This window comes from Bombus flavifrons, chromosome 17 (assembly GCF_040668555.2).
Source record: "Bombus flavifrons isolate JBK064 chromosome 17, iyBomFlav1_principal, whole genome shotgun sequence".
NCBI lineage: Eukaryota > Metazoa > Arthropoda > Insecta > Hymenoptera > Apidae > Bombus > Bombus flavifrons.
In genome coordinates, this window is record NC_138458.1 from 3,986,263 (window position 1) to 4,942,941 (window position 956,679).

Below are 956,679 nucleotides of genomic sequence, written 5' to 3' on the forward strand. Positions count from 1 at the left end.
GAAAGTAAAAAAGATTGGAAAAATAAAAAGGTAAGCACCACGCAGAGTTCCCAAGCGGTCACTCATTTAAATACTTTCTTCATCTTAACTTTCGTTATCGGACGAGAACGAGTGCTTTTTTAATTTTTAATTATAACGTTTATTGCCCAAGAAAATACATGTTACATATGTTACATACTCATTAAACAAAGAACTTCAGTTGAGAAGTGGCTCTGGCAAAAGTATCGTTAAACGTGACGGCATGACGTAGTTATAAAATATTTGCAATAGGATTCACGTGTTTTTTACATTACAGTAATTGATTGTATTAAAGCTGCTCAGAAGCGGTACTTTTATACAATACCGGCCTTTTCCCTTCTTTTACCCTGAAAGTTTGGTGATAAAACTGAACGAATCGGTAGTTTATTTTTGGTTTTTGTGAAGTTGATTGTTTGTGAAAAGAGGTGGAAGGAGGACAGGGTAAGGAAGAGATGGAGAAAAAATGACATTTAAATATGTTACAATATTTACATTTATTTTACAAGTGGAGAGATTGAACGCCGGTGACGTTTCGCGGTTCTCCTTTTCTTTTTGATTTCAGTATCCAATAACACTTTTTTATGTTTTTTTTTGTGTTTGTCTTTTGTGTTTTTTTGCGAAAGAGCCATATTGTATCTCCACCAGGTATCTACGGACTGTACATTTAGCCTGTCTTGAGTGTATTTTTTTGGTATAATTCGTTTGGAAATAGACAACTGAAAATTAAGCTATTTTCTTTTATCTTTGCAGCTTGAGCGAAGTGATTTCTTGTCAGTTTTAGGATGTCACAGTCAATGCGGTATATGTTGGCCAAATCGTAGATTTTTTTATTTTTAACGAATTTTTTAAATTCACTATTTTCGGATCTGTGTGTACTCAGGCAAGCCTTGATGCATTTTCCTTTCAATATACGAACTGAGGTGGATAGCAGGTCGTGTATGGTGCCAAAGAAATACTCGGCATATTGTTTAACAATGTATTTATTAACTCACTTAACGGCTTCATTACATTAACTGGACTCGCGACTTGTGTGAACAATTTCATCACGATTCTCTATTGCGACTGATCAATCACGCTTCTCGGTCACAACTCAACTTATCTCTTAAACCATTTCGTTTCTTTTTGTCTCTCAATATCCCCATTATGCACGCGTTCGTTAGGCGTGCGCGACCATGGTCCCCTAAGCCTTTCAAGTATTTGGCGGAAGGACCATAGGAATATCGATAGCTCGTTAGGCCTGCTGGCACTTCGTCGCAGCCTTGCTTATGTTTCGTCGGTCTCTCGTAAACAGTCTTTCAACGGTGGTATACTATGTACCGACGAAACCCTTGGAAAGTTCTTTGTTGTCGAGTGCTGCTACAGAATTCTTTCCATTAACGAGGCTGGTAAGTTATACCTATACATATTGTGGGGCGTTCGATGATCCTTTACTTACTTTATCATCGCGGATGTAGCTAAGGTTTATTGGTATGAATGTGGACACTACAAAAGGTTATGAGTAATCGTGGCGATAGGATGGTCGAGATGATAGTGACCACGGATTCAGGTTCGATAACGAATCCACGGTCCACGGGATGACGAGTATCAACGTAATACACGATTCGGGTAACTCAATCAGCAATTCGTACAACGACTATCTAACTAACTATCTGCGTCCCTCTACCTAAATGAAACTGGCCTTATATACTCCTGTCCCCACTTCTCGGGTCATTCTTTGTTCTTAATAAGGGCCATATAATCATTCCATACCTTTGTCAGGTACACGTCCCTCCCGTGACCGTGGCTACGTCTAGTGACCCGCTATGTCACTTCGAGCCCGAACTCATCGTCATAAAGCCAGATTGAAAGATTAGAACTATTTCTTATTTTTATTACTTAAGTATGGCTATAGTAAAAGTCTGGACTAGGGTATTGGAGTTTTTTCCAACATTCCAGCCGGGAAATCCTGATGTTCTTTCATCTCCGACATATACATTAGTAGTTACATATATATTGAACAGCTGTAGGTTATGATCGGTCTAACTAGTGCTTGGTAACAGAGGACTTTTACTCTGTTGTTCAGATGTTTCGAATAGGATAATCTTTTTTTGCCTTTCATAACGCTTTGCTTGCTTTGGTAAGTTGAATTACAATATGCTGTTTGAAGTTTAACTTGTCGTCTATATTTAGTTTATATATAATTTTTGTGGGGAATGAAATCCCCTTCATTTGCTTTTTCTCTTAATTCTAGTGCGCCGCGTTCTCTTTCTAGTGCGCCGCGTTCTCTTTCTAGTGCGCCGCGTTCTCTTTCTAGTGTGCCGCGTTCTCTTTCTAGTGCGCCGCGTTCTCTTTCTAGTGCGCCGCGTTCTCTTTCTAGTGCGCCGCGTTCTCTTTCTAGTGCGCCGCGTTCTCTTTCTAGTGCGCCGCGTTCTTTTTCTAGTGCGCCGCGTTCTCTTTCTAGTGCCCCGCGTTCTCTTTCTAGTGCGCCGCGTTCTCTTTCTAGTTCGCTGCATTCTCTTTCTAGTGCGCCGAGCTCAATTAATTTGCGTCTAAACAGTATAGTTTGATGTAGTTGGTTTTCGGAGACTTGGTTTAATTATTCCGTTTTTTGCAAAGTTCAACGAGTTTTCGGCATTCTTTATACGACGCAGTCCACTTTGTCTTTGGTACAAATACCTTGTTTTCTTTTTTTATTTTACACTCGTCAGGTCCATGCGGTTCGATGTATTTTACGCATTGGTAGTTAAGGTTGCAGTTTTGTGAAGTGCGGTAGCAGTTGATATTGTGGCATTGTATAATGTCATTTTTTCTGATTTTTTCCCATTTTACACTAAAGAAATTTAAACGGTTCATTCTTAATAAGTTACTAATATTGCTTTGTGAAGATACTTAGGTTTTGTAAATTGGGTGCAATACATTGTTTTCTACTGGCCTGTTTGTTGAGAAGCATGAAACTTTGGTCAATTGGATGTCGAATATCTGCAGTGCTTGCAGCTCTGCGAATATTTCTACCCCGGAGAAGATATTGTTTTAGAACCTGTTTTTCTTGGGGTCTTGGTGGGTGATGTATATTGGGGGCGGTTTGTCCTTGGAGAAGCTGGTGGCTTGCGTGAAATATGTCTGGCTTTTCCGTATTGCTGGAGTTAAGGGCCTCCTGTGTTGTTCATTTCGCTGGGCTGCACCTGTGACATTGTGGGTTTTGTTGATTGTTTACTCTTTTTTAATTTGTGATTTCCCGTCCTGAGAGCCCATATGCCCACTTGGTTTAATTTCTAGGTTTTTGTGTTTTTTCCTTATCAGTTCTAAAGTAGAGTTTGGCCTTGTGGATTCTTTTATTGTTTTTATTTGAGGGTATCATTGTGTCTGAGATATGCTGGATTCTTGTGATTGTAATACGTGGAATCTATTTTTCATTGTATTGGTAATAATAGGGAGCTTTCTGTCGAATTCATGATTTCGTTTCTTTTTGTTCGCGTCTCCTGTTGTGCTCTCTTCTTTGCTTTTACTTTCTTGGCTACTTTCTGCCCTTTTCTTCCTGTTCCACCAGGTTTGGCGGAGATGAGAGGGAGGGGAGGGAGATGTTAAATAGGTTTATTTAAAAAATTTACAATATTTACAATGTTTACACTTGTGTTTGAGAATTGAGTTCTGTCGGTTTAATGATTTTCTCTATTATTTTATTATGGATTCGGTATCCACCAATATTTTTTTGTGTTTTTTCCGTGCTTGTCTTTAGTGTCTTTCAGAGGGAGGGCCATGTTGTATCTCCACCTAGTGTCTGCGGTTTGTCCATTTAAGTTTTCTTCGTAGAGTATAGTTTTGGTCCCTATTTATCTTTTTATGTGATAAATTACTGGAATTTGTTATTTTGGTCTTGGAGGTAGTTTTTTTCGTCTAGGTATATGAACGCTTCTGGGAGGATGTAGCCTGTTGCCAGAGTGTTTTTGTAATATGCGTCATTTGGGAATAAGCAACTAAAGATTAGACTATTTTCTTGTATCTTTGCAGCTTGCGCGAAGTGGTTTCTTGTTACTTTTAATATGTGACAGTCTATGCGGTGAATGTTGGCTAGGTCGTAGATTATTTTGTTTCTTACATATTTTTTGAATCCGCTGTGTTCGGATCTGTAAGTACTCAAGCAGGCTCTGATGCATTTTCTTTCGAATATGCGAATTTTTTCCATTTGGGAGGCTGATATGTTGTACCAGATTGGTCAGCCGTAGGTTATGATCGATCTAATTAATGCTTTGTAGCACAGGATTTTTACTCTGCTGTTGAGATGTTTTGAGTAGAATAGTCTTTTTGTTTTCCAGAATGCTTTGCTGGTTTTGAAGAGTTGAATTTCGATGTACTGCTTGTAGTTTTGACGTGATCGTCCGTGAAGGTGCCCACAAGAAAATATCCCTGATTTTCAACAATAACGTTTATTAGATTCTTAACAATTAACAACAAATAACGTTTAACCACGATTAACGATTAACAACGGTTAACGTTCAACAATGATTAATAATAAGTAATAATTAAAATTGAACTCTCAAGAGTAGACGACTCGTTCTTCTAATTGTGTTGCACGTCGCAGTTCGCGGCAGAATGAATCCTTTGGTTCAAAACCGAACAGATTCTGAAACCCCTCGATATCCCCACTACGCGCGCGTTTATTAGAAGTCCGCGACGGTTGCCGCATATTCATTCTACTGAATATTCGGCGAAAGAACTGTAGGGATATCGATGGTACATTATGCCTGTCGGCCTTACGTTTTAAAGGCATAGCGCTTTGTGCCGCGAAGCCGTTGAAAATTTCCGTGGTCGAGTGCCGCCACAATTTAATTTGTCGTCTATATTTACGGCTAGATATTTTACGCAATTTTTATGCGATATGAGCTCCCCTTGGTTTGTTTTTTTTACTTAGTTGACATTGTTTACAGTGTTCTCTTTCTATTGGGCCGATTTCACTTGACTTGGGTCTAAAAAGTTCTTGGAGTTCTGTTCTTATTGTCTTGGTTTTGCGGCCTGTTACGGCTTATTGGGGCGATCCGTTCGAATTTGATTCTTTCACTTTGATTATCTTTTCGTTGAGCTTTTTGCTTAGCTCCACGAGTTTTGGGCATCCTTTGTATAACGCGGGACGCCCGAAGTTTTTGCAATTTACACAGTAAATTTTGTCTTTGTTTACTGAGTCATCTTTTTTTATTTTACACTCGCCTAGTCCGTGCGACTCAATGCATTTGACGCAGCGGTAGTTGAGGTTGCAATTTTGAACCGTGTGTCCTATCATCTGTCACTTGTGACATTGTGCTATGTTGTTTTCTTAAATTATTTTTTTCCATTTTATCCTAAAATAGTTAACATGGTTGACTTTTAATAAATTACTTGTGTTGCTTTGGGGAGATAATTGAATTGTGTAAATTGAGAGCAATATGTCGTTTTCTGATTCTTCTCATCTTAAACCGCGAGACTTTTGTGGAATAACACGTCGTCTATTTGTAAAGCTTTTATTAATTCCACAATTGTAGTTGGTGTTATGGCTTCTTTCGTTGGTCCAGTTTGTGGTTGTGATTTGATACGATCTCTTGGCATTGTAGTATATCGAATCTATTTTTGATTGGAATAGTTAAGAATGGGGTGGTTTTTGTACGCTTAATGGTTTCTTTTCTTTCAGCCTTTTCTTGGGTGTAGTGCTGACGAGAACGAGTGCACTCAGCGCGGTATGAGCGTTGGCTGAAATAACTAGTTTTCTTATTTATCTTTGCTGGCGAAAAAATAGAATATTTAAAGAAATATAAGTGTGTGCAAAAATGAGAATGATATAATGTGAGATAATAGTCCTGTAATACCAAAACATTTCTTCTTCTCGATGCTTAGGTTATGGATTTGAGGTGGATAGGTCGTGATATATGCTGAAAAAGAAGCTTATTCACAAATATTCTCGATATACACTTTGCGTAGAGCTGGCGATTACAATTAGCGGTTCGCTCTTCGCGGTTAGAAGTTGGACTTCTAGATGATGCGTTACTATGCGCGATACAAGTTCGAATGATGATTGCTCAAAATGTGTCAAGGAACTCTGGTTAACTATCAACTACCCACTGTTAACTACCAACTGTATAATTTTTCTCGCTTGGTATCACCTTATATGGCCCGTCGTAGGGTGGTAGCAAAGGGCCTTCGTTCGCGTCATGGCGTAAAAATACATAAGGCAACGTTTCTAGTTCGCGAAAAATGAGCTTTCTTTGCGCCGTGTCGTGTAATCCAAGTGTGGCCTGATTTTTGCTATTCGTTCTTTTAAACGATTCGCGTATTCCGAGTTGGCTTGTTGCTTCGCTGGTACAAAGAATTCTGCCGGCCATCGTATGCCGGTGCCATAAACCATTTCGGCTGTCGTTGCATTCAGGTCCTCCTTTATAGCAGTTCGTATACCCAATAAAACAATTGGCAAGATTTCTACCCAGTTGCTCGTATCGTGGCATTTGGTTGCTGCTTTCAGTTGTCGATGCAAACGCTCTACCATCCCTTTGGACGCGGGGTGATAGGCTGTCGTGCACAAATGCTTAATGCCGAGCAGCCGGCATAATTCCTTGAATAATTTTGATTCGAATTGGCGTCCTCGATCAGATGTTATTTTAAGAGGCACGCCGAAGCGAGAAAGGAGGACCGAGGCAACTGTTGTCGCTTCCATATCGACGATGAGAATGGGTTCGTGTCAACGCGAAAAACGGTTGGTACACGTTAGACAATATCGGTAACCTAGCGAATATTGTATCACGATAACGTCTATGTTTATATGTCTAGACCTCCTGCTAACTCTCCGAATATTTCGACGGGTGAGGATACGTGTCTGGTGACCTTACATCGCTGACACGGGATACATTGCGGTGTCCAGTTTCGACAATCCTTGTTTATCGACGGTCAGACGAAACGTGACGTCACCAGTTTTTGCGTGGCACGTATCCCTAGATGGGAAAGTCCGTGGAGCGAATTAAATACGTCGCGCCGCAAGGATTTCTGTACGTACGGTCGCACAATGTCGCCTGATACGTCGCAATATATTTTTACGTCGTGATCAGGGAAACGTATCTTCTTTAACCGTGTAGATGTTTATGTGAAGAGGATGTAGGTACTTGAGAATTAATGACGAGATTACTCGTTGTGGGAACCGTCGAATATATTTAAATCGATAAATAAACGTGAGTCGTTGTTACGAAGTATAAATCGCAAAATAAAATCGAGGAATAAATACTTGTAAAGGCTCGTCATGTAACTTGATAGACGCTCGTCGTAGATCGAGTTCGTTTATTTATGTAGAGGAACGCGAACAAGACAATTCAAATCCTGTTGTTGTTTTGCTTCGGAGTAGCAAGACCGTTAGGTCCCAAGTATTGTAGAAAGTAACGAACTCCGAGCAAAACAATGTCGCCGTTACATACAACCGTCAAACGCAGCCGTGTTCAAATTTTCCGGCTATCCCCCCGACCGATATAAATAAACAGACGAAGTCACGACAGACAGAGTTTACCATACGCAATAAAGGATTAAACGAAAGACATAAACGAACACACGAAGTTTTTCTGAGGTATCATCGAATCATATTTATATTTTCTACCTGTGTTATACCCTATAACGAAATACTAATCACAAATATATATATTGACGGAAATAACGCGATTCTGTTATTTCATTGTACTTTAAATAGACCAATCTTTAAATAGATCTGTAGTTATAGAGGTAAAGATGAGTAAGCAAAACGCTTTGGGTATGGCTGCGCAACCAATCCGCGTGCCTCCCATGAAGCCACAGAGAATCACCTTTGGGTTCTCCGTATTAGAGAGACATCTCGCGGCAGCAGGAATCGAGCAAGATGAAGATAAAGCTACTTTCCTGCTAGGGTGCCTTGAACCAGAATATCTGGAGCGTGTAGAGGATGCTGGACTGGATTTGTCGGTCGGCTGTCAATGTGAACAAATTAAAGAAATGTTAATACGAAATGTAGCCGAGTCCGGCAGCGAGAGGATGGTTGGTTTAATGGACGAGATTGCTTAGTCATGTTCAACTCACGTCGGGGTTACCAAAACGTCCATTAACACGTTGACTGCCACGGCATCTGTATTCTTGCGAAGGTTCGTTGTAGGTATTTGAAAAGATATTCCATAATAATAAATACGAAAAAAAATACGTTATAAAATAAAAATACGAAAATGGTTTATTAAAAAAATTATTTAGAACGTAAAACTTTAAAACATTCTATACATAGCTGAGGTTGGTCGGGACAATTTGGACAATAAGTTGTTTTCTACAAATTCTTTTGTGCCTTTGTTCGGTCCATTCGACGTCTTTTATTTGCATAACATAGTTTGCATGCGCGTCTAATGCTTCTTCCGGAATCATTTTTCCGAACGTCGAAGACAAGGATTTTTTGTATTTTCAGACAACCTTAATAATTTTGCAACTAATAATTGTTTAAATATTCTAATATTTATATTTTTTCTTGTTGCAATTTTGTAAACCGTCAAAGCGTTTACAACAGATATTCCCAGAAAGAATCGAATGCCAAGTTTTCTGTACCATTTGATTCCTTTTCTAATTGTGGTGGCGTAAGAAACCATTTGGTCCGAGTAATCTATACCACGCTTTCCTTCATTATATTCAACAACAACAGGATTTGAATTTGTTCGCGTTCCGCTACATTTATACTGGTCGGGGCAGAGTCGGAAAATTCAAATTCGTCTTCATTCGACGGTTACATGTAGCGGCGACATTGTTTCGCCCGGAGTTTATTTGTCATTATGTTTCATGCGTCAAGGCTAAGTCTATGTCCTGAGCCAAAACAACAACACGAGTCGCTCTCGACTCGCGTCGTCCTTTGACTCCTGTGCCGCTACGACTGTAACCGGAGTTGACGATATCGCTTACTTCGGTTCTTTTTTCCTTGCGCGGCGGCGACAGTTTGATGATCCACAAACTTCCCTATCGCTTCGATGAATGACAGAGCGTCGGCCACGTTATTATCTAGCTCCTTTTTGTATCGTATGTCGGTGGTGAATTGTCCGATGTAATCAATCGCGACGAACACTTATCGGCAGTTTGATTGAACGCATGTGTAAGGGGTTTATAGTCCGTAAAAATTATGAAATTTCTCCCTTCTACGGCGCGTCGAAATCGCCTGACCGCGGTGTACATAGCGAGTAGTTCGCGATCGTACGCGCTATACTTTCGCTGCGCGGAATTCAAAGGTTTGGTAAGAAAGTCTAACGGCTGCCAAGTGTCGTTGACACGTTGCTGCAGCACCGCTCCTAATGCATAGTTGGATGCGTCTACCACGAGGCTAACGGGCGCGCCAGGTATCGGATGCGCTAACATCGTGGCGTTTGCGAGGGTGCGTTTCGACTCGCGGAAACTAGCTCCGGATTGCTCCGACCACTCGGTGGCCGCGTTGCCATTTTTTCCTCCTTGTAACAGGTCATTGAGAGGTTGACAAATTTTTGCGGCTCCCGGTATGAAACGTCGCTAGAAGTTAATCATACCGAGGTAACGTAGTGCTTTAACGGTCGCGGGAAGTGGTTCTTCTACAATGGCGTCAACGCGTTCGACTAGTGGCTTTATTCCTGTTGAGGTTATTAGATGTATAAACAGAGAAACGCGTGGATAAATTGTAAGGTAGAAAAAATATTTTAACGCCTATAAGGAGACAAGAAGACTGCTTAAAAAGGAGATCGCCCAGAGCAAAGCAAGAGCCTGGATAGAATATTGCAAAATATTGGAGAACGACCCTTGGGGTAAACCCTACCGTGTGGTCACGAACAGATGCAAGAGCAAAGGGCAAAAGCGACATGCCGATTAGCTAGCTTAGAAATATTTTAAGTGAGTTATTCATTGTTGGACACAGATCTTCGTGTTTCGAGGTCTTCGAAGAAGAGGCGATGGACGAGGCCCAACGGAATCTTATTCTTGACGAGAGCGATGTCGTTGACATCGCCGATAAAATCAACGTGAAGAATTCGGTGGGAATAGACGGTGTTCCTGGAGAGGTGGCGAAGGTGATAGCATGTCGTAGGACCGAGCTCGTGTGTTTAACAGCATTACTGACACAGGGCGGCTCCCCGAATGTTGGAAAACGGCCAGAGTTGTAACGGCCGGGTAAGGACCCTAGACTTCCTAAGGCGTATCGGCCGATAAGTATACTCCCAGCCTTAAGCAAGATCTGGAAGAAATGCTTGAAAAAGATAATAGAAAGGTGTATGGAGATGGACCATCCGAAGACAATAAAAATGTGATTTCGTTCACACCAAATTCACACTTTACTTTGATGACTACGCCGTTGTAACGTCAATTCACATCAGAGACCAGGCCACACACCGCGGACAGGATGGCACCCAGATGTCTGCACATCCTTGGCGCGTACCCTCAATGGTCCTAAGTACCCACCAGGGGTCTTGGAATTCTCATAATTAAGGTGCTTCAAACCAAGCGAGTATTTCTTGTCTTAGATTCCCTTTTATAATATGTTTATTGTCTACCACGTGTTAGCATAGAAAGTTGGTTTTCTTCACATCTGGTATGTTCCGTTAGCAACTTCCTCGCGAGGGCGGCTAAAACCCTTCCTGGTCCACCAACCGTCTTATTATCCAATCGGAGACGACGGTGTCTCCCCTCACTTTCTTAACCAAAATTGTCATCAACAAATCCGATAGTCCCGTGTCCTTAGACACACCCATTCCTAGCCTTCTTCAGGCACAGTATCGTCAGTAAAACTCACTTATTCGATATCCTCAGGATAGTCAACATATCTTTACCGATCTCTGGCCTTATAACAGTCGCGTACTTAACGTATCATTGTAATTAAGTCTTACATAACGTGGTTGGAGTGAATTGTGATTTATGTTAATTCAGTGTGTATTATATTGTGCTTGCTGAATTCATAATAAAGTTTAATTAAAACAAAATTAATAGTTGTGTTACGACTCAGCTATTTTACTTCGTCAACCAACCCTTAAGTTTACGTGACATTTTGGCGATCCATGTCAGCATCCATCAACTTCAAGAAAACGAAATTACGTATTTCAGGCTACGGTCAACTTTGAGGATTGAGGATCAACGGACCACTTTTCAACAACAGAGCAGACACTTTTGACGTTTCGATAAAGGAACACCACAACGGAACGAGAAGAGACAGTAGAACTAGTGTAACAATGGCAACGCCACGAGAAGATAAAACTGTTAGCGCCGCTTCAACTAATAGCGGAACAGACCCAACAGTTAAGGCTATATTAGGGACTCTCACACAACAAGTTAGCATACTCACGCGACGTATTGACGAAACTGAACGCGCAGCAATCGAAAGAGAAAAAAACTCGCAGAGAGAATACAAATGGGGGATGTATCAGAAGTCAGTTTCCTAATAACCGTGGATGAAATAATTCACACAGCTAAAGATCAATCAGTCTTTCGAGAACCTCCTCCAATGCCTCAGACACCACCTCAATCATCCGAGGACAGAACTTTCCTTAAACATTTTACATAACCAGAGCTTAAAGCTACAGACGTAATAAGGATGTATATCACAACTTAACGGCGAAAACGATATAGGAGTGGAAGAATTCATTAGAGAAGTCGAAGAGATGAGGATAATGTGTAGTGAACAGTATTTACTGTTAAGAATGATTAGGACTGAGAGAATTTCGGGAAAAGCAGCTATGGCAATACGTAGTGTGCATATCTCAGAATACGCACACTTATATCAAGCATTACGACAGAACTTATCGACTCGAACTTCGGTTCGTGAAAACCAGGGTCAATTACGAGACACTAGACAAGGGTTTAACGAAAGCGCACAAAGCTACATTGATCGCTTTAGACAATCGTACAACGAATTACAGTATAGCATTACCAACGAATACCCAGACGAAATGAACAGACGCGCCGTGAGCGACAGAATTCTGAAAGATTCAATAACAGACTTTATTCGAGGATTAAAATTAGAAATAGGACAAATGCTACTCACCACTCCGCCGAACAATTTTATTGAAGCCGAGAAACGCGCCATCGAAATCGAAAGATACTTTGATGAGTACAGAACGCGCAAGCAACGGACCGTTCGCCTCGATAATCGACTACAGTACGAACCACGACCAGTAACAAATTTCACGTCCAGACCACCCAGGGCGATTCAATATGCTTTTGCTCAACAATCAACTACTGCATTTCGACAAACCAAATGTATACCATTAGCAGAACGAGCCCGACCACGGTATCTTAAACCGTGACACCTTGTCAATCAATGCCGAAATTTTCAATCGGCCAGCCAACGAAACCTCCCGCCAAGACGAGTGAATCAAACCCACATAGAAACAGAAACTCACGACGAAACGACGTAAGACCAAGAAAAATTCCAAGAATTAATACCACAATAGGCAAACCAACTAAAGTATGTTTTATCAACACCGATGAGGAAACTCTGGATTCTTTTGCGAAATACAGAACGAGAAGAGACAACTTCTAGGAATCCAAGTACAGATAGCAAAATCGGTACAATAATGTTTAAGACAAACGAACCTCAAACCTCTACCTCAACTGACACAATGTGGCGAGTAATATTGGACAGTATTCAAAAACAGAATGAGGATATTGTCCGTTTACGAGAGGATATATTACGTTTCTCTATGCAAAGTAACGAAAAAAATAAAAAACTCGCAGCAGAGATCGCACTAGTAGGGAAGAATTTACAAGAGTGTTTTGATAAAAGAAGTAAGAGTTTCGGAGCAGCAGAGAAAGATCATAACAAGAAGGATAATATTTCAATAAGAAATATTTTGAACGATGATGCAAATGAAGGAAAACAAAATTGAAATGAAGGAATTCGAAGCATTTAGTAAATCAAGTGCTGAAAATGATACAAAATCAACAGACAGCGTTGAACAAAATATATCACTAGAATCCATACAAAAAGCAAAAGATAAAACTATTGAATTGTTATAAAAGTAATACAAAAATGGTGTATTAAAAAAAAAAAAAAATTATTTAGAATGTAAAACTTTAAAGCATTCTATACATAGCTGAGGTTGGTCAGGACAATTTGGACAATAAGTTGTTGTTTTCTTCAAATCTTTTTGTGTCTTTATTCGGTCCATTCAACGTCCTTTATTTGCATGACATGGTTTGCATGATAGTCTAATGCTTCTTCCGGAATCATTTTTCAGACAACCTTAATAATTGTGCAGCTAACTCTCTAAATATTCTAATATTTGTATCCTTCCTTGTTGCATTTTTATAAACCGTTTACAAAGCGTTTACAACAGAAATTCCCAGAAGGAGTTGAATGCCAAGTTTTCTGTACCCTTAGATTCCTTTTCTAATTGTGGTGGCATGAGAAACCATTTGGTCGAAATAATCTATACCACACTTTCCTTCATTATTGTTGAGAATGCGATACAAGTTGGGATGATGATTGCTTAAGACGTTTAGAAACTCGGATCAATTATTACTACGGTTTACGACAAAAAGATCAAGGGAGAACAATATATTGCACCCAATTTACATAACATTTTTCTGTTTTGGACGTGTAAAAGGTTGTGTTGGCTGCGAGGAGTGTTTCTTTGGCTTTGTGGAAATCGGGTAAGTTTCGGAGGTAAAGTGCATGTTTACCTGTGTGTATTCTTTTAATATGAAATTGTTTGATGTTTGCTACTTTTTCTATGAGCGCTACGGTGTCCTTTGGGTCTTGTAATGTTATGTTGATTGGAAATGGCATGATTTCCCTTGTACTGGATGAGGCGTCCGTACGCTCCTCTGCGGTGTGTCGGATGGAGTGTCCGTCAGGTGCTCGCCCCCCTCGTGGCGATGCTGATGGCGCTGGACCATGGATGTGATGAGTGCAATCCCTCTTGTGGGAAGTTCCTTGGTTGATTTATTGCCTATTAGGTCGAGCCCCACTGCTTTCTTGGGATTTAGACGATTGATTGATTCTATAATCTCTGCAGAAGTGAAGGGTTCGATAGGAGGAGACATTTGGAAAGGAGAGTGCAGGTATTCAGCAATGTCCGCAACAGCTTTGGAGGAATGGGGTTTAAATACTTCAGACAAGTATTTAGCAAACAAGTTGGCCTTTTCTATAGGGCTACACGCCTATCCACCTTGCGGGCGGTGGATTGGAGGGATTATTTGCGGGGGGGGGGGGCGCGTGAGTTTCCTGGAAGCCTTCCATAGTGAGTAGTTGGAGTTAGCTGTGGGGGACAAATTGGTGAGATATTTATGAAAACAGTCGTTTTTATCATTTTTGATGATTGTGGTTAACTTTCTAGTTGCGTTGTTTAGTTTGTGTTTTTCATCCGGTGTTCTATGGGTCTGCCATACTCTTCTTAGTCTACGTTTTTCTGCTATTTCTTTAAATATATAATGGGGATATTCACGATTGCTGATAGAAGTCTTAGTAGGTGTGGAGAAGCGGATAGCGTTTATTATCCTCATGTTTAAGTATTCCGTGGCTGCTTCAATATCTTCATTAGTTTTTAGTGAAGTTAAGGCTGAAGTTGAGTGATTAAAGACTTCTCTAAAGAGCTGCCAGTTGGTGAGTTGGTTATGAATAAAGCCATTAGGTGTATTCCCGATAATTGTTGAACTGACTATTACGGGTGAATGATCTGAAGAGAGTTCTACAGAGGAGTTGATTTGGACATATCTTGGTGAGATGTTTTTAGTTAGAAAAAAATCTAATAAATCAGGTAGTTTGTTAGTGTCAGTGGGCCAGTGTGTGGGTTCGTATGTGATGAGGTAGTTGAGATTATTGGTGATCATGCTATTTAAGAGATTTCTGTCTCTTACTGCGACCAGTCTGCTGCCCCATTGGGTATGTTTGGCGTTATAGTCTCCTCCAGCTATGAATCTATTGCCCAGAGTGTCAAGGAAGTTATCAAAGTCTTCTTTGGCGATGGAGTTTCTGGGAGGGCAGTATACTGCTGAAGTGGTGATTGTACCATGGCAGTCTTCTATTGCTACATTTGTTGCTTGGAGGTAGTCTTTCTGGAATGATGGAAGTTCGTAGTGCTTAATGCTAGATTTGATAACGATTCCGGTGCCGCCGTGGGCCTTTCCACTGGGATGTTGGATATGGTAGAAGTTATAACCATTTATTTTCAGATAGTTTTTGTCGTCGAAGTGGGTCTCAGATACGAGCATTACGTCGATTTGCTGCTGCTTAAGGAAGAGTTCTAGTTCAAATTTGTGTTGAGCTAGACCGTTGGCATTCCAAAGGAGCTATGCATCTTGGTTTTATTTTGCGTCGGGGCGTATTGATTTATCCATGATGCGTTATTCATTTGTTCTGATTGTTTTTCTATTAGTTTTTCGAGTCTGTCGAAGTTGTCCGTGTTTTGTGAATTGCGGACACTATTTTGAGAATGATCCCTGTGGCTATTCAGATTATTTTGGTTTCCTTGTACTGCTTGGGCATAGGAGATTGAAGTAGTAGTGAATTTAGGAGGACTGGGTATTTGATTGGTTATCTCTTTTGCTCTGGGTTTAGGGTACTTATTTATATACAGGGTTTTGTAGGCTGAGCAACCTTTATAGTTCGCAGGGTGGTCTCCTTGACAGAGGATGCATTTCGCAGGGGTTTCTGGAGATTTCGTGCACTGCTCAGTAGGGTATATTCCTGCACATTTAACGCAGCGGAAATTACAGTTGCAGTATTTCTGCGTGTGACCGTACCTTTGGCACCGTTTACATTCCACTATCTCTTTCTTTATTAAAGGAGGTTCGATTTTTACTACCGAGTTCATTAGTCGAGTTATGTTATATATTTGTTTGTTATTTGGCTTTTGTTTAAAGTCTATGAAAAATACGGATGACGCGGTTTTCGAGATTCTATGTCTTATGTTGCTTATGTTTGTTACTTCGTGGCCAAGATTTAGGAGTTCGGACTTCAGTTCGTCCAAGTTAGTTGAGTGGTGGATGTTGCGTAGTACCACTCGAAAAGGTCTTTCTTGCATTAGTTGATACGTGTGGAAATTTGCGTTAACGGTTTTCAGTAGCTTGATTTGTTTCCTGTATGATTCTGGGTTGGTCGGCAGAATTTTGACTTGGTTATTGCTTATTTTAAGTTTGTAGTCTTCTTTGTTAATTTCTTTCTCAATGGACTTTTCGTCCATGGCGTCACGTGTTTTTTTTACGAACTTCACAGAGCACTAGACACACGTCTGCACGCTTCGGCACTCAACAGCGAACTCGCTAACCGCCCTTGAGAGAAAGTTGCTAGCGGGAAGCATCGTACGTGAGAAAAGCAGATTTCCCGTATCATCCCGTAGTAGGTGATAGATTTTGGGACTGTTAAGACAAAGACTATTTGTTCACTTGAAGAACTTCAGCTAAATAAATTCTAATATTTATAGCGGGTTCTTAAGCTAGTTAAAAATATCCTATGAAGATGTTTCGACATCTGGCAATCATCTTGTCTTTAGAAAGAATAGGGTCTTTGTGTAGCAAGCCACAGGATAGAAACCGTTGGAAGGTTTGCTGTCGAGTGCCGCTATAATGTCGGAGTTTGATCTGGTCCTATCTGGTGGTTGGTGCTCTAGAATGGTAATGTAATCTCGTCTAGGTGAAGCAGTTGACTCTAGGTATGTTGCTTCTAGGATCTCTGTTGTTTGGTTCACTCGTGATGGGACCTTTCCTTGGTGGATGAATGAAAAATTTCAGAAGTAACAATTCTCGCCTGTGTGTCCGATTCATGAACGCTTGGAATATTTTACTTTCGCTCATTCATTCGGAAGCTTGTTATTTATCTGTCGGAACCTTCTTTTGGCTTCGTTCGGTTTGCGTGATGCGAGTGTTATCGCTGGTCTACGTGCTTCTTGCTTCTTTTTCATATATAACTCCATTTCCGACACGAGGTTCTGAGTTTTGACCAGTATATCTGGTTGACTTGGACAACTTATTGTCCGATGTCTTCTTTCAGGTTCATGATGTTTGCTTTATTGTGTCGACTTTCTCTTCTTGTATAGCGATTCTCCTGCTTACAGGTATTAAATGTTTGTTTCGAATAGCATAAATTAGTTTGTTTAATTGTTGTCGGAGGCGCATATTGTATGATTGTACGCTTTCCGTGCTCGCTTGTCTAGTCGTTCTAAGTTTATCGCGGCAACTGGTTACTGTATTTCGGATTGAAACGTTCTATCGTAGTGCGGGATATAATTCTTGGTAGTTTTCGATTTCAACGAAGCGGGTACTTCTTTTTTTACTTTCAATTATTTTCTTCACAAGAGTTAATTTTAGAAACAATGGTTTTTGGTAGCATTGGTTTTTGGCGTACCTGACATTCTTTATGAAGCCTCCTACACCAACGTCGTCTCTTCCTCCCAGGATTTCGTTTTGTTCGTTAGCAGCCTTAGCTGGTAGTTCGCTTAGGATTTCTGTAGAACTCCTTCGTGTTTGACAAGATGGTCCAGCTGTTGGTTGCAGTACCTGTACAGGTTTTGCTGATATAATTGACTCTTTCCAAATCGCCGGATAATATTTCTGATTCTGAAGTCCTAAATAAGCGTCTACCAGATTCGTCTTCAGTGAGCATGGTTAGGCGCAGAGCTTTACTGAGTTTTTCAATTTTTTCTGGCCGTTTCTTATTTTCTGTAGCTAACACTTTCAATTAATATTTCTTTCGCTTTGTTAAAGTCTCGTGTGTTATGTAGGTCCAGCACGTGTTTACCTGTATTGGTTTAATGTGGAATGACTCTGTGTTTGGAGTCTCTTCAATAAGTTTTAAAGTGTCCTTTGGGTTTCGCAATCTATTTATTGGCGGTTTTCTGCCTCTTTTTGTGGGGGCGCTTGTTCCTGTGCGTTCTTCCGTGGTGAGGCTGGTGGCCTCTCTGGGATGTGTTTGTTTTTTCGGTATCGAGGTTGCTGGAGAAAGGTTCCCCACGTGATTTGTGAAGGCTGCGCCTGGGACGTTCAGGGTTTCGTTGATGACGGTATACCTCTTGCTCTATTTATTATTCTCTCTCGTACTTGTGATTTCTATGTCTATTTGCTTTATTTTGTAGGTTTTCGTTCGTTTCCCTTATCAATTCCAAGATACGCTTTGATCTTGCAGTTTCTTTTATATCTATTATCTGAGAATGTTGCTGCATCTGTGAGGGTGGGGTCTCTGTGATATCAATACGTCAAATCTTCTTCTTGTTGGCATTTTTGCTATTGGGAAGCTTTCTGCTGTGCTTATGATCTTGTTTCTTTCCCTATATGCATCTCCTATTGTATTCTCGTGTTTACTTTTACTTTCTTTACTACTTTCTTGCTTTTGTTTCTCTCCACCAGATTTGACGGAAGGTTGAGTTTCAGCGACCTTTGGGTGCCGAAGTTTGTATTACTAAGAAAGTTCTTGGTCGATTGTTGCATTAGTATTTTTCTTTTGGTAGCTCTTTTCATTCCGCTTATGGAGAGTTCCGATTCATTGCTTTGGTCACCATATCCGTTGTCTTCTATCTTTTTTTCTTCTTTTATTAACTTGATTGTTTTGATAGTGAGGATAACACGTGCACTATTCATCACTTTTGTTACTAAATGTCATTGAATAATTTGACACACTCAGTGGCAACTCCTAGACGTGGTATTTTTTTTGGGGGGGGGGGGGGGGTACTGCGGTCCGACTTGCTCGGGTTTCCCAGCTAACTGACGACAACCAGTGCACTCAGCGCGGTATGAAGGTTGGCTGATATAACTAGTTTTTGTCCAAAAAAATAGAATACTAAAAAGAAATATGAATTGGTGTAAAAATCAGTTGTGCATTCAGATATATAAAAGTATGCGTGGCTTCGCTTTCAAAAAAGTGGCTATGAGATTCCACTTGAAAGATAGCGAGGATGAAGTGGACGGAACTTCGTAAATTGATTTTGTTGAACCTGAAGCTTTGTGTTTAAAAATTATGATGCTGCATTTTCGACATGCTTTGCACAAGAAATAAATACGGTTTCTACCACCGAATTGAGTACTTAAGTTTGCAGGAAACTTCCCCTGTCTTCGACATGACAAATTTGGCGATCCCTCCTAGGATACTCATCATCCTCAACGGGAGAACTTCCAACCAACTCTACGGACGTTTAGCGACCGAAGGACTACGGTCATACCAGTTGAAGACACGAGTAATCTACGAGCCCAGGTATTATACCACTCTGACCTTCATACGCCATAGAAATCGAAGACCTAGTTTCGATCCCAAATTTTCTCACATCACAATGACTCAACCAACGACCATATCTTCAGCCGACTCGAATTTATTGCAACAAGTACGAGACCGACGATACGAGACAGACAAGTTCAACCGGGTTCAATCCGCTGTGTTATGATGTTAGTATTTTGCTGTTGGTAGTTGTACGCAATCCAGTGAAACTAAATAGTTTTGAGATGGATAGGTCGTGATAGGTGCGGAAGAAACACTCGAGTATAATTAACAGTATATATTTATTAACGGATACTCTAGATATTACACTTTGCGTAGAAGTCGCGATTACTATTGGCGATTCGCGATTACAAGTTCGACTTCTAGGCGATGCGTACGATGCGCGATACAAATTCGGATGATGATTGCTCGAGATGTGTTGCGGAACTCTGGTCAGCTATCGCTGCTAACTACCAACTATTGACTATCGATTCGCGACTGACGTCTAACTACTGACTTCTAACGACTGACGTCTAACTACTGACTTCTAACGACTGACGTCTAACTACTGACTTCTAACGACTGACGTCTAACTACTGACTTCTAACGACTGACGTCTAACTACTGACTTCTAACGACTGACTTTTCGTCACGATGATGCCGAAGAGGAAAACTATGACGGGGTGTGTCTAAGGATGCGAGATCATCGGATTCGTCGAGGAAAATTAGAAAGGAAATTAGACGAGGAAATTAGAGTATTATGAAGGTGCAAGACGAAAAGGTCTGATTTCCTATACAAAAATGAGTCGAGTATGAAGTGACAAGTTTCAACATAAGACTTGGTTTTCTAGAAAATCAATTATGAAGTTTCGTCCACTTGATTCGCTACTTGTTAAGTATACGCGTACCTACATGACGGAACTTTACAATCCATTGTCTGGTAAACGAAGCCAGGAAAATTTTGTATGTCTGAATGCACGTCTAAAAATTCCATTTATTCTCATACATGCATGTATGTTTTCTTAAATATTTTGTCTATTCGATAACATGAAATAACAAAACTGATTACTTCAGCCAACGCTCATACCGCGTTGAAAGTACTCGTTCTCGTCCGAGCACGAAAGTCAAGCAGCGCTGGGCACGGTTAGTACTTAGATGGGTGACCGCTTGGGAACTCCGTGTGGTGTTGGCTTTTTTTACTTTTCTTAACACTTAGCCAACCGACCGGGCAGGTCTCCCTTTTTTACTTTACCAATTCGTTTTCGTTTTTGTTGTTGTTATTATGAGTTATTGTTTACCTGGAATTGTTCCCAATTAATTGCGACTCTTTCTCTGTTTTTATAAAGTGCAATATGTAATAAAATACGCCAATTTAGTGGTCTTAAAATTAATAAAAAAGTTACACTATCAGTTATAACTAAATAAAGTTACAGTCGAACGATACCACACTGTAAAAAAATATTAAAATGCATTGAGTTTTTAACTTCACGTTCGAGTCGTGTTATTTATCTTAGGCACCTTTAATGTTTTTAATGTTACCTATAGCTTTTTATACTTTTAATATATACTTTTAATTTGATGTTTTGAATAAACATGTGATATCGTTAAACAAAATCATTACCTCAAAATATGATTGACCACTTAAATAATTTTTATATTCCTTTGTTTTAAGTATTAGTGCATATTAGTCCTCCTTACGCTTACTTATATATTGCTTTGTTTATATTTTCTGGTAATGTTATATGTATTTAATATTCGGAATTGGAGAATGTACAAGTACTATACATACGTATGTCGTTTGAAAGAATGCAAATCCAACACTCGAGGACAAATCCAACAGGTTGGACCTCACTGGCCAAAAATACGAGGCGTGCGACTTGTTAGTGAAAATACGAGAAGGAAAGAAGATAGACAGCATGAAAGAAGCAACCAAAAGAAAAATATAGCAAAAATGGATCAAGAACTTTCTTAGCAACACAAGCTTTCGTACCCAAAGGACGCAGAAACTCAAATCTCCGTCAAAGCTGGTGAACAGTAACAAAAGTCAGTAAGTAGTGGAGAAAGTAAACAAAGAAGAGAACACAATAGTGGATGCATATAGGGGAAGAAACGAGATCATGAGCACAGCAGAAAGCCTTCCCAATAGCAAAACTGCCAACAAAAAGTAGATTCGACGTCTTGCTATCACAAGAGACCCCACCCTCACAGATACAGCAACATTCTTAAATAATAGATATAAAATAAACTGAAGGTCAAACTGTACCTTGGAATTGATAAGGGAAAAGAACGAAAACCTACAAAATAAAGCAAATAGGCATAGAAATCACAAGTACGAGAGAGAATAATAAATAGAGCAAAAGGCATACCATCACCAATGAAACCCTCAACGTCCCAGGCGCAGCCTTCACAAATTACGCAGGGGACCTTTCTCCAGCAACTTCGATACCAGAAAACCAGATACATCCCAGAGAGGCCACCAGCCTCACCATGGAAGAACGCACAGGAACAAGGGCCTCCGCAAAAAGAGGCAGAAAACCGCCAATAAACAGGTAGTAAAATCCGAAGGACACTACAAAACTCATTGAAGAGACTCCAAACACAAAGTCATTCCACATTAAACCAATACAGGCAGGTAAACACGTGCTGGACCTACATAACACACGAGACTTTAACAAAGCGAAAGAAATATTAATCGAAAGTGTTAGCTACAGAAAATAAGAAACGGCCAGAAAAAATTGAAAAACTCAATAAAGCTCTGCGCCTAACCATGCTCACTGAAGACGAATCTGGTAGATTCTCATTTAGGAGCCTTGGAACGGAAACATTATTCGACGATTTGAAAGAAGAGTCAGTTATATCAGCGAATCTTGTACCAGTACAGCAACCTACAACTGGACCGTCTCGTCAAACTCGATGGAGTTCTACGGAAAACCCAGGTGAACTACCAGCAAAAGCTACCAACGAATAAATCGAAACCCTGGGAGGAAGTGACGACGTTAGTATAGGACACTTCATAAAGAATGTCAGGTACGCGAGAAGCCAATGCTACCAAAAACCATTGTTTCTAAAATTAATTCTTGCCAAGAAAATAACTGAAAGTAAGAAAAGAAGTACCCGCATCGTTGAAATCGAAAACTGCGAGGAATTATACCCCACACTAAGCCAGAATGTTGCAATCCCAAATATAGTAACCAGTTGCCGTGACAAACTTAGAACGACTAGGCAAGAAAACACGGAAAGCGTACAATCATACAATATGCGTCTCTGACAACAATTAAACAAACTAATTTATGTTATTCGAAACAAACATTTAAATCCTGTAAGCAAGAGAATCGCTATACAAGAAGAGAAAATCGACACAATAAAGCAAACATCATGAACCTGAAAGAAGACATCGGACAATAAGTTATCCCAGTCAACCAGATACACTGGTCAAAGCTCAGAACCTCGCGTCGGAAATGGAGTTATATATGAAAAAGAAGTAAGGAGCACGTAGACCAGCGATAATACTGGTATCACGCATACCGAACGAAGCCAAAAGAAGGTTCCGACAGATAAATAAGGAGCTTCCGAATGAATGAGTGAAAGTAAAATATTCCAAGCGTTTATGAATCGGACACACAGGCGAATTGTTACTTTCGAAATTTTTCATTCACCCACCATCGAGTTCTGTATACAATAATTGATCGCCGATTTTCGTTTAATTACGGAGACAATTCTGTACATCGTTCGTTGCAATTGTCACGTAAAATAAGAAAAAGAAAATAAAAGAAAGAAATTTGAAGTAAAAAAATAAAAAGAAACTTTATTTTTCTAACAACAATCCACTTTACAATCCACTTCCGAACTCTAGGCGTGACTTTCCAAGACTGAAGCTCTTACAATTTGACTTTCGAGGATCCGATTACTTTCTTTTGTCATCCCTCAACATCCCCACCGTCCATGCATTTGCTAGGCGTTCGTGACCGTTGCCACGTGCTCTTTTTTCTAGAACCTTCGGTGGAAGGACCGTTGGGATGTTGATGGTTCATTAGGCACTTCAGCGATATACATTGTCGCTGAGTGCCGCCACATCTTTATTTTCATCGTCAGTCCATCGGATTTGAAGTATGCCGGTCGTGACACGATCATTGAGTTACTACAACTAACAGCACTTCATAACGAACAATCAATACATTGATAAAGAACTCTAGCGTAAGTCGAAATAATAAATTATTATCGTTAAGTCCTTTCATTGACAAAGATGGCATAATAATTGTTAGAGATGATTAACGTACGCGAAGCTGCCATCTCACACAGCTAATTATTCAAACGCAACACAAATCGCGGGTACAGCGGGATTCAGGACACATTAAACGCAATCTGGCAATCCCTTGGGTCAAACAATGGCAAAGTAACGGTCAAATATTACAGAAATTAGGATATATATATATATATATATATATATATATATATATATATATATATATATATATATATGTCGGGGTGAGATTGGAATTTTGGGCGCGTGACAATTCTTCACGTGAGTTATCCATTGTTTAACACAACTGAGATTATATTTTCACGTATACACAAGTCTACTACAAAGATTAACAAATAATAAGTCTAGTGAATAATAAGCTTAACAAATAATAAAGTTAGTGGAAAATAAATTGAACGAATAATAAGTTAAAGAAATAATAAAGTTAGTGGATAATAAGTTGAATGGTTAGTAAGTCTAACAAATAATAAAGCTAATGAATAATACGTTTAACGGATAGTAAGTTCAATGAATAATATGATTTACAAACAATAAGTTAATAATCGTTATAAACAATAATTTTGAGTTCAAACGAATCCACGATCAACGGGATGACTCCTTACTAAGCGTAGACTGATCTTAAGCACAGAAACACGACGTGTCACTCTCCAAAGCAGTCACAAGACGAATGCCAGCCTCGTCGAGATTTTTCTCGCTGTACGATTGCATTTGTTTTTCTATACCCGTTTGGAAGCATCGAGAAGGTTCCAAACGCCGTTGTTAGGCAGACTCGTTGGAAGCATCGAGAAACTTCCAAACGCCGTTGTTAGGCAGACTCGTTGGAAGCATCGAGAAAATTCCAAACGCCGTTGTTAGGCAGTTTCTGCCTGAGTACATCCCGTGACCGTGGCTACGTTCGGCGACCAATTGTCGCCTCGAACCCAATCTTGATATCACAAATCTCGAACAATTACAGCTATGATAAAATCCAGGCTAGACTACTAGATGTTCCCAAAATTTCCAAGGAACGGCTTCGGCTTTCCTTTCATCTCCGACATATATATGTCGGAGACGAAAAGGACACCAGAACCCTCACCGGAACCTCGGAAAAAGCTATGAACATGTAACGAAAGTAATTAAATAAAGTACTGTTACTCGATCTAGTCGTATTTAATTTGCGATAATAAAACCTAGACCCAAGGCGACCATCCGTCGCCGAACGCAGCCGCGGCCAACGGGACGGGCGTGCGATTTAGAAAAAAAGGCATGGAGCGATAGTATGACCCTCATTAAAAGGATACCCATAGAGGTACCCGGCAGTAAAACACGCTAACGGTTCCTTCGGACAAGGAATATTAGATATTGAGGCACGTACACAGCACAAGTCCAATTAGCCTAGGACCGGCTATAAAACCTGGGGTTTTTTGGTAATTAAGATGCTTCTAACGGACAAGTAGTCTTTGTCTCAAGTTGACCAATAGACAGCGACGTCAACTTCCCTCACTTCGAGAACGAGGGCTATCCTGGACGAGTCCGATGATTTCGTGTCCCGGGAGACACCCGCATCCGAATTGCCCTCGGTGGCATGATTGAGACGAGATTCATTCTGGAGAGCTCGCCTACGAAGATAGTCGCGCCTTCTGATCCGAGTAAGTGCATCCCGTTGGTCGCGGATTCGTTAGGGACATAGGGATACCAATTCGATTATCGCGAGTGTAGTCACCGTCTTTGATTGTCGCGTCTGGAGTGCTTGCTCACGGAATACGAGTTCAAGTACGCGGGATAAGGTCATGATGGCCGACTCCGAAGGAGGCTCACCAAACGCCCCCGGCCCTAGCATGGGTCATTCTCCGACATATATATATATATTATATGAATATGTATCATATATAATATGATGATATATATATATATAATATGTATATACACACACATGACCTTGAAATGTTCTTGACCGCTTCATGTAGAAAAATTCCAATTATGCGAAAGCCAGAATTCATTTTCGAAATTATTCAGCTGTCACAGTTTACGCGTTTCATCCTGTAAGATCTACGTATGTTATTTTAATTACAGAAAACATAATGCTGGTACATTTTCCAAGTTTCTACGAATAAACATATTATCTCACGAGTTAAGGCAACTCTGTACAGCAATTAAATTCGTTTCAGCTTACCTAACTGCAAAAACAGCGAAATGCCTTTGTAAACGAGGGTTGATCGTGAAACTTCCAGCAGTAGGATTCATACAGGATACATATTGCGTATTCTGAATTTCTTTTAACGTCAATTTCGTCCTGTCGTACCTAAAATTCCATCAAATTATTATTTTACGATATTAATTTACAATAGCTAAGATTATGCTAACCTACTATGAAACTGTAAAAACATCTGCCTTTAACACATATCTCATAGCAAGAAAATAAAGAATATAGATAAAACTTTAGATGGAGATTAAGAATCTATAGTATGATATTGAATCTTAAAAAGTAATATAGGTAATGATAAATCTCAATTGATTGATCTCCTTAACATGTATCTTTAAATGAACGAATAAGTAGTAAGTGTTTGGTTTACTTTGAATATGTTAATATGTTAGTTAAATTTGCCAGTCTATAAAGTTGTGTAAGGACAAAACTAATTGGTCCAACACGATGATTCATCTTTTTCTTCCAAAGTCGTTCTTTCAAGTTTTCAACATTATCGTCATTCCTTAAAATAAATCTGGATATTTTTAGATACTCTCATTGGTGTATTTTATAATTCTCTGTAAACAAATGCTATGGTACTTGCGCTAAAACCGATTAGTTTAAATAACATTTTAATTTCAAAAATTAATCGTATGTAATACTAAGAAAATCAGAGCTCATAACTATTACAGGTCAGCTTTTAAAAATTGTGATATAAGAATTCATTTTTGCTGAAATGAAATCATCACCAATGGCGAAAATTTTTTTTTTTTATTACATTCGACCATATAAATAATGATAATAATTAGTAAGTCTTACAAAATTAAAATTGAAATATTCTTGTGCCAGTTGTTTTCAGATCCATGTTCATTACTTCTTTTTTTTTTTTTTTTATAAATAATGGAAGAACGCATTAATGAGAATACAAAAAACTATAATTAACTATAATTCTATTTAAAAAAATCCTGCTTATTAAACGTTCAAAAGATTGAAAACTCGAAGAAAAATAATCTTCAAGTAGGAGAATCATCAAGGAGAACCATAATGTTTGTTGTTCCGATTAACTTTGTCCTCGTATAATTCTTTTACAGATAGAAATAACTAAGTATTGAAAAATCCAAGATAAACGAAACACCCTGTATATGTTTCTCTCTTGTCGAAAGGTGCCATTGATTCTTACCGTGGACCGTTAATCTCATTAAATTACAACTTTTTATGAACAGAGATTGCTTTTCTATTTATGTCGAAACTTTCTATAGATAAAAATAAGAAACAATAAGAAACATTCGTTTTGTGAAGAATACTAATCGTCCCGAAGATTTATTACAGTAGAACTCCATTTATCTGAGTTGCACAAAACTATGTAATAGGATTTCACTGGCTCTCTCCATTACATTGTAATTTCTTGTTCACATTAGGACTTAGCTGAAGTGAATGGATTCTATGGTGAGATAGTAGTTTACCAGAATAATGATCTATACTTCGATCTAATAAATAGAGTTTAGATAAATGTAGTCCTAATGTAGTTAAATTTGTCATTCGAAATAATATTTTGGTAGTAGAAAGTAAAGAAATTGAACTTTCAGCTTTAGAATTCTATCGTAATATTTACATTATATATAATATTTCTATATACCATATAAAATAATTATATATATATATAATATATTATAATAATATTTATATATACCAGTGATTGTAGTCAATATGCTGTCTAATGAGCGTGTGAGGTTGAACGGTTCCATATGTATCGACTTCGGGCATATTCATATCATCGATGAAATAAATTAACTTTTTCATACCAGGTGGTCCATAATTTCTACCAGTCTTTTTCTCCAAATGTTTTTCCATTATTCGTTGTAACATTTCTTGAATATGTAATTAAACTTTTAATTATGTTCTAAAAAAGAACTAAATAGAAAGTGTGACAATCAAGAAACACTAATGAATAACATTTTGAAATCGAGAAACAATATGTAGCTTCCTTTTTCTCTTTTATTATCACATCCGGTACGGATGGAATCTACAGTTGCCAACATGGGCGAGCCTCGCTTTGGGAAATATAGTCCCAAGTCTTTTCAATCAATTGCCAACCTTTGAGACATTGTAGACATTGTAGGGAATTCATATGTCTCGTAAATAGAGAAATAGAGAATTTGCCTACGCTAGTGATATCAGTGAGGACAGTATTTGAAATTTGTTAAGGTCCTATTTTTAAATGTGATTTTTGTAAATAATTATGATTATAATTACAATTCTGTAAATAAAATTTTGCAGATCATAATAATAATTCTGCAAATAAAACTGCACATTATAATAATAATTCTGCAAATGAACAATGTAAATAAATATTTATAAATAATAATAATAATAATAACAATTTTGAAAATAAAGAGTTGAAATATTATATGTATAGATTTTATAACCTAAATGTATCCCACAGAAATATCTTTTTCAGAAACCATAGTTTATATTAAAGGCTTGTCTAAACGACAAATCCAACTGCCATGTTAAAAAATGTGGTAAAAAGAACATTTTCTATTGTTAAATATCTTTTGGAATATCTTTTGAAATATAACGGTATATTGATGCTGAACATATAAAAAAAGAAAAATTCATTTCTCCAAATTCTCTTTGTCGGAAAAGCTACTACGAATGTATTAAAAAAGTCTTAAAGAATCATTTAAATTAAGATATATAGGATGTCTTATAATTAATGATACAGTTAGAAGACAGCGGTTCGACAAGAAAAGATAAGTTAAAAATATAGAATATGGTTTTCACGTAAAACTTTGCTTCCAAGAAAATTTATTTTAAATATTTTATTGACAAGTATTAGTGGAATTCACCGTAGATTAATCATAGTTTTCAACTATTCTAACGCCATTTCCTGAACAAGTTTAATGAACTAATCATCGCAATATAATCCAAAATTAAAAAAGTAATACTTAAAATTTAAATTCAACTTAGAAAGCAAAGGATATTCGGTTCTTTGAAATCTTAGTTCAACAGTTTTGAAAGGTTCTCTTTCTTAATAGTTGTATCTTCAAATGCCAATCATATTGCTTCACAGTGTCTCTGTGACATACAGTCCGCATCTGCCTCTCGTGGAAAATCAAAGCACAACGAGAAACAAAATTCAAGGCCACAGACAGTCCGCGGATAAAAACCTTGTTTACTTTGACAGACGATTGTCCCCAGTAATGTCTAATGTGACCGAGGTCAATCTGTATAATGTTATCCAGGAAAAAGCCCCGTAAACTTCACGTCTGCGAGTATTTTGTTTTCCATTGGAATGGAAAACAAGAGACAACGTCTGCGAGCAAATATTGAAAGAACTTGAAGAACGTGTAAACGGGTAACACGTAGCTCGGTTTAATCGTCTCTTTACTAACAGGCTTTTTTTTGCTTTGATTCTCTTTCTTTATATCAACAGTTTGGAAACGCAATCGTCGACAACGATTCTCACGTTTTTTTTCTATTTTTGAACCGATTTTTTGTAACAAGATGAAACGCAGACATGAATAGAAATATTAATTTACTGTGGCAACTGTTGACACTTAAGAGGCAAATATTTGAAGGCGACGCATTGCGATGGTACATTGCGATGCATTCTATTGACACTTAGTTTCATGATACATGTACAATGTACATAGATCGGTATCGGCGAATCGTTATCAGATGTAACTTTGTATCGATGCAAGAATCAGAATACTGTCAGTTGGTAAGTAAGGCCCAAATGGGATACAAGTTTCAATGTGTAGAAGGCAGCACTGCCGTATTATTTATGGTAGATTCTCATCATAGTATTTTGTTTCTGAATCCTTGGTCAATCTTTACCCAATATATGTTACAAAGCAGAATCACTCATACGCAAATAATTTCTATAATGGCTCGGTTCTTTTGATCCAGTCTCTTTAATAACGCGGAATTAGAAAATCAGATTCTCTCAATTAACGACCTTTTTACCCATTTCCTCTTAATCTTTAATTATTTATTTTCTATAATCAACATATTTCCTATTATTGATAATAAAACTTGAGTGTACTGTAGTGTACTGTAGTGAATAGTATTGTATTGAATAGTAATTGATATCACGCTACTGAAAATTGAGAAGAATCTGATAAATTGAAACTGATATAGATTTCATGAAACCTAGATGTCATAAAAACAATTTTCTCGGAAACAAAGTTTTGCATGAATAAATAATCTATATTTGACATTTATCTTTTTATAGTACGGTGTTATATCTCGTATAAACAGAATATTTGAAATTAAATTTTTTTAGGTCAATATAAATATATATTTATCTATATAATTAACTACTCTTTAATACCGATGGCAGTTTGTGAATTAAGAAAAGATAATAATCGTGAAACATCCGTTTGAAAATTTTCCTGAAAATAGAGTTAAGCTAATACGATAGAAGTTCGTTTATCCAAATTGGTTAGAGGACAAAATATTGCGAATAGCCGATAATCGAATTCGGATAATAAAAACCGATTTGCTACCTCTACCAACTACTGCTGAGTTTCAATAGTAGAAATTGACGTTCAGATATCTGAGGTTGATTAATAATTTCGACGTAAATTGTGTTAAATTATATATCAGCTTAAAGAAAATACACGGACATGTACGACTCTGGATACGCGTTCGTATAACTGAAAGTGTGCTCAAATGTAGTTCGGATAATAAAGTTTCAGTTACCAGTTCGCATGACCAACCGTAAACAAAAACTGGTTCGTATAAACAAGATTCGGATAAATGAACTTCTATCATGTGTAATAGTAATGGTGCAATTCGTTTAAAATATAAAATTATAGTTCTTAGAAACCATTACAGAATAATCTCCTAGCAGAGGTTAAAACTGTGTTGATAAAAAAAATTATGTATTCACTACCAGTGTATATAAATATCAATGGGAAATAAAGGTCTACAGCACAGTTCGATCAAAATTAAGTTAACAATACAGTATGATTTTACAGTCTCTATAAATCATTTTAGTACACACAGAATGCAGATATTGCAGTAAAAAGGCGATGTAATTTTGAAAGCAAGAAACGTGTTAGGTGTTTGAAATTTGTGGAAAAAGGAACTATAATACATCTAATTAAAATAGTTTTAGTTAAGTAGTTTTGAATTACTCCGCTTCATTGTAATAAATACTGAAATAAAATGTATCACTACGCCCTCTAGCTGTTCTGTTAAATTTTTCAATGGAATAAGCGTCTAAGGTACAGGAAAATGTCATCACAACATTAAAGAGCAGTGTAACCTACAAACCAATTTATCTCGGGATGTGTTAAACGTGAGTTAGACCCTTATTACTTTTGGTATTCAATTATTTGAATTTTGATTACCTGATGTAGTATAATAATTAAGAGGCACGTTGGCAATATTATAGGTATCCGGAAGGGATGCGAGCTTTTCAGCAATGATTACACTTTTCCCTGATCCCGCCGCACCTATCAGCATTACCGGCACACGTTGTTGTATGAAAACATCCAGGAAAAAGTGTAGCCGCGCAGTTTCTCCAGTTGACACCAAAGTAGACTATGAAATGAAATCGTTTATGAGAATTTCAAAGGTTTGACAGAAAGTTTACAAAATATGCACAATCATCAAAAAAAGATTCGGACTCTGTACAGTCTATTTCTATCCTCTATACATTTTCAGTAAATATACAGTAACCAACAAAAATATATTACATTATGTTACACTACGTTATATAGATAACAGTAGAAAAACATTTTCGCACTTTTTCACGATATTTGGCCTATAACTGTAATAAATTTGAAGACTTTTACATCTTTTGATTCCGCATGTATATATCTATTTTATGTCTTCAAAGTGTGTTGTTTAAATCTTCACTATAGACTCCGGTAAAAATTGTAAACAAATTAACATTTATTTTTTTCTTCCCGATTCCAACCAATTGTAATTTTTTGAAAACATTTTTTACACGTCATCTAGTAAACTATACCTCCTAACTTCTAAAAAAAACCGAAGTTATTTGGTCTAACCTAAAAAAAGGTTATTCTGTTTTAAAGAGTATCCGAACATACATAGATATATTAATGCCGGTCACTATTTTACTCGGGGCCCTGTTACCAGTAGATAAAACAGGCACGTACCCAAAAATAGGGGCTCGGACAGAAGTATTTGTTACTACTGCATGAAATAAATAAATCCACTGTCTGAATATGTTAACTATAAAACAGCATTGAACCAATTACCCATATGTGAGACTGAAAAGATAGTTGTTCGAGGAGAAACAGCTATATTATTTAATAAACCGAATGAATTTGAATTTGTTTCGTTAATATATATATGGAAAAATTTTTTAGATTGAACAAATGTTAAATGTTCTTAGCAAATTATTTAAATATCATCATATGATAACATAAATAATTTTATTAAAAATATACGTAATAATTTCAGAGGGTAATAATTTCAAAATGAGTTCGAAAATGAAGCTGAAAATATTATTTCAATTAAATACAAAAGAATGCCGAGTTATACAAAAATATTTTTCGATTGTAACAATGGAAACAACGTACGATTAGAAAAAAGTGAAGCATTTAAAGTGAATATATTTTAAACCGTTTGTGATAGAATAGCCACTGATATCTGTAGAAGAGGTGATATATAACGATGTGGACAAAAAGTTTACATTTATGTACCTACATATAATTGTATCAAAGAAGCATTCATGTATTGTAAAACTTATATTGAGGGAATTTATAGTAAAGATGTAAATGTTAATGAACTGAAAGTGGAAATGTAGCAGTTTAATATATTAACTGAGGCTGAAAATGTAATCACTGTTTGTGAAAAATTGAATTTTATGATCGAAAACAAAATTATGCACAGAGTTCCTAATGTCAGAATAACTTAAACTTATTTTTAACATTACTGAACTATTTTTCAACATTAGATAACTGAAACTGGTAAAAGATTATTTACGTAGTACTTTTTCGGAATAAAAGTTAACGCAATGGCAATACTGTACATAGAAATGGATATTCTCAAATTCTTTGCTATGAGGATATTATTAATAAGATTTCAGATGTTATAATTACAAAACAAAAATTTTTAATTTCTTAAAATAAATCAGTATTGATTTTTTATTTTCGTTTTATATTTTTTAAATCTTAAACTAATATTATAAATCAACACAACTATAAAAATTGTGATTTTTTGTTAACAAATATTACTCTCACCCTTTTTTATATAAGAAGACCCCACTTTCATTCGTATAGCTTGGACCTGAAAAGCTCTAGATGCGGTCCTGATTTTACTCATTTTTTTCTAGGAAAAAGTCCATTGCGTAAATCTTTATAATCGCTTAAATAATTACATGACTCTTATTACACTGGTCAATTTAAAAGCATTTGAACAAATTTAAACACTCGTTTTTCACAATGTATCTATTTAAACATTGGTGATCATATGGATACTCGGCCTAATGTTAGTAGTTTAATTTTCTGTTACTAATTGACGTATTGAAATTTTGAGTTTTCTATGCTGAAACATAGACGAAAGCATGCCCCGTGTGAAGTCAAAAAATCAACATGGTATCATCTTAAAAGAAAGATTTACATATATATGCTTATGGGTATTCACAGCATTTATGTAACTATGTATATAGCTATATGCGTCACACATGCGCATAACTCTTTCTCAAGTTGTCATCATGTTTATTTGTAGGCTTAACTAGAGTTAGTTAGTTAGAAGTTAAACTAACTAGAGTTCGAGTCATGCTTTTCCCCAGCGAGTGCGCAGATCTGTTTATACCGTGCTCGGAAGTGTTCGTCCGATTTTCACCAGTTACTTTACATATTGGTAATGAAGTTATCTTTTTGTAATAAATATTTATAATACACACTTGAGAAATTGTGTATCTTGCTCGTTATCGTTAATATCAGTTCATTTCAATCATGCTAGTTATCGATAGAAATAATACTATGTGCTTCCTTTCGTGAGAAATTGAAATGTGTCGATCGTGATCAGGCGACTGAAATCTGCTACTTTTCGTAACGCACGTCGATATGTAACATTATTATGACGATATTATACCTAGACACTTACAATATTAAATGAACGCAAACAAATGTTGGTATTTGGTAACTTATAACGAGACAAGGTTACAATAGGAACATTTCGTCAAAACAAAAATATTCGTGTTGTACTATTATTCACTTAAATGTTCGTGGTATACTTAACCTTTTGTGGTCCTTTTTCTTTCAAATTTAACTCAATTGAACTAAATTTTTAGTGATGTTCGAGTCTATACATATTTTCGCAAGCTTTTTTCACAATTTTCTTAAGATGACCCTCGACATGATATGATATTTACGGATTAACCTTTGTATACATCTATTACTGAAAACATCTGTGTACAATATACATATATTATATTACATATATTTGGGTATATTTAATAACATAGAAAATATTTCACTGTTTGTTTTTATAGCAAACCACCGTACGAATACTTCTATCTCACACTGTGTATTGTATTATTATACAAATATTTATTAGTCAGAACTTTTCGTAGTCATTATATATATAGTTATCTTATTTATAAACAGTTCATTCGCTTACATTGTATCTACAGGGTAAATAAAAAAGTGGGCGCTGCTTACAGGATCAGTTGATACGAAGAAAACAATAAAAAAAGTTGATGTAAAAAAATTTTGTTTCAGGATCTTTTTCAGGTTATAAGTCACATCATTTACACTAATTTGTTACCTAACCTTTTACCTTTTTACACTAAATTTAACCATTTTATATTATTTTCCTACTATTGGCAAGAATGTATCAGATGTGTCGAACTTTCTTTATTAGCCTAATCACACTGTCATTCTCTCCAAATCTTTCACTCTCAAGGTTCAAAACAAATAACATTCGATACAGATGGAAGTCAACCACTACATCCTTTGTCTCTAAGTGAGAAACGTAACGTTTGAGTGAGATAGAGAAAAAACTCTCTTTGTGTTTAAAATCAATCTTGTAAGTAGCCCTCCCCTTTTTTTATTTTCATTTTGCATGCTATTGTTGAAAGCTTTTCAAAACTTTTTACGTGTTATGTAGTAAACTAATTCATCTAACTCTTCGAGAAAAACCAAGACGTTTGGTTCAATTTTAAAAAAGTTATTGTTATAAAGGTTGGACGAATGCGAGTGTGAGTACATTGCTGAAAAACAAAAGGCGCTTTGTCTGCCGGAACATAACCTGTCGCTATACATTAGGTTGTCCCAAAAGGTTCTTTCGTTTTATAAGGAAATAACAGATGCACAATATTTTTTGTTTTACATTATTTTATCAGATTATGTATGATCCACTTCGTTCTAGTGGAACGCATCTTGTGGTATTTAAATACAAATGTTGGGCATCCATTATTTCCTTATAAAACGGAAGAAACTTTTGGGACAACCTAATATATATGTTGTGCCTTTATCATAGAGTACACGGTAGTAACAGGGCTTGAATTAAATTCTATATATAGGGATTTATGACTCGTATTTTACGAATAAAAATGTCTTCCTGATTTTTGCTTACCACGGATACGTGACAGACCTCCTTTTAGGAGAAGATGGAAAGGGTACCTTTGCCTTAGACACAACATAATAAATATTTTTCTTTTAGTAATTTCTTTCCAATTTTATTTTTGTTGATAGAAAATTTGTTTTATAACATTTATTAGGAATAGAATTATTAATGAATAGAAAAACATTTTTTTTATTTCTTTTCAACTATGGCGGTGATGCGTGGCATGAGTCACACGATAGAAATATCTTCATTCATAGACGTTACTGTTACCAATCTTTTTCCACAGAATTAAAATATTTTCCTCAAAAATCCACTATTTTCACTAAAATGCGTATTTTTTAAAATTCTTATGTACTTCCGCAGCTCACGTAAGACATGAAAATTTCTGGTTTTTTGGTTTAGGTCGCACTAGTTCTAAAAAGTGCGTTACGCTGATGGATAGGTCAATTTTACATGGCTCATTGCGCATCGCCATTTTGTTGAAAATAAATAAAAAGAGGTTATATTTCTGTTCATTAGTAATCATATAATAAATGCCGTAAAACGAATTTTCTATTGAATTTATATACTCAATAGAAATAAAAAATAGGAAAGAATTTGCTACAAAGCGTAGAATTTTCATGTGTCCCAGGTATTCACCTCTTAAAATATGGTCTGCTGGTCTGCCAGGTGTTCGTGACAAGCAGAATCTTCTATTCCTGAAGTACGAGTCATAAAGTCATAAGCATTTATGCCCTCTTACTAACTACAGGTAATGCTACAGGTAATTGATTGAAAGAACTAATTTGTTTATTGCCTGCCGGCGGGTACACGTGATTTCGGGTAACCACACATTATTCTCTTAGAGGTTCTCCCAGCTTAAAATTCAATATACGTTATTATTTTATTGTTATAATAAGTATAGGAATTGCTGGGTGCCACCTGTTACTTTTCGACGTTATATCGGGATAAAAATAAAGTTAAATACGTCTACGAATCATGTGTGCTTCTCTCTATCTCGCGGGTTTCCAAAATTATAATTATAGTGTTCTCATATTAGCTATTACATTTTTTATCAACTGATTCTTCAGCGAGTTAACTTCTGAATCCAAATTACTGTATTCATTTTCGATTGAGAGGGACCAGCATTATTGAAGAATTCAAATAACAATTCAATAATATAAAGCATAGTTGGTAAGTTAAATTAAATCATCATATTCCGTACTAGTAATATCAAAATTACTATAAACGAAATCTTCACACGAACAGAGATATGTATATCTATATTGAAATTCAATTCACTTAAACTATTGTTTTCGAGGCTGATATCAAAAATCTGTTATTGTATTGCAAAAATGATTAAATTTATTTTATAATTTTTATCTACGTCAATTCTATATTGATTTTATAGTCACTCTGTCTATTTTGTCTTCGATAACATTTTTAATTACAACACATTTGAACTGCTTTGTTAAGGCGTTATTATTTGAAATAAATAAATAATTATTTTAACAGTTATTTTTAAGCCAGGTTTATGGTGCTGCAGTATCTGTTCTATTGGGCAGTGTTAGATTATATAGAGGCACTTTTATCATATTTCGGATCAGTTTCATTCATAGTCAGAAGAACTCCTAATTTCTGGAGTTAACGAAGAAGTCAGAGTTTTCTCTGCGTCTCAATTACATTGATGCACCACAAAGCGCTAATCTGGAGTTCTACCTCTATGCAAGTAACTTATATCGATGCCTTGGGTTGTCTGGCTCGGATAACATATATTTCGCTCCATTGTCCTAAAGGCGGTGTTTTTATGAGCGTTGCCAATGTTTAGAAACCCAAGTAATTCTACACTGGTCAGACATTCAATCACCTATTAGGAACCGGATTTTCGTGCATCTTATCCGTGTGGAAGAGGCTTGAGAGTGCAGATACGAGATTCTCTACTTAGTAGTACTCGTTCAACAGTGGTAGAGTAAACATTTCTTTTTACTATTTTAAAAGTTAGAAATACCGAGAGGCTCGCAACATTCTTCACTTCATACCTTGTTAATTTTCAGACTTTGAAAATTTTTATTGGAGGATCAACTACAACAGAAGACAGCTACTGATCAACCATCGATATTAAATTTCCAGAGTTAAGGACAGAACGATTTCTCTACCCGAGTTTGGAACAGACTAATCGAATAGCGAAGCAAATTTAGATTTGACACGTTACCTTCTAAAGTAACTTGAAAATACCATTTTCATTGAAATACTAATATAAATTAAGTAGGTATATACTTGGAATTAGACGTTATTTATGAGCAGTATTCTCATAGAATTCTATACATGCATTTCTATTTTAATGATTGTATTTTTTGTAAATTTATGTTACACGTATTATATTATATTTACATACTACGTACTTAGTAATGTTTTGAAGTACTTTCATAGTTTTGAAGTATTTATAATGAAGATGACAGTGAAAAGATAAGAATGACATATATATATATATATATATATATATATATATATATATATATATATATATATATATATATATAATGTAATTATATAAATATAAATATTTATATATACTATATAATGATACTATATGATAATTACATAATATAATAATAATACAATAATAAATGATATAATAATCATATAATTGCAAATGATATATTGGTAACATAATAATGCAGGACACAAAGGATTAAGGAACAGACGAAGAGAACTGATAAATGTAAGATGCCAAGACAAAGCACAGCGCGCTGCGAAAGATGTCGACGGACAGGACACACCGCGAGAAAATGTCACGCTCTTTTATGCGACTATTGTGACAAAGTAGGACATATGGAAGACGAGTGTAGAACCTCGATGAGAGATAATGAAAGCGGACGGAGGACTGTATCAGAGATTATCGAGTGTTTAATGTCTCCTCAGAATTCGATAGAAGATACGAAACGCAAATCACAAAGACAATGCCGCGAGAACCAAACTATAACTCGCGAACGATGCAACGCGAATTGTAATACAAAAGATAAAGACGAATCTACAATAGGACATTACCGTTCAAAGTTAATGTCTTCTTATAAAAACGTTGTCGAGATCAGAGCTCCAGAATTAAAGAGAAAAAGAGCAAAAATGTTAATTGATACAGCCTCCGCAGTTACACTGATAAAAATAGGGAAGTTATTGGACAAAGTACGCGCTGACAAAGAAATCCTCACTTTAGAGAGTGCATTCGGCGGACGGCTTCAAACCATATGTTTAATACAATTAAATATACGAGTAGGAGACGAAGTCATAACACACCCTTGTCGAGTAGTCCATGACGACTTCTATGTAGAAACAGATGGAGTAATAGGATGGGATCTTAACTGCAAGTCAAGAATCAATGCGGATCATATACCAGGTATGTAAATATGAAATCGGAATTTTTGTATAGAAAATACACGCTTATTGTATGAAAATGATTAAAAATATTTTATTCGAAGTATTGCCCATCGCTAGCTATACATTTTTCCCACCTGTCTGGCAATTGGTGGATGCCACGCCAAAAAAACTGTCGCTCTTTTGAGACAAACCAGTCATCGAGCCATTTTCGTACATTTTCGTAAGAAGTGAAGTGCTGGTCAGAAAGTGCGTGTCCCATCGATGCAAATAAATAGTAATCGGATGGAGCCAAGTCTGGTGAGTAAGCCACGTGCGAAAATATTTCCCAACTGAACGCTCAATCGTCTCCTTGACCGGTTTTGCTGTATGTGATGATGCATTATCATGAAGCAAAATTGCTTTGTGTTGCCTTTTTTGATATTCTGGTCGTTTTTCACGCAAAGCTTGATTCAAATCGATCATTTGTTGTCGGTAGCGTTCAGTATTAATGGTTTCGCCAGGTTTTAACAACTCGGTGGTCTTTTTCAGTAGTCTTCCACGTTCTTCGTTCCTCGCGTCAAAATTGCCACTTCTGAATTTTTTAAACCACTCAAAGCACTGTGATTTACCAAGAGCATGCTCACCGTAAGCTTCGACAAGCATTCGATGCGATTCTGCAGCAGTTTTCTTCAAATGGTAACAGAAAATCAATGCTGTCCGCAAATCGTAGTTTCCAGGCACAAAATCTGACATGTTCAATGTTATTACAAACTATGCTGTTGTATGAAACTTGTATTGTTCCGAGTCGAAAATGTTTGTGAGATGTCAACAAAGACTTTTGGCATCAATGACGCAGTTTAGTGATAACTACATTATCAGCTAGGGCCATCCATAGGCAAATTCCGGTTTCATATTTACAGACCTGATAGAATTATATGGAGCAAGATTGTCATTGGTTGTTAACGAACTTGTACGTAAAACATTACGTAATGGTGCAATAACTGTAGTCACAGAGTCTAAATCGAATTCTGAGTCAGGGTAACTATTTAAATTATTGAATCGGATCTTTCTCCCGCGGATATAGTCGTCAAATGAACAATTTGTTTGAGTTTCACACTGAAAATGACAATCATGGATTGTAACTTCTAACATCAGTTAGACCTTTTTTATTTTGTTATAACTATTTTGTTTGTCAAACTTGTTACCGTTTTCCTAAGAACTTAACCAACATTGTTCGTATAAGCATTATTATAAAATATCTTAAGTGTTTATTATATTATAATGAGTTTTTATTATAATATTCTATTATAATATATATGCTATACTTGGAATGTATAATAAAGTTCTGTTTAGTTGCATTCTGTTTTTCTAGTTCCATTCACAAAAACCTACATTTGCATATACATCCACAGTTTACCAGTGACCAATCTGTTAAATGGAACCTTCCATACCAATTATCCATAGGGATCGAAAAAGGAATAATGTTCCTGTCAACATCTACTGTACAAGTACAATTTAAACAATTAATATGTTATATTTATATTTTACCGATGTACACGAAATTCTTATCACATTTTTATTATATTTTGCATTTGTAGTGTATTATTCAGTACACTAGTCATAAAATAGATAAGGAATAAAAAACTTCTAACGTACTAATCGAAAATCAATAATCAATACTAAACGAAAAACTAGTCCTTTGTTATCATATTATTAATGTTTATTTGCAAAATGTTTGGTCTCTACTCTTATTCGTAGAGCATAGCAACATCATCTAGCCGAAAAAATTTGAAACACTTCGTATACTTAGTGTCACATTTCAGTCAATTCGCGCGAATACCTTTTAAGGTGTTAGTAATATTGAAAATATTTTAGATTAAAGCATTTTTCTAAACGCGTAGAAGACGTATATAAAACAATTGTATTTCTTTGCAAGGAATCATGTACTTGTAAATGCTTTAATCGGCGCAGTTGATTATAATAATATTAACCTTCAAAAACTATGTAATCAAAGAAAATGGCGCTTTTGCTATTACGGATAAAATTCGATCACACACATATGTAATACTTTACTTTTATTTTCATTAAAATCAGTAAAAGGATCAATTTGAATGTGCCTGCAATCAGTGTACAAACCATTGTGTCTGTAATCAATTTGGAAGTGACAAGAGACGTACTTTTTCATCTTCGGTAATTTTATGATTGTAATGTTACGTCAAATGAACAACGGTTTCGAGCATTTGATGTAAGTCTTCCTATGATGTAAGTCTTCCTATTTTATTTTTGTTTTATTGAATACCTCATATTATTTGGTTGTTCTAATCGTCTCAACATACGCTATTTTACTATGAATAAATGATCATAATAACCACTTAAAGAGATAGAAGCATATGGTGCAATTACTGTGCACAAAGTTTTTCTTATTTATGAAAATAAGAAATAACTAAGGTAACGTTATATGCTCTGCTTGTATACCGTTATAAATTATCACTGAATTGTACTTGTGTTTGACTCAATCGTGAAGAAAGAACTTCACAAAATTTCACAATGATTTTCTAAGTTATTTTTAAAAAAAGTTAATGTGACATTGTATTAAATTATTTGGATATCTCTCGTAACATTGGTTACAAGGAATCATATTGTTCTGTTTAAAAGAATGAAAATGACCCGGATTTTATATTTAAAAAAATATTTTTACATTTTTTTAAGTTTTTTAAGGTTTCTTTATTATACCTTATTGTCCTATATTATCCTACTGTTCTTTGTGTACATTTATTACTGCAAATATCTGTGTACCATATACAATGACATATATTTGAATATATTTAATAATATAGTATTTCACTATTTATATTTACTGCAAACCTATTCAACTCTACTTATACTTTTGTCTCTCTGTATATCTTATTATTGCATGGAGTGTATTACCAAAAACTTTTTCTAACCTCTGTATATATAGTTCTCTCTTTTCTAAGAAGTTTATTTATTTACATTACATATACTGCATCTGTATCATGATTAAAAAAAAAAAAAAATGCTTTTCTAGTGATAGTATCACTCACATAATTATAGTATTACTCACATAACTATAACTTTTTTTAAAATCAGACCAAACAACTTGAATTTTTTCAGAAATTATATGAATTAACGTATTTAATGACGTGTAAAAATTTTGTAAAGAAATTAGAATTGGTTAGAATTGCGAAGAGAATAGTAGTAATCGCTTTTTACAACTCTTTTTCCCTAAGCTTTTAATAGAAATTTAAGAAATACGTTTTGTAGATTTATGTCGGTTATATTATACACGCAGGAAGCTTCATCAAAACATGGTTGGTAGAGGTAGAAGATGTCGAAGGATGTCTGTGTAATACTCTTTAGATTTACTGCAATTATATGTAAAATATAATAAAAAATTAAAATAAAATGAAGCTGAAAGTCATGAAAAATTGTGATTTTCACCATTCTTAACCGCTCATAGTGACGATAATCGATTTTGATGAAATTTATGTTAGCATATATGCAACTGACATAAATCTACAAAATGTGTTTTTTTAATTTTCACTACAAGCTTAGATAAAAAGGTTGTAAAAAGCGACATTTACTATTACCTTTGCGAGTTCTAGAAACTGTTACTTTTTTAAAAATTGTTTCACACATCGTCTACTACACTAGTTCAACTAACTTCTCGAGAGAACTCAAGTCCAATTTTTAAAAGATTATTCTGTTTTAAAGGATGGCTGAATATGAATGTAACTGTAGATGAAAGAAATGCACTTGGGCTGGTGGAACACAATCTGTCGCTATATACGTATATAGTTAAATATAGCAACTTCCAGTCTGTTTCAGGAACTTCATACCTAAGTCATTGAGTACAAGAAATTTAATCATGCCCTAATATAGACTTTAATTAATAATTGAAAGAAGTATACCTACGTCTATGAAATATTACCCTACTGCAACTCTTTGCAAGCCCATAAATAAATTGACTTTTCACAGATAATTATTTTTATCACCAAGTACAAGGTAGTAACAGAATTTCAAATGAAGTTTGTGACCCTAAAAATTAAAGATGTACTTCAGGAATAAAAAGGCCTATCTGACTACCATTTATCGTTAGCACATGGCAGATCTTTCTTCAGAGGTTAAGGATACCTTTGGTGCATAATAGTCCTTTTTCTTTTAAACAATTTCTTTCCTATTTTCCTCCTATTGTATCTCTGTTAATAGAAAATTTGTTTTATAACATTTATTAGATATAGAATTATTAATGAATAGAAAAACATTTTTTTTATTTCTTTTCAACTATGGCGGTGATGCGTGGCATGAGTCGCACGATAGAAATATCTTCATTCATAGACGTTACTGTTACCAATCTTTTTTCACAGAATTAAAATATTTTCCTCAAAAATCCACTATTTTCACTAAAATGCGTATTTTTTAAAATTCTTATGTACTTCCGCAGCTCACGTAAGACATGAAAATTTCTGGTTTTTTGGTTTAGGTCGCACTAGTTCTAAAAAGTGCGTTACGCTGATGGATAGGTCAATTTTACATGGCTCATTGCGCATCGCCATTTTGTTGAAAATAAATAAAAAAAGGTTATATTTCTGTTCATTAGTAATCATATAATAAATGCCGTAAAACGAATTTTCTATTGAATTTATATACTCAATAGAAATAAAAAATAGGAAAGAATTTGCTACGTAAAACGTAGAATTTTCATGTGTCCCAGGTATTCACCTCTTAAAATATGGTCTGCTGGTCTGCCAGGTGTTCGTGACAAGCAGAATCTTCTATTCCTGAAGTACGAGTCATAAAGTCATAAGCATTTATGCCCTCTTACTAACTACAGGTAATGCTACAGGTAATTGATTGAAAGAACTAATTTGTTTATTGCCTGCCGGCGGGTACACGTGATTTCGGGTAACCACACATTATTCTCTTAGAGGTTCTCCCAGCTTAAAATTCAATATACGTTATTATTTTATTGTTATAATAAGTATAGGGATTGCTGGGTGCCACCTGTTACTTTTCGACGTTATATCGGGATAGAAATAAAGTTAAATACGTCTACGAATCATGTGTGCTTCTCTATATCTCGCGGGTTTCCAAAATTATAATTATAGTGTTCTCATATTAGCTATTACATTTTTTATCAACTGATTCTTCAGCGAGTTAACTTCTGAATCCAAATTACTGTATTCTTTTTCGATTGAGAAGGACCAGCATTATTGAAGAATTCAAATAACAATTCAATCATATAAAGCATAGTTGGTAAGTTAAATTAAATCATCATATTTCGTACTAGTAATATCAAAATTACTATAAACGAAATCTTCACACGAACAGAGATATGTATATCTATATTGAAATTCAATTCACTTAAACAATTGTTTTCGAGGCTGATATCAAAAATCTGTTATTGTATTGCAAAAATGATTAAATTTATTTTATAATTTTTATCTACGTCAATTCTATATTGATTTTATAGTCACTCTGTCTACTTTGTCTTCGATAACATTTCCAATTACAACACATTTGAACTGCTTTGTTAAGGCGTTATTATTTGAAATAAATAAATAATTATTTTAACAGTTATTTTTAAGCCAGGTTTATGGTGCTGCAGTATCTGTTCTATTGGGCAGTGTTAGATTATATAGAGGCACTTTTATCATATTTCGGATCAGTTTCATTCATAATCAGAAGAACTTCTAATTTGTAAAGTTAACGAAGAAGTTAGAGTTTTTCTCTGCTCCTCAATTACATTGACGTAGCACAAAGCGCTAATCTGGAGTTCGACCCTTATGCAAGTAACTTGTACCGATGCCTTGGGTTCTCTAGCTCGGATAACTATATATATTATATATTTCGCTCCTTTATCTTAAAGGCGGTGTTTTTATGAGCGTTGCCAATGTTTAGGGAAGCAAGCAATTCTTCATTGGTCAACGCTCTATCATTCTATTACGAATAGGATTCTCGCCTTTGTTATGTTAGACTCTGTATTTAGTATTACTCATTCAAACGTAGTAGAGTAAACGTCTAACCGCCTTTAAAGTAATTCGCATTCTGTCATTGCGCGATCTCATCTATTTTATACCTACTATATCAATTCTACAGTCCTCTTTCCCTTCCTTATTTTAACCATTTTATAAATTGCGAATATCGGGCGGCTGGACGCGTTTTTTTATTTCTTCTTTCCTTAATTTTCTGAGTTTGAAAATTTTAATTCGAGAATCGACAACAACAAAGGAGAATACTACGAACTACTGATCGACAATCAATATCAAATCTCCAGAGTGAAGCATAGAACGAGTTTTGAGGAAAGCTTTATTTCAACTTGGATCAGACTAACCGGATAGCGAGGTAAATTTTAAACTTAATCCTTGATTTAATCTTTCACGTTCTAAAGGAATTCAGAGGTACTGTTTTTATTAATACGTTGCTATAAAATAAGTGTGTGTATATTTAAAATTAGATGTTATTTATAAGCAGTACTTTCGTAGAATTCTCGAAATGTATTGTAGGAAGATATATATCCTAATAGATGTATTATATATAAGGTGGATATATATATATATATATATATATATATATATATATATATATATATTTTATTTCATCATCAAAATAAGACTAACAAATAAGAATGGCAAATTTACGATAGTTATACAATACAATAATAATATAATAATAAATGATATAATAATATGATATAATATGATAAAAAATAATATAATAACATAATAATTCAGGACATAAAGGATCAAGAAGTGAATCGAGATGCCTAATAACAAGAAAAAGCAAAATAAACCGAAAACTTTTTGCGATAGATGTCAACGGGTAGGACATCTCGCACGAGATTGTTACACGATTATGTGTGACTACTGTAAAAAAACAGGACATCATATGATGGATTGTAGAACCTTTCTGAGAGATAGAAAACAGATAATAGATTCAGCTAGGCAGATTTGCAGAGAAGTTTTTGCAAATGGTACACCTTTTGCAAAACCCGAGGGCCAACCTAATACCGGCAGCGAAATCAGTACAGAAATCTCAACCCTATCAACTGTAGGAGCTTACCGTGAATATTTCATGAGTCTTCATAAAGATATTATCGAGATCTCAGCCCCAGAATTGAAGAATACAAAAGCAAAGATGATGATTAGTATGAACTGTCCAATTTCAATGATAAAAATAGGGAAGTTAGTGGACGATGTGACTGCTGCTAAAGAAGTCATCACTTTACAGGATGCATACGGCGCTCGGATTAAAACCATATGTTTAATATGCTTAAGTATACACGTAAATAACAAAACTATACTACATCCTTGTCGAGTAATTTCTGATGACTTTTACATAGAGACAGATGGCGTATTAGGCAGCGATTTTATCGGCAGAACAAAAATCAAGCGTGGGAAACATGTAGAATTAGCTGGAGTACGAATACCATTCATGCCTAACGAATTTGTACGCGGAGTACTAAGAGTTGATGAACTAGTGAATATCTCAAACTTGGACTCAGATACAGAGACACTAACAGGATCAAATAATGAATTAAGTTCTTAAATCAGGTATTTCTCTCGCGTTATAATTTACCAAATAATAATATTAGTCAAATGAGGTAGGTTATAGTCTCTAATAGCTGAATTTTTGAATTTTATATAGTAAATGACAATCTGCAAGATTTCTATTTATAACTTTTTATTCTATGTTACTTATTTTGCTAAACTTATACCGTTTTCTGAAGAATTAATTAAAACATTCACTTTTATCTTATGACATACGGATATACTCGAGGAGAAATGAAGTTTATCATTTCTTTTGCAATATTTCGATTTTTCAAAACCATTATATAGATCACAACGGATGTGGAAGCACTTCGGATGCCATATTATTACAGCAGAATTGAATTTAATGAAATAATATTTAAAAATGTAATTCAATTATCCGTTCAATTATATATATCATAAGTTATACGCGAAAACCTAACACTATTGATATTTAACGGTATAATATATTCATAGAAGTACGTCAATCTTCTACATATACATATTTCATACATATTTCGATTTATGTAATATTCAAACCAACGCAATTATCTATTATTTGCAAACACTGCGTGACACAAAGTACAAGACTGTTATAATTACGACTGAAGAAAAATGTATCATTTTAATAGCAAAATTCACAATATAGATTAATACACATCTAAATATAATTTAACGTTAGCAGATTTTCCTGAAAATACATATACAAATGTAAAATAATTTTAAAAAATCAGATGATGCATGATCAATTAGCAAAAGCTTAACAGAGTTAAGAACATACATTTTTGAAAAAGATAGTACTGCCCCTGCATAATGTTATTACATAATAGTTTTACTTATTTAATTTATTATTATAAGGATAGCAATAATTATCATTCATTCAACCAAAAGGATGATAGTAAACTGCGAACGTTTATCCATCCACGAAAAATGTGAACATGTAAAAATGTAGATCAACTTAAAAAATATCTAAGGTAAGGTAGTCGTTACAATATTTTAGAAAGTAAATCAAATCTCTATTTAGACCTTAGGTATTTCTTAGTTGCATTTACAAACATGTAAATATGCATAAACATTTATAGTTTACAAATAATCAATAAACAGAACCCCTTATACCAATTATCCATATAGATTGAAAAAAGAAAAATGTTTGCATCAACATCTAATGTACAAGTATAATTCGAACAATTTACCGATGTACACGAAATTCTTATCCCATTTATACTGTATTTTGCATTTGTATAGTATTATTCATCACGCTGTTTACGGAATTAAAGAAGAACAAAGAATTCATATTGTAATCATCGAAAATTAATAATCAATATTAAACGAAAAACTAGTCCATTGTTATCACATTACTAATGTTTATTTGCAAAGTGTTTGGTTCCTACTCTTATCCGTAGAGCATAATATCATCAAGCAAAAAAAATTTGAAGTCTTTGTATACTTGGTGTCACATTTCAGTCAATTCGCGCGAATACCTTTTAAGGTGTTAGTAATATTGAAAATATTTTAGATTAAAGTATGTTTCTTTCGTATCTTTTATGCCTTTTATTATTATTATTATCCACTGTAAGTTTGATAAGAACTAAACTTTCATTCAAAATGTGAATGAATTACTTATGATATTGATAAATATGTGTGAGATCTTACATTTAATATTTAATAAATTTTTACATTTACTCATCAAGCTATTTTTTTAATGCTATTTAAATTCTATTTCATGTGTTTATGCAGGTCGCACAAGAAAGTGGGGAAAATTTTTAGGAGCATATAGCACCCATCAAAACAAATAAAGAAATCTCAATGAACATAGGTACAAATGGGTTCATGGGTTTATTAAAACCTTTTTTGCTTATTTTCATCATTACTACGAGCTCCTAAAGTTTTTCTTCAATCTTTTTGTACACTCTGTATATATCAAAATTATAAGAAACTGTATAACACAGGGTGTCTCATCACAATAGGTCCACGTAAATATCTGCTAAACTATATATTATTCGAAAATGTGTTTCAAGTAAAACTTGCTTTAAACAATATATTTTACGAATATTAGAAGAATATCGACAATGTTACCTTGATGCAAGCATTTGACAGAAAACATTTATTAATAAATCTTATGATGATCTTATCTAGATGGACGTACCTTGGAGGTTTCAATGTTACCTTTGCTTTTTAAAGTGGAAATATATATATTTTTTTATATATCATTTGATGCGTTTTTTAATTCTCTGCAAAGGTAGATATTAAATACAAGGAAAGATAACGCTTTTATATTTATGTTCTGCTGGTTTTCTATACACTCAATTTCATGAAATTAGTACTGAAATATCTTTCAAGCTCTACTGTACAAAAAATATACAGTTCCATCCAAAAAAAAGGTCACCTTGAGATATTGAAAAGTCCTCCACACGGACAAATCTTACAGTCGTCTCAAGACATCCTCCTTGAAACAGAACAAGTTTTATTTGAAACTCTTCTTCGAATAACATATAGTTTAGAAAATGAAATTCCTTGTATAATAAAAATCTAAAGCATTTACAGCAGATCTTTCAGTAAGAAGAAAGGATGAAGTTCTAGAAACGAGTCGAAGAATAAAGACTTAAATTATCTTATTCTAACATTTGTTTAATATCTAAAGAATTTTTTTTAATGAAAAATTGTTTAAACGAACTTGGAGAGGTATATCAGGATCCAGTTCAAAGGTCTGTATCTTCTCACTCCATGGAACTAACTTCTTTGTTTCATTTTCGATGAAAAAATTAAATACGTTGCTGCCAGTAGGAAACTTAATAGTCTTAAATTCGTTTTGCCACCACTTATTGAACTCGTTTCGCCAATCGATCAATTGATCTTGAAAGGTCGCTGACCCGAACGCCCAAATACAGGCAAATGCAAAGTATAATTCGTACCTGTTTGTAGAAAGGCATTGAGGACATAGAAAAGCATTTAAAAACGACAAGAAATGCGGTAAATTCCTCTATGGCACCCGAAAATTGGGATACGAGCCAGACGTTTATCGAGGGAGGAAACGATGCTAAGCATAGATACGGTCCTCCGAATTTTAAGAAAGGATAGCGTGAGTGAAAGTGAAAACAGGTCCGAGAATCGGCTTATTATAAAGAGAAAAAAAGCATATCGGCGAGATAATAATAATGCAATGATGAAACGTTTTTATTTTTAATTTTTGTTGAATAAAACTCACGCCGATGTAATAGTGAGGCTTTTCTGATTAAAGCAAGATCAGACACGATATAATTTGGAACATGTTTCCTTATTTAGTGACATTAACCTATTTTCTGTCTATTAAATTTGTAATTTCTATTAAATATGTATGTAAATCTGATTTAATTTAGGCGTGTGCGAATTTTACTGGGATCGGGTTGCAATCCCAGAAGTTTGTAATGTTCGGATACTGGAAATTGTAACCGGATCAGGTTGGGTTATAACGCCTCCGTGCGATTTTGTCCTTTTTATTGCAAATGTGAAAATCATTCCGAATCTTAAAGTTAAAGTACAAAATCTGATTGTAAAATTCAGAAACAGAATGATACTGATATGGTCACAAAGTTCCGGGTCCTAACCTGAGCTGATTACAATTTCAGTGACGTATAAACATATTTGTACACCTGCCATTTCGGGACCCGATTTTCAATTCGGGATCGGAGGTTCGATTCAAAACATAATTTTTCTGTTATTATGCACCTAAACACTGCTTAAGTGTACTAAAAAACAGTAACACACTGAAATTTCATTTAAATTGTTACAATAAATATTTAGAATTAGTTCAAGTAAAAGTTAACCTTAAACTTAGTTTAAATACAAGGTAACAAGAAATTTACGTTCTGAATTAAGCTTCCGATTCCGAATCGAAAATCGGATTCTGATATGAGTCGAAAATGTTTGTATGTTGACAAACATTCCGGATCTGGACTTGAGATCATAATTTCGGTTACTCGCACAATCCTAAATTTAAATTACATCGTGTTTGGTCTTATTTCAATCAGAAAAATTTTACAAATATGTTAGTGAAAGTGTCGCGATAATTATGGGTATGTACTTTTAATTTTTCTTTAGAACTAAACTTAAACTTAACCTCAATCTAGGAAAAACCCTACAAAATAATAATTGATAACATATTTAAAGCTACAAGTGAAATTTACAATTGTGATACAAAAATTGAGAGGTTAGCGAGCCATAAGTTATATATGATATATAACATAAGTTATATATGATATACGTATGACTATTAAGTTTCATTCTTTTCATTTATCTTTTATTTGTTATTTTTAGTTATTCGAATTTATTATCAACAAATATCAAATTAAATTTCTTTCTTAACTGTTTCCTGTTTACTTTCTGTTATTTAATTTGCGTTTATGCGCTTAGAATTCTTTGTGACACTTTTTTAATGATATTTTATCTTTTTAGATAGTCTTTATCAATATGTTGCAGCTTGAAAAAGTCTATGGTAGGCACTAAATTGTATGCTACTACCAATTTATTGTATTTAAGGGAACTGATCAAATGAATATATTTTGATTTTTGAATGAATTATTTTTTGAAATATGTCGAATCTTTCAAACGACGCCGCATATCTTTTTCTATGTTGTTTTCTATATTGTAGTTGCTAAAAAAACGAATTCAACGATCTATAATGTAATGTAATGTTTAGTTGACTTTGAATATCAGAATGAAGCGAAAATTTATATTAAATCCCGCTCTCAGCAAGGTCTGTATCGATCCTAAGATCGACTCAAGTTCTCCACAAATCGTTTCGTTATGAAATTCGAGGTCAACTGAAGGTTACATTTTCGTAGGTCGCTAAATTCGTCTTTCTAGAGGTTACAACAGTAAGCAATAAAAAAATATATGTTATTATTAAAAAAACTGAAGGTTACATTGATATCTCAGAAAATATAATTCATCAAGAAGTTCAAAACATATTCATCTGATTAATTCCCTTGAATACAATAAATTTCATTTGAAGTATTTGTTGATAATGTCGATAGATAACTAGTTCTTTTAAGCGTATATAAATTTTAGTACTGTTTAGGTCTTATTTATACCATTCCTTTGGGCAATCCGGTGTTACATTTTCCTTAATCAGAAAATGGTCCAGTAATTTACAAAGCATTTCCACGTGACATATTTCTGGTAATGGCGTAATTTTTTTAAACCTAGATTTTGTCATTTCTACAAGGGATGGTACATATTTATCGAACAGAATGGTTAAGTTCGCTCTCTCAGCTGGATCTCTTGTTTCTATCCAGCTGGTTGCAAATCTAATCAAATAATAATAATAATAATGGTAATTCATTAATTAATAACAATTATATAACATATATGTATATATAACACATACAACATATATTATATAACATAACTTTATAATAAAAAAATGAAAATATTTGTCAGGTTCAGTGTGCTATAATTTAGTTAAGAGAACTTATACGAACTACAAAAGTAAATAAATGTTTACTTACGGATACCACCCAATATCTTGTGGATTTATATAAAGAATTCCTGCCCTAGAAACAGTAGCTGGCGTTGCTGTCCTGAAATTTATTTTCCAATCTTACTTAACTCTTATACGATAAGAAATATTCACACATATAAATAAGACATAAAATATTAAAATATGTTAATATAGAAATACAGCATTTCTATATGTATTAGAACAAACAGTATAACTAAAGACAATAAACAAACATATTGGGTATGTATATCTATACAGTATGTCCTGTTTCATTGGGAACGTTCATTGGAAAAATAGGAATGATACAAAAAAATGTCTGAGATGAAGTTGTGTAGTATCAGCAATGACATACCGTACTTTCATCAATTTGACTATTCGCTATCGAGATATAAACTTTTAAATTCAACAGAGCAGTACAAGGAATTACCTAACCTAAAATTGATTGCACAGAACTAACAGTTTTGGAAACATAAAAAACTCATAAAGCTCATGTCTCGATAGCCGAAATTGTGCTGCAAAAGGCAGGAATTTGTAGTGTTTTAAAAACTGATTGCCAGCTACAGGAATATATAATCAGAAATAAAGGTACTCATTTACAATTGTTTTCATTTCAATTTCAACTCGATATCATATAACTTTTGTTTGAAATATCTTTTCATATCATTTGTATTTTTCTAGATATTTGAGCATTTTCAGTTAAACAGAACATACTGTCTACGTCATATAATAAATAATCATATTGCAATACGTAAATATTGAATGTGCTTTAGCTTCCGCTTATAATTTGAGGAAAACAGTCACAGAAGATTAGTCTATTTTCCAATCTCCTGAAAATGTTCCCAGCAATACGACATCGTTTACAATAAAAATGTTGCGTCGGTGACTGATGAGAAGATCGATAAGAAATCTAAGTTCTAGCAAATTTATGTTCGCAAACTAAAAATCGATTGCCACTCAATTGGTACTTAAAAACTGATTTACGATCGAGATTTGTGATCTCAATACTAATAGAATTCTGAAGAAATAACCATTATCGTAAATATGCAGAAAAGGGGACCTCGACTCCAATTTTGTTGAATTTCGGATATGTTGTAGAAGGGAGAGTCTCGAGTAACATACGCTTCTTTCGAGACGTAGAACGATCGTGTTCAAAAGTTATGACAAAAAGAAAATGATATTTGTTAGATTATGCTTACTCCAATATAAGTAATTAAAAACGAAATTTCATATGCATTTGTATAAAATTGCGATCCTAATAGTGGTAACCAATGATTAGGTTAGGTTTGATTCCATGATCCACAACATCCAACTTAACATAACTTTTGAGGCCCTCGGACAAAGTGTATGTTATTTAGTCTCTGCCTTTCTACAACATATCTTAAGATCAAAATCATTGGAGTTGAGGCTTCCTTTTGTGGTTAATCAATTATAATGATAACTATAGTTAAGATGATAGCTATAGTCATTAGACAAAAAAAAATTACCAATGATAAAGTGCTGCATATTACCTAAGATTTGAAATCTCGAAGAGAAGCCTCATGTGTTCTGTTAAAGCGATTCTTTCGTTGCTAGCCAAAGTTAACACTTTGTTGTCATCCATGACAGTGTTTAATGACTCGATCCACATCGGATCTATATCGCCGTCAAAAATGATCCATTTTGGATCATTTCCTGTCATGTTTGCCTGATCTCTCATTATCACGGAGAACAATCTGATTGATCAAGATAATTACTTATTAAATATTTGATATAATAAGTTAACGATCAAAAGATGGCAAAACTATAATTCATAGCGAAAAATGATATAATTCATAGCGAGAAAATTGAATGTATATATTATATATAAAATCATGTATATTAAATTAAAACTTTTTAAATGTTAGTAAAACAGCTCTGTTCACAGGTATTAAGCCACTTTCAGAAAGTACTTGTATGTGTATGATTTTTTAAAAGTTAAAAGAGTAAAAAAGTTTGAAAGTTGTTGAAACTATTAACAATTATTATTTAGTTTGAAACTTATATAAAGGTAGGCAGAGATTATAGAATCTTATGATACATAAAGAATTTATATACAGGTATCCTTCGTATAACACGATAGTTAGGTTTCGAAAAATGCCGTAGTATGCGAAACAAAGAACTGATATAAAAGTGGAGGTTAGGTTCCAATAGTTAATAAGTATAGCAATATTACTGTAGTAAATAAGTATACTTAATAATACTTTTTAACGGTTTTTCGATATCATAATATACCATAATACACTGATATAGTATTCTATTCTATCACATTATATATGGTATAATCATAGTACCATATTATAATGTAATATAACATACTAATATAGTACTAATATTTATAAATGTACTACAAAAGTATGTTATTTTTTCATAGTCAAGCCAAATATATTTATTAAAACAATTAATAATTAATTCAAAGTACTATACATTTATATATTAATATTATTTATATTACTTCTAAAAACTGTTATCCACATTTTATATAAAAAATAATGAAAATCTTTGATTTCCTACTTCGATGTAGCGAAGAAATTTTCGAGTGCAAATGGTTAATACTCCTCGAACTAAGAATAAATTCAAAATTTTAATACTTCTAAATTCCATATGCAAATCTGAGACAACACATATGCTTGTTCGAATGAACGATATCGAATGACGCTGCTTGCACTTAACGATTCTCAATTCGTGTTTTTTTTTTTTACGGGAATTTTCCCAATTCTCAAATCGTGTTGGAATGAATTTGTGTTTGTAAGAGTATCATATTATAAAGGGATACCTGTATCCAATGTTATAACGTTAAATTTCTTCTCGTTAATATCTACTATATCTCTCGATCATTGCTTTGACCAATTCAGGTATTCGCGTTATTAATAAATTTTAATAAATGTAGGCAAACTTCTCTGCATTTTGCATTTAATTCATATGAAATTTTTTAAATAAATATGTGTATATAATCATACATAATAAATGTATGATTTTTCACACACATGCACATACTATATTTCCCTTACACTCTTCCTATATAATAGTATATTCTATGAATGCAAAATTATGATTCCTGAATTTAAATCGATCATCATATCATCTCGTCTGAAACTACGAGATATTCTAACGTTTCTGAATGGGATTTATAAAACATCTAAAAAATGTCATTAAACATAGTGTTGCTGTAAAACCTATTGTTAATAATGAGATGAATCAAACCCGTCTTTCCATTCCCGCGTTGCAGGATTGATAATTCCAAATAGTTCGTCATTAGTCACTGCTTTCGGATTCAAGTCATTATAATATGGCTTTAATTGCTGATTAAAGTATGTTCGATTAAGTGTTTTCCAAACTTCCGTTTTTCCGGTTCCAGCAAATCCAACAATGAAAACTGAATGACGAACATGAAGCAATTCCTCTAACTGTACAACCTAACGAATTTAATATAATTTGAAATTTTCCATATACAAAATTATTTTTCATATTATAATGTCAAATTTCCTTAAAGTTATGTAGGTATAATTATGTATACAACTTTAATACCAGCTGTTAAACATTACAACGCAAATCAGTTTTACTCTTACTTTTAGTACAAAACCATCTTCTGGTTGTAATTTGAGATCCAGAGTAGATTGTCGGACCGTTGATTCAAAATCTAAATCCCTTTTTCGCGGAACATCCAGAGCGGGAAACAAATCACCTATAGAAGCAAATGAACTAGTAGGTTAACTTAAGTGTATAAACGTATAGGTTAACTTAGAACATATATACTATACATATGTATGGATAAACATTATACTCAATATGATCTTGTTTTCGAGTTATATTCGTTTCTGTCTATTTGTCATTTTGTGGTCAATTGAGATATTTCTTTAATCACTGGAAAATATACTATTTACAATAATGGTACGTATTTCTTTTACGCATGATAATATCTCACTTCATTTTAGTTGATTAGTGAAACAGTTTCTAAAGGTGATTCCTTTAAAAGCTATTCTCAAAAAGTAAACGTAAAAGAGAATAAGATAAATATCGTTGTACGGTAATACAAGTCACAATCCAATAAAAAGGAATATAAACAAGTTGAAAAAAATAGTAAAAGAAAGTTAAGATTCTTGAGAATTGATGGAGAATCTTGCATTTAGTTTCAATTATGTAGATTGTAAATTTGTAAGGCAATTAAAGACTACAAGAAACCAATTTACCAATAAGGCCCATAAAAACTGGAACATCGTCGGTCACGATTTTCGGTATATTGAAATCTCTGAGAGCTCTCATTAGCACCTGATCTTCAGCTCTCCCGGGATCGTCTCTCTTTAATTTCCCTGCAACCACTAAAACCGACTTAATCGCCCGTAGACCCCAATCATAGTGATCTTGCTTCGACAAAAGTTCTCGACAAAGCTGATACAGCGTTATGAATTTTCTTGCTAGTAATCTAGCTTCTTGGAAACCTTCCGCTACCAGCATTATTTCGCAAATTAAGTCAAAATCTGGAACTACCATGGCGCAGGGCCTTTAAAATAAAAAAAACAGTGATAATTCTTTCTACAATAAAGTAAAATTCATATATTTATATATATAAGAATAAACATCTAACGGCGAATGCAGAAAAATCAAAGATGATGAAGTTCAGGAAGGACACAAGAAGAAAGAGAAAATTGAAGTAGTACTGGAAGAGAGCAAGGATGAAAAAAGCATCAAGGAGCTTACGTACCTAAATGTACCACTGCAGAAGTAAATGGAAGCATGGTAAAGCATGTAAAAGGAAGGAAAAACAAGGCGAATGTGATACTTAACCAAATACGAAGAACTAGGAAAAGAAAACTTAGAGATGATCTCAGATTAAGAATGTTCCTATTTGATGTGCTGGTGATAGGAGTACTCATGTATGGTGTGAGACTGCGGTGATATACAGGAATGAAGAGAGTGTAACAAGTACAAAGCAGGTACGATACACTAATGTTATGTGTATATCAAATTGTAATTAAAAATTTTATTTTAAGATGATATAAAATCTTATTTCATCTATGACAATTTACCTTCATTATTTAACTATTACTTGTACTTTTAGTTATTAACTTGTCACATTCTTGAGTTATCAAACTGTATCATCCAATGATTTCATTGTTATGCACAAGAGTAAGATGTGAGAAAGTAAAAAATAAATTATTTATTAATTATTATCCTTAAGTAAGAAATAAATTATAAACAAATAATGCCATTTATTGAAGCTGAAAATTTAAAAATCATATGTTTCACTTTTAAAAAGTAATATTTTCAAAAAGTAATATTATTAGCGCCAAGCATACTACACATCATTATTGATTCATTATTAATACCCTACATTAGACAAGATAGTATTTTTTATGATAATACGTATGACTATGGCAATTGCATGTAAACGTATGTACACATCCTCCGTCGTCATATTTTGCATTTTTCCATTTTCTCGCGATGACTCATATTAATTTTTTCTATAATAAATTTATTATATAGCCTCATTTTTTTAAATAAAATACAATGTTTAATGCAGCATTGGAATGTAATTTGCTGTTTAATGCTAGTATGATTGTAGTCTTATGTAAGTACAAATATAGATGATTTAACGTACCTGAATAAAGTTTTCAAATTTTCGGGCAATTCCGTCCTTCCCGCATAGCCAGGATTCATAGTAATGAACATTCCAACAGTGGGAACGAGATTCAGTTCTTCTCCGAAGAACAAAAATATCGGTTTGCGGCTTTTCACTCCGTCTAAAACTGATTTCACTTGCACAGCCACCACCGAAAGTACCTCCACCGAAATTCGGTTGAATTCATCGAAACAACCCCATGCTCCTACTTGAGCAAGACCTTTGTAAATGTTTCCGCAGGACTGAAAGAAAATGATAATATCACTTATGTTCAATCAACATTTGAAACGAGAAAATATATCTTCACGTAAGAGTCACCAAAAAACTTACTATATGAAATAGTGTAAAGCAACATTTTAAATCTAAATACCTATTAAATTGTATAAGAAGTTCACTCGTATTTCTTTAAAAAAGTATTAAATATCGCTAAGTTTATTTTACCTATGTAAGATATATTTAAGCAAAGGTTATGCGCTATTTTCTATTCCATTTTATTTTTCAAATAGATTAGATAATTCTTTATCCCATCACACTGAAGCTTTCATTAAAAAATTCTAATATATACAATACATATGTACATTCGGATAGCCTTTCGGGTCAAGTCGGAAAAAGTCGTGCAGCTTCGGACGAAATCCCGCCATGCACGTGGCCGTGATTCGATTCGAGATTGTGTTTGAAATTGATTATTACGTTCATAATGTAATCTTTGATATTCGGTTTTTTTAGGCAACCAAGTACTCAATAAACATGTGCAAAATCTTTCTCTGTATGGAAGTATGAAATAAGATAATTTTCCCTCGAAGAATAAAATTTGAATGTAAGAATGTTTTAAATATTTCTGCAACTTTATGAGCGAGAGATTATTCTCAACATCGGGTAGTATAGTCATTGCTACAAGTACAAAGTTATTGCCATGGAATTTGAAACAATTGAGTTTCTACATTCGGATTTAAAATTGGCTGTATATTTTGATCACTATTAAACATCCAGTTTTAAACATCCAGAACAACTATTTCTTTTCTATCCGTGTAATTAGTACTGTAATATTAAAAGAGTAATTTGTTAATAGAGTACATTTTCCAATTTCCATAAAATAAGAATAAAATCTATATACTTCCTATAAAGTAAATAAACAGGTTACATCGAACGAAATTTATTTCAAATATATTCATTAGAGATATTATTATTTCACAGAAAAATGATCTTATTTCGAAGTTCCATATAGACAAAGATTTTGCATTTGCCTGTTGGGTATTTGATTGCCTAAGAAAACTAACTATCAAGGATTGCATTGTAAAGATAATACGATCAATTTTATTCCAAACACAATCTCGAATCGAATCACGACTATGGGTATCGCAGTATCTCGTCCAAGCTCGTCCGACTTTTTCCGATCTGACTCGAAAAAGCCCAAAGAAAACTGTCCGAAGCAATGAGGCTATCTGAGTGTACGTACGTGTTGGGTGACCACTCGAATGTGCTCGAATTTTTACGGCTCAACCCGAGCATGCCCGAATTTGCCCGAACTTTTCAGTCCCAACCCGAACCCGACATATCGTGTACCACATACTGCTTTGTAATCTAATATGTAATCTGGCTTCACACTCATGAACAATTTCATTATTTAACACTTATAATATTAGTTCTCTTTTTGCTATTAAATGTAATAAATATAATAATAATTATAATAAATTACAATTATAAACAATATTTATTCATACTATTTGTCGTATGTTCAGTCACTGTAGCTAACATGAGTAACGTCTCTATAATATTGTTGAAACTGCAACACCAAGAGGTGAACAAACTTAATGCATAACTTAACACAATTAGATACTAAGATTTGGATACTAAAAATAAAATATTGGAAATTCATAATAAAACGACTATCTGATGTACCATATCGGAACATTGTATCTTTTTTTATATAAAATGAGTTACATAATATGGGAGTACAAGTATTTATGTTTCCATGAGATAAATTTGGAGTTTTCAGACTCACTTTCGTTCGTGCAAATGGAATGCTATATTTTTGTTCTGAAAACTCAAAATTTAAAATTCAAAACCACAATAGCAAACACAATGTGTCTCTTGTAAACATGAAGTAATTTTATTAATATATTTTTAGATATAAATAATTGTTTAATATCTTTATTTACGAGATTTGTAATAATTTAGGTACTTCAGCTATGATTTATACGAGGTAAGTCACATAATTTAAACATTGTAAATAGTTCCCGAAATATGCATTTTAGAGAGAAAAAAAATTTATAGAAACTTATCTTATGCTACTTTATAGAAATTAATAAAAAAATTGATGTAATATCGGAGAAGACGTATTTGAGAAATTTGAGAAAGTAATTTACCATAGATCTTTAAATATGTGTTCTAAATATAATAGTTCTTTGTGGTTTCACTACCTATTTCAATTACCGTACATGGTCGAGCCTGAGAATTGATTGCCATATAATTGCGTAAATCAAATTGTCTGTGTAGTAGATATTGGACAAATTTCAGAAATTCGGTTTCTCATACCTTCTATTGTCATTAGCTGTCCGTAATATATCGTTTCCTATTGCGTACCACAGAAGGTAATATACCGACATCAAATTGGGAAATCGTGATGGTCGTAAAAACTCTTCATAACTGTCCTTAATTGTCAAATTGCATGTAAGTCAACAGAAATTAAATACTTTGGTCGCTTCTTATGTAAGTTACGATAACTGGGGTACGCAGTGAAATCAAGGAAAAGGTTTTCGCGAATGTTTCGTTAATCAGAGTGAAACTTCATTTATCCGATACGGTCCGCGGACAAGACGTGTCGGATATTTGGCACGGTCGGATAATAATAGGAATTCGCTAGTTGTTCCTTTCTTCGCTGTTATTCGTACAATCGGAATTAATTTTCATGTAACTGGATTTTGCTTTTCATCATTTGATTGAAATTCGGTCACTACTGATACTGGAATACATTGTTACGTAGAAAGATTAAACTGAATTTTTTAGATACAGTATACATTTTTAGATACATGTGCAGTATTCGAATGAATGGAGAAGCATATAACTATTTGGATGAGGAGATCTTCAGTTAATAGAACCCGCGTCTCTTTTTATTATTATTATTCTATATTTCAAAACAAATAATACAAGAACAATCACAAAGAATACGATACAATATAAAAGGAAATCTTTTTTGAATTATCTGTGGATTCTACATCTTTTTACTAGCAAGTCAAATTTTGTTACTACATTGAACTGCGTTGAATTATATTCTGTTTGTGCCTCAAACGACCTAGTCCTCTTTCCAATGCTATAAACACTTTTAATAATAAACACTGTAAAGAAGCCTTTTTATTGTCACTTCCGCTGTACTCTCCTTTCTCTCAATACGAGGAAGTAAAATGTTGATATTTATTTAAATTTCAAAACATTCTTGTACAATATACAGGGTGTAACAGAACATGTGGAACATGCCTCAGGAATTGACCTGAAAATAATGAAAAAATAATAATGAAAATAATGAAAATAATGAAATTCATATAAACATATGTTCTATCTGTTTTCATTCATGAAATGTAAGTAATTGCTTGTTCGGATTTTGTGTTATCTAATTACCCTTAAAAAAGATGCTCAAAATGAGCACCTCGCATTTCAAGGCAAGTCTGTAGACAGTTGTACTCTGAATAGTTCCTGATGTTATTGATAGCCAAATTTACTGATAGGCTTGTTCCATTCTGGATGTTAGTATTTCAACATTTCCAATAGATTGTGTAGGCATACAATATATTTGTTATACCTCACATACGAAGAGAGATAGACCATACGTTCGTATGAGCTTCTTTCGCTGTTTTCAAATGTATTGTACAATCAGCTCCAGAAGTGGATCGCACATGTTCTGTAACATCCTACATATGTAGACACTGATTCCTTTAGTGCTGATTTATTATCATTGCTATAAGACAGAGAATAGATATTTATTTTTCAAATCCATTAATAAAGTTTTTCTGCTTCCTGAAACACTTGGGTAATTCTCACACTTGCTCGTTTCTGTTTTTGATGTCATTAATCGTAGATCTTATAACGCTGTACATTTTTGCAATTTTTGCAACATTACCACACTTTTTTTCCAACTTTTGAAGCATCTTTCCTCTCCATATAACGCTCAATATATCACGTTTCCTCTTTGATGTCATCAGAGACAAGAGATATTAACTTGTAGAATATTAGCTTCGTACTGAAGTCATTAGGTGGTATTGACAAAATTCGCACTCACTTAGTTGCCAATCCAATAGTATGAAATTACACAAGAGACATATAATAGTAAATGACACAAGTAAAAAGTATTGTTCCGTTAATTGAACGTGTGGATAGTGAAACATTCGGATAATAGATCTTCGGCTATTGGAGGTTCAACTGCACTAAGGCAAAAACATTTATTCATGTAAGTGGCATGTCGCGTGGTTTAGAGTTGGATAATTTATAATAGGGGTTCAGGAACATATTCGATAAATCGTGCATTATGACGATACCAGTCTGAATGAAGGGAGTTCGAATAAATGGAATTCTATCGTATTAAATTTATAACAAATATGTCATTCGCTGCTAGATTTAGGAAAAGCTCAATATAAATTTTAATATTTTGCAAACTTTTTTTATGGAAAATATATCACTCTCCCAAAATTTTACAAAAAATTTAGATATTTCGTTTTTAAATTACCATAAAAATTACGATATTTCGTACGAAAATAAATTATTTGTCAAAGTAAGTTTATAACATTTGTGATCTTCATGAAACCTTGTAATTTATGTATTTAACATCCTTCTGTGATATATATGTATATATCTTAATATCTGCACATGTCTTCACATGTCATGTAGTCGTCACATGTCTTATTCTACATTTTCAATAAATTCTACATATTCCTTGAATAAAAACATGAAGAAATATTATAGAAATATTGTTCAAAATTTTCTACTTCTAATTGTATTTTATTGATTGTTTTAAATAAGAACAAAACAAGTTATTAATTTACATGAATATTTTTATCACTTCAATTTAAGAACAATAAAAAATACTATATATATATAATATATATAGTATAATTATTAATAAATTATTAATCAAATATATATATTGTTATTACTGTAATATATATATAAAATTCATAACATATAGCAATGTAAAATTAACAAAATTAATACGTTGAAAAGTTACTTGACTCGACGTACTTGCTTTACTAAATACTTAAAAATAATTCACTAAATACTTAAATTCTCAAGAAGTAATATTAGCTCGTTACTTAACATTTGTATCATAATATGTGAAAGTCAAGTAGAGAAATTAATTTTTAGCCAATATACATCTCTTCATAGAAGGAATGTCTGAAACAACTCAGAGCATTATGTAATTCATATTCAGATGCACAGTGTGTTAAAATATTTATTTATATTACAGTTTGTTATAGTGAGACGTAAATCAACACGTTATGTCAGATAACTAGACAATAATTGGTACTATCTTTTGTACAAAAAGAAGTAGAAATAAAATTCAATTTTCCAAAATGTTATGCTACATTATTCCCATAATATATAACATTCGACTTATGATTATTAATAATTAGATTTACATTTTTTAGGAAGTGGAAAATTCTGGTACATGTTGGGAGCATATGAAACTTTTTGCATAGTTTAAAAATATGTTGAGAAAGGAATGTGTGATAAAATGAAACAAATAAAAAGTGTAACTTGTGCTCTTACCATTAAGCTGCTTATTCATTAATACATTTTATTTAATTTTTATTGCAAAGTAATTATTTAATTTTATTTAGATATATAAAATTTATTTGCTCCATACGAAGTACAGTAGAATTTCCAAAAATGACTATTGTAAAATAACTGGTATAAACTTTACGTAAAATCAAAATTATAAAATATAATTATAAAACAAAAATACAAAATAAAACTTATATGTTTGTTATAAAAATAGATCCCCACGTTCCAAAAGTTGTGTAAATTTTAATTTCAACGTGGAAATTTAATATCAAAGATCTATCCATAAAATAACTATGAGTTTACCTTATAATCCATTTGTTCAGAACAGTTAAACACATAAACCATTTGGCCCAATGCTCTCCCTAAATCTTTCGTGGTTTCTGTCTTGCCAGTTCCAGCTGGGCCAGCTGGTGCTCCACCCATTATAAGATGCAAAGATTGTGTTAAAGTGATGTAACATCGATCGGTTAATGGTGTTATCACCAGCCGTGGAACATTTCCCAAATATTCGTAATCGTATTTGAAGGAAGCATCGCAGATATCAGCGAAACAATCACCAACTTTGTCGTCCCATCTGTAAGTTATTCGGTCATTTGAAGTGAAACAAAACAAGTTAATAAAATGTTGATAAAGTGTTGATAAATAGTTGAGTAAAAAACAAGAGATAAATCTAGGCAATAAATAACTTTGTCTTTAAAGATGAGCTACATAACAGATAAATTTTCCAAGCAATAGTTTCTAAAAATATCACAAACGTAAGATAATCTGCAAACAATAACTAAACAAATTTGATAAAAGAATTATGAAATTGAATATGCAATTAACGAAATTCTGTACAATTTTAATGTTATTCAATTTATTCCATTATTCATCCAATTCGTTCTATTTAATATTTTATTTAGCACATTCATGCTGAAATATAGATATATAGTTCATAATCAACTGCTTTATTTATACAGTGCAACCTCTAGTATCTGAAACAATAGCGAGACATGGCTATTCTCATATTCTCTTAATTATTATACCATACAGAGTGAATCACAAAGACTGAGCCACCTAAATCAGTTTTTGAGATACAGAGAAACGTTTGAAACAAAGTTGTTTGATTCTGAGGGGGCTATTATGCGATGGAAAACATTGTTTCTCAAATGGACGTGTTTACGAGTGTTGCAGTATGTTTGGAAAAGAATAATGCAATGACAATTACGAAGAGTAAGATGTAATACAAATAAATTATTTCAAAATTATTTATGGACCCCATATCTTTCTCGTTTATGTGATGTTTACTTTTCTCTACCTTAACACTGAGCTAACAAGGGGAGCCGATGGCATTCAGTTACATTTGAGCAAAATAACGCTGTGATGGTATTTCTGCTAATTTTACGACCAGGAGCCGATTCTTGTCGACAAGAAACTAAGGTCTTCTTGTCAATGCTTCTCAAAACAAGCCTGCTTCATTATACTATTTTCAATAATATAATATAATGATAATTCATTGTAATTTCAACATGGTACACATTGTACATATTTTGCAAAGAATCAGTTAGATCTTTTTATAGAAAGACTATAGTCCCTCAAAGTTCTGGGGTAAGTCCCTCACAGTCTGCTTAGCAAAAAGGCATCACTGCTTCCCCCACTCCGTGACCAGATGGTCTAGAGAAAGTTTCTATTCCTTGGCAATGCAATTTTTATTTTGTAATTTTCATTTTGCTAATGAACCACTACTTTCTTTTTGGGCCCAGAAATTTCGATCCCCGTTTAATTGTTGATTAAATTTCAAAGGTTTCTCGCATAGCTTAAGCTACTCATGTTGGCATTGCTATTTTTCTGATTCGTAGAGGTCACTGATGTACAGCAATATCCATATCTTTATTTTGTAGCTCCATTGAAATTTAGTCGCAAAGAAACCTAAATAAATCTCAATTACATGTTCTTGTTTGTTAATTCCATTCATCGTAGATCTCCCAAGGTGCGATACAATCTTGCAATTTTTGCAGTTTTTACATTAGCGTTAATGTTACAATTTAGTAGTACAATGTCATGACACATAAATTATATTGACACGTATAATGTCAACTTTATACCGCGGCAATGTACGAATGAAATGAGATTAAGGAAGGACGTAACTACAGATACACTTCAAGTCAATTTGTTTGTTTGTGTGATAGTAGAGGACATAGGCAGGAAAATATAGTGTTCGAATAATAGAAAGTTTGGATAGTGGAACTTTCAGATACTAGAGGCTCCACTATACGACCAAATCAATCGTCGTCGAGTTTACCTGTGCCTGAGTTGCGATTGCCACTGAAAACTAGAATAGTGATCTGCCTTCATCGCGATCATTTTCGCTACAACGTCCCTTGCATGCACGTCGATTGTACAGATTGTCATGATCTTCCTTCTATCGCTTTCACTCAAATCTCCACAGAGAAGTACTATCAACGCGTTTAACTGATTAATTTGCTTTCGCTGATAATCTTTAAACGCATTCTCGAAACCTTCTTCTAATCTCATAAAGGCCATGTTTACTTCCGTAGTCCACCAGATTTGAGTTCCGCATAGCGCGGGTTGAGCTCGATGATCGAAAATCCATTGTTCACGTGGTTTCTCGTCGTATGTAGCTACTGCCTGAGATATATGATGCCTTACCGATCTCTTCATCGCATCTGTTACGTTGTTCAACCAAACTTCCACCTAAAAAAATAATAGGGAAATGAAATATGTTTTATTAAACAAAATATATAAATATCTATGAAAATATAAATGATAAGAATATTTGCATCAATGTTATTGACACTTCAAACTACTAGAAATTTTAGTTTTCTACTACGGATACACAAATCCAACTTGGTCCATCCATCTCTGCATACTGTGTCGATTTTGATCGGTAATTTTAAGTAATTCTTAATTTCTTCCATATTTTTTTTTTAATTTTACTTTGCTTGGTAAAAAGGCTGCTGTTTAGAGGACCCACTTCCAATAACTCTAACCTTCATACATGTTATCGAGGTTAGCCTTCTGAGTGACCATGTAAAGGTTTTAGTCACCACTCCTTGTTTGTTAAAAAGTTATTAACAGAATAACTTAATTTCTCCGAAACGAAAATGGCAGACCCAGTGATTCTCGCATCTGAAAAATCTTACAACTATTACAAGTGTGTTATCCTTGATTGGCTAAATACTATTTATTTCGTACAATCCAATTTTGAATACCACGAGAGTAAAATGAGTACTGCGATCCATAAGTCAGTGAATTTTTGTATATACACATTTTTTATTTTTCATTTTATATCTTTCGTAATTCTTTTACGTTTTTTCTTATTGCAAAAAGATTTAAGCATTTGACTACAGTATCACTTGTATCGTAAATTAGGAATTATAAGTAGTATCTCAAAGTCTTTCCACATTTCTTTCAAATCCAAAACAATAAGAAGTTAAGCCACGGAGTGAAGGACACATTGTCAATCGCGTTAATGAAAAAACATATTGCCAGTGGAGAGTTAGAGTCAGCACATGATATTGCTATACATGTATATACATGTATATATACATATATATTTGATTGCTCGGCACGTTCGATCTTTTGATTGTGCTGGTCGTTGAAACCAAATTTGTGTCTTGTTGACATCTTTTTACTAAGGAACTCAATCAAAAAGAAGTGCGATGAATAATGAGAAACGTACGAGACGATGCATAAAACATAGACTCGACCTGTGGATTGTTTCCTTGTTCCACGTTTTGAACAGAGCAATCGTTATGGAACACTTGGAATGGTAACGATCTGCACTTGTCACTTTGTCCATCCGATTTCTCAACCGTCGGTCTTGATCCTTATCGGTAACAAGTTCGAAGTAGCGAAAAGCGTATTTGCATTTGGCTGTCGCGCACGATTAGACGACAAAGGCAGTGCCGGTAGTTACAAACGATCGTTCTATTCCAGTTCTAGTGATTTTCGTGATGTATATTAGGTTTGCATGTTACGAAGAGTGTTACGTTTTCCGGGTAAATCTTAATATCTTCCCGTATGCCGACTTTGTCGGTAACATATACATATTGTGCACTGTTTTACTGTCTGTTGTTTCTGCATCTGCGGGTTACATCGACGTTTTACGGCCGATGAAATTGAGATAAGCAACGTAAGAGATTTGAAGAGATTTTAAGAGATAGTAATAGAGTAAGAGATAGTAATAAATTCCTCAATTGGATCTTTTATATTAATGTAAACATTTATATTCGCCTAACGCTTGATTTTAGGCTTGAGTTTTGTTCAATTCGATAATCCTAGTTTAACCACGATTCGTATGGAATAAAGCAATTACAGATCCAACATTTACTTTGTGTAACTTCTTAACTTATTAAGTTTCTTTGGTTATTTAATATTATTATTATTATTATTTAAGTACTTCGTAACTTCCTAACATCACCGATCGACCCGGAATTTTCTTGATAATTGACACCAACATATGGAATGATACGCAGTAAAAATCCTAAAAAACGTGTTGGAAGTAGTACAAAACGAGGAAGCTGGTTAATTCGGTAAACAGATTATAGAATCCTTTTACATATTTACAATTACCAGTCATTTTGACTGGCATTTGTATAAGTAACCAAGAAAAAAACATTATTTTGGTTTTGAATAACTAAAAAAAATAAAATAAAATTCATTATATGTTTTTTTTAGTTATAGTTGCAGAAATCATTACATCATTGCGGAAAATAAATGTAACATGATGAGGAATTTTATCTTAAAATTGTAAAACCAGTCATTTTGACTGATGTGGTAGTTCTAGCTTTAATAAACAACGAGCGATGGCAAAAACCTTTTGAACAGGATAGGGTCTTGATAATATACGTGAAATTGAAGAAGGTAGGTTCTCTAAACAGCAGTTTTATGCAAAAATTTTGGGGGCTTTTTAAAACCTAAAAATATCCTAAAAAAGCTGCGTGGTCTTAAATGACCCAGTATGCAGGCGATGTTGGTAAAAATAAGATTGCAAACGGAGGGTTGAAAGCCTATCTTCATATTTATTACGAGAAAGTACCTTTCCACTGCAATCGCAAGTCCCATGAATAGCCATTTCCTCACCGTCTTTGGCAATCATAACTCTCGCCTGCTTCGTTGGTTTCCCACCGTCCATTTTCCAATGTAATTTTGCAATAGAATCGTACAGCTTTGACAAATGTCTGCAGACCAATTCAGGATTGTTTCCTAAGGAGAAGTAATGTATTCAATAAATTTCAAATTCAGTATTAAGTTCATAAAATAATTGTTTACAAAAGTGCTTTACTTAAATTAAATAAATATAATTATGCTACTAGCATTGTCCTTGCAATACCTGGAAAAATACAAATGATACAAAGAAATGCTTCAGACGAAAGCTGTATCGTATTGATGGGAACATACTGTGCTTTCATCTATTTGACCTTGCAATGGCTTTGAAACATCCTGTAAAGGTGACATTACAATTCTTAAATAGACGTCGCTATTTTTTATTCTACATATTCTTGTAGTTGACATTCAGACATTTTCAAAACACTTCAAACTCGTGTTCTTTGCAAAATCCATTATCGAGATACGACTTTTAAAATTTGATATGCCACCGACATTAGCGTTACCCAATCATGGGGATAGATAAAGATGTTTTCCATAATTCTACCATAATTATAATATACATTTATTTGTAATTATAATTCTATTTATAATTGTGTAATTTATAATTATAATATAATATATATAATTCTACCATAGTTCTACCACTGATATGGCATTGTCAAAACACAATTTCGCAGTTTTCTAATGTTTTTGGAATAGTTAGTTAGCCTTTTCCATTTTTTTTTCTTTTTTGAAAATTTAGAAACGTCTAAATGTCAAATACAAGAATATGTAATCAAAGATGAAGCAATTCATTTGAAAATTTTAATGTTATCCCTACAGGACGTTTCAACGTAATCGCCGGATCAAACAGATAAAAGTACAGTACGTGTTCTTCTATACCAAACAACTTTTGTCTCAAACATTTTTTTCCTAACAATCGTATCTTTTCAGGCAATTAAGCGCCCCGAGTTACACAGAACATGTTATACGTTACAATCTAACGTATTAAATATATGTGACGGCAAATAAATCGCTCATTTTTGCTCCCTCGATTTTGCAACTGAATTTCGTACCAAATGACAGCTTACGATCTTATACTCATCAACGCGTCAGTTTGCATGCTTCGGTGTGCGAACTTTGATTGAATAATTCAAACAGTTGTTCTCGGAAATATTGCTAATTGCTGACAATTTGAGTTTGGATCTTCAAAATTCAAAATGTCTGATTCAATCCAGTGTACGATATATTTAAAGTAGCATCTATGTCTTGTATTTTTTTGTCCTATTTACTGCAAATGATGATGATGGATACGTCACATATATTATGTGGGTACATGTATCCCATGATTTTGATCCAAGGAACCATACAAGTGTCATAACGTAGATGCAACAGCCAACAGTTTGCCACTTCTTCTCAGTCGACGCATCCGTCCTAGTTGCTCTTACCCAGGTGCTCTTGTATCATCTTCCTCTACTTCTTTTCTCAAATTCCAAAAATATTTTGCGATATCCACCATCCTGGGATAAAAAAAAAAAGAACAAAATTCAAATAGTAATTCAGCAGTTATTACACATGTAGAAATGATGTATCCATCTAAATTTGATAATTGAATCTAAAATTGATAAATATTGATTTTAGATTGTTAATTTTGAAAATCTAAATTCAAATAGCGATTGAACAGTTATTTTACATAATAAGAAAAATGTATCTATTTAAACTTAAACGAATTGATACATACTATTTAGATTGTCACTGTCAGTTTTGAGAATCTAAGTTCAAATTCACTATCAGCAGTCAGCAAAACGCCTGAGACTGATTTTTTGAATTATCTGATCCGAGATAAAGGACCACATACCGAAGCACACATTGATGGCTATGAGCATGTTGGACGCCTAATGCCTTGGAAATTAATTGCCGACTCAACTTGAAAATTTGATGTGACTGATATCTCATCATAAGCTGTCATTTTGGTAGCAAAAATGTATCACTTTTCGATCGTTCTTTTTCGCAGGAAAAGACAATAAGAATTATTTATAGCTATCAATGTTTTCTAACCATTGCTTAAAATATCAAGTAAATCTGCTGCGGAGATGAAATAAAACCTTGGGTAAATTAATCTCTTTGTTTCCAAGTAATCGGCTAACGCTTTCTCGCAGAAATTTAGTTGCACTTGCAGCTCTTCTAGTTTCTCTAAAAGTTTAGGCCGGTTGGTTGCTTTTATGATGTTCAAATTGCTCAACATTTCCTTCAGCAGTTCCTTAAAAATTATTACACGTATCGCTATATTTTTCGATATAATGTTCTCAAACATGTTTGAAAAAATATTATTTAACGTATTAATTTCTTTAAACAAATGCTTAATTCAATAAAAGTGTGGCATACTTAGATATTCTATACATGTATCATAATTTAATTGTAATGTAATTAGGTAATTTATATTTATAGCATTAAAAAAGTAATCAAAAACGTGAGCACTGAACTGATAACTGTTGTTTTTTTCTTTTGTTATATGGTTATACATGTATACTTATCTAATGACTATGATTATTAATTAAAATTATTTCAAAGCAGCATCGCCGGCCGGATGATACTCTGGCCTAACCTGTAACCCACACATTTTTAAAAATAGTTACATCTTTCATGAATGAGTTAAGTTTAGCTTGGACTATATAAAAATACATCCGCCTTCGTCAGAATGAAACGTAATCGTAACATAAATTGTATTCAAGTATTTTGCGAATATCTCGGAAACTGAAACCGAGTGGCGGTTACATGTATAAAAAAAAAGTTGTTCAGAATGTTGGTCTTGACAACATATTTCAAAATCACCAAAATCGGTGAACTCTTTTCTATATAATTACTATTAGTTAGCTTGGCATTATTGCGTTTGATTGAAAGCTTATTACCTATGTATAGTATAATATTAATTATATTAATATTATTAATAATATTAGAGGGTAACATTATACGGCATATACACGATAATATTATACATACAAAAAAGCTGTGTCGAATCTTTAAATAAAAAGAAAATTTATCGCGCAGAATTATTAACGTTTATTTTTTCATTGCTCTATAACATAATGCTCGCGATTGTTTCTGATTCAACATCGCTTTCGTGAATGTATCGTTTCTATAAAATTGTTTGTTCTTCTGTTACATTAAATTCATTTACTAATCCATTTGCGAGGTTCATCTTTGGGACCTAAATTTCCTTTCTTTAATTTTTCAACTTCAAGCAGATCCTCATCAAACATTCAACGTAAATTTTAAACTCAACTCGTAACCCATTCATTTTTCTTTTTATTTCCATAATATTATGGCTATCTCTCTCCTTAATTAATGAGTTAAGTTCAGGTATGAGTTAGGTTAGGTTGTACCATATAAAAATGTTATGAAACTAAATTTATCGAAGCTTTCTGCCAATACCTTGACAATATATTTCAAGGTCATTGAGATCCGTGTCCTTTTGTGTATAGTTAAGGAACATGCTTAAAAAATGCAAAGAAATGTATTTATTGTGTGAAAACGTTTATAAAAGATACCTAAGTATATTTTTTTGAAAAGGAAGATTTTTTTGTATTACGAATGAAATTATCAAAGAAAATTACGGAAGATGTTAATAAACAGTTAATAGAAGTACATACTTTGAACTCCCTGTCAATTTTTTCAAACCGCTTGGTTTCTTCTGGAAGTTGGCTCCTAATGTCTTCAGAGCCAATGAAAATGCTTTCGAGATAACCCCAAGCTCGTTGAACTTCGAACCATGCATTAATCACTGCATCTGCAGTACTTAGTTTTTTCTGCCAGTCAAGAATTTCACCGAGAAAATATCCAACGAATTTCGAACCTAACATGTTTTGCAGTTGCACCTATTATAAAGCAATAAGAAAGCGATATAGCACATTGTCATAAGTTAAATAAGTCAACATAAGGAAATATGAAATTATTGGACAATAAGCGAATTAAATAGGGAACTAAAAATAATAAAATTAAAAAAAGGCGAAGAGGAATTTCTGAGCATATTAAAGTAAAACAAAACGAAATGTCATTAATATACAAGTAGCTAAATCATGCTGTGGAGATCAATGTAATAAAAAGTAAATCAGTACATATAACCTATAAATTAGATACTTACAAACATTAGATAAATTTTAATTTTTATAAAAAATTTTTATATCTCTCTATATGGTGCTGAGACAAGTTACAGCATACTGTAGACACTTATTATTAACGCAGAAAGTCTTAATAAATTGAATATAATAATAACGACAGTAACAAGAAAATTGTTACTAAAGAAATTTTACAAGGTAACAAATGAAAAAATTGAAAAAAATTTATAGATTTTTGTATTGTTTATAACGTATTGTGTGAAACATTCCACGTGTATTTTATTATTTTATTTCTTTGGCGAAGAAATATCTTGAAACGGTACCTGATTGTCCTCAAGGATTTCAATAGTTTCCTCGTCGATTTTAAGAATATTTAATTTCGTACGCTCGTGTATCTCTTTCCCAAATTCGAGCGTACTCCAAGTGTCTTTAAGTTCTTTTAGCACCTTTTCCATTGCCATTTCCTTCACTGATTTAGCGACAATATTTTTAACTTCTTCTTCATATTTATGCAATTGTAACTTTAGCAAGTCTTCCAATGTTGTATTATCGGTCATGATAAATACCACCTACGCAATAATTAAATTCTATGAGAAAAGAATTACCTCTAATACTAAAATATATCATATTTATTATATTATTATTATATTATATTTATTATTTATAAATATATTATATTTATTATTTATAAATATATTATATTATATTATGTATTTCGTATTACGTACAGTAATGTAAGCAGTGAAACTATTCCATAATCATACAGGTTCTTAAATTTTGTGTTTACAAAATTTTTCCATTTAAGGTCTTATTTTCAAGAAAATAAAATTTGAACATGTTTAGTTAAGAACTGGTTTGATATACGCGCGTGATACATTTCCAAATTCATTTTTCTCGAAAATAAAGCATCTTGCGATAAAATTTTATTCTACGCCTTTGACTTATTTTTACATGTAGTTTAGAATCCTATCGATTATTTATTCTTGTTCAATTCGAAATTAGCCAAGATTAAATATTCCTGTAAAATTTTCAAACTCGATTTTCTCAGAAATGAAACATCATATAAAAAAATTTTATTATATACTTCCGAATTATTTTTTAATGTAGGATCGCTCGCTATCCGGTTGTATAATATCATCTGTCGGGGCCCAGCCGGTATACAGAATGTACCGAAAATTGTGGTACAAGCCGGAAGAAGCTGATTCTCCATGCAAAAGCAAGTCGAAAATGTAGCGTAGCAATTTTCGATACAAGGCTCCGTTTTCGAGAAAATCAATTATAAAATTTCGTCCGCCTGACTCCCGTTATTTTTCAAGTACACGCGTACCTACATGATGGAACACTATAACCCATATTTTTAAAAAGCTACGTAATATTTTACACATCTGGATGCACGTGCACAAATATCATTGCTCTTCACGTACATTCATATTATATTTATATAACATAGATATTATATTTTTATATATTTTTTGTATATGAATATTCAGTAATAGAAAAAGTTATTTCAGCCAACGCTCAAACCGCGTTGAGTGCACTCGTTCTCGTCCGATCACGAAAGTTAAGCAGCGCTGGGCACGGATAGTACTTAGATGGGTGACCGCTTGGGAACTCCGTGTGGTGTTGGCTTTTTTTTATTTTTCCAATCTTTTTTACTCTTTTTTAATAATCTATTTCTAATAATCTACTTTAAACATCGAGAAGAAAAAATCTTTTGATATTACACGACTATTACCATACATTATATCATTCTCCCATACACGTACAAATAAATTATCACATGTCTTAAAACTAAGAGATGTCACGTTTCTTGATATGCTGAAATTTTATAACAGATTAATATCAAAAATTGTTATTCTATATTTTCGACTTTGCAGGAGAATTACCCCCGTTCGGCTTGTACTACCGTACAAAGTACCAAAGTACGAAGAAACCTATTCAACCGACTGTCGTTATTACCTCCCAAGCGCACGCGTACTTGATGAAATTTCATCGTAGATTTTCTCGAAAAAAGTATTGTATAAAAAATTCTGAGTCTACATTTTCGATTTACTTCTACAAGGGAATCAACCCCTTTCATTTTCTATCATGATTTTCGATTATACTCTGTATGATTGACTGTAGTTTTCATTCTAATCGAAAAATTAGGAACAATTACAGAGTGTCGCATTTTTATCGATCTACGCAAATCCTAAATCATATATTAGTCAAAAAAGTGTGTTAAATAAAATTTACTTTGTTTCGATGGTGCAACTTTGTAACTCGACAGTGTAATACAAGGAATTACCTAACCTAAAGGTAACTACTCACAACCGACTGACTGTTTTTGAAACATTAGAAAACAGCATTATGAAAGATATCCATATGTGCCGCTAATGCCGGCAATATACCGAATTTGAAATTTCATCTGTTAATAACAGATGGTGTACACGACACAAGTTTATAATGTTTTGAAAACGTCCGAATGTCAGTTTACAAGAGTATGCAATAAAAAATGGAAGTACCTATTGAAGAATCTAATGTCACTTTCACGGAAGGTCTAAAGATCACCGCAAGATCAAATACACAAAAGTATAGTATATTCCCATCGATATCGTGCAAGCAATTTTTGTCTGTAACATGTTTATTCATGTTTCTCGAAATATTTGAGGGGCTTGAGTCAAACAGCATATACTGTATATATAAAAAACAATAACTATTATATAAATATATCACTCATAAAATATGATAATATATTGGTAGATATAAATAAAACAGAATGTAAAAAGGATAAATACACGGACGTAACTTCTAAGAAGAAATACGTAACTTTTGGCGTTATTACGAGCCAATTTGACTCCGAGCCAATTATGCAATAATATTTGATTCTAGATATTTAAAGAGGTAAGAGAATTCTTGCACTTTAGAAATAGCTTGCAGGAATGATATAATATTTAAATTAAAATTAATGTAGACAATATTAATTAGACATTGTCACTGCATTATCAATATTATTATTTTCATTTAATTTTCTATTATTATTATGTAATGCTATTTCTATTTGTAATTATCAATATTGCTACTATTATATTTTTCATATTTTCATTATATTTATGATACGCACATTTAATATTTATAGGTTAGATTATCTCCTTGTCGTTGATATTTAATCATTATCTGTCAAGTTTTCGGTTCGTTTCATATTAAATACTGCGCAACTTTCATGGTATTGTAATGTCTGTAATTGAAATCAAGGCCTAACCAAGACTTGGCCTAGTTAACCAGAGATCTAGCTTGGATTCAATGCGTTCAAGTGTAAGCAGAATACTTGTTAATTAACACAACAATTAACTTGCAGCAATTTAGGAATAGAAATTGAGTTAACCTAAGTAATAACACGTAAACACGGAATTATTACCTTCGTTTCAGCCATTAATTCCCTCCAATGCCTGTCTCTAATTGCTGGATTCTGCAATTCTGAGACCGCTCTCAATGATGCCATCATGTTCCTTACTTGTGCTTCGATATTAGTGTACAATTCCCAATGACGCACATCTTTGTCCAGTTCTGTCAAATGAAATTTGCGAAATCTTGCAATGAACAATGTAGGAAAACATTCTATTTTATATTTACAAATACAGAAGTCAAATGCATGGTATGTAAAAACGTTGAGGAACAGTTTTAGGAGCATGTAGTACTTGTCAAGACAAAGAAAATGTCTTAATAAACATGGATCCAAAAACCATTAATTCCTGAGTTATGGGATGTTTACTGTATAAGAGTATAGTGTATAGTAAATCAGTTATTTCGTTTAAATGAGTTAAACAACGAATTGAAAAATGTTATCAAGAGATAAGAAAAATGCAAGAGGTCGACATGTGAGTACTTCTGTGACATAATTAAACGTGCTGAAGGGTATGTTGAAATGAACGTGGGACATATGCTGTAAAGAATGCAACTAGGATTTCCGTCTGTGTTTTCCGTCATCCGATTGCTTGCTGCCCAGACGTCAATTTCCATCGATGATCCGTGTTATTGTGTTATGTGTGCGTTACGTCCGATGATTTGACATGCGTCAAACCACGTTACAAGTTCTGAAACTCTCGTGGTGGGGGATGGCACGGTTAAGCGGTGATCTGTGTTTCTCCAATCCGCCAACAATGTTGCTGTAGAGTAGTCAAAACAATAGAAAACACAAGACCATAATTTTGCGTCTTCTAAAACGAAGTTTAACCATAAAAAGAATTGTTTATGAATAAATAATGTATACCTACTTATAAAGTATTATAAAATATAAAATATTATAAAAAATATAAAAAGATTCACTTGGTCACTTCTACCACGTATTAATTCACTAAACTGTTTTGACTACTCGACATGAGTGTTCTGCGTGTGGTGAACAATGCAAAAATCTTTTTGTCCTCAAATCTGAGACTACTCTGACTGCAAAAGTTTTGGAATTCCTATATACGACCGTGTGTTAAATCTATATTAAAATATATTAGACAGCAATTGCCATTTATTTTTCTAGGACTTTCAAGTGTTGCGTTCGCATGAGATGAATTAGAAGCAGTTTAAATGTAACCGCAGTGCTATCCGGTTACAATCTATAGTTCATAAACGTTTTGTATTTATCTTAGGATATCGTACCTAGTAGTTAGAAGTGTTCGGGTTTCAGACGGAAAAGTTTAGAATTTTAATAGTATTTATACCAGATTAGTGATTTTATAAATGGCAACTCTATGTAGAGGTAATGCCTTACTGACAAAAACATTTCATAATTCTGAAATTAATAGTTTTTGGACTCATGTTTATTAACATTTTTTGTTTATTGTAATGAGTACTATATGTTTTTAAAGTTTCTCCGAACTTTTATGTGTACCCTGTACACTGTAAATTTCTATTGCTGATTTTCAAATTAATGTTATACGAATAAAGAGAATATTATACAGGGTGGTCCATACGTGGGAGTACAATGAAGTACGCGGTGATTCTACGAGAAAAAGTAAGGCGAAAATATATAGAATAAAATTTGTTAACACGATGCTCCGTTTTCGCGAAAATCGAGTTCGAAAATTTGACGAGTATATTTCAATTTGGCTAATTCCGGACTAAATAAGAATATATATCGACAGGAGCTAAATTTTATTTGCATAGTATCAAATTTTGGAAATCATATGAAGCTACTACTGAATAATACAAAATTTGATATAGTTTGATCTAATTAATTAATATACAAATGCAGATGTATAAATACTTTTTTTAGCCACTATATATTATTATAAAAAAATTTTTTGATGTCGAATAAAAATATTGCTGTCAGAAAAATTCATGTAAAAAAACCTAAAGCTTAAATTAAATTTTATAACTTTTTATTGTCGAGAGAGATGTTGTAAGTAAAAGAAAAGAGCTTCTCCTTACGTCTTAATTCTCTGAGAATTTTTTTGCATTCTTGATCCATCCATTCGACATCTAGTTTCTTCCACGTGGTTTTCTTCCACTCGTTCAAAGAAGTTGTAATGACATTCACATAATCCCACAAAGTTTTCAAAAACTGCATCTCCTTTTGTATCTGTTTCGTCATTTTAAATTCAGGCAATTCCTGCTCAAAAATGACAATTTGATCACGGAGATCTTTTTCTTCGCTCAAGAATTTTAAAACCTCTTCATGTATTTCGTTCAGTTTTTCATAATGATTTTCACAATCTGGGCTATAAATATAATTACTCAGCTGTTTCACACTAAATCATAACATTTAGAAAAGTATTCGAAACTTTTATAAATTTATCAATAGCACATTACGTTTGATATTAACAAGATTCCTATATTATCGACATGTTTTTCTATTTCGCATAGAGGTTATTACATTTACGTAGATAATTAAAAGATATAGTACAAAACAAAATAAAACATTTAAACACTTCTGTTATTATTGAAAGTATGATGAAGTATTCAAGACAAAAGTTGTACTACTTAAGGTAGCAAATACGATGGAACAATCAAATTTTTTGTTTCACGTTACTTTGAAGGTTATTTGAAGTTCATTGGGTTTCATCCTCTTTTTAAAATGAAATCACAGCTTTTAGTAGTAGGTTTTACTGAAATAGCTTTAACTTCATAGCATTGCGGTTGATACCAATATACAGGGTGGTTGGTAACTGGTGTACAAGCGGAAAGGGGGTGATTCTACGTGAAAAAAGAAGTCGAAAATATAGAATAAAAATTTTTCGTTTGAGGCTTTCTTTTCGAGAAAATCGACTTTGAATTTTCGTTCGGTACGCGTGCACTTTATCACGTCTTGTTATAACGGATCTCACTGTAGGTCGTTGTTTCGATGGAAAAATTTAAAAAAAAGAAAAAAAAATTAAAAAAAAAATTTTTATTCTATATTTTCGACTTCTTTTTTCACGTAGAATCCCCCTTTCTGTTTGTACCACCAGTTACCAACCACCCTGTATAAAGGTAAAAATATATAACATTATTTTTAAAATAACACATGATATCATTTGATTTTAGCGTATAGGACTTTTGTTTATCTCTGAGCGTTTTCAACATAGAGTTTGTTCTAATTGCATGGGATATTCTGTATATTAAAACAATTGAATAACTGTCTAAAGGAATATTTCAATAAATTTTTAAGAATAATATTTTAATGCCAATGGTAGAAAATGTAAAAGGAATTGTAAAATAATATGAAAAATAGGCTGTACATTAAATAATACTTATATAATAGATCTTCACTACTATTAAACGCAATGTTTGACAATTAGTATAACAATGTGAGTATAAGTGATACAGATATATGGCTGAGAAATAAATATATGTACGTATAGATATTATTCGGTCGCATCCTGTATGTATAGGGATTTTCGGAACGCATGATCTCCCAAACCTAAGATTTTACATCTTAAGTCTATTGTTTCATGCAAATAATACCCACAAAATTTCGACCTGTTTGGCCACCGGTGCCATTTGGAGTAATATTCGAAAAATAAATTAGAAATAACTTTTAGATAAAATGAAAAATTTTATAAAATTATTTTATAAAAATACTTTCAATACTATTTTTAGCTTACTTGAAAACATCCTGTTCATGGAATTCGTTCAGGAAACGGTGTTGTTTAAAGTCATAATAGCTTAGCCTCTTCTTCAAAAGATCGATTTGACGAGTCATCAAAGGCTGGACGATATGTTTCACTTGAGCAGCCATCTTTTTCAATGTTTCCCAATTAACGGGCAATTCCGCGAGCCAATTAAAAATTTTCTCGTCTAAATACACGTTGTAGCCTTGTAGCAGTTCTATTGTTTTCTGAAAAATATTTAATTAATTTAATTCCAGAATGTATACAAAGAGACAGTATTTAGTCACAGAGCTAACCCCAACCTAACCCCAATCACAGAGTGTTTTGTGAGCAAACCGACAGAGTATTATACATAAGTATGTTTGGAATGATATTCCTATTAAATAATATTATTGATATCATATATCAGTTCATCTTTGTCTGTAACCTTCGAAAGTATAATATTACTAACCACAAATACTACAATTCATTCAGGCTACGTAATTAATTGCCTAAAATTGTGTTTGTCATTCATATATTGTATCTTGATACAATATATATAGTAGTTGACGAAAGTGTTCAAATATGCCACATAATTTGTGATAAAATATTGTGATAATTTGTTATGTGTATGTGTAAATATATTATGTGCATTGTATACATTTCTTCTGAAATTTCGTTTATGCATTGTAATGAGATATTACTATCGCGATTGTCATAGTAAAAATTTCCGATTTGTAAATGTCCGATTTGAAAAATTAGTATACAGCGTGAATAAGCAGTCTTAAATACAGGGTGTCCTATTTCAATCGATCAGCACAAATTGCTCCTAAACTATACGTTATTGGAAGAAACGTTTCAAATAAAACTTATTCTGTTTGAGGCAGAACGTCGTATGATGACCATCAGATTTGCCTAGATGGAGGCTTTTTCGAGATCTCAGTGTGATCTATCTCTTTTTTACCTTAACTATACATTCTTTTACTATAACTTTAATTTTAATTTTAATATTAATATTAATTTTAATTTTAATTCTAACCTTAATTTTAATTTTAATTTTAAAGATATAAATTTGTAGGATCATTCGACAAATCTGCAAAAACATTTGGAAGTTTCCCATTCAAATGAATTTATAGCCGTAATGTTACAAAAAGAAAGACACAACACAAGATGCAGGTTAAGTAATTTTGATGATATCAGTAAGACAGGTTACAAAAAAGTAAAACGAGATATAGTGGAGGCATGCGTCAGATTAATCACAATACATGATAGGCCACTCTTCCTGATAGATAACGACGCGTTTAGAAATATAATTCAGATAATACATTTCCAAAAAGAAAAAATAAATTTACATAAAGTGCGTGATGCTCTTATTGAGCAGAAAATTGAAGTAAGAAGAAAAATTATAGAGGAAATAAAAGGCAAATTAATATGCTTGAAGGTGGATGCAGCAACTTGCACGGGCAGATCGTTTCTCGATATTAACACACAATTTATGAAAGATGATAAACTGTTCGCACATTACATATGCAAAATAGAGGACATTGATTTCAATGACCATATACTCGTAATATGTAGCCAAGATCAACATTCTAAGTATTTTCTTACCCCACTTAGTTTTCAAAATATTTGCAAAAAAATTTAATTACATTTAAGTTACGATTACTCATGGATCAGGTAATCATTTTTTATATATTATATAAACAATATACATATATACATATGTATATATGTATATAAGTATATAAATATATAAGTATAAATAAAAAAGGAAAATCGGTGGGTTATAGGTTAGGTTATATAAGTTAGGATAGACTATTATATCCAGCGGCCTAGCGGTAACGAATATAGCTAACGTGAAATGATTTTCAATGAATCGACTGATATATGGAACATTGTATTAGGTTGTCCCAAAAGATGTCTTCGTTCTATAAGGAAATAATGCAGTGCACAACATATTTTGGATCATATTATTTTATTGAATTATGTATGATGCATTTTGTAGTAATAGAAGAAGATGGATCATACATAATTCAATAAAATAATATAAATATTTATGAGATGGCATTAGGTGTGGCTCTTTGTTTTAAAGAATACCATTCTCTTCCTTAAAAACAAATTAAATTCTTTCATTTCTGATTTTTCCAAATATTTGATTATTTAGTATAAAGATATTTTTAATGTCAAATATTGATCATCTGTATTGTTTACGAATTAACCTGACTTCAAATTCAATTTATATATTAATTTATATATTATTTATAATTAATTTAAATAATATATCAAATATTAATGTATTAAATAATATGGAATAATAATAAATTATAATTAATTTAAATAATATTAAGGAATCTGTAAACAAACAATGGATTTCTCAAAGAAACGGAACTAGAAAAATGTATAATTTTTGTAATTGTCATGTGATAGTTTCGTTATCATTGTTGTAATTTATTTCAATTTATTTTCATGCCTGTGCACTTTCTCTGCTTTTGTCAAGTATACTCGTCACCGCCTAAAAATAATTCCGCGTGCAAGTGCACATTTTCAAAATTAAATAAAGCACTTAAAGTTTTCGAGAGACGATAAGACAAACAAATAAGTGGAAATAAAAAAGTAAAAGAACGAAAACACTTTTGTTTCCTTTTCGCGATTTTCCCCAAAATGGTTTCTCAGTTTATGGGTCCGCTACACGCCTCCGTAATCTCAACAAAATTATTTGATTACTTCAACAGCGTGTGCCTTTGATTAGTTCGAATAATGAAGGTTCTAATGTTCTATATTTATTATTTATTATGAAAATTTTTGTTACGAGTATTACCTTAATTGGATCAAACATGTCTTCGATCTCGTATTGACGATCCCTGACTTCCTTTAAATAGTATATAGTTTCTAGAAGTGCGTCATAGTCATCTTCGTGTATAGGACGCGAGAAATTTTCCATTGCTGCTTTCAAAAATTCTGCTAAATTCTCCAATCTAAAATGAACGAAAAGCGAAATTTTAATCGTTAAAGTAGTTTTTTGTTCTCTGACATTTTATATCGAACGAAAAAAAGGTTATGTGTGTATAGTAATTCTATATATATAGAACATTTACAGATTTATAAATCTATAGATCTATAAATGTACGTAGAGAATCTGTATAATATAGAATTATCATATTGGGTAGCCCGGAAAGTTCGTTCCGATTCACATTTCGATTCAATTTACTGAATTATATAGGTGTCATTTGTTCCACAATCTTTCTCCATCTTTCAGGCAACTTGAATATTCCATCGTTCCATAACCTCTTAGGTTTTTCGACGAAGAACTTTCTGGTGTGATCTTTCATGTAGACCAAATTTCTGAAAAATCGAAACGAACTTTCCGGGAAACCCAATACATCATTATATATCATGATACTAATTATTATAGATGCAATATAAACAGTGTCTACCTATCATATCGTATAAAATTGAACGAATAAGAAAGATAAAAATTCATAATTACGCGCGGAAGTTAAATATGCTTTTGCAACCTAACCCCAACCTAATTCCAATATGGCAACGTTGTTCGTTTAAAGAGCGAATATCGACGAGAAGTTTCTGATATATTCTATAACTAAGTCTCTACAAGAATTAGAAAATTTTCAACAGTACATGTAAATGTTGTTATTACGTTAAAAGTTGTTTAATGGAGCAATACATTAAGCATCAAATGAAAGGACAATAGGCGAGCCTAACATTATATCAAGTCAACGTATTATTCCAGTAATAGATAAATGATCAGTTTCACTTGAAATGTTTACATTGGTTGCGCGCGCAATAGGTACTTTGATAGTTTCCCGGAATAGTGATTCCGAGCCAAATACTCAGTTTACTATTCAGTTGCACAAATATACAGGATTAGTGCCAACAGCGAACGTTAGGATTGTGGTTTCAGAGAAATCGGCTCTATTTGCAGTTAGAGGTCAACATGTGATTCGCATTCATAGAACTCCCTTTTATAGATTACTCGGATGTCTCAATAATATTTAATTGCATTCGAAACGTCCAATGGGAAGAGTACACGAAGAGTAGGCTGTTAAAAGAACATTCTTCTTAACATTATACCGATATGCTAATATTCTCAAACGAATGAAGTGGAGAATAGAGAAGAAAATAAATTATATTTAAGAATAAGTAAATTATTCAATTTTAATCCTAGTAAAATAAAATATTATTATTATTGTTAATATTATTGATTTTATTTAAAGTTGTATCGACAGTCAAGATCATTAGCGATTAATTTTATATTCGCTGGCTTATCAAATTCTGTCTAGTATCTTAATTTCTTTACAGAAGTTGATAATCTTTTGTTGAAAAGGCATCGATGCGAGCATATTCTTAAGATAGATTCTTAAGATGTTAGTTATTGCAGTTTGTTCTTTACGACTGAATTCTTCATTTATCTCCAAATCAGGGAAACAAGGGATTAATTTGTGGAGTGAATTTATATTGCAATTTTCCAGTCACACGTCTCAGTTTTGTTCGCATATTTTTTCGATATATTTTACAATGTGAAATGACGTGTTGCATATGGGAAGCTGATATGGTTCTTCAGTGGATGCAATTTTTGCTGTTAGATCAGTTAGTTAATTTCCAAAAATAAAATAAAATATTCTAATGAATAATTCTTCTTATATCCTTTAAATACTAATCATTATTTGTTCAATATAAATATTATGCTCTATTCTGTACGATTATTTTTTTTGCTAATGACAATCTTGCTTAAACGAGATTTGCATACTATACAGCGCAATATTATATTTAGACGATAGCTTAATGATTCTTTAATGTAAAAATAATAGCATGGCATAATAACTTTCGAGCTGGCCAAAATAATCTTTTGTATATAACTTGTGCAGTTTATTCGCGTCACGAATGCAAATATGCCATTCAGATTTATGTTTCATTTACTTATGCGTCCAACTGAAACTGCAAAGGAAAATAATTTCTGGAAAATCGTAGTCGAAATGTTAGTGATATCAAAATGACTTAAAATAGATATTTCTCATTAGACGTGGATTAAATTATACGGTATTGGAGAAAACATGTTTACATTTCGTCAGAAGTGTTCAGTATTGATACTCCTGACCAAAACTATTTGCATTAATGTCACGAGTCATTAAATATACGTAGAATACCAGTGCTTCATTTGTTTCTTAGTAAACAATCGTAAATCTAATAAAATGTCGCAATTCTTTTCCGGAACAGCATGGAAAAGCATCGATTAAAACAGCTTCGATTACAACGGTTTTAATTGATGTTTAAAATTGTAATTTTAAATGAGAAGAATTTGATTACTGCATGATAATGTTCTTATTGAAAGATTACAACACAGATTCCTACGTTTTGTATTATGTTCCCTCGGCTTCTCTCCAGAAAATATCTTCAGCTTATTGAATGATTCTAACAAAAATTTCTTCGCTTTGTATCATGCTCCATAGGCTTCTCTTCAGCAAATATGAAGATATAATAATAATAATAATAATAATAATAATTATAATAATATAATATAATAATATAATAATTATAATAATATGATAATAAGCTGAAGAGCTTATTGAAAGATCACAACATAGAGTTCTATGTTTTGTACAATGTTCCATAGGCTTCTCTTCAGCAAATATCTTCAGCTTATTGCAAGATCACACTACAGATTCCTACATTTTGTATCACGTTCCTTAGGCTTCCCTTCAGCATATTTGCTGATATTATCTTCAGCTTACTGCAAGATTATAACAAAAATTCCTACGTTTTATATGATGTTCCTTAGGCTTCTCTTCAGTCGATATGCACAGCTTATTGAAAGATCACAACAAAAATTCCTACGTTCTGTATCATGTTCCTTAGGCTTCTCTTCAGAAAATGTCCTCAACTTATTGAAAGATTATAACAAAAATTCCCACGTTTTGTATCATGTTCCATAGGCTTCTCTTCAGTCAATATGCAGAACTTATTGAAAGATTACAACATAGATACCTATGTTTTGTATTATATTCCACAGGCTTCTCTTCAGTCAATATGCAGAGCTTATTAAAAGATCACAACATAGATTTCTACGTTTTGTATCATGTTTCATAGGCTTCTCTTCAGCAAATATCTTCAGCTGATTGCAAGATCACACCACAGATTCCTACATTTTGTATCACGTTCCTTAGGCTTCCCTTCAGCACATTTGCTGATATTATCTTCAGCTTACTGAAAGATTATAACAAAAATTCCTACGTTTTATATGATGTTCCTTAGGCTTCTCTTCAGTCGATATGCACAGCTTATTGAAAGATCACAACAAAAATTCCTACGTTCTGTATCATGATCCTTAGGCTTCTCTTCAGAAAATGTCCTCAACTTATTGAAAGATTATAACAAAAATTCCCACGTTTTGTATCATGTTCCATAGGCTTCTCTTCAGTCAATATGCAGAACTTATTGAAAGATTACAACATAGATACCTATGTTTTGTATTATATTCCACAGGCTTCTCTTCAGTCAATATGCAGAGCTTATTAAAAGATCACAACATAGATTTCTACGTTTTGTATCATGTTTCATAGGCTTCTCTTCAGCAAATATCTTCAGCTGATTGCAAGATCACACCACAGATTCCTACATTTTGTATCACGTTCCTTAGGCTTCCCTTCAGCACATTTGCTGATATTATCTTCAGCTTACTGAAAGATTATAACAAAAATTCCTACGTTTTATATGATGTTCCTTAGGCTTCTCTTCAGTCGATATGCACAGCTTATTGAAAGATCACAACAAAAATTCCTACGTTCTGTATCATGATCCTTAGGCTTCTCTTCAGAAAATGTCCTCAACTTATTGAAAGATTATAACAAAAATTCCCACGTTTTGTATCATGTTCCATAGGCTTCTCTTCAGTCAATATGCAGAACTTATTGAAAGATTACAACATAGATACCTATGTTTTGTATTATATTCCACAGGCTTCTCTTCAGTCAATATGCAGAGCTTATTAAAAGATCACAACATAGATTTCTACGTTTTGTATCATGTTTCATAGGCTTCTCTTCAGCAAATATCTTCAGCTGATTGCAAGATCACACCACAGATTCCTACATTTTGTATCACGTTCCTTAGGCTTCCCTTCAGCACATTTGCTGATATTATCTTCAGCTTACTGAAAGATTATAACAAAAATTCCTACGTTTTATATGATGTTCCTTAGGCTTCTCTTCAGTCGATATGCACAGCTTATTGAAAGATCACAACAAAAATTCCTACGTTCTGTATCATGTTCCTTAGGCTTCTCTTCAGAAAACGTCTTCAACTTATTGAAAGATTATAACAAAAATTCCCACGTTTTGTATCATGTTCCATAGGCTTCTCTTCAGTCAATATGCAGAACTTATTGAAAGATTACAACATAGATACCTATGTTTTGTATTATATTCCACAGGCTTCTCTTCAGTCAATATGCAGAGCTTATTAAAAGATTACAACACAGATTTCTACGTTTTGTATTATGTTCCCTCGGCTTCTCTCCAGAAAATATCTTCAGCTTATTGAATGATTCTAACAAAAATTTCTTCGCTTTGTATCATGCTCCATAGGCTTCTCTTCAGCAAATATCTTCAACTTATTGAAAGATTATAACAAAAATTCCCACGTTTTGTATCATGTTCCATAGGCTTCTCTTCAGTCAATATGCAGAACTTATTGAAAGATTACAACATAGATACCTATGTTTTGTATTATATTCCACAGGCTTCTCTTCAGTCAATATGCAGAGCTTATTAAAAGATCACAACATAGATTTCTACGTTTTGTATCATGTTTCATAGGCTTCTCTTCAGCAAATATCTTCAGCTGATTGCAAGATAACACCACAGATTCCTACATTTTGTATCACGTTCCTTAGGCTTCCCTTCAGCATATTTGCTGATATTATCTTCAGCTTATTGCAAGATTATAACAAAAATTCCTACGTTTTATATGATGTTCCATAGGCTTCTCTTTAGTCGATATGCACAGCTTATTGAAAGATCACAACAAAAATTCCTACGTTCTGTATCATGTTCCTTAGGCTTCTCTTCAGAAAATGTCCTCAACTTATTGAAAGATTATAACAAAAATTCCCACGTTTTGTATCATGTTCCATAGGCATCTCTTCAGTCAATATGCAGAACTTATTGAAAGATTACAACATAGATACCTATGTTTTGTATTATATTCCACAGGCTTCTCTTCAGTCAATATGCAGAGCTTATTAAAAGATCACAACATAGAGTTCTACGTTTTGTACAATGTTCCATAGGCTTCTCTTCAGCAAATATCTTCAGCTTATTGCAAGATCACACTACAGATTCCTACATTTTGTATCACGTTCCTTAGGCTTCCCTTCAGCATATTTGCTGATATTATCTTCAGCTTACTGCAAGATTATAACAAAAATTCCTACGTTTTATATGATGTTCCTTAGGCTTCTCTTCAGTCGATATGCACAGCTTATTGAAAGATCACAACAAAAATTCCTACGTTCTGTATCATGTTCCTTAAGCTTCTCTTCAGAAAATGTCTTCAACTTATTGAAAGATTATAACAAAAATTCCCACGTTTTGTATCATGTTCCATAGGCTTCTCTTCAGTCAATATGCAGAACTTATTGAAAGATTACAACATAGATACCTATGTTTTGTATTATATTCCACAGGCTTCTCTTCAGTCAATATGCAGAGCTTATTAAAAGATCACAACATAGAGTTCTACGTTTTGTACAATGTTCCATAGGCTTCTCTTCAGCAAATATCTTCAGCTTATTGCAAGATCACACTACAGATTCCTACATTTTGTATCACGTTCCTTAGGCTTCCCTTCAGCATATTTGCTGATATTATCTTCAGCTTATTGCAAGATTATAACAAAAATTCCTACGTTTTATATGATGTTCCTTAGGCTTCTCTTCAGTCGATATGCACAGCTTACTGAAAGATTACAACATAGATTTCTACGTTTTGTACAATATTCCATAGGCTTCTCTTCAGCAAATTTTGCTGTCTTTGCTGATATTATCTTCAGCTTACTGAAAGATTATAACAAAAATTCCTACGTTTTATATGATGTTCCATAGGCTTCTCTTCAGTCGATATGCACAGCTTATTGAAAGATCACAACAAAAATTCCTACGTTCTGTATCATGTTCCTTAGGCTTCTCTTCAGAAAATGTCCTCAACTTATTGAAAGATTATAACAAAAATTCCCACGTTTTGTATCATGTTCCATAGGCATCTCTTCAGTCAATATGCAGAACTTATTGAAAGATTACAACATAGATACCTATGTTTTGTATTATATTCCACAGGCTTCTCTTCAGTCAATATGCAGAGCTTATTAAAAGATCACAACATAGAGTTCTACGTTTTGTACAATGTTCCATAGGCTTCTCTTCAGCAAATATCTTCAGCTTATTGCAAGATCACACTACAGATTCCTACATTTTGTATCACGTTCCTTAGGCTTCCCTTCAGCATATTTGCTGATATTATCTTCAGCTTACTGCAAGATTATAACAAAAATTCCTACGTTTTATATGATGTTCCTTAGGCTTCTCTTCAGTCGATATGCACAGCTTATTGAAAGATCACAACAAAAATTCCTACGTTCTGTATCATGTTCCTTAAGCTTCTCTTCAGAAAATGTCTTCAACTTATTGAAAGATTATAACAAAAATTCCCACGTTTTGTATCATGTTCCATAGGCTTCTCTTCAGTCAATATGCAGAACTTATTGAAAGATTACAACATAGATACCTATGTTTTGTATTATATTCCACAGGCTTCTCTTCAGTCAATATGCAGAGCTTATTAAAAGATCACAACATAGAGTTCTACGTTTTGTACAATGTTCCATAGGCTTCTCTTCAGCAAATATCTTCAGCTTATTGCAAGATCACACTACAGATTCCTACATTTTGTATCACGTTCCTTAGGCTTCCCTTCAGCATATTTGCTGATATTATCTTCAGCTTATTGCAAGATTATAACAAAAATTCCTACGTTTTATATGATGTTCCTTAGGCTTCTCTTCAGTCGATATGCACAGCTTACTGAAAGATTACAACATAGATTTCTACGTTTTGTACAATATTCCATAGGCTTCTCTTCAGCAAATTTTGCTGTCTTTGCTGATATTATCTTCAGCTTACTGAAAGATTATAACAAAAATTCCTACGTTTTATATGATGTTCCATAGGCTTCTCTTCAGTCGATATGCACAGCTTATTGAAAGATCACAACAAAAATTCCCACGTTCTGTATCATGTTCCTCAGGCTTCTCTTCAGAATATGTCTTCAACTTATTGAAAGATTATAACAAAAATTCCCTCGTTTTGTATCATGTTCCATAGGCTTCTCTTCAGTCAATGTGCAAAACTTATTGAAAGATCACACCCCAGATTCCTACATTTTGTAACACGGTCCCTATCGCTTTCTTATTTACAATTTTGGTCAAAACTACAACGCTACGTACTCTATAGACTCAACATTCTAACACGCAAGGACTAGAGAAAGTTAGTTGATATTTCATTTCTTTTTAAAATTATAAATAACTTAGTAGACTAGTCCTCCTTATTTCGACTAATTAATTTCAATGAAGGAATACGTCATTTTCGCAACACGCCCGTCTGCCGTGTAGAATTTTTTAATATCTCAGATTTATCAACCCCATTTATCGTCATATCACCAGAATCTGGAATTATCTGAATAATATTGCTGATCCAGTTGAGTCTTTCGGATCAATCAATAAATGCACAAGAGCGTCTATGAAACTCTTAAAAGACACTGTACTCACTTTTTTGTCTGTACTTTCAAATCTGTATCTTGCTAGATTAATTCTATAATATAGTATAAATGCTTATAAATATAATATAAATGTAAATATAAGTTCTCAATAATAATTCTAATAAAATATCAACATACTTTCTCGAAACAACATAGAACCTCGAAAAGTATCGATCAGAAGAATTTTAACCGTAAAAATCTTGCAATATCAAATGAAGGTTAAATTTAATAGAAATTTTAAAAATTTAATTACTGTGTGGTTATTCGGTTGACTAGATATTCCTTCAGCACGTTAGCCCATTTGCAAATTATGTTCAAGAGCGTCTGCTTGAAAGGTTTTATGTCAAGTTTCAACCATCGACAAAAGATTTGCTCATTTTGCAGTTGATCGCACTGGTTGTACAGGGACATAAAATAATCTATTTCCCGCTTGAAGTCCGCTAAATCTGGTTTCTTCTCTTTCAGATTATCTGGGATAAACTCTGGATGATGTTCGATCATTTCCCTTTGCTCGGGACTTACGTATTGAGAAAATCTCAAAAAATAGGATAAATATTCCTGTTTATCATCTGTCCACAGCCACGAGTAGATTTCGTATATCTGTGGATAATAATTTGAGCCAATAATTCCTTGTCATTAATTATTTGAGGTTATGTCAGGATATATAGGGTGAATCAGTGAAAACTATCACTTAGAATAGCTCGTTATTTATTGACTTTAGCAAAAAATGTTTGAAGTGAAACTTGTTATACTTGAGGAGACCGATTGGATGAATATATTACGATTTTTTGATGCTTTATGTTTTCTGAGATGTCAAGTTGACTTTAAGTTCTTTTAACGATTATTTTTAACATCATATTTTTTAGATACACCGTTGTAGCTGCTAAAAAGACCAATTCAACGAGTTAGAATAAGCTGACCTTCACTTGACCTTGAAACCCAAAACGAAACGAGAATTCGTCAAGAGTAACTGGTCTTCAATTAAAAAATTGACAAAATCTCAAGATCACAGTGATATCTCAGAAAATATAAGACATCAAACAATTAAAATATGTTCATCCAGTCTGGCTTCTTAAATAAATAAATTGCATTTCAATAGTTGAAATAAGAGAAATAAGAAATACGGTAATTTTAATGAAATGACACGTTCGAAAATGTTAAATTCAAGTGCAGATAATTACATGTACATGTCCTTTTACTTCTATTAAGGCCAGTTTTGCTCGATTGCAAGTTTCTTCCAACATAAACACGATACCTTCCTCTTCAGCAACATCGAGCTTCGACGATGAAAATACGATTAATAGTTTGTATGGAAGGAAAAATTAGTCGACTATTAATGTTTTATCAAAAATTGTTCTATTGAAAATTGTAAAAACAGCGATCTGTCAATATACCAGTTAGAAATATCAGTAATAAATAATATACCGCGTAATTTTCTCGACTTTCCTGCAACTCAGGATCGACGCGTGGTATGAGGGTGCCCATTTTCATCATTTCAAGTAGAAGTGACTCGAAGAAAGCATAGAAACCTTCCGGATCATCTAATTCCACTGGCGGTCGGAAAACAATACTAGGGTTCTAACAACATATAAACCAGCAGAGAGAATGGTTAAAGAATTGTTGCATTAGATACATGCACGTGCTTCATTTAACAATAAGAATTTTACGTGTTTATAAATATAGAAAATTGTAACATATAATTTAGTACTGTAAAAGTTTTTAACATTTATTAGTTGTATGTTGATTAGACGTATATGAAAGTGATACTTAATTTATGTTAGTAACATATTAAGGTCGTTTCTAGATTTCATGTCTTTTTAACCCTTTTTTTCACTTAAAAGGTAAAGATATATAGCTAAAAAAAAATCGAGTGTTTTCAAATAGTTCGACATAGTCACATCAGCAGAAATACTCACCTCCAAACACATCTGAATCTCAAACGAAGGAAATATTTCGCCTTCGGGGTCAGTTTCGTCGAGAATGTAACAAATACTGCGAAAATAATAATAAATGATTGTTTAATTCTTATCAAATGTTGCATAAAGTGTTGTTTTAATGTTGCAAAGACTTAAAAAAGTAGCCACATTTAGATGAATATTAAATGTTATAAATCGTTTATTTTTCAATATCTGAATTATTAGGTAGTAAAATGGAAATAATGTTTTTCATGGTGGCAATCTGAATTTAAAAATGTAGAAACACGTAAAATTAAAATTTGCGCTCTATAATTCTGTTAATTCATAATAATATTTATTTTTATAACACTTAACAATTTTTAATTTAGTTCATTGTTGGTGGGAATTAAATAGTACATATATGTTAGAAACAGTATCAAATTCGTTTAAAATTTTGTTTTTCAGAGAATTAATTTTAAAAAATTGTCTGATACGAGTACTATTGTATTTCGTTATAAACAAATATATCTACTACTTATGTTTGCGTTTATTCCATAACGTAAAGAAGAAAAAATAATGAAACAAAATGTTCATGCATGTAATGAATGTTATTAACTTTGAAATTTTTGCAAATGTTATTTAGTCTGTTGAATAACACGATTCAGCTCTTTATATTACAGCTATCCGCCTGTGGCTTCGCCCGCACAATATTTAAATTTCTGTTCACTGCCCTCTGTTCGAACACCTTGTAGGAGGTGAATTTCGAAAAACCCTCAAACGCGTTTTTTTTTTATTTTTTTATTTTATTTTTAATGAGGAATTTGTTCGTCAAATCCCCAGCTGAAGTGGATGTGGAAATACGCTTATCTTTTGAGAAAAAAGCCTATTTCTTTTTTTTATTCCCAGAGTTGAATTTCGAAAAACGCTGAAACGTCTGCTTACTTTTAATGAGAAGTTCGTCTATCAAATTTCATATCTCCAGTTTCAGCGGATATACAAATGCGGTTATTCTTTGAGAAGAAAACGTACCCCTTTTTCATATACATAAGAGTTGAACTTCGAAAAAGTCGAATTTCACGTGCCCCACTTTAGCAATGCATAGGATATGAGCATCCTTTAAAAAAATTGTTTCTTCGACCATTCGCGGAGAGACGCGATCGCGAGAAAGCACGTCGACGGGAGTCGTAAATTCCCGTTGCGATTAGTTAATCGACGCCATGAACTGATCGATTCCCCTATTTCTGTTAGGGTAATAGGGGGTGGTTCAATTGAGTTTACACTGAATTAACACGTATAAATTACAGTTTATTCCAACAACTTTATATAGAAGCTAATTACGCTGATGCGTATGTACAAGTTAAGTAAGTGATTGATCTAAGGGTAGAAACCTGGTAAAGATGTGTTGACTATTCTAACGACGAAGAATAAGTGAAGTTCAGAGACGATGCTGTATCGGAGGAAAGCTAGTGATGGGTGCGTCTAGCACACGGGACTATCGGATTTGTTGATGACAATTTTGGTTAGGAAAGTGAGGGCAGTGGACATTGCTTCCGATTGGATAATAAGAAGGTTGGGCTGGGCGTTAACGAATGAATCAGTCGCTCTAGTGTTATATACAGGGTGGTTGGTAACTGGACACTGGTACAAGCGGAAAGGGGGTGATTCTACGTGAAAAAAGAAGTCGAAAATATAGAATAAAAATTTTTCGTTTGAGGTTTTGTTTTCGAGAAAATCGACTTTGAATTTTCGCTCGGTACGCGTGCGGTACGTTATAACGGATCTCACTGTAGATCGTCGTCTCGATGGAAAAATTAAAAAAAAAAATTTTTATTCTATATTTCTGACTTCTTTTTTCGCTTAGATTCACCCCCTTTCCGCTTGTACCACCAGTTACCAACCACCCTGTATATATACAGGGTGTACTGAAAATTGTGGTACAAGCCGAAAGAGGGTGATACCTCATGCAAAAGTAAGTCGAAAATGTAGAGTAACAATTTTCGATACAAGGCTCCGTTTTCGAGAAAATCAATTATAAAATTTCGTCCGCCTGACTCCCGTTATTTTTCAAGTACACGCGTATCTACATGATAGAACCCTATAACCCATATTTTTAAGCTACGTAATATTTTACACATCTGGATGCACGTGCACAAATGTCATTGCTCTTCACGTACATTCATATTATATTTATATAACAAATAATATATTTTTATATATTTTTTGTAAATGAATATTCAGTAATAGAAAAAGTTGTTTCAGCCAACGCTCAAACCGCGTTGAGTGCACTCGTTCTCGTCCGATCACGAAAGTTAAGCAGCGCTGGGCACGGATAGTACTTAGATGGGTGACCGCTTGGGAACTCCGTGTGGTGTTGGCTTTTTTTATTTTTCCAATCTTTTTTACTCTTTTTTAATAATCTATTTCTTATAATCTACTTTAAACATCGAGAAGAAAAGATCTTTTGATATTACACGACTATTACCATACATTATATCATTCTCCCATACACGTACAAATAAATTATCACATGTCTTAAAACTAAGAGATGTCACGTTTCTTGATATGCTGAAATTTTATAACAGATTAATATCAAAAATTGTTATTCTATATTTTCGACTTTGCAGGAGAATTACCCCCGTTCGGCTTGTACTACCGTACAAAGTACCAAAGTACGAAGAAACCTATTCAACCGACTGTCGTTACCGCCCAAGTAAATATGAAAATATGAAAGATTGTTATTCCATATACGCGACTACTGTTACGCGGGGAATCGCCTCCACTTGATTTGTACTACCGAACATAGTAGCTAAGTTCGAAGAAATCCGTTTAATCTTAGATAGCGAAATATCTCGTAAACTGAGCTCGATAACTTCATCGAAAAATATGTTTTAAATAAAAGTTGTAGTGTTCGGAGGGAAACATTTGATGCTGTCCGCTTCCCAATATTGGGTCAAGGTCGTTCAGCCGTACCACGACCAGCTTAGTTTTTTTTAGATAACCCCCACTTTTTTACGGATCCTGATTGTATGGTAAAAGATAAATACCTTTTGCTCTTATCACTTTTTCGATTTCACCTTCTGTTTTGTAGATATTTGATTTCGGTGTGAAATCAACATCTGCTTGAATTTTTGCGCGATGAATTTTTTCAAGAACCCGATAAAATTTTTTTTTTCTTCTCATAAAGGATCAAGACAGAGAAGAAAAGTACACTTTTAACCAATTAGCGTCCATAAAGCAATCTTGAAGAAACACTAAGGTTTTGATGGACCAAAATCAATCTAAGGAGGGGGGTATGTAACGTCAATTCACATCAGGGACCAGGTCACACACCGCAGGCAGGATGGCGCCCAGATGTCTGCATATCCTTGGCGCGTACCCTCAATAGTCCTAAGTACCCACCGGGGGTCTTGGAATTCTCATAGTTAGGGTCCTTCAAACCAAGCGAGTATCTTTTGTCTTAGGTTTCCTTTTACGTTTATTGTTTACTATGGGGCTTTTCCTTTATTTAATTCTTTACATTCACAATTTGTCCAGTTTGGACATTTGGTAGAATTTTTTAGCTGTTTGATTATCATGTGGGTGGCTACCCCCAATGGGATACCATCTTCGTGTTTGTTAGGTTGTGTCCTTTGTGAGGTCTGCTGTGTGTTTCCTTTTCAATCTTCTATCCATGTTTTGCTTACTATGGGTTAACACGGAAAGTTAGTTTTTCCTCGCGTCTGGTGTGTTCCGTTAGCAACTTTCTCACGAGGGCGGCTAAAACCCTTCCTGGTCCACCAACCGTCTTATTATCCAATCGGAGACGGTGTCTACTGCACTCACTTCCTTAACCAAAATTGTCATCAACAAATCCGATAGTCCCGTGTACTTAGACACACCCACCCCTAGCTTTCCTCAGACACAGTATCGTCAGTAAAACTTCATTTATTCTATATCCTTAGAATAGTCAACATGTCTTTACCGATCTCTGCCCTTATAACAGTCGCGTACTTAACGTATCATTGTAACTAAGTTTTACATAACGTGGTTGGAGTGAATTGTGATTTATGTTAATTCAGTGTGTATCCCAGTTTGATTGCTGAATTTGTAATAAAGTTCAATTAAAACAAAATTAATAGTTGTGTTACGACTCGGCTATAGTTATTTTATCACCCAACCCTCAAGTTACGTGACACTTGCTTGCTGTCGAAACTATCAGCCTCCAGTGACTATCCGTGTCATTATGCTGTGTGTACGTTGCGTACGGTGTTGTGGCACACGTTAGAGCCACCTATACTAATATACTGGACAGCAATGCATTCGTTTTTCTATGATGACTTCCAAGTATTGCGTTCGCATTGTAGACGCATTGGAAGCAGTCTAAATGCAAACGCAGTGCTATCCAGTTACAATTTATATTGGGTTTGGTATAATTTGGTCCATACGAAAGATCATATCGAGAAGTTTCTCGCTGAAAAACCTGACGAGTTCTGGAAGGATGGAATATTCAAGTTGCGTGAAAGATGCAGAAAGCTTGTGGAAAAAAATGCCACCTATATAATTCAATAAATGTATTACATTTAAGTTTATAGAAGTTTTCTTACGACATCGTACCTAACCCAAAAAACAATTAACAATATCGAGGTTTCAGGCGGAAAAATCCGGCCTTTTAACGCCCTCTATTCTAAATTAGTAATTTTATAAATAGCAACCCTAACCAAAAGTCATTAACTCATCGATAACACCATTTGGAATACAGATCGCCATTCTAGAGGTACAATGGTAACTTTGTCGTTGTCCTCGGTAGTCGATTGCCTCTTGCACGCAAACCTCGTTTATGAGTCTCGCCAACGTATGATTTCTTTACCTCTCGAATAACAAATACGGGCTCTAATTAGATCCGTCGATAATCGTCTCGAAGTATCTCGAAGTATCTCTACTCTCCTGCTTCAACCATAGAGCGATAAGATAGCGTCTGTGCGTTGGGAAGATGAAATAGTGTCCTCTTTAGCGTCCGGACTTTTGTTTATCCGTTTTAGCTTCCGTCGGTATTCCCACGAATTCTTGGAAATGCACTTCAAGCGTGTCGTATTAAGTTACATTGTCTGACTGCCATCCACATGCTCTAGTGGCGAGTATCGGTATCTCACTCATGCTCATTCATTCTCCTTCCCTCAGTCGAATTCTAGGAATTTAGCAATCCAGATAAGCGCCCAGATTAATTTCGGACTTCGAACGCTAAAATGGACAGTTATATATAAAAACAACTTTTTTGTATGGTCCGAATGAACACTATATCCACTGTACGGCTTCCGCTAGACGACTCGCCGTGCGAAAATTAATCTGCAAATCAAATATTTGCGAAACAGAAGCTCAGATTGAAAAATCGATAAGAAAGAAAGGTATTTGATTTTTACCATACAATCGGAATGTGTCATAAAACACGGAGGTTCTCGTAACCTAATTACGTACGTTATTAAAAAAAATAAAATGTAAACCGAACGAGCTTGACCCAACATCAAATGTTTTCCTCCGAACTTTATAACTTTTGTGTAAAATATTTGTTTCGATAAATTTTTTATTTCCGCGATATCTCACTGTCAAAGTTAAATTGGGACCTGTATAGACGCCTGTCGAGGTTTCTCAAATAAAACGAACCTACTGCACAAATTTTATTTCATATTTCCGACTTATTTTTTCATGTAGAATCACTCCTTGTTGGAGTAGTATTTCTTATCGGACAAGAAATATTGTATAAGCAAAATGTTGAAACCAAGTATCCATAAAATACTGTTATAAATAATAATATTTTAAATTTTCACTTAGCTTTTCTAAGTAGTAACTAATAATGAGTATTAATTTAAAATAAGATAAATTTTACTCGAGCATCGCAATTATTATTAATAACCTTGTGGAGACAGCCTGAATAAGACCTTTGGAAATTAAATTGTCAACATAGAGTAGATAAGGCTGCCATTTCTCGCGTCTCATTGCTAACGTTTCTTCATCAACCTCTTCTTCTTCTTCTACTTGCTCTTGTTCTTCCGGTACTTCCGCTTCTTCAGTTATTTCCTCATCCGGTCTAATGAAATATTAATACAAAATTATAAGACAATAGTCCTTCTTAATACTGTCGATTATAAATTTTAAGCAATTATTAAAACAAAAATAGTATTTTATATCTAAATTACCGATCGTCCGCCTTTTTTATTATTGTATTTTAATTTCTATAATTGTTTATTCATTTACTCGAGAAAAATTTATTACTGAAAATAAGAAATGATCACATGTACTGAATAAGAGTTTTCGTTAATTGTTATCTGTTACGAAAAATACGATAAAAATGCGTAATGGAACAAAAATGATGATATTAAAGTTTCCTAATTTTACTTTGCAGCTTCAGCATCGTTTCCTTCTTCTGCTTTTTCCGTTTCTACTTCTTCCTCTTCTTCAGTGTGGGCTACAAATAATTGCATTGAATAAATAACGCTTTCAAAAAGTTTATAAAACGTTTTGTTAATCAGTTTCCACAGTAAAATACAAAAATTATTGAACGATTACCGTCTAATAATTCGAGCTCTTCTTTATTGTAGACATGATCTGGGAGCAAGTCAAAAAACAGTTTATAATTTTCTTTTAATACGTGTTCCAGTTCTTCAGCTGTTGCTTCGATCTCCGCAAATCTTTCCGTAAATCTGTCGTCTTTATCAGCGACTGACAATAAATTTTCATCTCTCGCATCTTTACGGTAAATAACTGGCATCATTGCCCAAGTATACATTTCATCCATAATATTATTCAAGTTCTTTTGCGCGCGAAACACTCTGGCATGTAATTTCCAAGTAATTTTTAACAAATTATCGATATATTCTGGAACCTCTAAAATATATTTATTTGAGTAAGTTGGAGAATTCGATAAACACATCCGCGTATTTCTTAATCAAAGTTGAATTATGCGCTAGAGATATACGAGAACCCGAAAATGTCAGGAACCCGATACTCGGGACAGGTCGGGTCGAGTCTCGAACCTATCTCGTAATTGGAGATTGTCGGGACTCCCGAGAATTTCAGGTTCTCCAGAATTATAAAATTGTACAGTCTAGAATACGAAGCAACGATAGTAACGAAATACGTGTCATATATAATATTTAAAATATTACTAGAGATGTGTGAAAACCTGAAAATATTGGGTCGGGTCGGGCCGGGTCGGGTCGGGTCGGATCGGGTCGGGTCGGGTCAGGTCGGGTCGGATCGGATCGGATCGGGTCGGGTCGGGTCGGGTCGGGTCGGGTCGGGTCGGGTCGGGTCGGGTCGGGTCGGGTCGGGTCGGGTCGGGTCGGGTCGGGTCGGGTCGGGTCGGGTCGGGTCGGGTCGGGTCGGGTCGAGTCGAGTCGGATCGGATCGGATTGGATCGGATCGAATTGGTTCGGATTGGGTTGGGTCGGGTGGAATCGAGTCAAGAATTTTGCTCGGAATTGGGTTGGGGTCCCTAAAGTATCTGGTAATTCGAGATTGTTAGAATTCCTGTAATTTCGGGTTTTTCAAGAATTATAAAATTACATAATTTAAAATATGGAGCAAAAATAATAATGAAATATGTGATAGATATATTTAGAATAATATTTCATAATAAAATATTCCTGCTCCATGTTCAAGCCAATACTATTTTATAATTAGCGAGAATCCCGAGATTTTTGGTAGTCCCAACAATTTCTAATTATCTAATATTTCTGAGAACACGACTCGTTCCAAGCATCGGCTTCCTGACATTTTTGGAATCTCATACATTTCTAAATATTATATTTGCTCCAGTATCACTTTTCGCTCATGTTCTAACCTTTATAGTTTTGTAATTCCCGGGAACCCGAGTGGCTCCTGAGATAAATTATCGATTTGACCTAACATTTCCTGGTTCTCTCGGGCACATCCGTGCTATGCACGAATTGGATAAATTACAAAAATTCCAAAAAGTCGTATGTCACTTTTCTTATCGATAGAAATATATTTATTGATTGAAATTACAAGGTGCACTGATAACGTGGTCGATCAAGTAAATAGTGATTCTACAAAAATAAATCGGGGATATAGAATAAAATCTTTTTGTCCGAGCCTTTCATTTCAAGAAAAATGTGTTTGAAAATTTGTCAACTGTATTTGAACTGGACTAATCCCGGATTGGACAGAAGCGAATAATCGACAGGAGGTTGTTATTCTATATGTGGAATTAAGTAGGAATTGTATAATAAATTTTTCTCACAACACGTTCTGTTCTCGAGAAGAAGATTTATCATATTTATCTGACGATTTATCATACGCCTGCACTAGAGCAATTCTAACATGCTCAAACTCTATTTTCTTGAGAATGTAACTTTAAACAAAGAAATTTTATTCAGGATATATTTTTACTTTTTTTCACACGTTGAATAACTTCTCACCAATTGTATCTATACTCGAACCTAATCAAGTTTATTTTATAATTAGTGACATCCGAAACTATTTGACAAGCAATTAAACTCGATTTCCTCAAAAATGAAGCTCCGGACAAAAAAATATTATCCTGCATTATCGACTTATTTTTGCACGTGCAACCAGCCTCTAATCGACTGACAACGTTTTCGTGGAATACTCTGGATATACAGACATACTATTAGATTGCCCAAAAGTTTCGTTCGTTTTATAAGCAAATAATAGGTGCACAATATTTTTGGCTTTATATTATTCTATTGAATGTTATATATGATTCATTTTGTTCTATTTCTATTATTTTATTGAATTATTGCTTGAATTATCGCACGTCAGTTCGTAAATGAAATTATCGTCTATATCGATGATAAATTATCGTACATCGTATATATAGTTATGTATACGTATCCGTATACATAATTGTACAACTTTCGACAGAACTCGGTAGCATGTAATCATAGTGAAACTCATACAAACATGTTTTGTATACATCCGAGATATTAGATTAGATTGTTTCAAAAGTTTCTTTCCATTTTGTAGTAATAGACAAAGTGGATCATACACAATCCAATAAAATTATATAAAACAAAAAACATTGTGCATCTATTATTTCCTTATAAACGAAAGAAACTTTTAGCGCAACCTAATATTACACACTATATTGCGACGTAATAATAGAATCCTAACCTCCACCGATTCTACTAAATATTTTAAGCGACCAACAGTTACCTTCCGTAGTTACTTGCCAGATGGATAAACATTTATATGAAATATTTCCTACAAATTACTATGCTTTTACAAGACCCAACGCGTTTTATGACTTTAATAGACAATTTATGTATATATGTGTAAATTCTATAGAATTTAAACTACCCGCTAACCGACATTTTTACTTTTGTTTTATTTTACCGGCAGTCATTTGCTGAATAGAATAGATCACGAGAGAAGGATGGTAATTTAAGACTTAGAAAATCGATTCCCGATATTTCAAGTAAAATTTGTAGTAGATTTGTTATCAACTATTATTGTATTTAATTTAATTATTCCCAAAATAAACTCGATTTTCCAGAATCGATCGTTTGATATAACCTAAGGATTTACGTTATTACATATATATAATATTTTAGGTAGACAAGGGGCGATTAGTGGCACTTCTACGAAATTCTGTTGTAACTTTTATTATCGATAGAAATCAATTTGATGATAAAAGGTAAATGGTAATAGCAGATCCAATGATTTAAGCGAAGTATGTATAAAGCAAACTGTGGATAACACATGAAGCAATACATTAATATAATTATTAAAATAATATAATAAAATTCAATATAATAAAAATTAATATAATAAAAGTATTATATTAATAATTATTATTATGATACTTATACGTGTATGAAATTGTTAAAGAGCAAGTATAATTTAATTTAAAAGAGATGTACAACTTTGGGGATATTATCAATTCTATACCTTTCGAATTCCAATCATAATGTTCTTGGCCATAATTAATCAAGTTGTCAATATTTTCAACTTCGTCTTCCACTAACTGAAATTCTACTGGAGCGCTTTCATTTCGTATTCTGTTATACCTGAAATATATTCTTTGTTTAAAAAACAAACTACATTACTAGGATATACTATTATAGTAACTATTAAATATCATTTAAGTATCATTTAATAAATTTTGGAAAATTCCAATTATCTTAAATTTGTTAACGGTAAACATGTATATACAGGGTGTTCCGTTGAAGTGAAACATCTTCCGGTGAAACGTGTCACGAGAGATCGAAGTTATAAAGAAAATATTCTTATAGAAATTATTTTGTGACGGTAAAAGTATTAATTTAAAAAGATATTTTTGTGGTTGACGTAATTGCCGTTTTTAAATGGCACCATATCTTTTCGTTAATATTACACTGGCTTTTGAGACAAATTCAACGACCTGCTATTCGATGGTATTTCGTGTAATGAGTCATAAATTGGAGTCACGACAGTCAATAAATGTCGGTTAGCTGAGTCTGACACCTTCACGTGCCATACCGTTGCTCCTCGCATGGTAAAGATGCTAATGCTGGAGTGAACGTTAAAAATGAAAGATTATTCTGTTAGATGGATAATTGATTAATGATCGATTTTAATTTTCATTATCTACCATTTAACTTTTAGTGCAACGTTGGAAGATGCTGGAAGACATTTTTTACAAACATCAGAAACTGCGGTAAAATTACAAACGTTACTGAATTAAATAATTCAAACTTATCAATTCATTGAATCTCTAATTACTGGAATCACAAGAGTAATTTAAATAGAATGTAACTGAGTTACAATTTGAATCTCTGAAAAACTGAGGCGAATTTTTATATTTATGAATAATACCATATTCATCATTAATAGTAATTTTTTTCTGTTTGAAACCTTTAAAAAACTATGGTCTTTTCCTCCTCTCATTGCCTCTCAATTTGGATATCATTCAGTGTATTTCGTAATTTTATTTCAATTGCATTGCATTACGTAATTATATTTCAATTGCATCGTATTTTCTAATTATATTTTAATGAGATTGTACTTTGTAATCGTATTTCAATTGCATTGCATTTTGTAATTATATTTCGATTACGATCACGAATTACATTGCAATTTAATTAACCGAGAGATCTAAATTACGAAATGCAATGTGATTGGGTACGACGTAATTGAATTTGTAATTGTAATTCATGGAATGTTTAATTCAATTATTAATAATACACAAACGTATATTTCTAAACGATGGTGGGCACATTGAATAATAAGATACATAAAAGAATTATTAACAAATCTTTCTTACTTATAACAATATTTGTTTCACATACGATTTTTGTAAGAACATTTTTTTTATAACTTCGATTTCTCGTCAGATATTCCAGCGTACTTACTTAAACGAAACACTTTGTAGACTGTATCATCGTTATAATTGCGATTTTTAATTATTTAGTCATTTGCAAATCAAACGATTTTTTACTTAGGCCGATAACATGATATAAACCTATTACTACTGAAAATAAAAATGTATAATATGCTATTTAAAAAAATTAATTGAACAAGAAGTATTCCATACGCTCATCGCCAAGAAAAGAACTTATTACTGGAATTCTACGATTACCACAATTCTCGGTAACTTTCATAAACAATATTTTCCCTGAATTCTAGAAATATCGGTGATGCTCTAAGTGGACGCAGTTGCTATTGCCATATGCTATGGAATTCTCATATCTTTAAGCCTATTTCGGTGTTCATAACATTTGCCCCTAACTTTGTGACTCTTTCCTGTATTTTATCGCGTAATTCATCGATTTACGATAATTTTTCATACAAAAACTTTTTCATTTTGATATTCAATATCTTGGCTTGTTACAATTGCTCACACAATTCTAATTTTTTTTAATCACCTTTATATTACGTATTTCAACTGTCTTTACACGGTAATAAATGTTTAATACGAAGCTGAATAAGAATTTGAGTAGTAAAGCGGTTGAGTATACTTGAAAGCGATGTAGGTCAATTTTTGATGTGGGGCAGCCAGCTACGCTCACCATTACCAAAATTCACAGTTTATTATGAATACCAAAATGTAATTAAAATTGTATCTTGGGTTAAATAAACATCATTAAAAAAAAAAAGCAGCCAGCTACGCTCGTTGAGGTCCCGAACTGAAAACGACGCGTCACGAGTTCGAATCCTCGCCCTGGTGGATATATCTGCAAAGGATGGAGACAACAACAACAACAACCTTCCCAGGGCCGACGCGATCACTCGCAGTTGATTACGGTAATCTGAATCACTGTGGAGGTTTTAGCAGGTAAGAATCCGGCACTACCTTCTGCTGCCACCCTGTGTCCCCCGCCCCGCGTCACAGGGTGTAACGAGAAGGTATCTATAAAGATTTCCTCCACGTAAAAAAAAAAAACTTTTGTAGTATGAAAGGAGTGCCTTTCGGCGGCACTTACCGGTTTTTTTTTACAAGGCTATCCGTTCCTTCTGCAAGCAAGTTATGCTCGCAAAGGAGCGAGCAGAGAGGGAGAGAGAGAGAAAAACTCTTACCCTTGTAGGGTAACGCGGCGGAGGGTTAATTGAACCCCCCTCGGGCTGCGAATAGCAGGAAGGGTGGCACTAGGGGCAATGACTTCCCCTAGCGTCAGATTAATCAACTAGGAAACTTATAGGATCGACTCAGTAAATCGTCTTACGAAAGAACAATGGACTGACTTCAATCGCGCCATCTGGTGTCACAAGCGTGAAAAACTGTTGTAAACAGACGATGTAAAGGTTCGCGATCATTGTCGTTTTACGTTTTACATTTTACAATTACATTTGACATGATGTCATACACGTCATTCGTGTAATCGCTTGTGTGATAATGAGTAGTAATTCGTGCGATAAATCGTGTAATCCAACAGCTGGAATATTAACACTAAACTTAGCAGGCCTGGTGAAATAACCGGTTTCAAAGTTTATTTAAAAATTGTATATTCGTTATTATTTCTTTTGATCGTTTAACTTTATGTAAATTCTTGTATTCTTAATAATTCTTATATAATAATTCTTGTATTATTTTTTAGGTTTACAGACATTCCGATTGCGTCGAATGTGGTATGATAAAATATATTCTAATATAATAAAATATACCACATATGTAGCAAGCTTCGAAACTAGAAAGTTTCGAAGGAAATGAATTTCGGTATATATCTGTCTTGTTAAACGGAAGATAGCCAGCAGAAATGGTAGAAGAAAAATATAAACGGCTAATTTTTCTCGTGAACTTCGAAATGCGTTAAAATGTCGCGTCACGTAAACCTGGTGTTAAAAATGGAGAAATTGATTAGTCGGATGATATAAGAATTCACATAAAGTTAGATGATCAAAAGAAATAACAATAAATGTATGATTTTTAATTCAATTTTGATTCCGGGGCTGGTAAGGTTAGAAAATGATAATATATATAATAATGATAATAATAAGGTTAAGAAATTCTCGAAACGATGTACGATTACTAATGTATGCTATTTGCAGGTGCAAATTGTATAAATTCCATAAGGCGTTCATAAAAAGAAGAAAAAGAGATATTGTAATTTAGATTATGGAACTCCGATCGTCATACCCGTTGTATTCCACAATTTGTCCATTTATAACGTATGTTTCGTCATTAAGAAGCTCGCCAACACGTTCGAGGGTAAGGTAACTGTTAGCGCTCACTAAAGAGACGCACATTTTTTTCGTGAAACACATTACAGTCACGCGTGGTAGGAGAAAAGAATGGGTGAAGTTTCGTTTCATCGACTGTCTCAAATTCCTAAACTCGAGTCTTGAGAAATTCCTATCGTATTTGGAAAAGAGTAAATTGCGTATCGTACAAAATATCGCGGTCTTCCAGAAAGCGACTTCGAACTTCTCAACAAGAAAGCTGTCTTTCCATAGGATTACCTAACACCCTACGATAAACTGTGCGATACACGTCTGCCCACGCACGAATCGTTTTACAATCGATTATGCGACAGTCACGTATGGAAGACAAATTATCTCCAACGCGGTCAACGTTTGGTCACGTTTTCACATCGTGGAATTGTATTTGGGGGCATATAGCAAATTGTATCTAAAATTAGGCGTATTATATTATAATATAATACATATTACAAATATGAGTTATATATGATGTATATTATATTATAATATGTATTATATCCTATTATATTATAATATAATATATTATATATTAATAAAATATGATATATAATGTATATTATATTATATTATTGTATATTATATATTATATACTGCAATATAAATCATAACATAATATTAAATATTAAATATTATAATAATACAATAATATATATGATATATAATTATACAGGGTATTTCCTGCTTCTCCGGTAAAATCGTAGGAGCATGATTTACAAGTGAATATAAGAAAAGAATAATATAAACATAACAAATATAAATGTATTTATATATATATATATACAAACTATATATATAATATATATTAATAATAAACGTAATATATGTAAACGAAGAAGATATATTTACATGTATTCTAACAATAACACGCACATAATTTCAAGCAGAGAACCAGCGGACGGTATTAATCTACATTGTCTATGGTCTTGCCTGGCAATTTCAAAATTAGATTGTGAAAAAATGTTGGGAAACGTAACATTTGATTTCAATAAAATTCAAAGAATTCAAGCCGAACTATAAGATCACGGTAAAAATTTAACAATTGACTGGTTAGCTGTTGCGAGCATTTTGAAAACTTTGAAGAGTGCGTACCTAAAATTTAACGCAAAGAGTAAGCGATGAGGAGTATATTCATCAAAGACAGAGCATGTGTGACTGTAATAATATAAAATTAAACTGTAACGAAACGACTGTTTTATTTTTTAATTTTATTACTAACAGTGCTCATCATAGCACAAAATGTTGTACCATTTCTTCATGACGAGTATATTCGTAAAAAACAGCTACCTGGTTAGGAACTGATGTTACAATAGTGTTTATTGCGCAGCAACGCAAAATGAAAGTTCTTCTTTATTTGATCCCATTCAGTTGTGCAAATTTAATGATAAATTACATCTCCTTCTAAATGCTTAGTTACACGAGGAACGAGACCTGCTTACAATCCGTGAAAGTAACCGATAATATTCCGAATAACCAGGCAATAAGTAAATGTGATTGCAACAGCAAGCATAAGACGCCAACGGAATGCGATTCTTCTGATGATTACATAAAGATGAAGAATATTGATGTTACGGCAACGATGAACAAGAAATTAATTCAAATATTTGGTTGTTTCTACATATGTATTACTGGAAAAATTATGTTGTGATCGTTCCAATTTCTTCCTCTTTTCAACTCCAAAATTCTTTGCAATTTGTCTACGTGGACATTAGACAAATTCTTACGTTTAGTATTCAATTGAATATCACGTAGACGATTTCTCCATTGGGAAAACGTCTACAGGCGAATTCTATCTTTCTATCAGATCTACCGGATGATCTCTCTGAAGTGTTCTCTGGATGTGCTGGTTATATAAATTGTTAATCAATGGGATACTATGAGCTTTTATTTCTTTGTTCTTTATTGTTTCTATAATTTACCACCGTTTTGATTTTTTTTTTATTTCGTCAACTGTATCAATATTAACAACTACATTGTTATATATTATTTTTTTATTATATATTAATGTAGTTGTTAATATTGATACAGTTGACGAAATTATAAAATAAATTATATAATAACGTAGTTGTTAACATTGCTATAGTGGTTCATATTGTTTTATTATTATAGTTTGTTATATATTATTTTTTTATTATATATTAAACTATAATAATAAAACAATATGAACCACTATAGCAATGTTAACAACTACGTTATTATATAATAAAAAATAATATACAATAAATTATAATAATAAAACAATATTAACAGCTATAGCAGTATTAATAAGGATGCCTTTCACTAATATCGTAGAATTGGTATAAGTTCTTTTTTGGAAAAATTTGAGGAAGCACGAATTTATGTACACTTCTCGCGACCTTCTTATTTGTAAACAATTTACAATTCGAATCTTCAAATGCTTGAAATTCTAATCGATTGAAATTTCATTAATAAATGAAATTGTATAAACATTTCTTTTGAAAGTGATGTAAGTTCATTCTTAATTCTTCTCTTCACTAATGATGAAAAACAAATGATGATGAATGAAAACGACGTAATATTACACGTATGGATGTAAACAAGTTGTTTAAGCGCGATTCAGTGATACGCTCGTAAATTATTATTACATTTCAAGTATTATCGAATTAATAACAGTTTCACATTTACATCAGGTTGCTGTCAAAGCGTAATTTTAAGATTGAAAAAGGTGTAGGGATATTAACACGTTATTAAGAATTTAATGAACCACATAGGGTGCTCCTCGGCAAGGTTTGCAAATTTTATAAATATTTTCGTAATTTCTTCAATATTTCGTATTTTGTAAAATATTAAAATTAAACTCTGTAAATATTTTTTGATCTGCAACTTTAGGATCTACGAAGAGGACATGAGCAATTTAAGATTTTTAGTTCATTTCACACCCAATAGCGATGGATGTGGCATAAGCCCGATATCTCCGAAGAGTATGCTGTAACCATATTGTGACGATACAAGTCGCTGAGATTATCTGACCTGGAAGAATAACACGACCTCGCAAGAAAATCGAACATGTCGCAGCCATTTGATTGGTTACCACCCCGTTGTTACAAGAAGAAGGCGCATCAAAAACGCGTAGAAAAGTCGTCGTGACATTCGGCATCGATCAGATAATTAATTTTCTGACAAGAATCAATCAGCGTGTGTCCCGAAGTTATACCGGGTTGTACTGTATTTGTTATAATAATTATTTTCTGCACACAACCAAGTTTATCAGAAATGACCAAATTATGGGAAAATTATTCGTTCGCATAATACAAGACTTTCTTTCCTGGTTGTGCAACGGGTTTGTCAACAATCGCCTCTTCTACATTACAAAAATCTCGTATCTATTGCATACATACGACTAGTTCGCTACGATGTCGCGTTACGTTACGTAACATTTGTCGTGATATCTACTTTCGGGATCTTAATGAACGTCCTAAACGTAGGTGCAATGGAAAATACATTTTCCGCGTCATCAGTAGCTACCCCTCTCTGTCCTGCAAAAAGGATTAATGAAAAAGAAAAATATGAAAATATGTGCGTGAGAAATGCTGATTTCTAGACTAGCCTGTATATGAATTTCAATATATCAAACAAGATAAATATCAGCGTGACAAAACGATAAAGCAACAGTGTTTCATGAAAACCTAGTCGTCAAACATAAACAAAGGGATTCAGACGAGGCGAAATCTCGAACATTAGGAGACAAGAAATATGTAGAAAGCTAAGGTAAGGTAAGGTAATGGATAACGAAACACAGAGCATGTAAAGTGTAAAGAAAGTATTGAAATGTAACTATTTTAAGATAGTGCAGGCCTACTTTCTAGATGTATGTGAAATTATCTATTAGATTGTCTCAAAAGCTTCTTTCGTTTTATGAGGAAATGATAGATGCACAACATTTTTTGTTTTATATTATTTTATAGAATTATGTATGATGTATTTTGTTTTATTACTGCGAAATACATAATTCAATAAAATAACATAAAACACAAAATATCGTGCATCTATTATTTCCTTATAAAACGAAAGAAACTTGTTGTTATATCTATATTTAGAGGTAGGATCACGTTAGTTATTACTTTATTATTTGGATGAAAAAACACCACACTTCTCGGAGCCGAAAAACTTTTATTGCACACAAGTGGAAGGGACACGAACGAATCAGCGAAAAGGAAGTCTTAAAGCTATCGATCTGGTCTATCGTCCGTGTCTAGTAATATCTTCTAGTTACTCCTTTTTGTAACTAGCCGTCAGCATATAGATGGCGAGCGAGAACTCACGTTGTCATTTTCAACAAAACTTTTACAACAACCTAATGTATGAAAATTGATCAGATTTGCATGAAGATATAAAAATTGTAGATAAAGAACGAAAAAGAAAATACGAGGAAATGCATTGAAAAATATATATGACAAACATGTAACAGCAGTACCATAGCCATCACTACTATCACTAGTATGACCACACCAACACTAATACATATTAGTGGTGTTTAGACAATTAGTTATACAAAGTACCTGCTATTAGCGATATCAAAATTTTGGATAAAATTAGTCTGTAAAATAAATATAGAAATATTTAATTAACAAATAATTTGGTAAATTCAATAGGTTTCAACCACGTAGGTTTCAAGCTATTACAGTGTACCAAGAGAATACCAGGAAAGTTATATTTAGAATTTGAATCTGGTAGTTTCTTGCACTTGCATATATGCATATATATATTTATATTATATTTATACTATATATACACATATATAATAATATGAAATAATAATACAATAAAAATGAATAATATAATATAAATATAATAATATAATAATAATAATATAATAGAATAACATAAAATATACTTTATATTATTATATATATATATATATTTATTATTTTATTATTGCATGTATCAACCAACTACACGTGTGTTTTCAGTACACGTTCAGAATCAAAGACTCTATAATAAGCTATTTTATTGAAAGATATCCGTCTATTGTAAATGATAAATGATAAATAAATAAATGAAAGTATAAATCTCATATATATTTACTTTTATATTGTCGCGATGCTGCCTTTTGTTTCTTTTTCTTTTTGTTCTATTACATTTCAAGACTTGTGCACAACTTTTAAAGGATGTTGTTTCGTCATAATAATATTTAACAGGCCTTTATCGATTAGGGCAAATTTTATCGCTAATAATAGTTATTGATGCCAGAAATTATATTTTAGTTGCTTATAACGCTGTAAAGCGTTGTTTTGCACTTCACTGAGACAATTCACCGTATCCGCACTAAAACGGTATTTTTGTTGGTCTGGAAGGAACTAAAAGAAAAAACAATCTACACGAAAACGTCAAGAAATTTATGTTTGTCAAACTGAAATTCAATCTATGATTTTGATTGTAAATAAGAAGGTTGATAAATATAATTTTCTATCGAATGAAAAGTTTCTTCGAAACTCGCTCTGTTACAATTTATTATGGTTGTTATGGTTGTTAGTAATTTGTACTAACGAAAACTGTACTATTTGTAGTGATGAAACAGAAACTTTGAAGCCGAGAACTTAATCGAAACCAAAAACCAAAACGATATTTTCTTCTTCGATAACTACTGTGTGCAATGGAAATGCAATTTTTCTCACCGATAACTGTTACGATCTACCGAAATAAATTTCCCTCGTCGGTAATGGTAATCGAGAATAAAAAATACTTTTCGGTAATTTATAATCATTATTCGCAACCAAAAACATTTCAGTCGAAAAAATAATTATTATTCCATGGCTGTTTTGATTTTGGCCGTCACAGTTGTGGCCCCTAATTGTAAATTCTCTCACTGTCACTGACCTAATAGTATTATGCAAATACCAAAATGATTTCCAAATGTCTCTTCAATAAAAGGGAACATTTTACTTTTCTGTGACGTATACATTATGAATGAACTGTATAGGAAAAAAAGAGAAAGAAAATATACACCTCAAATTGAGATATCTTCCTTCTTTTCTATATCTATATATCTATAAAAATAAAAACATGACTTACCAATTCACTATCAGATTGAGATTGTAAGTGCTGATGAAGAAGAATTGTGATCTATTATAAAAATCTATGGCTTCTTGAGGAAGATCGGGAATCTTCGCAATTATCATATAACGAATCTCTCTCAAGGCAGTTTTTAAAGCAAAGTCGAAATTCGTTTCCAGCAGTTGATCCTCTCTAACGTTTAAAAGAGTTTTCGTTAAGTGAGTTTCCCAAATTTCTGGCAATTTCTCCGCCCAGGCGGTAAATATTTCTTTTTCCTTTTCGTCAATAATAGCCTTGAAGAGATAAATATAATCAATATAATATTATCGATATGATAAATATACTGTACCTTCGTTATTTATTGTATATTCTGATCAATTACAAATTATTGTAAATCAATGAAAAGAAGATCTTAGAGAAACACATAAGGAAATATTCTATCCATGACAAAATCAAATAAGAAGAAACAGTATTGTAAGAAGAGATTGATCAAGTTCAATGCAAGCTTTAAACGTACTTAAATATATATTAACATTTATTATTATTTTATCGCATATTACCTCAAGTTCTTCGTATTTGTCTTTGAGTACGTTTTCCATTTTGTCATTAATTAAAGGATGGTCAATTAATTTCATGCACTCAATTGGGAGAAGAGTTCTCTTACGAAGTCTCATTAAAAAACACAGGGATGCACTCACTACAGGTAAATACGTATTCAGTGTCGAAAGCTCGTTGTCTTTTCCGGAATTAAAATTCCTGTCGAATAACACCTACAAGACAAAATGTTTGTTATAATTAGCAACTCGTAATATTTCTTATAAGATATTAACCCATTTGCATGACGCAATTGTTTATTTCCTATAAAAAATTGCCACTCTGTAGCAAATGAATTCTAATTTATAACCGATTTAACTTTATACCATTCTGCCCACGTGCTTAGTTCCTATCACTGCCCATTAACCATAGTTAATGATTTCTTCGTATCAATAATGTTTAATAACGCACAGGCAAAATAACAAAACTATCGCTGATAAACAATTTTTTAGTCACGAACGAATACTTACGGACTTGTAATTACCCTAATTGTTTCTTTGCAATGTCACTGGAGAATAGTGCAACGTATATAATTATATTTTTATTTCGTTTATTTGTTATCGTTTTGCTTGGATGAGTATGTGGATGAAAAATCGTTATCGAGTCGCGTTAAGTGCAGTTTTCATCGTCTAAAGTCTTCTTAAATAATTTCAAGAAGAAACTTGAATGGAATGTAGAAAAGTGAGTCTGGTAATGGTAAAATTAACTAAATTTTAACATTCTTTTTTCAAGAGAACGGTTCAGTTGCAAAGGTTTCTTGAAGATTTTTGGTCCTCATTGTGCCTAGGATGCGGTGCAATAAAAAAGCATTTAGCCTTAAACTTCAAGTTCAAGGCCAATCTTATGACAATCTTTTTTCTCAAATTTTCACCGATTCAGAAACACTTACACAAATTTTTAAGACAGTAATAACAAAAATAATAACTTTCACATGTAAAGTATTGTTATATTCTATTTGTAATATTTTCTTTCTAATTTTCTCTGCATATAATTTTATGTAATTTTATACAGCAATATAATCGCATGGCAGACTGAGAAATATGGTAATATATGTTAGTTCATTGATATCTTTCTTAAAACGAGATTTCGCTTTTATTGTTATCGTTGCATTCTCTCTCTCTCTTTCTCTCTCTCTCTCTCTCTCTCTCTCTCTCTCTCACTTAATACATTTTTTAAAATCGTAAAAATATTTTCTAACATGTATTATTTTATATTACACCATATTAACATATTAACACCAACCTTGTCAGGCCCGGTCAAATGACCGGTTTCAAAATTTAATTTAAAATTGCACATTCATTGTTGTTTCTTCTGTTCATCTAACTTTATGTAAATTCTTATATTATCTGATTAATAAATTTCTTAATTTCTGTTATGGTGAAATTATGAGCCTTACATCACCATATAACAATATACCCATATGAGAAATTATTAAAATTATTACCAAGAACGCTTAAGCTTTACCTTATAAAAAACTACAGTTCATTTCTATACAAAATACGAATAATTTCAAGCTATTTTTGTTAAAGCCAAAGTATTATTCTTACTAATTAGAAGTAAAAATTAATTTCTTAATATAATAATATATAATTCAGCCCTACCTTAAGATCACTGAAATGTCGATCTACTCTTTGAATTATTTCTTCATAATTGTGCCACAATTGGGCCATTATTATAGGTCTGTTGGCAATTACGCCCATTATCCAAACGAACTTAAAGAACGACTCTAAGTTGTAACATTCAGCAAATGCTTGGTCGAAAATGCTTGCCAATCGTCGATCAAACTGCTCTATCTTTTATTTCAGGAAGAATTTTTATTGATTAGTAAACATGTAAAGTAACAGGTAAATAAACATTTTAGAAAATAAATACTTAAATTATGTACTAATCTACGTAATTATAAATGTAATATACAAAATATGAAACAAAATATATAAAAATATTGAAACAAATGATACGTATATTTAATAAGAACATCAAAACCTGTGATAGAATTTATTATATTGTTATATGTCTTATTTAAAAAATTGAAACTTCATTGAATAGATAAATTTAAGAAATTCTTTATTGCTTATTGTACTATACGCAATAGTATAACATGCGACTGTATCAAATAATGATTGTAATAGATAATAATGATTGTAATTTCAAAATTATAATTGACACAACTGATAATACACAACTGGACACTCTATTTATTAGTATTATTAAACATTACTTGTAAAATATTCATAAATGGCATATTTCTTGATAAAATTAAAACTTGTTTGTTCAATAAAATTATGTGCCTACATGGCTTTTAAGTTATTAAACTTAACTAGAGAATATTCAGAAGCTAGCGAAGAGTCTAGTGAATAAATTGCTTACCGAAGCGAAAAATTCATTTAAATCTGCAGTGAATTGTTTTTCTTCTGGCATTAAAACTTCATAAGACACGTCTCCAAATTGTTGGTACAATTTAATAAACTCTTCGTAAATATTATTAATCATGGAAAGTAGTGACTTCGCTTTTAAGCCAAACATTTCTATTCTTTCTAGTTTCAAATAATCTTGTACTGTATCAAATAATGACTGTAATAAAAAATTATAATTATAAAATTATAATCGATACATGCGACAGATTAATATGAGATATATTATAAACACAAAGTAGAATATCATCAAAAGTGGAACATAACTGAGAGATTAAGAAAAAAATAAACTAAAACTTTTTCTAATTAAATTTCTCAATTGAGCATAAAATTTTATATGCAAAAACATTCACGAATCCTCCTCATAATGTCCTATCTTCCTCCTCGCAATATTATCTAACACGCTAGAACGTGTACTTATAATCAGAATCAAGGAGATTTTCAGCAGTAAACAATTAATGCCAGGTCGCCAGTTAAAATCTAAAGAAAAACATTCCACAAGAGCACAGGCTAATTAACAAAATTGTAACAGCTCTGGAAAGCCATAAATACTGCACATGCCTATTTTTAGACATAACAGAAGCGTTCAACAAAGTCTGGTACGAAGGTTTGCTGAAAACCAGAAACCACATTTGCCAGATGCAATTTGTCAACTATTAAAATCTTACCCAAATAACAGAATATCCTACGTAAAAGAATAAAAGATTTGAACTCAGATACGCAAGTAATAAGCGCTGAAGTACCACAAGGAAGTGTATTGGATCCAGTATTTTACACTTTATACACAGCAGACATTTCAGCAACACGAAACACTGTAGCCTGTATATCCACAGATGATACCGGAATAATAGCAATGCATGAAAATCCATAGAAAGCAGTTAAGATCTCACCAAGCCATGTAGGTGCACTGAAACAATAGTTGGTAGAGCAGAGAATAAAGGCCAATTATAATAAACATAGTCGTATTACCCTTCAGAATGAAGATACTGTAAAAATCACACTTCACAACAATGAAATGCCAAAAACGAAAGTGGTCAAATACCTGAGACTCCATTCGGACTCAAAATTAATTTGGAAACAGCAGCTACACAAAAGAATACAGCAAGTAAGAATTAAAAGGAAAAACACGTACTGTTTAACCAACCGTCGTTCGAAACTTAGTATAGAAACCAGACTACTAATCTATAGAGTCATAATAAAACCAGTATGGTCATATGGCGTCCAATTATGGGGCACAGTGGCTAAAAGCCATATTGCTAAAATGGAAGCCATGCAATCAATCGTACTTTGTAGAATAATAGACTGTAATATATAATACTGTAACGTACAATAATAGTGAAGAACTACGCAGAGATCTTCAAGTTCCCACTGTAAAGGAAGAAATTCAACGGATGTTCAATAAATACAAAACAGCAACAATGAGTCACTGAAACGCACTGGCCAATACACTGTACACTGTCAGGACCGTTAGAAGACTGAAAAAGAAGTCACAGTACCAAGTGAAACGAGGTCAATTATAAATACATTTTTGTAATAGTGCTAGCCCAATAGGGTTAGCACCCACAAGCTACCCTTAATAGCTGAAGGAACCTGCCGAATGTTCTACGGGGCAAAACTCTACCAAGGATTATTTAAAAAAGGAGGAAAAATATGCCACGTAGAGCACGTTACAACAACGTATTTAATTGCGATTGAGAACTATCTATTTACATTACTGAAGTATTATAATAAATGAATGTTGAATATTAGTATGAATAAAAATAATTATGTACACATTATTCAAAGTTTGTGAATACAAATTATTCGCGTTTACAAGGATGTTGCGATGAAATTAATTAATAGATCAGACGACATAAGCTAAGTATTGACACGCAGAGTTAGTGATAGATAGATAAGCTAATATTATACGTTACATTGTAATATTATAAGATACACAGAAGTTAGGATTTGGGTTTTGTTAATATTATTATCTAATGGAAAATGTTCAAATAATAATTGGACAAATGATTTCGAGGTGGATACATTTTAATATTGCTAGTTCTTAATTCGGTTCAATTCTCAGCAAGAATTTTTCTTAACGATCAACGATATTGCTGGGAAAAAGGTGATACAGTCTCACAAGCAGTTAGATTTGAAGGATCGCTGCTGTTGTATGGCGGCGCATGCTTGGCTAGGCGCCAAATATGTGACACTAAGAAGAGGATGGAAAAAGTTAATGAACTTCGTTAAAGACACCATACAGAAAGAAGCGGAAGATAATACGACACATGTAGAAGGAACTCTTCCTGCATTGAATACAATACCAGGATCCGGTGAGTGTGACAACGTCGACGTGATGGAATGGTTGCAATGTGATGAGTATTCTTCGATTGGCCGTGACACTAATGTTATGTGTGCTTCGAATAATGGATCGAGACACGAATATAATGGCAATGATGATGCTCCTTAATGTTTTGAAGTATTTGAGACCTTAGAAACCACAGTTAAGACGGAGACATACGAGGAACGTAAATTTGCAAAATTAGATCTGCTAAAAAAGTTGTACAATTTATTTTAGGGCCCATAAATCTCCAATCGAATCATATTTAATTCTGTTATTTGTATCGGTATTATTGATATTTATATTCTTTATTTAAATATGTAAAACAATGATGAACTTTCAGAGATCATCTTATTTCATTTCATTATCTGCTTTGTTTGTTATAGTTTATGTTCTTTTTTCAAATACATGGAACAAAAATGAACATCTTTTTGAAGATGAATTATTAGGAAAGTAATTATATTATCCGAACACCCTTATGCTCCAATTCAGATAACTGAGGTTCTCCTGTCCTATTGGAAATATTACTTTCATGTATATGTGAAATTACCCAAGACATTAACCTTAACATGTCTTAACATCATTGAAATTAGTAAGACGTGTCCTGTTCCATGTATTGTACAATACAAAAATGTTTACATTTTGGTAAAACTGCTACTTAAAAGAACCACCTCCAGTGACCTTCACAGATACTATCAAGGTTCCGAGTGACCTTCAGAAGGTTTCAACCGTAGCTCCTTATGTGTTAAAAAATTATTAACAAAATAAACAATGGCAATATAAAATACTCTTGCAAGTAGAACGAACCTTTTCGACGCTAGATATTCCCACGCTTTCCGTTTCACTTTGATTTGACTTTGGTTTGCGTCAATTCGTTCATTGCCGGCTACGCTGTTTAAGCTATTGGCTTGAACAGAAAGTTCGTTTCGTAACTAGATGAATTTGAATTTAAACCATAACCATTAAGTTTAACTTAATTGATGTAACCTGTACGTTATATTGATTGAAAACAATACATGTAAAGGAGAAAACACATCTTTTAGATTGTCCTTAAAGAGGAAACGAATCTCTTAACTATTTCATCATCAACTAGGTTCAGGTTAGGTTTCAGCATTTTTACCTGGCCTATCCTAACCTGACCCATATGGAATAAAACAGTAGTAGGTCCAGCATTTGTACCTCCATTTCCACATGAAGCGTTAATATCTTTTACAAACAACTAGCAACAGCTATAACCTTCTGAAGATAACTCACGAGGGTGACATATGTGAAGGTTAAGGTCATTGGAGGTTGGTCCCCTAAACAACGAAACTTTACCAGTTTTATTTGCCAGTTTTACCAACGAAACTTACTGAACAATAACAAAAGTTAACAAAAAATGGTTAAAGTGCTCAAATTTTCCCTATAACTTTAGATACAATTTTCTTTTGTTAACCACTGTCGTTTCTTCATATCGATAAAAATTGACTTTGTTTAAACGGCATAAATGTTGATAAATTAAAAGCACGTATTTATAGATATTATTCAGCAAACCTCGATTTCTTTAAGTCTCTTCTCAAACATATGAATCCTTTCGAAAATTAGCTTCTCGTGAAACGTCCAAAGTATAGGTTCTTGCGACTTAAAGTAAGTTTCTACCTTTTCTTTATATGATCGAAACAATTCTTGATAATTATTGAGCGTCGGTATTACCTCCGCTATCTTCGCTTTGTTGTCTTCAATATCTCCTTCGAATAAAGTTGACGGATTTATATGTTTCACTGCCTATAAAACAATAATCAAGTGACAAAAATATCAAATACGAGCGTTATCTTCCCTGTTAATATTAAAGTAACGATTAGCAGAAAAATCGTGCTTATTTTCCAAAATGTTAATTTCCATACAAGATGCGTCGCTATCGAATTTCGCGGATTTCTATAGTTGACCCACAACACCGATAGGGGGCGATTAATGGTCAGTCTATATATTATATATATCATATTGTATTTTTATCATTTTCTTTTTACATCACTATTATTATCTGTACGCGAATAAACGCATTTTGCAGTGTAACAAATGTTAGAAGAAAATCATTTAAAACTGTGAGCTTATAGAACTCGCTGACAAGATGTAAAGTATCTGTAATCAACATAAGTCCTAAAGGCAGTCCTTTCAATGAAAAATAATGATTTGTTTTTACATTCTATTTCAAATCCATTACCATCTATTTCAAAGCAAGACTAACATCTGCCAATTATGGATTGTCGTAATTTTTTTTTCAGTATTCATTCCATGTGTTGTATTACACAACATACGTTCATTTTTCATTCATTGTTGTAAGTCTATTGCATTATTTATCATTGACAAAAAGAACAAGACCTTCACGTGTCGCCATAAAATACATCCAAAGAAGTCAGATTATTCAGAGTCATTATCATTTAGAGATCATTTTAAAGTTTACAATATAGAGGAGAATATCTACTATTTTTTTAAATTTAAATATTTCACTAATTTTGCATATGTTAACTTTATCGCCAAGGACGTCATAAACTTAATCACCATTTAAACCTTTGATGTTTTCTATTCAATAAACGTATCGTAAATTATTCTTAGAATTAGAAACCACGAGAACAACATGCATCTTAAACACTTGGAATAAATTGGACCTTAATTGCCGATGCACGACAAACGGACGCAGGATACAATAAATTTGTGAATGAACTTGAAATAATAATGTTGTAGATAATGTAATTTTTATTCGTAATAAAATTTTATCAGGTGATACCCGGATAGGACGTAAATGAGAATCAAAAAGTACATCAAGCGATATATTGAAAGTGTAAAATAAAGCATTAAATAAAGTAACTGATTGGTCTAGTAGTAACTAGAACTTTGAAATAACAAATGACTCTCTATTTAAATAATTTTTTTATTCAGTTAGCTGTTTCTGATGAGTATACTCGTCATGAGGAAATGGTACAATATTTTGTGTTATGGCGAGCCCTGTTAGTAATAAAATTAAAAAATAAAATAATTGTTTCGTTACAATTTAATTCTATATTATAACAGCTACACATACTCTGTGTTTCATGAATATACTCTTACTTTTTGCGACGCATTTTAGGTACACACTTTCCAAATAATGGTTAATGAAAATTTGTTCAATAATGCTAAAAAATGTTTGTGTCAATATGTTATCTGTTATGTGATTATACTATGTGAATTAAATACCTGAGAAATTAATAAATTTGAAATTTCCCGTAACAGAGCGATAATTCTTTCCATAGAGTAATATTTCGAGTTCGACCACATTAAGCAAACACAGTGAAACAGTAACTTTAATTTCCATATTATATCTCTGAACTCAACGTTTTCAATTTCATTGAAATACATTTCCAGAGGTTTCAAGTAAAGATTTATATCCCTTGTTTCCAACAATGCTGAAAGATTAGAACAAAGATCATTTGAACATAAATAATATATCTATTAAGTATAATAGTAATTTTTATTTTCAATTTAACAAAAGGATTAAGATTTAGTATTTCTCAAAGATTAAATTAGAACTATTTTGAATAGGAAAAGAAGAAGCAATTATAATTTTAAGTTGAATCATAAGTGTCCATATTCCTTAAATTAAGGGTAAGAAAATGCTATTCCAGTCATAAAGTCAATAACTCCATAGTCAATAATTATAAGAAATAAAACATTTTCTTTTTCCTAACTATTACTTACATGCAGTCACGTTCTTTACTAAATTTTTGAAATACACCGAATATGGACTTTCCATTTTTTCTAGAAATAGATCCATCTGTCGTACTTTTGGGTCTTTTAATTGATAATAAAGCGATTCCATATTCTTTAGTCTCATGTTCCAATAGACCAACTCTAGTGAAATAAACGATTTCGAATGATATTAATAATTGTCGTACCTTCCTTGTACAATGGCAGGATAATTACAAGTGAGATGAATTTTTTCTTCAAAAACACGTCATATTTAATATTTTTAAAGTGAAAAACTCAAATATTTTTAAACTGATAAAATATACTTGCTACTTGAAGTAGTGAACTGTCTTTCCTAAAACATGTAATTATCGTAATAGAATATTTTTATAAATATGGAAAATTCGCAAATACAATTTTGGATGTAGTCTATCTTTACTTTTACTTATTTTTACTTACTTACAGGTAGGTAAGTTGAATTCAACAAAAGCTACATTATTCTATTGAATTAAATTATTAATTTAATGTAATTATTCCAGAATAAAGGCGATACCAACGATTTCAATGACCTTGAAATATGTTGATCAATATTCTGAACAACTTTTTGCTATACATACAGTGTGTCCTGTTTAACTGGTAATGCTCAGATATCTGAGAAAATAGGAAGGATGCGAAAAAATGTTTGAGACAAAGATTGCATCATACTGTACTCTTGCGCACTTGACCTTGAAACATCCAGTAAAGGCGACATTAAAATTTTTAAATGGATACCACCATTTTCTATTACATATTCTTGCAGCCGACATAGACACATTTATTTGCACATGTCCATTGTTGTCAGATAAAACAATAGGCCTTTCATTTCTTCTAAATAGAACACTAATTCTTCCTCCCCTTGGAGAAATGAAAACACAGTTTAGAAAACTCCTAAACTAGTCTTCAACATCTACTGCAAATTTTCTCGACGGATAATTGATAATATTCAAGATTTAATATGATTCAGAATAGTTACTTACTATCGTTCAAAAGATGGTAGAAAATAAGATCACAATCGTTAGAAACAGAAAAATGGTCAAATTGTTTCGAAAACAAAAATTTATAAAATAATTTGTTAATATATACATATACAGGGTGGTTGGTAACTGGTGGTACAAGCGGAAAGGGGGTGATTCTACGCGAAAAAAGAAGTCGAAAATATAGAATAAACATTTTTTTCATTTTTTTTTTTTTAATTTTTTTTAAAATCTACAGTGAGATCTGTTATAACGAGACGTGATAAAGTGCACGCGTACCGAGCGAAAATTCAAAATCGATTTTCTCGAAAACAAAGCCTCAAACGAAACATTTTTATTCTATATTTTCGACTTCTTTTTTCGCGTAGAATCACCCCCTTTCCGTTTGTACCACCAGTTACCAACCACCCTGTATATAGCATTATGCATGAATTGCTTGTAATTTGAAGACTAAAACTGAATGGCGGTTTATTTATAGGAAAAAGTTGTTCAGAATGTTGACCTTGACAACATATTTAAAAATCATTCAAATCGATGAAGTCGCCCTTGTTCAGAATAATTACTAATTAATTAATTAAATTGACTTAAAAACTGCCGTACTGAATTAGAATTATAATTACATTCTTATAAATATGCAAAAAATTATTGTTATCTAATACGCTCAAATTATAGTCATTACAATAAAACAATACTGATTCACTTCACGCATTTCACAGATATATAGTTTTAAAAATTTACCTGACTCGTTTCTTCGCCTAATCCATCTCTATCTAGATTACCCTAATAGTAACATAGCATACTTAAAGTATGCTAAATATAATATTATTATGAACTATGTATAGTAATTTATCCTAAACTTATATTCTATAACTATGTTTGAAATATCTGATAAAATACTTATTTTTTAAAAAATATAAAGAAAATATCTAAGATTTTAGAGAATAATTTCACAGAAAACATGTCTCTTTTTATTACAATATTTGAAACAATATATTCTAAGTATACAAATTAAGTATATGATAATATTCGAAATGCTAATATACGTATATAGGTCTCAGTTATATGTAATGATAAAAAAAAAATAATAAACTATAAACAGATATGGTTTGAAAAATTAGTAGATTACCGGACACAGGAATTTCCTTTTCATTCGTTGAAAACTTTGAGAACTCTACGTTGAGGATCTCATTAATTTGTGTCGCCCACTTTATAACAATTTCCTCTATGTTGTTCTTTACTTGGAGTAATTTAGGAGACTCTAATTTAGAATTGAATTGCTCATCAAGAATTTCTTCGATACCCATTGGCATTGGTAGTAAAGTTTGTCCTGTTATTTTTCCTTTCACCTGTATTTTGTATAAGTAATAATATTTTAATTTGTTCTTCACATAGCCTTTAATATGCATATAAACGAATGCAATAGGTCAATTAATAACTATAAAATTATACAGTTTGTATTTAAAGATGTCAACATAAAAATGCATTCTATAACGTTGAAGCAAAAAATTTCATACCAGATATCTACATATGAATTCGTTACTAAATCATTATTGGTAGGTACAAATACATGAGAACAGCGGGTAAAGCGGAATATCTGGAGAAGGAAGGAAGAACAAGATGCGGAAATGTTGAGGAGCGTAATCGTTACTAGTTGGACAAGGGAAAAAGAAAATGTGTTTCATGTAGTTTAGAGATAGGCACCTTAAAAGGCTTAGTAAAAAAATGGCTATAGGTTAGATTATAGTGTGCGAAGAAAAGAAAATATAGTAAAAGATAGGATAAGTGAAGCGGTTAATTCAGTTTTGGAAAAAAAACCCCATAAAAATATAGGCACCGAACTGATTGTAAGGCAAAGGTAGATACGTAATAGCATATAGGATAGTGTATATAGGTTAGGTTAGGGTTAGGTTAGGAGAAATAAGGATAAACTAATACGTTTAATTTTTAGTATTAAATATAACAGACAATATGTGTGCTTGGGATAGAAGTATGAACAGATATGGGTCTTTGGATGTGATGGATGCTCCGAGAGTTATATGACAATGAGAAGGAATTAGAAATACAAAAAAATAAATCTTATACATATACAGTGTATCCCATTTATCTCGAACTACTGAGATATTTCGAAGAACATGAATGATACAAAAAAGAATTGCACGATATCAAAGTGGACATATTGTACTCTTAAGTATTTGACCTTGCGATGACCTTGAAACGTTCTGTGAAAAGGGTGACACTCAGACGTTCTCAAGACGCTACAAACCTGTATCTTTTGCGAAAGATATAAAATTCTAATGTTTTGAAAACATCTGAATGTCAGCTGCAAAAACATGCAATAAAAGATAGATACTTCCATTTAAAAATTACAATATCATTTTCACAGCCGGTTTCAAGGTCACTGCAAGGTTAAATAAATAAGAGAGTATACTATTGTATATCCCTCTCCATGTCGTGTAATTTTTGTCTAAAACGTTTTTTTTGCATCACTCGTGTTTTTCGAAATATTTTTGTGCTTTGAGATAAACCGGACACACTGTATATACTGAATCATTGTTAAATATAAAATTAACTGCTTTACTATTTTTTAAATAAATATCTTTCTACCTGCCATATTAGACTTCGAAGGTCGTATACTTGTTTCTTAACATCTTTCCGAACAACTTCCGGCCACCCAACGTGATTTTTTGGATTAGATAAAATGGGTACGTATGCCTGAAAATATTACATTATATAAAAATTATTTAAGGACCGATATATAGTGACTGAATTAATGACTGAATTAATATAACAGTTTTCATATATGTATATCTAAACTGTATAAAATAATATTTTGAAAGTAAGTTCATTTTCTTTTGTTTCTTAGTTCGTCCGCGTCTCTATGTGTTCAATGATGTAAATACATTACACAAGTAGTTTTTTGAGAATTAACTGGACCAATATCTTGTTTCAAGATTATAAATGGACTTACTTGCAAAATTAGTGAATTGTACGATTTATTAAATTTAAATTACTTAAAATTTTTGTTTTATGTTTTAATACACTTTTGTTTATAGATAAGACCAGGAAGAACAAAATACCGTTATTTAATATCAATATCCTTTCTTTTCGATTATTGGTACCTGACTATTTAGACAGACTATAGATTATAGGACATAGAATTACACCACTTTGAAAATAGATGATTATACAACTTCATCTAATAAAAAAATTTCGATTAATTAAAACAAATGAATCCTTTAAGTCTTAAATTATGGATTGTTTGATTGATATTTTCAAAAATCACATTTAGGATTTTTTCTATATTTATCTGTTTTTACTTTTACCACATATTTTGCTATCTTAATTATCTTCTAAAAGCAGAAAATATTCAGGAAAGAAAGGTGACAAAAAATTAAGCTTGAAAATTAATCTTTAAACTCAATTAATGTTACAATAAATACCAAATATCAAATTTTACCTACCAAATTAATATTTACTAGTTTAGAGAAAGACGTTATATATTTTTACACTACATATGTAATTAACATAGTGTTGCAACTAAAATCACAAAATAAAAAAAGAGAAACTAGATTTTAACGAGTCGAATATAATGGAATGTTTCGTTAAAGAATAAGTAATTAGACAAAGTTAGAGAACTAACATCTTCTACAAGCACTGCCAGTTCCTCGATTGGATTCGGTGCCATGTCACCTGGTATCAACAAATCTTTGTAGTTATCCTCAGTGACCTTTTGGGGCTTCCTCTTCAAGAAATACGTCTGCTTTCTCTTAGATTGCGTTATTTCGAGATAGGGTACTAAGACACCGGCGGGTGTCAGTTGCAACACGAGGACCATCTCCGATGCAATTCCAAAGAACTTCGTGATTAAATCCTGTATGTGAAAGTCCCGTAATTCATTCATCATTGAATTAAAGAGACAATTTCAGTTTTGGAATTTCTTTAACCGATTGTATTATTGTGAATCTTATACAGGGTGAATCAGTGAGAAGTACTACCAAAAATAACTCGTTACATATTGGTTTTATCGAAAAACGTCTTAAATGAATTATGTTGCATTTCATGGAACTCATCGAATGAGCGCAATTGTATTTTCTAATATCTTATATTATAAAGAGATATTAATATATTTATAACGAAAAGACATTATCGTGGCAGATATCTTGATTTGAATTTGTTAAATTTAACTTATGAAAGACGAAGACAACGTAAGCACAAAAATACCGCATCACATCACTCCTTGTCTTTCATATTAAATTTGATAGTTGACAAATTAACCCATCCGCAACCACGGCAATATCGCGTGAACTGACTAAATACTCTACAAAAGAGTAATAAAATCCACATATGTCAACAACTTATTAGTTTGACAAATATTTTATGGGCTACGCAAATATTGTCCAAAATATTATCTCTATCATCCTCCCTTGAAATTATCAAATAAATGACGATTTTTAATGACCGCATTTTACGCTGGTAACAATCTGATATTTGGAACGAATTGAAGGATTCATAACAAAAATTATCCTTGCCAATTCTTATCTTTTTCCATTCTTGTTCAGCATATTTGAGCTCAGACGGTACATCAAATAATACATCATAATCTACACATAACAAAAATATTAATTGTTGTTATATTAATTTATGTAAATAAATATGCCCTCCTCTGATTTAGAGCAAGATAATGATTAACATTATACAGAGTGTTTGGTTATAAACAAAATATGCAAATTACTAGAAAACTATCCACTGTATGAAAAAATGTTTCAAACAGGAAGTGAATGGTTTCAGAGGGGACATAATGTGGTATAATTACCTTTTTTTTTTGTAGATGGCCAGTTAGAGATCATATACTTTTAAATACAACTAATATTTATCTACAAATAAATAAATAGTATTAAAACCTATTTATGTTAAAAAACAATTAGTGTAGCAGATGTTTTAACTTTAACCCATTCGCAATCCATGACGTACTGGTACATGAAAGTCGAACTGATCAAATCCGCCAATGACGTATTGGTACGTCAAAATCAAACTGGACCATTTTTACCAATGCCGTACTAGTACTGAGTAGTGACTTTAATCCATTTGTATCACGGCTCTCTGATTCTATGACTTATCGCTTATAATGACAACAGCAACTTTGGTAATGAGTCTATATGTCCGGAACATGCATGACTGATCATATGTAATTTATCAAATCATTCATAATTCATCCAGATTTTGTTTTACTGTATGGTGCCACTTTTTCAACTAAACTATGGTTTGATCGATACAGAAGATCTCAATCGATATGTAATATCAAATCGATAATATTCTTTAGTCCTTATTGAACTGCGAGTGTTCGAGACGTGCCCCATTTCACTACGTGTGTCAGTATTACGATCAAAATAAATATTTATCTTTTCAGTCGTAAAACTCTATTTGTACTCTGATGTAACCTTATACTAATTAGTAGTTAATTAATTGTTAGTTCTAATTTAATCTAACCTAATCGAATCATACTGTATATAAACTTTTAAACATTCAACAGAATAGTAAAAATATCTTTACATCTACATATGTACATATGTTTAATGCCCACACACCATCTGTGTGTGAATCTACATATACACTTGCGTGCATATCAATAGTTCCCAAAGAAAAAGTAACTTGCGGAATGTTCCGCTAGAGTGACATCGGTCAGTTCGTCGTATGCAAGTTTTAATATGGCGAAACGAAGCCGTAAAGTTAAATGGAATAGAATATATTTTGATTCTAATTCTGATTCTAACTTTAATTCAAATATTCAACAAAGATATAAATCTGAAACAATTGAAACAAGCGAGGTGAGTAATGGTGAACATCGTAGCGTCGAAAATGAGGAAATTGGATATCAGTGGACACAATGTGGTGTACAACGGAAAATTTATAAATTTGAAGGACATGCGGCAATTTTGAATACTATAAATATCAAAAAACTAAAAGGCTCCGATGAGATTAATATACATATGACTAAGTAATAAATAAAACTTCGTGACAAAACAACAAGACATTCGAGGCACTAGTACAATAATACAATGATACATTAATAATAATAATACATGTTTTGGCCGAGCGACTTGGCTCATTACATTCATCCACAATGCATATGCAGTATGAGTCAGTCGACGCGACACTTTTGTGTTGACAAATTAACCTATTCAAATATGAAAGACAAGGAATGACGCGACGAGATATTTTTGTGCTTATGTTGTCTTTGTCTTTCGTGAGTTAAATTTGACAAATTCAAACTAAGATATCTGCCACATTGGTTTCTCATTATAAATAGATTAATACCTTCTTGCAGAAAACGTTCAACTGGGCCGACTAATGTCAAGAAAAATATACGGTGGCATCTAAAAGAGGTTGCCTTGATATCACAGGAAATACAAGATATTAAAAAATAAAATTGCAACCATTCAGTGAATCCCATGCAATACAGCATAATTCACTTAAGACATCTTTCAATATAAACAATAGGTAACAAGTTATTTTAGATAGTACTTCTTGTCGACTCACTCTGTATAAAGATAGATAACATGTTAAAATGCAAACGAAATCCTACTGTACATGCACTTATGTAATCAAAGATTGTACTAGGCTTTAAGCCTAGCTGCAATAAATAATATACGTATGCTCATACATTACCAAAGATCTTTCGACAGGTCGTTATGACTACTTCTTTCCACAACGCATTTTTGTCTTTACTCACGATGTACTCTATCTTTACTTACGATATACTTATCGAAAAAAGTAGAAAGACGCAGATTGTTTTTTATCAAAATGCATAATCTGATAAATTAATGAATTTTTATTTTATTACTCTGTTTTATAAGCACAATTTATGATCCTTTTATTTTTACTTCAGATGATCACTTTATTGCGTTAATCTGTATTATTGCGTTCTTTTAGCTTACACGTGATCACCATAAAAACAGAAAATATTTTAATGAAAATTAATCGTATACAGGATGTATACTGAAAGCATCTTTCAAGCATTTCCGATAATTTGCCCAGAAAAAAACTTTAAAAGACAGTCAGTCAGTTTTTGGCCCGCTACACATTTGGATATTAGAAATTACCAAAAAAATTGTTTTCATTAAAAGATAATCACGTTGACTTTTTTAAAAGATATATATTTTGATTCAAAGGCTTCCTACACAATGTCCTTGAGATAACCTTGTATTCAGCAATTTAAGTTAGGTCAACAGAAAGAATATGGAAAATTATTCTATTTCGATCAAATTACATATTCAAAATAAGACTAAGACTGATAAACTAATAAGTTTATTAAAAAGGTCCAACAATAACAACAATACCGTTTTGTATTACGATAAACTACTGCTATTGGTAGAATTTACATTTCTGAATTCAAGGTCATCTTAAGATTACCTCAAGGTCGTAATATATTAGGTCGTTGAATTTGTCTAGACGCCAGTTACAGCTCTGCGAAGTCCAAAATATTTAAAAATATCAAGGTGACCTTGAGTTTTTATTGAAAAAATATATTTTTCAAAAATTTCTAATATCCAAATGTGTAACAGGTCGAAAAATGACTAATTTTTGTCCAAAACATTTCTTTGGCACATTATTAGCAATGCCTGAAAAATGGTGGTTAATCTTAGAAGATACACCCTGTATATTAGAAGGCATCCTAAGATAAATTCTTCTTTGAAATATAACTTTTTAAATCGTGTTGTCAAAAATAACAAGTAATAATAAGTTGTGACGTGATAAAATATTTTAGATAAATGAATCAAAATAAATGTTCCGCTACTCATTCAATGAGCTACGTTCACGTAATTGCGATTTCCCAGACATTTTCCTTCTAAGTTATCCACAATGCAACACATATTTTATTTATGACCTTTCAGATAATAAAAATTTCGAAGATGAAAATCGAAATGAAAGGTTTAAATGAAAGTATTAAAGTGCGACTTATGTAATATCATGTAACCGATAAGATCATAGTGAAAGGTGTGCAATAATATTTTCTTTGCAATAAGGAAATGTTTAAGTGCATTTTGTGATTAAATACCTCACAGCTGTTCCAAGAGGCTTCGGTGACTGACCGAAATGAAATTTGAGGGGATTAGCGATTTACAATATCGATATCGGCTTCGGTACCTATAGGGGGTTTCACCTACGATCTGCCCGTCCTTTTTTAAACTACGTTTCAATTTCTGTGGCCAAACATGTTATGTTACGATATACCGCATATATGTATATACAGAGTGTCCAACGTAACGCGATTTATTTTTCATATTTTCCTACTATTTGCAACAACATCTACGCGTGTTCTAATATACTAGGTAGCAATGCATTTACTTTTCTAAAAATGATTTCCAAGTGTTGCGTTCGCATTAGATGCATTCGAAGCAGTCTAAATGCAAATGTTGTGCTATACAGTTATCATATCTAACCTAAAAAAGTATGTAGTTGGGAGTTTCCAAGTTTCAGGCGGAAGGCTTTGGAGTTTTAATGCTCTTTATTTTAAATTAACAATTTGCTAAATGGCAACCCTATTTAATAGGAATATTAATCCAGTCATCTTTTGACTGCGTAATCACTTTCAAGAATAGTTAAACAAAATGTAAGATCCCGTAGATAACTGAGGTTACAATAGTATATCTTACGTGGGACACCCTATAGATACTAAGACTGAATATCGCTATTGCATCATCGGCTATTTAGTTTATTAATCTCTCGAAAACTAATGAATACTCAAAGCTAAAACTTTATATTTATAGTACACTACTCCCTTCAAATTTCGTATCGATCGGCCACCGGAACCTTTCAGAACTTTATCCTCTTTCATATTTATAATGCAAAAGTAAAACGGGAATTTACCTGTGAGTAATAGTCAAGTTTCGTTCCTTTATCTTAATAGCCTTACACGCGCGATAAGATCCAAACGAACATGTAATTGCATTTAAGAAAGGAATATATTTGCACAGTGCAGGTATTCCAATGCGTTTGCAGTAGAGATGCAAAATAATAGTTAGTTTAAACATTTTTCATCAATGAGAGAAAAGTCATTGAGTAAAAATGAATGTTTATTTAAATAGCAGTCAGTTATTAATAAATCTCAGAAATTTCCTAAAATTAAAATGATTAAAAAATAATAATTTTTATTTGTTCCGATTACGAATAACCATTATGAATAATTACAATCTTCTTGCTACTAGTAAACATTATCGATAGCGAAATAATTAAATTGTAGTTATATGAAAATATATGAAACAAAGAATAAGATAATAAATATTATAGGATAATATTTTTATTAACGCTTGCATTAATATCTTACCAATATCTCTTATTCTATTCTTTGTTTCACATGTTTTCATACTGCTTTCTTGCTTAATAAGATACCAATTTTTAAAATTGGTTTTTTTATGTTGTCCATGAATATGTATTAATTATCAGTAATGCTAATAGTTGACAGTAACCGAATGTGACCAGAAAAAAATTCTGCCATCGATAGTGGTTACTGTAACCAAACAAATTAAACCAATTAACCAATTAACCAATCAAATGGTAACGAAAGTTAAATTTCCATTATTAGTAATGATTATCTTCAACCAAAATTTATTTAATTGAAGATATTAAATCTTATATCATAACAATAAAAATTTGTTTTATAACAAATATGGTGTCTGGTTTGCAGATAAAATGGCGTTGTAAAAGATGAAAGCTTTATTAAATTATACAACAGTTTTGTTTATCCTTCTTCGAAAAATAAATTGATTTCTATGATAGCACTTCTATCAAACCATTAAACGTATTCAAGTTACCTTGAAATCCGCATTGGATAACATTTTCGTCCATCTGTCGGCTTTTAATTTTCTCGAATACGTCAAATAATTAAACATATATTCCAATCGCGGATCCTCCTCCTTTTTCTCATCATCCTTTTTATCCATTTTTCCTGGTTAGAACTTTATTTATTGAATTAAATATAACATTTTATATTACTGTTAATCTGTTTCTTTATCGTATGTTTATACAAAGAAATAACGACTTCTATGACAGCAGAGTATATGCGGATACCTTCAAAGGTTTCTTTTGTGATCTGAAGTTGGATCTTGGCTAAATTCATACTGAAAATTGCACCGTTACTATATATGTACACATGTATATATGTATATCTGCTATATATGTATACATATATACATATGTATAGAGGAGTATGGGACGAAATAGGATACTATTTTGTAAATATATTCTCTTCTATACAGAGTGTCTTATTTTGATCGATACGCACAAATATCTCTTTAACTATACATTTTCCGTAGAAGTATTTTAAATGAAACTTGCTATGTTTGAAGGAGGACATCTTATGGTGACCACCAGATTTGTCTAGGTGAATCTTAAGGTGATCTTTGCCTTTATTAACTATACATCTTTCATACACCATACAATACATTTTTTAATTGTCTACAGGAAAAATATTATTACGAAAAGTAGTATATGATTAAGGTACTTGTATTTGAGAATGCTTAGTTTAAAAGATATTTCAATGTCAATTTCATCAAATTGAATATATGGAAAAGAGAGAAATATACACATAAAAGCACTTCGTTATCTTTCCTTGTCTTTTATACGATAAATTTTATAAAATCAAAGTTAAAATATCTTTTAAACTAATCATTTTTCAGAGCCATTCTTTTCTAACAAATATACAAATCTTTAAATGAAAAGAAAACAAAAAAAGCTTGTATGCAAAATAAAATGAAAATGTTAGGAAGTTTCATAAAAGTATTTAAAATGTCTCAAATAACAAATAAATTATCTATCTTTCTTCGTAGTTAAAAGGTCATTAAAATTGACTTTTATACTCAGAAAAATTTTTTTATTTAAATAGTTTCTGCCGCCTACCAGAATTTTTTTTAAATCCATCTACTATTCTTTCAAAATTAACTATTTAAAAGATCGTATTCAGAAAATGTGACGTTTTACAAATTTTTCGAAAACTTACATCACTCCATCGCCCATTTAACTCCACATTCGCTTACATATGTACAATGCCTTTAGCTACACTTAATTAGATAATCAATTTTTCATTCGTTCCAAATATCAAATTTTACACACTTTTTATTTTATTTTCATGACCGATTTTTAAATAAACAAACATTTTTCTAGAAAGAGATTTTTGCTCGTCTGGTATTTTCCAATTAAAAAATATTGTTCATCTATTAAAAACTTAAATTTCTATTTTTAGAAAGCTAAAAGATATCTTTTTTTTAATTCTATTACATAATAATTACATAATAGTCAATATTTGTAATTAGGCACTTGAAATATTTTTTGCTATGTCATGAAGGTTATGTACTATGTTCGTATAATCGAATCAAAGAGAACACTTTTAAAGTCTATACAATTTGTACCAATCAACAAGATTAATGATTGCAGTCATTAAACGTAAAATGGGCCTATTTATTTCGCTTTGTATTAGCACTATATTTCTACGGATAGTGGATTTCTCCTCTTCATTCAGTTTCAATTATATCGTTGACTAGAGTTCTTGATTACGAGTTTTTAGCTACATTTCGCTTAAATGAATTCCAAGCTACTTTCTCTTTCGCTAAATGCATGAAAAAAAGCTGTACAAATACCAACAGAAGGAAATAGTTAATGACAGAGGCATAACACAGACATGTATACTAACAGGCTGTTATTATATGTCTGAGATGAAAGGAAAACCGGAGCCTTCTCTTTGCAATTTTGAGAAAGATTTTGCGAGATTGGGCTCGAGGTGACAACTGGTCGCCGAACGTAGCCACGGTCACGGGATGAACGTTTTGCCTGACGGAGGTGTGGAGTGGTTGTATGGTTCTCCCTAGAAATGTGGTTGTGGCGGCATACGGCCTCAAGAACGGGCCTGGTCACATGGGATTGTACTTTGAAGGTGTCGATATAATGGGACACACGTTGTATTAATAATCAAACTCCAGACAGAAACTGCCTAGCAACGGCGTTTGGAACTTTTTCGATGCTTCCAAAGAGTATATATCAAACTTTATGTTGAGAAATGTTAAGTTGGTATGATCGCTGGTTGCTACAAGCTGTTGGTACGACTTCTAACGACGCTCTTTTGTCTTAGAAGTCGACCACGTTGTTCTATTGACTTGGAGATTCCTGTGTGGTAAGACGTGTTATAAGACTGAATTATTAAACTGAAATATATTGGAGAAAACGAATTTAAGTGAATCGTTAGTTTATAAACCCAAAACCTTATTAAATAACACTTTAGGCAGAAACTGCCTAGCAACGGCGATTGGAACCTTCTCGATGTTTTCAACGAGCATATAACAAACAAATGCAATCGTACAACGAGAAAAATTTCCATCAGATTATTATTCGCGTGATCGCCTTGGAGAGTGACACATCGAGCAGTTTATACCGAGCGTCTCAGTAATCGTGTTTTGTGCCTAAAATTATTCTACGCATAGTAAAGAGTTATCCTGTTGACCGTGGATTCGTTTGAACCCAAGAACATTGTTAATAGCGTTCATTAAACTCATTATTCGTTAAACTTATTATTCGTAAAACATTATTCGTTAATCTTATTATTCGTTAAACTTATTATTCGTCAAACTTATTATCCGTTAAACTCAATATTCATTATACTTCGTAAAAGTCTTGTACATACGTGTAAATATAATCTCTGCTTCGTAAAACGATGGCTAATCCAAACGAAGAATCGTTACGCGCCCTAAATTCTAATGTTAACCCGACATCAGAAGTGGGATCAGGACCATTTATAACAATGGAACAACTTTTGAGGGACGTGGACCAGTTGACTCAGCCGAGAGAACAGGTGCCGAGTGTAAAACCTGAGAAATTATCACTACCATGTTTTAACCCCGAAGTCGCAGGCGCCGATCCAGCCGCGTGGTGCTCGGCTGTTAGTCGGCTTGTGAAGGACAACCCTCTACGAGACAGTGCGTTATACTCTGCCTTAAATGAAGCTTTAGAGGTTTCTGCAGCACATTGGCTGACGCAAACGATGGTAGACGAAGAGATTACCTGGTCTACTGTTAAGGAACGATTCCTTGCGCATTTCGGTGGCCAAGAGACAACGTCCTCGTCGTTAATAAAGATATCTAGGGAACCACAGGGAAAGAACGAATCTCTAGGGGCTTATTACTGTCGTCTTTATTCCCTCCTGAAGACGTGGTGGCGACATTCTACGAAGGACGAAATACTTACCGCCATCATTCTCTTCCTTGCAAGCATGCGTGACCAACGTTTTAAACGATTGGCTCTCACGAGTGACATCAAAAATGAGGACCAATTTCGGAACGAAATGAGACCCTTCTGTTACGAGGAGGAGCCGACATCTTCGCCAAGAAATTCACCGGCGGAACCCGAAGCCAAACGACGCAAGTTATCGGGCCACCAGGTTAGGTGCCATTACTGTGGTACCTACGGACATAAAATAATGGAGTGCCGCAAGAGGATGCGTAGCGAACAGCAGAAGGATACACGACGCCAGAAAAGAAGCCGACCAGCTACATCGTCCAAGGTGGTTTGCTTCAAGTGTCGTGCGGAGGACCGTATCACAGCTGATTGTCTGCTACTGCAGGTCAGAAAACCCGGCCTCAAGAACGAACGTCGAGTCGACTCCTGCGTGGTGGAGTCTCCAGCTGGTAGTTCAAGTCATCTGGGTGAGTCGTTCCCATTTTATTTCGATTCCGGAGCCGAATGCTCATTAATTAAAGAATCTACAGTCTCCAAATCGTCTGGCCAACGAACGACTGATGTAGTAGTAATGCGAGGCATAGGGAATACTTATGTTAAAAGTGTTATTTAATAAGGTTTTGGGTTTATAAACTAACGATTCACTTAGATTCGTTATCTCCAATATATTTCAGTCTAATAATTCAGTCTTATAACACATCTTACCACACAGGAATCTCCAAGTCAATAGAACAACGTGGTCGACTTCTAAGACAAAAGAGCGTCGTTAGAAGTCGTACCAACTTAGCTTGTAGCAACCAACGATCATACCAACTTAACATTTCTCAACACTCCCCTTTGATCGCTATTTTCTACAAGCCCCATAGCTTTGGTAAATTGCTGAGTCAATTTACCAAAAAAAAAAAAAAAATATTTTTCGCAATTTACAATTTGCGAAAAATATTTATAATCCATTACACATATTGTAACCAAAACTAAAATATTGTCTTATTCTTACCTTATAATAATAAATAATGTGACCTTAAGTATTAGACCAAATAGGAAAACAATAATAATAATAGTCACCTACTGCCACTCTGGCTCGGTAGGTACAGAAATTTATTTTATTTCCTATTATATTCTAAACATCCTTAACATTAACTTACTAAAAAAGATGAGTTTCTCACTTATTTTCCATTGCATTTATTTATATTACAATAATCTGAAGACATCTTTGCAAAATAGTAAAAATTGATCTGTTGGATTTCTTCCCTCCGAGCTAGTCTAAGCTGCGCTATGTTCCTTATGTGTGTTGGCAGTTGTAACTAGATACAGTCTTCATGTTTGTATGACTGTAGGTCCTTGTTTCTTTTGTCCTTCGTATCAGTCTAGTCTGTCGCAACTTCTCCTCGAAACCTTGTGCCCTTCATTTTCAGTAATTTAATTCTCTACCGCAACGCCCTCTATATGATTCCCACATTTGTTCTCCCTGTTTCGAATCTCAGCAAGTGGAGTATGGAATACCGTTGTTTCTATGTCAGTTGTGTATCCAACGATAAATCTTTATATACTGTTACATCGAAGATTTTCATTTTTGCTTCCCAGTTATATATTTCTTTCTTTATGAATGGTTTCCAAAGAGCTCCAAGAGCTTATTTGCCTTTCGCTATGAACTGTTGGCAGGTCTGATTGAATACCCCTGAAGCCAAAAAGGTAAACACCTAGATGTGTATACCTTTTGCTATTGCTATTACTATCGTCAGGGAGGAAGTATACACTCTGGTAATAGCAATGGTAACAGTAACAATCGTAACAGTAGAGAAAAATGGGGGTTGCTCACGCTTATGGTTCTGGTTGTTCGCGAACTAGTGCTGCACCATGCGGCCAAGTACTGAAGGTTGCAGACGCTAGCACATACAAGAACCTACAATGCACAATAACATAGACAAGAACCTATTAATTTCCATTTTACATGAACCTATCTAATTGTACTACGAGAAGGTTTATATCTACTTTTCCATCCAATAGACACGTACAAGAATAACAAAATCGCGAATAATTAAACTAATTGTAAGTTGTCAAAGGAAGAAAAATTAATCGTTTACTATATTTTTTCTAGAGAAGAAAAGAGAATATTCTCTTTAAAACGATAATGGATCAGTAGAATGACACAATAATCTTAATATATTTTCCTTACACAATAGTGTTTTAGATTTAACATTGAATTTACTTTTGTCCCAATAATTCACTAGATAGCGAACAGTGAATAATATTTCTGACAGAATGTATCCATCTCTGGTATTTATTTTACATGCATGTTCGTTTACAAGAATGACAAAAACAGAAATTCCAATCGTCTATGGACAGTATGTAAGAACATGAAGACGTAACGACTAATTTGTGTAACCACGTAATTGAGTGGTGCAATTAGCCACGCTCTTTATCCATCTTATTTTCATTACTGACACAAATTTATTAATTCTATGAATCTTGATCTTGTTAAAATTAAGAGAACTATATTGAGATAAACATTTCACATTATATTGACATCAGACGAAACTTCTCGTTTGGTATCTAGCGAAAGAATAACGAATAAACAGAACGATATAAAAGATGAAACGACGATACAAAATCTTTCAGCGAAAATTTAGAAAATAGGCAATTAGGACTCTCTACTAAAAGAAATTATTTTTAAAAATATAGGAAATTATGTTATAATATTGATAGCAAAAATTTCATTTTAAAGGAAAAACGAAATTTTTTACGGAAATTTAATATATCTATCAACTTTTTATGGCAAATATAATTAAAAATCGCCTACAATGGTGTCGTGTTTCGTGTAATTTTAATTACAAAAATATCACGGACATGTTGATGAAAGTTTCATAAAAAGAGGGCCAATAACATAAGTTTTATTGTTGCATTGTTGCCTTATCGATTACCGATCTCGGATTGAGTAATATTGCTCGTCACTACCTCTGTAGTTGGTAACAGATGTTTAGTAAGGAAAATGTAATTGTAAAACGTAATTGTTTTATTGTATATCTAATGATATCATCAAAATGCTAAAATGGTCCTACCGTGAGTGTATCTTAATTGAATTATTTTATTATTATTAAGTAATATTATTATTAAGTAAGTATTAAGCAATGATTGTTGCGTTTACATACAAGAAAGTTACAATACAAGAAACATTCGATAATTACACAAAAATCTGGTGCCAAATATTACAATAACGAAGATGTAGAAACGATTGCATTTTTCGATACTGAGACGTATGAACATCGAAAAAGTCAGAAACTGAACGTAGAAAATAACAATGCGAGTAACGAAACGATCGACAAATATTAAATACCCGCGATAAGGTAAGACCTTTAACTCAAAAATCAACCTTCCTTGTTTTTGATTTGTTGTCAATAAAACTTTTACCGACATGTTTCTTATATCCTTCTGATTGAAATGACACCAAACACCATATAATATGGAGTATATTTGCCTACTCATTTTAACCTAAAAGATCTCACAAGTATGTTGGTAAAAGTTTAAATTTTCAAAAATCATAAAAATTTTAAAATCAAATAAGATAACTGTCGCTTTTAAATTAGTACTTAGTTACATTGTTTCAGCAATATTTGTCATGTCACATTACTCGATCGCGGCGGGTCATCGAGCTTCTGGAGGCGCCAGAGGGAATTCCTCTCCATAGTGGGGATGACTCCGTGCAACGGAGACTCTTTTTACTTGTTAAATAATCTTTTGCGAAAACTAATGAACATTTAGGGACAACTATTAACATTAAGCCTTGGTTGCTATTTACATGTGTTCCTGTTCTACAATTTTTCTTAGCGACATTGCTAATGCTTCTTTGTATTGGGCAGGATCCTTGCACAGATACATTGCATGAACATCAACAATGAAGCTTCTGGTTTTCATTCTAAATCTGGTAATAATCTATGATTCTTTCACAACATCCGTATAGAGCGTTCAGTATCGTCGTGAAGATTATCCGTATCGTTTTCAAACAGATCATTTTCGTCGTTCAAGGAAACCGAAGCTACACTTACGAAGTTATATAACACAAAAGCAAAGGCTTCCTTGTGAACATTCTTTATCCCTATCAATTTGTGGACCAATAATATTAGGTAACCAGTTTAATGGAGAATGAAGTAATCGAATTCTTCTGCCATTTGCCAACGAGGAAGCATTGGGTTAAGTAACATGAACCCTTTCCAAATCAACAATTAACCAACTAACTACGATAGAAACTCCCAACTAAATAAATTTTCTATTATTCTTTCCTCTTATGTAGAGTGTGGTACAACGATTCAACATTCTCAAGTACGTGTTCAAAAACAAAACAAAAATATTAGATTTCATCTAGTAAACTAGTCATCTAGTAAACTAGTCATCTAATTTCCTCAAAAAAAGGTTGAGTAGTTTGTTACGATATTAAGAAAGTTATTCCGTTTTAGAGGCTGTTTGATCAGTTATGCGAGTAACTCCACATATTACGTTGAAAATCGAATCTTTGGATATTGAAAATTATTACTAGAAACTTGTAAAGCAACGGGTGATCAAAATATTCATTATCCAAGTAGCATGGTTGATCAGTGATATATTAATTGCGGATTGAGTAGGATTAAAATATCGATTAAGATAAGGTTAAGGTAATAAAATAGAGATAAGATAGAGGTTAGGTTTGATTAATTAGGGTAGCTAATATCATGTGTGTATTTAGGTTACGGATGTACGTTTGAATTATAGCTGAATGTATACGTAGGTTTGCATATATGGTTGTGTATATACATATTCATTCATATATATGAGATTATATAGATTATATATGTGAAGTATATATTTATTTATTTATTTTACTAATTTCTTTTATATTGCAGCGAGTATCACGGGTGGTACGTCTATAGAAACGAAATGTTGTAATTCTATAAGCAAACCAATAAAGACAAAAAAATATTCAACCTAACCGAACCTAACCTAACTGAAAATTATCCCATTTATTTATACTTGTAACGATATTTGAGCATTGTTTGAGTAAACTACATAGAAATTCCTTTCGTATGTTTTGAAGGAAAATTAGTAAAATTTTCAATAATTTGTTTAATATAATTCCATTTAATATTATTCCATTACAAAATTTTATTACATCGTAGTTATATATGTTATATCTTCGTTACATAAGAAATATTTGAACATTTTACAGTGATAACAAATGAGATATTAAACGAACAAATCACAGATACGTGCTAAACAGTTAAATAACCAAACATGAAGTAATCACTATTCTTCGACGTGCTGTGAATGGCGTTAAAATACTTGGCATAATCAGCATACTAACGCTTTCCCCTCTACCGTAACTAGCGCATTGCCTTCTTCGATGTTTCTATTTATACGTGCATTTGCATCGATGCGCTAATCTATTTTCACTCCTTTGCAAATAGAAAACCGTAACGCAAGCGCAATAATAATATAAAAAAAGAATCGGTGACTTTCATATGTCCTCTAAGTATTACAGAAAAACTAATCATGTCAAATGATGCCCCCCTCGAAACTATTCAACTTCTATCTGAAACATTTTTTAATATTATCGACAACAAACGAAATGTTCCAGATGATGAAGTTAAATGGATCACCCGGTAAATGGACCGTTTATTTTGAAAGTGGCGCAAGTCAATTTTTTGAAAGAATTGATTAAACGAGAAATTTATTCTTCAATGCGAACTTTTCGTTTATAAATAATTTATAATTTAAATCGCAAAATATTCGTTTATTTCTATCGATTGAAATTTAGTTAATAAATAAAATTGCATAATCAATAATTTATTTTGAAAGTGCCGCAAGTCCATTTCGTAGTCTGCCCAAACAGCCACCGGTAATGAAATACAAATGGTATTGGAATTAAACAACAGTGTTTTGTCTTTCCTGCCCTTATTTATAAAGAAAAGTGGGTCAAAGCATGAAGCGTGAAGTTTAAATAAATGAAATTTGTTAAATCACATGGTCCAGTAGTTTTAAAAGTGGTGTCAAGCTATTCACGACCCTGAAGAAAGAAAATATTTAAAAATTGGGTAATTTGACCTAAACTCTTACTTATATTAATTGAATATTAATTGAAGATTAAAATTTCAAAAATAATAGAAATTGCAAAAGACGAGACGATTATCGTACCAGTTCGAAGTTTTAATATTTGTGTATGTGTATATACGTAAAGAGTGTAGACGTTACATTTGTCCCCCTTCAATGAACAAACCAATATGATGAAAATCATTTAATTTCACTAACCAATTAATGGATTAATCGATTTAACGTATTTTCGTAATCTTAAATTACTTGAATACGTTACGACATTTTGTATTATACGTGATTTTGTAGTTCGTAAATTTGTTCGAATAAAACAAATTTTGAAAATAAGTTTATTAATATGCAATCAATAATATCGCCATACTAAATCGAACATTCGAGCAAATCTAACTTCATTATTCCTATGAAATTACTTCGGCAAATCTTGGCATAACCTCTAGTTGGCTTAATATTTAGTTTAACGCTTGTTATTTCCGATATATGATAACTAGACTGCAGGCTCTTGTGCAAGTTCATATTTTTATGAACACAACTAAAAAGGCAGAACCTAAACAGAGATTTGTGTTGTCCTATAACTATGATGATAAGTATCTTTAAATATCTCGTATATTTCTGCATATTACGTATTTGCATTCTGTACATTTTTGCACATACAAATTTTCCAAAAATGCATCCGCAGTCTAATGATACTGATTGTAAATTAAAATATACGGATCGATGTACGGAGTATTAAATATTTCATCTAAAACCTCTCGTTGGTTTTAACCTATTTCTTTACTGTACTAAACTTCTAGTCAAATATCTAAATACTTAAATGGATTATGTCAGATATTTACATAATTCGTTAATTTAAAAAATTCGTGTAAATATAACATTTTGCTAGTTTACTAAATATTTACATGTACAAAAGAATGGATAATTTTTACTCTCTCTTTTAATTCAAATTAATTTCTTGGTACATTTAATATTAAAAAAATATATAAATCACAAAATTGTTTAAATAAACAATGAGCAATGTGAGAAATAATTGGTACATATAGTAAAGTACCCTTTTTAGAATATACTAAAGTATATTTACTTGTATTTCAGGCTCACAGCCTATTACAAAGAAGGTTACTGGTATATAATACATATATTATATATCATACATACATCAACATATATTCATATATATACCCAATATATGCACATACACACTGCAATATAGTAACTTAATTTTTATTATGATTTAACTAGCATTAATTTTCCTACTTTTATGATCTCTTGTACAAAATGGGATATATTTCTTATTTCCCATATAATCCTAATATTTAATAAGACAGGCAATTCTTCTTCTCCAACTTTTTATGCATAGTTCTACGAGAAAACATATATAATTTCATAGACACAAAATTATTTTACAATTTCTATCTCGCTCTATAGTTCATCTACCCATATTTTTGTATGCACGTGTCAGGTACCAAAACACATTTTGTTACAAATAATGGTTATTCATGATCAAAAAAGAAATTCTGCCACGGATAATGATTATCAATAACAAAAAAAATTCTCTCATATGTAGCAGTTATCGACAACCAAAATAAAATTCTCTTACCTATTATGCTTATCGGTAATCAAAAGAAATTTTTCTCCTGGAAAATGGTTATCGGTAATTAAAGTAAAATTCTCTTATCTATTACGGTTATCGGTAAAAATTTTCTGCCCGAAAATGGTTATCGACAACCAAAATGAAATTCTCTTGTCTATTGTGGTTATCGGCAACTAAAAAGATTTCGATTTTTATAACGGTTAATCATAACCAAAATCGGTTAAACTTATCTATTAACTCTCATAGTTCAACTTTTAGTCACTTTGGCTATAACTGTTAGGCTGCCTGATACGTATGTATATATTTCAAAACTGAATATAAAGATTACAGTCTTCCCATATATTGACTGTGAACTACTAATGAACTACGTAACACGGAATGTATTTTCTTGCCAAGGTGAGACCAGATAAGAGAGAGCTACTATATACACGAATTCATAGTCTTAAAGAAACAAATCTACGACGCAAGGTTTTACCTGTAAATTCGATAAGTTCCATTTGGTCCGGGTATGGTCAAGGCGAAAGAACCGAATGATTTAACGGACGAGGGAAAGAGAACGGCGAGCCGGGCGAAGATAAAGATTGAGCCAGTGAAGAGTATCACGAACGAAGAGGAGGCTTGAGAATGAGAAGGAATTTGGTGCGGGCAGTGGAAAGCGGCAGGTGTTCCGGGTTAATATTCGTAGCGAAGAGGATTGTTTTGCAACGCTAACTCTCCGGGCAGCTTACGTGCCCGTGCTCGTCTCGTAATTAGTTTGACTTTCACCGTGAGGGCCACCATACCGAGCACACTTTCGCTCGTCTTCAGTTTTGCCCGTCTCCTCTGCTTGCCTCTACTTGCCTCTGGAATTACGTTACGGAGAAAATGCCTGAATGCGTCCACAGGAATTTAGGCCGATATCAAGGACGTTCTCCCATAACCTCGCCAGATCCGAATCGTCAATTCGACGATCCGAGAGTCGACCAGCGCGTCCCACGTGACTCACGGGATCCTCGAAATCTTTGTATCAACGGCGCAAAGCGGCGCAATTTGATTCACCACATCCTTACAGCAGCGATGCTTACTCAATAACGGGCTTTGATGTAACCGGGCTTTGATTTCTTGTAATCTCCGAATGATCCGTTGCGATACGAAGTCTCCTTCATGCAATATCGTTTCACGAGGCGTTTAAACACCGCGCTACGTCGCCCTCTTGTTGCACCTTCATTCAGACTTTCTTCCAGTGCAGCGTGACGATGAGGCTCGCTGCCAAAATTGTACCCAACCGTTTTGCACCGTCACTTTTTTCCTCTTTCGTTCCGCAAAATTATACACAACCACTTTACGCCGTAACTCTTCCCTCTTTCGTTCGATATTCAACGTTCTCGAAATCACAGGTTTATACATGATGGAAACTAAAATCTTTTTATCTCAAGTATTCATGAACTAGGCACGTGTGTCGAAATTGGATGCAACGACAATCATTGAGCTGTTATCGTTTTGGTAACCGACTGTGGTAGAAACGCAAATTTGCCATAACCTAATTTATGTCGACTCTTGTTTTCATCCTGCCATCTAAAGGAAACATACGTCACTACGTAATAGTAATATGATCTGTGCTTTCGTTTCTTTTAATGCCGTTATAAGGATACGCGAGGATATTTTTGCTCGAATTGCTATATAAAAAAACCTTGTCAAGAAGAAAGGTTTATCGAATATATTAGCTACAATTGGCTTACGAACATGCGTGACGCGTGTGAAAGAAATCTACAAAATTTTATTCTCACATTTACACTCGATAAACAAAGAAGCAGAGCGGCTGAAAAATACCGTTGAAAAATGAAATTAATGGACGTATCGTCGATCGATTCTCTAGAACCTCGACGCGGCTGGATAACGATCACGCGAAAGCGTTTCTATTAAATTAATTAAAATAAAATACACGGTAAATTAAAGAAGATCCTTTGTTCGCGCTTCCGATCACACCGGTTTGAATGGCGAAAAATTTCCCGGTGTAAATTTCGCCTCCGTAAACCATTCTAGACGGGCCAAGACGAAAACCAGGGATGTCGTTAATCCGTAATAAGATCAGGGTTACGTAGTCACCTGAACGAAGATCGCCCGATCGATGATCGAATGAGCGAAGGAAGAGGACCGAGGATGTTCCTTTTCCCCTCTTCCAGCTCGTATAAAAGTCCGAATGTGTCGATCCAGCCGGCACAACAGTGAAAGATCGTCGGTGAAAGACGTTCTCCTTTGCGACATCTACCTTTCGTCCTCGTACCCTCTTCGATCGCCGCGAAATACAACGATGTTGATCTATCTGGTGAGTTGTTCGATTCCTTCGTCGTGTCAGTTCTTTAACTTTGTCGCCTCTACCGATTTTTCCAATTTTCCGAATTTCCGACTTTCACGATGCCACGTCTTTTCTGCACGTCGACCGTTTACGCAAAAATATTGGCTAAAGAAAAAGGGGGGGGGTAAAGTTTATGAGAACTGTGAAACAATTGCAATTGTGTTATTACACTCTTAACAGATCTAGTGAAAAATTCTTTGAAATGTTGTTTCAATCGAGCCAAGAAAATGTCGGCCAAACGCTATTCGAAGAAGTGTTCCAAATAAAACTTGTTTCACTTCAAGGGGGATGTCTTGTTATGATGTCTAGATTTGTCTAAATGCAGGCGTTTTTGAGATCTCAAGGTGCTCTTTGTTTTCTCTTTTTCTTTCTTTAATGTGAATTACACAATTTTCGATTCTCTACAAAATAGTATTAGGGTACTTGTATCTGAAAGTGCCAAGTTTAAAAAATATTTCGATCTTAATTTCGTGGACTGAGTGCATGTCAGACGAGGAGAACGTAAACATAAAGCGCTGCCATCTTTTCTTGTCTTTCATACGGTAAGTTTTAAAAGATTAAAGTTGAAATATCTTTTAAACTAATCATTGTTCAATACAAGTTCCTTGATATCATTTTGTAGAGAATTAAAAAATGCATCGAATGGTGCATAGAAAAATGTATAGTTCCATTTAAAAAAAATAGAGGTCACCTTGAAATCTCGAAAGCGCGTCTGCCTAAACAAGTTTTGCGATCATCGCAAGATATCCCTCTAAAAATAAAGTAAGTTTTATTTGAAACACCTTTTCGGACAGTGTATAGTTTAACAGATATTCGCGTGGATCGATTAAAATGAGATACCCTGTATTGTATGTACATATATAATGATAAACAAAATTATAATATCTGACTAATAGTCACTCCAATAGTACTCCAGTTTCGATTAGAAATGTTTTTCTTCTCTCTTTCTAAATATTTTCCCCTGGAAGAATATGATTCCAAAGATAAAACTAAAATTTACTCGTGCAAGTTTCAATTCCCCAAAGCGCTTCCGAGTATTTTTTCGAAATGTTTCAGAATTTCTTTCATAATCGTCATAAAAGTCTTATCGTATCGATATCCGAGAAATATATGTACAATGGATACAGTGAAAGTTCGAATTCGGATAATTTCTTGATTCTTATTTAGCAATGCATACTAACCAGTAATTGAAAATAACAGTTATCTTAGCAACATTTTTTGAAGAAACGTCATTGAGTAAAAATTAATTTTAATTTTAATTAAATTTAAGAAGCTAGTCATCAATAAATCTCAAAGAAATTTCTGAAACAATGAAATGCTTAAAAAAACCTTAATTTTCCATTGTCCTGATTACGAACAGCCATTATCGATAATGGAATTTAATTTTGATTACAAGCAATCAATATAAATGACCAGATTTTTTTAGATTACCAATAACTATTATCGATGACCTGAATTTTGTTTTGGTTATTGATAACTATTATCGATGGTGACAATTTTTTTTTATTACCGCTAACCAATATCGACAACAAAAATTTTCTACTTACATTCGACTATTGTCAATTGTTACATTATTACTGATAATTAGTATTCATTGACAACATAAAAAAGCTTAATTATAAAACTCATATATGTTATTAAGCAAAGAGAACGATATGAAAATATATGAAACAAAGAATAGGATAAATATATTGTAATACAATACTTTATTGTATGTTATTCTTTGTTCCACATATTATTTTCATACCGTTTCTTGGCATAATAAAATACATAAGTTTTATAATTAATCTTTTTCAGGTTGTCAATAAATATGTACAAATCATCAGTAATATTAACAACAATTGACAATAGTCCAGTGTAACGAAAGTATACTTCTGCCGTCGATAATGGTTATCGACACCTAAAATAAAATTCGGTCCATCGATAATGGTTACTGGTAACTAGAAAATATTTCGCTCATCTATATTGGTTATTGGTAAGCAAAATTAAATTTCCGTCGTCGATAATAGTTATCCATAATCAAAATAAAATTCCCATCATCGATAATGTTTACCGCTAATCAAAAATATTTTAATCATTTATAATGGTTATTCGTAACCAAAAGTTTTAAATTACAGAGATCTATAATTACTTTTATACCATAACTTTTTAATTTGCCTTGTAACGGTTATGATGTCTGTTAGTAGCTAAAGTAGATAATATTTTTAACAACACGTTGATGCTCATTTTTCCGCAATCAGCGATCTGTTCTTCACGACTGGTCTTCGTGTAATTTGATCTCCTGTGGAACCTGTTGGCTACCCTTACATGTTATGACTTCGCTTTAGGACCGTCTATAATTTGTTTGCAATTTGCAACTAAAGTATACTATCTCGATCCATGCAATTTGAATTCTATTCCAAAAGTGAGATCACAACTGACAAGTTTGTGCGCTAAAAGCTGTCTCGAAATATCTAAGAAATAATAAAAAAATTAGATGAAAAGGAAGCTGCGGTTCAATAAATTCATTTCACTTAACTGAACAAATTGTATCAAAACGTTGTAAAAATGAAATTTATCAACAAAGCATTTGAAATTAAACAATTTTTCGATATTTATATTTGGAATCATTATATATAATGAAGGAACTTCAACCAAGTGATCTAAAACAGAAAGGAACAGTCAAAAACAGGACGTACACTTAGTCAAGTACAACAAACTATACGCATAAAACTTTGTATTAAATTAAATGATTAACAGTTCCAAAAAAAATACAAGAATACAATTTACAAAGATAAAATGGGATAAATAGTAAAGCAAAATGTAAAAAATAAAATATTGTAAAAATAGTTATTCGATTATTTACTCGGAGTATTACATATTTTAATATGTACTCAAAATTTTTAAATCCTCTATTTTACACAGAAAAGTGCAGCATTTTCGTTTAATCTAAAATCTTTCTTTTTTGAACTTATACAAATATGAAATACAAATACTGTGGACTAAGAAAACAAAAATTTTTATTTATTTTTATTTATTATTATGTATTATTATTATTATCATTATTGTGTTAGGTTTCTGCCCATTACAAGCTTAGGTGATAAGCCGGTTCCAAATATAAGCAAGAAAGTAAAGTAAAGCAGACATTGTTATAAAAATATATGAGTAGATACATAAGTAAGCATATTCCAAAAAACAAAAATTATTTCACAGTAGTTTTATAGAGTCAAAAGAAACCGAGCAAAAAATATCCCAGTTATGATAATTCGCGATTAACACTCAGCAGCCAGCCTCATTTTCCGCTCCAAATCTGCTGAGAATTAGAATGCTTTAGAAGAAACTTATATTAAAGTAACCGTATCAATTGTAAAACGTTTTTACCCATTTTAGTCTATAATTATATGTTATAGGTTCCCATTTACGCTATATATGTAATGTAATATTATAATACGTAAAAAAGGACAATCATAATTATTAAAATCTCATAAAAATGAAAGATATTTGATATATTCAATATATGAAATTATTATTATCATTATTTTTTATTATTTATTATTATCATTCTTGCGTCAACCTTTCGCTCACTACAAGCTTAGATAATAATCGGAATACGAATATAGGTAAAAAATTAATAATATTACAAAAATATGTAATTAAACATAAAAATATCAATATTTCTTTGATATAGTGTTAGATTTGTATTATCCTTCTTACTAGTAATTAATATCGCATTACTCTAAATGAAGGTACGCTATCTCTTAGTACTCTAGGCAAATTACTCTAATTAGTAGTGCAGTCTCTTTACATCATCTTCAGTCTCGCTTTCATAATTTGCGTTCTGTTTTTATTTGTACCGTGTATATATTTTTAATCTGAGTTCGCTATATGTTGGGCAGTCTTTTAGGATGTGTTCGATCGAAGCATTACTGACTGACACATTAATTAAATATCATCAACGCGAACGAGAGACTTGATACGACTGCCAAATCCTTCTGGTTCGTAGTTAAATGTATAGCATATACTGACCTATCTAGCGCAATTCTAGAAATAATATTGATTTTAAGGAAACAAGCTAAAAATAAATAATAAATTTTACTTGTAAAAGTCTTAGTTTAAAAAAAATTAATTTTGAGATACGTACATTTAATTCATATACAACCTGAATAGTATATATATAATACTTTTTAATTTATCGTTTATTAAAATATCGCGTAAAATAATGCAACATCGATAACATCGCAAATTATTAAAATAAATACGTACTGTTAAAAACAGAGGATTTTGTTAATTTTATTTGTATATAATACCATATAATATAATACCGTATATACCATATAATACCATATAATACCGTATATAATACCATGTGAAATTTTCTCTTTTCCTTCTCTTTAATTTACTTCGTTCGAGCTGTCTCCGACAAAAGATACCGAGAAGTAAATTTCATACTTAAATTCCATAACGAGTGTGGCCGTGTTTCTTTCGTGGGCGTCGATGCATCAACATTTTACGATTTCACTTGATTTTAAAGCAGAGATCTGGCCAGAATCGTACACTTCACATGCATTTTACTACAGAAACGAAATTTTTCTCCCGTCTTAACGATGAAGGAAAAAAAAATGTATACTTTATAACTTATTTTATTTAGTTTATTATGTTACAAAAATTTTTGAGGTTATGAGCCTTACTATGAACATATGAGCATATATGATGTTTACACTGGCAGTATAGCATAAATAGAAATATAGATGTCTCTTTTAATCGACAAATTGGACCATTTACTTTGAAAGTGGTCTAAGTTCATCTTCCTTTGTTTAGAGATATTGATGCGGCGTTTCCATCAATTGAAAAATTCTTATAAGATCTACTTAGCTTTTTTTAAAATTAATTCGACCAGTATCTTCCTTCAGTGTCATAAATAGACTCAAAGACACTTTCAAAATTGTACAGTTCATTAAATTTTAATTATTTAAAATTTATGTTTTATGCTTCAATCTATATATGTTTATAGATAAGAGCAGGAAACACAAAGTACTGTTGATTAATTTCAATATTATTTGTTTTTGATCATTAGTGTCTCGACTATTTGGACATACTACAAATTACAGAAAATGAACTTACAGCACTTTCAAAATAAATGATTATGCAATTCCATTTATTAACGAAGTTTCAATTAATTAAAACAAACGAATAATTTGTAATTTAAATTAAAGATTGCTTATAAATAAAAAGTTCACATTAAAGCATATATAAATTTTTCATTCCCTCCACTTTTGCAAAAAATAAACACACTAGTTTGAATCTTATTAATCTTTTAACACATATCAATGTAACTATAAACCAGTGGGATAATAAAAGAAAAATATCGATAAAATACCAGAGATCCAAAATAACGGTTATTTTAAACATTTCTTGGGAAAGTAATCAAAAGAAATTCCGGCCACTTATATTAGTTACTACTAACCAAAATTAAATTTCTGTCGTCGATGATGATTACTGATGAACAAAAAAATTTGTATCGCTTATGATAAATCCATGACCAAAATTTTTAAATCAAAGATATTATCTCTTATACTATAACTTTTTAAATTCGTCTTATAACAGTTATAATGTGTGTAAAAAACTAAAAGCTGTATTTTATTATACTAAAAAAATGTAATGAAATAAAAATGTTTAGACCCTTTGCTTCATTGAAAATGATAAAAGGAAAGAAACAAATAAATTTGCTCTCAAATACAGAGTCTGTATCGTTAAAGTAATTACTTCGTTTCACGGTTGTATTGCTAACGACGATGCATCTTTACGGACGATTAATCTTCCAATTCGTTCCGATCAATAAAACGTTCACGGAAGAAAAAGCTCATCAATGCAATGTTAAGCATCCGAACGTACGAATAAGGAGAGCGAAAATGTACAACGATGCAGTTGGTCCGCCGTTCGAAAGTAGCCGAATTGTTTTCACGATGAAAGTTGATCGCGTATTCCGCGTGCATGTGACCACGTACCAACGTGATCAATCTGTCGTAAGCAAGCACCTACGTACAGTGGTTCACGAAAGTATTTGAGAAATTTTTCATATATACAGTATGTCCTGTTTAACTGGAAACGGTCAAATATCTCGATAACTACGAATGATGCGAAAAAATGTTTCAGGCAAAAATCATTTGACGTCAAAGGGAACATATTGTGTTTTTATACATTTGATTTTGCGATCACCTTAAAACATCTTGCAATAGTGACATTAAAATTTGTAACCTCCGTAATACTTCTATTTTTTAGTTCATACTCTTATAGCTGGCATTCAGACGTTGCCGAAATACTACAATATAAATACTATATATGTAACAGAAATATTACTAGAAATACTTTTGTACCATCCATTGTCAAAACGTACACTTCAAAATTCCACAGAACAACGCAAAGAATTAACCTACAAGTGATTGCAATCACAAGTCACTCGCAACTGACTGACCGTTTTGGAAACATTAGAAAACTGCGAAATCATGTGTCGGCAATGTAATGTAAGTAGTGTAGCATTATGAAAAACATCTTTATGTGTTCCCATGGTATATATTAGGTAACACTAATGCTGACGGCATATCGAATTTTAAAGTTTATATCTCGATGGTGGATGATGCAGAAGACACAGGTTTGTAATGTTTTGAAAACTTCCGAATGCCAGCAACAAGCATATATAACAAATATATAATAAAAATATTGTTATTTCTATACTCAGAGGTAAGATCAGAATAGTTATTATTTTATTGAATGAATAAATCTATCACACCGTTCTGAGCCAAAAAAACCTTTATTGCACGCGCTTACAAAAACTAGGGATAAAAACAAAAAGGCATCTTAAGCCTATCGATTAAATCTATCGATTGTAACTAGGATCATCCTCTAGTTACTATTTCTTATAACTATCGCATCTGCATATGGATGGCGAGCACGTTCACGTTGTCATTTTCAACAAAAAAAAATTAATTTACAAATTTAATACTATCTTTACATGATATTTCAAGGTCGTTACAAGATCAAATAGATAAAATTACAATATGTCTTTCTCGAGATCATACAACTGTTGTCTAATAAATTTGTCGTATCATTCGTATTATTGCAGATATTTGAACATTTCGAGTTAAACAGGACATTCTGTATATAGCAGAATTTGTAGTAGCCGAATTAATTGGGAAAGAGATGATTATTCGAATGAAGGAATCCGAATAGTAAAACACGCGTCCTTTTTTTAACTATAACATTTTTTTAACTATTACAAAGCAATCTACCTTTCATGACAACTAATCAATATTTGTCTGTCTTGTTTTTATCGTCTCGTTTCATTAGTCATGGTTCTGAAGCATCTTCAAAATTGAGAACAGAAATACCCTGAACCATCTTCAATATAGAAAGACTTCAAATCAAAAATGAAATATCGAGCACCGACACATTATCATATATCTTAAAAAGAATAATTACAAGAACAATTACAAAGAATACGATATTGTTGTAACTATAACTTATGTAGCCAGGTTTTGAAAATATAAATTTCAGGTTTTAAGTTAAAGGTTTGAGATTCGTAAGCTTAACGTTCTATGACATTTATCCAAAAATTATAAGGTACAGATGGAGAAAATAAATAAATAAGTAATAATAATAATAAAAGAATATACAAAAAAAACAAGCTTAAAAAGTACACTATTTAAACAATCAAAATATCAGGAAAAAGGTGACACGAAGAATTGTAAATATTTTTAATTTCACTTTAACACTAACTAAATCTAATCTCAATCTAATATAAACCGCATTAAATTTCGTTAATTTTTTTTCACGATTCATCCATTACAGCTGAACCTAACCCTAACCCTAACGTAAACCACATGTTGAATTTTTTTAATTTCGTTTGTTATATATTTTGTAACGCTTTCATTATTCGACTATTTTATTAATAAATATTGAATTAAATTTCTTTTTTACCTATTTACTATTTAACACCTTTCACTTAATAGCAGTCATATACCAGAATGAGATTGAGATTAGATTTAGGTATAGTTTTACAGTAAAATTAAAAGTACTTATAATTGTTCACGATACTCCTTTGTGATATTTTACTTATTTAAATAGTCCTTTTTAACATATTGAAGTTTAAAAAAATCAAAGATACTGACCAAATTGCTCACTATTACCAATGTATTCCTTTGTTGGGCTTCATTAAATTACATTCTATGTTTCTAATGCTATGAACATTTCAAAATAGGGCAGGTTTTCATCGTCACTTTCATTATAATTTTCTTTTTTTCAGTACTTAGCATTGGGACTTAAAATTAGAAACCCTTTTTATCCAGATTTTAGAACTTTTCGCATAATATACATCTAGAAACTAACATACTGCATTGCTGATTTATCGAAACATCGTATAACATTACTCACGTGTAATAAAGTCTAGATGTTTATTTTTTAATTCCAGTAAAATTTTTCTCTGTTTTTGTTTCTTGATATCAATCATAGATCTTTGAACGTCGTAGACTCTTGTAATTTTTGTAACACTTTCACACCTTTTTTTAACCTTTGAAATGTATTTTCTTTTCCTTCAACGCTCGATATAATACATTACTTCTTCGAAGTTGTTGTACATGCGTTTATAATATATTTACATACACATTATTAATACGTAGAATATTAGCTTTGTACTAGGGTAATAGGGAGGATATGAAATTGCAAGAGGTACATGTAATACTAAAAAACATAAGCAGAAAATTGCTTGCAATATTTATCCCCAGATCCCACTGTATTATACAAAACATTTTGATATCTCATTAGCACTATAACGAGACACGACTATCATAATTATACTGGTGAATTTTAAAATGGATCTAAAAATTGACATAGGGATACAAGATATTGGGTTAGTGCAAAAGTTCGTGCCCAATTCCAACAGATGTCACTAAATTATTTGTGTGCAAGTCACATCTGTTGCTGCATGCTCGAACTTCATAGCGGATAAAAATAGCGATATTCAAGTCTTATTTCAACAACAGACATTTGTTCTCTGACAGTTTTTACATTGTAAGAAAAAGATGTTGAAAATGAACGGAGAAAAGATTCAGTTACATCGTGTTATGCTCTACAAATTGCGGAAAATGATAAACGATGACGTTCTGCTCAATTTATCAGAAAATAATCCAACTTCGACTGAAGAAATTTCAGAGAAACTTTTTTATTGTACAAAGAAGTGATGCATGGTCTTGGAAAACGTCCTGAATATTTTTTACGACAATTTCCGCTGTTACACCTTCCTGGAATTCGTAGAGCATGACATGACGCATGGCATGACATGAAGGAAACGAATCTTTCCTTCGCTCATTTTCAAAATTTTTGCTTTACGATGTAAAAGCTATCGAAACATAAAAGTCTGCTGCTGAAATAGCGATCGAATGTCCCTCTTTTGTTCTCCATGAAGTTCGCACATACAGTAACAGATGTGACTTGCAGGCAAATAATCTACTGACATCCATTGGATCGGGCACGAACTTATGCACTGACCCAATTTTTATTGGGAACGTACACTTTGCAAAGATCAGCAAAGTACCTAAACAGTAAATTATTCGCCATAATCAGCCACAATAGCCGTCTCTAACGCTGTAACGAGATATGACTTTCGTGATTATATTAGTGAAATTAGAAACGGATCTGACAATTTACATATGACTTACAAGATATTTATTGGCAGAATAGAATTCGCAAAAACCAACAAAGTATTTGAACAGTTAATTACTTCCTATATATATTAATGAGCCATAATAGTACAACCGGTAGTAAAACCATCTTTAGTACTAACTACATGTTTAAGACTGCTATCATGTAGCATACTAATTGTTCAAGGCGTATGTTTGATATAAGTGTCTTGTAATTTCTATATACATTTTTGCATTGATTTCAAATTTTACTATTATAATATATAATGAAGAAGATCGTATCTCATTACAGTAACGAATTTTTAAAAAATTTCGTATAATAAATAAATTTATTAAAAAATACTGTGATAAATATCTGAATAATTTCATGAGGCTATACTTTTATTCGGACTGCTACTGATATTTACTATAAATTGAATGGTCATCACAACTTTTATTTTCTAGTTATTTCATTATAAAACTGTTACTTATATCATATGTGCCTTATAATGTAAGGCTAAATAAAACAAATGCTGCTAGATTTTTCCAATAAATGTAAAAAGTAGGTACGACCAAGTAGTTATAACCGATAGTGTCATAATATCTACATTATAAAAGATTTTTATTTTATTTTTTTTAATTTTAAAATTTATACTACGTGGTAATAGGTCAAGTAAATAAAGAAAGTTCATATAAATTTATGTTAGAAAATGCTTTATTGAAGAGTTATATAGGCGTTAGTAAAAATTTATGCTGCTGTCGTGAAAATAATGGTAAATGCATTTTGAATGTATTCCCAAAGCTGGTTTTCTGTCTCTATCACATTTTCATAAATCAACTGTTTAGCATGAGCCCATAAATAATACTATCTACGATTCTGCATAACGAGTCTCAAGGAAAACCATTCCGGAAATTTTTGAACCCTCATGACTCTTCAGCAAAGCACTTTCGTACATAAATTTCTATGAATTCCGTTTACCTGCTTAACCTCACTAACACATAGCATAAATTTTGTTCCGACCTTTGTAGTATGCACTTTGTGCTAACTGTAATGCAAGTATAATTAATGCAATTTGTTCCAGAGTAAGTACGATCTGTATTCTTTACTGCAATTAATATATTCATCAAAAAATTCTATCATGAGTGTTCGAATACTTCCGTGAGCCATTGTAACCGCATACATACTAGAAACGCAGCGAAAGAGCAGTCGTGGCCGTTTCGCAATCAATTTTCTACCACGTTAAATTGTTACGCTTATGCAACTGCTCTTCCTTTCCTGTCGTACGGAACGAAATTCGAAGAAACTACGTAAACCGACACCCACGTGCGATCTTGGCGCTGCTGGATTGTCAACAACTAACAGTATGTTCCCACATCTTCGAGGAAATTTCACTGTTCGCTGCTCGGCCGGTGTTGGTGCTCAACGACCGTTTCGTTATCTTTCTCGCCAACGTAACTATTCCTGTATTGTTCCTGCCAACACCGATGCGATGATCACGTTAACCGTTAAAATATTCCTTATCTTCAGTTCTATCATTTCCTCATCATTAGCTATATCTGCTTTGTTCTTTCTTTATGAAAGAGATTCTGTCACAGGAATTTTGATACACTTTATCGTGGGAGGAAATAAACTAAAATCGCGGTACAATACAATAGACTAAAATAATAATAATAATAAACAGATAAAAACACTCGCAGCATCTTTTCAAAGAGGGACAGATATAAACATAGCAATCACACAAGCAGATACACAATATACACGGTTAAATCTAAATACAAATATGCTAAATATATGCACCGGAATAACCAGAAATACCAGACCAAACAATAGAAAGATATAAAACGAAACCATTACATAGAAAACGTATAAAAATCGCGGAATAAGATAATATAAACGCGGAGTTGACATATCCATGGCTCGAAGAAGGAGATTTGTAACCAGCAATTGCAGGATTTATGATAGCCATCTGGGACCAAGTTATTAAGTTACCAGGAATTACAGAAAATACATATTGGAAGAAGGAATAGAAGATAATAAATGTAGCAAATGACAGCTAGTTACTAAGTTACCAGGAATCACAGAGAATACATATTGAAAGAAGAAATCGAAGATGATAAATACAGCAAATAACAGAAACTATGAAATGCGACACATTATATACAAACAGACATAAGCAAGCAACAGGAATCATTCACAAAATCATACATAAATACAAATTTACAATAGAAAAGTAATCATACTATACATACAGACTATAAACAGTATTAGAGAACGATGACGTAAAGATATATTGGCATAGAACAATACAGATAAATTATACAATAACAAATAACGACACTAATAGGTAAAAAGAACAGAATGACATACCTAATAAAAATTAGCAACCCCAACGGCAACAGTGTTCGTAAAAATATACAAGAATTAGGCCTGAACATAAACATCCATACATGCATACAAAAATCAGTTCTTTTAATAGCTACAAATATAACACACTCATTTCTACCATTAAATCGGTCAATATAGAGAGACTTGGCATCATGCCCATATACGTGCATACATAATACCCGTACTGATGAATATATGGATAATAATAATATTTTATTGTACACCAGACTTTATGTCTGTTACAAGAAGGTCTTTTAACACAGTGAACTGGTTTATTTAAATATACTTTTTCTTATCTTAGCGACGGATATTCTACATAAATTCTAAATACATTTATTTATTACAATATACATTAGACGTAAATATAGTATATATAATGATGACATAATATGCATATGCGTGAACTTAAACTATAATACTAATATACTATAATATCAAAATATTTAACTACACTTGTAATATTGTTCAGTGTTTACTCCTTAATGCTAGATAAACTGAAATATTAAGTAAAGTATAGATGCTATAAAACGAAATATTATATTATATTTACGCAATTTTTCTAACAGTCTAAGTCATTCACAAATTTATCTTATTTTAATCATTCTAAGAAATTTGGTAAAAAACGTGGGTTGACCAATGACCACTATGACGATCAATAAGTTAATTATGTTTTGACAAATGTTTATATATGATATATTATGTGCTGTACGTAATATTTTACATAATTGTAGAATGACATATATTATACATTGTGAACATTTTGGAATGAAGTATAATTTAGAAGATACATATTTACGTGGATCGATTAAATGAGACACACTTTGTACACTATGTACATAGATACATTTTATATCATTTGTGATCACTTGATTAAACAACATTCTTTTTATATAATAAAATCTTGTACAAGATCGTATAATGAAAGTTACAAATTAATAATATTTCATTTTATAAAACGAATTGCATAGTCAAAACAATATTTAAATGTTTAAATGTTCATGATCAAAAAAGGATGACAAAAGTTTAATATAAAAATTTAACGAAATATTCGATTTAACAATAAGACAAAATCTTTTCTTTTGTAGATAATCTCTGATAAACATCTGATCTAAATATTTAATCAAAAGAACAATGATAAAGAATAATGAGTTTAAGCTAAATAAAACGTTTTTATTGTGTGGGGATTGAAGAAAGGGCGAGAGAGATGTAGGGACAATGATGAGAAAAAAAGAGAGTTTCGTCCTGGGTCCGCTGCTAGACTCGTTGATTAACCGTTGATTAGTCGTTTAGAAGTTGTGCTTGTAGGAAGTGCTTAGAGTGGGAACACTAGTGGGAAAGTTTGACGTATCGCACTACAGTAGGTTAAGTGGAAAGGTTAAGTCACATATCTGCAACGTCATTGCTACCAGATAGTGCGAAAATAGCTTATCTACATGCATATTAAATAAGGAAGCCGTTTCTGTATTGAGACTGAAAATATAACAATTTATATTTCGGTAGTCATTTTTCTCAAAACCTCTTGACTCTTGACCAGAAACGTTTATCTAAATCAACACGGCAGCGTAGATCTCTGGTGGCAGGGCGGAAAAGCTTCCTGCAATTGTTTCTATAAACTTACTACTCAAAACATAGCAGTCGAGATGAAATAAATAAAGTGATGGAAAGCGGTTCAGTTAATTAAAAGATTCAAACAAAAAATCACGTATTATTTATATGATAATTGGCTGACTTCGTTATCCGAAACATATTATTTTTCTAATTTAATGATACTCGTTTATGTTGACATTTTAATCATGGGAATTCCATTGAAGAAACTTTCACGAAATCAATGAAGTCTACTACCAATTAATCTACTATTCAATTAACTACTAGTTTCGTAATCAGCCAATAAGGAGATAATTATACGACTTTTAAGAAACAATGCGGCAGATTCTCCCGCATAAAGAAAAAATAAACAGAGCGAGGAAATTCGAAAAGGAAAAGCCGGGATGCAAGAGTAAAAGTAAAAGGCACCACTTATTTTTTGAAATATAGTCACTGCACTGGAAATAATTAGTATGACACTTTAATTACGCCATCTTTGTTCTCTTTCTTCTCCCTTTTCCTTAAGAAAATCTGTTTCTTTTCAACGGTTAATATCAATACTTAATAAAGACAAATTACTTAATTTCTAAAAAAAATTAAATCATAAATCCTTTACTTTGTCACTATCTGATACTGGCTAATATGTTTGATCATCTTCGCTACTGAATTTATTTTCATTTATTAGAATTCATGTTTAATTTAATTTTTGGCGTGAAAGAATTAATTCGGAATATTGAATTAATTCTAGATAACTCTGTAATATATTCTGGAAACGTAAATCAAATTCCTGCATAATATTAACTTCGAACTTAATATGTCTGTTTATTCAAATTTACTAGCAGTCGATAGATATGAGAGGTTACATATGTTTTAAGATTTACACTTTTTTACATGAAAATGAATTATTTTATCATGTCTTGTTATTCTTGTCATTCTTGTCTGATACTCGTTGAAAGAATGTTATTACTTAATTCAATTAAGAATTTCAATCTCTTCAAAAAGTAAAAGTAAAATATTTTAGGTGTAAAAGTAAAATTTAAAAGACCTTACATTTGACTTCAATAACTCAGTATAAATTCATTAATATTCTATTTTTGACATTGTTTCGATAAATACAGGGTGGTCCATCTGACACGACACATTTACAACTATGTAACAAAAAATTTTTTAACCGAAATTGAGCAGTATCGTGTTTACAATAAATGTCTATAATAAAAAATTTCGAAAATAATTTGTTTTCGTGAAGAAACCAAGCTCACCTTGGATTTCTTAAGTACGATCATACTTTTTTCTTATTACATTGTAGTAGACGTCAAGATGAATTCTAACTACGGAAGAATAAGAATCTATTGTAATTATCGTAATCAGTGAACAGTGCATCTAAAACAGGTTTAAAATGATGTCAATGCTTTTCTACTGTTTCCCTAAAAGTAAAGTGTAATTAAATGTGAATTAAACGTCTACAGCTGATACTATGTAACTGTCCCCTTTAGCCAAATCCATTAAGCTAATTGTGGTTATTTGCAACTACTGACTTCTACGTTTATTAGCATTAGATTTACTTTAAACACATTTATTGGATTTAATGAATCGAAATTATTAACTAATTTATATGTAAAGCTAATGAATTAGAACTTGAAATCAAAACTTTTTTTTATCACAAAATATGATACGATATTCACTATGGATATAAAAAATATGCCTAAATCGTAAGTAGGCTTCTGAATCCGAGTAATTTAAAACTTTAAATTCAGCACAGACTTATTATTAATATTATGCATTTCATAACTAGATAAAATGGAAAGGTCACAAAATTAGGAAATAGAAATAGGCGATACTAATCAATTTTTAACTTGATGAAAATGCTTTCTACATATATGAATGTCGCGATATGATATAAATTTAGCTATAGAATAATTAACAAAGTGATTACTAAACGGAATTACTATATAATTTCATGTTTATTATGTGTGGACGACATATGTCAAATACCCACTTTTATCACTTTTCTTCTTCTTTAATTATAAATCAAGATGATACAAAACAGCTTTATCGAAAAAATGAAACTTTAATATTTTAGTCTAATAGAAAAGAAACAATATTCAATGAATTTAACCGTATTGTTCATAAAATGAAGTTTGTACCTTATTTAGACATCATAAAAAAGAATCATTTTGAACATTATAATCATTGCGATTTGATAGTTCTGCAATTCCAATTGTCACAAATAAAATATGTTACAAAATGGAAAATCGCGAAAAATGGACATTCCTCGTTTTTTCTCCTTATCCTTCAATTTCATTATAATAACTTCGAGATATTAAAAATTCTTTCAGACCACGCTACTATTGGTAGCTTCTACGACAGTATACTCGAAACCAGCACCGGAACCACCTAGCTCGTACTTTCCTCCATCGAGCGGTGCTAGTCTCTCAAGCGGTAGTTATGGTCCACCAGACCGCTATGGGCCACCCCAACAACAACCTGTCGTCCATAAACACGTTTACGTTCATGTACCACCTCCGGAAGCGCCAGAATACAAACCACCAAAATACATACCACCCGCAGCACCACCACAGAAACATTACAAGATTGTGTTTATAAAAGCACCTACTCCACCAACACCAACAGCACCAGCTCTACCACCATTACCGCCTCAAGATGAAGAAAAGACTTTGATCTACGTACTGGTGAAAAAGCCGGAAGAGGCTCCAGAAGTTGTTCTCCCGACTCAAGCACCAACGCAGCCCAGCAAACCAGAAGTCTATTTCATTCGATATAAGACACAGGTAAAGTACACAAAGTTTAAACATTTAAAGCAAAATTATGCTGATGATTGTAAACACATTCGAATGATTGGACGTCAAGCAAAAATGAGACACTAAATAAATATAATTGTGAATATTATAAATATTTATTATAATAACTGCATTTAAAGAATCTAATTAAGATATCTACTTAATACTGATTGACATAATCATTACTAATGAATGAATATTAAACAATATTATATTACATACTTTATGAACTGAATTTGTGGTTACCTTTATAATGTGTATACACAGAGTCACAAATTTGCGGTGTACATAAATACATATAAAGATATGTATGTAAAAAAATTAACACTACTTTAAAGAACCGCTTTTTCAAAATCAATTTTACCATTACTATATCCTATCATATTTAATTACATTTGACATGTAATATTTTATTATTGAGAAAAATTATTTAGAAATGATTTTATCTGGGATTAGAAAATATCCACTATAAGTAAGCAAATAATAATTAGATGTTAGATAAATTTAAAAAATGACTGTTAAAAGTCAATGAAGCACTTATTTATCACAAATACAGGAATTTCTTAAAACAAGTTGAAAAGGCTGTACTTTTCTTATGTTACAGAAGGAACAACAAAATGCAGAATATGGACCCCCACCGCAATCACCTCCTTCAGATAACTATGGCGCTCCACCATCAAGCCCTGGTGGTCCTTATTAAATAATCCTATTCCATAAGAATGCTCTGAATCAAATACTCAAAACACGTGAATCTCGTGAATTATAGAGATTTTAGTCAATAACAATACTCATCATCTATGAGATATTGAGAAAATCAATCTGTAAGTAATGTGATTACTATTACAAAGTTTTGTGACTTTTATGATTAGACTGAGATACTATTTATCTCTGTCAATGATAGTATACTAAAGACACTTTGTAATGTTAATATCATTAACCATAAGTTGAGATGAAAATTCATGCATAATACTTGTGTTAATTTATTATATATATTACTTTTATCTCTATTAATTTCAAATTATTATCAAATGAATCAGAAAGAAAGTTATACAGAATCAGAAATATCTTTACTGCAAATTTCAACATTATTTTAGAGCACTATTCACAAAGGATTATCACATATAGAAAGTTAACAAATTTGGAAATTTCTGATTAATACAAGATACACAATGAAAATTATTGTAACTAATACATATGTATATTTTAATAAAACTATTTGTACTTTTGTAAAAAGTTTCACTTCATTAGTTTTACATTTATTTCCCCTTTAAAGCTACTGTAATATGAATTTTCTTTTTCGATTAATATACACAATTCAATAAAAGTAGATCAGAAACTAAAGAAGATACAAAAATTTAATTTAATGCAAATTTATTTGGAACAGAATACAAAAGGATAACAAACAATGATATGGTTTACAATTCCAAGTTTATAATTTTGATATACAAGTATATTAAAAAATTACTTCACTTAAAAAGATATTTTTATAAATAACTTGACTGTTTAAAATATAATAACAATGAAAAAATATTCAATATGTTCGCTTGTATATCTATATAAAGTTGTAAACCTATAGTTAGTACTACAACTTTTACTGTAAAAATTAGTCTTACTTGTTTAAATAATCTATAAAAGTATTTCACAGATTCAGAAAGATTCTTTTGAATTACTATAACTTCCAAAAAAATTGTCTAAATATTTTATCCTATCTTCTTTGGGTAAAAGTATTTACTTATCTATTTATACATTTCCTTTGCAATGCATTAGATTGAGTAGTAAATTCATTCCTTTTCTTGCAAGATAAATATGTCTAATAAAAGAAGTATAAACCATTTTATTTTATCACTTGTTACTGCTTGCAATTATATCATTTCTTTACTTTATCACTGTAAAACTTTCCTTCCTATTATAAAACGATATGGACAAATTTTCTCAGAATTCTATGTAAATACATATTCAAAACATAATAATTTCCAACCAAATTGCATTGGTAACATTATTCTAGTGAAAAATAATGGTAGCTAATTTTCTTTTTTCATTGCCTATGATTAACTTATACACAATATTTATCAGTAGTAATTGTCTGCTTTTATGATAAAACATTATAATAAAGTCACTTTCTCAATTTTATCAAAAATACATTCTTAGATTGTTACTGCAGTGTAGATTAGTGTTTTTCCTTTATCAATACTGTCCAAAATAATTTGTTATCCTCCAATTAATTATTTCAATCACAGATCTTCAATTTCTTTAAATACAAGAAACTAACATGATTTGTGTTAAATATTTAAAATTTTATAATATCTTACATCATTTTTAACCATTAAATGTATTCGATTAACATTAAGCTTTATTTACTTGCCTTTACTTCCTCAAATAGACATTATTTGTAAATTTACTACCTACATCTTTACCATATATGACAAATTTTTAGTTTTGTTTATTTCTTAAAAACCTACATTGTTCTTTCCAGAAATAAAGCAATATTAAATATCAAAAATAATGCTGCACTCACTCATCATCAGAAAAGCTTTACCTATTACAAAATACGTACTACATACAGAAGTACTTACTAAATTATGTACAATCATATACATCCTTGAAGGACTTAACTTAACCTGATATGTTTAATTATCATAACCATTGAAATCATGAGATGGACATTTTTCCAAACAATCGAACATTTTTTAAAGAACGTGTTAAATAAGCTTTTGGAAGAATTATTCCGACGTTTCGTTTAATTAGCATCATCATTGTAGCAAGAAGTCCACTGAACCCAAATGGAACAGAAATCGAGTAAACTTTTTTTATTCGTAATAAAGCTAACTGCTATCTTGATGAAATATATGTCGGAATATTTTAGAGCACAGCTTATGCCCGAAAATTTCAATAATTACTACGAATCTTGCATTTATAAATAAACGAACTTAGTACTCAACTTAATATGCACTCTTTCTTACAATCTTATAATTAAACTTAATATACTTATAATTAAACTTAAGTTTTAACTCAATATTTATGAATTTATTTTATAATATCATTCTTTTAAAATAAAGAAATAATTTGGCTTTAAATTGATCAATTTGTAAATACTTTTAAACGTTTGACGGTTTCCATGCCACACTATTTTCACGTAACTTTTCCATTCAAGCCATGTGTACTACACATAGTGTACATACTTACTTCTTTATCTTAACACTTATAAACTTGTTTTACATGCACTATAGGGACAATGATTTTAATAAAAAATTCAACTTTTACCGAAAATTGGTTGGCATGGAACGTCTTAAGTGCTACATAATGCGATCATTCTTCCCGTTTCAATTTGGATGTAAGTACCTGATTATAATACTTAAACAACCATAAATCACTCGAGCGCGATCGCACAATTTGACATTTTTCGTATACATACATTTTTTCGATAATCTTTGGCACTCAAAAGGTTATAAATACAAATATATTTAACAATATAAGGTTACAATGATGATACATATTAAATAATTTAATCATGTGGAATCAGTAACATTTACGATTCTGATTATAATTTAACCGAAAATGAAAAATTGATTTCACAAATTTTAATAACTGTTTAAATTACTACAAACAATAATTTAATTTATTTGTATAATCATACCTTTATTATCATCAATCATACATCATACCTTTCCGTATTTCAATCTTTAAATGCATCATATTTTTAAAAGAACAGAAACTTTAGCATAGTGTTAAATTATATTTCTTAAATTATATCTAACGAGATGCTAAGCACAGTCCTTTTTGTAAAAAGAAATAATTTTCTTAAAACCCATCAATCAAAATAAAGATATTTGTAATAGCTCCCTTAAATATTTTGTACGTATTACAGTTTATACAAAAAATATTTTGTACATGCTCAAAAGTTAATTCCACCTATTAATCGAGGAAGGTGTAATTTTTTATATTTAGTATACAATATCACACAAAATAAATCCTTAAGTAGTATTAAGTATCTGTTTATATCTACTAATCACGATATGAGATTACAAATATTTTTCAGAAATAAAATGTTTCTTCAAATACCTAAAATGAACATGTCAAGATATAAGCATTAAGTATGATTAAAAAACCATAGCAAATTCTACATTGCAAATTTATTAAGTTCTTGCTTAATAAAAGATTAAGGATTAGTGAAATTTTCCGTTTCTTATTCTTCTTAAAAAAAGATTTTCAAAAGTATAAATAGGTCATTTCTGGGAAGTTTAAACAAATTTTCTTCTATTTATACAGAAATTGCAACCTTCTACTATTTATAAAAAATGTATTGTATATTTTATTATCTTAATTGGCACTTTTCAAAAATAGTTTATAAATATTTCTTGTACTTCAACAAATTATGTGCGATTCCAGTATTTGAAGACAATGTACCCTTCATCATTTCAATCACTTTCCTTATATTTAGTATCATTAATAAAAAGATAAAACTTATTCAGAAACTTTTTTACAATTACATTACTGTTCAAGCTTTTTAGACCGTTTTTTGAGAAAAGATATTTTAACAAGTAATGAAATCAGTGGATAAGAGAGATATATTATATGACCACAATAATAAATAGAAAAGTAAACCTGATGATAACGAGGGTATGACAAAAATGTAAAACAAACAAGACAGTAACCCATAAAAATAAATGTGTACATGTGCATAAGAATCCATGTGAGAATTTGAAGTTCTGGACGACTGTTTAATAAGCTTTGTAATTTCTGTTGTCTCTTCAATATTTGAGATAACTACAAAAATTAATACAAGATTTTACTCAGTGCAATGATATTAAATTGACAAATAATTAGTTCATTAACTATTTTAATAATAATTTAATCAATTGAATAATGGCTTACTTAATGTATTTAATCTATCTGGCCAATTTTATAAGTTACAATTCAATAAATTACATTTTGTGGAAATATGACATCAATATCAATATATATTTCTACCAAAAATGAACGTGATATTATATATATTATATAGTATATAATAACAAGAAGAATATAATACTAAATTTATAAATTATAAAATTTTTAAGTATGCCATTAAACAATCGTTTACCTGATCGTCATCCAGGTAAATAACCAATTGCTTAATCATTGCATATAAGAATATTTAATGTAAAACTAATATCAAACTTACATCTTTTTCAGCATACATGATAATAAACTCGAGGAAGAAGCATATATAGTATCCTGAATGAAGTCCATGCCAAACTGCGAGAAAAGCCAGGGTGAAAAACTGACTATATATTTTCGATCCCAGAAATTTCAACCTCTTGTAAATATATTCCGCGCACCAATTATTAGTGTTTATATTAAATGATAAGATATAATCATTAAACTGAGTTGCTGTTTCAAATTTTAACAATTTAACATTTTCACAACCATTCCACAGAGGACGACCTTTCTCATCCTTTCCATTATAAGTTAGACCAAAAGTTGTACAAACCTGAAATGAAAATTATGTTTTATGATTCAAAGCAAACGATAATATGTAATTGTTGACATTGTTTAATTATAAATTATTTTGTTGATCAATAGATTAGTAATCTATATTTATCTCAATAATTTTTTTAAGTGCTTAAACCTGAGAAAGTATATATTATAAATATATATATACATGCTTTCCTTACCCCTTCAGCTAATAACCAACAAGAAATATATTTATACAGATTGAAATGACCCCAAAAGCCAATCGTAAAAAGACGTTTCAAGAATGTCTGTTCTCGGAATTCTGCACTCAATAGATATTGATTGGGAATGTATGAAGTCCCTAATTGATAGAATATCAAGTATATAAATCCGACAAACATTCGAGAAATACCAGGAATGATACAATCAAGAAGTTCAATTTCTTCTTTCATAGAGAACTAAAAATACAAAAAATAAATTATTTTTTCTTTATATTATATTGCATAAGTTTTACGGCAATAGATGAAAGTGTGCCACCATGTTACAAAAGTTAAAGTAAGAAAATATATTACATAAACGTAAACATGTTTTATATAAAACATCTTATTAACATAGTACAAAGTATGTAATAATAATGGATTAATCTTTTCTTTAACACAATATGAAAATAGGTTGACAACATTTACTTTAGCCTTATTTCAAAATGTTATCTATTTTCATGGATGTGAAATTAACATTGGTGAAAAATGAGATTTATCACATTTTTTTATTAATTATAATTCGTTTCAGTGAATGCAGTAGAAATTCCTTATATTAGTTTGTGACGTGTGTGTATATATATATATATATATATATATATATATCGAGCGATAAATCAGCCTTTTGTTGTAATTCTGTTAATGAATTATTTATGAGATTGTGTAATATTTAATATATATATATCGAGCGATAAATCAGCCTTTTGTTGTAATTCTATTAATGAATTATTTATGAGATTGTGTAATATTTTTCTCTTAGTTTTACTCATAGAACATGTCGGCACCGTTTGTTGAGAAAGATCTGAGACATCCTATATATCGATTAAAAAGTTCTTACAATTTTTTCGATTACTTAATTAGTATTTTAGTATGACTTACAGTATTCGTATTGATCATCGTATACCGTCCATTTACATAGTCTAAGTACCTTTTCATGCTAAATTGTGGCCCAACGAGAAACGATCCTGGAAAATATGCAAATGCTGCAATCTCTAAAAACGTTGGTTGTTCTTTCAAGGCCACTTGTTTCTGCGATGCAGACAATTTTTCCTGAAACGGCAATGTCATTAGTTAAACTTCTTCCTTCTGAAAGGAAATTTCCTTCGTTTTTTATTCACCCTTCTTAATTGTTGTATTTAACTTAAATTTTAACTTCGATTCTTTAACTCAGCTATTTATTCATCAATTAGACATTTCCATCGCGTGTATTACGCTATTTGTTGTTCTATACGTACCTCGGGTTTTTGACCGTCCAGCAAATTGAACGCAAGACCAATTAATCGCAGAGTTAATACACACTGTGGCATAGTCCATTTTATGTCATAATCATCTGTACTTGTCATATAATATCCTATGAACGATAAAAACGAATATTATTTTTTAATGTATAATATCTTTATTATGTTCGATTTATCATGTGGATACAGGAGTATTCTGTAATATGCAGAAATCATTTTATAGATGAATTTAGCACTTGAAAAAAATAAAAATTCTATTCGTCCTTGTTTTTATGTTATGGAAAGTATTTAACTCGAAATGATGTTCTGCCGCACTTTAGTCGGGCAATTATATAATTGTTTAACCAACAATTTATATATATATATATATATATATATATATATATATATATATATATATATTTCTATTGCTAAACCTGCTTATTTGACTAAAACGCGGTGGAAGTTTAGTTATAGATTTATTTAAATTTTATTATGCACAGTACTGGACAACTAGAAATAATAAGACAACCAATGGCAAAACATTTGCAGACCTGTATTCATATGCAAAGAGATTTGGTCTGTTATGAAAGTAAGCAGATACAGTTTGTTAAAGAAGAAACTCGCCGTAACTTGAATAAGGATAAATTGAAAAGAACATTATCAGATGTTTATATGAATTCTTTTCATTTTTTTTTTTTTTTTTTTCATGTACTAAACCGATCTTTAAATGTCATATATTACAGGACACCCTGTATATATCATTTCAAATGAAACGGTAACATGTACCACGAAGTTACAATTATCTGCACACGTTAAGTATTACGATCTATCAAATTGTATTAGTTCCACGTAATGCAACTATTGAATAAACGTGAAATTATTCGCTTTATCAATTATTTATATTATTAATACATTCACCTCGTGGAATCAACTTGGACTAAATTTCAAGAAAATCGTATAATTTTAAATTAAAATAAACGATGAAATATATATATATTTATTATTATATATATTATTAATATATATAATATATTTATTGTTATATATATTATTATTATATATAATATTATAATTATATATATGTGATCTACATTACCTGTTGTACACTTGTTATACATCCATTACGTAACATTAACCGATGACCGCCGTCACGTGAACGGAGAAACTTTTGTCGATTAGCAGTAATCGATATCGCATCGAACGTATTAAATTATTTATCATCGTTATTTAAGAAATAATACATGTTATGCAAAAATTCATACATAATTTTTTTTAAATTGTGCTCAATTAAAACTAACGATACTTTTACTATAATTTATAATAGTTCGCACGATTTCTGGATGATTTGTAAACATTGGTAACATTTTCTTAGTAAAATGAAGCTAATTATATAGAACAAGCTAAATATCTTTTATTCCTATGTTTTTTGCCGAAGATTGGTAGGTTGTTTGTTTATTAATTTACATACTTTTAAAAAATCGCACGAACTGTTAAATAAGTATAAATAATAGTGTACTATAAATAATTCATACCGCATAGGAGATAAGCCATATTGAAGACAAAAATAATGACAACAGATAAAGAGGAACCACCAAGGCGTTTTAATACGCGATATGTGACATACATTGCTGCTGCCGAGTGAAGTATATTCAGCCCTGTAAGTACACAATACTTATGATCAACTAGTTCCTTAAAGAATTGATCCAAAATATTTTTGAATGAAAATTACATCTACTGTTATCAATTAATCAATCAATTTATAAAATCTTTCCAATACGTAAAAGAAAAATTATTTTAGTATGTCGATCAATACCTTTAAATAATTTTCGAATTGCTTTCAGATTTAATTACTATTGAATAATTCATCATAGTTTAATAATTCTTAAAGTAACAAATATATTCCACATTCTAAAATTTCAATTCATTTCCTCGAAGAAATAAACGTACATAATTGAAATAGAATAAAAGATATAAGACAAAACATGAAAATATATTTAAAAAATTCAAGAAATAATAATCTTTTTCTCGAATATTCTTCTGTATCTAAATATCATTTTCTGAAGAAAAATAATTACCATAATTCCACAAGCAAATCAAAACGCCACAGGTTGCAAAAAATATATGTTGGAAAACTGGACATTTTCCGTACAAAGTATATCTGTGAAGAAGGGCGATGGGTAATCCTGAAAGTTCAGTTATAATTGTATTATTCTCGAGTTTCATCAAAATATTTTTACGAATGTTTCATTTCACGTACATTTTATAAATTAAATTCATATCTAGTTGCAATTATTGATACTTGTAATTTGTTTTCATCAAATTCGAAATTAGTCATATAACAAGTAATTAACTCTATGACAATGTTAGTATGATGATTTAATTAATTAATCTAAAAATAATACAACAGTATGTGAAAATTTAACATATATAGTTTTAAGAAACGATAATAAAGTGAAAAGTAATCAATGATACGAAATTTAAATACAATACGGATAATTGGGCCGCTATTATTATTTATTATATAGTTATTATATTATATTATATAGCTATTATATTATATGGTTATTATTAACAATATTTTTATCCACAATAATTGCACAATTGAAAAACAAAGAAAATAATTCATAATTGTAAATATAAATTCTTTCATTAAGCTAGAATACTATATATATTGCAATGATGTTGCAATTTCCGTCGTAAAATAATTTGCATAAAATAAAACAAGGAATAGAGAAATGTGACAGATTAGGACGAGAAATGGAGTTACTACTAAAGTAAATAGTAATTATTTTTATTCTTACAATCACTAAAACACACACATAATAACACATATGTTCAAATATAAATTTTAATATAACCAGTCAGTATACACATCAGATAAACAATTTGTATGTTTCTTTATAGCCAAAATCAATAATAAATCCTAACTGACTAAATTACAGATATTATAATGTAGCATACAATTACTTCTGTATAAAGTTTAGACTAGGATTCAAAATTAAACAATCTAAATAATAAAAAGTGTTCTTTCCTATTGCAATAGTTACTATTAGGATAATCTTGACCAATTTACGAGGGAATTAAAGTAGATATCACGCACGCATGTGCAACAAAAATGTAGGATACATAACCTTCAACCTCAAAACACTGCGAAACTGTGGAAATACTATTTCCAATTTTAAAATGACAAATTAAGATCTAGAAAAGTATTTCTAGGAATACATAAGAAATCATAATACATATCAAGTAAATCGAAGTGCAATTTGATTATGCAATCACTGATGTAACAAAAATAAGATCAGGCTATAGGTTAATGTATACATGTATTTTATATACGCCAATTTATTGATGTTAAATACTGTAAATGAAAATCGTAAAAAAGAAAGCAATGTCCTTCTGAAGACATTAATTACCAAGAAAAATGGAGATAAGAAGACGAAGTGCAGCTTCGGATGTATTTAAAGTTTCCGAGAGGCTTAACAACATACTGCTCGACATTGTTGATTCTTTCGAAATGGTTTCTTATCCTGTTGCTTTATCTTCTTAAATCAGTTTCGTAATGTTATTATTAAATTTATTTCTATGGAAGACGTAAAAAAGAAAATTTAATTTACATTCTGCACCAATAACGTCACCTGTCACTTCTATAGTTATCAAGAAATCGATACTCAAACCACGGTAGGAATGGAAACCTTGTTATAGTGTTCTAAAACTCATTAAACTTTAGGTAGCTGCAAATAAAATTTTCCAAAAAAGAAAAGACACGTATATAGAAAAAATTTACATATTGAAATGGATGGTTGAAATAGTAAAAAGTAATTATTCAGTATATTATAGAAAAAATTGAAAGAGAGTTGAAAACGAAACATTGGTATATTTAAGAACACCTGAAAACAAATTTCACGTCAAACAAATCACACTTTCTGTATCTATTTCTTTCTATTTAACATTATTTAAAATATTAATTAACGACATTGCGAACAATTATACTTAAACATATTAAGGAACAGTTACCTTCCAGTAGACTATACGTTTACTTTCAAGAATCCTCAAATTAAAAATTTTTTCTAATCCAGTATATGCAGTATGTCAAATAAATCATTATCTGCTTCGTAACCATTGACGAGATATGTTGCGACACAATATCATTCGCACGATGACACAGACACGTTATTCGCGATAAAATACCGTTTGTACATTGTTGCGGACGATGTTATCCCCCGACACAATATTCATATTACGCCATCGTTAAGATGTCCCGTTAATCAGTTTTTCTGTGATTATAATTTTTGTTTTAATAAGCAAACGCACAAGATATCTCGTCCGTGACGTAGTATGACTGTGAATGATACTGTATCATAATTGCGAAATGACTCAGCCGTATTATCGTATCAACAATATCGTATCGTAAAATATCTTGACCATGGCTAGAAGTAAATTAACACTAACCTTACCAAAATTCAAAATTAAAAATTTTCAAAATTTCAAGTATTCAAAATTTAATTTAAAATTGTACATTCATTGTTATTTATTTCGTTCATCTAACTTTTGCAAACGTTCTTATATTAATACAAATTGAGAAATCAGATAATATAAAAATTCACATAAAGTCAGATGAACAAAAGAAATAACAATAAATGAATAACTTTAGATTAAACTTTGAAGCCGGTCATTTCACCGGATCTGGTAAGGTTAGTGTTAAAATACGTAGCTTAACAAGCTTACTACAAACATAAAATTCTTTTAAAAAAAATAAAACCGGACATAAGTAAACTTATGAATCAATATTGTTTAAAATTGCAATTTAGTTCGTTTTCAGACCGTATTTAAATCCGCACAAATTATTTATACTAGAGATAAAAGAGAGTACTCACGCTTATTGACTTAGTTTTTCTTAGACTGGTGCTGCACCATGCGGCCAAATGCTGAGATTACCTAAAGTTAGTATATACAAGAACCTATAAAATTAGGAATCTGTCTGTTTGGTTGCACACTAGCATAGACAAAAACCCATTGAGTTCCACGCTACAAGAACCTATTTAATTATGCGGTTCTACGGAAAAGTTCTTATGTACTTCTTTATCCGATGTAGACAAATATAAGAATTATAAAATTGCGTAATAATGAAACTATTTGTAAACTGCCAAAGAAGGAGAAATGAATTGTTCACTACACATATTTGTTTTTAGAGAAGAAAGAGAATAGTCTTATTCAAACGATACTATATCAGTAGAATGATGCAATAATTTTAATATTTTTCCATATACCATCTAGAATTAACATTATCTATCCTTGACACTTGGCATGTCAGTTGTACTAGCATGAATATTTATTCATCGTTGCATGGCGATTTTCCTTGATACGTACGATGGTGCTCGTTGAGACGAATTCAATGACCTTACATATGAGGCCATTAATTGTTGTAAAATGTTATAAATTCATCAGTTCTTAAGAAGTCAAGTGAACCAGCGTCGCTAGCTACCGGCTACCAGATTGCTGTAAGCGCTGTAAACAAGTATCGAATTTCTTATCTCCCATGATGTTTCCCAAAATACCAAACGTTATTGAATCGTGAAAACTCACTTTAGTTGACGTACTTTAGTCGAATAAAAATTATAGTAGTCGTTAAAAACATTCGTTGAGCCGTAAATAAATAAAAATCGCCAAAAATTGCACTATTTTCAATGGTCAATTATTCATATAAAATTAATAATGCGATGTTGGAAATCATGAAAATGTAGCTTTTGTCATTCTGAAAAATATTCAAAATTTAATCCCCAAATGTTTATTAGTTTTTGTAAAAAGCTATTTAACAAGTAAAAGGGAGTCTTCGTAGACTTTAATTTCTACAATTTTCAGAAGTAACATAGTAACTGGCGGGGGCTTTTTCTATTCTTGAAGATTTGTACTATCATGTACAACTCGAAACTAATCGATCTTTTAATTGTAAACTATTTAAAATTGGCGCCAGAAATTATACATCATTTTACTTTTCATAAGGACACGTTTATATTATAAAGAATGTAACAGTTACAGTAAAATTAAAAATATAAGAATTAATAAAATTCAATAATGCAAACCAAAATAAATGCATAATTATAATGACAAATATTAAGAGCCATTAATCATTTAATAATAACATAATAATTCTATTTTTTCTATTTTTCGTTATAAGAACATGTAGAGGCAATGCTAATGACTAAGATTGACAATAAATAACTTGATTGTCTAACCAATAGACGTGAGCGTTTACCTTCTTCTTCCATCAATCCTTTCTCATCCAATGAATTTGCAAACATTCCAATCGTCGTGGTACCCCCATCCTTACCTCGGAACTTCTAACGAATCTTGGGAAAAACAAATTTTACGCAGATTTATTCGTCTATCGCTTACCGCAGATAACCGAACCTAATGATTGTCTTATATAAATCATTAACTTTTTCCATACTTAAATTTCTTAATATCATAATTAATGCTGTTTATTTATATATCTTTATCCAATTTATTTTATTTTTGCGATTTCGTATTCCCCGATACCTAAGGTATTTTTTGTAGTTTGCTTCAGGTTTTCATATGATAAACTTACAGAGATTGGTTCGGTGAGAAAATATTTACGTCTACATCTAATGTAACAACAGCCGACATCAAGAATATCATCTGTATCACTTTCCGAAAGAAGGCAATCCCCTTCATAAAGAATGGATTTGAAAAGTTGGTAAGTACAAAGTATTCATACTGTGCATACGTGTATTTTGTATCTGTTGATGTTCTAAATTAACACATTAACGGCCGGTATTTTCACCGTTAAATCTCGTTTCTGGCCACTATCCTTCCTAACCTTTTCGACACTTTCTGATAGTACTCATATGAACAGTGAATAGAGACGACATATGAATGTTTCTAATATAAGAATCAAATGGTTCTTGCGTTTTTAAAGTTTGGTACTTTTAGCCTACTGCGCTTACTTTTACGTGATAACCACTTAAACGGTAAATTTCATTATTTATTCAAACACATATTGAGTTCAGAATGACGGAATATCGCTTTACGATCAATATCGCGAGATCTTTCCGATTAAAATGAGTTAGCAAATATGCTTCGAACAATGTAGTGTCTGATGATATTTTTATTATAAAAATGTAAGTAACGTGATGGTAAAAGTTTCATCACAAATCAAGAATAAGAAAATTTAAATTTTGAATTGAACTACTCAGTTTATCACAGGTCGTTCATATTTGTTGATTCTCAGTCCCTCCTTGTCTTTCACTCGCATTGTCCCTTTCTACGTTCGACACGTCTAGGTCCTCAGTTTCGATATATAGAATAGTTTGTGTGTCTCCATTATCGCAACACTCGGATCCCGATATTCGTACAATTATCTAATGTTTCAATCAAAATATATTCACAGTAGGAACATTTAAGCATTTTTATGATATCCTAGCATTTACAATAAAACAATTATATAGCTTTTCTCTATTAAACATCTACTACTGACTATTGAGATAGTGCCAAATATTATTTTTCGATCTAAAGCCGGATATCGCCAAGGCAACAATACAACAATAAAACTTTCATATTATTGACCCATTTTTATGAAACTTTCATCAACATGTCCGTCATATTTTTGTAATTAAAACGACACGAAACATGATATAATTCATAACAATCGACTAAGTATTGTAGGTTTCATCGTAAACGAAAGACGATACAATAAGGAGGGGACGATCGCTGAAAAAGCGAGTCTCCCTAGTTTTCACCCACTGATTTGACGTCCCTGCGCGCCCCCAAACTTCAGAGCAAGCAGGCGAATCCGGTTCTGTTACACATACAACTCAGTTTTTTTTTTCAGTAACTGATATTTTCGACGTTTATCTAAAATGCAAATACATTGTAATTTTTTTTTACCTCAAATGGAAGTAAATGTCAAATAAAATACTATACGAGATCTGTATCTGGTTTCCTCTGAGTCAGGCAATTTTAATATAAAACGAGATACCTTGTCTCTTGACATCAACGCGCATTATTCGTTTTATCCATGTTACTTTCGCTTATTATTAATATGTACTATTCTTTTAACAGGCAATCTCTTCTTAAAATATTATACCTGCGACTCTTTAAGAAGCATCGATGTCTGTGGTGATTATTTTTTACCCGGAAAATCATGCAAGAACTACAAATAGAAGAAAGCGCTATACGAACAACCAATAAATTTAATACAAAATAAAAGAGAAAAAGAATATGTACAAGAAAGACAGCTCGTGATCGAAAAACAGGTGACCAGAAAAGAAGGGCAAGAGCAAGAAGAACAACATCAATGCAACTACTACCGCTACCAACAATAGAAACAGGCGGATGAGGGAGAGATAAAATAAGAAGAAGAAAATGAATTATCTGTTAATACACCAATGCTAGACTATACAAGACTACAGCTAAGATTCGCTGAAAATGAGGATTCGATTGAACGACTAGTATTTCAATTGCAGACAAGCTGCGACGTTCAAATTAAGAAAAGCCTAGGGAAAACATTCTGACAAATAGAATTGCAAAATGGACATGCTCAGCTATTGAAAGAAAATAAAAATTTGGAAGCACATATAAAATATGTCAAATTAAACCTCGAAAGAGTCCAATAGTCCAGAGTCAATTCCATAAAAAGTTGAAGAGATTAGATATCTTGAGGTGGAAACATTTATGTAAGGTCAAAATACATGCTTAAGTACGGAGAAGGAAAAGTTGAAAAAAGATGGGCTAAGAGACAGAAATTAAAAAATATACTGCAGCAAAACAATCACTATTAAGTCAGCCCACGAAACAATCGTTTTACGAATTCCATAACTTCTGAAGAATTGATTCCTTCAATGATTCTAGGAGCATTCAAAGTATATCTCTTCGTTACAGTCGAGGAAGATCTGCGGTCGAAAAGACATCAAGAAAGAAAGGCGTAGGTCTCAAACGACAAGAGAAAAGGCGAAGAGCTGTTGGGATTTCCTCTAAGGCAGAAATCTACACTTAAAGAATATAAGTTTTTGACTGAAACGTTTTCGATAGTTTCCCCTTATCGAATGGTCTACTGGTGTAGAAATATACCTACATATTAGATAAGTCCAATATTTGTAAATGTATTCTTTATTTTCTTTGCTTTTTGTTATTAAAATATTATATCGACATTCTGTACTATTTTTAACTCTACTTTGTATGTATCATGGTTCAAAAATATAGTAATTATTAATTTCTCTTTCTAAGGCAACGTACAATTTATTAATTAGTTTCATTCTTGCGACATTTTGTTATTCTCATGCTTGTCTATCTCGGATAGAAAAGTAGATATAAAATTTTCTGTAAAACCGTACGATTAAATAGGTTTCCGCAGTGTGAAGCCCAACAGGTTCTTGTTTATGTAGTGTACAACCAAATAGGGTAGATCCCTAACTTTCAGTTTAAATACATAGGTTCTTGTATATGCTAAATTACGACCAAGCAGGGCAGATCTTTAATTTTATACATCCTTTCGTACGTTAATTTGAGTTGAACTTAGCACTTGGCCGCATGGTGCAGCACTTGTACGGGAGCAGATCCATAAGTGCGAGCACACCAATTTCCTCTCTTTTCGTAACCGTGGACGACATATGTAGCGGCACGAAAGCATTCGCGCGATGACACGAACAGCTTATTCTCTACACAATACCGTTTGTATATTGTTACGGACGATGTTATCCACCGACACAATATTCGCACTACAACGTCGTTGAAATGTCCCGTGAGTCTGTTTTTCTGTAATTACAATTTTTGTTTTGATAAGCAAGCGCACAAGATATCTCGTCCGTGACGTAGTATGACTGTGAACGATATTGAATCGTAATCACGAAATGACTCAGCCGTACTATCGTATCAAAAATATCGTATTGTGAAATACCCTGTCCATGGTTAAAAGTAAATTAACACTAACTTTACCAGGCCCGGTCAAATGACCGATTTCAAAATTTAATTTACAATTGTACGTTCATTGTTATTTATTTCGTTCATCTAACTTTTGCAAACATTCTTATATTAACACAAATTGAGAAATTAATTGATCAGATAATATAAGAATTTACATAAAGTGAGATGAACAAAAGAAATAGCAATGACTGTAAAACTTTAGATTACATATTGAAGCAGGTCATTTGACCGGATCTTTTTAAAAGGATTGAAATTGGACATGAGTAAATTTATGAATCAATATTTTTCAAAATTGTCGAAATTTAGTTTGTTTTCAAATCCGTATTTAAATCCACAAATTATACCAGAGACGAAAGAGAGAACATTATACTTTTTATAAGAACACGTTTTTTATTATAAAGAATGTAACAGTTATGGCAATATTAAAAATGTAAGAATTGATAAAATTCAATAATGAAAACCAAAATGAATGCATACTTATAATGGCAATTATTAAGAGCACATACTCATTCAATAGTAACGTAATAATTCTATTTTTTCCATTGTTCATTATAAGAACATGTAGAGGCAACGCTAATGACTAAGATTGATAATAAATAGCTGACAATAGTTAAAAATATGAAGTGTAAACAAATAAAACTTTTTTACTGAAATCAGTTTATTTTCAAATTATGGTTGAGAATGTATAAATGTCTCAATGAGCTACACCAAATTTTATAAACTCGTCTCATTTTGACCATTAGTTACTGATACAATGAACGTCGATGTACTTGGAATACGAGGGACCAATTCTTTCCATACTCCGCATCCACCTTCGGGGAAGTTCTTGCGCTTCCCATTACGTGATAGGATACCTCGCTGATGTATCTCGACTTTGTGAATTTTCCACTGACATTCTTGATTCAATATGATGGAAAATACATGTGATTGAATCGGTGAATGTATGTCTCTAAGAAGGAGAAAGACCAACTCCTACGTTCCGTTTATATCAGGTAGGGCAAACCCTGAGGTGACGGGGATGTTCGAGTTTCCAATTAATGATTCACAGGCAATAAAATAACAAAGTACGCAAAGTTTAAGAAAAGGAAAAAGTATGCTAATTCCAAAAAATTCCGAGCCGTTAGATTGTCCTTGTCAATAAATAGTGGTCGTTTTCTAAAACTTTTTCTAATAACTAGAAAGTTTTAAAAACATATTGTTGCAGTGCAAAACATCTGCTTTGTGTGCAGCAAAGTGATATTTTGAACACAATATGCGTTTCAATAAATAATAATATTTGCCGTCTGAGTGGTTGTCACATGAAAATAAGTCATACAGTGGGCTAAAAATACCGAACTTTAAATAAGGGAAAACTTTGAACCGATGGATTCCTAAGTGAAAAACTTTTATATGTTGTCCGTATTTTCCATTCATATAAGTGCCGAAAAAATTCCGGACGTTAATATGCTAATTTGCTAATGTAGGACATTGACAAATACAAAACAGACGTATGTAGAGAACACCTTGTACTTACCAACTTTTGAAATTATTTACGAATGACATCCTCTTCTTTCGGAAAATGGTACAGTTGGTGCCATTCGTATGAACCGCTGTTGCATAGGCGCGAATATCCACTGACCTAACCATTTTCTGCGAATCCATGCCATAAAAGCTTGAAATAAGCTACAAAAAACAACGCACACATCCGTGAAGACGTATCTACAAAAGTAAAATGCAAGTTAATAAACACATAATTTAAAGTACTTAACAAAATAAAAACGAATGACAATTGAAATTAGGTAGAGATATTTTAGCTGGAAAATTTTTAACTAAGAGAGACAACTCAGGCCATGAAATAACTGTTTGTGCTATGTATGTATTTCGTTGTATGCGGTAGATGAGAGACTGAATCTGCGTAAAATTTGTTTTTATAAATCTTGTGAAAAATTCAACGTTTACTGAGTATTTCTTCCCGTGAAGAAATCAAACATTTTTTCAAACGGTATCGAGGAATCATATTAACAAAATGCAAAAAGTTTCATTCTGATTGATTCATGTATCGATGTTCGATATAGAACATTCATCCGTCGTAGAATGATATATAGAATATAATAATACATGTAGAATACAAAAATTCTTACAATCTCCAGTCTTTTACAAAATGCAAACGATTTCATTTTGATTAAACTATCCTTTGCAGAAAAATCGATGGATTTATATAAAAAGAATAAATATTGAATTCATAACCTTCCCCTTTCCGAACTTGATTAAAGACATCATCTAGCAAATATAACATATTTACTAACTGTCTGTGAGCTGTTTACTAGCGAAGATGAACGAAAACGGTTCCCCAACGGCTCTGTGTTCGGCCACACGGCATGTTCGCTCGTTGTCTAGGAAAAGCAACAGACGAATGAGAACATAATTTAAGGAGGAATAGACAATAGGAGTGGACTAGTTATAATCTTACAATCAGCAACACTTCTGTACAATGGGAATGGTAGACGATGGGGTAACGTTTATCTTCTGGCAGACAATCCTGTAAAACCCATTTTATTAATAAGATTTCATAAGCATGGAATTAAACAAATTTTTTAATATAAAATAGCGACTTTTTGTGTAAAAATATTGCCACCTGCAATTTTTCCCGACTTTAGGTGTTTTGAAGGTTAATTGAATTGGTCAATTGCTACCTTAGGGTAACCAATAGACGTGAGCGTTTACCTTCTTCTCCCATCAATCCTTTCTCATCCAATGAATTTGCAAACATTCCAATCCGCGTGGTACCCCCATCCTTGCCTCGGAAATTCTAACGAATCTTGGGAAAATCAAATTTTACCCACATTTACTCGTCTGTCGTCTACCGCACATAACCGAATCTAATGTTTGTCGAATATAAAACTAAAGCTAATAACGTATATAGAGCTATTTATGTCTTGTTTAATTTTTTCTTACTTTGTTTCCTTTTTCACGTTTTTTTCTTTATGCGACGTCATATTCCCCGAATCCTGCGTAATTTTCGGGAGTTTGCCTCTAGTTTTTATGTTATTAACTTGGAGAGAATTTTTCGGTGAGAAAATATTTAAGTCTACGTCGCATGTAAGAGCAGTCGATATCGAGAATATCACCTGTATCACTTTCCGAAAGAAGACAATCCCCTTCATAAAGATTGAATTTGAAAAGTTGGTAAGTACAAAGTATTCGTACTGTGCATACGTGTATTTTGTATCTGTTAATGTTCTAAATTAACACATTAACGGCCGGCGTTTTCTCGGTTAAATCTCGCTTGTGGCCACCAACCTTCTTAACCTCTTTGACACTTTCTGATAGCACTGATATGAACAGAGAATAGAGACGACATATGAATGTTTCTAATATAAGAATCAAATGGTTCTTGCGTTTTTAAAGTTTGGTACTTTTAGCCTACTGCGCTTACTTTTACGTGATAACCACTTAAACGGTAAATTTCATTATTTATTCAAACACATATTGAGTTCAGAATGACGGAATATCGCTTTACGATCAATATCGCGAGATCTTTCCCATTAAAATGAGTTAGCAAATATGCTTCGAACAATGTAGTGTCTGATGATATTTTTATTATAAAAATGTAAGTAACGTGATGGTAAAAGTTTCATCACAAATCAAGAATAAGAAAAATTAAATTTTGAATTGAACTACTCAGTTTATCACAGGTCGTTCATATTTGTTGATTCTCAGTCCCTCCTTGTCTTTCACTCGCATTGCACCTTTCTACATTCGACACGTCTTGGAGCTCAGTTTCGACATACAGAATAGTTTATGTATCTCCATTATCGCAACACTTGGATTCCGATTTTCGTACAATTACGAAATGTTTCCTGTATTATCAAAATACGCAATAACAGTTGAGAAAGAGCTGTGTCTGCAGACGAAGTTTAGCCAGTCCTTCAATTAAAATATATTCACAATAGGAACATTGTGGTAGTTGATGATATCCTAGAATTTACAATAAAACAATTATATAGCTTTTCTCTATTAAACATCTACTACTGACTATAGAAATAGTGACAGGTAGCACTACTCGATCCGAGACAGAATATCGACGAGACAACAATACGACAATAAAACTTTCATATTATTGACCCATTTTTATGAAGCTTTAATCAACATGTCCGTCATATTTGTGTAATCAGAATGACACGAAACACGATATAATTTGTTAAAATCGGCTCAGTGTTGTAGGTTTCTTCGTAAACGAAAGGCGACACAATGAGGGGACGATCGCTGAAAAAGCGAGTCTCGCAAGTTTTCACCCAAAGATTTTACGTCCCTGCGCGCCCCGAAACTTCGGAGCAAGCAGGTGAATTCGGTTCTGTTCCACATACAGCTCAGTTTCATTTTTCAATAACTGATATCTTCGATGTTTATCTAAAATGTAAATACATTGTAATTTTTTTACCTCAGATGGTAGTAAATGCCAAATAAAGTACTCTAAGATATCTGTATCTGGTTTCCTCTCAGTTAGGCAATTTTAACATGAAACGAGATATCTTGTCTCTTGACATCAATGTGCTTTACTCGTTTTATCTGTTACATTCGCTTATTATTTATATGAAGTATTCTTTTAACAGGTAATCTCTTCCTAAAATATTATGACAGCGCCACTTTAAGAAGCATGGATGTCCGTGTCGATCGTTATTTACCCGAAATCATGAAACAAAATCGTACAAAAAATACGAATAGAAAAGGCATACTGTATCCAAACAACCAACAAATTTATTACAAAATAAAAGGGAAGATGTACAAGAAGGACAACACGTTATCGAAAGCAGTTGATCAGAGAAGAAGGGCAAGAGCGAGAAGAACGAGATCAATGCAACTACTAGTACTACCAACAATAGCAAGCAACGGATGATGGAGAAATAAAATAAGAAGAAGAAGAACAAAATGAATTATTTGTTAATATACCAATGCTAGACTATACAAGAGTACCGCTAAGATTTGCTGAAAATGAGGATTCGTTTGAATGGCTAGCAATTGAATCGCAGATAAACTACCACGTTCAAATTAAGAAAAGCCTAGGGAAAACATTCTGACAAATAGAATTGCAAAATGGACATGCTCAGCTGTTGAAAAAAAATGAGAATTTGTAGGCACAAATAAAATATTTCAAATAAAACCTCGAAAGAACCCAATTGTCCAGAGATCAATTGCGTAAAAAGTTGAAGAGATTAGATATCTTGAGGTAGGAACAATTATATAAGGTCAAAATACATGCTCAACTACGGAGAAGAAGAAGTTGCAAAAAGATGGGCTAAGAGACGGAAACTAAAAAATATAATGCTGCAAAACAATGACTATGAAGTCAGCCCACGAAACAATCGTTTTTCGAATTCCATAACTTCTGAAGAATCGATTCCTTCAATGATTCTAGGAGCATTCAAAGTATATCTCTTCGTTACAGTCGAGGAAGATCTGCGGTCGAAAAGACATCAAGAAAGAAAGGCGTAGGTCTCAAACGACAAGAGAAAAGGCGAAGAGCTGTTGGGATTTCCTCTAAGGCAGAAATCTACACTTAAAGAATATAAGTTTTTGACTGAAACATTTTCGATAGTTTCCCCTTGTCAAATGGTCTACTGGTGTAGAAATATACCTACATATTAGATATGTCCAATATTTGTAAATGTATTCTTTATTTTCTTTGCTTTTTGTTATTATAATATTATATCGACATTCTGTACTATTTTTAACTCTACTTTGTATGTATCATGGTTCAAAAATATAGTAATTATTAATTTCTCTTTCTAAGGCCACGTACAATTTATTAATTAGTTTCATTCTTGCGACATTTTGTTATTCTCATGCTTGTCTATCTCGGATAGAAAAGTAGATATAAAATTTTCTGTAAAACCGTACGATTAAATAGGTTTCCGCAGTGTGAAGCCCAACAGGTTCTTGTTTATGTAGTGTACAACCAAATAGGGTAGATCCCTAACTTTCAGTTTAAATACATAGGTTCTTGTATATGCTAAATTACGACCAAGCATGGCAGATCTTTAATTTTATAGATCCTTTCGTACGTTAATTTGAGTTGAACTTAGCACTTGGCCGCATGGTGCAGCACTTGTACGGGAGCAGATCCATAAGTGCGAGCACTCCAATTTCCTCTTTTTTCGTAACCGTGGACGACATGTGTAGCGGCACGATAGCATTCGTGCGATGACACGAACAGCTTATTCTCTACACAATACCGTTTGTATATTGTTACGGACGATGTTATCCCCCGACACAATATTCGCACTACAACGACGTTGAGATGTCCCATGACTCTGTTTTTCGGTAATTGCAATTTTTGTTTTAATAAGCAAGCGCACAAGATATCTCGTCCGTGACGTAGTATGACTATGAACGATTTCTATCACAATCGTAAAATGCCTCGTTTGTAGTTGCGACGCAGTTATCTGATGACAAGTCGCAGCAGTGTACTCCTGCTCAGTAGGTTTCATAGGATGACCGCCATCAGGATCGTAAGGGGATACCGGACGATATCATATGCGTCGGTGACTGTCCTGGCGGCCTCTCCTCCGCTGAAGCTCCTGACCTTGGCGCTCCAACGAGTGTACGAAGGCCAGAGGAACCTAAGCTCAGGCGGGGACTCTCCCTCCGCTAAGCTGGCGAGACGTTCGGTGGTAAGCTATACGAAAGGTATGGGAGCGGTGGCGCTCCGACCTACTCGCCGAAGACTAGGTCCGCGGCCACACCAAGCCGTTAGATCGATGCTGCCAAACTAGGAGGCTTGGAAAGACCGCGGAGGGCTTCCACTGTACCTCCGGATGACGCAGGTGCCCGCAGGACATGGAGTATTCGGCGAATACCTGCAGAAAATCGAAATAGAGGTAACTGCGGTGAGGGCGAGGACTCGGCCCAACACACGTAGGAAATTTTGTCCGGCGTGGGATGCCCCACGTCGTATTCTACGGCTAGCAATTGGCGAGAGATTAGACTCCTCGTCAGTTGTGAAAGCGATGCTGAAAAGGCAACAAGAGTTCCTCGCAATCCGCTCATATTGCGAAGGGGTAATGCTCGTAAAGGAAAGAACAGAGCAGAAGAGGGTGAGAACATCCCACGCTTGCAGGGTTCCGCGCCGAAGGAAGGCCTTACGCTGTCCTAGGTAGTCATAGAGGCCGACACGCCGAGGAAGATTTGGACCTCCTCAGACTTGCACGACGGTCCAGGGGATAGCGTTGAGAGGAACTAACCAAGAAACGACTCCCTTAGACAGGAGAAGACGCAGGGATGCTCCGGCAGTAATTCGAAAGAGGACCCGGGGCACCCCTGCTGAGCGTCAGGCGGTCCACCGTGGGGTTCTAGTCGGTACAGTCCGACACTACCTCGCCTCTTCCAAGAACGGAGGGTTGTCGATGAAGATTTCCCCATGTATAAAAAAAAGAAGTTGCGAAGTAGTTAAAAGCAAATTAAGAAAGCTTAAAAACTCTACTAACAATATAAAATCTTTTTGAAAATATTAAAAGCGGACCTTACTAAACTTGTGTATCAGTACTGTTCAAAATTATCGCAATTTGGGTACTTAAATCCGTATAAATTATTTATACAGGATGCTTAGCGCAACGGCCGCTACAAGCTAATAAACACTCCTGATAACCTGGTAAAAAGATGTTCTCAACTAAAGTTAATTATTGATGAATTTAAAATAAATTGCATTACAAAAAAATGTAAAAAAGGTTTTGGATAAAGGGTGGTGTCCAAACTGTAAATTAGTTACCTGAATGTGCCGTTTCGGAGGTACTTTAGATCGCTAAAGCTGAAAATGAGGGCCATTTTTCACGGAAATGAACAGTTCGGAATATTCGAACTTATTAATATTTGGTGATCAAAGGTCTTAACTGTAGAAATTCACGTAAGATCGTGATTACACAAAGAGGCAAAATAAATGATGACACAACCAACGAGAACGTTCCAAATGCTCAAATGCTCCAAATGTTCCATTAGTTGCTGATACAATGAATGTCGATCTACTTGGAATGCGTGGGACCAATTTTTTCCACTCTTCGCATAAACCTTCGGGGGAGTCCTTGCGCTTCCCATTAGGTGATAGCATGATACCTCGCTAATATACCTCGACTTTGTTAATTTTCCACTTGCATTCTTGATTCAATATGATGAAAAATACATGTGAATGAATTGGTGAATGTATGTCTCCAAGAAGGAGAAAGACCAACTCCTACGTTCCGTTCATATAAGGTCCTGAGATGACGAGGATGTTCGAGGATCCAATTAATGATTCACAGGCAATAAAATAACAAAGTACGCAAAGTTTAAGAAAAGGAGAACATAATTTAAGGAGGAATAGACAATAGGAGTGGACTAGTTATAATCTTACAATCAGCAGCACTTCTGTACAATGGGAATGGTAGACGATGGGGTAACGTTTGTCTTCTGGCAGACAATCCTATAAAACACATTTCATTATTCAAATTTCAAGCGCATGGAATTAAAAAAATTTTTTAATGTAAAATAGCGACTTTTTGTGTAAAAATATTGCCACCTGCAATTTTTCCCGACTTTAGGTGTTTTGAGGGCTAATTGAATTGGTCTATTACTATAATGGAATATCCAATAGACGTGAGCGTTTACCTTCTCCTTCCATGAATTCTTTCTCATCCAATGAATTTGCAAACATTCCAATCCGCGTGGTACCCCCATCCTTATCTTGGAACTTCCAACGTATCTTGGGAAAAACAAATTTTACGCAGATTCACTCGTCTGTCGTCTACCGCAGATAACCGAACCCAATGAACGACTTCGACAGATTTTTTTATAACATAATTAATTTTATTTTTGCTTTAATTGAAGCAGTATGTTTCTATATCATTCTCCGATTTATTTTAGCTTTGCGAAATCGTTATCCCCGATATCTACGTTTTTATATGTAGTTTGCTTCAGGTTTTTATGTGATAAACTTACAGAGATTGGTTCGGTGAGAAAATATTTACGTCTACATCTAATGTAACAACAGTCGACATCGAGAATATCATCTGTATCACTTTCGAAATGAAGACAATCCCCTTCATAAAGAATAAATTTGAAAAGTTGGTAAGTACAAAGTATTCGTGTATTTTGTATCTGTTAATGTTCTAAATTAACACATTAGCGGCCGGTATTTTCACGGTTAAATCTCGTTTCTGGCCACCATCCTTCCTAACCTTTTTGACATTTCCTGATAGTACTCATATGAGCAGAGAATAGAGACCACATATGAATGTTTCTAATATAAGTATCCAATGGTTCAAAAGTCTTGTGTTTATAAAGTTTGGTACTTTTAGCCTACTGCGCTTACTTTTACGTGATAACCATTTAAACGATAAATTTTCTTATTTATTTAAACACATATTGTGTTCAGATTAACGGAATAGCGCTATACGATCAATATTGTGAGATCTTTCCGATTAAAATGAGTTAGCAAATATGCTTCGAACAATGTAGTGTCTGATGATATTTTTATTATAAAAGTGTAAGTAACGTGTTGGTAAAAGTTTCATCACAAATCAAGAACAAGAAAATTTAAATTTTGAATTGATCTACTCAGCTTATCACAGGTTGTTCATATTTGTTGATTCTCAGTCCCTTCTTGTCTTTCACTCGCATTGTCCCTTTCTACGTTCGACACGTCTAGGACCTCAGTTTCGACATATAGAATTGTTTATGTATCTTCATTATTGCAACACTTGAATCCCGATTTTCGTACAATTACAAAATGTTTCCTTTATTATCAAAAAACGCAATAACTCTTGAGAAAGAGCTGTGTCTGCAGACGAAGTTTAGCCAGTCCTTCAATTAAAATATATTCACAGTAGGGACATTTTAGCATTTTGATGATATCCTAGGATTTACAATAAGACAACTATATAGCTTTGCTCTATTAAACATCTACTACTGACTACAGAAATAATGGCAGATAGTATTACTCGATCCGAGACCAAATATCGACGAGGCAACAATATTATTACCTTTCATATTATTACCAATGTTTATGAAACTTTCATCAACATGTCAGTCATATTTTTGTAATTAAAATGACACGAAACACGATATAATTTGTTAAAATCGGCTAAGTATCGTAGGTTTCTTCGTAAACGAAAGACGACACAATACGGAGGGGACGATTGCTGAAAAAGCGAGTCTCGCAAGTTTTTACCCAATGATTTTACGTCCCTGTGCGCCCCGAAACTTCGGAGCAAGCAGGTGAATCTGTTTCTGTTCCACATACAGCTCAGTTTTTTTTCTTCAATAACTGATATCTTCGATGTATAATTATAAAGTACTATACGAGATTTGTATCTGGTTTCCTTTCAGTCAGGCAATTTTAATATAAAACGAGATACCTCATCTCGTGACATCAATATGCTTTCCTCGTTTTATCCACGTTACTTTCGTTTATTATTAATATGTATTATTCTTTTAACAGACAATCTCTTCCTAAAATATTATACCTGCGACTCTTAAGAAGCATGGATGTCCGTGCCGATCATTGTTTACCCGAAATCATCAAACAAAATCATACAAAAAATACCAATAGAAGAGAAAGCATACTGTATCCGAACAACCAACAAATTTATTACAAAATAAAAGAGAAAGAGAAATTGTACAAGAAAGACGGCACGATATCGAATAGCAGCTGGTCTGAAAAGAAGGGCAAGGGGAAGAAGGACGACATCAATGCAACTACTATCACTACCAACAATAGCAAGAAGCGGATGAAGGGGGGATAAAATAAGAAGAAGAGAAAATGAATTATTTGGTACTATACCAATGCTAGACTATACAAGAGTACCGTTAAGGTAACGAGGATTCAATTGAACGGCCAGCAATTGAATCACAGACAACCTGCGACTTTGAAATTGGGAAAATCCTAGGGAAGACTTTCCGAGAAATGGAATTGCAAAATGAACATGCTCTGCTGTTGAAAGAAAATAAAAATTTGAAAGCACACATAAAATATGTCAAATAAAACCTCTAAAGAACCGAAATGTCCAGAAATCAATTGCGTGAAAAGTTGAAGAGATTAGGTGCCTTGAGGTGGAAACATTTATGTAAGTTCAAAAGGAAGTTCGGTGAAGAAAAAGTTGCAAAACGGCAGGCTAAGAGGCAGAAACTAAAAAATTTACTGCACCAGTAAAAATTGTACGTCTAAAAAATTGCTTGAAGATGAATCACGACATCTTCTCGCAAAAAGAGGACGCTTTATCGTAGAGAGCGAAAATGCAGTTTCCTGCTGACACAGGAAACTCTTTTATTCGTAAGATAAAGGAAAACGATCGCTATGAAGTCAGCCTGTGAAACAATCGTTTTCTGAATTCCATAGTTTCTGAAGAATCGATTCTTTCAATGATTCCAGGAGCATTCAAAGAATAACTTTTCAATACAGCGCAGGTCTCAAACGTCAAAAGAAAAGGCGAAGAGCAGTTGGGATTTCTTCGAAGACAGAAATCTACATTTATATAATACACGTATTTGACTGAATCATTTTGGATGGTTTCCCTTTATAGAATAGTCTATTGGTATAGAGATATACATTCATATTAAATATGTCCAATATTTGTAACTGTATTATTTATGTTCCTTGTTTCTTATTTTAAATTATTATATTGAAGTTTTGTACTATTATTAACTCTACTTTATATACATCATCGCTCAAAAATATAGTAAACGATTAATTTCTCTTTCTTAGGCAACGTACGATTAAATAGGTTTCCGTAGTGTGAAAGCCAACGGGTTCTTGTTTATGTCAGCGTACAACCTAATAGGGTGGATTCCTAACTGTAAGCTTAAATACATAGGTTCTTGTATATGCTAAGTTACGACAAAGCAGGGCAGATCTTTAATGTTTTAGATCCTTTTGCATGTTAATTTCAGTTGAACTCCAATTTTCTCTCTGTTCGTAACCATGGACGACATATGTAGCGGCACGATACCATTCGCACAATGACACGACCAGCTTATTCGCGACATAATACTGTTTGTATATTGTTGCGGAAGATGTTATCCCCCGTCACAATATTCGTACTACACCATCGGTAAGATGTGCTGTGAGTGTGTTTCTTTATAAATACAACTTTTGTTATAATAAGCAAATGCACCAGATATCTGGTCCATGACGTAGTATGACTGTGAACGATATTGAATCGTAATGGCGAAATGATTCAGCCGTATTATCGTATCAACAATATCGTATTGTAATATATCTTGTTCATGGTTAAAAGTAAATTAGCACTAACCTTACCAGGTCCGGTCACATGACCGTTTTCAAAATTTAATTTAAAATTGTACATTCATTGTTATTTATTTCGTTTATCTAACTTTTGCAAACATTCTTATATTAACACAACTTGAGAAATCGATTGATCAGATAATATAAGAATTTACATAAAGTCAGTTGAACAAAAAAATAACAATGAATGTGAAACTTTCGATTAAACATTGAAGCCGGTCATTTGATCTGATCTTTTTAAAAAGATTGAAATCGGGCATAAGTAAACTTATGAATCAATATTTTTCAAAATTGTCGTAATTTAGTTCGTTTTCAAATCCGTATTTAAATAAGGACAAATTTTACCAGGGACGAAAGAGAGGTCATTTTACTTTTTATAAGAACACGTTTATATTATAAAGAATGTAACAGTTACGATAATTTCAAAAATATAAGAATTAATAAAATTCAATAATGCAAACCGAAATGAATGCATAATTATTATAATTATTAAGAGCATTTAATCATTTAACACTAAACCTACCGACACTTCGTGTATACCTACCCTACCGTATGCGGTGAAAATGACCGGTGATGAAAGAAGTAATAGTTTTTATGATTTATCTTAGATAATGGTTAATTTCTAACTAAATCTATATAAAATGATGAACTTTCATAAAATTTCTTCCAAATTTACTTTTGTTTAATTTCAATTATAGTCTTTCATTCTTGCCCTTACGTAAACGCTTATTTATAATATTCAACTCTGATTCGGTTTTAAATAGCTTTTCATGTGTTTCCATGCTGTTTTCAGTTAGTTGCTGAAGTTTCTTGATCATCGTACATTGAACAGTCTTCTTCTATGTCCGTTATTTTTTTTTTTTTTTTTAATCTTGACATTTCTATAGTAGATATTTGTCACAGCATAATACCATGTACGGAATAAAAAATTTTTGCCACATTTGATATGCTTTACTTTTCCATTTATAACAACTTTTCACAAGACGATCTGAGATGCTTTCTGGCTGAGTTTTGCAGATAACAAGTTTAGATGTCGACTAATTGACTTACAAGCCGAGATGTGTTCTTATCGAAAAGACAATAGCAAGTAAAAATATGATCTGTGACGGCGATATTTATACGAAAATATTGATGAGTATTAACCGTTCTCCACCAACGTTACTCAAGGGTGGAGTTGGGAAAGCTTTTCCCATGATTTATATCACTGAGCAATAACCCTAAGAAATTTTTCGACTTTTAAAATCTTTGTAACAATGTACTGTAAAAAATACTAAATTCTGTGGCAGTTCCTTAGGATTAACATGGGTCTGAGTTGATATGCCTTGAAAGCTAGTGGCTATATTGATCGAGGGATGGATAGTTGTATTACAAGATTACGGGTGCAACAGCAGTTATTATTTGTTATTACTGATTTTGTTTGTCATCTGACATTTAGATAGCCTTTTCTTTGTACTGATTCCATTTATTTTCTCATTATGACCATTTATTGCTGATACAATGAATGTCGATCTACTTGGAATGCGTAGGTCCAATTCTTTTCACTATTCGCATCGACCTTCGGAAGAGTTCTTACGCTTCCCATTACGTGATAGGATATCTCGCTGATGTACCTCGACGTTGTTAATTTTCCACTGGCATTCTTGGTTCAATATGATTGATAAATACATGTGAATGAACCGGTGAATGTATGTCTCTAAGAAGGAGAAGGATCAACTCCTACGTTAAGCTTATCAGGTAGGGACAGGTCCTGAGGGGACGGGGATGTTCGAGTTCCCAATTAATGATTCACAGGCAATAAAATAACAAAGTACGCAAAGTTTAAGAAATGGAAAAAGTATGCTAATTCCAAAAAATTCCGCGCCGTTAGGTTGTCCTTGTCCATAAATTGTGGTCGTTTTCTAAAACTGTTTCTAATAACTGGAAAGTTTTAAAAACGTATTGTTGCACTGCAAAACAGCTGCTTTGTGTGCAGCAAAGTGATATTTTGAACACAATATGCGTTTCAATAAATAATAATATTTGCTGTCTGAGTGGTTATCATATGAAAATAAATCATACAATAGGCTAAAAATACCGAACTTTAAATATGTGAAAATTTTGAAGGATTCCTAAGTGAAAAACTTTTATATGTTGTCCGTATTTTCCATTCCTATAAGTGCCGAAAAAATGCCGGACGTTAATATGCTAATTTGCTAATGTAGGACATTGACAAATACAAAACACACGTATGTAGAGAACACCTTGTACTTACCAACTTTTGAAATTATTTACGAATGACATCCTCTTCTTTCGGAAAATGGTACAGTTAGTGCCATTCGTATGAACCGCTGTTGCATAGGCGCGAATATCCACTGACCTAACCATTTTCTGCAAATCCATGCCATAAAAGCTTGAAATAAGCTACAAAAAACAACGCACACATCCGTGAAGACGTATCTACAAAAGTAAAATGCAAGTTAATAAACACATAATTTAAAGTACTTAACAAAATAAAAACGAATGACAATTGAAATTAGGTAGAGATATTTTAGCTGGAAAATTTTTTAACTAAAAGAGACAACTCAGGCTATGAAATAACTGTTTGTGCTATGTATGTATTTCGTTGTATGCGGTAGATGAGAGACTGAATCTGCGTAAAATTTGTTTTTATAAATCTTGTGAAAAATTCAACGTTTACTGAGTATTTCTTCCCGTGAAGAAATCAAACATTTTTTCAAACGGTATCGAGGAATAAAATTAACAAAATGCAAAAAGTGTCATTCTGATTGATTCATGTATCGATATTCGATGTAGAACATTCATCCGTCGTAGAATGATATTTAGAATACAATAATATATATGTCGGAGATGAAAGAACACAGAAGCCTTTGGAATTTTGGATAATTCCGCAACATTGTAATCTAGATTTTATCATAGCTGTAATTAAGCAATTGTCATTCAATCTGATTGTAATTGTTCGAGATTTGTGATAGCGAGATTGGGCTCGAGGTGACAACTGGTCGCCGAACGTAGCCACGGTCACGGGATGGACGTTTTGCCTGACGGAGGTGTGGAGTGGTTGTATGGTTCTCCCTAGAAATGTGGTTGTGGCGGCATACGGCCTCAAGAATGGGCCTAGCCACATGGCATTGTACCTCGGAGGTGTCAATATAATGGAACACACGTTGTATTAATAATCAAACTCCAGGCAGAAACTGCTTAGCAACGGTGATTGGAACTTTCTCGATGCTTCCAACGAGTCTAAAACAAACGAACTCAATTGTAAAGAGTGGAAAGTTTTCATCAGTCCGGTATTCGTGCGATCGCCTTGGAAAGTTACACATCGAGCAGTTTATACCGAGCGTCTCAGCAATCGTATTTTGTGCCTAAAATTATTCTACGCATAGTAAAGAGTTATCCGGTTGACTGTGGGTTCGTTTGAAGCCAAGAACATTGTTAATAGCGTTCATTAAACTCATTATTCGTTAAACTTATTATTCGTAAAACATTATTCGTTAATCTTATTATTCGTTAAACTTATTATTCGTTTAACTTATTATTCGTCAAACTTATTATTCGTTAAACTCAATATACATTATACTTCGTAAAAGTCTTGTACATACGTGTAAATATAATCCCTGCTTCGTAAAACGATGGCTAATCCAAACGAAGAATTGTTACGCGCCCTAAATTCTAATATTAACTCGACATATATAATATACAAAAATCTTTACAACCTCCAGTCTTTTACAAAATGCAAACGATTTCATTTTGATTAAACTATTCTTGGCGGAATAATCGATGGTTATATGTAAAAAGAATAAATATTAAATTGGTAACATTATCCTTTCTGATCTTGATTAAAGACATCATCTAGCAACTGTAACATATTTACTAACTGTCTGTGAGCTGTTTACTAGCGATGATGAAGAAAAACGGTTCTCCAACGGCTCTGTGAACGACATGTTCGTTCGTTGTCGAGGAAAAGTAACAGACAAGCGACAACATAATTTAGGGAGGAATCGACAATGGGAGTGGATTGGTTATAATCTCACAATCAGCACCACTTCTGGAATGGTATACGATGGTGGGGTAGCGTTTGTCTTGTGGCAGACAATGCTATAAAACACAATTTATTAATAAGATCTCAAAAGCATGAAAATAAAAAATTTTTCAGCATAAAATAGCGACTTTTTGTGTAAAAATATTGCCACCTGCAATTTTTCCCAACTTTACGTGTTTTGAAGGCTAATTGAATTGGTCAATTGCTATCTTAGGGTAACCAATAGACGTGAGCGTTTACCTTCTTCTTCCATCAATCCTTTCTCATCCAATGAATTTGCAAACATTCCAATCTGCGTGGTACCCCCATCCTTATCCCGGAATTTCTAACGAATCTTGGGAAAAACAAATTTTTCGCAGATTTACTCGTCTGTCGTCTACCGCAGATAACCGAAAATAATGTTTGTCATATACTCATCATTATCTGAAATCGAATATAAATATATGTATCCGTTCATTTGTTTCTTTCTTATATACATCCTTCACTACTTTCTTATATTTTTGCGACATCGATTTCGCCAACAGCTGCGTTACATTGCGTAGTTTGCTTCTGGTTTTTATGTTATAACTTTGCAGAGAATGGATAGATGAGTAAATATTTGCACCTACATTAAATGTAACAACAATCGACATCGAGAATATCATCTGTATCACTTTCCGAAAGAAGACCATCCCCTTCATAAAGATTGAATTTGAAAAGTTGGTAAGTACAAAGTATTCGTACTGTGCATACGTGTGTTTTATATCTGTTAATGTTCTAAATTAACACATTAACGGCCGGCGTTTTCTCGGTTAAATCTCGTTTCTGGCCACCATCCTTCTTAACCTTTTTGACATTTTCTGATAGCACTCATATGAACAAAGAATAGAGGCGACATATGAATGTTTCTAATATAAGTATCCAGTGGTTCAAAAGTCTTACGTTTATAAAGTTTGAAAATTTTAGCCTACTGCATAGCTTACTTTTACGTGATAATCATTTAAACGCTAAATTTTATTATTTATTTAAACACATAATGTGTTCAGAATGACGGAATATCGCTTTACGATCAATATTGTGAGATCATTCCGATTAAAATGAGTTAGCAAATATGCTTCGAATAATGTAGTGTCTGATGATATTTTTATTATAAAAATGTAAGTAACGTGTTGGTAAAAGTTTCATCACAAATCAAGAACAAGAAAATTTAAATTTTGAATTGAACTATTCAGCTTATCACAGGTCGTTCATATTTGTTGATTCTCAGTCCCTCCTTGTCTTTCACTCGCATTGTCCCTTTCTACGTTCGACACGTCTAGGACCTCAGTTTCGACATATAGAATTGTTTATGTATCTCCATTATCGCAACACTTGGATCCCGATTTCCGTACAATTACAAAATGTTTCCTGTATTATCAAAAAACGCAATAACAGTTGAGAAAGAGTTGTGTCTGCAGACGAAGTTTAGCCAGCCACAGTAGCAACATTTTAGCATTTTGATGATATCCTGGGATTTACAATAAGACAACTATATACCTTTGCTCTATTAAACATCTACTACTGACTACAGAAATAATGGCAAATAGTATTAGTCGATCCGAGACCGAATATCGACGAGGCAACAATACAACAATAAAACTTTAATATTATTACCAATGTTTATGAAACTTTCATCAACATGTCAGTCATATTTTTGTAATTAAAATGACACGAAACACGATATAATTTGTTAAAATCGGCTAAGTATCGTAGGTTTCTTCGTAAACGAAGTACGACATAATACGGAGGAGACGATCGCTGAAAAAGCGAGTCTCGCAAGTTTTCACCCTATGATTTTACGTTCCAACGCGCCCCGAAACTTCGGAGCAAGCAGGCGAATCCGTTTCTGTTCCACATACAGCTCAGTTTCTTTTTTCAATAACTGATATCTTCGATGTTTATCTAAAATGTAAATACATTGTAATTTTTTTATCTCAGATGATAGTAAATGAAAAATAAAGTACTCTAAGATATCTGTATCTGGTTTCCTCTCGGTTAGGCAATTTTAATATGAAACGAGATACCTTGTCTCTTGACATCAATGTGCTTTACTCGTTTTATCTGTTACATTCGCTTATTATTTATATGAAGTATTCTTTTAACAGGTAATCTCTTCCTAAAATATTATACCTGCGACTCTATAAGAAGCATGGATGCCCGTGCCGACCATTGTTAACCCGAAATCATCAAACAAAATTATACAAAAAATACGAATAGAAGAGAAATCATACTGTATCTGAACAACCAACAAGTTTATTACAAAATAAAAGAGAAAGAGAAATTGTACAAGAAAGACGGCACGATATCGAATAGCAGCTGGTCTGAAAAGAAGGGCAAGGGGAAGAAGGACGACATCAATGCAACTACTATCACTACCAACAATAGCAAGAAGCGGATGAAGGGAGATAAAATAATTAGAAGAAGAAAATTAATTATTTGGTAACATACCAATGCTAGACTATACAAGAGTACCGTTAAGATTCCCTGACAACGAGGATGCAATTGAACGGCCAGTAATTGAATCGCTGACAAGCTGCGACTCTTAAATTGAGGAAAGTCTAGAGGAGACCTTCCGAGAAATAGAATTGCAAAATGAACATGCTCTGCTGTTGAAAGAAAATAAAAATTTGAAAGAACACATAAAATATGTCAAATAAAACCTCTAAAGAACCGAAATGCCCAGAAGTCAATTGCGTGAGAAGTTGAAGAGATTAGATATCTTGAGGTGGAAACATTTATGAAAGGTCAAAATACATGCTGAAGTTCGATGAAGAAAATGTTGCAAAACGATGGGCTAAGAGACAGAAACCAAAAAATTTACTGCACCAGTAAAAATTGTACAACTAAAAAATTCCTTGAAGATGAATCATGACATCTTCCCCCAAAAAGAGGACGCTTCATCGTTGAGGGCGAAGGTGCGGTTTCCTGCTGACCCCAGAAACTCTTTTATTCGTAAGATAAAGCAAAACGATTGATATGAAGTCAGCCTGTGAAGCAATCGTTTTCTGAATTCCATAGTTTCTAAAGAAGCGATTGCTTCAATGATTCTAGGAGCATTCAATGAATAACGTTTCGATGCAGCGGAGGAAGGTCCGAAGCCTGGAAGACATCAAGAAAGAAAGACGCAGGTATCAAAATTCAAAAGAAAAGACGAAGAGCAGTTGGATTTCTTCGAAGACAAAAATCTACGTTTATATAATACACGTCTTTGACTGAATCATTTTGGATGGTTTCCCCTTATAGAATAGTCTATTGGTATAGAGATATAAATACATACTAGATGTGTCCAATATTTGTAAAAGTATTATTTATGTTTTTTGTATCGTATTTTAAATTATTATTTTGTCATTTTTTACTATTTTTAACTCTAGTTAACATACATCATCATTCAAAAATATAGTAAACGATTAAGTTCTCTTTCTTAGGCAACGTACGATTAAATAGTAACGATAATTTCCGTAGTGTGAAAGCCAACAGATTCTTGTTTATGTCAGCATACAACATAATCGGGTAGATCCCTAACTTTAAGCTTAAATACAAAGGTTCTAGTATATGATAAATTACGGCAAAGCAGGGCAGATCTTTAATGTTATGGATCCTTTTGCATGTTAATTTCAGTTGAACTCCAATTTCGTCCCTGTTCGTAACCATGAACGACATATGTAGCGGCACGATACCATTCGCACGATGACACGACCAGCTTATTCGCGACACAATACTGTTTGTATATTGTTACGGAAGATGTTATCCTCCGACACAATATTCATACTACACATTGGTAAGATGTGCCGTGAGTGTGCTTCTTTATTATTACAACTTTTGTTGTAATAAGCAAATGCACCAGATATCTGGACCATGACGTAGTATGACTGTGAACGATATTGTGTTGTAATCGCGAAATGACTCAGCCGTATTATCGTATCAACAATATCGTATTGTAATATATCTTGTTCATGGTTAAAAGTAAATTAGCAGTAACCAGGCCCGGTCACATGACCGTTCTCAAAATTTAATTTAAAATTGTACATTCATTGTTATTTCGTACATCTAACTTTTGCAAACATTCTTATATTAATACAAATTGAAAAATCAATTGTCTAGATAATATAAGAATTTACATAAAGTCAGTTGAACAAAAAAATAACAATGAATGTGAAACTTTCGATTAAACATTGAAGCCGGTCATTTGATCTGTTCTTTTTAAAAAGATTGAAATCGGGCATAAGTAAACTTATGAATCTATATTTTTTAAAATTGTCGTAATTTAGTTCGTTTTCAAATGCGTATTTAAACCCCGACAAATTTTACCACAGACGAAAGAGAGGTCATTTTACTTTTTATAAAAACACGTTTATATTATAAAGAATGTAACTGTTACGGTAATTTTAAAAATATAAGAATTAATAAAATTGAATAATGCAAATCGAAATGAATGCAGAATTATTATAATTATTAAGAGCATTTAATCATTTAACACTAAACCTACCGACACTTCGTGTATACCTACCCTACCGTATGCGGTGAAAATGACCGGTGATGAAAGAAGTAATAGTTTTTATGATTTATCTTAGATAATGGTTAATTTCTAACTAAATGTATATAAAATGATGAACTTTCATAAAATTTCGTCCAAATTTACTTTTGTTTAATTTCAATTATAGTCTTAAATAAAATTACATTTTTATTTATATAGAGGTACATCTTATTCAACTTAGATGCATTTTTACAAATTATTTTATTACCAAATATACATTTGCCGCACATATATTTCCTGTATCTTAAACAAATTTTCGTAATTTTCTAATTGTTACAGTTTTTTACTTGACAAATTTTTTGTAGTAATGAATATGAACTTGTTGATAGTTATATTGTGTGGTTTTTTCCCGCGATTCTTTATATAAAAGTAATGTATGCACCAGGTTTATAACAATTTTGTGAATTCTCTGTAAATTGGCTCATATTGTAGATACCATTGCAAATTTATTGGTTCGTAAACGTTGGCTTCACTCACTCTTCTTATCAAATCCTATAAACCTCATAATTTCAGGAAAGTCATTCCTGCACATTGTTTTTGAAAAAAATGTAAGTCTCCAAATTTTATTCCATAAATACGAGACAATTAAATTTTTTACCTGATATGTACCGCGGGCATATAGTAGAGAAATAAATGCATCTAGTTTTGTTGCATCTAGCTCCCCCTTAGTTCCCAATGCTCTAAATGCTTGTTCTCCGTACTTTTTATTATATGATCCCTTTATACGGTGATCAATGATAAAGTAAAATGCCGTCTTTACTTGTCCTTATATTATATGCCATTTAGCATATGCCTAAAGATATTATGAACTTATATCCTGCCAGGTTTGGGAGTAGCATCTATTTCTTACCAAACTGTTCCATCAGACCCAGTTTCACTCTCTGCTCTCAACGATAGTTTCTTTCAATCTTGCCCTTACGTAAACGCTTATTTATAATATTCAACTCTGATTCGGTGGTAAATAGCTTTTCATGTGTTTCCATGTCGTTTTTAGTTAGCTGCTGATGTTTCTTGTTCGTCGTACACTGAACAGTCTTCTCCTATGTCCGTTATTTTTTTTTTTTAATCTTGACATTTCTAGGGTAGATATTTGTCATAAAATAATACCATGTACGGAATAAAAAATTATTGCCACATTTGATATGCTTTACTTTTCCATTTATAACAACTTTTCACAAGACGATCTGAGATGCTTTCTGGCTGAGTTTTGCAGATAACAAGTTTAGATGTCGACTAATTGACTTACAAGCCGAGATGTGTTCTTGTCGAAAAAACAATAGCAAGTAAAAATATGATCTGTGACGGCGATATTTATACGAAAATATTGATGAGTATTAACCGTTCTCCACCAACGTTACTCAAGGGTGGAGTTGGGAAAGCTTTTCCGATGATTTATATCACTGAGCAATAACCCTAAGAAATTTTTCGACTTTTAAAATGTTTGCAACAATGTACTGTAAAAAATGCTAAATTTTGTGGCAGTTCCTTAGGATTAACATGGGTTTGAGTTGATAGGCCTTGAAAGCTACTGGCTATATTGATCGTGGGATGGATAGTTGTATTACAAGATTAGGGGTGTAACAGCAGTTATTATTTGTTATTACTGATTTTGTTTGTTATCTGACATTTAGATAGCCTTTTCTTTGTACTGATTCCATTTATTTTCTCATTATGACCACTTATTGCTGATACAATGAATGTCGATCTACTTGGAATGCGTAGGTCCAATTCTTTTCACTATTCGCATCGACCTTCGGAAGAATTCTTACGCTTCCCATTACGTGATAGGATATCTCGCTGATGTACCTCGACGTTGTTAATTTTCCACTGGCATTCTTGGTTCAATATGATTGATAAATACATGTGAATGAACCGGTGAATGTATGTCTCTAAGAAGGAGAAGGATCAACTCCTACGTTAAGCTTATCAGGTAGGGACAGGCCCTGAGGTGACGGGGATGTTCGAGTTTCCAATTAATGATTCACAGGCAATAAAATAACAAAGTACGCAAAGTTTAAGAAAAGGAAAAAGTATGCTAATTCCAAAAAATTCCGCGCCGTTAGGTTGTTCTTGTCCATAAATTGTGGTCGTTTTCTAAAACTGTTTCTAATAACTGGAAAGTTTTAAAAACGTATTGTTGCACTGCAAAACATCTGCTTTGTGTGCAGCAAAGTGATATTTTGAACACAATATGCGTTTCAATAAATAATAATATTTGCCGTCTGAGTGGTTGTCACATGAAAATAAGTCATACAATAGGCTAAAAATACCGAACTTTAAATATGTGAAAATTTTGAAGGATTCCTAAGTGAAAAAGTTTTATATGTTGTCCGTATTTTCCATTCGTATAAGTGCCGAAAAAATGCCGGACGTTAATATGCTAATTTGCTAATGTAGGACATTGACAAATACAAAACACACGTATGTAGAGAACACCTTGTACTTACCAACTTTTGAAATTATTTACGAATGACATCCTCTTCTTTCGGAAAATGGTACAGTTGGTGCCATTCGTATGAACCGCTGTTGCATAGGCGCGAATATCCACTGACCTAACCATTTTCTGCGAATCCATGCCATAAAAGCTTGAAATAAGCTACAAAAAACAACGCACACATCCGTGAAGACGTATCTACAAAAGTAAAATGCAAGTTAATAAACACATAATTTAAAGTACTTAACAAAATAAAAACGAATGACAATTGAAATTAGGTAGAGATATTTTAGCTGGAAAATTTTTTAACTAAGAGAGACAACTCAGGCTATGAAATAACTGTTTGTGCTATGTATGTATTTCGTTGTATGCGGTGGATGAGAGACTGAATCTGCGTAAAATTTGTTTTTATAAATCTTGTGAAAAATTCCACGTTTACTGAGTATTTCTTCCCGTGAAGAAATCAAACATTTTTTCAAACGGTATCGAGCAATCATATTAACAAAATGCAGAAAGTGTCATTCTGATTGATTCATGTATCGATGTTCGACGTAGAACATTCATCCGTCGTAGAATGATATATAGAATACAATAATATATATAAAATACAAAAATCTTTACAACCTCCAGTTCATTACAAAATGTAAACGATTTCATTTTGATTAAACTATTCTTGGCGGAATAATCAATGGTTTTATGTAAAAAGAACAAATATTATATTGGTAACATTATCCTTTCTGATCTTGATTAAAGACATCATCTAGCAACTGTAACATATTTACTAACTGTCTGTGAGCTGTTTACTAGCGATGATGAAGAAAAACGGTTCTCCAACGGCTCTGTGAACGACATGTTCGTTCGTTGTCGAGGAAAAGCAAGAGACAAACGACACCATAATTTAGGGAGGAATTGACAATCGGAGTGGATTGATTATAATCTCATAATCAGCAGCATTTCTGGAATGGTATACGATGGTGGGGTAGAGTTTGTCTTCTGGCAGACAATGCTATAAAACACATTTTATTAATAAGATTTCAAAAGCATGGAATTAAAAAAAATTTTTAATATAAAATAGCGACTTTTTGTGTAAAAATATTGCCACCTGCAATTTTTCCCGACCAATTTTTTACGTGTTTTGAAGGCTAACTGAATTGGTCAATTGCCATCTTAGGGTAACCAATAGACGTGAGCGTTTACCTTCTTCTTCCATCAATCCTTTCTCATCCAATGAATTTGCAAACATTCCAATCGTCGTGGTACCCCCATCCTTACCTCGGAACTTCTAACGGATCTTAGGAAAAACAAATTTTACCCACATTTACTCGTCTGTCGTCTACCGCAGATAACCGAAAATGATGTTTGTCATATATAGATCATTATCTGAAATCGGACATGGATATTTTTATGCGTTACTTTATTTCTTTTTTATATACATGCTTCACTGCTTTCTTACATTTGTGCGACGAAGTATTCGCCTAGAGCTGCGTTATATTGAATAGTTCGCTTCGGGCTCTTATGTTATAACTTTGCAGAGAACGGTTAGATGAGTAAATATTTGTGTCTACGTCAAATGTAACAACAGTCGACATCGAGAATATCATGTGTATCACTTTCCGAAAGAAGACCATCCCCTTCATCAAGATTGAATTTGAAAAGTTGGTAAGTACAAAGTATTCGTACTGTGCATACGTGTGTTTTGTATCTGTTAATGTTCTAAATTAACACATTAACGGCCGCCGTTTTCTCGGTTAAATCTCGTTTCTGGCCACCATCCTTCTTAACCTTTTTGACATTTTCTGATAGCACTCATATGAACAAAGAATAGAGGCGACATATGAATGTTTCTAATATAAGTATCTAATGGTTCAAAAGTCTTGCGTTTATAAAGTTTGAAAATTTTAGCCTACTGCATAGCTTACTTTTACGTGATTTAAACGGTAAATTTTCTTATTTATTTAAACACATATTGTGTTCAGATTAACGGAATAGCGCAATACGATCAATATTGTGAGATCTTTCCGATTAAAATGAGTTAGCAAATATGCTTCGAACAATGTAGTGTCTGATGATATCTTTATTGTAAAAATGTAAGTAACGTGTTGGTAAAAGTTTCATCACAAATCAAGAATAAGAAAATTTAAATTTTGAATTGAAGTATTCAGCTTATCACAGGTCGTTCATATTTGTTGATTCTCAGTACCTCCTTGTCTTTCACTCACATTGTCCCTTTCTACGTTCGACACGTCTAGGACCTCAGTTTCGACATATAGAATTGTTTATGTATCTCCATTATCGCAACACTTGGATCCCGATTTCCGTACAATTACAAACTGTTTCCTGTATTATCAAAAAACGCAATAACAGTTGAGAAAGAGTTGTGTCTACAGACGAAGTTTAGCCAGCCCTTCAATTAAAATATATTCACAGTAGGAACATTTTAGCATTTTGATGATATCCTAGGATTTACAATAAAACAACTATATACCTTTTCTCTATTAAACATCTACTACTGACTACAGAAATAATGGCAAATAGTATTACTCGGTCCGAGACCGAATATCGACGAGGCAACAATACAACGATAAAACTTTCATATTATTACCAATATTTATGAAACATTCATCAACATGTCCGTCATATTTTTGTAATTAGGATGACGCGAAACACGATATAATTTGTTAAAATCGGCTAAGCATCGTAGGTTGTATCTGGTTTCCTCTCAGTCAGGCAATTTTAATATAAAACGAGATACCTCGTTTCGCGACATCAATATGCTTTCCTCCTTTTATCCATGTTATTTTCGTTTATTATTAATATGTATTATTCTTTTAACAGGCAATCTCTTCCTAAAATATTATACCTGCGACTCTTAAGAAGCATGGATGTCCGTGCCGATCATTGTTTACCCGAAATCATCAAACAAAATCATACAAAAAATACGAATAGAAGAGAAGGCATACTGTATCCGAACAACCAACAAATTTATTACAAAATAAAAGAGAAAGAGAAATTGTACAAGAAAGACGGCACGATATCGAAAAGCAGCTGGTCTGGAAAGAAGGGCAACGGGAAGAAGCACGACATCAATGCAACTACTATCACTACCAACAATAGCAAGAAGCGGATGAAGGGGGGATAAAATAAGCAGAAGAGAAAATGAATTATTTGGTACTATACCAATGCTAGACTATACAAGAGTACCGTTAAGGTAACGAGGATTCAATTGAACGGCCAGCAATTGAATCACAGACAACCTGCGACTTTGAAATTGGGGAAAGCCTGGGGAAGACTTTCCGAGAAATAGAATTGCAAAATGAACATGCTCTGCTGTTGAGAGAAAATAAAAATTTGAAAACACAAATAAAATATGTCAAATAAAACCTCTAAAGAACCGAAATGTCCAGAAATCAATTGCGTGAAGAGTTGAAGAGATTAGATGCCTTGAGGTGGAAACATTTATGTAAGTTCAAAAGGAAGTTCGGTGAAGAAAAAGTTGCAAAACGGCAGGCTAAGAGGCAGAAACTAAAAAATTTACTGCGCCAGTAAAAATTGTACGTCTAAAAAATTGCTTGAAGATGAATCACGACATCTTCTCGCAAAAAGAGGACGCTTCATCGTAGAGAGCGAAAATACGGTTTCCTGCTGACACAGGAAACTCTTTTATTCGTAAGATAAAGTAAAGCGATCGCTATGAAGTCAGCCTGTGAAACAATCGTTTTCTGAATTCCATAGTTTCTGAAGAATCGATTCCTTAAATGATTCCAGGAGCATTCAAAGAATAACTTTTCGATACAGCGGAGGAAGGTCCGAGACCGTGGAGACATCAAGAAAGAAAGACGCAGGTCTCAAAAGTTAAAAGAAAAGGCGAAGAGCAGTTGGGATTTCTTCGAAGACAGAAATCTACATTTATATAATACACGCCTTTGACTGAATCATTTTGGATGGTTTGTCTTTATAGAATAGTCTATTGGTATAGAGATATACAGACATATTAGATATGTCCAATATTTGTAAATGTATTATGTTCTTTGTTTCTTATTTTAAATTATTATATTGACATTAAGTACTATTTTTAACTGCGGACAGATTTTACCAGAGACGAGAGAGTTCATTTTACTTTTTATAAGAACACGTTTATACTATAAAGAATGTAACAGTTACGGTAATATTAAAAATATAAGAATTAATAAAATTCAATAATGCAACCCGAAATAAATGCATAATTATTATGACAATTATTAAGAGCATTTAATCATTTAACACTAAACCTACCGACACTTCGTGTATACCTACCCTACCGTGTGCGGTGAAAATGACCGGTGATGAAAGAAGTAATAGTTTTTATGATTTATCTTAGATAATGGTTAATTTCTAACTAAATCTATATAAAATGATGAACTTTCATAAAATTTCGTCCAAATTTACTTTTGTTTAATTTCAGTTATAGTCTTAAATAAAATTACACTTTTATTTATGTAGAGGTATATCTTATTTAACTTAGCTGCATTTTTACAAATTATTTTATTATCAAATATACATTTGCCGCAGAAATATTGCAACCATAATTTCCGCTGCGTTAAATGTGCAGGTATTCACCCCACTGATCAGTGCACTAAATCTCCAGAAACCCCTGCGAAGTGCATCCTCTGTCATGGAGAGCATCCTGCGAACTATAAAGGTTGCTCAGCCTACAAAACCTTGTACAAAAGTAAGTATCCTAAACCCAGAGTCAAACAGATAACCAACCAAGTACTCAGTCCTCAAAAATTCTCTACTCCTTCAATCTCCCATGCCCAGGCAGTTTAAGAAAATCAAAACAATCCGAAAATCCATAGTGACCATTCTCAAAATAGTGTTCCCAATTCACGAAACACGGAAAACTTCTCCAGACTCGAAAAATTAATCGAGAAACAATCAGAACAAATTAATAACTTACTATCGTTATTAACACTCATTATGGATAAATTAATACGCCCCGACGCAAAATAAAACCAAGACGCATAGCTCTTTGGAATGCCAACGGTCTAGCTCAACACTCTTCTTAGAACTCTTCTTAAAACAACAGCAAATCGACGTAATGCTCATATTTGAAACTTACTTCACCGACAAAAATTACCTGAAAATAAACGGTTATAACTTCTACCATACCATTCTGATTGATTCACGTATCGATGTTCGATGTAAAAGATTCATACGTCGTAGAATGATATATAGAATACAATAATATATATAAAATACAAAAATCTTTACAACCACCAGTTCTTTACAAAATGCAAAAGATTTCAATTTGATTAAACTATCCTTGGCAGAATAATCGATGGCTTTATATAAAAAGAATAAATATAAAATTGGTAACATTATCCTTTCCGAAGATGATTACAGACATCATCTAGCAATATTAGCATTTTAAATATGCTAGACAATATCTAGCATATTTAATAACTGTCTGTGAACTGTTTACTAGCGAAGATGAACGAAAACGGTTCTCCAACGGCTCTCTGTTCGGTCACACGGCATGTTCGCTCGTTGTCAAGGAAAAGCAACAGAGAAACGACAACATAATTTAGGGGGGAATGGACAATGGGAGTGGATTGGTTATAATTTCACAATCAGCACCATTTCTGGAATGGTAGATGATGGTGGGGTAGCGTTTGTCTTCTGACAGACAATGCTATAAAACACATTTTATTAATAAGATATCAAAAGCATGGAATTAAAAAAATTTTTCGGCATAAAATAGCGACTTTTTGTGTAAAAATATTGCCACCTGCAATTTTTCCCGACCTTACGTGTTTTGAGGGCTAATTGAATTGGTCAATTGCTATCATGGAATATCCAATAGACGTGAGCGTTTACCTTCTCCTTCCATGAATTCTTTCTCATCCAATGAATTTGCAAACATTCCAATCCGCGTGGTACCCCCATCCTTATCTCGGAATTTCTAACGAATCTTGGGAAAAACAAATTTTACGTAGGTTCACTCGTCTGTCGTCTACCGCAGATAACTGAAAATAATGTTTGTCATACATAGACCATTATCTGAAATCGAATATAGATATCTTTATGCGTTAATTTATTTTCTTTCTACATGCATCCTTTACCACTTCATTACATTTTTGCGACATCGTTATAGCCGACAGCTGCGTTCTATTGTGTAGTTTGCTTCAGGTTTTTATGTTATAATTTTCCAGAGAATGGTTAGATGAGTAAATATTTGCGTCTACATCAAATGTAACAACAGTCGACATCGAGAATATCATCTGTATCACTTTCCGAAAGAAGACCATCCCCTTCATAAAGATTGAATTTGAAAAGTTGGTAAGTACAAAGTATTCGTACTGAGCATACGTGTGTTTTGTATCTGTTAATGTTCTAAATTAACACATTAACGGCCGGCGTTTTCTCGGTTAAATCTCGTTTCTGGCCACCATCCTTCTTAACCTTTTTGACATTTTCTGATAGCACTCATATGAACAAAGAATAGAGGCAACATATGAATGTTTCTAATATAAGTATCCAGTGGTTCAAAAGTCTTACGTTTATAAAGTTTGGAAATTTTAGCCTACTGCATAGCTTACTTTTACGTGATAATCATTTAAACGCTAAATTTTATTATTTATTTAAACACATATTGTGTTCAGAATGACGGAATATCGCTTTACGATCAATATTGTGAGATCTTTCCGATTAAAATGAGTTAGCAAATATGCTTCGAACAATGTAGTATCTGATGATATTTTTATTATAAAAATGTAAGTAACGTGTTGGTAAAAGTTTCATCACAAATCAGGAATAAGGAAATTTAAATTTTGAATTGAACTATTCAGCTTATCACAGGTCGTTCATATTTGTTGATTCTCAGTACCTCCTTCTCCTTCACTCGCATTGTCCCTTTTTACGTTCGACAAGTCTAGGATCTCAGTTTCGACATTTAGAATAGTTTATGTATCTCCATTATCGCAACACTTGAATCCCGATTTCCGTACAATTACAAAATGTTTCCTGTATTATCCAAAAACGCAATATCAGTTGAGAAAGTGTTGTGTCTGCAGAAGAAGTTTAGCCAGTCCTTCAATTAAAATATATTCACAGTAGGGACATTTTAGCATTTTGATGATATCCTAGGATTTACAATAAAACAACTATATACCTTTTCTCTATTAAACATCTACTACTGACTACAGAAATAATGGCAGATAGTATTACTCGATCCGAGACCGAATATCAACGAGGCAACAATATTATTACCTTTCATATTATTACCAATGTTTATGAAACTTTCATCAACATGTCAGTCATATTTTTGTAATTAAGATGACACGAAACACGATATAATTTGTTAAAATCGGCTAAGCATCGTAAGTTGTATCTGATTTCCTCTCAGTCAGGCAATTTTAATATAAAACGAGATACCTCGTCTCGCGACATCAATATGCTTTCCTCCTTTTATCCATGTTACTTTCGTTTATTATTAATATGTATTATTCTTTTAACAGGCAATCTCTTCCTAAAATATTATACCTGCGACCCTTTAAGAAGCATGGATGCCCGAGCCGATCATTGTTTACCCGAAATCATCAAACAAAATCATACAAAAAATACGAATAGAAGAGAAATCATACTGTATCCGAACAATCAACAAATTTACTACAAAATATAAGAGAAAGAGAAATTGTGTAAGAAAGACGGCACGATATCGAATAGCAGCTGGTCTGAAAAGAAGGGCTAGGGGAAGAAACAGGACATCAATGCAACTACTATCACTACCAGCAATAGCAAGAAGCGGATGAAGGGGGGATAAAATAATTAGAAGAAGAAAATGAATTATTTAGTTATATACCAATGCTAGACTATACAAGAGTACCGTTAAGATAACGAGGATTCAATTGAACGGCTAGCGATTAAATCGCAGACAAGTTCATTTTAAGGAAAGCCTAGGGAAAACATTCCGAGTAATAGAATTGCAAAATGAACATGCTCTGCTGTTTGAGAGAAAATACAAATTTGAAAGCACAAATAAAATATGTCAAATAAAACCTCTAAAGAAGCGAAATGTCCAGAAGTCAATTGCGTGAGAAGTTGAAGAGGTTAGATGTCTTGAGGTGGAAACATTTATGAAAGGTCAAAATACATGCTCAAGTTCGGTGAAGAAAAGGTTGCAAAACGATGGGCTAAGAGACAGAAACTAAGAAATTTACTGCACCAGAAAAAATTGTACAACTAAAAAATTCCTTGAAGATGAATCACGACATCTTCCACCAAAAAGAGGACGCTTCGTCGTAGAAAGCGAAGATGCTGTTTCCTGCTGACCCCGGAAACTCTTTTACTCGTAAGATAAAGGAAAACGATCGCTATGAAGTCAGCCTGTGAAACAATCGTTTTCTGAATTCCATAGTTTCTGAAGAATCGATGCCTTCAATGATTCCAGGAGCATTCAAAGAATAATGTCTCGATACAGCGGAGGAAGGTCTGAGGCCTGGAAGACATCAAGAAAGAAAGACGCATGTCTCAAAAGTCAAAAGAAAAGGCGAAGAGCAGTTGGGATTTCCTCCAAGACAGAAATCTACATTTATATAATACACGTATTTGACTGAATCATTTTGGATGGTTTCCCTTTATAGAATAGTCTGTTGGTATAGGGATATACATACATATTAAATATGTCCAATATTTCTAAATGTATTATTTATGTTCTTTGTTTCTTATTTTAAATTATTATATTAACATTAAGTACTATTTTTAACTGCGGACAGATTTTACCAGAAACGAGGGAGAGATCATTTTACATTTTATAAGAACACGTTTATACTATAAAGAATGTAACAGTTACGGTAATATTAAAAATATAAGAATTAATAAAATTCAATAATGCAACCCGAAATGAATGCATAATTATTATGACAATTATTAAGAGCATTTAATCATTTAACACTAAACCTACCGACACTTCGTGTATACCTACCCTACCGTGTGCGGTGAAAATGACCGGTGATGAAAGAAGTAATAGTTTTTATGATTTATCTTAGATAATGGTTAATTTCTAACTAAATGTATATAAAATGATGAACTTTCATAAAATTTCGTCCAAATTTACTTTTGTTTAATTTCAATTATAGTCTTAAATAAAATTACACTTTTATTTATATAGAGGTACATCTTATTCAACTTAGATGCATTTTCACAAATTATTTTATTATCAAATATACATTTGCCGCACATATATTTCCTGTATCTTAAACAAATTTTCGTAATTTTCTAATTGTTACAGTTTTTTACTTGACAAATTTTTTGTAGTAATGAATATGAACTTGTTGATAGTTATATTGTATGGTTTTTTCCCGCGATTCTTTATATAAAAGTAATGTATGCACCAGGTTTATAACAATTTTGTGAATTCTCTGTAAATTGGCTCATATTGTAGATACCATTGCAAATTTATTGGTTCGAAAACGTTGGCTTCAGTCACTCTTCTTATCAAATCCTATAAACCTCATAATTTCAGGAAAGTCATTCCTGCACATTGTTTTTGAAAAAAATGTAGGTCTCCAAATTTTATTCCACAAATACGAGACAGTTAAATTTTTTACCTGATATGTACCGCGGGCATATAGTAGAGAAATAAATGCATCTAGTTTTGTTGCATCTAGCTCCCCCTTAGTTCCCAATGCTCTAAATGCTTGTTCTCCGTACTTTTTATTATATGATCCCTTTATACGGTGACCAATGGTAAAATAAAATGCCGTCTTTACTTGTCCTTTCATTATATGCCATTTAGCATATGCCTAAAAATATTATGAACTTATATCCTGCCAGGTTTGGGATTAGCATCTATTTCTTACCAAACTGTTCCATCAGACCCAGTTTCACTCTCTGCTCTCAACGATAATTTCTTTCAATCTTGCCCTTACGTAAACCCTTATTTATAATATTCAACTCTGATTCGGTGGTAAATAGCTTTTCATATGTTTCCATACCGTTGTCGGTTGCTGACAGATTCTTGTTCATCGTAAACTGAAGAGTGTTCTTCTATGTCCATAATTTTTTTTTTTTTTTAAATCTTTTCATTTCTAGGATAGATATTTATCACAGAATAATACCATGTACGGAATACAAAATTACTTTTCCTTTTATAAAACGACCGTTTGGTACGATCGTTCGCGGAGAGACGCGGTCGCAAGGAAAACGCATGGGCGAGAGGCGTAAATTCTCGCTACGATTCTAATAATTGACACCGCGAATTTGTCGTTCTCCTGTTTCGATTAAGATAACAGAAGTGATTCAAATGAGTTTAACACTGAATTAACAGGGTTAATATAAAACTTGTATATTTAACAATATTTAAAATTATATAATGGACACGTCTCAAATTATTTAATGATAAATACAATTAGTTTGTTAGTAATTCGACCCGACTTTATGATAGTTTTCGAAGTATTTGTTAGACTAAGCGACCCGGATTTTATTCGTCCGAACCTCTCCATGCATTCCGTTTGACTAAGCGGCTTTGACTTTATTCGTCTAGACCTCTCGATGCATAACGTTTGAATCCTCAAATGATACTGTTGCCCTTCGATTTTTTCTTTGTGTTCTGTGGGAGACGACCCCCACTACGCTCGGGTCACGTCACCGTGCGCGCCTATAATCGCGTATGACACCTTCTTCGTGTAGATGAAATAACGGACCGAAAGCGAATCGACGTTTCTAGAACTCGCTGCTTGATGACAACTATGCGCTTGTCGCTACATTGTATATATTTCGCCGGTCCTATAAGACGATCTCTCTGCAACATTGTAGTACCACGAGCGATGGTTAAGGTGTAACATCAATCCACATCAGAGGCCAGGTCACACACCGTGGGCAAGATGGCAACCACGTGTCTGCACATCCTTGGCGCGTATCCTCAGTAGTCTTAAGGACCCACCATGGGTCTTGGCATTTTCATATTAAGATCCTTCAGACCATACAAGTATCTTTTGTTTCCTCAGTTTTCCTCACGTTTGGTATCTTCCGTTAGGAACTTTCTCTCGAGGGCGACTAAAACCTTCCTGGTCCACCAACCTTCTTATTATCCAATCGAAAGCGGTATCTACTGCCCTCACTTTCCTAACCAAAATTGTCATCAACAAATACGATGGTCCCGTGTCCTTAGACACACCCACCCCCAGCTTTCCTCAGACACAGTACCGTCAGTAAAACTCACTTATTCTGTATCCTTAGAATAGTCAACATATCTTTACCGGTTTCTACCCTCAGACCAGTTGCGTACTTGATCAGTGTGTACTCAATTGTGAATATTAAGCGAAAAATAAAGTTTAATAAAAAAAATAAAGTTAATAGTTGCGTTACGGCTCAGCTATCTTGTTTTCTTCATATAACCCACAAGTTTACGTGACAAGGGACACGGCTTATGGTAAGCCTCGTGGCGTAACAGTATTTATTTGTGCTACATATGTATTTCGTTGTCTGCGGTAGACTACAGACTGAATCTGCGTAAAATTTGTTTTTATAAATCTTGTGAAAAATTCCACGTTTACTGAGTATTTCTTCCCGTGAAGAAACCAAACATTTTTTCAAACGGTATCGAGGAATCATATTAACAAAACGCAAAAAGTGTCATTCTGATTGATTCATGTATGGATGTTCGATGTAGAAGATTCATCCGTCGTAGAATGATATGAAGAATACAATAATATATATAGAATACAAAAATCTTTACAATTTCCAGTTCTTTACAAAATGCAAACGATATCATTTTGATTGAAGTATCCTTGGCAGAATAATCGATGGTTTTATGTAAAAAGAATAAATATTAAATTGCTAACATTATCCTTTCCGAACTTGATTAAAAACATCATCTAGCAAATATAACATATTTAATAACTGTCTGTGAGTTGTTTACTAGCGAAGATGAAGAAAACGGTTCTCCAATGGTTCTGTGAACAGCATGTTCGTTCGTTGTCGAGGAAAAACAAGAGACAAACGACAACATAATTTAGGGAGGAATTGACAATCGGAGTGGATTGATTATAATCTCATAATCAGCAGCATTTCTGGAATGGTATACGATGGTGGGGTAGCGTCTGTCTTCTAGCAGACAATGTTGTAAAACACATTTTATTGATAAGATTTCAAAAGCATGGAATTAAAAAACCTTTTAATATAAAATAGCGACTGTTTGTATAAAAATATTGCCACCTGCAATTTTTCCCAACTTTACGTGTTTTCAAGGCTAATTGAATCGGTCAGTTGCTACCTTAGGGTAACCAATAGACGTTAGCGTTTACCTTCTTATTCCATCAATCCTTTCTCATCCAATGAATTTGCAAACATTCCAATCCGCGTGCTACCCCCATCCTTACCTCGGAACTTCTAACGAATCTTGGGAAAAACAAATTTTACCCAGATTTACTCGTCTGTCGTCTACCGCACATAACCGAACCTAATGTTTGTCGAAGAAAAAAAACATCATTTCTTATATGGATTTTTCCTTATTCTATTTAATTTTGTCCTTTTTTATTTCATTTCTCGCGCTTTTCTCTTTTTGCGACGTCGTGTACCCCGAATGCTGCGAAACTTGCGGGGACTGATTCCGTGAGAAAATATTTACGTGTACATCGATGTAACAACAGTCGACATCGAGAATATCATCTGTATCACTTTCCGAAAAAAGACAATCCCCTTCATAAAGAATGAATTTGAAAAGTTGGTAAGTACATAGTATACTGTGCATACGTGTGTTTTGTATCTGTTAATGTTCTAAATTAACACATTAACGGCCGGCATTTTCTCGGTTAAATCTCGTTTCTGGCCACCATCCTTCTTAACCTTTTCGACATTTTCTGATATTACTCATATCAACAGAGAATAGAGCCGACATAAAAATGTTTCTAATATAGGTATGCAGTGGTTCAAAAGTCTTGCGTTTATAAAGTTTGGAAATTTTAGCCTACTGCATAGCTTACTTTTACGTGATTTAAACGGTAAATTTTATTATTTATTTAAACACATATTGTGTTCAGAATAACGGAATATCGCTATACGGTCAATATTGTGAGATCATTCCGATTGAAATGAGTTAGCAAATATGCTTCGAACAATGAAGTGTCTGATGATATTTTTGTTATAAAAATGTAAGTAACGTGTTGGTAAAAGTTTCATCACAAATCAAGAATAAGAAAATTTAAATTTTGAATTGAACTATTCAGCTTATCACAGGTCGTTCATATTTGTTGATTCTCAGTCCCTCCTTCTCCTTCACTCGCATTGTCCCTTTTTACGTTCGACACGTCTAGGATCTCAGTTTCGACATTTAGAATAGTTTATGTATCTCCATTATCGCAACACTTGAATCCCGATTTTCGTACAATTACAAAATGTTTCCTGTATTATCCAAAAACGCAATAACAGTTGAGAAAGTGTTGTGTCTGCAGAAGAAGTTTAGCCAGTCCTTCAATTAAAATATATTCGCAGTAGGGACATTTTAGCATTTTGATGATATCCTAGGATTTACAATAAAACAACTATATACCTTTTCTCTATTAAACATCTACTACTGACTACAGAAATAATGGCAGATAGTATTACTGGATCCGAGACCGAATATCGACGAAGCAACAATACAACAATAAAACTTTCAGATCATTACCAATGTTTATGAAACTTTCATCAACATGTCAGTCATATTTTTGTAATTAGGATGACACGAAACACGATATAATTTGTTAAAATCGGCTAAGTATCGTAGGTTTCTTCGTAAACGAAAGACGACACAATACGGAGGAGACGATCGCTGAAAAAGCGAGTCTCGCAAGTTTTCACCCTATGATTTTACGTCCCAGCGCGCCCTGAAACTTCGGAGCAAGCAGGCGAATCCGTTTCTGTTCCACATACAGCTCAGTTTTTTCTTCAATAACTGATATCTTTGATGTTTATCTAAAACGTAAATACATTGTAATTCTTTTTATCTCAAATGGAAGTAAATGTCAAATAAAGTACTATACGATATTTGTATCTGGTTTCCTCTCGGTCAGGCAATTTTAATATAAAACGAGATACCTCGTCTCCCAGTCACATCAATATGCTTTACTCGTTTTATCCATGTTACTTTCGCTTATTATTAATATGTACTATTCCTTTAACAGGCAATCTCTTCCCAAAATATTATATCTGCGACTCTTTAAGAAGCATGGAAGTTCGTGCCGATCATTGTTTACCCGAAATCATCAAACAAAATCATACAAAAAATACGAATAGATGAAAAAGCATACTGTATCCGAACAACCAATAAATTTATTACAAAATAAAAGAGAAAGAGAAAGAAAAGATGTACAAGAAAGGCAGCACGTTATCGAAAAACAGCTGATCAGAAAAGAAGGGCAAGAGCAAGAAAAACGACATCTATGCAACTACTACCGCTTGCAACAATAACAAGAGGCGGATGAAGGAGGGATAAAATAATAATAAGAAGAAAATGAATTATTTGTTAATATACCAATGCTAGACTATACAAGAGTACCGTTAAGGTAACGAGGATTCAATTGAACGGCTAGCAATTGAATCGCAGGCAAGCTGCGACGTTCATATTAAGGAAAGCCTAAGGAAAACATTCCGAGAAATAGAATTGCAAAATGAACATGCTCTGCTGTTGAAAGAAAATAAAAATTTGGAAGCACAAATAAAATATGTCAAATAAAACGTCGAAAGAACCCAATTGTCCACAGAACAATTGCGTAAAAAGTTGAAGAGATTAGATATCTTGAGGTAGGAACAATTATATAAGGTCAAAATACATGCTCAACTACGGAGAAAAAGAAGTTGGAAAAAGATGGGCTAAGAAACAGAAATTAAAAAATATACTGCAGCAAAACAATCACTATGAAATCAGCCTATGAAACTATCGTTTTCTGAATTCCATAGTTTCTAAAGAATCGATTCCTTCAATGATTCTAGGAGCATTCAAAGTATATCTCTTCGTTACAGTCGAGGAAGATCTGCGGTCGAAAAGACATCAAGAAAGAAAGGCGCAGGTCTCAAACGTCAAAAGAAAAGGCGAAGAGCTGTTGGGATTTCCTCTAAGGCAGAAATATACACTTAAAGAATACAAGTTTTTGACTGAATCGTTTTGGATTGTTTTCCTTTATAGATCTATTTCTATAGAGATATACATACATATTAGTTATGTTCAATATTTGTAAATATGTTATTTATTTTCTTTGTTTTTGTTACTAAATTATTATATACATTTTGTACTATTTTTAATTCTACTTTGTATGTATCATAGTTCAAAAATATAGTAAATGATGAATTTCTCTTTCTAAGGCAACGTACGATTTATTAATTAGTTTCATTCTTGCGCTATTTTGTTATTCTCATACTTGTCTATCTCGGATAGAAGAGTAGATATGAACTTTTTTGTAAAATCGTACGATTAAATAGGTTTCCGTAGTGTGAAACCCAACAGGTTTTTGTTTATGTAGTGTACAACCAAATAGGGTAGATCCCTAACCTTCAGTTTAAATACATAGGTTCTTGTATATGCTAAATTACGACCAAGCAGGGCGGATCTTTAATTTTATAGATCCTTTAGTACGTTAATTTGAGTTGAACTTAGCACTCGGCCGCATGGTGCAGCACTAGTACGGGAACAAGCAGATCCATAAGAGCGAGCACTCCAATTTCCTCTCCGTTCGTAACCATGGACGACATATGTAACGGCTCGATACCATTCGCGCGATGACACGAACAGCTTATTTGCGACACAATACTGTTTGTATATTGTCGAGGAAGATGTTATCCCCCGACACAATATTCGTACTACAACGTGGTTACGATGTCCCGTGACTCCGTTTTTCTGTAATTGCAATTTTTGTTTTAATAAGCAAGCGCACAAGATATCTCGTCCGTGACGTAGTATAACTATGAACGATTTCTATCACAATCGTGAAATGTCTCGTTTGTAGTTGCGAAGTAGTTAAAAGCATATTAAGAAAGCTTAAAAACTCTACTAACAATATAAACTCTTTTTGAAAGGATTAAAAGCGGCCCTTTGTAAACTTATGAATCAGTACTGTTCAAAACTGTCGCAATTTGGGTATTTAAATCCGTACAAATTATTTAAACAGGGTGGCCAGCGCAACGGCCGCTACAAACTAATAAACACTCCTGATAACCTGATAAAAAGATATTCTCAACTAAAGTTAATTATTGACGAATTTAAAATAAATTGCATTACAAAAAAATATGAAAAAGGTTTCGGATAAAGGGTAGTGTCCAAACTGCAAAATTTGTTACCTGAATGTGGCGTTTCGGAGGTATCTTAGATCGCTAAATCCGAAACATTTTTCACGGAAATGAACAGTTCGGAATATTCGAACTTATTAATATTTGGTGATCAAAGGTCTTAACTGTAGAAATTCGCGTAAGACCGTGATTACATAAAGAGGCAAAATAAATGATGACACAACCAACGAGAACGTTCCAAATGCGTACAGGATAATCTATGCAGTAAGTTAAAAGTACCAAATTTTCAGAAAAGGTATATCGTTGAAATCTATGAGTACGTCACACGTGACCAGGTTGGCCACGCGTTTTTTTTACGCGTTATTTTCTTGAAAACCGAACCTTATTTTCGACTGCAACAACTTCAAAACCTCTCAAATTTTTTTCATTAAAAAGTCTCAAGGTCACTTTTACATGTTTTCTTAAATATGCATAATTATTTCTATAAGTTGTTGTGGATAACGTTAAGACAAATTCAGGAATAACAAATCAGCTTATCTTTTTTTAATAATTTGCTTACATCATTCCGAAACGAAATAAGGTTTTTTATTGAACGTGCAAAATCATCTCGCTATTTAACTCAGGAGAAATGTCATCGATCAACATGCTCGTTTGCATTTTGTGTTCGTGTATGTATATATACGCTTGTTATACACATATACCGCCGGCTTAGTTCTGATGACAGATCACGCGTAAAGACTCGACGTTATCATCGTGACATAATTAGCAGTATTTACTTCTGAGTTGACTAATGAGAGAATGGATACTTTGTGACTAAATGTATTATAAGGATTAAGCACACTTGTCATACACTTGTTCATAGCATGTAATTGTATTATTATCGAACATCTAATACGCATTCTCCAATTGCATGCCACCTTCGATATAGCCGCGACATAGAATTCTAAATGTTCTAATTTGTTCATTAAGTTCGGATGCGTAAAAGCAAATAAATTTTGGAACACTATATAGTTCTGCATTTATCTAACTTCAAAGTTCTTCGATTATGTTAATGTGTGTTTTGTAAACTGTTGATTATAAATATCCTGACAAGTATGTAAATCGTTAACATCGACATAAATAATTGTCACACTGACAAGTTCAGAATAAATTGATAGTAGGTATATACACAATTATTATAAACAAGAAATGTGATTACTATTTCAGCCACAAAGTATCACCGAATTACGTTCGTATTTAACTTACGCGTCTGTAAGAAATTATTTAATTACATTTCCAAGTAAGTTATTTAAAAGAAGCAACTTAACCTGCTTAACCTGATACATATTGCTGAATCTATACGTACTGATGTCTTAATATTATCTATATTTTATTGGAACAAATTTTTTAGCAGTTTTTTACGTTACAGTCGATTGTCAGTACGGTATTCTGATTAACTTTTACTTAAAATATCTTTTTCTTTCAGATTAAAAATGAATTTTCAGATGACAAAATCGTGGACGTTGTTAACGCCAAACATCTTATACATATATTTATAATTAATGGAAAAATGGATTTATCGTTTAATAAAATAATGATATTAAAATAAATTTTGAAGGGGAAGTATAAATAATATTTCATGAATGTTTCATGGTAATAAATAATTCTTTAATAATTTAACTCATGTCACACTATACATTGTTATAATCGCAATATAAAACACATTGTAGGATTCGTGGCAGTTTTCAACAACAAACATACTCTGTCGAATCAACTTTTAGAATCAGGAAAATCGAAATTAACTAACCCTTCGCAATCTTGCTACGTAATAACGCAAACATCGCATAATATTAGTAGCTACCACTTCATCGTCAATAAGAATTAAATATTCTACAGAATGTCTCGTATTTATGTAGTACTACGTACAGTTTAGGTAACTGTAAATTAATTTTACTTTGTCAACGACAATTCATGAAATACATATTAAGATAAGTATAATTGGCGCTTAATACGAAAAGTGATTCTTTTATGCTAGGTTCTTTTTCCGAAATGGTCTACGAAGGGTAGATATATCGACAGTTTAAAAGCATATCTCTAATATAGAGACAATGAACAAGAATTCCTATATTAATTTATACAGGGTGTTCCATCGAAAGGTTATTAGTCATACGGAAAAATGCAGAAAGAGTTTCAAACGATGCAATTCCTTTTAATAATTTTATCTAAAGAGGCACAGTTTTGGAAACATCCCGTATAATATTTTACATTAGAAAAATTGTGTTTGCTTTGAAATGGTCGCCGATTCTTACTTTAGAAAAATATATCAATTATGTTTTTGAGTAACAATCGACATTCAAATCGCATTTCCTATTATTCGTACATATACAAATTCATTTTACACACATTCACACATACGCGTACCATTACATTCAGAGAAACTCGCTAATAAACGAAAATTAAATTAATTTAGCGTTTGATTCTTCTGCAAAGTTCAACTCTTCGTTTCAAATATTACTATTTTATAGATCGTCTCATTTTACATGCAACAAGGGTATCATCTCTAGTATTATATTCAATAATACATTAATAAGTCATAATATCGAGAATGACGTTACTTTTATTACTGCTAATTACCCTTTGAATATTGAATATTGAATATTGCATTCTATTAAAAGCTTCAAGTTCGCGGTAAGAAATCATAGTAAATTACTTTATCACGATAGAAAAGCAATTTGCAAATCAATGGTATATTCATTGGCAATGAACTGTTTTAGAATTCTAGTACTATTGAAGAACGAAGAGTCAAATCGACGCTTTTTAAAATCTAATACTGCCTTACGATTTCTTCATTGAAGCCGATTTAATATCATTCTTGCTATTCTTAATCAGTTTTAAGTTTGAAACAATGATTTCCAGGTTTCCAAAAGTCTACAAATTTGCCACTATTAAGGAACGCTGTCAATCATTGTTCAAAAAATATCAAAACCGACCGAGTTCTATGTATATACAATTTAATAATCAATGTCTGAAAAATCTGTAAGACATTTTCAAAGCATTAAAAAGGCTATCATAATTACAAGAATATGGTTCTTAAATTATAACAGGTTGGTTACAGTTGGGTACAATATTAAAATAAAATTATCAAATGTAATTCATCTTCCTAATACGTCTTTTTTAATGCTCCAAAAACTACTTATCAAGACTTACGATCAAATGGAGTTTCAGATCCAAGAAAAACTTAAAAACAAATAATTTTATCGATTACTTATGAAGAGGAATCGTCAAAGACTGATTGGTCCGAGCAGGGTATGTAAATGGTACCCTGTCTTTCAAGAAAATTTTAAATAAAGAGAAACTCGGTCGAATAATCAATCTTACAATATTATGCTCTTTACTGACTATGAACAAAATTATACGCTTTCATCTAACTTTCGAATTCGTTGATTATTTCAACAATTCAATTTCATGAACCCTTTTAATAAAATAATAGGACCTGCTTTTAATTGTTTAATTTATAAAAGTGTAAGATCTAGTATCTCACTAGTTAAACTCTATATTTCATATTACTCCACAAATTCTGATATAAATCGTCTTAAAATGTATAAAAATAATATTTTGGAGTTTTTCTGACTTTTGGAACTAATACAATAAAATTTCTATTACTTTATATTGTACTATAAAGCTGAAATAAGATATTTGAATTAAACTATTTTATTAAATATTTTTATTTGTTGCTACAAATTAATAGAAATTGAGAGAGGAATTTTACTGGAATACATTTAAATTTATCAGTTCATAAATATTCGTCTTATATATTTATCTAAAATTAATTTATTAATTCATTTAGTACATAAATTTAAAAATTGTATGAAATACTGACAAAGAAAATCCAGAAATCAGAAAAACGTTATGCATCATTTTTCAGAGACTGTATGGATATTCTGCTAGATAATTTCTAATTAATGGTGGCAAGTGTTCTGTGGGTAATTTGTTCCTATTAACAACTAACCTGGCCAAATGACTAAGAGACCTAACTTCTTTAACTAAAGGCTTCGTCAAATAAATTTCACTATACAGTTGTCCACTATAATCTACCCAAACTTCCTTTCTATGTTCATCGACACTTTTTGAATATTCCACGTAATATTCCAGCATCTTAATTGGACAATCAAAAAGAGGAATCGCAAAAGCAAGCCTAGGTTCAGCATCTAATCGAAACTGTCCCACAAAATAGTGAACTCTAACAGAGGTAGGTCCTCTAGCAGTCTGTACAGACACAGCAAACATATATCTGCTATCTGAACTATCTCTCATCAGCCATCTGCCAATCGCAGCATTTTTTAATAAATTTTCACTCTGTTGCCAACTAAGACCTTCGTGGTACCAACCACAAGTTTGTAAAAGTCTTTTAACTTCGCTCAGTCTAGCTGCATCCCTGTTCATCATATAATTGTCAAAACTCCAGGGACATGGCATTAACCAAGAGACTGGTGTAGTTGGAGTTCTGTCTCTTCTTTCATCAAAATTTTCTTCGTTATTCTGAGTCTCATTTTTCTGCACTAAACCTCCACCGTTAAAATTGTTTCTAGTTCTTGAAGTTATACCTGCCAAAGATTCAGGCGAATTTGTAGTAGTCGCAGTTATATTTACTGTACATTGTCCTAAGCTTGCAGGAAGCTGTACAGTTGCATTTACTTGAATCTGTACTCCTGGATTAGAATTTAAAACCATGGAGTTACGATTTTCAGAAACTTGAAAGTTATTTGATTTAACATGATAAAGTTTCTGAACATTATTACAACAACAATTAAAATTTCGATCTTGATCTAATTCTTGACCATTTCCTTTCGAACTTTTAGCTTGTTGAAATTGCATGACTGGCACATTAGTCACTTGAAAATTTGAAAAAACTGATTTTGCTTCACAATTTTCAAATGAAGCTCCCTCTTCTGCTTTTTGCGCTAGGATATTTCTTCGAGTTCCTGGTAATTCCTGGCAACCACTTGGGGGTATTAAAAACATCCTTTTATCGTGAGTCACACTTTCTTGTTGATTCCTTTGTTCATGAAATACAGTAGAGGCTTCTTGATTTTCAGTTGATAATGTCTTTTGCACGAAACATCCACCACCAGACAATTTTGGACGGATTTCCATATGTGGTGTTTGCATGAGATTTCCAGAATCTGTACTCTGAATTAAACAGCCTCCAGATTGTATACTTGGTGTTGTGATTGTTACACTTCCTCCAGTTAAATCGCAACTTGTGGTGATTTGACATCCAGAACCATTTTTTTGGATTTCTTCATTAATTAATGGAAATCCAAGAACTTGTGTATTTTTTTCAAATTTCTGGAGGAAACCTTCCTTTTGTTTATCAATTCTTGGCTTTTCCAAATCAAGTGTCATTGATGGAAAGTTGAAGGAATTGATAACAGGTTGTATAATAGTTGGTGCATTTATAAAACAACCACCACCACTATTATAGCCTTCAGGAACTAGCAGGCCACCATAATAACAGGTTGTTGGGTGAATTAGAGTATTATCTTCGTCCATATTTTGAGCTCTGCAACAACCTGGAGCTGGAAATCGGTGACGACAGTTTGGACACATTACTGTCAACATTTTTTGTAAAACTACTTTGTTTTCAGCATAACAGTCTTGTATCTGTAAACAGAAAAGACAAAGATCATTTTAATATTTTGATGATATAGCATGTACAGTATAAAAATATTCAAAAATATAAAACATATAAAATATTATAAATATTCAATATGAATATATAATAAATATTTCTTTAATAACATTTGATTTATAATTATTAAATTATACAAAAGTAATAATTAATATAATAATAGTAAAAATCAATTTAAAATACGATAAAAACAAATTATTATAATTAGCAAAATACACATAATTATTTACTAATATTATTTAAGCGAAATCATCTAGATTTAAGGTATATTACTATAAATTAAAAAAAGTTATTACTTCTTACAATTAGCCAAATAAAATGGATCACACTTCCAATAAAAATTTATTAATTATAAATTTATTGTACTCCTATAGTATAGCTTAATATAATATTCAGAAGCACCATATATTACTTATATAATTTTTATAGAAGCATATTTTATAAAAAATATTTATTTATTTAAATTAATAGGATAAAAATGTTAATATGAATATAAATAAAAAAATATTAGAAGAAAATAAAATAAATTGTCTTAAAATGCATTAAAATTTTTATAAAATTATACGGCAATGCTTTATAATCATTTGCTATACGCGATTATTTATAAGTGACTGGCATAATTTACGTAATTGACCGCATTGCGTAAGATATTTTCCATGAAAATCTGTTCCAACTAAAAATACTAACATGCCTCAGTAATTTTGTTTTTGTCTTCATTTTACTTCAACGCAGTAAATCTTGATTATATTAAATTTTAAATAGTATCTTGAACCTTGGTTTTCAACGTTTTTATTTACATGTTACTTTTATTTTAGCCTGATTAATTAATTTAAATTCTTAATTTTTAGGTTACGATGCTATTGCATACATGATTAAGTAAATTTAAACGTATTTCCAATGAGTCATAACTTACATAAAAAAATAATTTGCTTTTAATTATAGAGCTATTTCATTCTACAAAGTTCTAGAGTCTTTTACAATCAAAATTTGATTTCTTTTAACAGTGAAAAAAGAAAGAAGAGAAAGAGAAAGATTACGTTTCTTTAATTCCACCTTACTTTATTAGCACATTATAATCAAGTCATAAAATAATTATACACCACTTGCAGCTGTTTCTTGTTCTAAGAATAAAACGTTTCACGTTCAACCCGTGTTCTTGCAAGGTTGATCAACAGATGTAAAAAAAAAACAGTGAATAATTGTACATTGCGTAGTAAACAAAGGAATTCGAACGGAATCAGATTATTCCCATTCTTCTGGATCTTCTTAATTACTAATATTTTAAACATTGCGTGGAAATCGTTTCTAAGATTGATGAATTTGTCCATGAGAGAAAAAGAAAATGAAATTTCTATAAAAACGATAAAATTACACAATTCTGTTAATTGGTAATTTCTGTTCACTTCGTCAGGGATGAATGCATCTCTGTTACCATTCGATCAATACACACGATCGTAACGTCGTTATAAAATCAAACAAAGTACCAAGAAGTAGTCGTGAAACGCAAAATGAGAAATACAAAGAATTTGTCTAATGAATTTAAATCGATTTCTCATGCATATCCCCCTACCAACAGATCGGTCGAGTCACTCGTTGACATAAGAGTCCGTTAACCTTGTCAGTGTCTCACTGAGGTTATTTAAATAATCGACGAAACGTCAGGCGCAACTTCCACGTACGGCTTTACGATTCATAGTTTTAAGACCAGGTGTCGCATTCTCCCGTGATCCCGGCAGGAATAGAGACGCATCTTTCGACATCGTTCGCGCGCACCGCAGCTGCCTTCTTTTCCCATTGTGTTTTAATGGGCCACGTGGCAGAGAGATGTCCGAGTGTTAGTAAAGCGGCACGGAGCCGCTTTTCCACGAACGTGTCGCAACGCTAGAAGGCCAAGCCCCCATTTAGAAGTTGTTCTTGGCCTCTCCAACTCCCCACCACTGCACACCCTCTCTTTGCCCCACTACTGGCGCCGACCAACTGACAATATCCCTCTCCTCTCCTAACCTCGCAACGACACTACTGGTTTCCCTATATCAATCATATTCAGAGCTTTTACCAAATATTTGCTCGTTTCGTGCGAGATAAACTTCATGTTTGCAATTTAAAACAAACCTTGAATGATAATAACAACATACGCGTCGGTATTTGATTAAATTTGAAAAGCAAACACACAAGATCGCTAGGAATATTTTCAATTTTCAAATATCACCAACTGCGGTATTCGAGCTTGAACAAGCGTTTAATCGAAATACCACTAAATAGCATTGTACTAATAGCCGCTGTTCTCTTTTTTTTTCTCCATTTGTATCAAGAAAATGAGAATTATTCGCGTGGTAATGGTCCGATTATTCCGCGCCTCTTACGCTGGCTTCAAAATAGCCGATCGTTTCTTAAAAACACAGGTATCTACGAACAATATCGATGAACGTTATAGCGAGCGTCGTAAACGCCGCGAAAAAAGAATCAATGTTTTTCTTGTAACGCAATATTCCAGCGAACAGAACACTTTCGCCAGAATCGTCGTGTCACGATTAACAAACCTGCAGTTACAATAAATATTCATCGTTGCGAATAAAAGGAACGAGTGCCAGTGCCGATTTCGAGAAACGATTTCACATCACGTCATCGACGAATTGGTATTATCCGGAACCCCATAATCGGTTCCACCAAAAGGCTCTTCACATGTTTACAACCCCTTTTTTCGCGTCATCGATAAGTCAGGTTACAATGTGCTATCGGTATCGGCAAAGGTAATTACCAAGATAACATTTTCCACGAATGCACAATTCTAGATACAAAATCAATCAAATATAATATACCTATAATGCATCTTGGGGAATAATAAGAAATATAAGTATGTGCACGTACGTGTTATCTATCAAACATGATATTAAAATTAATTCTTCCGTTTATTTAAGATACTAGCGAGATATTTCAATAATATCATATACTGCTTTCTACAAATAAAGATTCTTTTTTTTTTTTTTTTTTTTTTAACAAGAAATGTATTGTCTTCGAATTATTTTCGAATGTTGTAAGTAGAATCATTCGAAGTTTGTGAGATTCATAGAGAATTCGATACTTCTAATACGAATCTTTTTTACACAGTTTAACACGAATATGACAAATATTTCAAGAAGGACGTACCTAGTTCTATTTTTATTTTTTAAACAATAACAGCAAATGTTTAGAAACATTTTCACCTGAATTTTATCTAATCTTTTCCTATTTCTAGAAAACCAGCATAGCAATTCGAGCTTTTAGTTTCATTAAACTTTCAATTTACAATTTGCCCAAATATTTTCCATGGTTACAGGTTGTCAAGTAGATATATGGAATGATCAAACAATTATTCTGTTTCATGACGCAAACTCACTTCCTTATCGAGTATTCCTTGAAGTAATAGTCGTCAATTGATGACACGTACACGATATCGAAATTATGTGGTATTGAAATATATGTACAGTACTTTTATGAAAGCGCCTACTACGCATTCAAGCGTTGTCGTTCGCAACTTATTTTGGAATTCTAAGATTCCATGCTATTTGCCCGAAGAATGTTAATTAAAAAATCACTTCTCTTGAATCGCTTATCGTCGCTTAAATCGCTTCCTTTTTTTCCTTTTTTAATTTTTTCTACGTAGCTTAACGTAGCTTTGTTCGCTCGCGTGAGAAATTATTTCTCTACAAATGTTCGTTTCTTTCGCGAAATAATCTTTCGATCGTGGAATTTTCAAGCGATGTGCATTTCTTAAGAAAGAAGGGAAAACAGTAGCAAGAAAGAATACAAATTTGTTCAAAGTGAAAAAGATCGAAAACAAGATCTTATCTATCAATTAGTACCTATTACGCAGATTTGCTCCAGGTAACGTATAATTACATAAGATGTTATATGCGTTTAGCGAAGCAATTTAAAGCTACTTTTCCTCGAGAATAATAATCAAAGAATGGAAAGCCGCAGCGCTGATATTTTACCTAACCGAACGAAGAAATCTATGAAAAGAATAATTAGGGCTCGTAATATTTCAATACATTATATAAATATTACGATAATATATTACAATAATATATTTACAATATATATAATATTTACATAATATTTACAATAATTATTATTAATATATTAATAATAATTATTAAATTTAATAATATTTACTCGTAATATTTACAATAGAGCGGTAGTAATTAAAATTTTTAGTTTCCGCTTTCTCAAATTCCATCGTTCAAATTCTATTTGAATTTTTATTAATATAACGTACAGTACTTTCGATAAATAAAATAATATGCCAAATTTGTGTAGATTTTTTTAATATCCGCCAGTAAGAGGAAGAAGGTGACCTTTAAACGAAACTACATACATTTTCGAACATAATGAAACTATATTTTTTTCTACGCTATTTTCCTGCGCAAGATTATCAAAGTACTTTGTATCTGAAAATATCTAATTTAAAAGATATTTCAATGTTAATTAGATGAAATCTAGTGCACGAAAGACAAGGAAAACATAAACACATAAACGCTGAATTATCTTTCCTTGTCCTTCGTACGATAAGTTTTGCAAGATTAAAGCACTTTTAATTAAACTAATCGTTTCTCGGCCCAAGTATCTTAAAAGTGCATCGAACGATGCATAGTCCCGTTTAAAGAAGCAAAGGTCACCTTGAGATCCCGAACACGCATCCACCTAGACGAGATTTGCGACCGTCGCGAAGCGTCCCCCTCGAAACAAAGCGAGTTTCGTTTGAAACACTATTTCCAGTAAATGTATAATTTAGCAGATGTTTCGCACGGATCGATTAGAATGAGACAGCCTGTATTTCAAACGCACATAAGTGTGAAATACACATACAAATAGTTGTTTAAGTGTATGAATAACGAGTTTGATAGTAGACGTGTAATTACGTGTTCTTAGAATATGCGCAAAAAACACTGAACTCTAGTTTAAAAGGTTTCGAGAAAAAAATGTATTTCAATATTCATAGAGTACATATTATGATTTTTTATTTATGTCTATTTTAATTTACTGCTTCAATAACATCGAGTTTTCCTCGCTACTGCTTTATAGTTTACATACATGCTTCTTGTATTTATATGTTCAATGATTGTTATATCACATTCATTTGCATGTAGTACAATAGCACTGCACATTTCGTTCCACCTATAATTTCAAAGATTTCCTTCGTTTCTAATAAAATCCTGGCGGATTATTTTTATAAGGTTCCGAGTATTTAAATAGAAAAAATAAAAAAGAAAGAAGAAAAATAAAAAGAACGTAATAACATAAGAATCGAATTTGTGGATTCTGTAAAACAGAAATACGGCCATGTTTTGTTCATTAATTTCGATTTTTTACTATTCACAGTAGCCCTGATCTTTATTCTTCCTCGACCATCTGTTCTCTCCTGTCGTTGGAATGCTAAGGGGAGTGGAAACGGTCGACGGAGAGAGAAGGAGAGAAAAATCTTTCTTCGAGCAACGAGGACTTCGCAGAATCGGACGTCGTAGTTTTATTTGAGGAAACAGAACGAGACTCTGATGGAGGGCCACGAAATTAGAAGAAATCTAAGAGAATATATTTTTTGTCCTATCACGAAGATTTAGGACGTAAAAATGCACCAGCAGAAATATTTATAAGGAGAAATAATTTCTTTCTTTTTCCCTTGTCATTCTCACTTATTAACACATACCTGCTTATTACCACGATATTTATCATTTCTGTAGTTATCGTTTTATCATTCGAACGTAAATGTTCCAAATATGTGCGAACGAATTAGTTAAAGATATAAGTAGATTACGTTGCACAATGTGCATAATAATAATTCGTTATTTGCGGTTTCCAATGTAAACGTAACTGGTGACGGTGTAATAAAGAATGTACAAAATTGCTTAAAAGAGGTTAGGAAATACACATCGTTGGGTAAAAAAAAAAAAAGTTAGTATAATAAAAGAAAATTGCAATAATAAAGAAGCGGTAATAAAAAATTAAAGGATAAACGAATAAACACTAAGAAACGATTATTACGTTCACGTGTGTAAGGATAAACGAAGAATGGTGGAGTGCATAAATTTGGCGAAGAAAAAGCAACGAACGAGTTTTACGATGCACGTTCGAAGTCATAAGGTGGTTCGAAGGCATCATAAATCGAGAGAAGGGTTTGGGATCTACCCTGTTTTCAAGGGGTCTGGCTAGAAATTCGTCTTCTTGGAAAACGACGAACTGGGCTGATGACCTATACGCCGGCGAAATACAGTTCGTCGTAGCGAATGCTAATTTTACTGGTCAACTTCATCGATGCCTCTACGGTCCTTTCGTTATACAGCGCTTTTCAGAAACGGCGGCCGACGTTCGCCATATCACATTGTAATTTACTTCTTAATTTTTTTTTTTTTTATCTTTAAGTAATTATTTACGAACTACAGATAGTTGAATTGGGGGCGCAAAATATTCGATATGCAGCACCAAAGAACGTAAATATACAGGATGAAAAAGTTTTAGTTCATTTCCTTTTTTTTTTTTTTTTTATTAATAAACATTTTCTATACTTTCAAGTAATAAAAAAAGTCAATTTTCTTTTTTCAAATCGCAATCTCTTTGTACTCCATTCGCGGAACAATTTTAATTTTCAAAATCTTACTAGTTTTACATGCACCGATTGGAATTTGAATTTCTAAATGATGAGAATAAAAGACGATTCTAGGGAATTTTGCAGCTAATTGAGTAATCACCATTTATGAATGATACTGTAGCTGGCCTCGTTATCGGCAAGATTTCCAGCAAGTATAAATGAGAAGAGGTTCCTCGAATGAGTGGCAACACGGATTTTATCACTTACAGATAAGCGTGAATTTTATTTTACAAGCCTTCGCGGAAATAAACCTGCTTCCGTGAAAGAATCGGCTTTTGTTGTTGCAAGTATTTAGAGCATTACCCTCGGGCTATTAATCAATTAATAATTTCTTTTTCCCCCGAACTAATTGGAATTTTGCATAAGACCATTTTAAAGCAACCATTACAAGAATTATTGATCTAACGACGAAATTACGTTGGAAACTTTTCCCACGAAGTACGAAATTTGCAAAACATGGAGCAGCAAATGTAAGATTATTATTCCATTTCTTACACTGCGAATTTGTTAAATATTAACGTTCGCAATGTTATCTGAATGCGCAGTGTCTTCAACAAGTCAGTAAAACGATTTTACAATGATAAATTATAAATATTAAAACATCGCATGTGGTCGAATTTTTATTACAAACTGATTCATTTCCTAACCTCTTAATGCTAGAACATCGTGCAACGCGTTGATAAAACAAGAATTCTCCTATTTACTGCGGTTTTCTGTATTCTTTTTTCCCCCGTTTGTTCGAGTCATTTTCTCCGCGAAAGGAGGTCGAAAGGAACAAAAACTGATGGGAAATGTCATTCGTCTTATCGGCTAATAAAGCTTGCGATAAATTTGTCAATCTTCTATGTTAAGCAGAACGAAATATTCCGGATATCGACTAAAAGAGCGTTGACAGTGCCCGGAGCAAACAATGAACTTGTAAGGAAAGACTGAAAACGTAAAGCAAAGTTTCAGCCGCGGACCGCATTAAAATTCATAGGCTGACAGTTAAAACGGATGTAAATGTATCCAGAACGATGCTGGAAGGTGAAAAAATTAGCATGGAACGGTCGAGTTCTCGGTAAACGAGCGATAGAAATTGTAGAACGTCTAAAAGCGTAACTTACTGGAATATTTTAGTAATTTGGTGACAGCGAAGAAGAAGAAATCCCCCAGGAAACTTTCTCCGAAAAGGCACTTCCACTTTCACCTCGCGTCTCTCGAAAATAAACCCGTAGCACTGCTAAAAATATTTCTCGTTCAATGCACGCGATAGAAACTGGCGAATTGTTTCGATTGCCTTTAAGGATCGGTAACAGTGAAATATTCGATAGAATTTCGATAATAAATAATACAGTTGTCTGGCGAATACGCGGTGTCTACTTTTCAAAGATTGCCGAAGCGTAATGCCGAGAACATCTACCAGACCAACCGACCCAACGTAAAAGTCGGGATAGCACTGGCGCTGCTACTCACTGAATGAATCTATAATTGCTTTTGTACAGGAACATGGTGGGGGCGAGCACGTGATCCAGGGCCGAGTGGTGGGGCAGATCGTGGAAGACTCGTCGAGGGAGCATTAAGAACTCTATTTTAGCGATGGCTACGATACGGAAACGACTAACGAACCAATCCATTCAAACTTCAACTAATAACTTGCGAATGACGCGGAATTTCAACCTACGTTTTGGTATCGTAACAGGCCGTCGTTCGACTATTCCGCGAACGAAATGAATGAAAAAGGTAAGGAAGAAATGACAAATATTGTTGGCCTAGACTATCATCTTCTATGTTGTGTGTTTATCACCTTAGTTATATAAACATACAGCTACAAAAACATACAAGATCGACTAGAAGATACGTATCTAGCGGATGAATATTCTGTGTATTACGTAAAAGTAAGTTGAGCAACTGTTTCTTGGAATTTCATTTTTTTTTTTTTTTTTTTTTTTTGTTATGCTAGTTCCTAAACTTGGAAACAAACGTTACAGGGTACGATGAAAACAAACAAATTATGAAAAAATTTATAAAAGGAGCCTCTATGTATGCTTGTTGGAATCTGATGAACGAACACACTGATTACATATGTATATTTTAGTAGTACACTATGTGCTATGTTAACGTAACACGGAGAACAGATTTACAACGAATTTCGTAGTACATGCGCAGTTGCGAATCCAGTCCGCGGGAGATCTTCCGAAGAAGGATCTTAGCAGCGTGAATTTAGTTCTTAATTGATAGAAAACGCGAGTTCCGAATGGACTTTGAATCGTTAGTTTATTAGTAATTTATTGAATAGGGTGTTTTGAACGATGTCAATAATGAAAAGTCGGAGTTGGAATAAGGATTCAGTACCAGTACATAAATGGTTGGTTATCTAACAAGTTATTAGATATTGTAAAATACGTCGGATTCTCGGTAGGTTTTCCTCTACGGTAAAGCATAATAAACGACCAAATTTTGTCTCTCACGTTTCGCTTCGAGATACTCTGACGATTTGTTTGTAGCCATTCCAAATACATTAACACTAATGTATTTTGTATGTAACAAGTAACGTTGCACAACGTGTAACTCGCACTATATAAGTTAACTGCTAAATCGTTTTCTTCGTAATTCTTTAAATTAGATGCAATTCATAGAACCTGTTTATCGTTCCGATCATATCAATCAAATATTTTAGGATGGCATTCGTCCGAGAATAATCGTTCGCGTGTCACGCGCAATTGATCAATTTTAATTAAAACAAATTTAAAAATTCATAATAACAACAATCGTACCATACTTAAAGCAAATTTCCATTAAATCGTTGCCAATGACAATCTTTCTAAATTAGATGCAATTCATCGAATTTGATTTGTTAATTCTATTTATAGAACATTACCAGGAAGGAAAATGTTACACGTAACAATTGTTGAACAAGTTGGATAAAAATAAATGTTAGCAAGGATTGATCGAAGCTGTCGCTATTGCATGTGCGACAGAGCACATGGCTCGCGGAAAAATGGATTCCTTTTAACTGGTTTACGTGCGATCTCGCCTCTGCTATCGCGTCATCGTTCTCGCTTACGAGTTCGTATTTCCGTGGGCCTCCCGTCGAAACGTCACGAATTCCGACGATTTGACGCCGTACACTTACGATGTTGGCTGCCAATCGATCGCCGCTGCCAGACTAGCTACCCCCTCCCCGCCGATATTCTCGACATTGGCAAACATTTCACGAACTGTTATACGATCAGAGGTTTGTAAAACTTGACAATTTTTACAAAATCGCGATACCGTAGAAATACATTCCGATCGAACGAGCGCTGTAACATTTTAATCGCCTCACGCAAATATTTATTAAACTATATATTATTGGGAAAAGTGTATCAAACGAAACTTGTACTGTTTCAAGGGGGCCGCCTTCTGATGACCATCAAATTTATCTGGGTGCACGCGTTTTCCAGGTCTCGAGCTATCGTTGTTCTTTTAAATGGAACTACACATTTCTTTTTATATATTTTTATAGAATTTTTTTTTCATGAAGTTTTTAATTCTGTACAGAAAAGGTATTAAAGTACTTGTATGAAGAAATGTTTAATTTGAAAAACTTTTGCACGTTAACGAAATCGAGCGTATGATCAAGGAAAACGTAAATATAAAAGCACTGCGTTATCTTTCCTTGTCCTTCATACGATAAGTCTTGCAAGATTAAAGTTGGTAGTATCTTTCAAACTAGCCATTTTTCGATCAAAGTACCTTAACGACTTTTTGCAAAGAATTAAAAAATGCATCGCATGGTCTCTAGAAAAATGTATATTTTTATTTTATAAAAGCCAGACATTGTAACTGTTATAGAACGAATTTTTAAGGTTATGGTATAAGAGTTAATTTATTTAATTAAATACAATTTTCGTTACGAATAATCATTATCGATGATGGAGATTTCATTTTGCTTGCTAGTAATCATTATCGATGGACAGAATTTTATTTTGGCTATAAATAACCGTTCATACTAAGTACAATCGTTGATTACCACTAATCGTTGCCTATCGAAGACATTTTTGGTTATGGTTATTTTGGTTATGATTAGTCATTATCGATGACGGAAAATTAATTTTGGTTACGAATAATTATTATCGGCAGCAAAAAAATTTTCTGTTTACATTTGGCTATTGTCAATTGTTGGTAGCATCACTGGCAATTAGCGCATATTCATTAAGAACATAAAAGAGGCTAATTATAAAATTTATTGTATTTAAAAAAAGAGCACGAAAATATGTGAAACAGAGAATAGAATGAAAATATTGTACTATCATAACTTTTATCTTATTCGTTGTTTCACACATTTTCATATAGTTCCTTTAATTAATAAATAATTCTTATAATTAAATTCTTTTATGCTGTCAGTGAATAGTAATTATCAGTAACGTTAATGATAAATTGACAATAGTCGAATATAACCAAAAAATAATGTTTTCGCAGCTGATATTGGTTAGCGATAATAAAAAAAATTTTTTGGCATCGATAATGTAATGATCATAGTTAATCAAGTGTAATTAGGTTAACCAAATTATAGTTAACCAAAAAAACTCCTGTTTCATTAATATTAATATTATTTAAATATTAAATTTCTGTCATCGATAATGGTTATTGGTAGGTAAAAAATATTTTAATCGATGTAGGTTTCATTTGAAACATTACTTCGAGTAATGTGTAGTGTGTGAGATATTTACATAGATCGATTAAAATGAGACACCCTGTATAACACTTAGCAACTTGAATTGTTCACTCAAATAAGAATTCCAAATTTTACGAAATATTACGTTTTCATTAAAAAAGTTCTATCTCTTCCTTTAATCATAACAATTAGCCGATGCTTGGAAAATAACACTTATCGTGTGCCATTGATATTTAATGATAAATCACTAGATGTTTTATGTATGTACTAAGATTGTCGACGTGGATAATTTTAATTGATTTTCGCGGAAAGCTACGTAACTGTTACACTTTTCGCTAGCTCTTATTGCGCCTTCAATTTTTCCTTTTTTTCTTTACATTTTTGCTAAAAACTGTCAACGTGGAGATAAACGAGATTTGGAAATATTACACATTTGTATGATTTACAAATAACGTATTTATTTCGCTTCTCTGCTTCGTCTTCATGGAATATTTGAAAAAGACAATGGCCAACAACATTAGTTCCAAAAAACGTCAAGAAACCAAAGAAACCATAAACTAGCGAAGGTATGATGATATATTGTGGTACTGAAATATACCATAATATGCTTATTTTAACATTAAGTATACTATGATAGAGAAATGTTGAAGTTATTGAAAATATTGAAAATAATATAAATATAATATAAATGTAAATATATCATAATACAGTAATGGAACACTTAGCGTATAGGTTATAAAAATTACATTGGCGGCACTGCAATACAGATACATGTTCGGTAACATGTTAAAAAGCAAGCGAAATTCTACTAAACGTGCACTTGTGTAAATGAAGATATACGTACTAGTCATTAAGACTCACTGCAATAAATAACATACATACATATTTAAAAAAGACAAAAAAAAAGAAAAAAAAAAAAGAAAAATAATGCAGGTAATAGTCGTACGTTGTATCTGACGATTGACGAAGAATTCTGGTAAAGGAAGGGACAAAAAAAGAGAAGAAAAAGGCACGGACAGGAATCGAGAGGAAGAGAGGAGGGTAGAGAAAGAAAGAAAGCGAGCGAGCAGGCAAAACCCCACAGAGAAAGAGGGAACGAGAGAGAGAGAGAGAGTTGCGCGTACCTAAGACACGTTATTCTTGTTCATTTCCAAGAATAAATCCGTAAGAATCCAGCTGGTCGCACAATACGAGTTTCTCTTAACAAAATACGCTGCTCCCTGCGTCCCTCTCCCTGTCAAACATTTTGCAAGCTTTCCGATTCACTCTAGGTCCAATATACCTGGCGAGCATTTGTTTCAAGGAAATTTTCACTGGAAACCGTGAAATTTTATCTAAGGACTCAATCTTCCTTTCAGAGTTCTGCAATATTTATCGTGAAGATTTTTCACTGCCAATATGCTGCAGACATATATGTACATTTGTAGAAAGAACTTTGCCATCTTTGATGGATCAAATCTTAGTACAAATGTCCTAAACTTTTTGTACATTATGCTAAACTATTTTTATGAGAAGTCGTACGTTTTAAACGAACCTCGACTCGATTTTGTTCTGAATAAGACTTTGAAAAAGTTTATCAATATTCATACTGAATATGCGTATTCTATGGAAGTATAAGTATCATTGAATAATCGGACGTTGAATAATGCACATCGCTCATATTGCACATATATAATAATATATGTGTATTAATAATGTATGTATATATATATATATATATACACATATATTAATAATCATTGAACTGTAGATTTTTATGCATTTTTATATTTCTATGAATATAACTAAAAAAAAGAGAAGAAAAAAACATAGAACCTGAATAAAAATTCGTTCCAAGTAAACTAAATATTATAAGTACTCTAGTTTGAATATTTTTACATAATTTTACATATCATATGAATTGTGTGTGTAGTTTTGCGCTTTCAAATTTCCTAGAAATACAAATCACGCATCTAATAAAATATTGAAATGAGAAGAAATTAATTACTGTTTATATCTCGATCATGATTCCTACTAACGAAATTGTTCTGTCCTGGAAATAAATATGTCATACTTTTATCTTCGACGATTACTGTGACATGAAAGTTTAAGCAATAACGACTACGCGTTACGTAATTCGAGCATGTGCATTCGTGGAAATTGCTATTCCAAAAACGTGTTGAAATCGAGCAAACTCACTGAACCCATAAATTTTATGAAACCTTTACCCATCAGAAAAGTGTTCCCTACTGATGATACACGAAGTACAAAAGAGGAACACCTGGTCGTGAGTCATAATTCTAAGACCTATATCCTACCAGACCATGTGACGTTTCTTTCACACAGTCATTCGTATCCTCTGACCGACGAGAACCTTTTATATAGTCCATTAAGTAGTTAGTTTGCTATTTATTTCTTTTTTGGAATACTTTGGTATAGAGTTTGCATGAACATAACCTATTCGCAAAAGATGGCGCTTGGAAGGGAGAGTTCCCTCTCATCGCCCAACGAATATTCCACTACTTCGTTAAGTATTATATTATTAACCGTTTGATAATGTTCTAGGAGGTACTTTACTGTAACAAATTGTTTGCCAATTGTTCTTCGCGATATTTGTTCTTTTAGGTGGAACTATATATTTTTTATACGTCGTTCGATTTAGTTCTTTAATTTTTTTAATTCCCTACAAAAAAGTATCAAGGTGCTTGTATCTGGAAATGATTGGTTTTAGAAAATATCTCAACGTTAATTTAGCTTTGTTAAGTTAAATTGTAGTTAAATTAGCTATCCTCGTCTTTTATACGATAAGTCTTGCAAATTTAAAATTAAGATAATTTTTAAAAATTAAAACTTTTTAACTAATCTTTAAACCAATATCTTTTTGCAGAGAATTAAAAAGCATATCGAACAGTGTACGAAAAAATATAGTTCCATTTAAAAAAGTCACGCATCGTAACTGTTGCAAGAATTCTAGAGGTTATGGTATAAAAGTTGATATATTTCATTTTTAAAAAATTTGGTTATGAATAACCATTGTAAATGATGAAACTTTTTCGGATTACGAGCAATCATTACCCACGACGAGAATTTTATTTTCGTTACGAATAACTATTATCGATGACGGAAATTTAATTGTATTTAGCAGTAATCAATATAGATGAGCGGAATTTTTTTTTTCTTTTTTCGTTACTAGTAACCATTATCGATAGCAGGAATTTAATTTCGCTTACCAATAACCATTATCGATGACCCGAATTTTACTTTGGTTACAAACTACTTTCATAAAGAATTAACGATTTATCGATTACCGGTAATCATTATCGACGACAGAAATTGTACTTTGGTTACAGATAACCATTACAAATGATTCCAATTTTAGAGTTCCCTCTCTTTGTTCAACGAATGTTCGACTAGTCCATTAAGTGTCATGAAGCATTTAATAGTGCTAGGAAGTACTTTATCGAATTTCTAGGACTTTTCTGGCGTTCCTTACGAAGAATCTACATAATCTTTCGTGTTTGGATTTTACATATACAAGGTGGGGTTCTTAACTGGAACTACTTCGATTTCTGCGTAAACAATGATTTTCCTGAAAAATGTTTCAGGTAAGAGTTGTATGATGTCGAGGGAGATAATTTGACGTGACTAGTCGTTTTATAGGAGAATATGTAGAGGACATACGAAACCCCGAAATCTCTTTAGAAAAATTAACATGAGAAAAAATTCTTTCCGCCATGAAATAGTTTGTCCCGAGAAGTTTTTTCATACAATGAAATAAACAAGCCAGATATTTAGGTGATCTCATTTAGCTGTGACTGCCTGTATATTCTCCTTGCTGTCTCTGCCTTTGGATCCAGTAACGCAAGCCAATTTCACTTCTTTCCTGCTTTTTTACCTGAGATTCTAATCGTGTATCTAAAATCTAGCACCTAATCTTGTATTTCTCTTTCAAATTTATATTTTTCTTCTTTCTTCTTAAATATTACAAGTGCTTGTTTGCGAAACTAATAATTCTGATGTATAGTCCTTTGCCCACCAGAGATACTATGCAACCTAATACGTGATATTTTCAAATTTGTAAAGTATTTGTAAAGTATTACAGAAAAATTATAAAAAATTTAAAAAAAATTATAAGAAATTTTCTGTCCTCAAATCTGCAGCTATATCTCTGCCGCAGGAGTTTCCAGTCCTCTGTATACGACCGTGATACGCACGCTTCGTTGTTCTCAATTGTTTCGAAATTTCCTTGTTTACTGTTTACACGATGACAGTAAACATAGATAGCGAAAAGTTGAAAAATCGTGCTTCCTCACTTCACAACGTTTAAATTTACAACTACAGTAGCAAATGCAGCGGAACGCATTTGTACGCGGAAAAGCTGCTGTTAGAAAGAGGCCAGCAGGAAAATAGTTTTAACGGTTCAAGGAAGGAAATGATTCGTTAGATGACGTGCCGCGTTCAGGACGTCCGTCTGTCGTCGAAGATGAGGAATTGGATGAATATATGCGTTCAAACTCAGGAAAGAGGTCAGTTCAGTTGTGGAATTAAAACGGCGATTACATCACTGAAGAAAATTACCTTTCGAAAAAAATATTGAAATTTTCCTCGAAAAATTCTAAAACGTTTCCGGTATTTCATGTCTCACGATTTATTGATTTTATACTGTAGCCTGATGTTTTATTGCGCGGAACGTTCGAAAGAGTCAGTTCGCGATAAGAAATATACCGATCGCTCGAAGAATAGGAATTTTGCTTTATACGAAACTGGACAAATACTCCTTTGTTTCGTGCGGAACTTCTGCCGTTTTCTTTAATACGTCGATTCTTGGAAACCTTTTGTCTAACAGAGCATGAAGACGCAATGTCAACAAGGTCGATAATTCGTGAGATATTTCAGATTTTTATATCAAGTATCTTCCCTTTCAACGTAAAATATCTCACGAATTGTTGATTTTTTTTTATATCGTATCTTATTATCTTTTGACGTAAAATGTTTCCAAAAATCGATATGTGTAGAAAAAAGGAAAAAAAAAGTTTCATTTAAAAGAATGAAATTGACCTTCATACGACTTTTATGCATTCTCCCATAAAAAAACTAATCACGTCAAATCACGTCCCTTTTGAAATCATCCAACTCTTATCTGAAATGTTTTTCGTCAAAATCATGACTTTCGTAGTAATCGAGATGGTTCCAGTTACGGGTCTCACCTTCTACAGTTATCTATGTTGCTGTAATTTTTACACATCTTTTAAAGAGAAATAAAACTGGTAACAGACTGAAATCTCAATCGCACTCTTAAAAAGAAATCTCTGCAGCAGATAAGCACAGACACCATAAATATATATATATTTCAGAATTAAAAATATTTTTTTTCTTCACTATCTTGCATTTATTTTCTTCTTTTTTTTTTTGCAAAATCAGACAGTCCAACTTTAAAGGGCCGTCATTTTTTTCCTCTATATATATATATACACACACACACACATTTGTGGTGTCTGTGCTTATCTGCTATATATATATAAAGATATAAAAAGAAAAAAAATATGGCGGCCCTTTGAAGCTTGACTATCTGTCTTTGCAATAAAAGAAGAAAATAAATACGAGATAAAAGAAGAAGAAAAATATTTTTAATCCTGATCAAGATGATAACAACACACGCATTGAAGGTGTAGGGGAAATTTGAAGCTAATCAGTTGAACAGATTCTAAGATGTTATGGAAGCCGTTTCAGATAACACGGTTTTAAAAAAATTCCATCTAAATAACATGTGTCACGAGTCACCCACAGAATTTCTAATTTTCCAGATTTACTTTTGAAATTATATATCTATGCATTTTAAGAAAATGCAAAAAAAAAAGAAAAAGAAGAAAGAAAGAAATAAGAGAAACGAATTATTTCGCAAGTCTGCAGTGAACAAACGCTTTTAACGACACCTAACGCTCTAAACGATCAAGAAGAAGACAATTGGCAACATTGGCGCGCGTGAAAATATCACGTATTAGGTTATATTGGATCTCTAGTGGGCAAAAAAATCAAAAGTCAGAATTGTTAGTTTCGCAAAGAAGCACTTATAATATCTACAGAGCAATGCAAGATTAGGTATTAGATTTTGGATATATTGTTATTATTATGCTTATATCAGCGTATTTCGTTTTGATCAAAATTTGACTTCTATGCCCTTAACAGACACTAAGTTGTCTGAAGTTTGCTAAATAGCTTTGTTGGATAATCACGATGTTTGTTTTATCTTACAGAGATATCGGAGACATTGAGAACTAAGTCAACAAACACGAAAAATTACAGTTTTATTCACACAGTAAGCTATAGGTATAACAATAGCCTTGAATTGGTTACGAAAGAAAACAATATTTCTGAAGTGTTTGTTATTTTATATTTTATGTTTATTATATTTATTATTCTTCGTAGAATGGCTGAAAAATCGTGCGTATCGTTAAAAGTGTTCATCCTGGATGGAAGTTATTCGAGTTTATACCGGTCTGTAGCTACTCTTTTAAGTTTAACCGCTTTTATGTAAGCAAAGAAGATAATATCTGCGAGAAACATTACAGGAATATTTGTACTCAAGCACGTCGAAATACTCATTTGGTTTCTGAAGCAAATTCTACTAACGAGAGGACTATTCGATGTAACAATTTGAAAAATAAAAAAATATTAAAAAATAGGAATTGAAAATTTGCAAAGGTTTTGCTAATTGTTGTACGTCAGTGAAGTATAAAAGAGGCTATTCATGGACGTTTATCTATTTTTGAATTCAGACGAAACAATAATAGCAGCATCATATTGGCAGAAAATCGAAATTATGCATAGAAAATTGATTAATAGATAGACGTATGTTTCTGCATGATAATTCTCGGTCTCACGCATCAAAAATAACTACAGCAAAATTACCTGAATATATATATCGCCAAGATGAATTTTGGGTGAAACTTTATTTACCTATTAAACAATAAATAACGAATTAAACAATATTTTTATTCCGAATAAGAATTAAATTTATATAGAATTTATATATAATTAAATATTCATTATTTCTTACTTGTAAGTAATATTTTATTTTTTATTTGCATTTAATTGGAAAACAAATGATAATATATAAATAAATGGTGTTTGGCGTTGTCCTATCTGTTCCATTTTGTACAACATGAAAAAATCGTCAAATTAATATGTTTACTTTTCAATGGATAGATCGCTGTTCACACTTGCGTTTAAAATTAATCGCTTTCCGAACAAGTTGTCCGAAAGTCTATTTGATTTTGGCGCATTCATCAGAGCCAACAAAAAATTAATATACATTATAAATTGTAATTTACGGTAATCTCTCTGATTGAAATATTACATTTGTGTAAAAATAAATTTGCTCTACGACCGATAAATAATAAGTAAAAAAATAAATTTGTATTTGTAAATAACAATCAACTTCACTATTGTAAATAATTTATTCAGAGTCCTTTCGATAATAAATGATATGTTTCTGTTTTTTATTCGAACTTCAGTTAACAAATGACTCTTCTCTACTTGAACAATTATTTAAAGAAAAATTTATACAATAACGCCCAACATTGCCATTACCTTTGGCTACATTAGCTACATTGGCTACGCCTTTCTCCAATAAACTAGAATTTCCTTTCACCTAACATTATTTAAAACTGTTTCTAAAGAATAAAACACTTCCTATACGAAAAATACTAATTGCATTACTAAAGAATCATTTCCAAAAAATAAAGATAAAAAAATATATTTACTAATGTATTTAATAATAAAATTAACTAATTGCGTTATTAAAGAATTATTTCTACAAAAATAAAAATAAAAAAGATATATATATATTAATATATTTAATAATAAAATTAATTATATTATAATGATTATATATACATATCAATTGATATTCCGCCAAGATAAAATGATAAGTGATTCCATTGATTGGGTTAGATAAAGAATATATGTATTGGTTTGAAGATTACTAAAAATGGTACTGTCATTTGATTTTAAGATAAACGATATATTGTACATAATATACAGATGATTACAATTAAACATATACGATGAAAATAAATGTAACAAATATATGCACAATACATAATAATATTTCTACTTCAATGAAAGTCGATATTGACTTTACCAAAAATTTTACCTTCACGTTTTTAATAATAGTAAACGTAAGAACTTAGAATCTAATTGGTCAGTTTAGTAGTAACGAAGTGATTACCAGGATGTTAAGTACTTTCATATATAATATTTAAACACGTTACACTCCTATCCTCGTGACATTTATTTCGGTAATAAAAAATGTGATGGTCGACAATGTTCGAAACGTGTCGTCGTACATCGTACGTTTCCAGAAAGCTTTTATGTTTCTTGAACAATGGGTGGAGGCCGATTCCGTTATTAGGAATACAATGCGTCCCATTGTGTATTTACGGGGACCCCAGTGGGGGGAATTTCGTGGTAAATTGCCGGGTTTTGTAGAAATCGTTCTTTTCGAGGTTGAACTGTTCCAACGTATTCTTCAAACATTGATATACCTAGCTTTTTACATACACCATGTCCCAAAAAGTTTGAGCAAACATATGAATATTATTTATATGTGTATAATATAAACATATTTATAAAATACGTTTTTATTAAAATGAACTTTCTCCTACTAAATATCTGATTTAAATATTCTACAGGGTGGTTGGTAATTGGTGGTACAAGCGGAAAGGGGGTGATTTTACGCGAAAAAAGAAGTCGAAAATATAGAATAAAAATTTTTTTTTTTAATTTTTCCATCGAAACAACGATCTACAGTGAGATCCGTTATAACGAGACGTGATAAAGTGCACGCGTACCGAGCGAAAATTCAAAGTCGATTTTCTCGAAAACAAAGCCTCAAACGAAAAATTATTATTCTATATTTTCGACTTCTTTTTTCGAGTAGAATCACCTCCTTTCCGCTTGTACCACCAGTTACCAACCACCCTGTATATGTTTATGCACGTTATGTGCACCCGGTAGATTCCCGGAATTCTGAATTTCCTAGAAATGCCTGAATATGTATGTCTATGTATGTAAGCTTTGCGTCTCTAATCGAGTAAAAAAATTAAAGTGTGTATGTTCATAGCATTATTGAGATATTAATGGCGAAAAAGTAAACTCAAAGTAGGTGTTAAAGTATCTTCTGTGAAACTCGTGACACGCATAGACGTAGTCTCGCCATAAATTGTCGGACTCGTTTAAAAGCGACAGGATTACGTTACGTTAATATATTTAAACATACCATAAAAGTAACGATAATGCTACGTCTGTGGGCCATAAACATTGTTAGATTAACTCTTTTCTCTCCCGTTCTAATTCGTCAAACGAACATTCAAAATTTTCGCCAGGTTTTTTGAAGCGCCCTCTACACTGTAGATAAATAATAGAATTTATTAAAGCAGCGAGATCTATATTTAACTTTCCCGTGATTGTAAACGAGAATACCAGCATGTGTCCTCTATTCATTTTTATTGGGTTTTTACTCTCTCGTGAAAGTTAAATAGACCCCTGGTAACAACCTGCTTCGTTTCAATAACAGAACAACGGGAAATAAATAACATATCCGCATTATGGCATTATGGAGTACCAATTATCGCTAACAATAAGTACGCCTCTGCAACAATGCACTGGCAATAATTGAAGCAGCGATAGATCCATTGGAACGATTTCCTTGAAACGATACGAGGCCTGAGCACGATCGCAATTTCAACTCGAACGTTGAATTACGAAAGTATCGAACTACTGTCTAATCCGTATCCCACGGACGAAAATCTCACGTGTCCGCGCGTTTCAGTTTCCGCGGAGCGTGTCGATGTAATTTGTTACGATTAAACCGTAGTTTCACAGGAACGCAAATGATTTTATAATACGCGGCGCGTTACCGGGCGCAATCAAATTAGAAAGCCTAGCAAAGCGTAGGAATAGCAGTACGGGCTAGAATGATAAAGGTTACTAGAAACGAGCTGGCCGTTCATCGAGGTGGATCGAGGACTATTTCAGAGAGGATTCCAGGAACGTTTCGAACGGAGAAATCGAGAGACACGCTATGCTCCCATTTCAACTGGTCGCGTATATGGGCCTCATAGTGGCTGTTATCGTGTCTGTTACCTTGTGGTAGAGCCAGGCATCTTATCGCAAACAAACAAACTTCTTTATGGCGATTACACTCGGTTCTCTCGAATCGACCTTTCCTCGAATGGGCTGTCCAAGGGCGCGCCTTCCGATTAAGGTCGAGTCAGCGATTGTCCGAAATATACTTCACGCGACGCTAATACTGTTTTACATATCTCTCCCTCTCTTCGTTTTTTCATTTCTTTTTCTTTTTTTATTGTGTTTACACTACACACTCGTGTCGCGTTCGATTATCACGCTTGTTAACACTTTACGACTAGAATTTTATGTACATGCCTCTCAGGGTAATAACGATACCAAACAGACGTTTATCAACTTTTAGATGACAACGAAGAACTATGACTAGCTATTTCGAATTTTTTGTCCGAGAGAGATAAATAGTATATACAATTTGCCGAGTGTCTTTGACTTCTTTCAAACTGTAATATGTTGAAAAGGGTTATTAAGGTTAAACCTAACCTAAAGGTAACTATAAAAATAATGAAATTTATAGAAATATTTATTAAAATATATTATATTAAAACTGTAATATGTTGAAAAGGGTTATTAAGGTTAAACCTAACCTAAAGGTGACTATAAAAATAATGAAATTTATAGAAATATTTATTAAAATATATTATATTAAAACTGTAATATGTCGAAAAGGGTTATTAAGGTTAAACCTAACCTAAAGGTAACTATAAAAATAATGAAATTTATAGAAATATTTATTAAAATATATTATATTAAAACTGTAATATGTTGAAAAGGGTTATTAAGGTTAAACCTAACCCAACTATAAAAATAATGGAATTTATAAAAATATTATAAACGAAAATTAAGTGACAGAAAGTAAATAGAAAACAGTCACGGGAAAAGTTTGATCTAATGTTTATTGGTAATAAATTCAATCAGCCAAAAATAACAAAGATTGAATAACAAGAATGAAACTTAGTAATCATCTGGGTCGCTATCAGTATCTAGCTCATGGCTAGTGCTCGGTAGCTTTTCAATTTCTGTATCATAATTGTACATCTCTTAACTTATGGCTTTAAATATGTTTTAGATTCTTATTTTCCTAGATCGAGGTTAGGTTCAGGTTTAGTTCTAAAGTAAGAAAGTTTGGAAAAATCGAAAATGCTCACCCAGCTGTACACTATTACTACACTGTGGATTTTTATGAAAATTTATATTTTCATGGATACAATCAAAAGAGTAGGACCTATTTAAATAATTGTTTTTAATATTTTAGTGTTTGAAAAAAACCAAAAATGTTCACCAAATTATACGCTATTACTAGATTGCAGATTTTCATGCAATTTTTATGCAAATTTGTATTTTTATGGATACAATAAAAAAGTAGGATCTATTTAAATGATTGTTTTTAATAATAAATGCTTATCAAATTGTATGCTATTACTATACAACCAAAAGAATAGGACCTAGACAGAAATTTGGCTTACCTATTAAATATTATAAAAAGTACTACATTTCGGGTATTTTATATGTTTCTGTATATCATGTGCATTCTATGTATTTCCCTATCTTTAAATTTCTTACAGTTGTATAAAAATCCGCAATCTAACTATTACCTTTCTGAAAGAAGAAATTCTAAATAATTCTAGTTTTTCGTTGCCATCTAAAAATTGATAAATTATGGTATCACTGTAGGTAATATAAATAAATATAAAAAAATAGTAACTGCTCATAACATGGAACACCTGATTTTAAAACCTTCCCAAGAAGAGAAACATGCTTTCGTCAATCAAACTGACGTTAACGTACGACGAAATTAGTAGACAGGGATGGAAATAAACAGGTACCTTCCGTTTTCAAAAATATTCTCTTCGAACTTAGGTGTTTCGTTTAAAAAAATATCTGTTCTTGTGGAATTTTTATGGAAAGAAATGTTACCCTTAGGAATTTCTTTAAAAAATGTTCTCATGGAACAAGTATTTTAGAGTCTGTGTAATAAAAGTTCCATAAAAACGAGTTATTTTGGAACGTGTATTAAAAAAGGTTCCATGAGGTGACTAAAAGTACCAACCTATTAGTACTATTTTTATTTAATTTTACTTAACAATATAATATCATATTATTGATATGTTTATTGAATAAAAAATATGAAAATCAATATATGTGATTAATAGTTTTATAAGAAGTATTTAACAGAAAAGAGTTTGTTAAAAATAATAAATAAATAAAGTCTTGCATAGTTTAAATAAATTGAAATACATACAAATTCTATAGTATAATATATAGATAACGTTCTTATCTTCCTAAATGTACATTTCAAACAGAAACAAAGAAACCTTTGAACTGTGAATCATCTACTTACATAAATATTACAAATAAATAATGTATTCAGAATATGAATTCAACTGTAATAGTTCTTTAGTATTATCGCAATTCTAATATTATTCATCCAACAGTATTCAGTATTTGTAATAGAGCTTTATTATTATTAATAGAATATTTTTAAGAGAGGTTTTTTAATGTTGATGTACAAAATACTTGTTCCTGTTATAGAAACATTTTTATTTTTATATTTCATAAGTTCTACCCGAAGTAAAACTTTTCTTTATATGTTCTCATCGGAACTTATAACGCGAGGACGTTTTCTAAAAAAAGTTCCACGGCACGTGTTTGAAATAGAACCTATTAAAAAGTTCCATAACCCTATCGATCCCTATTAATAGATATTCGTATGTCACTAGTTAACTGTGTTCAAAGCTTGAGTGTCTTGAGGTCATGGTAAAGAAAGTTAAATGCTGAGTCGTTTATACCCATGAAGACCTTTTCATGTTTTTGTGTCTTAAAAAATCCTCCCAAAATTTTTGAATGCTACTTCCACTTTCTAGAATATTATCCAATAGTTTTCACATGTTAACTTAATCTTTTTAAGCAGAGTAAAATTTAAACAAAAAGAAAGATGAAAAATTAATTGAAATTACTGGTGGAAAATTTTCATGTGCAGGTGGATGACTCACATGGAATATCTAGAAAATTTGTAAAGATATCTCAAAGAACATTACTTTTACTATGAAAAATTAATATTCGTTTAAATAAAAAGAAAAAACCGATACTTCTATTTTTTTAACATACATTATACTAATTTCCTTTGTCTCGTACACGTTGAGCATGTGAATGACGCGTCTGAAGCACATCTTTGTGATCTCAATGAAAACAGCGAATACATTACATACATTTTTCGCTATTGTTGTCTCTCATGTAATTGCCGCCACAAAATAAATATAGCTCTGTATCACCATCATCATCATCAGTAGCAGCTTCATTCACATGTTCCATATTAAGCACACTCAACGTGTTGCATATTGAATACATACGTACTTCGACAGACAAATAGTAATTACATTAACAAGGAGATGGCAAGCAGTGCGAAATCTCGAATGAGTTGATTGTATGTGCATTCGATGCTTCAAGTCGATGATAAAACAATTCCAAAGGAATTTGAGTGCATTTGATTTCGACAAATTAATCTTCTAAAGTGATTCCTGTTGTAGCTGTTTCTTCTTTTAAATGTTTTTATCTCAATTTCCACTTACAAAATGGTAGAACTATGCAGGAGCACTATAATAAATAAAAATGATCAAAAATTTATCAAAATAAATCGTAAGTATTTAATATTTAAAAAAGTATAATATCAATATCCAAAAATGTATAAAGCAAGATGCAAAAAAAAAACTTATTAGTTTCTCGAAAATAAAGAGCGGTACAGGTAAATCCTTTTAGGGCTGTTTCAACGCCAACCTAATACCTAAAGCATCGAATGCACATATAGCCAACTTGTTTGAAATTTCCTGTTATCTGCTTGAAAGAAAAAACTAAATTTAACGGTAAATTTCTTCTGAATACTCAGGAACAAGCGTGTATAATGATAAGCTGTGGAAGAGTAGTATTTTTTAACTTGCTAAAAAATTTCACTGTTTGACTCGTCTGTCAAAATCTTTTATGCGCATTCAAACACAACAGTCAACAATATTCAACGACAGATTTCCAAGTAAAGCTGAAACGTGAATATGCTTGTCCTTTTACGAAATATTTTACATTGTTGCCAACTGATGTTGCTAGTTATTTCCGGGATATTGCAGGGTTCCATATTAACTGCAATTATCCTAAATAAAAATTAACTTTCTATAGCGCTCTTAGATTTGCTCTGAAGAGCAAATCAAACTTCACTTCTACATATCCATAAAATTCCATTTTTTATTGCTATGAATTAAAAATAAAATTCTCTCCTTAATAACTAGCTTAAATTTCTAACAGATACTGAAGTAGAGACGTTAGTAAATTATATTTTGTATTTATTTATTATATTATATTTTGTATTATTATTATGTTATTAAGTTTGTATAGAATTTTTTGAAAGCCTGGAACACTAAAAAATGTTGTAGTGGGCTCAAGGTTGCAGATACTATAAATAAAAAGATCCAAGCACTAATAGAAATATGGGATAATATGATAGATGAAAGAAATAGATAAGTGGATGAGTATGTTACTTCCAATGTACAGTTATAAAGGACTAACAAAGTTGATTACTAACATCTGTTTGTACAAAGATCTTACGTGAAAAGATGTAACAGAAGTTATGAAAATTTAAACATAATTTTTATTTTCATCCTAATGTTAAACTGTATGTTATTGTTACAACAATTTTGTGTATAATATCGTCTATTAAATAATTTTTATCATAGTTTTCTAAATAATTATTCTAAATATAATATATTAAAAAAAGAAGATAAATAAATTAAGGAATAAATTTTAAAATGTAAATAAAATAAAAAATAAGTAAAGGATAAATTTAGAAATAGAAAATTAAGGTGAGTTTAATATTTATAGGACCAACTTCAATTTTTCCTTAAAAGATTATTTCACAATGTAAAGCACAATGGAATATATGTTATATGAAATAAGACGTATATCATTGCAGAGTATTACGCCCTCAAGGAAACATTTTCAAGCTCGTAAATTTTAATTTTGCAAGCTCATAATCTTCTATAAAGAGAACACGCCACTACTAAGTTTACATTCTGTAAATATAAAACGAAAATGTGCTAAATTAGAAATGAGGAGATTTGGCGCAAAGACTTTTTCTTAGAAAATGTTGTTTCGTAAATATTTGCAGTTGAGAGCGAAAAACATCACAGATCAAACAGAACGCTTATTCTGTGTACTTTTCAGCATGACGAAAACTTGAAATAAAATTAATGTAATTACCAGTATTTCTCCTAAATGATTTCCCGTGCACAAAATATAATGTATTTTACGGGAAATTATAATTATATTATATATTAAAAGGGTTTTAAAGTTACAATATATTAATTTAAAAATTATTAATTGCAAGTAAAATAGCAATTTTTTAATATTTTTGGATGTAAACAAATAGCACTATCTTTCTGATACTTTTCTTTAATTCATATGTTGTTTAACATCTTCTATTGTAAAGATAAATTGCTACTGAATGCTACTGATTTATTTGTGCACTTTAGATTAGGTTCCCTATCGGATCTTGTAAGTATCATTAAATAGATAATTAAGATAAAGGAGATAATTTATACGGTGAACAAACAGTAGTAAACAATTTACGAATTTTACGGTAAATACCTTTTCACTTTTTTAAACAATGACTATCACAATATAGTGCTAATAATATGTGTTGTACTAATATAATATCTCAGAAACGATAGAGATACATAGAGAAATTGGAAAACTTCCACGTGTAATTCTTAAATATACGATTGACAGTTTAAACATTCGTGATACTAAACGTAATGATAATATCGTTAAAAGTCAAGTTACACACTCAAACATAGAATTAATATGGAAAAAGATTGCGAGCGGTTATTTCTTAAATTACAAAATATACACATGTATCTATTTGTAAAACTTCTAATGACATTAGCAATATATTCACCAAGTATATAAGTTTCTGTGTTCTGTACAATAAAATAATAGTAATAAAGTAATAAGCAATGAGAAGATTTTTAACAATTACAACACAATATATTATATAATATCATATTATTCATATAAAATCAATGTCATTTTGGAACTTGTATTTTAATTAATTTAAAGAAATATCAACCGAAAAAATATAATTGAAGAAGTATTACCCCATTCCTTACGAATATTCTTCCTATTTAGAATTTTCGATTATATAAATTTATGCTATTTTAAGTAATCTACTTGCGGAAAGAGAAGTAACTATCAAGAAATTAGAAATTTGTATAAAAATAAACATTTAAAAGGATAAAGGTGAACGTACCTTCTACATTCGTTCTCGAAGCGTCCTCCTTCGTGTATATACAGTTACGGTTGCACAGTATAAATTTCAATTTTAAGGGAACTCTGATACGTTTTTCACTAATCAAACTACGAATTTGGAAGGCTATCACTACTTAACTTCACTTATTCTACATTTGTAATAGAATTTGTGCAGAGATTCCGTTTCGGCAAATGTGTTTTAGCGTCCCAAACGAGCTAGTTCCGCCATTGGCATTATTAGTTCTAAGAATCGACCACAGGGGGCGCTCAAAATCGACAATAGAATTACCTCCAAAATTTAAATTGTTAATTTTGCCCATTCAACAGTAGGAAGAGAATTAATAGATGAAATATGTTTCAAGAAGTAGAATTATACAATGAAAAATGGATACAACATGATATACTACGTACAATTTATATTTCATATTATGTATATTTATATTATTATAGTCGTTGCTATAAATTACGGATATTTATCTATACATATACGTATATGTCTCCGTAAAAATATTGATATTTACAATTTGTACAGTTGTTTAGAACTAAGAAATATCATGATCACATTATATCATTACTGTTATGTTCTTAATAGCAATAGAAAGCATTTACATTTCAATTTATGATTAACATATATTAACTTAGCTTTAATAAATAAATGTATACCTCTAATATGAAATTCGTATTTCATATTTTTTTAATTTCTTAATGTACAAATTTTTCGTTGAAATCACAGCAATATTTATTGAAATTCTTAAGGGAATTAAATAACGCATAAGTAAATTTTGATGAATTTAGGAATACCGAGTAGGTGTTTATCTTTTTACGTTTCTTTGATGAAATATTACTGCGTTATGCGTATGTAATAAGATTATTCGTCAGCTTCATTTTGGCAGTAGTCTTTTTCAGTCAAATATTCCTAAATTCATAAAAGTTTCAATTGTAATTAAATTATATCAGAGAAAGTATCTTCAGCGCCATCTATTAATGTAGTAGACAATATCTGATAGAAACTGCTTCCTCACAAGATAAAGTTTAAAATGTATGTAACTTTTCGTAAGAATAAATAAAGAACATAGTCAATATTAAATTCTACTAATAATATACACGATGTATATCCTAGTTCACTAGGATATTCATAGATAGTTCATTCTAGTTCCTTCCGCAAGACGATGTCGGCATATTTGTTTTATTTGAAAAAAGCACTTTTTGAATAAAACAAAATGGATTTAATGTATTTCCTAAATTCGTACGGTTGGGTTGATCTCAACAACGGTTTAAGGAGAACTAGACTAATCTAATCGGAAATAAAAGAAAATTTCGAATGCGAAAGTCGATCGTTCGCATAGCGTTCGAGCGTCAACTAAAAAAAATTACGTACGAAAAGAGACACTTCTTGTTTCACATAAACGGAAGTATATACCTTGTGGTATATTTTGTAATTCTTCTCTTAAAAATATTCTACGAGGGAAAATAGGGGGAAAATATCATAAAAATATCATAGGTTCAAAAATACTTTAGAAAAAAATTACAACAAAAATGCGGAATAACAACGGACTGATTCTCGTTCGATTCAGTATAAGAACAGATTGGCGCTATTTACCTACATTAGTTCCTTTCAAAGCGTCATCTGTTCTTATAATTATTGGACTAACATCCATAAAAAATTTAAATTATTACATTCCAAATTGATTTCTTTCAATTTCGGTGAATTGTAGAACAAATTCTTTGATATTAATTTCTCATGTATATTAACTTTTATCTGGTAAACCTTTTCTTTTAATGTTGTTAAAAATCCAGTGACATGATGTCTGGTGATTTTGAAAGCCAATGAATTGATTCTCCTCAGTTTATCTATGATTAAAAATAATTCTCATTTAATTATTATCATTATTTTGTATTTCTGAAATAACATTTTTGTAAAGTATTATTATATTTTGTTAATGTATTGTATTATTGTATGATATTTTTCTCTTACCTTTAGTTTTTTCTCGTAGAATATGCTGGCACAGCTTTGTGGGAAAGACATTTTGTATGTAAAAACTAACTATTAAGATCCCTACACACTTTCAAACGTGCCGCGATGCACGCAGCGACACTTAGATTTCAAGAAATCTGCATCGGTTTCGATTTATCTCCACATTACCGAATGTTCTCTGTTTATGGCGCGACACCAACGTAGAAACACATATGTTGAAATGTTTGGTTATTTTTCAATTCCAGTATCAATATTAATATAATAGAAGGTATGTTCACAATAAAAAAAATAATCATTTAAGGCTTAAAAGAAATGAGCAAAAACATGGTTAATTGGTAGAAACAGACTTTCCAATTCCGTGTTATTAAAAGAATTAAAAACGAATGAACTGAGTGATTATAGATATTTGCTAATGGATAATTCTGCTGTTTAACATCTATTAGAAAAAGTACGCCTAAAGATTGAAAAACAAAATAAAACGATGAGAGTCTGCTTTACATTATATTTGTTATCGGTGCCGCCCTCTACACGTTGAAACCCACGCCTCAATCGGATACTAACGCAGGATTCTGATTTCTGTATCGATAAAAGCTGCTTCTGATGCCGATTCTCCGATACCGAACTACATTACAAGATGTATCATGAAACCTAGGTGTCGAAGCATGTCACAATATGTTTCAATGTGCATAGAGGCCTTTATATGACGTTAGTGTCTATTTATATTTGCTTGTGGCCATATTGGCGAAACATAAAGGAACGAGTAAACACTAATTTTATTGTTAAATTATTTTACTTATTTGAAAATCACAATCATCAGATGTTCGTTTGGTAGACGAGAGCATCGCAGCAGGTGGAGTCCACCACCTCCTTCTTAACTATACTTGTGTTACTTGCGTCACTGTGTGGTTTGTGCCTGTATTTCCATTATTTTCTATACAAATCTGTTTTGCAGTGCTTCTGGGGATTTTACAGTTTTTGCAGAAAAGTTCGTTAAATGTTTTCCTGAATTGTCTACTCATCGTGCAATATAGTATGAAGTTGATAGCTGAGTTTACAAGCGTTAACATATCTATAACATCACCTGAAAATTGACAAATTCTGCTGTTAATATTTCTTACAATATTAGTAAATACTTATATATATATTATATATCTTATATTAAAAAAAATATTTTTCACGTTTTTTATACGATGTGTCCGTTTTATCTGAAAACATGTACAATTCATTAAATTTTAGTTTCTTGAAATTTATGTTTCTCGCTTTGGTCTACTTTGAGCCAATAAAACTAGTAGAAACAGAATATCGTTGTCAATATCATTTGTTTCTGATTGTTCGTGTCTCCACTGTTTAGACAGGCTACAGGTTACAAAATATGGACTTATACCGTTTTCAAAATAAATCATTATACAATTCCATTTTTTAAATCGAAATTTCATTGTTGATTAAAACAAACAAATGTTTTAAGATTTAAATTATAAATTGTTTATAAATAAAAAGATCACGTTAAAGTACGTGTTTGTCGTTTTCTCAACTTGATCAAAACATGGATTTTCATGACTTTCAAAATGAACGATCTATGTTGTTACTGATACATTATGAGTCAGTATTTTATTAATTTTAAAAGAACGTTATTATTAATGAAAATTTATTTATATTGTAAATAAATCGTGATAGTCGTGAATATTGATAATCGTGAATCCCTTAATAAAGCTGCCAAAATTTTTCACTTTCATTTGTTCCTCTGTTGAAGGTTATCTAGTGAATATTTCACGCGCTTTTAAATTTTTCCTAACTGTATGGCGCTGTTAATGCTGATCAATGGTCTATACTCCTTTGTGTCAAAGTGACGATAACTCTCTTTCATAGAGGTAGAAAAACAATTTTTGTGTAAAAAATTTTTTTTTTCTCTTCGACTATATATTATTTTGCTTTTCTATCAGACATAATGTTGATAAGAAAATTAATTACTAAGAAATTCCAGGTAATTGCCAAGAAAATATCTGAGTTAATTACGAAGTTAATTACTGAGAAAGTATTAAACAAATGTAGGGTAATGAATATCGCAAATTTATTCTCTGAATATTATAATTTGATAATATTGTATTCAGTATTGTGAATGGTCTTCATTCGGTTAATAATAAATAATAATATTAAATTGCCCAAATGTTTCTTTTGTTTTATAAGGATATAATAGATGCACAACATTTTTTGTTTCATATTATTTTATTGAATCATGTATGATCCATTTTGTTCTATTGGAACAATAAAATTATACAATATAATTCAATAAAACAATATACAACAAAAAATGTTGTACATCCATTGTTTTCCTATAAAACGAAAGAAACTTTTGGGGCAACTTAATAATTAATAGAAATAAATTTTGTACTAATTTAAGGAGAATAACATATGTTTAATTTGTTAGTGTAAAACTTAAATTCTTCTTATCATGCAGGTAATTAAAATGATTTTCGTACTTTAATTATTTTGCATTTGTTGATGAAAATAAATCTTCCTTATAGAAATAATTTTTAATCTACACATAGTATAGTATTTTCATAAAAATAACTTCTCATGTATCTATACTGGGTGTAAAAAGTAAAAAGTATTCGCACACTCTCTAGAACGGAATAACTTTGTTTAAGATTTCATCAAACGACTTGTTTTTTTTCGAAGTTAGTAAAAAATTTTTCAACAAAATTGCGATTGGTCGAAGCGGCGAAGGGCACAGTAAAAGTCACTTTTTACAAAACCTTCCTATCTGAGCCTGAAACGAAAGCTTGAAAAGGACATTTTATGGATTTATGTAAGTCATATGTATCTTGAAAATTTCATCGAAAAGTCTTTACATTTATTACGGTAATAAACTGTATATGTATAACAGACATAAATCTGCGGAACGTACTTCTTAAATTTTTATTCTACAGGTTCGGTTCCAAATGTTATGAAATGTCATCTTCGCCATTTTTATCGCCACTCCGACCAATCGCAATTTTTCAAAATTTTTTTTGCATGCCATCTAGTAAACTAATTCTTCTAAATTACCAGCTTCTCAAAGCAGCTCAAATCCAGCTTTGTTCCAACGTTAAAAAAGATATTCTATTTTAAATATGTATTAAATATATATATATATATGTATAAATAGTTTTCTAATAACTTTTGCGGATTGAAAATTATTGTATAATTCATTTGATTATGTCTTTTTTATAATTCTTCTGAAGGTCGTTTTAAATTACTTCTTTTATATAATACGATATAAAATGTGCTCTCAAACATTTATTAATTAGAATCGTAGATAATACAATAAAGTAATCTAGAATTTCATAATACTACTATCATAAGGCGTATCGAATACATCCAACATTTTAAAAGGTCGTATTTCTTTCAATTATATCTACAGATATTAAATTATAGTATTAATTGTATATACGCTTTTGAAGTAAAATACAACTTCCAGGATTCATTTCACTATGTTTATCTCTTTGAACACGTATTCAAATATTACTACAGATAATCCCATAAAAATATATAAAATTAATTATTGCATAATTTAATTAATTATATTTTCTTTATAATTCTTTCTGACGTCGTTTGAAAGCATTTTTTAAAAATAATATGACATAATAGGTGCACGACATTTTTTGTTTTATATTATTTTGTTGAATTATGTATGATCCATTTAGTTGTATTATTACAAACCGGATTGTTTCTAACCTCAAAATGATTTTATAAGGAAATAATAGATGCACTACATTTTGTTTTAGGTTATTTTATTGAATTATATATTTTGTAGTAATAGAACAAAATCATACACAATTCAAAAAAAAATAATTCAACATTTTTCTATTATTAATTCAACATTGTCTATTATTCCTTGTATTTCCATGTACTTTGTAGTAATAGAACCTGGTAGGTCTGTATTTCAGTTTTTTATCCTTAATAAATTATGTGCGCAAAATATTATTTGTTATTATAGTCGATAAAGCATATACTTTTTTGTACTGACTATACTTTTTTGCACTTCTCCAATTTATGCATTGGTTTTACTGTTGTACATTTGAATTAATCTGTTAACTGCGGAGTTTAGTTTCAAAAATCCCTTACGAGGTGCGTAGTTAAAATGAAATTTTATTGGAAATAAAAACCAGCGCAGGGCAAATGCTGCTATTATAAATTTCACGAAGTAAATAAAGCAAAACGATGAAGGATTACATTTTTATTCGATAAAAAATTAGCAATTCATTGTTGAAAAAGGTATTGTTATTAAAAACTTAGAAACTGCCAAGAAATAATAAAATAAATCACTCAAAACGATTCTGGGAATAGCCGATATACGTAGGAAAATACACAAATGGGGATGCATTGGGAAAAATAATCAACTGAATTTATAAAAATCAACACACTATACGGAACATAACCGATATATCAAAGAAAATAATAAAAAAGTTAAATTTTTTTTATAAAATACATAATAGTTTTACTGGAAGTATAAAGGAAACATAAAACTAAATATCATTTATATTACCTTTTACTAAAATTTCGAGTTTTTATAGTAAGAGGTAATCTTTTATTTTACACGACGAGTATATACGTTAACCGCACTGAAATAAAGTTTTGCTTTGATATATATACCTGTCGAACGCAATTATAACTGGTTAACTATCTTACGATTAAATGACTATAGTTTACTTAATGTGAAAACAATTAAGATATTTTAATGTTTCTTTAACACTTTCCATGTTTGTCTGCCATCCTGGTTGGTAGACTTACGGTGGACAGTATGGTGTAGATTAACTATGGGCATAATCACTTTACTGACCGTTAGCGGTTCAACAGCATACGGACGTCCGACCGGCAACTCAGGCGCAGATTCTCCTTGTCGCTGGCTCTGTTTCGGTTTAGACTCTCCAATACCATTCTTTTTGTTCATCGCGAACAGCAAGTTTTTCAAATTGGTATAAAACTGTGGGAGCTTACAAAGCAACGCAACTGACGCAACTGAGTAAGGTACCTTAGTACTAAATAACAAATTACTGCATAAATAATGAGAAAGATTGTCAGCGACAAAAAGTCAATTAATAGGCTATCAGACGGTAAGCGCCGGCGACAAAAAGCTAATTAATAGACTATCGGTCGGTAAGCGTCGGCAACAAAAAACCGATTAATTGGCTATCGGTCGGTAAAGTGTTAAGAAAATGTTCTTAGCCCTCATCCTAGTGGCAATAAAAGACTACAATGTCAACAAAAATTGTTTTATTATAAAATACCTATCAATAAACTTTTTCTGACATTTTAATAATAAACTAGGAACTTTTTTCAACGAATTAAAGATAATTTATAATCTGTCTATCTACTCGCCAGACATGAATTTCCTGGAGTGTACCATTCGAGGTATTCTCGAGGCGGCGGTTTGCTTTAAGCCGTACAAATCGGTGGAGTCGCTAAAGCGTCATTTAATGAAGACATGGAAGCAAATTGATCAAAGTACGGTGCGTGCCTCTATAGATCAATGGAACGTCTCAAGGCTTGCAGCGACGCAAACGAAGGAATTTTCAAAAACAATTTCATCTAACTAACATTCTATGGTATTCTGATTGTTATTATGTGTTTTCTCATTTTTCTTTGATAAGATTTAGATATAAACAACTCTATCGCGACGTTGCCAAATTTGCAGTTTTTACACACCCTGTTACACAGTGACGAGAAAGATTTAACTTATCACGAAGAACAAATTCTTAAGATTATACAGGGTGTCTGGTAAGTGGTAGTACAACTGATGATTCTACGTGAAAAAGGTTCCGTTTTTTTTTTAGAAAATCAAGTTTGAACATTCTTTCGATACACGTGCACTCGGACAAGTCAGTGAAGAGTGTTTGCTCTTGGAGGCAATGACGAAGATCATCGGATCACCAGTCTATAGAAATTTAATTAAAAGAGCACAATTACGTGTGCAAAAGCATGCACATCATCTTCATCAGTTTTTGAATGAATAAAATAAATAAAATTGCTGACGATTAAGCACTTTCTTTTATTCTGTGCTCTCGTCATTCAGATCATCTGGAATTGCCAACTATCGGTAAGAACGTTTACTGATACGAACTTAAACGACAAAATTTTATTCTTTCTTTCCGATCTATTTTTTCACATAGAATCGACACCTGTCACTCACCAGACACCCTGTATAAGAAAATATTCGCGTACTTGGGTTTTTAACTTGAACTGGATAAACATAAATCCAATTACCTTGGAATTTGCTATATAATGTTACATACGAAATTTTATAATTAATCGTATCTGAATTTGTAATTAGACCGTAAAATTGCAGGTAAAATAGAGCATACTGGTCGTTGAGAAATTGATAGTTACTAAAGTTATATTGGATATCTAGTTTGCCAGATGTGCAATCAATATCTGCGTTCATATATACTTACACAGCTACTAAAGATAAACAATTAATTTAATGAGAAATTACCATCGTTACAATATGGAAATTACATCCTCTTTATCGAATATTTTAACATCCAATACGAAAGTACTTTCCTGGCTAAATTGTTTCTCATTCTGGCAATAGAAAGCTTTGTCGCTGTGACATGTAAAAATCCCCAAAATAAATAAATGTAAAATGCTCTGCAAATTTGACTAAAAAATAAAGCTAAATTTTATAGTGAAGCTAGAAAATAAAGCTAATAGAATTAAATTCCAAAATGTCTATCCACGATTGTACAATCAGAGGATTTAACTTCCAGTCAGACTTTCTGTTGATCTTTTATTTAGAGCGATGGAAAATAAATATTTCACAAGTTTTGGCATACTGACCTAACATCAAGTAGCAAGTGGAGAAGAATCCTGGACCGAGAAGCACGCTGAAAAGTCCGAGTATTCCCTGTGGCAATTCTGTGAGTAGAAAAAGCAGCAAGACTGCTAGCAACATCATCGTAGTTCTATCTGTTTGTCGCTCTTTGTCCCCTCTTCGGCAACTTTTCTTTTTTTCCAGCTGTTGTTCTTGAATATTGGTTAACTTTCGCCTCCTTCGCTTTGCTTCCAATAGAACTTGCAGAAGCTTTAAGCTGACGACCGTTAGGACGAAGCAAGGCAGAAGTTTTATTACCACGCTATAAATCCAGAAATTTAGTTCCTTCAAAATGTCATGATTTTCTGCCATTTCCGTCAGTCGAACAAAGTAAAGGGTAGTGTTTGTTGTATTTCCTATTGAGAAATATAAAAACATTTTTCGTTGATTGAACCAAGTAAATCCAGCAGTACATATATCGATTTAAATGTTGGCTAAATCGGCGTTGAAAGTGATTATGATATACATTTTAATGGCTATGATAAATTTTAAAATATCTCACATTTTCGTCCCTCATTAGTAGGCTGCGGATTTTTATGCATTTATGCGAAATACGAAGACACATAACTATACAGAATGCGTATAATATACAAAACTACATGAAGCAGCCGAGATAGGTAGAGTTACAGTTTTTAATAGGAAAACCAAATTTCTGTTTAAATTCTGTTTCGTCAGTTTTGTTTATCTATAATCTCGTACGTAAAAGGAAAAAGTGACTGACACGCTCATTAACGCCCACGCTAAACTCCTGTATCTAGAAACGTGAAACTTGAACAGTATATTCCTTTTATGACGTAGGCATAGTATTTTTGGAAATACGAACCCTAAAAGGCTAAAAGGAGATAACATTTCTTTTTTAATGTGATATCCATATTTCACGCGTTGTTTCAGTTGAGAACACGAATTTTGACGTATCGACCTCACGTTAAAAATAAACAAACACGTCTTTGAAGCGTTTTTCGAAACACATACAGGGTGGACAATATACGCGTAACTGAGTCATTTAAAAGTCCCGCCATTCTGGAACGATGCGATATCTTTCAGCAATTGTTCTATGAATACGAAATGAAAAAAAGAAAATTGTTTGAACACTTTATCGAAGTAATTCTTTATCGAAGTAAAGTCAATAACCATGACTCCGACAATATCATCCGATTTAACTGCACTAGACATCTTCTTATGAGATTTCTTTAGAAATAAAGTGTATGCCAATAGACCAAATACAATGGAGCCGCTAACAGACGTTTTTCGAGAAAGATAGCGAACATAGCTTTCGAAACGTGATATGTAATGGAAAATACGATTGATCGTATTTGTTGTAATTGATCGACTTCGTACAGCGTCTGGAAGCAGACATCTTTCTGATGTTGTGTTCCATACATAAGTCTCAAGTATTATTAAATGACTTGTATTGAAAAGACTGTTGATTTTTTATTCTGTTTAAACATAATCGACAATTGTAAATTGTTCACCGAGTATGTGTATCTTTTTTTGTCAGTATCCCAGAGTGTTTACAATTTGTTCAAGAAGGATATTCGGTATGTCATAACAGGATAGAAGTATATTCAACGAACACGCCTGTCCCTTTGGATGACGTTTGTACAAAATTACGTTTACGCGTAAGTATGTTTCACTGATAATTTTTTTTTCAATAACAATGAAAATCAGTCAGCTAGGGCAGAGTCGTGTAGTACCTAAGTCATTTGTTACGTCTTAGGTTAGAGTGAGTAAAGAAAAATTTTTAAAAATGATTTTACAGTATGAATAGAGCTTGGTGGAAGAAGGGAAATTAATTTCGTGAAATTCGATGACAAGGATTGAGATTTTGCATTAGTGAAAATGTTGTAATTTGTGGGAAACGAAAAATTGTCGTCCAGTACCGACTGATTATTTGATTAGTAGATGTTCTAGCTTAAATGATTAATAACGTTAAAAAAATGAGATTTAGAGGTTAGAATACACGTTTTTATTCAAATTGTATTCTTACATATAGTGTGTCTGGCTTATCTCGAAACGCATAAATATCTGGAAGAACGTGAATCGTACGAAAAAATGTTTCGGACAGAAAATCCATAGCATGGGGAAGCACGTACTGTACTCTTGTGTATTTGACCTTGCGGTGACCTCCTGTGAAAGACATATTACAGTTTTTAGGTAAATACCTCCGTCTGGTATTACAACATTTTCTTGTACCTGACATTCTGACGTTTTCAAAACACTACGAAGTCGTATCTTTTGCACTATCCGCTATCAACTTAAAAAACAAATTCGGCGGAGCAATACGAGGAAGCGCCTAACCTAAAAACGATTGCTCGAAACTGACTGGTTGTTTTGAAAATATTAGAAAACTGCGACCTTGTGTTTCGGCAACGCCATTTCAGTAGCAGCATTATGAAAAGCGCCTTTACGTATCCCTGTAATGTACATTGAGTAGCGCTTATACCGGCGAATAGATCGAATTTTAAAGTTCATATCTCGGTAGCGAATAATGCAAAAGACACGAGTTTGTAGTGTTTTGAAAATATCTGAACGTCGGGCGTAAGAATATGTAATAAAAAATAGAGGTATCCGTTTAAAAATTTTAACGTGGCCTTCGCAGAAGGATTTAAGATCACCGCAATGTCAAGTACGCAAGAACATTGTACATTCAGTGTCATTTATGTTTCTCAAAATATTTATGTGATTCAAGATAAACCGGACACATTGTATGTCACAAGGAAAATAATTAATATTTTTATAATGTGTGCACTGGACATGTGACCAGTCATAGCGTTCGTCATTTTTGTTGAGAAATGTTAAGTTGGTATGATCGCTGGTTGCTACAAGCTAAGTTGGTACGACTTCTAACGACGCTCTTTTGTCTTAGAAGTCGACCACGTTGTTCTATTGACTTGGAGATTCCTGTGTGGTAAGACGTGTTATAAGACTGAATTATTAGACTGAAATATATTGGAGAAAACGAATCTAAGTGAATGGTTATTTTATAAACCCAAAACCTTATTAAATAACAATTTTTGGAATACTGAAAGCCTTAGTAGCCTGCCCTGGGTCATTTTATTTCCGACGATTAGCTTCAAAGCCGCATTCACACTCCGCTCTGGCCATTTTTCTTTTTCCTTTTTTGGAATTTTAGATATTTTCTGCATGTAACGATACAAGAAAGAAAAAACGAACATCTTTTAATTTAATTTCACTTGTCAACAGATTGAACTATCGGATAAAAAAAATGTGGTCCGTACTGGGCGACATCTGATCGGCCGGTAATGGACGACAGTTAAACGCTTGGTATTTGACTACAAACACGTGGAAATGTTTTTGATTGTAACGTATTAGGTTAGCCCAAAAGTCTCTTTCGTTTTATAAAGAAATAAAATACTCACATTTTTTGTTTGAATGCAAAACGATAGCCAAAGGACGACTGAAGATAAAGATGACAACATTTGGCACATTAAGTTTCACGTTTGAATAAACATTATCAGATAAAGCAGCTGCGTGCAGATAGCGAAAGACACTTTTAGGACAACCTAATATATAATATACAAATAAGATTGCAGAACTATTTTATGGCTCGTAATTACACTCTGTTAGACTACATATAGTATACACAGTGGAAAAAAGACCATTTACTTACCTGGACAATAAAATATCAGCTTTAGAAAATAACTTCTAACATTAGGAATATCAACTTATACGCGTAACGTGTCAGAACAGCGAAAACGATGAAATAAGCGTTAGAGCTACGAAACATGTTACACAGAATTGTTATATCCATCTGTTCGTTCAAATAAAGTGCTAATATCTTGTGAAAAATGTCAGAAATAATTTTAGTCGATATTATATAGCAGTCGGTACTGCAGGACTCTGTCCTAGACATATATATTGTTCATCCTGGATATATTTTATAACTCACGTAGGAGTGAAAAACGGGTACGTTTTTTCTCCAATGATAACCGTATCTCCATATTGGCTAAAGCTGTAAATTCGCCAGTCGACGAACAAACTCAGCTTATTAAAAATAAACCATCACGTGCTCGAGCGTGTTCACACAGAGGTTGATAAACATAAATCACTAGAGAAACAAATACTGCGCTAGCGAAGCTGCGGCGGACAGCTGGCAAAGATATAAATCTGCATAAAGATCTGCAATCTGATAAGAAGGAACAAAAGCAAGAAGTTGACTATTTTAATACATATCTTAGCCACTAATACAAGACGTAATAAATAGTTACGATTATAATACACATATCGTCGCGTGGTGTCGATAGTGGCGCGACTGAAGAGATGTAAATTTTAGAGATTTTTTTTTTAAATTTACAAAAAAGTCTTCGTGATTCATTTCGACAACATCATAAGACTGACTTAACGCAAGACAGCTGTCAAGATTGATAGCGGTATAAGTGGTAATTCCTTCGTCTGACGCGAAACTGATGGAATTATAAATATACCGTTTTGCATAGTAAAAATAGAACCACGGTGTAGATCTTCTATTCAATAGAAGCAAGATTGAAATATTTTTAGCTGTGCCACTGTCAATGCCACGCAGCCATATTAGTATTCTAATAGTTTAGATACGCAGCAAACAAACTAACTTATCGACGTCGTAAAGTTCCATTTCTTTAGCCTTTTAAAATTCTAGGTAATATACCGGGCGTATGTGCTGTTTTCTATTTTGTTTCTTTCTCAATTTCTAGTTTAAGTTCAAAACTGTGATCGGAGACGATCGCAGCATCTTCGGTCAGAGCCGAATGTAACGCTACGATCGATCCTAGCCACAATGTGGTTTATCCCTTAATTACAGACTACTTGTCCCTGAGAGAAATTTGAGATCGTATTTCATTGATAAAATCTGACTGAGTTTGCAAGTTTCAGCATTTCAGTAAACCGTAGAAATCCATAATAAACAAATCGTATATATCGGTAAAGAAAATCTGTTATGTTCGATTTATTTCTCTGACACAGTGGCGATAAATTAAATTTCCGAGTGATTTAAGGAACGAATAGTTTAAACTGTGTGCTATCAAAAAAGTTTTTGATAATGTTCATTGACTCGTAATTCGTTTAATTCATTTTTAATTGACTCGGAATAATTTTTAAATAATTTCACTTATTGCTTTTGACTTTTTATTAATTAGTTTGCTTATAAACATAAATATTACATATTTTCATGCGTTGTAATTTGGCCAAATAAAACGTACTGTGAGTGTTTGAAATTACAACTGTGTTGCTCGTGTTTCTACTTTTGATTGGATTGAATTTTCGTATATTTATTTATTTATTCGTAAGCATAAATGTTTCATTCGCATTTACTGTAATTTAGCAGAGCAAATATTACGATTTTTGAAATTTATAATCGTGTCGTTTCTCTTTCTACTTTTGATTGAATTCGATCTTCGTGTATTCGATTATTTATTTGAAAATTCAAATATTTCATTCTCATTTACCGTAATTCAACTGAATAAATATTATCATTTCTCAAAATTACAATTGCGTCACTTTTATTCCTACTTTTCATTCGATTGAATGTTCATATCTTACTTCTGATAAAGCAAAACATTTTTCTCAATTTAACAATGTTCCGGATATGCAATAAATGTTTGGAGTATTGATCATTTTTGTAAGTTATATTCCAAAGCCAAATAGCCACTTTCAACCTCGGTTCACTTTACTGAAGAAACAAGGGAAGGAAACAACAGAGTTGAATAAAAAAACAAAAATCTATGTAAAAATATTATTATTAATAAATATTATTATAAATAAATATTATTAAAATTATTATTATTAACTCTGCAACGGTGCTCGAATTCCTACGTTTGATTCACGCGATCGTTTTACAAACGCGTCTTTAACAAAATCTTTGGCAAAGAATTGAAATGAAAAATTGCACTTTTACCAACGTAAGAAATTTGTTAACGAATTAGAAAAATACTATCGAAACGAAAACGACTCGAAGAATACAGCAGGACTAATTTTAATAGTTACTGATGAATAACCTCACCTTCTGTACATTAACAATTTTATTTAAATATGCATCCAATCTTTTTTTTTTTTTTTTAGTTTTAATTTTCGTGATAGTAAAGAAACATAATGAATATTCAACAAGTTCGTTAAACTAAATTTTTATGACATTCTATCATTTTTTTATCTTTGCTTCCTGACTTTCTAAATTGTTTTCGGAGACCTTTAGCTATTAGCTTATCGCTAAGCACGAAGGCGATCGTTTTACATCGCCATATTAGTTACCATATTCGATATGCAATATCGTAGTAGTAGAAAACGTTCAACATGCGAAGTGTCTCAAGTAAATACGTAACGTACAACGAATTATTTACATATGCGAGAATTTGTTATCAATGATAGCAAAATCTTTGATCTTTTGAAGCTCGACAGCTTTCTTCGTGCAGATGTAAATTCGCTGCTAGCTACTTCGAACGAGGAAATAATAGCCCCTTTTCTTTTCTACAGATACGTAGCATCGATTCAAGCAACTTTAAATAGATCTTATACTGCCATTTATAACGTTCGTTTCGAGCGTATAAGTAAAATGTATAAACGTTTAAATGTGATGGGCAGAGACGTACAGTGGCGGGCTAAGTTTCTGTGCTGTAATCACTATACTGTACTACACTGTAGCTAGTCTTGACAAGCGTCAAATTTGAAGGAAAGTAATGTACGGTGCGAACGATGTTTGATAAAGGGGGACATATATGGTTTACTTCAAATTTTATCGTAAAGATTAATGATAAATGAAAAAGATCAAGAAGCTTGTAATTTGCAGCGAACGAAAAATTGTTGGCGAACTGTGTAGTTAGTAGATTTTAAGATCTAAGTATATTAATTGCCAACGTGTAAATTGGTAAAAAGCATTTAAGCATCGAATTTATTTTTAAGCGCGTCTACGACTGTCGCAAGTAAAACGATCGACACTTTCTTGGTCTTTTCGTTCTATGTGAGCATAACCTATAAATCTGACGCACTGCGTTCAATCTTCGTGGAATGATTTCTTGCAAACGGTGCACTCAGCGACTTATTCATTGAAGTTTAGTTTCCTTCTTGGCGAGCTATTATTTTCTTTTTCGAGCTTGCTTCCTCTCTCGTTATACGAAAAGATCTAACAAAATTTGAACGCTACTGGCCGATTCAAATGTAATGGCCATTGTACGACAAGTATATGGGGAAGGTCTCAGATTTGACGTGTAAAGTAAACAGCAAAAAACCGAGGAATTTATGTATACCTGGTAGTCTAAAAATAATGTACGTAATATGACAAAATTATTTAATTACCTGGAAAATAAAAAGTCAGCTAAGACAAATTAGAACGTCAAACATTAAACGTCTTAGAATTCTGGTAATACAGAAATAATAAGGGACTCTCGGAAAGTTTTGTTTTTCCCATCTACAGTGAAGTTAACTAACAATAAGACGAAAACAAGCTTTAGCCGCTACTGTACAACTTACTGTCCTTTATGTGTACAGTACTTCATTTGCAGTATGTTAATTCATATTTTTATTTACTACAAATCCTCGTTTTATTTTTATCTTCAGTTAAGAGTCTTTTACGATGTTATTAATTGGAGAAATTATGAAAATGTTTTAGAATCTCTTTGCCATGAGACAGGACAATAAAGTTTCATATAAGACACTTTGCATAATTGGTTACATGATATTTTCCTACTAAGCGAAAACGAGCTGTTGGGATCAAACTTTAATAGCAGAAATTGCTCATAAACGTTAAAAAGCTTTCAATTGTAGGATATATAAGCATCATTAACGTTATTAATTTATACTAATGTAAAAATCTCTTTCATAAGATTAATAACATTACCAACAAGAGTAATAAGAAAAGAAAAAATAAAGACGTTAGAAGAATAAAATGCTTTCATGCTATCTGTTTCTGTAGTATGTTTCTTCAAATGCAACGTACTGATTAAGCAACTGGTATGAATACAAATAAGGCGTTCGTGATACTACTTTTATGATCGTCGGTGAAATGGAACAAAAATTTCTTGGCCACTTTCTGGAGTAATATATTTTTAATAAGAATATTAAAATGTAACGTAAATTATGGATTTTTTGATATTGATGAAAATTCAAAAGATTTAGGCATTAAAAGACTATATATATAATAGTTACGGTATAATAGTCCGATTGGAAAGAAAAATACAATTCTACTTTTTTAATTCACAGCCACATTAAAAAAAAAATTAGTTTCTATGGAAATTGACATCATGAGATTATTCAACTTTTTCTGTATCATTTATTAACATAGTTAACCTTGCAAGGAATACACTTCTGGATAAAAAGATAATATCGAATTATATATAGTAGAACCTCGATTATCCGAATTCCTGTTATCCGAATTTTTTACTATCCGAACGATCCATTGGAACACGTTGCGCGTGTAAAAAGTTCAATCCTCTGCAAGAATTTTTGTTAACGATCAAGCAATTTAAAGGACTGCTATTGTATAGTGGCATACGCTCGCTTAGGCATGAAATGTGTGATACTAAGAGGAGCACGAAGTAAATTAGCTACACTGAGGACATCACACAGGAAAAAGTGGAAGATTATATCATAACAGACGTAGAAGAAACTCTATATCGAATACAATACCAGGGTTCGGTAATTGTGACGACGCCGACATAATAGAATGCTTTCAATGTGATGAATCGTCTTCAATTGACCGTGATACTGATGTAATGTGCGCTTCGAGTAATGTATTGAAACATGAATAGAATGGTAATGACGATATTCCTCAACGTTTTCAAGTATTTGAGGCTTTAGAAATAGAGCTAAGATGGCAAGTGAGAGAAAAAAAATGTAACTTTACCGAAATTTGATAAAGAAATTCGATCATTTATATTACTATTAATATTTTTTTTTATTTACTATTTTGCTATTAATGTTTATGTTCCTTCTCAAAATACATATATGACGATGAACATCAGGAAAGTAACTGTTCCATTATCCAAAAATTTCCTTATACGAACACCTATATCCTCTAACTATTTCGGATAATTGAGGTTCTACTGTATAAATTTCGGATACCATTGAAATATCCGATACAGATTTCACCGACAACTATTCATCGACACCAGACTTGACCTACACCAAACTTGACCGACATCATGCTTGACTGACACCAGACTTGATCCACATCATGCTTGATTGACATCATACTGGATTGATATCAGAACTGACCGATATCATATTTGATTAACATCAGAATTGACCAATACCAAACTTGATTGACATCAGAATTGACTGATATCACATTTGACTGACATCAGGATTGAGCGATAATAGACTTGACCAATAAGAAACTTGACCGACACCAGACTCGATTGACACCAAACTTGACAAATAACAGACTTGACCGACACCAGACTTGATCCACGTCAGACTTGACCGATACTAGACTTAACTGACATCAGACTTGACAAATAGTAGGCTTGACATCAAACTTGATCATCATATTGGATTGATATCAGAACTGACCGGTATCAGACTTGATTGACATTAGAATTGACCGATAGCAGATTTGATTGGCATCAGAATTGACCGATATTAGACTTGACCAACATTAGATTGATCGATACCAGATTTGATTGGCATCAAAATTGACCGATAGTAGACTTAATCAACATCAGATTTGATTGACTTAAATAGGAAATTTGAGTGACACCAGACTTGACCAATAACAGATTTGACCGACACCAGACTTGATCCACGTCAGACTTGACCGATACTAGACTTAACTGACATCAGACTTGACAAATAGTAGGCTTGACACCAAACTTGATCATCATATTGGATTGATATCAGAACTGACCGGTATCAGACTTGATTGACATTAGAATTGACCAATAGCAGATTTGATTGGCATCAGAATTGACCGATAGTAGACTTGACCAACACTAGATTGATCGATACCAGATTTGATTGGCATCAAAATTGACCGATAGTAGACTTGATCAACATCAGATTTGATTGACACCAGACATGCCAAGTAGCAAACTTGACAAACAGGAAATTTGAGTGACACTAGACTTGACCAATAGTAGACTTGATCGATAAGAAACTTGACCGACACCACATTTCAGCGACAGTAGCTTTGGCCAACAACAGCTTTGACTGGCAATTTTGACTAGCAACAACTTTGAAGGGTAACAGCTTTAACTGACTGACAGAATTAACACAGAAAAGTAGGAGAGGATTGTTACTTATGTAGGTCTAATGATGCAGATAATTGATAGGATTAAAAAAGCTGACATAAACCTAATACCGTGGATAAGCTGGCTAGCAATTAAATATTTTGGTTTGATTTCAATTAATTTATGGTAAGTTTGAGTGTAATTTTAACACAAATCAATATGAAATTCATGGTCTGCTTTAGATTTGTCTTTGGTCTAGTCTTTTTAATCCGGCCACCGTAAGGCAGCCGGCCATCAATTATCCGCAGTAATAAATCTACGTGAATAAGTAAAAATCCTCTTTCATTTCCCTGTGCTAATACTGCCAGTCAGTTAAAGCTGTCGTCGGCGAAATCTGGTGTCGGTGAATAGCTGTCGGTGAAATTCCTGTCGGTGATTTCAATGGAACGCATAAATTTCATCTTTTCATGTAATAATGTAATATGCATACTGTGTACAGTTACAAATTTGGTTTCTGTAATTTGTATCTCGTCTTATTGAAACAATTCCTAGATCTATAAAAACATCAAGATGTCTACTTAGGAACGAAAATGGAGATTAAAATGTAACTGTGATTCGCAATAATGCAGCTTTTAACAAAACCTCCATTGTTTCTAATTACTGTAGTTGTTAGCAAAGAGTTATTTCAGACGCTAGAGTATCTTTCCTTGAGTCGTTATTTCAATCCATTAACATGTACAAACCAGCGTTGTCTCTGTAAACATTTTGCATTTACAAACAATTTACCTAAATCATTCTCAACAATTATTTATAAAAATATTTACAAATCCGAGGGGGTAATACAAGAATATATTTTCGTGTGGAAAATATGCTTCAACAATCTTGATCTTATAATCAACAATAAATTTTAATAGCTACGCTATTAAAATCACTTGCTTTCAACTTTGCGCTCTTGCATATTAGATCAAGACATTTAGCGTAATAAATTTAATTTCAAATAAATGCAACAATAATCGTTTCGTAATTGTCGCTGCTCATTCAGTTCATGATGCTATTTTATACATCTGTGTGACGATGTATCTTTGCTACCATCTCTTTGTATACACGAAGATGACAATTTAATAACCAAAATTATGGAGACGATGATACGTAAACTATATTACTATGTAATTTTCAAATTTATTTCTCGTTTACTCCTATAATGCTTTATATCTACTCTACGTGTTTCTTAATTTTGTTTTTTGTAAAGAGCAGAAAATTGCGTTTATATAGCTTTTTTAAAACATTTATTGTCTCTAAATATCTATAGCACACAAGGTGTCTCATTTTGATCGACCCACGCAAATATCTCCTAAATAACACGTTATTTGAGAAGTTTCTTCACGTAAAACTTGTTCTGCTTGAAGGGGAACATTTTAGGATGATCACCAGATTTGTCTAAGTGTTTCTTTAAATGGAACTATATATTTCTTTGGTACACCGTTTGATGCAATTTTCAATTCTTTACGAAAAAGGCATTAAAGTACTTGTATCTGAAAACTAGCTTAGTTTAAGAGATATCGCAATGTTAATTTCGTCAAATCGAGCGTATGAACGACAAGGAAAGCATTGCGCCATCTTTCCTTCTTTTTTACGCCATTAGTGTTACAAGATTAGAGTCGAAATATCTTTTAAAATAAGTATATTCCCATCCAAGTACTTTAAACTTTTTAACCTACCCGTTAAACTTTATAATCGCCGAAGAAAACGTGTATAAAGACAACAAATGTTCTGAAATTGCTTTAATGCTTTCTTAATGTCTAGATTAATCGAATACCAGAAAAGATTATTATTAAAAATCACAGTTGCAATTTCGTATTTCATTTTTGTTCCTAAATAGATATTCGACTGTTTTATCATTTCGTCTTCTCTTCCTCGCGAATTATTTCGACAAATTAAGCGATAAATCGCAGAAATCAACCGTGGTACTATATCGAAGATATTAATTTAGAAGATAATAATCATACTTCGTTCCTTCAACGTAAGAAATCACACGAATATATTGTTAAGAATCGAATGATAACATAAGTGCGCTATCTCTTTATCCGTGATTGCAAATCATATTAATCAGATGATCCATCCTATATAAAATATTTTATTACGTGTAAATCTAATTTGAATTTTTCTTTCCAAAGGCGTTCGATAATCCATCGTATTTAAACAGCGTTGAGAAAATATTAACGATAATTAGTCGTTGATGTTTCGTCGAATAATACAAATTCGTAAGTGACATGCATAAAGTGCTACTTACCGATCAAACTTTCATTTCGAGACTTTATGCTCATTCCATTGGAATCCAAAACTTCTACTTGCTGTCTTACTTCTGTCGTGATATACACGGGTATACAAAGCACAGGACAGAAAATATACGCGATCGAAATCGCAAAAATAGTTCTCTTGTAACTACACCACTCTCTGTTTTGTTGCGGCCTTGCTACCGCCACGTATCTCCACACAGCCAGTATCAAAGTTAAACAAATTGAAATGGTGTGACAAACCTGTGGATATTACATTGGAATTCTGTGAATTTATCTGCATTGTTGCTCCTTTTTGTTAAATCGATATTTTCCAATTACGAATCGTATGCTTATTTCCTCGATTGATTTAGGTTGAAGAGAAAAATGTTTATGAAAGTAACATTCGCTATAAATACCGAGCAAACTTCCACGAGTTCTACTTTTTTCCTCTCTGTTTAAATCACAGTGAAACTTTGCAGAACTTTGGTTGGTTCCAATGCACGTAGTAACTGCTTTGGTTAGAAAAGTTAGGCCAAGTATTTTAAAACTAGTCTATTGCTAATGCTAGTGTTTTTACTAGTTTATTACCAACACTAGCATTTTAATGCTAATATATTACCAATACTAGTAATTTTAATATCAAAGTCTGATTTGAAGAAAATGAAATTAATATGAAATAATATAAAGATAAATAATGTTGGACTGCAATTTGGTTTTTAATTAAAGAAGAAGGCAAATCCAATATATTGTATATTGGATTGATTGGTGTTCAAACATATAGGTCGATTCTCATCAAACAAAGCAAGGAAACGACGGTTCAGAAAGAATGCGATGAGCCATAAATACCAAACGATTTTATAGGTCACTAGTACGATAAACACATTGCATTATTTAACACGTATTTTCGAAATGAAATTTTAATTTTGTATGACAAAATTACCTCGAACCCACGCATTCTTAAGTCAGTCTCAAGTTAGTAAGTTAAATTTCTACCAAATGTTCTAATTTTGTTTAACTATGTACGTAATACACAGACAACTGGAAAAATTTGGAACTTTCCTCTTCCTTTCTTTTCCTTTCTTCGTAGTATTAAATTGTTACGTTTCGTGGAAACTTACAGTAGGAACTCCAGCATCCAAACATCTATTATTTCGAATATTACACTATCCGAACGTTCTATTAACGGAACGATATTTCTTGCTCGCGTTCTTTACTATTACACGTATTTTCTCTAATTTCCTGTTACTTTCCTATTGTCTTAATACGAAACTAATACGCGTGTAATATATTGTGTATAGTGGGATCAACGAGAAAACGTGTTGCATCGAGTATTGAAAGGAAAGGGAAAGATACTCGAATAGTTAGAAAAACGTACGGAAGTGTTGCCAAAACTACAAAAATTTACAACGTTGGTGACCAGTAATTAATAACGTCAAAACAAAAACGTGTAATCGAAAATTATCCAGGTGTTTCAGGAAGAAGTAGAAAAACTTTAATGTATGAAAAGTAGTAAAAAGTAACAAATCAGAGAAAATGGAATGCCAGTATCTAGATATATATTATACGTAAAAGTTTTGGAATGTAGATAAAAATTATTATCAATGTTCTTGTGTTCTTGTGTTGGAAAATAGAAGATTATAGTGAAAGTGACGATACAGAACCTCTCTATTGAGTTGTACGGAAAGTTCGTTCCGTTTTTCAGTTTCAGGCCATACTGAAGAACGTGTTTTTTTCTTTACGTGCATCGTTTTCAATCAATGTACGCACCATTCCTTTCGATAACTTTTCGCCTTCCGTGTGGTAACTTCGTCATCCTATTGGTGTGCAAGTGCTTAGTCTTCCGAGAAAAAGAAACGTTCCAGTTCGTTTTTCCAAAGAATGATAAGTTCTTGTCGTTGAGGTAGTTTTATAACAAGCGAGATAAGCGATAGTCTGAGCATGCAAGATCGTGAAAATATGTTACACGCGATAAAATACCCTATCCGAGTTGCGTCATCATTTTTGTCGTGTGCCGATTGACGCATTTGGTCTCGCGTTTTCTTGGTGAACCATGTTCGAATTTGTGCCAGATCAACAAGAAACAAGTTGTTCCAAAAATGTTCGTTTCACATTCGACTGTTAATTAATCGACAATGTTAGGCTCGACCAATTGAATTGAGGTTAAGGACCATTGTCTAAACTCAGATCCATCTCGCTAAGAAAAACGGAACGAACTTTATGTTCGGCCTAATATTTCTAACAAATGTTTATGGCGTTAGAAGCGTTAGTTTGAGGCATATACAGACTGTAATTCAACGTAGTTCAATGTATTAACAAAATTTGATATAGTAGCGAAAAGAATATAGGATTCATAAATAATTTAAAAAACATCACACTTTTTCGTTTTACAAGGAAATAATCCGCAACATTCTTTGTTTTATATTATTTTATTGAATTATGTATGATCATAATAATAGAAATAGAATAGAATGAAACATAATTCAACAAAATAATCTAAAATAAAAAATGTTGTGGATTATTTCCTTACAAAGTGAAAGAAACTTCTGGGATAACCTGATATTATTGATATTGAAATATAGAATAATAATGAAAAAAAGACGCGAGTTCCATTACTCGAAACTCGAACGGTTATGCCTCCTCTTTAGTTCGGATACTGCAGGTTCCACTGTATTTTATTCGATGCAATCATTCTTCACTTTGAGAAAGGCTTTCAAATTTTCTAACAAATCATCGACATTTTCAGCGACGAATTTGCCTATCGGCTCATCAGACAGTTCATAGAATTTCCAGGCAAAGTTATCTAAAGACCAGAAACATGAAGTGGAAATTCGTATTCTTAAAAAGAAAGCAGTTTTAGCTTTCGTTATTTAACTAGTTTCTTGTTATTGTTTAATTTGAGCGCCGAGTCGTTTCAAGACGCTGCTCTTCAATTTATCCATCAAAGAGCAGAAAACGATGAACGATTTCTTTTCAAATGGAAACGAAACAAATGCCACGCTAATTTATGAAATTTACTTGGCAGTTACCATCAGTCGATGACAAATAATAACTTCTCCTTTTCGCACGTTACAGAAATTCGTCGAACCTCGTAAATTCTTCGTGCAACCTCAATCGTACTGAACCTTATTCCTACAATCAACAATCGAGCAAGCCAACTGCCATTCTTTTCAAGATAGAAAAGCTATACTGTTCCAAGCGAGAAGCCAATTTCCTCCGCTGGTTAACCACGAGCCTAACTCCATGGTTTATCATTAGATCTCGAGCACGCGAATCGCTGTATTTTACGATATATACAACAATTCGGTAAATGCGTTTTTCCTAGATAATTCGAGAAACAGACGCGCGTTCTGTCGTTCGAAAAGTTATGTCTACCCATCATCAATTCGCGTACCGAAGATTGCCCGGCCTAGTCGAACTTGCAAGCAAAAGCAACTTCTTAATGGAATCTGTTAATCTCGATGTTAATTAATTTAATCGTGTTAATTGTCCGTTACCTGTGCGAAATTCGAATGGAACAGCACAAAAATCGTCCATCCGTAGGTGAAGGTGTCCCTTCTTGATCGCCGATACAAATAGAGGTGAAACGCGTACGGAATGTAATCGATCATGACGAGCAGATCAGCCACGGCCAATCCCGTTAAAATTATATTGGTTGGTGATCGCATTTCCCGCCGGGTCAGGACAAGAATGTTTAAAATGTTGGCGATCGAACCGAAAATACAAACGAAAAGAGAAATCCAGCCGTGCAGCCGTGAGTAATAGGAATGAAACGACGATAAATCGCAAACGTAGTAGCTGGTCGATGCGTTGAAATCCATGATCGTCTGAAATGCACTAGCTATTCTTTTATCTCTCTCGTCTTTTAACGGCTCTCGTCGTTGCTCGTCTGCCGGCTGGTCTTCGATAAGTAATTATCCTAATGGGATATCTTCGATGATCTTCGATGTTCGAGTGTTCTGCTCGCAACGGTAATTCCGCGTAAACGAACGTGCTTCTTCTTTCTTTTCCAGATACAGAAATGTTTTCCGAGGGAAATCCCTTAAATATCACGATATCGATCCTTCGAATTTCGTTCTCCGAATTCTCCCGCAAATTAAGACGATAATGAGAAAACGAGGAAAGAAAAGCGATACATTTTTGTACGTTTTGCTAATGCTGTTTAAACCATCAAGAAGAAAGAATTAATCATTAAGAAGAAATAATTAAGAACATACGTATGGACGAATATTTTTGGTACTTTGCGTTATTGTTAGAAACTTTCTCTCTCTGTCGTTTATTGTTCTTTATCTTTAGAACCGTGCACAGAGTTATTTGAGAATTTGTTGCACTCCTGTGCTTAGTCCTTGAAGAAATCCTCTTTGGCCTTCCTTTACGACTTCCGTTCTTTTATCCTTGAGACTTTAGAATCTGTCGGGAAATCGCCGCTTATCCTTAATGATGTTCTTCGAATCAAAGGAAAATTAAGACTCTGTGTGCTGGTGGATTAGTCAGCAGCATATTTTGTAATTTCGATCTTCTCATAGGAATCGAACGAAATTATCATTCGATCACGGTTCGATCGAATCGAACAGTTTACCTTTCATTTATATGGCCGTTTCTATTTTCAAATACGATTTACCATTTCGGTCGTGCTTTTTCAAGGAAGACACTGGAAAATTCCTCTCGTTTCGTACGATTGTTCTAGCGAGCACATTTAACGGATCGACAGTTTTTAATTTTTTATTTTCCCTTCTTATTAACAAAACGCAACTAAAACGCGAACAATTAATACACTACGATTAATTTAAATTTTCATTTACGTAATTAAGTATCTTTTTTTTTTTTGTTTCTCCTTTTATTTTGTAGCTGTTGGAACGATTGGAATTTAAACCGAATGGAAGACACACAACGAGATGCAACAAGCGAGCAATTGGAGAAACGAACGACGCAACCGTGACGGAGAACGTCGGAACCGAGCGACGTCGGCCAAGCTAATGTCGCCGCGACGCTATCCCATGTTGCAGCCGCCCCGAAATTTTAACGCAGACGCAGATCATTTCCCTGTCTCTCGCTCTTTCTCCCTTCCTCTTTCATTCCGATTTTCTCTCTTTCCCTTCCACCCTTAGCCTTCTATTTATCACGCGATTCATCTACTTAATAATTCTTTGTCTTATTCTTTTGTACATTCATATATTTCCATATGGGCACATTCGTTTACGCGTGGGGTAATTGCGCCAAATTTGGAACACCTGATTTTAAGAGCGGCCCAAAGATAGAAACATTCTTCTCTTTCAACGAAACTAACGTTAACACACCACGGAATTAATAGATATTCGTGCGTTCACCAGTTAGCTGACCTCTTCGAAAAGTGTGTACCTAAAATGAAACCATCGCAGAGGACAAAGGCAGAGAAAAGAACAATTACTTTGTTCACACTATATACAGTTTTTTTCATAAGAATTGATTATACTCTTTTGTTAGTTCGTTTTGTTTCGCCTTGGCCTGCAAATATTCAAAACATCTTAACATTCATGAATACATTTTAGCTTTCGCTAAAATTGCGATTTAAACAGTAAATTGGAACTACTTTTTACGCATGACGAGTATACTCGTCGTAACACAAAATAGTGCCGTTTCTTGGTGACGAGTATACTCGTCGTAACACAATATAGTGCCGTTTCTTGGTGACGAGTATACTCGTCGTAGCACAAAATAGTGCCGTTTCTTTGTGACGAGTATACTCGTCGTAACACAAAATAGTGCCGTTTCTTGGTGACGAGTATACTCGTCGTAGCACAAAATAGTGCCGTTTCTTTGTGACGAGTATACTCGTCGTAGCAGAAAATAGTATCGTTTCTTCGTGACGAGTATACTCGTCGTAGCAGAAAATAGTATCGTTTCTTCGTGACGAGCATACTCGTCGTAACGCAAACTAGTACCGTTTCTTCGTGACGAGTATACTCGTCAAAAACAGCTAACTGGCTAATAGTTAACTGAGGGCAAGAGCCTAAGTATCTAAATGTAAGAAATATAAAAAATGTCCAATCTGCCGAGTTAAAAGAATGGTATTTAATTAATATGGAACTGCTAGGAAATTTGCAAGGAAATCTCAAAGAACTTTATTTTCGAACGAATATCTGAACGAAGAATGAATATTTATTTAAATAAAGAAATCAAATGAACGAATATGTCTTGTTTTTTTATCTTATATTATATCAAAGGAGTGCAACACCGACCAAAATTAGTTCTGACTTTTTTCACGTGATATTAGCACTTTATTTGAATGAAGCGATTAACATAACAATTCTGTGTAACATATACTGAGCCATATTGTTTATTTAATTATTTTTGCTGTTCTGACACCTTAAACGTACACGTTGATATTCCGAGTGTTAAAAATTATTCTCCAAATCTGATATTTTGTTTATTGTTCTAACCTATTAAATGTAATTACTACTTGCAACTTCGCAATCTTATTTCCATGTTATATACACTATTATATAAAACGTTTCCACGTGTTTGTTGTCCAAGCAAGACCGACCGACCGATTGTCGTCCAGTATCGACCAATCAAGCGTCCACTAGTACACACCACATCTTTTTCATCTGCAAGTTCAATCTGTTGACAGTTGAAATTAATTAGAAGATGTTCGTTCAATCTTTCTTGTACCTTTTCACGCAGAAAAATATCTGAAATTCCAAAGCACGAAAAAAAGTAGACAGAGAGGAATATGAATGCGGCTTTGAAGCTAGTCCTCGGAAATAAAATGATCCAGAGACAGGCTACTGAGGTTTTCAGTGTTCCAAAAACGACGAATGCGAAGACTGCACACATGTCCGATGCATAGATCACGAAAATATTAATTACTTTCCTTGTGATATACAATGTGTCCGATTTATCTTGAATCACACAAATATTTCGAGAAACATAAATGACACAGAAATATTGCGCAATATCGACAAGAATGTTCTTGCGTACTTGACCTTGCGGTGACCTTGAATCATCCTACGAAGGCCACGTTAAAACTTTTTATTTCATATTTTTCATATTATTTATTTTTTATTTTACTTTTTGTTACATATTCTTACGTTCGACGTTCAGATATTCTCAAAACACTACAAACTCGTGTCTTTTGCGTCATTCGCTACCGAGATATGAACTTTAAAATTCGATCTATTCGTCGGTATAAGCGCTACTCAAAGTACATTACAGGGATACGTAAAGGCGCTTTTCATAACGCTGTTACTGAAATGGCGTTGCCGAAACACAAGGTTGCAGTTTTCTAATATTTTTCAAACAACCAGTCACTTTCGAGCAATCGTTTTTAGGTTAGGCGATTCCTCGTATTGCTCCGCCGAATTTGTTTTTTAAGTTGATAGCGGATAGTGCAAAAGATACGACTTCGTAGTGTTCTGAAAACGTCAGAATGTCAGCGACAAGAATATGTTGTAATATCAGACGGAGGTGTTCACCTAAAAACTGTAATATAGCTTTCACAGGAGGTCACCGCAAGGTCAAATACACAAAAGTACAGTACGTGCTCCCCCATGCTATGGATTTTCTGTCCGAAACATTTTTTCGTACCATTCATGTTCTGCCAGATGTTTGTGCGATTCCAGGTAAGCCAGGCACACTGTATGTAAGAATACAATTTGAATAGAAACATGTATTCTAACCTCTAAATATCGTTTTTTTATCGTTATTAATCATTTAGGCTGGAACATCTACTAATCAAATAATCGGTCGGTACTGGACGACAATTTTTCGTTTCCCACAAATTGCAACATTTTCATTTGTGCAAAATTTCAATTATTATCATTAAATTTCACAAAATTAATTTCTTTTCTTCCATCAAGCTCTATTCGTACAGCAAACTCATTTTTAAAATTTTCCTTTGGTAAAATTCTCTAGCAACAAGAGTTTGCTAGAAATCTGCTCTAGTCCAAGATATAAGAAAGAAACTTAGGGCGGTCGGTAGTGCACGAATCTCCCCTATATTAATTTTCTTTGTCTCCTAAACGTTGAACACGTGAATGACGCATCTGAAGCGCATTCTTCGTGATCTCACTGAAAACAGCGGATATATGACATCCATCTTTCACTATCATTCTTTCTTATATTATATCTTATTCTTACACTATATCTGCTTTGTAATATCCGCTACAAAATAAACGTAATTCTGTGTCGTTATTCGTAACAGTATCATTGACACGTTCCGTTATTACGTACGTAACTCTCAACATGTTCCATATTAGGCACGTACGTATTTCGATAAGAAAATAATAATTACCCTAAGAAGAAGATAAGTTCAATCGTAAATTTCTTTCGAGCACCGAAAAACAAACACGTTTTATGATAAATCACACAAGAATATTTTGTAACTTGCGTTCGCTAAACAATTTCACTGTTTCGCTCGCCTCTCGAAAACCTTCATACGCTTTCAAACACGACAATCGACTACGTTCAACGACACAGTTTCAAGCGAAGGTCAAACGCGAACATGCTTGTCTTTTGCTTTTCACGAAATACTTGGCACCGTTGCCGATCGATTTGGCTAGTTTCTCGCCAAGATATCTCAATGTTCCAAATTATTAAGCATAGTTACTCCAGATATACGTAAATAATTCTGCTAGCTTATTTCCTATCGTCCGATCTGTCGATTATTCGTGATCGCCTTTACTTTCCAGCATCGACGCTTCTATTCACAGCGCGATCATCCGAGATTTCCTGCAAGATGTAACGATTGAAGTGACGGCCCATAAATCCTGAATTTTATTAGACTTCACTGAATCCCAGCGAAGTTCAACTACGCTGCATGCTGTATGTTTTGGTCAGCTTGTCGATACCATCGCTCGTACTCGTTACCTTCGCCTGAACGTGGAAAGTTGCAGTTGCGACTTTACAGTTCTGAGCGTTTAATTATATATTTCTCTGGTGGGAGGTGACAAGGCGCTTCTGGCGCGGAAGGTTAATCATCAGATCATCTTCCGTGCAATTTCGATCTTTACTTTGACTATACTTGAGATAATTATACGCGCAACCGTGGACAGAATTAAGTGAACGTTTTTCTAAAACAGAATAACTTTCTTTAAAATTCGATTAAACGATCTGATTTTTTTAGGAATAGTTTACTAAATGACGCGCGAAAGAAATTTTGGAAAAGTTACGGTTGGTCGGAATCCTGCAGGAAAATGGTGCAGTTCGCTCTTTACGACTTTTTTATCTGAGAAGTGAAAATTTGGACGACACGGTTCCAAGATTTATTAATAATTCATGAGCTGTTTGCGTGCTGAAGATTTGTTTTAATTAACATTCCCATGAGCTACAAACAGTTAAATATGGCAAATATTACCGTTCATATGTGTCCAGATTGCAGACACTTTGGTCAATTTGTAGTATCAATATATGAGTAATATTAAAATATATAAATTAATAATAAGTTAATAACTAAAAACGATACTTGCTACCTTCTCACATCAACAAGTTACTAACGGTGTACTGAGAAATTATTTCATTCATATACCAGTGCTCAAAATATCATTGACTTGGTCACGATAGCCTTGTTCGTTTAAGATTGGGGTTAGGTTGCTCGCTCGATGATATTTGTTATAAGATTGCGCGATACTGCGATACTGATACTAATTGTTATGCTGATTCGTTGGACTGATTCGTTATACTTATTCGCTTGACTGATGATCTCGATAACTCGATACTGATATTGATTCGCGCGACTGACGATGTCCGGAGAACATGGTCGTCTATTTGTACTGGTTGGGGGGGGGGGGGTACCGGAAGGTTTGAACTTGGCTCCGGCTGATGGTTGCACGTAGCCGCGATATTGCTTTGTCCAGAGTTTATTGCATTATGTGTGTCGTACAGTGTTAATCCTCTGTGGCAAAACAACTATGTGAGGCATCTTCGAATCGAAACGTCCTGTGCTGCTACAAATAAAACTATCCCATAGCGTTTGACATTTATAAATAAATAAATTTTACTGTTGCGTATTAGTTATCATAAATCTAATTATATATAATATTCTGTCACATCAGAACATTTATTGTCATTGTCATGTCATTGTCATTGTCATTGTCATTGTCATTGTCATTGTCATTGTCATTGTCATTGTCATTGTCATTGTCATTGTCATTGTCATTGTCATTGTCATTGTCATTGTCATTGTCATTGTCATTGTCATTGTCATTGTCATTGTCATTGTCATTGTCATTGTCATTGTCATTGTCATTGTCATTGTCATTGTCATTGTCATTGTCATTGTCATTGTCATTGTCATTGTCATTGTCATTGTCATTGTCATTGTCATTGTCATTGTCATTGTCATTGTCATTGTCATTGTCATTGTCATTGTCATTGTCATTGTCATTGTCATTGTCATTGTCATTGTCATTGTCATTGTCATTGTCATTGTCATTGTCATTGTCATTGTCATTGTCATTGTCATTGTCATTGTCATTGTCATTGTCATTGTCATTGTCATTGTCATTGTCATTGTCATTGTCATTGTCATTGTCATTGATGGGTCTCAGTAACTTTTACTCAATAAGTATGTTATTTTCTTTATAAAAATGCAAATGGATGAAATAAAATGTTGCTTATCGCCCACATAACTTTACATTAAGCCGCTATTTTTCAATAAAATTGCTGAGTATCTGCTAATTGTAATGTCGAGGAATTAATTTACTAATTGTGTATTAAAAAAATTCACATCTAATTTTCCGATATTATTTTTAGGCTACATAATTCGTTTCATTATCTTCTTTCCATATGATTTTCAATCGTATCGTTGTACATTTAGATTTTATATGTATGTTCCACATGGCTATTGCACAGTAATAGGTGCGCATTACATGGTAGATATTCCCATTGTTCCCATTGAAATTTACATAACAGCCCTTGTGTTAACAACAGACACAGAATGGAGGCACCCTTCCTTTGTGACATTCATCACTAATCTTCTTAATCTCTCTATGCTAATAAACTCTAGGCTTCGAATGCTTAGTAAAATGATTGACGACCCGAAGTATTTTCTGCTGACATACACAGATTTTCATATCTTCATATTTTACTTTTAATATTTATTATATTTTATTATCACACGGATACCAATATTTTATTACTAATTATCCAAATTAATTGGGAACAGCCTGATAAGATAAAGGAATTTTTGCATAACAGAACTGTTACTTTCCTGTTGTCTATCTTCAAAAAAATGTTCATCTTTGGAAACTTATCTTTGCTCTATGTATTTCAAAAAAGAAGACAAATTTTATAATAGCCATACAAATTATAAAATTAAATAAAAAGATGTTCATCTTTGAAAGTTCACTTTTGTTCTGTTTTAAGAGAGAACCTAAATTGTAGTAATAGCAATACAAATAATGCAATTAAACACACACATATACATCTTTGAAAGTTTATCTTTGTTCTTTGTATTTAAAAAAAGGAGACAAATTTTATAGTAGCCATACAAATTATAAAACTAAATAAAAAGATGTTCACTTTGAAAGTTCACTTTTGTTCTGTTTTAAGGGAAAACCTAAATTGTAGTAATAGCAATACAAATAATGTAATTAAACAGAAACATATACATCTTTGAAAGTTTATCTATGTTCTATGTATTTCAAGGAACATAATTTATAATAATTGCAATACAAATAATAAAATTAAATAAACAGGTCCATCTTTGAAAGTTTACTTTTGATCTATGTATTTCAAAGAACATAATCTATGATAATAGCAATACAAATAACATAATAAATACAAAGAACATAATTTATAATAATAGCAATACCAATAATGAAGTTAAATATGATTCAACTAGCGAATTACACAATTTTCTTAGGAAATTTAATTCGGTAAAATTGCATTCCTTTTGTGCCATTTTAGCTCTATTTTGAGAGACTGCAATACTTCAAAACGTTGAGGAATATCATCATTACTATTATACTCATGTTGCAGTTTATTATTTGAAGCACACATTAGTGCATAACAAGCATAGCTAAGCATCACATTAGTATCATGGTCAATTGAAGAAGATTCATCACATTGAGACCATTCTATATGCGTCTATACCACAACATTGGCGTTGTCACAATCACCGTATTCAATATAGAGTTTCTTCCATATCTGTCGTAATATTATGTTTCACCTCCGTCTTTATGGTGTCTTTAATGTAGTTCGCTAGCTTTTTCCATGCTCTTCTTAGTGACACACATTTGGCGTCCATCCAAGAAGCATATGCCGCCATACAACAATTCTTTGAATTGCTTGCGAAGTTATACCATTCTTTTGTCAGTAACATCGTTGATCGTTGACAACAATTCTTGTAAAGGAGTGAGTTTGTTAATGCGGAACGTGTCGAATGAGATGTTCAGATAAAAGAGAATCCGGATAACAGGGTTTCGGATAATCAATTCTGAAGTTGGGACGTTACATTTTTTATTATATTATCACAGTTAATTTGTTGAACATAATAATAAATGTACGGTATAAACGCATATCGAGCGCAATTACAATATATAAATAATGGCGTAATAAATGACAGTCTACATAATCGAGTTGAAACTTTCTACGTATTAACAATGTTCTAATTATGCAGCCATCCACCGGCTATTAATAGGTGTAAATATAAATTCTTTCCGATTGAATTCACATAAACGATACGGCCATTCAAATCGAAATATTCTCCCGCTCCTTTGTGGTTTTCCAGCGTTCGCAGACAAGTTTGTAGTCGCGCAACAACGCCGTATAGTCATGCAGTAAGTCGCAGCAACGTACATCAGAACATATTACAGTCGTCGCACCATAATCTTATGAATTACAAGTACACACCATAGCTGCCAGTAAACAACGTACACGGCACGCTATATTGTTTGCGTTTAATCTGAGGAAAGCTACGACAGAAGCCACGGAAACATATCTTTTGGAATAGGAGATAGAACGGAGGAAGGAATTTACTTAATCACTGATCTACGCACACAGAAGCTTACGCTCGTCCACTCAGCCTCGTAAACTCCGAAGAAAATAACCTGGTGACCTTCTACTTTTTCTACATATATATTTGCACACTTTGTGCACATATACATACAAATAAATTAATTTCCCGCCTTTTGTTAGGTTCTGTTCGTTGCGCAAAATCATTTTTTTTAATTTTGAATTTTACCCACCTTAGCATAGCAGTTACTCAAGACGTAACAAAACAATTTAGAGCCATCGATGCTACATGACTCTCCCCTAGCTGACTGATTGTCATCGTCATCGGTGATCAGTTATCAGCGAAGTATACTTCTGCATAAACAGAATTCAAAAACTCATATCATGAATCCATAAACAAAATGTAATTTTGTACAGGCGCCATCATAAGATTTAGAAGTGTTCGTGGCAGGTAGTCCCATTCTGTTATACCAATCTGGGGTTAGAGGTTAGGTCGCAAAGAGGTTAGGTTGCAAAGACTCTAAGGTGTCTAGAATATACCAAGAGGATAACGTGTCGATAGCTTTCAAACGAAATAAAACAGCAACAGTCTTCTCAATATGAGTCATTTATGAATACTTGAAAATGATGTATTATTTATAATAAATTATTTGATAAATAAATAAATAAATTGTGAAAGTTATGTAATATTGCTTCTCATCTTTTAGCTGCTCGATGGTGTTTGGTATATCGACATATGCTTTACTTTTGAGAAAATCCCACGAGAAAACGTCCGGCACAGTTAATCACAAGATCTATGCGATCTGATGATATAGCGAACGTAACTTGTGCGAGGTCATCGTCATTGACGAATTGCTTTGATAAAATGTTCTATTTAAAATCGTGACACACTCTTGAACTGTGCTACGCTCTATGCTATTAATTTGCCACGAATCCGTGAAACAATTGCCAAAGTGGAACAAAAGATGACACGTCGTTCCAGGCTTGAGAGAGTTTCAAATTAGTCAGTTGTGTATTATCCACCCTGTAGTATTATCATTATATGTGTTATCAGGTATTATAAGTACATCTTAATATAATTAATGTATTTTGTATCTATGTGTATGCGCGCGCGCGCGCGCGAGTATGTGTATTTTAAAGCTTCCCGATGCGGTTTTCATAACACAAAGATTCTTCAATTCAAATAAAATGCTAGCATCGTTCATGTCATTCTTTATAATGTTGTAAGAAAGCTAAGAATATGTGCCAGAGATCCATTGTACCTATCATGCGCCGCGTGAATTGAAGAAAAACAATATTTTGCGAGGTTATGTAACAAATTCGTTCACGTTTCTTAAAAATAGGAAACCTCAAACATCGTTACTCTTATATAAGAAGTACTTAATTAATGATGTATATATTATTTTCTAAGGAATGAGTAACTTATTCACATTATTATTTCGAAGCTTTCGTTGTTTTCTTAAAAATGCTTCGATACGTGTGTTTTTAAATTCTCGGAATTATTTAACGGTTACTCGTGAAATAAGTTTCCTAAATGTCGAAACAATTAATATCCCAATATTAATAGCACAGTTAGTGTTCCAACAATTTCTGACATTTATAGAAAGAAACTAATAATTATATAATCTGAAAGAAATTAATAATTTCTACCGTAAGATGGAAGAATTTGCAAAATTTAATAAACAAGGTAAAACTGCTGTTTAAGTCCCGCTTTTAACGACCTTCACCTTCACAGGTGCCATCAAAGTGCTATGCCATTAAAGTCAACCTCAGATTATCGCGTCAACCTGCAGAAGATTGCAGCCGCCGTTTGTTCAGCGCTTGTTGTTTGCCGAGAAATTATTAATGAAATAATTTTAACAAGTCGAACGTACCTTATCGACGTTAAATACATATTTAATGAGCCAGCACATGGTACGTGCATACGCGTTGTATACTAATATTACCGCACTTACGGCTCTGTTAGAATTTGAGGTTAGGTTTGTGTTAGGTCGTTCGTTATCGGCTGCGCTAGCCTAAACGATTTACGTATTCGCGGGAAGAAATACGAAGAATTCTAGGAATTGGGTCGAAAAAAACACGGGAGTAAGTCGAAAAGTATTCCAAACCTCACCCCAAAATAGGATGTGACTTCTGCCCAAGTGTTCCGAATATCAACGCGGAGAAATTCAAGAAAGCGGGAGTTAACTGCCAGAGTAACTACGGACTTTCTTAACTACGTTATCATAATTAGGTTTGGGTATTTTTACCTCGCCTACCCTAACCTAACCCTAACCCCAATTCAAATGGAACGAAACGATTATGGACACAGCATTTGTACCTGCCTTTGCGCACGAAGCGTCAATAATTTTTTAAGAAACAACGAACGACGTCTAAAAACTTCTGAAGGTTACTGAGGAGGACGACCTTGACCCGCTAAACAGCAGTTTCACCACCGTATTTATTTATATTACTTACACTTTTGTCTATTGCAATTAACGTACACGTATGTAATACTTTTTAATATTGTTTAAAATATTACATCGAGAGGCAAACGAATTTATTACGCAATCTAATAGTCACGGACGTGGCAAAAAATATCTTCCAAATATTTGGAGAACATGTTCCGAATGTAAGAAAGTAAAAATGTAAAAGAGTAAATATAAGAAATGATTTTTGTGAATTTCAAAATTGTAACGTTAAACGAAACGATGAAACAAGGTCCGATCGTTCATAACGATGTAATGTACGAGGCATTGGGATATTAAATATTTAACTAAAGGAAAAACAAGTTTAATTACTGAACAAGTAGCAGAAAAAGTATAATATTAACGAAATGCATTCTTCGCAACGAACAGTCGGCGCGTCGTTGTTAATTCGTTTTGATAAGATCGAAAATAATATCATCCGTTTCTCGACGGGATCATAACTGGGGATGAAAAATAGCTTCTGTATAAAAGCTGCAATCGTAAAAAGCAATGGCTATCGTGAGGTCTAGGAGCAGTGCTTACTGTGAAATTTGATTTTCGTCTTAAGAGAACTTTACTGTGTGTTTTATGCGATATAGAGAATCATTTATTGCAAACTTTTCAAACTAATTAAACGTTAAAACAAAATAAGACCAGGACGGTTGCAGTTTATGGCGAACAATTAAATAGATTAAGAGTAACTTTGAGAGATAAATGACCGGCAGTAACAAATAGCAAAAAATAGCGCGTTTTTTTTTAATCAACGACGCTCAGACACATGCAAATAGAACGATAGAGAGAATTAACGAATTCAACTGCAAATTGGTATCGCATCCGTTACGCTCTCTCTTCTTCTGGCACGTTATGATTTATTTCACAAAACTTTCCGCGTGGCAGCAACTTTAGCGGCACAGGTCACTTAAACGTGACGTTGGATCAATTTTTCAATCTAAAAGGCGAGATTAACAGATTTAAAAGTGAGAAATTCCCGTCGCAAAATCGCCGATATATCGTCGATTGAAGTTGAATACTGAGCACTCCAAACGTAATCACAGAAAAACAGTAGGCTGCTGCGCATGAAGCGACGGCTTCGTAAGTATACGTTTAAATTACTACAATTTTGCGCGGTGTCTTTTAACTGGAGTCGCACTAACGGACAATTGTCCGCAGACACGTGTCGCGGCAAATCAGCATCTTTCTTTCACGGAGAATTCACAGACGACGATGAATAAAATTCGAGTCCGGAGACCATTCGCGGATTAAAGTCACGTTCACACTGACGGACAATTATCGACAGATACACACGACGGAGTAGGGGAGGGGAGGGGGGAGAGCTCCGTGAAAAGCACGTCCGTAGACAAGAATTTCGTTTTCCATTCGAAATGTAAAACAAAAGACAACGTCTGCGGACGAATATAGAAAGAATGTGCTTTTCGCTCCGTTTGAGAAGCAGCGATCCGTATATGTATTGAGGCAAGGAAATGCGAAAACAGGAAATTTGAAAATGCATGCTGTTCGTCGAAATCACTGCAAAGTCACGCACCACCTCTTCCTGGATATGTCGTAAAGAATTCTCTGTAAATCGAACAAAGGTTAACTTCGTTCTTTTTCATGGAACTATATGTTTTTTTTTTACTAATCAATCTGTCATAGCATTCCCTATAAGATAACCTATAAATTAACCTATGTTTCTAGGTCGGGAAACTGTCGGTATCGAACAAAAAGAATTTTTTGGCAGGGAATTTTTTGAGAATCTCCATATATACTTTTGCCCCGTCGCTTCTGCAGGCTCAGTTGTTATATCAAACGGCGTTCATGGTGGAACACCCTGTATAACGTTTATTATTATCCGCAGTTTTCGATATCCGCGAAAGGAATTTGTAATTTTCTGATAGTCACTGATTATACTATCCGACAGCTATATAGCTGTAGTACACCGCTATTCACTATACATTTTAACCCAAGTAAACTTTTCAAACTCGACATTAACACAGAACAGATCATCCATTAAATCTTCCCTTTTCCTATTTTAGGTTCTAGCAGCTGCAGCGAAACAACCATGCCTCCTCCCTCCCCTTCTTTTCCTAGAATCCTTCTAACGTTGGTCTGTCATCCTTCTTCTTGCTCCTGCCACACACCTGCCGAACATGTTCCCACATTTTTTCATCCAAATCGCACAGCCTGCAATCTCTATTCTCCTCACTCACCCAATATTTGCTTTCTTTCATCCCATTGCCAAAGTAATTCTGGCCACCCCTCTTAAACTTTCTCCGCTCCAGCCTTGATCGAAGTACTTTGAAATTCCCTCCCCTTTTCACCATCTGTACTATCTGTTTTATCTTGATTTCTCCATCCTTTGCCATCTCTCTCTCTCTCTTGGGCTTCTCTATTCATCTAACTCTTCTTAACTTCCTTCGTAGCTCTTCTTAAGAGCCTCTTCCTCTTCTCCTATAGCCAACATATGGCTCCCTGTTCCCCTTGTCAACATAACCTCTTTCCTTTCCTTCTCCTATCCTCCCCTTATTTTGCTTCTTCTAACTTCTTTCCTACTCTCTTGCGAACATTCTCCTGCAAGCTTGCCATCTTTTCTCTGTCACAGCTTCTGTTCATAGTTTCACTCTGCGTTTCCTGTTCGTGTCTTCATCGGATCCCTCTGGTACTCTTCTCTAATCATAATACAAAACATATACTGGCGTCCATCAGTCCACCCCAACGTCCGGCTCAAGAAACTTTCAGTCTAATCTTGCACTCTTTCAATCACCCTTCTCTCTTCCCAATCCGAAACTTTCACACCAACTTGTCGAATGACCGTAACCTCATCTACCATTCCATTCCAAATACTCTCTTTCCTATCCTCTATACTAATCTCATAACTCTTACCGTCTTTTTCACTCTTACCCTTATTTGTACTCTTTCACCTCCGTTCCTCATCATCCTGTTCCCTGGAGTAAGTAAAATCCCTTCCTTATTCTATCTCCTTCTCTCAGTCCATTTTCTTCGTCCTTGCTCCTACTGTTTTAAATCTTATTATTATACAAAAGGAACGAAGAACAAAGTAACACTATGCATTTACTTACATCAAAAGAATTATGTGACTTATCGGCTAAAGAGATTGGGGATCTATAAATATTTGAAGAAACGGACAATTAATCTTCATCTAAATTTGAATAAATGAAATTTCAGGTCAGGAAAGTAATTGTTCTATTATCCGAACAGTTTTGCCTCCCCATCAGTGCGGATAATGGAGGCCATACTGTAACGAATGCTCGTTAATATTTCGCATTGCTTCCACAGCACCATGTCTCAATTTATATTCGTAAAGATAAATTATTCGAATTTCATCGGAGTCCATCATTCCCCTTCTCTTGTTGCTAAACAAACGTAACCTCACTTTATCAACCAATGCGAAACGTGATGAATGCTATAGGATATGGGCTTTAACATGTCACGTGACATTTGATATTTACTGATGATTTTATTTATCGAAGATTTAGTTTAAGTAAAATGTGTCAGTTTGGGAGAACCACGCATTTCATGTGTAACAACTTAATAAATTATATATTCCTATCGCGGATATCGAAAACCGCAGATAATAATAAATATTATACAGGGTATCCCATGATAGGTGCCGTTTAACATAATTACTAGATGGTAGAGATGATAGAACAAATATGTAAGGAAGCTTTTATCACCATTTTTTTATGTAGAATGTCACCGTAAAAATGTAAACTTTTATCGTCAATTTGTCAAGATCGTACTAAGGTCATCTCTACATTTTTTTAAATGCAAGTATGTATACATTTTTTTATTCACCATTTGGTGCATTTTTCATTTTGTACGAGGTATTTGCGTTGGAAAGTGAGATATTTTAACTTTAATGTTGTCAGACTTATCGTATGAAAGACTTTAATATGAAATGTAAATTAAAACTGTCGTAGGATATTGTATCTAACTTTTTCCTTTATGTTTTCCTTATTATAACCTTAAAAAATTGAAAGTGAAAGTTTGTTTCTTCGCAGTGACATTCTACATAAAAATTGATATTAAAGTGCTCTTACATTTTTATCCTATCATGTACTATTTATTAATTACATCAAACGATACCTTTTTTTTTTTTTTTTTTTTTTTTTACGTGGGGAAATCCTCATGGACACTCACTGTTGCATCGCAACAGCCGAGTAGTGTCGGACTCTTACCGACTAAAACCCCACGGTGGTCCTCCCGACGACCAGGCGAAGGTGTTCCCGGGATCTCTTGCGAATAGCTCTACCGAGGCACCCCCGGTGTCGTCTATTTCCCTCCGGGTGGAGGGAGGCATCCGGGTCTTGCTGCTTGCTTCCTGACGTTGCATCTGGGCCGTCCGCATCCCCCAAGTGGCCCTATCTTCGGGGGCGCAATAGCCCCAGCACGACCGCACCAAACGCCCACACGGAGCGGTCACCCATCCTTGTCCGCCCCGTGCCCGCTGCTGCTTAACTTTCGTGATCGACCGGGAACGAGTGTATCCAGCGCGGCCAACGGGCGTTGGTATCAAACGATACCTATCGATGGACACCCTATATATTGTACATGCTGAAAGTACGTACTTACGATGCAGATTAGTTTATGAATTAAGCATAATAAGAAATCAACAATCGTAATCAATATCACAATTACAATTTTTACAAGCATATAATTTATACAAGTTCTGGAAAAATATTTACAGGTCTGTGAAATAGGTGCCAAATGTATCTTTTACTCAAATAATGGAATCGTTATTAATAATTTTCACTTATTTCGTAATTGCTGCAAGTTGGAGCATGGGCGGCTACGTAGTCGAGGTCCTTTTAGGTTATGAAGTTATCAAGCAATTATGAAGTAAATCCAATGTTGTTGATCGCACTAGTTGTCAAAAGAAATAAACGTGGGGGCGAACCGATGTATGGCTAACGTTGCCAGCTCCAAGAGTTTGGTTATCGTGGACAAATTGACGTATGGTTAACGCCAGAAGCCACAGGAAAGGTCAAGATGTGGGAACGAATCAGCGTATGGCTAACGCCTGGGGCGCCATGAAAGTGATATGGGAACGAACCAACGTGTGGGTAACGCTTCGAGTTGCAGGAAATCCTAATAGTACACCTCGTAACGTTTAACTAATCGGTGCACCTCGAGCGGTAAAGCTATACCGGGTTGAACAGAAAGTTCGTTCCGTTTCTCGTAGCGAGATAGATCTGAGTTTAGACAAAAGATATTAACTTTAATTTAATTGACGTAACTTAGTTGACCAATTGCTGATGAGGTAACACTCAATTGAGTTAACACAATAGAGTGTAAAACAAACAATCTTGGTAGAATTTGTTTTTTTTTGGCCAGGCACAAGTCCACACATGCTTCGCTAAAGCAAGACAAGAGTTTATGCTATGATTATTAACCTCAATTTAATTAATCTAACATGTTATTGTCTGATAAGTTAACAGTCAATTGTAGAGCGTAAAACAAATAATTTTGGAAGAATTTATCTTTTTCTGCCCAGGCACAAGTCCACACATGCTTCGCCAAGGCGAGACAAGAGTTTATGTTATGACTATTAACCTCAATTTAATTGATCTAACCTGCTTTATATCCAAAAGTTAGGAAAAAGTGAGTAGTGAAGTCAGAAGAAATCTATGCATAATACGAGATTTTCGTGGATAAAATTCTTGCTTTCTGTTGTTTGCGAGCTTCGATAATCCAAGTCGAGCGTACGTTCGATCTCCGAAAAAGGGAATTGTATGATACGAACGTAACATAAATATAAAAAGGAGAAAGTATTATAGAGATTTACGTAACCAATTCGATATTTCAAACAGCTATATCGATGAAATCATTTCAATACACTATTAATATGTTTATAAATAAATAATTTATATTTAATATCCGTGTGTATATATATATATATATATATATATATACTTATACTATACTTATATACTTATATACTATACTTATTACTACTTACTACTTACTATACTTACATACTATACTTATTATATACTTATACTATATATATATATACTTGGGCGTACATATGTTTAATATTTGGTCTTTTGTTGTTTGTTTTTGAAGCTGCGTAGTGTTTTAAAACTGCGGGAAATTCAAAATTCTGAACTGTTTTTTATTACACAGTTTTTCTAGTTCTTTGTAAATTACCAAATCCCTAAGGGTTCATAATTAGACTATTATTTGCTTATGTTAATTGTTTAAATAGGATACTATGTAGAGCAATAAATCAAAAATTTCTATCGTCTTAAAAGATCGACCAATTCAGGGTCAAAAGGAAAGAGACGTATAGGCTGATGAGCAGCCATGGAAAATTCAGTGCAGATAATAAACTTCTCGTCTACGAAACGATCGTCAAATCCACTTGGACGTACCATATCGAGCTGTAGGACATGGCCACTAAAAGCCACACAGCTTAATTAGGTGCTTTACAATCTATTGTGCTCAGGACCATAGTAAACGCACCGAGGTATGTGCACAATTACGAACTCCGTAAAGACTTGAAAATCGGTTCAGTAACTGAGGAAATTATACGCTTTAGTGACAAGTACAAAACCAGACTAGACAATCATCTTAACGACCTAGCCAAGGAACTCTGTAGAGATAACTTACCTACAGAACTACACAAAAGGCATTCTAATGACCTTCTGCCGCATTAATAAAACAACACTTTTGCACGATTGCAAACAACAGTCACAAATCCATTACACTAAGAATTGTTATATGCATAGATACTCTCCAATGAGGGAGTGTTATATTATTTGTAATAAATAGACTGCGGATGTTTATGCAAATTCAAAGTGAAATTTGATTAGACGACCAAGCACACGCAGTTAATAACAGCCAATTTTTTAATGCATGCATTTTAATATTTTCAGTAAAATTCAATGGTTTGATATGGTTTGGTCAACGTTTCTCTTTTACTCTATACGATACATTCAGTTCCTTGGTTTCTCGTGAAATCAAGCGCTGTTTTGTGCAACTTTTTCTACAATCTAATTTTGAAGTTCGCAGACACTAGACGTTCCGCGGAGAATTACAATGGAGGAAAGAACAAAAAGAAATCAGATATCGAGTAGCAATTGTTTCATAAGCATCGATTGTTTGTCACATATTTTGGCAAGCACAATCATAAAACATTATAGGTCAGCGGTTCTCTAGCTTTTGCTTATCATGAACTCATCTTAATCTGTTAGGTATGATGCGCCACTATAGTGGTCCACTCTACTGACTAATTCACTTACCGTTTCAACTAAATGATCTTTTTCATTTGTCTTGCTTCACACTTGTTTTGCCCTCACAACATTTTATAACAGTGTTAACAATATATAAACAGAATATATAGTCTTTGTTTTTGATACGCCAGTGTCAGGTACCAATTGTTGCTTTTCGTTAAAATGAATATACCATTATTAGATGCTCTTTTTAACATGCCGATCCGTATCCTTATAATTTTTTACAATCTTCCACTAATTATTATTATTAATTATTAATTATTAAAGTAAATTATTAAAGTTAAAGTATATGCATCATATTTTTAAGAAAAATTATAATTTAGTTATCAAAAACTTCATTGCAATGTGCTTGCGTAGAGAACAGCATTATCCGTCATTGGAGTGGTGTATCGTTTACGCGTAATCTGCATCAAACTCTACCATGCAGAGAAACAGCCTTGCGCAAAATTCAGCTGTACCTAAGAGGTTAAATAATTTTTGGTTGTTCCGGAGTTCTAAAATCTAACTCAAAATTTATATCCTTAATGCGCCAAATATGTACACATCAATATGTACATTTGACTAAAAAGAATTATATAGTATAGCGTATACATTTAACTAAAAAATATAAAACACTCATCTACTGTTCGTCAACAATCTTTCCGGAAAGAAGGAATTCATTATAAATAATTCGTTATAAATAAATACACGTACTAAATACTTTTCATTAGAATAATACAATAACAATCGGGGTATGTACAGACTTCGTGGTCCCGGGGGACCGTGTACAGCGGGTTGAGAACCGCTGCACCGCTGTTATAGGCAGTATAATACAAGAAAAATGTTCGAGGAGGGAATTTGTGGAGGACTTATCCAATATGCTTTTGATATCTTCAGATATGATATATATATTAGATTGCCCAAAAAGTGTCTTTCTTTTACAGACACATCTTTTGCAATGACGCATCTTTATACAAACATGAAACCTAATCTATCGAGCGTTGTGATCCTTATTTTGATAGAACAAAATGGATCGTACGTAATTCGATAAAATAATATAAAACGGAAAACATTGTGCATCCACTATTTCCTTATAAAACGAAAGAAACTTTTCGGACGATCTAATATATATATATAGGGATTGGACAAAATAATGGGAACCCCTCTTATATGTATATGTGTATGTATATGTAAATGGCTATATGTATGATATATAACAGGTGTTTCCATTATTTTATTCAACCCCTGTATATTGATGTACGAGTGTATCATCAGGTTTTTACGTAAATAGTCCAGTTTTTGTTTTAAATATTTAGAATTTGGTATACATAAACATATACATATATGACATATATGACATATAAGAGGTGTTTTCATTGTTCTGCTCAACCTGTACTTTGATGTACGACTATATTATTCATCAGCTTTTTACGTGAATAATGCAGCTCTTGTAAATATTATAATTAATAATATATATAATATTATAATTAAATAAATATATATAAATAAAATATATATAATATATAATATTATTATTAATAATGAATAAAATGTAATTAATGTAAAAAATATAATTGTCAACAGTCTAATTAATTTTCAATTGCCTATGCAGTTTTAAATTGGGATACAGCTTTTTGCGGTCACGCCAGGTCAGGCAGGTTTCAAACCTATGAGACGTGCAGTGTTCCTTTTGTCAATTGCATATTAGTAGCAGTAGTATTTTATTGCACTATCTGTGCATTTCAATACACAGTACAGTCTAATGATATCCAGACAGGCCATAAAAATATGTAAAAAAGGCATAATAATAATTATTAGTTTATTATTAATTTTGTACCTTTTAATAATGATTATGCACTATTATTATATGTTAACCAAAATGTCTGAATACTACTAAGTAAATTACTACCTGTACAGAAGCTGGAGACAGTTCAGACAGGAATTGAATGGTTTCGAAGGGAACATAATCTGTATGGATATGTATGTGTAATTAGCTTTGCTGTAAATAGACGCGTAGAGGTTACTCGAAGATGATATATGTTTCCTTAAATGGAATTGTATAATTTTCAATGCACTAATCGTTCCGTCTTGACATTCTCTATAACAAATTATCAAATTATACATATCGAAAAACCATTAGTTTGACGGATATCTCAACTTTTATTTGGTAAAGCTTATCGTATAAAAAACAAGGAAAGCAAGTACAAAGGTCGTACCTTACGACATTTCTTTCCTTGTTTTATTTCATGCGACAGGTTCTACAAAATAAAGCTATCGGTAATTATGCACGAAAGATGCCTCAACCCCAATGACCTTGATCTTCACATACGTTGTAGACGAGAAGGTCCTGAGTAACATGCATTTTGTTGGAGGTGTGGAACGATCGTGGTTCAAAAGTTAAGTTAGGTTAGATCCTTTGGAGAGTCAGCCATAGAATCTGACCTAATCTAACCTAACTTACATATGCAATTTCATCTTCAACTGTTAATATTGCAGTAAATGTAACTTAACAAGTAAACTCAACAAAATTGGAGTCCACGTCCACTTTTGTGCATAATTACCAAAATATCTGCTAAACCAATGACTTTTCGACATGAATAGGTTACTTTTATGTGAACTTTTCCTTTGGCCACCCAATTGTCTTGGTGGAGACCTACATTTACTGAAAGTAGATACATTTCAAATAAAGTTCAACGATATCAATCTCACATTTAGGTATCTTTTCATTGCTACTGGATTTCGCATCGTGAAAGTTAAATTTAGGTTATCCTTAAAGTGGGGACACTTCTCGCTCATCTACCAGAAAGTGTCCGTTACGACGACACGAAAGAGCTTTTCGCCACTACCCGCACTCTCAGTGCTTGCTCCGAATGTAGCTTCCAAAATATCTTACCATATCCTAATGTCTAGGACAGGGGCTGCTAGATAGTCTCACTAACGAGTCCTCTGGTAGGTCTCTTTTCGTCTTGCTCCCTACACGCTCTTTTCTCTCGCTCTTATTCAAACCTCCACAATCCGTTACTCCGAGGTCGTCGTGAGGTGACCAGTTATGCTTGTACAAACTACCTACATAACTTTCCACTAACAAGCGAAAAGGACTCCAATTTGTCGACTTCGATTTTAATGAGCTTTTGCAACTTGTTAGTATACAGGATTCTACTGTTATGTGTAAGATATTAGGTGTAGCTATTCGGTAACGTTAAAGTACATAAATAATTAAAGTTATTACATGTATATAAATTTCCATACGTAGTGCTGGCACGAGAAACAGTTGTATGAATATTATTGGGAAAATATGACGAGTAAGTACGCTACTGGTAATGCGAAGATCAATTTCTCGTTTACTCACATTCCTTCTTTTTTTTTTTGTTTCCATCATGATAATAGAGTACATGATTGCAGATTGAATAAATCTTCATTCGAATAAGTTAAATGAATTTTCAATAAAAACTTGCTTTTATTCTCGAGCAACTTCATTTATCCGTAGTTTTTATTCCAAGTATAATTTATTCGAAATGCTATTCGAATGATACCCAACCTTTGTACAGACAATCAAGTAATAGAAATATAGCGTAGATACACATAACCTAAAAATACTTAGTTTTGCATAGCTTTTGAACCAGCAAATTCTATCGTATTGGCAGCAATACACAACATTCAATAATACGACGAGGTTCGTTACAATATTATAATAATGGTACGCCTGAGGATTACGACCATTCGCTATAGAATGTCTAGCCATCCTAATCTCTTGTACGCTCACGTCCACGTTTATGTAAACAGGTCTTGACACTCGCTAGGGAATACCGTTCGAAGATTGAATTGGGACCAATTGTGAGAAATCAACATGGAGAACAACAAAGTTCGCATTCTTGCGAAACAGACAGAGATGAGTGGAGTGTCTCTGTCTGAGATATTCGTAGCATGTCACGCATGCACAGAATGAGAACGTTCTTGTCCTCCACGTTGATTTTTCGCCACTCAATTTTCCTGTTTAAATTATCGAGCTCACGCCCACTCATCACAGTTCTTCCTCACAGACTTTGCTTTTGGTGTCCGTTAAAAAGCCGTGCTTTTTCATACATTACAGATTTCTCGCCTTAGAACTTGTATTTCCGAATTCTACATCTTGAAAACTATATGATTTTCCAAAAAAAAAAGAAAAGAAATCAATAATTTGTTATCCCATTTAGGCTGAAAAAAACTTTTTCTCTGAACACCCAAAGTTTACCCTAATTTGTTACAGAAAGTGTAAAACAAATCGATCAGTGATGATTACATGATGTGTGATCTCTATGCATTCATCTACACAGAAGAACTAAGTACATCATATTATGACAGCCTGGAAATCACTCACTTTCAGTAATTTGCATTTATAGATTAAAATTGGACATCCTGTATATATATGTATATGTTATCATAATGCAACGATGATGTAGTGTTTATGAAGTGATGAGATGAAATGAATGATGTGCACATGTATTACGCTGATCTTTGCACGGTACATCAAGCGAGTATTATGCATACGATCCAGCGGAAATTTTGGACTTAACGCTAGGGTTTTCTATTCAATTTCCGAAATCGTGGTAACTGACATAACAGGTCCTGAGTGGATTTCGAAATTCAACTTCTGGGATAGCTCGATACATTGTTTGCAAAATAACTCGATAGTTTACTCATGTTTAACTTGTTAAGCTTTCATGTACAATTATAATAGCGGGATATAAATTTTCGGGCCAGGCATATCTGTCTCACTTAAAAAAACGTACCGTTGAAACTCACCTCTACCATAAAATACATTTTCATTTAATCCGGTCACGCCACTTACTGCATATTATTTATCCTCGTTAATAAAATTTCGTATATTAAAGTCCTACCTATCATGATAACTAATGGCCGGGTATCATTAATCTCGTGCAGCTATAAACGTTTTGTAATAACCATTTATAATGGATTGTTCAGGAAACAGCTTTTCAGACCAAAAGTGTCGACAAAGTTATTGTCTTCCGGAGGAGGGAGGAAAGCAATATCTTGACATGTCGGTGCAAATTTATATTTTGTTACATCCTTTTCCACGTTTCTAATTAAAACCATGCATATTCACAATCCCATTGTCATCGTTCAGAAAATATAAGATTGAAAGAATCCGTTGCATATACCGACTCGCTTTTTTCTATATTAAACAAATCTCAAATGTAAGAGGCTATTCCCATTTTGAGCGTAATAAATTTCGGGGCGCTACCTTAAGACGACTCCTTCCCCTTTATTTTCCTCTTTATCTTCTCATCCAGTCTTCTCGTGAAACACCTTCTCCAATATTTACTCTGCTCCTTCTCTCTTTGTCCTCATCTCCATGCATCTATTTCTCAAATGATCTCACGTTTCCCTTTCTTCCTCACACAGCCTGCACTTTCTTTCTTCCTCCTTCGACCAAAATTTCTTGCTCAACCCTTCTTTTCCACATTCGAACTTCGCTATTAGTTAAGTATTCTGGAATTGTCACTGTTCTTATCTTTCTGTACTCTTCGTTATATCTGGAACTTCTGATACTTTCATATCGTTCTTACCTTTGCAATCTCTTCCTGCCATTATCTGTTTCTCTGCTTTATGGACTATGTCCTTTTCTCTTTCTTCTCTCTGTCTTCTGTGGTCGTACCGTCTCTCTGAAAGAATTTTCCTCTCTTCCTCCCATTTTAACTTTTTGTTCTTCCTTTTTCTCATTTCCTCCGTACAACCTTCCAGCAATTTCTTCTCTATTTCTCTATTTCTTCTCCATATTTACGTGCTCTGCTCGTTGCCTCTATTCCGTTTTTGTTCAATTTTGTGATCCTTTACTATGTACGTTGGTGTCCATTTGTCTAGTTCCAATATCCATTTCACATACTTACCTTTATTTTATCCCATTTTTCTTGCTCTGTTCATCCTCATTATTCCAATGCTTCGCACTACTGATCAGTACATCATCATCCTTGTGTTAAAATGTTTATCAGATTCCTTTTTCCCAGTTGCCAACACTTTCGCCATTGCTTCCCTGCTCGACTGCTCCTCCAGTCTTCAGCATAATAAGTATTTGTACTCTTTTATTTCTTTTATACTCTCCCCTTCTCAGCTTTACTCTGCCTCCCTCTTTGACCTCCTTCCCCTGCCTGCAATCAGAATCTTTGATTTCTCTCTGTTCAACTGCAACTTCTTCTCTTTCAGCCAGCTCTCCAATTTCTTTCCAATCGTCGTACTTTTCAATTCTTTTTCTGTCCCTAGTACCAGTACAACATCGTCTGCATATGCCAGCACATGCACTTTAACCTGCCCATTATCATCCCTTTTTTCCGCATCCTTGCATGATCCTGTACCAAGTCTGCTGTGTACAGGGCAAATAGCGAGGGTTTTAATGGGTAATCCTGCCTTGTTTCTTCCTTCGTCGAAAATACATCTCTTCGTCGCTTGTCCTTATTGTACTTCTTCTTTGCCCTGTACATTTCTTTTATTCCTTTTCTTAGTCGCGCCGAGATTCCATTTCTCTGCATTATCCTGTTCAGTTGCGTTCTGTCAAGTCAGTCGAGCGCAGCCTTCAGTGAATGCACTCTTAATTCTACATTTTACATTAATTCTACAAATTGTGTCCTTTGTTATTCTATATCCTTTCTGTAATTTCATGCTACTTTCCTGTGTTACCTTAGTTAGAACAGTGTTGATACACAATGTTAATGTTGTGAGTACAGTGGCGTGAAGTATGAGACATGTTGCATCGAGCGTTGAAAGTGAAGAAAAGATGTCCGAAAAGTTAGGAAAAGGTGTGGAAATTTCGTGCAAATTGGTTGGAAAATTTACACCGTCGGAAGATCTATAATTAAAAACACGAAGAACGAGAAGTAGACAAATTTTAATAGATATAAAAAATAAATATCTATGCTCCGTAATATAATAATGGTAATAGTCATGGCAATAAATGAATGCCAACATTCAGATGTGTATTGTACACTAGTAATGTAAACAATGTTGGAATTTGGATAAATATTATCATCAATCTTTTAATTTCTCATGCTGAAAGATCACGGTGAAAGTAATGACGAGAATTTATTTTGCCTTTTTATTAGGCATTAGGAAAAGGACGTACGATCAGATGGTTTGAGCCATAGAGTATAACTCAACGTAGATGAACATATTAACAAAATTTCATTTAGCAGTAAAACAGATATAGAATCCACAGATAATTTAATAAATATTGCATTTAAATTATATGTAAACTATTCTCTGTGATTCTTTTTATATATTGTTTCTGAAATATAAAATAACAATTATACCGAGTGACGCATTAGGAAAAGGACCTACGATTAGGTGGTTTGAGCCATAGAGTATAACTCAACGTAGATGAATATATTAACAAAATTTCATTTAGCAGTAAAACAGATATAGAATCCACAGATAATTTCAAAAATATTGCATTTAAATTATATGTAAATTATTCTCTGTGATTCTTTTTATATATTGTTTCTGAAATACAAAATAACAATTATACCGAGTGACGCATTAGGAAAAGGACCTACGATTAGGTGGTTTGAGCCATAGAGTATAACTCAACGTAGATGAACATATTAACAAAATTTCATTTAGCAGTAAAACAAATATAGAATCCACAGATAATTTAAAAAATATTGCATTTAAATTATATGTAAACTATTCTCTGTGATTCTTTTTATATATTGTTTCTGAAATACAAAATAACAATTATACCGAGTGACGCATTAGGAAAAGGACCTACGATTAGGTGGTTTGAGCCATAGAGTATAACTCAACGTAGATGAACATATTAACAAAATTTCATTTAGCAGTAAAACAAATATAGAATCCACAGATAATTTCAAAAATATTGCATTTAAATTATATGTAAATTATTCTCTGTGATTCTTCTTATATATTGTTTCTGAAATATAAAATAATAATTATGCAGTGTGACATGGATTTTATTATCCGAGAATCTTTTCATCCGAACAGCTGCTATGTCTTTCCATTAATTCGTATACCACTACAGGTTGCACTGTATATTGCACTTGACCTTGTAACTCTTTGTTCTTTTTCGCCACTTTAATTACGTCAAACTCTTGCTGCCTTAGATTTTTCTACACTTTGTTGGCTGTAATCATTTCTTCAGAAGCAGATTAAAAGTTAGTGGCTCTAGTCTTGACTTGTTCGGATAAACGAGGTGCGGATGAATGAAGTTGTGCTGTACTTAATGCACCTATGAATGTAGTAATCAGTTTGGTTTTTCCTGAATTTTTATTCGTCGGTTTTACTTTAACTCGCATTTGCTTCCGAGAGCGGCATTTTGCATAAAACGATAAGAAAAAGCGGAGGAATGTTTAATGAGTTTCATGGTCCTAGATTATACCTCATTAATCTTTGTCTTATCATTATTTAAATAAGGCCGGAATTTAATATCTATGTAGGCATGTACACAACCGTTCAAATATGTATGAACGCATAGGTATTTGTTTGTAAGACAGTGTTATTTTATTATTTGCTATCTTTGTAGTTATAAAGCGTATAATATGGTGAAACGATAAAATTAATTGTTAAAAACTAAAGCGCATTGAATATTATGAAACAATTTTTTTGTCTGAACAATCTTTTATTCACAGATTACTTTGTCCTTGAATCAGATGAGGGAGATTCTTTTATGCTAATAAATAAGTCCATTTATTTAGTATAATGAGATATAAATGATCATAATTGAAGGGATATGAAAAACATTTCATCTTAATGAAAGCTATTTTATCCCATTAAGAGCCAGACGGTAATATAAAAGATAATGGATAAAAGCGTAAATAAAATAAATTGTGTATTGTTCCCTGAAGATACAAGAAAATATATTCCAATAATACTTTTGTATATATTATTATTATTGTTATTATTGTATATATATATTATTTCATATTTATTTTATATATACAATAATACCTTTAATATTATTACAATCAAACTTGCACACTATGAAAGTCAAGGATATGAAATAATGATCAAAACAATATAATTTATCATAATCTTATAAATAACCCTTCAATTTCTTCAAACTGTATACAATTGCAGGATCTATGCATATGGAGAAAGAAACAATAATAAAAAAAATATATATAATATATGTAATATATATATGTCAGAGATGAAAGGACATCGGAGTCTTCCCTTTGGAACCCCAGGAAAATCCCTTAACACCGTAATCTAGATTCTGTCATAGATGTAATTAAACAATTGTCGTCTTTCGATCCGATTGTATTTGTTCAAGATTTGTGATAATGAGCTTGGGCTCGAGGCGATAGCCAGTCGTCGAACGTAGCCGCGGTCACGAGATGAACGCTTTGCCTAACAAAGGTATGAAGTAATTCTATAGCTCTCCTTAAAAGAAATATCTCTGGCGACACGCGACAGTAAACATTCCAACGGTCTCTGTCCCGTGGCCACACGCAGTCCCTATTCTTCGAGTAAGATGATTGTCAGATGTCGATGTGTCTCCACAGTACGTGATCAGCTAGCCCGAGGGCCGTTATAAACACTAAGATCTAGTTACCTAAAGTCCTTCAAACAGATTTCCCTTACTTTCTGAACGAAGACTATCCTCGACGAATCCGATGATCTCGTGTCCCTAGACACACCCTATTGTAGTTTTCCTCTGTGGCATCGTCGGGACGGGAAAGTCATTCTCTCTCGCGATCTCATCGACTAAAGAATAACGTCTTTACGACTAGTGATTATTCCACATTTTACCAACAAAGAGTCAGAACTAGATTTTGTGAGCACGTTCATCTATCATCCCGTCGACCGCGGATTCGTTATTGAATCTAGGATCATTATCATTAGTTTCTCGAGTGTCTAAGTGCCACGGTTGCTTGTCCAATTCTATAATAATCGTATCTGCACTAGTCAATGTCTTCTGTATTGCTTATCGACAATGCGTAAACCAAACGACGATTCGTTTCACGCCCCTAATCCTAATTCCAATGTAAACCCGACATATATATGTCGGATCACGATTCGAATTTTGGGCGCGCGACGACTCTTCATGTGGACTAGCCATCGTTTCACAAAGCCGAGATTTTATTTACACGTATATACAGGTCTATCACTAAGCTTAAAAAATAATAAGTACAACTAATAATAAGTCTAACAAACACTAAGCCTAATGAATAATACGATCTACGAATAATTAAATTAAATAATACTATTAGCAATGTTTGAGTTCAAACGAATCCATGGTCACCGGGATAATTCCTTACTAAGCGAAACTAACTTAGACGCAAATGCGATCGTCGAAAATGCTCGATGTGTCATTCTCCAAGGCAGCCGCAAGAATGCCAGCCTCGTGGAGATTTTTCTCCCTGTACGATTGTATTCTGTTTTCTATACCCGTTTGGAAGCATCGAGAAGGTTCCAAACGCCGTTGCTAGGCACACTCGTTAGAAGCATCGAGAAAGTTCCAAACGCCGTTGCTAGGCAGTTTCTGCCTGGAGTTTTGGTTACTAATACAATGTATGTCCCATTGCATCGGCACCTCCGAGGCAACATCACACGTGGCTAGGCCCGCTCTCGAGGCCACATGCCGCCACAACCACATTTCTCGGAAAACACATACAACCACTCCAGACCTCCGTTAGATAAAACATCCATCCCGTGACCGTGGCTACGTTCAGCGACCGATTGTCACCTCGAACCCAATCTCGCTTATTATAAATCTTAAGCAATTACAACTATAATAAAATCTAGGCTAAGGTACTAGAGGATGTTCCCAAAATTTCCAAGGAAAGGCTTCGGCTTTCCTTTCATCTCCGACATATATATACAAAACATATTATATAATACATATTGTAATGCATTACATAATATATAATATGTATTAATTTATTTATTAATATAAATATATTTATAAAACAAATTTCAAGAATTTACTTCATATATATATATATATTTTTTAATATTTATATAAATATATTTACAGAAGAAATTTCAAGGATTTATTCAAAGATATGAAGTAAATTCTTGAAATTGCTTTTCACGCCAACTGTATAATGTTAAAAAGCAGAGCTCGATAATATAAATTAACAACAAAAGAAATTACAAATGAAACATCGCGTTACCATAATGTTGGTCCTGATTGAATCAATACTGGTCCTTGCATGTTCTTAACAATTGTAAATGGAAAAATCGGCATATTATAAACGGTAGTATATAATACGGTGATTATTATAAAGATTAAATCGGTAATTTTCGCAGTCATAAAGTTTGTTAGTTTACATTATCGCGATAGAATGCAATATATTGAAATAGTTAAAATTTACCTTAAATCATGGTAGATCCTTTTGTCTCGGTTCTGCTTTATTCGATCCTCGCATTAACCGGCTACGTCCTCGTTGCGACGCGCAGTGAATAAGAAAACTGCATAAAGGAAATTTCAATCAAAGTTCCAAGTAAAAATAAGATAAAAGGGAAAAGTTAAAAGTGTAAAGAACTTAACTCGAGTTCTCTGCTTATAGCTAAATATGTATTGTAATCCTGTTGCTTTTCATCGCGTCTCAAAGTTCTCTTCAAACTCTTCAAGTTCTGTTTGCAAACGGCACGTGTCTAGAGATATTAAAACTACGAAAACAAATCTGAAATATAAAATATTATTTAATACAAATGATAAAAAGAAATTTAATAAGAAAAATAAGCACTTAAAACGTTCTTGGCGTTTCACTTGTCATTTTTATATCGACAAAGTTAGCCAACGAGAAGTGACGCGAAATAAAAACGTAAAGAGCTGGCAAACTCCCGGTGAGGATAGAAATTAAAAAAGAAAAAGCCATTTGGATCGAAAAAGAGCGATAAGATACATCGAGCACGATAATCTACGATATTTGTCGTTAATGTATTTTTGATGGAAATGATTCTGTTAGTTTGCTTCGATAAATAAATAAAAGATTATTATCTATGAAGATATTCGGACGTTATTCACGCATGTAAATTTGCTATAATAAACCGAATTTACATCCCACATACATGAATAACTGGCATATATTTTGGCATTATCCAACCACTTGTTTGCTAATGTAGAGCTAGAAATTTATGTTGAGAAATGTTAAGTTGGTATGATCGCTGGTTGCTACAAACTAAGTTGGTACGACTTCTAACGACGCTCTTTTGTCTTAGAAGTCGACCACGTTGTTCTATTGACTTGAAGACTCCTGTGTGGTAAGACGTGTTATAAGACTGAATTGTTAGACTGAAATATATTGGAGAAAACGAATCTAAGTGAATCGTTATTTTATAAACCCAAAACCTTATTAAATAACAATTTATATCTGTGCACAACATACTTACATATGTACGTGATATTCCCATGAGAGGTCGGTTAAATGCAACCTACTTTATTTGTTATTACGTTATGATACGACAGTAGAATTATTAGTTAAACACCTTAATGTTTCTATATACAGGCTATCTGATTTTAGTATTATTAATATAATATTAAATATTTATAAAAAGTGTCTCAAACTTGTTCTGTGAAACTTGTTCTCCTTCAAGAATGGTCTCGTGACGACCACCAGATTTATCCAGGTGGACCTTCCCAGATCTCAAGGTGACCTGTGTGTTTGCAAATGGTTCACCTTTTTGTACATCATTCGGTGAAGTTCTTCATTTTATACAAAAAGGTATTAAGGTGCTTGTATCTGAAAATGCTTAGTCTAAACGGTGTTTCAATCTTAATTTCATCAAATTTAGTGTCTGCAAGACAAGGAGAACATAAACATAAAAGCGCTTTGATTAAAATTAAAGTGTCTTTTCAACTAACCATTTTCCTACTCTTGTACTTTCATAGCAGTAGAAACAGTGAAACTAAATTTGATGTGATAATAGAATCACGGATTCCAAGTCTCTTTAGGTTCTTCAATCTGCTAAGCTACATAATTTTCTTAGCAGATTTAATTCGCTGAAGTTACATTCCTTTTCTGCTTCCTACAATCTTAACCTTATTTCCAAGGCCTGAAATATTAGGTTGTCCCAGAAGTTTCTTTGTTTGAAATTTGTTGGTCTGAAATATAATATTTATTAGAGGCAGTGCGTCTTCTTGCTGCGAGTAAGTTCTGTAGGTTTTTATCTCACATATACAAAATTTATGTCACTGTGTATTGATTCTTATAAAATCAATTATTTTACGCGATAATATTTTCAATATTACACATCACTATCGTTATCGAACACTATAACAGCACTTAACGTTAAACTGAAAGCACCGAAAATCGGATTGTATTATTGTCTGAAAATATGACGTTTAGTAGAGGTTTAAGTCACATCGAAGAGAGGTTTCATACGTCTACCATACGTCCTCAAAGCAGTCTAATTGTAACTTATTATTATTTGTAAACTTACCTAATTTATAATAGATAGTCGTAAATGAAACTAAAAAAATAAGAACAGTAGCTAGAAAATATTAAATCGATAAAACGACTTTATTGAGATATGCCTCCCACTACCATAAATCAATCCATTCATACATAGAAAAGTTTGAGACATATTACCTGTTATCATGATATTGATTTTCCGGAAGATTTCTTGCTTACTCCTTGCACTTTGCACTTGGACTTTAAATTTGTACTTTACATATGCACTTAATCTTAATCTTGCACATTACATTTACACCTAAACATGTTGTTGCATTTTAAATTTTGGGGTTGTACTAGCACCTACACTTGCACTTGTACTCTGCACTTGTACTTTGCATTTGCTAGTGCACTTTACATTTTCATTCGCACTTGCAGATACACTTGCACTCACACTTGCACTTAAAATTTACATTTGCACTTAAACTTCCCCTTGCACTATACAATTTCATTCGCACTAGCAATTACACTTGCACTCACACTTGCACTTAAGCTTTCTCTAACACTTCACATTTGCATTTACACATGCACTTAACATTTGCACTTAAACTTTCCCTTGCATATTACATTTTCATTCGCACTAGCAATTAGACTTGCACTCACAGTTACACTTAAACATTCCCTGGCACGTCACATTTGTATTTAAACATGCACTTTACAATTGCACTTAAACATTCTCTTGCACTTTACATTTGCCCTTGCACTTTACATTTTCATTCGCACTTACACTTACAGTTGCACTCACACTTGCACTTAATCTTTAGCTTGCACTTTACATTTGCATTTGCACTTGCAATTTACATTTGCACTTGCACTTTACATTTGCACTTAAACTTTACTTTGCACTTTATATTTGCATTTGCACATGCACTTTACATTTGCACTTAATCATTCCTTTGCACTTTGCATTTTCATTCGCACTAGCAGTTACACTTGTACTCACACTTGCACTTAAACTTTCCCTAGCTCTTCACATTTGCATTTGCACGTGCACATTACATTTGCACTTAAACTTTCCTTTGCACTTTAAATTTCCATTTGCACTTGCACTTACACTTGAACTCACAATTGCTCTTAAACTTCACATTTGCACTTAAACTTTACTTTCCACTTTATATTTGCATTTGCACATGCACTTTATATTTGCACTTAAACTTTACTTTACACATTACATTTACATTCGCACTAGCAATTACACTTGCACTCCCACTTGCACTTGAACTTTCCCCAACACTTCACATTTGCATTTGCACATGCACTTAACATTTGCACTTAAACTGTCCCTTGCACTTTACATTTTCATTCGCACTAGCAATTACACTTGCACTCACACCTGCTTTTAAACATTTCTATGCACTTTACATTTGTATTTACACATGCAATTTACATTTGCACTTGCACTTCCCATTTGCATTTAAACGTTACTTTGCACTTTATATTTGCACTTACACTTGCACTCACACTTGCACTTAAATTTTACATATGCACTTAAACTTACCCTGGACTCTACATTTGCATTCGCATGTTCATTTTAAGATTGAACTTAAACTTTCCCTAGCACTTCACATTTGAATTTGCACATGCACTTTACATTCGCACTTAAACTTTCCCTAGAGCTACAAATTTGCATTTGCACATGCACTTTACATTTCCACTTAAACATTCCTTTGCACTTTCAATTTCCATTTGCACTTTCAATTTCCATTTGCACTTTCAATTTCCATTTGCACTTGCACTTACACTTGAACTCACAATTGCTCTTAAACTTTACATTTGCACTTAAACTTTACTTTGCACTTTATATTTGCATTTGCACATGCACTTTACATTTAAACTTAATCTTACCTTTGCACTATACATGTGCATTTGCAATTGCACTTACACTTGAACTCACAATTGCTCTTAAACTTTACATTTGCACTTAAACTTTACTTTGCACTTAATATTTGCATTTGCACTTGAACTTTACATTTCCAATTAAACATTCCTTTGCACTTTCAATTTCCATTTGCACTTTCAATTTCCATTTGCACTTGCACTTACACTTGAGATCACAATTGCTCTTAAACTTTACATTTGCACTTAAACTTTACATTGCACTTTATATTTGCATTTGCACATCCACTTTACATTTCCACTTAAACTTACCTTTGCACATTACATGTGCATTTGCAATTGCACTTACACTTGAACTCACAATTGCTCTTAAACTTTACATTTGCACTTAAACTTTTCTTTGCACTTTATATTTGCATTTGCACTTGAACTTGAACTCACGAATGCACTTAAACATCACATTTGCACTTAAACTTTACTTTGCACTTTATATTTGCATTTGCACATGCACTTTGCATTTCCACTTAAACTTACCTTTGTTCCTTACATGTGCATTTGCAATTGCACTTACACTTGAACTCACAATTGCTCTTAAACTTTACATTTGCACTTAAACTTTACTTTGCACTTAATATTTGCATTTGCACTTGAACTTTACATTTCCACTTAAACATTCCTTTGCACTTTCAATTTCCATTTGCACTTTCAATTTCCATTTGCACTTGCACTTACACTTGAGCTCACAATTGCTCTTAAACTTTACATTTGCACTTAAACTTTACATTGCACTTTATATTTGCATTTGCACATGCACTTTACATTTCCACTTAAACTTACCTTTGTTCCTTACATGTGCATTTGCAATTGCACTTACACTTGAACTCACAATTGCTCTTAAACTTTACATTTGCACTTAAACTTTACTTTGCACTTAATATTTGCATTTGCACTTGAACTTTACATTTCCACTTAAACATTCCTTTGCACTTTCAATTTCCACTTGCACTTTCAATTTCCATTTGCACTTGCACTTACACTTGAGATCACAATTGCTCTTAAACTTTACATTTGCACTTAAACTTTACATTGCACTTTATATTTCAATTTGCACATGCACTTTACATTTCCACTTAAACACTCCTTTGCACTTTCAATTTCCATTTGCACTTTCAATTTCCATTTGCACTTTCAATTTCCATTTGCACTTTCAATTTCCATTTGCACTTTCAATTTCCATTTGCACTTGCACTTACACTTGAGCTCACAATTGCTCTTAAACTTTACATTTGCACTTAAACTTTTCTTTGCACATTATATTTGCATTTGCACATGCACTTTACATTTCCACTTAAACTTACCTTTGCACTTTACATGTGCATTTGCACTTGCAGTTACACTTGAGCTCACAATTGCTCTTAAACTTTACATTTGCACTTAAACTTTACTTTGCACTTTATATTTGCATTTGCAATTGCACTTACACTTGAACTCACAATTGCTCTTAAACTTTACATTTGCACTTAAACTTTTCCTTGCACTTCATATTTGCATTTGCACTTGAACTTGAACTCACGAATGCACTTAAACTTTACATTTGCACTTAAACTTTACTTTGCACTTTATATTTGCATTTGCACATGCACTTTACATTTCCACTTAAACTTACCTTTGCACTTTACAAGTGCATTTGCAATTGCACTTACACTTGAACTCACAATTGCTCTTAAACTTTACATTTACACTTAAACTTTTCTTTGCACTTTATATTTGCATTTGCACTTGAACTTGAACTCACGAATGCACTTAAACTTTACATTTGCACTTAAACTTTACTTTGCACTTTATATTTGCATTTGCACATGCACTTTACATTTCCACTTAAACTTACCTTTGCACTTTACATGTGCATTTGCACTTGCAGTTACACTTGAACTCACAATTGCTCTTAAACTTTACATTTGCACTTAAACTTTTCTTTGCACTTTATATTTGCATTTGCACTTGAACTTGAACTCACGAATGCACTTAAACTTTACATTTGCACTTAAACTTTACTTTGCACTTTATATCTGCATTTGCACTTGCACTTTACATTTCCACTTAAACTTACCTTTGCACTTTACATGTGCATTTGCAATTGCACTTACACTTGAACTCACAATTGCTCTTAAACTTTACATTTGCACTTAAACTTTACTTTGCACTTTATATTTGCATTTGCACATGTACTTTACATTTCCACTTAAACTTACCATTGCACTTTACATGTGCATTTGCAATTGCACTTACACTTGAACTCACAATTGCTCTTAAACTTTACATTTGCACTTAAACTTTTCTTTGCACTTTATATTTGCATTTGCACTTGAACTTGACCTCACGAATGCACTTAAACTTTACATTTGCACTTAAACTTTACATTGCACTTTATATTTGCATTTGCACATGCACTTTACATTTCCACTTAAACTTACCTTTGCACTTTACATGTGCATTTGCACTTGCAGTTACACTTGAACTCACAATTGCTCTTAAACTTTACATTTGCACTTAAACTTTTCTTTGCACTTTATATTTGCATTTGCACTTGAACTTGAACTCACGAATGCACTTAAACTTTACATTTGCACTTAAACTTTACTTTGCACTTTATATTTGCATTTGCACTTGAACTTTACATTTCCACTTAAACATTCCTTTGCACTTTACATGTGCATTTGCAATTGCACTTACACTTGAACTCACAATTGCTCTTAAACTTTACATTTGCACTTAAACTTTTCTTTGCACTTTATATTTGCATTTGCACTTGAACTTGACCTCACGAATGCACTTAAACTTTACATTTGCACTTAAACTTTACATTGCACTTTATATTTGCATTTGCACATGCACTTTACATTTCCACTTAAACTTACCTTTGCACTTTACATGTGCATTTGCACTTGCAGTTACACTTGAACTCACAATTGCTCTTAAACTTTACATTTGCACTTAAACTTTTCTTTGCACTTTATATTTGCATTTGCACTTGAACTTGAACTCACGAATGCACTTAAACTTTACATTTGCACTTAAACTTTACATTTGCACTTAAACTTTACTTTGCACTTTATATTTGCATTTGCACTTGAACTTTACATTTCCACTTAAACATTCCTTTGCACTTTCAATTTCCATTTCCACTTTCAATTTCCATTTGCACTTGCACTTACACTTGAGCTCACAATTGCTCTTAAACTTTACACCTGCACTTAAACTTTCCTTTGCACTTTATATTTGCATTTGCACATGCACTTTACATTTCCACTTAAAATTACCTTTGCACTTTACATGTGCATTTGCAATTGCACTTACACTTGAACTCACAATTGCTCTTAAACTTTACATTTGCACTTAAACTTTTCTTTGCACATTATATTTGCATTTGCACATGCACTTTACATTTCCACTTAAACTTACCTTTGCACTTTACATGTGCATTTGCACTTGCAGTTACACTTGAGCTCACAATTGCTCTTAAACTTTACATTTGCACTTAAACTTTACTTTGCACTTTATATCTGCATTTGCAATTGCACTTACACTTGAACTCACAATTGCTCTTAAACTTTACATTTGCACTTAAACTTTTCTTTGCACTTCATATTTGCATTTGCACTTGAACTTGAACTCACGAATGCACTTAAACTTTACATTTGCACTTAAACTTTACATTTGCACTTAAACTTTACTTTGCACTTTATATTTGCATTTGCACATGCACTTTACATTTCCACTTAAACTTACCTTTGCACTTTACAAGTGCATTTGCAATTGCACTTACACTTGAACTCACAATTGCTCTTAAACTTTACATTTGCACTTAAACTTTTCTTTGCACTTTATATTTGCATTTGCACTTTATATTTGCATTTGCACTTGAACTTGAACTCACGAATGCACTTAAACTTTACATTTGCACTTAAACTTTACTTTGCACTTTATATTTGCATTTGCACTTGAACTTTACATTTCCACTTAAACATTCCTTTGCACTTTCAATTCCCATTTGCACTTTCAATTTCCATTTGCACTTTCAATTTCCATTTGCACTTGCACTTACACTTGAGCTCACAATTGCTCTTAAACTTTACATTTGCACTTAAACATTACTTTGCACTTTATATTTGCATTTGCACTTGAACTTTACATTTCCACTTAAACATTCCTTTGCACTTTCAATTCCCATTTGCACTTTCAATTTCCATTTGCACTTGCACTTACACTTGAGCTCACAATTGCTCTTAAACTTTACATTTGCACTTAAACATTACTTTGCACTTTATATTTGCATTTGCACATGCACTTTACATTTAAACTTAAACTTACCTTTGCACTTTACATTTGCATTTGCAATTGCACTTACACTTGAACTCACAATTGCTCTTAAACTTTACATTTGCACTTAAACTTTACATTTGCACTTAAACTTTCCTTTGCACTTTATATTTGCATTTGCACATGCACTTTACATTTCCACTTAAACTTACCTTTGCACTTTACATGTGCATTTGCAATTGCACTTACACTTGAACTCACAATTGCTCTTAAACTTTACATTTGCACTTAAATTTTACTTTGCACTTTATATTTGCATTTGCATGTGCACTTTACATTTCCACTTAAACTTACCATTGCACTTTACATGTGCATTTGCAATTGCACTTACACTTGAACTCACAATTGCTCTTAAACTTTACATTTGCACTTAAACTTTACTTTGCACTTTATATTTGCATTTGCACTTGAACATTACATTTCCACTTAAACGTTCCTTTGCACTTTCAATTCCCATTTGCACTTTCAATTTCCATTTGCACTTTCAATTTCCATTTGCACTTGCACTTACACTTGAGCTCACAATTGCTCTTAAACTTTGCATTTGCACTTAAACTTTACTTTGCACTTTATGTTTGCATTTGCACTTGCACTTTACATTTAATCTTAAACTTACCTTTGCACTTTACATGTGCATTTGCACTTTCAATTTCCATTTGCACTTTCAATTTCTATTTGCACTTGCACTTACACTTGAACTCACAATTGCTCTTAAACTTTACATTTGCACTTAAACTTTACTTTGAACTTTATATTTGCATTTGCACTTGAACTTTACATTTCCACTTAAACATTCCTTTGCACTTTCAATTTCCATTTGCACTTTCAATTTCTATTTGCACTTGCACTTACACTTGAGCTCACAATTGCTCTTAAACTTTACATTTGCACTTAAACTTTACTTTGCACTTTATATTTGCATTTGCACATGCACTTTACATTTCCACTTAAACTTACCTTTGCACTTTACATGTGCATTTGCAATTGCACTTACACTTGAACTCACAATTGCTCTTAAACTTTACATTTGCACTTAAACTTTACTTTGCACTTTATATTTGCATTTGCACTTGAACTTTACATTTCCACTTAAACATTCCTTTGCACTTTCAATTCCCATTTGCACTTTCAATTTCCATTTGCACTTGCACTTACACTTGAGCTCACAATTGCTCTTAAACTTTACATTTGCACTTAAACATTACTTTGCACTTTATATTTGCATTTGCACATGCACTTTACATTTCCACTTAAACTTACCTTTGCACTTTACATGTGCATTTGCAATTGCACTTACACTTGAACTCACAATTGCTCTTAAACTTTACATTTGCACTTAAACTTTACTTTGCACTTTATATTTGCATTTGCACTTGAACTTTACTTTTCCACTTAAACATTCCTTTGCACTTTCAATTTCCATTTGCACTTTCAATTTCCATTTGCACTTGCACTTACACTTAAGCTCACAATTGCTCTTAAACTTTACATTTGCACTTAAACTTTACTTTGCACTTTATATTTGCATTTGCACATACACTTTACATTTAAACTTAATCTTACCTTTGCACTTTACATGTGCATTTGCAATTGCACTTACACTTGAACTCACAATTGCTCTTAAACTTTACATTTGCACTTAAACTTTACTTTGCACTTTATATTTGCAATTGCACTTGAACTTTACATTTCCACTTAAACATTCCTTTGCACTTTCAATTCCCATTTGCACTTTCAATTTCCATTTGCACTTGCACTTACACTTGAACTCACAATTGCTCTTAAACTTTACATTTGCACTTAAACTTTACTTTGCACTTTATATTTGCATTTGCACTTGAACTTTACATTTCCACTTAAACATTCCTTTGCACTTTACATGTGCATTTGCAATTGCACTTACACTTGAGCTCACAATTGCTCTTAAACTTTACATTTGCACTTAAACTTTACTTTGCACTTTATATTTGCATTTGCACATGCACTTTACATTTAAACTTAAACTTACCTTTGCACTTTACATTTGCATTTGCAATTGCACTTACACTTGAACTCACAATTGCTCTTAAACTTTACATTTGCACTTAAACTTTACATTTGCACTTAAACTTTTCTTTGCACTTTATATTTGCATTTGCACTTGAACTTTACATTTCCACTTAAACATTCCTTTGCACTTTACATGTGCATTTGCAATTGCACTTACACTTGAGCTCACAATTGCTCTTAAACTTTACATTTGCACTTAAACTTTACTTTGCACTTTATATTTGCATTTGCACATGCACTTTACATTTAAACTTAAACTTACCTTTGCACTTTACATGTGCGTTTGCAATTGCACTTACACTTGAACTCACAATTGCTCTTAAACTTTACATTTGCACTTAAACTTTACTTTGCACTTTATATTTGCAATTGCACTTGAACTTTACATTTCCACTTAAACATTCCTTTGCACTTTCAATTTCCATTTGCACTTGCACTTACACTTGAGCTCACAATTGCTCTTAAACTTTACATTTGCACTTAAACTTTACTTTGTACTTTATATTTGCATTTGCACATGCACTTTACATTTAAACTTAAACTTACCTTTGCACTTTACATTTGCATTTGCAATTGCACTTACACTTGAACTCACAATTGCTCTTAAACTTTACATTTGCACTTAAACTTTACATTTGCACTTAAACTTTTCTTTGCACTTTATATTTGCATTTGCACTTGAACTTTACATTTCCACTTAAACATTCCTTTGCACTTTACATGTGCATTTGCAATTGCACTTACACTTGAGCTCACAATTGCTCTTAAACTTTACATTTGCACTTAAACTTTACTTTGCACTTTATATTTGCATTTGCACATGCACTTTACATTTAAACTTAAACTTACCTTTGCACTTTACATGTGCGTTTGCAATTGCACTTACACTTGAACTCACAATTGCTCTTAAACTTTACATTTGCACTTAAACTTTACTTTGCACTTTATATTTGCAATTGCACTTGAACTTTACATTTCCACTTAAACATTCCTTTGCACTTTCAATTTCCATTTGCACTTGCACTTACACTTGAGCTCACAATTGCTCTTAAACTTTACATTTGCACTTAAACTTTACTTTGTACTTTATATTTGCATTTGCACATGCACTTTACATTTAAACTTAAACTTACCTTTGCACTTTACATTTGCATTTGCAATTGCACTTACACTTGAACTCACAATTGCTCTTAAACTTTACATTTGCACTTAAACTTTACTTTGCACTTTATATTTGCATTTGCACTTGAACTTTACATTTCCACTTAAACATACCTTTGCACTTTACATGTGCATTTGCAATTGCACTTACACTTGAACTCACAATTGCTCTTAAACTTTACATTTGCACTTAAATTTTACTTTGCACTTTATATTTGCATTTGCACGTGCACATTACATTTCCACTTAAACTTACCTTTGCACTTTACATGTGCATTTGCAATTGCACTTACACTTGAACTCACAATTGCTCTTAAACTTTACATTTGCACTTAAACTTTACTTTGCACTTTATATTTGCAATTGCACTTGAACTTTACATTTCCACTTAAACATTCCTTTGCACTTTCAATTTCCATTTGCACTTGCACTTACACTTGAGCTCACAATTGCTCTTAAACTTTACATTTGCACTTAAACTTTACTTTGTACTTTATATTTGCATTTGCACATGCACTTTACATTTAAACTTAAACTTACCTTTGCACTTTACATTTGCATTTGCAATTGCACTTACACTTGAACTCACAATTGCTCTTAAACTTTACATTTGCACTTAAACTTTACATTTGCACTTAAACTTTTCTTTGCACTTTATATTTGCATTTGCACTTGAACTTTACATTTCCACTTAAACATTCCTTTGCACTTTCAAATCCCATTTGCACTTTCAATTTCCATTTGCACTTTCAATTTCCATTTGCACTTGCACTTACACTTGAGCTCACAATTGCTCTTAAACTTTACATTTGCACTTAAACATTACTTTGCACTTTATATTTGCATTTGCACATGCACTTTACATTTCCACTTAAACTTACCTTTGCACTTTACATGTGCATTTGCAATTGCACTTACACTTGAACTCACAATTGCTCTTAAACTTTACATTTGCACTTAAATTTTACTTTGCACTTTATATTTGCATTTGCATGTGCACTTTACATTTCCACTTAAACTTACCATTGCACTTTACATGTGCATTTGCAATTGCACTTACACTTGAACTCACAATTGCTCTTAAACTTTACATTTGCACTTAAACTTTACTTTGCACTTTATATTTGCATTTGCACTTGAACTTTACATTTCCACTTAAACGTTCCTTTGCACTTTCAATTCCCATTTGCACTTTCAATTTCCATTTGCACTTTCAATTTCCATTTGCACTTGCACTTACACTTGAGCTCACAATTGCTCTTAAACTTTACATTTGCACTTAAACTTTACTTTGCACTTTATATTTGCATTTGCACATACACTTTACATTTAAACTTAATCTTACCTTTGCACTTTACATGTGCATTTGCAATTGCACTTACACTTGAACTCACAATTGCTCTTAAACTTTACATTTGCACTTAAACTTTACTTTGCACTTTATATTTGCATTTGCACTTGCACTTTACATTTAAACTTAAACTTACCTTTGCACTTTACATGTGCATTTGCAATTGCACTTACACTTGAACTCACAATTGCTCTTAAACTTTACATTTGCACTTAAACTTTACTTTGCACTTTATATTTGCATTTGCACTTGAACTTGAACTCACAAATGCTCTTAAACTTTACATTTGCACCTAAACTTTACTTTGCACTTTATATTTGCATTTGCACATGCACTTTACATTTCCACTTAAACTTACCTTTGCACTTTACATGTGCATTTGCACTTGCAGTTACACTTGAGCTCACAATTGCTCTTAAACTTTACATTTGCACTTAAACTTTACTTTGCACTTTATATTTGCATTTGCACATGCACTTTACATTTCCACTTAAACTTACCTTTGCACTTTACATGTGCATTTGCAATTGCACTTACACTTGAACTCACAATTGCTCTTAAACTTTACATTTGCACTTAAACTTGCTCTTGCACTTTATATTTGCACTTGCACTTGCACTTTATATTTCTACTTAAACGTGCACTTGCACTTTTTCGTTACGTTTCATAGACATTGCAATCTACTCCTTCAGGTCAGACTTGGAACTGGAATTTGTCATTGGATTATATATATATATTGTAATTGGATTATAATTTAATAAATATAGTAATAGTAATAATAGTAGTAATGGTATAGTGATATAAGATATAATACGTTATAATGTTATGATTGAATTATAAGTATGAGATTATAAGTAAATAAGTAAATGGAATGGAATATAATAAATAAGTAAAGTACAAGAACATAATATGTTAATGTAATAATGTAATGTAATTAATAATATTATCATAAATTTTTGTTTAATTTTAAGATTGTTATGGGCGAGAGTCAAACGCAATAAATGATTATTAATACTTACTGATAGTAATGGTACAATATGCAGACCATTGTTCGTACAGGAATAGATCTAAAATATAAAATATTACTTTTTACGTACCATGTAGGCGTATGTGTTGTCATAGCTTGCGTAAAACCAAGCTTTCTCCAAACAATTTCTCTATAAACAAGAAATTTTATTTAATATTCGCTGATGTTAAAAAATATTGCATTGTTAATATCAATGAGAAGATTTTTTAGATGTTGCTTTTCCCGTTAATTAATATCTTGTTAAAAATAATATCTACCTTATCATATGTATGTATAAAAGCTGTATATACAATATAGTTGCTACATCGCTCTCTTTGTTTTGGAAGTACCAGATCATTAAAAACACTATGATATACCGGCGAATTTGAAACTTCAATTTTAAAAACAATTTTATTAAAACTACAATTAAAGGTGTTAATAAAAACTTTAAATAAAAAATAAAAATTGTATTAATAAATACACCTGGAAAAGGCTAGATAAATACATGACAAGTGAGGTATAACAAGTACTTTACAAATGCAATATACGAGAAATATAAAGATTCATGTGTTTAATCCCCATTGTGACATATTACTGTTGTTATTGAAATAAATAAGAAAAGTTATTTTGCCTGGTTTTAAAATTGATAAACATTTTTGGAACAATTTATTTATGTTGGGGAATAGCCATAATGATCTCTTGCATACTATTCCCGATAAATTTTAAAGTGGAAGCAGCCCAGACTGCGAGAAACTTTATTCACGGTTTGATATGTAAAAGCGGTTTCGAAGAAATATCAGCGTTTATTAAAGTTTCACGTAAAAGCGATTGGTAGCGAGAAAGGGGAGAAAACCGTTTACCATCGCTCGCATAACGTATAGGTCTTCTAAATTTTAAATTTCCTTGTTTTCTTGACTTATCATTGTACTGCGCTGCAGTATCATAGAAATTTCCGTAGTTCGAAAACAAATTAAAAGAGGTATTCAGGAATGGAAAGAAAAAATATACTTTAAACGTCTTTATAGCTCCAATTACAAAGAGCTGAAAGAACTAAGTGGAATGAGCAGAGAACATTACATGAAGAAATGTACCTTCCAATTAAACTGAAATAATCTTTAGCACAATTACTATTTTATCTACCGGAAGCCTCTTAAATGCTTTTCGATGGGATCGCTTATCGATCGATAACCTATGAATCGGCTTTTCGATGCCAACACTTACCGACTGGGAGCCTTCATATTTTATGTTCACTTGTTAATAACTGTACTATAAGCTTTCGATATCTTTACAAATTTTCATCGTTTACAATGGATCAAGATAATGAAGATGAGGAGTTTTATTTAGATAATTTGTCAAATTGTAGCTGCTGTCTGAAACTATTATACGAATATTAGTTTATAAGTATAAATGTATGTAAATAGTAGAAATGAAATAAATAATAGAAATGAAAATGTATGAAATAAGTATGAATAAATAAGTATGTAATAATGGTGTTGTGATAATTATAAATACCGACGAAATTACACTGCTCTGAGGCAAAAGAAATAGAGCTGCACAAATAGGCGCATACATCCCCTCAGTCCTGCCAGAAAAGAATGTTACGAACGATAACGCCCATAGCCGAATGGTGGAAATCCGTGCCTTCTACTAAGAAGATTACTATTAAATCTAAAATGCAACAACACATCCCACCGATAAAAATAATTAGCAAAGATGAAACATACTACACATAAACAAAGCAAGGAACATATCCAAACCAAGCCAATCACTAAACGAAGAACAGGAGTGCTCAGTTACAAACGAAATTGAAATGGAACCAATACAAAACAATGACGAGAATAAAGCCAATAACGAACTAACCCACCAGGATGACAGCTGGAAGGTAGCAAGTTACAACAAAAAACAAAAAATAACACCAAACACAAACGTTAGGGAAGCTATGGAAGCAGAAAAACAAACAATGGCTACAAGAAATTACACTCCGAAATTCCTTCAGCGCACTGCCAGAAGAGAAAGAAACAGACCCATCCGGAAAACCAATAACCCACATCGCCAAACCACCACCAATTTACATTGAAGTCCAAATAATACCAGATATGTAAATATGAAACCGAAATTTTTGTATAGAAAATACACGTTTATTGTATGAAAATGATTAAAAATATTTTGTTCGAAGTATTGCCCATCGCTAGCTATACATTTTACTTTCCAGGCACAAAATTTGACATGTTCAAAGTTATTACAAACTATGCTGTTGTACGAAACTTGTATTGTTCTGAGTCGAAAATGTTTGTGAGATGTCAACAAAGACTTTTGGCATCAATGACGCAGTTTAGTGATAACTACATTATCAGCTAGGGCCATCTATAGGCAAATTCTGGTTTCATACTTACAGACCTGACAGACCCCCTCATTGAACTACTGAACAACACGGCAGGATAAGAAAACTACATTATAAAACAATTAAAACAAGGCCAGGTAAAAGTACAAACGAACACCCCAGAAACTTTCAGAAAAGTGACAAAAGCATTAAAAGAAAAAAACGCCGGGTATCACACTTACCAGTTTAAAACTGATAGAAGTTACAAAGCAGTAGTCAGAGGATTACACCCAAAAACAAATACAAATAACATATGCGAGGAACTAGCTAAAATCGGACATCAGGTAAGAGCAATAAACAATATAACCAGGTACGATACTAAACAGATAATAGAACTCGAACCTAAAAACAATAACAAACAAATTTTTGACATTAAAAAGGTTCTAAACACAATAGTAACAGTGGAGCCACCTAGACATGAAAAAGACATACCGCAATGCATATGGTGTCAGCAATGGACACACAAAAAATTACTGCAACAGAATCTCGGCGTGTGTCAAATGCGCAGAAAAGCACCTAATAATAAACTGTCCATACATAGGAAAAATAAATGAAGTAAAATGCTACAACTGCAATGGAAACCACCTAGCTAGCTATAAAGGCTGTGTAGTCAAAAAACAACTGCAACGTAAACTGTGGACACACAATAACTTTCACGCACAACAGGATAGCACAGGAACTAAGACAATACGAAATCTACAGCACGTAATGAACAATAACCGCAGTAACACCAACACCGTTGGTAGCCGAAGCTAAGTGCAAGTAGTCAACCAATCGCCACCCTTAGACAACCAAAATCAGAACAATAACAGCAACGACACTACAGAAATCAAGGAACTGCTCCAACAATCCATCAAAAACACCGAAATGCTAACAAAACGTAGTTCTCAGACAGCAAACGCAACAAATGACAGTCATGTTACAACTTCTTACAAACATGTTAAGCAAAAAATAAAAACGGACACGCTGAAAATAGCAGCCTGGAACTCAAACGGCCTACAACAACGAGCCCTAGAAACTAAAACATTCCTGTATAACAACAATATAGACATATTACTTGTTTCAGGAACACACTTCACTCCAAAAAGCTACATGAAAATACCATACTACACCATATATGATACCAAACACCCCTCAGGAAAAGCACACGGAGGGACCGCAGTGATAATAAAAAACGACATTAAACACCACTTACACAGCCAAGTAGAAAAGAAATGTACCCAAGCGACCACCGTTACAGTACAAACTAGCAACAATCACTTCCAGTTGTCAGCAGTATGTGCCACCGCGACACAAAATGACAACACAAATGTGGAAAGAGTACTTTCAACACTTAGGTGACAAGTATATCGCAGCGGGAGACTACAATGCAAAGCACACGCTATGGAGATCAAGAATTACCACAAGCTCGAGGTAGAACCCTGGAAAAATACATTAGAAACAATAACCTCAATATATTATCCACAGGAAGACCGACATACTGGCCGAAATACCTGACCTACTTGATTTTGCAGTTACAAAGGGACTAAACGCAAATAAACTAAACGTAGCACCCAGCCTCGAGCTTACCTCCGATCATACACCCATAATAATTACATACAGAAACAAATACTTTACAGCAATACAGACACTATGCAATAAAACCACTAAATGGCAAACATTTAAAGAAATAATCGAGAGCAAAACCAACTGCAACATCCCATTGAAAACACCTGAGCACATCGAACAGGCAGTAACAGCATTGACAGAAACTATCCAAGAAGCAGCATGGACAACCACTATACCTGAACCAACCAACAGACAAACAAAAATAATTCCACCAGACATACTTGAAAAAATTAGAGAAAAAAGAAAAGCGAAAGTAAAATGGCAAAAACATAGAACACGAGAAAACAAAAAACACCTAAACAAACATGCAAAGGAAATAAAAAACAAAATAAAAGAGCAAAACAACAACGAATTCACAAAATTCATAGAGTCTTCTTCTTTTAAAAGAACTTCTTTTAAAAGTGGATTAAACATGTTTTTTTTTTAGAAATTAAACGAATTTATTTATTAACGAACGTGTAAAAAGTTTTTGGAAAAAACTGTCGTGGTCGCTTTTTAACACTTTTTTAGATCTGAGTTTGTAATGAAATTTTAAACAATACGTATCGTAGATTTCTTTCAGTTATATACACGCTGAAAATTTTATCGAGGACGGTTAACATTGCTGTGAGCTAGAAACGGTTGAAAATTAAAAAAACCAGTTTTTCACGACATACGGTCTATAAGTGTAATAAACCTACATTTTTCGTTGCCTGTCGTTTGTTTCCATATTAACTGACTCCAATGAAATTTTTAGAGGTCCAGATAAAAAAATTCTAAAATATGACCTTTACCTTTTTCTTCGTTATTTCGACTAATCGCAAATTTTCAAAATATTTTTACAGGCCATCTAGTAAACTAATCCTCTTAACTTTGAAAAAAAAAGAAGTTTACAAAATAGTTCAATTTAAACAAAGTTATTCTGCTTTAAAGAGTGTCCAAACATATATGCCGTATTCCACCTTTACTTTTACTTTTATTTTTTCAAGGAGAAAATTCCATTGCGCAAATTTTTATAATTGCTTAAATAATTATATGATTCTTGTTGTACTGATCAATTTAAAACACATTCACATTCACATTGCGTCCATAAAAATTTGATTTGATGATCATATGAATACTTAACCTACTCTCAGTAGTTTAATTTTCTGTCACTAGTTGGTGTATCCAAAATCTCTGTTGCGTATTATCGACTAAAGAGCAACCGGTCAGGTCAAACCAATCGGTCGATATCGCGTACCTTGAATGACTTAACGTTCAAGGTGGAGAAGATGAAATAACTCGAGTGTTAGAGATGGACGGCACTTTATTTTTATTCGTTGTATCACTTAACCGCACTAAATTGGGACTTTGTCGTCCTGTGTATATAGTCTTCGTTGCTTGTATGTGAAATGAAGTGAGGACTCTGTCGTCCTATGTATGTAGTCTTCGTTGCTTGTATGTGAAATGAAGTGAGGACTCTGTCGTCCTATGTCTGTATTCTCCGATGGTTGAAGCTGAACCCCGTTTCCCAGTTCCTGATTCTTTCCTCCCGCCGTTGTATCCCTTCTCTCCCCCTCGCCATTCCAGCTGGTCCTTTCCTGGATTTTTCCTGGCCTCGAGTCATTACGTTTACTGCCCTGAGAGGACCAGTAATTCGGAATTTCCTAATGAGGGAAATGGGCCTGTCCGTGCCATAAACAGACGGCCAACTAAAATTCCGAACAATCTCGGTTTCTCATTAGGAGCCTTTAAAAAAGGCGATGGTTATGGAACCTATTTCGTATGTTTATTCTTATCGATTTGTTAACCCGAACGTTTTCTGTTACGGTATTAATTCCACTTTTCATCATACGTTATGATAATACGTTTTAGAAATTGATCCAGGCTTTCTTCAAGCAAGAAAGTAACTATTTTTATTCTTCTCATATAGTTTTACACATCGCTTAATTCATTGCAAAACCTATTTGTTTATTTTCTTCAGGTTTCCTATTTGAGTAGGTATTTGTAACGCAATAATATTTTTCATAAGCACTTTGAGACTCCAAAGTCATAGTTTTCGTGCTGGTTTGAGATTTTCTCTCTGGGAAAAAATTTTTTGGCCGTTTATTCTTTCTACTCACGCTCATTAACAAATAATTTTGAAATGGTCCGGATAACAATTTCACATTATGGTATACGGCATTTTAGACGCCAGAAACGATGGGATCGGAATTGAATTTTTTTTCAAGAAGATATTCTAGCCATTTTACACAATATATTAGCCTTTTTAAGAACAATTTTTCCATAATTAATTAGAAAGCCATTTCTGCAGTGGATTACTGTTGAGATCGTTTCAGATCGTCTGATTGGTTGACAAGTGATTTAAAAGTGATGCGTTTAGGAACGTTAACCGCTGGCCTCATGCCTTCTACCTGTCATGTGAGAGTTGAACAAAAGTGAACTGCATATAAAAATGTACGTAATTATCCTGTATTTAATACAATTTTCTAGTTATATATATTGAGATAAGTTGCATGTAAGAATAAACTATGAAAGTAGTAAGGTAAGAAACAATAGAATATTATTACATCATCAGATCCATATGTTGCGATCAAGAAAGTTTCTTGCTGTATTTTAGCTTTGTGGATAGTTCACATATTAAATAATAGCAACACTTAGTATAGGAATTATGTATTAAAACTTTCATCTGTAAAGTTACTGTCTCTCCACTTCGATAAGGTTAGACTCTTTAAATATTGAATCATATATATGGATAATATATTAAATAACGTACCGTCAAAATTTCAAAGAAATTGTAAGAAAGTGAAATTACACTACAAACATCTTAAAAATATCATAACATCTACAGAAATCATAACTGTTATAAGATAAATGTTAAAAGTTATGGTATAAGAAGTAATATCTTTAATTAAGAAATTTTGGTTACAAATAACCATTATCGATGATGCAAATTTTATTTTGGTTGCCAGTAACCAATATACATAAATAGATTTCTTTGGTCACAAGTTTGGCCCGAATTTTATTTTAATTACTGATGAACATTATCGACGAGAATTAGCTTGTTTTATCATATTCGAGTATTATCAACTGTCATTTGACTTCATATTTATGGGTAAACATGAAAACGGTATAAAAATATGTGAAAGAAAGAATAGAATAAAAGTTACTATTATACAATTTTAACACAAGTGTTAATAAAAATATTATACTACAATAATTTTAATCCTATTCTTTATCTTACGTATTTTCAAACCGTTTTTTTTTTACTTAATAAATAAGTTTTGTAATTAAATTTTGTTATATCGTCAATGAATACCAATTATCAATAATCTTAATAACAAACATAGTCGAATGTAGTTAAACAAATTTTTGTCGTTGATATTGGTTAGAGATAAGCAAAAAAAACTTTCCGCCATCGATAATGGTTATCGGCAACCAAAATAAACTTCGAGCCATCGATAGTGTTTACTAATAACCAAATACAAATTCTGCTCATCTATATTGGTTACTGGTAACCAAGATTAAATTTCCGTTATCGATAATGGTTACTGATAGAAAAAGAAGATCGTAATCATTCATAATGAGACTACTCGTAATCGGAACAATTAAAAACTAATACTTTTTAATCATTTAATTTTTTTTTGAGAAATTTCTTTAAGATTCATATCTTTATTTATATTTATAATTAATATCTGGCTACCATTTGAATAAAAGTTAAAAAGAACTTTAAAAAATAAATGTTTAAAATAACGGCTATTTTGGATCCCTGATCTTAAGTGAGAAATAGCACCAGGGCAAATTTATTTTCATTTGGAACGCAATTTCTCTATCTATTTATCGTGAATTATTATCGTCACATAATATCTTTTACAACATTATTGTCGATCGCGCTTAAGCAGATGGCACAGTTTTTCCCCACTTTCCGTGAACTTTATCGTTTTATTCCCTTTTTTACTCAGAATCGGATTTTGCGTCACAGAAAAACCCTTTCCGTATTTACCCTTCCCAATTGCATATTTATGAGATGAATTATTATCATTAACAGCTTTTAAAACATTATTGTCGATCGTACTTAAACAGATGGCACACTCTTTTCCCACATTCCCAGAACTATCTTTTTTATTCCTATCTTTACACAGAATCGGATTTTATGTCATAGAAAAATCCTTTCCATATGTATGTACCTTCTTGTTTTCTGTTCACTTCGTTTCTCTCGTTCGATCGAAAGTAATTTATTTTCCTCTTTTTCATTCGGTCCGCGTTATCCCAGCGACGTTGCATTTTGTAAGTAATATTAAAAATTGTTCAGATAAAAATCTGCTACCTATTACGTGAAAAAATAAAATTTTTGTTTATACAGATTTAAATGTTTTACTCGATATCAATAATAATAACGTTATTTAACAGAAGTAGTTATTGTTGTTATTAATTATTAATCGTCTTTGTTATGCAAAATGCAGGATACGAGTAATTAGAATACAAATTAAATAAAAATTAAATTGAATTAAGCATTGTAATTATAGAAGAATTTTAAAGTAAAGGCGAACTGTTATTAAACTTACCTTGAATTATTAAACAAAGTGTATATTTTAATGTTAAATATCGATAGACTAATTTAATATTAAATATTATAGTGTGCGCGTGAAAATATATTGTTACGTTAATGTTTGAATGATTCAAATAATTTCGAAAATCCTTTGTTATCGTTTGTACATAGAATCATATACAACCATTATTAACTAAATTTTCATTTAAATAAATATTTGCTATTTGGGCGAAACTAAATAGATTACTTAAAGTACTGAAATTAATTATTTGTTTATCGATCACTGAACAAATTTATTTTTAAATAAATATAGCACTTTAGTCAGAAATAGAATAGAATAGAATATTTTCTTCTTTTTTCGCGTAGAATCACCCCCTTTCCGCTTGTACCACCAGTTACCAACCACCCTGTATATATAATTATAATAATTTTAATATATATATATATCATTTAAATTTAAATTATTTATTATTTTTATTATTTAAATTCAAATTTATAAAACATTAAATTTAATTCCCGCAAATTAAATTTAATTTTATAAATTTTATTTAATTCTTAATAATAAATAATAAAATAATACCTTGGACGGTACGGTAAAGCATGCTGGTCTTATGTACAGGATGTGTAAATTCGAACGTTCGCGGGGAGACGCGATCTCGAAGCGCGCAACGGGAGTCGTAAATTCCCGTTACGATTTGACTAATCGACGCCGCGAATCGTTCGATCCCTTATTTCTTGTGGGATAATAAGTGTAGTTGACTGAATATAACTCTGTTATTAACAGGTTATTACATATTTGAATGCTCCAACAACTTCAGTGTGATACAAAAGTAAATATTAAAATATTTACAACCTGAGATTCCATTCGTGTTGACGATGATGATGAATGTGCTCGACTTGTAAATTTGCTGGATTTCTGACTCTTGATATTCCTTGCACTAACCTTTGACTGGTTCTTGACGGTTCTCTGTCAATGAGATTTGACTGGATATAGACTCGAGCACAAGGAGAAGTACAGTTGACCCTCCTGATGTCGTGAGAACAAGTTTAGAGATGTAAGTTGACTGGTCTGTAGTCCCGAGAACAAGTCTAGAGGGATGAAGTGAGGGATGAAGTAGTGATGAGAATAAGTGGCGTTCGTTCTTGTGTGATTACGGAGGAAATCTTGGAGTGGGTGTGTCTTTTGAACTAAGGACGTGGATTCGTTGTTCACACTTTTCGTTAGAACAGTGAGGGTAACGATTCGCAATGCCCACTGGTTATAGCCAACGTTAATTACTGAGGATTGGAGGAGGGAGCCTGCTTAAGTAAATACCTGCTTTCTCCGTAATTTGTAAGAACGTGCAGTAGACCTAACGGCTGTTTTAAATACTAGCCATAAACCGAACATACTTGCAGGATTGAAAGTGCCTGCAAGCTAATAAGATTCGGTTTATGGTGGGGCCTCAGGTTTATTGAGGGTTCGTCTAATGTGGCCTTGGCCTTGACAATCGGACAATGAAGAACGTCGCACGGATCATTTTACGCGACATAACGGAATGTATTTCGGTTTGCATTTTACCTAAGTTGGCACGGACTTTTCTTTTATGAATTACATATCTAAGATAAAGCATCAATGTTTCTAGAAAAGAACATTTAGAAAAATTGAAAAGAATCTCATTTACGAGTGTGAGGCAGGTATACAAATTTAGTGAAATTATCCCAAAACAATAACCTCTTCTTTCGATTCACTTTTACCACTTAATTTGCTTGTTACAACTACGCGAACGGTACGGTAAAGCATGCTGATCTTATGTATAGGATGTAATTCGGTTTGCATTTTACCTAAGTTGGCACGGACTTTTCTATTATGAATTACATATCTAAGATAAAGCATCAATGTTTCTAGAAAAGAACATTTAGAAAAATTGAAAAGAATCTCATTTACGAGTGTGAGGCAGGTATACAAATTTAGTGAAATTATCCCAAAACAATAACCTCTTCTTTCGATTCACTTTTACCACTTAATTTGCTTGTTACAACTACGCGAACGGTACGGTAAAGCTGATCTTATGTATAGGATGTAATTCGGTTTGCATTTTACCTAAGTTGGCACGGACTTTTCTATTATGAATTACATATCTAAGATAAAGCATCAATGTTTCTAGAAAAGAACATTTAGAAAAATTGAAAAGAATCTAATTTACGAGTGTGAGGCAGGTATACAAATTTAGTGAAATTATCCCAAAACAATAACCTCTTCTTTCGATTCACTTTTACCACTTAATTTGCTTGTTACAACTACGCGAACGGTACGGTAAAGCTGATCTTATGTATAGGATGTAATTCGGTTTGCCTTTTACCTGAATTGAGACTAACTTTTCCATTACATATCCAAGATAAAGCACCGATGTTTCTACAAAAGGACATTTAGAATATTTGAAAGAAAATTCGACTTTTGTGAAGATATTTAATACAATGCATAGCCTTTCTAAAGCTTGGTCTATCGAGTTGACCATAATTAAAACATCGTCCAAGTAAACAATGACGTACGAGGTCACCTAAGGCCTTAAGAAAGTATACAGATGATGCATTTTTCAACCCAAACGACATTGTTACACACTCGTATTGTTTATCGGGGTAACAAATGCTGTATATTCCGTAGAAGTAGAATGAATAGGGATTTGGTGAAATCTGCTGGCCATGTCCAGGCTAATAAAGTAATAAAGTAATAAAGTAATAAAGTAAGAGTAACATGGGGCTCGCAAATGGTGAATTACTAGGCCTTATGATTGTTGCTTTAATTAATTCGCTTATTCTCTCACGTACTATTCCTCGCTCCTCCTCGCGAAGTTTATGAGGACTTCTTTGTACGGTGACGTATTTCTAACTGACGCGAGTACGTGAGAAACCCGCAATGAACGAATCTTTAGATTTTCAAGAACAGAAATTAATCGACTTTTATTATTACTGATTACATCCGTGTCAATTTCATTAATATCGCTTTCGTTTTTAGCGGTTTTATTACAGACATTAATTATTTTTGTTTTACACAAAGCGAGGCTATTTTGTGTAATATTACGTCAAAACCTTGACTTAAAATTTCGCAACCAGTCATGATATCATATTTTAAGGGACATGAAAAATTATTTCCTATGTAAACCCATCAATGCAATGGACAAAATTTGAAATGTACGTTTAATACAAGTTCCTCGCATTACTACTATATCAGTAGTTCTTTTGCAAGAAAATCTTAAGGCTACGGATTCTTTAATTAGTGAATACTCAGCTCCAGAATCGGAGTAAAATAAGAACGACTCACCCAGATGACTTGATCTACCAGTTGGCGCCTCCACTACTCAGAAGTCGATTCGACGTTAGTTATTAAAGTTAAAAGTTCCTTTCGATGTGCTGCTGTTGTTTCCTTTCCGCAATAACGGATAATTTGGCGCGAGATGACCCTCCTCATGACACTTGACACAAGATACTTTTAACGATGCGGCTGGTCGATTTCCTTCCGGGCGTCGTGTATACTTCCGTTTCTCGATCTTTATTCTCTTACGGCACTCCGCTATTTTATGTCCGAGGACATAATTTTCATGCAAACTATGTATAAAAGACGTCGAATGGACCGAACAAAGACACAAAAGAATTTGAAAAAAACAACAACTTATTGTCCAAATTGTCCCGACCAACCTCAGCTATGTATAGAATGCTTTAAAGTTTTATACTCTAAATAATTTTTTTAATAAACCATTTTCGTATTTTTATTTTATAACAATTCAAAAGTTTTATTATTATGGAATACCTTTTCAAATACCTACGACGATCCACCGCAAGTAGTCAAATAAACGACACCCGAATATGGATTACGCGGCTCGACCAGAAACTTTGCTAACTTAAGTATCTTGTGAACTCAGCAGATAAAGAATGGTAAAGAATTGATCACTTCGGGCATCGTTAAATTTTGCCACCTGGTCCTCAGAAGGGAATTGAGACGTATACCGTAAGTTCCCGGGATTTCGTCCTTTAATGGTCGTACCTTGGCTATCTTTATCAGCGCGAAGGTTGCTGTCTTTTTGCCATCAAAACGCGTAGTGAAAAGTTCCTTGATCATTGGCTAGGTAATGTCTCCCTCGGTCTGTATTTGCGTAAGCCAACTCCCGGTTAGAGCACTAGCTAAGGCAGAAAACAACTCGTCGCCTCGTAAAGGATTTCTTTTCATCATCCGGTTGACAGTAGAGCACCATGCAGCTGGGTCGGCGCCCGCGGTTTCAGGATTAAAACATGGTAGCGTTAAAGTTATAGGATCCGCACTCGATTTCTGCACTAACGGCTACACTATCTCGCGGACGAGGGTTAGGTTCAGCACTGATTCCACTTCTGATGTCGAGTTATCATTAGAGTTAGGGGCGTGTAACGAATCTTCACGTGAATTGGCCATCGTTGTGATGTACTATAGATGATATTTACTGATACAAATGTGATTATTACAGAGTGTGACAAGTAATAAGGGCGATTAGATGATCGAGATGTCGATGACAATGAATTTAGGTTCGATAACGAGTCCACGGTCAACGGGATAACGAATGCGATGTGATACACCATTCTGGTGTGACTCCACGTACAAGTTCAACTTATCTGAATGAATGGATCCGCAGTGCAAGTGGAACTGCCCTTATATACCCCTCTCCGTACCTCTCGGCTCGATCTTTAGTTTTAAGGAGAGCTGTATAATTACTCTATACTTTTGGTAGGTACACATCCCTCCCGTGAGAGTGGCTACGTTCAGTGACTCATTATGTTACTTCGAGCCCAAGTCATAAACCTGTCATAAACCTCGGGCACCCATACTCGAATTAGAACATTTCAACTATTTCTCAGTTTTACTACTTAAGTGTAGCTATAATAAAGGTCAGGATTAAGTATTGGAGCTTTCCCAAACATTCCAAAAGAAAGGCCCAGATCTCCTTTCATCTCCGACATATATTACCTATGATAAACATAGCAAAATTAAATACATTTCTGGATAACTTGTTCGAAAAACATGTAGTTTCAAAAGAAAATCTATCTGTGATTCTAAAAACGATCTGTCTGGTGAAAAATAACCATACTCGTTTCATGACTTTTTCATTGTACAAAATGAAACAGATAAGATAAAATCAGAAATTATGTATTTATATATCATCATTTGCTTTCCAATGAAATCCAAATAAGGAATAAGATTTTATTTGCAAATAAGAAATAATGATTGAGTTATTTCTGGTATCATCTAAATTATTTTATTTAAAGAAGAAAATCCACAGCAAAAATATTGTTTCCACTTGTTATTTTGTATTTTATAGATAAATAAAATTTTGCCTAGCATTTTATGTAGTTACATACGTTGTATGAACTTGTTCCAAGTCGAAACCCGTTTTTCCATACTTTTATTGGCTTGTTTCACTTTCGTAGCAGCGGTAATATTTTGTGCGTTTTATCGCATTTATAGGAACTTCATAATTGTATGAACGCATACATAATAGACAATGTATATAAAATACGCGCGTATTTATTATAATACTGTTACGTCGCCTAAAACATCGGCGCTGCAGCTCTCGCGACCGGGCAGCCGATGGCCTGCGTAACGTCATTTCGACCCTCAATAAACCTAAGGACCAACCATAACTTTTCTCTTTCATTGTGTACACATGTATCTTCATTCAATCCGCTGTCCTGAAAGATTTCTTAAGGCTAAAAATATTTGCGACGCACATCAGGTTTTTAGAGGTCCTTGGGTTTATTAAGCGCAATTAAAAACACGGAGAAAGCGGGTACGCACCCATTAGGAAAAACCGAATATCTATCTAATAGAACAGGCTGGGTTTTCCCATGCACAAGGTCACTCACGAACCACGTTGGTCGGAGGCTTCCTACTCATCACTTCTCCTACGACTCTAGGAGGGTCAAGTCGCAGACTTCTCCTGCTACATCAGGAGGGTCAAGTCAACTTATTTCGTCAATACCGCTAGGTCAAGTCAACTTACTTCTTCTACATACTACAACGTCGAAGTCTAACATCAAAATCTCACGTCTATTAAGTATCCTCGAGTATTAAGTATCCACTAACATACGAAATTCGACTGTACGAACCTTGCTCTACTATTCATATCTATCTCATCTTAGTGCGACAAGTTGTCATCGACGATTTATATCTACTCAACAGTGTAGTTTAAGTGTTGGAAATATATATTTTTATAATTCTGTGAATCACAGTGTTATATAAACTTAATCACCCCTATTATCCTAACGGAAATCAGGGGATCGATCAACTCGTGGTGTCGATTAGTATAATCGTAACGGGAATTTACGACTCCCGTTGACGTCTCTCCTCGCGATTGGTCGAAATTACAAATACTCTGTGAATGAAGTAAATTTCTACTTATACTGCATTTGTTTAATTGGATTTATAGGGATAAGAATTTGCATAAATATCCGCAGCCTGCTTATTAATACGTTATTGGGCTCGAATAATTTTGTAATTCGATTATTCTAATAGATATAAATATTAAAACAAAATTAATAACGATATAAAATGACGAAGTAAAACTATAAAATTCGAGACTATTCTCAAATTCCGAGCAGAGCTAATTTGAAGCAGAAGAAACTCTTTTGTGAAATCTGGAATCGATCTATCAGATAGTTGTCCGGGAACTGTTAATAAAAGTTGATGCATCGTAACACAGTGGCGCATGCCGTATTTGAAGAAAGAGGATTTTACTTTTACTTTTTCTTCTTGGGACATGAAAGCTATATGTAAAACCGCATCAAAATTGGCAAAAAATTATATCGAAATGTCATGAAACTAATTTATTAATTCCTGTAAAACTGTCCATATATTTTTTTCTTAGATGCTAATAAAGAAATAGGTTTGCGTGCGAACTACGCAGAGCAGTCGACGTGGCAACGTCGCAGAATACGTTTAGACATGTAAATAGCGAGCGACTGTTAATTGAAATACATCAATTTCTTTATTAAAGATAATTCGAAAAAGAATAGTATGTTATAAAAAAATATGATGTATAATTGCTTCAAGTTCATATTAAGTCTGAATCTAAGTATAAATCGTCTGACGTTAAGCAAAACGGTACGAATGGCGGCGACGTTGTCAAGTCTGGTGCTTCAATTAACCACGCTGGTCAATTTAACATTGCATTTTCGTATTGCAATTATTTATATTAACATATAACTTTTTAAAACAAATGTAAATGACGTTAAAAATTATTATTATTATCTCCATAGCAACACACCACCTTTATATTTATCATTTATTAACGAAGTTCAATTGCAATAGCATAATTGGCTAAGAATCACTTTAATAAAATGAACGAAGTAGAAAAATAGCCAAAGAACGAAGCTGGTCGGTGTGAATGGACGAAAAACAAATTTCGATGGCTAAATTTATTATCTTTGTAGAATCGATCGGTTACTTTGGCTCATAGTTCAAGGAAAGTCGATCCCCTGTGTGAATTAAAATGACCCAACGACAACAAAGCGTCCGATTTATTTGACGTAGAAGTAGAAAATCGATATCTCTAGAATTACCTCCATATATTTTTCTTCGAGTCTCAAACTTCCACTTTCTCGTACCTTTGCTACGAACACAAACGAATTTACTCGTTACATCAGGTTCATTACTCAATTTTTAATGACTTTTACTTTTTACACTAGTACGTCGAGTTTTCACATCTTCAAAGTTTAACTGCTTTATTGTCAGCTGAATCACTGTGTTTTCCTTCATCTCTTTATTCCCTGCGCCCCGTTATTCGAAGTTCCCTTAAAACCATCAACGTCGTCTTCTGTTATTTCGGTATTTTTCCGTTATGTTATTCTACTGCTTCTGTTATTTTATCGCTTCCATCGTATAGTTTCTGTATTTTCTCATCAATATCCTTCTTAATTCTTTCGAAGTATTGTTTTACGTACATTTTATATAGATCCTTTTTCATTTACGTAAAAAAAAGTGTCTATATTTTTTATCTTTTTCTCGCGTGCGCCATTTGATCGTGTTTTCGTTAGTCTGCCGGAAAAGGTACATAGGGTGTCAACAGATGCCGAAACTTCGATGTATTTTGTTCTGCTTAATATCTTTAATCAATTTTTCAAAACTTTTCAAATATCCTTTTGCTTCTCGACCTGATATCACAAAATTATTAAACTTATTTTTTTGAACATAATTATTTAAATAATTTTATCCAAACTTATTCAATTATTAAATTATTATTTAATCATTAAAATTATTAACCTTTGTCTTATTGAAATACTGTTGTTCTTTCGGGATACATGAATTCTACGCTTGCTTCATTAACTTATTCAACCCTCCATTTGCATGCTGGGTCGTTTTCGACCAGTAATTTGAAGTGGTCTTTTCATTTTTTCCACGTTTTTGTCTAAATTTTGCTTCGCTCAAACAATTAAAATAACAATAGAAACTATTGAATGATATTGCAGGACATGGAAAAATATCCAAGAATTTCGGAGGGTATTTTAAAACACAAAAATCTAAAAGGAACTGCATAGACTTAAACCACCCAGTATGTAAACGACGTCAGTAAAAATAAGGTTGCAGGCGGAGGGTTAACTATTTTCGCATGGATTGTTTTCTATATTTTTATTATTTATTATTATTATGTATTTATAGGTAATCCTTGCCTCGCGGTTTAGGATAGCTTCTGGTTTCTACGTCCATTTTTTCGATATGTCTGTATGAGTTATATACAGGGTGTCCCACTAACTTCATCCATCCGCAATATCATCGTTGTTTCAAACAATAAAGGACGATGTTACTTATAAAAGTAGTAGTGTCTAAAGAAATACATAGTATCTGCAGGGTGGTTGGTGACTGGTGGTACAAGCGGAAAGGGGGTGATTCTACGCGAAAAAAGAAGTCGAAAATATAGAATAAAAATTTTTTTTTTAATTTTTCCATCGAGACAACGATCTACAGTGAGATCCGTTATAACGAGACGTGATAAAGTGCACGCGTACCGAGCCAAAATTCAAAGTCGATTTTCTCGAAAACAAAGCCTCAAACGAAAAATTTTTATTGTATATTTTCGACTTCTTTTTTCGCGTAGAATCACCCCCTTTCCGCTTGTACCACCAGTTACCAACCACCCTGTATAATAAGTATATAATAAGTAATATAATAGTTATCTATAGTAATATTATAAATGATATAGTATCAAACAGTGTCTTTACTGGTGGAGGCGTAGAGGAGATTTAGAGGTCAAATTTGTCTTTCTAAGTGAAATGTTCAATTTTTTACACTATACTTTGGTAAGAGCTTCCTTTCTATTTCTGTATATTGCATTGAGCGTATCAGAAAGTCTAAAAAAAAAAAAATTAAATAAAAATAGTAACTTTGGGTTTCAGCCTCACTATGAAGATAATTCTCGAAATTCTCGTCATGACCATTTCATGAGGTCTCATTAAAATCACCGACACAGATTTCACGGACACTGGTTTTATCAACAACAATTCCCCAACTCCGGACTTGATCGACATCGGACTTGATCAGCGCTGGACACTTGATCGACACCAGACATTTGATCGGCACCAGACTTCATCGATAACAACGTTGACCGACCACGCTATTAACCGATGAGGATAATGAGATACATATTTTCTACGTGGATAAAACTAGAACGCAGACTGATGAGTATAGTGCATAATGAACATGCTTTTTTTTGCATAAAGAATTATATCTTGGCCGAATATTTGGTATAACGGAGTATCTTCAACATTTTTCAGGGTTAATCGACATTTCGATTATAAAATCGTCAATCACGAAGACATAGCTTTGCGACAGATACGCCATAAGTATGCCATAAGTATATGCGTTGCGATCTATAGTTTAAGAAATTCTACTGTAAACCTAACTTGTATTAGGTTGTCTTAAATGTTTCTTTCGTTTTATAAAGAAATAATTTTATATTATTATAGTATATAATATAGTATATAATATATTAGTATATAATATAGAAATAGTTCAATATTATTTTATTGAATTATATGTGATCCATTTTGTTTCAATAGAATATTCGATAAAATAATAGAAAACCAACTAGTATAAATAATATAAAGCAAAAAATGTCGCGCGTCTATTGTTTCCTTATAAAACGAAAGAAATTTTTGGGACAGCCTAATACTTCGCTCGAGCACGATGCAAACAATTGGTTCAACTCTGCGTTGATTATTGTTGTTGCCAATTAATATTCTTGCCGATGAAAGCTCTTGCCGGTGAATTGTTTTCGGTAAAAGCAGTGTCGATGAATTGTTTTCGGTAAAAGCAATGTCGATGATTTCAATGGGACCCCATTCATTGTACACCCGGTATATATAAATTTTGGTTTGAAGCTTTCTTTGTTACATAGTGGCAAATGAAAAATTGTTCGAAGAATCGTATGTTGTATTACGCAGAACACCCGGTATAGCTACAAATCTACCTTACGGTGAAGAATTGTTTCTCAACTCGCACCCACCGCGTATATAGACCCGCGTATCACATGCGTATTCCTTACACGCAAGCCATAAAACGTTATTATGTAGTGGAATTCACACCGCGTAGGAATATGCGAATTTCCAACTTTTAACGCAACAGAGTGAAGGAATACCGCGTGCGCCACGAGTACAAGAGTTTTCGTTCTTGAGAGAATGCGTGGGGAATCTATACAGAGTGGCCCATAAGTCATTCTTCCATTTAGAATTTATATAACTTTCTTTCGTTGTATATTTTTAAGTTTCCATTTGCAGATTTTTCAAGTCTGCCTTTTAGAAATATACAATGAAAAAACTTACAACGGAGCAACGAGTATAACCCTTCAAAGAAAGATAAGATCTGATTTGCTACTCTTTGTGACATAACGTCACAGTACACTATAATCTTTATGGGATGCAAATCACGCTGATGAGCTACTCTTGGGCTTTCAGTGCCGCAAAACTTAGTGTTCCATTTATTAACATAAGAAAATTTGGGGAAGGAGAAGGTAGAAGTTTCTTATTAAACTTATAAAAAGTTTAGTGCATATATTTCTATCAAATCAACAAACTTTATTTGTTATTCTAATCATACACTATTAAACGAAAACTACTAAATTAACAGAAACCAAATGCTAACCCTTGCAAGCATGAATTCTTCTCATATACATTACGTATACGTTACAGTACATATTCACACATTACATACATTACATATACATTTGCAATATAAAGAATTCGTCAGGCATATTAATCTCATTTTTCGTCTCATTTTTTGACATCATATTGATGTCGTTTCAACCCGAATCAATCGTTGGATAAAACGCAAACGAAACAAGAAAACGTGTGGTATTTCCTATTTGCTCTTCTAGCTTCATCCTTCGATGTTAGTACAGCAGATCCAAGATAATCCTCCGCCCATCTTCCACTGTTCAGTTTTCTCACGTAGATTTGCATCGTTTGCTAGATACACAGGTAGATAAATATACATTGATTATTAAAATAAATAAGCTGCAATCAATATAACATCGGCATCTTATCTCAACACAATTTATGCATACTACCGAAATGTGTTGGGCAATTCTAACCTAACTCTAACTCTAACTTCCCTTACCTTTTTTTACACGTGGAGAACACGTTCATGGACATCCCGCGCCTTCTGGGGAATACCGCTAATGTCGGATTCCTACCGTCTAAAACTTCCACAATGGCCGTCCCAACCTGAAACCACAAAGGCATCCATCATCGACCCCCTCGCGTATGGACTCATCCGGGAGTGAGGGAAGATACAGACCCCCCACCCTTATATCTGTCCCGTGGGCTACGGCACATTGTGCGGCCATCGCGCACCAGGCCCCGTCCTCGGGGAATCCTTTTCTTTTTCCTTTTTTTTTTTACGTAGGGGAACTTTCATAAGCATTTCGAGTTCTCTGAGGGGGACGGAGTGGGGAGGAGGAAGGGTAGTGCCGGAAGGGAGACCTTAATCCTAACCTAACCCAAACCTAACCCTAACCCTAACCTTCGTTAAGTAAGTCAAGTTGTACGTCAATTACCTGCACAAAGGTCAAACTAGATAAGAAAAAATGCAACGAGCCACTGCTGTTGATATCGCTTTTTTTTTTTATTTCAATACAAAATATCAAGTGGCAGCAAAAGTTTTTACGGACGTCGCAACATAATCTTTTTTGAAATATAGGTTATGTTGTATGTTTTTATTCGTTGCTCAACTGTGAATTTTCCAATTATAAAATTCCAAAAAATAAATTTTAAGTGTATAAAAAATTGTAAAATATAGAATAAAAGAGTTTAGAGTTATATAACGTCTAAACGAGAAAGTGACTTACAGGCCACCCTGTACTTAAGATTTGTCACGTCAGACGGTTTGAGGTCGAAAGACAATTTGCGTCGCTCGTAAAACCCTTCTGTAGTTTCGTCCTATCAGATCACTAACTCTTAGTCCGCCGGAGTACGAATCGCAATCTGCGGACTCCAGACATTTGATGACTCAGACATTTTGGCAAATGTGTGTCATCTTTATGTACAGTGCAAGTCGTCAGTTCACGTAATATAAACTACCATTTATTATCGCAAATGTACAACACAAAATGCAGTTTAATACTAATCTTATCAGGCCCGGTCAAATGACCGGTTTCAAAATTTAATTAAAAATTGTACATTCATCGTTATTTCTTTTGTTCATCTAACTTTATGTAAATTCTTATATTATCAGATTAATCAATTTCTGAATTTTTGTTAATTTCTGTTAAGCTCTGCCAGTGTGTTTTATAAGCTAAACAAAAGAGGCTAAAATATCATGTAGCAAAACGTCCACAAATGTCTCATTAGAAAATTATAACAAAAATATAAAATGCAACCAATACAGCAGCACTGTGTATCTTTTCTTATTCAGTATTAACTAACAATAAGAAAAAGGATATCGAGGTACACATACGTTTGTTGCATTTGATATTTTCATTATAATTTTTTAATGAAGAATTTGTGGACTTTTCACTATGAGATATTTGAGTCTCATTCTTAGAGACTATTTTTTAGAATACATTTAAAAACATTTCTTAGAATACACTGGCAAAGTTCGTACACTAAACTGCGGGACACCTTGTGTAATTTAATTGTAAAAGCTGAGTTGGTTTTTCCTTGACCCTCTTCAATTTGAAAAATGTTAAGTCTTATATAAATTCTCTTCAAGTCGTTTTTATTTGTTAAATCTGTCTCCCTAGAAGAATTGGTAGGATCTGCACAACGCGAGATTCGAGTTGGCGAGGTTCAACCGGATATTATTTTTATCGCTAATTCAAATAAATTTTTTAATACATAGCTACATTGAATTTTATTCTGTTCAAGCCTTGAACCACCTAAATGCTTGAGATGGTATTAAAGAGACGAGTGGTAAAATGTAATGGTTAATGTATTTTAAAATCACTTTGAATACAAGTACAAAGATATTGTGTATCGGTCGCAACCGCCTCTCACTCGATTCTACCGTAGAACTCGCTGTGATAATTCGCTATGCAGATCGCTATGAGGACTCTCGTAATAATTCGCTATAAAGACTGGTTATACTGCTCGTAATAATACTCGACTGATAATACTCGATGAGGATACTGATGCTCTAGAGAGCACGTTCGTCTATTTATAACTACAGTTGTTATTATAAAAAGTTCGAATGTAATTCCGGTTGGCGATTACAAATAACGGCGATGATGCTTTTATCTGGAGTTCGTTATTTTTTGAATCTATCAGATCGAAACAGCGTTAACACTCTAAGGCACAACAATATGAGTCATTCCTGATTCGAATCGTCCGATGACTCATGTGCCGCTACATGCTCTTTCTAATACCATAAACACTTCAAGGTGAGAAGGCACATCTTCATTGTCACTTGCATTGTGATCTTTTTTTTCAATTAAAGAATTTAATACGTTAATAACAATATAATATTTTTTCAAATTCCAAAACTTTTTGTACGATATTGGTCTAGATATTAACATTTTGGTAATTCTGCCTCACCGAATTGGATAAGCTTGAAATATGTTGTCAAGGTCAATATTCGTCTCCGGACCATTTATTCACAAAAAGCTTCAATTAAAGATCATAGTCGAACCAGCATAGTAAACATGCCTCTAAATCAATTTGATCTGGCTGCGTACCATTCAACAGACTTCTCGAAAAGTATCAAGTCACTACCCGTACTATAAGGGTAGTTACACAACGAAAAACAATTTACAGTTTAAGCTCCATTTCTTTTGTTCTACTTAATGAAAAATTCTGAGAAAAATCAGGGATATTCTACTCTGTGGCATGCATGTCTGTGAATTTTTCTATAATTTTTTTACTACAAAATCGATTTTTAAAAAATTCGGAAAATTTTCAAATGCTGACTTTATATCGATATTGACGTCAGACCATGTTAATATTTTTACAATACTAGTGTCTTGTTACGACTATTAATGTGTAATTTTTTCTGATTTTTTGACACGCGGGAATATAGGTAAAAAAAACATTAGAAACCAGTATTTGTTTATATTATTGCCTTAATCGTTCATGTAACCATGCTAATATTTTGACAGTTTTAGCAGCTTGTTATGATTATTAACTATATAATTTATGGCAATTTCCACCAATGCATCATAGGTAAAAAAAAAAAAAAAAATTGTAAACCGGTTCTTCCCAATTTTCTGTACAAAGGAATGGCATACTCCTATAATCGACATACTTTGTACACTAAATGATCATTATATGCGATTCTTATATTAAAACTGGTTATCTTTTTCAACAATGAGTTAACTTTAAATTGGATTATATGAAAATGCGCTCGCCTACTTCAGAATTAAGCGTAATCGTAACATAAATCGTATCGAAATTTTTAACACGTATAGGAAAAAGTTGTTCAAAATATTCACCTTGACAACATGTTCCAAGCTCATTGAAATTGGCCAGCTGCGCCCTTTTTTTATATAAATACCAACACTTTTTCATCACCGATTTGTGGAGACCTATATTGCAAAGGTCAAATATTTATTTTTCAATTTCCATCAAAATTTGTGTATTTATCGCGCCATCTCAGTACTTTCAATTGAACGTTTCTGTTTTTCGAAGCCATTGCATGGTAGACCTCTCAACGTTGTAGATTTTTGTAATTATTACGGCAGTTTCACACTTTTTCCTTTTTACTGCTGAAGTGTCTCTCGTTTTATTTTAACACGTTGACCGCCGATACGAGAATTTTATTTATTTTAATTAATTTGTTAATTAATTTTGTTCAATTAAAATTGATCGAAATCGAGAAGAAAATGCAGGTCGTCTTTTATTATTTTTTTTATCTGAGACTATAATGAATATTTAAACAATACATTTGGTAGATTTATGTCAATTACACAGGGTGACAGATAAAAGGAAAAAAGTCTTCAATCATGTCTGCGCGCTTTGTGAAAAAAGCTCAAGTCGTCCGGTCCAATTTTTAAAAAATTATTCCGTTTCAAAGGATGTCCGAATATTAACAAATTCACGATCGACGTTTCTGACGCGGGAGCCTCAGCTGGACACCGCCTACAATTTCCGTGAGTCTATAGCTGATAGCCGCAAGGTTCTGCTGTTAAAACGACAGTGAATTTAATCTAGAATCATTTTTCTATTTTTTATTTATAACCGTTTTTGTTTTGTTCTATCCGGTAAATTCTCGTTGCGGGTAACTGGAGAAATTATCCGTCTCTGATCTCATCTTCTGGCTTCGAATCTTCTGGGTCCGAAGCCAGGAAGCTGCACATGAGATTTCCATGAGACAGAAGGCGTTTTCTTTATTTCACAATATCATTTTATTTTACAATATTAGAAAAAGCATGTTCAAGTATGGAAACACCGGAAGCTACACGACAGTAGACATAAAGTGTAGCGAATTAAGTCCAACAATCGCAATAACATGATCACCTTGTATTCCTTGACCGGCCATTAGGAGGAGCAAGTCATTGCCCGTACAGCGAAATTGTATCGCAAAATTATCTCAATTCGCATTTCCCGTGAATTCGTTTTCAAGCGAGCAATGTGCCCGGAACTGTTGAAGATGATAACGTGACTAGAGGGAAGGAAAAGAGTTTGCCAGATGACGTGAGTTCACATCAGCGGCAAACAAGGACAGCGTTTGAAATGATGTGATAGCAGGTGGATGGTAAACAGGAACAGATTTTCAATTGACGTGAATGCTCGCCAGTGGCAAACAGAAATGGAATTCGAAATGACGTGAATGCCAGCGGCAAGCGGAAGTATAGCATTTACAACGATACGAATCCGCGTCAACGATAGCGAGCGTGCTAATGTCAGCGACTGTATGTCATTCACATGCTGAAAAAGTTTCCGTTCGCGGAATTTATCTTATTTTAAGCTAGCGTAGTGCCAGATGAGCACAGTGGCAGTCAACCTGTTAACGCTGGATACGACACATCTCCTCTTTGATGTCATTGTACATGAGAAATTACGCGTGCAACATCAGCTTCGCGCTAAGGAAGTAGGAAAATATGAGATTGCAAAAAAAAAGCAAATATACAGGTTGAAGCATCTAAAACAGGCCACCTAAATATCTTGACTGTCGTTGGTGACAGGAAGAAATGTGTCCGACTAAATTGGTACAGTGTCGAATGACACGTAATTTGATTCAGTTTGAAATACATAGCTGTTTGATAGGTGGACCAATAAAGGTCATATGAAGGTCAACTGGTAATCTGGGTTTTCAATGAAATCACGTGCTCTTTACTCTACGTACCACCTACTGGAGCTTCTTAAAATTAACAAGAGGAAATAATTTAATTTATGTAAGCGGTCGAATATTGAATTTTATGTATTGTTGGTTCATTAATTTACTAATACACTGCTACTTTTTAAACATTCACAGTGATGACCTTAAACACCGACGAATGCCTAAAGCGATGCAGGAGGTGGATATCACGGCGTATGAAATTTCGTTCGGATTAATCGCTGAGCGATCTACTGTTACGCGCCCTTTTCATCTCTTCTCTGGCTGTCGATATCTCACTATACACTTGCTGCTTTAATTTTCATCATAAATAAAAATCCGAGAATAATGTTGAACATAAATGCGATACGCTGTGATATCCCCCTTTAGAATCGCTTTAGGGCATGCATGGTGGAGGTCATCTCTTTGAATATTTAAAGAAGCAGAGTACCAACACATTCGTAAATTGTCGTATAAAATAACGTGTTCGATCGCTCACATAAAGTAAATTATTTTCCTTTGCCACTTTTGGTCTTTGAGCGACCTTAAATGATCTTGAGCCATAGGTGATCATGCACGTTTTAAAACGACCTAAATGGTGTGAGAAAAAGCCATTCCATTTTCTATTTTATATTATACATCACGTGTTATTCCATTTCAAAGAATTAAGTTGACCTTTATACAACCTTTACGCGTCCACCTATCAAAAAACTATTTACATAAAATTAAGTGCCTCTCGATACCGTGTCAGTTTGTACTGACACGTCTTCTTCTATTTTCTGTATGACAATAGAGGGCACCAACAGAGACTATTGTTTGGCTAATAAAACGTTTGAATAGTGGTACATTCCAATATACGAGATTTTCGGCCAGTGGAAGTTCCATTATATTCGCCATGAGATACGATATATTAGGTGAAGTAAAAAGTTCTGAGCGCTTTTTCGCTTTATTTCGACGATGAAATTAACATAGTCAAGATTATTCGATTTAGATTAAATATGCGCCGTTTTGTTCGATTACTTTTGTCCATTTTGAAGGCAATTTCATAATTCCGCGGTTGAAGAAGTCCTCGTCCCTATTGGTAAAAAACTTGACCAGCTCATTTTCACAAGCCTCTCTTGAGGCCAGTTTTGTACCATCAAGAAAATTTTGCAAAAACTTAAAAAGGTGATAATCGCTTGGTGCCAGGTCTGGACTGTACGGCGGATGCGATAGAACCTCCCAGCCAAGCTCTCGGAGCTTCTGACGCGTCGTTAAAGATGTGTGCGGCCTGGCGTTGTCTTGATGGAACACAACACCTTTCCTATTGGCCAATTCTGGCCGCTTCTGGTCGATCGCCTGCTTCAGTCTGGTCAGTTGTTGACAATAGAGGTCCGAATTAAGTGTTTGCCCCGATGGGAGCAGCTCATAATGGATGATTCCCTTCCAATCCCACCAAACACACAATAAAACCTTCTTGGCCGTTAATCCACGCTTGGCGATCGTTTGGGCCGGCCCACCGCGATTGGACCACGATCTTTTTCGGCTGTTGTTCTCGTATGTGACCCATTTTTCATCGCCAGTCACCATCCGCTTCAAAAATGGGTCGATTTCGTTACGTCTGAACAAAGAATCGCAGGCATCAATTCGGTCCAAAAGGTTCTTTTGCGTCAATTCATGTGGCACCCATACGTCGAGCTTCTTCTTGAGACCAGCCTTATGCAAATGGTTCCAAACGGTTTTCTGGCTAATCTTCAGTTCCTGGGCAATGGAATAAGTGCTCACATGCCGGTCCGACTCGACGATTTCCATGATTTTATCCACATTTTCGACGATTGGCCTACCAGAGCGTGCCTCATCTTCGACGTCCATATTACCAGAACGGAATCGTTGGAACCACCGCTTTGCTGTTGCATTCGATACTGTACTGGGTCCATAAACAGCACAAATTTTTTTGGCCGCCTGCTCCGCCTTTTCACCTTGGTCGTAGTGGTACTGAAGAATGTATCGAATTTTCTCTTTTTTTATCTCCATTTTCGAACGCTGTAACACACAACTGGCTTCACCGAACACAAAACTGACAAAGAACCTTTTTGATGCGTAATATCACCTTGAAATCGGTGTATACTATGACTCGATGCGATGTGCACATCGTGAGATATGGCTCACTAAAGACATCTAGCGAAAAACGCTCAGAACTTTTTACTTAACCTAATATGTAAATCTATCGAATTGGACAAAATTATACGACTATACAATTGTATAGAACCTGTAAGTGTAATGCGCGTGTTTTTTGTCAAAAAATAAAAATATGGTTGCGGACTTCGTAGCTTGTTCGTAGTTTTTGTAAGTTATGCGCTCATTAATCATAGAAATGGAATTTCTTTCGGAAGTACAGAGAGCTGTTACATCTATCGAGAGATTTTAAAACATTCTTTTTCGCTCGGTGTTTTAAATTAATATAACGTGATATGATATAATGTAACATAGCATAATATAATGTAATATCGTGTAATATAATATGACGTGTTATAATATTATAACATAACAGAATATAACATAATATAATATAGCGTAATATAATACAACGAAATACAATATACCATATATAATATAACGTAATATAATATGATGTAATATAATATAATGTAATACAATACCACGTAATATAATATAACGTGATATGATATAACGGTACATAATATAACGTAATATAATATAACGTAATATAATATAATGTAATACAATACCACGTAATATAATATAACGTGATATGATATAACGTAATATAATATAATGCAATATAATATTATGTAATACAATACCACGTAATATAATATAATGTGATATGATATAACGTGATACAATATAACGTGATATACTATAACGTAATATAATATAATGTAATACAATACCACGTAATATAATATAACGTGATATGATATAACGTGCTATAATATAACGTAATATAATATAATGTAATACAATACCACGTAATATAACGTGATATGATATAACGTGATACAATATAACGTGATATAATATAACGTAATATAATATAACGTAATATAATATAATGTAATACAATACCACGTAATATAATATAACGTAATATAATATAACGTGTTATGATATCATAACGTAATAAAATATAACGTGATATGATATAATGTAATATGATGTAACGTGATATAATATAACGTAATATAATATAAAGTAATATAATATAACGTAATACAATACCACATAATATAATTATAACGTAGTGTAATGTAACGCGATATGATATAACGTAATAGAACATAACGTCATATAATATAACGTGATATGATATAACGTGATATAATATAGCGTGATATAATATAACGTAATATGACATAATGTAATATAATATAACGTAATACAATACCACATATAAAATACGTATAATGCTAACGAAGTGACAAATTTGATAATTAATCGGAAGGATTAATCAAAGAAGATAAGATAAGCAGAAGACAAAAACAGTAAAAAGTGCTCAATTCATACTAAATATCGGTAGATGTCGTAATGTGTAACTGATGGTCGTTTGTGTTTTTATTTCTTCGTTCTTAAACCAAGAACGTGGATTTTGTTCAACACGTGTATCCATAGGTAATTATAGAGGCCGAAAGGGTTAGAAGCTTGCTGAAAATTATTTCTTTCTGGATCAATATATCAACCTATGTTGCACATTGACGTTTCTGTCGAAGAGGTTCGTCCCAAATTTCCCATATATGATAAAACAACCCAGTTTTATACTACGCGTCTATTCGATGATACAATACTACTCATCCTGGTAAGTAGATTTAATACAACATACATATGCTGATTTCAATACCATAATACAATAATGATTTGATTCCACACGAGTATAATTATTGCTCACTGATAATAGGGAAAAAAGTAACGACAGTGTTTCCATTTCATTCTATATACACGTAGGCACGTTTGCTTTATTTTGGTCCATTTGTAGCAACACCATGTAAATATCAGCGGAATGTATACAAATACAGTCGGCAAAATCTCTGGCAACAATTTTTTATATTATTAACTGATACGTTAATGAATATTCACATTTTTAAACTCCTAAATCTAAGAAACTAATTGTCTACTCAACTTGATAATTTATTGTAATTAATGTTTCACTTTGATTAGAAGGTTTCATTCGGCATAAAAATCAGTTCCAAAACGGGACATACAAATTTGTCTTGTTTTCTGGCTCACCATTAGAAAATCTGTCTCTGTCAATTAACGATCCTTCTTCCAATTCCATTTCTTCTCGGTGTTTAATTTTTTCTGTTGTTCAATCAATGTACTTGCTATTATTGGTAATAATACTGAAGTTGAGAAACGATTAGCCATTTTGAAACACGTGTTTCGACGTTGGTGTCACACCATAAACTGAGGGGTATCGATGACGTGATGGTAAGCTGAAACTGATGCAGATTTCGTGAAACTTACGCGTCGACGCATGCATCACAACGTGTATCAACGAGACCTTAAGGTTTGACGTAGACAATTAAGTTTTGTCACGCGAGCGTTTCGATATTAGATTATATTGTACATACAGGGTGTCGTATATAATGTAGTCAATCCATTAGAGGAGTAGGAAAAGAGATGATTCTACGTGGAAAACTAAATCGAAAATGTAGAATAAAATTCGTTTTCGAGGAAATCGACTTTGAAAATTTATCAGATGCACTTGAACATAGCTAATTCCTGATTGGAGAGAAACAAATAATCTTTAATAGGTTATCTTACGTGCAAAAATAAATGAAAAGTGGAACTCGCTCCATTTAAAAAAGAAATGCAATTCGAACACGTTTAGATGAGAATTAGCGCCTAGTACTCGTCATGATGATAAATTCACGTTCATTTTTCTTGGAAACAAAATGTATTGTGTAATAGAATGAAACATTTCATTCTACATCTTCGCCTTATTTTTACATGTACAATAACCTCTTGTCGATTATTTACTCTTGTCCATTCCGGAATTAGTTATGTTCGCTTATAATTAATAAATTTTCAAACTGGATTTTCTCGAAAACGAAGCCTCGGATAAAAATCATTTTTATCTTATATTCTCTACTTATTTTTAGTGTCACTTCCTAACTACTTGCCCACATTATGCGGAATATCTTGTATAAGAAAACGTATGCGAGCAGACGAGTTCGTGATTATGCTTCTCCAGTTCACATCGGATACTACCAGTTCAATGCGATATCGCATTTCCTCCTATAATCGTATATTCTATTGCTGAAAATGAAATTTCCTATAAGTGAGAGACGTATGTGAGCTGCTAGTTGCATTTACGTATTTAGATCCCAGAGTGTATTAAGTCGCACTTTTCAAACTTTAAAGGTGGGCGACCCAAACTTGTAAAAGTGTTGCAATAAGATACGGACTTAATATAATTTGTAGGTTATTATGTACGTATCATGTGTGTATTCCTTACTGGAACTTAGGTTCTCAACTATTACAATTTCTCAGCTATATGTTCTAGCGCTGGATGATTTAAATTTGTTGCATCGTTTTCTTACTTCCTATTTACTTTTCCATGCTTTAAAATTACTTCAGTTAAATTTACGTAAGTAGTTAAGTTTACATTTACACTTAGCTTATACACCTATATAGTGAATACATGTATAAACTTAGTCACTAGGTTACTTAAGTTACTATACTTAGTACTTTTGCTAAGAACATTATACAATATAACATACATATGTTGTAAAATATAGAACATTATAAACATTATGAAAGCAGAACGATTCTGAACGAAAAAGTTTTTGTCCTCGGGAAAGGTGAAAAATTTGATACGAGAAACATGTAGAATGTTGTGTTTTAGAAAAAGTGGACTTGGTACATCCTAACGCTGGGGTCCAGATACGCGTTGTTTTCGATTAGCAGCGTTCGTATTAGCAGGTGTATTCTGCACTCCTTTGTTCACTAGTCCTCGTCAGTTGATGTGTGTGCAAAATTCCAGTTTTGCATATTGAGGTTAGATTATTTTAATCAACGTTTAAAATGTCCCACTTACCATTCTGAAATTGTAGAAAATTTATGTTTTATCATTTCTTTTGTGGTTTCATTGCTATTTTTTTCTTTTTTCTTTTAATTTAAAATATATAGTCATTATTTCAGCCAGTCTAATATAACGTTGCTGAATAGATAAAAAAAGACACGGGTAACTTCAAATATTTCAACATACTTTAAAAAACGAGAAAAATGTTACATAGGACGCTTTATCTGAGGAGAGCAGTATACAGGGCGATCATCAAATAATGCAAGCCACCCGAATAACTCTTTCAATTCTTGAGATACAAAGAAACGTTCGAAACAAGAGTTGTTTGGTCCCGATGGGGCTATTATGTGAAGGAAAAATGTTTTTTCGGGTAGATTTCAGGTGTTTACAGGTTTCGAAGGTCACCTTTGCTTTGTTTAAGTGAAACTAGAAACTTAAATGAAAAGTGGATCCTCGGCTTTATCGACAAAAGAGCTCGTTCCAGACATCCACGGTGTGCAACGTACGTTGTCCGTTCAAAGATCTCTTTCGCCAATAAAGCCGAGAATACACTTTTCCGAAGCATTCGCAACGAATTTTTATTTTTCACTTTTATTTTTTTCGTGTCATCGCGCCCGTAACCTTGAGTGACCTTAAGTAACCCTGATATTTGAATTCACGTTGAGAAGAGTTACACGATCGTGGATTTTTTTTTATTTGGAAGAATTTTACAATCAATTCTCATTGAGAATTATAAGTAAATTATTCTGGTGTGGTACTATAACTTGAATAGTGAGTGTTTATTGTATGTTTGATTCTAGTTGAATCTACTGTTTAAATCTAGAGGGTAAACGATCGCAGATGCTCAAAGATACATAGTTCCGTTTAAGAAAATGAAGGTGACCTTCAAAAACTGTAAACACGACACGCAAGAAAAGATTTTGTCCACCGCGAAACAGTCTCCTCGGAACCAGATAACTTCCGTTTCAAACATTTCTCTGTGTCTCAAAAATTGCACGAGTTATCTAGCTGACCTCCTTTTGGTAACTCACCCTGTATATGACAAATGTGTATGTTTGAAGCCTGGGCACATATTTCGTATTAAAGGCAGATTACTTCCAACGTGAAACATATTTTTATGCGTTCATTATTTTATACTTTGTTGTCTATCAAAAGAGATTGTGTACACGGCGACATTTACCTCGAGGCATGCCTGCAGACGAGATTTCATGCGTGGCGAACTGAATTTCATGAGATCCAGTTATAAGAGTAGTATGGAGTATAGTATAGTACATTTTCCAAGCATAAAATAACATTCCTATGGAAAAAAGTTGCAATCTGTTTAGATATAGCAGCTCTCTCTCCTGCAGGTCTGTATTGAACAGCAGAAAATACCACATGTAAAAAGGAAACGGTCTCAAAGAATTAGCTGATTGAGGTTAAGTTGGAGTTAGATTATAAGTAATATTATACTACATTTAATATGGAACATCTGATCTTGTAAGCCCGCCAAAAAGAGAAACGTGCTTTTTTTTAGTGAAACTAACGTTAAAACTCAACAAAATTGATAGATGTTCACATACGGCGAGTTAAAGAAATGATATCTAACATGGAACACACAAGAAAACAAATACATTATATTACATTAAGTTTCTTTGTCTTCTACGCGTTGAACATGTGAATGATGCATCCCAAGCACATCTTCGTGATACCAATGAAAACATCGAACTGGACCAATTTTTCACTACTGTCTATTTCGTAGTTGCCGGCACAAAATAAATATAATTCCATATGATCATTATCAGTAACAGTATCATGTTTCATAGTGACTACATACGTATTTCAACAGAAAAATAATAATTACACTAAAAAGAGAATTTGTTTAACGGTAAAGTTGAACATACAAAAACAAACATGTATAATGATAAATCATGCAAGACTATTAGCTTGCTTTTACTAAAAAATTTTCACTGTTTAACTTGCTTCACAAGAGCTTTTATGCGTTTTCAAACACAACAATCAACTAGATTCAACCGTGCTCTGAATACGCTTGTCTTTTGCTTTTAACGAAATATTTTACATTGTAGTTTTATTATGATGTAGATTGATTTTGTTAATTACTTGCCGAGATATTGCGGTGTTTCATATTATTATTATTTATTGGTACCTCGAGACGATTTTACATCCCAATATCTGTATCAGTAGTACAAAGGCGCTTACATAACCTTAAAATAATTTCGTTCGTCGCTTTATAATATGTGGTTGAATTCGTATTTTTAGTAACTACAACGGAATATAAAGGAAAATATAAAGTGACTGTTAAAATACTTAAGGTCACCTTGATATCTCAGAAAATATAAAATATCGAAAAATCAAAGTGAATTGATTTGAATATAACAAATTTCGCTTCAAGCATTTCTTTGATAAAATCACTAAATAACGAATTATTTCAGGCGGTAGTTTTTATTAAATCGCCCTGTATATTATCAATGTATGATATTTTTTAAAATTCTTCCCAACATAAAAAGATGGTTTTCTGTTGCATATACACATATATATAGGTTTTCACAAAAGTATAAGTTATTTTTCTTCGCCTCAAAAACAGTTTTCATCCCTACTTTAATGATTTGCGTATAAAAAAGAAAGAAGGATGTATGATGATCTGTGTAATCCACGGTATCCATGAACCACCGTAATTCAATACGACTTGAGTTTTTTGTAGTTTTTACGTTACCTTCGACATGACATATATCCGATACGGTAAAGTTACAATATCACGTTACAGATGATATACATACGTCCGTTAAAAAAAGGTTAACAAAGTACAGTCATGAGCTTAACTAAACAAATAATCACAGATTTCGTATAAATAATTTTCTATCACTATTAACATCGAAGTGTTTGATTAAAAATACACTTAATAGAAACACAGTGGAACAAATACATCGTTTGTTCAAATCGGTCGTCGGTTATTTCGGATAACAGAGACTCTTTCGCTACCACCGGCAGCTGCTGCAATGAGTTTCGATAATACAGGTTGACGTTCGAATAATTGAGATTGAACGACCATTTCGACGCAAACTGTGTTAAACTATGCGTCAGCTTAGACAAAACACGCGGACGTATACGACTTTAGAGTACGCGTCCGTATAACAGAAAGTACGTTACGAGTAATAGAGGCTCAGTTACGAGCGTATATAACTGATAGTGAGTAAAAAACTGGTTTGTATAAACGGGATTTGGATGAACGAAGTTCTACTGTATTTTTCATAATTAAATGCAATCCGATCAATTTCTGAAAGCGAGTGCCATTTCTTGTAACGAGAAGTATTTATTAATGTGATTTCGTTCCCTGTTGTTTGGGTAAGGCTGTTGAGATAAATGTCAGGTTGGTATGATCACTAGTTCCTACATGCAGAGTTGGTACGACTACTTGCGATTCCCTTCTGTTTTTCCCTGTTCGTCGCGTTTTTTTATCTGAGTATCCGGTGTGTCGAAAATGGTTGTACAAGGTGGTGAAATACAGAGCATACAAAACTAATCTGTGTTAAATATCAAACTTCAAATCTATTTAATAACAAAGGCCTCGTCTCCGTTGAAGTAACAACGAGTAACTATTTGTCGCTAGTTGTCTGCTGCATGTTCCAAAACATTTTGAATAAACAACAACTTTTAGAAATATTTTGCCCGCGCTAGAAATGAAGCAACCATGTGGCGACATTTTACGGATATATCTACAATAACAACAACAAAAAAGCTTGTCAACGATTACTCAAACAACCATTCGTTTTCGTCCAAAAATTTTAACCCTAAAATTGTAAAGGTAAGTATTTCGACCGTGTGGAGAATCTTTTGCGAGGTAACAGGTAGAAAATCCTTTCCTGCCAACCTAAAGGAAGTTATTTAGCAAAAATTATGATAACTAACTTCGGTCTAAAATGTTTAGAGATGCGAATATGTGAAATTTATTGGATTTTTTTGACAAGTATTGCTTACTGAAAAATGCACGGATACGAAAGAACCATGTCTACAGTTTGAGGGTACCGCAAAAACGTTTACAATCTAAGAGTTAAATATATGTTATCTGAACTGTCATGGTGCTGAAAGTAATATCTAACAAACCGACAAAATGTAATAGTAAGAGGTAATTTTGCAGAAAAGAGGTCACCTCATTGGTTTCGATGACCTTGAAATATGTTGTTAGGATCTTTATTTTGAGTAATTTTTTCCTATACAAGACACCCTCGCACTATTTTATTTTGCAAGTTAAACACAAAAGTAAGATAGGTAAAATGTATCGTATTTCTGGCGCTTGGAATAGATTTGATTTAATTTGAGTTAGGTTTAGATCAGCTTTACTTTAGGGAATTACGGTGGCCCGATTGGAAGTGTATCCTAACTTAAACCAAACCTGGTACCCTAAACCGAAATCTAGTTAATTAATTATTTTCGCAATTAATTAGTCATGTAATTTGTACGTTAAGATGGAAGATGGTTCTATACGTCAAAGTGTGCCGCAATCTTAACCTACGTTTAATCTCCATTTCTCGTCGACATCTGACAAACTAAAACAGAGTAGCGGTAACATGTACAGAAAAAAGTTACTCAAACAACATATTTCAAGCTCATTGAAATGGGTGAGGTGACTCTTTCTCTACATCATTACTTATTAAAAACCAGAATTGAAGGTTAGTCTATAAGTGGGAACTTCCATACACACAAATCTTAGGCAACTCTTACATTAACATAGTTGTGTATATTGTATCGGCTAAAGTAAAAATTTTAATAAATGTTGTTTAATCGTTATGTTCAACAAATGCCATTCACGATAATATAAAGTCATATATCAAAAGTATAGTAGAAACCGTCCGAAAATTGAGTCGTGAGAAATCAACATAAGAGATAAGAAGGTTCTCTGCGCATGCGTGATATATTATGAATGTCTTAGACGGACGCAGAGACACTCTCTCTGTCTATGATCTCTCCCTGCCTTTCAAGAACGAGGACTTCCTTGTCTTCCATGTTGGTTTTTTACGATCCAATTTTCGGACGGTCTCCCCTAGCGAGTGTCCAGATTTGATGTTTATGTGCCTGTATTTTCATCCGATTACGGAACTAAGCAACTAAGTAACCGCTAGGGACCTCAGTCTATTGCTGAAATATAGTCGTTAGTAGCTATGGTAGTCGATGCGATTTTGAATATAGCAAAGAAGGTAGCAAGCAAAAAGCTTATTTCAGCGCAGTCTCTGGTGGTTCAAAATCCGCTTAAAGAATGTAGTCTACCAAAGACAGAGATAAGAAATAAGAAACAGGATAAAAAGATAAATAGGCCGAAATGGCAAGAAAAGAAATTCCATGTTGATTTTTTGCGACTAGACACGACTTAATTTTCGGACGGTTTTTCCTAGCGAGTGTCGAGGCTTGTTTTACATGAAGTATATAACGTATCGTAAAGTATACACAAGTATACGTAAAGTATAACGTAGGCGTGGGTGTAAATGCACCATATTGCAGCCAATTTTTTTCGACGTATGCAGGTGACGCAAATCTGAAAAGTCTTAAAATATTAAAATATAAACTCGCGTGCAATAGAATTAAATTTTGTTTATTCCATATTTACTGTATTTCTCAATCGCTATTTTAACAAATCCTGACATTTCTGTTATTATCGTCTTTATTGTATTTACTATTATTTGCTTTAATCCTGAACACTTTGATATCCGCACATTTTAGCGTAGATGCTACTGTCAATTGCCGGCACTTTTCACCCATTTTGTCTATTATTGTACAATTATGATACACTATTTGAGAAATTTGCATTGAATCCATCATCATTATTTCTTAATCATTAGAGTCTTTATCATATTATCTCGCTCTATTTCGTACACTTATGGATTATATGAATTTATTTATTTATTTCCTGATTGTCTCATGTAGTTACAGAAATCGGGATTACAATTATTTTCTGACCATTCACTTCAACTGTACCATTAGATTCAATAATTGCCGGTCCTTTCAGCGTATTTGTAAATCGTTTCACTACAATACAACATGAAGAGGTAATCACCGAACACAGCAATCATCTGTCTCGCGCATAAGTAAAGCGACTAAACTAAAAATGTGTTAACACATTGAACGCCACGTGAGTTACTCGCACCGTGTTTGGCCAAGAGGCTGTATGAGTTGAGTGTAAGTCCAGCTCTGGTCTATGAACCCCACGATCTGCGAGTTGGATACGCCTGACATCTGTGAATCGTATAATGTAAGTGCACATATTTATCGAACATTTGCTGAAGATTGCTTAATTCTTTCTCAAAACTAGTGGATCTTTTCGCCACGATAAAACGTAGAAGAATCTTGAAAATAATATAAACTGATTTTTTCATGCTTAGACAGAAAGCAAAGCTCATCGTGTTAGTCTGACGATACAAACCTTTCGACTGAATTTTGTTTCATTCTCCACAGGGTCAATTATGGCATGCTCTGTTCTCTCCGTACATTGTATAGGAGGTAACGGCAGATAGGCAATTTCAAAGAAACTGCTGTTTATACGTCGTATGGTTTACGTATACTATGTAAAAGCATAGTTTTTTCACGTGTCGCTGATGTCCATGGCAACAGGTTGTAATGCGACGATGGTGATTCGAGGTATCATTGAAATGTGAGCCGACGCTGACGATGCAAAAAACGTTGGTTAACTGCAGTTGTGGTGCAGACACCGGTTACATGGTCTGGACATCTCGTCAGTTTTGTGTAACTCACGGATGCAAATGAAGAAGAAGAAAAAAATAAAATAAAATGATCTATATTTAAATATTCTGGAAAATTTAGATTTCGAGGAATGTAATGGATTTTCAAGAGAAACCAAGAATAGAAATATGTGCGTTCTACCTTGGCGTTCGATATGTTAAAAGCTATCGTCATAAGAGGCACGTTTATGCTGTCATGAGTGAGACTCTAGGTCAATGTATTTTTATTATTTCAGTAATTGATAGAGTCACACAAATGAAATTACATGTTTTATTATTATTCAGTATCATGGAAAACATTGAAAAGTTGCAGAGTGTGATAACAAAAAATAACATCACAATGGTGTTGTTAGGGGAGAATGACATTGTGTTGAAACACAATTTGCATGAAGTGAAATTTTGTTCATAATATTCTTTAACGATTAATAAATGATATGATGATAATGATATTGTAGGGACTAGGGAATGATATAAATTTGTAGAAAAACAAGTTTTCGAGAAGTTAATTTTCTGTGAAAATTTGGTATTGTAATTGTTTTAACCTGTAATTGAAGTACATAGATGACAAATGGGGATTAATATCAATTTTTTACTTCAGAATTAACGTTACTTACTACCTTTCATTATATATAGCTAGCCTGTGGTAACAATGTTTCTCTACTTTTTATTGCAACTCAATTCTTTTGCCAAGTGCTCAAATGTCCAACGTCCTACGATAGACACATAACTCTCTCACTAATCTGCCTTCTAACATTCATATTCTCCTACCATTTGTCATTTCCTATCGTGTTCCACACCCAAATCTCTGTCCCCTAATAAGCTATTCATATTCTCCTTCCATTTGTCATTTCCTATCATGTTCCGCACCTAAATCCTGCCTCCACATCCTCTTTGCACACTTTCCTCCCCTGCATTCCATTGCAGACCCAACACACGATATAACTTAAACGTGACATTTCAAAAATTATTTATGGATCCCGTATCTTTTCTACTGCTGAATCAAATAAATTTGTTAACATCTTGGGCTGGGTTGAATTACATTCTGCTCGTGCCTCGGACCACCTAAATCCTTTGATGTCATAACCCCTTTGAAAAAAAGAGGGCACACATTCGCCGTCGCTTTCATCGTCATTTTTTTCTCTTAACACGACGACGCAAAATATTCGGCTAATTGTGCGCAAAAGAAGGTCTCATTTTCGATTTTATTGAATTTTTTATTGAATACGTTGCAGAGGGGAGGGTCCTGAGTAGTATTCACTTTGTTCGAGGTGTAGGATGATCGTGATTCAAAAGTTAGGTTAGCAACCTCCAAGGAATCTAACCTAACCTAACTATATCTTACCAATATTAGGATCGTTATTTTACGCAAATGCATGTTGAATTTCATTTGTAACAACTTATATTGCAGTAAATGTAGTATAACAATTACTATTTTCTTTTTGTAATAAGTTTTGTTATCGTTCCACCAGAGTGTATTTTCCTCAAAACTTGCTTGAAACCTTATTTCTGCGATATGGACTGATTGTATTTATTTTATAACAATATCTTCCTAAATAATGAATACTGACAAAAAGTGTAAAATGCGGGTCGACTTATTTTTGTCCTAGACTCGTCAGAAAGAATTTTATCAAAATCGATGACCCAATGACTGTGACCTTTCCTTGTAAGATATATCAGAATATATACATAACAATGATAAACACAATGAGAGTGAACCTGCAGTGAACCGCACTGAAGTGTGAACAGAATCCCATTATAACGTTTCTTCCAGGATTAATATGCTTTAATCATCAATATCTATCTATGTTGTTCTCAATGTATCATCGATGTCATCAACCCTGTCTATATGTTAATCGAATATAATAAATGTACAAAATTGTTTAGAATACGTTAATTACTACTATATATCAATTTCTTGTTATGTATAGGTCTAAAATTATGATATATTGTTATCTTTATCTTGGACAAGGCCAATGCCATCTGCGTAAATAAATGACTAAGGTGACAGGAACCGAACTTCCTGGTTTTCTCAAAATACTCCGGCTGAAGGTAAATTATAGATTTAATTAAATCATTAGTTTGTACCGATCTGCTCGATGCCCAACAATTCGTTATAAGCTTTAAAATGGACAAATGACTTCTCTGTATTTTGGCTACATTATACAGAAGAAATGAATTAATGTATTTCTTTTAATTAGACGAAGTTTATCTAGATAATGCAGTACAATGACGTAAATATTGTGACTTGTAAAGCTTAGCTTTGACTGAGGTGATGTAACATTTTAGAATTTTTATCTTCCTATTGTGTTCAACAGAAAACCCTCGAACATACCAAGAAAAAATATTCAGAAAATTCAAATGCTACTGTAATAGGAGTATTTCAAATTTCTGAGCGATAACGATCGCATTAAAACGAAAATGTGGCTATCTAGTTGATGTATCTTATGGAACAAACTTGGAAGATTTACGGGTATTGTTCAACAACGATGCTCACAAAAACAAAGTGTCATTGCAAAAGCACAATAAATGTGCTTATATCGTATAACTGTAAGAAGGTATTGTATACATTATGTTTACGATTTTTTAACATTCTTAAAAAACTGGATGAAAATGTTTCGATACTTCCTTTAACAAAAATTTCTTAATTTTTATTTTGTAAACAGTAAGAAATGTATTAGGTTGTCGCAAAAGTTTCTTTCGTTTCATAAGGAAATAATCGACGGAATAAAAATTTAGATATAGATAATAATATCCTCTTTATTCGTCATGAAATATTGTTGTTATTTCTGTATTCAGAGATAGGATCATATTAGCTATTATTTTATTCTTTGGATAAATCTATCACACCATTCTGAGTCAAGTAACCTTTATTGTACTTTCTTACATGGACTAGGGATAAAAACAAAAGAACATCTTAAACCTATCGATTAAATCTATCGATTGTATCTAGAACTATCTTCTAGTTACTATTTATTGTAACTAGCGCATCTGCATATGGATGGCAAGCGCGAACTCACGTTGTCATTTTCAACAAATATCATTTTTTATATCTACTAACCAATTTTCTTTTAAAAATACGTAAAATTGAATATTTAATGAATAATATGTTAAAAGAGATGTAAAATATTCAGAACAAAGTAGTAAGATATATTTATAATGGACAACATTTTTTTGTTTCGTATTGTTTTATTCGATTATGTATGATCCATTTTGTTCTATTACTACAAAACACATAATTCAATGCAATGGTTATATTTCAATGTAATAGATAATATTAGATGCATAACGTTTCTTGTTTTATACTATTTTATTGAATTATGTATGATCCATTTTGTTCTACTCCTACAAAACACATAATTCAATACAATAGTTATATTTCAATGTAATAGAACAAAATGGATCATACATGATTCAATAAAATAGTATAAAAAAAGAAACGTTGTGCATCTATTATTTCCTTATAAAGGGAAAGAAACTTTTGGAGCAACCTAATATTTCAAATATTATTTTCTAATAGGTTTCAAAATAAGAAATAATAGCTTTCAATCATGCTAAGAACAAGATACGCACAAAAGTTTTACTTTTAGAATTTTTTGGCAATAAGAAGAGGACCGTAGTTTTTGCCTCGTTTCTTATTTCCAGGCCGATTAGCTCGCCGCGTCTGTTTTTCTAACACTTAAAAGTCAACGGTCTCGTTCGGTAATTTTCGGCACTGCTGACGCCTGTGTGCCGGCCGGATCGGCAAACTTCGGACCATCATACTTTATCGACAGGTCATCGACTTATCAAAGCGAGAAACGGTGGATGGTAATCGTTTACATTTTCACGTCAACCGTTGACTTTTTGTCTTCTAACCACCCAAACGGTTTAGGCTTCTGCGTGTTTCCAAAAATACAAAGGAACCAATGGCAGAAGAACACGCAGAGGTATAAATCAATGAGCCGCGGCTCGTCAGGATGTCAGTAAGTGCACGCGTAATATCAATAGCTTGCGTCTACTCATTTCGTCCATCTACTCAACCTAATTCTCATAGTCGCCACTGCGTGTCGTGCTCTACTCATCGCTGCTGTTCGTACCACGTTGAGTTTCTAATAATATTAACCAGTTAGCTGTTTTTGACGCGTATACTCGTCATGGAGAAATGGCAATATTTTGTGTTATGATGAGCCCTGTCAGTAATAAAATAAAAAAATAAAATGGTCATTTCACTGCAACTTAATTCTATATTATAACAGCCATGCAACATATTCTGTGTTTGACGAGTATATTCGTCATCGCTTACTTTTTGCGTCACATTTTAGGATTACACGCTTTTCAAAGTTTCCAAAGAAGCCGCAATAGCTAACTGGTAAACAATTTATGATAATATTTTGTGTGAAAATTTAGTTAAATACTACATATAAAAATGATTAATTTATTATTTTGTTTGTATTATCTTATTACTTTGCTCGGAATATTTTACATCATTTTGAACGTATTATTTATGAAATATTTTTAGTTTACATATTTCTAAAAGAGAATGTTAACGATTGTTCTTACGTTTTAGTCAATTGACAACATGACGGGAAGACTACGTATTTTCTTTCATTTTTTTAAGGCCAGTGGATATAAAAAGGATATTTCACAATGCATGAAGAAGATTTTATGGATCCCATGGCACCTGAGTACTCACATGTTTTCAACTTCGAAAAAAGCTACTCTTATGCAGACACTCAAAAGTGGTTATTGAATAATTCAGTGTACTGCCTCTGCTACTGTATCTTTTACATCATCGCAATTGTTATCGGGATGTCTTACATGTTAGAGAAACCAAAGTACAATTTGAAACGTCCACTTGCATTATGGCGTGGATTGATGGCACTGCTCTCCATTATCGGATTTAGTAGAACAGTACCGGAGCTGTTCTTTGCATTGGCCGATCGTAGCTTTTACCATAGTATTTGCTTACCTAGGTAATGCCACTTTCATATTTTACCTTTTAATATATTTCCGGATGAATGACGACTTGAAAAATAATTATTAACGAAACGTTATTATATGAGACAGTTTCTTATGCTCGGTATTTAGAGAACATTGATATGTGAACAGCGCTAATCAAACAAGGAATACATTTTTAACACATATTTATAGTACTATTATCAAAATAGTTCTATAAATTTGTTTCTGAAATGAGCTTTATCTTATTAATTGGTATAATCAATTATACTCACCAATTTGCAGCATATCGATTTATACAGTGTACCTACATCATATAGTAATTTTCCAAATCAAAATAGTAAAATTCTTATTGTTTCATTATAATACGTTACTTTAATTTACACGCGATAATCAAGAAACGAGCCGATATTTCAAATATGTTTATTAATTATGTATAATAAGAAGAGAATTATTTTCTTTTCAGTAACTATTTCCAAAATCCTGTTTCTGGCTTTTGGACATGGGCACTTGTACTATTGAAATTTGTACAATTGTGCGAAACGATGTTCGTCGTGTTACAAAAAGAACAAGTGACATTGCTGCATATCTACCGTCATTTATCTGTTATTCCTTACTTCTATTTCACATACATCGAGGCTACAGCAGCCATGAGATGGTTCAGCGTAATGGAGTACTTTATTAATTTTTGCATGTATTCTTATTATGCTTTGAAATCAATGCAGTTCAAAGTACCAATATCTTTTATTATTACGTTTAATGCGCTACAAATAGTACAAATGATGATTGGTTACACTATAACTGTTATAGCTTATAATCGGCGAGATATCTATAAGCTTGACTGTTATATGACGTATAAAAATTCAGTAATTGGTCTCACCTATTACATCTCCTCTTCTTACTTCTATGCAAGATACTTCTACTCGACTTACATATCCGGGAAACAGAAAAACAAAGGTAGAAAGATTAACTGAAAAGTGTATCAAAGTTCTTTCTTTTTCTTTTATATTTCAAATCTTTTTCTACGAGCACTTCTTAAATAGCATTTCGTGAAAGCATTTCTAACGTATTTCAGGAGTCTGTATTAGATCAGAAGGATAGAAATTTTATTTTTGTTGTAATAAAATGAAAGTGATAAGGATTATTTAATTACTACAAAAGAATTAACGTATTTGATGTTATGATATGGGATGTGAAGAATTTAAAGACAATTGCTTGGGAAGAAAGTAGAAATAATGGAAAATCAAGAGTGAAACTTCGTTAAACGCATCTTAAAAATAGTTTTAGGAAATATATTAGTCAGAAAAAACGATTGTTACTTAATATCTTTTCCTTGCAATATATCCGAAGGTCAAGGTCATTGGAGTCGAAGACTCCCTTTTTGCATAATTACTAACATGGCTAACGATATTCAAATTTCACAATTTTTCCACATAATATATTAATAGATTTAAATATCGACGTTTCTTTAAAGCTACATTACAAATATCGCTATTATACCACATAGTTTAAATATTTCTTCAATTCCACTGAAACTTTTTTCTACTTCTTGGAATACCTGAAGAGCTTTCAGCTGCATGTTTTTAGTTTAGTTTTTCTGGTTATATCTAATATATTTTTATTTCATTTTTATTCTATAATATTCCTCCGGTATCTGCAACTTTTACAAAAATCCTTCTACACTTTTTTCTCAATTTTTTAAATCATCTCTTGTTTCCTCTCGACGCTTAATAAAATACGTTTCGTCTTTGATGCCATTATATACGAGATGTTGGTGCGTATAATATGAACTTCGTATTAAATTAATAAGCAAGATATGAAATTGTGGGAAGGCTGTGTAATAGCAATGAATACAAGCAAGAAATGTTGTACAACTAACAGAACATCTGAATACTGGAATGTTCAGGTAGTAGAAGGTCCAAATTTTTTCACATGATTTTTTTTGCATCTTTGCTCCAACACGATGAAATCAAATAATAACAACGTAGAATGAGACAAAGTGTAAAATTGAAGGTTAATTTTTCTTCGTCTTTTTCACAAAACTTCATCGAACCGGACCTGTAAAATTATTATATAAACAAATGCATAAAAATTATGTGCACGTATAAATTTAATAATTTTCATATGTAATAATTTTTATATAAAATAATTTTTATATATCTTATGCGTAAAATGTGTTACATCTATACGTACTTATCTCCTTAGCCGCAACATTTTTTGTACACCTTGTGTATAAAATATGTGTGTCCTTCATCGCAACAAATCGAACGAAAAAGTCGAATTGATTTGATCGTTTCAACGACGAGTTTATTTATCCGAATATGCATTTAGCCTAATACGCTATTTAGTCCAATTTTGATAATGGTAGGAAATGAACATGAATTTAAAGATTCTTACCACTTTCTTTTTCAAATAATCGTTTATTAAAAATCTTACCAAGAAATGGTAAATTACAAGACGAAAATAAAATGCTTTCTTCAAATGACGTAAGCGGAGACTATGGTCGATAATTCGTTTCAGTATTTACTGGGTCGATAATTCGTTTCAGTATTTACTGAGTCGATCAGATGAATCCAATAGTATGGTATGAATAAACCCTCTAACACTTTTCTTATATTCCATGTAGAAATTTTAGACGAAACTAGAGAAACTTTGGACAGAAAATCATTATTCGTCCGAAATATCCAGGCCACGTATCCTCCGTTGCAATAGATCGAACGAACAGGTCAAATTAATTGAACGTGTTCGAACTAATGCGGGCGACGAAAACGCGTGCAACACTAACCACTTCCACTTATTTTAAGGCGTTCCATGAGCTGGTCCAGTACAACTGTAGCTACAGTATAGTATAATAATATAGTATAGTATAGTATAATACTATACCACGCGTTTATTCCATTACGACAAACGCACCTTTTCGCATTTTCAGTGTGTTAGAAGGAAAATCGTAAGAGCGTGCTACAGTCTCAGTGACTTCTTTCTATTTCCTGTAATTAAAAGTCATTCGAAAGGTCATCTCTTTCGTATTCGATTCGGAAACGCTCGAAAGGTCGACCAAGCGAACGTTCTACGGGTTTAAGACCTGCAGCATTGTTTGAAGAAATGACAAAGAAAAAGAAGTTTTCACCTCGATGTATCGCTTGCAAAGAGAAATTACTTTGAAAGCAAATGAAACCTAGGAAAGCTTTTATAAATATAGATTTCTTCACTTTTGCAATAGAGACGCCTATATTTGAGTGAATTACGTACAGTAAAAAAAAAAGTTAGAACACTTCGGATAATAGATCTACTCTTGCAGAATACTTTTTTCAGTGCCACCTTATATACTTTCCAGCCATTCACAGAGCCATGACAGTGTCACGTAAAATAAAAAAAAGGAAATCGAAGATGAAAAGAAAAATAAAATATAAAAAAAATTATTTTTGAATACTTGGTTTACACTAATTACGATTTGCTTCTGAACTCTAGCCGTGACTTTTCAAGACTGAAGTTCTTACAATTTGACTTTCGATCGGATCTGTTTCTGTTTTCTTTGTCACCCCTCAATATCCCCACTAACCATGCGTTTGTTAGACGTCCGCGACCGTTGCTAAGCACGCCTTCTTCTAGAATATTCGGCGGAAGGACCGTTGGGATATCGATGGCTCATTAGGCACTTTAGCGATATACATTGTCGTCGAGTGCCGCCACATCTTTATCTCCATCACCAGTCTATTGGATTTGAAGTGTGCCGATCGTGACAACAGAGCCGCTTTTCATTTGTTGAGAATTGTGGATCGTAATCGCCGAAATAATTATGTAGAAACACTTTCATTACATGTAGAGATGATAATAAAATAGTTTTGTATTTATTTAATATATGATTTCCAAGATGTTCACAGATACCTATTACACGTGTGTCAGCACTCTTCTAGTCTCACTTTTTACCACGCGTACGGAACAGTGACATTCTTTTGTTCTACGAGACGCTGCGCACGCACATATCACACACATGCTCACACACATACTGACATACATACTCAAACATATATGTGTATTACTACTTCGCGGCTGATCCGGTATACCGCACAAAATTACATATATTTCAATACGTACAATTCTGCGAACTTCGTGATACGTCGTAACATTGCGAACGTTTCTTCGCGAGTGAGTCTTTCTCTTTACCAAAGGCAGCAATTGGAGTAATCAGAAAAATAAGCGCGTAGCGAAGTTAAATCGAATCCTTTAGCAAGTTTCTCGTTTTGAACGCGGTCTCGCGAATGAATTGTAACATTAACAATGCAAAGAGCGATTTAAAATGCATCTAAATGCATTTCAAATGGATATCGTGAGAACACTGGCCAATCCGTCTTACTGCTTACTAAACTTTACCCATTGTAGAAATTTATTCGCAATTCTTAATACAATTATTCAACTTTTAACAATTACAATTATTTCACTGGGTATAAAAATTCTATTCGCATCAACCACCAGAAGCAGAACATCGTTACTGAACGCGCAAACTTTGATGATAGAATAACCACATTTGTCTTTTGATTTGCATATCGTGTAATGGTAAAACTTAAACAATGCTTCGTACGAATTTAAAAGTGTTTATGAATTCAAACTACCCGCCAACCGATATTTTTTACTTTTGTTTTGCTTTACCGACAGCTACTTGTTGAATAGAATAGTTCACGAGAGAAGAACGGTAATTTAGGGCTTAAAAAATCGATTCTCGATTTCCTAGATAATATTTGTAGTAGATTTATTATTAACTGTTGTATTTAATTTGATTATTCCCAAAATAATCTCGATTTTCCAGAATCAATCGTCTGATTTACCCTAACAATTTACGTTATTACATATACAGGGTGGTTGGTAATTGGTGGTACAAGCGGAAAGGGGGTGATTCTACGCGAAAAAAGAAGTCGAAAATATAGAATAAAAATTTTTCGTTTGAGGCTTTGTTTTCGAGAAAATCGACTTTGAATTTTCGCTCGGTACGCGTGCACTTTATCACGTCTCGTTATAACGAATCTCACTGTAGATCGTTGTCTCAATGGAAAAATTAAAAAAAAAAAATTAAAAAAAAGAATTTTTATTCTATATTTTCGACTTCTTTTTTCGCGTAGAATCATCCCCTTTCCGCTTGTGCCACCAGTTACCAACCACCCTGTATATAATTATTATAATTCAAGGAGCACATATTACGGTGGAAGAAATTTTTTCAAATCAAATCAAAGTATTATATATATATTACTTATATCATTTATATTTATTATATATATATAATAAAAAGGAAAAAATACATGTCGGGTTGGCGTTAGGTTTAGGCGCGTGTAGCGAATCTTCATTTGGACTAGCCATCGTTGTTGTACAATAGAAATTATATTTACTGGTATAAATATTGATTAAACACTTGAGATGTTAATGACAGTGTTCTTAGGTTCAATAACGAATCCAAGGTCAAAGGGGTAACTCTTTGTTAAACGTAGATTATATTTTGAAGCACAAAGTAACGTTTGCTGTGACGCTCAATATAATACTGCACGTAAAGACGATGTGAAAACTCTCCAAGGTGATCGCAAGAATAAAAGACTGACGGAAACTTTCCTCTTCTTATCGCGTTTGTTCGTTGTATATCGGCCGGGGATACCAACAAAATTCCAGGCGTTGCTAGGCACTCCCGTTTGGCGGCGACATTGCTACTGCCCGGGGTTTGATTGTTAATACAACGTGTGTCCCATAATATTGGCACTTTTCTGTTAGGTAAAAACGTTCATCCCGTGACCATGGCTACGTTCAGCAACCAGTTGTGTTACTTCGAGCCCAAGCCCACCGTCACAAATCTCGGGCAAACATAATAGGATTGAATCATAACAATTATTTCTAAGTTTCATTATTTAAGTACAGCTATAATAAATAGTCTAGGCTAAAGCATTGGGGATCTTTCCAAAAATTTCAAAAGAAAGGCCCCGATGTCCTTTCATCTCTGACATATATATATACACAATAAAAATATTTTTATAACCTCGATAACATATCCAACAACATTGAAGTCTCCCGAAAAATGACCTTGAGAAGAAATTCCTCCCACCTAATATGTGCTCCTTGAAGTAATCTAACTTTGTTCTAAGGAAGACATTTAGGTGATCACATATAATTGAAACACCCTGTGTAGAATGAAAAAAGGAAAAAATATAAAGTCGGCAGTAATCTTAATAACATGGCCGCACCGATCCCGCTTCAACAAGTGATTATCAACTTCTCTAAAGAAATTAAGGAATTGCACATTTATTGAACAATATTTATTTATTGAACAATTTAATAAGCCATCGAATGGAAAAGTAGTCGCTAACAACCATAATAGTCCATACGACTTTAAATAAATTATCCAATCGATCTCATTATCATTAATGTTATTATTATTATTATTTAAGATAGTTCGCAGAACCGACGAGTTTGTATAATGAAGATTCACTCGCTGCGCGCAGTTTGGAGAATAAAGGCTCAGTTATGGGTTCATAGAATTGACGCCAAACAGAAGTTGGCTCGTTTAAACGAGAGTGGATAAGCGAAGTTGCACTATGTTTCATAATAAAATAAATTACAATACGTCAAGGATTATGCAACTGTTTTAAAATGAAGAGGTATAATATCTTTTCAATACGTGCATTTCCCATACACATTTTATTATGCATTGGAATAAATAAAATAAATCGTTGAATTACGGATACGTTAGCAGCGTTTTGAAAATTTCGCGCAGCATTTAGCATCAATTGGCAATTAATAATTTTCCGAGAAATTTGATATGTTTCTCCCCAATCCTTACAGTTGTTGTTGTGCGTTATAAAATTAAGGACCATTTTCAAGTTAAACATATTTTTCCTAATTACGAGAATAGATATCTTTCTCGTTAAATTCTATCGCTTTTTCCACATTTTCAGAACATTGTTACTAGAATGCTGATGTTTATGCAAGTTCATACTTGTATCAAAATGATAAAACAAACGAAACGTAAATAGAAATTTGCTTCTTTGAAACGTATTAAATATTATGACGTGTCTTTTATTTTGGATATTTAAACAATTTCTTCATATTATGTGCATTTTGCACGTTTTTATACCTTCGAATCTCCAATAAATACATAAATTTTCGCAGTCGAATTATTAGTAATCCTTAATATCGTACTGTTAACATTGTTGCTTTAAAAAAACAAATTGAACGAATCTCTTCCTTCCTATTTAGAAATAGAAAGTGTATATCACACAGCAATACAGTATATAGAGGGACGTGTACCTGACAGAGGTATGGAATGATTATATGGCTCTCCTTAAAAACAAAGATTGACCCGAGAAGTGGGGGCAGGAATATATAAGGGCAGTTTCATTTGGATTAAGGGAGATAGTTAGTTAGTCGTTGTACGAATTGCTGATTGAGTTACCCGAATCGTGTATTACGTTGATACTCGTCATCCCGTGGACCGTGGCTACGTCCAGTGACCCGCTATGTCACTTCGAGCCCGAACCCATCGTCATAAAGCCAGATTGGAACATTAGAACTATTTCTTATTTTTATTACTTAAGTGTAGCTATAGTAAAAGTCTGGACTAGGGTATTGGGTTTTTCCCAACATTCCAGCCGGGAAATCCCGATGTTCTTTCATCTCCTACATATATAATATTATAGTATAATGTAGTAGTAATAATAAGTATATAAGTACTATAGTAGCAATAATAATAATACAACATATATAATTACACAATAATATTTACAATAGTCAGCATATACAATTTAGTAAGTATCTTCGATTTCTTTCAAACTTTAATATATTAAAAAGGTCTATATTTATATTTATATATATATTACATATAAATACTTTTAATTTTGCTTTAGAACTAAATCTAAACCTAACCTCAATCTTGGAAAAGCCTCACAAAATATGAATCCGCGACATATTTACAGCTATAAACGAGATTCACAATTATGACATAGAAATTGAAAAGCAATCGAGCTAGATACTGATGTAGATTTAGATGATTACTAAGTTCCATTTTTTCTTAATTATTCTCTATTTGTTATTTTTCGGTTAATTGAATTTATTATCAATCCATCGTCAATAAATATTAAAGTAAACTTCTTTCTTAACTATTTTCTGTTTACTTCTTGTCACTCAATTTTCGTTCTGAAGTAAAATTGCTTATAAATATTAGGTTATCCGAAAAATTTCTTTTGTTTTGCTTTATAAGGAAATAATAGATGCAGAACATTTTTTCTTTCATATTATTTCATTGAATTATATATGAACCATTTTGTAGTAATAAAACAAAATAATTCAATAAAATAATATAAAACAAAAATTTCGTGCATCTATTATTTCCTTACAAAAAAAGAGAAACTTTTGCAATAACCTCATATAAGAGAGAAAGTAAAATATAAAAGTAAGAAAATATTAAACTAAAAGCGCTTATAATTATTTACGACACTTTCTTCTACGAAATTTATTTTCATTATTTTTTTTTAAGCAAACCCCTCTCAACATATTACACTTTCAAAAAATAGTAGATATTCATAAAATTATATTCTACGTCCCTATAAAGAATAAAATACAAATGAATACCTTGAAAAATGTCCTATTCAATAATATTTATATTATAATATCACTGATAATAGTTACTTACCTACTAATGTTCAAAATATGGTCCAAAAAGTAAAGCTGGGTTTGCCTTAGTCCAGTCGCTGGATTACATTCCAGTCGTTTGACTGGAAATCGGTCAATGTCCATGTTATTCGAAAGTTGTTATAGCGTTTTTCATTTCATTTCATTCCAGAATTCAGAATTCAGAATCTCATTCCAGAAACATTGGAATGTTACGTTCGCTGGATTGAAAAATGCTCTTTCGATCCAGTCGCTGGGAATACTTACCAGAATGATGTTATGCTGGAATGCACTGCTGGAATGGATGGAACTGGAACGTATGAACCGATGGATGCAGGAACTGGACTGGAAAGCTATTAGACAAACGTAAAAAAACAACGTAAAGGTTGTACGTTCGAGGGAATGAAATAATAGGCGAGCAAGTAGACGTATATGGTGTAAACAACGTATATGCATTTTATTTCAACATTGAACATTCACTAATGTGTATACAATATAATATATTTATATGTATAATATATAATAATAATATATAATAATTATAATAATAATATTGTATTATTATTTATGTATACAAGTACATACGTTGCTGCTGTTAATGTATACACGCATAATGTATGCATCCAATTAATTAATTGGTATAATAGTTATTCTAATGTTTCATTAATTAATCATACTGTATATCTCTCTATCGTTTTCTAATTGTGTGTCGGTTAATACAGCCCTTAAATCAATTATATATTAATCACTTGTCTGTTTCGTGGATAAAATTCTCGTCTCGTTTCATTTACTTTACACATGCACGCGTGCAACTATAATATATATATATTTTTTTTTCTGTACGCACGCGTATGTATAAATATTCCCTGTAATTTATTTTCTTGATCATCTAAAAAAATTATCTACTTCGCTATGTGTTCATTAATTAACTAATTAATATTGGTAATCTTTGCCTTTTTCTCTGCCTCACGCTTCTCTTATATTTTTATCACAATTACCTGGTATTATCGTGTTGAACGATCATTTCGCGAGCCCTGCAAATTATCGTTCTTCTTTGCCCTTTCTAGTGCTGCCACTCTCACCGTTTCGACGATATGGCAATATACGAAACTCAACATAACTGTTTAGCAACGATCGCCCTGACGTCGGAAACATCCTAACCTCTTGCTCGGTTTTACTTGTACTTTGAGCGAGAACTGGCGTTTCCAACTACACGTTGCTGATTTAGACCGCGGAATGGAAGTTCTCGACACTTTTTCCCATCGAAAGACGCCAGAAGAACTATAATTTTTGCAAAGACGAACAGCGAGAGGAAATTCCCGAAACGATATCTTACATTGTATTGTTACGCAAGTCCATACTATTCTCGACTATTTAAATAATGAAAAAATAATCTTTTCCACAGATACGAGCGTTAAGAAATTTTCTCAAGTTAAAACGAAGCGAGCGATTTCTCGACTCGTTAATTCCCTCCGATGTTCACAGCTCGATTTATTTGTATAACTATCATTAACAATATCGAATAATGACCGCTTAAGAATCATCTTTATTGCTGTTGTTTCGTGCATTGACTTGGGATATTGTGAGAAATGGCGCTGAATGACACGATGGTACAAAAAAGCTTCTTACGTTATAGACGCTGCATTACAGGACATTCTAATAACATTGGACAAGCTATGGTCAGTTTGCGTTAATAACATTCCAAGATAATTTTTAACCATCGACATTAAACAGGTAAGATTTTAATCAAATAATAAAGCCTCGAGAACCGTCTTACTCATAGAACAGAAGACATTAAAGGTATTGACGTATATTAATATTAAGGATGAACAAGGATCACAATGTAAAACGATCCGACGTTCGTCTAACACTGCTGAGAATCTGTCGATTGAACGTGGCTTTAAAATCGTTCAACGTTAATTTACGTATCATTTAATTAAAATATTAGCTGAAGCATTAAACGTTGAAATGTTCAAAGACACACTTGAATTGTATATACCGTTGCTTCGAAAAATGTCCGCGTTTCAAGCACGTACCGGCAAATGTCTCTCGAACGTAGAAGAGCAATGAGAAAAAAAAAGAAAACGTGTTAAAACTTCACCGTGTTCCATGTCTTCTGTAACTTGGCAAAAGGTGCTGGACCTACGCACAACTGCACGTCCTTCAAGCAGAATCAATCGAAAGATCTGGCAAATATTTTAGATAAAACGTTCTTCGAAGAACTAAATTGTTGGTTCAAATGGCATAAAGACGAGCAATTCGTGTAACTGTCATAGGAAGATCTTTCTGAAGTAGTCTCGGGGACCAAGAAAGACAGATGAAAGGAAGAGAGCGGAAAGGAAAGAAAATGAAGAAAGAGGGAACGTATGGAGTGCAGAGAGAGCTAGAAAAGGTAAGAATAGAAATATGGAGAAAGGAAAGAGAAAGCAGGTTATCGTTCTGCCATACAGGAACAGAGAAAAAGGTCAGCAGGTTTGGGGATTTTATAAAGGGGTTTCATTAGTTTGACAGAAGCTTGAAAACTTTGAAGATTTGACAGAACATGGATGGAAGTGAAGAGATGGCAGAGTTTAAAGAAGACACTTTCCATCCCATGGATCAAAGATAAAAAGGAGCCACAAGGTAAAGATAGTGGAAAGTGGAAGAGTCTAGACACAATGGCATACGTACAGAAGAATTTGAAGGGAACAAAGGCCAAAGAAGCCAGAAGGAAGGATGAAAAGTAAAGACAGAAAGACAATTGCAAGGTCTAGGTGAGGGAACAAGGGTGAAACTAAGGAGGAACTAAGGGTGAAAGTAGGAATGAAAGGGGAAATAAATGCTGGGGAAATAATCCTATTATAGATAGGTAATTACAGTAAATAATAAAAATAATATGAAATAATATATGAAATAATAAAAATTCCTATTGTAAATAGGAATAAAGGAAGAGACTGGCAACTAATAGACGAATGTCATGAAGTACAAGAACTTGTAGGGAGAAAAATGAGAGTAGAAGAGGAGTTGCAAAACGTCTGAACTAAGAACAAGTGAAAGACAAGGTGCTGATTTGAATTATAGGACAGGATTCCAATTGAAGAATAGGAAGAGATGGAACTGTGTACAAGTGAGAGTCAGAAGATAAACGCATGAGAAAAAATTCAAAGCATAATAGGAAGAAATAGAGAAGGAGAGACAATGTTGAAAATGGTAAAAGATAGAGGGTGGCACATTGTGAATGGAGCAATATGCAAGAGGAGTTCACATGTACAGAAAAATAAAGATCCTCAGTGACGGATTGTATGATTATGTTGTAGGATGGGGCAGGCCTAATATAATTAATCTAATCTAATTAATTAATTATTAGATTATTAAATTAAATAATTAATAATTAATATAATTAATCTAATGTAATTAACATACAAAATATTCGACAAAATGACCCAAGATCTTAAAGGTTTATCGATTGTACAAGTACATATTCATTGGAAGAAATAAGAAAATTTCATTGTAGTGTTTTATTGTTGTTTTTTCATACTCATCCAGTTCCTGGTCATTAGAAACAAAAATAATATTGTTAAAGATATTTTTATTTATTCTTATAATTTCGACAAGTCCTGGTAGCTTTAAACCTCTGCAATGAATGGATTCCATTGAGAAATCACCGACACGGATTTCACTGATACCGTTTTCATACAATTACAATTCATCGATATCGGACCTGTTCCACACGAAATTTCAACGATGATAATTTCGTCGACAGCAATGTTATCCGACGTCAATATTAACTGATACTGTCAACCGAACAATAATGATCGAGATACATATTCCTTAGGTGGACGAAGTTGGGACACGCACTGATATAATATGTGCTGTGAACTCTAAACCAAACTCTGCAATTAGTTAAATTCTGTGTCGACTATCATTGTTGTCGATCCAGTCTGGTGTCGGCGAATTGTTGTCGACGAAATCGGTGATGGTAATCTCAATGGGACCTCAATGAACAATGTAGTAGAATTATAGTCAATAAATTAAAAGCGCACATCGAATGTGATGTGATGAACAGCTTTTTATTTAATTTTATTACTTGTGTTGCTATTATTAATGTTTATGTTCTTTTTTGAAATACATAGAACAAAGATGAAGTTCCTAAGGTGAACATCTTTTTATTTAATTTCATTATTTAAATTACTGTTATTAATATTTATGTTCCCTTCTGAAATACATAGAACAAAGATGAACTTCCTAAGATGAACAGCTCTTTATTTGATTTTATTATTTAAATTGCTGTTATTAATATAATACATAGAACAAAGATGAACTTCTTAAGATGAACAGCTCTTTATTTGATTTTATTATTTAAATTGCTGTTATGAATATAATACATAGAACAAAGATGAACTTCCTAAGATGAACAGCTCTTTATTTAATTTCATTGTTTAAATTGCTGTTATTAATATTTATGTTCCCTTCTAGAATACATAGAACAAAGATGAACTTCCAAAGATAAACATCTTTTTAATCAATTTCATTGTTTAAATTACTGTTATTAATATTTATGTTCCCTTCTAGAATACATAGAACAAAGATGAACTTCCAAAGATAAACATCTTTTTATTCAATTTCATTGTTTAAATTACTGTTATTAATATTTATGTTCCCTTCTAGAATACATAGAACAAAGATGAACTTCCAAAGATAAACATCTTTTTATTCAATTTCATTGTTTAAATAGCTGTTATTAATATTTATGTTCCCTTCTGAAATACATACAACAAAGATTAATTTCCTAAGATAAACAGCTCTTTATTTAATTTTATTACTTGTTTTGCTATTATTAATATTTATGTTCTTTTTTTTGAAATACATACATGAAGATGAACTAACTGAGATTTTATGGTATAAACTTCTATTATCGACAAAATCGGACAAAATGTAAGAGATAACGAAAGTCGATTGAACGAATTTCGTGTATCCCTTTATTCTCTGGTACAAGCCAAAATTTTGTATAATCTCGTTGCTCCTCGAGCGTACGCATACTTAATGAATCTTCATAGTCGATTTTCTTGAAAACGTTGTATGAAAAACTGATTACATTTTCGACTCATTTTTGCATGTGATTTTCGGTTTGTACGATTTCCATTGTACCACGATTTTCAGCACATCAGTGTATACTATACAGATTAACCTATACAATCAAAACTTCGTTTGATTACGAAAAAGGTGATTATAATTGATTGTAGTTTTTTACTGTACTTTGAACTCTATAAATTAGTAATTATTATAAATACTAGATCGTTGCATGTGAAATGGCCAAATTCTTAACGATGTAAAATCTTACGAAATCTTCTCTGCTCATCAGCTTCCCAATGATGGGTCGTACGACCCAATAGGGGTGGACCTAGAGAATACAGTGCTGCACTGCAGAATATAGTGCATAATGGTTAGACATATTGTGAAATAGTATATTACAATATTATAATGAGCAAAAAGCATGAGTTTATAAAGGATTTCGTACAACAATTACAATAAATGAACGTACAATTTGTTATTGGCGAGAGATCTTGAATAAGAAGATACAAACACCAAAGATGAATCACAAGCGATCGAAAGAAGTTACCGATGATAGTCTAAAGACTTTAATCGTGTCTAATACACGTCATTGTACGATTAGATGGTGCACGTAAATTAAGTCCGCGGTATATAACACTCTCTCATCATTTACAAGCCTTCATGGAAGAAAGAATAAGATAAATGGATTCTTCACGATGATTAATGAACGTTATAGGTTTCCTTTGCGTATAATTAAAAGATCCATTTTTACACCAGACTGCGCAGCACTATATTCTATAGGCCCACGCCTATTGGATCATACGATCCATCATTGAGAAGCTAATGAGCAGAGAAGTCTAACAAAGCTAGCCACGACTACTGCAAATCTCCCACTCAGCAAATATAAGTTAAATAATAGCATACGATTAAAAAACGCATTCCTTTTGCAAATTTCATTTAGGTACATTTGTCATTTCACATGTAGGGAATTGATATTAGGTTGAGGTTATGTTGTGGTTATGTTAGGGTTATGTTGGAGTTAGGTTTGGGTATACTTTTTACACAAAAAAAAAGGAGAAGAGAAAATTGCAAATTTTTAACAGCCTCACCACCAAAATTCGAGGAAGATTATGCCACGTACGACTGACATTCGTTTATGGACACAAATATTCGTCAATGGACATTCTGTTAGATGCTTCATGATGGTAAATATCGCTGATTTTTGTGCGGTTGTTGCTATAATATTATATAACAGTAATGTTGTATGGCCGTATACAGAATTGCATCAAATAGATTTTGCCCACCTAAGCTAATGTTTCCACATTTCAGTTTATATTTTCTGAATGGGATATTTGCGGTAGCTGTGGCCATTCATGTTGCACTGCTCTGCTCATGAGCTTTCCAACGATATATCGTGTGACCAAATATGTGTGGACTTAAATACTATACTAACCTCAATACTGTATTTTTTGTTAGTTGAAGTATAAATATACAGTTTAATAAATAAATACGTACACTGTTAAGGGGTTTCCTGCATCCGAAAGCGCAGAATTTTTAAAGAGATATGTAAATGACGGTTAATGGGTATTTAATAGACTCATGCTTTGATTGATAAATGTTGTTTTCGATAAAATGACAGATACTGAAACTTTTAGTCAGAATTGGGTCATTTCAATTGTAACAACAACGATCTAACTGATTACTCGATGTCAAAAGTACCGTATGTCAATAGAACACCATAACAGTAGTAGCGGCAAGCAGACAAAATAAGATTTATATATTTTGAAACATTTTTGTTTGTGAAATTTGTAAATTCATATAAAGATGTAGCGTATATAGTGGTGGCTGAAGTATATTTCAAAATTCATATTTTTCTTCGATAATAACTACATTATATATGTATAGTATATGTAACTACACATGTTGATAGTAAGTTTGATGCACTGAACATTTTTTACCACATTGATACATTAGGAGTCATGTATGTTAGTAGTCTTTTAACAATTTAATTATTTCTGTTAATTATAACTCCTTTTTTCAAAACTATAGCGTTTGAATGACTTAAGTACTCCTATCTACTAAAATTGTAGTATTTTAATCAACTCATTGTTCCTGTCAATTATAACCAATTTTTCTAAAATTGTAACACTTTACGAATCCAATTATTCCTGTCAATTAGAACTTTTTTTTTCTAAGATTCTAACATCTTTTATCTTATTATTGTCTGCTTATCCTATAAACTTTCTTTTGTCCCTCACTCCGTTATTTCGACAGAATTTTTTGATTACAGTTTTCCTTTCTAACCTACAAAGTCGTTCATGCGCTACAATTATTTTTGCGTGTAATTGGAAACAATAGACAGATAATTGTTATTACTATTGTATAAACTGTATAATATATCTGAACTTTTATATGCACATGTATATATATATGTAGATACATATACATTTTATATTCCTAGTATAACTTTGATATACTATTTTATTCAAATTTCTTATTTTTCTTTTTCTCGCTAGTTTTAATGCAAATAACAATACTATTTAAAATTGTAATCTTTAGAGTAGGATTTATTAACTTTCCTTTGAATTTAACACACTGTTCATATTGTTTGGCAGGTTAATCGTTCTTCCTACAGCGTTGAAATCTCACACGGTTCTTGATATTAGGCTATGCATACGAAAATCGATATTCTTGACAACGAAAGGTTCTATTTCTTCGCGCACATTGTCACAATATAGTGCTTCGCCAAGGAACTCGTTTGTGTTGTTTAATTTTCGTAAATAAGAGATTACACTTTACGGCGAAAAGATCGACTTTCTGCCACGACGAGTGTCATGAACCTTTAAGATCTGAGAAATTTTTCGCTGTTGTTGCACGTACTAAAATCAGCTATTTTCTTTAATTAAATCTATCCAAAATTTAATTAAAACAAAACCAAATGAAAATTTAATTAAATTTCTTTAATTAAATCCATTCGAATTTATAATCCACGGATAGAATGAAAAACACGATGAACTCTGTTAAATTAAACGTAATAAAACCGTTAATATTTTCCTCATACCTGTAAAACATAACCCCGAATTGTTCGTCTTTCGTAGCGATTTGATTCCATTTGCGTCAGTAGATCTCGCGACAGCACGTTCGAAACGAAGCCAACCGATTTTTTCACGAATGCATAAATCCATCATTTTTGTCAATCGAATTATATTCGATTTCTATTATTCCTATTTTTAATTCTATTTTTATCATTAAACGTACACAATCCCAAATTGCTTATCCCAAAATTCGTCGAGGAGAATTTTTTTTCATCGGAGAATAATCGTTTTCTCCTAAACGTACTTTTCGTTCGTTCAACGAATAAACGGAAATTATGCAAATGTAAAATCTGATATCGTAAACGTGCCTCTTTCTCAAAAATGAAATTCGATTCGAACGCTTGGCAAATAATTCTATCGTAAACACGCGTACAGCGTTTATGGCGGGAACGAACAACAACAGTATTTGTTATGATAAGTTGGCCTCTCATAGCATGTTGACACCATATTGACATGATGTATATGAAACGTAATACTACATACGACACGCGTAAATCCTGTGCGGTATGGAATATAGTAACTGTACCTAATATGGAAGCAGCGCCTAATATGGAACACACTGCAATATCTAGCTGAGTAACTAGCGACATCAGTCAGCAAAGCGTAAAATATTTCGTCAAAAGGAAGAGAACAAGCATATTCGCATCTCAGCTTCGTTTGAAAATCTGTCATCCAATCCAAGTTGATTATATCAGTGCTCGAAAGCGTATGAAATCTCTTGAGAGGTGAGTTAAATAGTAAAATCTCTTACTGCAGACAAATTAAAAAAAAACGTGTTTCTTCAAATGAAATTTATTGTGAAATTTATCTGCTTTTTAGTGTGATGATTAGTTTTCTGATGAAATACGTATGTGCCCAATGTGGAGCACGTAGAGTGTACGTAATATGGAACAGTAAAATCATCATGAAAATCAACAGTAAGTAATACTGTTACTCGTGACACGAAATTATACGTATTAGGAGTCAAAGATTACAAAAGAGGCGACGATAGTGGAAAGTGGGTTTAGTGTTTTCGTTGTTTTTATTGGGATGACCAACGATGTACCTCGGCTGCGTCCCTCGCGTGTTCAACACGTAGAAGACAAAGAAGTGGACAAAGATGGAAGATGTTTGTTTGTCTTGTTGATTTAAATAAATGTTTATTTCTCATAGGAAAATAAAAGCTTTCTAAGATTTCTTTACTTTTCTAGCTGCCCCATGTTAGGTGCCATTTTCTTAAACTTTTTCTTAAACTATCTTTTTTAAATTCTCTATCTTGACTTCAAGACACTTAAACTTTTGCGTAGTTAGCTATTAACAGCCAGCCAACTCTGTGGGACACCGTCTCTGACTCCAACTTTAAAATTACTCACAGCTGGCAAAATATTAGAAAGCTAAGAGTAATTACGAATGCAGATTAGTATGTTTCAAACCGCCAAATCAACAACAAAACTGATATTCTCACAAGGAATCCCCATAAAGAAAGAAGTCACCTAACTTGGCAAATGATTTTAATCGCCACTGCAAGCTCATTGCTACAATCGGCTTGTAGCGCATCTCCTGGAGATCTCCGAGAAATATAAAAGGCTAAAAAGGCACCACTTCCTTCAAATATCTATCCTTCAGATTTAGCAGAGCAAGATAGAGTAAATGGATGTATTCACTTTCAAAAAATATATAAATGGCCATAATTAGTGCTAGATATCATTATTTGATAAATTGTACGTAGTTGCAGTTTTTGTGCAGTTGATAAAAAAGCTATTAATATACGAATGTGTATAAACTTTGTCATGCTTCGATGTTAATTTCATCGAAGAAAAATATGTTTTCTTTTTGGGAAGCTAAATCCAACCTAACCTCAAATCAAATGCAGTTGCTCTATCATATTAGGTACAGTTACTTTATCGTATTAGGTGCAATTAACCTAACGCGTATGTAGATGTAGTAGGTACATATATATGTTTAAATTTTATCCTTCACATAATTTGTTTCATTTAAGTATGCTTAACGTTTATTATCTGGAAATTCGATGTGTTTCCTAGTTTTAATACTGCTGTTACTGTTGCGCCATTATTTATTTAAAAACAAAAAAAAAGAAGAAAACGATCGAGGACAAAAAGTCTTTAAAGAACTTCCCGATTCAATAGATCGTTAACTGCTCCTTCCTCAATTTGTAGGGAATTACTTTACAAAATTATTGTCGATAATCTTCGCGTACTTCAAACTGAGAAGTTTCCAAATCCACGTTCGCCCTTTTTCCACAAGTCGAAAGTTCCCTTGTAAATGAGGTAAAATCCATTTTCGCCATTTTCACCAAGAACTACACTGACTACAATGGAACTCCGTTTATATGAACGAAATTTAAGTACTGCCCGGTTATCTGACTTTAATTTTAGTTGAGCTCCTATTCATCTGAACTGTCGCCGAGTGTCAATCGACTTAGATTAGCTGCAGATGAGCAACTTTTATCCGCGCGATGTCAGTGCGATCGTGTGTTTTCCTTTGTTTCTCCAATTCTTTCCGCCAAAGACAACGAAGACAGATATACGATCACAGCGACATCGCGCCGAGAATTGTCGCTCGTCTGCATCGGGCCTCATGTAAACGTCCACCAATAAAGCTAGGTCTGCATTAGCGACAATTTGTCACTCTCAGTCGCATCAATCAAATGTTCCATTTCTTCTTCTTGTAATAACGAAAAAGTTTTGCGGTCATGTCGTCAAATGCGCGCACGTCCGTATAAACGAATGCCCTTCTCGTAAGCGAAAAGACTATCGCGTGACAAATTGTCGCTAGTGCGCGCTTAACCTAAAGCCTAGACCACACTGGCAAATGTTTATCTGCAGACGTGTATTTACAATTTGCGTTTCAAATCGGAGAGAAAAATTCTGACAGACAATGGTGGTATTTTATGGTAGAAAATTTTTTTCGTCGTTATAATATTAATTATTTATATTTTGATGATATCCGGCCCCGGAACAGTACATACGTATGTATTTATTATTTAAAAATCAGGATTTACAGAATTTAGGGTACTCGTCTTCGTTGTCGAAAGGGACTTGCAAGGACCTGGTGATGGTTATATTTGTACAAAGATAGATTTCGACAATCTGTGTGTTCCATTCCCAACAAATTTCCAATTGTAGAGCAGCCTACATACATTTTTTGATAATTATCGGCGTACAATGTATGTGGACGAACTGTGTCAGTGTATACACGCCTTTAGGATATAAATGGCAGAGGCACGTGTTATGTGACACACTTCCATGTATCGCAGTCGATACAGATTTGCAATATTATTACGTATTCGAGAGCGTATGTTTCGTGGAATCCTCTTATATGAACATTCCTATTAACTGAACGAAAAATCATAGATGGTAGGGAGAAATGGTGGATTCCTACCATATCAACGACCTGGTTATGTAAACTAATTTGTTCTCCGATAGGTTCATATAAACAGAGTTCTACTGTATCTGTTTTAACTCAGGTGTTTCGTCGCACACGCTTCAGGGTATTAAAAAGGAACGATAAAAGGGGATAAATAAATAAACAGACAGGCATTTAAACAAAATAATCCGTGAATTTATTAAAAATAACACAGGAAAGAATAAAGGAAATGACAAACAACAAATCAGGACAATGAAGCCGCACTAACCGGTTAGGACGATCATCTAATTAATCAATTAGTAAATCCTCTAATCGTAACTTAGCTAGTAGCTTATCACAACCGCGGGCGCTCCTCTCGGTACCTATTTCTTTTACATTTTTAGCTTTCGAGAGAAGACCATCGGTATCGCCATCACTTCAATTTTATTATTTCTTCTCTTACGTAAATCAACTCTTACGTCCCGTATTCCTCTTATCCATCAGCTTTACAATTTTCATGCGGATAAGTCCAAAAACGCTTCGTATCGCCGTTTCGACGATAGAAATAGAAAAAAACATGGATGAATACACAAGTTTGTTTGAAAGATACAATATCTCGATCTACTGCCACATCTTGCAAAATATTCTCCGCATAATGTAATTATTAAAATCACATCGTTTCGTTGTACAGATTATCATAGACTTATGTGCACGAAATATTTTGCAACATAGATTGGCAGTTTAATTCTATCGTCGATAGCCCGTAGAATTTCTAGGTAACTGTTTACACTTTAATTCACAGTAGCTTCAACATATACAATATCAAACTAAACTTGATGGAAATATTTGACCAATTGTCGGCAAATAAAGCTTCTCAGTTCACCCATATGACGCAAATATTTCGACTCCATTCAGTTTCTCTGAATATCGCTACAATTTCCGTTATTCAAACCAATTCTATTTTTTTACGCAATTTTATAACTCCAGCTCTGGTAAAACTGCTATCTGGCAGTCCATCTTCAATGATCTTGTCCTTCACATATCGTTCGTTTGCTGCAAACAATGACATAACCAAAAAATCACAATTTTAGATTTGAATGTCCTGAACTGCTATAATGGTGATGCAATAGCGACACAGCTGCCATCGCGCGGTGAATGCTCGAAGTTCACTTGCACGACTCCACCAGCACAAAGTGTTTTTTCTGTACCAATAACTCAAAAACTACAAATATTGAACTATGTCATTGTTGCAGCGAAAGAACGATATATTATCAAGGTAATCCTCTTCGGTGACCTTTGAAAAGTTCCAATCGTGTCTCGTTGTTCGTTAAAAAACTACTAACAAAATAGCTTTCGTAAGTAAAACTTATATTTTTCAACAGTGAGTACACATTTCAGCTGTATATGTATATACAGTGTATATACATGTTTTATACTAATGTTCCCACATTTAAAGTTTTGTTTAGATTTAGGTTAGGAATTTCATTGTTGGCTGCGCACTTTGAGCCATCACCTAACCTAAGCCTCTTTCGTATCAGAGGAAGAAACGCATAAATGGTCAACATTGAGAAATTAACAAAAGCGTGGGTGAACCGTGAGAATTACTACGAGTCTCTTAATTACGTTGTCATAACTAGGTTTAGGTCAGGTTTGAGCATTTTAACTTAACTCTAACCTTAATTAATGCAGACCAAAGTATCATAGACCCACAATTTTTACCTCGTAATTTTTTAAGGAACAACGAGCAATGTCTAAAATCTTTTGAAGGCCACTCATGACAGATGATCTTGATAACATATATCCTGGGTCCCCTAAACAACAGTTTTACCTAACTTTTCATTGAATCATACAATTTCATTGGGAAATTTTTTATTTTCCATTGCTACCAGAAATAAGAAAATACAGTAGCAGTAAAATAGAGAGGAGTCGAGCTAGCGTTTCTCAACCAACGATTCAGATGGAAATTGAATTTTACTGCAAGAATTTCAAACACAAAATTGGCTTTATCACGTGGCTGAGAAGCACCGGTATATGCAATCAACTTATACGGATATACATGCGAGTGAACAACCATTTCCAGAATGTCTACATATCCTTTACTTAAATAATAGTATTCTTATCGATAAAGATGAATAGTAGTAGATTTAGTTCTTCGATAGTAATCAAATCGCATTTCGTCATTAAGAAAGAAACGTTCAAAGATTTAGGGCAAAAGAGAATTTTTTCACGATCACTTAATTATTCGAGAGGAATAAATAAGTCATCGACAATAGTTTCTCAATTTTTAATCAATTTCATATACCTGACATTCGACAGAATAAACGATAAAAAAAATTCATAAATTGTTCGTTCCCGGTTAACTATATCATATATGTTCATTTATTTATAAATAAATAAAAAAAAAATTGTTTCTTTCAACGTTATTTCCATACTAGTGACTTGTCTCGATCACGCATTCGTATGTTATTTGCGATTAAGTATATCAGAGAACTTGAATTAATAATAAAGAAATAAATTAATGATTAAAGAATAGGATTTCAAAATATTTCCTTCGTATAAATAAACAATGTTATAGTTAATAAATATTTATTATCTCTATCTGTTTTATCACACGGTAACTATATAGAAGTTTTTCTTTGGGGAAATAAATCAGTATTTTAAGGAATATATTTATTAACGCATCACTTATACATCGCGTTCGATAATCCGTAATTAACCGATACGAGGCGTATTAATTTATCGATTCGCTTCCGACGAATTTAATTTACTGCGGGAACTTTGTCACGATTATATTTTACAAACGCTTTATTTTCACGTTCGACAGATTTATTAATTTTTATTGCCAACGACGCTATTCAGGAAGTTGTTAAGTCATTCGGTTTTAGAAATGTACACAACTAATGGATCAAGTTAAAAGTGAAAATATACGATGTGAAAGAGAAATCGACGAAGTTTAATATAAACGCTCGAAGAGAAAATATACATCTCTTTTCGCGGATGTTTACGAGAATCTTAGCTCTATCGACAAACACCGTACGAACAAAATTTAGAATCCACCGAGTTTTCAATTTCCGAGGTGATGTCCAGTTAATCAGCGCCACTTTCCACTCTAATTAGGGATGTAAGTTCATTAAGAAAAATGCTCGGTCAACAACGAACCCGCGGATCACATTGACCAATTCGCTCGTTTACCGAAACCTTCATCGACGATTTTTTCTGTAAGTAACAATTGGAGTCTAAAGGTATATAAATATTTTCAACTATCGTGCACTTGTTTATGGTAAATCGTCGATGAAAATATTCCTCTAAACGATCACACGAGTTTTAAATCACAACCCTTCTCATCGTCCCTTTTCTCGTTAACTTCGAGATAAAGTTCGTTTTTCTTCTCATTCGAAACATCCTCCGATTATTTTCAATTTCGAATATACCTTTAATTAGAATCAGAATTAATCAGTCAGAATGAATGTACGTAGCTTGTACGATACGATAGAAATTTTTAAAAAATTGCAGAAAGGCAATAAGTAACACTCTTCTTTTTACAAACACAATCACAGAATTTTACAATTCCTTCTATCGCTATCCACACCGTTAAAATTCACGTTGAAACATGTTTCGATGCTTCGACGTCTACGTTTCACGAAATCTGTTCAGTTTCAGTTCGCTTCTACATTGTCGGTTCTTCTCAATTTATAGCCTGATGCCAATGTTGCAACGCGTGTTTCAACGTGTCTGATTATTTTCCAACTCCAGTATCGTTATCGACAATAGGAGGTCTGTTCGTTGTAAAAAGATAGAAACTTAAAAATCTAAAAAAAAAAACGCGCAAGAAGATGGCCAATTGAAAGAAACAGGTTTCCTAACCTCGCGTTGTTGATGGAACTAGAAACGAACGAACCGATCGATTATAGAAATTATTTGCGTATGGATCACCCTGTTTCTCAACATCTACTGGATAAAGTTCAGCCAAAAATACGATGATAATGAATCTGCTGTAAATTAAGTAAACTAAATCGGTGATGCCCTCTGCACGTTGAAACTTGTGTCCCAATAAGGTTATGGTCGCCAACTAAGATTGGATTATTGTGTTGTTGGTTGGGTTCCTGTATCGATACAAGCTGCTTCTGATGTCTATCTGTCGAGGCTTAATTACATAATCGTAACACGTGTCATGAAACTTAAGACTCGATGCATGCAACATGTTGCAAGTGTGTATGGGCCTTTACACTTAAGCCGAATTTACACTGTTTCACTTTGGAGGAACATCGCAGATGAACTTGTTTCCATCAGTGGCTCATTCGAGGATGAAAGCAGCGTTCATCGGCCGTGTTCCTCCAAACTGAAACTGTGTAAATTCCACTTCAGCCTTAAGGAAACAAGCTGCAAAGCCGGCGGAACGTCGGAATTCTTTCACTTCTGGACGAGGCTGTTTCTCAGAAGCTTCAATCTGCGTTAAACGGATCGGTGCTAAGTGTAACAGTGTGAATAGCGACAACCCAGCTCGTGCAAATTTCAACACTCTCGATCTTTCTAATATCCATCTTAAATCATATGAAAAGGGGAAAAAAGAAGAAAAAATAAAAAGTATATAAACATATCTGTTAACGCAACGTGATACGTTACAACATCAATTAGCTATTCTGTTAAATATGAAGAAAACACTCAGGAAAGGAAAGAAGATAAAACTTCTAATTTCGAAGATCTATCCCCGGAAACTGATTTGTGCATATGCTCGATTTCTCGATTCTTTGTTGACCATGACGTTCTCGTAATTTATCTCAATTAATATGACTAATTATATAGATACATCTACTTAGGCTTAGATAATTCTATGTAAGGCATGGAGTATGTCATCTCGTTATCTGGTATCTAGATTATTCGTATATCTTTATAAATTTCCTGTTGTTCCTCTCACACACGCACACACGCCCCATTTCTCAATTTTTCCCTCGGCATTTTTTTTTTTTTTTTTGCCCTTTTGTTCAACAAGAAACAATCGCGCATTTCCTACCTGTCAGGTCGAAAAAAAGTTATATTTCCCCCTCCCCTCCGCCTTTCCAACATTCTCTCGATAATTTAAAATTCATTAATAAATTTCTAAACTATAGTCGAGAAACATTTCAGTTTTTACTTTCAATTATGTTCGATCGAGTTTTGAATTTACGTTCGAGTATTTCGGCCGACAAAAACCGATTAATTAAAACCGTTGCCTTCGGTGATTCGCAGTATCGACCCACCGCTCTGATAGAATCGCGTTTTCACGGAATCCAGATTGTTATTTGTTTATTTAATCTTGCCGACCAATTGTTAGTGTGCATCTATGCGTATGTGGCCTATGGTTGCACGGCGGACACAGAGCAGAGAGAAGATATTTTCGGTAACTGCTTAACCATACGATCAGCCAGCCCGTTATTCCCCATTCAAATCACAAGGAATAGCTCGCCAGCTGGTAACACATTCGTCTCTGCGCGAATTCTATTTTCTCTAGAGTAAAAGTCCCATGAATTCTCTGCCCTAAGTAAATTAGCTCGTTGATCAATGACTAATTTATCGGTTACCTAATATTCAATAATTAACAATAATTAAAGCTTACCGAGAGAGGTTAATTAACGGCTGAACTTTATTTCGCAGGATCGACAATTATTGTCTTTTTTCTTTTGCTGACTGGCTATTCCCCACGCGAAGGATTCGATAAATATGAATTTTAAGGCGAGAAACCTTAATGGATAACAAATTATCAGCATTGCAAAAGTATTTTGCACGTCCCTTTATTGACGCCATGTTGCTTCTGTTTCTCAACCAATTGGCTTGCACTGATAAGGATTCAACTGAACTTCGTTGAAGATTAATTTTTTTTTTTTGAAGAAACTAATATATTTTTGACCCTTCCCATTTAAAAACTGTTTTTTAAGAAGATCAGTGCAATACAAAATTTTCTACTTTAGTAGCAATGATCCCAGCCCAATCCCATGTACAAGGATCGTCGCTTATCTAACAGCATCAGACTAGCATCAACAGTAGCATTCACATAATTTACATATTTTACGTGTTTTCATAGAAGTTTGTCCATTTAACGACAACAGCACAGCATCGACAATTCTCCCTATCATCTCGATAGTAATCTGAATTAGGTTAGGTTTACTGCTGATTACGCGTTGGTGACGAACAGGGTTAGCTTAATCACTTGAATTTTTTATAATTATTTATTTAATCAGTTCAAGACCCATAATTACTTCAGTTGGTTTAATTTTATGTATATTATAAATATCGTAAATAGAATTTTATTGTCCTGCATCTGTCTTAGACGTACTGTCAATTTTTCTACGGTCGTTAATTGCTACTCCAAATTTTGTATTTCGTTTTTGTATAATATTTTCTATTTTTTTTTCTTTTTTATAATATATGATATCGTGCCGTTGATATTTGAGAATATCAATTTTTTTACATCTCCAATTATCTGTTTACACATACAATGCATCAAATTCACCTTCGCTTCTTCGTAATTTCAAACTTCTGTGTGCCCAGTATTTTCTTCCTCTTTTTCTATTATCTTTCCCTTTATCAAGGTATAATGCTACTATGCTAGAAAATTTCGACAGTTTGTAAAGTGGACGATAGGTGTGAATATCACGTGTTGAAGACGTATGAGCAGCTGAATGTCGTTACGTCATCGTTGTGCTATTAAATGAACGATGAACTTAAAGAATAACCCGAACCTAATTGATAAATAACCCAATTAATAAATAATCCAATACCCGCGATTCAAAATCCTGCCACAAGGTGGCCACCATTCATGTGCATTTATTCACAGCCAGCGACACTCATTGGACGAATCGTGTACAGAAGTCAATATGGCGTCAAAGCAAGGTATAGAATAACCTAAAAATACTCGGTTTTACACAGTCATAACTTTTGAACTAGTGGCTGCCGCGCCTTAAAGCTGCATTTCCAGATTCTACAGGACGAAAACTACAAGATTGCAAGAAACAAAGTCAATAATCCCTGTTCTGGCAAAATAAAGTTCAGCCTAATTAATTATTTGTTAATTATCCGTTACTAACGTAACCATCCATCACAAAAGTTTCTGTCTTTCGTTACTCCTAATTATTATTCTTATTATTCTTCTCCTTATTTATTATTATTATTTTATTTACAAATTATTTCGCCTTATAAAAAACAACTAATCAGAAGTGTAACAATTAGAACTTTAACGATAGAAAATAATCACTCCTTCACGAGGTACGTGAACGTTGATTGAGGAAACGAAATGCACGTCGAAATCGATCGAATCGTTTAATAATTAATCAAGTTCAAATCGAAAGCAACTGTCAGATAATATCGAAACAATTTGGAAAAATTTATTATTTAAAAATCTAACGGCAAGTAAATATATGGTCAGGAACAAAAGTGGACAAATGGGAGAAACGGTGTTCGATAAAGCTCCATTAAAATAGTATTAATCTTACATATTTAAATCTGATTTATAGTATATCCTCTTAATCAATAACTGAAATTAATAAATCTATAATAAATGTAAACGTACAAGCAGAAGAATAGCGAGTAAGTAGACTGGAAAATTGTGTTTGACAAATAAGATAGTCGATTAAGAGGACATTTCCGGTTCCGTTATTCAGGACATCAAACATAAGTGATTCTTAAATGTGGTCGGTTGAACAAGTCTGTTAGTTCAAATAAAATTCTTTGCAACAGTAGGATTATTTCTCAAATAATACTATGATGCCAAAAATGGCGAGACTTTGATTACAGGTTCAAGATTAGGTTGCTTCTGATCGTCGTAATCAATTAAGTGACCACATAATTGCTTCAAAATATACATAATGTACCAAAAAGGCACAGTCGAAAAAATATACAAACCTATACTATTGCGTACTATTTGATAAAGACAATGTGCTATCGCAGAAAAAGATCATGAAATTGAAAAATTGCAGGAAAAGCAGAAATATACTTTCGACGAAGACTGCTGGACGAAGGTGAAATAAAGTTGAATTACACGTAAGTCATGTTAATAACAGAAATATAAAGGAACGTCAAAATAGAGAAAGCAGTTTAGTGGAACAGTGTTCGAAAGGAAAAAAGGATACGTCAAGTGATAAAAAAAAAGTGAATTTATACGGAGAAGTTAGAAAGAAACGGAACAGGTGAGAAACGTAGGGAGGGAGATGAAGAAAGCTACGAAAGAGATAAGGAACTGCAGGATCAAGAACAATACCACGGAATAAATAGAACAAAAGTGGTATAAACCTACCACGTGTCTACCTATCTGGTAGAAGGACGAGGGATGAGCCAACAGTTCAACAGCTGGTCGCAAGAGGGAGATGGCAGAATGTTGAGGCCAGCAACAGATTTTGCAAATCTGAAGAGAGAGCAAGGTGTATTTTACATGGGAGAAACTTGGTCATCTTGAAGCACTGATTGAAGATCTGCACAAGAACGTGGAGGTGGAAAGATAGGAGTGAAATACAGAAGATAAGTGCAATATAGAAGAATTATTGAGCAAAGAAGAAAAAAAGGCTTTTGTGAACTGATTAAGAAAATAAGATAGGAAGATTGGGTAGGACAATAAAGAACAATATACAGGACAAGAGAAGTGCCTGATCTAACAATAAAGTGTGTAAATCAGAGTAGTTTAGTTTAGAGTGGTTCAGATTAACAGAATCTAATATGTAGATTTATACACAGGTTTAGACTAGAAGGATGCTAGGGACAGAAGTGAAGTCCAAACAACAGGAGAGTATGTAGTATACTAAGTAGGATTGTAATACCAGAAAGATGTGATGTAGAATGGAAGGCTGTATGATCTAGTATTTTGCAAACCATGTCCCATTCTGTGTCTGTCTTTTGGTAAAAAAGATATTGATATCTTCCTGGCAAAAATAACATTAAGTGACACTAATGAATTTGTGTTGCAGTAGTAGAAAACTATTTAATGAATTTAATTTGATTAAAATTAAAAATTGTGGATCATCAATGGTGCAGACCACGACTTTTTAAATTGTAAGACCAACCATAACAGAATTATGGGGTGGTGAAAATTTGTGTACAGGCAATTGGAAAACAAAGATCATATTTGAAGAGAGAAAATCTAGTTAGGAATTCAACAAACCAATTGTTGCACCGATAGTGCAATTGTAAATCATTGATAGAACTAGAGCAGGTCTTCTTAAACTGTTGGTCGCCACCCTGTATATAGTTGAGTAAGGGAATTATGGGGTGGTGAAAATGCTGTGCTATATCCAAATATCCAGCCAAGATTTAATTCTTCATATAAAAATAAACAATCAAAAAGAACTTTAATTTAATTAAGAAATTTAATTTAGAACAACCAAAAAGAACTTCTAAATTAAATTTATATTTAATGTAATATAAATATAATACAATATAACATAAATTAAATTTTCACTTAAAATTAAACTTCTTTGCTTTATTATCAATTAATGTTTCATTTTTGTATATTTACTTCGTATACATTTTTGTGTACACAACAGAGATGGCGTCAAATTTGTGCAGACAAAATGAGAATAGAGAAAGTTTAAGGATCACTGGTATAAAGGAATTTCTCATGACATATCAAATTGGTGCTTTAGTATCTATAAATACAGCCATGAATGCACATAAGTACACTGATATAACAAAAGAAAATTTAAAAGTGACAGGCTTAAGAATTGGTCTCAAAAAAGTGTTCATCCTACAACAAGAAAATGATCCTAGACACACTGCCAAGGAAAGTAAAAAGCTTCCTCAAGATTCAAATATTCAATTGCTTAAGTGGCTATCAACAAGGCTTCAAGTAATTTAATTGGCAACTTGTGGAGTTCATTGGATGTTGAGATTCCATTGGATAAGCGATATGATAGAATACATTTGGTAAAAATTATTAGAAAGTATTGGTAGAGATTATAACTTCATAAATAAGACCCTTCACAAATTGCAGGTATATTTTATATTGCGGAATATTCTAAACAGAATTCCTAGCAACGTGCAGTACCCCTGACCAATTTGCAGTGATAGCTATGTATCTATATTACCTGTTAGTGTTAGTGTAATATGTCTATATATATCTTCTTTTTTTTCTTTTTTGTTCTTCTGAATAGCGTTTAATACCGGGTGTGTCCAAAAAGTAATGAGAATGATTTCAGTGAGAAACAGTGCAGTAAATTCTACTACTATTTTTGTTCTCCAACAATTGGCTGACAATTCATTAAAAGATTTTGCTCTCCTGAAAATATAAATAACGATTTCGATCATTGATTAGATCATTCATGTATACTTATGTGTACATATATACATGCATGTATGTAGGTATATTATATAAATTAGGCAGGTGTTTATATAAATCGTATATAAATATAAGTAAGATCAATACTATTTTCAACCTTATTGATAACCATTTTTACCACTTGTCCACTTATTTCTTCTTTTTCCTTTTTTTTTTTTTTTTTTTTTTTTTTTATTTTTGTTTCCGACTGTACGAATTTACAACGCGAACAATTTTGTTTTATTCAGTTTCGGTAAAATCGTTTCTAAATTTTTGTATAAATTGTATACAAAATCTTATTGCTCGAAACTGGTTTTTAATCGACAACCGATGTACATCTGATTCTACGGGCAACTTTCGTTAATGAAAGAAAATTATTCCCATCGATAATTTTCAGTCGCAGTACATAAAGACATCCGAGAACGATCAAAGTTGCGAACCTTCCACGGTAATTTCACTCACTAACCGCTAATTTAGAAAATTTATTGCTAGATTCATTTTCTTACGTGTAAAACTTCCTCCCAAATATTTTATCATCGATATTCCTCTTCACTTACACAACACGATCGATCGATATATTTCATTAAATTAATGTATATTTATATATATATATTAATATACAATAAAACGACTATGAATAATGCAAATGTTGAATATTCTTTGTTACTGCAGGTAAAGAAATCGGACATCGATAAAATTAACAGACTCGTAACGAACTAATATATTTTCTCTAAATGTTTACACAACGTCTCTAACGTTTAAATAAAATTATGAAATTCCATTCATCTACATATATAACTGATAATAACATTTTAACAAAACATTTATATACATATCAGTTTAAAATCACCTATCATTTCCGATGACAACAAAAAATTAATAAACATGTGAAACCGTAAAAAGTGTCCGAAAGAATTTTTTTTAAGAAACTTCCGACAAAACCATAATTAACACGAGATGTATTTTCACCTCTAGTTTTTAAATAAAACAGTTAAGAAATAATTTCACGTTGGAAACGATTTATCGAGATCGATTCATCTTTCAAATAAATTGTTTTCCCATGAGGATTATCGAAATCCGATGATGGAATCACTCAACTAAAGAACGAAATATTTTCCATTAATAGTTTAAAATTTGTATCTGTTAGGCCTCGCAATTAAGTTAATCGACGTTTTGCCACAGGCTTGGCTTAACGATACCGATCGAACGAACAACAATTAATTGCACATTTCGTTAATTGTTCGTTTACAAACAATGTTGAGCATCATTGAATAAATCTTGACGTAAATAATTATTTACAGAGGCATTGTTTATTGGAAAGTTCGAATGAAAAACAGAGATAAATTATTTGTTATTTGGACAATTCTAAATGCATTGTTTAAAGTAATCAAGTTAATTGTTATTTACAGGTACAATTGTATTCGTTATTTGTATTTATTTTTATTTACGATTTATTAACAAGTACATAACTGTAAACGACAGTTTGTAATTTTTAATCATGTTCATTAGTTGTGACAGAATTAAACTGGTCTTTTTGACAATTAGTTTGAAAGGCGAGTAGTTTCAGAAGCAAATGGACAAAACAAGAATCGAAAATTATTTATTTATACATGATCATTTATCGTGTAATTAAATTCAAACTAAAAATAAAATTTCATTGGTAAATAAGAAATAATAGACAAATTGTTTCTCGCACTGTTCAAATGACTTCTATTTTCTAAGAAATTTCATTCTTACTCGCAATTTGAATAGTATTTGAATTTTCTATTTACTGCTCAATAGTTAAACAAAGTTTTGCCCAACACTGCAAGTACACTACAAATTCGATAAAATAACAATTTCTAATTAATTCCGTGATCAATTTCATTTTCAACGTAACCTGCATAACAGAAATTAGAAAATAGATTGAGGTTAGGTTGAAGTTAGGTTATTAGAAAATAGAGACGAATCGATCTCGATAAGGAGAAGGATACTGCGCAACTTTGTATATACATCAAATGTTACTATTTAATTCGAGTTTCTAATTGCTTCAGATTAAAACAACGAATTAAGCGGTAAAGTTAAAATAATCCGGATTAAAACCGCGAAAGTGATCAATCGATTTTTCCCCGTTGAAATACCATGTTTCATTTGTTTCAACCTGTCATAGGCCTTGTAAAAATTATTTACCTATTTATGTATATATATATATATTTTTCTATGTTATATATATATATATATATATTATCACCAAATCAACAAATAAATATCCTAAATATATTAAATATCGTATAATATATGCTCTCCCAACAAATAATATATAAGTTCTCATCTATTCTCGTTAATAATAATTCAATATAATTATATGCGTGCGTATGCATTTGTATACATATACGTATCTCTGTATACACACATATACGCACATATGAATTTATTTGTTTGTTTATTTATTTTCATTTATATTTATATGTATGTATATATATATATATATTCTTCATTTCTTTAATTTTTCGGTTTATTTACCTATTTACTTGTTTAAACTTTAGGCGTTTTCCTATACGAAAATTGCTACCCTCACATCCCGGGTAGTTGTCCCTTTTGTTTTACCTTTTTCGTTATACAGTTTACACAGATGGAGAATTTCTAGTAAAATCTGACGAAAAAATAGTAATCAACGTCTTGTTACAATTACCCCTTGATACGTTTATCGACTGGCGAGGAAAAACTACAATTTGCTAAAATACTAAAATAATAATTTGTCAAATTAAGGAACAGACGACGATGCGATTAGGCCAAGTTACGCAGGAACCTGGCAATCCTCGAAATGGCAACAAGATTAGTTAAACGGATCCCATAATTTTGTGAAGCTCACTTTGCAAAAAGATTACCAACTCATAAAGCAACTCTTACAACTGTACGATTATTAAAACTACCGCAGCCATAAACCCATTTTAGGCTTATAATTATTCTGCAGAAAACTTCCAAACCATATATTAACTATGCTACTACATAAGCCATTGAAAATGGTAAAATGGTAAAACAACAGCAGGAAATAAAATATATTCAACAGAGATAAAGCTATCTTTTTAAAGTTAAAATCCTGAAACTAAAACTCGAGTGCAGATCATCGACGACTGATGGCTTTCTGCATAACTTGGCCCATAACTTGTGAGTTTAAAAATTCTATTAATTCAGACAATCTCCCAGAAAAAGATTGGTCAAAAATTGAACTGCAAAATTCAAGCATATCATAATATCTGGTAAAAAAATGTTTCAATTTTACGATCAAATATTTTATCAATATCATGCGATAAAAAGTTGGAATTCGATCGTTATATCTACCTCGTTTACGTTTGAAAAATGTAAATTAATAAAGATATAAAAATTCATGTAAGTAATTAAAGGGACATTTCTATTGAACAGCTTGCTACTTTAGCAGGTAATTTTTCCTCTTTCGTTTATTAATCTGAAATCGATTAACTCCACACTTTTCGACTGCATGTTGTACGTTCTTTGAATGTTACGTTAAAAAGAAACATAACCTCTGTTACAGTTATCTTCGCAAAGAAAGTTAACTAAGAATTAGTTAATCCAAACTGCGCCCTTATCATCCTAATTACAGTAGAACCTCGATCATCCGAACCCCTGTCATCCGAATTTCCTATTACCCGTACGTTCCATTATCCGAACACATTTAACATGTAAGAAGTTCAATCCTTTACAGGAATTTTTGTCAACGACCAACGACACTACTGGCGAGAACACGATACAACTTCACAAGCAATTAGGTTTACAAGATTGCAGTTATGAGATGGCATATGCTTGGTTGGGCATCAGATATGTGACACTGAGAAGAGCATGGAGAAAACTAGTGAATTACATTGAAGACACTATACAGGACGAAGTGGAAGATAATATTACGACAGATGTAGAAGAGACTCTTTCTGCATTGAACACAATACTAGGTTTCGGTTATTGCAACAGCCCCGACGTAATAGAATGGTTTCAACGCAATGCACCTTCTTCGATTGGCTATCGTGCTAATGTTACGTATGCTTCGAATAACGAATTAATTGAGAAACGAATATAATGGCAATAATGATATTCCTCGACGTTTTGTAGCATTTGAGTCCTTAGACATAATCTATGCAGAAAAGAAATGTAACTTTGCCGAATGAAATGTGCTAAAACAGCTACGTGATTTAGCAGCTAGACAGATCATATTTAATTTTAGTATCGATATTGCTGTTATTAGGTTGGCCAATAAGTAACGTCGTGTTTTCACGCCACCTGGCGTTCTGTTGTCTTGAAGTAACGATGTGGTGTTCCTAACCTCACAAATCGGGTCATATATCAGCTGATGGTGCCTCTGACGAAAAGACGTATAATTAAGCAAACTGTGTCGTTAAAAAGCACCACACAAACGACAAAAAAGATTTGCAATGTGCACGATGATGATGCTATAAGTGTAAAAGTGATGCAAATGGTTGTTTATGAGATTTCGTAGTGGAGATTTCACGGTATGCGAAGAGAAACAGCCTGGTACATCCGTCAAAGTTGATAATGACAAATTATCGACTGTTGATAAGCAGACAGATTACTGAGATGTTGAAAGAAGCGGAATCTAACGTTCGGAATCACTTACATCAACTTGTAATAGTTTCCTGATGCGAGACATTTGATGCAAGAGTAGTGTAAATGAATCTTTTGCCTATTTAATGTAACAGTACAGCTTGAAAACATAACCTTTATTCTGTTTTGTCAAGAAGTCGTGTAAGTGTATCTTCGTTAGTTTCTTGGTGGATAGAAGAATATGTGAAAATCAGCCACTCGACCCCTCACAGAAATTTTACTTTATCCCTCGTTATCTAGTAATCAACTATTTTCAATCAACTTACACCATTTTTGCATTAAACGGCTCATATGGCATTTAGATTCCACACAAATTGCCAGAAAGAAACATAGCGGATAGAATGTTGGCTTGTGATTTGCTATTGAAACGTTAGGAAAATGAGCCATTTCTAAAGTGGATTGTCACAGTTGATGAGAAATGGGTCACCTACAATAATGCTCTACGGAAAAGGCATTGGCCTAAACCGAGATCAATTGCATTAACAACTTCCAAGTCCAAGTTTATAGCCTGAGAAGATCACACTGTGTGTATAATGGCATTGCAAGGGAATAGTGTATTACGAGCACCTAGCACAAGATGAGACTATAAATTCTACGAAATATTGTAAGCAATTGGACCGGCTAAAGGTGAATATCGAGGAGAAATGGCCAGGAATAGCGAATAGAAAAGAAGTCATTTTTCACCACGACGATGAGAAACCACGCGTCTCGTCGCAAGCTCGACAAAAACTGAGGCAATTCAATTGGGATGTTCTCTGATACCTTTTCATCTCTGACATAATATCCTTAAATCGTCATTTGTTCAGATCTTTATAAAATTCAGTGATAAAAATGTTGATGCAAAATGCATGTGTCCATGTTCCTTGCAGAAAAAGATGAGTTTTGGAAGAGTGGAATTATTGTCCACACGATGGCAGAATTTGGTCTGTGGACCAAAACGGACACTACGTTGCTGAATAAAATTTCTCAATAAAAACACAAAGTGACTATCTTTTTGTACAAAAAGTACAATATTACTTATTGGTCAACCTAATATTTATTTACATTTTTGAAATATATAGAACAAAGGTGAGCTTTCAAAGATAAATATCTTATTTAATTTTATTATTTGTATCGCCATTGTTATAATTTGTTCCTTCTTGAAACACATAGGATAAATATGAACGTTCAAAGATGAACATCTTTTCGAGGATGAACATCAGGAAAGTAACTATTCTATTATTCGATCATACTTATCCTTCAATTAGTCCGGACAACTGAGGTTCTACCATATTTCATTGAATTCCATCCTAAGAGGTTGCTACTACCACTACGTTCGTTCGCGAATTATAAACAAAATTGTTTTTCGTTCATAATAAACGATCGTGTTTATTACTAACGAAATTACTTCGTTTTTTTTTTTTTTTTTTTGTTCATTTCTAATTATTGATCCTATACAAGTTATATGATTTATTACGAGTTCTTTCGTTATTAAGATCGATTTTTTTTTTTTAAATCCGTTTCGAAGATGATTTTTCTATCAAGTAGGCCGCGTCCGCTTTTCCCTTTAAAAGTATCTCGCTGTTAGGTTAGATGTTTCTTTTTCTTTTTTAAGTTCACGATACTTTTCGTTATTTTATTTACATCTTATCAGCTCTTTGTTTACGAATTGTATTCAACACTCAGAAATTGGAGTTGATAAATTTAAGGCTCGGTTATTAATTATTAATAACGATAGTCGGATGTTTTTAATTATATCTTTTAAACGAATGTACGTTTCTTTTGAATAATTCTTTACGAAGGTAATATTATTGATTCGTATGATTTTCAACCGATCCTAGCGGTGCTAATTTAAAACACGGCGGTTTAAGGCATAAGGACAACCTTGACATGATCCAAATTATGGAAATTTGGAAATTACGCGATTTAAGACGTCACGTTCTTTCTCAAAGAGACGTTCTTCCCCCGTACCTTCGAAGATTTTTTAATTCTTCACGTAATTGAACTACATCATGTACCAGAATAATCTGATATTCTGAAGCAATCAACGAATTGATCCTATAACGGCTTTAACTGTCCAAATAGTCTCGGCATTGTTTCATCGAAGGTAAAATATCAATCTACGAAGTAACTCGACTTGGTATTCTGCCTTTGTTACGTCAAAAAGGCATATCTGCAACTTCCGCTTAAATCAAGTCATTGCTGTCAGGCAGCAGGAAAATAGTTTTCCTGTGTGTATAACAAATAAGAAAGTCGTATCTGCGTTAAAACTGAATATATAACAGTTCATATCCCGGACGTATGTGAAATCGATGCCTGGTTGTTAAGTGGTAAAAGACACTTTTCTCAAAATCACCTTTCGACCAGATACACCTATTTGAATTAACACGGCAGCATTGATTCCTTCAAGTTCTTGAACATTTTAACAATAACGAATCCTTCGTGTAATTCAGTGGTTATGTGGTATATTAACCACGGCCAGATTAAACGGCGTGCCAACTTAATCGAAAATAGTAATTTTCAAGGTGTCGATGCCGAGAGAGGACGAAGCAAGAAGGTTAGTCGCAAGCCGCAAGAAGTCCCCAGATTCGATTGAACGTTGCGAAGTTGTTCGATTATGGCTGCACGTTCAACGCACTTCTACCACCTCTCACTTATCTTCGGGATTTGCCCTTGGTGATCTTTCTGTTTCCTGTCTCTCACTGCGAACAAATATTATCAACCCTTCCAGACTCCTCCTTTTCCTTTCTCTGCTTTGGTATCCTTTCATATACATATATCTAATAAAAGATTTGCATAAAATTTTTTATTGTGCACTGCCGACCAGAAGTACGTGTATACATGTTAGGACAGCTGCTGATATTTAGTATAAATTGACTGCTTATCACAGATTTTATTTTCTAGTTATTTTATCATAAATTTTGTTATTCGCGTGCCCCATAAGGTTTATTAAATGAAGTAAATTTAATTACACAAATTTCCCAATAAATATAACGAGTATGTGTCCTAATACGTACTTATGGTCGGCAGTGTAGATACCTATATTATAAAAGATTATAGTATTAAGAAACATATATAAAAGACATTCATGAAATACATAAAGATTATATACACGGTGTTTTGTAATAAATTGGCGATATTTAAAGGACGGATTCAGCACCTAATTCAACACCACAACAGAAAAATACTGACATCAACATATCAGTCATTTACTATATAGCAATAATATCACTCGAAAGTCACGATTTTAGGGAACACGAGTTTGAATGTTCCGAATTGTTATCTTCTCCCATATATTCTTTGCAAAAATAGCAATTTGTCTTGGGGACGTTCGACAATTTTATATAATGTATTTTTGTGGAATTATTTTGAAGCTTGGAGGTTGGTATACGTGAAACGTATGTGGGAAATGCGAAGACTAATGTACTCGAATATTATTTATTTCCTATTATACATATGTAGTATTAAATGTAAAGAATACTACGATATATCATTGCATAACCTCTCACAATTTGTACTAATTTACAATTTATAGTTATATGTTTCCCTTACCGTTTCTTAAATTGTTGAATCGTTTCGACGTTTTTTAATTAATCTCCTCAGAATAGGTCGGCTGTGTATCGTTTGTGAAAGTATTTGGGTGATTGGATAGCTTCTGTTTGTATTTTTCAGCATGATTTGCGATTAATCTGTTATAGTTTCGTGATGATGCAATAGCGACACAACTGCCCTCGCGTGGTGAATTTTTAAAGTTCACTTATAGGTCTCTACCAGTAGAAAGTACATGCAAGAAACAATTGCTTTTCCTGTACCAATAATTCAAAAACTAAAAATTTTGAGTTCCTGTTTACGAAATATAGCGAGTTTAACATTCTGTCATTTCATATTAAATTACCTTCGTAGGAGATGCTAAAAATAACTACCTTGCATTTCTTCAGTGCATCCATCCATTGAATTTCTAACCAATTAGCTGTTTTTGACGATTTGAAATCAATCGTATACTCAGCACCTACTAAAATTTTAAATAAATAAAAAATACTCTTGGTGAGTACTATAAGCCCTTAAATTCTTGGACTTTTTTTTACCAACCTATTGTATATATTGTACAGTATAACACATTGTGATATGTCAATACGAATCTTTTTTTATCTTTTATTTTTCTTCTTTTGGGGGGGGGGGGGTGCTGAATTTGTCCCTCAAATGTTGCCCATTTATCATGAAACACCGAGTATATGCAAGTACTTCATGTTGTCCGTAATACAAGCGTGATTAATGCGATTTGTTTCAAAGCATTCTTCGTTGCAATTAAAATCGTTGGATCCTAGACTAATTACTGCACAAGATTCCTTAATGAAATTAGTTAACTGTATCACGAGCGATACGTAGGAATTAATTTTAAAAAGCTTACGATTAATCAGAAAAGAAGAACAGTCGTAACTACAACTTCCTCTGAATGACCGGATGCGATTATTGAACCCAATTAAAACGCGTACCTATCGTTTTAAAGTGTTCTTAAACGTATGTAATGAAATATTAATGTAACAGTCTGAAGAACGTATAAATGAGACAGCTGAATGTCTGTATGACAGAAATTTCTTTTAACGAAGTTTCACAAAATTTCTGAATGGAAATAGTATAATAGCGCATAAATTTCTTAATTGCTGCAATAAAATATGATATAATAGTCTTGGGCATTTCATGTATCTAACGTTTGTGCTATTAGTTGAATGTGCACAAAATTTTTAATTGCAAGGAATACTAATTTTTCATTGAAAAACACTTAGGAAACGTTAATTTTTCTTGTTTTACTTGATGCCTATTTACGATAATCAACTAATAATATAGAAATTATCGTATTAACCTGTTTTTCACAGAAACGTGTGTAAACACGTGTGTAAGCAAATCGTTCAGCGACAATAATTACATTTATTGGTAAATATAATTGGAAATGTAGTGGAATGTAGTGATATGTAGTGGAAAATCAACTATTGATTTTTCAAGGGAAAATAAACGTAATTTAAACGGTCAGTTAACGTGAATAACAATAAAGTAAAAAAAGCTAATAGGATTTTTTTGTATTATTTAATATAAATAATGATATATTTATCTTTCGTCTTCACTTTACTGACTTCATCTCCATGACGGCTCATTTAAGTCTATACAATTTTTTTTATTAAATTTTTGTGTTTTAAAAGATCCAAAAAAAACTTCTGAAGGCTCTTTCAAGCTTCTAAAACATCATCCAGTAGTTTTTACTGTTACCTCGTTTACCTCAGTCTTTTTAAACAAAGTAAAATTGAAACAGAAATGTGGGAAGAATGAAAAATGGCTTAAAATTGTTGGTCGAAAACGATCCAGTAAGCAGATGGATGATTAAATACTCCTTAGATCCTGTACGTTGAAAATTTGATTAATTTTTCGCAATGATTCGAAAAAAATGTTATTTCCCCGGAATTTTTGGAATATTTATAATTATAATATGTCTAAAAAATTATAATAAAAGAAAATTCATATTTTTGTATCAGCAAATCTTATGCTTATTTTATAAAGTGAATTAAATAAATTGAATAAATATTTTTTATGAATTAAATGAATCAAATAAATATTTTATGAGTGAATTAGAAGAATAGTTATTGTTATAAATTATATAAATTAAATTGATTATCGTTAACTGCTTCTGCTAAATTCAGTTATTACTTTCACTAATATACAATTAAATTCTAAAATAAAAAACAGAAAAGTACGAAATTGTCACGTGCAATAATTCATTTTTCATGGTTTCAATATCAAGTGCATATAATGTGTTAATTTAAATTAATGTCGCTGTTGAGTTTTTCCATTCACTGAGAAATAAAATTGCGATTCTCATTTTTAATTCAACTTGCTTCCATTAAAAATTAACAATTTCATTTTTACAGGTAAATTTAATTATGCTACTATACAAATTGATATTATACAAACATACGGTACGTGCAAAAATTTCAGACCGCCTATGGAAGGAATCTAAATTTTTTGTTTTTTTTTTTTAATTGAGGTAAGGATATTTTATGTTATTTTATTATTATTTTTTTTTAGACTGCTGTCGAATAATTATTTAAGAATCTCGTTGCATTATTTTCAAAAAGTTAATTTCTATTTTTGATTTGCTTTCCTTCTTCTTCTTCATCATTTATGATCGCATATTATACGATATTTAAGTGAAGTTTCCTTTCATGTATTTTCAAAAAATATGCGAATCATAAAATACCATAAATAAGCATCATAATGGAAATATTATTGGAAAAGGGGAAGATCTACGTATTTACATAGATCAACATGCAGAAACGTTTCCTAAGAATGTGTTCAGTTACCCGTTACAGGATCAGCAACGTAGCAAGCAAAAAATGTTGCACTTTTTCTTTTAACTAAATTGATGGACTTATTAAACCGGCAGTACTATAATTTATAGTTCTATTGGACCAAACGATACACCAACCAATTACCAATGAGCTGGAAAACTCATGAGCAGAGGAATCCAATAAAGGTGGTCAAAGTCATCCCATCCTAGCAGCGAACATCCCATTCAGAAAATATAGGTCAAATTGCGATAAAAAATGCATTCTTCTTGCAGAAAGTTTATTTCATTTAAGTGTATTTGTTACTATGTACATGTAGACCAGAAATGAAAATGCACAGAGAGAAAAATACCAACTCTGTCCGAGGAGATAGTAAACCGTATTAAAAAATACAAAAGAAGAATATAAAAGCACCCGAATAACAAAATTAACAGAAAACGAGTAGGTAGCATCCCATGGATTCAAGTACATTATAGAGAAGCAACAGTCGTGGAACAACATCCTATGGGGCATTGGTATTAGCGTGATACCAAATCATAAATGATAAAAGAGAATTATCAAAAATGGAACAAGATAAATTATAATGAAAAGGTGAAAGAGAAACAGATATGCTTAGGCGAGAGAGAGAGAGAGAGAGAGAGAGAGAGCCAAAATTCAAGAAAGATCATGTCATACACGACTGAAAGGTAGATTCACTGTGACAAATAGTTATCGATCGCACATGCTTCCCTATATGTCAGATGATACTTCATGGTAGCAAATATCGTTAGATTTTATATGAGTCTTACTATAATATTACTGTAGAGTTGGGTTACGTTGTTAGATCATGTTAGGTTTGGCTCAGACTATTCTACTACCAGGTTTACACATTTTAACCCATATTTTCTAAATAGAAAGTTTATATAAATAGAATAAAACGTTTACATTTGCAGTAGCTGTGACCAATGTTGGATTCCTCTACTCATAAGCTTTCTTATGTTGTATTATACGACCCAATAGACGTAAGCCTAATAAATACTCCAGTGCAGCCAAATCGACTATGCACGTAATTGTATACTTGAGCGGTGTACTTGTATAAATTTAGTGCGTAAGAATGAATTATGCCTGTAGGTACGTGTTCATCTGCGACACAGCTACAAGCATAGGCGACATGTTTGCCACGTCGCTTAATTTACGTTTATATAAACTAGAAACAAAGGATAAGAATTAGGTTTGGATTCGGTTAGGTTGGCAACCAATATCGACGCATGCGCCATCAGGCACGTACATTATAGGTAAACTTCACTGTAGTGGTAATACATGATTAGGAAACTGAGAATTTCGAACTAGTAGCAGAAAATTGAACTATCGAGAATAGATCGAGTATCTATCACCTATACGATCACCAATATTTAAAGGGACACGTTGTAAAGAACGCGTTTTAAATTCGTTTTAATGCCTGCGAATTGATCAGTATAACAACGGTCGTGTAATTATTTATGTAATTATAAAAATTTACGCAATGAAACTTTTTCTAGAAATAAATAAAAATAATATATATTGTTGTGTGTACAGTTCAAGTCAAGAGGAAATTATTGACCGCTTCAGTGCATGGGTTAAAAGTATATCATTATCTATAAGAGTATACTCATTATACTTTACAAAAAAAGATTTTGTTCCATCAGGTAAGTATTATTGCAATCATAAATAGAATTGGACATAAAATTCATGAATTTTAAGAAGTCGTGTAGGAAATTTATTTAAATTTTTTTTCTAAATAGTCGCATACGTCGTTTAAAGAATACTACAATTACATCAGTTAATCTTCCAAGCTCTTCAATTAACACAGAACTTAGTATATTAACAAAGACTACTTGTAAAGAAAAAAAAACTACTTCATAGAATATTAAACAAGTTTTAAATTGTTAGAAGCTATTGAGTGTTTGGAATATAAATAAACCAGCTAGTTGACTAGACTATTTTCAGCAGTTTACAATCTTACCACCAGAGGGTTAAAATCTAAGTCACGCCTCTACTAAGTTTCTCAATATAAATTCTAACATTTTCATGTTACTTGTACAGTTCAAATACTTGTACAATATTAAAATATACACGTTCATGTATATTTGTGCAATAAATTTGTACATGTATATCGCTCAAATATGCAGTTATGTACGTGTGTAGCCTGTTTAATACTATTTAGGTATAATTGTGTCGTGTGAGAACTATATGGCAGTCAGATATAATTGTGCAGTAAATTCGTATATGTACACCCCTCAAGTATGCAGTTACGTGTACAACCGGCTTAAGGTACACTTGCGCACACACGACTTGTACAAGTATGGATGTTTAAACGTATTTATATTTCTTGTACAATGAAAATACTTGTGCAATATTATTATACACACGCTCGTGTATACTTGTGAAATTTTGTATATGTATACCGCTAGTATACTAGTATATAAAGTATATAGTTACGTGTGTAACCGGCTTAACGCTGTTCAGGTATATTTGTGTCGTGCGTCTGCTATATGGCCATCAGGTATTATATAAGAAAACTTCTAATTAACGTTACGTAACACATAGAATAGAAACAAACAAGTATTGATTGGATATCGTTTTAGAAAAATGAAATACCACAATAACTTCAATTATACTATTTCTATTTACATGTTTATACTCAATATTATAACCAAAATGTTAAATACGGTAAGTCTTCATCTCAACAAAATTTTAGGTTAGGACTGTATATATGTACCGCGTTCAATGAGTACACTCAGAAAGTAATATAAATATAAATTGTGTATCTGAAGACATAACAAAAGTTTATAACTGCCAGATTATTAGAAGGACTATTATTTCCATTTTATCTTATCTGAATAAGGGAACATCTTTAAAATTCTGCGGAACATTAAAGTAGTAAATGCTGCGTATCTTTCAGTAATGGAAAACATTTGTTTATGCCCAGAATCTTTAATTTAAAAGTCAAAGCGCCTCGCAGGCTAAAAGAAACAATTTTATGCAAATATGAGGAGGCTTACGTCGACAAAAAGTGCCAGAATTTACATTTTCATTTATTGGGTATTAAACCTCGCAAACGATTTAAATACCACTTTTAAATGCAAACGCACAGCGTTCTTTTTGTCACAGCAGTTTTTTAAACCATTACTGGTTTAATCTACCATAATTTCTGGGTTAATCTATTATAACGATTAATTCGAATTATTTATAACGATTAATCTATTATAAGGATTCAGAATCGTAGGGAACTAATATTATTAACGATATTCACAAATATATAATTAATAGAAAATACTTTTCACCGGTAAATAAAACTGCATAATTTTCTATACCTATTTTAACATCATGGATTTTTATAATTGTCATGCGAAAAGCAAATCTTCAGTTAATTTCAAACGTCGATGACACTCGAATGAAAATTTAGCAAGTTCTCGTTGATGAAGTGTAATAACTGAAAGTCTCGGTTTACGATCGAAGGAAAGATAAAGAAGAAAAAAAATACTAGAGGATGAATCGGAAATTAAATTGGACTCACCAAATGTATCTAATAGATTTCATCTTGAGTGCCGTCGAGTTCTCCTTGCACTTGTAAGCCAACACTTGCTTCACGCTGCTCACGTCGACTGTGGGAAACCTCGATGTCACGTAGGCTTTAAAATTTCAATGAAAAATGTATTTTCACCAGATGTGGAAAATTAGATACTGCGATTCTACTGATCACCACTGCATTCAACCAATATTTCATTCATTCCTCCATTCGTTTTACTTTATGCCCTTCGTGGACAGAATTATCACTCCAAAAGTAGGATGTCTACGTTCACTTGGAACCTGGGACCGTAACAGCTATAATCGAAATGAAACAAATTGCATATATAAGAATTAGTAGATTATTTCAACCGATTTTGGTTACGAACAACCGTTAGAAACAATCACAATGTTTTTGCTTACCGATAACCATTATCGATAAGAGATTCCTTTTTGGCTACTTGGCATACCGAGCGAGCAATTAACTGAAGGGAATATACCTGTTCTACCCGTTTAACGAGTTAAGAAAGTTGCATATAAAAAACGAATAGAGAATCTGTTTTTAGTGCCTTTAGGCTAGATACCGATTATCATTAATGTTAACAACTGACGATGACGAAGAAAACATTCCGTTACTGGTGATGGTTACCGGCAACCAAAAAGAGATGTTACGTCATCGATAGAGGTTATCGGTAATCAAAAAAATTCCGTCACGAATAATAGTCAATGGTGACAAAAAAAAAGAATTATGTTACGGATAATGGTTATCGACAACCAAAAACAATTTTCTCATATATAACGATTACGTGCAACCAAAACGAAATTGTCATAATAACAGTTATCGGTAACCAACAACATTCTGTCGTCGATAATAGTTATCAGTAAACAAAAAGAATTCCATCATAAATATTAGTTACTGGTTACTAGAAAAAGGATTATGTTACGGATAATCGTTATCGACAACTAAAAACAATTTTCTTATGTATAATGATTATGAGTAACCAAAAAAGATTGTCATAATAACGATTACCGGTAACCAAAAAAATTCTGTCGTCGATAGTGGTTATCGGTAACCAATAATACTTTGGTTATTCATAACGATTATTCATAACCAAAATCAGTTAAAATTATTTACTAGCTCTTATACTGCAACTTTTAGTCGTTTTAGCTATAACTGTTAGGGTTCCTGGTTCCTTGTTATTGTATACTTTAATTTCTGCGTTGAATTGTTTAAAACACTGCTCTGATTTATTTATTAAAGAGCAGAAAATGGTGAACAAAGATGCGATGTTGACTTATAAAATTTGCTCGATGGATGTGACTAGTTAACAACAGATGATAATTTTCTTTTTTTACACGTCGTAGAAATTTGTCAAATCTCGTAAATTCTTCGTAAATCTTCGATTTGTCTAGATTTTATTCTCACGAATAATTAAACCAGCTAATTACCGTTCTTTTCGATATAAAGAAACTATACTGTTTCGAACGAGAAACCAATCTCCTCTTGTGGCTAACCTTACGCCTAGCCTTACAGTTAATTACTAGCTCTCGAGTACTCGAGCAGCTGTAATTTAGGATATATACAACAACTAAGCAAATGCAATTTCCTTAAATAATTATGAAAAGATATTACTGTTATCCGAACAATTCCTCATTAGATCAGTTATAGCTTTCCATTAATTCGAATACTGGTGTTTCCACTGCACATAGATGTCGCTTATGGATATGATATACAGGGTGTCCCGGTATTGGTGGTACAATCAGCGAGAAAGTGATTTTACGTGAAAAAGCAAATCGAAGATGCGGAATAAAATTGTTTTGTTTCATACGACGCTTCGTTTTCGAGAAGATCGATCCTGAAAGTTTGTCAAATGCAGTCAAACTCGATTAACTTCGAGCGAAACAGAAACGAATAATTGACAGCAAGTTATCCGAGTGAAAGTAGGTCAAAAATGTAGGAAAAAACTTTTCCATAGAAAGTTTCGTTTCCGAAAAAATAAAATTTGAAAATTGATCCAATACGTGCATACCGGACAAACTCTATTTCCTTGAAAACGATGTCTTAAATGAACAAATATTTTCGCAGGTAGAATAATCTCCTGCTGATGGTTTACTCGTATCTAATCGGTAACTATCGAAATTTACATATAGCAATCAAATTTTCAAAGTCAATTTTCTCGAGAACGAAGCGTTAAATGTAAAAAAATGTATTCTATATTTTAGATATATCTTTTCATGTAGATCCCTCTACTTCTCGATTGTACTATCAGTAATAGGACACCCGATATATATTTCCCGAATCGATTTTTACTACATCTCACAACTACAAAACGAAAAACTTAAAAATCTGATATAATGCAGTTAATATGATATAATATGATAATAACATATATATATATGTCAGGTTAGGGTTAGAATTTTGGGCGCGTAACAACTCTTCGCGTGAATTAGCCATTGTTTTACACAGCCGAGATTATATTTACACGTATATACAAGTCTACTACAAAGATTAACAAATAATAAGTCTAGTGAATAATAAGCTTAACGAATAATAAAGTTAGTGAAATAATAAGTTGAACAAATAATAAGTCTAACAAATAATAAGTCTAATGAATAATAAGTTTAACGAACAGTAAGGTTAATGAATAGTATGATTTACGAATAATAAGTTTAATGAATGCTATGAACAATATTTTTGGGTCCAAACGAATCCACGGTCAACGGGATAACTCTTTACTAAGCGTAAACTGATCTTAGGCACAGAAATACGATTGTTGAAAATGCTCGATGTGTCACTCTCCAAGGCAATCGCAAGAATGCCAGCCTCGTGGAGATTTTTCTCGCTGTACGATTGCATTTGTTTTTCTATACCCGTTTGGAAGCATCGAGAAAGTTCCAAACGCCGTTGCTAGGCAGACTCGTTGGAAGCATCGAGAAAGTTCCAAACGCCGTTGCTAGGCAGTTTCTGCCTGGAGTTTGATTATTAATACAATGTATGTCCTATTGTATCAGCATCTCCGTGGCAACATCACACGTGGCTAGGCCCGCTCCTGAGGCCGCATGCCGCCACAACCACATTTCTCGGAAAACCCATACAACCACTGCAGACCTCCATTAAGCAAAATGTCCATCCCGTGACCGTGGCTACGTTCGGCGACCAATTGTCACCTCGAACCCAATCTCGCTATCACAAATCTCGAACAATTACAGCTATGATAAATCTAGGTTAGAGTACTAGAAGATGTTCCCAAAATTTCCAAGGAACGGCTTCGGCTTTCCTTTCATCTCCGACATATATATTTATTATTATATTATATATATATTATATAATTCTTTTATTATGTGACATTATTATTTAAATTGTGCTATACCTTGATATCATATCATATTATTATTACATCGTATCGTTATTTATATTACATCATATCCATACATATTATATAATATCAATATTATTAATAATATATTAATATTTAGAATATAAATTTTATAAGTATTAAATATATATTATATATACAATATATTATTATAAATATAATATTATATTAATATATCAATATGAATTTATTTATCTATTAAATAGTTATTTTTATTGTGTGATATCTATATATATCACTTTATATATTATTATATTATATGATATATATAATGCATATAGTATAATATTTATAATATCATAATACATAATATAATTATATTATAAATATAATAATATATATGATATTATATATAGATATCATATAATATAAATAACGATGCGATATAATAATAATATGATATAATATCAAATTATAGCACAATTTAAATAATAATATTTAACAATGATAATATGTTTAATAACATGAAATAATGTTTCTCCAAAAAAGGACAGATCATACTCACTGTAAAAAGAACAAATGACAATTGAATAATTATTGAGACAAAAATATACACAGAGTGTGCTGTATAACGTGATTAATGGACTAAAGGGCTATTTTACGAACAAAAGCAATTTGGAAACGTAGAATAAAATTCTTTGTCCCAAACTTCGTGCTTGAGAAAATCAAGTTTGAAAATTTATCAAATATGCTTGAACATACATAGCTAAATCTGGACTGGACAGAAACAAATAATCGACAGAAAGTTATTCTACACGTGAGAATAAGTGAGAAATACAGGGCAAAATATTTTCCCAAGACGATTTGTTCTCGAGAAAAATGAGTGCGATAATTTATCATACACGCGTAGTAGGCCAATTTTTAACTAAACACGACTAAACCCTATTTTCTTGAAAACGAGCTCAAAATCGTACCGTAAATTTTATTCCACATTTTTAATTTACCTACGCGTATAGAATAACCTCTTGTCGATTATTTACTTACGCCTAATTAAATTAGCCAAGTTTAAGTATACTTGACAAATTTTCAAATTCAAATTTCAAATGACGCCTCGGACAAGAAAGTATATTGCACAGATATTTCATCCGAAGACAATCCAATTCCAATCAAATCCGATAATTAAATCTCGTGTACCTATTCTTTGTGAGCATAACGAATTAAAAAACATATAATTGTCTGTGATTTCAGCTATTAAAACAGAAAGGCATTTACCTCGCAATATTTCTGTTGTTTCTAAAATGACGGATTTATTTATGGCATTTTTAGTGACAGCTGAAATTTTGCTTCTTTTAAGGGCGCACGATGTTCAAACGCGGCAGTACTATTTGCGTTATTTTAATAAAATTTCACGACATACCCAAAATTTCTTCTTAATGATTCATAGATTTCTTCTCCTTTCTTTTCTTCTTTTCTATTTTTGCATAATCATGCTACGCATTCTACTTCCTTCTATATTTTCCCAATTCTCTTTTATCTCCCATTTTGTTAATAATAATACAAAAATTTAATATTTTATTATTATTTTTCACATTATATTTTGCTATTAAAACATTAGTAAAGTAATTTTGTCACAAGCTATGCATTTTGCCTTGTATGGATCTTCCTGTTTTTCAAGCCAGGATTTAGATTCTGCATCCTCCAGCCAAGCTTAGAGGAATGCTTACCTACTAATTGTCTTCCTTGGAGCAAGAGAGAATAAACTGTTATCGCTGTCTATTTATAACGTAACAGTAGTTATTTGTAAAATATTAAAACGCAATTTCAAGAAGATAACCATTAGGAAAAGAAACTATATTCATTTTATAATCCCTCTATAATTCAAGAAACTCTTAAATTAAAGATACATCCTACTTGGATCATTCCCTATATCTGAATTTTTAATAGCAGTGCGAGGTCTAGCAATGCTATTGTCAATGCCCGCGTACAAAGTATCCACTATTAATAAAATTTTTCCAATGTCGTAACGATACACACAACAAATACTGCAAGGAATAAGTATTAAAGGAAGAAACTAATGAACATTATGGTCAGCATATCCTCGTTAATAAAAACATTTCAATTTTTCAAGATATAATCATTTTGAAATTATACCGATGCAAAAGTAGTAAATATTTGTCTTGTCTAATTTCTTACTCGTCTTGAAACTTCAATAAAACAATACACAAGTAGTTGCTCAATGAAACAGCTGACGAGCTTTTCTCTCTATTTCACTTAAGCCTAGTTCATACTGACAGACAATTGTCCGCAGACATGTAACACGCCCATGAACTCAAAAACACGTTCATAGACGCGTCTACGTTCCACGTGCTTCGAAATTACCGATTAGTACCATAATCCACCGCATGGTGTGCATGAATCGCATTAGTGTGTCTATATATAGTGTATTTCACCTAACTTCACCATCTTACATATCTTGCTTATTTTTTACAGTAGGAAGAAACGTGGTGATAGACAAAAAATGTTCTCATGGCCATTGTTTTATTTCGAGATTTCAAGGTCGTCGAAGTATTCCTAAACGAGACTACATATTTCCATCACAGCAGTCTTATATCTCATAAAAAGACAAATTCAACGATTTGAAATATGTTGACTTTCGAGTAACCTTCAATAGGAAAATCATGAAATGTTTGCTATTAATTTCAATACCAATATTTTCAATGCCAATGATTTCGGGGACGGTAAATGAAAGAATCTCAATTTCATTGGAACAGTGTGCCGTGTAATTGTTCCTGGCGCTTATAAACGAACGTTCGTATTCTTCTTTTATCGTTTGAAGTATGTTTACATGCATCATATCAACGCGATTATTGCTTTACAATCAGCAGCTTATCTATCATGTAGAGTACAGTACAGAAGTACTTGAAAATGTAGAGAAATCATTCATTTGCCGTCTCCAAGAGTGTGTTGGGATTTATGGTGCACATTTTGAGCACCTTCTGAAATAAATATTCCACTCTGAAACATACAAATCTTACCTTAACCTTCTCTCTATACAAACATGATTTTCTCATTGAAGGCCGCATAAAGGTTAACATATTGCACATTGTTGAATTTGTTTTTTTATGAGCTATAAGACTGTCGTAATGAAAATATGTAATCCCGTTTAAAGATACTTCGATGACTTTGAAATCGCGAAAAAAGTGGCCGCGAGAAAATTTTCTGCCTACCACCACATTTGTCCCTTCGAATCGATTATTCTATTCCTCTGATATCTTTTCCTAGCATAAAAAATAAGCCAGATATTTAAGATGGTCAAGTTAGGTGAAATACCTTGTGTAGGTCTATTTGACGTCGCGTCTTCCTTACACCTGGCAACTCTGTAACAGTGTTGCCAGATGGTTCCCTTAATTTAACGATAACATGACGTCACTTACCCCCATTGCCACGCTATGTCGCTTGCATCACGTGACATAAATTTCGTCTTACGTTTCCCGCGTCCCGCCTACGAAATTATCCTACTATCTGCATTTGTCTACAGTATGCGTCACGACGTCACTAGTTCATCAACTATACTACTTTCCCCACCATCAGAGGAATTTTTCCCTTACATCCCTCAATCTGGTAACGTTGCTCTGCAGTTGTGTACACTTTCCGTCATTGTCCGCATGATATCGTCAGATAATGCATTACAATGTACACACTACATACATTTTGCCATGGATTTTCCGCGAAAAACGTATGCGGATTGACTGCGATTGCATGTCTGTGGACGATTGGCCAGTCAGCTAATTCATTGGGTTGCGGCAACTAATTAGATAAAATTGTTGCATAAAATTGTTCATAACTTGGGAGATAAACTTCAAACAACATTTTTATCGTTTTAATATCTAGGATCGACCCTGCACATATCTCCTACATATTTTGGAACATCCAGTATAGTTAATTTCTGTTTCATAAATATAGCTAGCATATTCCTGTACAGAACATTTTATTATAGAAAGACTGAACTTAGGATACGATTTCTTTTTCTTTTTTTCAAATAATCCATAGTAGGACATTATTATAAGAATGTACAAGACGCAATAAAATGAAATTGTAACAATAACCTAGTGCCTATATTTTTAATAATTTTAGTCATTTATTCTATTTTTGAAGTACCTCCAATCAGATTATGTCGTGTTATACGTATATAAGAATTGCAAGGAAGATTCTACCGTTATTTGAGACGCAGTATAAATTCCACTTTACAATGCAGTGCAAGATGCTATTGCAAAATAACAATTTACAATTTTCTCAATGTTATTATTCTCATTATTATATATTATATATTATAATATAATATTCTCATTATTATTACAGTTTACAATTCTATCTGTGCGAAAACTTTTTTACTTCCGTGATACGGGGCAATTTTTTCATCGACTGAACTTTTTTTCATTGGCAACACTTTACAACGATAGTTGGAAACCAGATGGTGCCAATTCAAGTGAATATATGTGTAGAGTATGTCCAATTTTATTTTTTCACTATTTTTTTCTCAATCATAGAACTGACATGCACCGCATTGTTCCGATGAGAAACGTGTAGCATTTATGTTCACAAAAGATTTGCAATTTGTCAAAATGCTTGTGTAATCGTCATACGTTACAAAGTATCAGATGGCGTTATGGAAAGGCAAAAGAACGACTGACGAAATATGGTGGTAGTTGCACACTATAGGAAATGCGAAACCTTCGTTTAGTACATGTACAGGGTGTCCCAGTAATTTCATGAAAAAATATCAGTCGAAAATATGGAGTAACATTTTGTCATGTAATAAAGTTACCCTACATATTGCGAAACAAAAATTATTAAATCGATCATATAATGGTCTTTACTACTGCAATTGAAAAAACTGAGAAAATCTTGGGAAAAGGAAGTTAACATTATGAGAACCTGAGGTTTTGTGTATCTAAAGAGACTGGCCGTTTCATTTCGATCCAGACGTTACATATTTCTCCTTAAGCAATTTTTATCCACATACATGCAAATATATGCAAAATATAATATATATATAATAAATATAATAAAACTACAAAAGAAAAATAATAATTACTATATGGACTGTTTATTTTGAAAGTGGTGTAAGACCATTCTCTTTTATTTTGATGCACCAAAGATAATAGTTATCCTTAACACTTTTATGAATCGGCAACAAAAAAAAGTATTATTTTTCTCTCTCTTTTTCATTTTTCCCTCTAACACATAATGACTATGGGCAACCAAAAAGAAATTCTCTCATCTGTGATGGTGTCTGTAACCAAACAAGTTTTGATCTATAACAGTTACTCGTAACCAAAAGTCAGTCAAACTCATCTACTAATTGTTACACTGTAACTTTTAGTCATTTTGGTTGTAACTGTAGGGCAATAGTCAATGGCAATTACTAACCAAATATTGAAATATACATTCAAATAGATATTCAAATATACATATTGGAATAGATATTGAAGTGCACATATTGAAATATATATTGAAGTACACATATTGAAATACATATTCAATTATATATACTGAAATATATATTGAAATATACATATTGAAATATATACCCAAATATACATATTGAGATATACATTCAAATAGATATTGAAATATAAATATTGGAATATATATTGAAGTACATATATTGAAACATATATTCAATTATATATACTGAAATATATATTGAAATATACATATTGAAATATATACCCAAATACACATATTGAGATATACATTCAAATAGATATTCAAATATACATATTGGAATAAATATTGAAGTGCACATATTGAAATATATATTGAAGTACACATATTGAAATACATATTCAATTATATATACTGAAATATATATTGAAATATACATATTGAAATATATACCCAAATATACATATTGAGATATACATTCAAATAGATATTGAAATATAAATATTGGAATATATATTGAAGTACATATACTGAAACATATATTCAATTATATATACTGAAATATATATTGAAATATATACCCAAATATACATATTGAGATATACATTCAAATAGATATTGAAATATAAATATTGGAATATATATTGAAGTACATATACTGAAACATATATTCAATTATATATACTGAAATATATATTGAAATATACATATTGAAATATATACCCAAATATACATATTGAGATATACATTCAAATAGATATTCAAATATACATATTGGAATAGATATTGAAGTGCACATATTGAAATACATATTCAATTATATATACTGAAATATATATTGAAATATACATATTGAAATATATACCCAAATATACATATTGAGATATACATATTGGAATAGATATTGAAGTGCACATATTGAAATACATATTCAATTATATATACTGAAATATATATTGAAATATACATATTGAAATATATACCCAAATATACATATTGAGATATACATTCAAATAGATATTGAAATATAAATATTGGAATAGATATTGAAGTGCACATATTGAAATATATATTCAAATACACATATTGAAATATATATTGAAATATACATATTGTACAATTATATATATATATGTATGTATGTATAAAATTGAATATCAATATATGAAATTGAAATCTTTTTTAACATTATCATATTGCCAGAACTTTTCCTTCTATTATTTCATATTGGAAGAAAATTCGCATACATATTCTAATATCAGATTTTACTGCTGAATCTGTTTTAAATATTTAGGCACTGCTTAAAATCAAGCTATTTAAGAACAAAGGAGAAAACAAGCCTTAACGTTACACACGACTGCTAATATGTTTGATCTGCCTTTTCGTTCGCTTATTTCGATATTTATACAGTTCGGGAGAAAATAGATTGACGTACGGCAACTAGATTTTTCTAAGAAGAGTTGTTTTATAGACTGAAATTCCAATTCCTGAACGAACTATTTTCAGTCCAAGTAAATGTTTAGACATCGTCGAGAGTAGTCACCGCTCTATTCTCGGATATCCTGTGTTTACAATGGTTCTTGATACACGTATTTTACGTTCCTTTCCGATGTGTCCTTTTGTTCCGCTAGATTCAATTGTTTCGCGAAATTTTATCGAAATTCAAATTTCCCAATTTCCTCTTTTACTTCCTCTAATTCGTTTTACTCTTTAAAACGTTTCTTCGGTTTCTGCTCAAGACCTCACGAGCGTATTACGCATGATCAAAAATAATATTTCTATTAACATATACATAACTTTTATGACCAGATTCCTTATCACTCTTGAATTAATAAGCTCGGAAATTTCGGAACACGATACGCTGTGGTTTATGAAAATATTCGAACATTTTCCATAAAACTCTTTTATGAATATATTATGTGCATTATACGAAACTTTTTGAAATTTCACTAGCTCTGTATTGTATTTTTTTTTTTTTTTTAATCTAAATGTAGTAACATTTGAAAGTAATCAGAAAATGTATACAGAAGTTACAAGACAAATGTGCACTTGCAATTAGTAGAAAATCAGTATACAGCGTGAATAGTAGTCTTAAACGTAACAATTAATGGCAAAGATCGTCTCTTATTAATATAGCGAGATATATTGGGTTGGCAACTAAGTGACTGCGGATTTTGTCATTAGGTGGTATTAACAAAATCCGTAATTATTTAGTTGCCAACCCAATAGTAGCTTAGTTATATTTTCACATTTATTCGTGTAAATTTTTGTATTCTCGATAACCGTCACGTTTCTGCTCGGTTTATAAGTATTGGAATTCTGATTTGTTGGATATGCACATGAATATATAGTGTGATACAGCATGATGCGCAAGAAAAACACATTAGCTGGGTTAAGTGCTCGTAAACTGCCTATAATTCCAACGTAATCAAACATTTTGCCATTTCGTTTGAAAATATGGTACTTTTCAAGACTCGATTTCAATTTAACGTCTTTGCACCGTCATCCAATAACACATCAATTCGAGCTGCAATCAGCGAAATATCTTATCACTTAACAATTAGTCACGCTGTTTTTTACATCACAAAATCTCAATAGGCACGTGCAATGAAATCCTCAAGAGTTAAATCGTTTGCTTTCTATTTCTGTTTTTCATCTCACAGACTTTATACCCTCTAATCTCTTTTTTATTATCTAGCATTTTTCGAAACACGAAATCAGACGATAAAGTTGTTACGCAACCTTTGGAAAACTTCGTAAGTCTATTTTAATCCGAAATTGAAATATTTCAACATCCACTTGCCAGTACGAAACGTACATACACTTTTGTTTCTAAACATTTTATATTATGCTGCTTATAATATGATATCATTGTTACGCGATCCACGTTACAATTATATTATGGATATTCTGGTAATATTATGATGCCATTTTTAATTAGCCTATTCAAAACTCTGCCATTCAGAATTGCGTTACTGTTTACGTAAAAGTACTGCCACCGGAAGAAATGTATTTTCCACAAGATGATGATCTTACTGCTGAACTGAAATTTGTCCTTTTCCACTGATAATAAATCGACTCTTATTTCAGACACAGGGGTCCTTTTCAATTCTCAAGTAGCTGTTGTTTAATTAAAAATAACAGTGGTATTGAATGGACAAAATTTAAAGATAGTTTAAACGACCTAGAATATTTTTTGACAAAAGGAAGGTTAACAAACAACGTTTGTTCTTAAAAATCGTTCTTAAAAAAAATCTTCTCGCCTGCAAGTTTCGAAGAAAGATATTTTTATGAAAAGTTATGCGGTAACTTCTTTATGTTTCCCTCGCTAAAAATCTACGATGATGCTTTCGAGATGTGGTGCTCTAGGGGAGAAAGAGCTTTCTAGTGCATGTTTCAAAGAAGATATTTATTTGACATGTCGAAGAAAAGCAATTTTCGAATAAGAAAACCGAGGCAATTATATGAAAAAGTCAAGTCATTCGGACACAAAGGTACAAAAATTCTGTATTTTATTTATAGATAGGTAGATTTATGTATTTTAAAAGGAAATAAGAAAGATTTCAATGAGTTCCTCCACGGTGAATGCACAAGAATCTGTATGGAAAATTTGCACATAAATAAAATATGTTCGATCTGAGCAAAAAATACGTTTTCGTCACACCTGGGTCAACAAGACCCATTATTAATTGTGGAGAGTTGCCACGACATTCCGTACACGACTGCTGAAAGTTTTAACGGTATAATCGTCAGAGATTATAAAAACATTTCAAACTAATAATATTGTACATAGAATGCAATTATAAGCGAATATCTTGAAGATATTTCTTTCCAAAGTAAAACTGTGGGTCACTAGGACCCATAAAGATAACCGAGAATTGAACTCTATCCAAAGATGAAACCAATATCGAGGAAGTCGAGAATAAAATAATTTCAAAATTCAAATTTATCTGTCTAAATCTGCACAAGAAAAATTGCGAAAGAAAGAAATAGATTGTTGTAGAAACGTCACAAGAAAGAAGATTGTGTTTTAAATATATTGAATTTGACGAAGCTTCGACTGTCTCCATTTTATCAAACAAGAGTACGGAAAAGCCGTTTAACAAATAGACAGCGTTAAAAGAATGAAATGGCAAGAATTACATATTAGATGGAAAGAGATAAGAACCTGTGCTGTCTGTGTATAAGAAATAATATGGAAGGAAAATGCAGAATATACATCTCGCGTCAGCAAACATGATAGAAGCAGAGTAAGGAAAATTCTATGGCCCAGAATGAAAGTGAATTAGAAATAACAAGATTAAGTTGGTGGCTTCGCTTTCTAGAGAAACGCGTTTGAAGATCCGCTGAATGACACGTGATTAGCCTCACGGATTTCATCACAGACTGCTATTGTAACTTCCTCTGCTTTTTAGGCCACAGTCCTCGCTTATTTGGCTTATTCGCTGTCAATACTTAATTATTAATTAATTCTTCAAACTGGGTGATGAACACAACGAACGTAATAAATAAAATTTTGTCTGTTGTTTTAATTGAGACATTGAGAGGGAGAGAGAGTCCGTGTCATGGCAGAGATTGTCTCGACAATCTATTAGCATTCTACCAATATGCGAGGGAACGTTTCAACTGAAACAATAAAGCGAGTTCGATTAAAATTGAAATGGACTATTCTTCTGGCACGCGTCTATAACGTAATTTCCTTACTCTCAAGTTTCGCCTTATTTTTAACCATATCACTCCTCTCGCTCCGCTTGTGCCACGAATTACGATCCATCTTGCATAAGAAGCTTCCATTCGAAAAGCTGAATCTCCTCAAACGATTCGTACAATGTGCAATCTTTGCATTATTACGTAGAAACAGAAAAGCCTTTATACGTGGTTCAGCAACGCTGTCTATTTCCTGGCAGATGCTTTGTGAGTCCGTTGTGATCAAAAACAGTAGGCAGAATAATGGCCAATTGAATAGTTAAACAGAATTAGCATTTGAGAAACAGATAGGCTGCAGAAATACAGAGGTTATTCGTGTCCTGACATCGTGAAGAAATGTAATTACTTACGTGAATGATTACACTGTTTAAAACAATTAGAGAATCATCGTTACGAACGAAATGTTTTACTGATGCAATAAACTTGACTGGTGCAGTCAGGCGAACACAAACGAGTAACTCCCGTAAGCTTAGTAGAAATTGACATGTTATTCGTACAATGCTGTAATAAAGATTTACTTTATGATAAACGTTAAAAAAATATACAAAGTGTAAAAAAATTATGAGTTACGACTATTATGGTTAGATCTTATGGATATAGATCCTATACCAACGTATTAATATTCTTTTATATGGAACAACGAGATACCAACGCATTAGGTCCTTAGCTTACTACGTAAGTCAAACTGGAGTTCGTGATAAGTATAAATATAAATAAATGATGAACACAACGGTGGTAAATTTACTATAGAAATAATAATAATAGTTTTTAACATCGTTTGTATCTGTTTTGAAAATCGGATTGCCACTGCTGCGATTGATATGGCCTGAACATGATACCATGAGTCCCACTCGTCACATTAAATATACAGTGTCTCAATAAAACCATAGCGCAGAGAAGAGAAGATGGCTGATGAGGCAGCATAAGGGCAAGAATGGTACTTTGCCCGCTCTACCTCACGCCACCTTTGAAAGCATGCTCGCTGTTCACAGAAGCGTCAATTCAAGGGACGTTACGAGACATTCGTAATGTTAAAACGCATACGAACAGTTACACGATCTACATCTGTCGAAGTTTACGATCGTGCAATAGCGATGACGGTCGAGGAACACTGTTTAGATTTCACGCCACACTTTGACAGTGTTTGTACAGTCAGTGTAAAAAATATTCGTACAGCAACTTCGTTTGTAGAACATCGTTTAGTAACAAAAAAAAAAAAAACAAAATGAGAGCAAAAGATATGTATGTATTCTTACAAGTCCTCAGAATAATTTTCAAAAGAGAAAAAAGTGCGATACATGTTCCGATTGTGAAGATATTAATAAATATGTAGCGAATGGTAAAAATATATGCGTAATAGATATTCGTACAGTTACCGCTTCGTAGGATAAAATATACGTAGATATTTGAACAGATGAACTGTATCAAAATGCAGAAAAAATGGGTTTGTAAAACAATTTCATCGTGATGCAAAATAACAATTAAAGCATAATGCTACTAATACGCGAGCGTGGATCTTGTTTGATGTTTGAAAACACTTGAAAGCACCTTCACAACCTGTAGATATAAACGTTATTGAAAATATAGACGATCATCTAAGACGAAAAATATCGAATCATAGTATTTCATAGAGAAATGATTTAGAGAGAGCTATTTTAGAAGAATGGAAAAATATTTCGAGTAGAGTACTCGTCAATTTGGTAAATTCAATACCACGACGGTTTCGAGGTATAATAAAATCAAAAGAAAACTCCTTAAGTATTGAAATAATTAAATCTAGTGATTCCCTGTATTAGATATTAGATAAGATTTATTCGTTTTTTAAATGTTTGTTAACGTTTTCACGAAGGATAGATATCCCATCTAGTTGTTTATGAAAATTATTCTGCAGACTAATAAGAATATATACATATTCATGTAGAAAACTTTGTTCATGAACGATATTCTACAATATTTTTGTTGAAATTAATTACGAATACTTTTTACACTGGCTGTATGTAGTTAGAAATGTACGTCGTCGCAGTAGTTATGCTATATTAATGGTTATGACTTTAATTCCAGTCAATATCTTATCGTTTGTAGCCTACATGGTTTTGTGTTTTGTTTACTACTTCCATCGCTTGATGCTATATGACAAACACGCTTAATGACAAATCACTTACCTGCTACCTGAATTCATTTATTTCAAGAGGGTGATTGGATAATTCGATAACACCGATTTCGATGATCTTCAGATATGTTAAGCTTATCATTCCGAACAGCTTTCACCTACACATGTAACCGCCACTTAGCCTATTCGGATATTCATAAAAATCTTCAATTCAATTTAGTTTCCATTACACTTCACACTCTGCCATATAAGTGACCGTATTTTTACATAGCTTAATATAAACTTAACTCGTTGCTGTTAATCGTCCTTAATACAAATAAAAAAAGATAAATTAATGGGTTATAAGTTGGGTTAGATTAATATTTGCCAAACTAAATGTACAAAGTAATTCAGATGTCCCATAGGTGGCTGCACTGCGCGAAGTGACGGAGGAATAGTTGCATGTGTATTGAGAACGAGATTACAATAAAGTGAGTCTTGTGAGAGACACTCTTTCTTGGAAGAGACTAAGATTGGAAATATTAAATTATTACCAAACAAAGAGTATTCTTTGTCTGTTAAGAAAATATATTTATACGTTTTTGAGTTCTTCTGTATATACAATAAAAGTCAAACCAAATAAAACAACGCCAAACTAAAGCCGAGCAGCGGTAACGTATATAAGTAAAAGTTGTTCAGAGTGATGATCTTGACAATATATTATGTAACCCAACCTAAATTTAACTCATTCATGCTAATCACCCTTGATATAATGAAAGAAAAATATAATAATATAATAATGAAAGATATACTAATGGGTTGTAGATTAGTTTAGATATGTGTCAACTAAATTATATTGAAGCCAAGCGATGGTAACATATATGAGGAAAAAGTTGTTCAGAATTATAATCTTAGCAACATATTTCAAGGTCATCGATATCATACGTGCGTTGCCTCTTTATAAATAATTGCGAACGGAAATAATAGCAACTTATGAGATAAATTTCAAAGATAGTGTCCCTAACCTCGTCTTTTTCTGCTTTCAAATTTATGTAGCTGATCAATGTGGCTCCTGAACTATTTATGTTGATAGTTGCGCACAACAACAAAGTTCGTACGTTTCACGAATTTTTGTTTTTACGGACAGTTATATGGTGTGAGAAAGGATGGCTCTATGGTCCATTAAAATCACTGACACCGTTTTCATGGACCACAATTCACAGAGATACCAGATTTCATCTGATAAACAACAGCTTTAACTGATTGCCAGTATTAGCACGGAAAAATAAGAGAGAACTTTTTACTTAAGCATGTAGGTGTATTGTAGCAAATAATTGATAGCCGGATGCTTTGTGACGTTCAGATTAAGAATACTAGCCCAAAGCTAACACAGATCATAAATTTCGTATTAAAATTACACTCATGCTTACCGTACAATAATGAAAATCAAACCAAAATTTATTTATCTGTTAGCCACCAGCTTCTACTCTGTCTTGAGTTTCAGTTAACGTTTTCAATCCGGCAGCCACAAGGCAGCCAGCCATCAATTTCTTGCAGCGATAAAACTACATGCATAGGTAACAATCATCTCTTATTGTTATATTTTTCCATGTTAATACTGTCTACTGTCGGTCAATTCCAGCAGGTCTGGTGTTGGTGAATTCCAGCGTTGGCGAAGTCTGGTGTCGGTGAATTGTGATCCGCGAAGACAGCGTCGGTGATTTCAATGGAACCTGACCTGTGTCACTATAATCAATCAGATCCACATTCCTTGTTCCTGTACAATACGTACGATTATAATCTTGTTCGAGAACATACCAACCTAATAAATCCAGCAATGGTCAAAAGTAGTTTGTATATATATTAAGAAAAAGTAGCTGCTACTTACATATAATAGCCTGTACTTTGGCCTTATCTAGCGCAGGTTTCACTGGTCTTTCAGTGGCAGTTCCAGCTCGGCTCCATCGTTGTCCTGTGACCGAGCAGGTGGCCAACTCAGTGGGGCTGAACAAAATTGCAGCCAGACCACGGGTCAATTTTCTGTAATCGCTCCATTTCACAGCCCTTAGTTGTTCCTCGCAAACTGCTATTCCCTCTCCCAAGTGCACCTGCCGAACACATGTTTGTCAATGTTTCAAAGAAAAAGAAAGCCAACATGTTTATGCTAATTTCTAATCCAGGAAAATAGGTACAAAAATAATACATATAGTAATATATATATTACAGGTGCAGTGTTTGAGTTTTGCGCGTGAGTCAAAAATGCACGTAGGTGGTGCAAATCGCAGATGCTGATCTAAAAAAAAAATGATGCTTTTGTATTAAAACGAGGAAGAAATTAAAACGTATCTTAAGGAAGGAAAGTTTTAAAGGAACGTAATAGAATTTTCAGATACAGATAAATATAGTGAGTAGCAAAATACAGTGTTCTCTAAATTAATTTAGTGACGCGACTCACAGTGGAGTATTCCACCTAAAAAAGCTGTTCAAAATTCAAATTTTTAATCTCGTTTAAAAGAAGGGAACAATGTTAATATTATTCCAGTGAAATGACATGATGCCCATTTCTGTGACCTTGAACTCTATACAAAGGCAGGAAACCATATGACAAGCATTCACTTTCTTCTCAAGCATGTTTTTTTCAAAATTCAATGGAATTCATATATTTTTTTAATGTAAGTATATAGTACACTAATATGGACACTATGAATAGAGTTTCAAGAGATAATTACATTTTTATAAATAATTAATTTATATTATGTGCCAGGCTCTGTCAGACAATAAGAAACTATGAAATATAGTATGCTACCATTGCATTATATTAAAGTCTTTTCATACTCTCTTTTTTCTTTTTAGTTTTCTGCCTTCCTGAAGTGCAATAAAATTTTTCTCCTGCAACGTTCTTTCGCTGATTTGCCACCCAGCGATATCTTCTAACAGTAACAAGTATTTCAAATTCGTAGAGTCGTTTGTTAAAATTACGCTGTTTACTATGTTCTAATGAAAATTTCTACCGTGTTAAAACCCCGTTACATTTATATATATAAAAAACAGTTATCGCATTAATAGAACATTAATCTGCTAGTGTTAAATACGAATTCTTTAAGAAAAGGGAGGAAGGAATAATTTTGAGTCAACGCTATACTCATTTTGATCCTTGAAAGATGTGAAGATAAATAGAGCATTAATTAGGTCTGTCTTGTTTAATAGATTAACATCTTAATAGGATGTGAAGGTTACGCTATCTCAAAGTGAAAACCAATATTCTCATCCAGAGACTATCATCCTTTCACTATGGAAGCTTATCTGCGAAATTATAATAAATCTGGTATAAATGTTCAATTAATTAAAGCGTGCTGAATTAATCAGAATCAGCGTTTTATATAATTGAATGACCGTTTCACATTAATCAGACGATAAAAAACGTTTATAATTTTCTTGCAACGACTAAAAATAAATTTTGGTACAGAAAGTGTAATTCAAAAATTTTTTATCTTCGATATCAAAATATGTAATTAATTCATGTTTAATTACTCAACCAAATTTCGACGGAAATAATCAATTTGATCGTTGAGTGATTCGGTTGAAAACAGATTCACTTGCTAGTTATATATTTTCACAATATTAATTTATATTTAATTTACAGTTTATTTAGATGCCACCAAAGTGTTCTTCGCTCTATCTATAAAAAGACGTAGCTACCATCGCTCGAAAGTATTCCACATAATTTAACTACAACATTACACGCAGTTAGCAGGGATTTTGTCTCGAGTACGGCAAAGCTACCTATATTAAAATTATTTAATAAGAAGAACAAAGGTATTGGGTTCATGAAATTTTCAAATGACAGAACAATCACGTGTTTGATATTCCGTCTGCTGTTACAGTTCACGTAAAAATTATATGTTGTTTATTTATAATTTTATCGTAAATTATTTCGTAGAATGGTAAATTATTCGTTTGGTAAATTAACAGTAGGAATTGTACCAGTGTCTGTATATACTTGTACAAACGATTATTCGTATTATTCGAATAATTCTGCGGTCGTTATTCGAATAAATGTATGAAACAATTGATTACGGACAACGAATAATTACTTCACTGACAAAATACTCGACTAATATGAATTTATCCCGATAGTCTTGGATAAATATTCATTTGAAACAATTCGAATAATGAACAATTCGCCCGACTCTGTAACTGTAGAATTTATAATTTAATTTAAAATGTAACTGGAGAATTAATAAAGTTGTACTATTATTAGGAACCTACCAAACTATCCAGATATTTCCGAGCGATAGTGTACAGAAGTATTTCCAATTTAACCGTTTGCTGGCCAACTCCGCCGTAGCGGAAGAGTTAAAGGTAACAATAAATAGAAAAATAAGAAGATAAACACGTAGTGAGTGAAGAAATAAATATATAAGCATAAGAACCATGGTCCAACGAAAACAAGCAAAAACAGTAAATAATGTACAGTAAATAAATACACAGTAAATAACTGTAAAAGTAGATAAATTGCTGTGAACGATAAGAAGGTAAGAAAATATAAAGTCTACACAGTTAGATCAATAAGTGTGCAGACGACTATGAAAATAGTGTAAAATAGAAAGAAGTTGAATTTTTCATTTGCTCTACGTTACATGAATCTACGGTGCAGTAACACGCAGCAAGTTTTTGCATGACAAATATTTCACTCGAGTCGCTTCCGACGTCACCGACGCAGATGCGGAAGCAAGAAGTCGAAAGAAAATTAGTATTTCAAAGTGTTAGAGGATGCAAAAACACGAACGCGAGACTCAAGCAACTTGAATCAATAAATTATTGCAGCTCTTTAAGACAAGCGGATAAGAAAAGAACGTGGAGGGCAGGGAACTGCCTTTAATTAAGAATGATAAAGAAGAAAATAATTTCTGGAATAATTTGGAGTAAAACAGCCTCAGGGCGTATGATATTAAGAACTAGCAAGCGCAGAAAAAGATTCAGTGAAAATAAACAGAAGCAAAGCGAAGGAGGGAAATGACACGGTAATTTACACGTATATTATGCTAGCTAGATTATGCGCCAATTAAATATTCTTCTTGACGTTGCATTAATGTAGGTGAATTAATTCCTTTACGTCGCATATGTGACGACAACGTTTTCATAAAAAACTAGTTGAATTATTTTAGAAAAGGGATGCTCTTAAGTGAGCAAATTACGTTAAGAATATTCGCAAATCAGGTAACAGGTTGGCTTTTCTAGTTAACAGTTTAAGAAGAAAGACACTCGTTTAAACGAAAGGGAATGTCTTTGAAAATTTTGTGAAAATACACAGTGTGTGCAGTTTATCTCGAAAGATGTGAATGATAAAGATATGAAAAAAACTTTTCAAACAAAAATTCCACGATATCGAGGAGAATATACTATATAGTCTTGTGTATTTGACCTTGTAGTGACCTTGAAACTCTCTGCGAAAGACGTTAAAATTGTCTAATGGATAGCTTTATCTTTTAGTAGATTTTCTTGTAACTGACATTTACACGTTTTCGAAACACTACAGACTCGTGTCTTTTGCACCAGGTTTCAAGGTCAAATACACGAGAGTATAGTAAACTCGTCTCGATGTCCTGCAACTTTCGTCTGGAACATCTTTTTGCACAATCTATATTTTTCAAAATATTTCAGAATAATTATTGTTCAGAGATATTATTATATAATTTATGTAAATATTTCTATATATATTTAATAAATTTCTGTATAATTATATAGGATTATATAAACCGAAGATAAACCGGACACACTGTATGTAACTTTACCCAGTACGTAATAATCTTGGCAAATAATTAATAAAACCGACAGTGCAAGAGATATTTTGTAGAAAACGAAAGACAAGCATATTCGCGTTTGAATTTCACTTGAAAGTCCGTCGTTGAACGCGGTCGATCGTTTTGTTCGAAAGTGTACGAAAGTTTTCGAGAGGCAAGTTAAATGACGAAATTCGCGTGATTTATCGTTAAATGCGTTTCCCAGTGTTCAACGGAAATTTATCGTGAAATTTATTTTCGTTTTAGCGTAGTCACCATTTTTCTATTGAAATACGTATGTACCCATTATATAGGTTAGCAACTAAGTTGCAAAACCGATAAATGAACACGCGCTGAGTGCACGCAAGTGAAACATGTCAATGATACGCGCAACATTGCCTCTCTATAAGACAACGTAAGTAATGCCATTATGCGAAAGACATGCTCGAACACATAAACTAGAATTCTTCCAGATAAAAGAATGAATACTTTTATAAAAACGAAAAAAATCTCGAATATTCCGTATCATTAATTTATTTTATTAATTTGCATAGATCATTTGAAATTACTGCAGTCGTATAAAAAACTGGGCTAAGACTGGGTTAACAATGATGCGAGCTTGAATGAAATGAACGAGTAGAAAAAAATATAAGAATAATGGAAATTTACCACGCCGTCGGAAGAGGACTCCTCGAAACCACGGAAAGCAGGCATCGCAGCAGGAGGTGTAGTTCTCATATCCAAGGGTAACCATTCACTCCTCGATGGCGAATTACCCTGTACAGACGGGGATCCATGTTTTCCACCCCTTGTCCCAAGCCGCGGCCTGCCGCGGCGTACCCTTCGACCTGAACAAGTATTTTCATATAGCGTTTCTCAAATGCTATGTTCTCTCAATATAGATATATATATATATATAATCCAATAAAATTTCTTTATTTCGAACCTATGAATTTCTTATTTTAGCAAACGCTGTTATAGAGTACATTACAGATTTGGGCAAGATTTCTTTGAAACGAAGATAGAGAAATGCGATTTTAAATAATGAGTAAACTGTGGATATTTACTAAGGTCCCATTGAAACTACTGATACAGATTTCATCGGCGCTGCTTTTACCAATGACAATTCACCGGCACCAGACTTGATTGACAATCACTTTGACCAGCAACAGGTTTAATCGACGACAGCGTTAACCGACAACGACAATGATCGACACAGAGTTTAACCAATTGTTTACAGCAAGCTACGATCTAACTTTGTCAGCTAGAGAGTATGTATCTCGATCATTATCGCTAACGGTCAGTACTGTCGTTGATCAAGTGCCCGGTATCGATCAAGTCTGGTGTCGGTCAAATGCCTGGTATCGTTCAAGTCTGGTGTCAATCAAGTCTGACGTCGATCAAATGCCTGGTATCTATCAAGAGCCTGGTATCGATCAAGTCTGGTGTCGATCAAGAGCCTGGTATCGATCAAGTCTGGTGTCGATCAAGAGCCTGGTATTGTTCAAGTCTGGTGTCAGTCAAATGTTTGGTATCGATCAAGTCTGGTGTCGATCAGTGCCTCGTATCGGCCAAGAGTCTGACATTAATCAGGTGTCTGCTGTGGATGAAGTATTTGTTGTCGATCAAATGCCTATAGTCGATCAACTGTCTGATGTCGATCAAGTGTCTGATGCCAGTGAATTATTGGCGTTCCAATGAAGTCATCGACACTGTTTTCACCAACAACAATTCACAATTCACGGACTTGATCTACAACAACTTTGGCTGACAGTAACTTCAACCGATGACAGTATATATTAAGAACTGTCAATGATCGACACAGAACTTGACCAATTGCTTATAGCAAACTTGACTAAAATACAAGTATTGTATTAGTCTACTTTCTAGCTTTCTCGTACATCTGCGAAATGTATGATTGTATCGGTTAGTAAAGACAATTATGTTAATTATAGTATAAAAATCGGTTCTTTATTAACTAATACCATCACACACGTAGCAAATGTTTTGGCAAAGCCAGAATGCAGATTGGAACAATATTCTGAACCAGAGCTTTTTAAACTATAGGTTGCACAGAATTATGAGGCTATGACAATTTTTGTATCTGTCACATACCAGTGAGATTAAAAATGTCAATCGTCTGTCATTAAAGGATCAAGGATTCATCTAATTATTAATCGACATAGATATAAAACACAAGCTTTTAAAAAATCATTTAAATGAATTTTGGCTTGGAATTAGGACAGAACTTGCAACAATTTCTACAATAGTCTTAAATACATTTTATGCTACGTGTTTATCGCAAAACGATGTTTTCGTCATTGACGATTGTGAAATCAAAATTTCGATTAACCGTGAGAAACTTTGAAAATGCTCTGTTATATCAAATATGTGGCCAAGATTTAATTTTTTATTCAAAAATAAACAAGCATATTTATCAAAATTAAACAAATAAATTTAGTTTTGTCCTAATAAGTGTTACTAAGTGATAAAATCAGAAATATAACACGCATTGTTTAAAATTAAGCTTTTTTGATTTATTATCTATTAATTGCTTGTTTGTATATTTATTTTGTGCTACATTTTTACGTATACAGTTAGCGTCGCGTAAAATTTTCCCGGACGAAATGGAGCCACGAAAGAAAAAATTTTAAAAAACGCTGCGTTCAACCAAACTCGTGCTTGGCTCGAGCTTGCAGTAAAAAACTGGTTATACTTTATGTCGACCATTGCTGTTATCGGTTAATACTTTCATCACAGTGGTTGTCAGTCAAAGTTATCGTTGTTCTGGCGTCAATAAAATCTGTGTCAGCGATTTCAATCGGATCCGATATTTACATATGCAAATTTTTAGTTATGAACACAACTAAAAAAACTGAGCAAAAATTTCACTAACTGAATATTCATATATTTTTGACATGCGCATTCCGCATATTTTTGCGCTTTTACATTTTTCGTAGCTGCGTAAAAATCACCAAAATAATGAGCTATTGTGTTGGCAACTAAGTGGTTGCGGATTTTGTCATTAGATGGTATTGAAAAATCCGCAATCACTTAGTTGCCAACCTAATATTTCATCTACTTCATTATTTGTATCTTAGAAGCAACATAGGGGAACAACAATGTGCAAATCAAATAAATAATTTTCGAGTAATTTTCTACCTTAGTTCAATTTCTCAGATAGAAGAAATAATTTGGATTCTAATATTAAATTAAAATATTATCTTTTGCATACAGTTGAGTTATGAACCGCATAATCGTGAATTATTTTATAACATAGTAATATTTAATCTCTGAAATGTATATATAAAATTATACGTGTAACATAATTATACAACATAAACATATAATTCCAATTATCCTTTTATTATTAATATTTCTTTTATTATTTACTTAAATTAATATTTAATATTAATTATTTATTAATTTTTTGAGACCTATGAGACAGCAAAAGCAGCATTTCTGACGCAGTTGACAATGTTGGATGAGAAATTATTTAAGACAATATTTCAAGAAACATTTATCCAAATACGAAGTATGGAATAAAATAAACAAATTTTATTTGATAGTTAAACAATGAACTAAATTTTAAGATTCTTTTAAGGAAAATTATTTACTTGTTCGAATAAACTGGCGCATAATTATTTCAAAATAACATCTACTCAAATGTTTTATTTAAATAATGGCCAAGCCCGCGTAATGAATATTTAAAACTATCGAAAAACGCGGCAAAAGAAATAAAGGTAAATTGAAAATGTAGAAGGTAAATTTTTAATACGAGGCGTCATTTCCGTGAAACTGGAGTTTGAAATTTTTATAAGTACGCATAATGTATACACACGCGCTTCACTCATTCCTATCTGCATAAATTCGAATAACCAGCAGCAAGTTATTCTACCTGCAGGAATAAGCGAAAAATGCGAAATAAAATGCTTTCGTTTAATTTCCAAAATACAGGCGCATCATGAGAAATTACTCGGAACGCAAACAAACGAAAAGCTAAATGCAATATCGTTATTAATATAATACACGTTGATAAATGAGTCTAATTTTGAGATATGCTTACAAACAAATACAAATATGTATTTCGTAGAAAAGAAATACATCGTAAACAGAGAATTAAGTTCATTTATACGGCACATAAAATTACGATATAAAATAATCGCGAAACAGATCGATCGATAATTTCCGCGTCTCAAACGTAACAATTCTAACCTCAATTTTGCTCTTTGATGATAACCACGTTTATGAAATTCTTATTATACGAATACAATAAAAACTCATTTTTCTCGCGGAGATTGAGCCTCGTATTAAAATTGTCGTTTTACGTTTTCGGTTCGACAACTTTCAATCGCTTTGTGCCCCATATTTTGCTACGCCCTGTACATGAAACATTTGTAGGTTAGTCAACTACAGACTAGCTTCGCCAAATATGTATGTACACATATGGAAAGAAATTTGATTATATATTATAAATATATTTTGATTATATATTTTATAAAAATATTTTGATTATATTTATATTGTTAATTAGTATTTCTATGGATAATCATTGGATATAAATTCTTGATGAATTTATTAAAATAATATATAATATTATATTATATAATACTTATTATATAATATTTATTAAAATAATATAAATAAAAGCAGTAATATAGTTGATATTAAAGAAAATATATAAAATTTATTTAAAATAAATATTTAATTTTTATTAAAAATTAGAATATTTTATATAAAAATTTATTTATGGGATATTAATATTCCTATTAGCTTAAAAGCTTATTATATATATATATATATATATTATAAAATAGTTAGTAATAGTATATAATAAATATACATTAATATTTTATCAAAATATATCTTTAATCAAACATATTACTTATTTTATTTAATATTAATATATATATAAATAAATATGTTAATTAATTATAGAAGATTGTATATCTTCAAATTGTCAGATACTTTTCACTAAACACTTGCTAGCTACAGTTTGTCGTACAAGAGCATACTCGTTATATCACTGTGGAACACACTGATGGAACAATGTAATCTAAAATACAGTTTGTTGTACAATTTTATAAATGTCGTATTCATTGTAAAACAGTGAACGACACGAAACACAGATTTCCATTAACGTGGCAACGATTTCCACGGATTTTTCTCGATGCACCAAGCAACTTGCCTAACTTCGAATGCACAAAAGTCAGTAAATTTGGCAGATGCAGCCAAGTGTCTACGCATTTATGCACAAGACAGGGATTTGTTAACGAACGCGTATGGTATAACAAAAAGATAAAGTGGTTTTCGCTCGGCTAACTGTTTTCCAGCTACAGACGACATAATTCGTCGAGTCGCAGAAAAACGATGATTGCATAGGCAGATTTTGACAATTTTGACCGTAAGAATTTTATACAATTTCAGTGTACAAATCGTAGGTAAATTATATTATTAAATCGTAATTCAATTGTTTATAATTAATGATTAATTATATCGGAATAATTATCACACATAATATGAATTGTGTGAAATGTAACATAACCTAACATCATTCAAGCAGCGCGTCAGGGTGAGTCTCAAACACCGAGATCATACGTATAGTTTAACGAATAAAAATTGAATGGATACGTTAGATTAGGAGCTTCACGCTGAAAATGTAAATATCCAATTGAAAATGAGGGATCGATAATATACTAAAAGCTTGAGGTAAATGCATTACTAGATGGAACAACTAGTTGGGAATATCAAGACACCCCATGTCAGATATAGGAGCATCTGGCCGAAAAGCTAGCCACGACTATGACCAAACGATGTTAACCCTTTGTACTGCACTGGAGTCGTTACAGTGACACTGATGACGTCAAAATTGCTTCTTGAAGAATTTCTATCGACAAAGGATGGAAAGAGAGGGGGGAGACTATTGTGTAAATAAATCCAAGAACACGTTTCTAAGCTTCTGGTTTGAGACGCAGAACCCTTGACTTGAGGAGGTTTCAGAATAAGAAATAGAAGGAGCATATAAAACAAATTTTTCGAATACAGAAGATTAAACTACATTTTTTGTTCTATAAATATTCAGTAAAAAAAAATGGGCATAGTTTGGATCTCTTGGTGCAAAAATATATTTGGAAACGAATTGGCTGCTCTAACGGCAACACTTGCATCCAAATCAGCTTCCCATGTGCAAAACATTATTTGATAGTGTAAGATATAGTAAAACAATATGCAAAGAAAACGAATGTATTATGGCGAAATTAGAATATATCCTCGTTCCATAAATTAATCCCTAACTGCAATGATTTGAAGATAAATGAAGAATTTTATTCTATTAATTCTATTAATCCTATTAATCACACACATAATCATAGAGTGTTCTATATGTAACGAAGAGAAGATAAAATATAATGTCGACAATAATCTTAATGATATCCTCGCATCGATCCCTGACCTCTATGATTTGAAGATTAATGGTGAATTTTATACAATTAATTCTATTAATTCTGTGAATTCTATTAATTCTATGAATTCTATGAATTCCATTAATTCTATTAATTGTATGAATTCTATTAATTCTATTAGTTCTATGAATACTATTAATTCTATTAATCTTATGGATTCCATTAATTCTATGAATACAATTAATTCTATTAATTCTGTAAATTCTATTAACTCTATTCGTTCTATGAATTCTATTAATTCTATTAATTTTACTAATTCTATAAATCCTATTAATTCTATTAATCTTATGAATTCCACTAATTCTATGAATACTATTAATTCTATTAATCTTATGAATTCCACTAATTCTATGAATACTACTAATTCTATTAATTCTGTAAATTCTATTAACTCTATTAGTTCTATGAATTCTATTAATTCTATTAATTTTACTAATTCTATAAATCCTATTAATTCTATTAATCTTATGAATTCCACTAATTCTATGAATACTATTAATTCTATTAATCTTATGGATTCCACTAATTCTATGAATACTATTAATTCTATTAATTCTGTAAATTCTATTAACTCTATTAGTTCTATGAATTCTATTAATTCTATTAATTTTATTAATTCTATAAATCCTATTAATTCTATTAATCTTATGAATTCCACTAATTCTATGAATACTATTAATCCTATTAATCCTATGAATCCTATTAATTCTATGAATACTATTAATTCTATTAATTCTATGAATTTTATTAATCACCTTCATAATCATAGAATGTTCTATATCTAACGAAGAGAAGAACAAGTTTCGAATGTAAAAAGTTCAATCCCCTACAAAAAATTCTGTTAACGATTACTAATATTACTGGCGAAAAGATTATACAATTTTGCAAGTAATTAAATTTTAAAAATTGCACAATTATATGGCGGCACATGTTTGGGTGTGTCAAATGTTCAACACCAAGAAGAGCATGGAAAAAGTTAGTAAATTAAAGATAAATTGAAGATACCATATAGGAAAAAGTGGAAGATAATATTGAACAAGAACGTGGAAGATAATCGTTTTACATTAAATACAATACCAGATAAGATTCACTGATAGCAACGTTGATGGGGCAGAATGGATTCAATCTGACGAATCATCTTCAATTGATGATGACATTAATGTTATATGTACTTCGAATAATGAATTGAAACACGAATATAGTGGTAATGATGAGATTCTCCAAAGTTTTGAAGTATTTGACGTCTTAAAAATAGAGCTAAGGTGGTAGAAAGTACAAAAGGAATGTAACTCTATCGAATTAAATCCGGTGAAAAAGTTGCCTGATTTAGCAGCTAAAACTACTTGGCATCCATAAATCTTTAATGGGATCATACTCAATTCCAGTATTTGTATTGCTGTTATTAATATTTATGTTCTTTCTTGAAATATATGAAACAAAGATGTACTTGCTAAAATGAACACCTTTCTATTTAATTTCATTACTTTTATTTTCATTATTATAATCCATGTTCTTTCTTGAAATATATAAAACAAAGATGTACTTGCTAAGATGAACACCTTTCTATTTAATTGCATTATTTGTATTGCTACTATTAATATTTATATTCTTTCTTGAAATATATGAAACAAAGATGTACTTGCTAAAATGAACACTTTTCTATTTAATTTCATTACTTTTATTTTCATTATTATAATCCATGTTCTTTCTTGAAATATATAAAACAAAGATGTACTTGCTAAGATGAACACCTTTCTATTTAATTGCATTATTTGTATTGCTACTATTAATATTTATATTGTTTCTTGAAATATATAAAACAAAGATGTACTTGCTAAAATGAACACCTTTCTATTTAATTTCATTACTTTTATTTTCATTATTATAATCCATGTTCTTTCTTGAAATATATAAAACAAAGATGTACTTGCTAAGATGAACACCTTTCTATTTAATTGCATTATTTGTATTACTACTATTAATATTTATATTGTTTCTTGAAATATATAAAACAAAGATGTACTTGCTAAAATGAACACCTTTCTATTTAATTTCATTACTTTTATTTTCATTATTATAATCCATGTTCTTTCTTGAAATATATAAAACAAAGATGTACTTGCTAAGATGGACACCTTTCTATTTAATTGCATTATTTGTATTGCTACTATTAATATTTATATTCTTTCTTGAAATATATGAAACAAAGATGTACTTGCTAAAATGAACACCTTTCTATTTAATTTCATTATACGTACTGTTATTATTAGTTTACATATCCTGTTTTGAAATACACAGAACATAAGATGAACATCTTCCCATCTAATTTTATTATTTGTATTACTATTATTAACATGTACGTCCCTTTTTCAGATACCTAGAACAAAGATGAACTTCTTCTTGGACATGAGGGAATTAACTGCACTATCATCTAAAAATTCCTTTATCCGAACATCTTTCTTTATTCCCCCAATTAGTTCAGATAACTGAGGTTCTACTGTGCCTATATTTACAAAGCTATCTCACCCAAGCACTTTGATTCCTTCATTCTCTTTGTCCCATTCATACTGACTCCGACCTACTCCAAGACTAATTGCCCTTTTATTATACCTTTGCCTGTTTGCTCAAAACTCTCCTTGATCTACTTTTTACTAGCCTATCTTTTTATTGCTCTTTCTCCTGCAGCCTCTCCAGCCATTCTACAATCCTCCTATCCCATCTTTCGCTTACTACGTCTTCCAGCCTGACACCTCTTTCGCTTTCGCTGCAGTCCTTTGTCACGTGCTCTGAACTCCATCCAACGAATCGAGTTAGCAGAGGTAAACAAACTCACGTGATTGGAACAAAAGCGTATTCGCAAGCTTCAGAGATACCGTGTCGTAAACCCGAAAGGTGGAAACTGGGCCCAAAGGTACATTTCCACGCGACAGTTCAATGTGACAGTACGTTTGCACATGGTACAAAGTCACGAAGCTCCTCTCTAGGAGGCAGACAGGCAACAGCACAATGTACTGTTCTAACTTTTAGCCTCGTGACTCCAAAGTCACGACTTAGAGTCACATGTAGATACGACCTAAATTTGATGATGTGACTTTCACACTCATGATACTAAATGATACGACCTTTGTTGTGAATATTAGACTCTTTTTGTCATGACGTTGAGCTTGCTTCGTCTTACGCTGTCACAACAGCAACTATCGTGACTTTTACTGTCACATGGAGATCTGTGTCAACAATAACTCGTGTAAATCGGCTCCTCAGCTCAACTGCTGATCTCCTGCTTGCCTGACCACGTGCTTGGTAGGCGAATGTTTCGTTTCCCTCTACCGACTGCAGTCGTTGAGAGTACAACGCAACCACCAACCAATCTATCCACGCACAGATCACACCTTCTTCCTTCCTCCTATCCTCAGTATCTATTTTCCCAATTTTTCCAAAATTCTACACTCTGCTTGTTCTGTTAACTCTCAGCCTCCTCTTTCTTTTCTTAGATAACCTGGCAGCCTCATCGTTCGGACATATTTGTACCTATCATTTGTTACTAAAGAAACGTAAAACAGTCATACTAACTAAATAAATAATAAAAGAGTCATAATATTGTTTTTTTTTAACAAACGCGTAGCTGTTGCACTTGCACTTCGTGCCAACGTTTCCTGGACATCGCAGTCTGCTTCTTCAGCGCAGACCTGAAACTGAGGGTCCCTGGCCCCGTTGTTCCATTTTTACCGAGCGATGTTCCGGTTGGCTGGTCGAACTGATCAATCAACTCGCGAGTTCTAACTGTCACAAAATCTAACCGGAAGCCGTTCAATTCGATCAGCCAATCGAATTGCAAGACCCGTAAAACGCACTTGCAAATCGTACGGATGTGACACTCGTGGACCAAAATCATCTGACGATCACACGAGAGTTTGAAATCTGAAAATGTTGAACACGTTTCTACGTGTTTTCGTTTTCGTACTTTCGACAGCATTCTGTACGATAAACAGATTCTATGCGAATGTTTGGCGAGCTCGCTCTCGTACAACAAACTGTGCGGTTCTCAGCTATTTCAATGTCTCAGCGCAGCTCCTTTCGCTTGCACTTTTTAAGCTTCTGTTAAGACCAATTAACGCGAAATAATAAACAGATATAATAGAAATTGCCATTGTACCAGTCTGTGTAACTCGTCCGCCAAGATATTTCTCCAGATTCTCAGATTTGAAATGACAAACTGGCTGCAAATACATTTAAAACAAAAAAGAGGGGAGAACTGTTTAATTGGAGAAAGGGGTGACATTCAGAAGACCAATCAGAAGGAGGTTCTTCTTCTATCTTAATTAAAGAGCGACGAGAAGAAGAGAAAGAGAAAGTTGGGGAAGAACGTTTGCCTGTAATTATCGTTCGAAAAGTACGCTTCGCTTGTAACAGCAAACCCTGTGATGTTTCGTGTTCAATCGGCTAATCGATTGTAGAAAATTACAGGTTTCTCGATAAAACACGTATGTCCATTTCCAACGATATCTCACGTCTACAACTTCCGAAAGATATTTATTAAATAAAGCTGATAGAAATTCGTTTGTTTCTAACAAGTGTTCGTCTCGTGTTTAAATAATCTTCGCTGAAGGAGATCTTCATGGTGAACATTTTACGCTGCGGAACTTAAAATTAAAATAAAATCGAAACGGAACGATATGTTTGCAAAATCGTAAACACGCAAAGTTTGTCGATTTTACTAAAATTTCATGGTTAATCGACAGTGGGAAATCTTTTCACGACAACGCATCGATGTTGTTGTAGGTCGATCAAAATAATGTTGACATTTTTATATGATAATTAAGAGGTAATAAAAATTAGATTAAATTATTAAAATAAAATTTTGAAGGCGATTTACAAGTAACGAGGTGAGTTAGTATTTACAGTGACATAATTCGATCAATATTTCGTGTAATTACACGAAGTGTGGGATGAAATAGTCGAGTAACGTGACTTTGAAGGGACACGTGCTTACAAATATCTGAATAATATTTCGCAAACATTTCGAACAACCTGTTGACTGGAATAGAAATATTCGAAAATTTTGCTAACAAACGGAAAGAAATTTCTAAACCTAAGCTGACGTTTGATAAATATACTTTGCTTGTTTCAAGCATTAAATTGATCGTCACTGTCTGAAAAGAAGCCTTCAAGTAAAGCATTTCTTACTTAACACTTTACTGACCGCTAGCGGTTCAACAGCATACGCACGTCCGACCGACAACTTAGGCGCAGATTCTCCCTGGCGCCGGCTCTGTTTCGGTTTAGACTCTCCAATACCATTCTTTTCGTTCATCGCGAACGGCACGTTTTTCAAATTGGTATAAAACTGTGGGAGCTTACAAAGCAACGCAACTGACGCAACTGAGCAAGGTATTTTAGTACTAAATAACAAATTACTGCTCAAATAATGAAAAAGATTGTCGGCAACAAAAAGCCGATTAATAGGCTATCGGTCGGTAAGCGTCGACGACAAAAAGTCGATTAATAGGCTATCGGTCGGTAAGCGTCGGCGACAAACAACCGATTAATCGGCTATCGGTCGGTAAAGTGTTAATCATTGGCAAGTGTATGCGTGGAAAACATTCAACTGAAAATTAAAACCTCAACTACGAGCCATAACGCGGCTGAAATTTCTAGCCCGATCAATAAATCTGGCTGAATGACTGCGCAGAAATTCGCGTTTTCGCAAGAAGATGCACAAAACTGAAATCAACACGCTTTGCTCGTTGCTCGAGCTTTCGACAAGCTTCTGACCGGTTAAATAATCGAAATGTGAAACGTGAAATAACTATATCGAAGCTGACGTACAAATTTGAATATCTTTATTCATTGATATCTTCGCGCTGACAATTAAAAGGTCGCATACAGTTAACGTGGATCGGAATATCGATACAAACGCACCGGTTCCAAATCATCAGAAATTGTAAACACACTTACGTACTTGCACGTGTATCTGTGTCGATATCCCGAGCCCGGTGATTACCTATATTAAATTACTATCGTTAATTCTTCGAAACCAGCTGTCCATCGTTCAGAGAGCTGTTTCTCTAAGTCTTGTTTTTACGTTTACATTCGAGAAAAGGAGCTTGATCTTGTAAAAGTTTGAAACGAAAGTACTTAAACATCGTTACGTAGACGATTAATCGATAAATTTGCTGACAGATTATTCGTTCTTTTAACTAGTTGTTGGATGATGCTTTATGGATGCAACAAATTTTGTAACACATATTCTTACGCAAAGAAATAAAATATATTTCCTTATAGAAATGATCATAAGAATTTCTTTTTTTCTCGTATTTTTTTGAAGTACCTTCTTACTCGCGTTGAGAATGGATCGATTATGGTAGGTACAATAATTTTTCTGATTTAACCTCATTTTACGTTTTATATCCAGACGCATGTAAAACCATTTTGTCGACACGCAAAATTTCTTCGAAATTGATCGAAATTGTTAAGTGTCTCTGCAGTTGAATCCTCCATGTGATCCATATATTTCGTTCGAAATATATTAATTTGAAATATTGTTTCACATTAACTCTGTTAATAACTCACTAACACTAATTCTTTAAAAATTGTTAAAAAATTGTTTACAAATTGCCACTCTGCAAAGAACGTCGATACAATAAGAAAAAAAAAGAAGAATATGAGGCAAGGTGGGATTGTCGTTTATTTTGCATCGCCATGCTTTCTGAAATGCTGAAAGCAGACAGACTTTTGCACGACACCAATAATTACAGTGAGTTGATGGCGCCCCCATGCGTTCACGGACCATTTTTCTGTTTCTAACGATTCTGATCTTATCTTGTACCATCGTTTAAACATCAACAGGTAAGTGACTGTTCTCAATCGAATGTCTGGAATATTATCAAGTGAGCAATTGCTTAAGCTATTTAAGCTATGAACGTTGTTCGTAAGCGAATTAAGACATTGAGATAGTTTTTTACATAAAATTTCTGTACTTCTGCAATTGTAATATACGTACAAAAGAAAGACAGAGCGACAAAGTGGAAACAATTGTACAAAAGAAATAGCTGCTATGGTAAAGCAGCTGCAGCCTTTGATGTTCTCAAAACCACATTGCACAAAGACCTGGGTCTATCAACATAGAAGTATTAGTATTTCATTTAAAAGAAATGGAGAGCCTATTATTTAGTCTAACAACAATGAACACACCCAAATATTAGGTTGTTCCAAAAGCTTCTTTCGTTTAATAAGGAAATATTAGATGCACACCATTCTTTGTTTTATATTATTTTATTGAATTATACGTAATTTGTTCTATTGGAACAAAATAATTCAATAAAAGAATATTATAAAACGAAAAATGTTGCACATTTATTTCCTTGGAGAAAGAAGGAAACCTTTGGAACAACAGGTACGTCTCACCCTGTCTCTTACAAGACACTGTCACTGTCTTTAAAATTATTTTTTCTTTTTTTTTTTTTTTGCACTTTCTGTGTCAAGTTTCGAAAGTTTATTTCATGATATTTCCATAAACAGATATTGATAGTATGTGTATATTTTTTACAGACCAATTAATAAGATCTTTTAATTATTTTAAATATTACTTTAATTAACGATTAATAAGATCAAAATATCAAGAAATAAATTTTGAGGCAATTGTTTCTTAGCGTTCCCGTGTCTCCCCAATTCTCCGTTTTGCGTAATTGTGCAGGACACAATTGGAAACACAAGAATAGAATTATGCGACGATAGCAATGAAAATACATGAGGGAACATTCTATTACAAAAGCTAGATTTGTCCATGGAGGATTGAACAGTATTCTTAAATGATATCGATCTTGATTAAAGTGCCAAAAAAAAAACTTTTGGCTATATTGCTCCTTAAACGTGATTTTCATTTCATGAAATATGACTTGAAACGTTTTCCTAACATTTCGAATGTGTAGCGTTGTGAGATTTGAAATGCACACGGCAAATTAGGAAAATATTGATCGTGTAAGAAAGAATCATCCAACAAATATTCACATATTTTATTAGAAAAAACGACTTACGGAGTAATTATTGGTAGATTAGTGATATAATCAATCGTTAACTAAAAATATCTACACTCGTCTGGCTTTCAGAAATAAATGTAAGCATATAAAAATCGTCGTAAAGTCGAATTAAAAAAAAATACGGTCGTTTACGTTCGCGATTGTCAACTTAAAGAATAAGATCGAAGAATTAAATAAGATAGGAACTCAAAATAACACAGAAACATTTGAGTGTTTCGTTAGAGCGCGTTTAACAGAATTTTATACAGAAAATTCGCGGACATGTGAAAATTGTTCCGAATAAACGACGTTCGATCGGACAAACCATTTAATCAAACACTTTATTAAGTATCGCGGTAATCATTTTTCTCGGTTAATCAATTAACCAAAGAAACGATCAATTAGTTAGCTAAGCGATTTCATGGAGAATCGAGAAAGGAACTTTGTCGATCGATTTTTTAAACAATTTGCAGTTAAATTCGTTTAAACTTAATTCACATCCGTTACCTTCAACAATAAATAATTAATTCGTATACAAAGAAGGATTGACGTTTAATACGTTTCCATTTCTATTCTGACAAACTCATAGAAGCTTAATTATTTATTGTTTACAATTATGTGGAATACAAAACGTTTTACTCATCGACACTTCGCAGTTTCGAACATAATGTTTTCTATAAATTACGTTCGCAAAATAACGTAGAAAAATACACGCAGCTTCTGCGTCTCGCAGCGATAAACAAAACGTTACATCGAACTGCAAAAGATCCATACAGTTGTTGCTCTCTGTTCTTATCTCGTAGTTCAATCTGTACAGATAATTGCTCGTCTTAATTCTTCAATTATTCAGCAATTACTTAGTAAAATATTGTACGACACATTCTTCGAATATCCACCTTTCTGTTACGATCGAAACAAATCGTACAGATTCAGAGTGTTTGTGCTACAAGTAAATGGGCAATGATCAACTCTCAAAGAGACAACACTAGAAATGCAATGAAAAATGCACTTATTAGTATTTTAATAAGCTAATACTTATCTCCTATTTATCACGTATCCGTTTACGAAGTTAGACAGAAAGTAATAAAATAATACTACAATGAGAGCTACAATGTCATACTTTAAAATAAATTACAAAGTTTCAAGCAAATTAACTGATTTAGGACATCCACAACGGTTTTCTGAATTCATCGTAGTTGATCTCCTAGAATTATCGATGATTTTATATACTGTTTACGTTTCGTTCACTGGATATTCTGAAACCTAGTATTTCAGGTTATGTGCACATTCTTTATGGACCAATCGGTGCCTCTGACCGGCCAATGAGAACCGTCTTCTGGTCATCCGGTCCCGATTGGACCAATGAGAACGGGCTTCCAATGATTGGCTAATCAGAGATACCGCTTTCATCATAGCAAGTATAAAACATAACCTAAAGCAGTGAGTTTCAGGATAAGCCTAGAGAAGTTCTTAAATGTCGGCTCACAAAGTAATATACAGTGTAAGTCAGTTGACATGACAGTGAGTCGTGAGTCATGAGTCATGTGACAATTACGACAAAGGTTGTAGTAGACCAAAGGATACAGTACATAAAAATAAGAAGAAATTTCGAATTGCAGCTTAATTTGCAACGCTAGGCATTGCTTAGATCGACAATTTCCTGGTGAATGGTCGTGCTGGTCTTATTTCCAGACCAGCTCGCTTTCCGGACCTGAATCCATTCGATTATTAGTTCTAAGACGTTAAAAATCTTTTGTTCATAAAACTTCAATCGACAGTGCTGAAATTCTTCGTCAGCGTGACGACCAAAGTTGCCGACAAATGCGCGTAAACAGTTGGGACAATTTCGACGATATATGACGCGATGCATTCATGCTTCTATGTGAGCTGTATCTCTGATCACTTAAAGCAATTGGTCTGAACATAGGTAAGCGACCATTACAATATAAAAGAAGCTGTCACTCGAAAACGAGGTCATATCAGGTATATACGTTCACGCGGACTTTTCTTCTTATTTTAGTGTACTGAAGCAGTCGCTGCTGCACTAACGCACCCTGTGAACAGCTACATACATATGTATGTGGCCAACGTTCTCAGTGTGCCTAGCAATGTGATCTCCTTTGATCTTACAAAGTCTACCGGCGCTCGCTGTATAACATATAACTTGCTGCATATGTAACATAATTGTATAACGTGTTACACAGAAGTGTTGTGTAACGCGTCTTTTTTTAACGCGTTATACAACTTTGCTGTACAAAGATCCAATAGCACGCAAGCATGAGCTGATTCTCTATGAAAAAGTAAGAAGAAAACGTGGATAAAAATACATAGAACGGTAGCTAAAGCGGAATATCCTTAATAGGAAGGAAAAGGAGGCAGCCAATTGCAAGTGGAAAATGCAGAAAAGGAAGGAAATCGTTTGGAAGAGGAAAAAGGAAAAGGTGTTTTACGTAATTTAAAAATAGCCGCTTTAAAACACTCATTAAAAGATTGCTAGTAGAAACTACTGTTACTCCAAAACAAAATCATATTGAGCATATTTTTAAATAAACTTTCCTTCTTATTTTAGCGTGCTAAATCAGCTTCTGCCGCGCTTCACACATGTTCTGATTCATCCTGCGTAACACGATTGATAAGCAACTACGATGAATTCAAAGCAAACCACACGTTTAGATAAAAAATTATTCGTTTACAAGCACATACATGTTTCTTTTTTGAAATTAAAATTAACGGTACATACAAGGAATAGTTGATTTCGGCAGATACACCGCAATTATCTGTCTAGACAGACTCCTAAGTACAAAATTGTATTTTCATTTGTCATTCACATTAGTATAGCGAAGAAAGGAAAGGAATCGATTATTCAGTCGTTCATGTGAATAGTTATGAATCATTCTTATTTTTATATACCTACGCTATGTCACTCGGGACAGTTTATAATAATAGATTCTAATAAATAAATTTCCTTAGATTAAAGCGTGAAAAATTTCTACATCAGAAGCGAGAAAATCCGAAGAAAATCCACTCGGAGTGTATTTCCTCTATGTACATGCAATGTTTTGTTCTGAATGAGAAAATACATAAAAAATTTCAATTCCAATTCCTTCATTTCTCTTCACTTCATATTGTTCACTCCTTGTAGAAATTTTAGAAATAACCTCAATACAAATACGAGCGCGTAATTTACGGAATTCTTTAATTTCTTTAATTATTCGAACGAATTCGTTTCATAGATTTCTTGCAAAAAAAAAAGGTGAATTTCACATTTTTGAAAATATTTCTATCTGGAATGTCACATTGCCGTTAAAATGATTTTTGTACCCGATAATTTCCCATTTGAATGTCCACAGAAATTGAACGTGATAATTCCCGTGTTTATTGAACAAGACTTTTCCTTTATTTTCGTTTTGCAAAAAATCTATAAACCTGTTTATTATTCGTGTTTCTCGTAAAAATTCTACAATCTAATTTTTATGACTTTTCGGTAAAAACTTTTGCATCTAATGTTTGCAATTTTTTGCAAAAATCTGGGATTACAATATTTGCAACGACTCCTGCAAAATTGTCAAAGGCTTAAAATTTAATATTCAGCGTTCCCCTCTGAATACGTAGTTGCAAAAAAATTGCAATTCTAACTTTCTTCAGTTTCTTTGCGAATGTTCTAAAATCTAAATGTTCTTAATCTTCCTGCAAGACACTTCTCCCTAGTTCTCCCGCTAAAGTCATACATTTTTGCAGAAACCTGACAAACATTTGAACATAGTAGTCTTCATTAATTTCTTTATTATTAAGAATAAAGAATATTATTAATAGTAATAATAGTATCATTAATTTCTTTATCAGTAGCATCCTCTATTTTCGGGAGAAACATACTTCTTCCTTTTTCAAAAATTCCCTAAACTATCAAAAATTCCAATTTTTCCCTCGCTTCTCGTTATATTCGTCGCGTGACTTTAGTAAAAAATTAGTAGCCCCAATTGCTTCTCCTTTCGATACTCAAAAATCTCCACATACCATGTGCTCGAATGTTTTTGCAAAAAGAACTCTGAACAATAATCTCTGTTTATTGCAAAAATGTTCTGCTTCAATGTTTACATTAAAAATCGCTAAAAAAGTTGCGAGGAGATTTAATGTTTTGCAAAGAAGCGCAACAATGTACACTTTCTGCAAAAGCAATTTCCGATAATATTTGTCAGAATGTTTCTCGTGAAAATGTCTGCAATTAGGATTTTTCGCTTTCACACGAAACTTGTCGCACTTTTTGTTGAAAGAAAGTGAAAAGGATTTCACCCAAGTAGATTTGCAAAAAACGTTGCATTATGTGATTTGTATTACTTTGGATTCTCGTTCGGCGACTTAATTTTCACTGAAATTAGCAACCGGGCTCTTATCCAACGCAGAAAGCAATAATATACAGCTCGGCTATTAGCCAGGTAATTTTTACTTTACTTTTAGATAAATATCAATAGATAGGTATCTTATTTAATAGTGCTTTATCTCATATTAAAATGGTTCATATCAACTTGATTTTTTTTTTCTTTTTAGAAGTTATATTCAAATGAAATATATATTTGAATAAACGAAAACCATAGCAAGACTGATAATTCAATAGAAATATTTACACGTCTAATTTAAAGCTAATTATGATATTCCTTCAAATCGTACTAAACTATAAGTACGATTTACGATGATAAAGAATGAAATTAGAAATTTCATTAAGATGAAAATATTTCAGTAGATTGTATTTGTAATTGAAATCCATTGTATAATCAAGAAAGAGAGAGAAAGAGAGAGAGAAAGAGTGTGAGAGAGAGAGAGGGAGGGAGGGAGGGAGATGTTTCCCATAATTGAAAGACCTGAATTTTAAATTAAAACTCGAAATGTAATTACACATCTTTGACGAAAAGAAATTTCGCAAAATTACTCCATTAGAATTTATTGGGTTTTTACCCATTCCACATAATTAATAACTAAAGTGAATCATTAACAAATGACCAGAAATATAAATCGTGATTTAAATTACAAATTCTCTGGATTAATTTAATTGAAGATTCTTTTCACAGAAAGTAACCTATTTTTCAATAGTAGCAATTAATAATAGTCATTTTCAATGCTCTATGTTCGTATTCTGTCTCTCATTAGGAAATCGCGAACCTAATCGGCAAATGCAATCTATATTTTCGTAATTCGATCATTTATCATCCTAACTTCGCTAAATATAAAAACTAATTGGAACGAGAGGAGTAATTAAGACTAAGAAAAGAAAAAGAAAAAAAAGAAAGAAGAAATCACATTTCCAATCGAACGTTTAACAAACACAGGACTCACGTACACGTTTTCGTACACGTTTAATTAAAAGTAGCTCTAAAAATCACATTATCGATAATTTCACGTAAAAATTAAAGAAAAAAAAAACACATAATTATAGAAAATTGCACGAAAGTTGCATATATCCCTATGCTTTCACTTTAATACTGATGCACTAACTACACTTACGCTCGAAAGATTGCACTATCGACTACCTCACCTTTACAGTTATAAAAATCACTATTAAAAAATATAGTGAAATACTGGTCGTTTGAGTACGCTATCGAGTAGAAAATTCCTTACGTTAGATACAAGAGTGATAGACGTACATATTTTAAAGAAGAAGAAGAAGAAGAAGAAGAAGAGATAGGAAAGAACGAAGAGATATAAGATTAATTTTTAATACGTAATATTCGTAATTAGTAAGTTGTACGGTCGCAATTTCAGTGAACTATACTTCTCTTACCTACGAAATTCTTCATACAATAATTCTCATTCTCGTATTGCAAAATTTATCTGTTCGTTTAGTATATCACCTAGTTTCACCTTAAGTTTCTTTTTCCCCTTGGTTCTACACTTTGTGTCAAAAAAAGAAAATAATAATAAACGTGCGTTATACATTCAACGAATCTACCATAAGCCTGCTGCCTTTTTACAATAAGCTTGGCTATTTGGTCTTTCAAATTTTCCAAATTTTCCGGCAAACCATCAGCATTTGCATCGATCAACTAACCAATCCGAGAGCTCATCAGACTGTTCTCGAAATTGCCAGGTAAAACTATCCAAAAACGCTATGTACAAATTTGTATTCTCAACCCTTTGCACTCCTGTGTCGAGTGTGACTCGACATCAGTTTTTATCTCAGGAGCTCCGTTGTCGAATGTCAGTCGACACTCTTTCAGCGGCATCTTTTTTTTATGAAGCGTGCAAAAGAAAAGGAGGATTACATCCTGGAGATTGTTTCAAGATATATCATACACTTAAATACCAGTTTTATTCACATTATTGTTGTATTTTCTAATTTTTAAGTGAATTTCTTTCTTCCTTTATTTATTTAAATTGTCTTAGTTTTTAGTTAAAATAAATTTCAAATAAAACACTTAAAAGCTGCTGCTAACGAAATTGAAATGAAATTCTGAGTGCAAAGGGTTAAAGAGCAAGCACACTCGACTACCGTCGTTTAATCAGTTGCTTCTTATCGAACACACGGTAGAACCTGCAGCACCCTACCATCCATGCAAATATTTTTATCCAAATGCAAAAATTATGCAAATATCCGTCCAATAATTTACCTACTACGTGTTCAGTAACCAACGAACATCGTTAGTCTAATTTGTCGAATGTTCACCTACAAACATATCATAAAGACTCGAGGATGATATAAATGAAAAAAGAAAAAAAATCAAAAGTAACTCGAATGCTCTACTTTCAAAAGTATTGTTCCATGAATTTATATATATATAAGTATACAGGAAAGTGATATGGAATTGTAGACAGGATGTATAATAGCGAAGGACAGAAGTATTGTTCATGGAACAATACTTTTGATAGTAGAGTATACTGGAATAATACATGGAACAATACTTTTGATAGTAGAGTATACTGGAACAATACATGGAACAATACTTTTGTAAGTATATATATAAGTATACAGGAAAGTGATATGAAATTGTAGACAGGATGTATAATAGTGAGGGTCAGAAGTATTGTCCATGGAACAATACTTTTGAAAGTAGAGTATACTGGAACAATATATGGAACAATACTTTTGAAAGTATATATATAAGTATACAGGAAAGTGATATGAAATTGTAGGCAGGATGTATAATAGTGAAGGATAGAACTATTGTTCATGGAACAATACTTTTGAAAGTAGAATATACTGGAACAATACATGGAACAATACTTTTGAAAATATATATATATAAGTATACAGGAAAGTGATATGAAATTGTAGACAGGATGTATAATAGTGAGGGTCAGAAGTATTGTTCATAGAACGATACTTTTGATAGTAGAGTATACTGGAACAATACATGGAACAATACTGTTGTAAGTATATATATAAGTATACAGGAAAGTGATATGAAATTGTAGACAGGATGTATAATAGTGAGGGTCAGAAGTATTGTTCATGGAACAATACTTTTGAAAGTAGAGTATACTGGAACAATATATGGAACAATACTTTTGAAAGTATATATATAAGTATATAGGAAAGTGATATGAAATTGTAGGCAGGATGTATAATAGTGAAGGATAGAACTATTGTTCATGGAACAATACTTTTGAAAGTAGAATATACTGGAACAATACATGGAACAATACTTTTAAAAATATATATATAAGTATACAGGAAAGTGATATAAAATTGTTATATATATATTATATATTATATATTATATATATATGAAATATGAAATTGTTATATATATATTATAGTATATATATAATTTATAATATATATTATATATGTAATATATAATAATATATATATATATATATAACAATTTCATATCACTTTCCTGTATATATATAATGTGTTTAAATAATAAAATAAATAATAACAAAAAATGAATATCTTGTGTGTGGTAAGCAAATTAGTCAGAGGGAAAACGCATTGCACTGAGCGTTTAAGGAGAAAGAAAAGCTGCTGAGAGAAGTCGGAAAAGGTGTGGAAATGTTGCAAAAATCACGAACGTTTACAACGTTAAGAGATATACAATTAATATAATATAAATTGATTGTAATATAATTGATATAATGAAAAGCAAAAACGTGCGTGTTCTGAGAAGTAGAAAAACTTCGATGGACTTGAAAAATAAATATCTATGCTCTGTTGTATAGTAATACTAATAAATCAGCAACAAGACGCTAATATGTAGCGTATGAAGATGTTTTGGAGTTTGGATAAATCATATCATCAACGTTTCAAATCCTCGTGTTGAGAAAAGGAAGATTACAGTGAAACTGACGACGACAAAAGCCTTCTTATTTGGAAACGTTTTTGACATTAGAGAAAGATATCTTAATTAGATGATTTGAGACATAAACAGAATAGAATTGGACGATATAACGCGTCTAAAGACAACATTTTTCCTGATAGAATTCATCGTTTGCTTGATTGATCGCCACAGAAGGCAACGACAAATGCTTCAATGATTTCAATTGAAAAATAATCGAACAATTAGCGGTATCATTTTTTAAGTAGAATTTTTTGAATTTCATCGAGAAGATTGGATTACTCATTCGTGTGATAATATAATATTTGATGTTATCAAAACTCTCTCCGCTAATTCGAGTACTACAGGTTCCACTGTATTTCATTCGATGCAAATTTAACTTTCGCCAGCTGCCTTTTTACATTAAGCTTCGCTGCTCGCAGTATTTCAAGAGAAGCTTTCAAATTTTCCAGCAAGTCATCGACGCGTTTACATTGACCAACCTGCCAAAATGAGCTGATCAGAATTTTGCAAAATTATCGAAATATCATAAGGTTAAAGAGAAATTGTAATTCTTAAAAAGAGAGCAGTTTTAACTTGCCTTATTTAATTAGTTTCTCTGTTATCGTATACTTTAGTTTGAGCGTAGAGTTCAGTTTCAAGCGCTTGACGCTTCAGCAAGCAGCTTAACTCGACAAGCAACGTAACTTCCTTTTTTGACACGTCAGAAAAATTTTGTCGAACCTCGTAAATTCTTCGTAAAACTTCAATTTGACTAGATTTTATCCTTATGAATAATTAAACAAGCTAACTACCATCCTTTTCCAAATAGAAAAACTATATAGCGTTCCGAACGAGAAACCAATTTCCTTCCTCTTTTCGTTAACCCTAAGACCTAACACTATGATTAATTACTAGCTGTCGAGTACACGAATCGCTGTAATTTACAATATGTACAACAACTAAGCGAATGCACTTTCCTTCGAAAACAAAAGGAGTCAGATAGGACAAGAACGAAGAGAAACTTAAAAGTTGAATGGGAAAAACTCGTCCCAATGCATCCTGCGAACATTTCGAATGATCGTTAATAACGTTCGGAATAAATAACGGGGAAAATAAATAATAAGCGAAACGAATCGATATTAATGAAAAAACGGGAATGTTAACATCCGTAGCTACTCGTCGAATCTCTGACTATACTCTTTTGTTTCTTCGACTGATAAAAGGAAATCTAGTTGAATCGAAAATTAGAAAGTTCGCGGCTTTCGAATAGAAACCTGCATAGTAAAATTTCGTGAAATGATTGCAACCTTAAACCTATCTGGATCAGGACAATTTCATTAGTTTGCTCTAAGTTATTACCTCGCCGGTAATAGAAAATTTGCCCAACTTTCTAAATCCCAGATTCCTTGACCCTTTCAAGTTTCAAAAATATTTCTAATTTCTAGCCCGACGTTTCCTCATCTTTTTCTTTTTCCGTTCTTTTCTTTTCTTTTTCTTTTTTTTTCTTTTTCTTTTTCCACTTCGGATTTGTCATGTTCGCTCCTCGAACTCGAACAAGCATCTCAACTTTCCAATTTTCAAATCGCCCACCGATCAAATAAACCGTTTGAAAAAGAAACACGGGGAATGAATGGTGCGAAAAGGTGCTTTCTCCAGACTTAGACGTTTCCCAGATAACGAATTTTCCTGTAATTTCTTCGGTTTTGCCATTAATTTTTTTTCGTAGTAATTTGTTGATTATTCGGCGGTTTTTTTTGTTTCTCTTACTCTTTGTTTGGGAAAAATGGAAAAACTGCATTGTCTATTGGAATGTCTCAATTAATCAATTAATCAATCAATCAACTAATCGGCTGATCGTTAATATCACTTTTAATGCCCAGCGAAAGATTGCGAGTTAGAAAAATGACTTCCCTGTAATTGTCTGCTTCGTTTCGTTTCCTTTTTTGTCTCAAATCATCGATTCTCAGTTTCTTTGCTTTACTCGTTCTATGTATTCTATCTCTGTGGCTCGCTGTTTCATTCTGCCTATGTGCTGTATGTGTGTGTATGATATATGTATATGAACATGAATCTCGGTCTAGGGAGCCAATCGATCGATTATTCTGTAAACAAATAATCAAATTGCTACCACAACTGATTCTCTGTCGTGAAACAAAGACCGTGTAATATTTCTGCAATGGAAATATTATCGATCTTTTCGAACTAATATTTTCATTAAAATCTATCATATCGAATCGTATAATGTGATATTTCAATTTAGAAGAACACAAGAAACTGATAATGTAAGAAAAATATTTACAGTTTACACTTTCAACGAATCATCGTATTATACGTTGCAACAAAGTGAATCGAAAGGTATCGAATCGTACGATGTAATATTTCAATTAAAAAAAAAAGAAAAGTATGTCCGAATAAAGAAGAACACAAGAAACTGATAATGTAGGAAAAATATTTACAATTTACGCTTTCAACGAATCAACGTATTATACGTTGCAACAAAGTGAATCGAAAGGTATCGAATCGTAAGATATAATATTTCAATTAAAAAAAGAAAAATATATCCGAATAAAAAAAAACACAAGAAACTGATAATGTAGGAAAAATATTTACAATTTACACTTTCAACGAATCAACGTATTATACGTTGCAACAAAGTGAATCGAAAGGTATCGAATCGTACGATATAATATTTCAATTAAAAAAAAGAAAAGTATATCCGAATAAAAAAAAACACAAGAAACTGATAATGTAGGAAAAATATTTACAATTTACACTTTCAACGAATCAACGTATTATACGTTGCAACAAAGTGAATCGAAAGGTATCGAATCGTACGATGTAATATTTCAATTTAAAAAAAAGAAAAGTATATCCGAATAAAGAAGAACGCAAGAAACTGATAATGTAGAAAAATATTTACAGTTTACGCTTTCAACGAATCATCGTATTATACGTTGCAACAAAGTGAATCGAAAGTTTCTGGCAGATGTGTTTTAGATCGAAAAACTCAAGACAGGCGTCACTCGATGTTATTAACAAACGATGTAAAAATATCAATTAATTGAATTGGACTAACAGTAAAGACTCCATAATTGCTCGCAAGTAGCTGCCGCTTAATTGCTACTTGCTTATCCCCACCAATAGCGGGATTCCCCTTTGAAACATCGACGCGAGTAACGTGACGCGTCAACTTCTCTTCGACGCTAATTTCACGGAACGTGCGTCCTTTTGACGCATTTCGAATTTCACGAGGAAAATTACACAAACCGTGTACGTTCTTCTTATACGGTTTCTATCGACTTCTATCCATTCAACGAGACGAATATACATGGAAATTCATTTTCCTCGAAGCTTCTCTACCTGGTGTACCTATCTCTACGGATACGCGTCGATTTGACATAATCGTAAAGTTCGTAAATTGGCTTAGAAAAATAATAATATAATTGAATAATATTAATAATAGTTTAACAATATAATATAATAATATAATTAGAAATATGAACGCGATAAACGAGCCAGCTGTTGACGAAAGTGAACGCCGGAAGTGAATATGAAGAATACAGCGACCATACTTGCAACAAAATTTCTCAAATTTCTCAAAAAAAAAAAAATTTCTCAAATCTCGAGTGGATGAAATGCTGTTTCACCTTGTGTATTCACCTTGGAAAACCTTAGGCAGAACAGAGCAATAAGCTCAGAAGAAAAGAAACTCGGTATATGAGTCGCGTAATTGCAAAAATCGCGCAACCAATTGCAGTTGCAGTGTGAATTTATTATTGCGAAATTCAACTTGTCGCTTCAAATTTTCACAAACTGCCCTTCTCTATGCGTCCGAATAAGTCTATTGGCTTGACAACTAATTAATTGCGGATTTTGTCATTAAGTGGTGACAAAATCCGCAATCACTTAGTTGCCAACGCAATAGAAGAGGAGACAACATCTCGCAAAAGATGGTCAGTGTACACGAGCACTGCTCTGACACACCAGCTGTGAAGAGCATGAAGACGAAGTATCTCGAAACGAGGCTGAATTTCAGATTTTCGAATCAGACGAAAGCGACAAAAACAGAGGAATCTTCATATAAAAGCGAAGAAGAAGATTCCCGGGATTTTCGCCATAGCAGAAAAAGGACGCGTCTCCAGGTCCGAGAATCACGCGAACATTCCGAGATCCTGCGAAATTTGAACGTGATTCGTGATACTGAAACTGCGGTCGATGGAACAACTTGGAAGAAATTGGAAACAGGTGGATCTAGTGGTAGACGACTTATCAAAATATTCAAGGACATCGCTGGTTCTACCAGATACGCAACAAGGAATGTGGCGACAAATAGCGTCAGCAGTTCCACTTGATAATCCACAGAAACATGTTGCAACATAGAAAATGTTGCACCGAAGCAGAGACACGTGGTGTCTTAAAAAATGATTGGACAATTTCAACGGCTAAGTTAGTTGCTTTTATTGCGATTTTGTAAGCTCAGGAAGCATACGAAGCAAAGTCACTGAAAGGTCTTTATTTATGGCGCGGAAAATGGCCAGTCGCTTTCTTCTCGACCACAATGCCAAGAGATGAATTGATGCAAATTCTTCGATTTGATAAAAGTTTGATAAAAGAAGAGAACGATTGGAAGGTTTACGTACAGACAAAATTCAGCACACGTGTAAAAGATGCGCGGAATAAATATGATGATATATAATGTTGAACATTATAAATTCTATGCAAATGTATATCCCATCGTTTCATTTATAAATTAACAACGTATAATTATATTGTTTTCTTTTTTTAAAGAAAACTTATGATTTTGTTCATACGTGAAATCGACGCGTAGAGATAGGAATATATAGGAAATGTGAGTAAACCTAGCGTTGAAGATCTGTTTCGTCTTCGTTTCAGCGAGACGACACTAGCGCTAAGACGAAGCTTCTTCGTTTTAAATTTCTCGCCAATCGCATTGTGTTGCGTTGGAATTTCTCTTTTACGTGAAAAGGCCAATTACCGACTTCCATCTCGAGAGGTTCTGTCTCGAGATGAAGAAAATTACTTTTCTATTATAACGGCTTCTTTTATACTTGAAAAGGCAATCATTGACTATCTCAAAATGAAAAAAAGATGAAAAAGAGATAACTGACTGTCTCAAAATATAAAACAACAATTTTCTCGAGTCCTATCCGACCAATCAGGTACCAGGGTACTCGCAATCAGAAAAATACCTGATGCAACCTGCTTGAACACTCTACTCGTGTCACTCTATATTTACAATATTTCGAAGAATTTATATTTCTGAGTCAATCGAATATCTAAATTAAATATCTTCATTTTTGTACCGAAATACCAACAAGTTAACGTTCTCAGCAGGTAGACTGGCTGGCTTCAACATTTCCACATATTTCCAGCTGTTGAAAACACATTAGCAAAAGTTGCGAAGATGTACTCGTGTATACAACTTGCAAGCTCTCAACGTGTAGTTCCAACAGTTGACAATATCGTCAACGTATAGCCTAACAGCATACTACTCGAGAATGTTGATTCGTTGGCATTTCCGTACAGAACTAAAACTGTCTACTTTAAAATGATCGTTTCATTGTCTACCAAAAACACATAGATAGAAACATTGTGAATGCCTGTGACACGAGCAGGGTACTCGAGTGAAACATAGCAAGCATCCGAGTAGCGATAGCTCTACTCTCAGCTAGCTCAACTCTGTGGACAAGAACAGTGATAAAGTACGTGGCTAAATTTGAATCGTTGCAATCAACCGCGCTGAGAACAGCTGAGAATGCAGCGCGGTGTATCAGCAGCGAAAGTCTAAGGAAACAGCCAATTAGGCTATCAACGATCCGAGAAGAAATTAAGAGAAATGGAAGAGGAATGGAAGCGTGAGAAAAGAGTCGCACAGCGTCCTAATCAAGTAGCCCTGCAGGCCTACAAAGCCAAGATTAAACGAAGATGAAAAAACAAGCATCCTACTGACCTGCTAATCTCATGAGATGATACAAGATGACATGTTCTTTTTCCTACTGGGAATAGTCATCCAGGTGATAATTTATGAAGAATATGGAAGAATTTACCGAATGTCCAATAGGACAAACTGTAGAGAGAAATAACTAAGTTTAGAAAGAGAACCATGTCATGTACCTGGTGGTGATGTTTCTCACCCAGGCATCTCATAAGTAGACTGCTGGTTCTTACGCAATTACAGTTCAATTGGAAAGCGTATGATATGGAAAAATGTGCGAGATACCCAAAGTATAGTGTCATAATATTTAGCGATTGAAGTAAGGGTTTCATTAGGTTCCGTTTCTTTAATTGTAGGAACAGAAAAATACGAATTTGCATAAATCCGCTGTCTGCTCACAAGTAACAACTCTATTTGAAAGTTATTGAAATTCTACACATTTTTCTGCTTGGCATTCGCTGAAATGAACACCATACAGCTACGAATAAGTCGAGTTGCTCTTTCCTTCTTTTCTTTTCTTTTTGCCAATTCTCAGCTTTTATGGAGACTTTACTGTATCACCTAATCGACGAGTGCTCGTGGAAAACATTGTAAGTGGCAAGCAACAGATACTCGGGAGGAGAAGAGAACTTATAGTATTAATATAGCGCAAATTCATAAAGAAGAGAAGTGTATCTTCTAGAAAACTCAATGTTCCATTCAATTGAATGAAGACAGATGGCATAACAAAAGCTAGGAAACAATTATCTGCTGTTTATTAGCATTCATATGTTTTTGTATAGAGATGAGGTTGTCACGTCACCTTTGAGCATTATTAATAACAATTTAGAAAAACATTGCACTTGAATTCTACGCTACAGCATTCTCATTAGAATGATTTTTCAGTAAAAAAATTCCAAGTGTTTTCCATTCTGACACTCACAGTGTTTTCTACAAACGATATTCAATTAATGGAATGTATCTAAAATTCATATCTGAGCGATATTTAGCCATTTAGTTATTTTCTGGAAATTGAAACTGAAACAGTTTCTCCTTTGAAGCTATAAGAAAGAATTGCCATAAGAAAATAAATGAGAATTCTGTTGATTAAATGTCTATAGCGAGCTATGATCTAACAGAAAAAATAAGCGAGATTAGATCGTATGACGATCAAAAGATATATAATCGTTAAGAAGATGTAAGAAACGAATGAATAAAATATTGAAGAAGAATCGAAGTAGTATAGTGTTAGTGGAGGAACCGTAGACCGAGGCTTGCAACAGGCTGTCTGTACAACAATCTTAATAACATGATATGCAACATTTATATTCTAATCTTAGAGTCAGTAAAAACTATGCGCTGGGCACGAAGCTCTCTGTTCCACGCGTTAAAAAACGAATAGAAAAACCTTCGGAAAAAGTGCGTAACAATAAGGAAATGAAAACCGTCCACGTGCGAGACGAAAATATCGGAATTAGTTTGTTTTCCTATCTCTTTCGTGGTTAATGAGTCTGGCGTTTTTAAAAAATTTGATTCGTCGCAGTCGTTGCGACCCCGGCACTATTGTAAAACGGTATGTAAATATACTTATTATAATAATATATAGCTGCATCTGTGATTTGATTGTAAATCGTGAGGTAAGGAGCCTGTGTGAATGGCGCGATCAACTCGAGAAACGTTTCCACTTTCCTCGAACTCGGAGTCTACCGTAAAACTTCCAACAATCTTATAATTACACACGCAACATGTAAGAAGTTAAGAAGATTTAAAAAAAAAAAGAAAAAAAAATCGATATTTGAAATTTCGATATTTATGTTCAATAATTAAATATTTCGATGTTTAAATCAATGAAATAAGAAATAAAAGGAAAGAATAAAATTGAAACGATGATCTGGTTAGTAGAAAAGAAAGATGATCGAGAATTTTGAAAATTACTACTTAGGTAATAATAATTTGAATAACTATGAAATTGATGGAAATTTTAGACTCTAACGTAAAGTATATAGTGAAACATTTGTCGAGAACATCGCGCTCACGGAACTATTGTCATCTGTAAAATATAATATAAAAGATCCTGAGTTGTACTGTGTGGTACTATGGCTATGGAGTTCGGCGGTGACCGAGATGGCTTTATCTTTCCTCTTTTCTCTTGAAATAATACATACAGAATATTGTACAAGTTCTAGAAAAACTAAATATCCTGCAATGCTGAAATAAAATATAAAATACTTCACCTTCTATGTATCATAATGTCTACATACTTTATGATACTGACAAACAAATTTAACACATGTATAAAAATTAGTGTCACTTAATAAAGTAGGTAGGCTAATTAATTATACATGTCACTTATGTTAAGCAGTAACTTAACGTGTTAATAATCAGTTTGCATAGAAGTATTGTCAAAAATCACCTACTAGATATCTACTAAACGCATTTACTAAGATAATAAAATATTTATAAATTGTTATCACTATAAAGTTTTATCATATAATAAAGCATTAATAAAAAAGAAAGAAATTCAACTTGGTCTAAAATGATTGATTAAAAATTGTAAAATATATGATTAACGTTATTAAATAATAAATTGCTGGTCGATAAAGCAATACATTTTATAAAATAATACTCTATAAATCACTTGGGACAAACTATTCTGTTATTTCTAAATTAGTAATATATGTTTTCTAAGGATATAGTTAATTTGTAATATCAATACGTTAAAGTTTCAAATATATCATTGTTTAACAGAGACAAAATGAGAATAATAAAAATAATAATACTGTTTACGAGAAATTCACTTAATGGAGAAACCAATATTTCAAAAATCAATACCATTAAAAATAATTGATTAATGTAGTAAACGACTGCAGTGAAAGTAAAATACAGAAATGCAATGTTTTATGGTGATGTTAAAAAGTAATTTCGAAGAATTAAAAGAAATTCCAAAGAAGTTGGATTGTACGTAATTTGCTAAAACTATGGAGAAAAGTGATAAATTCAGCTCTGTAATATCACATTAGAGCGTATAAAAAAATTCGCAAGAAAAGCCATCTCGGGCACAGGCCTCTTATAATATATTAAATTCAATCTGCTGCATCACGGTGGTTTCCCATCGATAACTGTCAATAATAAATCCTCTGTAAATCTGCTTGAGCTGTAAAATCGGTTGGCTGTCTATTGCACCGTTAAACTGCTATGCGGTGAAAAATATATTATAATATGTTCGTACGTCATCCTGGGAGTTTCTGTGCGTGTCACCCAGTCGTGTGACGCAATCGATAAAGTAAATATAATCCTCTGTAAGAATATAATATCGTTGTAAATATCTGTAGTCTGTATAACACTGTATAGCATCAAATAAAACAACAAGTTATCCTGGCTCGCGGAATAATCAGTACGAGGTGGGATGGCTGTTCCACTTGCGGCGGTTATTTGTGATTTCTCTCTTGTTTCTTCTTTTGTTTAAGGAATATTCTCGCATTTCCTTACGACGAATAGGCACGGCACCTTTTGCGAATTGTCCTTCGGAGGACTATTGTTTCATTAGTTATTGTAAGACACTGTGAAAAGATTATTCTATGGAGCAAAGTGCTGTATGATGGATAGCTCAGAAGCTAATTTTAGTAGTCATTTCGTTAAAAATCTTTAGAGCAAAATTTTTCAGTTTCAGTTGCGAATGATTTGTAGCTAAAAAAAATGAATCTTACTATTATTAGTAGCAAAAGAAAAAATTCTTTTTGCTGTAAAAAAAATTATAAAATAATATTGCTGCACTAAACAAATTAAGAATACTGTTTATAAAGAGAATATAAACTTTAAATTCAAGCTCTGTTGTCAATTTTTGCTTCCGAATATTTCTATATATTTTTCAATACTTCTGTGCTTTTATTAAGCTGTTTTATTAAACTTATATCTTCTTTTAATATATACACTAATAAATAATTTCTTTATTAAGCTCTAATAAAGAGACCCTGAATTTTTAATGCACTTAGTTTTAAAAATAATATTCATATTTTAATAAATATTATTATTCAAAACGTAAAAACTTTATATTCTTTTACACGTAATAAATTTATCAATGTTTCGAAAAGCATGTTGCATATGCATTATATAATCTGTTACTTTCATATATTAGAAAAATATAATTAAGAAAACAATAAAAAAAATAATTTGATACTTATGATAAAACAAATAATGAAAATAGAATAAATTAGAAAGAATAGAACTAAAAAAGTTAAAACTAAAAAATATCATTGTTCACTGATTAATATTTAAAATTTCATTCCATTCGTTCATACTAGTATCATACTCTAAAGACTTTTAATAATCGTTACTACTATATCACTTATCATAAATAAACACAAAATCTTCGAATTATATTTTTATACAAAAAATTAAAAGCAAGATATGATTACTTTATACCTATTAAAAATAGGAAATAAGAAATTCTAAATTTAAGCACTTGCTATGAAAAATAGAATGGTTGATAAGTAATCTTATAAAAATATTCAATGTTAAGAATTCTATAAATTCTTAATGCTCTCCATCACAGCACACACCCTTAATCTCTTCACTGCACCTTAATCTGTCTTCAAAAGACTATATTAATCTCCATCTGGAGTTTATGGTAGCCAGAAATTACTGGCATTAAGCCTACTCAACCAAAAAGCTATCACAAATGGGCCGAAGAAACTAAGGCGCATTAGTGGTATGCAGCATCAAATTGCATCATGCTGCTCTGAAAGTGCTTAGATTCGGCATTGGTCTGATTGACCTCGTAAGCACCATCTTGGAATACTCTTGATTTGTTTTCCAGAGTTACTGTAGCTGTGCCCTCTTCCATAGAAACTCTGGGCGTAGAAAAGGATTTAACATTATCTGTTTGTTGTGCCTGGATTTGTAGATGAGTTTGCGCTCCAGTCTGTTGTTGCGCTTTAGGCTGTTGTTGTTGGTAGATTTCTTCTTGACGATGCCTGTCTGCCACGCTGAGCTCATGGAAGCTGACCAGGTGGCGTTTCAGGTAGAGCTTGGTCTTGAATGGCTTGTTACAGAGGGGGCATGTGACACTCTGAGGGTTGTGGATCAGGCGCATGTGCTGACGTAGGTTCGACAAGTTACTGTACATGCGGTTGCAGACAGGACAGGGGCGTGGGTCCAGCGAGTGCAGTTTGCGTAGGTCAGCTGCAACACACACACAACTTGCTCTAACCCGGTAGAGGCAGCACGGAGAAGGGAGTTAATTTTTTTTGTTTTGTTTTATTGAATGGATTTATGGGTGGGGTCTCCGATTTGCCAGCCACCACCGGACAGCAACAACCAGCTAAGAAACCCTAGCCACACGACTATTATATACTCTTTCTAATTTAGCAATAGGATCACTCTTAGAGTTATAAATATCAATTTTTATGTATTACGATTACATTATTTTTTGTACAATTCCTTCTACACAAATTATGTAAATGTTTATACCAAAATTATTACATCTCCTCTCCAAAAAGATAAAAACACTTCAATAAGTGCCATTTTCTTAACCCATCAATTACAATTATATAACATTTTATTTTGAGTGTAAAAATATTAATGTGGCTAGATTTCAACGTTCAATTGCAACATTGAAAACTACCACCTCTAATCTTAAGTAAATAAGTCAAATAATTTCGTAATTTGATTTTACATTCTATTTATTGGTAATAATTCAAAGTTCTTACAACTTTAGCCTAAAATAATCAAGAGCATAACAAATTAAGTAACAAATCAAAATAATATTTCCTGAATTTGTATATGTATGATTTCATATATTTCATTTATATATTTATTAGTGAATAAAAGATAACTTGTTTGTTTTATAAAAAATTAAGAAAAAATATATTGGTTGATCCTATTACTACCTGTCGTGCGTACAACGATATCGCGCGTTTATTAACGCGCACACATCGGAGACAAATGGTAAGCGTGTGTTATTGGGACATGAGGCGTGAGAGCTCGCGCTGCATCCTCCAAGATTATTATACAATGTTTCTTGACAATAACACCCTTTTACGTTTACAAATTTTCGCTTGAGACGTATAAATTTTATTGATATATAATCGTATATAGTTGCTGTTACTATCACTGTTAAAACAATAACGATAAATAAAAACAAATAATTTTTGCAATTATAATATGCATAATATTTTTTTTCTTTACTTGTTCTGCATTCTACATTGTAAATAATTTTAATTTAACTTTGCAGTAATAAAAATAAATACCATTTAAATTTGAATAGTTTATCTAAACAAGAAGTATTATAATTAAAATAAAAAGTAACAGAAATAGAATCATACGTTGAGAATTTATATGAAAATTTCAAAATCAATAGCAATCGAATTTTTTTGGGAATTAATCACTTATTATATTATAAACCTTATTATATTGCTACATAATTTGATTAGTGAAGCCAGAGATATTAATCTTTTTTTAATTACAACACCGTACTTAAACACTGACCTTAACCAAAAAGCTTATAACAAAATTTAGCATCAAGCAACAGTTTTGCTATATATTTCAAGTTAGGGTGTTCTGCCATGGGATATTTATGAGTACACAGAAAAACGACGCCAATTAGATGAAATATAAAATATTAAAAACTTATAATGTAAAATAATAAACACTGACTGTAAATTAAAATAATTTCAAATTTTATCAATGTTTTATCTTAATTGATTTAATATTTTATTGAATGATATACTTTAAAGTATTATAATTTAAAGAATTTTAAGGAAATAAAAATGATAAATTAAAATTATCCAATATTTCCAATTGGCGTAGCTTCTGAAAGACAATAACGGAAAACATAGAAGCAACGGACAGGCAATTTTACCAGACGGAGGGATTTTACATTTAACCATTTAAAATTCTTCTTTTCTTCCCTCATTTTCTCAGTTCTCATTGCTTGAACTTATAATAATTATATTTACAATTTTAAGTAAACCTAAAACAACTTTTGATTTAAAAAACTTAATATAAAAAATAAATTATAATTTTTAACTAAAATCAAAAGTAACACAAGCTGTATAATGTTCTCTTTTTGTAACAATTAATATACATAAAATTTATTATAATCTTTTAGTATCACCTCCAATTCTGGCAAATAATATAGACAGGTAGAGAGCTCGAGTATATATGTACACGCAGCTGACTTTCTCACACAACAGCCGCAAACTGCACTCCCCTGGATAAAATCAGAAAATCGCCTCCGAGTGTCAAATGTCTCTTCTTTACCTTTCTCTCTCCCTCTCCCACACTCATCTACACATTCTTCTCTCTATCTTCCTTACATTCTGTCTCTCTTAATGTTTGTTTCTCACTTTCGTTCTTACATACACACATTCCTTTTGTTTCCTTTCTTTCCCTTTCTCTCCTACCGCCTAGCAAGAGCTACCGAGCTACACGAGCTTACCATTTCAAACCGAGGCTCTCCTTCTCCTTCCATCTTTATATTCGCATCCAAAAAATTCTGTCCGACATGATCGGCTAGGTTGTTGCTGTTTGTAATGGTGCTCGCAACTACCAAAAAATTAGGGTTGGGACGGACGATCACTTACCTTGTTGTTCTTGATTTAATTCCGTATTACCAGCATGAGATGGTCCTGGCATCCCACCTTCTAGTGATCCACCACCCCCTCCTCCACCTCCTCCTCCCCCTCCTGCTCCTCCACCTACAAAAATGTAAATTATTGTACAAAGGTAAAAAATTTATTTTATAATCTTTATGAAATTGTAGAAATGATGCAAATTTTAAATAATTATTCTAAATAAATTAAATACTAATATATTAATGCATACACAACATACACACACTGTGTAATTACCTTGATAGGAAGGTGGATAAGATGGCAAAACTTCCATGCCACCATCGAGGCTAAGAAAACCACTTGGCAGTGTGTTGACCTCCTGCTTTGGAGAACAATCATCATCGCTTCCATATTCTGGTAATTCTATTTTTGGCTAAAACACAAAAATTATTATGATTATTTTTCCTAAAAACTGAGATTTATTCTAATACTGATCGCCTTTCATTAATGATATACATTTATTTATTACAGTAAAAAAATTATCACAAAATTGTGAAAGATAAATTTAGCATTTTTATTTCACATATTTCCAAAATTTGTTGAAATTTGTATTCATTATATGCTTATACAAGAATGCTTATACAAGTATATTAAAAAATATATCTTTAAATAATGAATATAAAACTATAATAGAAAATAAACTAACCTCAACAATATCGAGATCTTTATAACAGTCAAGTTGAACCTGTGGCTCAATTAATGGCCGTGTGCGTGGCGTTCCAGTTGCACAGGCCGCCGGAGCTGGTACTGGACTAGATATTTGAGGCGAATCACTTCGTTTGCACAGCCTTTTTAATGGTGGAGGACTTGAAGTTGGTGGAGTTTTGCTACGGTCCTCCTCCAAATTTGGTGAGATCAGCCCACGGCCATTTGATGCGTGTATGTTGTTTGTCTTCAAATGCTAAAAATAACAAATTTAAATTAAATAATATATTTTATAAGAATTATAATATAATATATTTTAAAAGAAATAAGTAATTATTTTAATATCATAATAATTGTAGCACAATAATTTTTTGTTCACATATTCTTGTGAATTATTGGCACAGTAATATTTCTATGAACTTTATATATATTTTATATAATTTTACATAATAAATAAAATAATTTTACTATTTAAGCAAACTTAATATTAATGTATCAAAAAAGTACATCACCTTCTTTAATATAATATTGTATTAAGTAATTACCATTAACATTAGAAAAAGAGTTATGAAAGCAAAATAAATAAGTAAAGTCATAGTTGGCATGAAATAGAAGGTAAGAGGAAATGGAAGTTCTGGAAACACTCCAAGCCTATAGAATCTTAAATGGTAAAAAGTAGTATAGTCGATAAAGCGATTAGATAATAGGGTTGTAGAAAGTAAAGTATTTGATAAGGTAGTTTAAGGATACTGTAAGGTTTAAGGATACAGAGTCTTTCAAACCCTTTGAAGAAAGAGGTAATAAAAGTAATTACCACTAATATTAGTTTAAGAATCTCAAATTACTTATATTAAGAACAATGTGTACAACATATAACATCCAAAAAATTTTTAGAACATACCTTTTCGTTGTTGTGCTGATTATTTTGAGAGTCAGTGAGGCCACGGATTTGCAGAGACTCAGCAGTTCTTAAAAATGTGGGTAATTCTGCTTGAGATATGTTAACCTCTCCAGCATACATGAACTCCAAAAGTGACTGCAGGTGTTCAAACTCCACATCTCGCATAAATATTATCGGATGCTTGCATGGATTTGTCTATAAATACACATCATATATTTATTTAATATATATTTGCAGAAATAACTTTTTATTTTTATTTTTATATTTAATTCTATCACAAAACTATTACTAAGTAAATCAATACAAATAAATAATTATAGATATAAATTGAAAATATATTTATTAAGCAAATACTACATAACAATTTATAGTATTTGGCAATGAAAGCAATATTTATAAAAACTAAAAGTGCAAATAGTACTAATTTTTCCAATAAAATAATCATTAAATTTTAAATAGAATTGGTACTAGCATTTTCTGGAACTGGAGATCTTATTTCAAAAATTTATCTATGTAATATGTATAGAATATCATTACTTATTGTTAGAATTATTGTAGTTATCATATATTATTTCTCAATTAATTTCTTTTAAGATACAACTTTTACATAACTTATATCATTCAAATTATAGTAAAACATCAGTCAGTTTTAACTTAAAATGTCTTGACATATATATGAATAACAATTTTTAATACGTTTACAGATTTAACGTTGATTAAAGAATATGGAGATAAAAAACATAGCGATACAAAGGATAAGACACAATGAACAATTAATCAAAACTATAATTCTTGGTTTTTGTTAGTATTTATACTGCCTTAATGTTTAATTCAGATATTTTGCTTAGTCAGACCATTATGTTAAAACATGATCTTATACAAGTATATATCTTCATATGAAAATTACAAAATGCTATTCTATATCTCAATCTTATGTGATATACAAATTTTTGTAATTAAATATTATGTCTTTCAAAAATTTCAATATTTTATAATCATTTCATATAATATAATCTACATTCAATTTTCATATACTTATTTACTATTTGTATTATCATTAACAAATTTCTCCTTACTTCATGCAAGGTATTAGAATCAACACTTGTATACCAATATAATGTTATTATTTTTTTCTTTTAATGGATCCAAGTTTTAGAAATAAAAAAGTAATTTATACTTGAATGTCTAAAAGCAACAGAATTGTCCAATTAATGACTAAACCAAACAAAGTATTATACAATTTAATTAATATAATAAAGTTACATAAATAAATTCAACATATGGCAAACTATAAAGGAAAATATAAGATATGAAACAAAATATAGCTTCTTATTTTTATTTTAATGTAAAATATAAACTGTAAGTAAATAATGCTAAAATAATGTTAAAACTTTGTGTAATGTAAGAACTTTTTAGATGACGGTCTTTTGCTTCATATAACAATAAATTTATTCTATAAATATCATAAATATGTTAGCTCTTACATCAAAAGTACTAAAATTCAAATCATATATTGCTTACTACCAAAGAACTGTATTCCTAACTAGATTTTTATTTTATACTTTTTTTATCATAATTGTTGTTAGTAATTATCTAAATAATGCGCTGAATTTGAGCAATTTATGTAGAATTTGTATAAAATTAGCTATGCTGAAGTCAATCTAACTAATCATCAGATATTAAAAAATAAATAACATCAAGGGAAAACTATTCCCATGCAAACTATATATGAAGATATATAGGAACATTACGACATAGTATCACGACATATACAGGAGAATTATGAATAAGAACTTTAATTTCGACTCGACCATATCTAAAGCAAAGCATGAGTCTCAAAGAAGGTAAGAATGATGGGTTAAGGTGAAGGGAGGGGGGAACATCGAGGAACTAGCACTGAGAGAAGCAAGGCGGGGAAGGTTTTCTAACCTTGAACAACTCCTTGAAGTAAGGGCTGCACGCGGAGAGGACAACCTTGTGCGCCTGGAGACGCCTACCATCGCAGGCTAAGGTGACATCAACGAAGTCCTCGTCATCCCTGAGGGCCTCGAATTGGCTGGTGATATTAGCTTGAAAGTTGTTCCAACGCAAGCAAAACTGCTGCTGGCTATCCGTCATTCTCCTCGCTCGACTCCCTTCGACCTCCTCTCTCTCCCTCTCTCTTAAACCGAGAGCCCCCCACCACCCACCCTCTGTCCGTCTCTCTCTTACTTTCACCTTCTTCTACTTCTGTCTTTTTTCCTCTTTTTCTTTCTTACTGATGGCAGCGTTATTCTTCCTTCGTTCCACACTTTGACTTCTCAAGTGTATCTTTCTCTGTCTTTCTTTCTTGCAGGAGACACTTCAAAAATTTTCGAAAGATATTGAATATGAAAGATTCATTGAGACGAAGAGGGTGAGGGTGGTTTCGCAGGTCAGGCCTGTTTTACTGCACCCTCGTGCTACTGGTTTGAGATGAGGCTCTCATTACTCTGGAAAAAAAATGGCAGGTGCAAAAAGTGCAATCGATGACTGAAGAGGAGGTGTGTACGTGGGGAGAATCGATAGACGGCTTACCAACATTAAGAGATAAATGAAATACATATTTCATGTATAGTACTTTTTACAAATATCTTTACATTTTTATATTATACCTATATCGATTGAATAAACGTATAAAAAGCGTCACTGCTCACTATATTTCAACTAATAAATTCAACAAAATTTTCATTTTTCCTACAAAAAACATTTAATCTTATTAAGTCACTAGAAATGTACCTAGAGATTTCCATAATCTTGTCATTTCTTTCTTTTCTTTTCATACAGTAACATCAATGTATGTTTGTAAGTAATGAAATCATAACTTTCAAAATATCTATAGTACTTAATACTAGTACTAATGCCTTTAATATTAGAATACAAAACTGAAAAATTAAAAAAAAAACATAATATATTATACGATTTTCAATTACATTAAAAATATTAGATTAACGTCTAGTAATTTTCATATTAAATTTAATATTTTATGGTACTATCTGGTACTATTTTTAAAAATAATGTGTTCACGTCAATACTATTTTTAATTTTTTTTTATTGTAATTCTGATTATATATATAAATCTTACATCAGTTCATAGATCATATTATATAGACTTAACAAAGAATTTCAAATTTACGAAACATAATATTTCTAATTGCATGTGCTTATACGGTTAAAACATTTTTAACGAAAATAAAACTGTTAATCTGTTAATACTGACATATCTTTTAAATGAGTCATTTCATTACATAATTTTATAATACATTCCTAAATTGTACGAATATGTAATTATTAAATACTCTAAAAAATATGTTTGCATTATTAAAATTTGAACACTTACTGTATTTAAAACCAAATTGTGATCACAGTGAAGAAAGTAGCAAACAAATAAAATTTGTAAATTTAAATTGCGCAATAATATTCTAATGTAAATTCTATAAAATTATGGTGTAAAATGTATTATTATCTTTTATACTTACATTCCACATTTCCGAAAAGTGAAAACTTTGAATTTGTATTGTAAGAGAATATAGAAAATATTTCCGTGATTGCAGATAGTTTCTCCAACTCCCGTCGTATTCTAAATTAAACCAAATTTTACCACCCATTATTTGATCGTCTTCATAGCTTCGAACAGTTTCGGGCCGTCATGGACGCCCGAATTTTGTTCACAAAATAACTTTTTTTAAATTTTTTCCTCACACTATCGCGGTATATGTGAGAGAGATTGTATAAAAACATGATAATTACAAAAAACTGACAGTTATGTGATGCAAGTGAAAAATGTCAAAAAGACAGGTGAGTCAGTCTTCTCTGTTTTTTATTATATTTTCATGTATTTTCAGAGTATCATTTTCATTTCCCAAAGATTTAGTCACCAACATTTAAACAAGAAGAAATTAATACATTCAATAGTGAAATTCGGTGGAAAATTAATGATTATTGTTTTTAACCTCGTTTTGAAAGGTTACTGCGGGCGACTCAATCGATACATTGTCCTCGAATTTCGTTTTCCTCAGTAACCAGTATAACTAATTGCTTGTTAAACACATGAGATTTTTATTAGAATTACCGAGAGTTTTTTAGAAGGGGGAAATATTCTGATGTTTCTATTAAAATTTATATCTAATGAACAAAAGTTAATCGTAACCTTCATTAAGTTAACCTTCAAAATACACTTTTTAAAATTTTATTTAATGTCAGTGAAATGTAATTGATATTTCTTGTTTATATTATATAATCTTAAATTTTATGAAATGAAATAAGTATCATTAAATAGAATGTTCTTTTATGTTTTTAAATGTAAAGCAATTTAAACTCAATTTGTTAGTAGCCCAGTTTCAAAGTATTATTGTTCTTAAATATAGTTAAAACAAAAGGTTGAGAAAATAGTGGAGACAGAAGTATTGTCTGCTTTCTCTTCTTACTATATTATAGAATACTCTATAAAGTCTGAACATAACAATGTGTGTAAATTATTATTTAGTTCATTTAATGTACAACAGTGAATTTATATTAAATACTATTACATTAGTATTATAATTACATAAAAGTTGAGAAAAAAAGCATAGTTTAAGAAATTAAAATATATATGACATTTTCTTATTAATTTTATTGTACCTTTTGTTTTTAAGTTAAAGAATACTATGTATTGCTTTTGGTTTTATTTTTAAAAAATAGTTTTAGTTAACATGTTGATATTATTTGACATTATTTAAATATTTTGATATATTATATATAATTATAATTATAATGCTAAAACTAATTACATAGATTTAAAAATTCCATTACTCAGTTATTAAATTGATAAATGCATTTTATATTTAAATAATTTTTATATTTCCATGTTTTGTTGTTTTTTTTCCATTGATTCAAAATGTTTTTCTCTTTTCTTTTCGTGTTATATATGTGTATATGGAAATGTAAATCAAAGAATAAGTGAATTTTAAGAATAATTAATTTATATTTTCATATTATGTTATGTTTTAATAAGAAGAAGTTAAAACAACTCCTTGTTAAAATAATTGTATGATTTCTTTTATGTTTGCAGAATTTATACAGTGTGTTGTTTTGGTGATCATCGTGGTTTCCTTACTGGAAACCAAAAATTTTATACTACGTCACGGTGAGTTCCTAAACGAACTAAACTTACAAGTTGATTATATAACCTTAAACCATTAAGTAAAGTTATGAGATAAATTATTGAGTATTTAAAAGATTTGGTTTCATTAAATGTTGTTTTAATTAACGTATAATTTTAACGCTGAGACAGCTTATTTTTCTGAATTATCATTACTAAAATTTGTTTTGGTTGGATATTAATCATTTATATATTAAAATTCTTTATTGCATTGCTATAATATATTAATTAGTATATAATTAATTTCATGAATAATTAAAGAAATCAATTATAATTATAGAAATGTTTCTTACCTTCTGATAAATTAAGAAGTCTTAATCCGATTAATATTGTAGACAAATTACTGTTCCTCAACAGTTAAGTGTACTATTAGCCACCAATAAATTAGCTCAACTGTTATGCCATATCAGACAACGGTTATTTTAATCTGAATAGAGATAATTGTCTTAGTATTAGGATAGTACAGTCTCTGAAAGAAAAATAAACCGAGTTATGTTAGTTCGTGATTTGAAATTATTATTTATATATATTTCATCTTGTATTCATGTTGATAACACTACGAAGAGTTTATAATTTCATTTTAGACTAATTTACAATAATGTTATAAGATTGTCTTATGTTATTTCACTGATTTTTATTTTGTTATAGTTCATCACTTATACATATGCTCCTTAACATATCATAACTTTATTTCTGATTCTGCTATATAAAATTATTATATAATCTTTTTATGCATTATTTTTTTTTTTTATTTCTGATATATTCTCTAAATATCTTTTTAAAACTTTTATTCTGAAGTGTTTAATACATTCTTTGAATCTTACTTTAACTCCACACCCTTCTTACGACGGTTTAACCTTAATTATTCTTTGAATGTTATCCGCGAATTCCTAATTTTAGTAAATTATAAGGAAAGTCAATATAATCATTGTTTTACGGATAGGTGTTAAAAAATTGACAGACTTTTGGATATGATTGTACAGTTGTTATCGGCTCGGGGCAAGTGATAACGAGAGCGGAGGAAAAAGGCATTCTCTTATGTGAGGATTGAGGTGTTCAGAAGTTATTTAGAAGTTGACGAGTTATTCGTCCAAAACGTTTCCGACATCTGTGTTCGTTTTATTCTGTGACACTCCTTTAAGATAAATATTCAGTTTCAAGTGAGATTTGAGTGAAAGTTTAGAAGTCCTTTGGAAATTTATTTCGATTTATAACTTTGTGTTAAAGTCGAAATTGTTTTTACAAAAATATTCGCGATTATCGAAAGAATAATTTTTAAGTCTGCAATTACGTGTTGAACGTAAAATCCTTTTTAATACCATATTTACATATACGGAATTCGTACTTATTAATTCATACTTTTGAATAATTTGAAATGAAGAAGGCTTTACTTCCTGTCTGAAGGATTTTTTGTATATTTTTAATTCGTCGTTATCGTTATTCGGCATTAAAAGAATTTTCACTCGGTATAACGATAAGCATATCTGGAGAAACTGCAAACACTGATTTTTATGTCGGGAGTCAGGCGTACGTGCCGAGAAAAGTATTCTTGGAGGTGATAGTTCACAATTGTTTTCAAACAAATGTTGCTTAGAGGGATTGCATTCGCGGAAGCAAGGCGAAATTCCGCCAGACGTATTTTAATACCTCAAAATTCCGCTTGCGAAAAGGATAACGCTGAATTGACTTACGATGGAGCCTTTCAGCGTAGTTTGGGATCGAAGGCAAATAGCCTTTCACGATCAATCGGCGAATCTACTCTTGTAAGTTTTTATTCATGCCTGAAAATAATACAAATTAATTTTACACGAAACGACGCAGCGTGAAATACGACGAATGCCTCTTAATCCTGCTAAATTAGACATATTAAGATATTTGTAGTGTGACAATAACCTCTAAAAATAAAACACACGTTTCTTTCTAAAAAAAATTCTTCTAGCCATTTATAAAGATAAATATTTTAAGCAAAACTGGTCTTCCTGAAAAATGAATCGTTGTATAGATAATAGATATAAATATATGAATAATAATACATAAATATCGAAATCGTCGGAATTTCAAAGAAATTGTGAGAAAATCAATGTAGGTTAAAAGTAACGTTTCAATAAATAAGTTTTACACAATTTTTTATATTGTATGGTTGAACAATCATTGGTGTTTTTCTTTACGATTTAAAATTAATGTTATTAAATTTAATATAACAATATTTAATATAATAATTCATAATAGTATAAATGAAGTTCAAACGAATACAGATCAATTGCAAATATAATCGGAATACAATTTGTAAAGTTTGCATAGAAGTTTTGAACAGATCCTCTTTAGTGATGTCATTTGTATAAATGACACGGCTGCGAACACCAGCTACATCCGGTATCTATAGCAATAGATACTGCTCAAAGCAATTAGAGGATCGTTTTTTCCTGACACTTCTCATACGCTTTGTTTCAATTTCTTTTTTTTCTTTTTTTTTTTTTTTGATTTTTCAATTTTTATAGGTATTTCATGTATTATTATTTTATGGGAGATTTATTATTCTATGGTATAAGCAAATTGTTAATTCTATTCAGTGTGTTGAAGGACTGATGTCGTTTCTTTAGGATTTGTTAAAATGGATATGGATCAATTGTAAATATAATTGAGATAAAATTTGTAAAGTTCATATAGAGGAAGTATTAAACAGATGTTGGGTGGTGTCTTTTCTATAAGAGAAACAGCTGCAGATAGCTGCAAACATCAGCTACATTCATTTTTATATTTATTCCTCGTACACTTTTTCAATTTTCATAGGCATGAGTAGGTATCACATTTTATTTATTCTATGACATAAGCAGTGCTGGTGTCTTTCTTTAGGATTTGTTTAAATGGATGTAGATCAACTGTAAATATATAACCATAATGAGTCTAATAACAAAAGGCTACATATAAGTTTTAAACTGGTCTTCTTTAGTGATCTCACTTGTATAAAAGAAACAGCTGCAAAAACCAGCTACATATGGTACCTACAGCGGTACAAACTATTCAAAACAATTGGAGAATCGTTTCTCCTGTCACTTTCATTTTTATATTCGTTTCTCATACACTTTGTTTCAATGACTGTCTTCGACCTTCCAATTTTCATAGGCATTTTCATAGTTACTATCTTTTGTTTGTTCTATGACACAAGCGAATTGACAGGCTGAAGTCTGTCAATTCATAATGCTGTAAGCGTCGGTAAAATATATTTCGCGGTAAAATATATGTAATTTGATATCGACAGACGTGGAAACTAATAAAATTGTCCTATATCGCATCGTATTCTGAGTGTCACAAATTGGAGAATTAGATCATCGGTCTTTGTCACATCATCATATGGATAACAATAATAATACATTAATCCATTATACGTAGTAGCGATTTTTCAAACGTCTCGAACATTGTATAATGCTGACGATTTATTTATATTCAAATGCAGCAAATGTAGAAATAAAAATATAAATAAGATATAATGTAACGTATCAAATTTCATTTGCACTTTAGTTGTGCTTTTAAGATACTGTTCTTGATCAGGCGTCGTAACTGCATATTAATTTACTTTTCTTGATAAATACTTGAAAGATTAGGATAGACTATATGTATAGTAGATGTACATATTGTGTTACGTGCTATTTAACACGATGCCAGGAGAAAGTTCATATTTGCTTATTTCGTTCTTATCGCAGTGTGATAACGTATCGACGATAAAATCAAATAAAAATTTTCCTCAATATTTTATATGGTGATAAATTATTAACACTTTTAAATATCTTGATTGATGAATATCTCATTCTAATATAGGAAAGGAACAATAAAGCTTATTTATAAAAATGATAGACGATTTATAGTATATTTATAAATTCAATTATGGTTATTTAATATATTTGAATTTAGTTTCTGCAAAGTAATTCTCAAAATAGATAAGATTACCGAAATATTACTATGTATGTATATATAAACATCTGTTAGATATATAACTGATGATACAGTAGTTATAATTCTGAAAATCATTTGAAATGATACTTGAAATAAATGTAATAAAACATAATTCCAGAAAATTTTCCAATTCTTTGTATTTAACACGTTGAATGCTACGGTGATGCAAGTTCTATTCAATTTTTCGTAAATTTTACGGACTAAAAAATTTGCAACGATATGAATGACTTCGATAACATCGCCAGAAAAAAGATGCGCAAATTCAATACAATATTTCACAAAAATTAGATGTTATGATATGATATATTTCAAAAATCATAATTGCTGCGAGACAAATTTTTAAAAATTGTGGTATAAGAATTAATTAAAATTAGTTAACAAAATTTTGATCACAAATAACCATTATAAATGGTTAAATTTTTTTTTGATAACCGGTAATCATTATTGATGACGGAAATTTAATTTTGGTTACCAAATGCCAATATAAATGATCGGAATGTTTTTTGGTTACCAGTAACAAATTATCGACGACACGAATTTTATTTTCTTTACAAATTACCATTATAAATAATTGAAATTTTTTTCATTGCCGGCAATCATTATCGATGAGGGGAATTTTATTTTGGTTACAAATAACCATTATCGACAAAATTTAATTTTGGTTACCAGTTACCATTCTCGATGATCTAAATTTTATTTTTGTTACCGATAACCATTATCCATGGCAACAATTTTTTCCAGTTACATTCTACTATCGTTTATTGTTGTTAGCATTACTGTTAATAATTAGTACATATTCATTGACAACATAAAAAATAAAATAGAAATATTAATAATATTAATTATGAAAGCTATACATTTTATTGAGCAAAAAAGGGTATGAAAGTATATGAAACAAAAAATAGGATAAAAGGTACATTGTAGTACAACGTTAATACAAGTGTGAATAAAAATATTGTACTACAATCTTTTCATAATTAATAAATAAGTTTTATAATTAAGTTGCTTTATGTCGTCAATGAATACTAATTTTATCAGTGATATTAATAACAATTGATAATAGTCGAATATAATCAAAAAAAGTTTTTGCCATGGATAATGGTTATCTGTAACCAAAACAAAATTCTTTTCATCAATAATGGTTGCTGGTAACCAAAAAAAAAAAATTCCCTTCCTTTGTATCGGTTACTGATGACCAAAATTAAATTTCCTTTATCAATAACAGTTACTGACAGGCAAGAAACCTTGTAATTATCCATAATGGTTATTCGTAAACAAAACAATTAAAGGTTAATATTTTGTAGTCATTCAATATTTTGAGAAATTTCTTTCATTTTTGCTGATAACTTGCTTACATTTAAATAAAATTTAATTCTCACTCAATAACTTTTCCAAAAAAATCTTTGAAATATCTAAATGTTATTTCGGATGTCTGGCATGTTTCAATCCATTGCGACTCCCAGGACAATATATATATATATCCATATATATATCCATATTTATATATATATATATATATATATAATATAAAATTTCCGTACCATTCTACGTATTAAGAATATTAAAATATCTTGTATGTATCGTACAAATGGTAGTAGGTTTCCCTTAATGGAAACATGAGACACGTGAACTTAGTGACTGAATACAGTTCACTGGATACAGCGCGTATACACTTTTCTGTATGTATATTAATAGCTTGAATTCGTTCTTTTGTACATTCCAGTAACGTTTCGTCCTTGCTTGGTTTTAGCTTGCAGTTGCTAGTGTTTACTTCGCGAGTATCAGTGTCACGAGAAATAGCGCCAATATCTTAGAAACTTGCAAATGATGTCATTTTTATCGTTTAACTATGCTTTGTAATTAACTTGAAGATATCGTGAGTTCTTTCAAACTTCTTTTTAATCTTTCCACCTATTTAAAAGAAAAAAGAAAAGAAGAAATAGATTTCATTATTTACGTGGTGCAATGGAACCTGTGGAATTAATTTCAATTAAATTAAGCGTCTCTTTTTACAATTATTACTTTATATTTCGAAACCAATAATAGAAGAACAATTACAGAGAACAGGACACAGTATAAACGTAATACTTTTTAAATTATTTATGGACTCTGCATCTTCTTTACTGCTAAATCAAATTTTACAATTATACACTGAACTATAGGTTGACTCATATTCTCTTCGTGCCATCTGCCATGTTGATCTGATGCCATAAACATCTCAAAATAAGAAGGTTTTCATCATTGTTTACACCGTGACCTTCCCTTTCTTCAGTATGATTGAAGCCTTTAATTGAAGATTTAATTGAAGATTTAAAACCTTGATGATTGATATCCATCCAAATTTCAAAACTTTATCGCACAAGCATATCAAGATACTGGCAGTTCTTTATTGCTGGTTTATTGTCATTGCCAAATTTATTTTTCAAACGCATTAGAGTTATCTTACTACTTGAAACACATGAGTAATTTTCAATTACATGCTTCTGTCTTTCACGTTATTAATTATAGATCTTCGAACGTTGTAGATTTTGCAACTCTTGCAACACTTTCATATCTTTTTCTAACTGTTCAAGCATCTTTTCTTTCCTTTCGTCGCTCGTTACGACACGTTTCCTCTTTGATGTCATTAGACGCGAGATATTAACGCGTGCAATATTACCTTCGTATTAAGGTAATAGGAAAATAATATGAAATTATAGAAAGGACACATGGTAGCGATGGGCACAAGCGAAAGATTTGTTCTGCTAATTGTACGTTTCGACAGTAGAATATTCGAATAGTGGAATATTCGGATAATAGATCCTCGGGTACTGGATATTCGACTGTATTCTATTGTACGTGTATTATTAATCTTCTGTTTTTACTTCGTTGGCGCGAAATTTCTAAGAAGAATTTCCAGCGTAATTCCACGATAATCGAACTTGTACAATTCTTGTTCGCGTTGTGAAATAGAAATAAAAATATAAAATTAAAATAGTAAATATACATGTAACATGAATATACGTTACAGTAAAAATTATTTCAATTAACAAAGATGAAAAAAATGCGGTATGGTAGAAAATAAGGAAAACGGAAGAAGAAATTTTTATCAAATCTGTTTATCAACGTTCGTACTAAACGAAATAAATTTTCCTTCGTTAAAACTTCATAGCGGATGGGAACGCGCTAATTTGCCGAGACTGATTTCGATGATTGGTCATTATTGCAATTGATTACGTATATTGCAACTGACGTACGGCTGTTAATAAAACTAGTTGCCCTGTTAGCAGAATCTCTTTTAAGGGGGTATTCTGGTCTAGAAATTTGAAAAAATCGAAAATTTTTTTTTTCATATTTCCAAAGTTTAGACATTCAAGAATATTCCCTTAAAAGGATTTTTCAAAATTTCAATTATTTTACGTGTTACAGTCTGACCGCAACAAATGAATAGTAGACGGTAGACGTTGTCCGAGTAAACTAGTCTCAAAACTTTAAACGCGTTTTTCTCGAAACTACTTTTTTCGAGTTGGCGTGCACGATATCTCAAGTTCTAATGAACCGATTTATTTTAAATTTGGTCTGAATATTCCTTATATACTCTTCTATCGTCCGGACCACGCTCAGCTCGAAATCTTTAATATTACTATTTTTTAAACGTTCGGAATTGTCAAAAAAACGTGCGAAATAAGAAATTTTTTTTCAAACGGCCGTCATTTTGTGAAAAAATGTTGTATTGACTTTTCCAAGATTCAAACGATAGCGGTATCCATACTAATTAAGAATCCGTTCACATTTTTTGTCTCAGATGACCAGAAGGGTTGATATCATGCACGCCACGGCACCCCATTTTTTTGGCAGCACCCACTTTGCCAGCTCATAACTTTTTAAATATTGAGTTTTTTTTTCAGTGAATTTTTTACGTAATCTCGAAATATCAATAAACAAATGCTAAAAAGAAGGATAGCAAAAATATTTTTTGTTTCGCTTGTACAGAGCTTTAAAAATCGCCCGAAATTCATGCCTCTAGACCAGAATACCCCCGTCCGTTGGACAAAGAAACATATTACACCTTTGTTCTTTAGATTTTTGTTTTGTTTATTTACTATATGACAATATACGTACAGGATGGCTTAGCTGAATGGGATCACCTAAATGTTTGCTTTATTTATTGTTGTAGGAAGAACTTCTCAGTACAAAGTTACGCTACTTCAGGCGTCACGTGTAAGAGTTGGACTTTTTCTCAGGTTTTTTTTTAAGAGATTTCATGGTCATCGGTATTTTTTAGATGGTATTTACTTTTGTCTGAAGATATTTAATTTTGTACAACTTGGCGTATGAAAGATAGACTAGGATAGGACACTTCTGTGTTTATCTTTCGTGTTTTTGTGTTTCGTACTCTGTATTTGATGCAATTCGGATGGAAATATTTTTGAATCTAACGCAATCACCCAAGAGATCTTCATTTTTTATTTAACGATAACATAAATTGTTTGAAGGAAAATACTTGCAAGTTTCAAAAAATGTAAAAATCGTTTATGTGTCTGCTTTTTAAATAGAATCTCTTATTTTTGTTTATATCTTGTATCTTATATTTTGTTTATATATTATATATTTATTTATATATATATTGTTTTGTTTAAATTTCTTCCAGTCGTCAGCCCCCGAAAAATTTTACTCAACCCAATTTGTATGCGTAAAAAAGTATATAAAATAAATATACGAATAAATCATTAATCGATAATAAATCAAAGAAGTTTAATTTTAAACAATTCTTTGTTATATTTATAATTGTATCATTTACTACTATTTAGCAGGACAAAATTAAATTTGCGTATCGAGATAAACATGTTTATTTACTTTCGCATAAAGAATCAAATTTTGGCTGGATATTTGATACAACTGTAGTCGTGGACGAAAGGCCTAAGAGATATCGGGCGAACTATAAACAATGTCGCGAGAAAGACGAAGTGCCGATAGGTCGTGACCCTGGCCACGAGCGGTTGCGGAACACGTGCGTGGTGGAGCTAAGACAAAAAACAAAGGGATGCTAAGGGAGAAAGACGAATTAACAGTGAGAGAGTTAGTTGAGAAGTCAAAGAGTGAGAATCGAGAAGTCAGGAAGATAGTGTTGCTAGCGTTGTCGAGAGAGTGTGGTTCGCGTAAAAGAAAGCGTTGGATCAGTGGTGACGAGAGTTGTAAATTAACTATTTAGTTGTCTAAATTATAGTACGTTATTGTATACAGGGTGGTTTGTAACTGGTGGTACAAGCGGAAAGGGTGTGATTCTACGCGAAAAAGAAACCGAAAATATAGAATAAACATTTTTTTTTTAATTTTTTTTTTAAATTTTTCCATCGAGACAACGATCTACAGTGAGATTCGTTATAACGAGACGTGATAAAGTGCACGCGTACCGAGCCAAAATTCAAAGTCGATTTTCTCGAAAACAAAGCCTCAAACGAAAAATTTTTATTCTATATTTTCGACTTCTTTTTTCGCGTAGAATCACCCCCTTTTCGCTTGTACCACCAGTTATCAACCACCCTGTATAGTTCACGTTAAACGACCATCGTTTTCTGTTTAACCAACACTTGTTTAATCCATTTATTGTAAATAAATTAATTGTAGTAAAGATCCTACACAACAGAGCATCTTCGACGTTTCTCACAGGTAATTGATACAGGTTGTACAATCCTCAATGACGAAGACTTTGTTTTGCAACAGATACGTAGTATAAAATGTTGTAAGTGTGTTTAGGATTTTTTATCATTATGGTATTATTAGTATAATAATTTTAGAAATTGTTGGAGGTTCTGTCCTAATTCCAAGCGAAGGTCCATTTAAACGATTTTTTAAAAAGCTGCAGTTTCATATCTGTGTCGATTAAACAACTTTGTGAATTCTTGACTCTTTGATGGATTAATTTAAGATGATCGATATCTTTTCATTTCACTGGTATGTGACGGTTGCAGAAATTTCCACGACCCCACAATTCTGTTCCGCAACCTCATACGGGGTCTGAACCCATAATTTGAGAACCTCTGCTATAGAAAATAAAAAATCACATAGATTGGTGTAATCAAATGTACAGTTCTATTTAAAAAAATACCGATGACCTTGAAGTCTCCTAGAAAAGAAACGAACCTGAAGAATTCTTTTCACCGTTACATGTGCCCCGTGAAATAGCCTAATTTCGGCCTGAAAAATTTTTTCATGCAGCAATACGCGAAGCAGATATTTAGGTGATTCCATCCAGCTGAGTCACCCTATATAACGATATTACCATATAACGCTATATAAAATCGTTATCCTACTATTCTAATGTGTTTTTTTTTATGAACTAATAAACATATTCACGTCATTCCCAGTATTAGTTCCCAGTATTTGTCTCGTGAGGTGTAGATTTATGAGAGAAATAGAAGTTGAAACTGAATAGTCTGTTATGGCCTGAATAGATTTCTATATTATGTTATATTAATATATCTTTTATATTATATTGTATATTAATTTCTTCGTATTATATTGCATCAGTTGTATCAAATGGTGATTTATGATATGATAGAATTCAAGGTCAATCGAATATAAAAATCAAATAAATATTTCGCATTTTTGTAAATATTTGATAAAACACTGCATTTATTGAATACAGTTAGGAAAGAAGATTCTGTCGTTTTAGACGTTAGACGTTATTATTAAAAGACAGTATTCTTCTGTGAACGCTGAAATATTTCATAATTGTCGTGAATTTCATTTTAAATGACGCATTGTACGTTTAACGTAACGATATTCCTTTTTTAGTTTATTTAATCACCTGTTCGTCGAACATAGCAATTTTGTAAAGTGTTTTAATTGATTGTTTCTTGTTTTCATCTTGCAATAAACGCGCGTTTAAAAATCTTATCTCGCCGGTTGGTTGGTTAGTGATTAGGGCTGGCGAGGAGAACTAAAAGAAAAAAATCAAGAAGTTTCTTAACCAGTATATTTATCGTCATCGCCCGTACCAAAATGAATAATTCACGTCGAAAATCGGCAAAACCGCGGCTGCTTAAATTGCAAATTTCGTAATTTCTTTTCTTTTTCTTTTTTTTGGTAATTTAAAAGCCAAAAGGACGATTAAGTATTAACATAAAAAAATATAATTTTGGTACCGATGCTACAGTGGCGCGTTTGGCGAAATAGTGTGACGAAACAAGTTTACGCCCTTTTACAACCTGTGTTTCGAAATATGACGAAATTCGATAATTTCGAAATGCAGTAGAACACGATTGTCCGAACTAATTGCGTTCACGATGATCGGATAATCGAATTTTTCGAATAATCGAACGACTCACGTCTAACTAAATTCTACATGAAAAATTAGAATTTCTAACAAATATGTAATTTACAATATTCTTAATAAAAATTAGTAAAATTTCTTACAAATATGTATCACACGTATTACATTCGTATGTTTTAATCATTTCTGTTCTTCTAATTTTTCTGACATTTTTCCTGCTAAATTGCATATCATTTTTAGACTTGGTACAGTGTTCCCTCGATCAACGTGGGGGACACCTACTGACCGCGTAGTTGCGAAGCGACTCTCCTCCCACAAAAACTGGAGCACAACATACTCACATACGTACACATATTTGTATTCTTCCCGTGCATGTGTATATGTTTATCATATTTGAAAAGGAAATTTTACTTTGCGAGGAGAAATATAAAAATAACGAAGTATTACGCTATCTGTCCTCGTGTTTCATACGACAAGTTTCACAAGGTTGAAGTTAAAATATTTTTCAAACTAATTATTTTTCGATCCGAGTACCTTCACACCTTTTCGCAGAGAATTAAAAAATCCATCGAATGATGCATAAAAAAAATGTATTGTTCCATTTGGAACAATGGACGTGACTTTGTCTTTTCATCGAGCTGAAACCTCTTTTTCTTTAACTCTTGATATTGCAATTTGTAGTCGGTTGGAAGCTGATTAATTTTTACTCGAAACATTTTTTCGTACGATTATCGAAAGTAGCTGAGAAAAATGGTGGTCACTGATTTTTACACCACTTTGTATATAGATTTTTTACATTATTACTTATACTACATATATACAGTACATACACTATTACTTATACATAAATTGATTTGAAACAAGCATAAAAAAAAAAATGAAATTTGTGAAAAAGAAAAATCCGAGTAGAAACTACTACTACTACTACTACTACTACTACTACTACAACTACTACTACTACTACTACTACTACTACTACTACTACTACTACTACTACTACTACTACTACTACTACTACTACTACTACTACTACAACTACTACTACTACAATTACTACTACTACTACTACTACTACTACTACTACTACTACTACTACTACTACAACAACAACAACTACTACAACAACAACAACAACTACTACTACTACTACTACTACTACTACTACAATTACTACTACTACTACTACAACTATTACTACTACTACTACTAATAATAATAATACTATGGAAATAATAATAATATGAAAATAATATGGACATTTATATTTATGTTAAAAAATTAAATGTTAATATAAATAATTGCAGTACGAAAATAAAATGTTAAATTGACTAGCGTAGTCAATTGAAACAGCAGGCCTGGCAACGTCGCCGCGGATGTCAGAATGGAATTGTCATCATGAAAAAAAACACAAGAATGAAAAATGTCGAGTTAGAGTTGCCAAAGAAAGATTGAAGAATTAATAATTATAAAAGAAAATTCGTTAAACTTGAGAAAACTATTTAACAGTAATAAATAAATTGAAATTAGTATTATATTATTTAATGTCTTATCTCCAAATTTCGGATAACTAATACGGTTCAGATTTAATATGAATTTGAGACAATTATACATTGTATCTTTTATAACGAAGTATCTTTTTCACAGAATTAGCTTTAACTAAAGAAATTGGTGTATTTCAATCAATCGTCACTCGTTATTCAAACGTCTAAACGTACACATTGTGAGACGTTGCCACATCGGCTGCATTGCCTAACTTCTAAAAGATTTCCACGTAAATCTGTGGTTTTCATTAGTATTCAAGTAAAAAGCATCTGGACAGTTCTACAGAAATAGAAAAATTCACTTCGTCACACTTGGATACAATTTTCTGCCAATTTTGGTACAATTCTTGGATATAGCTTTTCCATTTCCGAAGGAAAAGTAAAACTAAAATCCTTTCTTTTCCATCACTGTGTGATGACAACGCTTCGACTTTTATTAACAATTTCTCGATAACTGTGTGATAAATCGATTTCAGATTTTACACGAGGGTCTCTTGCGCTTCAAATTGATTCTACTCGAAATTTGAAATTTGAGGTTTACTCTTGAATTTCGAGGTTTACCTAAGAATTACCTTCAAATGTGTCCAAATATTAAAGTGAATAATCAGACGTATGTAAGTATCAGCTCACCGCAAGTACCGAAAAAGGCGCGAGTACCCGGTATTACAGCAGATAAATGTAAGTAGGATGCACGATACCCTATTGACTATTGTACAAAAGATTACAAAAGTGATTTTATAGCTATGTTTCGACAACTACGCAACAGGACTTATCTCATTAAGTAGTTAACGTTTGAATTGTCAATAACTGGTTAGTCATTAAAATAAAAGGTATCAGCAATTCTGAAGTGTTTTTTACTAAGATTGTCCGAAGGTGTGAAGGTCTAACAGTGGGAATTTCTGTCGTATGTACAGAACAATTGATTTATTATTGTCATGTGTCGTTTTGAAATTTCCATGCATGTCAGCGAACAGTTTGTTGCATAATTACCACTACTTTACCATTTACGATAGTCTTCGACACTGGCCACAAAAAGGATCAGCTGGGAGCAAATGATTTTTACTTCATTCGGTAGTACACATACACCTTTGGCTATTCAAGAATACAGTTCTTAATGTAGCACAATGTGGAACATTTTTTTTTAGGAAGAAGTAAAGATAAAACTTTCCTGAAAAGAGGTTTTTCTAAAAAGGTTGCAGGAAATATTACAAATGAGAAAGAAGGTTCGTGTAGGTCTCATTCTGTTCATCTTGGAACATGCCATATTGCTGATTATGACGGAGATATGATACAATCCTTGATGCGGCAAACACAAAAGAAAAATAATGCTTCCAAAGTAAATCGAAAATATTGTTGAGATTTAACCATTTATTGAGCAGTCTGTAATTCTTTTAGAGACAAAAGTTTCGGTGTAATAGACATACGTATCAGTGACTATGAAAGTGATTTAAGTTAATTGCTTCTCATGCAGAAATTCTTGCATATTATTGTAACGTAGGTTGTAACATGAAATAAAATAAAAATTCAACTTCTATTTAAGTTGTAGACTTACACAATTTTCATAATCATCGGCGCGTATGTAAGAAGATTTCCCTCTGCTTACGTTTTCATTGCCCGTCAAGTCGAAAATTAGTTTTCGTCACATTCTCTCACCAAACGCGCTATTGTGCCGACGAAAGCTAGTAGTATGTGCAGTATCCTGTAAAGATTTTAGAGCGACCAGGGCCATGTAGATTTTGAGATTTTACGTACGTCAGGTGATAAAAATACGTTGTGGTGGAAGATGCGTTTAACACGTTGAATGTCACGCCAGTTTTACAAGGCTTGGCTGTGGCGCCACGATAAATTTTTTATTATGCGATACATATAATGTTGAAATATTAGCTACAAGAGATATGTTACGATGTATAATCATCATTAATGAATTTATCTCACTGGCGTCACCAGTGACCCCCATCGCGCTGTAGTGCAATTTCGCTCGATTCACTTATTTTTTGCGATTATCAATTATCTCATATTATTTCTTCGCGTTATTCGGACCCGCAATAATCCTAAACGACCGTCGCAAGATTTAGCATTTGTTACTTTACTTTCAAGGCTCTTAATTGCCGTCAAAGATCTTCCAAGTGGAAACGTTGCTTAGAGTTATTGTTCATTAAGGTAAAACACGGAAAAAGCGGGTTTTTCCATGTTCGACAGCCACTGGTGGGGGGCGCACATAATAGATCTATATTTCATGTATAAATAAAACTATTTTTATGTGTTTTATACTGCATTAATTTCGTCACACCATTGTAGTAACGATGATAATAGTACAAAATTTATAACTATTGACATTTGTTCAAATTATGTATTTCCACTAATCTTGGTGCGTGGGTCACCGGTGATCCACGTGGCATTCAACGTGTTAAAGTTTTATATCAAATAAGTTCACTAAACTTGTGAAGATTAAATGCATCAAGTAACAGTTCCGGCTCTAGGGTTTCGTAACAGGATAGTACAAAAGATAGAAGTAGGTAAGCAATAAACCTGTTACGGTCAGGGACCCGAAATGGTCATTCACCGCTAGGGGTGTTGAACGTACATAAATGGTTGTGCATTCTGATAACACAGTACTTGAAATTTCTCTTCCAAAATTTAACAGTACATTCTCAAATATATAGGCTACACGACCGTTGGACCGACACTGCTATGCGTGGCCTGCGTTGTAGAAATACATCTGCACACGAGTCGTGTGGTACATTTAGTGTTGTAGCTAACACTCGTGTAGTGTTCGATCTAACTCTGTTACAAAGCGATATCTCTGTTACTTTTAACGATATTAAATATTAAATATTCGTTGTCGGTTCGGTCAAACTGTTACCCCATTTCGAGTTTGACTGTAGATATTCCCATTATGAGTAACGATCCGACCTCAGTCTGATGCTAGTCCGGAAACGATTCCTGGAAAGAATATTGGTCCACTCTCGGTTCGATCTTGGATCGGTCAAATTACTATCCTATGCTTTTGATTATGAGTATTCACAGTATGAGTTCAACGTGTTCGATAATACTTAGCGCATTTGCGAATGGCCGGGGGTATGTTCGTAACGATGACCTTAGGGTAGGTTTAGGTATTAAAACAGTAGAAGAGGAAACAGAATGTCTTGCAAAGAAATATAAAAGCCGACTCGAAAGTCAATGCAGATAGCTTAGCCAGAAACCTGTACATATTGAATTTAGCTCGAAGGTTGGGGAAAGCACATCCGGAGGATCTGATCATGGCACAATAAGTCAGTGTTGCTAGGAACAGAAGCAAACCCAGGTCTACGTGCTAATCGATAAAAATTATACAATAATTTACTGAGTATTTAAAGAAACTAATTGTAAGTTAATCATAGGGTCAATTAAAAAAGGAACACTATGATCGCTTCTTATTACTTACTTTTCAGTTCAATGGTATCTTTCTCACAGATAAATAGTATTTCATCTAAAGATCTATTGGACTTTAGGGATGTAAGAAAACAGAATTAGTTCATAAAAAATGATCAACAACACCCGAAAAATAACGGGTTGACTGATGGTAAATCGAGAAACACTTTCATACCATCGGTTCATTTCTGAACCAGCTCGATCTCTCTGAACACAATAATGTAGTTGTGTGGGTTACTAAAACTTAACTGTGTTGAATCGACCACTGAATACAACTTAATAGATTTTCTGACCTATTAGGGTTCTATACCTGGCACTCCTTGCCAATGGATCACTTAGTCGATCGTTGATTGAGCTAGTCGATCTTTGTACAAAGGAATTAAATAAAATTCCTCGCTACCTGAAAATCTACCACCTTAAATCCACTAATTGTATTGTTTCATAAAAGTATATTAGACGCGTTGATGTAGATAGACAGTAAATACGCTTTCATGCAGCGGTTATTGTAAAACCCTATGGTATAAATAGGTCCTGCAACTTCCGTGGTGGGAGTAGTTTCAGATTTGAGGACAGAAAGTTTCTTGTATTGTCCACCATACACAGGGCGCTGATGTCGAGTAGTCAACAATCTCAACAGAGTAACACGTGGTGGAAATAATCCAATGAATATTTTATAGTTTTTATAATACTTTATAAATGAGTATACACTATTTATCCATAAACAATTCTATTTATGATTAAACTTCGCTTTAGGAGACGAAACCTCCTGTCTGCTATCGTTTTGACTACTCTGCAACAACGCCCTTGGTGGCGGACTGCAGAAACACAGGTCACTACATAATTGTGAGATCCACCACCACGGAAGTTTTAGGACCTGTATATACCTGTATATATTGTGTTGTAAAACAATATGCACGAAACAGCAGGGTTTTCGTCAAGCCTGGCTTTGACATTCAGTCAGTCAGTAGCTAAACGTTCGTTGAAGCTTCTAGTGAAACGACAGTTCTAGTGATTCAGGATGAAAGCGTCTTTCTCGTTGCCCGACATTTTGAACACCGGCGTAGGCGTATGTCACGTTTGAAACAAAGTCCACACTATCAGACAATTTTCCATAGACGCGTGACGCAGCCAATCAGAATCTATTTTTCTGCGGATTTTCCATGAAAGACAGATTTTAATTGGCTGTGACACGTATCTGTGGAAAATTGTCTGATAGTGTGGACTTAATAAGGTTATGTCTACGCTTCTTTGATACGACGCTTTCGTGGACAGTGGGTCTTAGTCGACCTGTCTGTCACCGTTCTTAAAGAATTTCAAATTATTCGCTGTTTGTTGAATGTTATCGAAAATAAGTGACGTAATTATTTGTTATTTATTTTGTTTCTTCGCATGTGTGGTTGTTCGTGAAGGAAGGTGAGGCGATACCATTCGTCGCCACAGCGTCCAAGCTGGCCGCCGTGGAGGATGCGGCTCCCAAGGGGCCCGAGACTTCGATTCGATCGAAAGTCTCGCCTACAGCAAGGGCCGCCCTACAGGCTCTTCGGTCACCAAGGAACAGAATATCAGGTCCTCTTACTCCTCCTCCACCGATAACCAAGGATGTCGAAACCATCACTGGTGAGTGAGCAAATTCTCCTCGTAATTCCAACCAATTGCATTTTTCTCAAAATTTTCTTTACACGTCGTCTAGTAAGAGCTAATCCTTCTAACTTCTTCAGAAGACTCAAATCGTTTGGTCTGTTTGGTTTGTTTTAAAGGATGTACGGTCACTTTTGTAACCGACTGTACATACTTATCTTCGCTATCTCCATTTTTTTCGTCTTTTTCTTTTCCCTCATTTTTCATAACTTTAATAATTCTTTATCGGAAGATCTTTTATCGATAAACATTGAATCCACTTAGTGGTGTTTTTACGTTCTTTTATCGATGCTCACATATTAACGATCTTAAGAAACTACTGTTTCAACGATATCTTCTTTTTTTTTACACAATCATTATCAATAATGCGCTATGATCACTGCGAATAGCTGTTGTAGTAAGCACATAATGTTGCTTTTTGCTAGAATGAATCATGCCCAATTTTTTTCAAGTTTCTTGTTGAAAAAATTGATAAAATTTTGGATAAAACTAAAATTAGGTAACCAACTTCTTTTTATTATTATTAAATGAATTGAAACTTGTTACTAATACACACGCACGCACACGCACACACACACATACGCACGCGCACGCACCCACACATACACCTTTTTCAATTCATTTAAACTGCTATGTACCCTGCAAGATGAACCGCCATTTTTCGGGCATTTTCGATAGTAAGCCAGGAACATGTTTGAAACAAAAGTAGTTTTTAGTCTGCACAATTGGGTATCAAGAATTTGTAAAAAATTTCTTTCAATGAAAAGTTAAGATTACCTGGACTTCGTTTAATGGTATCATATGTTTTGAGTAGTAGTTGACATCAAGACGAATTGAATGACCTGCTATACTATGACCTTGAGATGATCTTGAATTCAGAATACCACCTATAATTACTAGAGAATTGCGGAATTTATGCAAATTTATATTTTTATAAGCACATACATATTGTTTTGCATAGTATGTGATGCATTCTATGCATCCTTGCATCTCTAAGTCCGATAATTATTGCACATTGGTAAAATCTGAAACGAATCTGGAAATGTATATAGAAGTTACAAAACATTTACTGCAAGCATACACTTATTAATAGTAGAAAGTTAGTACACAGCAGTGGTCTTAAACATACATAGTTATTGCTAAAGATGATGGCATTAAATATGGTGACTTATTAATATAAGGGATGCTGTCGTCTGTTAATATAGAAATACATATATGCTTATAGTAGATATATTGTAACATCTATATAATATACAGAGTGGTTGGTAACTGGTGGTACAAGCGGAAAGGGGGTGATTCTACGTGAAAAAAGAAGTCGAAAATATAGAATAAAAATTTTTCGTTTGAGGCTTTGTTTTCGAGAAAATCGACTTTGAATTTTGGCTCGGTACGCGTGCACTTTATCACGTCTCGTTATAACGGATCTCACTGTAGATCGTTGTCTCGATGGAAAAATTAAAAAAAAAAAATTAAAAAAAATAATTAAATTTATTCTATATTTTCGACTTCTTTTTTCGCGTAGAATCACCCCCTTTCCGCTTGTACCATCAGTTACCAACCACCCTGTATATTTTCAGATTCAAGTATCAAATTTTAAATATTACAATTTGGGAATAATCGTGTCCAATTATAGTGTTAACACACAAAATATATTTGTAAAAGTATACTTGTAACAAGTTTCTGCAAGTATTTAAATACTTTTGTGAGCTACTGTACTTACATATATACTAACGCTCATAAATACTCGGACGCTTTAATGTAGTACATTAGTACATCAATAACACGTGTACGTTAGTAAAATATATAAATTAATGCAATACTAATGATATGCGAGCAATACTTGCCATTTTTTTCTAAAGTCAACAAATAATACAATTTAATTATTTCTTTAAAAATTTACATTAAAATTTACACAATTCATCGACAGATCTACTGGTTTTAAATATTAATCTTAATTGCTTGAATTAATCAGGATATAAGTTTAAAAAAAAATATTCTTTTACCTGATATGTGTTCAGGAAATTAAGTAGATAGTTTGGAACAATAAATACGTACCTCTGTTATTAATTTAATAATCATACAGAAAACGGTGATTTCAATGACCTTGAAATATGTTGTCAAACTGGACATTCTGAACAACTACATGCACATATATATAAATAATATTAAATTGTAGTAACCCAATTTATTATTTATTTCATAAGTGACTCAGTCTTGTGTTTATATCTTTTAATTACATTATTCAATTTGTATTTTGTAATTGCATTTTAATTGCAATTACGAATTGTAGTTATCTTGCATAATTGTATTATTGTATAATTTATGGAGCGATTCAATCGTTATTCTATACAACTTTGGCTTGAAAATACGTAAACAATTTCTTCGATAGTCAATTATTCAATTAGTAATAACGTTTAATTGTACAACAAATTTTTAACAAAAAAGAGGTCCCCATTGTTTCTTAAATTCGATACGGTCATCTTTGTACGTATTTTTAATAATATCTGCTACGGTTAGTACTAACAATTGTGCAATTTCACTAAGGTTTTATCCTTTTCTCCATAATAAATTGCAAGCTGTCTTCTTCTATCAAAACTTCTGCGTCATGTAGTGGCAATGCAATTTGGCATTCTTTCGTTTTCCTGACACGTTAAATTTGATCTAAATCTTGGTGTATTGATGTTAATTTTTGCTACTCTTAATTATGCAAAATAATTACATAAAATAAATCTATTTCGCAGATCGAACCATTTTAAAAAATTGCCAAATCGTAGAACCTAAACAAGTACCCTGATATTAGTGTAACGTGAAGTAAAGACAATTTTCTACTAAAGATGTATTTTGCAAATTATTTCATTATTTATATCAAAAAAAAAACTATCTACTTGTACGAAAAAATCACCTATAATTTTTTTATTAATAATCTATTCGTATTTTATATTAAACAATTCAAATTTATTGGTATTAATTTGTGGATATTAATATTACTCTCCTAATTTGTTAACGTTAAATAATTCCATTTAAAAATAATATCTGATTCTATGATATTATGCTCCCTCGAATCTATCAGTATTCAACAATTGTACAATTAAACATTATTGTATGAACAACTTCTTGTTCATGTATTTTCAACAGAGATCCAAAATAACAGCCATTTTAAATATTTTTTGGAAAAATGTCCGAGCAAAAATCAATTTTTATTTGAACGGAAGCCGGTTATCGACAAATCTCGACAAAACAATTAAATGAACAAAAAATATTAATGTTTTATTTTTCTGATTAGGAATAATTATTATGAATGATAATTCATGATGGAATTTCTTTTGGCTACCAGTAAACATTATTGATGACGAAAATTTGATTTTGATTGTTAGTGACCAATATAAATGATCTGAATTTTTTTTAATTATCATCAATCAATGTCTACGATAAAAATTTGACTATTGTCAGTTGTTATTAACATTACTTACTAATTAGTATATTAATACAGGTGTTAATAAAAGTATTGTACTACAATGTCTTATCGTATTCCTTGTTTCGTATATTTTCATATCGTGTTTTTTTTTTAACAGAATATGTTTAAGCTTTAAAATGTATGTCTTTTTTATTTTGTCAATGAATATGTACTAATTATCGGTAATATTAATAGCAATTGACGATAGTCGAATGTAACTAAACAAAATTTTTATCGTGGGCATTGCTTGATGGTAACGAAAAATATTTTTCGTCATCGATAATGGTTATCGGTAGCCAAAATACAATTCAGGTTATCGACAATGGTTATCGGTAACTAAAATTAAATTCCCGCGATCGATAATTATTGCCGGTTATCCAACAAACCTTTATCATTTGTAATGGTTATTCGTATTAAATATTTCTTTAATTAAAAATATTATCTCTTATATCATAACTTTTAAGATTTGTCTTATGACAATTATATTGTCTGATTTTCAACCTACAATAAATGATTCACATTTTTGGAAGAATAAGTGACTAGGTATTTAAATCGTTCTCTGTTATACAAAGCAACAAAATACAGAGATAGTGCTGTATCCGAATATTAATGTAACTGTACACGCTTCGAATTCTAATCTGGCAACGCGTTTTATGATATAAATGTATTCATAGTGCGTATCAATTCGGATACCGAATAATACGCTACATAGAACACACACCACCTACAGTAATACACTGTGTTCTGTTTAATCGGAGATCCTCAAGTACCTGGAAAAATACTAATGATACGAAAAATGTTCCGGACAAAACTTATATAACATCGAGGGTCACGTATCTTGCAACGACCTTGAAACGTTGTGTAAATGCGACATTAAAATTCGTAAACGGATACCCCATTTTTTACTACGTATTCTCGTAGCCGACACCCAGATGTTTTCGAAACATTGCAAGATAAACAATTAAACTCTGGAAACAAATAATCTTTTAAACTCAACATATAAGAAATTCGATACGAGCAATTACATAAAGTAACCGAGTCTGAGAATTGATCGACTACTTTGGACACATTAGAAAATCGCAATCTTGTGTTTCGGTAATACCGTGCCAGTAGCAGCGTTACGAGAAACGTCTTTATGCGCCGCGTGGTGTGCATCGGTAACGTTAATGCCGGCGGCACATCGAATTTTAAAATTCATATCTCGATAACGGGTGACGCAAAAGACACGAGTGTCCAGTGTTTTGAAAACGTCTGTAAGTCAGCTATAAAAATATGTAACAAAAATGATGATTTTTGAATGAAAAATTTTACTGTCAATATTATATTTTAATTTCAATATTATACTCAAATGTCAATATTTTATTTTAATGTTATATTTCAATGTCACCGGTTAAGTGGATAAAAGCACAGTGTGTCTGCCTCGATACCATACATCTTTTGTTCGGAACATCTTTTCGTATTTTTCCGAATATTCAAACGTTCCCGGTTACACAGAACGCACTGTATACAAGGTGTTTCTGGCATACAGAAACAGTATAACTATAACTTCGTACCAAAAAAAGTACCACATATTTCTTAAACTAGCCATTTTTCGGTACCTGAATACATTTTTGTAGGAAATGACAAACGTATCAAACGGTGTACAGTAAAATATATAGTTTTATCCAAGAAAAAAAAAAAAGAAAAAGGAACAAGATACATGACCTTGAAATCTTTCAAACGTCTCTGCTTTCGGAAAAGAAACACGTACCACGTGACGCATTACTCTAAATCATTCAATCTTTGCTAACGAAATTTTTCTTCCTCGGTTAAAATTAATTTTCAATGAAGAAAAAATTAATCTTCTACCGTCTGAACGCTATGGTTTGTCCTATAGTTACCGGAAATGCTCTACGTAATACACCGTAGAATACGTATCGATTCGAATGCCGAATACGAATGAAAACTGGCGGACCAAATTTGCACGATAATTCACGTAAAGCACGCGTGACATCGTACAGTATACAAACGGATTTCTCATGGAAATTAGTCGTTAGCACCTAATATCCTGGGTAATGGAAATCCTGTTAGCGACGTGTGTGTCAACCACTTACCTGCGTTCTCAATTACGAACAGTACAGATGCAACTTTACGAATGACGCAATGTTCACAAGTCACAGAATAAGTTAGAATTCGCGGAAGCGAATGTCACGGGTTCGACAATTAGTTTTCCGACAGATCCTTCGCGATCGTTTCCCGCGTAAACACTTTCAGCACTCTAATACAATCACTGAATTCATCCGAGCAGATGAAGTTTCCACGTTCGATGAGGAGTTCTCGGGTGCGATTCATGCATGAAAGAAGTGCTCTAATCTTCTTGAACTCAAAGAAGCAACTATCCCCTCTGTTCTCGAGAACGAGTATTTTATGGTGGTCTGCGAACCTCCATGGCAAACGACATTCACCGCCGGCAAATGATGATTACTTCTCTCGGTCATTATCATCATCATTATCGTTACGATCATCATCATCATTATCATCATCATCACTATCATCATTATCCTCATCATCATCATCATCATCATCATTATCATCATCATCATCATCATCATCATTGTTGCCGTTGTCATCGTCTACCACTTCTTCGTTATAGTCATCATTGCATAGAGGCATTTCGACATCGAACTAGCATAAACGAATAATTTTCCTCGTTTAAGGAGAATAAACGAGATTTGCGAAGCTTCCTGTTTCCTGTAGAGTATTCCTATAGAAAATCGGTAGAGCCATTGCAACTAAGTGAGAACTTCGTTTCCTAAATCAATAAAATAGGAAAATAATTCGAGTGAAATAACCGTAGCCAATTCGAAAGCAATCGATATGAAATTAATTTAATGCTGTAAATTCACGGTTACCTGTTATCGGTAACGATAAACGTTTGCAACTTTTGAATACCATTGATCGATCGATAAAAATGTTTTTGTGATATTTTTATAATATTATTTATATATTTATTATGTGGCGGGCAAAAGAAAGTTATAAAATAAAAAGCATAAAACGACATGGTAATTTTGCGAGATGAATTTATATGTAACTAGCAGGCTGTGCATGTTTATGCAATTTCACGTTTTTATCGGGATAATTAGAGAAACGGAAACTAATTGGAAATTTGTTTCGTCTATCGAATATCACAGTAGGTGCCTCGTTTTAAATATTGCGTATATTCTTACGTATTATACGCACTCTCAAGATTTTTGGGATCTTAAATTCCCTACAAAGACGCGTAAACATCCGCAGTCGACTAATAAGAGCAACAAATAAGTACAGTGTACGTATACTGCAGAATAGATGATCGTTATCGATATGGCAGGAAATGTTCGGTAACAAGAGTTACTGAAATCCATAGTGTATCAATTTTAAGCTTTCTTTTATTTGCTATTGTACCTACATTTAACTATATATACGTTATATATATATATATATATGTACGTCAAACGAACGGTGAAGAACGATCCCTTGCGAGAAAATAGGAAAGAAATATAGAATATTATTTTTTCGTCTTTCTTTTAGACTTTTTCTCTTTTTTTTCTTTTTTAACGATCATTTATTTGGTATCAGTCTTTAGCTACATCAATGAGAATGAATGAGATCTCATTCTACTCTCTTTCTACTCGTTACTAATACACAACCGGTATACAAATTATATAATACAAGTATATAATAATATATAATAAAATATAATACAAATTTTGTATAGTGTGTGTTGCGTGTGATATGTAATTGTGTTTGTAATTATACTAATATATAGTATCCGTGTACATGTTGCTGTCTAGTTTTGTCTTTTGTGTCAGTCTTATGGAGAAATATGTGATAATATACAGAGTGTCTTCGAAAGTATGGTACGAGCGGTTTAGGTGGAAAAATAATAAAAAATAAATCGAGAAAGAAGAATAACATTTTTTCGTTCGACGTTTCGTTTTCGAGAAAAATGAGTCTGAAAACCTATCAGGTTATCCGTGTATTTTAAATGGAAGTTTCGAATTACGAGATCTCTGTCTCTCCTCGCACCTATATTACTAAATATCTTTCTCTATTACTATGAATAGTCCTGGTAAACGTCCTGGTGTGCTTCCTGCCATTGCCGTTATCTCCGTATCTTATCTCCGCGATATCGATTGTTACTTTTGCCATATTCTTTGTTTAATTTGAATGGTTTCATAAATAAGGACAAGATTCGTAATTTTTGAGGATCATTTTATCAACGTGGAAGCAAATGCACGGAGTACGTGCGGAAACAAGTGAAAAATGTGGAATGAAGTGGTTTCGTTTAAGGCTTCATTCCGAAGAAAATAGAGTATGAACACGTTTAATTAAGAACTGGGCTAGCGCACGTCTACCGTCAAGCTTTTGATTTATTTTCCTCGGAAACGAAGCGTCTGGTGCAAAAACTTCATTCTACATTTTCGACTTATCTTCGCTCGTACAACAACTTCCTACCGGTTATTTGCTCCTGTCCAATCCACAATTAGCCACGTCCAATTATACTTGATTATACATAAATTTGCAAATTGGATCTTCTCGAAAATAAAGCTTCGTAGAAAACACGTCGTTCCATATCTTCGACTTACTTTTTCATATGGATTTACCTCCTGTCGGTTTGTGCGCCAGTTCCATGACACCCTATATAACACATACGGTATGTAATATACCGTGTTGTGAATAATTATAGAATCAAGCATGTTTTCCGCGTTATTTCTTCAACATTAAAAAAAAAAAACATCGTGTGCAGATATGGGCATCGTAGTTAAGAGAAATTGTTTTCGTAAGTAGTAAAATGTAAATAGTAAATTAAAGGATATCGGGAGATGTTACGTGACGAATTATTGCCTTTGATAACCGAAATAGAGAACGAAAAAATAATTTTTCAAATAAACGACGCTGCTATTCGTATAGCCGCGAGTATAAAAAAAGTGGCTTCCAGATTTCTGAATAGAATTATTCCCATGGCCAGCATCGATTCCTCATCTGAACGTTATCGACAACCTGTGTGGAATTCTAGTGAGAGAAGTTTACGTTCAGGAGAAATAGCTATAAAAAATATTGTTGAAAATAAAAAACGAATAAAATACGTGTGGACGAGAAACTTATTCAAAACGAAATATCATATAAGTTAGTGGATGGCGTACCTAACAAATTAATAAAAGCAATCAAAAATAAAGGAATAAAATAAAAACAAAAAAAAAAAAATAAGAAAAAAAATATCGAACGAAGACGAAAGAAAATTTACATTGAGTTTACATTTCTTTCAGAATCAAAAACACAATTTCCAGAAAAAATTTCATTTTTACCGGACTTGAAAAAAAGAAAGTTTTTCTTTCTTGTATCCTTCGTCTTTGTTTTTTATTATAACATAAAATTATATAAATTTGTTTTGTCAAAATAGTTCCGTCAACGTTTGTTTTAATATTACGAACGATAGGATTGAGTTTATAATTATTCAGGGCACTGTATGCCTACATTAAACTGTTTCTCCAATTGTTTCCGCTTTTGTGTAGTTTCTACAATCGCTGCTTAACTTACTATTATTGTTACTCAGTCAATGTGCAATATATCCTTTATCTGTAATGTGTGTATGTAGTTCATGTGTGTGGTATTGTCTTGTATATTTACGTGGAAAGGGAAAATTGTGCTGAGAAATCCTTTTTCATCTTCAATTTTACACTTTTTTTCTTCTTCTCTACCTTTTTGTGTATGCTGCTTACATATGTTATGAGGTGCGATAATCTTGTCAGCTAAATAATTAATAAAGCTAAACGTTTAGTTCCTCTTAGTTATTTTACTTTGCTACCTGTACAATACATATTATACAATTTATTGTGAATTGCTAATTATTGTATAATGCTGAACATTTCATTCTTAGTTATTTTACTTTGTTACTTGTACATTATATACTATACAAAGTAATAATATTACATATAATATGTATTATATATATCACTGTGTATAATGTTTATTGTACAAGTACATTGTACTGTACAATACATGTTATACAATTTATTGTTAATTGCTAATTATTTTATAATGCTGAACATTTTGTTCTTAGTTATTTTACTTTCTTACTTGTATAATATATACTATACAAAGCAATAATGTATAATATAATATAGAATATAATATGTATTATATATATATCACTTTGTATAATATATATTATACAAGTACATTGTACTGTACAATACATGTTATGCAATTTATTGTATATTATACAATATTATTCTATATATATTTATATATATTTATGTCAAACTGGAAAGAAATGTCCATTGTCTTATGGGTACAGTTCCATTAAATTATTTCCTAATCTAAATATGATATTTAAACGATAGCTTGGAGCAATGTTCAGAACAACTAGAACATTCTACAGCAATTTTTAAATATTCCATTATCAAAAAATAGTCTGGTTAATAACTCACTTTTTTGGCGTTGTTCCTGTAATCTTTAGAAACAGATGATTATTTCTTTGGAGCAAACGTGTGGAGCAGTTTGGAACAACAATAAAAAGTTTAAAATTTAAAAAATTGGAGGCTAACAAACAACACCAATTATTCTATCAACTATTAAATAAGCCGTCAAAAAATATCGTATTGGGTTGAACAGAAAGTTCATTCCGTTTCTCGTAGCCAGATGAACCTAACCTTAAATAATGGCTGTTAACCTCGATTTAATTGCTCTAATGTGATCTATCGATCATTAGTTAACAGTTAACTGTAAAGTGTAAAACAAACATTTTCCCAAATATTTGTTTCTCGTTGGCGTGGCACCAGCTCAAACATGGTTTACCACGTAAGTTCACAACATAAGACTACACGTGTCAAACGTCACGCGACAAATATCCGTGTAACTTAAATAGGATGTTCTACCCCATCTACCATATTCTCGCGATCTTCCACGCCACGCTATTACTCATTGCGCTCGTTACAAAACTAGCTCGACTATTAGAACTCGTCTGTTTTGGGGAACCGAGCGATTATACGCCAATAGAATAACGACATCACCACAAGGATAACGAAAAGTCATCGAAAGGTTAAACGCATGCGTCGATGGTAAACAATAAACGTAGAGGTAACAAGATATGCTTCGGTTTGGCCATAAAAACGAAACGATCTTACTGTTCAACCCAATGACACAACGAGAAGAAAGAAGCTCCAGCCAATGGAAATAAAACTACTTTATTTATTTATTTATTTCAATTAAAATCTCCACACATGTGCTTCATTGTGAGTTGTAATAAAAATACTATGAATAAATAAATTGCTTCAAAATAATATTGTCAATGGTATCGATCGTCTGAAATTTTCTCTATCAGGCAAAGCTTTAGATTTAACGCGACCGTGATAGTACTGACATATTTGCTTCGCACATATGCGCCATACTTTATAAGTGTAGTTTCTGGTTTTCGATGTAGCTGGAACATTTAAATTCGCCCACTGACGTAAGTTACGACGACCATTCACCTAAGCAGTGCTCCAAGCATTTGAAGCAGGTGTACGGTGTTTCGAATCAGCTGACGAGATAATTTTACGATTCTGACGGTGATGCCGAAATAACTAACGTACTTCGTTGCGTGGCTCTAAAAATAACCGACCTATAAAGGGTCGGTCATTTTACGCTCTCCTACTTTAGCGTTCATTTGTCTAACGCTGAATATAATACCGATAAAGTAGATTACTGATCTTTATGCAAGTTAATGTTTTCACGAGCACGATTAAAATGGTAGAACCTAGGCAGTTATTTCATTTTCCTGTTAAGTATAAGAAGTACTATGTTGTAATGTTATTTGGATGTTCTGTCTGCTTTTGCAATGTTGCGTACGTTTTATGTATTTTGGTATTTTTAAACTTTTCATAAGATTCCGCAGTCCATCGATAACAAGCTGGTAAATTAATTAACGTGGACCTATTCGAAGATTTTTACAAATTTCTATGTTGATCGATCTATCGCGTAGATGTGTTAGAAAACGAGGAAAAGATGTTACGAAAGATTCGCAGAATCGAATTTTCCCAGAACAGTGTTCTGTTGTTTAGCTCGTAAACTTCATTAAAATTAAATAAAAATTAATTGAAAATTACAAAAATTCGTAATATTGAAACGAAATGAAAAATATACGAGTCGCTGTAGGAATAGTTATTTGCAAAAATTATATTTATCCCGTGGGAACGTCATCGGTTCTAGAGCCTAAAAATTTGTTGACCCGATTCGCGAGGTTTTTATTTTCACCGGTAAATTTCGGTAAATTCGACCGTTAGCGAAATGGAATTACTGCGAAGTGCGAGATAATAAAAAAATGATGATAGCGAGTAAAATTGATAGAAATCGATGTTTTTCGATCAACCTATTCAGGGTTCCTAAAGAAACAAGATTGGCAACGAGCCAATAGATTTGTGCTATTTTGTTCGGTCTGTTCGAGCACTAAGTTCTCACTCGACTCGCGAATCCGTCTGATCGTTTCCTCCACTCTGCAGAATTTCAATTTCACCAATTCTACTTTTTAATAAGAACTCGTTGCAAATTTAACTATTGGTGATATCATAAATTTCGTGAGAAATTTTAACGTTACATTTTTCGACTAGAGGAAGTGTCCTGTGAAATTATAAATAACAATTACCGTATAAATAAATTAGAGATATGACATAAAAGACGTGTGCTCATCGCCTCTTTCAATGCAGCATAATGCCATTTGAACGTTCGTAACGTTATATCGACTGCGAAAAGTCAATTACATTGACATTACGAATATCTGTTGGTCATTTTTCTCGGTTTCTCCTTCATTTTCTTCCTTTTTGCACTTCTTGATACCGAAAAATAAGGTTGTAAACTCATTCGGTATCGTAAAGCTTTTTATTTGGTGTTTACGTAGTCATGCACTTTATGTGCCAAATATAAAGCATATCTAACAGGTTGTAATATATACATAAAAAGAAATTAAAGCTACGTATCCACTGACAATAAATACATGTGGATAAGTGAACAGTAATATTACACGAGTGAAAAAATATTCTAAACATAATTAAGCATTGAAGTGATTGTGTTCAGAAAGATAGAGAGGTTCGTGTCTAAAATGAGTTAGAATTAAGGATTATGTACTTAAGAAGTGCTGAGTCTAGTCGGCCCACTGGCCCTACGAGACTTAAAAAAATCCTGGAAAAGAAGGAAAGCATTCTTAACAAATGGAGAAACGGTACGATTCTTTACCAGGCAGTCTTTCCACTTTCTAATTTACGTTCAAACCGTATTGCTTTATTCAGTTCCGAGCTGCGTATTTTGTTTCGTTAAATCTCGAATGTCTTCGTTGTTCGGTTCACGATTATCTATGTACATAATGTGAATAGAGCTTTGTTATCGACAGAGACCGACTTTGTATTTTGCTTTGTATCGTGCTCACGCTGCTAGGTGGCAGCACCGGCAACATTACATAAATCTATACGGTTTTCAAAAGTCAGAGTATTTTACGACTTAAACGCTTATTTTCGTTTGCCGGGAAATGAACAGCTTCCCTTCGATTATATAATTTTGTATCTTTAAATAATTTTCCTTGAGAAATAACACACTTAAAATACTTTTCAACAAATAGGAAACGAATACGAGAATTCTAGCTATATATGACTCTTACGTGGCATGACGTTGATTTGATATTTAAAGTACGATCGGTAAAAGAATACGTATTTACATACGTAAAATTTGCAATTGACTGTTATTGATAAATCACGTATATATAATTTTTCTTAAATTATTGAAAATATATGTTCAATAAGCTTTTTCTTTTTTTATTCATTTCACGGTATTCACGATTAATTCCTCGAGGGAAATATTTAATAAATGTAACGTATATATTAAAATCAGTTTTTCATATACAATCAAATTTGTACAGATTGCCTAGAAATGGAAAGCGATGCCATATTTAATATATCGTAGTATATGTATTAGTAAATCTGAAAAAAGTGCAATTTGACATTTATTACAATTAATTAACGCAAGTCATGTTTATGCGTATAGCGTCTGTATTAGCAATTAGTAAAGCATCTTGTAGAAAGTTGTATACTTATACCAGCGTTGCAATCTTTTTGGAATATGTACTTAAATATCTTATAGATATGTATACCAAAGTATCTCTAGAAATATGTAAAAACGTTTGCGAATAGAAATAATTCTAACTTTACAATTCCTCGCATTTAGCTTCGCTAGAGGAAATGAAAAGTAATTAATAACTTCTTTTACGTAGAAATGTGTGGTAATAGGTTATGTTCATAAAAATATATACAAGGTGTCTCATTTTTATCCCGCCAAATTGTATGATCAAAAATAAGAAAAAGTGTTATACAAAGGTAAGATCGTAAACGTTGTATCACAAAGTAACAACAACAATACGAAAATTATAAGTGACTGGATTCTCGTTCGATCGATTAATCATGTTTACTGAAGTTGTTGTTCTAATAAATACAAAATTTACATCCGTTTCCATGTAGAATCAGACAAGAAACCAGTCACTTATAATTTCGATATTGTTGTTATAACTTTGTAAGAAAACATTTATGATCCTATGCTTATATAACACACCTTTTTTATTTTTAATTATACAATATTCTTTTTTAATATCTATTTTACGTTTACAACTGGCTCTGTTGAGCCAACCAGCAGATAACCGTACAATATATTATTACAACATAATAAGCAAACAAAAATAATATTTACGCATACAAAAACCTATTTGATCATACTACTAATTTTGATAAGAAAATTATTATGTTACTAATTTATGACGATACATTCGATCGATTGTTAGTAGAAATAAATTGAAATTTTCAAAGAGTGGATCAGAATTTTGTGTCGAATCGTACTTTACGATGGTATATCAATCGCAACAAGTTTTCAAGCTGAGCTGACAATTCGTTTCTGAGAGATACGGCAGGTGATAAATATGAAAATTCATTAAAGCGACAGCTCATACGTTTCGACGTACGTTTATGTCTGGTAATTGACAAGATTATTGCCAGAGGTTTTGCCGATTGCTTACAACGAATTTGAACTTAGGTTTACAAAATTCATATGACCGATTCAATATAGCGGGTGATATATTTAAAAAAAAACACCTGTTACAGGATTATTTATTTTTCTTGATTTTGTTCCTTTGAAATGACGATAGATACGTTACGTATATGAGGATTGGGTATGTACATGAATCACATAATATTGCCATATCCAAGGAACCGTACAATTGGTATAATGTGATTGCAATAGCCAACAGTCGGAAAGTTATCACTTTAGCGTGTGTAGTAATATTCTGCGATTAATTTTCGTCTGGTTTTAACTTTACCGACAAGTATAATTTTCCAACAAGCTGTTTCAAACAAGCTTTCCATTATAATAAAATAAATCATTATTAAAATAGTAAGTAATTATTATAAGTAGAGTAATTACTATTAAAATTATTATTGTTATTAAATATTACTTTAAGTTTGAAAACTCCCTTTATAACTTTTTAACATCAGAGTTCTTTGAATGAAAGTTTTATGAATATTAGGACATTTTTTGGCATATTATTTGGATCGCTATATTGAATCGGTCATTGTGAATTTTGAAAATCTAAGTTCGAGTTCGTTGTTAGCAACCGGCCAAAGATCTGGCAACAATTTCTTAAATATAGAAGTCTGTAGGTCGGAGCATATGATCGGCTGATGTGGTTAATGAATTTTCATGTTTTTAACTTCCTGTGTTTGACAAATTAATAGTCAATTCAACTTGACAATTTCATTTCATCATTAGGTACTATGTTTCATCCCAAAATCATGAGACCAAAACCGTGCAATTTTTTGCTCACCCTTTATCGGAAATGTAGAAATTTTCACTTATTTGAAATTTGAAAATGTCCAGCTCATTTGAAATTTGAAAATGTTCCAGCTTATTTGAAATTTGAAAATGCTCCAGTTTATTTGAAATTTGAAAATGTTCAAGCTTATTTGAAATTTGCAAATGCTCAAACTTGCTTGATATTTGAAAATGCTCAAACTTACTTGAAATTTGAAAATGCTCCAGCCTATTTAAAATTTGAAAATGTTCAGGCATCTGTGAAGTTTGAAGACGCTCAAACGTATTTGAGATTTGAAAATGCTCAAACTCACTTGAAATTTGAAAACGCTAAAAATTACTTGAAACTTGAAAGCGCTCAAACTTACTTGAAATTTGAAAACGCTAAAAATTACTTGAAACTTGAAAGCGCTCAAACTTACTTGAAATTTGAAAACGCTAAAAATTACTTGAAACTTGGAAGCGCTCAAACTCACTTGAGATTTGAAAATGTTCAAACTTATTTGGAACTTGAAAGCGCTCAAACTCACTTGAGATTTGAAAATGTTCAAACTTATTTGGAACTTGAAAGCGCTCAAACTCACTTGAAATTTGAAAATGTTCAAACTTATTTGGAACTTGAAAACGCTCAAACTCACTTGAGATTTGAAAATGTTCAAACTTATTTGGAACTTGAAAACGCTCAAACTCACTTGAGATTTGAAAATGCTCAAACTTACTTGAAATTTGAAAATGTTCCAGCCTATTTAAAATTTGAAAATGTTCAGGCATCTGTGAAATTTGACGACGATCAAACGTATTTGAGATTTGAAAATGCTCAAACTTACTTGAAATTTGAAAATGTTCCAGCTTATTTGAAACTTGATTGTGTTCAAGCTTACTTGAAATTTGAAAATGCTCAAACTTACTTGAAATTTGAAAATGCTCAAACTTACTTGAAATTTGAAAATGCTCAAACTTACTTGAAACTTGAAAATGTTCAAACTTACTCGAAATTTGAAAATGTTCCAGCTTATTTGAAATTTGAAAATGTTCAAGCTTATTCGTAATTTGAAAATTTTCAGATTCATTTGAAATTTAAAAGTTTGCTTTGGTATTGTTTGATATTGTACAAAGAAATATAACATAGTTAAACTTAAATAATCACAGTTACATGAACTTAAATCATAAAAGAAAAATGTTTCTTTTCTACCTAGAAGTCTCTGCACCTAATTTTCTCTTAAATTCACTTCATTTCTTCCAAATTATCAACAAATACATATTTAGAGTAGTTCAATTATTCAAACGTATCATCTAATTATAATGCCAATTTAAAAGCAAAAATTTTATCCAAACAGAATTAAAAATTTTCTTTCTATTCTAATTGCTAAACCGTATTGAAAAATAATGTTGCTTTATACACGAATAAAAAATCACTGAAGAAATCGTTCGCTCTATTAAATGCGTGCATTATTGCCAGCAAGCATGATTGCCTATCAGATTGAGTGTTGGTATAAGTGGTTTTGTATTTCTAGTTAATTTAGCTTGACAGTATGCAGTAGAATCGATTACATCAGTGTTTCTCATAGTGATCGTTAGACAATGAGAATTGTTCTATTACAACGCAATTTGATTTCTTTCGCCATATATATCACATGCTTTCAATTTAACGAACTTGGATAATTTAGTAATTAATAAACTTCACTGCTGACGATTAAGATAATTAACTATGATAATGTTCCCTTTTTTCTTTTCTTTCCTTTTTTTTTATCGAATGATAATCTCAAACAATCTGATCTGATGGAATAATTCATAACAAGACAAATTTGAGAACACTTTTTCGAGTAATGCCACACCAATTAAGTGTAGCTTGTTAGATCTTGTCGTGTTAAATCAGCATATTAGACACTGTCTTTGTAAGCATACGTATTACGGTTCGATGATCCCGCTATGAGAAATTAAGAGGATCGTATAGAAAATACATACTTTCCAGCTGCATTGTTATAATTACTTTTCGAGAGAAAATTCCATGCAATTCATTTCATAAACACATTGAAAAACACGTGTAAAACGTCTGAGACTTCCAAGCAGATCTGCATTGCAGAAGCTACAGAAAATCTTCCAAGCTTATACGAACAACCTACTAGAAAATCACATAGAGTATACTATATTTTATTTGTAATAATAGATACGTAGAAATTGTTAAATTATATTGTTCTATATCGTTTTAAATGTTAAGTGATAATTAATTATTCAGCTTTATCAGAAACATGCACGTAACGTATTGGATGACTGAGGATCGTAGTGGTGTAAGTCAGTTTACTGGTTTCTTCGTAAAGTAGCGTGCAACGTTCATTGTTACCAGAAATTTATCGTACGTTCTCAGAGCACGAAAACGTATCGTGAAAGAAAGTAAAACTATAACATCGTTAATTACGAGGAGATGATGTTTGTAGGATTTGAAATGCTAAATTCTAATTCTCAGAATCTCTTGACTTACACTGCCATGATTTTTAACGCTCCAATGATACGTGCGTCTGTGATAGGAAAAACAAATTGCTATAAATAAGGTGTACAGTAAGTGAGAGGTAAAATTTTAGGAGGATTTCTAACAATTCAATTGGTTGTTTAATATAAATGTTAAGTATAACTGTTAAAAGTGATTTGATGGAGTGATAAGAGTAAAATATAAATACGAAATTAACTCTATTGTAGAGGTATGCAGTGGAGCTGAACTTCCAGAAGTTGAGATCATCAGTTTGCTAGAAGAACAGATACCTCGATACCGCCTGCGAGCCGATACTCTCACTCAATTTCAAGGTAAATATGAACACATTATATATAAATATAATTCATTGCATATAAATATAATTTATCATATTAAATGTAAATATAAATACATAAAGAAAAATGGAAGTACGTTGGAACCTCCAGTATCCTAATTTAGTCAGCAGATGAGAGAATTCTACAATATAGAAACGAATAATGGAAACAGCGTCTGTTTTTATCATTATCATTCTGTATTTCAAAATCATTAAAATGAGAAAGAACACGATATAAAGTAAATGTAATACGTCCAATGAATTATTATAAATTATTGAATTAATTAAATTAAAATCAAAATTGAATCCTTTGAATTATTATAAATTATTGAATTAATTAAATTAAAATCAAAATTGAATGTAATTTAATTAAATGAATTTAATTATTTGTGGATTCTACATCTTCTTTACTGGCGAAACAAATTTTGTTAATATTGGCTTCAATGGAAAGTTCGTCTCGTTTTTACGGCCAAACTGTAGTACGTGTTTTCTCTTTTACGTCTACCGTTTTCGATCGATGTATGCGCCATTCCTTTCGATGTCTTTTTGTCATCCTTTTGATAACTTCGCTATTCCATTAGCGTAGAATCGCTTAGTCTTCCGAGAAAAAGAATAGTTCCAATTTGTTTTTCCAGTCTTCCAAAGAACACCAGTTCTTATTTTCGAAGGTAGTTTTGTAACGAGCGGGTATATGATAATCTGAGCGTGCAAGATCGCGAGAATATGGTAGATGGCGCAGAACATCCCATTCGAGTTGCACCAATATTTGTCGTGTGACGTTTGATACATATAGTTTCCCGTTGCCTCGGCGAAGCATGTTTCAATTCGTGCCAGACCATCAAAAATCAAGGGCTTTGGAAAATGTTTCTTTTACACTGTACAGTTGACTATCAATTGATCATCAATATCGGGTTAAATCAATTACATTGTGGTTAAAAGCTATTGCTCAAACTTTTGGGTTGTCTTGATGAACTATGTTTGAATTGATGGCAGGGCAACAAGAAAAAACATCGGGAAATGTTTGTTTTACACTCAAGAGTAGATTATCAATTGATCATCAATATCGGGTAAATCAATTGACTTGTAATTAAAAGCTGTTGTTTAAACTTTTGCATTGTCTTGATGAACTGTGCTTGAATTGATGGCAGGGCAACAAAAAAGGACATCGGAAAATGTTTGTTTAACATTCAACAGTTGACTATCAATTAATCATCAATATCAGATTAAATTAATTAAATTGTAATTAAAAGCTATTGCTTAAACTTTTGCATTGTCTTGATGAACTATGTTTGAACTGGTGCCTGGCCAACAAAACCAAAAAAAGATATCGGAAAAATGTTTGTTTAATATTCAACAGTTGACTATCAATTAATCATCAATATCGGGTAAATCAATTGACTTGTAATTAAAAGCTATTGCTTGAACTCTTGCATTGTCTTAATGAACTATATTTGAATCGATGGCAGGCCATCAAAAAACAAGGACTTCGGAAAATGTTTGTTTTACACTGTACAGTTGACTATCAATTAATCATCAATACCGAGTTAAATCAATTGAATTGTAGTTAAAAGCTATTGCTTAAACTTTTGCTTTGTCTTGATGAACTATGTTTAAATTGATGGCAGGCCAACAAAAGAAAGACATCGGAAAGTGTTTGTTTAACGTTCAACAGTTGAATATCAATTAATCATCAATATCGAGTAAATCAATTGACTTGTAATTAAAAGCTATTGCTTAAACTTTTGCATTGTCTCTATATTTGAACTGGTCCCTGGCCAACAAAAAAAAAGACATCGGATAATGTTTGTTTAACATTCAACAGTTGATTATCAATTAATCATCAATATCGGGTAAATCAATTGACTTGTAATTAAAAGCTATTGCTTAAACTTTTGCATTGTCTTGATGAACTATATTTGAACTGGTCCCTGGCCAACAAAAAAAAAGACATCGGATAATGTTTGTTTAACATTCAACAGTTGATTATCAATTAATCATCAATATCGGGTAAATCAATTGACTTGTAATTAAAAACTATTGCTTGAACTCTTGCATTGTCTTAATGAACTATGTTTGAATCGATGGCAGGCCATCAAAAAACAAGGACTTCGGAAAATGTTTGTTTTACACTGTACAGTTGACTATCAATTAATCATCAATACCGAGTTAAATCAATTGAATTGTAGTTAAAAGCTATTGCTTAAACTTTTGCTTTGTCTTGATGAACTATGTTTAAATTGATGGCAGGCCAACAAAAGAAAGACATCGGAAAGTGTTTGTTTAACGTTCAACAGTTGAATATCAATTAATCATCAATATCGAGTAAATCAATTGACTTGTAATTAAAAGCTATTGCTTAAACTTTTGCATTGTCTCTATATTTGAACTGGTCCCTGGCCAACAAAAAAAAAGACATCGGATAATGTTTGTTTAACATTCAACAGTTGATTATCAATTAATCATCAATATCGGGTAAATCAATTGACTTGTAATTAAAAGCTATTGCTTAAACTTTTGCATTGTCTTGATGAACTATATTTGAACTGGTCCCTGGCCAACAAAAAAAAAGACATCGGATAATGTTTGTTTAACATTCAACAGTTGATTATCAATTAATCATCAATATCGGGTAAATCAATTGACTTGTAATTAAAAACTATTGCTTGAACTCTTGCATTGTCTTAATGAACTATGTTTGAATCGATGGCAGGCCATCAAAAAACAAGGACTTCGGAAAATGTTTGTTTTACACTGTACAGTTGACTATCAATTAATCATCAATATCTGGTAAATCAATTGACTTGTAATTAAAAGCTGTTGCTTAAACTTTTGCATTGTCTTGATGAACTATGTTTGAACTGGTGCCTGGCCAACAAAAAAAAAGACATCGGAAAATGTTCGTTTTACACTCAACACTGTTAATTAATCAATACTAGTTTCGACCAATCAAATTGAGGCTGATAGCTGTTGTTCAAACTGAGATCCATCTCGCTACGAAAAACGGAACGAACTTCCTGTTCAAGCCTGTTCATTGCACTGCTTTGAATTATATTCTGTTTGTGTCTCAAACTATCCACGGTTCCTCTCTCCAACGCCATAAACAATTTAAAACAAGAAGGCGTCGTCTTCTGCTTTCACTGTGATCTTCTTTTTCTCAACACGAAGACTTATTCGACTTATCAGTCGAAGATAATATTTATCGAAATTCCGAAACTTTTTCTCAGAATACATATCTAGATAATGATATTTCTTTATTGTTGATTTACCACAATTATTATAAAACAGCAGAGCATAGGTATTTATTTTTCATGTGGATTAATGTTTTCCTACTTGTCGGAACATCTGAGTAACTTTTAATTACACGTTTCTGTTTTTCACGTTATTAATTATCAATCTTCTAATGTTCAATTTCTGCAACTTTTCCGGCACTTCCACGCCTTTTTCTAATTTCTCATGTATCTCTTCTTTCCTTTCCACGCTTCTTACCTCACGTTTCCTCTTTGATGTCATTAGACACGAAATATTAACGCGTACAACATTACCTTCGTATCAAAGTAATAGGAAAGTAATATGAAATTATAAAAAACACACGTAAGTGTCCTTTGCCACACAAGCAAAAAATTTTTAGGTAATGGAATGCTCGAATTCGAATAGAACATTCGACTAATGCAGGTTCCAATGTAATACAAGAGAAGTATCATACAGGGTGGCCTGTATCTTTTCGTACAAATTTCTCCACTGTGATTTATCCCATTCGCAACCACCGCAGTGATGAACTGACTCAAACTGCATACAGTGGATGCACGTAACGTGTCAAGTCGCTCGGTGTGTTTCACAAGACGTGTGCTATTTCTGCATCCTCCTCGAGTGTCTAATTATTTTGTCACGAGCCCTCGTTTATCATTTAGTGATAGTATATTAATTTCTTCCAACTTTTCCATTTCTATTTCTTGAAATATTTATTTTATTTAACATTCCCACGTGTCCTTCGGTTCTACCCCATACGACCTCCACTGATATCCACTTCTCACTTTTTCATTTTTGACGCCATAGTGTCCGTCACAAGATTCTCTTCACTTGCTTCAACAATTCCACTTTCTATTCTATTTTCACTGAATGTGACCCATTGAATATGACAGATTACGTACGATCAGCTTGCATATGTATGTTCCTCTGATACAGCTCCATCATCAGGTTCGCTGTTGTCGTTATAAGAAACAGGTCATGCAATTAGAGCCGCGATGAAAATATGTCAGAGTGAAGATTTAGTACTAGCAGCATGTGACCAGCGAAAATATCTCACTCGGAGCTTGACGTACTGCTACGTCGTCGGTGACAACCACCTAATTTGATTTTGACGTAGCGGTACGTCATCGGTTGCGAATCGATTATCTGTTTGAGTTTCAAGCAGCGTTGTTTAGATTTTGTGTGGAAAAGTCCTAGTACGTTTGAACGCTACGGACGACTGACGGTATTTCGTATTTCATTGTTATCTTCTCAGTAATTTTTATTGAAGAAAACTTGAAATATTTATAAACTAATAGTACGCATATACAGGGTGGTTGGTAACTGGTGGTACAAGCGGAAAGGGGGTGATTCTACGCGAAAAAAGAAGTCGAAAATATAGAATAAAAATTTTTTTTTAATTTTTCCATCGAGACAACGATCTACAGTGAGACCCGTTATAACGTACCGCACGCGTACCGAACGAAAATTCAAAGTCGATTTTCTCGAAAACAAAGCCTCAAACGAAAAATTTCTATCCTATATTTTCGACTTCTTTTTTCGCGTAGAATCACCCGCTTTCCGCTTGTACCACCAGTTACCAACCACCCTCTATAATAATGTAGATGTATCTCATAAAATAACAAACTTTTTTCCTGGAACTCAAACGGTTAACACGTTGAATGCCACGTGGATCACCGGTGACCCACGCACCAAGATTAGTAGAAATACATAATTTGAATAAATGTCAATAGTTATAAATTTTGTATTATTACCATCGTTACTATAATGGTGTGACGAAATTAATGCAGTATAAAACATATAAAAATAGTTTTATTTATACATGAAATATAGATCTATCATGTGCGCCCCCATCAATGGTTGTCGAACATGGAAAACCCCGCTTTTTCCGTGTTTTACCTTAATGAACAATGACTCTAAGCAACGTTTCCACTTGAAAGATCCTCGATGGCAATTAAGAGCCTTGAAAGTAAAGTAACAAATGCTAAATCTTGTGACGGTTGTTTAGGATTATTGCGGGTCCGAATAACGCGAAGAAATAATATGAGATAATTGATAATCGCAAAAAATAAGTGAATCGAGCGAAATTGCACTTCAACGCGATGGGGGTCACCGGTGACCCCAGTGAAATAAATTCATTAATGATGATTATACACCGTAACGTATCTCTTGTAGGTAATATTTCAACACTATATGTATCGCAAAATAAAAAATTGGTCGTGGCGCCACGGCCAAACCTTGTATTGGGCTGGCAACTAAGTGATTGCGGATTTTATCATTAGGTAGTATTGACAGATATTGCCAAACCAATAAAACTGGCGCGGCATTCGAGCGTCCAGACGATCGATATTATCGTCAGCATTTCAGTTTTTCTAGATCGTCGTGCGTAAGAAACCCTGTACACTCTCTAGACGATCAATTTACAGAGTGCGACAGAACATGTGGCATCCACTTCGGGAGCTGATCGTACGTCCAAAAGCAAGCAGAGTAGTTCGTATAAACTCGTGTTCTGTCTATCTTCGTTTATGAGATGTAACGAATTTTCTATTCTGATGTTGTGTCATCTAATTAGATTCACAGAAGATGCTTGAAATGAGCACTTTGCATTTCAAGGTAAAACTGTATATGTCTTGTCATGCATCCGGCTGCACTCTGTACGGTTGCTGGTGTTCACCGATTTTGTCGAAGAACTTGCTCTATTCTCAGCCTCAGTATTTCAACATTTTCCATAGGTTAATTATCATATAGATTCACAAACGTCGTTGTATCTCATAAACGAAGACAGATGGAGCACTTGTGTACAGGAACTTCCTCCATTGATTTTAAATGTCAAAGAAAGCCCCACATTTTCTGTCACACTCTGTATATTGTCGGTACAATGTGTGGAACCTCAAGTACTGAGAATAATATTGGCAATAATATTGATCGTCTGAATTTACGTAAACTCGATGAAAACAAAAGTAAAACAAATCCAACAAAAAGCCCATACGTAATTCATGTATTATTCACAAGTTACATATAAAATCGATCGAATAACGTAAAAGTTGGCACGGCGTGATTCCTTGTGGAAAAACAGAGGGGAAAATGTAGCGTAGAAATTTTTCTTCTCGGTTTAGTTTCGCAGGAAATCGAGTTTGAAAATTTATCAAGTAGACCGGAACATGGCTAATTTCGGATAAGCTAGAACCAAATAATCGACCGAAGGTCGTTGCACGTGCGAAAATAAATCGAAAATGTGGAATAAAATTTTCCTGTTTGTGGTTTCGTTCTACTTTCAAGGAAACTGGTGTATCTACAAATTTATTTTTCTCTGAAACGAAGCGTTCTGTGAACAAATTTCATTTCATATTTTCCACTTGTTTTCACACGTAGAATGACCTTCTGTCGATTATTGAGACCTGCGCATGATCGAGTATACTTGACAAATTTTCAAACTCGATTTTCTCGTAAACTAACCCGAGAGTGAAAAATTCTGTGGCACATTTTTGTCGTATTTTTCCACGAGGAATCACGTCGTACAGCGATTTCACATGTTGTTCGGTCTAACCCTGTATGTACGTTCTCACGTTTCCATTTCAAAGCGTCGCGTGACCTTATCGATAGGAAACATGTTATCGACATAGTAAAACGTTAAATATTAGGTTAAGTAAAAAGTTCTGAGCGTTTTTCGCTAGATGTCTTTAGTGAGCCATATCTCACGATGTGCACATCGCATCGAGTCATAGTATACACCGATTTCAAGGTGATATTACGCATCAAAAAGGTTCTTTGTCAGTTTTGTGTTCGGTGAAGCCAGTTGTGTGTTACAGCGTTCGAAAATGGAGATAAAAAAAGAGAAAATTCGATACATTCTTCAGTACCACTACGACCAAGGTGAAAAGGCGGAGCAGGCGGCCAAAAAAATTTGTGCTGTTTATGGACCCAGTACAGTATCGAATGCAACAGCAAAGCGGTGGTTCCAACGATTCCGTTCTGGTAATATGGACGTCGAAGATGAGGCACGCTCTGGTAGGCCAATCGTCGAAAATGTGGATAAAATCATGGAAATCGTCGAGTCGGACCGGCATGTGAGCACTTATTCCATTGCCCAGGAACTGAAGATTAGCCAGAAAACCGTTTGGAACCATTTGCATAAGGCTGGTCTCAAGAAGAAGCTCGACGTATGGGTGCCACATGAATTGACGCAAAAGAACCTTTTGGACCGAATTGATGCCTGCGATTCTTTGTTGAGACGTAACGAAATCGACCCATTTTTGAAGCGGATGGTGACTGGCGATGAAAAATGGGTCACATACGAGAACAACAGCCGAAAAAGATCGTGGTCCAATCGCGGTGGGCCGGCCCAAACGATCGCCAAGCGTGGATTAACGGCCAAGAAGGTTTTATTGTGTGTTTGGTGGGATTGGAAGGGAATCATCCATTATGAGCTGCTCCCATCGGGGCAAACACTTAATTCGGACCTCTATTGTCAACAACTGACCAGACTGAAGCAGGCGATCGACCAGAAGCGGCCAGAATTGGCCAATAGGAAAGGTGTTGTGTTCCATCAAGACAACGCCAGGCCGCACACATCTTTAACGACGCGTCAGAAGCTCCGAGAGCTTGGCTGGGAGGTTCTATCGCATCCGCCGTACAGTCCAGACCTGGCACCAAGCGATTATCACCTTTTTAAGTTTTTGCAAAATTTTCTTGATGGTACAAAACTGGCCTCAAGAGAGGCTTGTGAAAATGAGCTGGTCAAGTTTTTTACCAATAGGGACGAGGACTTCTTCAACCGCGGAATTATGAAATTGCCTTCAAAATGGACAAAAGTAATCGAACAAAACGGCGCATATTTAATCTAAATCGAATAATCTTGACTATGTTAATTTCATCGTCGAAATAAAGCGAAAAAGCGCTCAGAACTTTTTACTTCACCTAATACATCGTTAAATACCTTGTACCGACGTAGGTACATTTTAGTACACAGGTCTATCGAGTCTGTTGTGGATTAAATTTCGTTGCGATTTTTTCTAATTTCTGCTATTGTAGTGTCAATTTTCCTAATTAACTCATTGTGATCACAAGACCTTTTCATCGTATTTGTACGTACGGAGCGCGCTGATAGAGTCTATACAGCAAAATTATAAGACACTCTGCTCGCTGAAACAAGTACACGTTGTAGATGTCATTATCATACTCATATTATCAACAATTATACGTGTTAGTAGTGTAATTTACTTTTGAAACTTTATGATGGCGCATAAGCTGAACTTAATTATTACAAAGTCTTCGTCAAAGATAAAATAGGCAATTCTGTTACAAAGACCATGTAAACTATATTGTTTGACAATTTGGACGTAATAGTATTTCTAAAAGAGTGCACAGAAAAATATGAGATGTAATTTTGATAACAAGATCGAGGACGTCGGTATATAGAAAAATATGTAAAATGCATTCTGCCAGGAATTTTCTAGTTCTTACTGTTAGTGTGTTTGTAAAAACGTACACTAATAAGCATCAAATCTATTACATTATAACACTTGCAAATCGTCTTTCAGACTTGTATATAAATCTAATTTAGTCAGCCTATTTTTACACGGCGTTAATTACTTCGGTTACGCGTAAATTCCGTAAATTGAGGGTAAACTTGCAATTTTATTACATTGGCTTGTCCCGAATGTTTCTTTCGTTTTATGAGCAAATAATGGATGCACTACATTTTTCGTTTCGTATTGTTTCATTGAATTATGTATGATCCATATTGTTCCAGTAGAAAACCAAATAAAATAAAATAATAGTAGAAAACCAAATAATATAAATAAAAATAATATTACATATAATATGATGTAATACAATTATATTATAATATAATAATATAAAGCAGAAAATGTAGTGCATCTATTATTTCTCTATAAAACAAGAGAAACTTTTGGGGCAACCTAATACACAAAATATACGTGTTTACAATAAATTTAATTTACAATAAATTTAATAAATTATACATGTTTACAAAAGTGACATGTTTAAGAAGTGAAACATCATCAGTGCAAAGAAATAATTACCATTGTCATTTCACTCGAATGTGTTTCATTGTTACGAGTAGTATTATTGTGATAATCTATTTAGAATAAATCATTTTTATTCACGAAGTAATACGAAAATTTGTTATGACAACGCGAAAAGATTGATGTTTCCGAAAGGAATCAATATTTTTTCGTTTAATTTAACACAATCTGTAATATTGCGACTTATAACTTTACGTAATGGCTGTTATGTAAGTAACGTTGGCTGCTAATGATCCAAATGTTTTGATGCAACCAAAAAATCTACGTAAAAACAAAATATTTTTATTATACACACGTGTACGAGTATGCGTGTGTTTTACCTCTCTCGTTCACTATAATTAGACTCCAGATTTTTATGTATTTATAGAAAACTTGAAAGTGTAAAATTACCCGGAATGTGTATAATGTGAAAAGATGTACAGGATGTCTCATTTTCATCGAGCCAAATATCTCTCAAATTGTATATTATCCGAAAAAGTGACCCATTAGTGTATAAAACACGTCGTGTTTCAAATGGAACGTCTTGTGATAGCCACCAGATTTGCCTAGACGTTCTCGAGATCTTCAAGTGATCTTTGTTTCTGTGAATGGAACTGTACATTTTTTTACACACCGTCCTATGCAGTTTTTAATTCTCTAGAAGAAAGTATTAAGGTGCTTGTATCTGAAAATGCTTGGTTTAAGAGATATCTCAACGTTAACTTTGTCAAATTGTGGGTGTACGATAAGCTTCACAAGATTAAAGTTACAAATATCTTTTGAACTGGTCGTTTTTCCACCCAAGTACCTCGATACTTTTTTGTAGAGAACTAAAAAATACACCGAATGGTTATAAAAAAATGTATAGTTGTATTTAAAAAAAAACGAAGGTTACCATGAAATGTCGAAGATGCGTCCACCCACATAAGATTCGTGGCTGTCACAAAATAGCCTACTGGAAACAAAGTAAGCTTTATTTGAGACACTTCTTCGAATAATGTGTAGCTTGGGAGATATTTGCGTGAATCGATAAAGATAAGGCAATTTGCATTAAAATATTCGAAGTACAGTTCTTTCTGTAATAAATACTTGGTAACTAAATCAATTTTCTACCTAGGTTCTACTTTCTCGATTATGTTCTCAAACATGTGAATTTGTATAAAATTGTCTAATTGTAATTGCTATTTTCTTTTTCTTGTCGCCAAATATATTTAAGCGTTACAAGTAGTTATTTTATAAATATTCATATGACTGATTTTATTTATTGTTTATAGGATACGAGAACGCGGATTGGTTCATCCCTTCACCGGCCCTAAAATCAATAGACGTTGACTTAAAATTGTCACCGGAGCAAATCCGGGAGACTCTCAATTATTTCAGTAAGTAATTGTTTATATCAATTCTTTTATCACTGTCTCTCCTGCTTCTCTATGCTAAACGTTAGGCAAATCGCTTTATATCGGTAAGTGTTACATCGTTTCTTATACAGGGTGGTCCACCTATTTTTATCACCTGGAATATATCGCTCGATTTTGATAATATTAAGAAAAAAAATGTTTCAGGTACAAGTTGAATGCTTTCGAGGGGAACGTAATTTGGTATGATTAGCTTTATCCTATGTGAACGCGTAGAGGACATATGAAGGTCACCGATGTTCCTTCCTTTTTTTTCTTTCTTTTTTTCATGGAATCATGAATTTTTCAATACATTAATTCAGCACTTTTTAAACCTCCCATTTGCAATTCCATTTTGCCAGGAAATATTTCACGCCACCCCAGTTATACAGGGTGTCCCACCTAACTCTGTCATCCTTAATTACTCTCTTATTTGCGATGATACAGAAAAATGTCTCAGACAAAACTTGTTTGGTATCGAGTGCTTTTATTTATTTAACCTTGCGACGATCTTGAAGCGTCCTGTAAAGGCGACGTTAAAGTCTTTAAACGCGTACCTCTGTCTTTTATTACGTATGCTCTTAGCCGACGTTCAGACGTTTTCAAAACACTACAAACTCGTATGTTTCCCGCTATCCAACACTATCGGGATGCGGACTCTAACATGTTTACGCCGGCGCTGCTATTCGTGTTTCTCACCGTGGGGCGGGGCTCGTATTCATTTTTATAATAAGTTTATAGTATTGAATTGTTATATTGTTAAATAAATCCTACTTTTTTCAATTAATATACGTTAAATTTCCATTGTTTAAATTTTCAACCAAATGGCAATTTTTTCTTGTTACGAACTACATTTTTGCTGGTGTGCACCGTCTGATGAAACATTCAAATGTGAGCCACTGGTGGCGCACGCCGCCTGATGGGAGACTCAAGCGTGAGCCACCGGTGGCACACGCCGGCGTGAACGTGCTAGAATTCAATGCGCCACACGCATTAACGTTACCTGGTGTACAGTACGATCACGCATAAAGAAATACAAGATTGCAGTTTTGTAACGTGTCCAAAATAGTCAATTCATTTCGAGCAGTCACTTTCAGCTAATTTCTTAGTATCGAATTTCTTGTATGTCGAAGTTAAAAGTTTATATCTCGATAGCAGATGCTGCGGAGGACACAAGTGTGCGCCTTTTGCAACACGTCTAAATATCAGGTACGAGAGTACGTAATGAAAAATGAAGGCACCTATTTAAAAATTTTTATGCCACCTTTACTATATTATCACCTATTAGAGCAAAATTAAATTTGCATATCGGTGAGACAGATGTGCTTGTTTATTTTTGCATAAAGAATTAAATTCTGGCTGAATATCTGATATAACAGAGTACGTTCAATGTTTTTCAGAGTTAATCGATATTTTCATTTTGCAATCGTCAACGATGATGTTGTCCTTTTGCAGTAGATACATAGCATAAAATAGTGATAAGTGTATGTTTAAGAACATCTTATAAATTATTGGAACTTCTGTATTCATTCCAAGCAAAAGTTCATTCAAACTGTTTTTTAAAAGAATGCTGTTGTATACCTATGTCGATTAATCACTTGATCATTCAGTGACAGATGATTGACATTCTTTAATTCATCGATGTGTGACAGTTATAAAAGTTCCACGACCTCGTAACTCTGTTACAATATCCTATATAGGATTACGACTCATAGTTTAAGAAGCCCTGCAGCAATCGATCCATCTTGTCGTCCCCGATAAAAAAGTAAATTAGCCAAACCTGCAATACCATATCGTATTTCGAATGTTATTCTTGGAAAATAAATCACAACAAAGAAAGCTTCCTACGGTTATTCGTATATTTACGCTCAATTTAAGGCTACTTTATACTCATAACGCTATGAACAAGTTTCTCTCTCGAACTAACCTTAAAAAGGACAGGAATTATATCTAATATGGAACATGTACCCAAAGATGTAATACTGACACGAGGTACTACATTTTCATGGAAAGTAAACAAAGAATAGTTTTATTCTCGCCCTACTTTATTCTTTTTTTGGTAATAAAATCGCATTTTAAAAGAACCACATTAAGAAATAGATGCTTACAGCAGTCGTAAATGCAAGTATCAAACTGGACTGCAGCGCAGCAGCTTCTTGTCCACTTGAAAGTAGTTTGCTGCTTTCAGATACCCCATTTTCTTTTCTCCAATGATTTTTATGGCTCGAGCCACCTTCTTCTCATGACTTTCTTTCTTGTTGATTTTTCCTAATGCTGCAGCAGAGCATCTTGATGTTCCTCTAAATAAAATAACCTAGAAAGAAAGCGATGCAAATATGGAATATTGCGTAATTGCACCACTACTGGGTGGCCATATTTGGAACTGCACGAAGTTGGAAACACGATATTCAGCTTATACTTACTTCAGTTCGTATGTGAGCAGCACAAACGAGAAGCACAAATAAGTATGGTAAAATAATAAGAAATACGAAAAGGAAAAAAAGAAGAAACACGTCAAATTTACACAGCGTGGAAAGATTTCGAACATCGACAAGGTAAAACGATCATGCTACGACGTTATACGTTCGCTCGACCGATGAACCACAACGCGTACGATAACAAAGTGATTGAGTGAGATCATCTGTAGGCGTTCGAGAGATATTCATTTGGGAGATTTTTAAAAATACCATTATAGTTACATATTAGGTATAATTTTGCGTAGTATTTAATACATCTATAGTATTTTATGTTATACTATACGGTATTTCGATATATATTGTTATATCGAAAAAAATATCAATTTTAAAAATAGCAGACAATTAAAATTTAATTTGTGAAGATTTGGCAAGGAGAGACTATCTTTGTCTGTCATACGTTAAGTATGACAAATTAAAGTAAAAATATCTACTGAATTAATAAATAATACAATGCTAAATAAATATAATATAACAGTATAATATATATTAAATAATAGCAAATAAATAATAAATAATACTGTAATAGTAACTAACAAATAAGATAGTTTTTCGACATAAATACTACTTTTACTTATAAATAGTACTTTTTTTGGAAATAATGTCTAGCTGGATCGACTAACGTTTTAAGAACACGTGTGATCCCATTGAAAAAAGCATCGGTGACCTTCGTATGTCCTCTACATATTCATCTACCAAAAGTCTAATCGCTGCAAATTATATTCCCCTCGAAATCATTCAACTTGCACGTGAAATAATTTTTAAATATCGTGAAAAACAAGCGAGGTGTTACAGATGATGAAGTTACAGCTGGACCACTCTGTACATGTGACTTACCGATGTCACACGGTGATGGCGATTTTTTTTCAAGAAATTGGTCGTTCTACGGATAGCGTACGAAGAAAATAAGGTACATAGCTCCTTTTAAAGCAGCACTTTTCAAGAGCTACATAACAATGGGGTTTTAACCGAAAAAGACCTGAGAAAGTAAAATTGTGCGCGCTATTTTTCTCAGAATTCTCTTGCAGCGCTGAGAAGAACTTACGATGAGGAAACTGTGCGTCAACTCTTAATCCTCAAATATTTCGCCCTCGAATTTCGCACAGGAAATTGCAGATTGTTTATCGTCTTCGTAAATCATGTTTAGAACTTATTGTTAGTTAGCGTTTTTTTTTCATCGATAAGGTAGCAATTTCATCGATAAAATTCTACCTTTATCTTTCGCTCGTTATCGTTAATTTGCGATAATGCTCCTTGGACGTCGTCATTAGCGATTGATTTCTCTCCTTGAACATCTTATTTTCGCTAGTTTTGGTTTCGTACGTACGGCCGAATTATTCAAAGAATTCGCTGTTTCAAGTGTTTATCGGGAAATGTGCGATGTTCGAACCCCCTCTCAGCTTATCTCTCAGCTTAGGGATTTTGTAGCTTGCTTCATTTCTATATTTAATCTTTGCTTCGCTACATTTCAAAATTAAAGATTATTTTAATTCCTTTCATTCCCTAAAACTGCCGTTTCCCTGAAATACATACGTATACACATTTGAGTGAAAACAGTCGATGTAGGTACATATTTAATAATTCATATGCAAAGATATTTCCATGTTATTTTCAAACGTAACTAGAAGGTAAATAATTACCTATATCATAAGATTATGAGAGATTTAAAGCGTCATGAATCATTTATTATTACAGATGTACACGAAGAATTATGGTCGTATGTTTCTAGCATTATACGTGCAGTTTTATCAATAAGTTCGTATCTCAATTTTATTCATAAATCGTTATCTAAATACTTTTATCAAATTAACTTTTTACAAGTTTTATACGTTCTTTACGATCACTCAAATATCTCTATTTAGATATACGAGAGTAGTATATTACTCAGATATATTACACAGCTTATTAGGTGTTTCTAAGAATTAGAACAAGCTATAGCGTTGAAACGTAGAAGATAGAAAAAATTTTTATTAGGAAAAATTACACGTGTTTGTGAAAGTGAGGCGTATCAAAGATTTCAAGATCACCTGTATTTTTTTTTTTTTTTTTTTTTTCAATGGAACATATTTTTTTTTATACATCGTTCGATGTGTTTTTTCATTCTCTGGAAAAAAGTATTGAGGTACTTGGGTCGAAAAATGGACTTATTTTTGATATATCAAATTTGGTGAAATTAGAATTGAGATATCTTTCAAATTTGTACCATTCATCGATCCAAGTACGTTAATACTTTCTGAAAATTAAGAAATGCATCGAATGGTTTATAAAAAATTACAGAGACTCGTTTGAAAAAAGTGTGCAACGCGCTTCGCAACTGCACCAGTGTATATGCGAGAAAAACTAGCACGGTAGTATGATAGAGCGTGTTAAACAGTGCAAACTTTTTCTCTACGACTTTTCTCTATCTTCATTTACGACGGAGTTATAGCCTGTTCCAGTTATTATTATGAAAATACCCTGTATACTAATATTTTGTTTTGCAATCTAAGATTCGCGTGATACATTAATTTTGCTAAAAGGATATTTACAACAAAAATGCTTTGAATAGATGCTTCTAAATACATTTGTTCTTTATTTAAAATATCGTTTTACGTCTCCGTGATAACAAGTCACATGCAATTAGGCGCTCTTTTGTCGGATATCCAATCGTAAGAGCCGCCCGGAAGAGTGCTCGACCAATCAGAGCGCTCGACCCGGCAGTGCTGCTGGAAATTCTATATGATGAACTTTAGTCGCCGCTCGTCCTCCACGTTGGAAGGACGTTGTGCGCGTCTATTTTCCGTCGATATTGTATCCACAAGAACTCGTCTAATCTTTTGGCCAGTTGACGTACTCCTTTCAGTTAGTGTTTATCAAAGAAAAGTGGTTTAGTGCAGTGAACTAAATCTTAAGATGTGGCAATTATAAGTGAAGTGTTGATATGGTGAACTTTTATTTCACATATTTTTCATCATGACGTATTATCCGGCATCTACACGCATAGCTTTTTCTTAACATCTTTACGATGTACATACGCATAACGTTTTATATAATCTTGGACGAAAATTTCATTCACACGATGAATGATTCGTAGCTATTTCTCGTGAATTAATGCCACAGTGAAAATTCGACAGTTCGCTCATTTATAATTTTCTCAATATAATCGGGATTAAAATTTGATCTACTATTTTATTATGTGTTTCATGTATTGTTTCGTATGCGAAGCCTAACACTAATCTGAATGCAGTGCAGCTTACTGCAGTATTTACATATCATATATTCATTTACTGCTTTTAAGAAAGTGATTGCTAATATTGAACACCGGAACAATAAACGTTACGTTTCCGTAATAAACATGCTTTGTCATAAAATTCTTACTTAGAATTTCTAATTTAATACTCTGTGTGAGAAATAAGTAACACTGTAGAATATTTCTTTAATTTAAATTAGTTAGTTTAAAGTTAGTCAATGTCTAATAGATTGGAATGTTTGGAAATCTACTGCCCTTTCGATCAGGTTAGGTTAAAATGATTCTTAGAAAATAATTTCTTTACTTAATTAGATAGATTAATTTGCACCTTATTTATAACAAATTAATTGATGTTTTGTAAAACAGTAAAGATATTCATTCTAAAAGTTAATTTTATAATTATTAAAAGATACTTGAAAATGTAGATATGCCTTTCATCAAAGCATGCGTATTCGGATGAAGTGAGGTTAGGTTTGAAGAATAACATATTTTCTTCAAATTTCACGACAAAAATTAAAAAGATTCGCATGAGATACATTTACATTGACGAATATCATTAGTTATAATGGGATTGGGTTAAATTAAATTGAAACTCGCATCGATTAGATTTTAAATATGTACTGCTTTTCAGGTTATACACTAACTTCACGATACTCTATCGTGCTATGTACTGTTAAAATAATGCTTTATATCTTTCGTTATTTAACATTATCCAAATGTGATATAACTTTTGCATATCGTTATTACATAACTGTATAACATCGTTTTATCTTTATAAACATGTCGTTGATAACGTGATAAATTTCAAAGATCCTTGCTGTTAACAGCAATCAAAGATTATTTGTTGTATAAAATTTGACAGAAATATATGAATTTATTCTGGATTCATTGTTTAGTGTCAAATATGTACACGATCATTATATGTATATTGTATGCAATTAATAGAGATGTGCATATTGTGGTTGTTATTGTACAAACAATTTGAGAACAGTGACTAACCGACGTTAATGAGATTAACGGGAATCATTTCATTTCGCAAGTAAATGTGATAAAAGTTAAATACAATTTTTTGATTCCTTATTATTGTAAAAAGAAAACTACGCTATTGCTATTCGTCGAACAAATTAATCGTCGAAAGAATATAACAATAGTTATTTTATCTGTACTTTAGGCCTATTACAGCCTATTACAAGGAGGTTGTTGCCTTCTTATTCCTAATTTCTTACACTATATTATATTCTTAGAATCGGTTCTTAGTTACTGTATTATATTGATATTTTATTGTGTTTTATTGCTTAACTCTTTCTAAATCAATGGAATAATTTCTTAATAAAATTAACGATCGTATAATTTGTGTGAATGGTTGGCGAACATGGAGGTCGTTTTCATGATTTCAGAGCTTAAATAGTAATATAACGTATCCAAACCTGCATTAATCAACGGCTATTCTTGCGCTCCGATTATTTTCCGCGTTTAAGTACTTTTTTTTGTAAGGAACACTTTAATGGACATTGTAATAAGAAGTCATTACGTTCTATCGTGAGAATAAAATTCTTGCTTTCACGTCAATTATATTTGATGAACACGTGTTTAATAACATTTAAATAAAAGGTGTTTCCATTCATTTAAATTCAGCATATCTAAAACATTAGCTATATAGGAAAAACGTGGGATGAAAAATCTTTTTTTTTGTATTGCAAAAACTGACCCAAAAAGTCACCTATTTCTTGTCTCCGAATTTTGGAACTGTATTTCGTGTCGAATGATCCCTTATGGGGAGACATCTACCACAATAAATTTTCAAGTTGAGCTGACAATTAGTTTCTGAGACATGGGAGGTCAAAGATGTGAAAATCCATTAACGTGTCAACTCATACGTTTCGACGTACAAACTTTTACGTCAGTCTGATAGTTTAAAGGATCGTTCCCAGAGATTTTGTCGACCGTTAGCAACGAATTTGAACTTAGACTTGCAAAATTCACAATGGCCGATTCAATATGGCGTACGATATATTTAAAAAACACCTGCTACAGCGACATTTATCTTTCTTGATTTTGATCCGTGAAAATGGTGATGGATACATTACGTATGTGAGGATTGCATATGTATATGAATCCGATAATATTGACCATATTCAAGGAGCTATGCAATTTTTATCATGTGACTTGCAACAGCCAACAATCGGACCACCACTTTCGCGCGTGTAGTAATACTCTGCGATTAATTCTCGCCTGTTTTTAATCTTATCGACGAGTATGAAAATGCGGTGATGCTTCCCGCTATAATAAAATAATTATTATTGAAACCACAAATAATTATTGTGATTAAAATAATTATTATTAAAACTATAAATATTACTTTAGTTTCTAAAATTCACATTATAACTTTTTACGTTGCGAATATTAGACCAAAGTATTATAAAAATTACAAGTCGGAGCGTATGAGCTTTAAAAATCTTTATTTCTATTTAAAATATTAAATATCTAAAAATCTGACATGAATGCAGCATGAATTTTTTCACTGATCTCACCTAAGAATCGATGGAAAAATTAGCGGTGCAGATGTTAGATTTATTGCTAAATGAAAATTTCTAAAAAATTTTCTTGGGAGGTGAACAAGGGAAAATTCTCAAATAGTTGGATAAACGTTTATTTCTTGCAAAAATTGACATTTGGGCGTGCTAAATTCACTAAGCTGGGATACTGTCTTTTGACTGTTCAACCGCTAATTATTATTCGGCAATGATAACTTCTGCCAATATTTTTCTTGAGTCTTCCTTGTACTTTTTGGCTGGTTTGTTAATTCTTTAATGAGGGTACTGTCGTGATCTGCATTTCGGTTTTCGTGTTTTGCCACATGAGAACCAATCACGTGCTTGATGTATGGTATCTTGAGTTCTTCTCAAGACCACTCTAAGGTGCTTTTGTTATAATTTGAAAGAGGGATATTGAAAATTTGTCTGGCGACGACATCTTTTTTATTTTGTAGCACCAGTGATGCATATAGAATTAACGATATAAAATTTGATTTTTATTGCCAACCTGTGACTTTGTGTCTAAGGACCTTTTTTTACTCGTGTACGTTCTCTTGGCAGAAATTAAAAAAACGTAACCATTGCTTGGGAATTACTGTATATTTTTTATCTTCTCAGATACATTGATAATCATTGGAATTAAAAATACGATAAAGGAAGAGTAGTCCATACATAAAATTATAATATCGTTGTTTGTCGATTATACTCTCGTAACATCTACAGCTAATATTGATATCGAGAGAACAAGATAAAACCTAACGACAAAAGTTAAGAAATATGCCTTGTTTGAATTATATAACCGCTTCTAACAAAACCTAAATAAAAAATAAGGTAGAAAGGCGTTGGGCAACCCTTGGGGTTGATGACTGCATGCCATCTGTGTGGCATTAATTCAATTAATCGAACATAAACCCCAGTCGGTACATCATGATTTTTTAGTTTTTCGTGTTAACTGCTTTTTATTTCTAATTAAGTATAATTTAATTTCCCAATTGGCGTCTAACGTGCAATCCCACAAATGTTCAATTGGGTTCCAGTCAGGAGATTCCCTTACCCACTTAATTATATCAACATTCTGTTACAGAAGAAATGTCTTCATTAATTCAACGTTTCAGGTCATTGTCGCGTTGCCATGTTTTCGTTTGCAAATGGCGATATACGCGTTCGTAAGATATCGTAATTCACGAATTTATTGTTGTTTCTCTCATGTGTATTAGCGGACCAGGGCTACCAACCCGACACCTCGTTACATTACCACCAGCTTGTTTCACTCTTGGTTTTAGATATTTAACGTTAAAACTTATTGTATGTTCGTGTATGGGTATTTTTAGTTCTATTCAATATATCTCAGAAGATAAAAAAATATACAGTAATTTCCAGGGAATTATTATATTTCCTAATTTTTATAGTAAGGGTATATGTAATAATCGAGACCGTGAGAACTCTTCCTTTTATTCCTTGTATTTATACCATATATACCCCATTTATATTTTCGTTAAGTCGTTCTTCTTTCATTAAATATTATATGAATTATGTGAATATTGCACATTGTCCACTTTCAGTATCCTAATTGATTTATTATCGTAACCGAAACTATCTAGACATATCCAAATACTCTTTGTATGTAACGTTCGAAACGTCGACGATGTCCTTCGAATAAAATGTCACAGATCCACGCTAATCATATTCGTCAAAGACGCCAATATCTTTGTCGTATATATTAAATGAATGTTACGTTGATCTTTAATTCCATTGCAAAGCATCGTTTATCAAGTTCTCTCCCGAGGCTATGACAAGTTTTCTGAAATACATATTTATTTGTCTACTCGATGGCCTGACTATGACACGATCGCCGTAATACAACGCAAATCCTTTGTTCGCGTTCGCCTGCTATGTGCTATCGCGTGCAATTTCAAGTGCTTGTTGTTTCAAAGATAGCAATAACATATTACAAAATTTAATTGAATTCTTTGTATATCAGAGATACAATTTTTGTTATTTCGTCGAAATCTTTCGCAAAGTATTGTTATTAGCAACGAATTTCTTTAGTGCTACATGGAAACGGGCGCTTATTGAAGAATGGGGTATATAACATGAGGTGCCCGGTATCATTCGTTTAATACTCTTCTACATTCTCCGTACATTTTCAATATCGTTGGCATATTTACAGAATAAAAAGGTTTATGAATTTATTATTCACGTTAATTGATATTGTTTAATTTTATGAGTTCCACTGTTGATTTTTTATTGTTAATTAATATTATATATTTACGTTAATTATGATAAAATTTCAGAATTATACTATATTTTTTATCGAAGGTTTATTTCTTCTTCTTCAATTTCATGATTACTCTTGCTCGTTACGCAGATATAGTAAGTTTCACGTAAGTTTTATCATAATATTATGATTTTGGTGTCTAGAGATAATATTAACACTAACCTTACCAGGCCCGTTCAAATGACCGGTTTCAACATTTTATTTAAAATTGTACATTCATTGTTATGTCTTTCGTTCGTCTAACTTTACATAAACTTTTACATTAACAAAAATTGCGAAGTGGATTAATAAGATAACATATTACTATTGTCCTCTTTTATTACACTGTCCCATTCAATACAGATAATTTATGAGGGACACAAAATACTCGTCTTTAAGAAGCAAAAGATAAGTCACGTAAACATTTAGACGATCATTGACGATAGCTTGTCAGTGTTATCGATTAGAAGTTGAATGGTCTTTTAATTTTTATCTATTTTATCTATAATTATAAATATATTTTTTTCTATAGTTCTATATAGTGTAATTATTCTATATAATTACCAAGATATGTATACTGATAGTTTTACGTTAAATTCACATAATGCGCGAGATTCATAACGGCAAATAATTTAACTTTACCCTGAGAGGTTTTTTTTCATACAATCGTAGATAAGTCAGATACCTAGGTGATCTCATTCAGTTGAGACAGCCCGCGTAAATCTGAGTGAAGCAACGACTTAGTCCGTGGCTGAATTCGCGACTTATCAGGGAAAAGGAATTTCTCAAGTCTTGTAGCTGATTTTCTCAGAGAATTGCGCAACAATCAATTAGACGATGAATTAGACTTTCCTTGTTAAAGAAAAACCGTGTAATTCTTTAGACACGTCCCCTTTCGAATAGTTCAACGCTTTCTCATAGAAATAATCCGTCAGCTAAATGGAATAGGAAAAGAAAATGTGATACGTATAATGGTTTATTGTTTTCGAAACTACGGTGCGGCTCTTTCACACCAATTTATTGCCAGCAATTTAATTAATGCATATAATTTAATCAGCGTGCACGGAAATTCTGTGCTATAATACTCGATGTTCGCTCGTTCTTAGGATCGCAGAAAAGTATAAGAGACGTATTAAAATTAATTGTAAAATTTGCGGGATACTTGCTATCGATGATCATCGTAAAAAACTGTGATATTATATTTTTTGATTAATTTTGATTCGTTATTAGCTGCCAAGCAATAATTATCAATCATACAGTGTTTTATTTTCGATTTCAACCTCTTTTGGTTGGAAGAAATTCCAAAAAATATGCGGACGTCTATTAAAACATTTATTTATTATGACTACAGCGTGTTTAAAAAATGATGGGTAGGAATTTGGGTGCAGGAGGAAAATTATTCAAACTTATATTATTAATGCGCACGTTACTGACATGTAATTTAGTTCAAAATTAACACATTTTAGTCTAATACCGTCTAATCTTGTCTGATACTGTAAATTTGTATCATAAATATGTATATTGAAAATATATTATCATAATTCGACCGAGGATATTTATGCAAATTTTTATTTGTGAATACAATGGAAATAAAATGAATACAATTAATACACTGCAATTAATTCATGTAATGAATACAATACAATACAATTAATTCATGTAATAAACACAATACAATTATGGAAATAAAATTGAAGATTCGTCTTACATTTGTGCACCAAAGTAGAGAAAAATGTTTATATTCGATATTAACGATAAAAAAAAGTTGAATCAGAATAGATGTTCAAAATGGCCTGTACAAAATTCTAACACTAAAACTATGAAATGTTCCCACTATTTATAAGTATATATCGTAACGAATACTTTGGATTATTTTATGTACTTTTGCGTCTTACGTGAATCTTGTTCCTTTTCAAACCTCTAAGTTTCCCATAGATCTATAAAAATTCGCAGACTAATTACAATAATGTAATCTCGGTATATTTAAACACGTTTGATATTTTGTATGAAACGCGTCTATGTTCGCGAATTTCGTGGCAAACGCTTTGAACATTCGTTCTGCTTTTAGTTTTCTATCGATAAGGTAGTTCCCTAGTCAACTATATTAGTCAAATTGGAGTTAATTAATAAATGCTAAGTATAAAGATAATATGATATTGATAACTAGTATGATATGAAATAATAATAATATTAATTTTTTATATCATTTGTATTTATCTTGAAAAGTTGATATAAATAATTGCAATACGAAGATAGAACATTAAATCGACTGGTATATTTAATTGAAGTAGCAGATCTGACAAAATCGTCAAGTTGAAAAGGAAGTATCCAACAAGAAAGAAAAATATCAATCTCGAATTATTAAAAGGAGGAGAGAGAATTAATAATTATGAAAGAAAATTTGTGAAAAGCTTGAGAAAATTAGTTAACAGCACTAAATAAATTAAACTCAGAATTATATTATTTAATGTCTTATCTGACCTAAACTGAAGATTAATTTTGCTCGAAATATGAGAGTAATCTTGAATTTTGATTTATTTAAGAGCTACCTTAATATTTATATGAACTGTGAACTGCCTTTCTCCTACTTTGACACATAAAAGTTGTGGTAAAATTTTTATGCAATTTTTTTAAAACACCCTCTATATAGAATTCTGTCATTGTTTCATAGTTACATTTTCTTATTAACATTAGCATTAATTTCATATTGCAACCCTAATTTCTGATCGTAGAGATATACACAATTGGTCCATAACAATGTGGTCAGTTTATCGGCACTTATATAGCTGATATCAGTTAGTCAATTGCACGTATTGAAAGTTCCGAGTATTTATATTCTTATCGATGCGATCTAAATGATTTTTGTAAACAGCACCGTGATATACTTTCAATTGTACATCAATATCTTTTGATGAGATATACGTGCACGCTTTATTTATTTTGATAAAACAATGAAATAGTTTTGAAATGAATAGTAGAACAAGGTATCTCAGTTCCAAATAATTTTGCACAGGTATAAAACAATAGTATTAGTTATTAAGTCACACAACATGACATGGTCGATAAGAACGTATATTTGCAAAACTATAATCTTGTTTTCTATACACACATGAGGTGGATTTCCACAATTGCAATTTTGTAATACAACCGAGCAAGGGGCAATTCTACGTGAAAGAATAGAAAACGTTTGATATAACATTTTTCCATTCGAGGTTTCGTTTTCGAGAAATTCGAATTTGAAAATTTAACAAGTATTCTTAAATTTAAATAATTCCAGACTGAACAAGAGTAAACAATCGACAGGAGCTTAAAGTTTATGTGAAAATAAGTAAAAAATGTAGAATAGAATTTTTTCACAATACGCTTCGTTTCTTTTTTTTTTTTTTTTATTTTCTCAGAAAAATAAATTTGAAGATATATCATGCGCCTGTATCAAACCAGTTCGTAATTAAACATTATTTCCATCCGACTTTAGTTCCTTGAAAATGATGCCTTAAACGGGAAAATATTATTCAACATTTTTTATCTATTTTCACGTGTATAATAACCTCGTGCTGATCGTTTATTCACACCTAGTCTTAACCAAGTTAAAGTATACTTGGCAACTTTTCAAACTCGATTTTCTCAGAAATGAAACGTCGTATGAGGAAATTTTATTGTATATTCTCCACTTAATTTTTTCTTTAACCATAATTAATCTTTAATTATGTATGGCGATCTGCTGTATAAGCGCTCGTCGTAGAGTACGTTGCCATTGAGAATGTGGCTACGCAATTACCATTTGTATCAGCCAACAGGGGGCGATCTGATCGCCCAATAGGAGACGCGTTTCTAATAACACATTAGCCAATCACATTATAAAATAGCTTAGGTGTTAATTTAACTTTTAAGTTATCTCTCTCTGTAATATATAGTTTCGTAAACAAATCTATAGAAACAGATGTAAGGGCGCCATATTTCAAATCACAAAGGACCAGTCTGATATTTAATTTAATTTCGTAAAATTTTATACATATAAATATAACGTTGCATCGACTACAAGATTATTAGCGACGAAGGCAGATATGTTTAAAGTATCACGTTAATTATCTTGCTTTCTTTAATGGGTCTTAACAGATCGTTGATTTTTTCTTTGTTGACATTGTCTCTAATACACGGTTTCAGTTTGTGAACGATGTGTGTTATACCACTCCAAGCACGATAAAATAAAACGACTGGTACGTTGCATTCTCCGCATTCTTCACCGGGAGCTGCGTCCTTTGTCAATCGATGCAAATGGGAGACTTTTGTGTGGTCTATTCGGATGCGAGTAATAGCGACTTGGTCTCTTCTGAGTAGTGAGGGGGTTATGTCGTATTTTTGGAAGAACGAGTCACTGACGTTTTCAATGTGAGAGGACGCTGTTCGTCTCCACTTTCTTTCCCAATGCTGTATTATAATCTTCATTGAGTCAAAATATATCTGCCATTAGATTTAATGATCTTATGCTAGCAAGAATCCAATTGAGATATTCCATGTTTGTAAAAATTAATTCGAGTAGAATCTCGGTTATCTGAATTGTTGGGGGACAAAGGTTTTCGGATAATAAAAGAGTTACCTTCTTGATATTCATCTTTATGTATGTGTTTCAAAATACATAGATATTAATAATAGCAATACAAATAATGAAATTAAAGAAAAGCAGGCCCATCTTTGTTCTATGTATTCCAAAAAAGAATATAAATTATAATAATAGCAATACAAATATTGAAATTAAATATGATTCGATCAAACATTTTAACTGCTAAATCACACAACTTTTTTAGCAGATTCAATTCGATGAAGTTACATTCCTTTTGTGCCTTCGATCATCTCAACTGTTTCTATCGCCTCAAATATTTCAAAGTGTTGAGGAATGCCATTATTGCTGTTATATTCTCGGTATTGTATGCATCTTCTACATCTGTCGTAATATTATCTTCCATTTCGTCCTGTGTGGTATCGTCAAGGCAGTTCAGTCGTTTTTTCCATGCTCTTGTCAGCGTCACACATTTCACGTCCACCCAAGCATATGCCAGCATAAAACAGTAATCCTTAAAACCTAACTGCTTCTTGTAGCGCACTCTCGAAATTACCATTGGCATTAATTCACGAAAATTCGTCATATGATCCCAACATCATTCGTAACAGTGTAGAGTGCAGAATTAAATAAATGAACGAACGAGGCGAAGCTGTGTTGACGAGGAAGAGACAAATGGAAAGATAGTGTTGGGATAACGTGACCTCATGAACAGCGGTACGTAAATTTCGATCTTCTTAAGATCGAAAATCCGATTATGGGACATGAGCAACGAGCACGATCCGCAAGTGTCTGGGAAATTTGAGCGTAAGATAGACGGTGCTTCATGTGCAGAAGCAAACTATCAAGGTCAAAGGAAGGTAGGCCATTCTTCGAGAACGATTGACACAGTTCAAAATGTGTTGGATCGAGAGCCGGTTGAAAATTTGTCGGAAGTTGGCGTGCGAGGAAGAATCGGTGAGCCAGCAAAGTATTCCCAGAGCGCGGCGGAGACGGATTCCCAGAAAGACTCGTCTTGGCAGACAATTCAAGTTTCTCACGATGGTTTTCTTCCAAGGAACAGCGAAAGTTGCTCGGAATGTATCGACGGCGAAGCAGGAAATCTTACGTGGAAAACAAAGGGAAACGTCGCGGAACACCGTGATTTACAGGCCGTTTGGAATTTGAAAGCGGCCTCGTCGAAAAGCAGCGAGGATAGGCAGCTGTTATTGGGGATAAACGAAAATCTGCCGGCAGATTTGAAGGAAAAATACTTCTGGCGACCAGAAGCAAGCAATTCGCAGAAAATGAGTGAATATTTCTTCGCTGACTCGAAGGAACGTTCTCGGACTAACAACCGAGCGAGTTCCATAGGGACAGGCGACTCGCAAAGTCGCTGCAAGTCGAGAGATCGTGAGAATCATCAGTGGAAATTGCAAGCCAGTTCTCCTTTAGCCCGAACTCCCACATTCGCGAATTTGGCGTTGGACGTGTCTTACGCAGGGTTGGACATCTCTGGTTTCCTGGATACCGAATCTTCCAGGAGGCTCGAAACTGATCCGCCCGAGTTCTGGGAAGACTTCAGCGTGGTCGAGTGCCTGGAGAACAAATTGTCGTCGTACGACGAAAGTACGCCGGAAGAACGGGTGGAGGCGCTGAAAGAGGTTTTGGCGGAGACCGATATACACGAAGGCGATGGAATCGTGTCAGACTTTCTGTTTCACGTTGCCAAAACGAAATATGGCAAGATATATATCAGAGTTATCAGAACATTGCTCCTTAATCGAGGTAGGATATGAATGGTTTATGACAACGCTTCTTAAACTTTTTCCATTCGCCAACCCATTTTATGTCGAGAGAATGTTACGCAGTTTTGTACATAAGAAGGTACATAAAATAGATATGTAGGGCGGACGATATATGACCGACTGATTCTCACTGTCGATAACTTTTAGACGAAGTAAAAAATAACAGTATTTTTTAATACGAGTCATTTATTAATATTTGAAAATCATGTATGGAATCATAATATGAGAAAGATGTCTGCCTTCGGGCGCTGTACAAAGTCAGCCCTGTCAGTCGTATTTTTCGTTACATCTTCGCACGTTTCGAAAGTTATGTTCGCTGTCGCTTCTCGAATAGCATCTTTTAGCTGCTCGATTGGCTTTCGTTTATCGACATGCGCTTTACTTTTGAGATAACCTCGTAAGAAGAAACCCACTGCAATAGAATCAGGCGATCTTTGATGGCCGGACGATACCGGCAGAGTAATTTGTGTGAGGTCATCGTTATCGACGAATTACTTAGACAAAGTATTTTGACAATTTTTCCCCGCTCTCGAACTGTGTAACGCTGAATGATTATTTTGTCGTACGTCCATGATACGATTGTTAAAGCGGAACAGGAGATGATGCATCGTTTCGGAATGGCGAGACTTTGAAATTGGTCAGTTATATATTGTCTACCCTGTACAAATAAAGCATTAATCAACAACAAATTAAAGAAGTTTAATTCTAAACGATTCTTTGTTACATTTATAATTGTATCATTTATTATCGCCTATTAGAGCAGAATTAAATTTGCATATCGGTGAAACAGATGTGCTTGTTTATTTTTGCATAAAGAATTAAATTCTGGTTGAATATTTGATATAACAGAATATGTTCAATGTTTCTCAGAGTTAATCGATATTTTCATTTTACAACTATCAATAATAAAGACGCCGTTTTTTCATGTTATTATTAATTATTCATTTACAATTTTTATTACATAATTCAGGCGAGGATTTAATATTCAGATTATTAATAAATTTGAATAATAATAATAACATTGAATACTAATATATTTGAAGGATATTACTACTATTATAGATATTTTTAATAGCATGACTGAGTACAAACTAGTAGATTTGAGGGATCTGCTTTATTATTAGATATTATTCGAATAGAGCTGCTTAACGTTAAAAAATTTGAGTGGTAGTATTACTATTACTAATATATTTGGCTTAATATATTTTACTATTACTAATATATTTACTTAATATATTTTATATAATATATATATTACTAATATATTACTAATATATTTGGAATATTAATAGAGCTAAGGGTTCTATATAGTATCAAATATTATTCAAGTAGAGTTGTTGAATCTGAGACAGATTTGAATAATAGTATTAACATTACTAATATATTTGAGAGATAGCATTAGTATTGTTAATAGATTTTTGTTACATTGTAGGTGAATACTAATTGCTTTGAGGGATCTAGATCTTAATATCAGATATTATTTCAAATATACTTTGTGAACGTCAACAAATCTAAATAATGGTATTAACATTATTAATAATACTAGTACATTAATATTATTAGTAGGTTTTGTTATGGTGTAGGTAAATACTAATTGCCTTGAGGAATCTAGTTAATATCAGCTATTATTCAAATAGAGTTGTTGGGCGTAAGCAAATTTGAATAGTACTATGTATTAAACATTATTGATAGATTTGCGGAATCTATTTAGCATGAAATATTATTCAAATAACTTTGTCGAACGTTAACAAATTTGAATAGTTGCATTAATATTAATAATATATTTGAGGCATATTATTAGTATTGTTAACTATTGTGATAGTATGACTGAATACTAATACATTTAACCAATTTTACTTAGCATCGGATATTATTTAAACAGAGTTGTTGAATCACATTTTCACATATGTAATATAAAATATCATAAGCGTGTTCAAGATCATTTTAAAAATCGTTGAAAATTCTGTTCTGATTCTAAACAAAAATTCATTTAAACGATTTGTTAAGAATCTGCTGTTTTATACCCATGTCGATTAATAACTCGGTAAATTCTTCTTCATCCTTTGCTGACAGGTCATTGACATTTTTATTCCTCCGGTGTGTAGCAGTTGCAAAAATTTCCGCCGCCCCATAATTTTGTTATACGACCCCACATGGGGTCACGACCCGTAGCCGAGGAAGCTCCGCTTTATAATATCGATTAGTCGATCTCGCCATTTACGAAATTGGATATTAATAGCTCGGCTAAAGAGACATCTCTCTAAATACGAAAAAGTGACGGGCACGAATGCGAAATGTAAACGATAGCATTATATATATATATATATATATATATATATATATATATATATATAACCTAACCATATATATATATATATATATAGAACGATGACTTCCTGAATGTCTCTTAATGGTAGTTTAGTTCAATTTTAGATTTGTCATTCTTTATATAGATACACTTCACTCTCTGAAAAGTATCCGAATATCTTCTCGCACTTGATAAGGTGCACGTTAATTACAACATCATAGATGAGTCAAACCGCAACAATTTTATTCTTTACTATCTTCATTATTTCTTGCGTGTGATAGGATATTGCCATGTGATTACATTTTTCTTCTCTTTCTTTTCTCTTCCTTTCTTTTGTTTTTTCTTCGTACAATACGAAATTATGAAATTGATATTTGTAATTATCAAACCTAGAACCGTTTTATTCAGCGATAAGCACATCTACAGATTGCTTGATTTTTTAATTATAAATCGAATTAAAAAAGAAAATTTTTTCTAATCTGATAGAAAGACTTCGAATATTAATGCAAGCATATTTAAAAAATATATGCTTGCAGTAGCATATAAGCTACTAGTGTTATTTCAAAATTCTTGTTACACCTGGTAAATTAATCTTCTCTTTATATTAATAAAATCCCCCTTCCTTAAAAAACAAAAACAAGTCGTCTGGTTGAATTGTAAAAGATGTTATTCTGTTTCAAAGAATGTCCAAATATTAATGTCAGTAACCGTATACGCATATAACATTCAAAATAGATTCGTTTTAGGAACAAGCAGACCGATATTCGTATCGCGAAAGTTTTCTTTCTTAACGACTGAGGAAGTCACGTTACTTTCATATATCGAATGCACGAAGAAAGGAAGCGCGATTTCGATCTTGTCGTTTTTAAATCGATGATGGTCTACTTTCATTTGCCTTCGTTTCGTCGCCGCTTTAATTTCTCTGTTCGGAATTCGTTGATCGAGTACGATCAGTGAAACAGAAGAGGATGTATCAAGCGATATTCAAGATCCCTCCAGATACGAGTATCACTTCGTACAGATCATCGATAACGAAATTAACATAGTCCAGGAGAAACTTGAAAAGAAATTTCTTCTGATTAAAAGCTAATTATGTATCGTTAAAAGAATGTTAATCGAAGGCTGTCGGTTTGACTGGGAATACAATTTTTCTTTTCCTCTTTTTTTGTATTTTAGTATTTTTCTTGCGTTATACTTTCGCCCATTACAAGCTTAGTATTTCAGAAATATGTGATTAGACATAATTGACATCCACAGGAAATGAAAATACTCTGCCGCAATTAGGGTAGACAAATTTCCAATCGCGGATGTGATCTTTCGAAAAACACTGCATTGGAAAATAAGCGAGTTTTGTTCCAATAGGAAATTTAAAGTAAATACGAAATCGTTGGAAATGAGGGAAAAGTTATTAGGAAGATACGAAATTAATAAATTTTTATAATACGAAATTAAGAATTCTGTTCGAAGAATTTGAAGGTGACCTTGAAAGGTTAAGAGATTTCTTTGTCGATTCTTATCTTCTACTTATCAAATCGTGCAATACTCGCTGCGAATAAATGCTGAAATTAATAAACTGGACGGATTACTTGTCCCATTAAGTTTGGTAATTGATTGCAGTTGGAGAAACGTCTAAATCTTGTAATACTATGGCAACAAAAGATTAATCAGCTGACTAATTGTAAAAACAATGACATACATAATTTTTATCAGTAATCATTCGTTATTTATCACGTTCAGCCGACAGAAACATTACGATGAAATTATTTGTTCCACGCTTTCTTTCTTAATCGTTATCGGACTATAGTTAAGAAATTCAGAAAATTGTATTCCAGATACCTATCCATCTCTTTTCAGAATTAATATTACTCAGGTACTGTGATATAGTAGTACTACTAGTAGTAGTAGTAGTAGTAATATTTATTTAGTGTGTTGAACAACTGGTCCACTAAAACTTTGAAATTGGATGGACATTTGTTGATAATTACAAAGTAGGAACCTTCCTTATCCGAGCGAACAGCAAGACGAAACTGTTCGAATCATGAAATATTTAGTTAATGGAACAATTATTTTTCTCATATGGAATTTCACTTATTCAAATACAAATCAAGATCAATTGAATCTTTATGGATCCTTATTACCTTTTATTATATTTAGTATATTTTATATTATTATATTTTATTATATTACCTTACTAATTTTTTGCCTGCCAAGTCGCATAATTCATTCAACATAAGGAACTTCATAGAGCCACGTTCTTTGTCTACTTCGAACGTTCGAAGCTGCTTTTCGAATGCCACGAATGCATCGGTATGAGAAGACACTTTCGTTTGCTGTCTCCGCTTGTATAAAATCATCGCTATTATCGTCTTTATCGTAACAAAACCATCTCATTGCATCAGTATATTTAAGATTTTCCTACTGTTGCCAGCACTCGAAGGATCTACGTGCTTCAAATAATTGAAATCAGTTTTTGTTTTTTTAATATTCGCAATTGTGATTTTCCCAGCATCATGTACATTTGCCAATCCTGTTGCACCTACGGCAGCTTCGAGGTTTTTAAATATGTCGTATTTTGTCTCGACAGATAGAACGATGTTGCTTTCGTACTAAGTTCTTATAATCAAAATCCATTTAATCGAATAAGGGAAAGAATACGTTTTGTACGGGCAATAATAAAATATGTACATATTTGAAAGGTAAAAGTCATTCGTTACTGAAAAATGCCGTGTTCTGGATAAGGAAGCTCTACTTATTTCCATTTTACATTACGCTTATTTCTCATTTCAAATCCCTCCCGGGATACATTGAATCGCTCTTGCATATTATTACGTGTAATTGCATCCTAAATATCCTACATAATTCCATTTTACATCTCGTTCATTTTGCATCAGTAAACATCTTTATATCTCCAATATTTGAATACCAATCGGTAATACAGGTCTAGAGCACATTTAGCACATTTCGAGATAAATCGGTTTATAGGTTATACTACGTCGTAATAATACATTTTATTTCAGTATTTATTACAACGAAGCGAAGTCATTAAGGACGACGATGAACAATAATAAAAAAAATTCCAAACGCCTAACACGCTTCTTGTTTTCAACATTACGTCATCTTCCCTTATTGCGATGTAATTTATAATCTGTGTGTAGTAAAATGATCTACAGAGACCTTAGAATCATATTATACTGTTCACTCAATGTTGACCAAAATGTGCTATAGGCTCCTGTTCTCTGTTGGGATTCATTTACTCATCCCCTTTTATCCGTCACCTTCTTCATCCATCCTATTCCATTAGCCTCTTATTCGATAAGAATCTCTGTTCGTTCACCCACTGTTGTATATTCACATTGCGTTATAACATGTTCTCCTATTCCCTCCTCCTTCCCACATATACCGCATTTCTTCTTCTCCTCATCTGGAGTTTACTCATCCTTCATTCGTTCCCTAATCCGAACCTAACTTTGTTATCTTTATCTTCTTGACTTTCCCTTCCTCTCGTAGGTACATACTTTCTTTCGTCCTAATTGATAGGCCGTCACCGATTCTAATGTTGTTCGCTTCAACACAACACGGAGCTCGACGTTCGAGTAGCATAACCTGATCTATTGTATTCAATCGTCTATGAAAAATCACTAACTATCCATGAGACGATGATGGAACTTGTTTATCTTCGATTTTCTCGAATTTAATCTTTTACCCACGCATTTGCGACATTCTTCTGATTAAAATGAGACTAAATATGATATAGTTTAAGTCACACTTACATGTATATGTAATAAACGAAAGATTATTTCTGTTTTCCATTTCCCTATTTTCCTATTTTCCTTTAAATCTCTCTCTTGCCATTCTATTATGGCTCATGTTATTTCATTTTTCCCTATCAATGACCCTCAAGTAGTGAGTTTTCTGATCTTCTAATCTCTTCTTCATATCTTCATATTTTATGTACCTTTCTCCTGACCCCAGAAGTATTTTCTCCGTCTTCGTTTCTTGTCTAAATATCCTACTGTAGGTGTGCACCTCTCCAGTCACTAATACTGCTCTTAGATACCTTTCTTGTACTGCTTCCACTTCCCTTCTTTCTTCTGTCCCCCATATTTCATTATACTCTCTTCATCATGACGTTAAATATCATAAGTCCTCTTTTGTAATCTCCTCCAAACTTACATTCCCCGCATCCTCCAAATTTTCATCATCGCAGCTGTTGAACTTCTCCATACAGCCTAATTAACATATTATTTACTTTATTTATTTACTTTATTATTTACCTTCTCGTTACCACACGTCACACATATGTGATAGATTACATGTTTATACTATATACAAATTTTTCTTAGAAATTCGGATAAAATGTTGTAAAATGTTGTCAAAAAGGCTCGAGTCGTTTGATCCAATTTAAAAAAGTTATTTACTCTTTAACAGTGTGCCAATATTTTCGTCCGTGACCGTATGTGTATTGTGTTTCAATTGTCTTTAGGATAAATCTTATTTGTTTTCGTTTGACCATACCATTACCAATGCCATTTCTATTTATTATAAACAACGCCAAATTATCACTAATCTGACATTGCAATACATTGTTTTCACTTACTTTAAATTTTTCTTCTTGATTGACAAAGATTGTACATAAAATTGTTTGGAATATATAGAATATCAGATTTTGTACAAATAGCCACACGTCTAACATGAGACACTGTAACACAACACTCGTAAATCGCTCGAACGGTCGACAGATAAATGTAAACATGGTGGTTTCCGTCCTTGTTGAATCCGTCGTCGAAACTCGTATATTGACTTTGCCTCAGTTGCGTCGTGTGCGTTAAGTAGGTAACAATACAATACCTTACATATCTAGATATGTGTGACAAGTGGTTTGCAGTAAGAAGCAATCTACTCACAGCTCAGCGTTACACATATGTGTGCGATTCTAAGAATCGTGTTGTCTACTTAGCAGCTTTTATTACTATATGTGTAAAAATATATGTCACATTATGTAAAATTTAAAAATTTTGAATGTTGAGCTGTGAACAGTGACTTTTTCCTTAAACGGTGATAGTGAAAGCGTTAAGTAATACATATAATATATACTCATAAAAATAGTATTCTATTTTTATTATATATTATAAACCAGTTTGACCTTGTTTCTGAGGTCCGTTAGTAGTTTTTAGTTGTTTCTCCTTCTGTAATCAAAGTATTGTAATATATGTATTATATGTGTGATAATGAACATATGAACTAACATATTGAAAAGTGACGAAATATTGTAGATGAATTAAAATGCAGTCACAAAGATCGTAGGAAAAATAGTTTCGTTTCCACAAGTCAACGCTTATCGGAAAGTTGGCTGACAATCCGTAATAAATGAACTTAGGTCATGGATTTAGAAAATTCGATAATCTCATTGCTGCTGTTGTTGGTAGGCAGTGTTGGGCAAAATTTTGTGTATCTGTGAAATAACAAATAACAAGCTAATATTTGAGTAGTATCCTGTTTTAGGTTAGGTTTAAGTTTAGTTTCGATATAAAATTAAAAGTACTTACAATTAGAATTGTTTGTGATACTTTTTTTTAAATAATATTTAACTTTTAAGAAGCTTTCCAATATATGGAAATTTGAAAAGGATCGGAGATACCAAGCAAATTGTCAAGTAATTATCTTAATTGTTTTACAAAAACCAGATCCATCTAATACTTACGTAGAATTATTTCCCTAGGAATTTTCTAGGATTTAAATTTCCCTCTCGACCGTATTTATACGCATCTTTGCCCGCGCAGCTTGCTCTGACAGCTATGCGTCATGGCGCCGGAGTAATTTTGTCGTTTGTTTCGTTTCACGCTACGTTCATGTTTTCTAATAATAAGAAGTAATATTCTCTTTCTTTGACGTGCGTGAATCATCGATCACTGTTTGTTGTGTCAACTAGTGTCTATATAGACAATTAATTGTTAAAATTTGAGAACTTCAAGAAGATTAGTGAAATGTGCCCGGTACATCCTCTGACGTCAGAGGCGGAAAATTAATGTGCTGAATGGTAAGTATTTATTTTGAAACACAACTAATTACATCAAGTGATCAACATGTGATTATAAGCAAATCTCCACTTCACTTTTTGTTCCCCATTTTTCCAATGTACTTTATCGTAAAATATACTTGGACGATAATTTTGAAATTTCAAATTCGATTGAATCATAAACGAAATATTACAAAATTTCGAAATGATATATTCATGTGTAGATAAATAATAATCAGACAGATTATTCCGTATATAGATAACGATTACTGTATTACTTCCTTTTCTTTAATTCTCCCAACATTGCTGGTCAACCCTCGAGACATGACGCCATTTTTAAAATCTCGAAACTTTAACCCCTTTGTTTACTTTTTTTCTTCTCTTTCGCTAATAAGAAATCACAGTTTATTCATAGCCTGTGCTATGTTTTCCTCGAAATTTTCTCAACTACTTTATAATTACATATAGTTTAAAAATTTTAACTATACGACAATTCTAATGAAAATCAAAACTTGTTAAGAAATCGAAATTAATTAAAATCTATTGTTTGTTTAAATCTTGGATTAAAGAGTATTCTGTTCCATAATATTTTATTATACTATAATTATTAATTCTTCCATTCTATTTATTTCTATAATTGTATTACTTAATTAAATTAACGTGCAATGTGTTATCTGTTATTTATATAAAATACGGAAGTTAACAATTACAATTTGATAAACTAATGTTTTGAAACGATTTCAAGCAATTATTATGGTATTATTTCAAATAGACTTAATTGCGTTCAAGTTTATCTGTTTAAGATAATTATATATAAAATATCTCTAACACTACAATTTATATTTAAATTATTATCTCTAAATATTTTGTTTGCATTTCTCATTACTTATAATTGCTTTTACGACTCTGCTATTATTTTGATTTTTTCTCTGTCTATCATAGGTATGCGGAATATATAATAAAAAATTAAAAAATGTATGAAGAAAACATTGTAGTAATGTTTCTTTGTTATTGGAACGTTACATGGAATTCGATTTGGATATCTTAGGATTAAAAACACGAATGAAACACAAGGTTCACTGTTTTTACATTATAACTAGAATCATGTTTAATGGATTGTGACAAACAGTAAGAGATTATTTTGGAGGTCAATCGTTCGTGTATATCTTTGATACATTATGCAACATTTCAGATTGATGCTTATTGCCACGTGGTTATTCTCTGGCCGGTCATTTCGTATCATTATTTACGAGAATTTTACAATCATTTCATTTTACAAGAAATACATCAACCGGTGCGTCGTATAATATCTAACAATTTCAACATTTTTTAAACAAATATTCTTATTATATATGCCTCGTATTGATTACTTAAAATTAAACGCATAAAGTAGGTTCAACTTTCGTAATTAATGTCGAGGAACGTCAGCCTATCGATAAAGTGCAAAGTTAACGATGCAAGTACATGTAGTTTGTCGACATGTAGCCACATCTTTGTTCCTATAAATAAATGACGAGAGCCGCGTAGTCTCGGTTTATCACTTCGGTGCATACTCTTATGCAAGCTTTACCGCGTGGAAAAATCAATAATCACCTGCGACGTCTCTACCTAAGATGTTACGTCAGAACTTTTGGTAATTTTATTTTCGATTGTTGCACTATAAATTAACCGTAGTCAGAGATCAAAAGTAACATTTATTTTTACAATTTTTATAGGGGGGGGGGGGGCGAGACTGACATACTGGTAACTTCTGTTGTAATAGAACACAGTGAACACTAAGTACCAAAGAAATTTTTCAAAATATTAAATGATTAAACAATATTAATTTTCAAGTATTCTACTTACGAATAACCCTTTATATATGATTCCAGTACTTTTCGTTACCGATTACCATTATCTACATGAGATATTTTTTTGTTGCCGACAACCATTATGGCGAAATCATTTTTTGGTTGTCGATAACTATTATTCGTGACGGAGTTATTTTTAGTCACCAATGACCATTTTTCATGACTGAGGTTTCTTTGGTTACTCCTATCCATTATAGTTTTGATTACTGATATCTATTATGTAAGAAAGCATCTTTTATCGCTGATGATAATTATCAACGACATAACTTTTTTGCTACCGATAACTATCATAAATTAGAGAATTTCTTTGGTGACTAATAACCGTTATTTTTGGCGGATTTCTTTTTGGATACTGATAACCATTATCAAGGACGGAACTTTTTTTAGGTACCGATAACCATTATCGATGACGGGATTTTTTCGTTACCATTACCAATTGTCGATAACCCGAATTTTGTTTTAGCAACCATTATCAATGGCGAAAAATCGTTTTGGTTGATAAGCAAAAAGATTTTTATTATTTATCATGATTATTCGTAATCAAATTGTTTTAATTGAATAAGTCTTATAGCGTAACTTTTAAAACTTCTGTTTTCTCCTTTTTACCCGCACTTTCAAACGATAACAATTCTCCATATTTGCGTTGTTGCTTGTTCGGTTGATACGACTTCTTGTTTTTAAATTATTCAATGGCCGTCAGTAAATATAGAATATTTCTGCAATAAGAATGTAAAACGTCCAAGTATATTTTATAACACTTCCAGGGCCTTCATAAAGCTTGCCGCTATCGTGTTTAAAACAGTATCGAGTTTCATGTCCAAAATAAATGCCAGTAATTTATGTCACAATTTTACTAAAAATTCAACAGTCTAAAAAGCTCAGACAGTGCATACTTTTTGTTGCTCTCAAGCTTAAGTTTATAGAAAATTATTAACACTGGGAAATATTGAAACGTTTCAAACGATACAGGTAAATTCCTTACAGGCTCGATTCCTTATCAACAGAGTATGTATTATGCAAAGTTCTCGATTACATAATGCAATTTTTTACGATAATGTTTCGAAAGACGTTCGCTTGCTATGATTTAGAGAATTGTTTGAAGTTAGTAACCCCTCCCACCAAACCACACCAAACATCCCAGAGGAGATAAGAAAGAAGCTTATACCAGAGGACAAACACAGAATCTTGAAATTCGATCCGATGTACAAGAGAATCGAAGTAGCTGCAGCACGCAAACGTGAAGATTATATCCAGTTACAGTTACCAACACGTATAAATAATATAGAGCAGCTTAGGCTAATTGGATAGGAAGAAATTAGCTTAACCGGTAAATGTCGGTAAATACAACATGTTTCATAGGATTAGAGAAACAGCGAAATGTACGATATGCGGTAATTGCGAGCTCGAAAGCAAAGAGTACATGTTATACAAATTTCCACAGCGCTGAACGTGCAGATTACACATTATAACGGAATATGCCGAAGTACTATTAATAACCAAAGAAGAACAAGTGAAATCAATATACGTATTGCTTTACACAAATAATGCTAAAACAAAAAATCTTCTGCTTAAGTAAACTTAAATGAGAATTTAAAATGAGAAAAATCTCTGAAGACACCTAGATAAGACTGCGATAGACGGAAGCTCGTACAAGGCTATTATTGTGTTATTAATGACTCATCAAACACGAAACGAGAATATCTAAGATTTAATTTTTGATAAAATCCTATTGATGAAAAGTCAAATTGCAATATTTCTTATTACATTCTTACGTAACAGTATTTACATTTGTATTCTTTTCAGCGGAGGACAGATCAAACGGATTATCATTCTATTGACTTTCAACAATGCTTATTTATAATTTATAAACAGCAACACATCGTGTAGATATGTCTCACGTGTTCTCATTGTCACTCGTTCTTGCCATCGGAAGACTTGTAAACAATTTTCAAGTCTTATTAAGAAGAATCACGATTTTTACACTTTTTAAAAGAAATTACTCTTGAAATGTTGGCAATGGCAAGAGGAATAAATCTTCGTGTGCTAACCGCAATTTATGTATAATAATTTATGGTTTAGCTATATGACTTTGAACTTTGAACATCGAATTACGAGGAGAATAAGTGTTATTAGAAAGAATTATTCTTATTCTCCACATTTTCTAATTTTCTAATTATTATTGTTATTCTCTGCATTTTCCTAATTGTTTAAACAATTTTCAATATCGTCACAGACTTCAAAATTGTAAGTGTACTCTTAAACTAGTTTTTCGTGACTCTATATCAAATAACTTGCTGTCATAAAATTGTCCTAGCGTTTGAAAAGAGTGAACATTTGCAGAAGTTTCATGTTTTAATCCAGGAAATTCAGAGGAAAGACAAGATGAGAACGCTACAGAAAGAATTGCTCTAAAACACTATATGCACCACTGGTGTTGCATTCACAAAAAATGTTGTGTCTAGCACCAATATCTGTTTATCGAAATGTCTTAAAATAAACTTTCAAAACTTGACATGAAAAGTGTAAAAAAAAAATGCACAATGGGGCGCATAAATTGCTGTTAATTGTTGTTAACCAAATAATAGGTCCTCCATTTCTCTCAAATGAAATACTAATACTTCCTCCTCCTCCAGTGAAAATACACTTTGGGAAGGTTCTAAACTAGTCCTCAACAACTGTCGAGGACTTTCTCGACAGGGACCCACCTTCCTGTCCAATGCAGTTTTCAGGACATTAAAAGCTGCAACTGCTTTACGACAGCCCATTGCTTCCGTGCAGTTACTTCAACAGCCATCCGCGTTTATTCTCCGGTCCAGCATTGTCGCTCTGTCCTCCATCCGTACGTCCATTTTATCTAAAAGTTAGCGTCCACCGAAATGTCCCATCTTGCCCCAAATGTTACATCTAATTAATGAGATTAATTGAGCGACACTGTGTTCATCTGCTCGAGAATAATCAAAAGATGACGATCGTTGAGGTTAGGTTGGACTTAGGTTGAGGTTAGGTTGGACTTAGGTTGAGGTTAGGTTGTCTCCGTGGCGGGTAGTAGTGGAATGGCGCCCAGGAGTGGAACTGCAGTGACAGCCTGGTCAATATGACTCGACTCATAACTTTTTTGTCGGACACTACTCTGCTGTCCTCGCAGCAGCAGAGTGTCCATGAGGATTTCTGTACGTTAAAAAAAAAAAAGAAGAAGGTTGAGGTTAGGAAACAGAAAACCGTCAACTCTTGTCGTTTCCTTGGTAATTCCACGTCAACTTCTTCTTGCATCAACACATCGCTAGCTTGCACGGAATAATAAGGAGCGAGTCTTGCAGATGACCATCGAAGGGTCAGCGTCATTTCATCTTTTGCATCTCGTTCTTTCCCTTGACACGTGTTTTGCATCTTCGATTTTTTTCCAAACCAACGTCAGAAGCAATATCACGAGGTCTCTCGATCGTCGTTTGTTTTTGGATCACCGATGGCCATAGGGTTTCAAAATGCCTTGCATCTACCTCCTTTGCCATTTTTTCCATTTGAATCAAGTAACGTAGACACGATTAGAGTGACTTGTTGAATCTTCTCCTCTTTCTTTTTCTAGTATCTTAGAGTCTTCACAGTCTGTTCAAAACACATTCACGACACAGACATTCGGTAAGTGTACAACAATCCTTTTGGATGGCGTCCGTACGAAATTATATTTCATTGGCGTAATGCGTAAGTGTTTCTCACCGATAACTTGTTGTCGATGTAGCTGGTCCATATAGAAAGTCACCAACATATTCTCTTCGGACTTTGCGACGCTGATTGCGTGAGCGTAGGTCCCTGGCTACCAAGATGGGATGGTCCTCTAGTCTTGAACTGGTACTGGCTACACAGCCACGTTACCTGCAAACTGTAACACAGTTTGTCTACAGATTTTCACGAATTCCATCGTTTCCAACGTAGTAATTGTGTTTCGTTTTCTATCGTCCTGAGGATTTCTCTTGGCTTGGTCTTGGCTGAAGAACTGCAAACTTTGCTGTATAGGCTTTTCGCTTTCATGCCCCATGATTGGCTGCCAGGATTGGTTTCATAATGCGCTTATGTACAAGTGACTATGCTTCTATGCTGAACTTAGAACGTTCACCGGTTAACCAGAACGTTGCTTTCCTCCTGTCCTCCTTGTCGTTTGCTGGTTCCATGTTACCTTGCGGTCAAGATGTAACCCAAAATAGTCAACCAGTTGAGTTTGGGATATAATGCACTTATGAAGTGCGACGTGGTTATGGTAAATTCAAGGTAAACGTGACATGTCCATTTGTCAGTATTTATTTCTATTCTCCACTGACTTAGCCTGTGTTGCTGCAATGATGTCGACGCAACTTTAGGATATTCGTCGGTGGCTAGAATTGCTGCATCATCTGTGGATATTCGTCAAATAGTTACAGTAGTTGGTCAGCATATCGGCTGTGCATCAGGTGTACAACGTAGACCCCGAAGACACTTGCGCTTGCTGAATTATGCGATATTTCTTTTTCTATCCACGTTGGATTATGGTCAGTAGCAGCAGTAATAGTTCTTGGAATGCTATTTTCGTTGATGACATTCTACGTCTTTTTGCTTCGTTTGCTTCGCAATGAAATATTACTAATCTCGAAGCTTACGAATAAACTGTTAGTTGAACTCTTACAACATTTATGTAACCGTTTGCGTATACAAAATTTATGTTCGCTTACGTTTTTTTCTTCTCAGAACTTGTCATAATTATCGACGATAGCTGATATCAAGATTCGAATATTTCCATCGTAAAGTTCACTAGCGTTCGATATTCGCGCGTTACGGCTGGTTTCTTCTTTAATTGTTTATTGTTATCGCTCAGTCATATAGCAGATAGTTGGTGACAATTGACAGGGAAAAAGTTAATGGGTAATATTATCACTCAATCAATCAATATTTTTTATATAAAATACTATATATATATATATATATATATATATATATATATATATGTATGTAACATAATATAAACATAAAATAAAGATATATATATATATACACTGTATTTTATATAAATTATATATATTATATATATTAATTATAGTAATTATTATACCCCCACATTTCAAATTTAATTATTTTCGTATAAAAACAAATATTTACAATGTATGTGCATATATACATATATAAATATTTGATAGGAAATTAATTAAACATAGAATGTTGAAGTATATATATTTGTGTTCTTTGTTTCTATGACAAGCATTGCTCGTGAAGTTTAAACGATCGTTAGCATTGCAAACAACGAGGAATAAAAAGTGAATGAAAAACTATTTATAATGAAGATTATTAAATTGTGTATAGCATCGTACACATTGTACCTTATTCTGAAGTTCAACCTTTTGTTACGAGGATATCAAAGGAAATATTGTGACATTCTCAAAATTTTGTAAGATTTCGTAAAAAGGGAAAAAATGAAGCTTAGGTCAATCAGTAAAAAACGTATATTTCTTAGCCGAAAGTGTTTACAACTTTCAGCAAACCATCGGATAGTTACACGGTGATCAAATTGCATTCTACAGTTCCTATTTATCTCACGAAACTTTTCTCCCTATGTTACGTAATCCAGCAATTGGAATATCGACAAGTGTTCACAACGCTGTCCAATTAGCAATGTACGCTAATTGCACGTGCAAACTGTACATATCTCACAAGGCTTATTGAACGGAAGAAAAAAAGAGTATTTACAATATAAATGTTAAATAGAATAAATTATCGTAATTACGACATTGATTTCATTTTAGTGAGCGTAGTATAATAAACCCAACTTTAATAAAAATTTACTTCAAAATGCAGGCCTGCTTCCACTGTTTTTTTTACCAATGGCGGTAACAAACGTAAAAGGACACTTGCTTATCGACACACAGTCGCGAACTTCTTTCGAAACATAATCGTAAAATGATACAGTCCGGCAGCGAGCATAGATGCGAAATTCAAATTTATGTGCAGACTTTGTAACGTTCAGAATAGAAGCGAGAATTATATGAGGCAGCAAGACGTAGCTAAGATAGACATTTCGAAAGGAATAAGAAAATAGAAAGAGAGAAGGTCCTGGAGGAAAATTGCATTAATTAATAAATACAGCTAACGAATCAGCCATTGCTCCCGATCCTCCCTGGGTTCCTGGCCGATCCTGGCGGAGGAAGAGAGAAGCATTTCGAACAATACGCTCCTGGAACCGGAAGAATCTTCCGACCAGGAGCTACAGGATCCCCAAGAGGATGACCCTTACGAATACGACGAAGACATCAGACCGTCGAACGAGGATTTGTTGGAAAACGAAGGTTTCCTGGATGGAAATTGTCCCAGCTCCTCTAGGATACCCGCGCCTTGCTGGGGATGTTCCGATTGCACCGGATTGCATACACCGATTTTCCTGTTGGCTTCCTCGCCGACGGAGCCATCTTGCACCTGTATTTCCTGTCAGTAATTCTCAAATTGCCGGGATCAGTTGAAATGGCTTGAGCTTCTTTTTCCTTTTCAGTTCTTGCATTACACTTCCCTTCGAGTTTCGCAAATCCTCGCCTGTAACGTAAGTAGCTGATACACTGTTCAAAATACGAAATTAATCAGTGTGTGATGCGCCGGTGCTTTGGTACAGAGTTCGAACGAATGGAACACGTGGAATCAGATTTTACAGATTTTACAAATTTGTTCGTTCTCGGCTCAGTTCTCGAAAAATTCGAGTTTGAAAATTTATCGAGTTATCTATTGGGTTGGTAACTAAGTGATTGCGGATGTTGCCATTAGGTGGCATTGACAAAATCCGCGATCACTTAGTTGCCAACGCAATAGTTTAGAACGTGGCTTATTGCGGGTTAGACGAATACTAAACAATCGACAGCTGGTTCTACGTGTGAAAATTAGTCCAAAACGTAGAATAAAATTCTTTCATTTGAAACTTCGTTCTCAAGAAAATGAGGTTTGAACGTGTTTAATTTACAGTAACAGGCCCGGTCGGGTGACCGGTTTCAAAATGTATTGGGGTTAGGTTAGGTAACTTAGTTGCCAACCCAATAATTTAAAATTGTACATTCGTCGTTATTTCTTTTGTTCGTTCAACTTTACGCAAATTCTTACATTAACAAAAATTGAGGAACTGATTAATCAGATGATATTCGGTTTAATACGTGTGATTAATTTTTCAATTTAATTTTTTCTCGGGAACACAGCGCGATATTTTGTCCTGAATTATCGACTTATTTCCGCGCGTAGAATGACGTAGAATGTCGATAATTTAGTCCCGTCTAGTCCCGAATTGGTCAAATTTAATTTATTTCCAAACTCGTTTTTCTCGAAAACTAAACCGGAAATAAACAAATCTTATTGTGTATTTTCTTCGTAGAGGATCGTCATAGTTGAACCCCTCGGTGTCAGATTGGCTCACGAAACGCACTTGTCACATTGGGTCAGCCAGACCCTGATCAATCTTCGAGCAGCTGTTGTTCAAAGAATAGCAGTGATATTGAATCGAACAAATTTGGGAATATAGTTTGAACATTCTAGAATATTTGTCTAGATAACAAAAGAAGGTTAACGAAATGACATTATTTTCGAAAAAGAGATCTCCAACATTAAGTTTAGAAAAAAACAGAAACATTTTTGTGATCTTTTCTATCTTTCTTTATGCTAAAAACGTGGTACTCTAAGGGGAAAATAGTTTTCTAGTGCACGTTTCAAAAATGATATTTATCTGACACGTCGAGGACGAGCTGTTTGTGAATAGAAAAAAATCTGCTGCAATTATATGAAAAAGTCAATTCATTCCTACACAAACATACCAAAATTTTATATTTTAATTATAGATTTAAGTATTAAGAAGATATAATAACGATTTCACTCAATTCATGCACAAGAATTTCTATGGAAAATTTTCACAGAAATATAATCTGTTCGATTGCAGCAAAAAATATGCTTTTGTCACACTTGGGTCAGCCTATCCCATTACAAATTTTAGAGAATCGCCAGACACAAACCAATGGGATTCTTTACAGCGTGATCATCAGATGTTATAAAAGAACACTACAAATTAATAATAGATAATACATTTAATAATACACATAAATACAGACAAATACAATTACTAATACACATAATGCCATTGTAGGCTACATTTTGAAGATATCTTTATTTCCAAGTAAACCTGTGGGTCACTATGACCCATGATGACAACCGAGGGTTAGGAAACTTTGGTATAGCAAAAACTGCAGTATCCAAAGACCAGCTGTCTCAACGTATTATTATTCAAACGTTCCATACGCGTTGCTCGAACTGCAACGAATCAGGAAACTATTTACTGTATTCGTAACGCGACAATATTCGTCAGAAGTAAAACACGCTGACACTCGAAACTCGTATTATCCGCGCGTGTTTGAGATTCTTGCTGGAGGAAAAAATTTCTTGGCCGTAACAGAAATGTCGTAATATATAAATTATCTTATCAATGCGCCACAGTTTCCCGTTATAGTATAAAACTGAGCACACTTAGGATATAAAGCGACTGGATCATGAGGTTTTTCCGTTATTTTGAACAGTATATTAGAAACGCTGAATGAGAAATTGACGGTGAATGCGCAGCATCCGGTTGGTCGGAGACCGAGATGACGAGAAGGCGCGTCACCACGGTCTCTCCTCTCGAACGTTCGTGACTCATTCGCGTGCCACGGTCACATTTCACATTTCCTATTTGTTTCTTTACCCTTTGCTCATGACCTTGTGTACTTATACCCCAGGATGAAAGGGGTGAAAGAGCAATGTCACTGTAGCAGGATTCGCGATACCAAAGCATTCAAAAGCTTCTAATTTTACACTTCTTTCGAGACCTTGGACTTAGTATAGTGTCCGGACCGTAAAGTTATCGGTCCGAACATGTCTCTTTACGAGGGTCCTTTGAGCAGCTAAAGCCGAAAACGAGGGTCGTTTTTCACCGTCTTAACAAGCCGTCTTTATCGTTAGAGCCACCGACAGTTAACACTTAGCCAACCGAATAAGGAGATCTCCCCTCTTTGAAAAACACCGCTGCGTGACTGAACGAGGAGATCTCCCTTTTTCACTTTAGCAACACGTTTTCTTTTTCTTCTTTTTTTGTTGTTATTATCAGTTATTGTTTACCTAGAATTGTTACCAATTAATTGCGCCACATTTTATACTTTTATAAAGTACAGTATATAGTAAATAAAATACACCAATCTAGTGGTGTCAAAATTAATTAAAAAGTTACACTATCAGTTATGACTAAATAAAGTTATCTTGGAAACCACACTGTAAACAGATATTACAATGCATTATGAATTTTCAATTTCACGTTCAATTCGTGTTATTTATCTTTAGTCGTCTTTAATTTTACCTATATCTTTTTATACTTTTAATATATACTTTCAATTGGATGTTTCGTATGAACAATATATGAAATCGTAAAATAAAATCATTACCGCAAAATATAGTTGACCGCTTAAATAATTTTTAGACTTCTTTGTTTTTTAAGTAAATGAATATTGGTCCTCGATACTTGGAGAAATGTGCGGTGGATACATATAGCTCGCTGTGGCGCGCGCAGTTGGCTAAGTCGTCTTTATCGATAGAGCCACCTACAGTTAAGACGAAGCTATTTCTATCGAATCCAAACAACTAGTCTTTAAAAAATACGTAATAATAGAATACTTCAATATTTAGTGATTTTTCACTTTCCTACAGAAGGAGTTCCACGTTATTTAGTACACTCTTTGGTATTTATTATTAATCCATCTAAGACTATGATCCCTAAACGAGGGTTGCCACGTTTATAAAATTGTAGAACCAGTTATTTTCACTGGTATTGGTATAAGCAACAGAGATACAAAACTATTTTCATTTTGAATATATACAAAAAAATTCATTATATTATTCCTTTAGTTACGACTGCAAATTTATGACTGCTGACGTTGCAGGGGGGAAAATGTAACATAAAGTAGGAATTTTAAAATAGAATTGCAGAAGCAGTTATTTCGACTGATATGGTAGGTCTAGTGTTGTGAACGTTTCACCGACAGAGGTCTCAATTTTAGAAATCCGCGTAGGACCGCGATCATTAGGCTGCGAATTTTTATGCAAATTCATATTCTTGAGTATATAATTAGAAAAATAAAACTTCGATAGAGGATTGTTTTAAATTTATTATTAATTGATTATTGTTAGGTGAACAAAAGAAATAACAGTGCACAATTTTAGATTAAATTTCGAAACTGGGTAAGATTTCTGTTAATTACGTATCCTGTAAGAGATTTTTAAAACTAAATTCCACAGTTAACCGGTTAAAGACCAAATTTTAAGGAAGCTCTTGCCAAAATCCGCCAGAATCTCACGCATCAACAGATTTGTCCAAAATTTTGTACACTTTATTTGCATAAAAACGACCCTCATCTTCAGCTTCAACGACTCAACGCTGAATATTTTGCAGTTTGGACACCACACTAAAGCCGAGATCTTTTCTTTGGAAAATATTCTCTGAGAACTTTGTATTTCATATTCTCTGTGTCTTTTGTCTTATTTCGCTTTATTATTTATTTATTGTATTTTATTTATTTAATATTATTTATTGTACGTGCACATGTTCGTGTATCTTTTGAATTCTAAGTTCCTCATGTACGTATACGTATACAAAGAGATATTTGTGATATAAACGAGACCAATGGTTTCTCAGAAAGAGACAAGTAGAATTAGTAAAAGAGATTTTGTTTACGTACAAAGCTGCTTCTTTCTTCAAGAAAAATAACTTAGAAATTTGATTCAATAAATGAGCATTTACCCCGATTCGACGTATCTATCTACAAACATATACATAGGTTTCTATTCATACTTGTATGTACAAAGCATACTTGCGTATCATCTATCTCATCGTTGCACAAATATCAGATGTCCAGATTTGACTGTACTTGGCTCTCATTTGCCACAACACACGGAGGATCTTTAGTTTGCACTTTTACACTAAATAGTTTATACATTGATAAATAAAAAAGGTACTACGTTTGAAATTTCATAACATTTATAATCGTCGACAACTGCAATATCACTGCAATATCACATAAACAATTTTTGGCAATCTTTTATCAACAAAATTCTGGTAAAATAAAAGGATCTGATATTTGAGGATTTGTTCTACAATTTTCTATATTATCTGGAAGAGATTTTGCCTCGTAATCACCTTACTGAAAGACTTTACACAATCTTTTTGTAAACTGAAACTGCAACTAAACCGAGCGATAATTCAAACGACTTCCTCCCATAACATGGTGGGAAGATCCTTCGATACAACAAACCAAGTCATTAAAGCTGTGTTGGTCACGCGAGACTTGCTCGCCAATTCCTCCTAAAAAGAACACCTCACTGCAACACGTACCAATGCTCTCTGACCCTTGGCGCGTATTGACTTCTTTTTTTCTTTTTTTTTTTTAAGAAACTCATATCTCAGGAAATCAGGTGAAACTTCGCAAATCGTCAGACGATTCCTTTCATAATACGAAGAAAGTTGAGAACCTTCTCAAACTTATCTACGATTTCATCTAAGCGTAAGCTAAACAACAGGACACGTCGCTAATGATTGAGATGTCGATGCGACGCTAATCGTTTAAATAAATAAAATAAAAAGAAACGTATAAGATTTTACACAATTGATGACCATATTCAGTTCCAAATGCAGTGGCACGTACTTTATCTTACGCATGTTCTAACTTTACACAGTTAGAAATGTCGAACCGCACATGAATAATCAATATATGAATATGTAAGTGTGTACGGTTGGGACATGTGTTCTGTACGACTTCACCTTGTATTTTTAATTGAACGGTCGAGTCATACAGTAAAGTCGTGGAGTCCATAAATACCAGTAGAAGACTAGTTAGTTGTTCGCAATCATACCGATGGCGTTCAGGTAGACGTGCCGGATCAAATTTCACACTCGATAGCCTTTGCTATTCGTTTGAAAGCGAAAGCTTTGTATGAGGAAGATACATATATTCTGTTGTCGTTTGTATCACAAATTTTATCACGTTTTATATGTATGTATATTTAGTTATACGTTATATTATATACATATATATACAAGACGTTTGTTTCAACGATCTGCACGAGTTTTTAATCGTTTACTATGTTTTATTTTTATTCTGGTATTGTGATTATTTTATTGTGATAAAGAATAATCAGTAAAAAATTTGTATCAAAAAAACTTTTGTTCGTGGGGGAACGCAAAGTGGTAGCTAAGAAATTTGTACAATATTAGAAGAAAACATTGAAAATGAATTTAACTGATTAAAATGTAATTGCTATGTCAATTTCTTTCTTAGTAGCGAATATGCTACTATGAACTACAATGCCAGAGGATCGAAGAAAGTGTAAAAAGCTCGCAGATCACAACATATTTCGTGTACTCTGTGAACATTTGTAAGAATCACAGTGCTGCCTTATTTTGTACTTTCTATGGTTTTATAGTACATATAATTTACAAACTTTAGTTGTTTCTTTCATAAACGATATATTATGTAAATGAGAATACAATATTTTATATATACCATAGTCTGTCTTAATTCTCTCTACAATATTATAAAAAAAAAAAAGATAAATATTCACGAAAAGAGCTCTCCAATTCCGATGATTTTTTAATTTGATTTGTCAAAGTCGTCACTCTAAGTAGCGTTGTGAAGGTTTTAGTTAAGATAGCTGTATATTAAAAGCTATTATCAAAAAATGTTTATAAATTATATTGTATTTTGATGCAGTAGTGTCAGTAAGTAAAAGCTTGCACCTGCACTTTGAGAAAAATTCTAAAGGAAAGAAGAAAAAATTCTGGTGGACTTAAAAATAGATTTGAGTTAGATCAGATTAGAAACCCATCAGAATTTTTGTTCCTTTCCTTTAGAATTCTATAGGCTTCTATTGTATAGACTGATTTGGTGGGTTAGAGCCATAGGTCCATGATGACCCATCTCTCCATCCTGACATACCTGTACCTTATTTCAGGTCAACTGGCCACTTCTTTTCCAGTCAAAAGTTTTTCTATTTTTTTATTTAGTTGTTTACATTCACAATTTATCCAATTTGGACATTTGGTAGAATTTTTTGGCTGTTTGATTATCATGTGGATAGCTACCCCCAGCGGGGTACCATCTTCGTGTTTGTTAGGTTATATCCTTTATGAGATCTGTTGGGTGTTTCCTTCCAGTCAAAAGTAACAGTTATCCTTAAAATTTTTCTGAAAAATGTCATTGACAGAGAGGCTAATTTTCGTTTAAGCAGAAAACCCAAATGGAAGATCAATAAATTTTTAAACAAATTTCTAGAGAAATAAAAGGATGTGATTGAAAAGAAAAAATAATTTTTAAACATTCTAGTTGCGAATAACCGTTATAAATGACCAAATGCTTTCGATTACCGATAACCTAACCCTGACTTGATAGCTCGATACAAGAAGTCCATACGCGGCCTTGTTATTATTCTATAATTAAGTATTTTATCTTCCAGCGATAATCTCGACTTTCTGCCAAGTATCCAGTACGTATTTTTGCATCTTACGATCTACTTGCTCTCCTTTCACTGTTATATGTTGCTTCCAATTGAATTTATTGTCCAAGTGAAGATCTAAATATGCCACTGATGATAGTTCCGGTATTTTTATGCTATTAACAAAGAGTGGTCATTGTACTTTCCTTGAGGAGAAACTGTTAGGGTATAACCTAATCTCATTGATTTCAATTTTCCGCTTGGTGATCCAGTTTTCGAGTAAATCTAGGTGGCGCTCAAGGTAGAAAGTTCATCACAAACGAGTTTGAGTGAGGTTTGGGTTATCTAAAAAAAAAAAAAAAAAAAAAAAAGTCTCGGTTATTTACATTCCATTAAACGTATATGGTGTCCGGAAAGTTATTGTACTTTTGTGCAAACTTTTTTTGATAATTATATTTTTTAACAAACGGCAACTAAGATGTTCACTATGCTACTCAGGTTGATCGATGATCTTGATAACATATTAAAAAATTATGTAAATCGGAGGTGGCTCTGTTTCTGTGAATATTTACCGAAAAAATGTATTATAATTTCGTTTGAAAAATTTAATATACATCGGATTATATTTTGGAGAATATTATTGTCGATGCGTTTCTTATTATTTTGTGTTGTATAGTCAGTGCGATAAATTTGTTTAACAACTGTTTTGTTACGTTATTACGAATGGCTAGGAACGTGTAGAACGTTAAAACATCTAATATTTGTATTATCTTCGAAGCATAACATATGTATGTATATCACAATTTGTTTAACTATTCATTCGAATGTAAATCTTTTTAATTATTCAATGTTTTATTTTCAATTACATATTTATTACGAGAAACATTTGTTAAAGGAATATTAGAATTAAATTTGAATTTAATCGAATATGCCAGTTACTTATCGTGTATTATTTATCAATTTCATATTATTTAAAAGTTTAAAAAGCAAGCTTTTGTTTTATTCTTATCTTTCTTTTCGTTAGCGAATCAAATTTATGTCAGCATTAATTATGCAATTTCTGTTTATCGTAAGATCTTTGTGTCCATTTGCGTTTTGAAATTTTAGCGTTTCCTAGTTATAATTATCATAATCTTAATTATAATTATTGTATTATAAATATTCGTCAGTCCATACGACTTTTCAGTTTCATTATTCTATTCGCAAATCTTTAAATCACAGGCAGTGCTGATTAACACGAATTTATTGCACGCTTTTTAATTGAAGCACTGGTATATATATATATAGCAAGGATTGTTGACTTTTCCTTATAATTAATCGTTTAATTTTTATAATAAGCCGAGCACTTTGAAACACTTCAAAAAGTTGAACATTTGTTTCTGGCTCTTACAAAATACACTTACATAAATCTAACAGAAGTATGTTATTTTCTTGCTAAAAACAATATAACTAAAAATAGTTCAAAAGCTCTATTTAATTCTTAGCTCAAATTTTGTTCTGTATGCATAAGATGTATTACTAATTCGTTAATATCTTTAATGCGATGAACAATTAATTTACTTATCGCTCAGAGGCTCTGGAAATTACTAATAAACAACTATTCTATTATCGTTATTGTTATACTTTAATTTTCGCTCCAAGGACCTTGAAAAAGAAGCTTATTTTTTCTTGCTTAGAGAACCAAAATTAAACTACACCAAACAGGGAACTGAACTAAGTTTAAAACTACTACCTATAATACAAATAATATTCTATACTAGTATACAATCTTAATATAGTTATTATTTACTAGGCACGTTTACATATAATCTACAGATCAGATATATTTACATTAAATAGGAATTTAATATATAACAGTTTTTGTGCATTAAAAATAAAGGGTCCACAGGGTGAAGGGGGAATGTCAAGTTTTAGCATTTCTCAGAAAACGAAGATTTATTTTTTAATATACGTATAATGTTAGAACTTCATATATTTGCTCATATACATGTATATGGTATATTCATTTCTCCACCCATACATTATAGTTTCTGGATAATAATCTATGTTTTTCTTACACCATAAATGCAAAACCTAGATCCACAACTGATCTGTAGTGACAACGGATCTTTGGTTCTTATTGCAACTCACAATCAATTCTCTCGCTAATTGCTCAAATATTCTACTATACACTACATGTACTATATATATATATACTACATATTCAGCTCTCTCACCTATCTTCCTTGTAATACATCATTCATATCCTCCTTTCATTCGTCATTTCCCATCATGTCCCGCATCCAAATCTCTGCCTCTTTGCCCCGCTTCCCTGCATTCCGTTGCATAGCTACATGTGAAGAAAACTCTCTTCGTCCAGCTCCCACAACCTACGCTTGAGGTTCTCTTTCTCAGCATACCGTCTTGTCCCCCCAACATTCTCGCATCTAAGACTGGGACTACACGAGTGTTAGATCGACCCTACACTGTAGAAACGCACGCATACACGCGTGAGCCTTGTAGAACATTTAGCGTTGTGCATGTATGTAGCTACGCAACGCAGCACCGGCCCAACACTCGTGTAGCCCTGGCCTCTAAGTCTGTCCACTGCCCCTACGACTCCATTTTTCATTCAGTATTTTTCGACCGCCACTTCTTTCTTCCTTAACCGGTATTCACTGCAGTATGTCGACTCTGCTTCAATCTTCTCGAATAACACGCTCTATCTTCCTGCATAATTCATCTTTTATTTTCCAGCTCTTTGTACTCCTGCTCAGGCGATGGCAGCTTGCCCATCGTCCCATCTCCTACCTTGTTGAGGGCTCCAAGCAGTTGCTTGTCCCATTCCGAGGGCCAACCATCCCGAATATTTTTTATTTCTTTGTTGAGCAGATCTTAGGGCATCTGCCTTCCTCGATCCTTTCAATTGCCAGGATGTATATGCTGGTTCTTTTCCAATGCCTGGTAATTATGCAGAGAAGGGAGCCTCAACTTCAATTTTGTTGAATTTCGAATATTTTGTAGAGGGAACCGTCCTAAGCAAAATAACCAGGAAAAATTCCACGCTTATACCACTTAATCCCTCTACTACTACTGCCACTGTCACATAGCAATATGATCTTCTTTGTATATGTGACTTCTCGACCAATACGCGAGTTTTTACCTTTATGATTGTACCGAAAGTGGCGGTTGACGACCTCTCCTCGTGCGAGGAACCTCTCCGGAAACCCTGGTCCTGAGCAACGTTACCAGATCGAAGGAATTAAGGGAAAGAATCCCTCTGGTAGTGGGGGAAGTAGCATAGTCGGTGAACTAGTGACGTCGTGACTCATGCCGTAGATAAGTGGAAGGGTGGGGGACAATATTGGTGCACGCGACGCTGAGAAACGTGAGATGAAATTCATGTCACGTGACACAAGCGACGTAGCTGTAGAATGGCAGTAGGGATAACGTGATATCATGTTATCGCCGAATTAAGGGAATAGTGTGGCATCCCTAGTCTTGAGTAACATGCACTTTGTTCGAGGCATAAGACCGTGTAATATATAAGGTGTTCCGACAAAGCACCTCCATCCCGTCGGTGTTTTGTGACGGTCAGTTGGTAGTTCCTCTGATTGTAACTAGAGACATCGTTGTCAGAAAGGTATGTACGTGTGCGTTAACGGGATTGTGTAGTAATACAACTTTTAGAGATGGTATTAGTATATATATATATATATATATATATATGCCCTTTCTGCTTCGATGCAATCTAGTCAGAGAACTATTAGAAAATAATCACAAACCACCAGAAAAAATATTTCATATATTACACCGTGCGTGCAACGATCGTGGTTTAAATGTTAGGTTAGGTCAGATTCTGTGATGCGTCTGGGTGCCTCGGCCCCAGTCGCCAATGGAATCTAATTTAACCTAACCTAGCCTAACTATATACCTTACCACTATTAGGATCGCAGCCCCATGCGAATGCATACGGCTATAATTTCATTTTTAATCATTTATATTGAAGTCAACGTAACGTAACAAGTGCTATTTTCTTTGTGCTGTAACTTTTGAACCACGATCATCGCATGTCTCGACAAAGTATAATACACGTTACTCAGGATCTTCTACAATATATTCGGAAAAAATTCAATATATAATATAACGACAAATTGTAATTTAGGCTCCCTTTTCTGCATAATTACGCGATCTCAAAATATAGTCAGGGGTGTCTCCATGTAAGTCCATCGCCATTTTGATGCGTCTGCTTTTTGCATTCTTCTAATCTCTTCCCATATTTCCGTCAGCCCTTATTTTTCCACATATCAAAATCACTACATCTTTTTATTTTTCATTTTATTCTACATCTTTTGCAATTCATACTTGTAACTTCGAGTAATATGTAGCACGTTAAACTATAAGAAATGAAAAGTATTCATTTCTCGCTGTACAAGTGAATTTCTTGAAACTACTGTAAAACTGGGGAAATTTTAATTCGCAATGCGACACAAATAAAGTGCACACATATCAACAAAAAATGTTAAACCCAAAATTCGTTAGATTTGACATTCCCCCTTTCTCCCATTGACCCTTCAGTTGTAAATTATATTTTGTCAATAAATACGAAGGGTATGTAACAATTATATATAATAATAAATAACCACTGTGAAATTTATTTACACCTTCCCTGGAAATCGTTTAATCTACCGTTGATATTATTTTTTTGTTGTCGTCTGTTGTACTGTTTCTTGTATCGTATAATACGTCGTCATATACATTGTAATATTATACGACTATACCTGTACTTACAACACACAATATAGAGAATAGTGTAATACAATATTCTCTTACACATGTTACATCTCGTTAACTGTATCATTTTATCACTACATATTAGTGACGTAAAAGTTTAGCGTTCGTAAACTGTTTATTACCAATTACAGAAATAATATGATACGTCACTTTTTAAAAATAACAGCTTACCTATTATTTGATACTCTCTGTGTAATGAATATTATAGAAATAAACGAAAGAAGATTCGCGATGAAATTTTCGGATAGAAAAACATAGACAATGAAACGGTGTTAAAATCAGACACCCTATATATCGGTTCTTATGTTGGTGATTATATTTTGTAGTTTGAAAAAGAATTTCATTGATGGCCTTAATTATCTGTTCACTGTATAGCTTAAACTTTGAAACAGTATATTATTTCAAACGTGATACGAATGTTTCCGACTAATTAATGCAACTGAATGAAATTTGCTATTCGAAAGTAAAATAAGAGTAGAATGAAAAGCACGATTCTTCTGTTAACTGATTCATAAAAAAAAGTCAAGTGCAATTCGGTAATTTTTTATTCATTCGCTTTCTCCTTGCGTTCATAAAAAGCTCTATAAAACCAATTACGAACACATTCTTCGTAGATGTCTAAAAAGAAAAATTATTTATTTAAAAAGAAAAAATATATATATTTTTAATGACAAATTGGTTCCAAAATCAATATTTCCATTATTTTATAATTACTCATGTATTATCAAATTGTGTCATACATTCTTGTGAATATATTCGCGTTGAAAATGACAACGTGAGTTCGCGCTCGCCATCCATAGGCAGATGGGCTAGTTGCAACAAATAGTAACTAGAAGATAGTTCTAGTTACAATCGATAGATTTAATCGATAGGTTTAAAATGTTCTTTTGTTTTATCCCTAGTCCATGTAAGAAGTGCAGTAAAGGTTTTTCGACTCAGAACGGTGTGATAGATTTATCCAAAGAATAAAATAATAACTATTATGATCCTACCTCTAAATACAGAAATAACAACAATTCGTTGCTATGTAACTACATTAAATTTTATAATATCGTGTTTGTATTCTTATTTCTCAAGCGATGAGAGTAACTTGCTACAGAGAAGGACAATGCATCATTGCAACTCCTTTCCTCGCGATATCGTGCTATCGTTGTTATTGTGAACTCATTTCTTTAAAAGTTTTCTTAAATCGATCCGATCCATTTGTTTTCGATAAGATCATGCTCTCTTATCAAACAATACCAGGTGCTAAATTGCGAATAGGAATAGCACTCATGATCAGACATCGTAAATGTTATAAGACAAATTTGTAAAGTTGTGGTGTAAAAGTTAATATCTTTAATGAAATAATTGTGGTTACGAATAATCATTATAAACGGAAAATTTTTGTCTTGATTGTCGACAATCCTTATCAATAACGGAAATGTAATTGTGGTTACGAGTATATCAATATAAATGACTGGAAATGTTCTTGATTACCAATGGTCGTTATCGATGACCATTATTGAAATATACAAAAATAATTTCTATACATTCAACTACTGTCAATTATTATCAGCATTACTGATATTACTTAGTACATATTCATTGATAACATAAGTAAGTGAATTGTGGAACTTATACATATGTTATTAAGTCGAAAAGTGATATGAAGAAGTATGAAACAAGTCAAAAATATTTTTTATGGTTATATATGGTTACTGATAGAAAAAAATTTTTTTTAATCACCACTTTTTTTAGAAATTTCTTTGATATTTATTGATAACTGGCTTCCATTTAAATAAACATTAACTATTATTACGTACTTTACCGATGTCGAGTGTACTATAAGCGACAAGAAAAAAATTGCGAAAATACTTTATTTCTATATCGAAACCAAGGTCACCTTGGGTAACATAAATAGGATCATATGTCTTTTTCACGAGATTGTAGTGGACCTTCCGACAAACTCAAAAGGCATGTTACATGATATTTTTGTTAACTCAATCCTATGAAGTTTGATTATTAATTTTTCTCATATCTTTTCAACTTTTAGGGATAAAAAAAGAAAGAAATAGAAAAAGGAAAAGTACTAAGTTTATTCTAATTCAAGTTACAGTGATAAGAGGGCTGAAAGTGCAGTAGATTTTAAGATCTCACGGATATTATGTTAAAAAAGAAATGAGGTCTTTTGAGAAAATGCAAAAAGAGATTTTAGGAATCATTTTTTGTGGTATAATTAATCTTATTGTTCGTGACATAGCATTTTAAATAGTGGTGTTATTTATGTCTCATATGTGAAATATTGATCAAAGAAATTTTTTAGAAAATTCATACTGAATTCACTGAATCAACGAAGTCAAAATTCTGCATCGAATCAAAGGAAGATTTAGGTGAAAAAATAAAATATAAAGAACGAAGATGCTAGCAATACACGTGCTCAACAGAGATACAGAAGTTGCTGTGGTAGAACAGATTCTACTTCTTGACTCTTAGAATAATTGATTCCAGCATTTTTTGACTGAAGCTATTTCCAAAAATAGCACGTCTGAACGTCAGCATTCCGATCGTTCGATATTCAGTTTATCTTTGTAAGCTCGTTGAATAACTTGACACCAAACATCTTTTTTTCATTTTCTTATGAAGAATGTATACTCTTTTTCTTTTTGCACAGATTCATATCTTGAATCTACTGTATTATGTTTTCTACGTGTATAACGGTATGTAAAGTAGTTTTGCTGAAACAAAAAAAGGAAAGTTGCACTAAATAGGTTCATTATATTGAAAACAACGAAAAAGAACTTCAGGCTAGCGAAAATAAAAGATTTACTATTTGCTTAAAACCTAAGAGATTCAATGAAAAATGCTATTTATTATGTAGGAGCTGTGCAAATTGCAAGTATTGATGATATTGTCTAATTTATATTGTCTAATAAAAAATATATGTTGAATTCAAAAATTTTAGTAAATCAAAGAAAAAAAGTAAATTGTCATTTGGGCAATTAAGAGCGATTATGATTTTTTTTAAATGAAAGTGGCAGAGCTAAGGAAATGAGTTGGAAATGGGAGGAGAAGAAAGAATTAGAGGTAGTAAAGAAGTTCACGTACCAGCAAAATAAAATTTCATAGAAACTGGTAATTAAAAGCGTATAATTAAATCTACAGTTTTATTAAAAAGTGAAGAAAGAATAGAGTTGTGAAAACTATTGACCATAAAATGTTTTCTACAAATTCTACGCTTTCTTTAATTACATTTTATGTGTTATTGAAAATAATGGAGATATTTGGGTAATTAAAAAGTTATTACGAATAACATAATGCATTTTTCATTCATTTGCATTGTCGGATACGTATAAAGCATTTGTATATTCACCAATAACAAAAATAATAAATTTAAACTCAATGTTTAAATACATGTGCGGATAGTCAGCCATGTATCTAAAATTATAACTAAATTTCAGGTATCACTTTTTGTGATATAATTAATTTTATTGTTCATGACATAGCATTTTAAGTAGCAGTGTTATTTATGTCTCATATACAAAATATTGATCAAAGAAATTCTAACTCGTGTAACAGGCTTTTATTGATTCACAAATAGGGAGAATTTGATGTACACAAAATATTAATGTTTGATTACACTGTGTATTAAATTAGACAATGAATATCATTGTAAATGTTTATAGAAACACTAACTCATATAACAGGTTCTTACTGACTCATAAACAGGAAGTATTTGGTATACACAAAATTTAAATTTCTTTTTATACTGTGTATGACTTAAACAACGAATGTATCATTACAAATGCATTTAGCTTTTCTAGAATATTATATATATATATATTAATTTCTTATTATTGCCTTTTGATTTATTACTCGCATTGCTTGTACAATTATTCTATTTCATTGTTTAGTTATTGCTTCTTTATTATATAATATGCTGGTTGTACTATTATACCACATTAGATTGTACTATATTTTCTAATCATTTACTCTTAAATGATATTTCTTTTATAAATTATTGCAGAGACGATTATTTCTCATTTCAGTTTTATGCAGCAACCGGGTGAGCCAAATGACCAAGACCTATAATGACATAGAAGCAGTTACAAGGCTTCTGGAGGAGGTAAATATGACTGCTAATATAAAATATATATATAGGGATGTGCAGGATCCAGGGATTACGAACTCGTATTTGTAATGGGATATCGAGACTCAATTCGGCATATAAATATACAAGGTGATTCAGAAATGCATGTTACAATAATACAATACATATTAAAATAAGTAAAAAACGTTATGTGAACATGTGTCCTACGTACTTTAATTTCCAAGATATGGAATGACTAAACAAAATGTTCAAAGACTCTAACAGTTGTAACCAAAATGACTAAAAGATGCAGCATAAGAATTGGTATAAAATAAATGAACAGAATGTTTTTGATTATCGATAACCATTGTGTGTGAGAGAATTTTTTTTTTTTTTTAGTTACTGATGATTAATATCGGTAAGAGAATCTTTTTTTTGTTTGCTCATAGTCATTATATATAAAAGAATTTTTTGCTTGTTGTCGCTAATCATTTTTCGTGACAGAATTTTTTTCTGTCATCGATAATGATCATTGGTAGCCAATAAACATTCCTTTATGAATAATGGTAGAAACAAAAAAGATTCTGCCACGGATAACGGTTATCGATAAACGAAAGAAAAAAATAGTCTCACCTACAATGATTTTAATTTGATTGATTTAATCACCTATAATTATTATCAGTAACCACAAATATTTTGACCATTTATAACAGTTATTCATAACCAGAATGTTTTAACAAATTCCCTTTTCGTCATTGTCTTTTTTTCATAAAAATTGAAAAAATGATTGTATTCGTAAAGATGACGTTATCCTATAAATGCGTCTTATTATGAGTTACGCTCTGCCTACAATGATGGTGTTAGTAGTAGTTTGGTAGTTTTCCAGGGTTAGAAACTAAAAATGAGGGAAAATACATTTAAACCTGTTTTATAAGCATTGTTCTTCTTTTTCATAAATTCGATTTAATTATGTAGAAAAATAGCCTTACCCTACTTCTGGGAAACATTCTTTTTCAAGTCGAGTCATTTTCGTCTCAAGTGTACTGTTGCTGCGCAATAATAGGATTATAAATCCAATGGGTTTGTCTTCTGCAGCTGTGGTCTAGATGGCTAAAAATTTATAGAAAATATATTCTACAAATCAATATGTTTTCAAGACCTACATGCTTTATGACTTCATCACTTGTGAACCGTTAACTGATTACACGGACGTCACGCACGTCGACCCAAGTCAATCGCTAACTGAGGATGACCAATAGACAGAGTTCATTTTCACGAACTTTCCTGTAACCAATTATCGTTCTTTTCCGCCATCTCTCTAAGTTCGAGTAACTTGCAAATTCTCCAATCCACGTGTTACTCCCAACAGCATTGCCTATTCTTCGAATTTTCGCGAATCTTGAAAAGAACATTCCTGAGATTCGTCACTCTACAAAATCTACAGTATAGTTTGGTCTGTCATCTTTTATCCTAACTCTTATACTTAGCATCTATCACTCTAGCAAGTATCAAATCTATTCATTGGGAATCTAACAAATATCAAGTTTGTCATCCAATAAGTCTGTTGTTTATTATAAAAGCAAAACAGGTAACATGTTCGTTGAAGTTGACTTTGTTAGTTGTCTTGTGAGTAAATTCAAAGTTCATATCGTAACCAACTTGCAAGCCGTTCAGTCAGAGTGCAACATGTGCCAAGCAATATCAATTAATATTAATGAAATCAAATTTCAGGTAGTTAGTATTCTATTCTCGCTAGCTCGTTACAGTTTTCTAGATTCTGAAAGGTAAAAGTGCAATAACGTATGTTAAGACGTGTGAAATCCATATCTCGAAAACTAAAAGTACTTACATAGAACATGTTCATACGACGTTTTTTTTAAGTTATTTTAATGTGTAGATTCATTCCCTGAAGTATGGACATACATTTATGAATCACCTTGTACAGTTGCTGCAAAAGGTACTGACACATACCATTCGTTTTTTTTATCAGACACTGAAGAAAATCAAAGTTTTATCATTTTGTTTGTGTCATGTTGGTCTTCACTCAATTTGAAGTACCTACTCAGTATTTCCTATTAGCGTGTATAACTTTACCTAAAACGTAAACACGTGGAAATTTTTCAACATAACTGAAAAAATGAAAAAATGATAGATAGGATATTAGAAGAATAGAGATATAACTTGTTTCAGCCAAGTCTACACATGATTCCGCACACTTCTAACGATGTATAATTTATACTTACTCGCAAAAATTTCTCTGTAGATAATAGAACAAGACAAAATTAGAATAAAGCTTATTAAGCTACAATTTAAGGTATATAATATATACGAGATGTGATGAAAAAATACCCGAACTGGTTATGTTAAAGGCAAACTTTCTTAGATATTTATGCCAAATTCTCCTATTGAATATTTTCTAATCTTTCGGAATGCTGTTCAGATATTTCATTGTATTCGCCTTTATCGTCTCAATGTCGTCGAATCTTCGTCCTTTTGGTAACACTTTCAATTGTGGAAAGAGCCAGAAACTGCAGGAAGTCATGTCAGATGAATAAGGTAACTGTTTAACTATAGAACTACGTTTTGCTAAAAAAACGTTACTAAAAGAATATTCCTCATGGAGTAAGCAATGTGCGATGTTCAAATGTATTGAACGAATATAATAACGCGTCTGAGGAGTATTTCCAAAGATTCGTTTAGAAAATCAATGACAGAAACGTTGGCATAAGTGTATAACCTCAAAAAGGGAATATTTTGAAAGGGATTAATTGTTTATACCGATATCTAATAAAGACTGCTTTTAACACAATCAATCCGGGTATGTGTTAATCACACCTTGTAAATTGTTGAATTATTATTTGTCGTGTTCGTTAAATGTTAAGTGAATAATTAATTTGTAGAAAGAAAAGGACTTGGAACTAACCGCACGTATCGGTAAAGAACTTCTATCGCACAATCAAAAACTCGAAGCCACAGTTACCAGTTTAGAGACCGATTTAAAGGAAGCCAATGAAAATATTACCCAACTCACGCACGAACTCGCAAAAAAGACAGAATTAATCCAAATATTAACAAATGATGTCGAAGAATCAAGTTCCGAATCCGGTTCGCCCACCGGACTTCGCAGTATCAACCTGGACATGATGCAGAAAAAGATCAGCTGCCTCGAGGATGAAAATAAGCAATTAAGAATTGAATTCGCGAATTTGATGCACGATGCCGACAATTCGGAGGAACAAGAGGCAAAACTTGTCAAAGATATTGCCGATCAACTCGGTTAGTCGATGAATTTTTGTTAAAATTTTTAGATAAAAGCTTGTGAATTCCATAAGAATGTTTAAAGTTCGTATTAATTGAAGTTTAAAATTCTATTAGTAAATAAATTATTTTGTATGTAGCAAGTGCAAATTTGGAGGTACATGGAATATCGGATGAGCTTGATAAACAGAAGGAAGAAAATCGATTGCAACACGAACAAATTGTCAGTTTGACAGAAAAACTAGCTAAAACAGAACTGAGATTGGCGCAGTTGATGGCTGAGCATGATGAAATGAGTGCTACTTTGCACATCACTAAGGATAATCAAAACACTTTAGCGAACGAGTTGGCAGATTTCAAAACACAATATGCTGAGGTATATTCTCATACAGTTTTATATTACCTTACTACTGTTCACTGACTATCTCTTTTTTTATACTAGGGGAATAAGTTTAAAGAATATTTTTAAATTAAATAGAATTAGTCTAGATGATACTCTTAAATGATATTAAAGTATTTTAAGCAATAATACTGTTTTTTAAAATGTTTTATGCTATAAGGTGATAAATTTATTGGCGGAAACTCAAGAACAATTACGAAAACAAAGACACAGAGGTATGCCAACTGTTAGGGGAGGCTCTTTGTTCCCTTCGATGGGTGCTGTTCCACAAGCAGACTCTATCGCTTCAGAATTGGAATCATCGCTTTATTCTGAATTTAGTTTGGATTCTGGCATCATTGCAGATAGGATGTATGTGTTTTGTTTCATTTTACATTCACATTTTTCATTTTGCTATCATTCATTCAAGAAAAGTATTAATTTATATTTTTGATATTGGACACAGACCAACATATAAGAAAGTTTTTGAAACAGTGAGGAGCGCATCAAGAAATACATCTTATCCAGCTGATGCAAATCAATTCCCACGAATAGGTTCAATGACAGTATCAACTCTTTCAAGCAGTTCTACTGGACCACGAATGAGTTGTGGTCGGCCTCGACCTGTGGCATCAATTTTTGGTGTGGATTCCACTGCACATTGCGATTCAGAAGAGTTTGAAGATTATCCGTAAGTTTATATTTATTAGCTTTTTTAACAATATATAAAATAAGAAGTTTTCAATTTTGCTAATAATCATTTCCTTTATTACTAATTTATAAAACAAATCAGTAAATATGTTCTAAAAATTTTAGAGGTCCACAAAAAATAGGAGTGCCAGGTGCTCCCGGTGCAGCAGATTTGGAAGTAGCACTCCGTAGATTAACACCTGCAGAAGTTCTTACAAGGCGTGCTTGTCTCAGCACTGGAACAGGATATAGTTATGACTATGATGGTGGAATGCATTCACCTTCCACTTCCGCACCTCATGGTTGTAGAACTCCAGACAGTATTATGTCTACGGGAAGTAGTGGAAATTTAAGTGGCTATGGTGGAAATACTTGGAGAGTTCCTGAGAAGTTACAAATAGTGAAACCTATTGAAGGTTCTCAAACTTTACATCATTGGACTCGATTAGCTACACCTACACTAGGTAATGTTGTATGATCCTCTGTTAAAATTATTTAAAAAAATATATTTTATTAATATATTTTAATAACAGTATATGTATAATATATTGTAATAGTTATAGATAATATACACAAAATAGCTTTACCTCTTGCAAGAATACAATGAGAAATATTATATTTACCAGTATTTTATCTACCATGTTATTGTATATAATTAAATCGCACTTCTTGAGAAATGAAACTATCACAGAATGTGAATATAAAAATATTTAATTAAATCAAAATGTTTTATTTCTTAGGTTGTCTTTTAGAAGAACGGCCAGGAGTAAAAACAAGAGGAGGTCGAGGCCTGGAGGATTTAGGCCTAATGACTTTCACTTTAAGCGATCTTGAAGAAGATGAAGAATACACTAACCCTGGAAAAGTTTTTCAAGATACAGGTTCCATATATACATTCACCAATAGTACTGTTCTTCATCCTGATGATCACAGAAATGTCACTCCAAGCATTATGGATAGTACTGTCGAAACAGCACCTAGTAGTGCTTTAAATTCTGGTATGAGTACTCCAAGCACGTTAAGCAGAAAAAATTCAACTTCAACTTCAACATTTTCAACAACCCTTGGTCTTGCAAAAATGTTAAACGAAAGAGGTATTTTACAAAAAATACCTCTTAAATAATATATATATATATATATATACCTCTTAAATAATATTATATTAAATAATAATTATATATATTTATAATATATATATATAATATATATATATATATATATTATAAATAATATATATTAATATATAATAAGATATATTTTCTATTAGAATCTAATTCAGTTATTACGAAAACTCTGCTAGTAAAAAAATTTAGTAAATTAATTTAATCAACATATTCAAATAGGTATAAAAGCTGCATCACCTTCTTCATTAACGCCGAGTGAAGAGAGAAATTATACGCCCACTGCAACACCTTGCAATAGTCCTGATGCTAGTCCTCCAGATAGTCGATCTAGTACACCAACTCCAGAAGGTAGACTTTCTTTAGGGTTATTATCCAGTGGAGCTGAATTGTTAAAGAGAACATTCGGTGGAGAAACTCAGGTATGTATAAACATTTAGAAGCAAAAACATTTGGAGTTTTAATGTGACAAAATTACAGTTATATTCAATATGATTTGGTAATGAAGTTCGGATATGTTGTATTGGCAGCTCGCATTACGCACAACATATATTTCTATAAAATACATAAAAAATAATAATTTTATAAAATACGTCTAATTGACTTTTTATAATTTTGATAAGCATTGTAAAATATTCAACATTCAATATGTATCTTTTAAATGATACGTATGTTTAAAGAGTGAAAATTTCCCTTAAACATGAGCGATCTATTAATTAAAATTTGATAAAATAATGAAGCAAGAAGAAAATACTGGTTAATTTTATAAGTAACAACGTTTCTTGAATAAAAATTTCACTAAATCATGTATAATACTACTATAACATAATAAATCTCATCTTTATACATGTTGCATGTAAAAGATTACGACATTAATAAGTCCGATTAGTTGAAGAACTCTGATCTTAATCATGACATCATTTTACATATTTATTGAATATTGAAAAGCGTGGAATGTCAATAGAATTTTCTCGATATTGAACTAAATAAATTTTGCTCCACATATTGACGAACAATTGTCATAAAAATGAGGAATTATTAGTTCGATTATACTATTAGAAATAATATTACTGTTTTGTTGTTAAGAATAGAAAGCATATTCTGTTTATCAATATATAAATGATAGTTCTCTTATTTATAATTCAAATGCACATCTTTAATTGATCGTTAACAATCACTTGCTAATTAAAAATTAGGTATTTAAATACAAAAGTGTAACAAATTATTATAGTGGATTGTTTCCTGAAAATAAGAGGAATTTACGTTAGAAAGGACATTATTAATTTATTTTAAATTTGATGAATGATTATATATTAAAAGAAGAAATTAGAAACGTTTAAGAGAATTGTTTCTATAACATATAAGATGAATTAATTTAACACTCGAAAATTACTTATTCTTTAATCAAATAGTTTTAGAAGTATTTAACCTTTAAAAAATAAGGTATTAGAATGGGAAATTGTTACTATTTCTTTATACCAAACACATTTTATTCTCTTTATTATCTTTATTATATATCTCTATTATATATTTTATCTTTATCTTTATTATATATTATTTTATGAATTTGGTTTATTCTAATATTTCTTGTATTTTCCAACAGGCAAAGAGAAAACGACCCGAATTATCCAGATCAGATAAAAAAGCTCTTAGCAGTATCCGTTTAGTTGAGAAACTTGAAAGAATAGGCATTGACACAATAATGGCTTCAACATATGGTTCATCTTTCTCCCCATTAGTGTTACAAGGTTCTTTATATGCCAGGCATGGTACTGTAAGCCCTATGGCTCAGTTAACTTTCCTGAGAAACTCCATGAGTGGGAATCAAGAGAAACTTTCACCTTCTTCCACTGCTAGTGATTCCTCGACGACAAAACGAAACATAATTGATAAAAAACAAGACGAGTCTATACCAAACAGAGAATCTAGACAAAGAAGAACTAGTGCTAGGGCCATGAGATCTGATCTCGGACAGGTGGTTACATCTGCTGCAGTTCCTGTTACGGCTGCAAAAGAAACTCCTCCTGCGCAATCCGCTTTGGGAAGTATTAGCTCGCTGCTGTTTGGACGAAAGGGTGGATTACTTTGAAATCATTGTTTATTGAGTATTGACTAAATTATAAAGGAAAAGCCAGATAAGTTTTTAATAGAACGTAATATACGATTGTCGGAGCGGTGATAAAATGAACAATTTACTTCATTTCATCTGTATCACAGTTGTTTTATCAAAAAATATCGATAACAATCTCTATTTTATTCAGACAGTTCACGATGTAGCTAAAGAGAATACAAAATTTAATTTTTAATGTACCAAAAAAAAAAAGAAAAGAAAAAGGAACGAAGTTAAATATTGTACACAAGCTTATGTACCATTAATTCCTAATATTAAATCTTTGCGCTCGAGGACTTTTTCAGTCGGGCGAAGTAGCAATTCGAAATGATTTAGCGCATACGTGACACGTGCTAGTGTACTGCTAGTGTAAAATGATTTTATACACTAATTGACGTACGAAAACATTATATTCTAATAATATATATATATATATACTTGCATCTTTTAAAATATGATTTTGTAATAATTAATTTCTGTATTTCTTTGTATCGTACTTTATGAAGTATTCACCAAGGTGCATTCTTGAGTACAATTGATCTCATTTCTCAATAGCTCAAAATCAAGTTCATCTTCATTTGAGCTAATTTCACTTCTGAAAATCATTTTTTAGTACTTCTAAATTGTAATACTTTTGCCATGATCGTCGAGTCCGAATTAACGTCGGAGACGTTGATAGAATCATAGTTTCGGAGGGATTTGGGATTAAATATTTTATCTCCATTTTAAAGTGTAATACTTTACACTTCCTAACAAAGAATATAAAGAGATAAGGAATCTATCTACGGACTAATACTGCGCTCTCATTAATTGGATATGTCGAAATCTAGCATAAATAGAGACTGTTGCCTCTCACTCGTTACTCGAGTTGCCGCACGAAACTCCGTGACGACCGAAAGTCACCTCTCGAGCGCAAAGGATTAAAATTGGAAGTAAATTGAATATGCTTTTATTTTATAGTACTATTTTATACACAACAGAATAATACGTCCGTTTACATTATAAAGATACATATTTAGTGTCAAGCTTGAGAATTTGATGTTACTTAATGTTATTCTTCTTTTCTACGCACTATAATGTTATTGTTTGACACTAATAATAATATCCTTATTTACAATTTCTGTGAAATATTGTGAAGTATCACATCGCTGGCCAGTACTATTTAAATTAACTTAACATTCCTACATTAGCTATTTTTTTCGCTTTTCAAGTTTCACTTTTGATACTAAATCTTTCTTCTGCGTGAATATTGAGAAATATTTGAAATATTATTTGTTTGGACTATAAATTTATAACTCAATATTTTTAAATATTTGCATGGAAAGGTATTACATGAAAAACGATGTAACGTATTCCTAAAATTACAGTATTATATTCGATTATATAAATATTTAATTTAAAGCTTTTAAATGATCATTTTATCAACGCTCCGACATATTATAATTACGAAAATAATCGAGACCCTCCATATTTTAATTTTACACAGCAGCTATTTTACGTTGATTAGATTAATTTTTAAATGATTTGTTGTACATAACTAATTCATATGTGGAAAAGAAAAATGTTACTTAATCGAAGAACAAACCAAAAACTTGTAAATGATTATTTTTGGTATCTATTGTTATGTGAATATCAATGTAGAGGCGCGTGCGAAAGAAAAGTAATTTGAAATTATTAATTTACACATATATGAAAACCAAATGGGTATTAGGGAGGTGTATTATGTGAATTAATTTACATTGTATAGAGAATAATAGCATATTGTAGTTAATACTTAAAATGACTTAGAACGTTGCAATCATGTAATACGAAATGTTACATTACTCAGTGCGATTTTTATCAGTAATGACATTTCTTGTTACCATTGAAATAGTTGAAACATATTTTTTATGTGAAATTTTTTTTAATATTGTGCATTATTTTTTTTTAGTTAGAGTAATATTCTTCATTTTAAAGATTATTTGAATCAAAATTGATTCGTTTCAGCCGCGTCACTTTGATATATTTATTTATCTTTTATGCCAAAGTGTCCAAAAAAGAGAAAAAACGAGACAGTTACCAAAAAAATGCAAGGTCAATAATGCACGCAAAAGAATATAAATGACTTCATATATAATAACATGATAAAACAAAATTAATTTATAACATAATGATTCAGATTGCGACAAGTAAATATGATCACACTAATTACTATTTAAAAAAAAGAGTAAAAGTCGCAGTGAATTTTTTAAGCGGAGCACAATTTTTAAGAGCAGAATTTTTCAGGTGCTTTAAATAGTATCAATTTCGTTTAATTAGCTTAAGAAATTTCATCGTTAATTGATCAATTATATCTAAGATTAATTAGTTAATTGTGTCACTACTGTCGGTCTTTAACAAAAAGACCTTACAATTAGTACCGATGATTAATTAATTAGTCATTCCGTATTTGTCGATTAATTGATGGGTTGTCATTATGAAATAACCACGAAAAATTTTTATATCCCTTCATTAACTCTTTATTCGATAATAATTATTTGTACATAATTAATAATGAATTAACTATTGCCTAATTCATAGGTTGTGTTCATTATATTGATTGAAAGCAGTACAAAGAAAGAATGATTATCTTGAATTTGTATTTCTTTCCCTTTGTAAAAATGCGGAGATGGTAATAATTAATCGATCGATAATTGATCAATTATTTTTGTAAATAATAATCTGAATTGTTCTTTCGTTTTGTCTCTCTTTTTTTAATCTATTATGGTTAAAAAAATTGATTGCAATGTATTGAGTGAGTTTGATGATGAGATGCAATTTTACTAGTAAATGGACCTTTATCTTGTATCATAGGAAGGATTATTTAGCAGGCGCAGTCTTGTACATAGAGGAATACAGATTAATAAATTAAATTGAAAAAAAGTCTTACACTGTTTTAATATTAGCTCGTCCGAAAAGTTTCTTTCGTTTTATAAGAAAATAATAATGCACAACATTTTCCGTTTTATATTATTTTATCGAATTACGTACGATCCATTTTATTCTATCAAAATAAAAATCACAATGTTCAACAGATTAAGTTTCATGTTTGTATAAAGATGCATCGTTGTAAAAGACGGGTCTGTAAAAGAAAGACACTTTTCGGACAACCTGATATATACAATTTTGACCTGATCTTAATTACTGAATTAGATTCCACGAGTAAGAATTGTGATGCTCATATTTGGTTTAAAATTTTTATTGCGAGTTAGATTCATATGTCCTTTATATGTCCTCTAATGTGACATGCGAGCACGAGCAATTATGGTAGCGAGCACGCCACACGGCTGGATACTCTAGCGAGAAGCACCGAGCTTCATTTTTAACGTGAAGCCGATCTTTATCGGACCTATACAGGTTCTGACCACTCTGGATTACCTGAAAAGTGTAAAAGAGGCATAGTGAAGAAGAGAAAAAGATATTGAATTCGACGAACAATAATACACTTCTATTTATGATACCAAAGGAAAGAAAGGAGAAATGTAATAATTGATATGGACGACTCACTCTAGACGCTCGTTCGTTCATCGTTACCGTGCTATGCACTCACATTCACACACTCCTCTCGGTCTCGTATATCGCTAGCCGCAAAAGTTACGTTAAAAGATCGCTGTCACAACCCGCGTCCTAAGTTAACGCACAATTGTACTTACGCCCTGCTCGAGCTTTATAACCACTGGACGAAGCACCACACTATCCTACGAATTCCGGCCTATTATCTTTCTACTTTATACAGATGTATGCTGTACACGCGCGACTTATTCGAAACGTGCGCAACTCGTAGCAAGAAATTTGTGAATTCGCGTTACCGACGGTCACGACTTAATTCATTTACCGACACTTTTCTCCTTAATTGCTCTCCTATCTACCTATCTGCTGGACGCACGGGAGAATCCCCTATTTGAAATTTATCAGACTCACCGCGCAACAGCGTTATGATATCTATAATTGTCGAATTTGTACATTCCTGGACGGGCAGTCAAGGACGGAACAGATGACAGTGCGCTCACTGCAACCCGCCTAACCATCATGCCACTCACGACGCACGTGCAAAAATGCGCGTACTTCAATCTATGAGCAGAAATTGCCACGCTATACTGTTGCTGAAGGTGTGGTCGTGTGTACGATTACCCCGTGCGAGATCGGAGGCTCCAAAATTGATCACCAACATTTAACCTTTTGGCCTATAACCACGAGCGAGACTCGTGCTAAGGGATTTGTGTCGTAAGCAAAAACCACGAGTAAGACTCGTGGTAAAGGATTTGTGCCATAAACGGAACCCACGAGTCTGACTCGTGGTAAAGAATTTGTGGCATAAGCGAAAACCACGAATCTAAAAACACTATTAAAGCACGTCTTAAAAACACTATTTATCCTCAAACGTTGTTTATTATTTCACGATTACTTTTGTAGCCCCTAAATATACATGTCATAAGAAGTATACATCTTACGCCAGTTCGGGTACATGGCTGAACAGATGAATGGCACGGCGCGCGATCGGCAGATGGCGTGTAGGCCAAGGGGTTAAAGACGTCACGTAACACGTAATACATTCGAATTTGATATGAAATGTTTTTTTCGTACATAATAAGTAATTTTGCAATACAACAGAACTTCGTTTATATGAATCTGTTGGGAGACAAGTTGGTTCATACAACCAAGTCGTTTTCATAATAGCAGTCCACGTATTTGTCCCCAGCATCTATGATTTGTCATTCAGTTAATAGGAATTCTTGTGAGATTTTGAAACAGGAGTGAGAGAAGAAAGGATGTGCAGGAAGGAAGACGAAAAGGAGTGTTTCGTCTAGAACCTGCTAGTGAACTCATCAGTGAAGATATCCAGCAAATCCCCGCCTGGAACAAGATATGAAACGAATTAACATAGCCTAGCAGCCTACTTAGCAAACATAAGAATTATCAATCAAAATTCAATCAAAATAGCACATGTGAATGTGAAACAGACACCCAGGATGTAAACCACATCTTATAGAGATACCCACTTTATGCAATCAACCGAAATGAAATGATTAGGAAATAAAAAGAATCAGGATTCATTTCTCCACAAGAGATGAGACCTCTCCTGCAATTTCTAAACACAAACATCATTAAAAATTAAGATATTGACCGTATAAATACAACTATGGATTTAAGGTAGCAAAATGTCAGTAACTAAAGAATGACAGTGTTTAAATAATCACACACAAACAAAAGCCACAACAAAGATACATGCAGTTACACACAAACAAAATCACACATTGTTCTCACAATAAAAAAAACAATATTAAAATGACGAAATATAAACAAAATTATACGGTTAAAACAACGTCAAGACAGGTTAAGCTAAAATTAACGTAGAATAAACTACCAGTAAAACAAAACAAATGTGCAATTTTAAAATCTCTAAGTTAGGTTATATTTGTATCTACTTGTACCTAGTAAGCAATGCAGACTGAATAAATTGTGATACTAGCATGAGTATAAATTGTTAATTATTCTTGCTACATATTACATTAACACATGTTAGTAAAAACGGGGAAACTGTAGAGATGCTAACTATCCTCCGATCTCGATGATTTTTGGATATGTTGTGAAGCTCAACATTTTGAATAATATTTTCTTATACAATTAAGGGGTAGACTTGCTTAGTTTCTGTTCTTATTACTATAGTGAATTTTTCCCATAATTGTGATATTCGTGATAGTGTATGCGCCAGTATTGATCACGATCGTATATACAGGCATGGAAATTTTAACGAAAGAGGTATAGCTCTTAGTGATCGGACGATGTTGGTTGTCTTGTCTGCAATAAGGCGCCTCGATCTATTCCGATCTACCATGTTTTACAATTATAATTGTAAAACATACATTATAATCATAAGTATTTAATAAAAATATATTTCAATTCAGTATGCCGTGTTTATGCATTATGTCGAGGTATAGAACCTCGTCTGTGGTTTATAATTCCTTTTATCCATTAGTGTTCTTGTATCTCTTATAAATTATATATTATGATGACGAGTTGTATATTATGATGAGATATTAAGTTTTAAAAGATTTTTTTAATAATACATATCGAATTCTTAATACTAGTTACAGATATACTAATAGAGAGGTTAGTTTATACTAGTCTATACCATTTTCTTTAATTATATTTTAATAAATTCACCATAGTTGGATACGAAAGCAAACTCTTTGTGTTTAATGGCATGGTTCAATAGAAAATGATATTTTTTAAGTTAGTGATCGTTGCCTCACAAATTGTAGTTGAACGTCTGGTTCGAAATGTAAACTTACTGCGGGTATTATTACAGTCGTCAACGCTGAAATGAATACTTTATTCCCTGAACATGTTTCGATACTATCAACGAGCAACTCCAGCACATGTGCACAGTGAAATTTTCAGGAAAGAAAAGTTTCTCTTCAAAAGGGAAAGATTACATATGTTTATAAATTAATTTATTTTTATTTCTTTCGCGAATGTACTTCATTCTAACGTAAATGGAGCATGAATTTGCCATTTAAAATTCTTTTTTACATTTACTTAACACTAGGTTTACGGACGTTTCGGGTAAACGGACGGGTGAACAAAAATACACATTTTTTTTTAATCGCTTTATTCGAATTAAGTCTGAATTGAATAATATTAGGCTTTACATTTAAATAAATTATTAATAAGTAAAAAGTCTTTTTCTCTAAATTATCATGGAAATGATGACAATAATATTAACGGTACAGGGTAATCATATTTATTGAGTACATTTTTTACAAATATACTGAATTTTGTTTGTGCATTTTCTCCATACGATCTTTTTGCAATATATATAACAATTATTGCTTCTTTTTTTTGCAGTTGCTCACTTGGCAACTTTTTCGCACTTCTGACGTTGAAATGAAATGAAGCGTTTAATCTTCGGCAAATGTTCTCCTTGTTTTTATAATATCTTTACATTATATTTACACGCTTATCGCTGCCAAAACTAAAATATTGAAAAATACTTGAAGAGGTCATTGAAAACTCTCTGCTTTTACCAGGTATGTAAATATGAAACCGGAATTTTTGTATAGAAAATACACGTTTATTGTATGAAAATGATTAAAAATACTTTATTCGAAGTATTGCCCATTGCTAGCTATACATTTTTCCCACCTGTCTGGCAATTGGTGGATGCCACGCCAAAAAAACTGTCGCTCTTTTGAGGCAAACCAGTCATCGAGCCATTTTCGTACACTTTCGTAAGAAGTGAAGTGCTGGTCAGAAAGTGCGTGTCCCATCGATGCAAATAAATAGTAATCGGACGAAACCAAGTCTGGCGAGTAAGCCGCGTGCGAAAGTATTTCCCAACTGAACGCTTCGATCGCTTCCTCGACCGGTTTTGCTGTATGTGATGGTGCATTATCATGAAGTAAAATTAGTTTGTGTTGCCTTTTTTGATATTCTGGTCGTTTTTCACGCAAAACTTGATTCAAATCGATCATTTGTTGTCGGTAGCGCTCAGTATTAACAGTTTCGCCAGGTTTTAACAGCTCGGTGGTCTTTTTCGATGGTCTTTCACGTTCTTCGTTCCTCGCGTCAAAATTGCCACTTCTGAATTTTTTAAACCACTCAAAGCACTGTGATTTACCAAGAGCATGCTCACCGTAAGCTTCGACAAGCATTCGATGCGATTCTGCAGCAGTTTTCTTCAAAGGGTAACAGAAAATCAATGCTGTCCACAAATCGTAGTTTCCAGGTACAAAATTTGACATGTTCAACGCTATTACAAACTATGCTGTTGTATGAAACTTGTATTGTTCTGAGTCGAAAATGTTTGTGAGATGTCAACAAAGACTTTTGGCATCAATGACGCAGTTTAGTGATAATTACATTATCAGCTAGGACCATCTATAGGCAAATTCCGGTTTCATACTTACATACCTGGTACACTATACTTGCGTGCCATCTGGTCGACCACGCCCACACCAAACTTTGTTTTATTATAAAAAGTGATGGTTTCTGAAACACGTTTATAATTGTCTTCTACTTGTACATCTGTATGTTTGGTGCTTAGAATGAGAACTTTTACGTTAGGTTTACTTTTATACACAGTAAGCGTACAGTTTTCTGATTTATATAAATGTGAGGAAAAGAAAGTCATTTTGTGCGTTTTTCCCTTGAGCATCGAGTTTCTAAATCAATCGAACGATCTAAAATATATTTTGTTTGGACTTCAACTGATAACCAAAACTTAATGCCAAATTTATGAAGTTTATTCAGCATATATTGCATAAACCTGTATCGGCCTTTCATTGAAAATAATTAACATTTATTGGGATATTTTTATGTAGATTATAACAAGCCTGGTTATTACATATAAATCTGTCCCACATTTCGAATATCAGCGCGAATTTATGTAAATAAATTTATGTTGTCTTTCGGAAGCTTCCAATGATCTCGCCCCAGACATATATAATTTTTAGAAAATTACGTAACTCAGCAATCGTGATTATCCAGTTTTTTTTTCAAAACTCGATATGTCTCTTAGCATAGCCAGTAGGCCTTGCGATATCCTTGAATATCATACGAATGGGCGTTCTAAGCCTTGATCCGCCTGCTTTCAGTTTTATCCACTGTGTCCCGTCAAGTGCAATTTCAATGTCACCCATTACATTTTGGGATGTGCTTGGAATGCTCGTCCTTTCATCTTCGGAGTCAGAACTAGAAAAAATACGCATCATTTCCTTGTTTTGACATACTTTTAAGAAGTTTTCGTCTTCATTATTCGAAGATCCTTCTTCACTCACAAAGCTTTTCGTCTGTAACGTATAATATCAAAACATTACGAGCTCAAAATATGCGGTTCGTTAAAAATAATTAAAAATATTATGAGGTTCAGTGTTTAACAAAAAAATTGTTTTATTTTAAGAACGAGATGATAGCACATGTACAATAAGAGAATAATAATCAACATAAATTGTAACTAACAATAATTACTTATCAAACATACATACTTATTTAATAATGGGTACATCCTCCTTTATTTTCTATTACTTCTATTGTACGATTTAATATCGATTTATATAGTTTCTGGATATAATTTTGACTTAACGTATCTCCCATTCGCGTACAATTGCATTTTTTAATTTGTAGCGGCACTCAACAACAAACTTTCCAACGGTTTCTGTACCGTGACTTACTACACAAAGACCCTATGCTATGGAAGGATGACAGCAGCGCTGTGGTTAGCGTAATCGGTTACGAATATTCCAGACCCAGGTTCGAATTCTGGCACTCATAGTCGTTTTTCACGATTTCTAGAAGAGAAGAAAGGAGCGGTCCTGATGGTTGGAAGAACATTTCTCCAACTCAGATAAAGATAAAAATCTTATACACCAGCGGTACCTATCATGATCTTATACACCTCAAATTTTTGTACGTGTCATACTGCTTTCCATTCGCGTATACGCCGTGAATAATTTTTGCCCAGGAATTGTTAATAATATTTGGGTCCCGAGAGCGTGCAGGCCATGGCAAAATAGATATATTATTTTCATTAAAATATGATTGGACCAATTTTGATGTGTGTACAGATTCATTACCTTGTTAAAAGATGTAATCAGATCCAGAAATGCGTTCTACACGATTATTTATTTGTTCTTTGATTAAATTTATGTATCGAACACTATTCATTCTCCTATTGATGAACTTGATACTTGTCAACGCTGGCCCAAACCATCACGCTGCCTCTTCCCATTTGTCGTCGAATTACTGACATTGTCTCTTTTCTTTCTGCTAGTGATAACTGTTGCTGTTTTAGTTCAAGAATTTTCTTTTTTTTTACTATACGTTGCTTTTTATTATTATACGTTACAAACGAAAAACATTAAACGTGCCATTGAGAAATTGAAGATAGCACACCTGGACTATCTTTTTGATCAGGAGCGTACCTCTCCACCTTCAGTGTATTCCAGAACATTCACTGTTAGCTTCACCTTGGCCTAAGTGAATTAGTCTTATCTTCATTAGCATACAGGTCTTCTTCGGAAGTATCCCTGGAACAATCTTCATGGATGTTAACAATTTTGTTCAATATCTTATCATATCCCCTAGATTTACTAGAATAATTACTAGAAAAGGGGGATTGATCAAAATAAGAAAATACTGTGCCCAAATTCAATTACCCTATTATAAATACTTACAATAAGCGGAGACTGTCTACAATAACTGAAATTTTTACAAACAAAGCAAACATATAAGGATTGTTTATGAAATTAGCTAGCCCGTCAATTTGACGGGTTTCGTAGAGGTAGATATACTACATACAAATTTCAAAAATTAAAAAGCTTACGAAAAAATAATTGTGTGTATAAATTCTTTGGATGAAATGATTAATTTGCGATGCAAAATGGTTAAAATTAATGCTATGGTTTTTGGGGTATTTCATTTCGAAGTTCGAAATCCGTCTATTTGGCGGGTTCTGTGAATCTAGTGCTAATTTCAAGGTTATAGTGCAGTTTTTTTCTTTTACCCATTTTTATTGGTTAGCATGAAATTAAATGGCGACATGTAAACAAGACTGCTGAAGTAGCAAATATTAATATGTAATACGTAGGTGTACGTCACACGATGATACGAAGTAACTTAAACGAGACAACCAGTGAAAAGCAACCAGTCACATTACTGCCTTTCACAGTTGTATATATAACTTTGGATTTGGAAGGATTGCATGAAATCTGCGTGGCACTGATGCGATTGAGGGTAAACAAATGCGAAACTCAGCCGATATTTCAGACTATATTTTATAATTTGTCGTAGTAATTGCATTTTCTTTATAAAATAACGTCTTGATAATTGACGTTTAATATAGTCTCACAAACGTTCATTTGGGTTCTGAAATGAGTTTGAGTTAACTTGGCTATTTGATTACACTACATCGAGACCATATGACAGTCCTCGTGTTTTTTTAACTTTTGTGAGGAAACTTGTGTTTTGTTTATTGATGTATATTGTGTATTGTGTATGTATATTGAAATTGTTTATCGAAGTATGAAACGTTAACTCTTTATGTTATTTTTAATTCCGACTTGTGTAGCTCGGGATAGTAATATACAGTAATTCTCAAACGATCGTCCTATTACTTAAGGGGGTGTCCTGAATTAGAATGTTCTAAAACAGCGTTTTTTTTATGATTTTTTTTTTTTTAGAAGGGAAAGAAAGAAATGAAGTTACTGAATTTTGAGGTATGGTTTTGTATATATTTAACGAATACAAAAAAATTTTTTTTAAAGTGAAAAAAATATAACAGATTTTTAAGCATATTTCATGAGCTGCAGTTTTCAATCGGTGGGAAAGATCCACGTAATTCTTGACTAAAACAAAAAACCAAACGAGGCTTAAATTATCATATATTTTTCTTGTCGATGAACTAAAAAAAAAAAGCAGAAAATAGTGTGAAATTAAAAATTTTGGCAGGTTTAAAGAAAAAATGTGATTTATAAAAAGATAAAATATACTTTAAGGTTCTATACCAATTATTTAAATAAATTTTTTGACGAACTTTTTTAGTTCATCGAGAAGAAAAATATATAATAATTTAATCCTTTTTTGGTTTTTTGTTTCAGTCAAGAATTATGAGGTGGATCTTTCCCACCGATTAAAAACTACAGCCCATGAAATAGGCTTAAAAATCTGTTATAATTTTTTTTTACATTAAAAAAATTTTTTTGTATTCGTTAAATATATATAAAATCATACCTCAAAATTCAGTAACTTCATTTCTTTCTTTCCCTTCTAAAAAAAAAAAAAATCATAAAAAAATCGCTGTTTTAGAACATCCTAATTTAGGACACTCCCTTAATCTTTGTCATTAAGTGTATTTGAAATACAAAGATACCGTACTGCACCCTAAAAATTAAGTCAATCTTGAAATCTCTTACTCTTGCCGAAAGACTATTAAAATTATGCAAATTATTACGATATTTAATAATATCTCAACATGGCCAATACATTTCTAAAAAGTGACATTTATTGCAGATATGTTATAGCTGTGCTCATTTGGTATTCACAGGCAATTACTATCATAAAAGTATTCTGAAAACAACTCTCCGCCGGTAAGGTCAATTTGTATATACTTGACAGAAGCTACAACGCGAACGATCTCCGCTGATGAACTCGAGAACACAGTTAAAGGTAAGCGGCGAAAACTGTAGACAGAAACATTAAAAGCAAGTGATACAATTATACTCCATACTTTGTCTGATTTTCAGGTACAAGTATTTGCAACAGAATGAGATATAACAAAATTAAATGGTATACATCCGGTGAATCCCATAAAATGTAATATAATTTATTCAAAACATTCTTTAATACAACCATTATATAGAGTTATTTTAACCAATAATTGTATTTTCTAGCTTATATTTGTGAGCAGTATATTTCTTAGCGCATATTTGACTGATTTATTTTCTTGTGAATTATTTCTAACGTACGTATATGCTAAATAGGAAGCACGCATATATTTATTTGATGAATATCTATATGTTCCTTGTTACATATAAACTATAAATAAAACAGATGATAATGAGATAAATGATGAATAGAAACAGAATAGTTAATTAGAATTGAGTATTCAAGGGATCGCTGGCAAGGCAGCATTTGTCTCCTTGCTTTGTGTTTGATCGGTGCACTCTCTTACGTTTGAATCCACGTTCAATCCACGTACGTATTCTCAAAATTTCCGCATTTTCTCTAATATTCGATTTTTCCGTTATTTCTAATCTTCTACATCGTAAGATATAACATTCACGTATATGTTATAGGTTTTCCAATATCTGATAGTTTTATTCGCCATTTGTGTACATGTCAAATAGAGAATTGTTTAGAATAGAATACAACTCATCAATTTGGATGATACCGAAACATTTCATCAAAACAAACATTCTGGACAACTTTTTACTGCATCTACATACACCGGTCACTGGACATTAGTTTTCAAGGTAGAAAGATATTTACGTTTAATATGTTTTATTTAACAATTCATTTTACAAGTTTTTTTTCTATAAACAATTTCTCAATAAATAAAGCTATATATCTGACACTTTCGACAAATTGAAGGTCGGTATTAAGTGTAGCATTCCTTGCATCAATAAATTTATCGAATATTATTTTGTGCCATCCGCTATTAATACAGCCCAATCCATAAGCCATTAATCACTTTCTATTTCTTATTCGTATAATATTAAAAATAGTTATCCCTCTCACTAGTGAGTTCTCTTTATATAAAACAGGTCTATATGAAAGTGTGCTCTCCTGTCTAGAAGGAAGTGTCGTCGTAATTTAGATGTAATTGAATATTTTTGCCAATGCCTTGGAAACCAAGGCCAAGTGGCGTCTACAGATATTGATCAGAATGTCTACCTTGAAACTGCGTTTCAATGTTATACGAATCGGTGATGTTTTCTTTCTACGGAATAGTTACCATACAAGAATATTTATGTGTTGGAGAAAAGTAAATCGACAATGTAACAACCAGATATCAGTAAATAGCTATAATACACAAATAAATAAAGTAATGAATATATCTTTCAAATTAAATTAGCGTAAAAAACGTAACATGCCCGGGTGAAGGTTTACGTATCATTATGTTCGAGATTACTAAATGCTTAGCAGCTTCCACATGGATGCTGTCCAAAGAGTTTCTTTGATACATTCACTGCTTTCGCATTAAATTTGTGTAATAATTAATTTCAGATATTTATAGATCCAATTTGCATTAATTACTCGTTATAGTACATTTCTATTTATCGAAGTCATGATTTTTTTCTCTAGGAGAAAGAGGATCAATTTTGCAGGAACAATTTTTCGAAGAACTAAATATAAGCTGAATCGAAATCGTCTCGATATATTTTTCTTATATACAGGGTGGTTGGTAACTGGTGGTACAAGCGGAAAGGGGGTGATTCTACGCGAAAAAAGAAGTCGAAAATATAGAATAAAAATTTTTCGTTTGAGGCTTTGTTCTCGAGAAAATCGACTTTGAATTTCCGCTCGGTACGCGTGCACTTTATCACGTTTCGTTATAACGGATCTCACTGTAGATCGTTGTCTCGATGGAAAAATATGAAAAAAAAATATTTTTTTTAAATTGTTATTCTATATTTCCGACTTCTCTTTTCGCGTAGAATCACCCCCCCCCCTTCCGCTTGTACGACCAGTTACCGACCACCCTGTATATCCTGTAGATATTAAGTTAAAGACGCGCTAACATCACCCAAATGTGCATATTAATAATTGTTTTTTACGCACAGATATCCTGCACGTTTTATTATATATAAAATTCCATTTCTTCTTATGCTTTTGTCCCTTTTAATTATTTCTAGTTTTACACATTTATATCTTGATACGTTTATAAGTCTAAGAAATTCTAACCTTTCTAGTACCAATAACATTATGCGCGAGAACTTAGCAGCTTCTCAAACATAGCATTATATGTTGTTACGCATTTGAAAAGGGCTTATTGTGTGTTACGGTCAATGGGAAAACTCGCGAAATTGCCGCGAGTGGCCACTTGCAGAAGTTTATGAAAGATAATTGGTAAGCTGTCATATCTTAATGTTACAGTTCGATAAAGAAGATTGGAGACGTATAAAATGGATGTCAATCACAATATTCTGAGAGGAGTCCGATCAGAAGTGGTCAGATCGATGTTTTCCTTTCTCTTAAGCCTATCGCTATACGCCATATATTCGATTGTTAATTATTCCTCGAAGAATCTTCCTTCCGAATCACTCTTGCCATCTTACGATTTCATAATCGTAGGCGGTGGTACTGCAGGTATGTTTTTTCATGATATCGATAGAAAATCACATAAACGAAATGAAAATATGAGAAAGAAGCGCGTATCTGTGTGTTTCCACGCGAGAAGGAGCGCTTTATTATCCACATAATAAAGTAACACACAAATCTAACAATATACACATCTCGATTACCCAATGCATCCTTCCTTTAGCTGCTCTATCTGTTTTGCAGTATAATAATGCCGTTATACGTTGTTGTATATATTGACAAGGAAATTTTAACGTCACCTTTCCTGATTATAAATGTAAATTAAGTTTATTTATAATATGTTATAAATATATATTACATTATAAATATCGTATAAATTATACATTATTGCAACATATTGTAGATTTATCACGAAATCCGTTTTGTGTTATGGACTGAATATTTTTCCTTTCTCGATGATTAATATCAATTAAACTACAAATTTTTGAAATAAAAGTATTTCCAATATTTGAGTAGATTGATGTTTTCTTATTTATATTCTATAATGTTCTGCCAATTTACATGATTATAGGAGCCGTGGTAGCGAGTCGGTTGTCCGAGATAGAAGACTGGAACGTACTCCTCTTGGAAGCAGGTGGCGATGGAAGCATTATATATGATATTCCTATTACTGCTGCCAATCTGCAGCTCACCGAGATCGACTGGAAATACACGACGGAACCTAGTCCAAATTATTGTAGAGGTAATTAATATGTAATAATACTAATGTATGCATAACTTTACATCCTAATAAATATTAATACCAGAATTACCCAATACGTCTATATAGGTGAGGGAAAATTTTCCTTTTCGATATTAATAGAAACAAACATAATATATCTTTAGCTAGATTGACACAGATTTTTGCTTAAATAGTTAAATAATTGTATAGATCTATTTAGTTTAACTAATATTGTTTGAATTATACTGACCTATATATAGAATATTTAGGTACATTTACGTAGTTCTAACGTTAACTCACAAACGTTAACCGGCAAATGATCCTATCGTCGAACGCGAAGAGATATAAACGCAAATCAATCACCAAACAATATTAATAGTCGATTACGAATTATTCGCATCGCCTTTCATGTACTTTATCACAAATTCTGCCTATAGCGATGGAGGAGGGTCGCTGCCTGTGGCCACGTGGCAAAGTGATCGGAGGTAGCAGCACGATAAATTACATGCTCTATGTTCGTGGTAACAAAAAGGATTACAACATCTGGGAACAACTAGGCAATCCAGGATGGTCCTACAAGGACGTCCTAAGTTATTTCAAAAAATCGGAAGACAATCGGAATCAGAACTACACCAAGACTCCGTATCATTCGAGAGGGGGTTACCTAACTGTCGAAGAATCAAAATGGCACACACCACTGGGTAATGCGTTTCTTCAAGCAGGACGAGAAATGGGTTACGAGAATACAGACATTAATGGAGAACGGCAGACTGGCTTTATGTTTCCTCAAGGGACCATTAGACATGGGAGCCGGTGTTCCACGGGGAAGGCCTTCCTGCGGCCGGCCAGCGCGCGTAAGAATTTACACGTCGCTATGCAAGCACATGTTACGAAAATTTTAATAGATCCGTCGTCAAAGAGGGCTTACGGTGTAGAGTTCTTTAGAGACGGAAGGACGCTGCGCGTCCATGCCAACAAGGAGGTGATAGTTTCAGCAGGATCTATCAACAGCCCTCAATTGCTGATGCTGTCTGGAATAGGACCTGGAGAACACTTAGCGGAACACAGGATACCAGTGGTTCAGAATTCAAGAGTGGGTTATAACCTTCAAGATCACATATATGCGGGAGGCGTTTTCTTCTTGCTGAATGAAGAAGTATCGTTGCCAGAGGACAATTTGTATAATCTTCGATATTTGCTAGAATACGCCTTATTCGGAGCTGGCCCATTAACTCTCTTAGGAGGACTCCAAGGACTAGCTTTTATCAATACCAAATACGCGAATGCCTCGGACGATTTCCCAGACATAGAAGTGCATTTTGGGACATTGAGTCAGAACACAGACGGCGGCGAAATTTTTAAGACCATTCAGGGTCTGTCCACAGAATTCTTCGAAGCTGTATATAGGAAGTTCGTCGGTAGGGACTTGTGGTTGGCGCTTCCTACGCTTATAAGACCGAAAAGTAGAGGGGTTATCAAGCTTCGAAGCAGCAATCCCTTCGATCATCCGTTGATTTATCCCAACTACTTCGAAAACCCGGAAGATATAGCGACATTGATAGAAGGAATTAAGTTTGTGGTCGAGATGAGTAAAACTGCATCATTTAGACGTTATGGAAGCAAACTTATACCGGTACCATTTCCTGGCTGCAAGAATATTCCTATGTATACCGATTCATATTGGGAGTGCACGATCAGATTCTATTCCACGACTCTATTTCATCCAGTGGGTACTTGCAAGATGGGGCCTAATTCGGATCCAACAGCTGTAGTAGACCCTCGGCTTCGAGTTCACGGAGTCACCGGACTTCGAGTCATAGACGGCTCAATTATGCCAAACATAGTCAGTGGTAATACCAATGCTCCGATTATTATGATCGCAGAGAAGGGTTCCGATATGATAAAAGAGGAATGGTTGATGAAATAGGATACAGAGTGAGTATCTGTTCTTGTAAATTGACTTAAAGCGGCTGCTACTGTTTATTACGTAGTAGACACTTATAATTATAAATTCAATATAAATTCCCATTCTATATTACGTTAGGAACTTAGCAAGGAACAAACACTTCAGGAAGTAGGAGCTGTACGACTTCACCTGTTACATACTTTTATGTGTCCTGGTTCATTTCCTTACATTGCCGTTGGAATTCAGAACTTAAGTGTAGTATCATTGACAGATTGCCTATGAAATATCGTTGAACCATAAACCATGTTGCAGGAAAGGTTAAGTGCCGATAGACCAAAAGGGTCTGGAAACTTCAATGTGTCGTCGGTCCTTCGGTCGATTAGTTAGGCGGAAAAAAAGGCCTATGTGAGCATGGCCGCGGAACATGTACGTGGTGGAGCTATGAGAAAAGACAAAGGGATGCTTAAGGGAGATAGACGAATTAACAGGCAGTCGTTAGTTGAGAAGGAGTGTTGTCAGTCGAGGAGGATAGCCCGCGCGTAAGAGAACGCAGGAGAAAGACATCGTGACAAATACTATCAAAAAGCACATGTTGGTTCAATATTTAGTTTTAAGAACGTCGAAGACGCATTAGAAGCATTTAATGGTGATAAAAGTGAAAATGTCGATCGATGATTCGAGTCGTTCGAAGAAATTGCAGACACATGCATGTGGCCAGAAGCACAGAAGGCAATTTATGCGAGAGTTTCGACTGCCATCCTAGGACTTGGCATGAGTTGAAACGAGGATTAATAAAAGTGTAGCGGCACATGAGTCATCCCCCGACGGTACTCCCCTGACCACTATAAATAAACGAAACACGCTCTTTAGTAGAATCAGTAATCAGTATTCAGTAGTAAGTATTCAGTAATTATTACCTAGTATCCGTATATCAAGTAGCGAACGACGACTAACTCTGTATTCTGTACTTAGAACGATTTGAAATGTATCTGACCATATCAAGTATTAACTCGTTTCATCGTTTGAAACAACACGTTTAATATCAATCACAAAAGAATTCTCAAAGAAAATTAATGTTTGGCAAGTACACCAGAGACTCGAGGAAACAAAAAAGAGAAACGATGAAGCATGCCTGGTTTATATGTACTGCATGCTCAAAATAGCTAGTCATGTGGATATAGAAGAGGAAGCAAAGGTAGAATATATCATAGACGGAATAATAGACAAAGAGAGTAACAAGTCTATACTATACGGCACTACGTCAGTCAAGGGGCTAAGGAATAGATTAGTTATCTACGAAGAACAAAAGTCGACTGCGAAGCCGGTCAAAACCGGAAACAACAAAAAGTACAGTCAATCTGAAAATGTGAAGGATAAAAGGTGTTATAATTGCAATGATAAAGAACATGTGAGTACAGATTGTCCGAACAAGTCGAAAGGCCCTAAGTGTTTTAAATGTAGAGGGTACGAACATATCGCATTAAAGTTTTTTTTTATTATTTAATTTGTACTTTACAATTTGTCCAGCTGGACATTTGGAAATTTTTCTAACTTAATTGCTAAATAACATGTGGTTGGTTACCCCCAGCGGGATACCATCTTCGAGTTTGATTATTTTATTTCTTTAGTGAGGTTAGTGGGGTGTTTTCTCTTTAGTCTTCTTTTTTTTAGAATTTTATTATTTAATTTGTACTTTACAATTTGTCCAGCTGGACATTTGGAAATTTTTCTAACTTAATTGCTAAATAACATGTGGTTGGTTACCCCCAGCGGGATACCATCTTCGAGTTTGATTATTTTATTTCTTTAGTGAGGTTAGTAGGGTGTTTTCTCTTTAGTCTTCTTTTTTTTAGAATTTTGCTCGCTTTAGCAGCCAGCTAGTTTGGATGTGTCGCCGTTCTTTCCTTGTATTTTTCTGCATACCTGCCGATTTCTTTTTTAATCGTTGGTATTTTTAAGTCTTTGCGTATATCCTCGTTTCTGACACGGGGCGTTCTATTGTTCTCAGTATCTTCGATTGTAGCGACTCTAGTTTATTTATGTGGCTCATTGCTGCTGTCGCCCATAGCAGTATTCCGTACGTCTACATTGATTTTATTATCGTTTTGTAAATTTTTAGTTTATATTCTATGCTCTGTTTATTTTCTAGTTTCGACTAGTCAGCCAGTACATCTGTCTTCTTTTTATCCGTATTTTGTCTATAATCGATTTGGTATGTTGTTTCCATGTCAGTTGTGTGTCTAAGTGGAGTCCTAGGTGTAAATTTAATATGGTTACATTTACTGGGGTTTGCTTTTATTTGTTTATCTTGTAGCCATTTTTCTATTTTTCTGATATGCTCTTGTAGTAATGTACCTGCTGTTTCTGGATTGGTGTGCCTGACTAGTACAGCCATGTCGTCCGCGAATGTCACTATTTTGCTGTTGGTAGTTGTTGATATGTCGGCCATGTATAGTGTGTATAATATTGGTCCTAAGACGCTTCCTTGCGGTACCCCTGCCTTGATATCTTTGCTTCAGAATATACATCCTTTATTTTTACTACAAAGGTTCTGTTGCTTAGGTATGATTTGAGTGAGTGATGGATTTGTTCCGGGAAGTGTTTTTTGATTGTTTGTAAGAGACTTTCATGGTTCACTTTGTCAAATGCTTTCTCAATGTCCATGAAGTGCAATCTCAATGTCCTGTACAGTATCGTTCCTTTTCTATTGCTAGTAAAATTTCATTGACGAGTCTATGCATTTGCTCTATCGTGAAGTGTTTGTTTCTGCATCTAAAATGGTGATCTGGCATTAATTCTTCTTTCTTTATTGTTATAATAATATAATAATTTTTTTCTTTATTGTTGGTTTTTGGCGATCGTATATTACTTTCTCTAGAATTTTGGAAAGCATATTAAGTAGTGATATTGGTTTGTAAGATACAGTTTGGTGTGGGCCTTTGTCTGGTTTAGGTAACATTATGATCTGTGCTAGCTTCCATAAATTAGGAAGGTATTGGATTCTTAAAATTGTATTGGATATTGAAACGTATTGTTTTTGAGGGAAGATTTTATCACTGATTAGAATTCCTGGTGCCTTATTGTTTTTTGTTTTCACGATTATGATTCTAATTTCTTGTGGTGTTGTATTAGGTATGGTGTAATGTTTGTTAGTTGGAGTACTAGTATTTTACGCATCTTCGTCTGAATGACATTTCGTTTTAGTGTTGTTACTATTATATGGAGTAAATGTGTTACAAAGATGGCTGGAAAATTCTTCAGCTTGCTCTTCGTTGTTTTTGACCCATATGTTCTGTATGTTTCTGATTGCTGGGATTAGTTTTATTGGTTTCTCTATTTTGTTCGTGGCTTTCCATAGAGTGTAGAGTGTAGTTGGCATTCTCGTGCGCAGAAAGTGCCTGTATGAATTTTGAGAATTTGTTGTTATTATGATCTTTTATTTTACTTTTTATTTCCTTTGAGAGATTGTTTAGATGTTTTTTGTTTGCCAAATGTTCTATGTTCTTGCCATTTTGTTTTAATTTTGTCAAGGTTGTCTGCTGGAGTATGATCAACTAAGCTCAAGACTGGGTGTTATTTTTAATTTGTTTAGTCCTTTTATAACTGCAAAATCAAACAAATCAAGTATTTTGTTTAGATCTGTCGACCAGTATGTTGGTCTTCCTGTGGATAATATGTTGAGATTACTAGTTCTAATATATTTTTAGTGTTCTACCTCAAGATATGTTAATTTTTGAGTTAATTTTTGTCACCTAAGGATTGAAAATACTCTTCCCATTTTTGTAATATCATTTTGTGTCGCGGTGGTGCATATACTGCTGACATCTGGAAGTAATTGCTGTTAGTTTGTATTGTAACGATGGTTGCTTGAACGTATTCCTGACTAATTTGACTATGTATGTGATGTTTGCTAGCAACCTACTCGAGGGCGGTTAGCATCCTTCCTTACCTACTAACCTAGTAGATTAACCAATTAACAGCGACGTCCATTTCGCTCACTTTCCTAACGAAAACTTTCCTTAACGAATCCAGTGATCTCGTATCCTTAGATACACCCATCACAGTTTTCCTCTGCAGCATTATCGTCACAGAAAACACAGTTCCTCGACGTATCTTGAGCAGTCATCATCTTAACTTATAGCGCGCACTCTGCTCAATCGCTATCTTAACTCGATCGGTATCATTCGAGTTGTAACCGAGAAACGCGAATTGTTAATTGCAATCGCGAGCTCTACGTAAAGTGTCGAAAGCGAGCATTGTTAATAAATATACTGTTTAAACATTTCCGAGTGTTTCTTTGGTACCTGTCACGTCCTATCCATCTCATAACTTTAATACGAGCGGATCAGTATGTGAAAATTGGAGCGCCCAAATTAACCGCGGTAGCGTCGGATGGGGACAACACGGACGGTTGCGATGAGGTTTTCGTAGGATTTACAGAGTATTGTGCGAACTGTACAGGTGAACAAACAAGATCTAGCACGAGTACGTGAGAAAGATGCGACGGAGGAACGTCGAAAGTTTCCTTAATATCTCGCAGCGTGATTTCGAAGATGGATGCAAATGAAGTAACAGGCAAATTGAAGTAGTTTCGAATTGGTGACGAGATCATTCAAGTGTGTAGACGTAGATTGCGTGGTATGTCGATCGTCGAGGCTAGAAACGCGTTAAAAACATGTTCGGAACCCATAGAATTGCAGATAGCCAGAGAACCGACTTTCGTTTTAAATGAAGAGCTAGGTAACACGTGAGACGATATTCTTGTATACTTATACAAGATACTTTACATATTTTATATACTTTTCCCACAATATTATTGTTATACAGAAATGTTTTAGTTTCGAGGGCCCGTTGTTGTAGACCATCGCCATACAACTACGGGCATAGCCCGTAGTAGATGATCGGATCAAACGTAAATATTACGGCCATTCTCAAACGTAAATTGTAGGTTAAGGGTTAATTACCTTTAGACACTCTGTTTACTTCGTTGTATGTAATCCTACAGTCATTTGCATAATCTCACAATAGATCAATCGTTTTTGTTTTTGCTTTGCATAGTTAATTTTTTATTATGTTGAGTTCGTTGTATACGAGCAATCCTTGTCCACGCGATGTCACTGCGATCATACGTCTTTCTCTGTTTTCCCAATTAAGAACAACGGAGACAGACATATGCGGAGTTGCACTTATGTAACTGTACACTTACCGTAAAGAAGTGTCTATCTTGTTGATTAACGAGCAACTAATATTAATGTTAAACCATATCTGGTCTGCAGGAAAATTAATTACCTGTTCTGTCAACATTTCCATTTGATTCAGTGAGTTTCGTTATTCGCTGAAACCAAGTGCGTATTGGCTCAAATACAGCAATGATTCAGTAGTTGCCGGTTGCAGGCGTATGGTCGACAACAGTGTGTACACGCCCTAATAATTGATGAACAAAGTTCTCAATGTAATTTCCTCATTTTTCATTTTCGACTAGTTGAAATGCCGAAATTTTGTAACGTCTATGGCCCAACTGTCTGTATGCAGGTGTCAAAAAGAACCAACAATCTCTGGGGTCAGCAAAAATGCTGCCAACATTTTCATCAGCCATAAGTTTAATGTATGTAAGAGTTGACCATAAATTGAATTATAATAAAAAATAATTCGATTCTTGTACATATCTAATTTTATTCTAAAACATTCTGTAATGTATTATTTACAAAAGTAGACAGGATGATTCGATTTTCTTTGTCTGTACCACTATAATAAACATACATACAGATATTGTAAATTCACATTGTTGCGCTATTCAGAAAGTTGACTGCATTCTATCAAATACGTATGTACAAACTATATCCACAGGATGAAGGAAAGAAATTACGAAATATAGTACTCAATGTCTGTAACTATTTTTCTTCATCGACGCTCTGCTTATCTCACACTATACGTTACAATTGCAATGCAATATATCAACATCAAAGGAACGAAACAGGAAAAATTGTTGAACCACTGCTTTACTAACAGTTTGTTCCTCGATAAGTTCAGATAAACAGACTATCTTCTGACTCGAATTCCGCTATTCGCAATATATGATGAAAATATACTTCGAGTTCATAATTATACGTTTCTATTATGCAATAAACAATAACAGTCGCTGTAAATTAATTTGCAAAAACTGCTCACTTATTTACGATATTACAACAAAATTATTCACTGTAAACTTCGTTTCTTGAACCATTCCTCTTTTATCATATCGGAACCCTTCTCTGCGATCATGATAATCGGAGCATTGGTATTACCACTGACTATGTTTGGCATAATCGAGCCGTCTATGACTCGAAGTCCGGTGACTCCGTAAACTCGAAGCCGAGGGTCTACTACAGCCGTTGGATCCGAATTAGGCCCCATCTTGCAAGTACCCACTGGATGATATAGAGTCGTGGCATAGAATCTGACCACGCACTCCCAGTATGAATCGGTATACATAGGAATATTCACGCACCCAGGAAATGGTTTCGGTAATAATTTGCTTCCATAACGTCTAAATGATGCAGTTTTACTCATCTCGACCACAAACTTAATACCTTCTATCAATGTCGCCATATCTTCCGGGTTTTCGAAGTAGTTGGGATAAATCAACGGATGATCGAAGGGATTGTTGCTTCGAAGCTTGATAACCCCTCTACTTTTCGGCCTTATAAGCGTGGGAATCGCGGACCATGCGTCCTTATTAAAAAATTCCTCAAATATAGCGTCGTAGTATTCTCTATTCAGACCGTAAATCTTTCCAAAAGTTCTGCCGCCGTCGGTGTTCTCAGCCAATGCCGCAAAATGCAGTTGCATGTCTGGAAAATCGTCGGAGGCATTCGTGTATTTGGTATTGATAAAAGCTAGTCCTTCGACACCTCCTGGCTCTGTCAAAGGACCGGCTCCGAATATGGCGTATTCTAGCACATATCGAATATCGTACAACCTGCTCTCTATCAACGATATTTCTTCATTCACCAAGAATGCAAGGCCTCCAAAAATTATATGGTCTTGAAGATTATGACCCACACTTAAATTCTGAATCACTGGTATCCCGTGTTCCTTTAAGTGTTCTTTAGGACCTATTCCGGACAGCATCAACAATTGAGGGCTGTTGATAGCTCCTGCGGAAACTATCACCTCCTTGTTGGCATGGACGCGCAGCGTCCTTCCGTCTCTAAAGAACTCTACACCGTAAGCCCTCTTTGACAACGGATCTATTAAAATTTTCGTAACATGTGCGTGCATAGCGACGTGTAAATTCTTACGCGCGCTGGCAGGCCGTAGGAAGGCCTTCCCCGTGGAGCACCGGCTCCCATGTCTAATGGTCGCCTGAGCAATCATAAAGCCAGTCTGCCGTTCTCCATTAATGTCTGTATTCTCGTAACCCATTTCTCGTCCTGCTCCAAGGAACGCATTAGCCAGTGGTGTGTGCCATTTTGATTCTTCGACAGTTAGGTAACCCCCTCTCGAATGATACGGAGTCTTGGTGTAGTTCTGATTCCGATTGTCTTCCGATTTTTTGAAATAACTTAGGACGTCCTTGTAGGACCATCCTGGATTGCCTAGTTGTTCCCAGATGTCGTAATCTTTTTTGTTACCACGAACATAGAGCATGTAATTTATCGTGCTGCTGCCTCCGATCACTTTGCCACGTGGCCACAGGCAGCGACCCTCCTCCATCGCTATAGGCAGAATTTGCGATAAAGTACATGAAAGGCGATGCGAATAATTCGTAATCGACTATTAATATTGGTTGGTGATTGATTTGCGTTTATATCTCTTCGCGTTCGACGATAGGATCATTTGCCGGTTAACGTTTGTGAGTTAACGTTAGAACTACGTAAATGTACCTAAATATTCTATATATAGGTCAGTATAATTCAAACAATATTTTTGTTAAACTAAATAGATCTATACAATTATTTAACTATTTAAGCAAAAATCTGTGTTAATCTAGCTAAAGATATATTATGTTTCTATTAATATTGAAAACAAAAATTTTCCCTCACTATATAGACGTATTGGGTAATTCTGGTATTAGTATTTATTAGGATGTAAAGTTATGCATACATTAGTATTATTAGATATATTAATATACCTTTACAGTAATTTGGACTGGGTTCTGTCGTGTATTTCCAGTCGATCTCGGTGAGCTGCAGAGTGGCGGCAAGAAGAGGAATATCATATATAATACTTCCATCACCACCTGCTTCCAAGAGGAGTACGTTCCAGTCTTCTATCTCGGACAAACGACTCGCCAAGACAGCTCCTGTAATCACGTAAATTGGTAGAACATTAATACAACATTCGTAATAAGAAAAAATTCGTAATAAGAAATTTATTTAAATATCTCTGTTAGGTAAATTATACATTTACACTGTACACGTGATTGTGTGTGTAAGCGTTAGAGGGCGTCCAGGTATCAGTTGAGACAAACGACTATTGGAGGCTGTTAGAAGAATCTAGAAGAGTCGGTTGACAACAAGCGTGCGTGCAAGGAGGTTATCGAGGTCTTCAGAGTGTAATATATATGTATAGCTGTTGTGTGTGAAATAAAGTAAACTATTTGTATTTCCGAATCCTCTCTATACCTTAACAATCTCAAATATTTTTATATCAAAAGTTGTTAGTTGAAATTCAAAATTTGTCGATAGTACAAATCGGATTTCATGATAAACCTAAAATATGTTTACAGAATACACTTGAAATTCGTTTATACGTAGGCAAATAGGAAGTTAAAATTTGTACGCCAATTTGCACAAGAACGCGCAGCGTCATTACTATACTACATAGCAGGTAGAATTATTCTTTTTTCCACGCAAACATACAGTTATGTTTGTCTGTGTCACACTTTTATTAGGTTTATTATGGAATTTGTGTCGATGGCATCGAAAGAACATACCCGCAGAACCGCCACCTACAACTATGAAATCGTAAGACGGCATTAATAATTTAGAAGGAACATTCGTCACGGAGTAATTAACAAAGAAGTACGTGGTGTATAACGACAGGCTCAAGAACGTCGAAAGTGCTGCTGCGGTCTTTTCTGATCGCAATCCTCCGAGAATATTGTTTATGACATCCATTTTGTACTTCTCCGGTTTCCCTTGTCAACCTGTAATAATAAGTCTCGTTACCTTTCTAATAATCTTGCCTTTCTATGCCTAATAATCTTTCTAATGATTTTTACACGTATTACGATTTTATCCAGTTCATATTTCGTCTTTGATAAATAAAATGAATAAATAAATATTTGTTCTTGTAAATTTGTTCTTGACAAAAGATTAATAAAAGCATGTGTGTTTAACGAGCGAAGCTAATTTAATTCTTGCTCACAAAAGATGAAAACGGGAACCTGTACCTTTGAACCATGGTACAATTTTCCTTACTCAGTCTAATTTGAATAATAGTTTGCACACAATCGACATTTACAGGTATCGTACGATGATGAATATTACAGCAATAAATTTTGTTTCTGTTACTATATCTCTTCCACAGACAGGCCATGACATCGTCAGGTGGAAACGTACCACAACGTGCAAGAAACGACCATTAAATCTGTACATTTATGAGGTCAGTTGCTTGATACGTTTCATGGGTACGTAGTACACACAACGCAAAAATTCTTTGAACAGCATCGATACGGAATATGATAAACATTCAGTAAATATTAATATAATGATACGGAAATCTCCAACCGATCGTGTTGCATTTTCTACGCCTGTTTATCTCAAATTTTTTTAATTATTTGTATATTTATTTATTTTACTCATTAACTGATACCTCATTTGTTCCTTCAGACAGCTTTGGGGCTTTGATTGTTACATTCTTGATCAACTTATCTCTGACAGATAATAGCGCAATAAATATCTCTTTGGTAATTAATTAGAAAAGCGTACACCTCGCCAATTTGGACGACCTTGAAACACGTTATCAAGGTTCACATTCTGAACAATCTTTTCCTATATCTATAGACGCCGCTCTATCTTAGTTCCCGAGATAATCGCAAAAGATTTCAATTAAATTTTCATTACAATTATAATTAGTCCTAGTACGAAGATAGCAATTTTTAATTATACAGGATGGTTAGTAACTGGTGGTATAAGCGGAAAGGGGGTGATTCTACGCGAAAAAAGAAGTCGAAAATATAGAATAAAAAATTTTTTTTTTTTAGATTTTTCCATCGAGACAACGATCTACAGCGAGATCCGTTATAACGTACCGCACGCGTACCGAGCGAAAATTCAAAGTCGATTTTCTCGAAAACAAAGCCTCAAACGACAAATTTTTATTCTATATTTTTGACTTCTTTTTTCGCGTAGAATCACCCCCTTTCCGCTTGTACCACCAGTTACCAACCACCCTGTATATAACCACAGAAAATGGATCATAAGTCCGGCTGAATTTATAACCGTTGACGTAAAATAATACTCGATAAATTGATTGACACATTGGACTGTTGTATCCTTCACCGATCCTCAATTGGTCAACAATGTAACAAATAATTCTACCGCCACTGAAAAATTGTTTACAGAGAAAAAACTTGTAAAATGAATTGTTAAATAAAACATATTAAACATAAATTTCGTTCTACCTTGAAAAGTAGATGCAGTAAAAAGTTGTCCAGAATGTTTGTTTTGACGAAATGTATCGGTATCATCCAAATTGATGAGTTGTATTCTGTTCTGAACAATTCTCTGTTTGACATGTACACAAATGGCGAATAAAACTATCGAATATTGGAAAACCTATAACATATACGTGAATGTTATATCTTACGATGTAGAAGATCAGAAATAACGGAAAAATCGAATATTAGCGAAAATGCGGAGATTTTGAGAATACGTAGGTGGATTAACCTCAAACGTAAGAGAGTGCACCGATCAAACGCAAAGTGAGCAGACGAATGCTTCTTCGCTAGCAATCTCCTGAATACTCAATCTTGATTAATTACTCTGTAATATAGCCTATATGCAACGAAGAACATATATATATACTTCAAACAAATATATGCATGTTTCTTATGTAGGTTATACATACTTTGAAAAAATTTCTCATGGAAATAAATCATTCAAGTTGATGCTAAAATATGTATATGCTCATAAACGTGGACGATAAAATAACAACCTTATTTAAAATGACTCGTTACGTAATTGTCGTATCAAAGAATATTTTAAACGAATTATGTTACATTTTTCATATACATGCAATCATCAACCATCAATCAATACATGCGGATCCAGGCGTAGGACGCCCATTTGTATGATATTCAAGGATATCGCAAGGCCTACTGGCTATGCTAAGAGAGATATTATGTCGGGTTGTATAACTAACGCTTTCGAATTGATAATTGACAGACACATGGTGGAATATCGCACTGAAACCGAGACATATCGAGTTTTGAAAAAAAACTGGATAATCACGATTGCTGAGTTACGTAATTTTCTAAAAATTATATATGTCTGGGGCGAGATCATTGGAAGCTTCCGAAGGATTACATAAATTTATTTACATAAATTCGCGCTGATATTCGAAATATGGGACAGATTTACATGTAATAACCAGGCTTGTTATAATCTACATAAAAATATCCCAATAAATGTTAATTAATTTCAATGAAAGCCCGATACAGGTTTATGCAATATATGCTGAATAAACTTCATAAATTTGGCATTAAGTTTTGGTTATCAGTTGAAGTCCAAACAAAATATATTTTAGATCGTTCGATTGATTTAGAAACTCGATGCTCAAGGGAAAAACGCACAAAATGACTTTCTTTTCCTCACATTTATATAAATCAGGAAACTGTACGCTTACTGTGTATAAAAGTAAACCTAACGTAAAAGTTCTCATTCTAAGCACCAAACATACAGATGTACAAGTAGAAGACAATTATAAACGTGTTCCAGAACCCATCACTTTTTATAATAAAACAAAGTTTGGTGTGGGCGTGGTCGACCAGATGGCACGCAAGTATAGTGTAAAAGCAGGGAGTTTCCAATGGCCTCTTCAAGTATATTTCAATATTTTAGTTTTTGGCAGCGATAAGCAAGTTGATATTATGTAAAGATATGAAAACAAGGGGAACATTTGCCAAAGATTAAATGCTTCATTTCATTACAACTTTAATTTTTTCATTTCAACGTCAGAAGTGCGAAAAAGTTGCCAAGTGGGCAACTGCAAAAAAAAAGAAGCAATAATTGTTATATATATTGCAAAAAGATCGTATGGAGAAAATGCGCAAACAAAATTCAGTATATTTGTAAAAAATGTACTCAATAAATAAGATTACCCTATAGCGTTAATATTATTGTCATCATTTCCATGATAATTTAGAGAAAAAGACTTTTTACTTATTAACAATTTATTTAAATGTAAAGCCTAATATTATTCAATTCAAACTTAATTTGAATAAATCGATTTAAAAAAAAATGTGTATTTTTATTCACCCGTCAATTTGACGGGTCCCGTGAAGTTAGGTACACTATATACAGATTTCAAAAATTAGAAGGCCTAGGAAAAAATAATTTTGTGCATAAATTCTTTAGATGATATGATTAATTTACGATGCAAAATGGTTAAAATTGGTGCTATGGTTTTTGAGATATTTCATTTCGAAGTTCGAAATCCGTCAAATTGACGGGTCCCGAAAATCCCATTGTTAAATTCCCTAGAGTTCATCTTGTACCGCAAATCAGACAAAGTATCGAGTGTAATTATATCAGTTACTTTTAGTGTTGCTATTCACAGTTTTCGCCATTTACCTTTTCACGTTTCTCCAAAGTGTGTCGGAATGATGCTCTGACTGATCTCGCACAGCTATACCTTTCTGCGGGGTGATATCCTCGTTTCTTTTCAAATTCAAATACTACTACAGCAATTAAAAAATAAAGCAGGACGAATAATAAAAAACTCACCACTGAACGAGAGGTGCGATTTCAGACGAAGAGATTTACACTGAGGAACAAACGCAATAAAACATAACGTACTTCTATTTGGATATGACGATCTTTCCAACGGTGAGAAAATTAATCAAACCGGCCGAGTAGTATTTGAGGTTACTTTGGACATACTGGCACCCTTATGTGGAGATCTTCTCGCTTTATAATTTTAATATTGGCGGAGCATTTCGATATGTCAACTAGTATCAGACAATTACACTACGAGTATGTCAGGTATCGATAATATGATCAATGTTCACATTGACACGAGTATGATAAAATTATTTTATGCGTGTAGAGGTTATGTGGAGAGGATGTAGGCGCGTGAGAATTAATGGCGAGATTACTTGTTGTTGCAACCGTCGAATATATTTAAATCGATAAATTAATACACAGCCGTAAACGCGAGTCGTTGGTACGAAGTATAAATCGCAGAATAGAATCGCGGAATAAATACTTGTAAAGGCTTATCGCGTAACTTGATAAAGGCTCGTGAGATACTAAGAAATTACTCTCGATGGTTCACGATATGTACTGTCGTTTGCGATCGTGTTCGTTTATTTATACTGGTGGGGGAGAGTCGAAAAATTAAAATTCGTCATGATCCGACGGCTACACGTAGCGATGACATTATCTTTGTCCGGAATTTATTTATCGTTACGTTTCATACGTCAAGGCTATGACAAAGTCCTGATGAAAAAAAACGGCACGTGTCGCTCTCGACTCGCGTCGTCCTTTAACTCCTATGTCGCTACACTACCCGCCTACCAGTGATAACGTTTTTATTACATTGACTTGAGCGTCGCTTTTCTTTTTAATTTTCGTAGTATATCCCGTGTCCAATAATTACAATGCTTAACCGAAACCTGCCTGTAACCAATCCGGAAAACGGACTCTTCGCCCAGACCGCGTAACGTACCTATTGCTGGTGTTTCCTTCATTCTTTTGATTATTGATAATTGAGCCGCTTTCGTTGCGGGCGTTCGTCTGTTTTACCGGAATAAGCACGTCACGGGTTTCGGCGGTTTTCGCTTCGAGGTCCTCTGGTACTACAAAGGCTGGCTTTAATCGGTCTACGGAAACCGTTACGTCGCGATTGTTGACTCTAATTGTGTATGTTTTTTCGCCTCTTCGCGTTACTTTAAACGGTCCGTCGTAAGGCGGCCGTAGATGGCCTCTAGTCGCGTCATATCGTAAGAATACGTACGGCGAAGACTCCAACTCGCGGAAAATGAATATTTTCTTTTCGCCGTGTCGTGTAACTTTCTCCATCCGTTATTTTAGCAGGTTCGCGAATTCCGAGTTGGCCCGCTGATTGGTTGGTAAAAAGAACTCCGCCGGCAATCGTATGCCGGTGCCGTAGATCATTTCGGCTGCCGGTATCGTAGATCATTTCGGCTGCCGTTGCGTTAGGTACTCCTTTATCGCGCTTCTAATGCCTAATAGTACGATTGGTAGAATTTCGACCCAGTTGCTCGTGTCGTGGCACTTGATTGCCGCTTTGAGCTGTATATGTAAGCGCTCTACCATCCCATTAGACGCGGGATGATAGGCCGGCGTGCGTAGATGGGTGACTCCGAGCAACCGGCATAACTCTTCGAACAGACGCGATTCGAATTGGCGTCCCTGGTCGGTTGTTATTTTTAAGGGAACGCCGAAACAAGAGATCCAGGTCAAAAGGAGGGCCGAGGCAACGGTTGGCGCTTCCATGTCAGCGATAGGAATGGCTTCGGGCCAACGCGAAAAACGATCGACACACGTTAGACAATATCGATAGCCTTGCGAATATTGCATTACGATAATGTCTACGTGTATATGCTCGAATCGACCTGCTAATGTTTTAAACGTTCCGACTGGTGAAGCTACGTGCCTGGTGACTTTATTACGTTGGCACGGTATGCATTGTCGCGTCCACGTACGGCAATCTTTGTTTACTGACGGCCAGACAAAGCGTGTAGTCACCAGCTTTTGCGTGGCTCGTATCCCCGGATGGGAGAGTCCGAGTAACGACTGAAATACGTTGCGTCGTAACGGTTTCGGTAAGAACGGCCGCAAGGTTCCGGTCGAAATGTCGCAATATATTTCCTCGTCGGAAAATCTAATTTTCTCAAGAAAATCAAGTAGCGCGAGAATCGGAGTTGAGGATTTGGCGCAGTTCATTGTCGCTCTCCTGCGCTGCTGCTAACGTTCTGTGATCTACCGAGTTTTCCATTGTCTCGATACGGGATAGCGTGTCGACCACCTCGTTTTCTACGCCTTTTACGTACCGGATGTCGGTTGTAAATTGTGCTACAAATATCCCTTTTATTTCTTTTATCATCGCTTCAAATCCTCTTCCATCCTCTCTATTTTTCCCATCATTACCTCCATTCCTCTCTCTCTGGCTGGTGTCTCTTTTTCTGATAAGCTACAACTATCCAATGTGTTTTTGAAATCTTCCTGGTCTCCAGCTTTACCCGCGTTCCTTGGTCTTCCTCTGTTTAACGCCATCTTTTGTTTTCCTACTTTACTTTATTTGCCGCGCTTTTGCCTTCCTAACCTCTTCTCCGTCCACGTGTTACCTTCACCCCAAACCAAACCGAAAGTCGTAAATTGTGCTACATAACCTAAGTAGCGAAATTGTCGCGGCGAACATTTTTCCAGTTTTTGTCGAAACGCGTAAATGAGGGGTTTGTGGTCGGTATAGATTACGAGGTCTCTACCCTCAACGACGTATCGAAAGCGTTTTACAGCGGTGTATATCGCAAGCAGTTCGCGATCGTAGGCACTGTACTTTTGTTGCGCGGTTGCCATTTGTCATTCGCGCGTTGTTGTAAAACGGCGGTAAAAGTCGGACGCGTCTACCGTAAGGCTGACGGGCGCACCGGGCATCGTGGCATCCGCGAGGGCACGTTTAGATTCTTCCATATTGGTCGCTTCGAAAAGTCCGAACGGTGTCGTAATTGCCGTCTTTTCCACGTCCTCCGGCGCTATTGGAATTTGTGGTAAGCGCGAACGAGATCAATTTTTGAGAATATGCGCTTACCGTGTAGATGGTGAGCAAAGTCCTCTATGTGTGGTGGCGTATACCTGTCAGATATCGTGCGAGCGTTTAGCGCACGATAGTCGCCGCATGGTCACAGATTTCCGCTCTTTTCTGGCACGACGTGCAAAGGCGATGCCCACGGGCTTTTCGATGATCGCATTACGCCTTGCTCAATCATGAGCTCAAATTCCATTTTTACCTGCTTGAGCCTATCCGGTGCGAGGCGGCGAGGTTTGTTGTAAACTGGCAGGCCTGGCGTGGTCTCGATGTGATGTACCACGCTGTGCCGAGCTTTCTCTTTCCCGTAAATCGGCGGACGAGTGAGGCGGGGAAATTTCGCCAGCAGTGGGTGGTACGTGCAACTTGTCCTGGGTTCGAGCGTATCTCGTGGATGCTGTCGGCGATTCGGGTCAGTGTTTCGGGCCTCTTATCCTGCACGGAGGCCAGGACATGCTGCACGTGAACCGGCAGCCGGCCTTCCCACACGGTGAAAATGAAATCACCAGATGTTGCGGGCGTGACGAGGCTCCTCAAATCCCGGTGAAATTGGGAAGGCGTTCTGTCGTTCTACGGTGTAGAGTAATAGGTGAAATCGTAGAACTCCTACTTTTTTAACTGTTTGTTTCTCGATAAGCTCGGATAAACACAATTTTAACGGACTAATTTGCGCTTGTTAAAATTTAACTTACTTGATATTCATTTGATGAAATGAATATATTCTGACTTAAATTCCGCTATACATAATATATGATAAAAATTTATTCTGAGTTAATAATTATAAGTTTCCATTATGTAATATAAACAATAACAGTCGATGTACATTAATTTGCAAAAATTGTTCACTCATTATTCAAAATACTACAAAAAAGATTATTCACTCTCAAACTCCGTTTCATCAACCATTCCTCTTTTAACATATCTGAACCCTTCTCTGCGATCATGAAAATCGGGGCATTGAGATTGCCACTGACTATGTTTGGCATAATCAAGCCGTCTATGACTCGAAGTCCGGTGACACCGTAAACTCGAAGCCAAGGGTCTACTACAGCTGTTGGATCCGAATTAGGCCCCATCTTGTAGGTACCCACTGGATGATATAGAGTCGTGGAATAAAATCTGACCATGCACTCCCAGTATGGGTCGGTATACATAGGAATATTCACGCACCCAGGAAATGGTTTCGGTAATAATTTGCTTCTATAACGTCTAAATGAGTTTTACTCATCTTGACCACAAACTTAATACCTTCTATCAATGTCGCCATATCTTCCGGGTTTTCGAAGTAGTTGGGATAAATCAACGGATGATCGAAGGGATTGTTGCTTCGAAGCTTGATAACCCCTCTACTTTTCGGCCTTATAAGCGTGGGAATCGCGGACCATGCGTCGTTATTGAGGAACTCCCCATTTATAGCGTCGTAGAATTCTTTGGACATACACTGAGTTTTTCTAAAAATTCTACCGTCGTCGGACTGCGGCGCTGCTAACACAAAGTGCAGTTCTATGTCTGGGAAATCGTCAGAGGCATTTGCGTATTTGGTATTGACAAAAGCTATTCCTACGACACCTCCTAAGGCGGTAAGAGGACCAGTTCCGAATATAACATATTCTAACACATATCGAATATCATAAAACCTGTTCTCAACCAACGATACTGTTTTATTCACCAAGAATGTAAGGCCTCCCGCAATTATATGGTCTTGAAGGTTATAACCCACTCTTGAATTCTGAATCACTGTTATCCCGTGTTCCTTTAAGTGTTCTTCAGGACCTATTCCGGACAACATCAACAATTCAGGGCTGTTGATAGATCCTGCGGAAACTATCACCTCCTTGTTGGCATGGACGTTAGAACTACGTAAATGTACCTAAATATTATATATAGGTCAGTATAATTCAAACAAGATTAGTTAAACTAAATAGATCTATACAATTATTTAACTATTTAAGCAAAAATTTGTATTAATCTGGATAAAGATATATTATGTATGTTTCTATTAATTTTAAAAATGAAAATTTCCCTCCACTCATATAGACGAATTGGGTAATTCTGGTATTAATATTTATTAGGATGTAAAGTTATGCATACATTAGTATTATTACATATTAATTACCTCTACAGTCATTTGGACTGTGTTCCGTCGTGTATTTCCAGTCGATCTCGGTGAGCTGTAGATTGGCGGCAGTAATAGGAATATCATATATAATGCTTCCATCGCCACCTGCTTCCAAGAGGAGTACGTTCCAGTCTTCTATCTCGGACAACCGACTCGCTACCACGGCTCCTATAATCATGTAAATTGGCAGAACATTATAGAACATAAGTAAGAAAACATCAATCTACTCAAATATTAGAAATACTTTTATTTCAAAAATTTGTGGTTTAATTGATATTAATCATCGAGAAAGGAAAAATATTCAGTCCATACCACAAAACGGATTTCGTGATAAATCTACAATATGTTGCAATAATGTATAATTTATACGATATTTATAATGTAATATATATTTATAACATATTATAAAATAAACTTAATTTACGTTTATATGCAGGAAAGGTGACGATAAAATTTCCTTGTCAATATATACAACAACGTACAACGGCATTATTATACTGCAAAACAGATGGAGCAGCTAAAGGAAGGATGCATTGGGTAATCGAGATGTGTATATTGTTAGATTTGTGTGTTACTTTATTATGTGGATAATAAAGCGCTCCTTCTCGCGTGGAAACACACAGATACGCGCTTCTTTCTCATATTTTCATTTCGTTTATGATGTAATTTTCTATCGATATCATGAAAAAACGTACCTGCAGTACCACCGCCTACGATTATGAAATCGTAAGATGGCAAGAGTGATTCGGAAGGAAGATTCTTCGAGGAATAATTAACAATCGAATATATGACGTCTAGCGATACGCTTAAGAGAATGGAAAACGTCGATCTGACTTCTGATTGGAATCCTGCCAGAATATTGCGGCTGACTTCCATTTTATACGTCTCCGATCTTCTTTATCGAACTGTAACATTAAGATATGACAGCTTACCAATTATCTTTCATAAACTTCTGCAAGTGGCCACTCGCGGCAATTTCGCGAGCTTTCCCATTGACCATAGCATACAATAAATCCTTTTCAAATGCGTAACAACATATAATGATTGAGAAGCTGATAAGTTCTCGCGCATAATGTTATTGGTACTAGAAAGGTTAGAATTTCTTAGACTTATAACGTATCAAGATATAAATGTGTAATTAATATGCACATTTGGGTGATGTTAGCGCGTCTTTAACTTAATATCTACAGGATATATATAAGAAAAATATATCGAGACGATTTCGATTCAGCTTATATTTAGTTCTTCAAAAAATTGTTCCTGCAAAATTGATCCTCTTCTTCTTAGAGAAAAGAATCATGACTTTGATAAGTAGAAATGTACTATCACGAGTAATTAATGCAAATTGGATCTATAAATATCTGGAATTAATTATTACACAAATTTAATGCGAAAGCAGTGAATGTATCAAAGAAACTCTTTGGACAGCATCCATGTGGAAGCTGCTAAGCATTCAGTAATCTCGAACATCATGATGCGTAAACCTTCACCCGGGCATGTTACATTTTTTATGCTAATTTAATCTGAAAGATATATTCATTACTTTATTTATTTGTGTATTATAGCTATTTACTGATATCTGGTTGTTACATTGTCGATTTACTTTTCTCCAACACATAGTAGCGGAATGAATATTCTTTTATGGTAATTATTCTGTAGAAGGTACACATCACCGATTTGAATTGCATTGAAACACAGTTTGAAGGTGGACATTCTGAGCAATACTTTTTTATACCTGTAGACGCCGCTTGGCCTTGGTTTCCAAGGCATTGGCAAAAATATTCAATTACATCCAAGTTACGACGACACTTCCTCCTAGACAGGAGAGCACACTTTCATATAGACCTGTTTTATATAAAGAGAACTCGCTAGTGAGAGGGATAACTATTTTTAATATTATACGAATAAGAAATAGAAAGTGATTAATGGCTTATGGATTGGGCTGTATTAATAGCGGATGGCACAAAATAATATTCGATAAATTTATTGATGCAAGGAATGCTACACTTAATACCGACCTTCAATTTGTCGAAAGTGTCAGATATATACCTTTATTTATTGAGAAATTGTTTATAGAAAAAAACTTGTAAAATGAATTGTTAAATAAAACATATTAAACGTAAATATCTTTCTACCTTGAAAATTAATGTCCAGTGACCGGTGTATGTAGATGCAGTAAAAAGTTGTCCAGAATGTTTGTTTTGATGAAATGTTTCGGTATCATCCAAATTGATGAGTTGTATCCTATTCTAAACAATTCTCTATTTGACATGTACACAAATGGCGAATAAAACTATCAGATATTGGAAAACCTATAACATATACGTGAATGTTATATCTTACGATGTAGAAGATCAGAAATGACGGAAAAATCGAATATTAGCGAAAATGCGGAAATTTTGAGAATACGTACGTAGATTGAACCTCAAACGTAAGAGAGTGCACCGATCAAACTCAAAGGAAAGAGACAAATACTGCCTTGCCAGCGATCCCTTGAATACTCAATTCTAATTAACTATTCTGTTTCTATTCATCATTTATCTCATTATCATCTGTTTTATTTATAGTTTATATGTAACAAGGAACATATAGATATTCATCAAATAAATATATGCGTGCTTCCTATTTAGCATATACGTACGTTAGAAATAATTCACAAGAAAATAAATCAGTCAAATATGCGCTAAGAAATATACTGCTCACAAATATAAGCTAGAAAATACAATTATTGGTTAAAATAACTCTATATAATGGTTGTATTAAAGAATGTTTTGAATAAATTATATTACATTTTGAGGGATTCACCGGATGTATACCATTTAATTTTGTTATATCTCATTCTGTTGCAAATACTTGTACCTGAAAATCAGACAAAATATGGAGTATAATTGTATCACTTGCTTTTTTAAGGTCAATGTCCTTTTTTGTAAGTTCTATGTCGTAGCCGATAAAAAGCACAATCCAATGATCTGTCATAAGGTGACCCTGAGTTGATCTTGTGTCTGAAAATCAGATAAAATACTGGAGTGTAATTGTATCGGTTGCTTTTAATATTTCTATCTAAAGTTTTCGCCGCTTATCTTTGCTGATATCTGCAAAGAATGTAGGAATGATTGATGAACTGCTCTAAGCGTATCTGTCATAATTTTGGCGCACGCTCTTTCAATACGCTCCATCTCCTTTTTTCAATCATTAACTCTAAGGTGATTTCTGAGCAGACACATTATGGCATAAACGCGATAACCACGTTTATTTTTAGTCTTTTATGCTAATGACTTGTTTGAACATGTATTCACAAAAATCTTAATCTAAGTACTACGACTATAACTGTATTCTATCGAACAGTCGAGACTGGCGAGCCTCCGTTCCTGAATCTCGACCCTCTCTTTTCCTTGTTTTGAGCGGATGTTTATGATATTGTGAGAGAAGTAGCATTGCCTACATGCGCGGTGATATCCTCCTTTGTTTTAAATGAATACGCGTGTAGAGAGCAGATATTACAGAGATTTGAAAATAGGGTGCTACAAATAATAGGAAATGCACCGTTATACGAGATGTACGATCATAAAAATTTACAAACAAAAGAAATCAAAGACGAAGGCAGTAAATGCTACAAATGTTACAATATGCTACAAAACACAAGGCACGCGTACAGTAATATCCTAATGCAGAAAAAGATCATGCATTATAGGAACTGGCCTAAATCGACATTCAAAATGTTTACCTATGCTGCAGGCAAACCTCCCATGTTCTTTATTTTCTATTTTCTTTCTTCATTTAATATCTGTACCTTCAAAGACTACCTAGGAAAGTACTGGAAACATCTTATATATTACATTCAAATTTTTATCTCATATTATATTGTAGGCGGTTGCTAAGAGCCACATAAGAACTTGAAAAAAAGCATTCGCTGACTGCCTGGGTGGTTTAACCAGCATCTGCCCAACAAGTGGAAGATCCGCATTCGAAACCTAGTCGAATAACACGAACGGAGGAATGTTTTAGTCCCTACAACGTTTAATTTCATTTGTCTTTATGTATTTAATATTGAGTACTTGTTGTGTATACTTACCCTATACTTATGCAAGAAAACGCAAGGTTTCAAACGTTCGTAACGGTCGGCTGAATTCCATCATCCGTGGATTTAGGAGAAGATAGCGAACACTTGATAGTATAGCAAATTATGCCTTCTGCGTCACTGGCTAGAGGGCCTCGACGGTTTCGTGACGCAACGCCTAAGATACTCGAGTGTTCTTAGTAGAATCGTAGCTAACACGGGAGTACTGCCTATCCTTCGTGTTTTACGCTGATTCAAAGTGCAATGCCGTTATAAAAACACTGGAATGTATTCACTTGAAATTCATTTACATTGAATTTATTATTTAAATTTCATGGTCAAGTTCATTTGAAACATTTTATTCAAGTGGTTTCTTCCCTTACTTTTATATTATACACGGAATTCCCTGCGGACCCGTCCAGGTAGAAAGCTGATATCTTTTTCTATTTATTTCTTGATCTTGTGATGCTTCTGCGTAAACTACAATTTTACTTTTATTCCCAGTAGGAATTAATATATATCGATTTTGTGAACTTCCGGATCTAAATATAGACATATTATTACATAGGCATATTATTACCGATGAGAAAAACATTCTTACTTTAAATCTGTATCTATGTATTTACGAATTTAAACTTACCATTTGTTGATAATTATTGCGAAAGTTTAGCTGGAGCCTACAATAGTTCGAACGTGAAAAGCAGATTGGCGGGAACTGAGAATTCGGGGTTTAGATGCTAGCTCTATCGTCAGTAATATGGTCATATAAACTAATTTCGAAATTGGCTAGGAAAAACCGTCGGAAAACTGAGTCGTCTCTAGTCGTGAAAAATCTACATGGAAAGTTATCGTATTCCAGGATCTTGCGAGACAGATAGAAATGAATCGAGTATTAGTGTATGTCTCAGCAGTCATAGCATGACACGCAAGCGTTGAACCTAACCTTCTTGTTTTCCATGTTGATTTTTCTAATTATTTATGATAATTATGAATGATATGAAATCTATATTATACGAGACTACACAATGATATTATTATGGATCCAGGCTATACATGATTACTTAAGAAGTAACCGCGAATTAGATAATTTATGCTATCTGTGCTGATATACTAATGTTAAAGACGACTACGTATTTTACACCGTGTCGTAAATGTATGTACAGTAGTCCCTTCGATACCATTTTATACATAATCAAATTATATGCATTATTCTGTATGTACTTCTAATGAAAAGCTATAGAAACCAGCATGCATTTCAGATTTCAATATTTTTTAAATATGTTATAAAGCATAACATTTTGAGCAACTTTTTCCTTTAATGTAACTATAAATCAGCATACACATATATTCTGGTACATAGTATCCATGATATTCGCAAAAAATTATCGATATAATTGTGTGTCCGTAATAGCGTATGCGTTAGATTTGATTCCCAAATGCCGGGACGAGTATATTTACGTAAACGAAATCTTTATCCAACAGGCAGCTACATGTACAGTAAGAAGTCGTTCAAAATGTTGATTTCTACGACATATCCAAAAAATCTTCCAAATTCAGTTAGACTTTCTACAGTTTGACGAACTCGCGTTTTTACCCACCTTCAAGTAATGTTATAAAAGAAAGGTCAACATGTAAGGTACGTGTGCATCAGATTACACTTAGCTCGATGGATAGCCAAGGTCACGGCAGACACGCCAGATATCCGTCACTTTCGTTCCGTGATTATTTTGAGAAAATGTTCTTTTCAATGGAGAAGAAATTATTCAAATCGCTTGAGTAGCTTTTGAGATTACACTGGACACACGCATCCTGGCGTGGAAATCGTCTTCCTTTATGATATAAATATCGGCAAAGAATGTTCGATACGCCAACTGGTGGCAGAAGATTAAAATGCATCATTAATATAGAAAATTGACCTTATTTATTTATGCATAAATTTATGCATGATACGTTAAAAAATTGCACCTGCTATTTTATACAATAACGCAAAGAAAAATTACGGCTGTCTTCATTTTTTGTTTTGAATATGCTTGAGTTACAAATTGATTCAAAAATGTCCTCTTAACTTGAAAACTGAATTTACGTGCGTTTATTAAGATTTGTGGGGAAACTATAAAACGCTTGCTGTCGTTCAAACATGTACGTAAAAATGAGTTTAAGATAATTTGAGTTATGCGATTTGTGATTCTTTTTTATTTTACACAGAATTACAAGTTAGCGGATTCCTTTACACAAATATACAGAACCTGTATGCAACATGGTCCCTGCTTTTGCAGGAACGAAATATCTCTTATTGTACACATAGAATAAATTCGTATTTTCTTGACCAGTATTAATGAATACAATTTAATGTAACACTAAGGTAAGATTAAGAGATCTTTTCAATGAACTTGGACTGGGTCAATCTAGCTTATTTTACAAAAGTTCGCGTTTGTCTTGTCTAATACAATTGAATATTTATACACAATGTAATTCGCGTGTAATAAAGTTGAGGGTCCATGCATAGAACTTTTTCGATGCAATATATTATACAATCTTACACGTTTATACCATTGATTATTTTTACAGCGATGTTAATGAAATTTGTACAGAATATATTCTGCTTCATACTCTAAGTATGTACATGAACCGTTTTTCTCTGGCAGTTTTTAAATTTCTTTTTTGTATTGCCACACTCATTACTTCAAAATCGGAAAATCAATGTTTTGCCATGAAGCTACAATTTATACTATCGTAGAAAATCTAATGTGAAACATCGCATAGTATGAAGTTAAAATTATTATGAAAGTTGCATAGTATGAAGATTGGTAGAATAGAAGATTGTGTAAAAAAGTATAGGAAACGTTTTTGATATAGCTTCGAATAGAAAAAACGTAGTCAAAATCACCACAGTGGGAAGATACGATAAATGCAGTTGAAGACTTTTCCTAAACACTTTTGGCATTCCTTTGGATACCGATCGATGATTTCGGCTTCTCGATTTCTTGTTGTGCTTCCCCTCTTACAGTGAACGTTACGTAATATTTTTTCGAACGATCCAGTCTTTCAGCTGGAAGAGCTATTATTTGCTTCTCTTCTCCATGTGTTACTTCCACCTGCAACAAAGATAGAATTTTTTGTATAGTTCCGTAACGTAATTTTTAAAGAAACACGCGCATTGCTCATATTAATTTTGTTCAAATAAGTAAGCACATAGGGATTTCATTTGACACGAACTAACTTGATTTGAATCAAGTGTTTAATTACTTAGTATTTAATTATCGCACTAATGCAACTCTTACATAATTATTTTCTGTTTAAATGATTAGATTTTACCCTCATTTGCCCCTTTCCACGGCTCTCTATCTTCGGAAGAAGATCCGCTTGTTCTTGGCCGCCTCCACCTACTGCAATTATAATCTACAATCACAATAGGGAAACTGATTCCTTTTGAAAGTCATTTGGATTGGATTCTCGTATTCAGCATACCATTTCGGAATTATTAATCATAAAAATAGTAACATTCCTTTGAACTTTTCGCGATTATGTATGTGTCTCGTGAATATTTTTTCAAAAAAACGTTGCGAGACTTTTGTGTATAAAAATTTCTTATGAAAAAATTTTCTATTATTTCCCAACTTATTAATTAATTAGAACGTTAATGGTAGAAGGTTGAGAAATATTATTGAAATTTTATCATATCAAACGTTGATAATTAAAAGAAATTAAAGAATACAATTAACATTGTATAAATTTTCTTATTCGACTATTTCACGTATAAACGTCTGAAATGGAATCCTGAAACCTATTAACTATGACAATGCACGGAAATAACGTACGATATGTGTACGCAGGAAAAGAAGTGTAAGCACTAGTGGCGTGATGACAGCGGTGAGTTTTTTGGATGCATTGCTTCGCTTCCATACAGAAGTCTGGAGTTGCTGGCCTTTTTTGAATCTTCCTGAGCTGATCGTACAGGAAGGCCTCGAAGTGCCTAGTAAGAAATATTAATTACATTTTCATTCATAATACTATAAAAATATACGCTAAGTCAATTAAGGAATCATTATGAATGTTTTTATAGCATCAGTAAAGTAAACAGCAGCAAACGAGTCCTATATATAGACTCGATAGACTGTCATGTTATTAATATGATACTTTAAAAAAAATTGATTTTAAGACAGTCGTTACAAAAAATGCACAGACAGGAGTAATGGGTGTAAAAATCAAAGTGACACAAAAAACGATCTTCCAATTGTTTTAAACAGCGTATTTTTTTATATTTAGAGAACAATAACCTGAACGTTAAGGGTTGATCGTATTTTGCCACACCAAGGGTGGGTCCAGACATCCCAGCTTTATGGAAAGCATCCACCTGAAACAAAGGATATAATTCAGTGTGATTTTAGATCCTGATTAAGTATTTTGAATTAAATAAAATCTTAAATTCCAATTAAACAGATCAATGCGTAGATTATTTTGCATTATATAGGGAGAAATAGGCAAGGTTATTACTTGTCTCTTAACCAAAACTTGTTCATTCGCTCTGCCATGACGTATCTGTAGTCTCTTCAGTTCCATCAGTTGGAAGAATATCTTTCTTTCCAAGTGATATCGTCGTAAACTGATTTGGACATCTCTTATTATGGTGTCTTTGTTAAGGGATTGTTGCTTATCGGTGTTTGGACAACATTTCATGATCCTTCTTCTCGGTATCCGTGATACCCTAGGACTGGGTTCTATGCCACTATCCCTGCCGCCACTGTCACGGCGTTGTTTCCCTTGCAGTCGACTGACTCTACTTTCCTGAGGACTTTGAACTCGTGTCAAACGAGTTCGAGTACCGGATTGTACCTTTGTGAAATGAAGAGAAAAAATAATTGGTTACGAGAAAACTATCTTCTGGTTGCAATATTATTTACACAATATGTATTACAATACTATTGTTGATATGATGTTTCAATAGCACGAATTAATGTGAATCTATTTCGTACTAAAATATGACAGTAAATAATGAAATATTCTCGATGGTAGATTTGAAAAAGATGGTTAAGGCAACCTTGTGCATTTATGTGCTTTTTCATATTCACAAATTTCTATCACTAATCGATACGAATAAAAACGAATGATACTAGCACGTTGTTATTGACATTATAAACATTTAATTTTCAAATTCACGCACAAGAAGTTTATTTTATCTTTTAAACCGATTATACGTACATCTATTTCGTAATTACTAATATTAAAAATTATATTTCATATTTTTATATTGGGTGTATAGTAAATGTCACATTGAATTACATCATATTGATTTAAGGGATAAAATAAACTTGCAAAAATTGAAATACGGTAAATAATGAAATTTTTGCCATTAAATATGTCACAAAGTATATTGTAGGGAAAGATGTAAGATCAACCGGATTATCGCCAATCTCACAAACGATGAGGAAAGACTAAATACTATTTCTATTCTACTTTTTCTACCAGTTTTAACTTTATATTATTTTCAGAATTAGCCTACTTGGGATAACGAGTCGGTCGCCGAAGTCCTGCAAACATCATGTCCAGCTCGAGACATTTCTTCCTCGCTCGTACTTGGCAATACCCTGATGACACCCATCTCATTATCATCCTCGGCTTCCGTCTCGTGTTCTCCGTCCTCCCCGATAGCGTCTCTGATCTCCTTGTCAATCTCCTCGTCCTCTTCGTCCCATTCTGGACTCTCAATCACCGCCACTATAGCGCTCCTATCTGGAGAACGTTCTTCTGAACTTTCGAACAAACATTTTCTTACCGACGATCGTCCAGTTTGTCTAATTTTTCCCGTTGACGGTCTCGAGCGTCTGGTTTGCGCCGATTTCGGGGAACTCGAGGAACTTTCGTCAATATATCGAAAGGTCTCTACTAAAAGCACGGGAAACGGTATAAAGACACTCATGGAGTGGTTTCATTACTCACCTGTCCCCAGTGCATCTTCCATAGGATGTGTCTTCACTTTTTTAGCTTCGTCTTCATCCTTATGATCTTCTAAATCGGACTTTGCAGGAGACGAGTCTTGAGCAACATCCTCCTCGTCGTAAATCTTTCGTTTCGTGGCAGTTGGTGTATCTGTGCTCAACGATTTGTCTTCCATTAACGCAGAGTCTTTAGAGGATGAGAAATCGACAGATTTTCTATGAACAGCTTGTTCCTTTTCATCCGGTGACTCCTTGCTCGAGCTTTTTGTTAAGACGGTCGATGTGGCCTCTTTCGTTTGTACCCCGTCAACAGCAATTTCATCCTCCTTCTGCACTTCTGACGTCTTCCCTGCAACTACTTTGCTCGTTTTTTCCATGGACAATTTCATGGAAACGTTTTTCGTGGAAGATTCGCGCTTCTTACCAAACTCTTTCCTCTTTTGAGTCCCGCCGCTCTTTTTGGGACTTTCATCCGACTTCGAAGACGAGGACTTTGATCTTCTTTCATCGAAAGACGCCTTTCTCTTTACGGTTGCAGATTTAACTTTTGATTTACTTTTCGTTTCTTCCGACGTCGACTTTTTCTCTTCTCCTTCTGACGGTGAAACGCCTTCCACGGCTGTCTTTGGTGTAGCGTCCTCTTTCTCTAAACCTATTTCACTTTCCGGACTTTCAGATTTGGTCGCTTTCTCCGAATCTTCGTGGTCCTTCACTAAGATCGACTCAGACACGTCCGTTTTCTCACTACGCGTCTCTTTATCGAGATTCTCGTCAGATTTTGTTCCAGATGACGCTTCGTCTGATTTGGAAACGAGATCGTTTTCCTGTCGGCTCTGGCGTCGTTGATACTCTTCAGAATCCAACGTGGGACTTTCCGACTCAATCGGCTCGCGTGCATTTAACCTGCCTGGAAAGAGGACTCTACAGAAAATTGGCAGAAATCTTTTTTTAGTAAAATCTACAGGAAATTAACAAAAATGTTTCTTTAACAGTAAGTTAAGTTTCAATATATTATGCATAAAAATAAATTCAGTAACAATGATATTGACATACTTGCAATCCAGCTATTATTCCGTTTAAAGTCTTACCTTTCTCGCTTTCATCTTTCCTCTTATCTTTTTTCTTTGCCTCGTCACTAAACGAGGTCTCGATTTGATCCTCCTGATCTTTTCTCATGTGGTCCACGGCTTTCGTGCCTTCTTTCTCTCGGTCTGATTTTACATCTTCTTTCTCTCGGTCTGATTTTACATCTTCTTTCTCTCGGTCTGATTTTACATCTTCTTTCTCTTGGTCCCGTTTGGAATCTTCCTTCTCTCGACTCTTCTTCGAGCCTTCTTCCTGTTGAATCTTCTCTTGTGCAACCTGCTGTCTCATTTCTTCCACATCTTTCTTCAAACTGGCAGCTTTCTGCACGAGATCGGTACGTGATGCGTCACTCTGCTCTAAAATATCGTCCGCTTTGCCTGAACTAACGTCTCCCGCTATTTCTTGCATCTCGATCACTTCCGTTCTTAATCTATCGTCGAAGGTGACTTCCTTCGAAGCTTCCGCTATGGATTTTGGCGTATCTGGACCTTGATCTTTATGGACCATCGCTGTCACAACGACGCGTTCCACCGTTTCTTGACTGGTGCTGTCGGTCACGTCTCTACGATATCGACTTTCAACGATGTTCCCTTCGTTTTGCTTTTCTTCGTCTATCGATGTTCTAGGTGTTTGTTCGCTGTGAAGCGTTGATTCTGTTGGTCCTTGTTCTTTGTCCAGCAAATGCATTCGATCGGTTGTACTCTCGCCATTGTCCGAAGTTTTCGATCTGCTGGATTTCAATTTCCTTCTGGTGCTCCTGCGAGTCTTTGTGAATTTCGTTTCTCTTGAACTTTCCCTGGGTGTCTTTGATCTTCTTCCAGACACCACCTTCTCGCATTTCCTCTCCAAAGATTTTCGTACCACCACCACTTCCAGGCTATCGTCGCTCACGCTTTCATCGTCATCGTCTCTCTTTGAACCCTCCGTTCCATTAGTTTTGCTCTCGTCTTTTCTCGAATCGAATTTTTGCTTCGACGTGTCTTTAGCGCGTTCGTAGCTGTCTGACTCTGAGGATGATCCGCTTGAGTCGTGTCTGCATTTCGATGATCGTTTTTTACTTCTTTCCCTTCTCAATTTTCGATCGGTATCATCTTCTTCGTACCTACAATATTTTGTCATGATTATTTATTTAAGTGTACTTTGGAACGAATAATAGATTCGTTACTATTCATATTTAAAGTTACGAATAAATTGAAATTTCATCTCTGCAGAATTATTTGACATTTTATTATTATTTTAAATTTCCCGAATAATTGATTGTTTCCGATTATGATAGTAATTAAATAAAGGAATTGTATTCGTGCGATTTGAAAGTATAATTTGCGAATGTTTCAATTTATGTTTTAAACATTATGTTTCGATTTCTCAATTCCCATACTTTCAAACTTGCAAATTCTTAAACCTGCAAACTATTAAACATTTATTAAACTACTAAACTATTAAACTGCTAACTATTAAACGAATATTCATGTTTACAAATCTCCAAATTTTCAGCATTTAAAAATTGTCCAGTTCTTTCTATATTTTTTCTACGGCGAAAATAAACGAACATAATGCTTAATAAACGTAAATAGAAGAAGAATATAATTATGAGAAATATGGCGTTCCGGGAGAGACGTCAGGCTTTCGGGATTTCAGTGTTGCCAATATCAAAACATAGCATTGCTCGTTTCATTTGCTTTATGCTGTTTGTCTTCCTACGTTAACGAAGTTTGTTAGTTTTACAGATTGTAAGTGAATCGTGGTAGCGATATGGCCGGCGGTGCTTTTAACGGAATATTTTGTAGCTTGTAACTCGGGTGTTCGGCATCGGATCAGCAAAGGCTTTTGATCGCCGATGCTGCACTGCCACGTGCATCTCCGTCGAAACGCACGTCGAGCTGTCTGTCTTTTTCCTCTATGTCTCCGTATAAGAACGTGTTATATTTCAAAGCAAGTCTACTGCACTTTGTATTTGCTTTTTCCTTCGCAAGTTGTTCGTCGAGTTCACTTGCACTGTCATAAAACTTAAACATTTGTAGTTTTTCGAAATGTAATATGTTAAGATGAATTTACGAAATATTTGTTTGCACGAATAGGTTATTTTCGGCGTAGCACGGGGAAATACGAAAGTACGGTGTCTTTCCCGGGCACTTGAGATAGGTGCTGCACTTTTAGTTGGCATTCACACGGCGGCCACAACGACACTGCATCAGTGGATGCTAAATGGGCTTAAATGATGCTTTCAATGTTTAAATTACAAAGAACATGCATCATGTACGATATTATGTGTAACGACAATGGAAGAAAGAAGAGAAGAAAACTAAATTGCAACTCGGGCAAATTACAATGAAAGACAATTGCACTGAAAAACAGAAATAATAATTTCATTGTACTTTTATAATTCTATAAAATAAAAATACGTTCTGTATAAAAATTTTGACTATATTAATGCATAAATTTATAAAGACTTGTTTCTTGGCACTTACAGTGTTTTCTACAAGCACTTTCCAACTAGCATCAAAGAATCTTGCAGTGAAGAATATAACGAGTGAATGTAACAAGTGTACATTTTGAGTAGTACATATTAGGCATTGGAAAAATAGAAGTATGCGTATGTATGTATTAGGTTGTCCAAAAAGTTTCTTTCATTTTATAAAGAAATAATAGACGCACAACATTTTTCGTTTTATATTATTTTATTGAATCATTGTTCTATTGGAACAAAATGGATCATACATAATTCAATAAAAGAATATACAACAAAAAATCTTGTGCATCTATTATTTCCTTATAAAACGAAAGAAACTTTTGGGACAGCCTAATACATCTACTGTACTTCAGTTTCCGCAACTACGCGGTCAGTCGGTGTCCCTAACCGACGTGTTATTCGAGGAAACACCGTATGTAATTTAAAAATATCTTACCGTGCTGATTCACTACGAGCTCTTCTTTGATGATCTTTTTTCGAGGATGACTTCGATAATCTAACTTCTTCCTCGCTGAAGCTCCGGCTATCCTGGCGCGCCAACTTTCTTAAATTTCCTCTTCGTCGCGTTCTCTTCTTAATCCATTGCTCCTCGTAGTATAATTCCGGAAGTTTGCAACTACGATGTTGTCTACGGGGACTGCTTTCCGTATCGGTGCTGCTATCCAAATGCCTCATTCGCAATTTCGTTGAGAATACTGAAATCGATGCGATAAAAATGAAAAATCCAAAAAATCCGAATTAAACTATTATGGAAATTGCTTCGAAGGGAAATTGGTAAAAGTTCCAGCATTTACGAACGAAAATTTTGTTGTAATACGAAATCGATTATTTGGTAAAATGAACGTACTTGTATTGTTTCTTAAATATGGAAGTAAGTCGGATATTGTCATCAATATCATTCCTTTGACAAGTCTCGAACAATTTATTTTCAATTATTACAACCGCCACTATCACCACAATTACTAATAGCAATTAGTATTATCACAACAATAATTTCCTTTTCACTCTTTCACTACTATCGAATAACTTTTCAATGATTCACACGTGAACCTTCTAGGATTCTCAGACTGGAAGAATTGTAAGATAACTTTCTTGATTCTCAGTCATACTACACTACCACAGTCTTGCAGCTTTCACCACTAACAACACGCATTTCTGCCATGTATAACCAAACTTCTTATCAGAAATCAAATAAATATTTTAACGTAAGCGATATTTTTATATAAACATTCAATCTCTTTGCACATCGACCTATTCGTATCTCACCGGCGCATCACTTCCTTTGCCAAATCACAGCCGCATTTAGCACGTATCACACGTAGCAATCAACAAAAGACTTGGGTACATCGTACGTCTTATGAAAACGACATTTCTGTTGGAATGAAATGCAAAATGTTACTACAGAGTTGTTACTTTTTTATGTCGTTTCTACATTAGGGTTAGACAGTTAGGGTTAGGGTAGAGACAGTTGTTGTACATGTAGATGTATATATTATAAGTAATGTAAAATGAAAAGAGAATATTATCGCATGCAATGACAGACGAAAGGAGATCCACGCGGACGTCATTCGATAACATCATCGATAGGATGCGAATGTATCGGATGGCTCACTTAAGCTAAACGATACGTCAGAAATAGAGATATTCATTAAGATATAAAAGTTTCAACAGCGTGTGAGAAGATCCCTAACCTCGCAAAAGGATACGATAAAATAATTGTATATAACACGTACTAATAAGCTTGCCACAAATGTGCATAAAGCTTGTACCATAAACAGAAAGTGATACATCAGATTTGATTACGGTTTAGTACGACAAATATGTAAATTATCACTATCTCGTACCGGTATCTTAATGGAGATTGTCATTCGCGTGCTATTGATCCTCATTGTTACAACGAATTATCAAATGTCCCTAGGAATAAAGTTATGAAGAAAAAGTGACGGTTTATAAGAAAAATTTTAACGCCAAATGTTTAGCCAAAAAGTCTGATATTGCGTCTTTGAAGCTCATAACATAGAACATAAAATTTTTTCTACGCATAATACACATTATAAAACTTTTCTTATACTTAATACACTTTAAAGACATTTTTGTAAATAAATACGTATATACCTGACCTGACCTTTATTCGGCACAGTTTTCTGCATCTTCAATTTCTGTGCCGTAGTACCACCGTGCATTTGGATCAATTTCGCGCAATCCCTGTGTCCCCTGTAAAGCGCCGCGTCCAGAGCTGTCATCAGATTGCCTTTGCTAGTTCGCAGAACAGCATTGATCCTCGCGCCATTGTCCAGAAGAACCTTGCACACATCCAAATGTCCATGAAGTGCAGCCACGTGCAAAGGTGTCTTGCCATCTTGCGTGGCAACGTCCAAAGTGCTTGGCCGTTTTTTCGCCAACCATTTGATTAATTCGATCCTACCGGAAGCAACAGCTTCATGGGCGACACCGGTTCCTCGTACACTTCTCGCGTAAAGAGAACCACCATGCTGGGCAAGAATCTTCAAGGTTTCCAGTTGTCCTTTCGCTGCCGCACAAAGTGCTGGTCTAAAATATTTCAGATTTTTTTTTTAACTTTGAGCTTTATTTCTTTGTATTTTCGTCTAAGCTGGATATTTTTCGTACTCTCATTTGATTTAGCTTTTCTCTTATATTTCCTGGAAGCCAGATATTACATATTTTAGCTCACTTCCATTTATACATTCATTTTAACTTTATAACTGTTCGAGTCACATTCCTTAATTTTCATATCTAAAGGCAACGTATAGGTATGTAAGTACATTGTATCAGAAACGTGTATCATTATTGATAATGACAGTCTGTCTATATGTAGTATCTATAGACTGTCTGGTATTATCTATTATTATGTATGTACGTATGTGTATATGCAAGATAATAGTGTCAATGAACCCTATGACCTATGAATTTTAATTCTATTATTACTGACAGGACAAAATTAATGTTGACATAGATGCAATATAGTCGGTAGAAGAAATACAGTAAGGTCATAAAACTGGTCAGGAGTAAATTATTGGTAAAGTATAGGTAGACCATAAAGAAAATAATTCTAAATTGAGGCATTTTGAGAGACATAGGGACCTAGTTCAAAACGCTGTACGTATGATGTGAATCATCAAATGGTATAGTTGAAAAATTGACCTCTTTCTAACGTTACAGGAAAGTAAAAATTATCTAAATTACAATATAAATATAAATTTTCTTATTATTTTATTTAGATATATAGAAATATAAGATTTCTAAGATAAAAATTGTATCATAAAATTGAAGTCGGTGCTTCAATGAACATTCGTTCCAGCTTTCTACAGTACTTACGTTCTACCCTTCCGATCCTGCCGATTCGGATCGGCTCCTAACTTTAGAATTAAGGCTGTAGCATCAGCGTGACCAAGAGTGGCAGCATAATGTAGTGCTGAACATCCATTATCGTCTACGTGATCAGGGTGAGCACCGCAGAGATTCACTAAGGCCTCGACGCACCTAGCGTGACCTCTGGAAGCAGCGCAATGAAGTGCCGTCAGGCCATCCTTGTCTGCAGCTCCTGCGGCAGCTGAGCCACCGGCTCTATATTTTAATTATTGCTTTTAGAATCATTCGTCTTCTATCTTCGTTGAACATATATCGAAAAACTACTTCCTACCCGATTTTGATGATTTGAATACTGACTTGGGAAAAGATGGAAGGCATCTCAATTCGATGGATATATTTTCTTCTTTCCTTTTTTGGGTTCGCCGATGTATTCGAAATCGCTTGACCAATCGGGATGATTCCTTTTGCCTCGTAAGGTATATCCTCCCGCTGATCTCGGCAATAAGCTTTTTCGGATTTATTTATTGCAAACTATTGTTCCTTCCGAACAATCTAATTTTTGTTCTCCTATTTTAACAATTTTTATCAACTTTTTCCTGTACAGAGAACCGTCGGCCAGGCTTAGTTTTCGAGATGTTCGTAAATCCTGTCAGTAGGTATCATTACAGTGAATTCTGCTTTTAATTGTACATCTGTGGCAGCGTATACGCGTCAGTATTTCTTCACGGCGCGGCGGCTAGATAAAATAACGCCTAACCTTAATTGAATGGTTGTCTGAGAAAAGGATGTATGTTACATTTCATAAAATTTACAGGGAATGTAAAAACAATTCATTGTTCACTGTAGTAATGAAAGAAGCAGCTGATGTAACATACAGCATTCTTCCACCTTGTAAAAGAAGTATTAAGTTAATAATGAGAAAGTAATTTATTAATTGAAAACATAACATTGGGTATAAAAGTCATTGTTTTTGACATTGGCAAGTAAATTTTTGAGAAGTCATAAAAATAATTCTTTTTTTTAAACGTACTTGGTAATACGCCTTTCTTCTACTTCTTCGTTACTGTTTACTTTCTTTTCAACTATAGCAGCTCCTGACCTCTAGCGTCATTATCGGGTATTAAGAACGTTGCCAGAGGTCTTCTACATCATATTGGGCCTTATTCCATAGAAATTTCTTAGGTTTAGATTAGGTGTCATTTTATCTGACCGCCACTGTGGATAAACAATAACCGATAAACAAATACTAACGAATACCTTGCTACGAACGCACAATTATAGGCAGAATTCTCTATAGTGGTACCGACAGTTATTAGCAAATATCTCAAAAATCAAGACCGACTGCCATTTATATGTATAGGAAAAAGATATTCATCATGCCGAGGTTTGCAACACACTTCAAAATCATCGAAATCGGAGAAAAGATAGTTTCTCTGCAGTTCCACCATGTAATATGTAAGTAGTTTCAGAATTTCAATACATATTCGTCGTTCATACATAGTCGGATCGTTTCTAGATCTCACAATTAATTAATTATATATTACGGTACTTTCGGGATCTTGGTACGTTCACATGCAATTGCAGTTGCATAGTTTCGAGATCTCGATATGTTCGCACGCAATCGGATAGTTTCGAGATCCTGACGAATTTTATACTTTCGAGAGCCGGCTCGATCTCGCCCGAGTTTTGCCGACCTGTTCCGAAGCACGAAAGTCTCATGAATTCGAGAATCAATTAAAGTATTTCATACATTTTATGATATAAATATTTAACGTTAAATAAATTCAATTCTAATTCCAGTGACGTCACTTACGAATGTGTTACTAATTTTAAAAAGAATTATTTTCTCAAATTACCATTATGTATTGTTAAAATTTAAAGCGTCATTCTTTGCGCGATAAGCTACCTTAAAATAGGATTGTTTTCGGCGTTAACGTTCAACGACAGTGAAAGACCGCGTATTTGAATGAAATCAAACTTTACCTCGCTAAAGCCAACACAGCTTCCACGCTACCGGCACTTGCCGCCCATAGAATCGGCTGTCTTCCATCTTCGTCTTTCGCGTTCACATCGGCACCGAATTCCAGCAGAGTCTGGAGAACTTTTAAACCAACTTTCTTAGGTACAGCAAGTTCCGCAGTCGCGGCTGCACCACAACACTGAGCGGCATAGTGAAGAGGAGATCCTCCGCGAAGATCGGGTGTGGATGGCCGAGCACCCGCCGCTAACACCAAGCGAACACATTCTGCTTCCCCGCACACTGAGTAACAAATAAACATATATTTTTATTTCTTTATCGAGTTTTCAACTTTGCATGTGTTTATCGCGATATAATTGTTTGCTAACAAGCCAAATTTTTGAAACCTTTTTCAGAAGGTATCATAATTGGGAAGATAGCAATTCAAGGTAATTTAGTTTTTAGAAACAGTTATAATGTTTCAAGAGATTCATTGCTTACACTTTTTGCATTGCTTATCGAAGTAACCATTAAATTGTTTTTTTATTACTTTCAGTTTTCAATTAATTACAGTGAATTAAATATCAATTAAAATGCCTTATATTTCGTAATCTTCTAATCGTACATAAAATATTCCCTAAAGCTACTTATTAAAATGCACATAATATACTTTGTAATGATATTAATAAGAAATAAATGAATAAATATTTTCATGACTATTATTAAACGACATAATATCATTCGTACTGCAGCAATTTAAATAAATTTAAATTTTAAATTTAATATATATATTAACTTCGTAGGCCTTTTGCTTTGCAAATGTCGTAATAAACTACATAAGAGCTTGGATTAAACATTTTGAACGATAGGTCTCTGTTTTTATACTAAGAAATTTAAGGTGGTTAATTATTTTAAATATAAACATATAAATAAATTTACTACGCACATTAAACTAACAATGAACTTTTTTCGCTACAATAATAAAATCAAATCATTTGGTAAACATTATGTTGCAAGAATTAAAAACATTATTATTATGCGTACGCGTGTAATTTTTTATTTCTTGTTTTCTTTAAACAAATTATCATCCAGTTTCATTTTTTGCCAATGAAAAATGCGAATCAGTAATATTAGCAGTTATTATGCAATACATGTCAACTTTATAAAACATATGCAAAAAGATGTTTCATCTGAATTAACATCATCTATAAAGTTTCCAGCAGCAAACAAACTAATTTTTATGCAAAGTATTTTTTCGAAGCCGTCGCCTTTCTAAGAAAAAAATATCAACAACTAGTGCATATGTAAGCCAAACAAATCGCGTAGTATAGATTCAGCATTGGTAAGATAAACTTCCTTCGACCGTAGTTCTGCTTGTCTTCGATAATAGGCTCGCAAGATAGCATCATGTCCCGCGTGTCCGTATTCGGAACACTCGGCGAGTAACGTTACAAGCGATAAAGCAGCGACATCGACAAGTAGGTCGGAATATTACTTGGTGAGAAGTTGCCTTTGTTGCGTCCGCGCTTGCAACTCGAGGCGTTCGTGAATTACACAGATGCGTCTCATCGATACAGAAAACTTTCTTTTTTATACCGTAAATCCGACAGACGAACGTAAAACGTGGGCAATTGCGGTGTACGGCTATAAATCTCTGGTCATTTGAATACACCAAGGACGACTATGGTCAATCTTTCGGTTTATCTCGGCGTGGTTCTCGCTCGCGTGTTCCTTAGAGAACCGGAATGACGTCACCAGAACTGACCCACTAACCTTACCTGACCAATACTGAACCCTTATTTTATCGGAGATTAGTAGAAAAGATACGCCCTGTAATTCACAGTTTCCGCAACTTCTAAGGAATCGTTACCGAGCTTGTATGGCCGTTTGCGATTCGACCTTTCATCCGGCAAAATTAAAACTGGCTCTTTATAAGTCAATTTATGCCCACTTTCCACCGCGGACTTAAACGACGCTTTGGCTAATCTTGATCGCCAGCGTATTCTCTGACCGTAAAATTACCATTCACGCAAGATGTAGTTATTGTAAATTGAATATTACATGCAGGGTGTAACGTCGTCAACGTTTGGATGAGCAAGGAAAGATTTCATACAAAGTGCGATTGGAAGTATGGAAACGTACAGGTAAGGATTTCTTTTACGCGTGTAAAGATAAATGAAAATTATAGGTTAAAATTTTTCCATTCGAAGGTTGGGTTTGGATTTCTCAGGAATGGGTTAATCTCGACTTTGAAAATTCATTGCATACATATCATCGCCTTGCTGGAAGTGAGTGACTCTATTAGGAAAGGATATTAAGCGGAAGAAATTCTTTTGGAATACAATTTTTCAAGTGTTATAGAAAATGACTAATAGCTTGATTATTTAACGATAGACAAATTTTTTTTACAAATTACAGTATTAGTCTTTGGATTTCTAAGATCTTTCTAAAATATCTATTATATAAATATATGTAAGTTTGTATTGTTTATACTGTTAACGAAAAGGTTAGAACAATCTTTGAATTATGATATTCTTGTTATATATTGTAATTTTGTATAACATAAAAGAATGTTATTCCCATCTTCCTTTTGAATTAAAATAAAACACTTGCTTGGAAAAGATGGAACAAATTTTCTTCCTTTATAAATCATCCTCGATAGACTAAAACTATGATTAATATACGCTGACTACATCACTAGAGAATCTTTTTAGAAAACATTTGTATGAAATTTTAAATACACCAGCGATATTCCAGGTGATAGCCGGAACACCATGTATAAAATATTGTTGTCTGCAAAGAAAGTGCCATGTACAATGTGTCTAGTTTATCTCGAACCGCTCAAATATTTGGAAAAACATGAAAGATAGACAGATCTCAGACAAAGATTGCAATGCAACGAATGATGCGAAAGACACAAATTTGTAGCGTTTTAAAAACCTCCAAACGTGAGTTATAAAGATATGTACTAATGAGAAGACGTGTCTGTTTAAAAATTGTAACGTGTCCTTCGCAGGAGGTTTCAACGTCGTCGTATAGTCAAATACACAAGAGTACAGTATAATACAGTACGGTATAGTACAGTATCGTGTAATTTGTCCCCGAAACATTTTTTTGTACTATTCATGTTTTCCAAAATAGTTGAGCGATTCCTGATAAACCGGGCATACTGTATGTACAGATCAAACGTAAAATGGGGAGAAAATAACGGGTAAGATAGAGTGACCGATAAGGTTAGATCGATTGATTCGAAGTATGTACACATCTAAGTGATTTCCAAGAACGCACTTAAACTTTTCGGTAAAATACGTAATTCGAGTGTATGGTGTATGTACGTATATGAAATGCATCAAGAGTTCCACGCAATCAAACAATTATGAGCCAGTTGCAAATAAGGCTATTTAGAGAGTCCTTGGCCAAAGTTATGCATTACTAATCGTTAGAACGAAATTACAACGAAACAGATCGAAATATACGAAACGCGAATACATGGAAAGGTAGAAGCAATAAATAATAAAAGAAATGCATGAATTGATAAGTAAATGTATATGTATATATATATATATATATATGTGTGTGTGTGTGTGTGTGTACATATCGTGCAGTAATAGTTACACTCGTATGACGCTAGTGTAATCGCTAGACTGCGGATTTTTATGCGCTTAGGTACGTGAAATGTGAAACGTAAAAATCCATAGAATGCAGATAACGTAAAAAATATCACAATGACCATTACACTATTCAGTAAGGAAAATAATTCTCTATCTGCGTTACGTTCTTTTAATCGTATACGGGAAAACAGGAATCTGCATAAATATCCTCAGTCTAGTGGTCATCGATCGTCATAGCGTTAAGGATTAGTGATCATGAAAATACCAGTCGCCCAATGAAGAACACTGTGTCCCTCCAGATCCTTGGCATTCACGTCGGCGCCGTTTGCCAATAAAACAGCCACTAATTGCGTATCACCTGCGATGACAGCCAAATGAAGCGGCGTGTGTCCTTCTGCGTCTGGTGCATTTACCAGTTCCGGTGCCGCCGCCGCGACGGCACCTGCGGTTCCAGCGTCCATGCAATAGTGAAGTGCGTTCCTCAGGGTACGATCTCTGTAGCCAATCGTTTCCTCTTGCTCTCTCAACAGCCTTAAAACCCTGGCTCTGTCGCCCTGTTGGCAAGCGTGCATCAAAGGCGTGGCGCCGATTTGAAGCACTCTGGAAAAGTTGAACGACATCCTTTACACGTCGAAAGGAAATCTCGCGGAAATAATGTACGAGGGTCGTAGGAAAAAGAAAATTCACGGAACTTGTTGGAGAAATTTCAAGCAGAACGATCCTTCCTATTTGCCGACGTTTCGCAACCGCGACTTCTTCAAACGTTTTCTAACGATGCTTCAGCTTACGCGTAAGAATCGAGACCCTGCTGCTAAACAGCGCAGCGGTTGAATAAATGCATGCATCGATCGCAGGGGAAAGTGTACCTGTAAGGCCTTTTTTTCTGATGATCCTGATACCGTACGGCGCTGGGCACATCACGCGACCACTGAGTTCCAGGCGTTTTCTGCCTCTGACGATGATTCCTGTATGGTGTCAGCGGGGGCAAGGACACGTCGGCCACACTTTTCTGCTGCTTCGGTTTTGGCTTCTCCTGGACCTTCAACGGGATCGGTGGAGTCTTAGTGTCCATGCCCGTCTCTGCCACCGGTTCACAATTGGTCTGACCTCGCGTGGAAACATCTTCCGCCCTCTCGGCCGATCGAATTCATCGCGCCGAAGAGAATGTCCGGTTCCTCTACCCGTGAACTGGGTCAGCCCTTCGAATAAGATTCCATGTAAACTTTGTTCGCGCCAGCGAATACGAATTTTTAACAGATTCCACGCAATCTTTTTGCGTTATAGTTTCTTTGGTATTTAAGTGAATACGGGTATACAGGGTGGTTGGTAACTGATGGTACAAGCGGAAAGGGGGTGATTCTACGCGAAAAAAGAAGTCGAAAATATAGAATAAAAATTTTTTTTTTAATCTTTTTTTTTAAATTTTTCCATCGAGACAACGATCTGCAGTGAGATCCGTTATAACGAGACGTGATAAAGTGCACGCGTACCGAGCGAAAATTCAAAGTCGATTTTCTCGAAAACAAAGCCTCAAACGGAAAATTTTTATTCTATATTTTCGATTTCTTTTTTCGCGTAGAATCACCCCCTTTCCGCTTGTACCACCAGTTACCAACCACCCTGTATATGAAACGAAAATCGGAGTGTGTACTGTAAGCCGTAAATTTAAGTTGCTTTCTTGTTGCGTGTAGATAGCAGATTATGTTAGGGTTATTAAAAAAAAAAAGGTTATTGCAAAGATTTGGAAAATTGTTTTCGAATCAGGGAAACCTTCTGTTTCAGAATAACTCTGATTTATTTGGTTGAAGACAGACGATTAAATTCCACTACAGTGAATTACGAGCTTTGTTTCTCAGGCTTTCGATATTCTGCTGTGTCTTAAAAATCGTACGATGGGTTTGTCAGAGGTTTCCTTCTCCGTGTTTTTAATTTATATTATTATATTATTATATTATAATTTATAATTAAGCAATCAAATTGGACGTCTTGATTGAAGTAACAAGTAAACAAATGGACAATTAAAAGCAACAAATGTAATTGGAAAACTCATTGTTATTAGGTATAAAACAATTGTTGAAATACCATTGCGCTTAAATAACTGCATGATCATAAATAAATAATAAAAGTTAACACTATAAAACTAACAATAAAGAAGCTACAAACGATAGCAACGTCGTTAATATTTAATAGTTTTTCATGTCACATAAGTATCCATTATTCGGTTATTATAAACATGTAATTAATGTACGTTAAGGTATAGCAGCGAATAACGAATAAGAACTGATCGTGAATGAATGTAAAATGAGGGCTTTCCTCGGCTATCTGATGTCTCTGCCACATTTTTTACAACCTAATTCTAGCACTGTCCGTTGTTAAATATTGTCTGGCTGAAAACGCTTTAATCAGTGCGCGCCAGGAGTAAACACAGCCACTGCGTGACTGACAGCGAACACCTTACAGTTTACAGCAATCGCAACAATAATCGCTATAGAACTACTCACGGACATGCCCGCAACGTTGCAGCAAATCCACGAAATTTGACAACGCGGCGACGCGACAAGGTGAAAATTTCTATGCAGATTTTTCTAATATCCGTAAGTAAGTTTCGTCGATATCGATCGTACAGAAAGTTTCCGTTTTCCAAAGTAAAAATAGCGAATAGTTTGGATAATGATTAAATTGATTGACACCGAGACCTCGTTCTCATACGAAACAGCCGACACGATCGCAGATCCCATCAGAAGTTTATCACTAAACTCGACCCGAATTTAAAGCTCGGTTACTGACCACGTGGTGGATTGACCAGGTCACTCGCTGCCATAGAAACCTAACGCCACAACACCTATCACTCGTCGAGAGCTATTATGCCGGGTTTCATGGCAAGGTCGACATATCTTCAATTTTCGTTTCTTTCTCCCCTACATCGTTTCCCCCGCCATGTGATTAAAACGTGCGATAGAACTCGCAAGACATTGAGCGACCGATAAAGCGTCTCGCGCTTGCTTCGTCGAACAAGGAATTCAAATAATTGGAAAAGCGAAAAAAATATTCGAGTAACTTGATCCTTCTACGTTTCACGGATATTTCAATGTCGCGTAAAGTGGTATAAAAAATGGAGGAGAAAAGGAAACGAAGGGAAGCTTGTTCATTTCACACGCTCCTTTCTTATCGCGAAGCGATCACTTTCCACGCGAGGCTATTATTACAGTCGATATTGAAATTTGAAATTTTAATCGTTTTGCTTTTAAGCGTTCAACGACGTAAGCGATGCTCGCTTTCTTACGTATTGCGCGAGCCAATAAACTCCGTACGCTCATTCTAACTCGTTTTAGACTGCAAGGGGCGCCATAAGAGACGAAAAAGGCTGGTGTAGTCCGAGGATTCGGCGTATAATTTGAAAGACGTATGCGGCCGTGGAAAATAGAGCGATATGAATCGATTGATCTTCAAGGGAAAAGAAGTTTGATAAGAAAACTAAAGACGAGCAGCTGTGCACGCTACTGGCACAGTAGCACTGAACGAAATTGACTCTATCGGACGTGTTGACGAGTGCCCTTGAGGTTCGCCGTGAAACAGGGCAGTCTAATTTGAGTGGACTATGGAAAGTACGAAACCCGATCGAATCTACACTACAACCTTGATTACGATCACAGCGAACCACAAATTACAGCCACACGAACTTTAATGACATTCTACTCAGAAAGAAAGTTTACTCTATGCAGAACAAGATTAGCAGATCGTACGAATCTCTCGTGTCGTTGAAAAGCGAGACTTTAACGAAGGATAGATGATAACAGAGGATAGATAGGCGTTTCAAATTTCTGCTTTGATCGCTGTTGTCAATGAAACCCATTTCTACCAAATTGGATCACTTTGACAGATCCGTGCCGTCACGCTCGAAATGCAGAAAATCGTTTCCTAACCTATACATGCATCATCGAAAATGCAATTTGCTCTGCACCTCGAACAGTGTTACCATCGTTCTTAAACAGCAGCGTCTACGTTCTTAACCTGTTTCCCGTCACGTGTCACGCTATCGTGGAGGTGGAACCAGACTTCCAGTCAGTTTATAATGTGTGTAACGGTATGGAAGAATCGATAGCGGTTTTCAAGTAACGATCTATTTTTCCCTGAAAATCTTACAGAGAAGAAAGATACGTCCTGGCGAGATTCGTTTTTATCAGCGACGAATCGATCCGATTATTCGACCGTCACTTCGCACGGATACTTCTGCTGCTCGGTGCGTTCAAAAAAATGATGTATTTGGTTATTCGAAAGGTTTCTTTCGTTTCATAAGATAATAATAGATAAAGGACAATTTCTGTTTTATATTATTTTATTGAATTGAGTGTGATCCATATCGTTCCATTTCTATTATTATGTTCGTGTATAATTCAATAAACTAATCTAAAACAAAAAGATTGTGCGTCTATTATTTCCTTATAAAACGAAACGAAAGAAACAGGTTAGGTTTCAAACAACCTAATACGTTCAACAGCATGCCGATCGTAAGAACTTGAAATATTTTTAATTTATATATTATTTTTATTTTATTTCATTTAATAATATTTAAATACTTGAATAATTATCGCCAAGGATTGGCTTCCTGTGCCTTTAGACTCTAGACGATCGGCGAATCGCGATAAAAATCGATTTCAAACTAAGGAGAAAGTACTATCAAATACATAGGAGCGAAGAAAGTATTTCCTTTTAAATTCATTGAATAGTCGTTTGTAGAAGAAAGCTCTTCGTATATTTTTCAAATTAACATGGTCACGTCAGCCTATAGAATATTAATACCTCTTTAACCTAACCTTTAATTACATCGTAACGATGGGATTTTTGAGAAAATTAACCTTGTAAATAAATAACACATTTTATTTTCTATTCTTTGCATATCTTCGCACAATAGAAAAATCTGTTGCTACAAATTCTATTCTTACGTTCACTTTCACCTTACTCGTTATTTATCACCATATGAACTATGCCTAATTATTTTAACAATTATCCTGCCGATTGGTCACTCGTATCCAATCGAGAATTGTACGTGTCCTAAACCAAATCGCAAAGATTCAAGATCATAGAAAAGGATCTGTCAGTATCGGCAAACTTGCAAACGCGTGACTTATGAAATTCCGCTAGTAGTGTCTGTTGGATCGCGAGAGAATTCAGAAAATTTGTGGTGGAGAAAAGTCGAGTCGTCGTAAAAGCGTCACTCGTATCGACGAAAGGAAAGCAACTGGGTTTAACAAGTAATGCAACACCTTGCAAGGAAGAAAGTAAAAGCGGCAAGAAACACGACATCTCTACAACGTTATGAATATAGTGAGCGCCAGCAAGAAAAGTGCATTCTAAATTCCAAGAGTGTTTCTGTTGGAGTACTGAATCAGCGTGGTGCTGTGTAACGAAGTGGCGAACGTTTAGTGATATCTATACACACGTACGACGAACCCACGTGCACGTGTTGCCGTAACGCGGCGATGACTGAAAATCGTTATTTCGTTGATTCACCGTGCCGCACGTCGATCGTTATTGCTCCGTTAATAATTCGCGGAGGCCTTCGTTCCTTCGTGATGGCGCGTCGTTAATATTTAATGATAACATCTCCGGTTTCACGTGAGTTTACGTGCGCTGCGCAGTAGCGTCGTGAGAACGTTTGATTAATCGCGTTTATTGGTGACCAAACTGATCGTTGGCGATCGTCGATCGGCAATAGAACACGAAAACGATCACAGTCGTACGAACAATCATGAGAATCGATCTGAAGGAAGCGGCAAGCGCATGATCGAGGTAAGAGGAATTTTTAACTCGAACTCATAGTTTCTAGTTTCTATGTTGCTCTCGCTTCAACAAACAGAAAAATAATGTTGCTGAAAAGACTTTTGCTCAAACTCGAGATGTTGTTTATTAACGTTAGAAAAATACGATCGGAAAGAAAGAACGAAGCGCAGTTGAGATTTATCCTTCGATTCGTTGCGTGCTTATTTGAGAAAATTAATGAAAGTGAATGTGAGTTGGTAGTATTAGCGTGTTTGAAGTAAATCGAGTAGCTCCTCTTCAGATAAGCCCCGTATCGTAAGCGTACTTCATTGATGAATATGATATCCGGATCTCGTCTGTGAATAACACGTAGAATAGTTTGTCGTGGAAAATGTGCGAGAAATTATTTTTAACGCGTAACAAACAGGACGCTAGTTTGAAGGTAAATATAATTGACGAAGCTGACAGATTGCATATTATAATTGTTATTGCGGGAAAATTAAAAATTATGTCGCATGATTTAAACGTGGCGGCATATCAAGATTGTAACGATAGGGATTAATAAATATTTTCATATTAACTTTTTAACATAGGCTTATATAAATCTTCATTTTATATAAATATTATATACATAGTTTTACAGTGTTATGTTATGAAAAATGTAGATGTGAAATGTATGACTGCCTAAGTATGTAGATATGTGGCCATCTACAACTGCTTGCTGTGCGATACACATGTACACTGTCTGTCGGTGTAACAACAGTCGTCTCGTTGCTCACAAATTCCATTAATTTTACTTCTTCTATAAAGCTTTCGTCTATAAAGTTTTAACATGTAACTTAAAAAATGATAACGTGCCTGAAAGTATGTATATAAATGTATATTTATCATACTATTAAAATAACGTGTTTTACTACGAACGTGAGCCACCGTGTCCGAGGATTACACGTGCGTTTCATTGCCAGTGATAACGTTTGAATTCGATAGAGAGTGCCGAAAGAGCGAATAACATGGGACAATGTTGTTTTGCTTAGAACTTACTTTCTGAAAAATTGCGCTCCCAGCTTTTGACTATTTCCCATTGCGAGGTGTAATCTTGAAAAATGTATTTGTCACTGATTGACGCATCGTCCACGAGGTTTCAAGAACTCTGAAGCGCACCACACGAGGGTGGGACGCGCACTGACATCCCTTTGATACCGCGGCTAGTTAATGTAAAGGTTGCCTAGTTACCACCGTCTCAGTAACGTATCAACAGAGGCAGAAACACTTATATGTCTCTGTGACTGGAATTGGATCTTTGCACTTATTACTTAGGTCTACTATATCTATCTTATTTTCCTCGATTGATTTACTTTCTCAATTTGCTACATTCAATGACAGTAGAAACATAAATTAACAACGTAGATACGATACTAATTAATTCTACGTTGTTATTCATTGATATTCATTGTAATTAATCTTTCATAGAATTAGAAGGATTAAGTGGAGTAATATGAAAAATACGCGTGAACGAAACGGTATATGTGTAAATACGTCTCTTTTATACTTTATATTTTATTTTGATATAAATATCTTCCTATTATATATCATCGTAATTCGTTATTTTTATTATATTTTAGTGTATAAAGAAATTTTTAGTACTAAATGTCCTATTAATAAGTGATCTGTATCTTTTACTAAAAAGAAAACAGCGTGGTTTTAAACTTTAATTAACAATTAATAATTAGATAATATGTTTATTAAAGTTAGTTAATGAATAATTTTGTAAGTAAATAAAATATATGTATATAATATTACTGTAAATTTTGCTATTAGAAGATATTTAATACAACAGGGGGTATAGCTCAGTGGTAGAGCATTCGACTGCAGATCGAGAGGTCCCCGGTTCAAACCCGGGTGCCCCCTGATTTGATTATTTTTGCTCCATTTCAAACTCAACTTTTTTAAATTCATATTTATTGGTATAACATATTATAATATAGATATTATATCTGTATTTTACAATGCATAAGAGGATAGTTTAACATTTTAACCTATAATACTATAGTATGAATAACTACAAAGGCATATTATTATCCTACGTAATATGATAAGATCTGCATGTATGTCAATTACTTACGCTAATATTGTAATACATATTTTAAATCGTATATTTACGTACTTATTTCATATATGTACATCTCTTTAAAAATATATAAAATAATTTCTACATTCTCTCTTGTGATATTAGACTTAATCAGCAAATGATTGGACATTTGAAAATGTGCAGTTTGTACAAAAATTTTTATTGGAAGAATTATTCAACAAATATTTAAGTTGCAGAAGTCACTAGTAGTGAATAATTATGTTAACTAGAGTAATTTAAGGACATCTGCTACAGCATGACAGAATTACAATGTACTGAGATTGGGAGTGGGAATAATTGTAACTGCTCAACGCAACGCAACGTATGACGTACTATGGCGACGTGTAGCATGCTTTGTTTTCAAGTTTCTTTGTGAAAATAATCGGGTCTGAACCCGCAAGTAATACAATTTTGATTAGTATTTGGTGCTTTTAATAAACAGTTCAAGGAATTCAATTAAGAAAACATGAATTATAATCATTCAAGTCCGCGGCGAGGTAAGTTTGTTGATCTACGAATATATGTCATTTTATCTATTGAATCCATTACTATTCGTGGCTTAGATTTGATAGTGTAATGAGTTTATTTTAATAAAAATAATGTATTTGTTTATTAATACATTTTACATTTATTGAAGAATATGGGTACAATATAATATAATATTACGAAACGTTATATAGAGGTTATGATTTCTAAGCCTCTCTTATTCAATAAAGTTTTAATCTTTATATTGAGATAGTTATGTTTTATTATAATAATATTTTGTGTAATGTTATTTAAATGAGAAAATTTTAATAGGGAAGCCAAAAAGATTACTTGATCCATCTGCTGGTATTTCTGCATCAGCATCGATGCCTCAGAGCCCATACATGTATAATCAGCAGGTAAAGATTAACAGGCGTACTTATTGTAAGTTATTGTAAAATATGAGAACTTTGTTCTTGTTTGGCCTAACAGATTCCAATGGATAATGGTATAGTACCAGAGTATGGTTACAACATGCCAGAACAACAGCCTCCACCATATGGATTTAATATGACGCCGATGCAACATTACCTACCTCCTGAAAATCGTGGCGATGAATATGCAACCTCACAATTTGCAACGCAATTATTGACACAGCCAGTAGTTACAAACATGGCTGTACAATATGGAAATGTTTTGGTTGGATCTGGGAAACAGCAATTTGAAAAATATGTGCCAGTTTCAGCTTTAAAATATTATTTTGCTGTTGACACAAATTATGTTGCTTCGAAACTAGCTTTGTTATTTTTTCCATTTACTCATAAAGTAAGTTATCTTGAATCTAGCAAATAGAGCTAATTATCTTCAAATAAACGATTAATATTTTCAACAGGACTGGTCTGTGAAGTACGAACAAGATGCTCCATTACAACCACGTTATGAAACAAATGCACCAGACATGTATATTCCAACAATGGCGTTTTTAACATACATAGTTTCAGCTGTGTTAGTTTCAGGAACTCAGGAACGTTTTACCCCAGAACAGTTAAGTATTTTGGCTAGTACTGCTCTTGCTTGGGGAGTCATAGAACTAGTTGTGCATATTGTAAGCCTCTATGTGATGAATCTTGAGACAAGTCTTTCAACATTAGATTTGTTAGCTTACTGCGGTTATAAATATGTCGGTATGAATACAGCTCTTTTGGTTTCCTTATTATTTCGAAAATTTGGCTATTACATAGTTTTATTGTACTTCAGCGCGTCTTTAGGGTTTTTCCTTATACGGTCACTAAAGCTAAGAGTCATTCCACAAAATAGCCCGTACACAGCTTCTGGAAATAAGAGGAGACTCTATTTTATACTATTTGTAGCAGGTATTCAACCTGTGCTAATGTGGTGGTTATCTTATCATTTGGTTTAATCAGTAATAATATGGAAAGAAATTGAAATGCGTTTAAATAAAAACGAAATGTGTATATTTATTTGATTATTCACATCATATGTGCATTTTTATAATAAAAATTTCTTCCAAAAGTTACTTATTTATTAAATGAACCTGCTATTTATTATAACCTTTGTTAAATAATTTTGTATAAATGAAGTTATAAATAAAAAAAATTATGATAATCGTAAATTATTTCAAAGTTTCTTACTATTTTTTATAACATAATATTCATAATATTCATATAATATTTATAATCAATCATCGTGAATTTCGAAATGTATCTGAAAAATATTACCGACCGTGCGATTGCTTCGCGAGCGTGTTTCCATAGCAGGTATGTATATGCATACACACACATTGATATAATTCGCGTAGTTTACTTCGGTCATTCTCCGGAAGGTGTCTTCGTACTTTTCCGTAATTCTTCGTCGATTCACGAAACGGTCGTTCATATGGCGCCACAAGCGTGATTAGTCAGTCAGTCAGCCGCGAGCCGCGGTGAACTGAAGGCGTAGTGAGTGTTTCTGTGGGCCGACGGGCCAAAAATGGCGGAGCGTACGAAGACGACAGCCCCGGCCACCCGGCCCGTTCCCATGAAGCTGTTTGCCTCCTGGGAAGTAGATTGTACTGCACCGAATTGTATACCCAGGTAATCGATAATCAATCGTAGATTCTTATACAGCTTCTGTGTTACACACGATATTCGCATTGTTACTCCGTTGTCACTGGTGGACGCCAGACACTCGACGGACATTCACGGTATTCACACGCCCTTTTTTCCATGATCATTCGCATTTTTCTGTTCGCACCCCTGCCTCAAGGGCACCAGTGTTCGCGTACTGCTTTGACCTTCCATCGGATTAACGTGTTTCTTTTATAACATACGCCAGATAGGTTATTCGGGATGCGTGTCAGGTTGGGACTGCGTGGCGCGCTCTGCCTATTGTAGGATGCTAGCTGTCAATCGGATGTGACAGATGACCGAACGTGTGTATCATAATCTCCATCCCGATATTCACAGTGGTTTTATCTCGCCGATAGTCGATCGATATCGTTCCAATACCGGCGATTTTCCTTTCTTTTTTCTTTCTCTATTTGTTTATATTCGACGGTTTATACTCGACGAGTAAATGCAAGAGATTCGATGCAGAGAGAAAGAGCGAGCGGGAGAGTGAGAGAGAAAGAGAGAAAGAGAGAGAGAGGAACGAAAGGAAAGTTCAAAGTTTTGTGTACGAGTCTACCGACATTGGCTACCGGGAAAGAATTGTTGCTATGTTGTAGGTCGAATGGTAGATGCTTAGTCGCGTGCGAATAAACAAGTCAAACAAACAGTCGTGTGTTGATTGTGCGTGTACGCTCGTTAGATTAGAATATGTTCCGCCGAAGTTCACACTTTCGTGCAATGCGATATCGTGTTCGAATGTCATGGTTGTCCGTTTTCACGGGCGCGTTAATTCCATCTTAGCGTCCGTTTCGTGATATAATGTCCCATTGAATCATTTTCTTTCCTCGTTACGCGTTTCTATGCACCGATGAACATTCGAAAGTAAACAGAAGCCTTCATGCAGCATATAATATACGAGTAATCCGTAAGTACGTTAATCACGAATTATTTCTGCTACGCATTTTTATGAATAGTTCACCATGTTTCTCTCTGTTTGAAACGAAATAGACAGCGGCCATGATTCGAACTGAATAACTGTTTATTATTAATACACATTATTACATTTTGTTCGAATTTAAGGAATTTAATCCTTAATTATTAAATAATGAAAGTTTGGATTAGATTTACGTTTGGTATTTAATTTTTATTTGTATTCTCTCCATTTTACTAAATATATATTTAAAACACGATAAAATCACGAAATAAAAGTAGTTGAAATATATATATATATATACATTTAAAAATATATACATACTCTTCTCTAAGAGAGACACTGAGAATACGCTAAAAATAGGTCTGGTTTTATCGCAATTAAGTACATTCAACATTAACATTATAATGTTAATAACTTGTTAAAATACGATATAAGATATATATTATACATTAAGTGTTAGAGGATTAAATTAATCGCGTACTCATGTATTAAAGATTAATATACAAATATTCATTTATTAATCGATTACTCGCATGTATTTACGTATTAAAAAATTATTAGATACATCTGCAAATCTATACGTTAGCAGATACATATTTAGCATTGGAATTACCATCTTTTATAGCGTAAAGAAAATTTTGAAAGAAATCGAGAAGTCTACGTATCGCTATCTGTACACTTTCCAAAAAATGATTAAAATCCCATCATCAAAAAATATATAAAAATATCAACAACATAATATGAATAATTATGTATATAATGATAATAAATTTATAAAATTTCTCTGAAGAATCGACAACTGATTATTCTGTCGTATTAAATGTTAAATCAAACCTTCCAGTCGTTTACAAACATATTTTAATTTCGTTTCCTTTGTTTCTGCTCAAAATTCTTCCTGAAGGTTGCGCGATATGTTCAAGGTGGTTTTTGTTTTGCGTGATATTTCGGACGTCGGTTGTAATCGATCGAAGATATCCAATACCCAATAACTTAGTAATTTTACTACGTGACATCCGGCTGTTCCGGATCTTATTGCCAGTCCTTTCCGATAAAGGTGTTCTTATTGCGTATGAATCGCTTTGTCGTGCCCGTAACGCAACTCGCTAAAACGTAATTTATATCCGCGTAGTTGCGTCCAGTTCTTTTTTTTTTCTTTTCCATCCGGCACGACGTTCGCATAAATCGACGCGACGATAATAATAATAATAATAAATGCTCCCGTACGGTCTTGAAATTTATTAAAAATAAAATCCATAATCTTCCATCATGAACGATACATAATCCCGAGAAAGGTCATAAGTTGTTCCACAAATTAGGATACGGTATAATTAAAACTTGCGTAATCTTCCTATTATTACCTTGTTTATCGTTACTTACGTTTCAATATATCATCATTGTTATTACATGGTTTATTTCATTATCGTTAACCACGTTATTTATTTCATTGTATTACGTCTTCGTACGTTAGTAAATCAAATCGTTCGTTACCATATTATGCAATGTACACATAAGAAATAATTCGAATTAATCAATATTCTATCATTATATAACGTTGAACCATAATTCGCTGCCGTGCTTGGCTATACTTAATGTGCCGCTTGGTACATTTAGTTTACACATGATAACGCAAGCAAGAAACTTTCAAGATATCGATTAACATGTTCGATGTAGACGATTCTCCAATTACCGCGAATAACGGGTTTTAAGCTACGTACAGACCTTCGTCGTTCTAATTAATACCAGTTGCGAATTACTCGAGGTCATAGACTACAATTAGTATCCTCGGTCGAATAAATTGCCGATACACCGAGTTTCCTCAACGTTTTCCAACATGTATAAAGTATTGCCCGCCCCGTCTCTATGATAAATCGGATATTCGTAATGAACGTGGTCCACCTGTTGGTTTCCAGGAGGCGCGGGTGCTCGCCATTTGAACGAGCTAAATGAAACGATGAAACATACATTTGCCCTGGGAAACGTCTTGCGCACCGTTGTCATTTCCGAGCGCAAATGCGGACAAAAGAGTTGAGCATTGGTCGATAATTTTTAATTAACAAACGACTCAGGTTAAATATCTTTTGAGGATTGTTTCGAAATTTCTAGAACATCACTCGCGCGATATTAAAATATTACTCGTGCTGATGATCGCGTACGGGCGTTTGGACGCTCAAATAATATCAAATGCGTGAAGTTCATCTCAGAGCTTTTTGTATCTTTTTTATTCCTTTGGTCTATTTCGAAATGTTCGAAACGTCTCGAAGTTTACGAATGTATTTTGGTTTCCGCTAAAATTGCAATTTAAAACGGCAGATTGCAACTACTTTCTACCCACGATGAGTATACTCCTCGTGAAGAAACAGTAGTACTTAATATTTTGATGAGTATACTATACTCATCTGAATATCCAGTACTACAGTTCCTTCACAATGAATAAACTGATCGCAGCGCTTAATATTTTCTTTTCCTTACGACGACTTTACTCGTCGTGCCACGAAATAATATTTCCATTCCTTCACGACGAGTATACTCGTCGCAGCACGAAATAATATTTCCAGTTCTTCACGACGAGTATACTCGTCGCAGCACGAAATAATATTGCCAGTTCTTCACGACGAGTATACTCGTCGCAGCACGAAATAATATTTCCATTCCTTCACGACGAGTATACTCGTCGCAGCACGGAATAATATTGCCACTTCTTCACGACGAGTATACTCGTCGCAGCACAGAATAATATTTCCATTCCTTCACGACGAGTATACTCGTCACAGCACGAAATAATATTGCCACTTCTTCACGACGAGTATACTCGTCGCAGCACGGAATAATATTTCCATTCCTTCACGACGAGTATACTCGTCGCAGCACAGAATAATATTTCCATTCCTTCACGACGAGTATACTCGTCGCAGCACAGAATAATATTTCCATTCCTTCACGACGAGTATACTCGACGCAGCACAGAATAATATTTCCATTCCTTCACGACGAGTATACTCGTCGAGAACGGTTGATATAGTTTGCCGCTGTGATCTTATCTCGGGCGATCGTATATGGTTAGTCGACATTAATAAAAATAATAGTTGACATTAATTGGTATGAATAAGAAAACGCTAATTTGTAGTTGGGCAGAAGCTGCGTGCTACGAGCACGCTCAAGTTAAAGTAATTTGTCTGATAAGAACAGCAGTTGACGTTAATTAGCGTAAATAAAGAAGCTAATCGAAGGTGGATGAAAAGCGCCCCTACGAAAACGCCCGAGTACAGTAGCTTCAGGTGTGTCTATCCAACATTGAGATCTTGGAATGATTGCGATATGTGTTGTGTGTAAAGATTATATAGGTGTTTATAGCGCCAGATATTTATCATTGTTAAACATGGAATTCGATCGACGCAGCTACATTCAATTTGCCAGAACATTGGTCCCAGTTGTGGCAAAAAGCAGAGAAACATTCTCGCATCGTATCGTTGAAAATACAAGAAGAATACGAATATTTTCATTGGGTTGCATCGAGTGTTGTTCAAATGTACTGTCTTCCATAAAAATACGTCAACCCGCCACGGTTATCTTCGATAGACCTATATCTTCGAATACCATAGGTTGCTGTCGTTTGCAATTACGCGAGGTGTATGGAAATCCTCTTATTCAATCGCCAAGTACCTAGCTTCGAGTACGTAACTTTAAGTACCCTAGAATCACTCAGCGAAAGTATGTCAAGAAATACGAAAGTCAGGAAAAATATATTTGTCGTGTGCTCCTTCGCTACGTACCGCATTATATACATTTCAGTCTGGCAATTATCGTAATCCGGAAACTCATATTACCCTGGTAAGTTCGAGGAAGAGACACCTTCGTCGAGATTAGAATAGTCTGAGACTTTAGAGTTCTCGGTTCTTTTCGATTGTCCAACGTCGCCTTGGGATCGTTGCACTGTGAAACACGCCGAATAGGGCAGCTGGTATTTTGCATGAAAAATTTGCAGAATCGCGCGTCTAACGTCCGCTGAACGGGACAAACGACCAAAGAGATCGAGATCGATCCTGCCACGCTTTTTACCTTGAATTATTCACGGATCGCAGCTTTCACGCGCTGCTCGCCGACGACAGGGTCTTTGGATAATATTTACAATTCTAATGGAAATCTGAAAAGGCTCACGTGCTACGAACAGTATGGTCTTTTGTAGTTGACCGTCGTCGTTAGAATCGGCCGTTTCATCTGAATTCTAATTAGTCCTAGATTATTGCTAGTCCTCTGGCACGAGAATTGCCTACGAGGGATAGACGACTGCGTTTCGTATGTTCCACGTATTACAGTCCATAGCTATTAGGATTTAGTTATCGTTGCAACTGTACAAACAAGAGAATATCGTTAGATATAAATAGTAAAAAATCGTAAAGTACGTGCGGAATATATTTTTCAGTCCGACAGGACGATAAGTGATATCTGAATCAACCTTTTATTTTTTATCATTCGACTCTACCGGAGTCGGATTTCTGTTATTTTGTACGTGTACGCTCTCGTTCGTAAGTAGCCGGACATTTATTACTGATTTTATACGAATATCTTGCTTCAGTTTCTTTTATGCATTTATTATGTCGTCCTATGATTTCGATGTCACTTTTGCACAATATTAATTAAGCAATATTTATTTATTTATTTATCTACTTAGTTAGGGGAAGAAAAAGTAACCGAGTATTATTTATTGTTTGTTATTTATTAAATATACGTAGAGATTAAATTTATAAAATTACAAAGTAATATGGACTAGATAAGGTACGGTACAACAAATGCAAAATTAAATGACTGGACTTGGGAAAAATATTAATTGAAGAATAGACACACCATTGAAGTTTAATATCACGGGATTGAAATTCGTATATGTATATATAATAGTATTAATAATGTATTTATTATAATATTTATTAACAAATAATATAAAGGCACGAAGGCATATATAATGTATATAATAGTACATATATATATATATTATAATAAATATTCTAATACTAGTATACGTAGACATATACTATTAAACATATTAAACATATCTAAAACGCGTATAATATACATAAAACGTATTAAAAGTATGAATTATATATTAATACTATTATATATGTTTGTGTATGTCTATATATAATAGTATTAATGATATGTTTATTATAATATATATATGCACTATTATATATATTATATGTCTTCGCTTACGTACCTTTATATTGTTTGTTAATAAATATTATAATAGATATATCATTGATACTATTATATATAGACATATATAACAGTATCTATATACTATTAACATATATAATAGTATACATACTAACTAGTATACGTACTAGTATACGTACTATACAGACATATATAATAGTATAGATACTATTATATATAGACATATATAATAGTATATAATAAATATATTATTAATACTATTGTAATATTTAATTACTATTATAAAATCTGCTACTAAATATATTATTAATATATATACATATATAATAGTATTAATATATGTTTAATATTGTTCATACGTTTTATGTATGTTATATGCTTTAAATATGTTTAATAGTATATGTCCATATATAATAGTATTATAATATATTTATTATAATATGTATTAACAAGTAATATAAAGATACGTAAGCGAAGTGATACGAAGGTATATCAAGATGATAAGGTCATCGAGAAAATGTTGTCTTCTGTCTGTTCTGTTCTTTATCTAATAATTTATTTAACGTGTCTATTTCTCGCAGAGTATTCCTCGAATATATTTCCTATACCTTGTACATTTCGTTAAATTACCAATTTAATTTAAGACTAATAAACACGAGGACAGAGCAATGAAAGCGTGCAAACGATTTTAGCCCATATTTTCGGTTACTCGTCCTTGTAATAACTTTATCAATACAGCAGAACCTTGATTGTCCGAGATTACGTAATCCGGATAATACGGAAAGGTCTATCAGTGTTCGTAAGTCGTACAATAAAATCATAGAAAACGTTTGATAGCGTAACATTGCACGTGTCTTTAGGTTTAATTAATCGTCTAATCGATTGAAAGTTCAATTAACCGATTTCACAATATCTGACTATTCACGCTATTTTGTCGACTACTATCTTTTATTCGTTGCTATTTTATATTTTATTTTAAAGAATCTAAAATCGGGTAGAGTTTTGGAAGCTTCTCGGATAATACGAAGCAATTGACTGTATCGTTTGCGAGTAAATATTGCTGATATTGTCCAAGGGCAACATGAAGATCGCGAGACAACAAGGTCATAAAATCACAAAGGAAACTAAATTCGTCAGATGTTTATGCGAAGTGTGTAAACACGTCAGCGCTTGGGTGTATGCGTGTATCTGAGAAGCGAAACACAAGTGAAACAAGCTTTCCAGTAAAAGTGGATAACTGTTTACAAGCTTACAAAATAATTATTTGCTAAGCACATAATCTTTCGATAAACAGATTGTCCGATGGAACGTTATTTTTCTAATTCTCCGTTTTTAACGTTTCTTAACGCATCTGACAAACATATATTTTCTTCAGCGATCAAAAATACTCCAAAGAGAATATAACGTTTAACAATTGCAGTATTTCATTAAAAACCAATAAGCATATTTAAAAATATTCTTAGGGACGTGTTTTGGCGCAATATCCTTGAAAACAGTTCCTTCGATAGAGAAGTATCGAGCAATATTTACAAATATAGCGTGTCACGCTGCTCACTTTTTTCTCAGTACCCGTGCGGTATTTTTGTTGCCTGGAATTGCTTTCTCAGTGGCAACCATTTGTCCTAAAATATTGGCGAACAATGTTCTGGTAAAAGATCGCGAAATATCCCATGGCACTTATCCCAGAAGCTCGAGCGAACGGGTATTCAGCAAACTTTTCAATACGATTTTTTACGTCGACAGAATTCCTTAAAAATTGGAATCTTTCTGCTTTGGAATCTTTTCGAAAAATACGCGGCAGCTCAGGTTTCTTTATGCTCGTCAGAGCGTACGGTCGTTAAGGCGTTAAGGGAGAGATAACCGCGGTCACCATGGCAGTTGAGTCATTGAACCATCGAGTCGCAGCATGGCTAGAGGAGATCTTTTCTTTAGAAGTTGACGCGCTGGCTCGTCTCGGTTTGTCAAAGAACGGGTCACTCGTTCACATCGTACGACGATTATTTCGTCTGGCGAAATATCTACGTGCACGATATGCGAATAAATCTTCTACTAGCATCAGCAAACAGGTAGAAAATCATTATTACGCGATCGGAATAAATGTTGAGGAGCATGGTAAGAGGGTTAAGATACCACTTCACCCTTGGTTCGCAGCGTTCCTTCATTTACATGACAAAGTGGTCGCGTTTTCTCATCGCCTGGGAACTTTTTCAACCTCTTTTGCGGTTCTCGCTGCACGGCAGACCGGCATACGCTGGTCGATTCCGAGCACGCAGCAATCGTATTGAATACATCGCGACCTCGCCTCCGTTACGTTTACCCAGACCGGACGAGTGTACTAATCGCAAATCGCCACTCGACGATGGGGGATACGCGTGGAGGATGCCACAGGCCAATGCGAAATATCCGCAACGACAGCGAACATTTCGCGAGCGTAGTGTGTGTGGTCGTGAGTACACGGGCGGTTCACAAGCCGATCGGTGTAGCTACGTTATCGTTGAAACCGAGGTAAATAAGGCTTCTTCGAAATGGTTGCAAAAAACTGACGATGCTAGCGGCGAGGATGAAAAAACAAGGAAAGAAATGATTATATCGTAAAAGATTTATTGCACAGGGAAAAGACTGTATCGTAAGATGATGTACAAATGGACTTAACTGCAGTGCAGTCGACGTAGTGCGTGAATTTAAGCGAACTTAATCGACGCAGCTTAGCGACTTAATTGATGTTTCAACTGAAAAGTCTAACGATAGATTAGTTTCCGAACGACTTAGTCAATTTTTAGGGAACGTTGGGCTTGCGCTAATTGGCTTCTCAACCCTCCGTGTTTCGACACTCGTCGCAGAAAACTTTCAAGTCCGTAGTTGTATGAGTCATATTTCGAAATTTCATCGGCCCTGTAACGAGACACGACTGTCGTGGCTATGTTTGAAAGCAATCTAGAAATGTGATGTGTGTGTGTGTGTGTGTGTGTGTGTGTGTGTGTTAAGGTAAATATCTTGTCAACTTCCATATATCTAGAACACACACACACACACGTTTTTAGTTTATATATACACACACGTTTCTATGTCATCTACATATATATATGCAAGTTGACAAGTTATTTATTTTAATACACACGCATAGAAACGTTTCTAGATTATATATATATGTATATATACACACACACATTTATGGAATATATATATGTACATATGCACACACATTTTTATATCATCTACATACATACATACATACATACATACATACATTATACATACATACATACATACATACATACATATATACATACATACATACATACATATATACATACATACATACATACATATATACATACATACATACATACATACATACATATATATATATAAATATATAAATAAATGTATATATATATATAATAATAATAATATATATATATATAAATAACTTTTAACTTTCATATATATATATATATATAGAAGTTAAAAGTTATTTATATATATATATATAATAAATATATACTTTCATATATATATATATGGAAGTTAAAAGTTATTTATCGCAAGCGTGTATTTAGTAAAAATTAGCGTACAGCATGAACAGCCATTTAAAGGGTATAAGAAGACTTAAATGCGGTCGCAGTGAATATTGAAGTTCATAAGTGCAATAGATACTAATTGGCTGTGCTAATTTATAATAATGGGCAATAATAATTGACTGTTTCAATTTTTTGGTTTTCTATATATACACACTGTTACATTATTGTACACGTTATGTATCGTTTAAATATCTTGTAATTTTCATGCACGTGTATTTTCAAATTGGTTTCATGATTTGATCAGTATAGTCGTGATATAGTCGAGTCTCGTAACAGTATTTAATCAGTTAGCTGTTCCTGACGAGTATACTCGTCATGAAGAGATAGTACTATTTCGTGTTATGACGAGCCCTGCCGGTAATAAAAATAAAAAATAAAACAGTCGTTCCGTTCCAATTACGACAGTCACTTCGTTAATTCTATGGTATAACAGCCATACGTACTCTGTGTTTGACGAGTATACTCGTCGTACAGGATCGTCAACAGGAAAAAGTCGTCTCCCCGTCGTTTATTTCAGTTATCAAAAACGATCATTCGCGATATCCCACATCCCACAACGTTCAACTTGCGTTTATTTTCGAGAAACAATTCCGTTTAACCTGTTAACTGCGGAATTTTGTTTGAAATATCCTTTACGAGGTGCGCAGGTAAAATCAAACAACGACGAGTATATACGTCGACCGCAAGTTAAATGCTCTTATTGTAAATTTGACGAAGAAAGTAAAGCAAAACGAGGGAGCATCACATTTTCATTCGATAAAAAGTTAATAATCAAATAATCAAAATTAATAACCAAATAGTCAAACTTTTGTTTTTATAAAACACATAATAGTTTTACTGAAAGCATAAAAAGAAAATACCATTAAATATCATTTATATTACTTTTTACTAAAATTTTGACTTCTTCTAGTAAATGGTAATTATCTATTTTACACGACGAGTATACACGTCCACCGCGACAAAGTAAAGTTCTGCATCGACGTGTGTACACGTCGGGCGCAGTTAACCGGTTAACGTGTCCAGCCACGGCCAGCCGTTTCTCGAGCAATATCGAAGAAATGACGCATAAAATTTGCTCGAATTTACGGCTATCCGCAACGCCGTGTTTCGTTATCGCCGCTGCTGCCAATACTTCGCATTTGCTCATGGAGATCGCCTATCCGTTATGCAAATCATCCGCAAAATTTCACTTCACGTTCCGTTTCCCGTCTTCTGTCCCTCGCGTAACTTTTTCGCCGAGCAGTGGCTCGGTTCGATCTCTGGCGTGGCAGCCGAATCGATTCGTCATCGATGCACCGAATAAGCAGACTCGTTTCGTGTTTTCTCCATTGTTTCTGCTCATCGCAGTCGAAAGTTGACGTCAATACTCGCGTCGTGAGTTCCTTCTTCGCGTGGATCACGAGCGTTTGCTTCGATGGCAAACGCGGAAGTATCGCTGGCAACGTCGAAATGCTATCCGGTTTCGTAGGACGAATTTACGCGACGATTTTCGACGAGTAGCGCGCACAGATCAGCCACATGGCTGGATCTCTTTTTACAAAACTAACGCGTAAATACGATTGAAAATTAAGGAAAATTAAAATTACTATACAGTCGAAAAGTACTGCAATGGTTAGTTACTTACTTACACATTTCCCACAAGTTGCGTTTCCATTGTGAAATTGTTCAGACGAGTCGAATATCCATAGTCTTGTCGCGTATGATCAGACAGTATTTTCATGCATCTACGGGAAATTTTCTAAGCGCGGAACGCGTGGAACATTCGCAATGAAAGTTCTGGTTGTACTTAGCGTTTAGTGCGAGAGATAAATCTCCACGCGGGGATAGTATAACAAAGAATTATTGGTTTTTACAATTTATTTGTTAGACACACCATATGTGTACATACGCGCGTATACATTGAAATTCTCGTGCAAGTTAGGCTGCGAATATTTAATTAGTTAGCTTGAGTGCAAGAAAAATAAAAATGCAATTATGAATACGATTGTATTTATTGTTGTTATTTTCTGTTATTTTATTTACAGATACAGTCGTTGCCTATTTTTCAAAATGTGTGAAAGATTCTGAGTAGACTGCTGGCTATACTTAGGAGGGAAATTTTCTCAGATGAGTAATCAGTTTAACGAAGTATAATTGTTGGAAGTTGCAGCGTATCTACCTCGTAATAACCGAAATGAATGGCATTCGGTCGGAAAATTTGATATCGACTGGAAAAGCGGTTAGCCATAAGCAGCTTCGAGAATCGATATCGACATCTTCTCGTAATTTTTGTTTATTTTTCCCAACGTTTCTACATATACGCAAATGCCATAACTCGGACAGAGAGAAATTTTCGATCTCGATTCCAACTATTAAACACTTTTTTCCTTTCATCTGTTCCGCTCAAAGTTCGCATTGCGTTTGCGTATGATATACGTTAGGAGCAAAAATAGACTAGTTTTTTTAGAAGCAATTACTCATCTGGCAAACTTGCCTTGTTAGCGTTTAGTGTGTAGAATGAATCTCCATCAAGTGATAGCTAAATGGAAAATTTTTACTATTTACTTATTGAGTATACCATGTACATACACATATATACATACCTCTAATTCTCGTGTAAGTTAGTTAGTCGAAATAAGTAGTTAGTGAGCCTGATTGCGGTAAAAATGTAATTATAGATACAATCGTGTTTATTATAGACACTTACAACAAACTGATTGATGATCGATCATTGTCTAGTTTCCAAAACTCATGAAAAACTGGAGGAAAACTGTTGGTTACATTTAGCGTTTAGTGTGTAGAATGAGTCTCCATCAAGTGATAGTTAAATGGAAAATTATTGATTTTTGCTATTTACTTATTGAGTATACCATGTACATACACATATATACATACCTCTAATTCTCGTGTAAGTTAGTTAGTCGAAATAAGTAGTTAGTGAGCCTGATTGCGGTAAAAATGTAATTATAGATACAATCGTGTTTATTATAGACACTTACAACAAACTGATTGATGATCGATCATTGTCTAGTTTCCAAAACTAATGAAAAACTGGAGGAAAACTGTTGGTTACATTTAGCGTTTAGTGTGTAGAATGAGTCTCCATCAAGTGATAGTTAAATGGAAAATTATTGATTTTTGCTATTTACTTATTGAGTATACCATGTACATACACATATATACATACCTCTAATTCTCGTGTAAGTTAGTTAGTCGAAATAAGTAGTTAGTGAGCCTGATTGCGGTAAAAATGTAATTATAGATACAATCGTGTTTATTATAGACACTTGCAACAAACTGATTGATGATCGACCATTGTCTAGTTTCCAAAACTCATGAAAAATTGGAGGAAAACTGTTGGTTACATTTAGCGTTTAGTGTGTAGAATGAGTCTCCATCAAGTGATAGTTAAATGGAAAATTATTGATTTTTGCTATTTACTTATTGAGTATACCATGTACATACACATATATATATACCTCTAATTCTCGTGTAAGTTAGTTAGTCGAAATAAGTAGTTAGTGAGCCTGATTGCGGTAAAAATGTAATTATAGATACAATCGTGTTTATTATAGACACTTACAACAAACTGATTGATGATCGATCATTGTCTAGTTTCCAAAACTCATGAAAAACTGGAGGAAAACTATTGATTACATTTAGCGTTTAGTGTGTAGAATGAGTCTCCATCAAGTGATAGCTAAATGGAAAATTATTGATTTTTACAATTTACTTATTGAGTACACTATATATGTACTTATATATGTATCTATAATTCTTGCGTAAGTTGTACTTGGAATATGTATAGTTAGTTGTCAGCTTGGTTGCAACAAAAATGCAATTATAGATCCGATCGTGTTTATTATAGATTCGTACAACAAACTCGAAACTCATTGTTGTATCAGTGAAATGGAATGCGCGATCAAATTTCTACGCCGCTTATTTTCGCGATATCTCGTCCCAACGTATCGCCGCTGCTAATTTTTGAAGTGCACGCGTATTCGTGCACGATACACACACATTTCGAAGAAAGTGCGAATATATATTATATGTGTCGCGTGTAAATTTCGTCATCGTATAAATCGGTGAGCGTATAAATGAGTCAATATGACCGAAAAAACATATGTAAGATACGATTAATTGGTTTAATATTCAACTCGCGTATCGTTATATTTATTTATTCTTTGATATATGTTATTTATGATCAGTATCTATCAGTAACTATGATGAATATAGAATGTACATATATGCAGTTTATTATTTAAGTCGTAGTATAGTTAGTTGTCGCGAGTTCTTTGAAAAGTGTGTTTTTAAAATGTGTCACATTGTTCACACCATATGTAGTTCTTTCATAATAATTCTTTATATTTCTTTATCTATATTTTAGTTACCACTGAAAATGCAATTGAAGCAGTGGATTGTAACTACTGCTTCACGCTATACTCTTTACGCTTGACGAGTATACTCGTCGTGACACGAAATATTGTCATTTCTTCATGACGAGTATACTCGTCAAGAACAGCCAACTATTTAAAATACATGTTATTTAGCAGTCGTTTTTATATGGTTCCTGTCTTTCGTTGGCTCAAACCTGCCTACTTTTTATCGACGTCTGCGAACTGGGTCGTTCGAGGCCTCTAAAGCTTTTTTAGGTTTTCGTGTTTTAAAAAAATTCCACAGAATTCTCGAATGCTGTTCCAAGCTTCTAGAATGTCACACAACAGTGTTTGTTGCTACCAGTGTTATCTGAATTTCTCTAACGAATAATTCATTCCTATTATAATAATTTTTGTAAGGAAAGCGCATCTATAGCAAAAATAGGGGAAAAATGAAAAATGAAATAAAATAATTGGTTGAAAACGAGTCTGTTAATATCCTTTAATAGTCGTTCTCGATAAAATTTCTCGTTTACGTTATTGCGTTCGGATTGTACGAAAACCGATCTGCATTTTAACGAAACGCGTTGTTATCGTTTACGGTTTGTTTTCTGGAAACAATTGATGAAATAGTTAATATAGCAAATTTCTGTCATATCGTTTGATTATCGATAATAAAGTATTTGCATTTCGTTTCCTAATGACGCGCAATAATGAACATTTCACTAATGATGCCACCTATTCCGATCAACTTTTTTTTACATATTTGCATCGTTGGCGATTGAAAATAAAAACAACAATTGTATCTTGATTCTATAATAACAACTTCACAGCAGTTGTACAATTAACTCTCGTATCGAATTTACGGTAATTAAAGCTATGTGTGATTCGCTAAAAACACGCCGTATATTTTTTATCGTTTAACTCAAGCGTCTAGCTATTTTACGATAAATTATAATATATTTAATACGTTGAAAATTGACAGTAATTTAAAAATTGACATAATTTACGGACGAAACGAAATATTATATCTGTACGTATTATAAATAATAAGAAACAAAACGGCGTTCATCTGATTTTTCACTGATGTCTGAATCAACTTCATCTAAAATAAACTAAAATAAACTTCACTGTCCCGCTATCACAAATATTATTTTTTATTTTACACTTTGGGTATCGCTTGGTACAGCCGACGATACACGTGCACAAATTTTTTCACTGCATTCAACTGATTGATTTTCCATTTTCGACCGCCTTCTCTTTACTGAGTGGAAGATTTTCAAAAAAATTGCACATCCATATCGGTTTCTTATTATTCAAGCGCACAATGTAAAACGTTCTGTTTATAGCATTCATTGCTTTTCTACTGTTTTACTTAACAGTAGTTGTTGCGAATTCTCAACTAAGTGCCCATCAATCAGGTTGCGACTGATCGGTTGATATCGTGAACGAGATTAACGTTCACCGCGGAGGTAAATTACAGATGCGGAGTATGTTTAGGTTATTTATTTGCATCCTTCATTTATATCTGACCCATTGGCCACTTAGACTGTTTATTAGTCTCTTAATGAGACTGAGTACTAATGTACGTTTATGTGTTACTTAATGCGGTTTAGTGTACTAGGAAGAGTTCTAGACTCTGACGAACACTGTTTTCAGACTCTGTTCGCACTTTCTCAAAAAGCTTCGCCTGGTTCTTATGTACTAACTTTCCATCCCCTGAAATTAATGCTTACCATCCTTTTATCGGATGCCAATCTATTGCTTCAAATCTTGTACTTGTGTACTCTCTGGTATTGTTAATTTGTATCTGACCCATTGGCCACTTAGACTGTTTATTAGTCTCTTAATGAGACTGAGTACTAATGTACGGTTATGTGTTACTTAATGCGGTTTAGTGTACTAGGAAGAGTTCTAGACCCTGACGAACACTGTTTTCAGACTCTGTTCGCACTTTCTCAAAAAGCTTCGCCTGGTTCTTATGTACTAACTTTCCATCCCCTGAAATTAATGCTTACCATCCTTTTATCGGATGCTAATCTATTGCTTCAAGTCTTGTACTTGTGTACTCTCTGGTATTGTTAATTTATATCTGACCCATTGGCCACTTAGACTGTTTATTAGTCTCTTAATGAGACTGAGTACTAATGTACGTTTATGTGTTAATTAATGCGGTTTAGTGTACTAGCAAGAGTTCTAAGCTCTGACGAACACTGTTTTCAGACTCTGTTCGCACTTTCTCAAAAAGCTTCGCCTGGTTCTTATGTACTAACTTTCCATCCCCTGAAATTGATGCTTACCATCCTTTTATCGGATGCCAATCTATTGCTTCAAATCTTGTACTTGTGTACTCTCTGGTATTGTTAATTTGTATCTGACCCATTGGCCACTTAGACTGTTTATTAGTCTCTTAATGAGACTGAGTACTAATGTACGGTTATGTGTTACTTAATGCGGTTTAGTGTACTAGCAAGAGTTCTAGGCTCTGACGAACACTGTTTTCAGACTCTGTTCGCACTTTCTCAAAAAGCTTCGCCTGGATTTCATGTCCTGACGTTCCATCACCGTATCTTCATGCGGATAATACGGTGTTTCGTCATTGATGCTTGTCATTGATTGCTTTTAGTCATTAATTTAATTAATTCGCGTATCTCATTCTTATCGCTTTTAATTACCACGCTGTATTTATGCTTCCCAATACCTGCACAGATAATCTTCATAATCTTTGTATTTATCGTTGTAACGAGGATAGAGGCACTTGTGTTTTCTTTTAATCAAAAGGTGCACATAATTGCACAGTGGGCGCTGTGCAATAGAAGATGAAGGAAAATTGAAAATAAACAGCTGCAAGTAGAACGTACACTGAAGATAAAGCTGTGAGACGAGCGTGTAGAATATTCTTCTTTGGATGACACGTTATTCGGTGTATTTCTCGCCTTTCTTTTTATTTTTTGCCTTTCCTTCTACGATTTTTAGAGGAACGTATGAGACTTGAAAAAAAGTGGAACATCCGCGAAATTATATTTCATAAATAAAATACAGCACGTAAGATTTGATAAATTGAATAATAAAACGAGGTATATGAAAACACGTGTATTTTTATATTCGCAAATATCTCTGCCGATTTTCTCGTGATCTAATCGATTCAGCAAAATAGTAAAACAAAGCAAAATTCCGATGAAGCAAAGCAAAAGTGAAACTATCGGTTGGCGGGTAATTTGAATTCTGTAGAATTTACATATTTCTATATTTTTTCATCGTCACACGCATTATATGCATTTTTGTGCACTCTCAAATTTCCCCACAAACGCGTTGTAATCCGAGATCTGGCCGCTAGTCATAGTACGAAACGAAGTCGTTGATGGACGAAGGAAAAAACAACCGAAGAAAGAAGAAGAAAAATAAAACAAGAACGAGAATCGAGAGTTTCGAACGGGAGTGCACTGTCGTGTGCATCGGAACCGCGAGCGACGAAAAACCAGTGCACAGTCGGCCGGTTTCGCGTGGCCGCGAGTGCCATCATGCGATCAGATCGATTCGGGTCACCGATTTATCGATTAGTCCTGTCGATTTACTTGCTTCGTTTTTTCCGCCCGAATGAATGGCTTCTTTATCTCTGGCAATAGTTGAAGTCGTGAAGTCGTGGTAGGAGCGCAGCGTCTGGACCACTTTATTACATAGCGATCTAGTCGCACGACTTTTCCCCAGAATTTCCACCAATTCTTACGCAAAACACGCTTTCAGAAGCAAGTAGATTTTCCACCTTTTTCTTCAGGAACGAAAAATACGAGGAACTTAAGAATTTTATCTGAGATTTTATGCAAAATCTCGAACGATTTGGTTGTATGTGTTTTCGATGCTTTAGGTTGCAAAAAAGGTGCACGTAAAATAATTGTTTTGTAAAATAATAATGTAAAATAATTTTTGTATAAAATTCAAGGTATCTTTTATATCTTGCTTTATAAATTCGTTTAACATCGATGTTATCTTCCTTTCTAATATTAAATTCTTCAGTTTTGTTTCCACATTATTCATCGTTTTGGTCATTTTTATTCGCCATAGCACACCCGTATATTTTTGTAATTTTGAGAATGGAAATTGTAGCAAAAACGTTTAACACGTGAAAAATTGCTGCACCATAAGTATAGTTTCTCTGTTTAAAAAATCGAACGCACGTACGGTGCATCTCGCGAGCGAAAAGAGAAATCGAGCACCTCGAAGCTTACGATAAGCATACGGTCACCCGACGGTTTATTCAAACTCATTTCTCTCGAAAACGAAGCCTCAAACGAAAAAATGTTACTCTTCTTTTTCGACTTATTTTTTCACGTAGAATCACCACTCCAACCCTTGTATACGTGTCTATGTATGTATACGCTGCGTACGTATATCGTCACACGTGCTTCTTCTCCCTCCTATGCACGTAATTTTCTTAATAACTTACTTTACTTTTCTCTAACTTATTCTACTACAAGAACACAGCGATAACACACGTAGCATGTAGAATAAAGCTACCAGCAACAACAGGTTGTTACGTACACGCACGTCTACATAAATAGTTCAGTCTTCGAAGACTGAAATATGATACGCGGGTTTTCGTCTACGCGACGCGTCTGTGTGCCTAATCTGCTGTGTTGTCGAGGCTGCACTGTATGTGTGCACGCATATACATAAGACTCGAGGATGTATGAACTGGTTCGATGTAACTTAAAAACGAGAAACAGATAAGAATGATAAAAAGCGCGAGTCATTAACATTCCCATGTCGAAATACGTATCTAGTTATGGTAATTGCTACTAATTATAGCGACCAAAGCTACAAATTCTTGGAATTTATCTTATCGTGGTGAAATGACTCACGGGATATCATAGAAATATTTTGATATATCGAGTCAACCAGATATCCAACGCCAATACGTAGCTATCGCTATTTCGTGTGGCGCCACACACAACGCGGAAATAAATCCACGTTAAAAGTTGCCATTTTCCATTACGATCGCTGACCATGCGAATAAGAAACCGCGTCATTTCGAAGGTCGTTGTGGGTCTACAACGAAATCGGTGAATTTATGCAATTTATGGAAAATTTCGAAACGTGGAAGTTGCCAAGATAGTTTTGAAAAATAAAAAAAATTGGTAGAAGAAATATTTGAGGTTATGGCAGCCATTATGGTTCCGTTTCTTTAACCATCTTCATAGAAATACATATTTCAGTATATATTTGTCTACAAATATAAAGATAACGGTTTATTTATTTCTACGCGTATATGTTCATACGTAGTTCAGTTTTTTCAAGAGTCAAAATTGTAAATTAATCAGTGGATTGGCAACTAAGTGATTGCGGATTTTGTCATTAGGTGGTATTAGTTGCCAAACCAATACATTGGGTATTGTGGAACACAGAAACACACGTATAGCACATCTCTGTTCTTCCTTTTTTCTTTTTCTCCGCGCGTTTCGTTGCTCGCAGTTTGCGAACGAATATCACACGTTGCGATCTCGCACGGCGAAATGGAAACGCAAACGGTGAAATATTTTCTAATCGTCGGCTGCTGGTTCGCTCGCTGCGATCGCGATAACCGCGAACTTCGAAGCTTCAAGTTTAATTGCCATTTGCCTACGTGTAAAATTTGCTTCGTTTTTCCGGCGAAATTTCATTCGTTTCAACGAACAGTGCAGCGTTTGTCACGTGTCTAGGGCCGCTTGAAAAAAAAAAAAAAAAATGATGGACAAGGTAATTGTCATCGTTGCACGAAATAAATAAGTCCACTGGCTTCGACTTTAATTTCATCGCAAATTCGTTAGATTTGCGAAGTTGATTAAAATTAGCAAATTCAATGGAAAAGTATAGACCAATAAGAATACTCGTTGCAAAAGCTTCGTCAAACGCAAGATGATCTGCACCAGCTGCCGCGGCGATCGTCTTAAAAGTCGATTTTAACGCCAACGATGAAACAGCATTAAACAAACTGTTCATATTCGAAACTGAAGAGACAGCTGTTCCAGTAAAATCGGTTTCGTTATTCGATAAACTGAATGAATTCGAATTTGCTTGATTGACATTTGCAATTAATTTATATATATATTTATATTCTAAAAAAGTTAATTAATTATCTAAGTTAATTATTAATTGAAACATATTATGCAAACGTAAATAGCGAAATTTCGAAAGAAATTTTGGACAGAAAAGAAATTCTGTGGGCAAGTGGTCGCGATGATCCACAGATTCTGAGCAGCGGTAACGTTACATGATGGCAGCAGCAATTTTATTAAAAATATAATTTAATTATAAATACAATTTGAAGAACTTTGAAAATGAAACTGTGCCAATTTTTAGTATAAAAAGGAACGTCGAATTATACGAAAAATATTTCCCGCTGTTGGTCGTAAAAATGGCTTTTGGAGTAGACTAATAAAATTTTTTTCTCATCTTCCTTTCTCTTTTTTTTTTATCATTTGTTCCATTGACATAAACGCAGAATTACACCAGACAAGGATAAGATGATATTTAGCAAATGTCATGAAACACAGAATTAATGGACTTGAAATGGATTACGTACATTTTTCTTGCTTTACGAGGCAACGGCGCAAAATAGTAGGATATTACGGTCGATCGTACACGTCGAAACGATGTATCACATTTTGCGAAGGTATCGCACGATCGAAATTCCCTGAATTTCAAAAGCACGCGAGTTTGCATAGAAAAAGACGTCACATTACGGTTGGCAACTAAGTGATTGTGGAATTTGTCATTAGATGGAGAAAATCCGCAATCACTTAGTTGCCAACGAAACGGATAACAAAAGAAAATTGGAAAAAACGTATTTGAAATATGGTTGATAATTTGCGATAGCAGAGTATCAAACAAGTTACCAAAGTTATGCAATTTGTCCATAAATCAACAGTTAAGTGAGTAGCTAAAACGCGTGGCAAAAAGCGAGCGACGACGAGTATACTCGTCAAGCACGGAGCACGCGTGGCTGTATAACACAGAATTAAGTTTCAACAAAACGACTGTTTCATTTCTTAATTTTATTACTAAATTGCAATTTAAACAGCAAATGGTATTCACTTTTTACACTCGACGAGTATACTCGTCAAGCAGAGAGCACGCGTGGCTGTATAACACAGAATTAAGTTTCAACGAAACGACTGTTTCATTTCTCATTTTTATTATTAAATTGAAATTTAAACAGCAAATGGTATTCACTTTTTACACTCGACGAGTATACTCGTCAAGCAGAGAGCACGCATGGCTGTATAACACAGAATTAAGTTTCAACAAAACGACTGTTTCATTTCTTATTTTTATTATTAAATTGAAATTTAAACAGCAAATGGTATTCACTTTTTACACTCGACGAGTATACTCGTCAAGCAGAGAGCACGCGTGTCTGTATAAGACAGAATTAAGTTTCAACAAAACGACTGTTTCATTTCTTAATTTTATTACTAAATTGCAATTTAAACAACAAATTGTTACTAGCTTTTCGCGCGACGAGTACACTCGTCAAGCAGAGAGTACGCGTGTCTGTATAACACAGAATTAAGTTTCAACAAAACGACTGTTTCATTTCTCATTTTTATTATTAAATTGAAATTTAAACAGCAAATGGTATTCACTTTTTACACTCGACGAGTATACTCGTCAAGCAGAGAGCACGCGTGTCTGTATAAGACAGAATTAAGTTTCAACGAAACGACTGTTTCATTTCTTAATTTTATTACTAAATTGCAATTTAAACAACAAATTGTAACTAGCTTTTCGCGCGACGAGTACACTCGTCAAGCAGAGAGTACGCGTGGCTGTATAACACAGAATTAAGTTTCAACAAAACGACTGTTTCATTTCTCATTTTTATTATTAAATTGAAATTTAAATAGCAAATGGTATTCACTTTTTACACTCGACGAGTATACTCGTCAAGCAGAGAGCACGCGTGTCTGTATAACACAGAATTAAGTTTCAACGAAACGACTGTTTCATTTCTTAATTTTATTACTAAATTGCAATTTAAACAACAAATTGTTACTAGCTTTTCGCGCGACGAGTACACTCGTCAAGCAGAGAGTACGCGTGGCTGTATAACAAAGAATTAAGTTTCAACGAAACGACTGTTTCATCTCTCAATTTTATTACTAAATTGCAATTTAAACAGTTGATTGTAAATCTTTTCCGTATTTTTTAAGTATACTCGTTACGACACAAAATGTTGCCATTTTTTCATGACGAGGGTCCTGTTCAACATATTTACGCTAACAACTGTGTATTATTGTTGGAAGAAACGAGCTATTGCTTTGAACATTGCGACTGTTTCCTGCAAAATAAACAGCCGTGTTTCTCTCGGCTCGTTTGTTTTTCTCTCTATTCAAAATATGCAAATAATCTCTCGAAAATATGCAAAACACTTTGCGAATGTGCTCGCGCAGACATCTATCTTCCCTTTTAAGGTTCCAGGTTTGTCGTCGTTGATGCACCGTGTTTTCTAGATAGGCAACACTCTCTCAGTCAATCATTTTTCCACTTTCTTTCTCCTTCCATTGCCTTACGCTCTCTTTTTAACAACCGTCCGCCAACAACTTTCTTGCGCTTCCAAATCGTTCGTATTTTACGCGACGCGATACGATCGGCGAACGAGCAAAAAGCGCGCAAAATTGAACGGACCAACGTCGGTCCAAAAAACCGACTTGCCAAAGATATCGTCGTTTTTGCTCGGTTTTATCGTTTAGCGAAAGTACCGCTGTCCCGCGCGTATCTTTCCGATCGATTTGCCGTGATCCATCGTCGCGCGGTCACGTGGCAAAAAGGGCACGCAAGTTACGTGGCGATGCTCGTTTGCATCGGCTGCAAACGATCGAAGATCGTAAATCATCGTTTTTTGTGAAAATCGATGCGAAAATAATAAAAGAAATCGGAAAAAGGCAGAAGTTTTCCCACTTTTTCAAACTCGTAATCTTTGTATTGGCTTGGCAACTAAGTGATTGCGGATTTTGCCGTTAGGTGGTATTGAGAAAATCCGCAATCACTTAGTTGCCAAGTCAATATTTTACCGTATGTTAACAACTGGTTGAAACTGTGCGAATTCGTATCATCTTTTCTTTGCATGAACAACGTACGGAGGATAAAGTGAAAGATACGGTCGATTTTCAAATCTGCAATTTTTCTTTTGTATAGATACAGTGATACATGTACAGAGTGTTTCATCTAACTTGATAGATTCGTTCGTTTATCGTCGTAGAACGAGTATTGAAATTAATGGCAAACGTTTCGTGATTTTCTCGTTGGAGGTCACGTTAAATTTCTTTCCTTTTTTATTTTTGCCAGCTGTAAGATTACTCTTGTAATGAAAATACGTAGTCGCGTTTAAAAATACTCGGATGATCTTGAAATGTCGACAAATATAGGAAAATATGTTAGTATGCTTCATAGTAATAGAATTTTGTAGAAGGTATATCATTTGGCAATGACAACTTATCTCGTTTTTGCCGACGAGTTAAAGCGCTTTTTCAATATATCTGACCTTGACGGTATGTTTTCTTGCCTAACACATTTGCCCTTCTAACCGAATATTCTCCTGCTCTGATGCCTTCTCCTATCGTAAAAACTAAGCGAGATGTTTAAAACGGTGGAATTAGGCGATATACGAAATATCTATACGGAGGTATACGAATATACTAAAATAGACACGACGTACTGTTGTTTTCTTGCAGAAAGAAAAACGTACAAATCTGTGGTTAAACATACAATACATATAGCTGGATATTAAATGCAAAATTAATTAATAAAATTAATACTTAATTCTTAATACTTGATACTTAACACAGTTTGTTATTTTTCTGTTATAATTTCTGTGAAAACATCCAAATTCCGTGTCATTAGGTGGTATCGACAAAATCCCCAATCGCTTAGTTGCCAATAACAATATACATAACAGTAGGAAAAAAACTGTCGAGTTATTATTTATGGTCATGTGGACGTTCAAGGGCAAGCGTCGAAACCAGCGAATTTCTACGTTAGAAAAAGTTTCTCACACAGGCTCTATCTATGTTTGGGAGTTTTTTTAGCCTAATTCTCCTTCAGGCCCTGCCAGTGTTTTGTATACAATTTCTGTAAAGGACGTTTGGTCGAAGCGCGAGCATGTGAGGTTTATAAGTGCGCGTTAGTCGTGTTACCAGGCCGTTGGGAATAAGCTGCAGAAACAGATATAGAAGTTTGGAGAAACAGTAGAGTTAGTTTTATTGCACCGGGAGAAGAGAAAGGGAATTGGCGAAGTAGCGGCTACGTTAAAAAAGAAACGTTTGGCGGAAGATTGGAAAGAAAAGAGTGTTAATTGTTTAAGAAAAATTGTATTTTCAATATTTGAAAACGTTTACACCGTTTCGTGGAACGTATGGAACAGCACCTAACCACACGCCAAACTTTGGTGAGTAATCATAATTAATTTCAGTTTTATTTGGATAATTTAATTGCTGTTTGATTTTATGTGTATAATTAGCATTGATATTTGCAACATCTTGCGATATCAAAATTCGAACTTTCTCGGTGTTCCTTTTCTTAATATTTCTTTTAATATATTTTGAAAATATTTTTCTTAATATTTGGACAACAATACAGGTAACAAACAATAACTGGAAAGTATTTTTTACGTTATCTACGTGGGCTATTGTAACATAGCGTAATACATTTTTCTTGGTACTTTGCTATATTTACTGAAAATATAGAACTTGGCAATTACAATTGTACGAATCTTGTTGTCGCTGACTATACGTGTAGCTATATAGACAGCTATATAGAAAGGACGAAGGAGCGGCAAAAGTTTTTATGTTTGGCAGGGAAACCTATAATAGTCGAAGCGTTATACGCGTTGGCAACGGAAGAGAATAATAGCGTGGTAATCGCGAATCGTTTGGACATGCAAGGTCGGTCTATAATAGCTGAAACACTTTTCTTATCAACTCGCCTAATGTCTTTCCGACAACGATAACTTTTCCATGGAAATGAAATTTTAGTTGTGCAAACGTGCGTTTCTAAAAATCATTAATTACATATATATGTATGTCTACACTGTGTCTGGTTTATCTCGAACCGAGACACAGTGTTTCAGACAAAATTTGTATCGTGAGGACAGCTGTTTAAATATCTCGAAATACACGAATAAGGAACACAACTCAACAATGTCAAATCAATGGGAAAACTTTTAAATTATATGAAAATTATATGAAAATTATATCGAGGAGGAGAACCGCTCAAATATTTCGAGTAGTTTGAATGATAGGAGAACAGATTTCAGATAAACATCGCGTAGTATTGAGGCGGACGAGTGCTCAAATATTTCGAAGAATTTGAATGATAGGAGAACAGATTTCAGATTAAAGTTGTGTAGTATTGAGGGGGCAAATGCTCAAATATTTAGAAGAATTTGAATGATAGGAGAAAACGTTTCAGACAAAACTTGTATCGTGAGTGACAATTGCTCAAATATCTCGGAAAGCACGAATAATTGGAAATAATGCTTCAGACAAAAATTATATCGAGGAGGAGAACCGCTCAAATATTTCGAATAGTTTGAATGATAGGAGAACAGATTTCAGATAAACATCGCGTAGTATTGAGGCGGACGAGTGCTCAAATATTTCGAAGAATTTGAATGATAGGAGAACAGATTTCAGATTAAAGTTGTGTAGTATTGAGGGGGCAAATGCTCAAATATTTAGAAGAATTTGAATGATAGGAGAAAACGTTTCAGACAAAACTTGTATCGTGAGTGAAAATTGCTCAAATATCTTGGAAAGCACGAATAATTCGAAATAATGCTTCAGACAAAAATTATATCGAGGAGGAGAACCGCTCAAATATTTCGAATAGTTTGAATGATAGGAGAACAGATTTCAGATAAACATCGCGTAGTATTGAGGCGGACGAGTGCTCAAATATTTCGAAGAATTTGAATGATAGGAGAACAGATTTCAGATTAAAGTTGTGTAGTATTGAGGGGGCAAATGCTCAAATATTTAGAAGAATTTGAATGATAGGAGAAAACGTTTCAGACAAAACTTGTATCGTGAGTGAAAATTGCTCAAATATCTTGGAAAGCACGAATAATTGGAAATAATGCTTCAGACAAAAATTATATCGAGGAGGAGAACCGCTCAAATATTTCGAATAGTTTGAATGATAGGAGAACAGATTTCAGATAAACATCGCGTAGTATTGAGGCGGACGAGTGCTCAAATATTTCGAAGAATTTGAATGATAGGAGAACAGATTTCAGATTAAAGTTGTGTAGTATTGAGGGGGCAAATGCTCAAATATTTAGAAGAATTTGAATGATAGGAGAAAACGTTTCAGACAAAACTTGTATCGTGAGTGAAAATTGCTCAAATATCTTGGAAAGCACGAATAATTCGAAATAATGCTTCAGACAAAAATTATATCGAGGAGGAGAACCGCTCAAATATTTCGAATAGTTTGAATGATAGGAGAACAGATTTCAGATAAACATCGCGTAGTATTGAGGCGGACGAGTGCTCAAATATTTCGAAGAATTTGAATGATAGGAGAACAGATTTCAGATTAAAGTTGTGTAGTATTGAGGGGGCAAATGCTCAAATATTTAGAAGAATTTGAATGATAGGAGAAAACGTTTCAGACAAAACTTGTATCGTGAGTGAAAATTGCTCAAATATCTTGGAAAGCACGAATAATTCGAAATAATGCTTCAGACAAAAATTATATCGAGGAGGAGAACCGCTCAAATATTTCGAATAGTTTGAATGATAGGAGAACAGATCTCAGATAAACATTGCGTAGTATTGAGGCGGACGAGTGCTCAAATATTTCGAAGAATTTGAATGATAGGAGAACAGATTTCAGATTAAAGTTGTGTAGTATTGAGGGGGCAAATGCTCAAATATTTAGAAGAATTTGAATGATAGGAGAAAACGTTTCAGACAAAACTTGTATCGTGAGTGAAAATTGCTCAAATATCTTGGAAAGCACGAATAATTGGAAATAATGCTTCAGACAAAAATTATATCGAGGAGGAGAACCGCTCAAATATTTCGAATAGTTTGAATGATAGGAGAAAGGATTTCAAATTAAAGTTGTATTATGAGCGACAAATGCTCAAATATTTCGAAAAGCACAAATAATTCGAAACAACGTTTCAGACAAAACTTGTATCGTGCAGACGAATGTTCATATGTTTCGGAAAGTAAGAATAATTCGAAACAATATTACAGACAAAAATTATATCGAGAAGGAGAACCGCTCAAATATTTCCAATAGTTTGAATGATAGGAGGAAACGTTTCAGATAAAAGTTGCGTAGTATTGAGGGGGACAAATGCTCAAATATTTCGAAGAATTTAAATAATAGGAGAAAATGTTTCAGACAAAACTTGTATCGTGGGGACAACTGCTCAAATATTTCAAAAAGTACGAATAATTCGAGACAATGTTTCAGACAAAAATTATATCGAGGAGGAGAACCGCTCAAATATTTCGAATAGTTTGAATGATAGGAGAAAACGTTTCAGATCAAATTTGTGCAGTATTGAGGGGGACAAATGCTCAAATATTATAATAAAAAATATTATAATATTATTATATAATATAAAAATATTATAATAAAAACGTTTCAAACAAAACTTATATCGAGGAGAAGAATTGCTGTTTTCTAATGTTTCCAAAATAGTCATTCAGTGTCGAGTAGTCAGTTTCAGTTATCCGACTTGTATTGCTCTCTAAAATTCGAACGTTTTCACGACGATATAATTAAGCGGATGGTGCGAAAAGCACAAGTTCGTAGTGTTTTGAGAACGTCCCAATATCAGCTACAAGAACACGTAAGAAAACACGAAGGTCTTCAAGGTATACAAATCCCAATGTCATCTTCGCACGAAGTTTTAAGGTCAAACACACAAAAATATAGCGTTTTTTTTTTTTTATAGCAATTTTTGTCCGAAACATCTTTTCCTATCGTTTGTATTTTTCGAAATATTTGCACGATTCGAGATAAACCGGACACGCTGTATGTACAACTGTACCTTAACTCTGTATAATTTCACATTGGATTCCCCTGTTTCGTAAGATTTCTCCATTTTTTCCCTCCACTTTACGTAATTGTTATAATATAGATGCACTTGAGCAGCTAAAGAATTCCAATTTTATGAGTCATCGAAATGTTTGTTCATAGTTTGAGACGCAATAATTACAATGATGTGATTTGTGCGTTTCGAATTGTCACCGATTCGTCATTACAGCATCACAATATTAAAATAAAACTGTACATAGAGTAGGTCGCAGACTCGACCGCCCAAACTGTCAGAGTTGAATATCGACAGGCAAAAAGAAGAAAGAAAAATATCGTTATAGAGTGTTTGTCAATAGGATGCTTTGTCACAGAGTTATAAATAAACGAAATAAACAACGACGCATTTTCCATCGCAGTACGCAGAAGTCGACTGTATTATCGTATCAGCGTAGTTACGTGTTCTTTATCATGTGGCAACAATTTCGTGTACGCAAGCTAACAATTTGATAATTACAAAATATAACAATATAACAAACACGATTGACCGCTACCTTTGGTTCCTCGTGTCGAAACGTTTTGCCCTCGCGCCCGCACACAAACTTTGCGTCGATAAACAATGCGACTAATTACGTCGCGCAGTTTTCCAAAGAGAATTTTCCTGAGTCTCGACAACTGCGTCGTTGTCTGTTCATGCGTGCAACATTATCTCTTTCCAGCGCCGCAACAAGACGTTTATTGGCAAACTTTATGTAACATTTTGCTCTTCTTTTTTCTTTGTATCTTTCTTTTTCGTAGATCAAATTCTCGCAGTTTGATCGTTTAACCAGCTAGCTGCAAAATTTCGTTTCGTTTTATCTGTGGTGAGGTTAGGTCGTGGAGCGCGTAAATACGTACGAGCGACGACGAGTATACTCGTCAAACGCACCTTAATCGAATTTAACTGGTTTAGTTTCGGACACCCTGTACGTGGAACCTTTCCGACTCATGTACTTTTCATGGAAGACTTGCCTGGAATCAATTGCTTTTTTTTTGTGATGTAAAATGAATTGAAAAACATTCACAGTCTCGTCGTTATGCGGCGACCTTGAGAAATTCGAGGTTATTCGAGCCATTGTATATAGTATAGTGATATATATAGCGAATATATTGAAACATCGGCGTCTTCTATTTATATTTTTCTGACAAACTCACCATCTATGCAACGTGTACTTCACCCCATAGTAGGTGCCATAGTCGATAAAATTATGGTCAGTTGGAAAAGGTACACATTTTGTGTCCTCCACAGTGTTGAGACTCGAATAGCAACGATAAAACGTACCATTCTTTGTCCTTGTTATACAGATGGACAACTTGATTATACTTTGATAGGTGGACAAAGCTGTTGCATTTCATGGGATCACAGCAAAATGCATACTTTTGGTAGAAAAATTTGATAGAAACTTTTTTCCTTGTTTATTTGAAACGGTACAATTTGTTATTGGTCTGTATTTATCTATAATTCTGCTTTTATTTATTTTCCATTTAACTCTGCTCATGGAAATTCAATGAAAATCGTGCAGACACATATCACAGACAACGTGTACGTGTACAGTTCTACATATAAAATGTGAGATAATTTGTACAAATTTTAAGAACCTTGTTTAACCGTATCAATGTGCATACTTTTTGTCGTGAACAAGACGTTTGTTGGTCTCAAGTAATTTTTTGTTCAAACTTCAGAGAAATGGTAATTTCAATATGGCAATATAATCTGATGTTGTATGTTATTTGATATATGTAATCTGATACATATATTTTATTATCTCAAATTATATCAAATTATATTACATATGGTAATATAGACTTACAGCACTCACGATAACAAGTTGTTCACACCTTTTGTAATACATTTCATTAAATTCATCGCTTTTCTCTCTCTATATTCAATTTCCATTGCGAAAGCTGAATGAATTTCCGCTTCATACGGAAACGAGGTTTATTCTGTGAGATCGGAACGAGACAATGTAAATCGTTACAAGCTGCACGCAATGACGTGCAATTTCTGATAACAATCTTGTTAGCACATTTCTAATCTCTTTTTATGCTTTCGCAGTGGTCATTCGTCGCCGTGTTCAGCTCCAACTTTGTTGTGCTGTCTCAAACAATGCGGTTCCTCTTTTTACTAATATCATTTTCTTCCCTCTTTCTGTTTCTCTTTTTCACGTTTATTTCCTATCGATTCATTCAGCATATCTTTGCAATCGCGTTTCTGTGAAATTGCATAATTCCACGCAAATTGCGCTTGCATAAAAGAAGCAGTGGCATGCTCAAACACGTTCAAACACGATCAAACGCATTCAAACACGATCAAACACGTTCAAACACGATCAAACACGTTCAAACGCGTTCAAACACACGACGAAACGTTATGGAACGTGGAAAATATCAAATGACCACCAGTACTTTTCGACGAGCTACGCAGTTGCGTCGTTTCGCTGTAATCGTATGCGAGGGCAAACGAACTCGGATCTTCTTCTTCTTCAAACATTTCTGGCAACTGTTCGAAATCGATGCTGTTGCTCGGTGAATACAGCGATGATTTCGGAGAGGCAGTTCGCGTGATATCGTCTTGCAGCGAAGAATTTAAGAATATAGCGAATGCGACAAGCGTAAATTTTGATAAGCTTCTCGAAAAATTTGGTTTCCATGGTACTCGATTGTTCCTTCGTTGAAAATTCCATCTTTTCTTTTCACGTTTATTTCGAATCAATTTACGTGTATGTGTATAAGTAACAGTGTAGAGGTACTGTATATGTGTTGTATACGCAATAGCCTAATATATATATACGTATACATACAATTCATATACAGGGTGTCCTAAGAATCAGTCCTCGTGATTTTGTCAGCTACTTCTGGTAATGTAGCGAGAAGGATGTTACCAGCGAAAATTAATCAGCTTCCCATCGGCCACAAATCGCGACACGTGATCGTAGCGAGAATTTCGAAAAAAGCTTTGCTTCGATGAGAAGTCAAGGTCACCTCTGTTTCTTTAAATTGAACGATACACGTCCTCGTGCATCGTTTCTTTCGTTATTTAAAATACGACTTCTCTAGTTTAAAACGTATATTTTTGTTTGCAAGAATTCCGAAAGAAAATTATTATTTGAAAAGTTATAATTTTTAGTCCGAACGAAATTAAACAATTTCGTCTCAAACGAATCTCTTTTTTCACACATTCGGTTTACCAAAATGCGCTGCCAGCGATGAAATTCAGAAATTAAATAGTCGTTTCGTGACAACTTAATTCTTTATCGTGACAGCCACGCGCAATCCTTATTCGACGAGTATACTCGTCTTCAACGAGGTCGCAACAGCTGTTTGGTTAAAGTGCGTTTCTATCGTTTCTCGTACGACCGTCCTGTACTTCTGCAGCAAACTCCACTTGGAAATGCCATATTTTCCCATTCAGAAATTTCCGTTTGCTCGCCAAATTTCCATTCTGTCGTCGCAAGCTCGTTATACCGCGCGACACAATTTTTAATTTGACGCGTTAATTTGACGCGAGTTCGCTTCGCGTTTACGTCGACGAAAGAGTTGCGCTCGGTGTAATTAAGCGTTGCTTGCCGCGGTTTCTGCGACTGTTGGCCGCCAAATGGCAGCGCCGCGCTCTTGCAAACTCGACTTAAGAGGAAAAACGGCCGCGCTCGCTGCTTGCCAAGGGTGAAACAGTGACGTAACGTCGATCTGGTGCAATGCGGAAGGCGGCTGTGCGCGGGCGGGGAAATCTTCCTTCGCGTAAAATACGACCACGTTCGAGCGACCATCGAATCTGATGATTTGCTCTGATGAGAAGATCGATCTGTCGGATGATACAATCGTTACTCGAGTATGTCATAGTGCAATTTCATTCGATGTTTATGTAGTGACAATCGCACCTAGTCACTTAGCTGTCGCAACCTCTTTGAAAACCGTGTACCTAAAATGGTACACGTCGCAGAAAGCAAGCGACGTGTACCGAAAATGGTACACGTCGCAGGATGTAAGCGACGGCGAGTATACTCGTCAAACACAGAGTGTGTATGTAACGAGCCGTTGTAATGTAGAGTTAAATTTCAATGAAACGGCTGTTGCAATCTTTTATTTACGCGTGACGAGTATACTAACCTAAAACTAAACCTCGAACGAACAAATTCTATCGCATATCTTTTTCTTACTTTGCCACAACCAGTCACCTCCCACCTGTTTGACGCGTTATTCCGCCACACCCTGTATATGTCGAGTTGTAACAATAAATTCCTCCTATTGACAATACACGCGTGGAAATGTTACAAATCTGACAGGCGATTTAATTGCCGCGTGAAAATTCGATGACCCAGTTTTCCGCTCAATTCACGTGTTCTTGAAGCTACGACGTTGCTATTGAGGTTTTCGTGGCTTGCGAATGTCTCTGTATCTCAAATATATAATAATATAGAAGTATAGAAATATAGCATCGGTTTCTATCAGTTGGCAGGTTCAACAAATACAGAACTGCGTTCGTTGAAAACTCTGCCTCGAGGCACTGCAGTTTTAATTGGAAAGACGCCTGAAAGTTCACCATTCGTCCTGCTTATCGATCGACCATCGATCTCAGCTACGAACCGACCAAGTCAAAGAACGTTGATAGACACCGTTGGATTTATTAGCAGATGGTAGATGTAACGAGGGAAGATGCGAGAAGCGAGCTTTCTAACTCTTCTCACCACGCTCAGAATTTCTAGCACTATAATGCCACAGTGGATACCCTTCCAAGGTCCCATTTTAGCGCCTAAATATCTGAAGACCTCATCCGGGTCAATTTCTGGTATTTGGACTTCATTGAGCCCTGCTCTTAGATCCTTAACGAACCAGGTGTCCTTTTTGGTGACCACCTGAAACGTTTGGCTCTTCTCCCTGGAGATGGTCATGCCTAGGCCCTTCATGTATTTATGGAACGTATCCACTTGACGTTGTGCCTTGTTCTCATCTTCGCCAAGTAGGACGATGTCATCGGTGAAAGCTAGGATTCAGACTTTTCTATTACGACTAACATTTATGCCACTGCTTTGTTGTTCGATCGTTTCTTACAGCGGCTCTAAACATAAATTGAATAGCAGCTGTGACAATGGGACACTCTGCTTGACTCGTCTAAGGATCTCAATCTCCACCTCTATATTAATTTCAGTTTTAATCCTTTGGATCCTTAACGAACCAGGTGTCCTTTTTGATGACCATCTGGAACGTTTGGCTCTTCTCCCCGGAGATGGTCATGCCTAGGCCCTTCATGTATTTATGGAACGTATCCACTTGACGTTGTGCCTTATTCTCATCTTCGCCAAGTAGGACGATGTCATCGGTGAAAGCTAGGATTCAGACTTTTCTATTACGACTAACATTTATGCCACTAGTTTGTTGTTCGATCGTTTCTTACAGCGGCTCTAAACATAAATTGAATAGCAGCTGTGACAATGGGACACTCTGCTTGACTCGTCTAAGGATCTCAATCTCCACCTCTATATTATTTTCAGTTTTAATCCATTGGATCCTTAACGAACCAGGTGTCCTTTTTGATGACCACCTGGAATGTTTGGCTCTTCTCCCCGGAGATGGTCATACCTAGGCCCTTCATGTATTTATGGAACGTATCCACTTGACGTTGTGCCTTATTCTCATCTTCGCCAAGTAGGACGATGTCATCGGTGAAAGCTAGGATTCAGACTTTTCTATTACGACTAACATTTATGCCACTAGTTTGTTGTTCGATCGTTTCTTACAGCGGCTCTAAACATAAATTGAATAGCAGCTGTGACAATGGGACACTCTGCTTGACTCGTCTAAGGATCTCAATTTCCAGCTCTATATTATTTTCAGTTTTAATTTTCGTTTTGCATATTGCAATATTCGTTTCTTTGTGCATTTCGTTTACCACATTGATTATAGAGCCCTGCACACCATTTCTCGCCAGGTGAGGTTTTAGCGCCTAATGGGGTACTGTGTCAAACGCAAATGTACCTTGCATCGTGAAAATCTTCTTTTGAACGCGCAAGTTTGTCAGGTGTGTGAAGTTGCACGTTGGAAGTTTCACGTTAGACGAGTTTGGCGATTCGCCCTGACAATGCCAGATTGTCGTTGATTCGTGGCTGAGAATCATTGCGAATCGACGTGCCCATCAGGCATTAGACCGCTAAATTTTGATGGTACTTGCCTTATCATTCGATCAAGACATAACGAGCACAGTTTGCGGGCCCTCGCCCCGAAGCAGCTGCGCCGTTATTATGCAAATGACTTTGATACGCCTACCGTTCACCTATCACTATCGTAATATGCCTAATCTGCCACTGCCGGAGGATGTGTGCAAAAAGTCATTGAAATGCTCCGCGCGTGGATAAGTAGCTATACGCGCTTTCAGCCAATAGGACGCCACGTGACGTGTACGTTTCCTTTTTCTTCCTATTTTTTTTTTTTTTTTTTATATCCTACATCGTAAAATTGTACATCCGCGGATGACATGTTCGAGAGAAAATCGTCCGACGTATATTCCTCGTACGTATATACAGCGCCGTATAATCGAAACACTCCATTTCCTCCTTCCTCGTTCGAGCTACTTGCTTGATTTTCTTTCTGGTTAGTGAAAATCGATTGCCCGTTCAGATTAGCCACATCTCTATTCCATTTTTCCCTCTTTTTCTTCCCCGTGGAAGCCTTGATGCTCTGCTCGATCGTTTAGCGGATTCGATTTAATCTTCTGTTACTTTTATCGACTTGTATCGTTAGCAAGGCATAGCGACACTTAAGGAGCGGCAGGTGATTTCTTGCGAAACAACAAGACACTGTGGAACGAAATTGTTTGGTCCACGATATTTAGAAGGAAGTCGAGGAGACGCAGATGCTAGTTCTAAGTTGCTGATTGCTCGTCAAATAAATAAATACAAATATAAATAAAACATCTCGCCTGCCATCCATGTTTCATGTGTTGTGTGCTGGTTTGCTATTTTCTCTCGCAAGCTGCTTACGAATTTATTTCCACCTGGCAAATTCTGTTTAATATTTACTGTAGCGTATTCGATGCTTTATTCAAGCAAGCTTTTTGGCATCGTATTTTTAATCCATTAAACTTTTCGCAAAAGAACAAGAGATGATGTAAATTGATACATAAATTTATGTATGCCAATTGATAAGTCACAGTAAATTAGACGAAAATTGCGTGGAAACTGATTGTTCTGAAACCATTGGGAAGAATAATTATTATTGTAACAGGAATTCTTCGCGTTCTGTATACAGATACCTACATAATCGACGCTGACGACATAATGATTCAGAGTTATCAAAATGTTCATAGATGTTTTTCAACTATTTAGTAAACCTGAATAGTCAATAATAATAATTATAACAATGAGAATAATTAATTGCTTTGCAATAGTAAAGCGATAGTCATTGATCGATCGATCGTCGTTGATTAATAAATCGATTTATTACACGAAACATTGCCATCTCTTCGCAACGAGTATACTCGTCGTAACACAAAAATATTGCCGTTACTTTATACCATATTTAACCGTCAAAAACAGCTAACTGCTTCTAAGGAGGATGAAGCTGACTTGACCATCGTTCGGCGTTGGTCGCAAGTGGAAAAGGACCCTAAACTATTGGCTGACACTTGTCAAGCGAAACGCTGCTCGTTTGTTTATATCAAAAGCGGATCTGTCAGCCAACAAAACACGCAGCCAGCACGAAAAGTGCTCTATCTCGTTTAAATCCCACCGCGTGCATGTGTTTACAGCTGATACCTGGACTCGTTGCACGGACGAGTATAGTCTTCTATCGATTTCTCTTCTGCAACCACACTCATTTCAGATTCGTCCTTTTAGATTTCCCTCTCTGTCGCTCGGTATCGCCGTTTCCGCTGCCTGGTCTCTTTGTCATTGTTCTTGATGCCTGTGTGGCAGAGTATCCGCACGAGCTTCCCTCTTCTCTCGTCTATCGTTGATTTAGGGCCACACGACAGTTTCGGATATTTTGCACGTTTTCAATTCTGTGGTCAGACGTGTCAGCATCTTGGGTCGCCAGCAAAGAGCTGCTTGTGTCTGGAAAAGTAACTCGAGTCTGGATAAATAATTTCTTACCAGATGAGTTTCTACTTGACTCTACTCTATTTGACTTTCTACTCTACTCTACTGTACTTTTGTTTGAGTGTCTACTCTACTCTACTGAACGCAGCGCACAGCTTTTCGGGCTGCAGCTATTTCACAGTTTCTGTCGTATTCAGAAGAATTTGTTGAAAGCGCGGACAGATTCTTAGGATTGCGATATTTGCCATAGTGGCGCACGTATCTGTGAAACAACGTCTTGCGAGGATTCCTCAGCTTATCCTAAATCGACGATCGCTGGTTTACTTAAAAAGCACACTCGACGTGTGTACAAAGAACCTGCTAACGGGAAATTAAACAACCTATGAGCCATGTCGGCAATCGATGGGATTTCTAATAATAAGGGAAGGTCTTGGTACACGGTGCACGGTTCTTTGAAGGACACTTTTCCTCCTTTGAAGTGCCACGTATACTAATGGAGTTGAAACACGAGATTATTGGCGCACCGCCTTCCTTTGCGGGCCACGTACAGACGTATGCCGGGTGTTAAATACAGAGGTCAGGTATATTCTCTGAAGACCGATCGCATTAATACAGAGACCTGTTTATAGAAACTTTCAATCCTTTCTTCTTTCTTTTCTTTTCTTTGCCCTCTGTTTTCTTCTCTTTTTATTGTAATTAGTTGCGATCGGTTCTCTTCTTTTCTTTTTCTTTTTTTGGTGCACACAGGTAGCTGCGCTTGAACCGTGTAGGTTGGTAAATAAGGCTTTTTTGAATAGACGTGGTCGATCTGATACAATTTAAATAGACTCGGTTCTATGTTGAATATTTTGTTATATGGAGCTAGTCTGTTTCGATTGGACGAGAGTATAATAGATGAACAGTGGAAGCTGTAATATTCGAATTATTGTAGCAAGAATAATTGATCACTCAGATAGGAACATTTTCGTTGTAATAATTGTTTTATATTTTAATGGAAATAATATCGTATTGACGATGGTAAGCAACAAGTGACATAATGTTGACAACTCGATGTAATATTGAACGTAATATTTTGTGCAATTATTCATTGGTCGTAGAAAATTTGTATTCTCAAGGGACATTGTTACTGATGTGAGGCAAATTGTTTAAATTATGGTGTACAAGTTAATATGTTTAATTAGTTTGGTTACGAGTAAACGTTATAAATGATTGAAATTCTCTTTGGTTACCAGTAACCGTTATCAATGAAGTAAATTTTATCTTGGTTACGAATAATTATTATCAATGAGGGAAATTACATGTTTGTTATCAGCAATCAATACAAATGACCGAATTTTATTTTGGTTAGCGGTAATCAATACAAATGACTCAATTTTATTTTGGTTACGAATAACCATTATCGATGAGGGAAATTGAATTTTGGTTATCAGTAATCAATACAAGTGACCGAATTTTATTTTGGTTACGGATAATCGCTATTGATGACGGAAATTTAATTCTGGTTATCAGTAATCAATATAAATAATCGAATTCAATTTTGGTTACGAATAATCATTATCGATGACGGAAATTTAATTTTGCTTCCCAGTGACAATTATCAATGGACTGAATTTTATTTGAATTACGAATAACTATTATCGATGATGGAAATTTAATTTTTGCTATCAGCAATCAATACAAATGACCAAATTTTATTTTGATTAGCAGTCATCAGTATAAATGATCGAGTTTTGCTTTGGTTACGAATAACCATTATCAATGACGGAAATTTAATTTTTGCTATTAGCAATCAATATAAATGACAGAATTCTGTTTTGGTTAGGAATAATCATTATTGATGATGGAAATTTAATTTTGCTTAGTGATAATAGTTTTAGTGCTTTTTAGTGATAATTATCAATATACTGAATTTTATTTGAATTACGAATAACTATTATTGATGAGGGAAATTTAATTTTTGCTATCAGCAATCAATATAAATGACAGAATTCTGTTTTGGTTAGGAATAATCATTATTGATGATGGAAATTTAATTTTGCTTAGTGATAATAGTTTTAGTGCTTTTTAGTGATAATTATCAATATACTGAATTTTATTTGAATTACGAATAACTATTATTGATGAGGGAAATTTAATTTTTGCTATCAGCAATCAATATAAATGACAGAATTCTGTTTTGGTTAGGAATAATCATTATTGATGATGGAAATTTAATTTTGCTTAGTGATAATAGTTTTAGTGCTTTTTAGTGATAATTATCAATATATTGAATTTTATTTGAATTACGAATAACTATTATTGATGAGGAAAATTTAATTTTTGTTATCAGTAATCAATACAAATGACAGAATTTGATTTTGGTTAGCAGTAATCAATATAAATGACAACTTTATTTTGGTTAGCAGTAATCAGTATAAATGATCGAGTTTTGCTTTGATTACGAATAACCATTATCAATAACGGAAATTTAATTTTTCCTGTCAGCAATCAGTAATCAGTAATCAAGTGACCGAATTTTATTTTGGTTACTGATAATCATTATTGATGATGGAAATTTAATTTTGCTTCCCAGTGACAAGTATCAATGAACTGAATATTATTTGAATTACGAATAATCATTATCAATGACGGAAATTTAATTGTGCTTCCAAGTGACAATTATCAATGGACTGAATATTATTTGAATTACGAGTAACCATTATCAATAAAGGAAATTTAATTTTTCCTGTCAGCAATCAATACAAATAACCAAATTTTATTTTGGCTATTTTATCTTATTAAAGTTACCACTATCTTATCATACTTACATTATATAACAATATAAAAGTTTTAAGGAATGCAACATTTCTATAGTTATAATATTCTCGAACAATAGAGATTCTACTGTACAATGAAATTATTAAAGAAATGTATAGCTAAAAATAATAATCAATTTGCAACAATATAACAAAAAATATAACGACAAATCTTCCAAAGATAAATATATCGTATTTACGTATGCACACATATTGTACACATATGTACATATTTTCTCTCACGAACAGACAGTTTAAACAGACAGTTAAGGCGACTGTGGGATGTACTTTCAAGTTCATTCAGTTACATCATCGAGAACTTGAATGGTCGTATGTCGTATACGATGTATGGCATGTCGTTGATCTTACTGACATTCTTTACTCGCTTTCAACGATCGTTATCTTTGAATGAAAATTACAATGAAAATTGTTCACGTGAAAGTTATGAAATATACCACAAATTAAATATGTCTCAATAAAATTCATTGCTTCATACATATACAGTATTTTCAACAATACAAAAATTTCTAATAATTATTTAATGAAATATGAAATTATTCTACAGATATTTATTTCTACCAATTCAAAGTTTCATCAATTAATTAAATGTGACGATCGCTTCGTCTATTATATAATTTTCACTTTGTATCTTATCGCCTTGTATCGGTCTCTCTTGGGTTTCCAAGTGAAGCTTCTTCCGTATCTTATTTTACTTTGTATCTCGACGAGTCGTGTTTCTCTTTCACGAAACGACGCGACTTTCGCAAAATGATAGAAAATCAAAGGCCGAGCCAACCAAAGGTAAACATATCCCCTTGCTCTTCCGCGATAATATCTTTGCGCTTTACATTCCGCTTTTACGTCATTGCTCGGGCAATTTTATTACTTTGTGGTAACGTGAAACGAGCAGTCACCGCCAAGCAAAATATTTGTGCAATTTTGTACAGGTGTTTCCCTACCGTGCAATCATCTTCTCCTTATGGCATATGCTGTCCATGTTATATGCGTACACGTGTACGTAGATGTAACATTTATCGTGGCCTTAACGTGCTTATTATTGTTACCGATAACGCACCGATTAAAATAAATCGTATTTCGACTGTGTAAAACGAGAAACGTCTGATGCAGGTGTAGCGGATGTAAAACGAATTTGCACGTGTACAGTGACTTTTCAGTGAAGCGTTGCTCTGTCACATTCTGTAAATTTCATTTTATATATTTTTATTTATTAAATGTGACTCGTTTCTAATTAATTACTGCATAAATGTTATAGTATACGTTTACAATAGTATACTAATAATTTCTATGGCAACTGAATCTATGGGAAGAAAGTCAGTTGTTTCCTAAAATATTATACTCTTTGTTGTTCCTTAATAGTTGATTAGAACAATGTGACTTTCTTACAGAAATGTCAAATCAGCTTTATAAATAATAAGAAGAGTGGTATACATACACATATTACTGAAATAGCAGCATATTTGAATATTTGTTCTACTATAGCGTCTAATGCATCGTTCTTTTCGAACGCCGTTGTGAACGACCCTTAATTGATCTTCTCACGACGTTCCATCGTCCCTCGTCAAATTTTCATTAAAATTATATAATAAGAAGAGTTACTTACATATGCTACTAAAATAGCAGCATATTTGAATATTTGTTCTACTATAGCGTCTAATGCATCGTTCTTTTCGAACGCCGGTGTGAACGACCCTTAATTAATCCTCTCGAAACGTTCCATCGTCCCTCGTCAAATTTTCATTAGAATTACATAATAAGAAGAGTTCTGTACCTACAAATACTACTGAAATAGCAGCATATTTGAATATTTGTTCTACTATAGCGTCTAATGCATCGTTCTTTTCGAACACCGGTGTGAACGACCCTTAATTGATCTTCTCACGACGTTCCATCGTCCGTCGTTAAATTTTCATTAAAATTACATAATAAGAAGAGTTCTATACTTACAAATACTACTGAAATAGCAGCATATTTGAATATTTGTCATACTATTGCTCCTAATAAATCATTCTTTTCGAACATCGATGTGAACGACCCTTAATTGATCTTCTCACGAAGTTCCATCGTCCCTCGTTAAATTTTCATTAAAATTACATAATAAGAAGAGTTACTTACATATGCTACTAAAATAGCAGCATATTTGAATATTTGTTCTACTATAGCGTCTAATGCATCGTTCTTTTCGAACGCCGGTGTGAACGACCCTTAATTGATCTTCTCACGACGTTCCATCGTCCCTCGTTAAATTTTCATTAAAATTACATAATAAGAAGAGTTCTATACTTACAAATACTACTGAAATAGCAGCATATTTGAATATTTGTTCTACTATAGCGTCTAATGCATCGTTCTTTTCGAACGCCGGTGTGAACGACCCTTAATTGATCTTCTCACGACGTTCCATCGTCCCTCGTCAAATTTTCATTAAAATTACATAATAAGAAGAGTTCTATACTTACAAATACTACTGAAATAGCAGCATATTTGAATATTTGTTCTACTATAGCGTCTAATGCATCGTTCTTTTCGAACGCCGGTGTGAACGACCCTTAATTGATCTTCTCACGATGTTCCATCGTCCCTCGTTAAATTTTCATTAAAATTACATAATAAGAAGAGTTCTGTACCTACAAATACTACTGAAATAGCAGCATATTTGAATATTTGTTCTACTATAGCGTCTAATGCATCGTTCTTTTCGAACACCGGTGTGAACGACCCTTAATTGATCTTCTCACGACGTTTCATCGTCCCTCGTTAAATTTTCATTAAAATTACATAATAAGAAGAGTTCTATACTTACAAATACTACTGAAATAGCAGCATATTTGAATATTTGTCATACTATTGCTCCTAATAAATCTTTCTTTTCGAGCATCGATGTGAACGACCCTTAATTGATCTTCTCACGATGTTCCATCGTCCCTCGTTAAATTTTCATTAAAATTACATAATAAGAAGAGTTCTGTACCTACAAATACTACTGAAATAGCAGCATATTTGAATATTTGTCATACTATTGCTCCTAATGAATCTTTCTTTTCGAACGTCGGTGTGAACGACCCTTAATTGATCCTCTCGAAACGTTCCGTCGTCCCTCGTCAAATTTTCATTAAAATTACATAATCATATTACTTAATTCTCGGAATTACCTCTTGAACCTACCAAGTTATTTTTCTGCGAGCACCAAGACAATGAAAATAATTACACAAGCAGCAAAACAGTACGTAAACGTAATTACGTGGCTTCTTGTAAGTGCACACACACATAATTCAAGTGTCATCTTCGTTTTATGAATTTGTCCTATAGATACGCGTGTAGATAATCCTAGGCTTTGTATACAGGGTGTCCAGTTTTCTCTGGCTACACGTCGCCAGTATAGTCTATAGATAAACTGCATAGGGCAAAGATCTATAATCGTTAAATGTCTACAAATGTGTAGAAAGATAAAGAGACGAACGATATACAAGATGGGCGATAAAACACGTGCGTTACTACGCTACAAAACACGAATTAATCAGCAGCAACGTACAAACGGAACAGACAGAAGCTACCGTAATAATTTTACAACCACAACTTCAAAGTGTAATAAATTCGATTTTTTCCCGCTGTCAAACTTGTATTCACACTAACAGCAATGGTGAAGATTTCCAAGTGGAGTTGTATTAGGAGATACATTATGATTCCTCTCACTATCATTAGACGCAAATGTATCGCTGATCTTTTCCTACTTTCTGACGTGGTAGCACACGTTCGTTGCATATCGATCATTTTGCATATCGTTTTTACGTTACAACACTTTAACTCCTTTGTTCCCTTAATTTGACCTATGCAACGTACTGATATCGTCAATATCCTGAAAAGACACCCTGTAGATGTAACAGCAAGCTCAATGATCTGTATCGATCAGTTAAATCAAAGCACAGGTTAGAGAACGTAAATTCGGAAATCTTCTAATTTGCTGGCGTTGCAGATTTTGAAAAATCTGTTTGCTTCTGCGTGACTGAATTTTTATAGCTGGTGGTCTACATGAATTCAAAAGTAGAAGAAACTGGCGTAAGCCCATTTGTTTGCATTCGAGATCTTCTCGCGATAAACAAATTTATCGAAGCAAGCAATCCACGAAAACGAAATTACGAAGTTTGACCTGATCGAAAATTATTGGACCTCCGTGTCGTGGTTATTTTTCGGAGACAGATTACCACTACAGAACTTCGGAGTACATAAATGGTAGCTAATGATAGCAGCTATCCATTAAATTCAAATGATCATTTGTACAATCCTTAAAAGTCAACTTCAACGATTAATAAATAGACCATAACTTCAACGAGTAATGAATTCAGTCTTCCACCGTTGCCAATTTTCTGTTGGGAGCAATTGGCAACGTCTTAAAAAATACAGTCGCAGAAGTATCGTCACACCTCTTTGACTGCACGTTACTGGACTTTCGTTGGAACGTTACGCGAGCATCTCGTACATCGTTTTCTTTGTTGTAACTGTTCAGCGACGCTTTCAAATACGACAACACGATTTATGTGACGTTTTTCCCTTGTCTTGACCTGTGCAATACACTGGCAACGTACGGGCAGCGAAACACTGGGCCACCATGTATATAAAGTACGCGAGACTGTCTATGTAAACGCGTGTTGGTGCAATAAATTAATAAAACGAAGATGAAATTTGAATTATGTCGGAGAAGCGTTCGTGCACCGTTTCAAACGGTATGAAACTGCGGCCAAGCACTTGACCATTTTTCAGAGACTAGGAGGATCAGATTTGGTTAGATGGCGCGTAAAAGAAATTTGGAGAAAATCGAAATTGAGAAAAAAGGGAAAAATAAAACTCGTCGTTCGGTGCAATTTTAAAAAAGTTATTCTGTCTTACAGAGTGTACGAATATATATATATATATATATATATATATATATATATATATATATATATATATATATATAATACATAATATATATTAAATATATAAGGTGTATATATATATGTGTGTTGTGTGTGTGTAATATGTATTTACATATATATTATATAATACTATATATATAAATTGCGTGTGTATATACATATTACACACACAAACAACATACATATATATATATACACTACATGCATATCAGAAATATATAAATATATAATACACATGTAATATATTTCTATATATTTAATATGTGATATCAATACATAATTATATTAGTATATGTATTGCGTGTGTATATACATATTACACACACACATATATATACACTATGTACATATCAGAAATATATAAATATATAATACATATGTAATACATTTATATATCTTTAATATGTTACATTAATACATAATTATATTAATATATAAATATATAATTATATAACCAAAATATAAATATAATTAATATATAAATAATAATTAAATTAATACATTAATTAAATATATTAATAAATAAAAATTAAGTTAATATATATTATGTATCATAATACAGATGTAATACGTATATATATGTTTGATATTTTATATACTATATTTTATATAGTTTACATACTGTTGTACCGCTCGTGTAATTACCTTTGCTATTTTGCTGCTGGCAGGAAAATTGCTTATTGAGTTTAAAAGGTAATTCAGTGAAACGTGAATATGTAAATTTAAATGGAAATGTTACGCGCGACGACGAAATAATATTGCAGAATGCATTAAGGACCGTTCATACCGATATGTGAGAAGAATGATTCATTAGAAGCGATGCTATAAGAGATATTCAGGCACGCTACTGTTTCAAGTAATACGTTATAGTAATCTGTATTCAGCAATGTGTACGTGCATCGCTACCCTTGTTATTTATGGTCGTCGGCACATTTCTGTAACGATAGGAAATTTTACCCTCGGCTTTATCCTCTGGTTAACGTAATCCAATATTTTCGATTCTAATAATGGCTATTATCTTCTTTTTTTTAATGTATACATAGAAATAGAAATAAATTTTCTTTTTATATTATTTTTCGATAAAGTATAGACGCGAGGATAAATTAGTAGCAAAATATAAATAAACAGTAGCCATTTTGCACTGCTACAATATAACGTAACACGGTTTCTGATTGAAACGAATACGATGATTTTCGCGTACGCGACGTTGGCAAATATCATATTGGGTCAAGATAAACCCGTCATGGTCGCGCGCCGGTTAAAGAAATCTCATTGTTACGATCAACTATTGAAGGATAAGAAAGGCTAATTATAAGCTGTGTTTTATTAGAAACTTCCATATTTAGCGTTCCAGGAGCTTCTCACACTCCGGCGATCTATCAACTCATTGAACAGCATTCCGCGATCGTTGAATGTTCATAAGCCGACAGTTTGCATCGCGCGCATCGTTACATCTTCTAATTATACGACAGAATTTCCAGTTAATGACGTTCGTCCCGTTCGCGCCGTTTGTTCGGTTGCGCAGCTACAGATGCAACGGGACGAACAGAGACTTGGTCGTTCGCGTACGAAGAATCGGGCAATCGTGTTGCGGTGTGCTCTTCTCAGCAAATCCGATACGTTCACGTTTAAAACAGATGTTACGAATAATTTAAATAAGATACAAAGTGGACATTTTTTAATTACATTGGTTAGATATTAGAGAGTACTGGCACAACAGAGTTAATTTTATGTTTCCCATAACATCTTCCAAATTCGATATTTCAATAATTATTTTACATCAGTACATTTATTATATAACTATATTATGTGTAATATATAATCATAATTATCCTATATATAAAATATTATATATATATATACTTTTCTTTTTAATTGTAAAGACTGATATTTAGCAAAATAACGTTTAATTTTGACGATCGAATAATATTCATGTATGCCTTATATACATATGAAATATATATATACTTTTTTTATTATATCGTCAAGACTAAACGTTATTTCGTTTAATATAAGTTTTTACAATTAAAAGAAATATATATATATATATATATATATATATATATATAATATATATATATATATGTATGATTATTATATATATGATAATTATATTTAGTATTATATATAGTATATATCATAGTACATAGTATATATATTATAATTACGATTATGTATATAAGATACGCCTACTTATTTGATCCCCAAAATTAGACATTAATTCATTTAATATCAGTTTTTACAACTAGAAAAGACATATGGTATATGCATATACAGTTACCATGGGTAACATTATTAGTCATAATACTCTTATACATGGCAACTATATATTGTATACTATATAATTACATCTAGTATTATATATATAATATATACTATATTCCGTATTATATATAACATATGCTATATTCAGTATTGTCTATAATATATATGTTATAATTACGATTATGTATATAAGATACACGTGCTTATTTGATCCCCAAAATTAGACATTAATTCATTTAATATCAGTTTTTACAACTAGAAAAGACATATGGTATATGCATATACAGTTACCATGGGTAACATTATTAGTCATAATACTCTTATACATGGCAACTATATATTGTATACTATATAATTACATCTAGTATTATATATAATATATACTATATTCCGTATTATATATAACATATGCTATATTCAGTATTGTCTATAATATATATATTATAATTACGATTATGTATATAAGATACACGTGCTTATTTGATGCTCAAAATTAGACATTAATTCATTTAATATCAGTTTTTACAACTAGAAAAGACATATGGTATATGCATATACAGTTACCATGGGTAACATTATTAGTCATAATACTCTTATACATGGCAACTATATATTGTATACTATATAATTACATCTAGTATTATATATAATATATACTATATTCCGTATTATATATAACATATGCTATATTCAGTATTGTCTATAATATATATGTTATAATTACGATTATGTATATAAGATACACGTGCTTATTTGATCCCCAAAATTAGACATTAATTCATTTAATATGAGTTTTTACAACTAGAAAAGACATATGGTATATGCATATACAGTTACCATGGGTAACATTATTAGTCATAATACTCTTACACATGGTAACTATATATTGTATACTATATAATTACATCTAGTATTATATATAATATATACTATATTCCGTATTATATATAACATATGCTATATTCAGTATTATATATAGTATATACTATATTCAGTATTATATATAATATATGTATTATAATTGCAATTATGTATATAAAGTACACGTGGATATGTTTTGACCATGAGAACTGGACGTTGTTTCGTTTAGTAGCAACACTTACAATGAAAATGATTCATTTAAATTATTACAAGTAACAACGTAATTGAAGGAGCTTGGTACTTCTATCGGTTAAATGCATAGCAATATTCACGTCCGTGCAAATCAATATCTCGTGTTTAACAGAGATACGATTAGAAAACGACGAAGTTAGCTTTACACGATATTCAAATATTGAATGTGCATGTTGCAAATGGCCAAACGTTACACACATACGCGCGTAATAAGTATTTAACATTCAACAGGCGTTCGTTCCGTTGTGTTGCTGTTCCGACTTCGATACGTCGTTTAATTTTAGCGTGGAAAACTTATTTACGATCTGGCTCCGCTGTTAATTCTAAATTTATTGTTTCCGTAACGTGTTTCCGCGTAACAAGCCTGGCTATTCGCAACAGCGATCGTTTCGAACTGAAAGTTGCACTTGACACGAGAACGTGAAAAGTCGAAGTCGTTAAAAGAAGAACACAATATAAACATTCCACAAAATCACAAATTCAGATAAATGGAAGATAACAATAAACTGACGGTAGCAACATACCCGGTGTCAGATTTTATTGCAACAGTGCACTTGTTAGCTCGTAGCGTTGGCATAGAAATTAGCAACAGCGTTTGATGGTCGATGCTACACTGTCACGTGCATCTTTGTTGAAGCTTACGAGAATATGCGAACGAAGACCACTGCAGTGACTCAGTCAGTCTGTATCTACACGCAGAGCAAAATTGCTAACGACGATAACGAGTTATCTGTTTTTTTATTAATGTTTTTTATTTAGCTCATTTAGCTTTTCTTCCTGTCCGTCTGGTTGAAATTTCGTCAGCGTCTCGCTTCTCCAACAGCTAAAAAGCTGATATTTCCAACACACGCTAATTTCCCTAGACTAGACAGTATTTCCCTTTCTTTTTCCTCTTTTCTTCTCTTTTTATCGTACTCCTCAAAAAAAAATATTCAATTTGTCCAGTAAATTGATTTAGCTGATGTGTGGTATATATACCACTGCATCAGTACAAAATTGGAACGTACTAAGTGGAGGAAAAAGATCGCTGGAGCTACGATACGATATAATTCGTGAAAAAGTTGACCATTTTTTCCTAATTCGTTATTGCATAATTTCCATTGGAAATAGTCGCCTGGTTAGCTGAGACGAAATTCGAAGAAAATCTTTTTATCCCACAATGAGGTTCAATGTATTGACGATGGTCACAATGGGGACATATATCGTCGAATGGCAGTTAAAATTTGAGAGATAAAATAGTAAAAGATGTAAATTTAAAGAAAACTTGAAGGGAATGGTTTTCATTGAAAAATGTACAAAAGAGAAGAAAATTTTCTTAGTCAGGTATCATTAAAAGTAATTGAATGTAATAATAATGTTCAAGGGAAATATGTTGAGCATATGTTGAGGTAATCGTATAATGGGATATCACGTGATTGTTGAACTCATATTACTAAAAATAAATAGCTGGCTGGCTCGTATTAGTTTAGTTGCAAAGTTTTCCGAATTTTCACATTTTCCAAATATCGCTACATTTCATTGCCCTCTCTACCTTCGTTAGATATTTCTTCGTTAAAGATGTAGAATTTGTTTTAGTTTCATTCATTAATGTGCTATCAATCAATTGTTTTAAATTAGCCATTATTTCACCATGAATAGAGTAAAAAATATATTTATACAAATTAACACAATTAATGTGCATAGATAATTGTTTAAATAACAATTATTTATTTCTATACCTATTATTTATCTATAATAAAATATTTATTATTGGTTATTAATATCATTTATTATATATATATATAATATAAATATATTATTAGTAGTTTAGTATATTTGTTGTTAATAAAATAATTAAATAAATTGTATGTAAAATATTTGCAAAAATATATAATATATATATCATATAAATTAATATAGTATATAATATAATATATGTATTATTCTATCATACACTATACATGTTATATATATTTTTATAAACATTATAAATAAAAATATAAATAACAAGGAATGTACATAACGTTATGCAACTTTCTTACATACGCTGTTGGTTATAGGCAATAAATTAAAAGAAGTAATGATTCATGATATTGCAATAATCTCTGTAATTAATTTACATTCGAGCAAGGCACGTCTGTGTCTCAGACTGACCTCTTAAAAGCTAAAAGAAATTAGTGAGAAAAGAAAAGAAAAGAATATGGTCGCACTCGAACCAATGAAACGCTTGCAACTTGTTTCTCCCATTCAGACTACAATCTACGTATAAGGAAATTCATTTTCTGCTGGTCGAGTAATTTTTACTGCCGCATATTCTACACCCCCTCGATTCTCATAATGATCCAACATCAGTGAATTTTCCGATCATCGCATGTCTATATAGTCGTACACGTACGAAACATCGTTTAAAAATAATCGACGAGCACCGCTACCACGCTTACGTACTTACAACGTATAGTGTCACGAGTGGTAACATACCGTACCTTTTCTCCACGTATTTTACGCGCCTGCCTGCATATTTCTCCGCGTTATCTGTACTTTCGCGTCTTTAAGAGTCGGCCGTAAACGCTGAACCACGCGCGGTCTAATCATTACGCGGTGTTAAACCAGATCATCGTTGTTGCGGTTCTTGCAAACTAAAAAATCTTCGCTTCTCGCCGGTTACATTTAATACTCTTGCAAGAAGGTTAGGCAGCGCGCGCCGGGTTCCTTCGTAATTAACACTTTACCGACCGCTAGCGATTCAACTGCATACGCACGTCCGACCGGCATCTCGGGCGCAGATTCTCCCTGGCGCTGACTCTGTTTCGGTTTAGGCTCTCCAATGCCATTCGTTTTGTTCATCGCGAACGGTACGTTTTTCAAATTGGCATAAAACTGAACAAGATATCTTAGTATTAAATACCGAGTTTCTGTTCAAATGATGGAAAAGATAATCGGCGACAAAAAGGCGATTAATAAGTTATCGGTCGGTAAGCGTTGGTGACAAAAACCGATTAATCGGCTTTCAGTCGGTAAAATGTTAAGTGGCGCTCTTTACGCTTCGTACGAGTTAAGAAGTTTCAACACCTGTGTCTCGGTTTCACAGCTGCAAAAGAAAGAAAGAAAGACAGAGGGACTGAGTGTTGGTTCTCGATGGAATTTCACGTAATATGGGATCACGAATGGGCTGGTAACTCGTGGAAATTGAACTCGTGGAAAGGCAATACGCGATCCGAGGTGGATCGATAAGCCGGAAGATTCCGTTTAGTTTAGACTTTTAGACGACACGCGAGACGAGAGCAGGGCGGTGGTAACAAACAAAGGAAATCGATTGGTGGCGCAAAAAGCGCTACGCTGTTCCATTACGAAACACGTGATCTTCGTCGAAAGGAGGTTGTTGGATTATTATATTGGGTTGGTAACTATGAGATTGCGGATTTTGTCAATACCACCTAATGATAAAATCCGCAATCACTTAGTTGCCAACCCAATATTACGTTATTATAACGCGAATAACGTAGCTGTAATTTATATTTGAAATGCTGTTCATCAGGTCGCCCCTCAGTTTCCCGTTTTAACGTATTACATATGGTGAATTGTACTCGGTGTGGATTATTGCCATAGTGAAAAATCAATGAAATGAGATAAATAATTCATTTTGAAAATTACTTCACTCACGTTTTAAGTTCTTTGCGAAGGATATTTAGAAAAAAGGAAAAAGTTTAGAAAAATTGTTTCGCAAATGGTCGATTAATAGCAAAAATAAGTGTATTTCGTGATGTTGGCGAAATTTATACTTGCACTAAATATCTTCTCGTCATTGTATTGTCAGTTTCAAAAGCTGACACCTATATAAAACGGATTTGCCTAGTTTTGGATACGGTGTACAACAAATATTGTCAAACTTAGTTTTTAGCTCTACTTTAAGCTAAATAATTGACAGAACGTTGCCAGGACTGGACAAATGACCGGTTTCAAAATTTAACTAAAAATTCTACGTTCATCGTTGTTCTCTTTGATGGTCTAAATTTCTGTAGATTTTTATATTATCTCATTATTCTATTTTTCATCAATTTCTCAATTTTTGTCGATGATCTTTTACTGGAGAAACGTGTAAGTTTGACACGAGGCTATCAGCCAGAAAGTTCTCTAAATCTTTCAATTTTCGAATGATAATAGGCGGAGCATCAAGTACGTCCATGCATCTATTTAACGCGAGATCGTTAGTTTGTGAATGAAATATCGAAACGTAGTCTCGCCTATCTATACGATTTTCTTCGACAATGTAATTTCCAAATTTATATAAAAATTTATATACGAACAGGTTATACAATTGGAATAGACTAGACAGTATTTTCCTCTCTTTTTCCTCTTTTCTTCTCTTTGTATCGTACCCCTAAAAAAATTATTCAGTTTGTCCAGTAAATTGATTTAGCTGATGTGTGGTATATATACCACGTAGATACATCAGTACACAATTGCAACGTATTACTTGGAGAAAAAAGGGAAAAAAGAAAGAGGAAGAAAAGTAGCAACACGATTGGTGAATCGAAGAAATTGGAGAAATTGGAGAAATCCGTGAAGAAAGAAACGCAATGAGAATTTTTTCTAATTTTTTCAAATGTATCTTAGTCGAGGAAACGCGATGCATTGTATCAAATTAGCATATGGAATTCTCGAGTATCGAAAATTTGTTATCTATTCTTAGTTCGTACTCGAGTATTAACCGTCTGCATTGGAAAATTTTTATTTTCTATAGCCACTAGCAACTGCAAGATTTTCAGCTAAAAAGTTGACGATATTCCTTAGGGCTGGTACAAACAATATTCATATGTAATACTTTCAATTAATTAGTAATTGTTTTAATAAATATGGTATTGCGGTTATGGAACTGTGTATAATGTTAGCATATGCATTTTTGCTAACTGTTCCAACTTAATAATTGATTGTTTTAACAAACCGACATCTCCTCGTTACGATTAAATAGCATATGTGCTTATGGGAGTATCTATACTGTCACCATATGCACTTTTGCTAACTGTTCCAACTTAATTATTGATTGCTTTAATATATCTCTAAAATAATTACTACATGATTTTCAGCTAAAAAGTTGACGATATTCCTTAGGACTGATACGAACAATATTCATATGTGATACTTTCAATTAATTAGTAATTGTTTTAATAAATATGGTATTGCGGTTATGGAACTGTGTATAATGTTAGCATATGCATTTTTGCTAACTGTTCCAACTTAATAATTGATTGTTTTAATAAACCGACATCTCCTCGTTACGATTAAATAGCATATGTGCTTATGGGAGTATCTATACTGTCACCATATGCACTTTTGCTAACTGTTCCAACTTAATAATTGATTGTTTTAATAAACCGACATCTCCTCGTTACGATTAAATAGCATATGTGCTTATGGGAGTATCTATACTGTCACCATATGCACTTTTGCTAACTGTCCCAACTTAATTATTGATTGTTTTAATGAACCTTACTTAATCTAATATGCTGAAATAGCATATATGCTTACAGGAGTATCTATACTGTTAGCATATGCAATTTTGCTAACTGCTCCAACTTAATTATTGATTGTTTTAATGAATTACATACTATCCGATGTGATAAAATAGCATATGTGCTTATGGGAGTATCTATACTGTTAGCATATAGATTTTTGCTAACTGTTCCAACTTAATAATTGATTGTTTTAATAAACCTACATCTCCTCGTTACGATTAAATAGCATTTGTGCTTATGGGACTATGTATACTGTTAGTATATGCATTTTTGCTAACTGTTCCAATTAAATTATTGGTTGCTTTAATAAATTTAATATTATACTCCTACGATGAAATAGCATATATGCTTATGGGGCTATTGATTATTATTGTCATTATTATTATTACTTAGTCCGGGCCTTTCGGTTTTTTTACGAGCTTTCGGTTTTACATGTCGTTTATCTATCACGCTCCTTACATTCCTCCAGACTTACGGTGTTATCACCTTATTGCCTCCTCCTTTATGTGTAGCTAAACTATCTTTTCTTGTATATCTACCTCCCCTCTTATCCACTCTTCTATATCGCACTCCATTATATATTCTGTCTCTAAAACTATGGCAACTTTTGGGCTTTTGCCTCTTCGCTATGCTTCCTTATTGCCATTCCTCCCCGTCTTGTATTACCGTTTTCTTCTCTAGTATTGTTTTCAATTCTATTAGTCCCTCTCCAGTCTCATTTAGTATTTTTTCTGCGTCCTTTGGTCTTCCCGTTATTTCGCATTCTTCTACTACATGTTTTCTACCTTCTGCTTTTTTACATAGCCTGCATCTTTTTTTCCCTCTTCTTTCCAAGATTCCCTTTGGTCCCGTTTCCACATCTCAATCTTGCTAACTCCACTTCATCCTCCCTTCTAACTATTTTGGTAACTCTTCTTTGGCGATTTTTCTATAATATTTGTTATATTTTGATTCGATTATGGGATTATGTATACTGTTAGTATATGTACTTTTGTTAACTGTTGCAACCTAGCCATTGTTCTTGCATTAATTCTTTGTTTCTTGTAACATGGTTTCACAGGACACGACATTTTTTCGCGCCCTAATTATCGCGTATACGGCAGCTACATATACGCACTTACAGAGGCGCGAGTAATTTTAAACTCAGCCCCATTTTTTCACTTGCCATAATGCTAAAACAAAGATTGACAACGTCGTTTACATAATTCCGTATTATGATCTTTGAGATGATTATGATTCGATCAGATGAAATACAACGCCACGAGCGTCATTGATCACGTGGATTCTCAGCTGTGTGAAAATGTAAGTAAATTGTTCGAACTACTGAAAAATTTGGCCAAACTATTACGTCCCGTTATTAATCACATGGAGTAGACTTCGTATCTCGACAACCTTTAGAAAACATCGACTGTCAGAAGTATTTAGAAGTTCGCCTCTGCAACTGTGGAACTTTTATAAAGAAAACTTGAGACGTCAGTTGTTAAAACGTATGACGATTTTCCAGGTTAACACGAAGCCTGCCGTTTAGAAACACGAGACAAACGTCTAATAATTTGTGTTGGAATTCAATCTGAAACCTTCGTGTAAGTGCCCGAGTACTTACGGACAGAAGTATACGCTCATAGAGTGCCATAATTATAAACTTAATTTTCTTGCGAATATAAATTGAGAATTTAAAATGATTATGAATCCTAATTTCGTAATCCTAATTTTTCGTAATATTAAAACAGAAGTTGAGAAAATTGTCTATATACATTTTCATAGTATGATATAGAGTGAGAGTGAAGGTACAAGAAAATCAAAATTTTCTTCTAATTTCCTCCGTTAAAGTCTATCGAAAATCTATCAACTCTATCGAAGTCGTATCTTTCAGCTGTCAGCTATTAAAAATAGTAATTCGCCAAGAGATATTGTTCTCGATGCCCCATAGCCTTCACTTTACTCTTTACAAACATTTTCATTAAAAAATTTATTTAGAAATTGTAGAGAATTTTAAAATTCCACTCTACACGTTCAACAACGACCAGAGTTTCATCTTACAGGAATATCGCTGGTACATCTGTGGTTGTATAAATTCACCATTTTTCAATGGGTCAAACTTTCGTCATTAAACGAGGATTTACGATATCAAATTCTCCCAGCAAAGCTCTTGCTGCGTTCTAATTGAAGTTCCAACTGAAAAGGAACGTTATCTCTGGCTGAAGAAAAAATAATGTATCTCAGCTTCGTCTCATTTTGCTTCAAATTCAAATTCAAAGAGACGTTCAATTGCAACGGATCTCGATAACTGGGATCTTCCTATTTCGAAAACCTTTATAAGATTATGATTTCGTCCACTACTTTGCGTTCCGTTAAGAAAAACTGTCAGCAGGTTCAGATAAAACTTAGTTGCACTGCGATATTTTACCTCTGTAGCTCAAATTTCAGGAAGATTGACACAATCCAAGTTTGTCTCTGCAACTGTCCAACATGTATAAACGATTTTCCAGGTTAGAACAAAGTTCACCCCTTAGAAACACGACCAACGATAGCCAAATGAGAGAAACGAAATTGGACAAACCGAGAAGCTTAGAAATCGATCGTTGAATAATCGTCGTAAATATCGTGGTTTATTTTCGACATTACGAAACGAGGTATCGTGTGTTGCAGGATTCTGTGCAAGAGGCAAGAAGTCCGTGAAAATTGAATGAAACGTATCTAACTGTAAATTCCATCAATCGAAAACCTCTATAATACGTGTACATTTTACTTCTACAGCTCAACTTTAAAGTAGCCTTGCCCCTGCGTATCAAAGTGTACCTTCGTATTTGTTGAACTTGGCATTGCTTTTGCAACTGTCGAACTTGCATCGCCGCTGCCTCTGTAACTGTCGAACTTGCATCGCCGCTGCCTCTGTAACTGTCGAACTTGCATCGCCGCTGCCTCTGTAACTGTCGAACTTGCATCGCCGCTGCCTCTGTAACTGTCGAACTTGCATCGCCGCTGCCTCTGTAACTGTCGAACTTGCATCGCCGCTGCCTCTGTAACTGTCGAACTTGCATCGCCGCTGCCTCTGTAACTGTCGAACTTGCATCGCCGCTGCCTCTGTAACTGTCGAAGTTGCATCGTCGCTGCCTCTGTAACTGTCGAATTTTACCCACAGCTAGGCCGTGTGTCGTAAGATGACAAATTGATTGCACAACGCTGTCTGTTCTTTCCTTTGTTACAATTTTCGCTGCGAGATGAAACTTGTCTCAACTCGAACCACTTGCCGCGTGTGCACATTTTACCTGATTGTAGCTGAAATTTAGAATATGCCAGGCCTCTGCAATTCGATGTTCACCTCTGCAAGTATCGAGCGTGTATCGCCGCCGCCTCTGAAACTCCAGGCGTATCTCTACAGCTTTGCTGTATGACGATCATTGATCGGTCGTATTGGTCCGTAACTGAAAGATCTTCGCTCTTCCACTTGTAATTGAAAAGAATCGTTGCTCGTAAAAGTAACGATGCTCCAAGGATAGAAAGGAAAGGAGAGGAAATACGAAAGCTCTCAATTTCGTATCGCATTGCGATATTTCTTTGTTAGCGCGGATCACTTTTCATGTCGACGACTTATTACGTTGTACGAGGCGACCTTTGTTCCCTGGCGCAACGAAAAGGCGGCTGAACAAAAGCGAACAGCGGCATCCGTAAAGCCTGTCGGTGACAGGAGAAATAAAAGCGCGAATCTAGAGTTCGATAATACTGGCATTCCGTAACCACAAAAGACGAGCCGCGGGGACACTCTGGTTACGTCGTATCGCAACCAGAAATAGGACGCAGGCAAAGTAAATGCGCGCGGTTTCGTCCTGACATCGATGAACGCTGTGCAATGTGTGCAGTGCTTTTAAATAAAAAGCTTACTCCGCCGTTGCTTGTCTGTCGTCTCTAACCGGAATTCCATCAGCGAAATTTCATCCACTTGCCGATTGCCCAACGCAAAATCAATTAGAAAGCTGAACACGTGCTCATCTCCCATGACGATACAACATACAGCAGCGCTGCGATTATCCGCAATGGGCGGATTAACCGGCGCATTTGCACCGACTCTTCTCTTCGGCAATCGTCGCGAATTATATTTCACGCGAACGAAGAAATCCATCCAACTATGATGTTGATAGTTGAACAGTTGACGAAGCAACTGAAGGAATTCGTACGTTGTTTTTATTAATAAATTCCATTGTCATATCGTCCACGTTGGATTTCTAAATTATCTTCTTCGTTTTTATCAACTCGTCAGTGTAATCTAATCTTATTGAGATATTTGACGATGGCCACTGCCTGGGACCGGAGTGTGCCACATGATAGGAATTGTATTGTAATTTAAAAAAGTTTGATAGTTTCTTTTATTGGAAATAATCGTCTGGTGAAATTTGCAGAAATCTCACGGTGGAGTTCAACGTATATTGTCAGTGATGACGACAGTTGAAGACTAAAGAGTAAAAAGTAGGATTTACAAGTTTAGAAAATTGAACGAAGATGGATTATTGGATGATGGCTGATTTTTGTATGAGTTATTACGATTACATGAGTTCAATTGAGTTAATTGAGTGTCACATTGTTATACTATTACCACCTGTGCTTAACATATACAGGTTTCCCTGTATATTATTGTTATACTCAATTATCTCATGATACCTGATTAATATTATTTTCTTCTTACTAATATATTTTTAAATAAAAACTATTTCCTCTTAATCTATATATCTCTCATCTGTATATCAATACCTGGACAGTTGCATTTTGCGACGTTGGCAAAGACCGCGTAGAGAGACGCGGTAAGCCGACAGATAGCGAGGCGAGTGGGTCGAAAGTCCCTCAAGATGAAAGCCTTTACGGAGGCAGAAAGTTCAAGTACCAAGAACCGTCTATCGACTTTTGACATCGACGTGCTCCTTCTCGTACAGTAACTGTAATTTGCATTTCAATATTCCACCTTGTACACACTCGCTTCCACCTCCTATCGAACTCGTATTTGTGCACGTGCATTGTTCTCGCTGTCAATGCACTTGGACACCAACGATTCGTTCGATGAACATGTGAAATGTTGCTTCCAAAGATATGTATTGGCTTGTTGGCTGCAAAATTGCAGGTACATAATTTGATTTTTTATTTAGCCTGTTGCAAAATGAATTAAAATTGCATGTGGTTTATCAATATCCTATCAGAAATATGCTTGGTGTTTGACGATAAATAGCTGGTTAAAGTTGGAATAAGGTTGGCGAATGCGAAGACAAAGATAATTCGAAATTTACGTAGTTTCTTCCAAAGTGTATTTATATCGCGCGCTGTTTATCGCCTTTGTCTAAATAGAAATTTATCTGATCAGGAGATAAAGACGAATCTGGTAAGCTTGCTTATCTCAGCTTGAAATTTGAGAATTGAAAGTTTCCAGAATCGAATTAGTTTCTTTTTCTATACTTACTTTAGATGCTCTTTACAATCAATTTAGTAAATTAGATACGGATGGATAGTAACGTGGTAATTATTTCCACTTGAATCACTTGGACTCAATACTCCTCTTAAATGTCAAATATAGCGGAACTCCATTCGTCTGAACGAAACTTCAGTCAATGCTCGTTTAACCGAACTCTTGCTGCTTCAATTCATCCATGTGAACCTTCTATTATACATTTATTATGCTCACCCTTTATATGAAAAATAGAACGTAGTGGGGGTAATTGATAATAAGCTGCGAATCTGGGAGAACACGACAGCCCTAAATGCGAGTTTTCACAAAAACCAAAGGACATTCGCCCGTTTACAATTTGTCCACATTTATCCAACCGAAAATTCCGTTTCTTTTAATTTAATTTTAATTTGGCGATACAATTTTTTTGCGACGTGGACAAGCGAAAATTTTAATTGGACGACCGCGGACAAATCGTGGACGAATGCAGTTTGGTCTTCGTAAAAATTCGCGTTTGTGCGTATCAAACTCATCCAAGCGAACTTCTAATTACGTCAACTCGAAATATATACGTGAACGACTTGTTCACTGACAAGTTCAGGTAAATAGAGTTTCTCCTATGAATAAATATGAAGTGGATAGGACGTGATGATGATAGTTGTTGAGTATGTATGAGCCTATACATGTATAGTCTTATACATTCACAACAGCTCTGTTACCACGATCTGGCCTCCTCAAATAAGTAAATAATTGTTAATAAAGAAGAATTAATAGTAAAACGTACGAAGGCGAAAGAAATCAATTTGTTGTATCAAATATCGCAATAATAATTTATTTGTGATTAAATATCCAGCTTAAATTCATCATTCAGCTACCGTTACTTTTCCACATAACAACGCAGATTATTTCCGATTTATTCACAGTCCATAGGCAGCTTATCGAATTGTTCGATTTGTTAGATAAATCTGCCATAAGATCGAAAGCAGACACCTACGTATTGTTGGAAATGATATCCAATTTAAGGAAAGTTGCACGGAATTACGACGCCACAAAAGTTTCCACTTTGGCTCTTGTCTCGAGTTCTTCTGATGTTTCTCGCACGGGAGGAGAAATCAACACGGGATGTGTACAAATACACGCGGAAAGAAACAAATTGCGTTAAAGAGACAAATAAAACGTGAGCTCGGAACGTGAATTGAAGAACACCTGAACAAACAAGTGAAATGAAATCTCGTAGGCTCGATGCTGCTACCGCAAATTTACATATTTTTCATGTCGACATTCTCAACGATTATCGCATCGTAAGGACACGATGTTGCTACAATTATTATTCTAAATTGTTGTACGACTTTCGTTGCGTTTCTTTGCGTTCAGGCTGATTGCAGTTTATTGAGACAAAACTAAGCCTAAAATGAGAAAATTTTATTCTATGTTATTTTGTCATTCTTGCGTGATAAAAAACAGTTACCAGGTATATATATATATGTATTACGTTATTATATTAGGTTATATATATATATGTATAATGTATAATATAACAATACAAAATATTGATATAATGATATATATAATAATATATAGTATAACACATAAGAATCACCCGGTACTTGTTCTTCTGTGTTAATCGGTTGAACCCTTTATATATTTATATATATATATATATATATATATATATATATATATATATATGTATGTAAGTACATACAGCGTTCAATCAAGTAACACTGACAGACAAGTATTGGTTGATTTACATATGTATATGTATAATGTAATATAATAATATAAAATATTAATATAATGATATAAATAATAATATATAGTACAATAATATAAAATAATAATATGATAATATATGGAATAATAATATATAGTATAACATATAAGAATCACTCGGTACTTGTTCTTCTGTGTTAATCGGTTGAACCCTTTATATATTTATATATATATAAGTATATTTAATCAAGTAACACTGACAGATAAGTATTGGGTGATTTACATATGTATATGTATATGTATATGTATAATGTAATAATATAATATGATAATATAAAATATTAATATAATGATATAAATAATAATATATAGTACAATAATATAAAATAATAATATGATAATATATGGAATAATAATATATAGTGTAATATATAAGAATCAGCTAGCTCTCGTTTTTGTGTGTTAATCGGTTGAACCCTTTATATATTTATATATATATATATGTAAATATACACAGCGTTCAAACAAATAACACGCAAGGACGAGCGCCAGATGATTTACATATGTATATGTGTATATATAATGTATCATGTAATAATATAATAATATATAGTATAATAATATAAAATATTAATATAGTAGTACATATAACAATATATAGTATAATATTTAAGAATCTCCAGGTACTTGCATATATGTGTTAATTGGTTGAACTCTTATATATTTACATACATATATATATGTAAGCATATTCAGGGTTTAACCAAATAACACTTAATGCTAAGTATCAGGTTATTTACGTATATATATATGTATAATGTATAATATAATAATATAAAATATTATATAAATATATGATATAAAATACAATATAACATATATAGACATGTATATTAATATTTAAATAGTATGAGACCTGAATCGCTCAGTGAATTTCAACATGTTACATTTTAATCCTCTATATCGAATTTATTTAATCAAAGGTACACGCGTATAGTTCTAATTTAGATCTGCCTGCCACTTATCTCAATACGATAGAAATACATACGTAGATGCGCACATTATTTTTCCAATCCACTTTGATCAGATAAGATTGAATCATCGATCTATCTTAGAGACCGATGTCATAGGTATTCGACGTTGGCGAGATAATTGGACTTCCCATTTAGATCCATATCATAGATGAAAGAACCACTGGTGGATTCGTAACGATTTCCTAAAGCGATAAAATGCTAACAGCTTTCGCTTTGATTAGAAATGCAATATAATGTCTGGGACAAAATACAGTTATCGATTTGATGGCAGGTCCTTCTTTGTTATTAATTAATCAACAGTAACTAACGTCATTCACGTTTGCCTCGTAACACATGAGATAATTTCCGAAATCTCGTACTTGTCTTCGAACTTTCATCGTCACGTGCATCATTCGCCTCGCTATTATTCTTCTCTTTGTAGTAATTTCATTTACCATCGCTCGTGTCTCACTTTCGCATGTCAGTGCGTGCCTCGGTGTCGATTTCATTATAACGATAAAGACGATAAAAAAGATCAACGAAACGAATAGATAAACAATTAATCTTGAAAATTATCCTATCGACATTGGCGCATTCTTCGCGAAGAATAAACCGGACGAAATAAAAGTGAAAAATCTCCAGAAACATTGTCCCAGAAGTTGGTCGAATTGGCACGAGGGTGAGCGCGAAACAAGCGCGGTAATTAAAGCTAATTCGTCAGATCGTTGAACGAACAAAATCAAGGACCCACGAAAGATCTACGTTTATCGGCAGAGTTGCTAAAAACATTAGTAAAAAATCTCAATTAGTTGCTTTATATTTGTTCCGACGATTTCTACATATTTTCGATTTACCTTGTGTATCGTATTGCGTAGGCAACTAAGTGATTGCGGATTTTATTAATACTGTCTAATGACAAAACCGGCAATCACTTAGTTGCCAACCCAATAGAACGAAACTAAACGCGAGCACAGACACCGGCGAATTAAATGCTGTTCGACACGATAAAATTTTCACCACTTCCAAAATAAATCATTGTGCACTCTCATTTATCAACGAAATTTCAATTAATTGAAAGGGAGAAAATTTTCAAGACAGAAATTATTAGTTGTTATACCTAAAAGTATCACATTATACTATACGTAAATTTGTCGTTCTTTCGATCTTTTCCGAAAATTTTCGCCACTTCCAAAATAAATCATTGTGCAGTACCATTTATCAACGAAATTTCAATTAATTAAAAGGGAGAAAATTTTCAAGACAGAAATTATTAGTTGTTATACCTAAAAGTATCACATTGTACTATACGTAAATTTGTCGTTCTTTCGATCTTTTCCGAAAATTTTCACCACTTCCAAAATAAATCATTGTGCACTCTCATTTATCAACGAAATTTCAATTAATTAAAAGGGAGAAAATTTACGAGACAGAAATTATTAGTTGTTATACCTAAAAGTATCATATTGTACTATACGTAAATTTGTCGTTCTTTCGATCTTTTCCGAAAATTTTCGCCACTTCCAAAATAAATCATTGTGCAGTACCATTTATCAACGAAATTTCAATTAATTAAAAGGGAGAAAATTTTCAAGACAGAAATTATTAGTTGTTATACCTAAAAGTATCACATTGTACTATATATGAATTTGTCGTTCTTTCGATCTTTTCCGAAAATTTTCGCCACTTCCAAAATAAATCATTGTGCACTCTCATTTATCAACGAAATTTCAATTACTTAAAAGGGACTAATTTTTTAAATTATTAATTGCTTATAAATAAAGGGATGATACTAAAGTACATGAATAAAGGAACGTTTCATGTGATCGAATTTTTGCCGAGATCGACACGATTTATATGATATTAATTACATATCGTGTGTTTAATGTATATTTGATATTCTTATTCTTTCTACCCGATTGAATAATTTCCTTGCGTTTTTTAAAATGTAATTTCCTAGTATTCTATAGAAGCCGTCCACGAGAGTTCTTCTTTGCGGCGAGTAATGACCAATAAGGACGCGTGAAGTGTCTTTGTAAATCACTGGAAACGTGGTAGCAAGTGGCCAGTAATTTGTCTGTTCGTCTGTGTGCCGTCCGTAAAAGCGTGAAGGCGTAAAATATTCGAAAGAAATGAATTTTACTGCGCGTTTGAAGGATGTGAAACCTTGTCACGTGAGTAACTCACGTGCCTCGCATTCCTCTTTCTCCCTCCCGACAATTTAATTTACACGTCTCGTGATTGATCTGGCCAGACTTTGTACGCTAAGGTCTTGTACGTATGCGTACACTCGCGTGTATTTGTCAAAGTAATTTACACTCACACGAATCGTCGTAAAATCGAAACTGAATGTAAATAACACGATAGAAATAATTAACTAAATATCCGATGCTCGTTCGCATCCAGATGAACGTACGGAATAATTGCAAGAAGCGTAGTGCCAAGATGATTCATAGAAATATATATCAAGCTGTGAAACAATGAAATTATATTAACTAATAAATACAGAATGTGTATTAAATGTATATCATAGTAGATTGCATAATAGAACACCATAGGAGTGAAATATAATAAATAAATAATAAATAATAATAAATATATTCAGAACGAGCGATAGGGTGATCGAGACGCGATAACAAAATGTATGTCGACGTCTTTTCACAGAAAGAATTGGTTGTTTTGAATCAAAGATACTTGGGAATAAATGGATGCAACTTGTAAAGTAGATACAAGAGAAGTTGCGATTGAATTTTTTGAGGCCACCATGTTTGTAGGATATTCCACTAACCTGAAGAAATTAAAAGTCTATAATATAGACTAATAATATATTAAAAGTCTAAAATATTAAATATAAATATTAAAGATATTAAAAGTCTGTGAATTGTGTTGCCTGACTTTGGAAGATATAAATATTGAAAATATTAAAGGTCTGTGAATCGTGTTGCTTGGCTTTGGAAGAAATAAATAAATATGTAGCAGCCAATTTACTGGATAGAGAATAATACAGAGAGCTGAACTGAAACTAAAATACAACCAAGCAGAATTAAATGCTACATAAAAATAGAACACACGGAAAATTAAAGTTAAAAAATGAAGCAAATATTAACCAAAGTATACAAGCAACTAACTGTGTCCAGTTGTGTTGTTTTAATAACTTAGATAACGTTCAAACATTTGAAGCAAAATAATTAACCTACGTAGGTTGGACTTTATATTTCAAGTTAATATCATTAGCTAACACACTATATTAATGTGAATGATGAACATTGTGGTAATGATATACCAGAGAAAAGAAAAGTTGAAGTACTTACAATATGAAGAGTAAATAAAATTGTACATATCATTGAATGGAATTGTTTTAATAAACATATCCTGTTATAATATAGCAGATATATTTATAATATCATATAATAATATAAATATAGTCGACCCAGCTATAGCACGTCATAGGACGTGCGATGTTTCAAAATGGCTAAATTCCTGTTAATTTATTATTGGCCAATTAAATACAGAGCCGATATTTATTAATGGAATTAATATAAAATGCTTCATTTAATACAGAAAGTTCAAATTAATTGGAATTATACATAGATATAGGAATATGATTAGAAACTGATCAAATAATCAAGTAAAAAAATAAAACGATCAGGATGAGACTATAATATTGATAAATATGTGGTTGACGTTGTAGGAAGATTAGTTACACAAAACTCGATGATGCCCCATTAATTGATGTGACAATTTAGTTATTCAGTAGTCGAAAGATCATTTAATCCCCCCAGAAAAGTTAAGCGTCGACTAAAATCCAGTTACCAGAAATGGAAACATAATTTCCAGCGACGCTCCATTTAGCACCTCAACGCTGATGCTCGTGCGAGACACAGTCAACGAACGACTTGTTAACAAATCCGCACGTTCAACGATAAACAGTCACGTGTTTTTAAAGACAAATTTGTTTCCTTTCAGTTCCTACCTTGTACTTTTCATCTCATTCTAATGAGACCGTAAGATTCGAAAATTACGTTAGTTTTGGAGATTGAAGTATTGGTATTGGAACTACAAAAAGAAAGTAAAAAATAAATTGTTAGTTAAGAAGGAATTGAAGAAGAACTGCGAAATCTCGAGTGAGTTGGTTCTACATGCATTGAATGATTTTTGTTCTCGAGGAATTAATGGAAAAACGATGTTCTTGGTATAGCGATTTTGTGTTATGTTTCAAATGTTTTTATTAGAATTTCCAGCCGCGAAAGTGTAAGAATATGCGCGAGTACTATACGAGTTTGTGTAGTGAATTATCCGACGAATATCCAAATCGCGGACAAATATTTGTTTTGGACTGGATGCACGGTACGTGGAAAATATAGTGGAACGTGTAGTATGGAGAAGAAAAGCTGCTTTCCTGACTTCTGCAAGACTGTTTCCACCAGTCAAGTATTTGTCGTTCTGCAAACTCTGAGATATACAGGAAAATCGATAGCCAACAAATTTACTACTCTCCTGTGTCTTTCTCTGTCTGGCCGCATAGTGTCGCGTTGGCTTTGCAAAATTTCGACAGCGACACGGTAATTCGCAATGTTATCGAAACGGATGCAATACTCAAGTTTGCCAAAAAGATATTCTATATCCCATCACACGTCGTTTTCAAAGGAAATAACGACGTCAACTGAACAGCGAACAACTGGCTCCGGTACGTCTACGATAAATCGTGAATCTGTAGTTTAGAAGATCTTCAGAAGTGGCGCGTTCAAGCGACAATAGAATTACGGGACGAAGAATGGAGGAGTTCGAGACCTACAAAGTTACACAAAGTTACACACAGTTCGTAACGGTATAAATGATTGCCGTACTTGCTGAACAGAAATGATCAGGCAACACTGACTCGATTATGAATAGGTCAGACAAACTGGACTGCGGATATTTATGCAAATATCCGCGGTATTTGCCCGAACGAATAATTGAAAAACTGGAGTTTGCACAAGATGTTAGTTCAACGTTTAAAAATTGTAATGGCTACTATGCATTGAATAATTTACATATTTTTACGCGTTATGTGCGCTTCTCTGTATCTTTGCATCTGCGAATTTCTCATAAATGCAGACATTTCCGCAGTATACTACTAAAAATCTAAATACCAAGTACCAAGTACAAAATAACAAATACCAAATGCCAAGCACTAAATATCAAATACCAAGTAGCAAATGATAAATACAAAGTAGCAAGTACTAAATATCAAATATCAAATACCGAATACCAAGTAACAAATACCAAATAAAAGTACCAAATGCCAAGTACAAAATACTAAGTACTAAGTATCAAATAGCAAATACCAAATATCAAATATCAAATACCAAAAATTAAACAACAAATATCAAATACCAAATATCAAGTATCAAATATCAAATACCAAATATCAAGTATCAAATATCAAATACTAAATACCAAGTACCAAATTAAAAAACCAAATAACAAGTACTAAATATCAAATACCAAGTACCAAATAAAAAATACCACATTCCAAATACCAAGTACCAAATAAAAATAACAAATACCGAGTAGCAAATGTCAAATGCCAAGTACCAAACATTAAATACCAAATATTAAATACCAAATACCAAACACCAAACAACAAATTCCAAATACCAAACACGAAATACGAAATACCAAGTACCAAATACCAAATATCAAATAGCAAATACTAATTACCGAATACCGAGTGCTGGATACTGAATACCAAATAGCAGATACTAAACACTTAGTACTGCACTAAATACGATATTAAAAGTGTGCAGTATGGTGTAGCTTCGCTCTAAATTCGCACAGGATGCTATAAAAAGAACCCCGGAGAAGGAAAGCTTTAGATTTTCTGAAAGATGTTGGTTTATGCAATAAATATTGCACTACGGCATACACTATAATATATATACTATAATATTATAAATACTATACTATACTACTATAGATTCGTTCTGTTCCATTGATCGTTCCCAATACGGTCACTAATAAGTGACGACGTAAACTGCTACTTGCGAATCACGAGCGTCTCGATCACGTTCGTGCTCAATCACGACGATTTTTCATACTGATTTGTGATTTTTCACGAAGATGGCTTCTGATTGGTGCACAGCGTAACTGTACTTCATCACATCGCGCAACCTCTGTACAGTAGAACTTCGATGATCCGGAGTGATGTGGCCCGGGTTTATCTCGGATATTACGGAAAGGTTTGGTGCATAAATCGTACAATAAAATCGCAGACAATTTTCGACAGTGTAGCGGTGCGCATTTATTTACGTTTAATGAATTATTTCATCAGTTGAAAGCTGGATCGACTTTTGCTTGCGCGTCACCTGACTATTTAGATTCTCGTACTCTTCGTATCGAAGTTTCGAGAAATACGAAGTTGCGTTAGAGTCGAAAACACCTCGGATAATACGAAACTTCAGTTAAACGGGTCTCGAATAACCCGACACTCTACTGTACTCTGTATTAACGATATGAAGCGAATATTATGATTTCGAAAACGAGAATAAACATTAATATTAATATATTACTGTTTCAAATACGAAAATAAGATAAAGAAAGGAAAGTCGGATTATTTTGCAATTTTAATTCTCAGTAAAATACATTTACGTTGCATATGCGGCAAACCTAACGAAATTTCGAGTTCGTATTATACGAAGATATTTTTACGCGAACTATGAAGACAATTACTTTATAAAACCTAATTCAATCAGCGTGAAGAATTACGCGAGCAAATTCGCTCGAGATAAAAAAGAAAAAAAAAATCACGGCCTCGGTCGTGAATGAAGTTAGGCAACGACCGTGATAGTAATTCTGCGATTACTCTGACAAATCACTCGTAGTGATTCTGCGCGCCATCTCTGGCGTAATAACTTTAAGGGTGCGCGTTACGTTTGACGCACAACAAAGAGAGAAAAGAAGAGAAATCTGTTCGAGAAAGTGGAGAAATATTTTCCTATCTATAGGAAGCAATTTCAAAAGTATACTTCTTCTTTTGGCTTCTTTGTATTTTCGTATCGCTGCCTCGCCTGGCGGAGCGTCAATTTTCGTAGGAAAAGGGAACAGTACACGCTTTCCAGATTACATGGAAAAGGTCGCTTCACTCGTCGTTTAGCCGGTCGCCTGGCTTTCTTTCTCGTCGGTTAGACGACGGTTGGCGTTAGACGAACCAAATAGTCGAACGGTGAGTCATAAACGACGGAAGAGTCGGACATTCTTTATCCCCGCGGCTCCGTGTGTCAGTTACGACTACAAGCTTACGCCAGTCAGCTAACAGCTTGTAGCCTGTAGAGTGCGCAGTGTGCAGCGTGCAACGTGCATAGAGCGACATGCTGCGGTACAGAACATTTTCCATAGTCTTGTTCGGTGTTTCGCGCGGCATCACCTCTTTTACCACTCGTATTTCATCGTCCCGTTTTAGTCCGCGTTTACTCTTACCTCGAAATATATACTTTTTCCCTCTATTTTCAAATGGCAACCTCTCACATTCTCGCTACATTGTTCGTTGACCCCTAACGATATATCTGTGCAACAGCTTCCAACATATGCTTTTATTTAACGCGATGCCACGTTTAATGGAACGTTTACGTTATGGACGTGTCTCTTGGAATACAATGATCTTTTCTTTTTTTTTTTTTAAGAAATTTAGGAATTCTGTGTTTTGAAGCTTGCAATTGCTACCTATTTCTATAATATATATAAATGCGAATTTTAAGAGATAACAAGATGCTATTGAATATTTCGGTTATATTGTAGTATTATACAGCGATTTTACAATAAACTCGTTTGAATTTTTCAGCTGCGAACAGGATCACTGCGTATCTCTTTCGCAGTGTCGCGCATTAAATAAAATGCAAAGTGAACGTAAAGTGAATTCAGAGTATCAAATTTGGTTCAAGTGGAAATTTGCTTTCGGAAATTGAAGTGACTTTTAAGTTTGCACGTAGGTACCTGCAGTCAAAGTATTCGTACGATATCTAAGTTTAACAAAATTATTGCAGAACCTCGTGTAGTAATTTTAACCAATAAAAAATATTCTTGCGAGTTTCCAAAATTATTTCCAAAAAAAAAAAAAAAAGAAGAATGCGATAGCTATAATCCTATCGTGAAAATATTAATAGATATTTAGCAAATGATAAAAATATTCGTACAGTCACCGCTTCGTAGCATAAAATGTACGTAGATATTTCAAAAAATAATCTGCATCGAAGTGCGGAAGAAATGGGTTTGCAAGACGAACTGATGCAAAATGATAAAAACCACCGCCAAGAGGAAAGCTCGCTGCTGAGCATCAAAATAATTAAATCTAGCGATTTCCTCTCCAGAAAAGTCTTATTAGTTTCTTCCATTAAATTGTACGAACATTTGTTACGCGTATATTTTTCCCATTTTTTTAGAGATCTGATAATATTTTCACAAAGCATATAGATATCTTCCTTTTTATGAAAATTATTTCGCAGACTGGTAAAAATATTTACATAATTTTCACTTGCAAAAATCTTGGTAATGTTAGTTCTACGATATTTTTGTTGAAATAAACGACTGCACTGACTATAATTTTATACCATTTTGCTTTCACAGGATGAGAGTGTCGATCTTTGTTCGCAAGTTCTTCCTTCGCGAACACGTGTTTCGTGAAAACGTTTTAAACAACGTAGAGGATTTTTTACATCTGTTTGGTTGACAGATTTTCCAGGGAAAGCAAAGAACTTTCGTTCGGAAGTTCTTTGTTGTTGGAAACGATGAGTCTTGCTGCTTCTTAGTCATCGCCATCAAGATAACTATTTCTAAACTTTTCTACCCTTGGACTTGACTCATCCGCTCCATCTTCCCTAGTAATGCCGCTTCCGATCGATTAGATACGATCGTAGCGTTGCAAAAGTACCTCGAATGAGCTTCACTTCGCTGACTTTCCGATTCAGTTTACTTATCCATCGAAGTAGCTGGAATACTCGGTCGATAAGATCAATGTACCATAAAAGTGCAATTTTTGACGTCTGCACGACACGAAATTTAATAAATTTCTAATATAATGCAATATGATATTTGAATTTCACGAAATTTCAATATAAAATATATATATAAAATAATTCCTATACAAAGTATACATAAAATTAAATGTAAAGTAATTAGATAATTGAAATTATTAAATGACAAATTATTACTCATAGGTAATGATTTAAACGCAGTCTGTGGCATGTTCTAAATTGATGTAATTCGTAACTGTTAGCAGCGTGATTCGTATTTTCAAATATCGGGTACAAGTACGAACAAAGATGGTGGTGTCGTGGATACAAGGTCACTAGAATTTGTAACTGAAGCTACAGATATGCATAATGATTCCAGCAACTGATGCTATCTAAATATATTCTTCGCTGCAAGTTTCAGAGTTTTCACATCGCCGGGAATATCGTAAGATTCGTATAACAATCCTGTAACGTGGATTTATTCGTCAGAGGCGGCGAAAGAAGCGCAAACTTGCAGAACGCAGCGAACGATAGAAACTTATATGATCGACAATTTAGAAAATATAATATAGTTCTATCTTACCTTCTGTGAATCATTGATTGTATAAGGGTCTACGAGATTTTGTGAAACATCAAACATTTCTACTTCCTCTTTTTTACCTCAAACATTATCCTTCTGGCAAGCTGCAATCGATAAATAAGAGCAATAAATTTATCGAGCGAGAAGAAACGAACTAGCGTCCGAGTAACATAACAAGCAATACAATTCGGTTTGTTTATTTTAGTTTGATGTTTTTTCGGCCTGAGTGCGATAAGATCTGTGCGCGACAGCGCGGACTCGCTAGAAAAAGAATTCACTTTGTTTATTTCAGTTTGATGTTTTTTCGGCCTGAGTGCGATAAGATCTGCGCGCGACAGCACCAACTCGCTAGAAAAGAAAAAAAAAGTAAAGAAGTCTAAAAGAAGAGAAAGTCTCTACGCTTACCAGAAAACGATTTATCTCCGCCGTCTATTAGTGTCAACGGTCTATTCTATTAGCACCATTCGTCCGCCGCATGTATCAACATGAAATTTTACACGAAAGAGATATTAATGCCTTGGTATTTTGATCAACAGTCGTCCTTGACAGTGATCGCTTTAGGTGGTCCATACTTATAGGCGAACGTAATACGTATACACAGGGTGTGCCAAAGTCAAACTGTTTGATCTACAGACAAAAGGAAGGAAGAAGCGTTACACAGAGAGTTAGTTTGCCAATAGACGTTGCATCACAGCGTTAGAAACTAACTCATTTTCCATCACAGCGCGCAGAAGACCACCGTATTATCTCAGTTACTTCTTTTTTTATCGCGTGGTAACAATCCCGTGTCGTTGATGTGAAACATAATATTGGATTGGCGACTAAGCGATTGCGGAGTTTGTCATTAGCCGGTATTGACAAATTCTGTAATCGCTTAGTTGCCAACCCAATAATATGACGATGAATAACACGAAAAACGATCGCCTGGTACATTTAATTCCTCGTTTCGAAACGTCGCCCTTGTGCTCGGATACAAGCACATCGATGAACAATGCGATTAATTACGAAATGAATTACAAAGCAAAGAAAGCAATTTTTTAATACATTTTTATGTTATTATATTTTGTACTATATATATATTTTTTTCAATATTTCTTTACGATCTCCGCAACAGAGCGTTTATTGACAAACCCTGTACGACATACTTTTCGTTTCTTTTTGCGCCTGTAGGTTGAGCTGTCGTAGTCCGGTCGCGCAGGTTCGGGACACCCGGTGAATATTTGAAGGTTCAGGGTCGTTGCTCCGCAAGCAACCAGGAAACGAAACATTTATTAAAAGATTTCGGAAGAGAAAGAATGGCTGCGAGTTTTATCACGGAAAGTCGTGTGGCTCGTTTAAAAAAATAAAAAAGAAGAAAAGACCTGCGGCTGGCATTCATTTGTCATTCGTCTCACAACCGAACGAAAGTTCTCTCCACTAACACATGACGTATATCCAATGTGTATATTGATTTATCGATCGTTAGATCGTACGCTCGGCTGGAAAATGTCTCGTCTTGACGAGTATCGTTCTGAAAGAAATTTCAATTCTCGCGTATTACGATCCTACGACCTACGTGTCTCCATGTCGGTTCTCCCGGATGAGCAATTGTATTGTAATTGTAAATTGTGTGTGTTTTCTTGGAATCTTCATTTTGGGCCCAATATCAACGTGTCTGAGCACCGTGAAAGTTTGAAATATCTTCACTCGCATCGAGTACATTTCAAAGCGTTCTTCAAATCTGCAAACTTGGTTTTCCCTGAAACGTATGATGGAAAACTCTTCGTATTTTCTCGTAAGAAATCACCTGCTATTTGTTCGTTCCTGTTATTCGATCACACCCTGTATATTCGAAAGGAGAATTGGATTAGTCGTAGGTGGAAGAATTGTCTTGAAACATTGGTTAATTAATAGGTAAACAGCTTTTGGAAAGATTCTGATTGATAAATGGTAAACGTTAATTACAGGCTTTAATTGTTTTCATTAATTACGGATTAATTGCCATTATAGAGAATTAGAAATCTTCTGAATAAAAGATGTATGTAATAGTGGAAATTACTAATTTGCTATATGTCACTAATGTGTTTCTATAAATTACTAATTATAAATAATATACTATCTAAATTGTAATTTACCATTTATATTGCTAATTTGTTAGTTGGTACACGCAGATCATTGAATTCCAAACGAAGAACGAAAGTGTATATAATAACACGAATATAGATAGTGCAATCTAAATTTTGTAAGGAGGCAAATTAATGAGGGAATATAATTTATCGGACACATGGGGCAATTTAGTGGATGATAAAAGTGTATGATCCTGCATGGAGTACTTGGTTCTCTTCGCCTCACGGAATAAACGTATTTATCCTGGTCGACGCTGACGTAACATGCAATCGATTTCACCTGTCTCCATTCACGCGATGAAAATAATAAACCGCAATTTCGTTGTCTAACGTGCTCTCGACAGGACTTAAGGCTATGTAGCCAGTCGTCGTGTAACCTCATTTTCAGAAAGCGATTAAAATATCGGAATATCGTTTGTTCTGAACACGCTTCTCAAATCGTTTCAACTAGAATCTCCGTTTTTCATTTTTGCAGCAATTATTTGCATCAAACTACAGCCATGAAAACTGAAACGAATACTATGGCTTTATTTGCTTCCCTTAGCAGGAACGCAATGTCCCGCTTCCATGCACGTATCATACACAGTGTTCGATGTAGTATAACAATATATAATGTAATATTATAATATATTTATTATTGCAAATATAGTTATAATATTACATTAATAATATATAATATTATAGTATATTTATTATTATAAATATAATTGCAATATAGTAAATAGAAGATAAATGTAATTATACTATTGCATTAATAATATTGTAAATATATTTATTATTATAAATATAATTATAATATAGTAAATAAAATAAATATAATTATAATATTACATTAATAATATTATAATATATTTATTATTGTAAATATAATTATATTATAGTAAATAAACGATAAATGTAATTATAATATTACATTAATAATATTATAATATATTTAATATAATGTATAATATTATAATATATTTATTATTGTAAATATAATTATATTATAGTAAATAAACGATAAATGTAATTATAATATTACATTAATAATATTATAATATATTTAATATAATGTATAATATTATAATATATTTATTATTGTAAATATAATTATATTATAGTAAATAAACGATAAATGTAATTATAATATTACATTAATAATATATTATAATATATTTAATATAATGTATAATATTACAATATATTTATTATTATAAATATAATTATATTATAGTAAATAAACGATAAATGTAATTATAATATTGCATCAATAATATTATAATATATTCATTACTATAAATATAATTATAATACAGTAAATAAAATATAAATGTAATTGTAATATTGCATTAATAATATTATAATATAATATAATGTATAATATTATAATATATATAAATATAATTATAATATAGTAAATACAATATAGTAAAAGAATAATTAAATAAATAGATGCTATATATATACTGATATCTGCATATCACTATGTATAACATATATATATATTATATTTTTTATATGTACTATATTATACATTATGTACATATATGATATATATGTCATATATTTTATATATATATATATATATATACAACCATGTCCCAAACCTCCATACAGCGCCATAACCCAAACATACATATACACCCCCATCCCAATATAATATTGTCTATTATAAATCATTATTAATAAAACTGTTCTATCTATAATTTTTTATATTTTGTTATATTCTTATTGCTAGCCTGTGAATGTTTATGGAATTTTGTATTTCTATGAACAAAGTTAAGCAAGCGTGAATGTAAATAGAAACTTGTTTCGTCATCATTAAATATAATTTACCGTCAGTTATATTGTACTACATAAAGTATTTATGTATATAAAGTATTTATATATATATGAAGTATATTGTACTACAAAAAGCTCAGCTTTAAATATTGTACCAGACTCTCGTACATTACACGCTGTGTGTGGCCTGTTGGAACGGTAAATTTCCAAAAAATGTACCAACATCCGCAGTCAGCGTGTTACCTCAACCAAACCCGAACTGCAACTCGCTAAATGATATAACAATTTTCGATAAACAAATCAATAATATATTCACTACATACGAATAAATAAACGATACCGACAAACTAACAAATCACGTAGGAGGTGCATGTGTTTGCATATATAATTTGCAATCGATGTCTAACAAACGCCATGGAAGTGAGGTGGAAACGGAAGAGAACAGAGGACGCGAATTAAAACAGAAAGAAACAGGAAAAAGGAACGGCGGCAAATTACCGTAATTATCTTTTCCCGAGCCCACGCGCATTAGTCGCGTGCGTCTTTAGTTCGAAGACGACTCTCATCGCTTCGCAAACGGCGCCGCGCGAGACTAGAGGATTACGAAACGAAGAACGCCGTGGCGTGGATGGGGCGTGCGATGGTGCGATGGTGCGATGAGCACGCGAAAAGCCACGCATTTTAGTAACATCCAACTGATGACGATCGGCGATCGACGATAGACAACCGACGACGAGGTGACAGCGAGAAGCGGAGAACGAAGTGTGGACCAGCTTCGATTACTCAATTTTGGATATTTATTTAAATAGACTTTCATGCCACGACGATGGTCGTATCACGTATTTATCGAACAATCTATGATTACGTAACAGTTACACGATTCATCGTGTCGCGTGATTATTACAGAGACGGACGTCGGATGGAAGGACGTCGTGTGTTAAGCTTTGATTACACATCAGCATTCGTAATTTAATCTCGTTTTTTTTTCTTATGAGTCGTTTGTGGTGGAGGAGGAAGAGGTTTAACTGAAAGACCGAACATGGGTTTATCATGATCTATAAATACTTGAGCTCCTTTGGATTTCATAAGATTGTGTATCGTAATATATCGCAATCGAAACTGTAAGGTTACGTAAAAATGGAATCACATGGCGATAGGAGAAAAATACTGGTCGAATCCTTGGAATTACCTTTTACAACCAGGGAATTAAAAAGCTAAATAATGTAAATTGATTGGGAAAGAAACATTCGATAAAATGTTGCGAGATGAAACATCGATAACGCGTTAATTTCTGTTTCTTGAGCAACACGTTCCAAAGAGATTGAAATTTCTACGTTCTGAGTACATTTTTATTCCACTCTGCTTCACTTCGGTTTCTATCATTTCGAAAGTATCATAAAAATCAGATAGATACTATTGGTAGCATTGCGTTGTTTTGGTGTTTGAATCATGTTTGAACATGTGTGAGGTCAACATGCCACAAGTACTTCCAAGGATGATTGTTTCACACTGTACAGTTGACTGTTGACTAATCAACAATACTAAAGTACAATTGAATTGAAGTGAGGTTAATAGAAATTGTTGAAGCTATTGGTTTGTTTTGATGAACCATGTTTGAAGTAAGTTGAGGCCAGCAAGCAATGAGCACTTCAAAAGATGATTGTTTTACACTCTACAGTTGACTGTTGACTAATCAACAACATCAGGAAACAATTAAGTTAATTTGAGATGAATATAAGTTGTTGAATCTCTTGCCTTGATTTTATGAACCATGTTTCAAGTAACTCGAGGCAATAAGCACTTCCAAAGATGATTGTTTCATACTCTACAGTTGACTGTTGACTAATCAACAATACTAAAGTACAATTGAATTGAAGTGAGGTTAATAGAAATTGTTGAAGCTCTTGGTTTGTTTTGATGAACCATGTTTGAAGTAAGTTGAGGCCAGCAAGCAATGAGCACTTCCAAAGATGATTGTTTCATACTCTACAGTTGACTGTTGACTAATCAACAATACTAAAGTACAATTGAATTGAAGTGAGGTTAATAAAAATTGTTGAAGCTCTTGGTTTGTTTTGATGAACCATGTTTGAAGTAAGTTGAGGCCAGCAAGCAATGAGCACTTCCAAAGATGATTGTTTTACACTCTACAGTTGACTGTTGACTAATCAACAACACCAGGAAAAAATTAAATTAAATTGAGGTTAATAGCCATTGTTTAAACGAAGAACCATCTATAAATGAAAATGAATCAAACTTTCTGTTCAATCCTGAGTCTTTTACACACTTGCAACGTATGTATTTTCTTCTCACTTCAAGATAAAAGATCAGTCGATTCAAAAGCAAGGTGTGCAGATACTGTTTCTTATTAAACACACTTGTGGAACAGTTTTAATAAGAAACTCGATCTGACCTTCCCTTCAGTTTCTTTTCGCAAATGGATAGCTTTGAAGAAACAGCTTTGTTATCGTACAGAATCGTCAGTGAACGTTCTAAAACTTTGCAATTAGACCTTGTCGCTGTTTCAAAGTATATCCTGCCCATGGGTATAACGTTTAAACGCAAGCGCCAAAGTACAAAGTACAAAGTGACGTTTTTCTGAAGTTGTTCAAGTACTGTGCAAAAGCAACGAGAACCGGAGATGCGCTTGTGATTACACGGGCTACAGTGCACGCTTTCTACCTTCTTACAAGCGCAAGTTTTGTAATTATAAGTTTTTCGTTGTCAAAAGAAACCGTCATAAAACAGGGAAATTACTTTTGCTCCAAATTTCTCGAACTAATTATCTTAATCCGTCTATTAGGCGCGTACATCGTCTAAAACTTGCCATGTAATTGCATTTAATTTGGAATTTCCACGTGTTCCAAGTTCGTAGATTAAAACTGCGACATACTTGCAAACCACCGTACACGTGCATTTCTGCTAACGCGGCCAAGATTCCTTGCACTTCGTTTGGAGGAGCAGTTTGAGAACAGAGCCGTTGGCAGTTGAGTTTTTCTTTTTCTTTTTTTTTATTTGGAAGAACTACGCAATCGATTCTCCTTGAGAATTAAAAATAAATAATTCAGGCATTGTACTATGTCGTGTTTAATAAGTGTTTTCCTATGTCTGATTCTAGTTGAATCTAATGCTTGAATCTAAAGGCTAAAGTCCTTTTAGCCTGCGGATCTGATCCGTCGTGTCAAGTAATTGAGTAAGTAGCGGGTTTTGGTGGTTGTTAACTATTACGTTGTATCCATTACCGAATTTGGATATTTCAAATTTGGATATTTGGATTTGAGGTCGCGATGTATTGTTTCGTTGGTAACATACCCAGGTACATCTATCAAGGATCTTAGAGTTTTCGACTGGAATCTTTGAAGAATTTGTATGTTGGAGTTACTTGCTGTTTCCCATACTTGGATCCCACAGGTCCAAACATTTAATATGGCTTTATATAGCATTATTTTACTCTGCATGTTTAAGTTGCAGCGTCTACCAATGAGCCAGTAGAATCTTTTTAGTTTTGGTTTCATTTGTTTGGATGTGTTCTCAATGTACCGTTTCCGCTCCGCCGGGTATGATCACACTCGCCTGTTTCGCTTTGGCATTATTCACCGCCACTCGTCTCGTCAACTGCTTAGCGTATGCCATTCCCCTTGTCATGACCGGCGAGTCGAGATCGCTGTCCCTTATTCCTACGGACCCCTCCGATTCCTTCACTGCTTCCACATCGGGCCTACTACCAATCGTTTGGCTCCTCAGAATCTTTCTACTAGGTTTAAAGAGATCCCCTTCTTGATCCTCCCTAGTCCTGGGCACAACCGATATGGTGACGTTGTCGCTCAGTCTAATGTCCGACACCATCCTCGGTTTGTCTTTACTGCCCGCCATCCTCTTATTAATCGTTTTTACCCCAGTCGCTGTTACCGTACAAGGGGGTGCCTGGGGTTCCACCCCCCCCCCCGCCGTTCTTCCAGTAGCTAGATGACCGTCGGGTCGGGCCTGGGAAACCACTCGTAATCCCGTCTGCAGTTATCAACCTGCACCCCAAGGTATCTAATCTCCTGCTTCGTGGTCAGAAGATGCCCCTCCACGTTCTTCTCAATTACCTTGGGCATCCACTTGCCCGTCAGCAGTATCACCTCGGTCTTCTCCTGTGCAATCTTCAATCCTTTATCGGCACACCCACCGCCATACTTAATTTATTCTCCACTTCTTCCTGCTTGGCCACGTCGAGAATCACCGCCAAGTCGTCGGCAAAAGCGACGGCATTCATTTTCGGAATAGCCTTCAACTCCTTTAGTAGACCGTCGTACACCAGATTCCAGAGCAGTGGTCCAAGTATTGATCCCTGAGGGACACCCGCGTACACGTTCCTCCTGACCGTTCCTCTTATCGTCCTTACTATAGTCTTTCTGTTCTCGAGATAATTCTCAAGGAGCGTCACTAATTTCCTGGGTATCCCTCTAGATTCTGCTTCTTCCAACATCTTACTCCAGCTGAGAGTGTTGAACGCGTTCACCACCGCCAACATACAAATCCTATTTCTCCTTTTGGACTAGTCAGCAAGATCCATTACTTGGCGCAGGGCGTCCACCGTACTCACTCTTCTCCTGAACCCATACCGGTCATCATGAAATGGGTCCAGTCCCAGGCTTTTCTCGATCAGGTTCTTAAACGTGAGCTCCCAGACTTTACTAAGTGCTGGAAGCACGCTGATCGGTCGGAAAGACGATGTTCACGTGGGATCTCTGCCCGGTCTAGGTATGAGCCACCACCACCCTCGCTATCTTCCATTTCGCCGGGATCTTGCCTGTGTCGTTCACGGTATTCAACACTCTCGACACTTTCTCTGCTCTCCTCTCCACCAATGCTCACACCGTCTACATCAACCGCCTTGTTAGGGTTTATCTTCCTACAGGCATCCATCAGGTCCTCGTCTGGGATCCTGCAGTCGTCACCTTCTTCCTTTTCTCCTCAATTGGTTGCAATTCCTCAATAGACCTTGCTTTTCCTCCATTGACCTTGTCAGGAAGAGTTTGTCAACTGTAGCTCGAGCCCTATGCATGTGTAGGCCGTCCGTCTGTACTCTCCGGGCCATCCTACACATGGTGGCCCTGTACGGCCTCCCCCATGGGTCCCGATCCAGCGTCACGCAAAATTGCAGTATCTCTCCGTATTTTCTCTTATCATCTATGCCAACTTCCTCTTGTTGGTTTTAAATTCTTCGCTCAGTCGAGTTGCATCGTTGGTGCCTGTAATTCTGGCTCTCAGGACCTTTCTCCTAATCCTAATCGTTTCTTTCCTTAGGCCAGCTGTTTCATTCATCAATAATTCGCACATTCTCTTCCCTGTCGATGGATAAACCTTCTTTAATTCAAAGGCACATATCGTTTCCAGGATGGTCTGTAAGCGATCATCCTGTGCCTCCTCGTCATCCATAACATATGTAAATGACTTGCCATAGTATCCATCGAACGTCAAAACAAATTTGTCCATGAGAGCATCCCTTGTCGAATACACCTCGTCCTTTTGATTTTAAAACTATAAAGGACGTAGGTGTGGTCCGATGCAGACCAGACTTTCGATATCCTCCCACCGGCATACTTCCTCGCCAGTCCCTTATTTACGCTGACAACGTCAATAAAACTCGTTCCTCCGTTCCTAATGAACGGTGTATGCCATTTTTAGCGGAACGATTCGACGTATTCAGAAGGCTGGTTCCCCTGCGGTCGTTCTTCTTTCCACCCCATGCGGTAGCCTTACAGTTGAAGTCACTGGCGACTTTTTTACTGTACTTAGCTTACGTCTTCTTATGTTTTTAGTGCCAATTGAACGGAAGGATATATTGTCCTTTTGCCACCGAGGAGGTAGAACAGTGCGGTTGTAGTTTTGCTGATGAGAGTTACTTGAGCCATCTTCGAGCTAGTTAATTTAAATTGAAATAACTAGTCGAGAGGCTGTGATTTGGATTAAAGATTGGAAGTGTCGGATTTTCCACGAGGAAGTTTAGGAAACACTTGGTTCATTTCTGTTTCAATTCACTTTCGACGGAGGGTCGTCACTTATTGTATTGTAAACTTCACAGAGCACTAGACACACGTCTACACGCTTCGGCAGTCGATGGCAGAATGATAATGTCCAGTTAAATTGATATTGAGATACACTTCACAAATGAGTAACCACAGTATCAAGGAGCGACACTTTGTGGAATGGGCCAGTTGAAAGTAAACGTAGTTTTTCAACAAACGTAACCACGGTTCGCTTGAAATTAGCTAATTTGTGTGAAGCTAATTTGAACGACTTGCAGGAAGCCTGGAGTAACGCAAATGACAATCACAGATGAAGCAATTTAACAGCCGGCAGCTTTCTGCGGAAGGAAATTGAATTTACCGTTGCGCTGCTTCATTCGCGGCAATCGCTAACAGCGGTGAAAAGATTCCGCGATACAACGAAACTTATACCAGCCATTTTCCAGCTGAATAACGATCAATTACGGAGGAGAAAAATATTATCGAGGAAAGTTACGTTTCATGGAAATAAATGAACCATACTCTCGTTACTTTCTTTCAAACTTACGCGTTATTATTTGTCTCTTGTATTTATTAAATGTTGAATTTCATCTCTCGCGCTAATTTATTATACTAATTTTGTATAATAATACACACGCGCGTAGGACATACGCTGGCAATTAAAAGTTTGCTAATATAAATGCAACTTGTAGGGTGCTGGAACTGAGTAGAAAAGGATAATTTGTAATTTTCCTACTAAAGTTGATCAGGATGAAGAAAAGTGGGATTGCTTTGTAAATATTATTTATACATTGAATAATTCACTAATAATTTAATAATTCGCAAATAAATTTACAAATATTCAGTGCAAGACGAGTAGCACGAGAATCATTATTAAGTTGGTGCAACTAATCAAATTCGTAATTGCATAACGTATTCAGTTATTTCTTCGTTTGAAAAGTTAAGAAATTTTACTTTGTGAGATTGCCTTCTCGACGAATGAAAAGCGACCTATGATACGATTAAGAAAGCGGATAAAGTTCAATTTCGGTAAACAGATATACGCGCCATTGTACGCTTTACAGAAAAATGCAAACTGTGTCCAAAGTAAAATACTCGTCGTAGCAGTATCAGCAATATAATTCACATCAGTAAATATGGACTGTATAATAATAGACTAAAAAAAGTCTGTATATTTTACTATGGCGCATAAGAAATACAAACAGATAATAAACAAGATTCCAAAAAAAATCGTTGAAGATTACCTTGGATGCGTAACACGCGACAAAAGTACACAACGATCGTAAGCTCCGTGGAAATAAATCGGACCGGAAGCCGAGCGTACGTAAATATTTTCCATGTATCTATCGTGTTTTTAATAAAAATTACGAGGAAGTCGCGACTATTGCATGTACCGTAATTATATTTCGCGCCGCAGTGCGCTGCATCTCTCAGGCCGCTGTCGAGTTACAATGGCGGCAGATGGCTGCGAAAAGTTCCATTCAGAATCCGCAGTGATCACGAGAATCGTCAGAGTTGTTGTCCGGTTGCTGGCGTCTTTCCGCGAGACACGCCACAGCGTGAACGAACGACAGCTAACGTAATAGAATTAGCGATCGTTACCAGTTAGCGCTATTTTTGTACACTACTTCAACGAATCTGGGCTCCGCCCGTTTCCCTTTCTGCGAATGTCACATTTCTCGGTATGACGTACGTATTATATGCTGACGCGTTGCCGGGCTTTGTGCGTTTCTTTGGAATACGAACGCTATTTATTGTCACCGGTTCGATGGAAAGTAGCTAGTCGGACGTCAGAACATTTCAACGCTGGCGAAGACAATTTTCCAAATTTTCGCACGCCTTTCTTCGCAAAATTCGTCTTTTATCGCTATCTAACTGACGAGAATCCTCTTAGTACGGGAAGTGGCGGTTCGTTATTACACAGGACAGCCGCACTGTTATTAGACAGCGGTTTTCTTGTAAAATGGTACATATTAGGAAAAAGTGGCAGAGGAAAAAGTTGTACAGTTTTTTATGGCCAATACAATGGCTATATTGTTTTTTTATGTTTGCAATATTTTTCAACAAATAACAACGATTTTCCCATTTTTTTTTTTTAATACACACTGTACGTTTCTCTGCCTCGTACGAGAACGTGTATCAAGACGAATTCATCCACGTAGCACACGGTGAACGTCAAGGTCATACACGATTAACAGTGGAAGAATTTTTTCGAATATTACAAACTTATTCCATATTTTCCACGTATTTTCTTACGACCACCTCCTCGTCGTACCATAAGTACTGGCACACCCTGTATAAATACACGTCGATTAGATCGTACGTTCGAAAGGCGATAGAAAAATGCTCGCTCGATCGATTACGAAGAGATAAACCTTCGACTATACGCAACAGATAGAAGGCAGTCGTCGTGCAGGAAAATGAACTTGTAAATCGAGGAAATTGAATTCGTGGAAGGTATTTCACCTCTATATCATAATTATAATTATCATAGGACGCGTGACGACTTTCTACGCGACTGATTCCGACGTCCGCGGAGAAATCGATATCCAAGCAAGCGAAGATCAGCCCGCGTCCATCGTTCTATTTCTGACCTGCATTAATGCGTACGTCGTTTGCAATGCAAATATCGCGCTCGCGTCGTTGCAATTTATCGGAGCCTCGCTGCATCGATCATAATCACGCGCAACGACGCGTATTCCGTCGTCCGAAGAGCTGGTGGAAAGCGGGAAATCTGGATGGAATTTCACGATCAAATTCCGTGTTACCTGCACCCGTGTAAACACGCCATTATCAATTCGCTGCATTTTTAATTCGTTGCACTGTGCGTACGTCCGACCCGCCTCCGGTTTACCCCCACCACATTCCACTACATTCTGTTTCACTTTGCCTGCGAGCTGCCGCACGCGATTGCTCGAGACCACAGAATTCGCGTACTCGTACGCGCGCGAATAAAAACGACAAATTAGCGGATTTTTACGATTTTACGATCGACCGATCCGGTTTTTACGATCCTGCGAGAGAAGGTTAGGTTAGAAGGTCGGAAAGACACGACCGAGCGAATCGTTCATTCTCGAACGATCTGTGACGTTCTGGTCTGCGGTATATATGTAACATATATCGCGATCATCAATTGACAAAAGATGGCGCAAGTTCAACGACCCCGTGTCTCATCTGTTGCCAGCCAGCCGCGCGATTTTAAAGATCGCTTCGCTTCGCGATGTAGAACGTGATCGATTAATCAGCGAACACGAGACACGCGGAAATTTCCTTCCGCGATCTTTCTCGAGATAACATTGTTCTCTAATTGGCAGTTTCATCGAACTCGTTGATTCAATTTCTGTCGTAACAGAACATTTCCTGTCGATCGAATTAGCTGCTGCTTGCAACTCATTTAATATTTCGATCGTGTCGATTGGAAAACAACGTTGAACGAGAGTGGAACGTGGAAAATACATGGAAACACAAGTGCTGCGAATACGTGTCTATCGCGTTATTTCTGCAATGTTTCAAAGAAGATCGTTCAATGTACCAAAGAAATCGTTTTCCTAAGGGGCAGATTGAACAACTGCTGCAGGACAAGAGGAGACGTTGGGCGGAAAATTATCGCCTATTTCATAGACGAGATAGAAGACAGAAAGGTGATTTTTCAAGTAGAAAATAAATTTTTCAGTAGAAAAATCTGATTTCCAGGCTTCGGAACAGAATTATCACGGTGGCCGGTATCGAGCTGTGATTTCAACGAGATCGAGAAAATCTGCGGGCGAATTGTGGCGAACAAGTTTACGGTAGAGAAAATAACGTTAAACTTGACAGAAGAATAAAATCCGCGTGGGAGGATGTTAAAAACGAAACTTTAAACGAGTCAGTGGATTAATCAGAAATACAGGAAAATTCACGAAATATTGAACGAAAATATAAGAAAATTAGTTTGTACGTAACAAACTGAGTTTATGTTTCTTCGCAGTCAAAAGAGAAAAGGAAACAATTTCAACAGAGAATTTACCATTTTCCGCGCTTCCAAAGAAGAAAGTATCTTGATAGTTTCCTTTTCTATTATAACGTGAAATTACGTAAACGATTGTGCTACCGTTTCTTCGAATATTATGAGAAAACTAGAAATAGGACTGAGCTTGTAATTATTCACCGCACTGTAAGTACGTAAAGTAGACTCCAGTTGTCTAAACTGATCGGAAAATAAACAGATGGCGTAAGTGGAATCCATGTAATAGGAGTTGGTTGCTTCTGCTCGTTATCTACGATCTCTCAACAAACAGTGGCTAACAATAAGTTTCGAGTAATAGGATGAATAAGTGGATTACGTTAGCAAGAGTACGGCCAATGCACTGAAAATAAAGGAAAATCCGGGAAATATCGATTGAGAAGGTAATAACGAAATTCACATCGAGTTTCTATTTCTCTCACAGACGAAAACGCAATTTCGAGGGATAATTTCACTTTTAAGAAGAAGAAGATTTCTACTTATTTTCTGTTATCATATGAGATTATATAAACAATTTTTGTCTTAACTCTTTCGTCTGTAATTTCGTTTTTACCGACGTTATAGCTTCTTGCTCGTTTCAATCTCAAAAAAATTCTTCAATAATCTTCCAAGTTTGTAGAATATCATTCGACAGTTTTTTAACGCTTCCTGCCATTTAGATCGTTTTAGGCAACATTTAATATAAATATGATATAAATATGAAAGAAAAAATTTCTTCCAGTTCGTAGTGGAAAATGATGCAATGTGAAAATTGTAAGAATGCGATTGAATTTATAATTATTTTTTATAATTGTTTATAGTGTAATATGCAATTTATAATTACTCACGTGGCTGTGTCGTGAAATTAAAAATTGTGAAAAATATATCGGTTCGCAAGTTTCTTACTTCGAACGAGAATTTTCACTGCAACAGTGGCATCTGCCTGAAATGTACAAACCTTGCATTATCTGTACTTGCGATGCATAATTAAAATAAATAAAAATAATAATTACATTGAACGAGAATGACGCCTTTTAATGTAAAAATAATTTCAAAAATAATAATAATTATCCAAAAAAAAATTGCAAGACGCGAACTTGAACGTGATGTCGAATCATAAACGGTACCCTGTCGTCACTAGAACACAAAAATTGTCGACAAGATCGTTTCTATCACTTCATTACAACGTAAAAGAAAACCGAAGATGCAGCAAAGAAAAACTTTCCTCTTTCGGAAGAAATGAAAATTCCTCTGAAAATTGCCTTTCTGGCTGCGAAAACACGCAAACTCAATGTCAATTTCCATTCGTTTTCATCGAACGTTTCACCAATTTTCCTTTATCCTCCGTTGCTTCTATCAATCAGTTAAGTTAGCAATAAAAATTATTCCAAGTTCCACTAACTTTGATCAAGTTCGACGACATTTTCTACGGTTGGCTTCTCCCGATCCTGAACTTTTCTTCCTAAAATTTCCTCAACAGGTCCTCGTTCGCCCTCGGATGGCAACTCGACGCTGGCCACGCTGACGAAACCATCTCGTCGAACGATCGTCTTTTTCGTCCTCCTCGTCCTCAATTAAAAAAAAAAAATCGACTATTAATCGCAATGATCCGTCGTGCAGCATCTTCCAACGTCCCATGGCGTGCAATTTGGCCCATTAGAAAAATAACTTGCCTTAACACACGCAGCCATGATCAGCGGTTTTCGAAAATACCTGTAGTGGCTCATGGCCATAGACAGAGGGTTCCAAGGTCGAATCGCAGGTGTTGGCGAAACGACGTCCGAGGACAGGACGTCGTAAAAGAATAAATGCTGGGACCTACTGAGAAAACCATGGGCCGCAGAAAAAATTTATTGTTTCATACCCATGTTGTTCCCCACCTCTGTCTTCCACCGCGTCTTGGGGACGCTCAGGGAGGTAAAGCTCGAGTGAGTCGATAATCGATTACAGTCCGTCATCGCTGACAATTGATAGTTGCTGGTAGTAACACTATTAGTCGATCAGACAGATAGTCATAACAAGTTTGTATCAGTTCTGTATCGTCGTCATCGCTTCAGCTGGACCTGCGAAACGTTACGATCTAAAACAGCGCACACGCAACATTAAAATGCACATTGTTAAAGTAAAGGACTGGAGCACTTGAGCAACACTAAGCACGTGCTTACCGCCTCGTATCGAAGAAACGACGGGACAAATAGGTTTCGCTTTATAATTGCTCGCAGTGCCGTATCTAATTGTCTAAGTGTCTGCGACACTGACAAGTAATTTGGGCATCAAAAATCGCCAGGAATCTCTGCTCGTGCGTTGAAACTAAAACGACGAGAGATACGGTTAACCTGTGAACTGGGGAATTTAGTGTCAGAATTGTCTTACGTGGCGCTTGGTTAGAACCAAGCAAATGACGAGTATATACGTGCAACGCGAGCCAGATGCTCGTGTTATAAATTTGTGAAGCGAAACGAGCAAGGATTATATTTTTAAGAAATAACGCTAAGAAATTAACGGTTCATCGTTGAAAAAGGTATCGCTGTTGGAAAGATAAAGATTGCCAAAGAAATAATGAAATTGATAAATGAAGAAACTTTCAGAAATTCAGTTGATTTCAGCGTGGCATTTTCCGAAGCAAGTTTGTACGTACAAAGTGGCGTTTCGCAGGTCGAGCTTTCGTTTTTTCAGCAGACGGCACATCTTCGAAGAGGATTTGCTTTTGACGGTACAGCTGATAAAGAGTTGTTTAAGCTGCTATAAAACACAAAACAATGTTGGGAATGGCCGATATGGCAGCAAAGAGAATAATCAAATAATCACACTCTTTTGTTATACATAATAGGTTTATTGCACAACAAAGTATAACGAATACCGAAGCAACCATTGAAAGCACAAAATGAACCAAAAGCTACAAACAGAATCCCCACAAATCCCCAAGGAAACCGAAGCTACGCGCAAGTAGCCCAAAACAATAGACAAGCAGTCCACAAACAAACATAATCAAAGCAACAACACACCAAAGGCGCTACAGAAATCAAAGAACTTTGGTGAAGTGTTGTTGCTGCCGGATGAAAAGAGAGTTTGCGTTTCGTCCCGGGACTACCGGTGGACTCGTCAGTAAGGCTATGCCCGGTAGTCCCTGCCTTAGATGTAGAGGGAGTCTCGCTAGGTGCGGTATTTGTATCGCCCACATATTCGACCGCTAGCGAGATAGACAGTCTCGTTGTCGTCGTAGCCCTCTGGTGTTGGCGGTTGGTACCCGCGGATCGCCCGGGAGGTGTTGCGCCGCGTTGATGCCTCGACCTATTGGCGTCCTGTTGATACCGATCCGCCACATATGTACCACCGCGACACAAAATTACATCACAAATATGGGAAAACTTTCAATTTTCAACACTTAGGTGACAAATATATCGCAGCTGGGAACTACAACTCAAAGCACACACTATGGGGATCACGAATCACTGCACCTCGAGGTAGAACCCTGGAAAAGTACAGTAGAAACAATAACCTCAATATATCATCAAACAAATAAACTAAACGTAGCACCCAGCCTCGAGCTTACCTCCGATCATACACCCATAATAATTACATATAGAAATAAATGAATACTTTACAGCAATTCAGAGACACTATGCCATAAAACCACCAAATGGCAAACATTTAAAGAAATAATTGGGAGCAAAATCAACTGCAACATCCCATTGAAAACACCTGAACACATCGATCAGGCAGTAACAACATTTACAGAAACTATTGAAGAAGCAGCATGGGCAACCACTATATCTGAATCAACCAGTAGACAATTAATAGACATCCTCGAAAAAATTAGAGAAAAAAGAAAAGTGAAAGCAAAATGGCAAAAACATAGAACAGAAGAAAACAAAAAACATCTAAACAAATTTGCAAAGGAAATTAACACAACAACAAAGAGTTCACAAAGTTCATTGAGTCACTATCTGTACACGAGAACTACAACTACTCCCTATGGAAAGCCACAAAAAAGAATAAAGAAGACGATAAAACTGGTCCCAGCAATCAGAAGAGCAGATAACACATGGGCAAGAAGCAACGAAGAGCAAGCTGAAGAATTTTCCAACCACCTATGCAACACATTTACACCATATAATATCAACAACAGCAACCACAATAGTCATACGGATGAGGATGCGCTAACCACAAGTAAACAACTAAATAAAAAAAAAAAAATAGGTTTATTGTAAATATAAAGAAAACGTACCAGTAACTCTCATTTTATGCTAAATGGCAAATTTTTCATTCACACGACGAGTATATACGTCAACCATACCGAAATAAAGCTTCGCATTGACGTATATATACGTCGGACGCAATTAACTGGTTAACTAGGTGATGCGGTAAGTCGAACAGGATAATTCGTTCGGTCGGTGTTCCATCCGGCGATGAATTGCGTTCCATAGCGTCGCGACGCTCTGAAACGGAAGTGGAAAGTGAAATCGACGTTCCGGAGCAGTCGGGTCTACGGCGATGACCCTGAAACTTTCTACCGTCGCGGATCCTCGTTTGGCTCATGAATTCGTTTAACCAAATAGCTGTTACGACTTATTGGAGAAGCGTGTACTTAAAATGTGTGGCGATAAAGTAAGCGATGACGAGTATACTCGTCAAATACAGAATACGTGTGGCTGTCGTAATAGAATTAAGTTCTAAAGAAATGGCTGTTTTATTTCTTAATTTGATTACCGACAGGGTTCTTCGTTACATGAAATGCTGCCATATCTTCGTGACGTGTATACTCGTCAAACACAGAGTACGTGTAGCTGTCGTAATGTGGAATTAAATTACGACGAATGGCTGTTTTATTTCTGAATTTTATTACTGACGGAGCTCGTATATCACAAAATACTGCCATTTCTTGGTGACGAGTATATTCGTCAAACACAGAGTACGTGTAACTGTCCTAATGTGAAATTGAATTGCGACGAAATGGCTGTTTTAATTCTGAATTTTATTACTGACGGAGCTCGTATATCACAAAATACTGCCATTTCTTGGTGACGAGTATACTCGTCAAACACAGAGTACGTGTAGCTGTCCTAATGTGGAATTGAATTGCGACGAAATGGCTGTTTTAGTTCTGAATTTTATTACTCTCAGGCCTCGTACATCACAAAATATTGCCATTTCTTGATGACGAGTATACTCGTCAATCACAGAGTACGTGTAGCTGTCGTAATATGCAATTAAATTGCGACGAAACGGCTGTTTTAGTTCTGAATTTTATTACTCTCAGGCCTCGTACATCACAAAATATTGCCATTTCTTGATGACGAGTATACTCGTCAATCACAGAGTACGTGTAGCTGTCGTAATATGCAATTAAATTGCGACGAAACGACTGTTTCTATTTCTTAATGTTATTATCGACAGGGCCCGTCGTATCACAAAATATTGTCATTTCTTCATGACGAGTATACTCGTCAAACACAGCTAACTGGTCAGCAGGGTCTCGTCACGACGCGACCCGTACAACAAATTTACTTGCTCGCGCGCGTTCATATCGTACACGTTGCCTGGGAAGCAACACAATTAAAAGAAAAAGAGGAAAAGAACACGATTTTTCACCATTTTCCAAACGTCGTACTCTTCGATCAATCGCGAACAGCGCTTGTAGTAAACGAACACTGTGAATGCCAAAAAACAATTTTTTCAAAAGGAGAAGACAGCTTGCGCGTTTAACGTGGTGCAAACTCGTGAAAAGGAAAAGAACATTCGTAGAAAAGTTCTGTCTTTTCGAGGTTCGTTCGTCTGTATATTTGGAAATTTGTAATCTGTGAAAATTGAAAAATTAAAAAATTGCAAATATCTGCGCTCGTGACAACGAAAAATACAACTTCACGAAAGTCTCTCGCATCCACGATACCATGAAACACGCTGCAACTTTTAATTGAACTTCTCTCCTCTATCTCGTACAGTTTCTGAAATATTCACGATACCATGAAAATTCGAGATTTCTTTGATGCAGTATCTTCACCGCTGGCCTGCTTTTCCTGCAGAAGAAAGACATCGTTCTCGTCATTAGCATCGCATAAACCAGGTCCGCGCAAAGTTTCAAATTTTTCACAAGTTCCCAGTTTCCCAACTTCCCTTGTTCGTAAGCTGAGCTAAGAGTTGACAGACTCTTCTTCTAACGCCATTAAAAGTTACCGATCTCCACGTTTCCGCTATATTTTAGGGAAATCAGATACGAGTTATTTCGTCTTTTTCTTCGAAATTACTTAATTTTGTAAATATAATTTTATTTCGTTCTTTAAATTACGACAAATTATAATAAATTCAAAATTATCGTCATCAGTCTTTTCTTAGTTGCGAGCCGACACACCGTGCACACGTGTGCGCGATAACCTGCATCGATGCACAAGCTTGCACGCGAATGCCGTCGGAAATGTCGTTGGCGGCGAACGCTTTAAATTTTAAATGTCGCAATCCGGAAAGCGTGACAGTAACCAAACGCTGCGCGTCTTCGCCGTATTAACCTGGTAACTGTAAATGGATGTAATTACAGTTAAGTCTCTTGTCCAACATGATCTCCCTTTCTCTCTCTCTCTCTCTGTTTCTTTTGCTCGGGATTTTACGCGCCAAGTCGTCGTAACATGATTTCATCTCGTTACGCGGCATTCATTTCGTCTGTTTCGCTCTCTACACGATTTTCGAGCGGTTCGCTCGTGGTCACGCGAATTTCAATTCCTCTGAACGCGACCACGCAGCTTTGCAAAGTCGATCCGAGTCCATGGTCGAGTTAGTTTTTCCATTGAAAGAAGCTTTTCCTTTGAATAAAAATTAAAGCGCGTGCACACTTGGTTGCGCGAGTGTAACGTCTGTTTTCTATAGTTCTGTATGCTTTTTCAATGGAGTCGCATATTTAGTCGTTTCAGCTGAGAAAATGAAATGTTGAAACGAAGCATTCAGAGTATACAGGGGGCGACCGAATAATATTACAAGCGGGCACGAAGCGATTGTTTGTGAAAAAATGAGAAGAAAATGTGGAATAAAATTTCTTCATCTAAGGCTCGGTTTGCGAGAAAATCGAATTTGAAAATTTATCAAGAACTGTTGAACGTGGCTCATTTTGGACCAACGGAGGTGTCAGACCTTGTGGTTCCTGCACCTAAAAAAATTTACAGCTACAAGCCTCTGACTGGTCGAGTATTGTTTACTTTTTAATTATTATGGTTTTTATTTAATTAATTGAACACTGCGAGCGATTCGTATTGCCATCAACGTCAGTCTTTTGCTAAGTGAGTTCTTTTATACCCACAATTTTTCTTATTTTGGTATATGTAATACTAATCTCTTGACGGTCGTACATTTCCAAGTACGAGATACGTGTTTCGTGTCGTTTTCCAATAATCAGTAAATTATTTCTAATTTTTGTCAATATTTTAAAAAATTCGCAGTTTTATTATACTTTGATAAGGAAATAATTACAGCTTTGTAAGAGCTGGTAAATTTCTTTAGATCTTCTTGGAGGATCGTTATCTTACGAGTAAAACTCTGCAATAACTTGTTTCAATATTTGTTCGATACCAAATTGTCTATCTCCGGACAAATTACAATGTTTTCGTAATTTCCAGTTTTATCTTAAAGTGAATTGTATCTTTCTTGCAGAAAGGTTCGAACGTTTGGCTAAAGCGTCGCTTGTGCGGTAAATTGACGACTATAATAAGCAGCTCAGAATCTTTTCTGATCTTTTTAAAACCTGAGACGATAAGAAATCGGACTGAAAAACTCCTATACCGACAGCGTTAGTGAAAAACCGTATTACCGACGGAGATTTCATCTTCGGATATTTCGTTAAGAAACGTTACTCGACTTATTCCTTCTCATTTAGAAAATTAATTAGCTATTAATTAGCTATTCGAAAGAGATGAAGAGATGCAATAATTTTCGTCACCCTGTCGAACATTTGAAAACAGATATCAATTCCCTCTACTAATTTAATTAATTGCTGTGTATAATTCGATGTTGTACTGCGTCTGTTATTTCCATCTCAGTCTCGATTTAATCAGCTGCAATTTATCAATTTTTACAGCGTTGCGTGTATGGTTTAACACGTATTATGACATTAATTTCGAATAGCAAGGCTGCAGAGTTAGGAATTCGATATTGCACTGTTGTTGCATTGCGCCTCGGCGTGCGCGTGACAGGCAGCGCCACGTGAAATGTTCCCAAAAAATTCCAATTTCATTCCCAAACGAAGCTTAGAAAGAGAGAGAGAGTCTCGTGGAATTTGTCATGTGTCTCTATACTACATAGGCAAATATTGATTTTCCACTTTAAAATAGAGAGCTCTAAAATGGAACACTGAATGGCATCAGATTGACACATGCAATTTGTACCTCCATTTCGGACGAATATTGAAACTCGAAGATCGCTGTATTTGTTGAAATTAATTACCGTAGAAATACTTTTTATACTGTCTGTATATCTGGCCATTTTTCAGATACTCGTTAATATTTTCACAAATATGCTTCCTCTCTATGAAAATTCATCCGCGGGTTTCTAAGAACACACACGTACCTCTAACCGATAGCCTATTAATCGGTTTTTTGTCGCCGACGTTACCGACCGATAGCCTTTAATCGGTTTTTTTGTCACCGACGTTACCGATCGATAGAATATTAATCGGCCTCTTGTCGTCGACAATCTTTCTCATTATTTGAGCAGTAATTTATTGTTGTGTTATTTAGTAAACTTACCATTAGCGGCGAACGAAAAGAATGGCGTTGGAGAGTCTAAACTGAAACAGAGCCGGTGCTAGGCAAATCTGCGCCTGAGCTGCCGGTCGGACGTCCGTATGCTGTTGAACCGCTAGCGGTCGGTAAAGTGTTAAATTTAAAGTTCGAAATTCGAATCGATCGAGATAACGTCACGAAATCGTTCCGTGGCTATGTATTGCAGAAAGGCGATCGTAATCGTCGCGCGAAACGTCGTGACAAAGGAAAAACGCTCATGAACACGTTGAACCCGTGAATCGACCAGTTACGATATCGTGCAATGTGCATGTAAATCAACGAGTGACGAAATCGAATGAAAAATGCGAAGCAAATGGAGGAACGCGGTGTGCAAATACGTAAGTAGGTGGAGGAAAGTGTCACACGGAACAGAAACGTCGCGCGATTTATAAGGCTTGAACGCGTATCTGCATACGTTCGTTGATATTTCACGCAAACGAAACGAACAGAAAGAGAACGCGGCCCGGAAAAGCGTGCCGCGTTTTTCTACCAACAAAGAGGCTGCGGGCGAACTAGATGAATCGATTATGCGGATTCTCGACAGGCGAAATGAAAAACCGTTTTATTGTACTTTTATTATAGCGACGAAAGCCACGTGCGAATGACATTGGTAATATTTTTCGTTCCTTTTTTTTTTTCTTTTCGAAGCCTTTTAACCGCTTCCAAAATTAAATCTCTTTCATTTCTTTGATACAGGGTGTCTCATTTTAATCGATCTGCGCGAACATATTTTCAAACTATAGGTTATTAGGTTATTGGAAAAAGTGTCTGGGATAAAACTTAGTGCGTTTCAAGAGATGGCGCTCTACGATGACCACCAGGCTCGTTGAGGTGCAGACGCCCCGAAATCTCGAGGTACCTTTTGTTCCTTTAAACGTGAAACTGTAGACTTTTTGATACACCATTAGGTGCAGTTTTTCATTCTCTACAAGAAAGTACGAAGCCACCGGTGGCTGAGAATGCTCGGTTTAAAAGATATTTCGATGGCAATTTCATGAAATCGAGTGTTCGGAAGACAAGAGAAACGTAGGAACAGAAGCACCGCGTTATCTGACCTCGTCTTTCGACGATAAGCTTCACGAGATTAAAGTTAAGATATTCTTCAAACTAATCATTCGAAGCAAACAGTAGCCACGCGGCTTAACGTTTCATCTTTGTGTTTTGATATAATCAGATTTTAAAGGCAGCTTCTCATAGAGAATCAAAAACTAAGTCGAATGGCGCACGAAAAAGTGTACATATGTTCCATTTGAAGGACCAAAGACCACCATGGAATCTGGATGGTGCGTCCATCCGGATAAGATTTTTACCGTAGCGAGACGTCTCTCTAGAAATACAGTGAGTTTCATTGGAAACGGTCGATTTATTGAATCAATGTGCAGTTCAGGGACATTCGCTGGGCCGATTAAAATGAGACACTCTGTATGTATTCAACACCTATGCCTGATATCTAAATATTGGGCTGGCAACTAAGAGATTGCGGATTTTCTCAATACCACCTAATGACAAAATCCGCAATCACTTAGTTGCCAACCCAATATTATGTAACACGTAGAAGATGGTAATCTCGTGATTATTTTAATCGTTGTAATAAACATATGATGACACTACTATCTTCAACATTGCTGTCACTATCACGAAACACGACTTATTGTTAGATCACGATAAAACACTGATACGACAAGCTATTGCGTTCTAAGTGTTTAAATTTCACTGCTATCTGCCCTAATACTTGGAGCTTGAAACCTACGTGCTCGAAATTTAATCTAATTCGTAGTAATAGTACTTCAACTGCTCCAACTTAATACGTACACTCGTACTTGCCCACTTTTATTTTTACGTTATTTTCCTACTATATCGAGTATAACGTTATAAATAGATGTTGTTTCATGTTGTGTGTTGTATAAATTTCTGCCCGCTTCAAACAACGTACAACTACGTTTCACATGGAACAATTGAAGAGAGCTTCATCGTCAATGTTACACGAGCTACGAATATTATTGTTAAATTTCTTCGGCTGTTATCTTCCAACGTTTTTAAATTCTATTGAAATTTTCTACTCGTACAATTGTGTTCTTCGTCGCAATAACATTCGGTTGTCGGTTTCGAACAGCTGAGATGTTAAATTTGTGTTGTTTGCCGTATGCATGATTTGTGTTTGTAGGTAGTTTTCGTACGCATGTATTGTACGATTTACACGTCTTCGTTCGTGAATTTATTTGTCTGTGAAATAAATTGCAAGCACGTGCCACACAGGTAATATCGATCAGTTGTGAGAATCGTGACAGTAATGAGGCTCGTTGTATCATCAAAAAGAGAAGAAGAGAGAAGTTGCTTGATGATAAATTCAAAGCTGAACTTCAAATGACTTTTGCTTCTAATTATAGCGTAGAGCAAAGTTTCAAGTATCGGCAGTTTACGTATTCTTAGTTTTACTGCTACTTCTTAACACAGGTTGTCCATTATGAGCGTTGCTTAATGTTATTCAGACTAAATTTATCGTTGTTATATAAACTTTAGAAAAACTAAGTTACATAAATACTTGGACTTGGAATAACATAAACATTATAAATACACAATAATGTAAATTGAAATACTTTAAACGCTATAAATATAATAGGATACAAATGCTGCTAAATATAATCTATATCATGCATGACGTCCTTGAAAGAGATAGTGTTCTTAAATAAAATGTGGTGGAAGAGATAAATACAAAATGAAATGAAATGAAATGAAGTAAAATAGGATGAAATAAAAAATATATTTTGCGTGGCAAATGCATATTTAATGAACATCAATATGATCTCTATATTTACAATGCAATCTCTCTCTATATATATAATATATATTATAATATATTTATAAACATTTGTACTATATATATTATAAATATAGTTTATATTTCAACTCATAACATGTAATAAGTGGAAACATATACAAATAGGCACAATGACTATTATATGTGTAATATATCATATATCATGATTATCATAAAAACATATACAGCAATACAAGATAAATGTATATATATTTAATTTCTATTTGTATTTATAATATATATTATAAATGTAATTTACATTTGTATTTATAATATATATTATAAATATAACTTATATTTTAACTCATAATATGTGATAAGTGGAAACATATACAAATAGACACAATGACTATCATATGTGTAATATATCATATATCATGATTATCATAAAAACATATATAGCAATACAAGATAAATGTATATATATTTAATTTCTATTTGTATTTATAATATATATTATAAATGTGATTTACATTTGTATTTATAATATATATTATAAATATAACTTATATTTTAACTCATATTATGTGATAAGTGGAAACATATACAAATAGACACAATGACTATCATATGTGTAATATATCATATATCATGAATATCATAAAAACATATACAACAATACAACAGAAATATATATTTTTAATTTATATTTGTAATATAATATTTACATTTAATATATATTTATAATATATATTATAAATTTAATTTATATTTGAATTCACAGTATGTGATAAGTGGAAACATACACAAACAGACACAATGACTATCGTATGTGTAATATATATCATGAATATCATAAAAACATATACATCAATACAACAGAAATATATATATTTAATTTATATTTGTATTTATAATATTATTATAAATTTAATTTCTATTTGTATTTGTAATATATATTATAAATTTAACTTATATTTGTATTTATAATATATATTATAAATATAATTTATATTTCAACTCATAATATATAAGTGGAAACATACACAAATAGACACAATGACTATCACATGTGTAATATATCATATATCATGAATATCATAAAAACATATACAACAATACAACAGAAATATATATATTTAATTTATATTTGTCATATAATATTTATACTGAATATATATGTATAATATATATTATAAATATAATTTATATTTGCATTTATAATACATATTATAAACATAATTTATATTTGTATTTATAATATATATTATAAATATAATTTATATTTCAACTCATAATATATGATAAGTGGAAACATACACAAATAGACACAATGACTATCACATGTGTAATATATCATATATCATGAATATCATAAAAACATATACAACAATACAACAGAAATATATATATTTAATTTATATTTGTCATATAATATTTATACTGAATATATATGTATAATATATATTATAAATATAATTTATATTTGCATTTATAATACATATTATAAACATAATTTATATTTGTATTTATAATATATATTATAAACATAATTTATATTTGAACTCATAATATGTGATAAACGAAAACATACAGGAATAGACACAATGACTATACATTTGTAATATATCATATATCATGAATATCATAAATATATATATCTATATATTATATACATGATATTCATTGTGACTATTTGTATGTGTCTTGGCTTATCGCGAATTCAACCCACCGCAAAAGTGACGCATACTGTTTGCATACTGATGCATCAATCTGTTGTAATACGTTTGCCTACCTTTGCACATATGTACGATGGATTTCTACGATTTCTCCTGGTTTCCAATCACATTTGTGTACAATAGTAGCAGATAGTACGCACGTTACATGTACAACACTGATATGCTTGATAATCGTTTAAGCAATATTTATCTGATGTATTAAATGTGCGTTTTTCTCGCGATGCTGTTACGAAAAGTCGATTTTTTTATTTTCTTTCATCGCTCATCTATCGTTTTCCTCCGAAATCTTATAGTTTTCAAGGACGTTGCGTGTAATTGTAAAACATCAACGTAGAGGAAGATCATCCTGATAATACCTCGTTTCGTAATTCGTTTTCTCAGAGATTTATCATCGTTTCATTTCATTTTTCATGTTTCAAATTATTTGTAGGAAAAGCGAATAATCGTTTCGAATCTACGGGATGAAATGAAAAACGTAAATAAGAAAAATGTTATTATTTATATAACGATTCTACATGTAAAATACTAATTTCATTAATCTAGTTTCCTGCTATGTAAAGTGGCTAAGTCATAGGTACATCTGCCTACCAGTGGGAAACCTTATTAATTCACACAGGTTAATTCGTAGAAATTCTGCTGCCTATGCAAAGAGAGATAGGCAGAAGCCATCAATGACCTGCTATTTTTGTATACAATTGCCACACAAAACATATCGCCAATCACATTTGCTTGACGTATTTTCAAAAACAATGATTATTTAACGTACACGTAAAAATGATCTAATAATTGTTTAAACACGTCTCTCGTTTTCAAAGTGAAAATAAAATAACGTTTGTCTAAAATCTGCAAGTTTTCATTTCCCCTTTTCACTTTACAAAAAAATGAAGTTTCTCATCAACACTAAGTTAGAATAACATATTATCAAGTTAAGTTAACATACAGTTCGACTGCGGAAGTTCATGCAAATTTACATTTCTGCGAACACAAAAAAGGAAGAACCTAATCACTGAGTCTGTTGCGCCCTCTAGATATTGTCACGAGTATCCACACATTTTGTTCCAGATATCTATTTTTCAATATTTTTCTACCGGACAAAAGTTCAAGACGACTGCTACTTTCTAACAAATTATCGCGCTATCTTAAAAATACTAAATACAAAATAAAAAATGCTCGTCAAAAATGACGCTTTTAACCGAACCTTGCGCCACCCAGCGATTGTGCGCTTCGGCGGAAGCAACTCTCAGCGTCCGATATTTACGACTGAGAGTCGGTTTCTCGCGTGACATGCGTCCCTTGCGGCCAAAATCACGAAGACGCCTCCGTGCGGTTCTTACGCGAATGTTCGCATCATCCGCAGCGCGGATTTCATTTGAAATGTCAACGGCACTTGGGAAATGAGCCTTTTCCGATAAGCGGTGGATATGCATTTTTTCTATATTTTTGTGGCTGCTTATCAGCTGTCTCAGATCTCCCAGTAATATTTGCTATGTTCCGGTAAACGTGTTTCCCTTCTCGTGAACTGATACAGCAACTTTCCTATCTTCAGATTGCTGACTTTGCTCGCGATTTTCACTTAAATCCAGCAATTGTTGTTACAACTTTAACCTGCCACGTTAAAGAGTCTTGTTGTTGTTCGTTCAAGTTCGAGTTGAATGTTCTCAGCAAATACAGCATCGAATCGTATCATCCTCTGAAGCATCGTTTATTTTCAAAAAGTCTGCTGGCTGTTCGTAGATGGAATGCCAGTGTACGTGGAATTGTAAGAACAACATGGAATCGTTGGTTATTTAGTATCCAGATAGTATCTTTAGTAGGTTGTTAGATATAGTGCGATAATCCATCAGATAATCCAACATTTGTCCATGCTACTGTATATTACGTTTATTCTACATAATTTCGTGTAATATTTATACGTAAATTGCATCCAGAAACTATACACAACCTTCCACATTTGACCTACGATTCTGATTTTCATAATACTTTTGTTAAGGTATTGAGGGAATTAAAAAAAAAAAATTTTTTATTTATGTTAAAATTTATTTACATATTAACTAAATCTAGCTTTACATGTGGGATACTCTCTGAAGGACTCGACGACACACTCGCTTGCTTGTTTCTTTTCTTCTAGTTGCTCCTTTGTCTCAATGGAGACCTGAACGTCCTGCGACGCTCACATACACTCTAGGGGGGGGGGGGATACATACATGTGTCTGCTCGCTCTTCGCTCCCTCACTCTCACACGTACAATATAAATGTACTATCTATTTAACAACTTTGATAAATGAAACTGTACAAAAAAAAAATCAGAATCAGAGGAAGCCATCGAAAGATCTGTCACGCGAACTGTCGACTGTCTTGAACTTCAACCTGATGCAATCGAGTCTCTTCGAAGTGTAAGTGAACGAACGAAGTTCCATTAGAAACTCAAAAACGATAGGAGAAATGGTTCAAGTTGGGCAAATTGCTGACGGTGGACCCTCGAATTTCCTAACTTGGTACTCTTTTCGAATGAAGGAAGTGGAGAGAAAAAGTAATTGGTGACGTTGGTAGCGGTCAAGTTATGCAACGACAGATGGCCTTCAAGTGACCGTGAGCGAATTTTAAGTGTCCGACTACCAATTCGTAGAAGAGCGTTCAAGCGTCTGAGCGTGCAAGAAAAGGAAAAAGCAGCACGCTAATTGGAAAAAATTCCCCGTCGTTCGGTTTTCCTTCATTGTAAACGATTGTTCGATTCCTCGGACTATTTCTAAATTTTTCCATCTTCATAATTCTTTATGATCGTATTGTTGCGCCGCAACGACCGTGTCTCGTACAATGCATCTGCTGTGCTTTACGAACGTGCAGGGGCATTGTCGCGCACGTGTCCCTCGTTGTGTGTCATAGAAACCTGTCGCGATTTTGTTGTCGTTGTGGCGACACAATTCTTGTTTTTGTCAAGCAAGACACGTACCTTGTACCTGGTTGCATGTTCCAGACCACGTGATTTGGAAATGGGGTAGGTGGGGGAGGGTGGGGAGGGGTGGTCGGTTGATTGCGAGTAATCGAAAATCAATCCGAGCTTGTTTAATGTGGAACGATGGGAAGAAAGGAAAACGGGGAGGAGGGGAGGAGGGGGGGGGAAGATTGATAAAGGAAATGGTGGAAACGATTGGAGATTGAACTTTCGATGAAACAAGAAGGTGTATCCGTTGAAAGGAATTGCATCGGTGACTGTATACAGTGGAAAGTTATCGAAACTCTGTGGTTTTGTGCTTTCTATGGATATTGCGTTTCCATCGGATTGATGATATTTATTGAATAATTAGTACGCGATTGGAAATACAACAGCTGTCACGTTTAATCGTTTGACTGCGTAATAAAATTACTAACACACTCCAAAATTGTATGTTAGAGAGTAGTTTGTATCTACTCGCGGATTCATTGTATTTATATCCATTGGATGTTATGAATTGAAAAAGAAGGTTCTAGAAGATATATTTAATGAAAAATATATTCTATGTATGAAGCATTTATACATATGAATATATGAATATATATATTATATGGATATATGAATGTCATATGAATACACGAATATATATTTATATTAAATGAATATATGATATGACCATACGAATATATAAATATTATATCATATGAATATATAATATGGCTATATGAATATATTATATGAATATATGTATATATAATATAAATGAGAATATAACACGAATATATGAATATATCATATGAATGTATATATGTTATATGAATATATGAATATATCATATGAATATATCATATGAATATATGAATGTATCATATGAATATATGAATATATCATATGAATATATGAATATATGTATATATATAATGTAAATATAAAAATATATAACAAGAATGTATGAATATAATACATGAATATATGAATATATCATATAAATATATGATTATATCATATGAATATATGAATATATGATATTACTATATGAATATATAGATATTATATCATATGAATATATGATATGCCTATATGAATATGTAAATATTATATCATATGGATTTGCAATATGACTATATGAATATATAATACGACTATATAAATATATCATATGAATATATGAATATATGTATATATATAATGTAAATATAAAAATATATAACAAGAATGTATGAATATAATACATGAATATATGAATATATCATATAAATATATGATTATATCATATGAATATATGAATATATGATATTACTATATGAATATATAGATATTATATCATATGAATATATGATATGCCTATATGAATATGTAAATATTATATCATATGGATTTGCAATATGACTATATGAATATATAATACGACTATATAAATATATCATATGAATATATGAATATATGTATTTATATAACATAAATATGAGAGTATATAACATGAATGTATGAATATATGAATATATAAATATATGAATATGTCATATGAATATATGAATATATCATGTGAGTATATATATATTCAATTTTTTTATTGAAAATAGGTTAATAAAGACGTAATTACAAAAATTACTTAACGCGTTGCGTGGTGAGCTACAGTCATAACTTTCCTTTCGCGCTATAAATGACCTGTACCGAGGCTATAAATAACGAATGAAAAAGATATTAATAATCGGATTAAGTATGATGACATTGAAAATGTTGAGCGTGAGTGTATTTGGCAGTTTGTTCAAAATTCTTTCGTGCTGCACTGTGCGCTGCAAAAAGAAGCAAACGGTGAGTTTATAAGCGAGGAAAATGTACGTTTGCAAGAATTTGAAACTTAAAGTTACATGATACGGGCATCGTTATTTCTATATTAATGAAAAATTACATCCTGGAAATTTTTTGTTAAAATCAACAAAACTGTTAAAATCAGTGCCTAAAATTTGCAAGTCTATTGCAGTCATTTGCAAGTCGATGTGCAGTTTTAACGAGCAGAATAAAAGTTTGTTACGGAAAGTCGTCTTAACGACTTTCCATCAGGATAAAATTTAACTTTGTATTCAAGTACACGTGGCGTGTCCATGAAGTAAGTCTCGTTTAACAAATACCAACGCTGCAACGCTACAACCGCAATTTTGCACGTGCGTGCTGAATTTCTCTGTTCATTGGTCAGTGACAAATGCCGATTTGAAACAAACAGACCGTGTTTACGGATATTTGTTCGCTTTTAACCAACGACCCTGACCAGTTCTAACCAAAACGACTAAAAAATTGCAGTATAGGAGTTTCACCGATTTTATCCATTATGAATAATATGAATATTTTAATGAATTGAAATATTTCTCGTTATCGATAACCATTATCGATTAGAGAACTTCATTGTTGCTGCGGATAATTATTATATAATATATACGAGAATTTCGTTGGTTATCAATGACCATTATCGTCAAATATTTTAGTATCAAAGCTCTTGCAAATGAATCTCTGCATTTGCTTAATGGTAACCAATCGGATCTTATTTTCTGGATACACTTGGTAGACAGATTTGCATCAATTAGAGGAGTTTTTTTGTAAAATTTCCTCTTTGGTCTTAATGGAAATTTTAATCCGACGAGAAATTTTCTTTAAAGAAACGAAAAATCTCAATCAGTTGAAATAATATTCCATGTAATAGAAATTGAAATAATGCAATTGAATATATATAATTGCAATAATATATGATATAATTATATCGTAATTATATTATATAATATAACATAATATAATATAAAATATATTATAATTATATTATGTTTTATATTATATTACACATTATAATTATATCATATATTAAATGAGAATAGAAAGAAGGAAAGCAGACGAAAATACAAGTTTCTATAATACAAAATATATTATGATTATATCATGTTTTATATTATATTATAATATATAATAATGATATAATTGTATCATATATTATATTACATATTATAATTATATCATTTTTTATATTATATTATAATTATAACATGTTTTATATTATAATATTATTATATCATATATTAAAGAGAATAGAAAGAAGGAAACCAAACGAAGAAACAAGATTCTATAATATAAAATATATTATAATTATATCATGTTTTATATTATATCACATCTTATAATTATATCATTTTTTATATTATATTATAATTATATCTTGTTTTATATTGTACTATAATTATATCATATATTATATGAGAATAGAAAGAAGGAAAGCAAACGAAGATGCAAGGTTCTGTAATATAAAATATATTATAATTATATCATGTTTATATTATACTATAATTATATCATATATTATATGAGAATAGACAGAAGGAAAGCAAACGAAGATGCAAGGTTCTGTAATATGAAATATATTATAATTATATCATGTTTACATTATATTATAATATAATATAATTATAATATAAAATATATTATAATTATATCATGTTTATATTATACTATAATTATATCATATATTATATGAGAATAGAAAGAAGGGAAGCAAACGATGATACAGGTTTCGATAATATTTGAATCAGTTTCCTATGCAAAGTAGTTCTTCCTCTCTCGGAATGTGGTAATTTAAATTTCACCATTTCGATGTGAGCTTTAAACGAAATGAAATTAAAATTCTTTCAAGAAGCTTCAACCAACAGTCCGGTATAAAGCGGTAGCCAGCGGCGATAGGAGAAAAAGCAAACTGAAGAAATTGAAACATTACACAAAGCCCGATTTGTTTAATCAAGATTCTTGCTCGCATAAATTTACACCTCAAGTATTTAATTACGAACAATAGAGGTTTGCAATTGTTACGACTCAAAGGCCGATTTACGTTCGCACGTAAATCGCAGCTGCAGTGCAAACGATCTTCATTCGTTCGATGTGTACGTATTTCGAAAAACTTTTCATATCGGAAAATTCGCTCGTTCGCGTACACGCGACCTACCATCGAACGGTGAAATTTGCATCGAATAAACGCGATATTAGCGAGAAAATGAAGCCGAACAAACGCTCTGGTCTACATTCAGATTATTGTAAAATCAGGATTTTAGTTTCCACGTTTAGATCACCCGATTACACCTATCAAATTGCCAACAACGTAATTTAATCTTCGAATATTAATTATTCATGCGAGTTATTATTTGCTCGCTTGACAAACCGCGTAAATTCAATGTATGTGCATACGGTACACAGTTACGCGCTCGTAGGTGCTCGGTTACATTGACCGATTTGTAGCAGCAACGTACGAACGTTACTGAAACATGTGAATTAAGTAAAAGTAGCGAATAAAGCTTATTATCTTCGTACGAAATCGTCGAATTACAAATTTGCTTGCCAGCGTGAAATATCACTGTTCCAATCGATCTTGGTAATTTCTCTTTTACGTTAAAAGAACGTTTAATTTACGATGCTCTGTTTCTACACTTTACGCACGATATTTTATCTCGGACAGCGGTTTTCACATTTTAACGTAAGCTCGTAACTCGATTTGTGCGGGATATATTCACACACATACATATATATATATATATCTAATTACATTTTAACGTAATCGCGTAATGAAATTAAAAGACGAATTATTGGGTTGGAAACTAAGTGATTGCGGATCATTTGACATTAGGTGGTAATCACTTAGTTGCCAACAATAGAAGAGAATAATCGACGCGCTGTCGAAAAGCAAACAGACAAGTGCGCGAAAATGTTGGAATCGTAATGTACGAAGATTGTAGATATCCAATCGAGATTTACGTTCTAATGAATTTGCTCTTGCAAGTTGAAGTTGCCATTAAGCTGGTAATCAAACGTAAATTTACTACGTTTCAGTGGAAGGCGAAGTGAAAAGGATAAACGAGGGGCATTAGACGTGAACGTGAAATTGAAATCTCCGATTTTAATTAATTCTCGGCGGGATTGACTCGTCGGAGATCGTTAGGCGAAATATACATATTTCGCGATCGAATACATCGATGACGAGTGAAACGGAAAAGAGACACGTGTCGACAGTTCTATCGTCGCTGAGCCTAAAATCGCGACAGAATTCGTTTGAAAAGTAGCACCACGAAAATTATAATTTTGATCGTTCGATATAAGAAAAATTCGAAAATGCTGTATATAATTTTTGAACAGCTACTATCTGAGCTATTGTTCTTTGTTTATTATTAATTGTTAATGTGAAGAGATGATGTTTGAGTAGAAATTCAGAATTTGTATATTTTTAATATCATTTTTTTTAAATTGAGAAATTAATCGTTTTTTAATTGCTATTATTGTAATTACTGTTTTTGTTTTGAAATTATTAGTGCAAATAGTGCAAAATGATGGTACTGGAATAAAAATTCTGGCTCTAATTATTTTTTCATATATCTGCTATTGAGAAACTAAAATTTTTGTTTTGGAATTGTTAATGTAAAGAGATGGAGTTTGAGTAGAAATTCAGAATTTGTATATTTTTAATATCATTTTTTTTAAATTGAGAAATTAATCGTTTTTTAATTGCTATTATTGTAATTACTGTTTTTATTTTGGAATTATTAGTGCAAATAGTGCAAAATGATGGTACTGGAATAAAAATTCTGGCTCTAATCAGTTTTTCATATATCTGCTATTGAGAAACTAAAATTTTTGTTTTGGAATTGTCAATGTAAAGAGATGGTGTTTCAGTACAAATTCAGGACTTAGACATATTTTTAATATCATTTTTTAAAAATTGAGAAATTAATCGTTTTTTAATTGCTATTATTGTAATTACTGTTTTTGTTTTGAAATTATTAATGCAAAATGATGGTATTGGAATAAAAATTCTGGCTCTAATAAGGAAAATTCGAAAATGCTGTATATAATTTTTGAAAAGCTACTATCTGAGCTATCGTTCTTTGTTTATTATTAATTGTTAATGTGAAGAGATGGAGTTTGAGTAGAAATTCAGAACTTGGTCATATTTTTAATATCATTTTTTTTAAATTGAGAAATTAATCGTTTTTTAATTGCTATTATTGTAATTACTGTTTTTGTTTTGAAATTATTAGTGCAAATAGAGCAAAATGATGGTACTGGAATAAAAATTCTGGCTCTAATCATTTTTTCATATATCTGCTATTGAGAAACTAAAATTTTTGTTTTGGAATTGTTAATGTAAAGAGATGGAGTTTGAGTAGAAATTCAGAACTTGGTCATATTTTTAATATCATTTTTTTTAAATTGAGAAATTAATCGTTTTTTAATTCCTATTATTGTAATTACTGTTTTTGTTTTGGAATTATTAGTGCAAATAGTGCAAAATGATGGTATTGGAATAAAAATTCTGACTTTAATAATTTCTTCATAAAAATTTTGAATAAAAATTTAGACTAACTCGAATAAAAATACGGACTATGTGTCGAGTATTATTTTTAATTTGCAATTGTTGATGTTTAAATAAAAATTAGCGTTTCAACGTATCTATGTATCATATCTATGTAGAGATGCGTTTATGAGTTTTCGTGAAATTAAAAGCGTCGTAGCGAGTAATTAAACATGACGCTCTATTAATTTTAATTGTTAACTTTGCAAAATGGTAGACTTGAAAATGCGAAACGTTCAGCTACGCAATCCGCGATTTCGTCGCGATTCAAGTTGTTACAACGATGAACAATGTAATTTCATTGTTACATTTTAAATGCACCTTGGCGTGATACGGAGAAGCACGTTGGATTGTACGTTACTGTGCTGAAAGGAACGAACACAAATTAGAAATTCGCTAATACGTGACACTTTAATATTAAACGATGGATTATTAATTGAAACGGAACGAAATAACGAGATTGTTATCATTTCGTTGCGTTCGCGATAATTATGATGCATGCATAATTATGTCGTTGAAGTAGCTACAAGTATTTTTATTTATTCTACGGGGTAGAATGCAATTTAAACACAAGATTATGAAAAGAAACACACAACGCTAATTTCAGTCTTTATTGTTGCTGTTCTTCAATTCTATTTCGTGGAATATACATTGTGTGATATACTGTAACTTACTATATTAATATATATCTATACTGTATATATTACATACATTAACTTATAGCAACTTACTATATTAATATATATATATATATATATATATATATATATATATATATATATATATATATATATATATATATTGTATATATTATATATATTAACTTACAGTAGCTTACTATATTAATATATATATGTTAGTTACACAGTAAGTCACATACTAATAAAAGTAATATGTATGATATACATACTAATATTAATTAATATTAATATACATATTAATATAGTATGTTACATATTAATAAAATTGATATATATATTAATATAGTAAATTGCATGCTAATAAGATTTATGTATATATAATATACGTATTAATATAGAAAGTTAAATACTACTAAAATTAATATATATAATATACATATTAATATAGTAAGTTCCACACTAATAAAAGTAATATATATAATACGCATATTAATATAGTAAGTTACATACTAATAAAATTGATATATATATTAATATAGTAAATTGCATGCTAATAAGATTTATGTATATATAATATACGTATTAATATAGAAAGTTAAATACTACTAAAATTAATATATATAATATACATATTAATATAGTAAGTTCCACACTAATAAAAGTAATATATATAATACGCATATTAATATAGTAAGTTACATACTAATAAAATTGATATATATATTAATATAGTAAATTGCATGCTAATAAGATTTATGTATATATAATATACGTATTAATATAGAAAGTTAAATACTACTAAAATTAATATATATAATATACATATTAATATAGTAAGTTCCACACTAATAAAAGTAATATATATAATACGCATATTAATATAGTAAGTTACATACTAATAAAATTGATATATATATTAATATAGTAAATTGCATGCTAATAAGATTTATGTATATATAATATACGTATTAATATAGAAAGTTAAATACTACTAAAATTAATATATATAATATACATATTAATATAGTAAGTTCCACACTAATAAAAGTAATATATATAATACGCATATTAATATAGTAAGTTACATACTAATAAAATTGATATGTATGTTAATGTAGCAAATTGCACACTAATAACGTTGGTATATATATAATATACATATTAATATAATAAATTGCATACTACTAAAATTAATGTATATAATATACATATTAATATAGTAAGTTCCACACTAATAAAAGTAATATATATAATACGCATATTAATATAGTAAGTTACATACTAATAAAATTGATATATATATTAATATAGTAAATTGCATGCTAATAAGATTTATGTATATATAATATACGTATTAATATAGAAAGTTAAATACTACTAAAATTAATATATATAATATACATATTAATATAGTAAGTTTCACACTAATAAAAGTAATATATATAATACGCATATTAATATAGTAAGTTACATACTAATAAAATTGATATGTATGTTAATGTAGCAAATTGCACACTAATAACGTTGGTATATATATAATATACATATTAATATAATAAATTGCATACTACTAAAATTAATGTATATAATATACATATTAATATAGTAAGTTGCATACTAATAAAATTAATATATATATATTAATACAGTAAATTGCACACTAATAAGATAAATATATATATAATATACATATTAATATAATAATTTGCACACTAACAAGATTAATATATATATATATATATAATATACATATTAATATAATAAGTTACATACTAATAAAATTAATATATATATTAATATAGTAAATTGCATACTAATAAGATTAATATATATATAATATACATATTAATATAATAAGTTGCACACTAATAAGATTAATATATATATAATATACATATTAATATAATAAATTGCATACTACTAAAATTAATGTATATAATATACATATTAATATAGTAAGTTATTGCATATAACAATATACATATTCCACGATACAGATATATCATACACACACATATATATATATTACTTATATTTTTATATGTTATATATATTGTATTATATTATATTTCCTTGGTTGAAAATTATTTGCCTTCAGATTGCTTACTTTGATGGATCAGAGAAGAAAATGCGTCGTTTAATCTGCTAAGTAGAATACTGATTTGATTAATTGCAGGGATAATACTTAAAGGACGATGGTCACATCGGTGAGTCATTGTCAAAGCGCAATGGCAAGAAAGTAATTGGAATTTATAATCTATTCTAACGAGGATCGTTTCAAGCCATCAATTTTTGCTTTCTGATTCTAATTGCTACTTTAATGAAAGTAGCACCAACATGTATCTGCTTTTCGAGTTAAAAGACACTGACGTCTAATGATAATAAAATAATACGTACCGGGTGTATTTTAAAAAAGGAAATATTTTATTAATGTCATACAGAATAACGTGCAGCTCTTTTTACAAAGCAGATACATAAATTGCAACAAAAAAACATGTAAAAAAGAAATTGCTTCCAGAGAAAAATATAAAATTTGCATCGACCTAAGGCAAATAATATAGAAAGCAATTTAACATATTCGAACTACATTCGATGATAACATTTCATTCGATAAAACACACGAAAGTAATGGAAAATGAAAAAAAATTTCTTTTCAAAATTCCTCATTTCCTTCATCGTCGCTCGAAGAATCAGACTTCGTCTGATCGTTTTGTATCATTTGCGATGACAATCAGTTGCGTTTTACTTTTTATCCTAACAATTCTTTACAACGAGCCACGCAAGATCTCGAGTGCCTTGGAAATCACGTAGAACGTTCACTGTTCACAGCGAAATAATGTTCGAGTTTATCAGCTGGTTGTATTCCTCGTTCGGTTAAACTTGCGGAGAATGAATAGTCTTTTTCGTTGTAATTAACTTGCACCATTAACTTTCCACAAAGGTGCCTAAAGCTACCTTAACAGGTGTTTAAAAAAGCGTGTGAAAGTGAATGAACCGTGGAAAAAAATCCGTGTAAAAGTGAGTCGCGTGAAAAAAGCACCGTGTAAAATGCGCCCCAGGTATATTTTAATAACATTCTCGCAACGTTACAAATTGGTCAAGGCGTTCAGATATTTATGTGACACACGGTGAATAAAAAAGCAACGACAAGAAAAGGTATTTATTTGCTGATGGTATAATTATATCGCGTTATATCTTGGCACGTAAGAGAAAGAGCGAAGGAAATTATGATTTGTCGTAAAAAGAAACGGACGATGACAAAATGAAATATCGTTTTTTAATTAATTATATCGAGTGTGCCGATAGAGAAGAAATAAAAAAAAAAAAAAGAAACGAAAGGAAATTATAATTTTGTTGCGAGGAAAAAGACGATTACAAAGTGAAGTATCATTTTCTAATTAGTTAGACAGCGTGTCTGGTTAGAGCTAAGAAAGAAGGAAAGAGAAGTATAATTTCTCCATGTTGAAAGCATATGCACGTGCATACACCTAATTAACCAGGTGAATAAGTAGACGATCGCTGGCAGCACGACAAAGTTAACCGAGTTAATCGGCAACCAATCGAATGTATGTCACTGTGACAGGTGTTTATTTTCCTCTTTTATTTCTCTCTTTCTTTTTTACTCGGCGCGCCGCGGTGAATAGCAAATAACATGCATCGAGTCGGTTGCATGCGAACTTCCGTTCCACTGGCGGCCTCTTACGGCAATTTACACGGTTGCGATTTCAACGTTAAAGGAGAGTCGCCGATAATTCGTGTACGCGGCGTGAATTAATTTTATATTCACAGAATTACCCACGACGTTCACGCGGGAAACGCGAATTCCAGGGTTAAAGCACGCGTTGCATCCTTCCTTACGATTAACGTAACGTAACTTGTTTTAACGAGTGGGTTGCACGTTGCACGCCACTCACGCCAGCATGGAAGAACAAAGGAATGCTGCTCCGAAACTAGTCAAAGAGGAAGATGGCCGGTTAACTGTGTTCCGAGGGTTGCCAGCCTCTTGTTCAATCGAATATGAAATCTACATGCAAGTAGTTTTGTATCCGTATAACTAGTGGCTGTCGTCGTGTACAATATACAGGATGTTGAAAGCGTGAGCACATTAGTTTGCAAAGAATTGAGAAGGTTTACAGTGGAACACTTAACCGAGCTTTATTTTTCTTTCTTTTATTAAGCAATTCTAATTTCTATAAGGAAATGCAATGTAATATTCTTTGTAGGATATGCTACCACAGTTCATGTACAATATACAGAATGAGAGCATGTAAGGTTAGGAAGAATTGAGAAGGTTTACAGTAGAATATTTAACCAAACTCTATTTTTATTAGACAGCTTTTCTTTTATTAGGCAACTCTAATTTCCATAAGGAAATGCAATGTAATATTCTTTGTAGGATATGCTACCACAGTTCATGTACAATATACAGAATGAGAGCATGTAAGGTTAGGAAGAATTGAGAAGGTTTACAGTAGAACATTTAACCAAACTTTATTTTTATTAGACAGCTTTTCTTTTATTAGGCAATTCTAATTTCCTTAAGGAAATATAATGTAATATTCTTTGTAGGATATGCTACCACAGTTTATGTACAATATACAGAATGGGAGCATGTAAGGTTAGGAAGAATTGAGAAGGTTTACAGTAAAACATTTAACCAAACTTTATTTTTTATTAGACAATTTTTCTTTTATTAGGCAATTCTAATTTCCACAAGGAAATATAATTTAATATTCTTTGTAGGATATCCTACCATAATGCACAATATACAGAATGAGAGCATGTAAGGTTAGGAAGAATTGAGAAGGTTTACAGTAGAACACTTAACCAAACTTTATTTTTATTAGACAATTTTTCTTTTACTAGGCAATTCTAATTTCCTTAAGGAAATATAATGTAATATTCTTTGTAGGATATGCTACCACAGTTCATGTACAATATACAGAATGAGAGCATGTAAGGTTAGGAAGAATTGAGAAGGTTTACAGTAAAACATTTAACCAAACTTTATTTTTTATTAGACAATTTTTCTTTTATTAGGCAATTCTAATTTCCTTAAGGAAATATAATTTAATATTCTTTGTAGGATATCCTACCATAATACACAATATACAGAATGAGAGCATGTAAGGTTATGAAGAATTGAGAAGGTTTACAGTAGAATATTTAACCAAACTTTATTTTTTATTAGACAATTTTTCTTTTATTAGGCAATTCTAATTTCCACAAGGAAATATAATGTAATATTCTTTGTAGGATATCCTACCATAATGCACAATATACAGAATGAGAGCATGTAAGGTTAGGAAGAATTGAGAAGGTTTACAGTGGAACATTTAACCGAGCTTTATTTTTCTCTCTTTTAATAGGAAATCTTAATTTCCACAAGGAAATACAATACAATATTTTTCACATGATATGCTACTATAATTCAATTACAATATACAGGATGTCAAAAAAGTGAGCACATACGTTCAGAAAAAGTTGAGGAGCTTTACAGTGGAACATTTACCCGAGCTTTATTTTTCTTTCTTTTATTAGGCAATTTTAATTTCCATAAGGAAATACAATATAATATCCTCTACATAATATTACGCTAATTTTATAATTAGACTTAGTGCGAAGTTTGCCACATCGTCTAAATCGGCACAGGACGATCCACGCAACTGTTTCGTGTTCTAACTCCGTTACCAGTGCAGTTACAGAAAAATATTCAAGAAAGATGAATCATTCAAAGAGTACTACATCCGTGAGACCACGTTATTTTTTCTTTTTTTTTTTTTTTGAAATGCAATGGTGCATATGCAATCAACAACTGCATTATATTTTCAAATGGAAATGCATGTTTTAATTATATTAATTGAAATTTTGAATGAAAAACATCCTTCTCTTGCACAGCATCGGAACATTCAAACTATTAAGATCCACCTTAATTGTGAGAATCAAACGGCATTCGACGTCCATTGTTTTCCACGGCCAGTTTAAAAAATTCATGTCCAACATTCTCGTTACTATGTTTGTGAAACGTACGATACAATTGGTCCATACAATTGGACAAGGTAACATTATAACTTTCTAAAACCATTCGTACTTTCGAAGAACTTCAAGATTCTATGAATATTTACGTTCAACGAATTACGTTTTCTGCTTACTTTGCATTACGTTCAACAAACTATGTTCTTCCTTTGCATTACAATTCATCTTATCGTTCAACCGCAATATTCAACTGTAATATTTCTTCACGTTCAACATTGATATCAACAGTGAACGACGTCATACGGTAACGCAACGTTTCGATAAGATTGTTAACGTTGAAAATTGTTAGAAATCAAGATGAAAGAAATTGTTGAAGTCGAACGTTTTCTTATCTAAGCGTCTTGAACGATTGGGCTATTTGTGAAACGAAGGAAGAAAACAGCAGAGGACGAGGAAGAGTTTGCAAGGAGAAGCAACGAACATGTGCAATTGTCCAATCGTGTACAATCATCGAGAGGACCGTAAAATTTTGTTACGACAGAGGTGTCACAGAGTAAATCTGTTGAAGCCAGAAGACGTTAAAGTTGAGAAGCTGAAAGTTAAATTAGCGTATTGCGCAACCTAATACTAGCGTTTGGTGTATTTCTGTCGGTAGAAGAGGACGACAAAACGGCGCCAGCTTTGTAGTTACGCGAGTTCCTTTTAGGCGATATTTTGGCATAGATTTGCTCGAAACTCGAGGGAGGATGCCAACGTATAGATGGCCTTGAGCAAGATCCGTATACCCTGGTTGGAATAATGGAATGCTAAATATGCGAATGTAGCTACGGTATGAGCTACAGTAAGACGCATGATACATGTTTCTTGTTATAGCGTAGAGTACGACTGTTATTTATAACATCAGGTTGCGCCGGAAGATTCTTTCGTTTTTGTAAGGAAATAATCGGTGCATGATATTTTTTGTTTTATATTAATAGTTATATTATATTATATATATATATATTGTTTTAGAACAAAATGGATCATATGATTCATATAGTTCAATGATTCGATAAAATAATATGAAAGAATAAATGTTGCGCTTCTATTATTTTATTTATGAAAATTCCTATTTTTTTAAATGTCATTATACGTAAAAAGGTGTTACGTGTATTCTAGGCTTATTTGCATCTTCAAATTTCCCAGAGATACATCTCAAGCCTGCGGTGTATTTATTACTCTTCTTATGGATAACAAGATTTTGAATAATCAATATTTTCATGGATAAGGTTTAGAATAGTTAATATTTTCATGGATAAGATTTAGAATAGTTAATATTTTCATGGATAAGATTTAGAATAATTAATATTTTCATGGATAACAAGGTTTAGAATAATAAATATTTTCATGGATAACAAGATTTAGAATAATCAATATTTTCATGGATAGCATGATTTAGAATAGTCAATATTTTCATGGATAGCAAGATTTAGAATAATAAATATTTTTATGGATAACAAAATTTAGAATAATAAATATTTTCATGGATAACAAGATTTAGAATAATCAATATTTTCATGGATAAGATTTAGAATAATAAATATTTTCATGAATAGCAAGATTTAGAATAATAAATATTTTCATGGATAAGATTTAGAATAATAAATATTTTCATGGATAGCAAGATTTAGAATAATAAATATTTTCATGGATAACAAGATTTAGAATAATCAATATTTTCATGGATAAGATTTAGAATAATAAATATTTTCATGGATAACAAGATTTAGAATAATAAATATTTTCATGGATAAGATTTAGAATAATAAATATTTTCATGAATAGCAAGATTTAGAATAATAAATATTTTCATGGATAACAAGATTTAGAATAATAAATATTTTCATGGATAGCAAGATTTAGAATAATAAATAGACGGCAGACTTCAGATGTAGCTTTGGGAAATTTGAAGATGAAAATACGCGTAGAATACACGTAACACCTTCTTACGCATAATAACATTTCAAAAAGCAGGAATTTTCACAAATAAAATGAATAGAAGCACAACATTTATTCCTTTATAGGATTGTAGTCGTTTATTCGTTCATTCATTATTCGAATTTACTTTTCGATTGGATTATTTCTTTATTATTCGATATACGACTCGTTGGTTTATTGATCGTTCAATTCTCCATCCGCTTATTAAATTACAATTTCTTACTCGCTTATTCGTTATCCCAATTTAATTCCTTCTTCGTTTATTCGTTTATCCAATTTCAATTTATTATTCGTTTACTCGTTCATTCGATTCTTATCCATTATTTGTTTTCTTGTTATTTCATTCGAGTTTCTTACTCATTTACTCGTTTACCCAATTCTTATCCATTATTCGTTTACTTTACATTTATGTAAATTAAACTTACATTTTCTTTTACATTATTCCATTCGAGTTTTTCTTACTCATTTATTCGTTCATCCAAATTTATCCAATTTTAGTTTAGTTATTATTCCATTCGAGTTTTTTATTCGTTCACTCGCTTATCCAATTCTTATCCATTTTTAGTTTAGTCATTATTGTATTCCAATTCCTTATTTGTTTATTCATCCACCCAATCCTTATCCATATTTAGTCCATATTCATTTACTTCTTATTTCATTCGAATTTCTCGCTCATTTACTCGTCCATCCAATTCTTATCCATTATTCGTTTACTCGTTATTCTATTTGAGTTTCTTATTCGTTTACTCGTTTATCCAATTCTTATCCATTTTCAGTTTAATTATTATTCCATTCAAATTTCTTATTTGTTTATTCTGCCACCCAATTCTTATCCATTATTAGTTTAATTATTACTCCATTCGAATTTCTCGCTCATTTACTCGTCCATCCAATTCTTATTCATTATTCATTTACTTCTTATTTCATTCGAATTTCCCACTCATTTACTCGTCCATCCAATTCTTATTCATTATTCATTTACTTCTTATTTCATTCGAATTTCTCGCTCATTTACTCGTCCATCCAATTCTTATCCATTATTCGTTTACTCGTTATTCTATTCGAGTTTCTTATTCGTTTACTCGTTCATCCAATTCTTATCCATTTTTAGTTTAATTATTATTCCATTCAAATTTCTTATTTGTTTATTCTGCCACCCAATTCTTATCCATTATTAGTTTAATTATTACTCCATTCGAATTTCTCGCTCATTTACTCGTCCATCCAATTCTTATTCATTATTCATTTACTTCGTATTTCATTCGAATTTCTCGCTCATTTACTCGTCCATCCAATTCTTATTCATTATTCATTTACTTCTTATTTCATTCGAATTTCTCGCTCATTTACTGTTCCATCCAATTCTTATTCATTATTCATTTACTTCTTATTTCATTCGAATTTCTCGCTCATTTACTCGTCCACCCAATTCTTATCCATTATTCGTTTACTCGTTATTCTATTCGAGTTTCTTATTCGTTTACTCGTTCATCCAATTCTTATCCATTTTTAGTTTAATTATTATTCCATTCAAATTTCTTATTTGTTTATTCTGCCACCCAATTCTTATCCATTATTAGTTTAATTATTATTCCATTCGAATTTCTCGCTCATTTACTCGTCCATCCAATTCTTATTCATTCTTAGTTTAGTTATTATTCCATTCGAATTTCTTATTCGTTTATTTCTTCATTCGTCCATCTCCTCGTTCATAAGTTCCTCATTCGTTGATACATTACAGGTTCTGGGATATATCTCAGATAAGAACACCCGATTGGAATGTCTAGTCAAATACTGCAGTGTAAAAAGAGCATTCATGAGACCTAACATAACATGAGATCATCGATAGCCTCTTCAACTCCCACCGAGGGACTTTCCTTCTACGCTGCGCTGTTACAGTTACAGTTAATCTTACCCCCATAAGATTTCTGATAAGATATTCGAGGAAAGAACGATATTCGAATCAAATATAAATAATATTCACAATAATAAAAAAAAAATGAGTTCTCCCCTTTTCTCTGCGCATCTAAAAATGTCAGATCGCGAGATAGAAAGCTTTCAAATAATCTCTCGTTATTGCTCATGAATAACAAACAAATCAAATTTATTTATTTATTATAAATTTAATTCTATCTTTAATTCGAGTATTTTTCTATCAACTTCGATTTGTTATTACAAGTATAAACATTCAATTTTCAATTTTTCACGATGGAGCATAGTTTTTCGTCGTTAGAAAATTTTCTAAATTTGAGACAAATAAAAAAGAATTCGTCTCGATATTATGTTCAAAAATATTCCTAAAAATTTAATAGCTCATTACTTGGTTGAAACGAAGAGGAAATGGAAATATAAAAAAATTCACAGATCGCAGCAGGAGTAATAATCTGACTTATCAGAAACAATTTACACTATTACAGTGTCGTAGTTAAAGAAGAAAATTTTTTTTTCGAACATCAAAACGTGACTCTAACTCGATGGTCTACCACTTTCACTGATAATCTGAAAATCTGATCAAACACCGGACCTGTTAACTGTTTGAACATGTCCCAAGTGTCCAAAGGTACTTATCCCAAAACATTTGTCAAGTGAACAAGTGCTGTCAGGAACAGCGTACGTTCACGGAGCGTCGCTATCTAGTCGATGCGTTTGATTGCACCTGTATCCGACGTATCCGATAATGATTATGCCCACACTGTCGATGACTCGCGATAATTTGCCCCGAAATCCCTTAATTATGTGATCGATTTACATAACACGCGGTGGCCTCGTACGCAGGGCCGTGCCTAGAGTTTTCCGGGCCCCAGGTATGCAAATGAAATTCGAGGGAAGAAATATCACGATTTTGAAATTTGTCTGAATTCCTATCATTAGCATCGGATGAAGAAAAAGTATAAAATGAAAATACAAAATCAATATCAAATTATTTGAAGAAATGAAAAATATCGGTTTTCTAATTTTCACAATAGTAACTAGTAGCAAAGCAATAGATAATATTTAGTAACATTTTGTCCTCGTAACAAAGAGCTTTTAAAATATCCATTTCTACGCGCAACATTACCGATGCGTTAAGTTTGTCCCGAAAAAGTACTTTTTACCAATTTTAAAACGAAAAATGAACGCTCTTCTTCGCTGTTGTTCGTTCTCTAACGTTGGAAACAATTTTAAAATTATTCCCACATTACGAGACGTGGTTATAATTTTCTTTTCCACTATAAAATTCAACTTTTCAGAAACAGCGATATAAGTTTCATAGCACACGAACGCTTTTTCGCTGTAATTACGTACGGGGTGTACGCACCGTTATTAGCCAGCGTTTTTCTCGAAAATGGTTCATATTAGGGAAAAAATGAAAGAGGGAAAAGTTGTACAGTTTTATCTGAACAATAAAGTAACGTGTATCATTTTTTCAAATTCGCAATATTTTTCAAAGAACAGAGATGTCCTCCGACTTTCTTTTAATAGAATAGCATCGACACGTAATATTCGAAATAATTCTTTCGTTATGCACCTTGCACGACCTCGACAGTTATTCTATTTGCACACGCGCTTTCATATGCTATGAAAAAATATACAGCACTCTATCAAAAAAAATCGAAGGCAGGCTTTGTTCTTCGAAAACTATCGCAAACACGAAAAAACGATATTCGCTGTTGTATTGGTCACAGAAAACCGTAAAAGTTTTCCTCCTTTCTGACAGCTCTGTGCACTTGTACCAATCGGACTGGTCAATCGGAAATCAGCGTGGGATTACAGCGTGCTTTACGCGTGCAAATGCCACAGTCCAAATTTGCAATACGATTTTACTCATTCGTATCTCTGTTGTGCAACTATGCAATTTCATGCAAATCGGACATCCGTTGACGTCATCCTTGAAGTCTTCGTTGAAAAGCAAAAATATGTTAGGTTGTCCCGAAACTTTCGTTCGTTTCGTAAGGAAACAACAACGTTTTTTCTTTCATGTTATTCTACTGCCGATATTTTTATTTCTACAAAATGGGTCGTACATAATTCAATAAAATAACGAAAAACAAAAAATGTTGTGCATCTGTCACTTGCTTACAAAACGAAAGACACTTTTGAGCGAACCTAATACATACACAGTCAAATACTTTTCCCATATTTCAGAGTAAATTTCAAGACTTTATTTCCAATTTACGCTGGAAACCTACAACGTGCACATTTATGTTACATTACGTTTAATCGCTGTCCTAAAAATTATATTTCCTACTTCGTCAAAGAGCAAAAAAAAAAAAGAAAAAGCAAAATACACGCGAAGCGAATCAGACATTCGTTTCGCTGTGTAAAAATGTGAAGGAAAATCGATGCAGCGCGACGCTAGAATCGCGTTATCTCTAGAGGACTACGCGCGCGGAGTATCTGTGACGGTATCAAAGCGGATTAGTGGAACATGCGACCAAGATAGGAACATGGTCCTGTCGATGTAACGGCATTAAACGTACGTACGTCGAACGTGCATGGGATCACTGATTCTGTAAATTTACGGCGATATTTTTCACGATGATATTTCTTCGTCACGTTCTGCGCAGCAAACTGGCAAATTCGCGGCGACAGTAAAAATTCTCCGGGATTTTTTTTCAAGTGTTCGAACGTTCAAACGAACTAGGTCAATGAATATTCCACGATTGATGAAAGCAAACGTTCGTTTTACAAAATATTAAATTTAAACAAAATATGTATGTGAAAGTGTAGTTGAAATATGGTTGGGAAAATGGGTCGATTAATATTCTTCGATTCACGAGAATCACACGGTTGTCCGTTGCACGTCACAGCGTGTCAATCTTTGTAGAGAAACCAGGCAACCCAAGTTTTAATCAAAATATGCAAATAATGCACCGTGTACCGGGCGGAACATGGGAAATAGGAAATGAGCTTAGTGTGACACAGTGTTAAAATTATGAGTCACGTGGAAGCTTAGCATTTTTTTTTTTTTTTTTTTACACACGAGCAAACCATTGTTCGAATTTTCCCACACGGAAAACCGGCGACGATAGGCTTGTCGTGCAAGTTGCAGCACGAGTTTTCATAGATCGTTGATCAGCGGGACTAACGATAAAACAGATAGGACACGAACGTGGTTAACGAAAATTCCAGCGAATTGCAGAGCTACTAATTTGCTACACTTGCCCTCGTTTTTGCAGTCGAACGCTAAATTTACCCGTGATCCTCTTTATGAACTTGTCAATTTCAAAAATAAAACGGGAGGTCGACGTACGAAGAAAACGAGGTAATTTAGATGCGCACTGCGTGACAAATAGTCGTTTCTTAATGTCGAATCTCAACGTCGAGTTGAGATATTAAACGCTAACTCGCTAATTCCGCTTATTGTAAACCGAGCAACTTTTTTTTTTGTATCTGCAAGATGATAAGGTGAAGAAGATAAAAAACGAAATTGCAACTGTTATTTTTGTGCATTAAATGCAGGGTCCAAAGGTTTCTGTTATCCCTGAAATTTTTATGAAAAGAATCCTTAAATTTTTCGTTTAAATAGAAAGACAGTGATCACTAAATGTTGATGAATTTTTTGGAAAAGTGAATAATTTTTTTTTTATATCTGCAAGATGATAAGGTGAACAAGATAAAAAACGAAATTGCAACTGTTATTTTTGTGCATTAAATGCAGGGTCCAAAGGTTTCTGTTATCCCTGAAATTTTTATGAAAAGAATCCTTAAATTTTTCGTTTAAATAGAAAGACAGTGATCACTAAATGTTGGAAAAGTGAATAATTAAAAAGAAAGAATCTGTTAAGAATTCTCGGTGCGAATAATCGTTGTAAATGATCGAAAGATGACGTTTGTTACCGATAACCGGTATCGAGAAACGAGAGAAATTTTTTTATGCTTCACGATGACTATTGCAGGTGAGAGAATATTCGTTTGCTTTTCGATAAGCATCATGCGTGAGAGGATTATTTTTTGGTTGTCTATAACCAAATACTATTTCTTTTTTTTTTTTTTTTTTATCACCGATAGCTATAATCGATGACGAAACTTTTCTTTGATAACTTTCGATCATCGTCATTTTTTGTTAACATTACCGATGACAATAAGATGTAGACGAGAGGACCTCGCACGCAGGTCATCGAGAGTTATTTCTTAAGCTACTTCATCCGGATGATTATCAGCAATGTTAATACAAAATTGATGATACTCGAAAGTGTCGAAAAATAAATTTCGTCGTTGATTATGGTTATCGACAACTAAACAATATTCTCCTATACGTAATGGTTACCCATAATCAAAAAAAAAAAGAAAACATTCCGTTGTGAATAATGATTATTGGTGTGCAAGAAGAATTCTGTCAAAAAAAATGAGTATTGATGATGAAAAGAAATTCTGTCATAGATAATGATTATTGGTGATGAAAAGAAATTCTGTCATAGATAATGACTATTGGTGATGAAAAGAAATTCTGTCATAGATAATGATTATTGATGATGAAAAGAAATTCTGTCATAGATAATGATTATTGATGATGAAAAGAAATTCTGTCATAGATAATGATTATTGGTGATGAAAAGAAATTCTGTCATAGATAATGACTATTGGTGATGAAAAGAAATTCTACCATAGATAATGATTATTGGTGATGAAAAGAAATTCTACCATAGATAATGATTATTGGTGATGAAAAGAAATTCTGTCATAGATAATGATTATTAGTGATGAAAAGAAATTCTACCATAGATAATGATTATTGGTGATGAAAAGAAATTCTGTCATAGATAATGATTATTGGTGATGAAAAGAAATTCTACCATAGATAATGATTATTGGTGATGAAAAGAAATTCTGTCATAGATAATGATTATTGGTGATGAAAACAAATTTTGTCATGAATAATGGTTATTGATGACCAAGAAAAAATTTTGTCATGGATTATGGTTATCGACAACTAAACAATATTCTCCTATACGTAATGGTTATCCATAACCAAAAAAAGAAAAAAAAAATTCCGTTGCGAGTAATGGTTATTGGTGACTAAACAGAATTCTGTCAAAAAAAAAAATGAGGATTGGTGATGAAAAAAATTCTGTCACGAATAATGGTTATTGGTGACCAAGGAAAAATTTTGTCATGGATTATGGTTATCGATGACCAAACAAAAATTCTCGTGTACCTAATGGTTACGGGCAACTAGTAAAAAAAATGTTTCTCGTCGATAATGGTTATCGGGAACCAAAAAAAATTCTCTCACATAGAATGGTTATCAGTAACCAAAAAAAAATTCTCTCAATAATGTAATGGTTACCGGTAACCAAAAAGAAAATTATCTTACTGATAATGGTCATCGGTAACCAAAATCAGTTAATCTTATCTGCTAATTCCTACACTGCAATTTCTTGTCACGTTAATTATAACCGTTAGGGTGCCTAATTAAGTGGTTATTGGTGACGAAAAAGAATTCTGTCACAGATAACGGTTTTTGGTACTCAAACGAAATTCTGTTTACGATGGTTATTAATGGCCAAGGAAAAATCTTGTCATGTATAATGGTTATCGACGACCAAACAAAAATTCTCGCTACGTAATGGTTACCCATAACCAAAAAAAAAAATATTCCGTTGCAAATAACGGTTAATGATGACCAAAAAGAATTCTGTCACAGACAGTGATTATTGGTAACGAAGAAGAATTCTATCACAGATAACGGTTATTGGTGCTCAAACGAAATTCTGGTTACGATGGTCATTGATGGCCAGGGAAAAATCTTGTCATGTATAATGGTTATCTACGACCAAACAAAAATTCTCGTGCACCTAATGGTTACTGACAACCAGGAAAAAAATGTTTCTCGTCGATAATGGTTATCGGTAATCAAACAATATTCTCGTATACGTAGTGGTTATCCATAACCAAAAAAAAAATACATTCCGTTGTGAATAATGGTTATTGGTAACAAAACAAAATTCTCTCACATAGAATGGTTGAAAAAAATTCTCTCACATGTAACGGTTACCGGTAACCAAAGAGAAAATTATCTTACTGATAATGTTTATCGGTAACGAAAATCAATCAAACTTATCTACAGATTCCTATACTGCAACTTCTGGTCGCATCGATAATAACCGTTAAGGTGGCTGATTAAATATGAAAACCAATCTTTTATCTTGATCGATCTTCCGTCGATAACGAAACAGATAGAATTCTGCAACGACGAACATCCTCACAATTTCACCATACGATCTGATAGAAGAAGTGACTCGTGGCGACAGAATTGGCAGAATTCGTACAACTCTGTCCGCGAGAGATCATTAGCCGCGTCATAATCGAATTACGTATGCACGGTACAACGATCGATCCTAATGGAATTGTACTAAACTATACGTCGTGTCTGATTACTATTTCACAATGAAATTATACGCGAAACAATTATCAGCCGCACGACACGAATCCACCCCTTCTCGCATCATCTACGATGTATCCAGATTATCCAATTTTTATGCATTTTTAAGTATTCTTCTCCCCACCAGCTATTTCACTCGGTGCACAGCAAACGTAATGTGTATAGGTTAGGTACGCGCGTGGTCCGTTATCTACGTCATAAATGCATATCGCACACGTATTTGGAAAGTTCCACAAACTTGCCTGTGAATTTATCTAAAATAATAGTAATGGTCAGCAATTAAAAATAATCAATATGAAATAACCTGAACAGTTGAAAATTCATTTGGAATTATTACGTTGTCCGAAAAGCTTGTTTCGTTTTGTAGGAAAATAATAGGCGTACATTTTTTCTTTTGTATTATTTTGTTTCATTACTACGAAATGTACCATACGTCGTTCGATAAAATAACATAAGAAAGAAAAAATGAGTGTATTATTTCCTTGCAAAACGAAAGGAATTTTCGGGACAGCCTAATGTGATATTATTATTTTTTATTTATTAGCAGCAATTATTCTACATTTTCAGTTTTACCTGAAACGACAGGCGAACAAGCGCGATATCAATATTTTACAAATGGCAAGTGTAAAATATTGAAATGCAGGGAATTGACGCAGTCCTCGTCGCCAGTTTCGAATCAAATTGCGTCGACGTTAATTTCCAACTTCTCTCTAGAAAGCCAGGTCATCGAATCGTAGGGTTTCGTCTTTTGTCTTTCGTCGCGCCGACTCTCTACGCTTGTTCCGATGAATAGCTCGCTAATTTCCATGAATATTTATCGTCAAATGTTCGCGCACGATCGTTCGTCGTTGGCTTAGTTTCCACGAGCTTGTTACCCCACGTCGATATTCATATTTTGCACCGGGTATTTGCAAAAGCATTTGCAGCGCGTGGCTGAATTCAACGCGCCGCGCCGTTGCTTTATGTCGAAGCAAACGCGCCTCAACGTGTGTAAAGTTTAGTGTGTTGCACTTGTTTGCAGTAAGACTGTTGTAGTTCAAAAAATCGCGCCACCACTTTGTGATTGTTTTCCGCCACGTCAGTTTCCTGTCGCAAGACGCGTACGTTCCAAAGAATCGAATAGAAAACGTTCTGAGAAAGATTATAATCAACATATATCGTGACTCTTGACGTTGCTTAGATTATCTCTTACAAGATACTTGGAATAGTAAAATAGTACAGACATATTTGCGTATGATATGAATTAAACATTTCTTTACGTTTCTCTTTCGCATACGACTTTGTTCGATATATCAAACATGTAAAGTAACTCGATTTTCTTTTCGCTCTCCTCTATCGGTACTTTAAACAGCAAAATATCAATTCTTCCTCGCGATTTCGATACCTTTTGTCTATAAATGATCATCTCTAACCTTACCGATACATATCGATTTACCTGATATAGATAACAAGCGACTTGAAACAAATACGAAACAACGACGCTACGAAAAGAGCGCAAATCTTCCAAACAAGCTACTAATTTACTAGACATGCTTCGAAACTCGAGTCCTTCCGACTCTGTGCAAGTCTTTGCAAAAAGATTCTAACCTTACTAATTCCTCAGACATATCGATTTTTACCGACCATAGGTAACTGTATTTTTCGCTACTACTCTTATCGTAGTTGCCGGCACCTTGAAACGTTGAGCGTGACATTAAACTTATAAAAAAAAAGAAAAAGAAAAGGAGAAAACAATTGAAAAAGAAGAATATAAAAGGAAAAAGAAGAAAAACTACATACGTATATAGTATCCTAAGTACGCGATTACGTACTTGGTCGAGACGTGGTTGAAAAGCAACAAGGGTGTAGCGAGGTCAAGATGCGTACGCCAATCGCGTGGCCAGCCGCTTCTGGCCCCAGGCAGCGGGGTGGAGGATAGTCGGCCGAGGAGATGAGTGGAGGGTTGGACGAGGAGGGCTACTTGACGAGGAGCTCATTCATCAGCCGGCAGCGTTCGGTGATTCATGTGACACACGCGAACCGTGTGTGTATGCTATACTGTATGGTCTCTCTTGCCATGACACGACGCGACGCTGGTCGATGCCACAAGAACGCGTCTGATTTCGTTAACTTACGAGTTGAAATGATGCACGTTAGTGATGGCGGTACATTTGAATAATGAATTATGAATTAATACATATTGCGCAGAATTAACACTATAAGAGAATTTCCATGTTCGTGTGATAAGAATTTACGCGATTGTCCATACGATTTATGCGACCACAGTTTCTTTCATTTGTTTCGTGCAAAACAACAGACGACTTCTTATCATTATTTTTATCAGTCAACAATGCACATTTAGCTATTTTATTAATGAAGATTACATCGGCTATCGTCTCTCCCTTGCTCAACGTTGGAAGATTCAAACTATTAATAATGCTAATGGCGGCCAGTCTTGAAAATTTGTATTCAACATCCTGTACTTTTTATATTACGGCTATTATTGCGAGGATTTGTCAAAATATGTATATTGAGTTGGCAACTAAGTAATTGCGAATTTTGTCATTGCCAGGACTTATCGACACGAAATCTAAACAACGCGATCGCGCTGTTTGGCACTCAAACAGTGTATTGTTGACTCGTCTGATATCAACTGAAAATTTCGTTCGACAATTTCAATATTCAGAAGTTAAGCGTCGTGATACCGCAGCGCATAATACACGGTGTCATTAAACATATTTAATATTCATATTTAACATACTTAATTAATATTCGATATTTGAATGGAAAAGCATCGACATTCGAAATATCGTTAGCGTTTCGCTCGTCGCTGATGCGCGCGAACGTCGCGCCCCAAATCGACGCAGCTCGATCGATCTTTACCGTAATAATTGCACCGCTATTTATCGACGCTTACCCATCTTGTCGTGTGCACAGCGTGTACACACGAGCCTCGTGCGCTCGTTACACACTCGTCGATACCATGGTCAGGTTACTTACCTCGGCCACGCTAGTTCGTGACATGGCCAGTCGAAAGTTTGGCGCAAGTTTCACGATAGTTTCAACTGGTTGCCGCGCATCTGTCACGAGCTTGACGCGCTCGCCTGGATTTCTTGGTAGGTTCGCTGGTTCGTTTACCTCGCGTCGCTGCGTCCAATGATTTGTGGACTGCGGATGTTTATGCGGATGCATAGTTGTGCGAGGAAAATTGGTTAACGAAATCGCTGCGAGTTGCGAAAGCGGACAAAGGAAGGTTTTAATTAGCAGTAGACTGCGGATGTTTACGCGAGTTCTTTCTTTTTTCCACCGAATGTAGTTGATTTGTTGTCTCGTGCGGTATACGTTGCAACGAGCACGAGACAGTTCGAGGAATTTATTTGCAATTTCTTTATTTTCACGTTTGGAAATAATATTGGAACAGCCGTGCTTCACGCGCGTTTCAGTTACAAACGATAAAGATTGCTTTGCGAGGCAACGTTAATTGTTCTCGTTTCAATTATCCTGGAATAACAAATGCGTGGAATTGTATAGGTTAGGTATCGCGGGGAAATGCGGATTTCTGACACGGTTGATATAGCAGAACGAGAAATTATTTCAGGAAACGTTTGTTCAAGTAAAGAAATTAAATTCTATTCTAATTCTTATTCTAATTCTAAATTATTAAATTCTAAAGAATTCTGTTTTATTTGGCCGTAGAAATAATTCTCTGTGAGATTGTTTTTTTTTTTTTTTTTTTGATTCGACTAATTATTTCGGAATATGTTCGAGAAGCAAGTAACGCGATACGTCGATCAAATAATATTTCAACGTTTCGATGTTTTAAATGTGTCATCGATATTTGTAATTCGTAAGAAGATAATTTAATACGAATCACGTGAAAACCGTAATTAATCTTTGGAATTGTTGGGTGTACTGCACATTAGCTACACGTCTGGTATTTTTATTGATATTACGCTCAGTAACATAAATCACATTATTATCTTTAACAAAGGAAACAGTTTCGCTTGATACTTGAACAATTCTTCAATTTTTCCTGTCCTATGTCATACTTCTTTTATGCCCGACAGATACACACTTGTCCAACGTTCTTTCTCGTAGCGCGTGTGAATCATCGATGATTCACGCCGATTTTATCGAGAGCAATTTTTTCGAGAAATAAGTTGGCGTTGACACGTGAGGCGTTGTCAGCACGAAAGAGAAAAGCAAATGCGACGATCTTAATACGATATTGCATTCACGAAATCAGTGCCTCGTAATCTGACTAAAATAATAATTGCATACACATAATTTATTGCGCGCTATAGCCATCACGTACCTCTGCAATTAATTCGAAACTCAGCAGATCGTTCGATCGTATATTTCTAGCACAGTAATTCCATCGCGTTTTATCTACGGGACTCTCAATGCTTCGAAAAATTACGATTTCTGACCGGAAAATTTCGAAGCAAAGTAAAATAAGAAATAAAGTGAAGAAGCTTGAAAGTAAGGTTAGAAAATCGTCGTGTAGAATTGTAAGGGGTGGCAAAGTATTATTGGATCGGCGATTAAGCTGAAAAGCGTTTATTGGATCGGCCTGTAAATTAAAAAGCTTAAGTCTGCAAGGATTAGAAAGGAGAAAACACGCGTGAAAGATTGCACGATAAAGTGCGAGTCGCGGCACGAAAATACGAAAACGACCGAGCACCTATATATGTGTTTGGGTATATGTACTGGCTGGTTCGACAGCAAAACATCGATATCAGCGTGGATACGTGGTTTTCTTCCAAGCGATAGACGATTGCGATCGATTCGTTTTAATAATAGAAAATTGCCAAGAGGGGCAAGAAAGTGCGGTATTGCATAATGAATGGCATGAAAAGAGGGTGAATTCAATGCGTTCGTGTGCTGACACCGTGTGATTCGTAGAATTGCACTGTGCCTTCTTGCACAAACGAATAGCACGTTGAGTAATTTAATACGCGATACGTTCAGATATATTTCGTATCTGCAAATTAACACATTTACGCTTGCTCTGTGTACACGTGTACGTCTATCGTAATAGGTAAGGAGCTTAATTGCATTGTACGGGAGTTTAAAACACATTTCTAGATTAATATTTTTATCTGTTCGTGGAAGTTTTAAGAAAATGAAATTTTATTTCTACAAAATGTATATAATAGGAAATGTCGAACAGAGGGGATAATACTCTAAATGAAGATATTATACGCTATTACTATTGTACATGGAATTGTCGAGAGGTAAGCGTTAAATAAAGAATAAAATAAAAGAATGTATGTGTATATATATATATTTCATTCAGAATATTATTTCGTCTGCTCGATATTTCCTATTATATACATTTTTTTATATATATTTATAATGTATAATGTATATAATTATAATAAATAATAATAAATAATATACATTACATATATACAGGGAGTTTCTACGTTCATGAAATTAAATAATATAAATTTATGCACATATAGAATATGCATATAGAATCGCCAGAAGAATGGAATTGCAAACGAAGAAATTGTCATAGAAAATATAAAAAAACAAGTATATGTAAATCTTCTAAAAAATAATACCACTACATGTGGTTAATTGGAATTAGAAAAATAGTAATTCTAATGTTACTACACTTGTGTACATAATACGTACACTCGTATACTTGGATGAATTATTTTATGCGCGTTATGATGCATATCTATAATATGATACATTCGTGTTTTATGATCTTGATACGCATAAACGTTTTAAATTATATTAAATTCTTTGGAAATTACATGTTTTCACAATTCAAAGATATACTCTGCAAACAATTTGTTTTACCAACAATTTGTTTTACCAACAATTTGTTCGAGTAATGTTTTACCGCACAAATACGTTTTAAAAAGAAGGGGAAAAATACGGTACATAGCAAGCGACTCCATTTCTCCTCGGCGTCATAGTCAGTCTATTATGTCCACAATCCACGTCCAACAGTACCGTATCTCTTTCCTCGATCTCCACATTTCTCTCTTACTCGAGGCTTTTGTCCGGCACAATAGGGGGCGAATAAAAAATAGGAAAAATTATCAGCAATTCACAATACCCTTGGAACACTTGTTCCTTGAACAGCAGGGACACGAAATGTAAAGATATTCATTTGCAGCCCTTAGAAATTCAGTGGAAATCACAAATTTAAACAGAATTCTGTCCCAATAACCATTGTGTATAAATTATTTATATTGTGGTACATATAGTGATATATTGTGCTGTATTTGATATATAAATATGCGTGTAATTGAATATATAAATTGAAATTAGATATTATATAATAGTATGCTGTATAATATAAATATATATATGTTTGTATAATATAATATTACATTATCATATATACATCATATACTATTATACGTATATGTGTATATATTATTTATATTGTGATACATACAGTAATATATTATGCTATATGTAACATTATATATTTAATATATAAATATACGTGTAATTAAACATATAAATTGAAATTAAATATTATATAATTAATATTATAAATTAAATAAAATGTAATACATTGCGTAATATAATATAAATATATATAACAACAGTATAAATATATAATGTAAACGTAAAATAAAACAAAAATAATACTAATATAAAATATCATACTATTTTATTATATTATATTATTTATTATATTATACATACTATTTGTATAATATAATATTGTATTATTATATACATCCTATACCATTATACGTATATGTGTATAAATTATTTATATTGTGATACATACAGTAATATATTATGCTATATGTAACATTATATATTTAACATATAAATATACGTGTAATTAAACATATAAATTGAAATTAAATATTATATAATTAATATTATAAATTAAATAAAATGTAATACATTGCGTAATATAATATATATATATATAACAACAGTATAAATATATAATGTAAACGTAAAATAAAACAAAAATAATACTAATATAAAATATCATACTATTTTATTATATTATATTATTTATTATATTATACATACTATTTGTATAATATAATATTGTATTATTATATACATCCTATACCATTACACGTATATGTGTATAAATTATTTATATTGTGATACATATAGTAACATATTATGCTATATGTAACATTATATGTTTAATGTATAATTATGCGTGTAATTAAATATATAAATTGAAATTAAGTATTATAATTAAATATAATTAAATATATAAATTGAAATTAAATATTATAAATTAAATGAAATATAATACATTGTGTAATATAATAGAAATATATATAACAACAGTATAATATAATGTAAACGTAAAGTAGAACAAAAATATTAGTAATATATGATATAGTATATATTATTTGTATAATATAATATTGTGATATATATAGTAATATATTATGCTATATGTAACATTATATATTTAATGCATAAATATACGTATAATTAAATATAAAAATTAAAATTAAATATTATATAATAGTACGTTGTATAATATAATATAATAACAGTATAAATATATAATATAAATGTAAAATAAAACAAAAATACTAGTAATATATAATATTATATACGTTATTTGTATAACATAATATTGCATTATTATTAATATGTTATATTACAATAAACGTAGCAGCCAGGTAAAAAGTAGACGACTAATCTAAAGTAGAATACGTAAACCGTTTGTCACAAAAGTGGGGTAACTTCATTTTTCAAAAAAATTCAATTCCACTTTGTTTCGGTTTTTATCGAAAAGGAAATTATAGTTTGCTATGGAATTAGTATCGAAATTTTAGTTACACCTGGGAGTCTTTCTACAAGATCCACTTTTACAACGACCTTTTAACACGTATTATTAACTTTTACACGATTTGTTTAACACGTCTTGGTTAAAGTTATGCGACTCTTTTTTTTACCACGTTTTATTCATATTTGCACGGTTTTCTTAGCACGTGTTACTTACCTTTAAACGATATTTTTCACACGTTTCATTTATTTTTATCCTCCGACCGAAGAAACCGACGATCCTTCCAAGAACCGCTTCATCAACACACAAATTCTACTTTGTTATCGCTGTTACAAACAACCGACTGTTTTAGAGTCGCGGTAAGAGCATACAGCATCTGAAGGATGCTGTTCATTTGTTTAACGATCGTCAGATCGTACAACTGAGATCTTGAGCGAACAAAGAATCACTTGATTCGATGCAAAGAGAATCGAGATTATATCGTTTTACATTTCTTCATTCTGTTTAAAGAAACAACGAAAGGTGTTGTTCGTTCGTCCAATAAGCCGCAGATTGAACATTCACCAACAGTCGGAACTTGATCGAGTAAAGAGAATTTAATTTGGCTCGAGGAGAATTCAAATTATATCGTTTCAAATTTCCTCAATTTGTACAAGGACACAACGAAATACACGTCGTCGCAGCTGATACAAAACGATCGGGCGGCACATATTTCGAGCGACGAAAATCATTTTTTTCTATTAACGAGCAAACGTATTCGTTGCAATACCAATGGACATCGACGACGAGTAAAATGCGGATTTTTCAGAAAATATTTTTTCATTTTCCTTTAACGAATGAAACGCAAGTTTTATGCTTTTTCGCAAATCAATTGTTTCAACTGTGTAAAAGCAATGTAGGGTGTATGTGCGTGAAGTTGGTCAGCGTAAATTTGTCTGGTGATCGAAGATGCGAAATTATTTGTTTGTTATAAAAGCGGAGCAATTCCATTTATCCTATTGGTTGACCAGCGAAGTTTTGTCGTTTTTTCAATGGCGTGGAAGGTCTGGCGTCTGATTAATCGGTTTTCTGTCGCAGATGCTTACCGACCGATAGCCTATTAATCGGCTTTCTATCGCTGACGCTTACCAACCGATAGCCTATTAATCGGCTTTTTGTCACCGACAATCTTTCTCATTATTTGAGCAGTAATTTGTTATTTAGTACTAAGGTACCTTGCTCAGTTGCGTCAGTCGCGTTGCTTTGTAAGCTACCACAGTTTTATATCAATTTGAAAAATTTATCGTTCGCGATGGACGAAAAGAATGGTATTGGAGAGTCTAAACCGAAACAGAGCCGGCGTGAGGGAGAATCTGCGCCTGACATGCCGGTCGGACGTGCGTATGCTGTTGAATCGCTAGCGGTCGGTAAAGTGTTAATATTTTCATTGGTATTTTTACGAAATATTTGCGTTGCTGTCGAAGGTATCGTTTCTCAGGAGCGAAAATTCTACTTTTATCGTTAGTAATTATTAGTCAATTGTTTCGACCAGCGAAAATGAAATTGTTTATCGACGGATGACTTCCGGTTAACGTCAGTGATATAAATTATTAATAAATAGACAGATAATGATTCTATATTTCGAATTAGTTCTGAGATTGCCGCTATTTTATAAATAAGTGGATAAAAATAGATAAAAGAAGAATCTCAGAATCGGAAGACGATAACGATTTTTAGATAAAGAAAACAGACGTTTATATAAAGCGGAAAGGAAGAGAACTATATGCTGAAATTCGTCATTATCCGATGAGTATTTTAAAGTGACACTAAGTTGAGCTCTACGATACGAAATAACAACGAGCGGAATATCTGAAAAATAAGGAAATTGTCGTTTACAATTTTCGTAATTGATCAAAATGCTTTTTGCTTCCTTGTTGTATTACAAAAATTGTCTGATAAATTTCGAAAGTCTATAAAACACAGATCTGCAAAACTTCTAACGTTTGTTAAAGACACGTGGTAAGTTGCAGAAAACAAGGAAACTACTAGGTTGGCAACTAAGTCAATACCATCTAATGACAAAATCCGCAATCACTTAGTTGCCAACCCAATAGATACAATTACTTGTCTCTTCTCAGTTTTAACATTAATATTACCAAATGGCCGGTTTCAATGTTTAATGTAAAATTGTACATTTACTGTTATTTCTTTTATTCGTCTAATTTTATGTAAGTTCTTATGTTATCCGATTAATCAATTTCTCAATATTTATTAATATATTTATCGCGTCACATTGATAAAGCAAAGCAATAGCTCATTCGGCTTCGGTAAACAGATCGTAGGACACTTCCACACTTTGGTATAGCAAACGATACAAAATTATTTCCATTCTAAGTAAATAGAAGCAGAGAAAATTCATTATATTGTTCCGCTTCTATTATACAATTCCATTATTACTGTTCGTTATATTATTCCTCTTGTTATCGCCAGGAAGTAGGAATTTTAAAATAAAATTATAAAACCAGCCATGGTAGTTTAAAAAAAAAAAAAAAAAAAAAAAAATAAGAAACACAAAGAATCGAATAGAACCGCGTAAAATTGCCTTTCCACCGTACGTGCTCCTCTGTGCGCGACTAATTTACCTACAACGACGACAACCTTACCGCTCGTTTATCGATTCTTCGACAGATGAATCATTTCTGTTGCACCGCGTCTGCTGCCCCCGGTTCCTATTTATTCCTCCACCGACGACCCGTCGTGGGCGGTTGGTAGGTGGAAAAAAGAAATGATCCGCAGTCTGTCGCCGGCTCACCGACCACTATCGTCGTGTATGGTAGCTTGGCTCGCCAGGCGAACACGTACAGCGAAACTGAAACACCACCTGTAGTTTTAGCGCCGTGAAGCTATAGTTAGCGAACTCGCCCCCGAACCGAAGAGAGAAGCTTACCATAAATAAAAATAACTACCTTGCCGGCTCGCGTGTAGCAAACGGGCTTGTTCCTCCATAATTGCGCTTCGTTTTCTATGGTTTTCGCCGTTTGCACAGTCGGCTGTGGCTGACCCACGCGGACCTCGAGAGGCTACCGCGACGTCTAGAGAACCTGGTTCGGTGTTTCGCAGCGTGTTCGAGCGTCGTTTCTCTAACTCTCAGCAACAAGAATCGGAAAAGCGTTTAGGAAAAGGTGTGTTGTGCGTTGGACTTGGAACAGTGTGAGATCGAACTCGACGAGTTTGCCGGTGGAATTGTTTTGTTGGAAATTTAGACAATTAAGTGTAAGATTCATATTCTGTTGTTTTTGTTTTTGTTTTTGTTTGTTTTGTGCGGGGGTCGGGGGTTGGAAGGTGATTTCTCTACTTTGCCGGTTTAGTTTTCATGGGTTTTATTAGCCCTCGGTTGCCACGCTCGCTTCGCCGGGTCAATCTGACCCACTGTTCGATTTCCAAGCAGCTGCTGTTGAAAGGATAGCGGCGATATCGGATCAAAGGAAATTTGAGAATACGGTTCCAATATCCTGGGATATGTTTTGACAAAAACTAAAGTCTAAGGAAGGAAGTGACGTTGTTTCCGAGAAAGAAAGGGAAATATTTGAAACTGTAAGTTTCGAGGAAAATCATTTTTATGAGAAATTGTTGTAACTCTCTTGTGTTTCGACATTTCTCGCTACAATTTTCAGATTTAATGTTTTTTAAATGTGCAACTTTGAGGGGGAAAATAGTTTCTTAGTGCGCGTTCCTAAAAAGATGTTTATTTGACATGTTGAGGAAGAGCAGTTTTTGAATAAGAAGAGTGCAATTTTATGGAAAAATCAGTTCATTACACACACAGGTGCAAACAATTTTTGGAATTAAACTTTTTAAACTGTAATAGTGATTTCTATCAGTAAAATTTGCACAAAAGTAAAATGCACATTTGTGACACTTGGGTCATAATGAGCCATCACTAACTTCATAGAGTTACCAGACGCAAACTGACAGGATTCTTAGCAGTGTAATCATCAGATATTATAAAAAAAAAAAATAATTCAAATTAACAGTAGATTGTGCAATAATATTATTGCAAGCGTCACATCTTGAAGATGTTTCTTCCCAAAACAAAACTATAAACTTTATGGGTCACTATGACCCATAAAGGCAACCTTCAATAAAAGACAACTTTCAATAAAATAATATAAAAAAAAAATATTAATTCAAATTAACAGTAGATTGTGCAATAATATTATTGCAAGCGTCACATCTTGAAGATGTTTCTTCCCAAAACAAAACTATGGGTCACTATACCCATAAAGGCAACCTTCAATAAAATAATATAAAAAAATATTAATTCAAATTAACAGTAGATTGTGCAATGGTGTCATTGCAAGCGTCACATCTTGAAGATGTTTCTTCCCAAAACAAAACTATGGGTCACTGTGACCCATAAAGGCAACCTTCAATAAACTAATATAAAAAAATATTAATTCAAATTAACAGTAGATTGTGCAATAGTGTCATTGCAAGCGTCACATCTTGAAGATGTTTCTTCCCAAAACAAAACTATGGGTCACTGTGACCCATAAAGGCAACCGAGAGTTAAGAAAGGGAATCGGTACAATCTTGTAGAATACAATGATTCGACGAGACTTGGCTTATTATTATTTCCTGCACTGCATATCGTAATATTTTACTTTTCCCAATCTTTTCAATGTCTCATTAAATTATGTTCTTTTCTTTTGTTTAATTCCTTGGCCAGTTATTCATTTCACGCACAAGTTTCCATTAGAATTTTTATTTTCCAGTGATCCGTAATTCTTGTTGAGTTTTCAAAATTCACCAGCTTCTTATCTCCAGATGTACGTACGTTTCGTAAATTCTGTTTCTCACATTTTACGATACTTTCACGAGTGTCACGTGTAAAAAAAAAAAAGAAAAAACAAAAAGTATAAACAAAAATAAAATTGTATCTAGTGTAACACGAAGAATAAATAGATCTGTTCAAGTGCTATTGGTTTGCAGAATTATGGAAGAAAGGAAGAGATCAAGCGTTCGCATAATGCGCGGAAAAGTAGCAAAGAACTGCAAATGGTAAGCCAAGAAATGGAATATCGATTGAACGTCGGTAGTTTTTAGCTATAACTGTAACTATGTATTACGTCCGAGCAAATGATACCATTTTAGACTTTTCCGTTTTACGTGTGCATACTTCACGAAAGTAAATTCCACTGCGAACTGCTCGCTGTTCGTCGTTTCATGTCCCGCATTTTATTTATCGCGTTTCATCACAATGCGAAGTATTAGCTTGTGCCAAAAGTCCCTTTCGTTTTATCAGGAAATATTGGGTTGGCAACTAAGTGACTGCGGATTTTGTCATTAGGTGGTACTACAATATCGACAATCACTTAGTTGCCAACGTAGATACACTTTTATATTGCATTTCTCTTTTATATTATTTTATCGAATTATGTACCGTCCATTTTGTTCTATCACTACAAAATAATATAACATACAATAGTATATAATTGTTGTTATTTCTATATTCAGAGGTAGGATCACAATAGCTATTATTATATTGTATGGATAAATCTATCACACCGTTCTGAGCCAGAAAAACCTTTATTTGCACATTCTTACATGGACTAGGGATAAAAACAAAAGAACATCTTAAACCTATCGATTAAATGTATCGATTGTATCTAGAACTATCTTCTAGTTATTTTTTCTTGTAACTAACGCATCTGCATATAGATGGCGAGCACGAACTCACGTTGTCATTTTCAACAATAAAATTATCAGAATTGCAGATAATACTAAAATAATATAATAATACTAATAATAATATACAAAAATTTGTTCTATTATTGCAAAATGGATCACACATAATTCAATAAAATAATACAAAAGAAAAAATATTGCGCATCTATTATTTCCTTACAAAATGTCAGAAACTTTTGGTATAATTTATTAGGTTGGCAACTAAGTGATTGCGGATTTTGTCATTAGGTGGTACGACAAAATCTGCAATCACTTAGTTGTCAACCAAATAAAAATCGCGTACAGTTTTCGCGATGCTAAAAGTATCACAATTATCTGATGTTAGTACGTGCGTATTATTTCTTTGCAAAATTAAATGTAAAACAGATAGACGTTAAGTACTAGAACATCACGTTAATTATTTGTGAAGGGGATGAATTGTTAGTGAAGGGGAAATACTTTTTCCGGAAAGAGGAAAACATTCCACGCTATTGATTTCCTCCCTCGTGAATATATTCTATATATCGAGAAATTTATTTTTCAGTGTGCAAGTCGTTCTATTTTCGTAGCAATTTCCTTGTTCACTTGTTCGATTCGTGTTTTCTCCCAAGCTATGATCTTCCAAATGCCAACTCGTACCTTCAATTTTCGGCTTGTTTTTTCAACGACAGTTACTCTGCACCGTATTATCCCGCCTCTTCTACGTGTCGCCAGATTTATTTGTCCAACTGGAATCGCTCTCCTGCGCCATTTTCTTCCACATTTTGTACAGCGTGGCTGCTATAACCATACAATAAATCGCGCAGACGAAAGAAACTGTGAGAAAGGCAGAGACAAATATCGTATATCATCAGACAATCGCGTCACAAACAACGTAATTTACTTTATAGTAACTGCAATGTGGATGTTTAAAATACTGTACGTGTACATGTACATGTTACGTGAAATAAGTAAGATACAATACATATACAATGCAAAATACAAATACATATTTTTATTAATGTAATTTTGTTTCTCTTTTATTAGTTTTAATTGTCTCATGAGATTTACATAATTTACACGTGAAAATTGCATATATTGTCAATTGTACATCGTTACGAGATTTTCTTTAACGTTTTATACATCGTACTATTAGGTTAGAAACTAAATGGTTGCGGATTTTGTCATTAACACGTAACGACAAAATCCGCAATCACTTAGTTGCCAACTCAATATAATAAATCGCGGAGACGGAAGGAATCATCAGAAGGGCAGAAATCATTAGAAGCAACATAATTGATTCTGTAATAATATGAAATATGGATGTTTAAAATACTATACATGTACATGTATATGATACATGAAATAAGTGAGATACAATACAAAATACAGTAAGATACATATACAATGCAAAATACAGATACATATTTTTATTAATGTAATTTTGTTTCTCTTTTATTAGTTTTAATCGTCTCATGAGATTTACGTAATTTACACGTGAAAATTGCATATATTGTCAATTGTACATCGTTACGAGATTTTCTTTAATATTTTATACATCGTACTATGTAGCTTGCCATAATCAGATAATAAATCGTGCAGACGGAAGAAATCATCAAAAGGGCAGAAATCATTGGAAACAACATAATTGATTCTGTGATAACTGAACTGTGGAAGTTTATACGATGATATTAGGTTAAGTAAAAAGTTCTGAGCGTTTTTCGCTAGATGTCTTTAGTGAGCCATATCTCACGATGTGCACATCGCATCGAGTCATAGTATACACCGATTTCAAGGTGATATTACGCATCAAAAAGGTTCTTTGTCAGTTTTGTGTTCGGTGAAGCCAGTTGTGTGTTACAGCGTTCGAAAATGGAGATAAAAAAAGAGAAAATTCGATACATTCTTCAGTACCACTACGACCAAGGTGAAAAGGCGGAGCAGGCGGCCAAAAAAATTTGTGCTGTTTATGGACCCAGTACAGTATCGAATGCAACAGCAAAGCGGTGGTTCCAACGATTCCGTTCTGGTAATATGGACGTCGAAGATGAGGCACGCTCTGGTAGGCCAATCGTCGAAAATGTGGATAAAATCATGGAAATCGTCGAGTCGGACCGGCATGTGAGCACTTATTCCATTGCCCAGGAACTGAAGATTAGCCAGAAAACCGTTTGGAACCATTTGCATAAGGCTGGTCTCAAGAAGAAGCTCGACGTATGGGTGCCACATGAATTGACGCAAAAGAACCTTTTGGACCGAATTGATGCCTGCGATTCTTTGTTGAGACGTAACGAAATCGACCCATTTTTGAAGCGGATGGTGACTGGCGATGAAAAATGGGTCACATACGAGAACAACAGCCGAAAAAGATCGTGGTCCAATCGCGGTGGGCCGGCCCAAACGATCGCCAAGCGTGGATTAACGGCCAAGAAGGTTTTATTGTGTGTTTGGTGGGATTGGAAGGGAATCATCCATTATGAGCTGCTCCCATCGGGGCAAACACTTAATTCGGACCTCTATTGTCAACAACTGACCAGACTGAAGCAGGCGATCGACCAGAAGCGGCCAGAATTGGCCAATAGGAAAGGTGTTGTGTTCCATCAAGACAACGCCAGGCCGCACACATCTTTAACGACGCGTCAGAAGCTCCGAGAGCTTGGCTGGGAGGTTCTATCGCATCCGCCGTACAGTCCAGACCTGGCACCAAGCGATTATCACCTTTTTAAGTTTTTGCAAAATTTTCTTGATGGTACAAAACTGGCCTCAAGAGAGGCTTGTGAAAATGAGCTGGTCAAGTTTTTTACCAATAGGGACGAGGACTTCTTCAACCGCGGAATTATGAAATTGCCTTCAAAATGGACAAAAGTAATCGAACAAAACGGCGCATATTTAATCTAAATCGAATAATCTTGACTATGTTAATTTCATCGTCGAAATAAAGCGAAAAAGCGCTCAGAACTTTTTACTTCACCTAATACATAGTTTTACGAATACAATTTCTTTTTTCCTTTTATTAATGTCTCGTGAGATTTACGTAGTGTACATATGCAAATAGCAGATACATTACGAATTGTACATTGCCATGAGAGAATTGTGCGAGAATGTCAATATTCCGGCCGCTGGATTACACGACATATTAAAGAAAAATATTTATTTAAAGAAATAGGAATTGCATAATGCAGTCTACGTGTATAGTTTTGATAATTATGGTTGGTCCGGGGTGAATACGATTCAAGAAATAAAAGCAACATTGCATTAATTACCTTCCAATATTGTAATTATATTGCAAAATTTTTATGCAAATAAATAATTTGTTAAATTTGTACAAATACTTATTTTCATAAATTTGTATTATCTATATATTTACAATACTAAATAAAATCTCAAATAATCCAATTCATCTATTAAATACTATAATAAAACTGCAAAATAGTTATGCAAATACATAGTTTAAAAAATTTTTTAAATGACTGCATTACCTATCTACCTACTACAATAAACAAAATCGAAAATAATCCAATTCATCTATTAAATACTATAATTAGACTGCAAAATAATTATGCAAATAAATAGTCTCTTAAATTTATTTAATGATTGCATTATATATTTACCTACTACAATAAACAAAATCGAAAAAGATCCACATCATTCACTAAATATTGCAATTAGACTCCAAAATAATTATCCAAATAAATAGTCTCTTAAATTTGTATAATAATTGCATTACAAATCTACCAATAAACAAAATCTCAAATGATCCACTTCATCTACTAAATATCCTAATTACGCTACATCGTAATTACAAAATAATGATGCAAATATTACATAATCTCTTAAACTTGCTTAACAACTGTACTACCCATCTACCTACTACAGTACATTACTACGCATTACCATCTCATTACCAAACTGTTACTTTACTTTCGCGAAGCTCGGCGAACAACCTCGTCGTCAAGGGCCAAAACCTCGTAGTTTCTCATCCATCGTAGTCAACGTCGAAACATTGCCCTCGTTATCGCGAACGCTTTTGCTTGAACCTAACCTGATTCTCGCCAGCCAAAGCAATTAAAACGTCAGACACTCTAGCGATTTCGTGTCAAAGGCCACCGCCTCCAACTAACGCGTCTTCGATGACAAAGATACCGCAAGGACGCGTTCTACGTTGGTCGTATCGTATGTATCCATATTTCATATCATTGTAGATGGCAACGTTCACGCGGTGACGTCTTCAAACCGGCGTGATTATTATCTCTTTGTCTACGTAGCCGTCTGATCGATAGCATTGTGCAGCAGTGTTTTTGCTTCGAGCTTCAATTCGGCCTGGTTTCACGAGCCGTGCGGGCTCGCTCGTTTTCGCAAAGCAAAGACTCAGCACCAGCCTCCGCGAGATCCTCCACTCGTTTTCGATACAAATTGTCTCGTAGCTCAGCGCTTTCTTTCTCGATCTTCGATCCGCCTTTCCAAGTTTCACCGATGGAAATTACGTGGAAAAAAGATACGCGAGAATCGATCGAGCTAAGGAGGAATGCGGATGAGAGTCTCGATTCTTCTATTATTTGTATTATATCGTTGAATTTTTCTCATCCGAAGAGATTTTCTCATTGTTTCCAGGGAAAATTCCTTTTTAGGTTATTGATCGAGTTTTTTTTTTTATTTCTCCCGAGCTTTGGTTTGCTGGATGATAACGTGCATCGTGAAGCTTCTTGGGCTATTTGAGTGGAGAAGTTTTTAACTGGCAAGGGGAAGGTTTGGCAACTGGAGAATTGAGAAAAGTTTGAAACTTGGCAAATGTAGCTCATGAGATGCTAAGAAGGAAACAATTTTCTCTGAACAGTGGAACGGTCCTAGGGGTGAAAACTCCACACCGAAGAAATCTTGACTTTTCATGTTATCATAAATATTTTAGAAAGTATATAGGATAGGAGGGAAAAGTTGAATTAAAAGTTATAATCCCTTTTACGTAAATTTCTATTTCTATTAAATAAATTTCTATTAATAAATTCCTATTTTTATATTTCTATTAATAAATTATTCTATTAATAAATTTCTATTTCCACGTAATTTTCTGAAGCTGTTTTTCCTCTCACACGCATACACAGCTCTTTGTAGATATATGAACGTTAGGTATAATATTATGTAATAAATAATAATATATATAATAGTATTACATATAATAAATGTAACAAAATTTTTAATCACGCGAATATTTCCGCCTTAATCATTTTTTCGCAGAAAACAAAGGAAAGAAGAAATACTTTGTTTCATATTATATGTACAATTTTTTTATAATAATTATTTACATGTTTTTATTTGATCGTTTTATTTCATCTCGACCTGCAAATACTAAAAAACATGTCAAAGTTTACGAATATATTTTAGTTTTTATTAAAATTGCAATTTAAACAGAGAATTGTAACTGCTTTCTGCGCATGACGAGTATACTCGTCGTAGCAGAAAATGTTGCCATTTCTTCATTTCGCAAAGTTCACGAGTATATTTTAATTTTCCAGACGCTTGGTTTCCGAGACAAAATAAATTTTGAAAATTTGCCGCACGCTCGCGCCAGTCCGATTTTTAATTAAACACGTTCGAACGTTGTTTTTTATAAACTTTATCTTCAGCCTCGGATGAACAAATTTTATTCTACGTTTTTTCTTACTTTCACACAAAGAACGTTATACTTATCTTACAAGAACACTTACATTACACATACACATCTATCGTTCTCGAGCCAAAAGTAGCCAGCTAATAACGAACACCCTGTATATGAAAATCGAAAGAAAAACACTTAGCAGCTAGTCAGGTGTGCCACTAAAACCTCGCACTTGAACCACTTGCAACTGTGTTGCAACTATCACAAAGCAGCAAGAAGTTGAGCGAAAGTTTGAAACTTTCTGACGAAGAACCTCTTATCCTACATTTTCTGTACAAATCTCACGACTTCCATCAATCATTCTAAATATGCTACGCGACCTCGATTACCAATAGCAATAAAACTGTCCACTTGTAACACTTCGAAACGAGCCTCTGTCGACCACCATAAATCTCGTCGAACAGCGTCAAATGTCTACCGATAGGCTGCGATATTCCAATAAAATATCGCCGATTTGGCTCGTTGAATATCTTTTATTAGCCGATAAATTTCACCGATTTATTACGAGCACATTGTCGTGTTTAGTTTATCGTATCGAAGATTCGTGATTGACAGTTGTCTGCAGATTGGGTTATTCCGGTTCATTTTCTATTTATCTTGCAACGATAATGGTGTTTAATGGTGTTTCATGGTCAATTATGGTTTGAAGCGCACAATATGAATTAACACTTTACCGACCGATAGCCGATTAATTGGTTTTTTATGGCCAACGCTTACCGACCGATAGTCTATTATTTGACTTTTTGTCGCCGACAATCTTTCTCATTATTTGGGCAGTAATTTGTTATTTAGTACTAAGGTACCTTGCTCAGTTGCGTCAGTTGCGTTGCTTTGTAAACTCCCAGTTTTATACCAGTTTAAAAAACTTACCATTCGCGATGAACGAAAAGAATGGTATTGGAGAGTCTAAATCGAAACAGAGGCGGCGCCAGGGAGAATCTACGCCTGAGTTGCCGGTCGGACGTGCGTGTGCTGTTGAACCGCTAGCGGTCAGTAAAGTGTTAAGATGTAACCGACGCTCAATTTACGCGAGTCTGTTTCTTACGTGGTAAATTGCATTTTACGAGGCAGTTTTCGTGCGCGGCCAGAAAATATATTTTTCTTTTATTTAAAAGTGGCAGCGTCCAACGAACCTTAAAATTTCGACAAGATTCAATGAAATGTCGTAGCAACGGTATCAGCAAATTTAGGAAAACTTGGTGAAAGAAAAGATTGAGAAGGAATCGTGTGAGGAAATGACGAAAATGATTGAGGACAAAAATGACGCCGAACTTGCAAATATTCAAGCGATGAAGATGATACGTTCGTAGAAATTTTAAAAAGCAAAGATTGAGTGTTTTGAATTAGAATAGTGACACTGATATGGAATAAAGTTTATTTTTGTCTTTGAAACGTCATTCAAACAAACTTCATTTTTACATTTTACATAAATTAGGTGTAAAATTACATAAATTAAATTAGTTTGTTTTTGAAACGTCATTATTCTTTTCTGTTAAAAGCTACTGGAAATAAATGTGTATTTCTAAAGCTTGTACGTACTAGCTTCTATTTTTATACTAATTTATTTTCTCCTTTTATACTAACAAACTTCATTTTCGCGGTTCATATAAATCAAGTGTGAAATTGCATAAGTTAAATTAGTTTGTTTTTGAAACATCATTATTCTTTTCTATTAAAAACTACTTGAAATCCTTCTAAAGTTTACACGTACTAGTTTATATTTTTATACTAATTTATCTTCTCTCTTTGTACTAACAAACTTTATTTTCGCGGTTCACGTAAATCAGGTGTGAAATTGCATAAATTATATTAGTTTGTTTTTGAAACATCATTATTCTTTTCTATCAAAAACTGCTTGAAATTCTTCTGAAGTTTACACGTACTAACCTCTGTTTTTATACTAATTTTCTTCTCTTTTTATACTGACAAACTTCATTTTCGCGGTTCACATAAATCAGGTGTGTAATTAAGCGATGGAAACTAATGTAATGTGTCGCAATTACGTTGTTAATTACGTTGTAATCATCGATAATTGACGAACACTGTCCAGCGACGAGAAACAAGTTTTTCAACAGCGAAAGAAAACTTGTGCATCGATCTAGGCCAAATTCATGAAAGAGGAAAGTGTATCTGTAGATGTGAAGCACGTTAGTGCCACCTTTCGTCTCAGTTGCAAAGAAAACTTATTCGTTCCATTCGTTTTGGGCAGATGGCATAAGCAAAAATCAAGAAACAATTGATTAATGTTTATTGACTCTTTGATTTGATTTCTACAAAGTTGACGCTACGATACACATCTTCTAGCGTTATTAATAACCGGACTACGAATTTTTAGTTTTCGTACTTTTCATATTACATAGGTTTCGCGTATTTTACATAAACCACGTTAATAAACATGTTACATATTTATTTCTAATTTCAGCAAATTTATTAATCTATTAACAGCAATGCATGATTCCCGATACTTTCATATAATAATCATCGTACAATCAGTTTATCAGGTTGTACGAAGTACAAGCGGGACAATTTGAATTTCTTTAATGCCTTTAAGGGACGTACACAACAGCGGTCACGCTATCATAGGAGAAAAATAGGAGAAAAATTTCATCGTATTCGATGAAGAAATGTTAGTTATCACTCGACATTTTTATTTTTTATTTCATTAACACAACTGCAGAGGTGGAACCTACGCGAACATTCATCTCACCCGTTAGACGTCGTAACAACTGCTTCACTTTGAACGAGTTTCTTATATTTTCGCATATTACGTGCACTTTGTGCGTTCTTGCAGTTTTTGAATCTTCTCCAAATGTATCAAAATCCGCAGTATAACGATAACTATAAGATTAGCAACTAAGTGATTGCGGATTTTGTTATTACCACTTAACGAACCTACTCTAAATCTAACCTAACCTAAAAACGTTACCAATAAATGTAGGTACACGTATGAATGTAATTCATATTTCGTAAATATCAACGTAATACGTATGTATATGTATGTATGTGTAGGTATTCTACATTTTGCAATTTATCTTATTCTATTTGTTCTACATTTTTCAATTTATCTTATTCAATATTTATTTAATATATTTATTTTTCATATTTGTGTTTTATATTTATCCTATTTATATACACAGTGTATGTATTCCACACTATTTGCCATTCATCTTACGTAATGTCACATATTTTCTAATTATAATTTATAATATATATAATAAGTTGAATATTCGGACACGTTTCAGCTGAGTAAAAATCTATGGCTTAATAGTCATATTTTGTCTTCAAATTTCTTCTTCCGCTAGTATTTAAATTGTTCTGTGCATATGTGTAACCTATTTGACACGTACCTTATATAATGTGACACGTTTCCTACGTATAGGTTGAACATTTCGACACGAAAACAAAAAAATAAAAATAAAATTTGGCTGCATAAAAATCAGCAGCGTATTAATAACAATTTACAAAGGGCGATCGCGCTATTCAAAACATTTTCTTCGCAGTTCTTCACAATTCCTGTAATTAAAGTAAAGGGAAATTGTTCAATTTTCACACATTTCAATTAAATTAAATTAAAATTCTGATAATCACGTCAACTGTGACGCTGCCTATCTAAAACAGAAAAAAGAGGAAAGAAAAACACTGAATCGATAATTTGATAATTACAATGTTCGTTATTTATTGTACTCGGCTGTTCGTGGAGTTGGCGCTCTTTTTACGTGCGCGTAACACGTGCCACGAACACACAGTTTCCGCGGCAAATTTGCTCGCGTGTACCTTAACAAAATTTTGCGTACGCGCCTTACGCTTAGCTCAACAAAACTTTCGCTAGAAACTTTCGTGCTTTTCATGTGCCTGGCAGAAGTTAGCGTACTGAAATCCCAAAGTAAATTTCCATGCAGATACTTACGTAGTGAACGAGTGAAATTCCACTATTGGGCTGGCAACTAAATGATTGCGGATTTTGTCATTACCACCAATGTCAAAATCCGCAATCACTTAGTTGCCAACCCGATATTTTATTTCAATTCTTGGCTTTTTAATTAGTTAAGAAAAAAATATATATATCTTTTTTATTGCCAACTATTTGCAAAATCTAAAGCGAATGTTTCTCTTGCAATTTGTTTAGGCTATGCTCGTTGACCTTGACTCGACTGGTGATTTTACGGTCATTAGGCTCCGATTTAACGTCGATTAGCATCGCGGTGAAGATGCAGAGCTCGAAGAGGACGCTGCGCTCCAACGAGATGGCCATTCCAACCGGTGGCATGCTGGACACCGAGCTAGAGCTGCAATTCGCGCTTCAGTATCCGCATTTCCTGAAGAGGGACGGCAACAAGCTGCTGATACAACTGCAGAGGAGAAAACGCTATAAAAATCGCACGATGCTCGGGTACAAGACGCTAGCCGAGGGAGTTATCAATATGGCTCAGGTAAAAAGCAATTTTCGACCTACAACTACATTCGATAAGCACGTTCTATTCGATAAATACACGAGCATACGATAAGTACAAGATACAGAGGAATATTCTTCTCGAAAATCCTCGTTTTATGCGTCGTCACTACGACGACTTTCTTAACAGCGAGAAGAAAATTACTTTCGTCGTTTGAAATTTCCTTTGTCTGATCGTATCGTGTCGGCTGCGACGACCTACGTTTCGCTTTTTCTCTCACTGATTTTTTGTAACGAGCCGGACAAGTTCTCGTGTGTCTTTGAAATCGAGACTGGTATCATTTACGTTTTAACGACGTTCCAGCTTATCTGTTGGTTCTATTCCTACGTCGACCAAACTGGCACAAAACAAATGCTGTTTTCTACGAGATCAGAGACATCTTACGGCTGCTTTAGCGTGCGAGTGGAAGAAATTGTGAAAGTTGCAGGTGTACTGCGAATCGATTAACATTAGAACTACCAAAACCAATGAAAATGACTGGTGTTTAAAAAATACGTAATAATGGAATATTTTTATATTTTTCGATTTATTACTTTCTTACAAAAACATATACATTTTTGGTATTGTTAATCCATCTGGGACCATGATCCCTAAACAAGGGTTGCCACATTTATAAAATTGTAAAACCAGTCAATTTGGCTGGTGTGGTAGTTCTAGTGTTAATTTGCGAAACGAAGAAAATATATTTCTTTAGTGCATCAATTGAACTATCTTCTTTCAAACAGTTTTACTCTTATTTACTGTTGCCATGATATATATATATATATATATATATATATATATATATATATATATATATATATATAATACATAGTATTAAATTTAAAACGAAGAATTTGTGGAAATTCCACTGTACACAATCTGGCAGATGATTATTCTATTCCATAATTCAATTAGTCGATAAACCAATAAATGCAATAAATAATCGAGTAACCCTCGAAAACCTAAATTATAATAATTATATATATAGTAAATAACTATCATATAAAAATTTATCAAAATCACTATACATATATATGTAGCGCTAGAGTAGAATTGATATATTTATTACTGCGAAAGTTCAGCTTAATTTGAAATTTAGCTATACATCATCCCTGTTGCGCTGTTATTATAGCGGCGTTCGAATCTCCAGAGATTAGATTACAAATGCATTAGGCTAAATCGGGACATCTTGTGCCATGATGCAGCTACGAATATGCGAATTAAGGTTGTGAGTGAAAGGAGAATTACAGCTAATTTAATATCCTTGTCTAATATATTATCAAGAATTTATTTAAAAAAGTATCAGAGGATATCCAGTTTTCTAGCCGTCAAATCTCATCAGTTTTATTATTTAAATTGTTATTAATGATTATCGTTCGACTTTAGTGCGTAAAATCTAATTTTAGTGCCAATTTTATCTAACATCTTAAATAAATTTAATGAAATGAATTTAATTAAATTTTATATATTAAACAAATAGTTTGATTTAATACAAATGAAAAATCCAATTTTACTGCTAATTTTCTCGCAGTCTGTTAAATTCTCACGTAACAATTTCATTCGGTCAATTTATTTCTCTACGTGATTGTTCTGTTACTGAAACAGTATAAGTGAACAAAACAACAAAACAACAAAACAACAAAACAACAAAACAACAAAACAACAAAACAACAAAACAACAAAACAACAAAACAACAAAACAACAAAACAACAAAACAACAAAACAACAAAACAACAAAACAACAAAACAACAAAACAACAAAACAACAAAACAACAAAACAACAAAACAACAAAACAACAAAACAACAAAACAACAAAACAACAAAACAACAAAACAACAAAACAACAAAACAACAAAACAACAAAACAACAAAACAACAAAACAACAAAACAACAAAACAACAAAACAACAAAACAACAAAACAACAAAACAACAAAACAACAAAACAACAAAACAACAAAACAACAAAACAACAAAACAACAAAACAACAAAACAACAAAACAACAAAACAACAAAACAACAAAACAACAAAACAACAAAACAACAAAACAACAAAACAACAAAACAACAAAACAACAAAACAACAAAACAACAAAACAACAAAACAACAAAACAACAAAACAACAAAACAACAAAACAACAAAACAACAAAACAACAAACCAACAAAACAACAAAACAACAAACCAACAAACCAACAAACCAACAAAACAACAAAACAACAAAACAACAAAACAACAAAACAACAAAACAACAAAACAACAAAACAACAAAACAACAAAACAACAAAACAACAAAACAACAAAACAACAAAACAACAAAACAACAAAACAACAAAACAACAAAACAACAAAACAACAAAACAACAAAACAACAAAACAACAAAACAACAAAACAACAAAACAACAAAACAACAAAACAACAAAACAACAAAACAACAAAACAACAAAACAACAAAACAACAAAACAACAAAACAACAAAACAACAAAACAACAAAACAACAAAACAACAAAACAACAAAACAACAAAACAACAAAACAACAAAACAACAAAATCGAGTAATCTTTGAAAACCTATATTGTAATTATTATATACATATACAGTGAATAGCTATGGTATTAAAATTTATCAAAATTAAACACATTCTCGATATTCTCGTAAGTGCTACCTAAAGATTTCATTCCTCGCTAAAATAAAAATTGTTTAAATACATATTGTTCCCTATGGGGTTGCAAGGTTTCCAACGAATTTATCATCCATCTACAGTATCTGCACCGTCAACATCCTCTTCGAGGTAACAGCCTCTCATGCTTAAACCCAGCCGAACCTCTCTTCGCCGTGTAATTTTGTAAATTCAGGTTCGTCCACCTGAAACAAAAGCAGCCGGCTGCCATGTGAGATTAGGCCAGAAAAAAGCAATTCGTTTCTCATCGAACTGTTACACTTGCGTGTGTGCACAGGTTCTCCAGAAGCAGATGGACCTGGAGCTGGAGCTAGTGTCTGACAAGGCGGAGAAGTACGGTGGCCACTCGGTTGTGTTAGCCCGCGTGAGCGTGGTCGCGCTCAGCTCCCAGCCGGTCGACCAGGACAAAAGACTGATGAACGACCCGAACGAGAGGCTTTGCCCCGAGTATAGCGACGAGGAGGAGGAGTTCAGCTCAGAGGGCGAAGCGGAAGGCAGCGACAGCGAGCCAACTCTTGAGATGGGACACAGACGAAAGACCCGGGCGAAGATTCCGCCCAACGCCAGGGTACGTGAATTGAATTACATACGTAATTTGTTTCCTTGTTTGTGTATGATGAATGTATCATTAATATGTATGTTGTCCGCCACGCGAATTTTATTGGATTGAACGGAAAGTTTCGCTTTTACGGCCAAACTCGAGGATGTGTTCTCTCCTTTACGTGTGTTGTTTTCGATGAATGTGTGCACCAATTCCTTTCGATGTTGCACCAGTTTTTGTCCGACCAATGTGGTCTTGCGTTGTTTTGGTGAACCATTTGTGAACTTGTGCCAGGGCAACAAGAAACAAGTACTTCCAAAAATTGTTTCACACTGTACAGTTAATTATTGACTAGTGAACAATACCAAGTACAATTGAATTGAATTGAGATTAGTAGCTCAAACTCTTGCGTTGTTTTGCTAAACCATGTGTGAACTTGTGCCTGGCCAACAAGAAGCAAGTATTTTCAAAGAAGATTGTTTCATTCTCTACAATTAACTGTTGACTAATCAACAATACCAGGTTATAGTTGAATTATATTAAGGTTAATAGCCATTGCTCAAACTCTTGCGTTGTTTTGGTGAACCATGTGTGAACTTGTGCCAGGCCAACAAAAAACAAGTACTTCCAAAAATTTGTTCAGACTCTAAATTCTAAATTCAGTTAACTGTTGACTAGTGAACAATACCAAGTTACAATTAAATTAACTTGAGACTAATAGCTCAAACTCCTGCGTTGTTTTGGTGAACCATGTGTGAACTTGTACCAGGCCAACAAGAAACAAGTACTCTAAAAGATGATTGTTTCATTCTCTACAGTTAACCGTTGATTAATCAACAATCCCAGCTTACAATTTGCTTTCTCTCAACTATACAAGAGCATACGAACCAAACAAATATTAATTAAACAACATTAGAAAAATTGCTGCGATAAACGTCAATGCAAATAGCCAGATTTTCATCATCAATAGAATCATCAATAGAATCATCTTTATTCTTGCAGCAAAGAAATCTAAAGCAGAAGTTCATAGCACTGCTGAAAAGACGGTTCAGGGTATCCGAGGACCTCGATCAAGATCAAGAGGAGATTGGGCAAAAGCTGTCAGGTAAGTACACATACATCAACTGTTCCTATTCCAAAACACAGTAGCCACGTGAAAAATTGTGCCAATGTTTCACCGATCGTCTTATTGATTATTTTATAGACTCGTTAACTGGATTTGTTAAAGGGGCAGAAATGGAAATCGAGGAACTGTTCGACGAATTGGAAAATTTTTCAGACAGTGGCCCCGAATTGGACACGATGTCCGTCAGTAGCACGCCCAAGCCGTCCCTGCGCCCTTTCTTCAGCTCTAGTCGATCTCTTCTCGCGCCTCCTCACTCCGGTAAGTGAATCGCTCGTTTTCGTTCGTCCAAACATTGTTGAGTATCGTAGATTTTGTGATCATGTGAATCTCGATTGGCAAATACGAGTTGCTCGATACGACGATCAGTGCGGCGTAAAGAACAGTGGAGCGAAAAGAGAAAAAATACAGCAGGTGTACATAACGCGAGACCTGTACAGATCGGTCTAATTGTTGCCTCTGTCGAAATAGTTGCGCACACGGTAAGGAACACTGTGGTTACATGGTGACACTTGACAAGTGTTACCTATGTTTCCATTTTGCTTCTGCTAGAAAATAAAAAGACAACACCTACATGTAGAGAAAACGACCTAGCGGAACAATTATCTTCGTTTATTTATTTATCTATTTCTAATTACTTGTTTGAGCAATGTAATCGCTGTTGATATCTAATTCCCTGTCTTGCAGTCTTTTCGTAGTTGTGTCGTAGGCGTAGGACAAGAGTTGGCAATTCTAACAAGCCTAGCGATCGCAGCAAACACCTACAATATTTATTTAGAAGCATTCGACATGAAATTCTGATATTCTACAAAAATATATTACGCTAAAATGCTTGACACGAGTATCCTAATCGTCTCTTTTTATCGATTGTCTGAAACCTCAGCGGAGGTTTATCAAAGAACCCGCGTGGCCAGGAGCGTGTAATTATAAAAGTTAGGAAACTTGATATAATATTGTAATATTCCTAGGCAAACAATGAGAAATATAGCAAAGTAGTTTTTCCTATACAATACACTGAAGTATTAATAATTGACATTAAATTATTAATAATTATTATTATTAAATTACATTCAAGTTTTCTTATCAATCCTCTTTTCTAGTAAGAGAAATATTGGTTTTTCCGTCCCTTTTTTGCTTATCCTTCTTACCGAGGATTCGAACTCGCGACGCGTCGTCTTCAGTTCTGGGCCTTAACGAGCGTAGCTGGCTGCCCCACCATCCTCCTTTCTAGTATTCGATATTAATTAAAATCTTTCAACGCTAATTCGAATATCCTGAATAATATAATTTAATTGAAATATCTGTAATCGTTTCATTTGTACTTGGAGCAATACCACTGCGTCCCAGGTCCCAGAAACTTCCCAAATTATTTACCATCGTCCGTGATTGTTTCTTCGTTCGTTTGAATAGCGCAGATTCGAAATACGACTAGCAAAGTCGTCGAAATGCAACATGAGTAACGAACCGACAGATATCGCACGTTGCGTACCGATCATTTAGACAGAAACGGTTGAGTAAAAATAGAAGCGTAAATGTTGTTTCGTTGCCAATACGGATTCAGATCTGTTTAACTAAGTGAAAGTCTGGTGCGTTGGCTTTGCATTGTTGCATGTTACGATTCGGTAGTAGTAACCAACGAGGAGACCGGAAACACTGCTGCGACAGCCATAGGTCAGCAGAGCGCAGGTCAGCCAGCTAAAGAGAAACAGCGTATCGGACACACCACTCCAGGTATGTAAAAGCACACCGGATCGTCGCCATTTCCAAGGACAAATTATTCCTGGATCGTTTTTCTTTCTTTCTTTCTTTTATTTTTTCTTTTGTTATTAAGAATCTTTGCTTCGCCGCCGAACGAGCATGCCTGCGTGAATTTCAACAGCATGACACGTCTTTTTTTCATTTTTTCATTGACCTTCTCGCGACGATTTTGCTGCTCATCGGAAAAAGAGTAGATCGAATGAGTTCATTTGATTGTAGATCTTTTGTCGTTATTTTTTTTCTTTTGATATTTTCGTGCTGTCGTGGCTATGAAAATGTGCTTGGTAGCGGAAATTAATGTTATGATATACTTTACACGACAAGGAGCACGATAGTCGGTGATTTTCGGTAATTATGTAATCGGTAAAATTGACGTTTTAACGTGCAACGTGTTTCGCGAGAGTAATTTTGTTCTTACAGAAACAGGGCAATTTTTCATATCAAGTGGAAGATTTATGTCGATTGATCGCAGCGTAATCGCATATTAATATTCTTTGTATCCTTGTATTAATATTATACACATATACACGGTGGTTGGTAACTGGTGGTACAAACGGAAAGGGGGTGATTCTACGCGAAAAAAGAAGTCGAAAATATAGAATAAAAATTTTTCGTTTGAGACTTTGTTTTCGAGAAAATCGACTTTGAATTTTGGCTCGGTACGCGTGCACTTTATCACGTCTCGTTATAACGGATCTCACTGTAGATCGTTGTCTCGATGGAAAAATTTAAAAAAAAAAATAAAAAAAATTTTTATTCTATATTTTCGACTTCTTTTTTCGCGTAGAATCACCCCCTTTCCGCTTGTACCACCAGTTACCAACCACCCTGTGTATATATATCTGACAGCACGTACACTTTTGTAGTTTAAAACGCAACTCATATAACGACGTACTTCTTTCCTCTCTCCTTAGGAACAATAAAATCAGTTGGTCAATTATTTCTCTAATTACTCGAAATTAACCTATTTGAAATTCACTTTCATTTTCCAAATTAAAACATTTGTAATTATCTCTAAAAAAAAAATTCCTTTTTAAGTAGAATGCTATAATACACGAAAGTGTTATATTTCTGTTATATGAAATAATCTAAGGAACTATTCCAAATATCGTTTGCCATGCAATGTTTTTCAATGAATCATACCAAGAAATATTTAAAACGATGAAATATTCCGAATCTAAAGCCTGAAGAAGCGTTTCGAACAGAATTTGCTTCGTTTCGAGGGCGACATCTCGCGATGGTCGCAAATCTTATGTAGGTGGACGTGCCTTGGAGATTTCAAGCTGATCTTCGCTCTTCTAAAGGGAACCATGCATTTTCTTATACACCGTTCGATACAGTTTTTAATTCTCTACAAAAAAGTATTATACAATTTTAGTCTCGTAAGACTCGTTGTATGAAAGACAAGGGAAGATAACATGGTGCTCTTACGTCGCGTTTTCCGTGTCTCCCATACGCTGCACCCAACGAAGTTAACATTGCAATATCTTTCAAACTGTCCATTTTCGGATACAAGTAGCTAGATACTTTTTTGTAGAGAATTAGAAGCTGCATCGAACAACTGTGAAAAAAATATATAGTTCCATTTAAAGGGTCAAAGGTCACTTCGAGATCTCGTAAACGCCTGCACCTAGGCAAATCTGCTGGTTATCGTGAGACGTCCCGCTCGAAACAGAACAAATTTTATCTGACAGACTTTTTTCAATAATTTATTCATTATTTATAAATAATTTAATTGGTATTTAATGAAATTAATATTTGCATGGGTCGGTTCAAAGTTACTCGTCCAGTATCAAGTTTTGAACGTAGAGAGGAAGAAGTAGACAAATAATTAAAATTAGACAATCGCGCTAGTATCTGGCCAATGTGTATTTAGTCAGTTTTGGCTTATTGTTAGTTGGCAGACTGAAACATGTAGCTACATATGGCGGTGTACGCAATTTTGTAGATTGCAGAAGGAACTCGAGCGCGTGAATCACCTCTTGCTAACCGACAGAAGTTTGCTGTTTCGTGATCAAAGATACGAAACTCGGTAATTAGATGTCTATTAGTTCCACCGTACACCAGCAATGATCGTTCAATGTGCAATTTCTTCCTCGTAGTACCTATACACTACCAGCTAAAATCACAGTCAGCCTCGATAATTTCATCACTTTTCACTGCGACACTGGACGTTTCAGTTACCTTAACACGACAAATGACCCAAGTCAAAAAGGAAAACCTTTTCAAACCGACTCCTTCGTATCCTGGCTCATTTCTCTTCTGTCCTTTAGAAAACACAAGCGAACGAAGCATTCGGTGGAAAGACGAGCAACAGTCGTCAAATCGAATAACAAAATAACTCAAAAATAAGTGCGAGGAAAAAGTATTTAGTTGCATCCTCAAAAAAGACAATTGCTCTGCTGTTGCATGTTGATCGGCGCGGACCAAATTAATTATCAGGCGAACGTACGCCAATCGGAACGAGTCATCCCATTTGGTTGTTTATTAATAAATTAACACCGCAAAATTACGTTCGTTTTTGCGCCGAATGCTCTTCTTTCATCTTCATATAATTGATCAAAGTGATTTCATGCTGCATACAATATATCGAAATTATTCTATTGCTCTTAACCAGTCAGCTGTAAGACGAGTATACTCGTCAAACTGTAATATTCTGCAACATAAAATGAAGTTGTAACAAAGCAACAGTTTGATTTTGTAATTTTAGTCACCGACACGCCCCGTCATAATACGAATTATCGCCATTTCTTCATGACGAGTATACTCGTCGGACACAGCTGACTGGTTAAGGACCTTCGTATTCCCATTATCCTTGCGTCGTACGCGATCAGCACGCTGACAAGAAAGCCCTCGTTCGTGGTAGACGTTAGAACACACCTGTAAGACCGATACTGATATATCTGTAAGGAAATGAGATGGAAATAAACGTTTATCTACCATCTGATCTCTTTTGTAGTCATTTTTGTTTGCTTCCGCGACGTAATGAAAATCCAGTTCGATTTCTCTCAACGATAAAGAAAAAAAAGGAAAGAGAGCGGGCAGATCTCTCTTCCCTCAAATCGAACGTCCAGATCGTTGCTGCAGAAGAGATTGTGTTAATCGTGTGTCTGTGTGCCTTTTATACGCCTGTCTGTACGTAGCGAATTTAAACAAAAGTGAAAAGCAAATTGCAACACCAAAAACCCTGCCCGCTGGCCTCTCTCTTTCTGCCTCTCTCTATCTACTTGTACGTACGTATCTCTTTTTATACTATGAACTATATTGTTACATCTATCGCTGTCTCTCTTCTTTTACTAACTCTACTTGTTTCTTACTCTCTCTCTCTCTCTTTCTCTCTGTCTGTCTCTTTCTATCTATCTATCTCTGGTCGCTGTACCGATTAACACGCCATACGTTCGATTGCGAGTGTTCTTGAAGCTTCACTGATCTTCTTAACGAATAGAAGCGAAAGAAAAGAAAAGAAAAACACATGTCCGACTGTCTCGAATCACGAACGCCTGTTGCCCGTTGCATTTTGCGCGCAGATTCGTGTGGTGTATCCTTTTCCATTGATACGTTTTAGTAAGTTCTCTTATATATATATATATATATATATTATACATACTATATATGTACGTACATATTGGGTTGGCAACTAAGCGGTTGCGGATTTTGTCAATATTGCTGATCTTCGCTCTTTTAAAGGGAACCAGGCACTTTCTTATACACCGTTCAATGCAGTTTTTAATTCTCTACAAAAAAGTATTATACAATTTTAGTCTTGTAAGACTCGTTGTATGAAAGACAAGGGAAGATAACATGGTGCTCTTACGTTCGCCTTTTCCGTGTCTCCCATACGCTGCACCCAACGAAATTAACATTGCAATATCTTTCAAACTGTCCATTTTCGGATACAAGTAGCTAGATACTTTTTTGTAGAGAATTAGAAGCTGTATCGAACAACTGTGAAAAAAATATATAGTTCCATTTAAAGGGTCAAAGGTCACCTTGAGATTTCGAAAACGTCTGTACTTGTCATTAGGTGGTATTGACAAAATCCGCAGTCACTTAGTTACCAACCCAATATATCGTCGGTTTAACAGAAGAGCGACGCATCTGGAGGATCATCGATTTTTGGATATTCGGGAAACTGTCACTCCTGAGGGAATCTCGCCTGCTATTTTGCAGGAATATTTAGTAAATGTTGTTAAAATATTAAAATGGTTATTATACAGGGTGGTTGGTAACTGGTGGTACATGCGGAAAGAGGGTGATTCTACGCGAAAAAAGAAGTCGAAAATATAGAATAAAAATTTTTTTTTATTTTTTTTTTAAATGTGGCGGATTGGTACCAACAGGACGCCGACAGGTCGAGGCATCAACGCGGCGCAACACCTTTTCCCATCGAGACAACGATCTACAGTGAGATCCGTTATAACGAAACGTGATAAAGTGCACGCGTACCGAGCCAAAATTCAAAGTCGATTTTCTCGAAAACAAAGCCTCAAACGAAAAATGTTTATTCTATATTTTAGACTTCTTTTTTCGCGTAGAATCACCCCCTTTCCGCTTGTACCACCAGTTACCAACCACCCTGTATATAATTATAATAGCACGATTATAGTAACACAGTTGCTTTAATCGTTTTTTAATTGCAATACGTGTAAACGGTATGTCATATGGAGACCTGCGAAATCTACTAATTTTTAACTACACGCAGTGACGAATAAACCTTTTGAGGGTATCATAATCATTTCAATTGCTCGCGTGAATCAAATTTGGAAAAGTGTAGCCCGGCTAAATGGACGTTTGTCAAACCTCCGATAGGAAATGAATATTTACGTTCAGAGATCCCTTGGCTAATCTGTCGGAGGACGAAATTCAATTAGACGATGAATATGAACTTCGTGCGTAGTAATTAATCAGTTAACTGCGTTTCACGAATATACGCGTGAAAAAAAGAACTTCAAATTATCAACTTTGCAGACGTCCCCTGCTTTTACAGTTTGAACATATTGCAGTTGCCACTTTGTCGCTGCAAATTCTGCAATGGTAACGAGAAGAAATTGTTTTATCGCTGAATGGTTGAGCAATTGATAATTTCGAGTTTGGCTCAGGTTCTCTGGAAATTCAGGATTTCCAGGAAAAGCCGCCTAAACGTCTCTTGATCTTCATTTAGCGGTGTCGCACTTCTGGCAAACTGACAACACGCGTACAATGTATCGAACCGAGCCATCGCGTCGATTAATTAAACGCGTAGTGTACGTTAGTACAACGATTCGTTTGAACGCGTTAATAGAGCCGTCTGTGTGTGTGTGTGCGTGTGTGTGTGTGTGTGTGTGTACTTCTCTGCGGGTTAATCGATCACACATTAATCAATTGCCACGTACGTTATTGATCGTAAAGTTGGGGCCATAATCGACGAGTGAAAGGAGCAACTTGATTCGCCTAAATCTAATTTAATTTCCTAATAAATTGCAGAATAGAGGAAAATGTGGTGCTGTTTCCCTAAAAAAAAATTCACCTCTTTATTCGCAAATTCTTTTTTACTATCAAATTAGTAATTTCAAATGAATGTTAAGCCGAACCTTCGAAATATCCCTCAGATATTCTCTACGCGTAACCCACATCTTCTCCCCCTTCTCAGACAAGATGAAGAAATAAACGAAATAGGAATTTACAAATTATGTCCCGAATTTACGGTCGGCAACGCGCGGGTAATTTCCTGCGACACGATTAGGCAAATGCACCGCGACGAAGAGTAATGAAATTTCGTTGCAGAACGTGGCGTGGATAGGCAAAGTGACGATAGTTCCCGAAGAGCGGACAGCGACTCGCACCCGGAGAATTGGACGGATCACGAGGCGAACGATCCGCCGAATTACGTGACGGGCTCGCCGCCCAAATCGGAACAGCATAACAAGGCCGAGAACACCGACAAACGGAGCAGGCTTTTTACTCGCGACAGAGGCGTGCCGGCCACCAATAAGTCCAAAAAGCATAGCCTCAGTGTGGACCTGAAGCCTCCTGCCGACTTGAATAGCTCGGAGGTAGATGGAAAATTCGATCGTACACAGCATATCGTATCGTATATAGTATACAGTGTATCGCTGCTAGAATTACACTATACAATAAGTGCACTATGCACTATATATACTACGCACTATGTACTGTTATGCACTATGTACACCATGTACACTATGCACATTATGCACTGTATACACCATGTACACTATGCACATTATGCACTGTATACACCATGTACACTATGCACATTATGCACTGTATACACCATGTACACTATGCACATTATGCACTGTATACACCATGTACGCTATGCACTGTATACTATGTACACTATACGCTATATACACTATGCATTATATACACTATACGGCATATACACTGTATATTATGTACACTGTGCACTACATAGACCATGTGCACTATACACTATGTACAGTAGTGTATCACTGCTAGTATATACATTTATCTTGATATCGTATATAGTGTACGGTGTATTAAATACGAAAGCGACGTCACCGTATCGTCGCTCGTCTCACAGCTATTTGACGAAAAAGATTCTCCCACTGCATAGAAATGCAAATCGATACGACATAAAACAGATGAGAATGTCGATTCTCCGCGGCTCCCTTATTTACGTACGTATCTTCGTAATCAGCGACGCGTATAAATTCTCGATATATTCAATTTATTGTCCATGATAGAATTTAATTGCGCTCGAACGTGAGAGCAGTCGCGATCGTAATCTTGAAACATTTGGCTCGTACGTCAAGCTGGAAACGCGCATTTAAAGCGGGCCACGTATTGTTTCAGCCGAGGAAAGCGTTGGTCGAGCAATTAAGCCGGGTCTTACCGGATGACAGTTTGCCGGACGCTGTGTCGTTGGTGTCGCTGGCTGATCCTGGCGCGGCTGTGCTGGCCACGAGACTTCAAGAGAGGAACCACAGGGTCCTGACGACCGCCTCTCCGGCGGATATTCGTGCCACGTTCACGTGTTTGGTCACGCGAATACAGAAATTGTAACTAATAATTTACTTAACGACATAACGATCTTCCCTTTAGTTAATCAGTTAGCTGTTTTTCACGAGTATACACATCACGAAGAAATTACGATATCTCTTGTCATGACGAGTATACTCGTCATGAAGAAATGGCAATATTTTGTATTATAACGAATATAAAACTGCAGTAACCAAATCACAAAATAAAACAGTCATTTAATTGCAACTTAATTCTATGTTATAACAGCCACTCTGCGTTTGACGAGTATACTCGTCGTCGCTTATTTCTTGCGGCACATTTTATGTGCACACTTTTCGAAGTTTTCGAAAAGTCCGCAACAACTACGAGCGTACTCGTCGCAACGCAAAATATTGCCATTTCTTCGTGACGAGTATACTCGTCAAAAACAGCTAACTGATTAATTAACGGTTTATCCTCACTAGTATTTCGCTGCGAATCTATTGGAAGATATAATTCTAATACAATATAAATACAAATATCATAGAATAATGAAAATATTAATAACAATGATAATATTTATTAATAACGAAACCATCTTGTCATTTCTAGTTGTAACAGCTCCGCTAAGCCGCCGGCACCGATCAAAGTAGTCATTGCTGGTGGTGACGGTTTCGTGAATGCAGTGCTCCGCCACTACGTGGATCAGCTGAGTTTTCGACCGCAGAGTTATCTCAAGTTCTTCGTCGTGCCTCTGGGCTCCAATACGTTGTCCAAATACCTCGGCTCCATAGACGCCAAGTACTCGATGTTGTTCGGTGACGAGTGGAAAGAATTATTGGAAAGGGAGGGCGGTGGCGCGAGCGAGGGTGCGGCCAGAGTTTCCGAGTATTTGGCTTCGGCTGGTACAACCTTGCTACTGCCGATTGCGGAAGCCATGGTTACCTACAGGTACGATATCCAGGCGGTTCAATTGATTTTTACGTATATACATTATGGATTTTCTTTACACGTTACTAGGCTACCCGAGTGGCTTTGCCCACCCAGTATTTTCAATTTATGAGATGCTTTTAGGGGTTGAATCTCGAAAAAAGCTCGAACACGTGTTTGTTTATTTTTAATGAAGAGTTTCTATGCCGAACTTCGAGTCTCTAACTTTTGCAGATATAGAGTTTGTCCTTTGAGAAAACAATTTAGTTTAGTTTTTCACCCCCCCTCCCATTCGGCTTGAATTTGCAGAAAAAGGTGCGGATAAGTATAGCATCGCTGGGAAATTTGTTAATCTCCGTTTTCCAAGAAATCTTCTTCGAAGAATCAAAAGATCCCCTTTCAAAAAATAAATTTCTGACTCCACTGTATCTTCATAAAAGCGTCTAAATTCCATCCAAACTCGAAAGTTGCTTTTATCTTTCACAATAGAAAGTTGTTAAAACCAACTGCTACTGACACGAATCGTCATAAAATCTTGTTATAAAAATTATTATGAAAACAAATTACAGAAGATATTAAAGTATAAAAATACAAATTGGGACTTTAGCTGTTCGTACGCTGAAGCAGAGATCATAACAAGAACCAAACATCGTTGCGCTTTAATTTCGCAGAGAAACAGACGACAGCAGCCAAATCTTCATCCCATTCATAAACGACGTCCGCGTGGGTTGTCCGGACAGCAGTTCCTCCGCGTCGGTTGACCTCGAAGAGAGCAACGTGACTATGTCTGGCTCTCCACCTTCTCTGCCACCCCCTGCATTACCTGTTCCACTTCCTGGTAGGTTAACGCCACCAAGCAGCCCGAACGTCGGTCAACCAACGAGGGAAGGCTGGGAACCGGTCGAGTTACAACTCGATTATTGGAGCAAGCAAACACAGGGTGAAAAGGGCAAGAACACATTAAGACAGGCGTTTAGGGCGTTACACGTTCAGAGACTTCCGCCTCTGGGTGAAACTCCCGGTCACTATTTGTCCATGAACTACACCACAAAGGAGAAGAAACAAAAAAGTACGTGTCAAGTTGCATCGTTTGTAACTTTCCTATTAACCAACTTTTATTCAGATGACAAATATTGGCAACTTTGCAATTGCTAAAAGTATGCGAGTACCACTGGCAAGATTAACCAGTTGGCTGTTTCTGACGCGTATACTCGTCACGAGGAAACGGCGATATTTCGCATTATGACGAGTATACTCGTCACGCGTAACAAGTACAATTTGTTGTTTAAATTCCAATTTAGTAATTGCAGTGGATTGCAGTAATGAAGTTAAACCGTAAAACAGTCATTTCGTTAATTAATTTAATTCTATATCATAATAGCCACGCGTACTCTGCGTTTGACGAGTATACTCGTCACACGTAACAAGTACAATTTGTTATTTAAATTCCAATTTAGTAATTGCAATGGATTGCAGTAATGAAGTTAAACCGTAAAACAGCCATTTAGTTAATTAACTTAATTCTATATCATAATAGCCACGCGTACTCTGCGTTTGACGAGTATACTCGTCACGCGTAACAAGTACAATTTGTTGTTTAAATTCCAATTTAGTAATTGCAGTGGATTGCAGTAATGAAGTTAAACCGTAAAACAGTCATTTCGTTAATTAATTTAATTCTATATCATAATAGCCACGCGTACTCTGCGTTTGACGAGTATACTCGTCACACGTAACAAGTACAATTTGTTGTTTAAATTCCAATTTAGTAATTGCAGTGGATTGCAGTAATGAAGTTAAACCGTAAAACAGCCATTTAGTTAATTAACTTAATTCTATATCATAATAGCCACGCGTACTCTGCGTTTGACGAGTATACTCGTCACACGTAACAAGTACAATTTGTTGTTTAAATTCCAATTTAGTAATTGCAGTAGACTGCAGTAATGAAGTTAAACCGTAAAACAGTCATTTCGTTAATTAACATAATTCTAATTTATAACAGTCTCGCGTACTCTGCGCTTGACGAGTATACTCGTCATCGCTCACTTTTTGCCACACATTTCAGGTGCACACCTTTCAAAGAGGTCGCAACATACTAACTAACTGGTTAATGATAACTTTTAGTAAAATGTAATATATTTGTGTGTGTGTGTGTGTGTATATATATATATTTACTGTCATTGGTATATTATATACGTATAATTTTAATTTAATTTTCATACGTACAATTTTTAGTCTCAATTATTTATATGTACATTATTTTGGACAATTGCAAACTCAAAAATGTTTTCTATGTTGTTTCTTTGATATTTCTAAGGAACCACTGATTGAATGCCTGAATATGTTAAGTGAAATTGTTTTTGAAAATGGCTAAATTGAACACTGTATTACGTGAGAAGATTATTTTCTTCAATAACTGAAACTGCAGACGAAAAGACAATTTCTCAAACAAGACGATGCTGAATAGAGTTATGACGATGGCCAGCATCGAGTCTTAATCTAAACACGACCCAGAACCCTAAAAGAAGCACAAAATCCACGTAGGAAGATATCCAAAACAAAACTATAAATAAGTTAGTGATTAGTACACCTGAGGGATTAATAATAGTAATCAAAAACAGAGGAAAATCTACGAAATATGGAACGAAAACATAACAAAATTAACACTGAATTTGTATCTTTTGTCAGAAGCAAAAGTACAATTTTAAGAGAAAATTTAATATCTTCGAGACTTCGAAAGAAGTTTATCGTTTCCCTAATCTTCAATTCTGTTTTACATTGTAATACGAAATTGTACAAACAATTCGGTCAATTTTTCTTTTAATATTACGAACAATCTAAAAATACAGTTGAGCTTGTAATTATTCACGTATACTATACGTACATGGATCATATGTGTGAGTATATATTCGAAACTGGTAGCATAAAATGAGATTAAATTAAATTAAAACGAGAAAATCCCAAGAGAGCAATTAGGAGTTAAATATAATTCACATTTAACTACGTTGTATTTTTCTCAAATGGTATTAGTTTTCAGAAATAAATTTTATGCGTTTGTTCGTTTCATTTGCAGTAATGAGACTGGGTAAGAAGAAAGAGAAAGAGAAGGAAAACGAGCCAAAGAGTCAAACGGTGGAAGGCGTGACACGACTTATATGCTCTGCGAAGACTCACAACATTCCATTAAGAGGTAACAACATGTCCCAGTTTTCTCATAATATTACGTGTATACAAAACGTACGAAAATCACAGTATTTTTTAGGATAAGAGAAATCGAAATTTTCTTTAGAAATTTTCTTCTTACGCAACGTAAAAATTACCGCCATATGATAATGCTATTAGACTCATATTGTAATTAAAATTATAGCGATAATTAGAACAGAATTATAGAAAATGAAGAATTTACGTTTAACTGTCGGTTGTCGCACTGGGGTTCGCCCAAAGCCAAGTTGTTGAACTTTCCAATTTCCAATTGGAACTTTCACGAAGCTGCTGTTATGAAAACAACAGAGATATTCAGTGGAACGTAGTTTCAATACCCTGGAAGATGTTTTGATAAGAAAAACGGTTAACAAACCAAGTGAGATTATTTAAAAAAGCAAAGAATCCTTGTAACTGTAAGTTTCGATAGAGAAACATTTTTAAGTGAAAAATGCTGTAACTCTTCTTACGTTTTCTCGTAAAAAATTTAACATGTTGGTTTTAAGACGTATTACTCTAAGAAATAGTTTTCGAATAAGAATACAATTATGTGAATATACAGGGTGGTTGGTAACTGGTGGTACAAGCGGAAAGGGGGTGATTCTACGCGAAAAAAGAAGTCGAAAATATAGAATAAACATTTTTCGTTTGAGGCTTTGTTTTCGAGAAAATCGACTTTGAATTTTGGCTCGGTACGCGTGCACTTTATCACGTCTCGCTATTACGGATCTCACTGTAGATCGTTGTCTCGATTGTCGTTACTTTTTAATTTTTTTTTTTTTAATTTTTCCATCGAGACAACGATCTACAGTGAGATCCGTTATAACGTACCGCACGCGTACCGAGCGAAAATTCAAAGTCGATTTTCTCGAAAACAAAGCCTCAAACGAAAAATGTTTATTCTATATTTTCAACTTCTTTTTTCGCGTAGAATCACCCCCTTTCCGCTTGTACCACCAGTTACCAACCATCCTGTATATAATGAAAAAATCAATTTACTCGCACGTACAGGTACAACCATCTTTTCTTTTAATTGTATGCGTAGATTTAGGTGTAAAAAAGTATAATAATGATTTCAATCAGTTCTTGCGCGAAAATATGTATGTAAAAGTTGCACAGAAATAAAACACGTTCGGCTGCAGCGAAAAATACACCTTTGTCACAGTTGGGTCAATATGACCCATTACTAAGTTTAGCAGCGTGATCATCAGATATTTTAAAAAACACTTCAAATTAACAGATTGTACACGATAGTCTTGAAGATATTTCTTTGCAAAGTAAAACTTAAATGACCTTAATGACTTAACGACAACCGAAGGTTAAAATATTCTACAACTTTTCCATTTCTTTATTTCATATTTCTTTCATTTTCAAGGCCACTATACAGACATTTATTGTACGCACAAAAAGGCAAATTTCTAAGTGATACGTTTACAACTTTATCATATTTCAAGTCTTTGTATTCATACGACCATGTTTATTAATTTCTTTGACTCAAGGAATTCATCAGGTTGTCCGAAAAGTTTCTTTGCTTTTCGAAGGAAACGATAGATGCACATTATTTCTTTTATATTATTTTTATTGAATTATGTATGATCCATTTAGCGATAATAAAACGATAAAAATATCTTCAATAAAGTAACACAAACCAAACAATTTGCATCTATCGTTTGCTCATAAAACGCAAGGAATTTCTGGCACAGTTTAATAGAAAGAGAATAACGTAGGTAAAATGTGGGAAAATTGTGCAGAGGAACGTTAGCACGTGGAACGTTGAAATTACACGAATAACTTGTTCTTCTTCAGTGAGCATCGACGGTACCGAGTGGTACGGCGTGAAATTCTTCCAACTGTCGGCGCAGTGGCAGACGCACATCAAGACGTTCCCGATAGCGATGTTGGAGTACAGCCCCCAGCAACAAGCAGCGAACCCCACGTAAACGCTTGCCTCGTTCCCGTCAGCGGCCAGACGTTTCGCCAGATTTCGTTTGTGTTCATGGATATTGCCAATTAGAAACAACCGCTTAGCTTATCGCGCAAAACCCGAAAGCCATGAAACCCTCGGAACGTCGGAAAATAGAGAAAAGAAAGGGAAGAAATAGCGAGACAGAGCGGAAGGTAATGCGCGATAGAGCGCCAGAGTTCGTACAGTGGTCAGTCTGCTGCTTGAAACCGCAAGTCGTTGCAGCTTGTACAGGCTTCTACAGTGTTTGAACGCTGCCTGTTCGTTTAATTGGCCCACGGTGTTGCATTACGCTCGGGTCGTTCGTTCGATTACGTTTCGAGAAGCGGAAAGCAAACTTGGAAACTGTGCGATCTGTTAACGTTTTTGCTGCTAACTGTCCGAAGGCAAAGAGAAGCCAGAAACGCAGAGAAAGAAAGAGACGCGTCTCTTCATCGCGCGTGCGCAGTTCGCCAGGAGTAGACGCGTAACTGAGACGTATCGAAGATCGGTAGACGCATAACGCCAACAAACATATCGTACTGCGATTAATATAAGATAACGACGATGACGATGGATCTCGTTGGTTACGCGAATGCCATACAGCGAGGGAACGTGCAGTTACATCGTTAGGAGTACGATGTCCGCAGCGGAAGCGAATTGCACGAATAAGATATTCGATTTTCCTGTCGGAAGCGGCACATGCGATGGATTACGAAGAATCGTTCGGGAACCGGGTTCAGCAAGCCACCCCCACCCCTTCTCCTGCATCCCCACTCCCTAGCCGTCGACGCGTGTACATATAGAAATTTTTTTAAGGACGAGCATAGGAAAAATCGATCGGTTTCGCCTGCGAGACGAACTGATACGCGTATTTGCTAAGATAGTTCTTCGTCTAAATCGCGAAGTAGCGAAGCAAAGGTTAGCGTTAAATTATGTATTTATTTAATTAACGTGTATTCTATATACATATACATAGGTAAATATATATGTGTGTGTACTTACACATGTGTGTATATACACACACACGTGTATATATATATATATACATATATATATATATATATACGATTGCATATAGCAATGGAGCATACAGCGACGTTATCGAAAGAAGTCTGTGATACAGGCAAAACATTTCTCTTAGCGCACAAACCTGTTGTTTAGGAGAAGACGATGTAGTTTCGCGAATTTTCGGGAAGTTTTCCCCAGGGAGAGAGAGAGAAGATAGACGAAAGGGAAGAGAAAAGAAGAGAAGAATAATAAGATGATGAATACGATTAGGACGATTACGAATTAGCTCATTAGTTATTATATACGTTATACTCCTTTTCTCGTTTAAGATTTCGACATATTTTTTGTATTCCATTTTATAGACTTTTAGCCGCAGGCTGCTGTAGTTTAAATACTCTATTTTCAGATTTGATTATTTGATACTTGATTCTTGCTAGACGACCTTCTCACCCTTCGACTTCGATGTAACGTATAGAGTATACTCATCCGCGTATTATTGTTTAGCCGGTAGAAATAAAAGAACAAAAAGAAAAAAAGAAAAAGAAAGAGAGGGCGAGAGTGAGCAAGACTTAATAGAAATAAATTCGTTGGAAAGACGTAGACGAGAGTATTAGGGAATAAAGAAAAAGAAAAAAAAAAGATATCGAATGACTACGTTCTTCTCATACCATCGATCGATAATGAAATTATCGTGGTGAAAAGACAGAATCGAAACGCGCTCGCGCGTTTTCTTCCTCCTTTCTAATTACATTTATTGATTATTGAATTTCACTTTAAACCGACGTTCAAAATCAACCGCCTGTCACGCGTTGCAAGTTAAGTCCGTAAGTCCCTCTTGTCCCTCAGAAGAAGAAGAAGAAGAAAGAAATAGAGTCATATCACGACGAAACGATAAAGACTAACGTTTAATACTGTGGATAATAGAAGAAAAGAAGAAACGAGATGAATAAACACGTATCATAATTTGCACGAGAAGAAAACGAGCACCGTTCGAACGATAGCTGCGTGCAACAGTCATGTACTTTCCGATTTCTTCGTTTTTTGAATGTAGCTTCGGATAAGCAAGAGAATAGACGAGAAAGAAAAAGGGAGAAAAATTAGAAGGAACGACGTAGCAGTTTACTGCTCGGTGTCTCCAGCGATATATACGTCGCGCTGACTGCTTAATGCCAAATCGAAAAAGAAGAAGAGAGAGAGAGAAAGGCTCGAGCAGAAATAAAGAGAAGAAGAAAAAACGGATCGTCCATCCGATCATTCGTTAAATTCAGAGAAAATACATTTGGAACACGAGCATTCTATCACTATGCGTAAAACAGCGAAGAGGAAATCGATAATAACGTCCTATGGTACATTAGCGAATTTACGTTCGCCGGTGTAAAATTACAGGCAAAATCTTTACCCTGTGCCGGTACATGTACACGTACACACACTCGCACACGACACACGCATACCATACGATAGTACGTACTCTGTGTCCCCCCCCCCTGTTCTCTGCTAGTCTGCAATTAGTTTGTAACGAGTATCGAACTGTGCAAATCGTAGTCCTACATTTCACATCCTTAAGCGGCTGAGAGCAATAACCCGTTTTCTGCGAATTACCCCGCGAGATACGTAGTTGATTTGAATAGCAGCTCGAGGCACTGGCAAGTTATTGCCGAGCGGCGCGTGTGCACGTGGCAACGTTCTGCTTTTCGACGCGCGATGGCCTTCCGCGAGGCTGTGCTGAGAGAAAAAAAAATAGAAGATGATCGGAGCGATCACAGCAATCGGATATTCAAATTCGAGAGAATTCGTGGATGAGATCGGATCTTCTGATTAATTGCCAATTTCTATCTTGAAATTTTTTTATCATTCTATTTTATGTATTTATATGTGTGTGTGTGTAAATTTTAATTCATTTAAAAAAATTCAATTGCGAGATCCCGCAAAAAAGAAGAAGTTTTATTCGACACATTGCGCGATCCTTTCTTACGAGAGTGACACGACTTAAAGGAAACGCGTTGACGCGCGGCTTGTCCTTTAAGGTCCCCTCACAACGATAAGCTCGAGATGAACACGACGTTTGTTCCTATTTTAAAAGTATTGATATATTTTTCTTACTATCGCTGGATTTAACAAAGTAATATTTTATCGTATCGAAGTAGACTCGTTGGCAGTTTTCGAAGAGCCGGTCGGTCGGTTCGAGTTGCGTTAGTTTGGCGAAAAAGGTGCGAAGGGAGGAAAGGCCGCGGTAGATCAATCAACGTTTGCACGCGACCCTCGGGGAAGACTTTCAAACCCGTGTAAGTTTTCAGTAGCAGCGCACATTATCGCGAGAAATAAGAGCGCGGTTGAACGCGACAAGTCTAAAGTCTAAAGGAAAGAAACTATGCCAGCAGGCCACGCGAACGATGAAACGCCAACAAAGAAACGTTGCTACGCACACACATACACGCGATATTAACTGCCTCGTTGTCAGATTCATTGAACGTATGCTGAATCGTTTTTCAGCGATCGAACCTGCCATACGATGTACATATATATATTTCTATAGGTACATATGCATATAAATATATGTATATACATATGTATAGATACTATGTGTGTGTGTATATATATAGGGTGACCCATGATTTTTCAGTAGCATATTCTACGAATAGAAATAAGAAGTTTGATAGGAATGTAGAACGTAAGCACTTGAGGAAGAAATTCAACAAAAAAAGTACGAAATAACGCGAGATTGATTTTTCATTTGACACAATGCCCGCCGATGACTATGCTACTCGTTTACGAACGATTGATACTAAGCGTACGACGAGGATGTTGTCAACAATGGACGAAGCTTTCTATAGGTCCACGTTTGTATAAAATTGATTATTTTTACTCGAAGAATATACTCGCGTCGTTTGAACGAAAAAACTTGAGACACCCTGTACATATATACTCGCACAGTTTGAACGAGGCGTTCGAGCACGTCGTTCCGCAGTTTTGCACGATGGCGTTTTGCTTTTCTGTCAGAAGGCGCGTTCAACGATGTCTCTTATCGGTGTAATTTTGACGGAACGCCAAAAAAGAAAAAGAAGAAAACAATGATGGAAAAGTTTCAAAGCCAATAAATTTGTTGCGACGAACAGCGACCGGCAATGCGAATGCAAGTTCGATCGTGACACGTCGTAGGAGACGACGCGCAGTGGTCGAGAATCCGAATAAATTAAACGGACGAAGAAGCATACTTCCGGCCACACCGGAAGCCTGGCTGTAAATTGTACAACGCAAAGACTAAAACGTTTACGTTCGTGCATACCGTTCCGTAGCTGGTGGAAGAAACATAGCGAAGTCATAGAATCGGCCGTGCGTTATGCTGTGTACGTTACAAGAATAGGAACAACAGTCGTTCAATGCGTCGTTGACTGTCTCCGTGCGAAAACCAACCTCTCAACGTACAAGCTTTCCTTTTATTCCCGCATCGTCGATATATGTAGACAATAGTGAAATTTTATGCGACAGTATAAAAAAATGTATTTTTCAATATAAGCTACCGTAGCTTGAATCAATAAATATCGTTGACTAAAATTGCGAAATTGTAAAGTTGCGAAACTGTAAAATATCGCGTCTTCGACACATTAACAGGCGCCACTGGCTATTTCCATAATCGAAGAGTGCCTGTAGAAAACGCTATAAGTGCCACGATTGGAAGATTTTGTTTTTTTATTGGACCATGTTCCACATACCCACGAAGATACTGTTGTATTATTATTAGCATCGAGTATTACTTAACGTCTGATCCAAGTGCAATTTCCCATTCCAAATAGTTCTTAATAATAGCAGAAAATAGTGTGACAAGGTCGCCTCTATATAGAGAAATATAAGTGCCAATAAAAATTAGTTAATTGCTGCTTGGCTTTTGTCTATACCATTTATCATAATTAACCAAACGTTGAGTTCTTCTTGCAGCTGAGAGACGACGCGTACAGGCTTTTCTACGAACACGGTTTTCTTTCTGGTAAACTTGAACTATTGTTGGCAACTAAGTGATTGCAGATTTTGTCATTACCACCTATGACAAAATCCGCAATCACTTAGTTGCCAAGCCAAACATGAATGTGTAGGTTCCTGTTTCCTTCCTCGAGAGCTTGTTTCTTGGCACCTACAGCTTTTCCTACGAGCACTCTGCAATCACTAAATGACAGCCAACAATCTTATCCAAGTTACTTCTGTAATACGATTACTAAACTTTCTGTAACTGGAATTAGATTGAAATTCGGAAAAGAATAAAAATTGTAGACCAGCGATAGATAGACGTTTTGTTACCACACAACACAGCGACAGTACAATAATGCAGTGCAATAGTACGATGATATGACGTGAGATGGAGGCATCAGGACGGATGATCATATGGCATAGATGTACAATTTGAAGCTCTATGACGTTATAAGAGATCTGCGATCTCGCTATATCGTTTCCACCAACTGTCGTACACGCATACCTACGCATATTTATGTCTTACGAACGTATTCAGTGTTAAAGCAGAAACGAGTTCTTTTAATCCACGATAGCGTGTAAAGGACTTCGCGTGTCCCTTAATGTTCCTCGATCTCTTCTCCTCCTATTTTACCTTACTTCCTTTTGCTTTTATCGTTGGTTCGCAAATAAACGCTTGCGTCTTCTTTCTTCTTTTTTAATTTCGACTCGTCCAAGTTGTGCAATTAATAAATAAGCTTCGTAATACGAGATTTTAGCGTCTTTAGAGACGTGCGACGATACACCCGTGACGCGTGCTCACAGTCTTTGTTCTCCTTCCCTTTCCATTCCTCTTGTCGCACTCGTAGCTAAACTGAATGGATTTATGAAAAATTGAAACGTAGAAAAATATATGAAACGCGAGAACCTATGAAAGATTCAAAGCAAACTGTCTGCGACAGAGGACGAGAACGTTCGTTTGCTTGTCCTGTTTCCTTGACGCACGCGAACATTGAAATTCAGTCGTCAGATACCAGTCGTCCGCGGTCCACAACAGCATCGTAAGATTCGTCGAAGAATTCGTTCTCTTGAAGGCTGCTACAAGCAGCGATCGCTGCGAACTTCGACTCTCGAAGCTCTCGATTCTAGTCAAAACGCAAAATTCTTCTCGAACGAGGCAATCGGTACCATCGTCGCACGAATCCGCGATGTGGCGATCGATCCGCGTAACGAGCGTCGCCATTCGGTTTCGAATTTTCCAGCGCGTTTCCCGCGAGTCTCGCGAAGCGCAGCAGAAAAGAATGGATCGATAGGCTCTATGTCAGACGATTGAGCGCGAGGATGCGATCGTTATGGACCGCAAGGACCGTGAGCACGTACGCCTGGGCCGCAATACTCTGCGAAAGCGTTTGCTACGATACGATTATTGTTTTCGTCGGCGTATAGTAAGTTTCGACACGTGTGGGCAGCCAGGCCCAAGCTCAAAGCTTACAATAATTAAACGAAAAAAAGAGGTAATTAATATATATAAACATATATACACACACGCGCACGCGCACACGCACACACACACACACACACATATATATGTCTGTATAAATATATACGTGGAGCGCGTGTTTTTCGGTACCAGAGCGCAGCGATCGGAAAGAAAAAGAAGCGAAATAGGAAAATAATTAAAAAGAGAATCAAGCGAAAAAACAAATGGATCGGTCAGAGATACGGCGTTTGACTTTCACGGGCGTTCTTAGACGTCTTTATTGCGCTTACGGCGGCCGATGTCTAAACTGTACATGTACATATGATTAACTTGTTATCAATAATATCAGAGAGTTCAATTAAAAGGGCTGTAAAACGCGTGTGCCGGCTTCCCGCGCGGGAAACTGGCAGCAACGAAATTGATAGAGGGCGGACAAAGAGAGAAGATGGAGGGGGCAACATGGCCTCCGCGTGTATCTTCACGAGCAAAGTCACATTTTTCCATTTACTTGCGCGTTCCCGTCGCGAGATCTTTCGCACTGATTTTACAGTTTTCCTCCTTCTCTTCGAGAATTAAGCGGCGAGTCGCACGACGAAGCTATGGAAGAAAAAAACCGTTCCACGAATTCTACGCGAACAATTAGACTGACAAAGATAAGAAAGATTAGAAGAGGAATTACGTGGTAGTTTGTTGATATTTGATACGCGTGTCAACTGTTTCCAGGTATCTCGTTCTACACGTTTACGCGTTTCTTCTGTTTCACGCTTTTTCTCCAAACGTCAGATGTACAGAATTTTATTACGCATGCAATATATACATATATATATCGTAGACACGTTTTAAACATATTAATTGTACGGATCTCGCTACGGACCTGGCAATAAACTCCGTTCGCGGCTGAAACGAATAATTCCGCCCAAGTTTCTAAAATACAAATAACGCGCGAACGTTCGTGCCGTTTCTCTTGAACCCTTTTACTCCCAAACTAGAAACTACGTTAACTATAATTGTATTAGTCGAAAAATTATATTGATCGTTAAATTATTCAACGTAAGCGATTTACGGAAATATTTCGCGAACGAAATTGCACGAGGATAGAGAATAAAGCTATTCGTAATTTTTCCCGAATTGCTCGTGAAATGAGATTACTGCGGAAGCGAGAGAGTCAAAGGCGAGCTTTTTTCATAAAACTCGCACGACCAACGAACTGCGAGTAAACACTGTATCATTACCGAGGTCCTTTTGTTAATTGCTCTAAAACGGGTTTAAAAGAACAAAAAAGAAAGAAAAGATCGAGGAAAATTTTGAAGGACTCGAAGAATTCGTTTCTTTTCTTTTTTCAAGTTGAACGTGAATACACACGCGTAGATCGGGCGAAGCAAAACAAAGGAGGAAAGAAAGAGAATGAGAGAAAGCAGTGAAAGAAAATAAATTTCTAATAAGTGAACGCTAGCCTTCTTTTTAATTCAACTCCCCTATTGTTGATATAATGAACATGAAATACCTATATGTGATATATATTATTATAAACATAATATTCGGATACAGGATATCATTGTTATTAATCTATAGAATAATTAGAGACGGCTTGTGTCCTGGGCGTAACACGTGGTCGTTTTATACTGTGAACGCTGTGTAATCGTTGTACAGAATATTCTCTCTGTTTTTCTTTTTTTTTTTTGTTTTCCTTTTTTCCTTTTTTTTTTAATATATTACATGTACATATGTATACATATATGTATACACAGTATAGTACCGTATGTATATGTATACATACATCTATGCAGAGTACAATATAAAACGGCAAAATAGATTGTAGCTTCGTTTTATAGAGAAATATACATATAATTATTCGTCTAGTGGCATCCGCGTGAAATATATTTATGTATATGGTTTGACTTTCGACGCTCTCCCACGATCGAAGATTCAATAAAAGAAGCGTGTGAGGATCGTTGTTCCAGCGACGAAACTGTAATCGCATTCTCGTCGCGTGCGAGTCGTCTGGCGTGATCTTTTGTATTTACAAAAGACGAGAAAGAGGGAGGACATTGATCGATGATTCCCAGTCGCATCTCAGGACACAAGTAGATATATAATGTAATTAGAAAATAGTGGACAAAAAATAAACTTGTGGTAATAACTCTGTATGCTTAGAGAAAGAAAAAGAAACCGAAAACAACAATAAGGAAAAGTTACAATTTTAAAAGGATAAAAGTGAAAAAAAAAAAACTATGTTGTTGATGTTTGTAAGCTTGAAATATAAATGTAACGCAGTTTCTCGATATTCTATTACAATCCCAGTGCACCTGTACCATCCGAACGATTTAATATCTTCTTATTTCTTATTTTCTTTTTCTCTACATTCTCCTTTTCTTTCCTTTTTCTTCATTTTTCTTCATTTTTTTTTTTTTTTTTTTTTTTTGGTTACTCTTCGAACGTTGCTATTGCGTTCTGATTTCAAACTCCTAACAGGAAAGAAGAAAGTAAATCTTTCGTCGTGCAGTATGTATACTCGTAATTGAAAGATATAGATTGGCACACTTGTCTCACTAGTTCAGAAAATCTCTAGCACCAACCATACCCGATACAGTCGATTTTCGCATAGGATATCGTTTCAACGATGTTCATCGTAAAGTAACGGTCAAAGTGTAAAAGTGAAAGATAGATGATAGAGAAAGAAAGACATGTACTATACACGGAAAGAAATCTTAATGAAAACATGCTTTGTAAATGATAACATCTCTTTATATTTGTATCACGTTTAAAGCTAAATACCGACAACAAATCAAGTAAAAATTACGCGAGTTACAGAAAAAAGAAACAAGTGTCAACAATGATCACAATATTAATCTCTTATAACGTAACGCGGCACCACGTACCGCTGCTTTGTCTTGGCTCTGTGTTGCGTTGGCTTTTACACTTTTCGAATCACACAGGCGCGATGTACATCGATGTAGTCGATGACGATTTATACATCGGCACGAACTAAAATCCTTCGAAGAAAAAGCTCGATAACTCCCATTAATCGAAACTACTTCCTTCCCATCGATTAAAAGGCGATAGGTATATATAGAAGATGTAACAAGTTCACGTGTTCTAAATGCTTTTGAAATGAAAGGTTCAACTCTGCTTCTCCGACTCCAATGAAAAGACTGTATCGCGGTAAGTAACGGAAGACGTATTTTTTTATTACTCTTGAAAATCCCTATTTTCTTCTATTACGCGATTCGTACGAGTTTTACGAAGTTAGAGCAGAAAAAATACGTGTTATTTTAATTTTCTTTTTTTTTTTTTGTTCCTTTTTGATTATCATTAGAAACATCATGGAAAACGGGGAAACCATGTACGTGCACCGATAAGTAGCATTCGTCGTATTCGTTTTACTTTACAAGAGTATCTTTTGATTGCGACAGGGCAGCAAATCGAAGAAGCTTCGCGATGTGAGAATAGGCACGGTATACAATTATCCTTTTTCCCTTTTTTTTAATGAATGAACCTCGTTACTTTGCGGCACTTGGGTACAGTTTTTATTATTTTTTCTTTGTCTTCTTTTAACTTTCTCCTTGCTCTTTGTTGTTTTGTATTCGATCCGAAACTACTCAACGGAGTCTACAAATAATATAGCATCTCTGTCGAACCTGCTTTACGCGTTTTTATCCGACGAATTTGATAAAGAAAACGCTTAAGATACCGTACAACTGGAAAGACGAGCCAGTCATAAGATATCTCCAGGTTTTTGTAGCTTTCCGTTCTTTTTTCTCTTTTCTTTTTATGATCGTTACGTATTAATATCAGTAAAAACTACGCTCGTACTTTACATACCGGTAAATACATAGTAAAACAAGCATATCGTAGAGTTCTACACAGTAAGATCCTCTCCTTATAGCGCGTTGCTTCCAAGACCTTCGGTACAGCAAAGTGATATTTGACGATATATTCGTAAAATGAATTTTTATAGATTTTTAAGTGTAAGTTTGGATATTTTTATATGTATTTGTATATTCGATAAAGAGATTTCGATATAGTTACCAAGTGATAAATTTAATTCTCGATTTACACGATTCAGAGAAGATACATTTAATTCTGTTTGATAAAAGTTTGAAAAAATGCGGGAAAATTTGATAGGAATCTCAATTTAAAGCTTAATATATAATTTCAAAGACATAGTGTATATATGTATCGCTATCCTATCGTTATTAGGCAATTTGTCATTTGTAAGTTACTACTTATGAGTAAAGCTTGAAAGACTGTTTCATGTAAATATAAAAATGATATGTAATAAATTTGAAAGTAAATTGCACATTTTATATTGGATAATGAAACGTGTCTTAATTCGTATGATTTCGTGAAACTAGTCTACCGTATCTAGCAAATATAATAATTCATTCCGTATCTTAAAAGCAATGCGCCCAACAATCCGGTACACACGAACATTAAGTTGTATTGCCTCAAATGCAATTGCGAGACTGTTGCTATAGATAGATTTAGTCTTTATTCACAATGTTAAGATAAAACAAAGATTCATAATTATTGATTGAAAACCTACAGTTTCTTCGCTAAATAAATATACTTGGTTTTTTTTTTTTTGTTCCAGCTAGTGTTACGATCCCAATAAATCCTAGCTAATACACGTAGATATTTATTTTATGCAGATATTCTTTATAGACTTTTCTTTCTCCTCATCAACGTTTGTCTCTTTCATGCACGTGTACATGCCCATTTTATTTTGTTATGCCTGCACTTAACACGTGTCGCACCACAGGAAAAGCTCGATACGTCGAAACAACGAAAGAAAGAATCTTTCAAACCGTCAGGTGCAGTCAAACGTACGTAATAAATCATTATTTACACTGCATGTTAGAACTCAATGAATGATATTCTTGTCAATTCATTACATCTAATGCCGAATTTTTGGGAATCTTAATACCCCCCTTCAAATGTTGATCAACAAATGCATTGCGAGTTAAAACACATGTTACTTAAAAGCAATACGGTTTTACAAGTAATCAAATTCCGCAGCAGCTGTGCAAACGTTATGCCTTTGAATATTTACCATATACTGTAACGTGGATACAGTAATATTATAATAGTAATTTCTGTCTTTCGCTGTGATATTAATTACCTACAATTCTTGTACAAGATCTTATATGTATGGGTGCAACGCCAGTGCCCTACCACGCAAACCTCTCTGACCTCCGACTCCTCCTTTTGGTATCACGTATCCTCCAGCATGTCTAGCTGTTCCTTCTTCTTCCAAATTACCATTGCTCTCGATTAAATCGCGTAACGGCCAACAAGCTAAATGACGTGATTTTCCATGACGTGCTAAGACATGATATCCTTGTCTGAAATACACATCACAGTGACTCAGTCACAAGAATGTTTACTTTCAATTAAAATTTAAAAACAATAGGAAGAGATGTGACATACCTAGATGAAATTAGACCCACAAGTAGTGCCCAATGAGCTTTATGGCCTCTTTTTAAGCATGGAGCATGATTGAAATCAGAATCGTATGGAATTAGTACCATTGCACCATGAGCCAAAGCGTGTGTCAATGTGTCTGGGCATTGCTGTAAATCCACTAAGATATCCGGTCTATGGTCAGGCAAATATTCAGCCGCTAGTGTGCCCATAAAATCAACACTATATACTTCTCCATGTTGTGTAAAACCCCTTACACGAGCTTCAGCTAGGAGTTGACTCACAGAAACTGGTTTTGTGTATTCTTGCGATGCCATAGCAAGTGCTACTAAACCACATCTGTTAAATAGTAACGTAATTATTGTTATTGTTTAGATTTATGTGTTTCATCTATAAATAATAAATTACAGATGAAACTCACTGTGGCCCGTCTTGCAAAATTGGTTCAACTTGACAAAAATATGTAACTTCTGCATCTTTCAGTTCATTTCGGGATATCAGCTTTTCAATTTCTGCCTCAGCAGATGTAAGGGTAATTTTGGCCCAAGGAGGCAGTGAGTCTGCATCGCTGACTTCAGTTTTTTCACACATAGGTGCCTCTGGCAAACTTGAGAGAGGTGGAGGTGGTGCTGGCATTTTTCAATAATAAGTACGATACGAACAGTTACTTTGTTCAATTAACAAATACCTGGCCGCACGTTACAATAAAATGATGGTAGTTTCCACAGCTATGAAATCATGCACCTACGCTTTAGTATTTTCAATTTGAAAATTGCCATTTCTTAGTGGTAGTCTTCCTGTTCACTGGTAAGTCGCATAATGTTCCCAGTTCATCGTAAATGCAATCCTATTGAACGTTCTTGCAGAGATCCAAGCTGAAATATCAGTGGAAAAACAGCATGCGACTTGCAACGTACAATCAAAACCATAAATAATAATTAATTAGCAAAAAAATTAAGACAATTTATATGTGGTACTTAAAAATAGTAAATAATGTAACATATCGATATTAATATCGATTTTGCTCTAACAAAACACTTTCTGTGCCATTACTTCATTACGACAGAAAAAAGAAACGAAACTACGCAGTCACTGGATTATTGCAATTACTTTTATCCGTTACTCATTTAACCTTGAGGAATATGTTTTTACAGTATCTGTCATAGCTCGATGAACGTGAATTGCAAAAAAATTTTAAACGATATCATCGACAGTAACTGTTTTTGACAAAATCAATCAGGTCGCGCGACAACTGGCAGTGATGTTTTTACCCGAGTTTCGAGATATATTTAATACTTCTTACGGCCTCTAATATAAGGATGAACTCGTTGCAAAAGTTCTAATGGCAGCACATCGCACGATCGACATTGGACGGAATAGCAGTTGACGATAATATACAATATACATATCAAGTGATGATTATCGATCCAATATTATACGATTGTTGTACACGGAAGATCAAATTTAGATCGGACAATCAATCGGGTGATCAGTATTTGTTTACCGTACCTAAAATGCAACAAAATCGGTGCAGCACGATTTTGACGTTTGCACGTCCCCCCTATTCACCCTGTGACTCATGCACATACATTATATAATTCTTCGATAGAAATTAGAATTAACACTCGAGTGCATTGACGTGACGGTATTAAGAGTACGCTCGGATGCGCGACAATTCTCCAACGAACTACGATTACTGCCCCGATACGACTGAAATTTGAATCCTCTCTGAGAGAGCTCTCTCAGGCTGGCATAGCGCACTATGTCTTATTCGCAAGCGTCTGTCACGATATACAGTCTGATAAGAAATTTCTCGTAGGTGCTGCAGTTCCGAAGATGATTCACCAGTTTAGGCAAGTGCATTGTTTGCAAGAACCCTAGCCTCGGGAAATATATTGTTTATCTCTTTTCACTCCGACTCGAACTCGAATTGAAACAGGTGCGGGGATTTCGATACGTATCGCATGAGACCGTATTCCTATACTATTGTCATAGATAATAGGTTTAATGCAGTTCTAATAGTACTATGAAAGCTGATTGGCTGAAATGTCTCGAATACGCCAATCGTTGCCCATTGCTGGACATAATTCGACGCATCGAAATGCTGCATATAAAATATATCACACAAAAGGATCGAAAATAGAGCTAAATTCTGCAAATGTCTGCAATCTGCGATTGACATTTAAACTTTTTTATGGATTTATATATGATTGTACATTTTCAAAGCTCTGGTAGTTTAAATAGTAATGTTCGTAATCATATTTTGTTTTCTTGAATTTTGTGACGAGCAAAAATAGATCTAATTGATCTAACTTTTTGACGATTATACAAAGTTTTATCATTGTTTAAGGATAGGATAGACATGGCATTAAATAGAACTTTATGTCTCACGTTTTGAAATACCGACCGAGAAAAAGATCAGAATGTCTCTTACGCCCTCTATGATTTACTAAGGCGACTGTTATAATTTATATAAAATGCTATTTACTGTTAGTGCGGCATACACGTGTGCGTAGACGTGCATGTCAGTTCATGAGTATGTGTGTATATAGATATGGTATGTGCCATGTGAACTTATATTAGTGAAAGCTACTCCCTCTCCGACTTTGATGATTTTGAAATATATCATTTTGTACAATTTTTCTTATGTATATAATCGGCGATCGGTTTTGTTTCCTGAAATTTTTCGCAAGAAACTATCGCTACTATTATAGTACATTTCTGTCTATTTGAGCATCTGTGACAACGTATGCGCATCGACGAAGAACAGAATAGACATGACATTTAATGTTTCTTGCAACTGTAACTTCAGGAAAAATAATATTCTTTCAAATTTTTGAGTATGTAATGTTGTGATATGTGTAGTCAAAAAAATGTAGGATAGAAACATATTATTCATCACATCACGGACAGTTTCTTTACACATTTAAAACGAACAACGTCATATCAGGAGTCATTTTTTTGGGACCACCGGTTCTATCTCCACTACATATTTTCAGGCCCAATTTGCAAGCAGCAATTTGCCATTACGTTTTAGAATAGCGTAGATTTATATCAAACAGTTTATGACGGGAATGCCAAACGATGCGGCAAATTAATCCAAACTGCTCATCGGTTGGATATTTTGAAACGAGATTTTATTCGAATCTTTTCGTCAACTACGATCCTTGATATTTTAGGTCAACTGAGGTACAAGACGTTTAAACCAAGTTTGTCTATCGGTGCCAGCCGATATTCTTCATTCTTTATTGAATTGCCAGTGATCGAGGCGTATTTTGATTAATCGATATAGGTCATACTTGTTAAATAATTTCAGCAATTTTTATAATGTCAAATAAGATTATGTTTAATTAATATTATTCAAAAATAATTTCTGCGTCTCTACATATCACTCTACATATAATATCTTACTAAATAGAAAAAAATAAAATAATTGTCCTACGCTGTTTTATGAATGTATTTATTAAAAACAATTATCATTTTTCAAAATGATTAATAATTAGCAATTTGGAATATAGTCCTTGAGAATTGATAACAAAACTATCTTGCAAAATAAAAGAAGACATTTCTTTAAATTAAAATAATTATCACTGTTATTAATTGATATATGAATTATAAAATTTTTATTTTGTAGCACATGCGAAGATTATTTTCTGCGACAGTGGTTTTAGTTTTAATTCAAAACAGTACTAAACTAAATTGATAACGTCGCGTGCGACGCGAATACGATGTGGGGGTCATGGAGGATCACGTCTATTTTTCTCCTCTATATCCCTTCGGTGGTTTTACCTAGTTTTGTTGTTATTCTACCATTTAAACAAAATAAAACATAAAAAATTAAACAAAAAATTTAAATAGAAATTTAAATTAAACGTTTTGAATATTATTTTATTAGGTATAAAATAATATCTTTTCAAAATTAATGATCTTTTTAATTAACTACATCTTTGTCAAGAAAATCTAACCTATTATAACGTAAAATTTACAATTCTTTATAAATAAAAATGAAAATAAGACAAAATATCTATTTCGATGGTCCGGGAGTGGAAACGTTATATTATCCTTATATCAGTCAAGTGAATGTCATTTTGACAAATATAAAGTTATTTCATCGTATCAAGCGATTAAAAACAAATTTCGTCCCTGGCAATACTTAATATTTAGCGAAATTTATAGTGCTCGGTATAGTTTTTGACGTATAATTGTGTGACACATAAAGATTTTATTTTTCATTGAATATTTATTTGTCAAATAAAAATCATATCATATATAAATAACCGGTTAGACAGTATTTAAAAATGAGCAAACAGAGTAGATCTACAAAAAAGTCAAAGATTTATTTTGTTATGTCAAAGACGAAAAAGTCTAAAGAGCATTGTAGTGAAAATATGATGCGTGCGTACAATGTTAGTAAGTTTATTTTTACATAAACAATATATTTTAAGCAACAATAAAAACGATGTAATGAATTGATCTTTCAGAAATGCCTTGAATATGGTATGGAACCAGTATGGATCAGTAAAAGAGATTCTAATAAATTGAAACTTACGATATCTGATATCCTTGTGGTGGAAAATTGTAAACAAATTCCAATGAAAAAATTAACAGCTAAATGTTGGTAAGTAGAAGCTTGATATTGATGTAATGTACTGCTACATCAACTTTGCAAAGATAGTAGATCACATGATATTAATCAATATTATTTTACTGTTACAGCATAATTGATCCAGAACATTCGCCATTTTTTTGTAGTGAAACTCCAGGTAGAAGAAGTCCAGTGCATATAACAGTCATGGAAAATCTTTGTATATGTACTTCTCGTTTATGTTTAAAAGATAAGGTATATTCACTAATGATTGTTTCTGCACACAATAAAAGAGGAAATATTTAAAAATCTTATTATTATAGAGATACGTACAAGTATTAGTGACAAAGATGAGTGGAAATTTCACAACAGAGTTAGATGATAAAGTAACACATCTTGTAACATTATCTGTTTTGTCTGCTGAATATGAGGTAAGTAAATTTATATCGATAAAATTATATTTATTATTCAGTTTTATTATAACATTTAATTCTTTCTAATAGAAGGCGATACATATGAAAATACCAATAGTTACAAAAGAATGGGTTAAAGCAATATGGGAAGCAAATAAGACAGATTATGTTGAGCCAGATGACAAGAGGTTTGATAAATATAAAGTTCCTATGTTCTATAATTTAGTTGTAACAGCAACAAATATTCAGAGATGTGAAAAGGAAGAAATTTCATGTTTAATTACAAATTATGGAGGAGTAAAATACATATTGTTTAAAATTTTTCTTTTATATTTTAGCTAACTATTCCCATATTATTATTCTCTTTTTAGGTGTATATGAGTGATTTGGATTTAGACAGAGTTAATGTAGTACTTACACCAGAAAATAGTCCAATAAATGAGGAGCTTCAATATGCAAGAGAAGCAAATATTATTTGTTTAACACTAAATTGGCTATATGAAAGTATAAAAGTTGGCCATGCTTTGCCTGTTAGGTACTATATATTTCAAACAGTAAAACAATGTTATTCTTCAAGAAGATCAAATGGTAAAAAATATCTCTTTAGTGTTATAGATCTATAAATTGGTGGCTAATATAATTTTTTTAATGTTCAGTACGTAAAACTCGTAGTTGTTCTACAACAAGTTTCATAACATATGATGAACAGCGTGGCAATTATATAGATGAAACTGCATTTAAAACCTCAACAATGAGCAATGTTTCTACTGGTTAGTATTACAAAATACATGAAAGTAATTTACAGCAAAGATAAATTTTATTTTAAATTTATTCCAACTTTTCATTTTCTACAGTTACTACAGTTTTGGATAGACCTGCGTTTAATGAAGCAGAAGCGGCTGGTCCATTTTTATATGGTTGCATTGTGCGTAAATTGTACATTACATTTTTCATATTCTATAATACTCTCCGATGGTATTTCTCTAATTAATTCTTTTCTTCTCTTCAGATTTACCTAGCTGGATTTACTTCTGATCAAAGGGATAAACTTAACAGAATATTGAATGTAGGTAGTGCAATGCGATTTGATTATATATGTGACATTATAACACACGTTATTGTCGGGGACGAAGATAGCGCAGCTAGTGAACTAAAATTATTGAAATCAAAAGGATTTTGGTATAATGTTATTTTAATGTCTAAATTAATATCTATGTAAAATTCTGTAATTTAATGGATATATGATGTAGTCCATATATATTGAAACTGGAGTGGTTGGAAGAGAGTATCAGATTAAAACGGACCGCGCCAATAAAATTTTTCTTATACGAACAAGAAAATAGTACAATTCAAAAGGTTACAGAACCATCATCTTCATTAATTATGATATATACATAAAAAATATAGTACGTAATATAGGTATTTATCATGTTCATATATTTTTCCAGAATTTACAATTGCTGCAAGAAAGGATGCCAGAAGAAGGGGAAGAATCATTTAATCTCGATCAACAGGAGCTACAAAATGCGATTGGTAGTATCTGTAAATAATTGCTTACATATTTTATGAAAGAAATTGAATGTACATCTTACTTATTGCTAGTTTCAACAACTGATGAAATGATGCAAGAACATGTAGAGCTGTATATACCTGTTTTGTCTCAAACGCCAGAAAGTCTTGAGTATTTAATGCTATATGGAACAGATAATAGTAATACTATTAATGATAGACTATTTGAAGGTAATGCTGTAGTAGAATATCTACAACAATGAACTAAAATAATGGTAAAATATACATATAGGTCTGACATTTGTCGTATCTGACTTCTGTAACAAGTATAATGATGTGGTTGGAAATATAGTAGCAATGAATGGAAGAGTAGTTCCAGGTACGTTCATTGAGATTCCAGACTATGGTATTGTGCCAAAATGTGGTATGACTTTAAAGTGTACAGTGAAAGAAATTGTTACCGATTTGTTTATTGTAAGTTTCAGCTTTTTATTTCGATTTTCATATTTTGATATATTCTTTAGTATTAGCTTTTTTTTTATAGGAAGACTGTGTAAATCAGGATCGAATAGTTGAAGTTATGTATTATCATAGACCTGTATCTGTAACAAAGCATGTATTAGTAGGTTGTGTTCTTACAATCAGCAGATATGTAGGAATTGAACGATCGTATCTTGTAACATTAGCTATAGAATTGGGTGCAATGTATTATTCTTATCATATACCTTAAGGATAACTAGAGTGAATCAAGTATTAAAGCATTGTTTAATTTCAGATACCAAGATGTTTTCGCTCGTGAAATGATTATTGACAGAGATATGTATAAAAACACACATTTAATTTGTCCAATACCAAAAGGGAAGAAGTATGACGCTGCAGTAAGGTGGGAAATACCAGTTGTTACCGCAGAATGGTTAAAAGTCTGTGCGGCTCAATCAACACGGGTTGACGAAACGCCATTTCTTATCGTGAAAAGTTCAGGTATACAAATACTTAATAAATTCATATTATATATGTATATACAAAAATTTGTATAATATTAGTCCCATCTAAAGGCGCAGAAACACCAATGGAATTAGACATAAGTTTACCTCAAACTAACACAAATCAAATAGTTCTTTCTACTGAACCAGTAGCCAGTAGTTCAAGAAGCCACAACATTATTGTTTCAGAAGAATATTTTTCAAATTTACAAGTATATATTTTTTTTACATATTTCCTTTATTATAAATTTATGATCTATTACTAAAAAATATATTATAGATTCAAAATAATAATTTCAATAACATGCTGTTACTAAATAATGAACTCAGCTTACCTATGAACACAACTTCTAAACCATTAGAAACACTATGTAGTCAAGTGTTTGAACCCATCCCTTCACTAGAGACAGAAAGATCTCGGTTGGAAGGGATTAGTTATTCCTCAAATTTAATAAAAGAAGAACCTCCTTTGAGAAGGCCATTTACTAGAGTTAGTATTTTTTGTAAGCTTAATTATATACATAATACATAAATATCTAATAAATATTACCATAATTGAATTTATAGGCTGTCTCAAAACATAAAAAAATCTGGCAGGAAGAAAATGAAAAGTTACCAGAGGTAATATTCTTCATTTATATATGTATATGTGTATTGATAAATAATTTTATATATATTTATTAATAAATACTATAACATTATAGAATCATAATGCAGACGAGACATTACCTGCAGCAGCAAAAGATGGTTTCAACTAGTAGAAATTAGAAGACACAGATGACAATGGTAAAACTGACAAATGGAATTAATATGTAAGTTAAAAGAAAGTTTTAGATAAGCAAAGTATGTGAGATATGCAAATATTCATAAAGACCTAAGAACAGTAATTGACTGTACTTCCAAAATTATTATAATAGTATCATTGTATTTATATACAAATGAAGATTATACATCATACAATTAATCGTTTCTATATTCAATATATAAAAATTATTAGCTTGTATAATACTAGAAGCAGTAGTAATTTAATTGTTGCACCTCCAATTTAATTGTAAAATCAAAAGAAGTACTGGCTCTATATTTTGAAACACGATCAAAAGGATAAACGTTTTACTATAACTGTATTTGAATAGGAATTTGTGGTATAATTTAGGAAGTACGATGGAGGTACACACTGACTATGTTTTTTCTTATGAAAGTGTTTTTTATGCACAATAAAGATTCTACATCTCTAATAGAACATCTTCTTTCATTAAATACCTTATCTGCATTCTGTATGTTTACAAGATTGACTTCACATAAAAATACTTCTCTTATTGTACATAATTCTGTATCATACCTAACAAAAAACATAAACATACATACATATTGGCTGTGGAATAATATATTACACCTTTTTACATAAGAGGTACGAATCGGATAGATCGACTTATTTTATTAAATTAAGTAACGATTTTATATAAAAATATATAGGGTGACATAAATAATGAAGTATTTTTACAAATTATCATACGAAATAGGCATTGTACAAAACGAAACGCTTTAAATAATCGTGATATCAAAGTAGACACGTAGAAATAAATAATAAATAGATTTTAAATTTAATATCGCTCGAAGTCATATACACACTGCACTATAACTGTTAGTGTATAAAATAAATAGTTACTCGAAATTTTATTATCATTTTCAAGGCACCACATTGTAGTCGTTGCAAAAAAACGGCGCAAGAGAGCTACATCGTCGTAATTACTTCTAAATTAGAAAGTTCTCCCTAAACAGTATTACGTAAATGTAATCTGTAAACCTTCGGTCACCTATATACCCAAAAGGGTACCAACGATTAACCTGCACGTTATTAGATCCAAAAAGAAAGTTATGTATTGTCCGCAAAAATCTCAAACTACATATTATGCGCATAATACTATTAATATCCTCTAGAAAAGAAAACGTCTCAATATATATATACATATATATTTCTGACGGATAAACGTTTCCAAAAATATGTTACTATATAATAGGTTTGTTTTGTATAACGGACATTACAATAAGTTGTTAGGAAAAGTTCTATAAACACCCAAAACATTTCCAGTTTTTCAATCTTCGCCGTATTATTAACAATTATAGAACAGACGTTGAAATTTTTCTAGTTCATAAAATAATATCCTTATAGTTTCATGGAAACTGTCGTATACTACAGAGCGTGTAGTAAAGCATTTTCTTTGACATGCTCCTAAGTAGATTCGTTAAAAATATCATTTTATACATATATATATATATACATATATATATATATATATATATATCCCAATAATTTATCACACGTTCAATGCGTTGAAAGTGAATTATTACGAACATTCTGTTCGTACGTATGGCCCGCATTGGACGTACGATACAAATATAAATGCATCTTCGCGAACATTTATATACAATGTATCACTGCGTGTATCGATTCAGTATTTCTGAGTCATAATACTTTTGTTCTTTAATTCAAAGAGGACAAGCACGTTGCGTTATTAACGATGTGAGAGTACCTGGTAAACTCTGATCATTGGCTTTCCACGTTGTTCGTCCGCGGTGTTTTATATAAAATAAGGGCAGTGAATAGATTAGTTCGTATATCTACTTTACAAAAGATTAAGAGAGAGGTGAAACGTGTCATGTGAGAACATTACGCGAACTTATCTCGAATAAAGCCATTGCTATTTAAACTTTGGGTACTCGCACATCGCTATACGATGTATAAAGAAAATAAAGAAGAAAAGAAACTATAAATCTATCCTAGTCAGCCTTCTGTATGTTCCCGCTTTGCATGGTATTTGAGCAGTAGCTGCCGGTCTTCCCGGTACTTATTATTAGTGTTTATTTGGGTTAGTGTCTGAATCCGGTTCAGAACCGGAACCGGAAGACTCCCCAGCATTAACGTTCGCACTGCAGCGCGAGCTCCTTCGGCTACTGGAAGTCGTGTGTCTGCATTTTTCGCTACGATCCACTGTACCTACAATAATTTTACACAGAAATCAATATCCACGTAGAGCATTGCAAGAAATAATTCCATCATATTGCTTGTATGTATATTGTTTGTTTAAGATACTTGAATGAGTTACATTGAAAGTCGATGAATTTTATGATAAGTATGTAATATAATCATGACAAGAAACATTTTTAGTCAAACGTTACAATAGATACTCACTAGTTAACGGTGTATGAACTTCAACCTTTATATTAGCCGTCGCAGTGACCTTGGTTGTGATATGAGACGTAGATGTCACTGGTGACATTCGACTAGACCCACTTGTATCTGATCCGCTACAGTTCTGTTAGTTAAAAACAAAAGCACACACGTTAATCATGCTTCGTGGATTTGGAGTATCGGTATCATTCACGCGAGATAGTATGTAAGGTAATAAGAAGAATTTTGAGTAATGTGTAAGCAGTTACAGAGATAGAAAGCCAAATGGTAGATATTATCAAAAGCACTCTCAAGTCAAGTACATTTGGAAGAAAATGCCACGTGAGACAGGAAATATTTCAAAACAGTTAATATTCATGTTATATAACGTACCTGGTTGCCACAAGTTGATGTCGTTTCAACCTTCAACTCTGGCTGAACAATAATACAAGACTCCTGTGTACTGTGCCACGAATTGGGTTCCTCTGTAATGGTAGTGAGAGATGGTTCAGCGTGTAACCTGGCGTTATCAATTTTGTACGATCTCCTGGGGGGTGCAGGAGGTTTCGATCTTCTGACGATTGGCGAGGCAGGTGGAGTTGGCGTAGAAATACGATCCGGATGGTCATTGGGTATTACTTCTGGAGATGGGCCGATCAAAGACAACAGGATGGGGAAAAAGAATAATCCATTCACCAAACCGATTCCAATAAGACACAGCAACACCAAGAAGAAATACCGAACGATGAAGTCGAACTCGGAGAAGGCCAACATCACAACTGCTAATAAAGTTGTTATTGCTCCGTGAATTACAGGTGCGCACATGTGCTCTAGAGCTAACCGAATCCTTCGATCTCTGCTTCCAATGCTCGTAACAAAACTCTGCAAGAATAAAAACAAGAATATAATATATTAGAATATATTAGAATAATATATTTTAAGAATATAATATAATATGAACGAAATAACGAGTTTTACAATTGAGACATTGAGCACCAAAGTGGAATAAGCAATGTTCTTTCTGTACACTGTTACTTTCTGTTACATTGAATATCTTGTGTTCGATTCTATTTTTGAGAGAGAATCGTTTGGCTACTTGGGTATTGGGAGTAGTTTGCTTTTGTTCTCAATGTTTCAACTTATCCTCGACTTGTATTTATACTAACCAGACAAATATGCACTGTAAAGTGCACAGCAATTCCAATGCTGACAACCAACAGAACAGCAGGAACAGCGCTCAGTTTTATATTGCAGAGGCCCATGATTCCAAAGAGTTGTAGTACCACAGCAGCAAGAGAAGTGCCGACTAACACAGCTGCCCAGAAATTCAACAATAATATTCCAACGACAGCAACACTGGCTGTTAAAGCAGCTAACAGAGCAATACCCAAACAATTTCTTAAATCCATATACTGTTCCCAAAAGAGGAATGGTATACCAGAAGGAAAATTTGGTAGTCCTCGTTCCTCAAATTTTTTGCACAGTTTTCTAACATTAGCAATTAGTTCTGTAATTTCTTGCGTGTCAGTAAGTTTATGCAGATAAAATGGCATCTGAGCGTATGTTAGAGGCATGCTTTTTGGAATCTTTAATTCATGATCATTAGTATAAATCCATTGCCTTGGTTCTGGCCTTAAATTGGCCTGAGAAGCACCATAAGCCAAAACATCGTTTGACACCCATGCACTCAAATAATTATAAAACGCTCTTGGATTGATGATCCCTTCTGAATCGATTAGCCTGACCTGAGTGACTAACGATTTGTCAATAGGATTGTCTACGTGACCAGTTTGTACCAACAATTTGTAAGCGAGAATTGCCTCGTCACTAGCATTCTTGTACCACCTTTCCTGTGTAATACATCCATTGCTATAATCCCTATCAAACGCGTTTTGCAGTCCTTTCAACCAGTCCCTGAACAAACTTAACCAAAACTCAGGCAATCCTCCGTTATCGTTCTTGATCACATTCTTTATCCTCATGAAGGCATCATGATACTCATACAACAATCTTTGATTGTTAGGGTACTCGAATTCCCTCTGGGTAACAGCATACATATTGTAGAATCCAAAGTGCTTTGCCTGGGCAGCTAAGAAAGCATGTTCATTGGAATTCTGTGGGACCAGATCGGTCAGCTCTAGACCATCGTTCACCCTTACAGCTTGCCAAACACAGCCAACAAGAACTGCGATTAAAATCATCATGCCAAAGACCTTAGTCGCTGGTCTGGTGACGAAGGGAGCATAATGCTTCGCAGCTAACTGGGTTAAGGAGAAAGTGAGACAGTCGTCTTGGCTGCATCCTGTTAGGGTGTCTTCTTCGCTACACTGCTTATCCGAGTCCACTTCGATATTTCCACCGACCCAGGACTCATTCTGCACGTTTTGCGATGTCAGGATTTGCGTGCAGGTTTCACGGCGTTCTGGTGGTATCGCTCTCGTTACAGTTTGCTTCGCGGTACCATTGCTCATTCTATTGGCGTACTTATTTCTGCCAGCGTTCGATGGTAGGCAGCAACAGAGTATATCTGAACGACCTGAACGTCGTCTTCTCAGGTCCAAACTTACCATAGCTGGGAAAACAAGCAGCATAGCGGCCAGATTGAAAAGCAACAAGATACCAGCTTGAAAGCAGAACACTCGGAGTGCAGGAATTGGGATTATCGCTGCAGCGAAGAACGCTGACACGTTGCTGATTCCTGCTAGAAGGACAGATAGGCCGGTCCTTTTTAAAACCACTCCTGTCTGTTCTCCACTGGGCACTTCGTTTACCGAGAGCTCAGCGTAAGTATGAGTTAATAGGAACATATCGTGAACACCAAGTCCTAGAGCTAAGAAAGGGACGATCTGAGTGGTGGCTGCGTTGAAGGGGATTCCCAGGAGGGCGCAGAACCCCAAACCAGCGGCCACAGTTGCGCAGATGAGCATTACACCGGCTATGCCCACGCCAGCTTGCGAACGCACTGGATCCTTCCATCGAAGAAGGACTATACCCGCGTACAGTACCTGAAAAAAAATTATATTTCTATAACGAGGAGGTAGATAATAAGTAAATGAATAAGTAAGACCTGTGTCATAAAATTTTGACATTACATTTTTTATATCTTTTTTAAATAAGTTTTTATAGTCAGGTGTGTTATGTGTATTCCTTGTACAGATCTCTTAGATATTTGACATCAGAGGATTATAATTTAGTTTAATATAATTATATTAAGGTGGATTACTGATTACAAATAATCAATTGTACCATTTATACATACGAGTATAGCCAGTTATACAATTTTAATTATATATAGCCAAATTTTAGCAAGTTTCTAATCAGGCGAAATAAGAATGTCAAATACAGATGATACAGTTTGATGGAAGGTGATTGTACGTGAAAAAACAAGTCGAAAATATGGAATACATTTTTTTCATATGATGTTTCCTTTCCGAGAAAATTGAGTTTGAAAATTCGGCAGGTATGCCTCGACGTGGCTAATCCCAGACTGAACAGGAGCATATAAACGACAGGGAGTTAAATTGCACATAAAAATAAGTCAGAAACGTAGAATACCATTTTGTCATAAGATGCTACGCCTTGGAGAAAAATTAATTGGAAAATGCATTGCGCGTGTGCACAAGACCAGTCCTCGACTAAACGCGCTCGTACTTTATTTTCTTGAAAACGAGGTGGCAAATGGGGAAACTTTATTTCACATCTTTCACTTATTTCCGCGCGTAGAATAACCTCCTGATTATTTTATACTTTTCCTTAATTTATTGATACTTAGTCCGCATTTAACCAAGTTCAAGTATACCCGACAAATTTTCAAACTTGATTTTCTCGTAAACGAAACGTTATATGAAAAAACGTTGCTCCACATTTCCGACTTATTTTTTCACGTAGAATCGCTCCTTACCCGTTTGCACCACCACTTAGAGGGCACCCTGTATAATTGAAACTGTACAGGATCAATGTACCAGACCAACTATTACTTAGAGTATCCACGAAAGCGTTAGAAACCGTAATAATATTTATACTGACCATCAGTGCGCAGCCTATGGCGATTTTCATAACGGACACCTCGCTGTACTTCCCAAGTATGTCGTTCATGGTGGTTGTGCTGAACGCGTACAGATTGTACGGCGCTGAGCCATTCGCGTCCAGGTGCTTCTTCACTTGATTGCTGAACGCTCGTTGCCAGGTTTTAAGTACTTGCGATGCCTTCTCCTGGGACCAGTCGATATTATGTACCTTGTAGGTGTTGTCGAAGAAATCGTAAAGCTCTCGTTCTCCCATCAGCTGCACAACGGTCTGAAGCGCAGCTGCACGGGTCAAGTGACCAGTCTTATTGTGCTTAGCACCACCGACGAGTAATTCCTCGGGCCAGTGCATAAACTTGGCGGCGAAACCGTAACAGCCTCCCGTTAATTCCGCCCCTATGTCTGGTACCTGGCGAAACAAATCGTGCAGCTTCATGAGCATCTTTGGTGTCTGTATGAAGATAGTCCCCCTCCCTTCCTCCTACTCTTTTAATCTCGTATTTTTTGTCTTCGTTCAGAATTGTTCTACGTTTGTTCTACGTTAGTGCAAAGGAATAATGAATTGTTTGAGAGGGTTCAGAGAAACAACACCAAACGAGTGAATCTTTGTCCAGCCCACATTTTCTTGAAACCGAAAGCGTTAAAATTGTTCTGGACAGTTCCGGTTGTCCCAAACATTGCTCCAAAGTATCCTTTCAATATCGTGTTTAGTTTAGAGAATAATTTGAGAAAGCTGTATAGCCATAAGACAATGGACATCTTTCTTTATTTTCACAGCAATAATACATGGTATAAAGGATCTTCTTTTGGAACACGTATTTACAACCTTAGAAGAACTCGGAACAAAAGTTTATGTATATGTTGAGAATTGTGGATCTTAGTCGCCGAAATAAATGTATAGAAACACTTATAGTACACGTAGAAATGATATTAAAATAGTTTCATATTTATTTAATATGTGATTTACAAGATATTCGTAGATACCCATAGCAATCTTTTTGTCTCATTATCTTCCTTTCCACCATGCGTACGGAACAGTTGCATTCTTCCGTTTCTTACGACGCTGCGCACGCACGTACTCCCACACGCGCTCATACTCATATATGTGTGCCACAACTACGCGGCTAATTCAGTGTAGCACATATCTCAATAGTATATTTGACTTTATGTTTGCTCGCGCATCTATAGGAAACGAACGTATCAATTGATTGTATGGGTATTTCGTGCACGTCATTCAGCAAACGAAATATTTCAGCCGGAATGCCACCTGCGACATCATTCTCTTTATCGATTCTCATTAAACGGACACTAATGAATCGTCAGACTATCACAATGCATTCGTTACAGAGGCTAGGCCCCTGCACACTCGACACGGTTCATCCTGTTCACGTTATTTATCTTGGCATGATATAGCGAACCATTGGACAACGTCCAACCAACTAAACGGCGATCGTTTAAAGTGCTCACTGGTATGCTCCTTTTATAGGTGCCCATAAAATCACGGTGTGAGGTCTGTAGTACCCTATGCCATCGTTCCACTTACGATCGCGTTTTTATCATTTCCTGGCCCACCAAACCAACCATCCATTCCGAAATCTTCCTCTCAATCGGAATCATTCTTTCAACAGGCAAAGAAATTCCTAACGTGATTTCCTAAGGCTTCTATTGAGTTGGCAACTAAGTGATTGCGGATTTTGTCATTAGGTGGTATTGACAAGATCCGCAATCACTTAGTTGCCAACCCAATAGTTTCCTTCCGGACGAATGATTGTCGAATATGTTTCTTTCACGATTTCTGTTGCCATTGTTCGTGTTATTCTTAATTATTCTCTGGCACGAAGAGTTGTAATCGAAACGAGAAGCGAATATATATACAGGGTGGTTGGTAACTGGTGGTACAAGCGGAAAGGGGGTGATTCTACGCGAAAAAAGAAGTCGAAAATATAGAATAAACATTTTTCGTTTGAGGCTTTGTTTTCGAGAAAATCGACTTTGAATTTTGGCTCGGTACGCGTGCACTTTATCACGTCTCGCTATTACGGATCTCACTGTAGATCGTTGTCTCGATTGTCGTTACTTTTTAATTTTTTTTTTTAATTTTTCCATCGAGACAACGATCTACAGTGAGATCCGTTATAACGTACCGCACGCGTACCGAGCGAAAATTCAAAGTCGATTTTCTCGAAAACAAAGCCTCAAACGAAAAATGTTTATTCTATATTTTCGACTTCTTTTTTCGCGTAGAATCACCCCCTTTCCGCTTGTACCACCAGTTACCAACCACCCTGTATATAGGCATATGTATGTGTATATAGGCTGTCTCTGAAATCACGGTACAAGCGGTCGGGTGGTGATTCTGCATACAAAAATAAGTGGAAAAAGAGGAATAACATTTTTTCGTTCGAGGGCTCGTTTTCGAGAAAAACGAATTTGAATATTCGTTGGTGCTCCTATGCTAATTGCGACTCTCGAGGTGCCCGACTTCTCTTTCTGCTCGTGTTACGATAAATACAAAACGAATGTAAAAATCATATATCAAAGATAGATCGTCTTTGGAGATATTCACACGTCAAATCTTATCGTCTCGACAATTTCTCGCAGATTTTCCCTCGGCAGTCGATCAATTTGATCTTCCCCCTCGGACAAATCGCATATCGTACAAAATGTTTGGCTGAATTACTCTGCGATGATCGCGTGTATAAGCATCGATAATGATTAATTAAGTAGCTCAGAGGTAAGAAACTTGGAGTTGGAGAAAATCAGCGCTGGGAGAGGCAGGGAGAGTGTAACGACGAAAAACGAAAGCGCAAAAACGCGAGATACCGAGCACGTTAATCGCATACTAACGAGCCAGCGCTAATTACCAGTAATTAATTCGTCGATTATCGCACAGCAAGCAAACGAGCGAATCGCGCAGAAATTGGCCTTCGCGCCTTACCTTTTCTTCTATTTGTAAATTACGATTACGATCGTATAATAGTAACAAAATCTTCTATCGATGAGAATTATAATTTGTCAAAGTTGTAACTAACTATACTGATAACTAAACTAAAATTAACAAACGATTCGTTTGTTTACGATATTTATTAACGCGTTTGCCATCGATGGTCCACGTTCTTTTTATTGAAACTACACTTTCGAAACTATTAAAATACGATAAATTTCACGCGAATACAACATACGAAAGGGAAGCACGTCAGCTGGAAAATTTGAGACTTTGCACAAATGTAATAAACGATAGAGGAAGAAAAACTTGCATAAATTAAAAGTTGCAGTGTCTTACATTTCTATATAATTATATAATACATTATTACGTAATATTTTAATTTTATATTTACACATTATCTAACAATAGTCAAAACTATCACACCAGACATTTCCACTGGTTCTGGTAGAAATATTGGGTTGGCAACCAAGTGATTGCGGATTTTATCATTAGGTGGCAATAGTTTCGCCTTAACTATCGTTGGTTCCACTGTTAATTTACCAATTAATGTAAAAAATATTATGCAATAAATATATATACTATACATAATAATATTTAATAATTATCACAGACAAATATTTATTCCAAACGATTCGTTATACGACAATGACATATAAAAACATATTCGTCATACGATGTCGAACTCTGCTACGAAACGCTCTTCGATTCGACGTTGACGAAAAAAAAGTTGTCTTCTGACAGCTGGCGAAACGCGAGACGATTTCGTGTAGCTCACGACGCTCGCGTACCACAAACACATGTAACATTAGAGCTGATTCACGGTGATTATCGCGTGTCTCGAGTATCCGTCACGATATCTTGTTGGCTGATTTTTGAAAATCGTCCCGTGAACATCGATCCCCAAACAATTTACCCGGCGCAAGCGCGTGCCACCAAGAGACTGCGATCGTATGGGCAATTCTGATCGAGTTGCACGCGCGAAATCTAATTTATCGGTTGCAGGTTTCTTGCGAATGTTCAAATGGATTTGGTTTCACCGTAGATTTAAGCTCGGCGAGGTATAACATGGGATGGATAGTATGGACAGTACGATAGCGATCGCAAACGTATTGTCTTGTCGAAAGGAATTTTCGAAAATGTTTTTGATGCTGCGTAAGCCAGCGTATGCGATCGCGAGTTAGCGTGGAAGACTTCGTACGTGTATGTTGCGTGCGTCGTATAAAATATTTCGACATTTCGTTAGCACTGATAATGAGCACTGACTGTCGCATACAAAATTCCTGATTCACACAGGGTGCGGCTGAATGACACGTAGAAGCGAGTACGAGATGATTCCTTGTGAAAAATTACGAACAAAATACGCAGTTAAATTTGTTCATTTAAAGCTGTTTAGGAGAAAATCGAGCTGTAAAATTTACCAATTTATCATATACTTGAACATGGCTAATTTCGGATTTGACAGTATTAAATAATCGGAAGAAGGTGATTGTCGAAAATAAGTCGAAAATGCGAAATTAAATTTCTTCTCAAGGCGCTTTGTTTGCGAAAAGAATAAATTTGAAAATTTATCGAACTCTATTTTCTTAGATGCGAGAATTTTGTTTTATATTTTTTACTTACTTTCGCTTCTAGGATAACATTTTATCGATCGTTTGCTTATATCCAGTCGGTAATTAGCCATACGGTAATTAGTATACTTGATAAATTTTCAAACTCAATTTTCTCCAAAACTAAACCTTCGATGAAAAAACTTTGTTCCATATTTGATCCTTATTTTTTCTTAAGGAATCACCTCGTGTCCGTTTGTGCGTGTTATTCGACCACACCCGGTATATGATCAAATTTGAGAACGATTTGAAAATGTTTAGAAAATTAATATACAGAACGAAGAGCCATTTTGAATACGTTGAAAATGGTACGTTATGGTAAAGATATTGGATTTTGAAATTTATTAATGTAATTGATAATTCACTGATTTTTTAAATGTTTTCGTATTCTCATAAGATATATAGTGATGGACTAAATATCTTGTATGGACTTCATTTATCCACCAACAAGTTCATGTAAGCTATAAACGCAGTTCTATCGTAGTTCACGTCAAAGAACACTTTTGTTCGCTTAATCTTAAACCAGTCAAATACTTCTATCTTCTTTGCCATCGAGGCGGAACTAGAGGAAATAGTAAAACGACAGTATAAAATCACATAAGCCAGGAGATTTTAAAATTCTTTTAGCCAATTCAAAGTTTCTATTTTGAACATTTGACAAATTCCCGCCTTAAATATTCGCAGGCCACCGAAAAGCGTTTTATTGTTCCATTTCTCTTCTCTTTGAGCCACACGAATGCAAATCTTGTGCGTGGAATATTCGAAAAATTCCCTTCCTAAACATTCGTAGGTCATCAAACAACCTTTCATTCTTCCATTTCTCCAACACACCTATTTCATTTCACTCTTTTCTTTTCTTTCTCCTCCCCCTCCCTTTTTTTCTTTTTTTAAGCACACTAGCGCAACTTTTTCTCATCCGCATGCTCTTTTTATATCTGGCGATCACCTGTGTAAATCACCGGCCCTCGTTTCACGTTGAGTATAAAATATAGAGGGCTGGCCGATGGATGCGCTACCGGATGTCAGGCTGGCATACCAAATAAAGCCCGGCGAACGTGATTCTACCTGTGATTCGGTGTCGGCAGACGCGTTGCACGTGGACGGCGGACGTCGCGTTATGTAATTCCACGAACGGCCGCGCTACGCGTGTGACAAAACGTCAACGTACTACTGGCACGCTTTTCTTCTTTTTCTCCGCGTGTCCGACTAGTAGCTGCTTCTTATATGCCACTTGAATCGCGCACCGCTCTTGCACCACCTGGTCCCTCTTCTTCTCTTCCTCTTTCTTCCTCCTTCTTCCATCCTTCCGCCATTTTTCCCCATGCCCAGTATTTGCTTCCGTTATATCAGATGCACCGCGTCTTTCTCTGTCATTCGACAGATTTTACGTTTAATTCGATGTAGCGAATGCCACTCGCTCGTTTCACTCGTTCAATGCAGCAGTTACAAGTTACAATGCAATTATCGGTAGAAGTAAAACACGACACACACGCGACAGGGATAAACAAACAGAATGGGAAGGTTAATAAGAAGAAATTAAAAAAGGAAAGAAATAGAAGGTGACAGAACGCCGAGTGTCTAAACGAAGATACTATTGGCTTGGCAACTAAGTGATTGCGGATTTCGTCAATACCAAGCCAATATTACGTTCGAGAAAGTGATAGTCTCGGCGACGAACTAACAGGCTAATGGAGGGAAACCGTTGTGTTTCGATTTAATACTTTACCGACCGCTAGCGGTTCAATGGCATATGTACGTACGACAGATTAGGTGCAGATTCTCCCTGGCGCTAGTTTCGGTTTAGACTCTCCAATACCATTCCTTTCGTTTACCGCGAATGATAAGTTTTTCAAATTGCTATAAAACTGTGGGAGCTTACAAAGCAACGCAACTGACGCAATTGAGCAAGGGACCTCAGCACTAAATAACAAATTACTGCTCAAATAATGAGAAAGATTGTCGGCGACAAAAAGCCGATTAATAGGCGATCGGCTGGTAAGCATTGGCGGCAGAAAACCGACTAATCGGCTATCAGTCGGTAAAGTGTTAAAATTGCCAGTTCGCAACAGATCGTATCGGGCAAAGTGTGTAACACGGGGTAACTATAGATCGTGTAACCTCGTATTAAGGATCGTTGAGCGCGTCTAGACATGGTCTATGGGGAATGAAGACGCCAGCTGACCTTGAAATCTCCAAAACCCTATGAAAGAGCTATTAGTCTGAAATTACGTTACGAGTCTGTGCAAGCTCGTACGGCCTTCGTCGGTTCGTCAATGGAACGAAATAAACAAATGTTAGAGAAACGGAGGAATAAAACGCTTCTTTTTCAGTCGATACATAATAATACACTTCTTTTTTAATTAACCGTGTCCGCTTGGATCGCCGAACGGAGCAGCTGTTGAGCGCATTAACGATTTTCCCAGGAAGCAGTTGCCATCCCATTGCACGATCGCGTATCTGCGCCGGATCGACGATTTTATCGATCGTCGGGCTCCCAGACGGCCGGTGTTCGTTAATTATGCGATCGGCATGGATCGGATAATAATTGCATTAAACAGTCATGAAAAGCAGGAATCTTTAAAAGACCGCAGGCTAGAGGTGGCCATCGTTATCGTCGTGTTCCCTAGAAAGCAGCACCGTTCTCGGTTCTGCAGAACTTAACGAGCCAGCGAAGCGGACGACGCGCACACGTGTGCACGTGGAGAGAAGATCGTGGCGACGACGCGGTTTACCGCGTCAGGCCAGCCACCGGCCAACTAGATTTTAATTGATTCGTAAGACAATTAAGCCGACCGACTTAAACTTCACAGTTAAGAACTTAATCGGCCGCGGATCCTTCGCATAACGGGCCACGCGTATCCGTTTACTTTGAGCGGTCGAGAGGCTCGACGCGAAGGTGATGAGTGCCACGAGTGCTGCTCGAGTGCGGTAAACCCTTGAACGACGCGAGGCTCTCGGACGACTGAATTTGTAAGCGGTTTGCGTGGGACTTTGCTGGAGAACATTTTCCGGGCGAAATTTGATCTGAAGCTATTTTTCGTCAATTTATCTTATCCGAATTTATCAGAGAATGAGATTCTATTCGCCTCTAACGAATAAGCGTGCGATTCAGAAAAATACTCAACGCGATTGTGCGAAATTTCAAAGACGATTCGAGTTGGTTCGCCTGCTTGTTGCGATAGAAGAAGATCAATTACTGTAAAATCGATGCAAAAATCTGTTGCTACAAGTTTCAATGCTTCCTTCTAATTTCCAGCTACGTATTTTACCCCCGAAAGAATTTTTGATTTTCGCGCTCATAGAACGAACTCGAATACTCGAACCTTCCATCGGTTCAAACAAATTCGAAATTCTAGGTATCGTAATGTTTCGTGCTTCAACTGTGACTCGAACACGCAGCGAAGTGAAAATAGCAAGTACACGGGGTATATACAGCAGATCGATTTTCTCCCCTTTCCGCGTAAGCTTCGAGGGGACGTTCCGTGCCCGCAGCTACGCGCCGATTGCCCGAGGAGAGGGCTGACTGCACCACGTGGCCATTAAGTGTAATTACGTTAAGTACGGGCGCGCGTACGCTGTATGGAAATAGAAGTAGAAATGAGGGGCCACGCTTGAAGAAAGAGGAGACACACGAGAGGAGCGTGGCGAAAGGCGAACGTGGTGCAGAAACGAACGGAGAAGAAATGAGAAGGAGAGGGGTGGAGGGAGAAGAGAAAGGAAAAAGAAAAGAAGAGAAGAAGAGAGACGCCTCTTCTCCCTTTCCAGATCGGATGACATAAATCCATGCTTTCAATTATGCGAAATTAATTGACCGCGCCTTGTATCTTCTCCCTGCAATCTCTCCCTTCCCTTGCTTTTTCCCTCTTTCTCCCAGTCTCCCTTCCCTCTTTCTCGCACGTTCAGCTTGCGTGTAAGTATGTACTTACTGCAGCGTGAAGCTCTCGGTATCGTGCACACGGACCTACGTGAACTTTGTGTATAAATTTCATTGTACCTTTGTCTCGGACTTTGTTACGTCGCTTTATACTTTATGGACCGCGTGAACAGGTAATATGTTTGTGATGTAGTGGATGAGGTAGGAGAAAGGAAGAAAAGGCAAGGTAATATGATGGAGCTGTATCTTTTCAGAAGAGGAGGTACGTGGAATTACGTGCTTTCATAGTATTCGCGCTGTTAATCTGATATTGCGAGATTAATTCTTCGACATTGTTCGTCTCTAATGAGTATCTTTAGCATGAATTAATATTCAGTTTTGTTTGTTTAATGTGAAAAGTCTCCCTGTGGATGTATATATGAAGGTACTAGGAACTATTTCTCCTTGGTAATAGTTGCATTGTCAACATATATTGTCAATACATACTGTCAATATATATTGTCAATACAACATCGTCAACATCTATTGTTAATATAATATAGTCAATATTTTTTGTCAATTCATATTGTCAACATATGTTGTCGACACAATATTGTCAACTTTTAATATCAATACAAATTTCAACATATATTGTCAATACATACTGTCAACATCTATTGTCAATACAACATTGTCAACATTTGTTGTCAATATAACATAGTCAACATTTATTGTCAATACATATTGTCAACATATGTTGTCGACACAATATTGCCAACATTTATTGTCAATACATACTGTCAATACATACTGGCAATATATTGTCAATATGACATTATCAACATTTATTGCTAACACGACATTATCAATATTTATTGCCAATACAGTAGCGTTAACATTTATTGCCAATAGAACATTATCAACATATTTGGTCAATACATACTGTCAATATATATTGTTAATACAGCATTGTCAATATATATTGCCAACACATTTTGTCAATATGTATTGCCAATACATATTGTCAACATTTATTGTCAATACATATTGTCAACATATATTGTCAATACACACTGTCAACATCTATTGTCAATACAACATTGTCAACATATATTGTCAATACATACTGTCAACATCTATTGTCAATGCATATTGTCAACATTTATTGTCAATACATATTGTCAACACGTATTATCAATACACATTGTCAACATATGTTGTCGACACAATATTGTCAATATGTACTGTTAATACAACATTGTCAACATGTACTGTTAATACAACATTGTCAACATGTATTGTCAATACATATTGTTAACATTTATTGTCAATAGAACAATGTCAAGATTTATTGTCAATACATATTGTTAACATATATTGTCAATAGAACAATGTCAACATTTATTGTCAATACGTATTGTAAATATATATTGTCACCGCGTATTATCAATACACATTGTCAACATATATTGTCAATACATACTGTCAACATATATTGTCAATACATACTGTCAACATATATTGCCAATACATACTGTCAACATATATTGCCAATACATACTGTCAACATATATTGTCAATACATACTGTCAACATATATTGCCAATACATACTGTCAACATATATTGTCAATACAGCATTGTCAACATATATTGTCAATACATATTGTCAACATATATTGTCAATACATATTGTCAACATATATTGTCAACATATATTGTCAATACATATTGTTCACATATATTGTCAATACATACTGTCAACATGTATTGTCAATACATACTGTCAACATATATGGTCAATGCATATTGTCAATACAACATTGTCAACATTTATTGTCAATACAACATTGTCGAAAATAGACGAAGAATTATTAATTAACCCATCCACGTGAAAGAAAAAGAAAAAGAAAAAAAGAAAAAAGAACAACTCAAAATTTCGTGCTACTCGGCCACGTTCACCAACCACCCAAGCACCAATTGCAATCAATCAAACCCAAATTTCTCCCTAATTACACGTTCCTCCCAAAGATCATTCCGCGCCGTCTCCACCCGTCATTACGCTAGAATTTCAACGGACAAGCCTGTCATTTTGCGGTTTCCGCGTACGAACAGGGTCTACTTCCTATCCAAAATATTCCGAGAAGCGATCGCGACTCGTCGTTAAGATTCTTCCAGATTTATGGCCAATTGTCAGCAGATAACCCGCGCATATCGCGTTTAAATCATTTCCACGCAACGGCACATAAAATGTTAAATTAATGATTGGAAAGCAAAAAACATATAATTTCCTATTAATTGGATTTTTACGATAACAACCGGCACTCTGAACTTGTTTTAAATAATTTGTAATAATACGGGTGAATATTTCTACTTAAGAGAAAAATGAAAATAAGAATATTCCACATGTAGAGTTTTTCTCTTTAATTTTAATTTCTTCTAACCAGCGAATAATGTGCAATTTTATTCGTAGTGAAATCGTTTCTTGGCTTTTCTTTTTAATAATAATGTTATATCTTGGCTTTTTGAAAACTGTATTATAGGAAACACGCTCGCGTTAATTATCACCAGTAATTAACCAAACCTTTACACGATTCACACAATAAGACGTGAAACAAAAGGTAGGAATTGAAGGAGCACAAGTGTCTCCATAAATACGAAAAAGAGATTGTTTGTCAGTAGGAGAAATTGCTATTTGAAACCATAGTTACGTATACGTTGTAATATAGTAGACACATAGTACTCTATCTCTGTGTACTATAAAACTATACTAGTTCATTCGAGTCTGTTATACAACCAATAAAATGAAATAAATAATTTGTATAATTAATTTACCATATATTAATTATTATGATTACTTTCAAGCTTATATCAGGCTTTAACTTTATCCCAAATTTAATAAATAAAATTAATTAATTAATTAATTAAAATAAATAAAATTTATAATACTGCACCGCGGATCTTCAACTATACAAAATTCTATGTAAATAACGACCTATTTCATTTATTAGATATTACTACAACAAGTATCCCATTCTGGATATTTTATATAATTTTTCCACGTATCGTATATACGTTCTATGCATCTTTGTAGCTTCAAATTTCAAATACACAACAGATACCGAGTACGTAGAAAACCTAAGCTGTTTATTCGTTAGCTGTACCGCTTTGCCTGTAAACCTGTAAATTGTCCGTCAGTCTGGACGATCTTTTACGCGCGAACGTGATCCGTGCACGCGCGACAGGCGCGGAATTCAGATCGTATGTTAATGAGGGCGAAACGACGGCCGCGTAATGTGTCGGCGGCGAAAAAGCGTACGTAATGCCGGTGTGTAGCGGCAGCGACCACCGACGTGGCGCAATAATGACGCGCATCTCTCGATTTTATTATTTTAATGTCAGTCCCGAGCGCCGCGGCCCACGCGACTCGCATACGCATTCGCCGATCCTCGCATGGGAATCGTTTCATTCAACGCAGTTCACTTGTCCCGTTTTCTTTCCCGCCTTTGCTACATCCACGATTTTACGACCCAAAATTGATCGTTCCGAGGGTACCTTATCGGGCCATCTGAAATTTCGCCTGCGAATCGCCGGACATTCGATGGCTGCAACTTTGTACAAGTGCGATTTCCGAAGATATTCGATGACTGGTTTCGCAAACGTGCCGGTGCGGAGGAAGTTTGAAATGCGAGCGAGTGTGAGGCAATATATTAACGAAAGAATAGCATCGATAGGATCGATTGATAAGAATGGAAATATCAGAGTGTAGTTGACAACGAGTGAGCTCATTCGTACGGTATATTTTAGCAAAAGTGGAAACACTTAAGTGTAACTGAGCGTTAGTGTGAGTAAGGATCGTGAATGAGAATGTATTGGGAAGTTAGGATCCATTGGTAACAGAGAAAGTATTTGAGTCATTTGACGATGAATGCATTCATTGGTACGATATGGATTAATAAAAGTGGAGATACTTAAGTGTAACTGAGTGTGAGTATAAGTGAGGCAATACACTGGCGAAAGAATTGGTAAGATCGAGTGGTTGATTAACGATAAATAAATATAATTGAACAATAAATATAGCTAAGTGTGAATGTCAATGAATGAACTCGTTTGTACGGTATATTTTAGCAAAAGTGGAAACACTTAAGTGTAACTGAGCGTTAGTGTGAGTAAGGATCGTGAATGAGAATGTATTGGGAAGTTAGGATCCATTGGTAACAGAGAAAGTATTTGAGTTACTTGACGATAGATGAATTCATTGGTACGGTATGGATTAATAAAAGTGGAGATAGTTAAGTGTAACTGAGTGTGAGTATAAGTGAGGCAATACATTGGCGAAAGAATTGGTAAGATTTATTAACAATAAATAAATATAATTGAGTGTCAATGTCAATGAATGAACTCGTTTGTACGGTATATTTTAGCAAAAGTGGAAATACTAAAGTGTAACTGGGCGTGAGTGTAAGTGAGGATTGTGAATGAGAATGTATTGGAAAGTTAGGATCCATTGGTAACAGAGAAAGTATTTGAGTCATTTGACGATGAATGCATTCATTAGTACAATATGGATTAATAAAAATAGAAATACTTAGGTGTAACTGATCGTAAGTGTGAGCGAGACAATGTATTAGACATTACGGTATGTTTTAGTGAAAATGGAAATACTTAAGTGTAACTGAGTGTGAGTATAAGCGAGGCAATACACTGGCAAAAGAATTGGTAATAAAAGTGGAAATACTTAAGTGTAACTGAGTGTGAGTATAAGTGAGGCATACACTGGCGAAAGAATTGGTAAGATCAAGTGGTAGCAAAAAAATATAGTTGAGTGTGAATATGAATAACCCAATTCATTCTTAGGGTATGTTTTAGTAAAAATGGAAATACTTAAGTGTAACTAAGTGTAAGTATAAGCGAGGCGAAAGAATTGGTAATAAAAGTAAAAATACTTAAGTGTAACTGAGTGTGAGTATAAGCAAGGCAATACACTGGTGAAAGAATTGGCCAGATCGAGTGGCAACAATAAATATAGTTGAGTGTGAATGTCAGTAAGTGAACATTTGTACGGTATATTTTAGTAAAAATGGAAATACTTAAACCCAACTGATTATGAGCGCGAGTGAATTCAATAATGAAGTTGCTTTTAATACGAGTCATCTAAATTGTACAAGTATATTATATCAATTTTTGATGTCTATGAACATTGATAGATATTCATTAATAAATTAAGTCTTTTTGGTGCATGTTGAAAAAATTAATGTTTAAAGACTTGAGGACATATAATGGAAATAACATTGTCTTTGTATACTATTTCAATCTATTTCAACTTCTACAATGTATTTTATACTACTCTTAATTTCTATATTCTTCAATTTCATAAAAAATGAGCTGAAAACTGTAGCATGTGCAATACGTTTGCACTTAATCAAATATCAATTATCAGTAATTAACCACACCTCCTTACGATTCATTAATATGTTATAAACAATCTATTTCAACTTCTACAATGCATTTTATACTACTCTTAATTTCTATATTCTTCAATTTCATAAAAATCAAGTTCAAAATTATATAATAGGCAATACGTTTGCACTTAATCAAATATCATTTATCAGTAATTAACCAAACCTTCTCACGATTCATTATCACGTTACAAACATCGATATCAATAACAATTCCATAAAATCGCTCTTCAAAGAACAACGTCTACACTGCTCAACTTCCATATCATCAAACTTACCCCAAACCAAAACCTAACCCCGATCATTGCTTCCACCCCTAACTCAATCCATCGATAAAAAGCCGAGGCTGAAGCCCCAAGTGCTTCACGAATACGCTCCACGCCCGCTTCCCTCGCACTTCCGGTTCTATAGATCCTGGCGCAGATACCGCACGTATTTCCTCCTACCCTCCACTCGCGCTTCCATCGGCTCCCCCAGGAAGTCGCCGTTGGTGAATCCACCGTTTGGAAATCAGCATTCTCCATCGACTTTTCACGCGCTGAAAAAATTCTCCATTTTGATCGCGACGATGCAACACGCACGCACGCGCTCGCGCCGTGTATCTGCACACAGAAACAGGCGCAACAAAGAAGCAAAGCACGGCCAATTAAATATTCATTACCGCGGCTAGGTCGCCGGCTCCGGCCAGCGGAATATCTGCTCCGCGCCACGGACATCAAAGCGGAATGGACGAGTGCGACTGTCCAGGACCTACCGGACTCGCTACGTGCGCGCAACCGGTCGTCATCGGCCACGGAATTCCAAGTGACCACTTGTTATTCCGGACATCGATCCTATGAAACGAATCTTAGGCATCCGCAGCCTTCCCCTACATCGTAGCCGCCGCGGCCTCGGTAATTCCGTCGCTACGAGATGGTATTTTGATAGCAATTTCGTCGACCCGGCGACGTCTCGCGCTACCAGCCGATAGACAGGCGCGTGGAATTTTTAGCTGACCTCCTTCCCCTACCACTGGGACACCGACGCTTTTCTTCGGCGGTGACCGAGTCGCTACGATACGATGGATCCTTTGCTTCGGCATTTTCTCAGACACGCGCCAGACGTCGTCCGTTTTGCAATCTTCTGACGAATTTACAGCAGCCACCGATATCGAGCGATTTCTGTTTGATTTTGGAGTGCGCTGTCTCGTGTCTGCTTTCAGGAAATTACGAGCTGAAGACGAATTGTTTTCTCACTTTTCTCTTCCTTTTCTTCCTTCATTTTGTCTTCTGCCACAATTGTCTTCCTCGTTTTATACGCAACGCTCTAATGCAGTTTCGTGGATGGCGGAGTGTTACATTTAAGCGAGAGCAATGGAATTTATTTCTGGGGTTGCAGTTTGCTTGAAGAAGGTTCGAGCGAACGAGTGTTTGGTTCCAAGGGAAACATTGTACGGTGCAAATTATTTCTTCCCAGGGCTGCTGTATTCTTCGTATTTTTATATCTTTTATGTTTTTCTCAGTGGAAGTGTGCATTCCTTAACGCCAACCTTACAGGACCTTCAAATGACCGATGTACAAATTAAATAAAAAAGCAATATTCCACGTAACCTGGCCAACACTAAGCCAAGTCCACCCTCTTGTCGAACGTTACACAGCAGCGCATTACCCTAACTCGCATAAAGACGAATATTTCTGTTGAGATATGTATAATTTTCTGTGCTGCACTGGATTAAATGCGTAGTATAGATACTTGTATGTGAGTGTCGGTGTGTGGAGGTATGTGTGTGCGCGGCGTCTCGAAAACAGAGGGTAAACTAGTCAGTCGGTAAGAGTCGGTTAAGAGTTGAGTATGGAAGAAAGTGCTGAGACGCGTGCAAGTATGTATCGATAAATATATAAGGAATCGTCCATAAGATAAATATATTACTATTTTAATATGAATCGTTAGTGTAAATTTAGTGTTCCTATAACATTATTTCGGCTTCAAAGATCCACAATTCTCAACAATTTCAGGAAATTTTGTTCAGCAACTGGCCTGATACTGTCGACTACCCTGCATCCAACTTCTCTACCAACTTGTCGATCGCTTTCTAATTGAACGTTTCCCAATAGCGTTTCGTAATAGCAATAGACGATTATTTACGTGCATCAGTTTGAACCGCGTTGGCCTCCCACGACAGATCGATCGCAGCCATAAATCCCGCCATTAACGAGGCCAAGACGGAATTAAGGCTAATAAACGGACCCGGCATAATTGCACGTAGCCCTATGAATTATAACATCGATCCGTCTGACGCACGAACAAGCGTGTTAATAAGCGGTTGGCGAGCTTTTTGCCTGCACGCTGCGCGCAAACGTTGGCCAATGGTCTCGGCGCGCGGCGTCTGTCGTAACAAGCGTGTCACGAACTTGCCCACTCGGGATACACCGCTGGTTAATCGACAAAACGCAATGCATGTGCACGCGTGCGCTGCAGTTTTCGGACTTTCCGATATTCGGACGCGAACTCGCGTCAGCAGCAAGCGGAAATTGTAAAGAAGGTTAATTAATAGGAAATTACGTTTAGACGAGGCTTGCGTGTTCCTGTGAATGAAACATAGTTTTCATGTCTCAGTTAAATTACATGGTCGAGGAAAGTTTTCCACATCGACGCGATGTTTGCAAGAAGAAGCGGAGATTATAATGAAAATTTTAATAATTTCAGAGATTCTTTTTTTAATTAGATGCAGGCAAATATTGTGTGGATGAAATCTAGTTTCAATTTTTTAATGCAATTGTAACTGATGGCGGACCACGTGCGGTACTACGTCCTCGATAGTTTTTAGTAGATTGGAGTAAAAATATTAACTATTTAAAAAATTGTTTAATTAGACAGAGGCAGGAATTGCGTATTTTTATGGATGAAATTTAGTTTTAATTTTCTAATTATAATTCCACGTGCGGTGCAACGTTCTTGATAATTTTCCATATCAATGTGCAAGAAAAAGCAGAGACTGTAATAAAAATATTAACAATTTAAAAAATTGTTTAATTAGACAGAGGCAGGAATTGCGTATTTTCATGGATGAAATTTAGTTTAAATTTTCTAATTATAATTCCACGCGCGGTGCAACCTCCTCGGAAGTTTTCGAATTTGTAAGAAAAAGCGTAGATTATAATAAAAATTTAGAAAATTAGCTTCAGACAGAAACTGTGTGTTTTCATGAAACTTTCTAATTTTCTAATCAAACTACAGTTGAGACTGATCTACGTATAGTGTAAGTATAGAAAGAAACGAAGATCCTAATAAAAATGTCTAAAATAGTAAAATTGAAAATTAAAACGTAGCTGTACTTTTCCAATAAAATTATTGTTGACAGTGTGTTGCACCATTCTCGTAAGCTTTCAATAGCGACGCGTATTCGTAAAAAGAAACGAAAATTGTAATAAAAGTTCAGAAGAATTAGATTCAAAGAACCGTGTGTTTTTGTGAATAAAATGCAACTCTGCTTTAGCAATGTGACGCGATAAACAGTAATCTCATATATTAATAAACATTGAGAAATTGATTAATCGGATAACATAAGAACTTACATAAAATTAGATGAATAAAGGAAATAACAGTAAATGTACAATTTTACATTAAACGTTGAAACCGGCCATTTGGTAATGTTAATGTTAAAACTGGGAAAAGACAAGTAATTATATCTAAACGATGCGCAGAAATACCATTTAACACGATATTCTGTTCATACCAAGAAAAGCACCTAATATATAAGATGTTATCATGTCACAAGTGTATCAAAGACAATAAAAATTCTCTCTAAAATCAAGTTAAAAAAAGCCTGTTCCTGAGACGAGCATCTAATCGAAGAAAAAAAAGCCTATCTCGCCAAGCCATGTTTTCACGTCTATTTCGCCTCATCAGAGTCATCAAAAACCATTCTACTACTGTTGCCAGCGATTTTACTTCTGCTAACCATCGCAGTTTATGGCTGACCTACGCGAGAAGAACGTGATAATTGTACGCAAGAAAAAAGAAAGAGAAAAAAAAAGAAAAAGAAAACCAAAGGAAGTAAAAGGAAAGAAATACAACGTGGTGCGAGTAAACGAAATAAACAAAAACAAAAAAAAAAAAGAAAAAAAGATAGAAAAATAAAAAGGAGGAAAGAACGCAAGAAAACTCGTACATTCCAAGGTACCCTCCTTCTTTTTTCTTTTTCTTTTTTTTTTTCTTTTTACCAAGTTAATTTACAGCGACTGTTACGAGTATCCTTTTTGCGCAATTTAATCCGAATTTGTCGGTATCAAAAGACGACGCCACGAAACGCGCCGGGACTACCCGTGTATCAACAATTACACGCCAAGACTTTCACCTTAATCGGTCGACACACGGCTCCGCTGGTACTACAATCTCGGAGACAAGGTGCGTTTGTTGGGTTGCTTGCTTGGTTGCCTGGTTGCTTACTTGCTTACCTGCTGGGATTTTTTGTTGGGCGCGGTTTCCGGACACTCAGGGTCCGCTGGGTCGAGGCAGGGCTTGCTTTGGTAGCCGTTCGTTATCCCGGCCCTCTTCATGTAGTCCTCCAGAGTTTTGAAGGGAAACATGAACTGCAGTTTCTTCATCTCGTCCAGCATCCACAATGGATTGAGATTCGTCCAGTGCACTGGCTTGTGCATCTGCGTGCCGCTACCGTGGAAAAAATAATTCAAAGGCTAAATAAACCACTTCACTCTCTCTTTCTATAATGTATATACATCTATTTATTTCTCTTTGTAGAACGATATACCGATAATGATTAATAGACTACGGAATTCCATGCATTTATGAGAAACATTTATATTGTTATATTATATATATCATTATACATTATTATATATATTACCATTAGGTGGTCATGACAAAATTCGCAATCACTTAGTTGCCAACCCAATATTATTACGTAGAGTGCGAACAATCTATAGAAAATGTATAATATATAAATATGTATAATAACGTATCAAATATCAAGAGTATAATGGCTTATCTGATATTTCATAGGTAGACGAATTTTCAATACCAGTTTTCGTATTTTCTGTCATATGCATGGACAAGTGAGTTTGCGTAGAAATCCGTGGTCTAACGATTAGACAGATATTGATGAGATGAGATGAAACATTTCGAAGTCTACGTGACGATGTTGACACTGCACATGTATAAATTTTATATAATATATATATATATGAAAAAATGTTATACGTTATATGTAAATATATACATATATTTCTCCTACTATTGAGGTTAGGTTAGGTTGGCAACAAAGTGATTGCAGATTTTGTCATTACCACCAAATGAGTGTTTCGTTTATTATTTCCTATTCATTTATATACATTTGTCTTATTTCTCATTCGTTTAATTTAATTATATTTTGTTTACTTTTTTCATTCAATTTTACTTATTTATATACTCATATATTTATACACACATTATATGTATGATACTTACGGTATATACACAGGAGAGTCCGGTCCTAAGAGCTTGCTACCTTCCCAGAAACAGTCGAGGGGGGTAATGATGGCGCATGGTATAATTCTATCGAAGATCTGCAATTAAAAATTGGTTAGAAACTGGTCCACGGTATTTGTACCTAACGAGAAAAGCTCGCGTGAAATCTATTTATATCGAACTACAAACAAATCACGTGACATCTTTTCAATTTCTTTACATACAATCGCGTATGCCAATGTTTGTTCAGGAATTCGAATCATTCGTCGAACAGATGAATGACAGATACGAGAGAAATTGGAAGACTAAGAGAAGACAAAGCGAGGACTGGGCGATGTATCGCGGAAATTATCGATTCGGCGAGTTCGAGTAATCGATCACATCATCACAGTGATGGCGGTTCAACATCGTAGCTACGTAGTAATCATGGCAGATATTTATGTAAATTCATGTCTTAAAATATAATTTAATATAATTATAATTATAATATTATAGAATATAATTAAAAAACTGAAATCCACAGAGAAATTTGCTTCTCCCAAATATCGTAATATCGTAAGAGATACGACGCTTCCGATATCTCGCATACTTTTGCATATCACGCGCACTTTCGAACCTATGGAATGTCCGAAGAAGGGAAAAAAATCGGCAGTCTAACGATCAGCCATCAGCGCGGAAGAATTTTCCCTAGCAGCGTTAGACGAAAGAAATTGTCATGCTCTGATGTATTTAATGGATTATTGGATGACGAATGCTACGTTCCCGGCACCGATTTACGATTATTTCTCCTTTTCTTCGATAGTGGACACTAACGATCGCCATAAGGTTTTTCTTGGTAGGAAGGCATTATGGGAGGCCACCTGTGTGTTCTCGGAAACTCGAATAGGGCGGTCTCTCCAGCCAAGCGTTTCGTTTTTTCGGCCCCCTTGATTTACGAATAATATGAATTTGGATAGGATTCGAGGAACCTAGCGGACATTTGTTACACCATCGTCGCGGTGGTCTGGTCGAGTAACGCGACCACGAATTTAATCGAGAACGCGTTAAGCTCGTTTTTTGCCCATCGACTGTTTCATTTTTCCAACTAACGCGATTACACAGGCTTTCACTTCAACTGCATGTTCAGTCGACGAATCGTAGGTTTCAGCGGCGATTTAACAGACGTTCGCTGCGTGATCGAAGGTACTTTGTGTGAGAGAAGAAATTTTTAATTTGAACGAAAATGAAATAAAGTGAAATTTTGCTACGAATGATCTACGTTGAATTCGTGGCAGCTCTTCGACTCGTATACGTACGAACACGTACTGTATAAAACGTTTCGCGGTTTATTGACATTGTAACGTGACACCGTGAAATTTGAAACCAATTTGAAAATCTATATAGAAGGTACAAGATACTCGTTGCAAACATATATTCGATATATTTCTATACATACATATACAGGGTCCGAGCGAATAAAATGTACAAGCGAACACGAGGTGATTCCTTTGGAAAAAATAAGAACAAAATGTGCAATAAAATGTTGTCATTTAAGGTTTAATTTTCGAGAAAATCGAGTTTGAACGTTTATCAAGTATACTAATTACCGTATGGTCAATTACCGACTGGTACGAGTAAACGATCGATAAGATGTCATCGTAGAAGCGAAAGTAAGTAAAAGATGTAAAATAAATAATTTTTCCGTTTAAGGGTTTGTTTTCAAGAAAACAGATTTCGAACGTGTTCAGTTAAGAATCGATCTAGCGTTTACACGCGTATGATAAATTTAAACACAGTTCTATAGTTTTGTGAACACAATTAAAGAAATGTTATCTAAATAGAAATTTGTCTCGTCTATCGAACATCATAGTAAGTGCTGTATTTTAAATATTGCATGTTACACGCACTCTATAGATATTTGGAATCTTAAATTCCCGAAAAATGCACAAACATCTGCTGTCTACTTATCACCAGTCTATCGTGTTAATTGCAGCGGATACTGTGCGTAAATGTATATGTCTGTATCCTTGATAATGACTCATTTACGTCGTGCATTTTCACGTTTTTTATTTCTATTCAACCATCTTTTCAAACCATTGTAATTGACTTATAAAGTGACAAAACAAAGACAATTCGAAATCCCGCCCCAAGATCTACAAAATCTCGGTATACGCGTCAACTTCTGTTGGTTTAAAATTCCAGTATCGAACATTTTTATATCAAATATAAAAGTACCAGTAGCCCAAATAATTTGTCATTCGAATATTGCCAAAAACTATTCTTCAAATCCGAAATCTATACCTAAAAGCAGGAAAGCAATTTTGGCGAAGAAAAGTGCCTGCGACACGGCAACCAGGCAGACAAAGGTATTCGTCTCGGTTGCATACGTACAGGGTACAAACCTCGATTAATTCAAACCATAAAATAAAAACTTCGCACGGTTAAATCTCCTAGAACTTTACGAATTACACGAATTCATAGCTCTATAAATATATTTTATACACAATTGATATATATATATATATGTTTCAATTAGGTTATTTGTGTAAATAGCAATCTTGTCTGCGATTATAAATCGGCGAGATTCAATAAACAGGGATAAGAGGATGCCGTCGCGTTAAAAGTGAAACATCCTGTACATAAGCGCTGGGATAATAATATTCCTGTTTGTCTGAGATACAGGAGACCGCCGTGTGATTTAGTCGGTTGTTACTTCAGGCAATTCCTGCATACCGGAACATCTATCATTCAACAGAAACTTCGAGATTGAAACATAATGAATCGCGCGGATGTTGGTCGATCCTCGGAGTTTCTTTCGAACTACAGTCGGTTACAAAAGTCTACATACACCTAGCGAATTTTCTTAAATATTTGGACACGATTTAATTGCATAAAAATCCGCAATCCCTAGAATTCTCATATTCGATCCTCCAATTTCTTTCTTCCTTTTTCACTGAAATTTCTCTGTGCGTATATCATACCACGTATTTCTTGCAATTCCTATAAATTGAATATTTTGACCCAGTTTAACTGCATGAAAATCTGTAGTCTAATAACAACGATTTTATCCAAATGGAAAGAGCAAATGAAAATGGTAAAGGAAGAGGTGTTTCCTCATATTGAGGCATTCGTGACACTCAAAAAATTTAATTTTTGGAAGTACAAGAAGAATAACCACACTCTGTGTTGAAAGAATTATCTGACTTGGCAGCCAGAAACATATAGCATCCATAAATATTTAAAGAAACTACCAATCAAACTTAATCTGTATTTCTATTGTTCTATTATCTTTCTACTGTCCATTATCTGAAAATTCCATTATCCGAACAGTTTTGTCTCCTCCTTAACTGCTACTTTGGATGAGGGACATTGGACTTGAAAGGATCAAGACAATGCGGCATAGTTAATCCTACAAAAAAAATGAAGAAAAAGCTAACAAAATATATGTTAACAAAACTAGTCCTTAATTTTCTCGCGAACGAACTCGCCGAATTGCTGGAAGTTGCCGAGTCGAGAGGAACGAAGCCGGAATGAAAATCGGTCGTTCTTCGACTGACGATGGAAAAGAAGAAAATCAGAGCATTAAATGGAGAGCAGAGTGCGGTGCGGTGAAACTCGCGCTGGTAACATCGCGGAAGCGGCGCGTTCGACGTCGCGGCGTCTCTCACGCTGAGGTAATTTCGTGCTTTTCCCTTTTCCCAGCCGCTCGAAACGCGTCTAACGCGTCCGCTCGTTAGCGGTGCGCAAGAAACGATGTAGCACGCGTGAGCGCGCGGAAACGAGCGTGCGACTTTGTACGTGCAAACCGGCGCGACGTTTGTTCGGCTTTTCAAGCGTCGTATTCAATTTTCGACGTTTACGACTGTACGTGAGTCGTTGGGGAACGACGCTGCGACATGGTGACTGGACTTCAGGACACAAACGGACAGATCCGCCGCGGATACGTGCTACGCCTAGCGATGGCCACAATTTTCCCTTAAGCTTTTCCTATTAAACTAAACTGTGAGAATCTTTCGATCCGTTTAACGTTACGCGTCGCCTCCGTTCGCGTTGTTGCTAGATTACAAGGAAAACGTATTTTCACGGACACCTATGAACACATATATATATATTCTATGTATATGTAGAATTATAAATGTAATATAAATAATTATATTTAAATTTATATTTCAGTTATATATTATATTATATTATATCATATTATATCATATTATATCATATTATATCATATTATATCATATCATATCATATCATATCATATCATGTCATATCATATCATATCATATTATATCATATCATATTATATCATATCATATCATATTATATCATATCATATCATATCATATCATATCATATTATATCATATCATATTATATTATATCATATCATATTATATCATATTATATTATATTATATTATATTATATATTATATTCTATTATATTATATTATATTATATTATATATTATATTCTATTATATTATATTAAATTATATATTATATATTAACTTATATTATATTAAATTATATATTACATATTAACTTATATTATACTATATATTTATATTTAAATTATATTTAAATATATTTATTATTTATATATCTATATAATATAACATATAATAATATATAATATATATAAAATACAATATATAATATATTCAAATATTCAAATATTTCATATTTTTAGAAATGGAACCTACGGGGATTTTGTTCTCTTTCTTTTGTTGTACGTTTAAGCTCACAAGCTATTTCTAAGGATTATTGATGATGACTACGAGAATCATCAGTGCGATTTTACCATAAATTTACACAGATTACCATGAGAATTTGTTTTACCATGATTTTGCATAGATTCTAAATATTATTAATATGTCTCTGTCCATAGTCCATAAGCGACTGTACGGTTGCTTACTCAGGCAAAAATGATCGTTGCGATTAGACTGTAGATATTTATGCAAATTTAGGTTCTTATGAACACAATTAAGGAAACAAGGCTTAAAGGGAGATTTGTTTCATCGTCTGACTCTCGCCGGTCCCTCGTGTCAATTTTGCACATTTTTCTGGTGAAAGATTGTATCGTCTGACCACTTATACAACAATTTCCCTGAAACTTGTTGATTTTGACGCGCGATGAATTGTATGCTAATGACATGAATTATTTATCTTTTCATTTCATCGATGTTTCGCCATTGTGTGAATCTGACGCACGAAGGACACGTTCAATTGCAAAAATGAGGAACAAACGAGGGTTAACTGTCATAACAGATACTATACTTCGAATATTTTGTGTTTGTACCTTTAAATCTCGCAAAAATGCATAAAGGTCCGCAGTTTAGTTATTATGATTTATTTTTGACATTACGTAATTACAATAGCCTTGACTCTAATGATTTTGACCTTGAGATATATTGTAGAGGGTCTTGAGCAACATACACTTTGTCCGAGGAGTGGAACGATCGTAGGTCAAAAGTCAAGTTAGGTTAGATCTTTTGAGCCACCCATTGTATCTAACCTAATCTAACCTAACCTAACCTAATCTCATATAACTTAACCTAACCTAGCCATACCTAATCTAACCATACCTTACCGCTATTAGGATGGCAATTCTGTGCAAATGCATATACAATTTCATTTCTAATATCTTGTATCGAAGTAAATGTAATGATATTTTCATCAACAAGTGATATTTTCTTTTCGTCAAACACATTTTTAATCAAGTCAAATTCTTAAATTGTAGTAAATGTAAAGTATCATTTTCTTTTTGTCAAAACATTTGCTCGTCTTCCCGCCCCCCTACAACGTACCCGAAATTCAATAAAATTGCAGTTGAGATTGTCTTTCTCCGCGCGATTACCATTTCGATATTCGACATAAATGCTAACTTTATTTCATAATATAAAATCGTGGATATTTTAGTTTTCCTGGCAATAAGTAGCTCACTTGAATCGTAAATTCATTGTAAGGAATCACATAAAACAGCAACTGATTTTACGATGGGTCGAAGTCATATAATTGGCACCAAATGATTCAGCTAATGATTGAACATGACTGTACTACTGTGTTTGTCATAATATAGTAATATACAGGGTGGTTGGTAACTGTTGGTACAAGCGGAAAGGGGTGATTCTACGCGAAAAAAGAAGTCGAAAATATGGAATAAAAGTTTTTTTTTTAATTTTTCCATCGAGACAACGATCTACAGTGAGATCCGTTATAACGAGACGTGATAAAGTGCACGCGTACCGAGCCTAAATTCAAAGTCAATTTTCTCGAAAACAAAGTCTCAAACGAAAAATTTTTATTCTATATTTTCGACTTCTTTTTACGCGTAGAATCACCCCCTTTGCGCTTGTACCACCAGTTACCAACCACCCTGTATAGTGTTGTATTATTATACTGTAATATGTATAATACTTTAAATAACTTTCCCTTGCATCTAATGCAAAGAAAAAATCCAGAAAACAACAACTGATTGTATGATGGATGGAAATCATATAATTGTGACCAAATTTTGTCATAATATTGTAATGTGTAATAATATAATATCGTCATAATATTGCAATATTATTATATTGTAATATATAACATTATATTATTATACCGTAACATTTGTAATATTTTAAACAACATTTCCTTGCATCTAGTACAAAGAAAAGATCTAAATGAATAAATGTGAAAAGCAATGTCTGCTCCTCGAGCTTACTCTTCGTCTCGTAGCTATCGTAGCCATCGCTAGTTTCAGAATTTCCTAATGAGAAATCGAAAGAGTCACAGTGCACGCACGATAACGCGATAGAGTGGTTCACGCGTCGAATACCTGAACAGTTGAACAGCCAACGAACACGAACGTGACATCGCGTATCTACTTATATCTAGATAAAGTGGTAGCTCTAAATTACCTGGTCGATGTAGTGCATGTCGAAGTTGGGTATGTTCAGCGCGTAACACATGTCTTTCAGCCTCCACTCGCTGCAAACGACACAGAAAGCATGCATTCATGAATACAACAAGTTTTGCATCCCTTTAACCACCGTCTCGCCGATAACAGCGGCAAGGAATCGACTCTTGCGAACAACATCGAAACGATGGCAATCGTTGTTCTTCGCCGTCTCCTCGCCACTCACAGGGTGTCTACGAAGTTTTTGGAAAATAGGCAAATCGTGTGATATTTACATATTCACGTTTTATTTCCAAGCAAATCAATTTCAATTTATATGTTCATTCGTTTTCTTTTCTTTTTTTTTTTCTCAGAGGATAATGTAAACCATCGTTACGCATCGTATATTATTAATTACACGACCAACGTGTTACAACCGTGCTGCACTCTTAACCAGAAACTCGTTCTATAACCATGAAATTATACTACGAGTTTTAACACTTTACCGACCGATAGTCTATTAATTGGTTTCTGTCGCCGACGCTTACCGACCGATAGCCTATTAATCGGCTTTTTGTCGCCGACAATCTGTCATTATTTGGGCAGTAATTTGTTATTTAGTATTAAGGTACCTTGTTCAGTTGCGTCAGTTGCGTTGCTTTGTAAGTTCCTACAGTTTTATACCAATTTGAAAAACTTACCGTTCGCGATGAACGAAAAGAATGATATTATAGTCTAAACCGAAACAGAGCGGTCGGTAAAGTGTTAATAAATTGATGGAAAGTTAACTTCTGCTTATTCCCTGCAGGATAGTTTGTAATGGGAAGAAATTCTGGAGATGGAAACAAATGAAATTTGGGACAAGTGAAGTTACGGATAAAAGGATCGAGGATAATATCGCAGAATATCGTGCGACGCGATAAAATTGATCTTTAAGAGCTGATATGAAATAATAGAAAATTCAGGGCATATGAGTCTCAGAGATGAGAAACTTTCTTTCAAGTCGATAAGGAAGACTGCAAACAGATTCTGACTGATTAGTAGAAAGACTGAGAAGATTCTTCCAATATGGTAAAAAAAAAGAAAAAGAAAAAGCTAATTGTAAGTAATATTGTAAAATATACTATATATAATATATTTAGCATGCACTAAACATAGCTTGTAGAAAAAAGACGGAAAAGATTCTTTTATATTAATAAAGAGACTAAGAAGATTCCTCTATTTCAAGAAAAATGCTAATTGTAAGTATATATGTATACATTTTATATTTTACAATATTACAATACAATATTTACAATATTGTACAATATACTATATATACTATATATTGTAAAATGTACTAGATATATATGCATTTTACATTTTACAATATTACAATACAATATATACAATATTGTAAAATGTACTACATAAATATACATTTTACAATATTACTATAATATTATGGTATTTATTATTAGTATTATTTATAGTATATCACATATATATACGAAAAATTCCTATCTTTAAGAGTATGTCATTGATTCGTATAATTCAGTAAAATTCGAGATCACTTGCCTTACATATTATAAGAAAATTTCATTCGACATACGAATTCAACAGTTCGTCCAATGTAGATTCAAATGAAAATTCGTGGTCCTTCTCCGCCAACTTCGTATACATTTCCACGTATCTGGCGAAACGGTGGAGCGAACAAGAGAAAAGAGTGAGAGAAAGAAAAAGAGAATAAAGTACAAAATGAACTTACGTGTCGAACAGGTGTACGGTGACCTGAGTGGCCGCCTTCAGGATTTCTAAGTGTTCCTTGAGTGCGGCAGGGTGCAAGATATTCGCCCCGGGATGCCTTGGTGTTTGAATCACCAGCTGATGCGTCGAGGCGGCTGCTTCGCCCAGTGCTTCCGAGGTGTAGGTCAACTCTTTTTGCAACCTTCCGCCTTCTACCATCAAAAAATACCATACGCGTCACGTAAATCTCAATCAGAGAAAATTGTCTAACGAGATACATGTGCAAGAAGAAGCTTTTGAAACCCGGGTTAATTGATAAAATTTTATTTATCGAATCGTTAACAAATGCAAGAGCCATCATGCTAATTAGCGTAAAATAATCTCGGCGGTTTCTTCCAACGATCCTTACGATATCTTAACTGCGCGATTTATTTACCATTTAGGTAGATACTTTATTTTTATGTCTTTTCTTATCTTATATTTATTATTAATTTATATTTGTATTATTATTATATCTATGTTTATTTCTTATATTTCTACCATCTGTATATTCTTATGTTATTTTTCATTTTAAATGTATGCTAAGATTTTTCATAAAACACAGTGATTAATATATAACACATATATATACATATATATATATCGAAAGCTACGGAAACATTTACAGAATGCATGTAATATAAAAACGCACATAAAATATACAAAATAATGTTCATGTATGTAGCTACTGCTTAATAAATGAAACGAATCTCTGTTTGCTTCTCTTTCGTCATTGTGCTATCCATTGTTATTGGGTTGACAACTAAGTGATTGCGGATTTTGTCAATACCACCTAATGACAATATCCGCAATCACTTAGTTGTCAACCCAATATTTCTGTTTGACCATCCAAGGGTAAAAAAGAACAAGGAGTTAAGTGTCCCAGACTAAACAACCAAGTATCGTACGTTTAAAGATTTCTTATTCTTACCAACGCATTTCTACGTTATTCCGCATACTCAAAAAAAAAAAAAAAAAAGAAAAAAGGAGAGAAAAAATGAAGACCAAAGGAAGAGAAAAGAAAAGAAAATATACAGCCTATTCCGGCGTTTCCTCGGATGTATTTAGTTGGTACGATAGTTTCTGGTAATTTCTGGTAATTCGTCAAAGAACGCCGCGTCTAAAATACAGGTTTGGAACGCAGTTGTCTTTCTTCAAAGGGCGAACTCACTACCTGGACCCTTTTCAGTTGGTTGGAACCGCGGCTGACCAGAGTCACGAGGTAGACCATCAGGGGGATTGGCCGGTTGCTTTATTCGCGACTCGTGCCACTTTAAGCTTTCGACGGCCTGGTAATGTTTATGCTCGAGACGATTCCTCGAAGAGAAACATCGAGAGCTGGTCCGGTGTCGTAACACACGTTTCTATAGCTTTACGGATATATACCTACCGGGAAAATTTTCTGGCAGGATACCAATGAAAGCGTTCGCCGAAGAAGACATGGAAATAGCTCTGTTATGGGCCGCAACCGTCGCCCTCGCTGTCACGTACACGACAACCCCATCGATCTTGTCGAAACGAGTCATTACACGTTCACCGTCCGTATCGTTTAAACGTATTAATCGTAACACGGAACGTTTCATGCTAATTATTCTGTGGTTTGCAATTGGACAGATTGTTTGCTTGTAAATTGCACATATTTAAAACGTAATTTATACTACTTTATTATTAAACGATATTTATAGATATTTGTAGCTTCTCACTGGTCAAGGTGCAGAAACTGCTTTACAATTATACCGCATCGTTTATCCATTTAAAATTGTTACTTGTATTTTGTATGTTATAGAAATAGAAGTATACGTATAAAATTTAACGCAAATATCATAAACAAAGTTTGTTAGGTTAGGTTAGGTTTGTTAGGTTTAGTTATATCAGTTTTGTATATATATATACATACAAAACTATATATATATAAATAATAATAATAAACTATATATAAAAATATAAAAATACATAAACTATACATAAAAATAATAATAAACTATATATATATATACATATATATAGTTTTATTATATATATAGCATACAGAAATGTCAAGAAAAAAATTTTATAAATCTGCAAGCAATAGCGCCAGTTAATATAATAAAATTATATATATAAAGCAAATAGAATTAAGTCTAACAAACTTCATTTGTAATATTTGTGTTAAATTTTATATGTATATTCCTAAATAATTATACATTATGTTATTAGTTATTATATTATTATTAATTGTATATTATTAATTACAAATGTCTATAATGAAACTTTCTTTCAAGAAATGAATTAATACTTCAGGCTGCAAATTGGAGAAAAGATTGAAACAAAAGCTGCAATTCAAAATGAAATCTTTCAAATAAAATCTTACTATTGACGTTATATTAAATGGCGTTATAATTTATAAATTTTTCTTCTCTAACTTTTCTCTATATTGTACATGTATATAGATTAATTGCAACGTTAATTAAATCCAATAGCATTATGTTATACATCTGTTACACTGACAAGGCTATAATATATGCATTAGATTTTTAATAAGTTCCTAAAATAACAAATAAATAAACTATAAGATTCATTAAACGAAACGACACTGTATGGTTATTTACTATCCACCTGCTGAGTCTCATGTTTCTTATACAATCATTTTAGTTGATTTCTCCGGCAGAGGCGAACAAATTGCTCATTAACGAAAAGCAAATCGGTTTCATTAAAACCGGTTCCATAAAACAAAACACGCCCCCTCTAAATCCATTACGAAATCAGTTTCCTCAACTCCTTTATGTTCGTGTTTCCTTCGAATGAGCACAGATTTTCATATCGATAATTATTGCTAATAGAAACATATTTTCTCTCCTTCCAAAGAAGCCACAATATTTCGACATTGAAGATTGAGAAAAGTGAAACAAATAAGGAAGCGCTTATTTGTAAATTCAATTGATTATACCATGAAAGATTTTATTTCCATCTTTGCTTCTTTTATAATATAATATGGAAAAATGTTTAACTGAGAAATACATAAATATATGATAATATGTATGTAAAGTGAATACATATGAATATATGGAAAAATGATGGTATATGTGAATGACAATAAATGATAAAAAATAATGTATATAAATCAGTATAGGTGAAATGAATACATATGAATGCATGTAAAAATAATAATATATATAAATACACAAATAATATATAATAATATGTATTCATTTTACATATTATTGTGTATTCATTTTACATGTTATTATGTATTCATTTAATGATGATTACATATTTATAGTTTTATATGAATATATGTATAAATGCATAAATAATGTATAATAACATGTATTCATTTTACATATTATTATGCATTCATTTTATGATAAATACATATTTATATTTTGATATGAATACATATGAATATATGTAAATATGATAATATACGTAAATGTATAAATAATATAAACATGTATTCATTTTACATGTTATTTACGTTTACACTTATTTTTGATATTTATATTTAACATAATATGTATTCATTTATTTACATAAAACATAACGAATAATACAACTACATACAAGTAGTTAAAAAGAACAAATCTCAAAGGTAATTTTGTTCGCAACGAAAGCATTATCGTATTATTCCATATTATATTACTAAACACACGGTACAAAATTACAAGAAACGAAACACGACCCGCATCGGATATTTCGTTCCAAACAATTCCAACAGCGAACGCAACATCGAACATCGAAAATCCCACATTCCTTTAAACTATCAATGAACGATTTCCAAAATAAAAAATAAAAAGACCGTCAAATCCATACATTCCAAGGCTCCTAATATACCGGATGACCCAAGACTCGAAACTGACAGGCCGAGCCACAAAACCATTCAGAAGATCGGACTAAGAGGTGGGTGTCCCGGGTTCCGTGTCTCGCGCGAACCAAGGATACGCGTATTCATCGGAAAGCAACGCGGGAAGGGCACGAGAATGACGTCTGACACGGGGTACGTCGGGACCCCACCTAGTCGGATTTCACCGTCAAAAATGCCGACGGCGTATTTGCTCGTTCCGCCACGGCGCGGCCTCCGGAGACCACCCGTGTTGTCCGCTATCAAGACGGTTCTCAACCATCCACGATCATGCAACGCCGTTACAGGATCGTCCACATGAGACGTAACTAATGTTAGATGTTTGAACCGCAGCTCGGAGAAAAGTTACTCGAACTATTTTAAAATTACGGAAATTCGAAGTATTAATTCGATATAGTAAAACAATAGCCCCGTCCTCTCTAATCGAATGCTATGTTAGATACAGTAAATATCGGTAAATATTGTCCATATTATATCAGTAAACGTACCAGTCTACAGTAATATAATGTAATATTAAAATACTGTGTATATGTATAATATAGTCAATTTATTTAACAGACCGGTAAATGTATATTAGTAATATGAAGAAATAATAAAATAGTGTAATATGTAAATATCAGAATGTTGAATACCATTTGAACGTAATATTTTCCAATAATGAATTTTTTTTGTTTTAAATATTTATAAAAAATATAGTATATATTTAATAATATAATATTAATTATAATAATGAAATAATAATGTAATATTATAAAGTAAATATTTTATAATATTAGTACTGTTACATAATCCATTTATATAATCTATTATAAAATAATATATATCAATAAATATATTAGTAATATTAGAATGTTGAATACATTTGAACGTAATATTTTCCAATAATGAATTTTTTTTGTTTTAAATATTTATAAAAAATATAGTATATATTTAATAATATAATATTAATTATAATAATAAAATAATAATGTAATATTATAAAATAGATATTTTATAATATTAGTACTGTTACATAATCCATTTATATAATCTATTATAAAATAATATATATCAATAAATATATTAGTAATATCAGAAAATAATGAAATAGTGTAATATGTAAATATCAGAATGTTGAATACCATTTGAACGTAATATTTTCCAATAATGAATTTTTTTTGTTTTAAATATTTATAAAAAATATAACATATTTAATAATATAATATTAATTATAATAATAAAATAATAATGTAATATTATAAAATAGATATTTTATAATATTAGTACTGTTACATAATCCATTTATATAATCTATTATAAAATAATATATATCAATAAATATATTAGTAATATCAGAATGTTGAATACCATTTGAACGTAATATTTTCCAATAATGAATTTTTTTTGTTTTAAATATTTATAAAAAATATAGTATATATTTAATAATATAACATTAATTATAATAATAAAATAATAATGTAATATTATAAAGTAAATATTTTATAATATTAGTACTGTTACATAATCCATTTATATAATCTATTATAAAATAATATATATCAATAAATATATTAGTAATATCAGAAAATAATGAAATAGTGTAATATGTAAATATCAGAATGTTGAATACCACTCAAACGTAATATTTCCCAGTAATGAATTTTTTCTGTTTCAAATACGTACATATTTTATAATATTAGTACTGTAACCTACTCCATTCATATAATTATAATATCATTGAATATATTAATAATATCAGGAAATAATAAAATAGTGTAATATGTAAATATCCGAATGCTGTACCATCCGAACGTAATATTCCCCAGTAACACATTTTCATTTTATTAATGTTCATATATAAAATATCTCCGAAAGCACGGTACAAGCGTTTCGGTGGTGATTCTAAATAAAGAAACAAGTGGAAAAAGAAGAATAACATTTTTGCGTTCGAGGCTTCGTTTCCGAGAGAAATAAGTTTGAAAATCCATCAGGTGCCCGTATGCTAATTATAAATTCCGAGGTATCCGACTTCTCTTTCTACTCGTGTTGCTAATAATTCAATCGAACGAGTATAGCTACGTATACGCGGCAACGCGATCAACATTTTCAACACGTGTTACGCTGATAAAACGATTCTTAAAAAGCGATAGTCTTATCCTTATTTATGAAACCATTGGAAATGCCGACACCGTGGAAATAAGATAACAGTCATGACAAGAAGCAAACGGCGACACTGTCCGCGTTTATAAATATCGATAGGATCAGAAAGAACAGTATCCGAAGAACACGAAGATTACGTGTGTAACGCACGAGCAACATTCACCTCCACTGTTGCCATTTTCTCGTCCCTGATATTTCTAATTTTTCTACGACTTGATCGTCGCACGTCGAATAAATGTTAGTAATTTTTATTCTCCTGTGAGAGAAACGCTCTTAAATGTGCTGCAAAAATTCTTCCTTCGCAAGAACGTCCAAACATGGTCATTTTTTAACAACCTGCTTTGGGACGATTCGATGTGTTCCAGATTACATCATCACGTACGAAATGCGACTGAATAAGAAGCCAGCTGGCTGAGGAGACGACGGGCGGTCTTTCGAGTCGATATTCAGGGGTGTACGAAGCGAAGACGAACGAGGATAGCAGAGGCCTCATCGTGACCAATCTGAGGGACAGGGACGAATATCCCGCGATCGTAAAGCTCGAAGGACGAGCAATAATGAGGGCGGCGTGAAGAAACGACGCGCGACCGCGTGGCTTCCCTTCCTATTCCTATGGAATTTCGAACGTCTCGAATATACAGCGTGGATTGGAATCTGTAAGATTTTTTTCTATCACACACTCTGGTAACCAGAGTTGGGCGGAACGTAATTCGATTAACTGATGTTAAGTCAAGTGACCGGTATCAGAATTTAATTTCAAATTGTACATTCCTCTTGTACATGTGATTTTATGTAAATTCCTATTTTATCTGATTAATCAATTTCTCAATTTTTGTTAATATATTATGCAATTAACATATTAAAGAAAATTGTAATATACTAGTATATTAATTCAATCAATTTCTAATATATAACATATACTAATCACTTTCTCAATTATTGTTAATACATTATATAATTAATATGTTAATTATAGTTATATTAATTCAATCCATTTCTAATATACAATTTCTAATAATATATAATATATATTAATCAATTCCTCAATTTTGTTTAATATATTAATTATATAATATATTAATGAAAATTGAGAAATTGATTAATATTATATTATTTATAAAAATTGATTGGTATTATATTAATGAAAGATTAATTGATGAAATTGATTTATATTATATTAATGATATAATATATTAACAAAAATTGAGAAATTGATTAATACAAATATATTTAACAAATATAATTATATATAATTATAACGAGAATTTATCTACTGATTATTGCTGATTAGATTGCTGATTATTTAATAATGATTAATGACCAAAGACAGAAACAAAAGTTGTTGCAATCAATGACTAATTTACTAATCAATAATCATCCCATTAATCATCACGTTTCTGATTACGATTTACTCCATAGGTTTCCCGTAATAGCAACACCATGAATATTTCAGTTTCACCGAATCGTACAGTACTAGCCAATCAGAATTATGTAAAAAACATTATAAACATGCGCGGTCAGTCGTGTTGTACAATTTTCAAAATGTATAAATACACATTACAGGTGTTTATAAAATATAAATGAATCGTTGAGTGATTTAAAAATTATTGATTAATGATCCTCCGTTATACAAGTTATTCGTGACTATGATTTATTTATTAACGATCGTATAGATTGATTGACGATTACTATTACTGCGACTATATTAAATAATCAATTACAGAAATCGATTAAAAAATAATCAATTACTGTCCAACTCTATTCTGATTCTTTACATCCTTGGTATTCACGTGATTGAGTGTTTTGTTAGGCTAAGTGCAGAATGTATAAGTGCAAATTGCAAAAGTTTTTATTTTACGCTTTACCGAGTTTTAATTTTAGTTGAAATGAATTAGAGAATTTTATCCGTGTGAATTTCGTAGAAGAAAATGTCGACTGTAAACTAACGACAAGTAAAGAATCGCCTGAAACTTCTGTCCTCCACTGTATACTCCACTCAACATGGAATTCTTTTTCACCCGTAATAAAATCTCCATCAAAAAATATGTTTCCGGGCGTGTGCGGTCGTTTGAATTATCGCCGGCTAACGAACGCCGGATAATTAATCAGAAATAATTGCCCGTATTTATCTACCCTCCAATCTATAGACTGTTTGTATAATACACGCGTATCGTGACGCGAGTTAATGAAAGTCGTTACGAGACGTTATGTAATACCGTTCTAGGAGGGGCAGAGGGAAGGGACACGATCGTAGACGGTCGAGGAAAGCAGTCGATTTAGCTTTGGTGGAATAAAGGGTCATCGTTACCGACCTGGGTAAGAGGGACAGATACTCCCTGAGCGTAAAACTCTGGGCAGACTAACACGGTAATGAAGGTAGCGCGAAGAAGAAGGGAACTTGATTGCGCACGTTCGACCTTTTCCTCCTGCCTCTTTCTCTTTCCTTTCCTACCGGTGCGCTACGAACAGCGTGGAATGTCGAAAACCGCTACGTATTTGTTCACGGACAACAATAGCAGCGACCTTCTTACCGAGCGAGCTATCGGCCAGTTTCAACTTACAATGACAACACTCGAGAAAACGTAGTACAGATCATTTTTATTGTTGCACTGTGGCACGCGTACGGTTGTAACAAACCGTGTTGTAGCGGTTATTGATACCGGACGACGTACACAGGGGATCATTTACTCAAATCACTTTATCGACGGGGTATCGAGTACTTTGAAGACTTCAACACGCGCTACAGGTCGTTTCTGTGCACACGGCCGATCTGTATGATTATTGCGAGGACGAAGTGATATTTGATACGTGCTATGGTAATCGAACGTTTCCTCTAGGCAACCTCTTCTTTTAGCTGTGAGCGCAAAAAATACACAACATTGTTGACTAGCGTATAACGTCCTACGTGATGATGGGAACGTTTGAAGTATGGAATTTACGTTCGTAAATAATGAAATAATATAATTAATAAGTAAGTAATAATTAGAAATTAGTGTCAACTATTCCAACTTCTTTATCCAGTCACTTCACATTGATTTCATTCGCTAGACATCTTTAAGCTGTCGGTTTCAATGTGAATTATATTGCGCGATATTTGTTTTACTTAGATGACCAATGATAATATTATAACGTACTCAACAATAATGATGTTAATAATAATATTAAATAGTAATTCTTAAAAAAATTATTTAAATTGCAGGTTTGAATGTGTATTGCATTTGGCGATATTTGTTTTACTTAGATGAGCAATGATAATAATAACGTATTCAACAATAATGATGTTAATAATAATATTGAACAGTAATTGATAAAAAAATTGTTTAAATTACTTCCCATCAACTTGCTTCTTTAGAATACGTTTTAAGTAGAACACGCAAAATAGTAGGGAGTTATTGAAGAGAATATTAAAGAAGAATTAGGAGCGTGAAGAATCATTGCAAATTTAACCAGTCAACTGCATTCGACGCGTATATACGTCGATCCAAAGCTTTATTTCAGTGCGATTGACGCGTATACTCGTCGTATAAAATAAACAAATTATCATTTACTATAAAAAATCCAAATTTTAGTAAGAAGTAATAAGAATGTTATTTAGTAATATGTTTTTACTTTATACTGTCAGTAAAATTGCTATATATTTTATGAACAAAAAATTTGATTAATTTCTTTAGTATATCGTTTATTCTCCATATAATGTGTTCTTTTTTACAAACTGAGTTTACTATTTTCCCCGTTATATTGGATATGCCCGAATTGTCTGTGTAATCTTGTCGCCTTACAAATTGGGTGAATATTTTACATTACATTATTTTAATGAAAATATAGTATAATAAATATAATATGATTAAATTTTTTAGTCGAATGTGTCGAACAAATTATTGAGAAATATGCAATTCCACAAACACAAACTTTGAAAGTTAGTCGACCACAAAACCTACGCGTCTCATCGGAAAACATTTGCCTAATTTTATACCATTGTCATCAAAAGCAAATCCACTTGGCCGTTTCGAAAAATGTCACGCTGAAAACACCAACTAAATCTCTTCCATCTTCTTTTACTTCTTCTTCCTTACGAATTTGATTATTTCGTTGCAACTTTCAGATTTCCTATAACGCTAACTTTTCCAACGATCAACTGTTCATTTCTTCGAATAAAACTGTAAGCCACCGTGATTTCGCTTTAATTTCGTCGTAAAATTCACAACACGAGCATTCTCCCTGCGCATTTCCCACGCGTACACTCGTCGTCGCTTGTTTTCATTTACGCACCCGTCCACAGCTTTCTCAAACTAAATTCCCCAGTCAACTGGTTAAAACCGTCTCGCGGAATTCGCCCCATGACGAGGCGAGTGCGATACCAGCGAGCTGCTTCCGAGTACACGTTTATTTGTCCGTGAAGAGCCGCGCAGAAAAGAAGATAAGAAAGAAACGGTGGCGGAATATCCGCGAATCTTCTCGGAATCGAGTCAACAAGAGGAAAAGTAGATGTCCGTAATTATCTGCAAGCTACCGCGTCGCGCTGAGCGCCATAAGAGAGACGCGACCGAAACGACAAACGTTTACCGGTGCGGCGATCAAAACGCCGGAATACGCGCGCTGCGAGAGGCGGAGGACCCGTAGATCTGAGACAGCCTGTACTCACGCCGCGGACTCCATCTTACAGACATAGGCGCGCGAGTTTCATAGCCGAACGCTTCCTTACGAACGGAATCATTTACAACGAGTTTCTCGACCTCCCCTCTCCGTGCCTGGTGCCGCCCACGTGAACGAGCGCGCAGCCTCAGCGCGCACGCGCTCCGCGAACAAGATGAATCAGCCTGTAGAATGCAGCGCGGACCATCGAGCGTAATAAAGACACTATTCTCTCTCTCTCTCTCTTTTTCTCTCTGTACGCTCTGCGTAGCACGAAACATGCGTCTTAACGGAGGCAAGCGGGCAGAAGGACGGAGACGGAGGCTGAGAGGCGGAGGAGAAAGAGAGAAGAAGCTTGGAAGGGAAAAGAGGCGAGGAGAATATACTGAGCGCCTGTGATTCAGTCGAGGGTAGAGAAGAAAGAAGAGGAAGGAAGGGGAGAGGAAACGCGCATCTTGATTTATCGGCGGGGCGTCTCTATAATTATTTCTTCGTCCCTGTCTGCCACACGGGGGCAAGATCGCGTTCCCGGTCTATCCGCGCCCTTCCGGCTACCGTGATCGTACCGTGTAAGAATCTACTTTGCTCTCTGTCCCTCCGGGGCACCTTTGAATGGCCGCGTGTTTTGCCTTTGTCCACCCCGTCTCATTCAGCCGACGCGTCGGGTCGCCGCCACCGACACAACCACGCACGCTCTGTCCGTTTGTTTGCCGATCGCAGATCGACCACGTGGCGCGCTCCATCGACAGATCGTCGCGTTGCGGCGATTGCGATCACAGCGCAGCGCAGATGGTGCCACGAATCGTCAGCCGTTCGATCGCGCCACTCGTCTTCGATCTGCCATTGCTTCTCATTAGCGCATTTTTACGAGGATCGAGAAAGTACTATCTGTATACAGAATACCGTAGAAGGTATTATAGAAAACTGCCTTAGCTTCGTTCGTATATTAACACGACGTAAGTCTACCAAATTTTCTGTTTGTTCAGCTTGAGTCTTCTAACGCGACCATTTAAAACAGCTCGTAAGTTAGTCGTCAGTTGTATGAGAAGATGTTTCAAATAAAAGTTGCACGGTATCTAGGGCAACGTACGGTGTTCTAATTACCTTAGGTTCTGTTACCTTAGTTTCGTAGCGAGATATTACAGTCGCCTTCAGTTTTCGAATGTCTCGTGGATATTCATGGAATCCTCCAGTCCTCATGGAATGTCTAAATATTTTTTCTCCAATTCGGATAAATCGTCAAATTTTGCGTAAAAAGGTGGGATTCAAAAGAAATAATTTCTGAGATATTTTTTAAACAAGCTCGATTGCGAGTAGTTTTCGAAATGCTGTCTATCACACTTAATGCACCTGCGTGATCGTGAACAAAGTCGTATTAAGAATCACGTTGACTGAGCGTATTTTCTAATACAAGATTATTAATTTGAAAATATGTCATTAATTATTCATAAAATTTCGATCATTTTCCACGTGACGGTCGAAAGTAATTTTAGTAATCTTCCGATTTTTAAAGTCTCGGTAATCACGTTAATTATTGTCACAGATAGGCAAAGATGGGAGGCAGAGAGCTGCGGAAATACGCTTCGTATTTCTACATTTGGCGTATTTTTTACTTCTCATACGTACCGCTATTCGTTCGACGTCAGCGTGTCTCAAACGAGAGAGCGAATGTCAGGTTTGTAAACCAGCAATTCGTAATACCAAACCGCAGACGAGTAAACCAATTGCACGATCGTTCAGCTGCCGGTGATCACACGTGGACACTGGCAACCTACGATTGTACGTACATTGCCAAACAAAAGTTCGAAATCATCGTCTTTCACAACACCCAAGCACTTGAAGAAAATGTCGATATTTAGACTTTCTTTCCCTTTTAGGAAACTTTTTAATTAAACACAAAAAAAGAAAAAGATAGAAATGTTCATGTCCGTAGCTTTAATTTTGTTTCATATTGGGTTGGCAACTACGTGATTGCGGATTTTCTCATTGCCACCTAGTGACAAGATGCGCAATTACTTAGTTGTCAACCCAATATGTGCTTCGCATACTTCACATATTTTCCCGCGCTGTATGAACTCTATAGACTTTGCGACTTCGTAATTCCGTAATTTTCAATTCCCCCGTAAGCGGATACAATCTTCGGTCTAATCGTTGCCACCGAGCTCGGTTAGAAGTAACAGTACTTGCTTGCGGTTAGCATCGCGTATTCAGGTTCCGTAGCCGCGCGGTCCGAGTGCGGACGAGCGGTGTATATCAGCGTGACGATTGCGTTCGCGGGAATCTCGGGAAACGGACGATCCGCCCGTAGCTGTAGCTCGATTTAACGAGCGCCTTCGAAATTGCACGTACCGGAAAATAATTAGGCGACGGTTCCCCGGAGAATAAAACGGGCTGCTTCAGCCACATGCGACAAAACCAGCACGCAGCGGTCCTCCTCCTCTTGTCTCATCTGCTGTCGGCGAGAAGGAAGAAGCGACGTTTAATGATAATTCGATGCTCGCCCCAATAGCAGGAACGGAGAGTGCGGCCACCGGCCCGACACGACCGACAGAGCCTTGAATCAACAGTATGGTCAAGGTCCGGAGAAAAAGGGGAAAAGAGTGGAAAGGGAGACGCAGAAAAGAAAGAAGAAACGACGGAGCGAGCACAACACGGACAGCTCGTTCCTTTTCTCTCGCAACACCAACCAACGTGGCTCGTACAACTACGAGGGAGAGAACAGGTGCAACGAGCGGCCCTTTGATTCCGTGCAACGAACAGAAACGACCGAGAGCGAGCAAGAGCGAGAAAGTGGGCGAGAGAGACAAAGAGAGAAACAGACGGATCACTCCCACCCCCTTTTTCGTGGTTCTCGTGCTTCGTCCTTAAATGCCTCGGCAGCGGCACAAACAACCACGGTGGCAGCCCTCCTTAACTTCTCCTCCTTAAATTTCAAACGAGGAGGTTTAACAGCCGGACAAGGTAGGACGCGATCGTGAAATCGTTAAAGGGATATTCCGTCCAATTACCGGTTATACGTTAATTTCGCGATATTGCTAGCCAAAAGGCTACCACAGCTCTTTTCGCTAACCGCGAAACGCTTAGTCGATAATGCTGCCGTCTATTGGTCTCTCTGTGTGGATAAGCCGAATGGGATTCACCTTTTGGTCAGCATTTTTCCTCCCTTCTTTCGTAACCATTGCCTTCCGTCAATTCTTAGAAACTACCTGACTCGTTTGTGGCGTTTGTGGTTTCTACATTTCGCCAGCGTTCGTAAAAATGCCACGAGTCGTGTAACACGAGTGGCAGAGAAACTGCGCAGATAACACACACAGAGCAAAACAGATCGTCTTTCACCGTACGTTCAACTAATCGAGCGTTCGTGGCCATTGTCCGCGCGCGTCGTCCATCGTTGTCGATCGTACAGACCGAATGCGATTTCCAAACGTTTCGCATAGCGCGCGCAATATTGCGATTTATTGGCTTGGCAACTAAGCAACTTTGACAAAAGCCGCAATCGCTTAGTTGCTAACCCAATACGTTTCCATTCGACGTGCATTTACCGAGTCACGTGGGTTCTCAGGTTTTCCAGCGAGAAACTTCTCAATACGATTTTTGGCGTCGACTAAATTCCTTAAAAATTGCAATGGTTTCCGGAAACTTCCCAAGCGACCCATATCTTCACGGAAGACTCGTACGAGTAGCCGAGTACCTTCGTGTGTAGCCGCGTGTAGTATTCGCGTGGCACCTCTTGTTATATTTTTCGCACGCCATCGTCGTATGGTTGGCACCAGGCGTTGCATAAAAATCACGCAAACCATTCACGCGTTGCGAAATTGGTTGCATTCGATTATCGTATTTGTTGTAATTACATAGTACAGGCACGCGTATTATAAGCAGCTAAAAGTAAACTTTTGAAAGCCTGGCGCTACAACGTGTAGGTAAAAGTCACGCGAACCAATCACGCATCCTAAAATCTGTTACTGTCAATTATCATATTCGTTGCAGCCGTGTAATACATTTCATCAAACGAATTTACGGTGTGAAGCAATTCTTGCAGACTCAGCTGCATCGTATAACAGAAAATCATACGAATGAGTCTGCGAATTCGTACGAAACTGAAACTCAAAATGCACTCGATTATCACGACGACATTTATCGCGATCGTACAATTACACTGAGCATTCTTATGCAATTCTACGTTTCTATTGACGTAACCAGAGAAGTAGAACCTGCGTACAGATTTACTTCGACCATTAATACGACAACTATAACAAACTTAAAGCAAGAGCCAACATCTTTCGACATACGGAGCTTCCGACGTATCGAAATTTCCGAGCAAAGGTTCCACAAACGAAATTCGACGTACGGAAGCTTCGTATGAAAATTGTAGTATTATATTGGTTGGCAACTAAGTGATTGCAGACTTTGTCAATACCATCTATTGACAAAATCCACAATCACTTAGTTGCCAAGCCAATAGTTGTAAACTTATAGTTCTAGTCTTATCTTCGTTTCAAAATGTCCGAAGTAATCGACGATTATTTTTCTTTTTATTATTTAATTTGTACTTTACAATTTGTCCAGCTGGACATTCGGTAAATTACGACGATTATTGAACGATCGATTAAGAAATTGCCCGATTTGTTCGGGAAGTAATTTTGTTTCTTTCATTGAGATGTCGCTAGTCGTATCTCCAAACAGTTGACTTCATTGCACGAAGGAAGTTGCACAATTTTTTTTATTGAAATTGTACTTTCGCACGTTATGCGCTCTTTACAGCTTCTCGCACCCTTTCAAGTTTCTGTAAACGTGCGTGGCCCACCTATGATCCACTCTACGATAAAGTAGGTGAAAGTCGTTGAGGACCGAACGTATTCCATTTTCTCTTTGTGGAATCGAACAATGCAGCGCCTATGGGCCAACATCTGTCGCTGGATCAACGTTCCACGAAACGCTGTCCCTTGACACTTTACGGATAAGTTCCGGAAAGTGGATTCTTCCGTCCTGGAAGCTGATGCCTTTCCTAGTGTTAACAAGATTGAACGTATGTCAACGTCGTGAAAACGCACGTGTGGACAGCTTTATGGCGTGTGAAAATACAAAAATCACGTGCTTCCCTTTGCCAAGGGTGTGTCGGGTCTTCCCCTCTGAAGCAGCGATGAAACCAGCCAGAAGCTCGGTGACATTTCCTTGAACGATTTATTTAGCGACCGTACAAACACACACACATACACACACACATATATATATCTCGTACTTTCTGGATGCTGGTTTTAGCTCGATTCAGCTTTTGCGTATTAATAGCTTGAAAAGACTGGAAGCTAAATTTCACGAGATAATCGCACTTTTCTAACCTAACCATACGAATCGATGGTGAAATCGTTACGGCGTCACACCGTCGCACACGTCGAAACTTCGCCTCTCGATCTTGCTCCTACCATTCAACAGAAATCGTTACCATAAGATCGAATGGATCGATGACAGGAACAGTATGGATTGAAAAATGAGAAAAATAGGTGGAACAACGTAGCCACGATAGGAACAATAAAACGAATAGACAGAAATTTCTGCGAGCCGAGGCGATCCACCTAAATTCGAACGATTACCCGAACTCGCTGGCCCATCGATACGCGTTAACACTTTACCGACCGATAGCCAATTAATCGGTTTTTTGTCGCCGACGCTTACCGATCGATAGCCTATTAATCGGCATTTGTCGCCGACGCTTACTGACCAATAGCCTATTAATCGGCCTTTTGTCGCCAACAATCTTTCTCATTATTTGAGCAATAATTAGTTACTTAGTACTAAGGTACCTTCCTCAGTTGCGTCAGTTGCGTTGCTTTGTAAGCTCCCAAAATTTTATACAAATTTGAAAAACTTACCGTTCGCGATGAACGAAAAGAATGGTATTGGAGAGTTTAAACCGAAACAGAGCCTGCTCCTCAGCTGTCGGTCGGACGTGCGTATGCTGTTGAACCGCTAGCGGTCAGTAAAGTGTTAACTATTTGATTGGCAACTAAGTGATTGCGGATTTTGTCATTAGGTGGTATTGACAAATCCGTCAACCCAATAAATGCGACGTGATCGCCAGCAGGTAACAATAGCCGAGCGTCGAGTCAATAAAGCTGCAAGTGTACGAGAACACTGTTTTAGCCGGAGTCAATAAAAGTTGATTTATATGGCAAGCCGACGACCACGATAAACCTGGCCATGGGTCCGGCCGAGGAATAAAGGTCCCGCCGATACGCCTAATTACCCACTGCTCGCGAACGCTGCCCCCAAACCATATCCTACGGTGGCTTCATTATCCTAGGTCGTACAGATAAAATTTCGGGGTTGATGCTCACCGAATGGATAGTACAGAGAGACGCGGCATGGCGCGAAGATGGAAAAAGGACGGGCCGCGCGGTGCCAAGGGCTCGGATGAAGCCGGGCTAAGGCTACTTGGCGTAGTAGAAACCCTCGTGGCCCCTTTCCTCACTCTCTTCCTCTCTTCTCTTCTCTTTCTCTTCCTTTCTCTCTTTCTCTGTGGGTTCCTTCACGGAGTTTCGAGGGGTCGCGCCGGTACAGAGAAGGAGGAAGACGAGAGAAGAAAACGAACGGGGCCCTTCGAAGCAGGCTTAGCTCTCTGAGGCTCACGGAGGAGCTGAGACTTGGCTCAATCGCTCAGGCACGCAGGCCCACCGCTGGTTGGCTGGCTGGGTTGGCTTGGCGCACACACAGAGCCCACCGGGCCACCCACCGCGACCATTCACCGGAACCGAGCCCCATCCAATCCCAGCGGTTCTCATTTTCTCTTGCCATCACGCTTTTTACCACGCCGAATTACCTTATCGCCTGTATCGCGCGATTTTTCATCGATAAACCCGCGCCTCTTCTACTTGTGCAAACCTCGTTCCGAGTCAAGCGTCCTCGTTACGGACGAATCCTTTTTGGTGTTGGAAATCTGACGCGTTGCGATTGCTTTCTAGTTCGAGCGAGTGAATTTTATTTGGACAAGGTAAATTCACTAACGCGGATTTGCCACCGCGTGCGAGTATCAAAGAGGAAGCGCTGCGAGTAGGTTGCAGTTGAGAAGCGAGATTCGTAGGCCTCGAACGTTGCTCGTGTGCTGCGGATGTTTACGCGGTCGGGAGAAGTTGAAACGCGCGGAAACGTACAGAACGCGTCGGTGCAGGCATTCACGAGATACCCAAAAGCAATGTACTATTTGTAACAGCCAGAGGATGACACATAAGGTTCATTTAAATTCCACTCGCTTGACGATGTACAGGGAAATTTCAACTGTTATTTCCTCTCACGAGATTGCTCCACCGAAGCAATTCTCTAACTAATAAGCTTACCAGGTCTGGTCAGGTATTTCAAAATTTTATTTCAAATTGTACGTTCACTGTTACTTCCTTACTTCGTCTAACTTCGTGCAAGTTCGTATATCGTCCGACTAATTAATTTCTCAATTTTTCTTGATATAAGAATTTACATCAACTTAGGTGAACGAAAGAGACAACAATGCACGTACAATTCAAATAATTCGAAACCTGTCGCATGACCTGCTAAGGTTAGCGTTAAGCGCAAGTTCCAGCGAGCAGCGGATGCTCGCGATCCAGCAGCTGCTGGCGCAACGAGGCAGCTTGGAGAAGTCGCGCGTAGTAAATAGAAGATGAGATCCTCTGTTTACGCGGCCGTTCTCGTCCGTCCGTCCGTCCGTCGGTGCAACAACAACAGATTCCCGGTGGGTCTTTGGACGACGGTCTTCTGACTTTCTTATCCCCGTTGCGGCCTTACGGATTCTCTCCATTTCGTTCTCGCCAATGGACCCAATGCTTCGCCCCTTCTTCGTCTTCCTCTCGCTCTTCATCATCGTTTTCTTCTTTACCGCGCGTCGGTCTCTGTCTAACCGCCGACTGTACACCCTCTTCGTCGCACTCAGAGACATGGGGGCCTAATGAAGATGTAAGCAGTCGGCCGACCCTCGTGCACGGTCGTGCCTTCGTCCTCTGTCTGTCTTTGTCGCCCTAACGCCGCGGCCTGCTTGCGCCGCTTGGCCCTCGGTACAGGTCGTTCCAGGAAGACGCTGCCTAGACACTTCCGAGTTCTAGAGGCAGATACCGACTTAAGCCGCGGATCCACTTGGCGGAAACCTAAGGTACATTGCCGTGCTATGGCCAATTTAAAAACATTTGTTGTCAGACGTATATGCGACGTCGTCCCTTTCAGAAAGTAGACTAATCTGTGCCTGGTTTTTGAAAATGCAGAAAATACGATATATGGAATTTAGAATTTGGTGGATTTATCGGTAGAAATTAAAGGATATTTGGTGCAAGTATAAATTTCGCGGAGATCAGAAAAGTATTTGAACAGATGGTTAATTGTCGAATTAGTGAACGTGAATATTTCGCTTAAAGTAAAGCCGCGGATCCACAGGAGAGCTAAGGTAAGCTACACTACTCTGTGCTATATTAAACATATTTGTTTCAATATTTTTCTAATGTATACAATGCTCACTAATAGCACAGTTCAGTTTTCCAAAACATTTTAGAAATTCCCCATAACAATTTAAAGTGACAGAATCTTATTCCCTATGAATATTGCGGCACTGACCACAGCGTCGAACATTGACTTTGCTAGCAAATTTGAAAGTACAATACATAACCTAAACTTGATCCTCCGTAATCCTTCGCCTATAGAAGTATGCAAACCGTGGCAGCTTGCTAGCTAACGGACAACTAACTAATTATCTACTGATTAATAGCACTGAGACAACTGTACTACAATAAATGTAGTACATTAAATAAATAATACAGTAAATAAATAATGTAAATATTATTTTATATTTGTATATTCATAAAACACACGTGATTGTATTGTACTGAAACGATGCAACAAAGACAGAATCTTATACTTATATATAACTTATAATTGTGTACTTATAATTGTACTTGTGAACTTATAATTGTGTAATTGTTTGAAATTATTTAAAATCAAGTCCGACTAAGAACTACGAGCATAAATTAAATTTTGAAGCCAAAGGCAATTACAAATTGAATCAGAAAATCAGTCACAATGCAAAGTAAATTTCGAACACTGCTAACAGAAGGAAATAAACGAACGAAACAAGAACATCGATCCATCGACGAGAACAAGTTGTATTTTTCAAAAATATAAGAAAGGAGCTTGTCACTCGTTTCTTGGAATGACCTATACCGCCATACGAACGTATTATCGACCAAAGAGGGCAAAAGGAACCGCTCTTCCGATCTTCCCGCGATCGAGGCGCCGTCTTTTCCTCTCTAGATTCGAAACGAATCCGCTTGCTCCGTACAGGGATGTTCGGATGAAGGGAAAGGGAAAGAGAAAGGAGCCAGAGCGAACGAGACGGAGAGATATCGGCGCGTGTGCCAAGGCTTCTCTGTTTAGCGAACCTACCGCGCGCGCCGCTGCGGTGTGTACACGAAAATAAAGGCAAAACAGCTTGAATTAAGTAGACGCTCTCGATGTTCGATTCACAAAAGCGAGACTGCGCCACCTGCGTCCCATTCGATAGAATATTCTCGCGATCCAAAGCGTAATCTCGAATAATTACGACTGTACCACAACTCAGTTCGCCTGACTTAACCTAGCTGAGCTAATCAGAAGCGATAAACGTATTATTGGATGCTTGTTAAGTCTACCGGAAAATTCAAAGAAATTTTACGCGGTCTAATATTTTGTATTGGAAGACGTGTATGAAATAGCAAATTTATGATGATATAATGTAATGTAATAAATGGAATAAAATAGTAATAGATAATGTAATATACATATATGTTTATATGTACGTGTTATAATGTAGAATAGAATTTGAATTTCTAATTTGTTGATCTTGTAAGAACGTAATATTTTAACCTTTTTATTAGCTCATTTGGCGATCAGTTTGCCATTTCGGTGGAATTCACACACCAAAGAAAGTATTATTTTATTAACTTTCTTATTAACTCATTTGGCGATCAGCTTGCCATTTCGGTGGAGTTCACACACCATCGTCAGAAATGTACCGAAGTGTTTGGTACATACATTGGTCGTAACGCGGTGTGTTTCGTCCGTTTCGATCTTATCTGCCGCCTCGAGGTCGATTTTTAATTGCGCCCTGATCGGCCGCCGATCTCGTACTCGTATTCGCATTCGAATCGCAGCTGCAGGAAACAAGGTGAAACGTGAATCATTGCCTCACTCTGACACGCCGAAAATTGCATCACGATCTTAATCTCTCTCGTTCCTTTTAACCTTCTCTCTATTTTTCACGCTGTCCGCGAAATAAAAGAAACGTCAAGAAGAAACTAATACGTGGAGGGGCAGAGATTCAAGCTCGTAAAATAAACCGAACAGGAAACGCGTAACAGGTACACGGGCGCAGGCGCGCAGGTGATTGAAAAACAACATCCCCTTGGCAGTGCTTGTTTCTTCACGGTCGGTGTACGGTGTCGAGCAGCGTGCAAATAGAAAATAATCGTGCAAAATTGAGGCTAACATTACGCGCATCCGCTCGATCGCTGATAACGTTCACCTGTTTATACGTCAATGACGTATTCTAATGAGAAGCTACGCGTTATGAAAACCGATCCGCTTCCACTCGTACACGTTTCGTTGCTTTCCCGACTTTCAGTTAGCACAGTTAATTGGCAGGATTAACGGAAATATCAATTACGCAGGAAATGTTGCTTGTGATCTGGTTTGTCACGTGTTTCATGTTCGTTTCTTCCCGACGGATAGCTCATATCTCGAACGTTCTACCATTCGATCGTTCTGAGAGTAATTTCGTGTTTTTTACACGAGAAACATAGACAGTCTTTTTTTATTACCAATAAACTAATTAACCAATGTTTATTTGTCCATATATATTTTTCCACAGAGATGACGTTGCAATGCTATTTAAAGAAGCTTATGCATTAATCTAGTCCAAATTCATGGAAGAGAAAAGTGTACCTGTAGAAGAGCCTGTCATGCCACCTCATAGTTGTGAGGTCCATTTATCTAAATAGATGCCACAGACAAGAGCCAAGAAACAATTAACCAATATTTATTTGTTTATATATATTTTTCCACAGAGACGACGTTGCAATGCTATTTAAAGAAACTTATGCATTAATCTAGTCCAAATTCATGGAAGAGAAAAGTGTACCTGTAGAAGAGCCTGTCATGCCACCTCATAGTTGTGAGGTCCATTTATCTAAATAGATGCCACAGAAAAGAGCCAAGAAACAATTAACCAATATTTATTTGTTTATATATATTTTTCCACAGAGACGACGTTGCAATGCTATTTAAAGAAGCTTATGCATTAATCTAGTCCAAATTCATGGAAGAGAAAAGTGTACCTGTAGAAGAGCCTGTCATGCCACCTCATAGTTGTGAGGTCCATTTATCTAAATAGATGCCACAGACAAGAGCCAAGAAACAATTAACCAATATTTATTTGTTTATATATATTTTTCCACAGAGACGACGTTGCAATGCTATTTAAAGAAGCTTATGCATTAATCTAGTCCAAATTCATGGAAGAGAAAAGTGTACCTGTAGAAGAGCCTGTCATGCCACCTCATAGTTGTGAGGTCCATTTATCTAAATAGATGCCACAGACAAGAGCCAAGAAACAATTAACCAATATTTATTTGTTTATATATATTTTTCCACAGAGACGACGTTGCAATGCTATTTAAAGAAGCTTATGCATTAATCTAGTCCAAATTCATGGAAAAGAAAAGTGTACCTGTAGAAGAGCCTGTCATGCCACCTCATAGTTGTGAGGTCCATTCATTTAAATGGATGCCATGGACAAAAGTCTAGAAACAATTAATTAATGTTTATTTGCCCACATATTTTTCTACAAAGACTACACTGTAACGCCATCATCTGGAATTATTAATAATTATTTAGAAAGGGAAATTGCACCCAAGTTCTATGCTACAGTATCCTCACTGGTATATAAAACATTTCCCAATGAAAAATCAAAATTTGTCAAGCTTGCCACTTACAGTATTTTCTACAAACACTCTTAAATTTTTCCTTTGTCTGAAACTTCTGTATGTCGAATTTTCCTTTGCTATGCCTGTTTTACTGGAAATTTTGATAAGTCGAAACCTCTGTAATTCGAAGATTTTAGTTCTTGAGGTTCGACCGTACATGAATTGTATTCATTCTATCGGTATTGCCACTGAAACTATACGAAACAAAGAAAATCATATGCATTGTAATTAACGACTTCAGTGGAACGCGTAATTCCTATCATCCGCCATGTCTTCAACTTTCGTATTTACGTGGGTCGAATAAAACGAGCTGCATGAGGAAGCTGCAAATACAAACACAATCTGATCATACACAAATGCGATCATATTCGTATTCGTCTTCTACTGTGAAATTTCGATAAGCCGAAACCTCTGTAACTCGAAGAATGCAGGTCTTCCCGTGAGGCTTGAGTTACAGCAGATTCGACTGTAATAGTAAAATGTTCAAACATTGGAACAGCAAAGCGGCAGGTGGTCGAACAATTCGCTTCTCTGGTACGAACACTTTCCTCGTTTGTCTCTACACACCGGTGTATATTGATTTAAAGCAGCCGGAGGATCTCCATCTTACGAATCTCTACGAATAAAACGCGAACAATTAAACAATGAACGTTGAAACGAAGGGACCCCCTCCGTGTCGACGATAAAACCTTCTCGATTACTTTCCTCGTGTTCCACCGTGAGCACAGAGTAAACGAGCGAAATCAAGGAAACCATAAAGCAACGTTTATCGATCTCTCGCCGACGAAATTTATGCCCGTCACACACTTCTCTCGGAATATCGTCAAATCGCACGACCGAGTCGTAAACTCTCCTTCTTTTCCATCCGTGGAATGTCGTCGTTGCGTCTTTTCAAACGATCCAACATACACCATCGTCCGCAAGTATTTCGACAAGTATTGGGTTGGCAAAATGGTGGTCGAAGCGTTGACACTTTTATTGCATTATCGAAGCTACGAACAGAGAACTAGTTTTCCTGTTGCCGATATTTCGAACTGGATTCGAAATAAATTTAAACTGAACGCGTTGAATGCGTTTGATGAATATACTCATCGTCGCTTGTAGTTAGCTACGCACTCCATCACTGAACCACGTGACAGATTTCTGAAACTAAATTCTGCGGATAGGTGGCGAAACAGGGCAATATAACCTGAACTGCTCCTCAATTCCGCGTGTATCTGCTCTCTCGCGACGCCCTTAACCTCCTCACCTCCGCTGTGACCTCCGCCCTAATCTCTACCATACATCGCGCGTTAATCTTCGCTCCTTTAATTTCCATTTTCTCCTACTTTCCTTCTTGTTCTTCCTGCTTCTTTCTCTTTTAACCCTTTGCACTCCTATGTCGAGTGTGACTCGACATCAGCTTTTATCTCAGGAGCTTCTTTGTCGAGTCCCACTCGACACTCTTTCATGTTTTTTGCAAAACATGCGAAAGAAAACTAGGATTGCGTCCTGGAAATTGTTTCAAGATATATCGTACACTTAAAAATTAGAAAATACAACAATAGTGTGAATAAAACTGGTATTTAAGTGAATTTCTTTTTTCCTTTATTTATTTAAATCGTCTTATTTTTTAGTTAGAGTAAATTTCAAATAAAACACTTAGAAGCGTTGGGAGCTGCAGCTAACGAAATTGAAATAAAATTCCGAGTGCAAAGGGTTAACACTTAGCCAACGGCGCGGGCTACAGCGAGCCATACGTTTCCAACCTACAACACCAACCTACACGCTGTCTAACGCGCATTTTTCCAAGTATCGAGAAGTAATATTCATTTACTTAAAAAGACAAAGAAGTCTAAAAATTAATGAAGTGGTTAATTATATTTTGTAAGACGCGAATTTGTCCTCGATGTGTTGGAGAAGTTAGTCGAAAGTTTCGAAAGATGTTGCAACAGTTTTTAAGTCGCTGTATACTCTTCTCCGCACGGCTCGGTACAACTGCGCCCGCATATCCCGCCTCGGCTGCAGTCGCCTCACGGATATCCGGTACTGATCCGCATGACGCACGCACGCCGCACATCTCGGATCACCATCTCGAAAAGCCCACATAAACTGTGGCCCTGCGTGCGAGCTATCGCGCCGCTTCTCGCACGGTCGCGCAACCCTCGCGTACCACTCGACCAATCGGCGCGGTAAAAAGCCGCGACACCGGCGTGCAAATAGCTGCACGCTTTTTCCGCCAGTCGTTACTCCTTCCCGATACGCTATTAAATTAGCCGAGATAGAGGAATGAAAGGTTCCGCGGGCACCTTTGCAGAAAATAAGGGTTGTACCGGTATGCAATTCCATTGGATAGTCCGATACGCGTAGTAGAAGACAGCTTCTTTGCGAGCGGGCACAGAGAAAGTGTGCGAATCAATTTTGCCTCGTTCAACGCAATGTTAATCTTCGCGAAGTATATTTGACGAAGAGACGAATTTCTTTGGGATTTTCTTTAAAAGTAAAAATAACGTGGAATTTTTAGGGGACACATGATGGTATTTTTTATAAAAAAAAAGAGAGAGAGAGAGAAATGATAATGTGTATAGTAGAACACGTATACCAATACCATGCAGCCGCTTCTCTCGCTCGTATCGATGTTATTAACACATTGTGTACGGGTCACGAGCTATCTCGTTTTAAGCAAGCCGAACGTTGTGGCTGAGTCACGAGATATCTAGTTTCCATGTTTTTTCGACTGAATCGATGGCTTAAGCAAGCAGAGACGAATGTTTTTGTTACGTTACCAGGGTAATAAAGCCTTGCGCATTCTTGTGGCAAATGATTAGCAAAACAACTGAGTGTTGACATTCCAAGTAAAAACAATCAGTCAGCATAGCCAGTACATCGGTAGATCTGCGCCGGTCGTCTACCGTACCTTATAAAGCGTTTTATTTTTGTACATTCTGTTATTTCAAAGTTCGTGTTTTAATTTGTAAGGAAACAGCTTTTTAAAAATCATTTAAATTTTCAATCTGTTACTGATAATTTATAACACAAATTATTTTATGAAATAAGTCGTAATTCTATAAAAGTAGCAAAATAACACATAGATGTAAAGGAAATGAAAGTGAAAGTGAATTGTTGTTTAATGATTCATCTAATGCACCAAACAACACTTGCGACGAACATGAATTCAGTGATAGCAGCAACATTCTTGAACTAAGTGATGCGATTAGACATAGAAGAAGACTGAATAAAAACTATAATACCAAATACAAATTAAAAATCTGTACATATGCATCCTATTGCTTGGCAAGCATGCGCTACTGGAGCGTTCAAAAATGTGCAGGCCCTGGGAGCGCGTTGAGCGCGCACAGCGCCCTACACAATGTGTTAACAAACCTAAACGCGACCAACCTTGAAAATGAAACTCTTAATCGTGTATTATGTGGCAATGTAATCTGTACGATGTTCGAAGAGTTCAAAGAATATTATTCTCACGGTATATGCAACAGTTAACAAATTTTTTGCGATACAGTAAGAGCGATAAAATACTAAAATACTTTCTAAAGTACCTTTTTCAAAAACTGACAAGTATCGCAGTCTGACAAATAGCCGAAAATTTCAACAGAACGTTTGAGCACAATAAGCGGCCAGGTAAATCGTTTTGTCAAAACGTTCTCAAAAGCGCGGGTTAAAAACTCCCGCTGCCATTTGGACTTTTGAGGTCCCTGAAACTTCTGTTCGAGATGGATGACTTTTTAACGATTTTCCCGTGTGATTATCGCGCGGATGCAAATTTATGCCAACTTTGCTCGGTCGGCAAGCACATCGCGTTTTATAAAACGGCGGCCAACGCGCCGGATCACGCTTCGCTGATCCGTCGGCCGCCGCCGTTGCAGAACAAGAGCCACGGCTCGCTCAGCAAACTCGTTTGCTCATTAAAATCTCATAAAACGCTGATACGTCTTTAATCTGCCGTCCGCGAGCGTGTTTCCCGCGCTCGAGGAAATCCCGCAGCGTGGCCTTAACTTTGATCCTAGACGGGCAACGATCACGGCCGACTCCTCGTGCCAAGCGGACCGCGACGAAAGAATCTTTGGAACAGTTACACAGGACAAACCGTGGATCCTCGACGCTCGTCGTGCTTCGACTCTCCTCTTGGAAAGTAATATTTGTCCTCGATACTAGAACAGCACTTTTCATTGTTCCGCTGCTCTCGTCACGAAACATTGTTCGGTCGTGGTCGTTGAACCGAACTGTTTAGGTAATCGCTGGACACAGTGGCATCAGTATTGTACGTGGTATATAGCGTGTTTCTTGGTTAAAATGTCCTAGTTCTCGTTTTGAAACCGAAGGGAGCTGGAGTTTCATATTTTTCCTTTTTCTTTATTTTTTTTTTTTTTTTTTGTTATTGTTGTGTTTATTTTCCTTCTTCGAATATTTAATGACTGTTTTGTAATAGTCTATCTATATAGTGTAACTTCACTTTGTGGGAAAAGTTAAGAAACAAGAGGAGCTTCAAATATGTTATTTAATATATAATTATAATGTGTGCGTGTGTGTGTATATTTGAAGTTGCTTTTGTTTATTATTATATATATATATATTGAAATGAAAAAAGACGTATGTGTATATTCACAAATGACAGGATGCTAAATATGATATTTTATTTGATAATGGAATTTGTATGTGTCTTGCAACTTCTCTTTTAATATAAGAGACAAGAAGAATTTTAAATAAACATCTGAAGTTTTCTTGAAAAATAAGAAAATGTTAAATGTGATATTGTATTTGATAATGGAACTTGTATGTGTCTTGCAACTTTTCTTAAAAAATAAGAAACAAGAGGAACCTCAAATAAACAGTTGAAGGTTTTTTGATAAATAAGAAAATGTTAAATGTGATATTGTATTTGATAATGGAATTTGCATAATAATAATAATAATAATAATATAAGCAACAAGAGGAAATGCAAATAGACATTTCAAAGTTTTTTGAAAAATAAGAAAATGCTAAATATGATATTATATTTGATAATGGAATTTGTATGTGTCTTGCAACTTCTCTTTTAATATAAGCAACGAGAGGAACCTCAAATAGATATTTTAACATATCTTGATAAATAAGAAAACAATATTGAATACGATATTTTATTTGATAATAGAACTTGTATATGTTTCTCAATTTCTGTCAAAAGTAGGAGACAAGAGGAACCTCAAATAGACATTTCAACATATCTTGAAATATGAGAAACTAATGTTGATATTTTACTTGATAATGGAATTTGTACATGTTGCGCAGCCTACTGAACATTTCAAAACGACGATTGCCATAATACTATATATCCTCGAGGGTCTACGAAATGCCATAGAAAACTTGTCTCGTCTATATATTACTTTCATTGTGTCACTAAACGACATCAGCATAAAATAACAGATAAAAATTTGCGACTAACTGAAGCATTCGTTTCACAGACAAAAAAACGAACATCACAAAAATGCCCGTCTCTCATATACACCAATATCGATACACTAGCCTCTATCTCTGTCAAGAACATTCGATTCTCAAGAAATTTTACAGTCCAACGAAATTCCATTTACCAACAGCTTCTTTCTCAACCGTAGCGTAGCTCACTTTCCATTCGAAAGTCGTTCGAAATCTTTTCGTTCGGCCAACGAGCAACGTTTCCAGTCGAAGTTAGCAACGGGGTGTTCGAATTAGCGTTTCTGACTACGGATAAATATAGAGGGCCACCCAGCGAGAGCAAACTAATGTACCGTGTGCGATGAGCGTGATGGTAAAGCGTAGTTTCGCTCTCTCTCTCTCTCTCTTTCTCTATTCTCCTTTTGTCACACCATTCTCACTCTCCGCCGCCCTTTCTCTTCGTCCGCGTCTCACTCTTTGCATATATTTTCACGCGAAATCGTCGTCCTCTGTGCGAGCTATACGCCAACCTCGTAGTCCCTTTCTGCTCTCCGACGAGTGATAAGTCATTAGGACCAGCCGGTCGAATCGTACGTGTTTTCGCCTAAACAAATGCAACCCGGTGTCACTTGCTACCTAACGTTTGCCAGGTGACACGGCGACCATATCGCCTAAGAAATCCAATTTTCCGTGCGTTCGCAGAAAGCGAGAAAATGCAGAGAGCGCGAGAGTAATGTCCTTGTCACGGCAAACGTACAAGCCGTGTTGTACGCTTTATTAGCGTACACTGGCGCGATTTGCAGGAAATTTCGCCGCTGCGACGTGCCAGATGCGCGTTGGTATTACGCGCAGAACATCATGGTATTATAAAACCTCTTAGTCATTCGTCGAATCTCTTAATTCTTGCTGAGGCTTGTCAAGGCAAGATTCTCGGCCAGTAACCACAAAAGCGACTGATTTTTGCCAATTTCTTTTTGACCGACTGTCGCTTCTCACCGACTAAACCATTTTTGCCACGCACATCGCCGATACTCTGCAAGATATAGATGTAATTTTTGCATTTCGGTTCTTCTTATTGTTCGTCGTACGTCACACGAGTCTCGACGAGAATTATCGTTGACGCGCATCCGTCGCGGTCGTCAAAACGAAAAGGTTGACAAATTTTCGTAAAGTTAGATGATTTATGCTGGGACGTTGTGAAGATACGTTTGAAATACGAGACACGGATAAAGAACGTGACACGGGAAGAAGATAGCCAAGCAATACCTAACACACGTTTAGTAAGAAACTTGTAATATGTAGCAATTTAATAAAAATTGTCGGAGCGTTTCATAATTTCAAGTAGTTTCTAGTCGATCAATTAAATTATTTTAACCTTCAAAAATTTATGAATTTTAGTGTACAGAGTTAGAAGTGTACAGAGAAAAATGTGAGTCTTCGTTGAATCTTAAGTAATCTTAGAATGAAAGAATCGTATTGGAATATTTAATTAGCCACATTTAATTAGTTGTTTCATGTTCGTTTCAGTTGAAAAACGGGACAAAGAATATCTTCGCTCGCCTAAACAAATGCTCTACGTTTATCTCCGGAGTAATCGTAGATTATCTAGGGCCGATAATGACACAGCGTATGTCACGATACATTGAGCTAAATATGTAGAAACTTTCTAAAAAATTATCGGCTCGTCCCGTAAGAAACGTCTATGTTTTAAAATACGAACAGAAACATTATGGTTAATTAAACAACGGGAGGAAATATTTACATAATTACCAGCAAATAAATTATTCCATTTTACGTGCGTTCCATTTTAATAGCGATATCAATAAACATACTAATAGTGAGATTATAAGAAATGTTAGAAGATAACTACGTACACGTACGCTGTTTTACCACAGCAAGTATACGTAATAATACATTGCAGTGCACCGAATAGAAAATAGCAAGAACGAAATCGTAAAGAAAAATCGAGTTGAGAGAAGTTTCGCTATTCTACCGAGGAAGGAAGCTGAAAAAAGCAAGGACAACTGCGTGCGAAATTTAACAACGGAACTACGGCATTTTTGATAATCTCGCGGGCCACATGAACATGACGTATCAGCGCGAAAATTGTCAAAAAATGAAAAGCACTAGATATTCTTCCATTCTATCCAAGCTTGTCTTGTTAAATAAAAAAGAAGATCGTAAAATATTTCCATTCGTTAGACAAAGATGTTTGCAATATTTTAAAAAGCGTATTCACCTTGAACCCAGAGCTGTTCGACCTTGCTGTGAACTTGAGCGGTCTTGAGAGCGACACAGAACATAGCCAAAGCGATGATCGCGAGAAAGAGGACCTTGCCTGCGCGCCTCTGCAGGAAGTAGCCCAGCTGACTCAGCTGATCCTGCAGCCTTGCCCTGATCCAAACCGCAGATCTCTGACCTTCCGCTTTGCCCTGAAAAATAAGGCATCTGAAACTTTAGACTATCGCGACCAACACTAATATATAATCAATATGTTAAACGAATAATTGTTTCTAGAATTAATCGAGGAAATTATATTTTCAAAAATTGTGTTTTCCTTCTCGTTGTGAAGCGAAGTATAGCTGAGAATTCAATTTCTACAGGGTGGTTGGTAACTGGTGGTACAAGCGGAAAGGGGGTGATTTTACACGAAAAAAGAAGTCGAAAATATAGAATAAAAATTTTTTTTTTAATTTTTCCATCCAGACAACGATCTACAGTGAGATCCGTTATAACGAGACGTGATAAAGTGCACGCGTACCGAGCCTAAATTCAAAGTCGATTTTCTCGAAAACAAAGCCTCAAACGAAAAATTTTTATTCTATATTTTCGACGTCTTTTTTCGCGTAGAATCACCCCCTTTCCGCTTGTACCACCAGTTACCAACCACCCTGTATATTTACATCTCGGTTGATTGGTTCTAACCTATCGTTGAAGGTTAAACGTTGATATTGTACGTTTTTACGCACGTGTCACACTATTAACAGTTTGAGGACAAGCGGATGCCTGAATTGCTGCGTATTTTTGCAGCGGTTGAAAAGATTCGAAAGTTCGTTCGGAAAGTTCGTTCCGATCTACGTTTCCATTCGATGTACGTTCATCGAATCGTGTAGGTGTCATTTTCTTTCACAACATTTCTTCGTATTATTTTGAGTATTTCACCCCTCCACAATTTGTCAGATTTTTTGGCGGGAACTTTTCAACCTGACTTTCTATGTAGATCAAATTGCTCAAAAATCGGAACGAACTTTTCGAGAAACATTTAACAAGTGTAATATTTTCTTAAAAATCAACGAGCATATTTAAAAATTGCGTAAATTGTATCCTAATTTACATATTTACAAATTGCAAATTTATATATCTACATGTTGTTCCTTTATCGTTTTACAAACTGTGTTCGATGGCGACGAAAAGAAATACCGTAGAGGTCTGTGAACGTTGCTGGAAATATTACAATAAAAATAAAGTGAGTAATTATTCGAACAACAAATTGCAAGAATCGCAACAATGTTGAAAAAGGTTGCAGGAAGAAAAGAAAATGCACGTACTACCATAAAATGCTAATTGCACGAAAATAATTATTAAATAATTATTAAATTTCAATTTCCCTCCCCTTTACTTTACATTTCGCTAGAATCTTCTCAAACTATTGGGCGTTTCATACGAAGGAAGCAAAGTAAACGAAGGTGCACGAACTGTGTCGTTAATTAACAGAAATTAATCAGCAAGTAAACAAGGAAACAGCCGGCTGCTATCGACTATCGTCGTAACCGGTAATTTATAACTTTCAATTTCAAAGGCCAAGCAAACTATCCTCGGACGTCTTATTCCTCGGTTCAACGTGACACCCCTTCGACTCGGCTCGCATGCAAACTATGAATAATAATTACAACGTACGCATTAGCATCTAAATTGAAGCGGTTGTAGGATGCTTTTGGCGCTCGCGTCGCGCACCCGATAAAACGGTACAGCTTCTGCTGCACTCTACGTTCCACTTGCCAATTCATTGGGGCAGCTTTACGATCGGCCACGGACAGCGCCGCCTACGATTTTCAAGAGAAAGAACAGATTCCAGCGGTTAAAGGGCGGCAGAGGCCGGAACGGCAGCCGAAGCGCTTTAAATTGGCCGCGTGGGCTTTGACGATGATAAGTAGCTGGCTGTGGCTTGTACTCGTACGAACGTGCGCGCTCCACCTCTCTTCCACGAAACGTGCCAGAAAGAGACGCGGAAGGTAGGAGCAGAGGAGCGTAGACGAGGTTGCGCGAACCTGGCAATGAATGAAGCGGGATGAAATTTGACAGAAACGAGAAACGTTGATCGAGCAGCATCAGGAAGCTGGAGACGTGGAAAGAAGCGTCTTTAAAGTATTCTCCGTGACTAGGAGGAAAATGAGAGGTTTACGACGAAAGGATGGCTTGGTCGAAGGAAAATAATTCTCTGCCTTGTCACAGTACAGTACAGTATGCTACAAATGTAGCTGTTCATTGAACGCAAGTTGTACTATTTTTTCTAGTTAAGCTTAAGCTTCTAATTAACTGTGTGCAAGCTTCTAACGAATCACGCGAACCGTATTAACCAGTTAACTGGGAAATTTAGTCTGAAAAATGGCTAATTTGCGTAATTGAAATCAAGCAACGACGAATATACACGTCCAGCGCAGGACAAATGCTTCTGTTATAAATTTGACGGAAGAGGTAAAGCAGCAGAGGAAATATTACATTTTTAGCCGATAAAAAATTAACGATTCATTGAAAAAGTATTGTTGTTAAAAACTTAAAAATCGGTAAGAATATAATAAGGTGAAGTATATATATATGACACAGATCGCTACTCGGATCTACACAGTGGAACTGCGGAACACCCACCCCTTTGTCATATACACAGATACCCAGGAGCGGGACACCCCCACCAGGAGAGCGAATCGGAAGAAGAACGCTAAAGAAAGACAGAAGAAAAGCGGAACAAAAAGGATAAACCAAACTAAAGTGAAACAAAAAGAAAGAAGGAAAGAAAGAAAGAGGGTAGAATGGAAGGGATAGGAACGCTCGCAACATTGCGAACGGCAACGTTGCACACTACCTGGTGGCCGGTCTGACAATGTGCACCAGGGACCACCCGCAACAATACCTATCTTTCCTGGCCGACAGGGAAAGAAAGACGGAGAAGGAAGGCCAGGAGAAGAGGCACAGATCAGAAGGGAATCGAGCCTTGCAGGAGAAAAGGAACGAACGCTTTTCTCTTCTCTTTACAACCTTTCTCTTTCTCTCTCTATCTCTCTCTCTCTCGCTCGCTCTTTCTACGTATTTGCTTCCCTTTCTTCTCTATAGACTCGCGTTCGGGTATTTACAGTTACAGAGCAACGGAAGGTAGCAAGAAGCGTAGAGAGAAAGATAGATAAAGGAGGGGGAAGAAAGGAGGCAGCAGCGTGGAAACACGCGGCACGATAGACGTGCAGATGAAAATACAGATTACACACGCTTACGTATCTCGGGGCAGTAGCCGGGCGTCGAGTATCGGATAGCAAGGTTTTCCAGCCAATTAACCCCGGTGCCGCGGCCTCGCGGCCCGCCAGACTCGGGTAACTCTAGACGTGCGGACAATCCTCGTCGGCCACATGGTCCCCGGGGAACCACGGCCACGCAGACCTCCGTCGAACATTCGCCGACTGATGACCGCGTGTTTACGTTCCTCTCTCGGGAGGAAGCTGTGTTCCCTCTTTCGAGACTCGAGGCTCTCGCAATCAATCATTTTTTTTCTCCGCCATTCAAGAGCCATCGTCATCGATCGACCGGTTGATACGTTCGCGGTGAAATTCGACTTTCTTCCTCGTCTCCGTGTGTTCATCTTTTCCTTTTTTTTCTTTTTCTTTTTTTTGAGCAGCTAACTGAATTGCAATTGGTTATAGTACGGAATTAGTGATTCAGTATCGTGTTCCAAACTGAAGCGATTGGAGTAATTTGTAAGATAGGGGAATTTATAAACATGCTCGATACTAATAAAGCTGTTTCATGTTTGCGCGGTATATATACAGGGTGGTTGGTAACTGGTGGTACAAGTTGAAAGGGGGTGATTCTACGCGAAAAAAGAAGTCGAAAATAAAGAATAAAAATTTTTCTTTTTTTAACTTTTTTTTTAATTTTTCCACCGAGACAACGATCTACAGTGAGATCCGTTATAACGTACCGCACGCGTACCGAGCGAAAATTCAAAGTCGATTTTCTCGAAAACAAAGCCTCAAACGAAAAATTTTTATTCTATATTTTCGACTTCTTTTTTCGCGTAGAATCACCCCCTTTCCGCTTGTACCACCAGTTACCAACCACCCTGTATATATGAGATGACAAAGTAACGTACGTGGTAATATATCGTATACATGAAATGAAAAATATTATGTATGATGTTATTTTGTGTATATGAAATGTAAGAATATTATATGTGATGGTATATTGTATATATGAAATGGAGAAATATTATGCATGCTAATATATTGTATACATGAATTGAAAAAATACTATATATTATATTATATTGTGTACATGAAATAAAAAAATATTATATGTGATATATTGTGTATATGAAATGAAAAAATATTATACATGATAACGTATCGTATTCATGAAATGAAAAAACATTACATATGATAATATATCGTATACATGAATTGAAAAATATTATGTATGATATTATTTTGTGTATATGAAATGTAAGAATATTATATGTGATGGTATACTGTCTATATGAAATGAAAAAATACTATATGTTATATTATATTATATTGTGTATATGAAATGCAAAAATATTATACATGATAATATATCGTATATATGAAATGAAAAATATTATACATGGTAATATAACGTATACATGAAATGAAAAAATATTATGTATGATATTATATTGTGCATACGAAATGCAAAAATATTATACATGATAGAACATCGCATATACGAAATAAAAAATATTATACGTGGTAATATAACGTATATATGAAATGGAAAATATTATACGTGATAATATAACGTATACATGTAATGCAAAAATATTATACATGATAATATATCATATATATGAAATGAAAAATATTATGCATGGCAATATATATATCGCATATACAAAATGAAAAAAAATATTACACATGGTGATATATCGTATATATGAAACGACAAAAATTTCGGCTATTACAGAAAAGATGAAGGCGAATAATGTTAGGAAATTGCCTTTCTCCTGCAGTATGTAGTTTCCTTATTAGGAAAATCGGCAGGCACCTTCGTTAGGACGACTCAATCAACTTGGAGAAAATCGTGATATAATTCTCAATTTCATTACTTCCTAAACGCGATTAATCCTTCACCAATGACGTCTTTCATATCATTCCCTTGACTTTCTCTCTACGTTTGTAAAATATTTCTATGGCTTTATTGAAGAAGCCATTCCTGGTAGCTATCTGTTTAGCGCAATATCCGCTTTTTGGAAGCTTTATTTGCATACAAAGCACAATTCCACGCGTAATGTAAAACACTCTTTATCGTTTCGCTGCTTGTCTTCTGTAAAACGACGAGTCCAAGAAAATAAAATTGCCTGCCTCTATTTGCAACAGCAAGAAACAATGCGAAAGAGATTGAATTTCAAATTTACAAACGTCCCTTCTTGAAATTTACACTTGCGTCTGAAATTTTATCGAACAGAGTTGCTTCGTTAGTTAAATTATTCAAACCACTATGTCTCACGCGTTACTCTACGTTTAAATAATACCACTGAGCCGATCGTCGTTAAAGACCAACACACACTGCAAAAGTTCAGCGAACGAAGCGAGTCCTTGTCAAATTTCCTTTCACGTCTAATCATAAATTCCCACGAAAATCCACGGTCTAATAATTTCTTAGTGAACCATCAAATGTAGCACAATTTTTACTCGTTTGATCGCTCGACCGATCTTCTCGAACGTAGAAAGCTAAAAATTCATCGTGGACAGGCCTTTCACGATCCGATTCTTATTTCACGATTGCATCCTCGTCGAAGAATTAAACAACGATTACGATCGACTACAAGCAACAAGAACACCCGCATCACTGTCGTCGACATCGAGAAGCAACAGCGCCGCCTGACAGCGTCTTTATAGTGGCGAGTAATACGAAAGAGGTGGAGAAAGAAGCCGAGAGAAGGAAATTCGACGAGGCAACGCGTAATGGGGTGAAGGGGACAACGTTTAACGAATTTATGTTACTCCTACTTTTAATGTTTTTCTTACAGCGCGACACGAGGTTCGCGAGCAGATAGCAGACAGCATAACAGGATCTTATGTCAACGACGGTGGTCCCCGCGCCACGAGCTTGTAATATGTAGATATTGCCCACCACGAGAAACCCCATAAGACCCGCGGGGACCACTTACGGGAAAAAGGCAGAATTCCGCCGCTTTGCTCTCCTTCCCTCTCGCTGCTATACGAGCCTATACACATACGCACATACGTATACACATATAGACAGAGACATCTCGAGAGCGACTCGTGAGTCGTGGGCTCGTGGCGTCAGCGCTTTCTTTTTCTCCTTTGTTTCTCTCTTTCTACGTCCCTTCCCTTTCCATGTCTCTTCCTTCCTCGTGCACCGTTGGCGGAAATTCGAGCACGCTTCGAAGACGTTTTTGACAGCGCGCTGTGTGCGCTTGCGCTCCCGAGATTAATTTATTTCCGAACAAAACTCGACCCTTTCGGCGCGCAACTTTTTCGCGGTGCGAGCAGACTTGTTTGTTGTCAATGCTCGATAAGGGAAACGCGTACATCCGCACGGTTTCACAATGCGAATATTAAATTAGCTGCGACTATTCGCGAAACAAGAAATAAGATTCGGAAGAGATCGAAGCCATTAGGTGGTAATGACGAAATCTGCAATCACTTAGTTGCCAACTCAATACAATTTATGGATGTTCAGACGTTTAGTGAGATTGTATACTATATATTATATCATATTGTGTATATGAAATGCAAAAATATTATATGTCATAGTATATCGTATATACGAAATGAAAAATATTATACGTGGTAATATAATGTACACAGGAAATAAAAAAAAATTATATATTACATTATATTGTGTATATGAAATATAAAAATATTATCAAACTACTTTGCCTCTCGCGATATTCTACGTTTCACCAGCTAACTGACTCGCCACCTGCTTGCAAAGTACGCGATGACGAATATATTCGTCAAACACAGAGTACACGATATAGAATTAAGTCGTTACGGAATGCTTCATTCTTTTTACACAAGACGAGTATACTCGTCAGAAACAGATACCTGGTCAAACAATATCGTCCAATCAGTTGTTATTATCAGTTACTGTTATTGCCATTAGCAAAAAGTATTTTTCTGAAATTTAGTGGACGAAACGAATCTCTAGTAAATTTCTCATCTCTCATTTCTCCAATCATATTCACAGAATTGTCAGTCCCCATGAACGTCTATGGTGTAACAATTACCGTTAACATAGGAAGAAACAATGTTGCACTATTTTTATTCGGATTTTGCAGAAAATAATCGTGTTCGTTTTAAATTAATCATAAATCAATCACGTTCATCAGATTTCAAATTCATTTTTGGACAAACCAGAGCCAGAAGAAATTTACCTTCAAAACCAGATTTGAGGCAAGTTTCAAAAAGAATAAATCTGGAATACAATGTTGCGTACAAGTGATATGGAAGTAAAGCTTCAGAGTTGAATTCCAACTAGAAGACACTTGATTTGGACACTTGCAGGGACCGAAGTCGCTTCAGTAAAAAGCAAATTCTGATGCAAGAAATCTGATATCCAGAAACCATCCGCTCGACAAGTTAATCAGTGAACTGCGCTCGGCGCGTATACACGTCCATCCAGACGCTTACTTCGGTGCGGTTGACGAGTATACTCGTCGTTGCTTGATTTTAATTACGCACCTCGCAAGGGATTTTTCAAACTAAATTCCACATTTTAGCATTTAGCGATCTAGCGATCGATCCGGAATTTTCCTGATAACTGATATCATCATATTGAATGATACGCGGTAAAAATTCTAAAAACGTATGGCAAGTTGTACAAAACCAGGGAACTGGTTAATTGGGGTTCGATAAACAGATTGCAGGACTCTTGTACACTTTGACAAGTACCAGTTATTTTGACTGCTATTGGTACAAGTAGCCTTGATACAAAATTATTTTGAGTTTGAATACATAAAAAACAAAATAAAATTCATTATATTATTCCTTTAGTTATGGTTGCGAAAGTCATTACATCATTACGGAAAAAAATATAACATGAAGTAGGAATTTTAAAATAAAATTGTAAAACCAAATTGAAAGAATTGCAAGAATTGTAAAATTCATCGAAATTCCACTTAAAAAAAAGAAAAGAAGAAATTCATTCAACCCAACAATGTCTCAAACTGCCCACCACATTGGCGTCGCGCGTGCGTCATTAGCAGAACGCAGAATCGTTTGTCATTCGCGTTATGATGCGAACAGATCCGTTCGCTTCGCCAGTAAAATCGAATAAATGCACACGCTCTATTTGACAAGAGATTGGCGGAGCGTGGGCAGACGAAGCGAGATGCGTATCTGTGGCGTGTTGCGTGTGGATGTGCGCGCGTCAGAAACGGCCCTGGACTGTACAGAATTATTTCCTTACGTAGGTAAAAGTGGCGGGAAAAAGTTCGCGCCACACGTACGCCGGGTCTCGTTTTCTACAGGTTACACGCGTGTGTGCTCGCGGCTACGACATGCGACTCGCCAGATAAACGAATAGGTTGTTGCGGTAGGTACCGGCTGCAAAGTGTCCGCAAGAAACTCGATCCGACTGGCGCTCTAATCGGCCGAAGAATTCCAACAGCGGCGAGTATCTATTGGAAAGGAAAAGCCACGGGTAAACGAGCTTCCTCCACCTTCTATCTCGCATTGACCTCGTATCTGGTCGGGTTATTCTAAGAGTCGACGCCACTTCGTCTTCTCATTCCAGCCTTACGGATATTTAACGAAATACGTTTTGTAATTATTTCGAAGCTAGCAATTAGCGTGGCTTAACTACCATCACGCAACTACTACCACCACGCCTGCCACTTACTACGTCACTTTCAGCCTCTTCCTACATCCTACTTCTAAAACTAAAACAGCAAAACCTACATAACCTGCAAGGCAACGTGGCAGAGGAAAAAAAGAAAAGGAGAAAACAGCTGACCTCTCTGCTAATTTCATAATCGGTTAGCCCCCGCACTAACAAAGTCTACATGTGCAGCATTGCAACGTTCAAGCGATAGGTAAACTGCATCAATCAGGTACTGACCCTACGCAAAGGAGCCAGCGGGCTCGAGTGGTTTGCAGCAAGCAAGGGGCGTGTATCCTTCAGCGAGGATGAAAGGGTCTGGGCCGACCCGGCGTCCCCTAATCCCATCCATTTTGCTCTGACTTATTTCGTCGACGCTTGCCGGCGGATTTGCGCCATTAGAAACGGATCAGAGACCGACACTCTCCTTTATACCAACGATTTCTTTCAGATTTTTCGCGCGAAAATATTCTCCCTCTTTCATATCCATTTCACGCGTTCACAGCTTGCAGGTCGGGCGGATGAAAAGCCGCGTGAAAAGGAAGAGCGTAGCGTATCGGAAGCGATACAACGAACGTCTGTCTGCGAACTTTCGGCAACCGACAGAGCAGCGTTTGTCCGAGCTGGAACAGTAGGTTGCGCTTTCATCGCGTTTCTTGCGAAATTAACGCGACGTGACGCCAACTTTCTCACTTGAAATATCGCGTTTCCACGGATCAATCGCATCCTTTTACGTACAAACTTCTAATAATAATAATAATTGCATCGTATTCATTTTTCTCAGCTTCGTATATTGGATTGACATCTAAGTGATTAGTTGCTATGCCAATATTATTACGTAGAGTGCGAACAATTTATAGAAAATGTATAAGATATAAATATGTACAATAATGTATCAAATATCCAGAGTATAATGGTTTCTCTAACATTTCATAGGTAGACGAATTTTCTATACCAGTTTTCGTATTTTCTGTTATATTCACGGACAAGTGAGTTTGCACAGAAATCCACGGTTTAACGATTAGATATTGATGAGATAAGATGAAACATCTCGAAGTCTACGTGACGATGTTGACACTGCACATGTGTAAATGTTATATAATATATATATATGGAAAAATGTTATACGTTATATGTAAATATATCTCTTCTACTATTGGGATTAGGTTAGGTTGACAGTGATGGCGGTCAGGCGACCCAGGGCCGCCACTAGCAGGAAGGGTGGCGCTAGAGGCAATGGCCTCCTCTAGCGCCAAATTAATTAGTTAGGAAATGCTACCGCAACAGCAGAATGCCCATGAGGATTTCTCTACGCGAAAAAAAAAAAGAAAAAAAAAGGTGGTAATGACAAAATCCGCAATCACTTAGTTTCCATGGAAATATGAAACTGAAGCAAAGTTGGAAATCCGAGAGCGTAATTAACACGCTCGCGACGAGTTTCTAAGCTGAGTGTCGCTGTCTTTTTCTCCGTCTTCGTCATTGTCGTCATCGTCGTCGTGAAGAGGCGGTGCTCTTTCGGCCAGCGTGCTCTGCTTCACCCTCTCCACGGTTACGAGGGCCTCTTTCGTAGGTATTATTAGTGTAAAAGCCTCACACGTAGTGTCGGCGCCCTTTAATCTCACTCGGACGAACGGAGCCGACGCAACGTGCGTGAATGTACAGCATTGTGGTCTCGCTGCCTCGGATAGGGGGATTTCAGCTTTCAGCTGCCACAAATTAAGACGCGATTATAAAATAGTACGATGCTGCCGCTTTTTCCATCTTTTACTCTTCCTGGCTACTCGCTTCTATCTTTCATCTCGGTTAGTTTCCCGACCTTTTCGCTGTAGCTTGGTGAGCAACTTCAAAACGAAGAAAATTGGCTCGAGATAAATGGCACTTTGTGTTCGAGCGAAATAACGAACTTTGTCGAGCTTCGCTTCTTACTCCGCGTGAATTTCACATCGTGAGTCAAGGGTTGTAAGTTTAAAGCTGTGAGTAATCCGACATGGCTGCTTCTAATTTTTAATCTCGTACTATTGGGTTGGCAACTAAGTGATTGCGGATTTTGTAATGCTAATGTAATGTTTTTTTATTTCAATTACTCTTAGCTGATTATTAACCTTTCACACTGCCACGTTTAATAACTTCGTAAACTAATCGATCGATAAGACCCATTCACTTCGACGCAAATTTTTATTTGACATTTTTATTTGATCATTTACCGGTCTGCGAATATTTATTGCCTGCAGAAAAAAGTATATCTTTCTTCGAAATATTTTTCTACAACCTTCCAATCTTTCGTGTTTCCCTTTGCAAAATAAGTTCAACCCTAACCTAAAAAATCTAACATCGAGAAAATTCCTCGACCTTTCTTATACCACTCGTCAACGATGCTTGACACTGTCAAAAACGACCACAAGACTCGCATAATGTACAATAAACAACACGAACAACTAAAATAAAAAAATTACATTTCAACTTACAGATTACACGTTTGCGTCCCAAGAACATGCCAATAGTCAGCCATTTCTGAAAGGAATTACGAAGTGAAAAACATTCGTAAAACTCGCTTGGCTCTTACCGTTGTAGCGTGAGAATCGTCGGCTGACAGTGTCGCACCAAACGGAATCTAAAGTCCCGATCGAAGTTCGTGCGAAGTGCTGTTCACGAGCGCATTCTACCTGTTCCCCTTTAAACTTCAAACAGCCTGAAATCACCAGCACGAATTGCGTAACGAATGTCTTCTCGTGCTTGCCATCCAAGAGGCGAAAAAAGTATTTTATAAGGAGCCAACAGGCACGCAGAAACGTCAGTCGACCGCTGCTTATGCGGAAATATGATCGCGTGGCTGTGCATAAGCGAACGATTGTGTATAGGAGGAGGTGGTGCAGGAGGTCGAGGTCGTTGCCTGTAACTGAATCATCCTCGAGGACGGTAAACAAATTGGAGTAAGTGGAGTCTCGTCGCGATGATGCATGCGCACGTGCGCGCGTGCGCGCGCACCACACAGGTACACGTACGATGAGATCGCGTCGTACAGTCGATCGATACGTGTTCGAGCGCAGCGTAAACGCCGCCTTTGCGTATTTCCGGTTCGCGGCTGTCCACCGCCACCGCCAAGCAGGATCAAGGTCGCGCATTTTGTATGCAAATTCGTTATTATTCTCGCGAACGCGTAACGTATAACATGTACACGGCGCGGCTGAAAGGCACGAGGTGATTCCTTGTGGAGAAATGAGAACAAAATTTGGAATGAAAATTTTTCCTGCGGAGCTTACTTTCCGAGAAGTTCAAGTTCACAAATTTGTTCGGCATCGGGTAGCACGGAAAGTTCGTTCTGATTTACATTTCCACTCGATATACATTTATCGATGTATATAGATGTCCTTTCGTTTCACAACGTTTCTGCATCTTTCACGCAATTCGAATATTTCATTCTTCCAGAAGCTGTCAGGTTTTTCGGCGTGAAGCTTCTCCATATGATTTTTTACATCGACCAAATTCCTTAAAAGTCGAAGCGAAGTATCCGATCGAATCGATATATTCGTATTTGTCTAATTACCGACTGAGTATGAGCAAACCATTGATAGGATGATATACTAGATGTGAAAGTAAGTCAGAAACGTAGAATAAAATTTGTCCGCTTGAGGCTTCAGGTTAAATAGAAACACCGAATGACGGTGATTGGATTTAAAAATTCTCATTACTTTTCCAATTTCCTCAATTCTCCAGCGGCGTTAGAACCAAGAATAATGTCATAAGAATTCCGTGTTATGCGGCGGAAACTTGTAATTGGCTTCTACTTGTTGTATATAATTATTGCATATATTGTGTTTTCTATTATTGTACATTAAAGTGTACATTAAATGTATACTGTATATAATGTACACATAATGTATATATTTAACATAACATGTACGCATACAATGCATATGTAATGTATATTAGTGTACACAACAATTATTGTACACATAATTTATATTAAATGTATGTTGCATATAATGTATATATATAACATAATATAACATGTACACATATGATACATATATAATGTATACTAGTGTACACAATAATTATCATATACATAATATTGCATGTAATTATTGAACGTAATGTACATAAAATATATACCGTATATGATATATATGTATATAATGTGTACATATCATGTGTTTTAATGTACACCAATGTACACAATAATTATCGTATACATAATTTTGCATATAATTACTGTACGTATTGTACATCAAATATATATTGTATATGACATGTGTATATATAATGTACATTAATGTATACCAATGTACACAATAATTATTGTGTATGTAATATCGCATATAACTATTGCTCATAATGTACATCAGATATATATTGTATCTAATATATATGTATACAATGTGTATATTAACGTATACCAATGTATAATTAATTGTTTGTTCTAATTTTTGCGTAATGTTGTTACACTATCGGCGACTTAATCAAACGAAAAGCTGGTCGTTCGCAACTAAACACGAACACACCGCTCTACAAGATGCTCGCGGCAGACGATTCATTTCAATTCGATAAACGAAAAACGATCGCAAAGACGAAAAATTATGCGAAATAGTTAATTATTACATGACCCAAGGGTGTCCCGTGGTTCGGCTCGCGGAACGAGTATATGCGTGCGAGTATGCAGGCAGAGGAATCGTAAGGGCAGTGGCCGTGACTGACTGACTCATCCGTCATGAACGCGGGGCGCACTGCACGGCGAGCGGCTCTCCCTTTTCAGGCCGACGCGACGCGACGCGACGAGAAAAGTGGAGCGTCGACCCCGAACAACGCGCCTCTTTTTTCTCCCTCTTGTCTCGATAACGCCCGGCCGCTACTCTCGCCACTTCTCACCGATACCGTCCCTCGCACCGCAGCCTATTCTGCAACCGCGTAAACGATAAAACAGCGGCGCGATCGCCTCCGCTTTATTCGCGCCGCGATCGCCTTGGGTGGCGACCGGCAAGTTTGTCTCTCGCGGAGGTACACTACCGGTCGAAAGTTTCCAGCTGCTGCGTACATCTTTCGCACGAACCAACTACGATCGTGAAATCGTCGTGTCCACTTTGCCTATGTACAATCCGATACAGTTTAAAGGAAAACGACAATCTGGACTATTTCGATATCTCGCAGACAGATTTTTCGCCAGTGTTTTATTTCTGTGCGAGTGAAGCAACTTTCTAACGATAGATATTTACAGGATTAATTTTGAAAACAGACAAATACGTTCTCTACCGAGTAGACGTCGTTAATGGGGCTGTTAGCTGGAAGCACTTCAGAGCCGTGAGGCGACAATTAAATAAATAAAAAATAATTTCGAAATTTCGACCAACAGCGTGTCTCCTCTTTCGCAGGGCTCGTTTCACAGTTTTGAGAATTTTATTTCACCTGCCAGCAATTATACTTCATTTCTTCGTTTTAAATGGCAATTAACCGCTAACTAACCAAGTTCCTCTAACTTGCAACGAAACCATCGTTTCGATACATTTCTCGATTATATATTTCCTCTTCAAGTGATATCGAGGCTTCTTTCAAAAGAATTCCACCAATCTGCTTGCTTGGTGTATATCGGTCAATGTTGGTAGCATGATCGTCGAGAAAAACTGACCGCGATTATAATAAAACACGTGCATTACTTTCAATTGCTCTTGGCTCACTGGAGATACCTAATATGTAGGTATATCTATAATAACAGGCGAATCGAGTGTCAGTTCTCGAGAACGTTTTGCTCCAGCTAGTCTCTCTCTCTCTGGGTGGTCACACACGAGCAGTTTCCACGTCATGGATGCACCGGGTTATCTGGACGAAGTAGAGTTGATGGTTTGAGCGAACGTAACTCTCATACGATCGTCAACATTCGGAGAAGTATCATCCACGGAGTTTTTGTTCCGATTTATTGCACTGACACGTCGTTTCTTTTCTTAGTTAAAAATAGAATGGAACAGAGCACCAGATATTATAACACCGAGTGCTGTGTTATGTAAAATGTGTAAAACAATTATTTGAATTTATTGTCCGTGAAAAATTGGAAATACGTGTTTCTCATTTATTTTTTAATTCATACGAATACTATTAAACGTGTATATTATATAAACTCTACGAAATACTTTGCACGTATAATACGATACATTTTGCACGTATAATACGATACATTTTGCACGTATAATACGAGTATTATTGGGTTGGAAACTAAGTGATTGCGGATTTTGTTATTATGTGGTAATGACAAAATCTGCAATCACTTAGTTGCCAACCCAATATATGTACGTCATACTCTTATTAATAGTCTTCAACGAGTATTGTAGAAATACGATGCATCTTATGATATTTAATAAATAGTGAACTTACTTAATTACCAGCATATGAATACGATGTAAGTGCAGCGAAGTGGCAATGAGCGAGTACCGATTGCAGATATTATGCAAACGTTATATGGCAACCGTGAAAGTACCATGTGAATGTTATGTCAATATTAATGGACGAGTAGATGGCGTAAGAATACAATTACTATGATAGCGAACGTGTATTATGTACAGCGCATAGTATAGGAAACGTGAACGATGAATGAAATTTTGAAGTAAGACGAGTGATTTGCGACAATCTTCAAGAGTGTTATTAACATATTACCGGCGCGGCAAATTAACGTGAATAAATGGTAATTCCGATGCAATTTTGCATTTCATTGCTGCAGGCGTATATTTATACGTGGCATCGTACAAGGGAAATTAATGAAGAAGGGAAAACACGAAGTTAAATTGCGATATCTCATAAGCACTTAAGAAAATTTACGAACATTAATTTTCACGGTAGATTAACGCGGATACGTGAAAATTCCCGTGGAATCCTTCACCCCGTAACGTAATTACGTATCCATGCGCGGCGTTACACGGAATAAATGAATACAAAAGGGGCAATATATGAATAAATTACGATACTCTTCTAGATAGTCAGTAATCCCTTTGTTGCTGTAACCGTTTTTGTAACAAATCAACGAATGTATATTTTTTATTTATATTATCAGTTCTTCGGAAGTATGTATTTTTATTTTAGAATTAATGCTCCCAAAATAAACGAATGTACCGTTATACATGCGTGTGTCAGGAACAAAGTCGTGCGTTGGAATTTGAAATTAAGTTATATTATCAGAGTGACAAATAAATTTAAGTAATACATACATGCCAACGTATCGTTAAATTTTCCTTTCTTTTGTAGTTAAACAATGCAATATAAAGGAAATATATATATATATATATTATATTGTATTATATTATAATTAATTATATATAATTAAAACCATATATATATATGGTTTTTAAAGGATGCGAAGTAACTCAGGTTTTTTATGAAAAAATAATGCTTTCGAAATTTTTGTATATATATATTAGTACATTTTTCATTTGATATGAACCGCTTTTTGTTCGAAGCATTTTGTTTAAATTGTCAGAACCAACTCAAGTATAGTTTATGCTTGTGTCTATGTTTGTGCCTATGTTTGTGTCTATTTTGTGTCTATGTTTATGTGTATGTTTGTGTCTATGTTTATGTGTATGTTTGTGTCTATGTTTACGTTTATATTTGTGTTTATGTTTATGTCAATGTTTATGTTATGTCAATGTTTATATTTATGTTTGTGTCTATGTTTATATGTATGTTTATGTTTATGTCAATATTTATATTTATGTTTATGTCAATGTTTATGTTTGTATCTATGTTTATGTTTATGTCAATGTTTATGTTTATTTCAATGTTTATGTTTATGTCAATGTTTATGTTTATGTCAATGTTTATGTTGGTGTCTATGTTTATATTTATGTTTATGTCAATGTTTATGTTTGTGTCTATGTTTATGTTTGTGTCTATGTTTATGTTTGTGTCTATGTTTATATTTATGTTTATGCCAATGTTTATGTTTGTATCTATGTTTATGTTTATTTCAATGTTTATGTTTGTGTCAATGTTTATGTTGGTGTCTATATTTATATTTATGTTTATGTCAATGTTTATGTTTGTGTCTATGTTTATGTTTGTATCTATGTTTATGTTTATGTCAATGTTTATGTTTATTTCAATGTTTATGTTTATGTCAATATTTATATTTATGTTTATGCCAATGTTTATGTTTGTATCTATGTTTATGTTTGTATCTATGTTTATGTTTGTGTCTATGTTTATGTTTGTGTCTATGTTTATATTTATGTTTATGTTTATGTCAATATTTATATTTATGTTTATGCCAATGTTTATGTTTGTATCTATGTTTATGTCAATGTTTATGTTTATTTCAATGTTTATGTTTATGTCAATATTTATATTTATGTTTATGCCAATGTTTATGTTTGTATCTATGTTTATGTTTATGTCAATGTTTATGTTTATTTCAATGTTTATGTTTATGTCTATGTTTATGTTTATGTCTATGTTTATGTTTGTGTCTATGTTTATATTTATGTTTATGTCTATGTCAATGTTTATATCTATGTTTATGTTTATGTTAATGTTTATGTCAATGTTTATGTTTGTGTCTATGTTTATGTTTATGTCAATATTTATGTTTGTGTCTATGTTTATATTTATGTTTATGTCAATGTTTATGTTTGTATCTATGTTTATGTTTATGTCAATGTTTATGTTGGTGTCTATGTTTATATTTATGTTTATGTCAATGTTTATGTTTGTGTCTATGTTTATGTTTGTGTCTATGTTTATGTTTGTGTCTATGTTTATGTTTGTGTCTATGTTTATATTTATGTTTATGTTTATGTCAATATTTATATTTATGTTTATGCCAATGTTTATGTTTGTATCTATGTTTATGTTTATTTCAATGTTTATGTTTGTGTCAATGTTTATGTTGGTGTCTATGTTTATATTTATGTTTATGTCAATGTTTATGTTTGTGTCTATGTTTATGTTTGTATCTATGTTTATGTTTATGTCAATGTTTATGTTTATGTTAATGTTTATGTCAATGTTTATGTTTGTGTCTATGTTTATGTTTATGTCAATATTTATGTTTGTGTCTATGTTTATATTTATGTTTATGTCAATGTTTATGTTTGTATCTATGTTTATGTTTATGTCAATGTTTATGTTGGTGTCTATGTTTATATTTATGTTTATGTCTATGTTTATGTTTGTGTCTATGTTTATGTTTGTGTCTATGTTTATATTTATGTTTATGTTTATGTCAATATTTATATTTATGTTTATGCCAATGTTTATGTTTGTATCTATGTTTATGTTTATGTCAATGTTTATGTTTATTTCAATGTTTATGTTTATGTCAATATTTATATTTATGTTTATGCCAATGTTTATGTTTGTATCTATGTTTATGTTTATGTCAATGTTTATGTTTATTTCAATGTTTATGTTTATGTCTATGTTTATGTTTATGTCTATGTTTATGTTTGTGTCTATGTTTATATTTATGTTTATGTCTATGTCAATGTTTATATCTATGTTTATGTTTATGTTAATGTTTATGTTTATGTCAATGTTTATGTTTGTGTCTATGTTTATGTTTATGTCAATGTTTATGTTTGTGTCTATGTTTGTGTCTATGCTTATATCTGTATTTATGTTTGTGTCTATATTTATGTTTATAATTCGTCCAACACCCCCCAGGCCCCTCGTCCACGATACTACACATATATAAAATTATATATAACTAACTTATATAATAATTCTATACATATATAGAAAAAATATTAAACCGTCATTCACAACAATATCTTAGGCAGAAATCATAAAAAATGACAAACGTGTAACTCATAAAAATTCTACAATCTTTGGAGCCAAATTTCTTTAACGAAACAGCATACGTTTCCTTAATTTTATTCCACCAATGGAACACTAAAGTAGAAGAGAATAGCAGCTTTGGATAGATCCATCGAAAAGCAGAAGTATAAGAGAGAAATGATGAACGATAGAGAAAAACACCATGGTGAAATAAGCCTTTTTTTTTTTCTTTTTAAGTTCATTAAGTTATCGTGAATATGTGGGAGCTGTTGAAGAAACTAGTTCCCAACGGAAAGCAGAAGAAATTGTTAATTGGAATCCTCGGAAGAAACGTGAAAATAGAAGAGGTGTTTCTTACTTTACGATAGTTCCAGATAATCTCACCGTCTATATGGCGATTCGATAGAACTCGTTTCTTCAATGAAATGAGTGCCAGCGATTTATGTACGCTCTTCGTTCCTCTGCATTTACATAAAGAAACGAGTTGTTCAGAGATACATAATTTGTTTCCAGATTACGTTGTATCGAAAATTATTATCGCGAATGATAATACTTGATTATACATGCTTCGAGAAAGTAAGAAATCTTTCGACAAACAACGTCTCAGCATTATCCTTGGATAGATAATAATTTTGATAATTATTAGAAAACGAGACTATCAAGAAATTAGTATGCTATTTTGGTCTATCAACTACCGCAATTGTATTTATCTATTCAGAAGAGTAAACTAAATTTTGATTTTTAATTTTTAATGAAAAGCTTCTGTTTCTCAGTAACAAACTATCGGGCTAAATGAAAATTTCAACTGTACTTGCGCTTAAATATAAAAAGATTTCTTAGTCAAAAAAAAGAAAAAAAAAAAATAGTGCAACAGTGATATGAGAATAAAACCGTAACAAAAGAAGACAGTTTACAAAGCAGACAGTGTTACGATATTACATGTATTTGTATAGGCATTTGATATAGGCAACGATAATCTTATCTTCCAAATGCTTATTTCGCTTCAGATTACAGCGACACTGTGTTTCATTTGCAAAGTTCAGTTTTCGTTATTGCACGCCATACTACGCGGAATAAATACGCCTACGTAAATACAACTGGAATATTCCTCGAACGAATTGCCAAATACGTAAACGTTACCTTTATCATGTGCATTCGTAATTCTATTTGTGCACTGCGTTCTTCCTAGAATTCCAACACAAATACTTCGTCTAAGCTTCATGAAACAAAAGCGGAAAATCAATATACCAAGAGCGAAAGAGTAAAAGCAATATATATTGGCTTGGCAACTAAGTGGTTGTGCTTTTATCATTAGGTGGTAATGGCGAAAGCCGCAATCACTTAGTTACCAAGCCAATATATTCGTTAGAGAAACAACGAGAATAAACTCGCTTTTAATCTCGTCACCGGTTATCCGATTAATTTTCCTTTATCATAAATGGAATCTTATAATTCCTCGAAAGAAATGGTCCCCTTCGATGTTTCATTAAAATTAGTCTAATCGTTGTGCTATCGAAAAGAAACTCGTTTAAAGAACCTTCCACACATGTACTGCGGTAAAATGACTTTGATTCAAATTATTCCCTTAACGTGGCTACCTTGTACACGAACCAGTGTCGTTTACCTGACATACGCTATCTTCCTCATCTAAATGAATTACTCTGTCCAAGCAGCTACCTTCGTTAATATATTTACCAGTAGCGCCCCAACGGTATTTCTCAGTCGTTGCATTCGGACCATCAGAGAGTCAGATGAAAGCGGAGATTACGAGAAGGCTAGACAAGGAGATAGCGGGCTGAAACGTGGAACGAGTGACAGAAGGTGTTCGAAGTTCGACCAGCTACTACCAGGGGGTGTGTTTTAGGCTTCTTAGAAAACCCGAAGGAAGGGCCTGTCGTCGAAAGGCCGCTCTAGAGTTCTATGTTTCGAAAGGTGATAGGGCCTGGTTCACGTGCCGCGCACATTCTGTCTAACGTTCGAGATGGAAAGATCTCGAGGAGCGATCTCGGTGTCGCAAGACCACTCCGGAGATCGTCTGAGGAGGGATTTCTTTTTTTTTTTTTTTTTTCTTTCCCTCTTTAAGGGAACCCAGAGGTTCGTGTCGTTGGAAAACAAGGGGGATGCGTATTCTTTCGACAGGAAGTCGATCCTTCGTCGATCTACACTTCACAACCTTTCTTATGTCTTCCTTTCGTCATCTGCCGCTAAGGTCTCACCTTGGAAAACACGTCTGCAGACCACCCGCGTGTGTGAAAGTTTACAGCTAGCTGGCGGAGAATTTAGAGAGCAGCTGTTCGTGGAAAGGGTAGGCTCCTATGGTACGTGCAACGAAACATCGTGTGGCCATGGACCATTGTTCTAGATAAACTCTTCCGGATAAAATAAACTCTTTGCTCAGACGATAACATCGGTCGCTACACCGCTCCGCTCCCTTCCACGCGTCTCATATCTTTATGCGGAAACGAACAACGCGTTCGCACTGGCTACTCTTCAGATAAGCGGACGGCCAAGTAGCCCTAGAGAAGCGAATCGAAAAGATAGACGCGACAACACGCGATAATATACGTTCTAGTGACATTGTCCTACTTTAGTAACTTTCTATGTTGGCAACAATCTTAATACGTTTCCCAGGCGATCTGGTCGATTTACGTGCGAAACGTTTAACGAGAGTTCGTAAATTTGTATAAATGCTAAAGTATAACTGTATAAATGTAAAGGCAATAAAATATAAAGAAATCTTTTCTTCTCTATCTGTAAGTCGAAGTATCTTTACGTTAATGCAGATAAATAACGACAAATAGTGCACTTTATACTCGAAGATTAGGAAACGACAAACGATACCATAGGATTGGATCCTATTTAAATTCTTCAAATTCCTTCGCATGTATTCAAAAGTAAAATCCAAAATATTCTTTCATTTGTTTGTCCAATTACTCTTAACGCCATTACGCTTCTTTTCATTCTCGAATTAAAGATCGTCATTAGGATAGAACACGAAGAATCGATTAGCGATATAATCCGAGAGGAATTTTCAATGTATAGAACACACGAGCTGCGTATCGTTAATCACAGGTATCGTAGAAATCTCGCTGTTATCGCGTCTTAGAGGTGGTCGAAACGAGTAGCGTATTATCTGCGTCTAGTTAGCGTAAGCAGCCTCCGCGGAGACACCGATGCCCGCATAACCCGCAGAGAACGTGTATCTCATCGATCAGATGGCTCACGATAGGAAAAGCACTCGCTACTCGAACGTCGACCTAAGAACCGTCGGGCCTGTGCGCGAGACTTACTACTCTCTCCGCTTATTCTCTTCTTTTTACGCCGGTGCGCAGATTATACGATAACCTACACGCATCTATCTTTTCTCTAAAGAGAAATCTATCGTTTCTCTCGAGGTTACTGGCAATGATTACTGATAATATCGTTATATCATTGGCAATGAGAGATATCCTGATAACGATTAGTATTTGATTAATAGCATGGTACGTAGTATAACACAGTATGGTTTCTCTGCGGTACATAGTTTACTCTGAAACGCAAGAATTTTTTTTCATAGCGTGTTGTCGGCTATAAGAAACAGTTTTCCACTACAAAAACAACGAAAGGTCGCTATAGCCGGCGAGATTTTACGTTTCTATTTTAACGACGTAGAGGTTATAGGGAGGGAATACATAATAGAGCGCTTGAGAAGCATTTCAGGGAGTAAGAAAACAAACGGAAAAAACGTAGGTAGAACGGACGAAAATTACTTTGAGCAGAGAACTACCTCGAGTAGAGAAATATCTTGTTTTTCCAATCGCTAATAATGTCCTATAACGTTACTGTATTTTTCTTCTAATTTTTATTATGCGTGACAGTTGCTTCTATCTCGCGATATCGCCTTGAATATGAAAATTATCATCACGCAATAGTAACTAGAGAAAAGTTGTTGGTAAAAAGATAACTTACCTTCTCGAGCTGGTCTAACGCTATCGCCGCGTCGGTCCAGCTTGGCCTGATATAAAGATCCGACTCGTGTCGTTGTTTCGCGTTCTCCACGGTCTTGGCATTCTTCTCGCTGTGATTTTTCGTAGCACATCCATTCTGCGACGATTGCGAACCTTGAAGACACTGAGAACCAGAAGGGCGTCCCGCTAGGATCCCTGTAGGGCCGGACGCAGAAACCATGATCCGTCATACATTCGCCCCGGCACAATCCACAGTATGATTATTTTTAATCTTAATCCCCTCCAATGTGACGTTTTTCTTTCCGGCGGATTTTTCGTCGGCTCTCCTCCTCTCTCGACTTACACGTATATTGTAACGTTACCGAACGCGACACGGGACGTTTTATGAAACACGAACAAGGCACGAACACGAAAGAGAAATGGAGAAAGGAAGAAAAGGGAACGATTCCACTCTGCACACTCGTTAGAAACCGCGGTTGCACGTAATTCTCGCACGAACCTTTCCAGAAACACTTGTCACAGCACACGTTCAGTCGGTGTTTCTTGTTTACCGCGCAATTCGTCGACACCGTACACATGCGACGGGCACGATAATCGAAATTCGCGCACGAGGTACACACAATTTCTTCTGCGCATGCGCAGATGTATCATGCCCATCGATGGTATACGCACAAAACGGACCGAGTATCGGTTTTTAGGTTAGCTTCGTACCACCGTAGAAGAGTAAATACGTGACTGCTCTCTCTTCACCAATTCGTCTCGTCGTTCTGTCTCTTTCTCTATCCCTGTGTTTCGCTTTTTCTACTTGCATGCGGGATCCTCGTACTCCCTCTCTCTTCTGTATCTCCCTCTCGCGGGATTCACAGTACCGCCGACAAGCACGAGGGCGCACACGCGAGTTTGCTTGTTTTGAAATATCACGCGACAACCGGGGCAAGAGTGTTGCCCGATCGTACTACAACGTTTTCGCGGGAAACAGTCACGCTCTAGCACCACACGTGCCTCTTACTATGTCATAGAAGCAAAATAAACGCGTACGCCTCGACGTTTAACGATCAATTCGATTCACCGTGTCTTTTCTATCGGCACAATACTGGCATGGCACGCAGTCACGCGCACTTCGGTGTCACTGTCACAATCGTTGTCACTTGACACAGTTAGATCTCGTTCGAATATGCACACTGCGCTCGAGGAAATTCGCCACGGCTACCGAATTCGTATAAACGCGGCAGTGACGAGCATCCGGTTTACGCAAGGAGGCGTAGGCGACGTGAGAGTACGAGAGTGTTCCACAGTTCAGCAACGGCAGCTGGAAACTCTCGTTAAAGTCTAGCTATCTCTCTGTCACGCGTTCTAAAACGACGACGTCGACGTCGTCGTGGTCGGACACCGGCGTACACGACCGCCACTTAGAGCAGTCTAAGTCCGTACTAAGCGAAATGCGGTGCCACATTTCTTTCGTGGCCTGCCTTCAGCGCCGGCCATAGTTGACGGCCCCCCTCCAACAGCGCCACTCGCCGAGATCGGAGCTGCACAAACATTCAGGACCGTAATTCGACGCGCACGCTTCAATGAATTTTGGGTCTCGTCCACCAAATTTATGATTCTGCATTTTTTTGTAATAACGATTTCAAAAGGTACAGTGCCGGATAATACAAATTACGAAGACAATTTCCATCCGTAATCGACGTGACAATAGCGATATAACGTTTTATATACACGCTTACCTATATTATTATTTATAAACCTCGAAACAACTTCTAACTAATCTAAACTAATCACACAAGTTGCTCATATTTCTGTTAAGTATAACATTTGAAAATTATCTCCTCACCGTATATCCTGATACAAAATCCTATACCAATTTTGTTTTCTAATCAAAGTACGTATTAATATCTTTTACATCATATACGTTTCATTTACACTCTCATGAATGAATAAGGCGAAAAACTTTAAACAAATTATGATTCATCGTGAGAGACTTATCGTATATCCCAATTTTCGCGGCAGAGCGATACGTCACTGCAGGTAACGATGACGTCAGAGCCGAAATAAGCCGAGTTTGGCCGAAGTGATCGGAACTCGTTCGCGATTGGCTGAATCGGCGTGGCGTTCTACGTTGCTAGGATACGGCGATGTGCCATCAGAAGGGGTGCAGGGGGCTCGACGCAGGACCACACACGCGGTACCATTTCCCCTCGAGCAAAAACATTACCCACACATGGCAGTGACTACGTGACACGCACGAGACACACAACGCCGCTTACAGATCGCCGCAGCATCTCCTTCTTTCTTCTCCGACTCCTCTCTCGATTACTCTTTCCTTGTCATTGCTTCCACACGGTCTTGAGGACTTTTGTATACGCTTGTCGCATTCTGTGTTAGTAGAGAAGGCCCGAGCGATTCATGAAGCGCAGTGTACGCGGCCGACGTGCGGTGGAGAGTTGAAGACGAGCGGAAGAGGGCCACCGATGTACTCGAACGTAAACACGACTCCCTTACGGGCCTCTGGAGATCGGAATCGTTGCTGCTCTCGGCAATATTAATCGAGACCGGAAATACAGCAGTTTACTGCTTCACCGGCCACCGTCTCTTCACCACCGCCACTGAAGCGAATCTGCATAATTGATTATACGCGTCTCCCCTGCCACTGGTTATGATTTGATTGGCGGCCGCAACTATAGGGTTCGACTGCGTCCTCCCTTATTATTATTGTTATCTGCTGCATGTGTAATCGAATCAAACGTTTTTTGCGAACGATACGTACGATTTTAATAATTTCGTCCATTACATTTTGTCGCGTATTGATTTATAAATTATGACCAACTTCTTCAAACTTTTTTTTATATCTTCAATACTTCTGTACTTGTGCTTATGTATACTATACATGTACTATAATCAAACGCTTGTGTGCCAAATTCTCCGATACATTTTCAAGGACGATAAGTCACGTAGAAAACTAACAATAAGGCGAATATGCCAGGTAAAGAAGAGAAGAGGGCAACTGTTTTGAATGCGTTCATTAAGCCACGGGGAAGAACGTTACACCGGACGATTAACTTATTAACCTGTCTTCATAATATCTGCATAACGATGCGACTTCATTAGGCGTCGTACACCACTCCCGTGCCTGGCTTTGCATGTGTGCGTGCACGCCTGTTGCTTGCACGCGCGTGTTGCACGCCTCAACGTTCATTGGACAGTCTCACACGCGCTCGACATTCCTACACACGTGTACGGGGCTCGTGTGTAGTGAGGAGCCAGTGTGAAAAGAAGGACAGAAAAGGAGAGCGGCGAGAGCGAAAGAGAAGCAGCAAACGGAGAAAATTAAATAAGAGGGAGAAGGAGAGAGCGAAACAAACTGGCAGATCGAAAAAGGTAATGTATAAATACGAGACCACCCACCGCGATGCCGAGCCCGACACCCTGTTCCACCAAATACGAGACAATTTTCGATTCTGATACGGACGGTCGTTGCTTTTTTATTTTCTTCTCCGATTCCAGGGACCTTGTGGCAGTTTTCGTTGACTGTCTCGAACCTTCCAACAGGAGATTGATACAACAACGCTATAAAGACTTCGCATTAATGTCAACGGCGAGAGAGTTGGCGCTTATCGATTAGGAAATATTAGTTTCGGATGATATTGAAATAAAAAATCAAATGGCAAGTATCGGTTCGTGTTAGCCCGAAAGCGGTGCAAAGGAGCACCGACGTTCGTTGTTTGCGTAACAGTAACATAATATCCGCGCGTGATACAAGCAACGCAACGCCACGTAGAAATAAAACGGGTGGTCGACATGTTGTTCTCGCGTTGCGAAATTACCGCTGTGTTTATCAGGCTTTTGTACGGAAACCTTCACAAGCTTTTAAACGATCAACCATTAACTTCTTACCGAGCATCGATAATCGTAAATTAATATATCGTAGGACATTAATTAAATCTTGCCTCTAGTTGCTTTTCTTTCGTTTTAATTTATAGACGTTTAACCAAAGATCGGTTATTGCTTGGTTGTTTCTCACTGTTTCGAAAGTTCCACACGACGAACCTCCGATACATTCATAAATCTTCAATGAAAGAGAAATTAGTTGATCGACGAGGGAATAAATTTCGCGAGTACGAAGTCTCGGATACGAATTAAGGGCACGAAGCAGAACGAAAAAGGAGTGGAAATGTCATTGCATATTATGGTGGCGGTTTCGACGAATACATACATCCTACTGCAGTTGCCGATCTGGCGATAAGGCACAGCGTGCGGAGGGACCGTTAATAATTTTTACGACACTCTTAACTCGCCACCCAGTATTAAGCGGTCCTCCGTAGAAGACGAGCTTTGATCTTTGCCGACGCTGCATCGACTTAATGAGTGCGAGAGCGAGATAGTCGCGCAACCAGGATGAAACAGAGCGCACGACTGGCGCACTGCAGTCCCCTGTAGATCTATTTTCCGCAATGTGCACCGCTGCAGTTCGGGTTGCATCTCTACAGGCTTCCTACTGTGGGCTTTCATCTACGATGAAACGTTACTGTTCTGGAACAGTAGCATAAAAAGTAAAAATTTTTTTCGGTCGAAATTGACTTTAATTAGATGTGTTGGATTGCCATGATGGAATTTTATGAATGCCAGAAGACTGTATTTTATAGCTGTTCTTATGGCTCTTTACTGTAATAATGACAAGTATTTTTCTCTTGCTGTTTAATATCATCGTTAATTCTTTTAAAGGACTTTTACTGTTCTTGTCTGTCTTTTAAATATACAGGCATTTTGGCCTGCAAAAATCTCTGAGCAGATAGATTTTTCGTTTCGCGTTTGTATACGTCGAATATTGATATTCCATGATCGGCGTGCAGTTTTTACACGAACAATCATCGTTTCTCGGTTCATAAGTATCTATTAAAACATGTTGAAGATTGACGCCATAACAACTAATTAGCAGAGTAGCGTATAATCGCCATGCGGATTATCTTCATGACTGAAATACTCGTTTCATGATTCCATGGATATTCCGGATATTTCTCCATTAAAAGAATCCTTCCTTCGCCACTTTATTTTCTCCTCACCTCTTATCTATCTTACGTGCTCTTCATTAGCGAGCTTAAAAATCGCGACAACGTAAAAACCAAGCACGCACGCACATATTTAATTAAGAAAAAGATCAAGACCAACGTAGGCAAGAAGAAAGCCGGCAAAACGACGCACGATCCGGTCTTTCGCCTGTGCCTCCTAACATGAAGAACGCCACTAAAAACCCATCGATTTAAAAGCAGAAAACGTCGAAACGTCGACAAGGACAAAAGGAGGCGCCGATGTCATACACGAGGGAAATAAAGAAGGGGGACACATCGGGCAACAATAAGCGACAATAAGACGAAAAAATACGTACGCCAACGACGCACGACGAGGAAAAAGGAAAAGAAATGAACGAAGAGTAACATGGAGAAGGATAGATCCCGATGAAGTAAGGAGCGACGTAACCAGACGGAAAAAGAGAGAAGAGAAGGCCGAACCAGCCGGCGAAACATGGAAGAAGGAGAAACTCTCGGGATGAGAGAATGGAGAATGGGCGTGGGGGAAGAAGAGAAGTCGACTACTTCCCTTACGCAAGACGACTCGGTGCGCCACGTTCGTTCACTGCGTTGGCCGCGCTCAACGGTGCGTGCACATGAGAGACACGAGAGATGCTATCGGCCACCAAGACGGCTCTCGACTTCTCCAGACCACCCACCGGCAAAATAATAAACACGGAATGCGGCATACACGTCCGTCCATCCGTCCGTCCATTCGTTTGTTTCTATTTCGCAGATACCATCGAAAATAAGGTCTCCCGTCGATACCGCAGCTGGCTATCGCCGATACTATGCGCCTTCTGCCGTGTTACTGTCGGGTTGCAATAACTTGCTGAATTTGAGGTCGACTACTACCGTGCTCGCGACAGGAGATCGCTCGACGCGTGATCTCTTTACCGGTAATGAATAAAGTAGTAACGAGCTACGAATATTATTCGCCGGAAAATGCAGACGCGACTGTGCAACATCTTAATCCGACGTGATCGATGACTGTGAGATAGACATTGTGGTTAGTTAGCTTGGTTGCTGATCGCAGCTTTGGGGATTCGGTAGAGTTTTCAAGAAGAAGTTAGGAAGTTGTCGAGACACGGGCAGCACGTTCGACTGTGTTGACGTTATTGATGTCTTTATTGTAACTGATATACTTTTAATATAGAGGAAATCGGAAATCGTAGTACGAGCGGTCGGCTGGTGAATGTAAATGAAAGGATTTGTGGAGAAAGAAAGAATAACGTGTTTTCGTTTGAGGCTTCGTTTTAACTTGTGCATTAACTGCACGTTTCCAATTATGAACTTGTGTTTCTGCTCGTGTCTTAAACAAGGCATTATTAAACGTTATTAAACATGGACAATTTGCTTCTTGGTTAATGAAGTGATTCTTAAGAAAGGTACTGACCTTATTATTTGCCTTATTTATGAAACCATTCAAATTAAACAGAGAATAAAGTAAAGTAATAATCAATGTCGTGCAAGAGCCATAGCAAATCACGAGACTGTTCATATTTAATAATACAGACACGAACAGAAACAAAAAAGAAAGAACTGGTTAAGAAAGTTAGTAGTTAATACATGAGTTCTTGATGGATTTTCAAACTCAGTTCTCTCAGAAACGGAGCCCTAACCGAAAAAATCTTATTCTTTTTCTTCGATTAATTTTTGTCGAGAAACCGACCGCTTGCATCATGATTTTACAGACACCCTATATAATGGGTATTTTTCTCTGCCATTTTAAGTACGTCAACCTATCAAACGGAAACTGAATATACGATCATTTAATATATCATTCGTTAACATGAATATCATTTCATTCGCTTTTAGCGCGTTTGCATAAAATACGCGGTATGCATGTTAATCGAATCAACCAATAATTGACGAACGTAGCTGAGGTATTTTTACATTTCAAATATATATTCATTTTCTTCTCTTCTACCGGCCAAACGAGGCTTTAATCTCCTCTTTTTTACCGCCGCCAATTTGCAGTTATCGCATTAAGATATTCATTTACCGCTGGTAGCTTACTTGCGACGTAATTCGTGTAGATATATATATATTTATATCGCGAATAGGGAATATAATTCGTAACGGTACATCGTCTTGAGAAAGTATCGATAACTGTCTGGAATAAAATTGTCCAGGACTTTATGGGAGCGTAAAAGTAACTCATATCATTAGTATCACCAGTTTTCGTGTAATCGAATTGCACATTCTCTTCTCCTTCTCGCCTTTTCAACTCTTTATTACGGCCGTTTCTACACAAATGCGAACGATTAAAGTTGTACGCGCATCAACGCTCTACAGGTTGTAAATTATCCATAAAAAGAAACAAGATAGATACATATGGTTAATGTAACTAGACAAATTAAATTTAGTAGGATTAAAAATGATTTTGTTGATTTCGATCGTTCGTCGAGTCTAGGTACAAATTTCCAACTACTTATCGACTGAATTTTCTATATCATCGTCAGATAACTGTTTCGAAGTTAGATAATCAAAATGATATGTTACGCTGTATCGTCAATTTCATTTTCTCTGTTACTAAAACGTGTACGAAGAGGAAAGCAGAAATATACGTTAATTTCTTGTTGAACGAAGGCATCTCTGAATCTTTTTGATACAATTAATGAATACTATTAATGAATTTCTGTCTGAAACAATCACTTACCGAATTATAATTATTCAAGAATAATTCAAAGAGAATAACTAGATATATAAATTTCTGCAGTATCTTCTATAGTATTTGTCCAACGAAATATTGTAAAAGTACATACTATAGATAAAGGAATGTGTTCGAAGAATAATTAGAAACACATTATAACTAGTAATACACTAATTTCTACAATATCTTCTATAGTATTTGTCCAACGAAATATTGTAAAACTACATGCTGTACATAAAGGAACACTTCAATAATTCAAAAAACGATTACAAAAACATTATAACTAGCCATATTTCAATTTCTAGAATATTTTTTACATATAAAGGTATTTGTCCAATGAAACATTGTAAAACTATAAAACTGATAATACATGTGTACTAATACTACCATAAAACTATAGGTACAACAATACAATTTAAAAAATATACTTCAAACATCATAACTATATAGGCTAACGTATATCAATTTCTAGAATATCTTTAATAAATTTTTTCCGACGAAACATCGTAAAACTAGGTGCCATGCACAAAGTAACACATTCGAACAACCATCACAAAAACCTTCTAACTAGTCTTATTTCAATTCCTACAATATCCTCTACTCCTCAAAGGAACTTTGTAGAATTACGGTTTTCCGTCTGCCGGTATTGTCCAACATCATCATTAAGCCGAATGCAGAGATGACTAATGCCAAGGATCGGAGGCGCGGCTCTTCCAACAGAGGATCGTCCTTTACCATTGTAACAAGGCGAATCGTTACTCTTCATCACGGGTGTAGACCAGCTGGCTGAGACCAAGAGAGACAGACGAACAAGATCGTAACCTGTGGCTATCTGCATCTACGAACAGCTACCGGTGCTTCTCGTCGATGGATTATCTACGACGATACGCCCGCCGTTGTTGTCTGGCCGTGTGGCGCCGAAACGCCATGGGGACGTGGACTTCCGGTGTTGGCCAGCCGACAATTCTTCTACAAATTCCGTTCCGGACGAGCAATTGTCATTATCTTGGTTGACTCGGCGGATTCTTCCTGCCTCTTCCTCGTTTCCCTTCTCGATACGCGCCTGTGTTAGAGATACGATCGACGTGGCGGGTTCGGCCGGTACCGTGATCGGTCAACGATTGGTAATTATCGGCTGATTACACGGAGCCAGAGTCACGCGTTAATTAAATGGTTACGCTGGCGGTGAGAATTGGAGCTGAACGTATCTCACAGGTTCATGCGGCAGTTAACCGTGTTTTTTCTCTACGGCCTTGTTCGTGCGAGCTTCTCGGTGGCTTCCAATGTCGAATTTTATCGACTGAGATGCGTCAGCTAATTTACACGGAAAGTATTCGAACGATTATTCTGTAAAATTTGTAACACGTACGTATGTAATGTTATACGGAACTCGTTGAAACTTCGTTGGTACTTTTATTAACATTAATATTTTATTGTCATATAATCTATCAGCACTACAGCGGTAAAATTAGCTAATGGGGTTTTGTAAATTTTTTGTATAACACACATGACACAGTCATGAAACATTTCTACAAGTTTTTCAATGTTACATGGTAACTAAGTGATTGTATGTTCCGCAGTCACTTAGTTGCCAACCCAATAACCAGAAAATAATAACTAGAGCTAATGAATCGTAGTTTATCTTCGGTCGAAACATTTATTAATTTTCTTTAATGTTAATGTAATGGTCACATTAACAACTGAGGAGATGTTAGCAGGTTTAGTTCTATAACCTTCATCCGTTACACTTTGAAAACTAATTTAATGGTTGAGTAACTTTCCTCCATGGTATATTATTATTGTGTATTATATAAATTAAACAAGATAAGACAGTATAGTAATTAGAATACCTTTTTACGTCTTTATAGCGTACACAGTGTCAGTGGTAAATCATTTTACAAGTACATAGTAAGATTAAATATCCTGCGCTTTCGCAATATATATTTAACCACTTTGAAATAATTAAAATGTAAGAGAAAGTAATAAATAGCAATAGTAATTTATGTTTCTACATATAATACGTACGTTGTACCAAGAAAAACGAGGTATTTAATTATCTTCCGCGTCGTGAAAGGCTTTTACGGAAGAATTATTTACAAAAAAAAAGAGTTAGATAGTTCCGTAATGACGATGACACGCAGAATATAAAACGAAGTGATGTAGCGTGTTCTTTGTTTCTTTTTACGACTGAAAATTATTCTATGAAAATTGGACGTTATTACTATACACAATTTCCGCTTCCGCAATCGCTATTACACCGCGGTTTTACGCACACGATATAACATTTACTTCCTTAATACGCCACTGCACTAATTTCACTGCCCTCGTGTAAACAAACATAATCTTATACCATATACAGTAATTTCAAAACGAAACGTCGCAATTTTTTCGAAACCGAAAGCATCATATTTATTTTGGAAAAAGGCATATGGTAAATAATTATGAGTCGAAAATGAAGCAAATAATAATTTGCACATTATCGTCCGCACACTACCATAATGAAATACAAAGGATGAAACGCTGCGCGTATTAACCTTGAACATGTTCAGCAAATTATTTACAAGACGTGTACAACATACAAAACTGAAACAAAAACATCGATGAACTGACTCAGATTTTCCGAATCAAAGATACTTATTTCACGTAAGTTAGTATGTAGTATCGTAGACGAAAGGCCTAAGAGATATCGAGCGAACTATAAACAATATCGTGAGAAAGCCGAAGTGCCGACAGGTCCAACAATGTATCGTCGGTCCTTCAATCGAACAGTTTCGCGGAAAAGGCCTGCGTGAACCTGGCTACGAGCGGTTGCGGAACACGTGCGTGGTGGGGCTAAGACAAAAGACAAAGCATGCTAAGGGACAAAGATAAATTAACAGTGAGTTGAGAAGTCAGAGAGTGTAAATCGAGAAGTCAAGGAGTGCGAATTGCGTTGTCGAGAGTGTGTTGCTAGCGTTGTCGAGAGAGAGCGTTGGATCCGTGGTGACGAGAGTTGCAAATTAACTATCTAGTTGCCTTAATTATAATACGTTATTGTGATTAGTTCACGTTAAACAACCATCGTTAACCTAACCTCAACATCTGGTTAATCATCTGGTTTATTGTAAATAAACTAATTGTAGTAAAGATCTTACAGTATGAACCGAGAGAAAACCAATGTGCGAACCGATTTGCGCGCTATTAACGTCGCCTAGACACTGCTGTAGTGGAGTGCAAAGGGTTAAACGCTGCGGATATTAACCTTACACTTCGTCAGCCAGTTATTCGACAGTCGCGTAATCGACGTCGACGAATTGATTGATATTTTTGAAATCGCCAGTACTTATTTAATAGAAATGTCTACGAATCGAAAGAAAAGCAATTTGCGCTCTATTAATCTCGCCAAGACGTTGCTCTAGTCGAGTACAACGGGTTAAACGTTGCGGATATTAACCTTGAACTTTATCAGCGAATTACTCGTCGAGCAGATATGGCATACTGCGGACTGAACTGCGGGATTGATGAATTGATCGAGTTTTTAAAAAGTAGAAGTATTTGCTTCGTGTGAATGTCTATGAATTGAAACCAATTTGAACGTTATCAATATCGCTGAGACGCTGTCTGCAATGGAGCGCAAAGGTCTAAACGCTGCGGATATTAACCTTGCACTTCGTCAGCAAATTATCAGACACTGTACGGTATACGAGATCGAATCGAAACGCCGATCAATCGATTGAGTTTTTTTTTTTTTTTAATGACAGTACTTATTTTACGTGAACGTCCACGAATTGAAACCAGTTTGCAGGTTATCAATATCGCCATGGCGCTGCTATAGCGGAGCTTAAAGGTTTACACGCTGCGGATAATAACCTTCAACTTCACCAAACATATACGGCACATCGAACCTCGAACTTCATCGGTAAATTCCTCGACGAACAGATACGGCATATCGAACCTTGAACTTCATCAGCAAATTACTCAACGAAGGAACACGGCATACTGAACCTTGAACTTCATCAGCAGAATACTCAGGAAACAGATACGGCGTATTGGTGGGTAAAATGGCGAATTGATGAATTGATCAAGGTTTTTTCACTCGAAGCTATTTATTTTTTAAACAGAAATTATTATGTTCGAAAAATATATTTAGATTTATAAATTGGAACAAAATTGAACAATAATTTGCACGCTATCAATGTCGCTAAGACACTGATAGTGTGGAGAGTAAAGAGTTGAATACTACGGATATTAACCTTGAATTTCAGCAGCAAATTGCTCTATAAACACACATGGCATACTGAACCTTGAACTTCGTGAGAAAATGAGTGGTCAAGCAGGTACGGCGTAGTGGAGACTGAAACGGGAGATTGATGAATTGATTCAGTTTCTTAAAATCAAAGGTATTTATTTTGGGACTTCAGCAGCAAATTATTCTGCAAACAGAGTGGTAGACTGAAACTGATGACTCGGCGGAGCTTTTTAAAGTCGAAAGTATTTATTTTGCGACTTCGTCAGCAGATTATTCTGCAGACATTGTTGAGATCTGAAACTGATGAATTGACTATGTTTTCTTTTTTCTTTTTATTAAAGCTATTCATTTTTTAAATGGAAAGTATTTATATTCGAAGAAGATGTAAATGTCTACGAATTGAACGAAACCGAACAATCTAGGCACTGCCATTGTTGAATACAAAGAGTTAAAGGCTACTAATATTAACCTTGAACTTGCACAGCGAATTATTCGACAGCCATAGACGATATACAGCTAGAAAAATTTACCGAATGTCCAGCTGGACAAATTGTAAAGTACAAATTAAATAATAAAAAAAAAAAAAGAAAAAGTATACAATATACAGTCCTGAAACGGAACAACGATGAATCGATTGAGTTTCTTTCAAACCAAAAGTATACATTTCATATGAACGTTTATGAATTGGAAGAAAAGCACACAACAATTTGCACATTATCAATGACGCCAAGAGACCGGCCACGTTTTATGCTGTGACGTTACGGTGGTCTTTGGTGACTGGAACGCTTCACCTTATTCCAATTGTAAAAATTGAATGAAAATTGACAGTTAGGGAATTTTGAATATAACCGATAAATAGAACCATACATTGAAATAAAATTAAACATTTTTATTAGAACATCAATAAAAAAAAAATGAGAACAAATCTTGTATCTAAAGGTGCACTGTGTTAAAACACTGTGACGTTCTGAGCTAAACATGTGATTTGATGGTAGTCAGTTCTTTTTTTTATTTTTATTATTTAATTTGTACTTTACAATTTATCCAGCTGGACATTTGGTGAATTTTTCTAACCTAATTGCTGAATAACATGTGGATGGCTAACCCCAGCGGGATACCACCTCCGAGTTTGTCTATTTTAAGCAGTCAAAGTTTTCTCTTTTATTATTATTATTATTATTCAATTTGTACTTTACAATTTGTCCAGCTGGACATTTGGTGAATTTTTCTAACCTAATTGCTGAATAACATGTGGATGGCTAACCCCAGCGGGATACCACCTCCGAGTTTGTCTATTTTAAGCAGTCAAAGTTTTCTCTTTTATTATTATTATTATTATTTAATTTGTACTTTACAATTTGTCCAGTTGGACATTTGGTAAATTTTTCTAACCTAATTGCTAAATAACATTGAGGATGGCTACTCCCAGCGGGATACTATCTTCGGGTAGTCAAAGTGAACGCTTGAACTTGGTCAGAGAGTTACTCGACAAACGGGAACAACGTGTTGAGCCTCCTTCATCGGCAAATTACTCTCGGCAGACGTGTACGGTATACGAGACTGAAACGGATGGCTGACGAATTGATTAAGTTTTTCTACAATCGAAGGTATTTATTCTGCGACTTCATCGGCAAATTACTCGACAAACAGATACGGCGTACGGGACTGAAACGAGCGACCGATGCCACGAATAAGGAGAAAGAAGGAGGCACAGGTAGAAAAAGAGGACGTGGACAACTAGAACACGACTGAGAGAAGGGCACAATGTTAAGGTGAATAGGAGCGAGAGAACAAGGGGGAAGGATATCCGACTTACTAATTGCGACGACGTCGGTGGTCCGTAGACGCACCGCGGGCCATGACGAAAAGCGATATGGCCAGAGCAGAGACCGACCAAGGCCACGCCGTGATACATCTCCGTGGTTAACCCGAATCGAAATCATAAATCCAGCCAGGACCGGACGATTCGCAGTGTTTCCCTCAAGGTAGTCTGCGTACAAAGTCGCGCTTGTTTGCCATGGCCCAAGTTAACACTTTAACTGCCACGTTGGTCATATATGACCCGCCAGGGTTTCTCCTATGACGCCACGGTTGTCATTGGTGACCGGAGCATTTGAACTTCTTCCGATTGTAAAAATTGTATGAAAATTGACAGGGCATTTTGAATATAACCGATAAATAGAAGATACTTTGAAATAAAAAGTGTCCCAATGAACAATTAAATATTTCTATTAGAACATCAATAACAAAAAAATGAGAACAAATCTTGCATCTAACGGTGCACTGTGTTAAAACACTTTAAACATAAATGTGGCTCATCAATACAATCTGGATAATAGGTGATCACCTGATATTAATTGTCGTTCTTATCACTTGTTAACGTTTATCCTATAACTTAACTTAACTTGTATCCTATAACGTGTTATTGTTTATCGTGTTACTTATCAGGCTCGTATCCATTACCACCTAATGACAAAATCCGTAATCGGTTAGTTGCCAACCCAATAGATATAGAAAAAGAAAGAAGAAAATTAGGTGGTTAATTCTGTTATTAGTTGTTGAGGTTGACTGATAGAAGAACGAGTGGATGAATTTGCAATAGAAAAATATATTGAAATAAATAAAGGTATAAGTATAAGTAAAATGTATAAGTTTATGCTTACTCTCCTAATCTTAATCCTTACTCTCTTAGTGTTACAATACAATAGAAAAATAGGGAGCATGTTCATATATTTATAGTAAAAGAACATTATCAAAAAAGTTAACCTTATAGCTGTAACTAAAGGCTACAAGGAACATAGATAGAAATCTACTTATTAGTTCCTTTGTTCCTAATCCTTGTAACCCAAAACAATTTATATTCAAGGGCACAATAATATGCACCTCTCCTTATTTAGAATATTCTTCTTTCCCTAAATTCTATTTTCTGCGTGATAACTGTCTCAAGATCACGGATATACATAAATAAAGATTTAGAGTTTTTCTTGAAGTAATTATTTCAACATTAGTAATTCTGAGTTTTGTCAGAATTCTGAACATCTACAAAGTTGCAATTAGGTTAAGAAAATGGCGTCAGCTGTTGCAAAGGGTCGGTGAAAAATGAGAAATAAAGTGGAAGCATTGGAGAGTCGATTGAAATTCACAGAATACAAACATATTTATCGCTTTTTCTAACAATGTATCATCGAACTGCGAATTTTTAAAACACAAACAAATAAATAGTTAATACTTGGAATAATAATTAATTACATTTATAGTCACTTGTAACGTATAATAATAATATCCAACATATTTATCCATTTTTATTCATATTTGTTCCTATATTTACCAACTTTCAAGCTTGTAGATTTTCATTTAAGTAGCTCCATTACGAGCTTTCAGAATTTTCTAGCTCGTAGATTTACGTTCAACTAGTTCCATTACGAGGTTTCAGGACTTTCCTCGCCTCAGTGAGATGTAGTAGTTCACTGTAGTAGTCCACTGCTGCTGTACAGGTGTAAAGCTTGTATTTTAACGAGATACTTGCCGCAGCATGGAAATCCTTATCAGGATGAATCTCTAAGTCTACACGAGGCACTCCAACGAGGGTGTAGCAGATAATCCAGGCTTCACGCTATTTCGTTCCACCGTGTACACACCATCTTTCCACGTTCAATTTTCCTTTCACTTTTCGCATATCCGATGAAGCTTCTCTCGTACAAGGTGCTCGTAGACCTTGCCTAAATGGGAAATAGAAGAACGAACAAGAGCAATTTGGAAGATGAACGATCCGACCCACCAATTTTCGTCTCGTTCGTCTGCTTTTTGGAAAATTTTATCTGGTTAGGGGCTTTCTGATAAATAATTTCCAGTTAACAGAGAGATGGAATAAAATTATTTACCTGAATGCTAGAAGCTTGCAAATTGATTGTTCGTAATCCAGAGATGCGATGAAAGATCCAACGTTTCTGCAATCTAAATAAAATATTGAAATAGATAATAATTTACAATTTGAAATTTGTAATTTGTAATTCAAAGTTTCTATGAAATGTTACAAAATATATATATATATTATATATAGAACAAATATGTACAAACAAATGTCTATGTGGAGATACCTTTTTTTTTAGTTTATAAAAAATATGAATCTGCATAAACGTTGAATTCATATTTTTGTGAACTAAAAAATGGCATCTCTATACACAAAGATTTATCTCATCTTCTAAATATTCAGATACTCTACTTTCATATCTTTTTCTATATTTTGCATATTAAATATATGTATACTGTATTTTCATAGATTTTCCATCAACGTTAAAGATTGTACAATTCTCAATTGAAAATATCTTCGAGTGAGATCCTGAGAGAAGACAAGAAGAAGAAGAATGTAAACTCTGTATCCTTATTCTTCCCAAATTCCTCGTTCCCAGCTACAAAATGGCACTCTCCCCTTCTGAACACACTTTATGCTCATAATCCACGTCACGGACACGATGATTGCAGCCATTGTCGGGTATAACAAGACCCGACGCAAATTCAGTAGCTTTCTCCGAAGATATCCGGAACCATTTAACAGCTCGTGCCAACGAAAAAGTAAAGTGCAATTCACCGACAAAAGAGACCTCTTGTCTGCCGTGAAAAAAGGTAAACTTGGGCGCAGCGGGACGACTATTCTTCGGCGATTTCCAAAATGTCTGGAAAGAAGACGTTCCACAGCTAATAATATCCTAACTGCAGCTAATATATCATGGCAACCCATTTTCTCATAATTACAGATGTAGCATGTTCCAGTTAAAATTCATACGCAGCACACATATTTCGCTTATCTTAATCCCGGGTCATTTTTGTCCTTACTTGAGAGTTGCGTTTGCCTCAGCAAAAATATCGAGCAAATTTCTATGAATATGCTTGTTTACCTTCTCCTGACATTGTATCAAAATCCAACTGTCGCTGTTCGAATGGTACATTAGGAATACAAGTATACAGTTACGTAGAAAGTTCTCAGCTCATTTTTGTCCATTGTTCGGTTAGTGATGAAAACCGATGATCAGAATGAGATATCGCGAAATCTTGACTGAGAGTACGATGAAACACGTTGCGATTTGTGAATTCCTAAAAAAAACATAAATAATTAAAATACATATGTGATTGCACTTAACAAATGTTAATGGTCTTGAAAAATGGCTGAAAAGGTACCTCAAAGAGAATTTTCACTGTTCCCAGCCGATCAAATTTTGACGATTGTCCTGATGTGATTTTTCTCTCGCCGAAAGTAAGCTAAATATGAAATGAAACGTCCTGTACATAACGACGTTATATTGAAAATTGGATATTGAAAATTATTAGGTTGTTCCAAGAGTTTCTTTCGTTTCATAAGGAAACAATAGATGCACAACGTATTGTAGCAATAGAACAAAATATATCGTACATGACTCGATAAAATAATACAGAACAAAAATGTGCAACTATTATCTTCTCATATTGTAGAACGAAAGAAACTTTCCGGACAACCTAACAGTCATAATTCTATGTTATAACAAGAAACTATAATCAACTGGAATAACTTGGAAATTATATGTAAACGCGTACAAGTGTTTCTTTATTCGTTTGCAAAGGTGTCTTTCTCTCACAAACATGTCTTTTACATCACCTTTACAGAAACGTGAAACCTAAACTGTCAAACGTTTATGCTATTAATACAAGAAAATGCATCACAAGTAATTTCCTTCTAGAACGAAAGAAACTTTTCGGACAACCTAATACTCTTTTTCACGTTGCTTCCAAGAAGTTAATTACGAGCAGGTATCACGATAACCAGTTGGTTTTGATTTCGCCTGAAATGAATCCAGATAAATCTGGTTGCGTTCGCGTGGCGCGTAGGCTGTGCTTAATTTCATCTAGGAGAATTATCGCCACCTGGAAACGCGGTCTCGATGGTCCTTGCTCATTCAAGCAGAGGTCCTCGACAATGGCACATTGTGAGGCTGGCGAGCCGCCACCGTACTCGTATGTAAATGAGAAAAGAATTAAATATATATCTACCGAACGATAACTTTGTTTGAATTAGCATTGCCTGCCTCTATAAGTGTCGCGCCGCATCCAAGATACGCCAGCAGCTGCACGAGTATGTATATGGGATCGCATGCTCGTTGCGGGTGAGTTTGACGGTGGTCTCGACACGCGATACCCGCGAGAAATTTTGCCAATCGTTTCTTCGTCCTTGTCGTTCCATTCCACGATATTTTTCTCCTACCAGTTATTTCGTAACAACGATCGAACGTGCGTAACGTTAGGTGCGTGGCTGCACAGTGATTCGAAGCAGAATTTTGGGACGGCGCTGACGAATCAACTGAAAAATGACGAACAGCTGTTAGTGTTGAGGTTAACTGATAGAGCAACGAGTGGATGAATTTGTAAGAGAAAAATATATTGAAATAAGTATAGGTATAGTGTATGCTGGTCCACATCCTCATTCTTACAGTGTTACAATGCAGTAGAAGGTAATAGGTCATATATTTATAGCAAAGGACTTTCCTGTTGAGGTTAACTGATAGAGCAATGAGTGGATGAATTTGTAAGAGAAAAATATATTGAAATAAGTATAGGTATAGTGTATGCTGGTCCACATCCTCATTCTTACAGTGTTACAATACAGTAGAAGGTAATAGGTCATATATTTATAGGAAAGGAGTTTCCTGTTGAGGTTAACTGATAGAGCAACGAGTGGATGAATTTGTAAGAGAAAAATATATTGAAATAAGTATAGGTATAGTGTATGCTGGTCCACATCCTCATTCTTACAGTGTTACAATGCAGTAGAAGGTAATAGGTCATATTTTTATAGCAAAGGAGTTTCCTGTTGAGGTTAACTGATAGAGCAACGAGTGGATGAATTTGCAAGAGAAAAATATATTGAAATAAGTATAGGTATAGTGTATGCTGGTCCAGATCCTCATTCCTACAGTGTTACAATACAGTAGAAGGTAATAGGTCATATATTTATATAGCAAAGGAGTTTCCTGTTGAGGTTAACTGATAGAGCAACGAGTGGATGAATTTGTAATAGAAAAATATATTGAAATAAGTATAGGTAAAAGTACAGGTATAGTTTATGCTGATTCAGATCCTCACTTCTTTTGTGTTACAATACAGTAGAAGGTAATAGGTCATATATTTATAGCAAAGGAGTTTCCTGTTGAGGTTAACTAATGGAGCAACAAATGAATGAATTTGTAATAAAAAAATATATTGAAGTAAGTACAGGTGTAAATATAGTGTATGCTGATCCTAATCCTCACTCTTACAGTGTTACAGTACAATAGGAAGTTGATAGGGAGCATATTCATGTATTTGTAGCAAAGGACATTAGCAAAAAGCTAACCTTGATGTGTACCTCTAGCTGAAGGCTACAAGAAACAGCAATAGAAATCTACCTCTAGCTCTTTTGTTTCTAGACCTTGTGACCGAAAATAAAATTTATATTCAAGGACACAATTATATGGACCTCTCATTATTTTCAATTTTTTCTTTCTTTTTTTATTTCTTTCGACCAGGTCACGGATACACGAAGGAAAAGGTGTAGAGTTTTTCCTCAAGTAATTACTTCATTAGCACACTGCGACAAGTATTGGGTTCTTCGGGGTTTTTGAAGAGACAAAATCTTTCGACTTGTCGAGATTTCCGAGTAAAAGAGGGTCGACAGAGTAAAATTCCACGTACAGAAGCTTCGTACAAGGACGTTCAGCTTTTCAGGCAGATAGTTTTTTAAGCTTCTTCTTGCAGCTCGTTTTGCTTAACGTACGTAAACGCCAAAGTTAAAGAGGCGGCGGACCATGGCAATTATGCGTTCGGCCAACGAAAACCGATTAGCTCGCACGGATGTGCAGGTGGTCGCAGGGCGAAGTAGCAGCAATTCTCCGAATTGAAATAGAAATATTCCAGCGTTTCAATTTAAAGGTGCAAAAATACAAAGAATACGTACAAGTTGAAAAAATCATATTTATCAAAATGTAGATGATTTTTACCATCCGACATCCTCTTCCATTGTAGTTAGACAACAGATGTTGCAACAGACACGCGATACATCCATAAAGCGCAGCTCCAAGTGGCATAAAAATAACATAGCGCGGGGATTCGCGGTTTCAGCCGCGTCGAATTTCTCAAGCAGAAGCGCCATTACCAGCGGCCCCCATAAAATAAGCTGCAGGATCGCGGCTCCGTACGACCAAACCTCGTGGCAGCTCTAACCGAACAACCAGTTTAACCCAAGTATATCGCTGCAAAAGAAGGCAGACTCGCATTGTCTCCGTGCTCTCGATCCGGCCGTTTTCCATCGTCCACGCACAGCTTTTGTCGACAGATCTGCGTAGGGGTGGAACGCGTAAAAATACGACGAGCAGGGGGAGGGGGCAGGCATTGTTCCAAAAGTTAGCCTCGCCGCGTGCAGCATGCACGAAATCCGCAAAGTCAGTAAATTTTCGTGAGCACTACCTGTTCAACCAGCGTGTATCCCCTTGTATACTGTGTTTGCGTAGGATGCAGACCACCCAGGTCGTCTGACGCCTCTGCCGTATCCTCAACGGAATTGACTTAGCGGAATCCGGGGCGAGGGACGTAAGGACAGGGGACAACGAAAACGGAAAAGAGAGAGAGCAGAAGGAGAGGGATAGGAAAGAGAGAGGGCCGGCTCGTATGTAAGCAACGAAGCCTTTAACCCGACCTGGTCCAGCACTTTATTTTTCATCTCATTGTCCGTCGACAGGATCACGACTCCCCACGTTGGCCATTGCAAAGCGAATGTGGGGCGCCTGTTCGCTTTGTCATTCGCTACGTTTTGCTGGCTTCTTGAAAAACTACCTCGGCATCTATTTACCGTCGGATGATAACCGGCATGGTCCTTGGGAATAAAGGAATTCGAGTGAGAGATAAGCAGCGGACAAGCACGGGACTCGATGTCTTAGTTTTGAGAACTCGAGAAGCGACGAGTGTACGTTGCAACAGGTTAAACCTAACCTTGCTAATGTTATCCGATTGATCGATTTGTCGATTTTTGTTCGTATAGGAATTTGTATAAAGTTAGATTTTAGAAGGAAAGAAACGACGATGAGTGTGCAATTTTAAGTGAAATTTGCTAACTGGTCATTTGTTTGCTACTTGATCTGGTAGGTTAGTTCGACGGTTGCTAACAATGTTGAGATGTTCTGGATTTTAAAATTTTTTTGTGATTTTAGTTGGATATTTTAAATGACTGTTCTAGTCGCGAGAATTTGACGAAAGGTAATTTACACGGTAATTTAAAATAATGAAAATTCCTGCGTTTGGAGTTTAGGTTCCTTCCGGAGGACAAGATCCTAGGTAGAAAAATTAAAAATTCACAGCAATCTCCACTTGTAAATAACTGTTAATAGCATTAAATTGTGCAAATAGTGTTTACCAGGTAAAACAATGTAAGTGGCATTAAGCGTTGCACATGTTGCAACACATGGACATTAAACATCGTCAATTTCATAGCAACTCTTACTTGCAACATGAGAAAATATACTTTCGTAACAAAAGTAAAAAGAACACTTTGAACAAACATATTTTTTGTCTTTCAGACAGGTTCACACGGTATATGTGCTTCAACACGCGCACACTAAATATCAGCAATTTCATAACAACTGTTACTGACGACATGAGAAAATATGCGTCTGTAACAAAAGTAAACAGACCATTTTCAACGAATATATTTTTTCTTTCTTATACAGATATTTACTTAAATTGCTTGCAAATTTAAATCAATTTTTTTCATTCAGATTTCCCTACGACTAAGAGGTGGCACACACAATTCTATAAATTCCACATTCTGCAAATACAACAAATTCCGACTATACTAGCGAAATATACAATTTTCTCGTACGCGCAAGATCTTACAATAATGGAAACAAATTGAATTTTCAAAATGATTTCAAACCAGGAAAGGTTCTTCTCAATTCTACGAAATTTAACGTTTGACACAGCGTGTTGGCAAACAAGTCTTCGATTCTGGTTGTTGAGGTTAACTGATAGAGCAACAAGTGAATGAATTTGTAATAAAAAAATATATTGAAATAAGTATAAGCATAGGTATAGTATATGCTGATCCAGATCCTCACTCTTTTAGTGTTACAATACAATAGAAGGTAATAGGTCATATTTTTATAGCAAAGGAGTTTCCTGTTGAGGTTAACTGATAGAGCAACGAGTTGATGAATTTGTAATAGAAAAATATTGAAATAAGTATAGGTATAAGTACAGATATAATGTATGCTGATCCAGATCCCTCACTCTTTTTGTGTTACAATACAATAGAAGGTAATAGGTCATATTTTTATAGCAAAGGAGTTTCCTGTTGAGGTTAACTGATAGAGCAACAAGTTGATGAATTTGTAATAGAAAAATATTGAAATAAGTATAGGTATAAGTACAGGTATAATGTATGCTGATCCAGATCCCTCACTGTTTTTGTGTTACAATACAATAGAAGGTAATAGGTCATATTTTTATAGCAAAGGAGTTTCCTGTTGAGGTTAACTGATAGAGCAACAAGTGAATGAATTTGTAATAAAAAAATATATTGAAATAAGTATAAGCATAGGTATAGTATATTCTGATCTAGATTCTCACTCTTTTAGTGTTACAATACAATAGAAGGTAATAGGTCATATTTCTATAGCAAAGGAGTTTCCTGTTGAGGTTAATTGATAGAGCAACGAGTGGATGAATTTGTAATAGAGAAATACATTGAAATAAGTATAGGTATAAGTACAGGTATAGTTTATGCTGATCCAGAGCCTCACTCTTACAGTATTACAATACAATAGGAAGCTGATGGGGAGCACGTTCACATATTTATAGCAAAGGACATTACCAAAAAGTTAACCTTGGTGTGTAGCTCTAGCTGAAGGTTACAAGAAACAGCAATAGAAATCTACTTATATCTCTTGTGTTCCTAGAGCTCGTAACCCAAAAACAAAATTTATATTCAAGGGCACAGTAATATGGACCTCTCGTTATTTTGAATTTTCTTCATTAAATTCTATTCTCTTCGTAACAGCGGTCTCCAGGTCACGGATATACAAAAGTTATTCTTGATGTAATTACTTCAACATTTCCTATAGATTAGAATATAGTTTTAGTAATTAGAATATATTTTTTACTTATCATGGTGCGTCTTCATACGTTCAACTATCAACTCGAATATTCTTCCTTCTGTCTTCCTAACTCCAATAAAGAATTTAACAAACCAAAATGTTCTTCCCTTTTCATACATTGAAACATTGCTCAGGCTCACGATTCGTGCTCGTTAAGCTTCAGCATCCTCAACTTCTCACACTTGTCTTCTTTTTCTTCAATATAATAACAATTTCGTATAATATTTTTACACATCACCTTATATCCTGCATATATTTTCATCCATCTCATAAATTTCAGTGTACTTATTTTTAATTATTGGGTTGGCAACTAAGCGATTGCGGATTTTGTCAATACCACCTAATGACAAAATCCGCAATAACCTAGTTGCCAACCCAATCAGCTGTGATTAATCGAAGCCGCCATTTTCCAAGCGAGAACGCACTCGAACCTCGAAACCCTTCTGTCCAGACAAAAGCCAACCAACCACCCTCGGCTTTATCGCTGCCGAGTCAAGTTTCTCCTTTTTCCATTTATATTTACACGTATTCAATGTGGTCTGTGTTGCAGCGATTTACATGGTCGTTAAAGAACGCTTACATCGTCGTGAGGTTGTTGGACGAGGCACGAGTCGAACACAAAGATCGAAAGGCAGTGAAAAAGAAAGAAAGAAGAATCCTAAGGAAAGAGAGCTAATACACCATAAGAAAAAGAGACAGGAAAAGTGGGGAAAGAGAAGAATCACGGCGCGAAATTTCTACTTTGCGGGTGGTGTACGTGTTATACAGCAGAAGAAGATGAAAATGACCAAGGAGAAAGCATCTTATCTGTCTCGTGCATAAATACAGCAATATTGTCGTTGTAACGTGGACACGGAACATACTTGTTACGTTGCTGGTCCGCGGGCCACCGGCTGCAGTCTCACCGCTTCGGTGCTAAGTAAAATGATATATTGCGGTTAAACGCGGCCCCGCGGATTCGTGTGCGTGCCTGTATCACCGGCCATATATACGTACACACGTTACACGTGGCCGTGTTTAATATCGAAACGGTGTTGGTGAGTGGGCCACCCACGGTGGCCTTGCTGGACCACCCAACGAGCCGCGCTATTATAAGGGGCCGTCTCTACTTCGCACTTTACCTCGATCCGATACTTCGTTGCTCCCCTTTAACCCCTTCAACGGCTCTGACACATTACTCGAGAGCCGGGCGAATCGAACCGGGACAACGATTTCTTTTTCCCTCTCTTTCTCTTTTTTCTCTATCGTCTTCTTCGTTTTTTCCACGATGCCGCTTGTTATCCATTAATCAGCCGGCTCTTTCGTGAGATTAGGGGGATACGTTGTATCGCTTGTTCACTCTCGTCGAGTCCTTCAGCGGACTACGACGCGCTGAATAGCGTACGATCTCGTAGACGAACCAATGTAATACGATCTTAGCTGACGTTTCGTCTGACGAAGAGAGAAACGATAGGCAGGTGTGAGGAACGTTGACGATCGATCGGCTACACCAACGTAATTATCCGACGGTGATTAATAAACGTTGCGTTACTATCGCTTATTCGCTACGACCATCCACACTTTCTTTCGTTCGACGCTGGCACGTGCAACACACGGCCTTGGCGGCTCCATGTCTATACGGGGTGTTCGAAAGATTCAATTTGCAGAGTTTGGAGAAAGTTAAGGGGGGGGGGGGGTACTTTGGTAAAGTGAAAATTGTTTGCTGATGGAATACGACAGCCTGAGTTATCTTTCGTTCTTTTCTCTTTTTCTTACAGTCGACGTTACGTGATTTTCGTATTATACGATGAATTTTGTAATTTGCGAAACAAAGCGAACTTTATGTTGAGTCTATAATTTTTGTATACGTTAAAGATTACAAGTTGACATCCAGTTCTTACGAGAAATGCTGCTGAGTCTTAAGAGTAAACCGTGCACGTGAATTTTTCACTGTGGCTGTATGTTGGTATGAAAGTGAAGAAATAAAAGAGTACACTAGTAGGGGAATGGATATATTCGAGTAGGATTTTTTATTTCCGTTTATCTTCCGCCTTTGCGATCACTTCCATCTATTAAAGTTAGAGAAATTTACCAAATGTCCAGCTGGACAGATTGTAAAACAGAAATTAAAAATAAAAAGAAGAAACTTTCATCTACGTTACAAGATAAGACAATAACCGTAAAACTTACGGATAAACAGAAATATTGGGTTGGCAACTAAGTGATTGCGGATTCTGTCATTAGGTGGTATTGACAAACTCCGCAATCACTTAGTTGCCAACCCAATAGAAAACTTAGACAGAAAAAAAAATAAAAAGAGAAGAAAACTGAACCAGAGAACGATAGACGTAAACTTACTCATAAACAAAAACAAAATAAATAAATTGTAGCAATGACCACAAATTAACTCAAACTCTGTTACATAAACATACAACTAAAACTGAACCAGAGAACAATAGATGTAAACTTACTCATAAACAAAAACAAAATAAATAAATTGTAGCAATGACCACAAATTAACTCAAACTCTGTTACATAAACGTACAACTAAAACTGAACCAGAGAACAATAGATGTAAACTTACTCATAAACAAAAACAAAATGAATAAATTGTAGCAATGACCACAAATTAACTCAAACTCTGTTACATAAACATACAACTAAAACTGAACCAGAGAACAATAGATGTAAACTTACTCATAAACAAAAACAAAATAAATAAATTATAGCAATGACCACAAATTAACTCAAACTCTGTTACATAAACGTACAACTAAAACTGAACCAGAGAACAATAGACGTAAACTTACTCATAAACAAAAACAAAATAAATAAATTGTAGCAATGACCACAAATTAACTCAAACTCTGTTACATAAACGTACAACTAAAACTGAACCAGAGAACAATAGACGTAAACTTACTCATAAACAAAAACAAAATAAATAAATTGTAGCAATGACCACAAATTAACTCAAACTCTGTTACATAAACGTACAACTAAAACTGAACCAGAGAACAATAGATGTAAACTTACTCATAAACAAAAACAAAATAAATAAATTGTAGCAATGACCACAAATTAACTCAAACTCTGTTACATAAACATACAACTAAAACTGAACCAGAGAACAATAGATGTAAACTTACTCATAAACAAAAACAAAATAAATAAATTATAGCAATGACCACAAATTAACTCAAACTCTGTTACATAAACATACAACTAAAACTGAACCAGAGAACAATAGATGTAAACTTACTCATAAACAAAAATACAATAAATAAATCATAGCAATGACCACAAATTAACTCAAACTCTGTTACATACATATACAACTACCTATAACAAAAAGTGAACCAGAGTACAATAGACATAAACTTACTCATAAACAAAAACACATACACAATAAACAAATCATAGCAATGATCACAAATTAGCTCAAACTCTGTTACATACACAAACAACTACCTATATCTGTACTTATAATACAAGTTAATATTTACCTATGTTTACCTAATATTGTACATGTTATTCGACCGCACCCGGTATATACACATGCTATAGTAATTTTATAAAATATATAATTTTGCAGTAATACAAGATGTCCTTTAACTAGCATCTACTGGCAAAGATTCTGCACACGAAAACAACAAAAACAGGTCATATGAACGTATTCGGCCTTGTTTCCGTGTTACATTGAGCTTTACGTTCGTATAAGTCTACCAAACAATAGAAACAATATAAAAATCAATTCAGAATTCACCGAATGTCCAGCTGCACAAATTGTAAAGTACAAATTAAATAAAAAAAAAAAAACTCGGTCTATCCATTTACTCTAAAAGAGGTCGCAACAGCTAACTGTAAGTTAAAAGCCACTGTCTACCGGCTATTGATAATTCTCAAATCTCCCACCTTTGCAAACTATTTTCAACCTCGCCAAAGTTAGTATCCGCTTCTCGCAAGAAGCAGCGTCGATTTATATAAGAGTACACCGTGTATATGAACGGCGACAGGCTAGCGCGTTCCGCGGCTACGTGTGCGTGTGCAAATCGTGCGTGCCAACTTCCGCGGTGTACCACCTGGGTGGTCCACGATCGAGGAATACGAGGATTAGATAGCTCGATAAGACGTACACGCATTTGTACGCACACCCCGTCGCTGTTACGTAGCTCGGCGACGTATCCGCTTGAAATCGTTAGCTGCCAGCCGATGGAAATACAGTACTAACGATGAATTGTGAGCCGTACGGCGGCGGAGCAGCGGCCCGAAGACCACAGCCCGAAATTATATAATTGAAATTTTATCTCTCAGCCGGATCCGAGCGTTCGAAACACTGTGTAAACGCCGCGACGCTTCTGTCGTATTTCTTCGTGGCGTAATTCCTTCGAGCGCGCGATTAATCATTCTGGAAATTTTATAGCGAGTATTTTCGGCCGAGAGGAGACACGTCGACTGGCGCGCTCGAGATTTAAATTAAGACGATGGTGCGTTGCTGCGATTCGCTCCATTTTTATTACTCTCAAACCTCGATCGTTGGTTACATGACGCGATCACGACGGTTTAGTGGAGAAAACGTTGACAGGTTTCCAGCGAGTGCTGCTTTTGACGAGTATACTCGTCACGAAGAAATGGCAATATTCCCCGTTACCACGAGAAAGCAAAACAGTCATTTCGTTGTAACTTGATTCTGTATTATAACATGTATTCTGTGTTTGACGAGTATACTCGTCACGAAGAAATGGCGATATTCCGCGTTACCACGAGAAAGCAGAACTATCATTTCGTTGTAACTTGATTCTGTATTATAACATGTACTCTGTGTTTGACGAGTATACTCGTCACGAAGAAATTGCAATATTCCGCGTTACCATGAAAAAGCAGAACAATCATTTCGTTGTAACTTGATTCTATATTATAACATGCATTCTGTGTTTGACGAGTATACTCGTCACGAAGAAATTGCAATATTCCGCGTTACCACGAGAAAGCAAAACAGTCATTTCGTTGTAACTTGATTCTGTATTATAACATGTACTCTGTGTTTGACGAGTATACTCGTCACGAAGAAATGGCGATATTCCCCGTTACCACGAGAAAGCAGAACAATCATTTCGTTGTAACTTGATTCTGTATTATAACATGTACTCTGTGTTTGACGAGTATACTCGTCACGAAGAAATGGCGATATTCCCCGTTACCACGAGAAAGCAGAACAATCATTTCGTTGTAACTTGATTCTGTATTATAACATGTACTCTGTGTTTGACGAGTATACTCGTCACGAAGAAATTGCAATATTCCGCGTTACCATAAGAAAGCAAAACAGTCATTTCGTTGTAACTTGATTCTATATTATAACATGTACTCTGTGTTTGACGAGTATACTCGTCGTCGCCTACTTTTTCCCTCACATTTTACGTACACACTTTTCAAAGAGGTCACAATAGCTAACTATTGGGTTGGCAATTAGCCCTTTTTGTAGTGTAAATTAATGTGCACCGATATGAAAATTTCTTATAGAAAACGTAAAGTAAGTGTGAAAATTAGAAAATGTTTTCTTTTTTTCATCCTATTGTACATGGCAATGGAAATGCTGTAGTTATAGAATTTAAGAGCAATTTTCATTTGTAAATAACTACTAACTAGATTAAACTGCGTAAATAATGTTTATTACACACATGCTGCAACACAGGCTCACTGAACATCATCAATTTTATAACAATTGCAAATGTTTATGCAAATTATTTATGGACAGAAGGAGGATTAGTGCTCACAGTGTCTGCAAATTTAAAGCAATAGCACATGATGTTTTTGATGACACTTACATCAAAAACCCGCTGGGGGTAGCCATCCACATGTTATTTAGCAATTAAGTTAGAAAAATTTACCAAATGTCCAGCTGGACACATTGTAAAGTACAAATTAAATAATAAAAAAAAAAAACAGTGTTTTCTACAAGAAGTCTTCAGATTTATTTTAAATATACTGGTGTAGTTTTATTGTTTCACTCTCTCTTGCTAGAAATAATCTTTCTTTGTCCAAAGATACCAGATATGGCATTTACTATTTATTTATTTAATTCATGAAACTTAATCCCTGTCTTGCGGTATGAACTGACTTCTGGTTTACATGTTTCTCTCAATACTCTTACGGTATATCGTGTAGCATAATCCGACGTAACAAAGCCAACATGGCACCTACCATCGTCATATACCAGAAATGCGAAGAAATGAAGAAGTTTAAGTTTGTAACGATAAAAGAAACTAGTACTTTAAATAGCAGTTCCGAAAGCAACCAATGTTTTCCCCAAATATTTTAACACGCTGTTTCGCAAAGCATTACAAAAACCCATGGTTTAGTGTAAAAAGAATACGTAATTTCTGCGAAGAAAATGAGAGACGCGCCTGGCAGCTACAAAACACCACCACTTCCACGTCAAACATACGTATCACGCGAAACACCACCGTAAACCATCTAATTTTCACTAATAAAATTCCCTTTTCCTCTCTGCTATCCCTTTCAAATCGCTAACCTGACCCAATTTCGTGGAACGCTCTGTACAACAAGGTAAAGAACAAACTCGTAATTCTACCGCTATTTAACCCTGCAGCGCACCTATGCGTACGACGTTGCAATTATGTCGCCGCAAATGAGCAGGTATCTACCGTCGCTCATACATTTTCAGCCAACACGTGGCGCTCACCTCGTAAATCAATTTCATCGCGCGGCAAGTTAACGCGACGCGCGACATCTGCGCATGCTTCGCTTAGATACGAGCCTATTAGGCAAATTTCGTGGCGAGCACGCTCGCCGACTGCAAATATCGCTCGGTCAGCGCCGAGCAGGATACCACTTCCGTCGTGGCGCGGCCGGGTGGTCGGCGCTTAACGCGGCCGACACGTTCCGCGCCTCCTTCTTCTCGCAAATTTTCGAAACGCGTTACAAGTCGCAGAAAACGTAGCCTGGCCGTCACCAGACCCTTGATAACAGAGAGCGGACACGGGCCGAATCGCCAATGGGACACCCTGGGCCCGTTGCGTAAGTGGAAACCGGCCGATTCTCATTTTTATTTATCTACCTTTGCTTCACTCAACAAAGGAATATCCTACCCGCGTAGAAACGATCGAATTAGGCAAATGCGTCAGACCGACAACGGCCTCCTACAAAACATTCTTTTCGCGGATGCAATTAATCTTGTCGATCCGCGTGAGTCGTATCGCGTTGGGCAGATAAAAGCACGTTAGCTTTCTTTCCGTTTCGTTGTCCGGTTGTTTCCTTTTTCTTGCTATGCTAATGCGACACGTATATTCCTTGCTTGGTTATTATGTACGTTATCACGCACGGGTAGGGTTAGGTAGGTATAGTACTCGTAGTGGAACCGGACAGGAGGTGACTCTGCGTGAAAAAATGAGTCGAAGATTGGGAATAAATTTTCGTCGTAGGACGCTTCGTTCTTGGGGAAAATCGAGTTTGAAAATTTGACATGATTTAACTAACGCTACAGCTACTGTAATAAAGTTTTTTTTGTTATTTAATTTGTGCTTTACAATTTGTCCATTTGTTATATATTATCGACATATAGTATTATATATTGAACGTGCTTAGTACGCTCATCACACGTTCTAACAGCAGAATATGACTTTCGATGGTACGCGATTGTTTTGCACGTGGGTATAGCACGTGTGGCCCTTTTTATATTTCCGACTAGTCGCGAGCGACTACAAAACCCATCGTCGTATATGGCACAATTTCCATTCCTGCTGCCGCGACTCATCGCGACAGAAGAGGCGCGTGCGACTGCAAAGTAAATGTACGACATACACACGTGCCATTCCCACACCCAGAACAATCGCGCGAGACTGAACGTCATTTTGTTGCTAAAAGCGTCAGGAATCTCGACGAAGGACACTTTAATATATAATGCTATTAACTTACGATACTAAATTAATATATAATATTATAGTTTATAATACATTCTTACTACAAATAATTAATATTATAAAGATCTTAATATTTCACAGATACCCAAAATTACATTGTTTTATTTATGTTTCTTGGCTTCTGCAATATTTTTTTCTTAAATACTAACAGTTTTTTGGCATAAATAGGTCAGTAACTTTTTATAAGAAATGCCATGACGGATTCATTAGCGTGTTAACACTAAGCTTGTTAGTTAACTGAAGCTTAACTAGTCCTAGTCAAGTGACCGATTTGAAAATTTAATTTAACTTAATTTAATATCAAATTTCGTTGAAAATCCCACATTCGTCGTTGCTTCCTTTTAAAAGATGTATAGTTCCCCTAAAAAGCACCGAATTACTTGGCAATTCGCGTCCAACTAGTCGCAAATGGGAAACAGCTAGAAAAATGTACCGAATATCCAGCTGGGCAAATTGTAAACTACAAATTAAATAAAAAAATATAAAAATGAGAAACATTTTTCCCAAGCCTCATGTCACGACAGATTGTTCATTCCGTCCAACCCATCACTACCGATTTCACCGATTCTTATCAGCATCCCATGTCACTGTCGAGTCTCGTGCGATCGTTACACGCACCGATGAAACAATGTTGCACCAATATCTTTTGCAGCTTGACGCAAAACGTTACTGTCGTTCGAACCAACCTATATAGGTGCTTGTACATACGCAGCCACCTTCTCTTCCGAGTAAAACTGAAGCGATGTAAACGATAGTCTCGTCACGGTCTCGTGACACTATCGAGCATCACGCAATCGTTGCATGCATGAGCGAGACAATGTTGAACCAATACCTTACAGCTTGACAGGAGACGTTATTGCCGGTTGAATCAACTTACGTATATACGTATGTAACTACTTAAGTGCTTTTTCCATCGAGCAAAAATGAGGAACGTAAACGATAGCCGTGAGCGAACTATGGATAGCGGATACGTAAGTCAATATTTACGACGAAGAGTACGCGCAACAGACTATGTAGGAGAAAAATCTGCATAACATGAATTAAGGAAAGAATACGTAACTCAGCTTCGTACGCTGCATCCCCATTGACGTTACAATACTAATATTATCGCGGATACAAGTTAGCAAGTAGAAATTAATTTCCATGATAGACTAGCGATAGATCGATCGGAGTGGCATCGACACGCTAACCTGAACCGATATAACAAGCTGTTCGATGTCCGACAGAACAGATTGCAGGCAATCTATGGGATAACGAGAGAAAAAAAGTGATGGATTGATAGACTTGTGATACGCTGTTGCACGAATCTTAATGCATAGAAACTACATGGAAAGAAACGAGTTCTGCTGGTATCTTGCAGCCTCGTTAACGTCACAATGCCATTATCGTAGATAAAAATCTGTCACTAGAAAGTACGAATTAATTTCAATCACAGACTAGCAGCGCCCCTTGCATACCATGTTGTAAACCGACAGAAATAAGATCCGCCATAAGCGTTTCTTTCTATATCAATTTCTTTCTCTCTCTCTCTCTCTCTCTCTCTCTCTCTCTCTCTCTCTCTGTACCTGCTGATTCTTTTTTCTTTTCCTCTTCTTTCCTGTTCCCGATCGCATCTCATCGCTGCGCGATCCGCTTCAGCATTATAATTTCAAATGTACATCACACTGCGAGACGTATGCACGTTGCAAATACACGTTTGCAGGAGGGTCGAGGCGTGCCACGGCGACCAGTCCGTCTGCGTTAAATGCTCCAATTATTAATTTACCTCGCTCACAATGTCCGGCGTGTACGCAAAGACGAATGCAACGTGTTATTCCGTGCAGTGCACGTAATGACGTTCTCCGGCCGGCAGAACCCGCGCTCATCTTTCTCTTCCACTTGTTGCTTGTCTCTGGCTGCCATCTTCGCGTTTTCGACGGTATTAACCGAGACCACGTGGTTGCCTTCGGCTACGCCGCAACAGGACCACGTTTTTTCGCCCTAAACATCGGTTGCCAAACGTCGCGTCGCACGGAAAATCTGCGCCAGCTTCAAGGACGTTTTCGTTCGACAGATATCGTTGCCAGACAATAAACGATTTTGTATCTTTCTTTTCTATTATTATTTAATTTGTATCTTATAATTTGTCCAGCTGGACATTTGGTAAATTTTTCTAGGTTAAGTTTGTATCTTGACGACCTAAGAAATTGAATATCGTTTCGACGGTAATAATAAAGAACAGTTTCTAATGTTTGGTATTTCTCGCCACAGTTTCAATATTAAATATCAGGCAGCAGGTTTCATTATTTAATTTGTACTTTACAATTTGTCCAGCTGGACATTCGATAAATGGCAGCACAAATATTATTTGGTATCGTTTGGTATTTTTACTGTTTATAATATCATCAACGCGAAACAGGAAGAAAGTTACGTTACCCGTAATGTTCCCTGTGGGAATAAAAGCAAAGTAAGCGGAAATTAGTTTTTGCTATTTACATTACTGTACTCTCATAGAAAGAAGACTAAAAAGCAAACATCCCACTAACCTCACTAAAGAAATAAAATAGTCAAACTCGAAGATGGTATCCTGCTGGGGATAGCCATCCACATGTTATTTAGCAATTAAGTTAGAAAAATTTAGCAAATGTTCAGCTGGACAAATTGTAAAGTACAAATTAAATAAAAAGAAGAAAAACATTACATTCAAGGAGAGACAAGGTAAGACGTGAGATTCCCGCTAACTTTTTGCTGTGCAAATAAAAGCAGAATTAAACGTTCGAAAGTATCCTGCATCGAATAATAAATTGACTGAAATTAGCGAAATTGAAACTTGGATAGTTTAATTTGCACGAATAGCATGCAAGTACAAAGTTTCTCTTTGTCCACAGGCAACCCATTTTGCCCGTATTATTTTATTCAACAAAGAATGCAAAATATCTCTTTTTCAACAATTACATTGATAATAACCTATAATTTATCTTTCCAACTAATTATAGATCTGCTCTGCCATATACCAACGTTTCATTATGTTTCTCTTTCCCTTCGAATTATCAGAGACACGTGGTTTCACGGACACGTACGTCCCTTTCCGACCCGATCGTCAACCTTATAATCAAACGCACGTCCTTCCTCGTCTACCGATCATGCTTTACTTTCCATCATTTAAATTGTACTTACACGCGAGACCAAACGAACAGAGAATTTATTGCGACCCGAATGATTCTCGTTCCGTGTTGAGCGGTACACTGGCCCTCCCAGCCTGCGGAGCCTCATTAAAGCTTATTAAATGATTTTCCGGGCCAATTTCATTCAATTACATCGCCGTGTACGGCACGGTAATTAACTTATCCGATTTTTAGACGCCGTGTATCTCGACTTTTCGCAAATTGTCGTAAATCACGGACTTCCTTTCCATCCTCTTCTCCAACTCGAAAACGCACACGTTCATTTCATGAGACTCGAAGATGGTGTCCCGCTGGGGTTAGCCATCCACATGTTATTCAGCAATTAGGTTAGAAAAATTTACCAAATGTCCAGCTGGTCAAATTGTAAGGTACAAATTAAATAATAATAATAATAAAAAAAAGAAAAAACTTTCACTGTTTAAAATAGACAAACTCAAAGGTGGTATCCCGCTGGGGTTAGCCATCCACATGTTATTCAGCAATTAGGTTAGAAAAATTTACCAAATGTCCAGCTGGACAAATTGTAAGGTACAAATTAAATAATAATAAAAAGAAAGAAAACTTTGACTGTTTAAAATAGACAAACTCAAAGGTGGTATCCCGCTGGGGTTAGCCATCCACATGTTATTCAGCAATTAGGTTAGAAAAATTTACCAAATGTCCAACTGGACAAATTGTAAGGTACAAATTAAATAATAATAATAAAAAAAAAGAAAAAACTTTCACTGTTTAAAATAGACAAACTCAAAGGTGGTATCTCGCTGGGGTTAGCCATCCACATGTTATTCAGCAATTAGGTTAGAAAAATTTACCAAATGTCCAGCTGGAAAAATTGTAAAGTAGAAATTAAATAATAAAAAAAATTCCATGAAAAATGAGGCAGGGCAACAGAAATAGTTCTTGCTGTCTCTTTCTTCCCCTCCCTCTCTTTTTTGTGTAGTCGTAAGATTCTTTTTTGTGGCAAGTAAACATCCCTGAACCGCCTCGTGGGATCGATCGGTAAATGAAATAAAATCCCCGGGGAATTTCATGGAAACGTTCTCGTTAGACTATGGCTGCGTTCCTGACACGTTTACAAAACACCACCGATCACTGTCATTCAAATCCTATCGGACTTCCTGTCGCGACCACTCGTTCTTTCTCGTCGGTTTGCTTCTGTCGTTAGACTGCGGATGTTTGTGCGTTTATGTGACATTTAAAGATGCTTATGATACAATACGTATACAGGGTGGTCCATGCAACTGTTTCATGTTATAACTTGGTGTAGCTACAGGAAAATGATGAACGATCGGAAGAGCGCTACATCCGTAGGATTGTGTCTTTCTTAGAAATGTAATGGCGCATGTGAAATCAGAAACGCCGCTAGTTGGACGACAGCAAATGCAAAGGAATTGCTCGTTTCCAGAGTCTTCTGTAACACCTTGTTTTCTCGCGAGTAGGCGAAATTTTACATGTTTTTTATTTTCGTAGAAAAATTTGTATGCGAATTTTATATTTCTATGTCTCTATTTTACATATTTCTGTTTATTTCTATTTCTCTAATTGCGTTCATAAAAATATGGATTTTTATAAACAGTCGCGAGTTACTTTTCGCTTGTGCAATTTTTGGGGAGATTTTAATTTCATTTTGTTGCGATTATTCCGAGCGAAGCTTGTGATAGGATAACGTGGCTCTGCTACACTGATTTTATTTGACATTTTGTTGCTGATGATTCACGGTTACGAGCTGGATGGATGGAGGGAGTCACGCAATTAGCAATTAGGACGAGTCCTGTCTCCTGCTTCGCGCGGATAAAAAACACTGGCCGAGGAAAGAGATAAATGGTATAACAGGATTTATCTTCCTCTGACGACACTTCCCTTTTGCAAGTATAACGATGCACCTGCAACTGCTAATGCACAACAGTAATAACAATAGAAACACCAACGTGTGAGTTGTTTCACTACGTTGATATGAGAATTATTTTTGCAAGTACAACGATGCACCTGCAACTGCTAATGAACAACAGCAATAACAATAGAAACACCAACGTGTGAGTTGTTTCACTACGTTGATATGAGAATTATTTTTGCAAGTACAACGATGCACCTGCAACTGCTAATAAACAACAGCAATAACAATAGAAACACCAACGTGTGAGTTGTTTCACTACGTTGATATGAGAATTATTTTTGCAAGTACAACGATGCACCTGCAACTGCTAATGAACAACAGCAACAACAATAGAAACACCAACGTGTGAGTTGTTTCACTACGTTGATATGAGAATTATTTTTGCAAGTACAACGATGCACCTGCAACTGCTAATGAACAACAGCAATAACAATGGAAACACCAACGTGTGAGTTGTTTCACTACGTTGATATGAGAATTATTTTTGCAAGTACAACGATGCACCTGCAACTGCTAATGAACAACAGCAATAACAATAGAAACACCAACGTTTCGAGTTGTTACACTACGTTGGTATAAGAATTAGTTTGGCAAGTACAACGATGCACCTGCAACTGCTAATGAACAACAGCAATAACAATAGAAACACCAACGTGTGAGTTGCTTCACAACGTTGGTATAAGAATTATTTTTGCAAGTACAACGATGCACCTGCAACTGCTAATGAACAACAGCAATAACAATAGAAACACCAACGTGTGAGTTGTTTCACTACGTTGATATGAGAATTATTTTTGCAAGTACAACGATGCACCTGCAACTGCTAATGAACAACAGCAATAACAATAGAAACACCAACGTGTGAGTTGCTTCACAACGTTGGTATAAGAATTATTTTTACAAGTACAACGATGCACCTGCAACTGCTAATGAACAACAGCAATAACAATAGAAACACCAACGTGTGAGTTGCTTCACAACGTTGGTATAAGAATTATTTTTGCAAGTACAACGATGCACCTGCAATTGCTAATGAACAACAATAATAACAATAGAAACAGCAACGTGTGAGTTGTTCCACTACTTTGATATAGAACATATATATACAATGTAGACAATCGTTCATTTATTCACAGATTATCGACACTCAATTTAAACCGAGTTACTTAATTTCACGACGTTTAATATTATTTTGTATTCTTGTATTTTGTATACAACGATTAAAATATTCAAAATTCAGGAAGAAGACATGTTACATATATTTTCGAGTGTTAACTCTTCCAAGTAAAATCAAAATAATAAATTACAATATTTACTAACGATAAGTGTACAAATGATCTACTTACATTCCATTTCCTTAAAATCACGTTCATGAAAATATGAGTTTGCATAAATTTGCATACCAGTCTATCGGATTGGCAACTAAGTAATTGCGGATTTTATCATTAGGTGGTATTGATAACATCCGCAATCACTTAGTTGCCAATAGTTACTATGAAGTTATTAAAGAAACGTGCTCAATTCTTTATAGTGAAATAAGAATTGAAATTATTAGTCTACGCGAATCTAATTTTCCTAACAGCATAATTTCGCGAACATCGAAGAACGAATGCATGCGAGGAAAATTTGAAGGATGAAATTTAAATCATCGGTAGTCAACGTGATCGTCAACGATTGTTATCTCTGAAATGGGGCGTGAAATGTTGATAGTTTATTTAGTAACTAACGGTATTATCGTTTCTTATGTCATCGTATGTCGCATTACGAGCAATTTGCAAATTATTATGCGGAATCTACTATACACGGTGGCCATAAAAATGATCTTATAAACAGGTCATTTTCAACCAGCCGCACTGCAATTTTCTGCTAATCGCCTTATTATCAAATTACATATAACGTACTGGCAACTCGTGCATTAAAATTTCAGTGTGCAAGTGTATAATCAGAGTTTATATTGTCGTGACTGCCCTTACGACGATAAAATCGCCAATACGTTTGGCTTAAGTAACAAAAACCCTACTGTGCTGATGCTGTCACAATTGCTGCACTCGAAACAAAGGAACCACGAAACTTCATTGATATCTCCACATGATATTTCCACACTATCTGTTGATTTATTATTCTCCCCGTACAATTCTGTATATACCTCGTTCATATTCACGTTGTCGTACTAATTGCCAAACAAGCGCCGTACTAATTGCGTGAGTGAAGATTTATGTCCACTACTCTGCACAAGTATTTCGATACTCGTGCAATCCAAACGAAACACTGATATTTTTAATACATTTTCAACACTGCGATAGAAGAATGTTTCTCTAGTGTTCAATGTTTACTTCTTGCCATAGATGGGATCAAATTTTCTGTTACATCAAAACTGAAACGAGTAATAATCATCTGTGATGAATAGCTGATGTTAACAACATCGAACAAACTTAACTCAAATTCATTTAACTTAGATATCTGCAGAAACAATTTCCATTAACCTTCAATCATCGCTTTTTTATTTATTCCAACTAGCCGCCATATACTATAACGTACTAGTTACATGATACTCGAATTTCTGTGTTACCCTCTGTTGGACCACCCGTTAGAGATTGAATTTCCAAAAACGCTCGAACACGTGTTTGTTTACCATCAATGAGTAGTCCGCGTGTCGAATTTCACGTGACTAATCTCAGAAACTCGTGAGATATGAATGTCTTTAAAAAAAAAATGTTACCCCTTTTTTATCCCTCCCAGGGTTCGTATTTGCAAAAATTTTATGTTACCCCACGCCTACGTCATAAAATATGTATACCGTCCAAATTTCACGTTTCTAGGTACAGCGGTTTGGACTGTGCGTTGGCAAGTAAATCGGTGGGTTGTGCACTGTACACTTTGTTGCTCAGTTACACTTGTTAACTAACATTGTACACTAGATTCGTTTTACGCCAATGAAAATCGCGTAAATAAAGCCTGTTAGTGCAAAAGAAAAAAATATGTACACATA

The 956,679-nt window shown here is 34.2% G+C and overlaps 16 protein-coding genes, 33 long non-coding RNA genes, 4 other non-coding genes and 1 pseudogene across 117 annotated transcripts; 28 read left to right on the top strand and 26 right to left on the bottom strand.

The window, feature by feature from the left end:
• Nucleotides 1-20,205: 20,205 nt before the first annotated feature.
• Nucleotides 20,206-20,324, top strand: LOC138188915 (5S ribosomal RNA). Its single transcript, XR_011175754.1, has one exon. It is a non-coding gene; the product is annotated as a 5S ribosomal RNA (ribosomal RNA).
• Nucleotides 20,325-25,233: 4,909 nt separating this feature from the next.
• On the bottom strand, nt 25,234-27,385 carry LOC138188757 (uncharacterized). Its single transcript, XR_011175650.1, has 3 exons — nt 27,248-27,385; nt 25,546-25,674; nt 25,234-25,476 (listed from the first exon to the last, which is right to left on the bottom strand). It is a non-coding gene; the product is annotated as an uncharacterized LOC138188757 (long non-coding RNA).
• Nucleotides 27,386-34,557: 7,172 nt separating this feature from the next.
• On the top strand, nt 34,558-45,430 carry LOC138188752 (uncharacterized). Its single transcript, XR_011175644.1, has 3 exons — nt 34,558-34,572; nt 43,617-44,808; nt 45,198-45,430. It is a non-coding gene; the product is annotated as an uncharacterized LOC138188752 (long non-coding RNA).
• Nucleotides 45,431-48,627: 3,197 nt separating this feature from the next.
• On the bottom strand, nt 48,628-117,816 carry LOC138188855 (dynein beta chain, ciliary-like). Its single transcript, XM_069130997.1, has 30 exons — nt 114,930-117,816; nt 114,469-114,672; nt 113,703-113,894; nt 112,068-112,277; nt 111,526-111,800; nt 101,749-101,867; nt 98,383-98,700; nt 98,212-98,281; nt 97,730-97,903; nt 91,864-91,939; nt 91,342-91,525; nt 90,201-90,576; nt 81,943-82,099; nt 79,140-79,372; nt 77,485-77,774; nt 75,482-75,630; nt 72,408-72,653; nt 71,620-71,844; nt 70,028-70,229; nt 67,920-68,086; nt 65,160-65,572; nt 63,182-63,452; nt 57,086-57,348; nt 55,677-55,987; nt 55,056-55,171; nt 54,691-54,902; nt 52,980-53,183; nt 51,479-51,550; nt 51,062-51,277; nt 48,628-48,904 (listed from the first exon to the last, which is right to left on the bottom strand). The coding sequence occupies exons 2-30, from the start codon at nt 114,622-114,624 to the stop codon at nt 48,628-48,630; spliced, it is 6,174 nt and encodes a 2,057-aa protein (XP_068987098.1). The 5' UTR covers nt 114,625-114,672; nt 114,930-117,816.
• Nucleotides 73,595-73,713, top strand: LOC138188916 (5S ribosomal RNA). Its single transcript, XR_011175755.1, has one exon. It is a non-coding gene; the product is annotated as a 5S ribosomal RNA (ribosomal RNA).
• LOC138188917 (5S ribosomal RNA) lies at nt 94,101-94,219 on the top strand. The gene has a single exon (XR_011175756.1). It is a non-coding gene; the product is annotated as a 5S ribosomal RNA (ribosomal RNA).
• LOC138188753 (uncharacterized) lies at nt 104,587-107,478 on the top strand. 2 transcript variants are annotated; one of them, XR_011175645.1, is made up of 3 exons: nt 104,587-104,778; nt 104,874-105,233; nt 105,325-107,478. It is a non-coding gene; the product is annotated as an uncharacterized LOC138188753 (long non-coding RNA). The 2 variants fall into 2 exon arrangements; XR_011175646.1 differs by having other exon boundaries at nt 104,874-105,228.
• Nucleotides 117,817-117,897: 81 nt separating the features above from the next.
• LOC138188748 (dynein beta chain, ciliary-like) lies at nt 117,898-131,598 on the bottom strand. The gene is made up of 7 exons (XM_069130788.1): nt 131,357-131,598; nt 125,185-125,415; nt 124,149-124,256; nt 122,671-122,890; nt 120,544-120,696; nt 120,043-120,251; nt 117,898-118,596 (listed from the first exon to the last, which is right to left on the bottom strand). The coding sequence occupies exons 1-7, from the start codon at nt 131,483-131,485 to the stop codon at nt 118,357-118,359; spliced, it is 1,290 nt and encodes a 429-aa protein (XP_068986889.1). The 5' UTR covers nt 131,486-131,598; the 3' UTR covers nt 117,898-118,356.
• Nucleotides 126,999-128,212, top strand: LOC138188754 (uncharacterized). The gene is made up of 3 exons (XR_011175647.1): nt 126,999-127,369; nt 127,464-127,788; nt 127,870-128,212. It is a non-coding gene; the product is annotated as an uncharacterized LOC138188754 (long non-coding RNA).
• A 4,714-nt stretch (nt 131,599-136,312) lies between the features above and the next one.
• Nucleotides 136,313-144,673, bottom strand: LOC138188663 (uncharacterized). The gene is made up of 3 exons (XR_011175605.1): nt 142,092-144,673; nt 136,585-136,668; nt 136,313-136,443 (listed from the first exon to the last, which is right to left on the bottom strand). It is a non-coding gene; the product is annotated as an uncharacterized LOC138188663 (long non-coding RNA).
• Nucleotides 138,549-139,112, top strand: LOC138188664 (uncharacterized). Its single transcript, XR_011175606.1, has 3 exons — nt 138,549-138,687; nt 138,770-138,957; nt 139,054-139,112. It is a non-coding gene; the product is annotated as an uncharacterized LOC138188664 (long non-coding RNA).
• Nucleotides 144,639-162,369, top strand: LOC138188662 (uncharacterized). Its single transcript, XM_069130647.1, has 3 exons — nt 144,639-144,733; nt 160,720-161,172; nt 161,786-162,369. Exons 1-3 carry the CDS (start codon nt 144,719-144,721, stop codon nt 161,879-161,881), a joined length of 564 nt encoding a protein of 187 aa, XP_068986748.1. The 5' UTR covers nt 144,639-144,718; the 3' UTR covers nt 161,882-162,369.
• Nucleotides 147,928-151,045, bottom strand: LOC138188653 (uncharacterized). Its single transcript, XR_011175597.1, has 3 exons — nt 149,106-151,045; nt 148,884-149,004; nt 147,928-148,783 (listed from the first exon to the last, which is right to left on the bottom strand). It is a non-coding gene; the product is annotated as an uncharacterized LOC138188653 (long non-coding RNA).
• A 2,254-nt stretch (nt 162,370-164,623) lies between the features above and the next one.
• Nucleotides 164,624-172,545, bottom strand: nes (lysophosphatidylcholine acyltransferase 3 protein nessy). Of its 3 annotated transcripts, none has more exons than XM_069130628.1 (9): nt 172,123-172,545; nt 171,505-171,671; nt 170,167-170,274; nt 169,624-169,746; nt 168,107-168,222; nt 167,751-167,921; nt 166,836-167,072; nt 166,343-166,651; nt 164,624-165,945 (listed from the first exon to the last, which is right to left on the bottom strand). In XM_069130628.1, the coding sequence occupies exons 2-9, from the start codon at nt 171,587-171,589 to the stop codon at nt 165,670-165,672; spliced, it is 1,425 nt and encodes a 474-aa protein (XP_068986729.1). In that variant the 5' UTR covers nt 171,590-171,671; nt 172,123-172,545; the 3' UTR covers nt 164,624-165,669. The 3 variants fall into 3 exon arrangements, with proteins under 3 accessions (XP_068986729.1, XP_068986730.1, XP_068986731.1); XM_069130629.1 differs by lacking the exon at nt 172,123-172,545 and adding an exon at nt 172,088-172,102; XM_069130630.1 differs by lacking the exon at nt 172,123-172,545 and adding an exon at nt 171,706-171,962 and having other exon boundaries at nt 171,505-171,630.
• A 7,978-nt stretch (nt 172,546-180,523) lies between these two features.
• Nucleotides 180,524-189,446, top strand: LOC138188866 (uncharacterized). Of its 2 annotated transcripts, XR_011175717.1 has the most exons (3): nt 180,722-181,195; nt 188,478-189,308; nt 189,408-189,446. It is a non-coding gene; the product is annotated as an uncharacterized LOC138188866 (long non-coding RNA). The 2 variants fall into 2 exon arrangements; XR_011175716.1 differs by lacking the exon at nt 189,408-189,446 and having other exon boundaries at nt 180,524-181,195; nt 188,478-188,776.
• A 4,397-nt stretch (nt 189,447-193,843) lies between these two features.
• LOC138188864 (uncharacterized) lies at nt 193,844-197,220 on the top strand. The gene is made up of 2 exons (XR_011175714.1): nt 193,844-195,024; nt 196,446-197,220. It is a non-coding gene; the product is annotated as an uncharacterized LOC138188864 (long non-coding RNA).
• Nucleotides 197,221-197,648: 428 nt separating this feature from the next.
• LOC138188869 (uncharacterized) lies at nt 197,649-217,638 on the bottom strand. Its single transcript, XR_011175720.1, has 2 exons — nt 216,716-217,638; nt 197,649-197,756 (listed from the first exon to the last, which is right to left on the bottom strand). It is a non-coding gene; the product is annotated as an uncharacterized LOC138188869 (long non-coding RNA).
• Nucleotides 200,640-213,276, bottom strand: LOC138188870 (uncharacterized). Its single transcript, XR_011175721.1, has 3 exons — nt 213,190-213,276; nt 201,322-201,437; nt 200,640-200,987 (listed from the first exon to the last, which is right to left on the bottom strand). It is a non-coding gene; the product is annotated as an uncharacterized LOC138188870 (long non-coding RNA).
• LOC138188865 (uncharacterized) lies at nt 201,450-205,034 on the top strand. The gene is made up of 2 exons (XR_011175715.1): nt 201,450-202,967; nt 204,144-205,034. It is a non-coding gene; the product is annotated as an uncharacterized LOC138188865 (long non-coding RNA).
• LOC138188867 (uncharacterized) lies at nt 206,826-209,566 on the top strand. Its single transcript, XR_011175718.1, has 2 exons — nt 206,826-207,626; nt 208,805-209,566. It is a non-coding gene; the product is annotated as an uncharacterized LOC138188867 (long non-coding RNA).
• LOC138188868 (uncharacterized) lies at nt 213,846-216,625 on the top strand. Its single transcript, XR_011175719.1, has 2 exons — nt 213,846-214,014; nt 215,450-216,625. It is a non-coding gene; the product is annotated as an uncharacterized LOC138188868 (long non-coding RNA).
• Nucleotides 217,639-219,172: 1,534 nt separating the features above from the next.
• LOC138188862 (uncharacterized) lies at nt 219,173-251,123 on the bottom strand. Of its 3 annotated transcripts, none has more exons than XM_069131004.1 (2): nt 250,897-251,123; nt 219,173-223,190 (listed from the first exon to the last, which is right to left on the bottom strand). In XM_069131004.1, the coding sequence occupies exon 2, from the start codon at nt 223,146-223,148 to the stop codon at nt 221,448-221,450; it is 1,701 nt and encodes a 566-aa protein (XP_068987105.1). In that variant the 5' UTR covers nt 223,149-223,190; nt 250,897-251,123; the 3' UTR covers nt 219,173-221,447. The 3 variants fall into 3 exon arrangements, with proteins under 3 accessions (XP_068987105.1, XP_068987107.1, XP_068987106.1); XM_069131006.1 differs by lacking the exon at nt 250,897-251,123 and adding an exon at nt 244,608-244,779; XM_069131005.1 differs by lacking the exon at nt 250,897-251,123 and adding an exon at nt 230,950-231,295.
• On the top strand, nt 231,441-231,915 carry LOC138188871 (uncharacterized). The gene is made up of 3 exons (XR_011175722.1): nt 231,441-231,565; nt 231,635-231,720; nt 231,814-231,915. It is a non-coding gene; the product is annotated as an uncharacterized LOC138188871 (long non-coding RNA).
• A 1,748-nt stretch (nt 251,124-252,871) lies between the features above and the next one.
• LOC138188764 (G-protein coupled receptor dmsr-1) lies at nt 252,872-277,111 on the bottom strand. 3 transcript variants are annotated; one of them, XM_069130807.1, is made up of 4 exons: nt 275,642-277,111; nt 272,162-272,408; nt 259,687-260,076; nt 252,872-253,951 (listed from the first exon to the last, which is right to left on the bottom strand). In XM_069130807.1, the coding sequence occupies exons 1-4, from the start codon at nt 275,963-275,965 to the stop codon at nt 253,746-253,748; spliced, it is 1,167 nt and encodes a 388-aa protein (XP_068986908.1). In that variant the 5' UTR covers nt 275,966-277,111; the 3' UTR covers nt 252,872-253,745. The 3 variants fall into 3 exon arrangements, with proteins under 3 accessions (XP_068986908.1, XP_068986910.1, XP_068986909.1); XM_069130809.1 differs by lacking the exon at nt 275,642-277,111 and adding an exon at nt 273,915-274,548; XM_069130808.1 differs by lacking the exon at nt 275,642-277,111 and adding an exon at nt 273,088-273,259.
• LOC138188771 (uncharacterized) lies at nt 253,050-259,763 on the top strand. The gene is made up of 4 exons (XR_011175674.1): nt 253,050-253,138; nt 258,232-258,455; nt 258,684-258,946; nt 259,196-259,763. It is a non-coding gene; the product is annotated as an uncharacterized LOC138188771 (long non-coding RNA).
• LOC138188774 (uncharacterized) lies at nt 260,074-285,465 on the top strand. Its single transcript, XR_011175678.1, has 3 exons — nt 260,074-261,339; nt 284,854-285,175; nt 285,316-285,465. It is a non-coding gene; the product is annotated as an uncharacterized LOC138188774 (long non-coding RNA).
• On the bottom strand, nt 262,737-265,404 carry LOC138188772 (uncharacterized). The gene is made up of 3 exons (XR_011175675.1): nt 263,352-265,404; nt 263,101-263,244; nt 262,737-263,013 (listed from the first exon to the last, which is right to left on the bottom strand). It is a non-coding gene; the product is annotated as an uncharacterized LOC138188772 (long non-coding RNA).
• A 63,145-nt stretch (nt 285,466-348,610) lies between the features above and the next one.
• On the bottom strand, nt 348,611-352,465 carry LOC138188776 (uncharacterized). 2 transcript variants are annotated; one of them, XR_011175680.1, is made up of 4 exons: nt 352,387-352,465; nt 350,498-351,225; nt 349,753-350,419; nt 348,611-349,620 (listed from the first exon to the last, which is right to left on the bottom strand). It is a non-coding gene; the product is annotated as an uncharacterized LOC138188776 (long non-coding RNA). The 2 variants fall into 2 exon arrangements; XR_011175681.1 differs by lacking the exon at nt 349,753-350,419.
• Nucleotides 352,466-361,849: 9,384 nt separating this feature from the next.
• Nucleotides 361,850-365,028, top strand: LOC138188729 (uncharacterized). Its single transcript, XR_011175636.1, has 3 exons — nt 361,850-362,002; nt 362,532-362,886; nt 363,336-365,028. It is a non-coding gene; the product is annotated as an uncharacterized LOC138188729 (long non-coding RNA).
• A 5,659-nt stretch (nt 365,029-370,687) lies between these two features.
• LOC138188600 (uncharacterized) lies at nt 370,688-371,710 on the bottom strand. The gene is made up of 3 exons (XR_011175568.1): nt 371,532-371,710; nt 371,332-371,442; nt 370,688-371,035 (listed from the first exon to the last, which is right to left on the bottom strand). It is a non-coding gene; the product is annotated as an uncharacterized LOC138188600 (long non-coding RNA).
• An 8,360-nt stretch (nt 371,711-380,070) lies between these two features.
• Nucleotides 380,071-381,157, top strand: LOC138188668 (uncharacterized). Its single transcript, XR_011175608.1, has 2 exons — nt 380,071-380,552; nt 380,936-381,157. It is a non-coding gene; the product is annotated as an uncharacterized LOC138188668 (long non-coding RNA).
• An 18,448-nt stretch (nt 381,158-399,605) lies between these two features.
• LOC138188763 (transcription activator GAGA) lies at nt 399,606-472,341 on the bottom strand. Of its 5 annotated transcripts, none has more exons than XM_069130803.1 (10): nt 472,324-472,341; nt 468,802-469,343; nt 466,873-467,067; nt 465,973-466,227; nt 465,564-465,699; nt 465,297-465,410; nt 429,720-429,898; nt 425,156-425,375; nt 407,717-407,831; nt 405,905-407,162 (listed from the first exon to the last, which is right to left on the bottom strand). In XM_069130803.1, exons 2-10 carry the CDS (start codon nt 468,988-468,990, stop codon nt 407,072-407,074), a joined length of 1,494 nt encoding a protein of 497 aa, XP_068986904.1. In that variant the 5' UTR covers nt 468,991-469,343; nt 472,324-472,341; the 3' UTR covers nt 405,905-407,071. The 5 variants fall into 5 exon arrangements, with proteins under 5 accessions (XP_068986905.1, XP_068986906.1, XP_068986904.1 ...); XM_069130802.1 differs by lacking the exon at nt 472,324-472,341 and adding an exon at nt 470,370-470,572; XM_069130804.1 differs by lacking the exons at nt 405,905-407,162; nt 472,324-472,341 and adding an exon at nt 399,606-400,548 and having other exon boundaries at nt 468,802-469,397.
• On the bottom strand, nt 420,482-423,449 carry LOC138188768 (uncharacterized). 5 transcript variants are annotated; one of them, XR_011175669.1, is made up of 4 exons: nt 421,752-422,727; nt 421,529-421,679; nt 421,176-421,470; nt 420,482-421,097 (listed from the first exon to the last, which is right to left on the bottom strand). It is a non-coding gene; the product is annotated as an uncharacterized LOC138188768 (long non-coding RNA). The 5 variants fall into 5 exon arrangements; XR_011175670.1 differs by having other exon boundaries at nt 421,749-422,727; XR_011175668.1 differs by having other exon boundaries at nt 421,788-422,726.
• On the top strand, nt 423,672-429,738 carry LOC138188765 (uncharacterized). Of its 9 annotated transcripts, none has more exons than XR_011175658.1 (5): nt 423,672-424,579; nt 424,741-427,083; nt 427,529-427,802; nt 427,925-429,465; nt 429,605-429,738. It is a non-coding gene; the product is annotated as an uncharacterized LOC138188765 (long non-coding RNA). The 9 variants fall into 9 exon arrangements; XR_011175657.1 differs by having other exon boundaries at nt 424,741-426,775; nt 426,911-427,802; XR_011175655.1 differs by having other exon boundaries at nt 424,741-425,939; nt 426,121-427,802.
• On the bottom strand, nt 443,509-444,946 carry LOC138188641 (uncharacterized). The gene is made up of 2 exons (XR_011175593.1): nt 444,647-444,946; nt 443,509-444,511 (listed from the first exon to the last, which is right to left on the bottom strand). It is a non-coding gene; the product is annotated as an uncharacterized LOC138188641 (long non-coding RNA).
• Nucleotides 444,951-446,626, top strand: LOC138188640 (uncharacterized). Its single transcript, XR_011175592.1, has 2 exons — nt 444,951-445,453; nt 445,547-446,626. It is a non-coding gene; the product is annotated as an uncharacterized LOC138188640 (long non-coding RNA).
• A 762-nt stretch (nt 472,342-473,103) lies between the features above and the next one.
• milt (trafficking kinesin-binding protein milt) lies at nt 473,104-575,714 on the top strand. Of its 8 annotated transcripts, XM_069130798.1 has the most exons (13): nt 473,104-473,793; nt 489,598-489,805; nt 507,813-507,917; nt 518,466-518,570; nt 567,891-567,967; nt 570,832-571,207; nt 571,330-571,565; nt 571,750-571,940; nt 572,035-572,259; nt 572,385-572,722; nt 572,999-573,352; nt 573,602-573,801; nt 574,983-575,714. In XM_069130798.1, the coding sequence occupies exons 1-13, from the start codon at nt 473,614-473,616 to the stop codon at nt 575,466-575,468; spliced, it is 3,081 nt and encodes a 1,026-aa protein (XP_068986899.1). In that variant the 5' UTR covers nt 473,104-473,613; the 3' UTR covers nt 575,469-575,714. The 8 variants fall into 8 exon arrangements, with proteins under 8 accessions (XP_068986899.1, XP_068986897.1, XP_068986894.1 ...); XM_069130796.1 differs by lacking the exons at nt 473,104-473,793; nt 489,598-489,805; nt 507,813-507,917; nt 518,466-518,570 and adding exons at nt 523,790-523,982; nt 534,249-534,456; nt 534,487-535,404; XM_069130793.1 differs by lacking the exons at nt 473,104-473,793; nt 489,598-489,805; nt 507,813-507,917; nt 518,466-518,570 and adding exons at nt 523,790-523,982; nt 534,249-534,444; nt 534,475-535,404.
• On the bottom strand, nt 519,874-521,164 carry LOC138188767 (uncharacterized). The gene is made up of 3 exons (XR_011175666.1): nt 521,009-521,164; nt 520,694-520,899; nt 519,874-520,365 (listed from the first exon to the last, which is right to left on the bottom strand). It is a non-coding gene; the product is annotated as an uncharacterized LOC138188767 (long non-coding RNA).
• On the bottom strand, nt 540,099-543,421 carry LOC138188769 (uncharacterized). 2 transcript variants are annotated; one of them, XR_011175673.1, is made up of 4 exons: nt 543,279-543,421; nt 542,979-543,184; nt 542,814-542,918; nt 540,099-541,961 (listed from the first exon to the last, which is right to left on the bottom strand). It is a non-coding gene; the product is annotated as an uncharacterized LOC138188769 (long non-coding RNA). The 2 variants fall into 2 exon arrangements; XR_011175672.1 differs by having other exon boundaries at nt 542,814-543,184.
• Nucleotides 568,997-570,339, bottom strand: LOC138188773 (uncharacterized). 2 transcript variants are annotated; one of them, XR_011175677.1, is made up of 4 exons: nt 570,281-570,339; nt 570,113-570,188; nt 569,781-570,025; nt 568,997-569,708 (listed from the first exon to the last, which is right to left on the bottom strand). It is a non-coding gene; the product is annotated as an uncharacterized LOC138188773 (long non-coding RNA). The 2 variants fall into 2 exon arrangements; XR_011175676.1 differs by having other exon boundaries at nt 569,781-570,188.
• Nucleotides 575,715-576,706: 992 nt separating the features above from the next.
• On the bottom strand, nt 576,707-580,572 carry LOC138188766 (uncharacterized). Of its 3 annotated transcripts, none has more exons than XR_011175665.1 (3): nt 580,508-580,572; nt 579,015-579,578; nt 576,707-578,885 (listed from the first exon to the last, which is right to left on the bottom strand). It is a non-coding gene; the product is annotated as an uncharacterized LOC138188766 (long non-coding RNA). The 3 variants fall into 3 exon arrangements; XR_011175664.1 differs by lacking the exon at nt 580,508-580,572 and adding an exon at nt 579,677-579,984; XR_011175663.1 differs by lacking the exon at nt 580,508-580,572 and having other exon boundaries at nt 579,015-580,033.
• Nucleotides 580,573-586,029: 5,457 nt separating this feature from the next.
• LOC138188627 (glucose dehydrogenase [FAD, quinone]-like) lies at nt 586,030-593,158 on the top strand. 2 transcript variants are annotated; one of them, XM_069130596.1, is made up of 8 exons: nt 586,030-586,241; nt 587,517-587,672; nt 587,750-587,819; nt 587,897-588,200; nt 588,302-588,478; nt 590,103-590,315; nt 590,839-591,009; nt 591,426-593,158. In XM_069130596.1, exons 6-8 carry the CDS (start codon nt 590,132-590,134, stop codon nt 592,913-592,915), a joined length of 1,845 nt encoding a protein of 614 aa, XP_068986697.1. In that variant the 5' UTR covers nt 586,030-586,241; nt 587,517-587,672; nt 587,750-587,819; nt 587,897-588,200; nt 588,302-588,478; nt 590,103-590,131; the 3' UTR covers nt 592,916-593,158. The 2 variants fall into 2 exon arrangements, with proteins under 2 accessions (XP_068986697.1, XP_068986698.1); XM_069130597.1 differs by having other exon boundaries at nt 587,897-587,967.
• Nucleotides 593,159-598,602: 5,444 nt separating this feature from the next.
• Nucleotides 598,603-614,478, bottom strand: LOC138188626 (glucose dehydrogenase [FAD, quinone]-like). 6 transcript variants are annotated; one of them, XM_069130592.1, is made up of 5 exons: nt 614,434-614,478; nt 605,674-605,738; nt 601,812-602,024; nt 601,008-601,178; nt 598,603-600,591 (listed from the first exon to the last, which is right to left on the bottom strand). In XM_069130592.1, exons 3-5 carry the CDS (start codon nt 601,993-601,995, stop codon nt 599,090-599,092), a joined length of 1,857 nt encoding a protein of 618 aa, XP_068986693.1. In that variant the 5' UTR covers nt 601,996-602,024; nt 605,674-605,738; nt 614,434-614,478; the 3' UTR covers nt 598,603-599,089. The 6 variants fall into 6 exon arrangements, with proteins under 6 accessions (XP_068986693.1, XP_068986694.1, XP_068986692.1 ...); XM_069130593.1 differs by lacking the exons at nt 605,674-605,738; nt 614,434-614,478 and adding an exon at nt 613,405-613,513; XM_069130591.1 differs by lacking the exons at nt 605,674-605,738; nt 614,434-614,478 and adding an exon at nt 613,127-613,256.
• On the bottom strand, nt 609,461-613,261 carry LOC138188856 (glucose dehydrogenase [FAD, quinone]-like; annotated as a pseudogene).
• A 2,740-nt stretch (nt 614,479-617,218) lies between the features above and the next one.
• LOC138188790 (uncharacterized) lies at nt 617,219-640,714 on the bottom strand. Of its 5 annotated transcripts, XM_069130832.1 has the most exons (16): nt 640,240-640,714; nt 634,305-634,637; nt 633,704-634,038; nt 629,854-630,130; nt 627,877-628,125; nt 626,666-627,090; nt 624,977-625,235; nt 622,073-623,172; nt 621,409-621,891; nt 620,986-621,339; nt 620,549-620,931; nt 619,543-619,881; nt 619,326-619,402; nt 618,867-619,021; nt 618,364-618,434; nt 617,219-618,143 (listed from the first exon to the last, which is right to left on the bottom strand). In XM_069130832.1, exons 2-16 carry the CDS (start codon nt 634,508-634,510, stop codon nt 617,976-617,978), a joined length of 4,881 nt encoding a protein of 1,626 aa, XP_068986933.1. In that variant the 5' UTR covers nt 634,511-634,637; nt 640,240-640,714; the 3' UTR covers nt 617,219-617,975. The 5 variants fall into 5 exon arrangements, with proteins under 5 accessions (XP_068986933.1, XP_068986934.1, XP_068986935.1 ...); XM_069130833.1 differs by having other exon boundaries at nt 618,364-618,447; nt 620,986-621,891; XM_069130834.1 differs by having other exon boundaries at nt 620,549-620,778; nt 620,986-621,891; nt 640,240-640,713.
• On the top strand, nt 637,536-643,424 carry Yif1 (Yip1d-interacting factor 1). 2 transcript variants are annotated; one of them, XM_069130846.1, is made up of 4 exons: nt 637,536-637,678; nt 642,125-642,210; nt 642,284-642,616; nt 642,684-643,424. In XM_069130846.1, exons 2-4 carry the CDS (start codon nt 642,178-642,180, stop codon nt 643,209-643,211), a joined length of 894 nt encoding a protein of 297 aa, XP_068986947.1. In that variant the 5' UTR covers nt 637,536-637,678; nt 642,125-642,177; the 3' UTR covers nt 643,212-643,424. The 2 variants fall into 2 exon arrangements, with proteins under 2 accessions (XP_068986947.1, XP_068986946.1); XM_069130845.1 differs by lacking the exon at nt 637,536-637,678 and adding an exon at nt 641,618-641,823.
• On the top strand, nt 641,035-641,106 carry TRNAC-GCA (transfer RNA cysteine (anticodon GCA)). The gene has a single exon. It is a non-coding gene; the product is annotated as a tRNA-Cys (tRNA).
• Nucleotides 643,425-643,700: 276 nt separating the features above from the next.
• KrT95D (phosphofurin acidic cluster sorting protein KrT95D) lies at nt 643,701-816,046 on the top strand. 9 transcript variants are annotated; one of them, XM_069130836.1, is made up of 13 exons: nt 643,701-643,884; nt 780,438-780,506; nt 790,931-791,234; nt 794,200-794,490; nt 795,466-795,568; nt 795,668-795,847; nt 797,216-797,317; nt 803,108-803,376; nt 804,164-804,369; nt 804,923-805,261; nt 805,912-806,309; nt 808,317-808,433; nt 810,251-816,046. In XM_069130836.1, the coding sequence occupies exons 1-13, from the start codon at nt 643,781-643,783 to the stop codon at nt 810,382-810,384; spliced, it is 2,616 nt and encodes an 871-aa protein (XP_068986937.1). In that variant the 5' UTR covers nt 643,701-643,780; the 3' UTR covers nt 810,385-816,046. The 9 variants fall into 9 exon arrangements, with proteins under 9 accessions (XP_068986937.1, XP_068986936.1, XP_068986938.1 ...); XM_069130835.1 differs by having other exon boundaries at nt 643,702-643,884; nt 797,213-797,317; XM_069130837.1 differs by having other exon boundaries at nt 643,702-643,884; nt 795,692-795,847; nt 797,213-797,317.
• On the top strand, nt 682,430-684,047 carry LOC138188665 (uncharacterized). The gene is made up of 2 exons (XR_011175607.1): nt 682,430-682,528; nt 682,618-684,047. It is a non-coding gene; the product is annotated as an uncharacterized LOC138188665 (long non-coding RNA).
• A 4,006-nt stretch (nt 816,047-820,052) lies between the features above and the next one.
• LOC138188794 (actin maturation protease) lies at nt 820,053-824,200 on the bottom strand. Of its 6 annotated transcripts, none has more exons than XM_069130852.1 (5): nt 823,750-824,200; nt 822,929-823,115; nt 822,662-822,847; nt 822,247-822,579; nt 820,053-822,161 (listed from the first exon to the last, which is right to left on the bottom strand). In XM_069130852.1, the coding sequence occupies exons 3-5, from the start codon at nt 822,829-822,831 to the stop codon at nt 821,960-821,962; spliced, it is 705 nt and encodes a 234-aa protein (XP_068986953.1). In that variant the 5' UTR covers nt 822,832-822,847; nt 822,929-823,115; nt 823,750-824,200; the 3' UTR covers nt 820,053-821,959. The 6 variants fall into 6 exon arrangements, with proteins under 6 accessions (XP_068986953.1, XP_068986951.1, XP_068986952.1 ...); XM_069130850.1 differs by having other exon boundaries at nt 820,053-821,875; nt 821,943-822,161; nt 822,662-823,115; XM_069130851.1 differs by having other exon boundaries at nt 822,662-822,869; nt 823,750-824,199.
• Nucleotides 824,201-826,967: 2,767 nt separating this feature from the next.
• On the top strand, nt 826,968-830,955 carry LOC138188595 (DNA topoisomerase 2-binding protein 1-A-like). 4 transcript variants are annotated; one of them, XM_069130532.1, is made up of 16 exons: nt 826,971-827,256; nt 827,329-827,535; nt 827,610-827,826; nt 827,895-828,008; nt 828,093-828,163; nt 828,248-828,417; nt 828,489-828,594; nt 828,687-828,771; nt 828,841-828,978; nt 829,040-829,221; nt 829,292-829,452; nt 829,523-829,728; nt 829,791-829,942; nt 830,011-830,220; nt 830,298-830,351; nt 830,435-830,955. In XM_069130532.1, exons 1-16 carry the CDS (start codon nt 827,176-827,178, stop codon nt 830,486-830,488), a joined length of 2,208 nt encoding a protein of 735 aa, XP_068986633.1. In that variant the 5' UTR covers nt 826,971-827,175; the 3' UTR covers nt 830,489-830,955. The 4 variants fall into 4 exon arrangements, with proteins under 4 accessions (XP_068986636.1, XP_068986633.1, XP_068986634.1 ...); XM_069130533.1 differs by having other exon boundaries at nt 826,972-827,256; nt 829,803-829,942; XM_069130534.1 differs by having other exon boundaries at nt 827,237-827,256; nt 827,329-827,426.
• A 353-nt stretch (nt 830,956-831,308) lies between these two features.
• ptc (protein patched) lies at nt 831,309-919,026 on the bottom strand. Of its 2 annotated transcripts, XM_069130530.1 has the most exons (11): nt 917,612-919,026; nt 895,080-895,272; nt 864,840-865,029; nt 863,115-863,184; nt 856,235-856,332; nt 855,226-855,439; nt 836,926-837,333; nt 834,066-835,904; nt 833,293-833,781; nt 832,921-833,044; nt 831,309-832,725 (listed from the first exon to the last, which is right to left on the bottom strand). In XM_069130530.1, exons 1-11 carry the CDS (start codon nt 917,828-917,830, stop codon nt 832,583-832,585), a joined length of 3,987 nt encoding a protein of 1,328 aa, XP_068986631.1. In that variant the 5' UTR covers nt 917,831-919,026; the 3' UTR covers nt 831,309-832,582. The 2 variants fall into 2 exon arrangements, with proteins under 2 accessions (XP_068986631.1, XP_068986632.1); XM_069130531.1 differs by lacking the exons at nt 863,115-863,184; nt 864,840-865,029; nt 895,080-895,272; nt 917,612-919,026 and adding an exon at nt 856,459-856,564.
• A 9,241-nt stretch (nt 919,027-928,267) lies between these two features.
• On the top strand, nt 928,268-932,507 carry LOC138188701 (uncharacterized). The gene is made up of 3 exons (XR_011175625.1): nt 928,268-929,004; nt 929,117-929,711; nt 930,990-932,507. It is a non-coding gene; the product is annotated as an uncharacterized LOC138188701 (long non-coding RNA).
• A 2,255-nt stretch (nt 932,508-934,762) lies between these two features.
• Nucleotides 934,763-951,474, bottom strand: LOC138188646 (uncharacterized). The gene is made up of 3 exons (XR_011175595.1): nt 950,198-951,474; nt 935,336-935,888; nt 934,763-934,837 (listed from the first exon to the last, which is right to left on the bottom strand). It is a non-coding gene; the product is annotated as an uncharacterized LOC138188646 (long non-coding RNA).
• Nucleotides 951,475-956,679: the final 5,205 nt, after the last annotated feature.

Excerpts from the sequence above, each read along its gene's own strand:
- LOC138188855 (XM_069130997.1), bottom strand. The coding sequence starts at position 114,624 with ATGTTTGGCTTAAAAGCGAAGTCACTACTTTCCATGATTAATAATATT. Across the intron at positions 113,895-114,468 it reads TAAATGAATTTTTCGCTTCG|ATAGAGCAGTTTGATCGACG; the intron begins GTAAGCAATTTA and ends CTGAAATAAAAG. Across the intron at positions 75,631-77,484 it reads AATTCTCAGAGAATTAAGAC|AACTGGACAAAGATGTGCGT; the intron begins GTAAGGAGAAGC and ends TTCATTTGACAG.
- LOC138188748 (XM_069130788.1), bottom strand. The coding sequence starts at position 131,485 with ATGGATAAAAAGGATGATGAGAAAAAGGAGGAGGATCCGCGATTGGAA. Across the intron at positions 125,416-131,356 it reads TATCCAATGCGGATTTCAAG|GATTTAATCACGAAGTTCTT; the intron begins GTAACTTGAATA and ends TTTCACATACAG. Across the intron at positions 118,597-120,042 it reads CAAATTTATTAATTTCTCAG|GCAGTGAAACATATAAATCC; the intron begins GTATTTAATTCA and ends ATTGTTTTATAG.
- LOC138188662 (XM_069130647.1), top strand. Across the intron at positions 161,173-161,785 it reads TCATTCGATATAAGACACAG|AAGGAACAACAAAATGCAGA; the intron begins GTAAAGTACACA and ends CTTATGTTACAG.
- nes (XM_069130628.1), bottom strand. The coding sequence starts at position 171,589 with ATGTCGAGCAGTATGTTGTTAAGCCTCTCGGAAACTTTAAATACATCC. Across the intron at positions 170,275-171,504 it reads TCTTATCTCCATTTTTCTTG|GATTACCCATCGCCCTTCTT; the intron begins GTAATTAATGTC and ends CTGAACTTTCAG. Across the intron at positions 169,747-170,166 it reads GATTTGCTTGTGGAATTATG|GGCTGAATATACTTCACTCG; the intron begins GTAATTATTTTT and ends GTGTACTTACAG.
- LOC138188862 (XM_069131004.1), bottom strand. The coding sequence starts at position 223,148 with ATGTTGACAGTAATGTGTCCAAACTGTCGTCACCGATTTCCAGCTCCA.
- LOC138188764 (XM_069130807.1), bottom strand. The coding sequence starts at position 275,965 with ATGGATTTCAACGCATCGACCAGCTACTACGTTTGCGATTTATCGTCG. Across the intron at positions 272,409-275,641 it reads TCCATTCGAATTTCGCACAG|GTTTGTCACACCATTTCAAT; the intron begins GTAACGGACAAT and ends TAATATCCACAG. Across the intron at positions 260,077-272,161 it reads TCGAAATGAAAGTTTGATCG|GAAATACAACAAACACTACC; the intron begins GTAAGTAGCACT and ends ATTTCTCAATAG.
- LOC138188763 (XM_069130803.1), bottom strand. The coding sequence starts at position 468,990 with ATGACGGATAGCCAGCAGCAGTTTTGCTTGCGTTGGAACAACTTTCAA. Across the intron at positions 467,068-468,801 it reads ACTTCAAGGAGTTGTTCAAG|ACAAATCCATGCAAGCATCC; the intron begins GTTAGAAAACCT and ends GTGTATTTATAG. Across the intron at positions 429,899-465,296 it reads ATTAAATCAAGAACAACAAG|GTCGAAGGGTACGCCGCGGC; the intron begins GTAAGTGATCGT and ends ATACTTGTTCAG.
- milt (XM_069130796.1), top strand. The coding sequence starts at position 534,402 with ATGAGCAACGAGCACGATCCGCAAGTGTCTGGGAAATTTGAGCGTAAG. Across the intron at positions 534,457-534,486 it reads ATTTGAGCGTAAGATAGACG|GTCAAAGGAAGGTAGGCCAT; the intron begins GTGCTTCATGTG and ends CAAACTATCAAG. Across the intron at positions 571,208-571,329 it reads AGATATTGCCGATCAACTCG|CAAGTGCAAATTTGGAGGTA; the intron begins GTTAGTCGATGA and ends TTTTGTATGTAG.
- LOC138188627 (XM_069130596.1), top strand. The coding sequence starts at position 590,132 with ATGGATGTCAATCACAATATTCTGAGAGGAGTCCGATCAGAAGTGGTC. Across the intron at positions 590,316-590,838 it reads CGTAGGCGGTGGTACTGCAG|GAGCCGTGGTAGCGAGTCGG; the intron begins GTATGTTTTTTC and ends ACATGATTATAG. Across the intron at positions 591,010-591,425 it reads TAGTCCAAATTATTGTAGAG|CGATGGAGGAGGGTCGCTGC; the intron begins GTAATTAATATG and ends TTCTGCCTATAG.
- LOC138188626 (XM_069130592.1), bottom strand. The coding sequence starts at position 601,995 with ATGGATGTCATAAACAATATTCTCGGAGGATTGCGATCAGAAAAGACC. Across the intron at positions 601,179-601,811 it reads TGTAGGTGGCGGTTCTGCGG|GAGCTGTCTTGGCGAGTCGT; the intron begins GTATGTTCTTTC and ends ACGTGATTACAG. Across the intron at positions 600,592-601,007 it reads CAGTCCAAATTACTGTAAAG|CGATGGAGGAGGGTCGCTGC; the intron begins GTATATTAATAT and ends TTCTGCCTATAG.
- LOC138188790 (XM_069130830.1), bottom strand. The coding sequence starts at position 634,510 with ATGGACACTAAGACTCCACCGATCCCGTTGAAGGTCCAGGAGAAGCCA. Across the intron at positions 634,039-634,304 it reads CAGAAAAAAAGGCCTTACAG|AGTGCTTCAAATCGGCGCCA; the intron begins GTACACTTTCCC and ends CAACTTTTCCAG. Across the intron at positions 618,144-618,363 it reads GTGGAAAGGGGCAAATGAGG|GTGGAAGTAACACATGGAGA; the intron begins GTAAAATCTAAT and ends TCTTTGTTGCAG.
- Yif1 (XM_069130845.1), top strand. The coding sequence starts at position 641,793 with ATGAATTATAATCATTCAAGTCCGCGGCGAG. Across the intron at positions 641,824-642,124 it reads TCATTCAAGTCCGCGGCGAG|GGAAGCCAAAAAGATTACTT; the intron begins GTAAGTTTGTTG and ends AAATTTTAATAG. Across the intron at positions 642,617-642,683 it reads TTTTTCCATTTACTCATAAA|GACTGGTCTGTGAAGTACGA; the intron begins GTAAGTTATCTT and ends TATTTTCAACAG.
- KrT95D (XM_069130835.1), top strand. The coding sequence starts at position 643,781 with ATGGCGGAGCGTACGAAGACGACAGCCCCGGCCACCCGGCCCGTTCCC. Across the intron at positions 795,569-795,667 it reads GATTGGGCAAAAGCTGTCAG|ACTCGTTAACTGGATTTGTT; the intron begins GTAAGTACACAT and ends ATTATTTTATAG. Across the intron at positions 804,370-804,922 it reads GTCACGCGAATACAGAAATT|TTGTAACAGCTCCGCTAAGC; the intron begins GTAACTAATAAT and ends TGTCATTTCTAG.
- LOC138188794 (XM_069130850.1), bottom strand. The coding sequence starts at position 822,876 with ATGCCAGCACCACCTCCACCTCTCTCAAGTTTGCCAGAGGCACCTATG. Across the intron at positions 822,580-822,661 it reads ATTTTGCAAGACGGGCCACA|ATGTGGTTTAGTAGCACTTG; the intron begins GTGAGTTTCATC and ends ACTATTTAACAG. Across the intron at positions 822,162-822,246 it reads GTGGGTCTAATTTCATCTAG|ACAAGGATATCATGTCTTAG; the intron begins GTATGTCACATC and ends TGTGTATTTCAG.
- LOC138188595 (XM_069130532.1), top strand. The coding sequence starts at position 827,176 with ATGAGTGGAAATTTCACAACAGAGTTAGATGATAAAGTAACACATCTT. Across the intron at positions 828,009-828,092 it reads AATGAGCAATGTTTCTACTG|TTACTACAGTTTTGGATAGA; the intron begins GTTAGTATTACA and ends CATTTTCTACAG. Across the intron at positions 828,772-828,840 it reads GGAGCTACAAAATGCGATTG|TTTCAACAACTGATGAAATG; the intron begins GTAGTATCTGTA and ends ACTTATTGCTAG.
- ptc (XM_069130530.1), bottom strand. The coding sequence starts at position 917,830 with ATGGTTTCTGCGTCCGGCCCTACAGGGATCCTAGCGGGACGCCCTTCT. Across the intron at positions 865,030-895,079 it reads CGAACAGCTCTGGGTTCAAG|AAGGCGGAAGGTTGCAAAAA; the intron begins GTGAATACGCTT and ends TTTTGATGGTAG. Across the intron at positions 856,333-863,114 it reads ACATGCACTACATCGACCAG|ATCTTCGATAGAATTATACC; the intron begins GTAATTTAGAGC and ends TTTTAATTGCAG.